The sequence below is a fragment of the Triturus cristatus genome, chromosome 1_2 (assembly GCF_964204655.1).
Source record: "Triturus cristatus chromosome 1_2, aTriCri1.1, whole genome shotgun sequence".
Classification (NCBI taxonomy): Eukaryota; Metazoa; Chordata; class Amphibia; order Caudata; family Salamandridae; genus Triturus; species Triturus cristatus.
Window position 1 is genome coordinate 749,505,328 of NC_140580.1, and position 1,153,433 is coordinate 750,658,760.

Below are 1,153,433 nucleotides of genomic sequence, written 5' to 3' on the forward strand. Positions count from 1 at the left end.
AAACTGATTGCAGGCCATTGTTGGAAGTGTTCTCTACAGGGGGTCTGGTAGGATCTCTCCAAAGATTGCCCAATGGGTGATGAAATTAATGGAATTTAATGACAGGATGGAGTATGTCCCAGGAAGAAAAAAAATGCTTTTGCATGTCGAGATTGACTGTTGACAAAATGGAAAAGGGGGTGGATGAAAGTGAAGATTGTATGGTTGCTCCTGTGATGGCAGGTGTGGAAGGAAGGATATCTTATGAGGACTGGGAAAATGTGCTGAATGAGAACGAGGTGTCGAGTGAGGCAATGAAATATCTTGTGGAGGTTGGCCTGTGAAAGGTAAGGCTTCGTGTGAGGTAGAATCTTTCTGACAGGTTGAGGTTGAACTTTCGGTTGTGAATGATGTGCTGCTGAGAGGGGAGTTATTGATGGTACTGGATTAGCTCTGTAATGTTGTTCCTAAACTAGCACATAAGGGACATATCAAAATGAGTGCCACCAAAAGACATATTTGTGTAGAGTACTGGTGGCCTGGGCTTGACCGGTATGTTGAACACTACATAGTAATTGATTTTACTGGATCATTGAATGTGTTAGGTAGTCGGTCTAAATTCGCCATAGTGATAGTGGATTATTACACGACTATCACTACAGAGGTGTTGGTTGTATTTCTGAGTGAGTTGTGGGAAAGAGAAGGGGTAACAGAAGTTATTGTCACTGACAATGGTGTACAATTTGTGTCTGAAGTCATGAAGAGTTTCTTAGAAAAGTATACCATTGAGCATGTGCATTCTTCTGTGTATTATTCCCAAAGCAATGGATAACTGGCATGGTGGAACAGAACATGAAAGGATGGTTTACAGTTGGTGTTGGGTTCTGGTATGGATTAGAGAAAGGGATACGTAAGTTGGTATGGTCATATCGGACAACCCCCATGGAGTGATTGTTAAATCTCCTTTTGAATTGATGCAAGGTCAAAATCTGAGAACTTTATTGTCCAAAGGTGTGGAGAGAAGGAGGGTCTCTGAAGTTGATGAACTGGTTGAAGAGAGTTTCCATGTTGGTGAGTTAGTGAGAGTAAACAAGTGTGAGTCTAAATACTGTGGGCCTATGACAGTTGTGAGAGTAAACAAATACACTTTTTTGTTGAGTGATGGTTATGCTTGGAATAAGGGAAAATCAGTGAGAGTTCCTAATAGATCTTGAAATAAGGAGGTTCCAGTGGAAGTGGGAATGCAAGAGGGTTCCAATGGCAGAGTGGCAAACAAAGGAATGTTGTGTGACCCTGCTGAAATTAAGCTGCCTTGCAGATTCATGGATTTTGTAATGTCTTAACCTAGATTATATTATCTCTTTGTCATTTGTACTGATTTCGTTGTTTTTGGCTTTGTGTATTTTATAGTTGTTACATAGTGAAATTTGCTCTCCATTTCCTTTCTAACTATTTACAAAGTAGTTTGGTGCCTCACAGCTCTCCTGTGTGCAAGCTGGCCTGCTTATATGGTCTACTGTGCTTGTTGGTTTGTTGGGTGCTAGGGAGTCCACAAAGTTCTTGATTCAGTTGTTGAAGTTGTTGATGTCTTTGCCAAGGTTGTCTGTAGAACTAAGTTGATCCGTGCTGAGGGTGCTGAGCCAGTGTGCTTCTTTGATTTTTCCTCAGCTGTGGCTTTGAATGCTGAACCTGAGTGTGGGATTTATTTGAGATGTGTTGATTTGGAAATGGATGATGGAATGGTTGTTCCATGTGAGTGGTGTGGTGGATTATATTTGATGCTGTCGCTTGTGGTGAATATGGGGTACAGTGTGTGTCCTGCGGTGTGTGTTGGTAGTGTGACAAGCTGGGTGAGTCTTATGTTGCTAAAGTTTTTGAGAAGTGCTGTGGAGCAGGGATTGTTTCAGTCTTCCAGGTGAAAGTTGAGGTCACCGACGAGAATGTAGGCTCTGGGGTCGATGGTGAGCACGGCAACAAAGTTGGTGGTGATGTTGGAGAATGTGGCTCGTTGTCCGGGTAGTCGGTAGGCAAAATTTCCATTCAGGGTGAAGTTTGTAGAGATTTACAGCTTAAAGTGCAGGTGTTCCATGAATGGGGTGGGGTTCTATGTAGATGTTGTGCATTTGATGAATTCCTTGTAAATGATAGCGAGTCCTCCCCCTGGCTTGTGAAGGTGGTCCTGTAGTGCGTTTTTGCTGCCCGTTGTGATTGTAGTGGCTATGTCAGTCAGGAGCCGATGAGAGGTTGAGCCTGGTCTCTTGATGAAGAGGATGTCGGTAGCATCTCTACTCAGTAGGTCCCATATTTCAGTTGTGTGTTTGCTGAGTGATCGTGTGTTGAGAAGCATGCATGTGAGTGGGAATTGGCCTGCAGGATTGCTGTGGCATGTGTTGTAGGGTGGGGGTTTAGGCATTGTTTTGCTTGTGTTTTGGAAGGGAGTGTTGAGGGCGATGTTAGTATTTACTTGGATGTGGTGGGTGGGTGGCTCAGCAGTGGGTGCAGTTGACAGCTACTACCATGGTGTGAGGCGCGGCACACTAGTAGTTGGGGAAAGGGAGTCCAGTATCTATTATCCTAAAGAATGCTGCAGCCTATTGCTGGGTGGTGATTCAACCAGGGTTCCTTGAACGCTGGGTACAGATGAGGTGTGAACAGACACAGACAGGTGCTTTTGTGTTGCAGCTGCCATTAAGTAGGTCCTGAGAAGGGAGAGTTGTGTGAGGTGTCATGATGCCATTTCCTGTGCTGATGGATGATAGGAAATTAAGTCCTCTTGCTTGGCTCCTTCTTTTAAAGATGGTTTTAGTGAGAAAAACAGTAATGTCCCTTCCTGTCCAGATGGATGATGGGAAAATCAGTGAAGTCATTTCTTGTGTAGGTGGATGATGGAAGATCCAGTGATGTCACTTTCTGTTCTGATGGTTAATAGGAAATGAAGTCCCCTTGCTTGGCTTCTTCTTTTAAAGACGGTTTTGGTGGGAAAACCAGTAATGTAATTTCCTGTCCAGATAGATGAGGGGAAATTCAGTGATGTCACTTCCTGTGTAGGCGTCAGGTGGGAGATCCAGTGATGTCCCTTCCTGTGCTGATTGGAAATGAAGTCCTATTGCTTGGCTTATTCTTTTAAAGACAATTTTGGCAGGAAAACTAGCAATGTCACTTCCGGCGCGGATGGAAATCCGGTGATGTCACTTCCTGTGCTGATGGATGATTGTAAAAAATATGTCCCTAGACATTGAGCAATTAATTATTCATTGGGAATCTGATACGCCTGTAAGTTGTACAGTTAAATTGTTTGTGTCTGAAAGCAGCTTGGCAGAAGTGAACCTGAGACTCATTGGCCAGTGCTGGTTTTGCTTCAATTTTAGTATAATTTCAAAGCAGGTTCTGGATTTGTGCTTTTACTGGTTACTGTTAGACTGGAGACTAATTGTGTGAGCGCTTGGCAGACTTTCCCTCAGGGGTGCATTGTAATACTTGCCAGAGATCCAGAGTGTCTGTGATGCTATTGTGGAATTTTAGGACTGGTGCTGGCTTAAAAAAGCATGTGAGTCAAGTAAATAGGCAGATGGCATCGAACTGAAGGCTGGGAGGAAGCTGCACACCAGGTTTCCAGAAGAGCCTTCAGTCAAGGTAGTCAGAGGATAGAGTTTTCATTTTGGAAGCCTGCCTTGAGCCCCTCATGAGAGGGTTCCCAGGCTCATTAATTATTGACCCAAAGTCGGTTGTTATGAACCCCAATGTTCCCCAATACAGGCCTAGGTAGTTGCACAACACTTTACCTACATTTGTCCTACCATTACTCTACATAACAGGTCTAGTGCTGACCTTTTACCTAGTTAGGTGCTGAATAAAAGCTTTGTGTTTTCTCTGAAATCTAGGCTAATTTATTATGCATGAGGATTCTCAGTATCACAGCATGATTACCATCTTCTGCAGAATAACTCTGTATAAGGGTCACCACTATCGTCATCCTTGGCCAACATGCCCATAGTAGAAACCCTGAGGGTACCTTTTGGGTATATAATCACCACATCTTTGGTGGGTAAACCGGAGGAGAAAAGACTTCCATACTGACACACTGACGCGAGAAGCTGAGGTCCCTGCACACAGACACTCCAGCACGCAGTGGTCTAACATCTCTTGCAGATTGTCCATCTCGAGACCACGACGGGGTCCTTTGCTCTCCCACATCAGGTAATGGGGTTGGCTCTATCCTCAAGGGATTCTTGGCTGATCACCTACATACATGCTAGGTACACTTAGGTACATCTACTTAGGGTATGCATCGTAGTAGTACGCATTATTACTGTCATGTATCTATATGCCTTCATATATTCATTTTTTTAGCACTATGGTAGAATTCTACAATAAATGCTTATTGAAGACGTCCCCACTGTTTATTCTGTGCATATCTCTGAGACAAAGTGAGCACAAGTTACTGAGCGAAAAGTACTGGACTGTTTCCACGATCCCTGAGGGGTCAGGGTTGTCATGTTCGATAGTTGCCAGAAAAATTATCCACTCAGGTTAGAGGGCTTATAGTGGTACTGTGAGCTAGCTGGTCTACAGACTAACATATGCTGTGGGGATGTCTGGAATCAGTCTGGACACCAATCCCTTAGTTCATGTTGTCTAAATGCACAGATCGTATATAGATTTGTAGGAACTACACAACAGGTAGAGCCAAAACCAAATATTTTGTGTAGCACTGTGAGATGGGAGGTGGACCCTGTGATGAGAGAATTACAGGTGAAGCACCAGAGCCAAGATCAAGAGACATTAGAACAATGGAATAGTGTGAGCTCCATTTAAGTCACTAGAATAGCTCAGGACCAATAATGGCTGGAACAGACTTTGTGCTCCAATATTTCAATGTCCGTCTTTCTTTTGCTTTACTTTATATTTAAAGTACTCTACCTCTAGAGTGTAGAAAATTCAAATACCTTTGTAGCCCTTCTGCCTCGGGCTATAACTGTTGTTAAAGACCTTAACCTAATTATAGGCGCTTGCCTGTGATTGGTGATATATCTCATGTTCGGATCTTTTACAACTGTTGTTGTTCTTGGTTTTGGGATATAATGCTTAAATAATAAGAGGTATTATTCCCAAGATGCGATCAGTTTAGCCAGCGGGTAGGACTGAAAGTATGAGAGAGGGAATGTAAGTATGTATCCTTTACAAGTTTTCACACCTTTAGTATATGAGAGTAAGATTGGGTTTGGTGATCAGCTATCTCAGCATAATACTGTACGAGAAACAAAGTGGCAGTAGAGAACGTTAGGGTTCTCACTGCATAATGTTCTTGTTCAAGACAAATGTTCTCATCTCCCCGTAGTAATATTGACCACTGGTTGTTTGTGTTCGAGAAATAATAATAGGAGTTATGGGTTCCATAGTCCTTGAGGACTGATGTTATTTATTCTTGTCAGGAGAGATTATAAAAATATATAAATAACTGATTTCTCTTTTTTGTGGATCTAGACACCAGATAAGGTTCAAAAGGAGATACTGAAAGTGATAAGGTAGATGGCTCCAGGTAGGCAGGATAGGCTGCTGTAATGTGCATTTACAGTGTTCACAGGACTCATGCCTGTCATTTAGATGGCAAAGCAAACAACCGGCTATAAATTTGTGATCCATTTGCCTACCAAAGTTGCAGTTTCCTAGTTTCATTTTAAGGGGGGGAATCTTTAGGTTTAAATTGATGGATTCTCCGCAAGCTCTGCCAGTGGAAATCCTTGATCTGGTAGCCCATACCTCACTGGGTGCCACATCAGAGTGATAATCGCACCATCCTGTTTTGGGTGAGGAAACTTCCATAGATTTTAATTACAGAATGACCATGCAAGGACCCATGCAATGCGTGGTGGTTCCTGGAAATTGCTCAACGGTCTGCATTTGCTGGGTGAATACTCTCTGTGCATCAAGAATTCTGAAATGTTTTGTTTTTCCAAAAATAAAATCCACGCACTTTGAGGGTTTTTTCTTGAAAAACAAACAATTTTGTTAGTGAGGGCAACACATATATTGCTTTCTCAGTGCGCTCTTCAGCATCAGAGCAACCACCACAGGACAGGTTCTTCTGAAGGCTTAGGGATTTCTGACAGACTGGTGATGATCTCTAATTCGGATGGCCTGCATTCCACAAGGGGAATGGAGAGCATGATTTATGATGACGTGTGGGGACTTCTGCTGACCTTTAAGTGATGGGCTATTACATTTATGTATTTATGGTTTCTAAAGCATAAGGTGCAGTGGCACAGTTGCTTAACAGACCACAAAATCAGTTTGGTTTAGAGATGCCCCTGACCTATACGGCTGAATGGATATTTATCCTTTAGTTATCCCTGTAAATATAAAGACTGGTACATTTTGTCTCATTATGTTTAGTGTCATTTCCTAAGGACTGAACTGAATAGCCACTGCCACAAATCTCCTTGATGTTTACATGGGATCACAATTCTTTATTAGTAGTAGGTGTAGCTGTTGGTGTGGACTGTGCATCTTGCAACTATTCGTTGGACACTTTAAAAAGTGTGAGTTAATATCCATTTATTTTTACCCTAGAACTTAGAATGTAACCTGACAGAGTGGAGGCACTATACTCTGTAGCTAAGGTATTACCAGAAATGAACACATGATTTTTGTAATTATTTTTCTTGTATGGTATAGGATGTCTGCCTTTTCTGCGTTGTCATCCCTGGTTTTTTCACCTTTTGCTAGACGCTATATGTTTCCTGGCTTTACAACTCTTTGCACCTTACCCCTGCTAACTAGGAGCAGAGAGTCTGTACACACCCTTAAAGCAAAGTACACCCAGGGCCTGGAAGTCAAATTTCACTGGTGAACAGTAGTACCTATTTTGTTCAATCCATTATTGCAACAGTACAAACATGGCTTCAGACCTACCATGTGGAGCCTGATAGCTGCAGTGTAAAACCTGCATTGCTGCCTCTTAAAACAACCCTTTTTGACAGACAAAAACCTTATTTTTAAGTATTAGTAAGTCCCCCATGTGTAGGACTTGTAGTCAACAAGGTAGCATGCATGGTATTTTGAAGTTGGACATGCAAAAAATTAATATTACCATGTCCCTAAAAAGAAAAAGGCCCAAAACGCTAGCTTCACACAGACACGCCTAGCTATCCTATGTAAAAAATCAGAGCAGAGATTCAAATACTAATGCTGTATCTCAGGAATGAGACCAGGTAGAAAAATAATTCAACGACTATTTTAAATAGTTATTAAAAATGCAATTCAATTGTGAATTTGGATTGTTCATAAATATTAAGGTAAACTAACCTTAGAAAGGTACCCTTAACATGCCTGAACGGTCAGAAGGCTAGTTAGCATAAGCCTCTGCCACCACTCAACTTGTGCTCAGACTTGATAGGAGTTAACAAGGTGTGAAATGCCACACAGGAGCAAAAAATAGGCTGACCTGAGTGGACAGAGATTACTCTTTTGGATACCACAGAATGTTCAGAGTGGGGGCCGGGGGTATTCTGTGAGACCACACTGTCAAATTCTGCTTAACACATCTGTTGAGGCACATTTAACACTTGGGGCATACTTGAAAGAGAGAGAACAGGATGTTAAAACAATTCTTCTGGATCCCTTGTCTGGTTGCCGAAGGACCCTGCTTTTGTTCTATCACACTTCTGCCTCTGGGTTCGTTATGGGTACATTAACTGAGTCAAACGAGATTTTGGAGTTAAATGTAGGAGGGCACTAAGATTACCAAACACACAATCACCAAATGCACCCCCAGCCCTCAGAACCCAAGTTCAGTGCAGCTGAAGACTTTTTCATCTTGAAAATGCCTTGACACATGCCATTTTGGGCCTGTTTGCAGTAAGGCCAACATGGACTGCTACAAAAGTAGGTATATTTACCCGTGGGAACTTTTACCCCATTAGTTAAGGAGGAACCAGAAGTCAACCCCACCCACCATCCTGTGTCTGATGTAAGTGTGGCTTTTTCAGACGTCCACTTCAGAACACTTTCTGGAAAATCAAAGATGACTGCATCTGAGAGGATCCCTGAAGGACTGGACTTGTGCCCTCTTGAGTCCAGGACAAAGAAGTGAACTCCAAGAGTCAGTTGGCTGACCTCCTGTTTGGCTACAGGGAGACAACAAGCTGGAAGTACACAGCTAATAAGTAGCAACTAGACCTGGACAGAACCATGCTGTTGGTGTCTGCTTGACACCCTGTGAATCTCTGGGTGCCTCCCCTGATGTACTTGGGGGATGTAGAAATATAATCCTGTGGTCTACTGTCACTTAAAAGACTAAGGGCCTGATTTAGAGTTCAGTGGATGTTTTTTACTCCATCAGAGAAATGAAGTAAAGTACTCCATTGCCCTGAAGTGGCGCCCTCCAAATTTAGAGATGTCTGCAGGCCCAGCAGACATCCCTTGCATTGTCAGGAACCGCTGTTAGGCAGTTCCTGTCAAAGAACTGAAAGTTTGATGGACAGCTCCCTCAACATAACTTTCAAAGTCTTTTTTTATTTTCAAAAACAAAATCCCAAGGCAGCCTGAAACTTCACATAGGTCCCACCGTTATCATAGACTATCATTGGCACCTATGGTTTGTTGGCACTATTTCTACTTAGGGGAAATTAAAAATTCATACCTTTGAAACCCCTTCCTGAATTTTTATAATTTTGGTGTCATTTGATTATATTTAATTCTGGTTTTATAATTCAGTTTAAAAATTCTATTCTTTTGCATTTTGACCCTATTGCTATTTTGGTTCCTCATAAATAATTTACACATTGCCCTAAGTTAAGACAGCCTGCTCTGTGCCAGGGCTACCAATGGGGTGAGGTTAGACTTATTTAGTGATTTTAAGGGTTGAGTCTGACAAGAGCTGTGGTATTCCTGGAAATGGGCAGTGGCCCACTCACAGTATTATCCAAATTATTGCATTAGTGATCCAGGAGTTGTGTTTTGAAGTACCACATAGTGATATAAGTTGAAATTAAAAATCCCTTTTTAAATTGACAGCTACAATTAACTTTTTGGATTTTGAATTGGCTTTTGGTTTTAATTGGGTAATTTTTTTGTTTTTTTCCTCAATTCATTTTTGTGTTTTAGTGAAGAAGGAGGTGGATCTGGCTAACATGGACCCCTAGCATGGCAGAGTTAAGGAGCATGTACAAGCAATGAAGATTGAAGCTGAATAAGCAGCCTGAAAAGGATTAACACATTGCCCTCAAAGCCTGAGAGGAAGTCTGTCAGCTGCAGTGCACTTCGGAGGAGGATGAAGTGGAAGGGGAACATGAGAAGGGCATTAAGGAAGGGCCAAGTGCCAGGGGAGGGTTGTCTCAAAGGTGCAACATTACCCTATATTGTCGAGAGCAGAGAACAGTCTGTCCTCCCAATTTGTCCCCATCAGTGTTGGGGTACAAACAGGAGGAGAAGGCCTTGAAGTTTCGACTGAGTAGCCTTGCCCTTCTGGAGAAAAAGCTGGCGTTGGCTGCAAAAAAGAAAAAAGACGACTTTGGCAGCTGAGAAAAAGATATGACTTTGGCCTTCGAAGAGAAGGAAGCCATGCTGGGCCATGAAATGAGCCAGTCTACTGATGATGGTGGCAGTGGAACAGAAGTGCCTAGGAGAAGTAAACAAAGAGCACGCATCTCAGAAGAATTGGTGCCTACTTGTGATGGCGATAACACTGCAGTACATGAAGTGGCCCTGCATATGGATAAAATGCCACAGTAGGACTGAGAGTTAGTCTGTGGAAGCACATGCACATTTTTTAGATTAATTCACTATTGGCTCTAGATGCTGCTGATCAGATTAGATATATCCAAGAAAGACACTATGATCTGCAAATTTGATTTAACCCCAGAAAAGTACAGCTCGAAATTTAGGTATAGTCAGAAACAATCACACCGGTGTTAGGGGGAGTTTGTAGACTAATCTAGTAAAACACGGGGGGCTCATTTATGAGCCCTTGTGACACTTTTGAACCCTATTTACAAAGTGACGCATCAAGGCAGATGCATCTCTTTGTATACCCCTGTGCTACATTATACGTGAATCAGGTATAATGTATGCAGGGTGGTCATTCCCCCACATCCAAGCCTCATAGAAGTGACGCATTCAAATCTTTAAAATTTCAGTGTGCAACTTCTAGGTCGCCATTGCGTCAAATTCTTATGCCTGCCTCATAATAGACGTAAAGGTGACGCAGTTATATATTCATAGCCCTCCCCCCTGCATGCTGGAGTTGCGTCACGCTTCCAACACAACTCCAGCAATTCATCCGTTTTGTGCCGACCGGTACATCAGTAATACTGATGTATTTGTCATTCCTTGCGACATGATGCGTCATACAGTAAATATGACGCATCGATCGTGTCGCAAGGAGGGCGCACTGAAAACTGTTGCATTGCTGTTCTCACGCAGCGATGCAGCCGTTTTCAGAAATAAGGCCCTGGATGATTAGGTGAAAGGCAGTCAGGTAAAGGATTATGATGAACTGTGCAATTTGTTGGCGAAGGAGCTCCTCTTGAGTAATTGATTTACAAATTTACTCCAGCAATCGATAGATGCCTTTCTTGCTGCCCTGAGAGAGCTTGAGAAAGAAGCTGACCTTTGGCTCAGCACCAGAGTACAGGGAAGGTACCTGAATGTGATCACAAGAAGGGTGGTCTGGGTTCCCCTCCACAAAAGGAAGAGGAATTCCAGACTAACACAGAAACGTTCTCCAAATGGCCCCAAAAGAGTTTTGAAGAAAGGGATTTTAGACCACGCCTGAGCAAAAGAAAGAGGGTTGAGGTGGGAAGAAGCCCATATTGCCATGTCATCAGGCCAAGTGTAATGCCTTTCTTCATGAAAGAGGAAAGGGGGGGGATCTGTTAAACCCCATAAGCCACACACAAGTGGTCACTCCATAGAGAATGTTTGAACAAAATATCGACAAAAAATATCATGATAATAAAATCTTGTGTCAAAAATATTGGGATGTCAAAAATATAGTGGAAAGTAATATCGAAGGTAAGAATATCGTTTTAAGTGTTGCTTATTATAGTGTTGTAAAAATATCATTAGATAAAATAGCATTGTACTGAATATTGTTTTTGTGTGTTATGTATTTTATTGTATTTTCTTTTATTTTAGTTGATTGGTAATTTTTTCAATTAGTGTGTGTTTAATAAAAGAATTCATTTTTTAAAGTAAATTGTGAAATAGTTTTTATGTTTTAATAATGTGTATAATTACATTTTATTTTATTGTGTTTTAGTAGCAGAGATGTTGGGTTATTAGGGCATTAGGGTGGGGAGAATTTTAAAATGTAAACATTTTATTTGATTTTATGTTTCATTTTTATTAGTATGCACATTATTTATTTATTATTAGAAAATGATTGTTTTGATTGTTTTTCTTTTTTAAATAAGTTAATTATTAAAAAGAATTTTGTTATTAATAATTTAAATGTATTGTTTTTTTAATTGTGTATTTAATGTAAATTATATATTTTTTACTTAAAACAAAAATTGAACATTACAATATTTAAGTTCTACATTTTATAAAGTAAATATTTATGTGAAATGTATTTAAAATAATTATTTTAACCATTTAAAATTGATAACTATAATTTTGTAAAATTAAGTGTATTACATTTTTTTGCCTTTATTTTGACATTTTAAATATTTTCTTTTTATTTTCAATAAGTTGTGTTGAAACAAATTGTTTATTTTAAATTATATTCCACAAATAAAAACAAATGTTCATTGGTAATGAGAAAATTTAATTTTTAACATAACCTGTTATCATATATCAAATAATTGTATATTTTTACTACTAGTATTTAATGTATACTTTACTTTTTTCACGGATTTTAACAAGCATTTTTCACGTGTGTAATATTTTTTAAACATTATTTAAACATTTGTTTCTTATATTCACATTGTTTTCAATAGGGAAATGGTCTTTTTTAGTTTAATTCTGTGGACATGCTCTTTCGTAGTCTATTTCACTCATTTTTAGTTCATTTTCCTGGAAGGATAACATGAGAATGTGTTGCTGTATCCATCCATCATTTATGTTTGTCAATGCCTTAGTTTTAGTATGTTATCTGTTGTAGAAAATATTAGGATTCATTCATCAATGTTAAGTTATCATGTAAGAGGAAAGGTTCCTTCTTATGCGTGGCTGTTATGTTCAGGTAATTGGATATCTTGGTATCTTCTAGTGGCAGAAGGGCAATCGCTTATATGGCAATTTCTAGATAATATGTGGCAATAAAATGGGCTAGCCAGTGTGAGAACGATGGAGGCTCCGGATCTAGCCAGGAGGAAGCCACACAGAGCCTCCAGACAGTCATGGCAATCAAAATTAAACCATCTCTTTTCAGCTGGGAAGTCTTGGTCTGCGTTCCTAGCAGAATAATAGTAGGGTTCAATATGATGGGCTGAGTTGTAACTTCCCTTAAGAATTCCTGTATTCTGTTTAAAGTGATGGAGAGTTTTAAACATGTAGAGAAAATATGGATAGAGTTGACCCCGTATTCCGCACATCTTGGACAAAGGGTGCCTTGGCCAGAACCCCACTTAGCAATTTTACTAGGGGTGAGATATAAAAAGAAAATAGTTTTAAAATGTTGCACCTGTAGTTTGGCTGAGATTAGGATGTTCTGTGAAAGGGAGAGTGAATTAAAAAAAGTGGTGTTAGAAGTGTCAGTTTTGCTGGACCATTTATCAGCTATGTTCTGTAGGTCGTCGGGGGTCTGTCTATTTATTATGTTGTATAATACGCCAATTCGTGGCACAGCCGGCTTACGTAAGAAGTTAAGCATATCAATTTCCCTGAAGCCAGAGGGCCCCCCTACCTTCCTAGACAAAAAGTCAGATACACAGTAATATTTAAAAGCATCTTCATTTTTGAGTTTAAACTTAACCAGTAGCTCCGAAAAAGGGACCACCCCTTCACAGGTAACAAGGTCTCCTAATTTCAGTATGCTGGCCTTGTGCCAGTCTGAAAAATAAGCCCTACCGAATATAGCAGGCAAGCTGCCATTATTCAGCGTAGGAGTGTAGAAGTTAAGTGGCTTTTTTTTCGTTCATTCAATTAAGGGGCCGATTACGATGTTGTTTGGAAACTGTCCCGAACTAATGGGCTCTGGAATAGTTTCTGAATGAATTGGGTCCTGTGAGTCCGGATGACTGATTACAATGCCTCCCAACATCGTTTCGTTGGACTCACACTGACTTCAATGGGAGCCTGTGTTCCGAACGGGAACACAGGCTCCGATTGAGAAAAGGGGTGGTTGGGGAAAACCTTGCACCCTGTGGCGGGCACCCCATGGTTACTGCTGCATTGTGCATGTTTGGGAAGAGGGGTCCCTTGGGGAGCCCCATGGGCCACATTTGGATGCCTCCAGGTGAAGGGGGGCCCGCTACGGGCCCTCAAAGATCGATTCCGAAAGCCATTGCGTCTCTGCCAAACCAAATTGGAACAGCTGTCCGAATCGGTCATCGTGATTGCTCATCCAGAAACCGGGTCCATAGAGCGTTTACAAATTGGCTCTGAAAGACTCGGGCTGTCCGAAATGCTCGTCGGAACCAATTCAGTCTGCTCGAATGGTTACTGGGCATTATAATCGGCCGTTGGGTAAACTGTACGATTTGGTAGGAAACAGGGGTTCCGAATCAGATTCGACCGAATCCCATTGGGGGCCCTTCCTAACAAAATCGTAATCGGCCCCTAAGTGTCTTAAGGTGGGTATAGCTGCTAGTTGACCTGTGATGTGTATAGGGACTTTTGGGAGTATGTCTTTAAGTATTTTAGTTGTGGGCTCTAGGGAGCTAGTGCGTATTTCTCTTATATCTTGCAATACTTGACTTACTTATAGTTCTATCACATTTGGGGGTGGTTGTGATCCCTTACATTAATTACAACATCATCTTTCGTAGTAGGCCTCCCATGGCAAGCATTTGAGTAAGATTTTGTACTTTTTTAATTGACAGTTTCCATCATTGTACTTTCTTGGTTGTAAGTGTTGCTCGTGTGAGATAATGATTACTTTTCTTTCTGTGAAGTGATGTATCTAGCACGTTCTATCATTATGTCTAAAAATAGTCTAATAGTATAAATAATTACAATTTTAACATTTATAATATGTTTGTTATTTACATACAAAATTATTCAACAGTTTTTCTGTTTTATGCTTACATGTATGTTCTTGTTAGAGGTTGAAAACTTTATTTGCAGGTTTTCCATTGGTGGTGTTGTAATGCGGAGCAGGTCGTTTTTTTTCTCTTGGTTTAAAAAATGTTCATTAGTTTAATTTCAAATGTTTGCTTGTTAGTACATCATGAGGGGCTGAGTTAGTAAGGTTTTATTGTTAACGGTTTTGTGGTGAGTTCCTGTTTAATAATAAATTACATGTAATTACTTTTTCTATGTCTTTTTCCATGTATGTGACTGGCTTTAATTTTTTAGTAGATTAGCATTTTCTTGGTGCTGTAGTAATTTCTTTAAAGCAACTAAATGGAAAGAAATAGAAGTAGTAGGGAGTTTTGTTATTTATTTCTTATTTGAGATTTTTAGCTTCAATTAATTTAATGTTTTAACTTAAATATATGTTTTAATTCAATCGCAAGGTAGCTGTATATACATAAATCCTCTTCTGTTTTCAGGTTCCAGTTAGAAAATGCAACAGCCACATCTTCTTGCAGCTCTTGTAGTTTTTGAGTAGTAAGTTGATAAAATGTGTGTGCCTTATATATTGTTGGTTTAATTGGCTGTGTGATTTTATTGGCTACGTTTGTTTATTATTAGTTGTTATTAGTTAGTTTTCTTTAGATTTGAAGTTTTTTTTCAGTTATGTCCTTTTATGGTGAACACTAATTAATGTTTGTTTTATTATGTTTAACATGCATTTAGTTAGTTTTTATTTTATTTTATGTAAAATAATTATTGTAAACATTGTTTAAATATTTGTAGTTATTAGAAATATTTTTAATTGATTTGTGATGTATTTAGTTTTATTTTTTATTTTGTGTGATGTATATTTGTCTTAGTAATATTATATGCTTACTACATTAATAAAGTTGGCTGTTTAATGTTTATTTTCACATTTTTCAAGTTTTGTAATTGTGATTTATATATTTTGCCGAAATTTGTGAAGTCCATAATGTGTGAGGGAACGTTTTTGATGACTTATGTGTTTATTTAAAGGTTATGATAATTTTGTTTCTAATATTTTTGTTTATGATATTAGTAAGAACTTATATTTATACAAATATTGCAGGATGGACGAAAGGCATTGACTGCTGCATGAAGATAGAAGAAACAATACATACAGCACAGGGTGTCCCTCGAGTTAGGAACAGATTGTGGGTCTATTGTGGTCTGGAAGGATAAGGATGTTGTGGACAGTTACTGTAGTTCACATTTTACTGGTGGGATTGTGGGTGGTGGCGAATGGTCATGAGCAGTACTACGTGCGTGGTGATTACTTTGGGAGAGCAATATCTCAAACAATAAAAGTAGTTTTTCAGAAAAAAGATATTGGAGAATGTTTTGTTTCATCCACTGGTCTGTTAAATTGAACAATGTGTGCTGGAACAGAAAATGTTTTGCACACATCATCTTTTTATTTTTGGTAAATCAAGGTGATGTTCATTGACATCAATTAACAGGATTCAAGGTGCTGAGAGTATTTTCATTGTATCTTTTTTTGCAGAGTGCATTACTTGTAAAGCCATTTCTGCCTTAGTCCAGGTTTTGTGCCAGACTGTTATTGGTATGACATGATCAGAATTTGTGACTAGATTAAGAAAGAAACTGGTCTTGAGCTTTCCCGAATATCTTAACAGTTACATATTTCATGGTAAAAGATGAATATGACATGATTTTATTAGATCTCATAAATTAGATTGGCCATTTCTTTGACCACACAGTAAAATGGAGAAAAAAAATCAAGGGCTCTAAAATTCTAAAAGCTCCATTAAAGATTTGTTTTCCTATTGGGGCGTAATATCTATTTCACATTTTTAAGGTACATATTCCAAAAAACCATTATGGCTTGTATTATGATTTAAATTTGAATTTCAGACAAAGGGAAAATCTGAATTTGTGGTTTTGGAGAGCAATCAAAACTAGAACAATGTCTGCTCTGCCCAAATGTTGCTATTTATCAACACTTATGGTTTCCTTGATTTATTTTGACAGATCAAACTTGAATGATAATCAAATAGCAGCTGGCATCAATCCACATAAATCAAGGAAGCTTATTCCAACCACCCATGTTAAGGAGTATTTTTTCAGCCCTTACAAAAACAGAAAATGTTGGACTTGATAACACGTCCCATGAAAAGCCAGTAGAATAACCCAATACTACAAATAGTTGCCTAGCCAATAGACTCGAAAGCTTGATGTTTGAAAGAGAGGAGAGGAGTTGGCCTAACGGCTAGGGCGCTTGATCTCGGACCTGGGGAACTGGGTTTGAGTCTCGGTAATGACACTAAACCTCCTGTAATTCTGGGCAAATCACTTAATCTCCCCGTGCCTAACAAAAAAATTGAATGTGTCCTCATGTAACGTAACTGGTGCTATGTAAAGCGCTCTGATACGTGATTGGATTCGGGTCAAGTTCGCGCTATATAAAACTCAGCAAAAAAAAAAAAAAAAGGAAATCTCAAAAATTGGTGAAGTGCAGAACAGTGAAGAAATAAAACTTGTGAAAGATTTCTGAAAAAAACTACTACAATACTACACAATTTCTCTTAGTTAAAAGATGCATCCCAGACTTGCATCTCACATTAAAACAACAAATATTTCTGCTTTAGCCCTTCCAGAAAAATGACATTATTAGAGGTAATAGATAAACATATCTGCTTCATTTATAACTACCCGGGTAGCTGCTAGTCATACAAGCTATTAGATTGCTTTTACATTCAAGATATCGTGATAGGGAAATATATATAGAGAAAACTTGATCACGGTCTCACCCCTCAAATCAAATGTGAATTTCTTTGAAGCACAGATCTTTCTTGTAATCTGTTTGGAGAATCACTCATGAAGTAAAGAAGAATCCTTAAAAAGAGAAATTAACATTTAACCTTGAATTAAAATTCTTGATTGAGTCAATGATGGATATTGCCACTTGGAACAAAAATTGTGTAAAACACAGTGATTAAATTCTCATGAGACCACTGTCTCGCCTGACTCTTCCTTTTGTCAATGTACGTCATTTAATATCTTCAGTGATAAGAAGTACTTTTTCATGTGCTATTCTTGTACGTTTTGATCATATATTAAAAACCCGTGACCATATTGTTAAATATATATGCCAGGACGAAGATCATGTTTTTCTGTATGATATCACATTATATAGCAGTATTACTGTGAGCATGTGCGTCATGTAACATTAGTATCGTAAGCATGCGTGCAGGTACTAGCGTGATCTGTATTACACTGGCAAAGAGTGTCATGTGGGAGCCTGCAGTGCGGAAGTCATGTATACAATATGATGTCTATTGCAGTAATATAGAGGCCACGCACATCTGTACAATACACCATACACTGTGGCAATTTGGCAGTCACGTGGATGGATGGGTGATATAATTTGTACTGAAGCAGTTGCGTAATGGAAAGGATGGGGTTCCCCGACATAATATGATCAGTGGCCCCCGAGATTCACGTATTTCACAGATATTCATTGGTCTTGGGCTAATTGAGGCCCCCCTGATAGGTTGGGGGTCCCCTGCGCCACGGGGCTGCCGGTGCCTGCGTTATGCTCCTATACTGAAGCAGTAGTAAGATTATGTGCGCCTGTATAAAACAGCAGTCTAATGCGGCGGAGAGTGCTGGGGCAAAGGCAGTGCACAGATCGTGTGCATCTGCACCGTATAGCAATGCATAGCTGTGATGAAAGCTCATCTTTCCGATAAACTCATCAGCTGACTGTAAAATTCGAGCGCTTAATCCACCCAGCCCAGCCAAAATGTAGACTGAAACCTGCAACGGAATATCTTCGATTCCGTTCTATGCAGCGCATTTCGAGAAGATCAGTTTTAGAGCTCTCTGTGCTCTGAAATACAATTGTTTTTTATTTTATTCCACACCAGAAGAGAACTGTTATAATCTGGTTAAAGAATTCCGTTCGCATTAAAATAACCGCTTTAATTAATGCAACGTACATTTAGCAGAAATAGTAAGCAGCTACATTTCATCATTCAATGGAATTGCACAATTTATGCAGAATCCTTAAATGAGAATGGGCTTTGTAAATATCGCGTTGGAATCCTGTTCTGCTAAAGGAAGCCTTTCAAATGTAAAGGCATATCCCCCCAGGGCCAGGCCTTGTCATTTATTGATGTGTGTAATGTGGCACACAGTCTAAAAGACCCTCTGGGACACAGAGGAAAGCGGATCAGTTTGAGCAATGTACTGCTGGATGCACCAAATGCAGTCGCCACCATGCTGCAGTTCCTGAGAGATTATTCTTTTATACAGCTTCGGGTATTTAAATGAGCGCCTGCACACAGGAAGACTGGCCCAGCCTCAGGCTATCAATGTACGAAGCAGACCTGCAGAAGCACCCGCGAGATGTGTCACGTGATCCGCCCTTTCTTCCGGCTTCAGCCGCTTGTCGTGTTCCCTTTTAATGAGGGACGGAGGGCCCAATAAAAAGGTAATATTTGCTGTGTTCCAGGCTTTTATTTGCTCTCGCTAACGAGTAATAATATCCCGTTGAGCTGCAAGATTTCATACCAGGGAGACAACTGGAAGGAAAATAAATGAAAGTGATTTATTGTTCACAAGATAATGTGGCGACTTGGTGGTATTTATATCAATATATGACAGAGCCTTGGGAGACTACGGGGTATATTTACAAGGACACTGCGCCACCCGAGCATCACTTCTTAGGATGCTCGGGTGGCGCAATGCCCTGCTCGATATTTGAAAAGAGACGTTCAGCCACTTTACGTTGCTTAACGCCGCTTTGTAAATATCGTACCCGTTTCACGCAGGTATATGTGTGAAAGGGGTGGTGTTGTGGGCGTTCCACCGCATCACCCACTGCTTTTTGATTCTGCCCCCGATTTATTAGGATCTGTAAATATGAGGCAGCGCCAAAAAATAACACCACTGAATAGCAGGCATTAGATTGGCGCAACAAGCAGAAATACTTTTATTTATTTCTCCTCATTTTTGTTTCTATATGTGGTGCATTCTGCAGCACACATAGAAGGAGCAAATGTTCTCTAAAGATTGTTTATGTGCAGGAAGGTGTCGCTTCCTACACATAAACAATCATCCCTGCAATGCAGACACCCTTTCGCCAAGGACCCATTAGCGCAAGGGAAAACACAGAGGTGCGCCAAATTCTTGTAAATATGGTGCATCCCAACGTTTTTTAAATGACACAGCACAGCTAAATTGCTTGCAGCGCTGTGCCGCACCATTTGTTTGTAAATATACCCGTACATCACTCATATTACTTCATTATTTTTTCAAACCATCAAAGTGAAAATAAATAAATGATATAGAACTGGTGTTTAATGTATAGTTTCCGTTTGCTGGTGTTACATCTGTGTTATTTAATGATATTGTAAAATGTATGGCACCCTCTTTATTATTTATAATAAAGCAAGGATACTGGGCTTGCTCTTCCAATCAAATATATTTCATTGTGTGTGCCTCACCGCAGACCATTCTGACTGGATAGCACCTCATACTCTTTGCCAGTGTGTAGAATTTGGTTTGTGTCCCTGGTGCAAAGAGTGAACTGCTATACAAAACTGCTGCTTGTGCTTTATAGACGAATCAATCCCTCAACATCTGTTCACCACTTCCCCAAGTACCATTTGGTGCCCGAATTCCCGATTGCCTGTTTGCCAATGCAGCAGCAGTAGCATTGTGGTCACCTTGCTCCATGAAAGAAAGATCTGCACCATCAAGCAGTTATGAGTGCAACATTGCTGCTGGTCTAAGGCTCATCAGCCGGTGCCATCATCCGCCAACTGAGTACTGAGGCATAGATAAAATGACCCAGGATAATTAGTCAAGCTCGAGCTGCCATGTTCTTCCCCTTGGGCACCATTCTCCTTTGCCTTCATCTACCACCTCCCCGTGGTGGCATGTTGACCTCTGCCTACTTTCTCCACCCTTGGCGTTGAGCTTGCCCCTATTATGGCCAGCCACTGTGTACCATTATCCTCTATCCTGAGCAAGTGATGGCAATCCACTGGCAAACACCAATTCTGCACCACCCAACATGCTATGCAGAAGAGCCCCTAGTTCTGCCTAAACGTCTTGGTAAAATGGCAACCTCCAGCTGACACATGATCCGGGCCAGGAGCGGAGTCAATGATGCCGAACTGAACACTCCAGACTCAATATGGTACTAATACTGGCCAGGGTAAGACCTCATAATTGATGCTAGTCCCTCACCGGTTTAGATCATAAGGGCTGTCCCTTCCCTAAATCTCTTGCTGTAGCCCTATGCCACACTGGGTTGAAGGTAGTCACCTTCATCCACTTCACAGCAGGAATACCACTTCTGTTCCTGCAGTGTGTCTCCAGACCTCCTGCCATCCTTCACATAACCAGTGTTCCCACACTGTCTCTTTCCAGCAGTTAGCCCTGTTAATGGTACTTTTCCAGGAGCCATCAGACATCTATGCTGTCCTTTATACCCCCAATTCCTGAGCCCATGATGCCTCAGCCTCAGAATGGATGACTTAACTCTATCATAATAATGCAACCCAAATAAATGCAGAACTGAATGGCAAAAACCTTTTTTAACCTAACATACATTCAACAATTATTTTCAATAAAACAATAAAGGACACATAATTAATTGGTTTGCAACACACAACACATTGGCTGTAGTTTAAGTGGCAACCGTCCAACATAACTTGCTCAGCTGACAAGGTTTGTAAAAAGTCAAAGCAAATCAGGTCAAACCAAAAAGACTAAACAGATCTACATTCATGGGATTCATGGAAACAAACCATGTGTCCAAATGCAATGTAAAAATTGTAATTTTGTTGACTCATCCACATCTAGATATACTTGGGCCGTGTTCAAGCACCATGACGATTTACACCCTGTGTCTGGACTCCTGCATTGCACTATTGCTCTGAACTCTCTCAAATCGCGCTGTCACCAAGGGTATACAACGTTTACAACGCAACTTTTACACCGCACTACCATTACAACGAAACTGTAACAACGCGAAATCTGTTACAACGCATGCCATTACAACGCATGCCATTACAACGAAATGCACTAGATGGCGTGCTAACATTAGAAATAGTGTAGTTTTACTATCCAAACACCTTCCCTACTGCAACGTGGACTGGAGTTAGAATAGTAAATTATACATTTCTAATGTCAGCACTCCATCTAGTGTACGTCGTTGTAAAAGCATGCGTTGTAAAGGCTTGCGTTGTAACAGATCTTGCGGTGTAAAAAATGCGTTGTAACGGCATGCGGTGTAAAAGCATGCGTTGTAACGTCATACATCCGTCACCAAGAGTACTGGTTGCGTGCTACTGTCGAGTCCCTGAAATGGACACCTTGTGACTCTGCAGGTGAACTTCAGTGTAGGGCCTTGGAGAGCTTATCAATTGTCTTTCTGTTACGCACAACCTTCATAAATGCAAAAAGTTTAGACTGTGCCACTTTGAGTCCCTCCCCTCATCGACAAACACATAAGCTTAAAAACTGGCATAACCAAGACTATTCTCCTTTTTTCATGAGCAAAGAAGAGGCATTTCAGATAGCACTTGAAAAAAGAACTCTCCATAAAGAAGAGTGCAAGGATTCTAGAGGTCCTCAGACTCATTGTTCTGCTTATCTCAGAATCCGTCAAAACTCAAAGAAATTGTCTGTGTTTATAGAACAGTCATGATTCAGGCCAAGGGAAAAATTCTGCCTCACTTTACATGTACAACTGCTTCTGCAGAACAAGCAATGATGGTGCAGCAGCTCCAAAACAGAACACAAAGACGTCCTGCACTTCCACCTGCGCCAGGGTGCACAACCATAACACCAAAATCCCCGCCAGTGTCAATACCAGTTGTTATGCCCTCTGTCAACCGCTCTATGAGGTCCACCCATGGGGTACCCTGAGACATACCTCAACTGTCTTGATTATATATGTAATTCACTGAAAAAACCATAGGTTTCACACACGTTATAGTTAGGAATTAGCATTTAAAAAACCTTAGAAATTCAGTGAAAAAACCATAGGTTTCACACATGTTATAGTTAGCTGGACATTTTACTCGTAAAAAACCAATGAAATTGCCCCGTTATAGTTAGTTCAGCTAACTATAACTCGCGCGCCCGCAATGCACTGCTGATGACGTCACATATTACATCACTCATGACATGGTCAGTGACATCACTCATGACATCACTGATGACATCTCAAATGACATCACTGATGACCTCACTGATGACATCATCCAGTGAATGTGTGTTTTTCTGAAAATTAAATATGTTTTATATATGTATATCTCAAGGTCAATGGAAGAATAAATGGGTATATAAGTGTCTAAATGGATGATTTGTTTTTGAAAAATTGATTGTGTAACTGACTGATTAAGTGTATCTCTCACTTTGTGTATAAGTGGCTGCATGGGTTGGTGAGTAGCTACATGGGTGTCTATATAGGTTATTAGTTGTTTTTTTGAGTATCAGTCTGAGTGTCTGTATGGTACGGTGGGGGGTATTACGTAGTGCATAGATGCATGAATGAGTGACTCACTGTTTGTATGTGTTGAAGACAGCATGTGTGCAGGACTGTATGGGTGGATGAGTGTGTGTATGGGTGTGTTAGTGAGTGAATGACTGTCTCAATAGTGTCTTCAGGAGTAACTACATATGTTTTAAACTAGTATATGTGACTATTGGTGTATATATGTGAGTATATGTGAGAGGGAGAGATTGAAAGAGTTCCTGTATGAATAAGTATGTGTTTCTATAAGTGATTGTTTAAAAGTCTAAGTATGTGTAAGTTTCCGTAGAAGTAAGTATGGTGGTGTGTGTATTACTGTATATGCAAGTAAATGTATGTTTTATTCTTTATTAGCATGAGTGACTATGTGTGTGAGTAACTCTATGGATGAGTGGCATTGTGTAACAGGATGTATAGATGTATGAGTACATATGATGAGTGAGTACATGTATGAGTGACTGTATAGGACTGTTGGTGAATGAGTGGATGTGTATGTGGATCTTAGAATTACTGAAGAGGTTGTTGTAACTGGTATTGGTATGTCCATTGTTTTGAAATTTTTAGTCTCTATTTTTGAATGTGTGTTTCAAAGCTTATATTAAGGTGAGAGGAGGTCTGCCACTCTATCACAAGGATGATGTCATCAGTGAGGTCATCAGTGATGTCATTTGAGATGTCATCAGTGATGTCATGAGTGATGTCACTGACCATGTCATGAGTGATGTAATATGTGACGTCATCAGCAGTGCATTGCGGGCGCGCGAGTTATAGTTAGCTGAACTAACTATAACGGGGCAATTTCATTGGTTTTTTACGAGTAAAATGTCCAGCTAACTATAACATGTGTGAAACCTATGGTTTTTTCACTGAATTTCTAAGGTTTTTTAAATGCTAATTCCTAACTATAACGTGTGTGAAACCTATGGTTTTTTCAGTGAATTTCTAAGGTTTTTTAAATGCTAATTCCTAACTATAACGTGTGTGAAACCCATGGTTTTTTCAGTGAATTTGCAAGGTTTTTTAAATGCTAATTCCTAACTATAACGTGTGTGAAACCCATGGTTTTTTCAGTGAATTTGCAAGGTTTTTTAAATGCTATTTTTTTTTTTTATTCTTCATTTTTTTCAAACATATTTTTAATTTAATTTTCTTATCTTTTATAAAGACTATGCTTAAATTTTTAAAATCCTTAAATATTTTTTTTATATATATTTTTTAAAATAAACATGTAAAATTTATTTCCAGATTTTTTTTTTTTTTTTTTTTTTTTTTTTATAGTACGCGTACCGTAAGCTCACGGTAAGCGTACGGTTTACGCAACGTCCGTAATCTATCTACGCTGCTTGCGTATAGTTACGTACTTTGCTTAGCCGCGCGTACTGCGCGTGGGACGCGTGCGCGCTTACGCAACACGCGCACGTTACGCGGAAGTGCCGGGAAATGACTGTTATGCGCATGCGCGCAAGCGCGTGTCTTTTTTACGCGCACGCGTACTTTTTGCCGTAAGCGCTCCGTAAGCGTACCGTAAGCGTACGGTAGGTCATGTGATCATGAAACACAACTTTTGATTGGTGGAAACTACTTTCAGTTCTAGAACTCTCCTACACCACACCCATTCCCCTCATTTCTGCTTGTGATCCCTTGGAAGAAGGAGCTGGTTTGTCTTTGGGATACGATGGCAGAACAGCAGAGCCCTTCTGAGAGTGAGGCTAGCACCAGCAGCACTGTCTTGAGGCAGAGAGCGAGGAAAGTAAAGCCTTCTTATGTTTGGGATTATTTTACTTTTCCAGAAGGCCAGCAAAAGGTGAATGCACCCTTAGTTACTTGCAGGCTGTGTCAGCGTGTACTTTCTAGAGGTAATCCTGACAGGAAGTATTCCTTTGGGAATCACACCATGATCAGACACCTCAAGGATGTACACAAAAGGACACATGGTCATCTTTTTGGAGGTAACTCTTCAGAAAGACGAGCCAGTACATCCACAGCAGCTCAGCCTGGACCATCATCTGCAGGGCAGACTCCTTCTTCTGCAGGTCAGGTGAGCCCTTCATCTGTGGGGGGAGAATCTCCTTTTGCTGGCCCTCTGGAAATTAACCCTCGGTTTGCGAGGGTTGAAGTACGGTGCGCCACTTGTCACGATCTAATTACTTATAGGGAGACCAGTATTTCCCTAGTGAACAATAAAATAGATCAGCACACTTGTCGTACCGTCTAATATTCCCAATCTTTCTTTCCTCTGTCCCTGCATGAACACAACGGCTCTTTTAAGAGCCAACCTTATCTTTCATCTTTTTTTTACATATGTTTTTAAAAACTTTTTTTTATTTTTTTTTTACCGTACGCGTACGGTAAGCGTACCTTTTTTTTATTTTTTTTTAAAAAAACACTAAAAATCATTTATCACATTACATTGACTTACCATACTCACTCAAAAAAATATTTATTCATTTGTTTTTTTTAAAAATAGTTTTTAAAATGGTTGTAGTTTTCGAAAATTTTCTATATCGATCTGAAAAAAAAGAAAAAAGTATTAATATTTTTATAACAATTTATAATACAGTACACATATTTACATTTTTTTCCAAAAAATATTTTTGCCTCTTTTAACAATTGGAAATCACTTTTACAGACTGACACATTATGAAACCACTATTTTTGATTTATTTAATTGCACGTGTCCAAGCTGTTTTTTTTTCAGACCACCACTATGTGCATTCTCTGTGACTGCCTACACTCCACCAAGGGCAACCAGCCTTAGTGATGCTGAATGTATTTGCATTACAGACTTAAACCTGAAAACCCCACTGGCTTGTAAATACTGTGCATGACTATACACGGCAAGGACATGGGTGTGTGCTAACCCTCTGCTTATTCCCCCAAAAATTCGCTCCCCCTTTCCATCTAATGCAACTGTGAAATCACCAGAGCAAGACGCAATAAATCTCTGCCTATAATTCTTCTATGCACACAGAGTCATGTTTTCACATTAGTCCCAAAACGAAATTTCTTTGCCAATTTGAAAGCACACTTACTGCTCTTTTTTTTTTCAGGGGCAAGTGTAAATCACTTTTACACACTGACACATTATGAAACCACCATGTGTAACTACAACAAAAACAATTCCCATTTCTATTATTCATTTCTTAAGTTACCACATACATACCCTCTCAAACTGTAAACTCACCTTTAAAATTAGTTAGTTGTGAAAGAAATGTGACACTCAAACAGCAGATTATCAGAGCCAGGATCTCTGTTGTGTTCACCTCTCTCCTCTCAGCAGAACCAGATAATGGCAAACTTTCCCTCTATTTTTCCACACATATACATGTAAGTTTCAAATCTCAGTGCTTCCCCCTTTTTTTCACATGTAATCACACATTTCTATTGGTTGAAAACGAACCCTTTTCCAAAAGTACCCTTCCCCCAACTTGACTTCTGCCTAGTACCCTTCCCCCAACTTGACTTCTGCCTGCTACCATAGCAACAGCTCATGGAACACTGCTGTGTGCAGTTAGGTCAGAAGTTCGACACACAATGTTTCAATTCCACAGAGCAAGAGTGCTTGACTTTTCAAACCTAACAGCAAATCCATAGTACTGTTCTTTGGTTACACATTTTTTTGTACCAATACAAAACATGCTTCTATTAATTTACACATACAGCCTAGTTTTTATTCTAGAATGGTATGAAACAGCCAATCAGTTCTTTTTGTTTTGAAAAAAATATGTATGCCTCCATTTCCAAACTGTCTTTCTTTTCATATTGCCATTCTACTGAAAGACACCTCCTGAGTGCATCCAGATCTCCTTTGAAGATGTTCACAGTGTGGATTGTAGGGCACAGCTATGTCTTCTGGAGTGAAAAGTTTGCAGAGAAAACAGATATGGTGAGAGACCTTGCTTTGCCAAATGTAGACATTAAATGGATTGGTCAGAGAGGATTAAAGTGGCACCAATTGATGCCATTGGTGAAATCCTTCATGCAAATCCAACACCCTGACCTCATAATAGTGCACTGTGGTGGCAATGACCTAGGCACTTTGACTGGGGTAGGTCTGGAAATGCTTATGAAGGACACCTTTGCACAACTGTTTTCACTTTTCCCTAAAACTGCCTTTGTGTTTTCCAACATATGCCAAAGGCAAAAATGGAACTGGTCCAATCATTTCTGTCCACAGATTGACAAAGCAAGAAAGCACGTCAACAAATCTGTTTCTGCTTTCCTCCGTGACTATGGTATGGGTGCCATTTACCACAACAACTTGCGTTACGACATGCAAGACATTTATAGAGGAGATGGTGTGCACTTCAATGATGAAGGGAACAGAGTCTTCCTCTTGAACCTTAGACTCTGCATCGGTACTTACTTGTAGGTACCACTAAAAAAATGACTCCATAAACACAACAGCTCTTTTTAGAGCTCCCTAATTTCTAAACTCTTAAATCTGCTTTTCATTTATTTATTTTTATTTTTTTTACCGTACGCTTACCGTAAGCTTACCGTACGCGTACCCCGTGATTTTTTTTAAAATCAATAAATGTTTTTTTTGTACTTTTCTGTCCATCTTTGACCCCCTTACAATTGTTAGGGGGTCTGTAACTCTCCTCATTGCCCCCTTTCCTTGTTTTCACTCTTTTTTTTCAGAGTGAAATACACAAAATGGCGGCCGCCGCTTCCTGGTTTCGGCCGATTCGAATGTTTACTAAGATCTAAGAGCCAATCAGAATCGCGCTCGCGCACGCCACCGTACGCTTACCGTAAGCGTACGGTAAGCGTACCGTAAGCTGGCTCAGATATATATATTGATTTAAAGGCTATTTTCTCAGAATCTACTGAACAGATTTACACCAAACCTACAAAAGGCACTTCCTTGACCTAGGGACTACCTCTCTGCCAAATTTTGAGTAATTCTGTTCAGCCGTTCGGGCTGTAGCTCGTTCTAAAGGTCCTATGGAAAAATGCATGGGAAAAACGCGTTTTGGGACCCCCCTTTTATCTCAGCCCCCGCTTGACGGATCCCCCCGAGACTTTCAGGGTAGGAGCGGAGCGTAGCGCCCCACCTATTTTGAGAAATTCGCGAGGATTCGTCGACCGGCGCCAAAGTTATTCAAAATAGAATGTTGAGGTTTTCCTATGGAAACGTGGTCCTAACTATAACTACCTACTGGCGACCGCCAGTAGGTAATAACAAGTCCAAATCGTGTTACATGCTTACCGCAATTGGAAAGAACAATAAAAGGATATTCAGGTTCGGTTGAAAGCTGGCTTAAGCAGCGGTGAACGCCATGATTAAAAGAAAATCAACTTGAATCTCGTGGGAAGCAGGATTTCATATACGGCCATCTTAGATGCAGATCGCGTAAAATGAGAGTGAAGTTAGAGTCACATTGCTTCCCAAAGCAGATCATGTTGCACTCGTTGGAGGAGGATCATCATGGAGCCAGTGGGTTGTAGAAGAAGGGTCAGACAGGAACTTTTTACTTCTACTTTTTGCACTCTCTTGCTACTCAGATAGTTTTCACGATCATTACCATTTTCAAAGTCTTGTATGTTTGTACTTATTCTGTGTGCGTATTTTCTATCACTTTTTTTTAGGTTTTCACATTCTTCTTTTAGACTTTGCATCCCTCCTGTTTCATCATTGACATTGTACATATCATTTAGTCCCTGAATTACTAGACTGTAACTCTTTTTGAACTTATGTGCAGTGAACTTTATAGTAATTTCATAGGAGACTTACTGAAGGACTGCACTGTGAGGATTTTTAAGAGAACAAATTATATCCATAGTTTTCTTATGTTTTCAGTGAGGAAAAAGGTTAGAAAAGAAAGGGCAGCATTAGTAGACTTGTTACTTGAGGTAATTAGGTAAAAGGATTCCATATGACGGGAACATTACAAGGCCTTTTTTAGGCCTGGCGAAAGCAGCACATGCGCTGCACTGCCATGCAGAGGCCTTTTGAAATCGATACGATACGATTCCAGCGTCCATGCGGGGAGACATGGATGCTTTACTGGTGGCGTGATACACTGGGGACTTTTTTTTCCGCCACCAGTAAAGGAAGTGCCCGCGTGCACATTTTCTGTCCATCCCATGACGGGCCGTGCTTGTTTGATTTATGGTGTGATCCTCGACACTGATAACCTAATCGCATCTATCCAGGGAGATCAGGGCGCTTGGCAGCCTCCAGACTCCGGCCTTGCATGGGAGCAGGAAAGAAAATGGGCGGGGGTGGAGATCTTTCCCTCAGGGTATCGTGAATCTGTTGACATTCTGGGGTCTGTTCTCGCCCTATGCGCTTATCCCACTGATTTGCTCTGTCGCAGACTGCATTGCCAGAGGGCGTCTTCGGTTTCACGACTAAATGTACAGCTATTGAAACGTTAGACAAATGTATACTTACTGATATATGCCTACTACGTTCACTATATTGAAACTGCACGTGTAGGTGTAAGCAGTGTTCGGACACTTTGTTTGGCACGCGATGAGCATGCGCATGCCATTAACCATTCATGTCACTAAGACAGAGTCTTCCTGGCTCAAAGCGTTGTAGCTGAGAACTCATCTGCTCTGGGATCCCGGCGATGTCGCCACTTGTGCGGCAGAGCTGCTGTTCTTGTGTTGGCTTGTCCTCTGGGGAGACCAGGAACCGGTGGCTGGGAGGACCGAGGACGGTACTCCTGCTCGGGAACCGCATGCTCACATCGGGGCCCTTGGAAGCCAGAACGGCAGACACAGGTCTGCGGGCGGCTGCAAGACCCCTTGTTTTGGCATGGAGGAGCACAGACCGCTGGGGAAAAAGAAGGAAGATTCTCAGCAAGGCCTACAGGTACAGTACAGGGAAAGATAGCAGAAAATCCAGCGTGCAGGCAGTGCATGCCCAAGGAGACGCAGATGGACAAGGCAATGCAAGCTCACTCATCATGACATAGGGACTTGTCCCACCATGTCCCACCTTGATAACATCAAGTACACAGCCAGGCCCGATGTTTAATGTCGCCTCGAATGGCAGCACTCTCACGCACTTTGAACAAACACGTTGGAGAATACATACAATGGAGGTGTCCAGCGTAGGGCCAGGAGGGTTTAAGTCATGCCGTCTTCCAGCATATCCAACAAGGTACATTTACATACAATGAATAAACCCAGTGGTTACCCTCCGATTAAAAAATGGATCAGCCCCTACCGGATCTACACTGGACACCCCTGAGGTGAACAGTGATATTTTCCTTTTACTTCGCGCATCCTGCAGGACCTCTGACCTAACACTCAACACGTGTGGTAAGCCAAATGTGCACTGTCATAAAGCACTCTATATATTTATGCTGGAGTTTGTATAGCGCTAGCTACACCCATTGAGTGTCAGTGCTTCACACAACAAGTCACAGTACATAAGCACTTTAGCTTTGTGACAAACATTTTGATGAGGACAGGATTGGGGTTATGAGTTACAAACAAAGCACATCTTTATATTTGAGTCAGTTCTTGTAAAGGTTCAGCTCCAGTCCTACTATGTGCCTATAGATCTTGCAAATGACCCCCACATGACATTCTATATCCTTTTGAGGACGTATTGTAAGCCAAATTGTACGACAGGTTTTACTCTATACTCCTCATAGGAGACGGAATGGCAAATTGCATGACTGATTACAAGTGACTGATAAACAGTTAAAAAAACTGTAACTCAGTAGGCATAAAAAAGTATTTTAAGTTGCATGTGCCTCACAGAATAGTATGCTGCTCATCTTTTAAGCTTTCCTGGTGGTCATAATGAAACACGTGTTATTTGCCTGATGTATGTTAAAAATAAGGACAATCATGAAAGGGAAGCCAACAAGCTACACCCATAGGATACACTTATAATGTCAGACAACCATCACTAATCTCTGTGAACCAAGTCATTCACACCAAAAGAGGACAGGCACCAAAGCCCAAAGATATCTGACACTTAAGGCTGGCATCATGGAGGACTGTAACACAGTTCGCCTTTTCCGGTTCCGCTCACATCCCTCTTTTAATGGACTGTCCAAAGTATTAAACATTCTTTGACAACCAATACTTATTCAAAGAATGACCAAAATACAAACTATCCAGGTGGGTCCCTGTCGAACCAAAAGATCAACAGAGTGGGTGTCTTAATTGCTGCAGCAGCTCAGGAGGTGGTTTGTCAGTTTTTAGTAATCACTATAAAGCCAACATAGAGTAACTTATAGCAGCCAGCTAACGTAATGAGCACATTCTGTCTCTCACTCTTCTCCGTCACACTGCTAAGCACTCTGACCTAGGCAAGAAACGATAAGAGCACCACTCTGGTCACTCACACACAACACCACAATACTTTCCACAAAGGCCCACAGCCGAGAACTACACCCTTCCAAACAAGCCTCTCCTTCATAGTGCAGCAATCTGATGATGTGATTGAGCGCCCTACGATGGAGTGCAAAGTGCTATATAAATGCTATTACAATACTATACAATTTCTTTTATTTTATAATTGTGTTGTCATGGTAGGAAGATATAGACAACAAGCATTGAAAATGCAATAGGTCTCGCCGTTGATTAAGTTAAAGCCATTTGCTTTGCTAATGGTATTGTACAGCAAAGCAAATGGATTTAACTTAATAAAAGGCGAGACCTATTGCATTTTTAATGCTTGTTCTAATCTGGTATTGTTTCATTACAGTCTTCTGTAAGCTGATACCGAAGAAAGTGTGATGAGCCTTACATCAATGTTTTCTTTGTCCTCCCATTTCTCTTTTCCCCTCTGCATGGGCTGCTGTGATTGCTGTTACAATTAGATATTGTAAAGCACTTGCAAAGCTGAATTAAACCAGCTTTACCTTTTATACCAATTGTACAGATCAGTGGTGGATGTGGACAAAATCCAAGATAAGAGACTGTGGACCTTATTCAGAGTGGCCTTAATTAATCTCCGCTTTCTCACTGTCCTGGAATTACTGTTACTGTGGTTTGCGGTAATTCGAGTAGTGGCGAAATAATGGGGGTTACAAGTTTTGGGAAACAATGTGTGAATCTTTATTCCTGCACTGATTCCTGCATTCCTTTTTCTTTTTTCCTGTTCGTTCAGAAGCTGGAATTTCTGAGTGGAACACTACAGTATGTTATTCCAATGGGCCTTGTAACTTTTACCTCTCTATTGCAATCAACAGGTCACGCCTATGGAGTAGGATAGCGCCTAACAATGGCCATGGCCTATGAAACATCTGATCCAAAACTATTAGGAGAATGAACAAGACCTACCTTGCCAAATGCACTGGGAAGGCTACAAACCAAACAAGAGATTTTCAACATCTGCCTGGAGATGGATGACCCAAAAGCTTTTAGAAACCACTCGCTGTGTGTCCCATCAACACTGTTTGAACTTTAACATGTTCCGAAATTTGAAAATCACCAAAATCCTAAATACTCCTTTCACTTCAATCCTATTTCACCACATACTTTCAAAAGATGAAGGAGGAGATAAGCAGGCTGGCCAAAAGATACAAGCAGCCAATCAATCTCCAGAGCCCAGCACAACCTCATGAACAAAGTGATTCCTACTGTAGAAAATAGGATGATTATTTGGGATGGGTGACTGCACAGCTCAAGGAACAATCAAAGCCCTTGTCAATGTTAACCCTCAAGGCCACTAAATTATCATGAGCTCAGCAACCTGGTAGCCATGGCACATTGCAGACAACTTTAATTTAGGGCAATGTTCGAAATATTTATGCCGTACCAAAACAGTAATAAAGTAAAAATGCAAAACAATAAAAATCCCAAAGCAAATTAGAAAAATAGAGTTAAATGTAATAAATACCATGACACCAACATGACAAAAGTCCCATAAGGTAAACCTTTCATATGAATTGTTAATATTTTCAGTAGAATTAGTGCCAAAAAACACAAAGCGCCAATGATAGTTAATGGCCAATGTAGTCCTAGACTTGGGTGCAATTTGAGTCTGACCGTGAATAGTGCGGGTCTGATAAGTCAGCGATGTTGTCCTGGTCAAAGATTTTACCTTCTGCCTTTGAAGTCCCTATCCCCTATAGGAGTACACTTCTAAAGTTCCCAGGACCTATGGAGAGACTCACAAGATGTCAGGCAGAGACCAACAGCAGGGACCAGGTCAGGTCCCGTTGCCACTGGCAACTGTGCAGTTGCAGGAAAGGCCTCTTGTAACTTGTTGTATCTTTGCAACTTGAACAGGAGGTCAGCCTTATAACCCATGGAGTCCTCTTCTTTATCCTGGGTGCAAGAGGGAGCAGATCCAGCCATTCAAGTCTGCTTTCATGTCACAGACAGCCAAACCCGGCCTCTTCTGTTCTTCCTCAGGTACACCAGTTTTCTGAAGTGGATGCCTAGAGATTCCACAATTGTGCCTGACACAAGCTAGAGGGTTGAAATGACTTTTGGGCACACCCTAACCAATCCAATAGTTGTTCCAGGGGCCAGCCCCGTCAACAATGGGTATTTTTGTAGATGGTTAAAGTTTTTACCACACTTAACTTGGGCTCTGAGGGCTGGGGTGGTGGGGGAGTGTACTATTGTAATCTTAGTGTCCTTCCACATCTAGATCTTAAATCCAGCTTGAGGCACCAACAATACCCACAATAAAGAACTTTGATAATAAAAATTAGGGTTTTCCAGCAATCAGACAGTGTATACACTAGAAGTGTCAAGATGTGTCTTGCCATCCTGCGTCCCAGTGTTTTATGTAAACCTTGCAGACCTGTGAAACACTATTTACACTCCAGCAGGGTTTGGCTACGGGCTGATGATAAAATCCGCTCCACCAGCGGAGTTCACAGAGTTTTGGCCATTCCCTGTTATGCTTGTAACGCAGAGTTCTAGCCAAACTCTGACCCAACCATCATGTGATGAAGTTGTTTCTCACTCGCGGCTCGCCAGTGGTAAATTGGCAGGCGCGAGTGAGAATTGCCGTACCCTAGCTCCATTTTCAGGCGATGGGAGGGCTCCCGGCGAGATTTTCTCAACATGGGTGGTCGGGACCATTTGCGGTGAAAATGCTGCCGCTCAAGTACATAATTTACTTGAGCAGATGCAAAGGAGCAGAGCCCTCTGGCATGCCACGTGGTGCAGTTCACACTGATTTTGCAGTGCTGAACAAGCTCCCAGTGCTAAAAGTCAGTGCTGAGGTTTCATATAACTCCACAGAATTTCGCAGAGGTTTAAAAACTGCAGTATTTCACAGCGTGAAACTGCGTAAGTGCCTCTCACTCCTAGATTTGACACTGCAGTGTAAAAAAAGAATCCTCACAGCACAAACACTTCACATTTTGTGAGGTTTGGAAGAGTCCCATTTAGGCCAGCCTATTGTTTGCTCCTGCGAAGATTTTACACTTTTTTCACACCTATTCAAATGCTAATCCATGGCTGAGAGAAGTTGGAGGGCAAATGCAAATTAGCCTCCAGGAACTTCTGTGCAAGAAAGGGTAACTTTTTTAAGTGACTTTGCCTTAATATTTATGAAACATTCGACTTCACCTTTGAAGTGGATTTTTTTATTAACTATTAGAAATAGTTGCTTGCTTATTTTTTAAACTAGTCCCATTCCCAAATTTAAGGATTTTAATTTGTACTCTGGTTTTCCACATATGACAGTTAGGCCTGCCAAATTGAAAAATAGCTTTCCGGTGCTATTCCCAGCAAGGGAATGTTAAGATTGCATTTCTATATGTCCTAATTTTAAATACCATGTACCTTCCCTTGAGGGCCACAAGTCTGCAGGGGTGACTTATTGTTATCTAAAAACGGGGTTCTACCTGTCAAAAGGGTTTATTTCGGCAGGCCATGCTGCAATACTTTCATTGCTCCAGCCAGGTCATAAGCTATGTGTGCACTACCAATGTATCAGATGGCTCAAAAGGTGCTGCAATACACTATTGGCATTTAGCTTCAAGATCCTGGGTACATCTTTGTGTCATATATGCTAGACCTGTTATTCTTAGGGTCGTTTTCACCCAAACGTTTTGCATTCCTCTTCCATTTTTGCTGACTTTGTTTTTTGTTGGCCTTAGGACTCTGTGCACTTTACCACTGCTAATCAGTGCTAAAGTGTTTGTGCTCACTCCCTAAAAACATGGTAAAAGTGGCTTACACCCAATTGGCACATTTAATTTACTTGTAAATCCCTAGTATAGTGGTACTACATGTACTGTAAATTAAATGCTACTAGTGGGCCTGCATGGCTTATTGTGTCACCAACTTGAGTACCCCTTTAAACCTGTTTCAGACCTGCCATTGCAGCCTGTGTGCGCAGTTCTAAACTGCTATATCGACCTGACAAAATAAACCTTTTGCCGGGCCTAAACCTTCAATTTTGATACACATAAGTCACCCCTTGATGAGGCCTTAAATAGCCCATAGTGCATGGTGCTGTGCATTTAAAACGTTGGACACTTACGTTTAACTTTTACATGTCCTAATAGTGAAAAACTCTTAAATTAGTTTTTCACATCTGCAGGGCCTACCTCTCCCATAGTATAACAATGGGTTACCTTATTACATTTAATATGTGATAACTTTAAATTGGGAGCAGATAGGAATGTTGAGTTTGGTGTCTAAAGAAGTGTAATGTAAAACCCTAATTAATGGTAAAGTCGGATTTTAAACCATAAAAATCTGAAAAGCCACTTCTAGAATACAGGCATTTTCTTGTCCCAACTATTTGTTGCCTGCAGTTTGTGTCCTGGGTCACATGAGTAAGTGTAGCTGGCAGTTGGTCTTTGTGTATTGCTCCCAGACAGTGAGACAAAGGGGAATAAGTATTGGCAGGATGGGGGAGGTGTTATCACCTACCAAACTTGTACATCACAATGCCTCTACCTAAGCACAATCACAAAAGGTTTGACACTAGTCTTTTGTGCCCACAGACAAGCTGGTACCAGGGAAGGGATGCAAAAGATTTCATACACCTCTGAGGGTGGAAACCTCCAGGCCCTTCTCCTCCTTCAAAGTGGGAACCAGGTATAAATATTAGACCCTCAGACCCAACTCTTCAGTTCAACTCTGGATCTGTGGAAGACTCAGAGGGACGGCTGTGCTGCTCTGCAAGGATGACTGCTACTCTGCTGCCCTGCTGCCTGAGTGAGAAGGACTGGACCTTCATCTTGAACCCAGGATCCAGTGACTCCAAGGGGTAGGTGGCTAGCCTCCAGAATAGAGCTTCAGGGACAGAAAAGGCCCCAGCCACCTTGAAACCAGAATCTGGACTCTGCTGTGAGTGCTGACCCCCAAGTTATGCCACCCCTGACCTGGACCCTTAGAAGTGGGCCGGAAGGTGCTCTTCCAGCCCAACTGTGGTCCTGTGAGCAGAACGACACAGCATGATGCATCTCCTTGCAGCTGCATTTGAATTTCTGTTGCACGACACATCCCCAATGCAGGACCTTGCATCACAGCCTGTAATTTCCTTAAAACTACCACTGTTACACGCCTCCTGTATGCAGGACTTCACATTATAAGCCCCTCATCGACTGCATTCTTGACGCAGGACCATGCATCGCAGCTCCACAGCTTCCACGGACCCACCGGTGTGCGACACATCCTCAAGCCAAGACTTCGCATTGCAAGCCCCTTGTCAACAGCATCCTTGACGATGATGCAGAACTTCCCATCGCAGCCCTGCAGCTTCCTTGGAACTGCAGCTGCACGACGCATCCTCAACGTGAGACCTAGCAACACTCCACAAACCAGCTTTTAAAGTACTTCGTTTAGCGGCATTACTTGGTATGTGCCTGGCCTGTGCACCATCAAGCTTGACCTGAACTTGGGATTTTGTCTCAGTCTGGCGTGACTAGATAACCACAGTGGGCACTTTGAGCTTCTAAAGACAATTGTTTCTTTGAATTTGTGTCTCACGGTGTACTTATTTTGGTTGTTTTGGTCTCTAATAATTATTACATTTTACTCTATTTTTCTAAATTGATGTGGTATTTTTCTTGTGTTCTATTTTACTGCTGGAAGGACATCATAAATACTTTACACATTGCCTCTAAGTTAAGCCTGACTACTTTTTGCCAAGCTACCAGAGGGTTAAGTGTGGGTTTAATTTTGAAGTTTGCTTGTGTTTCACTCTGACGAAGTGTGGTTGCTGCTTGAGTAGGGTTTCACTCCCATCAACCAATAACAATATACTAGGGTCTTAGAGCTGATTTACATATACCAATTCGGAGTATGTTAATTCAACAATGTTTAAAGGGGGAGCTCAGGCACTTTTCTGCTGATTAGCAGGAGTGAAGTGCACAGAGTTTCTAAGGCAATCAAAAATATAGGATCAGCAAACAGAATAAAAACCACAATGACCATGAAGAAAAGGTGAGTTTCCTACCCTACATTCAGTTGTAGAAGTCCTCAAATGTATGATTAAAGCCTCCTTCTCAAAGCAGCTTGTCACAATCTCCTAACGCACACCAACTCCATGCTTCTTCTCAAGAAACCATTGACTAACTTGAAGTTCAGTTCAGTTCATAAACTTTATTTGTTTTTTGATAAACCATAAAAGTCACACACACTCAAACGTACAAGATGTTTGAAATGCCCAAAAATGTCAAACTAGCCGAAAGCAGCTAGCCCACATAAGATTCATAACTGAAAAATTGTCAATTTTCAGCTGTAACTGGACAATTTTCCATTTTAAATTGCAACCCCAGACCTCAGCAGTAAAACAATCATTTTTCAAAGTGCATATGGCCATTTGTTAATGCCGAGCGTTCCTGGTTAGCAACAGTGTATAAACAGGGGATGTAAACATTTGATAAAGTGAATAGTAACTTTTCACAGAAACAGACAGGTTTCAATCAAGTGTAATTCATTTTCCTATTGTCATTGATTTTCAAGTAAAATGTGGAGTTCAGCCAATAAATACTGCCTTTTTAAAGTGTAATGGTGCTTTTTTGTCAGTGCCAGGAAAATAAAAGTGTGAAATATAAAATCCTCCACAGGTAACAAATAGTCATTTTAAAACAATTTCAGTGGGTAAAAGACAGAGCTACTAACTTGAAGGTCCTAGGTAATATCAATTAGAGAAGACATCAGAGTCCTCAACCTTGTAGCAGCAAATGACACTATAGACAGCTATGTACTGTTGATTGGACTTATGGATGAAGTGGCAGAATTTACCCTTACTATATCCTTTCACTTCAGTGAGAGCCAAGATTTTCAATGAAATAATTATCACACAAGGCATCCTGTAGAGTGCACACTTCTATCTTTCTTGTTTTTCAATATACATGTGTTATATAGCTTCTAGTGCTGTTTCGGGAACCAAAATCCCTTCAGTTAGAAACGATTTTTTCTTACCGTGCAAACATCTTAAAACATGTACTCTATTGGCCGAATTCGAACTTGCTCTACCTGAAAGTTAATTGCCTGATTTAAATTTTGGCGGATGGGACACTCCATCACGTACGTTACGGATACCCCATCTGCCATATTACAAGTGCCATAGGATATAATGCACTTGTAATACGGCGGATGGGATGTCTATCACATTTGTGAAGGAGTATCCCATCCGCCATGATGTAAATCAGGCCTATAGACTGAAATCCCAGTTTTGGAAGGAAATTAGCGCAGCTCTCTACACTGCAGTCAACCTCCCAACCTAGGAGCACCGTCTTCTACCATGATGGAAGTAAGGAACCCTTCATCGTTGACACCCAGTTATCATTCAGACTCCGAATCACTGCAGTGGTCAAGGGCATCAGCTTGCAGCTTTCTCTACTCCAAAAAATCCATCCACCTCTTTGATCTAGCCAACAAATGGAGCTGATTTGGGCCCTTATACGACTGAAATTCAATTTACTCAAAGCTTCTTACAAAACTCATTCCAAGCAGGCAAACACTTCGAAAGAAAGCAAACAGAATGAACTTGAAAACTGAAAATGGATTTTGAAAGTTCTTCATTAGCTTTTGGTGGATGTGAGGATCAAGTTCCAGTGTCTCCGAAATACACACCATGACTACTTGGACAAAGGGCCAGGATACCTCCAGGAACTAGCACTACTCTACATGCCCACCTCACCCCTGCACTCAAGGGAGTAGCCAGAAGAATGAAATACCACCACTTTGAATCATATGACAAATATCATTGTGTGAGCGCATGAGGTGAATTAGTCTAACACTCATGCAATTGCTTCCCCGAGTTCTAAAAACAATCTATTGAATTGGTTCTTTTTAGACCTCAGTTCTCAATGAATGTGTCTATCCTTCCTTCCATGTCATCCATCCACCCACCTTCCCTCTTTCCATCAACACTTGCTTTCTTCATCCATACATTCTTCTCTCCATCTAACCTTCTTTTTGCTATCCATTCTTCTTCCTTTCCTTCCCTCCATCTTTCAATGCATTCTATATTCTCCTTTGATCAATTAATGTCTTTTCATTCATTTAGCCTTCCCACAATCCATCCTTCTCTCATCCATCATTCTCATATGTAACTCTCCATCCATCCATTCCATATTTCATTTTACACTTTTTGTTGCATGCGTTTCCCATTGCACAGCTCCATCATGTTTTTTGGCAGTTTTATTTATTTGCAGTTGTTTTTTATAGTGCAAACTCGACCCGAAGGTATTGAAGTGCTTTACATGAGCACCAGTTACATTACAGAAGGACACATTCATTTTTGGTAGGCATGAGGAGATTAAATGGTTTGCCCAGAATCACAGGATGTTGAGCCGACACTGAGACGAGTTTAGACACTACCATACATAATATATGCCTGTGTATATTCAAGACCACTGATCTAATACATGTCACGGACTTTGGGTCTGTAGCTGTGCATGGAGAACATTTGGTCTGTATCCTGCTGTTCAACATGTGTCATAGAACTGATGGAGCTGTTTGTCCTGACATTCTTCTAACACATACAAGTACAACAAAGTATCATCTAGCAGGTATTTCTGATCTGCCACACTTTACCTCAAACAAGAGATCCTCACCATAGTCTACACATGGATGTGGCTGTCCTAATCAACTCACTTTGCAGGGCTGATGTGTCTTGTATCTGCAAAGTTACTGTGCAGTTTTCTTCCATAGTGAAGAAGCTCATAACACGAGCAAACTCCAGGAAGCTTCCTTTATTTCTTCTTCAAATATGCAAGTCATAACATACTACTCCAACAGACACACATCCTGAGCAACCAGTTGACTTCTCCTTTCCTGTCTAGCTCATACCTAAACATTCTAGTTAAACCTGTTGCTGTTCTCTGTACCAGAATAAGGGCATGACATTCCTAGCATGGTATACCATGACATAAGAATATAACACAGATACCTAGAGCATCAGCCTAGATTAACACCATTCTGGGGATCATTGTTTAGCGTGTTCACCAGCTGGTGAAAGAATGACTACCAAAGCTTTGTGACAACACCTTTGGAATAAGGTGCTGTGCTGATGCCATGATAATGCACACATTCACTCTCATTGGTTGAAGGTGGTGTTAATACATTGCTTCCTCCGTATAGCCCAATGAATCAGAGCCAAGGGCACCCTTGCAGACCAATGGTATGTATGTGTATCTGCTTCAAGTGGAAAGAAAGCCGAGTGAACAGAGCTTAGCTTCCATTTCTGTTGTGCCTCCTGAAAGTAGTTGTAGGTTTGATGGCTAGTTGTTGTTCCTTCTTTATTGTGGCTGTGGCACTTCTGGTAACTGGCTGCCTGAGTTTAGCCAAGGATGTTTTATGGTTACTCACCAGCTTTGGCTACACCTCTCATGGGTGAATTCCCCAGTTACTTCCATACTTTAAATTGGGAGTAGGCCACAAATGGTGGCCACTACTGGAATAGAGTAAGTAAGTAAAGGTTTGTTGAGCACGTGAATACTGAAGTGTCTTGGCGCTAGCGGAGCCTCGGGAAACAGTCAAAGTGAACACTGTTATTAAGAGGGGGCAACAGGATGCCATGTCTTTAGCGACCTCCTAAAAGGAGTATGACTTGGTTGAGACCTTACAGACATAGGCAGAGAATTCCAAAGTCTACTGGCTAAATAGGAAAAGCTCCTACCTCCCCAGGTGGCCCTTTTTTTTTTTGGAGTGACCATCAATTTAGGGAGAGAAGATCTTAGTTCTCTGCGCAGGGACTACCACTTGAACATATTTTGCAGGTATTCCTTAATTGCGAATCACAATTTGCGATTCACAACTAAAGAATACGTAGGAATCGTAATTAATATTGCGAATCCAACATACCTTGACTTTTGCGAGTCCTTAATAGCGAATCGCTAAAATTCGCTATTAAGGACTCGCAAAACGCTTTCTTCATACATATGCCCCCAAGCTACCACAACCATTTTTTGTAGCTCAAGAGGAATAAAAGTAAAAACCTTTTTTAGGATCTTGATTAAATAAAAACAGGCAGATGTTATGGAATTGATCTGACCTGAAAATGTAGATGCTCTTCAAATATGGTTCCCAAATGGTTGAATGTATGGACCAGAGATGATAGTGGGCCCAGATTGGCAGGCCACCATGCGTTATTCCAGAGCAAAGTGTTCCTCTCAATCAGAATGACCTCGTCTTCTCTGTGTTTAGTTTCAAACAGTTTCCCTGCATCCAGACTGAGACCCGTGTTAAACAGTTGTTAAAATAATTAGCTGCCACCTAGACAATTGACAGTTCATAAACAGCATTCTAACAAGGGTTTAATAATGAACACTAAAGAAATCTCTGACATTGACACAGGACTGACACATCTTCAATGTTCCACTTCCGGGAGTGGCTGCTCTCTGCATCAATTCTATTTCTGGCACAGATCGCAGGAATGTGGACGAGCAGAAAGGAAATGATAAAATGGCACCTTTGTTGGAGTCCGAACTTTTCCAGTACCCCCTGATGGAACTATAAATATTGCCATAAGCGTAGAGAAGCAGAGGCATGGGGTTGTGCTAATTTATATATTAGTTGATATTCTCTATTGTATGGCACACTTCTGCCATTATTGTAGCCTTGTGTCGGCGCTATAGATTGTCGTGACTGGGGAATATTTATATGACGGTCTGAAGAGACTTTCAAAGCATGAAAATGTGAGGAATAAACCGCAAGTGGAGTAGGGAAATGTTTGAATGTGGCGGTTCTTTCAGCGTGTTCCTTTGAAATACCTCAGAAGGACTGAGAAGACACCAATTGGGAGATATTTGGGGTTTTATCACTTTTGCTCTTGTTTTTATGCAGTTAGAAGTCAATAGAGAGGTGACAAAATGCTGTAAAAATGCGTTGTACAGGCGATTCCTGGCAGAGCACCATTCTTTTTCATACCAAGCAGAACTTGGTGGTTTTAAAAAAGTCAGTCCTTACTGAACTACAATTTAATGTATATCTGGGCACTCAATCTTCCTTGTCCGTGTACCCTTCTTATATATTGAAAAGAGGTAGATTTTTAATTGTATCCTCATCCTATGTGGTCTTCTTTCAATGAGTTATTACCTGTTCTCATCATTGCACGTTTCATAAGGAATGTGAGGACAACTCGCAGTAAACCAAGGGGCAATTTAAAATGGATCATTTCCATCTCATTGGCCAAATGTAACATTTCTACAGTTGCAATGTGATTCAACAATGATTGCGTTACGGTAAGAGAGATTATTTGTACTGTTTACTGATGTTTTTGAGGGGGTGTCATTAGGATGGTCCATTAAGAGTACAAATACCTGACACCTTTCCAGCAAAGAAGAGGATATTATAGAATAAAAGTCATTTTTGATTTCTTGCTCTTGCTATCGCCTGAAAAAGTAGTAAGCACGCATGCCCTGTTACATTCCATTATTTTCTTACTAAGGAGTAGATAGATATTGAATACCAAACCTCCGAACATGCTGTGTTTTCTCTTGTCCAATTTTGATAATCAAACCAGATTTAATAAAAAAAATTGTCATGCTGCCAGAAGAGTGCTCATTACCAGCCTGCTGGGCATTGGCTGAAATAATTGGTCCCTATTAGGCATATTCCGAAGGATAAAGTGGCTTTTGATGGTCATGCATGATTGTCTTATAAACAGAAAAAAAGCATACATTTTCTAATTAGGGTTTTTGCCGGTTTGCAACTAAAGGATGTAATACTAATCTTGAGCACATTACAAGGTAGGATATCTGGCTGACTGTATGTACCAAGCTGAAATTGCTTTGTAGATCTAAAATGTCCCAGTAAATGTACAATCTTTTAATACTAGAATTGAAATTTACAACACAGGGGATGTCACAGAAGAAGAAAGAGACCTGAGAACGTTGATTGGGGGGGGGGGGCGGGGGGAGGAAATAATTAGGCAAGGGGTTAATTTGTCATGTCACCCAAATGGTACATCGGTTGTGTGCAGGAGATTAATTTATTTGTGCATTTTCAATTTTAAAATGTGATATCACACTTACCCTACACAACTGTGATTTGCCAACATTGTCCTAACTCCTGCTCAGTTACTTGCACCTCATTCAACATTCACAATGCTTCATTAATTGCAACTTTATGGGAGTGTTTTAGAATTATGTAGCTGTCCATTACCATTAAACAAACAAAGGGGTTTTGTGACTCAAGAAAGTGTTGTACTTTGGTGACAAATCAAATGGGCCCAATTTTGGCAATTAGGTGGTAAAAAGGCACACTTTATTGACGTTGGAAAATATTTCACCAAAAGACTGCATCCTATTTCTCACTGGCAATCAGAATATGATCTAAGCTCTTTACACACAGCCACCTTCTTTTTTCCCAAGGACTCAATGAGACAGACGGTTGCAATTTTTAGGGGTAGAACTTAAACGGATCAAATATAGCGTAATATTAACAATACAGCATTAATTTCGGGAAAATGTGATACAGATAAATAAATGCTCTTCATACATGCTGTAGAACATGTACCACATTCAATCTCTTATGTTTTATGCGCTTTGAACTCAGGTAACAACAGGAGAGGAAAGATAATTAGTTGGCTAGTAGCTGACTACTAAACAAATCATATTGCTTTTACTTATTTATCCAGCTAATGAAGTATAAAAAAATCAATTACCTATTTTGCTTCCAAATGTACCTTTTTAGCTTCACAATGCAATTTATAATTGATTACACATTTTAAACTAGATCCTACTAATAACAAGATAGGTTTCACATCATTCAATGTCTTGATCACAAAGAACTTGACATTGTCTTTGTTTTGTCAAAGAACTAAAGTTGAAACATCAGCAACATTCTGGAAGGGACAGCTGCAAGTGGCTACAACCTGTATACTCACTATGGCTCTTTTTCATTGTCATTCATCTTTCGTGGGTCACTGCCATTTTGTCTTCAAGGGCAGAGTTCATCATAGAAAACCCCTTTTTTTGCAGATTCCAGGATTGAACTGTGCCTCCTGCTAGGATATAAAATCCACTTGTTACAACAGTTACTGTCTTTTTGAAGGTGCTTACTGATTGATGACTTTTGCAAATTGCCTTCACCACAGACATTATAAGGGTAGTATATCTTATACAATATTTAGGAGCTGATCTTAGAGTCAATGAAGATGGCGTAATGCTCAGGATATGGGACACCTTCCTAATCATCTAGGCATCCGCGCTCAGCTTTGGCATTGATACCGAGATGTTGGTGCTCCACACCATCTGGTTTTTCTTCGGGCATATAATACTTCTTAGTACCACATGTGTGTGTGTTTTCAGCAAGTGTAGTCTCTTGGCATTTCAAGTTGGCAGGTTCTCATCACCAATGGGACCCTCGAATGCTTAGGTAACATCAGCTGGTTAAACATTGGTGGCAGCACATAACAGCAATTTGGTTGCCAGTCTGGTTAATTCTAACCACTGTTTCAGTTTCCAATGCTAATATGCCATTGGTTCTTCATCCAGTCACCTGCACATTTCATCCTGTACCCCGCTGCCTCCTTCTGCAGTGAAATACTTTGCATAAATGGTGTTGTATCTTCTGCCATTGTGAGGGATGATTTGCTTTGATAATGCTGGCAAAATGGTGGATAGAAGTGTGACCACTGATGTGTTTAAGATGGTGGAAAGGCTTGAAGCTGTCCACACTGCCACCATTGACAGATGATCTGTTGGTGGTTGCTGCTATGCCTACAGGTGCAGTCTTTGCAGGAGTTGATGAAGAATCTGCCTTTTCACTGATCCAGATGTTCATTCTTACATTGATGGTGGACATTATTGTTTCAATCAGTGTCAATCTATTTGAAACCTAATGTAGTATTATCTGTGCAGTGCTCGAACAATGACAGCGGACCATGTTTGGACAAAAGCCACCTATAAATTCCACAAATCCTTCTCCTTCCACTAAAGAAAGTGGTGAAGTATCAACTGTTGGTTGGTTTTAGTAATACTTTGTGTCTCTGATAAACAGACTATTACATGAGAGCACACCAAAGCTTACCGCAGAGTAAGAATTAATTACATAGTAGTGAGTTATCTGTAGGTTCTGTCCATCACTGCTGGTTGGTGAGCTGGCTTGGCGGATGCACTTTAATGCAATTCACCACTCACTCTTATTCATAGCCATACACCAGAGTGCTCTAATGTCACCACACTTTACAAAAATACCAAATAAAATAACGAGCACACTTTTGAATCAATAGTTCAATAAACATTTATTTACTTTCAAGTTATTTCCAGCGCTAAACAAATTTAGCCCAGGAAAATATATCAGAAAAAAAAGATTTTGGGCAAATTTGCATCACTTTTGTGAAGCAAACACGACGTAAAATCTTAGCAAATCTCCCCCTATGTATTGGTGTGATGACTATCAACTTTCTTTTATAACCTGCCTGTCCTTTGCCTTTAGGCCAGTGCTTAATTTGAGCCGGTGGATTGCAGTGCTCCGCACCAGCACTTAATTGTCAACACTGAGCTTGACAGTATGCCACAAGTTGGCACTGTCTGGCTAATTCAGAATATTACCATAGCAACAGTTAATTAATAATTCAATCTACATTAAAAATGACTATTATGTGCCTCTCAAGGCATTCTTATAGCTTTGAAGGCCTGAAATAGTCCGAATTGTGACACTTGTAGGAGTGAGATGATTAGGAGTTTAGGTGTTACTATCATTGGCAGTGCTGGCAGGGGCAGTGTGTGGTGAAAGCCACAGTGGCCTCCTGACGAGAGCCCTAGCACTTCTTTATTTACAAATTAAGCACTGCTTTAGGCGCAATATGGCGATGTGATCATCCCAAGGGAGATTACTGTTTACGAGTACTATTTTTGGAGCAGCCAAATTTGCATCCGCATGCCTTTAAAATCTCAAAAAGATGCTGGCTCATGAAAGGATACTGAGTACTGACCATTTAATCAGTTTTTAATTTTGTTCAAGCATAAGGTTTTTCCTACAGACCTATCTTTCAGATCTGAACGCGATTTTAGCGCTCCCTCATACCTATAACCCTCTTGCAGCATGAATGGTTTACTCTTTAAGCCCCAATGCCTTCAGTGAACACAAATTTATTTTAAGGGTCTGCGCAACAGCTCATGGCAGGGGCAACTGGCTCCTTAACATCATATCCCAATTTGCAAATGTACAATTGGAACTCAATGATGATAACAGAGTGTGTTGGCTGCATGGCATGCATACATTTACCTCATATAACTTAATGGTACCCAAAACTGTTTAAGCTGGATCATTGACACTTCTCATGAAATACATCTATGTCCGTTTAACATTGGATTAATTTTGTCAGCCCCTTAGGCACATGACTCGAACGAAAAGAGAAAAAAACATGTTTTAAATTGAACTTTGATATGCAGAGAGTTGTAACTTTATAGCTTTATAAAAGTTTGCCTGTTCCCTTAAATGCAGAATTCTGTGTTGTTTACATTGTGATACTAGTGATGCCAGATTGTGTAACCCTCTAGTGCCTGATTTACAGTGCAGAAGATTCACACAAAACCTTAGCATGGGCAAAGTGGAAGATAAACAGGAAGCCTTTCAACCTTCACAAAGGTCAGGAAGGAGAAGGTGTAAAACTTTGCCAGAAGAAAAAAGATTACATACCATCCCAATGGGGACGCCAGGAAAACAAATAAAGAAAGAGCAATCAATCAATCAATCAATCAATCAATCAGGGTTTTGTAGAGCGCACTACTCACCCGTTAGGGTCTCAGGGCGTTGAGGGGTGGGTGGGCCAGTCTTGAGGTCTTTCCTGAGTTGGTGCAATGGTCAGACAAGAACCCAAATGAAGAATATTAGAGATGTTTATATGTCTTCAGTGAACTCTACTCCCGGGAGTCCATTTGGTAGTATGGCTATAGAGATTGAGGATGCATTAAACACTTTTATTGAAATTTATTGTTTATAAGTTTCAAAAACTTACATTACAGTATCCTCAAAGTCATGGATATATCGCAGTAAATGTACAATCATTATAATCATTGTGAAGTGTCAGAACTAGGCATTTAGCTAATTGTAGAGATATCGGATTAAGCAGCACATACATGATTTAGACAGCATCCCATATTTCTAAATGGTCGGAAAGGCAAACAGATAGCAAATAACCCAATGGAGGTGAAGAAGAAAAAGAAAAGAATTAAAAAAGGGAAGACAAATCTGAAAATAACAGAGCACAAAAGCGACAAGCCTGGTAAATGTGCCTTTATGGGTGGGGGGGGGGGCAATGGAAGAGCGAAGGAAGATGCCATTCAATGTGTCACATCCTAACCCCCCATCTCCAGCCGGTACTGTGCAATTGGGGCCAGTGCTTAATTTGAGCAAAGGTGCTCGGCACTGGCACTTAATTGTCAATTCCAGCTCTTGTGACAATCTAACAAAAGGTGGCACTGTCTAGCTAATTTAGAGATGACTACAACAACAGTGAATTATTAATTTAATATACATTAAAAATTACTTACCTGTCGCCCAAGCCATTCTTGAAGCTTTGGGAGCCTGGAATGGTCCGAATTGTCACACTTGTAGGGGTGTGATGGTTAGGTACTTGTGTTGTTAATTTCATTGGCAGCATAGCAGAGGCAAGGTGTGGTGCAAGCTGCAGTAGCCTCCTGACAAGAGCCCTGGCACTTTTTTTCTTTTTTTACAAATTAAAGACTCATAAGGGCTCAGTGTAGTGTACATAGAAAGCTGTTATGTACATGGGAATCGGAAAGGGAAAGAGAGACGGAGGGGATGTGGATGCTATGGTGGTTGTAAGTTATACGCTTGTAAGGGCAAAACAAGACATACTCCATCCCATCTATATCTGGCGTCATCTTTGGCTTACTAGGTGGGGCGAATGCATTTACATAACCTGCTATAACAGACAGAAGAAACATGTGGAATCAAAACCTCACTGCTTCTGCTTGAAAAACAGACCAGGCATAGAAGATAATAGAGTTAAAGATCACAAGATATAGCCTCTCCCCATTCCCAGTCTAAACACATGAGCAGGTAGGATGGTTATAGGACCCTGTAGAAATCATCCAATAATCTCAAAGAAAATCATAAGACCATCTAATGATTTCTGACCTAAAGACTGCCAGGTTTGCTCTAACATAGGAATCCAGATCAATGCTAATATCTACATTTCATTGAACCCAGTGACAGTCAAGCAATATATTGATGCTGGTCGGCAATACACCCCAGGAACAAGAAATAGGACATAAGTGAGGGAAATAGAGGCCCTGGATATCTTCACTCTGCCTTTTCTTATAGCCGTTGAAAACCTGCACTGCAGAAGCATTACTTTCTACAACAGGAAATACATCTTTTAGTATTTTATTATTTGCATTCAGATTTATTGTTCCTAATATAAAAAATGATATACCCTGTGCCAGTCTCACTGACTTCAGAATATTAGAACACAAGAGCTCCCCCACAAGGCGCTGGGCACTCACATGTTGGACCACCTCCACATGTGTGACGAGAGGGCCCTATGATGCAGTTTGCAACCAATTGGTAGGTAAAGGCTCTTCATCCTTTTAATCACACCATGTAGTGTAGCAACTATAATCTCTTTTCGTTACTGCCCACAGGTGATTTATTAGAATTCACAAATACAAATAAAATATTTAGGTTTTCTTTTCTTCTCCCGGGTGCTTTGCCTTTAAATAAGATATCTCATAATGTTAATGTTAAGCGGTTTTGTAGAGCGCACAGTTAACCAGAGGTGTCCTGGCGCTAGCCCCCATGAAATGTCCAGGTTACGGATGAGACAAAAACAAGCATTTGCAATGCATTAGATCTTACATTTTTTTAGAGTTAGAGCTATAGGCGTTGTAATGGAAATGTGTGTTACTTATGAAGATGTTTGTTTTTAGCACCTTTCAAGGGCCCTTAACTCCTTCCGTGCTCATGACGGAACCATGCCGTCATGAGCCACGGTTGCCGCGTGCTCATGACGGAGTGGTTCCGTCATGCTGCGGCCGTTGGCGGCCGCGCCGCCCACGCGGCGCTAATTCCCCGCCTGTGCGGGCGATTAGCGCTGTGGGCGGAGTCATGACGGAACCACTCCGTCATGAGCACAGCCCAACCGTGGCTCATGACGGCGTGGCTCCGTCATGAGCACCGGGCCACCGCGCTGCCCCCCCGCACCCCCCAGCGCTGCGGCGGAATTTCCGCCGCAGCGAAGGGGTTAAGTAATGTCTCCGGGGTGCCGGATTGTCAGTGAACCATATGTTTATGCTTTGGTAGAAGTGAGCATCCAGTACTTGAGGGTTATTAGATAGTGGGGTGGAAGAAGGAACGAGTCCTGTTTCAGTTGGGGTATGTGCTTTTAAAAGTGCAGCCCCTTTGGGCCCCCAGCACTAAGCAATCACTGCATTCCTGCCGTCTGAATAAACACACAGCACGCAGGGGAGGAGAGATGAGAAAGGGGAGGGTGGTGTAGAGGCCTCGCAGCAGAAATGTAGGGGCAAAAAGAAAGGGAGGGTGAGTACAGGAAGAGGGGAGGAGACATGCACAAGGAGCCTGAACTTTTTCAGTGAACATGTAGTAGACTATGTGGCAGAAGGAAACATTTAAAAAGAGCAATCTCAGAGGGGTGGTGGGGCGGGCAAGCAGTGTTGTGGGAGGGGCAATTCCATGCTGGAATACAGCACAGGGAGATTAAGTGACGGCACTGTAAACAAAGCTTAATTTAATTTTAAATAGACAAACTAAAAAAGAGCTGCAACCTAGGAGAGGTGGTGGGTGCAAAATACCAACCCTGCTCTTCCAAAACAACTGTGGATTCCTGGCCAGTCATTTGCCACATGCCCCTCTGCAAGCATTCAACTTGGAGAGATACGGAGCCCTGCTACAGAGTGCTAGCAAACTCGGGAATGGGAAGAAACTAACAACAAAGGAGGAGTTGCATGCACCGTGCAGAAGTAAAGGCACATGTTAAAGGGCGGTGCTCAGCTCTGCAAGTGGTGCCGATTCTGAGCAAATAATAAAGGCAAGCTTAAAGTGAAAGCGGCGCCTTTAATAAATAAATAAAGGTGCACGGCCTTGCTGTGTGTTAAAGCACAGAGCTCAACTCTGCTACTCACATTAGATTTGAAAGCGGCACAGTGGAGTTAAATTTGAAGTCAAAGCGGTGCCGCACAAACTCGGGAACAGGAAGAAACCAACAATAGGGAGGAGTTGATAGCGCTGTGTGCAATTAAAGATGAATGTGTTGAAGCGCAATGCTTAGCAATGCAAGCAGCGCCATTCAGGAACAAATAAAAGAGCGCTTAAAGTAATATTAAACTAATAACATAAACAAAAACAAGAACAACTGAAGCACTTTTAAGAAATGTTAACTCTCACCACACAAGAGAAAAGCGAATACAATAAAAATTCAATTAAGTTCCGGCTAATGCGGTTGTGGAAGTCTGTAGCTGTCCTGCCTGCAATGCCAGCTAAGAAAAATTGCTCACAAATTGCAAACTAAACATATAGCGTACGATTACATGTAAAAGGGGCAGTCCTTATGGGAGATTACAAAGGAAGAAAAGGAGGGACTACGAAACAAATTAACCAAACAAAAAAAGCATTTCCAAAAGACAGTCAAAGGAGTCAATTAAAAACATGGGCAGAATATGGGTGGAGTTTAATGCCCAAATCCTGAATACAGCATGTCTTGATGAGACAGCACAAATGCTGCCTAGGTGAGACCTAAAAAGGGGGCCTAGATCTTAAACAGCCAAGTTTTAAGCTCTTTCCTGAAACTGAGCAAGTTGGGTGCAGAGTGTATGAAATAAGGCAACTCGTTCCAAGCCTTGGCCATACAAATGATAAAGCTTCTTCCATCCCAGTTAGATTTCTTGAATTTGGGAACTATCAGGGCTTTGGCACCTAAGGAACAAAGTATTCTATTGGGTACATACCAGGCAAACTTTTGTCTAAGGTGAGCAGGACTAATATTATGTACTCCCTTGAAGGCAGTGCACAGAGCCTTGAATGTTATCCTTTTGTTGACAGGTAGCCAATGAAGTTTTTGGATTACCGTTCTGACTGAACCAAATTTAAGAGTACCGGACAGAAGTCTAGCAGGGTTATTTTGAAGCACTTGCAACTTATTGAGATGTTGCTGCTGCATGTTAAGAAATAGTCCATTACAGTAATCTCGATTCTACAAGACACATGTTTTTTGAGCCTTAAATGGGATAAATCGCAGACTCTTTTTAATCACCCTCAAAAGAAAAAAGGTGGAGGCCGTGACTGAGTTAACCTGGTCAATGAAAGTGAGTTTGTTGTCCATTTAGATGTCCTAGTTTTTGGCTTTCCTGACATGGGTAGGCAGCGAGCCTAAATCCTCTGGCCACCAAGAGAGAGACCAGAAGGAGGTATTGTTGCCGAAGAGAATGTCCTCCGTTTTATCAGAGTTCAATTTTAGGCAATTGCTACTTATCTATTTGCTGATGGCCTGCATGCAGTCATGGAAGCTGCTGCCAGTATTGATGTCCTGGTTTATCGAGACACAACAATTTTTGTGTTATCGGCATATGAGGTCAGAGAAAACTGAAAGATCTTATTAAGAAAGCCAGGTCTGACACATCAACATTAAACAGGGTTAGGCTGAGTGGGAGAGAAAAAGGCTCCGAAACAAGAGCCACAAACTGTTTCTTATCTGAAAGGAAGGAGCAAAGCAGAGTAAAAGCTATCCCCTACATTCCAATCCTGGCTAGACTGTCCAAAAGGAGGTCATGGTGGACCATGTTGAACGCCGTTGAAAGATATAACTAAATCCAAAAGGTCGCACACTGCTGACCTACCTGCATGTTACCCCAAAGAACTGTGGTCCCTGTAGTCAGCGTCGGCGGATACACCTATGCTCGTGTCGTGAGTGCAAGTGTGAATAGCGTTAGCCATCCCTGGACACGTGTTTCGAGGTAGTTGCCTCTCGTCAGCAGGGAGTAGGAAAGAGTGCAGGGTTGCTGTGTAGGCTGCTAAAATCATTATCAGGTATGTACCTCTCGTAGCAACGCAGGTGCGTAACCTAAGCCCGTCGACTCCCCGGCTCAAAGAGCCACTAAATAACTAAATCCAAAAGGTCGCACACTGCTGACCTACCTGCATGTTACCCCAAAGAACTGTGGTCCCTGTAGTCAGCGTTGGCGGATACACCTATGCTCGTGTCGTGAGTGCAAGTGTGAATAGCGTTAGCCATCCCTGGACACGTGTTTCGAGGTAGTTGCCTCTCGTCAGCAGGGAGTAGGAAAGAGTGCAGGGTTGCTGTGTAGGCTACTAAAATCATTATCAGGTATGTACCTCTCGTAGCAACGCAGGTGCGTAACCTGAGCCCGTCGACTCCCCGGCTCAAAGAGCCACTAAATAACTAAATCCAAAAGGTCGCACACTGCTGACCTACCTGCATTTTACCCCAAAGAACTGTGGTCCCTGTAGTCAGCGTCGGCGGATACACCTATGCTCGTGTCGTGAGTGCAAGTGTGAATAGCGTTAGCCATCCCTGGACACGTGTTTCGAGGTAGTTGCCTCTCGTCAGCAGGGAGTAGGAAAGAGTGCAGGGTTGCTGTGTAGGCTGCTAAAATCATTATCAGATATGCACCTCTCGTAGCAATGCAGGTGCGTAACCTGAGCCCGTCGACTCCCCGGCTCAAAGAGCCACTAAATAACTAAATCCAAAAGGTCGCACACTGCTGACCTACCTGCATGTTACCCCAAAGAACTGTAGTCCCTGCAACTACCTCGAAACACGTGTCCAGGGATGGCTAACGCTATTCACACTTGCACTCACAACACGAGCATAGGTGTATCCGCCGACGCTGACTACAGGGACCACAGTTCTTTGGGGTAACACGCAGGTAGGTCAGCAGTGTGCGACCATTTGGATTTAGTTATTTAGTGGCTCTTTGAGCCGGGGAGTCGACGGGCTCAGGTTACGCACCTGCGATGCTACGAGAGGTACATACCTGATAATGATTTTAGCAGCCTACACAGCAACCCTGCACTCTTTCCTACTCCCTGCTGACGAGAGGCAACTACCTCGAAACACGTGTCCAGGGATGGCTAACGTTATTCACACTTGCACTCACGACACGAGCATAGGTGTATCCGCCGACGCTGACTACAGGGACCACAGTTCTTTGGGGTAACACGCAGGTAGGTCAGCAGTGTGCGACCATTTGGATTTAGTTATTTAGTGGCTCTTTGAGCCGGGGAGTCGACGGGCTCAGGTTACGCACCTGCGTTGCTACGAGAGGTACATACCTGATAATGATTTTAGCAGCCTACACAGCAACCCTGCACTCTTTCCTACTCCCTGCTGACGAGAGGCAACTACCTCGAAACACGTGTCCAGGGATGGCTAACGCTATTCACACTTGCACTCACGACACGAGCATAGGTGTATCCGCTGACGCTGACTACAGGGACCACAGTTCTTTGGGGTAACACGCAGGTAGGTCAGCAGTGTGCGACCATTTGGATTTAGTTATTTAGTGGCTCTTTGAGCCGGGGAGTCGACGGGCTCAGGTTACGCACCTGCGTTGCTACGAGAGGTACATACCTGATAATGATTTTAGCAGCCTACACAGCAACCCTGCACTCTTTCCTACTCCCTGCTGACGAGAGGCAACTACCTCGAAACACGTGTCCAGGGATGGCTAACGTTATTCACACTTGCACTCACGACACGAGCATAGGTGTATCCGCCGACGCTGACTACAGGGACCACAGTTCTTTGGGGTAACACGCAGGTAGGTCAGCAGTGTGCGACCATTTGGATTTAGTTATTTAGTGGCTCTTTGAGCCGGGGAGTCGACGGGCTCAGGTTACGCACCTGCGTTGCTACGAGAGGTACATACCTGATAATGATTTTAGCAGCCTACACAGCAACCCTGCACTCTTTCCTACTCCCTGCTGACGAGAGGCAACTACCTCGAAACACGTGTCCAGGGATGGCTAACGCTATTCACACTTGCACTCACGACACGAGCATAGGTGTATCCGCTGACGCTGACTACAGGGACCACAGTTCTTTGGGGTAACACGCAGGTAGGTCAGCAGTGTGCGACCATTTTGATTTAGTTATTTAGTGGCTCTTTGAGCCGGGGAGTCGACGGGCTCAGGTTACGCACCTGCGTTGCTACGAGAGGTACATACCTGATAATGATTTTAGCAGCCTACACAGCAACCCTGCACTCTTTCCTACTCCCTGCTGACGAGAGGCAACTACCTCGAAACACGTGTCCAGGGATGGCTAACGCTATTCAAACTTGCACTCACGACACGAGCATAGGTGTATCCGCCGACGCTGACTACAGGGACCACAGTTCTATGGGGTAACACGCAGGTAGGTCAGCAGTGTGCGACCATTTGGATTTAGTTATTTAGTGGCTCTTTGAGCCGGGGAGTCGACGGGCTCAGGTTACGCACCTGCGTTGCTACGAGAGGTACATACCTGATAATGATTTTAGCAGCCTACACAGCAACCCTGCACTCTTTCCTACTCCCTGCTGACGAGAGGCAACTACCTTGAAACACGTGTCCAGGGATGGCTAACGCTATTCACACTTGCACTCACAACACGAGCATAGGTGTATCCGCCGACGCTGACTACAGGGACCACAGTTCTTTGGGGTAACACGCAGGTAGGTCAGCAGTGTGCGACCATTTGGATATAGTTATTTAGTGGCTCTTTGAGCCAGGGAGTCGACGGGCTCAGGTTACGCACCTGCGTTGCTACGAGAGGTACATACCTGATAATGATTTTAGCAGCCTACACAGCAACCCTGCACTCTTTCCTACTCCCTGCTGACGAGAGGCAACTACCTCGAAACACGTGTCCAGGGATGGCTAACACTATTCACACTTGCACTCACGACACGAGCATAGGTGTATCCGCCGACGCTGACTACAGGGACCACAGTTCTTTGGGGTAACACGCAGGTAGGTCAGCAGTGTGCGACCATTTGGATTTAGCCGCTGAAAGATATATTAATATCATGGTGGTCTTGCCTCTAGCATCTAAAGCCTCTCTGATTTCCTCTGTAAATTTAATCAGGGCAGACTCAGTGCTGTGGCCTCCTTTGAAGCAGTGCTTAATTTGTAAAATATTAAGTGCCAGGGCTCTGACCAGGAGGCCACTGCAGCTTGCACCACCCATCGCCCTTGTTAGAGCTGCCAAAAGAACTACTAAACATCTCTCTTGCCTGCAAGTGCGACAATTCAGAATATTTCAGGTCCCCAAAGCTAAAGGAATGGCTGGGGAGGCAGGTATTAGCACTTTTAATGCATATCGTATTTCTGAACAACCATTATTCTGTTCATCTCTAAGTTAGATGAGCAGCGCCACCATGTGGTAGACTGTTCTATGTATGGTGTTGACAATTAGGTGCCAGTGCCGAGCACTGGAAACCAATTAAGTGCCGGTGCTTAGCACTGGAAAGCACCGGCTCAAATTAAGCACTGCTTTGAAGCCATATTGAGTAGAGTCTAACAAATTATTTTCATGAATAAAAAGGGATAGTTGAGAGTTGATGGCTTTTCCCCCCAATTTGGCTGGCAGAGGAAACCAGGAGATGGGCCAAAGGTTATTTGGGTTGCCGGGGTTGAGACTGGGCTTTTTAAGTAGAGGCAGTATAGAAGCTAATTTCCAAGCTTTGGTAAAGCAACCAGTTTTAAACATGGCATTAAATAGAGTAGTGAGATTGTCAGCCATAAGTTCAGGAACCATTTTTATTACGGATACTGGACAAGGGTGACACTATCCAAAGTGAACATTTGCCCGAAAATATCTAGGCCCTCTCATTGGATCTATGACATGACACTAGGCATGACAACATAGCCAATCTCACAGATAGCTTCTTTCTGAATAGAAACATGTTATCACTCCAAGACAGAAGTAAGTTCAGACCTTTTGCCACATCCCATTAGCCAATGTATCTAGGCTCCTGAGGACTGGATAATCCTATGCCTCTCATACATTTTCATACCTAAGGATGTTCTCTAACTGGAGTTTCATTCACTCTATCAAGTCCTGCAGAGATAGCCGACCTGAAGGTATTTATGGTTCTATAGGCCACACCGGTTGCTACCTTTTTGGACAAGAAATTTATTAAGTGTACAATTCTTGCTTCCAAAGGATCCACACTTTATTCCATACACCAACCACACTCTTTCCTCCATGCTGACAGATGTTTTTGATTGTGTTTCTAGTACAAGTTCATTGGATGAAGTCAGCAGTGATTTCTGAAATTCCCTGGTCAGTCCAGCATCCCCTTAATTCTTAGTGCCTTCAGTCTGAGGTGGCCCTTTTGGGATATAAGATGGAACATGCCTCTACAGCAGTGGCTCCTAACATTTGAGTTATGAGGTACCCCAAAGAATTGCTATTGGAAGCAGGGGACCCCCAAGCAATTTGTAGGATTTACATTTCAAATAATAAAACAGTAATTCATATGATGTGTAACAGTCAAATCTCCAGAACTGTGTAACTGTGGCTAATGTGTCTATGTAAAGAAATGACCAAAACGTTCAATAAAAAATAATTTAAAAAAAAACAGTAATTCATGAAAAATACACAAACAAGTACACATCAAACACATACTTGAATTATTAAAGATGTTATTATTTTATATTGGAAAAATATGCAACAATTGCAAAATTTCATGGGACGGTGGGTGCTGCATCTCTGCAACTAACTTTTCAATGTTTGGTTTAATTTCACGGTACGAGGCTCCTGTTACTGCTAGGGCCGGTCAGAAACCCAAACCAGCCCTGGCAAATTTTGTCAAACCAACCCCTGTACAGTGCATACCAAGTGCAGCGAGTTAGCCTGGCCACTACATAGGGGGGCTTTAAGGGGTTCTCCCCCCAAGAAAATGTGGGAGAAATGTTGCATTCTACAACACATTTGTCATTTTATATTCAATTGTATTAGCTTTTAAAGCATAGTAAATGATGGCCTTACCAGGATACGATAATCTTTGTTGGGGCTCTTCAATGATTCCCTCACTATCGCCCTCTAACAGTGCCTCTCACCTTTTCATAGCCCCTCTGTCACATGCATTTCATTTGTTTTATAGCACCTCTCATACTAGTGTAGACTATTGGAGCACTTTACAACATGCACAGCAATTAATCATACATGTGTAGATCAGTGTATGGAAAAGTTTACATAAGGCAAAGAGGACTACAAGGTGTAGGATTCACATGTCATCTGTACTGGTAGGCATTTTTAAAGAGTACTTGGTATGGCGAGCACAGCCTCTAGATTCGGAACAGCTATTGGACCTGGCCCATTCTGCAGGGGCACACCCAAACATTTTGCCTCCCTCCTCCTACTTTTTGCTGAATTTGTTTTTGTTGACCTTAGAACTCTGTGTACTTTACCTCTGCTAACCAGTACTAAAGGGCCAGTGTTGTCCACTTAAAACATGGCGGAATTGGCTTAGAGCCCATTGGCATAATAAATGTACTTATAAGTCCCTAGTAAAGTGGTACTACATGTACTCAGGGCCTGTAAATTAAATGCTACCACTGGACCTGCAGCACTGATGGTGCCATCCACTTAAGTAGCCCTTTAAAATATCTCAGGCCTGCAATTGCAGAGCTTGTGTGTGCAGTTTTAACTTGCCATGTCGACCTGGGAAAATAAACCATTCACCAGGCCCAACCTTTCCTTTTTAATTCATATGAGTCACCCCTAAGGTGGGCTATGGACAGTCACATGGGAGGGTGCAGTCTATGTAAAATGTTGAATGTGTACTTTTAAGTTTTGCAAGTCCTAGTGAAAAAGTCTTAAATTAGCTTTTCACTAATGCAAGGCTAATCACTTCCATAGGACAACATTGGAGATGCTTTATTACATTTCATAAGTGTAGTTTCCATATGGGAAGAGATGACCAGGTCATATTTGGTGTCTCTGGAATCCTAATTTTAAATAATACCTTATGGCGAAGTCATATTTTAAATTACAATTCTGAAAATGCCACCTTTCGAAAATTGGCATTTTTTTGCCTTAGCCATTTGGTGCCTGGAGCCTGTCTCTGATCACATGAATGGGTTTATTTGAAAGGTAGGCTTTGAATATTCCTCCTAGACAGCCACTTAACATTTGAGCTTAGGTTTGACTGGAAGGGCCATCACTGGCACGGTGGGAGGGAGCAGCTGGGCACAGCTTGAATAGGCTGTGTCCTGCCTCCACACAAAGGGCTGCATATCCCCTGAGGTTAGCCTGGAGCCAGGGCAGGTAAGGCAGGGCATCTGTGCACTTCAAGGACTGTCACTCTGCTGGACTGCTACCATGAAAGAACTATTGCTCTGGTGTGCTGACCTGCTGCCCTCTTGCCTTGAGAGGAAGAACTGGACATGCAGCCTTGAACCCAGGACCCCAGAATGACTCAGAGGGCTAGTCTGATGGCCTCCTGATTTGAGCCTCGGGTTCCTAAAAGGCTCTCCAACAGCTCCTGGACAAGTCTTCAGTGAGTTCCTGGCCCCCAAGTGGGGTCTCTCAGATCTTGGACCCTTGCAGTTGCTCTTGGCTTTGAGCTTGCTACCACGAACAGGCCTGTTCACACCAGAACTGCACCGCTCACATTGAAAATCAGCACAAGCCGCTTCCAGCCTGTCTCTCTGTACAGAAAGCATCGATTGCCCTGGAGGACAGCCAACGTGAGACTCCAGCCTGCCCGTCCGTGATATCCAGTCTCCTTCTCGCACCAACCTGACCACCACCAGCGATGATCTCTTTGCTCTCTTCGGCCCTCTCCAAAGCGAACGGGACTCTTGGCAACAAATTTAAAAAGGTAAAACTTCTGCCGGACTGTATCTGACCCACACTCCATCGCGGTCGGTCTGAACTTTGAAGTTGGACCTGGTCCAGTGAGACCAGATAGCCACAGTTGGCACTTTATGCTTTTAGGCACTATATTGCAGTCTATTCATTAAAAAATATTTGTTTTGTCATTTTGGTCTCGTTTTATTTATTAAATTAAGCTCTATGTGTGTAACCTGGTGAGGGATCTTTTTGTGTGGGGTTTTCACTGTTTTGCTGTTAGGAGTGTTACACAAATACTTCACACATTGCTTCTGAGCTAAGCCTGCCTGCTCTGTGCCAAGCTAATGGGGGTAAGCACTAGGCCTGGGCGGTAAATTCCGTTCCGCTCGCGGAATTTGCGGAATTTGGGTAATTTCGCGTTCCGCGGAAAACTCGAAAGTGCCCAAAAATCTGCGTTCCGCAACTTCGCGGAATTTTTTGCTTGTTCGCGTTCTCAATATGCGTGTTCGCGAGATATTTCACCCCGAGCACGCAATCAGCGGTCGCGAACAGGAAAAAAGTATCGCGAACAAGCAATTCCGCGTGTTCGCGGAATTTCTGCGTGTTCGCGGAGATTTTTTACCGTTTCGCGGAGATTTGCGTAACGCGATTACGCAAATTCCGCCCACCCCTAGTAAGCACAGGTTAATTTGGGGTTTGCATGTGCCTTACCCTGACTAGGATTGTGGTTGTTGCTTGACCTAATTTTCTGCCTTGAGCCTGACTCTGAAACCTATGTCTAGCAGCTGTCTAATTTTTCTTGCAACATAATCTGCCACTTTTGAGGTCGGAACCCATTCCGCTGATCTAGGGTGGTAGATCTGATCATGTTCAAACATGCCTGATGTGCATGGTTCGATGTCCGATCAATCCCTTAGGTGGGATTCAAAACCAGGGTCTGCTGCCATCGGTTCCTCAACAGACATTTTGATGTCAATATCTGTGTCATTCTTCCCTGAAGGAGGGACCCTGTGTCAGGATCAAATTCTGGGGTGACATCATCATTCTGAATGTTGGCTGTGTTTGAGCGAGTGAGCACCTGTATGGAAGTATTCTCTTAACTTGTTGAATCCTTCCAAGTGCCTCGCATTACTCTACTTAGCTAACTTGATTTGCCAATAGGAGCTACTACACCCAGGTTTCTCCTGATTCAATCTGTGATAATTGCTGCCCCCCGAAGGGTTCTGAGAGTCTAGCCACTAGCATCAAACATTTGTTGGTGGTAAGATTTAGAGCCTCTGATATGGTTTGGGAAAGTGCCTTACCAAAATCAAGGAGACTCTGTTCCAAATGGGGGCCACTCCCATAATAATGTAATAATGGTAGTGTTCACTTCCTGGCAGAATTCCATGATCAGACACACACATACTCATATATATATATATATATATATATATATATATATATATATATATATATATATATCCAACGCAAAAAATGCCCCCGATGAAAAAGCCACATACAGAGTGCTTCATTCCATATTTATTGCAGGCAGCAAGCAAAGCAGGTCCCTCTTTCAATCCTGCATACTCTGGCCAAACGCGTTTCAGGCACCCCTGTGCCCTTGATCACTGGCTGCTACACAATCACGGCTGCCATGAGGAGCTAATTAATACCAAGGACCATGATGCTCTTTTGCACACGCCCACTGGGGGCAGGACTTTGGTATTAATTAGCTCCTCATGGCAGCCGTGATTGTGTAGCAGCCAGTGATCAAGGGCACAGGGGTGCCTGAAACGCGTTTGGCCAGAGTATGCAGGATTGAAAGAGGGACCTGCTTTGCTTGCTGCCTGCAATAAATATGGAATGAAGCACTCTGTATGTGGCTTTTTCATCGGGGGCATTTTTTGCGTTGGATGTGTAGCGGCTGGCCCAGCCGCGAAAAAGCCCCGCTGCTCGAAAGGCAGACCTGCGGCGTTGGATTTCACCACGCCGAGAGGACAGAGAGTCCGTCATTGCGGTGGGTTCAAGGGCAACAAAGACAGTGTTTTCCCACTTCCAGACAACCCACTGGGGTAAGATTTATTTTAATTTGACATCTTCACGGCAGCACCCACTGAGGAATACTAATGAGGAACTACAAGGACCATGATGCTCTTTTGCACACGCCCACTGGGGGCAGGACTTTGGTATTAATTAGCTCCTCATGGCAGCCGTGATTGTGTAGCAGCCAGTGATCAAGGGCACAGGGGTGCCTGAAACGCGTTTGGCCAGAGTATGCAGGATTGAAAGAGGGACCTGCTTTGCTTGCTGCCTGCAATAAATATGGAATGAAGCACTCTGTATGTGGCTTTTTCATCGGGGGCATTTTTTGCGTTGGATGTGTAGCGGCTGGCCCAGCCGCGAAAAAGCCCCGCTGCTCGAAAGGCAGACCTGCGGCGTTGGATTTCACCACGCCGAGAGGACAGAGAGTCCGTCATTGCGGTGGGTTCAAGGGCAACAAAGACAGTGTTTTCCCGCTTCCAGACAACCCACTGGGGTAAGATTTATTTTAATTTGACATCTTCACGGCAGCACCCACTGAGGAATACTAATGAGGAACTACAAGGACCATGATGCTCTTTTGCACACGCCCACTGGGGGCAGGACTTTGGTATTAATTAGCTCCTCATGGCAGCCGTGATTGTGTAGCAGCCAGTGATCAAGGGCACAGGGGTGCCTGAAACGCGTTTGGCCAGAGTATGCAGGATTGAAAGAGGGACCTGCTTTGCTTGCTGCCTGCAATAAATATGGAATGAAGCACTCTGTATGTGGCTTTTTCATCGGGGGCATTTTTTGCGTTGGATGTGTAGCGGCTGGCCCAGCCGCGAAAAAGCCCCGCTGCTCGAAAGGCAGACCTGCGGCGTTGGATTTCACCACGCCGAGAGGACAGAGAGTCCGTCATTGCGGTGGGTTCAAGGGCAACAAAGACAGTGTTTTCCCACTTCCAGACAACCCACTGGGGTAAGATTTATTTTAATTTGACATCTTCACGGCAGCACCCACTGAGGAATACTAATGAGGAACTACAAGGACCATGATGCTCTTTTGCACACGCCCACTGGGGGCAGGACTTTGGTATTAATTAGCTCCTCATGGCAGCCGTGATTGTGTAGCAGCCAGTGATCAAGGGCACAGGGGTGCCTGAAACGCGTTTGGCCAGAGTATGCAGGATTGAAAGAGGGACCTGCTTTGCTTGCTGCCTGCAATAAATATGGAATGAAGCACTCTGTATGTGGCTTTTTCATCGGGGGCATTTTTTGCGTTGGATGTGTAGCGGCTGGCCCAGCCGCGAAAAAGCCCCGCTGCTCGAAAGGCAGACCTGCGGCGTTGGATTTCACCACGCCGAGAGGACAGAGAGTCCGTCATTGCGGTGGGTTCAAGGGCAACAAAGACAGTGTTTTCCCACTTCCAGACAACCCACTGGGGTAAGATTTATTTTAATTTGACATCTTCACGGCAGCACCCACTGAGGAATACTAATGAGGAACTACAAGGACCATGATGCTCTTTTGCACACGCCCACTGGGGGCAGGACTTTGGTATTAATTAGCTCCTCATGGCAGCCGTGATTGTGTAGCAGCCAGTGATCAAGGGCACAGGGGTGCCTGAAACGCGTTTGGCCAGAGTATGCAGGATTGAAAGAGGGACCTGCTTTGCTTGCTGCCTGCAATAAATATGGAATGAAGCACTCTGTATGTGGCTTTTTCATCGGGGGCATTTTTTGCGTTGGATGTGTAGCGGCTGGCCCAGCCGCGAAAAAGCCCCGCTGCTCGAAAGGCAGACCTGCGGCGTTGGATTTCACCACGCCGAGAGGACAGAGAGTCCGTCATTGCGGTGGGTTCAAGGGCAACAAAGACAGTGTTTTCCCACTTACAGACAACCCACTGGGGTAAGATTTATTTTAATTTGACATCTTCACGGCAGCACCCACTGAGGAATACTAATGAGGAACTACAAGGACCATGATGCTCTTTTGCACACGCCCACTGGGGGCAGGACTTTGGTATTAATTAGCTCCTCATGGCAGCCGTGATTGTGTAGCAGCCAGTGATCAAGGGCACAGGGGTGCCTGAAACGCGTTTGGCCAGAGTATGCAGGATTGAAAGAGGGACCTGCTTTGCTTGCTGCCTGCAATAAATATGGAATGAAGCACTCTGTATGTGGCTTTTTCATCAGGGGCATTTTTTGCGTTGGATATATATATATATATATATATATATATATATATATATATATATATATATATTCACTGAAAAAACCATAGGTTTCACACATGTTATAGTTAGCGGAAATTTTACTGATAAAAAACCAATGAAATTCCCCCGTTATAGTTAGTGCAGGCAACTATAACTCACGCGACCGCAATCCTCTGCTGATGCTAATACTGTATTTAGACACTTATTTGCCCATGTCTTCTTCCATACATTTTTAGCTATACATATATTACAAATATTTTTTTTTCATAAAGACACATATGTCATCAGCAGAAGATTGCGGTCGCGTGAGTTATAGTTGCCTGCACTAACTATAACGGGGGAATTTCATTGGTTTTTTATCAGTAAAATTTCCGCTAACTATAACATGTGTGAAACCTATGGTTTTTTCAGTGAATTTGCAAGGTTTTTTAAATGCTAATTCCTAACTATAACGTGTGTGAAACCTATGGTTTTTTCAGTGAATTTGTACGGTTTTTTAAATGCTAAGTTACTTTACGCCATTCGTGGCGTGCGCGCCCACTTAACGCAGTTCGTTCCATGCGCGCACGGTGCGCGCACGGTGAGCACGCGGTGCGCTTCGCGCACCGTGCGCCCACTTTACGCAGTTAGTGCCGTGCACGCACGGTGGGCACGCGGTGCGATGACAAAGCAAGACTCCGTGACTATGGTATGGGTGCCATTTACCACAACAACTTGCGTTATGACATGCAAGACATTTATAGAGGAGATAGTGTGCACTTCAATGATGAAGGGAACAGAGTCTTCCTCTTGAACCTTAGACTCTGCATCGGTACTTACTTGTAGGTACCACTAAAAAATCATTTCATAAACACAACGGCTCTTTTTAGAGCTCCCTAATATCTAAACTCTTAAATCTGCTTTTCTTTTTTTTTTTTTTTTTTTTCTACCGTACGCTTACCGTAAGCTTACCGTACGCGTACCCCGTGATTTTTTTTAAAATCAATAAATGTTTTCTTTGTACTTTACAGTCCTTCTTTGACCCCCTCACAAATGTTAGGGGGTCTGTAACTCTCCTCATTGCCCCCTTTCCTTGTTTTCACTCTTTTTTTTCAGAGTGAAATACACAAAATGGCGGCCGCCGCTTCCTGGTTTCGGCCGATTCGAATGTTTACTAAGATCTAAGAGCCAATCAGAATCGCGCTCGCGCACGCCACCGTACGCTTACCGTAAGCGTACGGTAAGCGTACCGTAAGCGGGCTCAGATATATATATTGATTTAAAGGCTATTTTCTCAGAATCTACTGAACAGATTTACACCAAACCTACAAAAGGCACTTCCTTGTCCTAGGGACTACCTCTCTGCCAAATTTTGAGTAATTCTGTTCAGCCGTTCGGGCTGTAGCTCGTTCTAAAGGTCCTATGGAAAAATGCATGGGAAAAACGCGTTTTGGGACCCCCCTTTTATCTCAGCCCCCGCTTGACGGATCCCCCCGAGACTTTCAGGGTAGGAGCGGAGCGTAGCGCCCCACCTATTTTGAGAAATTCGCGAGGATTCGTCGACCGGCGCCAAAGTTATTCAAAATAGAATGTTGAGGTTTTCCTATGGAAACGTGGTCCTAACTATAACTACCTACTGGCGACCGCCAGTAGATTATATATATATATATATATATATATATATATATATATATATATATATATATATTATATATATATTCACTGAAAAAAACAAAGGTTACAGGGATGTTATAGTTAGGAAATGGAATGGAAAAAACCTTAGGAATTCACTGAAAAAACCAAAGGTTATAGTTAGGCTCAGGTTTCACTCCTACAAAACCAGAGAAATTCAGCAGTTATAGTTAGCTGAACTAAATATAGCTCATGCTCCCTGGAATGCACTGCTTATAGCCTCACATATTATGGTCATGCGAGGCCCCCTCCTGGGCTGACAAGGCCCCGGGGACCCCATCCCCCGGGAGCCCGATCTTGATTTTTTAAAACAATTCAAAGGGAGTGGCCCCTGTGCCGGGCAATTCTTTGCCCCAGAATCTGCCCCTTTTTTATTATTTTTTTTACAAAGAGAGTGAGGCTGCGAGGTCCCCCTTCTGGGGCATTCACAGCCTCAGGGACCCCATCCCCCAGGGCGAGGCCACTTTGTTGGGGAAAGCGAGGGAAGCCTGAAGGCCCCTCCAGTCCCTGCCGGCTCCCCGCCTCCTGGGGAGCCGACATTGCTTTTACACACAGGGAGCTGCTGACATGCAGCTCATTGTGTGTAAAAGCAAAGTGCTCCACTTTGAGCAAGCAAGAGCAAAATACTCTCACTTGCTCACAGTAGAGCACACTGTTTGCTATGGCAGGAAGGGAGCAGTGCTCCCGCCATGCAATAGCAAACTGAAATGTCCCAGGGGTGGGCACCCTGGGGCATTTCTGGAGCCAGCTTTGGGGGTGGTGGTCCCCCAGGACTATGTAGGGCTCCTGAAGGGAGCCTCCCGACCCCCCTCCGTTGTTCAAATTTGCCCCGGGGAGGTGGTCTTTGGAGCAGCGGGGGAAGGCTGAAGGGCCATCCCCACATTATTTTTATGTACTTCTGTGCCCCGGGGAGTTGGTTTTCCCAAGGGCAGCGGGGGAGCTTTAGGCTCCCCCACATATAATTAGATCATTGACCAGGGGAAGTGGCGGTCCCCGGGCTTTGAATAGCCCAAGGAGAGGGGCCCCGTGCCCCCCTCATTTCTCTAATGCCCCGGGACTTGGCCCATCTGGGGGCATATAGTAAATAAAGTGCGGGAGCCCACACTTTTTTTTTCCTATTTTGATGTGGATCCACCTGAGAGTCCGCACCAAAATCAACAAATATGCTTTTTACCCCCAGTGTGGTCCCAGAGGGAACCCCCCACCATATTTGTGGGGGGGTCAAGGTATTGGTACCCTGCCCCCTTTTCTTTTTTTCAACTTTTTTTCTGGGACTCAGTTTCAAGCCGAGTCACAAGATCACTGCCAACACTTCCTGGTTGAAGTGTTGACCGCCTATCAAATTTTAGGAGGATTCACGAGTCCACTACAAGAATTCGCTTTACCAGATATCTATTCTTTTTAAATATCGATATCTCAAAAGCTACTGAATGAATTTACACCAAATCACAAAAAGCACGCTTTCTGGACCAACATCTAGCTTTTGCCAAATTTGGTGTAATTCCGTTCAGCAGTTTGGGCTGCAGTTGCGCTAAGAAAATCAAAAATCCCCATAGACTTAACATGAGGAAAACACGTTTTGGGACACTGCAGCTAAACCAACAAGCATTGGCATAGCCAATAGGTCGCGCCTTTGGGACCTTATAAGTGTTTAGCCATGCAACAGTTGATGTTTTTGCACCAAGGATATTGTGCTGCATAACTAAATACTTATAAGGTCCCAAAGCCGAGACCTATTGGCTATGCCAATGCTTGTTTGCTTCTGTCCCGTTTCGGCTGTTTAGTAAACTGCCTTCTCCCATGCCGGATATACTACCAACCTTTTTAACGTTTCTTTTTCCATTGGAAGTAAACCAAGCATTGGCAAAGCCACTATGTCTCACTTTAGACCTTTATAAGTGTTTAGCCATGCAGCACATTATCCTGGCTGCTGTGACGCGATGGATTGAAGAGCTAAACAGTTACTACACACTCAGTCATGCAAGCGTGATGCATGCCTGCCTTAGGAAACATTTAAGCAGTTGTTATTGCTGTGGAAGTATATGATACCAAAAGTGCAGCGTTAGGTCTGGTTGCATTAACTTTATTATACAAATAGTACAATATTTATAGTCCATGTGTCGGGATGCATTGATGGCATAAGGCAGATAGTGCAGTATTTCGAGTCTGCCTGCATTTCTTACATGTCACAATTTTTGGAATTGTTCCCCAATGTGTGGGTTGGTCTACACCAACCATGATGCCCATAGTGTAGTGTATACATTATTCTGGTATGTATGTCTGTAAACAGGATCACCATGTTTTAAGTGTAGTCAGTGTGATGGCAGGCAGCTCAAAGCTGGAACTCACTGCCTCGGATCAGAGAGGAGCTGCTCTCTGCATGATTACAGCCTGGAATGTGGCACCCGTTTACAAATCCTGGAGCCAGGCTGGGCCTGCCCGGAGTCACGCTGTTTGCTCGCGGCCACACTCAGGCTTTGTTGGGACTGTGTGTGTCGGAGAAACAACAGTCTCTCGCACAGCACTGCGATTACCAGCACAGCCACAATGCAGCTTGTAAACACGCATCCGCGAATGATGGCATGCAATGAAAATATAGGCTCCCTTCTGGGGTGAAAGTCACTGTCATGGAAAGCAGCTGAAATCCACATAAGCAAAGCATGCAAACTTACTTACACCCCTCGTCCACTCCCCTCAGTAAATCTTAAGAGTCTGAAGATGGGTAGCTCATCATGTGATTCCACCAGGTTAGCGCTTCCTTTGAGGTTGTCTGGGATCAAAGAGCAGTGACGTTGCTTCCGGTAACCCTGGCACTTTTTGAAGAACCGTTTTACGATTAGGTCAGCTTGAAGCGTAGATAACTTGCTTCTATAATACTGTTAGTATTGTTATTGCTTTATACGCTGTCAATAGTTTGGGCATATTTTGTATACTGCTAATGCTTACAAATGGCGTGTTTTCCCCTGAGGCGGAAGCCGGGGGCATTTCTCTGTGCAAAATTTGTCTTAACTTAATTCCTGTGTGAGAGTGTGTGTATTCGTAAGCCAATACTTGGTGTGGTGATTGACGACCTCGGAAAGCTACGCTTACCGGCATTCTTAACAACTGTATATATTTTAATTGCTGTATTTTAAATATCAGTCACTGACCGCCTGCATGCTTTGACGCGATCTAGTCGTCACAGGGGTCCCCATTCTTCTTTCCTCTTCCGGTGCAGCCGAGCACAGCGCTCTCGCCGGCTGGGTAAAACGGAACCGCCATCTTGGGGGGAGGCAGGGTAGCGCTACAGCTCCTGGACGCCTCCCGCCCTCCCACATTACTTAAGGAATCCTGGTAACACTCTTATTCAGATTACGTGTTTTCCCCTGAGGCGGAAGCCGGGGGCATTTCTCTGTGCAAAATTTGTCTTAACTTAATTCCTGTGTGAGAGTGTGTGTATTCGTAAGCCAATACTTTGTGTGGTGATTGACGACCTCGGAAAGCTACGCTTACCGGCATTCTTAACAACTGTATATATTTTAATTGCTGTATTTTAAATATCAGTCACTGACCGCCTGCATGCTTTGACGCGATCTAGTCGTCACAGGGGTCCCGATCTTCTTTCCTCTTCCGGTGCAGCCGAGCACAGCGCTCTCGCCGGCTGGGTAAAACGGAACCGCCATCTTGGGGGGAGGCAGGGTAGCGCTACAGCTCCTGGACGCATCCCGCCCTCCCACATTACTTAAGGAATCCTGGTAACACTCTTATTCAGATTACGTGTTTTCCCCTGTGGCGGAAGCCGGGGGCATTTCTCTGTGCAAAATTTGTCTTAACTTAATTCCTGTGTGAGAGTGTGTGTATTCGTAAGCCAATACTTTGTGTGGTGATTGACGACCTCGGAAAGCTACGCTTACCGGCATTCTTAACAACTGTATATATTTTAATTGCTGTATTTTAAATATCAGTCACTGACCGCCTGCATGCTTTGACGCGATCTAGTCGTCACAGGGGTCCCGATCTTCTTTCCTCTTCCGGTGCAGCCGAGCACAGCGCTCTCGCCGGCTGGGTAAAACGGAACCGCCATCTTGGGGGGAGGCAGGGTAGCGCTACAGCTCCTGGACGCCTCCCGCCCTCCCACATTACTTAAGGAATCCTGGTAACACTCTTATTCAGATTACATGTTTTCCCCTGAGGCGGAAGCCGGGGGCATTTCTCTGTGCAAAATTTGTCTTAACTTAATTCCTGTGTGAGAGTGTGTGTATTCGTAAGCCAATACTTTGTGTGGTGATTGACGACCTCGGAAAGCTACGCTTACCGGCATTCTTAACAACTGTATATATTTTAATTGCTGTATTTTAAATATCAGTCACTGACCGCCTGCATGCTTTGACGCGATCTAGTCGTCACAGGGGTCCCGATCTTCTTTCCTCTTCCGGTGCAGCCGAGCACAGCGCTCTTGCCGGCTGGGTAAAACGGAACCGCCATCTTGGGGGAGGCAGGGTAGCGCTACAGCTCCTGGACGCCTCCCACCCTCCTCCCACCCCTCAGTAAGGTATGGATAAAAGGAAAGGGCTTTCCCGTCCGCGCAGCGGGCGGGCGCAGCGGGCGCGCCGATGGCGCGCCGAAGGCGCGCCTAAGGCAAGCCCGTCTGCGCCCGTCCGCGCCGGACCCGCGCCTAGCGCCAGTACCCCTGTCCCACTCGCCTCTAAAATCCGCTGGTCCTCAGAGCAACTGCTCCACCTCCGTCCGGCCACTTGCGCCCCCGCTTACGGCTGTAATACTTGTAGCCTGGAATCTTCTGCATATTCCTGCACTCACTGCAACTTCTCTCTTCCTATGGTATCTAAAGCGCCGCTACTCTCCCCAATTGTTAATGTCCAGCCTTCCACCACCATCAAAGCTGCATTAGTTAATTGCAGATCTCTCCCAGCCCACGCCCATGATATCTGGTTATCTCTTGATACCCACAAATGGGATCTATTGTTTCTTACTGAAACATGGATAAAAGACTCTTCTAAACCGGATATCACTCTAGCTACTCCCCCTGGTTATTGTTTTACTGGCATTAATCGAGACAATTCTAAGACCGGAGGGGGTCTTGCGATTATTGCTAAATTCCATTTCAAATTAAACCTCACAAAAATCCCCAATTTAGGTCTCATTGAAGCCGCTTACTTTACAATCTTGGACACTGCCAGGACCATCTGTGCTGGCATTTTGGTCTATAACCCCCCTGCCGTTACCTCATCCTCTCTTACTACCTTGATGCATTCTATCGCTGATTTTTCTCTTAAACACTCCCATTTCACTGTCTTAGGAGATTTTAATTTACATATTGATAATCCTTTCTGTACTCTAGCCTCCTCTTTGTTAGAAACTCTACAAGGACTCACCCTGTCCCAATTTGTGACAGTCCCGACTCATATAGCTGGCCACACACTTTACCTCATTTTTTCCAATCATCCTTCCCTCTCCACCCTCCCCCCCACTCCTTTGATTTGGACCGACCACTTTCTCATTCCTTTTTCGATCTTGGCGCCCACCCCTCCTCCCCCTATCCCCCTTAATCGAGTTAAAGGACGTAAATGGGCCAAAGTTACTTGTGACTCTGTGGATGCTCATCTCCATTTTCGCTTTAACCATTTAAAAGACCTCGATTCTGAAACTTTGAGATTTAATTCGTCTCTCTCCGATGCGCTTGACTCTGTTTCCCCTCTTGCTCCCCTCACTTCCTTCAGATCTCGCCCTTCCGCCCCTTGGTTCTCCCCTCTGCTGCGTGTGGAAAAGAGTAAGTGTAAGCAGCTGGAACGCAAATGGAGAGTAAATTATGATCCTTTAGCCAAATTGGCTTACAAATCTGCCCTCAATCATTTCCACAAACTTAAACGCTCTTCTATGAGAGCTTACTTCTCCAATCTTATTCAACAGGCACAGAATTCTTCTAAAACCCTCTTCTCCATTGTGAAAGATTTCGTAAACCCCCCTGCTTCAAAATCCCTCTGTACCCCTACTCAAGATCTCTGCAATGGATTGTCTGATTTCTTTCAAGAGAAGATAGTCAAACTTTCCTCCTCCTTTGCAGCGACAACTTCTGACCACTCTGAAGATCGCTCTTGCCCCCTTTTTTGTTCCTTCAATTCTTTTTGCGAGTTAACTCCAGATTTTGCGTTAACCTTGCTACACAACGTCAAGTCTGGTTCTCCCCTAGACCCAGTCCCGGCCAAAGTTATGAGCACTCTCGCCCCCATCCTAGTGAACCCGTTTCTTTCCATCTGGAATGCCTCTCTGTCGCGTGGCCAATTTCCCTTAGTTTGGAAACAGGCCAGGATCGTCCCCATACTGAAAAAACCCGGTGCCGATCCTTTTCTTTTTAGCAACTATCGACCCATTTCGCTTCTGCCTAAACCTGCCAAGATTCTGGAGAAGGTGGTACAGAAGCAGTTGGCACTGTACCTGGAGACAAACCAGCTACTACACGACTCTCAGTCCGGCTTTAGAACCGGCTATAGCACTGAGACAGCGCTGCTTGAAGTCTCAGAAATCATCAGGGAATCAGTGGATAGGGGCGAGGGTGCCATGTTGGTCCTCCTCGACCTATCCGCTGCTTTCGATACTGTTTCCCATAAAATACTCACCACCCGCTTACAACAGCTAGGGTTGGGTGGGACAGTGCTGGCCTGGATCACTTCTTTTTTGTCTACTCGTTCTCAAAGGGTTTTGATGCATCCTTTTGAATCCGAGGACAAACCTCTCTTGTGCGGAGTGCCCCAGGGCTCCGCTTTGAGCCCTCTACTCTTCAATGCTTACGTGGCTCCCCTGGCCAAGGTAGTTGAGTCCTGGGGTGTCAGGGTGGTCTCCTATGCTGACGATACTCAGCTTATTTTCTCCTTTCGAGACCATTCTGACTCCCTCTTTTCCAACTTCAGAAACTGCCTTGACAACATTTGCACCTGGATGTCAGCTAATCATCTTGCCCTCAACACCGACAAAACGGAGGTTCTTTTTTTCAGCAAGAAATCCCCCCCCCCTGCTTTCCTTTGGTGGCCTACCATCTTGAATCCTCCTCCTACTCCCGTTCAGGCAGCTCGTAACCTTGGGTTCACTTTTGACAACTCTTTGTCTGGAAGTGTACAAGTCAACAAAGTGGTAGGGGCCTGTTTCTCCAAATTACGCATGATCAGGAAAATCTTCCCCTTCCTTCCTCAATCCTCACGCAAAACTGTGGTCCAGGCTCTTATCACCACCCATTTGGACTATGCTAATAGTCTTTATGCAGGTGCCCCTCTATACCTTATCGACCGCCTGCAAATAGTTCAAAACGCGGCAGCCCGGCTCATTGGTAATATCCCAGCCCGTACTTCAGTCAGAGCCTACCGAGAAGACCTTCACTGGCTTCCCATTTCACGTCGCATCGATTACAAAATCCTGACCCTGACTTTTCGGGCTATTCATGGAATTGGCCCGCTTTATTTGAGAAAGCGTCTCAAAATCTCTGTTTCAGTTAGGCATCTAAGATCCAACAACCTTCGTCTTCTGATGGTACCTAGATTCAAGCTTACTCGGAGTGGTGGCAGATCCTTCACCGTCACTGCCGCAAAGCTCGGGAACAGCCTTCCCCTTGATCTCAGGTTTTGCGAATCTGAGCTTGCTTTCCGACGCAAACTTAAGACCTGGCTGTTCTCTAAGCGTTAGGGCTTGGCATTGTCAGATTATTGCATTTTCCTAGTCCCTCTGTGGGATATGACTCTGGTTACTCATCTTGGGGACAATTCTGTAATCTTAGCGCCGGGACACCTCCGCCGGAGGTAGCTGTGCGCTCTACAAGCTTCATAAATACATAAATAAATAAATAAATGGCAAGTTAGCACCTTGAGACTGACAGTTCGACAGTTTGAGCTCTATATAACCAACAAAAAATATTCCGGAGCAGTGGGGTGTAATGTGACACTAAAAAAGGTTTCATGCATATGCTCGTGACAATAAAATAACACAGCCTGCCATCACCCTCCAGTGCCAATGCAAAACTGTTTACATACAGTACTTCAAACAGGGAAAGCACTTTTCAAACTGGAAATAGTGAATAAACGCCATGTTGATTTGTGTTGGTCAATATTAGTTTCATAACGAACAAGGTGTGCCTGAATTCAGTCCACTCAGCACAATCTTGCTGTCAGCGAAAGTCAGGCTGCCTGTAAGCAAAGCCATCAAGTGTGAAAAGCACAATCCAGAGTTGCAATCACAACAAGCGGCCGTGCAGCCGCGAAAGTGATCGCGATCAAACATCAAAGCGAAAGTGAAAGTAATCGCGTTCAAGCACGGCTCGCGGGCCCGCGCTCATGCACTGTAGCTCTAGGCTGGCCTGGTAGCACTTTTTGGAGCCCTCTCAAAAAGTCTCGCCAGACCAGCGCATGCGCTGGGTCAGGCGAGACCTAAGGGGGACCTAAGGGACCTAAGGGGGCGTTTGGCGTTTCGTCATATGGCGCCAAAGTTATTGGCAAAACAAAAAACTATTTTCCTATGAAAACTTTGGTCCTAGCTATAACTACCTAATGGTGACCGCCAGTAGGTATAATATATATACATATTTACTAAAAAAAACATAGATTTTTGGGGACGTTATAGTTAGTTGTACATTTCACTTGTACAAAACCAGAGAAACTTTTGCCGTTATAGTTAGAGATAACTATAACTCGTGCCCCGCAATGCACTGCTGATGACGTTACATATTACATAATTCATGACATGGTAAGTGACATCACTGATGACATCTCAAATGACATCTCTGATGACATCCTTCAGTGACTATGTGTTTCTGTAAAGTTTAAATATGTTTTATATATATATGCCAAGGTGTATTGAAGAATGAGTGGGTGTATAAGTGTCTGAATGGATGATTTAGTAGGTGCGTGACTGACTGTATAAGTGAGTGATTAATTGTGTCTTACTGAATGCATGGGTTAGTGACTAAACTGTGTGAATGTCTGTCAGTTGGTGTTTAAGCGGTTGCATGGGTTGGAGAGTAAGTACATGAGTGTCTATATGGGTTATTTATTGGTTGTCTGAGTATCTGTATGTGTGCCTGAGTGTCTCTGTGGGTGGTTGGGGGTGTGACTCTGTGCATAGATGTGTGAGTAGGTGATTCACTGGGTGCATGGGTTCAAGAGTGCGTCTGTGAAGGGCTGTATGGGTGGGTGAGTGTGTGTATGGGTTTGTTGGTGAGTGAATGGATGTCTCAGTGGTACATGTGGGAGTAACTACATATGTGAAAAGCAGTATATGTGAGTGTTGGAGTATATAAATGAATATATGTGAGAGTGAGTGATTGTGAGAGTGGCTGTATGGATGAGTGTGTGCTTGTATCAGTGATTGTATAAGAGAGTAAGTATGTGTTAGTCTCTGTATGAATACGTGATGTGGTGTGTGTATAACTGTATAGGTGAGTAAATGGGAGTGTGATTGATTAGTTCCATGACTAACTAGGTGTGTGAGTAACTCTATAGATGAGTGCCGGTGTGTGCATGTCTATATAGTTGTATGAGTGCAAATGATAGTGCTGCATTGATAAGTGACTGCATGTATGAATGACTGTATAGGTGATTGAGTGGACGTGTGTAGACCTAGGAATCAGTGAGTGGGTATGAAGTATGTGGTGTTGGTGTGTCTATGGTTTCGAAAATGGTAGTCTGTATTTTAGAGTGGGTGTATCAAAGGTTATATTAGGGTGTGAGGAGGTGCATCAGATTATCACATGGATGATGTGATCAGTGATGTCATCAGTGATGTCATTTGAGATGTCATCAGTGATGTCATCAGTGATGTCACTGACCATGCCATGAATGATGTAATATGTGACATCATTAGCAGTGCATTGCGGGGGCACGAGTTATAGTTAGCTCAACTAACTATAACAGCCGAATTTATTTCAGTGAATTTCTATGGTTTTTTAAATGATAATTTCTAACTATGCCTACAAGGGTAGGACATGTGAAGAAAGATGAAGAAAGGCACAAAAAGAAGAAAGAGGAATGCAGAAAGAGGCAATAGAAGTCCAGAAAGTTGAAGAAAAGTGCAGAAAGAAGCAAGAGATATGCAGAAAGACCCAACAGCGGTGCAGAAAAAGGCCTTGTTGCAAAGTCATCCTATGCCCTCAACTTTTTACTGACTTTTTACTGGTTGTAATTGACTGACTGACTAACCAGGTCCGGAGCCAGTGTTATGCTGAAAGACACTTAAAATACAGTGCAAACACCTACATGCACTAGGGTACACTATGGGTTGGGGTACCCCTGTGATTGGCATCACCTCCCCTGTAAGGCCCTAGTACATAATAGGCCAGGGGGATTAAAACTATCTCTAAGTCAGAGGTGCAGAAAGAGGCAAGAGAGGTGCAGAAACAGGCAGGAAAGGTGCAGAAACAGGGAACAGGGGTGCAGAAAGAGGCAAGTGAGGTGCAGAAAGAAGTAAGAGCAGTGCAGTCAGAAAGAACCAACAGATGTGCAAAAAGAGACAAGAAGGGTACAGAAAAACGTAGGAGGAGTGCACAAAGAGTCAAGAGAGGGCCAGAAAGAGGCAGGAAAAATGCTGAAAGAAACAACAGAGGTGTAGAAAGAAGCAGGAGAAGTGCAGAAAGAGGCAAGTGAGGTACAGAAAGAAGCAAAAGCAGTGCAGAAAGAACCAACAGAGGTACACAAAGACGCAAGAGAGGTACAGAAATAGGCAGGAGGGGTACAAAAAGAAGGAAGAGAAGTGCAGAAAGCGTCAAGAGAATTGCTGAAAAGCAACAGAGGTGTAGAAAGAAGCAAGAGAAGTGCAGAAAGAGGCAAGTGAGGTGCAGAAAGAAGCAAAAGCAGTGCAGAAAGAACCAACAGAGGTGTTGAAAGAGGCAACAGAGGTGCAGAAGGAGGCACAAGGGGTGACGAAAAAAGGAAGAGGAGTGCAGAAAGAAGCATGGAAAGTTAAGAAATAAGCAACATGGGTGCAGAAAGAGGCAAGAGAAATGCAGAAAAAGCAAGAGAGGTGTAGAAGGGGAAGAAAACTGCAGAAAGAGGCAAGAGATTTTCAGAAACAGGCAAAAGAGGTACAGAAAGAAGGAACAGAGGTGCAGACAGAGGCAAGAGAGGTGCAAAAACAGGTAAAAGGGGTGCTGAAAGAGGCAAGAGGGGTGCAGAAATTTGCAAGAGAGGGCAGAAAGAACAAGAGCAGTGCAAAGGAACCAACAGAGGTGCAAAAAGAGGCAAGTGAGGTACAGAAGGAGGCAAGAGAACTGCAGAAAGAGGCAAGAGAGTTGCAGAAACAGGCAAAAGAGGTACAGAAAGAGGGAACAGGTGGGCAGACTGAGGCAAGAGAGGTGCATAAAGAGGGATGAGGGGTGCAGAAAAAGGCAACAGGGATGTAGGAATTTGGAACAGAGGAGCAGGAAGAAGCCAGGGCAGTGCAGAAAGAACCAACAGAGGTGCAGAAAGAGGCAAGAGGGGTACAGAAAGAGGTGAGTGAAGTGTAGAACGAAGCAAAAGAGGTACAGAAAGAACCAACAGTGGTGGGAAAAGAGGCAAGAGGGGAGCAGAAAGGGATAGGAGAGGTGCACAAGAGGCAAGAGGGGTACAGAAAAAAGAAAGACAGGTGCAGTAAGAAAAAAAAGAAGTGCAGAAAGAAGGAAGAGAGGTGCAGAAAGAGCGAAGAGAGGTGCAGAGAGTACAAGAGATTTGCAGAATGAGACAAGAGAAGTGCAGAAGAAGAAAGACACGTGCAGAAAGAAGCAACAGAAATGCAGAAAGATTCAATAGAGGAGCAGAGGGAAGCAAGAGTGGCTTGCATACCCTTAGTACCAATTTAACACCCACATTTAGCAATAAGTAACAGGTGACCATTCTAGGTTTGCAGAGGGCCTTCCACCACGCTGTAACACTTGTCACTGCATTTTTCTTAACGTTTGAGCCATTTGAGCTAGTAACAAGGCTTTTTTTGTTCAAATCTGCAGATTAGGGTGCAGATGATGAATTACGCGGCTAATGAAGAAAATGTATAATTGTACGAAAGTCAGTGCAGCCAAACAGTCTCAGAATTCCAGTGGCCCTGCTCATACCTCTGACTAGGTCCACAAGTGCTCCTCAGTGATTCCTTCAGTTTTTTTTGTCTCACTAAATTCATAGTTGAGCTTCTATGGAAACGAGGAAGACTAAACCTGAGGTTACCACTCCACAACACATACTACCATACCACATAATTGCTCTCCATAACACATAATCCCACTTTACATAATTCCTATACACTAAATACCACATACTTTCTATCCACATAATTTCACTGCACAACATACCACATAATTCCACTACACACAACGTACATCTACTCCTCTCCAAAAAACATTAGTAAAAAACCTTTGCATTACAATGCTAATAGCTCTAATTCTCGCAAATGCAAACCTATTACATTGCAAACACTTCTTTAACTCTTAGTCGCATTTGCAGAGTGGTGGAGAAAGGGTGCTGGGCCTCCGACCAGCGCTCAGGAATTCCACTGCGTAGGACTTACAGGAGGTACCAAGAGGGCTACTTGGCCCCTAATGTCCCTCAGGAGTAAATTGAACTTCATCCCCTATCCTGTAGTCTGCCAGAAGTTGCATTTGCAGAGTGGTGAAGAGAGGGGGGCTTGGCCTCCGAAGACGTCTTAGCAATCCTACTGTGTGGGACTTACTGGATGTAACAAGAGGGGTAGTTGGCCCCCAAGGACATCCTTGGGGGCCAACTACCCCTCCTATTACCCCCAGTAAGTCCCACAGAGCAGGATTGCTAAGTTCTCTTAGCACGCCACGCCACCTTTGCCTACCACTCGGCAAACACGCTCCCTGGCACGCTCTTATGTGGGGATTGAAGTCCCCTTCGCTGCTGGGGGTCCTTTAGGGGCCAACTAGCCTACCTCTTACTTCCAGTAAGCCCCAGACAGTGGGATTGCTGAGAGGTGGACAAAGGCCATGCCCCCTTTCTCCACCACTCTTCAAATGCACCTCCTGGTGCGTTGTAAGTTGAGGTATTAAGTCCCCTTCATTCCTGAGGGTCCCTGGGGTCCAACTAGCCCACCAGGTACCTCCAGTAAGTGCCACACACCTGGATTGCTGGGAGTGGTCCGAGGCCACGCCCCCTTTTTACACCACTCTGCAAACGCGGCTCCCAGTGCACTGCTGCTCAAGGGATGAAATCCACTTGTGTCCTGTGGTCCTCAGAATGAACCTCATTGCCCCACCAGCAGTGCACCAAGAGGCGTGTTTGCAGAGTGGTGTAAAAAGGGGCATGGCCTCAGACCACCGTTCTGCAATCCAGCTGTGTGGCGCTTACTGGAGGTGCCTGGCCACTTCTGGCCCCGGGGACCCCATTCCCCGGGGCCTGGCCTCACCGTTGGGGACCGTGGGGGAGCCCCAATACCCCCACAGTCCCGCCGGCTCCCTGCCTCCTGTGGGAGCCAGCATTGCTTTTGCATCCGGGGAGCTGCTAACATGCAGCTCCCCTTGTGCAAAAGCAATCCTGCTTTGGTTTTTGGAAGAGAGAGCAGGAAACCTGCTCTCGCTTCCAAAAACCAAAGCAGTGTTTGTTGCGGTGCTCCTGCCCTGCCATAGCAAACAGCAATGTCCTGGGGGTGCAGGAGCCATCAAGGAAACCTGGCGAAGGGCCGCGCGGCCCCCCTCCCAAGTGTTTAAAGCCCCGGGAAGGCTGTGGTCCCCAGGGCCTGGGGTCTGCAACGGACTCCCGTATTTGAATATTTAGCACCCCAGGGAGGTTTCAGTCCCTGGGGCTGCGTGCCCCCTGCAAATAATGAATAAAGCCCTGGGTAGGTGGCGGTCCCTGGGGCTGTGGGGGCCCACATGGGTCCCCGCTAATTATTTGGACATTGCCCCCGGGACTTGGTCCGGCCGGGCTCTTCGTTTTTTTTGTTTTTCCCATCTGGATTCGCGCACCCAGCGCAAATTTGGCCGATTTGTTGTTTTAAAAAAATGCTTTTTTCGCCCTGGGGTCCCTGTGGGACCCCCTAAGCAGGCCTAGGGGGTCAGAGTGTTTGTACCCTGCCCGCTTTTCTTATTTTTTATCTTCTTTTTTATGATTTCTTGTGACTCGGTTACCGAGTCACAAGATGGCTGCCAACACATTCTGGTTCGGAGTGTTGGCATCCAATCAGAAGTCAGGTTGTGCTCGGGAGGAGTAGCAACTGCTCCTCGGTGCTCAGATATCAATATTTTTCTTTTTTTAATTTCTCAGGAACTACTGAATGGATTGACACCATTTAAAAAAAAGTAACTTTCTGAACCAAGAGCTACCTTTTTGCCAAATATGGTGTAATTCCGTTCAGCAGTTCAGCCTGTAGCCTGTTCCAATTTTTCCTATGGAAATTAACATGGGGAAACGTGCTTTGGGACCCCCCTTTTTTGTCAGCCCCCGCTTGACGAATCACCCCGAGCCTTTCAAAACAGGAGCTGACCGGAGCACCCCATTACTTTTGAAAATCTTGCGAATATTTGTCAAACGGCGCCAAAGATATTGGCAAAAGAAAAAACGCTTTTCCTATGTAAACTAGGGCCTAACTATAACTACCTATATATATATATTTATTTCGCTGACAGCAATGTACATTGTATTATCAGATCCCCATACAGTGATGTTTTAAATAATGTGTCATATGATTAGAAGAAAGACCGCAACATTTTGTTAAACAACACATTTAAGCACATAGTAGCTTGTCTATGTCTATTACCCCACGTGGTGCACACACAGCAGATTTAAAATAACGGTGGAATAGGCATTGACTATCTGTGAGCAAGGGCAACCGCCCGAAACGCGTCAGATTTTTCTGCATCTCTTCTAATAAATAACATCTTGCCTCATCCTTGGGATTCGTGGTGTCTCTGTTCGCCGTGAAGGAGGTTCAGCGTCATCGTGGTTATTTCATATATATATATATCTATATATCTATATATATATATATATATATATACATACATTTATATATATATATATATATATATATATATATATATAGTAGGATAGTAGGATTCGCCTCAGCAACAGCTGTTCAGCTGCTCCCAATCCTTCATGGAAAACGACGAAGAGCGAGCGGACCCAAGGTTCTTGGTGCAATTCAGGATGTGTTTGTTAAATGCCCAGCATGCCCGCCATAACGCGTTTCGACCCCCACTCGGGCCTTGATCACATGTACGCGTTGCTTTGAAACTGATCAACATTTAAAGTGACAGTGCAGGAAGTTACGTGATCAGCTGAGGTGACCAATGCATAAAAATGGAAGAGTTACTCAGTTCTATTTAAGCAAGAGGTTCACAAAGTGCAAATATGCATTCAAATAAATATCATAATAAATACATAATTGTATAAATATATGGCAAACAAATGCTTGCATATAAAAAACGGACATGGTACTAAAAGTCATGGTATAAACAATGCATGGTTTTAAAACAGTAGAAAAGGCATTTAAAATCTGTTAAAACACACCAAAGTTGGAGTTGTAAAAAGCTAAAAATGCCTACAATTACTTTACCAAATTGCATCAGAAGACTAAATACCATTGTCATTATTGCACTGTTATATTGTACAAGTCCAACTGCATAAACCTAAATATTGGTAAAATCTTATTGTGTCATGATGTTTCACTCCTTGCCGTTAGACGTAGTCTGAATCACGCCCAAGTGGGCTGAGACAAAGTTATATATCATTATCACCTCAGTCACAATTTTGATCAGCATATGTGAGTCACCCTGTTGACCCATAATCAGTGCAAAAAAATTGTGCATAGTGTAAATTAAATAATTAAAAAAAGATTGTTGCTGAACAAGGAGGCCTTAAAATTTCTCATATAAATAGTAGAATAAGATGGAACAAATTCTAACTGATAAAGATGTTACCTAGTATCCCTGGAAAATTATTTTCATAAACATGGATAGAAATCTTTACTGGCGTTCAACCCTGATGGAGTCTTGGTGTCAAGCTCTGATATATATCTTGTTTCCAAGAGGCGCAATTTGGCTTCTAAGGGGGGGAATTGTGTCTATTACAAAATACTGCAGATGTGCAGGGTTGCTCGCATGATGTTCCTCAAAGTGCCTGGCTACAGGGTAGGCTTGGTCTTTATTGTTGATAGCCCTAATGTGCTGGAGTATCCGCTTGTGAGCTGGCAGCTTAGTGCTGCCGATATATCTCAACCCACAGGGACACTCCAGCACACCAGCACTCCAGCACATAAACTGCAAATTCTGTTTTACAAGTCAGTCTTTTGTTAATAGCTATTGGATCTGACTTGAAAGGGATATCGTAACGAGTCTTGTTACATGCAAATTTGCATGCTTTACAGTTTGGACATTTTTTGAAGCCTTTGCGCATTGTAAGCCAGTTGGAAGGTGGTTATTTATATAAATATATCTCAATCAGCCTGCAGTAATCTTAAATGCAAGGTTACCCGTGACAAATATATGGGGTGCTACCGTGTGTCACTATAGAGGGAATCCGCTGAAGTGATTCCTTGACAGTTCTAAGGGAAAGCAGTCACATATTAGACCAAATACAGTGGGAAGAAGGCAATTGTGCAACTTAACTTAAGCAATGAAGAATGAGGAGGCTACAGAGTGTTCACAGGAAAATATTGTGCACTGGTTACTATGAGTGAAGTCTCTTCAGTTACTGTGTTGTAATTTCTTTCCCATTTGACTCCTGAGAGATGCAGTGCTTATCGCAGATTTTTTTGCTGGTGAGAAATGTACTGGGCAACGACTGGTGGAGAAATAAAGTGAAGAAAGTGATGCATAACCCTTGCCTCCGGACCTGTCATGGAACTGATTTGCAGCACAACATATTATTTTTTCGCAAGACCTTCAGATTTGAGATTCTGCTGAGGCTGTCATGCATTTCTTCACAAGCACAGATTATGATACTACAAGGGAAGGCGGTCTGGAGAGACTTCTCATAAATTACAGTTATGAATGGTCTTTGTGTGGTGCCCATGTCGACTATGATTTCAATGGAGGGTGAGTATCAAATCCAGCAGAGTTCCCTCTTGAGTGCAAAAGCATTAATCATCTAAATTCGGCTGAAATCATTATAGCTGTGGTATTACACTGTGCTATCTTGCTAAATAATTGTGAAAAGTTATCCTGTATTCAGACGCTATAAGGATAGTGTCTCAAAACCAAGATCCAGTTCCCAACACATTCTAAGATTAGTGATTCTTAATTGTGCAAAGTTTTATCTTGGTGGACTGCTTGCCAGAGGTGTAAAGAGTGTAACGAGGTGTAGAGAGTGTGAAGACATTTCTCAGTGGTCTAATGAATCTCTACTTTAATAAAACAGCTTGGCTTGCCTAAGGGGGTAGGTCAAAGCACTATATGCAGCGGCGGCTCCTATGCTAAGGTGGAGGTGCGTGGCTCAACACGAAAAATAAAATGATAATAACATAACATTATTATTATTTTACTTTTATGGTTGTTGCCCATTTTTTTTTTTCAAATGGCGGGGCTGGCTGAGATGTCTGCCAGCAGGGAGAGGAGTGGTATGTGCACTTAAGTGAGCTGAGCATGATGATTTGATCGGCCAGTCTTGGGCCTGCCAAACCATCATGCGCACTTTGTATGTTCTCCACTCAGGCTGCATTATAGCCTGTGCGGAGAACATGCCCAAGCTTCCACTCCCTCTTTGAATGTCGAACAACGGAGCCCAGACCAATCACGACGCTGCTATCTGCAGCGTTGTGATTGGCTGGGACAGACTGGGAGCCTGGGTGCTTCCTGTTGCACCGTCCTTGACGGAAGAAGAACAGAGGAGAGGCGGACGTCAGCCAGTTAAGTGCTGTTTTCTTTCTTTTTTTAACTCCCCCTCCCTCCTGACCCCGCCCGCCCCACCACCACGGCCCCAAAGCAGAGGCCACTGACTATATCATTCTGTCTCAGAGCACAATCCGACGTGTTGCATTTCTCCCGTTCTTTGGCTGTGTGTCTGTCTCCTGCTGTCATGAGGCTTTGGTTCTTGATCCTGTTCCTGATGTGTGGGCTCATTGGATGTCTGTCATAACTGGGGTCCTGACCTCTACCTTGATATTAAATAGAAGGGCACTATTTCCTATCCAAGCTTAGATCCCCGGCTGCTGATTTGAAAGCCAGACAACAATGAAATATTTTCTCCATCAGAGAGGTAAACATAATGACAAAGAAAATTATATGTTTCTATTGATGTCCCATTTTGGAAACTCTTTTCAGTAATTTAATCTTTAAAGTACTTCACCCATTAAGTTGCTAATTTCTGCTTATCAAGTATCCGAATATATACATAGATATTGTTAATTGCCGCTGAAGTTGTTTTAAATACAAATAACTCTATCCCTAACACATAATTACATGTATATACCGTCATGAATGTGTTGGTTGGAAACTGTTCATATTTTTTGTCAAACACCCGGGCACACATAACAGACTTGTAGAATTATATTTCAACTAATCTATTATGTATTAAATGAACCATATAGTCTATCCATGCATGCATTCCAGTAGACCTGTAGCCCTGCTTTAGCAGACCGTACTACATTGTCCAATCTACGTCCTATCTCACTGCTTCCTGCATCAACTAAAATGTTGGAGAAACTGTGAAAATCCTTCCTGGAAATTTTTAATCTTCTTCATTCCCGGCAATCCGGTTTTTGTCCCAAACATTCCACTGAATCAGCTTTGTTAGAAGTTTCAGACACTATAAAATTGACTCTGGGCGTGATAAAGAGTGCAGTGTTGATCTTACTTGAGCTATCCGTTGTGTTTGACGCCATCTCACATGCCATACTCCTTCGACAAATCAGAGATAATGTCATTTCCCACAAAGCTCTGGCCTGGATTTAATCTTTTTTAACCAGTTGCAGACAAACAGTCACTTTGGAACCTTACACTTCAACAAAAACATTACTAACATCAGGAGTTCCTCAGGGATCATCTCTTAGTACTATACTTTTTACTATTTAAATGGCCCCTCTAATTTCTTTCATAACCTCTTTTGGAATTTCCACTACATCGTATGCCAATGACACGCAGCTCATCCTTTCACTTGATAAAGTTTCCTTAGGCTTAGGACTCAATTTCAAAAACTGTCTTAGCAAAGTTTTCTTGTGGATGCAAGCAAACCATCCAGAATGCAATACAGATAGGACAGAGATCCTTTTATTCGGAAAGTCCAATCTTTTTTCACCAATCCAATGGTGGCCTAATTCTATGTCTCCGCCTCCGCCCACAGTAAAAGTTGCTCAAAACCTGGGAGTAAAATGTGATACTGCCTTCTCTTTCCATCCACAAGCCATGGCAGGAAGATGCTTCAACCATATCAAGTCTCTTAGAAAGTTTTTTGACTTTCTTCCTCTTGCGGTGGAGAAATGAGTTGCATTTGCCCTTATCCCCTCCCGACTTGACTATTGTCGTAGTCTATATGCTGGAGCCTTGATATACATTTTGCATACATTGCAGATGGTGCAACACACAGCCGTTAGACTTGTGTTAAAACTCTCCAGGCGGAGCTCTGCCTCCATAGCCTTGAAAACTTTACTCTGGCTACCAGTACATAAAAGAATCATTTTTAAAACCCTCCGGCTGGTGTTCAGATCCTTCAAAGCTATTGGACCCAGACACCTTACCGCTAGATTTGTGCACTATACCCCAACAAAAGCTCTCAGAAACTCCCATGCTAATCTCCTTAAGCCCCCTTTATTCAGACTAAAAACTAGGGGCGGTAAATCCTTTTCAGTACTAATATCCAGTGCATGGAATTTGCTTCCTAGCCATCTGCATTTTACAGAATCGGAAGCCCTCTTCAAAAGCTTCTAAAGACCTGATTTTTCCAGGACCCGGATAAACTCTGCTATTCCCTTATTTAATTACTGTTTTTCATCTGAGCTTTTTCATCTAGTCTCTTCTCTCTTGAATTCAGCAGTTGCAGCCCAAGCGCCAGGATGCTCCATTGAGACTGGCAGAATGCTTTACAAATTCTATATTCATTCATTCAAGGTATATACATAGATCATTTTGTCTGAGGTTTTCTGTTAGAGGGTTGTAGACAAGATTTTCTTTTTATCTTCCAATATGTGCATGGTTATGGGAATTTATATGTGAAATGTGGTCTTAACTTGGCCATGGCTTTGAAAGTTAAGAACATTTGTAAGAGTGTGTTTAAATATAGAAACTTTGTCGAATCACTCTAGGAGAGCTTATTTCTTTAAAAGAGATTACAAAAATTATGCGTGCAATGTCCTTTCGAATTTGTTTCTTTAGCGTTGCCTCACTTGTATTCATTGACTGTACATCTTAAAGGCATATGAGAGTGATGTTGATTTTTTGATGACCTAAGGTTAACGTGTAGGAACTCTAAGATAAAATAAGCTAATTTGCTTCTGTCTTTATCTTTGACAAAATAGATGAGGCCGCCCGTTAATTTATGAGCTCACTGCAGTACAGTTTGAAAATGTGAGTTTGTTGATTACCTTTAAAAGGGATGTATTTTGTTTTTGTTGTGCTTTTTTCGCAAATCGAAAAATATTTGAGGCTGGATTAGTATTGTGAAAAGAAAGCTCGGTTGTTCATTAGATTGTTATCCATTGAAAAATATTCTTTTTGACACATAAGTAGATGTCATGGTGTTTAAGTCCCTAAATATAATATATTGTATTTATTAATCAGGCCATAAACTGATGGATTATTCAAATGGATTTGGATGAGCTGGTTGTTTTTATTTTTTGATTCTGTGCCTTTCTGAAACGACGTTTTCTAGAAAAACGGCTAACACAGGTTAAAGGTGGGAGTTGTTTATATTTGACAAAATGCATTCATAATCAGTTGCGTGAGCCTCTAAAAATACCAGTAGACAGATCACTGTGTCCTTTGTCGCAACGTTAGCGTCCCAGAAGAAATGGCAGATTGTTTCAAGTAAGGAACAAACAAGCTAAACAAAACAAGCATTTGCAATGCAATCGTTCTCGTCTTTGGGACCTTATATGTATTGAGCTATGCAGCACATTAGCCTGGGTGCTGAAACAGGTGCTGTTCTTTAACATGGAGGGAAAGTAAGCATTAAACTGCGGAACATGGAGAGAAATATTGTTTTTCAGCGGGAAATGGTATAGTCCAAAGCTCTGTTTTTAATATATATTCGGGGCCTTCGATGGCCATATCACGGAAAATACAATATTAAAAAAATATATTATAGTCTACGGGTGCTCGTGGAAGGCAAGTTTCTATGGCCTGGAATTTAGGAAATGCTAAAGTAATTCAGGTATTTTACTGACCACTGCTGGTTGTTTTCTATCAAGAAAGTTGAATAGAGGCAGTTGCCAGAAAAATAAAAAAAGAAAGTCCCTAAGCAGAGCGCAATTCTAGAATTTTACTGACCTCTACTGGTCGTTTTCTATCAAGACAGTTAAAAAGAGTCAGTTGAAGAAGCAGACAAGCAATTGTGGTATTTTACTGACCTCTACTGGTTGTTTTCTATCAAGACAGTTAAATAGAGGCAGTTGAACAGAAAAAAAGTCCCTAAGCAAAAGTGGAAGCTGACAAGTCCTGGGGCTGATCTCCAGAGCCCACTAAGTACATACAACAGATCTTCCAGCTATTCTCAACCTAAAAAATAGGAAGGATATTGCTTTCCTAAGATGTATTTTATGTTCAAGAGATCTTTGAAGTAGCTTCCTGCCAGGGTAATAGCCCCACTTATAACTTTGCAACCTGGGGAATACCACTAAACTCAACCCTAAAGTATCACAGCCCAGTTGCAGCTGCTGAACATTTTGACATGTGAAGCATATGTGTATGATCTGTACATATATCTGTGGCATATGCACAAGAAAATAGAACATAGAGGCAGGAAAAAAACAGTTTAACATATTTTTTTGAAGTCAAGTAAATTCTGCTCATAATATTGACCTTAGAAGGATGAAAGCATGAGTCATAATTGCCAAGATTTTAGCATGTGACCTACAGGCAACACTCCCCTGCGGTCCTCTTAGGACCACATTAGAATGCCCCGGTAACCCCACCTCCTGACGTTACTGATACCAGAGCTTCAGCACACCTGATCTGAAAGGCGAAGATACTAAGGAGTATAAATGGGATTCTGTGGGTTCCTTTAGAAGTGAGGAAATACCAAAGAGACTTGGTGATTGCAGTCCTGATTCCCCTGGTTATTGGCCATTTGACAAAGACTCTGCTTTCAGCAGGTGGAGTCTCCAGCTGGCAGGTACCAGATCTGTGGTTTTCCCATTGGACTCATAATTCGAATGAGGCTGGTAACTCCCGATCCTGGCTTTCTTGGAATTAAAATTGGACTCATCATCCAGCCTGAGACCTTCAAAAATGTAAACTGTTGAGTTAGGCGGCGCCACTGGTAAAATCCTTGCATGGCTAGAGAGGCAAGAGAGCACTCAGAGATGGGTACCCCTTATCGAGAAGGACGCTGGTGAATCGGTGAAAGACCCGCAACACATAGCGGAGGCCTTCACCTCCCACTTCGTCTCCATATACTCCTCTACCACTCACGCCACCCTACAGGACTCACGAGACCTTCTGGCCACTATTCCGGTGGCTGTACTCACACCAGACAACCATGATTCTCTGGAGGGTGATCTCATTGAGGAGGAACTTGCGACCTCCATTGGCGGCATTAAGTTGAAAAAAGCTATGGGCCCCAATTGGCTCCCAATGGGCTCCCAATAGACATTTTTAAGCTAGTGTCCTTCAAGATAACGCCCGCTCTTCATGCTATGTATTCAGAGGGATTCAAGGCAGGGTCTCTTCCCCAGGATTTGATGCTGGCTTCCATTGCTTGGATTAGATAACAGGAGTATAACCACATAAACCACATTGATATTTGGGTAGGTACGTGAAGAAATCAACAATATCCCAACTGGTATCATTAGGCAGGACAGTTAGACACGTATGTACAATACATTGCATGAAAGAAAAGGAGACTCTCTGTGGCTTTTTTTAGAATGTGCACATGGCATCATATATTTAGGTTCAAACAATGATAAGGAGAAATACAGTTGTGACAGCACTGTAGGCAAAAAAATTGCGTGTCATACATAAACTGGGCAAATCGGTGATGAGATGAGAGTCCTATCAGCCCATCTCGTTGTTGACTGCCGAGGTAAAAATGTTGGCCAACGTATTGGCCAATCGTCTAATACCAGTTATATGCAAGCTTGTCCTCCCCGACAAGTCAGGATTTATGCCCAGTCGCAACCCGGCCCTTAACCTCCGGAGACTCCATGGGGTGATGGGGGGATCCAATACCATCCTGGAGGATGCTGCATTACTATCACTGGATGCAAAAATGGCATTCAACACTTTTGAGTGCCCCTATTTATTTGCCCTCCTCGAATGCCTGGGGTTTGGCCCTCACTTTATATGGTGGGTCGAACTATTGTATACGGGTCCTACAGCACAGGCGGTAGTTAACCAGCACACCTCTCGAAGCTTTCGCCTAGAGAGGGGGACTAGGCAGGGCTGCCCCCTGTCACCCCTCATATTTGCTTTACTGCTGGAGCCACTGGCGACTTGGGTCAGGGGTGACCCCATGATCAGGGGACTGAAGTGAACAGATCAGCACGAGCCTAGAATCTCCCTTTATGCTGACGATGTCCTGTTATACGTGGCTGCTCCCTCGGCCTCGATCCACAGAATTCTGCATATTTTTGCAATTTTTAGTGCCCACTCTGGCTACACCATTAATTGGACAAAGTCTGTTTTGTTTATGCTGTGGGGCCCTGTGCCGCGGATGCCCAAAGACACCAGTATTACGGTTGGCACTGAGGGCTTTCGTTATCTCGGCATCTATATCACTCCACTCCCGGCCCACTTTTATGATGCCAATCTTCAGCCCCCATTGGTCAGGTTTCAGAAAGACTTACTTCACTGGCGAATGTTGCCTCTTGCTTTGCTTGGCAGAGCGGCACTGTTTAAGATGCTGGCTCTCCCTCGTTTCTTGTACGTCCTACAGAATACCCCACATAGGATCCCCGGTGCCTATTTTATCAGTGTGGAGAGCGAGGTTAGAACTCTCTTATGGGACGGGAAAAGCCCGTGCGTAGCGACACATAAACTGACCAGAAGATGGTACGATGGGGCCATTGCTTTACCTGACTTGAAAGAATACTATTGGGCCTCCCAGCTTGCGGTGGTTAATCAATGGGTCTTTGCCCTACCGTCTGAGCCGGCGTATTGCACGGACAGATGGGTAATGGCTAAGGGAGGATACCAGCGGGCACTCTATTCTAGCCCCAAAAGACAGCACCTTGCCGGCCCCACTGCACACACAGTGGCACTTTGGCACTCTGCAACAAAGAAACTGGGTTGGCACAAGAAATTAACACTGCTCACTCCGCTGTGGGACTCCAAACAGCTTGGTATATTGAGTAGATGCCCGGGCTTTGACAAGTGGGACCTAAATGGTATTTCCTCAGTGGGGGACCTTTGGAAATGAAATGCTATGGTCTCATTTGCTAATCTCAAAAAAGAGTACCAGTTGGCTGAGTCCGAGACATTTAGATATCTCCAACTCCGTCATGTAATCACCACTGTTGCCACTAGCGGTGAGGCTTTACCTGAGGCCTCCCCGCTAGAAGATAGGCTTCTGACAGACCCTCTAACATGTAAAGTGATCTGGCTCACCTATCGCAAACTAATTAACAAGCCTGATCAACTGGTACGTCTCCGACAGCTGTGGGAAACAGACCTGGGATACCTAGAGGATGATGACTGGCAGGAAGCCCTTTCCTCCCCTATGGAGGTTGCCATCCCAATGCGTCTACGACTCATTCAGCTGAAAATTCTACACAGAACATATCTAGCTGCACATATACTGGTCAGGATGGGCAGTCGACTGGATCCTAGTTGCCTTAGAGGGTGCACAGCCGAGGGTACCTTCTTTCATATATTTGGGGAGTGCCCAAAGCTTCAGCCTTCTTGGGGGGAAATTGTCTCTACACTGGCGAGGGTAAGTGGGAAGGTCATTGTTCACTCCCCGCGATTGTGTCTATTAAATGTGTGGGAAGCTACGGACCTGACTCAAACAGAGCGCATATGGGTGTCCCTGGGGTTTGTCCTTGCTAAAAGGAACGTAGCACAGGGGTGGGGGACCAGAGATCTGTCTAAATACTCAAAGTGGGCTAATGATATGGACAGTGCCATGATCGCGGAGAAGGATGTGTTTAAGCATAGAGGTTGTCCCTCGAAATGGGATCATAAGTGGGCGAAATGGAACATGTCCTGTGGTGAGATATGTATCTCTCCTTCTATTAAATTGTGGAAAAATGATTTGGATAGTGATCTTCTTACTGCCTAATGTCATACGGCAACTCAATTTAATTTGTGAACATATTCATGTGCCCTTTACTTCATATGTTATTGCTGTGTGGCTTTGTTACCTATCGCTGTACCATCACAACCGTTTAATAAAAAGAGAATTAAAAAAAAAATTAAATTGTTCATTTAACTGTCAATGTAACAGTTGCAAGACTCACACGGCTCTATAGGGGGAGTGACGGGCTGTGGCCACCATCAGCATACTTCGTTTAGTTAAACAATGACCCCACACAGGATTTCTTTCCTATAAAGTGTGTTGTAGTTTAGTTAAATAAGTCAGGAGTAAGATCACCTGTACATTTAACAGTTTATTAGCCATCATATGAGAATTTTGCCTATAAGATTTTTAATGAATGACTTTATAAATACGGGTGGCTGTAAGTCCCTGCGTTTGAGCTGGATTCAAACTACAAATTAAGGGGCTAACAGTTTTTGTACCAATTTTACAACTGAGCCACTCTTAGTGCAGGACAAGGTTTCTGTTGAAGTATTTGGTAGCACTGATGACCAATTTTATTACACTTTTTTTAACTGTACACTTGCCTCCTTTATTCCAGATGCACTGGACAGAATGATGGCCTGGCCAAATCTTGACATCGAATGTCAGAGAAATGTAGCAGGTATCAAGGACTACCCCTCCAGTAACATTTATCAGGTCAAAGGTTGTAGGAAATGATGGCGTTTCCTCCCTCTGCACTTCACAGATCCCAGGTCTATTCATCTCCTTTTACCTCCTGAAACTGCTCTGTCCCTACAGTGTCTTGAATCTGAAACTAGTGAGGCTATAGCCATGTTTTGAGCATTTCCCTGAAGTGAAGCTTATTTTTTTGTTTCTGAGTTCAACCGGCATGGAGTTCTAAAGTTTTGGAGTCAGGTATGAAAATGCCCTGCCGCCCCATCTCATCCTTTGAATTCCAGGCACTTTCAGCAGGTGAAACTTAGAGGATCTTAAAATCCTAGAAGGAGTGTAAGGAGCCAGAAGGTCCATGATCAGAGAAGGGCTCCTCTGATTTGTTGCTCTATCAGCTAGGCATAATGTCTTAAACTTGATTCTTTCTTTTACTGGCAGCCAGTGAAGAGTGTCCAGCGCGTTTTTTGCTGATGACTATTTAGGCAAGTTAAGGATCAGCTTAGCCGCCACATTCTGGATCAATTGCAGTCTTTTGATAACATATTGAGGGGCACCCTGATACAGGAAGTTCCCATAGTCAAGCCGGGATAGTATCAGAGCCTGCACTACTATTCTCCTAGGGGTGGTAGGTTGAATGTCAAGGATTTTTTGGAGGGTTCTGATCAACCTGAAACAGGATGCTGTAACCTTTATTGCCTGTGCTTCCATAGATAAGGCAATGTCGAGTCACATTCCTAGGCTCTTCATGGGGGTGATGGAGGTTGGGGGGTGTCCTAGGCATTCTGGCCATGCAGTATTCATTTGAGGGTTTGGTTTCTTTCCTAGTACCATCACCTGCGTTGTATCTGTGTTATGGTTAGTAGCTGTGTTGCTACTATCATTGGCAGCATGACTGGGGCAATGTGTGATGTGAGCTGCAGTGATCTCCTGACGAGAGCCCTGGCACTTATTTTTTTTAACAAATTAAGCACAGGTTGTAGTTAACTACTTCATTATCAAATATACCAAGGTAACACACACTTGTTAATAACCTTGTTCCAGTATAATCCAATCATCCCGGTTTCACAATTTCAGGAATACGCAGCTGCTACCCATGCGATATTCAGACTTTGGTGGAGAGATATATTGAACTGCATATACACAAAGTACTGCAAGTTCTGCTCGTATACGGAGGAGGTGGTAAACTAGTTTCTTGGCTTTATAAGTCATATAAAGGGAACTAGTAGTTGTTGTGATGAGAGTAATGCGTAATGTAATGGAATTCTTCTGCTTCATTGTAAACCATCCTGAATTGTAAATCGAGGCTCAATGCTTGCACAGCTGTTGATCTGTACCTCTATAAATACCTATGCATATATGTAGATAGATACATGCATCTGAATATCTCATGACACTCTTGCTGCTTTCAACAACCAGTTTGAACAGCAAATAAGAACTAGTGCTGTCAATAGGTTCTTCCTGCTGGGTCAATGGGGGCATGAACTAGCTCATAGGGAGCTGGGCAAAGCAACCGTTCAACCATTCATTAACAACTATTGTTTTTTGAATTGAAGATTTTAATGCTTGATTGGCAGGATTGGTTTCCCTTGATGGCACAGCCTGTAATTTTGGTTTGGCATTTGGCATCCTTGAACTAGATTTTTGCCTCAATCGGCTTGAAAAAAGAGGTTCAGAGGAATACATGGCATTGAAGTGGCCAATGCACAGGTATGCTATCATTGTTTGATGTAAAGAACATAAAGGCAAGTATTGGGTACAATTAAAAGATATAGGTGTATATTTACAAGAAATGGAGCTCCGCTGTTTTCACGCAGCTGAGCGCCAAATGTTTTACTGCTGCCGTACACCAATTCCTAACACCATGCTAGCGCTGTATTTACAGGAAAAGCAAGCAACCGAAAAAAATAATGCTGACGTGAGCATCAAGTCGGTAAACAAATGCATGCTACTGTGCAATTCGGCCAATTAGTGGCAAGAAAAATTGCGCTAGCCAGCCGAGCATCACACATCCTTGTATAGCATAAAAAAAATTGCACAAACGTGCTAAGGAAGAAAATAAAAATACCTGTGTATAAAGGAGCACAGGCAAGCAAACCCCCAACCCCACTAGCATCCAGGATGACCAGCCAGAGTCCAAGGGGAAGAGAAAATGCAGGTTCGGTCAGGAGGAGAAAGAAATCCTGGTTATGGAGGTGATGGAACATCAACACCATCTCTTTGTCAGCTCCAAAGTGTCATTGGAGACCAAAAAGGCCATATGGCAGTCCATAGTGGACAAGGTGAACTGCATAGCTAAAGAGTCAAGAGGATAGCGACGGACTGATGAAAGTGCTGGCATGATGCCAAGCGCAAAACTAACTATAAATTGGCAACCAATCGACAGGCAGCATTGCAGACCAGAGGTGGTAGTCCAGCTCCCCGGGACGAGCTCAATCCCTTGGAGTAGCACGTGCTCATAGTTATCTGTAAGGAGTCGGTGGTTGGAGTGGTGGACAGGACAGTACTGACTATGATCAACACCATCAGCCACAGGGTAAGTACCAACATGGGACAATGAGGGTAAATATGTAATGTTGTGCAGTTCAGGCACCTATGTCTCAGCACTCTGTTTCACTGTCTCCAGGTCAAATTGTAGCTACCTGACTACTCTATAATACATTAATGGAAGGCTCATGGGCATTTTGATCACATGTTTGCCTAGGACAGCGTTGCAAGTGTGACAGCTGGGCTATCCTAACACATATTGTAAAAGCAGCAATGTGCTGTGTCCACAAGATCTGGCACATTCCTGTGGTAACTGCATGTGCTGGTGAACAAATGGCAGATGTACACCAATGCAGGAATCCCTACACCATAGGACAATAGGCACCTGCGTAATCCAATACAGCAGATTGTGCACCAGTAGACAGAAAAAAACAGGGATGTGTTGTACTGTCTGACACACAGTGAACTCTGCACTTCCCTATTCACGATGTTTTGGGAGGCAAAAAGATTTTTCGTGCTGTGCTGTGCTGCGCTGCAACACAGGTCTATGAATGTTGGCTCTCCATCACACCTGTGCCAATGCATATCATGTAACGCTGGTTTTACACAGCATACAAACTGTATTTCACAGGATCAACTACACACCTGAGGGATGGGGGATCTGTGGGTCATGGCTAGTCCCTTCATATGGGGATATGGACATTGTCACTTCCAAACTCACCTAGGGCAAACTAGAATGTACACAGATCTCGTGCCATGCATGCTCAGACTACACCTGGTTCAGCTGCCATGGCAGGGCCCACCTCAACACCTCTTCTCAACACAGGAATGACTGGGTGTGGGGATGAATTCAACCCACATACACCAGTGGAATATGGGCCATAGGTAGAGTGACAAGGCACAGGGCGTAAATGCATACATATTGCTTGTGCCAACCTGCATCCTTTCTCAAATGCATGCAAGGGTCATACACATTGGAGTATGTTCCATCCCTATTCACACCCCTGTGCTACAGCACAAAATTCAGCTGTGCACCAATGCAGGCACACTTGCACCATGGCTCAAGGTTGTCTGTGTTGGTGCTTGCCTGTCAACATCATTGTCAGCACAGGAGAATACTCAAGGAGTGCACACAATCCATGTGAGTATGGTGCTACCCTGTGAATGTGCAATGATGCTGGGTTATATAGCCAAAGTGCCTGCTGTGCCATGTTGTGTTAAAACATTGTGAAAATGTCCCTTGATATGTACATCTCACCATTTACCAAAAAACTATCATCTGGAGTGCTGCCTGACACATGTCTCCATGTAAAACCATGCCATGTCAGCTTGTTGTAGCTAACTACACACGATATAGGTGGTGTAGGTACTGGATAATCTATGTATGATCAGGATCCCATCACTGTGTGGCAGTAAGTTTGCTGTCAGGACCTTCTTTGAAACAGCCAGAGGGGTCACTGGACACATACAAGTATGTGCAACAAATCAAAGAGATGTCTAACACCCTGCAGATGACCAACTCCGCAGATGATGAAATGGCATGAATGCCAGTGATTCCATTTTAATCACTAGGATAAGCCTCATCCACTCAGACTTGTTACACAGTGGCACTGATCATAATGATGACATGTAAAAGTAATATACGGTGCTAAATGTCACCCAAAGCCTAGTGTAACAGCTGTACTGTGTACCAATGGAGAATGGAAATTTTGATGTCATGCACTTTGTTTGTCAACTGCTTAAAACCATGTCAACATGTGGCAGACAGCAACAATATCATTTCCCCATGGAGAAAGCCTTCGACTCGGTGGAATGGCCCTTTATGCGACAGGTCCTGACCAAAATGGGACTGGGCCCGGTCTTTCTGCAAATGATTGGGGTGCTATATACGGGCCCTACTGCGAGGATTAGATTGGGAGATCTGGTTATGGACGCTATACCGATTTCCAGGGGGACGCGCCAGGGCTGCCCCCTTTCCCCCATATTATACGCCCTGGTGGCGGAACCGCTGGCGCGGGCCCTGCGCGACTACCACAGCCTGCGAGGCGTTAGCTTTCCATCGTATCGTATAGTGGTCTCCACGTATGCAGATGACACTTTGCTCTATGTCAGGGAGCCGGAGAGTAACTTAGAGCCAGTGTTGCGGGAGGTTGTGCAGTTCGGGGCGCTGTCCGGGTTAAAGGTCAACTGGAACAAGTCCATCGCATTCCCGTTGACTTCGTCCACTGCCCCGTTCTAAATGGAGTATCCACTGCAGTGGTCGGACGATTCGGTCAGATACCTAGGGATACAACTGCACAGGGACTCTGACGTGGTTCTCACTGAGAACTATGGGAGGGCCATTAATAAACTGGAGGAAGATGTGGAGACATGGATTGGCCTCCCCCTGTCACTTATGGGTCGAATCTCCATCGCAAAAATGGTGGTGTTGCCTCGATTTTTGTTTTTGTTCTCCAATATTCCAATAGTTCTGCCACGTACCTTCTTTGCCAGGTTGAATAAGTCTCTGTTGCGGTTAGCATGGGCGGGGAAGCAAGCCAGGGTGCGCTGGAGCGTCCTAACGCTGCCATACCACATGGGGGGCCTAGGGGCACCTGACATGGAATTATACTACAGGATCGCACAGGGAGCGCAGGCGCATGCCTGGGTACACGGCGATGATACGATCCCATTCCAAAAACTCGAGAGGTTCTTTGCGGCGCCTCTTCCGTTACCCGCGGTCATGTTTGAGTCAGCTGATCGTAGAACTGGTTTCTTAGATTCATTAAACGCTACTCGGCATGCTTGGAATTGGCTGCTCAGGCAGAATGCGGGAGCATTGTTATACTCTCCGGCCATGCCCCTTGAGTGGGCGGTTTGGCGGTCCCCTTGCAGGGATGGTAGCATCGTGCGGTCGCTGCAGGGATTAGGCATACACTTGATGGGAGACTTGTTTAAGGATGGTGTCGCCAAAACGTGGGACGATGTGGCAGCAACATCGGAGACCTACACCCCGTTACAGCGATTCCAATTTCATAGGGTCAGAGGCGCATGGCGACAACACCTAGGCGAGGATATGGTTGAACCCCCTGAGGTTCTGGAATTATCATATTAACTTAAGCACAAAAGCCCTCGCAGGATGATGTCCAGGCTATATAGCATTGCTATGTCGCAGAGATCACAGATCTATACCAAAGCTCGTTTAGCCTGGCAAAGGGACCTGGATACAGTGATAGATGATGCCATGTGGTCATACTGCTGTACCGGTATACGTCGGATATCACTGCATGGCAAGCATAGACTTATACACTTCAAATTCATAAATAGAAAATACTACACGCCAGAAAGACTGCATAGATATGGCCTGCGCGAGGGGTCGACATGTGAGAGGTGTGCACACCCAGCCTCAGACTTCATGCACTTGGCGTGGTACTGCCCCGGCGTGGGCAAATATTGGGAGGCGATCTTTCATCAGATCGGCGAGATAGCTGACTTGGAATTAACTCTGGATCCTGCAGTGGCACTGCTGGGACACTCGAGGGGGCTCCCTAAGGCCGCGCGCAGACTAGTAGACATGGGCATGCTGATCGCCAAGCGCAGTGTAGCTATATGTTGGATGCGGGGCCCCTTGCCTACGTTGGCGCAGTGGAAAAGAGACGTGCTCTATTGCTGTACGCAGTCGGAGACGTATAGTGAACTGCTGCCCCCGAGAAGCAGATCAAAGAACTTTTGGGGATTGTATGTTGAATACCTCAAGAGGGGTGGCGCGGGGGAGAAGTCTGGGGCTGGGGATGAAGAATTGTCGTCTCTGGGCGCGGATGGTGCTGGTGCGAACTGAGTCGAGTACTATTGCAGCTGATGGTGCTCAGTTCATTGATGTATGTGAGGGGGGCGTGCGTTCCAAGGTACAATTTGAGAACTAGTGCACATAAGAGACCATCCGGCAAAACTCAACTGTGAGAGCACTGGCTGGGCGTAGTAGGCTGGTTAGAGAGCGTGACATGTACAGGCATTAAAGGTGGGGGTGAGGCCTTGGGAGCGGCTGACGGGATTCTTCGACAGGAATGGTTGGGGGGGAGGGGGTTTGATGTTCAGTTTTTCTTGATGATTTCAGTAGAAAACTTTGATGTCTCTAAATGGGACCAGAATATAAGGAATGGCGAGATGGGCTACACTTCTTGATAGAGTTGCCAACTTACTGCAGAAGAAGACAGTGATGCCCAGTCCCCGGGATGTGGGATCAGCTGCGCTGTGCAGTACTTATTAGAAAAGAAACAGCCGGCCTCCGGGTTGTAGGCGAGTAATGGTGTGTGCCTGCGTTATTGTTCATCAAAAAAATATATATATATATATATAATTTCCCCATTTACTTTGCAGGGGATGAACCCTTACCTCCTGGACAGCACCTTGTCTGAGACATCACTGATGAGGGCGATGATGACAACCTACCAATTATCGACCATGACACCCTCCAAGAGTTCCTGAACTCCACTGGGACCCCATCTCTGGACCCAGGGAGGGTCAACAGCCTTGTGGCGGCTCCACAGACCCCGCCCAACAGACGCCACCTCCCACCATACTCACGCTCCTGAACTTCAAGGACCCACAGATCACCTTCCAGCGGACTGTGCTAGGAGTCCAGCGGGAGTTGGCAGATCAGGTGCAAACAGGGATTGAGACCCTGGCAGCCATCTTAGAGGGGGTCTGTGGGTGCCTCAGTCCCAATAGGGACATCTCTACTGCCATCAGAGGCACCTACGCATCGCTCAGTGACTTCCAGCAGTCCCTGGCTGTAATTTCTGGTGTAATGAGGCAGAGGCTTCAACAACTACCCTGCCAAAGTGGCACCACTGATGTGGCCTAGGAGCTGGGGGCTATCTGAACCATGTTGGAGACCATGGAGCGGAAGCAAGGCTACCACATGGCTGCCATGGCTGCCTACCACCGCAATGTTGCGGCTGTGTTGCAAAACCAGTAGATCCTCCTTGCTGCAGTGATGCCTTATGTTTTGGCACAGATGAATGCTGCTGCAGGCACAGCATCCGCATCTTCCGCGCCTGATGTGTGTGTGCCTCCCCAGTTCCCGCACCTACAATACTCCCCTCACAGGAGTCTCCACATACATCAGAGGAGGAATATGTGGACAGTACATATTTCCAAAGAAAAAGTCTGTGGAATCATTCATCTGTGTCAGTTTCTACTTAGCCCTGTGCTGGCCAACATGCCAGGGAACATCTGCTGTCACTGTTCTCGTTTTGACTTTGACATTCACCTTGTACATTTGTGGACTGGCAACGTGGCCTATTCTCCCAAATGACACTGCAGCAATCCTCAAGACTGATGCATTTCTAATCCTCAAAATTTTCCACGACATGTTTCCCACAAGGACTCTGTCTTATGTCTAGACCTCCACTGGCTTGAAACATCATTTGGGTTTGTTATCATGTGAACTGTCCCTGTGAGACAAAACTAAAATTGATCATGTAAATAAATTCACCAAAAACTACTAGCTGTATGTTGTCTGTCTCCTGTGTCAGGTAAAAGGTAAATAAGCATTGGCTAATCAGTATTGCCACTAAATCAAAACATATTGAAAGGGACCCCATTGTGTCAACAAAGTCTGGGAGAATGCTAGGCAGTGAGACTTTGACATATATTGGAAGCACATATTGTGTGATGAGCATTAAGTGCATACTCAAGGTGGCAACAATATTGTGCAACTGGTGTCATGCAGTCTATATGAATGGTAAGATCAGTCACCCCGCAAGTGTCATGTCCATCCATGCTTACTAGCATAAAATACCACATAGGGTTGACAAGTACACGTAGCAAGTGTAAGATGTTACGAGGCAGTCATCAAGTGTATTAGTTCATATCCCAAATTCTTTCAAAGACATGTTGCATCGGCTACACACATTGATATTGTATGTGACTACAAAAGGAGCACTCTTTCATAATGCCTTGTCCCCTGGTCAACAATGTCTGCATGTAAGATCATGTGAAGTAATGGCCAGTATGACAGATCCGTGTCCACAATAGTTCACTGATGCACAGTAAATCCTGACTCACACAAAATATGTATCAAACTTGTAGCTTTAATGGAAATTGAAAAGGAACTATCTCTATATCTATCTATCCTATGCTAAAGACCTATCATAACCTATACTGCACTACCTTATCCTATCTAAACTTGACACTACCTAAACTTAGCTTAACTTAACCTAGACACTTAGCACAACATTTTAATCATCAACCCTCACCCTCCCTTAAGTCACATCTTAACACAGGACAAAGCTAACTATGCCTAAACATAAACTACCTACACATACAACCTAAACAAATGTATATATCTATGGGTTTTTTAACGTTTATTTTTACATTACACACACATCAACTTCCCACCCCATAAACAACCCAAAGAAATCCTATACAACAACAATGAAACCCATCTTTAAGAAACCTCTATCTACACTATCATAACACTATACTAATACAACTCTAACCTAACCTATCCTATCCACTACGTTAATAACATGGGTGACTCTCAAGCAGGCTGTAATAGATGGAGGTGACATGGTGTGTCCTAACACTTGCCCTGTCCCAGTGCCTGCTAGATGTTCTGTAGCAGGGACGGGGCCTGGTCCACCTTGTTCTCAACTACTGCCATGCGTAGTTTTATATCAGACATTTCTTTGCGCATGCCCGTCTCAAAACTTGATGGCTCTCCGGTGGGCTGTTGTGTTGGTGGCATTGCCTGTGAGGATCCAATCCTAGATATGCTAGGTGTTGCGCCTGTGATGGTCCTGCAGTCAGTTGGGATTGGCTGGCCAAACTTCCTGTGCTGTGGATGGTGGGCCCCTGGGGAACACAGACCACTGTCCCTGGGCCTTTTCGGTTTGGTACCGATGCTTCATGGCCCTGTATGATTTTGCAACCTGCTTAATGTGCTAGAAGTGAACCTTATACTTCTGGAATTTGCGCAGTTCCTCTGGAGTCATATTGTCTGTGGGAAAAGGTTAACATCATATGTCAATCATAGGCTGACTAGGTACAGGTAACAACATTTTGAACTTTCATATTTTACGTTATAGCTAAGTCAGTTGCCCCCACTTCCAACATACACCTTGCTGCTTTGATTGACAACACACATACCTACACGTAGCATATCAGATGTAGATGGACCTAATTGCAAAGGAAACACATTTAATAGACTGTGCATCCCAACACCATAGACAGATGTAATAATGACTATCTCCATACAAATATGCATGTTTCAGTACCCATGAAATTGTACAACTTTTCACATTCACTGTGTACTGGTGTACCTTGGGCATCCTGCAATGGCCGTCATGCCATAGGCATTTAATACATTCAGATGTGTCATGTCCTGACAACACATTTCTGGTGCCACAAAGTTTTGAAAATTATGGGACGACAAGGGGCCATGTCAGGACACATTGCTATCTATACAGTAGCTTCGTAGGCATGAGATGTAACAATGGATACAGGAAATGTATTGCACATCATACAGTGGCATATGAACAGTATCATAATTGACATGATGCCACTCCATGGTGGACAATATCACCACTGACTACATGTACACAATATATCAGCATGTGCAGATGAAATGCATCCTGTATCAATGATACCCTAATTTTGGTCTGTTGTGCTTCCACTACCACATACATTGTCATTGTCTGACACTTGGAATATGGCTCTCCTCACACACAACTTTCATGTTCTCATTTCCAGATAGGCAACTTGTACTCCACAACACTAAACACAATGAATCAGGCAATTACCTGCACAGCTGACATCACACTCACTCCTTGCATTACAATTATTACAGAGATTAAGGCGCTCACCGGTGAAGTTTGGGTTGCTGAAGGTGGCCCTCTCAGCGTCTGTGTAAAAGATTGGTCCAGCTACAAGACATAACAAGTACAGCACATCATTAAACTGTTATACACATATATAAGAAGCAACTACAACAAAGTACATTTACAAGGCTGTGGGCCATGTGGCCATTCAGGTTGAAAGTGTTCAGATGACACAGTTGACATGCCTAGATGATACACATTGGTTAGGTTGGCTGATCATACATACATGTGAAACATTTACACATGCACTTGTTGGCCATTTGGCACATCCACGTGCTGAGGGGCATCACTTCCTAACTACACACATGTAGCAGAAATGGATGATGCTGTGCACCTACACAATTTACATACTATTCTCAGGTAATGGTATCTGGAGCACCTCTGTAAACATACACCAGTAAATAGTTAGCCAATATACATCTGTATTCATACGTACTGGTCCACAAAGTAACTTGTGCAGTCTACCTGTCAGTGCTGCTGAGTGCATGTCATTGCACACTTACATTCCATGCATCGCTAAGCCTAGTATAACAGGTGACAAATAGTGGTACGCAAAACAGAGTAAGCCATGGCCGACATCAAAGAAGCTAGCCAACTAAGGTGAGGTATGCCAAGGAGCATGAATGGCACATCACTATGGTACTCCTTCACAAGCCTCTAGCACAGCTGCTGCATATATTCATACATTGTAAGAAAGGAAATGTCAGCTGTGCCAGGGCCTTGTGCAACAGTCCCTTTATGGATGACATAGTTATTGTATTGCACAATCAAAACTGTAAATGACACATGCCTGCATTGAAAATAGCATCTTTGGAGAACATGTGCAGTACCAGCCATGTAATCACATGAAGTTTGTGGACATGTATGGCAATGCATATCAATTCCATGCTTACATGGGACACATTTTGCTCACTTACGGTGATAGTGACAATTGGAAGGGCCACAATGTATCACAAAAGCCACAGGTGCACATATTGTTCCTGAACTATAGTCATGGGATTTGTCGATTTTACATGTGTGCAAGACAATTTAGCACTAAACATCATAGTGAACCATACCTAATGATCACTATAAGTAACAATGGTAACGTGAGATACATTACATAGTAGAAACTGTATATGTACTTACATGTTTGTCCACCAACTGCAATCCTCACGTACTGCAGTAGATCAGCCTCCCTGTCCACAACATCTGCCCAGCGATGCTTCAGTTGGGGGGCTCTCACGGTTAACACCATGTTTATGCAGTATCTGCTGCCTGATGTTCTCCCACCAGCTTCCAGGCCTTCACAGGGTGCCCCAGTATAGCACGTCCCCCACGTTGCAGCATATTTAGAAGGTAGTGACACAACAGCCACAGAAAAGTACCCAACTCCTGGGAATTCATCAGCTTACAACGTCTTGGGCCCAGCATTATCTCACCCACTTACTATGATCCTAACCCTATCTAAACCCTAAAAAACAACCTAACACCCAACACTTAACTGTACAGTTGACAACAAAATACACAATATGCACACACAAATGGACAAAAGGCACACAACAGGGACAGCAGACACAACGTACAAAATCTGCAAAGTCCACAAATCTCTCTCCAGCGCTAAACACACCACCACTCCCAAGCACAGAAAGATAAACTGTGACTGATTGTGAAAGTAATTTTACAGTTCCTAATTTCCAACATGCAAGATCCATTACATCACTTTCCTTAGTCCATTACTTCATTTCCTGGGTGGATGTGGAATGTTTTTAGCCAATGCATTGTATTTTTTTACGCTAGTGCAGATTGCCTCTATTTCACTAGAGGCCTTGCATTGGAAAACACTGTAGATATCGCACGTCTTTTGCCGTTTGCATCAGGGGGAAAAATCCCCACTGATATGTGTAGCGTCATTTTTAAACAATTTTGTTTTTTACTATTATGATGTGCATTCCATGATCCGGTTGACAGTGAATGGTGTTTTCTCTGTGATGTGCATTGTTGGTATGTTGCCACTGTTAGAGCATATGTCGTACGTGTGTAAAGAAGTCTACACATGTGTGGGATTTTCCGTCTCATGGTTCTAAATATTATTAGTGTGCAAACACGATGTTAGCACATTGACTCACTTTACCGAGGGTGCTATGTGTTGCACGCTTTTTTATCTCTACCCATGACACTGATGTGCTTCCACCTATGATGCAAGAGGCAACCTGTGCAATGGGGTCGTGTAATACATGTGATTACTCTGTTCAAAGGCACTTTGCCCCATGTAGCACAGTGGAGGCATCAGATTGTAGTACTGATGTGTCGGTGTGCAACTATTGCATGCACACACATGCAAGGGGGAGTATGTATGGGGCTATTTGTTTGATCGCATGAGTACAATATGTATCCAAGGGCCATACCCCACACAACAGTGACAGTGCTAACATTTGTGGCCACCATTACCATTATTCATGGTGGTTGTGGTAAGGTAGATCACCATGCATGCCTTGCAGTGTTCTCCTACATTTTGCTGACAGTACGGCTACATATATGACTCCATATCTACAGTGTGCAACAATACGGTGTAGCTTGTGGATTAAAGTGGGTGTACAGATGCAACACTGTTGCATTTGCAATGTATGATATGTAGAGTCAATCTGTGTGACTGGAGGAAGACTACTGGATGTGACATGTGGGTATATTTTTATTAATGGCACATGTGGACAGTCGTTTTAGGATTGTGTTTCCATGCACATCCTACGTGGAGCTGCAAAGTACTTACATAAAAAATTGCCTCTACTGCTAACCATAAGTATAAGGCCTGACAGATGGCTAGAATCAGGAGCTACATACACACAGTTGTTGGACACCATCTATGTTGCCACACAAATGTCATAGTGTCTACCAATGGTGAACCATCTGCTACAGGTATTTGGCATGCACAATAAATCACTTGTACCAGATGATGTTCTAGGGTGTTTCAGAGACTCTGCAAGTTCACTAGTTTGTGTGACAGACATCAGTGGAACAGATGTAGCATGTCTGCAATTTAGTGTTATTATAGAATACAAATGCGTCTAAGTTGTTAGTGCTCTGAATGTTTATTCATAGACAGAGATACATTGTGTCACTTTAGCCACATTTTTATGTTGAATCGTGTAAATAAATATTCAGTGAAGAAATGGGTAGTAATATTGTCCCTTCGCCTTGTTGCTGCTGCTGATGTAACAGGTTGCAGAGGCATATATCAAAAAACAAAACACTTCCCTCACACTAGTACATCGAATGTAGGCAACTAGTCCTTTAAATTAAGTATACCCACAGACCAAAATTTATAAAATGTTTTTTGTTTCATTTATTTATCAAAAATATATTTTTTTCTTAATAGTTGTATATCCATTTTTGGATATACAACTGGTTATGCACCTGTGCATAACCTTGGTCAGCTGCAAAGAAAGGAGTTGTTGTATCAGTCGAAAGTCACGATGAGGGTGATTCCAACATTTACATCCATTGTGGCCTGTGTACAGCTTTATACATTCAACATGCAAACTGTCATGTCCGTGATATAACAATGTGTGGCTTAGAAACAAGTTAGTATTGGCAATGGTTGACACAGAGCTACAACAACTATGCTGTCCTCTCTGATGCCTTTATTGATTTACATTCAGTGGCAATGCCTTGCAGGTGATGATTACTCACCAATGAGGATATTTTCTTTGACATCGAGTAGGCAATTGTCTCACAAGCATTTTTTGTGTCAATGTATGGGTAATAGGTCAAATTCCTAACCCATTATCTCATTGATTAAATGACAATTGACACTAGCTGTTAAAGAGTTTTCTTTCTGGCACACATATGTTGTGCTTATTGTTTAATCTACATTTTTCTATGCATCAGGCATGGAAAGGATGGGGAGATATGTAAATAAGTGACATGTTAGTCAACACATGGTAGTGCACGGTCCACTGTGATGACAATATACACAAGTTATTAGATGTGTTGTAATGTTGCACTGTACAGTTGAATGAAGAGACTGTATACATACCAGTACAAGACATCTTGGGGATAGTGTAGGCTATAGCTTTTATATGAATCAGTATCCATTGGTTGTGCGTCTGCGTTGGCAGGAGCAGTGCAGCTTTCCTCCATGACAGTCACAATATTTCACTGGAAACGTTGTTGTTGGCTGTCATGGGGGATATAGCTTGAACATGTTGGGGCACCTTGCTGGATAGTCTGGGACATTGTATGAGAGCTGTAGTGATTTTTATAACACACTTTTGTACATGTTTTGCACACTGGATGGGATGTGTGTATATGATTTGTGATGTGATGCTACATTTTTTAGGGTAACCATTGCGTTGTTTATATATGGCTATGTTTCTCAGCCTCACTGATGTTTAGTTTAGTTTAGTTTATAGGTTTATATAGCGCTTGAATCACCCCAGTGGGGTATCTCAGCGCTCGTGGACTTGTAGAAGAAAGTTGTCACTGTGGGCTGGTCTAGAAAAGGGCAGTTTTTAAAGCCTTCCTGAATTTTAAGTGGTCTGAACATTGCCTTAAAGCTATGGTGAGTTGGTTCCATAACGAGGGCCCCTGATATGAAAAGGCCTTTCCTCCAGTCCGTGCTTTTTTGACCAGAGGAAGTTTGAGCAAGGATTTTGAACCAGATCGAAGGTCCCTATGGGGGATATATTGATGGAGTCTCTCCGCCAGATCGGTAGATCCATTTCCCCATATTGCCTTTTGCGTCAGACAACAGATCTTAAATTGCACTCGTTTATGCACCGGTAACCAATGTAGTTGTTGTAGAAGAGGGAATGAAGCTGATCTCTGAGGGGCGTTTAAGACCAAACGGGCTGCAGTGTTTTGTACTACCTGAATGCGGTTCAGATAGGACTCATTAGCCGCGATCAGTAAGGTATTGCAGTAATCTAATTTACTCAACACTAGGGTTTGGATGAGGGTCTTTCGTAAGGAGTCGGGGAGATAAGGAAAAACTCTTCTCAGCAGGCCTACCACATGAAAGCATGAGCCGATGGTATATGTTACATGCTCTTTCATAGTTAAAGTCTGTTCAAAATGCACCCCTAAGTTCTTTGCCATGGTTTTTGGTGCTGGGGCTGTTCCTAGCTCTTTAGGCCACGAGTCTGGTGTTCACAATAGTGGGGCCTCGCCAAAGAGCATGATTTCAGTCTTTCCGGCATTCAGCTGTAAGAAGCTGTTTCTCATCCACTGTGAGATGGCCAGCATGCCGAAAGAGAAGGAGGCTTGGGCTGTCAGAGAGGTCTTATCGAAGGAGAAGGTAAGTTGAGTGTCATCTGCATAGGATATCGGGATGAACCCATAGTTCCTCAATAGTGAGGCCAAGGGGGTGATGTAGATGTTGAACAAAGTTGGCCTTAATAATGTGTGCTACACCTTCTTTCCTCTGGCTCATTGGATTGACTTGTACTACACAGATATCACACATGGATTACCTTGCTTCAGCAGTGTTTAGTTGTGCCTCATTGTAAATATTTCTTCTTATGTGAGGGTCTTTGCAACAATTGGATGGGCACATGGGTCCCCATGTTGGTTTTCTACCACTGGACATCAATGACTGCGGAACGGGCTGAGCTCATCTGCATCCAAAGAGAAGTGGTGAAATGTGCATTTCTTTTTACATGCAGCACATCCATTGTGTTTCTCTGTTCACCTATTCACATAATGGTGTGTAATGACAACCCCCCCCCCACTCCCCGTTTGCACCACCATTTCCAATTCCCTCTTTTATTGTGTAATACAAATTGATGGACACATTCAGATTGGGAATGAGACCGGTGCTTCTGTATACTCTTTTCTGGTCCCCCTAGGGTGTCACACCACTTGCACACTGTCACAGGGTCCCTGTACATAGGATGTGTGTAAGAATGATGTGATCTACATTGGTATTGGATGGGAAGGGCCACCACATTGTCCATGGTATACAATATTAACGTAGGATAAATGAGAGATGAACTTTGTTGTGGATGCCATACTTCATGCCTATGAGACCTTACAGTGTAATGCAGGCATACTTCCTATTGCCAAATTGACATGATTTGGGCATGTGCTCCACCACAGCATCATGATAGTTGATGGTCCCTCTGCCCATTATACTTATACATGTGGGCCACATTGGCTAAGTCAGTGTCGACATGTGTGACTTGTGGATTATATGTTGCGCAATTGCCATGTTGTATGGGAAAAGTATATGGGGCCACAGCAACAACATATGCACTGTCTGATTCTACCCAAGACTAATGTGTCAATGTGTTTCAACATGATTGAGTGCCTTGTGGTTTGTCGTGTGGTTGAGATGTAGTTACCAACAAGCAGGCCATTCCCATAGGTCCCATTTTGAAACGCTGATTGAGGGAAGATTATCGGAAGATGAATGAGTCATGTGCACTGCCAGGATACTTTGGAAGGATGTTGATAAAAAGTCCAAAATGGATCACAATTGCCTGCACTTTTATTGAATAGGTGTGCTTCCTGTTGCAGTAAATCTGTGATATATCTACAGGAGGCACAATTAGGACAAGTGTGCAGTCCATTGCCCCCAACACATGTGGAAATCCTGCAATGGCACAAAAGCCTTGCTTGTTGTCCTGTTGTTGCTGCGCTGTGTTGGGGAAGTAGAGATACTGGGATGGTAGGCTATTGATGGCATCCTGGACGGTGGAAAGGAACCTGGAGAAGGATGCTTGGGATACTGCTGTCACTCTGGCTGTGGTGGGTTGCAAACTTCCTGATGCCAGCATGTGCAGGACAGTAAGTAGTTTGGCCTGCAGAGGCATGTTGGTGCAGAGCTGGGATATTGGCTGCTACCTCGGCGCAATCTGGTGCAGAAGGCGGACAATGGACTCCCTCTTGAACCTGTAATGGGCAATGACCTCCTCCTCCCTGAAGTCATTGAGGGTTATTCTCTAACGGTATGTCTGCTCCCTTCTCCTACACTGCCTCGGTGGTGGTGGTGGTGGTCGCCTAGGTGCTCCTTGCTGCAATAGCAGTAGTTCCATGGTGTAGTATAGCTTGCCAAAGTAATTTGGGTCTGTTAAACTTTAATACAAGTATGTAGGCATCATTTTTAAGTCCAGCATTTCCCTAGCGGTAAAAATCTGCCGCTAATGGGGCCAAGAGGCAGTTGTTTACTATTAGCAGCATTCCTGCAAATCCTTGTACATATGGCAGTGTGTGTTTTTCGGAGGGAACGCCTATGTTGCATATCACTTTCGGTAAATACTGCTAGTTGAGCTGGCGTTGTTAAAAATAGGTGCTAGCTGTGAAAAAGTGACGCTAGAGGGCTCAACTATCACTTTGTAAAAAAGCGATTAAAAAAATGCTGCAGCGTTATAAAAAACAATTATGCTATGGCGGCGGTAAATACATTTAAATATGTACCATAGTGTTTTGACTAATGGCCAATTAACAGGAATTGGCAGCAGGAACATTCAGATTTTTTAGAAGGTAAGATAGCGTTAATGATTACAAAATCATTTTGAAAAATATATTTGAACATTTTAGAGGACTCCTAAAGACAGAGATAAATTAATGAATATGTGTAAGAAATGGCCATATCGGGAATGCGCTTGTATTGAAATGCTTTACAACAGAAACAGACTACGTTACACATTGTTTTCCTTTTCAGAAACAGGGAGAGTAAGTAATTGCCCAGAACTGTAGGATGTTTAGCCGATGCCAGGATTCGAACGTGGTTTCCCTTGCTCCAAAACTGACAGCTCTGGCCACAAGACCACATCTCCTCCCCATGATAAATTATTTAAAAGTATTGTAGGTCTTCAAGCATCTGATGCTTTTAGCTCTGATAGTTGGTCCAATGCTTCATTAATAACAGATCACAAATGGTGGAGTTGAATAATGGCACCTCTTTTCCCAGCAGTGGCTCAGCAGTAAAGTACTACTTTTTTGGTATTGGGGCAATACAAGTGTACATGCATCAGTGTGGTGTTTAAAGAAACACAATTAGCAACATGCTGAGGTCTTTGCTTATGCTTTCATAGGATATCCAGACATTTGGGCATTTCAGACCAACTTTGCCCATAAGAAACAGACATCTCTTGGTAAAATGATGTCACTTATCCATTATGCATTAGCTTTGAGAACTAAGGTATGGCGTAAACCTGTGAAAGAGTCTTTCTCATAGTACTGTGCATTTGTCGACTACTCCATGGCCATTGATGAAGGGATCACCTTGAGCAAGTTGCTTAGTTGGAGTACTCTCAGATGCTGGTTGCACTGGTGTGGTAATTGGATTTAATTGCTGATCTGTCTTAGCGCTTGTGAAAAATGTGTGGAGGATTGAGGTTCTTTGGAATAGAGACAGTTGAAGGTGGTTTAATTGGTGAGCATTATATGTGCTCAGTTGTGTCTGGACCTGTTGACTTTTTCCCCATTACACACCTCTGTTCACATACTGTTCCTTTATGAGACCCTTATATTTTCAGATGCTTTGATCATAATTAGGATTTGACAGAACATAGGCTTTCCATGCAGATTCCTTGTTTTGAATAGGGATGTGGTATTACTCTGGTATTGAATTGATACATTAATTATTTTGAACATCAGATTCACTGTGGATGCCATTATCCTCTGGGACCACAATTCTGTTGGTCTTTAGTGATCAAGCATACATAAGCGTTTGTTGATGGAAGGAATGCCTGCAAATAGTCTAATACACCGTCAATTGTGTTTGGTAGCATGCCAATCCATTGTTTTTTTGCCCAATATGCCTCCTCAGATTAGACCTTGCTACCTCCACAAAAACCTTAGTTCTGCTCCAAAAGAAACATTCTAATCCCAACTACCTAGCTAGTACTGCTTTGAACCAAAACTCAAGGAACCCAATAATGGTTTTGGTCTATTCGGCCTCTTTAGTTGGGTGTAACCTGGTTCCAGTGACACAGCAAGATACCCATATCTGAGCTTAGCCTTGGACACTTGGGGCGTGATTCACAAAGGTAAACTTACACTTCTGTGTAATTTTACAACTGTTTGTTATTCACAAAGATATTCTAATAGCAGTATCTTTACGACTGTGGAGTCTCTGCACATAAAAAGATTGTTCAGTCTTATTTTTTTTTCTACATAGTGGTAGGGTCTTTTACTCTGTTTGACCGCTTCCATATAAATGTTACCGCTAAATACGTCAGGTGGTGCTACACAATCTTGGACAGTTTTTGGTTCTTCCAGAGTTGGTGCCTGGTAGTCCCATAGTTGTTGCCACTGCACCTTTACCTCAGTGGTGTTTTTCTGTTCCTGGAAGTAGTACTCCGTGTGAAGCACTTCTGTGCTCTGTACCCTCGCTGCTCCTTCAGGACTATACTTACAGCGCAGGGCCTGCTGCTCATGGTTATTGTTATGTAATCTGGGTTCTGGACTTATGCTTCCTTTTCCCTCTACATTTCAGGTCCATCAGCTGCTCATATTATGGACTATTAGCTATGCATAACCTTTCATCTATCCTGGCGAGGACCAGTGACCCTCTCTAGGGATTGTCCTATCCCTGGACTCCCTAGTGTGCAGTCTGGGGTCCTATATAGGATTCTGACATTTTTCGCTCCTTGCTCAGGAATCTGTTCTTTCCTTCTTATTTGGTAAGCTGTGGTCTGACTCTACGTATAATCCATCTATTCAGATATCTCCACTGAGATCTTGCTGACTGCAGTTGTCTCTCCATTTATTATGCATTCTTAGGATGTACCAGGCTCGGGCCACGAGCCCATCCGTCGCTCATCTAGCAGTGATGTACTGTTGCTATCTGTTTGTTGCCTTTTCCAGGTAGATTCCTTTGGGCCAACGGCTGTCATGCTGTATTTAGCTGGTTTTTCCTTAGTTTTATTTTTTATCACTGGGATCACGACTGTGCGAGCATGTTCACTGACACCACAAGCCTTTCTTCTTCCTCTTTGGCAAAGGTTTTGGACACAGTGGCAATTGGGATAGTTCGTACCATACAGTGATTTTATCGGTTTCTACAATCTCTGCTGTTCTTTTTGCTGTTCTTTCTAGTGTGTACGTTCTCTTATATTTATTATTGTCAATATATTTAGTTGTCATGAACCTGTGCCTTCTTTCTTTTTATGATGTGCTGGTTACTGGTTGTGCACATCCATGGCACACAGCACTGTATTACTGCATTACATATAGTGTCTTTTACCTTCTGTTTTCCTAGGCGCGTCCTCTCTTGTTTGCACCTGATCTTTGCGCTCTGAAGAAGGTGAGACCCATATTCGGGTCATGCACCGAAACACGCTTCGGAGCTGGAGTTCTCTTGGCAGCCTGTCTTTCTTCCCCCTTTACTATCATCAATATGCTGAGAAGAAATTGGATTTGAAACATGAATTATACCACCAATTGAGAAACAACTGTTTTATTCATGTATAATTTTTTTTATTTATCTACTTGTTCCACGGTTGTGGATCTCATAGAATTATCTATTGTCTCTTGTAGTGTGGGGGGATCTGTATTCATGTATATATTGTTTTTTTGCAAGTGATGAACCCTTATGTTGTTGGACATATGAGTATGTTTGGGTATGCTTCTGCTTGGGTAGAACAAATGTCTGTGTGTGGTGTAGGACGGGCTTGGAGTATTTTTTGCTGCATTATTTATTGTGTTTCTATATAAACTACAAAATTATATCTATTAAATAAATGTGATATTTTTAGTATTTAATGTCTTTGTGGAGAATATTTGGGATGGCCAGCGTTTCATGTTTGTGGCATTTATTTCAATGACTATTAGCACATTGGACTTTGTACACAGGTGGAGAAACCTTGTTTTGATTGTATTTCTGAGATTCCTCCTTCTTCTCTGCGTGTTATAGCCTCAGGGGCCCCCTTCTGTGTGAGTGGTTGGAAAGTTCCAGATGCCAGCATGTGCAGGACAGTAAGTAGTTTGGCCTGCAGAGGCATGTTGGTGAAGAGCTGGGATATTGGCTGCTGCCTCGGCGCAATCTGGTGCAGAAGGCGGACAACGAACTCCCTCTTGAGCCTGTAATGGGTAATGGCCTCTTCCTCCCTGAAGTCATTGAGGGTTATCCTCTAACGGTATGTCTGCTTCCTTCTGCTGCGCTGCCTCTGTGGTGGTGGTGGTGGTCTCCTAGGTGCTCCTAGCTGCAATAGCAGTAGTTCCATGGTGTAGTATAGCTTGCCAAAGTAATTTGGGTCTGTTAAACTTTAATAGAAGTATGTTAGCATCATTTTTAAGTCCAGCATTTCTCTAGCGGTAAAAAACTGCCACTAATGGGACATAGAAGCAGTTGTTTACTATTAGCAGCATTCCTGTAAATCCTTGTACATATGGCAGTGTGTGTTTTTCCGAGGAAACACCTACATTGCATATCACTTTCGGTAAATACCGCTAGTCGAGCTGGCTATGTTAAAAATAGATGCTAGCTGTGAAAAAGTGACGCTAGAGGGCTCAACCATCACTTTGTAAAAAAAGCGATTAAAAAAAATGCTGCAGTGTTAAAAAAAAGTATGCTATGGCGGTGGTAAATACATTTAAATATGTACCATAGTGTTTTGAGTAATGGCCAATTAACAGGAGTTGGCAGCAGGAACATTCAGATTTTTTAGAAGGTAAGTTAGCGTGAATGATTACTAAATCATTTTGAAAAATATATTTGAAAATCTTAGAGGACTCCTAAAGACAGAGATAAATTATTGAATATGTGTAAGAAATGGTCATATCAGGAATGAGCTTGTTAAATAGGTGTATTGAGATGCTTTACAACAAACAACAAGCATTGTTTTCCTTTTCAGAAACAGGGAGAGTAAGTAATTGCCCAGAATTGTAGGATGTTTAGCCGATACCAGGATTAGAACGTGGTTCCCCTTGTTCCAAAGCTGACAGGTCTGGCCACAAGACCACTTCTCTTTCCCATGATAAATTGTTTGAAAGTATTGTAGATGTTCAATCATCTGATGCTTTTAGCTCTGATAGTTGGTCCAGTGCCTCATTAATAACAGATCACAAGTGGTGGAGTTCAATAATGGCACCACTTTTCCCAGCAGTGTCTCAGCAGTAGAGTACTACTTTTTTGGTATTGGGGCAATGTAAGTGTACATGCATTAGGGTGGTGATAAAAGAAACAAAATTAGTGGTTTCTTGTATGCTGAGCCAACCTGCCAATGTATTTGCTTATTCCTTTATAAGATAGCCAGACATTTGGGCATATCAGACCAACTTTGCCCATAAGAAACAGACATCTCTTGATAAAATGATGTCACTTATCCATTATGCATTAGCTTTGAGAACTAAGGTATGGTGTAAACCTGTAAGAGATTCTTTCTCAAAGTACGGTGCATTTGTTGACTACTCCATGGCCTTTGATGAAGGGATCACCTGGAGCAAGTTGCTTAGTTGGACTACTCTCAGATGCTGGTTGCACTGGTGTGGTAATTGGATATAAATGCTGATCTGTCTTAGCGCTTGTGAGGAATGTCTGGAGGATTGAGGTTCTTTGGAATAGAGAAAGGTGAAGATGGTTTCATTGGTGAGCATCATATGTGCTCTGTTGTGTCTGGACCTGTTGACTTTTTCTCCATTACACCGCTGTTCACCTACTGTTTCTTTATGAGGCCCTTTTATTTTCAAATGCTTTGATCATAATTAGGATTTGACAGAACATAGGCTTTCCATGCAGATTCCTTGTTTTAAATAGGGATGTGGTATTACTCTGTTCAATTGACACATTAATTAGTTTGAACATCAGATTCACTTTGGATGCCATTATCCTCTGGGACCACAATTCTGTTGGTCTTTAGTGATCAAGCATACATAAGCGTTTGTTGATGGAAGGAATGCCTGCAAATAGTCTAATACACCGTAAATTGTGTGGGGTAGCATGCCAATTCATTGTTTTTTTGCCCAATATGCCTCCTCAGATTAGACCTTGCTACCTCCACAGAAACCTTGGTTCTGCTCCAAAAGAAACATTCTAATCCCAACTACCTAGCTAGTTCTTCTTTTAACCAAAACTCAAGGAACCCAATAATGGTTTTTGTCTATTGGCCTCTTTAGTTGGGTGTATCCTGGTTCCAGTGGCACAGCAAGATACCCATATCTGAGCTTAGCCTTAGACACTTAGGGCGTGATTCACAAAGGTAAACTTACACTTCTGTGTAATTTTACAACTGTTTCCTATTCACAAAGATATTCTAATAGTTGTATCTTTATGACTGTAGAGTCTCTGCACATAAAAAGATTGTTCAGTTTTATCTTTTTATGTGAGGACTGTAAGAAAGTTCCTCTTTTTTGCATCGTTTGCCCTCAGTTTTTGCCTGATGCCTGGTGTGATTTCGAACTATAAGTGCACTGTGTCCCTGCTAACCAGATTCCCAGTGCCAGATCTCTTTCCCAAACACTGTACCATGATTGACATCATTTCAGCTACCCCTGAAAGTCCATGGTAAATGGGACCCCTGGTACCCAGAGCATGGATACTGAAGAGGGTCCTCTGGGGCTGCAGGACTGTTTGTGCCACCCCAGGGACCCCTCACCAAGCCTATGTACTCTGCCATTGCAGGCTGCATGTTTTGGTGCAGAGAAATCTGAAGAGTCGATGTGGCTCTTTGGCCTAGGGGAACCCTCTAGAGAAGATCTGTGCCAGGGGCAGATAACCTGCCCCAGTCATGAAAGCCTGAGGCAGCAAGCTGCTGATCAGGAAAAGGGAAATGTCAGTGGTTCCCACAGGACATATTGGGAGGAGGGACTCCTATACTCTGAGGCCAGAGATTCCAAACTTAGTGCCTTTAGGAGGGTGGTGCATCATCAGGTTAGAGGATCCTTCTCACATTAGCCCGTGACATTCCCCTAGCTGGGCATCTTGGGCAGTCAAAATTCTGGAGTAGGTTAGTCAACCATTTCTACTGGCCAGGAATGTCCCAGAAGGTGAAGCAGTTTTGCAGTTCCTATGCTACCTGGCTTCCCAGTGGCAAGACAGGTGGTACATGAAGGCCCCCTTAATTCCGCTTCCAGTGATTGGGGAACCCTTTGAAAGGGTAGGGATTGATATTGTTGGTCCTCTTGACCTTCCAACAACATCAGGGAATACCTTTATTATGGTGGTAGTAGTTTGTGCCACCAGGTACCCTGAGGCAATTTCCCTAAGGACCCCCACTGCGCCTGCAGTGGCCAAGGACCTCCTAAGGAGGTTGTATCAGACAGAGGTACCAACTTTATGTCTGCATACCTTACCCACATGTGGGCTAAGTATGGGTGACATATAGGTTCACTACACCTTACAATGCACAGACAAATGGGCTTGTCTAGAACCCTAAAAGACCCTAAAAGGCATGAGGGATGTACTCCCTGAAAAACACAGAAGAGATAGAATGTTTTACTACCTTTCCTGCTTTTTTGCTTACAGAGAGGTGCCACAAAAAGGAGTAGGTTTTCCCTCTTTGAACTTTGTTTTGACACCCTGTAAGAGGGCCCCTCTGTCTTATCAATGAAGGAAGGGAGAGATCCCACCACAAATGTGTGCAAGACATTGTGGAGTATGTGCTTGGCCTTGGTTCAAGGATGGCTGAATACATGAAAATGCAAAAAAAAACCTTAAGCCAGCCAAGAACTCCAGAACCTCTGATATGATCAAAAGGCTGTAATGGTGGAGTTCCAACCAGGGCAGGAGGCATGGGTTTTAGAGTCTGTGGCACCTGAGGCCCTCCAGGACACATGGACTGGGCCCTACTCTATTCTTGAGAGAAAAGGGGAGGTCACCTATTTAGCTGACATTGGCACATGTAGTGACCCCAAGAGGGTGATACATGTAGATCACCTTAAACCCTACAATGATCGGGCTCATGTGACCATGCTTATGGTTACAGATGAGGAACAGAAGCCAGAGAGTGAGCCACTCCATGATCTCTTTTCTCACAACCCTAAAGATGGGTCAGTTGATGGAGTGGTCTTTTCCGACACCCTCACTTTCAAAAAGCAGACTGATTGCAGACAAGTTCTTAATCAGTTTGCTGAGCTCTTTTCTTGACCTCTGGTCAGACTAACTGGTCTAAACATGATGTGGAGCATCAAAACTGGAGTAAGCAAGATACTGGAATTGGGTACCATTGAACCCTCAGAGAGCCCCTGGGCCAACCCAGTTGTGTTAGTCCCTAAGCCTCATTCCCAGGGTGAAAAGAAAGACATGTGGTTTTGTGTGGACTACAGTGCCCTCAATGCAGTCACAAAAACAGATGCATATCCAGGAGCTGATGAGCTGATTGACAGTTTGGGGGCAGCTACATATCCGAGTACCTTTGATCTCACATCAGGGTACAGGCAAATAGATCTGACCGCTGTAGCAAAAGAAAAATTAGCATTTTCCACTCCAGATGGGCACTTCCAGTTCACTGTGATGCTGTTTGGTTTGAAGAATGCTCCTGTCACCTTTCAGAGGTTGTTGAATGAAGTCCTTGCTGGAATGGAATCCTATAGTGCATCTTATCTGGAGGCTGTTGCTGTGTTTAGCTCTTCCTGGCAGGATCACCTGATCCACCTCCAAAAGGTCTTGAAGGCTCTTCAGAGTGCAGGCCCCACTATCAAGACAAGCAAGTGCCTGATAGGGCAAGTTTGTATACGTGGGCCACCTTGTGGGTGGAGGCCAAGTTTAGGCACTACAGCCCAAATTCCAGACCTTTCTGGATTGGGAAGCTCCAAACACCCAGACTCAAGTCAGGGCATTCCTGGGCTTGACTGGGTACTACAGGGGTTTTGTGCAGAGATCTGGGTCCATAGTGACCTCCCTCACAGCACTAACCTCTAAGAAAATGTCCAAAATGTTTAACTGGACAGTGACCTGTCAAAAGGCTTTTGACACCTCAAAATGAGCAATGTGCTCAGTACCCAGTCAAAAAGCTTCAGATTACAACAAGCGTTTCATAGTGCAGACAGATGCCTCTGAACATGGGATAGGACCAGTCCTGTCCAATGCCAATGATGATGGCCATGACTCTCTAGGGAAAGGTTGGTCTAATTTTATTTCATTTGGGGGGGGTCATATAGGAAAGGACCTCTTTTTGCATGGCTAACCCCCGATTTTGGGATAATGCCTGCTGTGATTTTGAACTGTAAGTGCACTTGGTCCCTGATAACCAGGATCCCAGTGCCAGATCTCTTTCCAAAACACTGGGCCATGATTGTCACAACTTCATCTACTCCTGTAAGTCCCTAGTAAATGGTACCCCTGGTACCTAGGGAATCGGTACTGAAGAGGGCCCTCTGGGGCTGCAGCAGTGGTTGTGCCACCCCAGGGACCTCTCACCAAGGCTATGCACTATGACATTGCAGGCTGCATGTCTTGGTGCAGAGAAATCCGAAGAGCCAACATGGCACACAGCCCTGTGTGCTATGCCACCCATACACTGCATAAGATATAGGTAAGTTACCCCTACTGCAGGCCTTTAGCCCTAAGGCATGGTGAACTATATTCTATGTGAGGGCATGTCAGCATGAGAAGATCTGCCCCTACAATGTCCAGTTGATTCTAAGATATTGTAAGTGCACAGGCAAGCCATAAAGAGTACAAGGGCTGGATACTTGTCAACAAGAGTTTCCTAGCTCCATAATAGCTTCCCTGATTTCTAATATGTTCGGTACTAAACATCTTGTCTTAATAAATCCTCCCTGATGCTAGTGTTAGATTTAATAATACATTCACAAAGGAGACCTTTGTAGAGGGTCCCCTGAAAACCTACCAAGCACTGGTGTGGTCTCTGGCTTGTTTTCGCCATTCTGCCACCACCAGCCATGTGTCTGACCTCATGGGATAAGATCCAGCACTCTCAGAGGACAGAGACAAAGTCTGCTCTGGGCAGAGATGCTTCACACCTCCTTCAGAACAGGATGGCCTTCCTGGGAGGGAAGCTTCAAAAGCAATGCCGCCTTTGAAATCCAACCCAGGAACCTCCAGATAGTGTGGGAAGCTAAAGCCCTCTCCTGCTCCATTTTTTTTTTAAAGTTTGAAAATAATGGTAATCTGGGTGACAACTGCTACATCATTGATAATGGTCCATTGCAGTAACGCTTAATGCTTAGTTCATTATTGGTTCTAGCGTTCTGACAAACGGATTAAGCCCAAGTGGGCATATCTTTATTAATGAATTGGCATTCTTTTCTAAACATGCATTTCTTCTACATCGCATTTTTTAATATCAGTTAATTTCATCAATATCATGGATATGTATCACTCTATTGATGTATTTTATTGCTGCTTTTTTCTTTCATTTTTTCATGTTTTTTCACATGATTATTAAGGGTGGACGGAATTTGCGAAATCGACTTTCGCAAATTATCACAAAATTGCGCAAAATCTCCGCGAGCATGCGGAACTTTCGTGAAGATGCGCAGATTGCTTTTCCCACCCGTTCGCGATGTGTTCTTGCGTGCTCGCGGGAAATATATCTACAACTTGCCCATGGGGTCGCTAATGGGCGCGGCCATCTTATTTCCTGTTCACGATCGCAATGACGTGTTCGCGATCGCAAACTCTCGCGGGATAGCACAACCGGCTACCAACAATCCAACATCTTGTGGCGCGCGCGAACGGATAGGAAAACTCGTCGGCGAAAGCAGGGACCCGGTAAGTCGCAACCGCATGCGCAAAAACGCATTTTTAAAGCGCGAACAAGAAAAATACTTCCATTTCGCGGCAGATTGCAAAAGTTTTCACATTTTCGCGCTCTCCGCGGAACGCGAATGTGTCAAAATATCGCAAATTCCGCGAGCGGAACGAAATGTACCGCCCAGGCCTAATGATTATCAAAGTCCCAGAAAAGATAAAAGAGATTAAACCTTCTTCCTATATACATTGGTGCCGCCCTTATTTGTATTTCCAGTTACTCAGCTCATGCACTTTGCATGAGAGAAAAAGAAAAAAACTCAATAAACATTGCAGCAAAATCTTAAAAGTATCATATATATATATGAGATGTCATCAGTGATGTCACTGACCATGTCTTGATTGATGATATGTGTGAGGTTAGAAGCAGTGCATTGTGGGGATGTGAGTTATAGTCAGCTCAGCTAACAATAACTGCTGAATTTCTCTGGTTTTGTACAAGTGAAATGTCAGCCTAACTATACCATCCCTCTAGCCTTTGGGTTTTTCAGTGAATTTCTAAGTATAAAAGAATTCTATTTCCTAACTATAATGCCCCTGCACCCTTTGGTTTTTTCAGTGAATTTCTAAGGTTTTTTAAATGCTAATTCCCAACTATAATGTCCCTGTAGCCTCTGTTTTTTTCAGTGAATTTCTAAGGTTTTTTAAAATTCTATTTTTTAATTGTAACATCCATTTTTTTAAGTGAACCTCTAAGATCGTATTTTTGTTCTATAATTGTATATTGTATATTATATTTATATTATATACCACTCATTTTTAGATTTTGTATCTGTTTATCAGAAAGTACATTGATAACTGGTTTTATTTTTAACAATTTTGTGAGTCGGCACAAAATTGTTGCATTTACTCTGGAGAATCAGTGATCAGTAAATGTATTTCACATACTGAAAAATACACATAAACGCATTTTTTTAAATAAAGCTTAAGTCTAAATATTTAGTAAGATATTGTTTGAATTTTTTATTTCTGTAATTAATTTAGGAGAAAATCACCTTTACAAAAAAGTATATATATTTGCGACTACTGACCTCATTGCGGTGACATCGGTAGTTGCGAGTAGTGCATGGTTTGTACAAAGTATAAAACATATATATAGACATATTCTACAGTATATTTAACAGTAGGGCTTTATTAGTGTACATTTCAAACTCATATTTTTGTAGTGAGTGTCCAGAAAAATCATCTTCAAACACTATTTTCCGTTTTCGCTGTGACTCTGGAGATCGCGATGATATCGGTAATTGTGATCTCACGGACACGTCGCAAAAATGGAAAACAAAATCAGACATTCAATGACCACCGACACATCCAAAAATAATATATAAAAAAATTCAATCTGAATATTGTACTACAAATATTACTTTATGCATACTTCTTTCAAAGCATGTTTAAACTCATATTTTTGTACTAAGTTTCTTTAACCCCTTCGCTGCTGCGGACATTCCGCTGCAGTGCTGGGGGGGGCAGGGGGGCAGCGCGGTGGGCCTGTGCTCATGACGGAGCCGCTCCGTCATGAGCCACAGTTGAGTTGTGCTCATGACGGAACGGTTCCGTCATGACTCCGCCCATTTGCGTTGTCCCCCCGCACAGGCGGGGAAACAGCGCCGCGCAGGCGGAGCGGCCGCCAACAGGATTGTCATGACGGAACCGTTCCGTCATGAGCACACGGCAACCGTGGCTCATGACGGAACGGTTCCGTCATGAGCGGGGAAGGGGTTAAAAATCATCTTTCAGACATGTTTTCCATTTTTGCTGTTATTCGGGACGTCGCAATGACATTGTTAACCACGAAAATTGCGCCTTTTCCATAAAGTCTAAAACACATACATCCATACATATTACAGTATTTTACACACCAGAGGTTTCTTACAGTATTCTCTAAAGTCATGTTTTTCTAGAGAGTTTCTATAAAAAACCATATTTAAAACCTATTTTCTGTTTTCACAGTGACGCCAGAGATTGCGATGATGTCAGTACCTGTGATCATTGCGGATTCGTCATGAAAATGCATAGCAAAATCAGGAATTCAATAGCCACCACCACATTCAACAATTATAACTATCTTACTAATTCTAACCATCACACTAGATAAATCACTATCTAATTATCTCTATAAAAATATTTATCAATATCTAAACATTTCTATAACAGTCTGTATTAATGATTCACTGGGTTATGTGAGTGCATGCATAAGTCTCTGAGTGGGTCTGTCACTGTATATATAAGCCTTTTAGTGGATATCAGAGTAGACTCATGAGTCTTTAAGTAAGCGTGTCACTGGATGCATAAGTCTCTGAGTGCATCTCCTATCAGTGAAGGTATGAGTGGAAGTATAAATCTCTCAGTGGCTCTGTGAGTCAGTACGTAATTCTCAGACTGGATCTGTGACTGAGCCAATCAATGTCTCAGTGGGTATGTGCGTGGAATTATAAGTCTCTCAGTGGGTCTGTGAGTTGATGCATGAATGTCTGAGTGAGTCTCTAACTCAGTGTGTGAGTGGCTGAGTGGATCTCTAATTAGGTGCATAAGTGTCTGAATAGGTCTGCGAGTGGGTGTATGAGTCTCTGACTCCATATGTGAAGCGGTACATGAGCCTGTGACTGGATCTATGAGTTGGTGCATAAGTGTCTGATTGGGTCTGTCTATCTGTCAGTGACTCAATGGAAGCAAAACTCTCACACTGGGTCTGCAAGTGGGGGTCTGAGTGCCTAAGTGGGTCTGTACATGCATTCATCACTCTCCAAGTGAATCTGAAAGTGCATGCATGAGTACCTAATTGAGTATGATAGTGGGTACATCTGTATCTGAGTGGGTATGTGACTGGATATATAAGTGTGTGAGTGGGTATGTGAATGGGTGTATGAGTGAATATGTCAGTAGGTACATACGTGTGTGACAGTCACTGGCTAGTGTGTACAAATATATATTTTTTTTTATATTTTCACCAATATTCGTGAAGATGTCGCAATAGTCGAGACATCCCTGCGACGGTACACGGGGCCGTGCTGACAGTTTCAGTGTCATAGCAAATATCACCCGCGATTAAAAAAATCTTTTTTGGACACATAACTTGTGTCACTAACACCCCTATTTCTCAAACATGGGGTCAGAGTACCTCAACTCTAACCCCTTATGTTAGCTTTTTCAGTAATTTTCAGCCCTTCCAACCATTCCCGATCAATAAAATGGCGTGAACAACTTTTTATATTCAGGTTTCTTCCAGCCAATCAGATCATTCCAGTTGGCGTATGCATTCCCGATTCATTGTGAAACCTCCGCGAAATATACATGACAGAGATATCACTATAATTTTCGGCTTACATTTCTCAAAAACTGCTCAACAGATTTACACCAAATCGGCAAAAGGTACTTTTGTAAACCAACATCTACTCAAACTCCTGTGCAACCTCTTGCACACCCACTCCCACTCCCACTCCCACACAACCACTCACAGACCCATACCGGTATTCACACACCCACTCCATCGAGCCACTCAAACACCCACGCACTCGCTCGTACAGCCACTCACATAACCATTCACCCACCCAAACAGTGACTCATACAACCAGTCACTCACGCACACAGCCACTCACATAGCCATATACTCACCCATACAGCTACTCACACCCCCCTGAGCCATTATAGGCCCTGGGGAGCCCTTCACCCTGACTAAAATGTCAGAAAAAGGGCAGGGGCTGTACGTCTCTCCTTCCTGCGCCTTCAAAGTCCCTGAGGACCCTACCCCGGGGACGCCTTCTTTAATTAAGGGAAGGGGCACAGAGCCCACCTCTTTGAGCCATTATCGGCCTTAGTTCGCCCATCTGTGGGTAAAAATATGTAATAAAGGGGAAGGGGCACCCTCCCTGAGCCTTTAGAGGCCCCAGGGACCCATTCCTCAGGGACGGCAGCTATCTGTGTTTGCTCCCGCTGGGCAGGAGCAATTTGGGTTATATTTCCCTGCCAGCACTAGCACAGGGAGGGAAACGTGTTTGCTCCCTTCTGGTGGTAGCATTTTTAAATCTCCCACCAAAGCAAACATTAAGTTTTATCCCAGTCAGCTGGAGATTTAACTATACTCCTGAGACTGGAAGCAGACTTGCGTTCTGTTTCTTTGCCCTCACTGATGTGGGCAGGGAAACAGAACCTATATTACTTCTGCCTATAGGGAGCAAGGATAGATAGCTGCTACATCCAGGTGGGAGCAAAGTCCACTCCTGCACCATGCCGGATGCGGCTGGGGCCGCAGGGGCCCTGGGGAAGCCCCAACACTTTGGTGAGTGGGTGACCCGGGTGGGCTCTGAAGAACCTATAATTGATCCTTGCCTTGTTGGATGGTATCCCCTGGGGCCAAAATAGACTCAGGTAGGTGGGTCGGCAGCTTCCTTCCCTTCTAAACACGGTAGGACCCCTGTGCATAGGGTCCCCGGGGTGCCTATAAGGGGTTGGGGAGAAGAGAGCAGCATATTCCCCGAAGCCTCATTTCAACCACCGGGATGAGGTCCCTCTGGCTTAATTAGGCTTTGAGCGGAGGCAGTGAACCAACCTCCCTTTATTAATTTCTCTGCCCCAGGGGATGGCATACCTGGGGCCTAATGGGGCTTAGGGAGGGTGGCTGCGCTGTCCACCTCCTCTTTAAAATAAAATAAAATACAGCCACAGGGAATGGGAACTCTAGGGCTTAATAAGCCTCAAGAGTGGGGGCGCATGACCTTGTCCCCCTTTTTATTATATTTAGACCCAGGGGAGGGGGTCCCTGTGGCCTAATAAGGTTCAAGGTGGTGGGGCAAGTGGCCTGTCTCCACTCTTTTATTGTATTTGGCCCCAGGGATGGGGTTTCTGGGGCCTCTATGGACTAGGAGAGGGGAGTCGTATGCCCCCTCGCTTTAAAATTTGGTCTCAGGGGATGGGCTCAGGGAGAGGGGCCACACGCCCCCTTCCCTGTTTTATCTACTCGGTCCTAGCCTACCTTGAGAAAAAAATGCTCCAGTGGGGGCCCGTGGCTCCCCTCGCCTTTATAATACCATGCACCCTGGGGTATGGGATCCCCAGGTCACAAGAAGGCTCGAGTAGAGGGGCCCCACACCCCCTCCTCTGTTTAATTGTACTGGGCAATGTGGAAGGGGGTCCCCAGGGCCTTTAAATGGTTGGGGAGGGGATCATCCTTTTTATTGAAATATGGCCCTGAGGGATGGGGTTCCTTGGGCCAAGTAAGGTTCAAGGAGGGGCCCTGCATGCTCCTCCCTAAAATATATGTTTTGGCAAAAGAAAGCCACAGAAAGCTAGGCTCTACGACCAACTCCGCACACAGCGAAAAGTTTTGCGCTGCTTGGGGTTGGCTGCCTCCAGGTAGCTGGCTGCCAGTGGGGGGGTTCCCAGCAGGGCCTGACCGTAGGCCAGGCCCTGCGGCCAATCACCCACCATGCACAATCTAATGTATGGGACCTATAACTTGTGCCCTCACCATGCACTGCTAATTACCTCTCATGTTACATCACTCATAACATGTTCTGTGACATCACTGATAACATCACTGCAACATTTGAAATTATATCATTAATGACAACCCTGTTCATGGCGGGCGCATGAGTTATAATTACTTTAGGGCACTATGTAAGTGCGTAGTTCAGCGGGTATCAAATCTTCACTGTATCGGCAAGTTTCTCTCGGAAAACCTAACCGCTGGTGGTGCTGTGAAAGGTAGCGCTTCGCAGCGCGCTGTTTAAAATCGAAGAGAGGCTCCAAGCAGCAGTAAATGGACCCCACAGTATTCCGGTGCAGTTGTAAAGTAGTTTTATTCCACGCTACGACAGTGGCACAAGCGCCAACACGTTTAAGGTGCAAAGCATGCACCTTGGTTATGACGCTGACCATGTTTCCATAATTCTTTTCTATACATTTTGGTCGTCAATGGTTTCAATTAACATTTATAAGCAGAAAGGAAGGACTCATATCTCTGCAACATCTATGGTGGCCATTTTGTAATGGAAATCGACCTCCATTGCCTAGTATTATTACTTCATACAAGGGATTGTACATAGATCAATTGCATAACTAATATCATGCCACACAAGTATTGAAATTCATAATGATTTGTTATATTCATATACAGTTCTCTCCACCTGCCGTTTCACAATACTGGTTATTGTACTATATCAGTGCTTGATAAACAACGTATCTCCCATTGTTACTGAACAGTGGGATGACAAACTGCTAGAGCGGACCAAGTTAAACAAAAGGAACTGTATAGTTAACAATGATTTTTAACAAATAATATCAATTAAACCCTAGTGGGAGAGAGTGAATTGGCTCAACATTAAAAATATAATTTTCTGTCATATCACGCCCAAGTGTGCCTTTTCTCACACGAAGTTTCCAGTAGAATACCAAATCAATTGCAAAAGGAGAAAATAATAGTAAAATACAATTTATGCTAGATTGGCTCCCCAGATCGGTTTAAACAGGTTTCAAGTGCAATTAATCAAGTCCCTGTGTACAATTGCATGTAAATGTTTCAGATACAATTCTGCACAGTGTATCATATCATACCGGGTTTTCCAATTGCATAAAACAATAAAGAATAGTAATAGAACAGAAGAGTAGAAAAAAGGAAAATATATCATAGAATGTTTCAAACTTAGAAGCACTTGCTCTCCAGTCAGAATGCTGAATCATAGTCTTGTGACTATAGTACGCAGATACCACTACCAGGTAGCCTCTAATTACTTCTCTAGTCTGTGAGTTCTCCTGTAAACAAACACATCAAAAACAGATTTCATTAAAATAGTACATTCTAGACCTCTAACAAAAAAACCTAAATAATTGTACAACGATTAAAAACAACATGATCATAGAACAAGCAGCAAGGTGGGCTAGAGTTGAACAAAGAGCTTGTCATCGATGTTCAAGCCTAGTAGCTCCATACAGTCCATCTCTAAAATGTACCTCGACTTTAGTCTTCTGAGCTCTTTCTCTCTGTCACCATCTCTCTTTCCTTTAGGTATACTGTCAATGACACTGTATTTTAACAATTTATGATCTCCACCATGTATGTTGTGAAAATGTTGCGCTACCGGGTAGCTCGGATCATTGTTCTTGATTACCCTTAAATGTTGTAAAATACGTTTGTGTAATGGCAGTATGGTGCTTCCCACATAACATTTGGAGCAGGGAACTTTTAGAGTATAGACTGCATATTCAGTTTTACATAACAGGTGTTAGTTGGCTCCTAGGGTTTTACACAGTGGAGTTTTTAATTCTGTTAGGTTTCACCCATTCTTACAGACTTTGCACTTGTTGCACTTTCTAAATCCCGGTTGTGGTTTTAACTATCCTTGTCCTATGGTTACCACCTCATTTCTCACTAATAGATCTCGCATGGACTTTGCCTTTCTGTATGTTACCTGCAGTTTTTGGGGGAAATCTTTGCCCTAAGATTGGATCGTTAAGGATTAGATGCCAGTGTCTCGCTAGAGCTTTTCAAAGCAATATGTGTTTGTCATTATAAGTTGAAATAAATCTGGTAATTTCCCTTCCTGTTTCCTTGTTCTTGAAGGTTTTGTCAGAAAAGAGGATGTCTTCCCTTCTTGCTAGTGAGGCCTTCTTTTGTGCCTGTTCAAGTATTGGTGCAGTGTACCCCCTTTGTTAGAGTCTGGTTATCATGTTAGTTTGTGTTTGGTTATAACACTATTCAGTGCTGCAGATCCGTCTAGCCCTTAGCAATTCGCCATAAGGGATACTGCGTTTCAAAGTGTGTGGGTGGAAACTACTGGCATGCAGTATGATGTTCCCTGCTGTGGGTTTCCTATATAAAGTGGTAGTTAGCCTCGAATCCTTCACTTTGATCTGTACATCTAGGAAATTCATCTCTCTATTGCTTATTTCACTTGTAAAGTTTAAATTCAAGAAATTGGAGTTAGTTGTCTCTACAAATGCTTTTGTAGTCATCTCACTTCCCTTCCATAATGCAATCACATCATCTATGTAACGTACTAATAATACTAGGGGTTATGTCCATTCCTTCAAGTCTGGTCCATGGAGTCCCTGCTCCTCCCACCAGCCTATATGCAAATTAGCAAACCTGGGGATGAAGCTGTGCCCATAGAAGTCCCCTGCAGCTGTTGAAACAGCTCTCAGTTGAACCAAAAAATATTATACTGCAAACACCATTCCATCATTTGTAAGAGCATTATATTGTGTTTGTAGTATTTAATAGCTCTGGCTCATAGGAAGTGTTGTGTCGCTTTTAAGCCATCCCTATGTCTGATGCTGGTGCATAGGGAAGTTACATCGAGGGTCATCATCAGCATATCATCTTCCCAAACCACGTCAAAAATGATTTTCAGAAATTCAGTAGTGTCCTTGATGTATGAGGGTAGGTTGCTGACAATGGGCTGTAAAAAGATGTTTATATAGGGAGGAGTGTTCTCTAACAGACTGTCATTAGCTGCCACTATCAGTCTGCCTTGTGGCCTGGTTTTGTTCTTATGGATTTTGGGAATGAGGTAAAACACGGGTATTTTGGGGTTTTCTTTTTCAAACATTTCCATTCATTCCAACTCAGCAAGTCTTCATTTCTCCATTCAAGTAGTTGATAATAAAATCTCTCTTTCACTTTCTCATATTGAGGTCTGGCAATCTTGGTATAACATTTCCTGCCATTTCATTGGGAATAAGCTTCACGCATATACAGTGTGATATCTCATAGGACTACATTGCCCCCTTTGTCAGATGGTCTCACTACACAATTATCATTATTGCTCCATTTACTCACTATTTGCCTGAACAGTTTGTCTTGTCTGTCTGCTTTCCTAGTTTTTACATAGGGTTTCATTTGTATTTTCTTAAGTTCAATGGACAGTAAGTCAGAAAAGATGTCTATGCCATCATTAGTGTTAGGGGACAAATTTCGATTGTGCCGAATTTTGTATTACCTCCCTCACCCACATTGATGCCTGCTGTTTCCAATGAAGAAATCTCATTTTGCACAGGGGTTTCATCTTCAGAGTTATCAAGGGACAGTAATACACTCAGATCATGTGCACCCACAACTTGTAAAGCATCTACTAGTTTTGCTTCTGGGGGCCTAAAATGTTTCGTTTCAGGTTTTAATTTGAAAAATGTACGCAACTTCAATTTACGGATGAACTTATATATGTCCACCGTCGTCTGCACGTAATCAAAGCCTGAAACTGAGCAAAAGGAGAGGCCTAAGGAAAGTATCTTTTCATCTTCTTGTGTAAGTTCTGTATTGGTAAGATTAATTACCATATTAGGTTCCATTACTGTCTTTTGTAGCTGCGTCTTACTGGTCCTTTGGTCTTTTCTCTGTTTCGCTTGGCTGCCTCTTCTTTGTTTCCTCCTCCTCTTGGTTGGAATTGTTTTTTAGGTCGATGGTTTGTTCTCCTGTCTGCGCATAAAAAATGAAATTCCTCCTGTAAAGATGTGCTTTGTTTGTCACTTTGGTTCCACCCAGCTCTATCTCCTTCCGACTCAGTTCCTGTGTCAGAGCTGAAGTCGCTCAGTGAGACCTCTTTTCTCAGTTGGCTCATTTTGTTTTGTCTTCGAATTGTTTCAAAATGTTTAGCAAAAGGGAACATATTTTCTCTCAGGTAATCCATTTTATCTCTATGAAATTTTTGAGCTTGTTGTTGTTTCACTCCTTCATCGTGTTTTTAGCCATTCTTTGTTTCATATCACTTTTAAACTGGGTTACTTTATCTTTATTTTCATCTTTGTTTATTAATTAATTAATCGATTTGATTTGATCCAAAAGGTTATCTCTTTCCAGTTCTGCATATTTAAAGAGGATTACCTTCATTTTTATGGAACTCTCTGTGTTGCATTCTACCCTTTCCTTGATCAAGTCTGGGTGTGGGTTTTCGTAGCTAGGCGTGATCATAATACAGAGTCCCCGGGGGATTCTTCGTACTTCAATGAATTTCTTCAGGGCAATGCCACCCCACCACTTTGAGATTTCAGCCCTCGTTAATTTCTCCACATTTTTTTAGATTATTCTGTAGTGTTCCTCCTTGTGTCCTGCTTCCTCTTGAATTATTAGTCTCTTCATTCAGCTTTGCTTCTGGTCTGTAAAGAGTCTCATCTGCCTTTTACCTTGCTGCTAATTCTGCTGCCTCTGTCATAGTGTAGTTTTTTTTAAATTAATCAACCGCTTCCGATGTGCTGGTAAGTACGAGACAACCCTGCTTCCGCTAAACAGTAATCTGAATCCCGGGCCAGTCACTCCAGACGGGGCTGGCATCCTTCGACTCTAGTACCGTCATCCAACTGACCCGGTAAGTGCGCAGTTCAGCGGGGGGCCTGAGGGTATCAAATCCAAGCAGCTGTAAACGGACCCCACAGCACTCCAGTGCAGTTGTAAAGTAGTTTTATTCCACTCTACGACAGTGGCACAAGCGCCAACTGAATATAAAAAAGCATTATGAATTTCAATAATTGTGTGGCATGATATTAATTATGCAATTGATCTATGTACAATCCCTTGTATGAAGTAATAATACTAGGCAATAGAGGTCGATTTCCAGTACAAACAGTCACCATAGTTGTTGCAGAGATATGACTCATTCTTTTCTGCTTATACTTGTTTATTGCAACCATTGACAAACAAAATGTATAAAAAAGTATTGTGGAAACATGGTCAGCGTCGTGACCAAGGTGCATGCTTTGCCCCGAAACGTGTTGGCGCTTGTGCCACTGTCGTAGCGTGGAATAAAACTACTTTACAACTCCACCTGAGTGCTGTGGGGTCCATTTACTGCTGCTTGGAGCCTATATATATATTACCAACTGGCGGTTGCCAGTACGTTGTTATAGTTAAGACCTTATCTCTATTCAAAAAGCGTTTTTTCTTTTGCTAATATCTTTGGTGCCGTTTGACGAATTTTCATGAAATTTTCAAAACTACTCACTTTAGCTATTCAGAGTTCTCTGCTTCTTTTTGCATATATATATATATATATATATATATATATATTCACTGAAAAAACCATAGGTTTCACACATGTTATAGTTAGCGGAAATTTTACTGATAAAAAACCAATGAAATTCCCCCGTTATAGTTAGTGCAGGCAACTATAACTCACGCGACCGCAATCCTCTGCTGATGCTAATACTGTATTTAGACACTTATTTGCCCATGTCTTCTTCCATACATTTTTAGCTATACATATATTACAAATATTTTTTTTTCATAAAGACACATATGTCATCAGCGGAAGATTGCGGTCGCGTGAGTTATAGTTGCCTGCACTAACTATAACGGGGGAATTTCATTGGTTTTTTATCAGTAAAATTTCCGCTAACTATAACATGTGTGAAACCTATGGTTTTTTCAGTGAATTTGCAAGGTTTTTTAAATGCTAATTCCTAACTATAACGTGTGTGAAACCTATGGTTTTTTCAGTGAATTTGTACGGTTTTTTAAATGCTAAGTTACTTTACGCCATTCGTGGCGTGCGCGCCCACTTAACGCAGTTCGTTCCGTGCGCGCACGGTGCGCTTCGCGCACCGTGCGCGCACAGTAAGCACGCGGTGCGCTTCGCGCACCGCGCGCCCACTTTACGCAGTTAGTGCCGTGCACGCACGGTGGGCACGCGGTGCGCTACGTGCACCGCGTGCCCGCGTTACGCTAGATGGGCCATGTACGCACGATGCGCTTCGCGCACCGTGCGCACATGGAGGACATATGATGCACTTCGTTTTGAAAGGTAATATTTTAATTTTTCGTAAAAGTTTTTTAAGCCATGCACAAATGGTGCCCTTCGGGCACCATTTGCACATGGGGTGGACAGAGTGTGGATAATTTTTTTTTTTATTTTTTTTTTTTTTAAATATTATAGTTTATCTCGTCTGTCAGAAGCCATGCACAATTGGTGGCCTTCGGCCACCAATTGCACACGGGGTGGGGAGAGTGTGGATAATTTTTTTTTTATATAATTTTTAACCGTAGCCGTACGGTAAGCGTAATCGGCGAAATTACCGAAAAAAAAAAGAAATCCGTTTTTGGCCTTGGGGGATCTTTGGGGACTCCCTCAACATGGCTATGTGTGTGGGAGCTGTCTAAACAGCCCCTTTACATGTTTTTGTGCTTTGTATTTTTATCATCACTCTCAGTGCGAGAGAGAAAATGGCGGCCGCCGCTTCCTGGTTTCGGCCGATTCGAATGTTTACTAAGATCTAAGAGCCAATCAGAATCGCGCTCGCGCACGCCACCGTACGCGTACGGTAAGCGTACCGTAAGCGCACCGTAAGCTGGCTCAGATATATATATTGATTTAAAGGCTATTTTCTCAGAATCTACTGAACAGATTTACACCAAACCTACAAAAGGCACTTCCTTGACCTGAGGACTACCTCTCTGCCAAATTTCAAGTAATTCTGTGCAGCCGTTCGGGCTGTAGCCCTGTCTAAAGGTCCTATGGAAAAATGCATGGGAAAAACGTGTTTTGGGACCCCCCTTTTATCTCAGCCCCCGCTTGACGAATCCCCCCGAGACTTTCAGGGTAGGAGCGGAGCGTAGCGCCCCACCTATTTTGAAACATTCGCGAGCATTCGTCGACCGGCGCCAAAGTTATTCAAAATAGAATGTTGCGGATTTCCTATGGAAACGTGGTCCTAACTATAACTACCTACTGGCGACCGCCAGTAGGTAATATTATCTACTGGCGGTCGCCAGTAGATAGTTATAGTTAGTACCTATTTTCCATAGGAAATCCCCAACATTCTATTGGGAATATCTTTGGCGCCGATTGACGAATCTTCGTAAAATTTTCCAAACTTTTGGCCAGCTCCGCTCCGCTCCTACCCTGAAAGTTTCGCGGTGATTTGTCAAGCGGGGCCGAGAAAAAAAGGGGGCCCCAAAACGCGTTTTCCCCATGCAATTTCCCATAGGATCTGTTGTCGCAGCTACAGCCCAAACCGCTAAACGGAATGACACCAAATTTGGCAAAGAGGTAGTCCTCAGTTTGGACTCGTGCCTTTTGCATATATGGTGTGAATCCGTTCAGTAGTTCCTGAGAAAATTAGAGTTAAAAGTACATGAATATCTATGGCCGTGGAGGATCCGCGGACCGTACATGCAACGTACGCGCACCCTCCCCGAACCGAGCGCGCGCCCTCCCGATTGCGCACTGAATGCTAATTGGCTGTCGAGTGTCTCTTTACATTCGAAACCAGGAACTGTTGGTGGCCATTTTCTGCCTCGGTAGAAGCGAGGCTGAAGAAGCAAGGGGAAAAAGTGTGTAAAACATATAAAGGGGGCAGAGTGGAAATACTCTGACCCTCTACAGGTGCTTAGGGGGTGGGGCCCACCTTTTTAAAAAAAAAATAAATGGCAAAATGCACACAAGGTGCGCGCATCCTATCGCGTTGGATGCACGGATTCTCCCGCGGTGGGTTCGCGGATCCAAGGGAAAAAAAATGAAATTGTTGGGAGATAAAGATTAAGCTTAAGTGTTTTGTTCTTGAGTGGCTCTAAAAAGAGCCGTTGTGTTCATTGAGAGTTTTTGGTACTTATAAGTAAGTACCTATACAGAATCTAAAGTTGTTGAGTAAGACTCTGTTTCCTTCATCAGTAAAGTGTACTCCATCTCTCCTATACATCTCTTGCATATGAAAGCGCAGATTGTTATTGTAAATGGACCCCATTCTGTAGTCTCGGAGAAAAGCAGAAACAGATTTATTCACATGTTTCCTAGCTTTCTCAATCTGTGGACAAAAAAGATCGGACCAGTTCCATTTCTGCCTTTGGCATATGTTAGAATACACAAAGGCAGTTTTGGGGAAAAGTGAAATCAGTTCTGCAAAGGTGTCCTTCATACGCATTTCCAGACCTACCCCAGTCAAAGTGCCTAGGTCATTGCCACCACAGTGCACTATTATGAGGTCAGGGTGTTGGATTTGCATGAAGGATTTCACCAATGGCATCAATTGGTGCCACTTTAACCCTCTCTGTCCAATCCATTTAATGTCTACATTTGGCAAACCTAGGTCTTTGTGAATGCCTTTGTTTTCTGCATACCTTTGGCTCCAGAAAATGTAGCTGTGTCCCACAATCCACACTATAAGCATCTTGTAAGGAGGTCTGGATGCACTCAGATGGTCTCTGTAAATGAAATGGCAGTTTGGAAAGTAAGATGTTTCTAAAATGGTGGCTAAGATGCAATTTTGAAAAAAGACAAGAAATCATTGGTTGTTTGACAAACTTCTACACTGAAAGGTAGGGTGCATATTTCTGTTTTTTAAACGCATGATTCTTATTGGTTAACAAAAACTGATTGTAAGGAACATTATATGTGATAAGCTGATATGTTGAGAAGTCAAGCACACTTGCTGTTTTGATTAGCAACATTGTGTGTGCTGAACTTGTGACCTGTGTGCTCAGTACAGTGTTCCATGACCTGTTTCTATGGTAATGGGCAGAAGGCAGATTGGGGGAAGGGTTGAAGCTTATGTCATTTGGAAAGGGTTGAAATGTTTAACCAATAGAAATGTGTGTTTGCTTTTGAATTTATGTTGGAAGGAATGTGATTTGATGTTTACATGTATATGTGTGGAAAATGAGAGTGAAACTTTGCCATTCTTTGGTTCTGCTGACAGGTGCACAGTGCAGAGATTCTGTATAAGAAAATCTGGTGTGTGACTGATATCTGGTGTGTGACTGATATACTTCTTAATCTACAAAACATCTTGAAAGGTGAGATATTTAATTGTGAGGGGATGTATGTAGACTATTTTTATTTTAATCAGACTAATGTATTTCTTCTGCTAAAGTGTAGGGAGTACTTTTTTTCTCTACAATCTTATTGACAGTGTGTGTGCATGTAGAAACCATTTTGTGATAAGGATTTGTTTTTTTCATGTGTTTGTAGACAGATAACTATGCAGTTTTTATACTTTGGTAGAATTAGAAACCAGTCATTGTTTATGAATTTGTGAAATGAGTTATGTTTCTGCAGTAACATGTAGTACTCCTTCTAGATGAAGAAATGTGTTTTGGTATAGTGCAATGGATAGTGTTGTTTGTCTAGAATCACACAGTGAGCCTGTGTGCATTTGGGAACCACTGTGAGAGAAGCATTTAGTAACATCTTGTATTTGCTGACAGATAACTCTTTTAAAACCTGTCATGTTGTCAAGTTTTAGTATCATTAGAAGGCAGTCTTTGCTTATGCGTTGATTAAATGAGTCAGGCTTTGACACAAAAGTGCACTTTTGAAATATGCACATTTTGTGCAGTTCCCTTACCACTTCCGTAGTAGTAAATAAGGTTTGGTAAACTCGTAGGGATAGTGGTTGTTGTCTAGAATCACACTGTGAGTCTGTGTGCATTTGGGAACCAATGTGAGAGAAGCATTTGGTAACATCGTGTATTTGCTGACAGATAACTATTTTAAATCCTGTTATGTTGTCAAGTTTTAGTAGCATTAGAAGACAGTTATGGCTTATGCTTTCATTAAATGAGTCAGGCATTGACAGTAAAGTGCAGTTGTGAAATATGTAGATTGTGTGCAGTTTCCTTACCACTTCCACTGTAGTGAATGAGTTTTGGTAAACTCCTAGGGATAGTGGTGCTTGTCTAGAATCACACTGTGAGTCTGTGTGCATTTGGGAACCACTGTGAGAGAAGCGTTTGGTAACATAGTGTATTTGCTGACAGATAACTGTTTTAAAACATGTCATGTTCTCAAGTTTTAGTAGCATTAGAAGACAGTTATGGCTTATGCTTTCATTAAATGAGTCAGGTATTGATAGTAAAGTGTAGTCGTGAAATATGTAGATTGTGTGCAGTTCCCTTACCACTTGCACTGTAGTGAATGAATTTTGGTAAACTCCTAGGGATAGTGGTGCTTGTCTAGAATCACACTGTGAGTTTGTGTGCATTTGGGAATCGCTGTGAGAGAAGCATTTGGTAACATTTTGTATTTGGTGGCAGATAAGTGTTTTAAAACCTGTCATGTTGTCAAGTTTTAGTAGCATTAGAAGCCAGTGTTTGCTTATGCATTGATAAAATGAGCCATGCTTTGACACTAAAGTGCAGTACCATGTAGTATTGTCTTCACTGCACCAGAACTGTAAATTTAAAATGTTTACCCAGGCACTATCCTAGAAGTAGTCTGATGATTTAGTCAGTTTCTAAGTACTTATGTTGTGAACCATTCATTACCAAATAGACTGCTTCAAATGTCTATGCAGTATGCATGTAGTTCTCTAACCACTAAACAGTTCTTTTTCACACCTTCAATTCCCTAGTCAGTATCTATACACTTCCAGGAAACACCCTGTCACTCCCTTTGCAGTCTTCTAGTGACCCATTCAGCAGCATGTAGCAATCCATTCACTGTGCCAAAACCCAAACACTTATACATTCACCAAGACAGTGTCTTTCCAGTACTCTAATCATTCACTCAGTGCCTAAGTATTCATGCACTGAGCTAGGCCTTAGCACATGGACTGCTTCAAACCCCTATCCACTATGCATGCAGTCTTCTAACCACCTAGACACTTGTCTTTCACACATTCAATTCCCTAGTCAGTATCCATACAGTCCAGCAAACATCTTGTCACTGCCTTTGCACTCCTCTAGTGACCCATTCAGAACCAAGTACTAATCCATTCCCTGTGCGAAAAGCCTACCACTTATAAATTCATCCAGGCACTCTCCTTGCTGTAGTCTAATTATTCAGTCACTACCCAAGTACTCATGCAGTGAGCCAGGCCTTGGCACATGGACTGCTTTAAATGCCTATCCAGTATGCATCCAGTCCTCTAATCAGCTACACAGTTGTCTTTCACAACTTCAATTCCCCAGTTAGTATTCATACACTTCTAGCAAACACCTTATTACTCACCCAGTGTGTCTCCTTTTAGTACTGTAATCATTCAGTCAGTTAGCTTGTAGTCTTTTAGTGAGGTAGGCTTTAGGGCAAGAACTGCTTCAAAGTAGTATGCACTATGTATGTAGTGTTTTAATCATCGTCACACTTGTTGTTCAGGGCTATAGTTTCTTAGTCAGTTTTTATATAAAATGTGTTTGTACAGTAATGGAATACTGTAAATTTGAAAGTTATTAATATACATTTATTTCTGATTCTTTTTTGCAGATACTGTTTTTCAATGTTAAAATAGAGAAATTATGCCAGAAAAAAAAAGAAAAAGAAAAGAACAGAGACAGGAGGATTATTTGAAGAAACATGAACCACAAGTATTGAATGAACAAGATAATGTGGCTAAAAGGAAAAAATCTTCTGGTAAGATCACGAAGCAATTTATTAAAAATGTTTGTAGGAGCAAACAGAATGTAGATAATGCTGCAAGTTCAGAGAATTTTTTAAGTAAGAAAAAAAATCAAAATAAGAGGAAAAGTAAAAAAGCAAATGTTCAGTCAAAGGAGATAAAGTATGGTAAAAGAAGACAAAATCAGTATAAGGAATTACGCAAAAGAATATTGTACAAGAGGGTAGTGCATAATTTGCTGAAAGATGTGAAGAAATATAAAAAGAGAGCTTTATTTTATAAAAAGAAGAAGCATATTGAAAGCATTGTGGAAAAGGCTTTTGAAGTAAAAAGGAAACTGTTTATTTTAGTGTTAAACAGAATTCGATCACTAGATAAACCAATATATGTAATGAAGGCCAAAAGTAGGAGGAAAAGAGTTATTAATAAAAACAAATGTTGTGATGTTTTTTTGGGAGAATGGAAACACAGTTCTAGTTCAGAGCCTTTTTTTAATAAAGAGAGTTATTCACTAAGTGGTAGAGGTTATGAGGTTAGTGATGGTTGTCCAATGGAGAAAGAGAAAATGGTTGAAAGAAATGCAGAAGAAGTGATAGCTGATGAAGTTTTAGGGAGATGTGCTAAAAACCCTGTGTACACTTGGTATTGCAGTAGTGTGTGTAGTGTACGACAGGAATCTATTGAAAAATTATGTAGTTTTTTACGAGTCTATACTAAAAAAAGTGTAAAACAAAAGATTAAGCTGTTGCAAGGACTAGACCCTTGCAGAGTGAGAAAACATACTGGTTTGCAAGGTCATTCTCTGGCTTGTCTTTCTAGGAAAGTTTGTGAAAGTGTTTTTCACCATTTCAGAATGCTGGCAGTACATCATACTCAAATGCGGAAGTTAGTGAGAAGGTTGTATTATGCAAAAAGTCCAGCACTAAAGTTAAGTGAGTTGAACAGTGCTCTTTTACGTGGGTCAGTTTCAGATGTGAAGCAGGTCTGTGAGGATATTGAGTTTTGTTACTTTGGGCCTCAGCAAGAGAGTGAAGAAACTGACACATTAGTAGAACAAAATGTTGAAGACAATGTAGAAGCTGTAATTACAGAAACATTTGAGGATGAAATCACAAAGTTTAAGGTAATTTCAGGTGAAAGACCAAATGTTTCTTGTATTTGTTGTCGGCGAAGTCACTATAAAAATCAGACTAGGGGTGTCAATCTGTATTTAAAAAGTGAAATAGAGGATAATGATAAGTGGATGGAATTTGCAACTTATTTGTTGGTAGAGGATTGTTTTGATTTGGGATGTGAGCAGCGTATTTGCAAATATTGTTATAATAAATTAGAAGAGAATAAAATGCCTGCTAGAGCTGTTCATAATAATCTAGAGTTGGTTGCTATTCCTCCAGAGCTGATAGATTTAAATACGTATGAGTCTATTCTGATACAATGTGTTCACCCGTTTCAGGCTATAGTTCGTATGGAGCCCAAAACAAGTAAATTACCTCCATCAGAGTTGCAAAGAGGATTGAAAGGAAGAGTTGTGTATTTACCATTAGATTTAAGGAAAAATGTTGAAACTATTGGTGTAGATCATGCAGAAAATGAGCCACTAGTCATTCTAGTTAATGGTGTTCCTACTAAGAATAAGAAAATCTGGCAAGAGTTAGTGGATGTTAGAAAAGTGCAAAAGGCATCATTGTATCTGTTTAAAAATAATGAGTACTATAGAAATGTGTTTGTTGGAGAAGAAGAAATAGATTTAGCAGAAGATAGTGAAACATTAAGTGGACAAATTGAAAAAGTGGACATGTCCAGATGTGAAAAGATCTATGAACATTACAGTGTACATCCACTTCATTCCAAAGAGGTGATGGGGTATACAATTGAGTTGTTCCAAATGAAAAAAGCAACAGGAAGTCCCATGAGTGTATGGGAAGAGAGTTTGGAAGCTCGTTGTTTCCCGCAGTTGTTTCCAACAGGAAAAGGTGGACGATATGATGAAGGTCCTGTGCAGATTCCTGCATCTGAATATCGGACAACAAGATTATATGCAGAAGATCCAAGATTTCGACAATGTATCCCTTATATGTTTCATCTTCTGTTTGAAAGTGACTTGTCTGGACTTTCATATGCAGTAAATCACATTTTAAAAACTGGAATGCATCTGCAAAATGTAACTGCAAAGGATTTTATGGATAAAGTGCATCAGAGAGATGATCATTTAGAATCTCAGTTGATTAATCTGATGGCATGTCAGCGTGGGACTAATGAATATTGGTACCGTCGACATGGAGAACTGAAATGTATGCTACAGAACTTGGGAACTCCTACATGGTTTGTTACACTAAGCTGTGCTGAGTATGCTTGGGATGATTTACTTGAATTTCTTCGAGGGGCAAATTCCAATATAAAAAATATTGAATACAAGACATCTGGAGAATTGTGCTCTTTGGATCCTGTGAATGTATGCAGATATTTCAATCATAGATTTGAAGCTATGATGTCTTTCATCTGCAATAAAAAGAATCCTCCTCTTGGAGAAGTTGTGGATTTCTTTTGGAGAAAGGAGTATCAAGCAAGAGGTGCTCCTCACATACATATGTTGTTATGGGTCAAGGACGCCCCCAAATTTGGAACAGATTCCGATGAAACTGTTTTGTCTTTTATTGAAGATTATGCTACATGTGCTCTTCCAAATAGCAGAGAAGAGAAAAACTTAAAACAACAAGTCTTACGATTTCAAAGCCACAGGTGTGGAAAATACTGTCGACGAAAGTACAAGTCAAAGGATAAGTTCTATACCAAATGTCGTTTTGGATTTCCACATCCTGTATTAGCCAAAGGAAGAGTGAACAGTTTTATGTCAGCTGTACGACATACCATCACAAGAAAGTCTCAGAAAAACACCTACAACTTAAGAAGAAGCGAAGAATCAAAATACATAAATGACTACAATCCAGTTATTTTATCCATGTGGAACGCCAACATGGATATTCAGTATGTTGCGGACAAATCCATTGCTGTTGCTCGATATGTAACGTCTTACATTACTAAATCAGAAAAGACTGAATTGAAAGAAATGTGGGAAGAGATTTCTCACAAGAAGACTCTAAGTAAGAAATTATACAGTTTCAGTTTGAAGATGTTATCGCATCGTGAAATTGGAGCATATGAATGTTCAGATAGGTTATCATCTGCAAGTCTATATTCCAAAAGTAGAAGAATCATTTGGGTGAGTCTAGGTCTTGCAGGAATGCGAAATCGGGTACTGAGATCTGTTCAAGAAATTTAATATTTAGCAGAAAATGATCCTGAAAGTACAGATATTTTGAAAACCAATATGTTGGACACATACTATCCAAAGAGAAGTCATCATCTTGAGAACATGTGTCTCTATGAAGTGCTGCAAAACTACACTTTTAAACGGAATATTACAGAGAACATCAACGATGGAAAATATGGAGTGATTGGTTCTGAAGGATCTCTAGTGAAACAAAGGAAAGGAAATGTAATTAATCACAGAAAACTGAGTTGCGACACTGGTGACAAAAGGGAATTTTACTATTTAGCCCTTTTGCAAATGTTCAAACCATGTCGTTCTGAACTGGAATTACTTGGAGATTTTTCCAGCTATGAAGGTTCATTTAATGCTTGTAAAGATAGCATACAATGCAGTGCTTTCACAAATTATGTCAAAATGTTGAATGATGAAATTGATCAAGAAGCTACAATTGCAGCTGAGATTGCTAGAGACAGTTCTCAAGACAGTCAAAGTTCTGCTGCACTGAGTCAAGATCCACTAGGACAACCAATTGTTGAAAATGAAGCAGCGATTGCAATGAATGAGGTGGAAACAGCAATGTATCAAGCACAAGAAGATGCAATACAGTTAGGAAACTTGGAAGAGCAACTAAATGTTGAACAGAAACAAATATATCAGCAAGTGAAAGAGCAGATTGACCATGGATTACTTCATGAAAAGAGAGTGTGCTCATGTACATCATTTCAACCTATCCGAATGTATCTGAGTGGTCAAGCTGGAACAGGAAAGAGTTTCTTAATTAAAGTAATTACAAGTTATCTGCAAAAAACAACTGAGTCGCATTTGTCTTGTGTTGTCACTGCTCCAACTGGGTTGGCAGCACATAACATTAAAGGAATTACTTTACATCATTCACTAATGCTGCCAGTAGAGCATGAGAACAAATTGGAATACCACAAGCTATCTGGAGAAGCTTGTTGTGAAGTTTCAAGAGTGTTGAAGAAAATGAAACTTCTCATTATTGATGAGGTGAGCATGGTTTCAAACTTGATGCTTGCCTTTGTGCATTTAAGAATGCAGCAAATTCTTAAAACAGAGTATGACGTGTTATTTGGAGGAAAACACGTCATAGTTTTTGGAGATCTACTGCAACTGACACCGGTAAAAGGACAACCGGTATTTAAAACACTTGCCCATGAAGATACTAGTAAGTCTCTTGGCAGTGTTGGTAATGTGAACATTTGGAGTAATTTTGAATACAAAGAACTGAAAACAAATAGGCGACAGGCAAATGATGCTGAATATGGAAGTATTCTTCAAGATATAAGAATTGGAATTCTTTCAAAAAAAGGGAAAGAAGCTATGGAGAGTTGATTACTTTGCAATGTCTTTCCAAATGACAATGCAGTTCCTGCAAAAGTGTACGTGGAAATTGCTAAAAATAAGTCAGTGATTTGCTTAATGCCGACACTGCGTGAGTGTTCAATATTCAACGAAGAATTATTAAAATTGGAAAATGAAGAAATTGTAAAAATGGAAGCCATCGATAAAATACTACATGAAGGAATCACTATTATTTTGACGGGTAAGTTGAGATCAAAACTAGATGGTTTAGAAAAAAAAATATCTAAAACTGCTGGTTTGGAAAAGACACTGTATGCGTGTGTAAACTGTCGGGTAATTTTAGGGCGTAATTTGGATGTAGAGAAAGGTTTAGTTAATGGTGCAATGGGCAAAGTGGTGGATTTTGTGAATTATCAGAAAAAAGAAGGAATTTAATTTATTAAAATTAAATTTGATCAGATTGATGAAGTTAAAGAAATTGGTCGTTGTTCAGTTCGTTTTTTGCTTGTTAAAGATTTATATGTCCGTAGGAAACAATTTCCATTTTCTCTGGCATATGCAGTGACTATTCATAAATCTCAAGGATTAAGTGTAGACAGTGCATTGGTGAACATTGGATCTACTGTATTTAAAGAGGGTATGGCATATGTTGCTTTGTCGTGAGTCAGAACATTATCTGGTTTGTTTTTGATTGATTTTGATGAGACAAGGGTTACTGCAGATGCAAACTGTGTAAAAGAGTATAATAGGTTAAGAAGGGTGTATGCTCCAAATTTAGGTCAATATCCTGTATTTGAAAAACGTATGGTTGGTCGAAAAAGAAGGTTAGAAAATATCTGTTCTGAAGGTATCAAGAAAAGAAAAGAACAAGATAATGTTGTGATTGCAGGTAAAAAGAAATTGGACACTGTTGAAGAGATTGTTGGTTATCAGTTTGAAAATAGTAGTGGTGTCAACTGCTATGCTAATGTAGTGGTCAATGTTGTTTTTTATCTGGAAGGTTTGCAAGCACAAATTATGCAGAATCGGGAAAAAAGATTTTGTTCTCTGTTGCATTCTGTTTATGAAAAATTGACAACAGATAGAAGTAATATACAATCTGTTTCAGATGTTCGTAGTCTTTTGGATGTGTGTTCTGGTTCTACACAATTTACACAAAATATCCAACAAGATGCTCAGGAATTTTTAATGTATATGCTTTCCATTTTTGAAAATGAAGGTGTAGAAATAGAAAATATTTTTGGCCTTTCTTACAAATGGGAACATTATTGTGAAAATTGCATGTATACATGTAGCACCAATGTAGACACTGAGAGATTTCTGTATTTAACATTACCAGACTGTAAATCAGTGTCTTTCAATAAATTAGTGAAAGGTGCAATTCAAAACATGGAGTGTAGCCAATGTAAATCAGAAATGTTATCCACGTTATTCTTAACAAAATATGGAAAATACATAATTTTAATGATGCAACGTTGTACAGCTGACGGAAGAAAATTGGATACTTTAATAAAACAATTTGTAGCAGCACAACTATCAATATCAGGAAGGACTTTTGTAGCAATTGCAATAATTTTCCATGATGGTCCTTCCACCACATCTGGACATTACACTGCCTATCTAAAAAGTGACAAAGGCTGGACACTTTGTAATGATGCCCAGTTGGTTTTCAAACAACGTTTGCCTAGTGAATTGCCAAATTCCTATCTAATATTTTTAAAGCCAAAGTTTAAGGAAGATAATTCACTCTCTAAGGAATTTATTATTATAATTTAATAGGACTACCATTGGACAATTTACATAAAGAAGGAGTGCAAAAATACCATTTGGCCTCAAGGAAAGGTATATTTTTGAATTATGGACTTTTTGGTGGTCATTCATTCGGTGATTATTTTAATGCAGCAACATTTACAGTTTTTATAAGTTAAAATTATAAAATGTTGTAATCTGTAAGCATTTCAAATATGTGTGATATGTATTTTCTGGTATTTTACTGAGAATAGTATGTTGGGGTTTTTTTAACAATCCTTCTGATTGTTTTTTTTTTGCCCGCTGTTAAGTGACGAGTACCATTGAAATCACTATATCTAGTGAAATTCAATATATTCTGAGAACAGCAAAAAAGGCAAACAAATTACTTTGTGGAAATTATGTTATGTTGTAAAAAATGTATTATTATCTGTTATAATTTTTTTTTTCTTTTCTTTCACAGATCCAAATTTTAAAATAAGCAATTTTTAAGAATTTATATTTGAATGAAAAACAGAAAAAAAATGTATACCATTTTTTATTCCTATTACTGTGAAGGTAAGTTTAACTAAGTCTCAATATGCAGGATGAAGAGGCCTGTAAGAAGCTACAAAGTTGAAACACGTTTCTAAAAACACTCTGTTTACGTAGTTTTGAAATCTGACCATAATCAGATATCATGTGACATGCAAAAAAAGAGATTTGAGGGGTTCATAATATTTCACCTTTTTAGCTGTTGAAGGACTGCAATCATTTCAATCATTCTTCTTTGAACATGTTTGCAGACAAAACTCTGTGCTTACTTTCTATCATCCGCAAGGAAATTTAAAAACGGAAATATGTCACTTTTTGTAACATAGTTATTGTGTAAGATACTGTTTCATATTTAGAAAGAGAGGAAAAGGCACTCTGTGCACTTTTTATACTCCATGTAAATACAACCTCATCATGCAGACCACTTTGCGTTGATAGGGTGTTCTATAAGTGTTGTTGTGCATGATTGCACTGAATACTCATAGAACAAGACACATGTCTAGTTTTATCATAAATCATAAATCTCAATATGTGTGTGAATGCTGTACCATTCTAAAATTGGTGTAGGAAAGCACAACAAGGAGAATTGTTTTCATTTCTCCACATTTTTATATCTTCAATGCATGCTAAAATGTTCAGCATACATTGAAGGAGAAAAATACATTTTCTCATTGTTTTTGTGCAGGAAGGTGTGTCTTCCTGCAGAAAAACAAACAGCACATGACACAGATATCCTTGCACTATGGTACAAGGTTGCCTGTGTCACCACATGGCTGCAGTTTAAGCAGCCGTGCAGAGAGAAGCATAGATTTGCAACATATTTATGTACATATGTTGCATCCCTGTGCTTCGGAAGTACTACAGCACACTGCAGTTAAAGAGGTTACTGTGTAATGCTGCAGCACTTCCTTATAGTTCTGCACTTATACATTCACCATACGCTACTAATGCATTAATTCGTACTACACATACATTCATCTAAACTTTCACAGACTAACAAAGAAATTTAGCTCTTTTTTTAAACCAGGAAAGTTAGTTCTTACAAGAACTTTTGTTTTCTTCTTTCTTCTTTTATAATTTTTTTGGGGGTTTCTAAACAATTTTTAATTTTTTGGGGGGTTTTTCTGCACAAAAAAAAACAAAAAACAAAACAGGAGAAACCAAACAATGAACTTCAGGGAACAATAAAAAAAAACAACAAAAAAAAAGACTAGCAAATGTGACTTTCTTGGCGGCGGCAGATCAGATCGATCGACTGCTCGCCATAGCACAAAGAAAATTGAAATTGAGGATGGATGTCCAAGGTTTGGGCTGTGGATGCACTCTTGATGTGCTCGGCTGAGATGAGGTGGATGGCGCAGGAGCAGGAGTGTTTCTCATCCGTCGGCACTCTTCTTTTGCAAGATTGTTTGGAAGATGGGTCCTCATGTGCTTCATCATACTTGCCGTGCCGCAAGAGTATTTCTTATTCTGCCCCTCGGAAAAAGTAAAAAATTTCCACACCACTGAAGAAAAAGGTTTTTTGAGCGGTCGCGTGAGTTATAGTTGCCTGCACTAACTATAACGGGGGAATTTCATTGGTTTTTTATCAGTAAAATTTCCGCTAACTATAACATGTGTGAAACCTATGGTTTTTTCAGTGAATTTGCAAGGTTTTTTAAATGCTAATTCCTAACTATAACGTGTGTGAAACCTATGGTTTTTTCAGTGAATTTGTACGGTTTTTTAAATGCTAAGTTACTTTACGCCATTCGTGGCGTGCGCGCCCACTTAACGCAGTTCGTTCCATGCGCGCACGGTGCGCTTCGCGCACCGTGCGAGCACAGTGAGCACGCGGTGCGCTTCGCGCACCGCGCGCCCACTTTACGCAGTTAGTGCCGTGCACGCACGGTGGGCACGCGGTGCGCTACGCGCACCGCGTGCCCATGTTACGCTAGATGGGCCATGTACGCACGATGCGCTTCGCGCACCGTGCGCACATGGAGGACATATGATGCACTTCGTTTTGAAAGGTAATATTTTAATTTTTCGTATATGTTATAAGCCATGCACAAATGGTGCCCTTCGGGCACCATTTGCACACGGGGTGGAGAGAGTGTGGATAATTTTTTTTTTTATTATTTTTTTTTTTTATATTTTAGTTTAACTCATCTTTCATAAGCCATGCACAATTGGTGCCCTTCGGGCACCAATTGCACACGGGGTGGGGAGAGTCTGGATAATTTTTTTTTTTAATAATTTTTTACCGTACGCGTACGGTAAGCGTAATCGGCAAAATTAGCGAAAAAATTAAAATTCCGTTTTTGGCCTTGGGGGATCTTTGGGGACTCCCTCAACATTGCTATGTGTGTGGGAGCTGTCTAAACAGCCCCTTTACATGTTTTTGTGCTTTATATTTTAAACATCACTCTCAGTGCGAGAGAGAAAATGGCGGCCGACGCTTCCTGGTTTCGGCCGATTCGAATGTTTACTAAGATCTAAGAGCCAATCAGAATCGCGCTCGCGCACGCCACCGTACGCGTACGGTAAGCGTACCGTAAGCGCACCGTAAGCTGGCTCAGATATATATATTGATTTAAAGGCTATTTTCTCAGAATCTACTGAACAGATTTACACCAAACCTACAAAAGGCACTTCCTTGACCTGAGGACTACCTCTCTGCCAAATTTCTAGTAATTCTGTTCAGCCGTTCGGGCTGTAGCCCTGTCTAAAGGTCCTATGGAAAAATGCATGGGAAAAACGCGTTTTGGGACCCCCTTTTATCTCAGCCCCCGCTTGACGAATCCCCCCGAGACTTTCAGGGAAGGAGCGGAGCGTAGCGCCCCACCTATTTTGAAAAATTCGCGAGGATTCGTCGACCGGTGCCAAAGTTATTCAAAATAGAATGTTGCGGATTTCCTATGGAAACGTGGTCCTAACTATAACAACCTACTGGCGACCGCCAGTAGGTAATATATATATACATATATGTATATATATATATATGTATATTATCTACTGGCAGTCGCCAGTGGGTAGTTATAGTTAGGACCTATTTTCCGTAGGAAATCCGCAACATTCTATTTGGAATAACGTTGGCACCGATTGACGAATCTTTGCAAACTTTTCCAAACTTTTGGCCAGCTCCGGTACGCTCCTATCCTGAAAATTTCACGGTGATTCGTCAAGCGGGGGCCGAGAAAAAAGGGGGGTCCCAAAACACGTTTTCCCCATGCATTTTCCCATAGGACCTGTTGACGCAGCTACAGCCAGAACTGCTGAACAGAATTACACCAAATTTGGCAAAGAGGTAGTCCTCAGTTCAGACTCGTGCCTTTTGCTTAAATGGTGTAAATCCGTTCAGTAGTTCCTGAGAAAATTAGAGTAAAAAAGATAGATATATCTGGGCAGAGCCTAACCACACATCTCATCGTAAGATCTGATTGGCTGTCAGTACTTCATCCAAGAAGTGTTGGCAGCCATCTTGGGACCAATATACATGATAGCACCTCATTAAAAAGCATTGCAGTTAATAGAAGGTTTTAAGACTTTAGTTACATTATAAATCATTTGTTGATGGTACCATACTCATTTTAGGAATTGTGGTGTGTTCTAAGGTGATTTTACCATGTGAAAAAGCCTTCTGCTGTGATATCATGAATCATGTTTGAGAGAAAACTATTTTCTCATGCTTTTCCCACAGAGGTTTGGAAGGTGATCTATAAGCTAAACTGAGAGCATATTTTCTGTAAATTCACATTATCTTTCTCAGTCATGTGAGAATGAAGTCTGACATTCTCAGTAAAACATGTACATCCAACAAGGGCAGAGACTGTCAGTTGATTCCTTTGTGTTCTACTGCAGCTTTCCAGAGTGGTCTAAAGAACAACTAGAACGCTAACAGTCCTACTTATGACAAACCTATTGCACACCTGAAGCCATCTTGATTGGAATAAAGTGGTAACTCTTAAAACATTTCATTTAAAAAGGAACAAAATGAGGGGGTTCATTTTGCCATAGAAAATATGATTAGTGCTGCAGAAAGAAAAATTAGAGCACATTTTGAGTGACTTCTCAAATCCTCTTCTATTTCATAAAAAAATTCTGACATGCAGACTGAAACATGCACTTTCAATACCAGCAGCAGACTTCCCTGGTGAGCAGTAGCTTTACTACAGTGATCTAATAAGCAACTAGAGTGATAACATTCTGAATTTATGGCACATGTGTGACACATCTGAATGCCTTCTTGATGGAATCAAAGTAAAAAACTGAAAGTATTTCCTACTGAGGAGACTGTAGTAAATGAGGAAATTAGGAAACTTCATAACAAATAAGTCTCCCAAAATGGCCACCAGAGACAAAAGAGCCCAAATGTAGCCCAAATATCACCCATATGTAGCCCAAGTATAGCCCAATGACAGAATGTCCCAGAGTGTTCTAACGAACAACTAAAGCGTTAACAGTCTTACTTATGACAAAAGTATGGCACACCTGAAGCCATCTTGATTGGAATAAAGTGGTAACACCTAAAACATTTAATTTACAAAGGAACAAAATGAGGAGGTTCATTTTGCCATAGAAATTATGATTAGTGCTGCAGAAAGAAAAATTAGGGCACATTTGGACTTCTTAAATCCTCTTCTATTTCATAAAAAAATTCTGACATGCAGACTGAAACATGCACTTTGAATACCAGCAGCATACTTCTCTGGTGAGCAGTAGCTTTACTACAGTGATCTAATGAGCAACTAGAGTGCTAACATTCAGAAATTATGGCAAATGTGTGACACATCTGAATGCCTTCTTGATGGAACCAAAGTAAAAAACTGAAAGTATTTCCTACTGAGGAGACTGCAGTAAAGGAGGAAATTAGGAAACTTCATAACAAATAAATCTCCCAAGATGGCCACCAGAGACAAAAGAGTCCAAATGTAGCCCAAATATCACCCAGATGTAGCCCAAGTATAGCCCAATGACAGAATGTCCCAGAGTGGTCTAACGAACAACTAGAACGCTAACAGTCTTACTTATGAAAAAAGAATGGCACACCTGAAGCCATCTTGATTGGAATAAAGTGGTAACACTTAAAACATTTAATTTACAAAGGAACAAAATGAGGGGGTTCATTTTGCCGTAGAAATTATGATTAGTGCTGCAGAAAGAAAAATTAGGGCACATTTTGACTTCTCAAATCCTCTTCTATTTCATAAAAAAAATCTGACATGCAGACTGAAACATGCACTTTGCATACCAGCAGCAGACTTCCCTGGTGAGCAGTAGCTTTACTACAGTGAGCTAATGAGCAACTAGAGTGCTAACAGTCAGAATTTATAGCAAATGTGTGACACATCTGAATGCCTTCTTGATGGAACCAAAGTAAAAAACTGAAAGTATTTTCTACTGAGGAGACTGCAGTAAATGAGGAAATTAGGAAACTTCATAACAAATAAATCTCCCAAGATGCCCTCCAGAAACAAAAGAGCCCAAATGTAGCCCAAATATCACCCAGATGTAGCCCAAGTATAGCCCAATGACAGAATGTCCCAGAGTGTTCTTAAGAACAACTAGAGCGCTTACTGTCTTACTTATGACAAAAGTATGGCACACCTGAAGCCATCTTGATTGGAAAAAACTGGTAACACTTAAAACATTTAATTTAAAAAGGAACACAATGAGGGGGTTCATTTTGCCATAGAAATTATGATTAGTGCTGAAGAAAGAAAAATTAGGGCACATTTTGAGTGACTTCTCAAATCCTCTTCTATTTCTTTAAAAAATTCTGATATGCAGATTGAAACATGCACTTTTAATACCAGCACCAGACTTCTGTGGTGAGCAGTAGTTTTACTACAGTGATCTAATGAGCAACTAGAGTGCTAACTTTCAGAATTTATGGCAAATGTGTGACATATCTGAATACCTTCATGATGGAATCAAAGTAAAAAACTGAAAGCATTTCCTACTGAGGAGACTGCAGTACATGAGGAAATTAGGAAACTTCATAACAAATTAATCTCCCAAGATGGCCACCAGAGACAAAAGAGCCAAATGCAGCACAAATATCACCCAGATGTAGCCCTCATGTAGCCCAATGACAGAAGTGTGCAAAACACTTATTTTTTGTGTATTTGCAGTTTTATATAGTGCAGACTTGTCAGGTATTGGAGTGCTTTACATGAGCATTGGTTACATCACGCAAGATCAAATTCATTTTGGTTGTAGACATGGGGAGATTAAGTGATTTGACCAGAATCACAGAATGTTGAGCTGAAGCAGAAACTCCAACCTGGTTTCCCAGTTGCAAAGTCTGCAGCTCTGGAAGTAACACCACATCCTCTCCCCTAAGTGCAACATTTAATCAAGTGGTAAACTGAATAAAAAAACATAAAGATTACAAATAATTTAAAAGTTCTTTGTCGCTATTTGAAAACTCAGAAAATATGTCCTCATTTTAGTTTTTTAGAGCACTAACCATACTTTTGATGCGAATAAGACCCTCTCATATATGTAATTTCTAAAGGAAATGCTCTAGGTATTACAGTTTTGATTACATCAAGACGACGTCAGGCGTTCCACACTTTTGTAATAAATATAGAATGTTAGCAATCTAGTTGTTCATTGGGATACTGTTGAGAGGCAGAGGCCAGGGGCACGGACTCTGAAAATTGAAGGCAGGTAAGAGAGTGAGGAGGCAACAATTTGACCACACTGGGCAGGCAGGAAGGGCAGTGGCAGCACAACAGACTATGGAGGGCAGTGGAAAGGGGGGCAGGGGTAACAAACCAACAATACAGGACTGGCAAGAGAGGCTGTGGCAATATAATAGACCATTGTGGGCAGAAGGAAGAGGCAGTGGTAGTACAACCATACATGCCAACAGGCCCGTTTCAGCCAGGAAACGTCCAATGTTTTTAAGCTCAAATGGGCTTTATTTGATCTGTCTCCTGTCTACAATCTCCTCTGTTTCAATGTAACTCAAAGGGGAAAATCAATACCCCAGTTTTTTTTCAAAATCTCCCTCTTACCAAGTTCAAAAGGTTTGCAAGTATGGTACATTGGATCATGGTAGGCAGGAGGAATTGGGGTAGGGACATGGACTCGGATAACAGAGGACAGGAGGGACATGGAGAGGTGCACCAAACTGACCCTACAGGGCAGGCATCAGGATTTGCAGCAGCACAATACACCACACAGGGCATGCGGGACGGGAGTGCAGCACAACAATCCATAGAAAGCAATAGGGAGGGGACAGGACCATGCACATGGACAACCGAGAACAGAGGGGAAAAAGGCAATGGTGGCTAGGTGACCATAATGGACAGACAGGAGAGAAAGCTGCAGCATAACAGACCATAAAGGGCAGGAGGGACGGATCAGGGGCATTACAATGGAACAGACAAGCCAGGAGGGAGGGAATAGGGGTCTGCACATGGAAACAGAGGGCTGGGGGCAAGGGGGCAGGGCAGGAGCAGCAAGATGACCATGGAGGCCAGGCAGGGTGGGCACTAGAAACAAGACACACCACGGAGAGCAACAGTGAGATTATAATGGCATACACACAGACCATGGAGGGAAGGTGGGAGGGGGTCAGGGGCAGCTAGCTGACCACACAGGGAAGGTGGGAGGGGCCATGGCAGCACAGAAGACCATGCATGGCAAGAGGGAGGGTTAGTGGCAGCACAATGGCTATGATGGGCAAGAAGGAGGGTGCAGGGGCATGCACAAAGGACAATGGAGGATAGAAGGGAGGGTCAGGACCTGGGCACAGACAAGAGAGTTCAGGGGAAGGGGCCTCACAACAGACCGTGTGGGGCAGGCAGGAGGAGCAGTTGCAGAACAACAGACCAGGGAGGGCAGAAGGGTGTGGCAGTAAAATGGACCATGGAGGACAGGAGGAAGGGGATAGGGGCATGGCATGTGGACAGGCAGGGTGGAGGTGGCAGGGACAGGTTACAGTCATCTGACAATGCTAGGCAGGTGGGAGGGGAGTGGCAGCTCAACAGAACACTCAGAGTAGATAGGAGTGGCAGGTCCATGGAACATGGTGGGCAAAAAGGATGGAGCAGGGGCATGCACAAAGCCATCGGAGGGCAGGGGGAAGGAGCATAGGGGCAGCAAGCTAAGCACAGAGGCTAAGCAGGAGGTCAATGATGGGCCATAGAATTGGGCAATGGAGGGCAGGAGGAGTGGACTGGCACATCATGTTAAATGGAGGGCAGTGGCAGCACATCAGACCATGCATGGCAGGAGGGAGGAGGCTAGTCCATGGATTCAGACAACAGAGGATAGGGAGGAGGTGGATGGGGCACCAAGCTAACTGTTCAGAGAAGGTGGGTATTAGGAACTTTATTGTTTTTAAAATGTGTGTCTGTGCGAACTACGTAAAATATGAACAAGTATGCAGCATAATCTCACTTTTTTTCAGGAAGAAGAGGACGTTTGTGACTGTGACTCCGGGCTCACTTGGCAGAAACACCCCCTGACCCTCCACCCCCCATCGCAAAATGTAATTCCCGTGAAAAGGGTAGGTGGACGCAGTGTTATATAGAACATAGTCCTGAGAGCACGATTGAAAATGAAAACTACATATAGCATATGGTATAAACTATGCACCAAAAAGTGTGATATAAGATGAACTGGGGCGTGAAATATAATATGCAATACATTGTGCGCAATGACAGATTCATTGGAGAGCGCGAGATAACACAGGCACTAGCGCGTGCTATGCGGAATGCGCCTTGGAGTGTAATATGCACAGGGCAGTGTTGTGTAACCTAACTAGTCTCTAAAGTTGTAATATAAAATATGTGCTGGGGAGTGTAATGTTTCATATGCACTGTGACAAAGATATGGATCCCAGATTGTAATATGTATGGCATAGCGCTGTGCGTTATAACATAGGCATCGAGGAAGGCACGTTAGATGGGGCAATATAACCTGTGCGAAGGCAAGTGTGGCATGACATATTCAGGGGGGGTGTTACAGTGCACATGGGCTAGAAAGTGTCATAGCATACGCACTAGCTGGTGGAATACAACACAGAGGTGTGTGGCACTCGGCGGGCACTGGTGGGTGTAACACAGCATTGGGCTCAGCCAGGAGCACGCTGTGACTCTCAAGTAAGGTTCGTCTCCTTTCCAGAGAGTAAAATAAAAAGTATTACACATCCGGCGGTGGATGTGTTTTTTATTAACAATGAGGGGGCTTTCTTGCATAGTTTGGTCGAATTTTTGTCGAATCCCCTTTGAATGGCTTGGTGTGCGTGTGTATTAAATGTGCCCGTCAATAGTTACCCATGTTGTATAAGTAAACGACAAGGGTGTCTACTTGGAGAGTACCCACCGGCGGGGTCGCCGGGATTAGGCACGGTAGGGCGTCAGACACATCAGAGCTTCACTAGCGGTGTAAATACATTCCACGTGGGTTAATTGTATGCATAGTCGCCCTTTAATGAATATCACGCAAATCGTCATGGTGATAGGTACATACGGTTTGTCCAGCATGTCCTAGGTGTTTCTATAAATATATATATTTTTTTAAATAATAAAAAACAAAGGCCGGCTCCGGGGGATGTGGTCCCCGGGGCCATAAGTCGCCTGAGGAGGGGAGCAACGCAGCCCCCTTCCAAATTTATTTTTTTCAACAAAAAAAATTAGGGTGCAGGCCGTGGGGGATGGGGTCCCCAGGGCCAATAAATTAAAAAAATAAAATAAATAAAAGACAGGCATCGCGCCGGAGACCACGCCCCCTCCTTGCAGCACTCTGCAAACGCACCCCCTGGCCAGTTGTAAGTTGGAGAATTAATTCCCCTTCAATAATGAGGGTTCCTGAGGGCCAACTAGCCCAACAGGTATCTCCATTATGCGCCAGGGAACTGCGTTGCAGACAGGTGTTCTGAGGCCACGCCCCTTTTTACACCTCTATGCAACACAGCTCTGTGGCGCTTACTGGAGGTACCTAGTGGGCTAGTTTGACCCTAGGGACCCTTAAGATTCAAGGGGACTTAATCTCTCAACTTAGAACGACCACAGGGCGCGTTTACACAGTGGTGAAGGGAGGGGACGAGGCCTGAGGTGACGTGTGCAAACACGCCCTGTGGCGCGTTTTAAGTTGGGGAAATAATTCCCTTTCAATCCTGAGGGACCCTGGGGGCCAACTAGCCCACCAGGTGCTTCCAGTAAGTGCCACTGCTCTGCATTGCAGAGAGGTGGTGCAGGCCGTGCCCCTTTTTACACCTCTCTGCAATGGTGCTTACTTGACGTACCTAGTGGGCTATTTTGCCCCTAGGGACCCACAGGATTCAAGGGGACTTAATCTCTCAATTTAAAACGGCCACAGGGCGTGTTTACACAGTGGGGAAGGGAGGGGACGGGGTCTGAGGTGACGTGTGCAAACACGCCCCATGGCGCGTTTTAAGTTGGGGAAATAATTCCCCTTCAATCCTGAGGGCCCCTGGGGGCTAACTAGCCCACCAGGTGCTTCCAGTAAGCGCCACTGAGCTGCGTTGCAGAGAGGTGGTCCAGGCCGTGACACTTTTTACACCTCTCTGCAACGCAGCTCTGTGGCGCTTACTGGAGGTACCTAGTGGGCTAGTTGGACTCTAAGGACCCTCAGGATTCAAATGAACTTAATCTCCCAACTAAAAACGGCCAAAGGGTGTGTTTACACAGTGGTGAACGGAGGGGACGGGGCCTGAGTTAACGTGTGCAAATACGCCCTGTGACGCATTTTAAGTTGGGGAAATAATTCTTCTTCAATCCTGAGGGACCCTGGGGGCCAACTAGCCCACCAGGTGCTTCCAGTAAGCGCCACTGCGCTGCGTTGCAGAGAGGTGGTCTAGGCCGTGCCCCTTTTTACATCTCTCTGCAATGCAGCTCTGTGTCGCTTACTGGAGGTACCTAGTGTTCTAGTTGGACCCTAGGGACCCTCAGGATTCAAGGGGACTTAATCTCCCAACTTAAAACGGCCACAGGGCGTGTTTACACAGTGGGGAAGGGAGGGGACGGGGCCTGAGGTGACGTGTGCAAACACGCCCTGTGGCGCGTTTTAAGAGGTAGTTTTAATCCCCTGCCCTATTATATACTAGGGGCTTGCAGAGGAGGTCATGCTAATCACTGGGGGACCCCAACGCATAGTGTTCCCTAGTGTATGTAGGTGTTTTCACTGCATTCTGAGTGTCTTTTAACATAGCACTGGCTTTAGGACTGGTTAGTCAGACTCAGTTACCACCAGTATCCGTCTGAAAAAGTTGAGGGTACAGGATGATTTTGCAACTAGGCTTCTTTCTGCTCCTCTGTTTGTTCTTTCTGCACGTTATCCTTCTTCCTGCACTTTTCTACCTCTTTGAGGACTTCTGCATTTCTTTTTTTTCTTTCTGTGCGGTTTTTCTTCTTTCTGCACATGTCCTATCTCTGTAGGCATAGTTAGAAATTAGCATTTAAAAAACCTTTGAAATTCACTGAAAAAAACATAGGTTTCAGGCACTTTATGGTTAGGAATTAGAATTTAAAAAACCTTAGAAATTCACTGAAAAAACCATAGGTTTCAGGGGCGTTATAGTTAGCTGGACTTTTCAATCGTACAAAACCATTGAAATTCCCCCGTTGGAGTTAGTTCAGCTAACTATAACTCGCGTGCCCGCAATGCACTGCTGATGACGTCACATATTACATCACTCATGACATGGTCAGTGACATCACTCATGACATCACTCATGACATCTCAAATCACATCACTGATGAGATCATCCTTGTGATAGAGTGGCAGACCTCCTCTCCCCCTAATATAACCTTTGATATACACATTCAAAAATAGAAACTAAAATGTTCAAAACAATGGACATACCAATACCAGTTACAACAACCTATTCAGTAATTCTAAGATCCACATACACATCCACTCATTCACCAACAGTCCTATACAGTCACTCATACATGTACTCACTCATCATATGTACTCATACACCTATACATCCTGTTACACAACGCCACTCATCCATAGAGTTACTCACACACATAGTCACTCATGCTAATAAAGAATCAAACATCCATTTACTTGCATATACAGGTATTGGTATGTCCATTCTTTTGAAAAATGTTGTTTTTATTTTTGAATGTGTATATCAAAGGTTATATTAGGGTGAGAGGAGGTATGCCACTCTATCACAAGGATGATGTCATCAGTGATGTCATTTGAGATGTCATCAGTGAGGTCATGAGTGATGTCACTGACCATGTCATGAGTGATGTAATATGTGACGTCATCAGCAGTGCATTGCGAGCGCGCGAGTTATAGTTAGCTGAACTAACTATAACGGGGGAATTTCAATGGTTTTGTACGATTGAAAAGTCCAGCCCAGCACTTGGATACCCTCACAGGTGATAAGCCCCAATTTACAAGCACTGTATGATTGATTAACTAAGAGCCCCAAAACCACCAGAATCACCAGGAGGATCAGGACAAGGACCAGGATGAACATAAATAGTTCTAGGCCTCAAATAGCAAGCCAAGCCCCTACATAGAGGCCACACCTCTTGTAAATGGTCCTAATTACTTCCTCCTCTGTCTTCCCCTTCCATTCCTTACCAGTGAGCAGCTTTTCTGCTCTACAGAAACATTTTACCATAGCAAACGGAAATGCTTCCCCCAATATGGCACCGTCTACGCTGTCCAGTATGCATAAAGGGGGAAGTATGACAGAACAACATCCTGCTGGCTGGCCCCTTCCGCAAGAGTTCAGGCCACTAGCCTTTGTTTCCTTAGAAATGGGTCTGTTGCAGGGAGCTTCTCTCTTTTGTGCATTTCATGATGGATTCTGCTGCTGGCTGCTCCATGAGTGTCCCTACTTTGAATGTCCTCTGTTTTTTTAATTAATGAGGCAGTGTAGACTGCTTTTCAGGGATGGGAGGCGAATATTCCTCCTGCTAAGGTGCCTCTGCTTCAACCTGTTGCTGATTTGGAGGATCCAGAGGAAGATGAGGGCCGGAGGGGTCATTTTGTTCAGGGAGCAGAGCTCTCAGACTTGTTTGCCCATGTTAGAGGCAATCTGGGGTTTCTTTCTCCTGTGGGGAATGAGCTGAAGGAGTATTTTTTTACCCTTTACCACCAGCCTGACTTTAACTCATTTCCGCTCCATTCTGCTTTCCGCAAGGTTCTTGCACATGAGTGGCGTGATGTTGCCTTTCCTCGCTTTTTGTGGAAACTTTACAACTTGGAGGGGTTTTCTGAAGAATTCCACAGTCTGTGAAAGTGGACAATTTTATGGCTAGTCTCTCTTCACAGGGCACAGTTCTTTCTGATGATGCCCTTTCTTCTGACCCAATTGATTGGATGGTTGAAGGAGCTGCTAATCGGTCTTATGCAGTCTCCAATTTTTGTTTTGGGTGACTGCCTATTCACATTATATGGTTCAGTCTCTTTTGAAGGATTCCCAGGCCCTGACTCTTCAACTGAGTGAGGGTGGGGATACCTCATCTGTGTTAGCCCTGATGGAGCTCCAGGTTTGCTATTTATCGGACATCTCTACTGAGAATTTGTGTGCTGAGGCTTGTGGGGCTTCCATTGCTGCTCGTCGTTATATCTGGATGCGTACTTGGAAGGCGGAGTCCTCACAAAAATCGGTCCTACTGAAGTTGCCGTTTGGTGGTGCTAAGGTGTTTGGCCTTCAGCTGGAGGATATGGTCAAGCAGTCAGCTGAAAACAGGAAGCTAGTGGCTCCTGTTCGCCCTTTCTCTCGGGTTGGGGTTTGTTAATCGCCATGCTTTTGCCTTTCCTCAGCCCTTTTGAAGCTGTGGTTGTGGCCAGGGGGCCACTGGAAGTGACAAGTCCCGGTCTCTGTCCTCCGTTGCCTCCTCCAGTTCTGCTCCAAAGCAATGACTGTCCACCTTTCACAGTTGGGGGTCATCTTCGCTTCTTTTCTTACCATTGGCAGGGTCTTTCCAATGCCTGAGTAGTTCTGACTGTGAGCTCAGGAACCATATTGAGCTATGGAGATTCCTTTGCCACAGGATCCCGTGAGGCAGGCGGCCTTGCCGAAGGGTGCTCAGCATCTATTGGCGAAACAGGCTGTCAGCGAGGTTCCACCCCTGGAAAGGTGGCTGGGATGCTATTCAATTCTTTTTCTGGATTTAAAGAAGGATACCACCTGGGAGCGTGGCTTGACGCAGTAGAAGATGGCGGCTGGTTGATGTCGCTCTGTGTGGATTCCGGAGGAGACCTCCTTTTTTGTGCTGTGCCGGCGTTTCGGCACTCTGGTTATAGCAGGAATTCTACGCATGAGCTATTCCTGCTCCAACTGATGCTTCGCTGCTTGTGGTGAGACTGCATTGTCGTGTATTTTGCTTCAAAGGTGCGACACATCTCCGAGACTGGATTCACGGCCGCCATTTTAGATCTTCGGTGATTCCTACGCGAGACTTTTTTTGCTGCAAATAATCTTCTCTTTGAAGGAAAATGTCTTAAAATACACTACTTACTTTTCTCTGCTCATATGGACTTAAATACTGAAGTCTCATTGCGTAAAATATGTAATTTTTTTCTGGAATTTCCGACACTACTGTTTTTTTCAACAAATGGATGTCATTACCTATTCATGAGGATTTTCATATTTAATATTGGTCCTCTTTTAAGGAAAATATGTGAGAATATGCTACTTGGCTTCTCTGCTCATTTGGATACATGTGTACTTATAAATGCTGAAGTTTTAATTGATTCAATATATATACCTGGATGTATTTATTATTGGTTGCTCTATTTCAATATTACTGCCTAAAAACTTCATTTTTTTGTGTGCAAATTCTTGAAATGTTTTCTCATAACCTGCTCCTATTTTGCTGTATCATACATGTCCATGGGGAGAACCAAAGCTGGTAGAGGAGCTGTTTCTCCTTCTCCTTCCATGTCTACTTCACATTCTAAAATCACTGCAATATCAACTTCAAATCCTTTCTCTATATTGCAAAATGACATGGAAGACCCAGAGCAAATCGTATCGCCTCAGCTTGCAGCATCAATGGCAACTACGCCTATCTTTGCTCCTACTCCTGTTTCTCATTTGTCTCTGCTAAATGGGAAAAACAATTCCAAGTTAACTTCCTCTACAATGCTAGTATCCACTAAGAGAGTAAAAAAAGATCCTCCTTCGCCAACCACTTCTCCACCTCCAGCATTCTTGGAGTTACTCTTAGATGAGATACAGGCTCTCAAGCCTTATATGGAAGAAACTAACACATGTCTACAAGGCTTAGAAGACAAATGGTCTACTCTAGACAGCAAAATCAATTCAATGGAATGCCAGGTAGATTCCTTGCAAATACCTTCTCAACAGATTCCAGCTATTCAAGCAGAAATCCTGCAGCTACAGAAACAAGTGGAAAATCTCGAAAATTGCAGCAGACACAACAACCTGTAAATCTATGGATTGGCTGAAGGATTGGAAGGATCCAACCCTATTTCTTTCTTTCAAACTTTTCTCCCGCAGGTTCTTGAGTTTCCGGAATTCCCACTTTTGAACATACAAAGAGCTCATAGACTTGGCCATACTCCTTATGCTTCGTCATCCCAAAGCAAACCTAGAGGCGTAATATTATGCTTTCTAGAATACACTAATTTGCTGAAAGTTCTACAGGCAGTCAAATTCAAGCGACATATTTCTTGCAAGGCTCTTAGTTATTTTTTTCACAGGATTATGCGAAAACCCCAGCAGATAAACGGAAAAGTTTCTTAGCCATGCGACCTGCACTACGAAACTTAAATGCCAGATTTGGTTTAATCCATCCTTGCCTCTTTAAAGTGACTAATAAGAATAAAACAACCACCTACGAAGATCCAGTTTTGATTTGATTTGAATCATTATTTGTAGAGCGCGCGAATGCTGTGGCGTCTTGGCGCTAACTGTGAGCGTGAATATAAGCCCCTGAGCATGTGTTTTAATTTTTGCCAAATAGCCAGGTCTTTAATTCCTTCCTGAACCGCATCAGATTCGGTTGGCAGCGCAGAATGTATGGCATCTGGTTCCAGAGTTTTGCCGCACAAAAAGATAATGTGCGGCCCCCCATCTTACCTTACGTGTTTTTGGGACACAGACAAGTCCTTCCGTGGATGATCTAAGAGTTCTGGCAGGGAGGTATCTTGTAAAGGGCTTGCTCACTTCCCCAGCAATACCTCCATGGAGGGCCTTGTGTACTAGACAGAGGGCTTTAAAATTAGCCCTTTGACGGACTGGAAGCCAGTGTAATGTTCTGATGGCCTCTGAGGTGGGGCGACCCTTAGGGATGTTCATAAGCAATCTAGCCGCCGCATTTTGAAGTGACTGAAGCTTCCTCTCCTGTGCTTTATCAATTCCCACAAAAAGAGCGTTGCAATAGTCTAGTTTAGATAGAAACAGTGAAACTACAACTGTCTTTTGAAGCTCAGTTGCTATAAACGGGAATATTTTCCTCAAAGTTTTTAGGAGGAAAAAGCAAGAGGAGGTTAATTGGTTAATGTGGGCGGATAGATTAAGCTGCTTATCTAGGGTCACCCCTAGGTTTTTAGCCTTAGCAACGGGAGTAGGACAAAATCCCGCCTCCGTGGGCCACCAGCTAGTATTCCATACCGATGGTCCTTTGCCAAATTCAAGGACCTCGGTTTTATCAGTATTTATTTTCAAAAAGTTTGAACTCATCCAGCGCATAATGTCCATCAGACAGGCATGGAAGCCGATAGCTATTGTGTCTGGAGATTCAGCAACTGAGACGGTGAGCTGGGAATCATCTGCATACATGATCAGTGAAAACCCATGTTTCCTGACCAAGTTGGCCAGTGGGGCAACATATATATTAAAAAGGATAGGGGATAGGGCAGACCCATGCGGAACACCACATGGGAGTAAAAACGTTCCAGACTGTGTGTTCTCCCAATGTATATTTTGTTGTCTGGCATCTAGAAAAGAGGAAAGTAGGTTTAGTGCAGTATCCTCCACCCCTGTCTCTTTCAGCCATTGCACCAGCACCGTATGATTTACGGTGTTGAACGCCGCCGAAAGGTCTAATAGGACCAGGATTGCTCTACCGCCTCCATCCACAATCCTTCGAATCTCCTCAGTTGCCAGCACCAACGCTGTTTCTGTCGAATGACAAGGCCTAAAGCCATGTTGTGTACAATCTAACAGAGAGTTATCTTCTAAATATTGAATTAACTCCCTATGTATGGCTTTTTCCAGGATTTTTGCTGGTAACGATAGTCGGGAGATTGGCCGATAGTTTTTTGGTTCAAGTGGATCCGAGGTAGTTTTTTTTAGAATTGGCCTTATACAGGCCTTTTTCCATGCCTCAGGGTATTTGCCTGTTTCCAAGACTTGATTTAAAATGGGGGTGAGATGTATGCTAATGACCTTGGAGGCCAAATGGAAAACTGCTGGAGGGCATGGGTCGTTTGGGGAACCGGATTTGGTAGATATCAGGAGGTCATTGACCTCCTCAACATTAAGTGTCTTGAAGCAGCCCAGTCGGCCATTTGTTGCCCAGACATTGATATTTAGAGGGTTACTATCAGGCATAGTCTCCACTGAGTTTAAAAGACCGTCATATATTATTTGTACTTTATTTTGGAAAAAGTTGGCCATTACATTACAGAAGGATTGGTCAGGTATAAATTTAACTGAATGTTGGGGAGTGACAAGTGTGTGTACAGTTTTAAACAGTTCTTTTGAGGAGTGTGTTGCCTCGCTTATTTTGGCGGTAAAATAAGTCCTTTTGGCTTTAACAATAGCCTGCTTGTATTCCTCCAAACATTGATTGTATAGTGCCTTATGCTCTATACTGTAGTCTGTTCTCCAGACTCGTTCTGTCCGTCTGCATTTTGCATTTCATTTTTATTATTTTTACCTCTGGACTATACCAGGGTGCTGTTGCCGTTGCTCTTCTAATATATCAATTAATTTCGGGAGTGATGTTGTCTACGGCTGCTCTGATCCAATTATCGAATCGACTGGCTGCTATGTCATTATCATTATTTTACTTCAACGATTTCTTGACAGTTGTAGAGAAGAGTCCATGGACTTTACAAGATCATCTTCTGATTGATAATAATTCCTGTTTGCCAAAGACAAATGTAGTTTTACGCTGTTTTAATGTTATATCTTGAATAATTGTCTTTTCTCCCTTATGTTTCTCCCTATCAGGTGCCGTTTCTCTGTTTCACCCATTGTTGTATAGTTTGTCTGGAACACTCCACTCCTCATGGTTTCTACTGGAGTGTTTTGACTGGCTGTTCCGTCTTCCCTTTGTGGCCCCAACACCCTCCACTCATATTTGAGTTTTTGGTATGTTTTATTGTTCTTTAAACCTATTCTATCTATCTCCTTTCTTTTCTTTTCTTCTCCTTTTCTTTTTCCTTTTTTTCTCTCATTTTCTTTTTTCTACCTTTTATATTTCCTCTTATTTCTTATCTTACTTTATTTCTATTTGAGCACTTTACTTTTTGTTTCTCCAATTATTGAAATTTCTCTAGTATTTATATTGTAATTCATATAATTTCCTTTTATCTTTTTGATAAATGACATTATGTGTTGTCTCCTGGAATGTTAAAGGTTTGGGTACGCCTATTAAAAGACAAAGAGTTCTTACCCACCTCTCTACTCTGAACTCATTCATTGGATTCCTGCACGAATCTCACATAGTTGCTTCAGAAGTTTTAAAAATTAAATGTCAGTGGGTAGGCAATGTTTTCTCCTCTCCAGGTACAGGTAAAAGAAATGGGACATTGATTCTTTGTCAAAAACAAATTAAAGTTTCTTTTATATCTCAAGATTCAGATAATGAAGGTCGATGGTTAATTGTACACCTTAAAATTAACAATATACCTTTTTCCTTGTTTAATGTGTACGCTCCTACTAAGCCAGACAATAATTTTTGGCCACTTATATCTACTTTATTAATGTCTATTTCTACACCATATGTTATTTTTAGTGGTGATTGTAATCTATACATAGATCGCACTTCTAAAACGCCTTTTATCTCTTCTTCAGTGCACCAACATTTCACCTCACAATTAATCGCAGGTCAATTGTTGATTCTTGGAGGCTATGTAACCAACAATGCGTGAATTCACTTGTTTCTCCCCTACCCACCTCTCTCAATCACGTATATTTGTTTCCAAATCATTAACACAGCACATATTGCAAGCTAATATTGGGTCTATCTTGATTTCTGACCATGCTCCAGTAATCTTAAATTTAGAACTAATCCCTACCACTACAAACAATAAAAGATGGTGTTCTATTACTTCCTTATTAATTGACCAAACTTTCACTTCCTCTTTTGAATCTTTTATTACCAAATTCTTTAATCACAATATATCCTCTGTTTCATCTTTGTCTGTTGTATGGGATACTTTTAAAGCTACAGCCAGAGACTTTATTATATGTTGTGTTGCTAACAAGAAAAGACATAACTCTCAAAATGCGCTTGAAATACTTAAAAGTATTAAATTACTAAAGACTCTTTATACTACCACTAACTCTAAAGCTGATCTTAATAACCTTATTGTACAGAAATTTAAATATAACAAATTATCTATAGAAAATGCTAACTCCTATCTCCTTAAAGGTAGTTCTCGATATTATGGAGGCCAGAATAAAGCAGGCAAACTTCTTGCTTCATATCTTAAGATCAGAAAGGAATGCACAAATATCGACAATGTTTTAACTTCTGATTCATCACCAGTGATAAAGATTTAGATATATTGGAGGAATTCAGAAAATACTAAATTTCTCTTTATACTCCTGAATCTATTCTGGATTCTCTTAACATTCAATTCTAACTTTATTCAATATGTAAACAACTTCCCACCGATATGGACTTTTTACCATTGGAAAATGATATCTCTCTAAAAGATATCTCTCATGCTTTGAAACTCCTCAAAACAGGGAAGGCACCTCGTCCAGATGGATTCCCTGTAGAATTTTACTCTCACTTTAATAAACTTCTCCCTCATCTCCACTCTTTATTTACTCAATTTATTTCATCTAAATCATCCAATGGTACTTTCCAAGAAGCTCTTATCTGCCTAATCCCTAAAGAAGGGAGAGATCCTCATCTTTGCAAAAACTACAGACTGATCTCTTTAGTCAATTCTGATTATAAACTATTTGCCAAAATTCTTGCACTTCGATTAGAATAATTTTTGCCCTCTATTGTGTGCAAGGAACAGTCTAGTTTCATTAAAGGGTGAAACATCTCTGATAACACCAGAACTTTCTTTAACAACCTAAATAAACCAACAAGTATTCCCATTCACTTGCGGCTATCTCTCTTGATGCTGAAAAAGCCTTTGATCGTATGGATTGGTCCTTTATTTTTCATACACTTTCTTGGTTTGGTTTCGGCCCTAAATGTATTTCTTACATTTCCTTATTATATTCGTCACCCAAAGCTTTTATTTGTGCTAACAGCTCTATATCAACTTCCTTCCCGTTACAAAGAGGTGTGCATCAAGGATGTCCTCTTTCGCCACTTCTTTACATTCGTGCACTAAAACTTTTTCTAGCTAAAATCAAACAAAACCCGAATATATATGGCTTCCAACATAGTGACACCCATATTAAATTGAGTGTTTAAGCGGACGACATCTTATTATATTTATCTAAACCTCAGCTTTCTCTCCTGGCCTTCACTGCTGAAGTCAATGCTTTCGCTTCAATTTGTGGGTATAAGTTAAACCATGATAAATGTGAAATCCTCCCTCTAAATGTTTTATGTTTTAAACATGATTTTATTTCCACTAAATTTACATGGAATTCCCAAAAGATTAAATATTTAGGTCTATAATTTCCTCCTTCCATAAAGCACACCTTATTATTACATCTGAATCAAATTCTTTCTACAATATCTATCTCCATTTCTAAATGGCATCCTTTATATTTATCTTGGTGGGGCTGACTCTACGCTATTAAAATGATGCGTGCTCCTGTTATTTTTTATACTATTTCTGCAATACCTCTCACTATCCCTTCATATTTTTTCCAAAAAATGTACTCTACTTTATCTATCTTTTTATGGAATTAAGAGAAACCACGTATGTCCCTTGCCAAACTTAAACGCAATAAAATACATGGAGGTGTAAATTACCCCGATTTTCAAACTTACCATAAAGCCTTTCTCCTTAAACAACTTTCTAAATGTCTCAATCAATCTATTTTAAACCCGTCCTAATTATGGCAAAACTTTGAACCCTCCTTCCTTTCTCCTTTTTCAATCCAAGAGTCTCTTACATTTACTCACAAGACACATTATTCTCTTTCACCCATACCTAAAACCTCTCATAAATTGTTTCAATCTACGCTTATTTCACATCTTTCAGACAAAGACAGATTTCTTGGTTCCTCGATATGGCATAACCACCATTATAAAAATTAACAACATACCCATTTTTTGGAAGACTTTGCGAGATAAAGGCCTCCTTTGGGTTAATCAATTATATTCAAACAATAGCCTCCTTACCATCCCTGAAGCGCAATCACTTTATAATCTGCCAAAATCATACTCTAGTAAATTTAAGATTCTATCTCAAAGTATATCCTCTTCTTTGTGTTCAATTCTTCAACTACACCACCTCTATCATCTCAATCTAATATTCTTCCTATACTTAGTACCCAATCAAGTGCCTCATCTATTTACAAATTCCTCAACAAACCCCCAGATGATATAAATAAGACCAATATCAAGATGCAATGGGAACAAGACTTTCATATTTCATGGACCACTGCAGTTTGGGATAAATTATGGCTGAAAATTCGCAAAACTTCTAGATCGGCTAGTGCAACACAAACATTCTTCTTTTTATACAATCGACTTATGTTTACACCAACTTCCGTGCACAAATTTAAATCTACAGCCACACCAAACTGTTGGTCGTGTAATGCTTTAAATGCTGATCTATATCACATGCTTTTTTCCTGTCCCTGCATGCATCAGTTCTGGTTGAAGGTATGGTCTCAAAGTAACATAATTTTCCACACTCATTTTCCTTTTTTTTCCACATAGCCTTTTTCCAAGGCACACTTTCAGAACACTGGCAAACCCTCACATGTAACTCAGCCATTGTAGATTTACTAATTGCAGTTGCTTTTCAACAAATAACAAAAAATTGGAAACAATCAACACAACTTTCTTTCCAAGCCTGGTGGTATAGTGTATGCTACAATCACTGACTCAATTGTGCATATTTTTCCCCTCTATCTCGGCTTCTCAAAAGATAACATATATGGTCCCCTATAACTGTTTTCTTAGACACATCTGCCCAAAAGTGTGCCTAGCATCATCCTCTATCGAAGAAGTCCCCAAACCACCATGAATTGTCTTATTGGTTGTATTATTTATTTTATCTTTTTCTCAGTGTCTATTTTACAGCTATTATTATCTATAATGAAAATACTTTTTAAAATGTATTAAGCTTTACCGCTCTTTATTGTAATGTATGGTTATCCTGTTATTACATTCTTTCGTCTTAACTCCCCCTTCCCCTTTCCTTTTTAGAACAGTTGTTATTTTTTCTATACATGCAACTGTTTTTGACGTCTCCAACTTTTATTAGATTATTAATCTATTTATTGTTAATAAGTGCATTCCATCTCTTATTGATTATGTATTTTGTTTGCATTCATTCTGAAATAAAGTTTCTCTTTTAAACCTGAAAGGGAAGGATACCACCAACCTCTGCCCTGTGTTAGATCTGAAGGGTGTGAATCTGCACATTCCACGTCAACGTTTCAAGATGGTGACTTTGCTTTCAGTTCTTCAGCTGGTGCACCAGGGGTCTTTCCTCACCTCCCTGGACATGATGGATGCTTACCTGCATGTTCCCATCCATCTGGAGGATCAGCAGTTTCTGCGGTTTGCTATGGAATCCCGGCAGTTCCAGTTCCAGGTGCTTCCTTTTGGCCTTTCATTGGCGCCAAGGGTTTTAACAAAGCTCTGGGCCCCTGATGGGAATCCTACATTCCTGTGGTATTAGGTTTATCCTTACCTTGATGATTGGCTGATTGTTTCAACTTCTTTCTCTCAAGCGACAGAGGTTGTTCATCACTTTTGTCATCTGCTGAGTTCCTTTGGTTTCCTCATCAATCACAGGAACTCCTCCCTTCAGCCCTCCCAGTCTCTGAAGTTCCTGGGGCCCCTCTCCTGGGGATTGTGTTCCTGTCTCCGTAACCACCATTAACTCTGTTCCAGCATCTCTCCTGGGTGCTCTCTCTGTCTCTGGTATCGGCCCAGCTCTGGCTACGGAGTCAGGGGGAGATGCCCTCCACTTTACATGTCCTTCCTTGGTTCCTTCTCCATCTGTATCCCCTTTTGCATCATCTTCTGCATCACTAGGATTCTGCTTCACAGGACTATGAGGCTCCAATTCCAGTGTCTCTGGACAGTTGGGACTCCCTCCAGTGGTGGATGTCTCCACTCAATCTCTCCAGGGGTTTCAACCTTCTTCTCCCTCCTTCATCTGTTGTCCTGTCCACCAACGCCGGTACCATGGAGTGGGGGGCAGTTCTGGGGAATTCTAAGGCCCAGGGCTGGTGGTCCTGTTCCGAGTGTCTCCAGTCCTCGAATTGGTGAGAATTGATGGTGGTTTGGCGGGCCCTTCTTTTGTTCGCTCACCTCCTTTAGTCCCGGGCTGTCTTCGTTCAGACAAACAATCAGGTGGATCGTGCCTAAGTGAATTGGCAAGGGGGGATGCGCTGGTCTCGGTTTCTCCTTTCCCAGAAGATCGGTCTGTGGGCCGAGCGGAACCTCTTTTCTCTCTTTGCTGTTTATCTTCTGGGGAGGGAGAATGGGCCTGCGGATTCTTTGAGCAGGGTGTTTCCCACGTCAGTAGCCATGTTTCTGCCTCCTCTTCTTTTTCGGCAGGTCGTCTCCAAGTTCGGCCATCCATTGCTGGCTCTCTTTGCATCCATGGATACGGCCCTTCTTCTGATATTCTACAGCTTGATCCCCTCTAGATTGGTCTGTGTGATTGATGCCTTCTCCATCTCATAGTACCAGGGACTTCTGTTTGCCTTCCCTCCTTTTCCCTTGATTCCTCGGGTCCTCTGGAAGGTCCAGTTGGACTGGGAAGAGTTGCAGGTGGTGGCCGTGGAATGCTCGCAGAGTCCCTGGTTTCCCGTCCTTCACGGTTTGGTGATGTGACCCCATTGGCAGTTTCCTCCTTTGCCTGCTCCGCTTCTCAGTGAGTCCACTCTTCTTCGCCTCCGGCTGGGGGTTTGGCATTTGAGAGGTTGAATTTGTTGGGTCAGGGCTATTCACTGGAGGTGGCCCAGAGTATTCAGTTGTCTTGTAGGAGTTCGACCCTGAAGTCTGACATGTGGCTTTGGAAGAACTTTGACTCCTGGTGTCGTGAGTGGGGTTTGTCTTCTTCCTGTGATCCTGTCCGGGCCATGGATTTTTTGCAAGATAGTTTTGTCTTGGGCCTCGCTGTCTCCACTCTCCATGCCCAATGGGCCGCCATTCTTGCGGTCCCGCGTTCTGCTGTGGCCTGTTTCTCCTTTGGTCTCTTGCCTTTTGCAGAGTTTTTTGCTTTAGCGGCCTGTCTCCCGCTCTCCGGTTCCTGCTTGGGATCTTCCTTTGGGGCCTCAGGCTTTGACTGTTCCCCCATTTGAGCCCCTGCTTTCTGTTGACCTTAAGTTCCTTTCAGCTAAGGATCTTTTTTTGGTGGCCATTTCTTTGGGTAGGAGGTTTGCTGACATCGGGGCTTTGCTGGCTTCCTCCCCTTTCTTGCGTTTTTGTTTGGACAAAGTGATTTTGCGGCCTATTCCATTTTTTCTGCCCAAAGTCTTGTCTGCCTTCCATTGTCATGAGGATATTGTTTTTCCTGTGTTCTTTCCTGATCCGCCCTCCCCTGAGGAGGAGGTTCTGCATTCCCTGGATGTGTTGCGGGCTCTTCGCATCTATCTGGACCATACCCATGAGTTTTGGAAGGTGGATTCTCTTTTTGTTACCTATGGGATGTCTGGCATGGGTCTCAAGCCTTCTTTGTCCACTTTGACTAGGTGGGAGAAGTGTGCTGTGGTCCTGTCCTTTGAGGCTGTGCACTGTCCTCTTCCATCTCCTGTCCAGAGGCGGTGCACTCTGTGTTTTTTTTTCCTCCTGGGCCTCCTTGTGGCATGTTTGTAATGCTGCTACTTGGACCTCTCCCCATACTTTTTTCTCCCACTACCGCCTTCAGTTGGGGATGGTGGCATCTGTTACTTTTGGTTCTCATGTTTTGTCTGCTGTACATGATTTGTGATCTGTACTGTTTCTGTTTTGATTAAATATGACTTCTTGGTTCTGCTGCATCCATCTGATCTCTGTGTTTTTTAATTACCTTTCGCTTGAGTATGGGCTCACTGGTAAGGATTGGAATGGGAAGACGGATGAGGACGTAATGCCCGGTTACTCACCGGTAATTTTCATTACTCTGAATCCTGGTCTTCTGGTTACATTCCTAGGTCCGTCCCTCACTCCCTGTTTTTTTGTTCTCAGGTGATTATTTGTGTTTTTCTTTATTCTTGAGTTTCTTTGGAATTCTCAGGATGTTGTTCCCTCGTACTTCCCTCTTTATGCATGCCGGACAGGGTAGGCGGCGCAATATTTAGGAAAGTATTTCCGTTTGCTATGGTAAAAGGGATCTGTAGAGCAGACAAGATGCTCTCTGGTAAGGAATGGAACGGGAAGACCAGGACTGGGAGTAATGAAGATTACCAGTGAGTAACAGGGCATTCCAATCTGCCTTTTTCAGCCCACTTGAAGCAGTGGGGGAAACGTTAAAAAAAGTGTCAACAATGTAAATTATGTATCTTGTCAGTTGGGTTGTCTCATTCATTACCAATAACAATAAATCTACTGTGCTGCCCTATTACTTTGTACGGTGTTTCTGGTAGCAATGCTTTCAGTGCTTAATTTCAGCCTGTTGTTTGCGGCGCTCAGCACAGGCATTTAATGGTCAACACTGGCGCTTATAGCGCGAACTCGCTCCGCTTTTCATGACCACCAGTTAAGAGCACCTTGATTTTTTGTAGAATTGCAAGATGTTGAGCCTACACCGTGACTGGAAGCTGGTTCCCCACCTCTAATGTCAGCAACTCTGGCCGTTACGCCATATCCTCTCTCCACTTGTAGGGTTTCATGGTTAGTCACTGAATGCTTTGTTCACAAATACAAGAACAAGACAGCATCTGGAGATTTTCTGACACCTCAAATCTCATGTTCTACTGCGTCATGCTTCCTGGTATCAGAAAAGCCCTCTGTGAGAAGGTGTCAGTCGGACTACCCGCCCTCGGTACTGGGAAACGAGCCTCGGGACTAATTCGCGTCAGATCTCTCGAAATCGAGGGCTGATCGTACAGCGAGAAGGCATGATACATGCAAAGGCATACACAGCACGCTTGACGGGGCTGGATCTCCAATTAAAATAAGACTTTAACAATTGGGATTTTCACACATCCAGTTAAAGCACCGAAACATGAATTTTAAATGCATAAGCGCTTTCTTATTTATGAACCCGGACTTCCTCATCCTCGACCGAAAATTCTGCACGTCTGAATGAAACGCTTCGGCTTTAACACCATCTGCTGGAAAGAATTTTTACATCCAGCACTTTGCGGAGTTGCTCTGATATTCCGTTTCAGCGCCATAGATTTCAGATGCAATTATATTCAGCTGTCAGAAAACATCGCCCCCTCCCTGGCTCCCGGTGGACCGCTGCCATTTGATCTATGATGATATGTGATCTCCTGGATACAACCCCACGCGCACACACGGGCGAGCGCGCGCGCACCCTCGCGCGCTCTGTCTCGTACTGTATGTAGCAGGCATTGTTGCTCAGCTGAGCAAAATGTCTCTCTCGTAGCCCCGCTCCAAGCTGTCCGACCCTTTACCATGCTGCCATGCTTTCTCCTCTATCTCCTACCGTCTTTTTGCATTTTCTGCCTCACCTTCCTACCTCAGGGGCAGCTCTGCCCCCCCGCCTGCACCTGCATGGACTACCACACCATAGACTGCACGGACCAAGGGCTCTCTAGGCTCCCCAGTTCCTTCCCGCTGGACGTGCGGAAACTTCTTGCGGCCAACAACAACATTCAGAGGATCCCTGCCGACTTCTTCATGTTCTACGGGGACCTGGTCTACCTGGACCTCCGGAACAACTCGCTGGCGGCGCTGGAAGAGGGCACCTTCAGCACTTCGTCCAAACTGGTCTTTTTGGACTTGAGCTACAACAGCTTGACCCGGCTGGAGGCCGGTGTTTTCAGGGCTGCAGCAAAGCTGATCAAACTCAGCCTGGGGTACAACAACCTCTCCGATGTGGACGGGGCCGCGTTCGAGACCTTGCAGTCGCTGCAGGTGCTGGAGCTGAATGACAATAGCCTGCAGCGCCTGGATGTGGCCGTCCTCGTGGCGCTACCCGCCCTGCGGACGGTGCGCCTGGAGGGAAACCCTTGGCTCTGTGACTGTGAATTTGCCAACCTCTTTCTCTGGATCTACGAGAACCCAAATAAACTTCAGAAAGGTAGGTCGGTCGGAACGGTCTTCTCTGGCAGTGGTATCCCCGAGCCAGCTGCATTGCCTGCCATGATTGGACGAAAAGTTGGCTATGGAAGATGGGCAGCTTGAGCAGGTAGCGTCTTGTTGTTGGAGGTGGTTTTGGATTTTAAAGGCCATGATGCCACGGCCATCTTTAGGTGGTGTCTGTGGTACTTCGAAATGTGAGGCATTCTTTCATCCTAGTAAGTATGAACATGGAAGGTAGGCATGCACTGCAGGCAGCCTATTGGACAATGGTCGCACCAGCTTGCAACCAATCTATCAAGCTATCGCGCTTTTGCATCACTTTTAGTGGTAGAAGCGCCACACGCATGAAAATTAACTATAATGATATTATTTTCATTTACTCAAAAAATGGCGCAAATTGATTATTTGCATGTTAGGAAATACAATATGGAATTTATTGTTTTTTATTTTATTGCGAGGCAGCGACATTTGGCTCCTTACAGTCACTCCCAGTTTCCCTCTGTAGTAAAGAAGCGGTACATGCGGACATTTCGGCAGCATAGGTGATGCTGTCGGCCTACAATCACGTGAGGGCTGGTTACAGGTTAGGCCTGGTAGGGTGGTGGGGTGAGTATGTCAGAACTGGTTCGAGGCAGTGACTCCTTTTGTTCTGACACCTGTTATGTAACTCAGTGGGTTGAGCTCTTGCTTTGAAGGTCTACTTTGACCGTAAGTCGGTGATTCGAATTACGCCTTGACCCGCTTAGCACCTGTTGGACTCTGGCGAGCCTTGGGTAGTTGTGTTGTCTATTTATAAAGCATGTAGAAGCTGGGGGCTTTCTCTATACACCAGTTTATAAAAACATATTACTGTGCCATATTTACATGGGTGCAGCGCATTGGCGATATTAAATAACAAAGGCGCAAGGGCAAGAGAGTACGGTGTGATCTGATAGTGGGTAGCTTCGAAGATTTTTTTTTGGGGGGGGGGGGGGTGAAACTGAATGTCGCTACCTGAAGAGGACACAATTCTGTTAGATCCACCTCCACAGCGCTGATGTTTCTAGGTCAGCGGCTTACTAATGGACTTCACAACACACCGTTGGGTCATGAGAGCCACACGTCTGATGAATGCGCTCTGTCACTTTCACAACAGCAGCCACAGTTCCCTTTAGGCAAAATCCGCGTACCTGCTGTATTCACTTATTTAATTGATGAGTTTTGCATAGCGCCAACGCGTCACCTTCAGGGCACCTAATCCCGCTTGCAGCTGGTGCTCATTTCTTCCGCGTGCTTAAGACCTGCACGTGTGAATTCATCGGACGTGTTTCTTTTGCTGTCAGCGGAAAAAAAATAGTGCGGGTGACTGCGTGTCTCGTGGCGACATCTGATGGGCGAGTGACGCTGGCATGGGAGTTCTCGATTGGTTACTGACAAAGGCACCTTGGGGCACGAGGGCTTCCAATACACCCTGTGGCACCGTTTAAGTATTGACTGGGTGACTGTTATTCTTAAGGGTCTATGTTAAGACACCGACGCCCAAAACCTCTTTTGCAAAAACCCAGGCTCCAAAATATAGACCAGCAAAATCACGGGCTTACATAAACATCCCCCACACAAATCTATTCCTTTATTTCATTCTTAAATCCGACCAATCTCAATTCTCATATGTAAAAGTACAGCCAAGACCCTGTTTCTTTGTAGTGAGATATTTATGTAAGGCCACTATTATGGTTGACTATGTTTTGTGTATTGGAGTCTTATATTTTTTCAAAATATTTATCTGCAGTCTTTGTTTTCCCATGATACCGTCCAACCCCGAGGTTGCAAGAAGGAATGTCTCACGATCAATATTCTCATATTCTCTTCCCAAAGTTTTATTAAAAAAAGAAGTGTTTAGTATATGGGCCTCGGCTTAGGAGAGGCAATTTTAAGGGAATTAGTTATTATGTATGATGGTAAATAAGATGTGCGGGTGCTTGATTAAAAATGGAATAGAGCCATGATGAAGAGGTGTTTTGGAGGTTAAAGGGTCAAGAGAACTCTGATTAAAGTATTAAAGTCTAGTCAGGCAGTCTGACACAGGGGAATGCAACTCATTGTCACCTAACGCATACAAAATATGGCCGCCCTGGGCTGTCTTGGAATGAACTGATTCTTTGACATTTTTTGCTGGGCGAATGTTTGGATGCTGCAGGGAACAGATTCATGCGACCTTTACTTCTACCTTTTTTGATGAAATCATATGGAAAGTGAAAATTTAAAAATAGATTCTCTAGTTTTCTTTGGGGTGGGGGGGGTGCGAATAATTAAATGTAACAAATCTCGTTCTCGTGAAAATGAAGAACATCTCATAAAAACCCCACTACACTGGCCGAGATCCAGAGAGGCCCACTCTATATACAGTCCTGAACTTTGGTATTTGTATCTGTACAAATGTTTTCAGTTATGAACTTCCCCAAAAATATTTTGCGTCATAAACAAAAATGACCATCGATGACAGGATGGTAGGTCTGTTCTGTTTTCTGTCCTTGCTCAATTGCTGTGGAATTTTCTCTCGATCCATTTGTTTGCTAGTTTACAATATTGCCTCTTTCCACAAACATAAAAAACCTATCTCTTCTGTTGCTATTTATTTTTCGTTCTTTTCTTTCCCATAAATTGTCTTCACTTAATCATTCTTGGCTACCTGATGTGGAATTTTCTGTCACGCTCCATATCTGGCCGATTTACAATATTCCCACTTTTCACAAAGCATTTATAAATCATGTCTTCTTTTGATATTTATTTTTCGTTTTTCCATTCCTTTAAGAATGTCTTCTTTTATTCATTCATAGAAAGAAAGAACTGTGTAGACAATCAGGTTAGACATGCATTTTTTGCATATAGGTCAAAATATTGTGCTACCAAGCAGGCCGTGACTCACACTCCCCAAAGACGTTTTGGAGGTTGCTAAAGTGTAAACATGGGTTTATCAGTCAAACATGTGTCACCATCGAACTTTTTAATACTTTGCATAATGTTTCATAAACTTTATTCCTGCCAATCTTCTTTATTGTTCCTCGAGGCGATGAAGAGCTTTTTCTCTGTCCTTTGTGTAGACATTATGGGGCATATTTACAAGGTCCTTTCACCACAGGAGTGTCACTTTTTTTGACGATCCAGTGTCCTTGCACCATTCCTTATATTTACACGGTGGCGCAAAGCCACTTAACGTGGCTTAACACCACCTTGTAAATATGCCCCTTTCCGCTGCACTCCGCAATGGCATAGGGCGGGCAATGGGTGTTGCTTTCGGTGTTCCACCGCAACACCGGTTGCTTTTTGACAGTGCCCCAGATTTACATGGCAGAGGAAGCACCAAAAACAAAGCCCAGGTAATACCTGGTCTAAGAATGGCGATACGAGTAGAAATGATTGATTTCTCCTCATGTTTTGCTCTGTTTGTGCATTCTGCAGCACACATAGAAAGAGCAAATCACCATATTTGATTGTTTATGTGCAGGAAGGTGTCCCTTCTTGCACATAAACAATCGCCTCTGCAGAGCAGGCCCCCTTGCTACACGGTGGCAGGGTGCCTGCGCTGGCACTAGGCAGCTTTTTTTGCACCAGCGCTAGGGAATACACAGGAGTGCACCCTATTTGTATAAATATGGCGCATCCCTGCATTAAAAAATGTCAAAGCGTGGCGCTGCCAAATTTGGCGTAGCACTGCGCTTCAGGATTTTCTTCTACATATGCCCCAGTATTTAATTGTTACAGCTTTTAGACTTTCCATCTGTTTATCAATTAATCTCTTCCTGTGTGAATTTAATGTGCTTTAATGTTTTTAAGTCTGTGTGCGCAAATGACGTATGTGAAAAAAGGCATTTTGGCGTCTCTGGTCCACTCAAAGTAAAAGTAAAAAAAACTTTCATGATTCAGCTTTACAATAAAGCCATACAATAATAAAAACATAAAATACACAATATGAACGTACCCCCAGCACGTGCAATCATTGTACAATTCAAGCCCCAAGTGGTACATAGGAAAAAGAGAATCAAAAAACATTCCTATCCACATAAACCCTTTTTACCAGTGTGCCCTTTTTCTTTGGTTTCAGGGAATCACGTTGCTATCTTATGTCTTATGTCCAGTATTTGTACGTGCGAACAATTACCAGAGGGTGTCAAGGCGCTGGGGGCGGTCGGGAAGATTAAGCGAGGTATTGCTCAGAGTCACATGGTGCTGGGCTGATCTGCCGCTGGAGATTGAACCGCGAGCCCCGGGTTCTGGATAACCCTGGGCGTAGTTCGCGAAGTAGCACTACGCGAAGCTACGCAAAGTGCACTTCGCACTACGCAAGCTACGCGTAGCACTTCGCGAACTGCGTAGTACCCTGTTCGCACTGTGCAATATGTCGTTTTCAATGATTGCACAGTGCGGACAAGCAACCGGCACTGTGCAATCATTGAAAACGGCATCTTGCACAGTGCGAGCTGTAGTTTTCTGCTGCTCGAGTAGATTTTTACTCGAGCGGCAGCTTTCTCAACGCGGACTTATAGTTTCTCATCGCGAGCGGTCGCGAGCATACGCGACCACTCGCAATGAGAAACCTGACCTCCTCGCGTTGAGAATCTCGCCAGGAGGTTTATTTTCCACGCTCGCGATCGCCAACTTGATGTTGCTGATCGCGAACGAGGAAAAAGTCTCGCCGGGATGTCATTTTGCTTGCTCGCGGTCGCCAACTTAACGTTGAGGACCGCGAGCAAGCAAAAAATGACCGCTGCACTACGCAACACTACGCTACGCGTGTTTGCACTGTGCTACGTGCAATTCGCGTAGTGCGAAGTAGCGCAAACTTCGCAAACTACGCGAGCGTAGCGTAGTGCTTTGCCCAGGCTTAGTTCTGGAGTCAGTCGCTGTGGCCGCTGCGCCACACCTCTTCCCTGCTTAGCTTAAGATGCCTTAGAGGACAAACAGTAAAGCCGCGTGACTTCCTCCAGTCCTCTGTCCTTCACTACAGCAAAACAAACTGTCTCTATGCTCTTTTTTTCTGGGGGGAGTTGGGGGTCTAGTGAATCAGGTCAGAAATGTGTTGAAACAAAGGTGCAATTCCTGTGCAAGGGGGGCTTGGACAAGGGTAGTCCCGTGTAGCTGAAATAAAACAATGAAGCTATTGTTAAACGCTGTGTGAGTCTAAAAAGTGGTGTAATGGCTGTGCAACAGGCAGGTCGAGAAGCCAAGGAAAATGTAATGATCATGCCAGCCGAAGCTAAAAAAAGGTAGAGACTTAAAAGCTTATAGGAGTAGGAACCTCTAAAAGTGCAACCGTGTGAAAGCAGAATTAGTTGGGAGGGATATATATTCCCGCGCAACATGCAAAATAAAGTGCAGGGTGCGATCAGCAGTATAGGCAGCTAAAGGCTGTTGGCCTCAGAGGCTTGTGCTTGCAAAGACCACAAAAATGTACATTCGTACAAAGGCAGGGTTTATTAACAATGAGCCTATATGTCAGTGTAAGGCAAAATAAAGTACAGCATGCAGTTGCCATCATGGGCGGGTAACAGCTTTAGGCAAGGTGTAATGATCCTTCTAATATAACAAGTTCTAAAGCGATAAAAGGGGTTTATCCAGAACAACTAAGGTGCATCAATACAAAGCAAAGTCTTTTAGGGGAGAAAATGTATCCATACCAAAACCAGAGGCCCTGCACACTCTAAAGCTGTCTTATAGAGCCGCAATAAAACCTCCTCTATTGCTCAGTTGTAGATAAGGAGCACTGTACTCAATTAAAGTCTTACAAAAGAATTGCGAAAAATATAGAATATAAAACTCCCGAGCATTACTTACAGTTTCAGCTAGAACAGAGAGTAAGGCGCTGTATTCTTCTGCGACTAGGAATCCTCCCTTTAAAAATGTACTCCTCTAGTTGGAATTCCCTTGAACATTCTTCAGGTATCTGTGACTTGTGTAACGGTGGAGTACAAGATCTATTCCAGTACATTCTATTTGTCCAAATCTGACTTTGGTAGAGGCTCGACAACGTTTTATAAAACTCACCCGCTTTAGATACAATGCTATTTTAACTTAAGATTTAATTATGTTGTGCAAGTCCCCCACCAAATGAATTTGTTTGCCATAACTTGTTTAAGTTTTTAAAGAGTTTTTTTTTTAAATTGTTTAAAAAAATGCATATATTTAACAATCATAAACTTGAGTATTTATTTTGTCAATTTTAATCGACTATGTCTATAATGAGTTTTTAAGCAGCCCTAAAAGTCTAAATATAACTACTTCATATGATGTATTTGTATTTGTTGACCTCAGTCGAGGTCTGAATCAAATAACATTTTGAATTTGATTTGAAATTTGCTCAGTTGACCGGTAGCACCTGTAAGGCCTAGACCTTCCCAACCGGTAAAGTGCAGCTTGAGTCAATAACAACCGTTAGCAGCCGATTTTCTCCAGACATCAGACTGGTGCTGCAGACATGAAAAACAAAATAATGATGATGATGGGCTCCGTTCAATCACCGTCTTAAGAATTTCTGCTCTCCTTTGCCTGTGCGGAAGTCAGTGACCTTCCTTCACAGAAAATGTATACATATGAACATATGGCATGATAGATCTCAGGCTGACCAGTTCTGTAGCACAATCAAGCACAATCAAAGAGCATCCTTACAACTCCTCGAACAATATTTTAAAAACAGGGGACGGAGTTAGGACCTTCGGGGAGCTAAAGAGTTGACAAAGAGTAACGAAAGATGCTTCACCCTCTTGACCACGAAGAGAAAAGGCACACATCACATCTCTCCGGCTATAGCCCTTTGGCCAGGATTTGGTGTAACAGTGGACCTGTAGTGCGCCTAACCTGAACTTGATAAAAAAGAGCCCTTTTCTCAGGTGAAAAAATCGTGTCAAGGTAAGGTTCCCAGTTGGGTTTGGCTTTTATGTCCAGGTATTTGGTTAGCAAGGGAGTGCTCGTATCTAAATGCTTCTGCCACATGGAATCACAGAATTTTCTTTTCACCAATGGTAGAGTGTCTTTGGTTATGTTTTCTGGATAAAGCCGTAGATCTAGACAATCAATTGACATGACATGAGATGTGCTCCATGTGACTCAGCCATGGCAGGTTTCTACAGTTCTGGCAACTCCGGATGTCCCACATGCTCGTTAAGAGCGGGTGTAGTCCAGAGGTGTATGCAGTAGTTTATAGGGCGGAAAGCAATGCAATCTGACACAGACATCATTCCTAGTTCAGCTCTGAGAACTACCATTGGAGTCCCTGGGCCTAGTTGTGGCTTTCGCCTCAAGAAGGCATTTTACACTTGTTGTAGAGCCTGTATGTGTGCATGTCCCCAAATTTCAGCACCGTAGGTGCTTGCAGCTATTGCTTTTGTTTTGTATGCAGACAGAACCAGCTTTATCAGGTGATTATTACACTTGCTCGCAAATTTTAGACTTGGTTACATGATTGCCTTTAAGGGCATATATCATGGCTGGTGTGTTTTCAGTATGAAGGCTAATTAGCAGATTTGGTAAGGTATTTAAGGATAGCATGGTCCTTCAGGATACGCAATAAAGTAGTCTGTCCACGCTATCCAAAGCGGCCTTTAGGGCTATGAAGACCAGGAAGAGTGGCGATTTCCGCGACGTGATGTATTTCGAGCAGATCATGTGTAGTATCAGGACTTGATTGACTGTGCTCTGGTCCCTGCAGAAGCCGGCTAGAATGTGAGACTTTATTCAAATTATGCTCCATCCAAGTCTCCAGACGGGCAAGCAGCAGCTTGCAAAAGATTTTATCTACTCTGTCCAATAACAAAATTGGGCGGTAGTTAGATGGACCTTCCCTCCGCCCTTTTGTATCTATGGGGACTATTATAGAATACTTCCAGGAAGGAGGGACCACGCCTTCCAATAGGATAGTATTAAAGGCAACTGTCAAAGGTCCGAGCCATATGTTCAGGTTCCTTTTATGCACATCTGTTGGCACCTGATCAGGTTCTGAGACTTTTCCCAGCTTTTGATGTTGGATGTCCTGGACTAGTTCAATTTTACTGAATGGGATGTCTTCTTGGAGATGGTTACACAAAAGTGCCACAGTTTAGGCTTGGCTCTGTGAGAGTCCCTCAAATCCATTTTGACTCTTCCCAGGTCATCCTCCATGGGCACTTTGTATAGTTAGGAGAAATGCTCAACCAATCTTAGAGGAATATAAATTGGCTTCCAGATTCTTGCATGGTCCTTTGCAGCCCCACTCTACGATTTCACAGAACTTTTTTGTGTCTTCATGTTGATTGCATATAGCAAGGTTTTCCAAGCCTTGGGGCTCTGGTTTTTCTATTTCTGTCATACAAGAAGCTTTTAAGACATTCGGGCTTCTGTTAAGTATGCCTCGCACCCCGAGGTTGCCCTTCTTTTTCTTAGGGCGGCACTGAGCGCTTTCTTCTTTACGGCGCATTCGTCATCATACTAGTCAATGTAGGAATCTTGCTCTATCATGATAGTGCTGACTTTTGAACAAATAGCACTTGCTATGTGATTTTGAGGAATAATTTGAAGGATCCTTGGCTTACTTGCTCAACCTTGTGAGAAGTGTGTTCCACTATTTACATTCTAACTCATTTTTTAACCATGTTGGTGTTTGTGGCATCGGTTGAACGGTCCCAACCCAATTCTGGTTGCATAAAAGTTCAAAGTTCTAAAACTTTTTAAAAAACCACTTACCTCTAACAGCTGGCCGGCCGCCGCCTCTCCTCTGTCCTCTTCTTCCTGCTCCGGTCCTGCAGCAGGATACAGGAAGCAGTAGGGAGCGCTCGGTTTAACAAGTGGTTGTGATTGGTCTGAGCGCCGTGAATCGGTGGTCAGGCAGGGAATGGGGGCCTGGGCATGTTCTCCATGTAGGCTTTAATGCAGCCTGCATGGAGAATATGGGAAGTGCCCATGACTGTTTTGGGTGGCCGAGAGGGCTCACCAAACAGTCATGTGCACTTAGGAGTGGGCAAACCACTCCTCCCCTGCTCCTCTGTCCTTGGAGCAGCCCCAGCCTGCTCAGAAAGCAGCCGCAGCAGAAGGAAACTTTAAAATAATAATGCAAGTTATTATCATTTTATGTTTCAGAGCAGTGGGGTGATGCTCCTCTGCCTTAGCGGAGAAGCCGCCACTGTTTCTTCCTGCTTATTATTTTGCTTGATGGAATTCAGGGATATTTCCGGGACCATATTTCGCAAATATCACTGGGTGCAACATGCGTATGTGCCCACTTTATGCATCTGGTGCACTTTGGTATTACAGAAGGGGCTGCTGGCGCTTTGTAGCCCATTCTGTAACACAGATTGGGTCAGCACACATGCAGCTCCACCAGGGTCTTAAGTGTGCGTTCTCTCGGTAAGGGGGGGTTGGGACCCATGCAAATGAGTAAACACTTTCCCTCTGCTACGGCACTCTATTATAGATGAGGCACAGAGCCAAGGAGCTGTCACAGGGTGCACTGACTGTGCGGGACAATGAGGCTACGCATAGTGAGGGCACTGCTAACTGCTGAAGGGTAACTGTTGAAAGTGGGAAAAGGTGGTCCGTTGGTCCCCCCAAACATCCTCCTGCAGGCGGGTGTAGTCACTCACTGCACCTACCTGCAAAAGGCTCTCTTTCCCCTGTTGAAATACAAGCTATTTACTACCGGCAAAGTATTTGGTGGACAAGCTGCTTCAAACATTTAGTCTACCTCTCACTAATGAGCAGCCCCCGTTATCAGCTACAGCGCATTAACTTTGATAGGGTACACTGACCAGGTCTGTACTAGGTGCGCCCAGTTAAAGGTGTGCCGCTGCTTAGATTAGGTAGGGATAGGGAGTAACAAATGAATACAGACCCAATCAGTGCTGTATTGGTTAACTTATCCAGCCGGACAGAGGTTCAATATTTAATTTATCAGCAAGTTTTTGGATATAAACACAGAGGTTCAATATTTAATTTATCAGCAAGTTTTTGGATATAAACAAACAAAGATACTGAAAAGTGGGACACAAGCCTGCATCCTACTACACAAACATACGAATATAAAATAGGGAGAACATTTAAGCGAGGCTCAGGCAACGCTTACGGTTTGTTTTGACAACTAGTATCAATTTTAAGAAACAAATCGCAAGTAACGTCTCTACACAGTTAATAATGACATCACATTTAGTGCATGAGGCGTTTCATGGTGTCGACGATGTTTCGATCCAAGTGAGCAGTGCGTGGATCATCTTCAGGACATTATAGTAGCATGCCTGTATATAAGTGCCTAAGATAATTGGATGAGCCCGAGGGGCCTGCCACGGGACTGCGGGTGTGACAACACCGAATGTGGGAACGTCCGGGCTCGGAAGGGGCTCCGGCCATCGCAGATTGGCGGTACTGGCAGGTCGAGGAGCAAGGGGCACTTCAGAGAGCACTTCAGAAGGGGCTGCGTGTACTACGGCTTCGTGATGGCAGCACGATGGCCTCAAATAACGAGTTAGAGGGATTCACGGGAGTGGAGCCACAGGCGTGTGCTTGGCCGGCGTAATGACCAATAGTCGATGAATGTGCCATTCTGCTCAGGGGGTCAGCATCCGGAATCGTTATTTGAGGCTATCGTGCTGCCTTCACAAAGCCGTATTACACACAGCCCCTCCTGAAGTGCTCTCTGAAGTGCCCCTTGATCCTCGACCTGCCAGTACTGCCAATCTGCGATGGCCGGAGCCCCTTCCGAGCCCGGATGTTCCCACATCCGGTAATCGCAATTAGCGAATGCAATAACATTTATTCCTATGGGCCTGTAGGCCCATAGGAATGAATGGAGTCACATTACCTAATAGCGATTCACAATTTCCGAATCGCTATTAGGTAATGTTAAGTAATGGCAATTCTTTTTGCGATTCCTATGCAATTCCCAAATAGTGTATCAGTAAAATTCACTATTTGGGAATTGCAAAATGCGGGCTTGATGGATGTGCCACCCCTATATCTTGTCTTCAGAAAGGCAGTTCTAAAGCAGGGATGCAAGTATATCTGGATCTTGCCAAATTTCCAAGGTATGAACTTGCGGTAAATGTTCATAATTAGCATTATTACCCGCTGCACTCCCCTCATCAAGGGTCCAAGTCACAGAGAAGGTTCTTTAACGAGGGAGAGGGCCTTTAACGACCAGTATTCCCCAAGGCAGAAAGCTTAGAATGCAATTAGAACTTACCCTACTGAGAATAGAATGTTCTAATATTTAAACAGGGAGAAACAGGAAATATTGGAATGTTGGAACAAAGATCTGACTACCCATAACTGCCCCCTATGTCTTTCTCCTTAATGGAGATACAGACATTTCAGTGTTCTAATATAGCACCATAGCCCACTGGTATAGCCACTTCCGCTCTTTGAAGTCCCTATTGTAGAGTTAAATCCCTCAGTCACAGGAGAGGGCCCATAAGGAGGGAGAGGGCCTTTAACAACGTCTACGGCAGAAGAAGGACTATAATGCCATTAGAACAAATCTTCCCACTGAAGGTACTTGTTCTAAATTAAACAGGAAGAAACAGAAGGATACAAACTGAAAAAGGTTTCTCCAGTTGTGCTGCAGCATTCCGGGTATTCTAGCATAGGAGGTCCATGTTCAGTGATGTCTGCCTAGAAAAGTACCAGCACCATAAGCATTCCAAGATCCAGTCAAGCACATACTGAATACTACAGGTGTGTTCAGTCCTGGCATATTTGGGTGCAAGTGCTTGATCTGAGTGGTGCAGGTGTAAATTAAGAAGACATTGAGTGTGGTGTATGCTTTGCCAAAGCTAGTGAACTTCCAAAAAGGAATTACTTTGTAGGGGGTAACCCCATTTGAATGGACAGCCCCTCTGAGGTCATCCATATCCCCTTTGCTGTCAAAGCTATGTAAAAATGTAGGTGCTCAGTTTTCCCTTCACCACCGTAACCAACATCAATGAAAGGACAACACACAGACACTGATTTTGTGAATTTGGATAATTCACATAATGTCTCATTATGCTGGCAAAAGTCTAAGGTTCAAAATCTAAAAACATGTAAGAACAGGGCAAGTCTTTGACTTAAAAACAAATTATGTCACATACGTATGATAACGTCCTACTGTCTCCAGACTCATAATTCCTTCGGCAGATAATGGTATTAAAACAGCTGTAAAACCAGTGAAATATATTCTGTTGCTAAATATTATTGACTTCACACGTGAGGTTGTGTGAAAAACTGAGAAACCTTCTTCCTGTGTGGCTGTGTAGCCAACAGCGTGTTGCATCTTGGGACCTGTAGTCTATTCTACAATGAGAAATGTAAACCTGCAATACCACCATGTACAAGTGTCGGCTCTGAACCTCATGATGGTGTTGAACTTAACAAAGTGACTAGGCAGGACTATTTTCCACTTAGAACACTTATCAAAGATATTTAAGTCAACCTTGACAGGATTATTGATGTTTTCCTGCCATATTTGATGAGAAGCTGGTTCACAGAGACAAGTGTTGATCTTATGTTCTTCTATTAAATTAAAGATTACATTTTGAGGTATTACCGCATGCAAAAAGAAAACATATCCGGCGAAATGGCAATTGTGCATATATTAAAAAACCTAAGTAAAGTTATCCCTGGGTTTTACTCAGCATTACTGTCACTGAGCTGGCAACATCTCTGCACATATGTCATGTCTGAAGCACTCCTTCCTCAAGTTAGACTAGTTCATGTTTCAGAAATTTTTCACTGTCTCAATCAAAAAACAGGAAAATGTGTACCCTTTTGCAGCTTAGGTTATAGGAAATGAAGCAAGCAGTAATTGCAGCAGGCCAATCAATCATTGTGCAAACTTATTTCTCACTATTCTACTAGGTAGGAAGAAGAGGGGGAAAATAATGTTCTCCACGTTCAAAATGGTGATAAAATGGTAATAAATAAGATGAAATCTGTTTGTCTCCTTCTTTACTAGTTAATTAGAAAAATAGTTAAAAGCCAGCCCATTCAATTTTTTGAGATAGCTGTGGACCTGAATTTATTTGCTAAAATCTTGATTACTCATTTGAAATGATTTATCAACAATATACGTGTCACGATTTCACTATCTGATTCCTCAATTTTCACCCAAGTTCATAAATATTTTTTTGTAATATTGACTATCGCAACTCCTGTTTTCACCATTTTGTATCACACAACTAGCTTTTAATGTTGCGAATGGATTTGCTCTTTTTGTTTTGCGTCAGTGCAAAGGTTCCTTAATATGGCCCAGCATGGGCTGTTTTCATGGGGGTATTGCGCCGAAGATGGCCTGTCTCTGGATGTCAGGCGCAACCAACCTTGCAGGCAATATGGCGAATTTTGCGTGAATCATTTCTTTACAATCCCTGCTGCATCTAAGGCCGTTAACACATGCAAACTTGTTTATTTAACACAGTGTTCGTCTGTGTTTGCATAGCCCATGATCGTTTTGAGGACGGCTGTACTCGTATGGTCTATGTTATTTATTTATTATTTTTTAAAGATATTTATGTGATATACATCTGGGCAGTAGGGCGATGTACATATAACAAGAAATACAATGGAAAATATGTAGGAAAAAAAGTAATACAGATGACAAAAATAATAATAGAGGAGATGTATGTGACTGTAATGGTCAAAGAAAATGTTAGTCTTTCACATAGGATCTGAACAGGTGGGTTTTCAGGTTTCTCTTGAATGAATGCAGGATTTCATTGAATCTGACATCCTCAGGTGGACTGCTCCAAAGTCTTTGAGCCGGACATGAGAAGGCTTGGTTCTGTGCTTTGGTCTTCCTTAATTTCAGAATTTCTAAGATAAACTGCAGTTTGCTTTGGGCACCGCTCTTGTTATTACTTCCTACTGTTTACTGCATGAACGCTAGGGCTGGAACATGGCAGCATGGAAGGAGGTGACACTGTGAAGGCCCTCATTAGAAGTTCTGGCTAAATTACAATCCCTGTGCGACCGGAATTAGGAGATGAGTGATCATTATCACTGTCTCGTACTTCTCCCCAGATGGATTTCGGCAGATGAATCCTTTTGAAATTTATCGAGGGAAAAGATCTGTAAAAGAGGAAAAACACAAGGAATTCGGGGCCAGATGTAGGTAAATTTGAAATACCGATTTCTTAATAGCGAATTTTACCGATTCGCTATTAAGAAATCTGTATTTCCTATGTAGGTAAAGATTCGGTAAAAAATACAGAATCCTTAATATTCCTTATTACCGAATCGGTAATTGAGATTCGGTAATAAGGAATACCTACCCATTCATTTCTATGGGCTTGGAGGCCCATAGGAATGAATGTGAAGACATTCACTATTAGCGATTCGGTATTACCGAATCGCTAATAGCGGTAGCACTTTCAAGGGTGCCAGCGTGTCAAAAGGACACCCTGTTGCACCCCTGAAATGTACATGTGTGCACATGTGGCGCACATCCATGCCCTAAGGGCATGAATGTGTGCCACATGGCACTTAACAAAAAACAAAAAAGTGATTTTCTAAAGGAAATCGGTAATTACCACCAACTTGAAGTTGGTGATAATTACCAATTTCTTAAGACTCAAAAGCACTCTTTAATGTGCTTCCTACATTGCATTTAAGGAATCGGTATTACCGATTCCTTAAATGCAAGAGCAATAAGGAATCGGTATTTACCGATTCCTTATTTACCGATTCCTTACCTACATTAGGAATGGCTAAATACTGGTCGGTAACGCTGAAATTTACAGAATTTAGCCACCTACATCTGGCCCTCGGTGTGTTAAATACGGATTCTGCATGTTCTGCTACCTGAACAAGGTAAAAACTCAGACTAGGAGGCATTTGCCATATGTTGTAAATCCCTCACCCTGGGATGCTGATAGTTACCATGTCTGGTAAATATCCTACTCTTTTCCGATGAACTTGTAATGAGGGCCTTAGAGATTACTGAAAGTGCAAATAGCCCTGGTGCAATTAATAACATACTCTTCTTCCTGTAGACCAGGCAAGTCTCCCATAGGTCTATAAAGACCGCATTCGTTTTTGGGATAACCATTGCTTTTTGTGGGATGTAAAAGGCGGGCAGGGGTATCTAAATCGGTTGAAGCCTCACTAGTCATCTAAGAAGTGCATCTAGGAAACCACCACAGGGCGTGGTCTATGTGACCCAGGTCACCGTCAAATACATGCAAAACAATCTTGTGCTTGACAAATTTATAGACTCTTACTGTAAAACAGAAATAGCCGAAATCAACAGCTAAAAATATTTTTATTTGACAGTATATATAGCACCATTATTTTGGGCTGTAAGCAATAAGCCACTTAACAAGTCAAAGTTAAATAGAAGCTGCGCCTTCACAGCTTTCTATTGCATTCCTTACAGCTTCAACTGTAGGAAGGAAAAAACTTTGTCATGCAGTTGGAATGAACTAGCATCTTAGGCTGTGGGACAAATAACAAACAGCAGTACCATATGTGTCATTCCTGTGTCACAAAGGGGACTTTTGGTGATGCTGCATTGCACTTGAGAGGCAGGTAAAACAAGCATTTGCAATGCAATTGGTCTCGCCTTTAGGACCTTATATATATTTAGCTATGCAGCACATTAGCCTGGGTGCTGAAACATCTACTGTTCTTTAACATGGAGGGAAAGTAAGCACCAAACTGCGTGACACACCAAGTATGGGAACACATGGAGAGAAATATTGCCTTTCAGCGGGAAATGGTATAGTCATAAGCTCTGTTTTCAATATAAAATCAGGGCCTTCAGTGGCCATATCACTGAATATACAAGATTTGAAAAAATTATTATTGTCTACGGGTGCTTGTGGAAGACAATTTCTTTGGACTGGAATCTAGGGAATGCTAAAGTGATTCTGGTATTTTACTGACCTCTGCAGGTCGTTTTCTATCAAGAAAATTAAATAGAGGCAGTTGGCAGAAAAATAAAAAAAGAAAGTCCCCAAGCAGAAAGCAATTCTGGTATTTTACTGACCTCTACTGGTCATTTTCTATCAAGGCAGTTAAATAGAGGCAGCTGAACAGAAAAAAAGTCCCTCAGCGGAATCAGACAAGTCCTAGGGCTGATCTCCAAAGCCCACAAAGTACATTCACATATAAGTATATACTAAAGTATATACATGAGGTCTCGAATGGTCGACCTAAAAAAATTCATCAGCTGATGAGGGACATAAATATATGGCCAGTGTTTAATTTGCAAAAAAAAATAAGTGTCAGGGCCCACATCAGAAGGCCACTGCAGACTGCATCACCCATTGCCCCTGCCAGCGGTGCCAATGACAGTACCATACAACCTACTAGCCATCACACTACTAAAAGTGTGACAATTCAGACTATTCTGTGTCCCCAAAACTATAAGATTAGCATGGGTGGCAGGCAGGGTTGAATTGGGATTAGAAATCAGCCCGGGCACGCTAAAAAAAGTGGCCCACATTTGCATATTCCCTTTCCTCAAAACACTGCTTCAGCGAAGTTTTATAAACACCTGAAAACAAGTGAGGTCACTAATGCTCAGGCCGCCGCTCAGTATGCACACATTAATTAGCCAGCCTAGTGAGAGAAAGGGAGTGATGGCCATCTGCCTCTAGAAAGGCCACTCAGGGCCCCACTGGGCCGATGGCGACATCTGAGCACACCATACACAGCCCAAATTGGCTCCCAGGCAACCAAAAAAGCAGCCCACAGCTGAAATTTTGATACCAGCCCCTCGACCATTGACCGCCTTATTAATCCTACCCTGGTGGCAGGTTGTAGTTATTTTTAACGTATATTGAGTTAGTAAACAACTGTTGCTGTGCTCACTCGAAATCAGGCAAACAGTGCCACCATGTGGTAGACTGTCATAAGTGGCGATGCTGCCAATTGAGTGCTTTTGCCGAGCACCGGAAACCACAGGATCAAATTAAGCACTGCATATGGCTAGGTTAGCCCTAGTTCAAGATCTGTGTCTTTTTCACTTTACAGGTGCATGGTCCTGGCAGGCCCTGGTCCACTGAGAGCAAGGATAACCCCAGGTTATGTCAGTAAGTTCTATTAAAATTCACTTTATTCAAGTTTACGTTACAGGCATACCCAGACAATTTGTGATAGTTCAGACCCTCCTGGACTCATGTTGGACAAACCTGCTCTAGAACTAACGACGAATTGTTGGATATTTTGATTAGTTCTTTTTAATTCTTTTTAATGCTACACCCGGAGTATGATGTTTTGATATCCTTAAAGTGCTCTGCTTTACGAGTGGTTAGGTTTGTCTTACATAAATATCTGATATAAATAAATAAATTCAGACAATATCTAGAGCACTAATGGCGCTAGTATAAATTATGAAAACTGCCTGACTTCATCTCTCACCATCTTATACCCCCCACAAGAAAGAACCTGAGGAAGGATGCTCCATATTTGAAAAGAATGGGAAGATGCTAACTTACACCAAACACTCTTAGTAGGAAGATGCAAAGGGGGGAAGGAGCAAGAGTGTATGAGTATATAAAGGGCCTATTCACAATTAGCCTCCACAGTTGTAGCAGAGTCTTTGCACTACCAGCAGAATCTCCTCTCTGCAGTTCGTGATTACGGAGCATCCACCACGGCTGAGGGGGATCTTTGTGAATTAGGCCCCAAGTTCATAAGAACCCTTAAGCAAGCAAAAGTTAAACCTTAAGTGCAAAATCAACAGTGTTCATTTGCAAAACCTAATGTACTATCATCCTCAGATGATAGTACATCATGTATATACCATTGTTCGTGATGCTGCTTTTCTGATGTTCATGTTGGCCTGTTCCTATTGGAGCATGGTCAAGATTCATTTGCATATGTCTGGGTCCAAACTGAACTGAGGTGGCATGGTGTGCAAAATAGTGATGGATTAGGATGAGGCACTGAGTAGTTATCAGGGGCTAAGTTCAATTTAAGCATTCCATCCATCACTTTTTTGAATACTTCAATGTGATTTCCTAAGTGCAATGGGGATTCCCAGATGTGGATCCCGTGCTATTTGTGCCACTGGACCCAAGCGGAACTGGACTGACGATCCCTAATAAGGGTAAAAACGATCCTGGATTGCTTGTGTTTCAGTTCAGGGAGGACCTGGCCTGGCAGTTCGGACTGGACTGTCCAAATTGGAGCAGGGTCAAGACTGCTTTGCATATGTCTGGGTCCAAACTGAACTGAGGTGGCATGGTGTGCAAAATAACGATGGATTAGGATGAGGCACTGAGTAGTTATCAGGGGCTGAGTTTAATTTAAGCATTCCATCCATCACATTTTTGAATACTTCAATGGGATTTCCTAAGTGCAATGGGTATGCCAATTGTGGATACCGTGCTATCTGTGCCACTGGAACCAAGCTGAAATGGACTGACGATCCCTAATAAGGGTAAAAACGATCCTGGATTGCTTGTGTTTCAGTGCAGGGAGGACCTGGCCTGGCAGTTCGGACTGGACTGTCCAAATTGGAGCAGGGTCAAGACTGATTTGCTGATGGCTGGGTCCAAACTGAGGCAGCATGGAATACAAAATAACGATGGAGTGCGATGCAGCCCGAGTAATTACCAGTGGTTGAGATTAATACTGTAATTCCATCCATCACTTTTTTTATATACTTCAGTGTGGCGCCCTAAGTGAGATGGGTGTGCCCAGGTGTGAGTCCTGTGCACTGTGCCACTGGAACCAAGTTATACCCAACTGTCGATCCCTAACAAGGGTAAAACCAGTCCCGGGTTGCTTGTGCTCCGAATCAGGGAGGACCTGGCCTGGCATTTCAGGCTGGATGTTTTACATTGGAGCAGAGCTAAGACTTATTTGCCTATTTCCGAGTCCAAATTGTTGTGGAATGGTGTGCAAAATAAAGATGGACTGGGATGCAGCCTGAGCAATTGCCAGTGACTGAGATCAATTCAAGCATTCCATCTATTACTTTTTTGTATACTTCAGACTGAATTTTAGAACGTAAGATTGTGTTTTATACTAGTTTCTCTATTTTTTCAATTTGTTCGGTTTCTCTCACCTTAGGGACCTATTTTTACCCATTGCCGGTTAACGCATGGGCACTTCTTAACTGGCACATCCTTTTTGGTGTTCAAATCGAAACAAACAGTAACACTGGCTTGTTGCTTGCAGTTTGTTTGCATTTTTGGTGCTAAATCGCCATTCACAAGGATTTAAAATGCAGGGTCTATTTTAGTGGTGGTACAGTTACCGCCACTGCCACTCTAAGGACTTTATGAAAAACTCAAAGTGCAGATCTCTTTTTTCTTTCTAACATTTAAATCACTTGGTTTTGGGTTATGATCAAAACATTAATATTTTCCAAAACTTTATTGTTTTCTGTAATTATGTCTTGCTTACGGCCCTAACAATTTCCTTGTGTTAATAGGCACTGCTGGTATACTGGTAATTTCATTCTTTATTCTACATATAATTCATCTTTAGATTTTACTGAGCACTATCTAAAGAACAAACTAACAATGCACACACACACACACACACATATATAATATATAATATATAATATATATATATATACATATATATATATAACAAATGATGCTGCAATCCAGTATTACTGATTCCAAGTGTTGTATACACCACCAGCAGATGGTAGTGGTGAATAAAACCCTTTAAATCAGTAATACTGGAGTGCAGCATCATTTGTTCTAGTAATATATTATTTGGGGCTGGAATCCGCTCGTGAAAGGATGATTGCACTGCACGATTGAGCGCGCTGTCTTTTAGAATCGAGTAGTTTTGTAAAAATATATATATATATATATATATATTCACTTAAAAAAACCATAGGTTTCACACATGTTATAGTTAGGTGGACATTTCACTCGTAAAAAACCAATGAAATTCCACCGTTATAGTTAGTTCAGATAACTAGAACTCGCGCGCCCGCAATCCAGTGCTCATGACGTCACATATTTCATCAATCATGACATGGTCAGTGGCGTCACTCATGACATCACTGATGACATCATCCTTGTGATAGAGTGGCGGTCGCGCGAGTTATAGTTATCTGAACTAACTATACCGGTGGAATTTCATTGGTTTTTTACGAGTGAAATGTCCACCTAACTATAACATGTGTGAAAACTATGGTTTTTTAAGTGAATTTGCAAGGTTTTTTAAATGCTAATTCCTAACTATAACGTGCCTGAAACCTATGGTTTTTTAAGTGAATTTGTACGGTTTTTTAAATGCTAATTTTTTTAAATTATTATAATTTTTTTATGGTTTTTCACCGCGCGCGCATGGTGCGCGCACCCCGCGATTTTTTTCCAAAAAAATAAAATGTTTTTTCATCCTTCGGGGTCCTTTAGGGACCCCCTGACAAAGGCTAGGGGGTCAGGAACTCTCTACCCTGCCCCCTTTTCACGTTCGCCACCTCTCTTTTTCACTCTCGCACCCACAACAAACAAAATGGCGGCCGACACTTCCTGATTTCTACCGATTCGAACGTTGACTGACATGTAACCACCAATCAGAATTACGCTCGTGCACGTTAGGGTGCGTGCACGGTGCGTGGCTATAGATATGTATGTGCTTTTAAATGAAATTTTCTCTTTAACTACTGAACAGATTGACTCCATATATGCAAAAGGCACTTCCCTGACCTGAGGACTACCTCTCTGCCAAATTTCAAGTAATTCTGTTCAGCCGTTCGGGCTGTACCTTCGACTAAAGGTCCTATGGGAAAATGCATGGGGAAAACGTGTTTTGGGACCCCCCTTTTTTCTCGGCCCCCGCTTGACGAATCACCCCGAGACTTTCAGGGTAGGAGCTGAGCGGAGCGCCCCATTAGTTTTGAAAATTTCGCGAGGATTCGTCAACCGGCGCCAAAGTTATTCAAAATAGAATTTTCAGATTTCCTATGGAAAGACGGTCCTAACTATAACTATCTACAGGCGACCGCCAGTAGATAATATATATATATACATATATATATATATATTTGTTGCAATGTGATTTCTGCCAGATCGCACAACAGCGGGTGCAGGTGTTGGGCCGAACCAATGGCCAAAGTCAATTTTTTAACAAAGGACGCCGCACTCTGGAACCTTGAAAATTAGAATTTATTACAGAGCCAGTCTGTCACACAGACGCGTTTCGGCCAACATGGCCTTTTTCATGGTAGGGGGCACTACTTTTACATCTGTTTTATGTCATTTCCTGTAGATATACTGATACAAAGACGAAGACTCCAGAGGTAAGAGTAGAATCCTTTATTCCTGACTCCTCTCTCCACCAGCATTCCTCCAGTCCCTCACTCAACATTCTAAGGTCCCCTCCAGGGACAGGAACAAACCAATACCAAGGGGGGTGATAAGGTGGAACATACCAAGTATAATTGTAACACATCTTCCCCTTAATACAAATGAATAAACATTGAATATAACAACCTCAACTAAAGCAAATAAATATTTACTTGTACTTAATAAAGTCTTTGTGCCAACCTGGGGTTCTGCATGTTCTTCGTGTGATAGGCAAATCATTGGTGTCTTGGTTTTGTGTTACTGCTGCATGGTCATAAGACTGGTTGTGTGAGTTTTGAGATCTAACTAACCTGTCCATGCTCCACATTTGGTCAGTATCTAATATGGCTGTGTTGTTTCTTACAGCTGTGATGCGCATAGGTTTTGAAAACTTAGTTTCAGCACCGCTCCTTCTTGGCATCTTGATGCATACCCAGTCTCCCACTTTCCACTGTGGAATTTTGGTCCCATGTTTAGCGTCATACTGAGTTTTGTACTTAGTTTGGTGTGCATCAATTTTGTCCCTGAAAGCTTGCATGTCCATTGTGATGTGGGATCCCCCTCCTAACCAATTTGGGAAGAATTTTGTACCCGGTCTCCTCCCTCTGAAGGCTGAAAAAGGAGACATACCAGTAACTGAATTAGGAGTGGTGTGATAAGCCCACAACATTTCCTGTAACGCTTGTTCAGTGGGTATTCTATTTACCACCGCCAATTGTATACAACCTTTGACCATGCGGTTCATTCTTTCCACTAACCCATTTGCCCTAGGACAGTATAGTGGCGTTCTCAAATGTGATATGTTAAATTTGCCTAAGAATTCTGTCATGGTGTGGGACGTAAACTGAACTCCGTTATCAGTGATCATGGAGGACGGTATGCCTTCCTGAGCAAATGTGTCTTTTAGAAACTGAATTACAGATGCGGTTGTTACCTGGTAGACCATTCTGACTACGGTCCAGTGAGAGTGGAAGTCAACTAAGACCAGTGCGAACTGTTTCCCTACCCCCTTGAAATTGAGAGGATCTATGATGTCCAATGCAATCTTCTCCCATGGTTTATCTGGTACAGCTATAGGGGATATGGGGGATTTCCTGGTTAATCTAGCTTTGTCACTGTTGGAACATGTAACGCAATTTTTTACCTTTGTCTCCACTAAAGAGTCCATTTTGGGGAACCAATACCTTTCACGTAACCTTGCCTTCGTTAAGCTCCTGCCCAAGTGGCCCTCGTGAACAAGGTCAATTATTTTACCCCTAATTAAATCATTTATCATTTCTGAACAAAACGCCTTGATCTAAGTTAAGCTCAAAACGTACCTCCCAGAACATTCTTAAATCCGCATTAATTTGATCAGGAGAATCAGGCCAACCCTGTACAGTGTAAGAAATGACCTGTGTCATAATGTCGTCTGAGTTCATGGAATTTAGCCATTCCTGTGTAGTGATGGTATCCAGGTTGAGTTGGAAGACCGGGTACTCAGGAGTCTCGAATTGTTCCTCCTTGTCAATTGGACTTCTGGACAAGAAATCTCCTGCTGAATTTTGAATACCAGGAACATATTTGATTGTGAAACAGAAACCCTCTAAGCCTAGTAACCACTTAGCTATGTGGGGAGTGTTACATGAGTTATTCTTTGGGTTAAACATGAAAATCAGAGGTTTATGATCAGTACGTACACAAAATTGAATACCCCACAGAAAGAATTTGAAATGTTTCACCCCCCAAAAACAGGCCAACGTTTCTCTTTCCACCACCGAATATTTATTTTCTGCTTTGGTAAGGGATCGTGATGCAAACGCAACAATTCTTTCTTTGCCCTCAATAACTTGCGAGAGCGTAGCCCCTAACACTTTCCCACTTGCGTCTGTAGTAAGAAAGGTCCTGCGGTTGTGTTCAAAGTTGCACAAATACGGAGAAGATAGTATACCTTCCTTTACTTTAGAGGATGATGTCTGATGTTCCTCTGCCCACTTGAATTCAGTGTTGTTCTTTGTAAGTTCTCTGAGGTTGGCAGTTAGATCCGAGAAATGATTTACATATTTCACCATATATTCAGCCAACCCTAAAAATGACTTAAGTTCATCTTTGTTTGTAGGTGCAGGAGCATCCCTTACCACTTCAACAAGGCAATGTTTGGGTTTAAACCCTTCTTTAGAAATACAATGTCCTAGGTATTCCACAGATTCCACGCCAAACTGGCATTTCTCTTTCTTAAGTGTAAGTCCAGCGTCTCTAAATTTATACTCCTGCCACAGAGTCCAATCCGAAAGGCATGCGGCAGAACATGAAGGTGCCCATGGGTGTAGTGAAGGCAGTGAGTCTTCTAGAGACTGGATGAAGCTCCACTTGATGGTACGCCATGGAGAGATCCAGGACGCTGAAACAAATTGCTCCACCCATGGTGCTTAACATCTCGTGGATGCGGGGTAAAGGATGTCTCTCTACCAGTATGTTATTATTTAGGTCACGTAAATCAATGCACATGCGAATGTCTTGACTATGACCTTTCTTAGCAATAACAATGGGGGCGACCCATTCAGAACAGTCAACAGGTTGAATGATGTTCAGTTTCTCCAACCTATCTAGCTCTTTTCTCAAAGGTTCCCACATAAGATGTGGAATAGGTCTAGTTTTGTGGACTACTGGTTTAGCATTTTGTTTCAACTGAATTCTGTGTTGAAATTCTTTAAGCAAACCTAAGTTTTCTGAAAAGACTTCTGCAAATTCACTTGCGATGTGTTCACTTATACTTGAAGGACTTACCACCAAAACGTGTTCTGGGTTATTTGGGTCTAACTTAATTCCCAGCTCTCTTTGATGTTGCCATCCCAATAAATTTAACCCATTCTCTACAACGTAAACTTTCCCTACTGTGCGACGGCCTTTGAAAGAAATAAGGGATTTAAACATTCCTTTCATAGGTATGGGGTCTCTGTTATAACCACTGGGGGCCATGTCTGCTTTATCCAGTTTGTCCTGCCCTCTCCCTAACACGGATTGAAAATCAGAGAAGTTCACCAGAGTGAAAGGCGAGCAAGAGTCTGCAAACATTTTGACACTCTTCCCATCAATAGAAACATCACACTCAGGGTAGCTTTGCTGCTCGTGAATTGCAACCTCGTTAATTTGTAGAATAAGTTTCTTAACCTGTGTTCTATCCTCAATGACTTGACTTCCCCCCGTCTTCTTCGGGAAGCACCCACAAACCCTTGCTAGATGCCCTTTCTTGTTACATTTCCTGCACCAAGCATTTCTGGCTTGACAGTTGAGGTCATTTGCCAAATGATTGTTGCTTCCGCAACGATAGCATTTAAGTTTAGAACTTCCAGAGTTTGCTGTTTGAGTACGCCAATTGTCATTTTTTTTGGACGGCTCGTTTTTAATCTTGAACACATCTGACTCTTCATCTAGATTGGTTATCTCTGATACTCTATCACCACACTCTGATGAATTTATCTCCTTTATGCAAATTGCTGTATGTTCAATTGACTTTGCAATTTTAATTGCCTCCGGAAGATCTGGTTGTTTTTCTAACAATTTCCTCTGGATTTCTTTGCTGTTAGTACAGCGCACTAACTGATCTCTGATTAAAGAGTCACCTAGATCATTGAAAGCACAAAGTTTGCTGAGACCTCTGAGGACAGCAACATAAGTGGACACATTCTCTTGCTTGCCCTGTCCACGACTAAAGAATTTGTGCCTCTCCAAGACTATATTACCTTTGTCCCCAAAGTGATTCCGTAACGTAGACAAAGTTGTTTCATAGGCATCCTCATCCTCTTCCTCAACCTCTGGTTCTGGCAGTGATTCAAATATTTTCCTTCCATTTGAACCCAAGTTGTGCAGTAATATATGCTGTTTCCTGAAAGCACTGAATTTCCCCCCCCTATGGCTACAAGATACGACTCAAATACCTTCTCCCAATCTTCCCATGGGATGGTAGGTTCTCCAAATTCATTCAGGAACGGCGCTGGTTGCAACATGCTTGCAGCTGCCATAATGAGAGATGATAACATACTATAGTTGTAAATTGTAAGGCACACCAGAATAAGAGATAAGACAAGAGCGTTGTTCCACAATCAGAACTTAAAATGAAATTTTAAATGAGCATACTATGACATATATGGTGACAGATTCAATAGATTCAAATGTTAATACTACATAACATGCTACACATATGCTATATATAACTCTCCGCCTAAATGATGCACATACAGGCTTGAATAATAACAGAAAAATATGAGAACAGACGATAGTGGCAAAACTCACTAAATCCAAAGGGGTGTGTGTCACTGTAGCCTTTCATAAATTACTACTAACAACATTACTACCAGCAAGTCACATGTCATTATGCGAGGTGGATCGACTTACAATAGGTGAAATTTGGCTAGTACAAAACACCAACTCTAGGTGTCTAAAGACTAATCATTATTTAAGGTGTGCGTGTCACCGATGAAAATCAGCTTGACACGCTAAGGAGTGCGTATCTCCGCATGAAAATTTTAAAGAAATACCTTCTAACCTTTGGCCCACAGCAGCTGATGCGAGGAGGACTGGCTGAGGCGAAATTTCACTGCAGAGCGGGTGAAACATCAGAAGCGTACGAATTCACTAAGATGTTGTAAAAATAAATCGTTTCTGTCACTCAGTAACGGTGTGCGTGTCCCCGATGGAAATCAGCTTGACACGCTAAGGAGTGCGCATCTCCGCATAAAAATTTAAATAAATACCTTCTTAACCTTTGGCCCACAGCAGCTGGTGCGCAGGAAGCACTCGCTGAGGCGAAATTAAGCTGGAGAGCGCTGAGGTGTGGGACGTCGTGTCTCACAGCGGCTGGTGCGCAGGAAGCACTCGCTGAGGCGAAACTAAGCTGGAGAGCGCTGAAGTGTCGGGACGTCGTGTCTCACAGCGGCTGGTGCGCAGGAAGCACTCGCTGAGGCGAGGTTCAAGTGGAGAAGCGTCGGAAGCGTTCCTGACAGGAATCAGACCCTCATCGAAGTTTGACAATCCGGAGCTGATGTGTCGCAGGCCGATTGTTGCTCATTTAATAAACCACCGGAACGATGCCCAAAACAAGGAGCGGCAAGTTAATGCCTCCCACAGACGTCATGAAATGCGGACACCTTGCCTCACGCCAACCTAATCACTGTCCCACTGCAATACCAGCGCAGATTCACGCGGAAAAACCACAAGGACAGAACAGCAGAAAGAGCAGAATGCGGAGCTCTTCTCCTATTCCATCACCACAAGCACTGTAGGTCTACGAGGAAGATACGACTTTTAAGAGTCACTATAGCCCGATGAGCAACAATGTTAGCCAACGTATTTCTTCCTTATGAATAGCTGGTGAAGTGGCACGCAGAAGGGGAGGAGCAGGACACATCTGTCCCCTTGCACAGATCATCGCCAGTGATACAAAGACGAAGACTCCAGAGGTAAGAGTAGAATCCTTTATTCCTGACTCCTCTCTCCACCAGCATTCCTCCAGTCCCTCACTCAGCATTCTAAGGTCCCCTCCAGGGACAGGGACAGGCACAGACCAATACCAAGGGGGGTGATAAGGTGGAACATACCAATTATAATTGTAACATATACATTCCCATTGAATTCTGGGATTTGTAGTCTAATTAAAAAATGTGTATAGATTACCTCATGAAAGTCATCGTTTTCATTAAGTGAACACATTTTTTTGCTTCATATTTACCGGTAATTGAGCAGTATTATTTGTCAACCACTTACAAATTGCATAGATTCGACTGTAATAGCGTTTACCAATTTAGTACAATTCCAAACACTTTTATGTAATTAGTATGGTGGTACATTGATATGTATAGTACACTCTAATTGGCCATACTCTATGCACCATGATTTATATAGTATTTAGCTCAAGACTTAATGGGTATAGTACCCTATTTTAGATTCTGATCTAGTTCTAAAATTTGTCTGAATATAGCAATGGTTTGGCACAGTTTCTTCCTTTTACGTCTTGCGCAGTTTTTTCATTGTCCGTTCACAGTCATTCCCTAAATTAGTTAGTGGCATAGGTGATCTTCATCCGATTATTTTTGTTCTTTATTTATTTACAAATGAACATAGAGTTATTCGTCAAAGTTCATCCCTTTCAGATTTTTAGTGCGGAGCCAGATTATGTACTGGGACTCTAGCTGTCTGAGTTTCTTCTTCCTGTCACCCATCCTTTAATTGTTTTCCACTGTGTCTATGCCGAAAAAGCTCATATTTCGCCAGTCACTGTTTTGGCAGACAAGTAGATGTTTGGCAGTTGCATAAGTTGGATCTTTGTTTTTTACTGCCCGGATGTGCTCTAAAATCTGTTTTTTCAACATGCAGATGGTGCTGCCTATATACATCAGGCCACAGTTGCATTGGATGGCATAAACTACATATTGCGTTGTACATGTTATTCTTTGGTTGATGTGAATAATTCTTCCTTCAGTGTCTCTTATATCTTTTTTATTGATTCCAATCTTACAGGCTTTGCAATTGTTAGACCTTTTGAAACCAACTTACTGTTGTTCTAGCCAGTTTTTTTCTTTTTTCGTTTTTGATTGAAAATGACTCTACTATTACATCTTTGAGTGAGGATGTCTTTCTATAGGTGATTTGTGGTCGTTCACCAATGATCCTTACAATGTCTTGATCTTGTTGTAATAGTGGCCAATATTTTTGAATGCTTTGTCTTATTTTATGTGCTTCTTTACTGAATGTCAGTATGAGTCTTGGTGCCGCTTGCTTGTCATCTTTATTTGTGTTGCTTTTTCTCTCAGATTTTTTGACAAGAATTTCTGTTTGTGTGATTTCTTTGATTTTCCTCATACTTTTATTGAGATCTCTTTCTTTGTAACCTCGCTTTTTGAGTCTACTCGCACTATTCATGATTTTCTTTTCTGCTTCCTCATCTTTAGAGCAATTGCGTCCCATCTGGATGAACTCCCCAAAGGGGAGTACTTCTCAGTAGGGGTTTAGGATGAAAACTTTCTGCATGAAGAATGCTGTTCGTTGCAGTTTTCTTCCTATAAAGAATTGTCTGTATTTGCCCATTATCAATATAGACTGTGGTGTCTAAAAGGTCTACTTTGTGGTGGCTGACAGTACAAGTAAAGGAGAGTCCAATATTATTTTCATTGAGTGATTTAAAATATTCCATGAACTTATCCTTGTTCCCGTTCCAGATTATGAATAAATCATCTATGTAGCGTGTCCATAGTATGATCTTTTCCAGGGCCTTGTTGTTGTTAGGACCCCAGGCTAATTCCTTCTCCCACCATCCCATAGTGAGATTTGCATAATTTGGGGTTAAGGAAATGCCCATGGCACAGCCACATAGTTGATGATATATCTCATGGTCAAAGAAAAAGATGTTGTTATTCAAGCACATTTTTATCATTGTTCGGAGCATTGCTGAATGTTCCAGTTCGCTAATGTTTCTTTTTTTGAGAAAATACGCACAGGCATCGAGTCCTATGGAGTGTTCTATGGATGTATATAGAGACATCACATCAATCGTTATCATGATGTATGATGGATTCCATGCTATATTTGCAAGCACACGTAGGAAATCTCCTGTAGCCTGCATGTAGGAATTTAAGTTTCTTAATAAGGGAGCGAGATAGTGGTCCACATACGATGATATATTTTCATATAACGAATCGCATGATGACATGATTGGTCTTCCGGGGGGGTTAATCAAGGTTTTGTGAACATTAGGCAGGAAATATTCTGTAGGAATTGTTGGATTTTCCTTGAAGAGAAATTGTCGTTCTCCGACATTAAGTTGTGTTCATACCTCTCATCCAAATTTTCTCTTTGTTTGTTATTCCTTATTTTTTCCATTTTATCAATTTCATCCATTACAGCCTCAGAGAAGGACAGCTGGTGACAGTATCTGGATTTGTTCATAAGTCCACTACCTTTGTGTTGTTTATTATTAATTCCAAGATCTTGGAGCATTTCGATCTCAGTGGTCTCGTCATTTTGAAATTCGTTCTCTAGGTCATACAAATTTTTAAGGTGTGGAATTTCTTCTATGGTTAGTGTTTGACGGCTACTTGCTTGTTCTCTAGTGGTCTCTATATACATATATACAGGGCTTTAAGTGGGCCGGGTCTCACCAGTGCTGAGCACCAGCAGTCTTTTTACAGGGGGGCCTCAAAACGGGTCCCTATCGGGCTCTGTTTTGTACCCTGGCACAGGCGGTCCGTTTTTTCCAGGGCTGCAGTGGCAGCAGGCACATCGATGTGCGTGTGCTCACACTACTTACTTCTCACTAGTGGAGAAGTTACGGCATGATCTCATGCCAGGTGAGCGTTGCAGGGGAAGCGAAATCCTTTAAAGAGAGTCATTTTCTCTCTGGATTTCCCTTCTCTTTTTGAAACTCAGGAGTTTTGTTACCAGGGCTTTAAGTCGAAGTTTTTTCAATATTATATACAGGCCATAGTTGCTGCTTATTTATTTTATGCAACTAACAACCATTGACAAAGAGAATAGTCCTGACTTGTTGTAGGTATGATGTTACTTGTTGTATCATACATCTGGATGCAATGACTGAAACAGCAAAATACAAGTCGGGCGGCACACTATGCTAAGCACAGATTTTTAGCTTACGTGTTTATCCTACTTAAAGCCCTGTACATATATATATATACATATATATATATGTATATATATATATATATATATATATATTCACTGAAAAAACCATAGGTTTCACACATGTTATAGTTAGCAGAAATTTTACTGATAAAAAACCAATGAAATTCCCCCGTTATAGTTAGTGCAGGCAACTATAACTCACGCGACCGCAATCCTCTGCTGATGCTAATACTGTATTTAGACACTTATTTGCCCATGTCTTCTTCCATACATTTTTAGCTATACATATATTACAAATATTTTTTTTTCATAAAGACACATATGTCATCAGCAGAAGATTGCGGTCGCGTGAGTTATAGTTGCCTGCACTAACTATAACGGGGGAATTTCATTGGTTTTTTATCAGTAAAATTTCCGCTAACTATAACATGTGTGAAACCTATGGTTTTTTCAGTGAATTTGCAAGGTTTTTTAAATGCTAATTCCTAACTATAACGTGTGTGAAACCTATGGTTTTTTCAGTGAATTTGTACGTTTTTTTAAATGCTAAGTTACTTTACGCCATTCGTGGCGTGCACGCCCACTTAACGCAGTTCGTTCCGTGCGCGCATGGTGCGCTTCGCACCGCGCGCCCACTTTACGCAGTTAGTGCCGTACACGCAAGGTGGGCACGCGGTGCGCGTAGCGCACCGTGCGCACATGGAGGACATATTATGCGCTTCCTTGTGATAGGTAATCTGTTAAATTTAATTTGTAAGTGATGACAATAATACGCCATGCACAGAGAGTGTTTTTTTTTTTTTATTAAAATTTTTAGCGTAAGCGCACCGTACGCGTACGGTAAGCGTAATCGGCGAAATTTTCAAAAAATACAAATTTACCGTTTTTGGCCTTAGGGGATCTTTGAGGACTCAACTAACATGGCTATGTGCATGGGCGCTGTCTAAACAGCCCCTTTATATGTTTTTTGCCTTTGTTTACAGCCCCCCCCTCAGTGTGCGAGAGAGAAAATGGCGGCCGCCGCTTCCTGGTTTCGACCGATTCGAATGTTTACTTAGATGTAACAGCCAATCAGAATCGCGCTCGCGCACGCCACCGTACGCGTACGGTAAGCTTACGGTAAGCGTACCGTAAGCTGGCTCAGATATATATATTGATTTAAAGGCTATTTTCTCAGAATCTACTGAACAGATTTACACCAAACCTACAAAAGGCACTTCCTTGACCTGAGGACTACCTCTCTGCCAAATTTCTAGTAATTCTGTTCAGCCGTTCGGGCTGTAGCCCTGTCTAAAGGTCCTATGGAAAAATGCATGGGAAAAACGCGTTTTGGGACCCCCCTTTTATCTCAGCCCCCGCTTGGCGAATCCCCCCGAGACTTTCAGGGTAGGAGCGGAGCGTAGCGCCCCACCTATTTTGAGAAATTCGCGAGGATTCGTCGACCGGCGCCAAAGTTATTCAAAATAGAATGTTGCGGATTTCCTATGGAAACAGGGTCCTAACTATAACTACCTACTGGCGACCGCCAGTAGGTAATATATATATATATATATATATATATATATATATATATATATATATATATATATATATATATATATATATATATATATATATGATAACCAAAATCCTGGAACGATCCTTGATACGATCCAAAAGCAGGTACGGACCACAGCGTAGAAAATAATTCTTTTATTTTACTGCAGATTTAAAGTGCAAGTGCATAGTGCATAATTATATCAAGCGAGTGCTCAGCCTGACGCGTTTCGACTGCCCCACGGCAGTCTTGATCACATGACGCGCTGGACCAATCAGTGAGTATATATAAGGTGACTAATCAAAGACACGCTTAGATTTTACCAAAACAATTGTGGTTCAAACATAAACATAGGACTGTGAGTTAATACAGATAATAATACTTTCTCAATCAATTTTGCATTTGTTATACATTACATAGTGAAAACTTCATTATTCGTTGATAGTTGTATAAAATTGTATGTCAATAAGAACCTAGTGTTCCTTTACAATATATCACAACTAAAGAGCATCAAATATGCAAAAAACAACTTATAATATATCTCCAACTATAAATTTTAGCACAGTGCATATTCGTTGAGATATACTAATTGCAAAATTACTTGTATAAGAATTAACCTCAATTAATGTAACCTATTTCACATACCCATTGAACCGATTGGCGCATCTTGCGGTTGTTCTAAAAAATTGTGCAAAATAGTGCTACTACTAAAGTGCATAATCATAACTGACTTATATATACATAAATAATAACTTAAATTACATTGCAGCTTATGATAGACGTTACAAATGTTATTCCGATGTTTCAATTACTTGAAGATATAATGTTCAGACAAGTATACACGTCCCCATCTTCAGAACTATTCTGGTTTATAGCATCTAATGAGACAAGAAAATTGTATATTTTACAATGGAGTTAAAACAGACCTAAGATGTTATATTTCTACTATGTCTCATAATAAAATATGGGCCTAAATAAAACCATTTATTTTAGCAGCCAATGAATCACAAAGTGCCCAAATTTGATAAAATGATGTCTAAAAAATTGGTAAAATCCAAGGAACCAAAACCGACCATAATTCCCATAAAAAACAGATAAAACCTAAAAAAACAGATAAAACCTAGCAAGAGTAGGAATAAAAAGCCAGTCTAAAAGCAACCCGAGACTTCACCAATCAGCATCACCAAAATTATTCATTATAAAAGTTATTTATAAAAAATTGTGCAAATCTTCATTGTTATTGAGACCATTTGGCATTTTAGTATCTAGTAACATAATAAATTCAGACTCCACTTGTCTCAGCCTTTTTTCTCTATTACCCCCTCTAATGTTTTTGGGTATTGCGCTGATAACATAGTAGCTGAGGTCATTTAGGTTATTGTTGTGTACTAATTTGAGATGTCGCGCTACAGGATAGGTAGGATCGGAATTGACCACTTCTCTAAGATGTTGTAAAATCCTGTTAAAAACTTGCAATTTTGTACTGCCAACATATAATAACTGACAAGTACATTCTAAAATATAGATTGCATATTCAGTTCTGCAAGTAAAATGTCCTTTTATTTTAACTGGATTGGGACTGAAAGCTGTAACATATTCAGATATATTTTTCCCAAATTTGCACGCGCGACAAGAACTACACTTAAAAAAACCTTGTCTTGCTGTTAGCCATGTGTTAGAAGTCATCACCTCAGGACTATTTTTTACTAGAGCATCCCTCATTGAGGGGGCCCTTCTAAATGTCAACAGAGGGAGTTCTGGCAGAATTTGTGACATAGTAATGTCTGTCCGAATTATTGGCCAATTTTTATATAAAATTCTGCGAATCTGTCTCTATTGTTTACAATAGTTGGTTATCAATCTGATGTTGTCAATAGATTCAGAGATAATGGAGTTAGTATCAATGGTACTCTGCCTTGATGGTTCTTGGACCTCCTGAGTGATAGGCTGCTGAGCATCTAGGGCGATGCTATTTGCCTTGTCTCGAGCTATTTGCAAATCAGAAGCCACATAACCCCTGTTTAAAAATCTTTCAAATGTTTCATTTTGACAAGTTTTAAGATCATCCTCATGGCTACAGATCCGTTTTGTTCTAAGAAAGTCCCCATAGGGGATACTACGAATAAGGTGGTGAGGATGGGAACTCTTTGCATGTAGTACAGAGTTCCCAGCTGTAGCTTTTCTATGCAATTTAGTGTGTAGTATACCTTCCCTAATGAAAATTTCAACATCCAAGAATTGTACTTTTGTATCACTTATGTCAGATGTAAATTTGAGATTCAATGTATTTTTGTTGATTTCCTCCACAAAATTGTTAGCTGACTCGATGGTACCTTTCCAAATTAAACAGACATCATCGATAAATCTCCACCAATGGAGAACATGTTGTTCAAACATAACTTTGTGGGTGACCCTCAAAACATGCTCCTCCCACCAGCCCACGTGCAAATACGCGTAGCTGGGGGAGAAGCATGCTCCCATGGCCACGCCGCAAAGTTGCTGGAAAACTTCTTTATTGAATAAAAAATAGTTGTTAGTCAAACAAGTGGTAATCATTTTTACAATCATTTTGTTGTGTTCATACATGTGTATACTTCTTTTGTCTAGATAGAAACGGACTGCATTTGTACCATCACTGTGGTTAATGCTAGTATACAGTGAACTTATGTCCATCACTATTAGATAGCAGTCATTCTCCATTTGACTTTCTTCAGTTTGGTTAAGAAATGTCCAGTATCCCTAATATAAGAAGGCAAATTTTCCACAAATTCATGTAAAAAATAATCTACATATTTCGACATAGCTTCTAGTAGACTTTTTTGTGCTGATATAATAGGTCTGCCTGGAACTGGTATTATATTCTTATGCACTTTAGGGATAAAATATAAAATGGGAGTCATAGGATGATCATTCTTTATAAAATTGTATTCGTTTTTAGTTAGTAGACCCACTCGTTTCCATTGCAATAGTTCGGCAAATACATTCTCTTTAATTTGACGCAATTCTTGGAAGCTATCTTTCCTGTAGCAACTGGCATCATTAAGATGGTGCCAGGCTTCCTCCATATAAAGAGATCTGGGCCATAGGACAATATTTCTGCCCTTGTCAGCTTTATTAATGATGATTTCTTCATGTTTCTGCAATTTCTGGATGAGTTTAGTGTACTGAAGCTCTGAATAGTTTTGACGTCTTCTCTGTTTCAGAACAGTGCAATTACATTTTTTAAGATCTTCAATCATACAGTCACTAAACACATCGATCGCGTCCCGTGGCATCATAGGGATAAATGTAGAGGGAGGCTTAAATGGACTAATAGCTGGAATATTGCCCATAATACCTGCTTCATGAAGTTTTTCCTGTGTGGAGTTCCCCATTGGATCATTGTCATTCGCCAAAGAGTGTACTGCTAACATCGTACCTACATCTGAGGCTTGCAGATTCGAGCATAATCCTTGCATAGGTCTAGTTTGTGATGCAACATTCGCTGCGTTTTTAAGTTGGAAATGTTTTTTCAATTTTAATTTGCGAATAAGGTGTGGAATTTCTTCTATGGTTAGTGTTTGACCGCTACTTGCTTGTTCTCTAGTGGTCTCTATATATATATATACAGGGCTTTAAGTGGGCCGTGTCTCACCGGTGCTGAGCACCAGCAGTCTTTTTACAGGGGGGCCTCAAAACGGGTCCCTATCGTGCTCTGTTTTGTACCCTGGCACAGGCGGTCCGTTTTTTCCAGGGCTGCAGTGGCAGCAGGCACATCGATGTGCGTGTGCTCACACTACTTACTTCTCACTAGTGGAGAAGTTACGGCATGATCTCATGCCAGGTGAGCGTTGCAGGGGAAGCGAAATCCTTCAAAGAGAGTCATTTTCTCTCTGGATTTCCCTTCTCTTTTTGAAACTCAGGAGTTGTGTTATCAGGGCTTTAAGTCAAAGCTTTTTCAATATTATAAACAGGCCATAGTTGCTGCTTATTTATTTCATGCAACTAACAACCATTGACAAAGAGAATAGTCCTGACTTGTTGTAGGTATGATGTTACTTGTTGTATCATACATCTGGATGCAATGACTGAAACAGCAAAATACAAGTATATTTATACATATATATATATATGTATATATATGTATATATATATATATATATATATATATTTACACAGAATCCGATATTGGTAGAGGAGTAGAGGATGTCATATAGGGTGGTCCTCACTCAGGGTATCGGAAACCCTGCAACATACAGCACACAATTTCCGTTGTTTCAGAAAAAATGCAAGGACACCTTGGAAATGCAGTATAAAGATAATACTGACTGCACCAGCAGCGCATTTCAGCTTACGCCTTGGTCACGCTGAAGGTCACGCAGTAACAGCATCTTTTTTATTTCATCAGTGCACTAAACATAGTAAAAAGACAATTGCAACAATAGAGTGAAAATTTCACCAAAACATGACAGTCATCTTAGTACTGTCACATACTGTTTAACATAACTGGACTTTGATTCTTATGCCCTCCCAAGTGGTTTAACTTTTTCATCATGAGTCACCATTTATATAGTAACACCACTAATGTACAAAGAACCTTCCTTTGATTAATAGCTAAAATGAAATGAAAATGAAAATAAGCCAACCAAAAGTCCAGTATCTCTTATATACAATATTTCATATATAAATAATAAACAATTCTGCCCCATTGGGCAAAGAGTTCAATATCTCATAAATACATTGTTAGATATGTGCAGTAAACAATTCCGCGACATTCGGTGATGGATTCCAAAAACGTTGTACGAATACATGGCCTGAATTAAGGAAGTGCACCCCACCTAAAATGTGAAAAATAACATAAAATGAATTAGTGGTATTAAAAAAACTGTTTAAAAAGCAGACAATTTCAGCAAAACTTTTTACAAATTGGAAGTTGTATTGTACATATAGAGTTCCTAAATCTTAATATCGTAAATGTACCGCTAACTCCTCACTCAAATTTAATCCTAAGGGAGTCATAGTTTCCAGGTCAATAATATATCTTGACTCTAACTGGCGTAATGCAAGTTGTCTGTTCCTACCCCTTACATTGACTGGAACAGCATCAATCACCACCATTCTTAAAAGTTTCTCATCTTGAAGATGATGGTCAAAAAAAGGTCAAGCAACTGTATACTGTCTGTTGTTATGACGTATCGCTCTGACATGCTCTAGTAAACGTTTTTTTGTGCAGTGAATCGTACTGCCTATATAGGCTTTGTTGCAAGGGCAGATCAATGCATAAATGCAATACATAGTATTGCACATGAGGGTTTTCTTGATCACAAACTCCCTCTCCCTACTTGCTATGACAAGTGTCGTACAGTCACTGCTATTACTGCACGCCTTACATTTCTTGCAACATCGAAAGCCTGGTCGGCTAGTACAGATATTTTCACCCTTCCAAGTCACATAATTAGGACTCAATTCATCTCTGAGTGATTTGCTTCTCTGAAATGTAATTTGGGGACAGCTATTGTGGTGTTTTTGAAGGTTAACATCAGTTAACAAGATATGCCAGTGTTTTTTAAATATTTGGCGAATATCTTGAGCAAACATTCCTAAAATATGTTGACATGGCTCACAGTAAAGCAAAAGTATTCGACCAATGTCTGTAGAAAGAATAATCTGTAAAGAGAAACAATCTCAGATAAGGAGACGCCCTTAAGAGAGCATTAGAAGATTCCAAAACGAGATATGCCCTTTTATTTAAAGGAGACCCCTGTATAGCACGTGTCCCTCTACTTAAATAAGCACAGACACGTCTATAACAACAACATGCACACAAGGAGGAAAAAGAAAAAGATTGCCATCATCTAGATACTGTATACTTGAGAAACAACCATGAAGAGTAGAGCTATAAACCAGAAAGAGCGGCTGCACTCCATAATTTACACCATAAATCTGACCAAGACATACAGTAAGGATACGTTGTATGTATAACCATTGAAAAGCGTCATGATAGAATCAATCTATCATGCTGATAACTGTCCGTTTATAAGTTCTGAATAGTTAACAACCTAAACAAAAAGGGCTCTCGCGAAAAATCTGTTTCTTGTTTTGATCCCGGAAGGGTTTCGCCACATTCACTTCCTGTGTGGCGGTCCGGTAGTTGCCGATGCCTTAAATGGCTTCCTAGTTGCAATGCACTCTTTCTTTTTCATCGTGCTGGCTGCGGGTACACCGAAGACGGAGACGGCTCCTGTTAGTCTTTTAGATGCAGCAAATACCGACATTCCGTAAGTTGTCTGTATGTTTATCTTTGAAACTGTGATTTTTCGCGAGAGCCCTTTTGCACTCTATCGATTCGGTTGCCGAGTTTGTATAGAGACATTTGGACTGATTCCCTGATTTAGGCTGTGCCGCCATACTGGACATGCGACATAGCTTTTACAGATAATTTGTCTATAAATCCACCGTTGTTTTTATATAAAATAAATAAATAAATTTAAAAAATGTGATGCGAGATAGATCATAACATTATAGACGGGGGATTTGGTGGCCTTGGTCTGATGTTTGTTGGTTATTGGCCCTTTTTTCGGTGTCATTAGATTGGCTTCCTGCCTATACCATTCGTTTTGGGTATAGACTTGTCCTATTTCAGATGCTAGGTTGTTAACTATTCAGAACTTATAAACGGACAGTTATCAGCATGATAGATTGATTCTATTGATAGAGCGTCATAAGATTCTGAAATTGTAGGGGTGCAACCGTTAGCCAGCACCCGCATATTAACCAATGTATGTTTAGAAGTGTCATAGAAATGTGTTGATGTAATCGTTTAACCTAGAGGTGATTAGAAGTGTAATAATGCTTTTGTGAGGATCAAAGTTGCAAGTTATCGTGAATGTATTCAACAAAATGAATAATCATTAGTTTTCGTACAATGCAATGTATTAGGCTAAACGTGTGCCATGTTAAAGTTTTACGTGTAGGTTGCTTATTCACGTATATGAAAATAATGAACTAATGCTTCGAGTGTGGTTTAATAGTGTGTTTAATTTTGTAAAGACTTGATCACATATATGTCAAAGAGAAGGCCTGTTCATTCCTTATGTTAGCTAATGTTGTGGGCCGAAAATGATTCGCTTGGTAAAGGCTTTGGGTTGCAGGGAAATGTAAAATCTTAAAGATGTGAAATGGCTTTTCTCGATGCCCTCTGGGATGCTTGGTACATTAAATCTCACACTGGCATCAGTGTGGGTTTAATGTGCTGAGAAGTTTGATACCAAACTTCCCAGTCTTTAGTGTTGCCATTATGGTGCTGTGGAGCTCGTGTTTGACGAGCTCTCAGCACCATGTACTCTTAAATTGCAGCAATGCACTTACAGTGCCCGGGAATGGACCTGGGTACTGTAGGGGCACAGGGCTCCTGCTCCTGTGCCCACACCATGGGCATAAGGCACCCAGCCAGAGGGGTGACTGACATATGCCTTGGCAGTGTGGGTGTTGGGCATGGCACACAGAGATGTGTGCCATGTCGACTCTTCATTTTGTCCTGCACCCGGACACTCAGCCTGCAAAGGCAGTGTGTGTGTGTAAGGGTACAGGGCCCCTAAGGGTGGCACAATGAGTGCTGCAGCCCTTAGGGGCCTTCCCTGGTCACAATGCCCTGGGTACCTAGGGTACAATTTACTAGGGGCTGACATGTGGCCAGGGTTTGCCAATTTGGAGTTTGTGTGTTTTAAGGAAGGAACATAGGCCCTGGGCACCTGATTGGCAGGAATCCAGGGTACACTCAGTCAAAGTACATTCAGCAATTTAGCAAAAGGTGGGGGCATACCATGCAAGAAAGATGGCACTTTCTCACACCCCCCCCCCCAAACGAAAGGTGATGAGACTAACCTTGTCCTATGGAGTCTTCATTGTCTAAGTGGAAGAACCTGGGAAGTCCATCTGCATTGGCATGGGCAGTCCCTTTGGGAAGCTGGCCTGTCTTATTAGTTTCAGGACCTAACTCCCAAGGCTCCTCTCCTTGTCTTTTAGTGTCCTTGTCCCATCTTTCTATTTTGGGTTTTGAGGTGCATACCTCTGCAAATTCTAACTTAGCCAGGGCTAGGCCCAGCTTACCCACAGAGGTTACCCACAACTTGAGCAACCCCACCATGACCAATAAGGTCAGTGGGCCTGACTTGCTATTTGGCAGGGGGTTAGGCCACCATGCCAAGGATAGGGCTGCCATGAAGGCTAACACCCAGCAGAGGCTGCTGACAGCTGTCAGTGCCCAGAACCACACCTTTAGCTCCTGACTGGCAAGTGAGGGGGCTATCTTATTGGTCTCTTTGGGTCCTGGCTGTTGGTCTATTTGAGGGTGGGGGTTCACCACTCTTTGTGGGGAGCAACCTTTCTCCACCCTTTGTTCTGCCATCTGAGGAGCCACTAACTCAGACTGGACAGTTGCCTGACTAGTCAGGTCTTGTTGTTGGTTAGGGGGGGCTGTACCAGTGCCATTGTTTGGGTCTTCCCTCACTGGGATAGAATCTCCCTGGCCCTCTGGAACTGTGGCTAACAGTTGCCCACCTTTCCTAATCTGTTTCTTCTCACTCTTTTGGGGCTCAGCTGCACTGACTACAGGTTGAGCACCCACCGGTTCTTTGGGTGAGGCCTGGCATTGGGCCAGCACCTCTCTTTGGCTCAGTTCCACCTCTAAGTGATCATTCCCCAAGAGACAATCAAGGGGAGGGTTTTTAATGACTATCACTTTTCTCCATCTAAGGGATCCAGCTGTGGCTAGGGGCACTATAGCCACAGGCCTGGGACAGTTCTCACCCTTCTTGTTTCCCCTGGGACATATTGGTGTGGGAATACCAACCTGTCATGCACCACCGTGTGACTGGCACAGGTATCTCTCAGGGCAGTGGCTGGGATTCCATTCACCAGTAGGTGGTGGAAGTGTCTACTCCCCTCTGGGATCTCCAGCTTGCTTCTTGGGCCCATTCCCCAGTTGAAAGCTAGGAGGACTTCCTCATCTGAGGACCCTCCCTCCCAAGCTACACTGGCAACCCCTGGGGCTACACTAGTCACCCCTGGAGCGGTACTAGGGATTTTGTTTTTAGGACAGCTAGAGTCCTTGGTGTGGTGTCCAGACTTCTGACAGTTGTAACACCATATTCTGTTGGGATCCCAATTCCTACCTTGGTACCCTGGTCTAGTTTGTGAGGTGTCTTGGGGCCCACCCTCCTGGACAGGTTTTTGGGGGGCTACCTGGGACTCCTTACTTTTATCCGCAATGGGTTCACTCTCTTTCTTTTGGGGAGGCTTTGGGACCCCTTTGTTTTGTTCACCCCCAGTGGACGTCCTAGTTACCCTAGTCTTGACCCAGTGGTCTGCCTTCTTTCCCAATTCTTGGGGAGAAATTAGACCTAGGTCTACCAAATGCTGATGCAACTTTTCATTTGTGCAGTTACTTAAAATATGTTCCTTCATGAATAAATTGTACAAACCAGTAAAATCCTGCACACCATGTCCAGCTAACCAACCGTCCAGTGTCTTCACTGAGAAATCTACAACATCAATCCAGGACTGGGTCTGAGTTTTGTGAGCCCCCCTGAATCTAATTCTATACTCCTCAGTGGTGAATCCAAATCCCTCAATCAGAGCTTTCTTCATGAGGTCATAGGATCCTGCCTCTGGCCCAGAAAGGGTCAGAAGCCTGTCTCTGCAGTTACCAGAGAACAGTTCCCACAGGAGTGCCCCCAGGGAGGTTTCTTTACTTTTCTGATATCACAAGCCCTCTAAAAGGCTGTGAACCATTTGGTGATATCATCACCTTCCTCAAATTTAGGGACAATCCCTTTGGGGATTTTAAGATCAGAAGTTTCCTCCCTATCCTTGTTTTTATTATTGCTGCCACCATTGATGGGTGCTAACCCCATCTCTCTCCTTTCTTTTTCTAGAGCCAGGAACCTGGACTCTAGCTCTACTCTTTTGGTCAGCCTTGCTAAAAGGCTGTCCTCTTCACTGGTGGGTCCCCCAGTGTTCTCTCTGGGACCAGAGCCACCTGTGTAGTCTCTAGGTTCCCAGATGCTAATCCTTGGATTGGAGGGTATGGGTGCCCTCTCCACCCTAGGGAATAGCATGGGGGGGTTGTTGTCAACCTCCTCTGCTTCCCTTTCCTCATCTGACTGGCCATCACCATGTTCAGATGGGTGGTCCTTAGCATACTCAGCCAAGAGCTCCTGGAGCCCTAGTTTGGTTGGATGCAGGCTCATTTGTAAATTTTTAAGTTTGCATAAGGACCTCAATTCCTTGAAAGACAAGTGTAAGTAAGGTGTGAGGTCGAGCTCCTCCACCAGGTCCATGTTATTATTATCACTAATAGCTGGGTTTGTTTGAGACATTCTAACCTGACAGTTCTAACCCTCTACCCTGACTATAGTGACTTTTATTTTTCTAAAATTCTAATGGGACTTAAGCAAGGCCCTAGCAAGACTTTTAGTAATTTTGGAAAGACCAATCAGAATTCTAAAGGCAATTTTTAGGAGTTCTGTCGTGTGGTCAGATGGTAACCAAGTAGTCCAACAAATGCAAGTTTGTATCCCACCGCTGATCCACCAATGTGAGAAAGTGGCTCTGTATATACTGTTCCCTAATAGGTACAGGGTGTACAGAGTCCACAGTCCCCCAGGGGCTGATAGAGGTTAAATTTAGGTATGACCTTACTCTCTAAAGTGGTAACTTGGTCGAGCAGTAAGGCAGTACCAGAGGACAGTGTAAAGCATTTGTTGTGCACACTCAGTCAGCAAATGGTCTCACACACTCAATAACTGAACTCTAGGCCAATGGTTTATATATATAAAATATATGCTTGTTTTATTTTTAGAACCACACAGGGAATAAAAATATACTTTCTCAGAATGAGAGGTTGAATGTAAATACTTTTGCAATAAGCAATGGATTTTTGTAAATAGTCACAGTTGGTTGCAATAAACAATCCTATTTTCTAAACACAATACATTGAGCTCAATGATAAATTCAGATTATATGCAACAGATTACTTTGTAGGTTACTTTTGTAATTCCAGGCTTGGATCCTAGATCCAGTCCTGGGTCAGTTCTCAGAATCAGCTGTTAAAAGTCGACTTTGGTACTGTAATAATTTTTAACTAATATTTAGCTATTTCAAAAGTGAGCACTTAGAAAATATTTCAGAGCAAACAATCAATGATTCCCTATGGAAGGAAATGTAGGTTACAGGTACAGTAGGTTATCGTTACTTTTGTAATCCAGTACTGGGTGCCTAAACTCAGTACTGGGACATTTATCCAAAACAGGTAAGTAATTACGTTTTCAGATGTTATACGATTTTTGAGGAATATTTAGAAATTGCAGAAATCAACACTTAGAAGAAATTTCACAGAAAAGCAGTCAATGGTTTCCTAAGGAAGAAAAATGAGTTAAAGGTAAGTATAGTTGTGGGTACTTTTCAGAGTCAGTGCTGGGCACCAAGATCCAGCACTGGGAGCTCACCTAAGAGCAGGTGAGTAAATTCGTTTTTGTTACTCGGCTGATTTTTGGTGATTATTTGAAGTTTTGAAAAGTCCACACTTGGAAGAATTTTCAAGCAAAAGCCAGTCAATGTTACCCTATGAGGAAAATGAAGTTAGCGGTTTAAGGGTAAGTACTCGACTGGCAGAGTTGAAGTTCTGGGCATAGACTCAGGGGTCCCCCAGTGTCAGGTAGGTACAGTTAGTTCACCCTCAGCGGTTTCAGGACGGCCGGGTGCAGTGAGAGTTAGGCCCAATGTTATCCTATGAGGGATAGGGGGGCCTTGGTTGGTGGCTGCTGTCTGGCAAGCCATGTGGCTGTGGGAGCTGGGCTCCTGGTCACTTACTCAGGGCAAGTGGGGAAGTAGGTTAGAGTAGAGTTTTCACTGCCAGGGCCACTCGGGCGGCTGGCTGCAGGGTGCTTTTGAGCCGTCGGGCGCTCAATTGATTTCTATGGGAAATCTCCGGTTTGGAAAAAGACTGCAGGCTCGGGGACGAGGACTCTTCGGGTGCCACCACCACTTCGAGGGGTAAGTTGGGTAGTTGAAGGATAGGTAGGTACCCCGGGATTGGGCACAGAGGGCCGTGGGGCACCGGGTGCAGGGGTGCCTTTTGATGTCGGAAATCTTACCCTCTTGTTGATCGCGGTTGGGGTGGCACTCTGTTTTGAGGCTGCAAGCTTCTTCAGGATAGTCGAGGGGGGTCCTTGGGTGCCGGACTCGGGGTCACAGTCGCCGTGGGGTCGTCCTCGTGGGTTTAGTTCACTCCAGCACCGGCCAGGCTTGGCGGGTGCAGAGTGGGCTGGGATCGCGGTTCCGGGCTGCTGCCAGGGGTGAAAGGTAGGTTCTGAGTAGAGCCTCTACTCATGGGAGTCCCAGGGAATCAGAGTTCAAAGGTAGCCAGGTCCTCCGGGGTTTCTGAGGTTGCTGGCCACAAGAGATGCCGCGCTGGAGCAGGAGCAGGTTCGAGGGTCGACAGGCCGGTAGGGCTGGGGCCAAAGCAGTTGGTGTCTTCCTCTTTTTACCAGCTGCAGGGCAGGTCTTTGTTCTTCTTGCTCTTCTTGTAGTTTCGAATCTGGGATCTGGGGAAGGAAGGTTCAGGGTGCACCTAAATACTAGATTTAGGGGCGTTACAGGTAGGTGAAGGTCAGGGACCAATGGGTCCTTGTCCTGGGGTGGGTACACCCCCTATCCTGCCCCTCTCCTGTGGGAGGGGGGCAGTGGCCTAATCCTGATAGGGTAGGGCCTCCCATCTTCAAGATGGCGAGAGCCCGGAGATGTGCTTCACCTCGCCTCCCCCACCTGAGGGGTGGGGTGGGCAGGCTGGCACATCCCCTGTCCTTGTATGGGGTTTCCGGCCAAGCTTCCTGCCAGAGTGGGGGGTTGCAGTGGCCTGGGGAAACTCCTAGAGGCAGCAGGCCTTTGAAGCTTCCCTTTGCTCATCCTGGGGGAGGAGATTTATCACCTCACCCAGGATGTGCATTGTTGCAGGCCCGGGAGAGCAGGGGCTCTCCCACCCAGGGGTCCAGCAACGTGTCTGATGTGTGGCAGCCTGGGCAGCCTCAGAGCAGACGTGGATTGTAGGTTAGTTTTAAGGGGGCATCTCTAAGATGCCCTCTGGGATGCTTGGTACATTAAATCTCACACTGGCATCAGTGTGGGTTTAATGTGCTGAGAAGTTTGATACCAAACTTCCCAGTCTTTAGTGTTGCCATTATGGTGCTGTGGAGCTCGTGTTTGACGAGCTCTCAGCACCATGTACTCTTAAATGGCAGCACTGCACTTACAGTGCCCGGGAATGGACCTGGGTACTGTAGGGGCACAGGGCTCCTGCTCCTGTGCCCACACCATGGGCATAAGGCACCCAGCCAGAGGGGTGACTGACATATGCCTTGGCAGTGTGGGTGTTGGGCATGGCACACAGAGATGTGTGCCATGTCGACTCTTCATTTTGTCCTGCACCCAGACACTCAGGCTGCAAAGGCAGTGTGTGTGTGTAAGGGTACAGGGCCCCTAAGGGTGGCACAATGAGTGCTGCAGCCCTTAGGGGCCTTCCCTGGTCACAAGGCCCTGGGTACCTAGGGTACCATTTACTAGGGGCTGACATGTGGCCAGGGTTTGCCAATTTGGAGTTTGTGTGTTTTAAGGAAGGAACATAGGCACTGGGCACCTGATTGGCAGGAGTCCAGGGTACACTCAGTCAAAGTACATTCAGCAATTCAGCAAAAAGTGGGGGCATACCATGCAAGAAAGATGGCACTTTCTCACAGGGGCCCCTCAGTCTTGTGAAGGAGGGGTGGGAGAAGACTTCTACAAAGCTTCCCCGGGACGTGGTCAGCTACATGCTGGCATTCCGCAGCCAGGTGGCCAAGCTGTGGAAGGAAGCCTCAGACAATCTGGAGGCTAGCCGAGCCGTCATGAAGGAGTGGTACGACCGCAACGCTCGGACGGTGGAGTTGGATGTTGGACAGAAGGTGTGGGTCATGGAGCCTGGGGAGCTTAGTGCCCTCCAGGACGGTGGACTGGGCCATACGACATCGTGGAGAAGAGAGGCCAGACCACCTACGTCGTTGACCTTAAGACCCCCAGACAACCCCATAGGGTGTTCCACATCAACCGCCTGAAGCCGCACCACGAGAGATCGGAGCTTGCTCTCCTCATGGTGACAGATGGGAGCGAAGAGGAAGAGAGTGAGCCTCTTCCGGACCTTCTGGCGATGCAAGAGAAGGATGGATTGGTGGAGGGAGTGGTCCTCTCCCCATCCTTGACCCCTGAGCAGCAGAGGGACTGCCGCCAGGTCTTGGAGCAGTACGCCTCGTTGTTCTCCCTCATTCCTGGGATCATGCATCTATGTACCCATGACGTGGACACAGGGGACAGCCCGCCCGTGAAAACCAAGTCTTATCGGCTGTCCGACAAGGTCAAGTCCAGCATCCAGGGTGAGGTGGCCAAGATGTTGGAGATGGGGGTGATTGAGCCTTCCAGCAGCCCTTGGGCTAGTCCGGTGGTGTTGGTGCCGAAAGCGGCCCCACCGGGCACCACACCAGAACTTCGGTTCTGTGTGGATTATCGTGGCTTGAACTCCATGACCAAGACGGATGCCCACCCGATCCCTAGGGCAGATGAGCTGATTGACCGGCTAGGAGCAGCTCGGTACCTAAGTACCATCGATCTGACGTCCGGATTCTGGCAAATTGCCATGGCCAATGGAGCAAAGGAGAAGACTGCGTTCTCCACCCACGAGGGCCACTTTCAATTTCGGGTGATGCCCTTCGGGCTCAAGAATGCTCCGGCCACTTTCCAGCGGTTGGTTAACCAGGTGCTTTCTGGCCTAGGGGCCTTCTCAGCTGCCTACCTGGACAACATAGCTGTCTTCAGCAGCAGCTGGGAGGACCATCTGGAGCACCTCCAGGAGGTGCTACATGCTCTACAACGAGCTGACCTAACCATCAAGGCTAGCAAGTGTCAGATTGGACAGGGATCTGTCGTCTACCTGGGGCACCTGGTGGGCGGGGGTAAGGTGCAACCCCTCCAGACTAAAATTGAGACCATCTTGGCCTGGGAGCCCCCCAAAACCCAAACGGAGGTCCGGGCTTTCCTCGGCCTCATGGGTTACTACCGCCGGTTCGTCAAGGGGTACGGAACCATCGTGGCCCCCCTGACTGAGTTGACCTCGAAAAAGCAACCCCGTAGAGTCATTTGGACGGCTGCCTGTCAAGAGGCCTTTGAAACCTTGAAGCACGCGTTGTGCACCGCTCCGGTGCTTCGAACTCCAGATTTTAATAAGGAATTCATCGTGCAGACAGACGCCTCTGAGCATGACATTGGAGCTGTGCTCTCTCAACTGAACGAGGAAGGCCAGGACCAGCCAGTGGCCTTTATTTTCCGACGACTACTCCCCCGGGAACAGCGGTGGAGTACCATCGAACGCGAAGCGTTCGCCGTGGTCTGGGCCCTGAAGAAGCTGAGGCCATATCTTTTTGGCTCTCACTTCCTCATCCAGAACGACCACCGCCCCCTTCGCTGGCACATGCAAATGAGAGGCGAAAACCCCAAGATGTTGAGGTGGTCCATTTCCCTACGGGTGGAACATCGACCCGGAGTAGACCACGCCAATGCTGACGGTCTCTCCCGGTTCTTCCGCCTTAGTGAAGAGAACTCCCTAGAGGCTGGGTAGCTCTCCCCACTTTCGGCTGGGGGGACGCATGTTAGACCTGTCAGCCCTAGGGTGGTCTACCCCGTTTTTTTTGCCCTTGTTGCCTCATTTTTTTCCGCCATCTTTTTGTTGGCCCTAGGTCTCTGGGTGCCTTAGCACTGCTAACCAGTGCTGAGGTGCAGGTGCTCTCCTCACAACATGGCTGCCACAGGCCCCTGCTACTGCGGAGTGGCCATTGCACGCACATACTAGTAGTCAGGAGCAGGCTGGGACAGTGGGATACAGTATCTTTATCCCTCCCGCCTTTTTGTCCCATAGACTAGTATGTGGAAGCTCCTGGAACCTTCCAGCCCTGGGAGGGATTTCGCTTTGCCGCCTTTGCAGGAGGGTCACCTGACCTGGGGGTATAAGGGGAAAGGAGGGAAACCTGACTAGTCAGTTGGGGCACCACTGGACCTGGGGGAACCTCTGCCGGAGCGTAGGCGGCTGGGCATAGGGGAGAAACCTACACTACTGAGACTGACTGAGTATAGGCCCTGCTGTACCCAAGTTAGATGAGGGACTCTGCCTGCCTGCTGATCTTGCCTGGTGAGGGGGCAACCCAGGGGACCATCTCCAGCGTGCTATAGGGACCCACCCTGCCTCTGATGCCTGCCAACTCAACCCCCTTCTCCCCCTAAAAGAAGCCTGCCAGGGGAACCTGCCATCTACTTCCCCCCTAAGACAAATGCTGACCTGGACTGTCGCTGTGGGCCCTCCAAGAACTGCAGGTAAAGCGCTGTGACCCCCAAGCGCTGTGCTGCTAGAACTGGGCATCGGAGAGAGAAGCTGTCTGCCATTGCGCCCTGTGCCTTAAGCGCTGTGTGCCCCAAGCGCTGTATCAACCCAGAGCTGTGCCTTAAGCGTCGTGGGCCCCAAGCACTGTATCTACCCAGCGCTGAGCCTTTAAGCACTGTGTGCCCCAAGTGCGGGGTCAACCCCGCGCTGTGCCTCCAAGTGTGGTGTCAGCCTAGCGCTGTGGGAGTGTAGTGCCAACTGCCCTCAATCACCCCCGCCGCCCTGGGTCCTACTACCTAGCGCTGTGGGAGTGTAGCGCCAACTACCCCCAATCACCGCCGCTGCCCGGGGTCCTACTACCTAGCGCTGTGAGAGTGTAGCACCAATCGCCCGGGACCCGCGCACGGGGACCGTGCCGCTGGGAGAGCTCACCTTGAGGTGTCTGCCGCCGCGGCCCCCCGAAGCCTGGGAGGGCCGCCGTATCCTCGAGGGTTGCCGCGCTAGGCCCGGGGAGTGACGTCAGCGGTTCTACGTGGAAGGCGCGGCCCCATTGCCCCGGGGGGACTGCGCCCTCGCCAGGCTGCTGACTGATTGGATCCTGGGCCGAGGGTACACCCCGAGGCCGTCTCTGGCATCGTCGTGGGGCCTCCGACGCCCGTGGGAGCCCCGACCTGCCCCAGGCCACGACAAAGCAGTGAGACACCTTTGGGGAGGCGGAGCTACTGGTAACACCCCCAGGAGGGCTCCGAACTCGGAGGGGACAGCGGGACTGCTAAGGAGCATCGCGCAAGCCGCGTGGCAGCCCCGCGACCGCCCCTCATCTCCCCGGGACCGCAACCAGGCCTGGAGGCCCTCTCAGGTACCCTGTATTCCCCCGCTGCTGGGCCAAAGTAACCATCAGGCTGCCAAAGCAGGTGACTGGAATAAGTAGACTGCTTTCCTGGCACAGGTGGCCTACTGATTTAGATGCTGCCCTGAAATGCATTGGTCTATTGCAGAAATGAAGTAGTTGTTACCCAGGAATGTATTGCTTTTCCACAGGTTACCTGCCTGAGGAAGTTGATGCACAGGAATGAATTGAATGTTGTATTGAAATGCACTGTTTTATCCACCAGGATGAATTTATTGTTGGACTGAATTGCATTGCTCTATTTGTGGGGAGGAATTAAGTGTGGCCCTGCAACCATCGGGTTAGTTACTAAAATTAATTGACTGCTACTTTGAATTACCTGCATTATCCCTGATTGATTGATTCATCGAGAAGTATTGATCCATTGACTTGAATGAATTTATGGTTGCCTTGCATCTGCCCGCCTGTACCTGAACTGAATTGATTTCCCCCGCTTTGAAGTAGATAAAGAATATTGTTTTCATAAAGCCGCTTGGTGTCGTGTCCTTCATTGTGTGCGCATGGCTTAATCCGTGTGAGTGAGTGCTGCACCAGTGCTTTACACATTGCCTTCGTGTGCCTTCCTAGTTCGCGTCAAGCTACCACGTCGGAATTGGTGACCCCAGTTCTAACAGAGGGCAAGCCAAGCTGTGAGGGTTGCTGATGCAGTTGGTTGTGCACTAGACCGAGCTGAAAGGGGTTGTGCAAATCGAAGCCCCGAATTTGGCTCAGACGGAGAAAGAGTTGCTGTGGGTGGAGTAGAGTCAAATTCTGCTGAAGAAGGAAGTAGTGCACAGGGTACCCGAAGGGAGAGCAGAAGTGCCACAGAAGCAGAGAGAGTTTGGCCCGTGAACCAGAGACGGGTAAACTTGAGATTGGCACCTGGAAGACATCTTGCCCCAGTTTCTGAAACGTCTGAATCTGAGCAAAGCAACAAAGAGCAAGCTCGAGTTAACCTGAGAAGGTCAAGGAGAGCGAGAGTACCGTGTCAAAGGTACGCCTCACCAGAGTGGACATACGCTGTGACTGATGCCAGGCATACCGAGCACAGGGAGACTGAGATCCCTGACGTTGATCAGCAACTCTCCGAACTTGAAAATAGAAGTGTTGCTGAGAGTTCCAGAATTGGAAATCGAAGGAATACTGACCCTCAATATTCTGAATCCACCGCTTCTGAGTAAAGTTTGTGAGTTGATTCTGGAGACGTTGGGTTTTTCCGACTTTTGCTATTGTACCACCACACCAGGAGTTGGTGATCCTTCGTCTTGAAATTTTGCAAGGAGTTTTAGAGCTGTTGGGAGCGAATATCATTCTGGACTAAAAGTAAACCCTTTGTTGTACATAAAGGTCCAAAAGAAGAAGATAACCTAGGCCCGAGTGGAAGAAGAATAAAGTTAGGGACTTTCAGTCAAGGTACTGAAAGAGGGCTAGGGAAGTGTTCTCGTGGACTGTGTAAATAAGGAACTGAAAATTGCTAGGGGACTTCCAGCTTCAAGGCGTTGTGTGAACTGGGTTTCACAAGCAATACTCGGATGAGAAAGAGACTTTTTACATGTTGCTGTTGAACTGAAATTCTGAGACCTTTGCAAAGATGGCAGATGCTGGAAAAACCCATTGTAGGGCTAAATTAGTGATAGGTACACTTTTAGGGGTAGTGATAGCTGCTATAGTTGCGATAGTGGTAGCCTCATATATCGTTTCTCATGAGCAGAAGGGGGAGGTACAGGGGACACCTACACCTACCACCTCTAGCCAGAAAGAGGTTACTATAGGAGTTCAAAGAGCTTTGTTACTTGAAGAGAGTCATAGGTTTCACATAGATCTGTCAAGAAGTGACTTTAAGCTTAATGCCTATGCGAAGCTGTTGTATGAGTATGTTGATGCAATGGATGCGAATGATTGTTATGTGTGCATGCAGCTACCTTCTTCCGTAGATGAGGGTATTAGATACCATCACCTTCCATTAACCTATGGGATTTCTTGCAGCTTATTGCTTAGCATTTTTTATGAAAGAAGACAATTTGAGTACTTCTTTTCCAATTATGATGCAGTACTTTCTGTAGTACCGGCCTATAAGCATTTGAATAAGTATGATTATTATAAGTCAGAGGACAGACTTTGGAAGTATTTTATACCAACTTTGAGTTTGGATACGGCTTATGCTCACCGACATAATCTAACATGTTTATTGTCGGAAACTGAAAAGAAGTTTATTGGTCAGATAGAGGATAGGTATAGAAAACGAACCCAGACACGAAATACAGGAGAGAGTCCAGTAGATTGGACCGATGAGGAGAGAGTGCACAGATCCAAGGGGAGTTATGGACCCATAGCGCTAGATCAGATGCAGAAGGGGAAGTTGTGTGTGATACGTCCTCAGACCTATTATGAAAATGTCTCATTAGGACAGAGTACGTGCGACCATACCTTTACTATGGAGGACTCTGCTAAGAACTTTTTGCAAGGTCCGGTGCAAGTAATTCCAACTGTGTATTTTGTGTGCGGAAGGAATGCCTATGTGAGGTTGCCTGCGAATTGGTATGGTACATGTTACTTGGCTATTATTTTCCCAAAGATTTATCATGCGGAAGATTTGAATCTTTTGGAGACAGGACATCATTCTAAGGTGCGGAGAGCTGCACGTGCAGGAGCCGTGATTGGTGATATCTTTGGAGCAATGATACCAAGTTTGGGTGTGGTTTTGAATGATGTGAAGATAAGAAAGTTGGTGACTGCGGTTGATGAGTTGTCAATGAATAATGCGAGGTCTTTGTTGTTGGTAGATGGAGAGATGTTGTCGATAAGGACTATGGTTTTGCAAAATCGTCTTGCTTTAGATGTATTATTGGCAAAAGAGGGTGGAGTCTGTAAATTGTTGAAAGTTCAGGAATGTTGCACGTATATTCCAGATAACAGCAAGGATCTGGAGAAATATATTGACAACATTACCACGATTCACCAAGAGATTGCGGATTTGACAGAAGAGGGTGTGTGGGAGAAGATTGGTAAAGGATTCGGTCGTGTGGGAAGTTGGTTTGCGAGCTTGGGAAAAGGATTCCTTGGATTTGTGTTGAAGCCTCTTATTATTGTTGTGGTTTGTGTGATCTGATTGTGGGGTCTCATTAGAACCTGTAAGTGGTACAGAAGAAACAGGGTTGAAAGAGCTCTTAGAGCGAGTGAGAGGCGAATGGCTAGACTGCAGGACAGTCAATACCAGAATCTTAAGAGAATGGAGAGGTTCCGACAGAATAGAATGACAACAAGCACTGTTTAGGTCGGTTCTTTCTCCAAGGGAATGTGGTTGTGATGGTGTGATGACATTTGTCATCAACGGGGGGAACTGATAGAGCGTCATAAGATTTTGAAATTGTAGGGGTGCATCATATTCACCGTTAGCCTGCACCCGCATATTAACCAATGTATGTTTAGAAGTGTCATAGAAATGTGTTGATGTAATCGTTTAACCTAGAGGTGATTAGAAGTGTAATAATGCTTTTCTGAGGATCAACGTTGCAAGTTATTGTGAATGTATTCAACAAAACGAATAATCATTAGTTTTCGTACAATTAGGCTAAACGTGTGCCATGTTAAAGTTTTACGTGTAGGTTGCTTATTCACGTATATGAAAATAATGAACTAATCCTTAGGGTGTGGTTTAATAGTGTGTTTAATTTTGTAAAGACTTGATCACATATATGTCAAAGAGAAGGCCTGTTCATTCCTTATGTTAGCTAATGTTGTAGGCCGAAAATGATTCCCTTGGTAAAAGCTTTGGGTTGCAGGGAAATGTAAAATCTTAAAGATGTGAAATGGCTTTTCTCGTTCCCATGTTTCTGTTGCAGGTGCAAGGACATTTAGCTCGTTAGAGAGAATAGATCTTTGTTTTGGGAGTTAGGATGCTGTGAGAAGCCAACAGGGGAGTGCATTGGAATGTGAGATAGTTACTTTTGCTGCGCAAGGTGCCTGGGACCCAAGGTCAAGCTAACCATCGTTGGATGCAAGACAACTTTGTGGAAAACTACCGAAGGAAGACCTGGCTGAAGAGGTGTGCCGAAGGGCGTGTTCTGTGATTTTCGGGTTTTGTATTAGGGACAGTGCCCCGTGGGTTGGGCAGATGAGGTTTAGACAGGAAGCTAGAAGGAGCATCTTAGAACGAGCTCTGACTAAGTGAATGTACTTCTTAAGGGAGTCTTCACTTCTGACACCTTTTCCTTGATTCTCTTGCCTGGGATGGGAATGCTAAGTAGGGATGTCACCTTAGAGTTAGTGTAGGGACATATTAACATTTTTCCTTCCTTGACTAATGATTCCCAATTTAGATATTGGCCTTACAATTGCCTTTTTGATGATTTTGGAGTCGGTGATTCTCTTTGTGTTAAGCCGAATGAGAATTCAATGGTTATACATACAACGTATCCTTACTGTATGTCTTGGTCAGATTTATGGTGCAAATTATGGAGTGCAGCCGCTCTTTCTGGTTTATAGCTCTACTCTTCATGGTTGTTTCTCAAGTATACAGTATCTAGATGATGGCAATCTTTTTCTTTTTCCTCCTTGTGTGCATGTTGTTGTTATAGACGTGTCTGTGCTTAGTTAAGTAGAGGGACACGTGCTATACAGGGGTCTCCTTTAAATAAAAGGGCGTATCTCGTTTTGGAATCTTCTAATGCTCTCTTAAGGGCGTCTCCTTATCTGAGATTGTTTCTCTTTACAGATTATTCTTTCTACAGACATTGGTCGAATACTTTTGCTTTACTGTGAGCCATATCAACATATTTTAGGTATGTTTGCATCTATATTTGTCAGTCAGTCTATGCTCTTCTTGGTACTATTGGATACGGACACCTTTATTAATTTTTAGCTCTCTTGATTGATACTAATTGACAGAATCCATGTCCAGTTGCTCGTTGACTGACTTGCCAGAAGGCACGCTTCACACTTACATCACCTTGGTAAGCTAGTTTTACTAGCCATTGAAGTTTTGCTATTGTTATGCTTACTCTGGGTTAAAGGTAATTTCCCTTTCTTTTTCTGTTTCTTTTTTCCTCTTCCACCGTGTTTTCTTTCTTTTTCTTTTCTTTTTCTTCCATACATGTCTTTTTTACCAAGTTATTTAACTTTTCATCACACTTTTTCTTTTACCTGGTTTTTATCACGTTTTTCTTCTGTTTAATCTGTATCTTCCACTTTTTAGGTATCTGTTCTCTCACAGGTGTGAGATTTCAGACAAATGGTCTTTGTTAATATCACTTTTGTTCTTGAATTGCGGTCTGTCACACAATTATTGGCTTGACACATCTTGGGTTTTGTAGTAATTTTTTCCTCTCGCCCTACTACAAATGCATAGCCATTCGATGAGAATGAGACTTTGTGTTCCTTGTCCTTCTTTGTTTGTTCTAAAAATTGGTTTTATATTGTATGCCACTACAGCCCTGAAGAAGCCCATGTTGGGGCGAAACACGTTGGCTTGCTGTTTTTATGAAGTGGAACAAGGAAAATAAAAAGACGGATGAAACAAAATACTTTTACGTGAAATGTTTTATGTCGTAACACTATTGTTTATTTTGATTACTTGTGTTATCATATTGCCTCTCATCCAAGTAATTGTTCAGTATTTATTTACGATCTACAAGCAGCAGATCGTTTGAGGTGGGCAATATTGCAGACTGCTAGTGACTGATTCTGGTGGTGCAGTCTCCTTTGACCCGACTGCTTCAAAAAAAAAAATCTTATTCAGAATTGTTTATTATTTATATATGAAATATTGTATATAAGAGATACTGAACTTTTGGATGGCTTATTTTCATTTTAACTATTAAGCTGATAAATCAAAAGAAGGTTCTTTGTACATTAGTGGTGTTACTATATTAATGGTGACTCATGATGAAAAAGTTAAACCACTTGGAAGGGCATAAGAATCAAAGTCCAGTTATGTTAAACAGTTTGTGACAGTACTAAGATGGCTGTCATGTTTTGGTGAAATTGTCACCCTTTTGTTGCAATTGTCTTTTTACTATGTTAAGTGCACTGATGAAATAAAAAAGATGCTGTTACTGCGTGACCAAGGCGTAAGCTGAAACGCGTTGCTGGTGCAGTCAGTATTATCTTTATACTGCATTTCCAAGGTGTCCTTGCATTTTTTCTGAAACGACGGAAATTGTGTGCTGTATATATATATATATCTCTATTCTCAATATATCAGACGTACAGTGTATGGTTGTCAAAAATACTCAAGTGCAATTTGTAAATAACGGTCCTCAACTTCATGTGGCGAAGGACAAGGTGATTGCATTTTACAGGGACAGAACAATGGTAAAGATTACAAAAACATGTGCGTTCTGGGAGCTGTAGTCTTATTTCTTTGCAAGGAAACAAATTGGACTGGCACATCTGATGATAACTATTTTTGAAAGAACAGACTAACACTTAAAACATGGTATCCTGGTGACATTGAGACGTCTGGCCAGCCGCCCAAATCATGTAGAGGTCGCGCACGTGCACGTTTCTTTCTCACGGGTGTCGGGTGGTGACGTGCCACTGTGTCTGAGCCACAACTTCCACTACAGAAGGAATCTGGGGCAGCTCCATATTTAACTCTGGAAGGATGTGCCCTTTCGGCAGCTGTCTGGTGCGTCTTATTCTGGTCCTGTTGATATAACATTGGGCTCCTCGTCGCGCGCCTCGCGCTGCCATCTCTGCATCCTCTGTTGCAACCGGCACGTGCCAAACACAGTCAAAGTAAAGCACATATGGCAAGTGCAGGGGATGTTAAGAGGCTTTGATTATCGTTAATCATGACGGGTGAAGTCTGAACACGTAGATTAACCAACAACGCGATACTGTTTCAATTAAAAAACAGAGCTGTGTTGGCGATATTTTCAGTACTGAACGCCCGGGATTTGTTTTCATTTAGTGTAAGCTGGTTGTTGTCGTCATGAAGCAGATGGCGGGACGTCATAGGGATTCTACGAGCTTTAACTTAAAAACAGAAAAAAAATCTAAATCAATTGCTTTCTTGAACATTTTTTCTCTCTTTTTGGAGGAAGGTAATTTTCAACAAAACGCACAGACCCTGATTCAAACATCCATTTGCAAGTGTAAGTCTAATTTAGACGTGTAAATGGCTTGAATTAAAAGGGCAAACAATTTGCAAAAGAGGATATTTGCCCGCATAAATCGGTATATTTCATGCATAATATTCATTGGCAGCCGGCAATACATTTTCAGAGGTTGGCATATGTGTGCATTGCTAATGTGTAGTTCCTTAAAAAGTAGCAGGGCTGCTCCGAATGACTCTTTCCTAATAGTTCACAAGCAGCTTGTAAACAGCCCCAAACTTTATTTTGCATTTTTCATAACTCGCGCCCCCGCCATGCACAGTTTTCTCATCAATCATTTCATTGTAAATGTTGCAGTGATATTAACAATGATTTCATAGAAGATGTCATGAGTGATGCAATATTTGGGATAATTATCAGGGCGTAAGTTACTTTAGTTAACATAACAGTAACTGGTGAATTTCAGTGTTTTTTTACCTTTAAGAAGTAATCCTAAACAAAAAAGCCCCCCCCCCCTATTTTTTGGGGGGTTTGGGAAAAGGGGTAAATAAACATTAAATCAACAAAAAAATTCCTGTATTTCTCCGAACTATAAATTAAGCAGAGAAGTAATTACTATCCCAATATTATTCAAGATATATTGATTCAGCTTGCATGACTTTATATCTTTTTTTTATACATTTTCAGCATAAAGTGGCTAGTGTAATATGGCTCATTACACGATAGTGTCAAATTAATCGTATAGAGTACATGATTATATAATAATATGAAATTCACCCTATGTTCCTTACAGCACCGAAAGACCCATTAAAACATCACGTCATCATCACAATCCCCCGTCACCTCACACAGCAGCACACATAACATTCATTCAGACTCAGACAAATTTATGCAAAGTCCCCACATCAAGTTCTTTGTGACCCAACTCAAAGACAGTTCTTTCTTCTGTAGCTGTGACTAGGGGACTCCAAAGATGATCACTGTTAATGCAAGTTTCGGTGGAGATATTAATTTCCAACCACCTTCTGGCCGCGGCCTAATACAGGTAATCTTCATTCCAATGAGAGTCATGGGGGCTGTTCGCTCTAGATTGCACCCACCTTAAAGTCATCACAATGCAGGACAATGAGCCCAAGAATCTGATGCTGACTGACAGTCACGTGTGACTATATGCCATAGAAAGATCCAATGCAGGGTTGTCTCAAGTCCCCTCATTACATAAGTTTCAGCAGTTTCTACTCCTTACACCAACAAGGTTGGATTTGCATCTTTGGTGTCTTCTCACCACAGTACACATTTTTTATTTCCATTTTCCGGGTCAATATCTTTCCCGGCATGTCCTCACTCCAATACCTCTTTGCCACTAAATGCACAAAAAAACCTTTGGTAGGCACTTTATCCTACTATTCCATATCGCCTCCTTATAGAATCAGGGGCGTAGCAAGGGGGGTGGGGGTGCATTCCACCCCGGGCAGCCCATGTTTTGGGGGCGGCCTCCCCCAGCTCTTACGTGAGGGCATCGTGGGGCGCCAAACGCATGAATCGTCAACACACCCCCTGCTTTTACATGGTGCTACCGCGGGGTGGCAAACGCAGTGACCGCCACGGGCGGCTAACTGTCTAGCTATGCCATTGTATAGAATAAGGGCCTTACAAGAAATTACCATTTAACATTTGTGCTGGTGATAAGGAGTGTAAGATAATCAGCCATACTTGGCATATGTGTGTTTATATGAGACAGTGAGAAAAGTGACAATGTGTGTAACAAACTATTGGTGAGAAAGAGAGGGGCTGTTACATGTAGGAGAGGAGGCAGAGTCTAAAAGAGGTCAGGGTTTGTGAGTAGAGTATGTAAGTGGAGTTTGCAAGGGAAAAAGGTGACAGTGGCAGAAACAGGTTGATACCAGCAGGCATTCATTACGGCATGCAGTGAGAGCAGAAAGACTTTAGGGAATGATAACAGTGGGAGTTGCCACAGTGGCAACAGGACTGAAGGTGGCCATAGTAGGAATAGCAGGACATGATAATAATAGCAGAAGCATTCAATGAGAGCAGTGGTAGCAGTAAGGTGTGGCAGAGAATGGCATCAGTAGGATATACACAAACTGACAGCAGACATACCAGGTTGTACAGCAGTGACTGTGGGCCTAAGGGTGGCCAAAATATCACCTACAGCATCATGACTGAAGGCAGATGCATGAAAGAGAGTGACAGCAACTATGTTGAGAGGTGGTGACAACTAAGTGAGCGTGTTGGCAGCACTTGCATATACACTCATGCAGCAACCTGCACTCTTGTGGCAGTGGCTTAAACCTTTCACTGCTGGGGTGTTTGCACACCTCTCTGTTGGAGGTTTTGTAAAAAATCAGCCTTAGGTTGTCCAAACAGATGTACCCCTTTGTGCTCTATGTCCACCCATACAAACTATATGATTTTTCTCAGCACATTTAGGGCTATTTAGTTGCGCAAACCCTGTATCAATAGCTCATCACAGCCTAAAAATACTATGAAAAATGTGGAGATATTTGTATTTTTTTTTAACAGCTATGCTTTATATTTTGGTGCATATCTGTAAATGCCGAGAAACAATCCCAGAATGATAACCAAAGAAATGTTGCGCTGAAGGACTGAAGATGAGCATTACCAAATATATGTGTTTTTCCAAGGAATGCAGTCTGCATAATCAGTTATGTAATATTAGCACTGGTTATGTTACTCTGTGTGATGAAAAATATCAAGCATATGACTGCATGCTAATTATAAAAACTATAGCTTTTCAAATTCTTTACCATGCACGGAATCTCCCATGGCAGGACAGACCACACTTGTCCTGACTGGTTGATTTTTAACATTTGTTTTTTTCAAAAACATGGTGATTTCCTCTAGTCTTCTTCACACACAAATATATTCCTGCAAATACTTGCCTTTTAATTTGTTACTCTTGGTCTCCTGAGCATGGGTGTTACCAGACTTGTTTAAGGTTTCTATGGGTTAAAGGTGCCTACATGTGATGAACAGGGTGCTGTGCATTTGAATATTTGGGAGGCAACCACAAGTAAAATGGCATTTTAGGCTACCTGCCTACTGGCTGCATATATCACACCTATGCATCATGGAAACATAGCACAACAACATATTTTTAATTTCAAGTCATCCTAAGTTTTCTGCTGTTGGGCGTCAGTCCTCCTTTACTCTGGTACCCACAGGCCTCAAAATCACGCTGAACATGACATTTGTAAGATTTTCAGCATCTTTTTCCCAAAACACATTGTTGTTTCCATTAGTTCTTCACACATAGGAAAATATCATTGCCATTCCTTGATCCAAATCAGTATCCCCTTTCGTCATCCGAGTATACTGTTATCAGACATTAGGTGGTTTTAATGGATTTGTGCAGGGATCCAAACAATAGTACACAGGTAAATCTACTTATACAGATTTTGTTGTTGTGAAAACTAGGTAAACAGGAGACTACCTGGTAATGTGAGTTGCATGAAACCCCGATTTCTACACATTACTATTTGTGTGCCACATTGTATGCTAGGTAAAACTGTATGTGTGTGCAAATCTAGTGATCATTTCAATGGAAAATGTGCTGACTGTAAATGACAGTGCGCTAACACACAATGCATTAGTAACATATTTGTGACAGTGTGCTCCAAAATACACCACCAATTACATACTACACTCTTATGCCTCTCGCTCCTTCTAAATACATTTGCTACACTTTTTCTTTGTGTGAAGCTAGGATTTTTCACAGTCTCTATGACTTCAGAGCTGCAATATAGATGTTAGGACCCACACTCAGAAAATTGCTGCTCCAGCACCACTGGTGTGAAGGTGCGGAAACATGTTCCTAAGTCCAGTTTTAAAACAAACCTTTGCAAACATTCCCTAGCAAGAATGCGGTTGAACCTTCCAGTATTATTGCTGCTGTTTTTCTTACTTCACAAATCCATTACAGCAGGGAATGTGCTCACTATACCTGATCATACAGAAACATCCCACTTGTTTATATCTTTTACACATATATTGAGAAATATCGATGTGGCCTAACAGCCACTTTGCATCTGGGGAAACAGGTTTGAGTTTTGGCGTTAGCTCCACATCCTTCCATTCTGGGCATACCACTTAATCTCATGTATATATACCACATACTCTGCTGCATATGAGTTTTTTCGAATTTGATAAGATCACTGGTATTAGCTCCAAGATTTTTCAGAAGCCATGTAATTTTATTGCCCAGAAGCCACAGGCCAGCACCCCACTCTGAAAAGAGTTCCAGGTGCCTTGTAGCCACTTTAATGGCCAGATCAATATCTTGGCCACAGTCCAATAAAGACATATCAAAGGGTGTTGTCAAGGTTGTGACATTTACAAACAAATTGTGTTAAAGAGCAAGATAAAACACAATGAAGAGATGTCATTTTGGTAATCGACAGCAATTTGAAAGCACATCTACGACTAGATTAACAAATTGCCCTGCCTCATAGCCATGTAAGTTGGGGGGCATAACATTTTGTTGGTCAAAAAAATTCTGGCTTGGTTCGAAAACCTTTTGGAAGCACTGCTCTACCATCAACACCTCAGAAGTGAAATTAGGCTATCAAGGAAATGAGAATGTGCAAAAGAACTGTGTTGTGCGGTCTAATGTTTGCAATAAACACATTTTAAAAGCCTTGTTCTCCAAATTCTCCAGGAGTTCCTAGCACTACTTGAAATTTGATGAGAGTGAGTGCACTGTGTCTGTTCTCTGTGAGATTAACAAGGTTATAGGACAAATGCTTGAATTACACTTGGTCATTGGTTATCACCAGGGACTGCATCCAAGCAAATTGTTTTCGCCCACTGTGTCACTCTAGACAGAGATCAGCCATATGCAAATCAGTTTTGGTCCTATTCCAATAAGAACAGCTCAACCCGATCAGCCAGGCCAGGGCTCCTTCAGAGGGAATGCATGGAACCAAAGACTGATTTTAGCTTGCTTTCCCACGTTTTCAATGAGAACAAGCTTGCTTTTTTAGCTGCCATGCAGTGAAAACAAAGTTGCACTGCTCTTGTCCAATTTGTATTGTATTTGAGAGAGGGAAAGTGGTACTGCGGCAGGGAAGCTTGCAGTGCTGCTGCCCTAGCTGTACCTCTCTGTGAAATAGGCCTGGTTCTAGAGGGTGGGCCAGGTGGGCCAGGCCCACACAAGATAGCCCCGTGGCCCATGCAAAAGCAAAAAAAATCTTCTGGTTTTTTTGTTAGTTAAAAAAAATCACACAGACCATCAGACTTGCAATCAAAGTGTAATTGTGCAACTTTAATCTACAACGCTAATGTCTAGTGCTACTTTATGTGCCTGGAGAGATGAGTGTGGTCACAGGAGGATGGCTGCTATTAATGTGCACGTATAAACTGAAGGGGTACCTGAGACACCCTAAGTGCTCGCAGAAGGCGAAGCTCTCTGATATAAATAGAACACATTTAAAGAACAGACACCACACTTTTGGGAGCGGGTGACTGCGCTTTTATTCTCTCCCAAAAGATTCTCTCATGTTGTCATATAAATAGACTGAAATGGATTACAGTCAGGGCCACTATAATTATGTAATTTGCAGATGCAGCATTTTATGCCTAATTATGGATGGTCACATTTGCGACATAATCCGACATCTGCTTCATAATTTACAGATTTTAGCTAAAAGCCACCATAAGCAGATCAAAAGCTTCTAAAAACGCAATGACAAGTTGCTGCACAGTAAAGTCCCTTCACAAAGGTTTACTTACTCGTCATATTTTAGTCCCCTATTGCTGTAGTTGTGTTTTAATCTAGTACTCAATAGCGGCCCGTGGAGGGAGTTCCGTTGGGTGGTGAGACAGGGCGGGGGAGGGGCAGCGTGGGAGGTAGTAAACATCGGAATATGGATGAACAGAGGTAAGTAAGCAATTAAATAAATAAAACGAATTTCGTTGCGTGCGCTGCATCCCATTTCCACCGGCCGCTACAGCTAGTACTAATGAGATTAAACTCTGTTGCAGACAGTTTAACGTGTAAAAAATGACAAAATAATATTGAAAAACGACTGCACATTGTGCTACATAACGTAGTCAACCCTGCTATATAGGTTGGTCCTCCCCCCGCATAATTCCGATGGCCTTGAGTGCAGCTGTTACCCCTCAGGTCCTAAACTGATAAGATAATATAGTGGGCTCATGCACTTGCTGTGGAGATCTTTCTACAATCTGTGGTTTCAATAGGTCAAACCTTGCAAGTCAGCCTTCCATTTCTGGAAGAAAAAAGGAATGCAACAGTGTGAGAATCTGCCTTTTCTGCATAGCCACTTCAAATTTTTGCACCTTTTTCAGGAAACTGTTTTGTGGTTTTTGAACTTTGTACACCGTACCTTGCTAAGCAGGAGTAAAGTGCCTGTGATCTCCTTTTAAACATGGCTAAATTGGCTTATTCCTAAATGACCCATTTAAATTGCTTATAAGTCCGTACTATATGGTCCACCTAGGGCCTGGAAGTTAACTGTCAGTTAAATGTCACCTGTGGAATGCATCACCTATTGTGCAATCCATAGAGTGGGCCTGCAAAACATGGCTTCAGACTTACCATTGCAGCCTGACTGCTGCAGAGTAACACCTGCAATGCAATCTATTAAAATAACCCTTTTTGACAGGCAAAGATCTCCCTTTAAATGGGAAAGAGTCTCCTCTATGTAAGCCTTGTAGCTCACAAGGTCGAGTGCATTATTTTCTAAAAGCGGGATGCATAACAAATTAATGTCACCATGTTCACAGGAAGGAACTAGGCCCCAAAAGCTATTTTCACTGTGGCAGGCCTGGCTGTCCTATACAGATAGTTATTAAAACTCAAATTTAACTGTAAAGTTGGATTTTTAATAAGTATTAAGGAAAGGTAACTTTTAGGAAATACATTTACCATGTCTGGAGCTACTGGAGGCTAATTTGCATTAGCTCTCATTCAGCTGCCTACCCGGTACTCTGCTTTTAATAAGGTGTGACATTCCTTCAAGGAGCCAAACATTAGACCCCTTTGATGGACAGGTCCACCTGAAGGGGCAGTTATGACTTCTCTGAGCTCAGCTGGACATTCAGGGTGAAGGCTACTGCTCCTTCTGTTGGTACACAGTGTTACATCCTGCCTGGAAGCCTATCCGAGGCACATGTAAACATGTTGTGCCCTTGACAGGGATCAAACAGGATCAGATCATATTTCTTGTGTGTCCGCTGTCTGATTGCTGAAGGACCATTCTTTGTCTTACCAGGCTTCTGTTCCATTTTTTGTTGTGGGTCCAGAGCCTGTTTTAAACTGTGTCATATGTGGGAGGACAATAGTCATTTCCATAGCACACTCCACACACAGCTATTGGTGCCCAAGCTTAATGTGCTGTAGACTTACTTGCTGTAGAATTACCCTGATACAATTTTGCTGTGTTTGCAGTAAGGAAAACAGGAACTACTGAAACAAGTAGATAGGCCAACACCTGGCAACTTTTACCTCACCCAGGAGTAGCCCCCAACTACTAGCTAGAGCCAATCATAAATGTGTCACCCCAAGACACTCTCCTCTGAACACTGTACCGGTAGAAGATCAGGACTGGACCTGCTATCTGTGTCCTTAGAGGAGCTTTGTAGGACTAGAGCTGATACCTCTTGTATCCAGGACAAATAACTGCACTACAAGGATCTACTGGCTGACCTTCTATATGACTTGAGGGACACGACAAGCTACAAGAGGCCTTTTTTATCAAAATACCCATCCTTCACATACACAAAATCATAGCCCCATAGGCAGCAGCATTGAAGGTGAGGCTGACAGAAGAGGGTGAGGCAGAGTGTGCAGGGTGAGGTGGAGAGATTGATGGGTGAGGTGAAGAGAGAGGAGGGTAAAGCAAAGAGACAGGAGTGTAATAGGGTAGAAGCTGAGGCAGAGGGATAGTGAGGCAAAAAAGGGAATGGCGGGAGAGAGAAGGTGGGTCAAAGACAGAGGAGTGTGAGCAAGTGTGAGAGGAGGGTGAAGAAGCGAGAAAAGACTAGGAAGAGAGGACAGATAGGAAAAGAGTGAAGGGTGAGGTGGAAATGGAAGGAGCAGTAAGATGACGCACAGTGAGAGTATGGCTAAGTCAGGAGTGATACTCGGGTGAGGTGGAAAGAGGGGTTGAGGTGAGAGGAATATGAGGTAAAGTGGAGAAAGTGTAAGGCACAGTAGTGAAGCAAGTGGATTCATTGGAAAGAGACTAGCATGAGGGGAAGAGAGTAAGTAAGGAGGAAGTAAAGGACAACTGGGTGAAATCCGGAGAGAAAGGACGGTGAGGTGGAGTGAGGAGAAGAGATGAAGCCTGTAGGTTTAAACCTCTAAAAATACACAGTTAAAACTATCAGACCGAACCTGGCAGTTGGTATGGTATGCAGCTCACATCCGTATAAGACCATCCAGCATGCCCAGACCCAGCTCTTAGACACCTGGGAGACTCTGGCCCACCCATGCTTCTCCATGGCCCTCCCTGGTCTCAAACTCTGGAGCCGGGCCTGCTGTGAAAGAGGGAAGCTTGCACATTTGATGCTCTCTGTAGTTTTACCAGTTGACCCTATTCTGAAAGGGAGGGAAGCTTGCACCATTGCTCCCTTGTGTTGGACATATTGTGTGTGTTAGTGTGGCAGAACATTTGCCTATGATGTACTTTTCCATGTGTTAGAGAAGCTTCCACTGAGGCTGCCCATGCTGTCTCTTGGTTTTATATCCTTCACAGTTCAAAAACGAAAACAAAACTAAATAGAAAAACTAAAGTAACTCGCATTGTCAATGATGGTTTTTAATGTAATATGCAAATTAAAGTTAAAAGTTTACTTTGGGTTTTGCATGTGAGACAAGAAAAGTTTTCAAAATTAATTTTCTCCAGTTTGTTACGTTTTAAAACAGCTGCAAAGTGACTCTACGGGATGTGTGACTCCTTCATCCAATCCTTGCATTCCAACCAACACATCCTTGAATGTTGGGATTTTTGAGCGTATAATGACAGCAAACCTACAATCCCCAGAATTCAAGAGGTTAATATCTGAAAAGCCAGGAGTGTCTGATAGCATCACATGCATTTGGATCACTGCAAGTCTTGTAAAACCAAAATTAAATCTGTGCTTTTTTTACTTTATCATTGGAGGCAACTAAAGGTCAAGTAACAAAATGGAAGAGGGGTGGAGACAGCCTTTCAATTGAAGCATCTCACTGCTAATTGACAAAAGTAGCACTCTTCAAAAAAAAAAAAAAAAAAAAAACGTTTCAAAAGCCAGGATTAGACTGTGTACTCGCAGCAGCTGAGTGTGAAAAGACCCGAAAAATTAAAATATTTTGCTGGTGGCAGCGGCGTGGTCTGTTGACTTAAACACCGCCCGCCTTAGCGCACTTACCTGCACCAGCCGCGACTGCTCGTGGCCCTTTTCCCTTCCAAGACCAGCTTAATGTTCGGTCTGCTTCACGGCTGCATTGGCAACACCCATGTAAACAGGTGCTGTGCCTCGAACATGTGCTGCAGGCACTATCTGTGATAGCACAACAGAAGTGTGGTCAAATATAACAGATATGTAAACTTACTTCCAGGAGTGGGAAGTCGGAGTTCAAGAGTGGGGATGCTCCGGAAAGAGGACAATGAGGATGTGAGTATTCACAAACTTGTACACGGCCCATTTCCACCTTCGAAGCAATCGCAGATCAATACTTCTCAATGGCAGGAGTAATACTATTTCACGGGAGAGAATGGGAAGGTGTGAGAAGTTGGCCTGGTATATGCTGTCCACTAGTTATAGTGGGCACCTTGCACCAGTTCAAACAACCCTATTCATGATAGGTTTAAAGATAACCTTTATTGAAAGCTATCCTAGTGGTAGCTAGGAGAGCAGCCTTCAGGCTAAATCTGGAAGGAGTGTAAAGCAGCTTGGTTTACCAGATTATAACCTCTTGAATCACTAAATGAAAGGAGAACCACACAAGGTATATATAAAATATATGTATTTATTTCTAAACACTCACTACTAATCTCTTTATGAAATTAGAGTCCAAGATACACAATAATGCAGTTCTAAAACAACAGTAAATAGCACAATATACAATGGGCCCCAGTGGCGGACCAAATCATATATTAAGAAAGTGGTATAAGAACCATGACTTGACTAGACACAGTGCCTAGAGCATGTAGAATCTCTGGGACCCCAAGAAACCACACAAGGTAGTGACACAGGAGACCCACGGGGGACGCGTGCAGTGTGAGAACACCGGCACGAGCCCCGTACTATTCTATAAGAAAGTCGCGGATGGAATTTTAGAAGTTAAGGACACTTAGGAGAGGACTTTGAGAAAACCCCTTTAGACTTAGGGGGTTCTAGGGCCAACACCCACGGGAGCACCGGAGTACTCGAGTTACCTCACCCAGGGAAGCCGGGTGGATAGGTGTCAAATGGTGTCGGGAATCGTCGTTGATTTTAATGGTGATCTGCTGCAAAGTGCTGCTGCCGGGAAGAAGAAAAGTGTCCGGTGTGATCCAAGCCTGGATCAAAGATCAGTAGAACCTGAAAGCAGAGGGGAAAGAGTCTGGGTCACTTGCCAGTGACCAGGGGCACGATAGACGAATGCCCACCGATGTTGGGTGTTTCAGGTGCGAAGAGGTGAAGCTTGACTCTGCAGCCACGAGAACCAAGAGGCGTCAACAACAACCAGGAGCTGGATTCGAGCTGTCCCATGAAGGATGTCGCGTGCTGCGGTGTCGGTGCTTGGATTGAACCCAACAAGCCTTTGCAACAGCAACCCACACAGGAAGAGAAAAGATGCTTTGGTGCGGACTAGCAAGGTCCTAGGAACTCTCCATGCAATGGCGAATCAGGGCACATCTGGAGCAACCAGGTAAGCCCAATTAAAGTTAGAGTTGCCTTCACAGGGACCCACCAGTCGACGGACCAGGGATCGCGAAGTGATCTCGAGAGGAATCACACATTACCAGCCCAAGGGACACTCGGTGAGTGTAGGCCAGTAATCTTCGGTGGAAACATTGCTCGGGGTGTGGACTACAAGTAGCCCAAAGCACAGCCTCAAGGATTGACGAGAAGCATATGCACTTGCAAATGTGCACGGTATGCAGGGGTTCCGGTTCCACGGTCCCCACGAGGGCTACGGATCTCAGCTTTGCTGGGAGCTCGAGTCGGCCTCTGGGAAGTCTGGGAACCCACCTCCTGTGTTGCAAATTCTTCGGAGTCCGGCGGGAGCTTCGGAGATGCAAACCGGTCAGATGCGTCTTAGGTGCCTGCCTTGCAGGGGAGTAACTCCTTTACTCCAAGGGAGATTCTTCAGTCATCTAGCGCCTTGTAGATCATCGAAGTTCCAGGATGATGTATCAGAGTATCATCCAGGCAAATCTAAAGTCCTGTAGCCAGGGGTTCCTATTTTATACCCAAGGAAGGGGTGGGTCAAACTCTAGGGACCCACCTATGGGAGGGTCAGGAAAGAGGGGTGGCTACACCCATTTCCTTTGTCCAGTATTGTGCCAGAGCAGGGGCTGGTAGCCCCTGCAACCGGTTTGAGCTGGACTATGCACAGGGACACCAAATGTGCCCCCAGTGCAGACTTCAAAGCACTCTTGGAGTGCACCCACACAGCCCCAATACACTAACGCCTGTCTGGGAGGTGGTGACACCTCCCTGTGACAGGAAACCTATTGTCCAGGCCTCCCCTGCTGGAGTTTCGTCCAGCAGCAGGAGGGCAGACTCGTGTCTGTGGCTGGCAGCATCCATTTTGTGATGCCAGGGTCTGTTAAGCTGGTACCTGGTATACCGGTGCTCTCATGTCTCTCCCTCTAGAAGGGTGGGATCATACTCCCACACCAGTTACTGGTGTGGGGGTATGGTTACAAGGTGTTTGCACCAAACATGACATGTTTCCATGCAGCCATCCCAAAGTTAGCATTTACCGTTTTGTTATAAAGCACTCAAGAGTATATGGTTTGGCTGCATCACAAACAACCCCGGAAGAAAGGTTCCGAAGGCTGCAGAGGGGCTCAGCTCATGCATGGGCACCCTCTCACATAAAACCCAGCACCCTGCCTTCAGGATTGGTAGGGCCTGCCATAGGGGTGACTGATAGGTTTATATGTGCAGTGATATGGAGAGATATAGTGAACCTATATCTCAGTAAGGGGTGCATGCACCACCTTACACAGGCTGCTGTAGCAGTCCTGTTGTGTCATTTTGGATGGCTTCTCAGGGGCGGCATAATACATGCTGCAGCCCCTGGTAGGCCTCTGGGGTACCTATGCCCTGGGTACATAGTATACCATATACTAGGGACTTATAAGGGTACCCCAGAATCCAATCTGGAGTGTACTTAAAGTACTGGTAATCAATTTAAAGGGGAAAGCAGATAGGCTGGGGTCCTGAATAGCAGGATCCTAGCCAATCTAAGTCGAAAACCAGCAAAACACCAGGAAAAAAGTGGGGGAAACCATGCAGTCAGATTCCACCTTCCCACAGAAGGGAATGAGAATTATGTTTTTTCAAATGTAAAAGTGCAGTTGCTCTCATGCAAAGTCATTTGTACAACTGCATTTGCACCCAGTGTACAATTCTACCAATTACTGAGAACGAAATTCCCATTATCTTTCCTGCAGCTCTACCACAAGCCTTGTGAATTCCTGGTGGTTTTACAACTGCACCCATACAAAGGTGAAAACCTACAGATGCAAATATGTGAATGTTTTTGTCAATTGAGGCCAAAAGTCCAACTGTCAAATTCGTGTATGAGGGTGAAACCGGTTTACGTGCAGAAGAAATGGAGCACTCCATGCCTGAGTGACAAAGAAATTCATACAGCTACACACAGAGGTTTACTCTTATGTTTATTTGCAGATTTACTCGTTTTTGGAATTTGCCAAGAATTTAATTGATCACAAATTATCACTGTCGCCACTTCTCAGGAGCAATCACTATGGTAAGCATTTGCACATGCATTATGTACATAGTGAAAATGGCTAACAAAACTATATTTTCCCTTTTTAACCTTTTCTCCATGGAGAAAATATTTTCCTCATTGAAAAACCTCTTCCCCTAGACCCTGCAGACTTTGTGGAAACTTCCTTGGACATTCCAAGTCTGGAAACTAATTTATTCCTTCCCTTATGAGGAGTAAATCTCTAGCCATTTTTATGCTGGAATGGATAGGGTCGGACTGGAAACCCAAAGCAGCCCTAGAAATTTTGTCAGACTGGCCCCCTCCCTGTGGGGGGCTCAAGTGTGAAGCACTGCTGTTTAACAAAACCGGCTCTCAGCACTGCTGCTTTTGTTACTGGGGGCCGATATTGCAGCTTTGTTGCCAAATCGGCCACCAGTAACAAAACCGGCCCCAATCCTTATAGCCAACCGGGCACATGCCTGATGCCCGCTACGACCAGTCCGGCCCTGATTTGTAATGTGGATTCATACTTGTAATTCAAGTTAAAACTGCTGGACAAGTGGCTTTGTGAATTGGACCCTTGCACATAGTAGCCTATCATAATGCACATCTTCACATGTGGAAATAAGATGAGTGAGGACGTTACGTTATAAACATTTCAGAGGTCATAATTAAGTCATGCAGGCTCTTTTGGTTATGTGATAGAACACTGGCAATGCAAACGAAGTGCGCAGGCACATAGTCATAACCCTGCTAGCAAGTAAATACTTTATTAGGACATTTAGTACACTTCTCTGATCCGCAAAATTAACATTTAAATGATCCATATGTAAGTAATGCAGAAATTGTGCGTAGGTAGAGAAAACACCGCCATTTTGATAGACAATTCTGTGTAGATTTTACTGGAATATGTGCAAACTGCATCGTGAGCAAGTGCTGGCAAGCGATTGAGGGCCTAATGTATGGCATTTTGGCATAGGGCAGTGGAGCAAGGCACCTTGCTGTGCTGCCCTACGCCAAAGTGTAAGGGCAGGTATGCACCTTATTTAAGCATTATAGTTCATTCCTGTCCTTCCTCCCAGTGCTAGCGCCATTTTGGGAGCCTATCACCAACATAAGCACCTCCGTTGCAGGCAGGATTGTTTTTGTGCAGGAAGAGGCACCTCCCTGCACACAAACCATCATATGAGGCATTTTCCTCTTTACTTGTGTGCTACATGGAAAGAGGAAAAAACGAGGAGAAATTAACATATTTCTTCTAGTTATGCCTCACCTCTGGAGGCGTACCAATTTGATGCTTCCCCATGTTTACATGACTTTGTAAATCTGGGGCAGCGTCAAATTCCATGGGCTTTGCGTGGGAAAACCCACTGCAGTGCCCATGGAACAGCTCCCGGGCGGAGAGTAAGGCGATGCCGCATTTTGTTCTGCGTCGCCTTACTCATAATTTATCAGGCCACTCAAAGCCATGTATGTGATGAAGAAGTGACATGGGGCTCTCATAAATAAGCCCCTGAGGGTATAGCAATTGCACCAAAAAGTGACCCAGTAGAAAGAGGGCCTGTCCTACATTAAAGGTGGCTGCCTTAACACACCAATACCAGAGGCCACACAAAGATCCTGGATTCCAACCAATAACCTTAAATGTCTCTTGTTGCTAAGGCACGAGGAGCAGCCAAAGCGTACTCTGTCACTTTGAAGATCCGGATATGAGTTGAACCCAGTGCACAATTTGAGCCAGTGGTTGCTGGTGGTCCCAGTTTTAGGGACCAAAACATATTTTTCTGCATCAGATATTGACAGTTCTATGAGATTCTCTTAAAAACAGACATGGTTTTTTTCCAAGCATTAAGTTTGCATACTTTATGCATTGAGTGAAATGATCCAGTTTAGAGAGAAATTTCACACATTTCAAGTTAACTTTAGACATTCTTTCTTCATTCAATTAAAAGTATTTCTTCTTCCACGTCCTTTCTTTCTCTGTCCTGTGGAAAAGAAAATGAGGCAGTAGGCTCTCCTTGCCCACACTTGAGGTATCAGTTACAACCAGACATTTAATTGTGAGAAATGCCCTTAAAATGTTGAGTACCAAAAAATACACTAAGTGCTCCCTATTAGTATGAGGTCTCCCATACTCCTGCTGATACACCTCTGAAATGGCTAAAAGTGGCCCCTGAGACAAATCTTAAGCGGGCGTAGGATACAGATGCGTAAATTACACCCCCTTATGTCAATTATCTTTTTAATCGATTTATTTAGGTTTGATAAATATGGTGCAATGTTCGAAAGCAAGTGTTTTGAAATTAAGATTTTTGTCTTTGTCAGTCATATCAATAAGGTCCATAGTTTTGAGTGGCCTTTTGGCATGGAGCACTGTTACAGTTGTGTTGTTCCTCTTTGAGCATTGGGCTCCGTTGTCATTGTCATTGTGTCTGTTTCGCAGACCCTTGGTGTCTGCAGCCCAGCACCGCTGTCTCAGCAGACTCTTTTACTATCGCCTTTCCACAGGGCCGGACTGGGAACCAAAACTGGCCCTGGCAAAAAGCTAGGCCGGCCCCCCTGGAAGCGGTAGAGCTGTTTGGCAAGGCCGGATTCAGCCGATTTTGTTACAGGGGCCGATTTTGCAGCTATGCTGCAAAAATGGCCCTGTAACAGAAACGGCCACCAGGGGCCCAAATTCGGCCCCCACTCTAGTGGCCCACCAGGGAAACGCCCGGTGCCCGCTACGGCCAGTCCGGCCCTGCCTTGCCAGTGTGTGTTCCATTGTTCATGTGCCCTCTATTATTGTGTGTGTATCTCTGTGTATGTGTTCCCCAGTCCATGTTCTCATGCCAGGTTTCCTGGGTTGGTGTCTCAGGCCATGTGTACCTTTTTCATGATGCTACTCCTGGAATCCCTGTACCCATATTCTTGTCCTCGTGTCCTTGTCTTTGTGTCCTTGTTTTGTTATTCTTGTCTCCATTGTTCTTTCCATGTTCTGGCCCATGTTTAGATATTGAATTGTCCCCTTCAAAGAGTCTTTCTCCCAGAATCCTTGTGCAGAGTTCATGCCCTGTTGTCCTAACACCATTCTCTGAGCCTCACTGTCCTAGCTTAAAGGTCAGTGTCCATGTCCGGCTACCCAATTCCTAGTGTTCCTTTCCATAATATGCATTCCTTTGCAGCCGCGGTCGGTAGTAGGAGTACCTGCAGGGCGGTGACGTGGGGAGAGGGAGGGGCAGGGTGGGGGGTAGTAAACTATGGGTTACGGAGGTTTACAGGTAAGTTAACATATAAATTAATAAAACGAATTTCGTTGCGTGCACTGCATCGCATTTGGGGATGCAGTGCACGCAACGAAATTCGTCTTATTAATTTATATGTTAACTTACCTGTAAACCTCCGTAATCCATAGTTTACTACCCCCACCCTGCCCCTCCCTCTCCCCACGTCACCGCCCTGCAGGTACTCCTACTACCGACCGCAGCTGTTCCTTTGTTTGTGTTCCTTTGACTGAGTTCTGGTGTCCTAGTTTCAGTGTACTTGACCCATCTCCTTACCTGTGAACGTGTCCCAGCATCTTTTTTTTGTAGCCCACTTCCCACTGCCCTTGTCCCAATTTCTTGCCCCATGTCTTGTTCCCTTGTTCATTCCCCAGTGTGAGTGTTCTATTGTTCCTGTACCAATGCTTTTAGCCATGGTGCCCTTGTATCAGAGTCTTTGTCCCAGGGGCAGTTTCTTGCTGTCCATTTCTTATATTGTTGCCCCTTAGCCTATCCTTTCATTCCCCATGTCTGTGAGTTAGTGATGGTGTGCCTGTACTCCACTATCCATCTACTTTTGTACCAGTATACTTGTCCCACAGTCTCTGCCTACGTGTACTTTGCTCCAGTGACTTTTGACTTGTCTCTAAACATATCTATGTTCCTGGGGCATGTAAATGCATAAAAAGTGCTCACTCACTTTAATGCCACAGGCTGTGCTGCTGAATTACTACAAATAGTAAGGCCTGAGCAGAAAGGATTAATCAATTGCAGACGTGCCGCATGGCTATGTCTCAGTGTCTTTACCTTGGCACCTGTGCTTTTGTGCTTGATTTTGCATACCTCTGTCCCTGAGTATGTATGGTATTGTTATTGCATTTATATAGCGCTTACTACCCCTGACAAGGTGTCAAAGTGCTTTACAACGGGCAGCATGCTGCTCCAGGGCCCAAGGTTGATGGTTAGTTCAGTTTTATTAGTTACTGTTTGTTATTTATAGAGATTAGTCTTGTGCACTCACAGGAAACCATTCCATGCAGTCATTTCAGTTATTTCTGGTGGACTAAAGTATTAGCAGTTGGTCGCAATCATTAGTCGGGGGGGGGGAGCTCAAACACTGTGCTGTTGGGATTATTACAGGAGTTGGAGGAGATTTGGTATTGTTAGGTTGCATAGGTAGAACTCTCAGCAGAGGGAGGAGAGATTGTGATCTTGTAAATGAGTTGTGTGAAATTTGCTGAAATAGAGAATAGTCAAAGGTGCATGTGTCAGAGTAGGTTGTGCTCAGGCAGAGGAGGCATGCAGAAGATGTGTTTCCATGCTGATGTTCTCACTCTTATTTCCCAGTGTCGATATGCCAGTGTCCATGTCCGTGTGTCTTTCTCCAGCTGTCCATATTTCTTTGTTTTAGTCCCCTTGAATGCCCCATTGTATCCATGTTTCCGTTTCATTCTTTATTGCTTATTTTCCATGTTTATTTTGTTTGCCTATGTTCAAGAGTACAACTTTCAGTACCTATTCCTTTGTGAGTCCATGCTTCAATGAACTTTTCCTCAAGTTTGTGATCCTATGTGCATTTGTGTGACAGTTAGCATATCACCATGAATCACTGTAGATGCTAATGTCGGTGCGTGTGCCTAATGTGGTTGTCAGCACATCTGCCAGCTCTTGTGCTGCTGTGAATGCCAGTGTGCTGCTTGTATCACAGCATATTCAAGTGCGGTACACATGCGAGGACTAGCGGAGTGATACTGTCAGTGTAGAAATCAGTGCATGTGACTATGCTGTAACCCTTGCAGGTGTCTGCACAGGAACAATTGCAGCACCATAAAGAATGGAGTACTAAGGTAGGGGGTGGTGTCAGCTCACCACACAATGTGGGAGCCAGACCAGATGCCAGTTCATATAGGGCAAGGCACATATGCTTGTGCTTCCATTGGGAGAAGCAATGATCTAAGATGGCGGAATGCTAATCTGTTATATTCTGAAAGGCAGGTGCGGGTGTTCTTGGTGATGCTGTAGAAGCCCATGAAATATGGAACATTGTAAGTGAGACAGATGTACACTACAGAAAAGCTTCAATTTGGTTGGCTCCTAGCCCGTTTGTATCTACCAAGGACATTCATAACTAGTACCTGAGACAAGGCTCATTACATTATCAATCCACACATCACTACTCCTTCTTCCCATAACAGATGCCTGTGAAGAGCCCAGATTTCTAATAAAGAAATAAAATATGCACCAGGATCAAGCTTTGAGACTTGGTGCTGGAAAATGCAGCTTTAGAATTATTCTATTAACTTTCTTTCACCAAAGGCTGAATATGTACATGAAAATGTTTCTTTTCTCACCTGCTGCAAATTCCTGAAATAAATGAGCCACCAAACACATTCCTTTCCTATGCCCTGACTTGGCCACGCCCACTACGAGGCCACGCCCCTCGCCGAAGGTCTTAAAAGACGCCCTGATTCGCTAGCGCTCTGACAACTTTGTAAACACTCCTGAGGCACAGCCGGGAGCAGATTCTAGATCGTGTTTGTAGCACTGTGTTTTAAAAACTGTTAATTTGGAAACTCTTTTAACTTTGCACTTACCCTCTCTCCACACGATTGCTGTGTGTAGACACCCCGTTTTTCCAGCAAAACGAGCACTGGAAAAGCTGAAACCGGCGCCCTCTCTCTAATTGCCATTTCCCACGCCCTGACTTGGCCACGCCCACTACGAGGCCACGCCCCATCCCCTTTTTACCTTCATAATCATGTGCATATACCGGAAGCGCAGCGGACGAGCGCAGCGGGCGCGACGATGGCGCGCCGAAGGCGCGCTTAAGGCGAGCTCGTCTGCGCTCGTCCGCGATCAGGACGCGACCGGGGCCGGTAGCTATCTCCGACCCCCTAGCCATGTGATCACTACCTATTCTCGAAAGGAGCTGCTGTCTCTGAAACCCCCTCAGTGCCTTATCTGCCTTTTCCCTTCCTCTGATGTTCAAGGCATTGCTCACGCTTGCTCTGTCTGCAATTTCTCTCTTCCCTCTCCTGGCTACACTATCAGAACGACTCACGTCCTGATTTCCCCTCCTTCACGCGGTCTACCATCCCCCTCGACCCTCCGAGCTGCTCTGATCAACTGCAGATCCCTGAGTAAACACGCCATTGACATCTGGCAGTCCCTTCGGGACAACGACTGGGATCTGCTTTTTTTGACCGAAACATGGCTAAATGACACCACGAATCCCGCCATTACCCTCGCACTTCCGGAGGGCTATAACATCATCTGTGCAAACAGACCCAACGGTAAATCCGGGGGTGGTGTTGCATTAATTCATAAATCCAAATGGGCGGTCTCCCTTCCCCTATTTGACCAAATTGATAGCATTGAAGGTCTCCCCTTCAACGTCCAAATCTCCCCATCCTCTTCTTGTTCTGGAATTCTTATTTACCGCCCCCCGCATTCCAATGTCTCTCACCCACTGGCTCTGGCGGACTATCTTACTCAGCTTAGCACACGATACGCCAATTTCACCGCTCTAGGAGACTTTAATCTCCACGTCGATAATGATTCCTGCCCCCACAGCAGTAATTTCATTTTGACGCTAGCCGCTTGTAAGCTTGTCCAAACAGTTACTCTACCTACCCATAAAGCCGGTCATACTTTGGATCTGATCTGTTCCAATCTACCATCTATCCGAGTCACATCTCCCATCCCGGTTATATGGTCGGATCACTTCCTCATCCCTTTCGAGATTGACATCACCCGCCACGCTAGACCTGCCATCACCCCTAAATCATCAGGTAGAAACTGGAGTTGCATCACTCCTGAATCACTCCTGGGACACCTCAAAAACTTTCCTCCTTGTCTGTCGTCCGATCCGGACATATTGATCGATAATCTGGACTCATGGATTACTCAGGCCTTGGATGCCTTAGCTCCCAGCAAACCCATAAAAACCTACAGGGCGACACCCTCCGCACCATGGTACTCTGATGAGCTGCGGCAGAAAAAGGCCTCTTGTAAATCCCTCGAACGCCTTTGGAGACTCAACTTCTCCCTTGACAGCAAAATCACCTACAAATCAGCCCTTAAAGAATATCGGAGAATGATTGAAAGACACAAACGTGATTTTCTGGCATCCCAAATCCAACTTGCCAGTAATGGCCCTAGGGAAATTTTCAATATAGTGAGATCCTTCACAAACCCCATTGCGCTGACTCGTACTCAGCCTGCCTCCCAGTCGCTTTGCGACAAACTCTCTAAATTCTTTGAGGATAAGATTGAGGACATCTACTCCTCTTTCCCCCTCCCCAAAACCGCAGGGCAAAAAAAGAAACTTTCTACCCCTTCGCCCCAGCTACCTACCCTATTCGAATTTGACACCATATCAGAAGTAGACTCTCTGGCCGAACTAACCAAATGCAAATCAGGCTCACCCAAAGACCCCTGGCCGGCCAAGTTCTATAAAAAACATGCACCCCTTCTCAACCCCTACCTCAATCTCATCTGGAATGATTCATTCAGAACGGGCTGTTTCCCTGCCAAATGGAAACATGCCTCCTTAGTTCCCATCCTAAAGAAACCTAACCTAGATCCAGACAATCCCAGTAACTACAGGCCTATTTCTCTCCTGCCTGCCCCAGCTAAGATATTGGAAAGACTGGCACATTCCCAGCTGTCGAAATACATTGAAACCCATGGTCTTCTCCACGACTCCCAGCACGGCTTTAGGTCGGGCCACAGCACCGAGTCGGCCCTTATCGAAATGGCCGACTCGGTGAGGTGGACGCTTGACCAAGGATCGAGGGCGGTGTTGGTGCTGCTGGATTTATCGGCAGCATTCGACACCGTCTCTCACAAAATCCTGCTGGGAAGACTGGAGGACCTTGGGCTGGGTGGAGCTGTCCTGAAATGGTTTTCATCCTACCTTTCGGACCGCACACAGCAGGTTTTCACACCCCCTTTTTCTTCTCTGGCCAGACCACTCAAATGGGGAGTCCCACAAGGCTCTTCCCTGAGCCCGCTCCTTTTTAATGTGTATTTCACCCCTCTGGCCAAGTTGATTGCACAGACGGGGATCAAATCTACCTCCTACGCTGATGACATCCAGCTTCTTTTCACTTTCGATTCTCACTCTGCCTCTGCTTTTGATCCTTTGAAATCCTGTCTCAGGGACATCTCGAGCTGGATGGATACCAATTCCCTCCGGCTCAACGCCGGTAAAACAGAGATCCTTTTTTTCAACACATCATCCCCCTTGGATTCCAGTATATGGTGGCCAGAAGACTTAAGCTTAGCTCCCATCCCTAAAGACTCGGTGAGAAATCTCGGAGTCCGCTGGGACACTCAACTTAGCTTTAAAAATCAGGTGCAAACAGTAGCAACCTCCTGTTTCGCCAAGATTAGAATCATAAAACGCCTCATCAATTATCTGCCGGCAGACTGCCGTAAGACTGTGATCCAGGCCCTGATCATATCCCATCTTGATTATGCTAATGCTCTCTACCTTGGTATCACAGCGGGCCTCTGCCACAAGCTCCAGACGGTCCAAAACGCCGCCGCACGGCTGGTTGAGAGAATCCCGGCCAGACACCATATTACTCCTCATCTCCGTAAGTTACATTGGCTGCCCATAGCAAAAAGATGTGTATTCAAGGCCATGACTCTGGCCTTTCGAGCTTCAAAAGGCAAGGGATCGGCACACCTCAAAAACATTCTTCGACCTTATGCCAACTCCAGGACTCTACGGTCCAATACCCTCCATTTCCTGGAAACCCCCCGATGTAAACGATCTCGGGCCGGTGGCAAAACCTTTGAGGTCTGTACCTCTCAGTGCTGGAACAAACTTCCATTAGCCTTACGCACCTGTCAGACTGAATTAGTTTTCCGTAAATCCCTGAAAACACATCTGTTCTCCTCTTAAATTTGGATATCTGCCCCTACGACCTCCCTTTGTTTTTCATTGTTTCAGCGCCGGGACGCCCCGTTGGGGCCGCTGTGCGCTTTATAAATTTCCCAAATAAATAAATACTGTTTGTATTATGTATTTAATTGTTGTGCAATAATTCCTTAGTTCTCAAACTTTTACAAACTACGTAACAAATGTGCGTCAGACATTCTTTCAATCAATAGACTATAAACATGAACAGATGTGCCCATCTTGATAGCTGGTGTGTCATGAAATAACATAAAGCAATATGATGTTTAATATTTAAAATATTGATATAAATTCCAATTCCCCTGTACCATCCAGTAGTATCACATAAATAATATATGTTTCCATCTCTTTTAAATTCTAACCTTGAGTTCCAATTCCTACTCCTCTTATACTAATAGATCTGTTTACAAAAATCACCCTCCACGCGTTATTGTGAACTGTGTATTAAAGGCTTTTAAGGTAATTATTATTCAACTGTCTTTGATGATATGTAGACCAACCTTGCACATTTTGATTTCATGCATTTCACCATTTCCACCCTACCTCCTTTTCTCAATTGAACATCATTCCTCACAAGCCTTCAATGACCAATTCAAGATTTTACACAGACCTACCTGTGTTATTATAAATTAGCTTAAGGTACCACTTATCATTTCGTACTTGATCAGTTGTATCCTTATGAGGCTTCAAAAGTGGCTCTCATATATACATCCAAGTTGTCATTAAGCCTGCATATAACCCTTTCACAATTAGCCACCCTGGATAGTTCATTAAGCCATTCCTCTGGTGTGGATATGGTTGGCTTCCTAAAGTTGTGTAGTAAACAGGTGTTAGCTACAGCCAGTGTTGTTGTCAGCCAGATCCTACAGTACTTCAATGGTACTAACGGATCAAGAGTGTGAAGGTTACTCCTAAGGTCTTAGGAGCGTGCCATATATCTTTCCAATATTGGGTATTAGTGGGACAATGCCATAAGATATGTATTAGGTGAGAGTGAAGTGCTCTGCATCTCCAACATTCTGATTTTCAGGAGGTCCCTCAAAACCTGGCTATTTGCACAAGCCTACAATTGAAATCTCCACAGGTAATGGTCAGAGCCTACCACAGCGCCATGAAACCACCCGGTGTACGTGCGCATTACAAATCATTCTTAACATTAACAATGTGGTGAGAAGCGTCTTTTGTGTAGATATAAAATTGTCCAATACCAATTCTGCAGCACTTTAAAAAAGGATGACCTAATACCGACTATTGTTCCTAAGTGTAATTCCATTGTAATACTTTTCTCCAGTGTGCCCTAATTAGCTTTTGGTGGTCTCAGAGTATAATATACATATCAGGCTAGTATAAATCCTAGAGAGCGCCTCTTTGAATTGTCCCAGTTTCTCCTCTTATACTCTGAGAAGTGACCATTGAAGAGATAAGTTAGAACTGGGTATCCTACCTTTAGACAGTGTAACAATTAGGCATGTGACCAAAAGAGGGTATTATCTAACCAAAATTGTCCTGCTATGGCCTGAAAATGTTTCCAATTGTCACCTTGGATGAGATGGTCAAGTCACATTATATGTATTGCCTTCCACTATCCTCTATTAGTAGAGGAACTTGTCACTGTAATACTCACATTGTCCCATACAGGTTCACCTGCATACAGCCATGGGTCTGTCTTAAGCATTTTATGAGCTAATAATCAGCTTTGTATTGGCCCTTGGTGGAACAGGGTTATCGAATAGTCATGCAAATGTTTATAGGTGCATATCTCATCAGAATCTTTCAGACGTTTCAGCATTACTTCTTCCAACTGGACCCATATGGGAGGATCAGTTTTTTTCAATTTCAAGTATGTTAACTGAGATATGTGGTGGACCAAGTTGTATAATATAATTGCGGTGGGTACAGGATTCCAGATTCCATATGTGCGTAAAGTTTATGGAATTTAAGCCAGGATTGTTTTATCCCTGCATCCATCTGAACTTGCATCTTCTGACTGAAGAGAAAGGATAACACACCAAGCACATAATGGTACAGTGGAACAACCGGTACAAAAGGGGGTGGTGATGGACGGAGCATCAGAACCAATCAAACACTCACACCCAGTCAACAGATCTGGGTTTGATCCATCACCGTTCTTGAGCCCACTCTGCCACCCCAGTTCAGACATGGCCATATGCAAATCAGTCTGACCCTGTGCCTCATATGGCCATGTCTGAACTGGGGTGGCAGAGTGGGCTAAAGAACGGTGATGGATTAAACCCAGATCAGTTGACTGGGGGTGAGTGCTTGCAATGTTCAACACTCCGTCCATCATTTCCTTTGGTTTTTGCTTTGTTTGCCATAAGTTGGCAGGGTATGCTCAGACGTGAGTCCCTTGCTCACTTTGCCTCTGGATTCAAGCAAGCCTGGCTGAAGACGGCTGAAATGCCAGAAACCGGTCCTAGGAAGCTTGTTTCCGGTCCAGGTAAGACATGGCTTGGCAGTTCGGGCTGGACTGTTCCCATGAGGCACAGGGTCAGACTGATTTGCATATGGCCATGTCTGAACTGGGTTGGCAGAGTGGGCTAAAGAACGGTGATGGATTAAACCCAGATCAGTTGACTGGGGGTGAGTGCTTGCAATGTTCAACACTCCGTCCATCATTTCCTTTGGTTTTTGCTTTGTTTGCCATAAGTTGGCAGGGTATGCTCAGACGTGAGTCCCTTGCTCACTTTGCCTCTGGATTCAAGCAAGCCTGGCTGAAGACGGCTGAAATGCCAGAAACCGGTCCTAGGAAGCTTGTTTCCGGTCCAGGTAAGACATGGCTTGGCAGTTCGGGCTGGACTGTTCCCTTGAGGCACAGGGTCAGACTGATTTGCATATGGCCATGTCTGAACTGGGGTGGCAGAGTGGGCTAAAGAACGGTGATGGATTAAACCCAGATCAGTTGACTGGGAGTGAGTGCTTGCAATGTTCAACACTCCGTCCATCATTTCCTTTGGTTTTTACAGTGGAACAACCACTATTTTAATGGCTTGCACCCTGCCCCAAAATTATAGATTCACTAGGGACAATAATTCGAAATCATGCAGAGTCTTGACTACCAAAGGGTTGGTATTATTTTTGACCATACCAGACAGTTTTGTATTGAACAAGATCCAAAAGTATTTCATTTTTTGAGTCATCTATCTCATAGGGAATCCTGTCACCCTGGCTCAGATAGTCGAACGAGACAGTGGTAGAGCCTTGTACTTTCCCCGTTCACATTATACCATGGAAAAGAGGAGAATGCATCAAAGACATCAAGGCTGAAATGATGTTGCCTGGATTACTGACAGTCATGAGAATAGTGCATTTACACAGGAAGGCATTTATACAGCCTTCACTAGGTCTTTTAGCTATAGCAAGAGGCTCCAGTTGAACCAGTTGTTTCTACTTCCTTGGATGCTTCTAGAAGTATAAGGGCTACCTGGCTCTTAAATGTTTTATAGATTTCACCTGGGAATCCACACTTCCCTGTGGATTTACATGAAGACAGCAATTGCACTTCTTCTTCTATCTCCTGTAAAGTCATACTGCATCTAAGTAAGGCCGGGCCATTATCACTCAGTCAAGGTACGCTATGTTTTTCCATAAAGGTTGCCCCTCTCTGTATTTCATCCCTTTCGAGTGTATCATAAAGGTCTTTATAGAACTGAACAAATGTGTTGGTGATATCTCCTGTATTATATTAGTACTTCTCTCCTCTTGTCTGTGATTGCTCTCTGAGCTGCTGTAGTATGCAAGGCAAGCACCGCTAACTTATTAGCAATCAGTTTACATCCACTGTCTTCTGTGGCTTGTTGCTAAATTCAGTAATCAAGCCCAGTATCTTTTGTTCCTGTGTTTTTTGCTTGGCAATAGTTGCATTCAGTTTGATCGCTGAGATTCTTATCAAGGTCACTTTTCTTGCTGGCCATGACAACTGAATAGAAGTATTAGGGGTAGCGTTCCCCGCTCTATGAACTCTTAAAGATGAATCCAAAGTTCTTTTTTCCGTGGGTGGTCTGCACTGTTTACCCTTCATTCTTCAATAGGACGGAGGTGGAACCACAATGCACAGGAGGGCTTCTAATAATACTGGGGAGTGATCAGATACACTATTGAGGAGAATGTCTATATTTCGCAGTTTGGGTAGAATGGTTCTGTCTTCCAAAAAGTAATCATTATAGGAACACATTCCATGAACCTGCATCAGGAACGTAAATTTTGTGTCCTGCGGGTGCATCCATTGCCATGCATCATTTAAGTCATGATCTTGCACCATATTTTTCAATATCGCGATATCAACATACATTTTTCTGTCTCGAGGCCCAATCCTTTCTACTAAAGGATCGATAGCTTGGTTACAGTCACCGTCTAAGATAAAGCCATTCTAACTAAATGCTGTCAAAACACGGGGAAGTCTAATGAAACGTCTCCTTTTTGTGAATGAGACATGTATACCGATCTCACAAGAAATGTTGGTTCATCACTTTAAGTTTGGAAAAACGTATCTGCCTTAAGAGTCTTACCGAGTTTTAAGCACCTTATGGGGAAGGTGTTTCCAGATAAGATGGCTATGCCACATCCCCTGGTGGAAGTGGTGTGGGCTGCATGGGGCTATATAGGGTTAATATTCAGTGTGTAGTCGGCTACTACCGATCACTCTTCCTATCCACTCCCTTTTCAACATGTCAGCCTCTTTCTGAGGGAGGAGAATGTCTTGAAATAGTGCTATCTCAGTATTTTTGTTATTCAGATAATGTAATACTTTTTATATTTTTCTATGAATAGGTAAGCTATTAACATTCATCATTACTAGCCATAGCAGGTGTGAGTGTACATTTCAACTCGTGGGGAGCCATGGCAAATCATGGTGGATTACAGAACACTAGACTGCACTCAAGCAAGTCTACCTATATATCTGCTTGATATGTTGCAGTACTGCTTAACCTGGTAAAGGTAAAACTATTTGGTGAGGTGTCAAGAAGCTGAGTTCCACCTACTACCTCTTTAGAATCCTAATGCCTTTTAGGTCAACGTCAACTTCTACACCTTTAGCTTCAGGCTTATCCTCTGTCAGCTGACCCCGAAGCTGGCAGGCACACCAATGGCACAACCGGGCCAGTTATTGTCAATGAGCTTGGGGGGGGCATTAAGCAACAGAGAAGATGATTAGCCAGAGTAAACAGGTGTAGAAAGGGTATGGATGAGTTAGGTAGGGATCACTCTCTGTTTTTAGCTCCTTCGAATCTGTGTTATGCACCAAATGACTAAACCCCCATACTGTACGTCACATTTTAACCAGCTGGCCATTAAAATCTTAATTTTAACTCCAACCTGCTTCACAGAAAAGGCTGTAAATTTAGCAGTTTAAGTCCAACAAAAAACATTCAGGATTCCTTCACTTTTGTCTTGAATAAAGAATGTTAGCACACTAGTTGTTCACTCTGTGGTGAGACCACAGTAGAACACTGGGAAATCAACTCACAGACTGATACTAGTATTGGAAGTACGTTTCACTCAGCATGCCAAGCTTGTTTTCTGACATGGATGAGTAATACATATGTGCGAATTTAAAGAAAATGGGTTCTCATTTTAGCTTCTCGAGCACCTTCCATCACTTCTACGAGAAAATCATGATAGAATAAAATGTAAGGGTCTTATCTACAATAGTAGTATTATTGGGGGGAGGGTGCTCCTAGGTAGTTACTGTTCTGACCAGAACAGAGTAGGGCCCACTGGCTTCCCCACAGGACCCTCTGTCTCCATCGTGGTCTGTGAGTATGTGGGAGTCCCACCCCCTTGAATAATATTGCTTAGGTAGAGCAATCTCTTTTTGAATCCAGTAGTCTTCAACCTACAAACAGATTAGCGTTTTACCATGTGCTGATGCCATACAAATACTCCCTTGAATCATGGGGAAATGGACACATGATATAGCATTTATTAAATTCAAGCCATTCTGCAGGCTTCTTCGAATCGATGATCATTTTGGTAAACCAGCAATTCAGTTCTTAATTTGTAAAAATCTAGGCGAAGAAGGGTCGAAGTATTTCTTAGAAGCCTGCTTCAGCCACTTACTTATTTCAGGGTTAATGTTGCATATTCTTGTTTCCATCTTATGCCCCTTTCTTTCACTATGCTACATTTTCTGTCTCTTTCTGCCTAGACATTTCCTGTCTACATCTCACTCTTGCAGATTTTTCTTCATCCACTTCAAATCTTTGGTACAGTTTCACAGGTTTCCTATCTTGTTTTTCCTCCCTTTTCTGTCTTTCTCCCTTTTGATGGGTCAAAGTCTGATGATGAAAATTAAGTCCCAGTCCCCAAAGAGAGATTCGGTACCTATGATCTGCTAAAACTCCCGAAAATTAAAGAATGGCATACATAAACAATCCTACCCAAGCAAAGCAAAAAGCAGTTGCCCAGTTCAAAAGAATTACAAGTCAATGATAAGAGAGGTTAAAAAACAATGTCATTATAAAAATGGTCTTGCCTTGTGTAAGGTCATCGTGGAAATGATACACAAACATTGCAACTCAACATTTCAACAGGTAAATGCCTAATCCATCCAAATCCCCAAATAGGAGTTGCATATTATTGGCTTGTCGGGAATTAAGTCGAATGGTTGTCTCCGATTAACAGGAATTTATATACCAGATCTTGGAGCACAGCTTATAAAAATCGTAGTGCGAGCCGGGGTCCAAAATGGGCTTCTCTTTAAATCATATAAAAGTTCTAAAATATCCAGGCTAGATCTGTTTTTTCCTGTGTACAACGCAGTGCTGAAGGATTACAGAATACCTTCTGGTTTAAAAGAAGTACGATCAGGCCCACTGGAATTATGCAGTACCAAACACTGCAGCAGCAGCAGAGTAAAAAAACATATGCTGCAGGAAAAGGTAAAATATGTGGCAAAATGCATCACATTTTGTGGCAAAATATATATCTTTAGATTGTCATTTTAACTCACATCAAACATTGTCAACAAACGTTTTGCCTCTATAGTACCAGGTTTACGCCTGAATATAGCTATCAACAACTAAAATGTGTCCAGTTAACCTTTGCAAAGTGTCTGCCACGCCTGGTGCTTTGTTTGTAGCTTTTGAACCATTTGAGCTAGGAATTTTTTTTTAAACACGTAAATTGTTCATTAGTGAATTATGTGGCGAATGTGGCAACTCCACAATACATGCCGAAATGCTTTGGCTGCAGAATCTCCTAACTGCAGTGGGCTGGGTTGAGTCCAACAAATAGAACAGAGTCAATGTATGACCCTTCCTACATGATTGTCTTAGAAGATAACAAAGTGAGGATTTGTGCTGCCGTTTTAAAATGTGTTTTCCGATTGTATTGAGGAGATCGGAACCTAAAATACCAAATTGGAAAAAAATATATTATTTAACCTTTTTAATGTGCTAACTTCTTAAACCAACATTGGTTTTTAAGAAAACTATTGTTAAGTGTCAGTGATGTGCTCCAGCTACTTTTGTGGGCAATAGCAGAAATAAAGCAGTGATGTAAGGGAAATCACATTTAAGGAATTTAATACGTGGAATGGCATTTTGTTGTTGCTTTGGTTTTATGTACAACATTTCTGCAAGTGCTTGCAGACAGCTGAGAGACTTTATATGTGACAAGTTAACGCTGAATAATTAAACACCAACGCTGTGGCTAATTTGTTTTACTTTTCATAAGATGAAGGGTCAGCACATGGTGTGCACTTCCTTGTAATATACCTGTCAGATGTTAGTGAAGCAATGCAACTGGGCTGCAGGATTGTGTTACTGTATATACCAGGGAGAACTGGAGTAAAGATAGTTAACGTATAATTAGTTTTCACCGTCTTTATATTTTTTACATTTCCATCTGTATTTATCGATATTTATTTTTTGCACATTTTATCTGTGCTCATCTATATTTGTTTTGGGTTTTGTGAAAAAAATGATTCTGAAGCTAGAGCATTTTCAAATTTACTTGACCAAGAAATAATACACTCATAATTCATTGCCTGACAGGTTTCAATGATATGAGTACTCACAGGTGATAATCCAATATGCTCATATGAAAACATGCATGATTTAGCATCAACTCTGTTCACATCTACAGCTGTTTAAGCTCCATTAGGCAACTTTCTCTCTTCTTTAACCCTTATCTGTTGATTCACACAGCTGTTGGATTGCCAGTTTTGATTGTTGGCATGTAAAATCACTTAAAAGACAGTCAACCTTTTTGCTGTTTATATTCATATTACTTAAAAATAATTACAGGTAAACTAGTTTTCTGTTTGTATATATCTGTAAAAATGAGAACAAATGGATACCTAGGGGCCTTACATTCAATTGCCATAGCTTGACACTAACATATTACCCTTTGTGTAGGTGTAAAGGGTCTGTGGTCAGTGACGTGATTATTTGAAAAATGTCTGTGGAGTGGAGTTCAAGAAAATCTGAAAAATTGAACAATGTTAGAGAAAGCGCTAGTGAAGCAAGGGTACCCACCTGACAGACTTTGATGTTGGTTTCCTGAAGCAAATGCTGTGAAACGTACTATGAGTTGCATTTTAAAGAAATGTCATGACATGTTTATCGCATGAATAATTAAAATTAATGTAATGCTTTGGGACACGAAAATTTGTGCTTCTGAAAATTACAATTGTGTCGAACAGATGAACTGCGAAATAAACAGCAACAAAGTCCCTAAGGCAATAGAAGCGCAGAAAAAGGAAGGGTTAGTTAAATCGAGGTGCTATTATATATATATATATATATATATATATATATATATATATATATATATATATATATATATATATATATATATATATATATATATATATATATATATATATATATTCACTTAAAAAAAAAAACCATAGGTTTCACACATGTTATAGTTAGCTGGACATTTCACTCATGAAAAACCATTGAAATTCCCCCGTTATAGTTAGTGCAGGCAACTATAACTCACGCAACCGCAATCCTCTGCTGACGACGTCAGATATTACATCACTGTATTTAGACACTTATTTACCCATGTCTTCTTCCATTAATTTTTAGCTATACATATATTACAAATATTTTTTTTTCAGAAAGACACATATGTCATCAGTGATGTAATATCTGACGTCATCAGCAGAGGATTGCGGTCGCGTGAGTTATAGTTGCCTGCACTAACTATAACGGGGGAATTTCAATGGTTTTTTACGAGTGAAATGTCCAGCTAACTATAACATGTGTGAAACCTATGGTTTTTTAAGTGAATTTGCAAGGTTTTTTAAATGCTAATTCCTAACTATAACGTGTGTGAAACCTATGGTTTTTTCAGTGAATTTGTACGTTTTTTTAAATGCTAAGTTATGTATTTTTTTTTTAAGGTTTTTCACCGTGCGCGTACCGTATGCGCACGGTGTGCTTCGCGCACCGTGCGCGCGCTGTGGGCGCACTGTGCCTTCGCACACCGCGCGCCCACGTTACGCAGTTCGCGGAATTTTTCCGTTTCTACCGTACGCGCACGCTACGCGTACTCCGCGATTTTTCGCAAAAAAATTAAAGGAAATTTTGGCCCTTGGGGGTCCTTCTGGGACCCCGTGACAAAGGCTAGGGGGTCAGGAACTGTCCACCCTGCCCTCTTTTCACGTTCTCCACCTTTTTTTTCACCCCCTCAGACTGCGAGAGACAAAATGGCGGCCGACACTTCCTGGTTTCGACCGATTCGACTGTTTACTAAGATCTAACAACCAATCAGAATCGCGCTCGCGCACGGCAGCGTGCACGTACTGTAAGATTTACCGTACGCGCACGGAGCACGCCTATAGATATATATATGCTTTTAAATGCTATTTTCTCAGGAAATACTAAACAGATTTACACCAGACCTGCAAAAGGCACATCCCTGACCTGAGGACTACCTCTCTACCAAATTTCAAGTAATTCTGTTCAGCCGTTCGGGCTGTAGCTTGGACTAAAGGTCCTATGGAAAAATGCATGGGGAAAACGCGTTTTGGGCCCCCCCCTTTTTCTCAGCCCCCGCTTGACGAATCCCCCCGAGACTTTCAGGGAAGGAGCGGAGCGGCGTGCCCCACCTATTTTGAAAATTTCGCGAGGATTCGTCAATCGGCGCCAAAGTTATTCCAAATAGAATGTTGCGGATTTCCTATGGAAACACGATCCTAACTATAACTATCTACTGGCGACTGCCAGTAGATAATATATATATATATATATTACCTACTGGCGGTCGCCAGTAGGTAGTTATAGTTAGGACCCCTTTTCCATAGGAAATCCGCAACATTCTATTTTGAATAACTTTGGCGCCGGTCGACGAATCCTCGCGAAGTTTTCAAAATAGGTGGGGCGCTACGCTCTGCTCCTACCCTGAAAGTCTCGGGGGGATTCGTCAAGCGGGGGCTGAGATAAAAGGGGGGTCCCAAAACGCGTTTTTCCCATGCATTTTTCCATAGGACCTTTAGACAGGGCTACAGCCCGAACGGCTGAACAGAATTACTTGAAATTTGGCAGAGAGGTAGTCCCTAGGTCAAGGAAGTGCCTTTTGTAGGTTTGGTGTAAATCTGTTCAGTAGAATCTGAGAAAATAGCCTTTTAATCAATATATATATCTGTGGCAGCTTACCGTGCGCTTACGGTGCGCTTACCGTACGCGTACGGTGGCGTGCGCGAGCGCGATTCTGATTGGCCCTTAGATCTTAGTAAACATTCGAATCGGTCGAAACCAGGAAGCGGCGGCCGCCATTTCGTGTTTTTCACTCAGAAAAAAAAGAGTGATATCTTGAAAAGGGGGCAAGGTGGAGAGTTACAGACCCCCTAACATTTGTAAGGGGGTCAAAGAAGGACAGAAAAGTTCAAAGAAAACATTTATTATTTTTTAAAAAAAAATCGCGGGGTACGCGTACGGTAAGCTTACGGTAAGCTTACCGTACGCGTACGGTAGAAAAAAAAAATAAAAAGAGAAATAAAATTCAGATTTAAGTGTTTAGATATTAGGGGGCTCTAAAAAGAGCCGTTGTGTTTATGAAGTGATTTTTTAGTGGTACCTACAAGTAAGTACCGATGCAGAGTCTAAGGTTCAAGAGGAAGACTCTGTTCCCTTCATCATTGAAGTGTACACCATCTCCTCTATAAATGTCTTGCATGTCGTAACGCAAGTTGTTGTGGTAAATGGAACCCATACCATAGTCACGGAGGAAAGCAGAAACAGATTTGTTGACGTGCTTTCTTGCTTTGTCAATCTGCGGACAGAAATGATTGGACCAGTTCCATTTTTGCCTTTGGCATATGTTAGAAAACACAAAGGCAGTTTTAGGGAAAAGTGAAAACAGTTGTGCAAAGGTGTCCTTCATAAGCATTTCCAGACCTACCCCAGTCAAAGTGCCTAGGTCATTGCCACCACAGTGCACTATTATGAGGTCAGGGTGTTGGATTTGCATGAAGGATTTCACCAATGGCATCAATTGGTGCCACTTTAACCCTCTCTGACCAATCCATTTAATGTCTACATTTGGCAAAGCAAGGTCTCTCACCATACCTGTTTTCTCTGCGTACTTTTCACTCCAGAAGACATAGCTGTGCCCAACAATCCACACTGTGAACATCTTCCAAGGAGATCTGGATGCACTCAGGAGGTGTAATTCAGTAGAATGGGAAAATGAAATGAAAGACAGTTTGGAAATGGAGGCATACATATTTTTTTCATAAAAAAAAGAACTGATTGGCTGTTTCATACCATTCTAGAATAAAAACTAGGCTGCATGTGTAAATTAATAGAAGCATGTTTTGTATTGGTACAGAAAAATGTGTTACCAAAGAACAGTACTTTGGATTTGCTGTTAGGTTTGAAAAGTCAAGCACTCTTGCTCTGTGGAATTGAAACATTGTTTGGCGCACTTCTGACCTAACTCCACACAGCAGTGTTCTATGAGCTGTTGCTATGGTAGCAGGCAGAAGTCAAGTTGGGGGAAGGGTACTAGGCAGAAGTCAAGTTGGGGGAAGGGTACTTTTGGAAAAGGGTTGGTTTTCAACCAATAGAAAGAGAATAGGAGAGAGGTGTAAAGAAAAGAGATCCTGGCTCTGATAATCTGCTGTTTGAGTGCCACATTTCTTTCACAGCTAACTAATTTTAAAGGTGAGTTTAGAGTTTGAGAGGGGATGTATATGGTAAATTAAGAAATGAATAATAGAAATGGAATTCCTTTTGTTGAAGTTGTGTTTATCATTTTCTGTTTTGGGAGAAATTTAAATGTGAGGAACATGTAAAATAATATGGACTATGTTTTCACGATAAATTAAGGTGTACTGGTATAAAAAAAAGAATAGTTTAAGGGTTTGAGGTTGGACTCAGTAATGCAAATACATTCAGCATCACTAAGGCTGGTTGCCCTTGCTGGAATGTAGGCAGTCACCCAGGTTACACATGGTGGTGGTCTGAAAAAGCAGTTTGGACATGTGCAATTAAAAAAATCTGAAAAGTTGATTCATAATGTGTCAGTCTGTAAAAGTGATTATCACTTGTCAAAAAAAAGAGCAGTAAGTGTGCTTTCAAATTGGCAAAGAAATTTCGTTTTGTGACTAATGTGAAAATATGACTCTGTGTGCATATAGGAATTACAGGCAGAGATTTATTGTGTACTGCTCTGGTGATTTCATTGTTGCATTAGTAGTAAAAAGGGGGAGTCATTTTTTGGTGCAGAAGCAGACTCTTAGCACACACCCAGCTGCTTACCATGTGGAATCATGCACAGTATTTACAAGCAAGTGGGGTTTGAGGTTTCAGCCAGTAATGCAAATACATTCAGCATCACTAAGGCTGGTTGCCCTTGCTGGGATGTAGGCAGCCACCCAGGTTACACATGGTGGTGGTCTGAAAAAGCAGTTTGGACATGTGCTGTTTTCAGAATCTGAAAAGTGGATTCATAATGTATTTTTCTTTTCCAGAGGGGGAGAAAAAGGTGAATGCTCAATTGGTCACTTGCATACTTTGTGGTCTGGTCCACTTTATCTCTAAAAGATTTTTAAAAATTAGTTATTAATTTCTCAAGGATCTTGAGATGTGGTAATTGATTTTTAGTGTTTTTAAAAAAAATAAAAAAAAAAATACGCTTACCGTACGCGTACGGTAAAAAAAAATAAAAAAAAAGTTTCAAAGAAAAAATAAAAAAAAGTTGAGAGGTAAGGTTGGCTCTTATAAGAGCCGTTGGGTTCATACAGGGATGGAGGAAAGAAAGAATGGGAGTATTATGAGCGTCTACAAACATGCTGGTCTATCTTATTGTTAATAAGGGGAAGACTGATCTCCCCAAAAACAATAAGACCACCACATCTTGTACACCTCATTTCAACCCTCCCAAATCGAGGGTTGATGTCCACAGGAAAAGAAGAAGGTGATGCTCCCACATCAGAGGAAAGGCTCAGCTGAGCTGCCGATGATGTACTCGGCTGAGCATCTGAGGCTGGGCTCTGGTGACTTACTGAAGGGTTTTCTTCAGCATGTCGAGCAAAGGTCCTTGGGTGTCTGTCCTGGAGGTGTCTCTTCATAGAGTGATTTCCAAAGGAGTATTTCCTCCTTGGATTTCATCTTGATAAAACACGACCACAAAGTTTGCAAGTGACCAATGGAGCATTCACCTTTTTCTCCCCCTCTGGAAAAGTGAAATACTCCCATACAAAAGAAGTCTTTTGTTTCCTCCTTCTCTGGATCATGGTGGTGCTGCTGGCCTCACTCTCAGAAGAGGTCTGCTGTTCTGCCATTGTATCCCAATGTCAATCCAGCTCCTGCTCCTAGAGAATCACAAGCAGAAATGAGGGGAATGGGTGTGGTGTGGGAAGAATCTGGAACTGAAAGTAGTTTCAACCAATGAAAAGTGTTCTTTCAAGCAGTAATGAGGGGAATGGGTGTGGTGTGGGAAGTTTCTGGAAGTGAAAGTAATTTCAACCAATAAAAAGTGTTCTTTGTAAGTCACATGACCTGCCGTGCGCGCACGTGACGCTTACGGTGCGCTTACGCAGCGCGTATGTCACAATCGCGCATGCGCATTACACGCCCCTGCGTACCCGCGACGTTGCTTCCGGGTGTACGCGTACGTCACTCACGTACGCGCACCGTACTTATGATGTACGAAGCGCGTACCGTCAGCTTACCGTACGCGCACGGAAAAAAATGCATAAATAAAAAAAAAAAAACCTTTCCATAATGCAGGACATAGTACATATATTATTTTATACAAAGGGTTACAAAAAATGACAAAAAAAAATTTGCATTTAAAAAAACGTACAAATTCACTGAAAAAAACATGGGTATCACACACGTTATAGTTAGAAATTAGCATTTTAAAAACCTTGCAAATTCACTGAAAAAACCATGGGTTTCACACATGTTATAGTTAGGGATTAGCATTTAAAAAACCTTGCAAATTCACTGAAAAAACCATAGGTTTCACACACGTTATAGTTAGGAATTAGCATTTAAAAAACCTTAGAAATTCAATGAAAAAACCAAAGGTTTCACACATGTTATAGTTAGCTGGACATTTCACTCGTAAAAAACCAATGAAATTTCCCCGTTATAGTTAGTTCAGCTAACTATAACTCGCGCGCCCGCAATGCACTACTGATGACGTCACATATTACATCACTCATGACATGGTCACTGACATCACTCATGACATCACTGATGACATCTCAAATGACATCACTGATGACATCACTGATGACATCATCCTTGTGAAATAGTAGCAGACCTCTTCTTCCCCTAATCGAACCTTTAATACACACATTTAAAAAAATGAAACTAAAATGTTCGAAATAATGAACATATCAATATCAGTTACAACAACCTATTCAGTAATTCTAAGAACCACATACACATCCACTCATTCACCAACAGTCCTATACAGTCACTCATACATGTAGTCACTCATCATATGTATTCATACACCTGTACATCCTGTTACACAACGCCACTCATCCATAGAGTTACTCACACACAAAGTCACTCATGCTAATAAAGAATCAAACATCCATTTACTTGCATATACAGTTATACACACACCACCACACCTACTTCTACAGAAACTTACACATACTTAGTCTTTTAAACAATCACTTATAGAAACACATACTTATTCATACAGGAACTCTTTCAATCTCTTACTCTCACATATACTCAGTTATATACACCAAAAGACACATATAACAGTTAAAAACATATGTAGTTACTCATGGAGACACTATTGAGACAGTCTTTCACTCACTAACACACCTTTACACATACTCATCCACCCATATAGTCATGCACACATGCTGTCTTCAACACATACAGTGAGTCACTCATTCATGCACCTATGCACTACGTAATACCCCCCACCGAACCATGCAGACACTCACACTGATACTCAAAAAACCAACTAATAACCTATATTGACTCCCATGTAGCTACTCACCAACCCATGCAGCCACTTATACACAAAGTGAGAGACTGATACAGATATTTACATATTTAAACATTACTCACTAAGCCATGTATTCACTATGATATGGGTCCCAATTTGAAAGTAGTGAATCTCTGGTTAACAAGGTCATACACTGGCTCAGGCATGTAAGGGGTTGCTGCTCTGTAATCAGAGCTGACATAGAGGGAGCCAGAAGGATTTCTCAGAATGGTAATAGGATGGACCTTATAGAGGTCACTTTTTATGATCCCACCTTAGCAGATAACCTCATCAATCTAGAGTTCAGAAGTTGTCCTCCTGACTATTCTTCAATCCAAATCAAGTCCTCCCCTATTCAAACTTCTTGCTCAGGTGGTGCTTGGCCACAGTTCCTGGGAGAGTCCGGCCTAGAATTAAATGATTGACTTTGTAATGAAGTTAGGCTAGTGGTTTCCCCTGTTTCTCCTTTTTTGCCTAACAAAGTCCTTAATACCGGTACCCCGGCTAGTAGGGATATACAACATGCTTCCATAGTTCATGTAAGGATTACTTTACTGAGCAGTATCCCAGAGATTAACAAAGTCCCTATCATTGGTAACTTGGGTAGTCTGGATATGCAATGTTCTTCTGTAAACCCGATAGAGATCACTCCACTGAATGGTACCCCGGAAACCATTCAAGAAGATAGTGTAACCCTCTCTGAGCATGGCACACTTCTGTCCTGGAATATCGCAGGATTGAAATCTAAGTTGAATGATCCTAACTGGGTACGATTCATTAATTCTTATGACATTTGCTTATTCCAAGAGACCTGGCTACTGGAGGCTCAGTTTGTAGCGGGTTTTTTGAATTTTAACGTCTTGGCCGTAAAGGGCAAAAAGGGGCGTCCTTCAGGTGGTCTCACCACCTGGATTAGACAGGACCTAGGTATTATTGTTAAGGAGCTTCCCACCTCTCACCCAGATATCCAGCTACTTAAGCTTAAGTTTAGAAACGGTAAATCGCTGGATATCTACAATGTCTATGCTAGAAGTACTGGGGGCAAGAAATCAGATATTATAGCACGTTTGGAGGAACTCTTGCTTCTTCATTCCCACCACTCTCATGTAATTGTAGGTGGTGATTTTAATCTAACCTTTGAACCCCTTTCTGGTATTGATTGGAGTATCTCGAAGGTTGAGGATGACTTATGGGGTGTCCCATGTTTAGATCTTGAACCTGTCACTCGTTGGTCTGAACTGGCAATCCAGATCAACGCCCTTTGCTTAAGCAAGGGGCTTCGTGCAACTAACGGAAGGACTGAGCAGGATAAATCCGGATCTATCACCTTTAAGAGTGGTTCCCGTACAAGCAGGATAGATTACATCCTACTATCTTTAGATCTATGGGAATCCCTGAAGGGCATGGAAGTTATAGCCAGATTGGAGAGTGATCACAACCCTCTCTCTCTGACTACCTCGCTTTGGGTGACTCCCATTGCCCATAATAATCTTTCTCCTCAGCTCCTTCAAGACGTGGTTATTTCTAATGATATGCGTCATGTAAAGTGGGCAAAGGTTGCTCAAAGCCAAGAAAGCCTTACTCATATTTTTAATAGATTAGTGCTTGCCATTCAGGATATGGGGGCCGTACTTAACCAGTGCCCATTGGCATCACTTGGTGTTTTAGCAGTCCTTTCACTGTATGGGCTCTAACGGAGGACTTCAATGCCCAGCATGCAACGGTACTGAAGGAGAGCGCGAGATGCCTTACACCTGTGAGGCGAAAGAGGGGCAAGTGATCACATGATTAGGAGTGTTCACAGACTTAAATATTGTCATAATGGACCCCTGGGATCAGCGAGAAGGCAGCAGAGACGGGCACTGAGGAGGCCAATCCATGGCTGAAACGCGTCTGCCCATTGTTTCAGGGACATCTTTTGCCAGCGCGGAAAATCAATAAATCTGTTGTGTATTCCCCCGGAGCTGTGTCACACTCTTTCTTTAGTAAGAGAGAATCTGGACTTCATGTTTTACCAGCTTGCAGGTGCTGGTCTTGTGACACGCCCTCTCGGTCTGGAGAGACGCGGTTTACCTGCAATCTTTTGGTGGATTAACTTGTCACCCCCCCGGTGCTGGATTCCCACTTGGAGGAGACTAACACATGGGGAGAGAGGAGGCAAATGTGTGTTGCCTGATAAGGGGGACAAAGAACAGATTTACCTTCAAATCCGGCTGCAGTGGCGAGTGAGCACCGACCAAACACGTTTGGAGGCACCACTTGGTGTTTTAGCAGTCCTTTCACTGTATGGGCTCTAACGGAGGACTTCAATGCCCAGCATGCAACGGTACTGAAGGAGAGCGCGAGATGCCTTACACCTGTGAGGCGAAGGAGGGGCAAGTGATCACATGATTAAGAGTGTTCACAGACTTAAATATTGTCATAATGGACCCCTGGGATCAGCGAGAAGGCAGCAGAGACGGGCACTGAGGAGGCCAATCCATGGCTGAAACGCGTCTGCCCATTGTTTCAGGGACATCTTTTGCCAGCGCGGAAAATCAATAAATCTGTTGTGTATTCCCCCGGAGCTGTGTCACACTCTTTCTTTAGTAAGAGAGAATCTGGACTTCATGTTTTACGAGCTTGCAGGTGCTGGTCTTGTGACACGCCCTCTCGGTCTGGAGAGACGCGGTTTACCTGCAATCTTTTGGTGGATATATATATATATATATATATATATATGTTTTTTGTATTGTTTTACATATTTTTGAATTAACCAGCAATAACATTTCGTCTTACCTTAACTGATTTTAACCAGCCATTTAATTCTCCCTCTATGGAGATTCTGGTACTCATGGCTTTCTGGTGCTTCCCACTGGCAGGCATTGAAAACTTGTAGCACTGGATTTGAAAGTAGGAGCCCATATAACGGGTATTTTTGGTTTGAGAATGTTCTGGCAATAACACGTAGAGGTGCACACTTCTGTGCTTGAAGATGTCCTTTGACCCTTATTGTCCCATTCTGTAGCTGTGTGTACCATTCCTAGTCTGATGACTCTGGTGTTAAATATAATCATTCTACGTGTCTGTTACTATGTGGTGTCCTTACAAGGATGCTGTGGTTTGCTTTAAGTAACTCGTGATAGTTGTTTTTTCACTGCTTCCTTTTATATCAGCTGATGTTTCAACTGATATCTGAATGGAGTTTCATTGTGGTCTGCATCTTCTGAGAAAGATCAACTACAGATGTGTGTTTTGTGAACCTATTGAATATTCAGTAGTTCTGCTCCTGAGCATCTTAGGGGATTAGGTTGGGGTAGTTTTATGGGAAGCACGGTGGGGGTGCACGGTGGGGGTGGGAGGGGGTCAGGGTAGTGTATGTAAGGGTTTTAGGCTTCAGGGTGGGGAGGGGAATTGGTAGTCGGGGTAGTGTTTACGTCTTAGGGGAGGGCAAGCTAGTTTTTTTATGGCTCATGGGGAGTGGGGTGGGAGTAGATTTTTAAAACAGGGGTTAGGGGTATTAGCCTAATGGCAGTGGAAGGGGTTGGAGTAGTTTTAGGGACAGCGTGGGGGGTGGGAAGGGGGTCAGGGTAGTGTATATTAAGAGTTATGGACAACATGGGGGTGGGGAGTTAGGAGGGGGTCGGGGTATTTGGAACTAAGGGCGGGGCTGCAAAGGACTGGGGGCGGCAGGTAGGGGGTTTGTAGCTTTGGGTGGGGGGTCTGGGTCGCAACCTTAGCCATGCATACCACTTTACCATTCATGCCTTTACCACAAAATTGCGTGGTAAAGGCATGCGTGGTAAAGGAATGCATCGTTAAGATGCATTCATGGTTCGGGTTGCGTGGTAGAGGCACACGTGGTTAACCATGCATGCCTCTATCAGACAACCCTTTAGTCTAGCAAAAATCCAGTTGCCACTGCACTACTGGTATCCATTCACCCCGAAACCAGCGGTTTCCTTTGGTGAATGTTAGTGTCCATCCTGGGTGACCAAACTGCACCCCGGCTGCAGACTTAGGTGCAACTTTTGAGCATTGGGGCTGCATGTTGCCAGTCAGTGGCGATCGGGCAGTTGTAGCACCTGACTAGGCCCTGGTGATGTAACAGGAAGTCAACCAAATAGCTCTTGGAGTTCACCTCTTCTGGGCTCGGAAGTGACTTTTCATGAGCCAGGCCCCACAGGCACAGTCCTCTCTTCACTAGCCCAAGGATCAGCAAGTCCAGTCCAGTCTTTGGTGTAGTCTTTATTTGCCAGGTCCAGGGATCTGCAGGGCAGTCCTTCTTCAGTCCTCCCTCCAGTCCAGATGTGATCTGAGATTTGGGTGCCAGGGGAGCCATATTTATGCCCAGAAAGTGCCTTTAGGGGACGTACCAGTTACTATCCTGTGAGGTACTATGACTATCCCCACCTGGTGATGACTTCCTTCAAAGTGGGGCATCTAGCTATCCCAGAGAGCACTATTCTGCCCAATGCCAAAATGGCAGAACCCCTCTGAGCTTGGTTGCCTACCCTAAAGGTATTGGTACTTGAGGGCTACACTCCCACTGAAGAAATGTTTAGAAACTTCGACCACAGAGTAGCAAATTCAGCTTGGGCATCAAGTCAGGTTTCATGCAACAATCATTTTGTTAACTTGAAGTATCAAGTTTAGTAGTTCCATTCTGAAGTTAGCACAGCTGGATCATCAGCCTGCAACCCTGTACTCACCAAAGGGGCTTCTAACATTTCCACAGTAAAAACAACACATTTGGGGGGTTTACTGTTAGGACATATAAAAATAAATCTCCTGGTCTTTAATATACAGAACCTTGCATTAGGACTCAATAGGCCTGCTGTAGAGGTGACTTATACATATTAATGAGGAAGGTTTAGGCTTTGCCATTAGTGTACATGGCAAAGTTGAGTTTTTAGTATAAAACTGCTCTGGCAACCTGCAGTGGCAGGGTTGGAGACATGTTTTTATGTTGTCACATCCAGTTTGGCACAATAGGTGCTGCAGCCTTGGTAGTGTCATGGTTTTGGTCTGGTAGACGTGCCTGTGGGGTCTTTTGTGCACGTCTCTGTTCACCTCAATTCAACCACCCAGCTGCACCAGGAAGTGAGTAGTCCGGTTAGCGGTCTAGCCTTCCTTCCAGAAGCAATCTCTGCACAATCTGGCATAGCACTTCCGGGTGAGACCGCATTTGAGCCCGTGGTGCTTGGCCCGGTAGTGCTTCGGATTTCAGCTTCACCTCCGTGCTCTACAAGGCCTTAAGGTACGCCAACGCAGTAGCGCTGTGTGCTTTCTCTTCCTATATCCCAGGTGGCTAGCGCAGGAGCGCATTACCGCGGACTTGTGGGTTTTGGACACGCGCAGGTGCGCTTTGACTTAACGCTCTTGGCTCACGCTGGAGCGCATAGCCCTTTCTCCTAACCTTGCCTTTTGCCTAGCGCAGGATCGCTTGGGTTATCTTTGCTGGAGTTCGCACAAGAGCGCATGCCGCACCCATTTCCTTTTTGTTTAGCGCAGGTGCGCTTTGACTCATTGCTTTGGGCTCACTGCTTATTTCCCTCTTCCTGCCTTTCTCCTAGCACAGGAGTGCTTGGGCTACCGTTGATGAGGCACGTGCAGGAGCACTTGCCTCGTTTCTTTTCTTTTATTGTGTAGCGCAGGAGCACTTTGACCTTGTTGTGATTGGCTCGTGCAGGAGCGCGTAGCACTATTCTTGCCCCATAGTTAGCGAAGGAGCGCTTGGATTGCTTTTTTGTAACGACACTACGCGCAGGAGCGCTTTGTATCACTTCATTTGACAGCACGCGCAGGAGCGCGTTATATCTTCCATTTGACAGAACGCGCAGGAGCGCTTTATCAGTTCTACACCATCTTGGTGTGTGAAGACTTCTCTTTCTGCCTGACATGGTACCACACCCCAGGTAAATATGATATTCCTAGAGTAATAATACTGACTGTGTGTGCGTCTGTCTGAATGTGACCAGTGGTGATAGTACTTACCATTACGGTTTGTCCCTACAGACTGCGTTTCCTAGAGTTGTCCCATCGTCATCAAGAGGTAAAGCCAACCAGGTCTTCAGTAAGGATATCTCTCCACACCACTAGGATTTCCACCCCTGATTCCATTTCGCCCTGGTCAGTATATATACCATTTCTAGGGAAAGTGGGCGATGGTGAAGGTTGTTCATGTCTTCCCAGCAAGATTACTCCACAAGCAGGAGGTAAGACTTGTGGGGTCCTGACAGGTGGACAGTTCAACCTACAGAACTTGGTTACCATTGGTACCATATACTAGGAGTTATAAGTGAGTAAAGCTATACAAATTTGGTGTAAACCAATCAAACCTCTACTTAATAGGGTCAGACCGCTGGCACTGACTTCTGGTTAGCAGGCCTCAAAGCACTCTCAGAGTTGAAAAACTGGCAGTACCAGTCCAAAACTTTGGGGGTGATCGTGCAAAAAGAGGCATTTCCTTACACTTTACTACTGCATTAGCTTGTGGTGGAAGGATAGGGTTCTATCAGAATATAGCATGTTACATTACATGCTATTATATCGCGTTCCTTTACAACGCGGTCGTTACAACGACGCGTTGTTAGAACGTGATACCTTTACAACGCAAGTCATTAGATCAACTTGCTGTAGGGGGCGCTCTGGATTTAGGAATAGTATAATTTACTATTTCGACTCCAGCCTGCGCAACAGTAGGGAAAGGTGTTGGAATAGTAAATCATACTATTCCTTATGTTAGAGCGCCCCCTACAGCAAGTCGATCTAATGACTTGCTTTGTAAAGGTATCGTGTTCAAACAACGCGGTTGTTGTAGCGACCGCGTTGTAAAGGAACTGAGATGTAATGACTGCGTTGTAAAAGTTGTCTCCCGTTCTATCAACTTGTGTTCTATGGCATTTTAATAGCTTACAATTGCTCAAATGTATAGTGGTCTTGTGTACACCTGGGGGAATGAGGAGGTGTATTCTGTTTAGTCTGGCTTCAGTTACAAGTGATTGTAACCCTTCCTGGTTGTTCCTGTTGGTATGCACTTTCCGAAGTTCCTACGTGGAGTATTGGAGAGTTGGTCATTTTAGGATAATGTGTATGTCAATGGCATAGTAGTTAAAGGTGAAGCTGAACAGGAGAATGGAGGAGGTAAGTGAGGTGAAGTCTGGGTTGAAGAAGAGGGATGAGTGTCCTGATTCTTGTGGGACTCCTGACAGGATGTGTGTTTCTCTCATTAATAGCGGAAGGGTGATGCTTTTTGTGACCTGTTCATGATGCTTTGCAGGCATTTATTCTACAGTAATAATATCAAGCTCCTAGGTTCTGTCAACATTTGTTTGTGTACCTTCCCACTTCTGGTGTTGTACTATGGTAACTGATATATAAAAGGGCTTGATTGTCAACGGGTCACCTTTTGAGTGTTTATACTGCTAGCAATAGTTGCTTACCCCTCACGCAAGTGTGTTGCATGTGGATTTGACACTGACCTGGTACAGGTGATTAGCAACAGCAGACAACTGTTTAGCAGTTTGGCTGAGAACACAACCCGTGTACTAGAATAAGTCTGCTGAATATCCCCAGATCAGACTCCTGTTTTGTTTGATGTCTCCGGCTCATATCATGTTAAATGCTGCTGCCAGCACAGAGAGAGTTAATACACGTTCCTATGTTGTTTCGATCTTCATTTTTCATAAAATACTTCTTTTCTTCTTCATCCACCATGCAGTCACAAATGTTTTTTTTATGACAGTGACAGGAATCGCTAGGTTCCAAGTGCCACTGGCATTCCTTCTTTTCAAATTTCTTTTTGCAACTTTTTTGTGCAAGTAAGAAAATAATGTTCAAGGTATATTTGCATCTTCCTTATCATTAAAATACAGACAAAGGGGTACTTGTGACTCTGACCGTTTGTGCATTGTATCATATGCCATTTTCAGTTCGTTCAATAAAACGTTTTCATCTGGGGTTTCAATGCCCAGAATTTACTCATCTGTTATGTTACTTTTTTGTAACTAAAACCCAGACATGATGTATATTTTATCTAGCTTGAATCTCGATGCTCGCTGTTGGCAGTAAATGGCACGTAATTATAAAAAAAAAAAACAGCAGACTTTGTTGGGTTCAGCTCCATCCTGTGGCCATAAACATCACAATTAGATTAATGTTCATATAGCTTTTCGGACCTTCATTCATTTCATATTTATATTCAGGGACGATAATTTATAATGGTTGGTTGTAGGTCCAGGGTTCCCCCATCAGAATCAGAATCAGAGTCTACAGAGAATTTTGGTATTGGGTTTTGACCTGTTTTGACGCTTGATTGCAAAGACTTATTTTGTAATTCATCTATTGGTAAATAATTTTAGTCTAGATGTCGCTTGTCATAGGTCGGTAGAACGCTTGTTGCGCAGTGATTGGAGATATTCCGTATATTTGAGTTGTGTTGGATGTGTGCGTGTTCTGTCTGCTGTGTTCTTGTGTTTGTAGTGTGTTTATCAACATAATGGTCAATGCCGTTTATTTGCCTGTTTTGAGTGCTGAATGGATGTTTGTGGCTGTTTACAGTGTTTAGTGCCAGGAGTAATTAAGCGATATACAACTATAAAACTAAGCTATACTGTGTTGGATGTATGGAAAATGTGGTTGTATGACAAAATATGAGTACCATAAAATTGTTGTCCATTTATATTGTAAGCAAATCATTGCTTACGGACATATATTTTCAGTATATGCTGTGTATTTTTCAATAATATCATCTATACTTGTTTAAAATGTAAAATGTTTTTGGTTTATAGAAACAACATATATGCAGACAATATAATGGCAAAATACATTGCAAATACTACCCACATTACTGGACACTTAGCTCTAAGCTTAGTCTAATCTATTTCTAACCCTAAAGTTAACCCCAATTATGACCTTAACCCCAGCCGCGGCCCGTGGAGGGAGTTCCGTGGGGCGGGAAGGCAAGGCGGGGGAGGGGCAGGGTGGGGGGTTCTAAAAACCGGAATATGGATAATTGCAGGTAAGTAAAGAATTAAATAATTAAAACGAATTTCGTAGCGCGCGCTGCATCGCAAAATGCGATACAGCGCGCGCTACGAAATTCGTTTTATTTATTTAATTGTTTACTTACCTGCCAGCCGCGGCCTGTGGAGGGAGTTCCGTGGGGCGGGAAGGCGAGGTGGGGAGGGGCAGGGTGGGGGGTTCTAAAAACCGGAATATGGATAATTGCAGGTAAGTAAACAATTAAATAATTAAAACGAATTTCGTAGCGCGCGCTGCATCGCAAAATGTGATGCAGGGCGCGGTACGAAATTCGTTTTATTTATTTAATTGTTTACTTACCGGCAATTATCCATATTACAGTTTTTAGAACCCCCCACCCTGCCCCTCCCCCGCCCCGCCTTCCCGCCCCATGGAACTCCCTCCACGGGCCGCGGCTGTTACCTGCAATTATCCATATTCCGGTTTTTAGAACCCCCACCCTGCCCCTCCCCCGCCCCGCCTTCCCATCCCACGGAACTCCCTCCACGGGCCGCGGCTGCTTAACCCTAGCCCGGAAACTATCACTAGCCAAAAACCCAAATCCAGCCCTAAAAGGTAACCCTAAGTATAAGCCTATCCCGGAATGTAAACCTTGTCCTGAAGCTAACTCTAACCTTATATCTTAACCTCAACCTAAGCCTAAATTTAATCCTACTTCTAAACCTAAATCTAATTCCAGGTCTAAAACCTAACCCTAACCACATCTCTTATCTAATACTTGCCTCACTGCTTAGTTGATCATATTTTCCTGTGATATTTTTGTCATTAAGTCTCAACATTTTGGTGGTACTCCAAGAAACCTTTGTATAATGTCTTCTTTAGCTTCGAGTTAGTCATATATTAATATATTATCCTATATTGTTTGGGTGGCAAAATTTGGGAATGACATTCAAAAACTGACCTCCAATGGCTCCAGCCCTCAGGGAAATGTCTAATGGGATAAGTCACGAGTCCAGCCCCGGCAGGTCTTTATGCTAGCTTCATGTTTCTGAGGTCGATTGTGCAATAAGATACTACTACGGTAGAGTTTAGCACATTGCAAACTGATATGATGACGTGCCCAGCAGAGAGGTTAATAGGAATTACAGATGAGGGGCTGCACTTTTGTCCCTGACAAGGAATTCGATGCGTTGGCCATTGCCTTGAGGGATTAAACGTATAGGTGGGAAGATACAGTCCACTAACTGCACATTGGTCAGCAGCAGTAGCTCTCCTTCGGGATCAAAAGGACACAAAAGCTAGTATTGCACATGGAATCAACTTTAGGAACAAAGATAACACTAATGAGCTGGGGAGGTGATGATCTGGGTTTGGCACACTTTCAGGCGATACTATCACAAGGCTACTTGGGGGAAGTTCCTGACAGATGAGAGCCTTGGTGCTCTCTGCAGCTCTAGGCATGAGGGGTTAAAGTTGACCAGCCTTCAATATATATACAATACAATTTCAAGAGCCAAACTGTAAACCTGTAACAATGCTGAGTGCAGAATGTTGACCGACTTTATCGTCAATGCAAGTTTAAATCGATATGTAGATGTAACTATTCTTAAATCCATATCTACATACTTTGAAGTATTATGCTGTCAAAAATGTGGAGTATGAAAGAGGAAAACTATATTTACCTATGTAGACTCACGTTGATGCCATTAAAAACTCGAAATTCTGGTCGTATACCCACAGAGCTTCCTGTTTCCGAAGGGCAGCGTTTCATTTTCCTAATTAGAAACATGCAGTTTCCGACTATAGGACTAAGAGCTAAATTGAAATTATATTTATGTTTTAATTTTTGAAGTCACGTAAATTGTTTTCCTATGTTGTAAATCAGTTTATATGGTGGTAGTTGTAAGTTTCCTTGTTAAATGTTTAATGTATGGCACAATCCTCATCTACTTTATGCTTTTTAATACCTAGAGTTTTAAAAAGTTCGACCATGCTTCATGCTTTCGTAGTTCAGGCCTTCTACACATATGGGTTAAAACACTCCCAACTATAGGAATATTGCAAGCCACTGGGATGTTCTCTGACCATATAGAGGACAAAGGTCGAAGGGGAAATTCTGTATACGGTCATAAACCTTCAAGTTGGTACCTAGTCTCATTAAGCATATAACTCACACTTTATAATCCGTCCACTAGATTAGGCAGCGGGGGGGTGGGGGGGTGAATTGGTATTATTATAGTAATATTAGTAAAGCTATTCCTTCTAAGAAAGCTTTCTTGATGAGATTTTAAACTGGTATGGCACACATACATTATGTTGTAAAATGTACAGTAAGGTCTTGGAACATACAATATGGTTCTCGTATGCTGGAGCACCTGGAAGGAGGAGGTCTCTAGTGCAGATGGAGGGGTGTGTCTCCTGTGCAGATCACCTGCATTTCGGCCTCGGAGTTCCAAAACCTCTCCTGCTTGAGTGTGCATTTGAAGGATGTCATGTTGGGAGGATGTGCCTTATGTCTCATCTCTGGTGCCTGGCTTCTTAAAAGATGATATAGAGACACTTTTAGCCACTCCTGTTTTGAGATATATATCAGGGAGGTGGCTTGCTGTGGAGAAATAAGTGTGAATTTCCACAGCAGACAGCGGCGGTTCCTTTATTAGGGCGAAGGAGCACCGCTCACCCAGCTGCCAGGGAAGCAAACATGAACAAGCATTGGCATAGCCAATAGGTCTCGCCTTTGGGACCTTATAAGTGTTTAGCCATGCAACAGTTGCATAACTAAACACTTATAAGGTCCCAAAAGCGAGACCTATTGGCTATGCAATGCTTGTTTTAACTGCTGCAATCTATTGAAGCCTCACGGAGAACATCAAAGCGGCCGTGGGGCCCCGAAAGTGATCGCGATCAAACTTCAAAGCGGCCATGCGGCCGCGAAAGTGAAAGTAATCACGGTAAAGCGCGACGTGCGTGCCCGCGCACATGCACTGTAGCTCTAGGCTGGCCTGGTAGCACTTTTTGGAGCCCTCACAAAATGTCTCGCCAGACCAGCACATGCGCTGGGTCAGGCGAGACCTAAAAAGGAGGCTCGGCCTAGACGTGAGCAAGCCACTGAAAGCTCAAGCCAGGCTCGAGCCTGTAGCCTGGCTTTGACTCAGCTCGAGGTCCCGTTGGAACCTCGAGCCCATAACGAGCCGGGCATTCATGTGACTTCTGCCTGCCACCCTCCCTCTACACAGGATGTGGTGTTACAGTCAGAGCTGCAGACTTTGGAAGTGGGGAACCAAGTTCAAGTCTCGGTGTGAGCTCAACATCCTGTGATTCTGGACAAATCTGTTACTCTCCCTGTAGCTGTAAAAATGGATGTGTCCTTGTGTAACCTAACTTGTGCTCGTGTACAGCTCTTCAATACCTTCTGGTCCAGCTCCCGCTATATGAAAAAAAAACTACACATAGAGGAAAAACTAAGGGGTAACGTTATAAAAACAAATACAAATCGTTGACACACATATGTATCAAGGGACTGACCTGTAAAAAAAAAAAATGCCAGTGGCTCTTACAGGCTAAGTGGCTGGGGGGGGGGGGGGGTAAGGGGGGTACGTCGGTCATGTGGCAGGAGCCAATTAAAAGATGTTCCGGATCAGTTGAAGAGCCAGGTCTTGCGGTCCTTCCTGAACGTGTTTTAATAAGTTATTTTTCAGTGCAGTCCAATAATGTACCGTATTAAAGTAAAAAATTTCACATGTTAAAGGAATACACTTTTGTGACCTTTAAAGAGACCTTATAATATTTTGCGTAATGTTTGGTGTCTGATTTACATTGCAAACATTTTCAGGGCTCGACATGCACAGTCTTAAAGAGCCAAGCTGGGCCCTTGGCTCGGCTGTCCCTTTTAATTTATTTGATCGCCCACCTCTACTCCGCTAAATAAAGTATTTGACTAGGACCACACAATTTCATCAAGCAGGGAAGCTGGGATTGGCACAGATTCCAGTTTGATGCTGTGCAATTTAGCAACTAGATGGGTATCTCCATCATCAAAGGTTAATGCTTTGTCCTTAATTTTGCCCACAAACGACCCCAAGATGACAACGAGATCTCAGCAACATAGGGGCATAATTACAGGGAGTTAACGGCACTGGAAAGTCATTTTTTCTGACATTCTGGTGGCATTAAGTCTGTTGCTTTATTTACAAGGTGGCGTTAACGCCACCTTGTAAATAATGTCTCTTCACGCAGCACTTAGCGGGGAAGGGGCGTGTAATGGGTGTTGCAGTGGATGTTCCGCGGCCACACCCATTGCTTTTTGAGCTGCCTCATATTTACAAGGTATGGGGCAGCACCAAAAGTATCACCAGGGAATACCTGGTCTTAAGCGTGCGATACGAGGAGACATTTTCAATTTCTTCTCATATTTCGCTCTTTCCATGTGTGCTACATTCTGCAGCACAAATAGAATCAGCAAGTCGCCTGAAAAGATGGTTTATGTGCAGGAAGATGTCCCTTCCTGCACATAAACAATCATCCCAGCAGCGCAGGCATCCTTGCAACATCGCGCAAGGGTGCCTGTGCTGGCGCTAGGCAGCTTCTTCAGCGCCAGTGCTAGGAGAAACGCAGGGGTGCACCGCATTCTTGTAAATATGGCGCATCCCTGCGTTTTTTAAACTGACGGAGGGCAGAGTTGCCAATTGTGGATTAACACCGTGCTCCGCCATTCTCTAGTAAATATGCCCCATAATGATTGTAGCTACACGCAGCACAGCACAGCATTCTCTCTCTTGGTGATAACAGGCCTTACTGTAAGCTAGCTCAGGGGGGAATTACTCATTCTGACATCAGAAAGATATAGGGCTTAGAGAACGTGCAGGGGTGGACCATAGACCGCTGAAACAGGTGCATTAGCCCACTTGGCTATCATATCAAGCTCCGTCACGCTCCGCTGCCTGATATCCCAACAGCAGAGAAGTACTTCTCTTGTCAAGTCACATATTTGTAAACAGGAACTCGCCAGGAAACCGCGAGAAAACCAAAAGGGTTAACCGGCTACCACAAAACACTATATTGTTCTCAAGTTCTGACTTTCAACCTAGAGGCATCTTCTGAGTGCCTGAAACTACACCCGGGCGAGCTCATGAGGATGTAAGGGGGGGAGGCGGGACGGGAGGCGCGTGCAGTGCCGCCCATGGTGGGCACTGCAGACGCAGCAGGCAGCGGAGAAGGAAGATGTGCCAGGAGGGAGACTGGCATCCCGGAACAGTGGCATGCCGCTGCAAGGACCACACAGAGACCGCAGGAGGCCGGGCACTGTAGTGCTAAAGTGAAGGAGCGATTATGCGGCACTGAGACCTATATAAAAATCCCGAAACAGCATTAAAAACAAGCATTGGTAAATTCAACCGGTCTGGTGATGGCTCTCAGCTCTTTGGACCTATGACAAAACTTGTTTTATTGTGTCATTGGTTTTGTAAACCTTAATTGTAGACAGAGCTGCTGGACCCAAGCCAGTTAAATAAAAAAAAAAAAAGATTGCCACGAAATTTCATAAAAGCAAAAATATTTTTCAAAAGCACACATTGACATGCTGGCCTGCTACATTACTGGGACTACTTGCTGTGGTGATGTGCTCCTTGTGAAATGGCAGAATGCCGTCACTCACTCACAGTGAAGTTCAAGTTGGCCAATGGTTGAAGTGGGCTTATCAATTGCCCTATGCTGGAGTGGACAAAGAAAAATGTGACGGACACAACAACCATAACTTCTACGGTACTTCTGTTGCTTAAAGTAACCATGGCACTGTTTCACTCTATTCTAATGTAATGCTGCCCTCTTCTGGCTAGACCCAGCACGATAACACGTTTGTAACCAGAACAGACGGTATATATTACGATCATTGTAAGCAGCAGAAATGTGTGCGTGCATGGTGGCGCAAGCGTGCGCATACATCAATCTGCCTTGAGTTTTGGGAGGGGGGGGGGGGGTAATGTTTTTGCCGATGCTGGTCCGCATAGGTACACATGCTTTTAGCAAAGCTAAAAATTCGGGTAACACCCTTGAAGAGTGAGATTTACTTGCTTTCCAATGCTTGTCCAGAGGAGTTTGAAAATTCTTGCACCAAAGAAATAAATGCAAGTGACACACTCGACAGTCGCCCCAGCTTTGTTTAAAAGTTTGTCGTGGTCTGCATCACAATATGCAGCGTGGGGGGAAACATCCAACATGCATCACATACTTTTTCAGCAATTTTGTCTCATTAAAACAAACCTCGAAGGTTAATATAATTACAGAACCGCATTGCTGTTGCTCGGTTGGTCATTCCTGGCTTTTCAAAAGACAGCATTTTCCCTGTTGGAACCTGTAGGTTCACAATACTAACGGAAAATCCCAAAGTGTAAGTCATGTACAGTGCAGCTGGCTTAGAGGCAGGATTGTCTGAAAGTGTGACAGTTCTGTGATTTAGGGGCAAGTGACAGTTATGGAGCTGTAGAAACTGAATGTGCCAGAAGGACACTGGTGCTGCGGTGATGTCATCAAAGATCCAATGTTGTCACTCAACAACAACAAAAACAAGCGCTAGTAATGTTGCCAGTTGTGGGTGTGCTGGCAGAGGAGGCTGGGTCTGCGGCCGCGAAATTGAAAGTGATCGTGATCAAAGCGGCCGTGAAAGTGAAAGTAAGCGCGGCGCGCGCGCCCGCGCACATGCACTGTAGCTTTAGGCCACGGCAGCACTTTGTAAAGCCCAGATATAACATGTCTCTTCGAGCCTTTGGCTCGCGAGACCTAAAAATAAAATGGTAATAAAATGGTTTCATTACCATTTAACTTTTCAGTGCGGCCAGTCCGAGCCAAGTATGAGGGCAGGGCGGTGTCATTGCTGCTGACAGGCAGCAGGGGAGGAGGAGTGGTGCTCCAGTTTAAAGTGTGCATGTCACTTTGGCCGGCTGTCTTGCAACAGCCAGCCCAACATGCGCACTCTAAACCTTTTCAACCCAAGCTGTCTTAGACAGCTGGGTGGAGAGCAGGCACAGGCATCCAGCGCCTGTAGGAGTGCTCAGCCAGCCCGCTCCAACCAGTCCTGCCCTTCTGTCATGCTGGTTAACAGAATGAGAGTAGCGTCTGGATTGGTTAGGGGACTAGGTAAATACATTTTTTTTTTTTATTGTTTTTTGTTTCCCACTGTCAGGCAGTGTGAGAAACACGCACTGCGTTGAGCCTCAACTCCAAAGCTGCCAATCGTGGTCCATTTTAAACATTGTTTGCAACGGGTTTATTGCTTTGGAGTTTCTAACACTGCCTCAAAGTGGGTCAAACTATTCACCGGATCGCCTCACCACTTTCAACTACAAGCATCCTCCACTGACTGCAGTAGCCATAATATAAGAGGGTAGATAATGTCGCTGGAGATTTTTTTGATTTAAGAACAAAAGGACCAGAATAAACATTAATGATGTCAGAACTAATTTGTAGCTAAGTGGACCAGTAATTTTTATAACAAGCATTGACAAAGCCAATGGGTCTGGATTTAATGTGCCAACTATTCTAAACACAAACATTCACAAATGTTGTTTACATTTGTTTCATGCACATATGCTGTTTATCACTTTGAAGCTGCACTGTTTGCTTTGCCAGTGCTGGGAAAAATAATCAAAAAATGATTGCTTTTCGTATAGAATGCATGGAGGGAGATAAATAGCTGAATGTTACAAACAGTGTGCTGATTGAGTCTCGATTTGAAATGTAAACTAGTCCTTCATGCATTCAATGGAATATATCATGATACACCAAATAGCCAATAGCATGGGTTGAGTGAGTGTTTCTCCAATGAATGGAGCCTAAGCCCACTCTATTCACATTTCAAGTTGCTTAATTGGTAACAATAAGTCTATCAAACAGATATGCTGTCAAACCAGAGCTAAATCTAAATGGCGGCCATTTGATAACATATGCGTGTGCGTCGTTAACGGCTGCACTCACGTGTCATCGTGTTAGGCCTGCATTAGCATAATGACACATATAAGTGAATGCTTGATGATGCATGCATACCTATACATCATTGCACTGTTTTTATTCTTGCCAATGCTAAACAGCATCAGCCAAAACCACCAGCAAAGACAAACTGCAAGACCCATTGCCTTTGCCCATGCTTGTTTAACAAGCAAACAGCAGTTTTAATGGATATTCCTATTCCCGTAGATATTTCATGCAGATGAAATAAAATATGCATTTGATGACAACAGAAGTACCTGTGACCCTGTTGCACTCTTGGTATTTTTTGGGGATGGGGGATAATAATCAGCACAGAATTACCTTGTGCTGAATTTACCATATACTCTGCCCAGCCAAAATTGGCAAATCTCGACAAGCTACACCCAGCAAAACTTCATAAATGCTCCCCCCTGCTTGACCCTGCACTTCTGAGAACACTTCTCCAGTAAAATGCACTTATTTATCCCACAGCAAACATTACATTCATTCACATTGTTGATTATCACACATTTCCAAACAAAAGTAGACTTTAGACAAAAAGTTTGAGACACAGGGCCCTCATCCTGTTTTTCCTCTATTAATGTCTCTAACTTGGCATCACTTCCATTGAAGCACCCGAAGGAAAGAAGATATTTTATTACCAGCACGTTTGCAAGTAAAGTTGCATTTCTCTTCATTTACCTCTGTCAAGGTCCACAATTCCATGAACAATAATAGTAAAAGGTAGTCAGCCTTGAAAACCTATCTTTTGTTTTGTTAAATAAAGCAAGAAAAATGCCAAGCAGAAGTAACCCAACAGCAACCCGGAAACACATACAACCACTACTGGTCATTGATAAAAAGAAACAACTAGATTTTAAAGAAATTGTTGAAAGGCAAGATCTTCTTTGAATACAATAAAATAAAGTACAGAAATTACTAAATGAAAAAAACATAATTATTTGTTTTATAGCACTATAATGTGCTGTCTAATGGACGCTTTGACAGAACGCAAATGTGTGAAATGGAACTGATAACGTTAGTACATTTGAATACATTGCTTCTAGAAAGTGTGGTTAGTTAGTATACATCAGGCTGTGTGTAGGTTGTTTGTTTCAGAGTGCTAGGCGTGTCCCATATAATCTAAAGCCAAGTAAATAAGGCCAAGGGCTTCGAAATAGAGTGCGGTCAGGGCTACATTGGTTGTTTGCTCTGCTCACCATCAAGTGGTGCTTGATTGTCAGGTCAGGTGTGCATAATGAAGATAGGTTTTAATTCGATGCAAGTTTGTACTGGAAGCCAATGGAATTATTTCCTGGTAATAACAATATGGCATAGGTATTAGAATTGAATTGGTCACAACTCCATTCTTAAGTATTTCTAGCTTATTGGATATGAATAGCCATATCTTTAAATTGGCTATTGTCTGTTTTGCAAAAGACTAATTGACTGTTCTTCTTTAGGGTGCACAGCAGTATTGTTTCTAATGTCAGCATTTTGGAAATTGCAGAACCTTACAGCAAAGGCAATTTTTATAGATTGATTATAATTTAAGATTTAACCTAATATTCTGGTTGAATTCTGTGGTTAGATATAGTTTCATAGGACAGTAGAAACATAATTGGTGTAGTGCAAACATACAAATTCTACTATTGAGTTTTAAATGCAGTCTCCCATTCGTTTTTGCCTTCCCAATAATGTTCACTGCATTCTCAAGTACCATGTCAAGGTCATTTTTTAAATGTAAAATAGGAAACTAAGGAGACTTCTTTTATTTCTCTGTACCTTTATTCTTATTTTGACTTCCTTCAAATGCACAGCCTCTGGGTTTCTGAAAGCCTGTGCGGAAAAAGTAAACAAACTTAGAATGCTTCATCACGTCTGATATCCATCCGATATATGATTGCATCTACAGCTCTAAATGTTTTCTCACCTCCAGGGAATCAGCACCAAAAATACATCTGTCATTAATTCACTTTTTTATACTTCATCGGACCCAGAGAGACAATGATGGGACAATGACAGGTTAGTGAGGCTTCACAAAATCTAAGAACGGATCATGATTTGCTTTCAAATTTGTGTTCACAAAAAGAAGCATTTAGGACACCGAGCTATCATAAGAGAGTATCTTAAAAACTGTTCTGAAAGAGATAGAACAAAGCTTTTATTCATTTTTTATGATACTGATTGAAACCCCCATTCTGCAAAGATTAGTATTTTGGAAATTTCCCTTCTGTGCTTATTGGGGTATTCCTCTCAAAGTCAAACCATTAACCAGGAAAAATAATGTTATTTTTCTTTTAGAAAATAGCTGATAAAATATAGGAATTTTGTCATTGTTGTATCGTTTAGATGCCTGTGCATAGAGGCCAGATGGAATGGCAATTTTTAAATTGAAACCTTTTGGTTTCGCCATCTCCAAATGAGATGGGGGAACTGTCGGATTGGTAGATGGGCATTATTTCTTTTTCATGGACTTTGCACATCGCCTGTCCCTAAATGAGATCCACGGTTTTAAGCATGCCATTTGCTAAACCATTGACACAGAACTACATTAGGAGTCTATCTACACACATAGAGCACTACAAAGATCCTTAATAGGTTGAAACACATTTTACTTTTTTCCTTAACCTATGCAAACCATTACTAAACTCAAAATGTAACAACTCCTCAATGATAAATCACAATAAAACAACCATTCACAGCTGTCAAATAAAGTTCTGACCAGAATCTAGATTAAAATAGTGATAGGGGGTCATAACGATTGGTAGAACGTTCAGCATAAATTCTGATTGGATAATATAATATAATATAATATAATATAATATAATTTAATACAATACAATACAATATAATATAATATATTCAGTGAGATGTATTATAGGCACTTAATGTCTCTGGCATTGTTTGCTTATTACAGGTGAAATCTTGCACTAAAATTCACCCGAAAAAAAGAAAACAAAGTCACTAGTTGCTTGTAATAATTATTACAAGATCTTAGTGATGGCCGGAGAGTACGGATCCATCTTCAGGTGGTGATAACCACCCACTTGTATTACTTCAAACTATACTTTTCAGTAACATATGGAATGATGATCATGGCACTCCTCTGTGACTTGATATATACTTATAAAATACAGTTGCTGATACATTATCCCGCATATCTATGCAGACTACTTGATTGTCTCTTATGCAAAGGTCTCATTTCTGTGAAAAGTTGCAAATGAGATGTAACTTGTGCAAATTGTGTAGTAATTATTCTGATAATATCAAATTGGTGTACCTTACAGAAAATACTACTGCAGTTTTGAGCCAATAATTTATACAAATATGCATAAGGTGTTAAATTATATTCTTGGATTCACAAAGGCATATATTTTAATAAATGGTGAAATATTTTTGCATTATCACGACTGTATGAAGGATGGAGAATCAGCGTGTCTATCCAATTAATTGATTGAACTCAGTGCGACCCTGATGCCCAAATTCTAGCCATTTTTTGTAAACAGCACTGCGTAATAAATAAAGCTTAGCGTCTCCTTGTTACTAAATTATTAGAAAAGTAAAGGCAAGTAATCCTGTACTTAACAAAAGTGCTGACTCTTCTATTAAATAAATGAGGCAGGGACAGCAGATAAAGTAATCACTGTGATTTGAAAAAAAAAAGAAAAAAAAATCCTGGAAGACATTTCATGCTACACTTCAGATACATTCAAGTGACATGACTGCTCGCTTGTTTGGATTTGAGTATCCCTGTTCATGACCTCTTCAGAAAATGCAAACACATCGCTGGTGATGTCGTGATTTATAGATTATCAATAAGGCTTCCAGTTTTCAATCTTTACAGATAAATACAAAGAGAAAACAATATGTTTCCTGTCTGTATTTATATTCAAAACTGGAAAAAAACTGTAAATTGTGCTTCTTGTGAACGAATCTCCATGCTGTCTTTCCTGAATTCCAGACAGCAGCTGAGCAGACAGACAGCATGGGGAGTTGAGATTTCCCTAAATACAGGCATACATTAACAGATATTTGTGGTATAATGGTGATATTTACCCGTGGGTGTAGTGTTTTGGTGTATTTGGCTGCTTAATTTGCTAAAGTGTGACAAGCATCAAAGTTTGAGCGCCTGTATATGAGTTAATTAAATGTGTAAATATACAATTTTTTGCTGCATTTATTCTCAAAACACAAAATAGATATGGATAAATACCAACAAGATGGCCAACAAATAAATATGGATGAATAGAAATGGAAATGTTACAAAAATAAATACCATAAAACTGGGAGCCCTAATTATCAGTATTACCGAGAGGGATGAACAATACTTTTTTTTCGCACAGTTGATTAATTGAAAAGTTCAATTTCACACCTAAAAAGTGCCTGCCTACTCCAAACAGTCAATGACAACTGTGTCTTCAGACAGGAGATGCTCTACAAACACTAATAATGCACTGTAACTGAAGCTGTAGTCACCTATAAGAAAACAGCATTTTCTTTGAAGGGCGAGCAATAGACCTGCTTACTCAGGCAGCGCCTACATGTGACAGCAACCTCCGGCCTTCAAAACCAGAGCAAGCGGTCGAGAGGGCTCTAATGTTTCCTTCTATGCTTGTATCCCCGTTCACTTTTACCCTAGCTGCTGGGCGTAGTTGTGAGTGTCCTATGGGCTACTAGTAAAGATGTTCATGCAGTCACCCATTTTCATTTTACAACTCACTCCGCAGCTTGCCAGGTGCCATGCATCTCGTGTTAGAATAACGCATATTAGTAATGTCCAAACACATACCCGCAAGGATTGGAGACTATCAGGCAAATGTGTGGTACATGCTCCTGCATGCTGCGCCTAGGAGAAAGCAAAGGTGACCAAGCAGGGTAGCATTCAGGTAACTGACATGCAAGGCCTTTTAATTACAGTGAAGTAGCATGCAGGCCTGGCTCCCTCTGTCCTTATTGGTCAGCACTTTACTTTGGAGACTATACTAGAGGGCCCCTTCTTTTTGAGCATCCTAGTGATTACTCTTGCCGATGGGTGAGTAGAGAGGTCAGGGGAGGGCCTTACTCCTCCCCTTCCATCTGACATCCACTTGAGTTACTGTGGTCTTACCCAGCACAGAAGACTGACTTCTTTTTTGGAAGCATGAAATGCCTTAGACCCTACCCTAGACCAGCAGACAGACCCAAAGCAGTGCTGTAGGCGCCATGTGAGCAGCTTCCAAAGCCACTTATTACTAGGACTCCTGGTTTAATTATATTTATTTTTGAAAATCTCTGTCTGTATTTATCCATATTTATTTGTTTGCCATCTTATTGGTACCTATCCATATTTATTTTGTGTTTTGAGAACAGAAGAGATACTAATTTGTATATTTCCACATTTATTTAACGGATAAACATTAGACACATGCACTCAAACTTTGTTGCCTGTCAGGTTTAGCACATTACACAGTCAAAATATAATAAATTAATAAACCCACATGAAAAAATTAGCATAATAGCACACATACACATTGAAATGTGCAGACATTTAGGCAAATCTCATTTAGCTTTCAAACACCCCATGCTGCCAATATGTACAGATATTGGACTGAAATTAGTTTATCTCAGCATGGAGAGTCACTTAAAAGAAGCCGAATTTTCCCCATTTTTCCATTTTTAGAAATACATGCAGATAGGAAATGCAATGTTTTCAGTCTGTACTTATCTGTAAAAATCAGTAAAAAAGGAACACAGGGAGCCCTACTTATAACCAGGACTGGACTGGGAACTTAAAACAGCCCTGGAAAAAATTATAAATTCAGACCCCATGTGCAGATGAGCTAATGCACGCTGGAATCAGAGAAACTCTTTCAGGTTGCTGCCGGGATTGCAGAACATGCACCCCAACTCCTGGAGGCCGAAACTGACCGCCAAGTGTCAAAAATGGGCCTCCTGGGGGTCCAGCATCTCAGGGGATTTCCTGCTTGCCCGGATGGGCAGTTTAGCCATGTTAATAACCTCCTGTTCTGCACCCTAGCTACCCAAAGTAAGGGTGAGACTAGGAGTGACTCTGTTGGGAGGGTTTTCAAGGGGAACAGGGAGGCTTAAAGCTTTGTGTGATGAATGCTCGTTGCTGCTTTTAGGTGATTAATGCTCAATACCACCTGGAACCACACAGTTGGATCAATAAAGGCTGTCAAGTTTCCCAGGCCCATGCATAAAAGTAGGTGGACAAGTCCATGTTGTGGCTTTGCATTCTAGTGCTTTTTTATCCCATTCTAAAATCAGGACATCATATCCCAATATGCAGAGTAAAAGCCTAGACGGGATCAGGCATGGGCCTGGGAAACGTGAGAGCTCTATGATGCAAGTACTAGGGTAGGACCACCAGCACAGACCATAGATAGGCCTGTAGATTCAGGAGCAGCTTAGAGTGCGCAACACGGGGACAAGAGACAGTACTCATCTTTATAAAGTGCAGTCATGTTTTACTTCATCACTACCCTTGGTTATGAAACAAGGGTAGTAATGAATTAAGAGACAGTATTCATGTTTATAAAGTGCAGAGTCATGTTTTACTTTATTACTACCCTTGTTTAAGATCAGGGATAGTAATGAATTAAGAGACAGTACTCATCTTTATAAAGTGCAGAGTCATGTTTTACTTCATTACTACCCTTGTTTACGAAACAAGGGTAGTAATGAATTAAGAGACAGTACTCATATTTATAAAGTGCAGAGTCATGTTTTACTTCATTACTACCCTTGTTTACGAAACAAGGGTAGTAATGAATTAAGAGACAGTACTCATCTTTATAAAGTGCAGAGTCATGTTTTACTTCATTACTACCCTTGTTTATGAAACAAGGGCAGTAATGAATTAAGAGACAGTACTCATCTTTATAAAGTGCAGAGTCATGTTTTACTTCATTACTACCCTTGTTTACAAAACAAGGGTAGTAATGAATTAAGAGACAGTACTCATGTTTATAAAGTGCGGAGTCATGTTTTACTTCATTACTACCGTTGTTTATGAAACAAGGGTAGTAATGAATCATGGGCCTGGTATGATATAAAGGGAAGTGGCAAAAGAACCTTTGAAAACGTACCCAACATGTATGATAGAGTCCTAGGAGCATGCAGAAGAATTTAATGAACTGCTCACAAACAAGACAAGTTTGTGGTTTATAGTAGGAAGACCAGCTACTGGTCACCTTTTATGTTTCCATCCTATGCGTGAGGGAATTGGCAAATTGTAACACTTTACTTCCCTATACCGCAGAATGAAACAAAAAAGGGACAAAGCTTGTCTCCTGACAGAAGGTCTTTGATTTGTACTTAAAGCACAAATATGCAATTACAGAACGAGCCAGACAGAGTGTGCTCTATAGTCACAGCCGGGGTGAAATCCAACCAGGCAGGTGCAATCTGGTCTCCCATCTGTTTAGTTCAAGGTAGCAGGGTAGATATCTTAGATTCAAAGTAAATGGTGGATCACCTCTTGCTACGGTGACCAGACGTCTCGGATTTCCCCGGACAGTCCTGGTTTTCCGAAAAGTGTCCCGGTGCCCCAACACTTTTCTTAGTTTCACATACATGTCCCGGTTTTTGGGACAACGGTCAGGTCCTTCTGCAAAGCAGAATAGGAAGGTTTGCTCTCCTATCACAGGGACCTGTGCAGTCTTACATAAGGAAAGTAATGCATCTGTTTCTGTCAGGCGGCATATGAGGTGGCCCTCTGGATGCTCGCAGCAGAGGAGAGACGCCCAGAGCATGTTATCAGCAGAGGCGAGACATACTGGGGAGGAGAACAGGGGTGCGCAGGGTGGAGGTCCTGCCATACCTTATTTTAAGATATAAGCAGGGCTTTAAGTGGGCCGGGTCCCGCTGGTGCTGAGCACCGGCAGTTTTTAAAAGGAGTCCTCGAAACGGGTCCCTATTTGGCTCTGTTTTATGGCCTAGCACAGGCAGTCCGTTTTTTGAGGACTGCAGTGAGAGAATGCACATCGATGTGTGCATGCTCACTTCTCACTGGTGCACTTTAGCACTCAGCCCACCAGTAGCGGTCCGTGGAGGGAGTTCGGTGGGGCACTGAGGCGGGGCGGGGGAGTTGCAGGGTGAGGAAATGTAAACACCGGAATATGGATGAACGGAGGTAAGTACACATTTAAATAAATAAAACGAATTTCTTTGCGCGCGGTGCATCGCAAAATGCGATGCAGCGCGCGCAAAGGAATTCGTTTTATTTATTTAACTGTGTACTTACCTCCGTTCATCCATATTCCGGTGTTTACATTTCCCCACCCTGCCCCTCCCCGCCTCACTGCCCCTCCGAACTCCCTCCACGGACCGCTACTGCAGCCCACTAAAACCAAATGCCCACGTTCATTGTGAAGGAGCTCTCTTCCAGGCAGGATCCGATTGACAGGCCATTAGCCGAGGGGCTAGTGTGATAAAGGCCAGCTGGTGGGGCGTGGTTTTTTTCAGCTGAAAATGAACTCCCAACATTTGCCTTGGCTGTTGGCAAAGGTGGCTGCAGGCGAAAAATAGAGGTCAAACCTCAGTGGGACCAAATACAGACCTTGGGTGCTCATCATTGTCATGTGCGGTTGGACAGTGAGCCAAACTGAGGAGGCACAGCAGGCCACTGAGCGCAACAATTAAGCCTCGGGGAGTGGTGATGCTGTTTTTGAGTTTCACAGCTAGCACTAATGAGGGTGGAGTCAAAGGGAGTTGTGCCTGCAAGAAGGCGGATTACAAACGGTGGCCATTTAAGAGACTCTACTTTTGTCTCCAGCGGCAGACAGTTGAGCCTTGGATGTCTCCTTCCACGTGTCATCTTCAAAAGTATGAGTCGCTCCTGTTGTTCTTTGAGAGAAAATGAAAAAAATAAGGTTAACAACCAAATTGAGTGAAAATAAAGCTTTGACAACTCAAAACTATTTTTTTTACAACATTACTGTGAAAAGCATTCATCCTGGCACAAAAATGACAGAGGGAAGGGAGTAAAAAAAATGGAACGAGCACAGTTTGTAGACAAAAGGAAAAATGAGATGTGCAAAGTGGAGAAGAATGACAAAAAGAAGGGAATAAAAAAGGAAATTAAGAGAGAGGAAAATAACTCCTCTAATACTGACTAAGCAACATTTTATGAAGAGTTATTATCCACAAGTGTGGGCCACTTTATTATTTGGTGTCCGGACTAATTTTAATCCCAATCCGACTCTGATCCCAGGGCCCTGCCCAAGGCCTGCGCTCCTCTGCTCTGTAACTAGGTCTGCGCTTCACAGGTCCACCTACACACGTGTAAACTAATGGCAATATACTGCCGTCAAAGTCTCATGATTGTGGGTGGAATGTTGCAAACATTCTGGAAGTGGGATAACACATTAACAAAAGATTATGGATAGTATCACAATCCCCAAATATTTGGAAGAATTCAGTGGGACTCATACATTTACTACACTTACAAAGTTTGTTTGACAAACCTGCCTATCAGCAATACACCTGGTTACTAATTCAAATGTACATGTAGATGAGAGCAGAGAGGAACGCCTGCAAACACATATCAGTCAATAATACAGGAACATGGGCCATTTGGCTGAACTCCAGATACGATATCTTCAAAGAAGGAGTCCAAAATAGCACAAAACCTTACTGGACACAAAAGCATAGTCAAAAACACATGGTGGTATAACAAACAAGCATTAGCAAAGCCAATAGCTCCCACCTATGCTAGAGCTATTGGATTTGACAATGTGTTTTAGCCATGATTTAGACCACACCCCTGTAAGACGTTGGCCATGCCCCTTTTAGAGCACCCCCGTTTTTTCCCACGTAAAGCCCTGGATATATGCATATATATTTTACAAGGCTATGAAAAAAAGGACATGCCAGATAAAGAAGTAAGACTAGAGGATGTAGTCCTACTTCTATGTCTGGCGTGTCCCCGTGTTGCTTCTAAAAATCTTGTCACCCTACCCATTGCTGTTCCTAATTTAGGACTAATTCACTAAAGTGTACAGCACTGCATCTGTTATAGGGCATGTTCCAAACCATCATATTGCACATAAGAAGTAATTTCCAAAATGTAACAAGTTAATCGCAATAAAGTATCCCTCAAATTGTCATACATCATGGTTTAGAATGTCAAATATGGACACCGAAAACATGGAACTGTCACACAGAAGCAAACTTTGAAACTTTGCAGATATGTATGTCCAAGTCTCCCCACATCTGTACCCTGCACGAGGTTTTGATCCAGCTGCACTATTGGTGCCTGTTAGCGGTGAACCTGCTTGAACCATTAAACATAAGCTTCTCATTTTCACAGAGTGGCTTTACACCGCACAGACACTTAAAACCACAGGGTTGTGCATGTTGTCTACGGTGGGGGTCAGTCGGCTGAGCTTTAACGAAACTTTCACACGTCCCTGGGTAAAGGTTGGAGACATTACTCGCTGTCCTTAAACCTGAGCAAAGAGCGGAAACCAGACACTTGCTCGCTGGAGAAATACAATCCATTGCGTGGCAGTTCGGCAGCTACAGTGCTAGTGTGGGTTCTGTCTCCAAAGACACTGAGGAAGTGACGTGCTTTCGATTATAATGTCCGAGTGGGACCAGCAAAAAACACAAGCACATGGTCCTAATGTGGAACGCGGGTTGGCATTTGAATAAATAGAGAACTGAATCTCTTAATAGAAAGCATTGACACAACTAGTTGTTCAGGCTGTTGCATGCTGCAGAGCTGGTTCCCTGTTAGTAGGATTTCTGTTAATTTGAGCCTCTGTGTGTGTTTATGGGCTGAATTCAAGGGCTGGCATGAGGCTGCAGGACCAACTACTCTCCTTTCCATCCTCCTCAATCTGATCATCTCACAAACATGCTCTCTACCTTTGAAGACCCTTTTACAGTGGTATGAGCCCACAAGCCCACGCTCTTATGTAGTTTTATTACTATGGTTAAACCATACCTGCCAACTTGAGGAACACTCTCACTGTGTGAGGAGGTGGTGAGGTGAGGCCTAGGAGGGGGCAGAGCCCTGGATGGGTTGGGGCCTCATTCAGAAAAGTACCTAGGAGGCACTTATGAACCCCACCCCGTCCCCCAAGCACCCTCCTCCCATAAAAGAAAAAGCTTGCTGAGGCTTGTGCCGATATCCTGGGTTGTTTTCACACCCCCAATGGATGTCAGCAGTTCAAAGCCCAGGAAAACAAGCTGGAAAACCACTATTGGCACCGTGTGAGTTGGCAGGTATGGTTAAACCATTTAGATTCTTCACCCTGGTCTCCACCGCAGGCTTCCAAGTAAAGGGCAGTGGAGTCCTTGCTTGGACTTGTGTGAAGAAGCGCGGCTACGAGCAAAACACCTTTGCATTATAACGTTTAAAACACGGTTCTGATCAGGTGGGAAGAGCTGTTGTCTAGACTGCATGCTTGGGTACCCTGGACCGTGAGAATGATAGACTTTTCCGAATTTTTCTGTGGGTGATGAAAGGGGATTTCAATATATTTCAAGCTTTGATCAGCAGCCAGTGTAGCTCCTCCAGGTCTTCAAGGGCTGCTCAGCTGGAGTGATAGAGAGCATGGTGCTTCAAGCTGAGCATGAGTTGATGTGTATTTAATAGGCTTTCAATGAATTAGTAAGATTAGTTTGAAGATATTGCCTCCACATAATTATGCAGAATGTCCTGTGTATGGCACCCTGCATCTTTCTTTTACGTAACACTAAAGAGATAACTGGCATCCACCCAGCCAATGTAGCACAGGCACTATAACAGACACATGCATCAAGGTAGGATTTTGCGAGTCCTTAATTGCGATTATTAAGGAATCGCAATTAAGGACTCGCAAAAGCCTATGCATGTAGGAATCGCTGTAAAAATAGTGATTCCTACAGACCCATAGGAATGAATGGGAAATTGCATGAGCAATTTGCGAGTACCAATTGGTACTCGCAAATTGCTCATGCAATTTCAAGGGTGCAAGGGTGTCAAAAGGACACCCTGTTGCACCTCTGAAATGGATCTGTGCACAAATGTTGCGCACACACATGTCCCAAGGACATGTGTGTGTGTAACCTACAACTTTGAAAAATGCACTTTAGTGCATTTTTCAAAGTTTTTGCAAATTACCATGAAGTTCAACTTCATGGTAATTTGCGTCCCCTAGTAGCGAAATCGCTACTTCAAAGTGGTTCTTGCATTACATTTAAGGAATCACAAAATGCGATTCCTGAAATGCAATCGCAATTTGAGAACTCGCAATTAATTGCAAATTCTCAAGTTGCGAGGGCCTTGACACTTGATGCATCGCAAAAGCTCATTTTGCGATCGCAAACGGCCGATTTTTGCGAATCGTACCGTTTGCGATTGCAAAAAGCTTTGATGCATGTGCCAGTAAGCGACATAAAGGATGCTGCCATTACAGTACGATCAGGCCTGGTTCCCTAGTCAATTCAGGCGCCTAATTGGACATATTTGCTTTTTTTAATGAATAATCACTGTAAGCCCTACCACCTGCCTTTCTAATGAACTAAAGAGTGCTCTGAATATCTCCCCATCCACCGTGAGCAGACGGAAAACATCCCCGTTCAGAATCTGCCAATCTTGAACTGGAAGAAGTCATAGAAATAAAAGTAGAGCTACAATTGAGCATTGCCAGTGAGCACAAATAAAGGGCTATTGTTGCTGTACAACAGCAAAACTAAGCACTTTGACTTTCTATGAACAGTTGCAAAAAGCTTTGGCTTTCACTCCATGCTATTGCACCTTTGTGTTTGTCCAGGGTTCTGAAGTTAACTGGAAGGCTACCAGGAGCATTCTACACATGCCGTGGTACATGGCCGAAGGGCTGCCAGAGTCTTTTTAGTTTAAATATGACAAGGGCTTCATGTGATGAAACACTGAATCATTTAGAATACATTTACAAAGTGTACAATTCATGAGAAGTGACAAACTGTGACTATCCATTTCTTTACTGCTTCAAAAATGCTTAATTCCAAATATGACTATATAACTTATTCTTTCGTCTTGTGATTTTCATCGAACGTGGTCGACAAAAATGGTAAATTGGACTGATGAGCATAAAATCATTGGTTAACCTGTAATCGAATGTCTATACAGTATCATCAGTTGTCTACTCTTCCAGTTCCATTGTTGGACTGTTTTTCGTACATCCTTCTTTCCTTGCCTATTTATGATCACTGTGAGAACTCGCACGAGCACTGAGCACTGTTGTTGGCTGAAGCAGAAAGGAACGTATGTTCAGGCATTATACATAATGAAATATGAGGCTGTAGATAAGACCAATTATTATTGTAAATCATTGCTTCTTCACACCTTTTTCAAAATGGGTACAATTTGAATCAAGTGGTAGGTGAGGGGAACTAATTATTACACAAAGAGTATCTTAGATATACTTTACATCCAGTGACAGTGAAACAATAGCTGCACCCATCAACATCTTTTTTTCAATTCCCTGAAGAATGTTTGTTTGAGGCGTTATTTCTTTCCATTCCAGTGGAACGTGGTTATTGAAATGGGGGCTCTGTATTGCTCCGGTTCTTTCATAACAACCTCTTATAAACTATGCCTTCCAAGACTGCTATATATATTGCCTCCTCTTAGATCTGGCATCCTTGGCGTGGTTTCCCCTGTCTTTTTGCCTCTACCCCGTGTAGTGTGTCTGAGCCAGGACAGGGCAAGGCAGGATCTGTGCACAACAAAGACTATCCTTTGAAGTATGCCTACTTCACATGCCAGAATGGGTATAAGTATTGAACCTGTAACCCCAGACTTTTAGAGCACGTCTGGATCAAGAGGAGGCTCTACCAAGAAGAAGAGCTGGAGAGCTGTCAGGAAGGGTACCGCCCCTTTGCTGTGTTGTTTTTCTGGGTTGGGCTGCAATTGCTGCTTCAGTCTTGGAGAGGACAAGGACTGCACTTTGCTTTGGTATCCTGCTTGAGAAGATTCTCCAAGGGCTTGTGTGCTTGCCTCCTGTTAAGAGGTTTAATGGCCATCATAGACTTCATCTACAGCCCCCCTAAATTCCTCTGGTGGGAGTTTTGACTTGCTAAGTGGTGCCAATTCCATTTCTGGGCCTTTGAAGGTGGTTTGGCTGCTTTAAAGACTCAAAGTCCATGCATCGCCCTCCCAGCACCATTTTCCCCGTCTTAAGTGAGCCGTGCGGTTGAAAAACCAATGCATCGCCACGGTGTTGCTGAAAAATCAACACAGCGCCCATTTGTGGCCAGAAGAACTGACGCAGCTCAAGTCCAGAGGACTGTGACTCCGATGCCTGAGATTCCCACTCCGACTCCGATGCAGGCCCTGCTGTACGGCTGAAGAGAGTCGACGCGTCCCAGTTCCACGGCTGGAAGAATCTACGCTGCGCCTGTCTCGCCACCACTGCATTGACCCCAGCGCGTCCAGATTTTCAATCATCGCACCTATGCGGCAAGTTACCAACATATCGCCCCGCAAGCTGGAACCATTTTTGGATTTCAGTGCATCGCTTCTCCACACAGTAAGGAACTAATGCAACACTTCTCCTGCGTGCAGCAGAACTGATACCTCCATTCCCCTAGGACTCCAGAACCAATGCATCGCTGTATTTTCTGACACTTATCTCCTCTGCAGCTATTTTTTACGTTGGATTCTGACGAATCAAACGTATTTTGTGCTAAAATCAACGCATCCATAGAGCTCTATAGACAGAATTGTTTAACTTTTCAATCAATCAATCAGGAACATTTATAGAGCGAGCTACTCACCCGCGAGGGTCGCAAGGCACTGGGGGTCGGGGGGGGGGGGCGGGGAGGGGGGTACGGGTGCCGCTACTGTTCGAAAAGCCAGGTCTTGAGGTGCCTCCTGAAGGAGAGATGGTCCTGGGTCAGTGGTAGGTGGGTGGGGAGGGAGTTCCACGCCTTGGCCGCCAGGTAGGAGAAGGATTTTCCTCTGGTGGTGGTTCTGCGAATACGTGGGACCATGGCGAGGGCGAGGCTGGCGGAACGGAGCTGGCGGGTAGGTGTGTAGAACGTGAGGCGGGTTCTGAGGTATTCGGGGCCCATGTCGTGGAGAGCCTTGTGTGCATGCATGAGGAGTCTGAAGGTGATCCTCTTGCTGACGGGGAGCCAGTGCAGGTCTCTCAGGTGGGCCGAGATGTGGCTGTGTCGGGGAATGTTCAGGATGAGTCGAGCAGATGCATTCTGTATGCGCTGGAGTTTTTTCTATAGTTTGGCGGAGGCCCCGGCGTAGAGGGCGTTCCCGTAGTCCAGTCGGCTGGTGACGAGGGCCTGGGTGACCGTCTTCCTGGTTCCAGTGGGGATCCATCGGAAGATCTTTCGGAGCATGCGGAGGGTGTTGAAGCAGGAAGATGTAACGGCGTTGACTTGTTTGGTCATAGTGAGGGAGGAGTCGAGGATGAACCCCAGGTTGCGTGCGTGGTCCGTGGGCGGTTCCCAGGGCAGGGGGCCACCAGGAGTCGTCCCAGGCAGAGGGTGATGGACCGAGGATGAGGACTTCCGTCTTGTCTGAGTTAAGCTTCAGACGGCTGAGCTTCAGCCATTCTGCGATGTCGTTCATTCCTTCCTGGAAGCTGGCTCTGGCGGTGGCGGAGTCGTTGGTGAGGGAGAGGATCAGTTGGGTGTCGTCGGCGTAGGAGATGATGTTGAAGTTGTGTTTGCGTGCGATGGCTTTGAGGGGGCTCATGTAGACATTGAAGAGGGTAGGGCTGAGCGAGGATCCTTGGGGTACGCCGCAGATGATCTTGGTGGGTGCAGCGCGGAAGGGCGGGAGACGGACTCTCTGAGTTCTGTCGGAGAGGAAGGAGGTGAGCCATTCTGGACCCCGGCGCGGTGGAGACGGGTTGTCAGGGTGCGGTGGCAGACGGTGTCGAATGCGGCCGACAGGTCGAGGAGGATGAGGGCGGCCGTTTCCCCGTTGTCCAGCAGGGTCCTGATGTTGTCGGTGGCAGCGATGAGGGCGGTCTCGGTGCTGTGGTTTGCTCGAAATCCGGACTGTGACGGGTCGAGGGAGTTGTTCGTCTCGAGGAAGGTGGTCAGCTGTTTGTTGACGGTTTTCTCGATGACTTTAGCTGGGAAGGGGAGGAGCGAGATGGGGCGGAAGTTCTTGAGGTCTGTGGGATCCGCGGTGGGTTTCTTCAGCAGGGCGCTGATCTCCGCATGCTTCCAGCTCTCCGGCAAGGTGGCGGATGTGAAGGAGTTGTTAATGATGTCCCGGATTTGGGGTGCGATGATGGAGTCGGCTTTGTTGAAGATGTGGTGTGGGCAGGGGTCCGCTGGGGAGCCGGAGTGGATGGTGTTCATCGTGTGGGTGGTGTCTTCCGTGCTGACGGGGTTCCAGGTGCAGGGGGTAGTGGTGGGGGGCGTAGACTCGGTGGAAGGGTCCGTGGTGTGAGTGCTGAAGCTGTCGTGGATATCGGTGATCTTGCGGTGGAAGAACGTGGCGAGTGAGTCGCAGAGGTCTTGTGATGGCGTGATGGCGTTGTTGCTGGCGCTGGGGTTGGAGAGCTCTTTGACGATGCTGAAGAGTTCCTTGCTGTTGTGGGAGTTGTTGTTCAGTCGGTCTCTGAAAGCTATCCTTTTGGTGGTGCGGATCAGATGGTGGTGTTTGCGGATGGCGGTCTTGAGGGCTGTCATGTTTCCTGATGACTTGTCGTTGCGCCAAGTTTGCTTGAGGGTACGGCAGGACTTTTTGGAGTCTTTGAGATCGTTGGTGAACCATGAGGCTTTCTTGCTGTCGAAATTGCTGGGAGGGTTCTTCAGTGGTGCAAGGGCGTTGGCGCAGTTGGTGATTCACTGTGTGAGGTTGAGGGCTGCTTCGTTGGGGTCCGTAGTGTAGGAGGGTTGGTTTTTCCTCAGGGAGGTGGTGAGCTGGTCGGTGGTGATCTCGCTCCAGCATCTACGGGGAGCTTGTTGCGGGCTGTGGTGTGTTGTGGTTTTCCTGAAGTTGAAGTGGACGCAGCTGTGGTCAGTCCAGTGAAGTCCGGTGGAGTGGCTGAAGGAGATGTGGTTGCTGGAGGAGAAGATGGGGTCCAGCGTGTGGCCGGCGTAGTGGGTGGGGGTGTTGACCAGTTGCTTGAGTCCGAGGCTGGCAAGGTTGTCTAGCAGGGTGGTGGTGTTGTTGTCCTTGTTGTTCTCCAGGTGGAAGTTGAGGTCCCCTAGGAGGATGTAGTTGGAGGAGGCGAGGGCGAGTGGGCTGATGAAGTCTGCGATGGTTTAGCTGAACTGAGTGCGTGGTCCCGAGGGTACCTCTGAGGGTGGTCTTGGGGTCGGTGTGTATCTGGAAGTGGAGGAGTTCGGCGGCAGTGAGGGTGTCGTCGGTGTTCGTTGTTATGCGGATGGTGTTTCTGTAGACGATGGCGATGCTGCCTCCGGTTTGGTTGATGCGGTCCCTCCGGGTGATCTTATAGCCGTCCGGGATGGCTATGGTGATGTCGGGGGCTGAGGAGGCGTTCATCCAGGTTTCCGTGAGGAAGGCAATGTCCGGCGCTGTGGTCTCGAGGAGGTCCAAGAGTTCGACGGCGTGCTTGTGGGCGGAGCGAGTGTTGAGCAGGATGCACTTGAGGTGGTTGTGGTTGGCGTCTGTCCTGGCGGGCGCGGTGCAGGTCCGGAGGCAAGTGAACTTGCAGGCGTGGCAGGTGAAGGCTTACTTTTAAGAAGTAATATCTTGTTTGATTTAGATAAAGATTGGTTATTTTTTCTTTACTGGTGTAGTGTCCATTTGTAATGTTTTCACTTTGTTGCTGTGTGTGTTATGCACAAATACTTTACACATTGCCTCTAAGATAAATCTGACTGCTCATTCCAAGCTACCAAGGGGGCGAGGGGAGGTTATCTTGGGTTTGTAACTCCCTTACCCTGACTAGAAGGAAGAATCCCTACTTGGACAGGGTGTATACCACTGCCAACTAGAGATCCCCATTTTTAACACCTCCATATAGAATCATGTTGGAATGAGACCCTTGATTAAGCTCCTAACATAAACTATATCTTTGGTATATGTTTTTTATTTATATTGCAGTATATCCATGACTGTGCTACCATAAAAACAAAGTGAACAGAACAAACTGGAGAGTCTTAATTTATCTCAATGTACAATTTTAGCCGATATTTAAAGTCTGATTTGGCGAGTAAAGCCAGAAGAGTAAATTGACAGACAAAGGGCGTAATGTATTGGAAAAGAGGGCAGTTCATTAGATTAGACTCGGTTGCTCTTTTGGTTCCAGACAGTCTTTCTCCTCTCCAGTCAACGGCATGTCAATCTGCTATTCCATATATGACAACCCCAGGGACTACTGGTTGTACTGCCCATTTACAGCTACTTTGCACTCATCTTGCAATGGTCTACACCGTGATCGGTGACAGCAATTGTGCAAACTGAGACCTTCCAGCCTAAAAAACACATATGTTTCAGAGGGCACAAAGGTATTTGGCCCATCTCATCCTTTGGCCAAAGATAACTGATCACATCAGCTCAATGACTGAGCGCCACTAGTTGCCACTAAGTCAGATTGTCAAATTCAAAACCCTCCATCTTGCTTACAAGGCACTGAATCATTAGCGTCCTGTCCTTTCAATTATACGAAGTAGGTGTCACCTTATTAAGTGAAGAAAGTCAGACTCACAAAATCAAATCACAGGGAAACAGTTTGTGGTAAACTCCTTGAAATTTCAAGTTCCCTTTTTCTTGTACTTCCCTTTGAGATATATGTCAGAAAATAGCAACAATTCCTGAAGACCTCAATCTCCCACAGTTCTCCCGTGTGGCATCAGTCTTACTATATCACACTGTTTTAACTCACTCCACTTTCTTCCCATATAAACTCCTTAGAAGCAGACAAGACAGCGTGAATGATTTGCCAAAACATTTCAAAGGAAGGTACATTTTAATGTGCAAAATGTATTGGCCCTACACTGTGAACTAGGAAGGTTTAGTGTAATTGGTTTTGTAATAAGTTACTTTATTCATAAACTAATTTTAAGAGTAAAATATGTGGCTTTTGGAGCGACCCGGGTATATTCTGCAAGGATCATATTTAAAAATAAATGCAAAGTCAGACAACAGGCTAGAAAAGATTTCGACTTCTGGGAATTTTAAACATTATGGAAGTTATCAACAACGTGGATTTTAGGAACGCATTTAACATAATTACATTTGGAATATAAATAAAGACTGTAAAAATGATTGGCATAACTAATACTTAAAACTAGGTATATAAAATATTAAATAAATGAATAATTACTTCGCACAGTTAAGAGGGCTATATTCATTTGTCTTTCAAGAGTTGCAACAGAGCCAGCTTACGTGTAATCTTTTAGAAGCAATCGTCTACGGTTCTGTTACCTATTAATGAAAATATTTCAGAAAACGTTACAAAGCAATTTCGATCCGCAAGCATGTTACACCACTAACCACTTCATATAAAATGTTTTAAAAAGTTAGGTGGAAAATAATAATTTCTGAGCTTGGTTGGTACTTTTTTCTTTTTTAATAATACACTTTTTTTAAAATAAATCTTAAATGCCAACTCAGTACACTTTTTTGCAAGAGCAATTATTCATATATTTACCAATACCTGTGGTACGCAGACAGTTTGGTACATTTTCGGCTTAAAAGTGGTAAAGACGTATTTTTAAGATAAATTGATCCTTACTTCAAGATGGCAACTACTTTGAGGTAGCTTATTCCCAGTAAGTTTGATTAACTTATATGGTTCTGATTTGAAATAGATGGCCAGTATCCCCTGCCGAGCATGAAATCATTGTAATGGATATTCCTGACTCAGTGCTTAATGTGAGCTGGTGGTTTCCGGTTCTTGGCACCGGCACTTTAGTATCAACACCGGCACTTATGACAATCTGCCACATGGTGGAACTCTTTGACTAATTTAGAGATGATCAGGCAAACAGTGGTTTATTAATTCAATATACATTTGACTGTCTAATACCTTCATCACAAGCCACTCCTGTAGCTTTGAGGGCCTACAATAATCTGATTTGTCACACTTGTAGGAGCGTGATGGTTAGCAGTTGGGCTGGTACAGTCGTTGGCAGCACTGGCAGGGGAGTGGATGGTATAAGCTGCAGTGGCCTCCTGACGAGGGCCCTATCACTTAAATTTTAGCAAATTAAGCACTGACCTGACTGGGGGCTTCTTTTCCCTCTCCCAGGCTTCTCCCCCTTAAGTGAAACTGAACTGATAGCATACACTGTCTTTTATTTTTCACAAAAAAATACATTTTTGCATATTCCACTATTGTGGATGAAATACACTGAAACTGATCCACGTTAAATCGGAGTGCTTTCTTTTCCATGTTGTTTCTTTGCACTGATTAGTTGGGTTTGCCAAGAATCACATTTGTGTTCAGGAGTGTCAAAAAGAGGATTCCACGTGCACTGTAAAACTTAAATGAGGACCATGGAAAGGTTGAAGGGAAGTACAGTGAGGGACATTACTTCCTTCAGTAACACTGAGAGTATGATTAAGTGTAATTGCTGTGTTTGCTTACTGCAGTCAGATGTTACAACTCATTTACAAACCACAGATGTATCTTAATGTTAGAAAGAGCAACAGTATAGACCAGCTCAAAATATAACTGTGTTTACAAAGCATACATTATAGGATATTCAATCTAGAAAGTTAATTCAGATATTTATATTATGACCATCTGAAGGCTTGATGTTGTTTTGCCAACATGCTTCGTGAATTAGATTTTTTTAACCTCAAGAGCATTCATTGAAATTCTGAAATTTCTCTTGATGATGCAGCTGCGGAGCTCGCTATGCTGTTTTAAGTTACATTTGTAGGTATAAAGGCCCAGACTTATTAACAGTTTTTTTCATTGCGTTTTTTTTGTGTTTTGTTTTTGCAGATTTATATAGCGCGAACTCGACCCTAAGGAATTGGAGCGCTTTACATGAGCACCAGTTCCGTTACACAAGGACACATTAATTTTTATTTTGTTAGGCACGGGGAGATTAAATGATTTGCCCAGCATCACAGGATGCAGAGTCAACCCGAGACTCGAACCTTGGTTTCCCAGTTCCAAAGTCGGCAGTCTAGCCATGAGACCACGGGCCATATGTAGGTGGCATACACTTTACCGATTCTAAAATACCGAATCATACCGAATCGGTATTTAAGAATCGGTAAAGTGTATGTAGGTAATAATTCGGTAAATGTTACCGAATCGGAGTAAGTCGGTAATTACCGAATCGGTATTTACCGATTCGGTAATGAGGCATACCTTCCCATTGATTGAATCAATGGGAAGGTATGCCTCATTTCCGAATCGGTAAATACCGATTCGGTAATGGGGGGAGCACATTCAAGGGTGGCAGGGTGTCACATTGACACCCTGTTGCACCCCTGATTCGTCCATGTGTGCACATGTGGCGCACATACATGCCCTAGGGGCATGTATGTCTGCCACATTGCACACCTCACAGTGCACAAAAATGCATTTTCACACATATTCGTCATTTACCACCAACTATTAGTTGGTGGTAAATAACGAATCCCCACACCCACCACACAGTCCCCCTACATCTCATTACTGTATTCGGTATTTACCGAATCGGTAAAATTACCGATTCGGTAATTTTACCGATTCGGTAAATTACTGAATACAGAAATGAGCCCCCTACATGTCAACAGCCTAAATACCGGTCGGTAACGGTATAATTACCGAAAATCGGCCGTTACCGACCGGTTTTGGGCTACGTACATGAGGCCCCACATCCTTTCCCCGCTACGCAAGGCGACGCGAGGCAATGCAACCCCTTAAGTCAGATTTGTGCCACCTTGCATGGCTCTGCATGGCTTAGAAATTCTAGAATAACTCGACGCAGCGCAAATCGCTACCTTGCATTACTCTGCCGTAGTTCCCATGCATCCAACAATGCATTTTGGTGCATTCCCAGATTTACTAAGAGTAGCAATGCTGGGAATGCTAAAAATTATACGCCATACCAACAGCGTGGAGAAACTAGGAGAAACGTCTGTTTCTCCTTGTTATTTCCTATGTGTGCTGCATTCTGCATCACACGAAGAAAGAGGAAAATGCTTCTAAGGATTGTTTTGGTGCATGAAGGTGTTCCTTTCTCAACAAAAACAATCCTGTCTGTAATGCAGGCATCCTTGCACCATGAGGCAAAGGTGTCTGCATTGGCACTAGGCATTTGTCTGTGTCCCAGCGCAGAAAGAGAGAAGGAATGCTCCATATCATATTAGAACATTGGAATGCGGAGCACTCCATTGAAGACAATGGAGTGCTCCGTACTTCTACGGGCTGGTAAAGGCCTGCAAAGCAACATTCCAATGTTGTTTTCACAAAGGCCTCTCGGAGCCCCGGGGGATTTAAATCCCCTCGAACTCTAAGAGGCCTTTGTTTAATTTGTTAGAACATTCTGCTCTCTAGTGGCAGAATGTTCTAATAGCCGTATAGCTCTTCTTAGCTGGGCTATACAGGCTATTAAAGTCCCGCTCCCTTGTTATAGGCCCTGGCCTTCGGCTCGGGACTTTAACGCTGGAGCGGGCCTTTAATAGTTGGTATAAGGCTATAGTAAATACTCCATTTGACATAGCGCAGCAAGTTGTCTTCCTGCGCTGCGTTGCACCAAATCCTAGGAAATCTGGGTGAAAATGTTTTCCAGATTTCCTGATTTATTTTTCTGTCCTATAGGGCTCTCAGCAGGTTTCCTCCCCAAATCAGAAAATTATTCTTGAATTTGTCTCAAGTTGAGCACAACTGAACGAATGTCTGAGATTTGAAAGTTATCAATTGAAGAATTGAAACAAATGATAGAGTGCACAATAGAATAATGCACACGTTCATTGAAAGAACTGAAAATATAGTAAGCCAGTACTTCAGAAAACAAATTAGTGTTGGCATCCATGGATGGCGATTTGTTTCCCCACATCATTTGCATGCAGAAGCCCACCAGTGCTTTTCTGGTCACCTGCCACGTTTCAGGAGGATTACAATTGAGTGTTGAATCTGTTCAATTAATTAACGTGCGCTTGCACGAGTAAGAAGTTACATAATACAAGCTTATTCCGGATTCTGAAACGTTACATAACATTCTAAGAGCCAATTTATGTCTGGAATCTCCACCGCTCTTGTTGGGTCCTGGAAGTGCTGCCCTTTTAACCCCACAGATCTGCATTTGCAGAGTCATGAGCTGGGATCATATTACAGAGCAAACAATCCTCAGGGCCAGGATACATTTCCCTGCCAAACCTGGCAACTAGAACAAACAATAACAGCACAGAAGCAGACGCAGTGTAAAACACTCAGACAACTAAGGCAGTGGGAAGTGAAACATCCACCAAGAGAGAACAGATGTCATACACTGTGGAGATGAGATAGAGCGCATTAAGGGGCTGGCATATGAAAGGTGTTTGTGATTGCAAAGCCAGCAATTTGCAAAATTGCAGGCTTTGCGACCATAAAAACTCAACCCACCATGTCCTAAAGATACACTCTGCAAAGTGGGAGCTGTCTGGGAGGAACAGCTTCCACTGAGTGAATGTTGGCTGTGCACGTTGGGGAGCTCACAGTGGTCCAAGGGCTTGCTGTATGCTCCCCCAATGCCCTTCATATGATGCCAGCTTCTTTTTTTGTTTTAAAAAAAACCCAATAATTTCAGCCCTGTCTCTTTAGAAGCCAAGGGCTGCAATATCATGACTCTGCAAATGGCAGTGTAGAAGGAATATATGACGTTACAACGCAAACAATTACAATGCATGCCTTTACAACACGTTTTTTACATCGCAACCACCATTACATTTCATGATTTTACAATGCATGCCATTACAACGCATTTTTAAAAACTACCATTACAACGCATACCATCACAACACATACCATTACAACGCATACCATTACAAGGCATAATACTTTTAGGGTAACAGTGGGGTAATTGTTGGATAGTGTAGGGGTTAAAATTACTATTCCCATGTACCCCAAAACCCATACCCACCCTAAAACAAAAAAATCTCCTTTGCTTACCTTATAATGCGTTGTAATGGCATGCGTTGTAATGGTATGCGTCGTAATAGCATGTATTGTAATGGCATGCGATGTAAAGGCAGTTGCATTGTAACAGCTGCATTGTAAAGGAAGTGCGTTGTATTGACTGCATTGCAATGGTTGTTTCCCGTACAGAAGTTGAGGTGGTGTTCTACCACACTACTGCAGTTTTCGTATCAAATTGCATGCATTTGGATTCTGTAATATTGTCTACCAACAAATCAAGTGCACTGCCATTTGCAAAGTCATGATATTGCAGACCCTGGCTTTTAAAGAGACAGGGGCTAAAATTACTTAAAAAAAATAAAATAAAAAGAAGCTGGCATCATGTGGGGAAGCATATAGCAAGCCCTTGGATCACTGTGAGCTCCCAATCATGACAACATTCACTCAGTGGAAGCTGCTCCTCCCAGACAGCTCCCACTTTGCGAGTGTATCTTTGCGATATGGTGGGTTGAGTTTTCATGATCGTAAAGCCTGCAATTTTGCAACTCCCGGCTATCCTTTGTCATATTGAACTAGGTCTGGCTCCTCTAACCCACCGTATTCAAATTGCACCAACATTGTTATGGCACTCGGTCTGGGCAAAAGATGAGCCGGCCCTTAATCGCGCAATTATATTGGACTGCATGAGCCTTGATTGTATGCAGACAATACCATGGCTTAGCTACATAAAAAGGCATCTGGAGCGAGTAGGGTATACACCAAACCGAAGAGGTATTTCATTATTTCTCTACTAAGAGTTTTGAATATTAGGAAATGTAGGCCGGCTTTGTAACACCTTCAGCTTTTGAAAGATGAACATACATGCCTAATATTGTATTGATTTATGTCTACAGCAGTTGGTTCACGGAACTTAGTTGGGAGATAAGACTTTCATATCCCATGGAGTTGAAGTATGTCTTTTCCTGCACAATGCACTTTGTTTTTAAATTGATATTTTTATGGTTTTTATTATGACTCTCGAATTTTATGTGTTAATTGGTAATTTTTTATGTGTTTATTGAAATCACTATACCATGTATTGGTCAATCATTTTTATGGCTCTTATCTGACATTTAATGAGCTAATTTTTGAACTATAAGTCATTATATGGGATATGTGTGGTGTACCCAGTGTTTATACTATTTTATGCCTGTTTGCTGGTATATGTTTAATGTTATGGAGCTGTATTATTTTTTACATCTGGAAACTTATGATCTGATGCCCTCTGGTGGAATGCTATTATATTATCTAGTCTACACTGTTTATAATGCATTTTAATATATTGTCTGTTTTTTATATCTGAGGTTTTCTTTTATGGTTGTGAAAAGAACTGAATAAAGAATATTTGACTGACTGATTGGCACAACAGCAGGTTATGAGTATAAAAGGACAAGAGCCGGTGTGCATCCTTAGTAGTTCGTAAAATAGGGCTGATTTCAAATTGAGTAATAGTAGTGTTACTGCCCTACTTAGATACACCTAATGTACACATCCCGACTGGGAAGAGAGACTGCCCATTCCGTGTGTTGTACGAACTAACAACACACAGTTGGAATCCCTCATCACACCGATACCCCATCAGATGATGAAGTTGGTGCTATCCGGTGAGTGTTGATAACGCCACATATGCAATACCCTCTAATAAGGCCACTGTAAATGGTGGAGCTGTCCCACCCCACCCAGAGTGCATCACACAACCTCCGTACATGAATGTCCCACCTTGGTTAACTCCAAATCTTTTCCAAAATGATCACTATTTCTATTTATATCTACTTTGTCTATCTGGTAAACACCTATGAACACTGGATGAAAAAAACCTCACTTTCCCATGGACCTCTCCAGGTCCGAAACTCCCTGTGCCCCTAAATACTCATTTGGAGGTGGAAAAGGAAGAAGGGTAATTTCCTCTGGTGCTTTTAAATGCTGCACATCTTACCCAAGATAGTGCTCTAAAGTGGGCTGTCTCTTGTCCCTCTGGTAGTATTGTGAGTTTCCTAGCATATCTTTGGAAAGAGTTTGATCACCAGAATCTTTTTTTCATGAACCTATTTCATGCATGCCCATGGCTACTGCTTCCACCTCAGCAATGATCCTTAATGAATATGAACTATGCTGTTAGTGCCAGAGTTCATGTGCTTCCTGAACCTTCTTCCCCAACGAGCTGCTCTCATGGTTGATAGCCATGGTGCTGTGATTGTTATGCAGTCACAATTAGATCTGATAGAATTTACCAAATATAGCCTCTTTTTCTTGGCGTTGGCTTTTACACGTACCTAAGTCCTTACCCAACTGACCAATCTTTAATCTGGGAATCCCAAAGACCACCAAGTTATTTTCTACCTTGCAAAAACCGGCATGTACAACTCAGCTACTGTCCCCATTTCTTATAGCCAGAAACTCACATTGCTCCAAAGTACATTAGAGGATACTGACACTGAGGATTTCCTTGATGATAAAGCTAAAAGCAGAAATTCAAACTGCTGTCTGTGAGCTGGCCTTCTCGTACTCTGTTGCCCAAGTTCAACCTCTGCCTGAGCACCCATGCCGATGGGTCCACAGACCTGATGGAACACCTCCACTTCAAGATACTGACCAACCCGTCCAGCATCCTCCGAGGCACCCTCATCAACAGACCCCCTGGACCCCATACATCTTTCTCCGACTCCATCACCGACATCATCACCCCGCAAGCCATATCCTCCACTGACTACACTCTGCTGGGAAACCTCAACTGCCACCCCAACAACCTCCAAGACCCCTACTCTGCCTCCCTCCTGGACAACCTCCACAACATCGGACTCAAACAGATCATACCAGAACCAACACACTGAGCAGGACACACCTTTGACCCCCTCTTCACAGCAAGAAACTCCATCACCTTCAGCCACACCTCCGAACTCCCTTGGACAGACCATCATTGCGAACACTTCACCTTCAAAACCAACATCATCCGTAAACGTCCTCACCAGCTACAGCGCTGGAATTGGAACAAGATCTCTAATGACCTACTCACCGCCTCCCTCAGCAGCTCCATTCCCAGCGCTACAGACGACGACCCAACCACCACCGCCCTTAATCTACACAACTGGATCACCGATTGCGCCAACACCATCGCCCCCTCAAGAAAACCTCCATCCCCCACACCAAGAAAGCCAGCTGGTTCTCCACCGAACTCCGAGAATCTAATCGAACCTGCAGACGCCTCGAAAAGCTATTGAGGAACTCCAAAACCACAGATTACTTTGACAGCATCAAAGCAGCCACCACCACACAACACAAACTCATCAGACACTCAAGGAAGAAAGCACTCCAGGACAGAATCTTCACCCATGCACACAACAGCAAGAAACTCTTCGGCATCATCAAAGAGTTTGCCCAACCCAACAATGAGACTACACACATCCCACCCTCCCAGGACTTCCGCAACAGACTCAGCATTTTCTTCTATCTCAACATCATTACCATCTATGCCAATTTCGACGACAACAAATTCCATGCGAAACCCACACCCCCCATTCCCCACAACACGCAGACGACACTTGACAGCTAGACCACCCTCAGCACTGAAGACTATGAAGTCAACCCACTCTGGGGGCCCCACGGACCCCTGCCCCCACCACACCTACCACAGAGCCGCAGACATCATCGCACGAGCTTCGACGAATCATTAACCACTCCTTCAAGACCCCTCCTTCCCCGAAGACTAGAAACACACCGAGATCAACCCTCTCCTGAAAAATCCTTGGCGGACCCCACTGACCTCAAGAACTACAGACCAATCTCCTTACTCCCGTACCCAGCAAAAGGCATGGAAAAAGCCTTCATAGTCAGCTTGCCTCCTTCATAGAAGAAAACAGCATCCTCGACTCCTCCCAATCAGGCTTCAGGAAGAATCATAGCAGCGAAACCACCCTTTTCAAAACGATAGACGACATCCGCTCCCTACTCCACAGAGGAGAAACTGTGGCCCTCATCCTACTGGACATCTCCGCTGCCTTCGACACAGTCTCACACTGCACCCTAGCCCGCAGTCTCCACGATGCAGGTATCTGAAATAAGGCCCTCACCGGCAGAACACAGTGTGTCAGACCTCCCCCTTTCCTCTCAGAACCCACAGCGACCACCTGCGGAATACCACAAGGCTCCTCCATCAGCCACACCCTGTCCAACGTCTACATGGCCCCGCTCGCATCCATCGTCAGATCACACGGACTCAACATCGTATCGTACGCCGACAACACCCAACTCATCCTCTCCCTATCCAACAAACCCAACATCTCCAGACACAACTTTCGTGAAGGAATGGAAGCAGCCGCCAAGTGGATGAAGAACAGCTGCCTGTAACTAAACATGGATAAAACCAAAGTACTCATCATGGGCCCACACCCCGATGCCTGGAATGACACCTGGTGGCCCCCTGCCCTCAGGAACCCACTCTCCCAGATGGACCACGCGCCCAACCTCGATTCTGAACTCAAGATGGACCGCCAGATCAACACTTTCACCTCTTCCTGCTACCACTCCCTCCGCCTCCTCCGAAAGACCTTCAAATGATTCCCCTCAAACACAGGAAAACAGTCTACGCCAGCATCAACAAGAACCTCACCCACAAACTCCAGAACATCCAGAACACCACCGCCTTGATACTCCTCAACCTTCTGCACCACTGCCACACCATCCAACACCTACGGACAATACACTCGCTCCCCGTCGAGAAGAGAATCACCTTCAAGCTCCTATCCCACGCCCACAAAGCCATCCAAACCACCGGGCAAGGCGACATGAACCACTGCCTCTCATTCCACGCACCCCAAACATCCCTCCACTCAGCCCAGGTCTCTTGTGCGACGGTACCACACTTCAGGAAGTCCTGAACAGGAGGACGCTCCTTCTTCTTCCTTGCAGCCAAAGCATGGAACACTCTCCCTCTCCACCTCCAACAGACACCTTCATTTGCCAAGTTCTTGCAGGGACTCAAGAACTTGCTCTTTGTCAAAGCACCGTAACACCCTGGAGCCGCTTTAATAGTGACAACCTTTTCTATCAATGTTTCTGGTTTTCCCTTGGTGGTTTGAGCTTCTTTGCTCTCTGTGACTTTGTTGACCTTTAGTAAAACATCATGGAACCTGTCATAAACCTATGAATTAGGAAATTGGCCTCTCCTTTATGGCAAACATCCAGAGCCTTTCTTATTTCATTGACCTTGTGAGAAATGGGGTTGCTGGTTGAGGGGGGTAGGGGGTGAGTACTTCTCAAGCAACAGCCACAATCCTTGTCAGGGTGAATCAAAATAGTCACTACATTCACCTGTTCTTAACCCTCTGGTAGCATGGCACAAAAGCTGTCAGGCTTAACTTAGAAGCAATGAATAAAGCATTTTTCAACACACAAACATCAATAAAGTGAAAACACAACACAAGAAAACCCTTATAGCAATTTCAAAAAATTGAGTACAATCTAATAAATTATTTTAGCAAGTTTCTGCATTGAGTTGCCCTGCGCTGCATTGGTTCTAATGAGGAGCTGCGAGGACTGCGATGGGAGATCCTGTGTCGAGCTGTGCCATGCTGCATCAGATCCTATTTGGAGCTGCAAGAGCTGCGATCAAAGGTCCTGTGCCAAGTTGCATCGTGCTGCATCGGTTCTGATGAGAGACTGTGAGGGCTGCGAAGCACGGTTATTTTTCAAGTTGCGTCACACTGCATTGGTTCCAATGAGCAGCTGCAAGGCTGTGATGTGAGGAACTGCGTAAAGTTGTGTCACTTTGCGTCAGTTCTGATGAGGCCGCTGATTAGGGTCTGCGAGCTGCTTGAATGCTAGGTACTGAGTCTTGCTGCATCTGTTCTGAGATAACCCTCAATTAGGCCAGGTGGAGTACACTCTGATGCTAGCCAAGGGTCCAATACCTGGTAAGCACCTCTTGGCGATCAGGGCTCACTCCAGCAGAGGCCAACAACAGGGCACAGGCAGGTCCAGTTGAGTCTGGGCAGCTGGGCAGATGCAGGGCAGGTCTCTGGAGCTTTCTACGTTCTTGTAGCTCAGAACAGAAGGTTATTCAGCTAGTCCTAGTGGTCACTCTGGTGGTTCAAGGAGCAGGTCCAGTCTTCCTTCCCAGGCAGTAGGGCAGTCCTTGCAGCAGGACAGTCCTTCCAGAAACAGGGCAGAAGAGCAGTCCTTCCTCTAAGTCTTCCACAGGTCCAGAAGTGATCTGAAAACTGTGTCTGAGGGTCCCATTTTTATACCTGTTGCTAGCTTTGAAATGGGAGAAGCATCTAGAGTCACCCCCATCCCCCAGGACATCTGTCAATTACACCTAGTCATGTGACTGGTTGCAGGCACCATATGGTTAATACAGAAAAATGCCAACTTTTTAAAAATGGCATTTTCAGAATTGTGATTTAAAGTCTGACTTTACCATCAAAGAGGATTTAAAATTACTCTTCCTCAGATCCAAGCATGACATTCCTACCTACTCCCACACAAAAGTTATTACTTATTAAATGTAATAATGTAACTCAATGATAACCTATGGAAGAGGTAGGTCTTGCAATAGTGAAAAATGAATTTGAGAGTTTTTCACTACCAGGACATGTAAAACAAAGACGTACATATCCAACTTTTTAAATACAACCCACCCTGCCCTGTGGGCTGTTTTGGTCCTACCCTAGGGGTGACTTGTATGTTTTAAAAAGGAAAGCTTAGGCCTAGAAAAAGGTTTATTGTGTCAGTTTGAAATGATAGTTTAAAACTACACACACAGGCTTCAATGGCAGGCCTTAGTCATTTTTATTAAAGAACTACTTAAGTAGGTGGCAAAATAAATGATGCAGGCCTACTAGTAGCATTTAACTCACAGGTCCAGGTTACATGTAGTACCACTTAACTAGGGTCTAACAAATAAAATAAATGTACTAATTGGGTGTGAGACTATTATACCATGTTTAAAGGGGCGAGCACAAGTCACATTAGCACTGGTTGACAGTGGTAATGTGCAGAGAGTCCTAAAAAACAAAAAGAATGGGCTCAGAAAACTGGAGGGAGAAGGCAAAAAGTTTGGGGTGACCTTGCAGAGAGGGCCTGGTCTAACAGACCCTCACAGGTGTGGGCAAGCATATGGCATCACTCACCTCCAATCAGTTGACTCTTACCTTACAAGTGCTCCTATGTACTTGGATGACCTTTTCCCTTCTTTGGCTACAAAGGCTCTCTGTTGCGGCCATAAAGTGTGCTAGTATCTTGGTTGAAACCTCTGCATTTACCACAGATGTATGAACCCAAAGTATATGCTTGCACCATAGTGACCCAAGTTAAATTGCCAACAAACCACTTGTCTCGTTCACATGCCTACCTTCCATCGGTCTGGATACCTTCCTTGCTGTGAGTATGAAAGGTGGATTGCAGATGCCTTCCTAGAACGACCATTCAGTGCTTAGTGTTTTTCTTCCCAAGACTACTCTAGGAATGGGACTTTTTAAAAAAAAAATTGTTTATTAAAGTTCAGTACCCTACAGCGTATTGGCATCATAAACATTGTATTCTACAACCATGAGAAAACAGAAACACAAAAACAAAAATAAAAGACACTTAGAAAAAAAAGGGTACAGTAGCAATCAGAAATCACAATAAGCTTGGTGATGCAATCTCGCATCGGTGGCGCAATACCAGTATATTGAGGAAGACGATGACACAATAACACAGATCATCAGTTAACATTACACAGTGTCAGCGTGAGTCTGGAGTAGCAAATATTCCCGGAGAGGGGTCCAAATGTCATTTGGTCTGGATGTGACCGGAAGTTCCTCTGCACACAATTCTAATTGCTCACGGCAGTAGATCAAGTCCTTCACCAATCGTTTTGGGCCAGACTTACTGTCCCAAGTAAACATGATCCGCCTCTTGGTGAGCAGGAGTGCAACTCTAACAAACTTGCCCACATTGGTCTTGACCTGAGGGACAAAGCCAAGGAGGCATTCCAGGGGCGTACCCCTCAAAACAATACCTGTCATGGTATGTAGGCGTGCAACAACAATTTCCCAAAATTTAAAGATTGGGGCACACTGGCAGGCGAGGTGGACAAAATCAGCATTCCCTTTACCACAGCGCTTACATTTGTCAGAATCTCTGAGGCCCATTTTATACAATTTAACAGGGGTATGATACGTTTGGTGGATGAATTTAAAATGAATTATACGCAAGTTACCGTTTGGTGTGAGGCGGCCCGTTAACATGCAAATTTGTTCCCATTCTTTCATAGTGATCTGAGGGGCTATGAATGTGTTCCAGCGCTCTAGACTACGATCCGGCCCACAAATCCTTTCAGCCTGCACCCCCTTGTATAACTTGGTAATTAGCTTTTTCTTGGATGGGGCTACCAGCAAGAGTAGGAATGATTGAAGTACAGCAGGTTCAGCAGGGAAGTCAGGGTAATGATCCCTCAGCGCAGGCTTTAGGCGGTAACAGGAGTATTGAAACAGGAATGTAGGATTCTGGATGTATGCTAGGTCCTCCTCAGTAACATAACTACCCCCCTGGAATAAATCTCTCAAGCCATTAGAGGCCCTTGTTCCCAAGTGACAGACAAGGCCGCGTGACCAGCCAGGGACAAAGCAGGAGCATACAGAGGGAGTTTATGCGCGCGCTTGCCTATCGCCTGCCAGGCTGCAATAGTGGTATCAATAGTGTTGATTTCAGATCTAGGCGTATTTCGATGAGTGTGCGTCAGGATGCCGCCCAGTGGCACGGGGTGCGCATCTCCGTCCTCCACCGCTAAATGCGAAATATAATCATGTGCCCGGAACCAATAGTAGGCATATTGCGCCTGTACACACAAATAGTAGACATAAAAGTCAGGAGCAGCAAACCCCCCTTTATCATATCCGAGCGACAGGGTATGCCAACTTATTCTGGGCAGTTTACCCCCCACACCAGTCGTAATAGCTGTGTTTGCACTGTTTTAAAAAAAAGCTTGGTAAGTTTGATTGGAATGTTGCAGAAAAAGTATCGAAATCGCGGGACGATAATAATTTTAAGGACTGCAACCCGATCTGCAAGGGACAACGGGAGATGGGACCACCTGTCCACTTGTTGTACCAGAGTGCTATAAGCGGGACCATAGTTTTCCCTTATCACAGTGACGGGGTCGCGATGTACCCAGATCCCAAGATATTTAACCGGGATCGCGGACCACACTAGAGCATATTCAAGTTGAGGCTGGGTTGTAAGCAGTGTCAATGGAATGATAACCGATTTTTTCCAATTAATGAGGAGTCCAGAGAAGAGGCCAAATTTGATATATTCTCGTATGATCGGAGATAGATGTATTTGAGGATCATGTATGAAAAGGACCACATAGTCCGCGTACATGGAAATACCAACCGGTCGATGATTAAAATTGAGAGCGGCTGCTCTGTGGCATTGCCGGATTTTGCACGCTAGTGGTTCCAGAACAAGAGCAAACAAAAGTGGGGACAAAGGGCAGCCCTGTCTAGTGCCAGGTTCTATTGGAAAAGGCTCTGAAGTAAGGCCCCCCACGCGTACTCTCGCCGATGTGTCTGTGTATAGGACCTGAATCCACCGCGTCAATATAGGAGGAAATCCCATTCTGTGCATGAAACATTGCGAAAATGGTGCGTAAGTTATGCGAGGTAGAACGCTCTGGAATAAACCCGGACTGGTCCGGGAGGACCAAACGGGGCATCAACGGTTGAATTTCGGTGGCCAATATTTTCGCGAGAATTTTTGCGTCTAGATTGATTAGCGATAGGGGGCAATAGGAATCACAAAGCGTGGGAGATTTATCTTTTTTAAGAAGGGTGATAATCAGTGCCTGTCTGAGGGAGGGCGGAAGAACCCCGGACTCATGCGCCTCCACGTACATTTCTAACAAGTGGGGCACAAGGAGATCCAAATAGGCTTTATAAAATTCTGCTGTTAAGCCGTCCGGCCCGGGGGCCTTATTATTCGGAAGAGAGAGAATAGCCTCCCGCACATCTGTTTCATCTATGGGTTGGCTCGAATAATCTCTATGAACATCCGATAGCCACGCACAGGCCGTGTCCGAAAGATATTCATCCAGTGCCTCATCTGCCATACTGCCCCACGTGGTATACAGAGCAGAATAGAATTGTTTAAATTGATCCACTATCGCAAGTGGCGTAAAGTGTGCATGTCCGTGAGAGTCTATGATTTGGTCAATCGGGTGATGATTGGACCTGAACCGCAGCTTGGAAGCCAGATTCCTCCCAGGCCTGCCCCCTTCCCTATACGCCCGGGCTACATGACGCCTAGCGATGTATTTTGCCTCGTTTTCAGCTAATGTGTTATATTCTGCCACTAATTCTTGTATACGCGCCAGAATGTCTGCAGCTGGAGAGTTATGATATTAGCTCTCTAATTCCCCCAGAGCCTTTTCCATTTTAGACAGCTGGCCCCTTATGTCTCTAAGGATCCCTGCTGCAGTACCAATACATACCCCCCTTATCATCACTTTAAACGCCTCCCAAAGCGTGGCTTGACTGTCCACAGAGCCTATGTTGAAATCAAAATATTGTGTGATAGCTGATCTAATTGCCTCGTGAAATATTGGATCCAGCAATGACTCGGCCCGGAACCGCCAAGTGAAAGGTCGATGGGGGTTCATGGGAATGCAAACATCCAGGCCCACAGGGTTGTGATCAGAATATGTGCGCGGAAGTATGTATACCCGTGTGACCTACCCACTAGCTTCTTCATCCACCAACCAGTAATCCAGTCGGGACCAGCTATTGTATGCAGGGGTAATGTGTGTACCTTGCAAGGTATCTGGATTTCGCATGCGCCAAACATCTACAAACCCCATCTCCACCATTGCATCACAAACACATTTGGCCACTTTAACAGTGCGCGCCCCTGCCGGATTGGATTTATCTACTTGTGGGTCGAGATGGGTGTTGAAGTCGCCCCCCCCAAAGGGCAGCCGATTTGGGCCATGATCGCAAAGTTCTAAGCAAGTTGAAGAAGGGTGTCGGATCATCCACCACCGAACCGTAGATGTTGACAATTGTTATAACAGACATTCCCAACTTGCCCTGTACCATAGCCCAGCGACCCTCTGTGTCTGTACACGTGTGTAGTGGCCAGAACAAGACACCTCTTTTAACAAGTATAAGCACTCCCCTGGAATAACTAGAGTAGGATGACGCCAATCTAAAAGTTGCCCATTTGTGTGCCACCTTAGCTTCTGTTTGCTGACTCAGGTGTGTTTCTTGCAGTAAAGCGATTTGTATATTGTGTCTGTCAAAATATGTTAACACTTGGCGCACTTTCTTGGGAGTGTTGAGACTGCGTATATTCCATGTTAAGCAGTTGTATGTCTCACCCATTCCCAGTTACAAAGGCAGGTAGCACACTTTGCGTGCCGCCCCACGTAGTAAGCATGTAAACAGTGATAAGTGTACCAGGTACAATACGGCCTCTGATCGCAGTACCCTGAACTGTAACAAAAAATAACCCATTCCCTCCCCCCACCCACTTTAGCAAACCCAAATTGCCAAAGACAAACTCCCATAACTTGAACAATCCCACCAAAAACAAATTACCGTGAAACATAGTGTGGGGTATGATGAAGTCGGGAGGGGGCCGCCGATATACTGTGAACAGCTCCCGTTCCCGAGACATCCAACCGGGCAGTACGCTGGGATCATAGGGGAGGACAGGAAGAGCAAGGGCGAGTGGGATAGCCCCGCAGCTACAGGTGCCACAATATCACACGGATAATTAGGCAGATCTCACAATGAGCGGGGAGGACACCATACGATTCGTATAATGGGAGTAGAAGCATTAGGACACAAACCCCGCCATAAAGAGTCAAAATCCGGCTGCTATACCCCAAATGTCTATAGCCAGAAACCAGTAACCACCCGCCCCCTCTGCATCTCCACAGAACATAAACACAACGCAGCACGATACCCCCATTACAGTCAGCGTCCATGTGACAGCACTAGAAAAAAACAATTATACAGACCATATCATTAAGCATACAAGTTACTCAATCATCAACATCTGATGTAGGGGTGGCAGACGTTCGCTGTTGGCGCAGAGACTTGGCGTATTCCATAACATGCTTGGGAGTCGTGAAGATCTTGGCGCTGTCCTCATTGCCTATACGCAGGCGCGCAGGGTAAAGCATGGCGTATGGCACCTGCTCCTTCATTAATAGCTTTTTGACTCCTTGAAATTCCTTTCTCGCTGCCTGTACCAGTGCGGTGAAATCCGGATAGAACTATAGGACATTGCCCCTGGTAGTTGATCGTACCTTTCTAGCGAGTGACACGTAGGATGGTGTCTCTATCTCTAAAATTCAAGAGTCGAGCAATGATCGGTCTGGGGGGGCTCCAGGAGGAGGACGTGCCACCAGTGATCTATGAGCCCTCTCAATAGCAAACATGGCGGAGAGCTGCTCAGCCCCGCAGATTTCCCGTATGAGTGTCTCAACATAGTCCTCCAGGCGCCCAACATTCGCCGATTCCGGCACGCCTAAAATGCGCACATTATTGCACCGAGAGCGCACTTCAATGTCCTCGTTCTTTGCCTGTATGACAGCTAGCAGTTTTGCCATGTCCGTAGTTTTACTGGTATCCTGCTGGAGGCCGTCTTCTGGGTCCGATATCCTCTGTTCCGCCTCGCCAATTCGTGCTGCATGTTTGTCCAATTTGGTGGAGAAATGGTCCATCCGTCCATTGAGTGCCTGTAGGCTAGCCTGTATGGCAGAGAGCGACTTTTCCAACGCCGTGGGGGCTGGGGCAGCAGAGTCAAGTTCTGAGTCAGAGGCCACATTTTGTGTGGACTTTCCGCCCTTGCGTGATTCAAAGGTCAGCCGAGGCTGATTTTTGTCCGGCTTACCCATTTTTATAAAGAGATGGGACTGCAGTGTGGGCTCAAGACTCCTACATTAACGAGGAGATCCTCCCGCTCCTGATGGGCAATGATGGGGGGGACCACCGGCTGAGAGAAGTGGGAGATCCAGCCAAGCAGCCGCAGCGCAGTCCTGGGCAACACCCCCAGCAGAGGACACAAGGCCAGTGTCCGGTGCTATGGCAGCAGTAGTAGGGTGATGACTCGTTTCTCGTCTGTGGCCCACCTCAGCAGGGGGCTCAGCTTCTCTCAGACTCTATCACACGATGCAGAACATCGAAGTCACCAATCGCCACAGGCCCAGTGCAATCCAGGTCCCCGAATGTGCTCCCTCGGTGTCCCCACAGCAGAAGGCCCTGACACCCGGAGCGGGGGGCAGCACAACGTGCCGGCACCAGGGCCAACCGATAGTCCGGTGAGGCGACGCGGCAATCTATGCCGCCAACAGTCTGCAGCCTGTGGACAGAGCCATGCGGTCCAATCTGCGGGCAATGGGCAATGGCGATCCTCTCCTGAGCGCCTCTCGACAATGTCAGAGCGGTGTGCAGATGATGCGACTGTGGGGGGCCCCACGCAAATACGTAGTGTAGCGCTGTAGTTGAGGCCGGTCACCGCTCCCCCACACAGGCCTCCCCCGAGCGCCACTTCACAATGTCCAGAGCACCGGGACAGAGCAGCGTGTAGCGATAACGGGGGCATCCAGCGATGACGGTCTACAGCGTGGTAATTGAGGCCGGGCGCCGCCACCCCGCACAGGCCTAACTTGCAGTCCGGAGACAGCGGCTCACGTAGCAGAACACGCCGCTCCCGTCACCGGCTCAGATCCTAGTCGCGTCCAGGGGGCCCCCGCTTGTAGCCCGCGAGATGTGCAGTCGGCCAGCCGGTCAGTGCTCGGTACCAGGCGGCAGCAGCAACCGCCGCAAGCTGAGGCACACACCCGACAGCGCCGCGGACTCCGACCAGCGCTCAGCAGAGTCGGCGGAACGCCAGCACCGCGGCCTCCAGCATGGTCACCCTCTGATGCCGTGACGGTCTCCTCATCAGCGCCAGAGACCAAATCTTCCACACACAGAACCCCGTCCGGACTCTCCTGCTACCAGCAATCACAGCGATGTTATTTGCTCCAATAGATGTCCCGCTGGGAACAGGATAAATGTAGGATGAGTTCGGCGGCCGGCAGAGCTACACTACTGTGCGGCCATCTTGCCGAGCGCCAGGCCACGCCCCCCAGGAATGGGACTTGTGATACTGCTGGATGCACTTATTATAGTGACTTTATTTGGCTGATGTTCTATTCTTTTTATACAATACTCGAACGTTCTCCTGGTAAATCGAAAGCCCTACTGACAGTCATAGGCTTTTTTCTAGAAGAAAGTGTTTCATAATTTTCAGCCCAGATCTCCAAGTAAGTTCTAAGCATCGCCTTCGTGTCTGGTTTCTTAGCAGGGTTCACCCATGTGTCCCGATAGTGTGCTAATGATTTTTCTGCTCCTTTTCCAGAATGGAGGGTAAAGGCTGGGCAATATTGCATCTTCAAAACCTTTTCTCTCAGTTCCTTGGAAATGTGTGATTCCAAGTCTGCCCCATCTTCCCTTTGCCTACTACCTGAGTGGTAAACCCGGAAGTACCATATGGCTTGCTTCTCTTAAGTATTCTGGCTGTGGAAAAGTCTAACATATAAAATCTGAAAAAAACATCACACGAAAAGACTCTTTTTGAGTCAATTTCACTGGTCTAAATATAGAAGCCTTCCTAGATTTGTTGCTCAATTTTTGTTTTTTTTGTTTTTTGCTTTGTGAAATTATAAGGAACTTTGCATCCACACGTTGGTAATGTTTTACATTTTGACTACGGCTATTTTACTGGCCTACGATTATTAATTAATATAACCAAAGGTTTTCTTGTACTTTTTGTATAATTTCAGAAGTACTAAAACAATACTTGAATAATTAAACGTAAGTTAAAGAGTGAAGGAATTGTTTCAAAAATCTCGAGGAATACTAAATTATTTTGTTCCCAAATGGTAATATGTAGACTGAACAACAGAAATAAAGTGCTGCTGCTATCAATTATACTCCTATAAATAAATGCCTTTTTTCCCCAGATCCTTTAAATCCTTTTAATATATTCTTATCAAACTGATCCCAAGTTCTAAAACATTTTTTATTGTCCGATTCTGAAAAGCATAAAAGTATTCAAATGTTTATGTCCTAAACATGGTTTATAACTAGTATGAAAATTCCAGGTCAACCCTTTTTTGCAATGCACTGTTATTAACGGGCTACTAACAGTGCTATAAAAATAAATGTGTTATCACACTTATGCAATCCAATTATAACTAGGGTGCACCCCAGCAAATTTATCTAAGGATTGAATTCTATTTGCAAACCTGTGCTTACCTCAACAAGGTGGCTCATTTATCCCTCAGTTCTTTTCCTGCAAACTATTTGTTTGTGATAAATGCTACAGGTTGTATGCTCAAAACACTCTGCACAATAGAACAGCAGTGACATCTGGAGGGATATGCCCTTAAAGTGATTTTTATAACTCATGTAGGCCCCTCCATGTTTAACCTTTCTTTGCACTACCTTTCAGTGTGTTTAGCAGAAGATGACTATAATATAACCTCATACATCTGACCTGTTTCTGGATTCAGCCAGGCCCATTGTCCAACCCTGCGCGCGGCCATCTTGCTTGTTTTTGTTACACAGATTTCATAGAATCTAGTGAAATGATTTGCATCAAACCACCTAAATGCTCTATTCTGTGGAGGGAGTAAAACGACTTATGGGAGCGTAAATGGGAAGCACATTTTCTTTTAACTCCCCTTTTATTTTTGCCCCTAGTCAGATCTGAACAATACCTGGAGAATGGAACCTTAACCACTTTAATTAACTGTCTGACAAATTACGAGTGGATCTGTCAAATGGCAACAAACGTATCAGCAACCTAAACAAGCACTGCCAAAGTCAATAGATCTGAGTTTTAGGTGCTAACACACGCAAACACAGGCATGAACAAATGCTATTAGCATGAATTCTCACATTAAAGCCAGATCCATTGCCTTCGCCAGTGTTACGTGTCCAGAGAGTGGAAGGCATTTTCAGTGTATCAAACTAAATACTATTTTTCATTTGGTCATCCCCTTTTTTGTAGCAGTAGTGCATTTCTAAGTTCTCGCCTTTCCACTAGCAAAAATGCCTTTTTAGGCCATTTATTGCAATTTAGCATCATCATGCAGCCATTTGCGGTGACACTGGTTGGGCACCTGCCTACAATGGCCTGAATGTATCACCAGCACTGGCTGTCTTTGTGCAGATGAAATGCAGTCATTGCACAGCCCTCTGTAAAGGAAAACTCCACATGCATCAGAATTGGTAGGTGTTTGTGACCACAACAGCCTGCGCCAAGGTTTACTCATGCATACACACTCTGGGGTCCAATGTAGGCGTAAATAGTTTGCTTTCTTGAGATGCAGAGCTGACTGCACAGACAGAGACAGACATGCCTGGTTGCCCGCTCTTTAGATTCCCTTCTACTTCAGAATAATAGTCTAGTGGGATGGAAAAATTCACTGCTGTTTGTGCTAGTGTATGATATCAGTGCTCTTGCCTGTGCTGTAATAAAGCTGTATGTTTGAAGGAAGCCTAGAATGGTGTTGTTATTGTGGTATGTGCTGCTGTAAAATAAAACCAAAAAAAGGATTGCTTTCTGTGCAGTGCACACAAGATAAAGAATTAAGGGGCCGATTACGATGTCGGTCGGAAAGCCTCCGACCACTCGTCGGAAGCTTTTCGACCATGGTCCGATGCTTTCTGACCGTGGTCAGAGGCTTTCCGACAGACACGGTCAGTTCGCGGTCCGAACGACTAATTACGATATCGCTGGTTGGAACGCCAGTCATTCCGACTCAGTTCCAAATGGTTCTCCGAGTCTTCCAGCTGGTCATAACCACACCGTAATCCCCTATGGACGGCGTTTCCACCACAAGGATTACAATGTTGGTTTCCCACAGCATTTCCACCACGGAAAGGCTGTCGGACAGCAACTTTGGGGGGCCCTAGCAGGGCCCCCTTGGTTCCGCAGCCTACAGTTGGTGGTCAAGGGGATACCTAGGATACACCCCTGTAAAACCCTGCACTGTGGGGAAAGCACCATGGGGTGCCTGACACCGGGTGCAAGGTTTTACACACAACCCCATTTCTCTATAGGAGCTTGCATTATGGCCGGTTCCCAGCCGTAACACAAGCTCCCACAGACAACAGTGGAAATCCAAACGAAAAATGTTCGGTCACATCATAAACTGGCAGTCAGAACCGCTGACCTCAGGTCAGTCGGTCCCAAGTCCAAGACGGTGTCAGTCGGAGGCAACTCCGACCAACATCATAATAAGCCCCTTAATGTGTGAAAATTTGTGTACTTTCAGATGTAAAAATTTTTCTCATGCACTGAAATGCAAACAGATCATAGAGGGGAAGAGATACATCACTAGCTAAAATAATGGAATGGAAATATTCCCTAGGGTGGAGCCAAAGCCTCCTCTATGTATATTTGAGAGACTTTGTTACAGTAGGCCAGGTATCCAGTTGCACAGTCAAGCCAGACCAAAAAACAACTTTGTTTATGGAAATTAAGTCTTGACTATAACTACATTGTCATTACGTCACTACTGCTAGCATAATAGATAGGATACGTAAGTGGTAAAAGTTTAAGAAAGACTACATCACCATTTAGGGTTTTTGGTGACAACTTAAATCTTGAAGTCAAGGGCAAAATAATTTGTAGATATCAACATATAACTGAGATGGCAATAAGGACCATAAGACATGTTGCCTTTAATGTATTGTTTACATTGCAAGTTTATTACAGGCAGTTAACTGTAAAAAGATCAAAAAATTAAATATTGTTTGAAAACAGTAAGTGAAACGCTGAACTAAACTCTCTGTTTGTCTTTATAAAAAGACTAGAAAATAAGTATGTGGGATTTTAGAAAAAGCACCCTATTTAAAAAAAAAAAATGATGCTTCTGTCTGTGGCTATGAGAGTGTTCAAGCTGTTCTATGCAAGTGTAACTCAACTGATTGGAATTAGAAGTCTCAATATTTGTTTATTTTTCATGAATAGATTGTTGACAATTTACAACTTTAACCCCTTGTGTGCCCATGACGAGCTGGACTCGTCATGGGCCGCGGTTGCGCTGTGCCCATGACGAGTCCAGCTTGTCATAAACCCCGCCCGCTAATGTAACGGCCGGCACAGGGCGGGGAAAGGGCGTGGCACACAAGGGGTTAAAGCTTACAGAGGAGTTTGGTATTGTCATACAGATGATGATAAAAGCACTTAGGCATTTAATACATATGATAAGGTATTCTTAATAATATGAAATCAGATTATTACACTTCACTAAGTCTTGACTGAACAGAAGCGCAATGCCAAAGGCTGTGTGCTTTTAAAAGTTTACAGAACTCCCATGTAACCAGCAGTTCATCGTTATACATGTTTGTATTTTTTTTTTACTACAGACCAGATGTACCAAGCATTTTTACAGTTGTAAATATTCAGATTTTCTGTTTTGTGACTGTAAAAATACTTGTCTGGTCCCATTTTAGGGGTTCAAATGGATACCTATCGGGTATTTGGAAGTGGGTGTATTGTAGGTGTCCCCTCCAAATACCGAAGTAGTATGCTATGTGTCAATGTTTTGTGAATGAAATCCAATCACAAAATATTGAAAAGTTATCGAAATCCAAAGGAGGTGGCCCCTATTAGCAAAAGGGTAGCAGTTGCCTTGGGGCCCCCTTCTCCTTTGTGAATTTAAAAAAGTGGACCACTGCTAACTCTTAAACTTTCAAAAACCATCGCAGCTGCTGCCAATATTCAGTGGCAGTACGTCAGTGCAGCAGCAGCAGCGGCCATGTGTGGGGGGAAGGGTTGAATTAAAAGAATAAAATTGTACCTGATCCTGCGGCTGCCTCGCGCTGCGGCACTCCTCTATTCTCCTGCAGCCTGGGGCAGACTCCCCATCCAATCCAGAGACTGCTCTCATACTAAGAGAGCAGCACCAGGATTAGACTGAGCAGTCTGGTTTGATGCTCCGGTGGAGAAAAGGCACAGACTCTCTGTGCCTTTTCTCCACCCAACTGTAGAATACGGCGGAGGAACCTAAATGCGCATGTCTGTTTGGCCGGCATAAGATAGCCGGACAAACATACATGCGCACTTGGAAGTGCACATCTACCACTTCTCCTCCACCCTCCCATGGCCCAGCCACACCCATCCCTGCACACACTGCTCAGAGTCAGCAGCTGAAAAATAAAACAATAGTAAAATATTGTTTTATTTTCCAACTGCTGGCTTTGAGCCAGTGAGGGGACGCTTCTCCACCATTGCGGAGGAGCTGCTGCTGTCAAAAACGCTGAAACGTTTTTTGAAAGAAGTCTCATTTTCTTTAAAGAAAACAGGCTGTATTAAAAAAAAGTTTACTTATATTTAGGATAGATCGCTTAGATGGTGGTCTGTTGACCCCATAAGACTGCCATCACTGTGATGACATTCAATCATATTGAGTCCCATTTTGAGACTCTACCTCATGATGTACAGCAGGAATAAGCCTGTGGTAGGTTGGACTTCGACCCACTGTGAGTCAGAATTTTGTGAACAGATTAGTACAAGAGGTCCTTTTGCTAAATTCTTTGTCATTTAAAAAATATCAATGAGCAATTTGCAACCACATTTTACAAATGGAAATTTCATACTTAAGACCTGTGTTTCCTATATACATGTGGTGCATGTTATCCTTTGGAGTGAGCAGTGTCATGATTCTTCAATTCATCTATTTCTGGTTTTGTTTTGTGTGTTTTTCAAATATGCAAGACCATCCTAATTTATTTTGCAGTGTTATGATTTAATCAGCTACAGTGCAATAATTTTAAGACCACCATAGGCACTTCTGCCCAAACGTACCAAACAAGGCAATTTCTTAGGCTATTTGTTTTCAGTCTGGCATCCTCTTGAGGCCTCTTGCGAAGGTGCTCTAGGACACCTGCCTAGAGTGCTTAATGTAGTGCTGGCCTTGGCTATAATTTTTTTTAACCCTTTCAAATTCATGGTTTATCATTTGCAATTTCTTGGAGTTTACTCTTTCATATCAGTATTGAATAGTTGATGTAATTGGCCCTCATTGCCCTCCCAAAATTAAAATATTACAGACATTATGTTGCTTTCCTCTTGTCTCCCTCAAAGAAGTTAGAAGAAATGTAAGATGTCAAGTGTTGTATTTATTTATGTAATGTGTGCCTTCCTTTTTCTTCAAATACCTACTTGTCAAATTGCGTGAAGTTTATTTCTCATATTGAATACAAAGCTTTTTTAATTGTACATTGCAAGATATTCCATTATTCATTCAGATAGACAATTTCATTATTAATCTCAAATATACAAATGGAGCTGTCACGTTTTTGGCAGGATGGACCTGTGTTTTCAAGAGTGTAAGATAAGTATAGAGAACAAGCAAATACTAATAAGGTTGAAAGATACCCTGAAGTGTCCGAGAATAATATGCATTTTTCCTCAGTCAAACCTAGGGTGCAATGACACTAATACACCTCTTCCCTACTCTTAACCCTTAGTCTTACCTCAATCCTAGCCTGAATTCTGTACTGGTATCAGTGTATAATTTACTTAGGCATGTGACCTGTCTCCAGTACCAGTTGTTTTTCGTCCTTACTGATAGCGCATGCAGCCATAAAATATAAATACATATGGTATTGTGTGCTAAATCTGCACAAAGCTGTCCAAAAATAAAATATCCAAGTTTTGATGTGTGAAAGATGCATAAAAATTGGTTAAGTGGGGATAGGAAGTAATTGTGTTACCCCAAAGGTTGTATTTTCCAATTATAGTATCATAGGAGATTCTAAGCAAGAAAGCATAACATCAATGCTGAAAGGCTATGCACTGTTGCTATCAGCTTAGAGTTAATGACTGAAGGAAGTGGGTGGACCGCAGGCTGTAGGCTAATTGTTCACTAGTGACTGTACCGCAGGTTATGCTGAATATGTACTGTGGTAAGACATGATGATGGGACATCACAAGAAATCATGAAAAGAGTGTCTATCATGGGTACAGATTCAGTGGCAACACCCTGATGAACCATCATAATGATACGATGAATGATCATTGAACAGATGTTGCCTAATCCCAGAAGGGGCAGTATGGACAAGATATTGACATAAAGGCAAACAAATGGGCTTATAAACTGAACAAAGTGACCAATGTTTTGAATGAACAAATTTAGTGGATAATGGCCCCCTAACATAATTTTTAAGGATTCTGATCATAATTCTTAAAACAGGACCTTGGTGCCACAGCTGTACCTTTCTAGCAGTAGCGGCTTGTGGAGGGAGTGCTGCGGGGTGGTGGGCGGGACGGGGGGGGAGCAGGGTGGGAGGTAGTAAACTACGGAATGCAGCAGAACAGAGGTAAGTAAACAAATAAATAATTAAAACAAATTTTATTGCACGTGCTGCATTGCCAAATACGATGCAGCACACGCAACAAAATTAGTTTTATTTATTTATTTGTTTGCTTACCTCCGTTCGGCCGTATTCCATAGTTTACTACCCCCCACCCTGCTCCTCCTGGCCCCGCCCCCCTGCCCCACAGAACTCCCTTCACGAGCCGCTACTGCTTTCTAGCATATCTGCACTGTTATACCAGTTTCCTTCTATGTTGGATTCCGAACAAAGTGTGTGACCCAACTAATATTCACTTTGGTTGGTAGGCTAACGGTGTAGTCTTTTTTCGAAATATTTTTTATGTTCCTGATTGTCTCTTAGAGTTGACCACAGTTTAAGAAAAACTTGGGTGTGGATTTACAACCATTTCACAGAAACACAGCACAACGAGTGAAATTGCCACCTGCAATGTTTTCAAAGTAAAGGTTTGGTTCTGCTCTCTCCTTATGCTTGAAGCAGTGTGGGTTGCTTAGTGGCAGTGCCGGCAACCTTTGAGCCCTGGTGCAAGGGTGCCTGCATTATGATCAGTATAGTTTTGTTCAGGAAGGGGTATCTTCCTCCACAAAAAATATCCTTGGAAGTTCTTTCCTCTTTTTATTTGTTTCATATCATTGCACCAGCCTCAAACAGGCACACCATTTTGGTGCAAACTTATGTCAACAACTCTTTGTAAATGTGGTTTTGCATCAAAATCTATAGTTGGATATATAGCAATACTCATGCACCACCCTTAAAATGTCTCCATGGTGCAAAGTGGGGATGCGTCAAAAAAGTGACACAAAAGAAATACCAAATCTTCGTAAACATGTGCCTTGGTTTGGCCCTTGTTATAGATTTTTCTAAACAGGGTCAATTACTCATATTTTATGAACCATTCATATTCTGCTCAATTTACCCTTGAGGCATGTGTTGGGAGATGTAAACATTGCATGGTCAAATAATATTTTTATTGGTGCTATTCTGCAGTCAGATCTGCTACTTTGAGCCATCAAGAACACATGTTGCAGGCAGAACTCTTAAATCCCTTTTGTGTTGCATAAGGTAATCAATTCTGCTCATTTGAGCCATCAGGTACACATGTTGCAGCTAGCAACTCTCAAATCCATGTTTGTGTTGGTAGGTATTAAACAACCCACCCTTGTTCTGATTTCTTCTTTTCTCCACCAGAGAGTGGGTGAATAGTTTTTCTGCACCTGCTGTTTTCTTATTGTGTGCATTCTCTCGGCTCTGTTGGTACAGATAACTGGTCTCCAGTACATGGATTAGTTGCAGTGCTGTATCACAACAGTGCACCTTGCTAGGTGCAAGAGTTACTTTAGGTAAATTCTATTCCACCATTTATATCTTTACATTTTAGCTTCTGAGTATTATTTGGGACTCCCTTTTTCAACGGTGTACATTTGAAGACCATTGTGAGATTGGTTCTCGTCAGCTCTCAGTTTGGGGTTGTACTGGGACCCTCAAGTTATGAACTGTTTAACTTTTTTCACTGTGACCTTGGACACTATGCATGTTATGATGGCCAGGCATGTATTGAATTGCATGTCACTCTGATAACTCTAGCCCAAGCTGTCTGACATTGCCGACGTTATGCAGTCTCTCTCCCTTTTAAACAGCAATTTTGACATACTTTAATAATGTTGTTTTAAAAGCTCTTACTTAATGGCCTTTTTATTATGTTATGTTATTTTTTGATTTAGGTGACTGCACATTTGTCTTTTTATTGATGTCCTTGGGGAGAACCTTGTCTACCGATCGTAGAAAATATTTTCTGGAACCATTTTGTACTGTGGTATCCTTGCAATATGTGCTGCATGTCTTGTTGAAAGCATAAGACATGTTAGACAATTAGGATTTATGATATGAAGTGACATTTAGGGGCTCATTATGATGTCGGTGGGTTTGTCACTGATGCTACTTCGGTGTCGGACCCACCGACATCACACTCAGCAGTCCGCCTGCCGCACTATGATGTGGTGGGCGGAGGCATTGGGCAGAGGGATGGGATGTGATGCTTCCAATGGGCTCGAGGAGCCCCTGGGTGCCTCAGAAGCCATCCATAATCCACAATGACGGCGGAGCCAGCCTTGGCTCCGCAATCGGAATTATGATGGCACTTTCCGACAGCAGTTTTATGTCGGCCTTTCCGACATGGAACTGCTGTCAGAAAGTGTTTTGGGGGGCCCCTAGCAGGGACCCCATCTCTCCACGGCCTCTGCTCTGGGACTTCTACATCCCTGCACGTGTGGCAGGCACGACGTAGTACCTGCCATGGGTGCATGGATGTTCTATAGCATCCATTTGTCAATGGAAGCTTGTCCTGCAGCTTCCATTGACGAATGTAGGCTTGCGACTGCCAAAAGGCCCACCGTACAAGCTTCCATTGAGAAATGGAGGGTTGCAACCGCCCTATTGGTGGTTGCATTGTAATAGGCCGGTCCTAACGGCCGAGGTAAGGTCGGGCAGTTCCTTTTCCGAAACGGTTACGCCCTCCCAACATCGTAAGAAGGTCCTAAGTATCATTGCTATAGGTGTAACTACATAAACAGCTACACCACTTTGTCTACACTAATGATATTGAAATTGGATCTATAAAATTTTGGTTGACCTGGCTGCAACGCAAGGACATAATGTAGTGGCAGCTCCCCCATTGGATCGTGAGGGCGTTACCCCACTTCTTTCTCGCCGTGGGAGAAGACAGAAACATAAATGGTAATAACTACCATTTTATGTTTCTGCCTTCTCGCACAGCGAGAAAGCAGAAGTGCCTGGTTGGGGGTGGGCGGTCCTGCTCGAGGGCAGAGGAAGAGTGGCTTCCCCACGGTTGTGCGTACTGACTGTTTGGTCGGGCCCAAACAGTCAGTATGCACAACAGTGGGCAAGCCACTGCCCCCTGCCCTCGAGCAGGACCGCCCACTCTCCCTTTTTCTCTATGTAGGTTGCTGCATGTAGCAGCCTACATAGAGAAAATGGCCCGGGTGGGGCGCGATCCGCTGCGCCTCACCAATCACAACGCTGCCATTGCAGTATTGTGATTGGCGGAGGGGAGGGAGGAAGGCTGCCTCCTCGCTGATGACGATGCAGGAATTCAATTCAGAGCCGGCGGGAGTCGGGAGTCGTACGGTGGACCCATCCAGAGATGAAGTGGCAGCGGCGCAGGACGCTAAGTTACGTTTTAAATTATTTTCTTATTTTTTTTGATTAAACAATCCCCTCCCACCATCCCCCCGGGATGACCCCATTTCCACCCACTCTCCCCCCACCCGCCCGTCATGCCGGACGCAACTGGTGATTCTTCTGGGGCGACAGTGGCAGCCTGCTTGCCTTGCTCATCTGCTCACATTTCATGGGTAAGTAATGCCAACTTTGTAAGTTTACCTTGGATGTTCGGTGCTTCTGGGAATCAGAGAATGATTCATATCTGTTTGATGTTTCATGATACATCCTAACAGGTCCCTCTCCTCCCCTGCCCCTGCAGACATCTGTGGTCAGTCCCTTCCAATACACCCACACATAGATGCCAAGGTTTGCTGGCAGTTGCATATCCCCGTGATAGAAAAGGCCTGAACGTCGCACTCCAGGTGCCCCGCCCGGGATGAAGGGCTCTTACCTTTTCACAGGGAATTAGCTACCCCGAGGCACAGAAATAAAACAGCCAGCTCCTTGTCTGCAATTGACCTTTGACAGCGCGAGCTGTTAGAGGCATGAGTCTGTGTGTTTAAACTTTGTAGTCTAGTGTGATACGCAGGGGATGATTTGTAGCACACTGCTTCTGCGTTTAATGAGATCATCGTGTTTACTGTTGGTGTGGACGTATATGTATACAGTGTTGGCTTCTGTCATGCACAACATGTGGGGGCTGTGTTGGTGGTTTGCACATCAGTCCTGGTTCTGCACTGTGTGCTGTATGAGGCACTAATCAGGATTTCAACATCTTTGTCTGCCTAATCAACGAGTCAGATTTGGGAATCAAACTGTGGTGCGATTTATTTTGGTGCAGCATGTGACGTGTAGTTTCTAGATGTCTATTCTGCACTGTACGTGAGGGGTCTGTGTGCACTTTGTGTGTCTTCCATGCAGTGCCTTGCACTCCATTTGCACCGACGGCGCAGCGTCTCATCTGCCTGTCTCAACCTCCCTTTTATGTTGCCTGTAAACTCGTTTATTGTGGGCGCAGTCTCCTGCCTCCCCACTGGCACTTTTGTGTCTCTTTTTTTGATAGCTCCACTTCAACAGGAGATGTAAAGTGCTGCAGAAATTCACACTGTAAAGGGGTGGGAGGCTAACATGCCGGCTTTAGGAACACTCACACTCAATTACAGAAAACAGTTGTATGTACCTTACACTACCATCCGCCACCACACCTTGGGGCATAACACCATTTCTCACATTCTAAAACGTTCCTTACATAAAACATGAGTCACCATTCTATTGTTTTTCCAGAACCTTTTCACCAGGGTTCATTCAATCACCGGTGGTGATAACCAGATGTGTTATACAAGTGAATATACACGCTTGATCTTCACATATCCCAATCGGACGTTTTAAATGGATTTACACTAAATTGACAAGTATAAAAAACAATTCCCTCTAAAATAAGGTGTCCGTGCGCTGAGCAGTACCAGGCCGAGCCATATCTGATGCAGGATATGCGCTGGTCTAAACAGGGCTGGACAGCTCTAAAATCCTCAAAAAGCCTTCTATACTGCCACATCAGTACACAATTGTACAACAGACATGCTGTTTTTAATTCAAAGCACACTATTTAAATTGCCATAATTAATACAAAGGCCACCCAGCTCAGGTGTTGCTCCAGGCAGTTCATTTAGCCCATTCTAATCGGACTGGCCATGGTGCAGATAGACTGAATAAGCTATAAGATCATTCTAAATAAGCAGCTACCTATGTCATTATCGTATACAATCTTTTAAATGATGTCATAACTACATTTTCACAATTGCTTTCTCAAATATGCTTGAAAATGCACCATTTGCCCACTCATTTTTCACAATTTTCTTGGTGGGGAAGAGCCCCCCTGAACCGCGCTTATGACAGGCTTGCTTGCTGCGCTTGCTTGCCATTCGGATGTGTTACTGAACTTTTACGCCGCACCACTTTCAAAAGTCACCAGACGCCACTGGCATAATGTACACCCAAAAGTCCCTAGACTGCATCCTGCACCAGAGAAATATCGGTCAAATGAGAAGGTTATGCTAGGAAGTTCTGGACATACGGGCTCTGGGTGCAAGGTGTCAAAAAGGCCAATTTGAGTCTTTTGGGAGGGACGAAGAACCTGCCTTGAGGGTCTAAGAGCATGAGAATAGAGTGCAAAATATGAGAAGACAGAGCTACATACAAACTGTAGGCACTTGCTCAATTATATGATAATAAAATTGCAAATATTTGCAGGCAACACCTTTGTTATGGGAATTGGAGGTACTATACTAACATCAATTCAATTCAAATTCATCTCTATTCACATATCTGAGACATACATAAAATAGCATGCAATAATATGACAAAATGACAAAAATAGAATAACATACCTAAAATGAAAAATGCACATAAAAATAAAGAAGCAGCACATTACAATATCATAAAAGCATCAGTTTGCAGCTTAGTAAAACTATAGATTTTAGAAAACATCTTATCCAAAAATAGACCTTCTCGTTATTTAATAGCTGGATATAGCAAAGGGCAACTCTCCATTTCACAAAGGAATGTTTCTTAAGAAGAGACAGTAAGAATTGTCCAGTAAAAATTACTTGAAATTTCCCAAAGAAGGTACAATGCAGCAAGGACTGTTCGGCAACCTCAGTTCTGAAACCTCATCACGTTGGCATGTGTTGGACCCGGCCCTTCTGGCAGGTTCACCCCGAAACTTTTTTGCTTTTTGTTGGTGACTTGGTTTAGTGATTTTTGGACTTCTGCGCACTTTACCACTGTGTCCCAAGGGTAAAGTGCATGCGTGTTGTGAGGTTGGCCTGCCCTCCCATAGGAATGCATGGGGGAATGTATGTGTCCTGGTAGTTCCTGATGCGTGGGGTGTGCAGGCCCGAGTTTGGTATGTGCGGACTCGTGGGAGTGAATGCTGCGCGATGATGTGTGTGGCGTGCATGTACCTGGTATGGAAGTGCCACTTCTAGAAGTGGGCACTTCAGTGTGCAGTATGAAATGTGTGGCTTGTCTGGCGATTGGCTGGTGGAGGTCATGTGACGGGCTAGGGATTCCCCAGGGTCAGGAGGAGTCACCCAGTGGTGAATGGGAGGTTAGCATACTGATGGCTGGGGAGGAGTACACCTGGGTCTTGAATAGGACAGGGCTTTCTCCACACAATGCTGGCTCCGGCCCCTGTGGTGCGTCTAATGACCCTGGCCTGCCAGTGAATAGGGAGAAGGGCTGAGCAAAACAAAGTGCTCAGGAACCTGTTGGAACTGGTTCGCCCCTTCCCTGCACCTTGCAGACAAAGACTTGTACTGTATAAAAAGGGGCTGTGTCCCCTTAAAAGTTGTTCTCTTGCAGGATCATCTGGAGGGGGCCTGCTGCTGCTGGGCGCCAGGAGAGACCACCACTGGGGACTGCCTCCCTGCTGGAGGGCCCTGTGTGCTGACTCTGGGCCCAGCCTTTGCCCCCCTGTCCTTGGAGGACTTTCTGCTGGACCTTTTTGACCTGCAGCGGCTGGGAGCGCTTTATGGGCTTTTAGAGCGCTGTTTTCCTGGACTTGCTATCTCTAAGCGCCTGGGGGCACTTTCTGGGCTTCTTGTAGCGCTGGGAGCGCTGTTCTGCTATATAGCGCTGTGAGAGCTGGGATCCTGCAAGCCGGTGCCCACCCGGCATTTCCCCCGTGCGGTGCCAATCCTGAAATCCCCTGGCAGGTGCCCACCCTGCCAGGGACCTTGCCGTGCTCGTTGGCGGGTGCCCACCCCGCTTATTTGTTTATTTCACGGCGGGTGCCCACCCCGCCGTACATCCACTGGAACGAGGGAGCCTACCCCTCTTATTGCCGAGTTTTGAAATCACCGCCGCGGCCGGGCTCACAGGAAGTCAGGCAGGCTGCAGGCGGGCCGCCGGGACAACAAGGACAGGAAGTAGGAGGGCGGGAGCCTACCCCGCCTCCTTCCCGAGACTCGCGCTGGATCGGTAAGCCCGGAGCAGGCAGGAGCCTGCCCTGAGCCCCGGGGCCCCGAGAAGAGCAGCGCCGCAGTGGCCGAAGCAATGAGGAGACGAGGTCTTCACGAGTCCCGGTGAGTGGGGGCAGCATTGTGGGCCTCAGAGCGCCGGACGCCTCCTCGGTGGGCGGGCGCAGTGCTCCTCGAGCCGGAGAGACTCCAACCTGGGGGCATTTTACTTTGGTGTCTCGAGTCCCCGAGAGGGACTCCAACGAAGGGGGCACATTGTTTTACGAGCCTGTGAGGCTCGCGAGTCCCTGAGCAGGACTCCAACGTTTGGGGGCATTGTTTCTTGAGCCCCGAGGCTCCGACGACGTGGGGCAGTATTTGTGCTCAGAGTCCAGAGGGACTCCAACGTTGGGGGCGCATTGGTTGTGCAGAGCCGGTTGAGGCTCTAGGGGACATTCTTTTAGCTAGAGCCCAGAGAGGCTCCCCACGAGAGCGACCGATTTGTGTTCGCAGGGCACAGTGGTGCCCACGCTCATTCCTCCAGCTGCCCAGCACTTAGTGGGCAGCTGCAACGTTTAGGTTGGGGGTATTTTCGCTTTAGTCTGCACAGCTGGCGCAGCTTGACTGGACACAGGGTGTCCGAGCCCCGACAAGGCCAGTGCGCCTAGGGACTGCCACAGGTGGTGGCTGATGTGAGCTTCCTTGCTTTACACCTCTGAATGTGTTTTTATGCATCATGTGTTTTCTTTCCTTACACCTCTGAATGTGTTTTCATGCATCATGTGTTTTCCCTGCTTTACACCTCTGAATGTTTTATGCATCATGTGTTTTCTTTCCTGACACCGCTGAATGTAGTTTCTGCATCATGTGTTTACCTGCCCGGCACCGCTGAATGTTTTATGCGTCATGTGCCATGTTCTACACCTCTGAATGTTTTAGGCATCATGTGTAATGTGCGTAGACCCCTATAGGTATTGTGATACTTAGGTGGTCGCTTCCTACTAGTACAGGTGGTACAAGGGAGGTTCTGAGTCCCTGCGCAATAGTCTCCTAAGGTGGTTAGGGTTGCATAGGTGGTACTTTCTGGTTACCAGTAGTTACTGGTTGTGTTATATGTGTATTTTGTGCTACCGTAATTTTATATTCTAAAAAGTGCTAATTCCTGACAGTGGCCCATGTGGCCCTGTCCCCTGTACATATAATCCCTTGTAAATTCTGCCCGTGCCTGTTGGCACATTGTAAAGTGTGTGTTTTTATCTAATGTGTTGTGCGTAATACAAAGGCTATTTTTATAGAATACCTTGTGTGGAGTTTCTTTTGTGGTGGGCCTTGGGTGTTGTTGCTGGGTGCGCGCGCAAACGCTTTACACATCGCCTCAGAGATAAGCCTGACTGCTCGTGCCAAGCTACCAAGGGGGTGAGCAGGGGTTATCTTTGGCGTGTAACTTCCTTGCCCTGACTAGAGTGGTGGTTTCTGCCTGACTTTGGCGCAAGCCTTAGCCAACCAGAAATCCCGGTTCTAACATTGGTGATCAGCGGTGGGATTTGGACTTGCGTTTGCGCTGTACCGCAGCAGCGACTGGCTACACCACAAAACTCTGCATTAGATAAACCACATTTTAGGGATTATTGTTTTTGAGTTCCATTATTTCCTCTCCTAAAGGTGTCCTTTGTGAATCATGTACTCCTGTGTTAGCTCAGACACTCAGGTTCCTTGTGTTAAACTCTTCTCAGGAACGTCCGCCAAAATGGAGCCTGCTTTTAATTTCTGTGGTCTGTTTAGATACAGTAGGTTGGAGTTGGTAAGATTCTGTGAAGAGAGGGAAATAGAGGTGGGTGAGTCAGATAACCAGTCCAAACTGAGGGACAACCTGATCCTATGGCAAAAGGATGAGTGGGAGCGGGAGCGCAGTGAGGAAGATAGGGCCCGGGCCGCACGCCAAGAGGGTGGTGGGTCTGTGGGGAGCCCTGAAGATTCAGAAGAGGAGGAAGGTTACCTGACAGGGACGCCAGTAGAAAATGAGGACCCCATAGATAGGGAGTCCCTTGCTGGGTCCAGTGTCAGGAGCAGCACCCCATCCCTTTACCTGTCCCCAGAGGAGTGGATAGATAGGAGGGAAGAGAGGGAGCATCAGCTGGCCATGGAGAAGCTCAGGTTAGAGCATGCCAAGGAGATGGCGCAGCTGGGTGTGGAGGAGAGGATGGCGGAGGCTGAGAGGGCCTTCGCCAGGGAGAGATTAGCTCTGGAGGGTAAGTTGTCCCCAGAGCGCAGTAGTAGTTTTCTGGATTCACCAGTGAGGGTAGAGTCCAGTGGTGGCAGCGATAGAGAGGCCAGTGCAGAGAGTTCCATTCCCGATTCCCCGAGTATGGTACCTGTGTCCCAAGAAGAGGAGTATAGGTTGGAGTTCAGGGGCAGTAGGAAGCTGCCTCACCAGGATTGGGGGGATTTTATGGATGAATGTGATGATGCACTGTGCAAGTGGGAGTGGGTTAACAAGAAACGTGATTCTAGGAATCTGTTTAATCTGGTTCTCAAGGAGCAGGTGCTCAGGAGTTGTTGTCCCGAGTTGCGCCAACACCTGTTGGAGTATGGGTTTGCTAGTCCAGGGGACCTTGCAAGAGAAGCGGACCATTGGGAAAGGGCCCAAGGTTCTGATGAGGTATGGGAGAGTGCTTCCAACAGCAGTGGCTCAGGGATCTTCCCGTCTTGGATGGGGGTAGAGGTTCAGAGTAGCCCAGCTAGGTCCCAGAGTAGTGAGAGGGGTGTAGGGGCTCACGGCCTATCTCCGCGGAGTAGGAATGAGTGGGTGACTTTGAGTCCCCAGAGGCCCGAAACCCAGTCTCAGAGCCTGGATGGTTTCTTCAGGGAACACCAGGTAGGGGGCCTAGGCTGTCCTGTTAGGCCACTTGAGGAGGATCTCCCAGAGTATGGAGAACCTGGAGTCTCTGTAAGTAGAGCTCCAGTGGTTCTGGTGTCAGGCAGTACCACTCCAGTAGGGAGGGTGCGGAAGTCCAGCGAGAGGAGTGGCATGGGGCTGTGTTCCCCGGTGGAGGAGCCAGTGGGTCAGGGACCAGCCGGTAGGGCTGAGTCTCCTAGAAGTGACCATGGCGACCACACGTCTGTCCTGGGGGATCTTCGCGCACTGTCAGGTGGACAGGGGACGGGAGATCTGCACCAGGCAGACTGTCATGCAACATATGAGGCATATGTTACTCTTTGGGGGATACTGTGTGAGTCCCCAGAAGTCCTGGAGTGCCAGGCAAGTATTCCACCGAAGGTTCTAGACCAGAGGTTGGGAGGCCAGGTTCAGGGTCAGCCTGACCTGCAGGGTAGGACGACGGTAACCAGTGTCCTGACCGGTTCTTCTTCCAGAGGTACCGCCCCAGTTGGTAGGGAGCAGGACTCTGGAAGGGGGTGCAGAGGGTGGGAGAGCCCGCCTCTGACCCCGGTGCAACCTGAGGGGTTAAACCCTAGGTTGGGAGACCAGTTCTCAGGGAGAGGTCCTGAGCTGGTGGGAAAGTTGATTTCTGAGGGTGCCTCTCAGAGGAGAAGAGGACGGAACCCTAGAAGAAGAGGTAGGGAGAGGAGAGCCTCGCCCGTGACTGTTGGTCAGCTTGAGGGTTCAGACCCTGGGCTGGAAGATCAGTGGATGTTTAGAACTGCCCTGATGAGGGGTAGAGTGGAGAATGGCTGCTATGTGCCAGGGGTTACTACCCCCCACTCTGTGGTTAGGCAAGGACCAGTGGCGCCTAGATGTCCTAGGGCCTGGTCCTGGCCGCGGACAGCTGAGGAGTACCAGTGGGGTAGCCCAGTTGGTCCGCCGAGTTCTTTTAGAAGGAATTCCATGGGTTTAGAGTGGCGTAAAACCGGAGAGTGTCCCTGCCGTTGCGGGCCTGCGTCCGTGTTTTGTCGCCCAAAGCAGGGAAGACCTTCACGGTGGTGATTGGTCTACCCTGCGTTTTGGCTGGAAGGGGGTTGTGTTGGACCCGGCCCTTCTGGCAGGTTCACCCCGAAACTTTTTTGCTTTTTGTTGGTGACTTGGTTTAGTGATTTTTGGACTTCTGCGCACTTTACCACTGTGTCCCAAGGGTAAAGTGCATGCGTGTTGTGAGGTTGGCCTGCCCTCCCATAGGAATGCATGGGGGAATGTATGTGTCCTGGTAGTTCCTGATGCGTGGGGTGTGCAGGCCCGAGTTTGGTATGTGCGGACTCGTGGGAGTGAATGCTGCGCGATGATGTGTGCGGCGTGCATGTACCTGGTATGGAAGTGCCACTTCTAGAAGTGGGCACTTCAGTGTGCAGTATGAAATGTGTGGCTTGTCTGGCGATTGGCTGGTGGAGGTCATGTGACGGGCTAGGGATTCCCCAGGGTCAGGAGGAGTCACCCAGTGGTGAATGGGAGGTTAGCATACTGATGGCTGGGGAGGAGTACACCTGGGTCTTGAATAGGACAGGGCTTTCTCCACACAATGCTGGCTCCGGCCCCTGTGGTGCGTCTAATGACCCTGGCCTGCCAGTGAATAGGGAGAAGGGCTGAGCAAAACAAAGTGCTCAGGAACCTGTTGGAACTGGTTCACCCCTTCCCTGCACCTTGCAGACAGAGACTTGTACTGTATAAAAAGGGGCTGTGTCCCCTTAAAAGTTGTTCTCTTGCAGGATCATCTGGAGGGGGCCTGCTGCTGCTGGGCGCCAGGAGAGACCGCCACTGGGGACTGCCTCCCTGCTGGAGGGCCCTGTGTGCTGGCTCTGGGCCCAGCCTTTGCCCCCCTGTCCTTGGAGGACTTTCTGCTGGACCTTTTTGACCTGCAGCGGCTGGGAGCGCGTTATGGGCTTTTAGAGCGCTGTTTTCCTGGACTTGCTATCTCTAAGCGCCTGGGAGCGCTTTCTGGGCTTCTTGTAGCGCTGGGAGCGCTGTTCTGCTATATAGCGCTGTGAGCGCTGGGATCCTGCAAGCCGGTGCCCACCCGGCATTTCCCCCGTGCGGTGCCAATCCTGAAATCCCCTGGCAGGTGCCCACCCTGCCAGGGACCTTGCCGTGCTCGTTGGCGGGTGCCCACCCCGCTTATTTGTTTATTTCACGGCGGGTGCCCACCCCGCCGTACATCCACTGGAACGAGGGAGCCTACCCCTCTTATTGCCGAGTTTTGAAATCACCGCCGCGGCCGGGCTCACAGGAAGTCAGGCAGGCTGCAGGCGGGCCACCGGGACAACAAGGACAGGAAGTAGGAGGGCGGGAGCCTACCCCGCCTCCTTCCCGAGACTCGCACTGGATCGGTAAGCCCGGAGCAGGCAGGAGCCTACCCTGAGCCCCGGGGCCCCGAGAAGAGCAGCGCCGCAGTGGCCGAAGCAACGAGGAGACGAGGTCTTCACGAGTCCCGGTGAGTGGGGGCAGCATTGTGGGCCTCAGAGCGCCGGACGCCTCCTCGGTGGGCGGGCGCAGTGCTCCTCGAGCCGGAGAGACTCCAACCTGGGGGCATTTTACTTTGGTGTCTCGAGTCCCCGAGAGGGACTCCAACGAAGGGGGCACATTGTTTTACGAGCCTGTGAGGCTCGCGAGTCCCTGAGCAGGACTCCAACGTTTGGGGGCATTGTTTCTTGAGCCCGAGGCTCCGACGACGTGGGGCAGTATTTGTGCTCAGAGTCCAGAGGGACTCCAACGTTGGGGGCGCATTGGTTGTGCAGAGCCGGTTGAGGCTCTAGGGGACATTCTTTTAGCTAGAGCCCAGAGAGGCTCCCCACGAGAGCGACCGATTTGTGTTCGCAGGGCACAGTGGTGCCCACGCTCATTCCTCCAGCTGCCCAGCACTTAGTGGGCAGCTGCAACGTTTAGGTTGGGGGTATTTTCGCTTTAGTCTGCGCAGCTGGCGCAGCTTGACTGGACACAGGGTGTCCGAGCCCCGACAAGGCCAGTGGGCCTAGGGACTGCCACAGGTGGTGGCTGATGTGAGCTTCCTTGCTTTACACCTCTGAATGTGTTTTTATGCATCATGTGTTTTCTTTCCTTACACCTCTGAATGTGTTTTCATGCATCATGTGTTTTCCTTGCTTTACACCTCTGAATGTTTTATGCATCATGTGTTTTCTTTCCTGACACCGCTGAATGTAGTTTCTGCATCATGTGTTTACCTGCCCGGCACCGCTGAATGTTTTATGCGTCATGTGCCATGTTCTACACCTCTGAATGTTTTAGGCATCATGTGTAATGTGCGTAGACCCCTATAGGTATTGTGATACTTAGGTGGTCGCTTCCTACTAGTACAGGTGGTACTAGGGAGGTTCTGAGTCCCTGCGCAATAGTCTCCTAAGGTGGTTAGGGTTGCGTAGGTGGTACTTTCTGGTTACCAGTAGTTACTGGTTGCGTTATATGTGTATTTTGTGCTACCGTAATTTTATATTCTAAAAAGTGCTAATTCCTGACAGTGGCCCATGTGGCCCTGTCCCCTGTACATATAATCCCTTGTAAATTCTGCCCGTGCCTGTTGGCACATTGTAAAGTGTGTGTTTTTATCTAATGTGTTGTGCGTAATACAAAGGCTATTTTTATAGAATACCTTGTGTGGAGTTTCTTTTGTGGTGGGCCTTGGGTGTTGTTGCTGGGTGCGCGCGCAAACGCTTTACACATCGCCTCAGAGATAAGCCTGACTGCTCGTGCCAAGCTACCAAGGGGGTGAGCAGGGGTTATCTTTGGCGTGTAACTTCCTTGCCCTGACTAGAGTGGTGGTTTCTGCCTGACTTTGGCGCAAGCCTTAGCCAACCAGAAATCCCGGTTCTAACAGCATGGATATAGAGTAGACGTGCTATAGTGCCTAGGGGAAATACAATAGAAATATTACATTACTTGCTCTAAAGTGAAAGAGTGAAGGCCTCTCCTAACTGCTTACTGCTGCTGTTAGGTATAGCCCAGGACAGGGCAAGGCTTAAGCAAGGTGTAAGACCTTACAATGAGCTTGCATATATTTTCGCTTTCTCTTCTAAGGTGCCGTCATTCAGAGAATGATCATTCCACAATTTTTTTTTCTCTTTTAAACAAATATATGAAGAGTTGTCTAAAAGAGAAGGCTGGTCCAGCTCAGCAAGACTGTGTCTAACATAGGCAAGCCAGGGGATTTTAAGTCCATTATCGACAAAGAGACAGTCTGTGATAATGGCCTGAATTACAGAGGCGGTTGAATTCAGCCATATTGTCATACATAAGTTGATTTAGTCCATTTTGAACAATCCTCTAAATAGGGCAGCCCTAATTCCTCATTACACATAAAGTGAGCTGTGAAGGGGGTTGGGAGCCAAGAGTAGCCACCCACAAAATCTATTTTCCTCAGCCAATACCGTCCCACAATTTGCATGGTTCCACAACTTTGCCCCAAAAAGGGCAGCAGGGAGGCATTGATACTTGAATATCTTCAGCGATGTTAAAACCGTTTTTGCCTCCTGTTGGTCATGGTAAATTTGAAAGGGCACCCACTCTATTTAAGTTATTAGGTGACCAACTTCCTGAGGAGTCAAAGTTGACACCAAGATATGGGAAACAATTGACACAATTATGTTTGTTATTGCCCACAGTCAATGTGTGCCTTCTCATGTGTTTAGAACCACAGGCCTTTATATGGGACTTAGTGAAGTTTGTTCACAGGCCAAGGTCTGTCATGAACTGTATGAAGTTGCTTACAAGATAATGAAACGCTCTGTGGGTATGTGCAATTAACTGTCTGCCGTCTGTGTATAGTAACACCGGTATAGGGGGGCTGTTAATAATAAGGACATCAACTCAAACCTTTTTCAGGAAGGAACTCAGGTTATTGATTTATGATACAAGACAAGATGGGGGCAAGAATGTGCTGCTGATGACCCCCTGCAATATTGAGAAAAAATCTGATATCTTCCTACTGGGGCAGAATCTAACTTTACCTGTAAGATTCTCATTTAACACATGCAGGAAATGAATCAAGGGAATTTCTAGCCCGAGATCTAAAAGGAGCCACCATAGTTTTGTATGGATGACATTGTCAAATGCTGAGGCAAGTCCATAAATGCTAGGTACAAAGGGCAGTGATTCGGAATGGTATTCATGCCAATTGTAAGATTTAAATTTAACCATCTGCTACAGAGTATCTAGATCACCCAAAACCAGTACTGGCATGGATCACTGATGTCTTTATGTGGTTACATTAGACCTGGGTAGAAACACAATTTTACATGCTCAAGATTTTAAGTTGACTACTTTTCTTAAACACAATGACATTTGACGCATTCCTATGCGTGCAAGTGCAGGATAATATTCTTCAAACTAATCTTTGCTTACATTTCCACTTTGTAGGCACACTATCAAATACCTTGAACACCCTGTACAAGGGCTAAGTTCATTATGCAAAATGTTGTTCTTTGTTATTTTTTAATGGTTGTTTGCCAACAGAGCTATCACTGTAAAATAAACAACAACGGCCTCACTGGATGATGTTTATTTTATATACGATATCAGACAAAGGAGCATTTCGCTTGCACTAAGAGTTCACTCACATGCCGGATTTCCAGCCCAGCTAATTCCTGTTTACATCTGGCAAGTAATGCTTCCCAGATCTCCACCAGGACGGGCCGCCTGATGACACTTACCCGCAGGAAATGAAGCGTTAGATCCCCATATAGGGATTTGGCAGATTCACCCCCTCTCTAGGCACACTAATTTTATACGTGCTAGGTAAGAGTACAATATATTACAGTCCTTGTATGCAAGCATATATCCTCTGTAATCAGCAAAATGGTTTAACTGTTTTATCTTTTTCACCATTGTAGCAATGCTAATGACATTATTCTGTTGCCTTCTATTGATTATTGCAGAGCACATATTTTACTCAAGAATCACAATGCTTCAATAAATATTGAAACTCCATGTTGTATATTTCTTGTGTGTCTCTTTGGGTATGCATAAGTAACTGAGTCAAAGGGTTCTAGATCTGTTACCACAATTTCCCTGGGGAGTCAGGATTGTCATGTTCTGAGGGTGCACACTACATTTGTTACCATGTCAGGTTAGGCGTACAGATGGTGCACCTCGAGCTAGCAGGACTAAGGCCAACGTATCTGGATTGTGTGCTTGGGGTCAGCCTCAACAGTTTTGATGTTTTTGTTGCCCAACAAATGCACAGTTTTTAGGGAAAAGTATAAGCCGTTCGGAAATTAAGCTTTGTCCTGTACCTGTGGTGTACATTACTCTTCCCAGATCGTTTGCAGTTTTATTGTTAAGGGGAATTGGCCGATTGGACCTTGGCTCTAAATGACTAGATTTTTTAAAATAGGTACTATGATGCAAGTGGTCCATGAGTTTGGCAATCGAGATGTGACAAAAGTGTTAAAAACACAAGCCAGCAATGGCGCCCAAAGATCTAGGCTGCATTTCAAAGTCAATTGTCAACCCATTGGACCAGGAACTTTACCTATGGGACTTTGGAACAACACATCAATCATTAATTTAGTTCAAAAGTAAGAGTCTCTCTCGAATCCAGCCTGTTTCACAAAAAGGACAATAGATCCTCATATGGGAGTGAGCTACAGATTGACTTGAAATGAGCACCAGAAATGTGGCTACACAGCATAGTTTCGGGGCCATACACCAGTTTAATTTAATTAATTGTAGGTAGACCAAAATAGCCTATGGTTTCTTATATTGGCACCAACATCCAGGTGCTCCCAGTTAACAATGTTAATGTCAACTTTTCCATCCTTTAGAACTTTCTACAGTCAGTGGGAGATCCTGAATTCCATTGTATCCCTTGATGTGGATAATAAAGCTAGGTGCAAACATCTATTTGGGTGAGAACATGGTTGACTGAACCACCTCAGTCTGGCTTTTCTTTTGTGCATAGGTTTTAAAAGGGCAGACTAAATACTATGGCCTATTCCCTCAAAAGCAATAAACCACAGCACCAGATGCCAGATGCCAGCTTCGGATAAGCATGTTACAAACAATCTCAGGTTGTTCTTGAGTGTACATGAAAGGAACTTGTTTGGGTTTGAGAGATGCCAAGACAGACTGAAGCCATTATATCGAGATTTAGGCTGTACGATCGAGAGGCTAGGGCACAGGTAAGTGCTAACTGGAAAAGAAAATGAAGCTGCTAGGTGATTATGCTCCCCATAATTAGTGTCCAATATTTCCCCTATCAAAAGATGACTCAATACCCTAAGTGACAAACTGCCATCGTACTCCCTCGGTCGTAAAGAGGCGGCCGGGGGAGTACTGAGGGATTTCCGGATGGTGGACGGGCTCTCTGAGCCTGTCGTCAGCCATCCGGAAATCCGAGTTGGATTCCTTTCCGACCGAGCCCATCGGAATGGCTCGGTCGGAAGGAATCCGGCCGACACGTTCTGATGAGGTCAGAAGGGCTCCGACCATCGTTCGGAGCCCTTCCGGCCAAAATTGGAATCGGCCCCAAAGTTGTAGAAAAATATCTTCCAGTAAAAACAGTTAAAACCCAAGATAAAAAATACTGTACAGTTTAAAATCAGAGCTAACAATAGTGGCCTTTAGTGAATGTCATTAGTTCTCCGGGAAAAGTGGAGTGCGGTCACAGCTTTTTTTTTAGCTCTAACCGGACTTGCCCGTAGACCAGTATCTTATCGTGCATGTTTTTCAATTATCTGTAATTGTGGCGAGCTTGTTCGCTAAAATGCTGGTGGTCCGTCCTTGGTGTGGTATAAGGAAAGACCTCTTCCCATCTGCGAGACGTCATTCAACGTCAGAGCTTCATCCTTGTATTTGATATATTAAATTTTGGGCATTTTGGGCATTTCTCTTTAATTAAAGAGGGTACAATTGTTTCTTCAATGTATACAATGTCAACTGCTGTATATGTATACAATGTCAACTGGTTGTGTGCATATTGCACACAACCAGTTTCCATCCAGAAACCCTCTAAGTCAGCATACCATATGGAGAGCTAAAGCAAGAAGAATCTGTAGTAATCGAGAACAGCATGAGAGATTAGAAGGGGAAATACTAGAGAGATTCAGGAATAGAGAATATAATGATGGCATATTAAATCAAGCCCTTCAGAGAGTGAGGAATATGAAAATGGAAGATCCTCTGTTTAAAACCAGAAAAGTGAGAAGAGGTAATAATGTGTGTTGCTTCATAGGCACGTATCAAAACCAACAAACATCTGTAAGGGCAGCCGTTAATAAACATTGCCCCCCAGTGAGAAGCGACATGGTTATAGGAACTTTGATGACCGGAGTTAGGACTAATATAACGGTGGAAACTGAGTCTTGGCTAAAACTCAAAGAAGGCTTCACAAAGTGTAGTAAATGCAAGGCTTGTAAACAGGGGAAAATCAAACACATTTTGATTCACCCTTTAAAGGAATTTTGAACTCACAAGTAGCCTCAGATTTAAGAGTGACTATCCAGTTTATATGCTCCAATATCCCTGGCCTATGTTTTATAAGGGAAGCGAAACATTGCAATTACTTAAGTGAATACTTCAACGTTTGAGCTCAATAAAAAATAATGTTATGAATTATCCAGTTGCAAGGCACTTCCAGAAATCACAAGGGGGAGTTAAAAACAGATTGAAGTACAGTGTTCTAGACTCCATCCTAGCTACCATACGAGGCAAGGGACTTAAACATGGATGAAAAGTTGGATATACACCTGTCATGTATTAATTAGGCTGTCTACATTATGTTGCTATTAGGATTTGATGCTTTCTTAGTGTTTTATTAAATTTTTTAATCCATTGTTTTTGTGTTTATTTGATTACTCTCTTATGTACTTGCAGTATAAATCATTAGACTAGTTGATTGATTTGTGGAGTGGAAGGACTGGAACATTTGAGTGAAGATAACTACTTGGTTTGAAGTTTAATGAATTGTTTTCATGCTTATTAGTCAAATGATGGGAAGTGCACCCCCTTGGGCTAGAGAGGCCTAAAAAATGTGGCCAAGTTTAATTAATTGTGCTGATGAGTATTTGTGATTTATGTAATAATTTGCTGAAGCACAATAGGAGGACATATGGCTACTTGAGCATGGTTGGTCCCAGTAAGGGAATAATGTGTACAACAAGTGTTCCAATTGGCAATGATTGAATATTTGAAACTGAAGAAATTAATATGTCCTGTGTTGTGAGGAGAGTATGTCTTTTATGTCTATGTTTCATGTGCACTCTTGTATATTTAAAGCAATAAAAAATGGCATCAAAAGTCATGATCAAGGCTCGAGAATAACTGAAACACATTGACGATAGTTTCGCTGCTATAATTGAAAAACAAGCATTTGCCGCTCCACGAGCAGCGGTCTTGCTGGTCTTGCTGCTTACTGGTGGGTAAGGTGATGCTTAAATATAAATGTGCATATATAAATATTCACTGAAAAAAACATAGGTTTCAGGGGTGTTATAGTTAGCTGGACATTTCCCTCGTACAAAACCCTAGAAATTCTCCCAGCATAGTTAGTTCAGCTAACTATAACTCGCGCGCCCCCGCAATGCACTGCTGATGACGTCACATATCACATCACTCATGACATGGTCAGTGATATCACTGATGACATCACTGATGACATCTCAAATGACATCACTGATGACGTCATCCAGTGAGTCTGTGTTTCTGTAGAGTTTTAATATGTTTAATATATATAGGGAAAGACCTATGGAAGAATGAGTGGGTGTATAAGTGTGTGAATGGATGATTTTCTAGGTGTGTGACTGACTCCATAAGTGAGTCATTAAATGTATCTTACTACAGACTAGTGACTAAACTGTGTGAATGTCTGTATCAGTCTGTCTGTTGGTGTATAAGTGGCTGCATGGTTTTGTGAATAGCTATATGAGTGTCTATAAGGGTTATTGATGAGTTGTCTGAGTATCTGTATGGGTGCCTGAGTGTTTGTGTGGGTAGGGTGTGTGTGACTCTGTGCATAGATGTGTGAGTGGGTGATTCTATGAGTGCATGGTTTTAAGAGTGCATCTGTGATGGACTGTATGGTTGGGTGAGTGTATGTATGGGTGTGTTAGTGATTGAATGTATATCTCAGTGGTACATGTGTGAGTAACTACATATGTGAAAGGCAGGGTATATGTGTGTAAGAGTATATAACTGGGTATATGTGAGAGTGTGTGATTGTGAGAGTGGCTGTATGGATGAGTGTGTGCTTGTATCAGTAATTGTATAAGAGCGTAAGAATGTGGTAGTATTTTTATGAGTATGTGAACTTGTGTGTGTATAACTGTATAGGTGAGTAAATTGGAGTGTGATTAATTATTTGCATGATTGACTAGGTGTGTGAGTATGTCTATGGATGATTGGCGGTGTCTGAGTGTCTATATAGGTGTATAAATGCATATGATAGTCCTGGACTGAGTGACTGTAAGTATGAGTGACTCTACAGGTGAGTGAGTGGAGGTGTGTGTAGACCTAAGAGTCAATGAGTGGGTATGTAGTTATTGGTATTGGAGTATCTATGGTTTTGAGAATGGCCGTCTGAAATTTTGAGTCGGTGTCTCAAAGGTTATATTAGGGTGTGAGAAGATGCACTAATTTATTACATGGATGATGTTATCAGTGATGTCATCAGTGATGTCATTTGAGATGTCATCAGTGATGTCACTGACCATGTCATGAGTGATATAATATGTGACATCATCAGCAGTGCATTGCGGGGGCGCGCGAGTTATAGTTAGCTGAACTAACTATAACGGGGGAATTTCTAGGGTTTTGTACGAGGGAAATGTCCAGCTAACTATAACACCCCTGAAACCTATGGTTTTTTCAGTGAATTTCTAAGGTATATTAAATGCCAATTCCTAACTATAACGTGCATGAAACCTATGGTTTTTTCAGTGAATTTGAAAGGTTTTTTAAATGCTAATTCCTATCTATAATTTATCTCTAAAGCTATGATGTTTAATGATTTTCATTGAATTTCTAAATTTTTCAATTTCAGTGTGTCAAATCCTTTAATTATGTTTTTTTTAAATACTTTTTTATCACTTTTTTAAACTTATTTTTTCAATTAATTCTTTTAAAAATTAAAAAATATTATTTGTTTTTATTCGTTTAAAAAAAAATTGTTAATGTTTTAAAATAAAGTTTTATATTTTGTAAAATATTTATTAAACTATATTTTCAAAACTTTTTTTTTCTTTTTTTTCTCCCTTTTTTTCTGATCCGCGCACCCAACGCGTTAGGAACCGCGCACCCTGCAAGCATTTCAACATTTAAAAAAAAAGAAAAAGGGGGCCCCAGGGGGTCCTTCTGGGAACCCCTAAGCAACACTAGAGGGTCTACCCTGCCCCCTTTACATCTTTCACACACTTATTTACCTTAATTAATCAGTCTCGCTTCTACCGAGTCACAAAATGGCTGCCAACAGTTCCTGGTTTCGAATGTAGACAGACACTTGACAACCAATTAGCATTCAGGGCGTGATCGGGAGGGTGCATGCTCGGTTCGGGGAGGGTGCGCTTAGGGTGCGCGGATCCTCCGAGGCCATAGATATATCTATCTTTTTTACTCTAATTTTCTCAGGAACTACTGAACGGATTTACACCATTTAAGCAAAAGGCAGGAGTCTGAACTGAGGACTACCTCTTTGCCAAATTTGGTGTAATTCCGTTCGGGCTGTATCTGCGTCAACAGGTCCTATGGGAAATCGCATGGGGAAAACACGTTTTGGGACCCCCTTTTTTCTCAGCCCCCGCTTGACGAATCACCACAAAACTTTCAGGATAGGAGCAGACCGGAGCTGGCCAAAAGTGTGGAAAATTTCACGAACATTCGTCAACCGGCGCCAGACTTATTGGGAATAGAATGTTGCGGATTTCATATGGAAAATAGGTCCTAACAATAACTACCTACTGACGACCGCTAGTAGGTAATACATATATATATATATATATATATATATATATATATATATATATATATATATATATATATATATATATATATATATTACCTACTGGCGGTCGCCAGTAGGTAGTTATAGTTAGGACCACGTTTCCATAGGAAAACCTCAACATTCTATTTTGAATAACTTTGGCGCCGGTCGACGAATCCTCGCGAATTTCTCAAAATAGGTGGGGCGCTATGCTCCGCTCCTACCCTGAAAGTCTCGGGGGGATCCATCAAGCGGGGGCTGAGATAAAAGGGGGGTCCCAAAACGCGTTTTTCCCATGCATTTTTCCATAGGACCTTTAGAACGAGCTACAGCCCGAACGGCTGAACAGAATTACTCAAAATTTGGCAGAGAGGTAGTCCCTAGGTCAAGGAAGTGCCTTTTGTAGGTTTGGTGTAAATCTGTTCAGTAGATTCTGAGAAAATAGCCTTTAAATCAATATATATATCTGAGCCCGCTTACGGTACGCTTACCGTACGCTTACGGTAAGCGTACGGTGGCGTGCGCGAGCGCGATTCTGATTGGCTCTTAGATCTTAGTAAACATTCGAATCGGCCGAAACCAGGAAGCGGCGGCCGCCATTTTGTGTATTTCACTCTGAAAAAAAAGAGTGAAAACAAGGAAAGGGGGCAATTAGGAGAGTTACAGACCCCCTTACATTTGTGAGGGGGTCAAAGAAGGACTGTAAAGTACAAAGAAAACATTTATTGATTTTAAAAAAAATCACGGGGTACGCGTACGGTAAGCTTACGGTAAGCGTACGGTAGAAAAAAAAAAAAAAAAAAAAATGAAAATCAGATTTAAGTGTTTAGATATTAGGGGGCTCTAAAAAGAGCCGTTGTGTTTATGAAATGATTTTTTAGTGGTACCTACAAGTAAGTACAGATTTGTTGACGTGCTTTCTTGCTTTGTCATCGCACCTCGTGCCCACCGTGCGTGCACGGCACTAACTGCGTAAAGTGGGCACGCGGTGCGCGAAGCGCACCGCGTGCTCACTGTGCGCGCACGGTGCGCGAAGCGCACCGTGCGCGCACGGAACGAACTGTGTTAAGTGGGCGCGCACGCCACGAATGGCGTAAAGTAACTTAGCATTTAAAAAAACGTACAAATTCACTGAAAAAACCATAGGTTTCACACACGTTATAGTTAGGAATTAGCATTTAAAAAACCTTGCAAATTCACTGAAAAAACCATAGGTTTCACACATGTTATAGTTAGCGGAAATTTTACTGATAAAAAACCAATGAAATTCCCCCGTTATAGTTAGTGCAGGCAACTATAACTCACGCGACCGCAATCTTCTGCTGATGACATATGTGTCTTTATGAAAAAAAAATATTTGTAATATATGTATAGCTAAAAATGTATGGAAGAAGACATGGGCAAATAAGTGTCTAAATACAGTATTAGCATCAGCAGAGGATTGCGGTCGCGTGAGTTATAGTTGCCTGCACTAACTATAACGGGGGAATTTCATTGGTTTTTTATCAGTAAAATTTCCGCTAACTATAACATGTGTGAAACCTATGGTTTTTTCAGTGAATATATATATATATATATATATATATATATATCCAGACACAGTTTCCTCGTTTGTAGAGCCCCAGACCCACGCAGGGCGGCTTCGTCAAACAGGAACGAAGAATCTTGTTATTAATCCAAAAATATTTCCTCACAGAAATGTGACGACTCCAGTGCACAAAAGATTTCAAGCACTTTATTTCAAACTCTGGAGACAGGCTGGCAGTCCATCTTTAGTCACTTGCCATAACTCCTTACGCGTTTCAGCTTTTCCTTAAGCCTTGATCACAGGAAGGCAATCATCAAACTAACGCAAATGTCACATGCTTTTCTAGCATAGGTAAGACTACCTGATTGGATGTAGTCTTCCAATTACTGTGTCCGTGTTTGATGAGCACATTTTCGAATTTTTAAAGAGAGATTTCAATAAACTGCATACTTGTTGATTTATTAAATGTTTGAAAAACTGCAGTTCTTAGTGTTATTAATGCTGAACGAAAATGTGCAAAATAAAACAGTGCAATGAACTTGCCTTGTGCATTTTCAGACTCCGAGTGTGTGCTTAATTTCCTTGAACACCAACCAGCAGAATACAATATTCCACAGGCATCCCTTGCCGGCCTCCTGTTACAATTTCTCCTGGGCAAAGATCCCGTTTTGTTTTGCGCACTGGAGTCGTCACATTTCTGTGAGGAAATATTTTTGTACATATATATATATATAGATATATAGATAGATAGATAGATAGATAGATAGATAGATAGATAGATAGATAGATAGATAGATAGATAGATAGATAGATAGATAGATAGATAGATAGATAGATAGATAGATAGATAGATAGATAGATAGATATTACCTACTGGCGGTCACCAGTTGGTAGTTATAGTTGGATCCTGGTTTCCATAGAAAAAAGCATTTTTTGTTTTGCTAATAACTTTGGTGCTGTTTGACAAATCTTCACAAAATATTACAACTAATATGACACTTACTTCAGCTGTTGTCCACAAACATTTGGGGTGATTCATGAAGTAGGGCTCGAGAAAAAGAGGGGCCCCAAAACACATTTTCCTAATGCAATTTTTCTGTAGGGATTTTAGACACAACTACAGCCTGAACTGCTGAACGAAATTACACCAAAGACAGCAGAAAGCTAGATCTTGGTGCAGAACGAGAGCTTTTTGTTATTTGATTAAATGTGTTCAGTAGTTTTGAAGTTATTAATAAAAAAAATGTATGTGTATCTAGAGATGTGGATCCACTGTGGATCCACCACAGGAAATTCGGGCTCCCTGAGCACACAGCAATGATGTGATTGGCTGGCTGCAACCTGAGAGAAACTCTGCTGCTGCCGTTCTGTGAAGTGGGACACCATTCTCAGGTGGAGAAATGAAGTAGAAATAGAATACAAGGGGTCAGGATTTTCTGACCCACAGGCCTGATGGAGGGGTCAGGGGCAAAAAAAATTTGGGTGACTCCTGAGGATCCACAGATCCACCACAGCACTCAGCACAGCCCCCCATGTGAGTCCACAAAGGATCCACAGATCCAGATCCCAATAACAAAATATACCCATTCACAGACCCACTCACTCTCTCACAATTCCACACAACCACTCACACACCCACTCACACATCCAAACACCCACCCATACAGCCACTCACACACTCATGGTCACTCACAAACTCACTCACACAGCCATGTACACACTCATACAGCCACTTGCACACTCTCTCACAAATCAAAACAGCCAGTTACATACCCACTCACACACCCACACAGTCACTGATACATCCACTCACAGATGAGGAGAACCACTCACACATCCAGTCACAGACCCACACAGGTACTCACACGCTCACTCATACTCTCACACAACACTCCCGTGGGAATTGGTGATGGATCCACATATCCACATCCCAATTTAAAAAATACACCCATTCACACATTAACTCAAACTCCCTTAAAACCACTCATACAGTCACTCACATATCCATATACCCATTCACACATCCATACAGTCACTCACACACCCTCTTACACACACATACAGGTACTCTCACACCCTCATACACACCCATACATCTTCTTACACACCCTCTCAGAGACCCACTCCACCACTCACACATCCACTCGCAGACCCACGCAGCCAGTGGCACATACACCGACACACCCACCACACACTCATACAACCATTTATACACCCACACAACTACCCACAAACCCACTGACACACCCAGGTAAGAGGGATGCTATAGTTAGGAAATAGCATTCAAAATTCTTAGAAATTCACATTTTAAAAAACAACGGTTACAGGGACATTATAGTTAGGAAACAGCATTTATAATCCTTAGAAATTCACTGAAAAAAAACAAAGGTTACAGGGATATTTTGGTTATGAAATAGAATTAAAAAAGCCTTAGAAATTCACTGAAAAGAACAAAGGTCATAGGGATGGTATAGTTAGTTTCAGATTTCACTCATATAAAATCAGTGCGATTCAGCAGTTATAGTTAGCTGAGCTAACTATAATTTACACCCCCACAATGCACTGCTTATGACCTCATGTATTAACTCACTCATGAAAAGTGACATCACTGATAACATCTCAAATGTTCTCCCGGTTGGTAATGGGTATGTTTTCCTGTTCTTGCTGATACTGCAAGCTTTACATTTACCACATTTGAAAAAAAAACTTTGTTGTTTCAACCATCCTTACTACTTCGTGTTACCCATGTAACTATTCACTAACATGTCCTTCAAGAAATGGGTGTGCAGTGACATGTGAGTCATTTGCCAATATTTATGAAGAACATTCCTAATAGAAGCTGATTCTGTGTTGTATGTGGTGATCAATCTCACTTGATTTTCACCTTTGTTGTCATCTGGTTTCTTAATCAGCACTGTAGGTCTCTGGAGGTTTGTAACCTTAGTGTCTGCTGCCTCTAACACACTGGGCTGGAATTAACATGGCAAACACACTTTTTGACCCCCCTTTTTCTCAGCCCCTGCTTGACAGATCGCCCCGAAACTTTCCATGCGCAACAAGAATCACTGGCACACCTTTTTTGGAACATTTTATGAAGTTTTGTCAAACGGCATCAAAAGATATAGGCACTTCAAAAAATGCTTTTACTATTGAAACATGGTCGAAACTACAAATTGTGAGTAGAGGCCTTGAGCCCAGAGTTATTCTCTCACGAAGACACCCTGTTGAAGACTTTGTGTCTTATGCGTTTGAAAATCGAGGTTGTACCTTCACCTTAGGATCGATTCCTCTGGAGCACTACATTTATTGAGCAGCCTAAGCTACTGATCAAAGCCATTGTTTTATTTAGCGCTGACATCCTCGACGCCGCATTGGATTAATCTATATCATACTCATTGATTTTTCATCATTTGACAAGAATCTAATCCTCCTAAAAAAATGTATGCCCCCAAGAGGCTGTCCTTCGAAGTATATATAACTGCAAAGACATCTGTTGTAGTTTGGTTCTGGTTGATTCCCTCACTGTAGGTTTCCTGATGTAGGCAGCATGTTCTCCGAAACGCGCGTCGAATTTCTGAAGAACCAACAATGTATTACTTTATCAATTAATTGTTTTTCCTTGCTCTTTATAATTCTATTTGGATTGTTGTGTGTATAGTTATGTGTATTGTTTGCGTAAGTCTGATGTTATATTTATTTTCGTGATGATTCATATTTCACTGTTGGAAAACAATATCAAAGTTTCTACAGTTGCATTAACTTCATTGTGACACTGTCTCTCATTATTATTTTTGCCCTTATTGTGTCATATTGTTTTGTCATTTGATGTATATTTTTTGATTTGATGATTCTCAAAATTTGGGCCTTCATTTTAATATTTTGTATTAATAAAATCAAGCTTTTTATAAAGAATACTGGTACATTGGGTCTAGCATTACTATTGTTAATTTATGGTCAAATCATTTTTGATTGACCAATATGTTGCCTAGAGATTTTCCATATTTACATTTGTGACTACAACTACCGACTGGAGTCTGCCAGTAGAGATATATATATATATATATATATATATATATATATATATATATATATATATATATATATATATATATATTCACTGAAAAAACCATAGGTTTCACACATGTTATAGTTAGCGGAAATTTTACTGATAAAAAACCAGTGAAATTCCCCCGTTATAGTTAGTGCAGGCAACTATAACTCACGCGACCGCAATCCTCTGCTGATGCTAATACTGTATTTAGACACTTATTTGCCCATGTCTTCTTCCATACATTTTTAGCTATACATATATTACAAATATTTTTTTTTCATAAAGACACATATGTCATCAGCAGAAGATTGCGGTCGCGTGAGTTATAGTTGCCTGCACTAACTATAACGGGGGAATTTCACTGGTTTTTTATCAGTAAAATTTCCGCTAACTATAACATGTGTGAAACCTATGGTTTTTTCAGTGAATTTGCAAGGTTTTTTAAATGCTAATTCCTAACTATAACGTGTGTGAAACCTATGGTTTTTTCAGTGAATTTGTACGGTTTTTTAAATGCTAAGTTACTTTACGCCATTCGTGGCGTGCACGCCCACTTAACGCAGTTCGTTCCGTGCGCGCACGGTGCGCTTCGCGCACCGTGCGTGCACAGTAAGCACGCGGTGCTTACTGTGCTTACGGTGCTTATAAGCCATGCACAAATGGTGCGCTTCGGGCACCATTTGCACACGGGGTGGAGAGAGTGTGGATAATTTTTTCTTTGATTATTTTTGTTGAAAATATTGTGGTTTTTTACACCTCTGATAAGCCCTGCACATTTGGTGGCCTGCGGCCACCAAAATCACAGGGGGTGGGGAGAGTGTGGATAGTGTTTTTTTTAAAATATTTTTTACCGTACGCGTACGGTAAGCGTAATCGGCGAAATTAGCGAAAAAATAAAAATGGCTTTTTTGGCCTTGGGGCGTCTTGGGGGACTCCCTCATCATGGCTATGTGTGTGTGAGCTGTCAAAACAGCTCCTTTACATGTGTATTGGTTTTAATTAAACAACCTAACTCTCAGTGCGAGAGAGAAAATGGCGGCCGCCGCTTCCTGGTTTCGGCCGATTCGAATGTTTACTAAGATCTAAGAGCCAATCAGAATCGCGCTCGCGCACGCCACCGTACGCGTACGGTAAGCTTACGGTAAGCGTACCGTAAGCTGGCTCAGATATATATATTGATTTAAAGGCTCTTTTCTCAGAATCTACTGAACAGATTTACACCAAACCTACAATAAATATATATATATATATTACCTACTGGCGGTCGCCAGTAGGTAGTTATAGTTAGGACCCTGTTTCCATAGGAAATCCGCAACATTCTATTTTGAATAACTTTGGCGCCGGTCGACGAATCCTCGCGAATTTCTCAAAATAGGTGGGGCGCTACGCTCCGCTCCTACCCTGAAAGTCTCGGGGGGATTCGTCAAGCGGGGGCTGAGATAAAAGGGGGGTCCCAAAACGCGTTTTTCCCATGCATTTTTCCATAGGACCTTTAGACAGGGCTACAGCCCGAACGGCTGAACAGAATTACTAGAAATTTGACAGAGAGGTAGTCCTCAGGTCAAGGAAGTGCCTTTTGTAGGTTTGGTGTAAATCTGTTCAGTAGATTCTGAGAAAATAGCCTTTAAATCAATATATATATCTGAGCCAGCTTACGGTACGCTTACCGTAAGCTTACCGTACGCGTACGGTGGCGTGCGCGAGCGCGATTCTGATTGGCTGTTACATCTAAGTAAACATTTGAATCGGTCGAAACCAGGAAGCGGCGGCCGCCATTTTCTCTCTCGCACTCTGAGGGGGGGCTGTAAACAAAGGCAAAAAACATATAAAGGGGCTGTTTAGACAGCGCCCATGCACATAGCCATGTTAGTTGAGTCCTCAAAGATCCCCCAAGGCCAAAAACGGTAAATTTTTATTTTTTTAAAATTTCGCCGATTACGCTTACCGTACGCGTACGGTGCGCTTACGCTAAAAATTAAAAAACAAAAAAAAAACACTCTCTGTGCATGGCATATTATTGGCATCACTTACAAATTAAATTTAACAGATTACCTATCACAAGGAAGCGCATAATATGCCCACCTTGCGTGTACGGCACTAACTGCGTAAAGTGGGCGCACGGTGCGCGAAGCGCACCGCGTGCTCACTGTGCGTGCACGGTGCGCGAAGCGCACCGTGCGCGCACGGAACGAACTGCGTTAAGTGGGCGTGCACGCCACGAATGGCATAAAGTAACTTAGCATTTAAAAAACCGTACAAATTCACTGAAAAAACCATAGGTTTCACACACGTTATAGTTAGGAATTAGCATTTAAAAAACCTTGCAAATTCACTGAAAAAACCATAGGTTTCACACATGTTATAGTTAGCGGAAATTTTACTGATAAAAAACCAATGAAATTCCCCCGTTATAGTTAGTGCAGGCAACTATAACTCACGCGACCGCAATCTTCTGCTGATGACATATGTGTCTTTATGAAAAAAAAATATTTGTAATATATGTATAGCTAAAAATGTATGGAAGAAGACATGGGCAAATAAGTGTCTAAATACAGTATTAGCATCAGCAGAGGATTGCGGTCGCGTGAGTTATAGTTGCCTGCACTAACTATAACGGGGGAATTTCATTGGTTTTTTATCAGTAAAATTTCCGCTAACTATAACATGTGTGAAACCTATGGTTTTTTCAGTGAATTTGCAAGGTTTTTTAAATGCTAATTCCTAACTATAACGTGTGTGAAACCTATGGTTTTTTCAGTGAATATATATATATATACATACATATATATATATATATATATATATATATATATATATATATATTGCCAGGTAGGTTGCTCCCCCCCGCTGCAGCTCCACCTGCGTTCTCTGAGTATCTTGTGCCCTTTTGCTCCTCTGTGCCCCGCTGTCCATTTTGCCTTTTGTTTCCCCCATTCTTGTGAGCCCCGCTGTCCATTTAGCCTTTTGTTAACCCCGTTCTTGTGTGCCCCGCTGTCCATTTCACCTTTTGTTTCCCCCGTTCTTTTGTGCCCTGCTGTCCATTCTGCCTTCTGTGCCCCCTGTTGTGCCTGCTCGCCCCCCTCACCGCTCCCGCTCCCACCGCTGCATCCCCTGTGGCCACACCCCCACACCCATTCGCTGACCCCTGCCACCCGCCTCCCGCCTCCTCCTCCCTCCCACCTCCCCTTAAAATGGCGGCTGCTGCACGGTGAGGAGAGCGACCCTTGACCTTACCAGGTAGGTCGCCCCCCCCCCGCTGCAGCTCCACCTGCGCTCTCTGAGTGTCTTGTGCCCTTTTGCTCCTCTGTGCCCCGCTGTCCATTTTCTTATGCGTTTGAAAATCGAGGTTGTACCTTCACCTTAGGATCGATTCCTCTGGAGCACTACATTTATTGAGCAGCCTAAGCTACTGATCAAAGCCATTGTTTTATTTAGCGCTGACATCCTCGACGCCGCATTGGATTAATCTATATCATACTCATTGATTTTTCATCATTTGACAAGAATCTAATCCTCCTAAAAAAATGTATGCCCCCAAGAGGCTGTCCTTCGAAGTATATATAACTGCAAAGACATCTGTTGTAGTTTGGTTCTGGTTGATTCCCTCACTGTAGGTTTCCTGATGTAGGCAGCATGTTCTCCGAAACGCGCGTCGAATTTCTGAAGAACCAACAATGTATTACTTTATCAATTAATTGTTTTTCCTTGCTCTTTATAATTCTATTTGGATTGTTGTGTGTATAGTTATGTGTATTGTTTGCGTAAGTCTGATGTTATATTTATTTTCGTGATGATTCATATTTCACTGTTGGAAAACAATATCAAAGTTTCTACAGTTGCATTAACTTCATTGTGACACTGTCTCTCATTATTATTTTTGCCCTTATTGTGTCATATTGTTTTGTCATTTGATGTATATTTTTTGATTTAATGATTCTCAAAATTTGGGCCTTCATTTTAATATTTTGTATTAATAAAATCAAGCTTTTTATAAAGAATACTGGTACATTGGGTCTAGCATTACTATTGTTAATTTATGGTCAAATCATTTTTGATTGACCAATATGTTGCCTAGAGATTTTCCATATTTACATTTGTGACTACAACTACCGACTGGAGTCTGCCAGTAGAGATATATATATATATATATATATATATATATATATATATATATATATATATATATATATATATATATATATATTCACTGAAAAAACCATAGGTTTCACACATGTTATAGTTAGCGGAAATTTTACTGATAAAAAACCAGTATATATATATATATATATATATTGTAGGTTTGGTGTAAATCTGTTCAGTAGATTCTGAGAAAATAGCCTTTAAATCAATATATATATCTGAGCCAGCTTACGGTACGCGCGCACGGAACGAACTGCGTTAAGTGGGCGTGCACGCCACGAATGGCATAAAGTAACTTAGCATTTAAAAAACCGTACAAATTCACTGAAAAAACCATAGGTTTCACACACGTTATAGTTAGGAATTAGCATTTAAAAAACCTTGCAAATTCACTGAAAAAACCATAGGTTTCACACATGTTATAGTTAGCGGAAATTTTACTGATAAAAAACCAATGAAATTCCCCCGTTATAGTTAGTGCAGGCAACTATAACTCACGCGACCGCAATCTTCTGCTGATGACATATGTGTCTTTATGAAAAAAAAATATTTGTAATATATGTATAGCTAAAAATGTATGGAAGAAGACATGGGCAAATAAGTGTCTAAATACAGTATTAGCATCAGCAGAGGATTGCGGTCGCGTGAGTTATAGTTGCCTGCACTAACTATAACGGGGGAATTTCATTGGTTTTTTATCAGTAAAATTTCCGCTAACTATAACATGTGTGAAACCTATGGTTTTTTCAGTGAATTTGCAAGGTTTTTTAAATGCTAATTCCTAACTATAACGTGTGTGAAACCTATGGTTTTTTCAGTGAATATATATATATATACATACATATATATATATATATATATATATATATATATATATATATATATATATATATATATATTGCCAGGTAGGTCGCTCCCCCCCGCTGCAGCTCCACCTGCGTTCTCTGAGTATCTTGTGCCCTTTTGCTCCTCTGTGCCCCGCTGTCCATTTTGCCTTTTGTTTCCCCCATTCTTGTGAGCCCCGCTGTCCATTTAGCCTTTTGTTAACCCCGTTCTTGTGTGCCCCGCTGTCCATTTCACCTTTTGTTTCCCCCGTTCTTTTGTGCCCTGCTGTCCATTCTGCCTTCTGTGCCCCCTGTTGTGCCTGCTCGCCCCCCTCACCGCTCCTGCTCCCACCGCTGCATCCCCTGTGGCCACACCCCCACACCCATTCGCTGACCCCTGCCACCCGCCTCCCGCCTCCTCCTCCCTCCCACCTCCCCTTAAAATGGCGGCTGCTGCACGGTGAGGAGAGCGACCCTTGACCTTACCAGGTAGGTCGCCCCCCCCCCGCTGCAGCTCCACCTGCGCTCTCTGAGTGTCTTGTGCCCTTTTGTTCCTCTGTGCCCCGCTGTCCATTTTGCCATTTGTATTCCCCGTTCTTGTGTGCCCCGCTGTCCATTTTGCCATCTGTTTCCCCCGTTCTTGTGTGCCCCGCTGTCCATTTTGCCTTTTGTTTCCCCCGTTCTTGTGTGCCCCGCTGTCCATTTTGCCTTCTGTGCCCCCTGTTGGGCCTGCTCGCCCCCCTCGCTGCTCCCGTTCCCGCCGCGGAATCCCCTGCGGCCCTGCCCCCCCACGCCCATATCGTATGCATTTATACACCTATATAGACACTCAGACACCGCCAATCATCCATAGACATACTCACACACCTAGTCAATCATGCAAATAATTAATCACACTCCAATTTACTCACCTATACAGTTATACACACACAAGATCACGTACTCATAAAAATACTACCACATTCTTACGCTCTTATACAATTACTGATACAAGCACACACTCATCCATACAGCCACTCTCACAATCACACACTCTCACATATACCCAGTTATATACTCTTACACACATATACCCTGCCTCTCTCATATGTAGTTACTCACATATGTACCACTGAGATATACATCCAATCACTAACACACCCATACATACACTCACCCAACCATACAGTCCATCACAGTTGCTCTCTTAAAACCATGCACCCATAGAATCACCCACTCACACATCTATGCACAGTCACACACACCCTACCCACACAAACACTCAGGCACCCATACAGATTAGGGGTGGGCGGAATTTGCGAAATTCACTTTAGCAAATTATCGCGAAAATGTTAAAAATCTCCGCAAACACGCGGAAATATCACGAAGATGCAGAACTTTTTTTCCCGCCCGTTCGCGGTATTTTCTGCATGGTCGCGGCTCGCCAACTTACCCATGCGGTTGCTCGCGGGCACGGCCATCTTGTTTTCACTTGTCTCGCGGTGCATGATCGCGAGAAGAAAGACATGATCGCGCGACGAATGACGTTACTGCGGGCGCGAACTGTCGCAAGACAACGCAAATGGCTCCCAACAATCCAACATCTCATGGAGAACGCGACCGGATCGGGAAAACTTGTCGGCGAACGCGGGGATTCAGGTAAGGCGGTCGTGCGCACGTGAGAATGTATTATTTTACAGCACGAGCAAGCAAAAAATTTCCGGTAAAATGCGGATTGCGGAAATTTTGACGCGAAAATGTCAAATTATCGCCATTTCCACGAGCGCAACGGAATTTTAGCCCAGGCCTAATACAGATACTCAGACAAGAAATCATTAACCCATAGAGACACTCATATAGCTATTCACAAAACCATGCAGCCGCTTATACACCTACAGACAGATAGATACAGAAATTCACACAGTTTAGTCACTAGTCTGCAGTAAGATACATTTAATGACTCACTTATAGAGTCAGTCACACACCTAGAAAATCATCCATTCATACACTTATACACCCACTCATTCTTCCATAGGTCTTTCCCTATATACATTAAACATATTAAAATGCTACAGAAACACAGACTCACTGGATGACGTCATCCGTGGTGTCATCAGTGATGTCATTTGAGATGTCATTAGTGATGTCATCAGTGATGTCACTGACCATGTCATGAGTGATGTAATATGTGACGTCATCAGCATCAGAAATGCGTCGTCCTTGGACTTTTAGTGCGCAAAAAATTATTGTGCTGTTTTCTGGTGTGCTGCCTCTTTATTCAAAGCCAAAACTAGCTGTGGATTGAGAAACTGACAAAATATATCTCTGCAGAAAGAGGGTTGGGTAACAGGTAAATTGCCCGGCGCTTTTAGTCTCAGACTCTGGTCCCCACCAGTGTTATTCAAAATTTTCAACACAAAAACATCTGAGAACAATAATGATCAGTATATTCAATGCTCCACAGATGATTAATCTTCTCATTCATTTATTTCATGATGTTTTTATTCTTGTTTCTTTTTAGAAGTCAAAAGTTCACAAAGTAGAATCACAGAAATTGCCAACACGTGTCTCGCCAGCTGCGCTTCTTCAGGGCTGTTATACAAACAAAATTAATAGACTCAGAATTAGCTATTCCATCTTAACCTCATATCCATAAACATACATTTAAATAATAATGATAATACAGTTAGGTACTATAACCTACAGTAATATTTCCTGAAACGGTAAATACAAAAAAATACAAAATATACACAGTTAAACACAAACATTAGGGGTAAAAAAGGGAAAAAAATTAAAAAATATAAAAATCGGAGAGAAATAGGAACACCAGGCCTGACATGTTATTATACAGTCTTATATCTTAATTTACTAATTTACTAATTTATACAACCAAGAGTCTGTACTACCTTAACAATGAGATTTAATGTAATATAACACAGGAGCTAAGGTTACCTCGTCTTCTATTATGGATATCTTTATTTATTTTATGAGGAAATCTTCACAAGTGATGCGATATCCCACTATTGTGGATCCATTTCCTAAAGATAGAGTTGATTCATTATTGGTAAATTTTAAGATTCAGATCCTAGTCACTAAAGGTTTGTCCAAGAAAGAGTATATAATCTCACCTTATTAATAACAGTATTCCGCTAAATCTTGTGATAAGATTTAATTTGTTAGATAATTCTGTTGCCGATCCATGATAAGATCTATAAATAAAGTTATTGAACAATCTAATTAGTACCACTGTGGTCTGTGAGCAGAATTTCAAAAATTGCATTAAATGAAATGTCTCATACTCATTGATCAATAGGATCTATATATATATAGAATTAAATGAGAAAATAATGTAATTAATTTAACTTTAGTTCCTATGGGGTGTTCTTTAATTTATTTTCCTCCATTGCGTTCTATAAGTATGTGTTGTAGTACCTATGAGTCACTCTGTGAGGTGTTTGACTTACTTCTAGGTTTGTCTGATGTGCATCTTTACCTGTTTTGCCACGTTTAAGGCTATAGTAATTTTAGAAGTGTAGTTTGTAAATAGCAATGGACTTACTCATATATGGGCGTGTTTTTGAATTAGCATGTCCCTGCCTAAAACCCTCCTGAAATTTCCATAAACTCCTCGAATTTAGCAGTGGGTATTCCCTATTTTCAAGCCACTCCCCCTTGTCTCTTCTACATTTACTGCTAAAACATATACTTTTAATGTATCTCTCTCGGAGATCTCCGCACAGAAAGTATAGAAGAGATCTTCAGCCCTAGATTTGCGAATTGCGTTTTGCATGTGAGCAGTACTACTTAGTGCTACTTCATATGCCACAAAAAACAGTTTGTGAATAGGCTCACATACATCTTAAGAATGTAGGGCAGTCTGCGCATACAAGCCTCTCACTGATCAAATTTCAATATATCTTATCACCAGATAATAATTTGTAGACGGGTGTGCTGTGTGTATGTGTGAGCTTTAATGAGTGTGGTGAGATAAAATGTAGATGCTTAAACATGTTTGTTGGCATTTTGAAATAACCCTAGTTTGTGGTGTGTCTGCATGCCTGTGCTCAAAGACGTTTTACACAAATGTTCTTTAGTTTCCATGTTGATCTCTTGTTACTATTTTGCGCTTATGGACATTGGCGGCTGGCAACTCTTGAAAATAGTGGGGCATAGGGCACTTGTTTGCAGTTTAATAGTGCGAAATCTACCAACAGGGTTAAAGTGTGCTTTGCCATTACAGGACACAGTCTAAAACAAGACAGACTATAAAAAAACATAACAAATAAACAACAATTAACTTATCTCAGCAGGTCTTATTTACACCCACGGCCCGACTCCTTGAAATCCACACCTCAGCAATGCGTGCTGGGGGGAGAAAAGTGAAACAAAAACATCATGCATCTCAGCCAATGAAAGCACTGGTCTTATGCTTATAATAGTAAACAGCAAAAGAGCAGTGCAAGGATTTGCTTGGAACGGTGACCACAACGCCCCATGTGAGAGCGATGGGGCTTGGTCATTGCTTTCCCAGCTACTTGACAGCTATGTCTGGGGAAGCATGAACTGCATGTCTGGTTGGCTATAAGTAAAGTACCGGCCAACCTGACATGCGCAGTTCAGTCAAACAGCCTTAGCTGCCTGTCACAATGAAGCCACGCCTACTGTCTGCCGGATGAGGCAGCTCCGCGTGGTAGCATATGCCCAGGTTGTATGTATGAATGAATGAAGGAACATTTGTAGAGCGCGTGGTTACCCAGGGGCATCCCAGCGCTAAGACGCCAAGTAGGCTACGAGGAGATTAATGAAAAAGAAAAGTTTTCAACAGTTTTCTGAACTTAAGGTAGTCAGGTTTGGCGCATATGTGGAGGGGAATACTGGTCCAAAGTCTGGATGCATTATATGTGAACAGTCGGCCTCCACTACGTGCACGTTTGATCTTAGGTACACAAATAAAACCTTTTTTCCCCGATCTGAGAGCTCTATTAGGTACATAAGGTTGGCTCCAGGTATGAATCAGAGGCGGGCCTTGTCCTGACAGTGACTTCTGGGTGATACACAGGCCTTTAAATTGCACTCTTTCCTGGACAGGGAGCCAATGCAAGGTGGCGAGGGCAGGCCTTGCAGAAGAGCATTTGGGAATGTTCAACAACATACGGGCCGCACAGTTCTGTACTATTTGTAGTCTTTTGATGGTAGCCTGGGGGGCTCCCAGGTATAGAGCATTAGCGTAGTCGAGTCGCGAAAGTGCGAGGGCCTGCACCAGTAGTTGTCTCATAGTGAACGGGAGCATGGGAAATATCTTTCTAAACCTTCTTAGCAGTTAATAACAACTTGCCGCCGCCACTATACGGGAATGCTCCCTAAAATCTAAATTACAATCAATCCAAACTCCTAGACTCTTTGCTCATTTTTTTGGAACGGGGGGGGGACCTAGGCAATTGGGCCACAGGTGATCAATATTTGGGGGGGCAGACTTACCAAAGAGCAGGAGTTCCGTCTTAGATCCGTTAAGTTTCAGAAAAGAACTGCTCATCCAATTAAAAACTTTCTGGAGGCAGGTGTCTAGTTGGTTGGATTGGATGCATCTCTGCATGTAAGTAATGGCCATGGTCATGGTGTCAGTGCCCCCACACCCATATCTAGAAACCGCTGCTGCTTTACATGTCGTGTGGTGGTTGAAAAAAAGGCAAGTTTCATGTAGCATCTTATAATTGGAGAGTGGTTTTTGCAGGAACAATATGTGTTACCAATTTGTAGGCTCTTACACTTATTTCAATTTGCACTTGGCTAGATGCATCCATACATTAAAAAAGCTTTAATTGCAAAAAAACGATGGCTTTTGCTCAATTCGGGCAGTGGAATAAAAATGGGCCCTCGTCAATTGCAATCTTTTTCAGAACAAGATAAGTACGGCCTTTGTCGCTGTAGCACACCTCCCTTCCTCAGCAGCTTTGCATGGCTGTAGCATTGCTGTGCACCAGTGTTCTGTAAAATGATACTGCCCTCTGTGTTAAAATAGCAGTAACTCTTCCTGTCACAATGCCTAGAATTGCAATAAAATTGTTTTAGTCACAGGGCACATAAAATATAATTGCCTAAAATAGTCTTGAATTCTGATGAAACGTGATTTTATATTGGGTTTTTCAAAATCTGAGATATATCTGTTAATTAACGTGTACAGACTGTTATAAAACAGAGTTAAATGCATGCCCTTTGTATACAAACGTTTGAATAGAATAAGTAATATCACTGTATTAGGAACAAATAAAACTAACAGAGAAAGGGAAACATAAGATCCGGTGAATAGGATTCAGTTTATTCTGAAAAACAATCAAGAGTGCATTTTTTGGACTGTAAGAACGTGGTCTAAGTCCAAATCAGTGGAGCACGCTTGGGGAAGTCTAGAATCAACCAAGAACCATCCGCCTGCATAAAAGCAACTCACGACTAAGGTTCCGCTTGGAGGTGACATTTTTCAAATGATCGGTAAAAAAGGACACCTATAAAATGTTAATCTACAAAAATAACATAAAACGATCATAAAAACATTACAAAAAAGCTTGCAATTTCTGTTTTCAGCTCACTTCCAAACTTGCAGTTTATTGAAAGCGAATGTGCTTGGTATTTTAACTGCATCGGAGAACTTCCCAAGACTTTCATCTAAGGATCACATAGCTTTGATATTTTGGGCCTAAAGTTAGATGGAATACCTGGAGGGAAATGATTTTCAGTAAGCCTCTTCAACAGGGTAAACTGTAAATAGGAGTGCTGAAGGAGTCAAAAGAGAGAGGGGGTTTTAATTCTAAGTAGACATGGCAGTTTAACACTGCATTCAGGCTGCAATGGCAGGCCTGGGCCATGTTTTTAAAGTGATAGTTAGATGGGTGGCACAATAAGTGCTGCTGGCCCATAAGTAGCATTTAATTACAGGCCTTGGGCATATGGTATACCACTTTACAAGGGACTTACAAAGTAAATTAAATATGTCAATCAGGTATAAGTCAATGAAACCATGTTTTAAGGAGAGAGCACAAGCACTCAATCACTGGGTAGCGGTGATAAAGTGCACAGAGTCCTAAGGAAAACAAAATAAACTCAGCAAAAATAGGAGGAAGAAGTTAAAACGTCTGGAGATGACCCTTCAGAGAGGGCCAGCTCCAAGAATGAGTAAATGCAGCAGCTGTTATAAGATATATTTAAATACATGTTATGCAGAACACTGGCTTTCCTTTTCAATTGTTACATTTTAATGCACTAAAAGCAGACACATTGTTACTTTATTCACATTCTGAAATATATCAGTGGTATCATGTCAACATTTTAATAGGCATAATTACCATATTCTAAGTAACAAAACTATGAGCTGTAACATGATCGGTATTTGGTTGGTATGATTGTGTCGTCTGCTATTTTGTAGCTGTATTTTTATAGCCTAGAAACAGCTGAACATATTATACATGGTGCGAAGAAGGTTAGCATGCCAAGATGTAAAAGTGAGAATATTCTGTATGTTGACCTTTATCTCAAATCCACACCATGGTTGACTTGTCTTGGGAACATTTTAGGGAGGAAAGACAATGGTCTGGAGGAGGCGTTGAAGGGTTGTACTGCTGCATATAGAGACCAAAAATACCGATATGCAAGAATATCATGGAAAGAATATGAAGGGTCAAAATATGGAAACATAAATGCATATAGGCACTTATAGAATAACGATCAATGTACCTTGAAGACTTATATATCACCAAGAAACATATATGTGGAGTTACACATAGAAAATCCATACTTACATATCGTTTAATATTTTGGATTAAAAATGTTTTTCTTGATGTTTGCATACCTTGATAGTCTGGATTTGATATTCAGGATACACACACCCTTGGAGTGAGGGAATGTAGGTTGTCTTGTGCTAGGAAGATGCATTCTTTTCACACTACAATCCAGTAACCCCCACTATTTATTAACATATCACTTTAACTTGTTCAATGAATGAAATTAATGAAAGAATCAATTATTTAAAGTAAATTTTTAAGACGTTGAGTGCATCCTGGTACAGATTTCGCCTCATACCGGGAAGTACTTGATTAAGAGAGAAAATGTAAGTCTATAACTTTTTCTGAAAGCCATATGAACGTGGACCAATCAGAGCAAAGATGGTAATTTATTTCACCCACAGCCATCCAAATAAGAAAATGACTGCTGGCCAATGAGGAATTTTACCAAGCTTTTTAAAAATCTATAAGGCCTGTGAGGAGAAAAGTAAGTATGGCCTGGAGAATAGGGAAGACATTTCTCTCCCAAGTATAGAGGTCCTGAGAGATAAGTTACACAGTGAACCATATGGAGAGATTTGATTCAAAAGGACAGAATGTACAATTTACGCTGATGGCGCGATGTGATGATCCTTGGTAGTAATTTGCTGAATATGCCTTTGTAAAATCTCACAATGCAATGTGTCCATTCAAGTGATTTTTGATAACCTAGACCCAGAAAGGGACCTACAGCATAAGCAGATGCCTTTGCATTTCGTGTCTTTCACATGAGCACCCTTTTTCTGTTATTATTTTGCTCTTCCACTGTCTCAGTTTGTCTTATGGTTTTCCAGCTAAGTGTGATCGTTTCATTTCATTCACTTACCTCTTCTTTTTCGTATTACCTGCTTTTCTCGTTTGTTCACGGAGTGTCAACACAGTAATAGCCTTCAAGGTTTTGTCTAACGCCATTCTTTGGGATTCACTGATCCTGTCGACACATCGTGGAATGAGTTTAGCTTGTCACATGGACTGATACTGTGGTGGAGGGCGGGTCGGGGTAAGGATAGAAGTAAATGTGCTCATCTGTAAACATCTCGCTAGATGATACTTGTCATGTTGCTAGTCTGCAGGAGTGGACCCAGAAATAGGGGTGACCAGTTTTAGCTAATTTGGGGGCATATCTACAAGGCCAGGCGATAATTATCGCTCAGCGCTCTTAGCGCGAGGATAATTATCGCCGGCCAACGCTGAATTTTATCACGGAGATAGCGTGCTATCAGCAACGCTTATCTCAAAAGCGATAAAATTCAACGTGCAAGCTGCCAACTGAGCGATTATCGCAGGAAATCCAGCGATAATCGCACAATGTTTGGCGAAACCTTGCTGATAGGGCAAGGCAAACTTAGCAATGAAATCCACCTTCCATAGGATATCATGGCTAAGTCAGTTGAAAAGCAGGCGTAAGGAAAGTAGCGATAACTATGGTTAGCGCTACTTTTCTTATCGCTATGCTTGTTAGCGATTCCCTTGATAATTGGAGAAATGTCGGTTAGCGACATTTCTCCAGTTTTTTCAGGAAGGAACGCCCACTTTGCATCTCATTAGAGATGCGAAGCTGGACGTTCAGAAAACAGGCGCTACAGCAATGATTCACGCGATAGCGTGACCTTTCTGATATAGCGATAAAATTATCGCTGCTTTTCGGCCAAAAACGGCCGCAAAAGCGGCGATAATTTTTTATCGCCGCCTTGTAGATATGGCCCCTTGTTTTTTTGTAAGGAATTCACAGAGGGCTACCTTAATAATTGTTTTCATCTGCGGCAGAACTGCTGCTTATATCCATCTGTGATTTATAACTGCAGTAGACTAAATTGAAGAATTGAATACGCCGAACGCTTGTTAAATTACAGAAACTGACAGAAATAATTTGGTGGCACTGACAGACTTTAGGACACTTCTAGCTTGAGAACACACAATGCTGTTTCAGCACTTAACTATTCTCTCTAATTAGTGTAGTACATATCGGATGTGTGTGACATACTGTGAAGTGCCTTTGCCCCTATTAATGATGAATGCGCGTTTTTCTTGTCAGTGGATGTTTCTTGTTTATTTTTCCACAGTAAGAGAAAAGGAGGTGGCTTGGATAATCTGGCAGAATGTGGCGGAAGAATGTGTGTGTGTGTGTGTGTGTGTGTGTGTGTTGGGGGGCAAGTGAAAGAAAGATTGAAAACAGAGACGACTCAAATGATCAAGAGAAAACCAAAGCCCTGATGACATTCCCATTGAGAGAGCGGGTAACACTGAACATCAGAAGAACAAATGAAAAAGTATCATTGCCAGATCCTATCAAATGTTTGGGGGCATATCCACAAGGCGGCGATATAAAATTATCGCCGCTCTTGCGGCCGAAAAGCGGCGATAATTTTATCGCTATATCAGCAAAGTCACGCTATCGCGTGCAACCTTGACTTAGTGCCTGAATTCCTAACACCCATCTTTGCATCTCTAATGAGATTGAAAGTGGGCGTTCCTCCCCAGGATAACGGGAGAAATGTCACTAAGCGACATTTCTCCTATTATCAAGCCTCACGCAAAGTAGCATAGCGATAAGAAAAGTAGTGATAACCTCAGTTGTCGCTACTTTCCTTACGCCTGCTTTGAAACTGACTTAGCCATGATATCCTATATAAGGTGGATATCATGGCTAAGTATGTGAGGCCCTATCAGCAAGCTCTCGCCAAACTTCGTGGGATTATCGCTGGTTTTCCAGCGATAATCTCACGTTTGGCAGTTAGCGCTAGGATTTTTATCGCTTTTGAGATAAGCGTTGCTAATAGCATGCTATCTCAGCGATAAAAATTCACGCTAGCCGGCGATAATTATCCTAGCGCTAAGTGCGCTTAGCGATAATTATCGTCGGTTGTTGCTGATATGCCCCTTAGTTAGCACTATTACTAGTTTTTGGCGATAAGAAGCACATTGCATAGTGAAGACACCTTTAACCATCCATGATGAAAGTGGATGTGTGTTAATGGTGATAAAATGACAAAAAAGTGTTTCTGCATTTTTAAGCAGGTAGGGTATAATTTAGTAAAACTTTGAAACAACAAGGCAACACAAACATTACAGCAAAACCCACAATGATAAGCAATTGAACATGCCAGCAAAAAACACAGTCCAATAATAGTAACAAAAAACAACAAATCATGAAAAACAGCACTAGAGCACATTAACACAACTCAATAGTATCTCAAGAAAGAGAGGATTAAAATAAAACAAAACAAGTGCAACAAAACACATCTGCACAACACAATAATACATCTAAGCAGTAAGAAAATAACCACAACATACTAACACAGCATAGCAATATTACAGCATAAACCAACACCTCAAGCGCACAGTACCTTTAAAGCACACACACACACAATAGACAAACATTCACTTGTAATGTATATTTAAGTTGTATATTTAAGTTGTGCTTTTGTGTTGTGTTCATGTGTCTTGGTTTTTTGGTGTAAGCATTTGTTCTTTGTGTTTTTACTGAATTTTCATTGCTGTGCGTTTTTTGTCTTTTTCTGTCTTGTACTGTATTTTTGTCTTGCGTTGTTTTGTAATGAATTGTGTTGTGCTGTATTACTGATTTTGTGGAGCTGTGCTTCTGCGTTATGTTATGACTTGGTTGGTTGGTTGGTGTTCTGTTAAGTTCAGATATGTTGTTTGTATTATTGTGTTGTATTTATATATTGCATCTTTGTGTTGTTTGTATGCACATTGGTGTATTCTGCTTTTGTGGCATTGTGTTAGGCTATGTAGTTTCTTTTGTAGTTTGATGTTATTGTGCCTTAGTAGTTTGGCAGGTTGTCATTGTGTTGTTAAGTAGATTTGTTGTGCCTGTTGTGGTTGTTCTGTTATGCTTCTCATGTTTGAAAAGCTTTATTCAAGAATATATTAATACAGAGATATCAGCAGAGGCATAGGAAATAAGCAAAATAGTAATAGAAATAACAATAAACAAGCTAATATCATATAGAAAATGGCAAAAGCTTTTTATAAACATTGTAAGGGAAAAGGGAAAGGGGAGGAAGAGAGGGAAAAAGAAAAAAAAAAGGGGGGGTGGGAGAGTGACGACATGATAATGTGAAAATATCAAACTATGCATTGAAAAGACTGCTGTAGGCAAAACAATAATCAAAATTCAGTTTAGGAAATTAACTATAATAATAATAACAATAATAATAATAAAAAAGTCCTACACAATAATATATGAGAAAAAGATGTAATCTCCTGAAGGCGGTTCAAAATTTTCAGATGAAACATGCGAAACATTCTTCTTAACCATCCGATCTAAGTATGAGGTAAGAGGCAACCAGAAGAGGTCCCTATTATGTTTAGGGTTACATGAGGAAGCAAAAGCAATGTCTAGCCTGTGAAAATGACATAGAGAATTCCACCAACAGCATATGGAGAGCTTTATGAGGGATTTCCAATTAGAGGTAATGTGTTGAAAGGCTAGCGCAAGCATAAGATCAAAGAGACCATGAGAGTGTAGAGGAAGATCTAAAGAATCAGATAAGCATCCAAGAAAAAGAGTAGAAATAGAGTACTGAGATGATAGTGTGAAAATACGAGAGATGTATAGCCAAACAGCGTTCCAGAATTGAGAAACTGCAGGACACAGGAAAAAGAGATGGAAGAGGTCAGCGTTGGGAGAAGAACAAGTCCATCAATTAGACTCAGAAGAGGAAGAGAAGCGGGCTAGAGAAAGCGGAGAAAGATATAATCTGTGATACAAATAGAAGAGAGATTGGGTAAGAGAAGCAGAACAAGAGATTTTCAAGGACCTGGACCAAAGTTTGTCCCATAGAGCAACGGACCAAACACAAACCAAGTCCGCTTCCCAAGAAAGTTCCAATTTAGATTTAAGACGGTCTGGATTCGGAGATGAAAAGAATTTATAAATGAGAGAGGCTTTGGGTAGGGTAGAAAGGATTTTGAGAAGAGGAGTTTGGGAAAGAGAAGACGGGGAAGAAGGAAGAGAATAAAAAAGATCAAGAATAACTGTCATCAGAGTAAAAAACTTTTGCAAAAAGGAGCGAGGACAGTGAAAGGACATCTGCAGTTGAGGAAAGGAACAGGGGGACATTCCGTCAAAAAGTTGGCTAACCCAAATGATGCCCTTGGACCTCCAAGATTTCCAAAAGATGGGTCTATTATTTATAGGGATGAGCAAATTATACCAGATCATGGAATTCAAAAAGGATTCACGAGTAGTAGGAGTAGGACTGATAAGAGGCTTCAAGAGAGAAGAGGTATGCTTAAATAAAGGAAATGATGTATGAGGAGCTTTGGTAGAGAAGTGTATGACTTCTCCAAAAGAAAAAGGCATCAACAGTGTTTGTTCAGTATGAAGCCAAAGAGGAGTAAGAGGAGAAGCAACTGACGTAAGCCATCTAGACGCCTGACGGAGAGAAAAGGATTTGTGGTAGAGACGAAAGTCTGGGAAATTGACACCACCACTAGATTTGGATTTACGAAGCTGTGTTAAAGAAATCCTATATTTCTTGTTCTTCCAAAGAAATTTTGACAAACAAGAATCAATTTGTTTAAAGTAAATTGCGGGGATATGAACGGGCAACTTGGAGAAAATGTATATTAAAATGGGAGCTATCATCATCTTGATTGAGTCCATTCGTCCCCACCAAGAAAGAAAGAGGGGCTTCCAAGAGGAAAACGATTGCTCAATTCGAGATAAAACCTCGGACATGTTCAGAGTAATTGAAGAGGAAATAGAATTGGAAAACCAGATTCCTAAGTATTTAATTTTCGAACTATTCCAAGCAAACCCAGTAGAGGAGAAAAAGTGGGGGAGGCAAAATGTTGTAAGAGGAAGAATTTCAGTCTTATCTGAGTTAATTTTGTATCCTGAGACCTTTGACAATGAGTCGAATTCAGATAATAAAGGGGGAATAGATGTTTCTGGAGCCGAAATAAATAAAAGAATATCATCTGCATACGCAGAGAGTTTCAACTGACTATTACCATAGGGGAAACCTAAGATGGAGACATTGTTACGAATAGAAGACAAAAAGGGCTCAAGAGCAAGAACAAAAAGAAGTGGAGATAATGGCCAACCTTGACGAACACCCCGCTGAAGAGGAAAATACCTGACCATTAACCAGAACCGAAGCCTTAGGAGCAGAATACAACAAAGAAATAAGAGAGATGAAATGAGGGCCAAAACCATCCCAGCGCAGTGAAGCAAATAAGAAAGACCAATCAACTCTGTCAAAGGCTTTCTCCGCATCAACAGAAATAGCTGCTAAAGGAATAGAAAGAGATGAGACCTTATTTAAACATTAAGGAAGAGGCGAGAGTTATCAGAAGTGAGCCGGCCTCTAACAAATCCACATTGCTCCTTACCAATGAGGTGGGGCATAAGCGGATCTAAGCGCAGAGCAAGTACCTTAGCAAATAACTTATAATCCACATTAACTAAAGAGATCGGGTGATAGTTCTTGCAAAATTTGGGGTCACGACCATCCTTAGGAATGAGACAGATGGTGGCTTCTTGAAATGTACCCTCTGCCTTGCCCGATATATAAAACGATTGAAAGAGAGTTAGGAGCCTGGGGAGTAAAAGATCAGAAAAGTGTAAATAAAATTAAACTGACAAACCATCAGGGCCTGGTGTTTTACCTTTGGAAAGAATACTCAAAGCAGTGGAGAGTTCATGCAATGAAAGGTCGACTTCAAGATCTGAAAAATTAAGATGAGAAGTCGAGGGTTTAGGAAGTCTCTCGAAATAGGTTTGAAGAAGAGAGGGAGTAGGAGAAGATTCTGGCGTATAGAGAATACGATAAAATAACTGAAACTGGTCCAGAATATCCTGAGCTTTATGTAGTAAAGTGTTGTCAGAAGAGTAAATAGAATCAATAAAGGAGCGTTCCTTGCGTGACTTAAGATAATTAGCTAGAAGCTTCCCTGCCCTATTGCGTCCGCCATAATAACGAGCACTACTACGAAGAAGCATCGGCGAAGCATTATCAGTAGTAGTTTTATTGAATTTTAACTTGGTACGGATAAGATCCGGAGAGACGGAGTTATTAGGAGAAGTATAGAACTCATGCTCCAAAGATTTAATACGAGCTAATATGGCTTTCTGCTTCTGAAGAAAACGTTTCTTCTTCCTAGAAACGAAATCAATAATGAACCCGCGAGCTGTGGCCTTAAAAGAGTCCCAGAGAAGGTGGGGGGAGACGCTCGATTCATCGTTAAACGAGAAGAAATCGGTAGCAAAAGAGCGAAAAGCAAAGGAGAAAAAAGGATCAGTAAGAAGAGAATTATTAAAGCGCCAACGAGAAGACTTGGGAAGCGGGGGAAGTAGGTCAAGATCCATTACAATAGGGGCATGGTCCGAGATGAGTATGGGTTCAATAGAGGAAGATAGCAGGTTCTGTGACAAGGAGGGAGAAAGAAAAATGTAATCAAGGCGTGAGAAAGATGAATGAGGAGTGAAAAAGGAATAGTCAAGGGTGTCAGGGTGCGAAAGTCTCCAAGAATCAATGAAATGTGCTTGAGAAATAGTGTCTAGAAATAGTTTGTGAGGTTTGTGAGGTATGAACCGAACCGTTGACTTACGATCCAGAAAGGGGACTACAATTTGGTTACAATCACCGCCTAGAATGAAGAGATCATCTCTATGCTGAATGCATTTGTTCGTAATTGAGGGCCAAAAAAGTTAATCGGGTTGCGTAGGGCCATAAACATTAAACACAGTCAAGGGTATAGAATTAATTAGTAATTTAGCTAGTATCCATCTCCCATCACAATCTATTTCTTGTAATAAAACTTTACATTTTACTTTTGTGAAGTAAAATAGCAACACCATCTTTCTTATTGTTAGAAGGAGAGAATAAAACCATACCCACCCACCCTCGTTTTAACTTAAGGGACTCAGTGAGATGAGTCTCTTGTAGAAAAACTACATCAGGGTTATACGAAGCAAGGTGGGATTGATAAAACCTTTTACATTCCAGGAAATTACTCTGAATTCAAGAATTGAATAACATTAATAGAAACAAAAACTACAGCAACAAATGGATAGAAGAAAAAAGGAAGAAAAAATGTCCAAAAGTAGAATAAAATAGAAGCAAGAAAAGAAGACTGAATCAGGGGGAGGGAAAAGAGAAATAAAGAGTAAACAACTGAGACAATACAAATAAAAAGATAGAATAATGATGTAAACAGAGGAAAAATAAATATAAATAACAAGTGGAGCAAAGAGAAAAGGACAAGAAGGGAAAGGTGAAAAGAGAAAAATACAAGAAGAGACAGTACATATCCCAAAAGGATGACTGAGAATAACATACCTGAAGGGGACATAAAAAGGATACTGGGACTATGGAAGGACTCAACAAGATTGACTTCCCGGAACCAGGAGACCAAACCGCACCAGGACGGAAAATAAAGAGGACGAACCATGTGAGAGGAGGGGGAATATACCCATCGATCTGGATAAGCAAAATGAATATTAGAAACAGTTATAATGAAGGAAACACATAAAAAGAGGCATAAGAACAAAAATACAATCCAACAAACCGTGAAAGGAACCATAATAAAAACTCTTAAGAACTAACCAAAAAGCAAACCAACAATATAACAGACAAAGGCTAATGTAAAAACATTATCTGAGTGAACCTGCAAGCAAAGGAAAGTTAAACAATCAACCACATGCAGAATTGGAAGTGTCCATGCCGGAATTGGTCTGAGTATGAATAAAGTTTTTAAGTTCGGCAGGATCTTGAAAAGTCCACGTTTGATTTTGATGAGTAACTTTAAAGATGCAGGGGTGGAATAAGCCGTATCTGGCACCAAGAGAACGTAGCGGGGCACGAAGATTCAAAAATTCTTTCCTTCTTGAGGCAGTAGCATTAGAAACATCTTGAGAAAGAAAAACCCTCTGGCCCAACCAGGAAACTTGATGTTTAGATCTGGCTGCAGAGAGGACTAGAAGAAGATCCGTGAATTTCAGAAAAAGAATGATGGCGTGGCTTAGTCGAGGATGATGAACGAGGACCAAGTCTGTGAGCCCTTTGAATACTGAGAGAAGTGGCAGCAGGCATATCCAAAAGTTTCAGGAGGAAGGAGGAGAAGAACGAAACGGGGTCATCACCCTCCAAAGACTCCGGCAGACCATAAATGCGTAGGTTGTTCCTCCTGTTCCTGTTTTCTAAGTCCTCAGTATGTTGCTGGAGGGTAAGAACAGATTTTTCTAGAGAGGCAATACGCCGAGAATTGACTTGGATCTCTGTAACCTGTTGCTCCACAGAAGACACTCTGTTTTCCATATTTGACCATTTTGCTTCAAAAAGCTGCATTTTAATATTGGTGTCCTCCACAAACGGGCGCAAAGCACATATCTCCTCCAACAGTAGCTCCATGGAAATAGGAGGTGACGACTTGTCTAGAGGGGGGGGGGGAGTTCTGTTTCAAGCACTTCGATGATGAGGTGGCGGGAGGAGTTTTGTTTGAAGTTGGCTGTGGCAAAGAGGAACGGTCGGGAGCTGCTGCCGCCATTTGGTCTGTGGTAGAAGAAGAGTTAGCTATTGAGGAAGAAGAAGATAGTGTCGTAGGAGAGCTCTTCGAGGGCACAAAAACGAATTTAGGGTTATGTAATTTACCCATAAGTACCTGAGCGTTCAGATAGTGGAGTAAACGAGGATCCTTGTGCCGGAAAAGACTAACTGAGTAGAAAATACAATGGCAGGCAATCCGTACAACACAGACCCAGACACAGTCTTGATCAAAGCGATGTGACTCTCACATTTGAGTGCATAGAGACAACAACATTTTTGCATTGAGACACAGCATGTGGGTTAAACTAGAGACACGCTAATCCTGTAGAAGAGGCCAACAAAATTTGGAGGTCGTAGAAATGCGCTGGCATCCTATTAGCATTACGCCGCTGACAAAATGGCGCAAAAAAGGGAACACGCAAGAGCATTTGCAGAATGCGACAAAAATGAAGTAGTGTAAAAAGAATAAAAGCTCTTTTGGCTTTACCAAGTGCGTGACAAACACCGATCACAGGAACTGCCAGGGAATTTGATGAAAAGCGGAGAGGTAATAAAAGCCTGATCCAACTGAGCAAAGCCCAGACTCAAGTGGTCATCCTAGTCAACATCGGAGCCTCACTTCCAGTGATGTGTACATGAGACAGATGGTATTCCTGTTACATCCCACATAAATCCTCATTATTTGGTGCTACAAAGAGAATTGAAGAACACTTTAACATTCCTAACAGCCACTCGCCCAGTTCATGCACAGCTGTCCAGTATGCTGAAGTTGCTGCTCTCGGGGAAAACGTAATGAGTGACACATAATAATATTCATTTGAAAAGTGCCTTGCAAATAATGAATAATCCGCATTCCCTTAGGAGCGTAGCACAAATGTTCCAATGTGAAAGAACTTGCAGCAATATTGAAACGCGCTGACTCCACACAAGCCGCGCTCAGACCGCAAAATGGCAGACGCGCTGAGGCGTTCAGAGGCGTTCAGACGACACGATAAAAATGGTGCATTTTAGAGATAGCAAAATTTCATCATGGGCTCACCAGGCGCACAACATGTTCCGCTCACAGGAACACTCGGAAAGCACGATGGAGAAGTACGGACACCGCCGTAAACCATAAAAGTCTGTCCCGGCACGGCGGAGCTCCGGATTCAGGCGGCCATCTTAGACGGCATCCAAGCCACGCCCCCGTTCTGTTATGCTTCTGATGTGTTGCTGTCTTGCTGAAATGTGTTATTATCATATAGTTCTTTTATTGTTGTGTTACAGGCGTCATCGAATGTTTCCCCCTCACCACACAAAAGCAACACGTTCAATTACATCTCCAGTGAAAAAGGACCAGTTACCATTGTCAACGATGGCAAAATAGTGTTCAAGTACTTAAGACAACTTCCAGCCCCAAACCACAGCAAGCACAATACTTACACCACGATTTAAATTTCCACTCCCCTTGCTCCCTATGTGATCTAGCAAACAACATTTAGGCCGGACAGTAGCCCACACAGCAAACAAAGGTCGAGTGCCCTGTCCATGGTGAAATAATGAACTCAATTATCGATACCAAAACTGGGAGCCTCGCGCTTGATATCACTTAACAGATGTGCTGCGGTTTCGACGCTCATCCTTGAGAGGAAATGTCCTATCAAAGGACGGCTTCAAAAGCTGTTTCATAAGCAGGCACGGCGAAACCTCTGAGGTGGATTAGGAAGTGAGAAAAGTGAGAAATGTATTTCTCACCTAATCCCATCCAGGCGGCACAGCGGAAAACACGTGTTGCCCAAGCGATGTTATCCTTGTCATATTTCTGCAAAGGAACGAAAGCAACTCAGCACTTTAGCGCCGGGTCTCCCTCAGCAATTAGCAGAAGGCAGGTTCTCAACATAGAAACAAAGCTGAAAGCAGACACAAAAATAGCAAAAGAGATAAGCGCTGTGTCAGTGAGGCGGTTCGTACGTCACTGTTTTTAATTTAGAGATAGGGTTGTAGCAAAGGTGCTGTGGGCCCTAATGCAGTCAAGAAAACAGCCCCCCCCCCCCACCATGGGGGAGGTGGAGGTCATTTATTTAAAATTTAAAAAAACGTCTGGACACCCGGACTGTCCGGGGAAATCCGGGACGTCTGGTCACCCTAGTGCCCAGTCCCACGGCACCTGCTGCACTTTTGTTAGCTATGCAGCTGTTTAGAGACCCCCAGCAGCTTACTAGTTTGTTTACATATGGATGCATGTGATGTTACCACGTTATCACAAGCGAGAGCACCGATATTAATGCTGGAGACAACAATTGTTACATCATTTGCCATATTGGCACAAAAAGTATCTCTAGAATGTGAGGGAGTTTAGAATTCTGCAGGAATTATGCTCTGGTTCCCATTTTTAGGTCTTGCCTACCAAACAGTTCAAGCTGTGTGTTTGCATACAGACCTATTGTTAGCTTACAGTAGGCATAGAGCCCCCCAATTGCTTTCCCATTGCTAGGCTTTATTGTCACTCTTAATTGCTTGCTTTTTATTTGGTAGCTTGTGGGGACTTTCCTTCCTCTTCTTATTTTGCCCCTTCCCTGGAGCACAGCATCATTACTTGTGTCCTTCCACTGCTTACTTCTTGTATTTTTGGTTGAGCAATCCATGGGAGGACATGTTTCTAGCTGTCTTCCTTGTGCCTTGTGTACTTCTCTTCCCTCTCTGCCTTACCCTGTATTGCTCTCTCTTTCCAGTATGCTTCTCCTCTTTGCTGTTTTTCTCGCTCGGGTGCTTCTCCCACCTGGCTCCTCATTCCTGCCTCTTGCCCGTGTGCTTCTTTTCCCTCCCACACTCCCAAGAGCTTTCCAAATCCTACTGTGAAAGGGGGCTTAGGCTCCACTCACGTTGTTCTCCCTTAGGACAGAATTTGATTGGGCCGACTTTATGTCCTTCCGCTAAAAAGACCACAGGTATAGCACTTTTTGGCTTGTTGCAAAATTTATACTCGATGCAGCAGGACTGAGCAGGCTATGGTGTGAAGCCAATAATCATAGCTCTTGGGATTATCTGTTTATAATGAAATATTATGATAAAGGTACAAGGCCTGACATATTTAGTGTGAAAAGCAAATGTTAAAGCCAATAGGCTTTTAGGTGTAGATTGTTATCACTCTTTAGTAACTGTATCATGATTGTTGCCAGTTTATGTGCACTTGAATAGGCCAGTGTTGGGTAAAGTCTAAAGCCAACATTAGAGGTTAAAGGCTTCATAGGTTCATTGGGAAAAGCATGCCAGATTTCATAGGATTGATCTGTTTGTTATGAAACGTTATGACAAAGCTGATAAGGCTGACCTACTTATTGTGAAAAGCATGCATTAAAGGTAATTGGCTTTTAAGGATGAATGGATATCACACTGTGCTAAAGCCTGTAGGCAGGCACTTTGCTACATGGAATTTCACAGATTTCTGTAGTAGGCAAGGGTTTGGTGTTAGTGTTTGTCCGAACAAACTGTGGGGATATGCGCCACACTAATCCTTTTTAGGGTATTTTAGGCGAAAGAGTATTTTGCTTTGCGAAATGTATATTTGTGTATATTTTCAATTTTATGACCCTATGGAAGATGGTTGCCTTGTGGAAAGCTTACACTCAGTACAATAGACTTAAGTTGGTTATGGTGACACGCCAGTGCTAAAGGTGATAAAGAATATATGCCTGATTGTTTATTATGAAAAGATATGATAAAAGCAGTAGGCCTGACATATTGATTGTGAAACGCATATTGTAAAGTCAACAGGCATTGTGGATTGTCATCACTCTGAATTAAAGCCTGCAGATATGTTTTTTCTTTCCATGAAATCTCATAGATTACCTTAATAGTCAAGGATTTGGTGTTGGTTACCCTCTCTAACAAACCATGAGTGTAGAAGAATTGCACTGTGAGAATCCTTGTTAAGCTGTTACGAGAGATACTATTTTGCTCTACCAACAGCAATTTTGTATACATTTGCAATTTATGGTTGTATGCCTGATGGTTGCCTTCTGGGGAAGCTTATGCTTACTACATTGGGCCTGAGTTGGTTATGGTGACAAGCCAAATATAACAGCTATAGTCTGATTGGTCAGAAGGGGACTACCAAGCCTGGTGCAATAAGTCTGACCATTTCATTACAAAGGCAGTAGGCCTGGCATATTTGCTTTGTAAAGCATATGGTAAAGCCAGGAGGCACCTAACAGTGGATTGTTGTATATTTATGTTACAGGCTGTAAAAGGATACTTGGTTTCACAGAATATCGCAAATTACCATTTTACGCAAGGGTTATGGTGTTTGTTACCCCTCTGACAAGCCCTTAGTATAGAATGTCACTGTGATGATTCTTGTTAGGCCCTATTGAGCGGTGCTGTATATTATGTTGCCAACTGTAGATTTGTACATATTTGTAATTTTATGAGTGTATGCCTGATAGTTGCCAGTTTCTGGGCACTTCTGTATGCTGGGGCTGTATAAAGTGTCAAACCTCTGGTAAAGGGTAGAGAGGCCTTATCAGTTAATTTGAAAAAGGTATGCCAGATTTTGTAGGCACGATCTGTTCATAATGAAAAGTTATGACAGAGCAAGCAAGCGTTACTTATTTTTTGTGAAAAATATGTGTGAAAGGCAAACAGCTTTTAAGGCTCGATTGTTATTCCACTGCGCTAAAGACTGTAGGCAGGCATTTTGTTATGTGGAATCTAGTAGATTACAGCAGAAGGAATAGCAGCCACGGTCCGTGCAGGTAACAGTGGTAGGGCAGTGGGTCAGAGTAAGCGGGTATTTCGAGGGACGATGCAGAGGGAAAATTAAATAAATAATGAATTGTGCATCCGCATTGTCCCTTGAAAACCCCCTTTACTTGGCCCCACCACCTCACCGCTATTACCTGCATGGACCGTGGCTGAGAAATAGGTTTTGGTGCTGGGGCCCCACCTGTGGAGATGGATGATTTGCACTATAGTACTCCTCATTAGGCTCTGTTAGTATGGATTTTGTACTTTTTTGACAACTGTATTTTGTACATATCTGTAATTTTATTACTGTATACCTGATGGTTACTTTGTACTAAGGCATCTAAACAAACTCAGTAGGTCTGAGTTGTTTATGCTGACAAACCAATAATAAGCCAATGATAAATGGTAAATGACAAGCCTATGATTCTTTAAAATGAAATGGTATGATAAAGGCAGTAGGTTTGACACATTGACTATGAAAAGCATATGTTAAAGTCAATGTAAGGGCAGAATGTTGTATTAACGCCTTCGGATAGGTGTTTTGTTCCATGGAATTGCAAAGATTATCATAGAAGGCAAACATGTTGGTGCTGGTTACCACCTCTAGCAAACCGTAAGTAAAGAAGATTTGTACTATCAAAATCCTTATTAATCTCGATTAAGGGAGATGGGACTTTACTTTTCCAACTGTTACTTTGTGTACCATTTAATTTTATGATTGTATATCTAATGGCTGCCTTGTCGGAAAACTTATGCTCATTACAGCAGTCCTTGGTTGGTTAAATTGATAAGCCATTGCTAACAGCTAGAGAGGCCGGATTGGTTCACTAGGAAAAAATATTTCTATTGCCATAGGTTTGATCTTATTATGAAAAGGTATTATAAGCACATTAATCGCATATTGATTGTGAAAAACATATGTTAAAAATCAATATGCATTTAAGGATGGATTGTTATTTCTCTGTATTAAAGCCTATAACAAGGTATTTTTTACACAAAATGTCAGATTACCTCTCTAGGAAACGATTTTATTGTTGGTTACTACCTATGACAAATTCTATGGGGAGATTATTTGCACTGTAATAATTCTTGCTTGAAATTCTTCTTAGATGTCTTGCAGGATCTTATAATAAACACAAATCATTAAATAATACATAAATCCATATATAACTTTATATCCCTATAGATACATAGAGTACCTTTGGGTCTGCTATTGGTCTGTCTGAGAGTTAATTACATTCTGCTTTCATTCATAACAGAGAACTGCGTGGGGTTATGGTTCAGTCTGCACTAGTCAACTTTTTCTCTGTGAATTATGGTATTTTCTGACCACATGTGAACATCCACCTGGAAATGCTTGCACCTTAGTATCGGGTATGTTTGACTAGTCTATCAGTTTTGAATTTTCTCCATTTAGAGTTCACCTTTTATTTCTTAGCTTCTCCTCTTTTGTGGTAGCTTGTTGCTTGCTTGCCACTCATTTCATCTGCAGTGTGCTGCATTTCACATGGCCTCTTCCTCTAAGCCATGAGATCATTATGCTTTTGTCCACAGAGTTTCATTTTTTTATCATTCTAAGATGGCCAACACTTTGGTTCTACGTGTAGAGACTAGGCTCAAACTTTAAAAACAATGATACACTATTTACAATATCTTTGCAACACTTACACCCGCTGCTAGATTTACTTTTGTTATTGTAAGCATATGGCTACTGCTTTTAGATTCAGCGTGTTTTCTTTTATCTACTCACATTCTTTTAATTGATCTTGTATGTGTTGTTGAGTTTGCGTGTGTGCTTTATTGTGGTTGTGTCAGAGGGTCAAAGGACAAATGTGTCAGTGGATTAATGAATCGAGGCATGAGTGGAAAGATGAGTGATAGAATTCATATTTTTTTTTTGCTACACCCATCAGTGACACAAAAGGCACTTTCATTCATAAACCTGACCTATTGGCATTGCCAATGCTTGTTTAGAAATGTTTCCTCAAATATGTATCTAGCTCAACTGGTACTCCCATCATTTTACATAACACACAGTTGCATCAGGTCTACAATCGCACAATTCTTTATTGCAGAAATAGTTTAGTAGCAGTGACAGGCGGGTATAAAAAACTGTGAAAAATATTTATTGTCCAATTAATAAAAAGCATTACAATCGTGAACATTAAAAACAGCTGTTTTCTTAAAACAGAGGCATCACGCTTTTTGAACAGATACATTACAAATATTTAGGTAATTCAGAGTTAACCTGCCGTACAGGACCATGGAAATCACATAAAACATCATAAAAATAATATTCCGTTCATAATGTAATTATAACATTTAATTTCATTGCTAATCATAACGTCTCTATATAAAGATAAGACCTTCCATACCAACAATCTTAGCTGTCTTACCCAGCCCAGTAATTAATGTGTATTTGCTCTATCCCGTTGAGGGAGATATATTTAGTGCAAACACATATCATGTGTAATAATAATGAATGATAAATTAATCTATAAAGTGCATCCGTGCCTCTTCTCAAAGTTTAACTGACTCTTATTAAAATCTTAAACAAGAGAAAACGATGTTTTAGAACGTTTTTCAGAAACTATCCATACGGGTGCTCCTTGATAACTTTGAATGTGTATCATTAAAACAACTGTAGGGTGTCTATGTGTCTTTGTCCTTATAATATTAATGGAATACGAATTAATTATCATAGTGATCTTTACTGGTTACAAACAATAAGGATTTCCCTTAACTGGGACCCATAGTACACCGGTGCAATAGCTACACGAGTACACCAACATGGGTACTTACAAAACCATCTACTCTTCCTAACACAGCATCATCCTGGGTCTTTTTTTTCTCAGCTATAAGGATGAACTTGACAAAATGTACTTTTAGAATGATAATATGCCCTTAAAGGCATGCTATAATTGTTTGGCGGCACATTCTCCCTCCTATTTCCTTAAAGATTGATTTTAACAGTGTTTGCCTCTCTTGCTGCAGTCTGGGACAGATACATACAATATGCAGCAGTGTTTCATTGACACCACCACATAATCTACAGTTTTGTAATTGCCAATTTTGTACCCATTTTGGAATCCCATCCTTTGCTGAATAACAGCCACATCTTAACATTAGAAGTCTATCCCTCATAACCGATTTTAAATGAGTGGTTAAGTAGGGTTGGAGCTCTATTTTATTACCCAAGTTAATAACCGACCAAGCATGCTTTTTTTTGCAGTCCCGTCCTGATCCAATAAAAATGATAACATTTTAGTCTATTGGTTTAAAGTCTGTTTTAAAACAATTTTGTTTCTATCCAGATGTTCGAATGGCAGGGACTTAAAGTTGGTTAAACTCTCCATTAAATATAATCTCCAAGCACAAGTATACAATTTCTTTTTTATTTCTTGCCAGCATAAATCTGCAAGAGAGCCTGTATGCGAAAGCTAAAGCAAAAATAAACATTTCATAAAAGCAGATTGTCTCACCAAGGTTTGGTTTAACAGGCCTAACTCTAATCTGACATTAGCATGCCCTGCATTTCTCGGAACTCTAAATGTTGATTTAAAAACTTATATTTGTAAGTTATCAAGGAGCTTGCTATCTTTATCTCGAAAAAGTATTTAACCATAAGTGAGCAAGGGAATCAGTTTTGCCTTCATTACCTTCAGTAAATGATTGTGACAGGCATAATAGCTTATCTCTCAATAATCTAAAAGCAAAAGAGAGTGTAGTTGCTTTGGCCTTTAGGTTGTTAAAATGTTGTTTGAAATTCATTCTATCATCAAACATAATTCCTAAGTATATACTGCTTTACTGATTTGATTGATAACCCATAGAGTTTCCATAATTTCTTATCCAATTTTGTTGATTCCATCGTCATAATTTTCTTTTTTTTTAGTATTCATTTGAAGACCATTTGCTAAACCATATTGGTTAAATTACTCTATCTATCTTTTGAGCCCTATTGGGGTGTGGCTTAACAGTATGGTGTCATCTGCGTATTGCAAGTATTCTACAGTAAGGCCCAAAATGTTTGGAGAGTGCGTGTTGACATTTTGCAGATAATACAGTAAATCGGCCATAAAAAGATAAAAAATACATTAAGCAAGTACGCATCCCTGTTTGAGTCCACTATGTGTTTCCAGGTGGCTTGTGGTACAACCTCCATCTCCCAATTTACCCTGCACCCATATTTGAATAGAACAATTGGATTATGTCTAGCAACTGTTTCGGTACACCCCATGCTGATCACTTTGCATCAAAGAAGGTTTTGAGGAACAGTCAAATGCAGCCTTTAGATCTACAAAACAGATATGAAACTTTTGTTTTTTTGTATTTTGCACTCTGCCATCAAAGTGAGTAATAGCAGGTTCATAATCGTTGACTGCTCCTACAAAATCCGGTTTGGAAGATTTATTTATGAAGTGCAACATTCATCCAAAAGGATATCACGGCGCTGGGAGAGCGAGATCCATGGTGAGGGTGAAGTAGTGTTAGATGCCACGGTGTCCGGAAGTAAACCTTAGGGAACAAATGGATTTTCAGCTTTTTTCTAAATGACATAGGGTCATCAGTAAGATGTAATTTTAGCGGCAGTTCGTTCCATTGAATTGCTGCCAGGTGGGAGAAAGTGAGGCCCCCTGCCCTGGCTTTCTTGATTTGTTTGGTCTTGGCTAACCCCGGGCGTAGTACTCTGCTTCGCCCACGGAGTGTACGTAGCGCTGCCTGCTTCGAAGTTTTCGAAGTAGGCGTAGCAGGCAGCGCTACGCACACGCCAGGGCGAAGCAGAGCTGCCTGCCGCCCGCCACCCGCCTCCCGCCCGCCCTCCTTTTAAAATAATGTAAAGTATGATACGTCCCGGGGCTCCCTCTTCCTCGTTGCCGATAACTTCTTTTCAGAAATGCACATGCGCGGACGCCCGCATGCATTTCTGAGGGAGCCCCAGAGACGCCGCGCTGCAGGTAAGTCATTATATTTCATTTTTTTATCATACTTTACATTATTTTAAAAGGAGGGCGGGCGGCAGGCGGGCAGCGCGTAGTGGGGCTACGCGGAGCGCGCAAGTGTGCGTAGATTTGGGCACACTACGTGCTGCTCCACGTAGCCCCACTACGCCCACTACGCCCAGGCCTGGTCTTGGCCCCTACCTGGTTGCATGACTTTAGAATCCGTATAGAGGCATAAAATTGGAGTTTGTCTTGTAAAATTCTGGACCGCAATGGTGTAGGGCTTTGTGTGCATGGCTCAGGAGCTTGAATCTGGCTCTTTGACGCACAGGAAGCCAATGGAGCTGTCTCATGCATTCTGACTCCGAGCTATACCTACTTTTGTTGCACACCAGTTTGGCGGCCACATTCTGGATTACCTGCGGGCGAGAGAAAAGATAATCAGCCATGCCCATGAACAACGCATTCCTGTAATCCATTTTGTTCATAAGTAGGGCATGTGCGATGGTTTTCCTACATTCCAAAGGGATCCATGGGAAAAGCCTTTTTAGGAGTTTTAAAGTGGCAAAGCTTCTCCCGCACAGAGCACGGACATGGTCCTGCATGGTTAATGTGTTGTCAATAAGGATGCCCAGATTTTTTGCAGCCTGCTTGGGTGTGGGAGTGGATCCCAATAATTGGGGCCACCAATTTGCATCCCAAGTAAGGTGCACTCCCCCAAAGGGTAGGATCTTTGATTTGTCACCATTCAATTTCAGACAATCCAGATCACCATTTCTGAGAGGCAGTTGTTCAGTGATCCTGGTGTCCTCATGCTTGTCTTCGAGGGCTTTTATGTCTAACAGTGCTGTTATAACTGTTTTGTATATAATACTTTTTGGTCTTCCTATAAATACATGATGCCCAGGGGCACATTGAATAATCATTTTTGAAGCCTTGCGTTCTTTTCTTCTTTTTTTTGTAATATCTTGGATATACATATTTAATTAATTCTAATGAATCCGACTGAGATATTGTTGCATTTATATTGTCTTCGAGGGCTATCATCAATTGTGTGTCATCTGCATAGGAGCAGATACTGAATCCCTATTTCTCACTCAGGGAGGCTCCCTGTGGGACACCATAACTGATGGATTTTGGGCGTGAAGAAAAAGAGCCCATTTGTGCTGTTTGCATTCTGTTGCTCAAAACGGAGCTGAACCACTGAAGGGATTTGGCATGTATACCCTTTTTATGTAGGGTACTCAACAGTACCCCATGTAAGACTGTGTCAAAAGCCGCCACAGGTCCAACAGGATCAAGACGGTGGCTCTCCCCTGATCGATTAGGGATCTGATATTGTCCAGGACAGCCAAGAGGGTAGCCTCAGTACTGTTGGTGGCTCTGAAGCCAGTCTGAGATGGATCCAGGAGTTTGTTGGTTTCGAGATAGAAAATATGTTTATTAACCAACTTCTCAATAACTTTAGATAGATAAGGGAGCTGGGTGTTTGGACGATAGTTAGCTGGATTGTGGACGTTCGTGTCTGCTATCTTCAGTAAAGGGGCCACAATGGCTTTCTTCCAGATCTCTGGGAATGCAGCAGTGTCCAAAGATTGATTGAATAGGGGAGTTACACGAGGACATAGTGCCGGTATGATCTGGGAGAATATGAAGTGCGGGCATGGGTCAAGTGAAGATCCCGATTTAACTTCACCCATTGATTTTGCAACCTGTTCCTCTGTAAAAGGGATAAAACTGCTAAAATAGGATTGAGCCTCTGGGCGAGGATCCAAGGATTCCCATTTGGTCTTGGCTGAGGAGGGATGATTTCTGAATGAAGAATATATCTTGCTGATTCTGTCAGAGAAGAATTTGCTTATCTTCGCGAAATAGGTTTCTTAACATTCTTAATGGCGTTGTTGTAGGTTTTCATCTCTACCTTGTATAATAATCTATCCTTAGCCTGTTTTGACAATCTCATTTGTGTTCTAACTTTTTGTACTTTATTTTTAGTGTCCTTAGTTCAGGCATATACCATTTCTCCGATGGTGTTCTCCTGTTGGGTTTGTGTTTTAATCTAGGTGTGCATTTGTCCAGTATATTTGAGATCTCAGTGTGAAAGCTTACTGCTTCCACGTTGATGGGGAGTGCACCTAGGGCATTTGGATAATTCAGGGAGGAGTGGTATTGAAATTAGTCAGGAGTAAACATTCTCCAGGCTCTGTTTACCACTGGTGGTGATGTAGTAGAGTTTGTTGGTTTGCCAGAAGGCTCAGGGTGAAATAAATTAACGAATGATCTGTCCATGAGAGAGAGGCCTGACCTCTAGGATATGGGTGGATTCTATATTTGAGAACATGAGATCAAGGGTGTGCCCTGCAATGTGCGTGGGTCCTTTAACCCATTGTTTTAGTTGTAGGATCTGCATGTCCTTTTCCAGGTGTTTGGCCACGGGTTTGTATATTTTTTCAAAATGAACATTGAAGTCTATTACTACAAAGTGTTTATGTTTCAGACAACAGGGGAATAGTTGGGTTTGCAGTTTTGCACTGAAATTTGATTGGTATCCAAGTGGATTATAGATTACTGCTCCCGACACCATTTTATGGCCACCTCTTGATACTTTAAATGCTAGGATCTCATGTTCCCCTAACTGTGCCACTGTTCCGGGGAGGCAGGTGAAGCAGTCCTTACACAGAATGGCAAGTCCTCCTCCCTTCCATCTCTGTCTATTTTGTTTTAATAGTTTATTGTCGACAGGCAAAGCATTAGCGATATCAAGGGAGTTATTGTCGTCAAGCCAGGTTTCTCTGATGAAAACTAGGTCAGGCTTCATCTCAGTTATAATGTCCCAGATCTCAAGGGAGTGTTTGGGTACTGACCTAGCACTGAAGTAAATGCAATTCAATTGTGACAGGTCGTCAATTCCTCTATGGGGCCAATCTAACTGTGCTTTGCTGCACAGTGGAATTACTTTCCTTTTCGTCTCTCATTCTTCCAAATCCCAGAGTAGACCTGCTGCAAAGATTTTCACCTCAACCTCAGGTAATGCAATTAACCTATAAGTAACTGGATTGGGAGGTTGGCCACTTTTATAGATTGGCTGTATTATGCTGCCTTGCCAGGATTCGGTGACCAGATTAGATTTTACGACATCTTTAAATAATTGTGATAGAATTTTTGACCATAAATCTGTTTTGGCTTTAAACACGGCATTGGGGATCTCATTTGGGCCTGGCGCCCCATTTGATTAGATCATATTTATCGATACATTTACCATATCCTCAAGCGGTGACTCAAACGCTAACAGTTGATCACCACAGCGTTTTTCTTTGTCTTGATTCTCGCTGCTTATATTGATTAGCGAAGCAGGCAAACATACGTTAGTATCGAAGCCTAGAGCATTAACAGGAGAGACCCCATACAGAGTAGAAATAAAAGATTCCCAAAGCGACGCTGAGATGACAGGCAGGTATGGAAAGGTAGACTGCCTACACAACAAAAGGAGAGTGAACTTTATGAACTGATTTTAACAATTGTGTGAATAGTGTGTATCTCAGCCTGTGCTTCTCTGCAAAAAAATGTGCCTACCGTTTAAGGATAAAATATGGTGGTGAAAAGTATTGGTTTAACCAAGTGCCATCTGCAAAGTAAAAGACATTTTCTAAAGATTGGAAGAAGAAAACCCAGCAGGAGGATATAGCAGCAGTCCAATTTGCTAATTAGTAAGGGCCTCATTTAGAGAGTGTCAGATGGAATAAAACATAATGGATACCCCGTCCGCAATATTACCAGTGCCCTAAGCTATAATGCAATTGTAATACATCAAAAAGGATATTCTACATGTTTCTGATGGAATATCCTGTCTGTCAAACTCTATGCAATGATCTGAGGGCCAGATGTACTAAGGCTTTTGGAAGTCACAAAGGGTCAGATTCTCAAAATCTGACTGTTTGAACCGTTAAATAGCCGTTAAATAGACTAATTGTTTTGCAGGACAGGTTACCAAGTTGCAATTTGAGATGCAACTGCATACTGAATCGGTATTTGAAAGGGTCGTATTTAGGGTGTCCATACCAAATAGTGATTCGGAATGGGATCTATTATTGTTTTGCAACCAAAATCCGATTGCCAACCAATTATATTTTACAAACTGCACAAAAGTAGTGGTAATCCATTCGTAAACCGGAAAGGATCTGTAAGGGATCCATTGTCCTTTGTGAATGTTGACAAAATATATTTTAAGATTCGGCAGTGGTCCACTTCCTAGTCTTAAAAATTATTTGTAAAACTTTTCATTTTCTTAACGCATCCCGTTTTCCTTTGAGTAATTATTTTAAAATCATTATAAAGCAATCACCATCCGTACATAGGTTTTTTCATGAAATTCCACACTGGTCGCAAAAATACTAGTCGCAACCAGTATTTTGCGACCAGTGTTTAGTACATCTGGTCCTATATTATTTTTCAGGGACTTGAATGAGTGGGAGGTAAGTTAGAAAGAATGTTGCAGATGTTAAACAGGTGGTATAGACATATACATACGAGATATTGAACAGGGTGACCCATCCATCACTATTCCTTAGCATAGCTGTTTGCAGTCTAGAAAAAAAAGATGGAAGTGGGTCAGGAAATTGAGGAAGTTGATTGGTTTTATTTCTAAAGAAAAGGAGATTATCATTTAGTGCAGAGAGTTCTAATTGGATCTCTCCAAGAAGCAACATGCTGTTTGTTGGGCTTCTGTATTACACTAATCATTTCCAGAAAATAACATTATCTTGGGGAAAGTAGATATTTCTCAAAAGAGATACCCCATAAACACCCCTCTATATTGAGAAGAGTTAGCAAAAAATTGCAAACTAAATGTTTTCATTTTGTGTGCCAATCGTGACGCGGAAAAGATCTTTACCTTGGTTAAAAGGGGATGTGAAATAGGTAACTGCTTTCAAGAGAGTTTTTATTGTTGCTCAATGTTCAGTAAGGAGAATTATTATATTAAATGAACCAACATCCTAATTCTTGCAACTGGTTGGGGGAGGGTCAACTGGGAAAATCAGATAATATATTAGAATACCAACAAAAGATTGCAATTGTTATGGGATAAAGTAGCATCTCTGGCTGGAATAGACTTGCAAACATGCAGGCCCAGTTTTAGTAAGATTTTGCCTCTGGATTGCATCACTTTTTTGTGCAGCCCAACACAAAATCCATTTTGGGATTTATAGTACCATACAGATCCTGATTTGTCTGGCTTGTAAAAAAAAATAATAATAATGCAATGCAATGCATAGATCTGCCTCGTAGTAGTTTCATGAATGGTGCAAAGACTTGTAAACATGGGTTTGACCCAAATGGTGTGCCTACCTGAGGCTGGCATAATAAGGAGAAACGTCTTTATTTTTCTTTGTCATTTCCTCTTTGTGTGTGTAAAATATAAAGAGAAAATTGCCACAAAGGATAGTTTTTGTGCAGGATTGTATCACTTCCTGCACAAAAAGTATCCTGACGCCCAATGCAGGCAACCATTGCCCATAACACAATGGTGCCTGTGGTGGCTCTAGGTAGCCACATATCTAGGAGAGAGTAAAACTGCAATCTTTAAAAATATGGCACTGTTCTGCTTGCTCTCCTCTCTTACAAGTAACACAGTGCAGGAGCATCACTTGCTGTCTTGCATTCGGTGAAATATCAGTACATATGCCCACAATGTATATAAAAAGAGTGGTACCCACAGGTTTTTTTGATTAAAGAAAGAAGCAGTAAGTGTTGCAATAAGGTCAAAGGTCGGTGTTGCCACAGTAACAGGACAACACGCTATCCCCACTTGTCATGCACAATACTGTAAACACTGTAGTCTACATAAAGATTCAAACACATGTGGGTTTGGGGGAAGGAAAAGGAAGAAAGGGTAAGAGAGGAACATGAATAAACAAAGTCCTGGCTTACTGTCATGTGTAAGGACAAAAGTTGTTAGAATCTAACTGACCCTATCCTTCTTTCTCAAGCGTATGATATCGCTCAGCTAATGAGTTGTCTGACTTGGCAGGATGGCAGCTACTTGGTTGTCTTGGCATTCCTTTAACTAAACCAGGCTGCTGTCTGTTACTGTCCCAATTACACGGTGTCAAATTTGTTTTAAAAAAAAAAGAACTTAAAAACTTAGGTTCAAGAGCGCAAAGATTTTTGGGGGAGTTCTTCACAAGTGCTGCTGAGTTGATGTATAACAAGACTGCGTGGAATAGACTGTACTTTATGTCTCTTTCTTCCACCACTCTACACTTCCTTTCTCTTTATCATACCCTGGCAGGTTGTTTTCCAAACCTGCTTTTCCCCTTTTTCGCTGCCTCTTTCTTTTGCCTCTTTAACCCCTTTCCGTCTTTTTTTCTCTTTCTCTGAGTCAATGTATGATGACAAAAATAAGTCCTGGTCCCCAACACTGATTGCACCAAATGCAACCAATGGCACAAATAAAGCTCTGCAATTACATCCCAGGAGCCCCAAACATTCTGCTTTCTGCAACCCAGTCTTTATCCTATGCAAAAAAGATATGCTTTGCAGCACTGCATGTCAAAGATACAAATTTATTTTTATCAAACTTTCTCTGGTTCTTGTTGGAGCTGAGCTTGCGTATCCTTGGACACCATGGACAAATTGCCATTGCTTGCTAGGTGGTCATGTGGCATGGGCATGGTCAGTGGTCCTACGCAGAGAGAATGTGGAAATGTTATTGTGGTGCTTTTCATAAGTCGTCCCATTGAAATGTGGGGTCCCGCAGGGATTGGCACTGAACCCCACACTTTCAATATCTATGTGCGACTGCTTGCACGCATTGTAAAGGAATTTGGTGTGTCACTGGTCTCTTATGCTGATGACACGCAATTGGTCGTCTTTCTGGCCCCTAAGAAAGGATCTTAACATCAGCTGGCTCCTTGCATTGAGAGAGTGGCACGGTGGATGGCAAACTGCTCTTTTAAACTGAGTGGAGACAAACCCAAGCTGATGTGGGTGCGGAATAAGTTAATCCCACATACATTAGGCTGGCCGGAGTGTTTTGGAACTTCTCCACCTCCCTCCTCCCCTATAAAAAGCTTGTGTAAGTGGGTGGAGAGTTCCTTACTGATGGAAACCCAAGCAAAAGACTGTCCATATCCTGCTTTGCCATGTGGAGAACCTTACATAAAATGCTTGATCTACTTCTTCCACAATCAAAAGGAAAATGTTAGTCCAAGCGCTAATTCCTTCTTTTCTAGACTATGCGAACTCCTTGTATATGGGTTCTCCCAAATCCGTAATTAAGAGAATCCAGCTGTTTCAAAATGCTGTTGTAAGGACTATCTTTAAGCTACGTAAACATACCGCTGTAAAAACTGCCTTAGCCTCCATGCAGTGGCTACCAGTGGTGGAAAGGATAAAATATAACACACTGGGTCTGGTCTACAGGGGTATTTACAATAGGAGACCCCCGTTGATTAGCTTGCTTTTGTCATCCTATATCCCTAATAGGAGCTTAAGATCTTCTAATGCAGGTCTCCTGAGGGTCCAGCGTGACCAAAGTTCTAGATAGGGTGGCAAATCATTCTTTTATCAGTCCCCCAAAATATAGAGCACTATGACAAAGGAACCAAGATCTGAACCTAATGAGATTAAATTTAAAAAAAACTAAAAACATGGATTTACCCTCATTAGTTTATCAAGGTAATAGCGCCAGATGATTAAAGATAGACACTTGACTCACCTATCGCTGGGAAGCCCTCAGGTAGCTACATGCTTTAAAAATCAGCATAAGATAAGATTCATCAAGCTACAAGTCATACAGGATTTCATTTAAATGACAGTACTGGTGCCACAGATTACCAGGGACTCACATTCGAGTGATGCTGAATAAAACAGAAAACCTTTAGAATTAATATTAGTTTCACAGCCTTTAAAGCTGTTATTGATGATGATGTACTGCACCTGGTAAATACTGACACACCTTGGTGCAGTATTTACTGGGTGCAGTAAATAACTCTGATGAGGGTGTTTCCTCATGAAAATGAGGAATTATGTGTGTAATTGGTAATTCCTTATATAAGAGATGTTTTCCTAAGTAAATTCTGCTGTTTTGGCCAGCTGAAATTTATATTGCACAACTGTAGGGGGAGGAAGGGGTATTCATTACCGCAAAACTCATAAGGGCAAATCCTGCCTGGGCTAGGGCAGGGACATAAATTTAACGGCCTAGTTGTAATCAAGCCATGAGTCTTTTGTATCACATTGATCAGTACAATGAAAATTACCTGCCGATAAAACATTTTTCCAGTGACTGCATGGATGTTCTAATGGTGTACTTAACAACGTTCCAGATGATTCTTGAACCTGTACATCCGTTGCATGCTGGCCTTGACATGTGACTGAGCTCAGTGGACACTGGCTCCAGGAACCAACCAATGACCATACTGTGCGACCAGAATTCAAGCCTTATAACTGGTGAGCACAGTCTTTGTTTAGTTACTATTGCATCAGTGATGACATTGATGGTGACATCACAAGTGAATTCAGTACTGGCATAATTTATGAAATCACATAATTTGCGGACCATTGTATTTTTTCAAATCTGTTGCCTTTTTTCCTCACTTAACCTCTGCAGGGACACACAAATGAAAAATTGCCCATGCTGGTAAATCTACATTCCCTTTTCACCCACTCTGACTTGAAGGAGCCTATGTCCATCATTGCACCAGTCTGAAAGGGTCTCAAGAGCTTTCCGCTCTCATCTTATTTTCTTGGGGTGTATCGTGTTAGGCAAGGCTGGTCATCCTGATTGCACCTTGCTCCATCACATATGAGTTTTTCATTATTTCTGTATGGTATGCAAACTTGAAGGCTTATGATATTTGCATATCCATGCATTGTTTGGATACATATGCCTTTTTATTTTTACTAACACTTTTTTTAGTGATAACATGCATAGACTATTTTGGTGAACATAATGGATTGGGTATTCCTGTTCACTGTTGGTGTTTAGTTGTTGGGCATTTGGGGCCTACTACCATTCCATTTTGAGGTTCGCAAATTGCGATTTTATGGGACTCCCAATTTGCGATTGTACTTGGAATGTACTAATGTGTCTTAGACACATTCGGCGATTCCCAATGGGGCCGCAAATGACCTGCCTCATCAATATTCATGAAGCAGATCGCAATTTGTGACCCATTGGGAATGGGCATGACACAGGGATGGTGGTCTGCTGGGGACAGCAGACCACCATGTCTGTGTTTGCTTTTTAAATAAAGCAACTTTCATTTACAATTGCAGCCCATTTTCCCTAAAGGAAAACAGGATGCGTTTAAAAGAAAAACATGAAAAATGTTCTTTACATTTTTTGAGAGCAGGTAATGGTCCGTGGGACCACCGCCTGCTCTTAAAAAATATTTTCACATAGATTAACAAAGAGGAAGGGGTCCTCTGGATACCCCTTCCCATTTGCAACTGGCTTATCACCTACATGAAGTAGGTGTTAACTGCGATTATTTTGCGACTGCTTTGCGGTCACAAAACAATCGTATATACCAGTGGAACTCGCTATTAGAAAGGGAGGCCCTTTGCCCATCCTTCCTAATAGCGCCTCGTAAACCCTATTTTGTGAGTCAGTAAAAGGTTGTGGACTCACAAAATAGAGTTTCTACATACTACAAACTTTTTAGTGGTTGCAAACAGCCTGATTTTCTTTTTACGACCGCTAAAAATGGTCATACAGTTTGCAACCGCTAAAAACGTCTTGCCTTAGGAGTCATTTCATTTCATAAGGCTTTATTCGGAGCTTAAATACAAAGTCCATAAAAGCACATACATTTACATTACATATACAATAATCAATAAAAACCATGGTAGAAAATACAGTACAGAATACATGGTTAAAAAGACAATTAAAAGAACATGCTAGTCCTTGCTTTAATAGCTTGAAGAAGGAAGGTAGCGGTAAAAAAACAAACGTCAGGATGGGGCATATTAAAAAACAACTTCATAGTATCATGTACATTTCTGACTCCATACTTCAAAAAGATAGGTTTTAAAAAGGCTGAACGAAAGTTACCGTAAAGTTTACACAGCAATAGAAAGTGCATAGTGCTTTGTGCTGAAATATTATCGCATGGGCATGGACCAGTCGGATGGTTTTTATTGCAGGGGAAGGCCACCAGGTGGTGCACGATCCCGAACCTTAGTCTCATTAAAACAAACCGGTGGGAAACTCTGGTGACATAACTCAAATACGGTTGATAGCCCACATTCTCACAATATCTTCCGTAGAGCATACATGTAGTTAGGTTGCCACCATCCCTCCCCCGCCTCTCTGACTTATGGCTCGTGAAGGCAGTCTTCATCTCGAATTTAGACAGACTAGAAGTAGCATAACTATCCTCTCTTATATCGATACCATAAATCTCTAAAAAACTATTGATAACATATTTAATCCAAGGAATCTTTAAGTGGTTATCAATAGAAAGACAGTCTCCAATAATGGCTCTATTTAAGGTAGTCTCTTCCTTCGACCAAATAGCACGCCACAACATTAATGGTCTTAGGGTAATCAGGTCTGAAAGATGTTGAATCCCAAGCTCTCTGTGCACCAAGTCATTAGAGGCTGATTTGGGCAGACACAGGAGTCTCTTTAAAAAGAGATTTTCCTTGTAGGCTCCCTGCCGTGACGTGTCCCCAAACCCCAGCACCGTAGAGGGTAATTGAAAGACATCTCATTTGATAGATTTTTAACATGTCTTTAATCCGTTTGTCCCCTAATTTGGTAGCAAACTTGAACACCCCATGGGCGCATTTCGCCATCTTGGCCCGGACATTGGTAAGCTCACTAGTCCAGCTACAGTTCTTCGAAAATGTAATGCCAAGATAGCTAAAGGTATCCACCGTTTGCATCTTATGCCCATCCATAAAGTAGGAATGGGGTTTTTTCCGCCCCATACCACATTCCATGATGTAAGTTTTGGATTTATTAATCAACAACTTTCTATCCTTGATGAACAGCGAAAACCTGTCCATCAGGCGTTGTAGGCCTATGGGGGTCCTGGACAAGATCACGGCATCGTCCCCGTAGAGTAGTACAGGGATGTTAAGATCATTGATTTTAGGGGCATCTGCCACAACCGTCTTTAGGACGGAACCAACTTCGTTAATAAAAAGGGTAAAGAGTAGGGGGGCAAGAACGCACCCTTGTCTTATACCACGCCTGATCTTGAACTTTGGGGTGCGCTCCCCACCCGGACCATAACGAACACTGGTACTTAGATTGGCATAGAGTCAGGCCAGAAAATAGACAATGCCCTCAGGTGCCCCCATTTCTAGCAATTTGGCCCATAAAATGCTATGGTCCACCATATCGAAGGCACTGCTCAAATCTGCGAAGCAGAGATAGAGAGAGCCTTGCTTATATTTCCCAATTAAGAGTTCAAGATTAAGACATTGTTCAATGGTCCCTCGTCCCTTTCTAAAGCCATATTGGCAATTGACCAGAATGTTTTTGGATTCGGCCCATTCTTCCAGCCTAACCAAAAGCACCCTGCTCATAATTTTCACTGAGGAATCAAGCAAGGAGATTGGGCGATAGTTCTTCACATCCCCCCTGTCTCCCTTCTTATAGATAGGAATGATGATGGATTCCTACCAAGTAGGTGGGACACCCTTACATACAGCAGCATTAAAAACGTTAGTTAACAACGGGCCCCACAACTCCGGTACTAATTTATACAGATCGATGGGCACCCCGTCGGGCCCCTGGGCCTTCCCACCATTGCTGGAGATGATACTTCCCTGAACTTCAACGATGGAAATGTCCAGAGGAATGATAGGCCAACGGTCTTTGTACACACACATCGGTCTATCCGAATCAAAAATCGAGGAGAAGTGGGTAACCCAGTTTTCCACACTAACGTTGCCCATCAATTCGGGCATCTTATCGTCCTTTAGAAACGGACATTTGACTGTGGCCCAAAATAAAGAGGAGTCCGAAGTTACGGCTGCCTGATCTAATTTATCCCAGGCCTCTTGCCTTAATTCGGTCTTCCTATGTTTGACTGCAGACTGATAGGTGGATCTAAGCTCCCTAACCATACTATTATCTCTTGGCTTGGCTGCCAATGCCGCTTTGAGTCCCTTGAGCGCGATAGTACTTGCGTGATCAAACCACCCCTTTTGTAGATTTTTCTTGCCCTTACCAAATTTGGTGAATTTACTATTTATTGTGAGATTGATGTTAATAAAGTTATGCACAATTTCATCGGTAACCTCCTCACTCTCTAGGATGGTAGTTATTTCTGTTAAACAGCTTTTAACAATAGAATGTGACATTATATCCGCTTTGTCCCCTTTCCATCTAATTCTGGTTCCATTCGATCGATACGGCTCTATGTTAGCAATTGTACAAATTTTAGAAACAGGTTTCTCCTTCCAAAGTATGGCCTTAATAGTGATGCAATTATGATCACTAAGCAAATCATCCACGACCACAGGGGCCATACACCACGGGCTAAGGCTAGAGGACATGCACATAAAATCTATAACAGTATTTGCATTCCTTCCCGTGAACGTCGGGATGATTTCTCCAGAAGCATTTTTCGCATTAACCAAAATTTCCAAATCATAGGTGGCCAAGATTTTATTCAATGAGTCCCCATAAATATTATGGGGGAAGTGAAGATCAACATCCCCAAAACAATTAGTAAGTCCACAGACCCTTTGGTCGGAAAGGGAACACGCAACAGTGTTAAAATCCCCCACCCAGATAAAATCGAAATCAACATCAAACCCCATTATAATGTCAGCCAAAGCGGTCTCAAGTGCAGACACTACCTGATGCCTGGTACTGTCGAATATATTGTTATAATAATTGATTAAAAGAATGTTTCTACCTTGCTCCTGATAAAGCCATAAAATCTAGGAATGAACCCCAACCAAAACATATTTTTTAACGATAATAGGAAGTTCCACAGAAATCAAAACCAGGAGCCCTCCCTTTGCCCTACCCGAAGGGGAGGCCACGGCTGCTAATTGATATGAAGCAAAACCATTGTAATTAATTGGGTCCTTACACCATGTTTCTTGGAAACAAATTATATTAAAAACATTAATAAACTCAAACCAACCCAGGCAGGCATCCTTTGATAAAAGTCCAACAACGTTCCAGCTAGCAATTGAACATGTCCGGGAGTTAAAGCTTTTAATGGGCATGTTGGTCAAGGATATTGGTCTACTATGACCATGAGATACGTTCTTAGGGGAGGGGTCCCCACCCTGGCCATCAAAGACCAACCTCGCATCACTACAACCTCTGGGGTCGTTATTGGGATTAGCTTTGGATCTACGATTACCACTTGTACCCACAATATCTGTGTACCCCGATGTTACATCGCCCCCCCCACCTCCTGAAGAAACAGCTGCATCCCCTAATTTCGTCAAAACAGATTCCAGTTAATCATTGGAGTCAAGACCACTCAGAGATTGGAATCTGTTAGACGTGGCAATATTAAAGCCAGTGTACAAATTCACACCTCTATCCCCCCCCCCCCTGGTATAATCAGCATTAGGCTGATTGTTTAGGTGCCTATAAAAATAACCTAGGGGACGAAGAGAGGTCCCTTGATCTCGATAGGGGAGTGAGGTAGCTCTTAGCAAGGCGGTGGTGGCGAGTTGTGGATTTCTAAAATTAACAACGATACAGTCGCCACTACAATTCTTGCGTGAGCTGCCTATCCAGTTGGTTCTTCTGGTGCTTAGAATGTCATCTGCTAAGGCTACTGGGAAACCACACTCCCGGTGAAGCCAAGCCACGGTCTTGTTTTTCAGGGAGTCATGAGATTCTCTGTGAATGTTATGTGTCCAGATCCTCTGGCTGGAGGGACGTTGGTTAAGACTGCCACAAAAGGTGCACAGTCTGGTGGTAAATCAAACTGTGGGTTAACGTAACTTTTAGTTTTCCCTGTGCTGTGTCCTACCTGAATCCCTGAGGCTGAGTCGGATAAAGGGTTTCGACCTGTTGTCTGCGGGAGGTTAGATGTAATAGTTACCTTCTCACTAAGGCCTCCGGAAGATGGCTTGGGTGTATTGGACATAGCCGTAGGTACAACCTCACTAGAGATCTTAGAGGTTACTTTACTACCTCCAATATCCTTGTCCTTGACTTGGGGACCTATGCTGGTGTTAATTTGTGATCCCAGCAGACCTCCCAGTCTGACTACTTCGGCAGTGATCGTATCAAGTTTGATCAATAAAGGTTTAACAATCAGATCAAACTTAGCGTCTATAGTACTGATTAGGAAGTCGAATTGCTCGCTGTCTATTATGACCGAGGTACTATCCGGTGCTAATTTAGGGTCACAGACAGCACTGATTGATGGGGGATCTGCTCTCTTGTTTAAGCGACTCCCCCCCACTTTAATTGGACATTCTTACTGTTATTCCTACATGAACGCAATACTCTGTGAGATCTCGGGGCCGTCGGGCATTGTATCAGTGGATCTAAAGGGGCAGCCTGACTAGATTCAAGGTCTATAAGAGCCACAGGTATTAAACTATCGGAGCGGTCTTGGTCTGTGAGCACCGCCGAAATAGGACTGTCCAGGTGGTTAGGGTTATCACTAACATCCTGATGAGGGGTAGACAAGGAGATAGGAAGATTGGGTAAGGAAGGAGTTGGGTCAAGGGGTCCCGCCCGCCCCAGGGACTTTCGTCGTTCTTGATTAATTTTATCTACCATCTTGACCAAATAATTGTCCAAGGTGGCTGTCACTGGGACGTTTTTGACTTTGGACATTATGTACAAAACCAGTTGACCTTAGCGAACTTATAATCTAAATCGCCAAACGAAAATAACAGAAATCCTCACAGTGGCATGTAACACAATCCCACTTCCCCTCTTTCCCCTCTTTCGCTATTAGCTTCCTCGTGAAAATTACAATTATAAAGACGCAGTGGAAGGAATACAATCTTGATATGGCAACCTGGGTAGTCAAACACCTTGGATCGACACGGAAAGTCCTAGGCCCAGCCCAGCCTCCTCCTGCCCCCTCTGTCCCGGACTGTCACAGACTGTCCGCCCTTTGTTCGGGCTTCGTCCGGTGCATCCCGCGCGCGTCCCGCGCAGCAGTTAGTGATGATGTATTAAGGGGGCGTTAGCCAATAGGTGGGTGGGTGTGCCGCAGCACAGCTGGTGGGACGCACGGACTCCTGGGCACTGGAGTCCCGTGTGTCGACCTTCCCCCTCCGCAGCAGCAACACAAAAACACAACCACGGACACGGCCCCTCCTGGGGCGGCAGCAGCTTCAAAGTCAATATGCCCCACAAGAATGAACCGGGACCCGCGCCAGCGGGTTCCGCGAGCAGTTTTAAAGTGTTTGTGGGCGGGTGGGCGGGCCGCAGCACAGCTGGTGGGACGCACGGACTCCTGGGCACTGGAGTCCCGTGTGTCGACCTTCCCCCTCCGCAGCAGCAACACAAAAACACAACCACGGACATGGCCCCTCCTGGGGCGGCAGCAGCTTCAAAGTCAATATGCCCCACAAGAACGAAGCAGGACCCGCGCCAGCGGGTTCTGTGAGCAGTTTTAAAGTGTTTGTGGGCGGGTGGGCGGGCCGCAGCACAGCTGGTGGGACGCACGGACTCCTGGGCACTGGAGTCCCGTGTGTCGACCTTCCCCCTCCGCAGCAGCAACACAAAAACACAACCATGGACACGGCCCCTCCTGGGGCGGCAGCAGCTTCAAAGTCAATATGCCCCCCAAAAACGAAGCGGGACCCGCGCCAGCAGGTTCCGCGAGCAGTTTTAAAGTGTTTGTGGGCGGGTGGGCGGGCCGCAGCACAGCTGGTGGGACGCACGGACTCCTGGGCACTGGAGTCCCTTGTGTCGACCTTCCCCCTCCGCAGCAGCAACACAAAAACACAACCACGGACATGGCCCCTCCTGGGGCGGCAGCAGCTTCAAAGTCAATATGCCCCACAAGAACGAAGCAGGACCCGCGCCAGCGGGTTCTGTGAGCAGTTTTAAAGTGTTTGTGGGCGGGTGGGCGGGCCGCAGCACAGCTGGTGGGACGCACGGACTCCTGGGCACTGGAGTCCCGTGTGTCGACCTTCCCCCTCTGCAGCAGCAACACAAAAACACAACCACAGACACGGCACCTCCTGGGGCGGCAGCAGCTTCAAAGTCAATATGCCCCACAAGAACGAAGCGGGACCCGTGCCAGCGGGTTCCGCAAGCAGTTTTAAAGTGTTTGTGGGCGGGTGGGCGGGCCGCAGCACAGCTGGTGGGATGCACGGACTCCTGGGCACTGGAGTCCCGTGTGTCGACCTTCCCCCTCCGCAGCAGCAACACAAAAACACAACCACAGACACGGCCCCTCCTGGGGCGGCAGCAGCTTCAAAGTCAATATGCCCCACAAGAACGAAGCGGGACCCTTAGGAGTCTTATTTGCAGGAACTCTTGAGTGGTTCAAACCGAGTAGTGCATTCTTGCACCCACGCAACTGAGAAATTCTAAGGACAGACATATAATAACATGATTGATGGCACTAATGGAATTCTTTGTGAAACATTTAGTTGTTTCAAACACTAACTATAGTAGAAAACATAGGGCCATATTAGCAAGGACTTGCGATAACCATCGCAAAGCGCGCTTAGCGCTGTATTTTTCATCGCCGGCTATCGCTGGTTTAGATCGCGGAGATAACGCGTTATTATCAACATTTATCTCCAAGGCGATAATAAACTAGCGATAGCAGCGATTCTCCATCAATAACGCAGGAATACCAGCGATGAATTCCCATCGCTAAGGAAAAGGTCGCTAATAGGCAGGTGAGGATTCAGCCTTAGAATCCACCTCCCATAGAAAACAATGGCTAAGTCAGGATTTTAGCAGGTGTTAAAATCCAGCGATAATCGCTGTTAGCGTGAGTTTTTTATCGCTACGCGGGCATTGCTAATAGGGAGAAGTTGTGTTAGCGACTTCTTCCTATTACTTTTAGTGAGGCACGCCCACTTTGCATGTCATTAGCGATAAATATCGCTGACATGCAAAGCGGTAAAAAAAAGGCCGCTATCGCTAAAAGTTGTTAGCGACAGCTCGCTAATAGGGCGATAAAAATATAGCCGCTTTATCGGCAAAAAGTGCTGCTAAAGCGGCGATACTGCCCTTGCTAATATGGCCCTAAGACCCAAGAGTTTACGGAAGATTCTCTATCTCCGACCCTTAGGACAACATTGTACCCTGACCCAAATATTATTAGGATTTTACTGCCTCACTGTATAAGCAGTGTTAAATATGTAAAGCTTCCTGCTGACACCATAAAATATTAAGTCCTGAATTGTATCTGTGTTTATCATTTTCTTTGTCCTACATTATTCAAATGGAAAATATAGCCTGTTGTTTTTAAATATGTTTTCAAAACTACGTTTGAGCTCCAGTGCTACCACCACTTCCTGGAAAAACCTGGAGTGCTTGACCTCGCTATCCATGGTGAGTCTGGTCCCTTGGTTATCCAATTAGAATGCATAAACACCAGGGGTGCTGGGACACCAGTCAAAAGTGACAAAGAAGTATTTTGCTGAAACAACCACTTTGATATTCCTTGAACCTGTAGCAGAAATTGTATTCCAAATCAAAAGCAGGTTTTTCCTGACATGAAATGTAACAGCTGGCTGTGAGTATGTTGTGCGTGTTTTTAGGGCTGTTGTTATACCTTTATCTCAATGTGTGTTTTGTGCTGTTGTACCTTCATCTCTGCATTTGTTTTGTGGTGTTGCTGAGCCTTGATCTCTACATGTGTTTAGTGCTGCTGTTATACCTTCATATCTATCTCCATTTAGGGCTTTGAGAGGATGAGCTGCCTCAAAGTGCTGTTGCTCGATTCCATATTAGAAGGGAATTTTGTTGGAACTTTCATGCCCTTAGAAAATTACACCATTAGTTATCTGTATTCATTTATTAGAAGCGAAAAGTGATGTTGCACTTGTCCACAAAACTAGCTTGGCACAACACTCCCTCCTGGTTTATCTCCCAGAGTCTAAAGATGTATTGGACCTAAAGCAAATGCTGAAAAAACTAGAACCGGTCATAACATTGAAACACAGCTATGAAATGACATCGTCTCATGAGACAGAGGCTCTGCTGCACTGCCGCACGCCACGAGGCAGATGGCCTGTTTCCTTTCCTTTCCCAATAAAAACATTTATGGTTATCATCTCTGTATTCCATGCCCTAGTTCTTCAGTACGTTAAATAGAAGTAGCGCCTGTAGGGGCAAAAAGCTTCTTTGTCTCAGGAGGGCCCACCTGCAAATGCTCTACTTGCTCCCAGTGTGTAAATAAAAGAGGAGAAGCAACACCTAAGCTCCAAGCGCATCAGACAATGCTCACTTTCCAAGACATTTGTGCAGAAACTGCAGATCTCCGCTGTGTTGGAACATGTTTACATTACATATTTTTAAATTGCATCTGATCCAGAGCTCGGCCAACCTCTTACCATTGATTATCTTTCAGATATTTTCTTTGTTGACTGAGATGTTAAGTGAGTTAGCATTTAGTCAACACATCTGTTAACAGTGTAACCCATTTGGCTACACAATCAGGACCAGGAATTGGTCAACAAAGTCAAAATGTTTAGCAGTTAGGTCAATGTAAATGAATCTCAATACCATGCTGTAAAGCTACGGAACAACGACTGGATAGCCAAACCGTGTTAAGAAGTTCAAACGCATCAAAATGAGACAAACTAGAAGTTCAGTCACAGGAATACAGAAAATTAATAGTTGAATGTGGTGCTTGAGAAGAGTCTCTGATCCTCTTGTCTGAACATGAGTAATATCTAAAGGCATCTAATTTAAACGCTAAAACCATAAAAAGTGATTTAATCAAAAGGACCCTCACAAAGTTGGGGAAATGCAGAAAAAGAGAACATTTCAGGAAGTGTGGGAAGGTGTCAGCATTGCAGAAGCTCAGAGTCTTCTGGGGATAGAGAAGTAAGTGTTAGCCTGAGCCACACATATCAAAGAATCACAGGATAAGCATTGAGGTCTGTACCATTCAAAGTCCAAATGAAAAGCCACCAGCATCACCCTGTGAGAACACCAGTTATGATCAGATGAATCTTCTAGGTAATACTCCTCGATCACACCATCAGGGGCGCCATTGTCCTTTCCATTCTCATGTTGTGAACTGCAACATGAACAGATTCTCTCAGACTAGTCCTTGGACACCTGCAAAACCTCGATACATTACTGAACAGAGACTGACAATTAATGCTCTGGCTGTCCTTGTTCTTTGTCGAGGTCCTCTTCTCTGGTTCTATATGACAAATACAGTGTTACTTCTATTCTCAAACTGAGAAACCATGTGAACGTACCTGCAAGGAAAAAGACCCGCAAGCAGAATAGAAAAACAATATTTAATGCAGAAAGAAATACACGCCTACCTAGGTTAACTTAAACATATAATTCAATGGTGCACCTTCATATGTGTTAATTGTGCACATACAATTACAAATAAGTGACACATCAGTACATAAATTCAACATTAAATTCACGTTGCAATTTTAAGTAAATGCAACGTACCTTCAAATGCACAAATATAAGGGCTACTGAGAACAACATTATAAACTAAAGTATGAGACATTGGTGCACACATTTAAATACATCTTTCTTGTTTCTCAAGTAAATGCATTTTAATAGTATGAGAATGATTTTATTCAATCTCTAAAGACAATATTTAGTTTTAATAAAGTTAGGGCATACAAGGTATATGATTTTCTAGTTCTACAGTGAATACACTTCAGTACTGGATTTAAGTGCCCCGCTTTACATTAATAATGTTAGGACACACAAAGTATGTAGTGCTAAGTGCACATTTATTGCATATTTATAACGCACAAGGGTGGAGTCAAAATTATGCTACTCCACATCTAATTGAAGTTTTGTGAACATCATGCTAGTGTTAAAAACATATTTTAACTTTTCTGCAGTTTTCAGTTTTTACATGTGACTCTTTTATCAAAAGTGTACAGACTGAACATAACTGAGCTAATTGTGATACTGTGCATAATACGTGTGCATAGAGTTTTTTTTTCATTCTTACCTCTTTGTTTATTAGCTCTTGGCTACAATCAGCTTTAGTTGTCTCTCGTCATACCTATTGTTTCCAGGACATATCATTTACTTAGAGCATGAAATGGCTGGTCCACTGTCTTGTCATAAGCATTCATCACCTCGGCTGCCAATTGATTTGCTGCCAAAGGTGTGCTCTCTCTCATGCTTGGGGGTACTCTTTAACTCCTGACAAGGGATGTTCACAAAACATGCTTTCGTGGACATCTGCAGGGGCGGCTCCTCCATTAGGGCGGAGGAGCGTCGCCCAACTGCTTTCTCACAGTGCGAAAAGCAGAAACAAAAAATGCTATTTTAAATACCAGTTTATGTTTCTGTCTCTTGTACTGCGAGAAAGCAGAAAGGTATGCTTGGTTGGGGGCGGGCAGATGGGTAGGTTGGGGAGGAGCGGCTTGCCCAATGCTGTGGACCCTGACTGTTTGGTCGGCCCTCTGGGGCCGACCAAACCAGTCATGCACACTCTCCCTTTTCTCTATGTAGGCTGCCTACATAGAGAAAATAGCCTCCCCATAGGTGTCCGGCTGAGCACCGTCCCCACCAATCACTTATTGGCTTAGGGGAGGGGAGGAAGGCTGCCTGTGCCTGCTTCACTGCAGGAAAACGCGGGACCTGGCCAGGAGCTGAGGTGGTGGGGGACCAGGTAAGGTAAGTGTTTTTAATTTTTATTAAACTTGTCCCACTGCCGCCCCCCCCCTCGTGAACCCACACGAACCCCCCCTCGCACCCCCACCCGTAAGTCATGCCGGCCGCGACTGGACATCTGGGTATATAAACTGTACATTCTCTTACAAACGAGAAAGAGATTTTTCCGTACGTATCTATAAATGCAGTATGTGTTTAACATCTGATAAACTGGGGCTCGCAAGTGCTTTATTTTGGCCTATTAATTCCGATACAGGACTGATCCGCGGTAATTCCATCCAGAGATTTCAGCTGCAGCAAGCAGACAAACTCTCTGGGTGGAACGGAGGTGAAAAACAGGCAAAATCCCCACCGTAAGTCCGATTGCCATGTTATTCTCAAAAACTCGTAGTCATACCTCAATATAATAGCTTCACCTGTAAAATCAGCTATATTGTCATCAGTGACAACATGCTGTCTTCCAACGGCCATCTTAATGTGTAAACCAAGGAAGATGTGCATTCTGCTCCTCTAAGAATACATTGAAATGGATCTTCAGGAACTGCGAGTTCTATGCTGCAGCCCCACTTGCAGGCTTACAGTGTCTGGAATTTTGCATAATTGACCTTATGGAAAGCAGGCAGTGTTACCAGAGCCATTCATTCCTTGAAAGTGGAGCAGCCGCATTGGCTGTCAGCAGGACCCTGACTTGGCCCCACGCTTCTCCCCAGTGTAGGCTTTGCTCTCTCATCCCTCTTGGACAGCAAGCCCTGGGTCAACGACGAGGGAATGAAGAAGTGAGTCAAGTGTTGTTCAAGACAGGATGGTGGTATGGGGATATCCTGAGTGAGGGTGTTGTGCTATGCACAGAAGGAGACGATATACTTCCGTCCCATGGACTAGAGCATAGACGCTTACAAACATTTGCCGAGGGGCCGCAAGGCAGGCGCGCAACACCCATTGGGCTCAAAGGGCTTCAGCCCCCCACGTCGTGTGTGGCAGCCCGGGATGAGACAGCTTCCCGGGTACACACACAGCCGCACCCGAGCACTTCACAGGTCTTTAAAAGACCATTTGCTTGTTAAGGAGGCTTTGTTGTTTTTCACCCCTTCTTAGAGCCCCTGCAGCTGCACTGTGGCTATTGCTTAAAGAATTAGCCCCCCCCCCCCGAAATTTTTTCATAGCCCCCCCCCTCCCGAATTTTGGTTCTAGTTGCGCCTCTGCCGCAAGGTATGGTCATTGGTGAGCCCGAGGGCCGCATTGATGCTAGCAGGATGGGAGTGGGGCTTTGTGGGTGGTTAAATGTTGCAGTATACTTTATAAGATTATTTTCCTTTCCTTCAGTAAGCTTGTAAATAAAATATTTGCCATTTATTAACATCTTTCAGAATGTTAGTGCTCTCTGAAGCGAAGAGCAGCCCAGTCCTGCTGTTAACCCGAGGGCCGCATGTGAAAGGTCAGGAAGGCCGCAGGCGGCCCCCAAGCCATACTTTGAGTATCACTGGACTAGACTATAGCATACCAAGTCAGCCCTTATGCTGCAGCTAGTGAAATAATTGGTGCAAAGGCCCTGCCTAGGTGCTCCCATAGGCCAGTTGGTTTTCTTTTGGAGCCAATGGCCTTGCTGGGATGCGACCAAGATAAGAAACGTGTTAGGTGCTCCTTGTGCAATGACACTGCCACGTGCCCAGAGTACAGACTGGGACATTGCTGAGCATCACTGTGACATTGTGCTGAAAAAACACAATTCCTTTCAGCACACTTGAGGAATATTGTGCTGAAGCGGAGACAGGTACTTTCACTATGCATGCATCCCGGGCCAATCATGGTGATGCCCTGTGCTCTGTAATGGGCCATGTTATATGTCCTTGGAGCAGTGCCCTCAGCTCGCAGTGATAACAAATTGCTTGGCATACTGTGACAGATGGCCTAAGCATCAGAGCCTTTGGGACCTTTCATCCGCGGCTTCTAAGAGGTCTAATTTGCTTCAGATAGATATAACACATGATTTACAGAGGCTACAACCCCACCTATCAACAAGACAGAGATTAAGGTTTCAAAGAAGGGTGGCAGACCCCAGGGGCAGTGATAAAACGATGTCCTCACATTTGCAGCGTGCTGACATCTGCATGCAGCTGCTTCTCACTGGAGCTGTGGGTCTCTAGGTGCAGTGATACCGGGTCCAGAAATCCACACACCATGTGATGCGGTAAATCCAGTTGCAGGATTTCTGCTCGAGAGATGTCCTCTATGTAATTGGGGAATTACTATCGAAATCAAAGTTTGCACACAGATATCCTTTTGTAATCCCACATTCCAGGATAATTTCCATGAACATATTCCAATATTTTTCAGCTGATGTAATCTGCCCACAGAAACGCTGTATGCAGGAATGGACAGGGCTTTAAGTTGTCCGGGTCCATCGGATCTCAGACCTGGCAGTAATTAAAACTGAACATTCAAACGGGGCTCTATTTCATGGGACTTTTAACCTTACTGATGAAAACTCTTACTGATTTCTTCTTGTTTATATTTTACATGTTTTTTTGGATGATTTTTACGTTTAGCATATTACTATTATATGTCAGTTGTTGTGTTATATATCTGCATGCATGGAATGCCAGAAAGCTCATAGGGTGCACCAAAATACCGCTGGGCTGCACACTATGGGATTCACAGAAATGTAGTTCAAAGGTTTGAGGCACCACCCTTAATTACATTAACTGCTGCCTTTTTAGAGACCCCCTAACTCCGAATTTTCTTCCCATTTAAAGCCCTGGTAATACAGCATGTCATAGTGCTGCAAATCTGAAAATACCGATTTTGGTTTTGCCCAGATCTATAATTCTAAAATATTTGGAATAAAGACAATAGACTATTTGTGTGTGATTCGCTAATTCCACCCACCACTGAAGCCACATTAGGCAGCGTCACCCTGCTGGAGCTTGCTTCAGTGTCTGCACGTATTTGCTTACGCCCTACTGTGAAGACACCTATGAAGCGGAGAGTCAAACCTGTGCTCCTGAAGCATCCAGAGTACAGGGATTTGGTTCAGGTTTAGATCCATTACTATTTGAGTTGATTGGTGAAGCCCAATGAACATATCTGAGACATGGGAGACTCAGGTGCCCCTCTTCAGATTCTGCAGGAGGGTCCCATCATTTTGCATTACGCCGCTGGTGTAGGGGAGAACTCTGAAACTAATATGTAAATCTTAACTAAAAGAGGAAGTGATAGCCACCATGTCTGATAAGAGAAGGCTGTGCCATCTTGCTTAGCAGAGATGAAACTGAAGCTGAGAGGGGACACTTCGGTGTTACCACTCGTAGAGACTCTGGAGGTTTTAAATCACTGTTAAAGTTCGTAATCTGACCATTTTATGCACAAATTCTCACTGTACCCAGGGGCCTCCAAATATGTAGTCAACAGGCTTCAGGTTGTTCAAAATGCAGCGGCCAGGATGCTACTGAAGATTCCCAAGCAGGAGTCAGTGAAGGCCTCACTGAGTAAACTCCACTGGCTTCCTATCCAATCCAGAGTCAAGTTCAAGGCACTCTGCCTAGCCCACAAAGCCATGCACGGCAGGGGTCAAGCCCTGTTACAGTCTCTCGCTTTCCCTTCTGTACCCAACAGGTCCCTCAGGTCCTCGTCTTATCTCCTAATGAGCGCAACTAGGATAAAAAGAGCCAGATGGGGAGGGAGCTCCTTCACTCATCTGGTCCCAAAACTTTGGAACTCAATGACCACTGAAGTGAGACTTCTGTAGGACCTACGTAGTTTCAGGAACAAACTCAAAACCTGGCTCTTTCCATGATTGCCCCTCCACACTGACCCAGCACCTTCTCTACAGCACTGGGAAGCCCATGGGCAGCTGTGCTCTCCACAAATCACATAAATAAACAAACCAACACACAACTACAAACACTAAGGTAAAAAGAACGCTACCAATAGACTGCAGACATTTCACAATCTGAGGTGGCAGATATACTCACTCATGACAAACACTACTAATATATTATTTAGGTTCAAACAAAACTGAATGCTGACAGAATCGTAGCTTACAGACCTAAAGCTGAAATTCGTTACTCTTGTTTATATACAAAATGACAGAACAGATCCTCACGAATGAATATGCTAAGCTTAGCGCATTCAGTGAATCTTACTAACACATATATAATAGGTGGAGCACATCAATATGACTCAGCAGTGCATATGTCTAGATTAGCTTTTCCACTGGTAAAAGACTAAAAAAGATTTGGAAGACTTCATAAAGCTCTAAGTCTTTATGGTGAAAGAAGAGCAACAATAAAATGCTCCTTTAAATCTTTCGTACTTTGGTGAGGAAGGAGGTTCAATGACCGGTTCTCAAGTTGCTACTGCCCCTAGCATGAATTTGCAAAGCACCCAGCACATTGTCCTGTCATGAGTGAGGGATTTTAGGGTGGAAGGAGTGGCCTTCTGCGGAATGGCCTCTTTTTAGTTGACCATCACTTGGCCATTGTCCTCTCCCTTTATGTTAATCAGTTTGTGACCAGCCATGTGGAGTTCCTTATGATCTAACCTCAGTCCAATTCTGTTCAATAACGATAGGACCGCGCTAGCTGCACTCATCAAATCTTACAGATTTCAGTCTGCCTGTTCTGCTGATCATACTCAGCTTGTTTTAAGACTGGAGGAATCACCCTCATTTACTCAGCAGCAATATCATGATGCATGACGATCACCGGAAGTCGAACAGGGAGAAAGTGGAACTCTTGATTCCTCGGTTCACCTGCTATGTTCCTTCAAGAGTTCTACGATCTGCACGGGCTCAATTGTTCACCATTTCTCATACCTGGTCCTGCAATACATAAAATATCACAGTAGCAGAACGGGTATGTGTGCATGCTTTCTGCGCCCAGGGTACTTTGGTATTACAGAAGGGGCTGCTGCTGGTACAGACCAGTCTGTAATTCACATTGTACTAGCACACATATTGTTCAGGTTCGACCTTAAGGATGCATTCCTGCAATGGCATGAGGGAAGCACTTTACCTCTGCGCCTGTGCCATATTATGGATTCGGGTGCAGAGGCAAAGGGACGGTCAGGAGAAGCAGTGACTCTGTGCCAGAAAGAGGTGCGTGCAGCTAGTTTACGCTCCTAAGGGTGACCCCTGCAAGGGGGGAAATGGTCACTTTCTGCACTCGCAACAGGATAGCAGCCCCCCCTTTCAAAAGCAGGCCGGTGCCACCTACACTGTAAAAGACATATCGGCTGCTTCAAACAGCCAGTCCACCTTTCACTAATGTGCTGCCACTGTGGCGTGTGTGAGCCCACAACCTTCCTAGGGGTAGCACATTATCTGTAATAGGGCGCACAGACCAGGTCCGCGTATGGCACACACCTTTAAAGATGTGCTGCGGCTCAGCCCACAGCAGTGTGCGCTTTACATAATACAGCCCTGATGTGCTAGGTTTGGGGGGAGATTGTTTCTGAGTTAACGGCTAAACAGAAACCCTGCATCTACATCGCTGTAGTTTACCAATCACCATGCCTTCTGTAAGGTGATGAAAATATCAATTTTCCCCTCATCTACTAATAATTCCACTTCCTATTCTCTAGTTGTTTCTCGGGTATACATTTTTGACGAAACTGAGTGCTTTATAAACTACTTTTGTTTATTATTTCATTCATTATTAGTTCCCAGAATTTAAGTGCAGGCATACTTGGCGAATGCAGATTATAGTTCTCCCTGCTTTGAAATCCAGGAATTAGCAGGTATTTTTCCAAAAACTGGGAATGACAGGTGGACTTGAGAATACCCGGTCCATTTCCTTCCTTTTTTCCCCCATTTCAGGGAAAACAACAGCACCAAATCCAAATCCATGTACTCCCTCCTTGATTTGATGCAGATGGGAAATGAATGTAGGAGGAGCTTTTATGGCAAGGAGTGAGGGAGGAAAGAGAGAGAGAGACAGAGAGAGAGAGAGAGAGAGAGAGATTCTGTGCCTGCTTTGAGATGCCTACTTGTGCTTTTGTTGCTGCCCCAGTAAGGCAGCTCAGGGAGTTACTATGCTAACTGCAGAGAGGTTACATGTCCCCATCTAGGTAAAATAACTGAGGTTGTTAATGTACTCTCGAAAGATCTAGTTTACCCTACAAGCAGTAGCGGCTTGTGGAGGGAGTTCGGTGGGGCAGTGAGGCGATGCAGCGCGCGCAAAGGAATTCGTTTTATTAATTTAAATGTGTACTTACCTCCGTTCATCCATATTCCGGTGTTTACATTTCCCCACCCTGCCCCTCCCCCGCCCAGCCTCACTGCCTCACCGAACTCCCTCCACGAGCCGCTACTGCCTACAAGCTGGCGTTAATGTGTCTGCTACCCAGATTTACCACTGATTTGACAATAACATGTCCCAGCCCCTTTATCTGCTTTGAGGTTTATTTTACAGAACGCCTGTGAATAACGTGGAGATGAAACATTGTATCCCTGCAGGGTCAACCTGGACTTTCGCCCTTTTAAATTGGACAAAATGAATACCTTTAAATATGGTAATGCAGTTGTTTCTTGATTTGGGACTTTGTACTAAGGAAGGTCGGATACAAATTTGCCACATGCTGATCTGAATGTTGGGGTCTCTTCTTAAAGTGGGATGGCTGAGGAGTAGGGACATATATTTAATGAGCTTTGGACACATCATGTTCACGCCACTGGATGTAAAGACAACATAGGCAGAGAAAGACTTCAACTAGCAGATCAAGAAAAAATGGACTACTCATCAGGACCAACAGGCCCCGGGCGCTCCTAAAATCTGAAAGTAGCGCGTTACCGGCTGTCTCCAAGGAGTCAATGCTAGGGTGGGAATGGTTGGGTTGATGGGAGATCTAATGCGGTATTAAAGGCTAAGGTGAGATTTGCCTCTGTGTAGAGCTGCTGTTTTCATGCTGGGCTGGCAGCTGGAGCACAACAGCTGGGCCTTCTAGACAGGGAGGGATCGGGTAACTATTTACACTTTCTCCTGTGCCATGGGTACCAGTACTTTCCATTTGTAAGGAGAAGACCCAGTACTCAAAGCAAGCAAAATGAACATTTCAGGTACTGACAGTGCTTAATTTGAGCTGTTGTTTTCCTTGCTGGGCACCGGCATTTAACTGTGAAAAGCGGCACTCAGGACAGCTGCCACACGGTGGCGCTGTTTGTGTAATTTAGCGTTGAGCAGAACAACAGTTGTTTATAAAGTCAATATACATTAAACAACTAATACCCTCCGCCCAAGCGCTTCTGATATATTAGGGGGGCTCGAACAGTCTGTATTGTCACACTTTAGCAATGTGAGGGTTAGTAATTGTGTAGGAAGCGTCATTGGCAGCGCTGGCAGTGTCAGTGGGTGGTACAAGCTGTGCTTTTTCTTACAAATGAAGCACTTGCCACACTGAGAGCTGGGGAGTACTGGCCCATGTATGGACAGCATATGGCCAATTCCAATTTGGATTAGGCCAAAACCCTTGGTATGAGGGCACTCAGTACATTCCTCCCATCCTATCCTATTGCCACTTCCCCTGTAGACACTCACTCACAACGGCATGACATTTACCTATGATGAATGTGTTTTTAAACATGTGTGATGGGCAGACATTTTTTCTGGAAAGTGCATTGGGAGCCCTGTCATGTTTGCCATTTTTACAAAGGTACTTCCGTTGCAGGAAGCCACAACGTGACTGTTTGATTACTGGTGAAATACAAAGTCTGTGAAACAATTTCGACAATATGTGAAGTGTTTATATGAAAATATTGAGCTTCACAAAAGAGGCATCAATGGGTGTTTAATGATGTAGGCACACCACTGAAGTGACAGTATGAACGCGCCTACTGAAATCACTTAAAGGATGCTGAGTTGTTTTGTCTATAAATCATTATATACATTTTTTTTTTTGCAAAGTCTTTTTCAGAGAAGAATGAACAGAATATAATAAATACCTTGAGAATGTCAAAGTTGCCACGTTTACTTGAAATATTGCTTTAGAGCATGTTTGTCTCTACGCTATCTGCAGACGTTGGGATAGTGTGTACTAAGATGCCAAAAAGATATACAGAAAGCATTGTATCATTTCATGTTCTTTATTTAATACATAGAGTTACATTTGCATCCAGTGTACATCTTGTGATTACAGGGAAACCCTTCACCTTCAGTGAGTAGTGAATATACAAAGCAACTTCATGTCTGTATAGAAAACAACCGATAGTATACAGACCTTAGATCCGTTGAATACATCAATACATAAAATACCTGGGGCCATATTATCAAGGAACGACGATAACATTACCTCAGCTTAAGCGACAGAAAACTGCCGCTAAAGAGACGACAATGAGCTTGATAATTTGCCGCAGAGAATTCCCATAGGAGCCCAGGTCCTGGTGTCAACATGGGCTTCTATGGGAATTCTCTAGGGCATATTATCAAGCCCATTATCGCCGCTTTAGCGGCAGTTTCCGAGATAATGTTATCGTCGTTCCTTGATAATATGGCCCCTGGATTTTATATTCAGTGATGGCGCTTTGCATGAGCACATTTTGTATGGTTAATCATTTTATCATTGTGCCATCAACTAATTTGTCATCAGTTAAACCATTTTGCAGTTATATATGTCTATTCAATGGTTTGACCTTGTCAATGCGTTAGGATGACCTTCCTCAGGTCGAAATTTGACTTCCCCCCATCTAAAGGGGCTGTGCTGAAAACCTATTCTTCACACAGTATTGTGGTGCTAGTAATGCAGAAACTGATCCGCGTGCAGCTGGATAAATCATTTGCGTCTGCAATATTTTCGCAGCTCTGTCATTTTCATGTTCCTATTGGTATTTCCACGCGCTGCCCATGTGTTTTTATTTCTTAACATTGCAAAAAAGAGACCTCATTTTCTTGCAAGTACACAAAATATTAGCAGCAATATCAGTGTTTTTCTTATTTTGTTTTCTGGGCAGCTTGGCGGATATCTGTGATTTGTTTTCTGTGAGGCCGATATAACTTATACCTTGGTGTCTTGTAATGTGCATTTATGACATTCGGAATGGATCGGTCAAGCAGTGCATTTGAGTGCAAAATGCAAATTACTGAATGATGGAACAAAATTTGAGAGCTGGTAGTAAACCTGGAGAGTCCTTTCTTCAGGGTGACTTGAAGGGCCTTTACCCCCACTAACTCACAGTACAAATGTAAGATATCTAGGGGCAGATTCACTGAGATTTTACGCCGTGTTTGCATCACAAACGTGGCGCAAAATCTTTTTGTTAGATTTTTTTTCCAGCACTAAGGGGCATATTATCAAGACAGGCGATAAAATTATCGTTGCTTTAGCGGCATAAAACTGCCGCTAAAACGGCGATAATGGGCTTGATAATATGCTGTATGGAATTCCAATTGAAGCCCATGTTAGATGTCCTTCACATCTAACATGGGCTTCAATTGGAATTCCATAGAGTATATTATCAAGCCCATTATCGCCGCTTTAGGGGCAGTTTTCTGCCGCTAAAGCGGCGATAATTGTATCGCATGTCTTGATAATATGCCCCTAAATTTGTTTGGCACTGGAAATAAAGTGAAAGTAACGCGGAACAGCACATTAAGCTGCTTTGCATTGCTTAGTTCCAATAGGGCATACCATGGGTGGTGCATGGGCATCCCCATGCAGCCACCCATGGTTTCTGACGCTAACCCTTATTTACTAAAATAAAGTAGGCAGGGATTAGCGTCAGAAAGGAGTGCACCATTTAACCAGGCGCTATGAAGAAGTAATGCTTTTTTCTCCTTTATTTTCTGACTTCGCATGTGCGCTGCACTGCACAGCACAAATACAAAGTATGAAAATGTTCAAAATTAGTCTAAGCATAGTATTTGTACTGGAACACCTGTGCTTGACTCATGGATACACCCTTGCACTATGGCGCAAAGGTGTCTCCGTGGCGCACGGCAGCTCATTTCAGTGCTGGCGATAGGGAGAGGGGAGGAGAGTGCCATATTTCAGTAAATTTGGCGCTCTCCTGCTCTTTCTTTCTCACGCAGTGCAGCGCAGCATTTGCGACTGCACCAGGTGAGAAATTTTTAAATCTGGCCCGTAGAGTGGTAAGCACATTCAGGCTGTAGACAACTTGGTACTGGAATAGAATTGGCAAAAGGACTTGATCAATGGGTGAAAAGAAAACATAGATCTGAATTCTGGGGGGCCTCTCCTTCAGTCATTTGAAGCCAGTCGTAGACAACATCAAAATGCAAGACTGCTCGACAGTGGCAGGCGCTGTTGCTCCCCATGTACTTTGCTTGTACACTGTTGTGGCTAACCCTGACTCTTGTCCCTTTCACACGCAGAGCAGTGCATGACTCAACTCCCAAACGACTTCACAGGCATTTCTCTGGTTATACATTTCCCCACTGTGCAGGGTGAAGTGTTCAGAGGGCCTGCTGCCATGCAGTTCACAGTGCTCCAATCGCTGTTCTAAGAGTGCCTGATAGCCAATATGTCATGAAAGGATGTCACAAACGGAGGGCTATGTGATATCCGATATTTAGTGTCTTCCCAGGACTAAGAATAGTCGAGTCAAGAGATTTTTATTGACTAGAAGCAATAGGCACCCATTAAAGCTGTGTTATATGATAACTGCTGTCAAAGTGTGATTAACGAGAATCAATCTACTGTCCATCTCAAAGCATTAACCCTCAGAGTACCTTGATTATTGAGATTTTAATTGTTTTGCTTTTATTGAGCTCGCCGCCGGTCGGCAGCTTTTGTTCACAAAAAATGCATTTGATTTTACATTATATTACAAGACAAAGAAAGTGAACAAACTGGTTGCAGGCAAGGTTCTATACTGAGAAAATGAACAGGTATAAGACTACAGGTGGGAAAATAAAAATGATCTATGCAAGAATGGCCTGATTAAAGTCTTTGAAAGTGATGAGAGGGGTGGTTTTGGTGGTAGGCCACACCAAAGCTAGATGTCTCATTTTTAGGTCTCGCGTTTGGCAGCGCATGCGCTGCATGCGCTGTCTCAGCGAGACCTAAAGTAATCTATATGTTGGGTGAAACTCTGTGTAATTTGTTATACAGCTTGTGATTCGTTTAACTGTGGCAATGCTTTTCTTATCTTTCTTTCTGTTGGCTGTTGATCCCATAGTAACTTCCTTGAAGTCCCGAAGCAGCGGCGCCTAACTACTGTTTTCCTCCGCTCGCACTTGTTTTAATTAGCAGCGGTGCCCTGTAGCTGAGGAAGAGCGGCTCCCTGGCCTCTTCTTGGCCAATAGGGAGCTGGGAATTACATCAGCATGGTGCTGTGAGAGCCAGCATGTCTGCAAATGTTCATTTTCAACGTGATAGGGTGGCCGTCATACTCCCTGATCCACTGCAGTGCAACCCAGACTTGGTATTGTTTTTTGATGTAGCGCCACGTCCCCCTGCGCCTGCTGAATCTGCGCATTCCGATCACGTCTGGAATTTGGATGCCTGTTTCTCGGACTCCGCCTTGCATCGTGTCCCTGGGGCTTCGGAGGAGCGGGCAAGGAAGAGGCTTTACAGCACAGGCCGTGGGGGAACCCAGCTCCCAAGGAAGGCAGCAGCTCCCCGAATCCACTCTGCCTGCCCGTCGGAGCCAGCCCAGCAGTCAACCCGAGGGCGGAGAACTGACAACCCCGCCCTGTCCACCCGCCGAAAGCACTACAACCCACAGCGCCAGCCGAAAGCACTACATCCCCGCTCCCTCTCCTCCAGCAGCAGCCTGGCAACACACAAACACACAACCTCTTCACACAGCAGCAGCCTGTTCCTACATCCCCGCTCCCCCTCCCCGCATCCCAGTACCTCAGCCAGAGGCGCAACTAGAGCCAAATTACGGGGGGGGGGGGGGGGGCTGAGAAAATTTCGGGGGGGCTGAACTTTAAGCAATAGGCAGAGTGGAGCTGCAGGGGCTCTTAGAAGGGGTGAAACAACAGCGAGGCCTCATTAACATGCAAATTGTCTTTTAAAGACCTGTGAAGTGCTCGGGTGCGGCTGCTTTTTTGCCCGGGAAGGTGTCTCATCCCGGGCTGCCACACGCGACGGGGGGGGGGGGGGCTGAAGCCCTGTGAGTCCAATGGGTGTTGCGCGCCTGACCTCAGCCATGGGCACCACGGTCCCCCAGATGCTGCAAAACACCGCCTGGGGCAACAAACACTACGGAGCCCAATTGAACCGTGGCAGCACACCATCCCCTGGGAAATACAACAGCGGCCAGCTGAAAGCGCTCCATCTGCGCCCCCGCCACTGCCCGAGCGTGGAGGCCCCTGCCCATTGCACAGCTCTCAATGCACCGTGACTGACCTGAAGGTGTAACCGCGTAGCCCCCACCCCCAACCGCCGGCGTCCCTATGGTGGTGCCTTGGTGTATACGAATACTATCAAATCACAAGTGCCCCCTGTGACGAGTTGATTAATGTGCTAACTGTCTTCCCCGCGTATCCCCACTGCCTCGTGCCCCTAGAGCCCCCCCCCTTTCCTGAAGGTGACCATCCGCTCCCCAACCACCTGTGCAAACTACCTCCCGGCTCCTCTGCATTTCTCCCTGCTCAAACCAGTGCCCCCCACCTCTCCTACTGGCGCTCCCGCATCTCCCTCCACTCCCAATCAGTGCTTGTGTGTGTCTTCCAGACTTGCCCGCCACGTCACACCCGGCTAACTTCCCTTCCGTACTATTCCCAGGACACTAAACCATCTGCCCAGAATCACCGGATGTGATCAACACCGAAATCTGCACGCCATCCCACAGCCCCAAAGTCAACAGCCTTGCCCACAATGCCCAACGCCTCCCCATGGGACCCCTACATTGCCCACCATATGCTCTAACAACACTGTGCCCTGATCCCCCCTAGCAATCCGCCACCTCCAAAGCGCGCTCCAGCAGTCAAAGAAACAGTCTCCCATCACCAGCTTCACCCAGCCCTCCCGCACCCCTTCCCGTTCTCGTGCGCACTTCCACCCCTCACCCACTTGTGTAAATTCGCACCCAAACCCCCTAAATCCCACCCCCAAACCACGAGCATTGAACCCTCGGCAGCACTTCCAATTCCCCACCCATAACCACCAGCAAAAAAAAAAAATCATCCATCCTCTGGTACCTGGGCTAAGCCTCGGACCTGTAAATTTGATGCCACCTCGAAACGCACGTAGATGAATGGACTTTTAAAATACTTTGGGATAATAATAATGTATTAAAAGTGCGCATTCTTACTCATATGTTGTGGCTATACATAGGGTGTTCACTAGCACGGAGCTCCTAGAAGGAGCTACTGTTTTGAAGGACACGTGAGAGCGCTATGCGGCGAACACATGTAAAATAGCGCGAAGACACCTGCGCGTGTTTATTTAATTTATGGCCACAGACAGTCCATATTACTCGAGCAAAATATTAAGCGCGATGGCAGACAGCATGCTGTAAGTGTTAATCAGATACCCATGCAGACCCAGACCCCAGCTGCAGCAGCTCTAAAACCTCTCTGCCCCTCACCCACTCACGCAGAGTCCAGTAGGAATACTCCGCCTGCAGTGTGTTGGGCAAAGGTGTTTTTCATGGAGGACAAGCAGAGGAACAAGTCATGGGAACAAGAGGCTGCAGGAGTTCGGGAGGCTGCGCTAATGACGACCCCCTGGGAAGTGCTACTTGAGGACACAGCAGGAATATTCTGTGCTCTGGCAGCCTCCCTCCCTTTCCGACCCAGCAGGAGCCCAAGCCATTTTGACGATAATGATCACTAAGTGAGCAGAAATGTCACTTCACAAATTAATATAAGTTCTCTTTAAGGACATTGTACGAGCCCTTGTAGACTCCTAAAACATTAACAAATTTCGGATTTTTTTGCCTACCTGATGCAGCTCTCCCATATAGCAGCCAGCAGATCAATAGACAGGCGGGCTGGGGTTGCAGCCACGGTCAAATTCCGTTCCAATCTATGTAGAGAGACGCAGAGGGGGTGGGGGGAGTGTGGCAGAGGCCCATCTAATTAACAAACATTTGCAATGCAATAGATCTCGCATATACGCGAGTTTCAGCTATTGGCATTGTAAATGACAATGCCTTTTATTTATGTTTTAAAAACAAAAACAAAAAAAGGCATTATTATTTGCAATGTCAATAGGTCAAACTCGCGTAAATGCGAGACCTATTGCATTGCAAATGCTTGTTCTTATCGCCCTTCCCTCTGGTTGGATGCACCCATGCTTGGGAATTGGTGGGTGGCTTACTTTTTGTAAAAATACATGTTTGGATAGTCAAACATACAATTCAGAGCACAGCACCAAAATAGTTTAAAACCGACTCTGTTGTCAGTTTGATTTTAATTTAAACAACACACCAAGGAAAACAAAATGGACACTATGATACAGTCCACATGTAAACACAATGATAAGTAAGTTCTAAATTAGTTGACATACAGGTAGAGCGCAGACGCAGACAGCCGACACGTGTTTCATCGTGTAGACGACTTTCTCAAGGCTTCAACTGTAACTGTTTCGTTTGTAATTTGTAATTTCAGGACAGGTTCCAGTCCCCTTGGTGTACTGGGGAATTTGGACAGTATAATCTTCAAGAGTATCCTAGGTAAAGCGGATATTGTTCCAGATTTAAAGGTTGTCTCTCAAACAAGAGAGTCAAATTCGAGAAAGTACTCGTTACAATTGATGAGACAGCGATCTTGAGGCTCCATTAGTCGGGTAGTGTGTCCATTGCTGGTGTGGGGCAGCGCATATCTGCAGTGCTCCCAGCTTCCCTTGGAAAAAAAGTCCTTTAAATCTGGAACGACATCCGCTGAATGTGTCAACTAATTAAGAACTTACTTTTCATTGTGTTTACCTGTGGACTGTATCATAGTGTTCATTTTGTTTTCCTTGGTGAGTTGTTTAAATTAAAATCAAACTGACAACAGAATCGGTTTTCCACTATCTTGGTGCTGTGCTCTGAACTGTATTTTTGATTATATAAGTAAATGAAAAAGTTTTTTCCCTATACAGAGTAACACTAATTGGTGGCATAATGTTTTTCATTGAGCACGTTTTTACATTGGTCATCTGATACTTGAAAACATAACAGAGGTGCTAACTATTCATTTTTACCATTGCCATCTGTTTTTAGTGTGACTTCATTTGGATAGCCTTCTGGGGCCATTGGGGAGTGTTCATTGGTTTTAGTATTCTTACTTTTGAAGAGACTGCTTGAATATGGCCTTTACAGGATGTGGTCTCCCCAGTTTTGGCCAATTTCACAATCATTTCAATTGTGCTACCTTCCTCATGTGACAGGAATTATCTTCTGGTTGGGAAATTGTTAATTAGGGTGAAAGAAACGTGAAGGGTGTTGTGTGGATGGGTCTTAAGGGTATTTAAGCTGGTCTCACAGAGCAGGAGGAGTGCGGCAGTGATGGAGTCAAGAGGTATAATGATACTGCCAAAAAGATCCTAGAGGCTGCCGGTGAAGGGAGATTGTAGAATGGACAAAGGGGAGTACATGAACTCAGTATTATCAGATAGGAGTATTCAGCATCCTGATCCAATTTGATGCAAGATGGCCGAGAGGCACTGGTCCACAGGAACTTAAAGCGAGGCAGTGAGGGTGTGGAAAAGGAGCGACATTTGTGTATTACTGATAAAGAGGTATATGAGGTAACCAAAGAATGCTATTCCACAGAAAGGCCTCTGTGGCAATTGTCATTGCTGTTGCATTTACATAGTACACTGCTTTCATTAGTTTGGCCTCGTCCAAGCTTTCCAGGATATCAAATCATATATTCTTATAAAGGAAGCTGACAGGTGAATGAGGAGGATCCTGTACTGATCCTATCAGCGGACAAAGTCTGTCATGGTATGCAGATGACTATTTTTATATAGCACTTATAAGAGCACAACCCTGGATTTCTATCCTAGATATTATTATTCAGTCTGCTTTTAACCCCAGATTTCATGAGTAATCATTTCTCCCTATTTTGTTTCTGTTTCTCTCCTATATCTTTTCTTATATAGGTTTTGTATCTCTACTCAGCAAACAGGTAGGACAGATAGTAAGGGCCTAATTAGGTACCTTACATGGTAGATTGAACCAGTCTCAAAGTAGGATTAGTTAATGCATATACCACCAGTAGGGATCCGCATGCTCTGACGAATACCCCAGACCTTTTAGGCTAATTACCACTGGACAGAAACATGTTGGCAGGTGAGGGATGGACATGAGCAATTACACTACTAGACACCCAACCAATTCATTGTTTTAATCTTACCTAGTGTCCCAGTTGATAAAGATAATCACCAGGGTACATTAAGTTATTTATAAAGTATTCATCTGGATCCCCATCCCAGTGGTGTTGTCCAGTAAGATTTATGCAGGAACTCCCTCCTAACTAGTCAGTCTTCAAGGAGGTTGAGTCCGCCCTGGTGGCACTGTCCTACCAGGGTGGGGAGAGGATTCCTATGATGAAGCATGACACCAAAGTTGTGTGAGGTTTCCTCATCCACTAAGGAGGACTTTCCATAATTAGTAATCTACGTTTTTGTGCAGTTGATATATATGTGTGTAATAGCCAATAATCTTGGATGATCCACTTACACAGCTTATAATTCTCATATAAGTGGGCTTGTCATTCTCTTGACTTAGAATGCAATAAATACTTCCTATGGGATAGTCATAGAATGAACACCCAACATTTTGACCGTTTACTGCCTCTTTGTTACCAAATTGATCTATGAGGTCACAGTAACTCGCTGACACAGATTCGATTTAACAACTTCCCCCACCCCTGGGTACTCTCAAGTCGCTGCACATCAACAGAACTGCTGAAAAAATAAACAATAAAAAGCATGTCTTTCAGGAAACAGTTTATGTCGCCCCTTGCAATCAATGCACACAGGGGCTAAAACACAAAAGCTTTTACAAGTACAAGAAGTAGTACTACAGGAGTACTGTTTTACGTACACTTACATGTCTTTGTGAATTGGCCCAGAACGTCCAACTTCCTATGAGTAAAAGTGAAAAGAGGGCAGCATCTTTTCTATCTGACCTAAATGTAAGTTAATATTCCTTGAATAGTCCCATTTTATTCTCATCCTAAATGTTTTGGGGCTAATGTACAACATCAGGTAAGTGTAGGTAAAATAGTACTACATGAGTAATACTATGATTTTCCTAAACAATAGGGCTGTCAGTATGACATGGACGTAGCAACAGAGAATTAGGCACTTACAGAAAGCCATTCCAGTCGATGGCTGGCTTGACCATTTCAAAGTGACCTAAGACAATGCAATATTATAAATGCTGAGCTACAATAACAATAGGTTAAGTCGCATTACAATGCACAATTACCAATGTAAATTAGTTATCCTGTTTAACCCATTTAAAAACACGCCAAACACAACTTAACAGAAGGTATATTATAAAGGAGACCAAAAATTTTGTCAACACAGAATATTAAAGTAGTTCATAGTCCATACAATGAAAGGAAAGAAAAGTAGAATACATACAGAGTTTTCAGTTCTAATGATTTTATTAGGTTTTCAATGTTTACATCGTTTAAGGAGGACATTATCACCTGCACTCTGATTCCAACTAGACTCAACCAACTCTATACTATCCCCAAAGCTCGCCCCTTCTCCTCCATTTTGGAATTTCCAAAATTAGATTTTGAAAATATACCAGTGGAAATAATAAAACCCAAAACAAAGGGCTTGATTCATGAAACACATATATCTCTGCCTGTATGTACTAGTTTTTTTTCAATTCACAGACATTCCCAGAAGTGTGCATGGAAAGTTGTGTCAGGGGCTGGTTTTCAGGTATACTACATGTAATTTCGTGAGGCGCCCTCTTCCCCTCTCCAGCTACTATTCCCACTGTGCGTAATTCTACATTGCAAATAATTACACAGAGAGTAGAGCCTGCTGCGCAAATGCACATTTGTCCCCCGTGTCCCCACTTCAGACTTTAGAAGAGATATGACAAATCAAGTGAGTTAAAGACTTTTTTTTTAAGTTCTCCAGATAACACATGGGATGGAAAATCCTGGCACCACGCAAGGTCCAGATGCAGAGGCCTCAAGGTGTGTCTAGTTGGCTTGAACCCATTTCAATCGGAATGGGCCGATGTAGGAATTAGTTTTACTAGACATTTAGTTATGGCCTTCCCAAGATATTTGCCTCTACATTATTGAAGGAGATTGGGCAATAAGACTCGAATGTATCAGGAGGTGGTCTGGTTTGGGGAACACGGCCATAGTATTCATCCAGAGGCCCTCATGTAGAGAGCTCTCTCATGCTGACTCATCAACCATATACAACATATGTGATTTTAAGTCAAAGTCTATGTGGTAATCAGCTCTGCTGGAAGGCCATTAAGCTACTGAGCCTTCCTCACCTTCCTGACTGGCAAATCGTTAGTTGATTCTTGAGATGTCAGAGGGAGATCCAGTTCTCAGCCCTATGACGGGGTCAGGAGTTCAATCAAGAGATCTGTACCCAACTTGTGGTAGCTCATGTGTTTCGATGAGTAAATCATATTCAATACCCTGTGACAGTGGCAATAGCTAAAATGTTAATTATCACATTTAGGAATCTGTACACATGACAGCTACAGAATGTGTGCAAGGTTTGAGGATGTAGAATGCAGAATGTTTGTGCGGGTAAATTCTGTTTGCAGTGTATTTAGACTATAGAAGTAAAACAGAAGGAATCATTAGCATTTCGAAGCAGTATTGTTTGGTTAGATTGCCTTTTCATGCTCTATCATATATTGGTCACTGAAGTCAGGCATACTCTCTTTGAACCAATAAAATTATCAGTTGCTTGGGATCCCAGCATTTCCTTTTTCAAGAAAAGTAGAATATTTTGCCTGGGTGGAGCACTGGGCTCATCAGTGAAATGGTTGGACTTCTTCCACAAGACTTTGTGCAGAAGGCCAAATGCAGAAAGGTAAGTTAGATAACATCCTTACATAGCATCTGACCACTAGACTGCTTCTTCTAAATTATTGCTGTAGCCAAATGGAGTGTGTCACTTTGGCAGGTTCATTCAGATGGTCAGAAAAGGCCACAATCTGTTGCCCTATTTTAGGTTCCTGTATTTTGCAGAATAGTTGAGACCGTTTTGAAATGTGAGAAACCTCTCCAAAGAATTCCATTTGCATCAGGCTGAACTCCTTGCCAAGAAGACCCCCAGAACAGGCCCTCTCACACTGCCTTGAAAGAAATTTGAATATGTTGTGCATGAAATAAGTCTCCACCCGCACCATAGGATGACTGTATGACACTCAAGAACAAGATGACCAGAATCAAGCTCATAACAGAGTCACAGCTAAGGGCAATACTTATGAGGACTTGTCATTCTTACTCTCACAACGATCCTTGCCCGGCAAAGCTTACGAAACAGCGTATCCCTTTTCTCATCCAGGGGTCCTACTGCTGGTTATAGTCCTTTAAACCCAGGGAATGTTCCTAGAGTATGGATATCAACCATGGCAAAGCTCCTGTGAAACCTGTGAGGTCATACCACTTAAGTTATATGCTTTGCCTTGCTTAGGCAAATTACTGGAGAAATGCTCTTGATTCTGTTACAACAGTTCACTGAAAAAATGTCCCACTGGATTATTTGCAGGTGGCGTTCAAGTGGGTTATAGAATTGAGCTGTTTACGTATTTTGTTTTGGACAATATAGCAGGTTGGTTGGTATTGGTTTCTGGCCCTGATATTATTTCATGTGTTGGCAAATTTTTAAACAATTGATCACACTACCTTTGATTGAGATACAGTCAGAGGCGGGTTTGTAAACTTCAGGGTTCATTTTGAGTACAGCGGTCTTGAAACTGCCGTACCTGTGATGGCAGTTCGACCGCCATAACCTAGGCGGTCCGACCACCTGATTACAAGTCTGGCAGTCAGGCTGCCACCAGCCTGTTGCAACACTGCAGGCACCGCCAGGATCCTGAATCCTGTGATGCTGGTGGTTTTCAGAGTGGGTAGGAATGGAGGAGGTGCAGAGCCCGGTACCGCCGTCTATAGTACGGCTTTCCTTTCCGCAAGCCTTTTCCTGCTGGTGAAACTGGCATGAAGAAACTGGCAGAACGGAAGGGAGTGGGGCCCAAGCAAGGCCCCCTGGTGTTGTTGTCCAGTCAGTAATGGGAATGGGGGCATATGTTGTGCCCCCTTTGCCTGCACTGTTGTTCATGAACAGTGTGGCATGCACGGCATGGTGCATGCCAGCAGTGTGTGCACGACTATGCAGGTGCTGCTGGCCTGCTGCATTGGCTTCAGGCTCTCTCAGTGAACTGAAGCATGCAGAGAGCACAAGACCGTGGCCGGAGCAGCACAGGCCTGGCGGTCCAGTCATAATGCAGCGGTCTTAAGTTTGTTGGCATTGTAGTCTTGCAGCGTATGCAGCTTCAGCTGTCTGGCGGTCAAGTCCTTAGTCCTGGATTTGCTACAATAGTTTCTAGTTAATAAATTCCATTCATTTGCTATGCTTCTTTTCACATTGCATCCCAAGGCACAAATCTGATGTCCACAGGAGTTCACATATCCCTTTTGCTTTTCAATCTATAGATGCTGCCCTTCGCAAATCCACTCTGCAGACGCAAACTTACATCTATGTGGGTGCTACCCAGCTATCATTTGGGATGTAAAAATCACACCACCTTAGTGATCAGTCTGTCCCTTACAAAGTGATATATCTCTGAGAACATTTTAAAACTCAATCCCACAAAAACTGATCTTCGTCTTCACACTGTTGATAGTTCAATCTGGACTTGGTCACATATCATGTCCCCTCCCACAGCCTGCCAAAGCTGTTTGCACTCTGAGTACTGTTTGGAGACTGACTTGTCCATAGAGACCAGGGGCCATATTACAGAAAGTGCCCTGGGGTGCAAGGGGCATGTGTAACTCCTTTGTGTGCACCCTGGGGGACTTTGGTATTATAGAAGGAGAAGCAGGTGCTTCTGTGGCCCCTTCTGTAATAAGGCAGTACCGGCGCACATGTAGAGCCAGCGCTATCTCAAAATGGCATGCCCTGATTTGCATTGGGACGGGTCCCCAAGCAGATGAAGGAATCTCTTTCCCACTGTGCCTACGCCGTATTATGGATGCTAGCGCAAAGGCAAGGAAGCTGGCAGGAGATGCACTGTCGGTGCACCTGCTGAGGGCAGCCCTCTGAAGGGTAAGCAGTGGGTCCCCTGGATCCCCAGAAATCCCCTTAAAGGCGGATGCAGTCAATTACTGCACCCACCTGCAAAGGGATCTCTAGTCCCTCCTCAAAGTGCAGACAGGTTGCTGCTTGCACAGTGAAACATGGAGCGACTTTGAAGCTCCAAATTTCTCTTGAAGGCCCTGCCCCCAGGGCAGCACAAGTTTGCGGCTGACCTGAGCACAGCGCATTCAATCTAATAGGGTGCATTATCGCTGTCTGGTCATTGCACACCTATTTAAAGATATGCCAAGGCACAAACCAGGAAAAGTACGCCGTATGTCTAATAAAGTCCCAGAGGTCTTGTTTAGAGTTTGGCCGATAAAGGTGATGAGTTTCTTGTCCACCGTATTAAAAATGCCACAGACTATAATGTACTTGTAAAATGGCGTATGAAACATCCGATGTATGTGATAGAGTATCCCGTCTGGCAAACTCTAAATAAGGTGCTTTGATTGAAGTTACTAAAGAAGGTATTGCAGTTCAACGACATTCACTTTCATTTGGTAGTAATTAATGCCTTAGTTTAATCACGATTGAACTACAGCAGTTACATTTACCTTGCTTCCATCACTTGCAGCGGTTGCTGTGCCATTTTTTGGTGAGGAAGATGACTTCAGGGATGAGAGAGGTGATGGTGTCCCAGATTTCTGTGGTGTGTTTGTGGAGTGATCGGGCATTGATCAGGAGGCATTGGATTACTTTTTTGTCGATGGGTGGGGGCTGGGTCCTGAGGGGAGTTCGATTTTGCAGGGTAATCGGCAATGTCAGCATGAGAAGGGTCCTGCTGTTGGTTGAGGGGAAGTGTGGATGCAGAGGTCGCAGCGAGGTCCTGGGATCAGGGTAGTTAACTCAGCTCTGGAGTAGCTGTGGGTGGTTAGAGATCCAAGGGTCCTGGCACTGGGCGTGGACCAGGCATGGACAAGCTTGCTTTGAGCGTGCCTTCAGCACACTGTCGGCATGGCTGCACTGCAGCCTTCATTAAGTAGGTTCCTGGGAGGGGGCAGGGTGATAGGCACGGTTAGGAGAAGTCAGGAAGCGGGAGGGGGAAGAGGTTAAGCTTAGGTGGGAAAGAGATGCAATGTTACAAAAAAGGGGAGAAAGAGTCACAATTGAGGGTCACGGAGGGAAGAAGGTTATGGAAGCAAGAAGAAGGCAAAAGGTTTATTAGGCGAGCAGAAAACAAGGTTTCTAGAGGCAAAAAGTTTAAGTTTAGGCTGGAAAAGGACTGTTTATGGAGGCAAAAAGGAGGAAAAAGTTTATGTTTAGGCGGGGAAAATAGATTGTTCATGGAGGCAAAACGGAGGCAAAAGGTTAATGTTTAGGCAGGAAAAAAACTGTTTATGGGACAAAAAGGGGGCAAGAAAAAAAGATTGTTAATGGAGACAAAAAGGAGGCAAAAGGTCAAGTTTAGGGAGGAAAAAAAGACTGTTTATGGAGGCAAAAAATTGAAAGTTAGGCAGAAGGAAAACAAGGTTATGGGGAGAGGTTGAAAGACAGTTTGTGGAGTGAAAAAGGTTAAGCTTAGGTGGGGAAAAAAAACAGTTTATTAAGGCAAAAAGGAGCCAAAAGGTTATGTTTAGGCGGGGAAAATAGATTGTTCATGGAGGCAAAACGGAGGCAAAAGGTTAATGTTTAGGCAGGAAGAAAACAGTTTATGGGACAAAATGGAGGCAAAGGTCTAAAGTTTAGGCAGGAGAAAAAAACGTTTATGGAGGCAAAAAGGAGGCAAAAGGTTCAATATAGGCGGGGAAAAAAGACTCTTCTTGGAGGCAAAAAGAAGGCAAAAATGTTCAGTTTAGGCAGGAAAAAAGACTGTTTATGGAGGCAAAAAGGATGCCAAAGGTTAATGTTTAGGTGAGGAAAAAGGCTGTTTATGGAAGCAAAAAGGAGGTAAAAGGTTAATTTTAGGCAGGTAAAAAAGACTGTTTATGGAGGCAAAAAGGAGACAGAAGGTTAAGTTTAGGTGGGAAAAATACTTTATGGAGGCAAAAAGTAGGCAAAAGGTTAAGTTTAGGCAAGAAAAAAAGATTGTTGATGGAGAGAAAAAATAAGGCAAAAAGTTAAGTTTAGGCAGAAAAAAAAGACTGTTTATGGAGGCAAAAAATGTAAAGTTAGGCAGAAGGAAAACAAGGTTATGGGGAGAGGTTGTGAGCAGCGGTGAAGAGTCTGGCTAACAACAGCGGGTGCACAGCCTACAGAAGCAGAAGGAGCTTGCCCAGGGGCCTGCTCCTGATTTGATTTGGTTTATTCAGTGACTTCTGTTGCATATGTATGTGCTTTCAGCTCAGTCTCAAATTAGATGCTTTGTCTTTTCCTGCTACCTGAAAAAGAGAAAATGTCCCCTCCTTTGTGCCAAACTAATATATTCAGATTTGTCTGAAGAGCTAATCAAATACTTAAAGTGCAAAACAAAAGACAATCTCCTACGGAACCTTTCAATATTCCCTCTGCAATCCACATGTCTGATAGTCTTTACATATTGATTTTTTTAAGTAAGTCAGTAAGTAATAGCTTGTAGAACGCACGAATGCCAGTTGGCGTCTTGGCGCTAACATCCAAACAGGGCCCTAGACAGACAGAGCAGAAGCCTAATTAGCAGTAGGAGCAAAAAAGCCAGGTTTTCAACTGCTTCTTGAATTTTAACAGATCTGGGTGTGCTCTGAGATGGCCAGGCAGAGCATCCCACCATTTTCATGTGGAGTAGGAGGAGCTTCAGCCTCCCCAAGGAGCCTTTTTGAATCTGGGGATAGCCACCCTTCTCGCAGAGCTAGAGCTCAGATTACGAGTGGGCACCTATCATTGGAAAGTTTTGGGGAAAAAGACAGAGCCGACTTTGTGAAGAGCCTTATGGGCCCAGCACAAGGCTTTAAACTTAAACCGCTCACTCACTGGTAGCTAGTGCAGTTTGATGATAGTTTGTGAGACAGAACTAAATCTGGGAAGTTTCATCAGTACACAGGCTGCTGTGTTTTGACGTCTGAAATGTTTTTGTACGCACTGCTGGGCGCCCCCATACAGAGCACTGCAGTAGTCTAGTTTCAAGAATAATAAGGCTACATTGACTGATTTCTGCAGCTTTGTAGAAATAAAAGGGAGAATTTCCCTTAAGATTCTCAGCGTGAAGAAGCAGGAGGTTGTCACCTGACTGATATGGTCAGGAAGGACAGCTTGACATTAAAGAAATGATCACTACATTTTTAGCTTTTATTACTCGTGGTGAGAGAGACCCAAGACTAGGAGGCCACCAGGCAGCACTCCAGAAGGAGGCATCAGTGCTGAAAAGGAGTACCTGAATCATCTTAAAATTTAGTTTGAAGCAATTTTCCAGCATCCAATTGATAATGTTACTCATGCAGTTGTTGAACTGTTTGGCCATCTTTTCAGGGTTGGACGACACCAACACTTCTGTCTGAGTATCGTCAGCATAGGAAAAGACTGAGAAGTCACAGGTCCAGATTAGTTCGATCAGAGGGGTGACATAAACGTTGAAAAGGAGGATAAAGGGAAGTCTTCCAAAGCAACTATTTTCTCTCTATTTGATAGGAAAGAGCTGAGCATAGATAGTGCCAGGCCCTTGATGCCCAATGCTTTCGAGCTGGTTGATTAGAAGAGAGAACTTGACCATATCGAAAGCAGCCAAAAGATCGAGTAAAGTCAGGGATGCTTTAACACTTGATAATAATGACTCTGATTTCTTCCATGGCTGCCACAAGGGCTGACTCCATGCAGTGATTGGGTCAGAAACCATGCTGCAATAGATTTAGAAGATTGGTGTTTTCAAGAAAGGCCATAATCTATTGGTTCGTTGATCTTAGCTGGGAGAGAAGGTGGGAGATAGGCCTGCAGTATTTTACGTTGTGGGGATCTAAAGAGTTTTTTTTTTAAAGTGGCTTTTTTCCAGGCCGAACTTCCAGAGATTTTGTTCAGGTATGTTGTAAAATGGAATGATACTGTTTCTGAAACAGCATGGAGAACCTGGGGGTGGGGGACAGGGGTCAGATGGGGCACCTGATTTAGAGATTTCAATCAACTTTGCTACCTTCTCCTCCGTAAGGAGGGGTGAAAGCAGTATATGTTAAGGAACCTTGATCTGGTTTGAGGGAAAATGTTTCGTTTAGTGTCTCCTTATTTGAGGGAACATCCAGGTTAGCTGAATTAGCGGTAAACTCAAGATATATATCATTTACTTTTGGCAACAAACATCCAGCTGTTTTGTTTCACAAAGATTCATTAGGGGAGACACTGTTTTTATTGTTAAAATTGGAGCGGGATTTAACTGTGTTGAAAAGTGGAGTTTTTAATGGTGTTAATTTTGTCCAAGAAATTTTTTGCCTTAGCTGCAAATTTTCGAGTTTCATATTCCTTCATCAAGGACTTATATTTAGGTTTTTTTAAATTATAGTTTAATCTCCAAAGTTGCTCCTGGGCCTGCACTTCTGTTTGAATTCTGTGAGTTCCTGGGAATATAATACAGCGTATCGCTTAGACCTATGGTTTAGTGGATTGGGTAACTGCAGTGTCAATTCAGACAGCGTAATTGACTGATGCTTGCTCAACATCACTTTCTATTGTGGGATGGGACCTCTTCAGCAGGTTATTTAATTCTGTGTTGTCTATTTTTTTCCCGGGACGATATTTAAGAACTGTGGATGTATTTGTAGTTGGGGAGCTGTTGGTTGGTATTTTTAGCTTAAGAAATATAGCCTTATGATCTGCCCAGACCAGAGGCACGAACTTTTCGACCCTGTAAGTCAGGATTATTATTGAAAATGCCATCAAGCATATGACTAGCTTGATGGGTTAGAAGAATCGCCAGTTGTTTAAGATCAAAGCTCTGCATACTGTCAACTAGATATTCTTTGTCCTTTCCCTCTGGTTGTCCAGGTAAAAAATTTAACTCATCCAAAATAGTGACATTGTGGAATATTATACAGGATTCCATTAAATCCAACTAAGATCGGGTGAACTTTTTCCTAAGGCCATGAGGGCAATAAACAGGAGGCCCGTAAAAGGCATTAGTATTATTTAATTTGAAATTGAACATGAGACCTTCGCAGTTGAGGTGAGGAAAGGGCTTAAATGTGATCTTAAAATGATTACAATATAGGATTGCAATCCCTACTCCTCGTTTACCGAGTTGGTCTACTCTCAATAGATCATAGCCTTCAGAAATGGCCTCTTTAAATCAGGGTCTGATGCAGTGTCTGCCCGGATCTCAATGAGGAAAGAAATGTCAGGGGGCTCTGACTCCATCAGGTCAATTAATTCATATATATGCTGTATTAGACACCTGGTGTTAAGGAGTAGATAGGTCAGTGTGTTATCAAGGTCTGTTGGCTTAAAGGGAAGGCAAGAGGGGTGCTGTAAGACACCATTCTTATGTGAGGGATATGAATCCACATTTGAATCAGAGGGATCGAAGCGATTTGAATCGAGATTAAAACCAAATTTACATTTTGAGCATGAGCACTGACTAGCAAGTGACTCCAAACTATGTATGGTACACAGCAGAGGCTTACCTTTGTTACCGATCTTCAGTAGTTCATCCCTAGAGAAGGCCTGGATGGCAAAAAGCCCAGGGGACCTGGTGCATGGTGCAGTCCAACCACAGACTTGCCATCGGCGCACCCGCTGAGTGGACGCTCTTCCAGGTCCCTTAGAGAGCCATTATTAAGCGGCGTGGCCAAGCAAGAGAAGCACACTAAGACACTTCAAATTTAAAATAAGAAGGTGCAGAGTCAAGACTGATTTGCATTTGGTTTAGCCTAAATTGGGGTGGCATGGTGAGCAAATAAATGATGGATTAAACCCAGATCTGTGACTGGGGTGAATGTTTGCATTGTTCAGCATTACATCCATCAACTGTTCTTTTCGCTTTTGTTGGAAGGGTTAAGCCCAGACCTGGGTCCCATGCTTTCTGTGCCACTAGACTTACGCTAACTTGGCTGATGAGGGATGATACCGCAAAGTCGGTCCTTGCATGCTTGCTTCCGGTTCAGGGAGGAACTGGCCTGTCAGTTTGGGCTGGACTGGACTGTTACTTTGAGGATCGGTGTAAAGACTGATTTGCATATGGCTGGGATCAGACTGGGATGGCGTCGTTAGCAAACAAATGATGGATTAAACCTGGCTGGGGGTGAATGTTTGCATTGTTCATCTTTCAGTCTATCGTCTGTTCTTTTTGCTACCCTAAGTTGGAAAAGTATACCCGGACGTGGGTCTCTTGATCGCTGTGCAACTGGATTTAAGCTAGCCTGGATGATGAGCGGTGATACCCTGAAACCAGTCCCAGGATGCTTGTTTCTGTTCCAGGGAGGACCTGGTCTAGCAGTTCAGGCAGGACTGTTGGTACAAAAGGGGGTGGAGATGGACGGAGCATCAGAACCAATCAAACACTCACACCCAGTCAACAGATCTGGGTTTGATCCATCACCGTTCTTTAGCCCACTCTGCCACCCCAGTTCAGACATGGCCATATGCAAATCAGTCTGACCCTGTGCCTCATGGGAACAGTCCAGCCCGAACTGCCAAGCATGCCTTCCCTGGACCGGAAACAAGCTTCCTAGGACCGGTTTCTGGCATTTCAGCCGTCTTCAGCCAGGCTTGCTTGAATCCAGTGGCAAAGTGAGCAAGGGACTCACGTCTGAGCATACCCTGCCAACTTATGGCGAACAAAGCGGTACAAAAGGGGGTGGCGATGGACGGAGCATCAGAACCAATCAAACACTCACACCCAGTCAACAGATCTGGGTTTGATCCATCACCGTTCTTTAGCCCACTCTGCCACCCCAGTTCAGACATGGCCATATGCAAATCAGTCTGACCCTGTGCCTCATGGGAACAGTCCAGCCCGAACTGCCAAGCATGCCTTCCCTGGACCGGAAACAAGCTTCCTAGGACCGGTTTCTGGCATTTCAGCCGTCTTCAGCCAGGCTTGCTTGAATCCAGTGGCAAAGTGAGCAAGGGACTCACGTCTGAGCATACCCTGCCAACTTATGGCGAACAAAGCGGTACAAAAGGGGGTGGAGATGGACGGAGCATCAGAACCAATCAAACACTCACACCCAGTCAACAGATCTGGGTTTGATCCATCACCGTTCTTTAGCCCACTCTGCCACCCCAGTTCAGACATGGCCATATGCAAATCAGTCTGACCCTGTGCCTCATGGGAACAGTCCAGCCCGAACTGCCAAGCATGCCTTCCCTGGACCGGAAACAAACTTCCTAGGACCGATTTCTGGCATTTCAGCCGTCTTCAGCCAGGCTTGCTTGAATCCAGTGGCAAAGTGAGCAAGGGACTCACGTCTGAGCATACCCTGCCAACTTATGGCGAACAAAGCGGTACAAAAGGGGGTGGAGATTGACGGAGCATCAGAACCAATCAAACACTCACACCCAGTCAACAGATCTGGGTTTGATCCATCACCGTTCTTTAGCCCACTCTGCCACCCCAGTTCAGACATGGCCATATGCAAATCAGTCTGACCCTGTGCCTCATGGGAACAGTCCAGCCCGAACTGCCAAGCATGCCTTCCCTGGACCGGAAACAAGCTTCCTAGGACCGGTTTCTGGCATTTCAGCCGTCTTCAGCCAGGCTTGCTTGAATCCAGTGGCAAAGTGAGCAAGGGACTCACGTCTGAGCATACCCTGCCAACTTATGGCGAACAAAGCGGTACAAAAGGGGGTGGAGATGGACGGAGCATCAGAACCAATCAAACACTCACACCCAGTCAACAGATCTGGGTTTGATCCATCACCGTTCTTTAGCCCACTCTGCCACCCCAGTTCAGACATGGCCATATGCAAATCAGTCTGACCCTGTGCCTCATGGGAACAGTCCAGCCCGAACTGCCAAGCATGCCTTCCCTGGACCGGAAACAAGCTTCCTAGGACCGGTTTCTGGCATTTCAGCTGTCTTCAGCCAGGCTTGCTTGAATCCAGTGGCAAAGTGAGCAAGGGACTCACGTCTGAGCATACCCTGCCAACTTATGGCGAACAAAGCGGTACAAAAGGGGGTGGAGATGGACGGAGCATCAGAACCAATCAAACACTCACACCCAGTCAACAGATCTGGGTTTGATCCATCACCGTTCTTTAGCCCACTCTGCCACCCCAGTTCAGACATGGCCATATGCAAATCAGTCTGACCCTGTGCCTCATGGGAACAGTCCAGCCCGAACTGCCAAGCATGCCTTCCCTGGACCGGAAACAAGCTTCCTAGGACCGGTTTCTGGCATTTCAGCCGTCTTCAGCCAGGCTTGCTTGAATCCAGTGGCAAAGTGAGCAAGGGACTCACGTCTGAGCATACCCTGCCAACTTATGGCGAACAAAGCGGTACAAAAGGGGGTGGAGATGGACGGAGCATCAGAACCAATCAAACACTCACACCCAGTCAACAGATCTGGGTTTGATCCATCACCGTTCTTTAGCCCACTCTGCCACCCCAGTTCAGACATGGCCATATGCAAATCAGTCTGACCCTGTGCCTCATGGGAACAGTCCAGCCCGAACTGCCAAGCATGCCTTCCCTGGACCGGAAACAAGCTTCCTAGGACCGGTTTCTGGCATTTCAGCCGTCTTCAGCCAGGCTTGCTTGAATCCAGTGGCAAAGTGAGCAAGGGACTCACGTCTGAGCATACCCTGCCAACTTATGGCGAACAAAGCGGTACAAAAGGGGGTGGAGATGGACGGAGCATCAGAACCAATCAAACACTCACACCCAGTCAACAGATCTGGGTTTGATCCATCACCGTTCTTTAGCCCACTCTGCCACCCCAGTTCAGACATGGCCATATGCAAATCAGTCTGACCCTGTGCCTCATGGGAACAGTCCAGCCCGAACTGCCAAGCATGCCTTCCCTGGACCGGAAACAAGCTTCCTAGGACCAGTTTCTGGCATTTCAGCCGTCTTCAGCCAGGCTTGCTTGAATCCAGTGGCAAAGTGAGCAAGGGACTCACGTCTGAGCATACCCTGCCAACTTATGGCGAACAAAGCGGTACAAAAGGGGGTGGAGATGGACGGAGCATCAGAACCAATCAAACACTCACACCCAGTCAACAGATCTGGGTTTGATCCATCACCGTTCTTTAGCCCACTCTGCCACCCCAGTTCAGACATGGCCATATGCAAATCAGTCTGACCCTGTGCCTCATGGGAACAGTCCAGCCCGAACTGCCAAGCATGCCTTCCCTGGACCGGAAACAAGCTTCCTAGGACCGGTTTCTGGCATTTCAGCCGTCTTCAGCCAGGCTTGCTTGAATCCAGTGGCAAAGTGAGCAAGGGACTCACGTCTGAGCATACCCTGCCAACTTATGGCGAACAAAGCGGTACAAAAGGGGGTGGAGATGGACGGAGCATCAGAACCAATCAAACACTCACACCCAGTCAACAGATCTGGGTTTGATCCATCACCGTTCTTTAGCCCACTCTGCCACCCCAGTTCAGACATGGCCATATGCAAATCAGTCTGACCCTGTGCCTCATGGGAACAGTCCAGCCCGAACTGCCAAGCATGCCTTCCCTGGACCGGAAACAAGCTTCCTAGGACCGGTTTCTGGCATTTCAGCCGTCTTCAGCCAGGCTTGCTTGAATCCAGTGGCAAAGTGAGCAAGGGACTCACGTCTGAGCATACCCTGCCAACTTATGGCGAACAAAGCGGTACAAAAGGGGGTGGAGATGGACGGAGCATCAGAACCAATCAAACACTCACACCCAGTCAACAGATCTGGGTTTGATCCATCACCGTTCTTTAGCCCACTCTGCCACCCCAGTTCAGACATGGCCATATGCAAATCAGTCTGACCCTGTGCCTCATGGGAACAGTCCAGCCCGAACTGCCAAGCATGCCTTCCCTGGACCGGAAACAAGCTTCCTAGGACCGGTTTCTGGCATTTCAGCCGTCTTCAGCCAGGCTTGCTTGAATCCAGTGGCAAAGTGAGCAAGGGACTCACGTCTGAGCATACCCTGCCAACTTATGGCGAACAAAGCGGTACAAAAGGGGGTGGAGATGGACGGAGCATCAGAACCAATCAAACACTCTTACCCAGTCAACAGATCTGGGTTTGATCCATCACCGTTCTTTAGCCCACTCTGCCACCCCAGTTCAGACATGGCCATATGCAAATCAGTCTGACCCTGTGCCTCATGGGAACAGTCCAGCCCGAACTGCCAAGCATGCCTTCCCTGGACCGGAAACAAGCTTCCTAGGACCGGTTTCTGGCATTTCAGCCGTCTTCAGCCAGGCTTGCTTGAATCCAGTGGCAAAGTGAGCAAGGGACTCACGTCTGAGCATACCCTGCCAACTTATGGCGAACAAAGCGGTACAAAAGGGGGTGGAGATGGACGGAGCATCAGAACCAATCAAACACTCACACCCAGTCAACAGATCTGGGTTTGATCCATCACCGTTCTTTAGCCCACTCTGCCACCCCAGTTCAGACATGGCCATATGCAAATCAGTCTGACCCTGTGCCTCATGGGAACAGTCCAGACCGAACTGCCAAGCATGCCTTCCCTGGACCGGAAACAAGCTTCCTAGGACCGGTTTCTGGCATTTCAGCCGTCTTCAGCCAGGCTTGCTTGAATCCAGTGGCAAAGTGAGCAAGGGACTCACGTATGAGCATGTTCCCATGAGGAGCAGGTTATGTAGCTGGGTCCAAACTGGGATGCTGTGGTGACCAATTAAATATGTATTAAACCCAGATCTGTTACTGGGGTAAATGTTTGCATTGTTCAGCATTCCGTCCATCATCTGTTCTATTTGGGTTCGTAGCCCTAATTGGGCAGGGTCTGCCCAGAAATGGTTCCCGTGCTCACTGTTCCACTGGATTCAAGCTAGCCTGGCTGATGAGCGGTGATACCCTAAAACTGTCCTAGGATGCTTGTTTCGGTCCAGGGAGGAGCTGACATGGCAGTTTGGGCTGGACTGTTCCCATGAGGAGCATTGTCAAGACTGATTTGCATATGGATGGGCCCAAACTGGGGTGGAGTGGTAAGCAATAATATTATGGATTAAACCCTGATCTGTTACTGGGGTGAATGTTTGCATTATTCAGCATTTAGTTCATAGTTTGTTCTTTTGGCCCTTTAAGTGGGAAGTGTATGCCCAGGCACGGGTCCTGTGCTCACTGTGCCACTGGATTCAAGCTAGCCTAGCTGATTAGGGGTGATACAGCTAAACCAATCCCAGGAAGCTTGTTTCCATTTAGGGGGGACCTGGACTGGCAGTTTGGGCTGGACTGTTTCCTTGAGAAGCAGGTCATATGGGGTGGTCCAAACTGGAGTGGCGCGGTGAGCAAAAAAATAATGGATTAAACCCAGGTCTGTGACTGGGGGTGAAGGTTTGCATTGTTCAGCATTCCGTCCATCATCGGTTCTTTTTGCTTATGTTGCCCTAAGTGGTAAGGGTGTGCCCAGACGTGGGTCCTTTGCTGACAGTGCCACAGGATTTAAGATAGCCTGGCTGATTAGAGGTGATACCCCAAAACCGGTTCTAGGATGCTTGCTTCTGGTCCAAGAAGGATCTGGCTTAGCACTACGGGCTGGATTGTTCCTATGAGCAGCAGGGTCAAGACTGATTTTCATTTGTCTGGGTCCAAATTGGGGTGGCGTGGTGAGCGTAAATCAATTAATTAAACTGAGATCTGTTACTGGGGATGAATGATTGCATTGTTTAGCATCCCGTCCATCATCTGTTCTTGTTTTAGATAGTATTAGATAGGTTTGGGTTTTCTTTTCTCATTGTCCAATAGCAAATTGGAGTTTGTTCTTTAGGTAAAAAGGAAGGCCAGAGTGTACTGCTTTTTGGATTCTGCTATCCAACTTTAATTCCACCCTTGGTTTAAAGCTATTCATGGTGCATTTTTGCATATACCAGAACAGGCAGATAGTTGGAGCTGGAAGGCGAAATCACACACTTTAGAACTGGTGCTTTGTGATCGAGCAATGCTTGAGATGCAGACGTTTATGTTATATCATTTGTGTAGGATGGCTTTATGTCACAAGTTTGTTATGATACATTTGTGCCAGTCTTGGAAGTGCCCATGATGTGGTCAGCTGATGCTCAAATAGTGTGTTCCTGTGTGTAAATGTAATGCTCCCTGACAGAAAAACGCAAGCTTTTGTCCCACAATAAATAATGTATTTCTCTTCCCTGCCACATCGAAATGTTTGTTTTATGTGACCAGTCAGCACGGCAATCTAAATAATATTTCAATAAGTTCACTGAGTGGACTTTCTCACATGTGAAAGAACACATGGTTTTGTGGGTAAAACTATTCCTCAGAAAAAGAAGAAAAACATTATCATTATTGGGAACAGCAAAAACAAGTCAAATTGAGAACATCATAATATGAAAATGTATGCTATATGTATTTATCAAAGAAAAATAAATCTGTTTTAGGAATAGTTATTCAACTCTCTTGATCCAACCATTCATCTATCCATCCATTGTCCACCCATCCAGCTCTGTATATATGTTGTCTTGGTGATGGGTGTCTAAAATGTGTATATGCTTGTATATCGGTCTATGAGTGCTGGTGCCTGAACATATCTCTGTCTGTGTTCAGGTGCATAGGACCTTCTTAGACCTCCTTTGACCAACAGAAAAGGTCCAACTTGATCACTGCTCTTGGTCTGTGAAACATGGGCTCTTTATTGACACTTTAGGTCACATTCACAACAAAATAACGCCACAAGCCATTTTGATGCACCAAGCTGCGTCATTTTAAAAGCACAAGGATGCACCATATTTACAACCATATGGCACATTCCTTGTGGTTTCCCCTGTCCTGGCTCACAATTGGCTGCCATGCACCAACACAGACACCTGCGTTGTGGGGATGATGGTACCTTCCTACACAAAAACAATCATTGATGGTGTTTTCCTCTTTCTATGTGTGCTGCAGAATACAGCATGCATAGAAAGAGGAAAAAACAAGGAGAAATAAAAGTATTTATCCTTGTTGTGCCTCCTTATGCCGGAGGCATAGGATACTGGAGCATTCCCAGGTTTACGAAATTTTGTACATCTGGGAATGTGGACGAATCCATGGGTGTTGTGTGGGAACACCCAAAGTAACAACCATGGCATGCCCCTTTCACGCAAAGTGATGCATTAAAAGGGGCCGTATTTACAAGGCCATGCAAAGCCACGGAGGGTGGCTTTGCATGGCCTTGTAAATATGGGCCAGCATGCTGCGCCGCCGATGCGTCAAAAAAGTGATGCATTGTCGACGCAGGGGCTTGTAAATATGCCACTCAGGGCTTCATTCACAATATTTTGACACACAGCAGCACAGCAAGCCTTCCTGCTGTGAATGAATGCATGAATAAACACTTATAGAGTGCATAGCTACCCTAAGGCATCCCAGCGCCATCTGCGGCAGCGAACAGAGGAGGCATCTCTACTGGCTGTTGACTTGGAAAAAACAGGTTTTAAGGAGTTTGCGGAAAGGTAAAGGGTTAGACTCCCGATGTAGTTGGGGAGGAAGGGCATTCCAAAGCTTGGCAGCGTTATAGGAGAAAGAGTGGCCACCACTTCATGCTCTCTTTATTTTTGGGACTACCGTGAGCAAGAGGTTAGCCGAGCGGAGGCTTCTATTAGGGCAGTATGGGACAGCAATGGATTGATTAATGGGCGGGCCTGTTCCCCAAAGGGACTTGTGGGAGATGCACAGGGCCTTAAATTTGACTCTCTCCAGTATAGGCAACCAGTACAGAGTATTTAGTGCAGGCTTGGCAGATTGTCGAGAAGCAAGCGAGCTGCACGGTTTTGAATGACCTGTAGTTTGGAGATGGTAGATTGGGGGGATCCCAGTTAGAGCACGTTCCTGTAGTCCAGGCGTGATAAAATCAGCGCTTGGACCAAAATAAAAGAGCAGGAATGCACTGTATCTACAAGATACAGAGCATTCCTGTCCTTTTCCCCTGCGCCGGCGCACACACACCAGCTGTGTACCATCGTAGACTCCTGTGCGTCATTTGACAAGAGTGCCTGTGCTGAGAGGATGATTGTTTTTTAGTAGAAAGGGATACCTTCCTGCAAAAAAACAATCATTAAAGGTATGTTCCTCTTTCTATGCCTGCTGCAGAATGCGACACACATAGAAAGAGGAAAAAAACGAGGAGAAATTAAAGTTTTTCTCCTTGTTGCCCCTCCTTATACTCTTAGGATTCTGGCAAATTTACAGGTTTACAAAACATTGCAAATTTGGGAATGGTTCAAGTTCGGTGGATGTTGCATGGGAACAGTGGCATAGCTGGGCTTTTTGCCTCCCGTGTTGGTCCCAGCCTTTTCAGCTGCGCTGAGGCCGTAAGAGCGGAGGGGGGGGGGGTGCTGGCGATCTATTCCAGCCTTTGCCACCCCGCCCTTGCTGCACCACTGTGTGTGAACAGCCAGAGCAACACCAATGGAATGCTCCTTTCACTCAGTTATATGCGAAAGGGAAACATATTAACAAGGTCACGAAAAGTCACAGAGGGTGACTTTAAATGGCCTTGTAATTATGGGGAAGCCCAATGTGCTGCTGGTGTGTCAATAAAAGTGATGCACCGGCGGCGCAATGAACTTGTAAATAAGCCCCTTTGTGACCAAGTTTAGCTCCCATTGACACCCATTTCATTGACCTGTTTATAGGATAAAAGAGAAATGAGTCTGTATTCCACAGTCTCAAGCCCAGCTTCCTCATTAAGGGCCATATGTAGGTGGCCTAACATTTACCGATTCATAAATACCGAATTTTACCGATTCGGTATTTATGAATCGGTAAATGTGATGTAGGTAATGATTCGGTAATGTTTACCGAATCGGTAAAAATCGTAAATGATGAATCGGTATTTACCGATTCGGTAATGAGGCATACCTTCCCATTGATTCCTATGGGCCTGGAGGCCCATTGGAATCAATGGGAAGGTATGCCTCATTACCGATTCGGTAAATACCGATTCGGTATTGGGGGGAGCATATACAAGGGTGGCAGGGTGTCACATTGACACCCTGTTGCACCCCTGAATCTTGCATGTGTGCACATGTGGCGCACATACATGCCCTAAGGGCATGTATGTCTGCCACATGGCACTCTTAAATCAGCAAAATATTGCTTTTTGCAAGGTATTCGTTATTTATCACCAACCTGTATTTGGTGGTAAATAACGAATTCTTAATACTCATTCGCACTCTTTAGAGTGCTCCCTACATTGCATTTCTGGATTCGGTATTTACCGAATCGGTATTTTACCGATTTCTTATTTTCCGATTCGGTAAATACTGAATCCAGAAATGAGCCCCCTACATAGCAAACGCCTAAATACCGGTTGGTAACGGGATATTTACCGAAATTCGGCCGTTACCGACCGGTATTTGGCTTCCTACATATGGCCCCTAAGTGAGGTGGCTTTATAGCACCAACCCCTCCCACGTCAGAACATTTTGATCTTTGCAAAGAAATCTAATGAATATAGGTCACAACGTCTAAAGATAGTGCATTGTAAGTATTTTAGCATGACACCAAATGAAAGAGGATGATGCGTTAGCACATGACTTCTTTTCAAAGCAAAATACTTTTCAGAGGAAAGTGCAGGAAAATTCCAAGGCTCTTCACAAAACGTTAGTCAGTCAATGGCTGCCTTACCGGGTGGCCTGCTGTGGGTTCTATGAGACAGAACCTCATTCGGTCTTGGTAATTTTAACAGCAGGTGAGTGAAAACACAGCATGTGCAGTAAACAACAAGAAAGAAGCAATATGAGATTTGCTCTAGGCCAGAGCCAGGAGAGAGATGAATGTTTTTTATTTTGTGTTTCAATTCTGAGACAAATAGTACACAGCTCCCCTGGCTCCCATTTAAGAAATTCACAAATCAGATACAAGCATGTTAAAAGAAGCGTTATAAAAAAGCAATCAAAATAGTGGTGACCGAGAGAAGCTAAAAAATGTAAAAATACGTTTATCGGAAGCGTGAAAGTATTGCGGGAAATGATAAAGACATTTAAACTCCAGGGGCGAATATACATTGCACTACAGGAAACAATTTTCCACCAAAACGTTCCGTAAAAGCACTGGCCAATCTATAAGACTGTAGGAGAGCAGAGGGGTTCGAGAATAACATTAGAATGTGTTTGATGGGCAGGGTACGCTATTCATTTCAATGTGACAGGCTCCCAGCAAAGGTGATTGAGACAAACACAATAAGAGAATTCTCAAGTCACATTTCAGTTCAAATTTAATTTGCTTATTGGTTGATTTGTGGCTGTGTCATGCATATGGGAGCTGCATCAGCGAGATTTGGGTGGCAGATGAATGCTTACCGTAGTGCAAAATCTGAACTCAAAACCGCAACAAGCATTCACCCCTACACGTTCAGCCTGCGAATTATAGACAGAACGCAACATTAGCGGTAAACACACCCCTTGTGTGAAGGTGAATCGAGAAAACTGGGAGTAATGACGCGTTAAACTCTCAGGTGTCATCATCCACCTCGACACGTTAACTATAAAATGATTTGTTGGTGCTGTACTCTGCACTGTTACCTAGGATCTTCCAGCTGTAGAATACCCCTCCTCAGGGCTTTACGTGGGCCGTGTCTCTCTCACCGGATCTGAGCACCCGCAGTTTTTAGGTCGAGGACTACCGGTCCGCCGAAAGGCAGAACCGGAAGTCGGAGATTTAATGACTTGGAGAAGAGGGGCTTGAACCAGCCCCTCTTCTCCCCTGTTCTCCATTGGCTGGCCTCGTAAATGCTGGCCAGCCACTGGAGAAGAGGTCAGTCACTCTGATTAGGCCCCGTCCTTTTCGGATCGGGGGGCGTGTTTTTTGCGAGAAGTCTCAAGGAGGAGACAACAGCAAAACACGCCCCCGAATCCGAAAAGGACGCTGCGTTTCTCCGAGGCATTTCTGCTCTGCCTCAGAGAAAGGCGGTGCTGTCTTCCGGTGCCCTCGGCTTGTTTAATTCGGTATTTCTCTTAGCTGTTTAAAGGCTTGCATATGAATTTGATACAAGTCATGGTAAGCGAGGCCCGCACTGTTTGCTCCTGTTAGTGAGATTAATTGAGGGCTCGTCCTCTTGAGAAAGCAACAATTAGAAATCGGGCTCGTGCATGAATCGTAGTAACGATATTAACCCAGACTGGCTGAATGGCTGAATACACATGCAGAGCGAAGGGGTGAGATCTGTGGGGGCTAGAGGACGAGGTATACCAGGGGTTTCACTATTCTTGCCTGTTTACTTGAAAAAATGTGACGTCCGTAACCACTGTTGAAAGCAGGGATTCCATTCTATGGGAAGGCGGTCTGATCTCCAGAAAGCATCCAGTGCGGTTGGGTGAACGCGATACGCACCCTCGCCGCCAGGCCCATCTCGTGGAGGGCTGGTTGGTGGATACATCTGTTTCAGGGAGGATAGAATTAAATTCCTGCGGATCCTGGTCTCCTTAAAAGCCGGGGATATTGCTGCCGGGGCGAGATACAAACTCGCTTTCTGGGCTGCCTGGGGCAGTTGGGGACTTTGTTTAAAATACTTTTATTTAGGGCAGAATGCTGACAGTTTTGTGCCACATGATGGCACTGTGCCAGGAAGTGCTAATTCGGCACTAGCGAGCCCCTCTTCCACAGTCCGGTCAGCCCGCGGCTGCGCTGAAGCAGCGAGGTTGGGAGGGGGTACCTCCATGGCAGAGCGTCTGCCCCCTGGATTCTAATTGTGTCTTTGAGTTGGCGGGATATGTCGGGCCGCCGAGAGGCGCCCTCTCTCTCCCAGAGCGAACCTCACATGGTAGACGTGGGACTGCTTCCGCGCTGTTGACGTGCAACTGCTGCCACGGGACTCGCATTTGTGCGTGTCTTACTTGTGCTTCCTGTGCAAATCCTTTGTATGTAATCGCATATGAGAGATACTCGGCCTAAAAGCACAATGCAGACACATGCAGGCATTGCAATGCAAATCAATGCGCACGGTCACCACATTTCTGCTGTCTGCGCTCTAGCCCACCCTGCAAACATCTGTGTGTGGCGTGCACTAGTGAATCTTTTAACCTCTTTTTATAAAAAATTTTCCATTAAAAATTATTAAATTATGTATTACATGCAACCTGCAACGACGGTTGATACTCCTACAGACCTGACTAGCCAAGAGCATTAGTTCATGGCAGGCGCGCAACACCCATTGGACTCACAGGGCTTCAGCCCCCCCCCCCGTCGTGTGTGGCAGCCCGGGATGAGACAGCTTCCTGGGCAGACACAAAGCCGCGCCCGAGCACTTCACAGGTCTTTAAAAGACCATTTACATGTTAATGAGGCTTCGCTGTTGTTTCACCCCTTCTAAGAGCCCCTGCAGCTCCACTCTGCCTAGATTCAGCCCCCCCACCCCCGAAATCAGCGCCACTCTGCTGACTGTTTAAAGATTCAGCCCCCCCCCGAAATTTTTACTTAGCCCCCCCGAAATTTGGCTCTAGTTGCGCCTCTGGTTCATGGAGACGTTATAATACACATACCACGGGTATAGCACTCCTTGAATAGCAGCGCTCCACTTCTGTAGCAATCCAGGCGCCCCTGCTTCTTTGTAAGATTTATGGAAGTAGTAAAACATTTTTACAAAGTTCGGAAGCTCAGGTTGAACAATAAAAGTGAAGCTGATAGAACAGTTATCTTTAGGCTTGAAGGAAATGTTCTCTTTAATATTACATTTTCTCATCACCCTGCCAGCCCCGTGCAGATAGTAACTGTTCTCATGTGCATCGCCTCGGGGCTGATTATTTTTCAATATGTTCTGTCGTCTGAAATCTGCTGCAGTCTTTACAGTTTTTCAATCTCAGGTCTTCTCCATCAACAGACCAGTTCATTTTGTTGTCTAAAGACACTTTGTATACACAGCGCCTTTATAGGGTTAGAGAAGTAGACTTAAAACGTTTTAATGCCACGCCCCCTAGTGGAAAAAAAAACAGCAGCACCCCCTCAACATTTTCGCAATTATTCTATTTAACTAGCAATGTTTAAACAATGCAGTTAAGTTATGTTACCGTTTTAAAAATGCAATCAAATACATGATTGCCAAACCTAGTATTCTGGTCAAGCGGGCCTTACTAGCGTGTAAACGTATCCACCGTGTGATTATTGGGGGTGGGGGTTTTGAAGAATTTTTGGAATCTCTTTCCTTGCAGAAATTGGGTGGATATTTTGTCCCTCATCAGTACAAGGAAGGGTAGAGGTGTGACATTGCTAGTTCCAGGGGCCTAGTTATCAATAGTGCACCATTTGCAAGTCAAAACACACGGGCCCAGAGGACTGAGGGGCCCACTGCAGGTCAGTTATAGTATTTTTCTTTTTTTAACTTCCAAACTAGGGCACTGGAGGCCCATTTCCCTATTTTGCATTAGGGGCGATGGCACCCTTGCTTCGCTACTGTTCGGCCTTGCCCCTAGGGCATAGACTCAGGGTTTCAGCTCTCAATGCCTTCCAACCTACCAGTTTTTCTCCCTACTTTTGAAATGCCTTAAGCAAATTACGATAGATTTTTTTTAAATGACAGATATTTCTGAGAGTTTTATTCCCTATGTGTTTTATGGGTTATCAACATTTTACAGTTTTTAAGAGTACCACACATCCTGTCGTCTATATAGATATTAGATGTGGGACCCAACCTGGTCCAGGATCGGATGCAGCCTCTGCGAGCATTGGACATAGTGTTTACTCTGGGGCCCTCACTACCAAAGGTAACCTTAACTGAAGCCTCGCTTAGGCACAGTTTCATGTAGGAAACATCAAACGTGACCAAGCGGGTCTAATTATGGGAGATGTGATGGAAGGTGGAGCAGTTTTCATTCATTAGTGTGCCAAGGGTACAGATTCATTGTGGTAAATAATTTAATTACCGGGACTTAATTTGATGCGGAAAATCTATAATAATAGCTCAGTAAAATAAGAGGCAGAATCCGTGGTATTAGAGGTTCGGAACGGGCTTTATTCCTATACAAAGGAACATAATTCGAATTATGGGCCTTCTATTCCATCACCACGAAAGTTCAGGAAGGAAGGAACAATACATTATTGACAAGTAATCATTTTTATAGAAAAGGCATTACAGTGAAACAGATGCAGGAGGCGTAACAGTTGAAAACAGAGATAAAAGCATACATGCGTAACTAAAAATGGGTGTAACTAGGCGTAACTAAAGAACGTCATTAGATATGATGTCATAAATGGGTGGTTCCATGAAAGAATTTCGCAATGTCAGCAAAAATACTTGACAGAGATGCGCGCGCAGCAGCATGACGTGTGATTGACGTGTAACTAGAGGGTGAAGGGGACTTGACATTTAGCTCTACATGTGGAGACAGAAGTCTGGGGTTATGTCAACCTAATCCCAAATCATATCTAATATCCTATGTTTAAAGAACTGTGTTATCCAAGAAGAGAGGTCTTTTAGGATAGAATCTTATTCTATACTGACTATACTGACTGTTAGTGCGTGTACAAGCGTCTAAGTGTCTACACTAGATGCGAGGGGGTAGGAATATTCCATGGTAACAGGGCTATGAATTACTTGCATGAGGGCAGCGAGGCCTGGCCCTTTGCACGGTAGCTGGAGGAATGTTTACCCAAACTGCTAGACAGGAATGCATCGGATGAGGAGCGGAGCAGAGCAGATAATCTTGAAGGTGAAATACAGTTTTTGGCAGGCAGATAGGCAGGCCGAGTCAGGCACCGTTAGCCGCGCAGGGAGTAAGACAAAGTTCATGGTCGCAGATGCAGGCTCAGACTGGAGCTTTCAGAGGCAGAAGGCAGAAAAGGCTTGGTGGCAGAATCCGGGCCTACTCGCCTGGACTATAAAAATGGGATAAATGAACCATATAAAGCCGGTGGCCTTTCATACTTAGGAATAGAATATCCGGCCCATTCATGGCGGATCTGAAAGAGGACATGTTGACGGTGGACGCACATGTGTTTGCGTCTTCATAACTGGTACTGGAGGGAACATACATGTACTTGTGATTTATACATGAAACCGTTGGGGTCCAAGATAGGGGACATAACCGACCATAAAAATCCATATTTCCACATTCCCTCCTTGTCCCCTACTTGCCCTTAGGAGATATCAATCTTCATCAATCCATCAATCTGTTCATATAACATCATTTGTTCTTCTTTCTTCTTCCGGGATCTTGAACGAAAACTTGGATGTGGGATACACGAGGTGGCACATAGACCACAAATCGCTGGCCCACATTGTAGACATAAGCAGCAACTGAATAGTATGAGAAAGCCAATACCTAGGAAGGATAGTATTCTCCATCCCCAGGCTGATAACACGCCCCAGAACCAACCGGACCAAGTCCAGGTGCCTGGATTCTGGTGTATCTGGCTTACAATCTTATGAAGGCGGGTTATGGCTTTATATACTGACGGCGAATTTTCTGGTATGAAAATGCAACAACTTGATCCGATGACCCTACAAGCTCCGCCCCTATCGGCCAGGATGACGTCAAGGACAAGACGATTTTGAAGCACAACAATCCGCATAGCAGACTGCTCTTCTGTTAAATTGCCTAAGGCGGAAATAGTTTCGTTCACTACTGCTTCAAGGGTTCTGGTTAATCTACGTATCAGCTTACTATTAGTGACTGTACCTATATAAGGAAAGAAGCCTTTATTGAAATCTGTGTATTTTTCCCATGCTGTTTCAGTGTAATCGACTATTGGGAGATCTCTCTTCTGTCTATTGTGTACTAAATGAGTATTTCTATGATAATCAGGAGGAGCTAGGAAAACAGGTGGTAGAAGGAATGCTATGTAACAGGTACCATCCCAATCTAAAGGTAGGCGTATATATGCGGTCTGGCCACATATAAAGTAGGAATGACGAGAAGCTCTAAATGTAGATTTGCCTTGATCACTGAATTCTATTACAGTGGTGCATTTACTATGGCCCATGTGTATGGAGCCATTCTTTTTTATACATAGTTCCCCTTTTACTGGGAATACGGACATGGCGGGTAATATTGGTGTAGCTTCAGATTCGACATTCAGGATCATGAGATTAAGCGTGAAATTACCTAATCCATATACTTCATTTTCTAGATCAGTTCCTGTTCTTTTGGGAAGTCCCTCCTTGTTAGGGTAGCAGACTTTAAGCAAAACTAAGTTCAGGTTTCCCCATACCCAGTTGTCTTGATAAACTGCTGAGTTTGAATCTAAGGAATTAATTAAACTAAACCATGCTCCACAGGAGCCATTGTGTGTGAACGGATATGGAAAAAGGGGCAAAACTCCCTTATAGTTCTGATAGGGAGGGAGTCGGCCACATATCCAACAATTTGTAGCATTGCTAGTCTGATGGGAATGATGTAACATACTAATAAAAGTGTTGTTGCGCAGCGCAAATCTATATGACAACTCATGCGGTGGTAATTCACTAAAAGAATGTTCAGCAGTAACATTGTAAACATGTTTAGAAATAGGACAATATATGTGCAACAATATACTTGCAGCGATTATTAAAAGACATAAGAAAAACAAAATTAATAACGTCACTGTGCAATGACTACGCAGTGATTTACAGTACGCATGTTTTTTCAACTTCATTTGATTATTTCTTTCTCTATTCCGGTCCAGAGGATACATGTCAGAGACAAATTCAACCGATTCACCTTGGAGAGGACTTAAACAATCAAATTGTCTGACTGACTGGACCTCAATTTTAGTCTGTATAGTTCTGAGTTCGATTTCTCAACCAAAGGGAGCTTTGAGTCTGTCTTTGAAGAAACACAGGGTTTAGTCTCTATATCGGATGGTAGTCCATGAAATTTCTTGATATGACTCGAATGTATCCAGCCTTTGCGACCTTCGATTTTCACGGCTGTCCTCGTGGTGAGCAGAACAAGTTGAGGCGATTTCCACCTCGGATCCAGCTGAGTCTTCCGGTCAAAATTACGCACTAACACCAAGTCCCCGGGAACTACGTCATGGGGTTTCACCTCGGTGTTGTCGGGAAAGGCTGCAGCTACCTGTGAACGACAAGATTGTAGTGCAGACATCAAGGAAGCCAGGTAATCTGTCAGCATATTACAGTCAACGTCAGTTATTTTGCGTGGTATGGGCGTCCCCCACATATTTGGTGGTCTACCGAAGATCACCTCATACGGGGATAGCCCTGTTCGAGAATGTGCTACCATTCTCATGTAAAAGAATGCAACTGGTAAGGCTACTACCCAATCGACACCTTTCTGTCTACATATTTTGGACAATCTAATTTTCAGAGTTTGATTATGTCGTTCCACGAGACCTGCTGCCTCGGGGTGTCGGACACAGTGAAATCTCCATTGATAACCTAACAAAAGTGAAACGTGTTTCATTAGTTCGGATGAGAACGGCTGGCCGTTATCTGAGTAGACAGCACGTGGTAAACCGTACCGTGGAAAGAATTCTCGAACTAACTGTTTGGCAGTAGTCGGGGCAGTGTAATCTGAAACCGGGTATGCTTCTGTCCAACGGGAAAGAGCACAAACAACTACAAGAACGTATTTGAATCCTCGACATCGTTCCATCTGGATATAATCCATCTGGAGGACTTCAAAAGGGTGATCAGGAGGCTGAAATCCACCCTGTTCTACGGGAATGCTTTTACCTGGGTTAAACTGACAACAGATCATACAGGTACGAACTTTTTGTTTAGCTGCTGCTCGTAAATGTTTGTTGAACCAAATGTGTTGAATGCTGTCTAGCATAGCTTTTTCTCCTAGGTGCGCTGGACTATGTATTGTATTAATGATAACTTGGACCATTGAGTCGGGAAGAAACCATATAGATTTTTCCTTCGTCATCCATCCCTGATCGGTTTGGATCCCTCCTAATTCAGTCCATTTCTTTATTTCTTCTGGTGTAGCATGTGTCTGTATGTCAATTACGTCAAGAGCGGGATCCTTAACCGTCATGCAATGTGTTGGTGTCAGAACTATTGTCTTTGTCATGTCAGATGTGTGAGTTTTATTCTGAGCAGTCTGTTTAGCTATTCTGTCAGCTAGGTCATTGCCTTGGGAAATGATATCAGTAACTTTCGTATGAGCTTTACATTTCATAATTGATATTGCAGTGGGTAGATGTATGGCATCTAATAAGGCATGAATGAGGGGTCCGTGCTGAATGTGGGCACCGTGAGAAGTTAAATAACCTCTCTCTCGCCACAGTACGCCGAAGTCATGTACAACTCCGAATGCATAACGCGAATCTGTGTATATGTTGACTTTCTTATTTGTGGCTTGAATACAGGCTTGTGTCAGAGCGATGAGCTCTGCTGCTTGAGCTGACAAGGTATTAATACGATTTGTTTCAATGACTTCAGTGTCTGTTGTGACTGCATACGTGGCCACTAGCTCTCCTGTACTTGTTCTCATACATGAACCATCTACATACAACGTCAGGTCTGGATCTGTCAATGGGACGTCTGTCAAGTCTTGTCTGGGTTTCGTCGTGATAGTAATAACTTCAATACAATCATGTGCTAGTGGGTCTGTTCCGTTTACTGGCAAAAGTGTGGCAGGATTCAATGTACTACAACGTCTGATTTCTATGTGTGGCTGAAACAATGTTAGTTCGTAACCGGTGAGTCTTGCTATAGTCAAGTGTTGTGTTTGCGTGCGGTTCAAGAGAACCTCTACTGCGTGTGGTACTTGTACTGTCAATGGATGTCCTAACACTATGGCATCGCTTTGTCTGATTGCTAAAGCTGTCGCTGCCACTGATTTCAGGCACGCAGGCAGAGCCTGAGCTACTGGATCTAATGTACTAGAGAAATAAGCACATGGTTTGTGTGATCCTGCTTGTTCCTGAGTGAGTACTGACAAGGCAGTACCTTCGCGTTCTGTAACAAAGAGTGTAAACTGTTTACTGTAACATGGTGTTGCTAGGACAGGTGCTTGGCATAAAGCTTTCTTTAAACTTTCAAAGGCGTGTGTATGTTCTTGAGTCCAAGGGAGGACAGTCGATGTGGCCGCCTCCTGTGTTGTCAACTGAATAAGTGGTTTTGCTAGAAATGCATACTGAGGGATCCACTGCCTACAATATGAAGTGAGGCCTATAAAAGCCCGCACCTCCTTTTGTGTCTTGGGTACTGACATGTTATCAATTAACTGTATGCGGTCGGGTGTAAGCTGCCTTCCCTCCTTGGACAGCGAGTGACCAAGGTAAACAACTCGCTGGGCACAGAATTGCAGCTTAGAAGGGGACACCTTGTGCCCCTTTTCGGCCAAAAAATGTAAAACCGTCAGTGAGGCTTTTTCACATTCAGGTTCGCTTCTAGCGGTGATCAGCAGATCATCGACATATTGAAGCAGGGCAGTGTTGACTGGCATGTGGATACTGTCAAGTTCTCGTTTCAGTGCTTGGCTATAGATGCTGGGGCTTTCTGTGAATCCTTGAGGTGCGCGTGTGAATTTAAAGCTTCGTCCATTTAAACTAAATCCGAACAAGTATTGGCTTTCCGGATCTATTGGGACGCTGAAAAAGGCATTCTTGAGATCAATTACAGTAAAGAATGTTGCTTCGGAATCAATGGCTGTCAGTAATGAAGAAATGTCTGGAACTACGGGGTATTGTGGTACAATACATTTATTTAATTCGCGCAGATCAATAACCAATCGATATACTGGCGGGGCTTTTGGATCAGTTCGTTTAAGAATCGGAATTATCGGGGAATTACATATATTGGAGTCGGTTTCCACAACCACTCCTTGGGTAATAAGCTCGTCAATGATTTGCAGTAAAGCCACTACAGCATCTGGGGGTAACTTGTATTGTCGCATTCGTGGTAGTACCACTCCTGTCTTTAGTGTGACTCGATATGGTGTAATGTTCATGCAACCAACATCTGTAGGGCCTTGCGCCCATAAATGTGTGGGTAAAGTCCGCAGTCGGTGATCCATGTCTCGGGACACATAGTGCCCTTTGAAATCACGTAAAAACAATCTTACTCCTTCCGGAGAACAACATATTATAGCTCCTAGAGCTTTCAATGTTGTTATACCTAACAGGTTTTCTGGACATGATTTAGTAAGCAATAAATCTGTAGTTCGTGTCAAAGGACCAATCGTAAGTGGAAGAGGCTGTGATACTTCGTTAATGATAGGTTTTCCTGAAAAACCAAGGGAAATATTCTGCGAGCCTGAGAGGGGTACCCCTGGAACTTCACTACGTTTTATGGTTGTTCGGCTTGCCCCTGTATCAAGTAAAAATTTTCTATCCTGGCCTAATAGTTCACTATGTACATAAGGTCCTTCTTGATCTACAGGGACCTCAATAAGGGGTAAGCCAACCTCCCTCTCTAGGCTGTTTCATGAGTATCGTTGATAATCAGGATAGTCATACTGTGCGGTCTGGTACATCTGTCGTGTCGTTGTTGGTGTGGCAGCAATAGGCTGCGGTGGTGGAGCTGGCATAGACTGTTGCGGAGCTGGCATGGCCTGTGCATGCTGCGGAGCTCCTAGTTGGTTCTGATCCTGTCTAAGTGGCCGCGGTCTTTCTTTTGTATTACCTATGGCGATATTATGTTTTAAAACTGGACAATCGTGTACATAATGACCTGGCTGTTTACAATAGTTGCATGTCCCCTTTACAGAACCTGCTGAAACACTGGACTGTGTCATACCCTTTTTATGACCGTCAGCTGGAACTGTCTGGGAAACTAGCATTTTCATTTTCGTGTCTTTCATGCGTCTTTGTTCATGTTCTTGTTCCTCTCTAATTCTATTGTGATGGTACTGTAGCATTTGTAACATTTGTGACGGAGTGTTACCTTGCCAGGTACTCTCGAATTTCAATACTCTATTCTTAACTTGGGGCAGGGCATTTTCAACTAATTTTGTCACAAACAGATGTGGATAAGATTCGCTACTTGCTTTTATTCCGCTATTTATACCAAAACATTTTTCGAATCGGGCATAAAAGTCACTAGTGTCTTCATCTTGCTTTTGTTTACAGGCTGAGATTGCACCCCAGTCTTCCTTTTTCGTAGTTAATAAACGTGGCAGTACCTGTACTAGTAAACCTGGTAGTATTTTGGTCTTCTCCCCAAGTCCTAGACCTGGACCTCGAGCTGTTTCTTCGTTTTCTAATGCTGTCCAATCTATCTTTTGGTCTCCCACCTCCCAATCCTTTTCTTTGAGTTTTTCATAAATGCCCGCAGGCATTAATACCTTTAATATTTTCATAATATCGGGATAGGTATACTCTCCCATGAGCAACATGTCTTTAATTTCACGGTGGAAACCCGCTGGGTCTTTGTCATGACTGGGTACCACTTTCTTCATTTCTAATAATTCCATTTTAGATATGGGTGTGTATACAAACACACGTTTAAACTGGTTGTCATCACCTTTTATCGGGTGCACTTCGCGTAAGGGATTCTGTCTATCCATATAATACGTCGTTCTTTCCTTGATGGGCAGTGAGACATGTTCGGGGCATACGAAAAGAATGTACTGCTTTCTGGATTCTAGTATTTCTCTAATTAACTCAGTACCTGAACCTCTCCATTTATTCGTGAGTAATTCAGTTAACATATCAGGTAAGGCACCAGGATCGGAGTGTTGGCTTTTATATAATACGAGGAGTTGTTGAATCATGTAGATACCAGATAAACGCTGTTCATTTGGGTTGAGGTTCAAAAACGTGTGTGCTAGTGTATCATCACTATATTTTCCGGGACTGTCAACCCAGTGAACGGCTGACCTGGCTAATTCTTGTTCGTCCATAGAATCGAGTATATGATAACCCCTTCGTTCTCGGAGTAATTTGTCAGCGGCTTGGAACGAATGTTCGGGGGACCTTATATTTATTATAGGGGTTTGGAAATTTCTGTTATTATCTGGACGTATCGGACGTATCGGATCAGTAAAGCATCTAGTATTATTGCAAGATCTTCCTCTACCTACATAGGCCATAGTTTCTAACTGTCCTGTGGGCAGTTCTAATTCCTCCTCCTCTTCGGTTTGTTCAGGCTGGTCTACTGCTAATCTTTCTTCGTGTAATCGTTCTACTTCTTTGCGGATTTTTCGGCACATAGCTATTATACTTAATCGTTTATCATGTCTCCCTTCTGATATATTCCGACTCCATGTGGTAAGAATTTGCATTTCTTCCGGATTTACCCCTGGTCGGTCTTGATTTCTGACCACACAATTTATGAGGAAACGTAACAGTTCTCCCTGTATCTCCACTTTCTGGTACTCCATGGCTCTATTAATACTTTCAGAATCTCGCCCCGACTGGACAAAATGATATATATTTTCTAAATGTGTAGTCATTCCTGGTAGCCTCCCTAAATATATTGCAGCTCGTCGGATACGTAATGATGCCAGCAGCATTTCATCCTTTTTGCCGGGCACAGGATCATATCTACAATCTTTTAGAAGTTCCTTAAGCGTGTCGGGAGTTACTAGTTTGGGCGTACGTTGGTGGGCTAATTCTTGAAAGGAAAGTTTATTTACTCTGGGTGGCGTGGAAAAAATGTTTGTTGTACCTCCTGTAGCACCGCCTGGGGTGCTGGGTATGAAAGGATTCGTTGAACGTGATATAGCAACCATAGGTGTGGGTACAGCTGTAGAAACAGATGCGCTTGCCGGAACTTGTGTCGGAATTTGTTGTTGCGGAGGTACAGACGGAGGGTCTTGGCGTTGAACCCCCTCGGCAGGCGGTCTATGTGGTGCAGTATTAGCATACTCGGGAGCTGCTTCGTCTAAATAAGAGGAAAGGAAAACGTCTTCTGCGGTTCTGGGATGCCCTTTGGGATGTGATTTTATCGGAAACAACGGAGGTGGCAAGTCTTTTGGTATCTCCAGAGTAGCCTTAGGTAACCCTTCGGCCAGAAGAGGATACATACCATTCATAAGGGCATTTCTTTGTCTGTCTACTTGTTCTGATTTTACTCGAGTACCTTCTTCAATTAATAGATTTTCTCGAACTCTATTTGAATTCTCCTTACTCTTCTCTTCCTGTCTACGTGCTTTTTCTGTACGTCTATACGATTCTTTACGCCATAATTCAATGGCATCTTTCTGTGATTGTCTAGCTTTCTTTTTCCATAATTCTTCCTCCACTTTCATGATGCAATCTGCATCCCAGGTCCCAGTTGCGGGCCACCTCTGACTTTCTGGTAATTCCTTGGTGTAGTCTACCCATAAATCAAGAAATAATATGGCGTCTAGGCCATGTTTATGATACATGAAGTACCCTGGAGTGTCCCTAGGAGGAATGGGAACAGCTTCTTCGAGTACCCCTTTTCTAGTTTTGATCTGTCTTAATTTCGAAAAGAGCGGCATATTGAGAACTGACCTGATACCTAATTTTGAACACGTTTAATACAACAAAACACAATAATGAACAGTCATTCACACCACAATATGCCGAACGTGTTTAAAACATTTAACACTTAATGAACAACAATGATGGCCATTTTAGGGAACTAGTCACTAAGCATAATACTCGACACTAACTAGGTAATTCTGAATTATATACTAGACATACTTGATATACTGCTGAACAGTACAGATACACTGCTGAAACAGTGCAGACCGGATTTGTGTACCCAAACCCGTCTTGACCGGCACAACCTATGTGCACGTCAGAACGCCTCCCCGATAATGGTACTCACCGGGTAGCTCGGAACGGAAGGCCTCGGAACTGAACTGAACTGGACTCGGACTCGGACCGGACTGGACTCGACTCGAAACTTCGGAACTTCGGAACCTGGTGGGCCTCTGTATACCTCGGATCTTGCTCTCTCAGCTAGGCTCTGGTCGGGATACTTCGCACTTCTCACCGCCTCGTCTGGGTGTTGATCGCAGCCTCAGTTACCCCCGCTCGGCAGGAGGGAGATACAGGAAATCCTGTGGGTACGCGTTGTTGTCCGTCCAGCTGTGACAGGAGACCGGGCCTGCAACGCACCGCCGGCGCGTGAGATGAGAAAGTGTCCCTATTCGGGCGCCATTTATGTGGTAAATAATTTAATTACCGGGACTTAATTTGATGCGGAAAATCTATAATAATAGCTCAGTAAAATAAGAGGCAGAATCCGTGGTATTAGAGGTTCGGTACGGGCTTTATTCCTATACAAAGGAACATAATTCGAATTATGGGCCTTCTATTCCATCACCACGAAAGTTCAGGAAGGAAGGAACAATACATTATTGACAAGTAATCATTTTTATAGAAAAGGCATTACAGTGAAACAGATGCAGGAGGCGTAACAGTTGAAAACAGAGATAAAAGCATACATGCGTAACTAAAAATGGGTGTAACTAGGCGTAACTAAAGAACGTCATTAGATATGATGTCATAAATGGGTGGTTCCATGAAAGAATTTCGCAATGTCAGCAAAAATATTTGACAGAGATGCGCGCGCAGCAGCATGACGTGTGATTGACGTGTAACTAGAGGGTGAAGGGGACTTGACATTTAGCTCTACATGTGGAGACAGAAGTCTGGGGTTATGTCAACCTAATCCCAAATCATATCTAATATCCTATGTTTAAAGAACTGTGTTATCCAAGAAGAGAGGTCTTTTAGGATAGAATCTTATTCTATACTGACTATACTGACTGTTAGTGCGTGTACAAGCGTCTAAGTGTCTACACTAGATGCGAGGGGGTAGGAATATTCCATGGTAACAGGGCTATGAATTACTTGCATGAGGGCAGCGAGGCCTGGCCCTTTGCACGGTAGCTGGAGGAATGTTTACCCAAACTGCTAGACAGGAATGCATCGGATGAGGAGCGGAGCAGAGCAGATAATCTTGAAGGTGAAATACAGTTTTTGGCAGGCAGATAGGCAGGCCGAGTCAGGCACCGTTAGCCGCGCAGGGAGTAAGACAAAGTTCATGGTCGCAGATGCAGGCTCAGACTGGAGCTTTCAGAGGCAGAAGGCAGAAAAGGCTTGGTGGCAGAATCCGGGCCTACTCGCCTGGACTATAAAAATGGGATAAATGAACCATATAAAGCCGGTGGCCTTTCATACTTAGGAATAGAATATCCGGCCCATTCATGGCGGATCTGAAAGAGGACATGTTGACGGTGGACGCACATGTGTTTGCGTCTTCATAACTGGTACTGGAGGGAACATACATGTACTTGTGATTTATACATGAAACCGTTGGGGTCCAAGATAGGGGACATAACCGACCATAAAAATCCATATTTCCAGATTCCCTCCTTGTCCCCTACTTGCCCTTAGGAGATATCAATCTTCATCAATCCATCAATCTGTTCATATAACATCATTTGTTCTTCTTTCTTCTTCCGGGATCTTGAACGAAAACTTGGATGTGGGATACACGAGGTGGCACATAGACCACAAATCGCTGGCCCACATTGTAGACATAAGCAGCAACTGAATAGTATGAGAAAGCCAATACCTAGGAAGGATAGTATTCTCCATCCCCAGGCTGATAACACGCCCCAGAACCAACCGGACCAAGTCCAGGTGCCTGGATTCTGGTGTATCTGGCTTACAATCTTATGAAGGCGGGTTATGGCTTTATATACTGACGGCGAATTTTCTGGTATGAAAATGCAACAACTTGATCCGATGACCCTACAAGCTCCGCCCCTATCGGCCAGGATGACGTCAAGGACAAGACGATTTTGAAGCACAACAATCCGCATAGCAGACTGCTCTTCTGTTAAATTGCCTAAGGCGGAAATAGTTTCGTTTACTACTGCTTCAAGGGTTCTGGTTAATCTACGTATCAGCTTACTATTAGTGACTGTACCTATATAAGGAAAGAAGCCTTTATTGAAATCTGTGTATTTTTCCCATGCTGTTTCAGTGTAATCGACTATTGGGAGATCTCTCTTCTGTCTATTGTGTACTAAATGAGTATTTCTATGATAATCAGGAGGAGCTAGGAAAACAGGTGGTAGAAGGAATGCTATGTAACAGGTACCATCCCAATCTAAAGGTAGGCGTATATATGCGGTCTGGCCACATATAAAGTAGGAATGACGAGAAGCTCTAAATGTAGATTTGCCTTGATCACTGAATTCTATTACAGTGGTGCATTTACTATGGCCCATGTGTATGGAGCCATTCTTTTTTATACATAGTTCCCCTTTTACTGGGAATACGGACATGGCGGGTAATATTGGTGTAGCTTCAGATTCGACATTCAGGATCATGAGATTAAGCGTGAAATTACCTAATCCACATCATAATAGAGTTAAACAATTCTGGACTGTATCAAATTTGCATTTTTCTGAAAGGTCAACCCCAGATTTGTTGCCTCTCTGTGCACTTTGACCGCTGCTAACTAGTTATATAGTGTCCTTGCATCCCAATTAAAACATGTGCTGTACATTGAAACTCTTTATTTTGCCTATGTCACTTACCTATAAGTCCATTGTAAATGGTACCTAAAGTTTATCTGGGGCATGGAAAGTTCAACATCATACATGGGCTGCAGTGTATTTTCACACCACCCACATAAGTGACTTAACATATTTCTGCCAGCAGTGCCACTGTTCGCTGCCTATGCTGCAGTTTAAATGCACTGCAGTACACTCAGAGTGATAAAGATACTTGCCATTTCCAAGATAGAAAACTATTACTATATAGTTTCTCAGGTCAAACAAATAGCTTTCAGCCCCATTAATGTGTTTGATAAATCAGGGTGGACAATGAGGACTTATTTAGGGTGGCAATGATTCCAGGTTGTGTCTGCGAGGACGGAGGGCATGGAGGAGGGAGTGGCTCTCATGTTAATGGGAGGCATGCATGGAATTGTTTTGGCCACCTTGAGGCTGTTACTTAAAGAACTAAATGCAGGTAAAAACCATTTATACCTAAATGCACTGCAGTGACACATGACAAACTGCCTTTGCTATGTGGAAAAAAGCTATTTTTATATATAACCATAAATCACCCGTAAAGTGTGCCTAGTTAGCCCATAGATCAGGGTGCTAATATATAATAAAATTAGGGTACACCACCTATTGGGGTTAGTGTGCCCTCACAGTTAAATAAAAGTCAAGTGCTGTTTAAGTCAGTAGGCTGAACTTCACTTTTCTCGTATAGGTATGAGTCGGATCAAACTCTTTTTTTCCCATCTCCACTGAGGAACGGGCAAAACAGTAGTTTTCTGATTATTTTTACAATCTGACTTAATGATGAAATCAAATTTTAGATAACTTAAGCAGAAAATTACCTTTATAAAAAAATTAGTTAAGGCTGCCTGAGCCAGAATTGACTTAAAACCAGTTCTGCCACCTTCAGTGCTGAAAACAAATCCATGGCTGGGAGACTTAACCACCCTGACTCACAGAGCATTGGCTTGCTCTTGGGCCAAAGAAAGGCCAGTGGGTGTTAAATGCGGATGCTGCGCTTTGCCATACCTATCACTCTCCTGTACCGGTTACTAAGAAGAATCGCATCTGGTCCAAACTTAATATTGAGGAGTTAAAGGATGCTCCTGAAGTCTCATACGTAAGTCTATCATAATCATCACAGTACAAAGAACCACGCGTCTACACAGCATGCAGTGCTTCCATAGGGAAAAGCATACCTGTCATCTGAATGTCAACATGTGTATTCTGGGGAAAAATAGCATTAACTCCAGTAACAGTCCCAGTCGGCTAAGAATAAGGGCTGATTATAAAGGGCCCATCCAGCAGTGAATCCTGCACTACACACATAAATCCCCACGCGTACGAGGACCTGCTCAAGAACTTGCTTTGTGAATTGTAAATAACAATGCCGTTTCTTTAAATGTTTTAATAACAAAAACATAAACAAAAATAATGTCATGAGCAATGCCAATAGCTCTAACTTTACCAATGCCGAGACCATTGCATTGTAAATGCTTGTTTAAAGGGGGCCTGGAAACGGGTCTCTATCGGGCTCTGTTTTGTGCCCTGGCACAGACGGTCCGTTTTTTTCCGGACTGCGGTGACAGCAGGCACATGGATGTGCGCGTGCTCACACTGCTCACTTCTCACTAGTGGAGAGGGTACGGCATGATGTCATGCCAGGTGAGCGTTGTAGGGGAAGGGAAATCTTTTAAAGAGAGTCAGTTTCTCCCTGGATTTCCCTTCTCTTTGTGAAACTCAGGAGCTGCAACATTGTCGTGGTGTCACCAGGGCTTTAAGTGGAAGCTTTTTCAATATTATATACAAGCCATAGTTGCTGCTTATTTATCCTATGCAACTAATAACCATTGACAAAGCCAATAGTCCTTATGACAGAAACAGCCAAATACAAGTCGGGCGGCTCACTATTCTAAGCACAGATTTTTAGCTTAAGTGTTTTTAAGCGACATCCTTAATTACATTGGCCACGCCCCTTTGGAAGACCCCCCAGTTTTTTCATCCCACTTAAAGCCCTGCCCATCCTTATCTTTCATGCGTTTGACTTCATTTTGGAAGGTAAATACAGGACTTTAAGTGGGATGAAAAAACTAGGGGGGGGGGTCTCTCAAAGGGGTGTGGCGGATGCGCTTGAGGCTGGCAAAAGGTATTGGAGCAGTGCGATCAGCATTGCAGCAGCAGGAGTGCCTGGGAAAGGGCTCCTTAGAATCGTTTTGAAACTTTGCTTGTATTTACACTCTTCACCATTTTAATCGCCCGCTTTTTAAATAAAAGTCACTTGCTTTTAAAATTGCACTTTACCCAACCTAAAGTCACTTTGAAAGCTGTCCTCACTCGCAATCGCGCAGCGCTCATTAGACACTCTGTGGGGTGCCTCCCTGTTCCACCTCGGATTGTTCCGCTTGAGTGGAGGGAGTTAATCAGCACCCGGAAGTGACGTGTGTATCCCAGGTCGGCAGTTCAGCTGCCTGGTACTACAAAGGCAGATGGCCGGACCAACACGCAGCAGACACGCGCAGCGAACGCGCCTAATCCAAGCCCGTCTGCGCCCGTCCATGCCTGGACATCGCCAGGAGCCAGACACCCTGCTGGATTTCGTAAGGATCAGGTAAACAGCCCAGCAGCCCTCCTCAGATATAACAGACAGGACTTATTAAGTGTTAGAGACAACCTCCACTGGCCTAGTATGCAAGACACCCACTCATGCGTGAATACCTTCCCTATAAAAGTAGAAGGCCCTCTCGCTTGCAGAACCTGCGGATATCAAAATATACTCCCTGCACAACCCCGGACTAACGATTAAAGAGCTGACTCAAGAATAAGTGATACATACAGCCCCAGCAAACAATCAAGTCCGCTGATAAGACCGCAAACTGGGAATGTTTTCTATCAAATGTTAGATCACTCCCCAAGCACGTCATCAATATATGGGACATGATTTACTTTTCCCTTCCCCGCATCGGTTTCCTGATGGAAACATGGATTAAGCCATCATGCAACCCAGCAATTGCTCTTGCACTACCCGATGGCTATCACATTCAAAAACTGGATAGACCACGTAGGGCGGGGGGAGGGGTAGCTATCATCTACAAAGATCCCATAAAAGTTACAGTACTAGATCACCTAATCAATAAAAAGAATTACATTCTGGTGTTTAGAATAGACCTACATGCTCAATTAAGCTGGAAAGGAGTCCTGGTATATCGTCCTCCAGGACCACTCCTCGATACCGTCACTATATTCATGGAACGGATTTCCCCTTATGTTATTTCCTCTAAAAAATGTTTGCTTCTTGGTGATCTGAATGTACATAGCGAAAACCCTAACAACCATGATGCCGTATCCCTCCTGACAGAGCTATCCGCACTTGAGCTGGGCAAAATCAATAATGAACCTTCACACGTAGCAGGACACACGCTAGACTTAATCCTTTCAAACTCACCCAACATTGTTTGCCGAACAACTTGCCCCCTTATATGGTCAGACCACTCAAAAATCGACTTCAGATTTGTGGGATCAATAGAGCACAAAGCCCAATTATGAGGAGCTACAGACAGTGGCACAAATTGACGCCCACTCTCTTTAGAAACACTTTTGTCCCACCGCAGCATTCCAACTCCGACATGGTAGAAAAACGTTTAACAGCCTTTCAGTCAAGCCTGAAGACCACTATAGACAAGTTGGTACCCCTGAAAATGATGCCCACAGGCTCTAAATGCCCTCAGTCCCCTTGATACACCCCCAATCTCCGAACTGAAAAAAAGTCAGTGCAAGAAATTAGAGAGACAGTGGCGACGCACTCATGAACCCTAAGATAGAGAACAATTTAAATCTGCCCAGACCAAATACCACAGCAGTTTGAAAACCGCACGCAAAATGTATATAGAAAATCAACTTGATCAGGCAGATAACACTCCCAAAGCTTTATTCCAGGTCCTCAAAGAATTTACTAATCCAAAAGCGTGCAACTCGGAAGAGGCGCCATCTCAGATGCTCTGCAACAACACAGCAGAACATCTCACACTAAAAATAGATAATATCTACAACAAGATAACGGCAAACAAGTGCTCCCGTTTAAGCCACATACCCGACCCCCCTTATATCTCGGCTAGCAATAATAAACTTGAAGAATTCCCAACACTTTCTCCAGGGGAAACTGAATCTTTATTAAAAATAACCAAATCTGGCTCACCTCTAGACCTGATTCCCGCCAAGATATCAGGCTCACTAGCCAATCAGCTTGCTACTCCCATTTGTTCCATTTTAAACAGCTCCTTAAAAGAAGGCAGGCTCCCCAAGGAATGGAAAGCAGCATAGATCTTGCCCATTAGAAAAAATGCCAAGCTACCCCCTGAAGATATCACTAATTATCGCCCCATCTCACTACTCCCTCTGCAAATCAAACTAATAGGAAAGCACGAAAATAAACACTTGTCCAAATACATAGAATCCTCCAACTGCCTAGACCACTCACAGTCAGGATTCCGACCTAGACGCAGCACGGAATCGGCGCTGGTGACAGTCACAGACAACATCCGAATGCTTGCAGACAATGGTCAGGCAGTACTTCTTATACTGCTGGACCAGTCTGCAGCTTTCGATACCATCTCCCATCAGATCCTGCTGGATAGACTCAGGGCTCTAGGGATTCAGGGGAAGGCACTAAAATGGTTGATGGATTTCCTGGCGGAGAGAACTCAAGCCATCAACCTTGGTCCTTTCAGATCACAAACCTCAAATGTTTCTAAGGGCGTACCACAGGGCTCATGTTTGAGCCCCACATTATTTAACATTTATGTCACACCACTTGCATCTCTACTAAGAAACCTAGGGTTCATACCAATTTCCTATCCCAACGACACACAACTGCTTCTCTCTTTTGACAAGAATAACACAAATATTCAGGACACCTTCTCTGAGGGCATGAACACCATCACTGAATGTATGAGTAACAACTTCCTTCAGTTAAATGCTGAGAAAACTGAGATTATGTTGTTCAAAGAAGCAGTAACTAGGTGGTCACCTAACTGGTGGCCAGGAGAACTGGGCCTGGCCCCGTCTCCAAAACAAGTGGTAAAAAACCTAGGGGTCCAAATCGACCAGAAGCTGAGCCTGGAAGAGCATGCCAAATCAACCACCAGGGCCTGTTACCATGCACTCAGCCTTCTTCGCAAAGTTTTCCCCCTACTCCCATTGTCCACATGACAAACCCTGATACAAGCACTGGTCTTAAGCCGTCTGGACTACTGCAATGCTCTGTTAATCTCAGCCAAGGAATCTTCCTTAAACAGACTGCAGGTAGTCCAGAATAAGGCAGCCCACTTAGTGACCAATGTACCCCCCAGAACATCTTCACTTCCCCTACTCAGGAAACTGCACTGGCTACCTATTTGCAAAAGAATAAACTTCAAGATGTGTTGCATGGTGTTCAAAGCCCTGAACAACATGGGACCAAGATACATGTCGGACAAGCTGGTCAGATATACTCCCCCTAGGACCCTCCGCTCAGGGTCCAAATATCTCCTCCGTATTCCTAGGATAAAACAAGTGAGACTAGGGGATAAATCCTTTTTGTATCTAGCTCCATCTTTATGGAACCAACTGTCTATCCACCTACGTCTCTGTACCAACTACCTATCCTTCAGGAAGCTGCTAAAAACCTCACTGTCCTGATCTTTCCTGCTTGGTTGCCTCAAGATGTCACTGCGCGGCGATACCCTAGTTGGGGTGATTCATGCGCTCTATAAATGATATAAATAAATAAATAATTAAGGGTGTGGCTTAAAAACACACAGGGTAAAAAATTGTGCTTAGTCTAGTGTGCCCCTGACTTGTATTTTGCTGTTTCTGTCATTACATCCAGATATATGATACAACAAGTAACATCAAACCTACAACACGTCAGGTCTATTGGCTTTGTCAATGGTTGCTGCATTAGATAAATAAGCAGCAACTATGACTTGTATATATTATTAAAAAAGCTTCCACTCAAAGCCCACGACGATGTTTCTGCTCCTGCGTTTCAAAAAGAGAAGGGAAACCCAGAGAAAAAATGACTCTCTTTAAAGGATTTCCCTTCCCCTACAATGCTCACCTGGCATGACATTATGCCCTATCTTCTCCACTAGTGAGAAGTGAGTATTGTGAACACGCGCATATCGATGTGGCTGCTGTCACTGCAGTCCGGAAAACAAACAGACGGCCTATGCGAGGGCACAAAACAGAGCCCGTACATGAGATCACACAGAGGCACACGATAATCCGAAAATTAAATTAGAGTTTACAGGAGCTTCACATCATTATAGACCGGAGGCCACCCACAGCATGGCAAACCTCTTGTACCTTTCCCTTTAAAACCGTGTTCCTTATTAAATAAAAATACCATCTGCCTGGAAGAACGACAATTTAATGCTGGCAAGTGAAAATGACAGAGTGCGGCCTCTCTGCCATTGTGGAACAAAAATGTTCAAATGATGCATGCGTTCCCAGCTACAAGACAATTTCCATCAGCACTTCATTAGTTTCCCCACTCAGGCCCAGATTACAAGCTGGCGGAGCAGTATCCCTGGGTGTTTGATCAGGTCTTCTGACAAATCTAATTATAGTAACGTAGCAAAAAAGTGAAGACATTGTCTTCAAATTATGTCATTTTGAGATGTCAGCAGGGATGTCATCAAAAATGTAATTTAACATGCCATGAGTGATGTAATATGTGAGGTTGTAAGCAGTGCATGTAGTGGGGCACAAATTGTATTTAGCTCAGTAAACTACAATACCTTGTGAATTTCAGTGTTTCAGATTATTTTATTTAAAAAGCAATAGGTTTTATATTATTAAAAGGTATGACTATAATGTCACTTTAACCTTTGTTTTTCCAGTGAATATATATATGTGTATATATATTATCTACTGGCGGTCGCCAGTAGATAGTTATAGTTAGGACCGTGTTTCCATAGGAAATCTGAAAATTCTATTTTGAATAACTTTGGCGCCGGTTGACGAATCCTCGCGAAATTTTCAAAACTAATGGGGCGCTCCGTTCAGCTCCTACCCTGAAAGTCTCGGGGTGATTCGTCAAGCGGGGGCCGAGAAAAAAGGGGGGTCCCAAAACGCGTTTTCCCCATGCATTTTCCTTTAGTCGAAGGTACAGCCCGAACGGCTGAACAGAATTACTTGAAATTTGGCAGAGAGGTAGTCCTCAGGTCAGGGAAGTGCCTTTTGCATATATGGAGTCAATCTGTTCATTAGTTCCTGACAAAATTGCAGTTAAAGCACATAAATATCTATAGTCGTGCACCGTGCGCGCACGGTGCGCGCACCCTAACGTGCACGAGCGTAATTCTGATTGGTGGTTACATGTCAGTCAAAGTTCGAATCGGTCGAAATCAGGAAGTGTCGGGCGCCATTTTGTTTGTTGTGGGCGCGAGAGTGAAAAAGAGAGGTGGCGAATGTGAAAAGGGGGCAGGGTAGAGAGTTCCTGACCCCTAGCCTTTGTCAGGGGGTCCCTAAAGGACCCCGAAGGGTGAAAAAACATTTTTTTTTTTTAAATCGCGGGATGCGCGCACGGTGAAAAACCATAAAAAAAAAGAAAAAAAAGAAATTAGCATTTAAAAAACCGTACAAATTCACTTAAAAAACCATAGGTTTCAGGCACGTTATAGTTAGGAATTAGCATTTAAAAAACCTTGCAAATTCACTTAAAAAACCATAGGTTTCACACATGTTATAGTTAGGTGGACATTTATCTCGTAAAAAAACAATGAAATTCCACCGTTATAGTTAGTTCAGATAACTATAACTCGCGCGACCGCCACTCTATCACAAGGATGATGTCATCAGTGATGTCATGAGTGATGCCACTGACCATGTCATGAGTGATGAAATATGTGACGTCATGAGCACTGGATTGCGGTCGCGCGAGTTATAGTTATCTGAACTAACTAGAACGGTGGAATTTCATTGGTTTTTTACGAGTGAAATGTCCACCTAACTATAACATGTGTGAAATCTATGGTTTTTTAAGAGAATTATATATATGTGTGTGTGTGTGTATATATGTTATGTGTGTATATATGTATATATATAAACATATATATATATATATATATATATATTCACTGAAAAAACCATAGGTTTCACAGGCGTTATAGTTAGCTGGACTTTTCACTCGTACAAAACCATTGAAATTTCCCCGTTATAGTTAACTTGCGACCCCGCAATGCACTGCTGATGATGTCACATATTACATCACTCATGACATGGTCAGTGACATCACTGATGACATCACTGATGACATCTCAAATGACATCACTGATGACATCACTGATGACATCAGCCAGTAAATGTGTGTTTTTCTGAAAATTAAATATGTTTTATATATGTATATCTCAAGGTCGATGGAAGAATAAATGGGTATATAAGTGTCTAAAAGGATGATTTGTTTTTGAAAAATGTATTGTATAACTGACTGATTAAGTGTATCTTAGTGAATACATGGCTTAGTGAGTAATGTTTAAATATGCAAATATCTGTATCAGTCTCTCACTTTGTGTATAAGTGGCTGCATGGGTTGGTGTGTAGCTACATGAGTGTCTATATAGGTTATTAGTTGGTTTTTTCAGTATCAGTATGAGTGTCTAAGTGTCTGTATGGTTCGGTGGGGGGTATTACGCAGTGCATAGGTGCATGAATGAGTGACTCACTGTTTGTATGTGTTGAAGACAGCATGTGTGCATGACTGTATGGGTGGATGAGTGTGTGCATGGGTATGTTAGTGAGTGAATGACTGTCTCAATAGTGTCTTTATGAGTAACTACATATATTTTAAACAGAATATGTGACTATTGGTGTATATAAGTGAGTATATGTGAGAGTGAGAGATTGGAAGGGTCCCTATATGAATAAGTATGTGTTTCTATAAGTGATTGTTTAAAAGACTAAGTATGTGTAAGTTTCTGTAGACATAATTGTGGTGGTGTGTGTATAACTGTATATGCAAGTAAATGGATGTTTGATTCTTTATTAGCATGAGTGACTATGTATGTGAGTAACTCTATGGATGAGTGGCATTGTGTAACAGATGTATAGGTGTATGAGTACATATGATGAGTGAGTACATGTATGAGTGACTGTATAGGACTGTTGGTGAATGAGTGGATATGTATGTGGATCTTAGAATTACTGATTAGGTTGTTGTAACTGGAAATTGGTATGTCCATTGTTTTGAAAATTTTAGTTTCTATTTTTGAATGTGTGTATCAAAGGTTATATTAGGGTTAGAGGAGGTCTGCCACTCTATCACAAGGATGATGTCATCAGTGATGTCATTTGAGATGTCATCAGTGATGTCATGAGTGATGTCACTGACCATGTCATGAGTGATGTAATATGTAACGTCATCAGCAGTGCATTGCGGGCGCGCGAGTTATAGTTAGCTGAACTAACTATAACGGGGGAATTTCAATGGTTTTGTACGAGTGAAAAGTCCAGCTAACTATAACGCCCGTGAAACCTATGTTTTTTTCAGTGAGTTTCTAAGGTTTTTTAAATGCTAATTTCTAACAATGCCTACAGAGATAGGACATGTGAAGAAAGAAGAAAAAACGCACAGAAAAAAAAAAAGAAATGCAGAAAGAAGCAACATAAGTCGCCAAAGACGAAGAAAAGTGCAGGAAGAAGGATAACGTGCAGAAAGAACAAACAGAAGAGCAGAAAGAAGTCTTGTTGCAAAATCATCCTGTACCCTCAACTTTTTCAGACGGATACTGGTGGTAACTGAGTCTGACTAAGCAGTCCTAGAGCCAGTGCTATGTTAAAAGACACTCAGAATACAGTGAAAACACCTACATACACTAGGGAACACTATGCGTTGGGGTACCCCTGTGATTAGCATGACCTACTCTGTAAGCCCCTAGTATATAATAGGGCAGGGGGATTAAAACTACCTCTTAAAACGCGCCACAGGGCGTTTGCACACGTCACCTCAGGCACCGTCCCCTCCCTTCACTACTGTGTAAATGTACCCTGTGGCCGTTCTAAGGTGAGAGATTAAGTCCCCTTGAATCCTAAGGGTCCCTAGGGTCAAACTAGCCCACTAGGTACCTCCAGTAAGCGCCACAGAGCTGCATTGCAGTGAGGTGTAAAAAGGGGCGTGGCCTCAGAACACCTGTCTGCAACGCAGCTCCCTGGCGCATACTGGAGATACCTGTTGGGCTATTTGGCCCTCAGGGACCCTCAGTATTGAAGGGGAATTAATTCCCCAACTTACAACTGGCCAGGGGGCGCGTTTGCAGAGTGCTGCAAGGAGGGGGCGTGGCCTCCGGCGCGATGCCGGTCTTTTATTTTTTTTATTTTTTTAAGAAGGAGGGCTGTGTGGCCCCCCTTCTTTTTCTAATTTATTGGCCCTGGGGACCCCATCCCCCAGGGCCTGCCCCCTAATTTTGTTTTTTGAAAAAAAAACATTTGGAAGGGGGTCACGTGGCCCCCCTCCCAAGGCCTTAATCAGCCCCGGGGACCCCAACCCCCGGGGCACAGCCTTTTTAAAAAAAAATTCTTTAGGAGGGGGGCTGCGTTGCCCCCCTCCTCAGGCCACTTATGGCCCCGGGGACCCCATTCCCCGAGGCCGGCCTTTGTTTTTTATTATTATTTTTTAATATATATTTATAGAAACACCTAGGACATGCTGGACAAACCGTATGTACCTATCACCATGACAATTTGTGTGATATTCATTAAAAGGCGACTATGCATACAATGAATCCACGTGGAATGTATTTACACTGCTAGTGAAGCTCTGACGTGTCTGACGCCCTACCGTGTCTAATCCCTGCGCCCCTGCAAGTGGCTACTGTCCAAGTAGACACCCTTGTCGTTTATTTATACAAACATGGGTAGCTATTGACGGGCACATTTAATACACACGCACACCAAGCCATTCAAAGGGGATTCGACAAAAATTCGACCAAAACTATGCAAGAAACCCCCCTCACGGTTAATAAAACACACATCCACCACCGGATGTGTAATACTTTTTATTTTACTCTCTGGAAAGGAGATGAACCTCACTTGAGAGTCATAGCACGCTCCTGGCTGAGCCCAATGCTGTGTTACACCCACCAGTGCCAGCCGAGTGCCACACACTTCTGTGTTGTATTCCACCAGCTAGTGCGTATGCTATGACACTCTCTATCCCATGTGCACTGTAACACCACCCCGTAAATATGTCATGCCATACTTGCCTTTGCACGGGTTATATTGCCCCATCTAACGTGCCTTCCTCGATGCCTATGTTATAACGCACAGCGCTATGCCATACATATTACAATCTGGGATCCATATCTTTGTCACAGTGCATATGCAACGTTACACTCCCCAGCACATATTTTATATCACTACTTTAGAGACTAGTTAGGTTACACAACACTGCCCTGTGCATATTACACTCCAAGGTGCATATCGCCTAGCACGCGCTAGTGCCTGTGCTATCTCGCGCTCTCCAATGAATCTGTCATTGCGCACAATGTATTGCATATTATATTTCACGCCCTGGTTCATCTTATATCACACTTTTTGGTGCATAGTTTATACCATACACTATATCTAGTTTTCATTTTCAATCGTGCTCTCAGGACTATGTTCTATATAACACTGCGTTCACCTACCATTTTCACGGGAATTACATTTTGCGATGGGGGTGGAGAGTCAGGGGGTGTTTCTGCCAAGTGAGTCCGGAGTCACAGTCACAAACGTCCTCTTCTTCCTGAATAAAAGTGAGACTATGCTGCATACTTGTTCATATTTTAAGTAGTTCGCACAGGCACACATTTTAAAAACAATAACGTTCCTAATACCCACCTTCTCTGAACAGTTAGCTTGCTGCCCCATCCACCTCCTCCCTATCCTCTGTTGTCTGAATCCATGGACTAGCCTCCTCCCTCCTGCCATACATGGTCTGATGTGCTGCCACTGCCCTCCATTTAGCATGATGTACCAGTCCACTACTCCTGCCCTCCATTGCCCAATTCTATGCCCCATCATTGACCTCCTGCTTAGCCTCTGTGCTTAGATTGCTGCCCCTATTCTCCTTCCCCCTGCCCTCCGATGTCTTTGTGCATGCCCCGGCTCCATCCTTTTTGCCCACCATGTTCCATGGACCTGCCACTCCTATCTACTGTGAGTGTTCTTTTGAGCTGCCACTCCCCTCCCACCTGCCTAGCATTGTCAGATGACTGTAACCTTTCCCTGCCACCTCCACCCTGCCTGTCCACATGCCATGCCCCTATCCCCTTCCTCCTGTCCTCCATGGTCCATTTTACTGCCACACCCTTCTGCCCTCCCTGGTCTGTTGTGCTGCAACTGCTCCTCCTGCCTGCCCCGTGCGCTCTTTTGTGAGGCCCCTTCCCCTGAACTCTCTTGTCTGTGCCCAGGTCCTGACCCTCCCTTCTATCGTCCATGGTCCTTTGTGCATGCCCCTGCACCCCCCTTCTTGCCCATCATAGCCATTGTGCTGCCACTAACCCTCCCGCTTGCCATGCATGGTCTTCTGTGCTGCCACGACCCCTCCCACCTTCCCTGTGTGGTCAGCTAGCTGCCTCTGCCCCCTCTCACCTTCCCTCCATGGTCTGTGTGTATGCCATCATAGTCTCACTGTTGCTCTCCATGGTGTGTCTTGTTTCTAGTGCCCATCCTGCCTGAACTCCATGGTCATCTTGCTGCTCCTGCCCTGCCCCCTTGCCCCCAGCCCTCTGTTTCCATGTGCAGACCCCTATTCCCTCCCTTCTGGCTTGTCTGTTCCATAGTAATGCCCCTGATCCGTCCCTCCTGCCCTTTATGGTCTGTTATGCTGCAGCTTTCTCTCCTGTCTGTCCATTATGGTCAGCTAGCTACCATTGTCTCTTTCCCCTCTGTTCTCTGTTGTCCATGTGCATGGTCCTGTCCCCTCCCTATTGCTTTCTATGTATTGTTGTGCTGCACTCCCGTCCAGCATGCCCTGTGTGGTGTATTGTGCTGCTGCAAACCCTGATGCCTGCCCTGTAGGGTCAGTTTGGTGCACCTCTCCATGTCCCTCCTGTCCTCTGTTATCCGAGTCCATGTCCCTACCCCAATTCCTACTGCCTTCCATGATCCAATGTACCATACTTGCGAACATTTTGAACTTGGTAAGAGGGAGATTTTGAAATAAAAACTGGGGTATTGATTTTCCCCTTTGAGTTACATTGAAAAAGAGGAGATTGTAGACAGGAGACAAATCAAATAAAGCCCATTTGAGCTTAAAAACATTGGAAGTTTCCTGGCTGAATCGGGTCTGTTGGCATGCATGGTTGTACTACCACTGCCTCTTCCTTCTGCCCACAATGGTCTATCATATTGCCAGTCCTGTATTGTTGGTTTGTTGCCCCTGCCCCCCTTTCCACTGCCCTCCATAGTGTGTTGTGCTGCCAGTGCCCTTCCTGCCTGCCCAGTGTGGTCAAATTGTTGCCTCTGCACCCTCCTACCTGCCTTCAATTTTCAGAGTCCGTGCCCCTGGCCTCTGCCTCTCAACAGTATCCTAATGAACAACTAGATTGCTAATATTCTATATTTATTACAAAAGTGTGGAACGCCTGACGTCATCTTGATGTAATCAAAACTGTAATACCTAGAGCATTTCCTTTACAAATTACATATATGTGAGGGTCTTATTTGCATCAAAATTATGGTTAGTGCTCTAAAAAACTAAAATGAGGACATATTTTCTGAGTTATCAAATAGCGACAAAGCACTTTTAAATTATTTGTTATCTTTATGTTTTTTTATCCCGTTGACCACTTGATTAAATGTTGCACTTAGGGGTGAGGATGCGGTGTTACTTCCAGAGCTGTAGACTTTGTAACTGGGGAACCATGTTGGAGTTTCTGCTTCAGCTCAACATTCTGTGATTCTTGTCAAATCACTTAATCTCCCCATGGCTACAACCAAAATGAATTTGATCTTGTGTGATGTAACCAATGCTCATGTAAAGCACTCCAATACCTGACAAGTCTGCACTATATAAAACTGCAAGAACACAAAAAATAAGTGTTTTGCACACTTCTGTCATTGGGCTACATGTGGGCTACTTCTGGGCGATATTTGTGCTGCATTTGGTCTCTTTGTCTCTGGTGGCCATCTTGGGAGATTTATTTGTTATGAAGTTCCCTAATTTCCTCATTTACTGCAGTCTCCTCAGTAGGAAATGTTTTCAGTTTTGTACTTTGATTCCATCAAGAAGGTATTCAGATATGTCACACATTTGCCATAAATTCTGAATGTTAGCACTCTAGTTGTTCATTAGATCACTGTAGTAAAGCTACTGCTCACCACGGAAGTCTGCTGCTGATATTAAAAGTGCATGTTTCAGTCTGCATGTCAGAATCTTTTTAATGAAATAGAAGAGGATTTGAGAAGTCGCTCAAAATGTGCCCTAATTTTTCTTTCTTCAGCACTAATCATAATTTCTATGGCAAAATGAACCCCCTCATTGTGTTCCTTTTTAAGTTAAATGTTTTAAGTGTTACCAGTTTATTCCAATCAAGATGGCTTCAGGTGTGCCATAATTTTGTCATAAATAAGACAGTAAGCGCTCTAGTTGTTCTTAAGAAAACTCTGGGCCATTCTGTCATTGGGCTATACTTGGGCTACATCTGGGTGATATTTGGGCTACATTTGGGCTCTTTTGTCTCTGGTGGCCATCTTGGGAGACTTATTTGTTATGAAATTTCCTAATTTCCTCCTTTACTGCAGTCTCCTCAGTAGGAAATACTTTCAGTTTTTTACTTTGGTTCCATCAAGAAGGCATTCAGATGTGTCACACTTTTGCCATAAATTCTGAATGTTAGCACTCTAGTTGCTCATTAGATCACTGTAGTAAAGCTACTGCTCACCAGTAAAGTCTGCTGCTGGTATTCAAAGTGCATGTTTCAGTCTGCAATGAAATAGAAGAGGATTTGAGAAGTCACTTAAAATGTGCCCTAATTTTTCTTTCTGCAGCACTAAGCATACTTTCTATGGCAAAATGAACCCCCTCATTTTGTTCCTTTTTAAATTAAATGTTTTAAGAGTTACCACTTTATTCCAATCAAGATGGCTTCAGGTGTGCAATACATTTGTCATAAGTAGGACTGTTAGCGTTCTAGTTGTTCTTTAGAACACTCTGGGAAGCTGCAGTAGAACACAAAGGAATCAACTGACAGTCTCTGCCCTTGTTGGACGTACATGTTTTACTGAGAATGTCAGACTTCATTCTCACATGACTGAGAAAGATAATGTGACTTAACAGAAAATATGCTCTCAGTTTAGCTTATAGATCACCTTCCGAACCTCTGTGGGAAAAGCATGAGAAAATAGTTTTCTCTCAAACATGATTCATTATATCACAGCAGAAGGCTTTTTCACATGGTAAAATCACATTAGAACACACCATAATTCCTAAAATGAGTATGTTGCCATCAACAAATGATTTATAATGTAACTAAAGTCTTAAAACCTTCTATTAACTGCAATGCTTTTTAATGAGGTGCTATCATGTATATTGGTCCCAAGGTGGCTGCCAACACTTCTTGGATGAAATACTGACAGCCAATCAGATCTCACGATGAGATGTGTGGTTAGGCCCCACTCAGATATTTATGTGATTTTGATTTTCTCAGGAAATACTGAACGGATTTACACCATTTAAGCAAAAGGCACGACTCTGAACCAAGGTCTACCTTTCTGCCAAATTTGGTGTAATTCCGTTCAGCAGTGCGGGCTGTAGCTGCGGCTAAAGGTCCTATGGGAAATTGCATGGGGAAAACACGTTTTGGAACCCCCTTTTCTCAGCCCCCGCTACACTAATCATCCCGAGACTTTCAGGATAGGAGCGGAACGGAGCTGGCCAAAAGTTTTGAAAATTTCGTCAACGGGCGCCAAAGTTATTCCAAATAGAATGTTGCGGATTTCCTATGGAAAATAGGTCCTAACTATAACTACCTGCTGGCGACCGCCAGCAGGTAACATATATATATTTTAAAAAGGAAATGATTCAGTGCGCTTCTTGTTTGCTGAATAAAGGACTCTTCAATTTCGGTTGGGTCCGCTTGCCTTTGTGTGCGCCTTTGCTTTGGGGACAAACTTTGGAAGAATTATAACGGCCGGTCCTGGCTGGAAAGGCAGCACCACCGCTGGATCCAGATTGCAGGAGGGCAAGTTATGCATGGATTAAAACATGTATTCGCACTGAAGGCTCCATTGGGAGTTTTTTGACTATATTAAGAGGATGGCAGAACCCACGAAGGGTTAAATTATAACGGCAGGACTACGAGTCCCAAAAGCACTTGCACTAATAAACGTGACCCATTGGAGGAAGATATAACAGCTGATTGGGGACACGTGGTCTTCCGCTTCTGCCGATGCGGTTTCCCGTGAACAAGGAGGAAAGCTCCGAAACGCGTAGGGATTTTAAAAAGGAAATGATTCAGTGCGCTTCTTGTTTGCTGAATAAAGGACTCTTCAATTTCGGTTGGGTCCGCTTGCCTTTGTGTGCGCCTTTGCTTTGGGGACAAACTTTGGAAGAATTATAACGGCCGGTCCTGGCCGGAAAGGCAGCACCAGAAGTTTATGGACTGTAGACCCAGACACGCTGGATCCAGATTGCAGGAGGGCAAGTTATGCATGGATTAAAACATGTATTCGCACTGAAGGCTCCATTGGGAGTTTTTTTACTATATTAAGCGGATGGCAGAACCCACGATGGGTTAAATTATAACGGCAGAACTACGAGTCCCTAAAGCACTTGCACTAATAAACGTGACCCATTGGAGGAAGATATAACAGCTGATTGGGGACACGTATTCTTCCGCTTCTGCCCATGCTGTTTCCCGTGAACAAGGAGGAAAGCTCCGAAACGCGTAGGGATTTTAAAAAGGAAATGATTCAGTGCGCTTCTTGTTTGCTGAATAAAGGACTCTTCAATTTCGGTTGGGTCCGCTTGCCTTTGTGTGTGCCTTTGCTTTGGGGACAAACTTTGGAAGAATTATAACGGCCGGTCCTGGCCGGAAAGGCAGCACCACCATTGTGAAGTTTATGGACTGTAGACCCAGACACGCTGGATCCAGATTGCAGGAGGGCAAGTTATGCATGGATTAAAACATGTATTCGCACTGAAGGCTCCATTGGGAGTTTTTTGACTATATTAAGCGGATGGCAGAACCCACGAAGGGTTAAATTATAACGGCAGGGCTACGAGTCCCAAAAGCACTTGCACTAATAAACGTGACCCATTGGAGGAAGATATAACAGCTGATTGGGGACACGTGTTCTTCCGCTTCTGCCGATGCTGTTTCCCGTGAACAAGGAGGAAAGCTCCGAAACGCGTAGGGATTTTAAAAAGGAAATGATTCAGTGCGCTTCTTGTTTGCTGAATAAAGGACTCTTCAATTTCGGTTGGGTCCGCTTGCCTTTGTGTGCGCCTTTGCTTTGGGGACAAACTTTGAAAGAATTATAACGGCCGGTCCTGGCCGGAAAGGCAGCACCACCATTGAGAAGTTTATGGACTGTAGACCCAGACACGCTGGATCCAGATTGCAGGAGGGCAAGTTATGCATGGATTAAAACATGTATTCGCACTGAAGGCTCCATTGGGAGTTTTTTGACTATATTAAGCGGATGGCAGAACCCACGAAGGGTTAAATTATAACGGCAGGACTACGAGTCCCAAAAGCACTTGCACTAATAAACGTGACCCATTGGAGGAAGATATAACAGCTGATTGGGGACACGTGTTCTTCCGCTTCTGCCGATGCTGTTTCCCGTGAACAAGGAGGAAAGCTCCGAAACGCGTAGGGATTTTAAAAAGGAAATGATTCAGTGCGCTTCTTGTTTGCTGAATAAAGGACTCTTCAATTTCGGTTGGGTCCGCTTGCCTTTGTGTGCGCCTTTGCTTTGGGGACAAACTTTGGAAGAAATATATATATATATATATATATATATATATATATATATATCTTGCTGTTTCCTGGATATCTTCTTTCTCACGAATGCGCATGCGTGGACGCCCGCGCATGCGCATGCGCATGCCTGGGTGCCCGTGCATGCGCATTCATGAGGAAGAAGCTATCCAGGAAGCAGCAAGCTGGAGCCCCGGGACGGGGCAGTTCAGGTAAGTAATTTTTCTTCATCTAATGTTTCTAATAATTGTAAAATGAGGGCGGGAGGGAGGCGGGTGGCGGGCAACTCTGCTCCGCCACGGGGTGTGCGTAGTCTGCCCCTGCTACACCTACTTTGCGCAGCGCGAAGTGGGCAGTATTACTCACACTCCGTGGGCGGAGCGGAGCACTGCGCCCACCCTTACTCACGCACACACACAGCCACTTGTACACCTGCTCACACACCCATACAACCACTCACACACCCACTCACTAATCCATAGAGCCACTCACACACCTACTCACTCACCGATACAGCCACTCACACAGCCACTCACTTCCCATACACCTACTCACAAAGCCACACACTTACCCATACAGTCACTTGCACAGCCGCTCACTCACCCATATAGCTACTCACACACTCACTTAATCATCCATGCAACCACTCACACACCATACAAGCACTCATGCAGGTACTCACTCACCCTTACAGGAACTCAAATAGACACTCACTCTTCAATAGCGCCAATCACACAACCAATCAGTTAACCAAACACCGACTCATACAGCCACTCAGTCACCCATACAGACACTTTTGTAGACCGTCACTCACCCATAAAGCCACTCACACAGCAACTAGGTCACTGAAACAGCCACTCATATATCCACTTACAGGCCCATACAGCTACTCATACAGCCACTCACTCACCTATACAGCCACTCACTCACTCACTCACTCACTCACTCACTCACTCACTCACTCACTCACGCACTTGCTCACCTATACAGCCACTCACACAGCCACTCACTTACCCATTTAGCCATTCACACACCCACTCGCTCAATAATACAGTCAGTCACACAGCTACTCTCACACCCATACAGTTACTCACACACCCACTTATTCACCCATACATGTACTCACACATCCACATATTTATTGATAAAGCCACTCACACACCTACTGAGACACCTATATAGACACTTAGGCATCCACTCACATACGGATACACACAGTCACACAACCACTCAGATAAAATATGTTAGAAATAGTACCACTCAGTAGTACATAAAGTGTTGTCATTTAACTTTTGTTTTGTAGTGCCTTATTATATTTGTTTAACACTCATAACCTTTTAGCAAACACTCACAATCACTGGATGATGTCCTCAATTATGTCGATAGTGATGTCATTTGAGATCTCATCAGTGATGTCATGACTGATGTCACTGACCATGTCATGAGTGATGTAATATGTGAGGTTATAAGCAGTGCATTGCGGGGGCATGAGTTATAGTTAGCTCAGTTAACTATAACTGCTGAATTTCACTGGTTTTGTACAAGTGAAATCTGAGCGTAACTATAAAGTCCCTGTGGGTGGAGATGCTCTGTGCACCCGTTTGCGTTACATTCTACATCTTGTGCAGTGCGTAGTGCATTTTTTATACCAGAAATCGCACTCGAACAGCACTACGTGGTTCAGATAGGCGCGGCCATTTTGTGTTCTGTCCTGTTTATGGTGCTGGGCCTGTTTTTCCAATACTACTACATCCTTTCAATCTATTCTCCATCTAACTTAGCTACCACTCATTTATTTATTGTATTAGTGCATGTTTTTTGTGTCAATGTATTCTATGTATTTTTTTCATTTAAAAAAAATGCTTTTTGTGACTTTTGTATTTTAGTTTTTTTTCCCCTTTACTTCTTTATGGTGTCCTTCCTTCCTTTTCCTGTTTCATTTCGTTTCACCCCACCCAGCACCATGGCAGAACAGGGTGACCAGGGAAGCGGAGGTAAAAGGCCCCCCCAAACAGCTAAGGTGCAATGGTGGCAGCAGGTGGCAGGCCTGGGCTTGTTTACCCCCTGAGGGTGTATCAGCTGCATTGGGTGTGGGTGCGCAAGTGTGTGTGCACCGATCCACCCAGGTCCAGCGCACCCAGCAGCAGCTGACACACTGATGGGCAGATATCCTAAACTTAGAGCAAGACCTGCTCAACATGCTAGGCGTCGAGATTGCAGGGCTTGGTGAGTAATTATTTGTTGTGTTTGTGTTCTACAGTGCTAAAAAAAATCTGAATAGCATGCTGCTGACACTCAGAGTTGTTACATTTAGCATATATTAAGAATTTTATGTGATCCAGTTTGAGATAGGTAGGTGCTCTGTACTTCCCGATCTTACTCATTGGCGTTCGCTTTGGCAGATATTACTTTGGAAGCCATTGCAGATTTCTCTGTCCTCCTGCCACCATAGTGAATTAGTGATATCAGTGAGTTAGCATCCCATGTGACTTTTCTTTTATGTGGCTTGTGCAGTCCCAAGCAATCTCACAGTGATGTGTAGTATCCATCTATGCAAAAAAGGGAGACTGAGTTGGTCCATCAAGGGGGTTGAGAAATGAGAATAGAATCAAAGATCATTCATTGCAATGCTTTAATTCCAAATGTAGTTTTTGTTAAGGAAATTTGAAATAGTAATATTAGGATTAGTATGGCCAACTCGATGATAGTCTATAGTATCTATCCTAGTACTTGTGGCAATCTAATTTAGAAAAGCACGTTACTGTAGTCGCAACTGTACTACTAATTTATTTTTTAGTTTCTTTATTTCTTACTTCAGCACCCAAGGGCAAGACGAGGAGCAGCATGGAGGCGGGTCCAGGAGGAGCTGGTGAGGAGGCGCCGACCATCAACGCCGCTGCAGAGGCCTTTGCTAACCCAGTAAGTCCTTTTATTTATTATAATTATTATCATTATTTCCCTAACTTTGAACTTTGTCCACTATTTTATACTACGTGTAATGTTGCCTTTTTTTATACTGTCTCCTTCCCCCCCCCTAAATCTTCTTTTCAATTTTTGTTTGATTCTTGTTATCCCTGCATTATCCATGTTTTCCATATTTTATGTTTTTTTCTTTTGTAGCTGTCTTTCTCCTGATTGTACTAGTCTGTATTTTTCTTCTGCTTTGTTAGTAATCTTTCCCTCTCATCTATATATCTTGTGGTACTGTAAGACTCAGAACAGATTTGTGGTACGCTACTGTCTTCTGTGAAGATTGCAGGCCTAAGTAAGCCAGTGTTAAATAATATTCACCACGTGTGTTTGTTGAGAAGGCTTTCTTTTTCTTGCTTATGCTTCAACAGTTAACAAGAGAGTAGCCATTGCCATGGACCACTCTCACCTCCCAATGTTGTGCTGGGTAATTCATTTATACAGTATACCAGCAGTTTCCATGACAGCGTAGCATGGCTGAAAAGTATGAGATCCCATTGCATTTGCCAACCAATACCATATGTCTTTCATAGACCATTATTTCATCCCTTCATTGAGCCTCAATGACTTAGAGTCATCATCATAGTCTACAGCTCTGCCCCTACTCTACAAAGAAAATGTGGTTTGCTTGGCTACCTGGCTTTTCTATCATTGTCAACCAACAAAATGCCCATAGTGATATTTATTGGAAGATACTGCTAATCAAACTGTAGCAATGTATTCCGGTTGTAATTTTTTGATAATAAAAAATAAGGGGAGGTGTATTTGACATCTAAAAAATGTGTCATGTTTTTTGTAGACAGACAGATCACCACTGGCAGTTCAAATTCCGCTGAAGGCAAAAAGTCGGTTAGAGGGAGAGAAGCTGCAACATCGACGGGCTGTGGTAAGTAAAAAATCACAATGCTTGCTTAGTGACAATTACTATTGTATTCACTAGCAATAAGAGTGTCGTCATGACTCGTGATCATGAACCGCCACTTTAGCAGCTACAGTAGTGATTGAATTCTTGGCCTCTTCTATCTGCAACTCTACAAAAGCCCACAAAATGAATGCTGGAAATGATAGCTTGATGTGGAAATTAGAAAAAACGGAAGGTTAAAACAAAGGATGGGTGAAAATGTTATATGAGTGAAAGAATGTGTGGATGGGTGAAAGGATGTGTAGGTAGGTATTGAGTAAATGGATGGATGGATGAAGGGATAGTTGAACAAAAGGGTGGGTGCTGAATGGTTGGATATGGTGGATTGGAGATTTTGGTGAAAGACTGGATGAGAGAAAGTAAATCTTAAATCATGGTGGGTATGGGTGAATATAGAAGAATGAACAATGAATGTATAGTTACTTGGATGAGTGAACAAGGGAGCTGTTTTGGATAGGGGCAAGCTGCTCACCTACTTTGCTTACTTGCATTTATGATTATCAAAGCTATGGTTCAAAGTGGGGGGTATTTAAATTTTGAACCTAATTTTTGACTCACTGTATTTGTTAAGCAAGGCAGATATGTATCCCACCCATCATCATTCATCACCCCCTCCAGTCACGCCCTTGATCACTGGCTGTGCTGAAAGTCCCGACAGCTGTGTGGACTTAATACCATTTTGCCCCACCCTCATGGGATTTCATGCCACAATGCTTTCTGGGTCAGGTAGTCCGTAACTCTTCCAAAGTGTGTGCTTTAAGGGTCTTTGTGCAACAAACTGTTATCCCCAAGTGGGTACTGTGGAGGGGAAACACCAAAGTACCTGCAAATGTCCTTTTCCCACAATACCGGCTCTCCATCTCCTCAAAGCGCCCGTATTTTCAGGCGCTGCGGTCCGCTAGATATGCGGCGGGGCGTTTCTGCGGCGAGGCGCGCCGCAATTAAATTTAAACACACCAGGTTGCCCTGCATAGCAACGCCAACACAGATGGAAGTTTTCCTTCATTTATTGTGGGCAGCAGGCACAGCGTATTTACCCATCCAACAGAAGCGCCATACGCGTTTCGGGCTCCATGCCCTTGATCACTGGCTGTGCTGAAAGTCCCGACAGCTGTGTGGACTAAATACCATTTTGCCCCACCCTCATGGGATTTCATGCCACAATGCTTTCTGGGTCAGGTAGTCCGTAACTCTTCCAAAGTGGGTGCTTTAAGGGTCTTTGTGCAACAAACTGTTATCCCCAAGTGGGTACTGTGGAGGGGAAACACCAAAGTACCTACAAATGTCCTTTTCCCACAATACCGGCTCTCCATCTCCTCACAGCGCCCGTATTTTCAGGCGCTGCGGTCCGCAGAGATGCCCCCGCCCGCATATTCAGCGGGCCTACAGTGCCTGACAATACGGGCGCTCTGAGGGGAAGTAAGTGCCGATTTTTGCAGGAATGAACATTGGCAGGCACAGTGTGTTTTTTCTTTTTTGGCACCCACTTGGGAAAGACATTTTTAGTGTTTGAAAAGTCCCGGAGCACCCACCTTGGGTTAAGTAGGACTACCTGTCTCACAAAGCAATTCTGCAATTCGAAGTCCCAATATGGGCGGAGTTATATGGTAATAAGTCCACACAGCTGCCGGGACTTTCAACATACGCCAGTGAACAAGGGCATGGAGCCTGAAACATTTGGCGTCTTGCTGGAAATGCTTCTTCGCATTTTGCCTTCTGCCTGCAAATAAAGAAGGTGATACTTACTTTCGTGTGGGCGTCTCTATGCAGGGCAACTTGTGATGTTTGAGTTTAAAGAGCGGCGCGCCTGGCCGCAGAGATGCCCCCCCGCATATTCAGCGGGCCTACAGCGCCTGACAATACGGGCACTTTGAGGGGAAGTAAGTGCCAATTTTTGCAGGAATGAACATTGGCAGGCACAGTGTGTTTTTTCTTTTTTGGCACCCACTTGGGAAAGACATTTTTAGTGTTTGAAAAGTCCCGGAGCACCCACCTTGGGTTAAGTAGGACTACCTGTCCCACAAAGCAATTCTGCAATTCGAAGTCCCAATATGGGCGAAGTTATATGGTAATAAGTCCACACAGCTGCCGGGACTTTCAACATACGCCAGTGAAAAAGGGCATGGAGCCCGAAACGTTTGGCGTCTTGCTGGAAATGCTTCTTCGCATTTTGCCTTCTGTCTGCAAATAAAGAAGGTGATACTTACTTTCGTGTTGGCGTCTCTATGCAGGGCAACTTGTGATGTTTGGATTTAAAGAGCGGCGCGCCTCGCCCCAGAGATGCCCCCCCGCATATTCAGCGGGCCTACAGCGCCTGACAAAACGGGCGCTTTGAGGGGAAGTAAGTGCTGATTTTTGCAGGAATGAACATTGGCAGGCACAGTGTGTTTTTTCTTTTTTGGCACCCACTTGGGAAAGACATGTTTAGTGTTTGAAAAGTCCCGGAGCACCCACCTTGGGTTAAGTAGGACTACCTGTCCCACAAAGCAATTCTGCAATTCGAAGTCCCAATATGGGCGGAGTTATATGGTAATAAGTCCACACAGCTGCCGGGACTTTCAACATATGCCAGTGAACAAGGGCATGGAGCCCGAAACGTTTGGCGTCTTGCTGGAAATGCTTCTTCGCATTTTGCCTTCTGCCTGCAAATAAAGAAGGTGATACTTACTTTCGTGTTGGCGTCTCTATGCAGGGCAATTTGTGATGTTTGGATTTAAAGAGCTGCGCGCCTCGCCGTAGAGATGCCCCCCGCATATTCAGCGGGCCTACAGCGCCTGACAATACGGGCGCTTTGAGGGAAAGCAAATGCCGATTTTTGCAGGAATGAACATTGGCAGGCACAGTGTGTTTTTTCTTTTTTGGCACCCACTTGGGAAAGACATTTTTAGTGTTTGAAAAGTCCCGGAGCACCCACCTTGGGTTAAGTAGGACTACCTGTCCCACAAAGCAATTTTGCAATTCGAAGTCCCAATATGGGCGGAGTTATATGGTAATAAATCCACACAGCTGCCGGGACTTTCAACATACGCCAGTGAACAAGGGCATGGTGTCCGAAACGTTTGGCGTCTTGCTGGAAATGCTTCTTCGCATTTTGCCTTCTGCCTGCAAATAAAGAAGGTGATACTTACTTTCGTGTTGGCGTCTCTATGCAGGGCAACTTGTGATGTTTGGATTTAAAGAGCGGCGCGCCTCGCCGCAGAGATGCCCCCCTGCATATTCAGCGGGCCTACAGCGTCTGACAATACAGGCGCTTTGAGGGGAAGTAAGTGCCGGTTTTTGCAGGAATGAACATTGGCAGGCACAGTGTGTTTTTTCTTTTTTGGCACCCACTTGGGAAAGACATTTTTAGTGTTTGAAAAAGTCCCGGAGCACCCACCTTGGGTTAAGTAGGACTACCTGTCCCACAAAGCAATTCTGCAATTCGAAGTCCCAATATGGGCGGAGTTATATGGTAATAAGTCCACACAGCTGCCGGGACTTTCAACATACGCCAGTGAACAAGGGCATGGAGCCCGAAACGTTTGGCGTCTTGCTGGAAATGCTTCTTCGCATTTTGCCTTCTGCCTGCAAATAAAGAAGGTGATACTTACTTTCGTGTTGGCGTCTCTATGCAGGGCAACTTGTGATGTTTGGATATAAAGAGCGGCGCGCCTCGCCGCAGAGATGCCCCCCGCATATTCAGCGGGCCTACAGCGTCTGACAATACGGGCGCTTTGAGGGGAAGTAAGTGCCGGTTTTTGCAGGAATGAACATTGGCAGGCACAGTGTGTTTTTTCTTTTTTGGCACCCACTTGGGAAAGACATTTTTAGTGTTTGAAAAGTCCCGGAGCACCCACCTTGGGTTAAGTAGGACTACCTGTCCCACAAAGTAATTCTGCAATTCGAAGTCCCAATATGGGCGGAGTTATATGGTAATAAGTCCAAACAGCTGCCGGGACTTTCAACATACGCCAGTGAACAAGGGCATGGAGCCCGAAACGTTTGGCGTCTTGCTGGAAATGCTTCTTCGCATTTTGCCTTCTGCCTGCAAATAAAAAAGGTGATACTTACTTTCGTGTTGGCGTCTCTATGCAGGGCAACTTGTGATGTTTGGATTTAAAGAGCGGCGCGCCTCACCGCAGAGATGCCCCCCGCATATTCAGCGGGCCTACTGCGCCTGACAATATGGGCGCTTTGAGGGGAAGTAAGTGCCGATTTTTGCAGGAATGAACATTGGCAGGCACAGTGTGTTTTTTCTTTTTTGGCACCCACTTGGGAAAGACATTTTTAGTGTTTGAAAAGTCCCGGAGCACCCACCTTGGGTTAAGTAGGACTACCTTTCCCACAAAGCAATTCTGCAATTCGAAGTCCCAATATGGGCGGAGTTACATGGTAATAAGTCCACACAGCTGTCGGGACTTTCAATATACACCAGTGAACAAGGGCATGGAGCCCGAAACGTTTGGCGTCTTGCTGGAAATGCTTCTTCGCATTTTGCCTTCTGCCTGCAAATAAAGAAGGTGATACTTACTTTCGTGTTGCTTCTCTATGCAGGGCAACTTGTGATGTTTGGATTTAAAGAGCTGCGCGCCTCGCCGCAGAGATGCCCCCCGCATATTCAGCGGGCCTACAGCGTCTGGCAATATGGGCGCTTTGAGGGGAAGTAAGTGCCGATTTTTGCAGGAATGAACATTGGCAGGCACAGTGTGTTTTTTCTTTTTTGGCACCCACTTGCGAAAGACATTTTTAGTGTTTGAAAAGTCCCGGAGCACCCACCTTGGGTTAAGTAGGACTACCTGTCCCACAAAGCAATTCTGCAATTCGAAGTCCCAATATGGGCGGAGTTATATGGTAATAAGTCCACACAGCTGCCGGGACTTTCAACATACGCCAGTGAACAAGGGCATGGAGTCCGAAACGTTTGGCGTCTTGCTGGAAATGCTTCTTCGCATTTTGCCTTCTGCCTGCAAATAAAGAAGGTGATACTTACTTTCGTGTTGGCATCTCTATGCAGGGCAACTTGTGATGTTTGGATTTAAAGAGCGGCTCGCCTCGCCGCAGAGATGCACCCCCGCATATTCAGCGGGCCTACAGCGCCTGACAATACGGGCACTTTGAGGGGAAGTAAGTGCCGATTTTTGCAGGAATGAACATTGGCAGGCACAGTGTGTTTTTTCTTTTTTGGCACCCACTTGGGAAAGACATTTTTAGTGTTTGAAAAGTCCCGGAGCACCCACCTTGGGTTAAGTAGGACCACCTGTCCCACAAAGCAATTCTGCAATTCGAAGTCCCAATATGGGCGGAGTTATATGGTAATAAGTCCAAACAGCTGCCGGGACTTTCAACATACGCCAGTGAACAAGGGCATGGAGCCCGAAACGTTTGGCGTCTTGCTGGAAATGCTTCTTCGCATTTTGCCTTCTGCCTGCAAATAAAGAAGGTGATACTTACTTTCGTGTTGGCGTCTCCATGCAGGGCAACTTGTGATGTTTGTATATATATATATATATATATATATATATATATTTCATGGATTCCCATAATAGATGTATGCCTGTTCAAATTTTTCTCGTTCGACTTTCGTCAACTACAGTGTTTGAATAAGCCAAAGCATAGTCACATGACGATGATCCGTGACACCTATTCAGCCTAATCCCTCTACCTTTCCCTGCAGTAGAATAAATCAAGTTTACTTTCCTTTCCTTGCTACCCAGGGAATTAATTTGTTGAAAATAATTTGTGGTAGAGGGCGAGGCCAGTTAGTAAAGTGGGACACAAGTGCCTGATTTCAAGTTTGGAGTATGGGATACTCTGTGACAAATGTGATAAATACAATCTATACATCCTGTTCCTTTCCCTCTAGTGCAGTACCTCGTTTTCCCCACTGCCCACTTATGGCATACATGATATCTGCATTTAATATGTGCTGTGTATGGGATAGTATCTTATTTACTATTCATCTTCCACTTTGGAGTAAGGGTAGAATGTGAAAGGCATTTGGACTACAGCTGCTAAACCTGCAGACTACAGAGAGTAGCAAAGTATCCAGTAGCGCAACTTATACTTCACAGTGCATAATGCCTTAATTATTATTGAGAGGTAATTTATTTTTCCACGCAAAGTATATTCTTCTACTGTGCCGCTATGTACTTCTACCATGCCTCCCACTATTTAATTTTAAACAAGTGTTTACTCAGAGCATTGTTTACAATTTTTCTTTTTTCTTTTTTTTCTCCTGACATAGCTACTCCTGCTGGTCCACCACCAGCACCAACTAGACAGGAGATAGCGGCCTGACTTTGGTGGCAGATGCTGGAGACCAACCTGTCAGAGTACCGGCAGCTGGTGGTCCTGTAGGAGGAAGGGGCGGAAGTACCTCCCTCTGATCCGGTTCTCAGTTCAGTAAGTCAGCCACAGCCTACAGCCTCCCGGCCATTACATCACCATCACCATCCAGGGTCCCTAAATGCCACTGCTGCCAGTTGCCACCCCATCCGCTCATTCCAGTGCATCATCCTGCAGCAGATTGATCATTTGGAGAGCTGGTTAGAGACGCATTATGGGAGGCTCAAACAGAGTCTTGACCAGCTCTGGACCAGAATTGACAATTCCCTCTTCTAGTTCTTATTTACATTTTTTGTTTTGGTGGTAGGGACTGTTGTGGGTGTAGAGGGTTGTAAGAGAGTTGGACTAGGTGTTTTGGGCTTTTTACTCTTTTGACATTAATTGAGGATGGGTTGATTTATGTGGAAGAGGGGTGGGCCCGTTGTGGGTGGAGTGTGTGTTTTCTTTTCTTGACTGTTCAAATAAAGGATATTTTTTTTATATCATATTTTATGCCTGAAGTTGTGTTTTGCTTTCACTTTGCACTGCTGCCTTTTTTACGGAGCCTGTTTTTTAAATGTATTTTTCAAAGTGTATGCCAATTAGGAGGGTATGCTGCCATTTCCTAAATTGCGTACAGGAACATGGATAAACAATTACTTATTTTTATCTCATCTGCAGTACAAGTTAGTTATGTACGTAGTTGACTTTACCACAAGCTGGCAGCTGCTCCCTCTGTCAATATTCCAACACCTTACGGGAGGCTTTCCAAAAGAGCCTTCTTTGTGGTAGTGGTAGTGCGCTAACAGGGAAGGCATCACAGCGAGGTCTACTCCCACCTAGGTTATCTCCAACTGCAGGATTAATAAAAAGGATCATAGGCAAATAAACTGAAAGAAAAACCAAAAGTTGGTGAGGTTATATATATATATATATATATTACCTACTGGCGGTCGCCAGTAGGTAGTTATAGTTAGGACCACGTTTCCATAGGAAAACCTCAACATTCTATTTTGAATAACTTTGGCGCCGGTCGACGAATCCTCGCGAATTTCTCAAAATAGGTGGGGCGCTACGCTCCGCTCCTACCCTGAAAGTCTCGGGGGGATTCGTCAAGCGGGGGCTGAGATAAAAGGGGGGTCCCAAAACGCGTTTTTCCCATGCATTTTTCCATAGGACTTTTAGAACGAGCTACAGCCCGAACGGCTGAACAGAATTACTAGAAATTTGGCAGAGAGGTAGTCCCTAGGTCAAGGAAGTGCCTTTTGTAGGTTTGGTGTAAATCTGTTCAGTAGATTCTGAGAAAATAGCCTTTAAATCAATATATATATCTGAGCCCGCTTACGGTACGCTTACCGTACGCTTACCGTACGCTTACCGTAAGCTTACGGTGGCGTGCGCGAGCGCGATTCTGATTGGCTCTTAGATCTTAGTAAACATTCGAATCGGCCGAAACCAGGAAGCGGCGTCCGCCATTTTGTCTCTTGCACTGAGTGTTGTTTATCAAACATGATGGCCAAAAACATGTTACGGGGCTGTTTTGACAACTCCCTCCCACATAGTCATGTTGAGGGAGTCCCCAAACATCCCCCAAGAGCAAAAACGGTTTTATTTTTTTTTCGGCAATTTCGCGGGGTACGCTTACCGTACGCTTACCGTACGCTTACCGTAAGCTTACCGTACGCTTACGGTAAAAAAATAAAAATAAAAAAAACACTATCCACACTTACCCCACCCCCTGTGCTTTTGGTGGCCGCAGGCCACCAAATGTGCAGGGCTTATTAATAGAGAAAAAAACGTAATTTTGGCAACATGAAATTATAAAATCGAAATAAAAAAAACACTATCCACATTGACCTCACCCCCTGTGCTTTTGGTGGCCGAAGGCCACCAAATGTACAGGGCTTATTAAAGTTGATAAAAACCGTGCACGGAACGAACTGCGTTAAGTGGGCGCGCACGCCACAAATGGCGTAAAGTAACTTAGCATTTAAAAAACCGTACAAATTCACTGAAAAAACCATAGGTTTCACACACGTTATAGTTAGGAAATAGCATTTAAAAAACCTTGCTAATTCACTGAAAAAACCATAGGTTTCACACATGTTATAGTTAGCTGGACATTTTACTGATAAAAAACCAATGAAATTCCCCCGTTATAGTTACTGTAGGCAACTATAACTCACGCGACCGTAATCCTCTGCTGATGACATATGTGTCTTTATGAAAAAAAAATATTTGTAATATATGTATAGCTAAAATTTAATGGAAGAAGATATGGGCAAATAAGTGTCTAAATACAGTATTAGCATCAGCAGAGGATTGCGGTCGCGTGAGTTATAGTTGCCTACAGTAACTATAACGGGGGAATTTCATTGGTTTTTTATCAGTAAAATGTCCAGCTAACTATAACGTGTGAAACCTATGGTTTTTTCAGTGAATATATATATATATATATATATATATATATATATATATATATATATATTTTATCTACTGGCGGTCGCCAGTAGATAGTTATAGTTACAACCTAGTTTCCATAGGAAATCTCAAAATTCTATTTTGAATAACTTTGGCGCCGGATGACGAATCCTCGCGAAATTTTCAAAACTAATGGGGCGCTCCACTCAGCTCCTACCCTGAAAGTCTCGGGGTGATTCGTCATGCGGGGGCCGAGAAAAAGGGGGGTCCCAAAACGCGTTTTCCCCATGCATTTTTCCATAGGAGCTTTAGTCGCAGCTACAGCCCGAACGGCTGAACAGAATTACGTGAAATTTGGCAGAGAGGTAGCTATAAGGTCAAGAAAGTGCCTTTTGCAGGTCTGGTGTAAATCTGTTCAGTATTTCCTGAGAAAATATCATTTAAAAGCATATCAATATCTATACGCGCGCACCGTGCGCGCACGGTGCGCGCACCCTGCCGTGCGCGAGCGCAATTCTGATTGGTTGTTAGATGTCGGTAAACATTCGAATCGGTCGTAACCACGAAGTGTCGGCCGCCATTTTGTCTCTCGCAGTCTGAGGGGGTGAAAATAAAAGGTGGAGAACATGAAAAGGGGGCAGAGTGGACAGTTCCTGACCCCCTAGCCTTGGTCAGGGGGTCACTGAAGGACCCCCAAGGGAGAAAAAAACGTTTTTTTTTTTTTATCACGAGGTGTACGCACCCTGCGCGCACGGCACGCATGGTGAACCGTGGGTGCTCGGTGCGCGAAGCGCACCGTGCGCCCACAGCGCATGCACCATGCACGCAGGGTGCGCGCACCTCGTGATTTTTTTTTTTTTTTAAATTGTATTTTTCTCCCTTGGGGGTCCTTCAATAAATACATAACTTAGCATTTAACTTAGCATTTAAAAAACCGTACAAATTCACTGAAAAAACCATAGGTTTCACACACGTTATAGTTACGAATTAGCATTTAAAAAACCTTGCAAATTCACTTAAAAAACCATAGGTTTCACACATGTTATAGTTAGCTGGACATTTCACTCGTAAAAAACCAATGAAATTCCCCCGTTATAGTTACTGCAGGCAACTATAACTCATGTGACCGCAATCCTCTGCTGATGACGTCAGATATTACATCACTGATGACATATGTGTCTTTATGAAAAATAAATATTTGTAATATATGTATAGCTAAAGATTAATGGAAGAAGACATGGGTAAATAAGTGTCTAAATACAGTGATGTAATATCTGACGTCATCAGCAGAGGATTGCGGTCGCGTGAGTTATAGTTGCCTGCAGTAACTATAACGGGGGAATTTCATTGGTTTTTTTACGAGTGAAATGTCCAGCTAACTATAACATGTGTGAAACCTATGGTTTTTTAAGTGAATTTATATATATATATATATATATACATTTATATTATAGCTTTAGGAAGACTGAGGACAGACAATCAAAAAATAACACATACTATAATATAAACTACAAATAGTAAATTATTCTGAGCAATGGTGAGCATGGAATTTGAAAGCCAAAGTTATGAAATCCTCAAGTTAGGGGGAATGTACTCAAAGTCTGTAATCTGTAGTAGACAAGGTTGAGCATTTTATTTACTCATAACAAAGGCATGAAAGATGATGTTGATATTGAGGAATGACGTTCTTACTTAGGCGTGGTTGGAGAAGTGGGACTGGTGTGGGCTATTGCTCAGGTGATCGAAGATCCAGCAGTGAGTTGGTTTTGCATTTAACCACATTCGCCCCATCAATTGTGTGATCTATTTGGTGAATATTGAGACACACCTCCCAAAAAAAATCACAGAGCCTGGGGGAAGACGGTTAGGGGTTTGAAGAATGGATGGGAAAGGGGATTTAGGGAAAGGTGTCACAAAGAGAAACATACCACAAGAACATAATCATCAGGGCGATGAACAGCACATCATCATCATCATAATGTTGTGGAATTAAATGAAGGAATGAGTATGACACAGTACAGTTAAATGCATTGCGAATAGTCATCCTGCCCCAGAGACCCAAGTTATCTAAATGTTTTGTCTTCCAGGCTTGAAAAGGTCAAATTATGAAGGAGTGAATTGAACCCACACAGTTTTAAAAATGTGATTGTTCAAAGAAAAGTGATACTGTATGGCCAAATTGGGTGGTGCATCTGTATTCTCCATGGGAATGGCCGTCACTCTTGAGTGCCTGTCTGGACTGGTCTGATAGGTAAGCAGGAGTGTTGAGCTCAGCTTTCTCCTTCCATTCATGCAGGAGACGAGAAAGCCTGTGGATTGTAAAACAGAAACTGTATTGTAGAGTCAAAATGAAGGACAGAAGGAAGGTATATCAAGAAGGCAGAGCAAAAAAACAAGAGGACTCCACCAATGTAACCCACTCAGCAGCATTTCCCAAATCAATGCACCTCTCTCCATTTCACATAGCCGAGTATAAGGCCTCAGAGTCGTAGTTTCCCTTTGAAGTCGATAATTTCCTTCTTCTAGCTGTTGATTAGGTAGTCCCGTACTGAATCCTTCCATCCTTTTCCTGATTCTGAGTAACTCCGTCCCAGTCCCAACACAAGCAAGAAAGACATGTAGTGCACTGCTGTTGAAGAACAAGTGGAGATACAGAATGACAGTATTTTTTATAGGTTTGTGTTTGATAACTAAAGTGACTGGTCTGTTCTTCGAAAAACCATAAAAAATAAGTGTACCCAGCAAATAAAATCCACTAAGTGTAAGTGTAAATGAACCAATCCCCTTCAGGAAAAATGCTCACCCATCAATCAGGTCTCAAACATTGTATATCATCAAAATCAAGTTTACAAGCTATTTGAACACCCTCCCTCACTGTCTGCCACCACATGAATCTTCAATCATCACTTAAAATCACTCAATAATATATCACACATTGCTGCAATAGTTACCTGTTCCAATCTAAGCACGGTGTTAGGCACACAATTGCATCTCTTCTTTGATGCAAGCAACACATTGGAATTTGGCAGTCTTGCAAATCAAATGATCTTCTGGGGCAGCCCTTCTAGTTTATGAATATAAGAAGGATAGGAGTGGACCGTAAAGATACATTTTCGATAAGTCCGTTTATAAAGCCCAAGCACCTTTAGGAAAAATTATCATCCATCAGGCACCAAACATTATAATTCTTCAAAATCAAGTTTACTTATAATTGAACACACTCATTCACTGTCTGCCACCACATAAATCATCAATTATCACTCAAAATCACTCACTGATTGTTGCAATAGTTGTAGTTACCTCTTCCAATCCAAGCATGGGTAGGTTAGGTAGTAGGTACACAATTGTATCTTTGATGCAGGCAACACATTGGAATTAGATTTTGGCACTTTTGTAAATCAACGATCTTCTGGGGTAGCCCTGCTAAGTGATGCAAAAAAAGATAGACGTGAAAGGGAGCAGGTGTTGTCTCCAATATCATGCAGGAATTGTGGAGACTTCTTCACTGGTCCAACTATAATCCGGCCAAATATGTGACTACAACGTGGTGGGCAGCATAAATGTGACACAAACATAATGCTCCACTAGCTATTTTGTTTTGCAAAGAAATACGTTCAACAAAAAGTTCTGTGGTGGCACTGGCATACTCAGTCTTGGAAGTAGAGTTTGTCCTCAAACTCAGGTGTTTCACCTAGAAATGGGTTAATATAATTGATTCAGACCAATCCTTCTCCTTATCCTCCTGTGCTTTTTCAGGAATGGTGTGATTGTGTGGTATGAAATGTTGGTTCATTTTGATCATGGTCAATCTCTCCACGTTTTATGGTGAGAGACTGGTCCTTCTTACCTTAACAACTGTGCAAGTTGCACTGAACACACACTCAGGAGACACTGGCGACAAGACTAGCCATATACTTTATTGCCAGCCTGCTGGGCTCTGGCCATTGGAGGAACTTCCCATACCAATAAATCAATAGGTTCTGATCCACAAAGACCTCTTTTGTATCATCCAGATACTCCAGGAACATCCTCTTAATGGTGATTGGTGCTGCCTTAGCACTGGACTTAAGCCCTGCAATTTGATACTAATCCAATACAGAAGTTGAGCCTGATCCTTCTGTTGCTGTTTTTGCTGCAGTTCTGGTTACTGGTTTTGGCTCTCTCGAAGTTGAACACGGCCGCCTAGAACTGTGGAGTGGACTCTAAGTTCCAGCCATTCCTCTTCCAGGTCTCCACCTTACTCAAAAATCCACCTTTTGTATTTAGAAACATCCCTTTCAGAAAAGGAATGAAAGTGGGCAGAATTTGTTTGTACCTTGGATAGAGTAGTGTGGCATAGATGTACTCTTTGGATGAGATGATGTCATGTTGCAGCGTTGAATTACAAGCCAAGCAAAAGTTTAAGCTCTCAATAAAGGCATGCGCTTCTTTGTTTTCGTTCAAACCTGCCACTGCAAACCTTTCAGACACCTTCTTTAGCTGGTGATGTAGTTTATGCAATAACGGGATAGCTTGGCCCATCATACTGTCTTGCTTGCTAACTTCCTGTGTGAAAACCTCAAAAGAGAGTAACATCTCTGTTAGGCATTTGACTAGGCGCTATTTGCCGCATCCATGGTCATAGCGTTCCCAATTGCATCCCCATTTCATTGAATGACATAGTTATTGATCTGTTTGTACTGCTGAAACAGACGTTGCAACATGCAATAAGTCTTGTTCCAACATGTTGGCACCTCCTATATCAGGACTTTTACTGGTACTCTATTAGTAGGCTGAATAATCCTCAACTTTTTCCAGGCTTTGAAAGAATGGTTGAAATTAGTGCAGATTCTAATGCAGTGGGTCTGTATGTTGCTGACTATGTCTCCTTTTTTGAGGAAGTTTTGCACAAACTGGTTTATGCATTGCTCCAAACACAGGACCCTGAAATAGCCACTGTCTCCCAAGGCTTTAACTATGTTACTGCCATTGTCTGTGGGAACAAATCCAATTCTGAGACCTCTGAGTCGCAGCCATTCAGACACCTTGCTGTTAAATCCATCCAAGATGTTTGCAGCTGTATGAGGTTTCTCCACGGTGAACATGGCCACTGTTGCATGCCACCTAATACTCTTAAAACTTTCTTCAGAGGCAACACCTGTAGAAAGAAATCCAGTGTGCAGTGATGCACCTGTAATCAGTTGCCTGACAACTGGTCCACATGTCTTTCATTAGGTGGATAGTGTGAACAACACTTTCCTGCAAAGCTTGTCCAACCAATTGCAGCACATCATCATGCAACGCTGGAACAGCAAGTCTGGCAAAATAGGTTTGACTTGGAACCTTCCATTTCTGGCAGATGGCTGCCACACATTCTAAGAATCCCACTCCTTCCATAAAGGAAAAAGGGTGGAGGTGCAGCACAATTTATTTTGCCAACTTCCCATTATACAAACGTGCCATTGAGTGGTCTAGAGCCCCTCCTGCCTAAACATGCCCATAATAGTATACAGTATTTTCTTCTTTTCTGAGGCCACTGATGCAGGAGATTTTTGCGAACTAGGTGGTGGTAGCCTCAGTGTGCTTTGTGGTAGGGCAGACCCTGTATGCCGTGGTGTCTTCATCTGACTCTGTGTCTTCTTGTGCCATTGTGAAGTCACTGAGGCAGGCGATTCTTTTGCTACCCTGCTGGGGACATGGCTGCTTTGCATGAGGATGACAACCTCTTCTTCCCCATCATGACCTCCGACCATGATTGGATTTGTAGCTGATGTCCCCCGGCTCTCCTCACCTTCACCACCGTGATCACGTTTAGCTATTTTTTTAAGGTGCTCCTCCCATCGGATTGCGTAATGTTTTTTCATTTGGCCTGTTTGGCCTCCAGTACCATAATATGAACAAGACTTACTCGACAAACATTTGCGAGGCAAATGGTGCACATTGCAATGTGCTCCCCCATTGTGCTAACCATAAAAAGTCGCAAACTGGAGAGGAATACTTTTTTACTGGGCCAATGCCTGAAGAAGAATTGGAGGTAGGTGGGCATGTTGTCAATTGACTTTCTGCAGTGCATACTTCTCTTGAGGGATGGGTTGGTGCAGGTCTCAGCTGGGGATTGGCAAATTTCGGAGCTGGCTGTGCTACTTGTGCCACATCTCTCTGACTAGGTTGAATAGTAGTGTCACCTTTCACAATGGCTTTCTCATTGTTGTCATTTTCCTCATTATCCCCTTCCATAATTCTAAGGCTTTGACTCTTCTGGGGTTCACTCCATGTCCCCATCATCATCATCAGAAGTAGTGCTTGGAGAAGATTGGTGGAGTAGTACACTTACTTTTCTTTGCTAGAGATCTGGAAGCACATGATTCTAAAAGAGGAGGTTCTTGCTCAGCAGGAAGCTCAACCTTCTGTTCTGCTCCAACATCAGGAAGCTGTACTATTGATGTTAGCGGCTGCTGTCCACTTTGCTCTGTTTCCTGAAACAATTGTGTACTACTTTGTGAAAGGGACAAATCAAATTCAGCATCACTGCTCATCTGCATCCCCATGATTGCAGTGGCTGCCTAACTGACAGAAGGGTCTTGGGCTTAGGTTGGGGTGTTGCTATTGATGTAGAAGTGCTGTTCCCAGGTTCCTTCCTGAAGGGCCGATCTGGCAGTCACATAGCTCCCAATAAAGGTTGTGGTTGGCGTGCCACTGGTGTAAAGCGCTTCTTCTCACTGACCACTTTCTTGGGAGCAACTTTCTTTGGGGCCATCTTAAAGCATCATCAACACAACAAAACCAGGGGGCAGATTTATATCGGACTTGCGCCACTTTTACGCCGCCGTTGCGTCACTTTTGTGATGCAGCGGCGGCGTAAACCCTGCGCCATGTTGCGCCCCATTTACAACGTGACGCATCTAGGGAGATGCGTCACGTTGTAAAGCTTGCGCCACATGTGGGCGTACCTGCACAGGGGGGTGGGGGCGTTCCGGCGCAGGAACGCCTCCTAAAAGTGGCTGAGTGAAATCTACAAGATTTCACTCAGTCACTTTTGAGCCCATGCTGCGTCAAAACCCTGCGCCTGCTTGAAGCAGGCGTAAGGATTGACGCAGCATTGTAACCATAGGGCCCCCCAGAGCATTGCTGGAGCTGCGTCGCACTTGCGACGCAACTCCAGCACTGCGCCACTTTTACGGCACAGATGCGTCACGCATCTGTGCCGTTTTTGCCCCATGGTGCGCCACATTGTAAATGCGGCGCATCCATGGTGGCGGAGCTGTGGCGCACAATAACTGGCGCATCCCTGCTGATATGCAGGGATGCGCCAGTCGTCATAAATCTGCCCCCAGGTTTCTAAGGCGCTTTTTATTGTTAACCTTCCAACTTTCATCAATGTTTGTGAATTACTGTCATTTGCTCAGTTATGCTACTCTCTTTTATATATATTTTTATAGTAGTCAAACTCCGTGTAGTCGCCTTTCTTTTTAAAAAAAAACAATTTTTACAGAAGGCAGTCCTCCAATAACAGGGTTTCTTCAAACTAGCCTGGTGTGAACCCCGCAATCACAAACCATCTTAAAGTTCTCAGTTGGCAGTGGCACTAAGCTGAACAAGAGGAAGAGATTGGAGGACTGATGTCACTGTACAGGCCATCTGTTTGGCAATACTGTGGGCAATGGCCGTCTTCTCTAGTGCACCTAAGAGCAAACAAGCAAGAAAAAAAGTTGTGAAACTTGGCATTGTTGCAGTTTAAATTAGTACAGACAAGGGTTACATTAGTGTGACTGGTTATTGAGGTAATAATACATCAACCACTTAAAAGTCAAACTACACCAACAAACCACAAAATTAATTTCAAAACAGGATAACACAATATACAGATAGAGCCCTTTTCCTAATGCCCATGAATTCTAAAGGAGACACCTGTTACACTCAGGGAACTGCATATGTAAATGGAACAATAATCTTTTGAAAAATGAAGGTTAGTGTGCGCCTAAGGAGGCAAATTAATGACATGAATGATGCTGATGTGTCTGCAGTGAATATGTCTCTTTACATCGCGTATTTAACTCCGCGGTGCATTCACAACGCGGTTGTTACAACAACCGTGTTGTCACAACGCACTGCCATTATAACAGTCGTTACAATGACTTGCGCTAGATGGCGTGCTGGACTTAGGAATAGTATGATTTACTATTCCAACTCCAGTGTGTGCAACAGTAGGGAAAGTGTTGAAATTGTAAATTGTACTATTCCTTATCCTAGAGCGCCATCTAGCGCAGTCGTAATGGCACTGCGTCGTAACAATGTGGTCATTGTAACGACCGCGTTGTGTTTGCACTCGGTGTAAAACCCGCAATTTAAACATTGTCTCCCAATGCAGTACACCGGGTGTATAGGGTGTCCAGGAGGGAATGGAATGATACCTTAAAAAACTGAGGGGCATATGTACAAGCCCCTATCGCTACCATAGCATCACTTATATTGATATTGTGGCGGTGATAGGGGCTGCACCTTAGTAGAAGGCAGCGTTAAACCACTTAACGTGGCTAAACGCTGCCTTGTAAATTAGGCAACCTTTCACTCTATGGTTAGCTGGAAAGGGGTGGGCAGTTGGTATTCCACCGCAACACCCATTCATTTTGACACTCCCCCCTATGTACAAGGGTGGCGCCCATTGGAGGCAGTGCCAAAATTAAGACCGGGTAAAAACTGGTCTTAAAATGTCAAAACGAGGAGAAAAGCATTATTTCTCCTCGTTTTTGCTTTTTCCATGTGTGCTGAACACATGGAAAAAGCAAAATGCCATTGTTTGTTTATGTGTAGGAAGGTGTCCTTTCCTGCACATAAACAAACTTAAAAAAAATTAAATTTTGTCACTTTCATGTGTGCTGCATGAAGTAGCACGCATGAAAGTGACAGGATGGCTTTTCTAGGATTGTTTATGTGTAGGAAGGGACACCTTCCTACACATTAACAATCATCCCCTCCACGCAGACACCCTTGCACTCTGGTGCAAGGGTGCCTATTGGCGATAAGTTGTTAAACTTAGTGCCATCGCAGGGGGAAACATAAGGCTGCACCACATTCTTGTAAATATGGTGCAGCCTTGCATTTCAGAAGTGGAGGAGAGAGGCGTTAATCCTGGAAGGCTAACGCCTCTCTCCTCCACTTCCTTGTACATATCCCCCTGAATGTTGTTACGCAGTTGTGCACCTATGATGGATGGATGGATGGACAAGCAAAATACCAAAAAGAATTAATAAATTAATAAAACAATAAAAATGTAATTACTAAATTTGAATACATAAATAAATAAAAATAATTTAACATTTAAAAAATAAAAAGTAAAACAATTAATATAGTAAAATAAAAATCGGAAAAAAAAATTAAAAAATAAAAAATGATCAATAATTGCCCATGTTTGCATGGGAGGATGAGAAGAAACCTAGTGAGAGGCAAGGAGGTGTGGAATAAAAAATTGCAATATATAAGCACTCTTCATCAAAATCATATTCTTTATATATGTATACTACAATGATCCTCAAGCATATTATTAAACTGATATCACATCGATTTGTGCAAGCCTATGGAAAAGGCACACTGCGTTGATGCACAAAAAGGCTTCTAGCCACATGTTCAAACAACAGCAGCAAGCAAGGAGGCATGGGGAACAAAGAACACATGCACGCCTATGACAAAGGCACACTGGATGGATGCTCAAAATGGCTGCTAGCCAGTGCAACATGTTCAAACAACAACAATAAACAAGGAGGCAAGGAGGACAAAGAACACATGCAAGCCTATGGCAAAATATACTGGCTGTATGCACAAAATGGCTGCCAGTCACATGGCCAAACAACAGCCATCAAGGAGGCATGGGGAACAAAGAGAACGCATTTAGGCCTATGGCACACACTCCACAAAGTGCCCCCTAATGTAGAACAAAGACAAATGGTAGCTTATGACAAGCACACTCATTGGCCAGACACAGGAGGATAGTAAAACTGAAGAAAACATTACCGTTAGTTCCGCAATGCCAAAAAGGAAAATTAACTCATTTATAAAAAGTATCGCAGGTCTGCGCAAAAAAATTGTCTTTCTTAGCTTTGTTTAATAGTCCTATACCATATCATCTGTTTACAGAAAACATGGGAGGCACAGTAAAATATATTGATGGGTTCTCTATTTATCATACACTGGCTACGTGCTTGCCAGCAGGCCGAGCTAAGGGGGGGGCCTGGCTGCACATATTATTAATACCGTCCCATGAAACTCTTATGTGATATTTGTGAGGATTGGGATTTGTTAATCATTAACTACTATAACAACTGTTTCAGCAGGATGAGACCAGAGGTAATTGTAGATATGGCCACTGAGCTTATATCTAAATATCCCAAACGTATCCACCTTTTCTGGGCAGGTGATCTCAATGCCCATTATTGCCCTATCTTTGGTAAGGCTTTCTGTGGGCTATCTAGAGGGTGAGCTATTAACCCACTTTAGGCACGACCTAAAACCTTAAACAATCTATTGACGAAACTGTATTTTAGGATGCTTAATGATATGGGCTACAATCTGGCAGCAACTTCCCTGGGCAATATGTGTTCCTCAACGAATGATTATATCCTAATATCAGTGGTTTTGCCCAATTGAGGGGGAGACTTTGTCTGCTAATTCACCCCGTACAGTGATCATGTGACTCTGTCTTGTTCTGTGGGGTTGAGTGCCTGTGCTAGGCTTCCCCAGACCCTGGGCGTCTCGCCATTACCGGAAAATAAAAACGGGTATATCATTAAGTGGAAGGAGGTTTCTTGGTGCCATGCAGTCCAGTACTAAGGAGAAGGCGGTCATTTGCCTTGACTCACAGGCAGACCACATGCTCATTAAAACCACCTTTTTAAGCATTACCACTAACATAAATCGGCTCCTAAGATGTCAGAAAGCTCCATAAGGTTTTACATGTACAACCAAAAGCAATGGAACACATTAAGGTGCCGATCACGATCCGGTAAAAAAATTGCCCGTCCGACTCGTATCCGGTCTTTTTACCGTACGAATCGTACAAGTGCCGTACAAACTGGCAATCACGATTCGCATGGTAAAAAGCCCATACGAGTCGCATTGGGAATTATTCCCCACACGTCCTCAGGTCGGAAAATGTGTCCGACACCTCCCCGGATGATTTACCGTACAAACGTGAAAAGTGAAGTCCGACCGCGCAATTACGATCCATCCCGTGCATCCGATGTCACAACCGTATGGAAAAAAGACCGTCCGCACCGAACTCCCATTGCAACCATGGAGACATGTGCCCGCATACGCGCCGTACCCCCCAGCCCCCGTGAGTACGCGCCGAACCCCCCGTGTATGTACGGTGCATACCCCCCGTGTATGTACGGTGCGTACCCCCCGTGTATGTACGGTGCGTACCCCCCCGTGTATGTACACCCCTGTACGTGTCGAACCCCCCCGTGTATGGGGGTGTACATACACGGGGGTACGCACCGTACATACACGGGGGGTACGCACCGTACATACACGGGGGGGTATGCACCGTACATACACGGGGGTACGCACCGTACATACACCGGGGGGTACGCACCATACATACACGGGGGGGTACGCACCATACATACATGGGGGGGGTTCGACACGTACAGGGGTGTACATACACAGGGGGTACGCACCGTACATACATGGGGGGTACGCACCGTACATACACGGGGGGGTACGCACCGTACATACACGGGGGGGGTACGCACCGTACATACACGGGGGGTACGCACCATACATACATGGGGGGGTACGCACCGTACATACACGGGGGGTACGCACTGTACATACACGGGGGGGTATGCACCGTACATACACGGGGGGTACGCACCATACATACACGGGGGGGTTCGACACATACAGGAGTGTACATACACGGGGGGTACGCACCGTACATACACGGGGGTATGCACCGTACATTTACGGGGGTTCGGCGCGTACTCACGGGGGCTGGGGGGGGGGGTACGGCACATACCGGGCCCCCAATTCCACTCGCATCGCGGCGTACTTCGCTTTTGCGGCACTTTTCGGGTGCCGTAAAAATATTGCCGTCCGGAGCGCTGTCGGTTCGAATCGTACTTCCTGGTTCGTGAAACGCGGCCTGAGAGCGTCCCGACGTCACGTCGGCGCTTTCCCCGGATCCCATTTGTATGTATCTTTTCGTCGGTCGGTGTTTTGTACGACTCGTACGGAAATGGTGTTTCCGTGCGAATCGTACTTGCCTGTTTGTAAAGTTTTACAACCGGGTACGAGTCGGACGGAAAAAAGCCTCCGTCCGACGGTTCGTACCCGGTTTTTCCAGGATCGTAATCGGCACCTATGTCTGCACGCGCTTTTTGTAAGAAGGCTCTGATTGTTACAAAGAGACAGATTAAGGAGGATGCTTGGGAAGCACTCTAAAGGGCAAGCAAATTGACGATAGTATATTATTCTGGAAAGTCATCAATACACCGTATTGTGGAGAACCTTCTGATCATAAAATTGTCATTTACAAGAAGGAAAATGGATTGAACATTTCACTGACATACATGAAACCCACAATGGGGCACAGGCTCTTCATGATGACATCTTGGACTCTCCATTAGGAAACACTAACTACCTGAATTTTCTACTTGGGGAGTACAGAGGACCCTGAAGGAAAGTAGCAGGGACAAAGCACCTGGCCCGGATGAGGTTCCACTTGGTGTTTTCTGTGATGTTCAAGATCTCTGGGCACCTTTAATTGTGGATGTGCTCAATGCTATCACCAAGGTTGATCCTCCCTCAGTCTGGAATACTTCAATAATTAATCACATTTTTAAACAGGGGGATAAATCCCTCCCAAAGAATTATAGGTCCATATCTCTCCTGGATGCAACTATGAAGGTAATGGGACATATTTTATTGCACAGATTGGAGAATCAGGCTATAGAGAACAATATTTTTTTTAAAAAGAAGGGGCACGATTGATCAAGCTCATTACCTGTCTATTATTATTGGGAAATATGCAGTGGCAAAAAATGATACTATTTTATTTTCATTTATGGACCTATCAGCAGCTTTTGACTGTGTGTCACATTCAAAGCTATGAGCTCTCATTACCAAGCTTGGTGTAAAGGAGACTCTTGCTTTCATCAGACAAATGTACAGAGATGCAAACACTTGTTTGGTTGCAATAATGAGTGTACTGAACATTTTAAAATTGGGGGAGGAGTAAGACAAGGCTGTGTCGTTGCCCCCTTTTTATTTTCATTATATACAAACAGGGTGCAAATAGTTCTTAGGTCTAGTTCACGGGATACTCTGTTCATCAGTTCTTGACCCCTACCCATTCTTTTATACACAGATAATGCTGTTTTAATTGCCAGAAAGGGTAGAGGGCTTCAATGGCTGATAGATGATTGCTTTGCTTTTATGCAAGACCTCAATCTGAATGCTAATGAATCTAAAACTCTCACAATGGTATATGAGGTGCAGCCAAGGTAAAGACCTGTTCATATGATTGATAGTACAAAGCTAATGGAGACCATGAATCTAATTTGACAATAAGTATGTGGGGAAACCTATGGTCACTAATAGGGTGTCAACGTTTGAGCATGCTATATAGGGTATACACAGATTTATTAAGAAGTTGGCCTCTAAACCCATTAAGGAGATCCTAAAAAAATATTCATATAAATGTGTTTCGGTGGGAACGTATGGGGTAGTAATTTAGGGTAGCAGAATGCAAAAGTATTCAGAGTGAGGAAAATACGTTCTTGAAAAACCTCGTTCTTGTTCCTCCTAATTGCTCTAATGGCAATGTCCACGATGAACTTTGTACTTTATATATTACTGATATAATTAATATGGCTCCTTTGACACTCTGGCACTCCATTTGGAAAAGGGAGGAAACAGCTCTATATAAGATGATTCTGAAGGATTGTTTGGAACTTCATGAAGCTCAGGACATACCATGGCTAGCATATGTTAAAACCGTATGTGAGGAAATTGGATGTCCCAACTTATTTAGGAAGACAGAATCCTGCCTTAGAGTTAGTAAGATGCATATTAAGTACTTATATATGAATATGGCTCAAACAAAAAGGTGGGAGGAGGAAAGCATGAAACCCTCAGTACTCTCCTATAATCAATTAACTAGTCAACCGGACATCCCGGCATATCTTTCTCAAACACAGAACACCCAATATAGATTTGTTTTGATGAAATGTAATTTTTTTAACCTCTTCTCTTACCCTCAATGATGAGGTTTTCCGCACATTGTTTTAATCTTGCTGATTTAAGTCTGAGCCCTTGTGACGGGACCTCTGTTCCATTGACTTTGCACATCTTGCTTTTTTGCACATTTTATGATAGACCAAGGAAACAGTTTTTAATCCCTGTTTGTAAGAAACATAGATATAGACAGTGTAGGCCAGTGCTGTTGTTTTTACAAAACTTAGATTAGCCTTTGGTATGTTGTGCAGTGGCCTCTTTTATTTGGCAGGCTTTTAAAACACTGAAAGTTGTAAAGCCTTAGGAGGGGGTCTGTATCCATCCAAGCAATTTCTATTTAATGTTTTTACAATTTATTGATGCTTGCTCTTTTCTGTTTGCTTAATGTCACCTTAAATTTGATGTAATATGAGATGTATTATTTTTATGAATATATATTTATTGCCTTATATTGCAGTGAAATCCAGATTGTTGACTGACTGACTAACTGCATGGCCAATTGACAGACTAGGCCACATAGTGCAATGCATAATGCAAATTTAACAAACATTGAGAAAATCTACTGACCTGTGCAACATTGTTCCTTAATTCTAACCCCAAGAGATATCTGGGGATTTATTTTTCGCCACATATTTCAGAATTATATGAGTTGAATTTTGTTCCATTGTTACGAAAAATTCAGGATTTATTTGCACGATGGAGCTCTCTCCCTTTAACCATTCTTGGTCGGGTTGCCTTGATCAAAATGTCGGTGCTTCCACTGTTTAATTTTCTTTTTTCAACAATTCCTTGTGTGTTAGTTAATTCTTTCTTTTTGAAAATGAGTCATTGTTTACATCATTCATTTGGGATAAAAAAAATCCCTCGCATTGCACTTAGCACTTTATATGAAAAGTTGGAAGATGGTGGCCTTGCCCTCCCCAATCTGAAGGAATATTATTTTGCGTATTTTGCACAATATATGTCGAGATTTAAGCAGAGTTTACAGTTGGGTCTTTTTATTAATTTCTTTATAAATTTAATGTGTAAGGAAAATCAGATTCACTGTCCATTATCAATATTTAGATCTCCGAAATTAGTCAGATATAAGTGTGTGGACTGGTTTTTTCACACAAGCGTCAGGCATTTTTTAGACGGTATTCTATTCCTATAATCAATGCCATAACCCCAATAGCAGATCTTTTTATTTCAGTAGGCATTAGAGATTCGCTTTTGTCTATACAAAACTGGACAAAGGCTGGGTTTCATAAACTTTGTGATTTTCTGCGGAATGATAGATGGTTGACTATAAGGGAGATGTCGCAATTAGTTCCCGGCAACTTCCTTCTCCTAGGTTCTTATAATATTATCTTAACATTCTTTAGCAAGCTAGATCTCCATCAGATTATTGGTCAGAAACAGCTAGTATTAGACCTGCTGGAAGAGAGGGTAGTTAAAAAGCCGGGGAACCTGAAAAAATGCCTAGCCGTAATTAAAGGGGCACACTTGGCGGATAAGGCCGCAACAAAATGGGGTAAACATGAGGACTTGGAAATCTCAGTTAACACATGGACCACAATTAATAAACTAAATTTCAGTGCAGTTAGAGGGGCCAACTGGAGGAGGTTTCTATATTTTAGCAAGTGGTTATTATATAGAACCCCTTGTTTTGTAGCTAAAATCTATCCCAATCAATCAGGACATTGTTTTCGGTGCCATACTCACCCTGCAGCCAATTGGACCCACATAATTTTACATTGCCCCAGGATCCAGAAGTTTTGGAACAACATCTTTGAATATCTGGCTATAGAATGCTCAATGTCTATTGGATTTAATGATCGACTAATAGTTTGGGGCTACGATTCAGATCTAGGACTTCCCATGAAGGTGATTAAATTGTTATATATTTGTATGGCAGTTGCTCGATCACTCCTTCTTCAAAGGTGGCGGACTGATTTAATACCAACTAAGATCGATTGGGTTCGGAAAATGAGACAGGTTAAAAGAAGTGAACGAATTTATGCTTCACGGATAGGAGGACTGAAGCAATTTGACAAGATCTGGCAATGGTATTTTGACTCTGATTATTAAGTCAGTATTTTATTGTTTGTATGTCATGGACTGTAAAGGATGTATATTTGTATTTCATACTATTTGATATCGGTTTTCAATCAAAAAAAAAAAAATTAAAAAAACATTGTTCCTTTGCAAAAGAAGAAACATTAAATGCAAAAATATAACTTGGCCCCTACTGAAACTGCAGGCCACTCACCACAATAAATTTGAAGATTCTAATTCTAATAAAGATACAAATAAAGATACAAATAAACACTGGTGCATGCCCTCTATCAAACAAACAACACCCTTATATAAGAGTCTTTGAACTTACTTGTGAAATTTCTAAATCTAATGGTATATATGCAGCCGACAAAGATGGTGATCCTTCCAGCTCCAAATGCAAAGTGACTAGGTGATGGACACAGCACTGGGCGAAGCCTGCTGGACAGGAACAGGAAGTTGACAAGTTGACATCTCTGGGGCACTTCCTTCCTGTTGGAAAAAAAGTAAAACAAAAATGCTTTTCGCACTAAAAAACAACTTGAACAGTTCATTAGGGAAGAAAATCCACTCACCAACCTCTTTTTGTAGATTTAGATGCTTCTCGTGCCTCAAGTTGTGCATTCACGATTGTGAGAGGCACTACATTGGTGCCGTTGTGGCCGAAAGTCATGCAAACAAACCTCGAGCACACAAATGGAAAAAAAGTCCACTTGCACCCAGGAGGCAGAATCCAGGAATTCCAAATGCCCAAATTCCCAAAATTCTGCGAGCTGAGTGGGGATTTTCGCTTGGGCCTACTTTTTGCATGCCCTTTCCCCCTCCCTCTTGCCCACCATGGCTGTTGTGCTGACACTGACCCTCCCGCTTGCCATGCATGCTCTTCTGTACTGCCACAGCACCTCCCACTTGCCCTGTGTGGCCTGCTAGCTACCCCAGATCCCCTCCACCTTCCCTCCTTTGTCTGTGTGTATGCCATTATAGTCTCTCTGTTGCCCACTGTTGTGCTTCCAATGCCCATCCTGCCTGCCGTCCATGCTCAGCTTGCTGCTCCTGCCCTGCCCCTTGCCCCCTGCCCTCCATTTTCTATGTGCAGACCCCTATCCCCTCCCTCTTGCCTTGTCTAGTCCATTGTCATGCCTCTGCCCCCTCCCTCCTGCCCTTCATGATCCGTTATGCTGCAACTGTCCCTCCAGTCTGTCTGGGATGGTCAGCTTTCTGCCCTAGCCTCTTTCCACTCTGCTCTCAGTTGTCCCTGTGCATGGCCCTGTCACCTCCCTATTACTTTCCATGAGCCGTTGTGCTGTACTGCCATCCCACTTGGCCTGTGGGTGTATTGTGCTGCTACTAAATCTGACACCTGCCCTGTAAGGTCATTTTGGTGCCCCTGCCCATTTCCCTCTTGCCCTCTGTAATCCAAGTCCATGTCGCTACCCCGTTCCTCCTGTCCTCTGTGTTACAACACACCATACTTTCCAACATTTTGAACATGATAAGAGGGAGATTTTGAAAAAACCTGGGAAATTGATTTTTCTCATTAACTTACATTGAAAAAGAGGAGATCTTAGGCAGGAGAAAGGTAAAATAAAGCCCTTGTGAGATTAAAAACATTAGGAGTCTCCTGCCTGAATCGGGTCTATTGGCATGTTTGGTTGTACTGACACTGCCTCTTCCTTCTGCCCTCAATGGTCTGTTGTATTGTCACAGCCTCTCTTGCCTGTCCTGGCCTGTCCTGCATGGTTGTTTTGTTGCCCCTGCCCCCTTTCTCCTGACCTCCATGGTCTGTTGTGCTGGTGGGGCAGACTCCAAACACTTAAAATGATGATCAGTCCATTAGTTCATTTCCTATCTTCCATACTTCCTGTGAAACTTTCTCCCTCCTTCTTTCATAAATTGGACAAGATCACCTCAACTTTGCTTTGGAATGATAGGGTCTCATTCAAATCTCTCTGGAGTTCTACACCATTAGGTGGGTGTAGTTTTCCAAACTGGAGCCTTTATCAAACGGTCTTTCTTGCAGCTCAAGGATCTTCGTAGTTTCTCTCAGACTCGCATAATACTCCTCCATGGCTACGCATTGAACTTGATCTCTGCTCCCTTTTCTCACGATGTTGAAATTTGTCATACCCACTCTCGTTGCATTCTTGCTGATACGGCATACGCATTGTGAGTACTAGAGAAACTACTTCAGATACCCCTTAATACCTCTATATGGGCGCCCTATGGTTCTACCCTAAAGCAAATACTGATCTTGACCATAAGATTGCGCATATGTGGGCCTCTAAGGGAATCAAACTAATAAAAGATCTATATGATACCAATCATGATCCGCTTCCCTTTTCAATTCTAGCCACAAAGCATAACCTCACTAGCCTTGACTTTTACAGTTTTCTTTGAATTAAGGTTAGATTATCGAAACTTTAGTTGTCCAAAAAGTCAAACCTGGTTATGATACTTAACTTCTGGCAATGCTCAGGACATATTGCTTTTAAAATGTACTAATGTCTGTCTGATTCCCCTCTACCAGAAGAGTCACTTATTTGCACAAAGTGGGCCAAACATTTTTATAAAGGGGTTTTTGAACATATTACAACTGATTCTTGGCACACTATTGGTAAACTCTCCCTGCATAACAAAATTGCTCCATCTCTTATTCAGTCAAAATTCTTAACAATTAATCTTTTACACTGGACTCCAGATGCAGGTATCTGCTATTCCTAACACTCCCATATCTCTGTCCCTCACTTTGGTAATGCTGGGTCCCTGGGCTTCCCCGACTGTTCTGCTCTTAGACTCTACAGATATGGCCTTGTTAGACTTGCTTTTAACCATTGCAGTTAAAGTCATACTTATAGAATGGAAGTCCTTTTTACAATCTATTGTACCACACCTGGTGGGCTTGGGATTCATATCCCAATGGGGCTCATACGTCACTCTTAGGGAAACATGCCGTACCACTAATCTCTAGTAGGGTTTGGCGGTCCTTAATAATTACATGGATCTAGTCTCTCAGGGCCCACTGACCCATTCCACTATTGGCTCTTAGGGATCATGCTGGAGTCATGTGACAGGCATCCAACCTATTCCTCAACCCCCTTCCTTCCCTTTCCCCCCCAGGCTTTTCTATGTACCGTATGCAATACAAATACTGTCAATATTCTTGGGACTGCTTTACACCATACTTAGGGCCCAATTACAATGCGGGCTGAAACAGCTACAACCGTCAGACAGAGCCCTTCAGCCCGCATCGGAATCGGCTGGTCGGACTCCTTTCTGACCGACTCATTTTGATGGGGTCAGTCGGAAGGGAATCCAAATTGGATATCTGAATGGCCTCCAATGTCCTCAGAGAGCCCGTGGCCATTTGGAAAGCCTTCAGTAATCCCTCGGCCGGCTCTTTCCGGCCAAGGATTACGATGGCAGATTCCCACAACCTTTCTGTGCCATACTTTTTGACACAGAAAGGCTTTGGGACTCCGACTTTGGGGGCCCCCAGAAGGGCCCCCATTGGTGCAAGGCCGCCAAATGCTAGCCTAGGGGGCACCTATGGCCCCCCGTTGATCCCTGCACCCGCGCGCAGGCACCTTGAGGTGCTGGCCACAGGGTGAAGGGATGAACTGCACCTCTGCTATTTATAATGAGAGCATGCATTCTGTTTGGAATGCATGCTCCCATTTTAAAGTAAAGGATTGGGACCAAATAGGGTTACGTCGCATCCGACCTGCTGGGCTGGAAATGATGACAGGAGATCGTTCGGTTCCAATTCCAAAACGGTGTCGGACAGACTCCGGTCCGTCGGACATCGTAATCGGAACCTTAGTCTTACTGGTAGTATGACTATTTACGTGCTCTTGATCACATTTGTTCTGATTAGTAATATTGTGGATGCATCTCTCTGTTGTGTCCTTGCTCATCTGTTTAACTTCTCTGACTCTGCTGTACCAATTTGCTCTGTGTAATCAACCTTATTTCCATGTGCACCTTGTATTGCTTAGATTTTGCCTGTATCACATGTATTTCTGAATGTATACTCCTTTTAGTTCTCGCCTGAGCCAGCGCATGCGCAGTCTCAGGCGAGACATTTTGTATACGGGATTTCAAAGTGCTACCAGCGCTGGCCTAACGCTTGCGTTCATGCGAGCGTGCACGCGCGCAGCCGCCAATCATGGCTGCACGCGCACAACTCGCGTGCTTACTACACAGCGCGTCCCTTCCTCGCGATCACTTTCAACTTTGATCGCGATTTTCGCTTTCTCGGCCGCGCGGCCGTTACTTTTACGGCCGCACGGCCAATGCTTGTTTAATGTACTATGGCTGCGGCAATTAGAATTTAAAACAACCTGTCTATATTGATATTAAAATGTTCTTAATGCACCTCCTTCAGTGGGAATCCTTAAGCTCCTACAGACATATTAGTTAGTTTTGCGCACTAAAAAGTTATAATACTAACATGCAAGCTGTCTGCCATCCAACTTTTCCTCAGCTGCTTTTATTAAGTGATTCATTTTAGCCATTTGACTATAATGTTTCATTAAGTAGGTTATTTCCTACGTCTGGATGCTGATTTTTGTAACTAAGTGTGTTGCTGTATCTGTTACAAAGATACAGGCTCTCTAGATGGTGGGGTCCGGGAGGTGGACTCGTAACATGAGAGAATTTAAACAGCTTTTCAGTTCACTACTGCCTCCCACAAGCACGCCTGTCCGCTGTTCCTGCATTATTACATTATTTGGATTCTTGCATCTCCTTCTCTGTTGCTCATCCACACCCCCACTCAATTATTTCATGTCTCGCTACAATTCGCAGAATTGAATTGGGTGCTGCTCCACAAAAATTATTTATATTTTGTTGGGTTTGCCTGCCAAGCTGTGACTGTTTCCTATTTTAGGCTCTCTTCTCTTAAAGTGAATGCATTGGGTCACTCCTGCTATTGATTATTTGATGTAGATAGGAAACAGAGATTCTGAGTGAGCACTTTGTAATCAATCTAAGAAACTTTTTTTTTTTATGCACACTGCAGTGCATTCTAAATCCATTCCGATTTCATTGTGCTCTTAAACCCGTATAGAGTGATTCGAAGTTCATGTCTTGCTGTCCGTCAAGGCCAAAGCACACAATCGTGGGGCTGTTGCAAGGACTTTGAATGGGTTGTTTATTTAACCGAATTTTCGTGGCATTGTTTGGTTTATGTTTTAATTTAAAACATTTACGTTTTGATAGCACTATAACAGTTAAAGTATGTATTTGTGGAGTAACTTTTTCTAGTACTGTAGGAAAGTGACCCGTTTTGTATGGTCCCTCCACCCCCTACTTTTTATTCCAATTGCTGATGGTTATGACTCTGGTGCACTTGTCTGCTGCCATGACCCCAGTGCCTGTGCTCTCTCCCAAAGCCGTTATGTTTGACTTAGTAATCCCAAATTGGCACAGACTTTACCCTCTTGTAAGTCCCTAGTATATGGTACCAGGGATATCCTGGGCTTAGGTGGTAAAGTATTATATATCATGTTTAGTATCAAAGAAAGAGCCTTCTCACCCCTGACATGACGGCCTGAGTGAAATAGCATGCACCCAGGTGGCACCTTAGAGGTTGCCCACTTGGTTGCCCCAGCTTCACTGTGCTCTAGCTGACCAGCTTGCGCTTTCCAGCGTGCATGAACATAGTATGTGCTCAGCTTCCATTTTCTAGTTAAAGTATGTGTTCACCTGGTCACTTCTGTTCTCCTCTCTCTGCATTTCTGCGGTCTGTGCTCGGCCACATGTCAGCGCTTGGTCCGCCTCTGTTCAGCCAGCCTGGGCTCGCCGCAGTTTGTTTCTTTGAGTACGCCGTTTCAAGATCAGAGCAGGTTTCATTGCCTGGAGCAGACAAACCCGTACCGCCACCGGAAGTGGGGCTAAAGACACCGAACAAGGCCACCCTAAGAGGACCCGAGTCGTCCACCTCGGGCCCAGATGTGGTGCAAGACAAAGCTGCTCTATTAATAACATCTCTTGGCTTTGCTAATAAAGGCTTCCCGGTGCCATGTGCCTTGCCAAGGTCAGGTCTAGACCTTTCTAAGTAAACACCTATCAAGCGATCATTAGCACATCATTTCTGCTAGACTGAGGCATTAACTTGTCACTCGCCTAGGCCCCCTCCAAGCCTTCCCGCTCCGCAGCTCGTGCCAAGCTCTTGCGCGCTCTCACTGTCGCCAGCAGCAGCATTTGTTATTTTGGCTTAAGGCGCCAACCGTTGGCTTATGTGCAGACTTTAAAGATCGAAAAAGAAACACAAATCACGACCAGTGACTAGCCGTAAACTCAGTCACACAGATCGCTCATTTTTAGAACCCAGCATCACAGTCAGTAGAGAAGGTGGCAACGATAAGACGTGGTTTGCAGGGAGGCGACTTGCGGCCAGGTTCTCTTGAAGCCAGTCTCTCTCCCAATGTGTCCACTGCCCTCCAGACTCCCTCTTCTGTTTTACTATTGCAATTTATCCATCATCTCTCACCTATAGTATTCCATTGTTCTTATCGCTAATTCTGTCCCTCGGATCTTTTCCTCCCACCCCTTGTACTAGCCCCTCTTTTTTAGCTTTTATTCTCTGTCTCACATCCTTCTATCCAAGTCTCTCTTCAGATGTCCTCCCGCCATTTTCCCACCTCTATTTCCAGTCTCAAATGATTGCTCCTCAGTAGACATTGAGACACAAACTCTACTCAGTTTCGCCCCCTTACTCATCCGCTCCCCCATTCTCTACCATTCCCCCCTCCATCTAGTTCTTTAATGTTCAAAGTAAAGCACTGGTGCCACGATTATAGCAAAAGTAAAGAAATAGAAACAAACATCTATTTCTTTACTTTTGCTATAATCGCGGCACCCACGCTTTACTTTTAATGTTAAAAGTAAAGCACCGGTGCCACGATTAGAAAGAAAACAAGCATTGGCATAGCCAATAGGTCTCGCCTATGGGACCTTATAAGTGTTTAGCCATGCAACAGTTGCATAACTAAATTCTTATAAGGTCCCAAAAGCGAGACCTATTGGCTATGCCAATGCTAGTTTCATTTCCAACCAATAAAAAATTTAACTTAAAAAAAACAAAAGACTGTAATACCTAAAGCATTTCCTTTAGAAATTATAAAAATGACATGGTCTTATTCCTTTAGATATTATGGTTAGTGCTCTAAAAAACTAAAATGAGGACATATGATCTGAGTTCTCGAATAGCGGCAAAGCACTTTTAAGTTATTTGCTATCTTTCAGTTTTTTATCCAGTTGATAACTTGATTTTTTGTTACACTTAGGGGAGAGGATGTGGCATTGCGGCCTTAGCTGCATACTCTGCAACTGGGGAACCAGGTTCGAGTTTCGGCATCAGCTCAACATCCTGTGATTCTGGACAAATCACTTAATCTCCTCATGCCTAAAACCAAAATGAAAGTGTCCCTGTCTAATATATCTGATACTCATGTAAAGCACTCTAATACCTTCAGGTCAAGTCTCTGCTATATAAAACTGCAAAAAACTAAAGAAATTAAGTCTTTTGCACACTGCTATCATTGGGCTATACTTGGGCTACATTTGAGTGACATTTGTGCTACATTTTTTCCCCTCTGGTGGGCATCTAAGGAGACTTATTTGTTATGAAGCTAATTTCCTCATTTACTGCAGTCTCCTCAGTAGAGAATGCTTTCAGTTTTCCACTTTGATTCCAGTAATATTGTGTTCAGATGTACCTCACTTTTGGTAAAAATTCTGAATGTTAGCACTCTAGTTTCTCATTAAAACACTGTAGCAAAGCTGCTGATAAACAGGGAGTTAACTGGCAGTCTGCTGCTGGTGTTGAAAGTGTATGGTTCAGTCTGCATGTCAGAATGTTTAAATGTAATAGAAGAGGAAGATATTTGAGAACTCACTTAAAATGTATCCTAAGTGTTCTTTCTACATCACTAACCATAATTTTTAGGACAAAATGAACACCCTCATGCTCCTTTCTAAATTAAATTTTGTAAAACTTAAAAGATTTAATTTAGAAAGGAGCACATACTTTTCTTATATGTAAGACAATTGTTCTTTATAACACTCTAACATAGACTACAACATAAGACAAACTTTTCATTAAGGGCCACCCTTGAAAAATTAAAACTAAACTCAAATAACTATTTTCAAACTAATTATGCTCACGCGCACTGCTTCTATAAATTAGAAGCCTGACAAATTACTTTTACTCATCCACAAAATGCAACCATAAACTCTTCCAAAATGTTATACGCAGGTAAAAGTACTTATCTGAACAGGAGCAGCATTTAAAAGAGGAGGATCATTCTATTGCAGAGTGATTTATAGATTGTTAAAATTCCAGTTCCGTATTGTTTTTATTCTTGTGGAAAGTTCCCTAAAGATGCTGCAGGAGTAGCAAATAAAAGGTTTATGCATAATATTAGCCTCCGGTCTTGTAATGAAATCAACTGACAGGCTGCTCCTGTTGGAAGTGCGTTTTACTGATAATGTCAGACTTCATTCTCATATGACTGAGAAAGATAGTATGATTTTACAGAAAAGATGCTCTCACATTGTAGGTTTTGGAGCACCTTTCATAACCTCTATGGGAAAATCATGAGAAAACAGATTTCTCTCAAACAACATACATGGGATCCCAGCAGAAGGGTTTTTCACAGGGTAAAATTCCCATAAAACACACCACAATTCCAAATATAAGTATGGCACCATCGACAAATGATTATTTTATAACTAGAATCTGTTATCACCTTCCATACATTCTCCTTTTTGTGACCCTCAAAACTTGTCGATCACTACAATGCATTTCAATGGGTGCTATCATGTATTGGTCCCAAGATGGCTGCCAGCACTGCCTGGTTGAAGTGCTGACAGTATGTAAAAGAGTCCTAACAGGTTTGGTTGTTCTTGGAACCATTGGAGGGGTTCCATTTTGGAATTAGAGCCCTCACACACTCTAAAAGAGTGTCATGCTTCATCATAGGGTGCTTGCTCCTCATCGAGCCGGCACTGCAGTGCTCGATGGGCACCTTCTAGGAGGCTCTTTGGCAGAGATCTTTTTTCCCAAAAGCCGTATGTGAAATGCCTGTGTAGGGCCCTAAGTGTAGATGTATATAGGAAGTGTGGATTGGAAATAGTGAGGGTAAATGACTAAAAAAGATCAAGTAGGACTCGAGACTAAAGATTTTTTTTTTCTGTGAGTCTACCTGTCTCATTAAAAATCAATTGATGCTACTGGCAGAAGTAATGATCTCTGGTGGCTTGTTTAATGTGAGGTCAACATGTTTCTTGCCCTATCTTATCAATAACTGATCTATGGAAATCGTTGAGCACCAAAAAGGAAGGATGATTGGTCCAAGCAGCAAGATAAAACAATGTTTGATTACCATAAACCCCGGTTAGACTTCCCAGTTCAGTGCCTAACAAGGATGACCTGCTAGAACAAGGGAAGACAAATAGACAACAATGGCATATAAACAATGCTGAATAACTAGCCTTGTAAATTCTTTGTCATTAGTAGAGCATGCACATTTTGCATGCTGATCACTGTGCAAATCATTTAAAATGGGGAGTCGGTAACATGGCACACTAACCATACTTTGAAGTAAACCGTGGGGATTTAAAATTGAGTTCACTGTCAGTAAAATGGGGTCATCAGTGACATACCTTACCCGGTTCAGGTTGATTGTGCTTTTCTTTGATGGTGTCTGAAGAGGCACGCTGAACTGCAGTGTGCTAAGGCAGAAAAGGATAAATTACATTGGGGGTCCTCCGTTGCAAGAGGACGAAATGGAAGGTGTCCTCGTCTCATAGGGGATTAGTCAGAAAATTAGAATTGTACTTACATTTTTCATGCAAAATTCACTCTCCGACACCTCAGTGCAAGCTTAATAGTGTCTAGGTTTACAGTTACATTTGCGAAGAGGGATTTATTTTCCAATATGTCCTTTAGCAAGGCATTAAGGTTATCTAATAGTTGGTTCGGGGTATCCACTGTTTTACCCGTCTCTTATGTACCAACCTACACGGTTACAGAGGGGCTGATTACGATGGTGGTCAGACCACCACCAACAGGCCATTGGTGGTGGTCTGACCGCCGACAGCCCTTCGGTCCGACCACCACATTATGATGCTAGTAGTCGGACCACAGTGGTTGGAGTCCAAACCACCGCCTCCACTAGAGTCTCAGATCCCGATGGGGAGGCAGTCAGAGTTGCGACCCTGAATGTCAGTGGTGTGGGAACACCATCATCAAAAGGTTGCCCGAAAGTGATTTGGGGGGCTCAAATGTGTCATAGGCCACTGAGAAGTGGCCATGCACTCCCCTCCCTGCACTGTGTGGCATGCACTGCATGGAACATGGCACCTGCAAGGACCTGCTGGTGGTTCTGCAAGGCGATGGCATGTGCTGCGGCCATATACTTTGGCCGCAGCATGCCACAGCTGCGGTTCTGACAGCTGTGCAACTGCCAGCCCAGCCATCGCATGGAAATGGGGCTTACAGATCACCGCCTGCTTGTGGTCTTCTAACTATAGCAATAGCGACTAGCGGTCCGACATACCAAAATCATAATCTGGGCCAGAGACGGGAAAGCATATTTTCCAGTTTCTGGCTAAGAGTATTTTGTTAATTGTAGAGGTTTTTGGGCAACACTCAGATCTGCCCCCTGCAACTGTGATAATACCTCGATCAACGACACACTTTATGTGGTTATGTTCTGCCCAACGTATAATTACCTGAGTCACAATTTTAAACGACCAATCAATTGTAACCAAGTTAGGCCAGCCCTACTGTTTTTGCAGCTGCTGAACTCACCTTTTACCTGTTTTTTTCTTGTACGTTTTTGGGTGGGAGTTTTAAAATATGAAAGATCATGATACTGATATTCTGTATGTTGTTGTTTTTTGATTTGTCTTTTGTGATTTTAATCATAAAATCGAATAAAGAGATTATGATGATGATGATGGGGGATAGAGCATTCAACCTTCTGGTTGTGTGGAGTCTCCAATAATTGCATTTGTTATAAATTTCCATTGCAGCTTTAAATTGATGTGTGAGACCTATAGAGGTATCCAACACTAAATGTAACACAACAAAAGAGAGTCACTCCTTTTTCCTATTCTGGATTCTGCTCAGTCTGACTCATCTTGGTCCTAAGGTTCCTACTTGGCACAGAGTTCCACACTGCTTGTGAGTCTGTGAAGGAATAATCCGTTTCATCATACTGATTATTGGACTTCACATTGTTGTGCGTTGTGTACTTTGTGTAGGTATAGGGTAGGAAATTACTTAATTGATAAGAAATGTAAAAATATTTCAATATAGTTAAATATTTAAACAAAAAAATCTGTTATGATATATGTTAATATGTTTTGCTTTTTAATTTCTAAGAATATTGTATTTTTTGGTTGTTATTATTTTGGGACTATAGTTGGTATTTTAATTATAATAATTATACTTGTATTAATTTATATTATGTTTTGAAGATTGTAATACATATTTAATTTGATTATTTTTTAAATAAAATTACATATATAATTTGTATTGGAGTGTAGACAGTTCTCTTTATTGCAGAGAATGCAGTGTGAATGATTAGGCATCAGTGATGACATCCCCGGTCTGCGAAATTCGGCTGTTCTAGTTAGTTCAGCTAACTGTAACTCGCGCCCCCACAATGCACTGCTGATGACGTCACATATTACATCACTCATGACATGGTCAGTGACATAATTGATGACATCTCCCCTGACCAGGCCTAGCGGATCAGGGTGTTTCTACTCTGCCCCCTTTTCTTTTTTTAAATAATTGTGTTCCCTTTGTGCTTCACAAGATGGCTGCCAACACTTCTTTGTTTGAAGTGTTGGCAGCCAATCAGAATGAAGCTCGTGATCTGGAAGGTTCGTGGATCCACCACGGTCACCAGATATCGGTATTGTTTATTTTCAAATTTCTCAGGAACTACTGAACGGATTTAAACCATTTAAAGCAAGGAGTGCACTCAGTACCACGAGCTACCTCTCTGCCAAATATTGTTTAATTCTGTTCAGCAGTTCGGGCTGTAGCCACGACAAAAGTTAACATGGCAAAATCGCATTTAGGACTGTCTTTTTTTCTCGGCCCCCGCTTGACAATTCGCCCCGAAACTTTCAAGACAGGAGCTGACCAGAGCAGACCATTAGTTTTAAAAGTTTTGTGAAGATTGATCAAATGGCGCCAAAGATATTGGCAAATCCCAAAACGCTTTTCCTATAAAACTAAGTCCTAACTATAACTACCTACTTGCGACCGCAGCTTTAATAATGAACTGCAATGCCAACCGAAAACCACTGAATAAAAAGGTGGGTTGATGATGAAATATCACGTGGTCAGTTTGTAAAGGAGAAAGCACACCTGTGATCAAGATTCCAGAGAGAGCTGAAACGTTTAAGGTATGAAAGGGTAACTGCTGCATACTCCTAAAAAGAATAAAAGCACCTGTAAGCCTTCAAATGGAATGTCGGCGTCTTCTTGAAAAAGAGGAATGTGCTGGATCTTTAAATGGGTCTCTTCGTGCCCATTACGCTGAAGCCGCCCGGCCAGAGTCTGGGTCTCCCTGTCACGAAGACTTATGTGATGGATAATATATATATATATATATATATATATCAATGCTCGGGCTTGGGTCCAAAAGGCTTGAGGTGCACTCGAACATCAACTCGGGGCTCCAAGCACTAGCCCCCTTTATCGGTGCAGATGGCGCCAACCAGCTCCCTTTCACAGTCAAACACCACTCTCGCCGACGCGTTTCGAAAATATCTTTTCTTCTTCCAGGGCTCGTGGTGAGGGAATAGGCACGTACCAGCAGCTGTCTCTCTTTATGCAAAATAAGCGCGCCCTCTGATGGGCTGCTCTGAATGAGTCCGCGCTAGGCATCCTGGAGGTTGCAGTGCCAGATGCATTTCAATCCGTGCATGTATTATCTGTGGGTAAAAAAGAACGCTGAATGAGTTCTCAGCTGGCAAGCGTCACCTCAATCCAACATTGATGCTCCACATGCAGAGGCTGTAGTATACTGGCCCCCGTGGCCCCCATGGGTTACTGAGGTGGTGCACACTCGGCGGTTATGGCCACCGCCAAATATCAATGCTCGGGCTTGGGTCCAAAAGGCTTGAGGTGCACTCGAACATCAACTCGGGGCTCCAAGCACTAGCCCCCTTTATCGGTGCAGATGGCGCCAACCAGCTCCCTTTCACAGTCAAACACCACTCTCGCCGACGCGTTTCGAAAATATCTTTTCTTCTTCCAGGGCTCGTGGTGAGGGAATAGGCACGTACCAGCAGCTGTCTCTCTTTATGCAAAATAAGCGCGCCCTCTGATGGGCTGCTCTGAATGAGTCCGCGCTAGGCATCCTGGAGGTTGCAGTGCCAGATGCATTTCAATCCGTGCATGTATTATCTGTGGGTAAAAAAGAACGCTGAATGAGTTCTCAGCTGGCAAGCATCACCTCAATCCAACATTGATGCTCCACATGCAGAGGCTGTAGTATACTGGCCCCCGTGGCCCCCATGGGTTACTGAGGTGGTGCACACTCGGCGGTTATGGCCACCGCCAAATATCAATGCTCGGGCTTGGGTCCAAAAGGCTTGAGGTGCACTCGAACATCAACTCGGGGCTCCAAGCACTAGCCCCCTTTATCGGTGCAGATGGCGCCAACCAGCTCCCTTTCACAGTCAAACACCACTCTCGCCGACGCGTTTCGAAAATATCTTTTCTTCTTCCAGGGCTCGTGGTGAGGGAATAGGCACGTACCAGCAGCTGTCTCTCTTTATGCAAAATAAGCGCGCCCTCTGATGGGCTGCTCTGAATGAGTCCGCGCTAGGCATCCTGGAGGTTGCAGTGCCAGATGCATTTCAATCCGTGCATGTATTATCTGTGGGTAAAAAAGAACGCTGAATGAGTTCTCAGCTGGCAAGCGTCACCTCAATCCAACATTGATGCTCCACATGCAGAGGCTGTAGTATACTGGCCCCCGTGGCCCCCATGGGTTACTGAGGTGGTGCACACTCGGCGGTTATGGCCACCGCCAAATATCAATGCTCGGGCTTGGGTCCAAAAGGCTTGAGGTGCACTCGAACATCAACTCGGGGCTCCAAGCACTAGCCCCCTTTATCGGTGCAGATGGCGCCAACCAGCTCCCTTTCACAGTCAAACACCACTCTCGCCGACGCGTTTTGAAAATATCTTTTCTTCTTCCAGGGCTCGTGGTGAGGGAATAGGCACGTACCAGCATCTGTCTCTCTTTATGCAAAATAAGCGCGCCCTCTGATGGGCTGCTCTGAATGAGTCCGCGCTAGGCATCCTGGAGGTTGCAGTGCCAGATGCATTTCAATCCGTGCATGTATTATCTGTGGGTAAAAAAGAACGCTGAATGAGTTCTCAGCTGGCAAGCGTCACCTCAATCCAACATTGATGCTCCACATGCAGAGGCTGTAGTATACTGGCCCCCGTGGCCCCCATGGGTTACTGAGGTGGTGCACACTCGGCGGTTATGGCCACCGCCAAATATCAATGCTCGGGCTTGGGTCCAAAAGGCTTGAGGTGCACTCGAACATCAACTCGGGGCTCCAAGCACTAGCCCCCTTTATCGGTGCAGATGGCGCCAACCAGCTCCCTTTCACAGTCAAACACCACTCTCGCCGACGCGTTTCGAAAATATCTTTTCTTCTTCCAGGGCTCGTGGTGAGGGAATAGGCACGTACCAGCAGCTGTCTCTCTTTATGCAAAATAAGCGCGCCCTCTGATGGGCTGCTCTGAATGAGTCCGCGCTAGGCATCCTGGAGGTTGCAGTGCCAGATGCATTTCAATCCGTGCATGTATTATCTGTGGGTAAAAAAGAACGCTGAATGAGTTCTCAGCTGGCAAGCGTCACCTCAATCCAACATTGATGCTCCACATGCAGAGGCTGTAGTATACTGGCCCCCGTGGCCCCCATGGGTTACTGAGGTGGTGCACACTCGGCGGTTATGGCCACCGCCAAATATCAATGCTCGGGCTTGGGTCCAAAAGGCTTGAGGTGCACTCGAACATCAACTCGGGGCTCCAAGCACTAGCCCCCTTTATCGGTGCAGATGGCGCCAACCAGCTCCCTTTCACAGTCAAACACCACTCTCGTGGTGCCCCGAGTTGATGTTCGAGTGCACCTCAAGCCTTTTGGACCCAAGCCCGAGCATTGATATATATATATATATATATATATATTCACTGAAAAAACCATAGGTTTCACACATGTTATAGTTAGCGGAAATTTTACTGATAAAAAACCAATGAAATTCCCCCGTTATAGTTAGTGCAGGCAACTATAACTCACGCGACCGCAATCCTCTGCTGATGCTAATACTGTATTTAGACACTTATTTGCCCATGTCTTCTTCCATACATTTTTAGCTATACATATATTACAAATATTTTTTTTTCATAAAGACACATATGTCATCAGCAGAAGATTGCGGTCGCGTGAGTTATAGTTGCCTGCACTAACTATAACGGGGGAATTTCATTGGTTTTTTATCAGTAAAATTTCCGCTAACTATAACATGTGTGAAACCTATGTTTTTTTCAGTGAATTTGCAAGGTTTTTTAATGCTAATTCCTAACTATAACGTGTGTGAAACCTATGGTTTTTTCAGTGAATTTGTACGGTTTTTTAAATGCTAAGTTACTTTACGCCATTCGTGGCGTGCGCGCCCATTTAACGCAGTTCGTTCCGTGCGCGCACGGTGCGCTTCGCTCACCATGCACGCACAGTGAGCACGAAATTCACAGTCGGCGAAATTAGCGAAAAAATAAAAATTCCGTTTTTGGCCTTGGGGGATCTTTGGGGACTCCCTCAACATGGATATGTGTGTGGGAGCTGTCTAAACAGCCCCTTTACATGTTTTTGTGCTTATATTTTAAACATCACTCTCAGTGCGAGAGAGAAAATGGCGGCCGCCGCTTCCTGGTTTCGGCCGATTCGAATGTTTATTAAGATCTAAGAGCCAATCAGAATCGCGCTCGCGCACGCCAGCGTACGCGTACGGTAAGCGTACCGTAAGCGCACCGTAAGCTGGCTCAGATATATATATTGATTTAAAGGCTATTTTCTCAGAATCTACTGAACAGATTTACACCAAACCTACAAAAGGCACTTCCTTGACCTGAGGACTACCTTCTGCCAAATTTCTAGTAATTCTGTTCAGCCGTTCGGGCTGTAGCCCTGTCTAAAGGTCCTATGGAAAAATGCATGGGAAAAACGCGTTTTGGGACACCCCTTTTATCTCAGCCCCCGCTTGACGAATCCCCCCGAGACTTTCAGGGTAGGAGCGGAGCGTAGCGCCCCACCTATTTTGAAAAATTCGCGAGGATTCGTCGACCGGCGCCAAAGTTATTCAAAATAGAATGTTGCGGATTTCCTATGGAAACGTGGTCCTAACTATAACTACCTACTGACGACCGCCAGTAGGTAATATATATATATATATATATATATATATATATATATATAGCTATCAAAGCTCAGAGTACCCACGTACGAGAAGCACTCGGACTGCAGCTGCCCACAAAGAAGCCTTTATTGGTATGCACAACCTTGACACACCAATGCAATTTAACGTTCATAGCCGTATTCGCCTGACATGTTTCAGAGTGTCCGTACTCCTTCCTCAGAGGCTGTGGCGATGTCAGAGACCAAATTGTACAACGCCCCTTTATTCTGATGCTCAGATGCATATCCTGGATGGAAATCTCCACCTTAATTTCCGCAGAGCATTGTGGGCGTTGTGGTATCCTTTAATGCCAAACTTATCATGCCCGTAAATGAGCCACAATGTGTCTGTGAGTGGTTAATCCATCTGCTGCTGCCCCACAATGCCGGTCTGATGAATATCAAACCGTGTGGCCCCTATTAGTCCAAGGGTGGTGCTTCCTTCATGGCTGGGTTTGCCATGTATATGTCAAAGCTCAGTGTACCCACGTACGAGAAGCACTCGGACTGCAGCTGCCCACAAAGAAGCCTTTATTGGTATGCACAACCTTGACACACCAATGCAATTTAACGTTCCTCAGAGGCTGTGGCGATGTCAGAGACCAAATTGTACAACGCCCCTTTATTCTGATGCTCAGATGCATATCCTGGATGGAAAGCTCCACCTTAATTTCCGCAGAGCATTGTGGGCGTTGTGGTATCCTTTAATGCCAAACTTATCATGCCCGTAAATGACCCACAATGTGTCTGTGAGGAGTGCTTAATCCATCTGCTGCTGCCCCACAATGCCGGTCTGATGAATATCAAGCCCTGTGGCCCCCATTAGTCCAAGGGTGGTGATACCTCCGCGGCTGGGCTTGCCGCTTATATGTCAAAGCTCAGTGTACCCACGTATGAGAAGCACTCGGACTGCAGATGCCCACAAAGAAGCCTTTATTGGTGTGCACAACCTTGACACACTGATGCAATTTAAAGTTCATAGCCGTATTCGCCTGACGCATTTCAGAGGGTCCGTCCTCCTTCCTCAGAGGCTGCAGGGATGTCAGAGACCAAATTGTACAACGCCCCTTTATTCTGATGCTCAGATGCATTTCCTGGATGGAAAGCTCCGCCTTAATTTCCTCTGAGCATTTTGGGCGTTGTGGTATCCTTTAATGCCAAAATTATCATGCCCGTAAATGAGCCTTAATGTGTCTGTGAGTGGTTAATCCATCTGTTGCTGCCCCACAATGCTGGTCTGATGAATATCAAACCGTGTGGCCCCTATTAGTCCAAGGGTGGTGCTTCCTTCATGGCTGGGTTTGCCACGCATATGTCAAAGCTCAGTGTACCCACGTACGAGAAGCACTCGGACTGCAGCTGCCCACAAAGAAGCCTTTATTGGTGTGCACAACCTTGACACATCGATGCAATTTAAAGTTCATAGCTGTATTCGCCTGACGCGTTTCAGAGTGTCTTTACTCCTTCCTCAGAGGCTGCGGTGATGTCAGAGGCCAAATTGTACAACGCCCCTTTATTCTTATGCTCAGATGCATTTCCTGGATGGAAAGCTCCGCCTTAATTTCCGCGGAGCATTGTGGGCATTGTGGTATCCTTTAATGCCAAAATTATCATGCCCGTAAATGAGCCACGATGTGTCTGTGAGTGCTTAATCCATCAGCTGCTGCTGCCCCACAATGCCGGTCTGATGAATATCAAGCCGTGTTGCATCCCTTAAGTCCAAGGGTGGTGCTACCTCCGCGGCTGGGTTTGCCGCGTATATGCCAAAGCTCAGTGTACCCACATACGAGAAGCACTCGGACTGCAGCTGCCCACAAAGAAGCCTTTATTGGTATGCAGAGCCTTGACACACCGATGCAATTTAAAGTTCATAGCCGTATTCGCCTGACGCGTTTTAGAGTGTCTGTACTCCTTCCTCAGAGGCTGCGGTGATGTCAGAGACCAAATTGTACAACGCCCCTTTATTCTGATGCTCAGATGCATTTCCTGGATGGAAAGCTCCGCCTTAATTTCCGCGGAGCATTGTGGGCGTTCTGGTATCCTTTAATGCCAAAATGATCAAGCCCATAAATGAGACACAATGTGTCTGTGACTGCTTAATCCATCTTTTGTTGACCCACAATGCCGGTCTGATGAATGTCAAGCTGTGTGGAACAATTAGGTACTATTTTCACTTGTCATGATTAGCCATGAGGCCTGAGGGGCAATGTATATGTCAAGGTTGTTCTGGATGCTGTGAATCTAGCATGTCTGCTAGTTGCATAAGATCATGAGTTCCTTGGTAAAAGTCTTTGTTGGGATTTTTATTTAGAGTACCAGAGTGGTGTAAGCAGCTTAAATGACACACTTCAAGCACTCTTGTGGAGAGTGCCTCAGGGGACCCAGCACCCTACTCATACCTTAGACATTCTGCATTCATCGTGTCCCGGAAGCCACTGAGGTCCCCTAATCACAAAGCTGGTGTCGTAGCTCACCAGCCGCAGCTTGGTTTTGGCAATTTGTGCAGCTTAAGGAGGTCTCCCTGACACCCATCAGGCCGTGAATTGCCACTGTCAAGAATGCTGGGGCTTCCTGCAGCAGACTCCAGGGCAGCAGCAGCCAGGGCCAAGATTGCTGCAATCCTACCAGCCAGGGGGCAGTGCAAGAGTGTAATAAGCAAGTCTAGTTCATTGAAGGTCTTGTTCCAAGGGACCCCGGTTCACAATCCTCAATTCCCATTGCTCTTCCTGTGTTGTCTCTAGGCTGCAACATGAGCAGATCACGGTCAGGTTAGAGTCACTCCTCGCTGGTCCTGTGGCCTCCAACATGGTAAACTTGCAAACTTCTGGCATCCCGTGACCTTATGGTGCCACTACATAAGTGTTTTGGTGGTGGGCAAGTGCACACCCACTGGTGCCATGACTGTAGACCTCAGTATTTCATAGTCACTTTCTTAGCAATGTCTCACCTTTTCCTCTAAGATTTTACTCAAAGTGAGTTGCCCCAGTCTACATATGTCCATACGTGACTTGATTGCATGGAAATTGATATTTTTAGGTGTGATATTTGTATGATTGTGCAAATTGCACTTCAATACAGTGCAATAATTTTGAGGTGCTGTTCTTGAATGCTTCCAAACAGTTCACCTTTAATAGCATGTAGCACACATCACTTGTTTTGGGCTGCTCGTCTGGGGTCAGGGAAGATCAGTGTCTGGTTGCCTTGAAATGTTAACTCTCTGAATTTTGAGGCTGTGTGGTTTAGGGCCTCCCATTCTATTGTGGATCCCATTTCAAGTAAAATTGTCCCAGGGTAAAGCGTGTTACCTTCTGAATGGATGTGCGTGGGCAAAGATGAAGACTGAGTATGTGTATGATTATTTATTGAGTGTCTACACCCATCAGTGGCACAAAAGGGACTTTTATTCATTAGCTATAAATGTTTGCATTGCCAATGTTTGTTTGTCTCTGTGTGCAGGTACTACACAAAAGGCAAGCCTATTGATATAGATCTACAAAATGATTGCAGTGTATGGCTGCTGCAAAAGTGTGAAAGCAAAGTGTATGGACATTCAGATTCCTAGAAGAAGCTTAACTTCTTTTCACATCTCTGTAAATAACATCTGCCATATTTTCAAGGTAAAGCTGAAACTGCCCTATTTCTTGAGTGTGTCTGTCTGCCAATCAGGGTTCTACTGCCAAGAGCACTAAGCTTGCTGGGACTTAAAACTGTTTCTGATTAAACGTTTGGGCTTGTTGAAATGCTTAGTCTGAAAACACAGGTCTGGCTGAAAGTCACCCTCAGGACAGTTCTTGCTGTTGCTGGAGCATGGGGTTCTGCGAATCGGGACATTTGCGACTGGAAAAATGCTTTGTACATCTAGCCCCTAGTGACTTTCCTGGGTTACCAGTGTATTATAGGTACTTGGAAGAGTGAGAAATTGATGTTAGAGAGTTACGGGCCCTGGTCTATTCTGAATTGTTTGACCTTTAAAATACAGTGTAATAATAATAATAAAAAAGAAAAATTGAAATTTTAGAAAGGAAGGACAATGAGCATGAAGCCAACTGCAAAATGCCTACAGAACCCAGAGCTCCCAGACAATTTCCCAATCAAGTGCTTACCAGCCCTGCCCTAACGTACATGTTAGAGATGCTACATTAAGAATATGATCATCAGCGAAACACAACGGTTAAAATGATGCTAAGTTAAGTATGTTAATAGGAACTTAACATATGTAAAAAAATAAAAGTAGAAATTTGTAGAAAATTAGAAAGGTTACGGTGACGTACAGTTAGGTGTCGAAATAAAATCAGAAGTTATGTTTAAAAACAAGAAAGCACTGAAATTTGCCCGCTATGATTCAGTGAGCTAACTATAACTCATGCCTCTCTTGTGCACTGCTTATGACCTCATATATTATATCACTCATCACATGTTAATTGACATCACTGATTACTTATTAATTTACATCATTGATGACATCACTGATTACATAATCTACTGACAACTCATCTACTGATAACTAGGACTGGGCATCACTGGCATAATTCTCCACAGAATATCTGCCGCAAAATTATTCATAATTATGCGTAACTGCATGAGAGGTGTAATCCAGAATGTATTGCTATTTCCTTACTGCAGAATGCACCCTTGCATCCAAAATAGGCCAGAAGATGCATTTTGCACCAAGAAAATAGCTCTAAATGCTACAAGACATGAACATCAGAGGTTGACAGCTGCTCGATCTCTCTTAGATTATTGGTGCAGTGCTCCGGCGGTATAAGTTAACTCTTAATCGCTCAAGCTGGAGGAATCACTTTATTTCGGTAATTTTGCATTATTACTGAAATTACTCCATCATAATAAAGTTTCACACACGCCTACTGATAACATGTCTGGTATGCATCTAAAGTTGCCCTACATAAAAAGTGAAATTCATCTATTTACTTTGTTAAAGTGCCTTATGCATTGAAGTGGCATCTGTATCATTGTGACAGATCTTTGTCATTATTATATAAGGGGTCACATTCAAATCAGATTCAGATATGCAGTGTGTGTAAAAGTACTATTTGCATGTCAGTTCAATGCCTAAAATAATCCATCATCATTAATTCATTCATCATCCTATGACTCATGATCACTATTATCACTCTATTTCCAAATTAATGTAATTTAAAGTGCAAATGTCCAGAATGTGCAAGGAATGGTAAGAATCAAACAGAACTCCAAGCACATACATCAAAATATGTGCGCTGATGAGGCTTGCTCACTCACATTATTTCATCATTCTCCTCTTTTTACAATTTTATAGAAAACTACATGTATTTGGTTTGTTCCTAAAGTTGTTGATGGGCTTGCAAACTCAATAAACAATCTCAACTTTTACACATGTCATAAATGTACATGTAGTTCAGCATCTAAATTAAGGTCCAATGGGAATTCTGCGCCCATTAGTTTACTTAACCTTGATTCTTGTTTCCTGAGCTCCAACTCTTGATTTCCACCATGGGATGTGCTTTGACTTGTTTTATTTCATAACATCTCAGTCCACAAAGTTCTCAATTTTCTTGATCCCAAAAGTGTTTCACAATTGTGTAAATGCTGTCCGTATTCCTGATTACTCTTAGATGTTGAATGATTCTTATCGTGCTGCCAATATATTTTTATTGCTAGCTACACTCCAGTACATTAAGAAACTACTCAGTGATATATGTTATGCTTCATTTAATGGGTAATAACGTGCCTTCAAATGCCATACACTCTTTTTGATTTCAATCATAGATGCAGGATTTGCCTACTCTACAGCTCCAAAATCCTTAATTTTCTTTAGATAACCAATTACCGGATTGCTCCATCAGCTGTAAAAAGCTCTTTATACTAAGGTTCACCTGAGAAGCAGCCTTGTAGTATGCGATACTTGGTTGTGTCCCCACGTATTCGTTAAATGTTTTACTATGATGTAGCAGATTTCAGTTTATCCTTAGAATTCTCCTTATGTTTTACTGTTCCTCTTTAAATTACAGGATGAAGCTGCAGTGATATAAATGCTAAAATCATGTTAAAAAAATGTGCGTATGACATTGCAATGTACAATAAACCAGGAAACAAATCGCTGTAAAATACAGTAAAAGAGCATGAAAATTACCTACTCAAAAAGTAATCCTAAAAAATATATTTTAATAAATAATAGGTATGGGGATCCGTTGCAATCAAAGTGCTATTATAAACCCCTATGTCATGTACTTATTCCTATTGTCCTGGTTTATACACAAAATCCTGCTGCTGTGTGAATAAGTGACTAAGTGCTAAGTAAAGAATACCCCTCATTTTCCTAAAGTACGAGACCCGTATAAATAATATTATGTGCAAATGTGCAAATATTATATAAAGTGCAAAATAGTTCATATGTGCAAAGTGCTAGCAGCATAACATATATACGACCAGTATTATAGGTACTGTCAAAATGGCAGTTACCTTGTAGTGCCTATTATATTATGTACATCACGGTCAGTATATAAAGGAGAGGAGGATAAAAAACTGATAGTTAATTAAAGAGAAGATCAATAGGCTGATTCCCACAAAATGGTATTCACAATGTAAAATTGTAATAAAATCATTCCAACCTAAAATCTCAATAAATTAGCTAAAATCCTCCTGTTATATATTTTTCTCCAACAAAATTAAATGTATGCAAGTTATTGGAGACCTCTATTCTACTGTCTGATATATGGGGACAATAAAAGGATGATCTTAACTCAGAAATTCCCCTGTGTGTGTAGACAGTTCAACAGCCAAATACTTAATAATACAGCGTAAATACTTAAATAAATAAATAGATAAATAAATACGCAATACATAACACGGAAATTATTTTAGGAAAAAGATGGTATATGTCAATCATAAGTGTGTATACAGATCCTCACTGGTATTGAGACCTTTGGCCTGCTTGGTATCTAGTTCTAATAAATATCTAGTCTCCAAGCGCCGTAGTCTGGCTTCTATATTGCCACCTCTTTTGTTGAAAGGCATTGTGTCTAACACATAGTATTTGAAATGTTTGAGGCTACTTTGGTGGTGCTCCTTAAAGTGCCTGGCCACTGGGTAACTGGAGTCTTTATTAACAATTGCACGTGTGTGTTGCAAGATTCTTTTGTGCACTGGTAGTTTAGTACTACCTATGTGTGTAAGATTACAACTACACATAAGTACATAGACAGCGTATTCTGTTTTGCATGACAGATATTTAGATATATTATGTTTCTTAGGGCTGAAAGCTGTTTGATAGTTCTTCGTGTTCACACCAAATTGGCATTCCTTGCAACTGGTACATTTGTAGAAACCTGTTCTGGGGGCCAACCAAGTATTAGAATCCACATCTTCTGGGTTGTTTTTCTTCAATGCATTACCCAGAGATGCTGTTTTTCTAAATGTGGTAGATGTTTTTCTAGGCATGGCTCCACCTATGACAGGATCTCCTATTACTATGGGCCAATTGTGTCTTATTATCGCCCTAATCTGTCCTTCCTGTCTATTGTACCCCAGTATCAGTCTGGTCGGCTCCGCAGGGGTGATACCCGATGCTGTGTTAGACTTGAATTTATATTGTAGTAAATCCTGCCTTGCTCTGGCTCTAGATTTAGATATTGCTGCTTCAATAGTGCGGTTTTTGTAACCACGCTGTAAAAATCTATTTTTACATTGTTGTTGTTTCTCTTGCATATCCTGTTCCTCACTACAAATCTTCTTAATTCTCAGCATCTCCCCATAGGGGATGCTGTTAATTAAGTGAGGGGGGTGGGCACTCGTTGCGTGCAATATCGAGTTACCCGCTGTGTGTTTTCTTAAAAGGGTGGTTGCCAGACCTTTGCGGGAAATGTAAACCTTGGTGTCTAAAAATGTGATAGTTTCATGGCTGATGTCATATGTAAACTTTAAATTCAGGTTGTGTTAATCTCAGAAATGAACTCCTGTGCACTCTGTGTTGACCCATTCCAAACAACAAAAAGGGCATCGATAAATCGTAACCATGCCACTATATTGCTGGAGAATGTATGGGCATACTGTTTCATGAGGACCAGCTCCTCCCACCATCCCATAAAGAGACAGGCATAACTGGGAGAGAAGCTGGCCCCCATTGCCACGTCTTGTATTTGTTGATAAACTTGATTTTTGTATAAAAATAAGTTGTCCTCCAGACAAAATGTCAATAAGTCTATTAACATCTGATTATGTTTGGCAAATTTGATGGGTCGATTTGCCAAAAAATACTCCACAGCTTTGACTCCATCATGATTGCATATGCAGGTATATAGCGCTGTAACATCCAAGGCTATAAGACAAAAGTCCTCCTGCCAGCTGATTTTTTCTTTTTTTCTGATAAAGTCACTTGTATCTTGCGCATAGAAGTTGAGATTTTTCACATGATGTTGCAGAAATTAGTCAATATATACAGACATGTTCTCAAGTGGTCCATCACAGGCAGAGATTATAGGCCTGCCTGGCGGTTTCACCATCAATTTGTGTACCTTTGGAACAAAGTAGAGCAGGGGGATAGTTGGATTCTCCTTTTTTTTAAACTTGAATTCTTGTAAATTCAGGAGACCCGTGCACTTCCATGCCAACAATTTCCCACAGAAATGATCTGGTACCTGTTTGAATTTCTGCACGGAGCTTTTGCGGTAGCAGTCAGTGTCATTCAATTGTTTGGCTGCTTCCTCTGAGTAATCTTTAAGTGACCACAGCACCACATTTCCCCCCTTGTCTGCATTTCTGACTATAACCTATTTATTTTTTCCATCAGTTGATGGTATTTCCGCTATTGGTTATTAATTGGTATGTTGTTTTTGCTGGTCTCCATATAGAGATGTTAGATTTCTGCCACTACTTGTTCATTGAATAGATCTATAGCATCACAGGGCATAATAGGTGTGAATTTAGACTTTTCCCTAAAGTTAGTTTCAGGTTTTGCACATGTTTCAAAACCAGGTGATAGCAAATCCTGAGTTGCCAATTGTATTCACCTTCAACTGATTTGCGCCCATCGTCTATTTCACATTCTTGACCTAGATTGTACAAGTCTTTAAGTGATCTCAGGTCTGCCACACTTAGACTGCTTTCCCCAGACTCTGCTGTTTGGTGGCTGATTTCCCTTGTTGTATGTGACATGTTTAGAGAGCTCGGCTTCATTTGGTGAAATTTTTGAAGTTCAATTTTTCCGACGAATTTATAAATGTCCGCTCGGGTGATAGTATAATATAAAAGTTTGTAGAGGGGCAGTATGACAGACCCAATGAGAGGATCTGTTGTTCAGAAGGGTCAAGGTGGATATTGGTGAGGTTAATGATGGTATTATTGTTACTGACTGTCCTCTCAATTTCTGTAGCCCCTTGGTCAACCTGATCTAGGGGTATTATCTCTTCCTCCATTGTCCCCGTCCTCTCACTTGTTTCGTGTTTCCGCTGCTGCCACCTTTCTCTGGCTGCCCTGCTTCGTTGCCACCTGCTTTTGGTTCTTCGTTTTTTGATGTTTTAGTGGCCCTATGCCTAAGAGTTTCCCTGTGACTCCTTCTGAGGCAGTCCAGTTCTTCAGCAAAGGATGGTTTAACTGCCCCTGGGACTGGTCTGCTCCTCATATTTTCTGTCTCCGTTTCACTCTCAATAGCAGAACTCAAATCTGACGCAGAGGTTGACAATACGCCTCCCTGTTCCTCATTTCGTTCTTGCTGTAGTCTGTTGCCTCTCATTGATTTAGTTTTGTACACATCATATTTTCGAGGAAAAGTGAATATCTGGCAGTTGGCGTAATCATCTTTGTCTCTTTGAAACTTGTATATTTTTCTTTGTTTGATTTTGTCTTCTTCTTTGTTGAGCTTAATTGACATTTCTTCTTGGTATTTTTTCCTCAACTGTGTGTCTCCTAGTTGCTTTATTTCTTCACTGAGAACTTCGATTTTTTTCTGTAGCTCCAACCTGTCCACCTCCGCATACTTTACCAGTATTTCCACTAATCTGTGGGAGGAGTCCAGGTTGCACTCAGCCCACTCAGCCATCATGCGTGGGTTAGGAGTATCATAGCTGGGGGCTAGCATGATTCTCAGCCCCCTCGGGATTCTGCCAGCATGTAAATATTTCTGGAGGGACTTTGCCTCCCACCGCTTGGCAGTTTCCTGTTTCATTAGTTTCTCTAGTGCATGGTAATTTAGTGACCACACCGTCATCCGCTTCAGTCAACACGCATACACAGACGTCACCCAATGATTACACTGACACTTTATTTGTGGGTGAAGAACTGCTGCAGGTTTATTTCATACAACACAGTATGATAATAAAATTGGGTTATCTTACGGGCGATCCAGGGCAGGCAGCCTCTTGCTGCTCCGCCCGCCTGGTGAGCCAGCACACACGGTGGGTCGATGCCCGGCAGTGTGGCACATAATTATTTACAGATCATCCACTGGGTCACGTGATCTGTCTCCTACTCCCGCCCCTTCCGACAGGGGCGGAGCGTGTTGTGGCACACCCCCGGTTGGTCAGGCCCCCCAACCGCCTGAAGGACTAACGGGGCGCCGTCGCGGTCTTCCCAGAACCCCCTTCGGCTCCTGGACCTTGGCTCGGGCACCCTTACTGTGCCGGACAGGGGTACCCTTACTGTACCGCCTGTCGCAGAGGTACCCTTACTGTACCCGTCTGCATCCAGATCGCCCTGTAACTCCGCCTGCAACGCAAAAAAGAAAACATTAAAACATTCCAATAACGCGCTGTGCCTGACACGTGGGGTAAGTGGAAAGGGTGGGATAACGCGTGTCCAGGCTGGAGCGGCGCGCAGGGAACAGAGGAGGAACTGGGCGAGGGGGCCTCCTAAGTAGAGGGGGCAAGCCGAGCCCCCCCCCGCCCCCAACGGCCCGCCTCCAGCTCCACACTATTGGGGGTCATAACCCTAGTGGGCGTAGCCTCGCGCACGAGGCAGCAAGGGGGAAGGCTCCGACGGGCGGCCACTAGAGTGCTGCCCTGCTGATGTCCCACTGCTTGGGACGCGGGCAGCGGCATAGTGACCACACCGTCATCCGCTTCAGTCAACACGCATACACAGACGTCACCCAATGATTACACTGACACTTTATTTGTGGGTGAAGAACTGCTGCAGGTTTATTTCATACAACACAGTATGATAATAAAATTGGGTTATCTTACGGGCGATCCAGGGCAGGCAGCCCCTTGCTGCTCCGCCCGCCTGGTGAGCCAGCACACACGGTGGGTCGATGCCCGGCAGTGTGGCACATAATTATTTACAGATCATCCACTGGGTCACGTGATCTGTCTCCTACTCCCGCCCCTTCCGACAGGGGCGGAGCGTGTTGTGGCACACCACCGGTTGGTCAGGCCCCCCAACCGCCCGAAGGACTAACGGGGCGCCGTCGCGGTCTTCCCAGAACCCCCTTCGGCTCCTGGACCTTGGTTCGGGCACCCTTACTGTGCCGGACAGGGGTACCCTTACTGTACCGCCTGTCGCAGAGGTACCCTTACTGTACCCGTCTGCATCCAGATCGCCCTGTAACTCCGCCACAGCTCTGGGGAGGCTACCGTCGCTGCCAGAGCCCCCCTTTCTCCCTTCGCTGTTATAGGTGCCCACCCTGCGAGCCAGCTTTTAGTGGGCTAAATTATGGGTCCTGTTCTGCAACCAGTAAATGACGGCATTAATTTGCAACATTACTCCGGAGCCCAGGGCAGACTACCAAAGGATGTCTTTGGGCCCCACTGCCGTTCAGCTTAGACGTTACTGGTGTTCCTAACTTTCTTAGCGATGCCACTGCAGATCTTCCTAACGTAATTATGGGAAGATCTAGCACCTACATGTGGAGCCAGAACTGAACCATAGCTGAATTCGTCAGTCCATCGATTCCCTTCTTATCCTAGCACGAAGAAGGTTTTACTTTCCACCTTGTCTACAAAGGTGATGTATAGATAGCGTCATGGTTCCTGAATTGCTGCTGCTGCGAGGGGTGCATGATTTCTCAGCAGGACAAAACATTTTAACGTAACTGCTAAATGGACGGCTTTTATCATGACTCCGGAGAAAGCCAATGTGACTGACTGAGCTGCCGAAGAATACATCTCTCAGCTCGAGGACTAAATTTGTGAACGTTTCCCACCTCCCTGGCTCCAAGGAGAGGCTGAGCGAGAAGAGCAACACCTAAATCTGTTTCTCAGGCAGGAAAATATGGCATGGGTAACAAGGCATTGGTGAAATAGGCGCTTATGGACCTGCAATCCTATTAAGATTTTTCAATTGGCCAAATTAGGTGCCTTCCTGGCTTGGAATTGTGTTCCCAACAGCTACAGCACAATAAGCAGGGTGAAGGTAACGTGTGAGTTAACCACTTTACCTACGTATATAAACACAAGCTGACATCACAGGTATCTCAATTTTCTTCCTTTCACATCTTATTATCCTACTGTTTACTACAAACTGACCCATATCTTAGCAACATCTCCTCGTTATAGCCTTTCTACTTGCAAATTAAGTTACATTTAATTTGACGATCGAGTCTTATACTAGTCCCGCTGTTATCCCAATCATTTCTTACTCTCCACTGGGACAGCGTAACCAATTCCTTGCTTGTTGAATAGAAGCTAGCTTTTGGACTTTATTGCTGCTGAAAGGAGTTAATAGGTTTGCCTACAGTCCTTGTTATACCGGTGTTGCTGTGCTATAGGTAATTCATTGCACCGACATCGTGGCTTGAAAATGAAACTTCTTATTTTATCAAATAATATGTTGTGAGCCACAGTGATGATTTCGTTCATATCTTCATAGTTGGCAGTGTCTCTATCTTGCCAATACCTGGGTCACGTCCGCCTTAAATGACGACAATACATCTGGCTTTTCCGCTAGCCTTGCCCATTAACCTGTCAAATGTCTGTGGAGAGCAGCACATCTCTGGTCATGCTCATTTCAGAAGGTGTTAAGCCCTTTCCATTACTAGAAAGTTTAAGTGCAAAATTCAAGAGGTATGGTCGCTCTCTGCTCTCTCAATCATTACCATGTAGCTGAGGGCATGCCATTCACGGGAGTCTGGTTGAAGTATGCACAGGTCATTGACACTCTCCCACGTGCAGTGCTGTGAACCGTTTGAAGTAGTTCATCAGATTCAGCCAGCCACCCCCTAGGTGGAGGCTTGCACTCCCAAACTTCTGCTCGTGTAGAAACCCGGCCACACCTCTAGTTCAGTGAGATTTAGTAGTTCACGACACTGACAACCCCAACGCAGGTAGAATAAAGAGTTATCCAGCCCTCCTTACTTCCTTTCCCAGTTCGACACAGGTCGAAGAAGAATGCCCCTTCCAGAAAGGTCATGGCCTTAACCCTGAAGCCTATCCATACTGCATTCTACCGGAAATCTACAGCATTGCTTTGTAAAGCTTTTTCTGGTTCCACAATTATTTTGTGGTCGATATGCTCTCCCTCAGTTTGAACAGAATCTTAGCTAATCATACGCCTGCCTAATTCCCAGGGCTGTCTGGCTTAATGCTTTCCGCCTGGAGTTGCCCCATCAAATGTGGCCTTGCACTGAAACTTAACTTGGTTGTCTCAACTTTTTTTTTTGTTTTTTTTTTTTCCGCATAATTTGAACCAATATTTGTAGCAATCAATCAGTTTTAATACGTGAATTGGCTCGGCACCTCCTTCCCCAATTCAAAACCTAATGCTAACCACAACAATCGGGAACATATGTGCAAAGTCTTTTAAGAGGCACTGAAAATTTTGCCGTTTGTGTACTGATCGTTATATAATGTTGTTATTTGATGTTATCGACTGCTACAACTTGCACTGCAATTTAGAATTGCTTTTGTTAAACGATGTAACCTTATCTCACCTTTAACCATAACTATCCGTCCAACATATCGTTAAACTTGTTGACTTCCATTCAATTAATTTCAAAATAATGTAAATTCTTTTTTCGTTATTTGTTTATTCCAACAGTACGGCTTGCTGTCACCTTGTGAAACATCCTGTGTGGTTACACAGCTCTGTTTTCGAATCTCTCAGTTTGTGCAACAAACACATTATGTTCTGCTCCTAAAAGATTATGAAAACCAATCCAACATTTGTTATGTTATACCAAATTTGATGGGCACCGTACCAAATTGGTTCCCTGGCACTACTCTGAAACCGGTTAGGGTGGTATGTTACTCATGTACCTGTCTAACTAGCCATGTTTTAAAGACTTTGCGGGAAGTCATGAGGTCTGTGCGGGACCTAATCTCTGGAGGTGGGGAGTTCCAATATACGTGACCTGGTGCGCTAAACCTTGTTCCACCAAAGAGTGTCCCTGTAGAGGATCCCTGGGGAAGCCACATGTAGATTTATTCTTGTGGGTCGTGACGCGGCCAAGGTGAACATTTCACGTCAACACATTAACATCGTTGAATGTATAAGTTAGAGCAGTATTGGTGGATTACCTAACAAATTGACTTTCTAGATTTTGCACCATGACCCCTCGATGTGCCATTGGCTTGCCTATTTGGCAATGTCCTTTTCGCAGGAGTAAAACTCTCAGATATCATTCACCCCAACACAGTGCATCTCATGAGTGACACCAAATATTTACCGCTCCCAGTGCTTACAAAATTGGACCGTATCCTTGGTTCCCAGGACACAATGCACTGGAATGTCATCTGGCCCTGGTGCCTATCCAACAACCGTGTATTTCAAATCCAACCTTTACCAATCTTTGACCACATGTGAATAACTTAATCACAATCAGCCTGGGCCTACTTGTATTGTATATATTGTATATGCTCTTGTATAGCGCACAATCACCCTACGGGTATCCCGGCGCTTGACAAAACAATTGATGAAATTAAGCTGAGAGGAATAGGCAGCGACGTAGACAATCAGGCTACTGGAAAGAGCCAGGTCTTAAGACTCTTTCTGAATTCCATTAAGGAGTCTAGCTGCCTGATCCTCGAAGGAAGCTCGTTCCATATCCAAGCACCAGCCACGCTGAATGCCCTCCCCCCCAGCCTGACACGTTTAAATCTGGGTTGTGACAGCAAATTAGCGTTAGAGGAACGCAGCTGTCTCGGGGGGAGATAGCGTGAGAATCTCTCCTGCAGGGGAATTGGACCCATCCCATGTGCTGCTTTATGAATCAGACAGAGAGATTTAAAAAGGATCCTTTCTCTGACTGGCAGCCAGTGGAGCTCGCGCAGCGCCTGAGTGGAAGAGGCGTCGCGTCTACGATTTAGCGCCAACTTTGCTGCAGCCGACTGTACTCTCTGTAATCCCAGCAGAATATACTGGGGGGCGCCCAAATACAGAGAGTTACAGTAATTCATTCTGCTGAGTACTGTGCTCCTTACAATCAGTGCGCGCATATCCCCTGGCAAGAATGGAAGAATCCTACGAAGTACCCGTATTAGTCCGAAGCACACACTGGCAGTCTTGTTCGCCTGCGAGTTCAATTGCAGATCGTTATCGAACAAGACGCCTAGATTACGAATGGTATTTGATGGAACCAGTGGAGCCTCATCTGGAGCAAGCCTAAACTCCGACTGCAGATGATGGATCTGGTTTCGTGGTGAGTAAAACAACACCTCGGTCTTATCACCGTTAAACTGCAGGGAGTTACTTCGCAGCCAGTCTGTTGTCAGGCTCATGCAGTTTTGAAATTGCTCCAGAGATACCTCCTGTTTTCCCTCCATCGAAAATACCAATTGTGTGTCATCTGCGTAGTTTACCAGTTTTACTTCCCTAGTCAAATGGCGAGTGGGCCGCAAAAGAGTACATTAGAAATATAAAGCCATGCATTTTCAACATGAAGCCAGGAACCAAAGGAAAGCTTGGGGACAATAGTGTGAATAGTGATGGTGGCCTCTGGGGAAAAAACTACTCTGCAGGGCTACCCAGCTTGCTCAGGCACTGACTATGGCATTCAGCCCCGTGGACAACCTGATCGCTCCGCCCTCACTAGCATTAATCTAACGCACATTGTGAATTACCTATCTATTCTACAAATGTAACGTGTATGTAGATGCCAAGGCATTGAAACGCTACGCATGAGCCCAGGTACATTACATATTCATCGCAGCCATTGCGTCCCTATATTTACTACAAAAAGGGGGGGGCACTACCTCCAACAAGCCCAATTATTGGCTGATCCCCAATCTGCGGATAAGTAAACAATGCACAGGAAACCAGTGCGCCATGGGCCCGAAGGCCTGGGAGCACTTGACATATCGCCGCATTTGCACTTACACTCATAGGCGAGGAGGAATATAATTGCCCCCAACAATCATTCGCCCCACATAGTTACAACATAACAGCATCAACACACTCCGCTGCGCATTGTGCTTGTTGTGGGTGGAATGACTCAAGTGTTGTAGGACTCACGCGGTGAGCGGTGATGCCGACCTGGCGAAAGCGCCCTGTGTAACAATGTTCGTTGCCGCCTCCACCCCAGATTCTCTCACTGTCCCCCTCTACCGTGACCAAGTCTTCATAACCACACTCTCCGATGCACTGAATTTGCTGTTGACTATTAGGGCTTTAAGATCTACATTGCAAGTCACAAAAGGATGCCTCTTTTGAACACAGTAACCTGCTGGCCCATTTGCATCATACGCACTGCACTCTGCTATCTACTTGGCACACGTTCTTTGCAGCAGGCCTCTTAACACTCTGAACTAACTACACCGAAGTCAAAAGACCTCTCAAATTGTTGATCTCAGAAGAGGTCTAAATCAATGAAATGTATTTGAATTGAATAGAAATGATACTTTCACACAAAAGTAATTTTTTGGTTTACAGGCAGATATTGTCTCTCACAGGATGAGTGCAGTCTTTGAGTACGATCATATAGTATTCATTTGAGGAAAAACATGGGCACAAGTCGACACTTTTAACACGTTTTAGTTGGCAGATGACCTGCAGGAAATAATTAAGCATGGATTTATTTTGTGCAAGCACCATCACCCTCAGTCGGACTAATCAATCCAGTGCATGACATACTAAAATATGTTTTCTCTCAGAAAACGGCGGGGGCAATGGCTGTGAAGAAGGGAACCCCCCTAGCAGTAAACTCCCCTGTTGCTCAATAACTTATGTACGGGGTCGGGGTGTTAGGCTTTTGCTGCAAGTTGTCTTTCTGCCCACCTGTTGACTGCTAAACGGGAAGGTGTTTCTGGTCTCTTGGCCTAGGCTTTTACAAGGAAATGCGATGCCCTCCGGTGGCCATTATGCCTATGCACGGAACACCGGATGTGAAAGAAAACTTCTCTGTAGAGGGGGACCGCAGTGCAAGGGTAACAGTCCAATGGAAGGACTCTCCTAAAGAAAGTTCAGTCCAGGAGTGGGAAGATGGCACACATCTAAGGGGCACGCAGAAGGTTCAAGAAAGAAACATCCATTGAAATGTACGAAACAAATGGGACTGTTGTTGGCCATTAAACCTGCATTGAATTCGAGGAGAGAAAGCAAATAGAAAGCTATCGTGTTAAGACGCATAACTGGGGCCTAAATCATAAACTAGAATCATATAGGTTGCTATACATAATAGAAATAAATTCCGGCAACTTAACATCTGGACTATAGGAACGCCAGCGAGAACGGGAGAGGGGGAGCCACACGGCGCACGCTACCGGTAAATACTTAGACTACGCGTGACACATTGTTAGAAATGTCCCGCGCCTCCTATACTGTAGAAGTCAGGAAATATTGGTCACTGCTGCCAAATTCTGAAACAAGCGCTACTTAACATCCGGACTATAGGAACGCCAACCGTGAACGGGAGAGGGGGAGCCACACGGCGCACGCTACCGGTAAATACTTAGACTACGCGTGACACATTGTTAGAACTGTCCCGAGCCCCGCGACGCTCACCGCCACAACAGATCCCCCACGGGTCTGCAGACCAGCACCCGCAACCTCAGGCCTGCGCGGGCCGGAGCAGGAGCCCCGGTGCCAACGCACACTCGGCCATCCTTTCCAAGAGTCGTGTTGGACTGCACATTAGCGCCGCTCGGAAATCTTGAGCCACCACTGTCCGGCGACGAGCCGCGGGGAACCCGTGAGAATGTTAGGGAGGAGGGGCACCACAATGCCGCCCAATAACTCTCTCGCTCCGCTACCGCCACCCCCTCATAAGCCACACCAGCAGGCCGTGCCTGAAACCGGCCGCGGACCCCAGAGTGCACCGGCGACAATAACGAAACCTTAACCACTAGAGCATCGATCGCAAGAAGACCACTACCCTGCAACGCTGCGGCTGCCGTTAAACTGTTGCAATGTAACCAGAAAACCCCACCGCAACCGCACTTAAAACCCATAGGGTGGACGGCCCTTTTATGCACCGAGCAGGCTCTACATCCGAGCCCGTTTGAGGACTACCCAAAATGTCGCCACACACTAAACACAAGGACCCCCTCTACTGCAGGTTTTTCTCCCAGATATCGCTCCAAACCCGGCGCCCCCAAGAAGCACGCACTCGGCGCGATGGCCCACCGCACATGGCCCTCTCTGCCACGCAACCACACCAAGCGCATCACCCCGCCGCTATGTATATATATATATATCCCCATAAACGTTAGTTTCTGGGTGCTTACAAACTCACTTGGCCTTCCATTCCTGCAATGCCCCCTTATGGCTTATTCAGTAGATTACATTAAAAGTCCAGAATTTGAGAGCCCAACTGCTTATGGCAAATAGTCGCTTGTTAACTTTAACTATGATGGATAACTCATATTTAAGTGGCCAATCTGTAAAGATGTATATCTCATTAACAAGGAAACAAACGCATCATTTAAGCAAAGGATGTTACGACATTCGTGTATGTCTGAAATGTCCTGCCTGGTAAACTTGAGAAACGCTACACGACTTAACGGTAAACAACGGAAAAAACACTCTGGACAGTTATTCATGGGTTGTGTGGAGATGGAGAACACGAACGGCTTTGTTGGGGATATTATATATGTACCACCGTTGACACAGTGAAATGGGGGTGAAGACATCGCAAAATTAACTCCTGAGTAGCAGAGAAGAAATCAGACTATTGAGAATAGCAGAAAATGTACTTCTTTTATTCCCCTAAATTTTTAACAGCACAGTAACAAAAGTTACTTAAGTCCGACTAAATTAATTTAAGGAACGCAAAACATCCATCTCGGAATAAAGTTGAACGCCCTCACCTCAGCCCTACACCACGTCAGAGTCGCAGCTGTGCCACTTCAAACAGCTGCACTTGTGTACAGATGCAGCAAGAGCTGACACTCAACAGAACACGTCAGAGCGAGCAGGCCCATCCTCGATTTTAAGGTTTTTACGGTGCACAGCTATTTCAAAATGTACTTGCCAATTGACCGCAGGTGATTCGCTTAATACACTGAAGGCGCTGCTCACCATGGCATCGTACTCCAGGCGCTGCACGAAGTGCCCTCTGTACCTGGTGTCCTTCGGAGCCGAGCAGCACACAGGGTTCGTGCCGGGCCCCCACCGCAGGAAATTGTACATATTCTGAAAAACGCGTTACAAAGCCTCTGACCTCAACTGTGCCGTATGCGTCCCCACAAGACCGCGACACATGTACCCGACGCGGGGGGTCCCTACACGGGAGCCTCGCCCCCTCCCCTCCATGCAAGTCACCCAGGCAATGGCCGGTTGGCTGCCGCACACGAGGTGAAGGAGGGGCGGAAGGGGCAAAATGAGGACTCACCGTAAGGAAGAAATCCCGGGCCCCCAAGAGCAGCACAAAACGGCACCCAGTGATGCTGACGACGACCGCGACGACGACCCCAGCGACGATGGCGGCGGCGGTGCTGCAGACCGACGGGATAACGCGTGTCCAGGCTGGAGCGGCGCGCAGGGAACAGAGGAGGAACTGGGCGAGGGGGCCTCCTAAGTAGAGGGGGCAAGCCGCGCCCCCCCCCCGCCCCCAACGGCCCGCCTCCAGCTCCACACTATTGGGGGTCATAACCCTAGTGGGCGTAGCCTCGCGCGCGAGGCAGCAAGGGGGAAGGCTCCGACGGGCGGCCACTAGAGTGCTGCCCTGCTGATGTCCCACTGCTTGGGACGCGGGCAGCGGCAATCCTTCAGTCCTTTAACCGCCGTTGGTGTTTCTGCGGCCCCTTGGTCATTGCTTTGCTGTCTCTGAGGAGGATTGTCTGAAAACATTTCCTCCGCTGCACTCTCTCGATCCCTTAGCGCTGCGGCAGACATGGCGATTGCTAAAAATTAACACTACAGTAGATTGCTACCCCCACGGTCCCAAATGCAAATGTCCCTGGGACCGGAGGTTCAGCTGACACCTCCCCGCCTGTGCTTTGCTGTTACGCATTTGTGAAAAGATGTTACCTCGTTTTCGGGCGTCTGCTGGGGACAATCTCTAACTCTGTTGCTGAGCAGCTCGGCCGAGCTGCTACCGGCGTGTCCGAGAGTCTTACCAGGGATGCAAACACCTGTCCGCTGGTTCAATCCTTCAGTTTCTGCTGCGTAAGCACAGGGGGCTCCATGGATTCCTAACCCGGAAGTAAACGAACAGACCTCCGATCCTCCTGCGGTCCGATGCCGCTCGTCAAACAAACAAACAAAGGCGTGACACCATTGACACTGTTCATTATAACTACCATCTTGAAAGATCATTCAAATTCATGATTTCTTGTTTCTAATACAGTACATCCTGTATAACATAGCCTTCATAAAACATAAAAAATAATCATTATGGCAGAATCGGTCGATCTTGCTAAAGTTTGCCACACTTATTCCTGTAACCGCTGTTGTGTCAATGTGCTCAAGTTATGCAGTATAATGCTCACTGCAAACATCCACATTTATACAAGTACAGTGAAACTGTTAATCCATAGGATATTATGATGTCCATTAAAATAAATATGATTAGCAGCAAGTGATGGTGTGTTTGGAGCCAATATGGGGCATGTATTATGATTCCTTATGTGGAAGACATCTATCAATGCTAGACTGCAGCCAGTAGTTGAAGTCATAGACTTCTAAAATACCACAATCTATGCTTTTCAAGTAGGGCCAGTACAATATGGCTGCTAGTCCATAGGACTTTTACGATGTCCAATGCAAAAATAGGACACTACAGTAAGTGCTTATAAAAGGAAAATCAAGGCACCTAACTGTTCCAAATATTGATAATGGCCACCAATGCCTGACCATACCCAGCACTTGTAGTGATGAACAACTGTAATACCACAGTTTACGCATCCCAAGTGTGTGTATGTAAGGGACCAGACCGAAATCCAATATATAAATATACAGTAACCCTACTGCATGCTTGTCAGTCATTATGCTAAATTAGGGATGTAACCTTACTAAATCATATGTGTCAAACAGTGCTAAAAAGTTAAAATGCAATATGCTTGCTTCAAATATTATATTGAAATAAATCAATGCTGTACGATACAGCACTCCGGATCCCACCCATAGGTCCTTCAGGGTCTGGGTATCCCTACCCTGCCTACGTATATCTTTTTTTTAAGAACTTTAGGACACAGGACTAAGGGGCAGATCATCAACGGCCAGCGATAATTATCGCTGGCCGTGTTTAGCGTGCACAATTCTAACACCGCCTATCGCCGGATTCTATCGCCCGTTTAGCGCACTATTAGCATCGCGCATCGCCGAGGCGATAGAAATCCCGTCAATAGCGGTGTAATTCGGCATTATCGCAGCATTTCCAGCGATAAAAGACAGCGTTAGGGCAAATATAGTAAATAGGGAGATGTAGACTTAGCATGACAATCCACCTCCCATGACACGTATGGCTAAGTAATAAAAATAGCAGGCGTAAGAAACCGGCGATACACCCGGTCAGCGCTACTTTTTAAGTCGCTAGGTGGGATAGCGATTCCCTTGTTGATAGGGAGAAGCCGGGTTAGCGATTATTTTCGCTGGATTCCTGTCGGGAACGCCTACCTTGCATCTCATTAGCGAGGCGAGGCGCTAAGGAGATGGGCGCTAAGGCATAGATCCATGCGTTATCGTGTCCATGCTGATAGGGCGATAAAATTATCAGCGCTTTTCGTCTGAAAACGGACGCTAAAACGGCGATAATTTTATTGCCAGCCCTTGCTGTTATGCCCCTTTCTTCTTGAGTCTTATAATGGCTTTTTTCTCATGTTCCTGGCAGCCAGTCAGAATGCTTGCTCCCGTGGGAGTCTGACTACTGTGGAAGCTAGATGGGCCAAGAGAAATAAAGTTCCCTGGGCCAATCAGAAAGCTCTATTTTTAAATTGGCTCTCCTGCAAGAGTCTCAGAGACTGTCATGAGCCCGACTGCCAAACTATACAATTATTTTTGACTCTTAATATCTCAGAAATCTACTGAATGGATTTACACTAAATCACAAAAAGCACAAGCTGTGAATTAAGATCTAGCTTCTGTCAAATTCTGTTCTGCAGTTTTTACTATAACCTGTTTTAAAGAAGTCTATGGACAATGCACAGAAATTATTCATTTTGGGCCACCCTATTTCTTGCTCCGATTTAACAGATCACCCCAAAACTTTCCAGGAAGGAGCTGAGACGTATGAACTTTTTTTGGAATAGTTTCAAGAAGATTCATGAAATTGAACCAAAGGTATTAGCAAACCAAAATAAAATCAGACCTAACTATAACTGCCTCTTGGATCCAGCTATCTATCTATCTATCTATCTATCTATCTATCTATCTATCTATCTATCTATCTATCTATCTATCTATCTATCTATCTATCTATCTATCTATCTATCTATCTATCTATCTATCTATCTATCTATCTATCTATCTATCTATCTATCTATCTATCTATCTATCTATCTATCTATCTATCTATCTATCTATCTATCTATCTATCTACATAAAAATTTCTCTTAAGGAGTACGTACAACAACTACCGTCTTTTATACAGGACACTAGTGACTTATTAAGAAAGATCAATGATTGCAAATGGGACTCAGATTATGTACTGATTTCTCTTGATGTATCTTCACTTTACACTAGTACCCATCATCAAGACGGAGTAAAGGCGAAAGAGCACTATTTGTGTACTAGACCAATGTACTTGTACCAACACAACAAAATGCTGGTAAACATGATCACGATATGTTTGGAAAATAACTATTTTCTATTCCAGAATCAGATCTTTCCAGAGACCAGAGGCGTAGCAATGGAGGCATGTTTTTTGCCCAGTTATGCCTGCCTCCATATGGGACTCTGGGAGGAACAAGTTCTTAAGGTTAAATATGGTGATGTTCTGAGAAATCATGTTTTAATTTGGTACAGGTTACATAGATGATTTTTTCATGATTTGGAGAGTCACGGAGGAGAGTGCCCTCCATTTCATTGAACAAATCAATGTAAATAGCCTAAATTTGCACTTTACAGCCAAAGTAAACAGTCAGTATGTTTTCTGGCGTTGAGATCTCTGTAGCTAATGACAGGTTAGAAACCAGCTTACATAGAAAGCCAACAGCAGGTAACACACTATTGCATACCACCAGCCACCATCCCAGATAGCTCATTCACAGCATTCCCTTTGGGGAAATGTTGAAAATTAGGTGAATTTGCAGTAGGGACAGTGACTGTGAAAAGGCACAACATGACAGTAAATACAGATTCCTGGCAAGGGGTTATGTTGAAACCATGATTGAAAATGAAATCAGAAAAACAAGAAGACTCCCCAGATCTGAGTTGTTGAGCAATCGAGCTAACTTTAGTAAAAAGACTAGTGATCAGTCAGACCAAGCCACAAGATTAATCCTAACGTTCAATAGCCAACACCAGACATTACGTAGGATTCTGAATAACAATTGGCCCCTGGTCCTCAGTGTTCCTGTCCTTGGAGATAAAATGCCAAAAAATCCTAACATAACCTTTAGGAAAGCAAGATCGATGGGTGATACCCTGGTTAGCAGTAGCCCAGAGATAAGACCTGTTAAAACTTGGTTAAATTCTAGGAAAGAGTTTCTAAAATGTACGTCCTGTCGGGCTTGTAGATTTGGGGCTAATAGAAATACTTATAAAACCCCATTCAAGGCGGAACCCGTGCCTATAACAAAAATGCTTGCCTGCAAAACAGAATATGCAGTATATGTGCTGGAGTGTTCATGTGGCCTGCAGTATGTAGGGAGTACAAAGCTGCAGGACCACAAAAGAATACTCCAGCACATCAGGGCAATTGCCAACTCCGATGCAACGTACCTGGTTGCGAGACACTTTAAGGACTTCCACAACAATAATTTAGAACAGCTGAAATACTTTGTTGTGGTAGCAGTCCCAGCGCTCAGACGGGGTGGCAACTGGGAAGCCTTATTATGCAAGTTGTAAACCAAGTATATAATAGAGCTGGATACTAAAACGCCATAATTCTAGTGAAGACTTCTTTACCTGCCTTTGACTCTTTTCCTTCCAACTGTTTTGTAATTTCAACTGCTGAACCTCTCTAGTATTTTATTCTGTACATATATATTTTCGCACTTATGCACTTTATGAACCAGTTCGGTTTATTACGGTAGCACTTATCTAGCACAAGCACTTTTTCCATAGACATTTCAGTATATTCAAGGCCAACTTGGGCTGAATAGTTTAACATTGCACATAGGTATAAGCAAGCAACCCGCAAACTTGTGAACACACAGTTTAGGTCACTCAAAGGCATGGAGCTACGTTGACTGAATTATGACTTGGTTTTTGTAGGTATTATGCCGTGCATGCACTTGTTGATATTGAGTGTTTTAAAGTCGGGCTCTTTTTAAATGCATTTATATTTATATGTGTATTGCCTTTTTAAATATTTATAGCTTTTTATAAATATTTAGAGATTCTTGCTTTTACCTACCTCAATCATGAAGAATTACAATTTATATATATTTAAAATCATGGTTTTGCAATGACTCTTTTATGTCTATGATGACGTAATTGTCACATGTTTAGGCACTAGCACTTTGAATTGTGAAGGCACTCCGCATGCGCGTCATGTGATCAAGACCTCTTCATTGCGGTGGTGTAATGGCTCCAATAAATATTCTTTGCACCAACAAGTACGTGTCTGCATTCGTTTGTTCCCCTTGGAAGACTGGGAATAACACGGGCGAAGTCTGCAGCAATATATATACAAGTGGGACAGCGGGAGAATTCGCGTCGGAGGACGCGGGAAGGATCGACGAGTACCACGGATGGTAGGGACTGCTAACGAAAGGTCCGGTGGGAGGTGTGCATTGGCGTGCGAACATATTGTGTCTGACTGCCAAGCATCAAAAGTTAAAAGCACTCAAGTATGGCTACCGATGTGCTGAGAGGTAGAGAGGAGGCAGCTGAAGAAATGTTTACAGAAACCCCCAGTATCCAGCCAATGAAACGGGTCAGCAATGAGGAAAGTACAAATGTGGGATATAATCTCAAAGACCTGTACAAAAAACTTGAAAAAGCCATGAAAGTGGAGCAAGCGAAATGGTGGGAGCACAAGTCTCTCACCAAGTATTTGGAAGTAGGGCGGGTCCCGCGGGGGCTCCGCATCTTACTTGCTCCCAGCTATGAAAATCCTAATAAAAACATGTTACACAAATGGGCTGAAAGCAATCTGGCTGCCTCAAAAAATCTAATGGAAATCTTGGTCAAATATGCACAAATTGACAGGATAGAATTGCAAAAAGAAATAGATCAACTCAACAACAAAATTCAGGCTTTGGAAGGTACGAGTACTAGTTCCAATTTAAGAGATGAAATGATGAAAAGACTAAAAAAAGAAGAAGAGATAATTAAAAAACGAAAAACATTTACATTTCAGAGAGATAAACAAGACTACGAATGGGGCCAAGCATTTACCTTCGCTCGCAAATATGACGCTGTGAAGGCTTCACATACGAGCATGGGACAAGTAGCACGTAAAGATGGAATGGCAGGCCCAAGTCGTCCAATCTGTGAAGCTTCATCTCTGTCTGATCTCAGTTCGATAATAGACAGTGGATCTGATATTGAACTAAATAAAGACACAGCAGGTCCATCAACCGGCAACAAACAGAAACACACATTGGTGGATGAATTGCATTTTTAAGGGAAGAGCGGCGCCAGACATTGCGCCCGAGAGAGCCAAATCCCAAAATAAACAAAGGCGAAATGCAAGAAGACGCGAACAGAGGAAAAGGAGGCTCAAACACGAAAAAGAGTTTCAACAAGAAACCACAAAGGAAGAACTGGCGCAGACAGTAATACCGGGCTCCAAATGAAACAATTCCTTCATAAACCTTTCTAATATTAACTTAGACAGTGCAGAACAACAGCTGTTAGCCCTTGGACTATCCTTCTGCCCGGAAACAAATTTTGATTACCCCCAAACAAGGGCAGACATATACAAGTTTATAAGGAAACTTAAATTACAAAAATTCCACCTGCAACAACAGAGTAAAACTGGTCAGCCCTCTGAAAAAACTATTGAAAAATCCTGTGAAAAACAAAGTAAAATAAATACAATCAGTGGCCTTACAGCCCGGAATGTAAGAGTATTGGGGTAACTGCAAGCCCTTGAAAATGAGGATTTGAACAACACACCTCCTGACAACACACAAAGTCTTATGAATCAACAAGGAATCGAGACAAACATGACGATAAATACAATATTTAAACCAAAATCTAAATTCGTGCCCATAATGCCGAGGAATACAATAGATGCATTCAGTGAAACAATAACAGCTGAAGTAAAAAAATGAAATCAAAGAACGAAAGCCAGCAAGACAAAATATAACCATATTCAGCAGAAATACCATCAGCTCATCTCCAAATTGCGGGACAATGATGCCATTGTCATTCGTAATTCTGACAAAGGGGGTAATGTGGTAATCTGGCAAAAACAACAATATCTAAAAGAAGCAATGACTCAACTGAACGATAGAAGGTGTTACAGACTAAGTACATAACAAACAATGTTAGCTGCTCAACATGATCTACATACCAAATTACTGGCCTGGAAGAGTATGGGCCTTATCAATCAGGATGAGTATAAATATATGAAAATTGATTATCCAATAACTCCAGTCTACTGAATCCCAGGCAGGATTAGTAATGGATCATATATTGGGTTTTGCACTTGTTTTTTCACATGAACAACTAAATAATTTTAGCTGTCAAGGGGGTTAGCAGGCCCATTATGGGCATAACACACACCATATAAATTTGTAAAAGATATTGCAGCAATGTGTTTGACAAAGTGTATTTATACAGGAATTTTAAAGGACATGGTATGAGTGACATCAAATATTGTGCATCACATATTTATATTATGTATTGTATCAGACATCAGGGTAGGTGTATACTATATTTATATACACCTATTCGTCAAATGAAATGGTTTTTAAGAGCTATTATATATATATAATTGGGGGAAAAATCTCCTTTTTTTAATATATATATTAACACCAAGTAGTGTTTTATCGATAATTTATATTCATTTGGTCGGTCAGCAATGTGAGTATTGCTGACAAACTATGCAAATGCTAATTAGAATTTACTCTATGTATTTTAAGTAATTTACTAATGCATATTTCCACATTTGTCCTTTGCTCAACTATTTTTTCTACCATTGCACAAACTATACATTTTTAACTGCTAACTGGTCATAATAACAGTGGTCCATGACATGACAGTCTGTTGTTTATGTTAATAGGTTGCACTGGCACTTTTAAAATGGGGAAGTGTTGTCCTTGAGGACCGAAACGCATCATGGAGGCATAGCGCAAAAATATAAAAATAAATTAACCTGCACAAAAGAAGACGTGTCCGTTCCTGCTTTCAGATTAATGTCGCAAATGAATCAATTGAAAAAAGGTTACCTGGACTATATATATATATATATATATATATATATGTATATATATATATATAGTCACTGAAAAAACCATAGGTTTCACACACGTTATAGTTACGAATTAGCATTTAAAAAACCTTGCAAATTCACTTAAAAAACCATAGGTTTCACACATGTTATAGTTAGCTGGACATTTCACTCGTAAAAAACCAATGAAATTCCCCCGTTATAGTTACTGCAGGCAACTATAACTCACGCGACCGCAATTCTCTGCTGATGACGTCAGATATTACATCACTGTATTTAGACACTTATTTACCCATGTCTTCTTCCATTAATCTTTAGCTATACATATATTACAAATATTTATTTTTCATAAAGACACATATGTCATCAGTGATGTAATATCTGACGTCATCAGCAGAGGATTGCGGTCGCGTGAGTTATAGTTGCCTGCAGTTGTCGTGTACCCGCTGGTTTCTTCTCCTCAGGATGACGCTGATGCTTATAGGGGTCCACCTCCCATCTGCCCCTAGTCCGGAGGATGTGTAACACACTCGGACAGAGGAGGCAGGTGAGCGAGGGAAGGGAGGATAGGGACGGCTGGGAGGGAGATCTGAAATGAGACAAAACACACTATAAGCGATAGTCTACTCTACTCGTCTCCCCTGGTTTCCTTATGTGGGTGGCTCGCTTACCTGACGTCTCCTCCCGCCTTGTTGTTGGGAAGTGCGAAGGGAAGCAACCCCTTCTCTGAAGCAAAGGAAGAGAGGTGGGGAAAAGGAAGGGCGGAATGCACCGCCTAGATGGTCCGACCCCCGACAGGGTGGTTGCGCCTCAAGTACGAGGCGGCCGGTAAGGGTATCTTTGGTGGCGCTGCTACTGCAAGGCTCCCTTAAGTCTTGTGAGCCGAGGAGCGCGATACCCCAAAATTGCGGCGGCCCGGAAATCCTTGGGCGGAGCGGGTACGCTACCACTCAATGCTTCCCGGTGGAGCCCGGAGCAGAGGAGCGTAACCCCACAAAGCGTAGCCCGGTATTCCGTGGGCTGGTGTAGACACAAAGCGCTACTACTCACGACTCGCGGTGGAGCCGGGAGCTGAGGAGCGCGATCTCAGGAGGAGCCTTACGGATATCCGAGGTTGGGAAGGATCTCTTTGCGCCTCAACTCTCTACTCTCGGAGGAGCCGGGAGGGGAGGAGCGCGACAGCAAAGCAGGAACAGCCTTTTTGGACTTCACGGGACTTAGGACGGTTGAGGCTTTTGGGAAAGCCGATGCGGAGAGTCTCTGGTCTTCAGGATTCGTAGAGGTCCCGCTGAGTAGTACGTCTTCGCGTACCAATAAACACAGGATACATCCGGGAATATTCGGCGCCCTCTTGCGGGTGAGTCGAGCTTATATGCGTATCGGCCATGTGAGCAATTACGTGAAACGGGAACCTCCGGAGGTTTTCTGGGATTCGTAGTTCAGGTCCGGGATTGGTTGTTCCGTTTTGTTCTGTCCCGGGGTTCGAAGGACAAGGCACTCAGCGCCTTTACTGAGTGCGATCTTGACAGCAGTAACTATAATGGGGGAATGTCATTGGTTTTTTACGAGTGAAATGTCCAGCTAACTATAACATGTGTGAAACCTATGGTTTTTTAAGTGAATTTGCAAGGTTTTTTAAATGCTAATTCGTAACTATAACGTGTGTGAAACCTATGGTTTTTTCAGTGAATTTGTATGGTTTTTTAAATGCTAAGTTATGTATTTATTAATTTATTTTGTTTTCAGGTTTTTCACCGTGCGCGCACCGTGAATTTATTATTTTTTTTTTTAAATCGCGAGTTGCGCGCACCGAGCACCCACGCTTCGCAGTGCGTGCCGACGCGCTGGGTGCGCGCACCTCGCGATTTAAAAAAAAAAAATGTTTTTTTTCTCCCTTGGGGGTCCTTCTGTGACCCCCTGACCAAGGCTAGGGGGTCAGGAACTGTCCACTCTGCCCCCTTTTCACGTTCTCCACCTTTTTTTTTCACCCCCTCAGACTGCGAGAGATAAAATGGCGGCCGACACTTCCTGGTTTCGACCGATTCAAATGTTTACTGACATCTAACAACCAATCAGAATTGCGCTCGCGCACGACAGGGTGCGCGCACAGTGCGCGCACGGTGCGCGCGTGTGGATATTGATATGCTTTTAAATGCTATTTTCTCAGGAAATACTGAACAGATTTACACCAGACCTGCAAAAGGCACATCCCTGACCTGAGGACTACCTCTCTGCCAAATTTCAAATAATTCTGTTCTGCCGTTCGGGCTGTAGCAGTGTCTTAAGGTCCTATGGAAAATAACATGGGGAAAACGCGTTTTGGGACCCCCCTTTTTTCTCAGCCCCCGCTTGACGAATCCCCCGAGACTTTCAGGGAAGGAGCGGAGCGGAGCGCCCCATTAGTTTTGAAAATTTCGCGAGGATTCGTCATCCGGCGCCAAAGTTATTCAAAATAGAATTTTGAGATTTCCTATGGAAACTAGGTTGTAACTATAACTATCTACTGGCGACCGCCAGTAGATCATATATATATATATATATATATATATATATAAAGCAGGGCTTGTTTTTGCTGGCAGTGTGGCACATACAATTGTAGAGGGTGCAGTTCTCCTTGGCTGAGCCAAGCCGTGTTTAATCCTTTAGAAATTCTCCCAACTGGGAGAGAAATGGAACGCACTCAATGGAGCATTTTCATAACAGTTCTTTTTAATCCACAAGTAAACGGGCACATTTCAGCATTACAGCATAAACACCAACGCGTTTCGAGCTTCCTGAGCTCTTGGTCATGGTTAGTTTGATGATTAATTACCCAGCATACTTATTTTCAAAAGGTTTGTCACATGAATTTGGCCTCTAGGACTCAGGCATTCTGGTCTATGTAGTTTCATTAGAAAAACAATAAAATAAATCATATATTAAATTGCAGCATTCAAAATTCATAGTTATGTTTGGATCCCACAGTGGCAGATATAATTGGGAATCATCCCAACATAACGTTCAGGAGGGCAAGAAACTTAAAAGACACACTGGTTCAAAGTCACTATTGGAAGAACGAAGGCAATAAAACAACACAGTGGTTGAAGACAACAGGCTTCGTTAAATGCTACAATTGTAAGGTTTGTCAAATTGCCAAGAACACCAAGGAAATCGTATGGGCACATAAAAAGAAATGGAAAATTGAAAAATTGATTACCTGTAAAACACAATTTGTAGTATACGTCATAGAGTGTTCTTGCGCTCTAAATTATGTGGGAAGCACAATTTGTGAATTGAAAAAAGAATTCTCGAACACGTAAGAGCCACAATTGCAAAAGATCAAAGCAATGCTGTGGCAAAGCATATGGAGTTGAAACGCAACAGTGATTGGAAACAACTAAAATATTATGGCATAGAAACAGTGGACGCACATGTACGAGGAGGTAACAGAGAAAAAAGATTACGCCAATGAGAATCCAAACAAATATTGGCACTCAGAACCTATATCCCACACGGTTTGAACCAGGTCAAGAATTATTTGTACATTTATGAACAGTAATAATCTAGAAAATGTGGTTTCCCTACAAATGAGGTTTTAACCCCCTTTATTCCCCCCTTTTTTAAATTTAATTTTGATTTTTGTTTAATTTTAACCAATATTTAAAATGCTTGTTCGAGAACGATATAATTACTAATTTTTGCAATGTCACAAGGTAACATTTCTTCCCACGAAAGGGATTTATTCTCACATGCCACATGCGTTACCCACAGTTTGATTTTATGAAACATCAGACATATATTGAATGATTAATCACAAATTCCCACTGGAGGGATTCATTGCATCTGTAATCGTAATGCTTAAAGTTACCAATGTTGACAATGTTGAAAAAAGAAGGAGAAATAATTGATGTGTGTCAAGAGCACCTAACAAACTGAATTAATTGTATGAGAAACAGTAACACAATTATAATGTTTACGTTCTCGACATAGTTATTATAACTATGAATTTTGAATGTTGCAATTTAATATATGATTTATTTTATCATGTTGCTAATGAAACTACATAGACCAGAATGCCTGGGTCCTAGAGGCCAAATTCATTTGACAAATCATGTGACACCTTTTGAAAATAAGTATGCTGGGTATTTGATCATCAAACTAACCATGACCAAGAGCTCAGGGAGCTCGAAACACGTTGGTGTTTATGCTGTAATGCTGAAATTCGCCCGTTTTCTCGTGGACTAAAAAGAACTGTTCAAGTATGTGGACTACTTTCTACAGGAATTTGTTTTTGGTCTGCCATCTTTTATTAAAGATACCAGTGACTTCATCAGAAAATTAAATGGAATCAAATGGAAAGAAGATTATCTGTTTCTGGTGATGGACATTTCTTCCCTGTATACGAGTATCAACCACACTGATGTGATCACTGCTGTCAAATTTTTTCTTAATCAAAGATCTATTCATTTATATGAACATAACCGTATGGTTGTTTCTATGATCGAACTCTGTTTGAATAATAATTTCTTTATATTTAACAGGGATTTGTACCATCAATTGAGAGGGCTATGGGGCATGCTTCTCCCCCAGTTATGCGTGTCTTGACGGTGGCTGGTGGGAGGAGCATGTCCTCAGGACACAACACAATTTAGCATGGGATTCACACGTTATTCATTGGTGGCGTTACATTGATGATGTTTTTACAATTTGGAAAGGTACTAGAGTAGGGGCAGAATGTTTTGTAGCGTCTCTTAATGAGAATATTTTAAATCTGAATTTTACAGCATCAATCAGTGACAGATGTGTGGAGTTTCTGGATGTGCAGATTTACATTGACAAGGGACAGATCCACGCAAAACTCCACCGAAAAAGTACGGCTGGAAATTCAGTGCTTCATGCGAGCAGTGCACATCCTCGCCATTTAATACGCAGCATTCCCTACGGTGTATTCTTGAGAACCTGGCCGATATGTAGCTCAGATATTGATCTGGAGCAGTGTCAAGCTGAAGAAAGCTCTTCATTTCCCGTGGATAAACTCACAGTGTAGTTATGAATTCCCTCTGTAGAGCCAATTCTGTGACCAGAGAACATTGTTTGTCATCCCACATTATCACAGGAAATAGACCTACTGCCACCCCGAATATTGACCCCATTTATGATGAAACTCTTGAAATAAGGTTGATTACCACCTTTAGTAAACAAGAGAGACAGATACAGTGGATTGTGAATGCAAATTGGCCGATTGTCCTGAACGACATCACTCTGGGTCAGATTCTCCCCAAACAACCATCTATCACATTTAGACGGGCCACTTCGATGAGGGCCTCTTTAGTTAAAAATAGTCCAGATTTCACTCCTGTGCACACTTGGCTGTCAAACAAAACTGAATTTTTTAAGTGTAATTCCTGTCATGCCTGTAAATTTGGGGTCAATAACAGTGAATATACGACTGCATTTAATTCTAGACCCATAAAAATCAAGGAGCAATACACCTGTCGTACTGAATTTGCAGTCTACATTTTGGAATGTTCTTGTGGCCTCAAATATGAAGGCAGCACCAAGCTTCAAGTTTTCAATCGCATTTTGCAACATCTAAGGGCAATGGTTCCCAATTAGCCTGTGGCCCGTCATTTTAATTTGGTTCATAATAACAATCTTATTGAACTGAAATACTTTGTTATTGGCGCTGTTCCGATATCCCGTCGAGGAGGCAATCATGAAAACGACTCAGGCAGCTAGAATCCCACTTTATCCCTGCACTCGATACCAAAATGCCTAATGGACTAAATACAAGCGAGGATTAGCATAACCTTTTATAGAATTGCTTTTACTTCTGCTTGTTTTAACGATACTAAGGTTGTTGTCTCTGTGTTCTCATTATTGTTAATTTCTGGAACTCCCCATGGTGACTTTTTAACGTCTGCATTGAGGGATAGGTTTCTGTGTGTGTCCACATGAATTTATGACTTTATTTGGTTTACTGTTTATGGTTGCCATCTATTATCAAATTGGAGGATCATTATGTAAGCTTCTGGACAGCTTGAAGTTGCTGCAGAATTTTTTTCATGTTTTTATTTAAACATCACCTTAAGCACTTTATATCATTGCACTTTATGATTCTAGCACTTGCACCATATTTGTCAGCTCATGGAATTTTAGAAGAAAGGGGTTTTCTTATTGCTGCTTAATGTTTTTTTTTAAGAATGTCCTTTCAATCACATTTACTGCGATTATATTTTTATCGGAGTGTTGATGAATTTAAATCACAGCATGTGTTGCTTATAGATTGGGCTTATTGTACCAGTTATAATTGGACTCTCTCTACACTTGCACTTTGAGAATCCAGTACTTGCACTTTAACATCAAATCTATATACTGTAGTTTTAGCCATTGAGATACGCTGCTCTGCTGTTATTTATTCTTGAAAGTTTTCTTTACTCTCTGATCTATTATAATTATGTGATATTAATGTTCAGGACATATCTGATGTATTTAGGAGCCTAATATCGCAATTTGTACTTAATTTGCCATTTGTCATTAACGTAGTAGTTTTTACTCATGTATTGCTACCCCATAGTCTTTTCATTATGTTCATGAACTTTAAGTTGTGTGTTGCACTATGGTTGGCTGTAAGTTGCACTATTTAAACAATGGCATCTATAGCAGCATGTCATGTGATCAAGATCGTGTCCTGATGGTTGAAACGCTTCGTGGCAGGCACTAGTCTGAACTATTTCATGTGCAGTGATTTCATTAAAGCACTTTGAAAATCATCAACTTTATTGTCTGGTGGTCCATACTTTGCTTGTCTCACCAGGAGCCAAGGTGGGCTAGGATTTGTATATATATTATATATATATATATATATATATATATATATATATATATATATATATATATATATATATATATATATATATATATATATATATATATATATATATATATATTCACTGAAAAACCATAGGTTTCAGGGGTGTTATAGTTAGCTGGACTTTGTGGACTCAGACTCTGGACTCAGTGATGTCATTTGAGATGTCATCAGTGATGAAAAATAAATATTTGTAATATATGTATAGCTAAAAATTAATGGAAGAAGACATGGGTAAATAAGTGTCTAAATACAGTGATGTAATATCTGACGTCATCAGCAGAGGATTGCGGTCGCGTGAGTTATAGTTGCCTGCACTAACTATAACGGGGGAATTTCAATGGTTTTTCACAAGTGAAATGTCCAGCTAACTATAACATGTGTGAAACCTATGGTTTTTTAAGTGAATATATATATATATATATATATATATATATATATATATATATATATATATATATATATATATATATACACACATTGTTTTGGAATATTTTTATGCTGCTTACTGTGAATTAATGAACATTTCTGTTTTTTAAGTGCGCTTTCGATGAGAGAATATGACCGGCGTCTTTAAAATCACGTGGTCAATTCAAACAACGTAACTTTCCCGCGATCAAGGCTCAGTGGAGTTGAAACATGTTGGGACTTTGCATTACCTGTGCGCTCTTCTCTTTTGTGGAATAAAGCGCTTGAAACCTCTTTCAGTAGGTGTCGGTGTGCCTCTTTTCCGGAGAGAAGTGGGTTTTTGTTGGATATATATATATATATATCTCAAAGCTCCAATGTACCCAATGTACAAGGAGCATTCGAGCACAACATGCTCATGAAGAGCCTTTATGGTATACAATGTGCCAGCACAACGATACCGTTAAGCAGTTCAATTTAATATTGATGCCTGACGCGTTTTGAAGTGTCCCCACTTCTCTTCAGAGGCTTTGGCAATTGAAGGCGCATAGGACACCACCCTCGTAATTTAAATGCTCCAATGAATGCCCTGGATGGGACGCTCTGCCGCGACTAGCAGAGCATTATGGGCCTTGAAGTGTCCCAGGAATCCATCAAACGTGTCAGGCATCCATGGTGAATTGAACTGCTTAAAGTTATCGTTGTGCTGGCGGATTGTATACCATAAAGGCTCTTCATGAGCATGTTGCTGCTCGAGTGCTCCTTGTACGTTGGGTACTTTGGAGCTTTGATAAATGCGCTGCACACCCTGCCGCGAAGGAGCACCACCCCAGGATGTGGGGGCCATGCGCTCTCTTATTAAGCAGGCCGACTTTGTGGGGCAGCAACGGATTTAGCATATCCACCGGCACACCGAGGCCCATCTGGGGGCTATGAATGTTACAGCAGCAACATTGCGTGCTCCATCTGGAGACAAAGGTCACAACAAGGCCCATAATGCTCTGCTAGTCGCGGCAGAGCGTCCCATGCAGGGCAAGCATTGGAGCATTTAAATGATGATGGCGGTGTCCTATGCGCCTTCAATTGCCAAAGCCTATGAAGTGAAGTGGGGACACTTCGAAACGCGTCAGGCATCCATGATAAATTGAACTGCTTAAAGTTATCGTTGTGCTGGCGGATTGTATACCATAAAGGCTCATGAGCGTGTTGCAGCTCGAGTGCTCCTGGTACATTGGGTACTTTGGAGCTGTGATATATATATATATATATATTATCTACTGGCGGTCGCCAGTAGATAGTTATAGTTAGGATCGTGTTTCCATAGGAAATCCGCAACATTCTATTTGGAATAACTTTGGCGCCGATTGACGAATCCTCACGAAATTTTCAAAATAGGTCCGGCGCTCCGCTCCGCTCCTTCCCTGAAAGTCTCGGGGGGATTCGTCAAGCGGGGGCTGAGAAAAAGGGGGGGTCCCAAAACGCGTTTTCCCCATGCATTTTTCCATAGGACATTTAGTCCAAGCTACAGCCCGAACGGCTGAACAGAATTACTTGAAATTTGGCAGAGAGGTAGTCCTCAGGTCAGGGATGTGCCTTTTGCAGGTCTGGTGTAAATCTGTTCAGTATTTCCTGAGAAAATAGCATTTAAAAGCATATATATATCTATAGGCGCGCTCCGTGCGCGTACGGTAAAACTTACCGTACACGCACGCTGCCGTGCGCGAGCGCGATTCTGATTGGTTGTTAGATCTTAGTAAACATTCGAATCGGTCGAAACCAGGAAGTGTCGGCCACCATTTTGTCTCTCACAGCCTGAGGGGGTGAAAAACAAAGGTGGAGAACGTGAAAAGGGGGCAGGGTGGACAGTTCCTGACCCCCTAGCCTTTGTCAGGGGGTCCTTCTGGGACCCCCTGACAAAGGCTAGGGGGTCAGGAACTGTCCACCCTGCCCCCTTTTCACGTCAAGGGCCAAAATTTCCTTTAATTTTTTTGCAAAAAATCGCGGAGTACGCGTAGCGTGCGCGTACGGTAGAAACGGAAAAATTCAGCGAACTGCGTAACGTGGGTGCGCGGTGCACGAAGCGCACCGTGCGCGTGGGGTACGCGAAGCGCACCGTGCGCGTACGGTAAGCGCACGGTGAAAAACCTTAAAAAAAAAAAAAAAAATACATAACTTAGCATTTAAAAAAACCGTACAAATTCACTGAAAAAACCACAGGTTTCACACACGTTATAGTTAGGAATTAGCATTTAAAAAACCTTGCAAATTCACTTAAAAAACCATAGGTTTCACACATTTTATAGTTAGCTGGACATTTCACTCGTGAAAATCCATTGAAATTCCCCCGTTATAGTTAGTGCAGGCAACTATAACTCACGCGACCGCAATCCTCTGCTGATGACGTCAGATATTGCATCACTGATGACATATGTGTCTTTCTGAAAAAAAAATATTTGTAATATATGTATAGCTAAAAATTAATGGAAGAAGACATGCGTAAATAAGTGTCTAAATACAGTGATGTTATATCTGACGTCATCAGCAGAGGATTGCGGTCGCGTGAGTTATAGTTGCCTGCACTAACTATAACGGGGGAATTTCAATGGTTTTTCACGAGTGAAATGTCCAGCTAACTATAACATGCGTGAAACCTATGGTTTTTTAAGTGTATATATATATATATATATATATATATATATATATATATATATATATATATATATATAAATTGGGTTACAGGTAAATTGCCCGGCGCTCAAGTAATCTCAGACACTGGTCCCCACCAGTGTGGTTCAAAATATAAGTACAAACACTTCTGAGAACAAGGTGTGCTAACCGACGGATGTTCTGAACCTGGAACACTCTTTATTTTTAGCGGTCGTATTATGGAACGCTAAGAGAGCTACTTAACAGATTTTAAACTTCAAATACAAGGTTTTGGCGGAATAGAATCGAGGTTAAGGAACTGTTTCCAAATGAAGGGAGACCCAATCAACTGGGAAGATTATTGTCAGCTTATTTAAAAAGACACCAATAATGGAAGATGAGCCCTGAAGAAGCGCAGCTGGCGCGAAACACGTGTTGGCATTTACTGTGATATTCCCTTGCGAATTCTTTTAAGAAATAAGAATAAAAACATCAAGAAATCAATGAACAAAGAAGACTTATCGTCTGTGGATTATTGAAAATATTGATTACTTTTGTTCTCAGAAGTGTTTGTACTTATATATATATATATATATATATATATATATATATATATATATATATATATTCACTGAAAAAAACATAGGTTTTAGGCCTGATATAGTTAGGAATTAGCATTTAAAAAAACTTCGAAATTCACTGAAAAAACAATAGGTTTTAGGGGTGTTATAGTTAGCTGGACATTTCACTCGAACAAAACCATTGAAATTCCTCCGATATAGTTAGTTGTACTAACTACATCTCGCGCGCCCGCTCTCCACTGCTGATGATGTCACATATTACATCATTCATGTCATGGTCAGTGACATCACTGATGACCTCTCAAATGACATCACTGATGACATCATCCAGTGAATGTGGTTTGGTTTGTTATTTAAATATGTATTATATATATATAGCAATTTGCATTGAAGAATGAGTGGATATATAAATATAATTATCTGGATGGAGGATTTAGTAGCAGTGTGATTGACTGTTTACTTGACTAATTTATAGTGTCTCACTAAATATATTGGATACTGACTAAACTGTGTGAATATCTGTATCACTTTGTCAGTTGTTGTGTAAACTGCTGCACCAGTTGGTTACTAGCTACGTGAAAGTCTATATTATTTATTGATTCGTTAACTGAGTATTTGTATGGGAGAGTGAATGTGTATGTGGTTCAGTGGGGGGGGGTGTGACTTCCCAAAGATGTGTGAATAGTTGATTCAGTAAGTATATGAAGTTAAAACTACATGTTATAACAGTTGTTTGGGTGAGTGAATATCTTTATGGGTGTGGTGATGAGGCAATATATATCTCAATGGTACATGTCCAACAAACTAGAAAAATAAAAGCCAGTGTATGTGTCAGTTGTTGTATATAAATAAGTATACATACGACTCAGTGATTGTATGAGTGACTATATGGATAACTGTATACTTGTAATAGTGTTTTTATAACACACTAAGTATGAGTTATTATCTATATGAATAGATGAAGTGGTGTTTTTATAAGTGTATAGCTAAGTACAAGTAAGTGTGATCCATTGTTTGCATAAGTGAGTAGGATGACTTCATAAGTGATTAGGATGTGTGCTGGTGTGTAATGTCGATATAGGTGTATAAGTATATTTGATAGTGTTCTATTGATCATTGACAGCATGTATGAGTGAAGCTATAGGTAAGTGATTAGATGTGTGTATAGATCTAGGAATCACTGAGTGGGTGTTTAGAAACTTGTATTGGTGTGTCAATGGTTTTAAATCTGGCACTCTGTATTTTACAGTGAGTGATGAAAGGTTATAATAGTGTATGATGAGGTGTATCTGATTGTCTCGTGGATGATGATATCAGTGATGTCATCAGTGATGTCATTTGAGATGAGCACTGACCATGTCATGAATGATGTAATATGTGACATCATCAGCTGTGGATTGCGCGCGCGCGAGATGTAGTTAGTACAACTAACTATATCGGTGGAATTTCAATGGTTTTGTTTGAATGAAATGTCCAGCTAACTATAACACCCCTAAAACCTATTGTTTTTTCAGTGAATTTCTAAGGTTTTTTAAATGCTAATTCCTAACTTTATCAGGCCTGAAACCTATGGTTTTTTCAGTGAATTTCAAAGGTTTTTTCAATGCTAATTCCTAACTATATCAGGCCTGAAACCTATGGTTTTTTCAGTGAATTTCAATGTTTTTTTAAATGCTAATTCCTAACTATATCAGGCCTGAAACCTATGGTTTTTTCAGTGAATTTCAGAGGTTTTGTAAATGACAATTGTTAATGTATTAATTGTTATACTGATTTTTTTGATACTGATTTACTACATTTTGTAAACTATTTATTTTTAGATATTTTTTTTATTACATTATAATTACCTTATACATTACAATGCAAAATATACTTTCTCAGAATGAATTACTTTAGTTTAAATACTTTGCAAATAGGCAAAAGACTTTAAAGTACAGTAGTTACAGTTGTTGCAATGGGCAACACAATTTCAAACACAATGCATCATTGAGCTCAATGTGAATTTCTAGTCAAATGCAATTAGTTACTTTATGGATTACTTTTCTAACCACAAGACTGTATCCTAGATTCAGTCCTTGGACATCTCCTGTAAACAGTTGAGTAAAAGTGTTTTGGTTACAGTAGTGATTTTTAAGGAATATTATTGTATTTTAAAGGTTGACACAGAAATGTTTTCACATAGAATCACCAATGTTATCCTGTGGCAGAAAATTCACTTAGCAGGTAAGTTGTGTTATCATTACTTTTTCTTACTCAGTGGTGGATCCTGGATCCAGCACTGGCGAATCTCCTGTAAACAGTTGAAAGAATGTGTTTACGTCATACAGACGATTTTTTAGGAATATTTTCAGTTTGTGAAAATAGACACTTTTCTGCTGAAAACCACACAATGGATTCCTATGGAAAGAAGTACAAGTTACTGGTAAGTACGCTTAGAATTACTTTTCAGGGTCAGTGCTGGGCTAAAAGATGCAGTTCTGGGTTCTCTCCTGATAACAGGTGAGTAAATCGGAAATTCGTAGTTCGACTGATTTTAGAGGAATATTTCTGCGTTTCAAAAATGGACACGTAGAAACTTTTCTGCTGAAAACCACACAATGGATTCCTATGGAAGGAAATAGAAGTTACTGGTAAGTACGCTTAGAATTACTTTTCAGAGTCAGTTCTGGGCTAAAAGATGCAGCACTGGGTTCTCTCCTGATAACTGGTGACTAAATCGGAATTCGTAGTTCGGCTAATTGTAGAGGAATATTTGCACAATGGTGAAGGAAGGGGGCGGGGCCTGATGTGACGTGTGCAAACACGCCCTGTGGCGCACAAGGTACCTCCAGTGTGCGGCAGGGAGCTGCGTTGCAGAGAGGTGTTCAGAGGCCATGCCCCTTTTTACAACACTCTGCAACGCAGCTCCGTGGCGCTTACTAGAGGTACCTGGTGGGCTAGTTGGCCCCTAGGGGACCTCTGGATTGAAGAGGAATTAATTCCCCAACTTAAAACGCGCCACAGGGCGTGTTTGCACACATATCACCTCAGGCCCCGCCCCCAACCTTCACCACTGTGCAAACGCACCCTGTGGCGTGTTTTAAGTTGGGGGATTAAGTTCCCTTGAATCCTGAGGTCCCCTGGTGGCCAACTAGCCCACCAGGTACCTCCAGTATGCACCAGGGAGCTGCATTGCAGAGAGGTGTTCAGAGGCCACGCCCCTTTTTGCAACACTCTGCAACGCATCTCCGTGGTGCTTAGTGGAGGTACGTGGTGGACTAGTTGGCCCCTAGGGGACCTCTGGATTGAAGAGGAATGAATTCCCCAACTTAAAACGCGCCACAGGGCGTGCTTGCACACATATCACCTCAGGCCCCGCCCCCAACCTTCACCACTGTGCAAACACTCCCTGTGGCGTGTTTGCAGTTGCCCCGGGGTTGGTGGTCCCCGGGGCTGGGGAGGCCTGAGAGTCCCCCCACACCAAATGTTTTTAAGCCCCGGGGGTGGCAGTCCCCGGGGCTGGGGGGGCCTGAGAGCCCCCCACCCATTTTAAAGAAGCTCCGGGGGGTGGCGGTCCCCGGGGCTGCGGGGGGGCCGTGTGCCACCCCGCCTATATTATGTTAGAGCCCCGGAGGGTGGTGGTTCCCGTGGCAGTGTGGGGGGGATTGGGGACCCCCACACTTAATTTTTCATTATGCCCCCGGGATTTGGCCCCCCGTAGGCAAATTAGCATATTTAGCGCGGGAGCCTGCGCTGATTTTATTTTTTTCTATCGGCAGGATGCGCGCATCCAGCGTGCATCCTCCCATTTTTTAAAAAAAATAACAAATTCTGGGCCTTCGGGGTCCTTGTGGTACCCCCTGAGCAGGCCTAGGGGGTCAGGGTTTTCTACCCTACCCCCTTTTTGCGTTTTGCAACTTTTTTGGGGGGTTTCTTGTGCCTCGGCACAAGATGGCTGCTAACACTTCCTGATTCAGAATGTTGGCAGCCAGATAAAATTCAGCTCGTGATTGGGAGGGTGCGTGGATCCTCCGAGGCCATAGATATATATGTACTTTTAACTGTAATTTTCTCAGGAACTACTGAACGGATTTACACCATTTAAGCAAAAGGCACGAGTCTGAACTGAGGACTACCTCTTTGCCAAATTTGGTGTAATTCCGTTCAGCAGTTCGGGCTGTAGCTGTGGCTAAAGGTCCTATGGGAAAATGCATGGGGAAAACTCGTTTTGGGACCCCCCTTTTTTCTCGGCCCCTGCTCGACGAATCACTGTGAAACTTTCAGGATAGGAGCGGACCGGAGCTGGCCAAAGGTTTTGAAAATTTCGCAAAGATTAGTCAATCGGCGCTGGGGAGGCCTGAGAGTCCCCCCACACCAAATGTTTTTAAGCCCCGGGGGTGGCAGTCCCCGGGGCTGGGGGGGCCTGAGAGCCCCCCACCCATTTTAAAGAAGCTCCGGGGGGTGGCGGTCCCCGGGGCTGCGGGGGGGGCCGTGTGCCACCCCGCCTATATTATGTTAGAGCCCCGGAGGGTGGTGGTTCCCGTGGCAGTGTGGGGGGGATTGGGGACCCCCACACTTAATTTTTCATTATGCCCCCGGGATTTGGCCCCCCGTAGGCAAATTAGCATATTTAGCGCGGGAGCCTGCGCTGATTTTATTTTTTTCTATCGGCAGGATGCGCGCATCCAGCGTGCATCCTCCCATTTTTTAAAAAAAATAACAAATTCTGGGCCTTCGGGGTCCTTGTGGTACCCCCTGAGCAGGCCTAGGGGGTCAGGGTTTTCTACCCTACCCCCTTTTTGCGTTTTGCGACTTTTTTGGGGGGTTTCTTGTGCCTCGGCACAAGATGGCTGCTAATACTTCCTGATTCAGAATGTTGGCAGCCAAATAAAATTCAGCTCGTGATTGGGAGGGTGCGTGGATCCTCCGAGGCCATAGATATATATGTACTTTTAACTGTAATTTTCTCAGGAACTACTGAACGGATTTACACCATTTAAGCAAAAGGCACGAGTCTGAACTGAGGACTACCTCTTTGCCAAATTTGGTGTAATTCCGTTCAGCAGTTCGGGCTGTAGCTGTGGCTAAAGGTCCTATGGGAAAATGCATGGGGAAAACTCGTTTTGGGACCCCCCTTTTTTCTCGGCCCCTGCTCGACGAATCACTGTGAAACTTTCAGGATAGGAGCGGACCGGAGCTGGCCAAAAGTTTTGAAAATTTCGCAAAGATTAGTCAATCGGCGCCAAAGTTATTCCAAATAGAATGTTGCGGATTTCCTATGGAAAATAGGTCCTAACTAGTCGCCAGTAGGTAATATATATATATATATATATATATATATATATATATATATATATATATATATATATATATATATATATATAATTTAAAAAAGCACATAACGACCATCGCCACTCCAAAGGTCCAGCCGCACTCTCCTCGTCACTCCAAAGACAAGAGCTACAACAGGTCCAGGCGCTGGTGAATTTTTATTATCATGTTAAATAATGTAATTTAGATCAACATCCCTCATAGAATGCCTTTGCGTTTCGGCTTACACCTTCAACCGGGCAGTCCCTTAACCCACATCATACTGTGTTTTATTGAAAGAAAAGAAAGAAAGAAAGGACACAATCATGACTCACTTCCTGTTCAACAACTAGTGTGTTACCTCCACTATAACATTCACATAATAGCAGCCATAATGTGATACCCAACTTTTAAATATGTGTGCTCGTCCACTAATTGCACAGGGAAGACAGGGATGTATACTAATCAAAGCACTGAAGCATTCTCCTAGTCAAGCTGCAGTTGGTGCATCTAACAACCTGATAATATGATGCTATTTAAAGAGGGAGCCTTTGATAAGAGAATAGTATACCAAGTTCATGCTAATAAAATGAGCTGATAAATCGCACTTAAAATATTAATATCAACATGGTGGATAATTGAGGAAACATACGTAATACTGTGGGCAAAACAAATAAAACATAGATTTGTTCATATTAAGTAAACTTATTTTTCCCATTTAGCTGCCCTTATCGAATTATAGTAAAATCCACTATAATTGAGACAGTACAGGCATTGTTAAGCATAATCTGATTACATGAAACAGTGCAGACATTCTTGAGCGTAAACAATCTCGACTCCAGAAGAAGTACATATGCATAATGATGCTTACAAAATTAATCACATCTATTGAGCAGCCAACTGGTTCACTGGAGAAGCTAGCATCCTATAAGGAAGTGCAGACAAGTAGCTGCACCACCCACGTGAAGTGCAAATGCCAAATCTGTGACAAGCCATCCTTGGGGCCAATATTAGCACAATTAATATGCACATAATGACAAATAATGACAAGGGCAATTCAACAGGTCACCTGACTACCATAAAGTGCAAGTGCAGATGTAAACAACATACTACCATAATAAAGCACTAGCACATGTGTAAACGGTGACACTAGGTCATATACAGATCACCTATCTGCTATGAAGTGCAAAAACAGATGTAGACAATAGTAGAGTCATTTCATAACTGATATTGCACTAATCTCATAAAGTGCAGGTGCCAGTTCCTAGATGTAGGTCATATACAGATCACCTATATATTGTAAAATGCAAATGCAGATGTAAACAATAGTAGAACCATTTCATGACTGATATTGCACTAATCTCATAAAGTGCAAGTGCAAGTTGCTAGATATTGTGACAGATTGCCCAGCTATTGCTAAACTCTTAAGCAAATACACAATAGGCCCATTTACTGTAAAGCGCTTATGCATAAGAAAACAACCTGCTCAAATCAACAGAACAATTCTCCTGCATCAAAGAGAATGCATATATCATCCCTAATATTCAAATGTGTACAGCACAATAAGTTTACAAGTGGTGGTCAAAGGAAGGGGAATTCACGTAATTCACTAGATAAGCACACTGAGCCCTATGGGGCCCCATATTTATAAACAAACTATATCTGCTTATCAGGATCAAATGCTTAAAACCAAGAAAATGTGACTGTAATGTCTACCCTAATGTGGTGCTTCCCAATAGCTGCAGCCTGGTGACCTCAGCTCAAATGCTAAAACCCTTTAAATACAGGTGCCATAATGTGCATAATCTCAAAATTAGCATGGAAAATGTATTATAAACATACACACATTATAAAAGGACTTTTCTCAGTTCGAAGGGGACAACCAAGTCTCAACACAGGTTAAAACAGACCAACAGAGATCTAATCCACGATCCTAAATCACAAATGGACATAGAGCTCAGCATCAAGGTTATGTCCCCATGATTTCTTGGTGCCCAAGAGTATAATCATCTGCGATTAACATCGACATAATTCCAGTTCTCTGTTGCTACTATGTGGATGGTGTTTGATGTGCTTAATACCAAAGTATTGCAAGGATATTAAATCACCTTGGTACACTTCCCAAAAATGATTCACCAAAAGGTATGCTAGGTCCTGATTGTTTTTTTTTTTTTTTTTTATAAAAACCTTTATTTCTTCAAGAGTCTGGACACAGCTATTCAGCCGACAACCCAGAGGTTCGGCAGCTTCGGTAGAGAAGGACAGAGAAGCGTCCACATTGCATTAAGGAGCAGTGAAAAGGTTCCATTTTTAAATAAACGCAAACACACAACAAACCCCAGCAAGGCAAGAACACTGAATGCCCATGGTGATAGCCCCCCAGGGGAGGCCGGACTCCAATCATCTAACAGTCGCAGTACTGTGATAAGAGGAAGAAGGGGGACAGCAGAGGCCCAAGAAGTCAGTTAACCATCACATCTTATATACTGAGCTGGAAAGAATGTCAAGAAGAAAGCTGTTCCTCGGGGGGATCCAAATCAGGGGCAAGACATATTCCCCCCCTGTATTGATTCCACCGCCCCCAGATGGCGTGCCACTTCCGAGGGCGGCCTCTAGCGCAATATACTGTCTTTTCCCTGAGCATACTCCAGTCCATATTTTCTTTCCACGCGGTCAATGTGGGGGGCCCCACGGAGCCCCACAATCGCGCGATATCTCTCTTAGCGACCATGTTACCCAGAGTCACCCATTGGGTCTGTGCCTCATTGTGATCAGTGGGCCCCCAGACATTCAGGAGACAACACCGCGCTTCCGGCTGCATAGCAATGCCCGTCACCTCCCCCATCACTGCATGGACTCTCCTCCAGAATTCTGTAATGACACCACATTCCCAAATGATATGCAGGAAAGTACCCACCATACCACATCCCCTCCTACATAGGCCTTCCTCAGAGAATCCCATATGAACCAGCCTTGGCCCCGTCACATACACTCGATGCAGTATTTTGAGCTGCACCAGCCTCAGACGCGACGGGATCGCAACCTCCTTGGGAGAGGAAACATCAGACTGCCAATCCTCGTCATCCAACTCGAGTCCATCCCTAGTCCACTGGTCCCGCAGCCCCAGAAGCATATCCGCCCGGACATTTATCAATTTCTTGTAGATGAGCGAGATCGTGCTCTCAGGCATATGGCCATCAAGGATCCGGTCCTCCAAAGGAGAGGACTCAGGCACCTTCTCACCCTCCACGAGCACTGACCGGAGGGCATGACGCACCTGTACATAGCAGAAAAACTCGGATGTCCCCAGCTCATACTCCTTCTGCAACTCTTCAAAGGACTTCACCCTCCCCTTAATCAGCACATCTCCGACCCTGGAGATGCTGATCAAGTCCCATTTATCAAAACCTTTTGTATGCCAAAGCCTACCCAATCTTTCAGATTCAAACAACGGGGTAGCAAGGGTGAGCCTATCCTTCCAGCCCAGCGAGTCAGTTGCCATCTTCCACACACGCACCGCCACCCCAGTGGGCCCCGTGAGGGACGAGTCCAGGGACCGCGAGTACAACGCCCTGTGATAGTTTCCACCACGCAGCAACCACCTGTCCATGGCATAACCAGGGCTGAGGACAGGGCCATAGAGACCATGATTAATCGCGCTCAGCTGGGCAGCCCAATAGTAGCGTCGGATGTCTGGAAGCGCAATACCCTCATCATACCATGGAAGCGTCAACTTAGCAATTGCTATTCGCGGCCGCCCATCCCACAACAACGTTCATTGGAGGCTTTCGACCTCCCGAAAGTATTTGGCCGGTACCCAATCTAGAGTATTCTGCAATGCGTAGAGGAACCGGGGAAGAGACATCATTTTGAACAAGGCAGCGCGCCCAACGAGGGAGAGCGGCAGCCTCCGCCAGCCCTCTACATCCCGCCGCAGGCGCGCCGGGGGGGGAGCAGGTTCCTCTCATACCGCAGAGCGGAGTCCGTGGAGATAAAGATCCCCAGATACACGAAGCCCTGCTGAGCGATCTGGATCGAACAAGTTCGCGGGATCGGTGGAGCCTCGCCACTCAGAACATATAAATACGATTTACTCCAGTTGATGACTAGACCCGAATTCCTACCGAAAGATGTAAGAACGTCACAGACCACTATAAGTGATTTCTTGGGCGAGGCAAGATACAACAGGATGTCATCAGCATATAGCGAAATGCGGTGCTCGTGCTCGGGCGACCATCTAAGTCCCCGTATATCCGGGTGCCAGCGTATCCACGCTGCCAGCGGCTCAAGGGCAAGGGCAAACAACAATGGCGACAGGGGGCAACCTTGCCGAGTACCCCTCCCAAGCTGAAACGGAGTCGATGCCCGGCCATTTACCACCACACTCGCAAGGGGTCCCTCATACAGCAACCTCACCCAGCTCACAAAACCATGGCCAAAGCCGAACTTGGCCAGCACAGCCCACAAATATGCCCATTCCACTGTATCAAAGGCCATCGTGGCATCGAGAGACGCCACAATAGCTGGTTCACGCAGCGTGCCCGCCCTGGCGATTACACCATGAAGGCGCCGGAGGTTTAACGCAGTGTTACGATGCGGAATAAAGCTGGATTGATCTGGGTGGATCAAGTCTCCAAGTACCCTGACCAATCGGGCCGCCAGGATTTTAGCCAGAATCTTCGGCTCGGCGTTAAGGAGTGAGATAGGCCTATATGAGGCACACTTATCTCGGGGTTTACCATCTTTGTGTATAACAACAATTGTCGCCAGTCGCTGATCCAACGGGAGGGTCCCACTCCCCCGCGCCTCCACGAACATGGCGCGCAGGTGAGGGGCGACCCTATCCGGAAACAGCTTATACAGGTCAACCGGCAAGCCATTCGGGCCCGAGGCCTTCCCCGAGTTCAGCGCGCGGATAGCTCCCGCCACCTCATCGACCGTTATGTCACCATCAAGATCATCCCTATCTACGTCAGAGAGACAGGGCAAAGCGATATCACGCAAGAGGTCACGCGAGTCCTCGGGCGGCCTATCCGACACTGAGGCATAAACCATACGGAAATAGTCAGAGAAACACTGTACAATCCTCTCAGGTTCCACAATCACCTCTCCCCCCTCTCCCGTCAGCTCCGGCACTATTCTATTAACCCGTTCTTTTTTGTCCAGCCAAGCTAGGAGTTTCCCGGCCTTGTCACCAACATCATACAGGCGGCCCTGCTGTTCCCTACTGAGGGTCGTAGCGGCATTCGTCACCAGGTCCTTATACTCGGCTTGCTTCAAGCTCAGCTCATGCACTGAGGCCTCTGTAACCTCCTCCTCTAGCGCTCCCTCCAAAGCCACGATCTCCTCCTCAACCTGCATAACCTCGCCATCTCTCCGCCGCTTGGCCGCCACTACAAGGGAGAGAGCCTCCCCTCGCAGCACGGTCTTAAATGCTTCCCACAGCGACACAGCCGGGTCCACGGATCCCTGATTTTCCTTGAAAAAATTATCAACTGTCTTCACCAGTGCGCTGCGCATCTTGGGGTCTCGAAAGTACCAAGGGTTAATAGGAGCCACCCTTCCCCCTCCCTCTCGGCCAACATCCAGCCTGACCCACACTGGCGAATGGTCCGATATACCTAGGTCCTGATTGTTAACGGCACTGATGTGTTGAAAAATTCTGAGCCTTATCCTGTTGATAGTACTACCTACATATTGTTTGCCACAACTGCATTCTAATACATAGACTACAAACTCTGCATAACGTATTAGAACATTGGAATGTTGGGAGCTCTATGGAAGACAATGGAGTGCTCCATGCTTTTACAGACCTGTAAAGGCCCGCAAAGCAACATTCCAATATTTTTTTCAAATGTCTCTCAGAGCCCGAGGGAATTTAAACCCCTCAAACTCAAAGAAGCCTTCGTTTTATTTGTTGGAACATTCTGCCCTCTAGTGGCAGAATGCTCATAGCCTTATAGCCCTTCATAGCTGGGCTATACCGGCTATTAAAGTCCTGCTTCCTTGTTAAAGTCCCTCGCCTTCGGCTCGGGCCTTTAATGCTGGAGCGGGCCTTTAATAGCCGGTATAGCCCACTACGGCGGGCTATACGTCTATATTATAGTTTCCTTGATCTTACATATCCTGCCCTCAAAGGTTTTAAATTCAGTACAATTGATTACAAACTTGCAGGATTTTCAGGTGGCACATTTTCTAAAGCCCAGGGATCTCATAAGAATGTCTCCGAGGGACAGAGCCTTCCAATAAGTGATCCTGGTATGCGGACCAATTACATCCTTGAAATGTTCATCATGATTCAAAATGTGCCAATTCCTATTGATCAGGGAATGAATAGAGCTATAGTCTATGTTGTAGACCATGAAAAAGCATATCACCTCATTTTGATCAGTTGTGACTTCTCCAGCGGTTGTGCTTTTGGTCTGAATGTTCTATAGCTGATCCCTGTTCCGAGTCAGAACCCCATGTTTTGCTTCTCTGAGAATCTATATTGGCAATCACCTAACCTCTGCTTCAAGCAACTCATCAGTAGAGAAAATCCTCTGTGCTCTGAGTAATTTACTGTATGGTATACTCCATTTGAAAGAGCTGGGGTGTACAGTATTGCCATGTAGAATTGAGTTACAGGCTGTTTCTTTTCGGAAGACATTGGTTAATATGAAGTCTACTATTGTTTGTGCTCTCATATCCAAGAAATCAATTTCCAGAGTGCTTCAATTAGCGGTCAACTGTATGTTGTAGTGGTTAACGTTTAAAAGATCAATATATTCAACGAATGATGCCTCATCTCCATCCCACAGAATGAATAGATCATCAATAAATCACACCCACATTACAATCTTGCTGGTGAAGTGAGCATAACATTCCATCCAGGCATCTTCTTTCTTCCACCAACCCATGTCGATGTTCGGATATATGTAGGGGCGAAGGCTGCCCACATTGCCGTACCTTGCTTCTGAAGATATGTTTTCTTGTCAAAAAGAATAACATTTGGGTGAGGCAGAAAGAGATCATGAAGAGAAGCATCATGGTATGCTGTGTCAATGTGAGCGGTCTTTATCTTAAAATATAGCAAGAGGCCTCTATGCCATAGTCATTTGAGCTGGAGGTATACAGAGAGCAAACGTCCACAGTTATCATAATGTAACCGTAATTCCAAGGATTGTTAAGAATCTTCCTCAAAATGTAATTGGTGTCTTGTATATATGACGCAAGACTGGTGACATAGTGGCATAGAAACCGATCCAGAAATTTGGAGGAATTCTCTAACAAGGATCCATTCATGCTGTCAATGGGCCTACCCGAAAGATTTACAGTATCCTTATGGATTTTTGGTAGACAATTAATGACATGCATTCTGGGGTGATACATCTTTAGGTGTTGAAATTCCTCTAAGTAGAGGAGTTCCTGCTCAGCCTACCCCTGGAGCATAACATGATATTCATTTTGATGATCTCGAATGGGGTTGTCTTTTAGTTCCTGGTGATGTTCTTTAACCCTCAGTTGCTTTTTCATCTCTAAGATATTGGTTGGTACTTAAAATCACAACATTACCACCCTTGTCGGAGGGTTTGAGAATGATGTTCCTGTTGCTTCTCAATGCATTCAATTCACACCAATCTTGCACTGTGAAATTGCTGTGACTTCTCCGTTGCTTCAACACCCTTAGTTTGTTGATGTCATCTGTCAGCATTTCAAGAAAAAACATCTATCAGGTTTCCAGCCGGTAACTGTGGTATGAATTTGCTCTTAGGCTTCAATACACTGGCTATAGTCTGATTAGTAGAGAACCCCATCAGATTGAGCACAGAAATGTAATTTCTATCGGACACACCAACCGGATCACTGGTTAATCCTCCCATGGCCAAATCATTGATAGCTATTAAGTCATCACCAGTAAAATGCATGGGACTGGCGACAGGAGGTGTGGCATTGACAATTTGTTCAGAACTTTTCATAGCAAAATACTTCCACAATTTCAGCTTTTTCACACATTTGTAGGCCTCTATTCTTTGGTTCAAAAGTCAGGCACTGTAGAGGGGCAAAAGCTTAGGGCATGCTTTAGTATCTTCATTTGGCCTGGTGTAAGTTGAATATCTGCGATGTTAATCACAGTACTGTCATCAGCTTGTGCCATTTCATTGGAAGATGTTAATCTTGCTGCTTCTTCACCATTTTCACCTGTCCTTTTAATTTTGCCCCTCCTCGTTTTAAGTTGCCTCGTACCCCGCCTCAATTTTGCCCGCTGCCCTGTTGGGGAGTCACCATCCTCAATCGCCGCATCGCCTCCTGAAAATCCAACGTTTCTCTTGGTCTTTCATCAGCAGATGACCCCGGTTTGGAACTTTCCTCCTTGCCAGTAACTTCCAATGTTCTGCGGCCTATCTTGTTCAGCTTCTCCTTGGCCCTAAACGGCTCATACTTTTTAGTGAAAGTGAAGATCCTCCCGAACTTTTAATCCAACTTGTCTCTGTTAAATTTGTGAGACTTACGTTCACGTATCTACTCCTCATGTTTACTGATGCGTTCCTCCATTTTTTGGAGCAATGTTTTCACCTCTTCTTGTTCTTAACAGCCTCAAGTTCTTTGACAAGTTGATCTATATTCACTGTTTGTTGTTCCATACGTAATTTGCATGGGTGATAAGGGTTTCCATGAGCCCGAATGCACAACCCACCATGTTGTATCTCTACTCATCAAACAGGTCTGCATCCATGTCCTCAAAAGTGGGCATAACAAAGATGGACAGCCCATGCAGTATTCTTTTACATTCTAGATATTTAGTTAGTGATGTAATATCCCACAATTTCTTGGATTCTGCAACCCTTGCTTTTTCTAATTCTTTAATCACTACTTGTGGTGTTCTCGTGACTCCTTTTATATCCTGGCGCATGCCAGCCAGCATTGTTGCACCACTAAAACCATCTAGGGCTGCTTTCTCCCATTGTGCTTTGTAATCCGCCATGATGGAGATAGATAAAAAATCTATGGCACACTACTCTGGTTCACCACTGCTGTAGGATTATTGCACCACACCAAATGTTAATGAAAAAAGTGAGTCTTTGTGAGATGAATAAAAATATATATATGCTATGGTGGGATGTAGCTCAATTCAAAAACATAAACGGAACACCAGTGAACCTGTTCCCCAAACGTGTGCGCCTTCAACACCGTCTATGTGTGAAGTAGCGGTGAGTCCTGGTCTCACTCAGTCGCACAGGCAGCCGGGCCGAGTAATGCCGGAAAAGATCAAAATTGCAGTGATTATATGGCGGGCTAGAGTCTCTCCTCAGTGTTGCGAAAATATAGGACATACGTGCCGTATTCTATTTCTCTTGTTTTTAAGGTTCTTGCAATACCGATCAAAAAAACTGGATTCTTACCCCAGTGAAATCAGCAATTGCCTCCAAATCAACCCCAGTTATACTGACCAGTGGAAAGCAGCTATCTTACGAATCACTTCCATTCCCTCCCGAACTGCTACGGATGCTTCTCCTCTCGCTGTGCAGACTGTCTGCGCTCGAGACAGCGCATGTGCACAATCAAACATAGATATATATATGTATATATATATATATATATATATATATATATATATATATATATATATATATATATATATATATATATATATATATATATATTACTTCGATTCCAATTCGGTGACAATACTCCGCCGAACAAAACAGGACACAGACCCAAAGTAAGTGCTCAATTTGTTGTTTACTCCTTCATCGCCATGACGCGTTTCAGCTCGTCAAAGCCTTGTTCACATGACATGTCGGAGCCAATCCGTGTAAGTTATTTAAAGTGCAAATACAATTACGTAGCCACATCACATGATTTGAAAGCCATGGAAGTAGAAACAGTAAAATTGCCAAAATAGAGCCTTAAAACCAACTTGCGACTAAAATGTAAATAAAATACTCATTTTGATATCAAACCTTCTGTTGCTCATGAATAATTGTAAAATTCGTATTATCTGCAACCGAACAGGTATAGTTGGCTATGAGGAAATTAAATGCAGAAAGTTACTCACATGATCTAATAACATGCCTAATATAAATCGTATGCAAATGCATATACATAAAATACTGAGATTTTCAAAGGGTATCGAAGGCAGTATATCAATTAAGTACCTAGTTGGAATAGGAAATTTACAGGCATTACTGCGTGGGCTTAGAAAGTGGATGGGCTTGCGTGTGGAATGGAAAGTGCCAACACCAATAAAAAAGGGGGGACAAAAATAATATTGAAATAACAAGATTAATGAAAAGAAATTACTCGAGATGTGTAACAAAGTACGAATCTAGTGGCTAAGGTATATTATGTAAAACTCCAAGTTAAAATAACTGAGTTAGCCCATACGTAAGTTTGGCAAAGTGAATAAGGTGCGAAAAGTGCAAAGTGCCAGAACGGGAGAATGCAAAAATGCATTGACGGACCAGAGAGTGGAAATTAATGATAGTCCGTTGGCATAAATGACGAAATTTAGAATATGCGGGAGGACAGGACAGAGCCACCTCCAAAAATATATATATTTTGATCTGAGACAAAGTTATAGCAGCAACAAGCACAGATTACCTCAAAGGACAATTAAAAATGTGCAAATTTGCAATAAAAAGGTGTGAATAAAGTGCCTGGTGTCAACAAAAGACAAAGTCTCTTGGAAAAACGGAGTTAGGAGGGTAAGGCAATGGGAGGTGCAAATGATTAGCAAAAGATAAAATATGTATAAAATATGTATAAATATGTGCAAAAAAGCAATTGTAAACAATTTTCCATTTGACAATAAATATATATATCTTAATAATAAATAGTCATAAATATGAATAAATAAATACATAAAATCTTTACATCCCTGATCTCCCTCTCCTAAAACAGTTACAGGACCAGAAATTTGACCATGAATGAATTATATACAAATGCACATTAATTAACTGCATCTAAATCGTAACCCCATGAAAATGTTTGGGTCAAGCATTAAGAGAGAATGTAATACACCACTTGAGTCTTATAAGAAATCCTTATCATAGTTACAGACATGTGTAAAGATCTTCCGTGGCATTCAAACCCCCTGGTGACTTGGTATCAAGCTGAATAATATATCTAGTCTCCAGTTGTCTCAATTTCTGGTCCCTGTCACCACCCCGTCTGCTAGGGGGTATACTGTCAATCACATAGTAGCTCAAGTTTTTGATGTCTGATTGATGGAATTCTTTAAAATGCCGAGCTACCGGATATGTATTGTCCTGATGAGTTATTGCTCGTAGATGTTGTAAAACTCTTTTGTGAACCTGAAGTTTGGTGCTTCCAATATATCTTAGGTCACAAGGGCACGTGAGAACATAAATAGCATATTCGGTTTTACATGTGAGTAATTTTTGTATTTTGTACTCTTTGTCACAAAATGGGGTGGTGTAGGTCTTGGTGTTTTTGCCATGAATACATGCTTTGCACGTTTTACATTTAAAAAAGCCTTTGTGCGTCTGTAGCCATGTAGTACTCTCAATAATTTCAGGGTTAGTGGTGACTAAACTATCCCTCATGGATGGTGCTTTGCTGTACGTAATGGACACACGTTGCGGCAGCAAAGGTCCTATTACTGGATCGTTAAGTACCAGTGGCCAGTTATTTTGTACTATCTTTTGAATGGCTTTGTGTTGGCGACTGTAACCTAAAATCAAGCAAAATTCTGGGGCTACAGGGCAGGTGGCAGACATATATATATATATATTACCTACTGGCGGTCGCCAGTAGGTAGTTATAGTTAGGACCCTGTTTCCATAGGAAATCCGCAACATTCTATTTGGAATAACTTTGGCGCCGGTCGACGAATCCTCGCGAAATTTTCAAAATAGGTGGGGCGCTACGCTCCGCTCCTACCCTGAAAGTCTCGGGGGGATTCGTCAAGCGGGGGCTGAGAAAAAAGGGGGGTCCCAAAACGCGTTTTTCCCATGCATTTTTCCATAGGACCTTTAGACACAGCTACAGCCCGAACGGCCGAACAGAGTTACTTGAAATTTGGCAGAGAGGTAGTCTACAGGTCAAGGAAGTGCCTTTTGTAGGTCTGGTGTAAATCTGTTCAGTAGATCCTGAGAAAATAGCATTTAAATCAATATATATATCTGAGCCAGCTTACGGTGCGCTTACCGTGCGCTTACGGTAAGCTTACCGTACGCGTACGGTGCCGTGCGCGAGCGCGATTCTGATTGGCTGTTAGATCTTAGTAAACATTCGAATCGGTCGAAACCAGGAAGCGGCGGCCGCCATTTTCTCTCTCGCACTCTATGGGGGGGAGGAAAAACAAAGGCAAAAAACATGTAAAGGGGCTGTTTATACAGCTCCTAACCACCTAGCCTTGATTAAGGTTTCTCACCTGGCTTAACCAGAGAAATCCTTTTTTGTTCTTCACTGGTACCATCACCAATAATACACTTCCCTTCCTCGACCTGAATATCATAGCTGAGGGCGGAATGTTGAGGAGCAATGTGTTCCATAAAGAGACCGATAGAAATAATCTATTGTCTTTCCTGAGCTTCCATCCAAGATCCTTGAGGGAGAATCTTCCGTACGGACAATTTCTCCGTTTGCGCAGAAACTGTTCCGAGGTGGGGGATTATAAGAAGGAAGCAGAGGTGCTAAGTGCGAAATTAAAGACAAGAGACTACCCCGATATTGTGATAAAGAAAGCCCAGAAAAGAGCGAGGAACTGCAACAGAGATGCTCTTTTAGAGACAAATGTGAGAGAGACAGTAGATAGGAGTATATGTGTAACGACATACAACACATCCTCCAATCTTCTAAAGAAAATTATCAGTAAAAAATGGCAGATTTTAAATTCCAATGGTTTGAATCAGCCTTCTCCTTTGTTCTCTTTCAAGAAAAGTGCGAGTATAAAGAATCTAATTGTGAACACTCGCCCGAGATCAGAGAGGCACGCAGGGAACCCACGAAATGATCAGCAGCTCCTACCACCTATAATGGGGCATTATGCGTGCGGCTTTTGTAGAGCCTGCCCATTATCTATTAATGGGAAAATCATTGACATTGGTTTGAATAGCCCCTGGGAACTAAGACAACACACCACGTGCAATACCGAAAACGTGATCTATGTAGTCAAGTGCCCGTGTCAACTGGTTTATGTTGGCATGACGACCCGGAAAATCAAGGTCCGTATCCTGGAACATATGAGCACCATACGTTGTGGGAAGTCTAATACGAGACTGACAGCCCACTTCCTGGAAAAGCAACATAATGAAAAGGATCTGAGATGGGTGGTGATAGATAAACCATTTATACCACCTAATACCAGTGATGTTCCGAGCCTCCTTCTCACACGTGAACAGAGATGGGTGGAACGATTGAAGAGCCATACGTTGGGATTAAATGATGGGATACCTTGGTTCCAACTGTATGGCCTAATGCAACGTTGATTTATTGCATTTACCTATGGTATGTGAACACACAAAAAAGAGAGAGACTAAGAACGCCCGTGGCGTACCCATGGTTCGTTCATAGAAATAATTCTTCGGTCTTGCTGAGAAGAATCCCTCAGACTATATGCTATGTAAAAAAGTTGCTGTAATTAAGCATATAAGGAGATGAAAACAATGTACTCCTATCTTTGGGAATTATAATGGGTCTACTCCCTAGACATAGTTGACTTAGTGGTTATCAGACACTTCAATATGGCCGCCACGGAATGAGAAATGTAACGTAGAGCCATGTAGTCCTTTCTTTATGATAATGCAGAGGAGAGGGCGGTCCCAAGAACACACACAGACGGGACGTGCAACGAGCTGCGTTGTGGCCAAGTGTATCTCTGTATTTAAGGGCAGACCACGAAACACAGTTATCGTCGGAGGACGGTTGTGGGGCCACAAGAGAGAGTGTCTCTTTGGAGTAGTGAGTACTCGTATGACAGAGGCAGCATGACAAGGGGTTGTGTGAGTGAGAATCGAAGGCTAAGTCAGCGGAGACGCCATTACTTTATTACTTAGGGGATGTGTAACGGTCTGATTTAAAGCACATGAGAGAGAAGTTGTGATGAGAGCAAACCATACGATGATTGCCCTGGGGGCTCCATTGATTATGTGACCACGCCTGTTGAGTGATACATTCGTGTGGTTTTTTGCCGACAGAGTGTGACAATAAGAGCACCTTCCCCCGCCGTTCCGGGTTCAGAATTGTAACTGTAAACTCTTGTGAGTATCTAAGATTTCATTTTTTTAGAACACCAGGAATGTTTGGGGTCAATGGACATCTGAGGATTATGTATTGGGGCACGGTGACCCATTATTACCTGCTTTTAAGGGTGTACCCGGTGAAATAACGAGTCAACCATCAGACACTCGTAACACTTGGTTTAATGTGTATGGTGAGAGGTGGTGCCCACGTGCACAGGGACGTTGATGGTGTTTTTAGTTTTGGCTGCACCATAGACTATTGGTCACTTTTAATGAGTGTGTGGGATTATCTATGAGAAGTATATTCAAGATAGAGAATCATAAGCTTGTGAATTGCAACTTGTTCTCCTTGCTTTCTCTCCCGTTTTTTGTAGATGTATAAAACCTCTTGGAAATCTCATTATAGAGGAACGCCGGGGCAATACCCCGAGTATCAAGGTAATACATACCCAAATAGTGGGTGAGACCAGACAACAAGGGACCTATACCCTGACGAATGCCAGAGTGACCCGGTTGGGCACAGAGAATACTGGCAGAAACATGTTGGTTTTAGCAGTGGGGATTACGGGGTCGTTACCTGCCCTTGATACCCCATATCATTTATTTTAACCCTGCCCGAGGTTAACAGGAATAAAATTGAGGGTTAACCTCGAGACAGTTTTATACTTTGCTTTCCTCTGCACTTTTCTTTGGTCCCTTCCTTTAGGAGACTATTCGTTTCAGTACTGTCAGAACCTCATTGCTGTGTTGATTCTGTCTATTTGTCTTTTACACTGTACCCTCACCACTCGACTTCATCATATATCATTTCTTTCTCTTAAAAAATTTGCGCTCCACCCAAGGTGTTGGTCTGCACCTGGGTGTATGATGCGGCCCTATGATGAAGCATGACACTCTCGGGTGTGTGAGGGCAGTATTAAAATCTCTATAGATTTTCCCACCTACTAGGGCTAGTACTTTGCCTTATTCTTTAGGATTTGCTTCTCTGTCATGTGTGATTAAAAGTTTTCTGAGGGAGTCAGAGATAGCCTCGCCCCCTTTCTTTCCCTCGTCTCTCCTACGTTGTGTTTTGAGTTTAGCACGGCCGCTGAGCCGTAGAGACGTTTTGGGATATTGCCCGTATTTAATCCCCAGGAAGGTTTTAGTAGAACCGATAATGGAGGAACAGGGCCTCTCGTATGGTGATGAGGCTGCAGCCAGAATTTTAGCATGTCCGTCTTTGTTGGGGGACTCTACACTCACACAAGCACTTTCACAGGTGGAGGGTTGGGATGCACTTACAGAGCTTAAAAGGACACAGGTTAAAACTATCTTACATGGTGCCATACTCACCGAATATCTGAGAGCAAATGCTGCCCCTGGGGGTCTCCTAGTTGTTAATGAACCATTGATCTTCTTGGAAGATACTACATTTAGAAAAAACTGGTCATTGATAGCATGGAGATGCTCCAGGGATTGGCTGATACTCATTATTGAGACAGCCAAAAAGATTTCAGATGAGCTTTTAATCCAGATTCAAGCGAGTGAGGATAATCTTAGAACACTAGTTCATATCTCTGTGTTTAAAAAGAAATTGGAGGAGACCAATAAGGTAGTCAATGAATATAAAGACTACTTGGTCAACTCCAAAGTTCAAAAACTTCAGAAAGACTTGAAAAAATTTTCGAGAGAAAAAGTGTACCCATATATCACAGATGAATATGTGAAGAGCAAAGAGAATATAGCCACACAAAAAAAGCAGGCACGCCAGAACACTGAGTTTTCCAGCTCAGGGAGTGAGAGCAGTGACAGTGACTACAGACCCAGATATAGGGGGAGAGGGTGGTCCAGAGGCTACACACGTCCATACCAACAGGGCCCACAAATGGGATTTGGTTGGCCTCCAATGTACTCTCCGATGGGCCCCCCACAATTTTTTCAGAAAGAATACCCTCCTTTTTTAGAGAGAGGCAGGGGGAGAGGCAGGGGGAGACAGAGAACACAGCGAACCCAGAGAGTTCAATGGGAAGATCTGAACCAGCGGATAACACGCAGCATGGCACGGGAAGGAGATCCGAGTACCAGCAGGGATCAAGCCTGATCATGAACCTGAGTAAATTGGTCCTAACACCAACACAAGAGAAAGTGCTTTCGAGGGGCTTAGGATTTGTTCCTACTAATCAACCCGACAATTTCAAACTTAAATGCGAACTAGCCGGGTTTTTTCGGAACATACGCCTGAGAGTCTTCTTTGAGGATAAAGAACCAACTGAGAAGGGTGATGATACAGGATTTAGAAAAAAATCAACATTTGTGCCTACCCTTAACCAGTTACCACCAGAAGTGGGGGTGTTCGAACAGGCAGTGTTGAGAGAGCTAGACCTTGCCAATGAAACAAGAGCGAAAAAACCTTTCTTTAATCTCTCTACAGCAGAAAATCAAGCCCTTTTTGACCTCAGGGATGAGAAAACTGTGGTTATAAAACCAGCTGACAAGGGCGGGGCGATAGTTATTCAAGATCTTGATACCTATAATGCCCAATGTCTCCTCCTGTTGGATGATCGTAGGAATTACACCATCCTACCGAGGGATCCTACAGAGGAACTGAGGGTCCAAATAGCCTCACTAATTGAGGAAGCGCTTACGAACGATTGGATCAGCCAAAACGAGGCAACATTTCTGTGTAACCAACATCCAACGGTACCTTACTTTTACACCTTACCCAAGGTACATAAACCGACGCGACCCCCTCCAGGGCGCCCGATTGTGTCTGGAGTAGATTCAATCTTAGAACCCCTATCCAAATTCTGTGATTTCTACCTGCGTCCGATCGTACAAAAGATGCCTGCATACCTTAAGGACACCAGAGAGGTATTGAATCTTATCAAAGATATGGAGTTCGATGTGGACAGAGATCTTCTTATCGGGCTGGATATAGAGTCTCTATACACTAACATCCCTCAACAGGAGACTCTAAGGGTGATTGAAAATATCCTCTTTTCAGAGGAGTGGGATTTCCAAACACCGAGGGCTTTTATACTCTGCCTCTTGGAACTGGCACTGACTAAGAATTTCTTTAAGTTCGGAGATAAATTCTATTTACAGACACATGGCACTTCCATGGGGAGTTCATGTGCCCCCAGTTTGGCTTGTCTCTATGTATCTAAATTTGAGGAAGAAGTGATTTTCCAACCTACCAATCCCTTTCGCACCAACATCAGGGATTGGCATCGATACATAGATGACGTTCTTATCATCTGGAGGGGAGATAGGACTTCGGCTGAAGCCTTTCTCACCTGGCTTAACCAGAGAAATCCTTTTTTGTTCTTCACTGGTACCATCACCAATAATACACTTCCCTTCCTCGACCTGAATATCATAGCTGAGGGCGGAATGTTGAGGAGCAATGTGTTCCATAAAGAGACCGATAGAAATAATCTATTGTCTTTCCTGAGCTTCCATCCAAGATCCTTGAGGGAGAATCTTCCGTACGGACAATTTCTCCGTTTGCGCAGAAACTGTTCCGAGGTGGGGGATTATAAGAAGGAAGCAGAGGTGCTAAGTGCGAAATTAAAGACAAGAGACTACCCCGATATTGTGATAAAGAAAGCCCAGAAAAGAGCGAGGAACTGCAACAGAGATGCTCTTTTAGAGACAAATGTGAGAGAGACAGTAGATAGGAGTATATGTGTAACGACATACAACACATCCTCCAATCTTCTAAAGAAAATTATCAGTAAAAAATGGCAGATTTTAAATTCCAATGGTTTGAATCAGCCTTCTCCTTTGTTCTCTTTCAAGAAAAGTGCGAGTATAAAGAATCTAATTGTGAACACTCGCCCGAGATCAGAGAGGCACGCAGGGAACCCACGAAATGATCAGCAGCTCCTACCACCTATAATGGGGCATTATGCGTGCGGCTTTTGTAGAGCCTGCCCATTATCTATTAATGGGAAAATCATTGACATTGGTTTGAATAGCCCCTGGGAACTAAGACAACACACCACGTGCAATACCGAAAACGTGATCTATGTAGTCAAGTGCCCGTGTCAACTGGTTTATGTTGGCATGACGACCCGGAAAATCAAGGTCCGTATCCTGGAACATATGAGCACCATACGTTGTGGGAAGTCTAATACGAGACTGACAGCCCACTTCCTGGAAAAGCAACATAATGAAAAGGATCTGAGATGGGTGGTGATAGATAAACCATTTATACCACCTAATACCAGTGATGTTCCGAGCCTCCTTCTCACACGTGAACAGAGATGGGTGGAACGATTGAAGAGCCATACGTTGGGATTAAATGATGGGATACCTTGGTTCCAACTGTATGGCCTAATGCAACGTTGATTTATTGCATTTACCTATGGTATGTGAACACACAAAAAAGAGAGAGACTAAGAACGCCCGTGGCGTACCCATGGTTCGTTCATAGAAATAATTCTTCGGTCTTGCTGAGAAGAATCCCTCAGACTATATGCTATGTAAAAAAGTTGCTGTAATTAAGCATATAAGGAGATGAAAACAATGTACTCCTATCTTTGGGAATTATAATGGGTCTACTCCCTAGACATAGTTGACTTAGTGGTTATCAGACACTTCAATATGGCCGCCACGGAATGAGAAATGTAACGTAGAGCCATGTAGTCCTTTCTTTATGATAATGCAGAGGAGAGGGCGGTCCCAAGAACACACACAGACGGGACGTGCAACGAGCTGCGTTGTGGCCAAGTGTATCTCTGTATTTAAGGGCAGACCACGAAACACAGTTATCGTCGGAGGACGGTTGTGGGGCCACAAGAGAGAGTGTCTCTTTGGAGTAGTGAGTACTCGTATGACAGAGGCAGCATGACAAGGGGTTGTGTGAGTGAGAATCGAAGGCTAAGTCAGCGGAGACGCCATTACTTTATTACTTAGGGGATGTGTAACGGTCTGATTTAAAGCACATGAGAGAGAAGTTGTGATGAGAGCAAACCATACGATGATTGCCCTGGGGGCTCCATTGATTATGTGACCACGCCTGTTGAGTGATACATTCGTGTGGTTTTTTGCCGACAGAGTGTGACAATAAGAGCACCTTCCCCCGCCGTTCCGGGTTCAGAATTGTAACTGTAAACTCTTGTGAGTATCTAAGATTTCATTTTTTTAGAACACCAGGAATGTTTGGGGTCAATGGACATCTGAGGATTATGTATTGGGGCACGGTGACCCATTATTACCTGCTTTTAAGGGTGTACCCGGTGAAATAACGAGTCAACCATCAGACACTCGTAACACTTGGTTTAATGTGTATGGTGAGAGGTGGTGCCCACGTGCACAGGGACGTTGATGGTGTTTTTAGTTTTGGCTGCACCATAGACTATTGGTCACTTTTAATGAGTGTGTGGGATTATCTATGAGAAGTATATTCAAGATAGAGAATCATAAGCTTGTGAATTGCAACTTGTTCTCCTTGCTTTCTCTCCCGTTTTTTGTAGATGTATAAAACCTCTTGGAAATCTCATTATAGAGGAACGCCGGGGCAATACCCCGAGTATCAAGGTAATACATACCCAAATAGTGGGTGAGACCAGACAACAAGGGACCTATACCCTGACGAATGCCAGAGTGACCCGGTTGGGCACAGAGAATACTGGCAGAAACATGTTGGTTTTAGCAGTGGGGATTACGGGGTCGTTACCTGCCCTTGATACCCCATATCATTTATTTTAACCCTGCCCGAGGTTAACAGGAATAAAATTGAGGGTTAACCTCGAGACAGTTTTATACTTTGCTTTCCTCTGCACTTTTCTTTGGTCCCTTCCTTTAGGAGACTATTCGTTTCAGTACTGTCAGAACCTCATTGCTGTGTTGATTCTGTCTATTTGTCTTTTACACTGTACCCTCACCACTCGACTTCATCATATATCATTTCTTTCTCTTAAAAAATTTGCGCTCCACCCAAGGTGTTGGTCTGCACCTGGGTGTATGATGCGGCCCTATGATGAAGCATGACACTCTCGGGTGTGTGAGGGCAGTATTAAAATCTCTATAGATTTTCCCACCTACTAGGGCTAGTACTTTGCCTTATTCTTTAGGATTTGCTTCTCTGTCATGTGTGATTAAAAGTTTTCTGAGGGAGTCAGAGATAGCCTCGCCCCCTTTCTTTCCCTCGTCTCTCCTACGTTGTGTTTTGAGTCCCAAAAGAACCCCCAATGCAAAAAATTCAATTTTATTTTTTTTCGAAAAAACGCCGATTATGCTTACCGTACGCGTACGGTAAAATTTTTTTTTTTTTTTTCAAAACTATCCACACTTTCCCCACCCCGTGTGCAAAAGGTGCCCGAAGGGCACCTTTTGTGCATGCCATAGGATTAATAAGGAACATTTAAAATATTACCTTTCACAACGAAGCGCATAATATGTCCTCCATGTGCGGACGGTGCGCGAAGCGCATCGTGCGTACATGGCCCATCAAGCGTATTGTGGGCACGCGGTGCGCGTAGCGCACCGCGTGCCCACCGTGCGTGCACGGCACTAACTGCGTAAAGTGGGCGCGCGGTGCGCGAAGCACACCGCGTGCTCACCGTGCGCGCACGGAACGAACTGCGTTAAGTGGGCGCGCACGCCACGAACGGCGTAAAGTAACTTAGCATTTAAAAAAACCGTACAAATTCACTGAAAAAACCATAGGTTTCACACACGTTATAGTTAGGAATTAGCATTTAAAAAATCTTGCAAATTCAGTGAAAAAACCATAGGTTTCACACATGCTATAGTTAGCTGGAGATTTTACTCATAAAAAACCAATGAAATTCCCCCGTTCTAGTTAGTGCAGGCAACTATAACTCACGCGACCGCAATCCTCTGCTGATGACATATGTGTCTTTATGAAAAAAAAATATTTGTAATATATGTATAGCTAAAATTTAATGGAAGAAGACATGGGCAAATAAGTGTCTAAATACAGTATTAGCATCAGCAGAGGATTGCGGTCGCGTGAGTTATAGTTGCCTGCACTAACTACAACGGGGGAATTTCATTGGTTTTTTATGAGTAAAATCTCCAGCTAACTATAGCATGTGTGAAACCTATGGTTTTTTCACTGAATTTGCAAGGTTTTTTAAATGCTAATTCCTAACTATAACGTGTGTGAAACCTATGGTTTTTTCAGTGAATATATATATATATATATGTATATATAATGACTTAGTTTTAACATTTATATGTGTCGAAATTTCCTTTATTAATTAGTTAGCATTCGTTTTAAAGCACTGTGGGCCAGATGTACGATCATATTATTTTGCGAGTTGGAAATTGCCCTCAATTAAAATGACATGTACAACAGTGTCAGAGGCACTGTTAGCGATTCTTAACGGGGTCGCACATTGCATGCCTCATATATATTCATGAGGCACTCGCAATTTGCGACTCCATTGAGAATGGCTGGCCCTCCAGGTATGGTGGCCTGCTGGGCTCAGCGGCCCTCAATGTCTGGGACTGCTTTTAAATAAAGCAGTTTTTTTAAATGCAGCCTGTTTTCCTTAAAGGAAAACAGGATGCATTTAAAAAAGAAAAATTAAATGTTTTTGTTTTATTTTTTAAGGGCATGTAGTGGTCCCTGGGAACACTGCCTGCCCTTAAAAAAATATTTTTAGAGCTAGTCACAAAGGGGAAGGGGTCCCCTAGGGACCCCTTCCTGTTTGCGAGTGGTTTACCACCCTTCTGCAATCAGTCACAAAACAGTCATACATGGTATTTGGAGTCGCTATTGGGAAGGGAACACCCCTTCCTAATAGCGAGTCCCAAATCCTATTTAGCGAGTCACAAATAAATTATGACTCACTAAATAGGGTTTGTACATGGCCCTGTAGGTTTTTGCATGCGCAAACAGGTGGTAAACCCGTTTGCGCATGAAAAAACAGATCGTACATCTGGCCCTGATACCTAAAAATTCTACTACCCTCATTACCCCTATACACTACTCTTCTCTAAACCCTAAAACCCCATTACTACCCAATACACTAAACTTCCCTTCTTGAAACCTTACTTCTTCCTTACGCTACTCATCCTTGAGGTCTAAGAATTCCTTACTACCCCTAATCTCCACCCATCCCTGAGCCCTAAAAGCCCATTACTACCCCTATTCATTATGCATCACTGAGGCCCAGAAACTTATTCTAACCCTTTTCCTACCAACCCTGAACTCTAAAAACCCTTGACTGCTGCTTTGTCTATACATGACCCACCCCTGTGGTCCAAAGACTCCTTACTACCCTAATTCACTACCCATCCCTGAATCCTACATTTTCTTGTTTGCCTCTACACCCTGAACATCATTGAATGATAACAAATACTTACTACTCATACATGCTATCTATCCCTGAACCCTAGAAATTCTGCCTCCCATATTGACTGCACATTCCAAATGGCATCTACACTCATGATGCTTTTTGAAAATCCAGCAGTGTCAGCAGTGAAGCCACTAAGCAAACAATCTTGTACTACATGAGGAAGGCAGAAGCCAAATCATTGTGGTGGAAATATGTTTATGTTCTTTGGTGAGACCACAGGTTACAGGGACGTTATAGTTAGTCTTACATTTCACTTGAACAAAACCAGAGAAATTCAGCCATTATAGTTAGCTGAGCTAACTATAACTCACGCCCCCGCAATGCACTGCTGATAACGTCACATTTTACATGACTCATGACATGGTCAGTGGCATCACTGATGATATCTCAAATGACCTCCTGCATTTAACATATATAGCCCCAGGGAGGTGGCGGTCCCCAGGGCTGCATGGGGGGGCAGATGCCCCCATGCATTTTCTAACAATATAGCCCTGGGGAGGTGGTGGTCCCTGGAGCTTTGGGGGCCGTGTGGCCCCTCGCACTCCAATGTATAAGCCCCGGAGAGCTATCTATTTATAATTGCCCCATGGACCTGGCCCACCCCGGGGCTTAAAGGAAATGAAGCACGGTAGCCTGCCCTTTGTTTTAAAAAAAAATGTTTGGCAGGATTTGCAGATCCAACGCGTATCCCACTGATTCTTTTTTTTAATGCTTTTTTTGGCCCTGGTTTGAAGTGTTGGCAGCCGATCAGATCTCAGCCACAAGATCGGGAGGGTTCGCAGATCCTCTGTGCCCATATTTAGATATCGGGAAATATTTAAATTTCTCAGGAACTACTGAACTGATTTACACCATTTAACAAAGAGAGTGCTTTCTGAACCAAGAGCTAACGTTTTGCCATATTTGGTGTGATTCCGATCAGCAGTTTGGGCTGTAGCCATGTCTAAAGTTTCCTATGGAAATTAACATGAAGAAAGCGCGCTTTTGGACCCCCTTCTTCTCGGCCCCCACTTGACAAATCTCCCTGAAACTTTCAACACAGAAGCTGCTGACTTGCCTGCCCCATTTGTTTGACCTGACCGCCACCTCCCTGGGGCTTCATAATTTGTGTGCTGGGGTACGCGTTCCCCTGCAGCCCCGGGGACAGCCATCTCCCCGGGGCTATAAGTAATAACTAGTGTGGGGGGCTCAAGCCCCCCACACTGCCCCGGGGACCACCACCTCCCCGGAGCACTAAATATTCACATGCGGGGGTCTGTTACGGTACCCCGGCCTCAGGGACCACCACCTCCCTGGGGCTTTGAAAATGAAGGGAGGGGGGCCATGCGCCTACCCTCCTGGAACCCTTGATGGCCCTGGGGACCACCCCCCCAGGGCCGGCTTCTGCAATGTCCCGGGGTGCCCACCCCGGGACATTGCTGTTTACTTTGGGAGGGCAGGAGCAAGGGGTCAAACCCTGCTATGGCAAACTCTGATTTGGTTTTTGGATGCGAGAGCAGGAAACCTGCTCTTGCTTCCAAAAAGCAAAGCAGATAGCTTTTGGGCATAGGGAGCTGCATGTCAGCAGCTCCCCTTGCCCAAAAGCAATGCCAGCTCCCTCAGGAGGAGGGGAGCCGGCTGGGACTGTGGGGGCCTTGGGGCTCCCCCAATGGTCCCCAACATATTGCCAGGCCCCGGGGGATTGGGTCCCCGGGACTAGAAGTGGCCTGGGAGGGGGGCCACATGTCCCCCCTCTGTTTTAATTAATCATTATTATTTTTTAAACAGAAGGCCGGCCCCAGGGATGGGGTCCCCGGGGCCATAATTGATGTCAGGAGGGGTGCCACGCAGCCCGTCCTACAGAAAACAGGCTGGTCAGGCCTTGGGGGGTGGGGTCCCTGGGGCGAGAAGTAGCCAAGGGAAGGGTGGCCAGGAGGTCCCCCTCCTGTACTATTTTATTTAAGAAATAAAATAAAATCAAGGCAATGCCCCGGGGGATGGGGTCTCCGGGGCCATTATAGGCCTCAGGAGGGGGGCCACGTGCCCTCCCTCCAAATATTTTTTTTTAATGCTGGCCAGGCCCTGGGGGATGGGGCCCCCGGGGCCAATAGGTGGCCCAGGGAAGAGAGGCCACGCAGCCCCCTTCCCGTTTAAAAAAATAAAATGTTAAGGCCCAGGGGGTTGGGGTCCCCAGGGCCCTAAAAATAGTCAAAGAAGGGAGGGCCACACAGCCCACCTTCTACAAATGTTTAAAAAAAAGAAAAGCTGACATCTCGCCGGAGGCCCTGCCCCCTCTCTGCACCATTCTGCAAATGCGCCCCCTGGCACGTTCTAAGTTGTGAAATTAAGTCCCCTTTCCTCCTGAGGGTCCCTGGGGGCCAATTAGCCCACAGGTACCTCCAGTAAGCCCCACACAGCTGGATTGCTGAGAGTGGTCTGAGGCCACGCCCCCTTTTTACACCACTCTGCAAACACACCTCTTGGCGCACTGCTGGTGGGGCAATGAGGTCCTCTTGTCTCCTCTCATCTACCCATACAGCCCTTCACAAATGCACTCTTGAACCCATACACCCAGTGAATTACCCACTCACACATCTATGCAGAGTCACACCCCCCCACCCACCCACACAGACACTCTGGCACCCATACAGATATTCAGACAACCAATGAATAACCCAAATAGACACTCATGTAGCTACTCACCAACCCATGCAGCCACTTACACACCAACTGACAGACTGATACAGACATTTACACAGTTTACTCACTAACCCATGTATTCAGTAAGACACATTAATCACTCACTTGTACAGTCAGTCACACACCTACTAAGTCATCTATTCAGACACTCATACACCCACTCATACTTCAATACACCTTGGCATATATATATATATATGAAACATATTTAAAATATACAGAAACACGCAGTCACTGGATGATGTCATCAGTGATGTCATCAGTGATGTCATTTGAGATGTCATCATTGATGTCATCAGTGATGTCACTGACCATGTCATGAGTGATGTAATATGTGACGTCATCAGCAGTGCATTGTGGGGGCGCAAGTTATAGTTAGCTTAACTAACTATAACAACCAAATTTCTCTGGTTTTGTATGAGTGAAATGTCCAACCAACTATAACGTCCCTGAAACCTATGGTTTTTTCAGTGAATTTCTATGTTTTTTTAAATGCTAATTTCTAACTATAACGTTCCTGAAACCTATGGTTTTACCTATGTTTTTTTCAGTGAATATATATATATGTGTATATTTAGCAAGAAATGCCTTGCCCAGGAGACTGGCATCATCTGGTGACTGGGCACCGCGGACGCCTATGCCGATACGGTGAGATGTGTCTGGCGAAATCATTTTATTCATCGGTCCCCTTCATCCCCGTGTTTGTGCATGATTTGACCCCGGGGTGCAACTGTTATATTTTTGTGTTCCCACATGCTTGTTGCTGTTCAAATCACGCCATGAGTTAAGCCTGTTCTGGCAGCACAGGTCAGAGGTGAGATTGTTAGCAGTTCGGGTTACAATCTCGGGACAAAAATTATTCGTATTTGGCAAATTCTGTGACATTCAGAAGCAGTGCATTTTTAAACTATACTTGCGTAAATATTGCATTTTAACTTCCGGCATTATAGAATTAGTTGTTTGGCGGCACAATTTATATATTATTTACCCACATTCTCACTATGAGGGTGATTCATACTGTTTGCTTGCCCATGCAATGTAGAAAAACAGTATATCATGTTAACAATATGCACTTTGCATTTTATATATCATTATATGATATACCAGTAACATTGCAGATTTTTAGCTCAAATGAACATTTAGGGCTTGAGGGGATGATACATACTCGATAGTGTGTTTACTATGTCTGTTCATTCACCGAGTGGGAAGGGCTATTTAAAGTGTTTGTATCATGGCGCCAACCAGATTGATAAAGGCTTCTAGTAAGCCAAAACGCGTCTCTCTGTTAGCTCTGGGATTGCGGGTGACCTGATTCATAAACAGATGCCGTATCCTGACCATCTCAAGTCCGTGCCTTCTTCCATGGATGTTTCTGTGGGAGCTGGATGTTGTGTTCATATATATATATATATATATATATATATATATATATATATATATATATATATATATATATATATATATATATATATATATATATACATATATATATATATATGTATATATATATATATATATATATATATACATATTATCTACTGGCGGTCGCCAGCAGATAGTTATAGTTAAGACCGTGTTTCCATAGGAAATCTGAAAATTCTATTTTGAATAACTTTGGCGCCGGTTGACGAATCCTCGCGAAATTTTCAACACTAATGGAGCGCTCCGCTCAGCTCCTACCCTGAAAGTCTCGGGGTGATTCGTCAAGCGGGGGCCGAGAAAAAAGGGGGGTCCCAAAACGCGTTTTCCCCATGCATTTTCCCATAGGACCTTTAGTCGAAGGTACAGCCCGAACGGCTGAACAGAATTACTTGAAATTTGGCAGAGAGGTAGTCCTCAGGTCAGGGAAGTGCCTTTTGCATATATGGAGTCAATCTGTTCAGTAGTTCCTGAGAAAATTGCATTTAAAAGCACATACATATCTATAGTCGCGCATCGTGCGCGCACCCTAACGTGCACGAGCGTAATTCTGATTGGTGATTACATGTCAGTCAACGTTTGAATCGGTCGAAATCAGGAAGTGTCGGCCACCATTTTGTTTGTTGTGGGTGCGAGAGTGAAAAAGAGAGGTGGTGAACGTGAAAAGGGGGCAGGGTAGAGAGTTCCTGACCCCCTAGCCTTTGTCAGGGGGTCCCTAAAGGACCCCGAAGGGTGAAAAAACATGTATTTTTTATTTTTTTTAAATCGCGGGGTGCGCGCACCGTGTGCGCACGGTGAAAAACCATTAAAAAAAAACCAATTAAAAAAAATTAGCATTTAAAAAACCGTACAAATTCACTTAAAAAACCATAGGTTTCAGGCATGTTATAGTTAAGAATTAGCATTTAAAAAACCTTGCAAATTCACTTAAAAAACGATAGGTTTCACACATGTTATAGTTAGGTGGACATTTCACTCGTAAAAAACTAATGAAATTCCACCGTTATAGTTAGTTCAGATAACTATAACTCGCGCGACCTCCACTCTATCACAAGGATGATGTCATCAGTGATGTCATGAGTGATGCCACTGACCATGTCATGAGTGATGAAATATGTGATGTCATGAGCACTGGATTGCGGGCGCGCGAGTTATAGTTATCTGAACTAACTATAACGGTGGAATTTCATTGGTTTTTTACGAGTGAAATGTCCACCTATCTATAACATGTGTGAAACCTATGGTTTTGTAAGTGAATATATATATATATATATATATATATATATATATATATATATACGAACAAAGTTCCAGCCCCGCTCACATGTTCAAACGGGGATTCTCTGGCATGGACTTCTTTGCAGTCTCCTTCAAAAAGTAGAAACGACCGCAGCAGGATTGCAGTGTGCAGCGCAAATTTTTATTCCAGCATAATAAATCCAGGAATCATATGTGAGCAAGGGCAACCGCCCGAAACGCGTCAGATTTTTGTGCATCTCTTCTAATAAATAACATCTTGCCTCATCCTTGGGATTCGTGGTGTCTCTGTTCGCCGAGAAGGAGGTTCAGCGTCATCGTGGTTATTTGATATATATATATATATATATATATATATATATATATATGTATACACCAAGGTGTATTGGTGAATCAGTGGGTATATGAGTGCCTGTATGGATCATTCAATGGGTGCATGACTGACTGTATAAATGAGTGATTAGGTGTCTCAGTGAATGTATGGGTGAGTGACTAAGTTGTGTGAATGTCTGTAACAGTCTGTCAGTTTGTGTCTAAGTGGCTGTATGGGTTTGTGAGAGGGTCCATGACTGGCTGTATTGTTTATTGATTGGTTGTCGAAGTACCTGTATGGGAGTATGAGTGTCTGTGTGGGTGGGGGAGGGGGTGTGTGACTGTATGCATGGATGAGTGAGTAGGTGAGTCAGTGGCTGTATGGGTTAATGAGTGCATCTGTGAGGGGCTGTATGGGTGACTGAGTTGTGTATGGCCATGTCAGTGAGTGAATGGATGTCTCAGTGGTATATGGGTAAGTAACTGCATATGTGAATGGCGTTATAGGTGAGTGTTAGAATATATGACTGACTGTGAGTGAGTGATTGTGAGAGTGGCTGTATGGGTGACTGAGTATGTGTTAGCAGCTATATGAATAAGTGAGTGGGTGTGTATAACTGTATAGGTGAGTAAGTGGCTGTGTGATTGACTCTAAGGGTGAGTGAGTAGCTGTGTAAGTAGCTCTATGGGTGTGTCAGTGGCTGTATGGGTGTTTGAGTGAATGTGTGTATAGTCCTATTAATCAGTGAGTGGGTGTGTAAGTACTGGTATGGGTCAGTGAATGGTTTTGAGAATGGTAGTGTGGAAGTTGGAGTGGGTGTATGAAAGGCTATATTTAGGAGTGGGCAGGAACTGTTCTCCGGCAGTAGATTTTGTGGAGTTTTGCCAACTCCAGGCTCTGCTTGGAACATGGAGTTCTGTAAAAAAAACTTTGATTCTACTGCGTAGCGGAGTTTGCCCTTGCCACCCACCCTAAGTACTGGCTTGTCAACCTACTTGCTTTCTCCCCACCCGCCAGCTGATACCAATTTTGCTCCAAAGCACCGAGCATCTGAAATTAGTTGCAGAGTGTGTCTGATGTCATGTGCACATTGTCATGGGTCTGCATTTGTCGGCTGTTTTAGCTATGCTGGGAAGTGTACTCGTTTCGTGGGGGCGGAGCTTGCCTGGCCTGAAGGTGGCTGCTCCGTGAGTGTGGTCCGGCAGCCGCTGGCAATATCCGCCGATTATCTGCGGCATTCAGGGAGGAATGTCGACTCACTAACTTGAAACAAAGAGCGTTTGGCTAGCGCTCTTTAATTTTGGTTTTTTTCCCAGACGGAGCTGCCTACACCCTATAATTGATGAGCGCGGCCCCCGGCTGCGCACTGTGGCGCAGGAAGTAAAGGCCTATCTGAGCCCCCGATCACAGTGGGCTGGTGCACGGCCCTGAGGAGCAGGTGCAATCTGCCTGACTTGACTGCGAGGAGGGTCCTGCAGCCTGGAATACTCTTTTTGAACCCTCCGGGCTGGACGACAATATTTGTGGGAAGCTGCTATTGTGTGAGGTGCAGAGAGATCATTGTGCCTGAAGATCGACAGATGGGCGTGCGGCCTGGCTGGAGGAGCGGGCCTCGTAGACATCCCTTGGCGAGGTGAGAGCCACAAGAACCGGCAGCGAACGAGTTGGGACATTCAGGCTAAGCTTTCTGCCATTTCTACCTGCGCTGCTATATTGAAGACTCGTAGATTGAGTCAGTACGTGGCCTGCGGCTCCCATCCCAAGGACTGTGAGAGTAGTACCATTTGGCAATTGCTCAGCCATGTCAGCTTCCTAACTGGGGCATGCTTTTAGTGGTGCTGAGTAGAGTCCGCCTGTTTGGTAGTATGTGGTGAACAACCCATGCTACGTCTCCTGCGCTGTGCCTGATAATGGAAGCAGCGGTAGTAGCGGTTCCACTAAGGGAGGGACACCTGTGTGTCAGTGCCTCGCCCCACTGATTTTGCATAGGTCCGATTGATACCGCTGTGAGGATAGTGCCTGGGGTCAGAGTTATAATGGGCAAAGTGGACAGAACTCAATCCAAGCTGCAATTCGAACAGTGCAAGTCAAGGCACAGAGATGCGAGCTCTGATGCGGGTGCATCAGGGCCAGGCGATTACACTGATGACTCAGGTGGGGATATTCGACAAATATTATCAGCTATGCAGAAGAGCTTCACAACAATTGATGGTAAAATCCACTCACTATCTTACAGGATGGACCGCATGACCGGGAGGCTTAATAAGCAAGCAAAGCACCTCAATATTACAGAGCGCCGAATCGCTGATGTGGAGGAAGCTCAAACAGAATCTGATGGTGCTAAAAAACAAATGGGGAAGCTCCTGGCAGTTCTATAGGACAAAGCCGAAGATTTAGAAGCCAGGTCCAGGCGTAGTAATATACGCATTGTGGTTCTTCCTGAATCTACACCTTCAGGGAACATGGAGGCATTTGTAGAGCAGCTTCTTGTTACTTTCCTTGGGCTTGATACCTTCTCTGCAATTTTCGTCGTAGAACGTGTGCACCGCTCTCTGGGTCCTAGGCCTCCCCCTGGGGTCCCTCCTAGACCTCTGATTGCAGGGACAGAGACTTTGCTCTAATAAAGGCAGGGGATTTGGGTGCCCTACAGTATGAGGGCTCAGTGCTTTAGCTATTTCCAGATTTTACCTTTGAAGTCCAGGAAGCGCGACAACAATTTGTACCTATAAAGCGGAAACTCAGGAAGGAAAATCTGGAATGTGCCATGCTGTATCCAGCCAAACTGAGAGTCATGTTGTCGGCAAGGCCGGAATCTTCACTGACCCCAAGGCACTGCAGAAAGGTCTCAAGGAACTGAGCAAGCTAAGTATACCCAAGCATCAGCCGGGATCGGCTGAACAAGCTGACAGATCTCACAGAGACTTGGATGAAAATTATTAGGCTTAATCATATGAGAACATATCCAGGTGTGGTAGGCAGGCACAGAGCTGTGCAAGCCATAAATGGAATCACTAAATAATGTTGGAACTTCGAGTCTTTGGTTATGGGAAGATTACCCTGGGTGGGTTCAATTGAGGAGTTGCTAGTTTTGTTTAATAGCTTGTAATAATATTAGATTTGATATGCGCTGTTTCTGCGCCACTGCATGCTTAAACTCCAATGTAAGGGGTAATCACCATTTTTCATACTCCCTCCGAGTTTTGCAACTCGGCGTTTCCTGGATGCTGATATTTTAGATAGGCAGCAGGATGCTCTGGTCCTTTAAGTGTGTTGCCGGTAACATCCGCCCTGAGTGTTAAACGCCATATGGCATATTGCCAAGCTTATTGTTTATCTGATCTAGTAGTATTGTTTATGCTAGACAAGTGTGGGTGGGACCTTGGTTTATCGTCTATGCCCAGTTGGGGATGGCATAGCGTGGGTGGGGGCAAGAATGTTATTTATTTTAAATTCACAGTCTATTCACAAATTCTATGCAAGACACACCATTTCGGATTGACATTCATGGGAAGGATAATTAAATCTAAGTTTGTATTAACTTACCATTATGGTACAGGATGAAGCACAGTCAATGTAGCAAAATACCTTTCTTGACCTGAAATGTGAGGGGATTGAATGATTTCCGGAAGCCGCGCAAAATTATTGCCTATCTTGAGACATGACATTGATTTAGCGTTGCTCCAGGAGACTCATTTATCCTCTAGTAGCAATATGGTTAACCACAGCAGAGTCTTTGACAAGTTCCAGGCAGCACGGTTCACTTTGCATGCCAGAGGGGTGCTTACTTGTGTCAATGCTAGATCAGGTATTTCACTGAAGTCGCAAGAGGTGGACCCTGGGGGCAGATTTGCGATTTCTAGATGGCATGGTAAAGGGTTGAATCTGTTAGTAGTTAATATTTACGGTCCCAATTATGACAATCCACACTTCTATGATTCACTTCTTGAACGCCTACGAGACAAAACGTCCCTACCGCAGCTGTGGGGTGGAGATCTCAATTGTCTATTAGACCCGCAACTTGATCGCTCGGGGGACCTGGTTCGGCACCCTTCAGCCATGGCTAGGACCATAATTGACATTGCCACTCAGCTAGATTTGGTAGATGTCTGGCGTGCGAGGTCTCCTGGTGTAGGGGGGTTCACACATTATTCAGCTCCGCATAATATACACACAAGAATAGACCACTGGTTGTTGTCGAAGTCCCTTTTCCCCCGGGTGCGACACTGCACTATACTACTGCGCTCTTTCTCTGACCACTCTCCTATAAAGCTCGAGTTAGAGGCACCCTCCACGACTCCTGCTCCGTTTACATGGAGGTTCCCCCATACTCTCTTTTAGACTATGCATTCAAACCTGAATTAGACGCAGCCATTGAGGACCTTTTTGATACCAATATTAGCTCAGTTGAGTGTTTCCCCACAGTGTGGGAAACATTTAAAGTCTATATTCAAGGGGTGGCAATGTCCAAACATTCTGGGGTTCTTCGCTCTATCAGGAATAGAATGGCACTGCTCGAGAGTCAATTAGGTAGATTGGATAAGAAGCCTAGGCTTGAGATGATGCCCACAGCTTGGAGACTTTTAAGAAAACTTTAGAGGAATACCACGAACTCGCGGATAGTGAGTTACAACATATGGGTAAATATGCGGCTGCAAAAACCTATGGGGAAGGTGATAGATCAGGATTAGTGCTTGCGACAATTGCACACCAGCAAAGAGATTCTGGTCTAGGGACTTAGTTACGAGGCTCAGATGGTGGGCTGTTGAGAGACTCTATTGCGATAGCCAATAGATTCAGGGAATATTACTCAGACCTGTAATACTCCAAAAGTGGAGGCAAACGACACAGCTTTACAGAACTATCTGGAACATATGCAACTTCCCTGGCTTACCAACGGTCACAGAGAATATCTAATGAGACCCTTGGAGCCCTCCGAGCTACTAACTGCACTTGCCGCAATGCGAGATGGTAGTGCCCCGGGCAGGATGGACTTACAGTCAGTTTCTATAAAACCTATAAAGAATTGCTGATCCCACATTTATGCACCCTGTTTGAGGAGATGAGTGACACTGGAGTGATGCTTCAAACAAGGAGAGAAGCCTTAATAATCACTTTATTAAAACCGGGGAAGCCTCCCGACGAATGCTCTTCCTATAGGCCTTTATCTTTCCTTAATGTCGAAACCAACATTTTTGCCAAAGTCCTTGCGAACAGATTGGCCCCATTAATTCCGATCTTGGTGAGTCCAGAGCAAACAGGGTTTGTTTCGGGCCGCAGTCTGGCGTATATCCTGAGAACAGTGTTCAGTACCATTCAGCATGTTAAACCAGAGATCGAGACTGTGGCGGTCTTCTTGGATGCCGAGAAGGTGTTTGATTCCGTTGAATGGGCCTTCAGAATGCAGGTCTTATGCCATATGAGAGTGGGTGAGATCTTTCTTAAGTGTGTGTCAATTCTCTATAATAAACCAGCAGCTAGAGTACGGGCAGGTGACTTGGTTACTTCACCTTTTCAAATTTCTAGAGGCACGCGGCAGGGTTGCCCCCTACCTCCGCTTTTATATGCAAAAGTGGCGGAGCCCTTGCCGTGCGCATTACAGGAATACCACGGGCACAGGGATCCGCTTCCCGAATTACAACCTTATAGTATTCTCTTATGTGGACGATACACTGCTGTACTCCAGGGAGCCGGCGCGCAACCTAACCACGATAATTAACAAGGTATTGAAGTTTGGGGGGTCTCTCTGGTCTTAGCATTAACTGGACTGAGTCTATTGTATTTCCGTTGACTGCTGCCACAACACCTGTAGCTATGGATTTCCCTTTCCAGTGGTCTACTGACCCAATGCAATATCTGGGAATACAGATTCATGTAGACTCGGACTTAGTGAACAAGGAAAATTACAGGAGAGCTATTGTCAGATTGGAGGAAGACATTGATTGATGGGTCCTATTGCCGCTGTCCTTATTGTGCCATGTATCCCCAATGAAGATGGTGGTCCTGCCCAGGTTTCTGTTCCACTTCCTACATATTCCTAACGTCCTTCTGAGCCATACATTATGGACGCTATGTTCTTTAATGGTGAAATTAGCGAGGGGCAGTAAGCAACCGTGCATCAATTGGGACATTCTAACCCTTCCATATTCTATGGGTGGTCTGGGTGCACCAGACTTAGAACTGTATTACAGATTAGCTCAAAGTTCATACGCATATTTCTGGATACATGGCCTGCAGAGTATCCCTCACGTGCAGATTGAACAGGTAGAGGTTGATCTGGATCCCCTCCCTCAGCGACTGTTTCGTAATCCGTTCAGACATAACGGTACACTAGACTCAATCAACTGGACAGTACATGCGTGGCATTACTTATTAAAGGAGCAGGCAGGCTTGTTGTTGTATTCTCCCCTGCTGACAGTAGAATGGTGCTGCTGGCTGCCTATGTGTACAGAAAAAGAAGTGGTGCAGGCCTTCCAATCGCTTAACATTATTACTATGGGTGACCTGTTTATGGATGGCAGGGTTCAGGAGTGGAAAGATACAGTAATAGTGGGACTTGAGTTTACCTCTCACAGTTTCACTATTTCAGGGTGCGACATGAACTGCGGACTTTACTAGGTGATGACCTCCAAGAATCCACTGAGTTGCCTTCCCTTTCTTATCTGCTGCGCTCCAAGTCCCCTATTAAGCTAGTATCCAATATCTATGACTTGTAAGAATTTAAAAGAGGCCGGTACAGCAAAGCCAGGCTTGATTGGCAAAGAGACCTGGGAGTAGTCATAGATGACAGTAAATGGAGATACTGCTGTGAGGTGACCCAGAAGGTTTCATTAAATGGCAGGCATAGACTCATACACTTTAAATACCTCAACAGAGTATACTACATGCCAGAGCATCTGCTTCGCTACGTTCTGAGAGAAACAGTTTGTTGTGATCGATGTGGGGAGGAAGCAGCTGGTTTTCTACATGTGGACTGGCTCTGTCCCAGGGTTGCAGAATTTTGGTGTAAAAATTTTCAGGTGTTAAACCAAATCATAGGTCTCTCATTACTAGGGGTGGGTGGAATTTGTGTAGTTACGCTTCGCAAAGCTCCGCGAAACGGTGAAAAATCTCCGCGAACACGCAGAAATTCCGCGAACACGTGGAATTGCTTGTTCGCGATGCTTTTTTCCTGTTCGAAATCGCTGTTTACGTGCTCGGGGGGGAAATATCTCACAAACACCCATTTTGAGAACGAGAACAAGCAAAAAATTCCGCGAAGCCCCGGAATGCAGAATTTTGGGAAATTCCGAGTTCTCCACGGAACGCAAAATTACCCAGATTCCACAAATTCCACGAGCGGAACGGAATTTACCGCCCAGGCCTACTCATTACACCCAGACCCCCTGCTTGCCTTGCTGGGCTATACTAAGGAGCTGCAGAAGGATACTAGGAAACTAATGACGATGGGGCTGCTACTCGGGCACTTGGTAATATTCATGTGGATGAGGTACATTTGAATAGCGTACTGTGCATCGAACAGGAGGTTTTTTGTTTGTTTTTTTCAATTGAATGTACGATGTTATGCAGTGCTAAGACTTTTCCTTTTTGGACAGCTCTGCGTAGCTCCATAGAATGCAATGTGATGTCTGGATTCTCTGGGCCCGATTCACAGAACTAACTTAAGACAAAATCCTTAAGACTCCTAACTTAGGGACTCCTAAACTGAGAAAAATCCTAACTTTAAGACTTTCGGCATTCACAGAAGGCATTTAGGAGTACTAAAGTTAGGAGTAATAACTTTACTATTCCTAAACTGAGAAAAATCCTAACTTGAAGCCTTTCGGTATTCACAGAAGGCATTTAGGAGTCCTAAAGTTAGGAGTCCTAACTTTACTACTCCTAAACTGAGAAAAATCCTAACTTTAAGACTTTTGGTATTTCCAGAAGGCATTTAGGAGTCCTAAAGTTAGGACTCCTAACTTCTGTGAATACTGAAATTAGTAAGTGCCTTCTGTGAATACCAAAATGGTAGTAAGTTTAGGATTTTGTCCTAAGTTAGTTCCTTCAATCGAGCCCTATCTCTCCAGATGGCATTGTATGCTGTCCACTAGTATGTTTTACTGTGAATTGTTTATATAAAACAATTTTTTTTTAAAGTGTAGTTGTTGTGTTTAATCAGCAGGGAAAGGGCTGAAAACAAGGTGGCTTTGGCTCGGCATCCTAAGGGTCGGGTCAGAAATAGGCCCTGCCTCTGTTGTAGGATAACTAGCCGAATAAGGCTGCAACTGGCAAACGGCGTGCCTGTTACTTCGCCGTCCAAGCTGGCTGCATGACTGAAGGCTCACTCTTGAGAATGCGCTTCTGATCTTCCAGCTTGCAGTCTCATGAAGTACGTGGGGACAATAGGCGACTACGCAGCAATATCTTACCAATTCAAGAGGACTGTGGTGCTCCCCCGGCCCCCACTGGAAGTTAATGGAGGCAGAGTGACTGGGGTTGAATACCGATGAGGTGCAGTGGGTGGTGGCACCACACAGAGTGATGCAGGCCCTAACGATGGGCGATGGGTGTCTGCCTGTGATGGGAGCCAAGTCTTGGACCTGTGGAGGTGAGTGTTGCCAGTGCTTCCCGACCTATACCAGTGGAGGACCCATGCAAAGGATAAATGAATATAAATGTGGTGTGTAATGGTGATAATGAGCTTGAGTCTTACGTTTGCCTGTGCACTGTTATATTTAGCTACCTGTCCTCATTTCTTTTGATGTACATATTGTGAGGATGAGGCAGCCGACTTCACTGAGCGGAATCATTTTTGCCATTGTAAGCTCAGAGGCGAGCAATGCCTACTTAGGGCAGAGAGGAACTCTGCAGAATTCCAATGAGTTTTTATGCAACTCTGTGGAATTCCGCACAGTGCAACTCTGCGAACTCCGCCCACCATATTGGGTGTGAGTGGGTACGTCATATTCTGTGGATGATGTCATCAGTGATATCATCAGTGATGTCATTTGAGCTGTCATCAGTGATTTCACTGACCATGTCATGAGTGATGTAATATGTGAGGTCATAAGCAGTGCAAGGCAGGGGCGCGAGTTATAGTTCGCTCAGCTAACTATAACTGCTACATTTTTCTGGTTTGTATGAGTGAAACCTGAGCTTAACTATAACATCTCTGTAACATTTGTTTTTTTCAGTGAATTACATTTTTTTATTTCTTCCATTTCTTAACGATAACATCCCTGTAACCTTTAATCTTTTCAGTGAATTTCTAAGGTATTTTTTAAATGCTAATTCCTAACTATATTATGCCTGTAACCTTTGTTTTTTCCAGTGAATTTCTATGTTTTTTTTAACTAGAAGTCCTGTTTACAGAGTGGTGGAGAAAAGGGGCTGGCCTCTGACCAGCTCTCAGGTATCCCACTGTATAGTACAGAAGGTACCAGGTGGGCTTCTTGACCCCCAAGGTCCCTCAGGAGTAAAGTCAACTTTATCTCCTGACCAGTAGTGCACCACGAGCTGCATTTGCAGAGTGATGGAGAGAGGGGTCGTGGCCTCCTATTACGGGCAGTAATTCCCATAATGAATGAATGAAAGGAAATTTGTAAACGCGCAACTAAGCCCAAAGGCATCAAGGCGCCTAATCAAAAGAAATCATAAAAAGCAGTTCCAAAACTAAGGGTAGGCTATGGTAAATAGCCACGTCTTAAGGGCCCTCCTAAAGGCTTGCTTCGAGGGAAGAACTTTAATTTCCACTGGCAGTGTGTTCCACAACTTAGGAGCCAAGGTTGAAAAAGCTCTACCACTCCACTTAGCTCTACGAAAGCGGGGAACTGAAAGCAAAGATTTCTTAGCCGAGCGCAGAGTTCTGAAGGGAGTATAAGAGGTCAACAGGTCCCTTAGGCCTCCAACTTTGTTCCTAGCCAGAGCCCCATAGATCAAACACAGGGACTTAAAAGAAATCCTGGCCTCAATTGGAAGCCAGTGCAATGTCTTTCTGGCAGCTGAAGCAGAGGCCCGTTTAGGCAGATCTAATACAAACTTGGCGGCGGCATTCTGCACCATTTGAAGGCGCATTAACAGACCCTTATTGATGCCTAAATATAAGGCATTACAATAATCAAGTCTGGAGCCAATCAAAGCAGTGACCATTTATTTTCTGGCTTGAAGGGACAGATAGTGTTTGATCCTCCGCAAGATGTTTATTAGGCCCCAACATGTGGAAACGGTCCTCTTTATTTGTTGACCCATCCCAAGGGTGGGGTCAATCATGACACCTAGATTTCTGGCCAGAGTGGTGGGTGTCAGACACCCACCCAGCGATGTGGGCCACCAATCCGCCGACCAAATATCCTCCATTCCTCCGAACACCAGAATTTCTGTCTTTTCGCCGTTAAGCTTCAATGAATTGCAGATCATCCATTGAGCAACTGCCTCCATACAGTGTCTAAAATTGGAGGCAGCGAAGATGGCAGGTTGGGCGAAAGACATCAATATCTGCGTGTCGTCGGCATAGGAGATTACCTCCATCCCATAAGATCTGATAAGCTTAGCAAGTGGGGTCACATAGATGTTGAAAAGGGTCGGACTTAATGCCGACCCCTGGGGGACCCCACAATGCACCGGCAGGGATGGAGATAAAAACTCCCCCAGCTTAACTCTCTGTTCCCTCTGGCCAAGAAAAGAGGCCAGCAAGCTAAGTGCGGGCCCCTCTACCCCTATCTCCCTCAGCCTAGATGTTAAAACTGAAGGAGACAGAGTGTCAAACGCAGCCGTAAGATCAAGCAGGATAAGGAGAGTAGTCTGACCCTTATCTACTCTCGTGCGGATGTTATCGAGCACAATGGTAAGGGCAGACTCCGTACTATGCTCTCTCCTAAATCCATGCTGCGAATGATCTAGAAGGCCAGAGGTTTCCAGGAAGGCTGCAAGGTGCTGGTTAAGATGGGTTTCCAGTATCTTTGCAGGGGTTGGGAGCAGTGAAATGGGGCGGAAATTTTTAAGAACCCCCGGATCTAAAGTAGGTTTGTTTAGCAAGGGTTTGACCACAGCTTTCTTCCATTGAGAGGGGAAAGTCCCATCCCTCATTGCCCTGTTCATAATCTCCAATAATATAGGCAAAAAAGTTTCCTTGCACTGTTTAAGGAGTTTCAGGGGGCAAGGATCTAGAGGAGAACCTGACCTAGTCTTAGTCAGGAGGACTTCAAGTTCCACACAGCAGGATTGCTGACACCTGATAGCAGGCCATACCCCCTTTGGTCACCCACTCTGACAATGCACCTCCTGGAGCACTACTAGTAGGGGGATGAAGTCCCCTTTGCTATTGAGAGACCTTGAGGGGCCAACTACCCCTCCTCTTACCTCCAGCAAGTTCCACACGGTGGGTTTGCTGAGAGGTTTTCGGTGGCCATTCCCCCTTTCTCCTCCACTCTGCAAACAAGCCTCCTGGCACACTGCTAGTTGGGGGATGAAGTCCCCTAGGCTCTTGAGGGTCCTTGGGGGCCAACTAGCCATACTATTACCTCCAGTAAGGCCCACACATCTGGATTGTTGAGAGGTTGTCAGTGGCTATGCCCCCTTTCTCCACCACTCTGCAAACATGCCTCCTGGCTCACTGCTGCTTAGGGTAAGAAGTCATGAGGCCCTCAGGAGAGAAGGGGACCTCATTTTCCACCAGCGGTGCCCCAAGAGGTGCATTTGCAGAATAATGGAGAAAGGGGGCATGGACTCTGACCACCTCTCAACAATCCCACTGTGTCTGGAGGTCTTGTTGGCCCCTAAGGACCCTCAGAAACCAAGGGGACTTCATCCCCCAACCAGCAGCGCACCAGGAGGTGCGTTTGCATTGTGGTGGAGAAAGGGGCGGGGCCTCTAGCGAGTTGCTGTTTTATTTTTTTCCATTCCTTTTTTTTAGAAAGGGGGGGTCGTGTGCCATTTTGGGCCCCAGGGACCCCATCCCCCAGGGCCTAACACTTTAAAAAATATATTTTAAAAAAGGGAGTGCCATGTGGCCCCTCTCCCGGGCCTATTTAATCCTGAGGAACACCTCCCCTGGGGCCTAGCCTTTTATTTTTTTAATATATATTTGAAAGGGAGGGGCCTAAGCAGCCCTCCTCCTTGGACATTTTTGGTCCCAGGGCACCCTTTAAATATATATTTTTTTAAATGGTGAGGTGGGCCCACACATTTTTCCTCTCAAGACCGATTTCGGCCTTGTGTACCCCATCCACTGGGGCCAGGCCTTTTACTTTTTGTATATCTTTTTTCTTTGAAGGGAGCGGGCCCCCTTCCCGGGCCATTTATGACACCAATTACCTCATCCCCTGGGGCCAGGCCTCTTCGTTGGGGACCACGGGGGAACCTGAAGACCCCCGTGGTCCCTGCTGGCTCTCCTGCGGGAGCTGGCATTGCTTTACACGCGAGGAGTTGATGACGCACTTCCATGTGTGTAAAAGCAAAGGGTGCTCCATTTGAGCAAGAGAGAACAAAATGCTCTCGCTTGCTCAAAGCGCAGCCCACTGTTTGCTACGGCAGTGCTCTTGCCATGCCATGGCAAACTGCATTGTCCTGGGGTGGGTACCCTAGGGCATGCAGGAACCGACCCTGGGGGGTGGTGGTCCCCAGGGCTATCTCGGGCTCTTTGAGCGGGCCCCCTCAAATGATAATTAAGCCCCAGGGCTGCGGGGCAGGGCCTGGAGCCCCCCATGCATTAATATTTCATTATAGCCCTGGGGACGTGGTGATTTTTGAATTTTCTTTTATGCCCCAGAGAGGTGGAAGTCCCCAGGGCTGCGAATAGCCCGAGGAGGGGGGCCCGTGCATCTCCCTCCTATATTTAGCATATGCCCCTGGGACCTGGCCCACCCAGGGGTTAGTCTAAAGCAAGCCCGGGTGCCTGCACTTGCTTTTTACAAAGAAAAAAGATTTCCCGAATTTGCGATTATTGTGATTCTGTGCCAACATTGTTTAAAAAAAAAATACTTTTAGGCTGTGCCGGGGTCCCTAAGGCCCCAACACCATGGCTTGGGGGTCAGGGTATTCCTCTCCTGCCTCCTTTTCTTTATTTTCTCTTTTTGTTCTTTTGGGTCCCAGTGAAGCCGAGTTCCAAAATTACTGCCAACACTTCCTGGTTGAAGTGTTGGCAACGAATCAAAGCGGTGCATTTCCCTGCATGAGCAAGGCATCATGACCTAGAGATGTCACTATAATTTTCAGCAAAAATTTCTGAAAAACTACTGATTTTCACCAAATAACAAAAAGCATAATCTGCGTAACAACATCTACCTTTCTGCCGGGTTCAACAACACGTTCCCATGGGAATTAACATTAGAAAAGCACCCTTATTTCGTCCCCCTATTTCTTGGTTCTCATTGCACAAATCACCCCCAAACGTTCCATGACAAACAGACCCTACTGTGACACTTTTTGGGGGAAGTTTAATGAAGATTGGTCAAAAAACGCCAAAGTTATAGGTATGTCAAAAAATACTTTTCTTACAGAAACTAGGTCCTAACTATAACTACCTATTGGTGACACACACAAAACAAATATACTTACCTTCTAATGAAAGGCATGTAAAGTAAAAACCTTTGCAAAATTCGATGTGAAACAAAATCTCCCGATGTATTTACCTACGATTTAAAAAGCGCCCCTCAAAGTACCTACCAGGGATAAAACAACCCTCAAAATAACAGTGACATGTCTGTTATTGAATGGCAGGAGTGTTGTTATTGAAGAAGGTTATATACATTTTGAGTCATGCTTCTAAAGGGGGGGTTAGTGAATCTAGCAAGAATAGTTCAGTATGTCCTGGTTTAAAGTTTTGTTGATGGGTACTCCATCACAAATATGTCAGATATCTTGTCAACTCTATTACAAGTGCATTGTATTTTACAGCATTTGTAATACAGCAGATGGGATAGCCATCATGTTTGTGACAGAGTTACCCATCCGCTGAACACTCGTAATCAGGCCCTTAGTTTGGAAGGTCAAACAGAAGAAGGTATAAAGAGACATGGAGTGACTTGAATTCAATTACAAGGGCTATGAAAAAGTCTGTTATGCTAGTTGTGTGTATTTACGTGATGACTTGCATGCTCTGTCATGCTAAGTAATACAAGAAATCATTTTAACTGATGTTTTTTTATTTGTAATTACAGGGTTCTATCCTTCAAGTAATGTGAGTACTGAAATTTGTCAGAATTTCATTGTGGCTGTTTGGGTCTTTGTAGATGGACTTCATCATTGTTTTCAAATGTAACTTGGTATTCAATCTTTGTCAATGATGTGTTGCTCTGGTAAACACTAATTTTAGGTCAAGGTGAGTGGTATGTAATCCTTTGAGATTCTTTGTGGTACACTAAGTCGCCTCTTCCTGCTAATAGTGAGATCCTTACTTTTTTATATTCTGAGGTTCAACTTTCCTCTTAACTATGGGTTATTTGTGGTAACCCAAATCTTGGCTGAGCGTGTATTCAATATTTTTGGCAGTTTGGATGGAGAAGGATGTATCACTGACAGTTTATTATGTTGTGGAAAAATTTGTTTTGGGGTCAATTTAGAGTGCAGCTTCCTTCTATCAGCAGAGAAAAGGAATAACTCATCCAGGCTTTTTTGGAAGTTAAATGTATGCATTTAATAAACAACACACCAAAAAGGGGCATCTGCATAATTCAGTTACCACCTTACTCAATGGCTTTCTCCAAATAACCTCCCACATAAACTTACCTTCCGACAAAGCCTGAATGAGTTGCCCTCCATCTTCGCTGTTAGATTGGCGATATCTGGTTTGCTGATCCTTGCATATTGATCTATGCTGCACGGCTGTCACCACATAAAGACTCTCTTTCCATTGTGGTCCTCTGTTAGTCAACAGGATGCTCCTCCGTTTGAGGGCTATTTGATTTTTGTGAGGCAACAGCAATGAACTGCTCTATCATTTGTATTGATACAGCCAACATTCTTAGCTGCCATCTTTTTCACCATTACGTTTTTCCACAGAGTACATCCATCATCACTCACTCATACGTGACCTGCACGGTGGCCATCTTGTGTGTGGCAAACATCCTATTGTCAATACTGCTGCTACGCGATACCAAACACTGCAATTGTTTGGGGTAAAGTCAGCAAAAATTGCATTGTTAATAGTTAGGGTACACAGTTACCAAGTACAGTTGCTGTTTGTTTTTGCAAAATTATATTTAACTGGAAAAGTGGTCTCTATGGATAACTTATCTTTTGAAATGTCCCTATAAAAAGGAAATATTGTGGCTTTTCAACTACATTTTGCTTTCCTTTTCCTTTTCTTCATCACTTCATTTACCCTGTACTTGATTTTTGGCTTTGAGAGGCAATGCAAAAATCCACCGCTGCCATTGTTGTAATCTCCAGGACAACCTCCTATCAGATGGAAAGAATGGTTTAAATCCTACCTTGAAGCAATTGATAGTTTCAAAGTGAAATCTGACTGAAAATGTTGGCTTTTGTAACATTCCCTTGGCTTAGAAGGGAAAGACATTTTCGAACATTTATCTGTCTGTGCTCCAGAAGAATATGTGGATGAACTTGATGAATATGAGAAGGCACTCAAGAGATTGGAGAAACATTTTTTTCAAACCACAAAATGTATTTGTTAGGAGACCCTAGTTTTTATCTGGAGAACAACAGGCTAATGAAACTGTTGATATGCATGTGTCCTAATCAAGGGTTTTGGTTGACAGATGTGAATTTTCAAACTTTATGGAGCAACTAGTTACCAGATGTTTTAACAAAGTAATTCGAAAAACTCCACATTGAATGAGGCTTTGGAAATTGGTAATAGTGTTGACCAGTCTAAAGCATCTGCCAAAGAACTGAACAAAACGCAAGAACAAGCTATATATAATCAAGAGGGTTAAAAATATCAATGACAGATATTTTACATTTAAGACAAGAAGCACTAGTCCTTTTGAAAGGGTTTGTTTTAAACGTGCAACAAGAAAACATGATGAGAGATGTACTGGAGGCATCTAGAATTAAGGGGATCAGGCACTGGAAAGGTGAATGTGCTGTGTACTTTTTAAGATCTTCGTGATCGAAATTAAGTTATATGATGAAGATGAATGTGTTTTTGGAGTCAGCAATGTAGTGTATTTGGGTCATGTGATTACTGGATGTGTGATTGAATGCAGACACAGAGTGTTGGAAGCTGTAGAAAAGGTAACAGCAGTGGAGAATCTTGGCCAATTGGAGACATTCATGGGAATTTGTACGTTTTATAATAAATTTATTGAAAATATTGCCACCATTGCTGATCCCTTGTATAAGTTGTTGGAGAAGAATGTCCAGTTCCTTTGGAGTCATAGGCAAGAGTGAGCTCTCTCATCAATTAAGTATTTGCTCTTGCATGCCCTACTGTTAAGTCCATTTATTCCCAGGAAGAAGCTGTTCATCACTGTTGATGCAAGCAATGGGGGCCTGGGTGCTGTCTTATCACAATGGAAAGGAGGCAATGATCACCACCCATGTCATCGTACTATTTGTTTTCATAATAATATGTAAAAAGACATCGCTTTTCATGGTGATAGTACATAAAAGGTAAATAGAAATACAGAGTATTAAAAAATGAACCAAGTAAAAAATGGTAACAAAAATTAAAGGTTTCTTTATAAATGTATAAAGTTCAGCCTCATTTCAGTACCTAAGCGACACAAGAGTAGGGCCAAGTTGCAAAAGCGTTTTTGAGTGTGGGAATTAATACTTCAGGAATACAATTTTACGAACTCCTACATGGCTTTGTTAATCACCTCAAAACATCAACTCCCTATTAGTGAAAGTGCAAAGAAGACACATTCCTTTTTATTTGTATGGTAAATTAATGTACTAGGTAATTAAATCAATTTACAATAAAAAACATCTGGCATATTCAAATGGAAATAATACATTAATTCTCAGATGTATCATCAACTGATGGTAATACAATTAAAACAATTATTTTATATACACTAAATCTTAATGTAAACAATGTCATTGTAGACACAGTTTGTTTAGCGTTTATGTCTTGGATGCTGGACTTTACAGCCTATTTAGTAGTTCTGACTCCCAGAGTTCGAAATATAGGGCTCAAGCGCTCCTTCTTTAGGTCTAATAAATAATGTGATAAATATATGGTGTGCTCAATGGTTTCCTCCATTGAGCTGTATAATTGACATCGTTTTTTATCTCGTCTCTCCCTGTATCCTCAAATTGTTTCTTTATATAGGTATCAATTAAATACTGCTAATTTGTATATGTTCTTTGCAATTCCATATTTTCGTCGTAGTGGTATTGTCTGACAGCTGTTTTGATTTGTACTTTCCTTTCCTGTTTTTTTTTAGTAGGAAGGACCAGCAGTGGAGTTAGCTGTCGCTTACTTAACAATGAAGTTATGTCCACACTCTTTGAAAATAATCAATTTCCTGAAGTTTGATTTAGTTCTCTTTTAATCAGATTTTTTTTAGTATTTTTTCCTCAGAATTCATGTAATCACATATATAATTTATGTTGTTCATGTCATTTAAAGCTGTTAGTGAGGTTATGCCATGCTCAAGTCTTATATGGCAGTGTGAAGTGCCTGATCATAAGTTGAATGCTGACCGAATATTTTACATAGCTTCTCTAATATATTTTGGGGCCGATTATGACTTTTCAGCAAAGCGGTGGAGCTGTGGTGCAAACAGCCCCGCCACATCTCTGCCAAAGGTCACCCAATTATGACTAACAAGTAGTCCCGCAGGCAGGCAGCGCGGCGGTTCGATCGTGGTGCCTCTTTTAAAGGCGGCAGTGCCTTTAAAAAAGGCACTACAATGGGACTGCACTACAATGTTCCCACACAGCATGGACTTAAAAGTCCATGCTGTGCAGGAACATATGTGCATGCACACAGGGGGGGGCACATGGTAGGCCCCTGTGCGCCTCCACATGTGGTGGAGGCACAGGGGGCCCTGTGCCAGAGTTTTCATGGCATTGGAACTACCATGAAAACCCTGGCAGAGAGGAAACTTGTAATATGCTTGGTGGGACTATGGTGGTCCCGCCAAGCATATTGTGGCCTCTGACTGCTGCTCCAAGACCAGGTGGTCCGACTGCCCAGGTCGTAATCGGGCAGACCGCCGGTGCATTGGTGGCTGGATCCGCCACTGCTGCTCCACGATGGGTCTGGCAGTCTGAGGACCCCTAATGTTTGCTGATAGAAGACCACACTAATGTGCAGAAGTATTGGGGTATTTTCATTTGTTATGGCCATGATGGTTGGATATATTGCCCTGCCTCCAAGTTTCCTTGAAAATCATACAATGGCATCAACAGCTTCCATACATTTTTTTTTAACTTGATTAATATGTTGATTGCGTGTAAGTTTTGAGTCAATCCCCTCTCTGAGATACATATAACTTGATGTTTGTGGTATTTTTATTCCATCTATGAACCAGTTAAAGTTGTGGGTGATTGTAGTACTAAAATCATTATTGTAGTATAATTTAACTTTAAGTGGCTCCGAATACTATACTTTTGTCGACTAGTTAATTGTCTTTTGAGGCCAATTTGTGTTTGTGAGAGAATGACAGTTCCATCTGCATCAAGTATGAGATCGAACCTCTCCACAGATTCAGAATGACAACATCACTTTGATTCAAGGTTTCTCCAGTGTCTGCAATGTATAGAGAGAGTGGTAGAGCAGAAAAAAAATACAGCTATGTTTCAGACCGTTACCAGTTGGAGTTTTACTTAACTTTGCATGGCCATATTATGCCTATGTGTGGCGGATAATGATTACTCTCCACTGGGTTCATTAATTTTAAATCATTAAATGGAGGGGATTTCGAGCATGCACGAAAGTATAGTGAATGGGGGGCATATGTATGAAAGGAAAAATTAGTCGCAAACGCTGCGAATCGCTAAAAACAGAGTTTGCGACTGATTTTTCGCAATTCCATATGTATGAAACAGTTCCACACAGAAAACTAAGAAATCGCTAAATTAGCGATGTCTTAGGCTGCGAAACATTCAAACTGCGATTTTATTTGCGAATACTTAATTTGCGATTTCTTAGCTTAGCGAAAATCGCAAAGAAGAAATCGCAAACTAAGAAATCGCAAGCGCATGTAAGAAAAAATCGCAAATTGCGATTTCATGAAATTCGCAATTTAAGAGATCGCAATTAACACCAATTGCTTGCAGGTGGTAAACTGGTGCAAGGTACATAAACCACCCCACAATGCAACAGAGCCACCCACAATGGCAGCAATGTTCGTGATAGCCAGGAGGCTGCGTATTCGGGCCCTTGCTCAGAGGAGAATGAGACAGGAACGTATATTCAGGCTGCGCATCACTCTGTTCCAGCACACTGAAGAGGACATCTATGACAAGTACAGACTGCACCCACAGACCATAATGGACCTGATTGAGGAGCTGAAACCCTACTTGGAGCACCCTACACGCAGGACACAAACAATTCCCACACATGTGCAGGTCCTGTGCTCCCTGCACCTCCTGGCGTCAGGGAGTTTTCAACGGGTAATAGCGGAGGTTGGTGGGGTGTCACAGAGTGCACTGTCGCGTTTCTTCCATGCCTTCCTAGATGCAATGCTGCAGAGGCTCTCACATCACATTCCCAACAGGCAGTACAGCAAACAAAACTGGACTTCTACCAGATTGCACGTTTCCCCCACGTCATTGGCTGCATTGACGGGACCCATGTGGCCATCACACCCCCAGCAGCAACTGAATATGTCTACAGGAATCGGAAATGCTACCATTCCCTCAATATACAGATTGTGTGCAATGCTAAGTATCTCATCACAGACATCGTACCCAAATACCCCGGCAGTACACATGACTCTTTCATCTTCAGACACAGTGGAATACACAGACGTCTGAGTGCTGGAGAGTTTGGGGAGGGGTACCTGCTAGGTAAATACATGGCACACATCAATACATCCACTACATCACTTGAGGGGGGGGACATTGACTTACCTATTGTGTTTGTCCATGCAGGTGACAGTGCCTATGCAGTGCGCGACTTCATCCTGACCCCATATCTGGATCCTGCAAATGCAAGTGAGAGGAGCTACAACAGGGCACACAGATCTACACGCTGCGTCATTGAGCGAACCTTTGGAATCCTGAAGAGCCGCTTCAGTTGCCTGCATAAAAGTGGAGGCGCACTGCAATACAGCCCTGAGACCTGCTGTAAAATCGTGGCAAGCTGTGCAATGCTACATAACATGGCAATGAGGAAAGGCACCACAATTGATGTGACCGATACAGACACATCGGATGACAAGCGCCCTGCTCCCCCTGCCAGATCTGCAGCAGGAGTTGGGGCAGCTGCTGGACGCCAGAGACGGACAGAGATCACACAAAACTACTTCTAGGTGAGTAATGATGAAATGAGACAACAAAGCCTGATGATGTGTCAAGTGTTTAATCACACTTCACATGAAAGAAATAGTAGCTGTCCCCAGCACATGTTGGGCACACAGTGCAGGTAAGGCACAACTAATTGTGCAAACAGCATTTTCGGGTTAATGCACCCGTGTTGCAGTGAGTGTCCCCGCAGATGTTCACCTCCTTCGGTGACGTCCAGGCTGAGTGCCCCCCATGGTGTTCCCTTGGCCTGCACCCTGTCTGGCACTGCGGCGTCTTTCCCCTGGCAAGGTGGGAGTGAGGCTGCTGCGACTTGAGGTGTCCTCACTCTCGGCAGAGGCCATTAGTGCGCTGCCACCAGAATTGGCTGTCTGCAGCTGCTCCACAGCAGTGGTTACCTGCGCAAGCCCTCGGGCAATATCCTGGCAGCAATGTGCCATGTCGACCTGCATTGTTACGCTTCTGCGTGTGAGGGTGCTGGTGATGGTGCAGAGGTGGTTCACGGCCTTTGTGTAAGTGTGTAGGCGTGCATTGGCACGTTGGCCAGCCCTGTCATTGGCAGCTTGGATGTGCCTCAAAGTGGCACAGAGCTCATAAATTGCCCCTGCCATGTTCTTCTGGTCCTTGTGTATGCGGCATAGCTGCCGATTAATTGACCGCAGTGCTTTGCTTTGCAGGCGCTGTTCCTGCAGCATGCTCTGTTCCAGGCCTGAGAACACGGACCCTTCTGCTTCAGTCGCAGTGCTGCTCCTGGGCCTTGATCTGGATGTCTCCTGCGGTCTTATCCTTGCCGTTTGTGTGTCATGACTGGGCGTATGTGACACACCCTGACTCCCCTCTCTCCTGTCAGTGTCATCCCCTGTGGCAGGGAAATCGTCCTCAAATGGAGGCAGTGGGGGCACATGTGCGCGCTTCCTGCGCTGGATTGGCTGCTGCTCTATGTCATCGCTGGAGTCCGCAGGGTCTGCAGGCTCCTCTCCCTCTGCGCTGTCTTCTTGTGTCATGCCATGTGCTGTGGATGTAAAGGGGACTACATGAGTTTGTGTTATTGTCTGCATGTGGCACTCAATAAAGTTACAACTTTTTTTTGGCTAACCTCTGACACTGTATCATTCACTTATCCCCAACCCACATGTTGCATTTAATTTCGTTAGTGTCATGGACACACAGTCAGACACAGTACTACGAGTCCCATGATGCATTGCTGGGTGTGCTGTAAGACCTGGCCTGGATTGACATTTTGGGAGTTTACTATGCGCATTTGGGGAAGTGTGCAAGGGATGGGGAGGAGTGCAGATTGATTTTGCATGCATCTTACCTTGACTGCTGGATGCAGGGTTGGAGCTGTCTATGTCAGCCACACCACCAACGCTCTCAGGCAGGAGAGTAGACTCCACGAGCTCCTCATGGGGGGGTTGGCTGCTCTGCAGTGGATGGTCCTCCTCCAGTCTGATTGGCGTCCTTCAGTCTGGCTGCCACCCTTTCCTTGGACCTCTGGCGCATGTCGTACCACCGCTTGCGCAGCTCTTCGATTTTACGTGTGGTGACTCCCACTGCATTCACCTTACTCTGTATTTCTAGCCAGATGTTCCTCTTCCTGGCCTCTGGGACACGCAGTGCCTTCTTGCTGAAGAGGAGCTCATGGCTGCAGACCATCTCCTCAATGAGGACCTCCTGCTCCTTTTCAGAAAACTTATGTTTTCTCTTTCTTTTCTCTGCATCCTTGCCCTGCTGTTGTTTGGTGGAATCCATTGCTGGTTGCACTCTCCTGAGATGCCTCCTCACACTCCCCAAGCAGCCTCTGGGTGTGGCTCAGGTGAGCAGGTGCAGGAAATCACTCCAGTTTCCTGTTTGTGATGTCATCAGGCTGCACCTGGCTTGCAGATTCCCGTTTTTGCGATTTCTTAATTAGCGAATTTCGCTATTAAGAAATCGCAAAGCGGGTGTCTGAGAATTATTTGCGAGTTTTAAGGAATCGCAAATGATTAGCCATTAATTTTTTACATCCCGTTTAGCGAATCTGAATTTGCGAATCGCAAAATATCGCAAATTGGGATTCGCTAAACGGGAGTTTGATACATATGCCCCTGGGTGTTTTATTTCCTGGTGCTCAGAAAGTATATTGTGCCGGGCAATCTTTTTCCATTTCAGTATTTAGGTGCCCTTACCTATGGCATCATGCTCTGTATCAATTCTCCTAACTGATGATTTTCATTCCTGTTTCGAAAAAAATGGTTGTAGTATGTTATAGTGACCATCAGGGGAGTCATTATTCCTTATAGTAGTTAAAATATTTGTGTCGATGTCACCAGTGGGTATGGAAATGTGCCTGTTACCCGTAATCAAATATGGTGGCATATAGATGTTTATTATAAGTAACTGCTTGTTGTGTTTGACTTCCAAAATAATGGCTACAATGTGTTTTGAGTTTACACTTATTTTTTGACAATGTATCAAGTGTAAGGTTCACTTTTGTCACTAACCCCCTCCCCTCCCCCACCCACTTGGTCGACCCATCCTATTTTAGCGACATTTTGGAAACTAGTAACAAGTCTTAAGTGATATAAATTCTGTATTCCAGCTTTCCAGTTAGGTAATAATAGGATACAAGATTTCTTGTACTACTTGTGTATGAATATTCTTCAAATATTCCTATTTTAAATGTTTTGGGGCGAACTCATGTAAAATTGCTTACAAGAGAAAGCTACAGGAATACTACTTCATATAGTGTGAAATTCCTTTATGAATAGATGCCAGTGCCAGTCATACTTTATCATTGTTAAAAGAGAAAAGAAACCACCATAGTCAACTTTGCGGCTTATCAGAATGACGAGAGCAGAGGTGTCATTATTGGCGAGGCCTGGCAACAGTGCTCCAAAACATGTATTTATAGATTTGAAACAGTCAGTTGCCTATTGATGGCAAAGCAGCTATCACGGCTAATTCCACTAGGTGACAACAACTGCTGTGCCACTGTGTTTTCTCTTTCCCTGAAGGGCATAATTACAAACTTTGAAATGGGTCCTCCTCATATGAAGCCCCCCCGCTTTCATTTAATTGCCCGCCCCACAAGTACTTCTGACATGCCTGCAAATTTTTAGAACCAAGTGAAATGAAATAATCAACAGCTTCTTCCACAGACCGCTGTGAAAAGACCATTCTACTGAGTCCCTTCATGATTGGTGAGGCTGTGTGTGCTTCCTTGCAAGCTTCACTGACAATCGCATTGTAGATCACACCTTTGCAACAAAGTGCTGAGAGTATGCCATATTTTTACATGTAAAATGTAGCTTGATGCTGCAGAGATCCTTAAATCACTCTGTGTCCATAGTTCTTCTCTATGAACTGCAGTCAAACTCAAACTGGATGTGTGTGACTTTTTGGAAGAGCATGAGCCAGATGCGGTCTTCCTTACTGATACGTGGCTTACGGAGGAGTCATCTCCAGACCTACTACAGGCTATGCTGTTAGGCTTTGCCATTAGAAATCTGGATAGACATGCACAGAGAAGGAGGGGGGATTGCAATAATTTTTAAGCAATGTACTTTCTCTGTGCTTAGCATAAAGGGAAGTGAACCAGCCTTCTTTGCTCTGATGCTGACCGGTAATTGTATGGTCTCAGGAGCTTTGATTTATTGCCCCCCCCCAAGGACCTGCATTTAATTTTGTAGCAAGGCTAGTGGATGTTGTGTCTCCATTGCCACTTCATTACACCAAATTCATGGTGGTTGGAGATTCTAATTTACATTTCGATGACACGACTTGCCGCAACTGTGGTTGCATACTTGGAAGGTTTGCAGCTCCTTCAAAATGTAACGTCCCCAATTCACAGTTTGGAGCATACACTGGATCCTCTCTTTTTGAATATTGCTGATATAGTGTATAAGTAGCCTATGCCACTCACATGGTCTGACCATTCTCCCATCCCTTTTTGGGTTCCCTATGAGAACACGCATTAAGGTCTTTCATTGGTCTCGGCAGTGTGGACTAGACGATGGGTCAAAGTTACTGCTTTTGCTCTCCGTGGTGCCTTGGCTAATAGCCGCCGTAGTTTGGATGGGTGTACCGATATAGCAGCTGAACAAATAGATACTTGGATTCATGGAGCACTGAATCAAATTGCTCCCTTAGAAAATCAGACCTTCTATAGACAACGGTCACCATCTGCCTGTTTCAATGAGGAGTTATTAGTTCTAAAAGAGAAGATCGCAGAGAGTATGACCCTGACTGTAAAATGGACTATAAGGCAGCAATAAAACCCCATCATTGTTGCATTAAAAAGTCTCACTGTGATTACTACACCAATCAAATTCAGGTGGCCCAAAACTCTCCTTGTGAGTTATTCACTGTCGTGAAGTCACTATCATCCTTAGCTGTAGTCTCAGCTACGACCAATCCAACAGAGGAAGGAGGCAATGCTCTGGCACAGTTCTTCCTGGAAAAGGTAGAAAACACATATGGCTCCTTTTTGCAGGAGCAAGAGACGCCCCCAGCTGGAACGATTGGTCAACAAGTCAAAAATGTTTTGTTCAGAGAATTTTGACAACACTGAGCTGTAAGATTGACATTTTCTAGCAAAAAACCTGGGCAAAATATGCCCCAAATTATATGAAGATTTCTGAAAGACTCCCTTTTTAAATAGACAATTGAACCAATATCAACACCGATTTATTTCTACAAAATAGGGAATGAAGACAAATTGCCAACTGGTCTGAAATCAAACCTGTTTATTCAAGTCTATTTTTATTTTAGCACTCTACCTTTATTGTCTGTAAGGAATGTACAGCAAATTTGCATTCTCAACTACTCACTATTGGGTGTCTCCCAGCATTTCAATGTCTCTTCTTCGGCCGTGCTAATCTTCTTAGTGTTTCATAAATATTGTAGGAGGGGAAATAGACAGTAGATTCGATTGTACTATAATAATTACGTCAAAAAGAAGAACATTGACATTCTGTGTTTTGTAGGGTGAAAAATGGCAATCCCAGTACCAGAGCTCTCCTTATGATGCTTGAGGATGTATACAGTTATGCCCATTTGAATGGGTACAAAGGGGCATTGTCAATCTACACAATTCACACAGAGAAATGACCATGGGTGTGATTCTTCTTTGTGGGGTTACACCTGCAGATTTTTCTAGCAAATCCTACAATGATGACCCCCTCGCTGGCTTGTCCGTCCCACTTGTAGTAGGGTAAGGCATTAATCAGGTTCAGGTGCAGTTCATCACTTAACCCCCATCAAATACTCACTCAGTTCATCACTGTTTTCAAGCCTTGCCACCATCTGGAGACGAAGGTAGTTGCAGGGCCAAGCAGTCTTTTTCCCTCTCTGAGCAGGGAGGTGGGCTTCTATGTACTTCAGGAAGATCCTCTGCTTCTCCAGTAAACAGTGCAGAAGTGATGTCCCCTCACTTCTGGGAGACTGGCTGTCAGGCTGATAGTTCTCGTTAAATTCCAATCTTTCAATTACACCCTTACTTGTCCATGAAGGGCTTGGGAGGTTTAGGTCCCGGTTTTATTACATCTTTGCCTGACAGGGGATGCAGATTCACTGTCTCATTCTGTAAAACTGGTTTGGGGTGGTTATTCTTTCAAGATATCTCCTCGCATTGCTTTCCAGACACAGCCATTGGGTAGAGCGATGCTTCTCACAGCAGGTAGCACAATGGCTATTTTGAAACTGGAGCACCCACAAAACAGGCACAGTGAGGTGCTTTCATCAGACCAATTGAATGAATAATCACTGATAGAAAAAAGGCAGGTCTTACAATAGGTCTTTCTCACCTCACACATCATAACTGCATTCCCTACCATCTTTTGTCGTGTTTCCCCTGTCTTTTAGCTTGCTGACCTCCGGTTTTTATGGTATGTTGTAGTTTGTTTTTGCTGGTTGAGTGTCTCTGCACACATTTTCACTGCTATTCAGTATTCAAGTGCAAGTGCTCCTACTGTAAATTGTGATTCTGATTGGTTATCCATGATTGACATATTTGATTTTCTGGTAAGTCCCTAGTAAAGTGCACTGTGTGTGCCCAGGGCCTGTAAATCAAATGCTATTAGTGGGCCTGTACTGGTTGTGCTACCCTTACAAGTAGCCTTTCAAACGTGTCTCAGACCTGCTACTGCAGTGTCTGCATCCAGTTTTAACTGCCATGTCAACCTATAAAGATTGAATTCTCATCTGTCTAAGATTTTTTCTTTATAATCCTAGCATATGTATGCATTATTAAAATTATCTAGCATAACTCAGAGCTAGTTTTAACCACACTTCACTGGTTCACTTACCCCCTCCCCAGACCCCGCTCATCTAGAGGCTTATTCTACCTCACTATCTCTGTTTAAACATCCCTGAGCTCCTCTCTCTCAGAAAGGGTATTGTAGCCTGCACCATGACTAGGTTCGTAGGGCGAGGAGATTCCTTATGATGAAGCATGCCACCTTCAGGTGGGTGAGGGGAATCGTCCTAAGAAAGGGATACCCCCCACACTTTATTTTTATACTAGACCCAGTGGCCTTCTATTGTGTTTTTGAACTCTATAGTGGGGATTCAGACCCTGTTGGTCTTCAAAATTCATTTGGTCCTCTTTGTGTCTAAAAGTGCACCCATTTGCCAAGCTCTAACCTCCACTTTTCTTACATGTAAGTCATGCCTAAGGTGGGCTCAAGGTACCCCTGTGGGCAGGGTGCAGTGTATGTGAAAGGCGGGACATGTGCTAGTGTTTTACATGTCCTGATAGTGAAATACAGTCAATTTCATTTTTTACCGTTCATAGGCTGTCTTTCCCATAGGTGATCATTGGAGCTGCCTTGTAACCTTTTACAAGCGTAATTTTCAATTGGGAAAATATAGAAAAATGGAGTTTAGGCTCCCTGAGTTCAGAATTTAATAACACATCTTTTAGTAAAGGTGGTTCTTAAATTGTGTGTTTGAAAATGCCACTTTCAGAGAGTGGTCATTTTTTTGCTTAACCATCTTGTGTGCCTCTGTTTGTGTATTTACCATCTGGTTTTGGAGTGACAGGACCTGGGGATGTGCATTCCCTCAAGAGAGTCACAAGGTCAGTTGAGGTGTCTCCTACCTTTCCTGGGTGACTCATACCCAGGCTGAATAGACCTTTCTGCATTTAGAGTGGTTTGAAGAGTTTTCACTAGCACCTGAATAGGCTGTGTCTGCTCTGCACAATGCTGTCTCCACCTCCTATAGTGAAGCTGGACCAGGAGGACAGAACTGTTTTTTACTGAGCTTAGAGACTTTCTGCCTAGAACTTCAAAGGGAGAAGTAGTATTAATATTGGGGCCTTGACCCCAGAACTTTAGAACTCTTTTGGACAAAGGAACCTTCCAAGAAGAAGAGCTGGAGAAGCTGTTTGGAGGAGCTACCATGTTGCTATGTGCTTTGCTGTGTTGGCCTGCAGAGGCTGCTTCTGTCTTGGGCATTCTGCAACTTATTTTCTGAGTTTTTCCAAGGGTTTGAGGTACAGCTTGCCCCCTGTTCAAGAAGTATCAGGCACAACAAAGACTTTAAGATCATCTGCTGCTAGAACTGGGAATTGTGTGTTTTGTTCTGCAACAGAAGAAAAAGCAACCTGAAGCTGCCAACGTGGCTGCTTCCGGCTACGTGATCTGTTGGCACTACAGAGAGCACTACCTAGCTTTGCGTCACAACCTTGGTCTCACTGATGCCATCACCCACCAGCGCCACCGAGACGCTGCTGGCAACATGACCCGAGTGTACTGCACTTTGCTTCACATTGCTGCCCTAGTATCATCGATGCCGTCGCTCTATACCAAAATCGCTGCTGCCTGCACTGTGGCCTTTTGGGCACCGCCCGTAAGTTACTCGATGCATCGCTCTCTCCCACACCCCATCTGTGGCCCACTGATGCCAACGCTATCGATTCCAGACCATCTACCGATGACAGCACTTCAGCAACAACGACAATGCTGCTTGCACTGCGACCTGCGAGCAACGCGATGAGCACCTCCCAATTCCACACCACAGACCTGGTCTCACCGACGCCACTGGACACTGTCAGCGAGCCACTGCCTGCACTGCAACCTGAGGGCACCGCACAACGCTTCACTTTGCACCGCAGTCCCAACACCTACTGACACCTGTGCTCCTGACTTCCACCTCATGCAGTTTGATCTGCAACACGTTTGACTTCAAGGGCCAGAAAACTCCTACACCGATCTCTGAAACCGACGCCTGCCAACGCCACATCTTCGGATCTCATCACAAGGTCCACAACGCTCTCCATTTCGAAGGTATCGTTTGCGGGTCTTCCTGACCCAGTAGCTGGCCCGAGACAGAGCTATCGACTTAAAGGAACTGTATTTTAAGGTTATTATTTTGATATTCGTATTTAGATTACTGTATGTTTGATTTTTATAATTTTTGTCTTGTTTTACACAGATAAATATTGGCTATTTTTCTAAAACTGGTGTGGTGTCCTTTTGTAGTGCTTTCATTGCATTATTGTGTGTTATGTGCAAATGCTTTACACATTGCCTCTGAGATAAGCCAAACTGCTTATGCCAAGCTACCAAGGGGGTGAGCAGTGGTTATTTTAGAAGTGTAATTCCCCTTATCCTGACTAGAAGGAAGAGTGCCTACTTGGACAGGGTACAAACCTGCCAACCAGAGACCCCAATTTCTAACACCTACCATCAGCCAACTAGTTGTGCTCAGGAAGACAAATCAGTAGCCCTTTACTAACAAAAGCTCCCATAAAATTTCTAAAGGTAGCCTTGTCTCTATCCTCCATAGCTCAGTGTCTGGATCTCCTCCCTTCAGCCATAGAAATGTAGTCAATATACCGCTAATGTCTGGGTGAACAGGACCCATCCTCCATCTTGTGTTGGGCTAGACCATGAGCATCCAGAATGGCTCCCTTTGGCTTCAGTATTCAAAGTCACTCACATATGCATACACACAAGATGGCAAGCTCAATTTAAGTTTCTGAACATACACATTACGGAAGAACTTTACACATGTGGTGCCATTAGGCCTGACTTCCAGTGATACAGATAGAATGGTCTGGAGAAAAGTATTGATCCTTCCAAAACACTTATGCTGCCACTACTACACTGTACCCAGGACAGGGACGGTAGTCCTCTATCCCACATGTGGTCATGCTTGGTATGTCCTTCTGGGTTCTTGAACAGGTCCTGTACCTCACATATTCAGCAACAGGTCTAGGCCTCTGCACAAACACTTAGATTAGCATGACGCCAGGACCAAATAAAAGTCAGAATACCATATATACCCCCAAACCAAAGGAACAATGGCTCATGTGGAAACTGTGGGCATCATTTCCCAGCCTTGCAAGTTACACTTTTGGACTAATGTCCAGTACTTAGCTCAGTAACCCCAATCATTTCCCTCAGTGTGTGAAACAACAGATACTGCATCAACAAAATGTCTGCAGGTAGCATTGTTTACTGCAGCATCTGATATATGATCAAAAACTGCATTCATTACCCAAATTATGATCTTATAAACAGATCACCTATCCTTGCTCATGTCCCATAATTTCACTTTCTAATTGCAGAGTGATAGGATTTATAGAGGCTGTCTTGATAGTTGTGGTAATTTGCTTCATGCTTTCTCTTGCATAGTTGTCAGGCTCATTTACGCCTGTAGGAAATTGTAGGAGTCAGTCACATGAAACCTGAGGCGACCCTTTTGCATTTGCATCTACTGTAATTGGGACACAGGTCAAGGATGGCGCTGCGAAAACAGATAGTGTAACACTTTCTCCTACATATATCATGACTTCTTGGAAACCTCCACATTAGAGGAGAGGCAAGAGTGACCGAAAGTATCTGTTAGGTTTTTTAAAGTAACACTTAATTCACCTTTACATGTAAGTTTAATTTGCCACGTGTTGTTGAGAGCTACTCTGACGTGTATTAGTTGTGTTTATTTAAGAAAAGCTGTACGATTCTATGATAAGGACCGGCTGTCACGAACTACATTTCAAATGCCAGATGAAAATCATTATGAAAATAGATCTCTCTTGTTTTTGCAGCACAATATTCGAGGACATTATGGGGCATATGTATCAAAGGCTACATTTGCGATTCCCAAATAGCGATTTTTAGAGAATCGCTATTTGAGAATCGCATCGATATGTAGATAAAAATTTGCAATTTTTTTTAGATTCCCTCACATTCCTTAATTGCGAGTCGCAATTAAGGAATGGCTTCCCATCCATTCCTATGGGCCAGTAGGCCCATTGGAATGAATGGGAATTGCGCACGCAATTTGCGAGTACCCATTAGGTACTCGCAAATTGCGCGCGCAATTTCAAGGGTGCAAGGGTTCCAAAAGAACACCCTGTTGCACCCCTGAAATGTGCATGTGTGCACATGTGGCGCATATATATGCCCTAAGCGCATGTATGTGTGCCACATGGCACTTTGAAAAAAGCAAAAAAGTGCTTTTTTTTAAAGGAAATCGCAAATTACCACCAACTTGAAGTTGGTGGTAATTAGCGATTCCTTAAGGCAATATCGCAATTTGCTAAGCCTACTATTATAGCATTTAGGGAAACGCAAATTGCGATTCTTCAAATGCTTGTACAAAATAAGGAATCACAAGTTTTGGGATTCCTTATTTTGCGAGTAGGTATTTGCCTCCCTACATAGCACACAGCTAAATTGCGATCGCAAACCCTGAAATTCTGCAAATGTCAGCGTTTGCGAACATAATTTAGCTTGATACATCTGGCCCTATATTTACAGAAAACAGAAACATGATTTTATTTGAAGGGTGGCCTTAGCCTTCTAGAATGAATTTTATATGGGTGACATGACAGGTTGAAGGTAGGGTATCTGTGGAAGACAAACACACATAATCGACAGAACTGTAGCCGCTATTTTAAGGCAGTTGTAGTCAGCTGCCTTATAAGGCTATCAAACATGGCCACAGGAGGAGACCGGATGTAGAAGAGTAGGATCTGCTTCTTATAGTGACCCCCACTTTTTGCTGATGTTCCTCTGTTTTTCGACTTTAGTCTGGCTGGGGCCCTGCTGACCAGGACCCCAGCCTAGCTGCTTTCACTCTAAATTGATTACCAGTACTTTAGGTACACCACAGATTGGACTCTGGGGTACCCTTATAAGTCACTAGTATATGGTGTACTATATACCCAGGGCATAGGTACCCTAGAGGCCTACCAGGGGCTGCAGCATGTATTATGCCACCCCTGGGAAGCCTTCCAAAATGACACCACAGGACTGCTACTGCAGCCTGAGTGAGGTGGTGCAGGCACCCCTTACTGAGATATAGTTCACTATATCTCACCATATCACTGCACATATAAACCTATCAGTCACCCCTATGGCAGGCCTTACTAATCCTGAAGGCAGGGTGCTGGGTTATATGTGAGAGGGTGCCCATGCATGAGCAGAGCCCCTCTGCATCCTTCGGAACCTTTATTCCGGAGTTGTTTGTGATGGAGCCAAACCATATACTCTTAAGTGCATTATAACCAAACGGTAAATGCTAACTTTGGGATGGCAGCACGGAAACATGTCATGTTTGGTGTCAAACACCTTGGAATCATACCCCCACACCAGTAACTGGTGTGGGAGTATGATCCCACCCTTCTAGAGGGAGAGACATGACAGCACCGGTATGCCCGGTACCAGCTAACAGAGCCCTGGCATCACAAAATGGATGCTGCCAGTCACAGACACGAGTCTGCCCTCCTGCTGCTCGATGAAACTCCAGCAGGGGAGGCCTGAACAATATGTTTCCTGTCACAGGGAGGTGTCACCACCTCCCAGATAGGCTCTAGTGTATTGGGGCTGGTTGGGTGCACTCCAAGAGTGCTTTGAATTTCAGCACTGGGGGCACATTTGGTGTCCCTGTGCATAGTCCAGCTCAAACGGGTTGCAGGGCCTACCAGCCCCTGCTCTGGCGCGAAACTGGACAAAGGAAATGGGTGTAGCCACCCCTCTTTCCTGACCCTCCCATAGGTGGTCCCTAGAGTTTGTCCCACCCCTTCCTTGGATATAAGATAGGAATCCCTGGCTACAGGACTTTAGGTTACACCTGGACGAAACTCTGATACTGAATCCTGGAACTTCGACAATCTACATTGAACTAGATGACTGAAGAATCTCCCTTGGAGTAAAGTAGTTACTCCCCTGCAAGGCAAGCACCAAAGACGCATCTGACCGGTTTGCATCTCCAAAGCTCCTGAGGACTCCGAAGAACTATGCAACATGGGAGGTGGGTTTCTGTGGTCTTAGAGGTCGATCAGTGCCCACAGCAAGTCTGAGGCACGTATCCCTCGTGCCGACTGTGCAATCCGAACCCCTGGACACCGCATCACTTTGCAGAAGCATCAGCTTTCCAAGGACTTCTGCAGCTGAGCTTTGGGCTACTTGTAGCCCGGATCCCGAGCAGCATTAGCACCGAAGATTGCCTGCCTACACTCCACGAGTGTTCCATCAGCTGGCCCTTTGTATTTTCTCTCGAGGTTCCTTCGCGATCCCTGGTCCGTCGACTGGTGGGTCTCTGTGAAGGCAACTTTAACTTTAATTGGGCTTCCTTGGTTGCTCCAGACGTGCCCTGACTCTCCATTGCTTGGGGAGTCCACAGAACCTTGCTGGTCCGCACCGAAGCATCTTTTATCCTCCTGTGTGGGTTGCTGTTGCCAAGGCTTGTTGTGTCCAATCTGGCCACCGACACTGCAGCGCTCGACATCCTTTATGGGACAGCTTGAATCCAGCTCCTGGTCATCATCGACACCTCCTGGTCCTCGTGGCTGCAGAATCAAGCTTTACCTCTTTGCACCTGAAACACCCGACATCGGTGGGCATTCGTCTATCATGCCCCTGGTTACTGGCAAGTGACCCAGACTCTGTTCCCTCTGCTTTCAGGTTCTTCTTATCTTTGATCCAGGCTTGGATCACACTGGTCACTTTTCTCCTTCCCGGCAGCAGCACCTTGCAGCAGATCACCATTGAAATCAACAACGATTCCCGACACCATTTGACGCCTATGTACCCGGCTTCCCTGGGTGAGGTAACTCGATTACTTATATGCTCCTGCGGGTGCTGGCCCTAGAACCCCCTAAGTCTACAGGGGTTTGCTCAAAGTCCTCTCCTAAGTGTCCTTAACTTCTAAAATTCCAACCGCAACTTTCCCATAGAATAGTATTGGGCTCGCGCCTATGTTCTCACTCTGCACGCGTCCCGTGGTGGTTCCTTGGGGTCCCAGCGATTCTACGTGTTCTAGGCACTGTGTCTAGTCAAGTCGTGGTTCTTATACCATTTTCTTAATATATGGTTTGGTCCACCCCTAGGGCCCATTGTATATTGTGCTATTTGCTGTGGTTTTAGAACTGTATTATTGTGTACCTTGCTCTCTAACTTCATAAAGAGGTTAGTAGAGAGTGTTTAGAAATAAATACATATATTTTATATATATACCTTGTGTGGATCTCCTTTCATTTAATGATTCAAGAGCTTATAATCTGGTAAACCAAGCTGCTTTACACTCCTTCAAGACTTAGCCTGAAGGCTGCTCTCCATAGCTACCACTAGGATAGCTTTCAAAAAAGGTTGTCTTTAAACCTATCATCAATAAGGGTTGTTTGGACTGGTGCAAGGTGCCCACTATAACTAGTGGACAGCATATGCCAGGCCAACTTCTCACACCGGATTGCAACAATTGTCTCAAAACGGTAGTGCTGGTAGAGGTATAAGGAAACTGCCTAAGTGTAAAGTAATATTTTGTCTGGGGCTCTTAAAATTCTTGCACAACAGCTGTTTGCCACACAGACAGCAGCAATTCACCTAACAAACGTTCGAGTAACAACTGTGGGCCCTGTTCACAAAAGCTGCTTTGGAGAACGTAAGGCAGTAATTCATTATGTACACCAAAATGCAACTCACAAACCTCCTGCCCGTGGCTCTCTTATCTTTATTTTAGATCTCCAACCTGGAGTTAGACATCTCATCACACATAAATATAACATATAGGAGTAAATGTGGGGGGGGGGGACAAAGGGAAGTGGTTGAAAAATGGGGAATAATTACAACAACATAGGTGGCTAGGAAAGAAACTAAAGGAGTGGTTTAGGAAATACCATGCTTATATCAAACACACATCCACATAAGAGAAAAATACTTGCTACTTACAAGATACACATTTAATTATCTTACAGTTGTAGTACCAGCCTAGGAATTTGTCAAACGTAGTCCATAGCCAAACACTAATACTGCAACACATATTGCCACAGGACCGCCACATCTGCCAGGATCCAGATCACACAGCGGTGGTGCAGCAGTCAGGAGCAGTAATATGCTGGAGGTGCTGCTGCAGCACCACCGAGCATATTATGAGTTGCCTGTTTAACACCCATTTCATGGCGTTGAACACACTATGAAAAAGGTGGCAGAGAGGCAACTAAGGAGGCTCTAACAGGGCCCCTGCCGCTTTTGTTACTGGGGTGTGCTTGCAGGGGGGCATATGTTGTGCCCCCCTAGAATTGCACCCCTGTTCCTGCACAGTGTGTCATGCACGACATGGTGCATGCCACACCGTGCAGGAACGAGTTGTCGGTGCTCTCACGGCAACGATCTGCAAGTTAGGCTCTCCTATGAGCCTTACATACCACTGCTGTGAAACTGCCCCAGCACCACTCGCCCTACCTGGATTCAACTCTGAACCCTGCCTTGGCTATCTTCCTGTGGATGGAGCTATGCCGGTGCCGCAGGAGGACTGCCAAAGTCATAATAAGGCACTTAATATCATTTAAAATTAAACTTACATAGAAAATGGACACATTCAACACAAATGATATAGTAAGGAAGGAGGAGGGAATTAACATTAATTTAATTTAATCTGCAAACAATTTAAATAAATAAAAAATAGATTAAAATGTAATATCATGTTTTAATGAAGGCGTTATTCCCTTGTCACTACGGTAGTCGCAGGTGAATAGGAGTTAGGAAAATATGACTTGAAACATTTTAATAAAAAAAGTCATCTTTGGTTTTTTTTACATTTTAAACTAAATTTCTAGAGTCCCAATTTATTTCTCTAAGACGATTTCGAACAACCGCTTGCAAAGTTACTAATAGTAACTTTTTGGTTGTAAATGTAATCATATAAAACTCCTCACTGTCATTTGAGGAGGTGGAGACTTGACAGGTCTACATCTGGGTGTAAATCCGCCAATGGAGATTACAGTAATGCAAACCATTACCACACATGCATTCGTCAATTATGCAATACAATGACTACACTTACAAAGTATTCCTATTCATACATATTAATTTTACAAAACCACACATTCAACAACAAAGCATTATAATGCATATTAGTACAGAGATGAGTCAGGTAAATATATTTGATTTGTAAGGTTTTTAAGACAAAAATGATTGCATAGCATCAACCAGCTACAGCCCTTCCAGATATCAGACACACTTATTGACTTTACCTGAGGGCTCCTATCATTAGGTGAACTAAAACTCTTGAGCAAAGGCTTTGATTGCTCTCCTGTACTTAAAGACCATAACACGGCCAACATAATGAAAGCCTTTGAGAGAAGATGCAGACTTGTAGGATACTCTAAGAATAATTCTGATATTGATCTACCAATCTGCCTTCCAGATCCATTAAATAAGCTCCGCCATCCCAAATCTTGGCATGGTCAAGGTGTGGTAGAAATCCTATTCTAGATACATACATTTTATCCACTAACAAACTAATCAAAGAATCAACACCAAAAATAGTTTTTCATAATATCACCTACGAAGAAAGAAAAGCTCTCCTCCACATTCAGTAGAGAATGGATGTCATAAAATTGGCAGACTGAGGTGGTTCAGTGGTTGCCATGAAAGTAGGTGATTATGTTAAGGAGGGAATGAGACAGCTGATTGAGCAAATACACTGTTTATAGGCTGGTGCATTCTGCCCGGACGTATGCTATATTGTTTCTCTTCTGTGTCCAATAGGTCATATTTTGGTAAGATTTCATCAGCCATATCTTCAGAGGATATCTGCTGTAATGTGTGGTTGAACTTTGGAACCATCAGTGGTGGAAGCATCATGTAAGGATGCAATGTTATGTGGGTGCCGGGAGGGGGTTTGTGAAACTGGCTGGACACCGTTCTTGCATTTGTATCTCTGCTTTCTTGTTGTGTCTGTACTGGCAGCCAGAATAGTTGTTTAATGCCAGGAAACACAACAGCATTTAGTCCATACAGTGAAGGATTGTTTGGCATCCTATATCAACTGGATCATGAGGTTGGAGGTTACTTTGTGGTTGAAGTGCACGAGTAGACAAGGAGCACATAAGTGGCTTCATCCATGGGCCTATTTATTTCAAAGTACGAGACCTTGTTGCTCAGGATGAGAATGGCATCTCAACTTGACAGAGTCCAACAAAAATGATGGACCCATTTGCCAGTTTTTTAAGGTACAAATAAACAAGAAATGTAATAGCACCTATCCCTCTCAGTTTTAATACCCCACTTCATTCCACAACAGATATTCCTGCATGCCTCCCTTAACATTACTATTGTCTCTGTGTTTCTCGCTCATAAAAAGGTGGTCAGCATCCTAAATGTATCTAAATGTATCAAAATTGGAATTCTGTTTTATTTGCTTGTTAGTTCTTAAAGTAGAACATGCATTACTGGTTTCGTCCCGCTTACAGCATAAGAATAAGCTCTATATTTGCAATAGAAATTATAATATTTATTTTTCAAATTAGCACCTCTGTGTGCGCATTTGAAAAATCTCTGTGGCTCCATAATTAAAGTGAGGTGGGGGAAGCTAAGGGCAAGAGAGAAGGGAGTAAACACTTAGCTGAAACATTAAATTGACCTCAGAAAGGCTCGGTCTTGCTATGTCGCACTGCTCCAGACCACCTTTAGCACAATGGCTACATTGATCAAGCAGCTCACAGTAATCCAGTATTGTGTTCCTCTCAAGTTGTTCAGTCATCCTTGCCCTCAATGTCATTGAGATTGTCCATGAACAGTCACAAAACATCTTCGCATTCAAACATGCACAGCTTGTCCTCAAAGACAAATTGTATTGTGCAACTATTTTGTACAACTGCTTGTATTTCAGTGGCACCTTACTCCACTGGGTGTCCTGGTTTAGATCGTGGGATATGAGAAGTGTATTCTAGAAATTACTGATATTCAATGTATTTCTCATGCTTTCCCTTGTGTGTTTACAGTGTCAAGTATCATAAAGACTTTGGTTAAAATAATAAAATAATCACTTAACTTTTCATTTTAAATATACACGTTTGTATTTTTTTTGTAAAATTAGGCCCTTAAACCCTGGATTGTAGTGTATACTGGCGTCGCACATAAAACTGACCAGGTCACAATATAGTTCTGTGTTTGCAATAGGATCGGGCAGTTCTTTCCAAGTGTGATCAACCTACTAAACCGACTCAAAAAAACTATCTACATATTTTGCAAAAATACTGGCTCATTAATATTTATGAGGCAGATTTTCGACTGTGAATCCTTGCAAACAGCTGCAAATGTGATGGAGGCTACCTACTATGTGCTCACATAGGTAAAATAAGTCCTAGTACTCCTGTCCCTGAAAAAAGGCACATGGCAAAAGGGACATGAGAGGCAGCAGTCCAGGGGATGACGTTGTACAGGCTTATTCTGGTGTCAAGGCCCATAGAGACTGTGCAGGCAAGAAGTACCTGTGTATGGCTTGTAGATGGCGGCTAGAGTACCCTTCTTGTCAGTGTTTTAGACAGTGGGAAACTAGCCACTGACCCACTCTCTAGCATGAAGAGTAAGTGTGAGAAAGGCCCTCTTTCTTGCATGGTATGCCCCCACTTTTTGCTGAAATGCTGAATGTACTTTGACTGAGTGTGCCCTGGACTCCTGCCAATCAGGTGCCCAGGGCCTATGTTCCTTCCCTAAACAAAAACCTCAAAACCAAATTGGCAAACCCTGGCCACATGTCAGCCCCTGGTAAATGGAACCCTAGGTACCCAGGGCCTTGTGACCAGGGAAGGCCTCTAAGGGCTGCAGCGCTCATTGTGCCACCCTTAGAGGCCCTGTAGCCTAACACCCACACACTGCCCTGGCAGGCTGAGTGTCTGGGTACAAGACAAAACAGAGAGTCGACATGGCACACATCCCTGTGTGCCATGCCCACAAACTACACTGCCCTGGCATAGATCAGCCACCCCTCTAGCTGGGTGCCCTATGCCAGTGGTGTGGGCACAGAGGCAGGAGCCCTGTGCCCCTACAGTACCCAGGTCCATTCCTGGGCCCTGTAAGTGCAGTGCTGCCATTTAAGAGTACATGGTGCTGGAAGCTTGTCAAACATGAACTCCACAGCACCATAGTGGCAGCACTGAAGCCTGAGAAGTTTGGTATCAAACTGCTCAGCACATTAAATCCACACTGATGCCACTGTGGGATTTAATGTACCAAGCACCACAGAGGGCATCTTAGAGAGGCCCCCTGAAACCTAACCCACAATCCACGTCTGTTCTGAGGCTGCTTAGGCTGCCACACAGCAGACATGTTGCTGGACCCCTGGGTAGGAGAGCCCCTGCTCTCCTGGGCCTGCAACAATGCACATCCTGGGCGAGGTGGTAAATCTCCTCCCCCAGGATGGGCAGGGGGAAGCTTCCAACTTCTGGCGGGAAGCTTGACCGGAAACCCCAAATAAGGACAGGGGATGTGCCAGCCTGCCAACTCCACCCCTCAGGTGGGGGGAGGTGAGGTGAAGCACATCCCCGGGCTCTCGCCATCTTGAAGATGGGAAGCCCTACCCAATCAGACTAGGCTGCTGTCCCCCTCCCACAGGAGAGAGGCAGGATAGGGGGTGTACCCACCCCAGGACAGGGACCCATTGGTCCCTGCCCTTCACCTACCTGTAACGCCCCTAAATCTAGTATTTAGGGGCACCCTGAACCTTCCTTCCCAGATTTCAGATTCCAAAATCCGAAGAAGTGCTAGAAGAAAGAAGACCGGCGCTGCAGCTGCTAAGAAGAGCAAGACACAAACTGCTTTGGCCCCATCCCTACCGGCCTGTCGACCCTCGAACCTGCTCCTGCTCCAACCCGGCATCTCTTGTGGCCAGCAACCTCACAAACCCCGGAGGACCTGGCTACCTTTTGGCTCTAAGCCCCTGGGACTCCCATGAGTAGAGGCTCTACTCAAAATCTACTTCTAATCCCCGGCAGCAGCCCAGAACCGCAAACCCAGCACACTCTGCACCAGCTAAGCCTGGCCTGTGCCGGAGTGAACAAAGACCACGAGGACGACCCCACGGCGACTGTGACCCTGAGTCCGGCACCCAAAGACCTCCCTCGACACTCCTGAAGAAGCCTGCAGCTTCAGAACAAGGTGCCCCCCCAACTGCGATCAACAGAGGGTAAGATTTCCCGACACCAAAAGGCACCCCTGCACCCGGCGCCCCGCGGCCCACTGTGCCCAATCCCAGGGTACCTACCTATCCTCCAACTACCCAACTTACCTCTCGAAGTGGTGGTGGCACCTGAAGAATCCTCGTCCCCGAGCTTGCAGTCTTTTTCTAAACCGGAGATTTCCCATTGAAATCAATTGAGCGCCCGAAGGCTCAAAAGCACCCTGCACCCAGCCGCCCGAGTGGCCCTGGCAGTGCAACCTCTGCACCTATCTACTTCCCCACTTGCCCTGAGTAAGTGACCAGGAGCCCAGCTCCAACAGCCGCGTGGCCTGCTAGTCAGCAGCCACCAACCAAGGCCCTCCTATCCCTCATAGGATAACATTGGGCCTAACTCTCTCTGCACCCGGCCTCTCTAGTGCCGCTGGGGGTGAACCAACTGTACCTACTTGACCCTGGGGGGCCCCGGACTCTATGCCCAGAACCTCAACTCTGCCAGTCGAGTACTTACCATTAAACCGATAACTCAATTTTTTTCATAGGGTAACATTGACTGGCTTTTTCCTGAAATTTCTTCTAAGTGTGGACTTTTCAAATCTTAAAATATTCACCAAAATTCAGCCGAGTAACGAAAACGAAAATACTCACCTGCTCTTAGGTGAGCTCCCAGTGCTGGATCTTGGTGCCCAGCACTGACTCTGAAAAATACTTACAACTGTACTTACCAGTAACCCAATTTTCTCCCATAGGAAATCATTGACTGTTTTTCTGTGAAATTTCTTCTGTCAATTTCTGCAAACTTTAAATATTCTTTAAAAATCGTATAACTTCTGAAAACGTAATTGCTTACCTGTTTTGGATAAAGGTCCCAGTACTGAGTCTAGGTGCCCAGTACTGGATTACAAAAGTAACAAGAACATACTATACCTGTAACTTGAATTTTCTGCCATAGGGAATCATTGACTGTTTTCTATGAATGTCAACTTTTAAAATAGCAAAATATTGTCTAAAAATCATCACAGTAATTAAGTCGACTTTTATCACTTGATTCTAAGTACTGACCCAGGACTGAATCTAGTATCCAGTCCTGGAATTCCAAAAGTAATCCTAAAAGTGATCTGTGGCAAATAACTTGAAACTTCATTGAACTCATGCATTATTGTGTTTAAAATAGTGTTGCCTATTGCAACCACTTGTAACTGTTTACAAAAGTCAATTGCATATTGCAAAAGTATTTATACAAAGCATCTCATTCTGAGAAAGTATATTTTAATTACAATTGTTGGTTCTAAAATAAAACAAGCATATTTTTTTATATATATAAACCATTGGCCTAGAGTTTAGTTATTGAGTGTGTGAGACCATTTGCTGGCTGAGTGTGTACAACAAATGCTTTACACTGTCCTCTGATACTGCCTTACTGCTCGACCAAGCTACCACTTTAGAGAGTAAGGTTATATCTAACTTTAGCCTCTGCCAAACCTCTGGGGACTGTGGACTCTGTACACCCTGTACCTATTTGGGAACAGTATATACAGAGCCACTTTCTCACAGTAAGGACCCACTCTTTCACATCACCACATAAATAAATGGAGCTGTTTAGGCACCACCCCATTCTTGGCTTGCAAACTCTTACACATGTGAGGTGGAAAGACCTTGGCCAAATAACAGCGATCATTAAAACATTGTGAAAATCCTGACTTAGGGCATGACGCAGAGGCTCCTCTTTCAAGAAGTTAAACTAAAGAAAGTGACCAGACGGTGCATTTTGTAGCACAATGCTCAGATAAAATTAGATGCCAAGCCGAAGCTTTGACAGGCACTTCAGAAGTGCCATACATGAAAACGTTCCGGTACTTTTCAGCTCCTGAGCAAGACAAACCATTTCCAGTGGCAGATGGGTAGTTCAAAGAAAGTTAAATTGAGATCGAAACAAACGCTACAGTTTACAGAACGAAATAAAACCGTCTTAAAAGCCGTAGATTTTACAGGCCGTTGAAATAATCTTGGTGTACAGTATGACATTTTACAAGACATATTACCCGATGCATCAAACATGTCCCTTCAATGTTACATCAATTTATTTTCTTTTTCCTACCCGAAGCAAATTTTAAATCCTAAAATGCTGACTGACAACTACTTTCAAGGGCTGGATAAAAATCCACACCCAAGTACAGGACACATATTACAAAGTGCTGCTATATGTGTTCTCATAGACTTTTCAAGTTTCCATATATTCACAAAGGTTTCACCAGTCTTACAGACTAAAGCGTCAGACATGAACTGTTCATAGAGATGATAATGTCATTACTAGTTGTCAACAAATGTGTTGAAATGTCAAGTTAGTCATGAAAGCACTGCTATAGCTAATGTACCAAATGTATTGTCACAACCTCAGATTTGAACATCTCTAACTAAGCATCAATTATCACATAGATGTCAGCTTTAAAAATATTTGCCATTTTCTGAAAATACATTTTTCCTTTAAATAACAGTTTTTTGTTTTCGTAAATACAACGATTTAGTTTAACGTGGCATCTTGGCTTTTTCATCAGCTACTCTCATTTACTACTATTTCTCATGAACAGATATGTTTTCCCAGTCTCACGTACAACTGTCCATGTTCAAACTGTGCCTGTCCGGTTTAGACTCACATGTATGCCCCTTAAGTGTCAGTGAAGGCCACCATATGCCATGGATGTCTCCCATTTTCCAGCGATGAATATCATAATGCAAGTTAGGGACTGGGGAATCATAATTCTGTTAATTTTGGAGATGCCCCCTTTAATTCTAGCTGTTGTCACCATGAGAACAGGGGTAGTCCCAATATACCAGGAATGCCCACAATAATGCCAGAAAAGCACAATTTGCTGCTGGGGAAAACTGAAATAAGGCAATGGGTAACCCCAGTTTGCTAGAGTTTTCAACCACTATGCCCGTGAGTGATGTAAAATGGGAGGACATGATGCGAGGGCCTGCAGTGCATGTCATCTCTTCATTAATTTAGAGATATCTGGATGATAATTCACGGATCCTTCACAGCTCCAGAAATCCATGGAGGATGACAAGAGCGAGAGAATTATTTCTTCTATCGTCTATTCTGGATGCATGTTCCTGACTGAATCATCTAAACTGGCTCCTGGCCCCTGTCCTTGGTATGCCTGTGTGCGATTCTTCCTTGATATCTGTCCCTCAGAAATAGGCAATTGTTCTGCCACTAGTTAGGAAACCTGGTATGCCCGTGGCCAAGTGGCATTCCTCATGCCACTGTTGACAACCTTTTAAAATTCCCATAAGATGGAGACCTCAAATTGCTAGGTGTTTTATCCCACAGCCAGTCCTGGGGTTTATTGGTCAGATCTGATTTGATTTATTGGCCCTGTACTGACATGGCTCAGGCTATAGAGCGGTGGGCTTTGCGGTACTGCTCTGCCCTAAAATATGTACATGGAGGTCAGATTCCTCCTGGAGATCAGCCAGCTGCAAAAATGGTTCTGGCGGTGTAGCATGATTGTTACTTGCTATTCAGTAGACTGACAGATTTACTGGTTACACCCCTGCCCTTTTAGGGTTGGAACTCAGGTGGCCCAATTCTCGACTCTCCAGGGTTTTTTGGAATGGGTCATGATTGGTGTCTCCAGCTGCTCGTGTCAGGGAAAAGAGGTGGGGCGGGGAAGGGGGGGTGAGGTGTGGGTGTGGGTGACCACAGAAACACATGCAAACCTTTTTTAAAAAAAGAATTTTACTGCGCCCTCCATGATCGCGTCTGTTGAGTCACGCTCTTCTGCTGACCTCTCCTTTCTACTGCCAGGCAGGCACAGGCTCCCAGCCTGCCCTGCGGCCAATCCTGAAGCTGAGAGTAGGTTCAGGGTTGAACTGAGCGCTGATGGTTTGTGCACCAGGACAGACTGGGAGCCTGTGCCTGCTCTTTCCATCCCCAGGAATGCAGCTGGGGTTGGAGAGCGGGTCAATGCACATGTGGTTTGGTCGGCCTGAGACGGCCGGCCAAACCCAAATGCCCAGTGAAGGCAATGCCCAGCACTCCCCACCCAGCCTGTCACCATCCTGGCCCCGCCTCTAAGCCTCAGCACAAGGAAAATAAAGCGATAATAACACTGGTATTAAACCCGTTTATTATCAGTTTATTTTTTTACATTTGTACAAGTGCTGGTGGTGTGGGGGAGACCCTCCTCCGCCATAGCAGAGGAGCCGCTATTGGGTGTCTCCCTTGATCAACTAAGTGCTTTCTCAGTCCCAGCTCTTGCAGCTAGAAAATAATCTCCACAAATCTCAATTTTATCATCAAATACAGCTGTAACAAGCATTGTCCACTTATTTAAAACATTTCATACAAATTGCGGAATTTAGTACCATAGAAGCTAGACCTCTGGTGGAAGACCTTGGAACTCCAGCATTTCTTTAAACTTTAAAATCTCTAGTTATTAACACCCTGGATACTTTCCTGGCCCTGAGACAAGCCTGGGAGACAGATGTGGGTGACTTAATAGAAGTCATCTGGAGGGATGTTTTTATTGCTTCAACAGAATTGGCTATATCAGCCAGGTATCATGTGATCCATTTCAAATACTTACACAGGATTTATTACAACTGGGAAAGGTTATGGATAATGAGTAGAGATTCCACCTCACTTTGCTCAGGATGTCACTCCTTAAATGCCAACTTTCCGCATACAGTGGGGACTGTCCACTTAGTAAGTCCTTAAATGTGACGGCCTTTGAATCCTTATCCAAACTGCTTGTGTGGGCGATCATGCCGTCGGCCAAAATTACAATGCTTCATCTCATGGAGGAACTAGACACTAATTGAGATTTGAAAGCATTGTTTCATTTAGGACTGGTGATAGCACAAAGAGACATTGACAAATACTGGAGGGCAAGTGACAAACCTCTCCGAGTCCCGCCTGCTTGTTGAGTGAGTGGCTTAACAGTTTGAACAGTTGCCTCTTTCTAGAGCGACTAAGGGGTTCCTCCCAGAAATACTGCACGATCAGAGAACAGCGGTAGGAACACCTTCCGCAAAATTGACACGGGAGTGGGTGCTGAGCGACCTTTTGGAGTGGTGTCCTAATCATTGTACGTTTACCCTTCTTTATTTTGCCTGATAGATCTTTGGCAACTCTCAGAATATACTTATGCTTATGTGTGATTTGAACTTATGTTGTCTGATGTTGTTAATGGTTGTGATTGCCTAATGGGCTGTTTTGCAGGAATGGCAAAACATTTTTTTTATATAAAAACGAAACCTGCTTTGGACCTGACCATATTAAAATATTGCCCCATCACACTTTTTAGAGGCAATCTCTAAGGCGACTGAAGAAGATCTGGTGAAGTATCTCCCCTGCCATCTCAGTGCTCAGGGGCTACTGGGCAGTGCTCAGACAGGCTTTCGACCCAGCATAGAGCAGAGGCTTTGATATTAGTAGATTTGGGAGAACTTCGTAGTATCAGGGACAAAGGTAGTCAATCTAGATCTGTATTACTAGATATCTCTGCTTCGTTTCCCAAAGTTCAGAAAGAGAGGAAGGCCTATTTGTACAAGGTACTCATGATATACATTGATGCTGGTTTGTAGTAATACAGAGACAACACACATTTTTAGATTCAAGTTTTTCCTTGCTAGGGACTGAGGTCCAGGCACTATTTCCAGAATACGTTTTCTCCTACCAGAGACTATCGTATGAACATGGCACTGACGCATTATACATTATGAGTATTTAACTGCTGGCAAACAAGCACTGCTACACTCTGCATCCAAATAGAGCGAAATACGTATTTGGAAGTACACTGAAGCAAAATGTGAAGCAATGTTGTTTTCAACAAGAATTGCTAAAACTACCATAATGCACTGCGGTATGACGACATTTGTGAACTGAAATTTGCATTTGTTTTGCAGCAGATGAAAGTCCACAATGAAAAGATAAACCAGAAAGAGAAGCAGAACGATTAATGCTGAGTTAAACACCTGATAGTCAGTGATACGGGTGTGTTGGAATGCAGCCACAATACACATTTGTGTTATTTTATTTTCACTCAAACTCATACCTTCCTTGCTGGGGCATCGATGATAGCCTCTGCATAGCTGAAACACTAAGATGGAGCACCCCAGGGTTACATTGCATTGAAAAACCCCAGGGTTACAGTGCATTGAAAAACCCCAGGGTTACAGTGCATTGAAAACCCCCTGGGTTACAGTGCATTGAAAAACCCCAGGGTTACAGTGCATTGAAAAACCCCTGGGTTACAGTGTTTTGAAAAACCCCTGGGTTACAGTGCATTGAAAAACCCCAGGGTTACAGTGCATTGAAAAACCCCAGGGTTACAGTGCATTGAAAAACCCCTGGGTTACAGTGCATTGAAAAACCCCAGGGTTACAGTGCATTGAAAAACCCCTGGGTTACAGTGCATTGAAAAACCCCAGGGTTACAGTGCATTGAAAAAGCCCAGGGTTACAGTGCATTGAAAACCCCCTGGGTTACAGTGCATTGAGGAACCCCAGGGTTACAGTGCAGTGAAAAAACCCTGGGTTACAGTGCATTGAAAACCCCAGGGTTACAGTGCATTAAAAAACCCCAGGGTTACAGGGCATTGAATAGAAAAAGTGCAGCACTTTATATCTCGAGAGTGTTGTGGTTCTATCTTGATTATGGGAAACAAAAAATCTGAAGCAAATGTAGGTTGATTTGTATTATATTACCACTTCCTTCAGGGCCGGTATTGTTCCCTAATCTCTGAAATCTCAGTGCAGTGATTGAGGGCTTCATATAATGAAGTTGTATGGTGAAGAAATACAGCATTTTACAGAATTCGATTGAAAATAGATTGAAAAATTAGAAAAGCAAGGACATTAGTTCATATAATTTGCACTTCTCAGGGTGGTACCAACTGATGAAGACAGAATATGCAATGCACAAAGTTCGAGGAAAATATGCAGGCATCAAATATCCAAATGTATAGAAAGAGGCATAGAAAAATTAATGAGGACCAGTAGAAAGGAAGACCAAATATGTATTTGCTTCTGTGAAAAAAGCTTAACTGAATAGCCTGATCCTTACAACTGATGCTAGTTTTAGTATCAAGGAATAGTAAACCCCATATTTTAGACTCACTTTGCACCTGAGGTGCTGTAGGGTAAGCAAATCATCTATATTGCTTACATTTTTTCCCCAAAATTCTGCCTTTGTTACTTGCAGAATTTGACATGCTTTGAAACATCCCACAATGCTTCACGGCATTGCCTCAGTTCATGCTTTTGATAACCTAATTGTATTGATTTTGTTACAGAAAACAACACGAAGAAAATGTATGCACCAGCAAACAATGCAATCATATCAGTATTTATCAATAGGCCATATAGAATCAAGGCTCTGTCACAGTTCCCAAGGCGCAGGTATGTTATAATAAGTCCCCACTTCCATCAAATCTTGCCGTATTTGCGCAGCCACCCTGTGCAATGTAAACTGGCTCCTCCATTTTGGTGCACCGGTCAAAACCCGACCTCGATTCGACCTGAAATCGGGCTTGGATGGATTTCCAGGGTCTTGCAATATCTTGCTTGGCCATGTTGACACCGATGTCCACAGATGTATGTTCTCCTCTGGTCCAACCCACCTTGTCCAGTATACCTAGCAAAATGATGCAAAGGGAGCAATCAATCGTCATTCTTATGTTGGAAAGCGTAGAGAAAATCTTAGTGCAGTAGCGTGCAATATGAAGGCATTCCCAGGCTATATGGAAGAATGTCACAGATATTGCCAATGCATCTGAGGCAGGCAGGTTCAGAAAGCCCACCCATTCTCCCTAGTTGTTGGGGGTGAGATAAGATAAGTGGAGGTATTTCAGCAGATTGATGTGCAGGTGGGAGGGGATGCCCAATGTTCTTGGAGCCATCCTCACATATTACAATCACTCTCATCTTAAGAGCAAACCTAGTCCTCCCACCACTACTTTAGTGCTTCAAATCAGTTTGGGACATTGTCCAGTAGGGATCAATGCAAAGTGGAAATGGCTCCTTTGCCTAGGGGACTAAGATGAAAAATTGATTCTAAGGGGTTCTATCTCGGTAGATTGGTCAAGAAAGCTTGGTAAACCATCAGGGCGAGGCATAGTTGTAGATATTTGTAAATTTGGGACTTGTGAAGCATAAAGTCTGTTTGCAACTACAGGAAGGATTTAGTTTGTGGGGCATTCCATGCATCTCCCAATTTGGAGATGCCAATCAGATTCCAGCAATCGAAGCCCACCGGTCAGAGTCTCCTGCATGGGTTTGTGGTTCTCACTGGATCCAGTGGAGGGTCGATCACCAGCACAAAAGGGGCACCTGTGTTACCTCAGGGAGTGAATTAGGGAGGAGGATCCCATACAACTATCCTTCAGTGTTTTGTTAGGCTAAGCAAGGGCACCTTCAGTTGGAATGCAGGGTCTTCATGGCCCTCAAACAGTCAGTTGGTAATTATTGGATTTGGGAGGGCCAATAGCAAAGGCGCAGGCCAGTCATACTCATCCCACCCTTGTATGTGGATAGAATGCTTTTCTGGAAAGCTACCCAAAGGGTTTTATTGCCCCAGAGAAAGGCTTTTACCTTCGCCAGAAGCGATTCTAACCAGGTTTGTGGGATAAGGATGGGGAAATTTTGCAAAACATAGAGCGGCCTCTGAAGTATCATGATTTTAGAGAGAGCTACTCGCCTCAGCACAGTAAGTGGCAAGTTTGCCCATTTAGCCATATCCTATTTGGCTCAGGTCATCAGGGGGTTGATATTGAGGCTCCAGGACAGCCCTGGTTCCACAGCAACATAAATCCCTAGGTATTGAAACTAGAGCGACTGATTAGGAGGTGGGAATGTCAGTCAACTGTCGAGTTGTTATCCCTGAAGGGAACCAAGGGTGAGTTGGTCAAGTTGACCTGAAGGCCAAAATCCTCTCCATATAGATGTAGTATCTGGAGGAGCCCCGGGCCTGAAACCTTTGACCGACATATAAAAAGCAAAACATCATCAGCGTATAGTGTAATCCGGTCCTCAAAGGCATTGTGCCAACAGAAACTCCAGAATTTTGCATCACATCGGACCCCTGATGCCAGTGGCTCAAATGCCAATGCGAAAAACTATGGCAAGAGTGGGCAACCCTGCTGGGTTTCTCTGCTAATGGAAATGTAGATGAGAGGATGCCATTGACCTTCACTTGGGCTTGGGTTGGGTGTAAAGTACCCTAATTAAGGAGATAAAGCAAGGAGCAAACGTATCCGGCTGATGATATGAAACAGAAACACCAAGTCCAGCGAGTTAAAGGATTTTCCGAAGTCAAGGAGAAAAAGTGCAACAGGGTCAGTGAGTGTGAGGTGTCGTGCAAAATCAATGTGGACTCTGCAAATGCAGAGACAAGTGCTATGCTGTGGTATAAAGTTACTCCGATCAGGATGAATAAGTATAGTGATCGGCGGCAGCAGCTGGTTGGACAATACCATAGCATAGATCTTCAATTTAGAGTAGATCAAGGATATTGGCAATATGAAGGGCAGTCCTCTGTGGGTTCCCCTGTCTTATGGATAACTACTATAGTGGCTAGTTCAGTTGAGACCTGACCCATCTCAATGACTTCCTGATAAAAACTCAGGAGAAGAGTATAGATTTGAACTTGGAATAGAACACGGCTAGGAAATCATCTGGTCCCAGTGTCTTCCCTGGTTGCATGTCTGCAATGGTGGTCAGTGATGAGAGGATTAGTGGATTCATGTTGGGTGCAGTGTTGTTCCATGTATAGGGTGCTATAGTGAGAGGCAAATGTGGATGCGATCACAACAGAGGTGCAAAGTATTTCCCCTGATGGTCCACATATTCCAAAAACCATACCATTTTTCATATCTTGGGTTACTTGCCAATGAAGCAACTTTCCTATCTTATCTCCCCATTCATGTGCCCATGCCTCTGAGGCAATCCAGCACTTCCTGGGTTCCTCAAGAGACAACTGATGCAGTCAGTCTAACCATGTCGGCCTCAGTTTGTCTTCGATGCGTTCACATTTTGTGCTATCAGAAATCTTAACAGCATTGGAATTATGTATCAGACATTTAGGGCCATATGTATCGACACATTTTCCCATAGACACAGAATGGGTAAAACCCTTTGATACATCAGGCCCTTAGCGAGGAATGACTTAATGAACCATTGTGGTTTCTTATCCTCAGCCTTCTTAAGGAAACCCTAAATCCTGGCATTTGATAGCAGCATTTATTTTTGCGAGCCTCCAATAATTTACCCTGTATTATTCCGCCCCTTGCTGGTATGAGGAATACATGGTCTAAAGTCTGTTAGCTTGATAAGTGTACAGAAATTTTGACTATAGCAGATATCAATAGATAATAAGATTATGAAACTCAGGTATTATATTGATTGCCAGATAGAAATACACTTTAAAAGCTGTACCAATGCACACAGCAATTGATTTTTCACACGTAGGCAGCCAGCACCCTTCCTGGGTGAGGGCAGATGATAGCCATTTTCTAAAAGCTACAGGCAATGCAATTATTCTGGGCTTTAACCATAAATGAAGCTGTGCTACATTTTAAGAGGAGTTCAGTGCTGGAAGGAATTTAACAGCAGTGAAGCAGCAGTGCTCAGTAAGGTCGTTCTCATTCCAATCTGGTGGCAAGAAGAATGTCTTGTCAAATCATCAAAATTATGCTTCTTCTGTGACTCAAAGCTTGGGATTATCTATTTCTCAAATGCACTTATCACCAAAGATTCCCCAGTCTAAGGTTAGTAAAGGTTTAAAGTGTATTGGTAAATTTTTCATTTGTGGCACAATGTGGCACAAGGCTCTGCCTTGGGACACTATCTTTTGATTTCAAATATGACTCTGCTTTAATCAGTTGCTTAGTCAGAGGTGTGTGAAATGAGTGACTATAGACCAACCCATAAGAATAGCATGCCTACTTTTCCTCTTCAACCCATCCTTTATGGTAGAATCCCACAATGGCCATCCTTCAAAGCTCTATCTCGTGTATATCTTGGTGACATACTCAACTCCCTCAAACCCTCCCGATATAGAGATCATTTCCCTCACCCTTAATCAAAGCCCTCTCAGGAGAAGGTCTCTCATTCTTACCCCTCATTGTCAATGACAATGACCTACACTGATCCTAATGACCTTGCAAATACTAGCTCATCTCTCATCTAACCTTCAAGATCATTGAAAAAGCAGTCAAGGCTCAACTGTGAGATCAATGCCAACTATCTCCTACGTGACAAACTAATATGGGTTTAGATGACACTACAGCATGGATACACCTACAGAGATAATGATCTTCTGACAACAGATAAAGATGACTCACGTCTCTTTAGATTGCCGGCCATCTGAGCCACCTTCAGAACTGTCAACCTTCCTACCCTCATTCACGTTATCGAATGGAATTCACTTGCAATGTCCTTCACTGGCTCTCCAAACAACAACAGTTCATTGAAATGAGCACCTCCAGATCCCAGAAAAACCCCATCATGTGCGGAGTCCTCCAAGTTTCCATCTTGCCTCCATCATCTTCAGCCTTCACTTGGAGCTCCTTATTGTTCTGTACACTGATAACAGGATCAATATTCCCCAAGATACACAACACTACTTGAAAGTCTCCTCTGATCCAGACACGGTATGCCTCAAACATTGCCTGCACCTCATGCAGACCCGGTTGTCCTATCTAAAGCTCACCCCTATTGAAAATGAATTATTTTTATTTGGTAAGATCAACATGCTGTTAACAACTAATCTAAACCAGGCTCAACGGCATGGATCTGGATGGATTCAAACTCCTACTTTCACCCAATGCTAAATCATTAGAATTTACCCTGGACACTGACCTCATCTTGAAAGAACACAATGCCCACAAAAACAACACAGCCTGGTAGCAACTCTCACTGCTAAAGAAAGTGAAACCGTTCATCCTATAAAGAAACTTCAGAACTGCTGCCCGTGTCCTTCTAGTCTCATATTTGGATGGTGGCAATGTCCTGATTCGTTGCCTCCCAAACTCTTCCCTGGCCCCACCAAATAAGAGCATCCTACACACAGAGGCACATGCCATTAAGAACGTATATTTTATATACCTTTTCTATTTCTATTAACAATTGTGACTTTGTTAAAGCACAGTAAACCCTTAGCATTATTGCACATGTACACGTTTTAACCATATTGCTGTCTTGCTATACCGCATTGCACAATGCACATTCAGCGTAACTGATCTAGTGAGCAAAGCCTCATTCTGAAGTTGGCACAATGAAGCAATAACTGCAGATTCTCACATTCTTCCCCTGAGAAGAGGTCAGGCACCAAATCATCAGAGTCTACCTGTAGTTTCAGTTGTATAACATCTTCTTTCGTCTTCTTATTGGTTTGAGAAAAGGTCCATAAATGCAGTGCCAAAATATACCAGAGGCGAATCTCTGGTCGATTGAAATGCAAGCTGCCCTTGGAATATTTTGATGCTTACTGGCTGCTTTTAAACGTGTCAGATACAGCTTTCCAGAGTTGCTGTTTTATTTTATACCATCCATGGCCTGAAGAAATATGAGAGCAAAAGACACACAAGTGATGGACGGAATGCAGAACAAATCAAAACATTCACCCCCAGTCAAGAAATCTGGGTTAAATCCATCATTATTTTGCTCACCATGACACCCCAGTTTAGACCTGGCCATATGCAAATCAGTCTTGACACTGTGCCTCATGGGAACAGTCCACTCCGAATTGCCAAGCCAGGTCCTCCCTGGACCGGAAACAAGCATCCTAGGACCGGTTTCGGGGTTTCATCCCTCTTCAGCCAGGATAGCTTGATTCCAGTGGCACAGTGAGCCCATTCTATGCCACTCCACTCTACAGCACTCCGCTCTATGCCAATCTACTCTACCCTACTACACTATGCACTATTCAACTGTGCAACACTCCACTTTATGCTACTCTACTCTATTCCACTATATGTCACTCCACACTGCATTACTACACTGTATGAAAGTAACACTCAAAGCTATTCCACAGGAGAGACCTTGCTGTGGAGAGACACTACCCCCGTGTTTAAACATCTTGCCCTCACCCCTTAGAGATTTTCTGTTGTACAATATTGCAGATTTATTTTTGTAATACAGCACAAACTCGAATCGAAGGTATTGGAGCGCTTTTCCTTAGTCCCAGTTGTATTACACAAGAACACATTCATTTTTGGTAGTCGTGGAAGATTATTTAAAGTGATTTGCACAGAATCACAGGATGTTGAGTGGACGCCAAGACTCGAACCTGGTACCCCAAAGCCAGCAGCTCTGGTTGTTACACCACATCCTCTCCTGTGTTAGGTGTGAGTACTTTGTAAGTCGTGGGTTCTTCTTGGCATATTGATACTTGCCATTTCAGTTTGTGCTTGATAAATCCCTTTATCCTAGTAGTGCCTTGTTTAAAAAGTTCATGATTGGAATAGGTGTTTCCGCCGACATCTGGAACCCGAGATCTCTAGCTCCGCGATGAGTATCCCTAGCACATGGAGCTACCCTGGTCCCTTTTGCACCATGGTTCTCCAAGCTCCATCACATGCCCCCAGGCTGACTCTAGTGTGTTGGATGGGTGTTGTGGTAATCAGAGGCTAGGCGTTGACAGTCAGAGCCCACACTGCCAGTCTCAGCCACCCTGGAGATCTTCAAAGATGCCTGAGGTATGGCTTTGAGAAGGGCTGAACTGGCGAGGGTGTTGGGACAGGCAGCTATGGAATGAAAATGGCTAATATGTTTTCCGTGGTGAGCAGTAGGTGTAATAACTCGTTCTGTGGGCGGGTTGCAGCAGATTCTTGACATTTCAGTTTCTTCTGAAACATGTATGGGTCCATCTTCAGGACAGGACACTTCCTGTGAAGATATCTGATATAGAAGCGAGTGGTGGAATGTATTCACTCTTAGTCACGCCAATCACTGAAATATTTATTCTGTATAATGTCGATAGGTTAGTTCGAGCTTGAGATGCAAAAGGTGCTAAGGCAGGAGAGTGTTAACACCATGCCCTAAAACCTGTCAACCGGAACTGCTGCATATCACTTTAAGTACATGTTCTTATTAAAACATTATGTTAGATTATGCCAAGTGGGAGTCGTGCAAAGTCTATTAAGGAGTACATAAAATATTGTCCTAATAAGAAAAGCCAAGTCGGCTGATCGGTTGCTGCTCGTGTTGGGGTGTGTTGTGTTTCTGCATTACTGGAGCTCAAAGCTTGCTTCGAATTGCACAGCCCGCAGTGCTGAACTCGGATATGGGGGCACATCCATAGAAACCTTTGCAGGCAGGGATTCAACCACTTTTATTGCATTATGTATTTTTTTATGACTCAGTAGACAGTATTAAAGCCCTGTTAAATGCCACATGGTAACAACTCAGTTTCCCCAGTAATGAATGGCACTGGCGGGGGAGGAACCAGCGTGAGGCCAATTTCATTCTCAATATGTTCCAGATGAACAAAGGCTGCATAAGTAAATGGCCTCGCAGGGGCTGTGTTCCTTCAGCTATCCCACAATCCATTATTTTCAGTTTCTTTCGTAAGGTTTTTTGCTAAACAAACAATACAATGTGATTAACAGTGGGATTTCATTTTTTTTGTCTTAAAAACTGACTCGGAAAATAACAAGAAAAAAATGTGGACACGGTATATATTTTCAGCAACAATCCTTAATAATCCTCAGAGCGCTAGAAGTAATTGTGAGGTTAGAAACAAATACATGGTTCTTTCTGGCGTGGGCAAAAGTTTACACTTAAAATAAGCACGATTATCAACTTCTGAAAAACAGGAGAAGGCAAAGAAGATAAACGTATACAAAAAAAAGAAATAAACGTCAAACAATTGGGGGCTCGTTTAGAGGGTGGCAGAATGGTGTTTTCTAGGTGGCAACAATGGTGCCAGCTCATGAGGAAGGTTATGATTTTTCCTAAGACAGATCCCCCAAATCTGGAATGTTTGGGAAGTACTGACCAGTCGGCCACTCGAGGGGGCCATTGTGGCCCTGCAATCGCTGTGTTTTTCGCCCAAAGCAGGTCCTACCTTGTACGTCGGAGTCACTTTATGTGAACATTATTCTCTGATGTAGTCGTAAATGAAAGTAGTGCAACTTCTGGAGCAAGTGATACATATGAAGGCAATCCACTGCCTGAAGTCCCTCTTTCATAGGGATAACAGGGCAGAGGATATTAAGGTAGCATATTATAGTCCTCGTTTTGCATTTTCTCATTGAGCTGATCAGTTTTACATGATGTTGCAATTGTTTTTATTTTCACTTTTGTTATATGTTTAATTTGTAACTTCAACCCTTTGGGACATATTGTGCCGCTCAGATGAAAAAAGTGTGTTTAGTTTTTCTAAAGTAAAATATAGTGGCAAGCCTTTGTTGATATATTTCTAGAACTACTTACACATGTTTGGTTGCAAGCTATGAGGATCACAAGGGTAATTTCCTTATGGAAATTAGATAGTAAAATGTACAGTCGCGCATATTTTCTTTTTAAAGAGCATAAAGTAGAAAAAATAAAATGATTGTGGGTAACCAGAGAATCTATCATGTGCTACAGTTTCTGGTCCATAAAATGTCGGTTTTGGACATACCAAAACTATTTAATTACAAGCTGTGTAGTTTGCTGAAATGTATTGTGAATATTTTTATGCAACCAGGTGAGCAGACTCTTAACACAGTTTTCAATTGGGTTATCGGCTGCCCCTTATAGGCCAGCTTTACTCAGTCAAATCACTTGAATTATGCTCTATATCGACGTTTAAAATGCATTTAAATATCTCAATTCAAGAGATATTCAAGATACGCTTTATTCGGTTGGGACATACAACCATAAAAGCACAATGTATAGCACGTAACATACTAAAATACCATGGTACAGGTCCACATACAATATTAAAACACATACAGTTATCATTTTACAGTATCCGACAGACTATGGTTATCTTCTCTTAAAATAAATAGTACACACAAAATAGCATTGCATATTTACATTCGGGGGAACCATCAGGACTTTTCAATGTCCGGTATATAGTACGCAAGTTAAAGCAGAACTCCAGATGTAAACAATGGACTCGTAGCAGCGTAACCTAGTATTAAAAGCAATAGCGAAGGATCAACTCGCAAAAGCTTAAGAAGTACAATAACTAGAGTCCGGTATAATACGTGTCTGCCTGACCCAAAAGGCGCGTTGCTCCCCATGGGGTTTTACAGGTGCGTGGTACCAGACACGGTTCTACCAGCCAGAAAATACGGCCAGTAAAATAGCATGAGGTGTCTGTCAGCCGCCAAGACTCATCTCCGGGTCACTAATGTCCCTTTTCTCTGGCAAGGGGGAACACGCAGTGCTCTCCTCTGTCATACATCGACTTCCCTTTTCCTCCACTAAACTCCCAGCCATCTTCTTTCCCTCACTGCAATTCAGACCCTCCCACTCCCACATTTACCAGAGCAGTTGGTAATTGTTGGTGTTAATTCACATGGAACTGAGAATACTGTGCAGAATTCCGCCTGTACCACCAGTTCAACACTATAATTCCCAATTCTGGGAGAGCTCTTGTAATAGAAGCAAATCCATGAGGAAATTATGGCTGGTAATCGTAATTCCAACTATCCGGAATTTTTGTGTGGAATTCCTCCACTCTCGTAATTCGGGGGTGATTAATGGGGCACCTGCAAATATGTTTTTTTTAATATGATTTAATCTAAAATCACTCCTATTTCAAATCCTGGTTCTACAGATTTCATTATATTTTGGACCCTAATTTCTAATCACAAGGGAAATCCCAGAGTGAAGGGTTTGTACCTTTACTCTGTCCATGCTGCACTGTAGAACTGTTAGGAAAGAAATCTGTGCACTGCTAACCACAGGTCTAAGAGAGCATCAGCATGGGCCGCGGGAAAATGATGCCCAATATTTGCCAGGCATCTTAAGCAGTGGTACTGGCCTCCATTTAGCATACCTGCGTTGCTTCAGTTAAGTCACCAATGTCTCCATTACAGGGAAACAGCTAGGTTGAGTACTTTGCTTGTTTCATTTACTATTAGAGATATAAGCCAGGCATAAGGGCCCAGGATGAATAAGGCTAGTTAACAGTGGTAGCACCCCACTGGCATTTGGGGAAAATTTGCAGCCTTTAACGCTCTTGAACAGGAATAAATGCATAGCAACCAGCCGCGGTCGGTAGCAGGAGTAACTGCAGGGCAGTGACGTGGGGAGGGGGAGGGGCAGGGTGGGGGGTAGTAAACTATGGATTACGGAGGTTTACAAGTAAGTTAACATATAAATTAATAATACGAATTTCGTTGCGTGCACTGCATCGCATTTGGGGATGCAGTGCACGCAACGAAATTCGTTGTATTAATGTATATGTTAACTTACCTGTAAACCTCCGTAATCCATAGTTTACTACCCCCCTCCCTGCCCCTCCCCCTCCCCACGTCACCGCCCTGCAGTTACTCCTACTACTGACCGCGGCTGATAGCAACAACCTCTTATCAAGTCAGTGGTTTTAATTACTGTATGTACGTCTGAAGTAGTTGTATAGTGTGAACCTAGCCAAAAGGCGGCAGGGCATTGTCTGGCTTATAATTCAAAGATACAGTCAACAAGTGACTCGTGAGGTAACTGTGTCCTGAAAAGAGAAGTAAACTGTTACTGCATCATGATGTAGTCCTCTTAAAAGAGGCGTGTCATCCGCTCTTTCCTAAATCAGTAGTAGTATTAGGATAGTCTTCATGGATACTAGGGTGTTGTTTCAGATCATGGCTGCATACATGGAGAAGGCTGTTGTCTTCTTTTATTTTTCATACTTCTTGGCATCCAATCTGGTGGTGTCCTGGCTTCCAGTGTGCTAAAAGCATTGGACATGGCAAGCTTGTCAGTAAAATATGCTGGTCTACTGGTCATTTTGGCTTTGAAAATAACAATAAATTCCAGCATGGGGAGTAGTTGAGTTCCATCAGGAAGTAGGTGCTGTACTCATATTTCTTCAGAAAGAACTATTGATGGGCAGAATGCAGAACAATGTCATACATTCACCCCAGTAAAGAGATCTGGGCCTAAATCCATCGTTTTTTGCTCACCATGCCATTCCAGTTTGGACCCAGCCATATGCAAATCAGTCTTGACCCTGTGCCTAAAGGGGACAGTCCAGCCCGAACTGCCAGGCCAGGTCCTCCCTGGACTGGAAACATGCATCCTAGGACCGGTTTCGGGGTTTCACCCCTCTTCAGCCAGGATGGCTTGAATCCAGTGGCATGGAGAGCACGTGATTCACTTCTGACCATACCCGTCCCACTCGGGGTGACAAATGCAAAAAGAACTATTGATGAACAGAATGCAGAACAATGTCATACATTCACCCCAGTACAGAGATCTTGGCCTAAATCCATCGTTGTTTTGCTCACCATGCCATTCCAGTTTGACCCAGCCATATCCAAATCAGTCTTGACCCTGTGCCCAATGGGAACAGTCCAGCCCGAACTGCCAGGCCAGGTCCTCCCTGGACTGGAAACAAGCATCCTAGGACCGGTTTCGGGGTTTCACCCCTCTTCAGCCAGGATGGCTTGAATCCAGAGGCATAGAGAGCACGGGACTCACGTTTGAGCATACCCGTCCCACTCGGGGTGACAAATGCAAAAAGAACTATTGATGGACAGAATGCAGAACAATGTCATACATTCACCCCAGTACAGAGATCTGGGCCTAAATCCATCGGTTTTTTGCTCATCATGCCATTCCAGTTTGGACCGAGCCATATGCAAATCAGTCTTGACCCTATGCCCAATGGGAACAGTCCAGCCCGAACTGCCAGGCCAGGTCCTCCCTGGACTGGAAACAAGCATCCTAGGACCGGTTTCGGGGTTTCACCCCTCTACAGCCAGGATAGCTTGATTCCAGTGGCATGGAGAGCACAGGACCCACGTCTGAGCATACCCGTCCCACTCGGGGTGACACATGCAAAAAGAACTATTGATGGACAGAATGCAGAACAATGTCATACATTCACCCCAGTACAGAGATTTGGAGTGGTGTACTGTGGAGTGTTGTAGAGTGGAGTGGTGCGGTGTGGTGTGGAGTGGAATACCACAGAGTGGAGTGTTGTAGAGTGTAGCAGGGAGTGTAGGGGGGTGGACTATAGTGGTGTGCATTATAATAGCGTACTGCAGAGTAGCGTATAGTGGAGAGTTGTTGAGTGGAGTGGCACAGCTTGGAATAGCATAGAGTAAAGTGGCGTGGAATAAAGTGACATATAGTGGAGTAGAATACAGTGGAGTAGCCTACAGTGGAGTGGTGTAGAGTGGAATTGCTTTGAGTGTTACTTTCATAAAGTGTAGTAATGCAGAGTGGAGGGACATATAGTGTAATAGAGTAGAGTAGAGTAGTATAGTGTGGAGTGTTGCACAGTTGAATAGTGCATAGTGTAGTAGGGTAGAGTAGATTGGCATAGAGCGGAGTGCTGTAGAGTGGAGTGGCATAGAATAGAATGATGCACAGTATAATAGCGTATAGAGAGTGAGAACCCGGCTCTTAATGGGGATTCCCAGGCATCACTCTGCCACGCGAGCCCTGGTCCAACTTCATTGGCTTCCCATAAGGAAGCAGATTGATTTCAAGGGCCTGTGTATTGCCTTCAGGGCACTACATGATCCTGTCCCCGACTACACTAAACACAAGTTCCACTGGTGTGCCCCCCATATTTTTATGATCATCCATGGCTAACCTTGTAGTAGTCCAATGATTCAGATTGGCACTGTGGTGGCAGAAGCTTCGTGACCTGCACAACCAAACTCTGAAACACTCTCCCCCCTTACCGACATTCCTGCTTCCTCATTAGGAAAGCGCTTAAAACATGGCTTTTTAGCCAATAGGCTTATGCTGCTTACATCAGCTCAGGATGTCCTATCTCTCCTTTGCTTAAGTCTCTCTTCTTCCTCTCTTCTGTCTCCTTCCCTAACAGGTCCTAGCCCCTAGATGCCTCTGGGAATGAGCACACTTTATAAACAAAATTTTCATTTCATTTCATTGCAGTGGATTGTCTACAGTGGGGTGGCGCATAGTGGAGTGGCATACAGTGGAACGTCGTACCTGTGAAATACTGTCAAGTGTCCTCCAAATTCAGGAAAATACAACAGCAACCAACACCACCAAGTTTAAATGCCTTATAACTGAAATAATACATTCCCTACTTAACTCTAGTACCCAAAAGGGCCATCTGCGTACCATTTTGTGTAATCTCGCCGAATTTCAGGGAAATCAATTCAACCGTTTTCACACTACACAAGATACAAAGTCTGTGGAAAATGCATTGGTGGAAAAAAAGGTTTTGGGATCCTCCATTTTTATCTTTGCAACCCCTTGACCAATCGCCATGAAACTTTCCATCCTTTGCCAAACGTTTCATGGAGACTCATCAAATCGGGACAATGTTATTAGCCACCAAAATTCAGAGGAACATATGTGTGTTTATATAAATATATATTTGCGTGGCAGAAGTATCCAAGAGCAGCACATACTAACAGAGTGTGCACTGTCTATGTACAGACTTGTAGGGATATGGGAGGAATAAGGAGGGAGGCGCGATTAATTTTACCTGACGCTTGTCGTATTCATTGAAGATATATTTGTTTATAGTATTTAATAATTAGTGGAATTTATTTACCTTATATTAATTTTTATATATTATAACAGCTAACATATACTACTTTAAACTGTTTAAATATTAAAACATCAATATTTTTAAATGGTTTTGGTCCACATTACTGTCCACAATATTTTCCCGATATTTTTGTCATTTGCATTATAAGTATAGCAACACAATATTGTGGTAAACAATATTTTTGACACAATATTTTTGTCAACTATATTGTTTACAACGATATTTTGTTATTGATCCGCATAAAGATGCAAGGCCTGGTCGTGCACCTGCCACAGGAAGCGCTGTTGCTGCCCCTGATGTCGCCTGTTTGCACCAGGCATGGGGACTGTAGAGTGGAAAGTGAGTAGGCATAAAAATGAGTTTAATCAATATTTACTGTAAAAGGAACGGGACCAGTTGTTTGTGAATTACATTTATGGGATGTTTGCTTATATGTTAAGGAGGGGTGTGTGCTGCTTGACGGGAGTCGCAGTTGCGGCCCGTGGAGGGAGTTCCGTGGGGCAGTGAGGCGGGGCAGGGTAAGGGGTGGTAAACACCGGAATATGTATGAACGGAGGTAAGTAAACAATTAAATAAATAAAACGAATTTCGTTGCGCACGCTGCATCGCAAAATGCGATGCAGCGCAAGCAACGAAATTTGTTTTATTAATTTAATTGTTTACTGACCTCCGTTCATCCATATTCCGGTGTTTACTACCCCCCCACCCTACCCTTCCCCCCCTCACCCTACCCTTCCCCCCCTCACCGCCCCATGGAACTCCCTCCACGGGCCGCTACTGCGGGAGTGTGTCATGATCTTGCAGAAAGATAGTGGTGTTTTTGTTCTTACTTAGCCTGATCTTGGGATCCCCTGGAGCAGACAGGTCCTCCAGCCTGGCATGGTGCTTGGAGAAGAAGATGCTCTGATGAACGGGGTTTAAAACGAACTCAGGAACTGTGTCTACCCTAAACCTACCTCTAACCCAAATGCATTCCCCACATCAGTGACCTGCAGCTAAATGGCCACTTCCTGGGCTCTACTGAGAGTGTGTGTGGCAGACCACGTTATTCCCTGTAGTGATCAACTACATTTATTACCATTTGTGTCTCCTCCTTCGTGAAGTTCCTCTTCCTCTTGAGTGGGATGGTCCACATTCTGGAGGCTGTAGCTGTTCTCTGCCAGACGCAATGCCACACAGTACAAGAGGAGGGCAGAGCCCAAGGTGCAGGGTGTCTTTGACTGCACACAATGATAATGTTAGTCAGGTATATGTAATTTTTCTCAGCTGATGGTGTTTTGTATTGTTTTTAATTTGTATTTCTACATATCATAGGCAGAGATCCCTGAATTCATTATGAAGAGCTACGATAACTAGCACTTGTGAAACAATGCTTGCAAAGTTATTATAGTAACTTTACGGGTACCCTTTCAATTTTGTGTTTTCTTGCCCCCTTATATTAGAGTGTGGAGACACATACTCCTCCTACTGTGCAAAAAACGTTGCCCAGAGTTGATGAATTGGATTAATGCAGACATTTATGCCAGGTGGAAGTCATAAGTGTATGTATGCAGAGATCTCTGTCCATATATTTTCCTTTGTGAATAAGACAATAGGTGTTAAGTGATATTGGCTTAGATTCACAAGAGTTCTGCGGAGTTCGACGACTGCCTGAACATACTTTCTCTCGATTTGTTTCTAATTCTTAAAACGTATGTAGTAGTACGCCTTTGTCAGGCTCAGGTTTCAATGCCTACAATTGCTCCTGTCGTGTGACTTTTTTATGCTGTCTATTCCCTCGGTGCTCCGTTGTACATGGTGTACAATTCTATACAACGAGAATGGTAGCTAAATGTGCAAGAAAGCATATTTTTTCTTTTCTTTTTTTCCAGAGAGTGGTATTTTTTTCTTTTTACGTGGAGAAAGCCCTTTCCCCTATCCTTACCAATTCTGGGGGTTCTCTTCACCCCTTCCCATCCTGGAAGGGAAGTTACTGTAGCCCTTGTGTGGAGTAAATCTCTGACTATTTCAGGGGGTGACAGGCTCGGATTTCAGTTTATTAGCCCCATAAGTATACCTGTTTGTGGTTGTTTACAAACGTAAAAGGCAAAACATGCCGTATTCCTTCCTCTTCTCACCCCATGCATGTGATGTACTAATGTGGCAGAGCAACCCACAGGAGTAAAAGCATTTATGCCTGCCAGGAATCCTATTTTGAAGGAGGCATTTCATCCATCATTTGCAACCAATATGCCATTGTGAATTGGGCCCAATATTTCTAGGACTGACATTTCTCAGAGGTCACTGAAGATAGAGTTTCCTATGTTAATAATATTTGGGAAACTCATTTAGTCTTCCTGAGAAGTCTCTATGTATTTTCCCTCAAAAGAAAGACTCTTCTCAGCAGGAAGATGTAGTTCTTGCGGTAAACTGATGAGATTGTAAGCAATTGTTTCCATATTCATTAAAAGCAAGAGGATTTCGAGAAACTAACTACAGTTAGAGAGGGACATATGGGGTGGTGCTTCAGAGGACGGCTGATTGTGTATTTCTCAGGACTGAGCCGGCGCTCTATGTATATTGAAAGAAAGCTGCAACCAGTGGCGGCTCCTCAAGGGAGTGCTGCGAGGCGGTGAGGCGGGGGAGGGGCAGGGTGGGGGTAGTAAACTTCGATATACAGCCTAACGGAGTTAAGTAAATAAATAAATACATAAAATGAATTACATTGTGCATGCTGCTACGCCAAATGGCGATGCTAAGTGCCAGGGCTCTCGTCAGGAGGCCTCTGCAGGTTGCGCTACACATTTACCCTGCTATTCTGTCAATGATAGTAACAGCACATCTATTAAGCCTCACACACCTAAAAGTGTGATAATTTCGACTATTTCAGTTCCCCAAAGCTATAAGAATGGCTGGGGCAGCAGTTTATAGTCATTTTTAATGTATATTTAATTAATAATTAACCGTTGTTGTGGTCATCTCTAAATTAGCCCGACAGTGCCACCTTGTGGCAGACTGTCACAAGCAGAGGTGTTGACAATTAAATGCCAGTGCCGAGCACCAGAAAACCACTGGTTCAAATAAAGCACTGATCCTCTCACTTTCAAGTCAGAGAAAGAAAAGTAAAGTGAATTATGGGACACTCATTCTCAGGTACATGTGCGTGAAAGGAAATACTGTAGGATGTCCTTTTTTGTAACACACATCAAAATGTAAATAGCTGTAAATGAACTGTACACACACAGCAGTTAGGAAAGTAAAAATGAAACACATTTTTTGTAATTCTGAAGTGAAACAAAAATTTAAATATGATCAAAACGAATCAAGACACTTTACTTGGTGGTGCAAAAATGATAAATATTCACTGAATCCCGATTTCCACACATTATCGTTTGTGTGCAATATCGTTTTATCAGGAAAAGTGTATGTCTATACAAATGTAGTAGACATTTCAATGGACATTTCTATTTCTGTAAATAACAGTGTGCTACCATGTGATGCTTTACTTACATAAAAATTGTCCACCTCATGTCCATTAAAGCTAGGTGGGTTGCCTAGATTTGTCATTCTAAATCTTGAGTCATGGTTCAAAAACCTTTGGGAACCACTGCTCGAGATGACTTACTAGAGAAGGGATGGTCACCCATTCTAAATAAAGTAAGGTCACAGTCACTGTGTCCTGCTGAACCTATAGTGGATATGCCCATCTTGTCCAATGTTTACACTGGCAGTGGCAGTGGCAGATAGGCGGCTTTGTTAGTGTACACCTTGCACTGTTTCCAATTCTGAGTAGATTAGGGGAATTGGGATTCAGGCAGTGAGTGATCCCCGCCCATTTGCAGCAGAGCTACCACTGCACCAAACTCTAAATGATGTCAAATAGTTCTTTTCTTTCCTCTCTGCTAAATTTTAAAGACCCTGGATATTTTCATCTGATTAACACATCAGGCATTAATTTTAAATGTAGTTGAGAACTTTCACTAAATGATTGGTATTGAAAGTTGTAACAAAGATGTTGGTCCTCTATATAATATGACTTGGTACTGCAGGCACGTTTCTGTTTTTTGGATGGACAAACTTGTGCCTGTCTGTGATTAGGCACAATCCAAAGGTGAAGCCTTGGATGAATGATCTAATATGCCTGGCCCCAATGGACTGGTGGTTCAAGAATGTAATGTAATGCAAGACTGCTTAACCCACATCGATGGCACTCGGGGGGGGGGGGGGGGAGTTGATGTTATTAACGAGTTGTTGCGGGAAGGTGCCATACACGTGAAATACTATGTACCTGGCTACTTGTTGATTTCATATTACACTGATGTACCGCGCAATTGCTCAATAAAGGTTTTTGGAAACTAAAAAAAATAAAATAATAAAAAAAAAAGAATGGAAGGACATTTTGTATAGCTTTGAATGTTTTTGAGATGTTATGAGAGTTTTGTCTTTTGGTTTTCAAAAGGGGTTCGGGGTGGTGCACCACCAGTTTGTTTGTGAGTATATTACACCACGTGGTCAGTAGTTGGTGTACAAAAAGTCTTTATTTCAAGTTAATCATCCAAACAAAGCCTCAGCCAACGCGTTTCGTTCAGAGTGAACTTCGTCAGGGCATAAGTAGAAGTGCGAGTGCAATCCAATATTATAACCGAAGTATATGTAGACCAGTGACCGTCTCTCGACGAACTGTGAATCACGTTGTGTTTTAGTTGGGTAAACAATCCTGGTTGAACTTCCAGTGCCACCTTGATAAGGGCACTGTGCACGTATCTGTAGCGTGCCGATAGTCCGTGCTCTCCCCTACGAGTGTCCCGTCAACCCACATCGATGGCACTCGGGGGGGGGGGGGGGAGTTGATGTTATTAACGAGTTGTTGCGGGAAGGTGCCATACACGTGAAATACTATGTACCTGGCTACTTGTTGATTTCATATTACACTGATGTACCGCGCAATTGCTCAATAAAGGTTTTTGGAAACTAAAAAAAATAAAATAATTAAAAAAAAAGAATGGAAGGACATTTTGTATAGCTTTGAATGTTTTTGAGATGTTATGAGAGTTTTGTCTTTTTTCTGGGGCTTCTACCTCATTACTTTAGAGCATGTGCATTGCCCTGTTTGTGTTTTTTTGGGATCAGAGGGGGAGTTTAGGGTTGGATGTTAATGCGATAAAATATGCTGTTTTACTCTAACCTTGTAGCCCGCCGTAGCGGGCTATACCAGCCATTAAAGGCCTGCTTCTTGGTTAAAGGCCTGAGTCAAAGGCATGGGCCCTTAACAAGGGAGCTGGCCTTTAATGGCCAGTATGGCCCAGCTACAGTGGGATATAAGGCAATTAGAACATTACACCCCATCAGGGCAGAATGCTCTAATTAGTAACCCAAAGGTCTCACAGAGCTCGAGGGGGTTGAATTCCCCCGGGCTCCACTGGGCCTTTGTTCACAGCTGTTGCCATAAAAGAAAAACATTGGAATGTTTTTGCTCTAGGCTTCTACCAGCCATTAGAAGCTGGGAGCACTCCATTGTCTTCAATGGAGAGATACATTCCAGTGCTCTAATATAAGACAGAACCACATTTGTTCCATATTCTGCTGGGTTGGTGTTTTCTTTGTTCTTTTGCATCCTCTTGAATTTAGTTAAGGGTGTCTTCAAATGTTCACATGCAGCAGGATCAAAAATATGTGTTTTACTCAGATTCTCTCTAGTAATGACCCACAGAAAGACCATTTCATGGTGCATGCGGTTGAGATTAGGTATAAATAGCAGACATGATGGCTTGTGTTTTTCTATATTTCATTTCTATCATTTTATTCGTTCTTGTGAAAGCCATGCTTGGTGACACATCTAATAGCAGACATGCACTACGTGAACTGTACCATACTCCACAGTGGCTTATGTGGTCTGAAATGGAGAGCATGTACTGCGTCGGTCCCTTCAGGATCAATGACAGCAACATATAATCAAGGTAGGAGTTACGTTTGTGCAACTTAATTGGCCTGAATCTAAACTACCTGATTTTTTTTATTTTGCTTAGTTTGCTGATAATCCTGAATTTCATTGTGGTTCAGAAATTCTTGAAATTTGCATCAAGGTGAAAGCTTCTGTCAACAATCGGGGCCAGACTGGGAAGCCGATTTGCCAGGGCTGCTTTAGCCCTGGCAAATTTCGAGAGACCAGCCTCTGTGTGGTCCAAAGCATGTGCAGCGAGCGAGCTTGATCACTACAAATGATGGTTTAAGGGGGCTCTCCCTCCAAGAAAAATTTGGAAAAACAGTGCATTCTCCAACATATTTGTCATTATATATTCAATTTTATTAGCTTTTAAATCATAGTAAATGACGACCTTACTGTGCACTAGGATAGAACAATCTGTGTTGGGGCTCTTTCAGGATTCCCTCACTATCACCATTCAACAGTGCCTCTCATCTCTCTGTTGCCCCTCTCTCACATGTATTTTATTTGTTTAATAGCACCTCTCATACCAGTGTAGAGTGTCGGAGCACTTCATATCACACACATACAGTGACAATGAATCATGCATGTGTAAATCAGTGTATAGAAAATGTTACATAAGGCAAAGGGGACTATAAGGCATAGGATTCATATGTCATCTATGCTGGTAGGCACTTTTTAAGAGTGCTTGGTCTGGGGGAGAACAAACATAGGACTCAGAACATAACACAGTCAGTGGTTAGGGTTGACTTTAATAATATGATAAGTATTTATTCCTACCCAAACAAACCTTTTTAGCAACATCAGGCTAATGAAGGACTGGGAAAAAAACATAACTTTGTAACCTGTACCATGCAGCTCTTTGATGATAGTTCATAGCTCACTGTGCTAGATTACGATTGTAATTTATGAACTGCACAGTAACACAGGAATCTCCTTGACAAAAGCAGTAACCCAGCTATTCACATGAAAATATTGTTCTTTGACATGCATGGAACATGTTCTTTGCAGCAGGCTTTTTCACCCTCTGTGATTCCTTAGATGAGTCAAAAGTGCGACTAGACAAAACTCCCATCTCTCTCTAGGAGGTACATTAATCCCCAACTTGACACTTTTATTGTTGCCTGAAAATTGCTGAATATACAAGGAATCTGGACAAAACAAGGGAAGCAGCCTGGGATTACAAAGCTGCACTACCTGAAATTGTAACAAATAGTATGCTCAAATACCATGTTACCCACCTCAATGGTCAGCTGCTCACTGATCAAATAAAAACATAGAATATATACACACACAGAGGCAACTACAATCAGTTGTCAGTGTTATATGTACAGGAAACAAAATATAGATGGTTGTAGATCAGCTGGGGGGAGGTTGAAATCCCCACAGGCTCCATGAAGCCTTTGTTCACAGCTGTTGCTGTGAAAGACAAGCGTTGGAACGTTGAAGCTCCAGGCTTTTAAAAGCCATTAGAAGCCTGGAGCTACTCCATTGTTGTCAATGAAGCGCTAAACATTCAAAAGTTCTAATAGCACTTTCAATACAGAGGACAGTATTTCTTCCATGTTTCAACTGAGTATCCTGACTGCCAAACAAAAAATTAGGCTCCTAGAGTTCATGCACTATGCAAGCTTTGCTGAATAATTGTATTAATACAAGTTATCAAAAAGCAAAGTGAAATTTGATTGCTTACATTACTTGATGCAGCCTAAATCATAGAATGTGCCTAGCAGGGTGGAAAATGAAAGGGCTACCAGGCTATCTAGGGCACCAGGAGACGAGATCCCAAGCTCTGGCTGATGCTTGATGTGATCCTGAGCAGCTGGTGGCTTTATCTTCTTTAAATTAGTTATGGAATAAGAGTGGTATAATCTGAAGAATAGCCTAGGTTGTCAAATCTATGCAGTCTGCAAGATAGCTCTGCTGTTAATAAGAGACCCATAGAACACGCAAGGGACCTTGGTATCATACTCGACAGCAGGCTCATTATGAGGAAGCAGGTGAATGCCGTTTCATCTGTCTGCTTTCTCTCCCTGCAGATACTGAAGAAAGTATTCAAACCGCTCCCCACCAGCACCAGACACATTGTTACCCAGGCCCTCATCACGAGCCGACTGGACTACAGCAACGCCATCTACGTGGGGATTACCTCACAACAACTCATCAGAATCCAGACCATCCAGACCGCTCCAGCCAAGCTCTTCCTCGACCTCCCGAGATAGACCCACATCACCCCCCACCTCAAGGCACTACACTGGCTCCCCATCAGCAAACTGTAGCACTTCAAAATGCTGACTCATGCCTACAAGGCACTTCACAAAATAGGGCCAGTATACCTCAACCCAATGCTGAACTTCCACAAGCCCAACTAACTACACTCTGCATCACTCTCTACGGCCCACACACCTCGTATCTACAGGAACAGGAGTGGCAGTTGCTCTTTCTCTCACCTGCCCGCCAAGTTCTGGAACAGCCTCCCTCTCCATCTCCAAACAAGGATTCCGGCAAGTCCTGAAAACCTGTTTTTTCCACTAAACAACTCAGCAGCGGCCCTCCCCCGCCCCCCCTCCCCCCAGCGCTTGGATACCCTCACAGGAGATAAGCAGCACTATACAAATCTGGATTGAATTAGATGAGAGAGATAGTTCTTCAATCCAAGGCCTGAACATTTTTGTAGTTAGAGAAGCCACCTGAAGTCTTGTGAATGATAGCTCTGCTATCTAATGCAAAAACATGCATGTTTTTTGAGTGATAACTCTGCTGTGTTAGGTTCAAACTTGCAATATGTGTGAAACAGAGATAATTCTAAAAGCTAAATCCCACAAGATCTGTGTAACCCAAGGGATAGCTGTCTCACGCAGAGCCTGAAACAGGAGGTTTCCTGTCACCATATTCAATCAATTCTCTGTTTATTAAGGAATTATAGAATCAGACAGGATGCTTATGGCTAATATCTGCATCAGAGGGGTTTGCTTGAGTCTGTTATTGCGTCCTGGCGTTATTTCTTTAAACTGGTATTTAGTATTTAGTATTGATTCTAGATGCGCAATAGAGAGAATCGAGGATTATTTTCAGAGCATCAAGTTCTGCTTTTTCTATTCTGTGTTGCCACTGCAGAACTCTCAGTGTGCATAATTCTGGTTAGACTGAACTTCTTCAGGAGGTTGGGTCTACCTATTGCAATATTTTTTTGTGTCTACAGTATGGTTCTGAGACTAATTTACGTGAATCTCATTTCAAACCTGTGCGTTGGCCTCTAGTTAATGGTGCTACTTGGGTGGCTAACTGTGGTTTGTACAACCTGAATTCACACCCCTCACTACGACCTAAACAGATTCATCTGAGGACCAATGCCTCTATGGATATACAATGCCCAGGGATGTCATAAATCCCCTACTTTAGAGTCTTGAGCACCGTGGGTCCCACAAATGTAGCAAGAGAGTGTGAATGAAAATAAGCAAGAGAAGAAGGGATAGGGAGAATGATTGAAAATCCAAAGGATGGATGGAATGAAGGATGGATGGATGCGTGGATGGGTGGGGATAGATGGAAGAAATACTAGGATGAAAGATGGAGGGAAATCGAGAGCGACGGAGGAAAGAATACATAGAAAGATGGATGTGAGAATGGAGAGAAAGATGGATGGATTGATGGAAGGAAGGATTGATGTTTGGAAAGAAACATGGATTGGGGAATGAGTGGATGAGTGGCTAGAAGGAAGCATGAATGGAATGAATTGACAGAAAAGACAGAAAGAAGAAAGGAGAAAATGATGGATGCATGGACGGATGGGTGGATGTATGTTTTGCTCAATGTATGACAAAAAAGAAAAATAAGAATGAAGAGAATGTACACTGGATGGATGGATGGAGAAAAGGATCAGTAGAGTGTGAGATGGAGAGAAGGATGCAGGGAGCAGTGGATGGAAGACTGGAGAGAAGGAGAAATAGAAGAATGGATGGAAGGATGGATGGATGGAAGGAGGGATACATGGATGGAAGGATGAAAGAATGGGTTGATGGAGAAAAGGAAATAATGAAAAGTAAGAAACACTGGGTCAATTATTAAACACAGAAAGAAGGATGGATGGATAGTTGGATAAATGGATGGAAAAGCCAGAAAAATGATCAAGATAAAGGCATGAAAGATGTAAAAAAAAAAAGACATAAAGAAGAATAGGGAGAACAAATTGTGTAATTAGATAGAAAAATGCACAAAAAGAAGAGGAAGAAAGATGCAAGAAAGACAGAAAGGGGGATGTGGAAAAGGAAAGAAAGATTAAACAAGGATGGAAAGAAGAAAAAGATAGGGTAAGAAGGAGGGAAAGAATGAAAAAGAAGGAAGAGAAAAAAGGAAGGAAATAAAGAGGGTGCTTACTAAAAAAGGAAGATAAGGTGGAAACAGGGAAAGTATGTCAGAAAGAGACATAAAAGAAACAAGGTTGGTGAAAAGGAAATATGGAAAACAATAGAAAGAAATCTGAAAAAAGATGCAAAGGAAGTATGAAGTAAATAATAAAAAAAATGGACCGAATTTAAGATAAGAAAAAGAAAAGAAAAATGAAAACAATGAGAGAAATGCAAGGAAAAACAAGGAAAGAATGATGGATGGAAACATGTAAAAAGAAAGGTGGAAAGAAAGAAGCAAAGAGAGAAATCAAAATTCTTAGAAAAGTTGAAAACAGGAAAGGGGGAAGAAATAAGGAAATAAAATGGGAAGAATGTAAGATACATTGAAAGAAAGGGAAAGATGAGCGGAAGGTGGAAAGAAGGAAAGATAGATTGGGGAATCACAATAAGGCAGAAAAGTCTTGTCTCGTACACCACCAATGTACCAGAATATTTCATTAGTGCCTCTTCACAAATTCACAATGACCACTACTTTTTGACAAAATGTTCCACAATTCCCTTGGGGAGCAATTCTCCAAATGAACACCTGGCTCACTCGCCTCATGACTCACTGAGTGCCATCCAGAAGATGGTTCAAAGTTGGGGAGTATTTTATTTTTCTGGCTATTTCCTTGAAAAAGCTCCCTTGAAAATTCAAGCTCTCAACAATATCATCCCTTCAATATTAGAATCCTAGTACAAGAGGAGCAGACCAACCAGGATCCCTCATTCCCAATATATTATAAGACAGTAGTTTTCAGTTCGGTAATACAAAAAGTATGAAAGGCTGCATAATGCATGCCTGACATGCAGCTTACTCTGGGCAGACCCATAAAAGTGCAGTTGTGTCATGAATCTCATCAAATAACACAACTGCCCACTATTAGTACTTATTTAACTGGCTTCCAAATTTTGAAATTCTAAGTCTGCCCTGTCTAAATTCAAACTATCATGCACAAATCCCTGCAGCAGGAGCATTATTACACAGAGAGACTCACTCTAGAGTGTAAAATGATGTGTTTTCTCAATAGCATGCATAGCACTCTTTTTCCTCTTGCTAACAAATTTAACTGCACTGATCACAGACCCTCCCTTTTTCTACCAATCTCTTCCTTGATTCAGCCTTTCCTCCCTTTAAACTTGTATTTAAATATGCAGTCATCCCTGACCTTCCTTCCCATGGGATTCATGTTTTTGGGGGAGTTTCTTGTAGATACATGCAGCAAGAAGAGCTTCTGAAGTCCAGCGAATGATCCCCAATCTCCCTCAGAAGTTTGTAGAAAATAGTAAACCATTATCTAAAAAGCATACGCAGAAACACTAGCAGTACAATCACGACATTTTATGTTATGTTGTGTATATTTGTATGGCGTGCAGATTACCCCGCAGGGTATCCTGGCACCTGATCAAATCTCTTCACGAGATGCCAGTTAATTACAGCCCCTGGATATACAGTAACTGCCCAGAGCAGTATCCCTTGGTGCCACAAAACAGGCCGATTCCCAGTTAGATCCTTGAGGTGCACTTAGCCACTTAGAAATATGGAATAACTGGGAGAAACCATATTTAATATGCCCCATTCCTCTCATTATTCCTCATTTTCAGCTGCATTTGGCCTCATCGCCGAAGAAACTGAATGGGCCTTAGATTCTCTTTCATCACTCAAAATCCTAATAGGCCTGGTAACTCCTGCTACAAGACCCATTGGACAATACAAGTTACCCGTAAAGAACCTACTATGATGAGATCCTCAGTCTTGGGCCTAGATGCAGCTGCCCACAGTCTGGTCATAAAAATGAGGATACAACCAAAGATAGCACTGTGACCTTTCTCTAGGAGACACTATAGACTATGTTTGGGGATTTTCTCGCCATAGCATGAACATGGAGTATTCCACTTGACACGCCTGGCTTTATTTCAGACAGAAGCTTTGAAATCTAAGGTAATTTGGCCCTCTCCTGCCTGTTTAAGCACTGTCAATCTAGAAATGTGAAAAAGGTCATTCCTATTCTTCTAGCAGTTCCCAAATTTCACTGAAATACTTCTTGAACTTGGGCAAAGAGGCGCATCTATTATTCAAGCATATTTGCAGTTTTTGCATTAGCAGTTTTTTTCAGCAAAATATGAACAGTCTAGATTGTTGTTTCAACAGAAAATGACAATAAGTCCTAAACAACATTCATAGCATGTCAATCATTGAATACAAATTTGAATAATTCCTAAATAGCTTTCATAGCTTAATTTGGTCAGACTTGGGTGACAAAAAACTAAAATAACTTTCACTCATTTTCATCTTTTATTTTTACAAAAACAGAGATTGTATGGTAAATATGCCCACTTCTCAAAGGATTCCCAGTTTGTAGAATACCAGCCAATTATATTTTTATCTGTGGTCTTGATGCAAAATTCAGTTTGAATCTAGAAAATGTACGTAGAAAGTAAGGGGTAAACATTTTGAAAACTCATTTTAATAATACCGAATCGACGGCCAGGAAAAAGTATTGCTTGCGGTTGAACAAGTATTAGATGTTCATAGACATAAAACAAACATTTGCAGTAAATGGACAATCACCCATTGGGGCACTCAGACATATATACTATGATGGGCTATATAATGCTGTATAATATAAACACGTCCATTGCAGCTACAAGCAAAGGCCACCCTGATCCGACCCTGCATTTCTAGTGAACAGTATAAAACATGAAGTTGTTTTGTTCCTGGGTGGAATAACTTATTTTACCAAGTTATTGAGTGATTAATTTATTTTCCTTTGCACTAGATTAAGCACTTTTTTCATGAAGCCAGTGGGTCTTTTTTGTCAGAGGAGGTGTTTGTTTTTAGTTGGACACCTTTGTGTATTTTAACATCAGCTGTCCTTGAAAGAAAATCCCAATAATGAAGCAACATCGGTATCTTCAAAAAAGGTGCTGTAAAAATGTTTTAAAAGATGGACTTTGTGTTATAGGTGATGTACTTAAAAAGCATATACAGCAAAATATTCTATACTATATGTTTTTGACAAAGACCCTTACTTTCTTAGGTTATGGGTACACATGTCTTTACTTATTGAACAAAAAAGCTGTGAAACCATCATGCGATTTTGACAGCAATGTAAAATAAATGTAAAACGTCTGTGGTTAGTGCATAGCATTGTATCTTTATACAGGCATAGGCATCCAAACAGGATGCACTTTCTAAAGAAAAAAATAAGAGAAAAAATGAACAGTTAAAATGTTGTATAAGCAAAGTAAGTACATCATAGAACCTTCAAAGACTCAGTTACAAACTACACATCAAAGCAAAGACAAACTATAAAAAAAACATGAATAATAATGCTTGAAGGGAGTCGTTCCATAGCCTACTCTTTGTCTATACTTGTTATTGTACTATTGTGATGTCATAATAGTACAATAACAATTATAGACAAAGAACGTAATTGCATATTTGTGCTTTAAGTACAAATCTAAGACCTTCTGTCAGGAGACAAGCCTTGTCCCTTTTTTGTTTCATTCTGCGGTACAGGGAAGTAAAGTGTTACAATTTTCCAATTCCCTCACGCATAGTACGGAAACATAAAAGGTGACCAGTAGCTGGTCATCCTACTATGAACCCTGAACTGTCTTGTTCGTGAGCAGTTCATTAAATTCTTCCACATGCTCCTAGGGCTCTATCATACATGTTTGGGACGTTTTCAAAGTTCTTTTGCCACTTCCCTTTATATCATACAATGCCCGTGATTCATTACGACCCTTGTTTCACAAACAACGGTAGTAATGAAGTAAAACATGACTCTGCACTTTATAAATATGAATACTGTCTCTTAATTAATTACTACGCTTGTTTCATAAACCAGGGTAGTGATGAAGTAAAGCATGACTCTGCACTTTATAAACATGAGTACTCTCTCTTGACCCCGTGTTGTGCACTCTAAGCTGTCTCACCCATACTTTGGGTGGCAAGGGTGCAGAACAGGAGGTTATGAGCATGGCCAGATTGGCCAGTCGGGCAAGTGGGCATTCCCCCAAGAAGCTGGAGCCGCAGGAGGCCGGTTTTGACACTTGGTGGCCGATTTAAGCCTCCAGGAGTGGTGGTGCATGTAACCGATCCTGGCAACTTGAAAGAGTTGCTCTGATTCCAGCGTGCATTAATACGTCTGCACATGGGATCTGAATTTATCATTTTTGCCAGGATTGTTTTAAGTTCCCAGTCCGGCCCTGGTTATGAGTGGCTTTGGAAGCTGTTCACATGGCGCCTACAGCACTGCTGTGGGTCTGTCTGCTGGTCTAGGGTGGGGTCCAAGGTATTTCATGCTTCCAGAAAAGAAGTAATTCTTCTGTGCTGGGGAACACTACAGTACCCCAAGTGGATGTCAGAGGGAAGGAGCCTCTCTACTCACCCATCCGTAAGAGTAATCACTACGATGCTCAAGAAAGTAGGGGCCCTCTAGTCTAGTATCCAAAGCAAAGTGCTGACCAATGAGGACAGAGGGTGCCAGGCCTTCATGCTCCTTCACTGTAATTAAAAGGACCTTGCATGTCAGTTACCTGAATCTCGCCCTGCGTGGTCAGCTTTGCTTTCTCTTAGGTGCTTCATGTAGGAGCTCTGCCAAGTGCCACACATTTGCGTGATAATCTCCAGTCCTTGCAAGTATGTGTTGGGACATTACTAATATGCATTACTCTAACACGAGATGCATGGCACTTGGCAAGCTAGGTAATGAGATGTAAAATGAAAATCGGTGAATGCATTACTATCTTCACTAGTAGCCCATAGGGCATTAAAACGCCACCCAGCAGACTAGAGTAAAAGTGAATGGGGATAAAGAGAAACATTAGAGCCCTCCCGACCCCTCGTTCTCGTTTTGAAGGACAGAGTTTGCTGTCACATGTGGGTGCTGCCTGAGTAAGCAGTTCCATTGCTTGCCCTTCAAAGAAAATGCTGTTTTCTTATAGGTGACTACAGCTTCAGATACAATGCATTATTAGTGTTTGTACAGCATCTCCTGTTTAAAGACAGTGTTTTCATTGACTGTTTGGAGCAGGCAGGCACTTGTAGGTGTGAAACTACATTTTTCAGTTAATCTACTGTATGAAAAAGGATTCTTCTCTCTTTATTATTGATAATTAGGGCTCCCGAGATTTTGGTATTTATTTTTGTAACATTTCCGTCTGTATTCATCCATAATCATTTTTTGGCCATCTTATTGGCATTTAGCCACATTTATTCTGGGTTTTGAGAATAACTTCAGTCATAAAATGGTATATTTCCACATTTATTTAACTGATCAACAGGTGCCCATACTTTGAAGCCTGTCGTGTTTTGGCAAATTAAGCAGCCAAATATAGCAAAACACTACACCCACAGGTAAATATCAGCATTATACTACAAATATGTTAACATATGCCTGTATTTAGGGAAATCTCAACCTGTTTTTTTTTTAACTCCCCATGTTGTCTGTCTGCTCAGCTGCTGTCCTAGAATCCAGGAAAGAGAGCATGGAGAGTCATTCACAAGAAGCACAATTTTCAGTATCTTTTCTGTCTATATGTATCTGTAAAAATCTGTAAAAATGGAAAACTGGAAGCCTTATTGACAATTTATAAATCATGACATCACCAGCAATGTGTTTGCATTCTCTGAGGAGGTCATGAACAGGGATATTCAAATCCGAACAGAGTAGTCAGTGTCAATGAAAAATAACTGAAGTGTAGCATGAAATGTCTTGCAGGATAGTTTTTTCTTTCTTTAACAAATCACAGTGATTACTTTATCTGCTGTCCCTGCCTCATTTATTGAACAGAGGAGTCGGCACTTTTTTTCCGGTACAGGATTGCTTGCATTTACTTTTCTATTAATTTAGTAACGAGGAGACGCAAAGTTTATCTAGATTCAAAACTCAACTTTCCACAAAAAAATTATTCATAAATACATTTATGGATCTAATCTGTAAAGAAAATCAGATACATGCTCCTTTACATGTGTTTAAATCTCCCAAATTTGTTCGTCATAAGTCCCTTCAGTGGTTTTTTTAAAAACGTCAGACTTTGTTTAAAAGATATTCTATTCCCATTATTAACTTAACATCTTTACTATCCAGTATTCTTCCACTGACGGGTGTTACACCAGGTTCAGATCTTGCCGTCAATTGGGCTGTGGCAGGGTTCTCAAAAATCTCTGACTTTTTGAGAAATGGGAAATGGATCACTTTGACGGAAATGTCTCTATTAATCACCCGAAATTTCATCTTATTAGGGTCATATAAATCTATTCATAAACTCCTAGTTCAATTGGATATTATTCAGTTAGAACAGCAAAGTCAGTTAATAAAGGAATTATTAGTCGACATGTCTGATAGAAAACCAGGGGTATGGAAGCGCCATCTCGCTCAAAGCAGGAAGTTGGATCTTAGTCAAAAGGCAATTAAAAAGTGGTTGGACCAGGAAAATCAGGTAATGCCTTCGAATGTTTGGTCTGTTATTAATAGATTTAATTTAACTACATTACGGGGGCGAATTGGCGTAGAATGTTATTTTTTAGTAAGTGGTTACTTTATCGTACATCCTCTTCTATCGCTAAAATGTATCCTAATCACTCTCCACAATGTTTCAGATGTATCCATCATTCTCCAGCCAATTGGTCACATGTTATAGTCTATTGTGATAAGATTGCAAAGTTCTGGGAAGAGATTTTCAGCTACTTCCAGATGAAATGTGGTATCGAAATTGTAGTGAACGAGAAATTAATTTTGTATGGCTTTGATCCCGATCTCTCTTTTTCTGACCAGGTGGCTAAATTATTACATATTGCTATGGCAGTGGCTAGATCTCTTTTACTACAACAATGGTGTACAGAGCAGATTCCATTTTTCTGTGATTGGCTTCATAAGATGAAACCGGTTAAAACTAGTGAAAGGACTTTCGCGCAACGAGTGGGGGTATTAGAAGATTTGAGAGAATCTGGGGGACGAAATTCAAGAGTCGTTATGGATATTATGGGAAATAGTCGTTTTTATATGCCTTATAGCATATTATATGTGGACACTCCAATGTTATTAATTAGCGCTTTAATGCGTGGTCTATGATATTTGTTCTTTATTTAAGATTTATGTAATTTTTTATGTTAAACAAGATGAAATATTGTCGATGAATTGTATATTATTTGCAATTTTATATTGTTTCTTAGGACTTCAATCAACAAAAAAAACTATTGTGATGTCATGAGGTGTTCTGAGATGAGATCTAAAGCTGTCAAAACCAGACCTAAAAAGTAACTGAATGGCAGTCTGCTTGGATGGACAATTCATCCTTCACTTGTTCCGATTTTCCTTGTCTCCAATGTCAATCAATTTCGCATTTATTCCAGAAGAAGAAGGAAGTATCTGCTCAAAATAGCAACTTTACATTTTTTTCTAATTCATTCACTCATTACAGATGGAAAATACACTCTTATACATCTGTCTCTAGTTGGAATAGTCCCTCATTAGGCAAGGAGATTACTGTAGTGATCCTAATGTCCCTTCTTACTCCAAGTTACCATATTATCTGCCAGTGCTGGTCAGATCAAGGGGAAGATGTGAAACAAGCCAGGCTACGGTAGCGCTCCGCGTCCCTCCTTCCAGATGCTGCTGTCCAGGTGCTGAACCTGACACGTTCATATTGCTTCAAGCCTCTTGAACTAAATTCAGTTCTGGCGTCACATAGCATTCTGTGAAAAGCGAGCTGGCCCGGAGGAAGTCTTTGATGTTAACAGTTGAGTATAATAAGCCGTGGGACAGAACTTCCATGGCAAAATAGAGAGAGACAAACAGTGGGAGGGAGACAATGTTTTTTGTATGTGTGTGCTAGCGACACCACTCATTTGGAAGACAAGGCGCTTGCGTACAAGGTATATGTCTGCTCCTAAAATCCAAGCTACATGTTCATCTCAGTTAATATAAGTAGGTCTTTATATTTTAGTGCCAAAGCAGCGTTAAGAATAAAACAACTATTGATGAAATATAAAGAATACTTGTAGAGAGAATCACTAAAAAGAAGAGAACATAATGAGGTAAGGTGGAAAATAAATCAGTATCAGATCTAAATTACTTAACATGCATGTGCATGCCATGAGGTTAGTTGGCAGGGCTCGGATGGGAACCCAAAGCAGCCCTGGCAATTTTTTCGGACTTGCCCCCAACCTCCAGGGATGTATGAGGGATGCAAGCGTGAAGCACTGCTGCTTAACAAAACCGGCCACCAGCCCAGCGCTGCTGCTTCTGTTACTGGGGGTCGATATTGCAGCATCACTGCAAGACCGGCCCCCAGTAACAAAACCGACCCCCACCGCTACAAAACCGGCCCCCACCGCTACAAAACCAACCCCCACCCTTCCAGGCTCCCAGGAAAATGCCTGATGCCCGCTACAACCAGTCCTGCACTGTTAGTTGGCAAAAACCTGTAATTAACAAAAGGGTGGGTAATAGAGGAACTGGACAAATGAAAGCCTTGGAATTACCAATGTGTGAAAATGACATTAAAAAAATATATATTGTTATTGAAAATTTTGCATTACAAATAAGTAGACAGTACAGTTTCTATGAGTGTACAGTGCATACATCTGTTACACGTGTTTAAGTAAAATGAGTGTGCATTACCCCATGAATCAGAAATAAAAGATAACACATATGCAGCAGTGATAGGTTCAATTCACCTTGTGATTGTGCTTGTGTCTCTGCCATTTTGTCACTGTTGGCTAGCTCCCGCAGTGTCACATTTTGATCTGCAGGAGGGGAACGTGAGCGGGGAATGAGCTTGGTGGCTGCAGCACCCCGACAGATTAGCAGAAGCACACTCCTAATTTGCCCCAGACTTGCAATGAAGCAGCTTTCTCGCATCTCCCATTCAGCTTGCAAAGCTACACAGGTGCTAAGTGGGATCCAGATGTTTTGTGGGTGGAATTTTGCTGGTATAACTGCCCAGTAACTCTCCAGTTTCTCCTGGCAACATCAGCTACACCACAGTATATATAGCCTGCATCATTCAATACCTACAGCCTGTAAAATGAAACAGGTTTAAGAATTTAATCTGAATGAGTCGCATTCTGTAGTTAGGCAAGAACATGCCTGTCTGGGCTCAGCAATATCGCCACTTCTCCTCACTCAAAACACTCCCCAAGTCCGCCTGCCGTTTTGCTGGTGCTCTGGCTTTAATCACATGGGCCTTGCCTTGCTTATTCAAATGTTATGTTATGTTATTTGTATTTGTAGTGCACACAGATACTCCAAGGAGTGTCCCGGTGCGAGCCTTGGGGAGTGAAGAGAGCCAGTTTAAATAAAAAGAAATGTTTTCAGGTTCTTTATGAAAAGAGTGGGGTTCTTGAATGCTGCGGAAAGCAAGAGACAGCGAGTTCCATGCAAGTGCAGCTTTAACGGCAAGGGAAATGCCACCCATCCTTTGCAGTAGGAAATGAGGGACACAAGCCAAGAGTTGTGAGGCAGAGCGCAGTTGTCTTGAAGGAGTATAGAAAGAAAAGCACTTTCGTAAGTAGGATGGACTTGAGGCATGAAGGACCCGATGTGCTATGAATAAAGATTTAAGTTTAACCCGTTCTGCTATGGGTAGCCAGTGGAGCACGTACAGGTGTTGTCTCAAGCTGCTTCTAATGGGGATGTTAAGGAGAAGCCTGGCCCGGCATTCTGGACCACCTGTAGTCTCTTAAGCAGATAGTCCGGAATGCCAACATACAGAACATTGGCATAATCTAATCTTGATAAAATAAGGGCTCGGGTGACCTTTTCTTTAGCGGCCCTAGAGATGAGTGGAAGAAATTTCCTGAGGGGTTTAAGGAACCCAAAACAGTTCCCAGTTAGCTTCTTGATCTTGGTCGAGAACGTTCTCCTCAAACCAAACCCCAAGATTCTTGGCGGGTTGTCCTGTTGAGGCTGGCATAGTGAAATCAGATGGCCATAGTGCCTCTCTAAACTGTGGTGGAAACTTTACATAGAGGAGAATTTCCGATTTCTCCTCATTACATTTGAGTTGTGTGGAGGCCAACCGGTGGAAAACTGTAGTCAAGCAATTTTTTACAGAGGAGGTGGAGCACTCATTTTACCCCATGTGAACAGGAGCTGGGTTTCATCAGCATTAACAATAATTCTGGCCCCCAAATCCTCCGCCAAATAGACCAAAGTGGTAACATAGATGTTAAACAAGAGGGGACTCAGGGAGGACCCCTGTGGGACCCCCGCAGACACCCTCTGTGGTGACGAAGAGAAAGGGGGAAGCCATACCTGTTGCATCCGGCCCTCCAAAAAAGATTTGAGCCAGCCCAAGCAGTGCCAGATATGCCAATCTCAGCAAGTCGGGTGAGCAGCGACGAGTGGGGAACAGTGTTGAATGCCGCCAAAAGGTCAAGCAAAATCAGGGCTGACCTCCCGCCGGCATCCAGACAACCCACATAACCTCGGAAACCCCCACCAGGGCTGACTCCATGCTATAGAAAGCCCTGAACCCCGACTGGGCCGGATGTAAAAGACCCGAGTTTTTGATGAACTCAGTAAGCTGTTTATTAACTACTTTTTCACATACTTTTACCACACTGGGCAAAAGGGGAATGGGACGATAGCTCACTGGGCTCAGAGGGTCAAGTGATGGCTTTTTAGTAGTGGTACGATCTGAGCCTGCTTCCAGCCCACCAGGCAAGAGCCTTCTGGAGGGCCATATTAATAAGTCTCTTAACCTCCGGGTTCACAGTCTCCGCAACGGCAGCCAGAAGTCTGGCAGCACAAGGGTCCAATGGAGAGCCTGACTTCAAGCCCTTAAGGATTCTAAGTGAGCTAGGCAAGTCAATGGGATCAAAAGCAGCCAATCAATCTCCTGAGGGAGAAGGAGTCAAGTAAACAGTCCAGGGACTGCAAGATCACAGATTCTTCAGGGAAAGAGTTGTGTTGTGTTTTAAAGACACTGCCCAGGTGATGAAATTAGTTGCGGTGTGGGATGAACCTAGTAGTGCACAAATTAAGCCTGTGTGCAGCACTAATGCAATTCTATATCAGGAACACATAGTTCTCCCTGTTCGAATGTTAGGGTTAGAATTTGAATGAATAGATTTATACAGTGTAGCTTATCACCCGTGAGGGTATCCAGGGGCTGGCCAGGGGCAGAATAAGTGATTTGCCCAGAATCTCAGGATTTTGAGCCGACGCCGAGCCTCCAACCCTGACCCCACAGCTCCTGAGTCAGCAGCTCTGGCCACTGCGCCACATCTTCTGCCTCCAGTTAGCACCTCCAAGGACAATCTCAGCTGTCTGCCCCCTCGCCTGGCTAGTCAAGAGAGCTCTGATGCGGTCAACAAGGTTCTACTGGGTGAAATGGGAATGTTTACGAAATGTGTGAAAATAAAGTTGGATGTACCTACTGAACAGGCCTGGGTAAATCTATGTAGCCCAATAATGGCTCAGCTGAGTTTCCCGGTGACTTGGATGAATGCAAATCTCTGCAAATTCCTGATGATTCAGTGCATGGAATGGGGTGCTCAAGAATGTGGCATTTGTTTCACATGTTCAAGCTCTTCAGTGAAGGGAAGTTTCCTGCCAAATAATGTACCCAATTTTATTATATCAAACCTTGCTGGAGGAAGAAAGTCACTGAAAGGCTTTACACATTTTTATCACTTTTTGAATAAGCTTTGTGTGAGTTGTTTAGAAATAGTAAAAATACTACTTTTAGCTGCTTTGCCTAAAATATGTCATTAGTTTTTGGGAAGGAGATGTGCTCTAGTGACTATGTTGTTGACTTTCACAGTTTGGGCTGTAATCCCACTTTGAAAACTAGACTAAACAACTGTGTCATTCTGTGCGAATCACTCGTGCATCCTGTGCAAGAAATGTTAAATATGTGCAAAGCAGACCAATACCAGTGTATAGTATTATCTATTCTTCGTGGTTCGATTCATAGCACTTCCTGTGGCAATAAATGCATTTTGTTAAGTGATCCTGTTCTTCTTGCAGGTGTCTCTGCAGTGCCCTTGCACCCTTTCCAAATACTTACGTTTAATGAGGTCTTCCTTCTCTATCAGCATAGGAGACAGACTTTCATGTTCAGAGTAGTGGTTAGATCTTTCATGTCATGTTCATAGTAGAAGTTAGATCTTCCACTGTGCTTACAGTGCGAATTGATATACAGTTTAAGGATACTTACAATTGTTCTTGGTGGTCTCTTCTAAGCGAATTATTTCATCCCTAAAATGGAAACGTTGAATACGTTTAAAAAAGGTGTTGAAAGTAGTTATCAATTTTAGTTCAAAGAGATAAATAAGATTAATTTCATTCTTAGATGGTGGACTCTATGTAATAGTATGATGACATGCTGTCTTTCTTTCCCATGTTAAGGAGAAAGAACAGTGACATTCAGCGCCATATTTCTCTCAGCCAAACTGCATTTGAGGTCACATGAGATTCTCCTTATCTTCTGTGTACACATGTCTGACTATATGATAAACTCAACAGAGCCTGAAGTAACAAAATGGTGGCTCAAATAGCAATCTTATATTAATCCACTGCAAAAATTGGTGCGACCCCTTTCTCCTTAAGGTCAAGTGGGTTGTCCCTCGTTAGCATGGGGTCATGACCTCACACTAAGACATTCTTTTGCTGATGCCCATGGACAAAAAGACCGCGCGAGTAAATGTCGATAATTGATCACTTATTCATTTACTACTGCAAGCTGTTAGGTGTTGACATAGTCATTGCCTATTAAAAATACATATTTACTTACGGAAAACTTATTTAAAGCTTTAATGTACTGAAAATGAATCTAATTAATACTGTTTATCTACATGATATAAATAGCGCAAATAATATATGATGATTCTACAGGGATGCAGCAGGGGGGACTCGGGAAGACAGACAGAGTTATGCACTTACTACTGTACCTGCCACGTTTCATTTTTAGAGTGTATGGAGATTATCAACCTTAAAACATTCTGAACTGCCTTCTAGCCCCTGTGGGAAAGGGACGTCACTTGGAATAAGTCTCAAAATGCAAGGCAGAGCTGTGCCCTTTACAGCAGCATGTGGTGGGCCCATCCACAAGAAAGGGCTATGCCTGTTCTACTCTGCTCAATAACATTGGCACAACATGAAAAAACCCACTAACTCACCTAATAGTTATAGGTTTATGTTTATAATTAAAGGGTGACATTGTTCAGGATTAATATTGTTTTTATGTTATGCTTTTTACAATGCAGCACTATCATTTCCAACGGGAGCTTGCCTCTGTTTTGAGTTTAAAAGCCTGATGACACTTTGGCACACAACAATGTGGCTTCTGCCAGGGCGGAAATGGCCATTCTACAAGTCAGGCTAATCGTTGGTTTGATGCCATGTGCTGTGAAAGCCTCCAGGGCTCTGTCCTAGTCGTGGGATCTTGCAGTGTGGAGCTGGTTTGAATATCTTTGCCCTAGGGTTAAATTTGGTTTGGCCTAGAGTACCCTGAGCCTCAGCCTGTGGAGTTTCATTCCTACTACTAGTTTTATTGTCCTGTCCAATTCCAAGAGGGTGGTCCATGTTAGTTGAATGTGTACTTCTTTTTTCGTTTTTTTCCATTAATCAAAACAGTAACTCGTAACATACACCAGTATGTCATATAGTCAACAACATAGTAGGATGTGAGCAATATATAAAAAGAGAAAAATAAAAAATTCCAAATGAATAAATCACCAAAAGGGCAATACATGGAGTGATGTTATAATAGAAAAGAAGAAAGAAAGCTAGAAGGAGAAAAAGGGTAGTAAAGAGAAGAGAGTGGAAAGAAGAAGGTAAAAAGGATATTAAGTACATGATGAATTTGAGACAAAAGTATAATATAGTAAGTGATGATAAGTAATAAGCTATAAAAATCAGAGTGAAATGTAACATGAATCCTAACATAGATGAAAATGATCCAAAAAAGTGGTTAGTCTTGCGAAGACATAGCAGCATTTACAATAGCATGGAAAATAAATCATTGGTAATTGGTAGCCCCAGTTTGCCATGTTTAAATCCTAACTGTAGAGAGTTCAGATTACATCTATCCAATCTGTGGTTGTAACTTACTAACTTCCACCAACAGGTAATAGAAATATTTTCTTTGGATTTCCAGTTAGAAGTAATGACCTGTAAAACAATTGCCTTTAAGAGGTCTACAGGTTTTCCTATCAATATGCTATGAGACCAAACAGTGTGTACCACTCACATAAACAGTTTATTTAAAGATAAAGGTAAGGAAACATTGGTATTAGCTTAGAACATTTGCTAGACTCAAGTCCACAATTCAGAAACAACAGAGTATAGAAAAACCATGTGCAAGTATGAACCAGCATGTGCACCACAACAGCAACACAATTGTTGTTAAATGTGTTCAGTTTTAAAAAGAAAACTGTATTGTAAAATTGTCAATTCTAGAAAAGAAAATAGAGTTTGTGTTAAAGTAGTGGAGCAAGTTGTAGAAAACACTTTAGCCCAGATTTTATCAAAGGGTTGAAACCGACCAAGTATTATGCAACCCCAATTTCCATAAAACTTCATTAGAAAACGTAGGCCTGTCCATATTGGGTGGTCATAGTAATGTTTATATGACAGCCGCTTGCTAGAGTAAAATCTTAGAAACAAGACCATTCTGTATATGAAGAGACACAAGGCTAGAAGAGGTGAGTGACCCAAGTGCAATGGGGGGAGACCTTTAAACTCTTTATATTGTGTAAACATATAATTTGAGAGATTGTATGTGCTAGATATTTCTTGAAAATAAATAATAGAGTTATCTTTTAATGATTGTGAAGTGGTGAAAATTCCCCTATCCATCCACTTTTTCCACAATATGATTTTTCCATTTTTCTTAAGCAATTTATTATACCAGATGGGAATGCTAACAACTGATCAAAAGTTGATCATTTTGAAACCATGAATGGTTTACAAAAGGAGCAAGAGTGTGATACAGTAAACATTAAAAGAAATGTTTTGTGAGAAAAGGAAAAATAAAGCCTGCCCTAGACAGAACCATGACTTGCCAATGTTGCAGGCAGGATCCACTAAATGAACCTGAATTTGTTTAATTCCAAATGCCCAGTGATACGTGGAGAGATCTGGAAAAAGTAACACCTCCAGACACTTTGGGATTTTTCAATCTGTCTAGGGAAATTCTAGCTTTCTTCCCAATCATTTGATCTTGGTCTTTTCCAGAACAACTTGTGGCAAGAAATGACTCTTCCGTGCAATGTTTATTAGGAGGCATAACCTCTGATTTATCTACATTAGGTTTAAAACCTGAAACCTTAGAATAGAGTTTTAGGACCAGATGTACAAACATTTGAAATGCCGATTTGCTAATTGCGATCCTCTCTGAATAGCTTTTAGGAAATTGCTACTCCTAATGTATGAAACTTATTGAGATCCTTGTAGGTCGCACATTGGCCTAATATATTTTTTTTACATTCTCAAAGTGGAAGGGGCCCCTTATGGACTGCTTTCCTTTTGTGAATGGGTTACCACCAGCTCTAAACTGGTGGTTAAGTACTGCTGTTGTGAGACCGGAATCCAGTCGCTAAACAGTAATACCATACCAATTCGGTATTTCGAAGGAATGCCCTAAACACACCCCTTCCGTATACCGAATCAGAAATCCAAAATGCTATTTGTTAATAGGTTACTGAATCTCATTTTGCATTTTGTAAATTTGAAAAAGTCTTTTTCCGGTCACAAACGGCCTGATTCTGCAAATCGGGCCATTTGTGACCAGAAAGATGCTTTGCACGTCTGGCCCTTAGTTCTGTGAAGAAAGTTGGTGTAGACAATTTCAGTTTTGAAACAAACAAAAGATTATCGGCTGCAGATGCAGTAAATTTAATGTATTGATCTTTGACTTTAAAGTCAGAAAAACTCTCACACTATTTTATTTGAAAGAGAAATGGCCCTAATGCCAGAATAAAGAGTAAAGAAGACAGAAGACATCCCTTTCTAGTACCCCTGTTGAGGGAAAAATGAGGGGATCGGACGCCATTTACTATTACTGATGACTTGGGAGAAAAATCCAGTTGTGAAATAAGCTCTAAAAATTAGGGACCAAAACCATGCCACTTGAATGCTTTCTTAAGAAACTGCCAGTTAACTCTGCCAAAAGCTTTCTATGCATCTAGGGTAAGTGTAGCAATACTGATGGCAATTTTAGAAGCTCTGTTAATAATATTTTTAGAAGTATGAGAATTATCGACTATGTTTCTATTTTTAACAAAATTAGTCGGTTCCATACCAGTTAAATCTGGCATGAAGTTAACTAATTTTACAATCAGTATTAATGAGAGAAATAGGTCTGTAGTTTATGCACAAAGAGAGTTTTCAATCCCTTGTGGTGTAATGCAAATCATGCCCTCCTTAAAAGAACCCACAGAACCCTTCAAACAAGAGAAATGATTAAGGGGCTTAAATAACTTAGGAAAAATAATTTTTGAAAACTGCAAATAGAATTCTATGGTGAATCCATCTGGACCCGGTGCTTTTCCTGTTGGTAGAACGTTAGCAGCAGAATATAACTCCTCAATTTTTCACAGGGTTTCTAGAGGAGACAAATCTATATAATCTGTAACCTAGAGAATTAGGAAATAATGAGCACCTTAAAAGAACTAGTCTCAGGAGAATAAACATTTCGGTTGTAGTTCGCAAAGCAAGCAGCAATATTAGAATCTCTGAACGTTTTTGCATCCAAGGCATTCACAATAGATTTCACAGCTTTCTCCATCTTGCACTTCAGATAATTAACCAATAAAGAACCATCTCTGTTCTTCCCACCATAATACCTAGCATTAATTTTACAAAGAACACCCCAAGCTTTTTCAGTAGTGTATTTTATAAACTGTATATTAACCACCATCAACAAATCCACATCAGCTTTATTATATTTTGAAGTATAGTATTTATGTTCTAACATCTTAATGTTGTCAAGAATAGATGCAGATTGTTTTTTGGCATTTTTCTTTTTCAAGGAAACATAACGGATTAAAAGTAACACTAGAGGCTGCTTTAAATCCATCCCAGAAAAATGTAAATGAGTTTATTATTAAAATATTCTTTGACAAAGTTTTCATAGGTGGTAATGTAAGTCTTATCTGAGAGCAGAATTGCTCTGCAGAATATCTTTGTTTGTCCAAACCAGGACACAGTCAGAAATCAGTATTGAGCCAATTTCCAAATTAACCAAATATTGAACTATGCTTTCACTTAAAAATAAATTGTAAATTCTAGTTTGAGAATTTTGAGTGGCCAAGTAAAAAGAGAACTCTCCAAGATCTGGGTTAAACAATCTCTAGGACTCAGATAGGGAGCTCTGTGAAATGGGATTTTTTAAATGCCTTATGAGTACTGTTAGGAACAAATATAAATGAGGAATGCCTAACAAGGAAGGGGTCCATTAATTGATTACAATCCCCACCCAGTAGGAAATTTCCACCAGAGTGTCCAAGTATTTTCTGTGAAATGAGTTTCCAAAAAAATGGATCCGGATGAGTATGGTCATACACATTTAGTATTGAAAGGAATTTATCCTCTATTTTGAGTTTAACTAAAAGCCACCACTCCCTTGAATTATTTTCTTGTGAAATAAAAGAAATAGGCAAATTCTTATTACAAAGTATAGCAAAACCATTGTTATTATTGATAGAGGAGGAGAAAAATACTTTACCGACAGATTGCTTCTTAAGTTTAAGAAGCTCAACATCAGCAAAATGTGTTTCTTGTAATAAAACTAGCTGCTGACCTTTAAGCATAGTCAAATGTGACAAGAGGGTTTTTAAAATCCTTTACAATCTATGTAACAATTCTAAGATTTGTTACAAATAACCTGATTTAAAAACATTTATTTTAATAAACACTTAATATGTAACGCTCCTAGAGAAAAGGAAGAAGAAAGAAAAACAGGAAGACGTAAAAGGAAAGAAAGAAAGCAAGAACTGGGGAACGATCCCCGATGGACAACCAAAGCCACAAATGACAACAAAGAGCAAAAGAAAATTCCCTAATTGTAATTGAATCAATATGGATAGGAACTGAAACACCCTAAAGTATTTGATAGAGGTGGAGCACCTAAATGCAGATTGGCAGATTGTGTCTCCAACAAACAGCATAGGAAAGAAAAAATATATATACTGGAGTGACGAGTTAAAAAGGAAAATAAAAACTGGAGAAAGTGCAAGTAAAATGGCGATACACAGCTCAATATTGAACAGTAGAAACATACAAAAACAGCATAATGACAATTTCACAAAAGTCTCTGAAGTTATTAATAAGCATATGGATAGGTCAAAGAAGAACAGGGAGATGTACAACAACAGGAAGTGTAAACAGAAAAAGGAACTATACAACAATCTAGACTGAAATGTAAAAAATAAAATATATAATGAGACATGGATTATGAATAGCCATGCCATTCTAAAACCAGGAAAGAAGAAACATGTTAGATGCAATTAGACATTTCTTAAGCAGATAAAAGAACAACAAAATCATGGAGTAACAGAAGACCTCAGTTCCATGGATTCAGATCTGTACTGTCTGATAAAATCCATGAGCTTGGTAGGATCATCAAATGTAAAAGTCTTATCTTTGTACGTAACCTTGAAAAAGCAGGGATGCACCAAACCATATCTAGTATTTTTATCGCTGAGATAGCGTGCTATTAGCAACGCTTATCTCATCAGCGATAAAAATCCTGGCGCTAACTGGCTAACGTGAGATTATCGCTGGAAACCCAGCAGTAATCTCACGTTAGCTAGTTGATAGGGACTCACAAACTTAGCCATGATATCCACCCTCCATAGGATAACATGGCTAAGTCAGTCCTGAAGCAGGCGTAAGGAAAGTAGCGATAACAGGAGTTATCGCTACTTTTCCTGACGTTATGCTTTATAGCGTTAGGCTTGCTGATAGGAGAAACATTTCTCCTGTCATGCCAGGTCAGGAACGCCCACTTTGCATCTCATTAGAGATGCAAAGCTGGGCGTTAGGAATCCTGACGCTAAAGCAAGGTTTCACGCGTTAGCGTGACCTTGCTGATTAGGCAATAAAATTATCGCCACTTTTCGTCCGAAAAAGGCCGCAAAAGCGGCGATAATTTTTTAGCGCCTGCTTGTTGATATGCCCCTTCGTTCCCTGACCAGTACGATTCTCTGATATTTTTAGCTGCTGAAAAAACATTCATCAATTCTGTGAGTAGCAGGATGAGAATGATGATGCCCCTATGCCATGTGCTAGGTGAACGAGAGACCTTAGGACCCAAGCAATGAGCCCTTTGGATGCTGAGTTGACTACGGTCTACCAAGTGAACTATTGAGGGAATAGCCTTTTGTAAGAAAGAGATCATGTTGGAATCTTCAGATCCCTCTGGTATACCATGCAGGCAAATATTATTTCTCCTGTTTCTGTTTTTAAAGTCCTCTACCACTTTTATAAGTTGTTCAATTTCTTTGACCATATGGAAAACACTTAGTATGGAATATTCAACATCACTCACTCTCTGTTCAATGGCAGATATTCTCTTATCATGCAAATACAGTTTTTCCTCAATTCTTTGAGGAGCTACATTGGTTTCAACAACAAAAGGTTTCAGAATTATAATCTCTCCCACAAGATCTTCCAAGGTAAAGGGTGAGGGTGATTTAGAGGGAAAATCTATATCCTTTTTGAATCTTTTAATAGAGGTAGTGTTGTTGGGCTTTTTTGAAGCTGTCCCTGGAACTTCAGGTGAAGCACAGCACCCTTGTGAAAATTCACATCCCTCTGACATGCTAGCCCAAAGAGATATGTTACCAAGATCCATCTGATGCTTTTTAGTCTTGATAAGGGACGGAGACTTGAAGTAAAAAGAAGTAGGTTTAGTGCCATCCCCCTCTTTTCATGATCTCCCCAAACAGTCACATTAAAGAACAGCATGTGCAAACCCCTCAAGTAATAACCGTTTCCTAGGGATGCCAAATAGATTAAGGTAAGGGCTCTCTGCCTGGGCTTGATAACTAATGCCAATAGAAAAGACAGGATCAATGTTCACAATCCAGAAATAAAACTGCAGCAATATTCTTCAAACTGTTTCCAGGTAGATGAAGGAATCAATACCCCATACCCTGGAAGAACAATTAAAATTGAGCTTAAAGAGAGTGCAGGCCAGGCACTGAGGTGAAATGACACCATTGCAGGAGCTTCACTGAAAAGAGGCGGAGCAGTATTTTTTCAGTTAGAAATAAGCAAAAAGAAAAGTGCTGGGCCTTTAACTTTATAAATAATCCTTAGGACAAAAATATTCAAGCTGCAAGAACTCTTTAACCCCAAACATGAAATGACTTTATACTAAATTTTCTGCATACATAAATATTATTGTACCTTTCAGAATTGTTTCAGTGTGTTCCTGTTAATAAAAACCTCATCCTGTATCAGGAAAAGAGATTTACATTAATTTCAGAAAGACTTTCAAATCATTTGCTTGCATAACAGATGCATTGATTTGAAAGGCAGAGCAGTATTATTTTAAGTCATTAGTATCCCTGTCCTGCTTGACAGCAAAATGAAATGTGTGTTAAAGAAGCCTTTCATGCAATAGAAATAAAGTGAGGGCATGAAAAGCTCACAAATCACCTCCGCCCTTCTACCAAAACATGACAGGCATGATGCACTCATAAAAATAATTCTTTCATGTGCTGGTTGGACTCGGCTACATCCTCTTTAACTGTTAGAAGTGTAGCTTCTCCACATAAGTATTTCATATTTCTGTAGAATAGATATACTTGCTCCACCTTCAATAAATCTACCACCATGTTTTCTTCAACTGCTAAATCTCAGCAGATATTGAATAGCCAACTGGACAACCTGCTCTTCTTTTCTTACATGTCGGTTAACTGGTGGGAAAATATTTGTTTTCTTCAAGGAAACTGCTGCCACACGATGCCTTATTATCTCACTCTTTTTTGTGCAGTCACAAATCATCCTAATGCTACTTTATTCCAAATGTCTTCTACCTCACAGCCCAGCCGGAGCCTCACTAAGCTGTGTCCGCCATCTTGGGCTCCTAAGCCATGCCTCTGAATGTGTACTTCTTGATCCTACTATCCGAGCTTCTGTATCTGATATAATCCTTCCTCTAGCTCTCCATGTGCTTCCTGTTTCCCTGACAGATGGCTTCTGCTGTTGGGTTGGTGTGGGTGTCCCTACCTTCACAATCATGATGGTACCTGCACTAATAGCGTGTGGTGTTGAGTACAAATGTCTTAGCAAAAACACTTGCTTTGGGGTCCTGTCAGTGGTCCTCAATAACTAGTTTAGTGATATCACCACCCTTAAAAGCCTGGTGGTAGGCATGAAGAGTGCTTGGAGGCTTTGCGAGCTTCTTCCCAACCCCCTACATCACACCTTCCCATCAAAAGATATTTGGCAGACAATCAGCCTTTCCGACCTTCTTGCACCCATCTGCTTGAGCGATAAGATAAACCCACACCTAGATAGATATAGTATCTTATGCTCTTTCTGTGTAATGCAGCATATGTAATGACTGTACCTTGCTGCTGTATATTTCCAAGTTTCATTCCTAGGACAATTTCCAGGATTTGTGGCCCCAGAAGTCCTTAGAAGAAATTACCTACCTTATGGGCAAAGTACACATGCACACACAAACACAACCTGCACATGTATGCTCACACAACCTACATGCACAAACACACATGCATATGCACACAACCTACACACAACTTACACACACACACACACAAATTCTTACTTTGTGTCCAGGTCTCTCCTTACAAAATTCAAGATGCCCTCATTTCGGTGTTACAATGAATGCACAACATATTGGTCCACGATGTCTCTAAGATACCTTTATTAGTGTTTGATAGTGGGTAATTAATCGGAAAGTTAGCACTGCTGATCTTGCATCCTGACAAAGGCTACACACATGTACTAACAATAAATAAAACAGAGCCAGTTCATCTGGCTTTTAAATATGTTTATTTCATTCACATCATTCCCTGCACTTTACAGTTGTAAATGTTATAGTGGCTCTATCTACAAAACTGGAATTAATTGTTTTAGCTCATGTGAGAGTCCCTTCTTTCGAATCTTTGCAGGAATTGTGTTAATAATTATAATTGTGTTTACAGCTCTACTGTTATTTCCCAATGTTGTTATCAGCTGGTGTGACTTACTCAATGTAACCTATTCATTCTGGCAGGATTATTTTGTTTCTCCTGTCACTCCAATCCAATGTTTCCAAGTCAGGGCAACTGTCCACGCCAGCATGCTTCAAAATATTCTGTTTATCTCTATGTCCTTAGTTTGAAAGTCAGTGTGATTTCAGTCCTATGTTTCATTTTATTTTGCAATAATATGAGGCAAGGTAAGGCAACAGCCTAAGAACTCCTCGTGAAGGCAGTGCAGAATTTACAAAAAAAATTAACACAGAGATTAGCTTTTTTTCAGTGTATAAGGAGAACTCCAGCAGACAACATACTATCTTGCTGGCAGAACATAAAATCCATACACTTTTGATGATTTGCTGACAATATCTTAATTAAAAGTGCGACTGTCACTTGGAGGGGCCTCATGGTACAGAGGAGATGATTTGCTAAATGGTTCAGGGATTTTCAGGAGGTGTTACCACATGGTTCTGTCCTACCAGCAATGTGTTTTGCCTAATGGCCTTTTGCTGTCCACGTGACGCTCGGGTGAAGTTGGAGTAGTAAGGGTGCCAGGGGCCCTGGGGCAAGCAAGGAAAGTGTGCTGTCTATTTGCTGCATCGGTAACGAAATGCAACAATATCTGAGGGTTTAGATTCAGGATTCAGTAGGCCCCTTAGTCTTCTGTGCCAAGGTGCAACTGCACCTGCTGCACCATTTACAGTTCCACAGCCTCATGACTCAAGACTGTGTAAAATCTGTCTTTATGAACTGCATTGCCACATGCCAAACCTCAAATGTTCAATTAATATTTAAATCTGTTATCACAGTCATTGTCTACAACGAGTATCAATAGTCTCCTGACATGGTTCAATCTTGGCTGATCAACACACAGGCTGTAGTTTACACTTTTCAATCTGTGTTGGAATGCTGGGGCGTAACTTTCATTGGTGCAGCAGGTGCAGTGGTACTGGAGCCCAGAGGTCTGAGGGGCTCACTGAACCATGGTTATTGTGGCATTTTACAATTCAAACAGCAGCCAGTAAGGCATTTAGTTTCTTGCATTGGGGCTGCTGTACATTTTTTATAACCACATTTATTGCTTTTTCAATATTACACAATAACAAAGCAGTTGACAAACCGGCAGTGAGGATGAAATACATCAGATTAATAAAATCCATAGGCAACAGCAAGTGTCTACTAAGCCGTAATGACCCAGCAATTTCCCACAAACCCTCTCATGCTTCCATGGGCACCCTCATTAAATGTAAATCAGTTCCTCAAGTTTGGCGCACCAGTCCATAGCTGCTCTCCAGCTTGCCAGCTGCGGGGAACGAGGATCACCAGTGTTTAGCAATATGTATTTTGGCGAATACTGTCCCAATGCCTAGGACAGTGTGCTCTTCCTTTGACCTCCCCACATGTTTGATGATACCAAGCAAGCCCACCCTTAGGGATGGCTCTATAGACCTCCCAATCACCTGCAAGAGGGTTTTGAGTATATCCTTACAGTATCCCTCAATTATGGGATACTCCTACGTCATGTGGCAAAAGTGAGCTTCTTTCACTCTGGCAGCGGATGTAGGCAGATTGGAGAGCCCAATACGCCAGCCCGCCGCAGACTTATGGGCGTGAGATACGTTGAGATGAGGTCTGGGGGGAATCACCAAAACTCTGGGGGACACCAGTGCATCATTTAAATTTGGTCCATCCAGCGGTCCTAGCCACTCCTACCACCTGGCTTTTAGATCCACGGGGGGACCCAGGGAGTTAGTGAATAAGGTTTTGTATATCTAGGAAATATCTCCTTTTCCCATGGGTCCCATTAGAAGACACACTTCCAGAGGGTTGCATTCAGGCACAGTGTCAAGGAGTTCACAGCGGGATTGAAGTGCGTGTTTTAACTGTAAATTGTGGAAAAACTGGAATTTGTGTAGTGAGCATTTCTCTTAGAGGGTCCTTCTTAGAAGAGCATTCACAGTGAGTTTTTCTCCACCCTTCCTCATCATCCCCCAAATTTCTGGTCTTTAGGGTGCCTCAGGGCTCTGCTCTGAGCTCACTACTTTTCAACCTCTGTTTGGCCGCACTTGCCACCCTGATAGAAACCTGGGGTGTGAAGGTGGTCTCTTACGCGGATGACACGCAACTGCTTTTCTCTTTCCAGAAGCACTCAGAAGTGGCCTTCATCAAATTCAAAAAGTGTCTGTAAGGAGCACGTAATTGGATTGAGTTCAACTTTTTAAACCTAAACCCGGATAAAACTGAGGTTCTCTTCCCCAGCCAGAATGCCCCCCAGCAAATTTCTGGTGTCTCAACCCGCCCCCATCACCTTCTTCATCAGTAAGGAATCTGAGTATCCTGTTTGACCCAACCTCTTTTTCATGACCTAAATCAAACAGAAAATGGGATCTGTCAGGAAGTTGCTGCACCTGGTTCTGGAGGAGACCCACAAAATTGTGGTCCATGCACTTGTGACATCGTGTCTTGACTATGCCAAAGCTTCTATCTGAGTCTGCCCTCTTTTTTGACCCACAGACTCCAGATCGTTCAGAGTGCAATGGACAGGCCGATCTGACAGGTCCCTTCTCACCAACACATTTCACCCCACTTAAAGCAAGTACATTGGCTCCTGGTGGTGAAAAGGATCAAATCTCAAACCTTCTCCTTGGCCTTTAGAGCCCTTGATGGCAAAGGTCCACTTGCCCAGCTAGTCAAATCCTGTGTTTTTTAAATACTTTCTTATGCAGACGATACCCAACTGGTCATTTCCTTTGGGCATGACATTGAGAACGTTAGACATCGTTTTATCATCTGCATGAAAAGAAATTGCCACTTGGATGACCCTTAACTGTCTTCAGTTATATGGGGATAAAACAGAGATTCTTCTGTTTGACAAGGCTCAGCTCCACTGGACTGATGAATGGTGGCCTGCTGAGTTTGGCTACGCTCCTTCTACCAGAGACACAGCCAGAATCTTGGGTATATTGCCAGATAAACAGTTATCAATGAAAGACCAGGTTATGTCCACCTGTGGCATGTGCTTTGGGACAATGCACCTTCTCAGGAGGATTTTTCAGTGGCTTCCGTTGAGCACTCGAAAAACCCTTATTCAATCTTTGATATTTCACTGCCTTGATTATGGAAATGCTCTTGTTGTAGTTTCCAACGAGTCCCTTCTATCCAAAATCCAAGTGCTTCAAAAAACTGCTGCTCATTTAGGTTATAAACTGCCACCTGGCACACCTTCAGTCCTGTTGCTCAGAGCCCTTCACTGGCTCCCCATAAGGAAAAAGCTACTCTGCCTAACACATTAAGCCTTGTCAGGCAATTGACCCAAATACTTGCAGGTTAACCTCACCCTTTATCTCCCCAGAAAAAATCTTAGATCAAAGAATCAAATTCTTCTATGCCCGTGGAGTATTCGAATGTCCAGGTACGGTGGCTGAGCCTTTTCTTACCTCACTCCCTTCCACTGGAACAGGCTCCCCATGTTTATCCGGGCATGAACTGACTTCTCTGGTTTAAAACAACATCTCATGACCTGGCTGTTCTACTGGCTTCTTCTCAATCTGTCTTTTGCCTCAACATGCTGATGCCCCTTCAGGGGCAAGTCATTGCACTATAACAAGAATTCATTAACATAACACAACAAAGGTCTTCTTTATTCGAGGAACAGACTTGCCCTGTGCCAAAAAAAAGAGATCTATGAGGTCCAATGACCTCTGGTTTATGCATGCTCCTAGATTTGCTAAAGTTCGATGCAGAGACAGGTCACTCACCATACTGAAAGCAAAACTCTGCAATTCCTTACCGCTCAAACTTCGCAAAGCCCAGTCACTGCTCAGTTATAAAAAAGAGCAAAAAACTTGTCTCTTTGACCAAGGTTAGACCTTGATGATCCAGTATGTTCTCAGTTGCTGCTTTGCGCGCTGAGATGCTTCTGCTGAATCAACCAAGCGCTATACAAATGCATTTGAAAGGACTTCAGATGAGAGTTCGGCCACACATTACCCACCCTGGTGATCCCAACGAGCTCCCATTTTTAACAGCTCGTAAGCGATGCTGTGTGGTGTTTCCAGTTGCCCTTCCAGAAGGGGTTTATACCAGCAGTCCTTAACCTGTTACCCGGGGAACCCTGGGGATCTGTAACACATACTCAGAGGGTCCAAGACTCCTTAAAAAATGTCATGATGTTAACAGATTATTGAAGTGTATGTAAATAAAGAAGCAAAATGTAATATTGAATATTTTAAAACATTCCATTAATGTTGAGGAATTTGAAACTGGAGGCTAAAAACGAAGTTGGTGTCCTCAGACTGATTCTTGAGAGCAGTAGAAATGCATCATATAGAACATAGCATGGATGATGTGCAGCCTCAGTTGAATTGAAAAAAGCCTAGAGCTTTGCATTAAAATTAATATTTAAAAAAATATATATTTGTTTGTGACTTAAATATAACATTTCATCATTTGTGTATTTGTTTAATGAATGGGTGTTTCTGTATTTGTGTGTATTGTTTTGATGTTCAAATCATCTCAATTGCTTAAGCCTGGGTCCTTGCTTCTAGTATTAACTGATTGGGGGACCCCGGATTCCATGATTTAGTCGGGGTCCCCGCATTTCAGTATTAGTTAAGTGCAGGTCCACAGAATTCAACATGTTAAGAACCACTGGACAAGGGTCCATGACACTGGCGCATATGCCACTGCTGCCATGTGGCTACATTTTTTTTTTTTTTGCCTCCAATAACACAAACAGTTGTGGTGCATACCAACTGGCTCATTCAAAATTCAGTAGTAAAAAAGCAGCTAATTCAGAGTTCAGCACTGTAGTCAAGGTATGAGTATGCAGTAGAGGCAGGTCGTGCACCACACGTGCCCTGGCTGGCAAGTTGTATTTACAGTTACCACTGTTTGGGGGACTTTCCTCTTCAGGGGGGCTTGACTTATTGACGGGGACAAACCCCACAAATTCAGATCTGCTATGCCATGGTTGCCCTGCTGTCACTTACATTATTTTGAAAGACAAACTACCCACAACTGGTATTTCTTTTCAGAATGAGCTTATCTTAAATCCTCCCTGCTGTGGAATTTTACTCCCAATGCATTTCTAGGCTTTTTCTGTCTCACACCACCATGACTGGTGCAACTTACCTGGGCTGAACGGATGCTGGCGGGAATAGTGTCAAATAGGCTTCTGCACTGCACTGAAGGGCTGCTCCTTTAAAGAACTTGGGCCATATTAGTGTCAACACCTGTCAAATGTTTGAGTGTTGCCATGTGAGAGTGCAGCCAATCCTGGCTTCCAGGGGTTCTCTTGGCTTGCACCACTCTTCTTGAAGATATTGAAACCAAAATTGTTTGTTAGCAAGGCAACACACCTTAAAAGAGGTATATTTCAGCTCCTCTGATGATCCTTAAACACCTGTCTAGGAAATAGTAATCAATATTGTAAACACACACTGTGATAAAAAGATGGAAATGCACTGTTGGAGTATACACGTACTTGAATGTTCCTAGGTAACATTAATCCCAACCCCTGAATCTTTCTGAATACTGTATATGAGAATGAAATCAGCTACTTTAAAATGTCTCAACAACGTCATTGCCACATGCATCTGGACTGTTCAAAATGGTATTACCACAAACCACTGGGCTGTTAGGAACAGGAGTATCCATCCACCTCAAGGGGGCATACAAAATGAGGTCTGAGGGAAAGAAATTCTGTCCTATGAATTGGAGTGATGCTGTCTCAAGAGTTGAAGCTGCAGTGATGACGGTTCCTGTCAATGACATGGATGTCAGCTGGGCCTGCCACATCTCTAAATTCAGAGTACGGGTACTCTGTCAGCACTGTAGAGTATTTTACTCCATCGCCCTGACAGCGTATAATCCGTACTCCAAAGTCTACATTAGGCCCTATGCAGTGTGAATCTGGAGAATGTGTTTCGTATGATTTTCTCAAGTTTGTGTATATTCACTGTAATTACCCTTATGAGTAACGGAAATCCCAGTGTTGGGGTTGAGTATGTGCATTTTGTACTAGTTATGAGTCATCCATCATGGATAAGCAATGATATGTCTGGTGTGAAACATTTCCTTATAAGCTGTCATGACTATTTTGTGGGCAGCTGAAAAGGACCTCACCTGCAGATTGTATTATAGGCCACCTCCTGACCACCAGATGTGAGTGGAACATTTATTTTGAAGGAGTGTGAGATGTAACTCTTGAGTGAGAGTGGTGCATTCAAAATGCAATTGAATTGACAGGCAAGAGAGAAAAATATTAACTGATGGAAAGTGAGAGAAAATGGATCTGATGGTCATTTTGAGAAGCCCAGTTAACTGGCAGTGTGGTATTATTGAGCTTTACCCAGACGTGGGTCACGTTCTCACTTTGCCACTGGATTCAAGCTAGCCTGGCTGATGAGGGCTGTTAGCTGGAAACCAGTCCCAGGATGCTTGTTTCCGGTCCAGGGAAAACATGGCTTGGCTGTTGGGCTGGACTGTTCCCATGAGGCACAGGGTCAAGACTGATTTGCATATAGCTGTGTCTGAACTGGGTTGGCGAAGTGAGCTAAAGAACGAGGATGGATTCAACCCAGATCTGTGACAGGGGGTGAGTGTCTGAAAAGTTTAGCACTCCGTCCATCATCTCCTTGTGTTTGCTTTGTTTGCCCTAAGTTGGCAGGTTATGCCCAGACATGGGTCCCTTGCTCACTTTGCCACTGGATTCAAACTAGCCTGGTTGATGAGGGCTGTTAGCCCGAAACCGGTCCCAGGATGCTTCTTTCCGGTCCAGGGAAGACATGGCTTGGCAGTTCGGGCTGGACTGTTCCCATGAGGCACAGGGTCAAGACTGATTTGCATATAGCTGTTTTTAAACTTCGGTGGCGAAGTTAGCTAAAGAACAATGATGTACTCAACCCAGATCTGTGAATGGGGGTGAGTGTCTGAAAAGTTTCAGCACTCCGTCCATCATCTCCTTGTGTTTGCATTATTGAGCTTTAAGGCACTGTAAGGATCTGGCACCGGATGGAAGCATACGAAGCTGGACTTGGAGAGCACTGCAGAAAGCTGAGTGTTCTGTACATAAAATATTGACACTGCTTAGTGAGGTGTCAGCCTTCAATGATGATCAATTTGAGTAACTTCTATTTGTAAGTTCTGTTAGGTGTCAAGGTTACATTGGTGGGCAGAATGAGAATCCAGAACTAAGTTTAGCATCACTTTTTTGACCTTTTCCAATCTGCAATTCTTCCTCATCAAAATCCTGACTCTCACAAGACAATGCACCTTTATTTTGCATACCAGCTTCACCAAATCACCAACCTAGAACATTTCAGTGAAAAGCGCTGCAAAAAGAGAGGCAGGTGCTTATCCATTTGAAGACCTTTCAGCCACCATCCAATTGTCTCTTTTAAGCTTTTAACTGTATTCGGTGCTTAATTTGAGTAGGTGCTGCTGGTGGGGCCCAGCAGCACTCCTTGTTTGTGGACTTGAACTTATTTGACCTCATCAGACATTAACTGAGAGCAGGATAGGAAAAACCAACAAATACAGGGGAATAACAGAGGAAGCGAAAGATAAAAGAAACTGTCAAAAAGGGGAAAGCAGGAATCTGCAGGTTCTTAGTGCTTTCTCCTCGTGTCTTTCTATTGCCACACATCTACAGCCCCATGGCAGACCTCAAAGCTCTAGTAGTTCCGAAAGAGAGATCTGATCCACTCTAAACCTGCTTCTTAATGCCCTGTCCTTCCATATTGCCATTATTTGATTTTATTGGGGGAATTCTACTCTCATTGACGGTAGGGCCTACAACCTTTCACTTATGGATAAACTGTAATGAATAGAGCGTGTTATTCCCCATATATTGACAATCAATTTCCAAGTAATGCTGACTACAAATGATTCTTTAATGAGCTACTTCAGTATCAATTAATCTCCAGAGACCACTTTTAATGGGATCGATAAACTATACAGCCAACTTATATACCAAAGGATGTATTTGGAACTGTTCTATATCTATCGGAGAAGATAATGAAATACTGGATATTTATATGAATGGGTATTGAAGAAATCTGAATGATTGAAAAAACGAAAATAATCTTAAGTTTATTAAATTAATATCTAATTGATAAGTCATTTGTATTCTGCATTACTTGGGAACTGATTGCAAATTAATGGGGAATAACACACTCTATCCACTACAGTCAATGCTCTTGTAAATTAGTAAATTGGAGGCCTAAATTGTCTCCCCTAAAGTCTCAGCGAGACCGGCCAGAGAAGAACTAATCTTGCTGGCGGCAGCATTATCTACATGTGTACATGTAGGTGGAGGAGGGGTGGCACTGGCACCACAGAAGAGATCAGGCTGCAAGAGTCGGTCTATACTAGCAAAGTAGCACTATACTCCTCCAACAATATGTGATTAGGAAAATATATTCCAAATTCCTTCCTACATCTTCCCTCCCCCCAACCTGATGAACAATGTGTAACCACATCAATGCCATATAACACATAACATACAAAATACAGTGTATCAAATCATTATTCATAAATTGTCCCTTTTCAAACTGAGTTAGATCACAATTGTTATAATAACTTACCTTTGTGTACCTCCCAATACCACACTGTTGTCTTGTCTCAAAGCTGTAAAATAAAGGATGTTAGTTTCATAGAATATAATGATACTCAATTTATGGACCCCACAAGCTTAAGTTGGCCCAACCCGGTGCAGCAGTAAAATGACATGTGCACTGCTAATTTTGTGAAACAATGAGTGTCAGTGCCCACATATCTGCTCAGAAGCCCTTGGCCAGTGCTATTACATATCAGTGTGCCAAATAACAAGGCAACCTTGTCTGGAATCCAACTCATGTCTCTTTAATTGACTACCAGACACTTCTTTCCCTTTATTTCACTCTTGCAGGATCTTCCTTTCCCCCTTTGTAATGCTGTTTCCGTCTTTCGCTTCCGTCTTCTTTCCCCTGGTGTGTTTATTCCTCTCTGGATATGTCAAATGAGGAAAAATAAGTGCTGCTCCCCAAAAGTAAGTGCGGCTGCCACCTGCGGTAACCACTGGCTCAAATTAAGCACTGGACCTGTGTTGCATTATTTCAGAAAAGTCCAGCTCACTAAATATCAAGATACTCCCTGAAGATGTTAAATAGAAGCAGGTCTTAATCAATGTGGTATTAAAATTGGATTAGCAAGCGGCCATTTCGGTGATCCCAAAACCAAGTAAGGATCGGACCCTCTATGCGTCGTATTGACCTATATCTCTTCTGAACTTTGATACAAAGTTGTTCACCAGCATATTGGCACACCACCTTAACCCCCTAATACCGGGCTTGATTGAGCTAGACCAAGGCGTTAAATATCATGTACCTTCTACATTTGCTTTGCTTCTTTCCATTGATGCCAAAAAAGGCATTGGTCATGTTCACTGGCATTTTCTATTTGCAACACTTCGCAAATTCGGTTTCGGGGAGAGGTTCTGCAAATGGGTCTGAAGCATCTACAGTGCTCCCCGAGCCACGGTTAGAGTCAATGGCGTATCATCTCCTCCATTCCCAATACAGTGCGGCACCCGCCCGGGATGCTCCTTATCCCCTCTTTTTTTTGCTCTGTATGTGGAGCCTCTAGTTCTGCGACTCCAGGACAACCCAGATGTCTTGTGGATTCTTTTCGGGGATGATCAACATCTGATCAGCCTATATGTTAACAATGTCATCTTGTCTATTACCGAGCCAATGTCCTTGCTCCGTGCGTTGGCGAAGAAGCATACGTTTTTGGGGAGCTCTCGGCATTCAAGTTGAACATGCATAAATCCCAAATTCTGAACATCTCGGTCACCCCCTCATGAATGTGCCCTGGGGTCCCTTTTTTCTTTTGAGTGGGCAGTGGACACCATACCCTACCTGGGCATCATGCTCATGTGTTCTATCCCCAAAACACTCGCTACAAATGATGCCACCCTGTCCTCCCAAACATGCAGAGACCTGGCCACCTGGAGCTGACTTTGGGTCTCCTGGATGGGCAGGGTAACAACAGTCAAGATGACCATTCCTTGCACATTCTCTACCTCTTTCAGGCATTGCCGCTGTCCCTACACGCGATTCACTCCCTTCAGCTGGAGGTAGAAAAATTCCTATGGGAAAGGAAAAAACGTCACCTCCACAAACAGCTACTCGACCGCACAAAAAGAGAGGGGAGGGCTTGCAGTTCCTCAACTGCTGTAATACTACCAGGCGGCCCAACTAAGATTTTTTGTGAAATGAAACTGTCCGCTTTCTGACAAGCACTGGACCTTTATGGATCAAGCGGTGGTGGGCTCTAACACCTGGAGGGAGGTCTGGCTCCCCCGTAGGCATAAGGTTTCTGGTCCATACTCTTCCCCAGTGACGAGTGCTACTCTTAAAGTTCGGTACTCCGTGGCTAATAAGGCAGGTTTGACGACATTTCCCTCCCCTACGACCCCGATCATGACTAATCAACACTTTTCCCCTGGATCCAACCAGAAATTTTCCAACATTGGCGGAGGAAGGCTGTAAATGCATGGGCTGCCTCTTTGACACACAGGGAATTATCTATTTTGGCTGAATACTCCTTAGCAGACTCTAACTGCATACAATATCTACAACTTTGACATTGGGTCCTAGGAGCTGAGTATAAGCAGGGGGTGGGAGAACCAATGGCTCTCTTTAGGAGATGGCTGGTTCTCAAAACTGATGACAAATTCCTCATCACTGAACTTTATGCTTTGCTGGACCGGGACCCATTTCCGACCTAAACTAAGAGACAATGGCATTGGGAGGTGGAACTGGGCAGATCACTCTCAACTAAAGAATTGAGGGTCATCTTCTATAGGACACTCCATGCAGCACACAACATGGCGGCTACAGACACTGCTTACAAGACTGTGTCCTAATGGTACCTTACTCCTAAGAGGCTCCAGAAGTGGCAGGCAGGTCACACAAAGGAGTTTTGGGGAGGATGCTGGCACACTGGAACATTGCTCCACTTCTTATGGGATCATCAAAGCTACTTAACCCATGTAGCTTTTATCATCTCACTGCTCCGTGGTAACCATAAGTACGGTGCTGTCACTGCATTACGATACCAAAACTTGAAAGAATCTCCTGAGGCACAGCCGGGAGTAGGTAGCTGACAGCGCTTTGCTCGCTTGATTTTAAAAAGTTGTTTTGCTTTTAATTCTTGCACTTGCTCTAGCACACACTCACCCTCATTGTTCCTGCTCCCTGGGGTGCAGACACTCCCCTCACTCAGCGGAACCAGGGCTGGGTAGTGGAATCGCCGTCAACCCCTCCCGCCTTCCCTCACGCTCTAATCAGGGACACGCCCACTTGAGGCCACGCCCCCTGCATCTTGCTTCCCAGTCTACATCAATGTGTAGCTCTCGGAAGCGCAGCGGACGAGCGCAGCGGGCGCGACGATGGCGCGCCTAAGGCAAGCCCATCTGCGCCCGTCCGCGCACGACCGGGCATAGGGCTGGCCCCCATGCCGGAACCCACCGCCACTAGGAGACATTACTCACGTCGAGATCTCCTCAGCCTCAGACCTCCGAAAAATTTCTCCTGTCATGCTATACACGACCCAAACGTCCCCTTCACCAGCTGTAACATCTGCAAACCTGGAAACCTACTCCTTCCCAGGATGGCCGCCCCTCTTCCAAGCCTCAAATTAGCGACACTCAATTGCAGATCGCTTCCCAAGCACGCCCTACTCATAAACCAGCTGATTGTCGATCACGATCTGGATATACTCTTCCTAACCGAAACATGGATCACCAGTCATTCCAATTCCGACATAGTCTCGGCCCTTCCCCCGGGCTTCCTCATCATGTCCCAATCCCGCCCTCTGGGTCGAGGTGGTGGAATAGCTATCATATACCGAGACTACTTCACCTGCCGATCTACTGAGATTCAGAGCCAGGAGTCGGAGAGCTGTCTGTTCACGCTGACGCTCTCACCGACCTACTCCCTGTCAGGCCTTCTGGTCTACCGGCCCCCTGGACATTTCGGCCCTTTCTCCGCCGCTTTCTTAGAAACCGTTTCATCCCTGGCCCACTTAACATCTAACTTCTTGATTACAGGCGACCTTAACATCCATTTCGATGATCCATCAGCCACAGGGCCACCTGACTTAATCTGTGAACTTGGCGCCCTTGGCTTCTCCCTGGCTAACTCAGGAGCCACGCATTCGAAAGGACATCTGCTCGACCCTGTATTCTCGAACATCCCTTCCCTCCAGTTCACCAATTCCCTCCCCCTCCCGTGGACGGACCACTTTTTGGTCTCGGCCCATCTCCCAGGGTCCTTTAAGAAACCCCATATCCCCCCAACTTACACCAAGGATAGATCTTGGGCCAGACTTTCGATGGAAAACTGGGCCTTGGCTCTTGACGCTACTACCCCCAGTCTTGCAGCCGACCCCGCCTTGGCAGATATCCAGTTCAGAGACTGGATTTCCTCCTCCCTCGACAGCCTCATCCCCATCAAAAATCGAGAGGTTAAAAATAAGACCAAGGGCCATGCACCTTGGTACAATTCAGATCTCAGAGCGCTCCGTAAAGAGTGCAAAAAGGCCGAGAGAGTATGGAGGAAAGATTGGCTCCATAGTAACAAGGACCTATATCACAACACGGTAAGACGTTACAAAACAGCCTTGAAATTAGCTAAATCAACGTTTTACGACAACAGAATAAAAACCGCGACTAACTCTTCCAAAGAATCTTATCAGATAGTCAAAGAATTACTAAACATCCCAACAGCACCCCCCCCTCACTCCCCCCCCCCCCAGACAGATGTAAGGATTTGGCTAACTACTTCGATTCGAAAATCCTGCAGATACTGGACTCTCTTCCTACCATCATTCCCCCTCTCACCCCGGATATAGCAAGCGGCAACAATAGCCCACAGCTGGACACCTTTAGAGCAGTTTCCCTCACCGAGGTGATGTCCACGCTAGAGACTATGAAAAGCGGGTCCCCTCTTGACCCAGCCCCGGTCAGATTCCTAAAAAAGGTGTCTCCCACCATAGCCCCTATCATCATGGACCTTATCAACTCCTCCCTCGCTGGAGGAACGGTGCCCCCCAATTGGAAGAACGCAGTCGTTAAGGCCCTGATGAAAAAACCCCAACTTAACCCGGATGACATGTCTAATTACAGACCGATCTCACTGCTCCCATGCATCAGTAAGATGGCTGAAAAGCTAGTTAACTCGCAACTGTCCCAATTTCTTGAGACAAACAATATCCTGCGCCAATCCCAAACTGGGTTTCGACCTGGCCATGGCACGGACACCGCCCTCCTCTCTGTCATCGAGGAGGCAAGGTGTATCCTAGACTCAGGGGGATCAGTGGCAGTGATCCTCCTGGATCTTAGCGCCGCCTTTGATACGGTGGATCACCGTGTCCTATTACATCGCCTGGCCAAGGCAGGAATTGTGGGTATGGCGCGAGCATGGATCGAATCTTTTCTCTCCGATCGCTCCTTTCAGGTGTGGGACGGCAACTCCCGGTCAGAACCTCTTCCGCTGAAGAATGGAGTTCCCCAGGGGTCGTCGCTCAGCCCAACCCTGTTTAATGTCTATATGGCACCCCTGGAAGACGTAGTGGCCCCCTACGGTATAAAAATAATTAACTACGCTGACGACACCCAACTAGTCGTCTCCCTGTCCCACCTGGATAACCACCCTGACAGCTTGCTGCATTGTCTCCAGGACATCCATACCTGGATGTGTGACTCGGCCTTGAAGCTGAACGGTGCTAAGACCGAGATCATGCTCCTGGGCAACAAATGGACGTCCTTTCCACCAACATCTTGGCCTGACACCTTCGGCGAAATCCCCTCTCCTAAAACTGAGATCAAAACTCTAGGAGTATGGTTGGAACCTGACCTAACCATGAAAACGCAGGCGGCCAAGACAGCAGGCACCTGCTTCGGTCTCCTGCGTTCCGTGCGCAAGATCCTGCCTCTTCTTCCGCTCCCATCCAGGAAGCTGTTGGTCCAGGGTCTTGTTCTGGCCCGGCTCGATTACAGCAACGCCATCTATCTTGGGGCCCCTGAGTACACCCTGGCCAAACTCCAACGCACCCAGAATGCGGCGGCCAGGCTTATTATGAACCTCCCTCCTAGAGTTTCAGCAAAGCCTGCCCTTAAAGCCCTACACTGGCTCCCTGTTCGCCAGAGATTAGAGTTCAAGGCCCTATGTACCACCCACAAGCTCATCAATGGAGCTGGCCCAGCCGCGCTAAAAAATATGGTTACCCCATACAAAGCCTCCAGACCCCTTCGCTCTGACGCCGAACATCTTGCCACGGTTCCCAAATTTAGGAAGGCTCGCACCGGCGGTCGTCGCTTTTCGGTCAAAGCCTCCATAGCATGGAACTCACTCCCTCTTAGTCTACGTCTGGAACCCTCCCTCACTACGTTCCGCAGGAAACTTAAAACCCTCTTGTTCCCCAAATAATTCACTCCCTTTTCCCCCTCCTCTGGATCTCTTCAAGTTTATAGCGCGGGGATGCCTACGGGTCACCAGGCGCTTTAGAAATCGCAAAATAAATGATGGACGGAGCGTTTGAGCAAATCAAACACTCACCCTCAGTCAACTGATCTGGGTTTAATCCATCATCATTCTTTAGCTCACTCCACCACCCCAGTTCAGACATGGCCATATGCAAATCAGTCTGACCCCGTGCCTCATGGGAACAGTCCAGCCCGAACTGCCAAGCCATGTCTTCCCTGGACCGGAAACAAGCATCCTGGGACCGGTTTCAGGTTCATAACCCTCATCAGCCAGACTATCTTGAATCCAGCAGCAAAGTGAGCAAGGGACCCACGTCTGGGCATACCCTGCCAACTTAGGGTGAACAAAGCGATACCAAAGGGGATGATGGATTTAGGCCCAGATCTCTGTACTGGGGTGAATGTATGACATTGTTCTGCATTCTGTCAATCAATAGTTCTTTTTGCATTTGTCACCCCGAGTGGGACGGGTATGCTCAGACATGGGTCACAAGCTCTCCATGCCACTGGAATCAAGCTATCCTGGCTGAAGAGGGGTGAAACCCCGAAACCGGTCCTAGGATGCTTGTTTCCAGTCCAGGGAGGACTGGCCTGGCAGTTCGGGCTGGACTGTTCCCATTGGGCGCAGGTCAAGACTGATTTGCATATGGCTGGGTCCAAACTGGAATGGCATGGTGAGCAAAAAAACGATGGATTTAGGCCCAGATCTCTGTACTGGGGTGAATGTATGACATTGTTCTGCATTCTGTCCATCAATAGTTCTTTTTGCATTTGTCACCCCGAGTGGGACGGGTATGCTCAGACGTGGGTTCCGTGCTCTCCATGCCAGTGGAATCAAGCTATCCTGGCTGAAGAGGGGTGAAACCCCAAAATCGGTCATAGGATGTTTGTTTCCAGTCCAGGGAGGACCTGGCCTGGCAGTTCAGGCTGGACTGTTCCCATTGGGTGCAGGGTCAATACTGATTTGTATATGGCTGGGTCCAAACTGGAATGGCATGGTGAGCAAAAAAACGATGGATTTAGGCCCAGATCTCTGTACTGGGGTGAATGTATGACATTGTTCTGCATTCTGTCCATCAATAGTTCTTTTTGCATTTGTCACTGCATTACAGCACACCTTAGTGCGTGTGCTCACTTTTCTGCACTTTGATTCGGTCCTGATGAAAGCCTCAGTACTATTTTGCTAAGGCTTAAACATGTAGACCAGCTACAAGGATAACAGAAGATCAATTTTTCTCTTCACATGTATCCCGATTTCAGTTTTTAAACGTACCCCAGAGACTCAGGAATAAAATGTAAGGATTGGATACTCTGGAGGTACTTTTAATTTGCACTCACCTTTATCACATCATCGCTTAAAAAAATGTGCTCCGCTGTAGTTCAGGCATCATAGCACAGCTGGATTGCACTCGGCAGCCCAGCTGGGAACCCTATGATTAAGCATGCCACCAACTAGGTTGGTGGGTGAGGGTTCTTTTAAAAAAACAAAGGGTTTTCCAACATTCCTGTGAATCACAGTGAGTCATTTTCTCCTATTTTGGATCCCTCATTGGGTTCGTCCACGCTGTTGTTCATTCAGTACTTTTTCCGGGAGACGGACGTTCCCCGTATTCCTTACTCTCTTTTTGTTGCCATTTATAGCCCGAATCTAACCAGCTACTGGGACAGGATCATGGTCGATATTGATTCAGCTTTCGATACTTCCATCCAGAGGTTCGTGGAGTACACTTTCCCGGGTCTACCGACCTTTAAAACCTACCTGCTATGTTCTAATAAAGGGAGCCAAATTGCCTTAGCTTTACAGGCTGCTCAACAAGTCATACTGTCACAGTGGAGCACGGACAGGCTTCCAGATCATACCTCCTGGCTTCATAAGTAGTGGTTCACACTGGGGATGGAGAAACTCTCTTTGTCCATGGAACCGGGGTGCTCCTACTACTGATCGGTGGCACATTTTATCCGAATTCTGTTCTCTGAGTTTAGAGAACCCTGCTTATCTACGGCTTCTCTACTTTCTCTCCCTGATGTTTCCCCCTCAGAGTCCTGGTCAACACCTGGGGCTTCCATTGCTTCCCTCACACACCAAGACTTTTCATGTAATGTAGGATTTTGATCATATATCTTCTGTATCAGAAGAGATTTTGGGGGTGGAGTGAGGGGGGTTTATGTTTGATTGCCTGTTTCCGTTTCTGTTGTTTTAATTATGCTGCTGCCCCCCGGGTTGCCCCCGGGTTGCAGGTGAACAGCTGTCCTAAACCACCTACTTGCTTCTGACCGCAGCTGGACCATTGGGTTACAGGTGACTTGCTGTGTACTTTTTCTTGATCGAGCTATAATAATCAACACACATGTTCCATAAAATTGGATTAGTATTATTCTCCAACTGTACCATGTTATCAACTTATTTTACTTTTCCATGACTGCACACTTTTAAGGGTATTACAGTTTTTTATTACTAATGCTTGGCGCTGGCAGATTAGTTTTGAAGGTATATTTGATTGGAAGAGTTCAAAGGCTGGACTTTTTCAATTTATTCTTTCTTGTTCTACTCTTGTTTACCTGCAACAGGACACCGGAATTTAGCGATTTCACAGATGTGGTGGTTTCATCATAAATATGGATGCACTGGCTGTGCCACTTAATCCACCATCTGCTGTACAATTTGCAGATCTTATCAGAAATAATTAACAGATTTAAAAAACAATATTCTGTCTGAATCTGATTAATAGTTACTAAACAATGGCACACATGGTGCCACACAGATGCAGAGTCTTTCCAACATGTAACAACTGTTCACAGCTTCATTTCTAACTGCTCAGTTTAGCTATTGAACTAATACTAATGAGGTGAAAAATTTGCCTAGACAAGATTAAAATGTAAAAATAGCTACAGAATCTTCCACTTTATGATTACTATGCCATTTTTTGGCCCATACATGAATCAACTCCATTGCTTAATTTGGTGCTCCGTTGCTCTATAATTCCAGTGTCCTAGTAGCAAACGTTCCTTCCCATTTACCTTGTTGTAATTGGAAGAATCTACTGTTGGGTTATAAAGATCCTAATTAATCATTGATGAAGCCATCGTGTGCATAGCAGGCCTTGTTGAACCATGCTTAATAACTGTGTCCACAGGGGACAAAGAGACCACATGAATGCCTTTTGTGTCTTTATTTTCCAACAGCAGGATTAGACTTTTCTTTACGACTTAATATTGAACCCTTTGAACATGAAACACCAGCTCAATCAAGCCTGCTTTGGTACACTACACACCACTTATGTTGGCAGAATCAAACCGGATTGCAATTAAAGTATTATGTCTCCGCTCAAAACAGTGTTTAAGGTGTAGGACCTATTTGCCATCTGCCAGGCTGTGAATCAGGAAAATGGAATCTGTTCCTCATTCTGAAACCTATACGAACTGAATATCCAGTTTTAAATATCATGCTAACAAGATATCTCAGCCGGAATATTGAGTAGCAAAATATCAAAGAGTAAGTAAATATATAGGAAAGTGTAGATTTGCTTAACTCCATGCTTACTATCGCAACTCTACATCTATGTACAATGAAGATATATATTTAGTCAGTATGTATATATATATATATATATATATATATATATAAAATATATTTCCATGCGAATATATATATACATATATACACAAATATATATATATATATGCTCCAACAAAAGGTATCCCACCTTTGAGGACGAACTTGAATGAACCAGCGGATTCTGCACCTTCAAGCAGCATTCCTTTATTCTTTAAAACCGGACATATATATATATAACAGGAGACTTCTCATCCAAAGGAATCCACAGGGAAAGAACGGCACTCAGCAGGGCTTGCAATATTCGAGATGTAGTTTATTGTTCCATCAAGAAAATAAGTCGGTAAAAGCGTGTATATATATATATATCTATATATATATATATATGTATTTATATATATTCAGTGACAAAAACAAAGGTTGCAGGGGCTTTATAGTTAGACTCATATTTCACTCATACAAAACCAGTGAAATGAATCAGTCATAGTTACCTAAGCTAACTATAATGTGCGCTCCCGCAATGTACTGCTTATGACCTCACATATTATATCACTCATTACATGGCCAGTGACATCACTGATGACATCTCAAATGACATCACTGATGACAGCATCCAGTAAGTGCAAGGTTGATAGCATTTCTAATATATGCTATCAGAGTGGCTGTGAGACTATCTGAATCTGTCTGTAAGTGGCTGTCAAGAAGTGACAGCATCAAGTGAGTGTAAGTGTTTTTAACCTCTTCAGTGCCCATGACGAGATAGTCTCGTCATGGAGCACGGTCGCGCTGTGCCCATGACGAGACTATCTCGTCATGAACCCCACCCACTAATACAACGCCCGGCACAGGAGGGGGAAAGGGCGTGGCACAGAAGGGGTTAAGAGTTAATGGGTGTAAATAAATATATTAACTTACTACAAAACTTAACTTAGTATGCTAAGTGCACTACTACTGAGTGATACTACATCTAACATAAATTTATTAAGTGGCTGTGTTACTATGTATCCTTGTGTGTATGGGTGTGTAAGTGGTTGTATGGGTGTGTAAGTGAGTGTGTGAGTAGCTCTGTGGGTGAGTGACATGGTGTGTGAGTGGCTGTATTAGTTAGTGAGTGGGTGTGTCAGTGGCTGTATGGGTGAGTGAGTGGCATTGTGAGTGGCTCTATGGATGGGTAACTGGGTGTTTATAGACTGTATGTGCGAGTGAGTGGGTGTCAGAATAGTTGTATGAGGGAGTAACTGGGTGTGTAAGTGGCTGCATGGCTGAGTGAGTGGCTCTTTGAGTGGGTGTTTGGTTAAGTGAGTTGGTGTGTGAGTGGCCATATTGGAGAGTGAGTGTCCGTATGAATGGCTTTATAGTTGAGGGAGTCGATGTGTGAGTGATTGCAATGATGTGTGAATGGGTATCTAAGTGGTTGTGTAGGTGTGTGAGTGAGTGTGTGAGTGCTTGTATGGGTAAGTGAGTGGCTGTGTTGAAAGGCTGTATGGGTGAGTGAGTAGGTGTGTCAGTGACTGTGTAGTTAAGTAAGTGGGTGTGTGAGTAGCTGTATGTATTAGTGTGTGGCTATGTGACTGGCTGTACGGGTGAGTGACTGGTTGTATAAGTGGCTGTATAGGTTGGGAAATGGTTGTGTGAGTGGCTGTATGAGTGAGTGGATGGGTGTGAGTGGCTCTATGGGGAGTGAGTAGGTGTGTGAGTACTGGTATGGGTCAGTGAATGGATACATGAGTTGTATGGGTGTGTGATTGTGCGTACGAGAGGGTGTATGGGATGTGTGTGGGTGTGTGAATGGTTCTGTGGATGATGTCATCAGTGATGTCAATTGAGATGTCATCAGTGATGTCATGAGTGATATCACTGACCATCTCATCAGTGATGTAATATATGAGGTCATAAGCAGTGCATTGTAGAGGTGTAAGTTATAGTTAGCTCAGGTAACTATAACTGCTGAATTTCACTGGTTTTGTACAAGTGAAATCTGGCCTCTAACTATAATGTCCCTGTAGCCTTTGTTTTTTTCAGTGAATTTCTAAGGTTTTCTTTAATTCTGTTTCCCAACTGTACCGACCCTATAACCTTTGGTTTTTTGAATGAATTGCTAAAGTTTTTCAAATTTAATTGTCTTTACTATAACGTCCCTGTACTCTTTGTTTTTTTCAGTTAATTTCTATGGTTATTTAACTTGCAGTCATGTTTGCAGAGTGGTAGGGAAAAGGGTTGAGGCCTCTGAGTAGTTCTCAGAAATCCTGCTGTGTCTGACTTACTGGCGGTAACAGGAGAGCTTCTGGGCCCCCAGGACCCCTCATCATCCAAGAGGACTTCATCCACCAACCATCAGTGCATCAGAAGGTGATGTCAGGTATCAGAGTGCTTTACATGAACACCAACCAGTTTCGTTACAGATGGACACATTCATTTTTGATAGGCGCGGGGAGATTAAATGATTTGCCCAGAACCACAGGATGTGGAGCGTCATTGCTGAGACTCAAACCCAGTTCTCTAGGTTGACCGCTCTAGCCCTAAGGCTACATCCTCTCCCCTACACCCTCTATTCTCTCTGCCTTTGCAGAGATGTGGAGAAAGGGGGTGTGGCCTCCAAACACCTTCCTGCAATTTCACTGTGTAGGACTTACTGGAGGGAACAGGAGGGCTTCTTGACCCCAAAGGACCCTCTGTAGCAAGGGGAACTTCAGCCCCCAATCAGCAGTGTGCAAGGAGACACATGTGTAGAGTGGCCTCTAAATCCCTCTTAGCATTCAGGCTGTTTGCGACTTATTGGAGGTTACAAGAGGGCTTGGTGGCCCCATGGACCCTCAGCCTCCAAGGGGACTTCGCCCTCCAACCAGCAGTGCACCAGGAGGTGAGTTTGCAGAAGGGGGAAGAAAGGGGGTGGAGCCTCTGGTGACTTGCTTGTCTTTTTTATTTTATTTAATTTTAATTTATTTGAGGAGAAGGGCTGCGTGCCCCCCCTTCCCTGAGCCAATTTCAGCCACAGGAACCCCATCCCCTGGGGCCTAGTCTCCATTGAATAGGGGAGGGGGACCATGGCCCCAGTCCCTGGGCCCATTTTGGTTCCAGGGATCCCATCATCTGGGTTCAGCCTTTAAAAAAAAAAGAAAATTAACTTAAAAGGTGGGGGGAAAGTGGCCCCTCTCCCCAGGGCCCAGTATTTTAACTTTTAAAAATAAAGAAATAAAAGGAGTGGGAGCCACATGACCCCCCTCCTGGCTGATTTCGGCCCGGGGGAACTCATCTCCCAGGGTACGACCTCTAGTGTGGGTGCCCTGCTCCCACCCAGTGCACCCACTTTGTAGTATTTGGGACTGTTGGGGGAGCCTCAAGGCCCCCATGGTCCCTGCTGGCTCTCCGCCTCCTGCGGGAGCCGACATTGCTTTGACAGAGAGGGAGCGTGGCCTCTCTATCACAGCAATTCTGCTCTGCTTTCAGCAAGTGAGAGCATTTTTTGTGCTCTCGGTTGCTCGAAGGGGAGCACAGTTTGCTATGGCTTGGTGGGAACAGTGAAGCTCCCACCAAGCCATAGCAAACAGCTATGTCCTGGGGCGGGCACCCTGGAACTTAGCAGGAACTGGTCCTGGCGGTCCCCAAGGTCATCTATGGCTCCAGGAGGGGGTTCTTTTGGCCCCCCGCCTTTGTTTGTTTTATCCTCTGGGAGGTGGTGGTCCCCAGGCCTACTGGGATCCAAGAGGCCTCCCATTTATCAAATAATAAGCCCTCTGTGGGTGGTGGTCCCTGGGGCAGCTTGGGAGGCCGAACCTGACTCCACTGCATTTGTCTTTAAAAAAAAAACCAGGAAAGGAGTAGTCCCCGGAGCACTAGTATGCCCCAGGTGGGGGGCCTGTGCATTCCCACTCTTATAATCACAAATACCCCCAGGACCTGGCTCACCCTGGCCCCACAATTGCTTTTGGACAGAGGGAGCTGCATGTTAGCCTTCAGTCTCCCCCGCGGCCCCAAACCTGAAGAAAATGGGACCAGGGCACCCAGTTCTGCAGCCAGGGCCCAGGGGATGGCCACATCGATCCATCTGTGCACTCAATTACTTAACATCCATGCACTTGTTCACCTATCATTCAGGGGGTTTGGGACAACACACTAGAGTTTTGGTAGGCACGATGAGTATTTATGCAACCTGTTAGACCTCTTAGTCTTAGTATTGTCTTCCACCAAACTTTTTGCCTCTGCCCACCTGTTTTGCTGAATTTGTTTTTGTTGTCCTTAGGACTCTGTGTACTTTACCACTGCTAACTAGTGCTGAAGTGCTTGTCTTGGTAGTGAAAAACTCACAAATATATTTTTCTCTATTGTGAGGCCTTCCTCTCCCATAGAATTACGTTAATTTACCTTGTTACATTTAATAAGTGATAACTTTTGTTTGGGAACAGATAGCAATGTCATGTTAGGAGTTGAAAGATTTGTAATTTAAAATCATCTTTAATGTTAAAGTCCGATTTTAAGTCATATATTTGAAAATACCACTTTAGAAAATTGGCATTTTCTTGCCCTAACCATTTGGTGCCTACAGCTTGTTCCTGGGTCACATGAGTGGGTGTGAGTGGCAGTTGGCCTTTGTGTATTCCTCACAAACAGTCACACAATAGAGGGACTGGGAGTTGGCATGATGGGAAATTCAAAGAGGATTGGGAGCTGGGCACACCTCCATTTGCACTTCTGACACTGCATCAGCCCACACACAAGGGAATTTATGCTATCCTTTTGTGACTCCAGATATCCTGGGACCAGGACAGGGAGGCAGGAAATTCCAGACACTTTTGTAGGGGGGTTAGCCCCAGATGTTTCTTCCTCTTCAAGCTGGAACTAGGTGTAAAACTATGACCCACAAATCCACTCTACAGTTCACTTACCAACTGTGGAGAACTGCCCTGCTGCGTGTTCCCTTTTGTGTACTTCAAAAGAGGACAGCCCTGCTGTACCAAGAGGACTGCCCTGCTGTCTGTAGCCTGCCATGTCCCCTCAGAAGACTGCTGTGGTGCTTGAGACCTGCTTTCCTGCTTGAACCCAGGCCAATGAGAGATACTTCAAGGGCTGGACTCCTGATCAGAGCCTCAGGGACATAAAAGGATCCAACCATTTTGATCATGCATCTTGTTCCATCCTGATTGAGTCCATAATTGAGGATTGAGACTTAAAAATGTTTCTGCTAAAAAGTACTCTGAGAACCAAGCGGAGACCTTGACCTGCATGCTTGCTGATCTGACCAGGTGCATTGCTGGATGTCCTAACTTCCTTGTAGCTCCTGATACATTCCTTCTGCAGCAGCAAATACTGTTCAGCTGCTCACACAGCATGCAGCTTTGTCTTGCTGGAGATTTTCGACTTTCGTAGAGACTAAATGCAAACGCAGAAATCTTCACTGCAACTGTATCTCAGCGGCTCCCTAAGTCTGAAGGTAAGCAGAGATCGGGCCTAAACAACTTTGTACATATAAACTGCTTGGCAGTTCGGGCTGGAGTGTTCCCATGAGGCACAGGGTCAAGACTAATTTGTATATAGCTGGGTCTGAACTGATGTGGCGAAGTGAGCTAAAGAACGATAATGGATTTAACCCAGATCTGCGACTGGCGGTGAGTGTCTAAAAAGTTTCAGTGCTCTGTCCATCATCTCCTTGTGTTTGCTTTGTTTGCCCTAAGTTGGCAAGGAATGCCCAGACGTGGGTCCCTTGCTCACTTTTCCACTAGATTCAAGCTAGCCTGGCAAATGAGGGGTGTAACTCGAACCCGGTCCCAAGAAGCTTGTTTCTGATTCAGGGAAGACTTGGCTTTGCAGTTCGGGCTGGATGGTTCGCATGAAGCACAGGGTCAAGACCGATTTGCATATAGCTGGGTCTGAACTGAGGTGGCGAAGTGAGCTAAAGAACGATGATGGATTCAACCCAGATCTGTGACTGGGGGTGAGTTTTCTGAAAAGCTTCAGCGCTCAGTCCATCATCTCCTTGTGTTTGCTATATAAACTGTGCTCCATCCCAGTTGGCCATATCTTTTAAGTATGCCTGGTGTTCAGCGACTAAATCCCTGGTTGGCAGTTTGATATTTTGGGTTCTAGCTTTTACTACAGTCTTTAAAAATTCTTAACTCTGGTTCTACTGATTGAATGTTTGTCATTTTGGTGTCAAAATAAATTATTACATTTTACTCTGTTTCTAATTTGGTGTGGAAGTCTTCTTGTGTTTTTAATGTTTTAACTGTTTAAGTGTTGCATAAATATTTTCCACACTGCAGTTAAGTTAAGCCTGACTGCACTTGTGCCAAGCTACCCAAGGGCTAAGCACAGGTTAGTTTAGTGACTTTTGTGGTTCACCATGACAAGGATTGTGGCTATTGCATGATAAGGTTTTACACCCCTCAACAACCCAATTTCTCACATAACCAATTATATAGAACAGTAAAATTATCTTTTTAAAGTTGAATCAAGTGAGGAACTAATTTTGGTAAATATCTTGCACTTTGCTAGAGAAAAGAGATATCACCCAAATTTGCAAACTTCATTAATGAAAGAAAGTTTAGAGAATTTGCAGGGAGTGTGTATTGGGTGGAACAACAAGAAAATATAATGAAGAAAAGTGGTACATTTTCTTGTAAAGACAGAGGCCTTTGGAAAAAGAGACATTTGCATAATTATTTGCATTTTGAATACCCTCCTAATCCACATGCCATCTTTATAGCAGCATAGTCATTATGCTCTCATGCAAAAATGCTGGTAACGTGAGGATGAGTTGTGTTGCACTTAAAGTGTGGGTGAGAATCGTGCTAAATGTGGGAAAGGTTATATTATAAAAGATTCCAAAAGTCAGATGAAGATTGATGGTGATAGCTCCTAGGTCCTGCTACCCCTGATTCCCTGTGAGTGGCCATGCATTAACTTGGAATTTGCTTGTAAGTCAGACATCTTGACCAAACAGGTTAGAAGTCAGTTGGGAAAGTTTCAGGGGATCTGTCATAAACTTAGTTTGAGGACAGGGGCTACACCCGTTGTCCTTAACATTGGAAAGTTTCTAGTGAATGACAGCAACTAATCCTTATTAGAGGTAAATTGATTACGTGAGGTAGGTGTGTCTGAACAGTGGTGGCATCTTCTTGGTTGGTAGAAACGTTGTCTTGTACAAACCATATAGCTCTGTCAGAATTTATGGATATTTGGGTTATTTAAATTTGAAAAGTTAAGTGGAGCATCAATCTATACCGATAATAAATGTTGTAAAGCTTTGAAAGTCAAAGTAGTTTTCCACCATTTACTTTTTTCTGCAAATTATCAGATCAATCTTCCACCATCAAATTTTGCTGTCTTATTTGCTGCCCTTGGGCCCATTTTGGCCATTTGTGAGTTCGTTTTGTAGCAATGCAATAGTGCCTGACACTGATTTGAATGAATAATGTGCTTGCCTCAGCATACAAATTCCTCTTATTTCTCCTGAAGATTGAATACTTTGAATGTGAACCAAGAGTGCCAACTTCCTAGTGATGATTTCTACATAGATGAGCAGTAGTGTAAATACATACATGTTTTCAGTCTATCTTGAGCCTTTCATTCAAAAGAGCATTAACCAATAAGCTTTGAAATTCATTAACTGTATTTCATGAAAAAAAGGGGATCAACATGTTGATGATGACCATCGCAGGAGTCGAGGAATGTTAGGCTGTGATGAAAGTGTATTTAGCAGAATTTGCCCATATGGAGGATTCTGAACGGTTCCATATATATTAACCTTTTAGATCAGTACATAACCATTTCTTCCCTCGTTAGTGTTCAAATCGGCATATGTAGTGATTTTCCTTTTAGCAGAATTGTGCTTCAATTAGGGGGTAAACTCTGGCTTCCAGTACAGGTTGGAAGATTGAAGGCAGTGGGAAAAAAGAGTGCATTACAGTTGACCTGCTGCAGTTAGCCCGTCCTTCGTATGTCAGCAGGCGAGCCCAGACATTACCATCCATCCAGGGCCGGACTGACTACCGGGCGTTTTGGAATTCCGCCATGCAGGGGGCTGATTTCACTGCGGTGGGGGCTGATTTCGTTCATGGAGACCTGCATGTACTTCGAAATAATTACAGCAAAACCAATTTCGTTCAGTACACGCAGGTCCCCATCAACGAAATCAGCCCCCAGCTCAGCAGCATTCCAAAACGCCAGGTAGCCAGTCCGGCCCTGCATCCATCCTACTCGTAATTAGAAATGTGGGTGCGGGGTGGACTCTCAACCTCAACCAGAGGCGCAACTAGAGCCACATTTCGGGGGGTGGCTAAGAAAAATTTCGGGGGGGGGGCTAATTCTTTAAGCAATAGCCACAGTGGAGCTGCAGGGGCTCTAAGAAGGGGTGAAAAACAACATAGCCTCCTTAACAAGCAAATGGTCTTTTGAAGACCTGTGAAGTGATCTGGTGCGGCTGTGTATGTGCCCGGGAAGCTGTCTCATCCCGGGCTGGCACACACGATGGGGGGGCTGAAGCCCTTTGAGCCTAATGGCCATTGCGCACCTGAGCTCAACACCTCCACCTCCCCGGATCCTCAGACCTCGCCTTCGTACATAACGGCAGCAGGCCTGCTGCTTCACTTGTCTGCGGGCTGCAGGCGAAGGGTGAGGAAGAGAAAGTGGAAGTGAGAAGCTGCTGAGCACCGGCAGTGCATCGGGAAAGCGGCTGCATCGTATTCGACATGCGCCACTCACACATCAGGCATCAACCCAGCCAGACTCGGAAGGAGAGCACGGTTTGAGCACGCCCGTGTGAAGTTAATTATGAACAAGTGTGGTTGATGAGGTTGAACTTCATGGGGGTCTCATGTTCAATTCCTTATATTTGGGTAGAGCCCACAATCTAGCTTCTGAGGTGAACGATTCAGAAGCATAGACATGGGTCAATTACTGAAGTAAGATGACTACAGCAGCATCTGGTTTCCTACTCCTCTAACTACTGGATGCCTGTGTTGTGAGGAATTTGGGTCTGGACTTCTCATCCCAGCAGCACTTGCGGCCAGAGACACCGCTGCTGCAGCAGCAACATTCATTCCGTGCCCGGAGGCCCCTACGAAGCGGAACTCGGGCTCACGCAGCGCGGGACAACCATTTAGTGAAGAAGTGGGGGCTAGACTTCTCGCCCCAGCAGCACTTGCATCCAGAGACGCCGCCGTGGCAACACTCATTCCCCGCCTGGAGGCACCAACAAAGCTGAACTCAGGATCCTGCAGCACAGGACACCACTATTGTGAGGAGGTGGGAGCTGGATTTCTCGCCCCCAGCAGCACTTGCGGCCAGAGACGCCGCCGCTGCAGCAGCAACGCTCACTCAGCACCCGGAGGCGCCTACAAAGCTGAACTCGGGCTCTTACTGCGCGGGACGCACTTGAGCGTGTGCCCGGGCCAAGAACGGGCCCGTCTTTGCCCGTCATCACCAGGAGGAGGCTTCTCGTACAACTGAGAAGTCTGAAGTTTAAGCCCAGGGGATGAGTCCCATAAAATGTTAACTTATATTATATATGCTATACCCTTTATATAGTATATTTCGTTCTCTGGGCAGGTTTGTCTCAGTGACCAGGTTTGACTTTCTGGCCACAAGGCTAAGGTGGTCCCTGGTCCAAAATGGGGAAGCGTAAGATACCGGGACAACAAGAGCCCACTATTAAATCTACACGTAGCACCACCTTGGATTCTTTTTTGGCCGAAGCTGTAGGGGTCATTACTGCTGAAACTGACTTGGCCGAACGTAGATTATCAATGGAGGTGGGGGGTGCCAGGTTCTACAATGGGGGACGTGGCTCCACAGGATCAACAGTCTGCCCCCCACAAAGTCACTCAGCCGCTCAGACCAAACAAAGCGTTTCTTGTGTCTTTCTGTGGTTCATCCTCCTGACAATTCTGGTTTGGAAACCTTAAACAATGGCATTGGCTCACCTTTGCCTAAAAGGAAGTGGCAAACTAAACAAACAGTAAAAACAAAGAGCTCGAAAGGTTCCTCTAATACATTAACAAAGAGGTCCAGCTCTAACTGCCCAGACCCAGTGAACCCCGTAAACATGGACTGGTCCATTGTGCTTGGCAAATTTAAGGATGCTATCCAGCAAAGCATTGCCCTTTGACCGACAGATTATCCGCCTTGGAGTCAGCTATAATAAAACTGCCTGAAGGGATCAAACCAATAAAAGGCTGTATTAACTCAATCTGCCCTAGGGCCTAAGGATGCCGGGACCGGATTCAAACGATATATATGGGTGTGAAATTTTGTTTTAAGGCCAAGCCGTGGAAGGATCGATTATTTGTGTTTCTAATCCACTTTAGCTGCCCTCCCAGCCTTTGGCACCCTTGACATTATCCGCAGCAAGGAACATATCAGAAGAATAGAGAACCCCAAATAGCTGAATTGAACAACCTGTGCCAGAGGTAGTGGTGCGTAGGAGGGTCAGGCGGAATGCAGGGCTCCCATACCTAAATTTACCCCTGGACTGTTGTCCCTATGTCGCTATTATGTCAGGGGTACCAAGTATCCATGTAAATATCACGGAAGCCACCATTCAAGTCAAAAACAAAGTATCCCATTGGTCTGCAAATACCGTCCACTTTGATTGTAAGGGCTATGACGCTATCTTGTTTGTTAGACGGGTTAGGTGAGTAGGTCCTATGTAACACACACACGAGCCCACGGGTCCAGATTTGTGAAGGTACTATGATGCAACACCCAGCTAAAATGTCACCAGAAGAGCGGTCAACCAAACAGGGGAAGGTATCCCTTTAAGGACGACTCCCCTCACACACCAAAGGTGTCATGCTTCATTATAGGGCTGTACGAATTATTGTATTTCCAGGCAACCAGTTATCGCCACTGAACAAATAGCTATCTCTGTTAGAAATAGATTTGATCCCCTATCTGCCTTGGATCAAAACAATTGACTTCAGGATACTTTTTCTCTCCCATATAGCCATAGCTCCCCTAGCTCGGCAATTGGTTACTCAAGTACACCAACTATAGAGCCTACATCATTAAGTATCTTAGGTTGTTCACCTAGAATCTTAAGTTGGGATATAGCTGGTATCAGGGATAAGTTGGTGGAACCTGAATGGATTAATTTTATATCCGACTTTGACGTTATTTTGCTCCATGAAATCTGGGCCCTAGAACCAGTAGGCTGGGATGGTCTGACTGGAGGGGCTGCAAGCTTTCAAAGGCGCTTGGGCAGTCTGGTTTAAGAAATCGCATGCCTGTGGACTCTTGTTTGTCAAGGGAATTATCCATCTTTGTGGGATGGGGGAAAGGGACCATCATTGACTACATTTTTATTTCCAGGTTGCTCAATGGCTTCGTCAGTCCAGGGGTGGTCCATGAGACCAACTTTATCGACCATAACCGAATAGAAATCGGGTTAGGAGTAAAAGCTAGTCTGGTCCCAAATCCTGACCCAGGCCTGACTGGCTAAACTACGTTAAGTTCAGGGTCTTAGGGTAAAGTGGTACACCCTCCCAATCCCAAAACTGACCAAACTTGCAGTCAGATTTAATGTTGGTATCATCATGGAGCCCTTATTAGCACTCGAAACATCACCTGTATCAATGGTAGAAGCATTTGATCAGTTAAATAACTCTACCATTCCCATCATTAGGGATATGGCGAGTAAATCAAGGGGGATGAAAGCGGATTGGTTTAATAAAGCATTCAAGTCCTAGTCCTAGGTCATGTTGAATATTGGTGTACAGGGAAAGCACATCCATCGTTGAAAGTATCATGCCTGTTTCCCAGACTACATCAGATAACAGATTTAAGATGTGCTTAGTGTCCTGAATGTATGACACCAATTTCATCCCAAAGGGCCTAAGATAAATGTCAATGAACTGAGACAAACTTTCCGTGAGCCCCTCAATACTGGAGACAATAAGTCTACCAGAGGGAGTCACCAGATCTTTGATGATTTTCAGGAGTGTGTATAGACACGGGACCTTGTTCATACCAATGTTTAATATCTTTATTAATCAACATCATTATTTTAGGAATGGGGTTTGTGTCCATTTTCTTGTAATAGATTGGGTTGTTCAGCTGTGAGAGCAATGGGGGAGGGGCTGCTCCTTTTGGGTGTATGGACATTTCTGAACATTATTAATGAAAATGACTTTTGATTAACATTAACATCCGGGTGGCCCTGCGAAACTTCTAGCACAAGATGCGATTGGTTTTACCCCACTAAGAATACCTTGTTAGGTTAGTTGTGCTCAGGGTACAGTATTATACTCTGTTACGACCAAGTACGGATTTTTGATGATACAGAATCCCATATTTTCGGACACTTATGCTGGTAGATTACTTTTAGTCATGCAGTAGTTTTTCTTGTGAGTCCACTTCAATATGGCCGCCGCGCCTAACGTGGACGTTAGCTGGATTTTTTATACGGAGTGACGTCTTATTCTGAGAAATATGCAAGATGTAGAAGACAACAATTATCAATGCTGCATAGGAGCCTTAAATGACGCCTTTTAATTGGACTGGTATGTCAATTTTGACTGAAGGGTCAGATTTTATGGACTGTGAGATCAGTTGCAGAACTCAAAATGTACATATAAACATATATCCTTTAGTGCTAATATAGTTTCCTTCTTCCAATATTGTTTTATATATATGCTGTTGCACAGTTACCGGCTTTGGCCACAAGACTTGGCGTTTCATACCATCGACGTTGTAGTACCCGTTACCACTACAAGATGGCCGCTGCCACTTTAGATGAACCTACTGGATTGCGACATACGGAGGGTATATATTTGGTTTTCCAACATGGCGCAGACGGCCCACGCTACATGAACACGCGGAGTACTCTCCGGAGAAGTTATGTTTTTTTGAAGATAAACGTGAGGGTTTGGGGGTTTTCTTTTACTGTTGGAATGGAGCGCTTCCTGTGCTAATTATGTGGTTTTGCAGTTACAAGTTCTATCTTGGCTATATTTTACTCAGACTTTAGAGTGCGGTAACCGATGGGGTGCACATTAACTGCAGGGGAACTTATACCCACATGGAAGGGTGTATAAAATTTAGTTTAGATTGCGTATGCTTAATGTATTTAACACGAGGGCTTATGCTCTTAGAAGAGGCTTCCTTGCTTACTGAGTATGATGTAGTCACCTTTTAACTGACCTCCATGTGAATCGACCAGATATGGTCGTATTTGTGATACCATATGATCACTTTATCTAATCTTATATATATTTCTGAGTATTTGTCTGCCATCACTTTTTAAGATTTGTATATTACTATCTAGAGGTTATTTTGTACTCATTGCACTTTTCGCTTGATGTTGTGCTTTTAATATAGGATTCATATTTTTGGTTTCTACTGAATCTAGGCATTACAGTACCATGACAGATTGGATAATGCTCTTGTGGATGTTTCCACATACTTCGTTTTGATCAAGATGTTTCTATCACTCATTGATCATGTTGTAGTGTGTTTGTATTGAGGCTACGATTTGTTTTAGGCCAATGTCTTTAATGCATTATAACATGTCTTGCATTCGCTAATGTATTGAATTTTGATTTGAGTGCTTCTTTTCTTTACTTTATCCTCTCCACCTTCCTCCCCACTTTGTCCTTTTCTTGGTGAATATGTATATGGGACTTAGGCTCACAATCTTGATGTTGGTTAGTCAAGCATGTTGGCAGACTTCTAACATGCCTTATGAATTTCACTGAGATTTCATATCCTCTTTCTTAATATTCTACTAAGACAACTACATCACCTCATTGTCGGTTATATTTTATTGGTTGGTGATGGAGAACCTTGCCCTTATTCACCGTGTGTATTCCTTAATTTTATGAAAGTTTATTTACTGTTCACAGCCCTGAAGAAGTTGCGGTCTTAGTGATCTATTGACGGAACACGTGTTGGCTTGTTGATTCTGTCCTGTGTACCCAACTGCCTGTTGTTGTGAACAATTGTATTGGACTTTCTACTCATTGAATATTTGAGATTATGTCAATTACCACACAAGGAATATGAAGATTTTGACCACTATTGGGGCCTGAGTTGAAGATTTTGGATTAAAAAGCACGATCATTACGACATTACTGTATATTTGAATAATTTCTTGAGTGCTCGGATTTATTTATTAACAATGATATTATTTGCCCTGTCCAATACAGTTTTAGGGAGGGGTTGGGTATGATGGAACAATGCTTGAACCTCAACTTTATAATAGAGAAATACGTAGTAGGTCCATTTTTCTCGCATCTATGGACCTCAGTAGCGCCTTTGATTGCGTAAACAGGTCTAAGTTCTGGAATATCCTTGGGGTACTAAGATTGCCAGCTCAGTTGATTGATTTCCTTAGAGCCCTTCACACACATGTTAATGCTTGTGTTAGATACAGCATGGAGGGGGAGACAACAGAATCATTTAGCTTCCCACAGGGGGTCAGGTAGGGTTGTATGATAGCACCTATCTTGTTTTTATTATATATAAATAGCCTGAACACCTGCCTGATCGAAAACGGGGTTGATCTGCCTAAGGTTATGTCAGTCAGTGTGCCTACCCTGCTCTATGCTGATGTTGCTGTACTGATGGCCAGAATGCCAAATGGGCTAAAGCTTCCAGTTGACAGGTTTGCCAATTTCATGGATGACCTGGATTTAGATATCAATATTTCAAATACCCATTATATGGTTTGTGGGAGAAAGGCTGCACAAACCAGACCCATTGATGTTAAGGGCAAGAAATTACTAGGGTTCCCACCTTTCCTTATCTGGATGTATTATTTGATCAACAGAACAACTGGCTTTTTGCATTTCCAATCCTTGTTCTAAATTTACCCAAGCCTGTTGTGCCTTGTTTAGATTTTCCATGTTGGTGGGTAACAAGCCTATTTTGCCCCTGTTGCAAATCTACAGAATGAAATGTCTCCCAGTCTTGACATACGGTGCAAACATTAGGGGGTACCATAAGTGCACGGTGATCCAGCAAGAAGTGGACCGATTCTGTAGAAAATTACTGGGGCTGGGTCCAAATAGTGCCTCCTTCTCTACCCACAAAGAACAGGGCCTAGATTATGTGGAGGACCAGGTTAAATTGGCTCCACTGTTACTTTGGATTTCAATTTGGGATGATGAGAGACCGTGGTCCAGTAGGAGTGTGATTGAGGACTGTCTGGAGCGTACCTATAGTCAAAAGATACCTTGGATCTACACCACTGCACATTCCCTAGACTGTATAGATATTTTTAACAGGCCCCATATTCTTAACAAGGGTGACCGGGGCCTTTTTAAGGAACACATTTTAAACAGATTTAAAGAAGAGAGGGAAATCTGGGTATTGAAGAAACACTCCTGCAGATCCTACCTGCTTCTGAAGTCTGTTGCTGGCACAGAACCTTACCTTACAGAAGTTAAACATCCAAGGGACAGATCATTGCTCACAAGATTTTGATTAGGTTCTATCCGGACAATGATCTGATTCCCTCCAGGACAGTTTGATCCGCATGCCCTTTTAATCTGTCCCTGTGATGATTGTTCCCCCCAAACCTTAATAAACCTGTTTTATTCTGTAAATATTGTGAGTTTCTGCACAAGAAGTATTTATTACCATTTTTTAAAAGAAAGGGGTTTTACGCAATTTGGACGTGCCTTTCTTCATTTACAGCTTTACCCTGACCAGATGGTGATGCTGGCGGTCACCAGTTTCTTTATTGGAGCCTTATATTGGAACAAAATAACGTGTGCCTAAGATATAATGACATGTATGATAGGCTGGCTTGTTATTTTTAAACTATACCTAAATGTTCATAGACTGTGTAACCGGAATGAAATGTATTTGTGTTTTTTGTGGATTTTAAGGTTTTTATGTAGCTTTTATCTTTGTATCTTTTATGATTATGATGCATAATCGAATGAAAGATTCATTGAATTGAATTGATTTGTGGTTCAATTTGCAGCCTAGGTCTAGCCTTGAGGTATGTGTAATATGACAATATTTTGTGTTTTAATCTCATATCCTTTAGAGCACTGCTCAGAATGCACTGGTTCAGGTGCATGCCATTTTGTTTGGTGTATGACTCAATCTGCCATAAAGAGTAATTTAGAAGCTTTTGTATGGGACTGTGAACGTGAAACCCTGCCAGGATATCTATATTCATTCATATTCATTCATTCATTTATATTAAGCAAAATGTCAGGTTTCAAAGGGAAATTGTTGAGGTAGAAATATGGGTTCTAACTATTAAGTGAAAAAGTCACACAAAGATTAACATTATCACTTTGACTATGTGAAAACACAGAGTGCACTGTTCCTAAGTGGGAAGCTAAGTTTAGCAGGTGCTTGTAGGAGGGGAGTGCACCTTTTGGGAGCTAGGGCCCTCGCACACCTCGAGAGTAGTCATGCTTTATCTTTGGACAGCTCCTCGTTGGGCCGGTAATGCAATGCCCAACGGGACTCTCAAGGGGGCTCTTTTCCGGGGATCTTCTCTTTTGAGGCAATGTATGTTGCATGTGTGAGTAGTGAACTGTGAGTAGAATGGGTGAAGGAGAAGTGTATTAAAAATGACTAAAGGGATCCAAACAGGAAATGAAGTTTTAATGCTATGGTACCTTTGTCAAGAATAATAACGTGATTTGAGCGTAGAGTAGATATAATGATCTATTTAGCAGCAACAAATGAGGGTAAAGAGGTCAACATGTTTCATGCCTGTTACAGTCCCTACTGGATCAGGGCATTTTGTCAGGACCAGGAAGACCTAATTCTACTCTTCACACAGTTGGGGAACGTAGAGAATGTGTGCACCATACCCTGTAAATTTTATGCAAAGAAGAAGACATTAAAGGTTAGTCCTGTATACTTTACATAAACATGAGGAACATCTCTTGGGGGTAGACCTAGATAGAGGGGAAAAAAAGGTGCAGAGATGGCAATAAAAACAGGTGTTCATGGTTGTATGTCAGTCCAATTGAAGGGTTGGCACCACCAGTACAATGATCACATGGTGTTTCAATGGTGTGGGATAGTCACAGACAAACAGGTGTGGGCATCATAGGTATACAGGTGTGAGCTGACAAGAACAAACTTGTGTCATGGTCCTTTTTGTGATCAAAGGAATGTGGAAATGGGTAAGCTGCACAGTTGAGACTTCAATAGTGAGCACAGTCTAAGCAGCCAAACTTTTCACCAGTGAAAGTAAAAATTAGGAATCGCAGGCATGGCCAGACTGGGAACAGCAACCAGCTCTGGCAGATTGCTGCTCGACTGGCCCCAGGGTGGGGGGGGGGACGGGGGGATGGGGACAGCTGTGCTAGTGAGAAGCACCGCTCCCGCTTTTGTTATAGGGGGCAGTTATTGCAGCACTGTTGCAAAACCGACACCCAGTAACAAAAACCACCCCCCATGGGTACGAAACCGCCCCCACTTCTCCGGTCACCGGGGAAACCTCCAGTGCCCGCTCCGGCCAGTCCGACCCTTACAGGTTGCGTGGAATAGCTATAAGGCTGGACAGGTGAGGAGGGCCACCTCCTAGCGAGAATCCTCCGTGAAGCACTTTGAATATGTGACTGATAACTGAAACATCAACACCGCTTCTCTTGCCACATATTTCACCAGCTGCCCCACAAATATCAGACTTGAAAAAAAAGATTTTTGTTAGTTCAAACAGATCAAAAGTTCTAGAGAATTGTGGCACAAATGCAAGGCAGTGGCAGGCACCTTGTAAAAGTTAGCTGGTGACATTTATCCTGTTGGTTGCTCTGTTGAGATGCTAAACGGGTACTAATGAGATCAAGTGCTTGCCCAGACAGTATTAATATCCCCATTGTTTGGACAGCGGATGGATTCTGCCTGCCGAATCAAGCAATTCTTCATATTTAAATGTAATTAAAATGGTGGAACTAATTAATTCTTCTGTGTCACAAAGTTTCTTGGTTTCTCTATTCATGAACATTTTAGTTACACCACAGACACTGTTCTCAGTACAGCAGTTATGTCAAGAAGGCACTCAAGTACAGAAAAAAATCACAAATATTGTACTTCTTTTTTATGATCTGAATCCCTGAATTCTATGCACCTGTTTGCAGAACACATACATTATACTAATATAATGTGCATCTAATGTGATGTACTGTTGTACAGGGCTGTTTGCTGATGGAAAAAGGTACTCCGAGAGGCACATATGGCCAGATTTATCAAGCCGTTGTGTTGTCCTTGCTTAGCGCAAGGCAATGAAAGGACAGCACAAAGGCTTTAGTAATATTCACAAAGCCACGCAAGGGGCAGTTAGTGCCATCTTGCTGGCTTCTAAAGAAATATAACACAAAGTAGCAACTTGCGCTGCATTACGTTACAATTCAAGCTGGGAGGCATTCCATGGGTGGAGCATGGGTGTTCCCACGCATCCACCCATGGAGTTTGGCACATTCACAGATTTACTAAAGCTAGAAAACCTGGGTATGCATCAAAATGCAAATCCGTCCCCAGTGAGGCGTGATGAGGAGAAATATCTTTATTTCTCCTCGTTGTTTCCTCTTTCCACTGTGCTGTATTTTGTACCACACATAGAAAGAGAAAAATGCCTCTCGATTGTTTATACCTGCACAAAAACAATCCTGCCTGTAACACAGGCACTATTGTACTATACTGCAATGGTGTCAGCTTTGGCGCTAGGTTGTACACAGTGCTCCAGTGCAAAGAGTGAGCAGAAAAGCTCCATATCTTTGTAAATATGGAGCATTTCTGTTTTTCCCTTTCACTCAAAGCAGCACAGCTCAGCAACTTTTCTTGCTGCCTTGTGTTGCGTGAAAGCTTAGTAAAGGTGCCCCATAGTGTGATGGAACAGAATAAACATCATTGAACACTGGTTCTAATTCCTAACTGGAATAACCAGAATGAGAAATCACATCTGAGTGCGGCATTGTGTTTTATAGAAACTATTTTGCTGTTCTAGTTGATAGAGATAACACAATATCATTATTTGTTGGTTAATAACATTTTCAAAAGGATCTAATAAATGTGTGTACTCATATTTCATTAAAACAAAACTTGTATTTGAATCGCTTTAGTATCCCTACTGTTTCAAGGTATGTTAAAGTGACTAACATGTGAGATAATAATGTTACAGGATGTGTTGTAAAATGCCTCATAATTTGCCTTTTCTTGCCATATAACTTTGTAAACCTGCATCATATATTCTTGTTATGCATAATTCCACTATTCCTAGATTGGGCTAACTTCAAACATTTGTTTAATCATATCCAGCTTTCGGCGGCTTTCAAAACAATGCCCTGAAATCTAATGGTAGAATGTATGTGCCAGTTAAATTGACCACAAGCATAAAATGCATTTTCATTCTGTTCACAAACTTTAATACCTTCTAACCGCTTACCAGTGAATGGTTCATAAATGACAACATTTAGTGGGTTTTGGTTGAGATTCATTTTCATAAGGCTTGCACTGCACATGGCATGCAACATTCCTTGGAGATGGTTAAGTCACTTGTAGTTGATGGCCCAAGATAAGTCTGGTTATGGTGGTGACAGTTAAGAATGGCCTACCACCTGCTTCAAGGGATAAGAAGTACAGACCCTGTGTCCAGTTGTTGGAGCCTTCAGGCTCCACAGAGCAACCATGTAGAAAGCAAGCCCTTGATATTAGAGGACACTTTCAATTTCGGAGTGGAAGGTGATGATATGGTAGTTGTCTTTAGGATAGCTACTAAAAGGGTAGTGTTGGGGGTATGGTGACTACAAAGAGGGTGTTATTGATTGAGCCAAATGGGTTCTCAACTGTATTGATGCTACATTTGAGGCACAGTTATATTTGTGGATAACAAATATCTGCACAGATAGCAACCAATTATTCACTTGCGGCACTGTACAACCTCAGAACCAATGGACTATTTCGGGAATACTTAAGGACTCTCTACACCCAGGGAGGTATTATTGTTTCCTGTGGAGAATGTGGTATATGAGTTGTTGTGAACTTAGAGAATTATGACATATCCTGCGACAGTTGCGCTGGGTAGCACAGTAAATCTCTTTAGTTGAGTTCTGGTGTCGGAGAAGTCACATGCAGTGGGTAAACAGCAAATGGATCATAAGCAAAGCAAACAACAGTTGTGCACAGAATTGGCAATCCAGGTTTATGTCTCCTTCTCATGAGCAGGAAGTGATGAGCTAGGGGATTCTGTTAGGGGCTTTGGGCGTTATTCTAAGTTGGTCCTAAATGTATGTATATTTGTAGGAATGTAGCATTTCTATGCTAGAATCCAGTCAAATGACAGCAGAGTGCATTACAGGATTAAAGACAAGTCTAAAGTCAATGAGTGGTGGAAGAGGTAGCTGGTTTGCAGGCTATTATCACATTGTAATGTAATGTTCTTTAAAGAGGTGAGTCTTTAACTGTTGCCTAAATTGGAACAGCTTAGGAGCAGTCCTGGTGAATAAGGGGATGTTGTTCCAGATCTTGGGTGCATAGATGGAAAAGTTCTGCTGCCTTGTTTTTTCCTTTTTTACACTTCTTCGTCTACAGTCTGATGCTGTCCTGACTGTGGCTGTTCCGAGACCAACAGAGATGGTGAGCTTGTCTGCAAAATAAGCAAGAGTACTGTTCTTGATGGCTTTGTAAATAATGCAGCTGGTTTTGAAGATGATGTGGTCTGACAAGGAGAGCCAATATAGTTCCATCAGGATGGGGGGGAGATGTGATCATACTTTGGAAGCCTCTGGAAGATGCAAGTCTGGAGTCAGGGAGCCCATGAACCATATAGAGACAAGAGTACGAGGGCTTGAAAACAGAGTTCTGAGTTTGCTTTCCAGAAGAAACAATAGTACTTTCTTTAGAAGAGAGTCTTGTACCAGTCTATCTTTGTGTTTTTGGCAATGTGTTTCCATAGGGTGAAGCTGGTGTCTGGGGTGAATCAAAGTGACTTGTCTTCAGTGAAAGTTGTTGTTTGAAGCTGTCAAGGTTCATGGCATTGAGCCAGGTCTGTACTGTTTCTTGAGATAGTACTTGAATAGTTAATTAATATGTTTTCAGAGTTTCTGGCTGTTTAGTGAATTTATGTGAAATATGTGCTTTACAATGAACTATTTGATATAATTTTTTCAGAACTTTCTTGGGAGGAGGAACCCCCACCAACCTAGTCCCACCCAACACCAGTAGAGGTCAAGCTTGCTTGCTTCTCTTGCTTTTGGGAATTCGGGTGAAGTATTACCTTCCACCACTTTGAAAGCTCACAATCCAGCTCTGCTTATAACCACTGAAATCAGTGGTAGAGTCTGCACTGTCCGTGGTACTGAAAGCAAGCCTGGAGCAGGATTAGCTGATTCTACCTCTAGCTGCCCTTGATTGATGTCAGTGGCTATGCACTGTGTTTTGCCTGTGATACGGGTGGAGCTCTCAAGGTTCCCAGCTATATGCATGAGTAGTTTATCCACTTCAGGGTTTTTCCTCTGCATTCTGGAATTCGCGTCCTGTTTATCGTACTATTAAATTTCGATCTAGAAGTGCTAGAACGGGACTGTACTCGAATTACATCATCTACACTATCAGTTTTATAACCGCTAGCTAACAACGCCAATTCTAGATTGAAACCCATGCCAGCCACAACGTGACAGGTAACAAGGCTAGAGGATTTGTAAACATTGTGACAAATAACAAATATACACATTGATTTCTAGACGAGCTATTTGGTTTGCCGCACTCTCACATATTTACAGCACCAAAGTTCCCTGTCAAACACAAAATCACAAAAATAATGCTTGCTCTGTTTGCCTCTTTGGTATATTTACTCAGGTTTCCAACATAACACAATAACATTGTAAAATTGAAAAGCAGTCTACCCCGGTAGTCATGGAAACAGCAATTTTATTTCATTCTGCACTGCAACAGCCACAATAATCCCTCCATCCCTTCCTCTTTATTCTTTTGTCTGAGGTACATTTTATGTCTCCCATCTAAACACACTGGGAATGGTGGGGAACCTGAAATGGATTATTCGTTATAGACCCGTTCAAGTCAGCTTCATTTCAGGGTTGTAAACTCATTTAATTTTGCAAAAACGTTCTCTTCCCTTCCATCAGGTAAGTAAGGCTATTGATTACAAAACTGAATGCAAAGATTGTTCCCTATGACCTTACTAATAATGATACTGTGTGTTCTGTAAGGGTGAGGTATATCAGTATTACACAAAGCAATAGCCATTTTCGGGTCAAGCAAAACACACTATACTCCTGTTACAGTAAACAGTCTGAGCTTCGGTTCTTCTCTCATTCTCAAGTATGGTTTCTTGTTTAGAAATCTGCATAACTGGAATGAACATGTTTTGCTCACCTCTGAAACAAATATCAGAAGTTACAATACTGGGTTTTACCAGGCATAGCTTTACACCATGAACATTACAAGACGTTGATGTTTACAATTCATTGTAATATCATAGAGGACGTTACAAAGCATGCCTATGCCATGGAATTTAGTTTTCACGTCTGATATTCAAACATCTATACATGTCCATCTCCTGTCCTGTACTATATGTCCTGAGGCCAGGTCCTGCGGCTATCCCACACATGCAGCCAAGCTCATGCTGTGCACAGTCTTTGTCCGTGTGTAGTGGGGGGTTGGCCACAAGGCCTGGCTTGCGACCAGGCCCTGTGGCTGACCCACTTAAAGACAGCCAACCTCACACTGCGTAGGGCCTTCGGTTGTGCATGGTGGGCGGTTGGCTGTAGGGCCTGACCTACGGATCAGCCCTCTGGCCAACCCTGCAGACAACCAACCCCATCCCTTGTCGCCATCACTCCCAAGACAGCCAACCCCGTGCCTTCAGCTGCGCGTGGCAGGGGTTTGGCCACAGGGCCTTGCCATGGGGACCCCAACCCCAAAGGCATTTTTTTCTAAAAGGGAGGAGCCCACCTTGGGGCCAAAACTTACAAAAAAGAGAGGGGGCACACAGCCTGCCTCGCAGAGTCTCTTTAGGCTCTGGGGCCCCCATCCCCAAGGGTCACTCCTTAAAATAAAGGGGAAGGGGAAGGGGCAGCACAGCCCACCTCCCCAGCCATGTTAGGCCTTGGGAACCCCATCCCCCAGGGCCACTCTTTAAAATAAAGGGGAGGGGGGCTGCACATCCCCCCCTCCATGAATCGTTATCAGCTTCAGGAACCCCATCCCACGGGGTCCATATCAATAAAGGTGGGTGCCCTGGTGCCCACCCGGGGCACCCATGTGACCTGTGGCCCAGCTGGCTCCCCACATGCAGAGGGAGCCAGCATTGCACCCTCTCAGAGGGAGCTGCTGCTAATGCTGCTCCCTCCGGGCGGGAGCAATATTTTGATATGTCGCTCTGCCTGCATGAGTGTAGGCAGGGAAACAGATACAAAATCAGCTTCCAGTCAGTGGGAGCATTTTCAAAGCCCCCGCAGGCTGGAAGCAGACTTTGTGTTTGCTTCTGCGTGGATTTGAAGATTGAAGATTGAAGATTTGAAAATGCTCCTGTCAAGCGGGAGCAAACACAGGTTTCCCTGCCTGAATGGGCAGGAAAACCACTGTGTCCCGGGGTGGGCTCTCCAGAACACAACATGTGAACCGGCCCCAGGGGATGTGGTTCCCTGGGCCATTAACGACCCATTCTCTGAAAAACACATCAGATTCATGTGTTGTGGTCCTGGAGCTGCAAGCGGCTTGGGGAGGGAGCTGAGCACCACTTTCCCCTAAAAACTAGCAGTTGGCTCAATGTATGAAGTCCTTGGGGCTCAAATCAGACAGGGAGGAGGCCAAGTGTGCCCTCCCCTTTACAAATATATCAAGGGCCAGAGGATGGGGTCCCTGGGGCCGAAAATGGCCCAAGTAGGGAGGCCACTTGTGCCCCTCCCCCCAAAAATAAAACCCATTCTCCACCTGGACCCTGGCGACCATGTGTTTTTTTGCCGCAGATTGGCATATCATCCATGAATTTGCAGCAAAATGTAAAACATACGTTTCTGGCCCCAGACGGGGTCCGTTTGGGACACCACCACCAGTCCTGAGAGGTCAGGGTATACCAACTCTGCGACCTTATGCGTTTAAAAAAAAACTTTTTTAGGACTCAGGACTGAGACCCTAGTCCTAACATGGCTGCCATCACTTCCTGCTTGAGGTGGTAGCAGTCAATCAAATCAAACAAAAATGGGAGGAGAGCAAGGAAGAGATATGGGTCATCCCTATCCCCAAGTAGAATCAGTAAACAATGTGGACGTACCCAGAAATTGAGTAAAGAGATATTGGACTCACTGTAGGTAATTGCAGTGCCAAAGAACCATAAGGTTTTTTATAAAGGACCCCTCAGACACCAACCTGGTTGGTGTCATGCTTCATCATTGAGGTCCCAACTGGGTGGCCGAGTGCCGCCCAGTTGTTCTACAATGCCTCATTACAGCGTAGCTGGTGTGGTGTAAGAGTGTGATGTGGTAATGTGCTGGTTAAAAATACCTCTGGGAATCCTTGCCGGATAAATTTATTCGTGGTGGCCCAGGATATGTGAAAATACAAAAAGGGGACAACTAGTGGAGTAGTTCGACTCGCAGATTTCAGAGTAGGTCTACATGTTTCAGCCCTAAAAAATAATTGTGTAGGGCTTTCGTCAGGACCATTTGCAAAAAAGGTGAGTGGCAAAATCACGCCACGTGAGTAATAAAATCTCAACACACGCACTAAGGTGTGTTGGAAAAGAAGATGTGGGGAGTCGATACTTACGACCCCTGTATAGTTTCTTGTAAGAGAAAATGACAAGACAAGACATATAAAACATTTTTAAAAAGCAACATAAAATACAATCTTTTGTGTGATCAAGTGCCTGTCTATGTCTCTGAGGTAGGCACAGGAGTGAATCCAATAGAGTAGCCGAGTGATAACATCGCGAGCGGTCGCGAGCATACGCGATCACTCGCAATGAGAAACCTGACCTCCCCGCATTGAGAATCTCGCCGGGAGGTTTATTTTCCATGCTCGCGATCGGCAACTTGATGTTGCTGATCACGAATGAGGAAAAAGTCTCGCCGGAATGTCATTTTGCTCGCTTGCGGTCGCCAACTTGACGTTGAGGACCGCGAGCGAACAAAAAATGCCAACTACGCTACGCTACTCGATTTTGCACTGTGCTACGTGCAATTCGCGTAGCATGAAGCAGCACAAACTACGCAAACTTTGCAAGCGTAGCATAGTTGTCCGCCCAAGGTTACATTAAGCAGCACACATAGAAATAGCAAAACGCCATTGATTGTTTATGTGCAGGAAGTTGTCCCTTCCTGCACATGAAGAATCATTAAAAAAGTGACAAGTTGCAACTTCTATGTGTGCTGCATTCTGCCTGCGTTGGTGCTAGGCAGCTAACTTTAGCACCAGCGCAGGATGAAACACAGGACTGAGCAGTATTGTTGTACATAAGGCGCAGCCCTGCATTTCAGACGTGGTGGAGCGTGGAGTTAAGCCAAGAAGGCTAACGTCCTGCTCGGTCACTTCATTGTATATATGACCCATAGTGTGGACTTGGGACTATTATATCTCTCTATCAGCATTGTGCACATTTTATATATTCTCAGTAGTTGTGGGGAGTGGCTTGAGTGTTCACTGTCTTCTTAATTTTTAAGGGTAAGAACTAGTGGTGCTTACTTATAAAAGAGGGAGAGATAAACTGCCCTACAAGGCCAATTATTCCTCAGCTTCTCCATGAGACTCATATCAATGACCTGTCTACTTCTGCAATTCTTTAGGAGCCTCTTTTTTATATGAACACTTATAGTACCTAGAAATTAAAGACTGATAGAACTGTGCTAAATTTTTCTGAGCAAGTAAAGTTCCTGATATCACATATACATTTAAGTACATTAAGCTTACTACTTATGTATTAATCTGTTGGGATGATTCTTTCATAGTTCTTCTTAACAAACAAATATTCTTAGAGCAAGTGAGATTTTGTATGTGTAAAGTTTATCCCAAGGCCACTTAGGCAAATATTTCAACATGTTACCTGACAGTGTTACAAATGTAACATCAGTTCTCCATTCATAATTTTCCTTGATATCCCATCATGTTTAAAGTGCATACACTTTTTAGTAGGCCTGGGCTAAAATTCTGTTCCACTCGCGGAAATTGCGATAATTTGACATTTTCGCGTTCCGCGGAGAGCGTGAAAATGTCAAAATTTCCGCAATCCGCATTTTACCGGAAATTTTTTGCTTGCTCGCGCTGTAAAATAATACATTCTTGCGTGCGCGCGATCGCCTTACCTGAATCCCCGCGTTTGCCGACAAGTTTACCCGATCCGGTTGCGTTCTCCACGACATGTTGGATTGTTGGTAGCCATTTGCGCTGTCTCGCGACAGTTCGCGCCCGCAGTAACGTCATTCGTCGCGCGATCACGTCTTTTTTTTCTCGCGATCATGCAACGCGAGACAAGTGAAAACAAGATGGCCGCGCCCGCGAGCAACCGCATGGGTAAGTTGGCGAGCCGCGACCATGCAGAAAATACTGTGAACGGGCGGGAAAAGCTTCCGCATCTTCGCGATATTTCCGCGTGTTTGCGGACATTTTTAACATTTTTGCGATAATTTGCAAAAAATAATTTTGCAAATTCCGCCCACCCCTACTTTTTAGCGGACATCCTTTTAAAGTGAATAGATCATAAATAATGTAATATTCACGGCCCCATTGATTTATTTACAACCAATGAAATTTAAAATCTAGACCAATTAAAAACTAAAGTAGCTAAAAAGGCAATAAAACTTAGACCAAGCCAGCATGCTGCACTACCTCCTTGTTTCAACACTACTTTTAAATAAGCCACTTTGTTCAGCAGCAAAGTTTTGACAATTCCAACGTACATTAGAAGTTGAGATGAGTATTGTAAATTTTTGATACAAGTTAAAGAAAAAAACTTTTGGGAGAGTGTGTTTGTTCCAATTATTCTTAGTTTCATCAATCTTCAATGATACCTAATACACATTTTGAAGCAGAGAATCAATTTTATAGACTTTCATTGAAGTAAAGGATTTTTGGTTGCAGTTAGAGTCCATCATTCTTTTTCAGTTCTCATTGAGGGTGTCCTTTCGATTCTGATTGCGCAGGTTTTAATTATGCGTGTCAATATTTATTAGCACTGAGCCAACATGTCTTTTGCCCTGTGCAACCTGCAAGTCTGGGGCTTTTCAATGCTTTTTTCTCTGTATAATGGGGGGAGGGGAGGCTGCCACACTCAAAACTCAAGCTGCCCGGGGAGTACCGCCCCCCTGCACCCCCTCTTTCTACACCAATGTGTATTATTATACTAATTAGAGTGATATGCTGATAGGCCTGTTGCAGGATTCTGAAAATGGTGATTCTGTGTAAACCATCATATAGAAGTCAGTTTCGGCTTGAATGCTTTATATCCGTTGCGAGTGGTGTCTCTTTTCTGTGGTCCTCACTCACAGTAAGCATACATAGCTGGAATAGTCCAAATTAGAGTGCATTCATTCTTTTCCAACCAGATATCAGGTGATACCGTTTGGTGTATTTCTACTAATGTGTCGGTCTTTCTAAAAATACTTTACTAAAAGAAACACACTGTTTATCCCTTTAACAATACAAATATTAGCATTTTGGATATAAGTATTATTCCCCAGAATGCCCTCTAATCTGTCATAAAAGGATAAATATGTACTTAAGTTGAGATCGCCAGCCATTGAGGCGTATTGAGTGATATCTGAGAGAAATGTAAAGTAAATGAAAACATATCAGCCATAAATTTTTAAAAATCCATTGATGTAAAAATATTGTATGCATTGAACTTGTTGCTGACCTAGAACCCATGGTTAAAGAAGCTGTTGGATGTGCCTTCAGAGTTTTAGAATTGTTGAGCACTTTTCACAACATGAGCCTTTTGCCCAAGAAAATACAATTAAATAGTGACATTAATCAGGCACAAATCCCCAAATCTAACTTCTGAGATGTACCACGATATATCAAGGTCAAATGTGACAAGAATGCCAAAAATCAAGCTCTGTTCCAGAACCAAAGCCCTCTTTTAAAGGCCTCACTTCTCAAGTTCTATATGTAGAACACCCTCCTCAATAGTCTAAAGGTAGCCCAGACAAACATACATTTCTTCGAGCAAATGAATTAATTTAATCTTCTAGTTTCAGAAAACATCTCAAGGATAACAGCCCAAGTCCCACCTCCAGCCGATTGACCATCATGCCACAATTCCCGACACACAACTCTGTAGGATACCACATGCAGAACAAAGCACATGTTTCCTAATCATTCCAGCCTACTACCCGTTAGAAATGAAATCAAGACTCACTTGTTTCCCAACAACCCTCCATCAAAATTGACAGACACCAGCAGTAATCAAAAACTAAGTTGCCCTAATGCATATTAAAATGAACTAGAAATGACATATGTTAATAATCATGGTATGAAAGGGAAATCTGATTTTTAACAAATATTTTAGCAAATGCCTGCATGTCTAAACACCCATTAGATGAAATTATTACACTGGATAGTCATACTAAAATCAAATGCACGATAACTAAAACAAGCTCAAAGAAATGTACAACTGTGCTTCTTTTTTTTTAAGTTCAAAAAGTTAGTTTATTGAGGGAGAGCAAAGTAATAATACACAAAATATATTATAACAATGAAAAATTACATATAATAAAGCAATCTAAAATTGAGAAACAAAGTAAATAAATGTGTAAGTCAGTTTAGCATAGCATACAAAGGAGAATAACAGTGATATACAAGTAGTCAGTGAACAAAGAATAGTTACATGTTATGCCGAGATTATAATATAAAGTGAGAAAGACTTTACAATATAATATTGATATGAGGGAAGTCATGGAGGTTTAGACACTTCTTGTTGTAAGGGGTTCGAAGACAGAGAACGTCGGGGCACTAGCATCGATAACCAATTTAACAGGTAGCCGTAAATCTGAACGTTTCGATGCCATATGTATCGGATATACAAAAGTCGTGTTCAGTCTATCGTTGTAACAGACGGTGTACCACCATGCTTGATAAGATAATTTGGTTCAGTCTTTCCAATTCTTGGTTATTTGCTGGAAGACAACTGCTAACAAGAAGTCTATTATCTTTACATTGGATTCACAGTCCGTCCAAATAGGGGATCAACTTCCTGAGAAGACATGAGAAGTGGAGAAAGGGTAACAGGAGTCAAAGGTCGAGTTAATTTGAAACCATACCTTTTTCCAAAAACTATGAACAGGTGTACATTTAAAAAGTAAGTGATATAGATCAGCATGTGGAGAGGAGCAAGTCCAACAAAAGTCTGAGAGGTCAGCATGTCTTACATTTAGAGCAAGTGGGGAGAGTAGGAGTCTATTATATATAAAAAAAGAGTGTCTGTATGGTGTTCGCTGCTCTAGAGGACTTCCTGATTTTGAGCCAAATCCTGTTCCATAATTCTATGGACCAACAGACTTCTAAATCTTTTTACCAAGAGAGCTCTACTTTAGTCTTTTCTCTTGGGGGTGGGTGAACTGTATAAGTAGTTATATATGACAGAGGCCCTAGAGTTATTAATTAGAAGAGCATGAAGTTTATTAACAGGGGGAACCACATGGTCAGTGGAAGGATGTGAGATTGTGTAATGGGTACGTGCATTCTGAATGGCTTGTGTTAGGAGGGAATATTTAGAGCGGAAAGACAAAGGGAAGTCAAAAGAACTACTAGCATGCAAGAAAGACATAATCTCAATCTGGACATATAATTGATGTACCCAAATGAGACCTTGTTGCTGCCAGGATTTCGAATATAGGGGTTTATTTCGTATTAATATATGGGTGTTACGCCATATGGTGGAATTAAGAAAAGAGTTCCAATCCATAGGGTCTGAAGAAGAGACAGGTGGTATGTATGATTTTAGAAGTATGTTTAATTATAGGAGTGGATAAGGATTGCGGCTCACGTGTGAAAGATAAGTACTCTTGAAACGAGAAGGGGGAGATAAAAGACTGTTCAAGTCTAGCCAAAAGAGGACAATCTACAGGAGACTCAGAAAGCCATCTCGATGCTTGGTGAAGTAAAAAAGATTTATGATAAGTAGAAAAGTCAGGGAAATTAACCCCACCCTCCGATTTTGGACGAATCAATTTTGATATGGACATACGTGATTTTTTATTACTCCATAGAAAAGATGATAAGATAGAAATACATTTCCTAAAACAATATAGGAAATAGAAAGTGGAATATTAGAAATTGTATAAAGAATTATAGGGGATAGCATCATCTTTATAGTGTCCAGGCGACCCCACCAAGATAGGTATAGAGGGTGCCACTTCGTGGTTAGAGAGGACATTCTCTGTGTACAATTTTCCATACATCGTGATATTGTTCCTGAAATAGAGGGAGTAAAGTGTAAGCTCAAATACTTAATATATTTGGGACTCCATGTGAAACCTGAGGTGGTGAAGTCAGCTTTGAAGGTATATTTTGTTAGAGGTAAGATTTCACATTTGTCTTTGTTCAATTTATAACCAGAGTTGGATGCAAAAGAATCAACCTCTTCCAAAAAAGCGGGGAGAGAGGATTGAGGTTGTGAGAGAAATAACAGAACATGATCAGCATAAGCTGCCAATTTGATTTGAGTCTCCTTGAAATCAAAACCATGAATATTATCATTTTGACGAATTCTTAACAAAAAAGGTTCTAAAGCTAGATTAAAAAGAAACGGAGAAAGTGGACAGCCTTGTCAGACACCCCTACCTAACTGGAAATAAGAAGACATACCACCATTTGCACACACTGCCACTCGTGGGTTAGAGTACAAAATAGATATTAAGGAAATAATTTTTGGGCCAAAACCAAACCATTTAAGTGTGTGGAAAAGATAGGGCCATTCCACTCTATCAAATGCTTTTTCTGCATCTAGAGCTATTGCTGCTAAGGAATGTGGGACATGGGAAGCTTTGGATAGGATGTCAAAAAATAAACTAGTGTTATCTGTGATAAGGCGTCCTTTAACAAAACCAGATTGTTCCTTTCCTAATAGGTCAGGCATATGGTATTCCAAACATAAAGCTAGGACTTTTAAAAAAATGTTATAGTCAATATTAACCAGAGAGATGGGCCGGTAGTTTTTACAATATTTTGGAGCTTTACCATCCTTAGGAATAAGACAAATGAGGGCATCCTAAAAGGAGCCAAAAGATTCATCTGTAAAAAAGTATTTATGAGAGTGTATAATTTAGGGAGTAGTAAGTGTGCAAAATGGATAAAAAAACTCAACAGTAAAACCATCTGGACCAGGAGCTTTATCCTTCTTGAGTCTTTGTAAGGCGGTGAGAAGCTCCTGTTGTGTTAAGTCAGATTCTAAGAGTGAGAGGTCTGGTTGTGCAACAGAAGAGTGTTGAATGTTGGATAGGAATTGAGAAATATAATGATCAGAGGAAGGGATTTCTGACGTGTACAATGTTTTATAAAATTGGAGAAATTCACTTAAAATATCACCTTCAAAAAGTTAGCTAATACTTTCCCAGCTTTATTCTGGCCACCATAAAATTTTGCGCCGCTAGACTTTAGTAAATAAGTAGAAGCATTATTAGTTGTTTCCTTATTAAATTGAAATTTAGCATCTATAAGTTCCGACAAACAGGCTTTCGAGTTGGAAGAATAATAAGAATGCTCCAATCTCTTTATCTTGGCTAGAAGGATTTTGGTGAGTTCCTGTGATTTTCGGCAGAGTGAGGACTCCATTTCGTTTACCATCGCCTGGAGAGAAAAAGACCTCCCCCACATACCCTCTCTTTAATTTTAGAGACTCTTCAGCCATCAAAGGAGATTCTTGTAAACAAGCTATATCTGCCCCCAGCTTGGCTAAATGTGTCAGAACTCTCTGTCTTTTAATAGGCGAATGTAAACCTCTGACTTTCTACGAAACAAGTTTTAAAGACATAGGACGAGAATGTAGGTAAAAAATGGACACCAATCCAAGCAAATCTTTGAGCAACATAGAATGTACCAAATAACAAACCCACTATATGTAAATTGAAACAAGTATAGTGAAAGAGAAAAGAAAGAAGAGGAATGATCTAAGTAAATTAGACAACATTTGAGATATGAAAAAACAAGAAGAAAGAAGGAGTTTTTGAGTGAGAGACTCATAGCAAATCAGTGAACAACAAAAAGTGTAACAAATAACAAACCGACTATATGTAAATTGGAACATCTGAACTGAGAGAGAAAAGAAAGAAGAGCAAGGGTCTGCATGAATAAACACCATTTGAAATACAAGAGAACAACAAAAAGGAAGAATAAGTGCTTGAATAAGAAAAGAGTAAGAGATGGCTACAGAAAAGGAGAGAAATAAAGAGAAAATAAAAGCAATGCAGAAGCGAGGAAAAAAGACCAAAACTAGAGACTTACAAGTAATCCAAGACATATGAAAGGTGAGGGGTAGTGAGGCCACACGGAACAATAACGCGTCCAGACCTCAAACGGGATGGCCGGAAGGAAGGCAGAACTGACGGGTAATGAGACATGAGGGGAGTGAAACACTGAGACATAACCTGTAGGATAGAAAAAGGGAGATTAGTTCTAAAATCCAAAATATGAATGCAAGCAAACATTATCCACTATCTGCAGACATATAAAGTTATTAACAAATTAAGACCTGTAACAAAAAGGGTTACATGTCAAACTCTGAAACATCTAACTGGTGTGTGATGAGGAAGTATCCATAACATCAGCTTGATAAGAATTAAGAAAGCTTTTCAATTTCACCGGGTCTTCATATGTGGTAGTCTTATTGTTGATTGTCACTTTAAACAAGCAGGGGTGAAAGAGTCTATAACGTGCACCTATTGAACGGAGTTGCAGTCTCATTTTTACGAACTCCTTACGTCTATCCGCAGTTGGTTTGCAGTAATCCTGGGAAAATAATAAGGAATTGCCTTACCAAGTAATATGATTAATTGCTCTGGCAGCTGATAAAATCTTGACCAAGTCAGTATATTCCAAAAAATAAAGCATCACTCCTCTCGGTTTCCTGCCTGCGTGAGAAGACAATGGAGGTGCCGGACCAAGTCGATGAGCTCTCTGGATATTGAGATGGGTGTCTTCTGGCATCTTAAGGATTTTTTGAATGAATGATTTAAAGAAACTAATAGGGTCCGTTCTTTCCGTTGCCTCTGGTAAACCATAAATGCAAAGGTTATTTCTTCTATTCCTATTTTCAAAATTTTTAACCTGCTTTTGTAACACTGACACTTGAGAGTGTAAGGAATCCATTTTAATGGTGGGGGAATTTAAAGAATTGATATTCTGTTCCATTGTGGTAACCCTGTCTTCCAGACTAGACCACCTATCAGTAAGGAGTTGTAACTTAGAGTTAGTTTCTTCAACAAAAGGGCGCAAAGCCCTGATTTCTTCCAACAATAAGTCCATTGAGACTGAGGAAGGTTGCTTAGGGGGAGAAGAAGAATCCTTTTTCAAATGTTTGCTCGCCGCTTTAATCACCCCAGAGGATAGAGAGGTAACAGATGTTGAGGCACCCTTAGGCGAAACATTCGTTGAGTCATCCATGGAGAGACAATTGTAGCGAGAGTTGGAATGAATGTAGAGCTTGCGTGTCGAGGATTTTGAATGGAAAGAATCCTTGGTTAATTTGCCCATGAATTTGAGTAGAATTGCAAACAAAGGGCCAATGACATCAGCACAACTGAAGAAGAAAAAATCCTTTATGTACTGCTTTTGTTATCTCAATGCCCAAAAGTGACTTCTCAGTACAATATAAATGAAGAAGCGTTGAAGAAAAATGTACTGCCTAAAATGCGCTGAGAAAGGCTGAGAAAAGTCCACAACATGACAGGCAAATACCAAATGTGATAATAACTCATGAGCCGCAAAGCTTCATCCAAATAGCGAAAAGGTGAAGCATGAGGATACAAACAATGTTGAGGCACATGAGGAGAGCTGGCACAGTCTGTAAAAAGTGAGCTTTGTCATATAGAAGAAAGCAGGGAAAAGATGCCACTCATGTTAAACTAACAGTTGTGAAAATCAAAAATGCCAAGGAACACTTCATTTTATATATATCCAGCAAAGCGCAGCTCATTCAATGGAGAATAGCGCTTTCAAAAAGCAAACAGTCTCAGGTAGCAAAAAGTGGAGGAGTACCGTCTTTTCAATCATCGCTCAAAAACATTTCCCCACAGGCGAGAGACAATATGGCTGCCGCTCAATCAGTGGGGCCGCTCCACAGTGCGACAAAAGAGAAGCGTTGCTTACAGGTTGCTGCGACACAGAAGGGTCATCTAACAGGATGCCTGAAGGTGTCCAACACTCAGTCCATCATTTTAACGTTCGTGCATATCCTGGATTCTGCGTCAAGGCCATCGCCGCCTTCCCGGGAGAATCAGGGACCAGCCACCATCTTCTTAGGGTGCTAGCCACGCCCCCCAACTGTGCTTCTTAATATAGTCAGTTATTTAAACTGCAATGCATTACAATAATATGATGACTAGAGCATGTGCCCTAATAGTTACCAAGGTTGGAAGGAAGAAGGTACAATCCTGGTGTATTTTATATCACGGATAGTTAACTTTTTGTATACACTCTGCTTCTACATCGATTCCTTGCAGATGAGGTCAATGCACCTTACGTCACGTAAACTCCTCTATTTTCCTTTCTTCATTTAGAAACACGTGTTGAGAGTTCTTCAATTAAACTAATTGCATGGACAAACTGTGACATAGATGTAATTGGGCAGTTTGGAAGACTGCATGTGGTGGACACTGTTAGGGGTTTGCATTTTGAGCAGGGTGAGAAGCTGAGGTTGGACAGCTCTAAATGTAGTTCGTCCTAGAAGGAAACATGAGACGCTCAAACTGATGAGTGCTGATAACATGAATCAGGTGGCGATGTAAGATATTTGGATTAGTGGTCAGAACGAGAGCTTGCATAAGCCACATAATGGATAGGAGACATTCCAGGGGGATGTTAGAAATGTCATCTGCTGTCTATGCTGGGAAGGTATCACTGGAAGGAGATAAAAAAATGTCCCATTATTGCATATTACAAATATCCAGTCCTGGTTAGCAGTATGAGACGGTTTCACAGAAGCAGAGAATTGTGTTTGAGAGCTCTCACTTCACTAATTTTAACATGTCTCTGACAACACATTTATTCAACAAACACATTTACTCAAACACCTTGTTGTAATCTGCCAGAGTGGAAGAACCCATAGAGAATGTGGCACCCACCCTGAATACCCACCTCACGTCCACAATGTCATTGGGATTTTCACTTTGGGATTTCCTTTTTGTAAATATAAACAAAAATGAAAGGAGCCGTCTGTCAAACCTTCAATGCATTTACAGGAACCACCATGATGGAGATTTCTGTAAGTGCAAGAGATGTCCGCTGGGCTGGTCCACATCTATAAATTTGGTGGGAGGAGTACCCTGGCCATGGCGGAAGGAAATTACTACGTCATGCTGGCGGTACTAAATCCATCCGACAATCTCTAAATCAAGCCCTAACCTTTATATTGCAAATTGATTTTTTATTTGTTTTGTGATAGTGTTACAGGTGTATTATCTTCAGCACTTTCCTAAAAACTTGTTTATTGGTCTAGACCGAAATCATATGCTGATGGCACTTAGCAGTATGTTGCAAAATATTGCATGTTTTTGTCCTTTTGTTTCTGTTGCTGTTCAAAGATATCCACAGGAGCAGTGTAGACATCATGTTCTGTTGCTGCGTGATTCCACGGGTACTTAGCTAGCCCAATGTTTTTTGTATGCATAGAGCTCAGATGATCCCACATCCCTGATATTGCCATTGAGTACTGCTCAGACTTGACCCTGTGCAGCTCTTGGTTGCAGATGGAGCAGATGACACTCTAGGCGTTTACTTTGTTCTCAGGTGGTAGGCTGAAAAACTTCCGCACCACTTTTTCAGGCATAGTGGCAGACAGTGCAGTGAAAGTTGTTGTAACCACAATTATGTTGTCTTATTGGGAGTCAGCAATGGCAGTAGATATACTGATTGCATTGCTCGATACCTGGCAGCTTCCAGAGTCTTTAGGTGGCATTATGGATTCAGATTGTCTCTAACAAAACAAGTCAGGAAATATCTTCCTATAATCTTTTTTTTTTTTACTGTGGGTATTTTTTAAGCACTGTTCATCTTGTAGCAAATCGGTCTGCTGCTTTAATTTTTTTTTTTTACCTCCCACCAGTCCCTTGGTACTCTTGCTGGACCGACCCATTAGTAGAGAGTCATGGGAATTGTGGGGTGGTTTTACTTCCTATTCCATGGTATTGCAAGCAGTGGCGGCTCCTCCGCTATGGCAGAGGAAGTTTGCTCCACTGCTTTCAAGCAGCGTGAGAAGCAAAAACATAAAATGATAAACAACTTTCAGTTATTATAATTTTATGTTTTGTGGGTGGGCGGGTGGGTGGATGGGGATGCTCTGCTCCTGGAGCAGGGCACGGGAGGAGTGGTTTGCCTACTCCTAAGTGAGCAATGACTGTTTGGTCGGCTGTCTCGGGCTACCCAAACCAGTCATGCGCACTTTCCCCGTTCTCCATGCCGGCTGCATTACAGTCTGCATGGAGAACATGCCCACCCCTCTAGTCCCTGGCTGAGTGCCGATTGGCTTAGGGGAGGGAGCCTGGCTGCCTGCTTCCTGTTACTGAAGTCAGAGGCAGACGAGCCGGATGAGAGACGTGGGACCCGGTGGCAAGGTAAGTTTAAATTTCTTGTTGTTGTGTTCACTTCCTCCCACAATCGCGACCCACCCCGCAACTCCCTGCACCCGCCCCCCCACCTGTGAGCCATGCTGGCCACCACTGACTGCAAAACTGAAAAGGTACTGCAAGACCTGGATGTTTTTACACAAGTTGAGTTTATTAGGATGGGTCCTTTGTTTTTGAAGTAAGACCTCTGAGGTTTTGTGGCAGCTTCAAATAATGGTGATATTTTGAAGTTGTTTGAATACTTTTCCTTGTTTTTCGCTTCCTGTTTTATCTTTGGTGACGCAGTGTTACTTTGCAAAGTACTGCATGACCAATGACTCACAGTAAAAGATTTTCTGATTGGGTCCTTCCTTTTTTCCAACACTATACTGATTGAGCTCTGTGGTGTTAGAGCTTCTGTGTAGAGCTCTAGCATTTTGTCTTCTTTTAATATTTTTGGGGGCACCCCTGAGACAATAGCTTCAGGGTATGAGGAACAAGAACATGAGAAGAGGAATGAAGCCACCAGAGTGGGTCTTTCGAGTGGTACTTCTTCTGTAAAAGAAAAGGAGGGAAAAAAGTCTCTGTCCTGACGGTGACTTGCGAGTTGTGCAAAAAACCTTCAACTGCAGGACATTGAAAAAGTACAGCTTTGGAGCCTCTGGAATGCATAAGCATTTTAATGCATGACATTCCTGAGAATTCAGTGCCAAAGTGGTGGTGATCTCTTCACACGTAATCTTATGATTTTGCTGTAAATGTGGGAGACACAAGATGGAGAGACTTGAAAATGGTGACTACTTACAACTAAACGGGAGGGGTATAGTAAGGAGTATGGTGGGTTTTAGGGATGTTTTATATGGATACAAAAATTAAAGTTGAGAGATTATAATTTATTTATTATGTACTCAGAATGGTGAATAGCGAAAAAGTGGAGACTTGCTGCTAGGTACAGTGATAAATTTACATGTGAGTACGGTTAGAAGGCATATAATACTTACATCTAGGAGTTAGTACTTCAACTGATGGCAAAACATATGACAAGATTTACGCTAGATGCCAAGAACCCGTAAGCAAAGCTACAGCTTGATGTGGCAAGCCTTTTTCACAAAGCAGGATGTTCAAATTTTACATTGACTGGCTTGTGAACAGTGTTTCATTTTGTGATGCGACTAATGTACTATTTATTCCAATTACAAAATGTGGATTCACAGGGGGTGGCAAAATTCCATGTTTCCTGAATATTGATGAAGAAAGAGGCAGGGGCGTAACAAACACCCCCGCAGCCCCCGCGGTGCGGGGGGGCCCCCAATCTTCGGTTAGGTGAAGGGGGCCCCCTCAGCTCTTTGGTAAAGAGCTGGGAGAGAAATGCTTGCTGTAAAAAGCAGGTGCAGTCTGCAGCCTGCTCAGAGCTCCTTGCGCTGACCCAGGGCAGGACTGAAGAGAAACAAAGTAACAAGTTACATTGTTTCTCTTCAGTCAGAGCACGGCCGGAAAAGGGATGGGGGTGGGGGCCCCAGAGAGAGCATTCCCCACAAGGCACAGCCTCTGAGAAGGGACGAGGCAACAGAGTGTTGGCGGAGAAGGTTTGCAGCTCCAGGGACAGGACTCTGCTGGGACACATTGGAAGGTAAGCAAGCATTGGAAATGCAATTGGCTTCGCAGTCTCCCTGGATGGCACAGAGTGTTTCCTCGGTGGCCTGCAGTGTCCCCGATGCTGATAGTGAACATGGAAACGTTCCCAGATCTCCACAGAAGAGAGAAAAAAAAATGGCTCAAGAATGTTTGAAAATGGATGTACGTGTAGAAAATGACAGAGAATACTTTTTTAAATAGTTCAATATAGCGTAAGCTCGCCCCCAAGGTATTGGAGCGCTTTACACGAGCACCAGTTACATTACATGGATATTTCTTTTTCTATGCAGCGCAGGAGAAAATAAGTTTGTTTATTCCTATCACCTTTCCTGACCCCTGCAGCTGCTTATCACATCAGGCTGTGACACAAAGTTTGACTAATGGTGTAGGTAAGAGAATATGTTACCATTTGTTTTTCTTTTCAAAATATGCACAGGCCCAGCAGGACACATACTTTGTGTGTGATTCATTTAAACAGTTTTTATCATTATCATGGCTGATGCAGGACAACAATAAGACAATGCAAAATGCCCAGATAACGCTGGTGCTAAATGATCCTGCTGGAGAGAAATCATTTGTCTGTTAGTAGTTTTTAATTGTAGATGAACTGTATTTTATGTGGAAGCTCAGTGGGTTACTGCCTTTGTCACAGAGATCCTTGTGCTACTTGCAGTTCAGTAGTTACAATCCTAACATAGGACAGTGACCAATGACATGTCATCAAACAGCTGCAGACAAACATGAATGGTATAGTTAGAACTTCGCTTTCTTTTTTTGTGATATAGTTAGAACTTATCCAGTCTTTCATTATTCTAATGTTGCTAAAATGAGTAAGTGTGGGCAGATATACATTTTTATCAGTAAAGCTGACCCCCATGGAAAACTCTTTAAATCCTCAGCTTGTGTTTCCCCAGACCAAACCCTCTTAAAATATACTGCCCACCAGTATGGATGACATGTGATTCCTACACCTTGTAATCCTCATTGGCTTATGTGACATTCCCTGTAGACTGATTTACATACTTGTATGATTGACTGTCTCTGTATAATGTGTGCGTGGTGTAAAGTACTGACACACACTACACTGATATGAGTAGCGCTACACAACAAATGAAATGCATATGAGAGAGGCGCTACGTAAAGATGAGGAGCACTGTTGGAGGGTTACACAAGGCCACACTTATTTTTTAAGCACAGGGTTATTAAGTGATTTGCCCAGAATCACAGGATGTTGAACCAACGCTGAGACTCGAGCATGATCCCCCAGTTCCAAAGCCAGCATCTCTGGCTGTTATGCCACATTCCATTTGTATCAGTGGTCTTCCCAGCTGCAAAGGAAGGGAGAACATGTCTGTGGTTGTTGCACATTTTTGAGCGACATGTGAGACCAATTTTGGGTTCTGCGTTCAACAAAGAAATGGGCCTACAGCGATCTCGCGGCTTCCCCTCTTTGTGTATCACAACTATGCTGGCGAGGCGTTGGTCAGGGGGGAGGAAGCCCGCCGCACGGGCCGCCAAAAACATGTCTCGAAGATATGGTGCTATCTTATCGGGACGCAACTTGTAGAGTTCGATGGGAAGACCATTGGGACCCACCGCTTTACCCGGAGCAATAAAACGAGTGGCCAAAGCGATCTCATCTGACGACAACCTCGCCTCCATCAACACCGCGTCTGCCTCCGATAGGGTTGGCAATGTGATGTCTCTAAGCAGGCTATGGGAATCCTCCTCCGAGCGCAACGAGACCGGAGAGTATACTCCGCGGAAATGAACTGCGAAGCAGTCAACGATCTCACCCGGGTCAGTCACACGCACTCCATCACTCCTCTCCACAACGGGCACCACCCTGCTAGCTCTCTCCTTCCTATCCAACCAAGCGATCAGTTTTCCGGCCTTATCCCCCACATCATACAACCGCCCTTGCTGCTCTCTACTCATCTCTTTAGCCGCTTCCGTGACTAACGCTCTGTAATCTGACTGTTTGAGGCTGAGAACATGCAATTTCTCCTCAGTAACCCCACTCTCCAAGTCCTCCTCCATTACAGCTATTTCCGCTCCCAGGCGGACCACCTCCGCTCTCTCTCACTTCTTAGTATGGGAGATAAGGGACAAGGCCTGCCCCCTGACCACTACCTTATAAGCCTCCCATAGGGAGACGGCCGACGACACCGACCCCACGTTATCAGTGAAGTAGTGATCAGTGGACTTGACCAACTCCGCGCGGATCTTAGGGTTACGAAGATACCAGGTGTTAATGGGTGCCACTCTCCCCTCTGCCCCAGAGACTACCCTCAGCTGCAACCATAGAGGGGAATGGTCAGAGATACCGCGGGCTAAATGACGCACCTCCCCAATCATTCCAGCTTGGGTCGCCGGCATAAGCATATAGTCAAGTCTCGAGAGACTCCCATGGGCCCCCGAGTGAAAGGTGTATTGCGCCTGTCCCGGATGCATCAATCTCCAGCAATCTACCAGTCCCAAAGTGTCCAAAAAACCCCCCAACCAGGCCTGAGCCCTAGGGCGATCCCTGGGAGGGTGGCGGTCCTCCAATCCGGAGACAACGGCATTAAAATCACCACCCAACACCAAAACCCCCCCAGGGAGTCCCAGGACCAAACGCCCCAAATCAGCAAACGCAGCCGTTTGTAACCCCGGAGGAACATACACAGCCACGAGCGACACAGTCCTGCCCTCCCATCGCCCCACCAGCGCCACATATCGCCCCCTATCGTCGTGAAGCACCTCGTCCACTTCAAATGGGAGAGAGGCCCTAACCAGAATGCCCACTCCCCTAGAGCCAGAAGTAAAACCAGAGTGAGCGGCAAGGCGATAGCCCCTCCTATTTAGGGCCTGGAAAGAGTTCCCAATCAAATGTGTCTCCTGCAGGAAAACAATGTCGGGCGAGGCTCGTTTCAAGAACTGCAACACCACCCCGCGCTTGATCCTGTCCCCCAGACCGTTCACATTCCACGAAAGGATTCTCAATCCCCTACCCCCCATCCCACTCCCGCACATGATACCCACATCCCGGAGAGCACAACCCAGAGAGTTCAGCAGAAAACTTTACATTGCCTTGCAAAACAAGAATACAACCATCCCCAACAACCCCCCTCCCCCACAATCCCAAAACAACAACTCCCCCCTCCCTGCACCCCTGCGTGAGCCCAAACAGCCCCCCAACTTGCAGTGTGCCTGTCGCCCTAACCTATACCACAAAAAGAACCCCAGAAGGAGGAAAGGACCCCAATAAGCTCCCCACAACCCCCAGGCACTTGAAGGGCATGATGTACCAGATTAAAGTACAATTGAGCCAAGGTACAAAACCTCGCCAGTCTAGTCAATCGCCAGGAACCAAGTTCTAGTCCCGCTCCACCACATCCCGTTCGTTTTCCGCCGTCCGACTGTCTCGGTCCCGTCCCCGCGGCAGAGCATCCAACCAGTCTCCAACTGCCTCCAGCCGGTCAAAAAAGTGGGAACGACCCTGGAACTCAACCCGCAACCTCGCCGGGAATAACATCGCGTATTTCAACTCCATATCTCTCAAGCGCCGTTTCACACCCAAAAATCCCAGATGCTGTTTCTGGACCGCTTGCGTGAAGTCCGGATAGAAGCTGACATTAGAGTTCTCAAACTTCAGCGGCCCTGCCACCCTCGACGCCTGAAGGATAGCATCTCTATCTCGAAAGTTGAAAAGTCGGGCAATTATAGGCCTCGGGGGAGCACCCACTTTGGGCGCACCACCCGGAATCCTATGGGCCCGCTCCACCGCAAAGAACTTGCTCAATCCCTTGGGCGCGAGATGATTGATCACCAGATCCTCCACAAATAGATCCACGGCAGATTCCTCCGATCTTTCCGGCACTCCGATGATACGAACGTTATTGCGCCTAGCCCTGCTTTCAGAGTCCTCAAGTCGACGATCCGTCTGGTCACTGGCCAGCCGCAGCCGGCGGACCTCCGTCTGCAGGGCTGCCACATCCACAGTTAGGCTCGACGCCGCTTGAGACAAAGAGTCAACCCAATCGTTGGTTTTGGACAGATCTGCCCTGACCAAATTCACATCAATAAGGACCGCGTCCAATTTATGCGCCAGGGTATCAAACCGCTGACCCACCGCAGCCTTCATCTCCTCAATGGCGCCCATAACGCCCTGCAGGGTCAATTCTGACGATGGGCCCGAAACCTCTTTAGCCCCCTCAGGCGATTTATGCAAGCCACTGGGGGACCCCTTTGGTTGCGCATACCGATCCATATTGTTGGCCTGTGCATAGGATCCCCTCCGGGTTGACTTGGGTTTCGACTTGTCACCGTCTAGTCTAGTCGCCATCGTCCGGAGGCCACCAAAGTTGGCACTCGTCGAAGCCGGGGACAGGAACCAGTTGGCCAAGTCAGCCGAACACTGCAGTCGCGGGCAGGAAGTCCGTGTGTAGCCCGAAAGTCAGGCCAGACACTCCACCGTCCGCTTTTCTCTGAAACACCGAGGTCCCTCAGCCGATCTCAATAGGACAGACTCGAAAACGAAAGTGAAAGTGCGGGGTACGCGGCAAGTCAGGCTCAGCATGCCGCTGTTGTTCACTTCGTACCCGGGCACCCCACCAACTCGAGATCGGGACCTAGGCAACAGCAGGCCTCAATCTTCGGAGGGCGACCATTCGGGCTCCCGGCGTCCGATCTGAATTTGGAAAACGGGTGGCACCTCAGCGCGGATGCATCAGCAAAAGCCCATCAAGTTTACCAGGATTTAGTCAGGATAGACGTGGGAGGTTGCGGAGGCCCTCGAGAGCCGTAAGCCTACGCGGCCATCTTGGTTGCGCGCTAGGCTCCTCCCCCCCATATTCTTTTTTTTTAAATACATTTTAGGTATCCAGTTTCTGCCCATGCTGTGCACTTTTTATTTTATGTTTGTTTTGCTATGAATTCTATTTCTTGTTATTCACATTGGTAATATTTTTTATTGAAGAATCCAATGAAGAGCAGGTTATGAATTGGTACTTAAAGTCTAATGATGCATAGAATGAGCCCAGAACAGCAACGAAATGCTAAAAATAATAGAGATATATTCAGGGAAATGAATGGGACTGGAGTGTAGCAAACTATCACCAGAGTCATATGGGAGAGAGTAGGACACACATAAGAATAAAAGGACATTGTGGGTCGGAAGGGGAGAATCCATGTAAGATGTCATATCTAATAAGCGTTGGCAAAGCCAATAGGTCTGACGTTGGTTGGAGGACTATTGGCTGTACCATTGTATGTTTCTTTTGCTGTAGTTTATTATGAATTTATTGTTCCAAGATGGCTAATGGATGCTGAGAGAAGAAAGACATGAAGGAATCATTGAAATACGAAAGGGTGTAAATACAGCGGGTGGACAGCGGTGTATGAGAGACAATGAAATACTTCAGGGTGTAAATACAGTGGGTGGACAGTGGTGTATGAGAGACAATGAAATACAGGGTGTAAATACTGCAGGTGGACAGTGGTGTATAAGAGACAATGAAATACTAAAGGGTGTAAATGCAGTGGGTGGACAGTGGTGTATGAGAGACAATGAAATACTACAGGGTGTAAATACAGTGGGTGGACATTGGTGTATGAGAGACAGTGAAATATGAAAGGGTGTAAATACAGCAGGTGGACAGTTGTGTATAACAGACAATGAAATACTACAGGGTGTAAATACAGTGGGTGGATAGAAATGTATGAGCGACAATGAAATACAGGGTGTAAATACTGTAGGTGGACAGTGGTGAATAAGAGACAATGGAATACTACAGGGCGTAAATACAGTAGGTGGACAGTGGTGTATGAGAGACAATGAAATGCGAAAGGGTGTAAATACTGTAAGTGGACAGTGGTGTATGAGATACAATGAAATATTACAGGGTGTAAATACAGTGGGTGGACAGTGGTGTATGAGAGACAATGAAATACAGGGTGTAAATACAGTGGGTGAGACAGCAGTGTATGAGAGACAATGAATTACAGGGTGTAAATACAGTAGGTGGACAGTGGTGTATGAGAGATAATGAATTACAGGGTGTAAATACAGTAGGTGGACAGTGGTGAATGAGAAACAATGAACTACTACAGGGTGTAAATACAGTAGGTGGACAGTGGTGAATAAGAGACAATGAAATACTACAGGGTGTAAATACAGTAGGTGGACAGCGGTGTAGGAGAGACAATGAAATACAGGGTGTAAATACAGTGGGTGCGACAGCGGTGTATGAGAGACAATGAATTACAGGGTGTAAATACAGTAGGTGGACAGCGGTGAATAAGAGACAATGAAATACTGGGTGTAAATACAGTAGGTGGACAGTGGTGCATAAGACAATGAAATACTGGGTGTAAATACAGAAGGTGGACAAGGGTGAATGAGAGACAATGAAATACTACAGGGTGTAAATACAGTAGGTGGACAGTGGTGAATAAGAGACAATGAAATACTAAAGGGTGTAAATACAGTAGGTGGACAGTGGTGAATAAGAGACAATGAAATACTGGGTGTAAATACAGTAGGTGGACAGTGGTGAATGAGAGACAATGAAATACTACAGGGTGTAAATACAGTGGGTGGACAGTGGTGTATGAGAGACAATGAAATACAGGGTGTAAATACTGCAGGTGGACAGTGGTGTATAAGAGACAATGAAATACTAAAGGGTGTAAATGCAGTGGGTGGACAGTGGTGTATGAGAGACAATGAAATACTACAGGGTGTAAATACAGTGGGTGGACAGTGGTGTATGAGAGACAGTGAAATATGAAAGGGTGTAAATACAGCAGGTGGACAGTTGCGTATAACAGACAATGAAATACTACTGGGTGTAAATACAGTGGGTGGATAGAAATGTATGAGCGACAATGAAATACAGGGTGTAAATACTGTAGGTGGACAGTGGTGAATAAGAGACAATGAAATACTACAGGGCGTAAATACAGTAGGTGGACAGTGGTGTATGAGAGACAATGAAATGCGAAAGGGTGTAAATACTGTAAGTGGACAGTGGTGTATGAGATACAATGAAATATTACAGGGTGTAAATACAGTGGGTGGACAGTGGTGTATGAGAGACAATGAAATACAGGGTGTAAATACAGTGGGTGCGACAGCAGTGTATGAGAGACAATGAATTACAGGGTGTAAATACAGTAGGTGGACAGTGGTGTATGAGAGACAATGAATTACAGGGTGTAAATACAGTAAGTGGACAGTGGTGAATGAGAGACAATGAACTACTACAGGGTGTAAATACAGTAGGTGGACAGTGGTGAATAAGAGACAATGAAATACTACAGGGTGTAAATACAGTAGGTGGACAGCGGTGTATGAGAGACAATGAAATACAGGGTGTAAATACAGTGGGTGCGACAGCGGTGTATCAGAGACAATGAATTACAGGGTGTAAATACAGTAGGTGGACAGCGGTGAATAAGAGACAATGAAATACTGGGTGTAAATACAGTAGGTGGACAGTGGTGCATAAGACAATGAAATACTGGGTGTAAATACAGAAGTTGGACAAGGGTGAATGAGAGACAATGAAATACTACAGGGTGTAAATACAGTAGGTGGACAGTGGTGAATAAGAGACAATGAAATACTAAAGGGTGTAAATACAGTAGGTGGACAGTGGTGAATAAGAGACAATGAAATACTGGGTGTAAATACAGTAGGTGGACAGTGGTGAATGAGAGACAATGAAATACTACAGGGTGTAAATACAGTGGGTGGACAGTGGTGTATGAGAGACAATGAAATACAGGGTGTAAATACAGTAGGTGGACAGTGGTGCATAAGACAATGAAATACTGGGTGTAAATACAGAAGGTGGACAGTGGTGAATAAGAGACAATGAAATACTACAGGGTGTAAATACAGTGGGTGGACAGTGGTGAATGAGAACCAATGAAATGCTACAGGGTGTAAATACAGTGGGTGGACAGCGGTGTATGAGAGACAATGAATTACAGGGTGTAAATACAGTAGGTGGACAGTGGTGTATGAGAGACAATGAAATACTAAAGGGTGTAAATACAGTAGGTGGACAGTGGTGTATGAGAGACAATGAAATACTAAAGGGTGTAAATACAGTAGGTGGACAGTGGTGAATAAGAGACAATGAAATACTGGGTGTAAATACAGAAGGTGGACAGTGGTGAATGAGAGACAATGAAATACTACAGGGTGTAAATACAGTGGGTGGACAGTGGTGTATGAGAGACAATGAAATACAGGGTGTAAATACGGTAGGTGGACAGTGGTGCATAAGACGATGAAATACTGGGTGTAAATACAGAAGGTGGACAGTGGTGAATAAGAGACAATGAAATACTGGGTGTAAATACAGTAGGTGGACAGTGGTGAATGAGAGACAATGAAATACTACAGGGTGTAAATACAGTGGGTGGACAGTGGTGTATGAGAGACAATGAAATACAGGGTGTAAATACAGTAGGTGGACAGTGGTGCATAAGACAATGAAATACAGGGTGTAAATACAGTAGGTGGTCAGTGGTGAATAAGAGACAATGAAATACTACAGGGTGTAAATACAGTGGGTGGACAGTGGTGAATGAGAACCAATGAAATACTACAGGGTGTAAATACAGTGGGTGGACAGCGGTGTATGAGAGACAATGAATTACAGGGTGTAAATACAGTAGGTGGACAGTGGTGTATGAGAGACAATGAAATACTAGAGGGTGTAAATACAGTAGGTGGACAGTGGTGAATAAGAGACAATGAAATACTGGGTGTAAATACAGAAGGTGGACAGTGGTGAATGAGAGACAATGAAATACTACAGGGTGTAAATACAGTGGTTGGACAGTGGTGTATGAGAGACAATGAAATACAGGGTGTAAATACAGTAGGTGGACAGTGGTGCATAAGACAATGAAATACTGGGTGTAAATACAGAAGGTGGACAGTGGTGAATAAGAGACAATGAAATACTGGGTGTAAATACAGTAGGTGGACAGCGGTGAATAAGAGACAATGAAATACTGGGTGTAAATACAGTAGGTGGACAGTGGTGCATAAGACAATGAAATACTGGGTGTAAATACAGAAGGTGGACAAGGGTGAATGAGAGATAATGAAATACTACAGGGTGTAAATACAGTAGGTGGACAGTGGTGAATAAGAGACAATGAAATACTAAAGGGTGTAAATACAGTAGGTGGACAGTGGTGAATAAGAGACAATGAAATACTACAGGGTGTAAAGACAGTGGGTGGACAGTGGTGAATGAGAACCAATGAAATACTACAGGGTGTAAATACAGTGGGTGGACAGCGGTGTATGAGAGACAATGAATTACAGGGTGTAAATACAGTAGGTGGACAGTGGTGTATGAGAGACAATGAAATACTAAAGGGTGTAAATACAGTAGGTGGACAGTGGTGAATAAGAGACAGTGAAATACTACAGGGTGTAAATACAGTGGGTGGACAGTGGTGAATGAGAACCAATGAAATACTACAGGGTGTAAATACAGTGGGTGGACAGCGGTGTATGAGAGACAATGAATTACCGGGTGTAAATACAGTAGGTGGACAGTGGTGTATGAGAGAAAATGAAATACTAAAGGGTGTAAATACAGTAGGTGGACAGTGGTGAATAAGAGACAGTGAAATACTACAGGGTGTAAATACAGTGGGTGGACAGTGGTGAATGAGAACCAATGAAATACTACAGGGTGTAAATACAGTGGGTGGACAGCGGTGTATGAGAGACAATGAATTACCGGGTGTAAATACAGTAGGTGGACAGTGGTGTATGAGAGACAATGAAATACTAAAGGGTGTAATTACAGTAGGTGGACAGTGGTGAATAAGAGACAATGAAATACTGGGTGTAAATACAGTAGGTGGACAGCGGTGAATAAGAGACAATGAGATACTAAAGGGTGTAAATACAGTGGGTGGACAGTGGTGTATGAGAGACAATGAAATACAGGGTGTAAATACAGTAGGTGGACAGCGGTGAATAAGAGACTATGAAATACTGGGTGTAAATGCAGTAGGCGGACTGTGGTGAATAAGACAATGAAATACTGGGTGTAAGTACAGTAGGTGGACAGTGGTGTATGAGAGACAAATAAATACTACTGGGTGTAAATACAGTAGGTGGACAGTGGTGTATGAGAGACAATGAAATACTACAGGGTGTAAATACAGTAGGTGGACAGTGGTGAATGAGAGCAAATGAAATACTACAGGGCGTAAATAAGGATGCACAACATAGACTTGAATTAACACAGGGCTGGGAGTAAACACAGTGGGCTCTGAAGTCGTGACCCTCAGCTGTCCTGCAGAGAACTGTACTCAAATGCCCCATAGTCAATTTCATACCCCGCATCACGCATAAAGCTCAAGCTATTTTTATTCTCTAAAATTTCTCCCCATACTTCCCTAAATAAGTAACCATTCCAGGATGGTTGATATGCATTTGACCTGTAGAAGGGTACAGGGGACATATGGGTGTCCTTGTGTACTGTGGGAAGGGCTGTGATGAGAGGGGGTGGACTGTTAGAGACAAACAAGGAAGCCGTTCATATCTTTCTCTCTCTTTTCCATTGTGCCTGCGACATGCCTTTGTGTAGAAAAAACTATCACTAGGTAAAGAGGGGAGCTTGTCACAGCCACTAGTGAGATTCTACAGAGCTACCCCATTTCAACACCAGCAATGTTCCATGATTGTGTACTTAATAAATAAAATAACATGACATAATGTTGGCCCTGCCATAATGGTGGCACATATCGGCCCAATGTGCTCACCCATGGTATAATGGAGCCCAAACCAGGTAAAATGCGGGCGCTGGCATAATAGTGGTAATTCCTGTCTGATTGCGTGGTGCACAGTCCTCATACTTGCTTCGGCATAATGGCGGTAATTCTTGGCATAAGATTGGCGCATATGACATGCAACTATGACACATAGATATTCAAGGTGGAATCCAAAACTGTTTGTACGCACCGCGGTGCCCGAGCAACTTTGGGTGATGCCCGGAGGAGCTGTCCTATGCAGCTATAGAGGAGTTTGGCTCTGGTTCACCCCTTGGCCGCCACCTACCCAGCCGGACATTGTTTTCCTCGTCTCCACGTTGTGTTTCTTTTCCCTCCCCCACCTCCTCCCTCCGTGATTCTTTGTCTGCCTTCCCTTTTCCAGCCTGACTCTCCTGTGTCACCTGAAGTACTTTCCCCCTTACCGTTTTTTTTTCTAATGTTATGCTATGCTTTTGTAATTCATGTAACTTTTGTAACTCCAACAACTGATGTAACAATGTTCTGAAACAATGTCCTACTTCATGTAAAGCGCTCTGATACCTCCGGGTCTAGCCAGCGCTATATAAAACTTTTCAAACAAACAAACAAGCAAGGTGGAATCTATCATGTGTTTTAGTGGTTCATGACAATAATTGAACTTTTTCACAAAAAAGATAACTTCTTGATTTATGTAAATTTAAATTATTTTTCAAGAAGGCAAAGCTGGTATTTAATAGCAAAACGTGTCTGCTTTCATAAACTGACAAGCTGATATTTTGGAGACAAATGACTGAATTTATTTAAAGCTGAAATTTGAGTGGTTAAAGGGCCCACTTGGGAAAGCCAACCCCGAACACACCTCTTTCACTTTGGTGTGCTTGCTGTACTCACTTCCTTCTTCAACTTGGTTCTCAGCTTTTCGTTCCACCACTTTTAGAATTCACCAGCCGCCACTGGTGCATGCGCAGCAGGCCCCCGACCTGAGAACTCCTGACTGAATCCGAAGCGTGGGGGGCCCCCTCCATATTCTTTGCAGGGGGGCCCCCTCAAGTTTCGTTACGCCACTGGAAAGAGGCATTTTAGGACCTTTGAGAATGTGAAAGCACAGATGTAGAACAGCGAGGCACAGCAGACGTCTACCCCTCCGTTCGCATTCCTTTCAGTGAACATTATTTTTTAAAGCAGCGCAGACTTCTTGAAAAATGTGTTCGAAGGAATGAAATCAGTGGAGCAAGCAGTGGTTCCTGAGACCACTGGCTGCTCTCCCTGAGACAGCTGCCATGATTTCCAAAGCAGAGGGGACTGCTCTTCCTTTGTGAATCAGTTACCATCCCAAGTTTGGTATGAGTAATTGATCAATAATGTTCAACTGGAGTTGTGGTCTCAAGCCACTGATCTATTGCGTTGTGATTCACAAATAGGAGGGGGACGTCCCTTTCATGCTAATTTCTACTCAGAATTCAGAATGAGTTGCAAGCGTTATTTTGTGAGTTGGAATTGCATTTCCAGTTTAAAAAAAAATAACTTTTGTAGATTATGAGAAACTTTTTGCGGCCGTAAAGCTTATGATTTTGTGAATTGTCGATGTTGCCCCACCTCTTCCATAAAAACTGTGCTGTATCAGTGACAGATGGTGTGGGATTCCTTCAATAGTTATACCATGCTGACACTTTCTATTGTTCTGTACATAATAGAAAACATACACAATAAAATGTTCGCATTAGTAGCTTTCGGACATACCAATTCACACAACGCCCTATGTGTCTCACAATCTCAGCTCTATTCACATGGTCTCCGGGTGAAGAGCTGATCTCGCATAGTGAGTACACAATTGGAATGGAATGGAATGGAATGGAAGGTACATTTATATAGCGCAGCTATCACTCCAGGGAGCATCTTGGCGCTAGATGTCAACATAGATGGAACATGTTGGCTACTGCTGTTGTTCGAAGGATCCTGTGCATATTATACCAAGGCTTTGTATGCAGTGTCTGTAAGAGAGAAGACCCAAGTCTTCAGGGCTTTCCTGAAGAGTTTTTCTGTTGAAATTTGCCGAAGCTGCGGGGGCAATTTATTCCATGCCCTGGAGCCGATTACAGCGAGGGATTTCCCGCCCTTGCCGGAGAGCCTGAATTTAGGGATCACTAGGAGATTTTGATTAGAGGACCTTAGGCTGCGGGCAAGATGATAGCGCCTGAAGCTGTTCGACAAGTACCTGGGTCCTCGCGAGTGAAAGGCTCTGAAAGTGATGACCAGGATTTTGAAGAGGATACGCTTATGTATTGGTAAGCAGTGGAGAATAGTAATTAGTACTATTAGGTGGACACCCCTAAAAAGAGGATGTTTCAAGCTCATTGTGTTTGAGTCACAGCACAGCCGATGTCCATCAGGGGTTTTAACAACTTCCCCTGAACTTTGGCGACAGCCTTACAAGCCTCTGTAATTTGTTGGGTCCGGGGGTCTGTTTGGGCAGCACTGTGCTCTGAACCCCCGCTCCCTTCCCCTCTCCTTGGACCGGCCCCCTTGAGCTTTGGTGAGGTGGTAATGGACAGTCCCCCCAATTCCAATGTCAGCTACTTCAAGCCCCTTCCACTCTTCACATAGTAAAATAAAATTAATTTTTAAGCAGACAGGTCTGCGATTCGCACTGATATTCTCTGTATCAGGAGACCTCTTGCTGTGCCTATGGTCTGTGCGCCTAAGGAAGGTTTTGGAATGTAGCTGTTGACACCTGCAAGTAACTGTTCAAATCATCTACTACAGTAATAGACGTGACAGTAGTGACTGTTTGTAAGAGAATTATATGCACTTAGACATAGGGCCTGTAGCTCATCAATAGAGACTGTCAAGGGCATCTGGGGACCTGGGTGTAACCTTCTACGATCAACTTGTTGTGTTTGCAATCTCTAGGATATCTGATCTACCCAATGCTTTCCAATAGGACAAGGGATCATTCCATGTTTATGATCAAATGTGTCAATATGGCACTCTGGGAGCATTGGCTAAAGAGGAGTAAAATGCATCAAAGGGATTAGAACTAAACAGAAGCCATCTATTTGCTGTCTTCAAGAAGAAAGGGACAGATCTCCATGAAATTTGTGAAAATGTACTCCATTTATATTTTGCTCATACCCCATATTCTTTCCACCTTCTCTACATTTTACATGTAAGCATATATCTACTATTGTTATTAATTTTACTTGAACATGTTTACATTTACTATTTGCATTCTTTGTTTACATAAGTCACTCACTACACATTTTGATAACTTGTTATAGCATTTGTTTATGTTCGTACTCTAAGCCTGTGATGCAATGATTTTAAGTAAAACGTTATGGCGCCCTCAAGCCCTGTATGTGCTATGCAAAACTGCATTAATAAAAATACCATTATTCTTTTCATATACTGTATGCTAGGCCTACGAAAAAAAGAACAGTTGAGCACCATACAAATCATAGATGACATACAATAGGAAGGTCAAAACAGCAGAACATTTATTCCCTTACAATGAAAAGCTGGATAAAAGGATATAGGAGGAACCTTTACAATAGCCAATGTAAAGGTCATGTTGTAGCTGGTATTAGAGATTCAAGAATACCTATTTCATTATTACAAATATGAATTGGGATTGGATGGTGAAACAGTAGAAGTTGCAAAGCCTGATTACTGCAATGAGTGGCAGTTGTCTAAGGCTGGTGTTGGCAAACAGAAGTTACAAAAGTAGTGAATGTGGTGGAGGGTATAGGAATGAGAGCGTGGTGTAAGAAGATTGGAGAAGGGCTGACTAGAGAAACGGAAAAGTTGTTAAAGAGAAAGGAGAGGAAGCATTTTGAGCATAAATATACGTTAACAGGCAGTACATTGTTTAAATACAGGGCTTATGGTCTTTGATACCTCTCATGAATAGTGCAAAATGTCAGTCTGACAACATTTCCTAATGAAATTTTTTTTCCTTAATTTACAAATCTATCTCATGCAATGGAAATTATTTTGAAATTCTATATATTTGTATATGCAATTTAAAGAGACAGAAACCAGTAATTTCTCTCGTTCATACCCTGTATCTGTTTCCACTTCTGTCCTCCACCATTCACTTTGCCCTTATTTAGGTGTTGCATTAGCCAATACCTTTTGATTTAAATAAAATTATATGTATAATATACTTACTTAAAGGGGCTTTCAGCCACCACTCTCCATCCATTGGTCTGTTGTTGTGTCATTCACATTTTGGTTCCGCCCACTACAGCATACAGCATACACAAATTTTGAGTCAGGCTACACAAGCCATTGGTCAACTTCATTTTGAGTGACTGCATTTTGCTCTTTCACAATGAGCACATCCACACACAAGGTAGTTCCCTTCAGTGCCAGTGTTTTTGTTTTCCCTTTATAATTACTTTAGTGATGCCCCTGATGTAATGGATGCTTTCCACCAGATGTGACCACTTGGCACATTCCAACTTTATCAGTTCCTGTCTCCTGAAAATGCTGTTGTAAATTCATTTTGGAGAGTAAGTACGCAGCGATGCGAGCTGATTAGGGGGCCCGGTACGTGCCGTACCCCCCCCCCGCCCCCCGTATGTACGGAGCGTACCCCCCAGCCCCCTGTATGTACGGAGCGTACCCCCGTACCCCCCAGCCCCCCGTATGTACGGAGCGTACCCCCACCCCCGTATGTACGGTGCGGACCCCCAGCGCTATGTGCTGGGGGTCCGCACCGTACATATGGGGGTGGGGGTACGCTCCATACATACGGGGGGCTGGGGGGTACGGGGGTACGCTCCGTACATACAGGGGGCTGGGGGGCTGGGGGTATGCTCCGTACATATGGGGGTGGGGGTATGCTCCGTACATACGGGGGGCTGGGGGTACGGCGCGCCCATCCGCGGGGGGGCTGGGGGTACGGCACGAACATACGGGGGGCGGGGGGGGGGGGAGTACGGCGCGTACCAGGCACTTGTTTGGACATCTCCATGGTTGCTATGGGAGTTCGCTCCGGACGGTCTTTTTTCCATACAGTTGTACAATCGGACGGATGGGACGGATCGTAATTGCGCATTGGGACTTCAATTTTCCCATTTGTACGTAAAAATGTCCGGGGACGTGTCGGAGACTTTTCCCGACCCGAGGACGTGTGGGGGAATTTTCCCAATGCGATTTGTATGGACTTTTTCCCATACGAATCGTAATTGGCAGTTTGTACGGCGCTTTTACCATTTGTACGGAAAAAAGTCCAGATTCAATTCGGTTGGGGAAATTTTTTCCAGGATCCTAATCAGCACCAATGTCTTCCTCAGTCTTTGGTTGCTTATGCAGAGTTATGTTTTCCTTTGTTTTCAAATTTTGCTTTTCAACCGACTGGCGTCTTTTCTTCCTAACCCTCTATACTTTATGGAATATTTTTCGCCCTTTTTCATGTAAGGCTTCCCTGGTTTTGGTCCTCCCTTCGGCTCCAACTGCCATAGAAATAGTACACCCTACAGCAACCCTCTATAATTGTGTATTCCCTAATACCACTTTCCATTTATTTTGTGATATATCCACTAACTCTAATCATTTTAGGCATTGTCAGAAATGTTCTTGGTTTTAGTTTTTTTAATGCAGTCCTCGGATTTGGTTCTCAGCTTTTCGTTCCACCACTTTTAGAATTCACCAGCCGCCACTGGTGCATGCGCAGCAGGCCCCCGACCTGAGAACTCCTGACTGAATCCGGAGCGTGGGGGGCCCCCTCCATATTCTTTGCAGGGGGGCCCCCTCAAGTTTCGTTACGCCACTGGAAAGAGGCATTTTAGGACCTTTGAGAATGTGAAAGCACAGATGTAGAACAGCGAGGCACAGCAGACGTCTACCCCTCCGTTCGCATTCCTTTCAGTGAACATTATTTTTTAAAGCAGCGCAGACTTCTTGAAAAATGTGTTCGAAGGAATGAAATCAGTGGAGCAAGCAGTGGTTCCTGAGACCACTGGCTGCTCTCCCTGAGACAGCTGCCATGATTTCCAAAGCAGAGGGGACTGCTCTTCCTTTGTGAATCAGTTACCATCCCAAGTTTGGTATGAGTAATTGATCAATAATGTTCAACTGGAGTTGTGGTCTCAAGCCACTGATCTATTGCGTTGTGATTCACAAATAAGAGGGGGACGTCCCTTTCATGCTAATTTCTACTCAGAATTCAGAATGAGTTGCAAGCGTTATTTTGTGAGTTGGAATTGCATTTCCAGTTTAAAAAAAAATAACTTTTGTAGATTATGAGAAACTTTTTGCGGCCGTAAAGCTTATGATTTTGTGAATTGTCGATGTTGCCCCACCTCTTCCATAAAAACTGTGCTGTATCAGTGACAGATGGTGTGGGATTCCTTCAATAGTTATACCATGCTGACACTTTCTATTGTTCTGTACATAATAGAAAACATACACAATAAAATGTTCGCATTAGTAGCTTTCGGACATACCAATTCACACAACGCCCTATGTGTCTCACAATCTCAGCTCTATTCACATGGTCTCCGGGTGAAGAGCTGATCTCGCATAGTGAGTACACAATTGGAATGGAATGGAATGGAATGGAAGGTACATTTATATAGCGCAGCTATCACTCCAGGGAGCATCTTGGCGCTAGATGTCAACATAGATGGAACATGTTGGCTACTGCTGTTGTTCGAAGGATCCTGTGCATATTATACCAAGGCTTTGTATGCAGTGTCTGTAAGAGAGAAGACCCAAGTCTTCAGGGCTTTCCTGAAGAGTTTTTCTGTTGAAATTTGCCGAAGCTGCGGTGGCAATTTATTCCATGCCCTGGAGCCGATTACAGCGAGGGATTTCCCGCCCTTGCCGGAGAGCCTGAATTTAGGGATCACTAGGAGATTTTGATTAGAGGACCTTAGGCTGCGGGCAAGATGATAGCGCCTGAAGCTGTTCGACAAGTACCTGGGTCCTCGCGAGTGAAAGGCTCTGAAAGTGATGACCAGGATTTTGAAGAGGATACGCTTATGTATTGGTAAGCAGTGGAGAATAGTAATTAGTACTATTAGGTGGACACCCCTAAAAAGAGGATGTTTCAAGCTCATTGTGTTTGAGTCACAGCACAGCCGATGTCCATCAGGGGTTTTAACAACTTCCCCTGAACTTTGGCGACAGCCTTACAAGCCTCTGTAATTTGTTGGGTCCGGGGGTCTGTTTGGGCAGCACTGTGCTCTGAACCCCCGCTCCCTCCCCCTCTCCTTGGACCGGCCCCCTTGAGCTTTGGTGAGGTGGTAATGGACAGTCCCCCCAATTCCAATGTCAGCTACTTCAAGCCCCTTCCACTCTTCACATAGTAAAATAAAATTAATTTTTAAGCAGACAGGTCTGCGATTCGCACTGATATTCTCTGTATCAGGAGACCTCTTGCTGTGCCTATGGTCTGTGCGCCTAAGGAAGGTTTTGGAATGTAGCTGTTGACACCTGCAAGTAACTGTTCAAATCATCTACTACAGTAATAGACGTGACAGTAGTGACTGTTTGTAAGAGAATTATATGCACTTAGACATAGGGCCTGTAGCTCATCAATAGAGACTGTCAAGGGCATCTGGGGACCTGGGTGTAACCTTCTACGATCAACTTGTTGTGTTTGCAATCTCTAGGATATCTGATCTACCCAATGCTTTCCAATAGGACAAGGGATCATTCCATGTTTATGATCAAATGTGTCAATATGGCACTCTGGGAGCATTGGCTAAAGAGGAGTAAAATGCATCAAAGGGATTAGAACTAAACAGAAGCCATCTATTTGCTGTCTTCAAGAAGAAAGGGACAGATCTCCATGAAATTTGTGAAAATGTACTCCATTTATATTTTGCTCATACCCCATATTCTTTCCACCTTCTCTACATTTTACATGTAAGCATATATCTACTATTGTTATTAATTTTACGTGAACATGTTTACATTTACTATTTGCATTCTTTGTTTACATAAGTCACTCACTACACATTTTGATAACTTGTTATAGCATTTGTTTATGTTCGTACTCTAAGCCTGTGATGCAATGATTTTAAGTAAAACATTATGGCGCCCTCAAGCCCTGTATGTGCTATGCAAAACTGCATTAATAAAAATACCATTATTCTTTTCATATACTGTATGCTAGGCCTACGAAAAAAAGAACAGTTGAGCACCATACAAATCATAGATGACATACAATAGGAAGGTCAAAACAGCAGAACATTTATTCCCTTACAATGAAAAGCTGGATAAAAGGATATAGGAGGAACCTTTACAATAGCCAATGTAAAGGTCATGTTGTAGCTGGTATTAGAGATTCAAGAATACCTATTTCATTATTACAAATATGAATTGGGATTGGATGGTGAAACAGTAGAAGTTGCAAAGCCTGATTACTGCAATGAGTGGCAGTTGTCTAAGGCTGGTGTTGGCAAACAGAAGTTACAAAAGTAGTGAATGTGGTGGAGGGTATAGGAATGAGAGCGTGGTGTAAGAAGATTGGAGAAGGGCTGACTAGAGAAACGGAAAAGTTGTTAAAGAGAAAGGAGAGGAAGCATTTTGAGCATAAATATACGTTAACAGGCAGTACATTGTTTAAATACAGGGCTTATGGTCTTTGATACCTCTCATGAATAGTGCAAAATGTCAGTCTGACAACATTTCCTAATGACATTTTTTTTCCTTAATTTACAAATCTATCTCATGCAATGGAAATTATTTTGAAATTCTATATATTTGTATATGCAATTTAAAGAGACAGAAACCAGTAATTTCTCTCGTTCATACCCTGTATCTGTTTCCACTTCTGTCCTCCACCATTCACTTTGCCCTTATTTAGGTGTTGCATTAGCCAATACCTTTTGATTTAAATAAAATTATATGTATAATATACTTACTTAAAGGGGCTTTCAGCCACCACTCTCCATCCATTGGTCTGTTGTTGTGTCATTCACATTTTGGTTCCGCCCACTACAGCATACAGCATACACAAATTTTGAGTCAGGCTACACAAGCCATTGGTCAACTTCATTTTGAGTGACTGCATTTTGCTCTTTCACAATGAGCACATCCACACACAAGGTAGTTCCCTTCAGTGCCAGTGTTTTTGTTTTCCCTTTATAATTACTTTAGTGATGCCCCTGATGTAATGGATGCTTTCCACCAGATGTGACCACTTGGCACATTCCAACTTTATCAGTTCCTGTCTCCTGAAAATGCTGTTGTAAATTCATTTTGGAGAGCCATTTATTTATCTGACTGCTGGCATTTCACAGAATAATAAATCGCCTTTATTTGAAACTGTTCTGTATTAACTTCTCCTCTTTTTACTATGCATGCAGTTCACAAACCAAAAGCTTTAATATTATACAATGTGAAATATTAGGCAGACAATTCTTCAGAACATGTTTATTCTGGATTCAGTTTCACCAATGGTTTTTAATAGCCTTTGCCCAGGGAGAACAAATCTGCCTTTATTGTGTTTAATTTGCAGCACTTGTAACACCTTTTTCTAGCTTTCTTTCCTTCCATATTTCTCTCTTTCCTTCGTTATTGCTTTCTTTCTCTCTTGCCTTCTTTCTTTCAGTCTCTCTTTTCACTTTCTTTCTTTTTTCTTTTTTTCTCCTTTTCTTTCCTTCCTTCTTTCTTTCTCTTTCCTTGTTTCTTTCATTTTTCTTGTTTCTTTCTTTCTTTTTTCTTTCTTTCTCTTTCTTTCTTATTTCTCTTTCTTTCTTTCTTTCTTTCCCTTGCCTACTGTTCCTGTTTCTTTATTTTTATTCTTCCTTGACTATTTTTTCGTTTTCTTTCTCTTTCTCTTTTCTTTTCTTCTTTCTCTCTTCCTCTCTTTTTTTGCCAAAGTCAAGAGGCAGAATGATTAGCTTTTGACAGTCTATGTTAACTGAAAAACTAAAATTATGTGCATTACTTAGTCACTTATTGAGGTTTTTAGCTGCATGTCATCCATTAATCTGTGATTGTGCCAATCACATCCCACCACCGCCCCCGAGCATGCATCAAGGCGCAACATGTCAGCCCATTTTAGCCTTTGGCTGAGTTCACTATGAACTATGGCATTCTGCCCTTTCACAAAGAGTACATCACCACACAAAGGAGTTCCTTTCATTGCCAGGGCTAATGTAAGGTGCGCTTTTTGATAAAAAAATGTTTTTGCCTTTAGACAATTTTATTTTGTTAGATTAATCAAAATCTGTCAGCTTCCTGAGTGATCAAGTTTTGCAAAAACCCATGACAAAATACGAATTGCCAAAAGGCTTGTGGCCCAAAGCCGACATATATGAATTTTGCCAATACTTGTTTACCTTAGTTGGGGCAGTCTTTTTTCTCCGTCCGACTCGTACCGGGTTGTAAAACTTTACAAACATGCAATTACGATTCGTTCGGAAACACCATTCCCGTACGATTCGGAAAAAAGACCAACCGACAGAAAAATACATACAAATGTGATCTGGGACACCGCGGACGTGACGTCCGGACGGAGTTAGGCATGTTTTTACATACCAGCAATTACGATTCGCACCGACTGCAGTCCGGGTGGGAAAATTTTTACGGCACCTAAAAAGTGCCGGAAAAGCTAAGTACGCAGCGATGCGAGCTGATTAGGGGGCCCGGTACGTGCCGTACCCCCCCCCCGCCCCCCGTATGTACGGAGCGTACCCCCCAGCCCCCTGTATGTACGGAGCGTACCCCCGTACCCCCCAGCCCCCCATATGTACGGAGCGTACCCCCCAGCCCCCCATATGTATGGAGCGTACCCCCGTACCCCCCATATGTACGGAGCATACCCCCGTACCCCCCAGCCCCCCGTATGTACGGAGCGTACCCCCACCCCCGTATGTACGGTGCGGACCCCCAGCGCTATGTGCTGGGGGTCCGCACCGTACATATGGGGGTGGGGGTACGCTCCATACATACGGGGGGCTGGGGGGTACGGGGGTACGCTCCGTACATACAGGGGGCTGGGGGGCTGGGGGTATGCTCCGTACATATGGGGGTGGGGGTACGCTCCGTACATACGGGGGGCTGGGGGTACGGCGCGCCCATCCGCGGGGGGGGCTGGGGGTACGGCGCGAACATACGGGGGGCGGGGGGGGGGAGTACGGCGCGTACCAGGCACTTGTTTGGACATCTCCATGGTTGCTATGGGAGTTCGCTCCGGACGGTCTTTTTTCCATACAGTTGTACAATCGGACGGATGGGACGGATCGTAATTGCGCATTGGGACTTCAATTTTCCCATTTGTACGTAAAAATGTCCGGGGACGTGTCGGAGACTTTTCCCGACCCGAGGACGTGTGGGGGAATTTTCCCAATGCGATTTGTATGGACTTTTTCCCATACGAATCGTAATTGGCAGTTTGTACGGCGCTTTTACCATTTGTACGGAAAAAAGTCCAGATTCAATTCGGTTGGGGAAATTTTTTCCAGGATCCTAATCAGCACCAATGTCTTCCTCAGTCTTTGGTTGCTTATGCAGAGTTATGTTTTCCTTTGTTTTCAAATTTTGCTTTTCAACCGACTGGCGTCTTTTCTTCCTAACCCTCTATACTTTATGGAATATTTTTCGCCCTTTTTCATGTAAGGCTTCCCTGGTTTTGGTCCTCCCTTCGGCTCCAACTGCCATAGAAATAGTACACCCTACAGCAACCCTCTATAATTGTGTATTCCCTAATACCACTTTCCATTTATTTTGTGATATATCCACTAACTCTAATCATTTTAGGCATTGTCAGAAATGTTCTTGGTTTTAGTTTTTTTAATGCAGTCCTCGGATTTAGTACAATACAACTTATTTTAGTACATTTGTGAAATTTTATTGGTTTTTGTCAATTTAGCATTTTGTCAGCTTTCTATTTGTTTAAGTTTGATTTTGTCAGCCTCTGACCATTTGAATAAATTGTCCAGCTTAGAATGTTACCAAGCTACAATAGTTCTGTAAGGACAGCTAAACTTCCTTTTCCTGCTGTGCCTGGCTCTAGCAGTATTTTCTACCTGTTGTGAGCAGAGTTCCTGCCTTCGTGATTGTCCTCTACAATATGTTATTCACTGTGTAGATTTCTTATTTATTGTCATAGAAACACTTAGCACAATGATGGCTTCTCTGAGGGTTTACTCAACAATAGAAGACTGTAAAATTCATGTATTTTACTCAATTACCTCCCGCAAGATCCCCGGGTGAAAGGCTGTTCAATCTTTATGAAATTTAAAAAAAATGCAATGCTCTATGTATAGAGTTTCGTGAGGAAAATATGCTGCCTCCGTTACTAGTCTTCTCTATGTCAGAATATTGTATAAAGAGTTTTTGTCAGACATTGGGTGTCAATTTTCTATAACGACCCTCAATGGGGCAATATTTTCCTAGATGATACGTAGGACATGATAATATTTGGAGCACATTTTCTATTATTAACTCCAACTGGGCAATATTTTTGAAGACACAATTAATGACTAAATATTTGTCAGACAATACTCTGAAAATGATATTCAGAAACTAAATAGCTCACATCAGTCAAAATGGAACTGGTGTAAGAAATAATGCTAGCTTATCATCCTGTAGCAAATGTAAGCATGAGATAGTGTTTCCATGACAAATGCCTAATAAGAGCATCAAGATCTACCATATTGCTAATGCCTCTCTTTTGTGCTCTTATTTTGTAGGAGTTCAAGAAATCCACTGCTCCTTGGAGGACAGGAAGGTCTTCCTGCATGAGCTGTCGGAGATCAGCTTCAGCGAATGCAAGTTTAGCTTGTCCTTAACAGACTTCTTGATCATCATTTTTTCAGGAGTGGTCGTCCTAATTGCTGCCATTTTCTCCAGCTTCTTCCTGGCTACGACTGTGCACTGCTTCCAGAGGTGCGCCCCGAGCAAAGAGGATGACGACGAAGACGAGGACTGAATATATTTTTTTATGTATCTTAAAACAATGTACAGAGAATCTCATTTTTATTTATAAATGATCGCATACATCACCATGGCACAACTGAGAAAAAGATAAAAAATAAACTTTCTAAAGAAATTCATGACAGAGGTCAATATAGTTTTGCTTCTAAAAGTAGATATACATATCCTCTTTTCTTGAGAGTGAATATTTGCTCCATAAACTAAATTACTTTTTTTGCCACTGTTTTAGAGGGCTGAGTGCCACAATTGCAGATGCTAACAAATATATTTTATTATTGCATGCACATCCAGTTGTTTTGAAAGTAGAGATACCCTGAAACTGGAGAAATACAGCGGGGGGGGGGGACTTGGAGGGCAGGGGAGGGGTTGAGAGATCTCTCTTTGTACATGACTGAACATTCCTTCTGTAAAGGCTCATCCCCCCACTAGAAAAGAGTTCCTTCTATCCAAACATGTGCACAGATCCACACACATTAAACATCTTATGTAGCTATGTTTTTCCCCTAAAACAAGAGAAGAGATGAACAATTGATTCACCGTATTAACCTCGAACCAGAGATAATGCTTACTCTAAACAAGGGTTATTGTGAGCACATCATTATATGTTATGTCGAGCTTCATTAAATGCAATGAAATTTGCCAAGAACATCATCAAATGAGTCGCTGGTTTGGGAAGGGTGGCAGATTTCTAAAGTTCACTGATTCTGAATGAACAATCAATTCATCCGCTAGGAAGAGTTCTATGCTTTGGGGCTCAGGGCACACAGTAACTTGGTAGAACACAGATAGAAATCTTTGACCTGTCCACCTCCTGCAATGTTGCATATGATCCATTTTGCATTGATATGTGTTAGTTGGTGCACAGTGCCAATCCTTCCCAGCACTTTATTTCAGTTTGAGGTTTCGAAGCCCAGTGAGTGTAATACTAGGTGGGTCAAAGTAATTTCTCAAATGGAACATAAAACATTTGCAAATGGCTTCTACTATGGTTGGTGCTCACCCTATGTAACAGGATAGTGCCTAGTGCTTGGACATGAGACAAACGTACTCAATTCAGCTGCTAGCATTTCTTGACAAGGTCCCAGCACATGACGCTTTACACTGCTGGATTCAATAGTTAGTGGTCTCAGAGACAACACTTCTTTGTCTCTTTGTAAATTGTATCTAGTGTACTAAACATCAACTCCTTGGTGTACATAAATAGTATTGTAACTAATGTAGCAAAACAACAATGGCAGACTCAATTTTGTAACCTGTGTCATGTATCCTATCTTCATCAAATGTTCCTCATGACTTTACTAAATCTTTGCAGCAGGGCGAAGGCTTTTAAAAAAATCACTTTAGGCATACGTCTCTTAAACAAGACGATCCACAGTCAATACATCTCTTATTGCTTGCTTTCTTGACATGATGCTCCAAATGGTAACCTATATCCAAACTTCTTTATAACTTCATTTAAGAATAAATGTTTATCCTCAAGTGATTAAGCCAACACAATTCCTCAACAAATGTTCTGTGTGTGACCAATGGATGCAACAATCAGAGGTGCATTTGACAATATTAGAAACATACTTACAAGACAGCAGCAGAGCCTCACATGTATTGCTAAAAAGCAGGCTCTTTGATAAGGTAGGGTTGGGACCTTGGTGTCAAGATACATATCGCCTTTGCTATCTAGTAGACAATGACAAGAGAAATGCGGGCTTTTTGTACTATTTTTCCATTCGTAAAATGTGGTCACGAATAGCTCACCGACTTTTTGCAAATGGAATAGAATTTTGCAAATCAAACTATTTAAAACAGAACAGTTTACAAAATGCTAAAGGGCAGCGCAGAATGACCTGCCTAATTAATATTCCTTAGGCAGGTTGCAATTTGCCTTCCCTCATGATTGTCCACAATCATAGGTATGGTGGCCTGCAAGGGTCAGCATACAACCATGTCTGTCATTGTGTTTAAATAAAAAAAACTTTTTTTTAAATGAAGCACATTTTTTTAAGGGAACAGGATTTGTTTAAAAGAACTTTAAAAACAAAAGTTTCACTAAGAGTTAGCAGTGGTCCTGTGCACTGTAGCACCCAGCCAGCCCGGGTACTCGGAAATAACCAAGCCACACAGGGAGAGTAATTGTAGACATTGTTATTTTGCTGTGTATAAGTCAGAACAAAAATGTGAAGCCTGTCTTCAATTCATCCCTCCAACGCTTACGTCACAGGCCTCAGGTGTACAGTGGAAGCCAAAGGAGTCCCAGAGTTTCTTTATTTACAAGACACTACATCTCTCGCATTGTTAAATAAAAAGTTTTAACTTTTCAAAACAGATGAATAACTAAATAGATGAATAAATATTCAAATAAATACATGAATAAATACACCGATGATTATAGATATACAGGCAATTATAATTCTTCAGTCAGTCATTGTGGCACCTGAATCACACGCCCTGATGAGGACACTAGAAACTGGGAACTGGCAGTCGAAGTGTCAGTAATCTTCACAGGTGAGGTGGAATCTTCAGAAGACACAGTCATGAACAGTCTGTCTGGACTCAGTCTCTACATTGACATTGATGTTTGATGGGTGATGGGCCACATGTTGAACGTGAGAGGAGTCTCTTGTAAGGGCTAGGATCAACTACGGCCTCAGTATGAAGTTTGGGATCAAAGTGAGTCATTTCAGAGGCATTCTCAATTCCTTCTTTAGTTTTTTGGTAAGCTCTTCTCACATTCACGCGACCAATGAAAATACATTCTTTTTCGTCATTTCATGTAATGGTGCACTGACCGTAGCAAAGTCTTGTATGTATCTAGAATAGTTATTGCCCATTTCAAGAAATGATTGTAACAGAAATGTCCTTTTGGTGACTGGCAGTAGACAACGATTGCACTTTAGCTGGATCATGTTTCATACCTCCATCAGAAAATACATGGCCATCGAATTTCAGGCTTTTCTAGTGGAATTCACATTTGTCAGCATTTTAAAGTTAATCCTGCATTGTTCAGCAGACAACATACTTGTACAAGAGATCTGTCATGCTCTTTCGGCGTGGTCCTGAAAATGAATACATCACTGCTATGGTTAAATGCATTTACTACAACCTACATGATATGTTGAATGACATCTTGGAAATGTTCTGCAGCACAGATTACACCAAAACTCAATCGATTGTAGCAAAACATACCAAGATGCGTAGAAAAGGTTGTAATGTACCTTGATTTTATTTCAAGCTCCAATTGGAGATATCCTTTTTTTAAGTCAAATCGAGAGAAGAACTTCGCACCATTAAGTTGAGTTATCATATGAGCAGTATGAGGATCTGGATGTCTCTCTCGCTCAATCGCCTTATTGACCTGAAGCATGTCAATGCATATGCGTACAGCTCCTTCATTCAGATTGCAATTGTAAGAATGCAGCAGCAGTATACAAATTGGTGGACAGTAGTGATCTCTCATGCACTTCTTGTGACACTTGATTAGGCAGAGTTTCTCTAGCGCCTTGTGAAAGGCTAGCTTCGGGGTCAGCGTTGATTACTTTTGGAGGTTGGATCTCACCCTGGCTCTCAATTATCTCAGGGCTGTCTAAAGAGTTGTTCTGGGCACCTGTGCGGCAACCTTAGAGGTGGGCCTCTTTGTCAGGAGACTGCACCTCAGACACAACCCCGACCCTCTTTCTGGGGCCAGTCTGCAGAATGTTGTTGCACGATGAACCGTTAGATGTTTTGGTAAGTTGATTAACTTTATGTACTACGTGGCTATGAAAGAAGAGAACGCTATGGCATTTGGTCTTCTTTGTGCTTAAATGTCACTACACAAACAACTGGTTAGTCTCTGCTTTGTAACACATGCATTTCAGTTTAATCTGTACTGAGCGGGAAACATCATTTACAACGCATGCGTTACAACGCGTGTCATTACAACAAATGTTTTACAACGCATAATCCATTACAACGCATGTCATTACATCGCATAATTCATTACAACACATTCCCCAAAGTAACGCCCCAGCGGAGTTAGACTAGTAATTGCGTTATAATGGATTATGGGTTGTAATGACATGCGTTGTAACGACATGCATTGTAATGGATTTCGTGATGTAACTAATTCGTTATAATGACACGTGTTGTAACACGTGCGTTGTAAAGTGTCATATTCGTACTGAGTTATTGTTGTGCACTGCTTTTGTGACTTGGTTACATCTGACTTTAGCCTTCTTACTCTGTTTAGCATATGGCATTAATTTGCATAAAGGCGCTGTAACTTTTATGTGCAGCCGTTTCATTCAGGTCCTGATCAACTACATGTAGACTTTTGTTGTTGCTTTCTTTATCTTCAAGCATTTACATAGGATAGTGTTGTGCTGAGACTCCACCCGTGCCAGCATCAAATCTGCGCTTTGACTGCGGTGCACGTGGCACACATGAGCAGTTTGCTTGACCACGGCAAACTCCCTGGAAGTGAGCTTTCAGTGTATGAGCTTTGTATCCCAACATAGTTACCAGTTGTAGCATCCTGCCAGCCCTCGGTACTCGCCAAAAACCAAGCTACACTCTGAAGTAGTTGTACACATCTTTATTTTGCTGTGTGTAAGTCAGAACTCAACATTTTAAAACTGTCTTCAACTAATCACTCCAACGCTTACATCATAGGCCTAAGGTGAACAGTGGGAACCAAAAGAGTTCCAGTGTTTCTTTATTTGCAAGACACTACGGAGCATATTTACAAGTCCCTATCACCACGGAAACGTCACTTTTTGTGACGTTCTTGTGGGGACAGGGGCTTCGCCTTATTTACAAGGCTGCGTTAAGCCACTTAACATAAATAAGGCCCCTTTCAAGATATGGTCAGCGTGAAAGGGAAGGGCAATGGATGTTGCTGTGGGCGTTTCACCGCAACACCCATTAATTCTGACGCTGCCCCCTATTTACAAGGGAGGCGTAAATAGGACGCAGCGCCACGCAACGAGGATAAATGTTTCATTTCTCTTCGTTTTTGCTGTTTTCATGTGTGATGCATTGTGAAACACACATGAAAACAGCAAAAGGCCAATGATTGTTTATGTACAGGAAGGTGCCCCTTCCTGCACATAAACAATAATTTTTTTATATTACGTTTTGTAACTTCTGTGTGTGCTGCATTTAGGATGCACACATAGAAGTTACAAAGCGACATTTAAAGATTGTTCATGTTCAAGCAGGGGGGCCTACCTGCACATAAACAATCTTCCCCTGCACGCAGACACCCTTGCCTGCGTTGGTGCTAGGCTACTAAGTGTAGCACCAGCGCACGGAGAAAGGCAGGGCTGCACCATATTCTTGTAAATATGGCGCAGCCCTGATTTTCTGAAGTGGCGGAGTGCAGCCTTAAGCCAGGAAGGCACTCCGCCACTTTCCTTCTAAATATGCCCCCACATGCACTACTGTCAACTATCTGTGATATTTAAATCTAGGGTGCCGATCACGATCCGGTAAAAAATGTCCCCGTACGACTCGTATCGGGTCTTTTTACCGTACGAATCGTACAAGTGCCGTACGAACTGGCAATCACAATTCGCATGGTAAAAAGTCCATACGAACCGCACTGGGAATATTTCCCCACACGTCCTCGGGTCGGAAAATGTGACCGACACGTCCTCGTACGATTCACCGTACAAACGTGAAAGGTGAAGTCCGACCGGGGAATCACGATCCATCCCGGGCGTCCGAATGTACAACGGTATGGTGAAAAGACCGTCCGCACCGAACTCCCATAACAACCATGGAGACGTCCAAACAGGTGCCCGGTACGTGCCGTACCCCCCCCAGCCCCCGTAGGTACGCGCCGACCCCCCCCAGCCCCCGTAGGTACGCGCCGACCCCCCCCAGCCCCCATAGGTACGCGCCGACCCCCCCCAGCCCCCGTAGGTACGCGCCGACCCCCCCCCCAGCCCCCGTAGGTACGCGCCGACCCCCCCCAGCCCCCGTAGGTACGTGCCGACCCCCCCCAGCCCCCGTAGGTACGCGCCGACCCCCCCCCCAGCCCCCGTAGGTACGCGCCGACCCCCCCTGTGTGTACACCCGTGTACGGTGCGTACCCCCCGTGTACGTTCTAGTCGAACCCCCCCGTGTACGTTCTAGTCGAACCCCCCCGTAGCACTGGGGGTACGCACCGTACATACACGGGTGGGGGTACGACTCGAACGTACACGGGGGGTTCGACTCGAACGTACACGGGGGGTTCGACTCGAACGTACACGGGGGGGTTCGACTAGAACGTACATGGGGGGGTTCGACTAGAACATACACGGGGGGGTTCGACTAGAACGTACACGGGGGGGTTCGACTAGAACGTACACGGGGGGGTTCGACTCGAGCGTACACGGGGGGGTTCGACTCGAACGTACACGGGGGGTTCGACTAGAACGTACACGGGGGGGTTCGACTAGAACGTACACGGGGGGTTCGACTCGAACGTACACGGGGGGGTTTGACTCGAGCGTACACGGGGGGGTTCGACTCGAGCGTACACGGGGGGGTTCGACTCGAGCGTACACGGGGGGGTTCAACTCGAACGTACACGGGGGGTACGCACCGTACACGGGTGTACACACGGGGGGGTCGGCGCGTACCTACGGGGGCTGGGGGGGTCGGCGCGTACCTACGGGGCTGGGGGGGGGTCGGCGCGTACCTACGGGGGCTGGGGGGGGTCGGCGCGTACCTACGGGGGCTGGGGGGGTACGGTGCGTACCGGGCCACCTACTCTGGTCGATTCGCGCCGTACTTCGCTTTTGCGGCACTTTTTGGGTCCCGTGAAAATATTGCCGTCCGGACTGCTGTCGGTTCGAATCGTAATTCCTGGTTCGTGAAACGCTGCCTGAAAGCGTCCCGACGTCACGTCGCAGCATTCCCGGATCACATTCATATGTATATTTTCGTCGGTCGGTGTTTTTTACGATTCGTACGGAAATGGTGTTTCCGTGCGAATCGTAATTCCATGTTTGTAAAGTTTTACGACCGGGTACGTGTCGGACGGGGAATTCGCTCCGACCGACGGTTCGTACGCGGTTTTTAACGGATCGTAATCGGCACCTAGGTCTCAGTATATGATCAATGTTGTGCAACTGTAATTACAGTCAAAAACGATTGATTCATTCCTCTCCCACTCGTAAATAGGGCAGAGGAACGCCACTTTCAGACCACTTCTATTTGCAGTTTCGACAGGGTGGCACAGGCCCTTTTACGATTCAGAACGAAAGTTCCGATTCCTGAAAGGAATTTTGTCATTAAAGAACAGCCCTTTTTGCAGTTGCATACCCTATGATTTTGTGAATCACAATCTTTGAGATTGCTAAAGGCTTTTTGTATGAGGCCCAAAAGCATACTTTTGCCAGCTGTGCAGCCTGTAAAGAAAACACCGTAATATAATGTGTAAGGATTATTTAGCTAATTCAAATAACGCTGTTGTGTAGAGCTACCATATTTCCATCTGGTTTGACTACAGTATACTTTGATGGCTAAAATGTGGAATATAAAGCAACAGTCACTCAATCCAAGTCAAGGCTTTAAGTTTATTGTAATTAAACTATTTGTTTACCAACCTAACTCAATAACAAACCTTCCATAAGTACAACCTGATTGTAGCAAAAGTGAGATTGCCGGTGCTCCCTTGTAGCCAAGACTACAGGTACTCGGTCTAAGCTGGAAAGTTGGCATTCAGAACCTCGAGACCTTCTGGGCTAGTTTGATCCAAAAGTCAAAGCCTAGCTCAAAAGAGGTGGTTGAGAATAAATGTAGAATAAAACCTTAATTTCATCTGCAAAAACATTTACTTTATTAAGGACTTGTTATGTTATGTTATGTTATGGTGTTTTGTAAAGCGCGCGATTACCAAGTAGGTGTCCTGGCGCTGTCCACAAATCCTGAAAAATTAAGCTGGTGTAGTTATCAAAACAACCAAGTTTTTAGAGCTTTCCTAAACTGGAGAAGATTCTCCATAAGTCTCAAATGGGGAGGAAGTTTGTTCCAGAGCTTGGCAGCCCCATAGGAGAACCTGCGTCCTCCCCAACGGACTTTTTTTATGGTAGGAATGGAGACAAGTCCAGCCTCTGCCGAACGAAGGTGCCGGGCAGGAACATACCTAGTAAGATGCTTAATCAGGTATCCTGCGCCATCACCCTTCAAGGCCTTGAACACCAAGCACAAGGATTTAAATTGAACTCTCTTGTAGATAGGCAACCAATGCAAATCATGGATAGCCTTGGAAATCGGGGAGAACTTTGGAATGCCCGTCAGTAGTCTGGCCGCCGCATTTTGTAGTAATTGCAGTCTGTGCATCAGATTTTCCTGCATATTCAGATAAAGCCTGTTTTAGATGCTACTGCCTTGATCTGTAGTGACATAGTGAGTTTGTCATCCAGCACCATCCCGAGGTTTTTTACATTACTTACTGGGCTGGGACATGCTCCTAGTTCCTGAGGCCACCAGGTGGGAGTCCAAAAGCTGGGGTTATTTCCAAACAGCATTACCTCAGTTTTCGTAGAGTTTAGCCTGAGGCAGTTGCTGGCCATCCACCGGGCCACCTCAAGCATGCAGGCCTGGAAATTGACATCCATCCCCACGTCACTTCCGGGGTATAGAGACACGACGATCTGTGTGTCGTCAGCGTATGACGTGACACTAAAGCCATAAGATCTAATGATGGGTGCAAGGGAGGCAACGTACACATTAAAAAGTGTTGGGCTTAGTGAGGACCCCTGTGGAACCCCACAGGGCAGGGAGAAAGGGCGAGAGGTGAAATTTCCCAATGCCACTGTTTGACTCCGCTCTGAGAGAAAGGAGTTCAGCAATTTCCATGCTTTGTGCCGGACACCTCCTTTCCTCAGCCGGTCCATCAACAATCCGTGATGGACCGTATCGAATGCGGCGGATAGGTCCAGCAGGATCAAGGCTGCTCTGCCGCCCTGATCAACTGCTAACCTGATCTGGTCTGTTGCCGCGATCAAAGCGGATTCGGTGCTGTGGCCCTCCCTAAACCCATGCTGGGATACATCCAGCAAGGAAGATGCCTTTATGAATGCTGTAAGCTGTGTGTTCATTGCTTTTTCCACAAGTTTCGCCGGGAGGGGAAGTCGGGAAATAGGGCGAAAATTGTTTGGGTCCGTCGCATCTAAACTCGGTTTCTTCAGGAGGGGGAGAATAGAAGCCGTCTTCCAGATGTTAGGAAAGATTGCTTCTTGAAACATCCCATTGAAAATGGGTGTAAGAAGGTTGGCTATCGGCCCCGGTACAGGTTGTGTTGACCTTGTATAAAGCAAGTTGCCTCCAGGCAATACAAGTCCTTAAATAATATTTACAAAGCCATGCAAGGGGCTATTTGCACCGCTTTGCGTCATTTTGTAAAGAAATGTAATGCAACACAGCAGCTTGCACTGCTTAGCATCACATTTTATCGTGGTAGATGTTCTGTGGCTGGAGCATGGGCGTTTCAATACATCCACCCATGCAATGAGACACAATACAGGATTTACTAAAGGTGACAAACCTGTGATTTTGCCAAAATGGTGCACCTACCAGAGAGACGTAACAAGGAGAAATATCTTCATTTCCCCTCATTATATCATCTTTCTATTAAGCGTTCTGTAGCACACATAGAAAAAGGAAATTTCCTCTTATTGATTGTTTTTGTGCAGGAAGGTATCCCTTTATGCGCAAAAACAATCCTGCCCGTAATGCAGGCACCCTTGCAGAATGGCACCAGGGTGCTATCAAACAGTTCACAAGCACTGGGGTGAAGCAGAAGTGCACCATGTCTTAGTAGATACGGTCCAGTTCTGATCTCTCCATGCAACACATCACAACAACTTTGCTTGCAGCCCTAAATTGCGTGAAACATTAGTAAACATGCCCCTGAATGACCAACCAGAGTTATTATTTTGTATAAAAGAACCAATATTTACAGAACAAAACAAGTAATAGCACTAATGTAAATCAATAAAGACAATCAGGGGCATATATACATGCACTTATCACCACAGGAATGTCACTTTTAACGACGTTCCTGTGGCGATAGGTGCTTCCCCTTATTTACAAGGCAGTATTAAGCTATTTAACGTGGCTTAACGCTGCCTTGTAAGTAAGGCAAGCTTTCATGCTATACTTAGGGCCCGATTCCGATATCGTTCGGAAGGCCTCCAAATCGGATTTGGCTGTCCCGGATCTGATTCATAGCCCTTGTTTACGACCAAATCGTACGCAGGTTCGAACCACCAAGTACGATGCGAAGATCGCGTATGCATCGACCGAATGGTTTCCGAGACCCGAATCTGTCCATACGACTTGTTTGTAGCTGAATCGAGCCGCGCTATGGAGCCGAAGTCCGACCAAGCGAGTACGATGTATGATTCGGACAGCCGCTTCTCCTCGGTCTCAGCGAGACGAAACGGCTTTCGGAAGCGTACTTCGGGAGCCGTAGCAGGTCCCCCTTCACCCGGGGCCCTCCAAATCTGTCACGGGGCTGTGCCTATGGGTCTCCCCTATACAGGCATGCACAGTGTGGTGGGCACCACAGGGTGTACACTTTTTCCCACCCACCCCTTTTTGCTATGTGAGCCTGTGTATGCGTCTGTACACAGGCTCCCATTGAGTGCAATGGGAGTCCGAGCAAACCGAGTCCGTAAGCATACGGCTGCATCGTACTCGCTCATTCAGACTCTCGGTGAACGTTTTGCTCGGAAAGCCCTCCGGATCCAAGTCATACGGAGGGCTTTCCTAGCGAAATGCACCACAGGGTGTACGCTTTTTCCCACCCACCCCTTTTTGCTATGGGACCCTGTGTACGCGTCTGTACACAGGCTCCCATAGAGTGCAATGGGAGTCCGAGCAACCGAGTCCGTAAGCATACGGCTGCATCGTACTCGCTCATTCAGACTCTTGGTGAACGTTTTGCTCGGAAAGCCCTCTGGATCCAAGTCATACGAAGAGCTTTCCTAGCAAAATCGGAATTGGTCCCTTAGTGTGAAAGGGGTGTGCAATGGGTGTTGCGGCGGGTGTTTCGCCGCAACACCCATTGATTTTGAGGGTGGCATAAATAAGAGGCAGCGCCAAAATTAAGGCCATTGAGAACATGGTATTAAACTGGTGAAACAAGAAGAAATACTTTATTTCTCCTCATTTCTGCTGTTTCTATGTGTGCTGCATTGTGCAGCACACATAGAACCAGCAAAACGCCATGAAAGGTTGTTTATGTGCAGGAAGATGTCTTTTCCTGCACATAAAAAATCATTTTAAAAATGCTGATTTGCATCTTCTATGTGTGACGCACAAAGCAGCACACGTAGAAGTTGCAAATCTGCATTTGTAATACGGCACAGCCCTGCGCTTCAGAAGTGGCATAGCGCGACATTAAGTAAAGAAAGCTAACACCGCACTCCATCACTTCTTTATAAATATGCCCCACAACATCACAAAGGAAATAGAGTTGAAACACTGAGCAGCCACGTCACACACAATAAATACAATTTACAGCTGACCGATTGAAAATACCATAGTGTTTGGAATTATCTTAAAAACAAAGAGGACAATGATTTGGTTGCCAAAAACAGTGCAATTTTCAATCACTAGCTGATTACTGTCTGTAGAAAAATTCCAATAAAGACACATTGTACATGATAAAGGTTTTGGGGAAAATTAAGAAGCACACGGATTGATGGCAAACCGAATGACTGCTGGTTTTGAGCTTTACTATGTTCATTCTTTTAGATCTCGTGACACAAGGGTGATAGCAACAGTGTATTAATGGCCTCCCTTTCAGGGATGGCAGATGTTGTTAATGGTGTACAGGCAGGGGCTGGACATTCAGCAGTACTGTATGTGATACAGGCACAACGTAACCTAATTAGGACCAAACAGGACCTCTTTGGCCTTCTAAATTTGACCAAATGCCCATGTGTGATGAATCTCTGCTCAGCAAAGCAGTCAGGAGACCCCCAAGTGCAGCTTAACAAGAATTTTTCCACTCGCATATCGGTTCACTGACAGAATAGCGAATTAAAAAATAACGATGAATAAAATATCGAGGTAAAAATATAGAATGCAAAAATATTGACTCCCTATACTTAAACAGGTAAGTACAAAAATATCCCCAAAAATATTGATGTCAAAAATATAGTTGCACAAATTATCTATTTTTATATATTAAATATATTAAATACACAAATTAATTAAAATAAATACATTAGATTTAATATACATTTTAACAAATATAATAAACAATAAAAAAGTTACACTTACATCATAATTAATATATATATATATATATATATTTACTTTAAAACAATTAATAAACTATTCATTCTAATTTAATTAATAATTTTAAAATTATATACCATTTACAAATAAAAACACACACACATATATATATATATATATACTCATAACATAAAATCTCATTAAAAAAATTATATTATAAATTGAAACATTAAACTATTAAAAAATCTTTTAACTTAAATTTCCCACTACAGTTAGTGCAACAGTAGGGAAAGTGTCGGATAGCAGAGGGGTAAAACTTACTATTCCCACTCCAATGAGTGCAACAGAAGGGAAAGTGTTGGATAGCGGAGGGTTAAAATTTACTATTCCCACTCCAGTCAGTGCAACAGTAGGGAAAGTGTTGGATGGCGGAGGGGTAAAAATTACTATTCCTACTCCAATGAGTGCAACAGTAGGGAAAGTGTTGGATAGCGGATGGGTAAAAATGACTATTCTCACTCCATTTAGTGAAACGGTAGAGAAAGTGTTGGCTAGCGGAGGGGTGGACATTACTATTCCCACTCCAGTGACTGCAACAGTAGGGAAAGTGTTGGATAGTGGAGGGATAAAATTCACTATTCCCACTTCAGTCAGTGCAACAGTAGGGAAAGTGTTGGATAGCGGAGGGGTAAAAATTACTATTCCCACTCCAGTGAGTGCAAGAACAGGGGAAGTGTTGGATAGCGGAGGGGTAAAAATCACTATTCCCACTCCAATAAGTGTAACAGTAGGGAAGGTTTTGGATAGCAGAGGAGCAAAAATGACTATTCCCACTCCAATGACTGCAACTGTAGGGAAAGTGTTGGGTAGCGGAGGGGTAAAAATTACTATTCCCACGCCAGTGAGTGCAACAGTAGGAAAAGTGTTGGATAGTGGTGGGGTAAAAAGTACTATTGCCACTCCTATCAGTGCAACAGTAGGGAAAGTGTTGGATTGCGTAGGGGTAACAATTAGTTTTCCCACTCAAGTATGTCCAAAATTAAAAACAAACAAAATATGAACAACAACAAAAATATTTTAAAAACATAATAAATAAATAAATATATAAATAGTCTAAAAGTTAAAATACAAACATATTTAATATTAAAAATTAAAAACATATTATTATGGTAAATACATTTGACAAATACCTACAAATATTTTATTAAATAAACTAACAAATAATTTTCAAACAATAAATATCTTCAATTATATAATATTTAGAAAGAGTAACACTAATTATTACATACATTTAGTCTTTTTATTTCCTACCCTATATCACCACACAATTCACAACCCACATCTAAATTTTTAAAAAATGTACCTCCATAATTAACATAATTAATTACCATATAAAGACATATCATTAATTTAAAAACAAATTAAAACATAAAAATTCATTAACTTCCCATACTTGACCACTATAATCCCCACAACCCACAGTTAAAATTATGCTGTAAATAAATTAAATACACAATTCAAACTTATTTTCAATTAAAAAACTAATAGTATTTAACAACAAATTATAAAGTAAGTAAAATTAATTTACTCCCCACCCTTTACACCTATAAAAGTAAAACCCACACCCAAAAACTAAACAATTACCCTAATTAAATATCAATGAATTAATTAGTATTAATGACCAACTCATTTTTAATGAATTAAACATAAATTACTTCCCACCCCTTACCCCTATAAACCCCACAACCCACAACTAAAATGAATTACACAATGTCTATATTTAACTTTCAATGAATTAATTAACAACTAGTTATTAATTAATTAAACATAAATTACTTCCCATCCTTTACCCCTATAAACTTCACAACCCTCACCTAACATTAATTACAAAATTCCCATACTTAATTTTCAATAAATTAATTAGTATCAATTAATAAATAATTATTAACTAATCAAAAATAAATTACTTCCCACCCTTTACTCCTATAAACTCCACAACCTGCACCTAAAATGAATCACACAATGTCCACATTTAATTTTAAATTAATTTTAATTAACAACTTGTTGATTTTTTTTAAATAAATTACTTCCCAACCTTTATCCCTATAAACCCAACAAACTGAACCTGAAACAATTACAAAATTACCATAAATAATTACCAATTGAATTATATTAATTAACGGTCAATTAATAATGTATTAATTATAAATTACTTCCCACAATTAACACTATAAAATCTCAATTAAAAAAATATTAATAACTACAAGATAATCATTAATGTATTATAAATAAATTACTTCCCACCCTATTCCCCTATAAAGCCACAACCCGCGAAGGAACTAAAAAACTCAAAATTTAATTAAAATAAAATTGATATTGTAAAAATACATCACATACATTTAAAATATATACTAGAATACATAACACTGATTAAAAAAAGATATTTTAAACAACTATATTCCTGCAAACGATAATAATGACTTCTTTATCTTTAAATTCAATATTGCTTACCTTCAAATCGATGTTCTTGACAACGATGTTGTTGCACTCGTTATTTCCACTCCACAATATTTCCAACTCTATAGTCATGTAGTTCGAATTTTTTGGCCTCAATAATCTGTCTCATTACCGTATGTGGGCCAGCCCACAAAGATGATCAAGCAAAAGATGCACTGGGTCATGGAAGTAGTGTGCTCCGTCACTCTGCTCACCTGCACTGAAAGATGGAGCTTCTAAAGCCAACCCCTGATAGGTGGTGAGGAGTTCAGAGGTCTTTTTGATGCTCTGCCTCCAAGTGTCAGTCTGGGCTTCATGGGGGCTTTCACATATGCAAGGTCATTCTCATCAGCTACAGGATAAACCATAAAAACCTCAGCAAGACATACTGTTTAGCTCTTCTCAAGAGAATTTAGGTAGCACATGCCTCAGAATTTCTGACGCACCACAGCAGTGTGTCTACAGGCCTGTGTATAAGATCTACCAGTGACTAGAGTCTGTCTCCAGCTTAAATGCTCAGTCCTTGGCAGTTAGGCAACCAATTAGTTTACAGTCGATATGCCCGCCTCAGAAAGCATGCTAGGTAGACCGAACCTTCCCTGAGACTACACTGTGGATCCATACCTTACTCTTTTTTTTTTTTTTTGAAAAGATTTTAGTGTGCATAAAATGGGTTACAAACATGGGCCTACAACCACCAGGGCCGGCCGCTAGTAGTCAAAGTGTTCCAGCATATCAGTAAACAATGGCTAGCCCACAGGGGCTCCGCACTATCACAGTAAATCAGACTGCACATAAAGGAAATCAGAATACACACTTTTAGTATAAATAACAAAAAAAAAAAAAAGAAAAATACAACAAACAAGGCGAGACGACTTATGAAGGGCGGCGAACACCAGCCGGGGGAGTCAACACCCAACCACCCGAGGGCGGTCAAGAAAAGAAGACGTGAGAGGGAGGGGGGGGCAACGAGAGAACCAAATCTGTACTCCGAAGTACGAGATGCACAAGGAACCCTCAAGGATCAGGGGGACGAGGCAACCCCGGACGTATCTACCAAAGGGGGAGCACAGATAGACCCACGATACGCGTTCCACTGCCCCCAAATTTTACCCCAAGCCCCCGGTTTACCACGGGCCACATACACCGTTTTTTCCCTGAACATGCACCAGTCCATGTTTTCCTTCCAGACGGACACGGTGGGAGGCCGCTGGGAACCCCAAAGCTGCGCAATATCTCTCTTTGCAATCATGTTCCCCAAGGCCGCCCACCGAGCCTGAGCCGCATTGCAGTCATTGGGCTCCCATACATTCAGCACACAACGACGCACCTCCAGCAGCAGAGCGACCCCGGTGACTCGTCTCATAATATCATGCACCCGGCGCCAGTATTCCGCCACCTCGCGGCATTCCCATAGGATATGGAGAAAAGTAGCACTGAGCCCGCAGCCACGCTTACAGAGTCCGTCGTCTGAGAACCCCATCGAGACCAGGCGGGGGCCCGTCACATATACACGATGGAGAATCTTAAGCTGGACCAGGCGGAGACGGGCAGGGATAGCCACCTCCTTAGGGGATGACAGTGCAGTCTGCCAGTCCTCATCGTCCAGCTCCACCCCATCTCCCGTCCATGCCTCCCGAAGACGCACCAAGAGGTCAGCCCGATTGTTTATCAGTTTTTTGTAAATCAGGGAAATAGTACTGTCGGGGACGTGACCGTCGAGTATGCGGTCCTCGAGAGGCGAAGAAGAAGGGACCGTGGTCCCCTCCCCAAAGACCGAAAGCAGGGCGTGCCGAACCTGTGCATAACGGAAGAACTCTCTGTCACTAAGCTCATACTCGCGCTGAAACGCCGCGAAAGATTTAACCGCACCTTTAACCCACAGGTCCCCCACTCTGCTGATGCCGATTGTATCCCAGCGCTCGAAGCCTTTCGTTGTCCAGAGGTTTCCCAAGCGGTCTGAGTCGAATAGAGGAGTGGCGCACGTTAAACGCTCACTCCAGCCCATCGCCACGTTAGCCGCCTTCCATACACGGACCGCAATCCTGGTAGGGCCCGTAAGGGCCCTACCAGCAGACCGCGAGTAAAGCGCTCTGTTATAGTTACCGCTGGGGAGCAGGAATTTATCCATCTCATATGCCGGGTTCGAACCAGGAGCGTACGTAGCATGGTTAATGGCAGACAGCTGGGAGGCCCAATAGTACCGTCTAATATCAGGAAGCGCGATGCCCCCGTCATACCAGGAAAGAGTGAGCTTGGCCAACACGATACGCGATCGCCCGTCCCAAACCAGTCTCCTCTGCAAACTCTCCACCTCCCTAAAGTAGGCCGCAGGAATGACATCGAAGAAGTTCTGGAGTGCATAAAGGAATCTGGGAAGGGACATAATTTTAAACAGCGCCGCGCGACCAAGCGGAGACAAGGGCAGCTTACACCACCGAGCCGTATCTGCCCTCAAACGCCGAAGTGGAGACAGGAGATTTTGCTCATAGCGGACCGCCGGATCCAACGAAACGTACACCCCCAGGTATTTAAAGCCGGACTGAGATATTTGGAGCGGGAGCCGAGGCGGCAAGAGAGGAGACCCACCAGAGATAGGATACACACAAGATTTGGACCAGTTGATTATCAGACCCGAGTTTTTCCCGAAGGAAGTAAGGACATCAAAGAGAACATTGAGCGACTTCCGCGGTGAGGTGAGATACAAGAGAATATCATCCGCGTACAACGAAACCCGATCCTCGAAGCCCGGGGCCCACTGGAGCCCTCTAATCGAGGGCTCCCAACGGAGCCAGGCAGCGAGCGGCTCCAGGGCGAGAGCAAAGAGCAGCGGGGACAACGGGCACCCCTGCCTAGTTCCCCTCCCGAGAGCGAAAGGCCGAGAAACCCGCCCATTGACAACCACCTGAGCCATTGGTCCAGCATAAAGGAGCTTCACCCAGCCAAGGAACCCCTCCCCAAACCCAAACTTCGCCAAGACGGCCCAAAGAAATGGCCATTCAATGGTATCAAAGGCCATCGTGGCGTCTAGGGAAACCAATATGGCCGGTTCAGCCAAGTACTCAGCCCTAGCAAGGACGCTGTGCAGACGCCGTAAGTTAAGAGCGGTATTACGATGTGGGATGAAGCCACATTGATCCGGATGTATCAAGTCACATATAACGCTCAGCAAGCGATTAGCGAGGACCTTAGCAAGGATTTTGGGTTCGGCGTTCAGCAGGGAAATAGGCCTATAGGAGGCACAGCGGTCACGTGGCTTACCCTCCTTGGGAATCACTACTATAGTAGCCAGACGCTGGTCGTCAGGAAGGGAACCCCTCTCGAGCGATTCCTGAAACATATGACGGAGGAAAGGCGCGATTTTATCCGGGCGCAACTTATATAGTTCAATCGGCAGGCCGTTGGGGCCCATAGCCTTGCCCGAGCGGAGGGAGCGAATCGCAGTAGCAATCTCTTCGACAGACAAAGGGGCATCCATCAGCTCGCGGTCATCGACGGATAAGCCGGGCAGGGCAATATCCCGAAGCAGAAGACGAGAGTCGTCCTCATCTCTCTCGGACACCGGGGAGTACACTGCACGGAGGTGGTCAACAAAACACTCAACAATCTCACCAGGCTCAGTCACACACACTCCATCCGACACCCGAAGCTCCGGGACCACACGATTCACTCTCTCCTTCTTATCCAACCAGGCAATCAGCCTACCCGCCTTGTCTCCGGCGTCATACAACCTGCCCTGCTGCTCCCTATATATAGTCTTGGCAGCATCAGTGACGAGAGACTTATATTCAAACTGCTTCAGGCTGAGGGCATGCAGCCCATCCGGGGTGACACCCGCCTCCAAGGCCGCCTCCAGCCCCGATATTTCAGTCTCCAGCGTCACAACCGCCTCTCTCTTGACCCTCTTGGCCTCCACTATCTGGGACAGGGCATGCCCGCGGAGCACTGCTTTGAAAGCTTCCCACAGGGACACCGAGGACAATACCGACCCCTCATTCTCAGAAAAATATTGATCAATCGACTTAATCAGGCTATCACGGATCTTGGGGTCTCGCAGGTACCAAGGGTTAATAGGAGCGATCCGCCCAGCGGACCGCGACCCGGTGTCAAAAAGCAACCACAGTGGGGAATGGTCAGAAATACCCCTGGCCAGGTGTTTGACCTCTCGAATCCGAGTAGCCTGGGCCGCGGGCATAAGGAAATAATCCAGTCTGGAGAGACTCCCATGGGCCCCAGAGTGAAAGGTGTACTGACACTGTGCCGGATGCATTAACCTCCAACAGTCCACCAGACCGAAGGTCTCCAGGAGCCCGCCCAGCCACGCCTGGGCAGCAGGGAGGGCCCTGGGCGGATGACGGTCCAGGTCACCCGAGACAACCGAATTAAAGTCCCCACCCATAAGCAGAAGACTGTCAGGAAGCCCAAGCAACATACGACCCAAGTCTGAGAAGGTGGAGTTCTGGAGGCCCGGGGGGACATAGACTGAGATCAAGGAAAGGGACTGCCCCTCCCACCTCCCAGTCAGAGCCACATAGCGCCCTCTATCGTCTGGGACCACCCTGGTGATCTCCAACGGAAGTGAAGCTCGCAAGAGAATGCCCACCCCTCTCGAACCAGTGGTGAAACCGGAGTGGGCCACAAGTCGATATCCCCCCCTGTTCATAGCCCGACAAACGTTGCCAACCAGATGCGTCTCCTGTAAGAACACCACATCAGGAGTCAAACGACGCAGATATTGCAGCACAACACCCCGTTTGATACGGTCCCCCAATCCATTGACGTTCCAAGACATCAGTCTCAACCCGTCCCCCCCCATCCCATCCAGTAGATCAAGGGCCCCCTAGCAAAGAGCTCAACACCCAAGGATGAACCATAGCCAATACTTCGCCTTGAAAACAAAAAACACAAATGCAAACAACCCCACCCACCCACCAACCCCCCCCCCCAACTCCAACACCCCCCACCCTGCACCCCTGCGGTTCAAACCACCCCAACTTGCAGTGTGCCTGTCGCCCTACAAACCCCATTCTACGAAAAGACCCCGGAGGAGGGAGGGGACCCGTCCCCGCCCGCTCCCCACACACAACATAGTGAAACAAAATGCACAAAAGAAGTAGAACCCAGCCGAACAGTCCAACCTGGCAGAGTCCGGGACCATAAGTCACTCCAAAGGAGACCCACCACCCTCGGTACCGGCAGAGGGCCCAGTCCGGTCACCCCGGTCTGGCAGCGAATCCAGCCAGTCACTCACAGTCACAGGAGAGTCAAAAAAGGTAGTCCGATCTTCATGTTCCACTCGGAGCCTTGCAGGATAAAGCATAGAGTACTTGAGACCGAGGTCCCGGAGACGCCGCTTCACCCCCTGGAAGCCCATCCGCTGTTTCTGGACAAGTTGGGTGAAGTCCGGGAAAAAGTTAATGGACGAGTTCTCATGTCGGACCGGGCCATGAACCCGTGAGGCCTGCAGAATCGCGTCTCGGTCTCTGTAGTGGAAAAGTCTCGCAACGATAGGCCTCGGGGGGGCACCCGGTCGCGGCCGGCCACCTGGGACTCGATGGGCCCGCTCCACAGCGAAAAACTTACTCAGGCCAGCGGGAGCAAGATGTTCGAGGATGAGCTCCTCTACCAGAAGATCAACCGGGCGGTTATCGGAGGTCTCCGGAACGCCTATGACGCGGATGTTATTGCGGCGGGCCCGTCCCTCGAAGTCTTCCAGCCGCCGGGCCATCAGATCATTGGCCGACTTGAGATCGCCGAGAGTGGCCTTCAGGTCCGACACGTCCGTCCCAAGGGAGGACGTCCGCACATCCAGCGATTGAACCCTCTCGTTGGTCTTAGAGAGATCCGCCCGGATTAGGGTAATGTCAATGGCCACTGTGTCGATTTTACGGGCCAAGGCCTCGTACTGTGTAGCGATGGTCTCTCTGATGCCCGTAATGGCGCCCATGATGTCCTGCAGGGACAGATCCGGAGAAACGGACGGGCCACCACTGGTGTCATCCGGGGGGACATTGGCTGTCCCGGGGGATCCTTTACCCTGAGTGTAGCGGTCCATGTTGTTCGTCTGGACCGGTCCCCCACGTAGGGATGTCTTGGTCTTACGCCTCTCGGGGTCTCCCCTGCCTCCCATGAGAACCTCGATCGCCGAAGGGGACCACCAAGGAAGCGTCGAGGTGGCACAGACCAGGCAGACGTGTGTCGCACCACAGGCCGCAATATGGCGGAGCGAAGGGACCACCGTCAATGAGCACACTGGCAGCAGACGAAGCCACCGGCATCCAGTGAAGGCAAAATGGAAGCCCAGTCGCACCAGGCAAGTCCACAGTCCAGCCCCTCAAAGACCAAAAGTGAAACCGAAAGTGATGTGACGGCCACTGGCACCGCTCCGCTGCCGTTGTTGTTCAACTACGCCCCGGCTCCACAGATCACCCTCGCATCGGGCACTGCCGAAGGGTGGGCCTCAAAAGTTCAAACCACCATAACACCGGATTGCCAGGTCCGATTTGATTTCCGAAAAGAGTTTAGTGTTCAGCCAGCATTCGTCTCCCAGATTCCATCAACCGGGTCAGGATAGATTCAGGATAAATTCCGAGGAGCAGCGAGGGTCCGGGGAGCCCTGTGCTCACGCGACCATCTTGGATGCGCGCTAGGCTCCTCCCCCATACCTTACTCTTAATCGGACAGGTAAACTGTCAAGGTCTCTGCTTTGGCAGGAAATCTTGTTTACTTCAAACAGACATATCCAGAATATTAAGGGGTAAGATGATGCCCCCTTTCCAGTTCCCAGACTGGACAGAAATACAGTGTTTGCAACCGTTTCTGAAATAACAGCAAGCACCACATCAAGCTATTACAAAGATAAAGGGAAGCAGGTTGGGACCTTATCTTACCTCTGCCAAATCGAGATCATGTCAACATGTACTGTAAATAAAACACAATGAACAGGTAAGTCCAAACATGTTTTGTAGTTTAATTTTCACTTATTCATGTAAGTTGTTTATAAATCTATCTAAATGAAATACTACTATACAGTAGGAACTGATAAGTGTTTTCTTAATGTAAAATTGAACTCATGCATTATTTTATCCTGTATTAGTAAGTTGACGCTGGAGAATATTTGATAATGTGAGTTTGTAAGTAAATGGTGTCATGCAGAATAAATGTATGTGTTTCTTCATGTTAACACTTCATCCCTTTTACATTTCTCTGACTAACAGTTACCTGGGAGTATTCTCACTCTCATGGGATCCTAAGCTGATATCTTCCCTGTAGCAAGTCACTGTTAATGCTTTTAGTAAGTCAAATCATGAACCTTCTGCTTCCTTACCATGCATTTATGTAGTCAACCACTACTATACTGTCGGATTATTGATAAATGCTTTAAAGCTGTGGTAGTTTATCACATTAGAAGAAAAAATGTAAAATGTCAAGTTTTGTATTCAAAGTAAGCACCAGTGCCACACGCACCAATGGGTATACAATATTGCACCTAGAACTACACATCTCGCTGTGTCTGCGAGCAGGTTTAGATCTGACCTTCCCATGGAACTCCTGTCACGACACATTGTGGACCTTGGTTAATGGAAACAGGGGTTTGGGAGTGCTTTAAAACTTAAGCTTTTGAAAATGTATAGGTTGGAAAGCTGCAATTCTATTTTACAGAGTACCAGTCAGTACCCTTAAAGGCAGGGGCAATTTCTGCCTTAGGACGATGGAGCGTTGCCACACTTATATTTGCCCCCGCCTCCATAGTAATATTGTTATAACATAGTAAAAAGAATCAAGAAACTGTGTTCACTTTAATATAAAATCAACCTAACGCAAGCCAGTCAGCCTTCGGTGCAGCAAAGGGGCGAAGCAGGCTTATGGACACCGTCACATGAAATGACTCAGAGACTGGCAACGACGAGCGAGCTCAAAAGTGAGCATAGTGCGCATGTCAGTTTGCCCGGCAGCCTTTACCTGGCCAAACCGACATGCGCCCTAAAGGCTTCTCAGTACTGCACATTTAGTGAGTAGGGGTTGCTCAAAATCGCAGACCCCCAGTCACTTAATGAGCGGTGAGTTTGCCTTCTCAGGCCTATCCTGGTGAGGTCTCTCTGCAAGAAAGCAGCATGTGGATTGGCTGCACCAAAAGGGTAGGAGGGTCTGCCCACTGGAGCAATGACCAATCACTGTAATGGTTTATTGTAAAGCCATGTAGTGATTGCCCATTTTTGCCACTGCTGGGCTGGGCTGATCGGCCTGCCTCTCTGTTTCTCCCCTCCTCTCTGTGAGCGGAGCGAGACCATAATGATAGCAATGCTGTTGTGGCAAGGCAGGCTTGAATCAGTTCAATCCGGAAGAGTTGAGTGGCGAGGAAGACACGCACACAACACAAGTCCATCAATCAACAACACCACCAGCCACACTTCTCAGCAAACGTGGGTAGGTGGCAACGAACCGTGGCACAACAGTGGATGGAAATGCAGACGGTCAGCAGTTAAAGTTTAGTGGGGGAAGGGGGAGATTAGAAGCGGGATTCAGGTTCAGCCTGATAATGGAGAGATGAGGTTGAGTTTGGTAAGGGACGGGTAACATTAACAATTATAACAATCTCCAAACCTTACCGAACCCAAACTCACCTCTGCTAATGACTTTCCTCACTAAAAATGCCCATCTTTATTCCCTCTCATCCAATGTATGCCCTCTCTTTCGAAGCTTTGCTGCAATATCAATCTTGCTAAGTCAGTTACTCCCACCTCCAGTCACCTTTACAAACAAGTCTCAGCAGAAAATGTGGCTCATTTAATATTGCTGCGTAACTAAGTAACCTAGCCAGGTCTCCATTTGGCCACTTCTGGTCGGGTCTCAATTTGACCACTTGCGGCCGGGTCTCCATTTAGCCACTCCCAACTGGGTCTCCCTGTAATACACCTTAAAATTATTATAACTTAGATGAGAAAGTTCAGTGATAACTTAAAAAGTGAAATCATGTTCTAGGGGATGGCCTGCAGGTATGTCAAAGGTATAGTGTAAAAATATATAAAATAGGTTAGAATGGAAATGGAACAATAATATTCCACTTGAATTTAGTGTTCGAATTTTGTAATACATTTCAAATTGAAATAAGCAGGTGAAACCATGATGCCTCAGCTTGTAGCACCGTAATGTTTGCGTGCTGACTTCAGGGCTCAGTAATGCAGAACTGGCCATTGGAAGATCACATTTCAAATTTGAAGGTATTGGGCTGATTCATTGGAGAAAATCATGAAGACAAAGACAATCTACGTTTTGCTGAGCCCTTGTTTCAAAGCATCTTAAATGCTGTCCAGCTCTGGCGAAGCAGAGTTTTATAAGCAAGTAGAACTATAAGAGACAGGTGGTGTGCGATAGGATCACTCCAGGGAGATGGTGGCTTGAGTTTTTGGGGCACTTCACAAGGCATGGAGGAGCTTTCTGACTGGGCGGACGTCCCTTTTGCAGCACCAGCTCAATGTCGATTCATCGTACAGAACTTGTCTAGAACATTGTGCCTACAGAAATGGTCTCTTTATGAATTAAAATACACCAGAAAAATATTTACATTTCAATGAACAAATCTTCGTTGTCTACTGTACTATTTGACCAGCTTTCTGTGGACAGGTTTTCTTGACCACCTCCTTAGCACTGAGTGAAACTTTTCCCAGAGAGTTCAATAACTTTCAACAGGCAGCTGCTGCTATTCAGTTCATCCAGGCAACCTCTTCTCAGAAGAATGGCCTTGTATCCTCCTGTTCTTGGATGGAGAAAACTGGTTATACCAGTTGTGGGAGAAATGGTAAGGACAGAATTATTAAAGTGAGCTAGCAGCCATTCTCTTCAGTGCTCGCATGGGTAGTTAGGATAGTGTAGGAAGGTAGGATCCTTATGATTGGTTACCCCCACTTTTTTTGCCTGGTGCTTTGTTTCAGACTAGTCTGACTAGGATCCTGCCAACCAGCACCCCAGTCTCTGTGCTTTCTCCCCTAAATTGGTTATGGTAAGTACTTAGGTACACCGCAGATTGCATACTGGTGTACCCTCATAAGGTCCTAGTATATGGTATTGAGGTACCCAGGGCATAGGTGCACCAGGGGTCCCTCATGGGCTGAAACATGATTTATGCCACCCAAGAGAGACCACATCAACTGTAATGACAGGCCTGCTATTGCATCCAGCTTAATCTGGTGCGAGCACCACTTACAAAAGATATAGGCTCCCTATATCTAAGGTCACTGCTCTTAAAACCTATAAGTCACCCCTAAAGCAGGCCTTTCAATCATGAAGGCAGGATGCTCGGGTCTAAGTGTGAGGGTGCCCCTGCATGAGTAGGACACCCCTACAACCTTCAGAGTCTATTCTCCTGGGTTGCAAGTGCATCAGCCGTTGCGATACTTAGAGTGGCCATGCGTCATTACGTGATAACCATCTTTAAACTGGCTGTAACGAACCCTGTCATGTTTGGTATCAAACATATTGGTATCATACCTCCACACCGTAAATGGTGTGGGGGTATGATTCCATGTACTGTAAAGGTCCTCCTGGAGGACCTCAGTGCTCCCGGTACCAGTCTACTAGACCCAGACTGCATAACCTGGCTGTCACCAAACAGTGACATGATTCTGCCATCCTACTGCTGAGCCAAGCTCGAGCTGAGTAAGGCAGAACAATAGGTATCCTGTCACAGAGAGGTGTGACCACCTCCCAGACAGTGTTTAGTTTATTGGGTCCGGGTGGGAGCGCTTGCGAGCGCCATTCAGTCTGCTTGAAGGGCACATTTGATGCCCTCCTTGCATAGTCCAGTTCAAACCAGCTCAGGGAGCTTTGGTGTGAAGCTGGACAAAGGACATGAAGGTATCCTCCCCACTGTCTGCCCCCTCCCCTGGGAGGGAACCCTGAATCATCACAACCCTTTCCTTAGGGTACTTAAGGGTTTACCTGAGGGTGGGTCCCTAGATTTGTCGTGGGACAAGATTCATTTCAAGACACCACTTCTTCTTTGACCGTCTGTGCACTGTGGACTTCGCTCTGGGCATCAAGACTGCAACTAGGAAGACTCCTGCTGCTCCTGGTCTTGTCGCCCTGCTTGTCTGCTGCAACATCCGAGCCTGTGCTCCGTACAGGAACCTTCCAAGGCCTGTGGACATCCAAGACACCTGAAGGAATCTCCCTTGAAATGAAGGAGTCACTTCCCTGCATCTGCAGGTACCGCAACAAATCTGACTGATCTGCTGATCCTGGGCTCCCACGGACTCCGACAGACTCAGCAACACAGGTGGTGGCTCTTCAACAAGGCCTGCTATGTCCTCTCACCAAGTTTGTGGCCAGTATCCCTCATCGGAGCCGCAGGAACTGAACCCCTGTGCATCTAGTCAAATTGCTGTTGCAAAAGCTTGTTGGCTTACTTCCTTCAAGATCTTCGTGCTCCAAGTAGCCCCAGTCTCAAGCACCGCCTCTGACCAAGATCTTTGTCCTCACCACATCACTTGCATCGTGGGCCTGCATCTTTTGTGAGCTGCTCAAGGGTGGGGGCGAGGCATGCATCATGGTGGATGTGACTCTGTTCGGCTCCGTCCTAAGCCCCGTAGATCTTATGATCTGAGGTGATTTCCAGGGGTCCCCAGCAGCCACACAGACACCCAGATGTGGGGGAACCACCTGGAAGCGTAATCAAGGGTCACGGAGCCAGCAACTGCCTGATAACAGTCTGGGGCTGCCCCGGAGGGGATTCCTTAACGTGGCGGTCCTTCCCGTCGGAAGAGCTGTGGCACTGCGTGTATGAGGGCTGAAGCAAGGAAAGAGGCGCCTACCTTACCGAGTGCCCTGTGGAAGACTGCCTGAACACTCCCGATCGGAGCGGAGGCACAGAGGATCAGTCCCCCGCGGCCCCTCCGGACTCCACGCTGAACGAAGATGGCGGACTGATTGATCTGCGCTCCATTGGGGGTGAGGCATGGACGTGAGGTGTCTCAGCTACCGCTCTCTGGGCCGCTGATGGAGTGGTGACAGTCTGGTGGGGGCCACGGTGTTTCTGGAGCTACTATTTGAGTGCTGAGTTGGTGGGGGCCATGAAGCGAGTTGAGCAGAGCCCACCTGGCTCCCAGACCAAGAGGTGCCTGACCCTGCAATGGCCGTCGAGAGGAAGGATTGAGTGGGGCTGCCCCTGCTAGCTGAAGAGCACAGGGAGACTGGCCCATCCTTTCTAGTAAAGTACTGTGATTACCTGGCATACGTAGGGTGTGGAGAGGGGTCTCTGGGGCCACTACATATGCAAAGCTGGGGCGATGGCTGTCAGACGCTAACATGGCCGCCAGTATCTTCAGACATTAAGTATTGCACTCAGGCAATCCTATCAGAATGACCTCCCCTTTCAAAGCCAGGTCCCCAAGCCTGGCGTCCTCCTTTTTGTCTCCCTCTGACAATTCACGATCTGCGGGCCCACATCCAACTGGGGAGCCTGTGCGGAACGGGAGTTCCCCTCTCAAATGTGACACATTGCATCACTCGCATGATAGCAGCAGAGACTTCTCCGAGAACCCCCCCCCCAGTCATATCGATCTGGCCAGGGGACTTTTTTCCGAGCTGAACTTTTCCTTACAGAACCCTTTCAGGACAGTGCCTGACCTCAAGATGGCATCTGGATTTCATTTGGACCATGGTTTCTCACCCCCCAATCCCCCCGTGCTACTCTGACATTCTCTGAGTACACCTGATCACTATCCTGACAGCGGAGTCCGAGCATTATGTCCGACGCTCGGTGGAGCTGCTCAGTTCAGCTATTGAAGAGATCGGCCCTGGTTCATCCCCTCGGCCATCACCTACCGACATTGGGCACAGTTTCTCCCCGTCTCCCTGTTTCTCCCATCCCTCCCCTTCCCAAAACAAATTTCTGTAACTCTTTTTCTTTGTTTCCTATGTTTTGATTGCCCTTGAGCAAACATAACATGTTAGCCTGTAACTCTGATCCTCATGTAAAGCGCTCTGATACCTCCGGGTCTAGCCAGCGCTATCTAAAACTCAAATAAATAAATAAAAATAAAAAATAAATAAATAAAGGTCCTCTTGCGACTCCAGTGCCTCCCGCCTGTGAGTCCTCTTGAGGGTCTTCTTTAATTTCAGTAAGCTCCCCTGATTTCTCGGGTTTGCTCTGACTCCCCTGCTTGTGGTGAGTCACATGGACCTTGCTGGTCCCGACACTGCACCTTCTTCGCTTTCCATGTTGTTTGCAGTTTCCAAGGCTTGTTGGTGCTCCCGGCAGACACCGACCCCTCAACTCTTGACATCCGATGTGGGACAGCTCATGATCAGCTCCTAGTCTTCCACAGCATCACCTGATCCGCACAGCTGCAGCTCCAAGGTTATCATCAGCTCTCCTGCAAGGCCCTACTTTGGTGGGCATTTGTCTTCCGGGCCTCCGGGTCACTTCCAAGTGGTATAGACTCTGTCCCCTCTGCTTGTAGGTACTTCTCATCTTGAATCCACCTTTGGGTTCCACCAGACACTTTCACCTTCTCCAGCAGCGGCATCTTCCTGAGGTCCTCTATTGAGTTCGACAGCAGTTTCCGATGTCACTTCACACCTATGCCCCCTGCTTCCCTGGTGTAAGTATCCTGGTTCCTAGGGTATCCACGGATGGGGTTGCTCTCCAACCTTTTGTCTTCCACTGGGTTTCTTCAGGATCCACTGGTAAGGTTTGTTCTCCTTTAAAATTGCAACCCCGACTTACCCATTGACTTGTATTGAGCTTGCGGCCGTGTTCCCACACTGCACACGGCCTCCGTGGGATTTATCGGCATTTGATCAGTGGAGGGCAGGTAACTAACTGTCTACTTGGGAAGTCAATGTCTACTTCCCTACATCGCACTCAAATTACTGATGAGGCCTTTCCAAACAACTTTTTGGGTTGGACTTTGCAACTAAGGTGGTCGTATCCGTTCAGGTGCAGAGTCGCCCTGACCACACCTAATATCTAGGTACCATTACAGGGTGTACTGAGTGTCGCCGTCTCAGACCCCTGCACATTACTTCTCATACTTTGCACAGTCTTGAAGAAACGCACAGGATCCAATAGGGACCACAACAGGCATAAAACATGTCGACCTGATATCACCAGTTTTTATCTCCACTTGCACTAAGATACACAGAAGGAAAATACTCCTGTTTGTGACTGCCTTTTCAAGAGTATTCCTCTTGAATCCTGTTTTTAACCATTTCACACAGACCCCGGAATAAAGTTTTTTCAGGGTACCAGAGTACACATCCGCACTCACCACTGCAGCGTTCCTCGAAAAGATCTCTGACAAAGAGCCCTCTTGCGGGGCCTGTTGGGGACAGCAGTAGCACCCCCACAAGAAGCAACGCCCGATGATGAAGCATGATACCCACTTGGGTGTATGAGGGCACTTTTTCAACAAGGAGGAATTCCCCCCTCTAGAATAGCCAACCTATTTTCCTGGATAGAGTTCCCCTCACTTGTCACTTTAGCGACCAGACTGGTCAGCTTCCCCTTGGAACAGCTTCCCTCTAGTGATCATAACTTTCCTGGTTACCTACCTCGGATGGTTCCTTGGGTCCCCGGCACTTCTATGTCTTCTGGGTGTAGTCTTGATTTGAGTCGTGGATCGCAAACCACTATTTTAGTATATGGTTTGATCTCCCTCTGACGATCACTGTGTACCGGTTTCTATTGAAAAGTATTGTGTGCATTGTGTATATCTCCAGCTAGGAGATACCTGTATGTGTTAGTGAGTGTCTTATAATAAATATTTTTTTTTATAAATACACTGTGTGGTTCTTTTTCACTTACTCTTTACCAATAAGATTATGCTCTGGTAAAACAAGCTGCTTTACACTCCTCCTGCACTCAACCTGAAGGCTGCTCTCCACAGCTACAACTTAGTGAACTTTCTAAGGTTGTCTAAGACCACTAAAATCACCATAAGTATTGCCTGGATTGGTACAGGGTGCCCACTTACATAAGTGTGCACCATATACCAAGCCAGCTTCTCACAGATAGGAATTCTTCTATGCAAGAATCGGGGAGTTTTTGTTTCTTCTAAATCTCCCAGCATATTGTTTTCATTGAGCAGGTCACTCAAGGTATTATAAAAGGCAATTATATGAGTCATTGATGCTGAAGCTTAGCCAATGCTAATTCAATTTTCAGGATTCTCATTCCTAATTTTTCAGCACTGTCTTTCCTTGGGACATACTTTGTAGCAGAAAAGTAACTAGGTTGTCCGTATGCCAGCTTTGTGGTTCTTTTGCCTATCTTCAACCTAAATTTCAGACCTTTCTACTCAAACTCTTCGAACCCCCGCCGTATGCAAATTTCCATAAAATGTTCCCACTTTTCATGGTTGTGGTTTTGTCTCATTCTTACCCTGTAATATATGCTCATAAGCACCAGTACACAAAAAAACTCTAATTTCTGATGCACACATTCCCCTTTTTTTCAATTGGATTTTACTATACTTCTTGGAGCAGCCAGCAATATTATTGTATGCCTATGGGCTGTAGACGTTGTAAATCACTGTTGTTATGTACACAGTAACACATTGTTGTTTTATAGTCTGGCATTGTCGTTTTATAGGCTGGTGGAAGCCATCATCGAAAGCAAGGCGTGACGATTCCATACTTAGCATTTTTGACAGCACACCACAACTTCACAAAATAAATAAAATCATGCTTTCAAGGAGGCCCTCTACCCCCACACTGTGTGAAGGGGATTTCTGAATGAAATGGGCACGTCTCCACTGTGAAAGCCCAAGAAGTTGAAACATGTTGGAATGCCTAATGGTGACCACTTTCACAATTGCTTTAATAACCATCTTGCTTTCTTAAATTTGGTTGAAATGCACCACTTGCCAGTTCCTTCTTAAAAACGTACTCAGGGGGAGAACCCCACCGAACACCCCTTATGCCGGTCACGCTCGCTCGCTACGCTTGCTCGCCACAGTGCACTCATCCACAACATTTACAGTTCACCACTTTCAAATGTCACCAGCTGCCACTGCTTAAGGCTAACGTGGATTTTAGCTACACTATCCTTAATCAATGAAATGCCCATGATATAGAAAACTACAAGAACATTCTGTTGAATCTGGGCCAAGCATGACTTTATCCAAATACATATTTTAAGATCAGATTTAATTTCCACCTAGAAAATCAACTTTACAATCATGTTGAATATTTACAAATTGACACTAGAGAAAAACAGGCCAGAGATATGCATTCATAAAAATATGTTTAGCATTCAGTCTATCATCTTTTTGTGTTGCTATAGTCGCCCTACATGGCAAGGGTATGTCCAGACAAGGGTCCCGTGCTTGCTATGCCACTGGATTCAAGTTAACCTGTCCGATGAGTGGTGATACCCTGAAATTGGTACCAGGATTCTTGTTTCTGGTCCAGGGTGGAAGTTACCTGGCAGTTTGGGCTGGACTGTTCTCATGCGGAGTAGGGTCAGGACTGATTTGCATATTTCTGATATCAAACTGGGGTGGCATGGTAAGCATACATACTATGGATTTAACCCAGATCTGTCACTTGGGGTGAATGTTTGAAAATGTTCATCATTTTGTCCATCATGTCTTTGTGTTGCTTTCATCAAAATAACAGCAGTTATCAAAATAAAACCTGATGAGCCAAACATCCTAGAGTGCAATAGCAGTAAACCTACCTTTTGACCCATTGGTTGCTTCCTGATCAGGAACTCATATTGAGCAGTGAACACAAGAGACAATAATCCAACTCAAAAAGCTTGGTAAAGGCAACATTAGGACCAACACCACATTGAGGAGAACCTTCCCAATGGGATTGTTGTGTTGATACTTCCTCACTTCAGGCTTCCATACAATGAGGAAGAACACTGAATTACATTAAGTTCAAGTTTGAATTAACATCATTTCCTCACAAAAGCAGTATCCAATAAACCTCTGTGACCTGTCATGAACTGAGGAAAGGCTTACTACTCCTTAGGGGAAGTTTGTCTCAAGAACAAAGTAGAGATAGTCTTTCAGTAATAAGGGGTTTGAAGACTTTCATTAATCAGTTACCTGAGGGAAGCCATGTAAAGTCGAAAAGTGGCTCAACCAAGTAAATTTATCTCTGCAATCAGCGTTAGAGTCTCTAAAGGACACCGTTCACAGCGCCATTGGTAAAGAAGGACTGTGGGCATAGAGCAAAGCTGGCAATAAAGGTTCTGAATTGGAAGGTGGCAGCAGGAACTGAAGTCATGTATTACACTCCTAGACCCGTAAGTGCTTCATCAAAGCAATTAACATCTTGGGCCTCATGTAGGTAGCTAAATACCGGTCGTAACGGCCGAAATTCGGTAAATATCCCGTTACCGACCGGTATTTAGCTATTTGAGATGTAGGAGGCATATGTCAGGATTCGTTATTTACCGAATCGGTAGAAATACCGATTCGGTAAATACCGAATCCTGAATCCATATGTAGGGAGCACTCTAAAGAGTGATGTTTAGGAATAAGAATTCGGTATTTACCACCAAATATAGGTTGGAGTAAAATACCGAATTCATTGCACAACGTGATATTTTGCAGATGTACAAGTGCCATGTGGCAGACATACATGCCCTCAGGGCATGTATGTCCGCCACATGTGCACACATGCAAGATTCAGGGGTGCAACAGGGTGTCAATGTGACACCCTACCACCCTTGAATATGCTCCCCCCATTACCGAATCGGTATTTACCGAATCGGTAATTGTGAATGGCTTCCCATTGATTCCTATGGGCCTCCAGGCCCATAGGAATCAATGGGAAGGTATGCCTCATTACCGAATCGGTAAATACCGATTCAAAATTACCGAATTTTTCCGAATCGGTAAATTTTACCGAATTATTACTTACATCACATTTACCGATTCATAAATACCGAATCGGTAAAATTCGGTATTTATGAGTCGGTAAATGTGATGCTACCTACATATGGCCCCTAATGATTGTGCATGTTCAACATGACATAGGCCTAATTTAGAGTTCAGTAGACAGGTTACTCTGTCACAAACGTGAGAGATTTCCCATCTGTCACATTCCTAGTGCCATTGGATATAATGGACTATATGTCATGTTTGTGATAGAGTAACCTGTCCGCCGAACTCTAAGGCACATCGTTTCTAAGAGATTATGGTGCTACTGAGAGGCTCATACAAAAGCATGATCAGGGTAAAAACATTACTTCCATTCCCCTACTGAGTTTGCCAGCTATAGGATGCATGCTTCATGCTTTCATTGGATTGTTTACTGCAGTGGCAAGTATCAGAATCCTTCCCATGTTATTTACACATGGACGCAAATGGTAGAACCTCTCTTAGCTTACCCATTGATTGTTTATTGAAGGCCATTTCAAGCCACAGATTTTAGTTTCTCCTGCCTAAAGCTGCCTACATCTTGTTAAGGGGGCAGTAGCTAAAACTAGTAGTTAGAACAAAACACTAAAACTAAGGGGAATATTCACAAGCCACTATCTCCACAGGAATGTCACTGTTTCTGATGTTCTTGTGGTGATAGGGGCTTCGCCTTAGTCACTTAAAGTGGCTTAACGCCGTCTTGTGAACAAGGCCCCCTTTAACACTACAATTAACGTGAAAGGGGTGGGCAATGGGTGGTGCAGTGGGCGTCCTGCCGCATCACCCATTTAATTTTGATGTTGCCCTATATTTACAAGGGTGGTGTAAATACGGGGCATCACTAGACTTAAGAGCCGGGAAAACTTGGTCTTAACATGGCAAAATGAGGAGAAATGCTTTATTTCTCTTAGTTTTTGATGTTTCTATGTGTGCTTCATTGTGCAGCACACATAGAAAGAGCAAAACGCTATTGCTTATTTATGTGCAGGAAGGTGTCCCTTCCTGCACATAATCATTTTGAAAAAAGATGCGTTGCAACGTCTATGTGTGCTACGTTCTGCAGCACACATAAGGGCCGATTCCGATCTCGGTTGGAAGGGCACCGAATCGGGTTCAGCCGTAGCGGATCCGATTCGATGCTACTTTCCCGATCGATCCATACACGGGTCCGGACGACGAAGTACGATGCGAAGATGCGCGAATTCTCAGACCAACTCGTTCCCGGCTCCGACCCGATCCGTCCGACTCGGTCGTACGCAAACTGACGCGCACAATGGAGACGATTCTCGACCAAACTAGTACGATGCTCGAATCGGACAGCCCGACCGAGTTGAAGCGTCCGGCTCGCAAAAGCTCCCGGAGTCGGACCCCCCGACACCCGCAGCCGTATGATTCGCACACAGGGGGAGACACATGGGTCTCCCCCACACAGGAATGTACGGTGTTGATGGCACCGATGCGTACCCACTGTAGGGGGCTCACTTGTTCGAGACATACCCATTCAGTCAATGGGAGCGCATTTACGCGTCGTACAACTCGCTCCTATTGACTTCTATGGGAGTCCGACCGAACCGAGTCTGACAGCATACGTGTGCATCGTACTCGCTCGGTCGGACTGTAGGAGTCCGGCTCGGTCAGAAAACACCCCGGATCCGGCTTGGTCAGAATGCTTTCCGACCCAGATCGGAATCGGCACCATAGTAGTTATAAAGCACCATTACTGATTGTTAATGTGCAGAAAGGAACATTTTCCTGCATATAAAAAATCTTTCCCTGCAATGAAGGCACCCTTGCACAATGGTGCAAGAGTGCCTGCATTGGTGCTAGGCAGCTACATTTAGCGCCAGCGCTAAGGGAAAGGCAGCGGTGCACCATATTCTTGTGAATACGGTGCAGCTCTGTGTTTGGAAAATGTTAGAGCGCGACGTTAGACTTCTTGGCTTAACGCTTCGCTCCGACAGATTCCTAGTAAATATGGCCCAAAATGTATAATGGCTCATCGGGTAAATCAAACAAAAGGCACCTCAATCAGCACCATACTACCCTTTTACCTGATAAATGTGAGTTGTAAAATTTGGAAACTGTACATGATTGCAATAGCAAAACATATGCTGTTTTCCTGAAAATCTTTAGTTCACTCTAAAACTACCACACTAAAAAATCCTTACCGGAAACCTTCCAAGCTATTCTCGCCAATGCTGCAAATATAATTTAAGATTCCGATGCATTAATATTGAGTTACTTGGGACTAGTTAAGAATTCTGTAAAAAAACATCCATGGATACATTTTGCTAAATAATATTTGATGCACTAATTGTAGCATCCAAGTCATGAATTGCCCGTAATATAATGTACGTGTTTTTGTAAAGCACAAATTCACATAGAAGGGTTTCTCCGAACCTATGAACATATATTTATTGTGTCCAAAACTCAATGGTACTCTTTTTGAAAATGGAAGTATTAAAGGTGCAGCGGTCCCACCAGGATCTGAACCTGTGTCCAGGAAGACAGACACACATACCCCAGTGGATGCTTTAATCCACTATGCGACCACACCTGGCATAAAGACAAAATACCAGATTATCCGAGGGCATACAGGACATAAGAAGGGTTATTAACCTATTGGAGACAAAATACTGTGTTGACAGCTTCAGATACTTTTTAAGGATCACTCCCTTTGAGCAATTGTGCAACGTGCATAATCTCTAAACATCTCTCCAAGGAAGCAAGGTAGAAACAGGACTGAAGCTTTCACAAAAAAGGCCACATTTACTAAGAGTTCACACAACGCAGCGCAGAAAGTCAAGTTACTACACTATGGGGGACATTCTCAAGAACGTGTGATAACTACCATAAAATCAGCTTAATGCAACTCTTCACATCACAATCCATCGCGGGAAATTAACTCCGTGTTAATGTGGTATTATCAACCCGGCGGCACCATGCGATAGCCCCACGATAAAGCGTCAAATGACCACGATAAAGTCAACGTGATGCCGCAAAAATGTGAAACACCAACGCAAAAAATGCTGCAATGAGGCCAAGCGCAATACAAAAATCAGCAATGCCCAGCGATAGGCCTGCAATTCCCACGCGTCATGCGGGAAAAGGCACTATAAAAGCAGAGTACAAAAACAGTGAGATGACCATGTACGAGCACAACCCCACATCCGTGACGTAGAACGAATGACCATAGTCCCGCATCACATAGGCATCTCCTCACAGTCAAAATGTATATTGACATGCAGCCTGCATGTAAACTGTGCCAATGCAGACACATGCATGGAACACACACTGAAAATGCATCTCCCCTTCACATTGCAGAGGGACAAGCAACCCCTCCTGCACACAGACATGTCATTGCCATGAGCAATCAATTATGACAGCTTGCACGAATGTAGGGGCAGTGACTCCCACTTACGTACATGTTGCCCATGTTGTGGGACTTGAGTCACAGGGGGCATCCCTGCATCATGGTGGTACATAACTGACCCCAAATGGAGCCCTGTTGTCACCTGTAGATCACAAATGACAGCCAAAATGGAATGATCTTGCACACATGTGAAACGCCGAAGAGTGGGATACCCTACTAACTGTGACACACAGAACTCGCAGTTCGAATATGTGACACCCCAAACAGCTCCTCTGCACAGAGGTGACACACCCACCATCCATGAACACATCATAAAATCGTTATCAACACATGTCGCACTCACACTTGTCTGAGTGATGTGCCCGAACAGATGAGTGACATGCACTGTAGGGAATGTCATTTTGGAATGCATTTATTTGCACATGCTGTCCCTGTGGTTATTCTGTACTGTCCCATGATTCCCAAGGACTGTCACAATGTGACATGCTCATCTGAAGAAATTTGCAATGTTGGTGTCCCTGCGGGCTATTCCTGCTGCGGCTGCAGTGGGGTGTGGTCCGCCTGCCTCATCTTCATCATCATCATCCGGTGCCTCTGGAACTGGTATCCATGGTACCTTGCTGCGTACACATATGTTGTGCAACACACAACATGCACCGATCATCTTGCACACGATGTCTGGGCTGTTCAGGAGCCATCCAACTGTGACGTCCAGGCACATGAAACGTGACTTCAAAACGCCAAAAATGCGTTTCAGGATGCCCCTGGTGCATTTGTGAGCTGCATTGTACTGCCTCTGGGGGTGTGTATTCGGGGCTCGGAGGCGGTCATCATCCAAGTGCATAGTGCATATTCTTGGTCACCTGTGACAGTGCAGAGAGACATAAGTCAATAGACCCCTGTGCCCCCCACAGACGGACGCTCCCCTCCACCGCTCTGCTGACCTACCTGCCTCCGCTGCCTGAAGCCTGATTGCCGCATCCTTCACTTCCTGCCTCCGCTGCCTGACGCCTGACTGCCGCCGCCGCATTTTTAATTATTTATTTTTTTCTCCTCACTTACCTGACGCCGCTGCCTGCCTCCTGCTCCCAGGTAACGCCTGCTGCCTCCTGGCCGCTCCCCACGCCGCTGCCTGTACTCCTCTCGCTAGCTGACCCCCGCTGCTCACCTGGTCACTCCTGGTGTCCGCTGCTTCCTGCCGGTTTCCCGCCGCCGCTGCCCCAGGCGCACCCTCCCAGTCCCGCCTCCACCCACAGTCCCGCCCCCCCTCCCTGCCCATTGGCCACCCCGCTCCCGCCTCCCGCTGACCCTCCCTCCCGGCTCCTTATTTAAGGGGACCCTGCGGGCTGGTCAGTGCGACCCCTGTGCCCCCCACAGACGGACGCTCCCCTCCACCGCTCTGCTGACCTACCTGCCTCCGCTGCCTGACGCCTGACTGCCGCCGCCGCATTTTTAATTATTTATTTTTTTCTCCTCACTTACCTGACGCCGCTGCCTGCCTCCTGCTCCCAGGTAACGCCTGCTGCCTCCTGGCCGCTCCCCACGCCGCTGCCTGTACTCCTCTCGCTAGCTGACCCCCGCTGCTCACCTGGTCACTCCTGGTGTCCGCCGCTTCCCGCCGTTTTCCCGCCGCCGCTGCCCCAGGCGCACCCTCCCAGTCCCGCCTCCACCCACAGCCCCGCCCCCCCCTCCCTGCCCATTGGCCACCCCGCTCCCGCCTCCTGCTGACCCTCCCTCCCGGCTCCTTATTTATGACGCCCCTTCAGCGACCGCGCAGCGGACGCGCGCAGCGGGCGCGCCTTATGTGCGCCGAAGGTGCGCCAAAGGTAAGCCCGTCTGCGCCCGTCCGTGCCTGGACCGCGCCCAGCGCCAGACCCCCTGGCCCCCACGCTCAGCGCCAGAACCCCCGCAGGACCTACGACTTCGCCACGCTCATCGCACTCAACACCGCCCGAACCCCCGGATGCTACCAAGCAACCCCACGACGCACCCATGGACCCTTCGTCTGCCGATCCTGCAACTTCTCCTGCCTCCGATCCTGCACCGCACCCGCCAGAACTGGAAGCAGTAACCACCTGAAGTGCATCCTGCTCAACACCCGCTCCGTCCACAGACACGCCGTCGAGCTCTGGAACCTCCTCGACACCGCATCCCCAGACGTCGCCTTCCTCACGCAAACCTGGATGAACGCCTCCTCAGCCCCCGACACGCCATAGCCATCCCGGACGGCTACAAGATCATCAGGAAGGACCGCGTCAACCAGACCGGAGGAGGCATCGCCATCGTACACAAGAGCACCATTCGCATCTCGGCTGACTCCATCGACACATTCGGCGCTGCCGAATACCTCCACTTCCAGGTCCGCACCGACCCCAAGACGACCCTCAGAGGCACCCTCATCTACAGACCCCCGGGACCGCGGGCACAGTTCTGCGATGACATCACGGACTTCATCAGCCCACACGCCCTCCACTCCACCGACTACATCCTCCTCGGGGACCTCAACTTCCACCTGGAGAACAACGACCACAACTCCACCACCCTGCTGGACAACCTCGACAACCTCGGACTCAAACAACTGGTCAACACCCCCACGCACCACGCCGGCCACACGCTCGATCCAATCTTCTCCTCCAGCAAGCACGTCTCCTTCAGTCACTCCACCGGGCTCCACTGGACCGATCACAGCTGCGTCCATTTCAGCTTCACAAAGAACACAACCCACAACCACCCGAAGCAGGCCCCACACCGAAACTGGAGCAAGATCTCCGCCGACCAGCTCACCATCTCCCTCAGCCAGAACCCCCCCGGCAGGACAACGGACCCTAACACTGCAGCCTGCAACTTCACACAGTGGCTGTCCGCAAGCGCCGACAACCTCGCCCCACTGAAGGACCCACTTACCAGGCCCAGGAGCAAGAAGGCCCCCTGGTTCACTGACGAACTCAAGGACTCCAAGAAGGCCTGCCGCACCCTGGAGAAGGCCTGGCTCCTCGACAAGACCGCCGACAACATGACCGCCCTCAAGCTCGCCACCCGCAGACATCACCAGCTCATCCGCACCACCAAGAAGAAATCACTGAAGGAACGATTGGACAGGAACGCCCATGACAGCAAGGAGCTCTTCAACATCGTCAAGGAATTCTCCAACCCCAGCACTGGCAACAACGACATCGCCCCCTCACAGGACCTCTGCGACTCCCTCGCCTCGTACTTCCACCGCAAGATCACCGACATCCACAACAGCTTCGGCGCACCCCCCCGTGCCCATCGGTCGAACCCACGCACCCAGCCGCCACCCTCCAGACATGGACCGAGGTGACCCCTGAAGATACTACTCGCATCATGAACACCATCCACTCCGGATGCCCGACCGACCCATACCCTCACCACGTCTTCAACAAAGCGGCCCCCACCATCGCACCCCACCTCCGAGACATCATCAACGCCTCCTTCGACACAGCAACCTTCCCGGAGAGCTGGAAGCACGCCGAACTCAGCGCCCTGCTGAAGAAACCAACAGCGGACCCGACCGACCTCAAGAACTTCCGCCCCATCTCGCTCCTTCCCTTCCCGGCCAAAGTCATCGAAAAGGTCGTCAACAAGCAACTGGCCGCCTTCCTCGAGACGAACGGATCCCTCGATCCATCACAGTCCGGATTCAGAACCAACCACAGCACCGAGACCGCCCTCATCGCAGCCACGGACGACATCCGAACCCTGCTCGACAACGGTGAAACAGCAGCACTCATCCTCCTAGACCTCTCCGCAGCATTCGATACGGTCTGTCACCGCACCCTAGTACAACGCCTCCACGACACCGGCATCCAAGGGAAGGCCCTGGACTGGGTCACCTCATACCTCTCCGGAAGAACACAGAGGGTACGCCTGCCTCCGTACCGCTCGGAGGCCACCACAGTCATCTGCGGCGTCCCGCAAGGATCATCACTCAGCCCTACGCTCTTCAACATCTACATGAAACCTCTAGCGGCCATCGCTAGCCAACACAACCTGAACATAATCTCCTACGCCGACGACACCCAGCTGATCCTCTCCCTCACCAAAGACCCCGACACCGCCAAAGCAAACCTCCACGAAGGGATGAGAGATGTCGCCAAATGGATGAAAGACAGCCGCCTAAAGCTGAACACGGACAAGACAGAAGTCCTGATCCTGGGATCATCACCCTCCGCGTGGGATGACTCCTGGTGGCCCCCGGCCCTAGGCACCGCACCCAAACCAACAGACCACGCACGCAACCTGGGCTTCATCCTGGACTCCACCCTTTCAATGACCAGACAAGTCAACGCCGTCTCCTCATCCTGCTTCCTCACACTCCGCATGCTCCGCAAGATCTTCCAATGGATTCCGACCGAGACGATGAAAACGGTCACCCAGGCCCTCGTCACCAGCAGGCTGGACTATGGAAACGCCCTCTACGCCGGAACAACAGCCAAACTTCAGAAGAGACTCCAGCGCATCCAGAACGCCTCCGCCCGACTCATCCTGGACATCCCTAGACGCAGCCACATCTCGAGCCACCTCAGAGACCTGCACTGGCTCCCGGTCAACAAAAGGATCACGTTCAGAATCCTCACCCACGCGCACAAATCCCTCCACGACCTGGGCCCAAGGTACCTCAACGACCGCCTGACCTTCTACACACCCACCCACCAGCTACGATCCGCGAACCTGGCCCTCGCCGTGGTCCCCCGCTTCCAGAGAGTCACCGCCGGAGGAAGATCGTTCTCCTATCAGGCTGCGAAGACATGGAACTCCCTGCCGGTCCACCTGCGGCTGACCCGGGACCACCTCGCCTTCAGGAAACAGCTCAAGACCTGGCTGTTCGAGCAGTAGCAGACCCCACTCCCCAAGCGCCTTGAGACCCGTCCGGGTGAGTAGTGCGCGATATAAATGCCATGATTGATTGATTGATTAGTTGGTTCTGCATGATGTGTTGGCAGGCTCACTGGTTCATTAGTGTGTGATATGTGTGACTTTGTGATTCTTGTATGACATGTACTGCTTGTTGCAAATGAGCGGCATCAATGTGTATTACGTAGCCTCACTGCTGCTCTTCCCTCCCCCAGAGCCTATTCACTAGTGTGCGCAGCTCGGTTGCATCACTTGCACCCCTACGGCACACCATTGTCATGCCCATCTGCGCATTGTGGTAAATATTTCATTACCGGTACTATTTTTTATGCGGTAAAGTCTAGTAAGAATAACTCAGTAAATATAAGAGGCAGAATCCGTGGTATTAGAGGTTCTAAAAGGCTTTATTCCTTGACAAAGGAAATACAATTCGAATTGCAGGCTTCAAATTCCATCACCACGAAAGTTCAGGAAGGAAGGGCAATACATTATTGACAGGTAATGGTATTTATATGGAAAGCATTACATTAAGACAGATGCAAGAGGCGTAACAGCTGATAATACAGATAAAATGTGCATACGTAACTAAAAAAGGCGGACATATAGGCGTAACTTAGTAAACGTCATTATACATGATGTCACAAGTGGGTGGATCCATAAGAGAATCCTGCAATGTCAGCAGAAATATTTGGCAGAGATGCGCGCGCAGCCGCATGACGTGTGATTGACGTGCAACTAGAGGGTGAAGGGGACTTGACATTTAGCTCTACATGTGGAGACAGAAGTCTGGGGGGTCATGTCAACCTAATCCCAAATCATATCTAATATCCTATGTTTAAAGAACTGTGTTATCCAAAAGGAAAGGTCTCTCGGACGGAGTCTATTCTATACTGACTGTTAGTGCGTGTACAAGCGTCTAAGTGTCTACATGAGATGCGAGGGGGCAGGAATATTCCATGGTAACAGGGGCTATGAATTACTTGCATGAGGACAGCGAGGCCTGGCCCTTTGCACGGTAGCTGGAGGAATGTTTACCTAAACTACTAGACAGGAATGCATCGGATGAGGAGCGGAGCAGATAATCTTGAAGGTGAAATACAGTTTTTGGCAGGCAACAGGCTGGATCAGGCACCGTTAGCCGCGCAGGGAGTAGGACAAAGTTCATGGATACAGATGCAGGCTCAGACTGGAGCTTTCAGAGGCAGAAGGCAGGAAAAGGCTTGATGACAGAATTCAGGGCCTACTCGCCTGAATCTGTAAAATGTGGAAAGTGAACCACATAAAGTCGGTGGCCTTTCATACTTAGGAATGGAATATCTGACCCATTCATGGCGGATCTGAAAGAGGACATGTTGACGGTGGACGCACATGTATTTGCGTCTTCAAAACTGGAACTGGAGGGAACATACATGTACTTATAGCATGCACATGGAGCCGTTGGGGTCTACGATAGGGGACATAACTGATCACAAAATTCATATTTCCTCATTCCCTCCTTGTCCCCTACGGACCCTCAGGAGATATCGATCTTCATCAATCCATCGATCTGTTCATATAGCATCATTTGTTCTTCTTTCTTCTTCCGGGATCTTGAATGAAAACTTGGATGTGGGATACACGATGTGGCACACAGACCACAAATCGCTGGCCCACATTGTAGACATAAGCAGCAACTGAATAGTATGAGAAAGCCAATACCTAGGAAGGATAGGATTCTCCATCCCCAGGCTGACAACACGCTCCAAAACCAACCGGACCAAGTCCAGGTGCCTGGACTCTGGTGTATCTGGCTCACAATCTTATGAAGGCGGGTTATGGCTTTATATACTGACGGCAAATTTTCTGGTATGAAAACACAGCAACTTGATCCGATGACCCTACAAGCTCCGCCCCTATCGGCCAGGATGACGTCAAGGACAAGACGATTTTGAAGCACAACAATCCGCATAGCAGACTGCTCTTCTGTTAAATTGCCTAAGGCGGAAGTAGTCTCGTTCACTACTGCTTCAAGGGTTCTAGTTAATCTACGTATCAGCTTACTATTAGTGACTGTACCTATATAGGGAAAGAAACCTTTATTGAAATCTGTGTATTGCTCCCATGCTGTTTCAGTGTAATCGACAATTGGGAGATCTCTCTGCTGTCTATTGTGTACTAAATGGGTATTTCTGTGATAATCAGGAGGGGCTAGGAAAACAGGTGGTAGAAGGAATGCTATGTAACAGGTACCATCCCAATCTAGAGGTAGACGTATATATGCGGTCTGGCCACATATGAAGTAGGAATGACGGGAAGCTCTAAATGTAGACTTGCCTTGATCACTGAATTTTATTACAGTGGTGCATTTACTATGGCCCATGTGTATGGAACCATTCTTTCTTACACATAATTCCCCTTTTACTGGGAATACTGACATGGCGGGCAAGATTGGTGTAGCTTCAGATTCAACGTTCAGGATCATGAGGTTAAGTGTAAAATTACCTAATCCATATACTTCATTTTCTAGATCAGTTCCTGTTCTTTTGGGAAGTCCCTCCTTGTTAGGGTAGCAGACTTTAAGCAAAACTAGGTTCAGGTTTCCCCATACCCAGTTGTCTTGATAAACTGCGGAATTTGAATCTAGGGAATTAATCAAGCTAAACCATGCTCCACAGGAGCCATTGTGTGTGAACGGATATGGAAAGAGGGGCAAAACTCCCTTATAGTTCTGATAGGGAGGGAGTCGGCCACATATCCAACAATTTGGTTGGATATGTGGCCGAAGGATGTTATAAGGATGTGGTGACCCCTTATAACATCAAAATCGTCAGCTACGCTGATGATACTCAGCTGGTGGTCGCCCTTCCTCAACTGGTGGAGAACCCTGACTTGTTGCACTCATGTCTGGCGGACGTCCACACCTGGATGAGCAGTTCAGCCCTGAAGCTGAACGGCTCTAAAACAGAGATCATGTTGCTTGGAAACAAAGCGCCACCACTGCCACCTTCATGTTGGCCAAGCTGTATGGGTGACTTTCCAACCATGAAAGAGGAGATCAAGAGCTTAGGAGTCTGGCTGGAGCAAGATCTTTCCCTTAGAACCCACGCCAAAAGAACTGCGGGAGTCTGTTTTGCCCTGCTGCGGGCTGCGCGGAAAATTCTTCCGCTTCTTCCTTTTCCATCAAGGAAGTTGTTGATTCAGGGTTTGATAACATCTCGCCTTGATTACAGCAACAGTCTGTTTCTGGGCGCCCCTGAATCGACTTTTAACAAGCTTCAGCAGGTGCAAAACGTGGCAGCTAGACTCCTTATGGGTATCCCCCGGACAGAATCCGCCAGACCCGCTCTCAAGGCACTGCACTGGTTACCGGTGCGGGAGAGAGTACAGTTCAAGGCACTGTCCATCGCCCATAAAACATTCCAGGGCGGCGGGCCCCCTCTTTTAGGGAGCCTGGTAGTACCTTATAAAGCGAATAGAGCACTGAGGTCTGACCAGAGGTGTCTGCTCCAGGTCCCGAGAGTAAAAAGATCACGCACGGGAGGGAGGCGATTCTCTGTGCATACAGCAATGCTCTGGAACTCCCTCCCATTAAAACTCCGCGCTGAGACCTGTACCCTGCGTTTTCGCAGAGACTTGAAAACACATTTGTTTCCCCGGTGAGTCGCTATCTCTACTCCATGGTCCCACGGTCGATGCACTGTTCATAGCGCCGGGATGCCCCAGGGTAGCTGTGCGCTATATAAGTTTTAATAATAATAATAATAATAATAATAATTTGTAGCATTGCTGGTCTGATGGGAATGATGTAACATACTAATGAATGTGTTGTTGCGCAGCGCAAATCTATAGGACAACTCATGCGGAGGTAATTCGCTAAAAGAATGTTCTGCAGTAACATTGTAAGCACGCTTAGAAATAGGGTAATACATATGCAGTAATATACTAGAAATGATGATCAGAAGACTTAGAAAAAACAAAATTAATAATGTTACTGTGCAGTGACTACGAAGTGATTTACAATACGCATGCTTTTTAAGATGCATCTGTTGATTTCTTTCTCTATTCCGGTCTAGAGGATACATGTCAGAGACAAATTCAACCGATTCACCTTGGAGAGGACTTAAACAATCAAATTGTCTGACTGGCTAGACCTTAATTTCAGTTTATAAAGTTCAGTTTTTGTTGGTTCAACCAAGGGGAGCTTTGAGTCTGTCTGTGAGGGAATGCAGGGTTGAGTATTCACACTGGACGGTAGTCCATAAAATTTCTTGATATGACTCGAGTGCAACCACCCTTTACGTCCCTCGATCTTCACAGCTGTCCTTGTGGTTAGTAGAACAAGTTTTGGCGATTTCCACCTAGGCTCCAGTTGGGTCTTCCGGTCGAAATTCCGGACCAGAACCAGGTCGCCTGGAACCACGTCATGGGGCTTCACCTCAGTATTATCGGGAAAAGCTGCAGCTACCTGTGAACGACAAGATTGTAGTGCAGACATCAAGGAAGCCAGGTAATCTGTCAGCATATTACAGTCAACATCAGTGATTTTGCGAGGTATAGGCGTCCCCCACATATTTGGTGGTCTACCGAAGATCACCTCGTACGGGGATAGCCCTGTTCGAGAATGTGCTACCATTCTCATGTAAAAGAGCGCAACTGGTAAGGCTACTATCCAATCGACACCTTTTTCTCTACATATTTTGGACAATCTAATTTTCAGAGTTTGATTATGGCGTTCCACGAGTCCTGCTGCCTCGGGATGTCGGACACAGTGGAATTTCCATTGGTAGCCTAACAAAAGGGAAACGTGTTTCATTAGTTCGGATGAGAATGGCTGGCCGTTATCTGAGTAGACAACACGTGGTAAACCGTACCGTGGGAAGAATTCTCGAACTAACTGTTTGGCAGTAGTCGGGGCAGTGTAATCTGAAACCGGGTAGGCTTCTGTCCAACGGGAAAGAGCACAGACAACTACGAGAACATATTTGAATCCTCGACATCGTTCCATCTGGATATAATCCATCTGGAGGACTTCAAAAGCATGATCGGGAGATTGAAATCCACCCTGCTCTACGGGATGCTTTTACCTGGATTAAACTGACAACATATCATACAGGTACGAACTTTTAGTTTAGCTGCGGCTCGTAAATGTTTGTTGAACCAGATGTGTTGAATGCTGTCTAGCATAGCTTTTTCTCCTAGGTGCGCTGGACTATGTATTGTGTTAATGATGACTTGAACCATGGAGTCGGGAAGAAACCATATAGATTTTTCCTTCGTCATCCATCCTTGATCCGTTTGGATCCCTCCTAATTCAGTCCATTTCTTTATTTCTTCTGGTGTAGCATGTGTCTGTATGTCAATTACATCAAGGGCGGGATCCTTAACTGTCATGCAATGTGTTGGTGTCGGAACCATAGTCTTTGTCGCGTCAGTGGTATGAGTCTGGTTCTGAGCAGTCTGTTTAGCTGTTCTGTCAGCTAGGTCATTACCCTGAGAAATGATATCGGTAACTTTTGTATGGGCTTTGCATTTCATAATCGATATTGCAGTAGGTAGATGAATCGCGTCTAATAGGGCTTGAATGAGGGGTCCGTGTTGGATGTGGGCACCGTGAGAAGTTAAATAACCTCTCTCTCGCCACAGTACGCCGAAGTCATGGACGACTCCGAATGCATAACGTGAATCTGTGTATATGTTGACTTTCTTATCTTTGGCTTGAATACAGGCTTGTGTCAGAGCGATGAGCTCTGCTGCTTGAGCTGACAAAGTGTTAATACAATTTGTTTCAATGACTTTTGTGTCTGTTGTAACTGCGTAAGCAGCCACTAACTCTCCTGTACTTGTTCTCATACATGAACCATCTACATACAATGTCAGGTCTGGATCTGATAAAGGGATGTCTGTCAAGTCTTGTCTGGGTTTCGTCGTGATAGTAATGACTTCAACACAATCATGTGCCAAGGGATCTGTTCCGCCTACTGGTAACAGTGTGGCAGGATTTAACGTATTACAACGTCTGATTTTTATGTGTGGCTGAAACAATGTCAATTCGTAACCAGTGAGTCTCGCTATAGTCAAGTGTTGTGTTTGTGTGCGGTTCAAGAGAACCTCTACTGCGTGTGGTACTTGTACTGTCAATTGGTGTCCTAACACTATGGCATCGCTTTGTCTGATTGCTAAAGCTGTTGCTGCCACCGATTTCAGGCATGCAGGAAGAGCCTGAGCTACTGGATCTAATGTACTAGAGAAATAGGCACATGGTTTGTGTGATCCTGCTTGTTCCTGAGTGAGTACTGACAAGGCAGTACCTTCGCGTTCTGTAACAAAGAGTGTAAACTGTTTACTGTAACATGGTGTTGCTAAAACAGGTGCTTGGCATAAAGCTTTCTTTAAGCTTTCAAAGGCGTGTGTATGTTCTTGAGTCCAAGGGAGGACAGTCGATGTGGCTGCCTCCTGTGTTGTCAACTGGATCAGTGGTTTTGCTAGAAATGCATATTGAGGGATCCACTGCCTACAGTATGAAGTGAGACCTATAAAAGCCCGCACCTCCTTTTGTGTCTTGGGTGGTGGCATGTTAGCGATTAACTGGATGCGATCAGGTGTAAGCTGTCTTCCCTCCTTGGACAGCGAGTGCCCAAGGTAAACAACTCGCTGGACACAGAATTGCAGCTTAGAAGGGGACACCTTGTGCCCCTTGTCGGCCAGAAATTTTAAAACCGTCAGTGACGCTTTTTCACATTCAGGTTCGCTTCGGGCGGTGATCAGCAGATCATCGACATATTGAAGCAAGGCGGTGTTAACTGGCATGTGGATACTGTCAAGTTCTCTTTTCAGTGCTTGGCTATAGATGCTGGGGCTTTCTGTAAATCCTTGAGGTGCGCGTGTGAATTTAAAACTTCGTCCATTTAAACTGAATCCGAACAGATATTGACTTTCCGGATCTATTGGGACGCCAAAGAAAGCATTCTTGAGATCAATTACAGTGAAGAACGTTGCTTCTGAGTCAATAGCTGTTAGTAATGAAGAGATATCTGGGACCACAGGGTATTGTGGTACAATACATTTATTTAATTCGCGCAGATCAATAACTAATCGATATACTGGTGGTGCTTTTGGATCCGTTCTTTTAAGAATCGGAATTATCGGGGAATTACATACATTGGAGTCGGTTTCGACAACCACTCCTTGTGCAATGAGCTCGTCAATGATTTGCAGCAAAGCCACAACAGCATCTGGTGGTAACTTGTATTGTCGCATTCGTGGTAGTACTACTCCTGTTTTTAGTGTGACACGATATGGTGTAATGTTCATGCAACCAACATCAGTGGGGCCTTGTGCCCATAAATGTGTAGGTAAATTCTGCAGCCGGTGATCCATGTCTCTGGACACGTAGTGACCTTTAAAGTCACGTAAAAATAATCGTACTCCCTCCGGAGAAAAACATATTATAGCTCCTAGAGCTTTCAATGTTTTTATACCTAACAAGTTTTCTGGACATGATTTAGTAAGCAATAAATCTGTAGTACGTGTCAATGGACCAACCGTAAGTAGAAGAGGTTGTGTTACGTCATTAATTATAGGTTTTCCTGAGAATCCAAGGGAAATATTTTGTGAGCCTGAGAGGGGTGCCCCTGGAACTTCACTGCGTCGTATAGTTGTTCTGCTTGCCCCTGTATCAAGTAAACACTTTCTGTCTTCCCCTAATAGTTCACTATGTACATAAGGTCCCTCTTGATCTACTGGAACCTCAATAAGGGGTAAGCCAACTTCCCTCTCTAGGCTATTTCATGTGTATCGCTGATAATCGGGATAATCTGCTTGTGCATACTGATACATCTGTTGTGTTGTTGCTTGTGTGGCAGCAATAGGCTGCGCTTGTGGTGGTGCCACGGTCTGTTGTGGAGCTGCCCGTTGCGGAGCTAGTTGTTGCGGAGCTGACCTAGGTTGTGCATGCTGAGGGATTTGTTGTTGATTCTGATCCTGTCTAGGTGGATGTGGTCTTTCCTGGGTTCTACCTGTGGCAATATTATGTTTCAGGACTGGACAATCGTGTATTATAATGACCTTGTTGTTTACAATAGTTGCATGTCCCTTTCGTTGGACCTGCGGAATCACCCTTTTGATGACCATCAGCTGGAACTGACTGAGCAACAAGCATTTTCATTTTTGTATCTTTCATACGTCTTTGTTCATGTTCTTGTTCTTCTCTAATTCTATTGTGGTGATATTGTAACATCTGTAACATCTGTGACGGGGTATTACCTTGCCAGGTACTTTCGAATTTCAATACTCTATTCTTGACTTGTGGTAGGGAATTTTCAACTAATTTTGTCACAAACAGATGTGGATATGACTCGCTACTTGCTTTTATGCCACTATTTATACCAAAACATTTTTCAAATCGGGAATAGAAATCACTAGTGTCTTCATCTTGCTTTTGTTTACAGGCTGAGATTGCACCCCAGTCTTCCTTTTTCGTAGTTAATAAACGTGGCAGTACCTGCACTAGTAATCCTGGTAGTGCTGTAGTCTTTTCCCCAAGCCCTGCTCCTGCAGCTCGGGCCCTTTCTTCGTTTTCTAATGCTGTCCAATCTATCTTTTGGTCTCCCACCTCCCATTCCTTTTCTTTGAGTTTCTCGTAAACACCGGCAGGCATTAACACTTTCAATATTTTCATAATGTCGGGGTAGGTGTACTCTCCCATGAGTAACATGTCTTTTATCTCACGGTGGAAACCTGCTGGATCCTTGTCATGGCTGGGTACTACTTTCTTCATTTCTAATAATTCAATTTTAGTTATAGGCGTGTACACAAACACGCGTGTAAAGTTATTACCTTCACCTCTGATTGGGTGCACTTCGCGTAACGGATTCTGTCTATCTATGTGATACATTTTTCTTCCCATAATGGGAACTGGAACGTGTTCTGGGCATACGAAAGTTATATACTGGTTTCGAAATTCTAGAATTTCATTAATTAAATCAGTACCTGACCCTCTCCATTTATTCGTGAGTAGTTCTGTCAATATGTCAGGTAAGGGTCCTGGATCGGAGTGTTGGCTTTTATATAATATAAGGAGGTGTTGAATCATGTATATACTAGCTAGACGCTGTTCGTATGGGGCAAGATTCAGAAACGTGTGTGCTAGTGCATCATCATTGTATTCGCTGGGACTATCAGCCCATTGTACTGCTGACCTGGCTAATTCTTGTTCGTCCATGGAATCGAGCATATGGTACCCCCTTCGATCTCGGAGTAATTTATCAGCGGCTTGGAATAGGTGTTCAGGGGATCTTGTATTTAACATAGGGGTTTGAAAATGTCTATTACATTCTGGACGTATCGGACGTATCGGGTCATTAAAGCCTCTAGTATTATTATGGGGTCTTCCTCTACCTACGTAAGCTATCGTTTCTAATTGTTCTGATTCTCGCTCCTCCTCTTCCTCTGATTCAATTCTGTCTGCTTCTCGTCTTTCTTTATGTATTCGTTCTACTTCTTTGCGGATCTTTCGATACATGGCGATTATACACGCCTGTTTATCATGTTTCTCTTCTGATATGTTCTGACCCCATTTGGCAAGTTTTTGCATGGTATCATGATCTGCCCCAGGCCTGTCTTGGTTCCTAATCACGCAATTTATGAAAAAACGTAGTAATTGTCTTTGTACATCCACTTTCTGGTATTCCATAGCTTCGTTAATACTTTCTGGACCTCGCCCTGTTTGGACAAAGCGATATATATTGTCTAGGTGTTCAACCATTCCTGGTATCGTCATTAAATACAATGTAGCTCGTCGTATACGTAGTGATGATATTAGCAATCTATCCTGTTTACCTGGCACTGGATCGTATCTACAATCCACAAGCTGTTCTTTAAACATGTCGGATGTCGCTAGTTGGGGTGTACGTTGGAGTGCTAAATCTCTAAGGGTCTGTTTATTTCGCGGCGGTGTGGCAAACATGTCTGTCGTACCTCCTGTAGCACCATCTGAGGTGCTGGGCAAGAAAGGATTCGTTGGACGTAGGATAGAGATTGTAGATGCGGGAAAAACTGTAGAAACGGACGGACCTGTGGGAACTTGTGTAGGAGTTTGTTGTTGCGGGGATACAGACGGATGCTCTTGATGTTGGACACCATCGGCAAGCGGTGTGTGTGGTATGGTATTAGCGTACTCGGGAGCTACGTCATCTAAATAAGAGGAAAGGAAAACGTCCTTTGCTGTTTTAGGATGTGTTTTGGGATGCGCTTTTATCGGGAGCAATGGAGGAGTCAAGTCTTTTGGTATTTCCGGGGTAGCCTTAGGTAACCCTTCGGCCAGAAGAGGATACATACCATTCATAAGAGTGTTTCTTTGTCTATCTACTTGTTCTGATTTTACTCGGGTACCTTCCTCAATTAATAGATTTTCTCGGGTTTTATTTGAATTCTCTCTACCTTTCTCTTCCTGTCTGAGCGCTTTTTCTGTACGTCTATATGATTCTTTACGCCATAATTCAATGGCATCTTTCTGTGACTGTCTGGCTTTCTTTTTCCATAATTCTTCTTCTACTCTCATGATGCTATCTGCATCCCAGGTCCCCGCTGCGGGCCATCTCTGACTCTCTGGTAAATCCTTGGTGTAGTCCACCCATAAATCAAGAAATAATACGGCATCTAGGCCATGCTTATGATACATAAAGTACCCTGGAGTGTCCCTAGGTGGGATGGGAACAGCTTCTTCGAGTACCCCTTTTCTAGTTTTGATCTGTCTTAATTTCGAAAAGAGCGGCATTTTTTAGACCTTATTACTAGGACATACTTTATACAATAAACACAATAATGAACAGTCATTCACACCACAATATATAGAACGTATTAAAACATTTAACACTTAACAGTTTAACGAACGATGATAACTAATAGAAAACTAGTTACTGACATAATACTGACACTAGATAATACTTATTTATATGCAAGACATACTAGATATACTGCTAAACAGTACAGATACACTGCTGAAACAGTGCAGACCGGATTTGTGTACCCAAACCCGTCTTGACCGGCACAGACTATGTGCACGTTAAATGCCTCCCCGGTAATGGTACTCACCGGGTAGCTCGGAACGGAAGGCCTCGGAACGGAACTGAAACTGGACCAGACTGGACTCGACTCGACTGGACTCGGAACTTCGGAACCTGGTGGGCCTCTGTATACCTCGGATCTTGCTCTCTCAGCTAGGCTCTGGTCGGGATACTTCGCACTTCTCACCGCCTCGTCTGGGTGTTGATCGCAGCCTCAGTCGCCCCCGCTTGGCCGGAGGGAGATACAGGAAATCCTGCAGGTACGCGTTTTTGTCCGTTCAGCTGTGGCAGGAGACCGGGCCTGCAACGCACCTCCGGCGCGTGAGATGAGAAAGTGTCCCTGTTCGGGCGCCAATTTATGTGGTAAATATTTCATTACCGGTACTATTTTTTATGCGGTAAAGTCTAGTAAGAATAACTCAGTAAATATAAGAGGCAGAATCCGTGGTATTAGAGGTTCTAAAAGGCTTTATTCCTTGACAAAGGAAATACAATTCGAATTGCAGGCTTCAAATTCCATCACCACGAAAGTTCAGGAAGGAAGGGCAATACATTATTGACAGGTAATGGTATTTATATGGAAAGCATTACATTAAGACAGATGCAAGAGGCGTAACAGCTGATAATACAGATAAAATGTGCATACGTAACTAAAAAAGGCAGACATATAGGCGTAACTTAGTAAACGTCATTATACATGATGTCACAAGTGGGTGGATCCATAAGAGAATCCTGCAATGTCAGCAGAAATATTTGGCAGAGATGCGCGCGCAGCCGCATGACGTGTGATTGACGTGCAACTAGAGGGTGAAGGGGACTTGACATTTAGCTCTACATGTGGAGACAGAAGTCTGGGGGGTCATGTCAACCTAATCCCAAATCATATCTAATATCCTATGTTTAAAGAACTGTGTTATCCAAAAGGAAAGGTCTCTCGGACGGAGTCTATTCTATACTGACTGTTAGTGCGTGTACAAGCGTCTAAGTGTCTACATGAGATGCGAGGGGGCAGGAATATTCCATGGTAACAGGGGCTATGAATTACTTGCATGAGGACAGCGAGGCCTGGCCCTTTGCACGGTAGCTGGAGGAATGTTTACCTAAACTACTAGACAGGAATGCATCGGATGAGGAGCGGAGCAGATAATCTTGAAGGTGAAATACAGTTTTTGGCAGGCAACAGGCTGGATCAGGCACCGTTAGCCGCGCAGGGAGTAGGACAAAGTTCATGGATACAGATGCAGGCTCAGACTGGAGCTTTCAGAGGCAGAAGGCAGGAAAAGGCTTGATGACAGAATTCAGGGCCTACTCGCCTGAATCTGTAAAATGTGGAAAGTGAACCACATAAAGTCGGTGGCCTTTCATACTTAGGAATGGAATATCTGACCCATTCATGGCGGATCTGAAAGAGGACATGTTGACGGTGGACGCACATGTATTTGCGTCTTCAAAACTGGAACTGGAGGGAACATACATGTACTTATAGCATGCACATGGAGCCGTTGGGGTCTACGATAGGGGACATAACTGATCACAAAATTCATATTTCCTCATTCCCTCCTTGTCCCCTACGGACCCTCAGGAGATATCGATCTTCATCAATCCATCGATCTGTTCATATAGCATCATTTGTTCTTCTTTCTTCTTCCGGGATCTTGAATGAAAACTTGGATGTGGGATACACGATGTGGCACACAGACCACAAATCGCTGGCCCACATTGTAGACATAAGCAGCAACTGAATAGTATGAGAAAGCCAATACCTAGGAAGGATAGGATTCTCCATCCCCAGGCTGACAACACGCTCCAAAACCAACCGGACCAAGTCCAGGTGCCTGGACTCTGGTGTATCTGGCTCACAATCTTATGAAGGCGGGTTATGGCTTTATATACTGACGGCGAATTTTCTGGTATGAAAACACAGCAACTTGATCCGATGACCCTACAAGCTCCGCCCCTATCGGCCAGGATGACGTCAAGGACAAGACGATTTTGAAGCACAACAATCCGCATAGCAGACTGCTCTTCTGTTAAATTGCCTAAGGCGGAAGTAGTCTCGTTCACTACTGCTTCAAGGGTTCTAGTTAATCTACGTATCAGCTTACTATTAGTGACTGTACCTATATAGGGAAAGAAACCTTTATTGAAATCTGTGTATTGCTCCCATGCTGTTTCAGTGTAATCGACAATTGGGAGATCTCTCTGCTGTCTATTGTGTACTAAATGGGTATTTCTGTGATAATCAGGAGGGGCTAGGAAAACAGGTGGTAGAAGGAATGCTATGTAACAGGTACCATCCCAATCTAGAGGTAGACGTATATATGCGGTCTGGCCACATATGAAGTAGGAATGACGGGAAGCTCTAAATGTAGACTTGCCTTGATCGCTGAATTTTATTACAGTGGTGCATTTACTATGGCCCATGTGTATGGAACCATTCTTTCTTACACATAATTCCCCTTTTACTGGGAATACTGACATGGCGGGCAAGATTGGTGTAGCTTCAGATTCAACGTTCAGGATCATGAGGTTAAGTGTAAAATTACCTAATCCATATACTTCATTTTCTAGATCAGTTCCTGTTCTTTTGGGAAGTCCCTCCTTGTTAGGGTAGCAGACTTTAAGCAAAACTAGGTTCAGGTTTCCCCATACCCAGTTGTCTTGATAAACTGCGGAATTTGAATCTAGGGAATTAATCAAGCTAAACCATGCTCCACAGGAGCCATTGTGTGTGAACGGATATGGAAAGAGGGGCAAAACTCCCTTATAGTTCTGATAGGGAGGGAGTCGGCCACATATCCAACAATTTGTAGCATTGCTGGTCTGATGGGAATGATGTAACATACTAATGAATGTGTTGTTGCGCAGCGCAAATCTATAGGACAACTCATGCGGAGGTAATTCGCTAAAAGAATGTTCTGCAGTAACATTGTAAGCACGCTTAGAAATAGGGTAATACATATGCAGTAATATACTAGAAATGATGATCAGAAGACTTAGAAAAAACAAAATTAATAATGTTACTGTGCAGTGACTACGAAGTGATTTACAATACGCATGCTTTTTAAGATGCATCTGTTGATTTCTTTCTCTATTCCGGTCTAGAGGATACATGTCAGAGACAAATTCAACCGATTCACCTTGGAGAGGACTTAAACAATCAAATTGTCTGACTGGCTAGACCTTAATTTCAGTTTATAAAGTTCAGTTTTTGTTGGTTCAACCAAGGGGAGCTTTGAGTCTGTCTGTGAGGGAATGCAGGGTTGAGTATTCACACTGGACGGTAGTCCATAAAATTTCTTGATATGACTCGAGTGCAACCACCCTTTACGTCCCTCGATCTTCACAGCTGTCCTTGTGGTTAGTAGAACAAGTTTTGGCGATTTCCACCTAGGCTCCAGTTGGGTCTTCCGGTCGAAATTCCGGACCAGAACCAGGTCGCCTGGAACCACGTCATGGGGCTTCACCTCAGTATTATCGGGAAAAGCTGCAGCTACCTGTGAACGACAAGATTGTAGTGCAGACATCAAGGAAGCCAGGTAATCTGTCAGCATATTACAGTCAACATCAGTGATTTTGCGAGGTATAGGCGTCCCCCACATATTTGGTGGTCTACCGAAGATCACCTCGTACGGGGATAGCCCTGTTCGAGAATGTGCTACCATTCTCATGTAAAAGAGCGCAACTGATAAGGCTACTATCCAATCGACACCTTTTTCTCTACATATTTTGGACAATCTAATTTTCAGAGTTTGATTATGGCGTTCCACGAGTCCTGCTGCCTCGGGATGTCGGACACAGTGGAATTTCCATTGGTAGCCTAACAAAAGGGAAACGTGTTTCATTAGTTCGGATGAGAATGGCTGGCCGTTATCTGAGTAGACAACACGTGGTAAACCGTACCGTGGGAAGAATTCTCGAACTAACTGTTTGGCAGTAGTCGGGGCAGTGTAATCTGAAACCGGGTAGGCTTCTGTCCAACGGGAAAGAGCACAGACAACTACGAGAACATATTTGAATCCTCGACATCGTTCCATCTGGATATAATCCATCTGGAGGACTTCAAAAGCATGATCGGGAGATTGAAATCCACCCTGCTCTACGGGGATGCTTTTACCTGGATTAAACTGACAACATATCATACAGGTACAAACTTTTAGTTTAGCTGCGGCTCGTAAATGTTTGTTGAACCAGATGTGTTGAATGCTGTCTAGCATAGCTTTTTCTCCTAGGTGCGCTGGACTATGTATTGTGTTAATGATGACTTGAACCATGGAGTCGGGAAGAAACCATATAGATTTTTCCTTCGTCATCCATCCTTGATCCGTTTGGATCCCTCCTAATTCAGTCCATTTCTTTATTTCTTCTGGTGTAGCATGTGTCTGTATGTCAATTACATCAAGGGCGGGATCCTTAACTGTCATGCAATGTGTTGGTGTCGGAACCATAGTCTTTGTCGCGTCAGTGGTATGAGTCTGGTTCTGAGCAGTCTGTTTAGCTGTTCTGTCAGCTAGGTCATTACCCTGAGAAATGATATCGGTAACTTTTGTATGGGCTTTGCATTTCATAATCGATATTGCAGTAGGTAGATGAATCGCGTCTAATAGGGCTTGAATGAGGGGTCCGTGTTGGATGTGGGCACCGTGAGAAGTTAAATAACCTCTCTCTCGCCACAGTACGCCGAAGTCATGGACGACTCCGAATGCATAACGTGAATCTGTGTATATGTTGACTTTCTTATCTTTGGCTTGAATACAGGCTTGTGTCAGAGCGATGAGCTCTGCTGCTTGAGCTGACAAAGTGTTAATACAATTTGTTTCAATGACTTTTGTGTCTGTTGTAACTGCGTAAGCAGCCACTAACTCTCCTGTACTTGTTCTCATACATGAACCATCTACATACAATGTCAGGTCTGGATCTGATAAAGGGATGTCTGTCAAGTCTTGTCTGGGTTTCGTCGTGATAGTAATGACTTCAACACAATCATGTGCCAAGGGATCTGTTCCGCCTACTGGTAACAGTGTGGCAGGATTTAACGTATTACAACGTCTGATTTCTATGTGTGGCTGAAACAATGTCAATTCGTAACCAGTGAGTCTCGCTATAGTCAAGTGTTGTGTTTGTGTGCGGTTCAAGAGAACCTCTACTGCGTGTGGTACTTGTACTGTCAATTGGTGTCCTAACACTATGGCATCGCTTTGTCTGATTGCTAAAGCTGTTGCTGCCACCGATTTCAGGCATGCAGGAAGAGCCTGAGCTACTGGATCTAATGTACTAGAGAAATAGGCACATGGTTTGTGTGATCCTGCTTGTTCCTGAGTGAGTACTGACAAGGCAGTACCTTCGCGTTCTGTAACAAAGAGTGTAAACTGTTTACTGTAACATGGTGTTGCTAAAACAGGTGCTTGGCATAAAGCTTTCTTTAAGCTTTCAAAGGCGTGTGTATGTTCTTGAGTCCAAGGGAGGACAGTCGATGTGGCTGCCTCCTGTGTTGTCAACTGGATCAGTGGTTTTGCTAGAAATGCATATTGAGGGATCCACTGCCTACAGTATGAAGTGAGACCTATAAAAGCCCGCACCTCCTTTTGTGTCTTGGGTGGTGGCATGTTAGCGATTAACTGGATGCGATCAGGTGTAAGCTGTCTTCCCTCCTTGGACAGCGAGTGCCCAAGGTAAACAACTCGCTGGACACAGAATTGCAGCTTAGAAGGGGACACCTTGTGCCCCTTGTCGGCCAGAAATTTTAAAACCGTCAGTGACGCTTTTTCACATTCAGGTTCGCTTCGGGCGGTGATCAGCAGATCATCGACATATTGAAGCAAGGCGGTGTTAACTGGCATGTGGATACTGTCAAGTTCTCTTTTCAGTGCTTGGCTATAGATGCTGGGGCTTTCTGTAAATCCTTGAGGTGCGCGTGTGAATTTAAAACTTCGTCCATTTAAACTGAATCCGAACAGATATTGACTTTCCGGATCTATTGGGACGCCAAAGAAAGCATTCTTGAGATCAATTACAGTGAAGAACGTTGCTTCTGAGTCAATAGCTGTTAGTAATGAAGAGATATCTGGGACCACAGGGTATTGTGGTACAATACATTTATTTAATTCGCGCAGATCAATAACTAATCGATATACTGGTGGTGCTTTTGGATCCGTTCTTTTAAGAATCGGAATTATCGGGGAATTACATACATTGGAGTCGGTTTCGACAACCACTCCTTGTGCAATGAGCTCGTCAATGATTTGCAGCAAAGCCACAACAGCATCTGGTGGTAACTTGTATTGTCGCATTCGTGGTAGTACTACTCCTGTTTTTAGTGTGACACGATATGGTGTAATGTTCATGCAACCAACATCAGTGGGGCCTTGTGCCCATAAATGTGTAGGTAAATTCTGCAGCCGGTGATCCATGTCTCTGGACACGTAGTGACCTTTAAAGTCACGTAAAAATAATCGTACTCCCTCCGGAGAAAAACATATTATAGCTCCTAGAGCTTTCAATGTTTTTATACCTAACAAGTTTTCTGGACATGATTTAGTAAGCAATAAATCTGTAGTACGTGTCAATGGACCAACCGTAAGTAGAAGAGGTTGTGTTACGTCATTAATTATAGGTTTTCCTGAGAATCCAAGGGAAATATTTTGTGAGCCTGAGAGGGGTGCCCCTGGAACTTCACTGCGTCGTATAGTTGTTCTGCTTGCCCCTGTATCAAGTAAAAACTTTCTGTCTTCCCCTAATAGTTCACTATGTACATAAGGTCCCTCTTGATCTACTGGAACCTCAATAAGGGGTAAGCCAACTTCCCTCTCTAGGCTATTTCATGTGTATCGCTGATAATCGGAATAATCTGCTTGTGCATACTGATACATCTGTTGTGTTGTTGCTTGTGTGGCAGCAATAGGCTGCGCTTGTGGTGGTGCCACGGTCTGTTGTGGAGCTGCCCGTTGCGGAGCTAGTTGTTGCGGAGCTGACCTAGGTTGTGCATGCTGAGGGATTTGTTGTTGATTCTGATCCTGTCTAGGTGGATGTGGTCTTTCCTGGGTTCTACCTGTGGCAATATTATGTTTCAGGACTGGACAATCGTGTATTATAATGACCTTGTTGTTTACAATAGTTGCATGTCCCTTTCGTTGGACCTGCGGAATCACCCTTTTGATGACCATCAGCTGGAACTGACTGAGCAACAAGCATTTTCATTTTTGTATCTTTCATACGTCTTTGTTCATGTTCTTGTTCTTCTCTAATTCTATTGTGGTGATATTGTAACATCTGTAACATCTGTGACGGGGTATTACCTTGCCAGGTACTTTCGAATTTCAATACTCTATTCTTGACTTGTGGTAGGGAATTTTCAACTAATTTTGTCACAAACAGATGTGGATATGACTCGCTACTTGCTTTTATGCCACTATTTATACCAAAACATTTTTCAAATCGGGAATAGAAATCACTAGTGTCTTCATCTTGCTTTTGTTTACAGGCTGAGATTGCACCCCAGTCTTCCTTTTTCGTAGTTAATAAACGTGGCAGTACCTGCACTAGTAATCCTGGTAGTGCTGTAGTCTTTTCCCCAAGCCCTGCTCCTGCAGCTCGGGCCCTTTCTTCGTTTTCTAATGCTGTCCAATCTATCTTTTGGTCTCCCACCTCCCATTCCTTTTCTTTGAGTTTCTCGTAAACACCGGCAGGCATTAACACTTTCAATATTTTCATAATGTCGGGGTAGGTGTACTCTCCCATGAGTAACATGTCTTTTATCTCACGGTGGAAACCTGCTGGATCCTTGTCATGGCTGGGTACTACTTTCTTCATTTCTAATAATTCAATTTTAGTTATAGGCGTGTACACAAACACGCGTGTAAAGTTATTACCTTCACCTCTGATTGGGTGCACTTCGCGTAACGGATTCTGTCTATCTATGTGATACATTTTTCTTCCCATAATGGGAACTGGAACGTGTTCTGGGCATACGAAAGTTATATACTGGTTTCGAAATTCTAGAATTTCATTAATTAAATCAGTACCTGACCCTCTCCATTTATTCGTGAGTAGTTCTGTCAATATGTCAGGTAAGGGTCCTGGATCGGAGTGTTGGCTTTTATATAATATAAGGAGGTGTTGAATCATGTATATACTAGCTAGACGCTGTTCGTATGGGGCAAGATTCAGAAACGTGTGTGCTAGTGCATCATCATTGTATTCGCTGGGACTATCAGCCCATTGTACTGCTGACCTGGCTAATTCTTGTTCGTCCATGGAATCGAGCATATGGTACCCCCTTCGATCTCGGAGTAATTTATCAGCGGCTTGGAATAGGTGTTCAGGGGATCTTGTATTTAACATAGGGGTTTGAAAATGTCTATTACATTCTGGACGTATCGGACGTATCGGGTCATTAAAGCCTCTAGTATTATTATGGGGTCTTCCTCTACCTACGTAAGCTATCGTTTCTAATTGTTCTGATTCTCGCTCCTCCTCTTCCTCTGATTCAATTCTGTCTGCTTCTCGTCTTTCTTTATGTATTCGTTCTACTTCTTTGCGGATCTTTCGATACATGGCGATTATACACGCCTGTTTATCATGTTTCTCTTCTGATATGTTCTGACCCCATTTGGCAAGTTTTTGCATGGTATCATGATCTGCCCCAGGCCTGTCTTGGTTCCTAATCACGCAATTTATGAAAAAACGTAGTAATTGTCTTTGTACATCCACTTTCTGGTATTCCATAGCTTCGTTAATACTTTCTGGACCTCGCCCTCTTTGGACAAAGCGATATATATTGTCTAGGTGTTCAACCATTCCTGGTATCGTCATTAAATACAATGTAGCTCGTCGTATACGTAGTGATGATATTAGCAATCTATCCTGTTTACCTGGCACTGGATCGTATCTACAATCCACAAGCTGTTCTTTAAACATGTCGGATGTCGCTAGTTGGGGTGTACGTTGGAGTGCTAAATCTCTAAGGGTCTGTTTATTTCGCGGCGGTGTGGCAAACATGTCTGTCGTACCTCCTGTAGCACCATCTGAGGTGCTGGGCAAGAAAGGATTCGTTGGACGTAGGATAGAGATTGTAGATGCGGGAAAAACTGTAGAAACGGACGGACCTGTGGGAACTTGTGTAGGAGTTTGTTGTTGCGGGGATACAGACGGATGCTCTTGATGTTGGACACCATCGGCAAGCGGTGTGTGTGGTATGGTATTAGCGTACTCAGGAGCTACGTCATCTAAATAAGAGGAAAGGAAAACGTCCTTTGCTGTTTTAGGATGTGTTTTGGGATGCGCTTTTATCGGGAGCAATGGAGGAGTCAAGTCTTTTGGTATTTCCGGGGTAGCCTTAGGTAACCCTTCGGCCAGAAGAGGATACATACCATTCATAAGAGTGTTTCTTTGTCTATCTACTTGTTCTGATTTTACTCGGGTACCTTCCTCAATTAATAGATTTTCTCGGGTTTTATTTGAATTCTCTCTACCTTTCTCTTCCTGTCTGAGCGCTTTTTCTGTACGTCTATATGATTCTTTACGCCATAATTCAATGGCATCTTTCTGTGACTGTCTGGCTTTCTTTTTCCATAATTCTTCTTCTACTCTCATGATGCTATCTGCATCCCAGGTCCCCGCTGCGGGCCATCTCTGACTCTCTGGTAAATCCTTGGTGTAGTCCACCCATAAATCAAGAAATAATACGGCATCTAGGCCATGCTTATGATACATAAAGTACCCTGGAGTGTCCCTAGGTGGGATGGGAACAGCTTCTTCGAGTACCCCTTTTCTAGTTTTGATCTGTCTTAATTTCGAAAAGAGCGGCATTTTTTAGACCTTATTACTAGGACATACTTTATACAATAAACACAATAATGAACAGTCATTCACACCACAATATATAGAACGTATTAAAACATTTAACACTTAACAGTTTAACGAACGATGATAACTAATAGAAAACTAGTTACTGACATAATACTGACACTAGATAATACTTATTTATATGCAAGACATACTAGATATACTGCTAAACAGTACAGATACACTGCTGAAACAGTGCAGACCGGATTTGTGTACCCAAACCCGTCTTGACCGGCACAGACTATGTGCACGTTAAATGCCTCCCCGGTAATGGTACTCACCGGGTAGCTCGGAACGGAAGGCCTCGGAACGGAACTGAAACTGGACCAGACTGGACTCGACTCGACTGGACTCGGAACTTCGGAACCTGGTGGGCCTCTGTATACCTCGGATCTTGCTCTCTCAGCTAGGCTCTGGTCGGGATACTTCGCACTTCTCACCGCCTCGTCTGGGTGTTGATCGCAGCCTCAGTCGCCCCCGCTTGGCCGGAGGGAGATACAGGAAATCCTGCAGGTACGCGTTTTTGTCCGTTCAGCTGTGGCAGGAGACCGGGCCTGCAACGCACCTCCGGCGCGTGAGATGAGAAAGTGTCCCTGTTCGGGTGCCAATTTATGTGGTAAATATTTCATTACCGGTACTATTTTTTATGCGGTAAAGTCTAGTAAGAATAACTCAGTAAATATAAGAGGCAGAATCCGTGGTATTAGAGGTTCTAAAAGGCTTTATTCCTTGACAAAGGAAATACAATTCGAATTGCAGGCTTCAAATTCCATCACCACGAAAGTTCAGGAAGGAAGGGCAATACATTATTGACAGGTAATGGTATTTATATGGAAAGCATTACATTAAGACAGATGCAAGAGGCGTAACAGCTGATAATACAGATAAAATGTGCATACGTAACTAAAAAAGTCAGACATATAGGCGTAACTTAGTAAACGTCATTATACATGATGTCACAAGTGGGTGGATCCATAAGAGAATCCTGCAATGTCAGCAGAAATATTTGGCAGAGATGCGCGCGCAGCCGCATGACGTGTGATTGACGTGCAACTAGAGGGTGAAGGGGACTTGACATTTAGCTCTACATGTGGAGACAGAAGTCTGGGGGGTCATGTCAACCTAATCCCAAATCATATCTAATATCCTATGTTTAAAGAACTGTGTTATCCAAAAGGAAAGGTCTCTCGGACGGAGTCTATTCTATACTGACTGTTAGTGCGTGTACAAGCGTCTAAGTGTCTACATGAGATGCGAGGGGGCAGGAATATTCCATGGTAACAGGGGCTATGAATTACTTGCATGAGGACAGCGAGGCCTGGCCCTTTGCACGGTAGCTGGAGGAATGTTTACCTAAACTACTAGACAGGAATGCATCGGATGAGGAGCGGAGCAGATAATCTTGAAGGTGAAATACAGTTTTTGGCAGGCAACAGGCTGGATCAGGCACCGTTAGCCGCGCAGGGAGTAGGACAAAGTTCATGGATACAGATGCAGGCTCAGACTGGAGCTTTCAGAGGCAGAAGGCAGGAAAAGGCTTGATGACAGAATTCAGGGCCTACTCGCCTGAATCTGTAAAATGTGGAAAGTGAACCACATAAAGTCGGTGGCCTTTCATACTTAGGAATGGAATATCTGACCCATTCATGGCGGATCTGAAAGAGGACATGTTGACGGTGGACGCACATGTATTTGCGTCTTCAAAACTGGAACTGGAGGGAACATACATGTACTTATAGCATGCACATGGAGCCGTTGGGGTCTACGATAGGGGACATAACTGATCACAAAATTCATATTTCCTCAGCATGCTCACAAGCCTGACAACGACACAGTGAGGTTGTGCGCTGAAGGTGGGCGGCCACGTGTGTGTAGGCCTATGGTAAGGAAAGGGCGGACACAGATGTAGAGTTCATGCCTGGCTGAACTTGCCCTGTGGTTGAGGGTAGACCTTTGGCTTATGCTGCAGAAATAGCGACACACACACACACACATCAGTTGGCATGTATGATCCCGGACCCCGGGTGGTCTTGCTCAACCTCATGTACCCCTCGGCCGAGGCCACACTCCGTGGGCATGCCACATAGCAACATTGCACATTGTATGACAGGTGGCGCAGACACTACACACGCATCAGTTACCTCTTTGTCAAGGCCTAAACTCAACCACGCCCAGGACCACGTGTCAAATGACCACACCCCTACGCTGTACTGCTGTACGCTGGGCCACTCACTTACGCTCACAGGGGGGTCCGACACAGCTACATGTCCCAGGTCTTCAATTAGTTGTGAGTCAATTCACTCCTTCTCAATTAGGTTTAAAATTGAACGAAAGTCAATATAGATTGATAAGTCCAAATTATTATTTTATTTGTTCAAACGAAAGACTTCTGTTTCAGATAATCCAATCATTCAGGATTGTATTTTTCAAATAAGGCGAACAGGCACATTTTAAGCTTTCTCAAGGCTTAATGTTCAAGGATGCAGCATAGTACATTAGCTTCACATTTCACTATTCAGAGTCACTGCACAATACATTAGGTCAGATCTATGGACCGTCCGTCTAACCAGCCTTATATCCGTTGTGGGTGACGTACATAGGAGGCAGCGCCAAAATTAAGACCAGGTACATCCTGGTCTTAAGTTGTTGAAATGAGGAGGAATGCATTATGTCTCCTCGTTTTTGCTTTTTTCACGTGTGCACAAGCAATATTCAACCACGTTGCCCCTGAAAAATGTAGGCAATTTACTTGTGTACATGGCAGGAGTAAATCCCTTTCCCTGGGCAGGGTGGATGGTACAGACCTCAAACTTTGTGGGGTAGTAGGAGAAGTATGTTTACTCCAATAGGGAAAGACAATCTATAAGTACATTTGCACAGAAACTGCTGAATTTCTCATGCAAAAATAAGCATATGTATATTTTTACATGAAACAAATCCACAAATATTTTCCTGCAGTACAACCGGGAAACTAAGACTGTTGCAATTTTCCAGATGTACATGTGAAAATCTCATTGACATCTTTAAAGTCAGAAATCTGTGCCTATGTGAGAGTGTCACTATGCAGATGTAGATTTACAACTAACTTTTGTGTCCGCTGTCTAATGAACAGGTACACCTTGAAACACATATTGACAAATGCTCAGTTGAAATATTGGGGTCCTATGGAACAGTTAATAAGCACCTCACAGAAGACTCTGAGCAACAGTGCTGAATTGTATTGTTTCAAAGTGCCTTTTCAATGTGCCAATGTACTTTCTGACAGTTCCTCTCTCAGTCTCCTAATTCAACTCTCTGAATGTCTTTCTCATCTCGATTCTCATTCTCCTACAATCAGTTCTACTGCTACCATTTTACCCCGGCTCTCATTCTTTCATCAGGTCTCTCATTCACACACAGACTAACATCACTCCTTATTCTGTCCCACCTGCACCGCTGTCTTACTCATTCATAGTCTTCCACTCCCCTCCGTCTTGTCTTTTTCAACTCTTTCTTGATCTCTTCTATCTCACAAAGGGGCCAAGCCCCTATCACCACCACAACGTCACTTTTACTGACGTTGTGGTGGCGATAGGGGCTGCGCCTTATGTACAAGGCAATGTTAAGCCACTTAACGTGGCTTAATGCTGCCTTGTACATAAGGCCCCCTTTCACACTATGCTTAGCGTGAAAGGGGTGACAGTGTGTGTTGTGTTGGGTGTTCCACCGCAAAACCCATTGTGTTTGATGCTGCCCCCTATGTACAAAGGTGTCGTACATAGGAGGCAGCGCCACAATTAAGACCAGGAAACCCTGGTCTTATGTTGGCGAAATGAGGAGAAATGCATTATTTCTCCTCGTTTTTACTTTTTCTATGTGTGCTGCATTGTGCAGCACGAATGGAAATAGCTAAATGCTATGGTCTGTTTATGTACAGGAAGGTGTCCCTTCCTGTACATAAACAAACCTTTAAAAAAATGCCATTTTGTCACTTTCATGTGTGCGGCATGAAGCAGCACACATGAAAGTGACAGAATGGCATTTTAGGATTGTTTATGTGCAGGAAGGGACACCTTCCTGCACATAAACAATCCTCCTCTTCACGCAGACACCCTTGCAATCTGGTGCAAGGGGGTCTGCGTTTGCCCTAAGTTGCTAAACTTAGCACCATCGCTGGGGGAAACGCAAGGCTGCACCACATTCATGTAAATATGGTGCAGCATTGCTTTTCAGAAGTGGCGGAGCGTGTCGTTAAGCCAAAGTGTCCCTTCCAATGCCATTATGACATCCTATTGTATTAATCTCTAACAGATTACTGTTCATTTTAAAATTTACTTTCCATTCTCGCCATGCTATACCATGTTCCTTCTGCCCTCCGCTTCTTATTTTCTCTCCTAAACCTCATGCCTTTCCTCGCGCCTATTCGTTTGTAAATCCCACTTTCATGAGTATTTGTCCTACCAACAGCGCTATCGTGCTCATGTTTTCATCTGTCTCTTCCACTTTTCTCTTTAACTCACTCAAGTTCCCCTTTTCATTTGCTCTTTCACAGATGCCCACATGGATTTTCATGTCCCCCGTCTCTCCACTCATCCTGTTCTGTCTCTGTACGTCCTCTGTTACGCCTTCTGAGCTGTGTACCGGTTGCTCTATCCTATCCCTCTTCTGTGATCTGCTTTCTGATCACTGTTACATTCCCGAAAAGGATTTCCTTCTATCGATGTTTCTCCTATTATTCCACGGTTCCCTTACTCCGGCTTAGATTTCATACTTCTTTGACTTAATTTACTTTGTTTATTGTTTTATTATTTTAATTGTATTATATGTCTCAACAGCCAAACGGCTCGAGTGAACCTCCACGAGTGCACAAAACGATTCCACCGAGCATTGATGAATTGATGTCATTACCCCAGTAGTTGTCCATGTGTGTAAAACAGAGAGCCAACTAGTATAAGAGGAAAAAAACAACATAAAAGAAGAGAAGTAGAGAAGGACATGAAAATGTCTCCGACAGTCAACGCAACTCTGTATGTAGCCCAATTTTAGGTCAACAGAGAGAACAAATGTTGGCATACACATTGTTGTCTACTTAAGCATTTGCATGATGTAAAGCTTTTAAGTATTGTATATGAACTAGTCCCTGATTCACTCCTAATCAGCAGTAATCCCAAACATGAAAGAGTGAGACTCAGGCTCACACATGTCGCCCCCAGCCATACAAGTCATCCCATAGGACATGAGCCACTCATACAGAAGGCACGGCCAGTCTTAGGTCACCGTATCTGTGGACATTAGGAAACACCAAGAGCTCCCCAGTTGCATCCTCCTGACTCATCTCGAAATGGGCCCCAGATGTCCCTATATTTGGAGGTCACAGCCTGCAGCAATGCAAAATTCTGTAGATAACATAATCTAAATGAAAACCCTTTCCTCTTCTATTTCTCCACTATCCTTTTCAATCCAATAACAGGCTAACATTTCCACTGCTCAAATTAATTTCATATTTCCCCAGAGTAATTAACCACTAATCCTTTTTTGGTTCCAGAGTAGCATGCTACTCACCGAAAAGCACTTCAACACCTCATATGGAGTAGCAAGCACTACATAAAGGCACTATCCGTCTACTATCCTCCTCATTCCAAATAACAGACTAACATATCCACATCTCAAATTAATTTCATATTTCACTATAGTAATTCACCACTAATCCTTTTGGGTTCCGGAATTGTGTGCTACTCTCAAAAAAGCTCTTTCTAGGGATGGGCGTAGTTCGCGAAGTAGCACCTCGCGAAGCTACGCAAAGTGAAGTTCGCACTACGCGAGCTACGCGTAGCACTTCGCGAACTGCGTAGTAACATGTTTGCACTGTGCAAGATGTTGTTTTCAATGATTCCACAGTGCGGACAAGCAACCGGCACTGTGCAATCATTGAAAATGGCATCTTGCACAGTGCGAGCTGCAGTTTTCTGCTGCTCGAGTAGATTTTTACTCGAGCTTCAGCTTTCTCAACGCAAACTGGTAGTTTCTCATCGCGAGCGGTCGCGAGCATACGCGACCACTCGCACTGAGAAACCTGACCTCCTCGCGTTGGAAATCTCGCCGGGAGGTTTATTTTCCATGCTCGCGATCGCCAACTTGCAGTTGCTGATCGCGAACAAGGAAAAAGTCTCGCCGGGATGTCATTTTGCTTGCTCGCGGTCGCCAACTTGACGTTGAGGACCGCGAGCAATCAAAAAATGACCGCAGCACTACGCAACACTACGCTACGCGTGTTCGCACTGTGCTATGTGCAGTTCGCGTAGTGCGAAGTAGCGCGAACTTCGCAAATTTCGCGAGCGTAGCGTAGTGCTTCGCCCAGGCTTATCTTTGACACCTCGTCAGGGGTAGCAAGCACGATATAAATGCAATTACAATACAATAAAATACATCACAGGGTTAAATTCAGAGGGTTCTTTTGGGAAGTCTGCCATGGCTTCTCGCATTGTATGGCAGTGTCAGAAGAGCGTGAACATGTCTAGGAGACTAATCTCTCTGTTTGATATCTCAATATATAGGTGGCTGAAGAGAAAAACCATGACTTAGAGAGAGATTCAGTGACTTCTTGGTCGTTATTGGCTGGAAAGGGTTCTCGACCAAACAGATTGCGTGGGAATGTAAAAGCATAGTGGCTTTCTTTTGAACAACGTACTTCCATGCCCACGCAGTGGTTACCACTGCAATTATCTTATTCAGAGGTCTTGGCAGACCTTTAGGGAATATTGTAGACAGCAGGGTTGCCTCGAGCAGCTCTCTTTCCAGGATAAGGTGCGACGGTCAAGATCCAGAGTGGAACTAAGGGCAATATGTATACAAGGGATGCTTCACTTTTGCACCACGGAAAAGGGTGCAAAAGTGACGCAACCCTTAAGATGTTATTTAGCAAGCCATGCAAGTACACCTTCAGTGGTCATGAGTGGCTTGATAAATCGAGAGTAATGCAGCATAGCACAAATTGCGGCGTTGCATTACCGTTTCCCAGGTAGCCGTTCCATAGGCGTTCTCTCGTAAAAACCCATGGATTTTGAAGCATTCAAAGATTTTCCTTAAGAGTTAGACTTGGGAAAGGTCCAAAACTGCATCACTACAGGTGAGAATTAATGAGGAGAAACATGTTTATTTCGAATCACTGACATAATATCCAAGTCAAAAATATAGAAGACAAAAATATCGATGTAAAAATATCGGTAGTCAAAATATCGAAATCCTATCTTTAAAATGTAAATGACAAATATATTGAGAAAAAACATATCAATGTCCAAAATATCGTTTTTATTTATATATAAAAATAATGTTAAAACAATTATATTATAAAATTAAGTTAAAAAAATTACTTAGATATCATATACATTTAAAAAAATATAATACACAAATTTTTTTTTTTAAATTATACATATATAAAATGTAATATATAAATGTATATTTACTTTAAAATAATTAATCAACTAATATTTTTAATTTATTTAAAAATATAAATATGTAAAAATTAACTATTACATATATATATGTATTCGCAGTACAAGCGCCCTTTCCGGGAGCTCCGCCCGTAGTTCGGTGGCGCATAAAGCCGGTAGAGCAAAGCCGGCATATAATCACAATCCAATATAAGTAAATATGCGCTCTCAGAAGTCTGTGTCAGGATATTTATTCAAGGTTCAGGTTAAGCGTTTCGGAAGAAAAATTTCCTTGATCACACAAAGAACCGAGTGCCAAAGCAGTCATTACATAGTCACAGTACTGGGCATAGAAAGAGGACAGCTTTTTGCCATGTACATTCGTAAAGAAAAGTTGCGGCCATCTTGTAGTGTGAAGAGGTGTATGGCATTATGTATACACATAGTAAGCACAAATACATACTTTACATAATACATTGTGAATAGCATAATGCAACAGAGAATAGGAAAAGGTAAAGTTCTATAATCAACATGGTTCATATCAAGCCAGTGCAAGTTTCTACTGTTTGCGATATGTCCCGCAAAAGGCTGGGTTGCACTAACCAAAGTGGTCCCTTAGCTGTTAGAATTCCAAATGTGCACCTATTAAAGATCTGATACTACATTCCACTCGGTTCAGGGTAATATTGGAATGTACGCAAGAGGGGTAGCGTTTATCTATACTTGCCCTAAAAGGCTGATGCTGCACTATAACAACAAAAAGCAGTTGCACTACAAAAAGTGGCAGATATGCAACAATATGTACAACTGTGCACCCGTGTATGAACCAATACAGCATACCGATCAGATCAAGTAAATACACGCATAAGGGGTAATATGAATCCCTACACACGCCAAGTGGAATATTAGGTTTTACATGAAAATTTGATATATATTAAGTACTCTCGCCCAGTGGCCTAAAAAAACCTCAACACTACTCAGTACTGTCATAAGACAAACATAAGACAAACAACAGAAAGGTGTCTATAAGTGAAATATCTAGAAAAAAGTGAATAAAATCTTATCTATAAATCGGTGGTGCACTCTTCAAAGAGATGAAGAAAAGGGTAGGTGGTCCCTTCCTTTTCTCCTGTGAAAGAAGAGAAGAGAAAAGAAAGCATTTAGAGTAAAAGATAAAATTGTAATTGAATATACATGTATATTATTCTGTTGGAAAGTTCATAATTAACATATACAGTAGGGTCATTACATTCCTCAGACATCATAGACCTTCTAAAGGCCTAAAAAAAAGTACTATAATGCTAGACCATTATTCTTCTATGAGATGTGCGGCTAGTTCCTCATCTACATTGTGTCCCTTCGGGTACTTGTCTCAAGATTTAAGATCCATTTGGATTCTCTCTTCCTGAGTGCAAGCTCTCTGTTTCCACCTCTAGGGCTCCCCAGTACTTGTTCAATGACAAAATAATTGAGGAGTGAGCTGTTCGAGAGATGGTACTCAGCAAAGTGTCTCGCAACCGGGTAGTGGGAGTCCTTGTTATTTATGGCCCTTAGATGTTCTAGGACCCTTTTCTTGGCCATGTGTGTTGTACTGCCTATGTACCATTTTTGGTATGGACACACTAAGGTGTATATGGCATAGGTGGTGCTACATGTAAGGAATTGTGAAAGGATGTTCTTCTTTTTAGTGTGTTGTCCACTGAAGTCTTTGACCATATGGCTTGCTTTGCAGGCCTTGCAGTGACCGCAAGGATAAAAACCTTTTAGATTGTGCATGGATGTGTTCTGTCGGTCACTAATTCACTATGCATTAAGATGTCTCTGAAGCTGCGTCCTTTCCGATACGTGATTTTAGGTCTGTCACTGATAGTGGGGCCTACTATGTGGCCACTTTTTAAGATATAACATAAAATATCATAGTAAAAACATTATATTATAAAATAAAATACTAAAATATTTATACATTTTTAAACTTACATTTTGCACTCCATTAAGTGTAACAGTAGGAAAATTGTTTAATAGCTTAAGGGTAAAAATGTATCATTCCCACTACAATGACTGCAACAGTAGGGAAAGTGTTGGATAGCGTAGGGGTAAAAATTACTACTCCCACTCCAGTGGGTGCAACAGTAGGGAAAGAGTTGAATAGCGTAGGGGTAAAAATTACTATTCCATCTCAAGTGAGTGCAAAAGTAGGGAAAGTGTTGGATAACGAAGGGTTAAAAATTACCATTCCCACTCCAGGGAGTGCAACAGTAGAGAAAGTGTTGGATAGCAAAGGGTTAAAAATTACTATTCCCACTCCAGAGAGTGCAACAGTAGGGAAAGTGTTGGATAGCGGAGGGGTAGAAATTACTATTCCCACTCCAGTGAGTGCAACAGGAGGGAAAGTATTGGAAAGCGTAGGGGTAACTATTACTATTCCCTATCCAGTGAGTGCAACCGTAGAGAAAGTGTTGGAAAGCGAAGGGGAAAACATTACTATTCCCACTCCAGTGAGTGCAACAGTAGGGAAAGTGTTGGATAGCAAAGGGTAAAAATTACTATTCCCACTCCAGAGAGTGCAACAGTAGGGAAAGTGTTTTATAGCGGAGGGGTAAATATTACTATTCCCACTCCAGTGAGTGCAACAGTACGGAAAGTGCTGGAAAGTGTAGGGGTAAAAATTACTATTCCCACTCCAGTTAGTGCAACAGTAGGGAAAGTGTTGGATAGCGTAAGTGTGAAAATTACTATTCCCACTTCAGAGAGTACAACAGGAGGGAAAGTGTTGGATAGCGGAGGGTAATGATTACTATTCCCACTCCAGAGGTTGCAACAGTATGGAAAGTGTTGGCTAGCGGAGGGGTAACAATTACTATTCCCTCTCCATTGAGTGCAACAGTCGGGAAAGTGTTGGATAGCGAAGGGGAAAAAATTACGATTCCCACTCCAGTGAGTGCAACAATAGGGAAAGTGTTGGATAGCAAAGGGTAAAAAGTACTATTCCCACTCCAAAGAGTGCATCAGTAGGGAACGTGTTGGATAGCGGAGGGGTACAAATTACTATTCCCAGTCCAGTGAGTGCAACAGTAGGGAAAGTGTTGGATAGCAAAGGGTAAAAATTATTATTCCCACTCCAGAGAGTGCAACAGTAGGGAAAGTGTTGGATAGCGGAGGGGTATAAATTACTATTCCCACTCCAGTGAAAGCGACAGTGGGAAAAGTATTGGATAGCGGATGGGTAAAAATTACTATTCCCACTCCAGAGAGTGCAACAGTAGGGGAAGTGTTGGATAGCAGAGGGTTAAAAACAATATCTGCCTAAATTAAAATTAAAATTAAAATTAAAAATACCAACTACAATACAAAAATTGTTAATAACACAAAAATATAAAACATTACAAAAGATAGAAAAATAATGTAATGTTGTAAAGTACTAAAAATTAACTACAAACATTAATATATAAAAGTTTTAAAAAACATTTTACAAACAAATAACTATATTTAATATAAATTAATTATAATCAAGAAATTATTTATTAATGATTTTTAAATAAATTACCTCACACCATATCCCCCTATAAACGCACAAACAACTCCTACATAATTGACACAATTAACATATTTACCAATTCATTAATCATAATTAACAAACAATTAATAATTAATTAATGATAAATGAATTACCACAAACAACACTATAAAATCGAAATTCAAAATAAATATTAATAAATAAAAATTATTAATTACTTTATTCAAATTAAATTACTTCCCATCCTATTCCCCTATAGACCTAGAACCCGCTTCTAAAAAAAAACCCGCAATCAACATAATTATCAATTAATTAACTAATAATAATTGATCACCAAATAATTAATTTATATATATTTTTTTATAAATTTTAATAAATAAAATGTAGTAATTACTTTATTATAATTAAATTACTTCCCACCCTATTCCAATATAAACCCACAACCGCTCCTAAAAAATAACACAATTAATATAATTATCAATTAATTGTTAAATTAATTAACTTTGATAACAAATTAAAAATAATTAATAATAAATTCATTATAAATACTAACAAATTAAAATTATTAATTACTTTATTATAATGAAATTAATTCCCACCCTATTCCCCTATAAACCCACATTCCGGTGCTAAAAAAAAAACAATTAACATAATTATCAATTAATTAATTAATAACAAATAATCACCAATTAATAATTAATGGCTATAAAAATGTACTATGAATACTAACAAATACAAATGAATAATTACTGTATTATAATGACATTATTTTCCACACTGTTCCAGTATAAACCCACAACCCGCTACAAAAATTAATTAACATAAAATTAATCACTTCCAAAAATTTCATACATGCATTTAAAAAAAGGTTTAGTTATACAAACAAATTTGATCACATACTTTTAACATACATAATAAAATACAGAACACTAATATAAATATCAACATTATTAACAATTATATTTTTACAAACAATATTACTGACTTCGATATTACAGAAAACGATATTTCTTACCTTCCAGACGATATTCTGGTCAACGATATTCTTGCATTCGATATTATGCCACTTCGAAATTCACAACTCGATATTCTGGCACTTCGATCTTCACAACTCGATATTCTTTCTGTGCACCGTTTATTTCTCCTCGTTTTTTCCTCTTTCCATGTGTGCTGCACTCTGCAGCACTCATAGAAAGGGGATAATGCCTCAGGGGATTGTTTTTGTGCAGGAAGGTGCCCCTTCCTGCACAAAAACAATCCTGCTAACACGCAGGCACCCTTGCACCATTATGCAAGAGTGCCTGCATTGGTGCCAGGCAGCTCATTGTGCACCAGCACTGGGAAAAGGCGGGAATACGCTGAACAGTGTTAAGTACATGGCATTCCTGCCCTTACAGTATCACACAAACCAGCAAGGTGACTTGCTGCCCTGCGTGATATAATGATAAATATGATGATAATTTCTCACGTACTGGCCCTGGGCCATCCAGTAGCATTGCTCAAAGTTTGGAACCTAGAAACCCCCTCACTCATAGGGCAGTATAAGTGCCTGCCAGCCAACCCGAGCCTGTCTACCCCACATTACAGACTACCAAGTTGTGAGGGGAGTGCCTACAACAAGGCTTTAGTTAAGAGAATGGGTATATTCATTAAACATTACAAGAATTGTGGAAAGACTAGCATCTTAATGAGTGTGATTTGGACCACCAAGACAGCAGAAGTTTAATCCACATGCCCGCCTTCTGTGCCAGCTTCTGACTGCCACACCATCTCATGCAATATACTTATTCCCAAATATCTGACAGAGTCAGCTCACCAATAAAAGGGGTACTCAAGATCTAGCTTGATGGTGATATCATTCAAGGGAAATATTTCAGATGTATTCCAAATAATGGGAATGCCCAAGATAACCAATTAAATGAAATATCTCACAGACCACTGATTCCAGATTCTCCACTGGGTCCATGGCGTACTATAAAATGTCAATTGCATACATTAACAGCAGCAGTATAGAACCCTTCTAGAATATCAGACAGATTGATGTGTTTCTCCCTGAATCAGCATCCTAGCAGTTTAACGGCTATACCAAATAGCACAGTAAAGAGAGAAGCCCTTCCTGGCCCCACCACCCACATCTACTAAGATGGATGTGAGGACATAAACCCTAAATCATGCCACATGGTTGGTGTATAGAACACTAATTATTAATTGAGTTAGTATTTTCCAATAGAAGTTAGAGTTTGTTTGACTATTCCACTAGCAGATCACTACTTGATTCATTTTAAGTGGGCTACTTCCCCTCAGAGTAGCTTTGTCGATCATCCTGCTGCTGGCCAAATTAGATCTTACTCTGGGATAACTGAAAATAGCCTGCTGAGTGTGCTGAAAAATATAGTTACATTGTTTGGGGTCAATTGAGTTTGATGCTTAGTAGGCCAATGTTTAGATTCGTACCGCGGTAAAAATATTGGCCACCTTCCAGGACGCAGGCCAGGTAGAATTAGGATTTTGTGTCCTTGGTTCAATAACGCCCTGAAACAGGAGAAAAAATATTCAAAAAGGCAGAAAGAGCCTGGTGTAAAATTTACAGCATAGAACAAAGTACAAGGTACTTAAGAATTATTTGGCCTTGATTAATTCCGCAGAAAGGGAATTATACGAGGACAGGATTGAAAGGGCAAAAAACAAATCAAGAGAAATTTTTAGAATTGTAAAACATTTCTCAAATCCTGTTGCCTGCCACTGAAGCAAGGATCCCTAGGCCAAGTGATGCGAACCACTGGCTTTTCTTTTTCATAATAAAATGCAGGCAATTCAGAACAGGTTAATCATAACAGGGTCTTTGGGAGATGGTTCTTTTAGTCCAGCTTTGAGCCCAAATATTTTGTCCAGCTCTTTATTTTCATTTAATTCGATCTGTTTGTAAGAAACTAGAGTTGCCATTCTCAGTCTTAAGTCAGGTTCCCCCTCTGATCCCTGAACCCCCTTTTCTTTTTGCTCTGGGAGTGAACGTTATTAACCCAGGGATGAATTCCCAGTTAAATAAGTAATTGGCAACCACCACAGTTCTACCCTACTGAAAACAGGCCAAAATGTTACCCCCCCCCCTAAAAAACACCTAATGCAGATGCTAATGTCCTGGGCAATTATAGACCTGTTTCCTTGCTGCCGCATCCTCAAAATTGGTGGAAAAGTTTTGTTGATCAGCAGTTATCCAACTATATTGAGTCAAATGAGTTATTACACCCAGTCAGTCCGCATTCATGCCAAAGTTCAGTACAGAGACTGCCCTTTTGGATGTCTCTGAACTGATTTAAACCATTCATGACATGGGCAGAAGGACAGTCCTGGTATTGTTAGACCTGTCAGCAGCGTTTGACAGGCTTCCCCATTCCAGGCTGCTCGCCCGCTGTCAGAAGACAGGTGTTATAGGTACTGCCTGGAAGTGGTTGAAATACTTCCTTGAAGATAGGGATCAAGATGTTTTGCTGTCCCCTTATTTGCCTGGCAGCAAAGGAGTCTCAGTTGGTGTGCGACAGGACTCGGCCCTTAGTCCAATAATATTTAACATCTATATGACCCCGCTTGCTGCATTGGTCGAGGCCAAAATAATCTCTTATGCTGATGACACCCAGAATGACTTTTCCTTCAAGAAAGGTGAGCTAATTGAACCGGATGCCATTTAACCCTATCTATTTAAAATTTTTCATTGGATGAATACCAACCAACTTAAATGTAACAGCGAAAAGAAAGAGGTTGTCAGTTCTGGATATAAATTTAACCTAAACCTGCAAGAACATTTGCTGGATGGTAACTCCCCGCCCCAAATTGCAAGTCGATATTGTAAACAACTGGGTTTTAAGATTGATAAACACCTGACTTTTCACAATCAAATCAACACGGTAGTTGGCACGTGTTGTGGTCGTTTGCATATGGCAAAAAAAATCAGCATTTTCTCTCTGTCCTCATGAGGATAACAGCGGTCCTGGCCTTGGTTATGTCCAGGCTGAATTATGCCAGTGCCTTATATGCAGGTCTTCCACAGTACCTGGTGAGGAAATCGCAAACAGCCTAAAATGCGGCTGCTCTGCTTGTGCTCAATCTTCCAAGACATGTTAATGTCCCTCTGCACTTGCGGAACCTGCATTGACTTCCTTTGAATAGTGCCTCTTATTCAAAACCCTTCTTCTAATGTACAGAGAGCTTAATCACTCTGGTACGAGCTATCTGTCCTCCAGGATATCCTGCTACAACCCCAAGAGAAACTTGTGCTCCTCTAACAGCCATCTGGCCACAGTATAGGGGGCCATCTCTGTAAAGTTGGAGGTTGATCCTTCACCCCCCTGAGACGTCAAGCCTTGAATAAGCTCCCTTTAGAACTGCGTCAAATTGAAATTGAGGGACCGTTTAGAAAGAAATGTAAGAACTGATTTTTCACAGACAACTTTTAGCAATCTTTTTCTCCCTGCAGCCCGTATAGCACCGGGTCACTCTTTTGAGCAGCTGCGCACTCAAAAAATCCCTTTTTCATTGAATTAATTAATAATTAGCTGAATCATATAGTCAACCTCTGAAGTATATTCCAGAGAAATGACTACTACTCCAGGTAATCAAAGACCTTCTCTGCATTGAGAAAGGCCACTATGGCCTTCACTTGAAGTCGACTGATGTATGAACCTAAACAGAGAACACAGATTGGAGGCAGTGACATGTCCTTTCACAAACTGGATTGTTCTGAAAGAATTAGGCCTGTCATCAGGAGGTCTAATCCTCTGATGATAATCTTGGCAAGAATCTTGCTCTTTACATTAAGTAAGTACAGGAGGCAGTATGACTGGCATTTAGTGGGATCCTTGCTGGGCTTTGCGAACCAACTCACCTTACTCCACAACATCATTGTTCATGGCAAGAATATGTGGTGCACGGAGCTCTTTGTTGGTTTTATGCAATTCTGTCGTCAGTTCATTCGACCCTGGGGATGTACTTCCTTCTTGACCTTCTATGGCCAGGCGTATTTCAATCATGGAGATCGTTTCAGAAACAACCTCTGTATGATGGTTCTCCAATATCGCCATGGATATGCATTTCAGGAAGTGATCAATATGGGAGGTAGTTGCTGATACTCGTGGTGTGTACAGACAGGAGTACAAAGTCAGAAACTCTTACAGAATACCCTTGTCACCCGTTACCAGGTAACCCGTATCCCCCCTAGTTCAGGGATATGGTGCCTTTCCTGTCCCTTTTCAAGAACCATGTCAGTGCTTTCTTCAGCTGTTCACCCTCTCTGAATTGTCTGGCCTGGACATATTTGCCCATATATGCCACTTCATGATGAGCTAGATTCTAAACTCAAACAAGAGGGAGTTTGTTTTTTTAGAAGCATCTCATTTCCTATACTGCCTGATGTTGCCCCGGTCAGGGTCTATAATTAACTTTCTAGACAGGACAGCTGTGCCAAATATTTTTTAGTATTCCATGTTGTTTAGCAATAGCTATTTCTCTAACACAGTGCTTAATTTCAGCCAGTGGTTTCCAGTGGGGACCACCTGCACTCAAGTTTTGGAGACCGGCACTTATTTTTCCTCATCAGATAGTGACCGTGAGTGAGAGAAGGAAAAACACACAAACTGGAAAGAAGGTGGAAGAGAAAGATGGCAAAACCAGAGCACAGGAGAAAGCAGGGATCAGCAGAGTTAGGAAAATGGATAACAGAGTCTGTTAGTAGATTATAGAGACCTGACGTGAATTTAAGACTATGCAGCCTTGGCATTTGGCGTGTCAACAGTTATTTGCACCGGCCGCTGAATGCTGAGTAGAGCTTCAGGCACCAGCACGCTTTCTTCTGCAAATTAAGCACTGCTGTAATGTAGGCTTTGAAGTCCTTCCTATAATGCAGCTTGAAGGGTCATTGACTCAGAGTTTAGGTCACAATAGTCAGAAAATGCTTTACAGATGTAGTTACGAAATACTGCATCTCTCAGTGCCTCCACTGGAAATCACCAGTTGGGTAGCCTGCATTTTGAGGATAGAAGGCACTTTGTCAGTTCAATAGGGGAATGATCATTCTGAAAGCATCTGTGGAAGATATGAGACTGTTTCCATCCATCTAGCTATATCACAAGAGATCAGCTAATAGTCTAGGTCGGACAAAGAGCCATATGGCATGGAGAGGGATAAACATTCTCTCAATGTGGCATTTTGTAAGTGCCAAATATCTATTAGTGCCATTGAGTCTATCACCTGGAGGCTTAACTTAGAGGCAATGTGTTAAGTATTTATGCCCATCAATTGTTCTTTTTGCATTTGCCACCCGTAATGGGGATGGTACCTCTTTCCAATGTAAAACTCTGCGGTAGCATGCATCTGTGCCACATACCCAGGTTCACCATAGCTCTGTGCTGATCAATATGAGTGGGACGGCTATGCCCAGACGTAGGTCCCGTGGGTCCAGTGCCCTCCATGCCACTTTAGTTAAGCTAGCCTGGTTGATGAGAGGTGAAACCCCGAAACTGGTCCTAGGATGCTTTTTTGCAGTACAGGGAGGACCTGGCTTGGCAGTTCCAGCTGGACTGTTCCCATGGGGAACAGGGTCAAAACTGATTTGCATATGGCTGGGTATAAACTGGAATGGCATGGGGAGCAAAAAAAATTGGATTTAAGCCTAGATCTCTGTACTGTGGTGAATGTATGACATTGTTCAGCATTCTTTCCATCAATTGTTCTTTTTGCATTTGTCACCCCGAGTGGGACGGGTATGCTCAGACATGGGTCTCGTGATCTCCATGCCACTGGAGTCAAGCTAGCCTGGATGATATGGGGAGGATCCCCGAAACTGGTCCTAGGATGCTTGTTTTCAGTTCAGGGAGGACCTTGCTTGGCAGTTCGGGCTGCACTGCTCCAATGGGAAACAGGGTCAAGACTGATTTGCATATGGCTGGGTCTCAACTGGAATTGCATGGTTAGCAAACAAACGATGGACTGAAGCCCAGATCTCTATACTGGAGTGAATGTATGACATTGTTCAGCATTCTGTCCATCAATTGTTCTTTATGCTTAAGTATTTATGCAGCAGACAACTAGTAATAACGTTACAATCCTACACCAATATAGAGAAATAGAGTACATTTTAATACATAATTTGACACCAAAACAACAAAACTCTAGTCAGTAGAACCGGAGTTATGAATTATTGAAGGTTTTAGTAAAAACTAGCACCTAACATATCAAAGTGGCAACTTTAGCCTAATCCTGTGAATCCAGGTCAAATTTGAAAAATATGGCCGACTGTGATGGAGCGTGGATTAGATACAAAAAGTGAATTAAGCCTGGTTGGTGCTTACCTTCGGATTTAGAAGAAAGTTTGAAGAAATAGTTCTGAGAAGGTAAAGTTCTGTGGGGCAAGGCTGAAGGTGGTGGTTTCTGAGGAAGAGGCATCATCTTCGTGGAGCCACTGAATAAAGTTGCAGCAAAGATTTCTACATTCAGACTTAGGGCCTCAATTATGAGGTTTTGGCACAGCGCAGCCACTGCAAGGAATCTTTCTGCACTCCCTAAGTCAAAACAAATGGTCAGCAATGCACCATATCTATGAGATATGGTGCATTACTGTTCTTTTCCCTTGCACTGCTGCACAATGGTCTGCCTTGGGCCAATCCAGGTCCCCTTGCACCATGGTGCTAGGGTGCCAGCATTGCGGGACTGAATAATTTTGTGCAGGAAGGGATACCTTCCTGCACAAAATCATTTTATTCATGTGATTTCCTCTTTCTATGTGTGCTGCAGAACACATAGAAAAAGGAAAAAACAAGGAGAAATAAAAACATTTCTCCTCGTTGCGTCTCCATAACGCCACCCCTGAGGTGGCGTTAGATTCTGACTCATTCCCAGATTTACGATTTCTTGTGAATCTGGGAATGCTTCTGATTTCATGGGTGTTGTGTGGGACGCCCCTTTCACAGAGTGTTCTGCATGAAAGGGGTATATGTTTACAAGGCCATATAAGCCACGTAAAGTGGCTTTACGTTGTCCTATAAATATGTCGCTGCACTGGATCGTTACAAAAGGGCCGATACGGTGGCGCAAAAGTGGAAGTCAAAAATCTTCAGAGGGGCAACGCTGGAGGATGAAGGAACTGAGAGTTCTAGGAGACCGGCTACCCCTTTGCTAAGGAACAATTGAACAGCATTTGCAGCAGCAGAGAAGAATGTAGCTGGAGCTACAATGAAAATAGGCCGACTGATGAGGCACCTTGGGTGGATAGACAAGCAGGTTGGTCTGGTCTTCCTTCGGTTCTCAGTGTAGTTTTTAGCCCAAAAGTTCCATGTTTTGGAGTTTGGCTACCTGGGCACATTTAGCACCACCAAAAAGCGATGAACTGGAGGGACACCATTTGGAGGGTTAGGAATCACTCAGGCTGGGTCCAGGTGCAGGTTTAAGATGGTGGGAGCCTTTTCTGACCCTGAGGATCTGAACAGGGGGCCAGCAAGCTAGCTCTTGGAGTCACTCTAATAGTTCTGGGTCTAGGTGGTGAAGAAGGGCTTTAGCAGCAGGGCATACCCCTGAGGGTTATAGGAAGGCTCCAGGCAGCAATGGCGCCCTGCAATCTTGTGGAGTACCCAGCAGGCCACAGTAGCAGGCAGTACTCTAAGAGTCCTTTCACAGATCCAGAAAGTGAACTGAAGAGTGGGCCTGAGGGTTCTATTATATTCCAGGTGCCTTCTTTGAGATATGAGAAGTTTCAAGAAGTTTTCTCCCCTGTCTGGATGGCTGCTGGGACAATGCAGTGATGACAAGCCTTTTGTGTGAAGGCAGAGCACAGCCTATTCAGTTGCAATTGGGGCTGTGCCCAGCTCCACCCCCCAACCTGCCAGTTGATGGCCCATCTAAAACATCTAATCCCTATGTTGTGTGGCTGCCTGAGAGGAAATAAACAAAATCCAACTGCCAACTACACCCAATCATGTGACCCAGGGGAGGCTGCAGGCACCAAATGGTTTATGCCAGTAAAAATGGCAACTTTCTCAAAGTGACATTTCATAATTTTGTTGTAAGTATAATCGAAATTTATCATTAAAGAAGATTTTAATTGCAATTTCTCAGACAGAAAACATGATAAGTCTACCCACTCCCAATAAAAAGTTAGTACTTATTAAATGTAATAAGGCAAACCAATGTTATCCTGTGGGAGATGTAGGCCTCAGAGTAGTGAAAAACAATGTTGGGACCCTTAAATTACAATGCACCCTACCCTAAGGGCTGCCTAGTGTCTACATTAGGGGTGACTTATATGCAATAAAAGGGGAGCTTAAGGCTTGGCAAAGGGTCTATATTGGTGAGTCGAATTTGCAATTTAAAACTGCATTCAGGCTGCAATGGCAGGCCTGGGGCATGTTTTAAAGGGATACTTAAGTAGATGGCGCATAAGTGCTTCAGGCCCACTAGTAGCATTTAATGTGTAGTCCCTGTGTATATGATATAGCACTCTACATAGGATTTATCAGTAAAAAGTAAATTAAATATGCCAATTAGGTGTAAACCAATTTAATTATGTTTAGGGGAGAGAGCACAAGCACACTGGTTAGCAGGGGTACATTGCACAGCGTCAGAAGGCCACAAAAACAAATTCAGCACAAATAGGAAGGATCAAGGCAAGGATGAAGGCAACACATTTGGGGGTGACCCTGCAGAGAGGGCCAAGTCTAACAGGTACCAACCTGAAATCCCAGGACTGTCCTCACTTCCTATGGATTGTATAGACCCCTGATGTTCCATGACAAAGATCTGAATCTTTTACGTAAATCTGCCATGAGGCATTGTCTTGTATGAATGTTGTGTTTAAGCAGGACTCCTATGCAATTGTGTATGGCTATGGTCCATGTTGTAAGCATAGAAAGTAACTCTCATCACCCCTCCCCTTCTCCCATGCTGATTTTCCAAAACATCCCTCCCCATAGACTGTGTAACAATGAAATTTATTTTTAACAGATGTGTGGGCGTGGAAGAGCCAGCCTGTGCCCCTGGTCATGTGTAATACAATCAACAACAACAACAGAAATTCTTATCATCGTCTATGGGAGCAAAATGGAAGCAGGTTTGCTCTTTGGCTCACACTAAATCCCCATGTTTGTAATTCTCAGCATCTTGTGTAGGCGAGCAGGATTTCCTTATTCAGCTTGGCCCCAAAAAACATGGGGCATATTTACAAGCCCCTTGCATCGCCGGTGCATCACATTTTTTGATGCACTGGCGGAGAAGTGTGATGCTCCTTATTTACAAGGACATGTAAAGCCACCCTGTGTGACTTATCGTGGTCTTGTAAATACAGCCCCTTTTCACGCAGCACTTTGTGTGAAAGGGGTGTTCCATTGATGTTGGTGTGGGTGTTCCCACGCAACAGCCATGGATTCTGCTGCATTCCCAGATTTACAATGTTTCGTAAAGCTGGGAATGCATCAAAATCCTATGCCTCCCCGGGGGAGGTATAAGGAGGTGCAACAAGTAGAAATACAGTTATTTCTCCTCATGTTTTCCATTCTGCAGCACACATAGAAAGGGAAAAACACTCTTGTGATTGTTTTTGTTCAGGAAGGTGCCACAAAAACAATCATCGCCACAGCCCACGCATGCTTGCAAGGGTGCCTACATTGGCGTATGGCATCCAATGGTGTGCCAGCCCAGGGTAAGGCTCAGGGATACTTCATATTGTTGTAAATATGACGCATCCCTTTGCTTCGATAGTAATGCAGCATAGCCAAATGGCTTGCTGCACTACGCTGCAATACTTCCTTAGAAATATGGCCCATAGGATGGAAAATTCCTCCCTAACACACGTCACAGTCCCTTTGGCCCCAAGTAGCCCCCAAGTAGCAAATACTTAGTCAATGTCAATTCTTAATAGGCTTTTGGATTTCAATCTACAGGACGACCACCCTTTCGAGTTGACGCTCTAAGTGAGCCAATATACGTCTTGCAAAATTGAAATCACACAAAACATACTGTATGATGGCCATAACTTTGTGCCATGATCTAGCTGAGTACTTGAAGTACAAGGTCAGAGACTGTAATATTTTTGATTGCTAAATGATTGTAAGGTCATATAAAGTAACATATGTGGTTCAGTACAAATACCAAAAAATTATCACAGATCCCAGTCAAGGCTGCAGGCAAATTTTGTTTGAAATACCAAGAAGACAGAAAACTGTACACTCGTATGGAATATTTCTAGAGTGGTGCAAGCCTTTTTTAGCTTTAAAAACATCCAAGCATCAGCATCAGCAGCTCACATTGACTCTGTTAGCAGAATGACTAAAAGTTAAAATCAGAACTTCTTTAGAGTGGCAAAATCATATGTTTGAGCTTAAGCCTATGCTACAGAAACAAAAAATAAAAAAAGAAGTATGCCCACATGGAAAATTGGCCACCATATGCTTGCAATAATATAATTGAAATGTAAAATAATCCATCTGCCTGGCTATTCTACTACATAGTTTTTTTTCAATGGAAAAGCCTTTTCACTTGTGGCTGGCCTTTTATAGTTATTATTTTTGTTTATGAAGAAAACAAGATAAAATTAAACTAATTTTGCAGGCAGTTACAATGTTACTTTAACACTCTATAACCGAAAGTATAAAAAGGAAATTGAAAACAAATCACCAGCTAACTTGCCACCTTAAGTTCAAGCAAAACAAAAATACCTGTTATTTAAAGTTAATATATATATCTATATATCTATATGCATCTATTCTGTGAAAGGTACTAGCCAAGAGATGCGAAAGAAAAAAGAAAATGACATGCTCTTATATGTATACATATATATATATTTCTCTATTCTGATATTTGCTCAGCTTACAGGTATGGGTTTTAGATCTTCCCATTCGATGTTTCAAAATTAACTTTTTGTTTTGAGTAGAAGAAAGACTGAACCATGTTATTGCATTAAGGCACTCAGTAGCTTGTCTATGTTGATTATCCCACGTGGTACACACAGAGCAAATTTAAAAAACGGCAATACCGGCACTGACCATCTGTGAGCAAGGGCAACCGCCCGAAACGCGTCAGATTTTGTGCATTTTCGATTAATAAATAACATCTTGCCTTATTCCTGGGATTCGTGGTGTCTCTGTTCGCCAAGTTGGAGGTGCAGCGTCATCGAGGTTGTTTGAATTGGTATTACGGACGGTGGTTACGTCCGTGACGAATCCACTCCCCAGAAGTTGGCCGCCACGTTTAACCAGCAGTTTTTGAGTTTCTTCAACGAAGTTTCAGCGGCGGCCCCTGAACGCAGCCTGAGTAGAACGCCCGCAGCGAAGGGAGACAGCAGTGTGCTTCAGATATTGACACGACAACGTTTCCTGTCTGCGGTGAGTCTGAAGGCGTACGGCGTCAGTGGGGAGGACTATACGGCATCAGCGGAATTTCCATAACATATGGGCATATCTTCGCTGTCTAACTTTCCAATTAACATCGAATCGAGTTTTGCACTAATCATGTCAGCTGAGGCACTCCGTGACAGGGAGGCAGCCGCAGATGTTTTGTTTGCAAATCTTCCAAGTGTTAGCAACAAAGGGGCATCAGCACCAACAATACAAGACAGCACTGCCACTACAGACGAATGTCAAATCAAAAATCTACTCAAACGCCTGGAGAAATGCATGCGTTCCGAAGTCACCAAATGGTGGGAGCATAAATCACTGTCCAAGTATATCGAGGAGGGGCGAGTACCTAGGGGGCTACGTATTCTACTGGCACCTAGTTATGAAAACCCTAACCCGGATATGCTGAAGGAATGGGGACAAAGTAATCTAGCAGCATCAACAAATTTGGTAAAAGTTCTAGTTAAATATGCGGAAGTCGACAGATTGGCTCTGGCTAAGCAGATTGATGAAATAAGCAGTCAGCCTAACATTGAATTAACAGCAGCAGATGCCAGATTATTGCTTACCAAAATTTAAAATTTACATCTAACATTAACAACCAACAAGTAGATTTTTTGGATGTAAAAATTTACATACACAAAGGGCAAATAGCCACTACTTTGCACAGAAAAAGCACTGCTGGGAATACAACTCTACATGCCAGCAGTGCCCACCCCAGACACGTCATCAACAATATTCCATACGGAGAGCTTTTAAGACTCAAACGTATCTGCAGTACCGAGGAGGATCTGTCACATTGCACCACACAGGCATTGAATAGATTTAAAGCCAGAGGTTACAAAGACACCATCTTAAAACAAGCCATGGCTAAAATAAAAATGAAACCTAGAGAGGCATTGCTAGATATTAATCCCCTATCTATACAAGCACCAGATTCAGCAGCTAATGATATGGAAGGCACTCCTAGGTTTGTGACTACTTTCAATCGTCAAGAAAGGAAAATCAGATCCATCTTGACAAATAGCTGGCCAATACTTCTGACTGATGGGGTGTTAGCCCCCAAATTACCAATAGCACCCACTATTACTTACAGAAAGGGACCTTCCATGAGGTCACAAATTACGAAAAGTTTTCCTGAATTAAGCAAAGACATAGGTGCCGATCACGATCCGGTAAAAAATTCCCCCGTGCGACTCGTATCGGGTCTTTTTACCGTACGAATCGTCCAAGTGCCGTACGAACTGGCAATCACGATTCGCATGGTAAAAAGTCCATACGACCCGCACCGGGAATCAATCCCCACACGTCCTCGGGACGGAAAATGTGTCCGACACGTCCTCGGACGATTTACCTTACAAACGTAAAAATCCAAGTCCGACCGAGGAATCACGATCCATCCCGTGCGTCCGAGCCTACAACCGTATGGAAAAAACACCGTCCGCACCGAACACCAATAGCAACCATGGAGACATGTGCCCGCATACGCGCCCAACACTCCCCCCAGCCCCCGTACGTCCGACACGTACCCCCCGTATATGTATACCCCCACCCGTCCATGTACACCCCAGTACGTTCCAGTCGTACCCCCACCCCAGTACGTGTCGTACCACCGTCTATGTACACCCCCCCACCCCTGTACGTGTCGTACCACCGTCTATGTACACCCCCCCACCCCTGTACGTGTCGTACCACCGTCTATGAACACCCCAGTACGTTCCAGTCGTACCCCCACCCCAGTACGTGTCGTACCACCGTCAATGTACACCCCCCACCCCTGTACGTGTCGTACCACCGTCTATGTACACCCCCCCACCCCTGTACGTGTCGTACCACCGCCCATGTACACCCCAGTACGTTCCAGTCGTACCCCCACCCCAGTACGTGTCGTACCACCGTCAATGTACACCCCCCACCCCTGTACGTGTCGTACCACCGTCTATGTACACCCCCCCACCCCTGTACGTGTCGAACCACCGCCCATGTACACCCCAGTACGTTCCAGTCGTACCCCCACCCCAGTACGTGTCGTACCACCGTCTATGTACACCCCCCACCCCTGTACGTGTCGTACCACCGTCTATGTACACCCCCCCACCCCTGTACGTGTCGTACCACCGCCCATGTACACCCCAGTACGTTCCAGTCGTACCCCCACCCCAGTACGTGTCGTACCACCGTCTATGTACACCCTCCCACCCCTGTACGTGTCGAACCACCGCCCATGTACACCCCAGTACGTTCCAGTCGTACCCCCACCCCAGTACGTGTCGTACCACCGTCTATGTACACCCCCCACCCCTGTACGTGTCGTACCACCGTCTATGTACACCCCCCACCCCTGTACGTGTCGTACCACCGTCTATGAACACCCCAGTACGTTCCAGTTGTACCCCCACCCCAGTACGTGTCGTACCACCATCAATGTACACCCCTCACCCCTGTACGTGTCGTACCACCGTCTATGTACACCCCCCCACCCCTGTACGTGTCGTACCACCGCCCATGTACACCCCCCCACCCCTGTACGTGTCGTACCACCGCCCATGTACACCCCAGTACGTTCCAGTCGTACCCCCACCCCAGTACGTGTCGTACCACCGTCTATGTACACCCCCCCACCCCTGTACGTGTCGTACCACCGTCTATGTACACCCCCCCACCCCTGTACGTGTCGTACCACCGTCTATGTACACCCCCCCACCCCTGTACGTGTCGTACCACCGTCTATGAACACCCCAGTACGTTCCAGTCGTACCCCCACCCCAGTACGTGTCGTACCACCGTCAATGTACACCCCCCACCCCTGTACGTGTCGTACCACCGTCTATGTACACCCCCCCACCCCTGTACGTGTCGTACCACCGTCTATGAACACCCCAGTACGTTCCAGTCGTACCCCCACCCCAGTACGTGTCGTACCACCGTCTATGAACACCCCAGTACGTTCCAGTCGTACCCCCACCCCAGTACGTTCCTGGCGCACCCCCAACACAACCTTCTAAGTACGGAGCGCACCCCATGCCCCAACATCACAACCGCATGTACGAGTCGTACAAAGCCACACACAAGGACCAAATCGTACAACCAAATGGCCCATGTACACACCGTACACACGCTCAAAACGCACGTACACAACAAGGACAAAACAAAACAACTCAACAATACACCATTCGCAAGGCACACAGCCACTAAACATGGCCAACAACCACTAAAATAACACAATCACTGACCTGCAACTGTCAAAAACAAACAGAGGCCCAATACACCACCACTCCTTATAACACACCCACCCAAAATTCAAACACTGCCACACCCACCCATGGACCAATAAAAAGGGCCCACACACACAAACCATGAGCCTTTGCAACAGACCCACTGCTGCCAGACACCACAGAACCAGACTACAAGCGACACCACATCTTACACTTGCACACCTTCACACGACCACCCTCACAAACACCCTCTCATCACATTCACACACACACACAACCATCCACACCCCCCCCCAACATCCACACACCCCCCACACCCACACCATCCCCACCCACACCCCTCACCATGCCCACTACCAAGAATCCAAAGTTCAGTCACCGAGAGTTGGAGGTCCTTGTTGATCAAATCCTCAGAGTCGAGCCACAGATCTTTGGAACATTGGTCAGAAGCACCAGCCAGGCAGCCAAAACAGCCATGTGGCAGACCATCGTCGATGCTGTGAATGCTGTTGCGGACACCAGGAGGACCAAGCAGGATTGCCAGAACAGGTGGTACGATCTGCGGAGGAGGGTCAGAGCCAAGAGACAGGAGGAACACGACCAGGCCAACGCCACCGGAGGAGGGCCCTCCCGCAGACCCGTACAGTACCATCCCTGGGAGGAGAGGGTGATGGCCATACTGCCGGTGGAGGCAGTTGAAGGAGTAGAAGGACTCCGAGACCCGGGTGAGTACACAAACAACGCACCTCACATGGGGGGAACTGCAACCACAACCAAAATTAATAACAGGCACGCAAACACCACAAGCCATCGCATTACTCAACCACACTCCATGAGCAGGCACATGCCACTGCTGCCACCATGCCCCATGCACCCAGCTGGACAATGTCAAGTCACAGGCCACAGAAGACAACAACACATGACACGGTAACCCGGATGGCGGGAGGCTGGGCACCAAGAATCACATAGTGCGACTCCAAAGCAGACAACAATGCCCTCTGCCCATATGGCCTAGGTCACAGCCAGACAAACACTGTGTCCCAACACAGGAATGACTTGCCAGCAAATGGCGGATGCCTTGCATCAACACATGGGGGTGAAGGCACTGTTTTGCACATGCCAGCAGCTAATGAACAGCCAACAGTGTGAAAGAGTGGCAGCACACACCACCACAGCAGCAGCGCACAGACACACAGCAGACAAAATGGGTGCCTGGAGATCAGAAACAAACTCACATCAACAGGCCAAGGGCCACTCAAAGATCTGCTAACAGTGTGTGCCCAGGAAGCTGGGCCAAGGTGACAGAGGGTGACACACGGAGGGAGGGAGAGGGGGACACAGAGGGAGGGAGAGGGGGACAGAGAGGGAGGGAGACACAGGAAGATGGACAGAGGGAGGAGGCTGACACACAGAGGGAGGGAGAGGGGGACAGAGAGGGAGGGAGAGGGGGACACAGAGGGAGGGAGAGGGGGACACAGAGGGAGGGAGAGGGGGACAGAGAGGGAGGGAGAGGGGGACAGAGAAGGAGGGAGACACAGGGAGAGCAAATCAGTCCTTTGGTGTGTGGGAATGTCTGCTCGTCAGCAGGTGGACTGCGTGCATGTAGACAAGGGTGCCCAGTGCCAGAACCCCCCCTCTTCATCATGGCAAAACGCAGGGCCATGTCACAACCTGTACACGAGCACAAGGACAGCCACCTGCATCATATGAGTGTGTGGATCCACTCCATGTGCACATGTACAGTGCTACAAGGAAGGCGCAAACGCATAGCTCGGCACACATGCACACTCCACTGCTGACTGCAGTCACACTTGACGCAGCAAGTAAGACTGTGCCACACATAGTTAAAGGGGCCAAATTGGTGCCCAAGGGACACACACATGCACAAGTGCACTGTGAGTGGAATGCAAGACAGATCCTAATTCCAAGAGGAAATGTGCCAACTTTGTAACGGATGCAACATGGATGTTGCATGGATCCAAAGTAACATTGTCTCTCTCACACACAGGTCAACGTCGTGCTGCACCCCCCAACACTGGGGGGGAACACTCACAGGACCCGGATCTGCAGGAGACCGATCCCACCGGCAGCGACCACTCTCACCACTCTGCGGACGACCCCGACCGACCTGGCCCCTCTGGTGTCCAACCACCTGCAGCACCTGCGTCAGGTACAACCGTGCCAACCACCACCCCCACTCCTGCCACATCCCAGGAGACACCCAGGATCCCTGCCCCAACACCACAATGCAGCCAGGCTCGCCAGGAGGGACACGGTGTCCCGGGCACCCAGGAGGAGGCAGGCGACAACGCCAATGCCACCCCTCAGGGGTCCCGGAGACCCCATGTGCCCACAAGTGCAGGCCAGACGCAAGTGGGCAGGGGTGGTGGGAGTGGAGAGCGGCGGAGGCGCGAGCCTGACCAGTTGGCTGGGGATCCGGTATTTTCACATGTCCGTAACATCCTGGACTCATACCGGCAGGACACCACGGGCATGGCCCAGGTTGTGTCCGTCCTCGAGGGGATCAAGGTCCAGCAGGCCCAGCAACATGCGGAGCTAATAGCCTGTCTACAGCTACACCAACGGAGGATGGAGGACAGACAGGCTGAGCAAGTGACGGCGTCCCAGGGGATTCACGCTGAACTCCGTCGGATGGCCGACACCATGGCCGACCCTCCCTGTGCCAGAAGGCGGAGAACATCACCACCCACAGGGAGGGATCATGAGGAGGAGGAGGAAACATCCGACGGAGCATCCCAGACGTCGTCACGGCCTGCTGCTGAGGTTCCCCGCAGGAAGCCGGGTCGTCCACGGAAAGGACCGTGAGGGTGGCTGCTACATCACCATCTCCCAGGACACCTGGCCTGGCACCTGGCCCACTGGAGCAACAGCATCACAGCATCAAGAGACATTCTCTGCCACATGGCCCTGCTGGTCACTGGCTGACCAATGTTGACAAAGACTGTGGCATGGACTCTGAGGATTTCCAATGGCAAGGACACCAACTCCCCTACTGAACTTTGGATTCCCTAATCCCGGAAAGGCCCTCACTTGGCCCCCCCCCCAATAATAAATCACACTATTATGAGTTGATGCCTGCTGGTAGCATTATTACCTAACATGTGTCTTGTACAGTCTAAACATGCCTGAGTCATCTGTTCACTTCAACCATCCACACCCTGGGGCCTGAGTCTGGCACAGGACACATGGGTCACAGTTTTCTAGGCAAGACAGACATGGAGCACCATACACACCCGTGATGGTCAGAACCAGCTGAGGGGGTGGCCGAACAACCGTGCTGACAGACACATTGAGTACAGCAACAGTCATGCGCAGAGGTCAGGGATCCTGGCCCGTGTCCTGGGGGGCACCCAGGTACGTGTAGACAGGTGGCAGAACCATGTCCTGCAAGCTTGAGTCCGGTGGATGCAGAGAATGGGGTCATGGACAACGTTGGATGCATGGGGATGGCACATGTCACAATACCCACACAGTCATGGACATCATGCCCATTACACAGTCTCAGCACACACACACAGCTTGCATCTTGCCACTCGACACATTGACACATAGCCACAATCAGGGAATACCATGCCAGACATGCAGGATGCACCGTGCCAACACACCAGCATTGACTGAGAAGAGGCACCTTGGAGGCATAGGGACATCTTTAATAGTCATGTGTTTGGGATTGCAGAGGCAACTTGAAGTACACATGAACACATCATGTGGAGTAACATGTGGCTCCAACACTGGCACCCCACTCTGCAGCACAAATGCGTGATAGCCATGGAACTGGCACACAAGTGTCGGATAATAGCTAAATACCCACAGCTGCTCACGGAGAGCCTGCCATACACCATACATCCGCTGATGTGGAAGTCCCACGCCATGTCAAGACAATGTTAACCGTATGTGTCCGAGGGCAGTGTCACACACATTGATGCCTTCATCACAATCCACCATCCCATCACTGATGACTGACAACCAGGCAGCCCATCTATTCAGGTGTACCCAGCTGCATGTCGTGTCCCATGGGGATGCCACATGTCTGCAGAGGACCCAAACCCCGACCGGGGCAGTGTGCACACATCGTGAACAACTGCCACACCCAATACACCCCAGATGCATCCCTTACCCCATGGAGACTTCCAAACGTGTCCGTGCCTGTAACGCTGAGTCAGCCCACGATGCCATGTCCATGAGGAATAGCAGTGCCACAACAATGCAACCAGCAAACGGCATGCGCAGGTACCTGGGGAAGAGAGACACACAAGAAGTCAGCCACAAGAAGCACAGCCACTTGCATGTGCATGTACTCGACACATGTATGTATGACAACATGCTAGGTCACAATTATGTCTGGGGAAATACTACCATCACTGCCACCATCACTCCAGTGACACACCCACACACACCTCTGACCCACGTGCCATACATGCAGGTGGAGACACACATCACAACGCATGCCACACGTGGACCAATGCGTGCACACTCAGACCCTGGTACTCACCACTAAGCAAAGAAGTCGCGTATGAGCCGAGTCCGGATGTCCTCTTGAGGCTCCACATCCTCCACATCACTAGCCCCATTGCCAAGCCCTTCGTCCTCCACGGGTGGATGGTCCTCGTCATCTTGATCCAGGATGAGGGGCACAGCTCTTTCAACTGCCATGTTGTGCAGCATGCAGCAGACCATGAAGATCTTGCAGACCTTCGCCGGGGCATATGGGAGTGCGCCGCCGGTCTTGTGGAGGCACCGGAATCGGCTCTTCAGCATGCCAAACGTCCTCTCTATCACTCGCCTTGTCCGGCCATGGGCGGTGTTGTAGCGGAGCTGGGCCGGCGTGATGGGGTTGCGGAGAGGTGTCAGCAGCCAAGGCATGTTGGGATAGCCAGCGTCCCCTAAATGGAAAGCACATGGATATCGTTAGAACTGGCGAAGCGGTAGTGCTGCTCGGCCAAACAGAATACAGGACAGACAGACTGTACCCACCAACAACACATGCACGTTCGTTGCGCAGCTGCATCATCATATCAGGCATCCCGCTACGCCTCATGATGTAGGCATCGTGTGCTGATCCTGGAAAACGAGCACAGACATGTGAAATCACCATGTTGGACAGACACACCACAAGGGCATTGATGGAGTGGTAGTGCTTCCGATTGCGGTACGCCACCTCCCGTGCGTGTGGTGGTACCAAACCTACATGTGTCCCATCTATGGACCCAATGACATGGGGCATCCCTCCCAGGGCATAGAAACCACGTTTGACCTCAGTCATCTGTTCAGGGGTTGGGAACTTGATGAAGTCATCCAGGTGAATCAACATGGCCTCCAAGAAATCATGCAGCACACCGCTGAACATGCTCTGGGACATGCCACCAACATGGGCTATGGTATATTGGAAGGTACCCGTGGCAAGGAAATGTAGGGCAGCCATTACCTTCAGCTGGGGTGTCAGTGCCGTAGGATACCTGTGCTGCGGTTGCAGGTGTGGTGCCAGTCTCGCCGTCAGCTCCAGAATCAACGGTTGGGTGAAGCGGTAGAGCCGGATCCTGTCATTCTCCTGCATGGTGGCCAAGTCTGGAATTCTTCGGGCAACAGGAGGCGCTCTGCAGTAATTTGGAAGTGACAAGGAAGAGTGAGTGCACTACGAGAACAACTCATGTCTACTGAGCACATGTAAATCTGCCAATACACACATGCCACATAGGGAGTCAGGCATGTGCTACATGCCCAGGACACGTATGGATGCAAGGTGACACTCCTTCCAAGACCCAGCTACACACGGTGATTGAGAACCTCCCCATGCCACGCCATGGGAATAGCTGTGTCCCAGTGCAAGTGAACAGCCCGACGCAAGACAGAAGTGACATACACACACACATCAGCAGAAGTAGGATGCCGATTGTAGAGACTGGTAGCGGAACACCGGAGCCACAGGTCACATGACATTACACTAGGCCTGCCCACACACCTTGCCATGAAGGTGCACATGTCATGACTCACCACACATTCCTTGTGAGGATGCTGACATGGCCTTGTCACGCTACTCCGTGTCCCATGCATACATGTGCAGCTCACATCAGATACCACATGTGGCATGGTGTGCGGAACAGTGTGCAATGACAATCTACACACAGACACATGTTGGTTGCTGCAACGGCTGCAGCTTTTGAGGGTGCTACAACATCAACCTGATGTAAATCCCGGACACATAAATGACATAGTCACATTGTGCACTGTGGGTAGTGACAAGTCAGGTGTCATGACCCCTGTACCGGGCATCATGGGACACTTCCGTGTGTTGGTGTCCGTGCCATGCCAGTGACGCTCACCCCAAGTGCGCAGTACGACATGCACACATGTCAAAGGAGTCAAGGGCATGCCTGGCACACATTGCACCCTCACACAGTACACCTGTACACATCTCATCATACATCTGGTGCCTCCTCCACTCAGGAGGCATGTTCCACATCACAGCCTGTCACACCTGTGCCCCACACATGTAGTAATGCACAGACGATGCCTTGATGTCCATTCCTGGACAAGTATGTCCATCCATGGACAAGTATGTCCGCCCTATTCCTACCTGTGTGTCGACTATCACCACAGTGATGTGTACAAACCGGCGTACTGCTGCTAAGAGGGCCTGTGTATGTTCCCCAATCACTGTGGGAGTGCTGCCGTATGTGTACCCATCGTGATGGCGAGCGTACAGGCATTTGTACGGTCCGTACCACAACGAGTACGCATACGCGTGCAGACCCATAGTGATAGTGAGCGTACAGGCATTTGTACGGTCCGTACCACTACGTGTACGCATACGCGTGCAGACCCATAGTGATAGTGAGCGTACAGGCATTTGTACGGTCCGTACCACTACGTGTACGCATACGCGTGCAGACCCATAGTGATAGTGAGCGTAGATGCGAGTGTACGGTCCGTACCACAACGAGTACGCATACGCGTGCAGACCCATAGTGATAGTGAGCGTACATGCGAGTGTACGGCCCTCTCACTATGGGTCTGCACGCGTATGCGTACTCGTTGTGGTACGGACCGTACAAATGCCTGTACGCTCACTATCACTATGGTTCTGCACGCGTATGCGTACTCGTTGTGGTACGGACCGTACACTCGCATCTACGCTCACTATCACTATGGGTCTGCACGCGTATGCGTACACGTAGTGGTACGGACCGTACAAATGCCTGTACGCTCACTATCACTATGGTTCTGCACGCGTATGCGTACACGTAGTGGTACGGACCGTACACTCGCATCTACGCTCACTATCACTATGGTTCTGCACGCGTATGCGTACTCGTTGTGGTACGGACCGTACACTCGCATCTACGCTCACTATCACTATGGGTCTGCACGCGTATGCGTACACGTAGTGGTACGGACCGTACAAATGCCTGTGCGCTCACTATCACTATGGGTCTGCACGCGTATGCGTACTCGTTGTGGTACGGACCGTACACTCGCATGTACGCTCACTATCACTACGGGTACACAGACCCATAGTGATAGTGAGCGTACAGGCATTTGTACGGTCCGTACCACGACGAGTACGCATACGCGTGCAGAACCATAGTGATAGTGAGCGTACAGGCATTTGTACGGTCCGTACCACTACGTGTACGCATACGCGTGCAGACCCATAGTGATAGTGAGCGTACATGCGTGTGTACGGTCCGTACCACTACGTGTACGCATACGCGTGCAGACCCATAGTGATTTTGAATGTCGGCATGCATGTACGGGCCGTTGCCATGCATTTGGGGTGCCCTAGGGCCCGGAAACGCACCGTACCTGTGTGTGATTCTCCTAATTACATAGGGGACAAGTATTAAGGCCTACATGCATGCTGGTTGTCATGGCGACCAGGTTCAAATTTCGATTTTGTTCTGGAAGGTGCACAGCAGAAGTCAGTTGGAATTCTTCTACTTTGTTGCAATGTGTTTGTGGGGCTGACATCATGCAGGAGAATGAAACCGATAGAGAACCCACAGACTGCTAGGTTTGAAGGGATTGGTGGAAACATAGGATGCAAATGTGAGTGACCAATCACTCTGTACTCCTGTGCATGAGACTGGGCAGAAGGCCACATATAAGGCAGCCAGGTCCCATGAGGGATTACTTGCCTGCACATCTTTGCATTTGTCGACCAAGCTGCTGCTACTGATTCCCTGGAACCATGTCAAGGGCTGTGGAGAGGACACAGCCATTCACCCTGGAGGAGAACATGGCTCTGCTGGATGTGATCCTCCCACAGTACCCCATGCTGTATGGGCGACCAGGGTATCAGGTGAGTGCATAGGCCACTGCCACAGACTGTCCCTATGTTGTGACTGTGTCTTCAGGCATTGTGACCCGGTGTGACACACATGCCATGTACTGTCGGGGGGGTACCAGGGGGGGGGTGCCTGATGTCTCCCAGCAGTGCCCTGAGACAGGAGGGGTGTGTGCAGAGTCCTCCCAGCAGTGCCCTGAGACAGGAGGGGTGGGGACCTATCACTAACAGCAGTGCCCTGAGACAGGAGGGGTGGGTGTGGAGTCCTCCCAGCAGTGCCCTGAGACAGGAGGGGTGGGTGTGGAGTCCTCCCAGCAGTGCCCTGAGACAGGAGGGGTGGGGACCTATCACTAACAGCAGTGCCCTGAGACAGGAGGGGTGGGTGTGGAGTCCTCCCAGCAGTGCCCTGAGACAGGAGGGGTGGGGACCTATCACTAACAGCAGTGCCCTGAGACAGGAGGGGTGGGTGTGGAGTCCTCCCAGCAGTGCCCTGAGACAGGAGGGGTGGGGACCTATCACTAACAGCAGTGCCCTGAGACAGGAGGGGTGGGTGTGGAGTCCTCCCAGCAGTGCCCTGAGACAGGAGGGGTGGGTGTGATGCACAGTGTGAGCCTTGATCATTGATTGTGACATTGCCATCATTCCACCTGAGTACCCACTATGGCACGTACTGCCTTTTCCCTCACCAGAGGATGATGTCCCTATGACAGAGGTGCAATGCGTTGTCTGCATTACATGCCATGTAGTAACCAGCTATTATGTTCACATATGTCTCTCTGTGACATGTGGCTGGTGTATTGATGTGGTGTCACTTGTACTTCCTCACAGGTAGGCGCCTCTGCCAAGGAGCAGATCTGGCTGACCGCCGTCAGTGCCGTGAGGCGTGTGGATGGTCGGAGGCGGAGCCTGTCCCAGGTGAGGAAACGCTGGCAGGATATCCGGTGCTGGACGCGGAGGATTGCACGGCTCCTGCTGGGGGACTCACCTGAGAGCCACAAGAACCGCGGCCGCCGCCGTCTGACCCACCTCCACAGGCGTGTGCTGCCGGTGGTCTTTCCAGACCTGGAGAGGCGCTTACAGGCGATGCAGCAGGCGGAAGGGGGTAGGTACATGTGCGTTTGTTGTGTGTCACCGGCATTTGTAAGGGCACAGTGGCATTAATTCACTGGCAGGGTTTAAAGGTGCTGTGCCCATCCAGTTTGCCCAAGTGTAGCGCTGCGCCCCTGCCACCCTTCCCCTCCTTGCAATGTGTTCCCTGGTCTGTGTGTAGTCACTCCTTCACAAGGTAATGTAGGCTGGCGCTTTGTCCACGAGAACAATGACTGTAGCATCATGGGTGGTGGTGGTGGGTAACAGGTTGTGGGACCTTGCCTGTGAACTGTCAAGTTCACTGCATGTGGGTTCCATGTCAGTTGGCACTGATGCTGGCTCCAGACATGGGAGTTGGTCTCTCATGTGTCATGCCTTACAGCGCGCATGTCCTATGTAGTGGCCTGTGACATGATGTGCATGAGTGTGCGCTACGCATAGTGCAGGGATGGTGACGTGTGTAGCAGTCATTCCCATTCAGCCATTCAGTAGCATGTAGTTGCGTGCCCAATACTGTCCCCTGGGGCACCTTATCCTCAGTGTTGTTTGTGTCATCATCAACGTGGACACTCTCACTGTCTACAGCGTAGGTTGTGCTCTGTGCCATTGTCCCCTGTCACCATGTATATAGACGTGCTATTATGTACAGGTGTCCACTGTGCAGCCTGACCTGATTGTCCCTCTTCATACTCACAGTTGCCAGTGCCTGTGTGTCTTGTTATACTCATCTGAGGATGGGCACTGGTACCTCATTATTTGTACAGGCGCACCTTTGCTGTTTTGCGTCCAATCTAGCCTTTTGCCTGCCACTGTGTTTATCACCCAGACTATGAGATGTTGGTGCCACCTGTGTCTCAGCAATTAGCATCGTGTGGGGGTTGCTTGGGGCGGGCAATGCCTATGTGTCAAATCCTGATTCCTAATTGCTGGGTCTGGACAGTGTGTGATGTTACTGGACACACACGCAAGGTGCAGTGACCGAGTTATGTTGGGCATGTTTGCAGCATTACCTATGCAGCATGTGTCTCAAGTTCATGGATATTGTCCCTGGTCATAGGTATTTTCACAAACGCTGTGTGGTGCAGAGGCAGTGCAGGATTGTCCCCAGGGCCTGGGTGCTATGTCAGACTCCGTTTCCTGTCATCAGCTATTGTCTCATGCTCTCCATGGTATTTCAGTGGCATGGTGGCTCAACCAACTGTGTTTCATGCCCTACATCGGTACCTTGTTTTGCAGATGTTAGGGATCTGCCTCTTCAGGCTATGCAATGTTGACTATGTAGATTGGACTCATGTGACAGATGTGTACAGGTGTCTGATTAATTTCTGTCTCTCCACCCTGCCCACAGCATCGTCGGGGGACACAGAGGGAGACATGGACACGGACCAGGCGGAGGGACCGAGCACCAGTGGCAGCCGTGACATCGGGGCTGGCACATCGAGTGGGACAGAGGCGGAGGATAGTGTGGCCGAGGACCTGTCGACTGGCACATCAGACTACGAAGCTGACAGGTCCGAGGAGGATGTCTCAGGGTTGGCGGAGGCTGCACCAGCAGCTGACAGTGGAACAACACCTGCCACCGCCCCCTCAGTTCCCACCAACCGCCTCCCACTTGCTCGTGTCCCTTCCCAGCGTGCCCGGTCACCGCATGTCTCCTTCCTGCCAGGCACCGCACCCCCTGCCCCTGTCTCCACTGCTGCCGCCAATGCTGAGTCTATGGACATCCAGCGGCAAATGCAGGTTGGTCAGGCTGCGATCCTGAATGTCCTCCATTCCCACGGGAAAACCCTCACCAACATCGAGGCATTCTTGGAGGGCATTCATTCTTTGCAGGCTGACCAACGCAACTTGCTGAGGTCCCTAGACTCCACACTGACTGCAGCAGTGGGTCTCCTGCAGCGCGACCTCCCCCCACCTACCCCTGCCCCATCCACACTTCCCACTTCCATGCCTGTCCCACGTACACCCAGACGTCGGCATGCACCCACCACAACAGACACAGGCACCACACCAGCAGGGAAGGTCCACCGCACTCCTCCTGACACGCACACACAGGGTGAGATAGGCACACCCACTGGGTCGGGGGGCAAACGTGTGACACGCAGCCAGAGTGGGAGTCCGCATTCCACACAATCCACTCCCTCCAAATCCCCTCCCCTCAGCTCTCCTGGCCACATCTCCCCCAAGGACTCCTTCATGGCCGCTCTGTCCCTGAGCCCCACAGTGACGCCACCACGCAAGCGGTCAAGGAAGTCCTCGGTCAGGGTGGTTGAGTCTCCCCCCCTGTCTCCACCCTCCCCCGGTGGCGCTGCAACCCATCCCTCTGAACCCCCCCCCTCCTTGGGGCCTGAGGTCACTTCGGGTGCAGGGGACTCCCTGGAGGACCTTGCTAAGGTGTGTAGTGCCATCCTGGCCTCCGCCTTTGGCCATGACACACCCCCTGTGGTTGAGTCCTCCATCCCTGCACCCACAACGCCGCCCCTTTGCCCTGATGTCCCTGCGGTGCCTGTTGCTTCCCCCCCCCCTGATGCCCTCACCAGTATGGAAGACGATGGCATTTGACTGTGCAGGCAAGGTAGGGGACACACATCCCACTGTGTCCCCCATGCAGCTGGGAATAATTGACTGCCCTATGGCCTTTGTTGACTTTGAACTGCCGTTGATCCACGGACATTGTGCTCATGCTGATTAAAGCTTATTTTTTTTTTCATTATCACACTCCTGCTATGGTGGTATTGGTGTTGGTGGGGCTGCTACATTGTTTTGGGTGGTGTTTAAGGCTTTGGGTGTGTGGGATTTGTAGTAGTGTTCTGCTCTTTGGGGCCACCCTAGGATCTGTGTGCCATCACAAGGTGTTGGCTAACTTTCTTTGTTCATGTAAGCAGTTACTGCATGGTGCACTTGTCCCAGGGTGTATTCCTTCCTCTGTGTACCCAGCTTTCTTCCCTGCAGGGTGATCCCAATGTTTAGCGCAGAGCTGTGTCTACATGAGCTGTGTGTGTGACGGAGCCCTTCTACTTTGGCCATGCATGCATGGCCATGTCTCCACCTGCAACAATCGTGGCATCCTTGGTGATCACTGTACTTGTGTGTGGAGTCAGTTGACATGAGTTCATGGGGACATGTTCCCTTGTAGGCAGTATGGATGTGGGTAATTGTGGCATCACACACATGTGTTACACCCCTCCTGGGTGTGGACACTGCTGGGAGGACTCTGCACCCACCCCTCCTGGGTCTGGACACTGCTGGGAGGACTCTGCACACACCCCTCCTGTCTCTGGGCACTGCTGGGAGGTGTCTGCACCCACCCCTCCTGGGTCTGGACACTGCTGGGAGGACTCTGCACCCACCCCTCCTGTCTCTGGGCACTGCTGGGAGGACTCACCACCCACCCCTCCTGGGTCTGGACACTGCTGGGAGGACTCTGCACACACCCCTCCTGTCTCAGGGCACTGCTGGGAGGTCTCTGCACCCACCCCTCCTGTCTCTGGGCACTGCTGGGAGGACTCACCACCCACCCCTCCTGGGTCTGGACACTGCTGGGAGGACTCTGCACCCACCCCTCCTGTCTCAGGGCACTGCTGGGTGGACTCTGCACACACACCTCCGATTTCTGGATATGTGCGCTTGGCACATACACGGTGGGGTTACGCACACTGCATTAGAGGTGAGGGTACGTGTCTACTGACACTGGTGTGGTGGGGGTACGCTCCGTACGTCCGCGGGTGTGGGTACGGGTCGTACTTACACTGTTGGGCAGGGGGGTACGCTCCTTGCATTCGTGGGTGGGGGTTCGAGTCGTACTTACACTGTTGGCATGGGGGGTACGCTCCGTACGTCCGCGGGTGGGGGTACGGGTCGTACTTACACTGTTGGGCAGGGGGGTACGCTCCTTGCATTCGTGGGTGGGGGTTCGAGTCGTACTTACACTGTTGGCATGGGGGGTACGCTCCGTACGTCCGCGGGTGGGGGTACGGGTCGTACTTACACTGTTGGGCTGGGGGTACGCTCCGTACGTCCGCGGGTGTGGGTACGGGTCGTACTTACACTGTTGGGCAGGGGGGTACGCTCCTTGCATTCGTGGGTGGGGGTTCGAGTCGTACTTACACTGTTGGCATGGGGGGTACGCTCCATGCATACGCGGGTGGGGGTACGGGTCGTACTTACACTGTTGGGCAGGGGGGTACGCTCCTTGCATTCGCGGGTGGGGGTACGGGTCGTACTTACACTGTTGGGCAGGGGGGTCCGCTCCTTGCATTCGCGGGTGGGGGTACGGGTCGTACTTACACTGTTGGGCTGGGGGTACGCTCCGTACGTCCGCGGGTGGGGGTACGGGTCGTACTTACACTGTTGGGCTGGGGGTACGCTCCGTACGTCCGCGGGTGTGGGTACGGGTCGTACTTACACTGTTGGGCAGGGGGGTACGCTCCTTGCATTCGTGGGTGGGGGATCAAGTCGTACTTACACTGTTGGCATGGGGGGTACGCTCCATGCATACGCGGGTGGGGGTACGGGTCGTACTTACACTGTTGGGCAGGGGGGTACGCTCCTTGCATACGGGGTGGGGGTAGGGTCCGTACATATCCGTCCCCACGCTATGTGATGTTTGTGCGGCCCGTACCCAGGCCTTTGCCACGTGGGTGCGATCCGTCCCGCCATTGTTGGGGTGACGTGTGTGGGCGTGGTCCGACTCGTACCCACGCTCTTCAGGCGTGGGTACGGGACGTACCTGTCTGGTTGTGTTGCCGGTTCGCGTGGTGACGGACTTCCGTTGTGGCGGTCGCTGGATTATCAGGTCACGCCCCCACCCCCTCGTGGTGACCAGGGCATGGGAGTCAGGTATGTCCAGGCCATGTGTAGTGTGTCACTCATGTGGTTGTTTTGTGGCCTGCCCTGGTAGTGCCACCCCCACCCCACCCCACTTTCCCCCCTCCCTTAGTTATTCTGACCTTCTGCGGCGTCTGCGTCGTAACCTGTAGAGGAGGTGTACTGCTATGAGGGCAGGGATGACTCGTAGGTTCGGGTCCATGTCTGTCCGTCGCGTACTGGTACTCCTTGCTCGCGTCGTCCTGTCGCGTACGGGTCCTCCTTGATCGCGTCGTCCTGTCGCGTACGGGTCCTCCTTGGTGGCGTCGTCCTGTGTGTCCGTCACGTACTGGTCCTCCTTGTTCGCGTCGCCGTCTGTCCGTCGCGTACTGGTGGTCCTTGTTCGCGTCGTCCTGATTTCCCGGCAGTTTTTGGGTGCCGCAAAATATTCACCGTGCGGGGTGACGTCGGTGCGAATCGTGATTCCTGGGTCGTGAATGGCTGGCTGCGTGCGTCCCGACGTCAGGTCGGCGCTTTCCCGGATCGCATTGGTAGGTGTTTTTTGTTCGGTCGGTCTTTTTTACGATTCGTACGGTAATGGTGTACCCGTGCGAATCGTAATTCCATGTTTGTATATTTTGACGACCGGGTACGCGTCGGACGGAGAATATGCTCCGTCCGACGGTTCGTACCCGGTTTTTACCGGATTGTGATCGGCACCTTAATGTGGTTGCAACCCCGGCCGGGGTTTGTTAGATGTTCCAGCTGCAGGGCCTGCAAGTTCGGAATAAATACTACGCAATATGCTACCCCCTTCAGCCCAGATATGATAAAAATTAGGGGTACTTATAATTGCAAGACCGAGTACGCAGTTTATGTTCTGACATGCACCTGCGGCTTAAGATATGTGGGCAGCACGAAGCTTCAGGTGCATGTCAGAATTCTCCAACATCTTCGAGCTATCGTTAATAACGATACTGCATACCCTGTGGCCAGGCATTTTAAAACAGTCCACAGTAACAACTTACAATGCCTCAGCTATTATGTGATCGGAGCAATCCCTAAATTACATAGAGGTGGGGACAGAGATAAATTGTTGAGAAAGCTGGAATCCAAATTAATTTTAGAATTGGACAGCAAGTTCCCCAACGGGTTGAACACTACGGAGGATTTATATCATTTTTTATGAAATGACACTGAGCATTAAATTACAGATTACATACTATTAGTTGCATTTTTTACATGTAGCTGCTTCCTCATGACATTGTCAATTTTTGCTAAGAAAATGCTTTTTATTCTATTTTTAGAATTTGGTATTGATACATTAAATATTAGTGGTACACTTCTTGGGCATAATAATTTTTTCACTCGTTTTATTCAGTTTTTCACGTTCGATGTAGTTTAAAACGATTTAGACATGGTTAATTAAGACATGGTTCAACAATTTCAACATTCAATATATTTTTTATGTTGGGATCAACATTTAAAAATAGGATTATATATTTTGAAGACACACACTAGACTTAGGAGCATTCATGCCAATTATTTCACATCAAAATGAGTGACAAAGGACAACATTAGATTATGTGACGAATTTTATTCATTACTTGCGTTATTTGCACATATATCTGGCAAATTGATTATATGAAATGTATTTATATTGCAATAACATAATTTGCACGGCGTAATTTGCACATATTGCAACTGCTTTATTTTTGCACATAGTTATCAGCAGAATTTGCACATATTTAAGCATTGATTTGTCACATATGTTTTGTGTTCATGAATCGCCTTGTTGACACAGTCTATTGTACCCAGCTAGCATCTCAAAATGAGTTTCCGCATTTATGCCGCATATTTCTCTATTCTGATATTTGCTCAGCTTACAGGTATGGGTTTGATAGATCTTCCCATTCGATGTTTCAAAATTAACTTTTTGTTTTGAGTAGAAGAAAGACTGAACCATGTTATTGCATTAAGGCACTCAGTAGCTTGTCTATGTTGATTATCCCACGTGGTACACACAGAGCAAATTTAAAAAACGGCAATACCGGCACTGACCATCTGTGAGCAAGGGCAACCGCCCGAAACGCGTCAGATTTTGTGCATTTTCGATTAATAAATAACATCTTGCCTTATTCCTGGGATTCGTGGTGTCTCTGTTCGCCAAGTTGGAGGTGCAGCGTCATCGAGGTTGTTTGAATATATATATATATATATATATATTACCTACTGGCGGTCGCCAGTAGGTAGTTATAGTTAGGACCCTCTTACCATAGGAAATCCGCAACATTCTATTTGGAATAACTTTGGCGCCGGTCAGCGAATCCTCGCGAAATTTTCAAAATAGGTGGGGCGCTACGCTCCGCTCCTACCCTGAAAGTCTCGGGGGGATTCGTCAAGCGGGGGCTGAGATAAAAGGGGGGTCCCAAAACGCGTTTTTCCCATGCATTTTTCCATAGGACCTTTAGACACAGCTACAGCCCGAACGGCTGAACAGAGTTACTTGAAATTTGGCAGAGAGGTAGTCCTCAGGTCAAGGAAGTGCCTTTTGTAGGTCTGGTGTAAATCTGTTCAGTAGTTCCTGAGAAAATAGCATTTAAATCAATATATATATCTGAGCCAGCTTACGGTGCGCTTACCGTGCGCTTACGGTAAGCTTACCGTACGCGTACGGTGACGTGCGCGAGCGCGATTCTGATTGGCTGTTAGATCTTAGTAAACATTCGAATCGGTCGAAACCAGGAAGCGGCGGCCACCATTTTGTGTGTTTCACTCAGAAAAACAAAGGGTGATAACTTGAAAAGGGGGCAAGGAAGAGAGTTACAGACCCCCTAACATTTGAAAGGGGGTCAAAGAAGGACAGAAAAGTACAAAAAAAACATTTATTAATTTTTAAAAAAAATCGCGGGGTACGCGTACGGTAAGCTTACCGTAAGCTTACCGTACGCGTACGGTAGAAAAAAAAAAAAAAAAGAAATAAAATTCAGATTTAAGTGTTTAGATATTAAGGGGCTCTAAAAAGAGCCGTTGTGTTTATGAAGTGATTTGATTTTTTAGTGGTACCTACAAGTAAGTACCGATGCAGAGTCTAAGGTTCAAGAGGAAGACTCTGTTCCCTTCATCATTGAAGTGTACACCATCTCCTCTATAAATGTCTTGCATGTCGTAACGCAAGTTGTTGTGGTAAATGGAACCCATACAAGGAACTTACTACTAATATGAGGCAAGCAAACGATGAAGAATATGGAAGTATTCTGAAAGATATCAGAATTGGACTACTGACTGAAGCTGGCACAAATGCATTACAGAGTCGGTTGCTACATAATTTATTTCCAAAGGAAGAAATAGTTGCAGAGAAGATATACAAGAACATTGCAGAAAAGAAAAGTGTCATCTGCTTAATGCCAACTCTACGTGAATGCTCAATATTCAATGAGGAGCTTTTGAAATTGGAAAAGGAAGATATTAGGAAATTGGAAGCAGTGGACAAAATTCAAGATGGAAGAATTACTATCACATTAACAGGCACACTGAAAAATAAATTGGATTCACTAGAGAAGAACATTTCCAAAACTGCTGGATTAGAAAAAAATCTATATGTTTGCATGAACTGTAGAGTATTTTTAAGGAGAAATTTGGATGTTGAAAAAGGTTTAGTTAATGGAGCTATGGGAAGAGTTGTGGGTTTTATTAATTATCAGAAAAAAGATGGAATTGAATGTTTAAAAATAAAATTTGATCAGATAGAAGAAGTTATAGACATTTGTCGTTGTACAGTTCGTTTTATGCTTGTGAAAGACTTATATGTACAAAGGAAACAGTTTCTGTTTTCTCTAGCATATGCTGTAACTATTCACAAGTCTCAAGGATTGACTGTAGATTGTGCATTTGTAAACATTGGTTCAACTGTGTTCAAAGAAGGTATGGCTTATGTAGCTTTGTCACGAGTGAAAACATTATCTGGTTTATTCATGATAGACTTTGATGACTCAAAAGTTAGTGCTGATACAAATTGTGTAAAGGAGTATAATAGATTAAGAAGAACCTATGCTCCTCATTTAGGTCAGTATCCTGTGTTAGAGAAACGTGTAGTTTCTCGTAAAAGGAGAAATGAGAATATCTGTAATGAGGATGTAGAGACGAGGAAAAAAAAGAGGAGTGATGTAATTGCAAGCAAAAAGAAAAAGGAAAATGAAGAAGAGGTTGTAGGATGTCATTTTGAAAATAGCTCTGGTGTCAACTGCTACGCTAATGTAGTGCTGAATGTTGCATTCTATCTGGAAAGTTTGCAAGAGCAGATAATAGTAAATCAGAGAAAAAGATTCTGTTCTGAGTTGAGTCTCCTTTTTCAAAAGCTGAGTAATGATAAAACTCAAATAGAAAGTGCTACTGAAATTAGAAAACTTTTAGATGTATGTTCAGGACGAACACAGTTTTCTCAAAATGTACAGCAAGACGCACAGGAATTCTTGATGTTTTTTCTTCAGGTACTGGAAGAAGAAGGGGTTCCCATTGAAAATATGTTTGGTGTCTCTTATAAATGGGAACATAGTTGTGAAAACTGTTACAATACATGTGGCTCTAATGTTGATTCTGAAAGGTTTATTTATTTAACATTGCCAGGAAGTAAAACAGTCACTTTTGCTGAATTAGTTAAAGATGCTAATCATAGCATGGAATGCGGTGAGTGTAAATCTGAAATGTTTTCAACGTTAATTTTAAAGGAATACGGACAGTATGTAATTTTAATGATGCAACGATGTAAAGCTGATGGTTCAAAATTGGATACTTTAATAAAGAAGTTTACAGGACAGCAATTATCAATTTCAGGAAAAACTTTTGTAACAGTTGCAATAATTTTCCATGAAGGACCTACTGTTACTTCTGGACATTACACAGTTTATCTTAAATTTGAAAAAGGCTGGACACTGTGTAATGATTCAAAATTGATTTTCAAGCAACGTTTGCCTTTTGATTTAGCAAATTCCTATCTAATCTTCCTGAAACCAAAATTTTAGAGAGACTTGGCAAGATCTGTACAAAACAATTTTACCATTATATTGGATTACCTTTGGAATTTTCAAAAAAAAAGATTTTTCAAATTATCATTTGGCCTAATGGAAAGGTAACCAATTGTAATGTGGACTTTTTTAATTTTTAATGAAACTTTCGAAAACCAAAAATTTAGAGAAAATCGGTAACATCTGCACAATTTAAATTTTGGAATGTTATTGGATTGCCATTGGAAATTTATTCAAAAAAGATTTTTAAAATTACTATTTGGCCATAAGGAAAGGTAAACAATTGTATTGTGGCCTTATTTAATTATTAATTAATCTTTCGGAAACCAAAATGTTAGAGAGAATCGGTAAGATCTGTACAATTTAAATTTTGGAATTTTATTGGATTACCATTGGAAATTTAATCAAAAAAGAATTTTAAAATTACTATTTGGCCTAAAGGAAATGGAACCAGATGTATTGTGGAGTTATTTGAGATATAATATTTTTGTGATTATACTTCTGAAACAAAAGTGTCAGACGGTATTTTTAAGAAATAATTATTGTTATTAGATGATATTTTTTTAGAATATTATGCATTTCTATAATGTTATGTTTAAGTTAAAAGAGATTGTGGGCTTTTTTAAAACAATCTTTGAGATTGTTATTTTTTTTTGCCCGCTGTTAAATGATGAATGCAATTGCTTTCACAATTTATAGTGAAATGCAATATATTCTGAAAACAGCAAAAAAACGGCAAAATTTTTTTGGGGGAAAATATGTAAATACGTGAACTGTGTTATATATTGATTTATTAAATATTAATACTTTTTTCTTTTTTTTCAGATTGTGAAAGAAAATTTTTAAAAAAAAACAACCATTTTTTCAAGTAATTTCAATTACATTTTAATTAAAAATTAAATTGTTGGGTGGGTCAGGTAAGTCAGAAATTAGATGGTCCCTTTCTTCCACTTTATCTCAAAAAGATTTTTAGTATTTAGTTATTAATTCCTCAAGGATCTTGAGATGTGGTAATTGATTTATAGTGTTTTTTAAAAAAAAAAAAAAGTTTTAAAGAAAAAATAAAAAAAAGTTGAGAGGTAAGGTTGGCTCTTAAAAGAGCCGTTGTGTTCATGCAGGGACAGAGGAAAGGAAGAATGGGAACATTAGCTGGTAGGACATATGTGCTGGTCTATTTTGTTGTTAATGAGGGGAAGACTGGTCTCCCTATGAACAATTAGACCATGGCAAAATAAACACCGCATAGTAACCCTCGCAAACCGAGGGTTAGTTTCCACAGGATCAGAAAAAGGTGAATCTGCCCCCACAGATGAAGGGCTCTGCTGAGCTTCCGAAGAAGGACTCGGCTGAGCTGCTGTGGATGTGCTTGCTCGACTTACTGAAGGGTTGCCTCTAGTATGTCGTGCATGTGTCCTAGGATGTACATCCTCAAGGTGTCTCAACATCGTGTGATTCCCGAAAGAATATTTCTTGTTGGGATTACCTCGCGAAAGTACACGCTGGCACAGCTTGCAAGTCACCAAGGCAGCATTGACTTTTTTCTCACCCTCTGGAAAACTGAAATACTCCCATATAAAAGAGCTCTTCTGTTTCCTCCTTCTCTGCCTGATGGTGGTGCTGCTAGCCTCACTCTCAGTAGAAGAGTGCTGGTCTGCCATCGTATCACAAAGACAAGTCAGCTCTTTCTCCTAAGGGATCACAAGCAGAAATGAGGGGAATGGGTGTGGTGTAGGAGAGTTCTAGAACTGAAAGTATTTTCAACCAATCAAAAGTTGTGTTTCATGATCACATGACCCACCGTGCGCGTACGTTATGCTTACGTTACGCTTACGGTGCGCTTACGGTGCGCTTACGGTAAAAGTACGCATGCGCGTAAAAAAGACACGCGCTCGCGCGCATGCGCATAACAGTCACTCCACAACACTTCCGCGTAACGTGCGCGTGTAGCGTACACGCTTACACGCCCCGCACGCAGTACGCACGGCAACGCAAATTGCGTAACTATACGCAAAAAGAGTAGATAAATTACGAACATTGCGTAAACCGTACGCTTACCGTACGCTTACCGTACGCGCACTGAAAAAAAAAAAAAAAAAAAGATTTTCTATGTTATACTAATATATCTTACCTGTTTGGTAAAAAAAAAATTGATATATTGCAGATTTTTTTTTTAAAAAAACATAGTGTTTTAAGAGAATAAGAAGTTTAAAAAAAAAAAAACTTGCTTTTTTTTTTTTAAAAACACACATATAATATAAGAATTTATAATAAAAAAATCATACAAAATCAATAAAAAAACTATGGGAATCACATATGTTATAGGTAAGAATTAGCATTTAAAAAACCATACAAATTCACTGAAAAAACCATGGGTTTCACACACGTTATAGTTAGAAATTAGCATTTAAAAAACCTTGCAAATTCACTGAAAAAACCATAGGTTTCACACATGTTATAGTTAGGAATTAGCATTTACAAAACATTGCAAATTCACTGAAAAAACTATAGGTTTCACACACGTTATAGTTAGGATTTAGCATTTAAAAAACCTTGCAAATTCAGTGAAAAAACCATAGGTTTCACACACGTTATAGTTAGCGGACATTTTACTCATAAAAAACCATTGAAATTCCCCCGTTATAGTTAGTTAAGCTAACTATAACTCGCGCACCCGCAATCCACTGCTGATGACGTAACATATTACATCACTCATGACATGGTCAGTGACATCACTCATGACATCACTGATGACATCTCAAATGACATCACTGATGACATCATCCTTGTGACAGAGTGGTAGACCTCCTCTCACCCTAATATAACCTTTGATACAAACATTCAAAAATAGAGACTGAAATTTTCAAAAAAATGGACATACCAATACCAATTACAACAACCTCTTCAATAATTCTAAGATCCACATACACATCCACTCATTCACCAACAGTCCTGTACAGTCACTCATACGTGTACTCACACATCATATGTACTCATACACCTATACATCCTGTAACACAATGCCTCTCATCCATAGAGTTACTCACACACATAGTCACTCATGCTAATAAAGAATCAAACATACATTAATTTGTATATACAGTTATACACACACCACCACACTTACTTCTACGGAAACTTACACATACTTACTCTTTTAAATAATCACTTATAAAAACACATACTTATTCATACAGGAACTATTTCAATCTCTCACTCTCACACATATACACACTTATATACACCAATAAACAAATATACTTCTTTAAAACATATTTGTAAATTCATAAAGACACAATTGAGACAGTCATTCACTCACTAACACACCCATACACACAGTCATCCACCCATACAGACATGCACACATGCTGTCTTCAAAACATACAACCAGAGAGTCAATCATTCATGCACCTATGCACTACGTAGTACCCCCACCAAACAATGCAGACACTCACACTGATACTCAAAAAACAACCTAATATCCTATATAAACACCCATGTAGCTACTCACCAACCCATGCAGACACTTATACACAAAGTGAGAGACTGATACAGATAATTACATATTTGAACATTACTCAGTAAGCCATGTATTCACTAAGATACACTTAATCAGTCACAATAAATTTTTCAAAAACAAATCATCCTTTTAGACATTTATATACCCATTTATTCTTCCATCGACCTTGAGATATACATATATAAAACATATTTAATTTTTATAAAAACACACATTCACTGGATGATGTCATCAGTGATGTCATTTGAGATGTCATCAGTGATGTCATGAGTGATGTCACTGACCATGTCATGAGTGATGTAATATGTTACGTCATCAGCAGTGGATTGCGGGTGCGCGAGTTATAGTTAGCTTAACTAAGTATAACGGGGGAATTTCAATGGTTTTTTATGAGTAAAATGTCCGCTAACTATAACGTGTGTGAAACCTATGGTTTTTTCACTGAATATATATATATATATATATCCAATATAGGTGTATTTCTGTTGCGAAATAAACATCCAGCACTCCGTAATAAGAATGGGCACTCGGTCTTTATTTTCAATAGACGAGGTGCAACATCAACGCGTTTCAGCAGACTCGCGCTGCCTTGTTCACGATGTTTTGTGCACCACTTTTTTTTCAATAAAATACATTTCATTAGGTGATTGACAACAAAGAGGGACTCAATTCAATCGTTACCCAGCTCAGTCAAATGCACTTTGGCCACCATCTTTTAACATGTTCAATCCTAATCCTTTCACATGTTTGCATATTGTACATTACGTTTATTCCGCATATGTTCCTGCTCATGACCCCGTAACTAAGGCTATTATTTATAAATCATGCAGAAAACATCCTTGCATGCATTTTTTGATAGCTAGTTACGGTCGGGATTATCCCCATAGTTATACAGGATTTCAGGTTTTTTTTCCCACAGTGCTAATGCTGAAGGTATTTATTCTCAACAGGTACATTCGGCATGTGCCTTTTTATTAACCCTTCCCTACAATAATTCAAAAGTGCTAGTGCCTATTGTGCAAATTGTGCAAAATATCCCTATTATTCGTGTGGTATATTGTGATTGTCTTCTATTATAAATAGAGCAGACTATCATTACGTTGTATTCATTCCAGATGAAAAACTGTACAGATTTATCAAAACAGTTTCATCTGATATTAATTGTCATGATATCTTTAAAGTGCAAGTGCTTATGTAAACTCAAGCATTTATCAACTAAAATGCCAATTTACTTATATTCCTCACTTGACACAAATAAATATCACACAAAAGATAATAATATACAAGAAAGGGAATTTAGGGAATAATTTTCCTACGCACTTAATAATAATATAAAGTGATAGTGCCTATTGTGCAAATTATGCAACAAATCCCTATTCCGTTATATATAAGTATCTAGTCTACATAGTATATTATGGTTTTTTTCTATATTTCAAACAGAACAAACAACCACTTCATTATATACATTATAATAAAAGAAACCTATATACAGTTATCAAAACAGTTTCTACTGGTAACATTTTAAGGTGCAAGTGCTTATATAAGTTCAGGCATTTCTCAACTAAACTACCCATTTACTATTTCAGCTCAGCGCCATTAAAATAAGATAACAGTAGGGATTCATATCATACATACACAAATATTTACAAATATTAAAATCATACTTGATATTTTTTCTGATATTTTTACACAGAGTTTACTTTTGTAGAATTGACCTCTAAATTGATCGTCTTTCACCATTAAAAACAACGGGGGCAAGAATTTCACATTATTATTCTCTGTTTTCCTTTGATTACTTCAAGACAGGCAAGTATACAGATCCTCATCCACATTTAATCCCTGCGGTTCTTTGCAATTGAATTCTAGGATAAAGAATGTTTCCAGTCTTCTTAATTCCTTTTCCCTGTCCCCTCCCCTCTTTTTTCTCGGGACTTCTGTGATACAGGAATATTGCAATACAGTCGGATTACTTTGGTGATGGGACTCAAAGTGTCGCGCTATAGGATATGTTCTGTCTTGGTTCACAATTGCCCTTCTATGCTGTAGAATTCGTTTATATACAGGGAGAGTTGTACTCCCTATATATATTTTCGGACAGGGGCATCTTAGCATGTAAACAACATAGCTGGATCTACAGGTCAAAAAACTTTTAATAACAATGGTTTTGTTAAAAAAAAGTTTTAAAATTAGTGCAATTCACGCCATGCTGGCACGCTTTGCATTTTGGGCATTTTCTAAAGCCTGGTTTCTGTTGTAGCCAGGTGTGAGCTCGCCCTTTCTCTTCCTGATATTCGCTCCTCACAACCAGATCCTTCACTGACTTTGATCTCCTATAGGTGATGTCTGGATGTTTTTTACTTTTCGGACCTAATACAGGATCATTTCTCGAAACGTTAGACGAGTGGAATCAGGCGCTGCTGAACTTTGGAAATAAAACCTCTTTTACAGTAGTGGGCCTCACTGTGTTTGCCTAACCAGTGCGTGTTTGATGGGCTGCTCCGTGCCCATTGCGTGAGGCCGCCCTGAAGGGTCTGGGGCTCCGGAACCGGGAAATGCTGTTTGGATGTTTAATGGAGGAGCCTGACTCACTTGCGCCTACAACCTACCAAGGATTACATACTAGGATTGCCACTAGAGCAAAAAAGACTGGCGCCTGGAAGGGATTCAAGCAGGACGATATCCTGCGATGATCGTGCCGTGAAAGGTTGCATTTCCTAAGTCAAATACAACATGAGAACATTTGCGGTAATGTACCAACTCACCTGATTGTCCTTCAAGAATTTTCCACAGTATTAACAGTGCTTGTGTTATAATTTAATCGCCATTAAGGTCATAACATCTATGGACTTCCATCTTGTGCATTTAAAAACAATCACAATGCACTGTGGGATTGATAGTATGGTGATTCCAGTCACGTGATGCAATTATTTAAAAGAATACCTGAGCGCACCTGGCGCTTGTAATTCCAGTCTGTGATCAAGGCAAATGTGCCGAAACGTTAGACGAGTGGAATCAGGCGCTGCTGAACTTTGGAAATAAAACCTCTTTGACAGTAGTGGGCCTCACCACATATATATATATATATATATATATATATATATATATATATAAAAGCAAAGTCCTGAGCTCCCCAATGAGACAAAGGGAGCTGAAGGCAGGTAAGGACCTCTTCACCATGCACAATGCTGACGCCCAGAAGTAAAGACAGCAAACGAATCCAAATTTGCAATTCTGACGTTTAATTCATTTGTCAGACAAGTGTCCGCCTCAGACGCGTTTCGATCGCCTCCGCGATCTTGATCACCTGACGCGCTGGTGCCGGACCATCCAATTTAAAATCAGTTTCACCCAATCATGATGCTAGAGTTAATAGACATAACTGAAATACTACAAATTAGAGTGTGTTTTCCTTAAAGGGATGCCGTAAATCAGTCAAAAACATAAGTAACCGGGTTAAAGAAACAAATTGATACATAGAATGCAACAAAGCAGTTCATAGCATATAGAATACAGGGCAAGTGCCCTTAAGTGCTAAAATGCTGGTTTACAAATCTTAACCACGGTTTGCATGTTTTAGAAAGAAACAACAATAATTCATTCCTTAAATCTACAAATAACACACTCTCAATGAAAAAAGGTTAAAGAACAAATAAAAATAAAAATTGAAAGCATAAATAGGGATAAACAAAATTAATAAATACAAAAAGGGAAATGAAACAAAAAGACTCGAGCAAGAAGCATTGGAGTGGATACTCATACTATACAAAACTACCAGTAACAGAAAAAACCGCTAATTTTGAAGTTGTGAGTGCTGTTGGAATATCCACATTCAGATTACAGATAAAAGACTCAAACTGAAACATATTCTACAAGAAGTTATGCAAATCCTCACTCGTGTTCATCCCATTTGGCATCTTAGTGTCCAATAATAGGATGAAAGAGGATTCTAACTGGCGTAATTGTTTTTCTCTGTTACCCCCCCGAATTGAAGGTGGTACCGTCCCAATCACAAAATAGGTTAGGTCACTGACCTTGTTGGCATGAATGGCTTTAAAGTGACGGGCAACGGGATATGTGGGGTCCGAGTTGACAATCGCACGAAGATGTTGTAAAATGCGATTGAAAACCGGTAGTTTGGTGCTCCCCACATATCTTAAGTGACAGGTACACTCTAACACGTAGACCGCAAAGTCAGTGCGGCACGTGAAATGTTGTTTGATTTGTACCGGAACATTGCTAAATGCAGTGCAATATTCAGAAATGTTAATTCCGAATTTGCACGCACGGCATGAGGCACATTTGAGTGACCTCTGTGTCCACCCCCAGACTAGGACTAATAGTCAGAGGCTGTCCGGTGTTTAGGCAGATTTCCCGAGAACAAAGATTGGCTTTGTCAAGGGCTTTTTTGAGATTATCCAGTTTGTACCCACGGGCAAGGAACCGGTTAGTAGCCTCCTGTTGGCATTGATCTAAGTCACTTTGACGGCTACAAATGCGGCGTAGACGAAGATATTCCCCGTAGGGTATGCTACGTATGAGATGTGGTGGGTGTGCACTGCTGGCATGTAAGATAGAGTTACCAGCAGTGGATTTCCTATGAAGTTTAGTTTCTATGTGTTGGTCCATAATGAACACTTCCACATCCAGGAACTCCACCCTCTCAGTGCTAATGGTAGCCGTAAACTGTAAGTTCATTATGTTGTTATTGATGGAGGCTACAAATGAGGAGGCCTCCTCTTTGGAACCTTCCCAGACGATAAAAATATCGTCTATGTATCTGCCATAATACCGGATGTGTGCATCCCATATGTCTTTATGGTTGGCCCTGAGGACATGTTCCTCCCACCAACCGACCAAAAGGCAGGCATAGGTTGGAGAGAAACATGCCCCCATAGCCACACCCCTCAACTGTTTGAATAGTACTTTATTAAACAAAAATAGATTATTATTGAGACAAAGTTCAATCATTTGAAGGAGCATGGTATTGTGGTCCTTGAAATTGATGGAACGGGAATCTAGAAAATGTTTGACAGCAATCAACCCTTGTGAATGTAAAATGCTGGTGTAAAGGGAGGCTATGTCAAGTGTAATTAGAACAAAAGAAGATTGCCAACCAATTGCCTTGATTTTAGTTAAAAAATCCCCAGTATCCTTGATGAAGGATGGCAAAGCGATCATATGAGGTTGGAGAAAGTAATCTACATATTTAGACATAGCTTCCAAAAGACTATTCCGTGCAGAGATAATGGGTCTGCCTGGTACCGGGTGAATACCCTTGTGGACCTTAGGAATAAAATAAAGGGTGGCTGTGGTTGGAAAATCATTTTTGAGGAACAGATATTCATTCTTTGACAAGAGTCCCATTCTTTTCGATTGGGCTAATAGGGAGGAAACAGATTTCTTAATTTCACCCAAGTGATCATGAAACACAACTTTTGATTGGTTGAAACTACTTTCAGTTCTAGAACTCTCCTACACCACACCCATTCCCCTCATTTCTGCTTGTGATCCCTTAGGAGAAGGAGCTGGGTTGTCTTTGTGATACGATGGCAGAACAGCAGAGCCCTTCTGAGAGTGAGGCTAGCAGCACTACCTTGAGGCAGAGAACGAGGAAACAAAAGACCTCTTTCATATGGGAGTATTTTTCTTTTCCAGAGGGCCAGCAAAAGGTAAATGCACCCTTAGTGACTTGTAAGCTGTGTAAGCGTGTACTTTCAAGAGGGAATCCCAACAAGAAGTATTCCTTCGGGAATCACACCATGTTGAGACACCTTAAGGATGTACACAGAAGGACACATGCTCGACATACTGAAGGTAACCCTTCAGTAAGTCAACCAAGCACATCCACAGCAGCTCAGCCTGGACCATCATCTGCAGGGCCGAGTCCTTCTTCTGCAGGTCAGGTGAGCCCTTCATCTGTGGTGGGAGCATCTCCTTTTTCTTCTCCTCAGGAAATTAACCCTCGGTTTCTGAGGGTTGAAATACGGTGCGCCACTTGTCATGATCTAATTTGTTATAGGGAGACCAGTATTTCCCTAGTGAACAATAAAATAGATGAGCACATTTGTCGTACCGTCTAATATTCCCATTCTTTCTTTCCTCTGTCCCTGCATGAACACAACGGCTCTTTTAAGAGCCAACCTTACCTTTCATCTATTTTTTATATATGTTTTTAAAACTTTTTTTTGATTTTTTTTTTACCGTACGCGTACGGTACGCGTAATTATTATTATTTTTTTTAAAAAACACTAAAAATCAATTATCACATTACAAGGTCCTTGAGAGACTACAATGAAAAACTGAAAATGTGATTGTGGAGAAGTGGAAAAAAGGGACCATGATATTTTTGACTTACCATACCCACTCAAAAAAATATTTATTCATTGAAATTTTTTTTTAATTGCTTTAAAAATGGTTCTAGTTTTCGAAAATGTTCTATCTCAATCTGAAAAAAAAGAAAAAAGTATTAATATTTAATAAAACATTTTATAATACAGTACACATATTTACATATTTTTCAAAAAAAATGTTTGCCTTTTTTTTGCTGTTTTCAGAATATATTGCATTTCACTATAAATTGTGAAAGCAATTGCATTCATCATTTAACAGCGGGCAAAAAAAAAATTAACAATCTCAAAGATTGTTTTAAAAAAGCCCACAATCTCTTTTTGCATAAACATAACTTTATAGAAATGCATAATATTCTTAAAAAATATCATCTAATATCAATACTTATTTCTTTAAAATACCGTCTGATATTTTTGTTTCAGAAGTATAATCACAAAAATATATCTCAAATAACTCCACAATACATCTGGTTCCATTTCCTTTAGGCCAAATAGTAATTTTAAAATTCTTTTTTGATTAAATTTCCAATGGTAATCCAATAAAAATCTAAAGTTTAAATTGTACAGATCTCACCGATTCTCTGTAACATTTTGGTTTCCGAAAGATTTATTAATAATTAAATAAGTCCACAATAGAATTGTTTACCTTTCCGCATGGCCAAATAGTAATTTTAAAAATCTTTTTTGAATAAATTTCCAATGGCAATCCAATAACATTCCAAAATTTAAATTGTGCAGATGTTACCGATTTTTTCTAAATTTTTGGTTTTCCAAAGTTTCATTAAAAATTGAAAAAGTCCACATTACAATTGGTTACCTTTCCATTAGGCCAAATGGTAATTTGTAAAATCATTTTTTTTGAAAATTCCAATGGTAATCCAATAAAATGGTAAAATTGTTTTGTCCAGATGTTGCCAAATCTCTCTAAAATTTAGGTTTCAGGAAGATTACATAGGAATTTGCTAAATCAAAAGGCAAACGTTGCTTAAAAATCAATTGGGAATCATTACACAGTGTCCAGCCTTTTTCACATTTAAGATAAACTGTGTAATGACCAGAAGTTACAGTAGGTCCATCATGGAAAATTATTGCAACTGTTACAAAAGTTTTTCCTGAAATTGATAATTGCTGTCCTGTAAACTTCTTTATTAAAGTATCTAATTTTGAACCATCAGCTTTACAGCGTTGCATCATTAAAATTACATACTGTCCGTATTCCTTTAAAATTAACGTTGAAAACATGTCAGATTGACACTCACTGCATTCCATGCTATGATTAGCATCTTTAACTAATTTAGCAAAAGTGACTGTTTTACTTTCTGGCAATGTTAAATAAATAAACCTTTCAGAATCAACATTAGAGCCACATATATTATAACAGTTTTCACAACTATGTTCCCATTTATAAGAGAGACCAAATACATTTTCAATGGGAACCCCTTCTTCTTCCAGTACCTGAAGAAAAAACATCAAGAATTCCTGTGCGTCTTGCTGTACATTTTGAGAAAACTGTGTTCGTCCTGAACATACATCTAAAAGTTTTCTAATTTCAGTAGCACTTTCTATTTGAGTTTTATCATTACTCAGCTTTTGAAAAAGGAGACTCAACTCAGAACAGAATCTTTTTCCCTGATTTACTATTATCTGCTCTTGCACACTTTCCAGATAAAATGCAACATTCAGCACTACATTAGCGTAGCAGTTGACACCAGAGCTATTTTCAAAATGACATCCTACAACCTGTTCTTCATTTTCCTTTTTCTTTTTGCTTGCAATTACATCACTCCTCTTTTTTTTCCTCCTCTCTACATCTTCATTACAGATATTCTCATTTCTCCTTTTACGAGAAACTACACGTTTCTCCAACACAGGATACTGACCTAAATGAGGAGCATAGCTTCTTCTTAATCTATTATACTCCTTTACACAATTTGCATCAGCACTAACTTTTGAGTCATCAAAGTCTATCATGAATAAACCTGATAATGTTTTCACTCGTGACAAAGCAACATATGCCATACCTTCTTTGAATACAGTTGAACCAATGTTCACAAATGCACAATCTACAGTCAATCCTTGAGACTTGTGAATAGTTACAGCATATGCTAGAGAAAACGGAAACTGCTTCCTACGTACATATAAGTCTTTCACAAGCATGAAACGAACTGAACAACGACAAATGTCTTTAACTTCTTCTATCTGATCAAATTTTATTTTTAAACATTCAATTCCATCTTTTTTCTGATAATTAATAAAACCCACAACTCTTCCCATAGCTCCATTAACTAAACCTTTTTCAACATCCAAATTTCTCCTTAAAAATACTCTACAGTTCATGCAAACATATAGATTTTTTTCTAATCCAGCTGTTTTGGAAATGTTCTTCTCTAGTGAATCCAATTTATTTTTCAGTGTGCCTGTTAATGTGACAGTAATTCTTCCATCCTCAATTTTGTCCACTGCTTCCAATTTCCTGATATCTTCCTTTTCCAATTTCAAAAGCTCCTCATTGAATATTGAGCATTCACGTAGAGTTGGCATTAAGCAGATGACACTTTTCTTTTCTGCAATGTTCTTGTATATGTTCTCTGCAACTATTTCTTCCTTTGGAAATAAATTATGTAGCAGCCGACTCTGTAATGCTTTCGTGCCAGCTTCAGTGAGTAGTCCAATTCTGATATCTTTCAGAATACTTCCATATTCTTCATCGTTTGCTTGCCTCATATTAGTAGTAAGTTCCTTGTACTCAAAGAAGGACCAAATATTTGCATTACCGATGCTTCCCAATGACTTCTTCGTGTCTTCATGTGTCACAGTATTAAACACTGGTTGTCCTTTAACTGGAGTAAGTTGCAAAAGATCTCCAAAAACTATGACGTGTTTTCCTCCAAATAACACGTCATAGTCTGTCTTCAGAATTTGCTGCATTCTTGAATGCACAAAGGCAAGCATTAAGTTTGATACCATGCTCACCTCATCAATAATGAGAACTTGCATCTTCTTCAATACTCTTGAAACTTCCAAGCATGCTTCTCCAGTTAGCTTGTTGTATTGTATTTTGTTCTCATGCTCCACTGGTAACATTAGCAAACAATGTAAAGTGATTCCTTTTATGTTATATGCTGCTAACCCAGTTGGAGCAGTAACCACACAAGACAAAGTAGAATCCGTTTTTTGCTGTAGGTAGCTTCTGATGACTTTTATAAGGAAACTTTTTCCAGTTCCAGCTTGTCCGCTTACATACATCCTGATTGGATGAAATGATGTGCATGAGCACTCTTTTTTTTCATGTAGAAATCCGTGATCAATTTTGTTTCTGATCTCTTCATAAATTTGTTGCTGCTCTTCGTTCAGTTGTCTTTCCAAATTTTGTAAGTCTATAAATTCTTCTTGAGCTTGATTCATAGCCGTTTCCACTTCATTCATGGCTATTGATGCTTCATTTTCAACGATTGGTTGTCCTAGGGGATCTTGACTGAGTGTTCCTGAACTTTGGCTGTCCTGAGAACTGTCTCTAGCTATTTCTGCTGCAATTGTAGTTTCCTGTTCAATTTCTTCATTTAACATTTGCAGATAAGTTGAGAATGTACTGCATTGTATGCTGTCTTTGCAAGCATTAAAAGAATCTTCATAGCTTTGAAATTCTCCCAGTAGTTCATCCTCTGTACGCCATGGTTTAAATAGCTGTAAAAGAGCCAAGTAGTAAAATTCCTTTTTGTCAGTAGTGTCGCAACTCAGCTTCCTGTGATTTATCAAACTTCCTTTTGTTTGCTTCACCAAACATCCTTCCTCACCAATGACTTTATATTTTCCATTGTTGATGTCTTCTGTGGCTTTCCGTGAATAAATGTAGTTCTGCAGCACTTCATAGAGACACATGTTCTCCAGATGATGACTTCTCTTGGGATAATATGTGTCCAACATGTTTGATTTCAAAATATCTGTACTTTCTGGGTCATTCTCGGCCAAATATTCAATTTCTCCAACAGATTTCAGTACCCGATTTCTCATTGCTGCAAGGCCTAAACTTGCCCAAATTATTCTTCTTGATTTCGAGTAGAGACTTGCAGAAGATAACCTATCTGAACATTCGTAGGATCCAATTTCTCGATGCGATAACATCTTCAAACTGAAACTGTACAGCTTCTTACTGACAGTCTTCTCGTGAGAAATCTCTTCCCACATTTCCTTCAATTCTTTTTTTTCTGATTTCGTAATGTAAGACGTTACATATCGAGCAACAGCAATGGAATTGTCAGCTACATACTGTATATCCATGTTAGCATTCCACATGGATAAAATGACTGGGTTGTAGTCATTTATATTTTTATTCTTCTTTTCTTTTAAGGTTGTAGGTATTCTTAGGTGATTTTCTTGTGATAGTATGTCTCACAGTTGACATAAAACTGTTTACTCTTCCATTTGAAAGAACAGGTCTAGGAAATCCAAATCGACATTTAGTGTAGTATTTATCTTTGCTCTTGTATTTCCGTCGACAGTATTTTCCACACCGATGACTTTGGAAACGTAAAACTTGCTCCTTTAACTTTTTCTCTTCTGTGTTTTTTGGTATAGCACATGTTGCATATTCTTCAATGTAAGATAACACTGCTTCATCAGCATCTGTTCCAAACTTTGGGGCATCCTTGATCCACAACAGCATATGAATATGAGGAGCACCTCTTGCCTGGTACTCTTTTCTCCAAAAGAAATCCACTACTTCTCCTAGAGGTGGATTTTTTTTATTGCAGATGAACGACATCATAGCCTCAAATCTATGATTGAAATATCTGCAAACATTAACCGGATCCAATGAGCACAGTTCTCCTGCTGTCTTGTATTCGATGTTTTTAATGTTTGAATTTGCCTCTCGTAGAAAATCCAGTAAATCATCCCAAGCGTACTCAGCACAGCTTAGGGTAACGAACCATGTTGGTGTTCCTAAATTCCGTAACATGCATTTTAATTCACCATGGCATCTGTACCAATATTCATTTGTCCCACGCTGACAAGCCATCAGATTGATCAGTTGTGTTTCCAAATGATCATCTCGGTGCTGCACTTTCTCCATAAAATCCTTAGCAGACACATTTTGTAAATGTACTCCACTTTTTAAAATGTGATTTACTGCATAAGACAGTGCAGACAAGTTGCTTTCAAATAAAAGATGGAACAAATAAGGAATACTTTGTCGAAATCTGGGATCTTCAGCATATAGTCTTGTAGTCCGATACTCAGAAGCTGGAATCTGTTCCGGACGTTCATCGTATCGTCCTCCTTTTCCTTTAGGAAACAGCTGGGGAAAACATCGAGCTTCCAAGCTCTCCTCCCATACACTCACGGGAGTTCCTTTTGCTTTCTTCATCTGAAACAGATCAATATTGTCTCCCATAACTTCTTTTGAATGAAGAGGATGTATGCTAAAATGTTCATAAATTTCTTCTTCCTTTGACTTGTCCACTTTTTCAATTTGTCCAGTTGGTGTTTCTGTGTCTTCTTGTAAATCTTCTTCTTCTTCTTCTTCTTCTATATAAATTGATTCATACCATTTGTTATTCCTTTTCAAATACAAATTTGCTCTTTGTACTTTCCGTACATCTACCAGCTCCTGCCAAATCTTCTTATTCTTTGTAGGTACACCATTAACCAGAATAATTAATGGTTCAGTTTCCAAAGTATCCGCATCAATAGTTTCCATATTTTTTTTCAAATCCAAGGGCAAATACACCACTCTACCTTTTAAACCTCTCAGTAAATCTGAAGGAGGTAATTTACCAGTTTTGGGCTCCATACGTACTATGGTCTGGAACGGATGAACACATTGAATGAGTATAGACTCATATGTATTTAATTCAGAAAGTTCAGAAGGAATAGCATCCAATTCTAAATTATTATGTACAGCTCTGGTCGGCATTCTATTTTCTTCTAACTTATTATAACAGTATTTACAAATACGCTGAACTTCACCCAATTCAAAACAATTTTCAAGAAATATATATGTGGCAAAATCCTTCCACTTATAATTATCTTCATTTTCACTTTTTCTATAGAGATCAACATACCTGGTTTGTTTTCTATAATGAGTTCTGCGGCAACAAATACAAGTAATATTTGGTCTTTCATTAGAGATTTTTTCAAATTTTGTTATGTGATCATTAAATGTCTTACTTACAAATGGTTGTACATTCTCTTCCACTTCTTTCTCGTTTACTGTGTCCTTTTCTGCACTGTTTTGTTCAGGACCAAAGTAACAAAACTGAATTTCATCAACAACCTTCTCTACATCTGATACTGACCCACGGAACAGAGCCCTATTCAATTCATCTAACTTTATTGCTGGACTTTTAGCAAAATACAACCGTCTCACAAACTTTCTCATTTCAGTATGATGAACAGCCAGCATTCTAAAATGATGGAAAACACTAATACACACTTTTCTAGATAGACAAGCCAGAGAATGACCCTGCAAACCAGTATTCTCTCTCACTCTGCATGGATCTAGACTTTGAAGCACCTTAATCTTCTGTTTTACACTTTTTTTACTATATTCTCTTAGAAACTCACGAAATTTATCAATAGATTCCTGACGCACAGTGCAAATACTACTACAATTCCAAGTGTACACTGGGGCTTTAGGACGTCTCCCCATAGCCTCATCCGCCATCACTTGTACCTCATCTCTTGGAACCATTATCTCCTTCTCCATTATGCAACCATTTTTCACTTCGTAAGCACGACCTCTGGTGTCAACTGCATGCAGCAAACTATTACTTTGAAAATAGCTCTCTTCATTAAAAAAAGGTTCACTACTTGAACTATGCATCCATTTTCCTAAAAACACTTTACAAAAGTTTGTTCTGTTCACTACTCTTTTCCTTTTGCTTTGTGATTTCAGTACATTAACCATTTTATCTAATGTACGCATCCTATTCAAAATTAAAATGAATAGTTTCCTTTTTAATTCTAATGCCTTTGCTGCAATGGCTTCAAGTTCTTTTTTTCTCTTATAAAACTTAGCCTTTTGCTTATATTTCTTCACATCCTTTATCAAATTGGACATAACTCTTCTCTGAAACATTTTTCTACGTATCTCTTTAAACGCTGTTTTTCTGTTTAAGTTAATCTTTTTAGTTGCAGAAGGTATATTTGCATTAACTAAATGCTCAATTTTTTCCTCTCCTTTTCTATTGAAAACATTCTTTCCAGTACAGACATTTTGTACATTTTTCCTTTTTTTGAATATGTTCTTTAAAAAATCTTTTGTTTGCTTACCAGAAGATTTTTTCTTTTTCCCAACATGAGCATCTCCAACTAACTTAGGTCCTCCAGTTGTCTTCAAATATAGGTTTTTTTTGTGGTCTTTCTTTACTCTGGATTTTGTAGGCATCTTAAATTTTGTTCACTGCTCTTCAGCAATACCTGAAAAAAACTAAAAAAAAATTCCTTTATTTTATTTAAATATATTACTACATTTTTTATGTTCTTTAGAAATCTTAAAATACTATAAACCCCTTTCCTATAAATGAAAATCACAATAACACCTTCACAAATTAAATTTCTAAAAATAATTCCTGTGTGCACACAAAGTCATGCTTTTAAATTAGGCAGAAAACGAAATTTCTTTGCCAATTGCAAAGCATACTTTCTACTACTTTTTAGGCAAGTGAAAAGTACTTTTACAGACTGACACATTATGAATCCACTTTTCAGATTCTGATAAAAGCACATGTCCAAACAGCTTTTTCAGACCAGCACCATGTGTAACCTGGGTGACTGACTACACTCCAGCAAGGGCAACCAGCTTTAGTGATGCTGAATGTATTTCCATTACTGACTGAAACCTCAAACCCCACTTGCTTGTGAATACTGTGCATGATTCCACAGGGTAAGCAGCTGGGTGTGTGCTAGGAGTCTGCTTCTGCACCAAAAAATGGCTCCCCCTTTCCATCTAATGCAAATGTAAAATCACCAGAGCAATACGCAATAAATCTCTGCCTGTAATTCCTATTTGCACACAGAGTCATGTTTTCATATTAGTCACAAAACGAAATTTCTTTGCCAATTTGATAGCACACTTACTACTCTTTTTTTTGGCAAGTGATAAACACTTTTACAGTCTGACACATTTTGAATCCACTTTTTAGATTCTTCAAAAAGCACATGTCCAAACTGCTTTTTCAGACCAGCACCATGTGTAACCTGGGTGACTGACTACACTCCAGCAAGGGCAACCAGCCTTAGTGATGCTGAATGTATTTGCATTACTGACTGAAACCTCAAACCCCACTCACTTGTGAATACTGTGCATGATTCCACAGGGTAAGCAGCTGGGTGTGTGCTAAGAGTCTGCTTCTGCACCAAAAAATGGCTCCCCCTTTCCATCTAATGCAACTGTGAAATCACCAGAGCAATACGCAATAAATCTCTGCCTGTAATTCCTATTTGCACACAGAGTCATGTTTTCACATTAGTCACAAAACGAAATTTCTTTGCCATTTTGAAAGCACACTTACTACTCTTTTTTTTGGCAAGTGATAAACACTTTTACAGTCTGTCACATTTTGAATCCACTTTTCAGATTCTTAAAAAAGCACATGTCCAAACTGCTTTTTCAGACCAGCACCATGTGTAACCTGGGTAACTGACTACACTCCAGCAAGGGCAACCAGCCTTAGTGATGCTGAATGCATTTGCATTACTGACTGAAACCTCAAACCCCACTCGCTTGTGAATACTGTGCATGATTCCACAGGGTAAGCAGCTGGGTGTGTGCTAAGAGTCTGCTTCTGCACCAAAAAATGGCTCCCCCTTTCCATCTAATGCAACTGTGAAATCACCAGAGCAATACGCAATAAATCTCTGCCTGTAATTCCTATATGCACACAGAGTCATGTTTTCACATTAGTTACAAAACGAAATTTCTTTGCCATTTTGAAAGCACACTTACTACTCTTTTTTTTGGCAAGTGATAAACACTTTTACAGTCTGTCACATTTTGAATCCACTTTTCAGATTCTTAAAAAAGCACATGTCCAAACTGCTTTTTCAGACCAGCACCATGTGTAACCTGGGTGACTGACTACACTCCAGCAAGGGCAACCAGCCTTAGTGATGCTGAATGTATTTGCATTACTGACTGAAACCTCAAACCCCACTCACTTGTGAATACTGTGCATGATTACACAGGGTAAGCAGCTGGGTGTGTGCTAAGAGTCTGCTTCTGCACCAAAAAATGGCTCCCCCTTTCCATCTAATGCAACTGTGAAATCACCAGAGCAATACGCAATAAATCTCTGCCTGTAATTCCTATTTGCACACAGAGTCATGTTTTCACATTAGTCACAAAACGAAATTTCTTTGCCATTTTGAAAGCACACTTACTACTCTTTTTTTTGGCAAGTGATAAACACTTTTACAGTCTGTCACATTTTGAATCCACTTTTCAGATTCTTAAAAAAGCACATGTCCAAACTGCTTTTTCAGACCAGCACCATGTGTAACCTGGGTGACTGACTACACTCCAGCAAGGGCAACCAGCCTTAGTGATGCTGAATGTATTTGCATTACTGACTGAAACCTCAAACCCCACTCACTTGTGAATACTGTGCATGATTACACAGGGTAAGCAGCTGGGTGTGTGCTAAGAGTCTGCTTCTGCACCAAAAAATGGCTCCCCCTTTCCATCTAATGCAACTGTGAAATCACCAGAGCAATACGCAATAAATCTCTGCCTGTAATTCCTATTTGCACACAGAGTCATATTTTCACATTAGTCACAAAACGAAATTTCTTTGCCAATTTGAAAGCACACTTACTACTCTTTTTTTTGGCAAGTGATAAACACTTTTACAGACTGACACATTATGAATCCACTTTTCAGATTCTTAAAAAAGCACATGTCCAAACTGCTTTTTCAGACCAGCACCATGTGTAACCTGGGTGACTGCCTACACTCCAGCAAGGGCAACCAGCCTTACTGATGCTGTATGTATTTGCATTACTGAGTCCAACCTCAAACCCCACTCGCTTGTGAATACTGTGCATGAGTCCACAGGGTAAGCAGCTGGGTGTGTGCTAAGAGTCTGCTTCTGCACCAAAAAATGGCTCCCCCTTTCCATCTAATGCAACTGTGAAATCACCAGAGCAATACGCAATAAATCTCTGCCTGTAATTCCTATATGCACACAGAGTCATGTTTTCACATTAGTCACAAAACGAAATTTCTTTGCCATTTTGAAAGCACACTTACTACTCTTTTTTTTGGCAAGTGATAAACACTTTTACAGTCTGTCACATTTTGAATCCACTTTTCAGATTCTTAAAAAAGCACATGTCCAAACTGCTTTTTCAGACCAGCACCATGTGTAACCTGGGTGACTGACTACACTCCAGCAAGGGCAACCAGCCTTAGTGATGCTGAATGTATTTGCATTACTGACTGAAACCTCAAACCCCACTCGCTTGTGAATACTGTGCATGATTCCACAGGGTAAGCAGCTGGGTGTGTGCTAAGAGTCTGCTTCTGCACCAAAAAATGGCTACCCCTTTCCATCTAATGCAACTGTGAAATCACCAGAGCAATACGCAATTAATCTCTGCCTGTAATTCCTATATGCACACAGAGTCATGTTTTCACATTAGTCACAAAACGAAATTTCTTTGCCATTTTGAAAGCACACTTACTACTCTTTTTTTTGGCAAGTGATAAACACTTTTACAGTCTGTCACATTTTGAATCCACTTTTCAGATTCTTAAAAAAGCACATGTCCAAACTGCTTTTTCAGACCAGCACCATGTGTAACCTGGGTGACTGACTACACTCCAGCAAGGGCAACCAGCCTTAGTGATGCTGAATGTATTTGCATTACTGACTGAAACCTCAAACCCCACTCGCTTGTGAATACTGTGCATGATTCCACAGGGTAAGCAGCTGGGTGTGTGCTAAGAGTCTGCTTCTGCACCAAAAAATGGCTCCCCCTTTCCATCTAATGCAACTGTGAAATCACCAGAGCAATACGCAAAAAATCTCTGCCTGTAATTCCTATTTGCACACAGAGTCATGTTTTCACATTAGTCACAAAACGAAATTTCTTTGCCAATTTGAAAGCACACTTACTACTCTTTTTTTTGGCAAGTGATAAACACTTTTACAGACTGACACATTATGAATCCACTTTTCAGATTCTTAAAAAAGCACATGTCCAAACTGCTTTTTCAGACCAGCACCATGTGTAACCTGGGTGACTGCCTACACTCCAGCAAGGGCAACCAGCCTTACTGATGCTGTATGTATTTGCATTACTGAGTCCAACCTCAAACCCTTAAAGTATTCTTTATTTTTACCAGTACACCTTAATTTATCGTGAAAACATAGTCCATATTATTTTACATGTTCCTCACATTTAAATTTCTCCCAAAACAGAAAATAATAAACACAACTTCAACAAAAGGAATTCCATTTCTATTATTCATTTCTTAATTTACCATATACATCCCCTCTCAAACTCTAAACTCACCTTTAAAATTAGTTAGCTGTGAAAGAAATGTGGCACTCAAACAGCAGATTATCAGAGCCAGGATCTCTGTTCTTTACACCTCTCTCCTCTCAGCAGAACCAGATAATGGCAAACTTTCCCTCTCTTTTTCCACACATATACATGTTAATTTCAAATCTCAGTGCTTCCCCCTTTTTTTCAAATGTAATCACACATTTCTATTGGTTGAAAACCAACCCTTTTCCAAAAGTACCCTTCCCCCAACTTGACTTCTGCCTAGTACCCTTCCCCCAACTTGACTTCTGCCTGCTACCATAGCAACAGCTCATGGAACACTGCTGTGTGGAGTTAGGTCAGAAGTTCACCAAACAATGTTTCAATTCCACAGAGCAAGAGTGCTTGACTTTTCAAACCTAACAGCAAATCCATAGTACTGTTCTTTGGTAACACATTTTTCTGTACCAATACAAAACATGCTTCTATTAATTTACACATACAGCCTAGTTGTTATTCTAGAATGGTATGAAACAGCCAATCAGTTCTTTTTTTATGAAAAACATATGTATGCCTCCATTTCCAAACTGTCTTTCATTTCTTTTTACCATTCTACTGAATTACACCTCCTGAGTGCATCCAGTTCTCCTTTGAAGATGTTCACAGTGTGGATTGTAGGGCACAGCTATGTCTTCTGGAGTGAAAAGTATGCAGAGAAAACAGATATGGTGAGAGACCTTGCTTTGCCAAATGTAGACATTAAATGGATTGGTCAGAGAGGGTTAAAGTGGCACCAATTGATGCCATTGGTGAAATCCTTCATGCAAATCCAACACCCTGACCTCATAATAGTGCACTGTGGTGGCAATGACCTAGGCACTTTGACTGGGGTAGGTCTGGAAATGCTTATGAAGGACACCTTTGCACAACTGTTTTCACTTTTCCCTAAAACTGCCTTTGTGTTTTCTAACATATGCCAAAGGCAAAAATGGAACTGGTCCAATCATTTCTGTCCGCAGATTGACAAAGCAAGAAAGCACGTCAACAAATCTGTTTCTGCTTTCCTCCGTGACTATGGTATGGGTTCCATTTACCACAACAACTTGCGTTACGACATGCAAGACATTTATAGAGGAGATGGTGTGCACTTCAATGATGAAGGGAAAAGAGTCTTCCTCTTGAACCTTAGACTCTGCATCGGTACTTACTTGTAGGTACCACTAAAAAATCACTTCATAAACACAACGGCTCTTTTTAGAGCCCCCTAATATCTAAACTCTTAAATCTGCATTTCATTTCTTTTATTTTATTTTTTTTCTACCGTACGCGTACGTTGAGCTTACCGTACGCGTACCCCGCGATTTTTTTTAAAATCAATAAATGTTTTCTTTGTACTTTTCTGTCCTTCTTTGACCCCCTTACAAATGTTAGGGGGTCTGTAACTCTCCTCCTTGCCCCCTTTTCAAGATATCACTCTTTTTTTTCTGAGTGAAACACACGAAATGGCGGCCGCCGCTTCCTGGTTTCGACCGATTCGAATGTTTACTAAGATCTAAGAGCCAATCAGAATCGCGCTCGCGCACGCCACCGTACGCGTACGGTAAGCGCACCGTAAGCGCACCGTAAGCTGGCTCAGATATATATATTGATTTAAAGGCTATTTTCTCAGAATCTACTGAACAGATTTACACCAAACCTACAAAAGGCACTTCCTTGACCTGAGGACTACCTCTCTGCCAAATTTCTAGTAATTCTGTTCAGCCGTTCGGGCTGTAGCTGTGTCTAAAGGTCCTAAGGAAAAATGCATGGGAAAAACGCGTTTTGGGACCCCCCTTTTATCTCAGCCCCCGCTTGACGAATCCCCCCGAGACTTTCAGGGTAGGAGCGGAGCGTAGCGCCCCACCTATTTTGAAATATTTGCGAGGATTCGTCTACCGGCGCCAAAGTTATTCAAAATAGAATGTTGCGGATTTCCTATGGAAACAGGGTCCTAACTATAACTACCTACTGGCGACCGCCAGTAGGTAATATATATATATATATATATATTATCTACTGGCGGTCGCCAGTAGATAGTTATAGTTAGGACCGAGTTCCCATAGGAAATCTGAAAATTCTATTTTGAATAACTTTGGCGCCGGTTGACTCATCTTATTGAAATTTTCAAAACTAATGGGGCGCTCCGCTCAGCTCTTACCCTGAAAGTCTCGGGGCGATTCGTCAAGTGGGGGCTGAGAAAAAAGGGGGTCCCAAAACGCGTTTTCCCCATGCATTTTCCCATAGGACCTTTAGTCGAAGGTACAGCCCGAACGGCTGAACAGAATTACTTGAAATTTGGCAAAGAGGTAGTCCTCAGGTCAGGCATGTGCCTTTTGCATATATGGTGTCAATCTGTTCAGTAGTTCCTGAGAAAATTGCAGTTAAAAGTACATAAATATCTATATGCGCGCACCAAATGTCCGCGAGCGTAATTCTGATTGGTGGTTAGATGTCAGTCAACATTCCAATCGGTCGAAATCAGGAAGTGTCGGACGCCATTTTGTGTGTGACAGTGAAAAAGAAAGGTGGAGAACGTGAAAAGGGGGCAGGGTAGAGAGTTCCTGACCCCATAGCCTTTGTCAGGGTGTCCCTGAAGGACCCCGAAGGGTGAAAAAAACATTTTTGTTTTCAAAAAATTGCGGGGTGCGCGCACCCCCAGCCGCCATATCGAGTTTTAGAGGCAGAAGAGAGCTAAAAACACTAGTGGAGAACATGAAAAGGGGGCAGGGTAGAGAGTCCCTGACCCCCTAGACCTTCTCAGGGGTCCCTAAAGGACCTCGTAAATAAAAAAAAAACATTTTGTTTAATAAAAAAAATTGCCGGTGCGCGCACCGTCAAAAACCCTTTAAAAAAAAAAAACATTTTAAACTGTTTATAAGTTTATAGAATATATTAACTATGCTGTTCAACTTTATGCTAATTCTAAAAAAAAGAGCGGAGCCATTCCATATTACAGGATACAGTCAATCTATAACTATATACATAGGTAGTTTTTGTAAAATAAATATATAAAAAATATAATAATACATACATAAATTAGCATTTAAAAAACCTTACAAATTCACTAAAAAAATCATAGGTTTCACACACGTCATAGTTAGAAATTAGCATTTAAAAAACCTTGCAAATTCACTAAAAAAAACCATAGGTTTCACACGCGTTATAGTTAGGAATTAGCATTTAAAAAACCTTGCAAATTCACAAAAAAAAAACATAGGTTTCACACGCGTTATAGTTAGGAATTAGCATTTAAAAAACCTTGCAAATTCACAGAAAAAACCATAGGTTTCACACATGTTATAGTTAGCTGGACATTTCACTCGTGAAAAACCATTGAAATTCCCCCGTTATAGTTAGTTCAGCTAACTATAACTCGCGCGACCGCAATCCACTGCTGATGACGTCACATATTACATCACTCATGACATGGTCAGTGACAGCACTCATTACATCACTGATGACATCTCAAATGACATCAGTGATGACATCACTGATGACATCATCCTTGTGTAAGAGTGGCAGACCTCCTCTTATCCTAATATAAACTTTGATACACACATTGAAAAATACAAACTAAAGTTTTGAACACTATAGAGATACCAATACCAGTTAGAACAACCTATTCAGTAATTCCAAAATCTACATACTATTAAGCGCTAAACACATAGGTATTTAACGCTACTGCAGGAAAACTTGATACATGTTGAGTCAATGTCATTTATACATTAATGCCCAAGTGGGCTTTTCACATGAATGTTGCTTTAGAAACTGATGTTCTACAATCCTGCCCAAGTGGACGTAACGCGTCGTCATCCTTGGTGTACGAGGGAATCGAGTGATATATATATATATATATATATATATATATAAGGGCATGTCATTTTCTTTCGCTTCTCGGCTAGTGCCTTTCACAGTATATTTCATAATATTCCCAATATTTGAAAAGACGAAAGATATATAAACCTGAACCATTATAGAGTGCAATGTACATAAAGTACATGCTTTTTAAAAGTACATTGTGCTAGTAAACATTCACTCTCCAATTTTCTTTTGCTTTAAAATATTTCTCTTGCTCTCTCTGAAGAGTTTATCCTATGAGGTACATTTTTCAATATAAACAAGTAAACAATTCTTCATCGATGTTAAAACCATTTGTTTCCTTACTATCTAGTTCCAAGATGAAGAATGTTTCGAGTTTCCTCAGCTCCTTTTCTCTATCCCCTCCTCTTTTCTTCTTAGGTACCTGTGCAATGCAGCTGTATCTCAGTGATGTGGAATTGCTGTGATGGTACTTCTCAAAATGCCTAGCTATTGGAAAGCTTGCACTTTATGTATATTGCACTTTATAATGATTCAGGTTATTATATTTATTTTTTGCCTTTTCAAATATTAGGAATATCATGACATACACTGTAAAAGGCATAAGCCAAGAGAAGAGAAAAAAAATGGCATGCTCTTTTTAATTGTTCTTTTTATACTGACATAGACTTTTTAAAGGGAACTTTCCCGCTGAGTAAAGGTTTACTACAAATGCAATGATCGTGAAAAGGTTGTTTTTGTCCAACAAAAAACCTTCATGGAGTAGAAAATTTGATTATTCATGAAATGTTTATTAGGGGACAAAATAAGTAGAAAAGAAACAGGATAGAAACCTGAGCAAACAAGTAATATTGTACTATACAAAGAACAAACTTGCATGTTACAAAATGGCTTTGATTTTGACCAGCCACGGTGTAAGGAGTTGTTCCACATTTGTCCTTTCTTTGTTTTCATTGTTAAAAAGTAAAAAAATATCAAATGAATTGTAAAAATGGTGCTCGTGGTCATGAACAAGTCTGCGTCTGACAGCCGAAAGGCGTAGATGATTATCTAATTTCCTAAATAAACTTGAGTGAAATTCACAGGAGTACAACATCATTCTTGCAGGAGAAGGTATTTGCCAATATCTACATAATTTACCTACTGGTGGTCACCAGTAGGTAGTTATAGTTAGGATCTAGTTTCCATAAGAAATGTGTTTTTTGATTTGCCTATAACTTTTGTGTAGTTTGACGAATCTTCATGAAGTAATCACAAAGAATTATCAATTTGAGTCTTATTGTGAATTGAAAGGTTCGGGGTGATCCATCAGTGTGCCGAGAATAAGGTGGGGTAAACAAAAGTGTGTTTTCCTTTTTAATTCCCTTAAGGATTTTGAAAATGAATACACCCCAAACCGCTGGAAGGAATTACACCAAATGTGGCAGAATGGTAGCTTTTGTTCCAGAGAGAACCCTTTTTGTTATTTGGTGTAATTCCATTCAGTAGTTTTCTAGATATTAAAGAAAATCCAAATTTGTATATCTATGGTCACAAATACTTTGCCGATAATTCATGTCGCAAATACGTATCGCCAAGATGAATGCTGTAATTGGCTGACTGCAACCTGTATATAAAGTTGCAGCAGCCATTTTGTGTAACGCGATATGGTCTACTGGGCTGAAAGTGAAGACTGAGAAATATAGAAGGGGTCTGGGTAGAGGTATCCTGTCCCCACGTGTTGAATATAGGGGTGTTTTTTTTCCCGCCCGCCCCCCCACCCACAGCCACGATCAATAACCAAACACTGCAGGAACGAAGAGCACCCCAATCCTCTACCCATGCATCCAACACTCCTGCCCTATATTATATTCAGATAGGAGCTAACGAATACTTTGGGAGATGGGAGGGAAAAAATAGGAGGAAAAACAAGGACCCACTGCAATGGACTGGTAGTCTAGTCTCTTCAATCTGGCTGGGACAACACTCCAGATACATACTGACAACTGCAGCAAAGAAAGAAAGAGAAACATGAAGGAATGTTATTAGAATGATAAAAGGAACAGATCCCCACCCATCCCTCCACAGGGTTTTCTCAAACACATGGCATATCACAGCGGAATCAAGGTGTCCTCGCAGACTGACAAATATCCACAAGTTCTGTAGTGCAGAATGTTCAAGGATTAGAAGTCCGGGAATTAAATAGTAGATATGTTCCTGTGCCAACTTCCGGGGAAAAAACAATTTGGGTAAAAAACCTGTGAAAGGAATATCCAAAAAGTACAAGGGATCTAGAAGACCCGATCTCGGATAGCAAAGTTCCGTAACTGTTGACAAATGCGCCTTGCACTCAGCAATTGTCACAGCTAGAAAAGCACCATTTCAGTGTCCGTTAAATAATCCAGGCAAAGGATAGGGAACCCAATTCCAGTCTCTATAGAGCGCTAGCAATGCGCTCGGAATACCAACAAGTCCCACGGGAAAATGTCAGCGCGTCCCAACGATGCTGACGGCAAGTCCTTCCGGGGACCGAAGACCGAAAACAAAACCAAGCACAGAAGCACTGTGGAGTTTGGATTAAATGCAGAGCAGGCTGCCGTGCGTCTGTGAACGGCTCTCCCACAACCACAGAGAAAGCGGCAAGGACACCAGGATAGAAAGAGGACAGGCAGGATGAAAAAACAAAGCCTCTCCTATGCTACTGCTTCCTAGACATGACATTTGACAGACCCCTTATGTGTATAGCATATTGAAAACCTTTTTTACACGTATGATATTCGCAAATTTGCTGCAACACTAAGCACGGCAACCATGTGTAATTTTGTGATGTATTTGCAACTGTCGCAGAAAAGCTTTAAAAAATACATTCAGAAACTCTCTCAGACACAAATGCACTTACTCACAGACCCACTCACAGTCTTACACTCAATCATACATCCACTCAGAGACTTACAGATGCACTCAGAGACTCACAAACCCACTCACTGACCCACTCTGACACTCACACACCCACTCACAGACCTACTCAGACACTGACACATCCACTCACAGACTCCCTCAGTCAATCACATACCCATATACAGATTTTCTCAGAAACTCATGGGCACACTCACAGACTCTCTCAGACACTCACACACCCACTCACTGACCCACTCTGTGTCTTATGCACCCACTCACAGACCCACTGAGACTCACGTACCAACTCAAGACCCTCTCAGACACTCATGTACCCACTGACAGACCCACTCAGAACTCACACACCCACTCACAGACCCACTCAGAGACTCATGCACCTACTCAGACACTTCTACACCCACTCAGACACTTATGCCCCCACTCACAGACCCATTCAGAGACTCACACACTCACTCACAAACCGACTCAAAGACTCATGCACCCACTCACAGACCCACTCAGAGACTCATGCACCCACTCATAGACCCACTCATAGACTCATGCAGCCTTCTTACATACCCAATCAGACTCACACACATACTCACAGACCCTTCTCACAGACTAATACTCCCACTCAGAGACCCACTTAAAGACTTATGCACCCTCTCACTCAGAGACTTACACACCCACTCACAGACCCACTCAGACACTCCTGCATCCACTGACAGACCTATGCAGAGACTCATGCACCACTCACTGACCCACTCAGACATGCACTCACAGACCCAGTCACAGAATAATGTACCCACTCACAAACCCACTTAGAGACTTACACACCCACTCACAGACCTACTCAGAGACTTACACACCAACTCAGAGACCCACTCCGACACTCTTGCATCCACTGATAGACCCAAGCAGAGACTTATGCACCACTCACAGACCCACTCAGACACTTACGCACCCAATCACGGACCCACTCCAAGACTCACACACTCACATACACCCACTTACAGATCCACTCACAAATTAATGCACCAACTCACAGACCCACTCAGATATTTACCCACCCACACACAGATCCACTCAGACATGCCTGCATCCCTTGACAGACCCATGCAGAGACTCATGCACCCCTCGCAGACCCACTCAAAGACTCATGCACCCATTCACAGACCCACTCAGAGGCATATGCAGCCACTTACACACCCACTCAGACACTCACACATCCACTCACAGACTAATGCACCCACTCACATACCCAATTAGAGATTTATGCACCTACTCGCACACCTACACAGAGACTTACACACACACTCACAGTCCCTCTCAGACACTCCTGCATCCACTGACAGACCCACTCAGACACTGACACATCCACTCACAGACTCACTCTGTCAATCACATACTCATATACAGACCTTCTCAGATACTCATGGGCACACTCACAGACTCTCTCAGACACTCACACACCCACTCACTGACCCACTCTGAGTCTTATGCACCCACTCACAGACCCACTGAAACTTAAGTACCAACTCACAGACCCTCTCAACACACATGTGCCCACTGACAGACCCAGTCAGAACTCACACACCCACTCACAGACCCACTCAGAGACTCATGCACCTACTCAGACACTTCTACACCCACTCAGACACTTATTCTCCCACTCACAGACCCATTCAGAGACTCACACACCCACTCAAAGACTCATGCACACACTCACAGACCCACTCAGAGATTCATGCACCCACTCACAGACCCACTCATAGACTCATGCACCCACTTACACACCCATTCAGACTCACAAACCCACTCACAGACCCTTCTCACAGACTAATACTCCCACTCATAGACCCACTTAAAGACTTATGCTCCCTCTCACTCAGAGACTTAAACACCCACTCACAGACCTACTCAGACACTCCTGCATCCACTGACAGACCTATGCAGAGTCTCATGCACCACTCACTGACCCACTCAGACATACACTCACAGACCCATTCACAGAATAATGTATCCACTCACAGACCCACTTAGAGACTTACGCACCCACTCACACACCTACTCAGAGACTTACACACCAACTCAGAGACCCACTCTGACACTCTTGCATCCACTGATAGACCCAAGCAGAGACTTATGCACCACTCACTGACTCACTCAGACACTTACGCACCCAATCACAGACCCACTCCAAGACTCACACACTCACACACACCCACTTACAGACCCACTCACAAATCAATGTACCAACTCACAGACCCACTTAGAGACTTACACACCCACTCACACACCTACTCAGATGTTTACCCACCCACACACAGATCCACTCAGACATGCCTGCATCCCTTGACAGACCCATGCAGAGACTCATGCACCACTCACATACCCACTCAAATACTCATGCACCCACTCACAAACCCACTCAGAGGCATATGCAGCCACTTACACACCCACTCAGACACTCACACACCCACCCACAGACTAATGCACCCACTCACATACCCAATTAGAGAAGTATGCATATCTCACACACCTACATAGAGACTTACACACCCACTCACAGACCCTATCAGACACTCCTGCATCCACTGACAGACCCACTCAGAGACTCATATCTCTCTCAGAGATCCACACAGACACTTACATATCCACTCACAGACCCATTCAGAGACTCACATACCCAGTCACAGATGCACTCAGAGGCTCATCCATCCACTCACAAACCCACTCAGAGACTCACATGCCCACTCACTCAACCATTCAGAGACTCACACATCCACTCACAGACCCTCTCAGAGACACACACATCCACTCACAAACCCACTCAGATACTCATTCATCCACTGACAGTCCCACTCAGAGACTCATGCACTCACTCACAAATCAACTCAGACACCCACTCAAAGACTCACACACTAATTCACAGACCCACTCTGACACGCACATACCCATTTACAGACCCACTCAGACACTCACACACCCACTCACAGACCCACTCAGACATTCTTGCATCCACTCACAGACTCATTCAAACACTAACACACCCAGTCAGATGCGCAGAGTCTTTTATATTGTTGTGAATTTTAAATGTACTTGTGTCTCTTGAATGTCTGCTTTTGTTTTGTGAATTTGCGACGTATTCTTGAATGTGAAAAAACAACTGAAAATATGTGAGTTTAAAAGAAAATGAACCAGTGTTTGGGAAATAGGGTGGTTCCTAGAAGAGCCTCTGTGTTTATTGTGTGTGCACATAAAACTGGATGTAGTGTTTTAAGTTGTTTTTACTTTTGAGGGGGGAGTATTACATTTTTTAATGCATCATTAGATTTAGGAATAATAATAAATAGAGCTCTTAGACTACCATTAAAGTAAGGGAATATCCTCTCATTTAGCAGCTAGAACAGTGGGGGATACCTAAGCCTCTCCTCAATCATTTGATCCTGTTACACACAGATACCTGGGTCCAAATTAAGCTGGGAACTGGGACACACCTCTCACGGCAAATAAACACCTCCAAAGGCTTAAAACAAGGGTGTGTACTAGCTCCCATGCTTTTTAACCTTTTTTTAGCAGACCTCCCAGGGGAATTGGATAATAGTATATTGCATGCCCCACGCCTGGGAAATATCTTGCTGTCCAATCTCCTGTATGCGGATTATCTGGTTTTAATAAGCCGGACCCATATTGTCCTCCGACATCTGTTGGATACCACTAATACATTTTCGCAATGTAATGGACTACATATTAATTTAAAGAAAACAAAAATTATGGCAGTGAATTACAACAAGGCCAAGAAAATAATGTGGTACCTAGATGGGAGTAGTCAAGACCGGGTTACCAACTACAAGTATCTCGAAGTTCTACTCGACAGCAGAGGCTCGTATAAACCCCAATTGGAGGCCTTGCGACAGAAAGGCACTATGTGCTCCCACGCAATGAAATCCTTGAAGAAAGTCCTACCAGATCAGACTTTAGATCCCCTATTACAGGTAATTCGAGCACGTCTGCAGCCAATGCTCACATATGGGAGTGAACCAATACAAGGAAAAGATGTGACTGTTTTAGACAAAACAATTGGTAGGTCATATAGAACAAACTTTCGGCTACCAAATTATGTGTCACCTGCCCAAATACGCCTGGAATTCGGCCTTCAGAAGCAATCAGTGGAAAGAAGAGGTGCCTACATAAAAAGCTGGCACAAGATCAGAGGCTCGGAGCAGGGATCCCTAAATGCACATCTGTGGGTTGAACTGTTACATCGAGAGAACTCACCCGCCAGAGAGTACCTGCTGGAATCATTGGAAAGGCTTGAATTGACTAACCTCTGGGAAACCCCCATAGATCAGAAGAGCTTCAAAAAGGTTGTAACTAAAGTAACAAAAATGATATCCTCAATAGATGATAAGGAAACTTTGGCCAAGCGGGCTCATGGATGGACTTTACTTAATGATTATGCAGCTCTGGTGCCACAAGCTTATTTAAAAATAGGGGTTAAACAAGAGATAAAACAAAAATTCTTCAAATTGCGTTTGGTATTATACCAATTCTCCCTCACTTGCCTCCATGGAAAAGGAGATTGGAGGAACAGTCCTGTTGTCTTTGCGGATCAGGAAAAGAGGATCTAATACATATAATTTGCATCTGCCCAAGCCAGTTAGATATAAGGCAGGCCTTGATTTAACCAGCATTTAACCAGAAGGGCATCAGGTCCTGCAGGCAGGCAATTAAACTAACCCAGAGGAGATCCAATTAAACTGCTGATTCACAAAGTATTTTGATAAAGTGGCAGAAAGACTTAAGCTTTTAATACAAGTGACAGCAGAACAGAAGACATCTGGCTCACCCTGGTTGACCATTTTAATAGTCAATAATAATTGCACTTTTTGCATAAGCACTTTATTCACGATTTTTTATATACGTTATGAGACTTGATCAGAAACTGTGAAGCATTGGCATTCTGATCATATTTTCATACATTACAAAAAGGCTGAACAGACAAAAATTTTGAGACTCATTTCGACCTCTACCTAAAGCACAATAGTTGAAAGACTTGATCTTAAAGGTTATAGTGTAAACTGTGATAATGGTTTTTATCTTCCTTTTTTTAACTTTTAACTTGTATAGTCTCAATGTTTTTTTTTTTAAATTGTGAGTTTTAATTAACTGTACAATAAAATTACCTTACCTCTCATTTAGCTGCCTCAACCAATCCATTATTCAAACAAATGAAAACAAATTTGGTATACCACGAAGATGGAGTGGGAATTAGCGGGATCTGTCATCAAGAACACTTGAAAGCAGTTTATCAAAGATGGGGTCATTTTTGGAAGCAATGGCAGAACAATGGTAGACTACACTAACTCAAAAACCACCGGGACAGAAGCAGAAATAGAGTTTGGAAAAAATCACTGAAAGAGAAAATAGAATCTCCACGGTCAGTGAGACCTGGTACACATGCACATAAAAGAAATAGAAGAACAATAACAAACACTGAATTCTTCTTTTTTTTGTACACGCTTTTTTTATTTGTTTATTGCATTTTGTGACATACAGCAGATGCATTACATATACCACCTCACATTGGTCACAGACTAATCAAGAATGAAACAAACCAAAAACGAAAACAGAAAGAATACAGCTTGTGCAGTACAGTACTACATGCTCCACATTGCCATTCAATGTTATCGCAGCTGAACACATCCACCGGCTATCTGTTTAACATACAAAATTCCTATACAGCATAATTGCCCATTTCAGTCATTGCACAGTAAGGAGCGTCTATGTTGCCTCTGGATGTTCTAGCAGATATACTGTCAGCGGTGCCCAAATATCCTTGGGTCTGGAGGCCTGAGGCAGTTCTTCTGCATAATGTTCAATTGTTCCCTGCAATATACAATCTCCTTCACCCATCTTATCACCGTGGGGGCCGATTTACCAAACCAATGTTTTGCCACCATCCGTTTCACCTACAATGTAGTGATAGCCACTAGTTTCCTGTTGCAAGGCTTGAGTGTTTTAACCAGACCCAGTAGACAAACTTTCAGGTGCTTTTCACATTTTCCATTACCATTTGTGTTATTATCTGGCTTACCTGAACCCAGAAGTCATGGACAGGCTTATGGGCCCAGGCCAGGTGCACAAAGTCCGCCACTCCATCCCCACAATGCACACATCGAGAGTCTTCCCGCAGCCCCATTTCTGCAATAAGCCAAGTGTATAATACATTTGGTAAATAAACCTAAAATGTATTATTCGGAGGTTACAGTTAGCAGTGAGGCGCCCAGTCAGCGCACAGCAGGCTTCCCAACTCTCCCAAGCCAGCGGAGCCTCGAGGCTGCTGTTCCATCAATCTGGGGCTGCAGAGCTGGTCATTGAGTTTCCTCTTAGAGGTGTATTATTACACATGGTAATTAACCCTTTACTTTCCCCAGCTGTCAATACTACCCGCAGTGCTGTCAGCATCACCGGCTCATTGGGGAACCCAGGGTACAACTTCCTTATAACCACGCGCAGCCCATTAAATACAAACCTCCACATCGCCGTGTGGGATTGCCCTGCGGTAAATACCTCTAGAGACAGAAACTGTCCATTTCTGTACATATCCCAGAGCTTTGTCGCTCCTGCAGTAGATAGAATATCCAGCACCCCACGCTCGTGGGCTACAGATATTCCAGGACGCGCCGCGATTGGCATGGCCAGTGCGTAAAGACATTCCCTTCCTGCGCCAGCACATAAGTCTTTCCAGGTTTTAGTAGTACAAGTCACCGTGTTAATCTCTTTCCTATTAATCTCTGACCTGTTGTGTAACACCATGGCAGTAAGTGTGCGTTATCCGCCTCTACTGCTGAGTGTGGAAGATAACGTTGAGGGAAATGCCAATAGTACGCGAATTGTGCTTGCGCAAGTAGGTAATACAGCCGAAGATCCAGGGCTTTGAAGCGGTCTCTTTCATATGGTTGTGTAAGGGTGTCCCAGCTGCATCTCGGCTGTTTGCCCGACCACACCAGAGACAAGACACATTGTGAGGGACGTAAATAGGGCTCTATTTAGTACAATTGGGATATTCACAAATAGAAAAAGAAGTTTGGGAAGGATTGTCATCTTCACAACCGCTATTCTGTCCGCAAGGGACCATAAGAGGCGGGTCCATCTGGCTGCTTGATCATTTAGTTTAACAGTCGCACAACCATAATTCATACTAATCACTATCTCCGGGTCTCTGTGCACCCATACACCTAGGTAACGCACAGGGTCGCTTGTCCAGGCCAGTGGGAACTCTAGTTCATGGCTGGTGGTACATTGTGTTATGGGAAAGACAGTGGATTTATCCCAGTTTGAGCAGAGCCCCGAATATTCCTCAAACCAGACATATTCCTGCAGCAGGGATGCCAAGTGTGTCGCAGGCTCTCTGACGTATAATAACATATCATTCACATATAGTGAAATGGCCAAGGGTTGTTGCCTGAACCTCAATGCAGCGCTAGCTTGACATTGCCTAATCTTGCACGCCAAAGGTTCAAGTGCCAATTTGAACAACATGGGGGAGAGGGGCCATCCCTGCCTAGTTCCTCTACAGATCTCTGTTGGGGCTGAGATCTCTTTATTGATACGTATCCTGGCCACCAGATTCATGCAAAGGAGGCACAACCGTTTTTTAAAAAAACAGCGGAATCCTTGTACGCTGCAGGACCACAAACATATATCCCCATTGCATAAAATCAAATGCTTTGGCAGCATCTAATAATACTGCAGCGGCTTGGAGCTCAGGATTTAATTGATGCAGCACTGCAAAAAAGTGCACAGGTTATGTGTGGTAGATCTTTGGGGTACAAATCCCGATTTATCCCGTAAGACCAGGCTTGGGACCAGAGGTTGCAGTTTGTTAGCGATTATTTTGGCCAGTATTTTGGTATCTATATTTATCAACAAGAGCGGCCTGTATGATCCACACCCGTTTGCCTCCTTATCTCGCTTCAACAATGTTACTATAAGCACTTCACGCAAGGGAGGGGGCAGGACACCTTTAGCATATGCCTCAAAGTACACCTCCAATAGTCTCTGGGTCAGAGTTTATGCTTAGGCCGTATAGAACTCGCCTGGCAGACCATCTAACCCAGCCGCTTTACCATTTGGAAGTGACATTATAGCCTCCTTCACATCTTCTACCATCCAGGGCTGGGTTAAGTACTGCCACTGGCCCAGGTACAGCCAGGCCAACGCAACATCCTCAAGATAATAGGACACATCAATACCAGAAGCGGCCGGCCTGGAGTCGAAATCTACAAATACGTTAATAATCACTGGCCTAGTAATATGTGTTTCGGAGTCATGGGCAACTATTTCTACAATGTGTTCCTGTTCCCTTGGCATTTCCAGTTTAGTCTCAAGTGGTTGACCCGGTCTGCCCCCATCCCCATACAGCCGTGCCTTCCACCTCCCAGACCTGTGGCGCACCTCCTGCTCAGCAATATCAGTATGTTCAGAGATCAGCTATCTCACCTGAGACAACAGCAGATGCGTGGGTCTCTGTTCATCTATGCGCTCAAGTGTGTGTATCCTACCTTCTACATCCTGTAGTCTATTCCTGAGCGATTTCAAGTTACCTGCCTACACCCCCATACAATCCACTCGGATGGTGACCTTGAAGGCCTCCCATAATGTTCCAGCCCCATCAATTTTGCCTTAATGTTCTAGGAAAAAGTTGAGATGGCGGCCCGATAATAGTGCAAAATACCTGATCCAACAGAGACGACGGCTGAAATCTCCATTGGAATGGCGGCCTAGTACATGTAGGTATTGCTAGCTCCAGAAGCACCGGAGCATGGTCAGATAATGTCTTGGCAAGGTGTTTTACTTTCACTGTCCACGTGCTTACCTCCCTAGAGACTAGTCTTTAATCCAGCCTGGATCATGAAACATGTACTGATGACACATAGGTTCCCTCCCCAGCGGTAGGGTTGCTGCCTCTCCATAGGTCTACAAGTCCCTCTGCCTCTATTATTTCCCCTAATACTGTTGCTGCTTGTTTCCCATGCCATGCTGTGTTGGCCGAGTGATCCAGCTGAGGATTGAGATATACAATAAAATCTCCACCCACCTCCAAATATCATTATAAAAAGCAGGATCATCTGGATCGGGCCATATGTATTTACAAACAATATCTTCGTGCCACCCAGGCAGCCCTGCATCAACAGCAGCCTTCCCTGTTCATCTGCTTCCGAATGAGTTAGGGTAAAAGGAATACCTCTTTTCAGAAACACTAGTACACCTCTGGAGTATGCAGACTACGACGCTGCCAACCTAACAGCGACCCAACGTGTCTCCGCATTATGCCCTGTATGTTTTGTAAGATGCGTTTCTTGCAGAAACTCTACCCGAATATTAAGTCTATCTAAATATGCTAGGACATGGCAAATTTATTTGGGGTTGTTAAGGCTTCGTACATTCCATGTTAGCAATTTAGTTAAGCCACCTGGATGCTGCATTTCCTATTCCTGAATTTACAGATACTTTGCTGTGTATAAATACCACTAGTGAACAGCTCTAGATTCTTTCCTGCTTGTATCCTGCACTGAATCTGTAACAAAGAATGAACACCTACCCCACCTCCATCCACTTCAGCACCCCAACTTGCTAAAGCCATCCCCATATTTACCTAAATATCCTAACCTAGGAAAAGTTTCCCATGTCTGTTGCCGGGGTACACCCGTAGGGGGACACTAGTGCGCAATCACCCTCCCAAAGAATAGGGAGGTGGCCGAACGTGTCTCTTAAGTTGGCATGCCACACAAACTTTTGCCTGAGAGTCTCTAGTACACTAAAGTTCTTGGTTATCACGTGTATTGATGCCATATTCATGAACTATCGGCCAATCATCTTGATGCCCTCCACATAAGAGCTGTCCAGTAATTAGATCACTCCCGGCCGCGGGTCACCGCCAATGTCCACCATATGTCTTTCCTACCATAATGTTTTTTGTTTGTAGTAAGGTTCCTTATTTCAGAATCTGGCATATTACAGTATTCTCTATTGCTCCTCTTCATCCGGTCCGTCCGCTTAGTCACACCAGCTCATCTTCATGGACTTCACATATTTCATGGCTGATTTGAGGCTGGTGAAAATGTTGTTCTTCCCTTCTATTCCGATGCGTAGATAGTCCGGGTACACTTTTGTGTATGGAATGTTCATTGCTAGCAACTGTTTCTTGACTGGTTGATATTTCCGTTGTGCAGCCTGGATGGAGGCAGTGAAGTCTGGTTAAAATGCTAGCTCTTTCCCTTGATAGTTGATGTTTTTCTTCTCTCGTGCCAGGCACAGTACTGCATCTCGGTCCCTGTAGTTAAGCAATCGTGCTATAATCGGTTGCGGTGGGGCACCTGGGAGTAGGTGCACTCCTTGTGGCCTATGGGCCCTTTCTACAATTAGCACCTCAGACAGATTGTTATGTTATGTTATGCTATGTTAACTGGGTTCATAAAGCGCGCAGCTGCCTCAGCAAAAAGGCGTCTCGGCGCTAGCAGTAGAGGGGCAGAAACAAAAAAAGGACTCAAGAGAAAAGTAGGAGAGGAGAGTGTCAGGAAAAGGCCAGGATTACAACACAGGAAAAAGAAAGGTCTTGATGGCTTTATGGAAAGTCAGTAGGCTATCCAAACTGCGAATATGAAGAGGCAGCGAGTTCCATAGCTTAGCTGCCAGACAGCGAAAGGACCACCCCCCAATACGGAGACGCTTCACGCGGGGAATCACGACCAAGTGTTGCCCCAGGGAGCGAAGCTGGCGACCAGGAACATAAGGTGTCAACAAATTGGCCAGAAGTCCAGGAAACGCAAATTTAAATTCAATTTGCTTAGCTATGGGCAACCAGTGTAATTGTCGGAGAGCATCAGCTGTAGCGCACCTACGCGGAAGTCCGAGCCGAACTCTGGCAGCTGCGTTTTGAACTCGCTGCAGGCGCACCACCTCAGCCTGATTAGCTCCGAGAAGGAGCGAGCTGGCGTAATCAAGTCTTGATAAGATCGCCGCCTGGACAATTAGCTGATGGGTGGGTGGGTCAAAAGACCGCAACAGGGGTCTAAGTCCACGAAGAAGACCGAAACAAGTCCCAGCTACCTTCTTGGTGTGGTCTAGAAAACTGAGGGAGGAGATCAGATCCAAAAATGTCTTTGAGCATTCCTTTCACATAGAGCTCCAGCTTGCCCGTGTTGGTCGATTCAGGTAGGGCCGTGATTCTGAGGTTATTAAGTCTTGACCTTGTTTCTAAGTCCTCGTTCTTTGCTTGAATTATGGCTAGGACCTTCTCCATATTTAGACACTTTGTTGAGACACTTTGTTGACAATCTTCAGTTTGAGAAATACGTTTTTCTGCTTCACCCAGCCTGGCTCCTTCTTTGTCTAGCTTTGCTGAAATGTGATCCATCGTAGATTCAGACCGTCAATTTTCCCATCAATAGACTGCAGACTGTTCTGCATTGCAATGAGGGTTGTTTCTAGCAATGAAGCCCCCTCTGCTGGGGCATCCTGTTTGGAGTCCGAAAGTGCTCTTTGTTGGGACCTGGCAGGCTTTCGTATTTTAAAGATGAGACGGGTTTGACTATTGTTCATTTTCCCTATTTTGACCACCCAGCTCATTGAGACTCAGGTAATCCCGGGCCAATGGCGGGCCCGTTTGAGGAGGCCGTGTAAGGTCGGGTCGGGCCCTTCCCCGTCGAACGTCATTTAAAGGTCTGTTATTTGTTGATTATTAGTTTGTTATCCGACGTTAAGGGACTACCTTTTTATGTACCGTACCTGTATTATTATAACTAGTGCACAGAGCGTTTGGTGGTCAGTTGTAGCTGCTTGTAAGGAGTTACACAAATCGTTCCTGAAAAATGACCACTGCTCCTGTAACAGGTCGGAAGTCCCTTGTCGGCACACTAGACCAATTTTTGGTAAGTGTCTCATCTATCCTGGACAAGGAGATTGATGTTACCGAGAAGCGATTGTCGCTGGGTTCTCTCACCAATAAACGCTCCTCGTTGGGCTATCTGTCTCAATTACGTACACCTGCTCGTAACATGGACAAGGGAAGCGATATCAATGATGCTAGCCTTGTGTTGGATGTATCTGGAAATAATTCCCCCTGTCACGTTATACCAATACATTGCATCCCAGAATCTGATGGAGCCAACCTCAACACCAGACCAAAAAAGGGCCCTTCAAACTTAACCCATACCACCGGTGTTTTTGAGAGTGTAAAGACTCGGTCCGCCACGAACTCAAAGGCTAAAACACCCATATCGAACAATAAAGAATGTTTGAAAACCCTGAAACCCAAGAGAAAGCGTAGAGAACCGCCAGATGCCGGACATACAGCAAAGTCTAGAAGAATCACCCCCGGGGTCATACCTGAGAAAATCCCTGTTCCCCAAGGAGCAACTTTAGTTGGTGGGAAGGAGAGCGCCCTAATGCCGCCTTCTTTGGTCCCATCCAAGGACTTGCAAAACCTGGGAGAAGATTTTTGGGGGAAATTGGAGACAATCTTTTATAAAACTTGCCAACCAATTTATGATATGTTGGATAGTATTGAAAACAGATTGACTTGTTTGGAGCTGATGTATTCGTCAACGCAGTCTCGGCAAAAACATGCCACCAATTGCCAGGGGTGCGATAAATCATCTGCGATGCCTCCCAACAAAAATGCCCCAACTGCTGATACCGCACCCATTTCCAATCCAACTAATGCTAAAACTAACCCGCCAGTGCTGGGCAAGGTAACTCGGAATACAACCCACACCCCTACTGTAGGTAACCTAGCGAGTGGGGGGAATACATTAGCGACAGTTAACAGCAGCCAAGCAACAAAAGAATCAGGAAGGGAAGAATCTAGCCTCTTAGCAACTAGGAAATTCCCAAGTATACACCTCCCTCCCGAGTCAAGTCCCTACGTGATAATACTGGCAGGAGTTAAGCCCTTGGGTCTAGACTCTAGGGAGGACTACAGGGAACTGAAGAACAAGTGTGTGTACTGGCTAAATTCCAACCGCCCCTTACCCCAGAATGTATCAACAGAAATCCTCTTTGCGCGCCGAGTTAACTGGGTGGGCCCAAAAAAGAAAAATATAGAAGGAGATTGTATAATAATCAATTTTAGAGACTTAAGGGCAGTGGAGCACATTTGTCATTGGCAGAACTCCAACTCTTGTACTCCCATTCTTTCTTTGCCCTTGTCCTTCTTCTATGGTATTTGCCAACAGCCCAATATAGTGGATTTCGGTCACAGAGGTAGCGATACGTGGCCCAGAAACAACAGATCCCCCAATGCGCAGCCTGAGGAAATTGGGTCTTCCGGTTTGGAAGACTGCGATTGACGATTAAACCCTCACAGTACGAGGAAACACCCAAGCGATGCAGTTATAACCCTTGTAGAAAAACGGGTAGCTTATACCACTCCAACTGAGGATGAGATTGCTGGCAACAAATCCACCAACAAAATAATATTGGACCAGCATCAGTTGAGGGAAAAACACCGGCCAATAATTGGGACCGGGTTAATATCCCCTCCGAGCTCTGTTACAGTATCAGATGGTTTAACTGGTAAAGCTGAGCTTGGTACTACAACTAACGTGAGCATTTACAGTACTAATAATCTGACTCCTTTAGCAATGGAAAGCCCAAGCTCATCACAATGGAATCCAAGACCTCACAAGGGAGGATTGTTAGTAAGTGGCCAATTGACAATAATGTCTTGGAACATGGCAGGCCTAGGCCAAAAAATAGCAGACCCTGACTGGCTGAGTTTTATATCCAAATTTGATATATGCCTCTTTCAAGAGACATGGTTGACTGATCCCCTGCTATGCAGTGGATTTCTTAACTATTATATTCCAGCCTTAAAAAATGCAAGAGGTCGCCCATCTGGCGGGCTAACTATATGGCTAAAACAAGATCTAGGATGCCGAGTCACCCAAAGATCTAATATTAGCGACGATATCTTATCTGTAAAGATTGTTCCAAAGGTTGGGATAAACTTAGAAATTTTTAACGTCTACGCACGAGGTTTGCCGGGGGGAAAAAAGTCCCCAGTAGTACAATTACTGGAAGAAACAATCGATTCTCTTCCCTCGAACTATTTTCCCATTATAGCAGGTGACTTTAATGCTTCGTTTGAGCCCCTGGACCATGACATATCCCAGCTTACCGCTAAAGAAGATATTAGCTGGGGAATTCCACCCCTTGAGATTGTACCAGTAAAAAGGTGGACAGGGGCAGCAATTCAGTTAAGTGGATTATGCCTAGGGAACCATCTGAGAGCAGCTAATGGCAGGAGTCTGTCTGATAAACTTGGTACAAATACTTTCGACAATGGTCGTAGGGCAAGCAGAATCGATTATTTATTGATTCACATTAAACTCTGGCCCTATTTTTTAGATATGGAGGTAGTTAACCGACCTGAGAGTGACCATCACCCGCTAGCCTCATCATTTAACACATCCTTACTTGGCCTTACACTAAAGTCGCAAGGTACATACGAGTCAGAGCACCATCTGTCTAATGACATGCGCCACCTAAAGTGGGATCGGATTGCTGATGACCCGAGGGCTCTATTAGCAATAAAAGAAGAAGTCACCTCTGCACTAGAAGAACCGGGTTCATTGGTAGAGGGACAAGACCCTCATCAACAAATAGTGGGAATTCACGCAAGGCTTTTTGCGGGCCTGCGAAAATATTTCCTTAAACCCGCCCCCACCAGAAATGCTAAGCCTCAAAAAAAAGAGGGTTGGTATAACAACAAGTGCAGGAAAGCCCGGGATGAATTAGGCAGCGCACTTAAGCAGAAAGATCCAATACTCGTAAGATCTGCCAGGTCATATTATGGGAAGGCTCTTAAAGAGGCAAAGGTAATCTGGGAAAACGAAATCTGGAAGGATCTTCTCGATGCCTCCAGGAACAAGAATACCAAAGTTTTCTGGGACACATACAAATGGGACAGGGGTGGCACAGCAGAGCGCCCCCAAAATAACATGGCACAGAACGCTTGGATAGATTATTTCAAACCCCAGTATGCCGCACCCTCCCAAAATTCTCCCATTGAGACCTTTTCCCATGTATTTTACAAAAAGGCTATATTTTCATTAAAGGATGTGGATAGAGCCCTAGATGGAGTTGTTAGGGGAAAGGCTCCTGGTATGGACGGAATCCCTGTGGATATGTTTATTAATGACAGAAGTCTCTGGTCCAGCTACACTATGCGACTTGCTAATGCAATTGCTCAGGGAGCGGATATCCCGCCCTCGTGGAAGGGCGCTGAAATTGTTCCTGTATTTAAAAAAGGGGACAAATCAATTGCAAGCAATTATAGACCAATCAGTCTAATAGACTCGGTCCAAAAGATCATAGGCCGTATGTTTCTCCACATAACCCAATCCTGGATGGACGACCATGACATTTTAAGTCCAATGCAGGCAGGGTTCCATTCCCGGATAAGTACAATTGACCAAGTCTTCCGTTTTGTCAACCTATATTGGAAGACGGTGGTCTTGGGGAACGGTGCCCTCTATGCGGTCTTTGTGGACCTAACAGCAGCTTTTGATTTGGTCCCAAGAAGTAAGCTCTGGCAGGTCCTGAGGGAACTGGGAATCGCACCCGAACTTCTCACTGTGATCATCCGCCTGCATGAGGGAAATGTTGCCAGGGTGCGGTGGGGGGGTGTGGGAGAGGTGACCGAGGACTTCCCGGTTGGCAGGGGAGTGAGGCAGGGGTGCGTCTTGGCGCCGACCCTGTTCTCGCTCTTTGTCAACGGGGTGGCCGGTCGGCTCTCGCAGACCCCCACCGATGCGCCGGTTTTGGCAGGAGTGCGCACCCCTATCCTCATGTTCGCGGATGACACGCTGATTATCTCTAAGACCCCTAGCGGCCTGCAAAAGGCTGTCGGGTGTTTTGAGGAATTCTGCACAGAAAGGGGTCTGGAAGTAAACACGGGGAAGATGAAGTTCATGTCATTTAATGGATCAAAATCCTTTAAAGGGATAATATACATGAACCAGTTGCCCTTGGAGGAAGTCACCTCATTTACATATCTGGGGATATCATTACAGAAAGATTTGCGCTGGGGATGCCAACTAGATCGTGCTGCGCTACAACACAAGCAAAAAGCAGGGGCCTTGCTGACTAGATTCAAAACCTCACTCAAAAAGCCAATCTCTCCAGCCATAGAAATCTATGGAACCAAGGTCCTGGGCTCATGCCTCTATGGGGCTGAGCTCTGGGGCTTTAGTAATTTGAATAGCTTGAAGGCTTTAGAAAACGCATTTTTGCGTAAAGTCACAAACCTTCCTTCCAGTACACCACTGCGACCCTTATTATTGGATCTGGGAAAAAAACCTTTGGAACATCTGGTGAAGCTACGTCCAATATTATATTGGCGTCGTCTCTGGTGTACTGACGAACTAATTCACTACAGGAGTGGCCTTGTGGATATCATAGAATCTGACAGGTCCCAAAAAATATCATGGTTGCTTGGGATAAAATCTCTCTTGGGCAGCATAGGCCTGATCGAACTTTGGAAAAACCCTGCAAATACTGTTTTCCCATCTAAAGAAAACCTGAAAAAGATGTATTGGGAATGGGTTTACAAGTTGGAAACCACCCAAGGCCTTTCTACCCATCTAACATCCCGCTTTCTTGATCTAAAAGCCCATCCCCAGCTAGAGAAGTACTGGGATATCATCGAAAAAACCTCTGACCGCAAGTTATATTTCCAGTTGCGGGTGGGTACACTACCCGTCGCAGAATTTACTTCTAGATGGGGGAGACAAGGTACCAACAATGATAAGTGTTATAGATGTGTTGAAGTATGCGAGAACATTGGACATGTATTATTCTTCTGCCCAATGTATGTGGTACCCCGAAAAAAATGGCTACAACCCATCTGCAAGCTTTTGGGTATCAGAAGATATGTTATTGCCCTTCGCATTCTGTGCACCGATCCTGCTCCCCGACATGTATAGCAGTGGCTAAATTTCTAGGGTGGGCCTGGAGTATAAGAACAAAAGCCCTGAGGCATATCGCCAATTCTTCCCCCTTGAAACAGCACTGTATCTTGTAAATATTTTTTGCAGTAACTACCTCACGCAGATAGCTAAAGTACTGGGACTATAAAGTTATGTCTAGCTACCATTTGTACACTATAAGTTGATATGGGCTGGTCTCATCCCTATGTTTTTGACCTTTTATCCTCCTTTTTCAAAAAACTAAGCTTGACGGCTATTCATATATTTAATTGTAATTTTTATCTTTTTAGATAACTTATATGTATTTATATGTAATGTCTGTAAATGTGCTTTTATGACTTAATTGCCGAATAAAGCTAATTGAATTTGAATTTGAATTTGACTCAGGTAATCCCCTGATTGTTGGGAAATTCATGTGAGGATGCACCTTTTGGGCTTTGATTGGTTTACTCTGCGCCTGAAAATTCTAACTTGTTGCAGCACTACAAAATGGTACTTGTTGTCCCTCATTGGGTCTACGGCGCTGCCGAATCCCAATGCGGCAGCCTCTTCAGCGTGAGTTCTGGCCTAACCAGGCCACAGTGGTAATTCAGCCTCTGGCCCAGCCCAGCGCAGTGCCTCCACAGGTGCCCGGTTTCCCAGCTCAATTCCGGTCGCTTATGGAATCTGTGGTGCTACGCCATGCGTCTTCTCCCCCGCAGGCAGCCCTTAAGCTTAGGGAGCGCAAGATTCCATCAGCCCATCCAGGCCTTCACGCTCTCGGCGCTACCACTCAGGCAGTCCCCATTTCACTGCTCTTCACTCTCTTGGCTATCACAGTGACTCAGCGCATTCCCACACAAGTCCAACCTGCTGCTAAACCTGGCATTGAGGTTACCTGCACTTTTGGTTATCGATCCAGCCTACCCTGTCCCAGTCGTCCCACAGGTAGTTGCAGGGCTGCCACTACACCACAGTATTTTGTTACGGCTTTGCTGGGATATTCTCCCCTCGTTTCATGTACAGCAGCTGCGCCACCCACCTTTTTCTCCCCGGGCCGTACTCAGTTTGCAGCAGCGCTGGGTAACGTTGGCTCAGACAGATTTCAGCTCTCTCATTGCCGTTGCTCCATCACCTCGCTCCACACAGCTCGGCCCCAACTCAGCAGACACTGCAGCCCTACGGCGGACACATGCTGCACTTTTCACCACTGTCTTGTGCTCTCATACTGCCGTCGAACCTCTGGGCCCTTGTTTCTTAAATGGATGGAAGGAATATGACAGATCTACCCATCATCAAGCAGTTTGATTGGTGCCAAGCAGGAAACCGAAAAAAGCCCCTCTCAGCCTTGTTGCCAGGAGCAATGAGGAATACTAGCTGAAACCCACGCATTATCTGTTGTTGGTGGCTTAGATAGTTTTATCACTAAGATTCCGTATCCCCGCCAGTTTGGTGACCATTTCAATGGAAAATGTTCTGTCTGTAAATGACAGTGTGCTACTACGCAAAGCTTTAGTAATATATTCATGACAATGTGCTACAAAATGCACCCCAGCCAACATACTACACCATGATCAGTGTCCTGTTGAATGGTGGTGGCTCATTTGCTACTCTTGTTCTTTGTGTGATGCTTGGATTTTTCACAATCTCTATGACTTCAATGATGTTACATTGATGGCAGCACTCGTACTCTGAAAATTGATCCAACACCACTGTGGAAATGCGGACAGAATTATTACAAAAATGTATATTTAGACTTTGGCCAAGGATAGAAGTTTCTGCTATAACGGGAACTTCAACCAACTGGTAATGAGTGTTTTAGTCAAGGCATGGGTTTTAGAACACAATGATTTTTTAAATGAAAATCTAGACATTCTGCTGTTATATTGGGATTCAGACGAAGAAGTGGCAGAAGAAGACTGCCAAATCCACACTTGGTGTCTGGTTTCCTTGCTTTTTGTATGTTGCAGTTGTATGGAGGTTCTGTTCCTTTGCCTCTCTATTTTCATATTTTTCAGAAGTTCACCCCAATCCATTTGCCCAGGAAACAGAAGTCCGGGAAGTACAGAGTCCTGATCAATCCTAGCACCTCCTGAATGTTCACAAACATCAAATTGCTCTGCATCATATTTCAGGAACGCTTTCCAGCTTGGCTGTTAATGTGAAAGGGATATTTAAAGTTTGTAATAAGAATAAGCACTTGGAAATAGGCTCACCAAGTTATCCCTGCTATAAACACATATCTTTACTTGATTGCATTACCGAGTATCGAAACCAACAATATTGTGGCATATCAATATCAAGATAGACTCTCAAGGGGCAAAATATCAAAAGGTAAGTGCATATAAGGAAACATAGATTTTAATGTCCTAACTCCACTCTACTTACCTTGAAAATGTGTCTACCGTTTAGGTACATATACATGGATTTACGCATATAAAATCTAGCCTTACTTATCAGTCAGTATTTTATTTTTTATATTCTGTCCTCGATATTGTTTCCTATCAATATTGTTGATTTGATATTCCCTTCCAGTACAAAATACTATGAATAGACTGACTTTAACCGTTTTCCCTCTTTGTATGTGAGCTGTACAGTTCAGCAAACGTACAAAGTCAGAAAAGGAAGGAGAAATGAAAGCATTTCACCTTCGTTGCGCCTAATTCAAAAGTGTGACGTTTTCTGACGCCAAACCCTGTCTAGTTTATTTTGTAAATAGGGTTTAGATTCAGAAACCTTGGGTGGTTTCATGGGAATTCCCATGCTCCAACCATTGTAGGCCCCCTTGGCGCTAAGTAATGCAAAGCAGCGCTATGCACTGTATTGTGTTACTTTCATGGTATTTCCAGCACTAAACAAGTTTAGCTCGGCATAGTAATTTGAAAAAAAAGATTTTGCACTGATTTGCATCACTTTTATGATGGAAATACGGCATAACATCTTAGTAAATATTCCCCTGAGAGTGCACTGAGGTTTGCTAACTAGGCCTCAGTGTCTGGGCTGTGACCCTTAAAAGTGTTTGTTTAATGGTTTGCACTCAATAGGCATAAGTTAACTTACTTTATAAGTTCCTAGTATATGATAACGGGGTACAAAGGGCCTGTAAGTTAAAGTGTCTTTCCTGGGCTGCAGCACTTATTGTGCCACCATGAATGTGACAAAGTAAAACATGTCTCCTAGTCTGCTCCTGCAGACTGGTAGAGTAGTTTAAAATGCTAACTTGACTTTTCCATTTAAACTAATGACCAAGTCCAGCCTTTCCTTTTAATATATATATATAATTCAACCCTAAGGTAGGCCTGTCGAGCCCTTAGGCAGGGTGCTGAATATTAAAAAGTAGGAGATGTATTTTTATATGTCCTATCAGTAAAACCCCAAATTGACTTTTTTACTGTAGAAAGGCTAGTAGCCCTATTGGGAAATACAGTTTTACATGCTGACAACTCAGCTGTTCTAACTTCTGAATAGGATTAATAAAGTTGGTACATCAAGGTCTCAAAGGAATCATTACATTAAACCTGACCTTATGCCTAAGTCGAATTTAATGTAACTTTGAGTGTGGGCAACTTTTGAAAGTTGCCGCTCTGTTGCTCAAGCTTTCCAGAAGCCATTTACAGTTGCTGACCACAAGACATCCTTCTGCCCTCCTGGGGAGAAGTGTGAACATCTCCAAGGAAAGGGCACAATAAAGCCATGCCCTTGGAAGAGGTGTTGCCTCTTCCTGCCGGGAAGCCGAACAGGATCTTAGCACTAAAGGCGAGTTTCAAAAAGGAAGCGGACTTTGAAGGGAAAAAGGTGGACACACACAAGAAAGCTTGCTCTGATGCTCTGGTAGACAGATTGGTCTTGGGGAGTGAGAGTGGGAAACAGTGGTCTAAACAGTTTTCCCCTCGGCATTTAGTCCTCAGGTAGCCACACCTCTAGGGTGGGCTACCAAGCTCCACCCACTGAGAGAATTGTTTTGACATCATAGGTGTGGGCAGAATATTGCACTGTGGGATAGGTAGATGCCACACATTGCAGGAAGCCGTCATCAGGTGGGAGAAGACCTGGCAGCCCCTTGGCTAGTAGTCACTGCATCCCAGAGGGTAAGTTGTGGGCATACAATTGGCATCCCTGGCACCCATACCTCAGATCATGTCTGTACTGGAGAGAGGACCAAAGAAGGACCTCCTTGCTGTTCCCTGGATCTGGCGAAGAGAGGCTGCACCAAAGACTGGACTTCACCTGCTCCTCTTGGGCTATCAAAGAGAGGACTGTGCCTGTAGTACCCTGCTTGAGGAAAGGATGTCCTCCAAGCCCCATACAGAAGAGGTTACCTCGAAAAATCAGTAGGCTGACTTTCTGTTACAGCTCCACGGACAAAAAAGCTGAAGAAGTCACCTTTGCAAGTTGGTGGCCCCAATCGCTTAGTCGCTGCTCACCGCTGAAGTGCAGTGCCGAAGACTGAGCCCCAACACTCAAAAGTTGCACCAGAGTCTGCTGGACTCAGGAGTCATCAAAATGCTGCGTGGTCGCTCAAGAGGGACACTAGTCACTGTTAAAGGGAATACCCAGTCCCCTTAACTATTTCATGGTTTGGGAAAACTTAAGACTCTGAAAGTGAAGTTGCACAAATTACTGTCATTATAATTCAATTAAATGTGTTTCAAGATGTCATTCAATGCATCATTTAGCCTGTCATGATGGCAGGTCCACACATTGCTGTCATGATAACGCAATTTCATGATGCAAAGGTATTCTCTCGTCTTGATTTAAATAAAGGTTATCATCAGGTAGAATTTGAAAAAGAGTGCAGGTACATTACAATGTTTTCTATGCATGTTGGTCTGATTCGATACAAAAGACACAGGGGCAGATTTACATGCCCCTTGTACCACCGGTATGTCATTTTTTGTGATGCGCCAGCGGCGTATTTCACTGCCACATATTTACAAGGACAGCAAAAGCCACCCTGCATGACTTTTCCTGCCCTTGTAAATATGGCCCCTTTACATGCAGCACTTTGCATAAAAGGGGCGTTCCTTGGGTGTTGCTGTAAATGTCCCCACGCAACATCCATGGATCCAGAGACCTTTCCAGACTTATGAGGAATCGTAAACCTGGAAATGCGTCAGAATGCTTCGCCACCCTAGGGGCACAGGGCGAGGCACAATGAGGAGAAATTTTTCATTTCTCCTAATTGTTTTCCTCCTTTAAGGCGTGCTGCATTCTACAGCTTGCATTGAAAGAGGAAAATGCCTCTAGTGATTGTTTTTGTGGAGGAAGGTGCCCCTTCCTGCACAAAAACAATCTCCCCATGATGCAGGCATCCTTGCACCATAGTGCAAGGGTACCTGCGCTGGCACATGGCAGCTGTTTGTGCGCCAGCGCAGGGGAGAGCACAGGAATGCAACATATTATTGTAAATATGATGCATTCCTGTGCTTTGAAAGTGATGCAGCGTGGCACAGCCAAAGGGCTTGCGGTACCATGCTGCTGCACTTTCATGTAAATATGCCCCTAAGGGTCTAATTTTGATATTGGTGGGACCGCCACTAACAGGCCACATGGTGCCTGGCACTCGGTGCATGGATGTTTGAAGACATGCCTTTTTCTACTGCGGCGTGTGCTGTGGCCCTTTTCTGGGCCGTATCACAAGCCACAGTAGGAAACTGCAGTTTCCGACCAACTACATGACGATCTTATCAAAATATGGCGGGTGGGACCACCGACTACTTGTCGGTCAGTCTCAAACCTGCTGCGATGGCAGTTGGATGCTCATCAGACTCCCATTGTAATGAGCATCTAAGTTTTAGTGTGTCATCCACTGCAGAACTGTTTCCAGATGTTATTTGATGTATCATATAGCCTGTCATGAATGTGTTCAATTACAGTGATGACATGTTGGTTTTCGGAGCTACATATAAAGAATATGATAAAGCTCTTACTCAAGTATGTAATTTACTTGCCAAAGCAGGTTTAACTTTAAATGCACCTCTCAAAACAAGGGAGCCTAGGGGGTTAAAGGGTAGGTAGCCCCCCTCTCAGAGTCATGAAATACAACAAGACCTACCCCGTACACAAATTTATAAAAATTCTTATGTAGTGTACAGGTACTCAATGTCTGTAGTGCCTGCCTTACTCTCATTCACTGGTCTATTTACCGTATGTGTATAAAAAAGTTGTCGCCCACTGGTCCCAAGTACTATCACTTGGTAGTGGCAACAACCCCGTGATATTTAGTGTTGAAGTGTTTCCCTGTCCGGTAGTGCTGTAAAAACCTGCTGGTGCTCAGATCAAGTTCAAGGAAGGTGAAAGAGATAAAAAGGGTGTGATAGGACGACAGCGCCTCACGGAAGCAGCCCCAACGAGGTGTGTGTAGACAGGTACTCGCCTACTACCTCCTGTTGTCATCATCGGTCGCTGCCGCCCAAACAGAAACAGTAAAGGTGGAAAAGAAATTTATAATGTGCGTCACTAAAACCCTCGTGATAGTCCAAATGACTAATGTCTACAGGGCAACCTATGTGTTGAAATGGTGTAAACTAATCTACAAAAACAGGAAATGTCGACCCAAATTTGGTGAGTTGAGCCTGATCAGGACTCAAGTCACTCAGAAATAAAACCGAGCAGCACTACACTGGCTATACGGTGCTTTATTCTCAGCTGTGTCGCTGCTCATTAAAAACCGACATGTTTCGTTGCCATATTTACTTTACCGGCAACTTCATCAGGGTTGGGGTCGACTGGTCTCTCTGCAGCGCTAGTGTGTGCCAGTCTGAGAATCGATGCTGGCCTCACTCTCGATCGAGAGTGAGGCCAGCACCGATTCTCAGACTGACGAGAAACGAAGTTCCGCAGTTCTGATTGAAACAGCCAAAGGGTTGGTGCAAAATACCCCAGTCACTTACACAATGGAGGTGCAGGTATGCTGCCACACAGCATTTTGAGGGTGCTGACTGAAAGTTATCGCTGGCACACACTAGCGCTGCAGAGAGACCAGTCGACCCCAACCCTGATGAAGTTGCCGGTAAAGTAAATATGGCAACGAAACATGTCGGTTTTTAATGAGCAGCGACACAGCTGAGAATAAAGCACCGTATAGCCAGTGTAGTGCTGCTCGGTTTTATTTCTGAGTGACTTGAGTCCTGATCAGGCTCAACTCACCAAATTTGGGTCGACATTTCCTGTTTTTGTAGATTAGTTTACACCATTTCAACACATAGGTTGCCCTGTAGACATTAGTCATTTGGACTATCACGAGGGTTTTAGTGACGCACATTATAAATTTCTTTTCCACCTTTACTGTTTCTGTTTGGGCGGCAGCGACCGATGATGACAACAGGAGGTAGTAGGCGAGTACCTGTCTACACACACCTCGTTGGGGCTGCTTCCGTGAGGCGCTGTCGTCCTATCACACCCTTTTTATCTCTTTCACCTTCCTTGAACTTGATCTGAGCACCAGCAGGTTTTTACAGCACTACCGGACAGGGAAACACTTCAACACTAAATATCACGGGGTTGTTGCCACTACCAAGTGATAGTACTTGGGACCAGTGGGCGACAACTTTTTTATACACATACGGTAAATAGACCAGTGAATGAGAGTAAGGCAGGCACTACAGACATTGAGTACCTGTACACTACATAAGAATTTTTATAAATTTGTGTACGGGGTAGGTCTTGTTGTATTTCTTAACTTTAAATGCAGACAAGTGTGAATTCCATAAGAGAATGATAAAATTAATTGGTCATATCTTTTCTGATGGGGGTATGACACCAGATCCTACAAAAGTACAAGCGCTGTCAAATACTGGTCCACCATAAAATGTTTCCATGGTGCGTTCATTTCTTGGCATGGTCAGTTACTGTTCCAGATACATACAAGACTTTGCCACTATAAGAGCTCTGTTGAGAGACTTGATGAGAAAGAATGTGGCCTATGCAAGTAGAAGTTTGTGCCAAACAGAACGTGCTTGTTCACAACCTGAGATAGAAAGCTTAGCTGTGGTATGGGTTTGAGAATATTTTCATGCATTCCTGTATGGAAAACCTATTACGATGGTAACTGATCATCAAGCTTTACTGACTATATTTGGAAAACCAAAGGCCAAAATGCCTCCTTGCATTGAACAATGGGGACTACAGTTACACGAGTATGATTATACCATTGTGCATCATCCAGGGAAGGATCAAAACCTTGCCAACTACTTTTCCAGAGTGCCTATACAAGGTCACGGTACTCCATCCGAGAAGGCTGAGGTCTATATTAACTTTATTGTAAAATCAAACACACCAGCTGCCATTTCATTGGCCCAGATTATCACTGCCACAAGTCATGAAAATGACATGTTAAAACTAAAGGATATAATTACACATCAGTCATGGAACCTAGATACTCGACCGCTCACCAGTGATGGCAAAAAAGAAAAATACAAAAATGTTAAGGTTGAGCTGTCCATAACGCAGGAAGGAGTTATATTGCAAGAATCAAGAATACTGATTCTGGAGAGTCTGTGACAAAAAACTATTGAGGTAGCCCATGAATGACATAGTGGAATTGTTGCCACAAAACGAGCTCTCTAAAACTGAGGTTAGGTTTCCTCACCTTGATGACAGGGCTGAAAAGGAATTAAAGGCCTTTCAGTTATGCAACTCCCTTTCTACAAAAACCATTCATCACACCTTGAACATGTCAGAACTCCTGAAGCATGCAGGGGAAACAAGAGTGGTTGACATTTCGGTCCACTTTACAATAGACATCATTGATTGCTGATTATGGATGAATACTCGCCATTTCTGCTAATTGAAGATCTTTCATCTAAAACTCTAGAACAAGTCATTGAAAGACTAGATGACATCTTTGTGACATGGGGTGTCCAGCCATAGTGAAGTCTGGCAATGGCCCCCCTTTCAATAGACAAGAATTCAGAGATTTCTTGGAGCGTTTGAAAATAAAGCATTAAAAGAGCACTTGTTGAGCATTTTATGAGTATGGTATTGAAAGCAATGCAGCGTGCCACTATTGAAAAGCTCAATTTGAAAACTGCATGGAATTCTACCTTCAGAGCTTATCATTCAATACTTCACTCGACCACAGGTGAAAGTCCTGCAACTTTAAAGTTCGGGAGAGCAATGAATACCAAGTTACCTCAATGGACGAATCAGAGAAAGAAAGATGAGACAACAACTCATGAGAAAGACTTGATTAACAAATACCTGATGAAAGTGTATGCTGACAAAAGACAACATGCAAAGAACATAATCTTTAAGAGAGGAAATACAGCGCTCGGATGACAATTTGCTTGAATGACATTTGAATGACATTTCAAGCAATTGCCACTCGGGCAAGAGGGACACGTAGTAATGACCTAAGTTACTACAGCTTTCCTGTTATTTTAATGGTTAGGTTTTACTTTAGCTCTCTATCCAGACTATTGTTTTTTCCAAAACATTCATACATTATAAATACACAGGGAGGCTTCATCCATTGGTCTGTTAAATGGTCATTCAGGTTTTGCTTCTTCCCACCACAGCATACAGCGTGGAGAAATGGGTCAGCCCATTTCACCCATTGTTTCCCTGCACTTTGAGTGACTGCATAAAGCCTGTGAACCTTTTGTTCACATCCACCTAACAAATGGCTTCTTTCTATGCTGTGACAAAGCTGGCTTAAAGTGTGTTTTTTTACTTTATATTTTACATTAACATTAAATATTGGAGATTTATTTTGCCTGTCTTTTGGGTGCCCAGTTAGAAGTTGATTTATTTTCTGTCTACCTTTTTGTAGTTATAAAGTGTTTTAGTAACATTGTGCTGACTGTGATTTGAGTGTTCTGCTGTGTAGTGATTTACTCTTATCTCCTTCACAGCTAATAATAATAAAATCCATGGCACAGCTGTAAGGCTTACTTTTTTTTTTAAACACTAGCAAAATGGCTGGGCCATTGAATATGTATTTAAAATGTAAATGCCGGCACATGGCGGCAACGATAGGGGGGGGGGCAGATTATTTATTTTTTCCTTTATTTTTGTTGTATATTATTTTGTACATACTAGCAACAAAAAGTAAATTAACCATTGCACAGCCTGCTAAGGCCAAACCTATTGGCTCTACTAATGCTTGTTTTGCTGCGTAATTGTTATTTTTAAGTGAATTTGCCTATCCTGATCAATAAGCATGTATTATTCTGTATTGTGAAAGTTGCACTCTTGCATGAAATCAGCACTATTTCTTTAAGACTTGATATATTGTTGTGACAGGACCGGTATATTGCAGGACACAGATGTTTAATGATAAGGGTCTAAGACGTTCGTGTACTGCTCCCACCCTACAAATGACACAGGCATAGGCTTGGCAAATTCAAAGGTGCCCATATTATTTAAGGGTTGAGGTGCTGCTGCTGGGACTCAGGCCCCTGTACTGAAAGGACGCAAATTCACAGAGTAAACTGGTCAGTTGTTGAGCTGTATCGCCATCCCACAAAGGACCCTAACATTCCGCATTTAAGGAACCCCCTTTCTCCCAGGAAAAAAGTGGGGCAGCTGCGCCGCTACAATATCAGTGTAGGCCGAATCCCCATTGTCAACACAATGCATCCACTACACACAAAGTTGTTTCTCTTTTTAAATATACATTTTAATTGTATTTGTAAATTGAATTTATATAGCACTTACTGATCCGTATCTAAAAAGTGAATATATGTCTACGGAAATGAAAATGGCTAACAATACCCCTATTATAGCAGTATTTTAACAAATATGAATAATTCTCAACTGAGTTTTGAACAGCACTAGCCATGAAACTCATTCAGGTATCAAATTTATGAGGCAAATTCAGTCTGATTGACGGTTGTTCCCTTCAACGATACTTTAATTGGAAGCTCGTCTTCAAATGCTCCTCTGTGACGATGACTAATATCAGATGTTTTTGAAATTACCCTTTAATAATACAATATCTTTTATGTCAGCAGGAGTCATCTCTGTCTGAGCCGCATAGATTCTATCTGAATTAATGGGGCCTGACAGCTCCAGAGGTAAGATTCACTGTCGGCTGCAGCAACAGGGCTTGAGGGATTAGATGTAAAACTCTTTAAAATCTACCCAGCGCAAGAGGGCTTTGTGTTTCTTCTTCTGTTAGCACGCTTGAGGCTAAATGTGACAAAAACAGCAAATAACTTCGCAAAATAAAAGTTGGTGTAATGGGTGAAACTATGGCTCCTATCCAATTCTTAAATATTTACTGGCATATTTGACTTCAGGGTGAGAAATATATTTCAATTGACCCATCAAAACGTTTGACCAAATATGTTAACCTTTTATTTAAAAACTTAAAAAAAAATGTTTATATTAAATGATCCGTTCAAATAAATGAAACAAGTCCATAGAGGAACTGAAGTAAATAAACTATGAATAGGCAGGCATTTTGACACAAAGCTTCAACTGTGGGTATCTGATCACGCCAAACTGGGAAAAGGCACAAGTTCAGGCCGACTGCGACGGAGCAAGGCCGGGCACAGGACCAAGTTCAGCCCACTCAGAGTTTGTACCTTATCTCTTTGATGTGAGGCCAGACCGGGGTTGGTATGCGAGGCTTCAGTTGGCTCTGCATTGGCTTCGATGAAAATTTCAACTCTGTGGTGAGACTTAGCGGGGCTTTGCTGTGCATCGTGCTGGATTTGAGGGTACGCTCAGTTAGTCAAGGAGGAGTTATCTCTGATGCCAGCCAAAGGTCGAGAACCTGAAAGGCACCTCTTGGGGATCAGGACTCACTCCAGCAGAGGCCAGTAGCAGGGCTCATGCAGGTCACCTTTCAGGTCCAGGCAAGTTCAGTTGCAGCAGGTCAGCTGGGCAGTTGCAGCGAGGTCTCTGAATCTTGCCCCTGAGGCTCACACAGGAAGTCAGCAAACGGACCATAGAAGGTACTCTGGGTAGCCTGGGATGGAGCCAAGCAGGCCCAATCTTCCTTCTCAGACAGCAAGGCAGTCCTACTAGCAACAGGGGAGCCCTTCTTCTGTAACTTCCACAGGTCTGGGAGTGTTCTTATGAGTAGATTTGGAGGTCCAATATTTATACCTGGTGCCAGCATTTTGTAAGTAGAAAATCCCTGTCCTAGCCCTAAACCTGGTTCTGGAAAGTTCTTTTCCTTCCGCTGCCAAGGCTCCAGACTGTCTGAGAGTGACAGGTCTGGTTACAGATTCCTTTCAGGGGGAAGGAGGAAAAGCCCTTTGAACTGTAAGTGCGGCTAGGTACAGCCCCTACCCAGTCATCCTACCAGGAAGGCCCATTCTATCCACACCTAAGCCCCCTTTGGGTCACTGTATGTAAGGAATACACAAACCCCAACAGCATAGCCGTACACTGTCAGGTGACCCACGACACTGGCAGAAGACACAAATGGTTAGTACCAGCAAATGCCAACTTTCTAAAAGTGGCAGTGCCTTGTTTCCTGCTACCCCGGTCTCTGGAGAGACTCTTGACAGCGGTAGAGCTGCTCTCTCGATACTTTTCGGAATTGGCCTGCTGTTGACGACGTGAGGAGTATTCAGGTGTGAACGCCGGCGATTCTAAATCCATTGCTGTCACTCGCTTTCCGAGTCTTAGCCCATAAAAGGAGAGCTAGATTCCTTCCTCCAAAAGTCCAGCAGGTGGCGCCCCTGCACTTATCTTTCTTTGGCAAGTTTCGAACTTTGGAAGCTCGTTTGTTTTTTGTTGGTTATTGGATTCCTGAACTCCTCTCTGAACGTGGGGACTTTTGTGACTGCGTGTGCTCCTGGTATGCTTCTCTCTTGTCCTCACTCGTAGGCAACCTCCCTCCTCTTTGGAGACTAAGTGGTGAAACTCTATCCTGATTGTCTTTTGGACTGTTCGCTTTACATTTCGGCTGCCCGCCATTCCTGCCTCATTGATCATCGTAGTGGCCTGCATCTTCAGTGTTGCTGCATTCCATTGGGCCCTGCCTCTTGCTCCCTCTATATATTTCAGGCTTGGACTTGCAGATTACGACGGAACTTTGTACATCCTCTCCATCCTGGGCAGCCCTGTACCTAATCTTCGTCTGGTGGTCCTCTACAGTCTCGGCCCTCCCATCAGGGTAGTTGGCAGAATTTCGAGTGTCATTCGAGTTCAGTGGTACCCTGGGGACTGGTGACTGTTTGCGGACCCCGAGGGTGGAGCGGGTGTGACTGTTTGCGGACCCCGAGGACCCGCTGTTTGCTGCCTGTAAGCCCTACCTGCTTGCCACTTGCTCCTAAAGCCCCGTAGTCCTCCCGCTGCCGCACTACCATCGGACCGGCAGCCGAGGGGAGGACTACTACTCCCAGGGGGCTTAGCGGCGCGCACGTCGCATTACGCGCCCGGAGGCGCCATAAATCCAGTCTGACATCCACGTCGCGGGACAGAACCTTGTACTATCTTGTGACTTTTTCTTCTGGAGGTAAATTACTTGTATAACATCGATTTGTGGGAAAAGTCTGCAGAAGATGTCTAAAAAACTCCGTTCAGGAAGGTTAGTGGGAGGAAAACCTGGTGCTAAAATAGATACCATCCGCACAAGAAATAAATCTGTGAATAATCCCCCGTTGAAGGGTCAATGCCAACTCTTTGAGCTATGGGACATTCCTATGGATAAGAAGTCTAATTCTGCTGTAAAGGAAGCTCTCCGCTCCGCAGTTCAGGAGGATCTTACTCAAGCTGTTACAAACTCTTTGTCCTCATCCTTGCTGACCGCGCCACCGCAAACAGCAGCAGCGGTGAATGCCTGCCCTGTACATCCTGAAGGGGAGGGGGAGAGTAATCTCGGAGTTCTTGTATCTGAAGGAGAACTAGAGAATCAACCACCTATGCCTCAAGCTGTTACTTTGAATGACAGGTTAGGTGGGGATCCCTCACCGTTATCCATTGATCTTGAACTTTGCGGCCGCTATGTAAATACAGCTAATTTGGAGACTCTGGATCCTATTAAGCCTTTTGGGGGTGCTACTCCCTCTGGGCTAATGTTATATAGTAGTACCCCTTCGTTAAACGGACAGGACATGTCTGATCTGTTAAATGTTTCCAGGAGCTCGGGTCTCAATTTTTCTGGTATTTGTCGTCCAGCTGAAGCTAGTGATAAACCGATATCAGAATCCATGATTGCTTTGGAACAATTATTAGCCTCCATTCTATTTCTCCTGGGGAAATTTGTAGGCAGCTCGGATTGTATCCTGGATTCAGTTACCCAAATACTGAAGACATTGTTACAAAAATCACCAGATACGAGGAGTGTTTCCCCCTCCAAGGCTGAACCCAGTTCTCCAAAGGGGAAAATAAATGCGCCCATAGTGGATACTGGCATAAAGGCTGCAGCAATAGTTCATGAAATTCATACTACAGTTCAGCCTTTAACTGCAGTGCCCAATTGTGTTAAGAACTCTGTTCTAGAGATTGAGGAAGAAAACAAATCTATTTCCGGTTCTAAAGTGGTTCAAGATTTATTCCCAATCTTCATGTCTGAAAATAAAAAAGAACTTTCTGAAGATAAACAAGAGGTAAAGGTAAAAAACGGTAAACATAGAAATAATAAAGGGAATAAAAGGAAACCCATCCGAAAATACAGGAAGAAAAGACAACGACGGATAATCTTCCAAAACTCTCTAGTTGCATCGGAGAACGAAGAAATAGACTTGGATCCAACTTCTACGTCTTTAAAGGTGGAAAGTGAATTTTGCCCACCAATGTCTTTGGAAGTTTTGCCGCAAATGGAGGGCCCTCTTCCGAGTTCCTCTCCATCGACTGCGACAAGAGCCCCAATCCTATATCAACTTGGGCCCCTTAACCCTTTGGCCTCTTCTTTCTCTCCTGCCCCAGAGATTGGAGACCGCTCTCTTCCTGCGCGCCATCCAAAAAACTCAAAGGCTCATGTGGACACTCTCGTGTTAGACTTTTTACCTTTATTCGATGCAGATATACCCCTAAACAGAGCATGGCTACTTAAGCGTTTTAGCCAGATTGAAAGTCTTCACCCTATTCAATCTAGGGACATTGAGCTAGTCTCTTTGTCTGGTGGAGACAGGGTTTTGAGTATAAGGGTTAAATTTTATTCACCTATCATTGTAAATTTGATATTACAGCAAGCTGAGAATTTTCAACGCACAGGTATTGATGTTCTCCCTATTTTTAACCTTGGTAATACCAACCCTTCCCTTGGGATGGCACTAAAGGGCGATAAACAAAATGGGGTAGCCTCCCCTCTTAGAGACCTGAAGATTTGGGTCTCTAAGGGGAAACGTTCGGTCTCTCAGGTAAAGCCACTCCCTCTGCCTCAGAATTCCTCCTTCATAGAGGATAATAATCGGTGGAATTGGCTGCACAGTGCCTTATCTACTAAGACCACAGATAACCCCAAATTGTTTCACCATCTTTAACACCCCATTGAAAATTATTTCTTGGAATGCGGCAGGGATTCATAGTAGCCCAGAGAAATTTGACCTTTTATTCTCTTTAGGAGCAAATGTGATTTGTATACAGGAAACCTGGTGTATTAATATGCTGGACGTTTCGAAGGATTTCTATGTTTTGGAAGTGCCAGCTGCCCCTTCCAAGAAAGGTCACGCTAGGGGGGGAATCGCTTGTCTATTATCAAATAAATTGCAGTGGAGATTTTCCCATTACACCGACCCAAGTAAATTTTTTCACGCTATAACAATAGCAAATCTGTTTAGTAATTTTAAAAAGTCACCTATTGTTATTCTTAATGTGTATATTCCTCCAGAAGAGCGTTTTAATCTCATATTGAAGCAGGTATTTCGATATATTGATCAAATTAAAAATGTTCCATCCCCTCCGGATATCATTCTCGTTGGAGATCTGAACTGCAAAATTTCCAATGCTAGTCTGAAACTTTTTAGAAATAAATCTAAAGAAGAGGCGCATTTTGTTCCCCTACCCCTCTTCCCAGATAAGTTAGTGACTAACAAAAGAGGGAAGATTCTGCTAAAAGAACTAGCGGCCGTTGAGGGACTTATATTAAATGGGAGATTCCCGTCCGATGTGCCTGCCAAATTTACACATAAGTCTCCTTTTGGGTCTTCTATCTTGGATTATGCAATCTCGGATTATGGCTTGTTTCCGTGTATTCAGGATTTTAAGATTATTCCTACATCTCTGAGCGACCATAGTGTAATGCTCATAACTATTTCTTTAAATTCCATGCCCACTGCGCCATGGTCCCTTAACGGCAGTGACGCTGCTTTCCACGCTTCCACGGGAAGGTGTTTTTGGAATCCTTCTGCCATTAATGGGGTCCAGGATATATTATGTGAAACTTTAATAGAATTAAATGAGTGGCGTGGTCTAGAAATAGTTAATTTTGAAAAACTCATGCGAAACATTATTTTACATGTAAAAAAGACTTCCCGCCCTAGAAAAGGGGTAGTGGTGCCTAGTATACTACGCATCCTGAACAAGGAAATAAATAAACTAGTCCGTGAGCAATATCTAGATAGAGTTATGGAACGAGAAAAAGAAATTTCTAGACTAAAAAGAAAGAGATGCAGACTAAAGGCGAAAATAAAAAAGGAGAAGGAAGATACAGTTTGGATCAACTTGAGGGAATCAGTTGTTCATGGTAGGATTAGAGAATTTTGGGCAATAATTGGGAAGGGATGTGGTACTAGAATAAGCCCTTGCCCCATCCCCATAGCTGAAGAGGTATGGATCACTTATATTCGGGACCTCTATGCAGGGAATGGTATTACAGGTGAAGATATTGTCCTAGATGCAACGCCCGAAGGACTCATTAATTATCCCACAGAGGAAGCAATTGAGATGGCTATAAAAAATATGCGTGCCTCTGGGGCAATGGGTCCTGACGAACTCCCTATGACACTCCTGAAGCAGGATCCTTTAAGGTGGAGTAAAATCCTGTATCCATTGTTTAAAGCCTGTTTCTTGTCTAAAACGGTACCTGCCTCCTGGAGGGGAAGTATCTTGGTCCCTATTTTTAAGAAGGGAACCAGGGATAGCCCCAGCAATTATCGTTTGATAGCCCTCCTCGACTCTATCGGAAAGGTCTTTGCGAAATGTCTTTTAAATTTCCTCTCCGACTGGGTCGAGGAGAATAATATCTTGCCTCTTGAACAAACTGGCTTCCGTAGGGGGCATGGTACTTTAGATAACCTCACCGCTCTCCATGTGGTTACTGATAAATACGTGCAGGTGAGAGGGGGGGTGGTGTATACGGCTTTTATTGATTTCTCCACAGCGTTCGATAAAGTAGATCGTAGAACGCTGTGGAGAAAATTGGCAGCTCTTGGTGTTCCAGCTTATCTATTGGAGCTTGTTCGGACTCTCCATACAGAGACTTGGTGTAGTGTCTTGCAAGGGGGCGAAAGGGGGCTCTCCCATCAAATTTCGTCCTTGAATGGCCTTAAACAAGGCTGTTTATTGGCTCCCCTTTTGTTCTCCTTATATACTGTAGACCTACCCGCCGCCTTGTCTGCCAGTGAGGGTATTGCTCCGGTGATGGGGGGGACCCCAATATCCTGCTTGATGTATGCCGATGACGTCCTTATTCTAGACTTGACTCCTAAAGGACTTACAAATCGGCTACATGCCCTTCATGTTTTTGCTGCTGCCCATTGCATGAAGATTAATATATCTAAAAGTAAAGTTATGTGCATAGCCGGTAAGAAGAAGTGCCGATCTGTAAATTTTGGATGGTATATCGGCGGCCAAAAACTGGCGGTTGTTAACTCCTATACCTTCCTGGGGAAAATTATCACGGCTAACTTGAGTGAGAGGCCCCATATTGAGCATAGTTCACGCAAAGCCCTCGCCCATGGCAAAGGTTTAAACTCCCTCTATCAGGCTACGGGGAAAAGGCACTTTTCGTGTTTACTGGAGGTGTACAGGTCTAAAATCCCCGCAACGATACTGTATGGTATAGAACTTATAGAGGTGAAATATTGGGACTTTTGCCATAAGATTGAGGGGAAACTCTTAAGATCCCTATCTTCTCTGAATACTGCGTGCTCTTTGGCCGCTTGTAGTCTCGATTTCGGTCTCAGGAGGAGTTGGGTACAGGGACTATGTGCCCTAGTAAAATGGGTGGCCTGCCTGGCTAGAGCTGAACTAGGGACGATGAGAGCTCTCCTCAGAAGTGAATTACTGGGTAATTTCAAAGAGTTTTCACAACTTGTAAGGAATTTTAGAAAAGCCGTAACCCTTCTAAAATTAGATGAAAACACCTTGTTTTTGTATTCTCCCTTACAGTTAAAACTCGTATTAAAACAGGCCTCGTGGGAACTATGTTTTCAGTTTGATAAGAAGTTAATCTGTGAAAAAAGGGATGTAGACCTTCTCCTTAATTCTTATGTGATGAAGTTGGCCCAACCCTATGTCACATGGAACTTTCCGCATGGTATTCGTAGATTCTGGTTTCTTTTACGTTACGACCTAGTACCTTTAAATCTACTTTTATCCAAATGGTACGGTTCTTCTCCTATGTGCAATTTATGTAAACTGAGTACCCAGGATTGTATGCATGTTTTATTGACCTGCCCTGCGCTCCGTATATTGCGTCTCAGATGGTTAAAACCTATTTGTATCCGTCTGGGCATTTCCACTTTGAACGGCTTTCTCCAAGCACTTTATTGGCCTCCTAATGAAATGTTCTGTTTCTATATTTTTAACTTTTTTAAAGGTTTTTTAGCTATTTATTAACATGCCTCTGGAGATGTTTGACATTGCTTCCTGCTGTAGATCTGTCATTGTATGTTATTTTTGTACTTAAATATGTTTCTCAAATGTCATAATCTTGATATGTACTTGTCTTCTGCTTTTATCATTGTAAACTTCTATGTGGCCCTCTTTTGAGAGCCAAAACATAATAAATAAATTGATTGGCATTTTCAGAATTTAAGCTTAAAATCCAAGTTCACCATTCAAGAACATTTTAAATTAATATTCATTTGAGTGTAAACCGTATATTTCTATCTGCTCTCAATCCAAAGTTGCCTGGTACCTCAATGTTAGTCACTGGGAGAGCTAGGCCTTAAAACAGTGAAAAATGCGATCAACCTGGCCGGCTTCATATTGGCCCTTGGCATGATAGACATATGGCTGGCGCATAATCCCACGACCAGGCAATACACGTACTACTCAGCCAGACATAACTCTTTCTCCAGGATAGACTACCTTTTCACACGAAGTGATAAGGTAGAGGAGCTTACTACTCCAAAACAGATGGCTCAGGGTATCTCCGATCACTCTCCAGTGTGGGTGGCCATTAAGGGACCAGTACTTAATAGGGCGGCCTTCCAGGGGATCGACCCCTGGCACCTGAAAGATCCAGACCTTCGAGACCAGATCCAGAAGTGCTCAGAGCAATACTTCCAAGGAAATAACAGCTCAGTCACCTCCAGCATCATCTTATGGGAGGCGTATAAAACAGTCCTGAGGGGAAAAGCACAGGCACTCAATGGGGGGGGGGAAACAAGGAAAAGGTGTTTCAAGCTAGATCCCTTGAGCTGGAGATCATGGAGATGGAGAAAGATGAAGTGGAGGACACCTCAAGGGACCTGCGACATAAGCTCCCACTGAAACAGCATGAATTGCGGGCACTCGCAGATGGGGCAGCGCGGGCGTATGCACTCATGACGCAACATAGGCTTTACGACGTAGGGGACAAGGCTGCACGGCTCCTAGCTTGGCTGGAGAAACTAGACAGAGATCGTTCTTGGGTGACAGAAGTGTTGGATCAGACAGGAACGCTGCAGACTACTAGCCCGGGTATAGCAGAGGCTTTTGCAGCGCACTTTGAAGGTGTTTATACGCCGGCCTGTACTAGAAGCATGGGTGATGGCGAGGAATTTCTAAGAGACTTTTCCCTGCCCATGCTATCCGCGGACTCCCGGGCTGCTCTGGAGGCAGATTTCACAAGAGAGGAATTTAGTGCAGCCCTAGAATACCTTAACTCGGGGAAGGCAGCCGGTCCCAATGGGCTTCCGTTTGAGATCTCCTAGAACCAAGCCACCATAATAATACCGCCAATGCTGGCTATGTTAGAGGAAGCCTGGGAGAAGGGTGAGCTTCCGTCAGAATGGAGAGCAGCCATGATAACAGTTATACACAAGGCCGGGAAGTCGCCAGACCAGTGCGCCTCCTATCGCCCGATCTCTCTAATCAATGTCGAGGCGAAGGTGCTCACCAAGGCATTATCTAACAGATTGGTGCCAGTTCTATCTGAAATAGTACATCTCAACCAGTCGGGATTTATGCCTAAAAGAAGCACCAGGCACAACCTCAGGAGACTCTACGGAGTGCTCCACCTCACTGTCAGCCCGGAAGCTCAACAGACAGCAGTAATGTCATTGGACGCTTCAATGGCATTCAACAGTATAGAATGGCCTTACCTATTCGAAGTTCTTCGTAAATTGGGCCTTGGCCCTAATTTTAATCAGTAAGTGAGATTATTATATGAGAGTCCCAGTGCACAGGTGCGAGTCAATGAAGTAGTCTCCAGATCCTTCCGGTTGTCCCCTGTCCCCATTGCTTTTCGCCCTCACGCTCGAACCATTGGCGCACTGGATTAGAAGGGATCTGAGGATTTGGGGATAGGTGCCCCGGGTGGATGGGAGGAGCGCATCTCGCTGTACGCAGATTATATCCTCCTATACTTGGCGAGACCATACCACTCTATGGCGAGGGTGCTTCATATTTTTGAGCTCTTCGGCAGTTATTCTGGATACAGCATTAATTGGGCCAAGTCGATGATATTCCCACTCTCGGGCTCCCCGCCCAGGGTACCGGCTAGCTGTCATTCCAGATAGTTTTGGAAGGGTTTAAGTACTTGGGCATATACGTAATGAGAGACCCAGATGGGTTTCTGTGGGCAAATCTCGAGCCCCAGCTGGAGCACCTCAGTACGGATGTACGTCACTGGCGCACCCTTCCGGTGTCATTGATGGGAAGGGCAGCGCTGTACAAAATGATGGCCTTGCCCCACCTTCTTTATAATCTCCAAAACAACCTGTATCGTGTCCCCCCAACAATTTTTAAAAGGATCTAACATGAAGTTAGACTGCTACTTTGGCAAGGAGGCTCCCCAAGAATTGCACTCACTAAGTTACAGAGAGGCGTGTATGATGGAGGACTGGCAGTTCCCGATATCAGATTGTAGTATTGGGCCTCCCAGCTCTTGGTTATTAATGACTGGGTATATACGAACGAGAGCGAGCCGGCCTACAGAGTCGACAGAGCGGGTATGCCTGGTGGCCTATCCACCTCACTCCTGTACTCACGAAAGAGGAAGCTGGAGTGCCCGCTACATAAAAAAGTAGTGGTGGACTGCTGGAGAGAAGCACATAAACTACTGGGATGGGCAGGGGAGTTGACTGGCCAAATCCAGCTATGGGAGGGCGTCTTCCTTAATGAAGTAGTCACATTAACAGGTTTTGAGAAATGGAAATTGATAGGGATTGAGCGTCTGGGAGATGTGTGGAAGGGGGCGGCACCACTCACATTCGAGAAGCTGCAACAGGAATACGCCCTGCACAACACGCAAAAATACCATTATATCCGGCTCACGCACACTCTACAGAGGCACATTCAGCACGGCACCTCCCTTCCGGATTACTCGCCGCTAGAGGACCGGTTACTCCTCCACCCCATTGTAGAAAAGCCCACTTCCACAGTTTACCGTAAGTTAATCAATAACATGCCAGACCCCCTAGTTGTGTTGTGGGCGGATTGGACTGAAGACCTGGGAAACTTAGATGACGCGGATTGGCAGGAGGCAGTGCAGAGTACGAGGGAAGTAGCAATCTGGACGCGATTCAGGCTAGTGCAACTTAAAATCCTGCACCGCACATACTACCCACGCACACATTTGTACACCTGGGGTAAAACACACTCAGCGCTCTGCGTTAGGGGATGTCAGCAAGAGGGTACATTTTTTCACATATTGTGGGAATGCCCGAGGATAGTTAGTTATTGGCGGGAAGTTACAGGCATACTGTCCAGAGTCTCCAGCGAGTGTGTCCCTATGGACGCGAAATGGCTACACCTAATGACCAAAGGGGATTCAGATTGGTCCAGGTACACGGGAATATGGCTGGCTCTGGGGGCCGGTATCGCTAAAAGGAACATTGCACGAAGGTGGGGGTCACCCCTACCGCCCTCACTGAGAGAGTGGAAGTGTGACATGGACTGGTGCCAGAGGGCAGAAGAGACGGTGTATAAAGGGAGAGGATGTAGCAAAAAGTGGGACAAAATATGGGCTTCATGGCGTAAATATAGGCTGGGGTTGGATTTGGATGACGATCACTTATAAAGTCAGGGACACGAGACAAGGAAGCTCAGTCTTTACTGCCGGGGGGGTGCTACCAGCTCTATGTGCACATGGATTGGCTGTATACCTATTGAAAAGAATGCTGTTGATGACCTTCTGTCCTGCTGGGAATTGCATGTGGACGGACTGTATTGGAAACTGGGAGCCTACGGTCATAATTATGATTGTCTGTGGTCACTTTAGCAAAAATATTAATAAAAAGATTTTTTTTTTAAACGACTTTAGATGTTTTTTACCACCAGGACTTTTTAAATACAATGTACCCTGCCCTATGAGCCTTTAGGGTCTTCCTTCGGGGTCAATCATAAGTATTAACAAGCATTGGCATAGCCAATAGATCTCGCCTTTGGGACCTTATAAGTGTTTAGACAGAGCTATTGCCTTTGTTAATTTATTTAAGCTGTGTTATAGAGCATTGTGAATGTTGTGCAGCATGTTGAAAAGTTATAATAAAAAAGTGTTATAACCTTTTTTGTAACCCTATATATAACCAAGAAAACATTATATACAACTGAACTACCCTAATAAAAACAGAATTAACACAAAGAATGTGTTCTCGTTTTTTATCCATGGCAAATGGCAAAATAATAAAGTAATACTATCACAGAATGTGCTGCATTATGCTGCATAATTTGCCTTTTCTTGCCACATAATTTACTCAACCCTGCTTCATAATTTGGCCATCTCCTGCCGCATAATTCCAATGGCCCTGCCTATGAGGTTCTCAATGTGATATGCTTCTCGGTCATTTAACAACGTCTTTGAATAATGAAAACAGAATAATCAGCGAGTCTTGTTAGCTGACCATAGAAAGAGTAAAAGTCCTCACTCCTGCAAGCAAATCTCTTTAAAAAAATTAATTAAAAAATTTCATTAAAACGCCATAGGTTTTTGGGGGTAATGATACAAACAGTTCATTGCAGTATTCAATTTGCCATGTCAATAAATATTTCTTATTTTGCAGAAAAAAAGATGTTTCATGCCGTTCCAAATAAACCATTAAATATAAAAAAAAAAACACGAGTAACGCATGTCGTATGGTCCAATAAATGCATTTCCATGTTCTGGTGATCTTTTGCATTATGGGTTGTTATGTCACAAAAAACATGGCTCCGAGGCCATTAATGGACGATAATGAACCAGTGAATGACCAGGTGTCTCTTCTGACTAGAGATAGGGAGTGAGAGAGGCAAACAAGAGAGAAAGAGGATGGGAGAGAGAGAGAACAGAAGGCGAGAGACAAGACGGAGGCACAGGCAGCTGGAAAGAGAGAAGAGGAAGAGACAGTGAGAGGGGACAGAAAGGAAGATGAAGAGATGAAGAGAGAATGGATTAGAAAGACGGGAACGAGAAACAGCACAAGGCTATATTTACCATCAGCGCACATACTAAAGCGCCTCTTGACGCTTTATCAGCAGACGCTACTAATAACCAAGTTAATGTCTCTCCGATCATCGATCTCAAATGAACTAAACGCTCGGTTTGTTATCCTGGGATATAAACATGTAACCTGCAGGCGGAGCCACTGGAATTATGTGGCAGGATTGACTAAATTATGCTTTAAGAAAAGGCAAATTTTACACCGTAATGCAGCAGGTTTTCCGTTAGTGTTACTTCATTATTTTGTAATTATTGCACTTGTTAACACTGTCTGGGCATAGATTGCACCTCAGTTTAACACCCGAACATAGCAACAAGCAGCAGAAAAGTGACCCATCGACCTTTGCAAAGGACCTTTCACTGGCACATGTTGCTCCGATTTTAGTAACATTTGAACAGATTGAGCTACAAACAACATATTTTTGTGCACAAATCTGCAGATTTTGCAGCAAATTATGTATTATGTGGCAAATGGGGTAGATACATAATTATGCGTAAAACGACGCGCCCGCCCATTCACATAATTCCAGAGTCAATGCTTGCAGGTGATCCTCAGACCCCTGCAGTGGGCACAAAACCCTCGAGCTATCCTGATTTCGTGAGCCAGCAGCTCGGTTGGCACCCTAACCTCTGCTGGCACTGTGCCCTTTGCCAACAATGCCCAGTCCATCCGCCCCACCCTGCCAAGTCCTGCGACCCACTCCATTCGCGGACTCAATGCGGTAAACCCTGGAGGTCCAACATGTGCCTCGGATTTAGCAGCATCTTTCGTCTTCAATTCTGTTTTTTATGGTTAATCCAACGCCTTTAGAGATCCCGTGTTTTCATGTAAATCCGGCAGAAACATCAAGGGCCCAGCGGGGGCCGGTGGGGGCGACTGGGTGAGCTCTGTGCTCGGCAGGCGAAGCACGGCTCTGAATGTGTTCAGCGACCGGTAAAATGCCTGCTAGGAAAACATCACAAGGGGTTCATGTGCCTGCTGCAGCCGGCCATGCAACCTGTTGGCCACTGGTTCAGAGTGAGGTGGGGCAGCTCGATGGGATAATGTGCTTGTTGCAGCCGTTGGTATACATACTCCTCCAGGGCCGATGCAGGGTTTCATCGCTCTGATGTCAATAAAACAAGCCCTGTGTTTCAGGTCCAAGGGCCATGATAGTTCCGCGCACAGGGAGCTGTTTCGGAACCCCTCTGTGAGGGCGCCGATGCTTAGTGCCATGGTCAGTGTGCCTGCGCCTCAGTGTTTTTGCAAGGATCAGAGTGCATGCGCCTCAGTGTTCCTGCTAGGGTCAGTGTGCATGCGCCTCAGTGTTTTTGCAAGGATCAGAGTGCATGCGCCTCAGTGTTCCTGCTAGGGTCAGAGTGCATGCGCCTCAGTGTTTTTACAGGGATCAGATTGCATGCGCCTCAGTGTTCCTTCTAGGGTCAGTGTGCCTGCGCCTCAGTGTTTTTACAAGGATCAGAGTGCATGCGCCTCAGTGTTCCTGCTAGGTTCAGTGTGCCTGTGTCTCGATTCCGTTTCGCGCCTCACGCGAGTAGCGGGAGGTTTTACGGACTACATCACCCAGGAAGCCCTGCGACGCAACGAGGGAGGAGAGACGATAAAGACCGCCAAGATCCCTTCCCCGGCGTCGGATATTCTGACCCGGAAGTCAGAAGCTTGCCGAACACTGCGTACGGAGCAGCTTCCAGCTAGATTGCCGTACATCGTCCACGGATGGTGAGTTGCGAGATATCCAAGCTGAGCTTTGCTGACGCTCAGGGACCTCGCTCTGATACCCTTGTTACCAATCTCCGGTCCCCGGAGCTCAGCACACCGGCAAGGGTCGTTAACTCATTGTGCACCCGGATTCCATCTATCACGTCCTCAGTTGAGGAGTATTATCTTGGTCCTCCGTTGGAGAGCACGCGTATTGCGGCTCGTGCGGAGGACGTTTTGTCCCTGGTCCCAACGTTCAGTGTCCTCCGTTGGTGAGCCTGCGTCTTGTGGCTCGTGCGGAGGACGTGTTTAGGAGCTACAAGGGGAGCGGTGCTCCTGGATTATTACCTGGGTCCTCCGTTGGTGAGCACGCGCCTGGCAGCTCGTGCGGAGGACGTTTTGTTTCCGGTTCTTTCCTTAACCGGCCTCACCCCAGATACCGTGCCCTCATTGGTGAGCTAGCGTCTTACGGCTCGTGCGGGGCACGGTTCCCTTGCTTTTACCCTTCTACACTCTCCCTTCACGTGTCCTCCGTTGGTGAGCCTGCGTCTTGCGGCTCGTGCGGAGGACGGTTTTCCCACTCACTTCACGGATTTCTTTTGCCTTCCATCGGAGGAGTCAGCAACGCCTCACCAAACCAACGACCAGAGTACAATCGCACACCATAAACCAAGGTACTGTGATTCCTGTAAACTATGTATTGGCCAGTCAAGGTAGCGATAGGATTTTACTAAACCGTGTTTTTCTGCATCACAGGTAGACTGTCACTCCGAGAGGCAACGTTAGTTTGGGGTCATAGAAGAGAAGAATCTTCTATCCTGTGTTTATACTTTGCACTGCAGGTATATTAATGTTACTGGTTTCTGACGAGAGGGTGAGAGTCTAGGGGAAGAGAGTGTTATATCCGATGTGCTTTGTCATTTCAGGTCCTGTTTCCCTGCAGTCCCCTTCCTATCCTTCCCTCACTTGATCCTCCTTTGGACCACGGCTTTTACGGCATTCTGGTCTTGGGTAGATCAGGGGGTGGACCCAATCTCAGCATCACTCCGACCCTGAGGACACACACCTGACAGAATATCCGACCCACGACATAGTGTCCTCCCGGTCGGGTAGCGTGAGTGATGGCCACCCTTGAGGACGCCCTGGCGGCTGTGCAGGTCGAGCTCGCGGCGTCCCGGCAAGAAGCCGCAGATCTCCGTACTCGTATGGATGGCATGCACAGGAATCCCTTCAATGCAGGGGCTCCTACTCCTAGTACGGTGGTAGTGGAGCTGCCGGTGTCCATCCCTTTGGCCAACCCAGAGAGATTCAAGGGCGAATCCAGCATGATACAGGTCTTCCTCACGCAGGTGATGATGTATTTTTCATGCAAACCCCGGGCGTTTCCCACAAACCAGGCCAAGGTGGCCTTTCTAGTTTTGTATTTGTCAGGGGATGCCGCACAGTGGGTGGTGCCCCTTGTACATCGTGATGACCCACTCATTCATGATTGGGAGGCCTTCAAGGCAGAATTTATCAAGGTGTTCAATCGATGGGCCGACTCGTACACCGCCGACCGGGAACTATTGGAATTAAGGCAAGGCAGCCAAGACCTTCTTACCTACCTAAACTCATTTAGGCGGTTAGTAACAGAGACCAAATGGCCCGAGGCCAAGCAGGCTTCTCTGTTTCACCAGGGGTTGCAGGAAGACATGAAGGATATCATAGCTCAGATAGACCCCCAACCCGCGTCTTGTGAAGACTTGATAAATCTGGCTTTACGCCTCGACCATAGACTGCGCGAACGCAAGGGGGACCACTGAGGAAAAGGGAAACCCACACCTGCGGTTGGGCACACAAAGTCCCCAGAGAATGGGACGGCTCCTACGCCCGAACCTATGGACATAGGGGCCATTAGGGCCTCCCTGTCGGAGGCAGAAAAGGACGCACGCCGCAAGCAGGGGCTTTGCCTCTATTGCGGTAAGAAAGGGCATTATGTCTGTGAATGCCCGAACAAACCCAAGCTAAACAGGTTTCGGGCCAACAGGGCGACCTCTGCCGCGCTTGATACACCGCAGGAAAACTAGAGGACTCCCGGGATGACGAAGGGGTCCCTTGGAGTCGGATGGCTATCCCTTCACTGTCCTGCCAGGCGACAACCGGTCCTACTCATTTGTATCTCAAGGGTTCCTTAAAGGTAGGACATGAGTGGGTACCGATGCACGCCATGGTAGATTCAGGGGCTACGGGCCTGTTCATTGACCTAGACGAAGCACACCGGATAGGGGTTCCCCTGGTCACCCGTAGGATCCAGGAGGAAGTCTATGCCGTAGACGGGAGGAGAGTGGATACGGGTCCAGTAGGGTATCACACAGGGGACGTAGAAATGAGAGTAGGGAATCACACGGAAACCCTCCAACTGAGTGTGATCAAGGCTCCTCATTATGGGGTGATTCTGGGCATACCCTGGTTAAGAAAGCACAATCCGGAGATAGACTGGGGAGCGGGCACCGTCACATTGAATTCACCTATGTGTGAGCAGCACTATCGGAGGGAACTGGGCCAACCAGTTTCTGCTTTGGCCACTCAAACGCACATTGCCACGGCCGCTGAAAAAGAGGTGCTGCTACCTCCTGTCTGCTCGGAATATAAGGGGGTGTTCGATGAGGTCCAGGCCGAGGCACTGCCCCCCCACCGACAGTATGACTGCCAAATCGACCTCGTCCCGGGAACCGTGGTACCAAGCGGGCGCCTTTATGCTCTGACTGAGCCGGAGAACACCCATCTAAGGCAGTACCTATATAAACTCCTGGAGATAGGGTTCATCAGACCCTCCAAATCCCCTGCGGCCTCCCCTCTTTTCTTCATCCCCAAAGCCAACGGCGAACTTCGGGCTTGTGTGGACTTCAGGGCACTCAACGCTGTAACGGTAAAGAACCGATACCCCCTGCCCCTGATAAGCGTTTTGCTGGAACAAGTGAGGAGTGCCAAGGTCTACACAAAGCTAGATCTGAAGGGGGCTTACCATCTGGTGAGGATGAGGAGGGGAGATGAGTGGAAGACCGCTTTCAAAACCCGATACGGGTTGTTTGAGTATTTGGTGATGCCGTTCGGGCTCTGTAATGCCCCTGCGGCGTTCCAATACTATTTCAACGACGTGTTGAGGGAATTGTTGGACCACTACGTAGTGGTATATATAGATGATATACTCATCTATTCAGACTCAGAAACACACCATGTCCAACACATGAAGACCGTGCTCGGTCTCCTGCAAGACCATAACCTATTCTGCAAACTGAGCAAATGCGACTTCCACGTAACATCAGTGGAGTGCCTGGGGGTTATGCTCAGTCCTCAAGGACAAGAAATGGCTGAGCGCAAGGTGTGTGCTGTTCGCGACTGGCCAGAACCACAGAACGTCAGGGACATCCAGTGCTTCATCGGCTTCGCCAATTTTTATAGGCGTTTTATCTGGAGGTTCTCACAGGTCGTTGCCCCTATCACGCATCTGCTACGGAAGTCGCAACCGTTCGTCTGGACTGCAGAAGCCCAGGAGGCATTTCAGGTTTTGAAGGAGGCCTTTGTGTCTGCGCCTATATTAGCACACCCCGATCCGGATACACCCTATGTAGTGGAAGCCGATGCGTCCAACGTGGCAGTGGGAGCCATCCTGTCCCAAAGGAATGAAGTCACCGGACAGCTGCATCCCATCGCCTACATGTCCAGGAAACTGAATGAGGCCGAACTAAACTACCATGTGGCAGAAAAATAACTTCTGGCTATCAAGGCGGCTTTCACTGAATGGAGGCACTTCCTCATGGGGGCCAGACACGTAGTCACTGTGTACACGGACCATAGAAATCTGCAGTTCATGACAGCAGCCAGACACCTCTCTCCCAGACAACTCAGGTGGATGCTCTTCTTTTCGGAATTCACTTCGTAATTACCTACAGACCCGGAGTGGACAATAGAAAGGCCGACGCCCTGACACGCCAGACGTCCACCCTCATTCCAATAGAGACGACGGAAGAAGCAATCATTCATCCCGCCAAGGCAGTGTGTATTATACAGCCAGACGCGCTCTTGAGGGGGATTCGTGAGGGGATGAAAACCGCTGGATGGAAAACATAGCTCAGGAACCATGGGGAATGGAGCCTGAAGGACGACTACCCGTTGAACAACGGAAGGCTACTGCTTCCTACGATTGCCTTAAGGCGACAGGTGTACCGGTGGTGCCATGAATCCCCGAGTGCGGGGCACATGGGGGTGGAGAAGACAGCGGAAATGATAGCCAGGCAGTGTTGGTGGCCCTCACTGTGGGCTGACATCGCAGAGTGGGTGGCGAAGTGCGCGGTATGCGAAGCAGCCAAGACAGACCATCGGAAACCCCCTGGTCTGCTCAGGCCGGTGCCTACCCCTTCATGCCCGTGGGAGCGCATATCACTGGACTTCGTGGTGGGTCTCCCCCGACACAAGGGGTACACCGCGATTCTTGTGGTCGTAGACTACCTGACCAAGATGGGGCACTTTGTGGCGTGTCATCAGGTACTCACGGCGGGGCAAACAGCACAGATGCTGATGGAGCATGTGGTACGACTGCATGGGTTGCCAGCAGTTATAGTGTCGGACCGGGGTTCCCAGTTCACCGCACAGTTCTGGAAGGCATGGTGTTTGTCTCTCCATGCCACTGCTGCCCTGTCAACAAGCTTCCACCCGCAAACCGATGGGCAGACGGAGCGCCTCAACCAAACACTGAAGCAATACCTACGCTGCTATGTGGACCATAGCCGGAACAACTGGGTGGACTATCTATGGATTGCGGAGATCGCGTATAACAACGCCGCTCATAGCTCCACTCGGGTTTCCCCGTTCTACTGCAACTATGGGAGGCACTCGTGGCTTCTCCCTTTCCTACAACCAGCGGGGGGAGATAAGATCCCTGAGGTGGCGACCAGAGCGGCACACATCAAGGAGACTTTGGGGGCTGCTCGCATAGCCCTGGAGGCCGCCAAATCCGCATACAAAACCTCGGCAGACAAGCACAGGCGTCAGGGGCCCCTCTACAAGGTGGGGGTTCTGGTCTGGTTGTCAAGCCGGAACATTCAGTTTCGGAGGCATAGTGTGTTCAATCCTCGGTTCTTTGGACCTTATCCTATTGTGAAGTGCGTGAGCCCGGTGGCGATGAAGCTGAAGCTGCCTATGCATCTCAGGATTCACCCCGTGTTCCATGTGTCCCTGCTGAAGCCGTCACGCTCTGCGCTACGGAGGTTGCCTCCCCCTCTGTTGGTGCAGGGGGAGATGGAATACGAGGTGGCTCGCGTGGTGGACTCCCGCTTTCGGGGCTGCGGGCTGCAATACCTAGTGGCGTGGAAGAGGTACGGCCCGGAGGAGGACTCTTGGGTACCGTCGTCGGGTGTCCATGCGCCACGGCTGGTGGCCTTGTTCCATGAGGAGTTCCCGCTGAAGCCTGGGCCCTTGAGGCGCTCTCGGTGAGGGGGGATGTACTGTCACGATTCCGTTTCGTGCCTCACGCGAGTTGCGGGAGGTTTTACGGACTACATCACCCAGGAAGCCCTGCGACGCAACGAGGGAGGAGAGACGATAAAGACCGCCAAGATCCCTTCCCCGGCGTCGGATTTTCTGACCCGGAAGTCAGAAGCTTGCCGAACACTGCGTACGGAGCAGCTTCCAGCTGGATTGCCGTACATCGTCCACGGAGGGTGAGTTGCGAGATATCCAAGCTGAGCTTTGCTGACGCTCAGGGACCTCGCTCTGATACCCTTGTTACCAATCTCCGGTCCCCGGAGCTCAGCACACCGGCAGGGGCCGTTAACTCGTTGTGCACCCGGATTCCATCTATCACGTCCTCAGTTGAGGAGTATTATCTTGGTCCTCCGTTGGAGAGCACGCGTATTGCGGCTCGTGCGGAGGACGTTTTGTCCCTGGTCCCAACGTTCAGTGTCCTCCGTTGGTGAGCCTGCGTCTTGCGGCTCGTGCGGAGGACGTGTTTAGGAGCTATAAGGGGAGCGGTGCTCCTGGATTATTACCTGGGTCCTCCGTTGGTGAGCACGCGCCTGGCAGCTCGTGCGGAGGACGTTTTGTTTCCGGTTCTTTCCTTAACCGGCCTCACCCCAGATACCGCGCCCTCGTTGGTGAGCTAGCGTCTTGCGGCTCGTGCGGGGCACGGTTCCCTTGCTTTTACCCTTCTACACTCTCCCTTCACGTGTCCTCCATTGGTGAGCCTGCGTCTTGCGGCTCGTGCGGAGGACGGTTTTCCCACTCACTTCACGGATTTCTTTTGCCTTCCATCGGAGGAGTCAGCAACGCCTCACCAAACCAACGACCAGAGTACAATCGCACACCATAAACCAAGGTACTGTGGTTCCTGTAAACTATGTATTGGCCAGTCAAGGTAGCGATAGGATTTTACTAAACCGTGTTTTTCTGCATCACAGGTAGACTGTCACTCCGAGAGGCAACATTAGTTTGGGGTCATAGAAGAGAAGAATCTTCGGTCCTGTGTTTATACTTTGCACTGCAGGTATATTAATGTTACTGGTTTCTGACGAGAGGGTGAGAGTCTAGGGGAAGAGAGTGTTATATCCGATGTGCTTTGTCATTTCAGGTCCTGTTTCCCTGCAGTCCCCTTCCTATCCTTCCCTCACTTGATCCTCCTTTGGACCACGGCTTTTACGGCATTCTGGTCTTGGGTAGATCAGGGGGTGGACCTAATCTCAGCATCACTCCGACCCTGAGGACACACACCTGACAGAATGCGCCTCAGTGTTTTTGCAAGGATCAGAGTGCATGCGCCTCAGTGTTCCTGCTAGGGTCAGTGTGCATGCGCCTCAGTGTTCATGAAAGGGTCAGTGTATCTGTGCCCAAGTTTTCGTACAAATGTCAGGGTGAATGCGCCCTTGTGTTCGAGTAAGGGTCAGTATGACTTCCCCCGGGTTGCTCATAGACTAAAGGGGTGCAGTTCCCTTCACCGACAGCGTGCGACAGGACAGTCAACAGCAGAAGAAGAGACATAAGGAAAGAGAAGTTACTGGCACAAACTGCCGTATTTTATAAATATCCATAATTTTACCAACATTTGAAGGCTGAACAACCCAGTGGGCTCGCTCATATATGAGCCTGTGCCTTGCGCCTTACAAAAAAAAACATATGCTCAAAAACATATGCCTGTGTGCAAAAAGCTACGCACTACCCGTAGAACAATGCTGCAATACATAATTATGCCGCAGGAAAGTGAACAGCGGTATCTGAAAAACAAAATCAAGGTACACTTGCGATGAAAAATAGTTGTTTTCCGTGCGCTAGAACTTTGTATGTGCTAAACAGAAATATTTTCGCGGCACCACAAAAAGCTACGCACAAACCATAAAAGGAAGCGCCGAGATATCGCCGCACATATATTTTAACAAGCGGTACAACAAAGGCTGCCAGAGTGACCCGTGAAAGGACCCCAACTTGCAAATGAGGGAAACAAATCTTTCTTTTCTGGAACTGCCCTTGGCTGAAATGGTGCCCAACCTTTAACAGCGCCGGCTGTTACCGTCTGAAGAAATGTGTGGGGTACTGGCATTTATTGTTTTACAAAGGCTATGTTTTGCAGGATGAAACCAGGGCTCGACTGTCATGTGCGAGGTTAAAGATATGCGATGGGCTCAAAGGGGCAGTGGCGTGTTTCCCTTGCGGGAGCGAGCTTTAAACCATGTTAATTACAAACATATGGTTTGAAAGCTCGCTCCCGCAAGGGAATCGCCAAACGTGCACGCGTTGCCATTCAAAGCAATGCAATGCGTGCACGTTTTAGCCTGCAAAGCTGAATCAATTTCTAAAGGTCTTTTCCTACGCAGCACGCATGCGCGCTGCGTAGGCGAGACCTAAAAAGGAAGGTTTGTCCTGCAAAAGTTTTATTTTGCCAGGTTGAAATGGCAGTTTAAAACTGCAACACACACTGCAGTGGCAGGCCTGAGACATGTTTTAAAAGGCTACTTAAGTCGGTAGCACACAGAGTGCTGCACGCCTAATAGTAGCATTTAATTTACAGACCCTGGGCACAAGAAGTATCATTTACTAGGGACATACAAGTAAATTAAATATGCCAAATAGGTGTAGTGCAATTTTGACATGTTTGGAGGAGAGAGCACATGCACCTAGCACTGGTTTAATGTGGTCCTAAAGCCAACAAAAAGTAATTCAGCAAAGCAGGAGGAGTGAAGCCAAAACATTTGGGGGCATACCATGCGAAGGATGCCAGGTCTAACATGGCCTAAGTAGAAACAGAAGATAATCCAATATGGCACACTTTTATCACAATCGAGAAACCATTGTATCACACACACAAATAGGGCTTGCGTTACACTTGCTTGTCTGCAGTAAATTTGAAACTGCACTAAATTATGATGTCATGTAATATGGGGGTGTTACGTGATGTAGCACAATGTGCCGAACATTACTTACTGCTTCACACTCTATTACGTTGTGATATCCTAAATTCCATATCACACTGCGGCTCTCTTATGTTTATTGGAGGAAAGTACATACAATGCAAACATAGCGCAGGTAATTCACAAGAGCATTTAGGAGTAGGAATTGGTACTTCAGGAGTGTGCTTTTACACGCCCTCATATGCCTTTATTAATCAGGCTGAATGCAAAACTCCCCTTCAGCAATAGTGCAAATATAGGACAATCCTTTCGATTTGTACTACTTTTATTTCAACATTTCCCAGATACTCTGAATTTATTTCCATTTTGAATGTTTTGAGGCAAATTTGCAAAGGCATGCATGAGTATGTGAAATAGACAACATCATATTTCCTTTGTAGATATGTTCCAATTTCTTATCTATTTTGTTTGTGTCGTTTACCAAAAACAATGGCAAAGCATTACTCTACTGTTTGAACATAAAGAGCGTTGAAGGTGCTGTAATGCAAAACACAGGCTATGGAAAATAAAGTGAATAAATATGATTGTAAACTTAGCTACGTTTAATGTATTTAAAATTACTTTTCTTTATTATTTTCTGACTAATTCGTTATGTCATAAATCTCCTTTACCATGCTTTAAGTGATTGGGAAATGGCGTGGTCCAACTTACTTTATTCAGATGAATGACAGAAACGGCCTGATTTAGGTAAGGGGTTGGAAGCTGGCCATTTATTGTCTTGCTCAGTAGCTTTAGGTTTAGCCGGAGGATAAGGGGCATAACGTTTTTCTGGCAATGCTGCCGACCACAAAGTTAGCCGAATACTAAGGTTGTCTGACCTAATTCCACCTTATGCCTCTTTCTTCCACTAATCCTACACTTTCTGTCACTTTAATGCACTCTTGCAGGTCTTCTTTCATCCATACATCCTCCCCCTTTCACAGCTTTCCTGTCTTTCTCTTCCTCCTTCTTTCTCCATTTTCTGCCTTGCTCTGGGCCAAAGTCCTGTGTTGAAAACTAGGTCCTGGTCCCTAAAATGAGTGCTGGTTTCATTACCTGCAACCACTAGTATTAAGCACTGGTACTGAGGGAACATGCTCCAACGGCAACCCCATTCTCTAATGAGAAAGCAGTACCAATGGAGAAGACACTTCTGGCCATTGGTCGGCCTAGGTCTGTGATGGGCATTCTGATTTGAAAAACTCATATGTTTCTTGGACATTTAAGCAATGAGGAAGCTGCCAGTAGCGGTCCGTGGAGGGAGTGCCGCGGGCCGTGGTGCTGGGCGGGGGAGGGGCAGGGTGGGGGGTAGTAAACTCCGGCTCACGGCCGACCGGAGTAATGTAAACAAATAAATAAAACAAATTTCTTTGCATTTGCCGTTTCAGCGCGCGCAATGAAATTCTTTTTATTTATTTATTTGTTTACATTACTCTGGTCAGCTGTGAGCCGGAGTTTACTACCCCCCACCTTGCCCCTCCCCACACCGCCGCACCGCCCCGCGGTACTACCTCCACGGGCCGTTACTGGAAGCTGCTAGTTAAGATAGTCTTGTGTTGTACTAAGTGGTGGTACTGTATAGTTTCTCCATGACCACTTGTTACTTCACCTCTTTCCTGTTCATTTATCTTTGTTCAGTGTTGGGGTGTCCTGGATTATTTTACAACAGGGAGGGTTTGGATAATAAATATATTTTAAGTTATAAGGACTTGTGAAACTACATAAAATTCGAATCTTTAGTTGTGTTGTGTTTGCTACTTCTCACCCATGGCTATCAGAGGGACTGTCTGGAAAAGATGAAAGAGAAATAGAACAGATACTTGTACAACCTAAGGTTTACCCTGAGGACCCAGAAGAGGAAGTGCTCTCTTAATAATAAAAAAAATACTTTTGATAAAAGGAACCTGGTAGACTGTTTGATATTTTAAGATGGAATAGTCCTTGTTATTTCTAGTCACATTAACCATAAAGCATGCCCTAATGCTTAAAGTTGAGTGGCCATATCAAGCAAGCTACCTTATCTGTGTTTATTCTGTAAAGTTAAAAGAGTAACAGAATATTATTAGATTGCAAGATATCAGGAAGTGATGAGTGTGTGTTATGTAGTGGAGGGTGTACTACAGTTCATCAAATAATTATATTTCGAATAGGCACAGTCGGAAAATGCCTCTTTTGCGCGATCACACTGTTATTTTTGACTAAAGTTGCTATGTTTTTTGACTCTGCATTGGGACTCTGCTATTCGGGTCCCAGTGCATGTGATGTGACCCACTTAAAACATGTTGAGATTTGCTATATTCCTAATTGGCACATTTACTCACCACTAGTATATGGTACAAAGTGTACGTAGGGCCTGTAAGTTAAATGTCTCTAGTGGACAGCAGCATATATTACATAGAGTAACACTGCAAACTATGACAGCAGATCTGCCACCAGTAACTTGGCTGCACATATTTAAACTGCAAATTCAACCTGTCAAACTAACCCCATTTGACAGGCCTTATCCTTCCTTTTTTAAATATTAATAAGTCACCCTTAAGTAGAACATATTTGCCCATTAGGCAGGGTGCAGTTTATTTAAATGTATGACATGTAAATGTTTAAAGTTAAACATCTTTACAGTGGCAATGCCATAAAAAGAATTTTCACTATAGCAGTGCTAACTGTTCCACAAGAAATCATTGGTATTCGTAAATAATGTTATCTCTGCCTGGGAACAAGATAAAAAGTTAATTCTTGGACTTTCTCGTGTATTTATTATGGATCAAATCCATTAGTAAATTCAGATTTGTAGAAAGCAAAAGTTACTTTTAAAAGGTCACCTTTAACCTGCCCAAAGCCTCTAGAAATCTATTTTCCTGAACTTCCAAATGTGAGCCAGGAACTGAATAGCTCCTTCATAAGGTATGAATTGGCTACCAGAGCTGAGACAAAGGCCTTTTGCATGGGGGAGTGGTTGACCTTCCCTTGACAGGATGGCCTGGGGAGGTGCCCAGTCCCTTGCATATATTCAAAGGATGTCTAGCCTGCCACTGGCAGATATACACCAGGCAGGAACCAAAAAGATTTGGCAACATGCAAGCTCCTGCTGATGGTTAATGTAAATGATAAAATACTAAGTAGGATGCTTGCTACAAGGGTGTTATCCTAGATGTGACACCTAATACATCCACATAAAACTGGGTTCATCCAAGGCAGAAATATGACAATGACTAAACGGTGGCTAATTTATATACTAGATGATCTCACAAATAACATGACAGTGCCCTGGTATTGGCGAAAGATGTCTAAATGGCATTTAGCATGCTGAAGTTGAGATACCTGTACACGGTCCTAGATAAAATGGGCTTGGGGCAAGGCTTTGAGGAATGAACAGGACTCCTGTCTACTACACTCACTGCTGTGGTAAAAACTGTCAAGGCTATTTCTGACATGGCAGCAGCAGAAAGGTGCATTAGACTGGGGTACCTGTTATTGGCTGTGACAGTTGACCAACAGGGATTTTAAGCAAGTCAAGGGAAAATCTACAACGGTATACTAGCGGGGGTAAAACATGCTATATATCCCTATATGCAGGTGATATGCTGTTATTTCTTAGTAACAAGTGACAGGTACAGGAAAGGCCATTCAGTTACTGAACACATTTGGAGACGTATTACTGTTGCGCATTAATTGGCAACAATAGCAATTCTCCTAATTAAATGCAGAGAGAATCTGGATTTCATTAAAGACACAGAGGTTAACATGCATTATTCCTTTAATGCTAACTCCATGCAGCACTTAGAAGTAAAACATCATAAAAGGGACAGTTCTAGAACAGAATCCTCTTGACATATAATAGGGATGCACACAGACTGCCTCTTTGAAATGCGATCTAAAGTACTTTTTTTTTGACTGAAGAGTCCAAAAATAGTAAGTGAACTTCATAGCTAAGTCATGGAAGGAGTTCTCCCGGTATCTCACACTTCCAGAAGAAGGTACATTGAAGTAGGACCATGTTACAGCAAAGTATCTGAAAACAAGGAAGAGAGTGAACACTCTACTGTCATGCAAGCCTGTATTAGAAAAGCGAATAACTACAAAACAAGCAATTAATGTTTTACATGTAACTTTAACCAGATTAAATCTTGACTTAAAACACCACATTTTCAGTTATTTTATAGTCCATACACCAACCATATTCCTTATAATGTTAACCTCTGTGTCTTTAATGAAATTCAGATTCTCTTGGCATTTAAATAGGAGAATCGCTATTTCATTACAAGACCGGAGGCTACAATAATGCATGTTGGTACTCCTGTAAAACCACATCCGACAATTGCTCAATTGGTTTACAATAGTGTTTTGCAAATGTATTAGAATTTGACCAATCAGCGGCCCTTAGGATGTCCTCTAGTCTGACACCTTTCCAGAAGGATTGGCTAGCCATAGCTCATCTTATAGAATGAGCTTAAAATGTCTTAAGGCTATTACCAGCTAAATGCATTGTACATTTAATCCACCTTGCTATTAAAGCAGATATTATGGCCCTGAAAGGCTTCACAAATGATATAAGCAATTGATAATCACCATCTGGATGATGCTCACTGATTCGAGAACCAAATTCCCTCAATCAATCAGGGGTTTATAGAGCACTGTTACGCACCAGTAAGCGTCTTAAGGCACAGGGGTCTGCTGAAGTCTGGGTGCTGGGGTTCAGTCAAAGAGCCAGGTCTTGAGAACCTTCTTGAATTGGGTCAGCGACAGGGATTGCCTGAGGTGGAAAACCAGGGTTTTTCAGGCCTTGGCGGCATGGTGGAAGAAGGATCTTTCTCCAGCTCTAGCCTTGTTGATCTGTGGGACAGTGGCCAGGACCAGTTAGGCGGAGAGGGGGTGTCTGGTAGGTACATGGAATGAGAGGCAGTGGTTCAGATATACTGGTCTTGCGTCATGGAGGGCCGTGTAGTCATGTGTGAGGAGCTTGAAAGTGATTCTTTTGTTGAGTAGGAGCCAGTGGAGTTCTCAAAGGTGTTCGGTGATGTGACTGTGGCAGGGGATGTTGAGGACCAGTCTGGCTGTGGCATTTTTAATGTTCTGTAGTTTCCTAAGGACTTTCTGGGTGACTTGGTATAGAGTGCGCTGCTGTAGTCGAGTCTGCTGCTGATGAGTGCGTGGGTGACTGTCTTAATGGATTCTGTGGTGATCTATCTGAATGTCTTTCAAAGCAGGTGGAGAATGTGGAAAAATGATGAGGATGCAGCATTGATCTGGCAGTTCATTGTGAGCGAGAAGTCCAATATGATGCTGAATTTTTGTGCGTGGTCCACGGGGGGGGGGGCTGGGATCCCAATGCGGCGGGCCACCAGGAGTCGTTCAAAGCTGAGTGGGTGGGTCCCAAAATGAGTACTTCGTATTTTTAAATTGCAGTGTGTACCGGTAGCAACATACGGGGCTGAGATTTGGGGTTTGGGTAAGACATCTAGTATTCAAACCGAGGAAAATCGTTTCTGCAGGAAATTCCTTGGAGCCCCTATTGCTACATCAGAGTATATTTGTCATTGTGAACTAAATTTGCACCACATATCAGATTTTATAGCAACAAAACCAGCCTTGTTTTGGCTCGCCATCTGGAGGAATACAGCGGCCTCTCTAACCGACGAAATTATAAGAGAATGTCTCAATTGTGAGAAAGGGATGACAATCCCGTGGCTTGCTGGAGTTTTTAAGAAATTAAGCAGCGTGGGTAAAGGCTATTTATTTACTGATCCTACTAAGATTGAGCCCACAGACAAAAATGAAATAAAGTTTGCACTGTATTCACTTTATAGTAAAGAGAGACTGGAAGTGGAACTAACTAAATCAACTGTCCAGGCCTATGTGAATAAGACCTGTATAGACAACCAATTCCTTTGTATCTCACGTTATCAATGACAACTCGGGAAAGATCACTGTTGTTCCATCTAAGGGCAGGTACTGTTAGATTTCTATTATGTTTTCCATTAGGTTACTTTTCATCGAAATCTGAATATATGTTATGCCCATGTGGTGGAGTGAGTCTACAAAATGATCTACACTTTTTCTTCACTTGTAGATTTTATCTTAAATACATTAAATGGTTTTTATTTCCATATTTTAAGAAACAAAGACCACTCTCCCTGGAGCAGTCCTATCTGATTTTGCTTACCCTGCACACTGATGAATTGATTTTTCGCGTTAGCACTTTTTTGAGAGTTGTTACCTATGTACGAAAAATAATGGAAAACCCTTGAAATAATTTTGGTTGCTAAATAATATGTAATTTTGTAATGTGTGTTGTTTTTACTTAGAATTATAAATTTATGATTGGGATTGTATACATGTGATTGCTTTTATGGATTTGACAAAATTCGAATAAAGATTATGAAATCGAAATCGAGTACTTCGGTCTTGTCCGAGTTGAGTTTTCGGCAACTATCCTTCATCCAGGTGGCAAACGCCTTCATCCCGCAGTGGAAGTTGATTCTGGTGGCTGTGGGTCCATTGGTGAGGGAGAGGATCAGCTGGGTGTCGTCGGAATAGGATACGATGTTGAGTCCGTGGTTCCTGACAAGCACTGTAATGGGGGCCATGTGGAGGGTGAACTCAGGGAAGAACAGAGGTTGTCTGACTCATTGTGTTCGACCGGTGAGAAAGGAATGGATCCAGTCCAGAACCTTGTCGCGGAAGCCTGCATCATGGAGTCCTGTGATTTGGGTGCAATGGGAGACAGTATCGAAGGTGGCTGAGAGGTCCAGAAGGATGAGGGCTGTGGTTTTGTCCCAGTCAAGGAGGGAACGGATGTCGTCTCTGGTGGTGAGGATTGTGGTCTCGGTGCTGTGGTTGCTTCGGAAGCCAGATTAGGAGATGTCCACGACATGGTTTGCTTTGATGAATTGGTAGAGTTGTGCATTGATGGCCTTCTCGATGACCTTAGCTGGGAAGGGGAGCAGGTTAATGGGTCTGAGGATCTTGAGCTCTGTTGGGTCAGCTGACAGTTTCTTCAGCAGGGGGTTGATCTCAGCGTATGTCCAGTCACCGGGGATGGTGGCGGTCTTGATGGAACAGTTGATGGTGCGGCGTAGCTCGGGGGTGATTGAGGTGGCAGCTCTATGGAAGATGTGTGGCTGGCAAGGGTCTGAGGTGGCCCAGGAGTGGATGATTTTCATGGTCTTGAGCGTGTCCTCTGTGGGGAGCAGGGTACAGATGAGACGTTTCTGTTAGGGTGTGCTTGGGTGCGATGGTGTCGGGCATGGAGTGCGGGGCTTGGGTGGCGAAACTGTAGTGGATCTGCCTGATCTTGTGCTGGAAGAAGGTGCTGAGTTTGTGGTGGCACTGTTAGGCCTGGCAAACGTCTTGATAATGGTGAAGAGTTCTTTGCTGTTGTGTGCATTTGTGTTGATTCTGTCTTGGAGGGCCATATTCTTTGTGATTTTGAGGAGGGGCTGGTGTATGGTGATGGCGGTTTTGAAGGTTGCATGGGTTTCCAGGGTTTTGTTGTTCCCCCATTTCTTCTTGAGTTGTCTACTGATGCGTCTGGACTCGTGGAGGGCTGGGATGAACCAGCTGGCTTTCTTCTAGTGTTGCTTTCCGGGTGACTTCTTGAGGGCTGCTAGAGTGTCTGCGAAGTTGGAGATCCATCAGTGGAGGTTGAATACTGGGGTGTTAGCGTCTGTTGATGTCGGCGGAGTGGTAGTGCTGAGAAAGGCAGTGAGATGTTCTTCTGTGACCTTGTTCCAGCTAGGACAGAGGGCAGTGAGGGCGGTGGTGAATGGTGGGTGTGGTGAAGGCAAAGTGCAGGCAGTGGTGGTCGGTCCAGGGGAGCTTGGTGGTGTAGACGGGATTGAGCGTGTGTCCTGCTGCGTGTGTCGGAGAGGTAACTATCTGCTTGAGACTTATGTTGGCAAGGTTCTCCAGAAGGGATTCAGTGTTCTGCTCACTGGGGTTGTCCAGGTGAAAGTTTAGGTCACCAAGTAGGATATAATCGGTAGATGCAAGAGCCCGGGGTGTGAAGCAAGTCGACAATAGTGGCGTTGAAGGGCGGCGGGGGCCAGGAGGCCTGTAGATGAGAGTGCTTCAGACAGTAATGTTGGGATTGGTCTGGATCCGAGTGGGTGGTCAGGCGGATGGTGTTCTTGTGGACGATGTCGATGCCTCCTCCCGGTCCGTGGGTGAGGTCTTTGCGGGTGATCTTGTAGCCACCTGGTATGGCTGTGGCGATGTCCTGGCCAGAGCTGGGGTTAGTCCAGGTTTCCGTGAGGAAGGTGATGTCGGGAGAGATGGAGTCACTCCTACCAGTCGCTCTACCATGCATAGCTTCTTGCAAGAGTCAAAATTTAGATAGAAAATTGTTTCTGCCATAGTTTTGGGTCTTTGAATGATTTCAAATTTCACTCTAATGGCATCTAAACCCTGTTGCATACCTCTAAAGCTTTAAAATCTGATACACAACGGCAGGAGATTAGACAGAGAAGAGAGGCTAGCTTGATAGAGAGTCTCTTCCGATCTAAATACCTTTTACTAGACCATGCTGTGGATAGATCTAGGATTAGTTTAACGTCCCAGAGGGTCTCATATTTAGGGCTAGGGGTCTCCTTAACCTAATACCTTTGAGAATTCTACATACTATGATATTTTTTCCCTGTGGTTCTGCCATTCACTAACGCATGTCCTGCTGAAATTGCAGATCTGTAACAATTAAGTGACCTTTAACTAAGACTCCTGTGAAATTGTTCTACTAAGAAATTAACTACTTCAACTATTGAAGCCTTTGGAGGATTCCGGTCCCTCTCCAAACACCAACATACCCATGTTTTCCATATCACATTGTATCTATAGTGGGTCCCTGGAGCCCAGGATTCCTTAAAAACCTGCTCAACCCTTCCCGAAAGACCACACATTTCATTGGATCTCCTGAAATGTTCCAGACAAGAAGGCTCGCTGTAGTTTCTCAAGAACCTTGGTTTCCAATCTGCTTCAATATTGTTTTTCCCAGGTAAGTACTCTGCTCTCAGGCTTATTTTGTGTTCTAGGCTGAACACCCTAACCAATTTTTATATGCCATTGCAGACACATTGTCCATTCTTAGCATGACAACTCTGCCCTGCATAGAGTGATTGAAGCCCATTAGAGCATAGAGACCTGCAATAAACTCCAGGTAATTTATGTGATGGAACCTCTCTGTATAAGACCATAAACCTCCTGTATTCTAGTTGCCCAGACAAGTGCCACAGCCATGAAGGCTCACATTCAACACTAGTACCATTCTGGGGAGCTCCCAAAGATGGTTCTGCCATTCCAGGCATACAGGTTCTCCAACCACCAGCCCAACTCTGATCTGGCTTCCTGATCCAGGACCACTCTGTCTACATACCATTATCCTCTTCTTAGGGTTCTCGACTTCACCCTCTGTAGAGCTCAATAATGTAATGTCCCTGTATATATAGCCTGGATAGGGGAGGAGAGGAGATCTGGGAGTCTGGCCAGCTCTCTCAAGGTTATAGAATCCTGCCACACATCTTGTTTCCTTTCAAATCTTGGTAATAGAAGAAGGTCGTTATTGTATCAATTTTAAAACCCAAGAATTCTAGGGACATGGAAGGGAACAGAAGGGACTTCTCCTTGTTTATCACAAAACCCAAGCTTTCCAGAAGATTTAACACCATATCCAGATCCTTTAAAATCTGAGAGTGATGTTGTGACATAATGAGGAAATCATTCAGATAAACAATCAGTTGTGTCCGCCTCTGTCTCAGAAAGGATGGAATTGCTCTCATTACCTTCGTGAAGCACCAAGGGGCTAAGGATAGACCAAAGGAAAGTGCCTAAAACTGAAAGAGACGGTGGTTCCATATAAACTGGAGGTACATTGACACTTTATGGCCATAGGAATGGTGAAGTAGGCCCACTTCAGGTCCAACTTCACTAACCAGTCTTTTTCTAGTAGCATGTCTCTCAGGAGAAGGATTCCCTCCATTTTGAAAGGTCTGGAGATTAGAAACCTGTTCAGTTCTCTGAGATTTATAACCGATCTCTATCCTTTGTCTTTTTTCTACCCAAGGACGAGTATACTTACAAAGGTCATGCATTTTTAAGGAACCTCTACGATTGCGCCCTTTTGTAGCATAGAGACCACCTCTTCTTATTCCACTTTCTGTTGCTCTAAGGTAAGTTTAAATTCTCTTAGGCAAGAAGTTTGGACCGGGACCTCTGAAAAATCTATTTTGAAGCGTTGAATGGTTTCCAGGACCCAAGGGTCTTGTGTAATTGATTTTCAAGCTTGGGAAAGGAACCTGAGGCGACCTCCCACCTTTCCAAGGGAAGAGGAAATATGAGGAATCATTGTACTCATCCTGAAAGTTGTTCGTTCCTTGTCCACATGATCTGAAGCGTCTGGTATGATTTGCTCATCCTCGTTGGGGGTAGAAGGATGGTGAGTTACCCGGTGGTATCCTCTACCAAAGCCTCTTTGCCTGAAGTTGGGCCTCTGAATAGCTCGGCCAGTAGAAAGGCCCCTTCTTCCAGCCCAACCAAAAACACTAGGGTTGAAAACTCTCCTCATATTGGTTTGTGCTTTGTACAAAGCCGTGAATGTAGCTCCATATTATCCTATTGTCTTAATCATGTCCTTCCCGAACAGGAGGCCTTTTGAGTTTTCTAAGGGTTCTTTATTGGCCATGCCTCCTAATTTTGTGTTGATTTTGCTCAGGACAATCCTTACGCTGTTCAGAGTTAAGCCATACCTTGGCGTCCCTAGGAGAATGAAAGCTCCTAGGCTTCAACCCCTGAGTAGATTAATGTCCACTGGGGTTCCATTGACTCGGGCCTCCTCCGCGATGTCGATTAATCTTGCTAAGGAACCTAGGATATCGAGGAGGAGATCTTTCCATGCCTTTTATGGGGTCTCTTCCCAGCTTGAATAAAAAGGTGATAAGTTCAGGATCCAGGTTTGGTGTTAGACACACTTTTTCCTCGATCACTGGTCTCGAGCATGCAGCTCATAGGATGTTGTGTGCCTCTTTTTCTAGTGGATTTCTTATCCATCTTCTGATACATTTTTCCCACATGATCTTAAGACCATCATTCAGCACTTCTTGGGTGCCTGATGTTATGTGAGGAGAACATTTCCTGACCTAGGGGGTCCATTTTTATCCCGTTAGAGGACGACAGACACTCTTTTTCTCTGAAGAGACCTTCTATGTCCATATCATCCTGATCCAGGTCAAGGATGTATTCATCAAGTAAATATTCACTCTGATGCCCTTGATCTTCCATGGCAGTATCTTGTGCCCCACTCTGAGCACTCAGGATATGTGTGCCGCTTCAGACAACATTATGACTTTTGCCGTGTAGGATACCCAAAACCTTTGAAGTGCTTTGACCTCACGGTCTATCTGATGTGCTTAGACCTCCATTATGTGTTGAGCTGCTTAGACCTCCAGTATGAGTTGAGGTGCTTGGACCTCCCAGTATGTTCATGGAGGTTGCCCCTTGGATGTTGTAATTTCTTTTGAGTTTTTTGCCCCCTTTCTGCAATCAGAGACTCCCCCTGAGGCAGACTCCAGCTCGCAATCCTCATCAGCAATTAAAAACCTCTTAATGGACATCACTTGGTGCAATGTCTCACGCACACAAGTGCACATCTCCTGTAATTCAATTCAACTCTTTATTTGGATACTTGATACTTGATTTGGATCTCTAATGAAGTCAACTTTAAAATGAGACAAAGTAAAAGGATCACAGATCAAAACAAGATAGACCAGTTACAAATTACATATGTAAGTCCTTTACCATTATAAGTAAATTGAATTAAACACAAAGACGAATTGTTATTATAGGAAATTTCAATAATGCATTAATTAATAAAATTTCAGTTTTATGCCCCAAAAAAAAGAAAGAAAAACTCACAGCCATAAAGCAGCAGATATTATATATAGATTCAAATGAGCAAGAAAGCAAGTATATTTATGGTGGAAACTTCATTCTGACAAAGCAGCAACATTTGAGTGCACAATTCTGCAAAAGGTATAGGGACACTAGGTGAAAACAAGTACTAAAGGAACTGATGACAGATAAAACAATAGCATTGATTTTCGAGTACAATAATTTCTTACCCACAACAAATAAATAGAATTAAATATTTACACAATTTGATAAAAAGTAAAAACAGCAGACAGCAAACCCTGTGTTCTATATTCCAAAATAAGTACTTCTGCACTACTGGATGTAACTATTGTCTTAAGTTTTTCCTTCAAACGACAATACTTGAGATCTCTCTGAAAACTGGTAATGCAGCTAGTGCTTTTTAGGCAGGCTTTAAGTTTCAAGGGTGAGAAAAGTAACACAAGCTTCTCTTGTGTCAAAATTATTTAGCACCAAAGTGAAGTCATGTGTGAAGGAGTATTTGTCTGCCTTTGCACTAAAGATCTCCTGACACAGGAGACCCCTTATTGTATTTGGATCACTATTGTTTAGCAGATACCCCCACCGAATCACTCGAAGCGTTGAACAAATGAGCTTATCAAACCAAATTCGAGGCAAATCGCTGGAATCGGAACACTAGTATTAAAGTTATTTAGTTTACGTAAAATCTAGCCCTTTATTTTATCAAGAAGTACTTATCTTGGAATTTAGACATGGGGTTTGCTATCTGCTAATTTTATTTCGTATGAATTTATTACTGTTGACTTAACGGCAAATTCCTCCTCCACCACGAATACAGGGAGATATTTTAATATTACATTGAGTATCTCAACAGTAATTTTTATAATGTTACTTTTCCTATGTGTCATCATCTTAATCGAATAACTCTTTTAGATTTTGGGTTATATATTTCTGATAACAGTATTCAAAGTAGATTATACCGAAAAGAAACAGCCGCTAACAGCCGCGGCCCGTGTAGGGAGTTCCGTGGGGCGGAAAGGCGGGGTGGGGGAGGGGCAGGGTGGGGGGTTCTAAAAACCGGAATATGGATAATTGCAGGTAAGTAAACAATAAAATAAATAAAACGAATTTTGTAGCGCGCGCTGCATCACATTTTGCGATGCAGGGCGCGCAACGAAGTTCGTTTCATTTATTTTTCTGTTTACTTACCTGCAATTATCAATATTCGGGTTTTTAGAACCCCCCACCCTGCCCCTCCCCCGCCCCGCCTTTCCACCCCACGGAACTCCCTCCACGGGCCGCGGCTGGCCGCTAATAATATCTTGAGAGCAGATAGTACACATCCTCATAATGTCACTAATGGGATCCCTTATGGTGAGATTATCAGGGCCAGAACAAATTGCAGTAAAGAGAAAGATTTAATACCTGTATGCACAGTCAGAAAAGTAGATTGAAAATGAGAGGTTGTGGGGAGCAGGTTTTAAATCAAGCTGAAAAAAGAGTTCGAAATACACAACACTCCCACACTTTGGTTGAAAAAGTGAGAAACAGTGAGGCAGAAAGACTCAGCATTGTCTCTACTTTTCGTAAGAATCATTCATCTATTGACAACATTCTGTGCAAGAATTGGTCTCTTTTAAGGTGTGTTCCAGGACTGACACACAATATACAGGAGAGACTATTAGGGATAAAATCATGAGAAATTACCTGAGACCGGATGCTTCCCCTAATAAAAATTGGTTACCACCATGTGGCAATTGCATAACTTGATGCTTTGTTTTAAATAAAATGAACACATATTTGTACAAAACAAGCGCCAACTATCACATTAAGCAGTTCATTAATTGCAATACATATTTTGTCATTCAAGTTTTTGTGTGCAACTGTTCTACGATTTATGTAGGAAGTACAAAGAGACAGTTGAAATTGAGGATCCTAGAACATCACAGATCCGTATGTAATAATGAGGAAAGATCACCTTTAGCACAACACATTAAAGTAGAGTCATTCTAACAGTTGTAGTTTAAATTTTCATGGCATCCAAAGAGTAGACAAGGATGAAAGAGGAGGAGACAGGATTTTAAAACAGACAAAACAGACAAGCTGTTTGAGAACAGTTCAGTTAGGATTAAATATTGAAAATGAGTTTCATTACTTTCTCTGATTATTCGTATATTTTTGTCTTTTTATAGTCTTAATAAGGAAGTTGGCAATTTGTCATACTTTAAAGGTTGTGGAGTTTTGATTTATGTATGTGTTAGACTTTTTGGGGGAAATCATAACTGTTCTGAATTAAAACATTCTGACAAATGGACAGGTTGGTCACAAAGGAAGATTGTTTTTTTCACACAGTGTGTCACTGTTGGTTAAAAAGGAAAAAACGACATTCCTATTCGTTATTTGACAGAACGTCTTTATGTCTAATGAATCTCCAGCTAAATTGTATTCTATCTTATTTCTGACAAATGGACAGGCTGGTCACTATTGGCTTAGAAGGCAAATATAACATTTTGATTGGTTATAAGACGTGATGAAGGAAAGATGGATTCTTTCACACAGTGTGTCACCATTAGTTAAATTGGAAATTATGACAATCCTATTGGTTGTTTGACAGAACAAAGGGAATGTGTATTGTTTTGATACAGCTAGCTCTACAACACCCAAGATTTGTTATCGTAATGTATTTTATTTCCCCTTTTTCATAGTCAGTATATTCAGGTGATTAAAGAATAATTAGTAGGTTGATATTCAGACCGGAGAAGAACGATATGTTACACTGGTTGATAATCGTTGCGGATCAGAAGTGGGACTATTTAGATAGGTGAATTTTATTTCAGAAAAGAAAATGGAGTGTGGAAATAGTTAGTGCTTGAGGCACAGGATACAGATTTTTTTTATTGAAACTAAGGATAGAATAATATCGTATACATGTTGTATCGGTACTACTTTGATAAAATATTCAACATTGAATCAACACTGTTAAGTTCTATAGCCTGTTCTGAAGTTGACAATATTCTATGAAGGGTCAATAATAAGTCGTTTCCAGTAGCTAGGACATGATAGGTGGATTGGTTAGGCGGACCAGAGTGAGAACATCACACGTGCTCGGGTATGTAAAACTGGAGTCCATTGGATAATTTCCAACTCTGGCGATTATCGGCCAGTGAATAGGCTTTAAATAATGACCATAGGTTTTAGATCAGTCATATTTGGACCCTGGAAGATGGTAGCTGTCTTTTTTGATTACGCTAGGATAATACAAGTAAGTGTTCGAGACCTGTCGTGTCAGGTTTCAGCAAGCAATAGAATTGTGTTTTGATCATCTTTTTCTGATGGGTATGTAGTTTTTAATAGATCAATAAATGTTGGTTCCTTTGGATAAATATTGAGCATTTCTTGAAAGTGCTAGTAACCAACAGTATTTGCAAAAAGACCTGTCGTGGACATTTTAGAATGGGGATGGTGAATTTGGCTTCTTTGGTGCTACACTAATTCTGGTTCAATAAGCAAGTCATCAATATTAGCTTTATACATGTGTTATGTAGGTTGATTGGGGTGCATATTATTGTAATAATGGAGGTAACTTATAGGTTAGGATCCATTTTGTAAAAAAAAATTTCTTTAGATGATTAAAGGGAATTCTTGTCTAATATGGAGGAAGGATGTTTAGAACAAAAACATTGGAGCTGAACGAATAACAACTGAGGATTTATTTTGACATAAGTAGTTTATAAATGTCATCGCATTTTCCTTGAAAATCATGATCTATGTTTTATACAGACTACCGTCTGGGATCCATTCACAAGCAATGCAAGGCAAAACTAGAGAAAATACACCAGGTTTTGCTCATTAATGTACAAGTGAGTTTTAGGGTGAATGACAATACTGTTTGGGCCATGTAAACTGATCAGCTGGTTTTGCCTGCAGTATAATGAATATCATGTTTGAATATGAATTAAATGAATTTCTTAAAGTCTCAGTGTCAGATATTGTTAGCAGGTATGGGGTAGGAAAGAGGGGTTAGCTTTGACTTAAATACTTTCCTTGTAGGTGATTATTCAACAGTAATGGTAAACAAATCTAAATGTAAGGTATTCATCTACGTCACATTTCTGTTGTGTGTCAATTTAATTAGAAGTTGTATTCTAAACCTTATTGTAACAAACCGATCTACATTTTGTTTGAAATATGTATTAATATTCCTCAGAATGGTTTAATGTAGGCATTGGACCCTGTATACATGTATATAGGCCTTAGTTATGTAGGTGTCGTGTCACGTCACGCTCATATTTGATTATTTGCATGCTTTGTATTAAAATGATGTAGATCATTTTTGATTGTAAATATGTATATATGTAATAAGTATCAGATCACATTTTTTGTATATTTTTTTATTTTTTCAGCCCTGATGAAGTCTGCAAGGATGAAACGCGTTGGCTGGGCTGATTGTTTGTTTACATCCACAAAAGAATAGCAATAAATCGAGATTTTTTGCATCAAGATTACACGACTCCAGAGTATCACTAATGTACATTCCCTTGATTTTGGGTTCCATAATTCGCATACTTTGTCAATATTAATCATGATGTTTGGGTTTTGTTGATGATCGTAACATGATATATATAAAATCTTTAAGGATACTATGATATAGTACTTCACTAATGAAGAGAAATTGTTTAGATAACAGATTCTCCTGTCCTGTATATGCTAATTAGTCTTTATTGGTGATTCCTGGGTGGTAGGATCACAAAGAGTTGAGTGTTTAGATCTCACTAATGGACAATAATAATGAATACTAGTGTGACTGTTCTATAGCCTTACTGCCTTTTGTTATCACTAAAACTTGCCAAAACAACTGTATAAAACCTCTCAACAAATCTCTTCATAATGTATGATTCGAAGAAGTTGTTTTATGCACACTACCAAACTTTTTCAAAGCTCTTTAAAATGTTGCGACATAAGTAGTAGTCCATTATCAGATGTGATGAAAATGGAATACTCTCGTGTCTAAAGCACTCTATCAAAAATAAATATAACTGAATTGGTATTCAGGTTATAGGTCCATTTCAATTCTGCCTACTTTCAAAAATAGCTAATGACAATGAGGGCATACATTTTGCCACAGGACCAACCCTAATAAGGCCTGAAAGTTCTTTTCCAGGCGCCAACAGAAATTCATGGTACTTAATCTCTGAATTAGCTTTCTTCACTACTTTATCAGAATTTGAACATTTTTCACATTTGCTCTCAAACAAGATATGCATCAATTTCTGGAACCCTGAGTCAACAGAGGGTAAACCAAGTGGCATCCTGGTATAACTGTTTGCTCTTTTAGGCATGATGCAGATGGTGTTGTTACAAGAATCTACTGTAAGTTCTATCTGGTGATAGACTGTTTTCAAATCTAAAGTTGAAAACACAATAGATCTATCAATTTTAGTTTGTAAGTCTTGTGTTTGTGGTAACAGATGGTAATCAACCTAAATGTGGGTGCTCGCAGACCTTAGGTCAACACATAACCTTAAATCACTGGTTGCTTTTAACTAGAATGTTGGGCGATAACCATTCAGATGACTCAACAATCCCTAGTAAGCCTTACTCACACATCTTAATTATCTAAGTCTCTGCGTTCCTGGATTGCCATTTGTCTTAAGAACTATAGTGTATGTGAAACCTTAAGCTTTTCCAGCTCCTTCTGGAAAACATCTTAGTGTTTATCTAGTAAGAATTGAATGTGATTGTAATGTACTAGCACACACACTTCTTTATCAATTTCTATTAAAAAACAAGATTTTTTGTATTTGGATTAAGTGAAATGCCTATTCTATCTTGGTGCCTCCATCCTAACACATGCTGACCATTGATTGCCACATACATCTTTCTCACTATTTTCCTATCGTGAATTTCATTGGTAGCTATAAATTATCCCAAAACATCAATCGTTTTTCTTCCATACCCATGCACTCTTATCATTCAGGTTCAATTTGACACAATCAGTGTTCCTGAAAATGATTGTCATATACCATGTTGAAAGTTAGAATCAGCCATGACTTCGAATTTGTTGTCGTATATAAAAATCTTGCAATTAGGTGGTTTAAAATACTCCTCAGCTGCACAGCAAACAACAACCTTGATTGAATTGTATTGATTGAGACACCTATTGTGATCCTTTTCATCATCACTTAGATTCAACTAATCATTTGCATTCAACTAAATATTACCAGCCTTTGTAGGCACATTGGCAAAATATACCTACAATTAAATTTTCCATAGTAATGTCTCCTGTTGAACACCCTTGATCCAAAAATTCCTCCCAGACTTCTCTTGCATACATGCACTCAAATAAGCCCAATTTCCCCACATTTAAACTATTCTTTGCCCTCTGCTGGACAAAATTTGAATGTGGCAGCATATGTTTGTGAACCACAACAATTTCACAATCTCTTATTCTTTCTTTAACCCCTTCCATGCTGGGCGGATTCCCCTGCTGTGCTGATCTTTTCCTGCGCGGGCGTGGTCATGACGGAACGGTTCCGTCATGAGCACAGCTCAACCGTGGCTCATGACGGAACCGTTCCGTCATGAGCACCGAAGGGGTTAAAATAATGAAGAAGATTTTCTGTTCTTAACTTCTCTGGTTTAATATCCTATTTAAAAACACCCATTTGCTTCCTTATTGAAACAGGAGCAGCCTCTAGCTCTCTAGTTGATTTTATGGTTTTGAATGAAGAAATCGAATGTTCAACACTACTTGCTATATCCATGCCCACTGCATTATGTGATTTTGTGGCTATCGTGTTTTTCACATAATTATGGATTTGCCGCATTTGGAAATAATTCATCATCTGTTGCACAATGTGTAGATTTTCACAAAAAAATAGCTTTTAGCTCAAACTGATCAATAATTTCTAAAAAGGGGAGACATCTGATTGAGCACAAAGGTTAACGGGGCATCATCCCATTGTTTATTTATATATTTGTTTGTTACACAGGTACTAATGAAGTGAAATCGTTGTGAAAACAGTATCACCATGTGTATAAATCACAAAATAATTAAGAAACACTATAAAAAAATGTACAGCATTATGCTGTATAATTTGCCTGTTTTTGCTACATAATCTAGTCAACCCTACCACATAATATGGTGTTCCCTGCTGCATAATTCCTGGGGTCATGGCTATATAGAACATATTGGCCACTGTTGTATTCTGTTGTCTAAGCAATTATTCCATAATTATTTTGTTTGAACATCTGATGATATTCTTACTCTCTGATGTAAATATTCCTAGAATTACCAAAAACACAATTTGCTGGTAAACTGATGTTGTGTAGAAAAAATGTACTTCTCAATTACAAAATGAGATTCCTCTGTGAAATTGCTCAGGATAACTTCACTGTGTGTATCTGATGTGGAGATTGTAGCTAAGGTTAATGTTTAAATATTTCTTCTCCTTCAGATTCTAATAGGTTTAACTAAATCCCCTTTTTCATTTCTATTGAGAATGCATTAATATGCATTACCATTAATAACTGCCATATAATTAGTGAAAAGCATAAACCATCTATCTCATCCTTGTCACCAAGATGGAAGCAGAGAAGAGAGTGAAGATTTGCCGCTGCTTATTGCGAGCCCACACACAGTATGGATGGAATGGAATAGAGATCATAGAATAGAATATACAAACTGCAAGCGGTTAGAGAGGCATGTGGCACAGGTAAGTATTCCTTACCACAACAGTCTGACAAACATGTTCAAACAAATCTGTGCAAGCACTCAGGGACTCATTTATGATGTGCCTGGCACATCCGTAATGTCACTCTTTGTGAGGTCCGTGGCGCAGGAGCATGTACCATATTTACGAGGCAGCACTAAGCCACTTTTTTTGGCTTAATACTGCCTTGTAAATATCGTTCCCTTTAACACAGTTTTCTGCATTAAAGGGATGTGCAATGGATATTGCTGGGGGCGTTCCCAGCAACATCCATGGCTTTTTGACACTGCCCCGGATTTATGAGAACTCTGAGGCAGCGCCAAAAGCTTATACCTCCCCAGGGGGAGCGTAAGGGAGGCACAACGATGGAGAAATATCTTTATTTCTCCTCTTATTTCCTTTTTCTATATGTGCCGAATTCTGCAGCACACAAAGAAAGAGGAAAAAGCCTCTTGTGATTGTTGTTGTGCAGGAAGGTTTCCCTTCTTGCACAAAAATAATCACACCCATAACACAGGCACACTTGCACCATAGAGCAAAGGTGCCTGCATTGGTGCACGGCAACCCATTGTGGGCCGGCGCAAGGGAAAAGAACAGGAATGCGCCATATCTGATTGATACGCTGCATTCCTGCCCTTTTCTTTTGCCATAGGGCAGCGCAGCAGGAGGGCCAGTGGCACTGCCCTAGGGCAAAACCAAATAAATGAGGCCCTAATTTTCTAGTGGGAGCCAATGCTAAAATGGTCGCAAAATGTATTTGGCCTTGTGATGCCCTTATTTCATTTGGGACATAAAAAGTGCGGGTGAAAAGTATAGACACAAATGACTGATACAGTGGGGTGTAGCAATTCGCAGGTGAGCAATTTGCTCCAGAGATTAACACCTCCGAATGGATAATTTTGCATTTTGTGTTCATGCATTTACACATTTCGAAGCATGCAAAGCAACAGTTTGTGCTACATGTCAATAAGATTTGCATTAGAGTTTAGATGCTTTAAATCAGTGCTTAATTTGTAAAAAAAAATAGGTGCCGGGGTTAACATTTTACTCAGAAGCCCGTCGCTTCTGAATGTCTGGGTTGTTATTCTGTTCTGTGCTGGTCGATGTATACTTGCAGTGCACCAGTTATTTATGCATTATGTACGTGGCCTCAGAGGATAATATAACCAGGGACAACACTTTTTATTGTTTATGTTTTTAGAAAAATGAAACTCGATTCAGACGTGCTAGAAGTTGAGCCTTTGACATACAGACTGCATACAAATTAAAGTCGAAAAGCCTTTACTCTATGAGCTATCCTGCACTTTCGATGAAACGCTCTATATTGGTCATCCGAGTATTGTAATAAGGGTGACATGAGCCTAATGCAATCATGGAAAGTAGTCCTCCTGTCACTTTAGGAAGTAAATTACTGCCATAATATACCATATATATATTTTCAGTTCGGGACCACCACTAACTGGAGATAGAAACCTGTAGTCCCAGCCCTGTAAAAAAAGTGCCAGTGCTAAACACTGGAAAGCACCGGCTCAAATTAAGCACTGCTTTAAATCCCAGATGCAAACAGTGGCATTGGGTCAATCTGCACCCAACTTGTCTCAGGGGCAAAAGGAGTTTGCACTGAAAACAGGAATAGCACCATAGAGGTAATCAGGGCCAAATAATACCATGCAGACAGACATCAGAGGCAAAAGCTGTCTGTTGCAAGTAAAAATGGTATAACACATGAACTAAGTTTTTGCAACTGTTCTGGGCTAATAAGGAGCAAGTATTCATGAGTATTTCACTTCTACTTTTTCCATCCAAGACCATCATCTGAACGCTGGTGCTAAGTGTGAGCACGAAACTCGTGCAAACACAATTTGTGTTCAGCTCCAAAGCAGCTCTCCTGAAATAAGTGGCACAACACATTTGCACCAGTTTTTGCACTACATAGGGCCACAGTTACTAAAGGCTTGTGCTAGGGAAACGGCACGCAAAGTGATGCAAAGCAGCATAAACTACAGAAAGGGTACCAGTGCAAAAGGTGCTTTGTGTTGGAATATTTCATTACTGCTCTGCAAATAGTACTTTGTGCTACTTTGCATCTCTTTGTTTCAAGGGTGTTAATTGGTGTAGCTTGGGCAGATCAGCGCATCACGCATATTTTTTGACACAATACCTAGTCTGCTAAAGTAGCCAAACTGAACTTTCTGTCAAAAATAATAACCCCTTGATTCAGGAGCTCAGTTGAAGAAATGTTTAAATTCCATAAACATTCTACACATTACATATGCCCTGAACACTTACAATGTGTGGAATGTTGAAGAATTTGCCTAGGAGTAGAATTATGCACTACCCTATACTAGACAGGCCACTCACGCCTGTACACTCTGGCACGAGGGAGAATTTACAAGACACTAGTGCAGTTATTAAGAGCAGCAGGCTATTTTAAATAATATGGCTTTTGGTTGATTTCTCCCCCTTTTGTAATGTAATGCAGCATCTTTGGTTGCTGCTATACGTTGTGCTAAAAAATTATAAATCCCCCCCATTCCCACATGTACTTCAAGGAGACCCTTAAAGTCAAGAATATCTGGAATTAGTACAACACAATCGCATCACCTAAAACTGGGTGTCATTTTCCTGGTTAGCTCTTAAGAAACGAGGTGAAGCCTCAAGAACGCAGTTAGATCAATTGTGTTCCGAAACGAATGCATAATTTTGGTCAAGCAGTACACCTTTAATTTGTTTATTCTATTAGTTGCTACTGTTGCAAAAAAATGAAACAATGGGGTCATAAAGTGTCTTGGACTAGAGTCAGGCTCAGGAACTCCATTATTTGTAAAGTTTTTCGTCTAAGTTTTTTTCACTTGTTTTTACAAATCTGTCTAAAAATGGGTAATAATATGTACGTGAGGCTGTTTTGCACAAATTATTTTCACTATTTACAATATGTGCACTAAATGCTACAACCAAGGATCATCATTGCTATGGGAAAAAGGACGTGCAATATTTCCACTCCCCTTTTTGCGGCCTCACTATGGTCATCTCTTCATCTGTCCGTCGCAGACAGCATTGCCACCAGTACTGCATAGATGGGGCCTTGAGTCTGCTCCTTGCGCATGACTGGATTTCTTGTTTATTTCAGGTCCCAGCTCTTTATTGAATGGTGTTCCTACATTTCCTTGAATTTGTCCCGTCCAAGGAGCATGTCTTCCTTACCCTCATGTTTTTTATTGGCTTCGCTGTATATTGCCATTGCTGTCATGGAACTATTTTTCTTTTCTTTTGGTTCATTTCTCCTTTACCACTTCATGACTGTAAACCAGACGTGACTCCCGGGTTTTCCACATGCGCAATGGAAACCACTTCTGGGCCTTATTTGTGAGGCCCTTATGCTGCTGTTGTGTCACTTTTTATGATGCTGCAGCGGCGTAAAAAATGTGCCACGCTGCAACATATTTGCAAATTTACACATCTAGGCAGATGCGCCACTTTGGAAAGCCCTGCGTTACATTATACCTGCGCCAAGTTTAATGCATACAAGGTGGGAGTTCCAACGTAGGAAATTTACATCGAAGTGACACAGTGAAATCTATGACACTTTTATGGGGTCAATGAGTCAAATCCTTATGGCTGCTTGAAGCAGGCATATGGGGTGATGCAGTGCCTTTCACATGGGGCTTGCCCCATTTTAAAAGACACATTGCTAGAGTTGCGTCAGTTTTCAGACAAACTCCAGCAATGTGTCATTTTTGCGTATCTGTAAATCCATGCAACATGGAGCGCCATCCAGTAAATACGGCACATTCATGGTGTTGCAAGGAGAGCGCTATGAAAAGTGTTGCATCGATGCTTTCCTGCAGCGAAGCATCACTTTTCATAAATGAGGCATTTCTGTATGGGTTGTACTGCTTTACAGGGGCTGCCGTTTAAACAAGGACATGCTGCATTGTGCAATTGCCTGTAGATTATTCCAAGCATGGGAGGTTGAAACACAGAGTGAAATGACTAAAAAGGGGCAGTAAATTTAGTTTGCATAAAATGTTTTTTTTGTTTAACAGAGCTTTATTGAAATATATAAAAAACAAAGGTATATCTTGCAACAAGGATTTGAAGACAACAATGGAAAATAGTACAAAATATATATCCAAACTAAGAGCAGCACATGATATAATGGCATTACTAATCATGGAGGTCAAGAAAGACAAATAAAAGAAAAAGTTTCTTAATGAAATAGCATTTTATGTTTTACAAGTAGGGATGAGAAAGAGAGAAAAGAAAAAAAAGGAAAGAAAGAAAAATCAGCAACTGTACCAAGATCAATCATTATTGAAATCCAATAACTTACACAATAAGCATTCCAACAGCAAAAAGGTAACAATAAAATATCCTATCTTGAACAATATAAGAAAAATAGACAGAAAAACTCATGGCGTTGAAAAACTGAGGTACTGTTCTTGATCTGCATTGAACGAGAGGATAAAGTAAGCGGAGACCAGAAGGCCTCTATCCGAAGAAGCTGGTGGGTGCAAGTGACAGATGCTCTATCCAACCAATGAGGATGGCATAGAAGTTTCGACCAACAAGTAAAAGTGACTATAGTGGTGTCCTTCCAGTTGGAAGCAATAATCTGAAAGCCAAAAGCAAGTAATAAATCTACAAACAACCCTAGCTTATAAGCACCAAACCAAATTGGGGAAGAGCTTCCCTATATTATCGATTTGATCTCAAACAGGAAACTAATAGAACATATAGAGGAAATTGTTTTACAAACCCTTATCCAACAAGAGGTAATGCTTGGACAGAAAAAAACAAAGAATGTAGATATGAACCAGGAGTATTTGAGCAGGTCCACCATGCGGTTCTCTGACAAAATTTCGAAGGTCAGAAATTTGACCTACAAAAATATCGCAACACTAATATCGATGTCAAGAATATCGACATCCTATCTACAACATGGTAAGTGCAAAAATATCGAAAATAAAATATAGATGTCAAAAATATCGTTTTTAAAAATATCGTTTTTTTTTTGTGATAAAAAATATGTAAAATAAACATAATAATTCTTATAAATAAAATAAACATAATACAATATATTTCACAGTGTTAAAAATTAATAATTAATAAATATAATTTAATAGAAAATTAATTAAACATAGACATATAATATATAATATATATACTTACTTAATAATGTTTTAATAATTATTTTAATAAATTATAAATTATTTAAAAATGTTAACAATTGCAAAAACATTACACACATAAAACAATAACATAAATACAAATTAAATAATTATGTATAACAAATTAAAAAAAATACATTTAATTTTAATATTGTTAAAATTAATTATATACTACATTAGCTAAAATAATAAAAAAAATATTAAATAGCAGACACAATAAAACTACTACTCCAGCTCCAAACAAAACAACAGAAAGGAAAGTGTTGGATTGCGTAGGGGTAAAAATTACTATTCTAACTCCAGAGAGTGCAACAGTAGGGAAAGTGTTGGATAGCGTAGGGGTAAAAATTACTATTCCCACTCCAGAGAGTGCAACAGTAGGGAAAGTGTTGGATAGCGTAGGGAAAAGAATTACTATTCCAACTCCAGAGAGTGCAATAGTAGGGAAAAGGTTGGATAGCGTAGGAGTAAAAATTACTATTCCCACTCCAGTGAGTCCAACTGTAGGGAAATCGTTGGATAGAGTAGGGGTAAAAATTACTATTCCCACTCCAGAGAGTGCAACAGTAGTGAAAACGCTGGATAGCGTAGGGGTACAAATTACTATTCCCACTCCAGTAAGTGAAACAGTAGGAAAAGCGCTGGATAGCGTAGGGGTAAAAACTACTATTCCCACTCCAGTAAGTGAAACAGTAGAGAAAGCGCTGGATAGCGTAGGGGTAAAAATTACTATTCCAACTCCAGAGAGTGCAACAGTAGGAAAAGCGCTGGATAGCGTAGGGGTAAAAATTACTATTCCAACTCCAGAGAGTGCAACAGTAGGGAAAGCGTTGGATAGCGTAGGGGTACAAATTACTATTCCCACTCCAGTAAGTGAAACCGTAGGGACAGCGCTGGATAGCGTAGGGGTAAAAATTACTATTCCAACTCCAAAGAGTGCAACAGTAGGGAAAGGGTTGGATATCGTAGGGGTAAAAATTACTATTCCAACTCCAGAGAGTGCAATAGTAGGGAAAGCGTTGGATAGCGTAAGAGTAAAAATTACTATTCCCACTCCAGTGAGTCCAACTGTAGGGAAATCGTTGGATAGCGTAGGGGTAAAAATTACTATTCCCACTCCAGAGAGTGCAACAGTAGTGAAAACGCTGGATAGCGTAGGGGTACAAATTACTATTCCCACTCCAGTAAGTGAAACAGTAGGAAAAGCGCTGGATAGCGTAGGGGTAAAAATTACTATTCCCACTCCAGTAAGTGAAACAGTAGGGAAAGCGCTGGATAGCGTAGGGGTAAAAATTACTATTCCAACTCCAGAGAGTGCAACAGTAGGAAAAGCGCTGGATAGCGTAGGGGTAAAAATTACTATTCCAACTCCAGAGAGTGCAACAGTAGGGAAAGCGTTGGATAGCGTAGGGGTACAAATTACTATTCCCCCTCCAGTAAGTGAAACAGTAGGGAAAGCGTTGGATAGCGTAGGGGTAAAAATTACTATTCCAACTCCAGAGAGTGCAACAGTAGGAAAAGCGCTGGATAGCGTAGGGGTAAAAATTACTATTCCAACTCCAGAGAGTGCAACAGTAGGGAAAGCGTTGGATAGCGTAGGGGTACACATTACTATTCCCACTCCAGTAAGTGAAACAGTAGGGAAAGCGCTGGATAGCGTAGGGGTAAAAATTACTATTCCAACTCCAAAGAGTGCAACAGTAGGGAAAGCGTTGGATAGCGTAGGGGTAAAAATTACTATTCCAACTCCAGAGAGTGCAATAGTAGGGAAAGCGTTGGATAGCGTAAGAGTAAAAATTACTATATCCACTCCAGTGAGTCCAACAGTAGGGAAAGCGTTGGATAGTGTAGGGGTAAAAATTACTATTCCCACTCCAGAGAGTGCAACAGTAGTGAAAACGCTGGATAGCGTAGGGGTACAAATTACCATTCCCACTCCAGTAAGTGAAACAGTAGGAAAAGCGCTGGATAGCGTAGGGGTAAAAATTACTATTCCCCCTCCAGTAAGTGAAACAGTAGGGAAAGCGCTGGATAGCGTAGGGGTAAAAATTACTATTCCAACTCCAGAGAGTGCAACAGTAGGAAAAGCGCTGGATAGCGTAGGGGTAAAAATTACTATTCCAACTCCAGAGAGTGCAACAGTAGGGAAAGCATTGGATAGCGTAGGGGTACACATTACTATTCCCACTCCAGTAAGTGAAACAGTAGGGAAAGCGCTGGATAGCGTAGGGGTAAAAATTACTATTCCAACTCCAAAGAGTGCAACAGTAGGGAAAGCGTTGGATAGCGTAGGGGTAAAAATTACTATTCCAACTCCAGAGAGTGCAATAGTAGGGAAAGCGTTGGATAGCGTAAGAGTAAAAATTACTATTCCCACTCCAGTGAGTCCAACAGAAGGGAAAGCGTTGGATAGCATAGGAGTAAAAATTACTATTCCCACTCCAGAGAGTGCAACAGTAGTGAAAACGCTGGATAGCGTAGGGGTACAAATTACTATTCCCACTCCAGTTAGTGAAACAGTAGTGAAAGCGCTGGATAGCGTAGGGTTAAAAATTACAATTCCAACTGCAGATAGTAAAACAGTTGGGAAAGCACTGGATAGCATAGGGATTCTATAAACATAATAACCAATTAAATAATTAGAAAGAAAAAAAATAGCATATTAATAATTAATTTACTAAATATGTATTATTAAATACCAATTATTTAAAATAAATATTTATATAAATAACTTTAAATTACATCCCACACTATTCCCCCTTTAACACACAACACACTACACATACAAAATACACAATACATTTAAATATCAGTTTATCTATTATTTACAATTAATAATACATTCTTTATAATTAATATACTTATTATTTACAAATTTATACATATTAACTACCAAATTACAATTATTCACAAATTAATTATTAATTAACAATACATTAATTAGCAATAACAACAAATAACATGAAATAATAAATTATTTATATTTACTATATTTAACGTACTAATAACAATTAATTACCAATTAATAATTAATTAACAATTAATTATTATTAATTACAAATAAATAAAAATTATCAATAATTATTGGAATTTAATTACATCCCACCCTATTCCCCTATAAACCCACAACCCACTACACATAAAAATTCACATAATTAATTTAATCATCAATTAATCACTTAATAAAATTAAATCACCAATTAATTAGTAATTAACAATTAATTAATTAACAATACCAATAAATAAATATTAATATTAAACTAATTATAACTTATATAATTAACCAATTAATAAAATTAATTTACAATTAATAATTAATTAGCAATTAATTAATCAATTAATATATTTAATTAGCAATTAGTAATTAATTAACAATTAATTAATCATAAATACCAATTAAACAATACATATTAATTAATTAATTATAATTAAATTACTTCCCACCCTATTCCCCTATAAACCCACAACCCGCTCTGATACTAAAACGCTAAATTATATTTATATTAATATTAAACTAATTATAAGTTATATAATTAACCAATTAATAAAATTAATTTACAATTAATAATTAATTACCAATTAATTAATCAATTAATATATTTAATTAACAATTAGTAATTAATTAACAATTAATTAATCATAAATACCAATTAAACAATACATAATAATTAATTAATTATAATTAAATTACTTCCCACCCTATTCCCCTATAAACCCACAACCCGCTCTGATACTAAAACGCTAAATTATATTTTAAATAATTATTAATCTCTAAACATTTATTTTTAATTTTATTAAAATACATTACAATAATCTTTAACATACAAATAAAATACATATTAAAATACATTACACTAATAAAATATCGATATTCTTCACATCGATATTTTTGATTACGATATTACTTACATCTATATTAATGACTTCGATATTATTAACTTCGATAATACTTACCTTGGGGTCGATATTCTGTCCATCGATATTCTTGACTTCGATATTCTTTACCTACGATATTTACAACTCGATATACTTGTAAGTCGAAATTTAAAACTCGATATTTAGACTGCTCACCTTGCATGTGATAAACAGGGATTGTATTTAGAAATAGACATTGGAGCTAAAAACAGCCTATGATGAAAGTTATATAAAGTCTGAGTGGTGCTAGCATTTGCAGGGCGTATGATGTATTCGACACCAGATGGAGTGTCAAGTGTGTACAGAGAAAGTATGTTGTAAATCCATTTCCCATAAAAGTTCAACCTTACTCTTTGGGTGATTCGGAAGAGAGCATTGAAGGTATTTATAGATATGGGAGGCCCGAAGGGAGGAGAAGGTGGACAGCGGGTCTAAAGGAGGATCCAGTGAAGGAGATGAAGATCGGGAAAGGAGGAAAAAATTATGAGTACGAATCGCTTTAAGGAATCATATTTAAGAAGGGAGGCAGCAGACGAGCCAAATTTAGATTGGATTTCATAAGATGAAAGAAGGTGCGTTCCTCAAAACCAATGTTTAAATTGAACATTTCCCCTTAGTTACCCCATCCTTCCAAAAAATTGTATGATTTGAAAGTTTAATGGATTTATCATGCCATATAGAAGAATCAAGGAAGGCCTGCAGTGGTGAGAGAGGTTTGGTAAGGACCAGGTAAATAACCGATATAGAATGAGAAACAGTGGGTGATTTAAAGGAATGTGGAGGATGTGAAAAATTTGCCAATCATGAAAAAGAAATAGACCAACTCAAAGAATCCTCCAGTTTATGTCAAACCATTAAAGGAGTATCTGCAGAAGATGAGAGATCAGGTAAAACTTGTCGTATTAAAAAAGAAGAATGGTACTGTTGGAAGTTTGGAAAATTGACTCCGCCCCTATCCTTAGGTGCAGATAAAGAAGACAAAGAGATATGTGCTTTCCGTTTATTCCATAAATAAATTTCTAGGGCCCTATTAAGGGATTTGTTTTTAAAAGTATGGATTATTAACTGGTTGCATGGACAAATAAAAGTTGATAACAGGGAGCAGCATCATTTTAATTGTGTCCAACCTACCCCACCAAGATAAGTATAAGGGCTACAATTTCTCTGACATAGGAATCACTTTTAGTGGGACATCATCCAAATTAAGTTGAACCGTGTTTGCGATTGTGGAAGAATATTTAACACCCAGACAAGTAATATGGTTAGCATTCCATTTAAAACCCTTATCAGCAGACATTTCTTTTCAGCAATATTTATTTAATGGAAGAACCTCAGATTTTGTGATCTTTAATTTATAGCCAGATAAGGTAGCATACGAGGATAAAAGATCAGTAAAAGCAGACATCAAAACTAGGGGATCCGAAACATATCACAAAATGTCATCAGCATAAGCAGCAAATTTGATTCGAGTGGTTTTGTGAAACAAACCTCGGAATATGGGAGAGTGCCGTAAAGAATTAAGAAAAGGTTCAAGAGTGGTATAAAAAATAAAGGAGAGAGACCTTGACGTGTGCCCCTCTGAAGGGTAAAATAGGAGGATTTGTATCCGTTAACAAAACACAAAGTAGTTGGGAAGCAATAAAGTAAACTTATAAAAGACCAAATAACAGGGACAAAACCATGCCATTTAAGGGACTGCATCATAAAAAGCCAGTGAAGGCGATCAAAGGATTTTTGGCCATCTAGGGTAATAGCAGCGAGAGGGGAGGAACTCTTAGATACAAGATGTATAATGTTCAAAAAAGTTCTAGAATTGTCGCCAAAGCCCTACCCCTCACAAACCCAGTTTGTTCAATACCAATCAGGTCAGGAATCATCTGATTAGGGCGGAGAGCTACCACTTTAGCAACAATTTTGCAATCTACGTTTATGAGAGAAATAGAGCAGTGATTAGCACAAGATGAAGGATCTTTGTCCTTCTTTGGAATCAAACAGATAATTGTTTCCCAAAAAGTGACACAAGCCTCATTATGAGAAACGAAACACTGATATAGAGAGAAGAGATTTGGGAGAAGAATCTGCAAAAAGCACGGATAAAATTCAGCTGTAAAACTATTCAGACCGGGAGCTTTGTCTTTAGGTAGTTGAGCTAAAGCAGCCTTATTCTCAGAAAAAGATAAGTTTTGAACAAAAGAAAGGAACAGTCTGGAGAGGGAGAAGAACGGGGAGAAAGAGATTGAAATCATTAATCCAAGGCAGTGTCTGAAGGAGAAGGCTCAGGAGTATATACATTTTTATAAAAATCTGTAAAACAGTGTAATATTTCTTCATCTTTAAGATGATTAATACCTTTATCATCAATGATATTAACTTTTTGGGATTTTAGGGATTTAACTTTAAAATAATTCACTAGCAATTTACCTGCTCTTTTACGCCCACCGTAAAATTTAGAGTTGATCTTTAGTAACACACCAGATGCCTTCTCTGTCGACTTCCTGTTGAAATTCAATTTAGCCTGAACAAGTTGCTTAAGAGTATCCTCATTGTTGGATGTGTAATAAGCATGTTCTAGTTGCTTAATTGATAATGATAAGGATAAAGATTCCTTAAGTAGTTTTTTCCTTTTAACAGTAACATAATCAATGATATAACCTCTGGCCGTTGCGTTGAAAGCATCCCATACAGTGTGAAATGGTATGTCGAGGGTAGTGTTAGTATGAACATAATCCACTGGAAAACATTTTCAATGCTCCACAAAAATAGGATCTTTGAGTAGATAATTGCTAAAATGCCACCTACGATGTTTAGAGGGTTCGGATGGTAAATCTATATCAATAAATACTGGTGCATGATCAAATATATATGTATGGATCCAATTTCAGCATGAATTAAATTAGTAAGAAGTTGAGGAGTTACAAAAATGTAGTCGGTTATGGATTTTGAATTATGTGTAGGGGAAAAAAAAGGGGATTTCAAATTATCTGGGTTATATAACCTCCAAGCATCTACCAAACCTCTAGATTGGACAGAGTTTGCAAAGGTTTTTTTCATTTTGTTAGGGACATATCTAGAGAGAGATTTCCTATCAATGAAAGGGTCCACAATTTGATTACAGTCTCCACCAACTAGAAGATTGGGATTAGAAAAAGAGTGTAGGATGTGTGACATGCATTACCAAAACTGTGGGACCATAAATGTTAAGAAGGGAAATTGGGGTGCCATTGATAGCGAGGTGAAGAAGAAGCCATTTGTCATCAGCATCCTTCTCCTCCTTTTCAATAGAGAAAGAGACTACATTCTTTTTCTCTTTAGCTTGAGAACAATAAACATGACACACCCAATGCTTCTTAAGAGAGCTAATGTCACTTTCAGTAAGATGAGTCTCTTGTAACATTGCGATCTTACATTGTAATCGAGATAAAGGAGTAAGCACGTTTTCTTTCTTTAAAGGGTTACATAAACCCTTCACATTCCAAGACTGGATACGAACATTAACAGTCATGAAGAGAAGGAAGAGGCATTAGGAACATCCATGAGCATTCTAAACTTGATGACGTACCCCCACCCCTGTACGTGTCGTACCACCGTCAATGTACACCCCAGTACGTTCGAGTCGTACCCCCACCCCTGTACGTGTCGTACCACCGTGTACCCACACCCCAGTACGTTCGAGTCGTACCCCCACCCCTGTACGTGTCGTACCACTGTCAATGTACACCCCAGTACGTTCGAGTCGTACCCCCACCCCTGTACGTGTCGTACCACCGTGTACCCACACCCCAGTACGTTCGAGTCGTACCCCCACCCCTGTACGTGTCGTACCACCGTGTACCCACACCCCAGTACGTTCCAGTCGTACCCCCACCCCTGTACGTGTCGTACTACCGTGTACCCACACCCCAGTACGTTCGAGTCGTACCCCCACCCCTGTACGTGTCGTACCACTGTCAATGTACACCCCAGTACGTTCGAGTCGTACCCCCACCCCTGTACGTGTCGTACCACCGTGTACCCACACCCCAGTACGTTCGAGTCGTACCCCCACCCCTGTACGTGTCATACCACCTTGTACGTACACCCCTGTACGTTCGAGTCGTACCCCCACCCCTGTACGTGTCGTACCACCGTGTACCCACACCCCAGTACGTTCCAGTCGTACCCCCCGTTCAATGTACACCCCCCCTGGATGTACACCCGTGTACGTGTCGAACCCCCACCCGTGTACGTGTCGTTCCATCGTCAATGTACACCCCAGTACGTTCCGGTCCTACCCCCAACACAACCTCCTAAGTACGGAGCGCACCCCAGGCCCCAACATCACAACCGCATGTACGAGTCGTACCAACCCACACACAAGGACAGCACCGTACAACCAAATGGCCCATGTACACACCGTACACACGCTCAAAACGCACGTACACAACCAGGACAAAACAAAACAACACAATAATACACTATACGAATGGCACAAAGCCACTAAACATGGCCAACAAACACTACAAAAACACCTTCACTGACCTGCAACTGCCAAAGACAAACAGAGGTCCAAAACACCACCACTACTTATAACACACCCACCCAAACTTCAAACACAGCCACACCCACCCATGGACCAATAAAAAGGGCCCACACACACAAACCATGAGCCTTTGCAACAGACAAACTGCTGCCAGACACCACAGCACCATACTACAAGCTTCATCACACCTTACACTTGCACACCTTCACACAACCACCTTCACAAACACACCCTCATCACATTCACACACACACACCCACAACCATCCACACACACCCCCAACATCCACACACCCCCCCCCCACCATCCACACCCACACCCCTCACCATGCCCACCACCAAGAATCTAAAGTTCAGTAACCGAGAGTTGGAGGTCCTTGTTGATGAAATCCTCAGAGTCGAGCCACAGATCTTTGGAACATTGGTCAGAAACACCAGCATGGCAGCAAAAACAGCCATGTGGCAGACCATCGTCGATGCTGTGAATGCTGTTGCGGACACCAGAAGGACCAGGCAGGAATGCCAGAACAGGTGGTACGATCTGCGGAGGAGGGTCCGAGCCAAGAGGCAGGAGGAACACGACCAGGCCAACGCCACAGGAGGAGGGCCCTCCCGCAGACCCGTACACTACCAGCCCTGGGAGGAGAGGGTGATGGCCATACTGCCGGTGGAGGCAGTCGAAGGATTAGAGGGACTCCGAGACCCGGGTGAGTACACAAACAACGCACCTCACATGGGGGGAACGGCATCCACAACCAAAATCACTAACAGGCACGCAACCACCACAAGCCATCGCATGACTCAACCACACTCCATGAGCACGCACATGCCACTGCTGCCACCATGCCCCATGCACCCAGCTGGACAATGTCAAGTCACAGGCCACAGAAGACACCAACACATGACACGGTAACCCGGATGGCGGGAGGCTGGGCCACAAAAATCACTAAGTGCAACTCAGAAGCAGACAACAATGCCCTCTGCCCATATGGCCTAGGTCACAGCCAGACAAACAGTGTGTCCCAACACAGGAATGACTTGCCAGCAAATGGCGGACGCCTTGCATCAACACATGGGGGTGAAGGCACTGTTTTGCACATGACAGCAGCTGATGAACAGCCAACATTGTGAAAGAGTGGCAGCACACACCACCACAGCAGCAGCGCACAGACACACATCACACCCAATGGGTGCCTGCAGATCAGAAACAAACTCACATCAACAAGCCAAGGGCCACCCAAAGATCTGCTAACAGTGTGTGCCCAGGAAGCTGGGCTGAGGTGACAGAGGGTGACACACAGAGGGAGGGAGAGGGGGACAGAGAGGGAGGGAGACGGACAGAGGGAGGAGGCTGACACACGGAGGGAGGGAGAGGGGGACACAGAGGGAGGGAGAGGGGGACAGAGAGGGAGGGAGAGGGGGACAGAGAGGGAGGGAGACGGACAGAGGGAGGAGGCTGACACACGGAGGGAGGGAGAGGGGGACACAGAGGGAGGGAGAGGGGGACACAGAGGGAGGGAGAGGGGGACAGAGAGGGAGGGAGACGGACAGAGGGAGGAGGCTGACACACGGAGGGAGGGAGAGGGGGACACAGAGGGAGGGAGAGGGGGACAGAGAGGGAGGGAGAGGGGGACAGAGAGGGAGGGAGACGGACAGAGGGAGGAGGCTGACACACGGAGGGAGGGAGAGGGGGACACAGAGGGAGCGAGACACAGGGAGAGCAAATCAGCCGTGTGGCGTGTGCGAATGTCTGCTCGTCAGCAGGTAGACTGCGTGCATGTAGACAAGGGTGGCCAGTCCCAGAACCGCCCCTCTTCACCATGGCAAAACACAGGGCCATGTCACAACCTGTTCACGAGCACAACGACAGCTACCTGGATCATATAAGTGTGTGGATCCACTCCATGTGCACATGTACAGTGCTACACGGAAGGCGCCAATGCATGGCTCGCCACACCTGCCCACTCCACTGCTGACTGCAGTCACACTTGACGCAGCAAGTAAGACCGTGCCACACATAGTGAAAAGGGCAAAAGTGGTGCACAAGGGACACACCCATGCACAAGTGCACTGTGAGTGGAATGCAAGACAGATCCCAATTCCAAGAGGAAAAGTGCCAACTTTGACACTGATGAAACATGGATGTTGCATGGACCAAAATTAACATTGTCTCTCTCACACACAGGTCAACGTCGTGGTTCACCCCCCAACACTGGGGGGGAAGCCTCACAGGACCCGGATCTGCAGGAGCCCGATCCCACCGGCAGCGACCACTCTCACCACTCTGTGGACGACCCCGACCGACCTGGCCCCTCTGGTGTCCAACCACCTGCAGCACCTGCGTCAGGTACAACTGTGCCAACCACCACCCCCACTCCTGCCACATCCCAGGAGACACCCAGGATCCCTGCCCCAACACCACAATGCAGCCAGGCTCGCCAGGAGGGACACGGTGTCCCGGGCACCCAGGAGGAGGCAGGCGACAACGCCAATGCCACCCCTCAGGGGTCCCGGAGACCCGATGTGCCCACAAGGGCAGGCCAGGTGCAAGTGGGCAGAGGTGGTGGGAGTGGAGGACGGCAGAGGCGTGAGCCTGACCAGTTGGCTGGGGATCCGGTATTTTCCCATGTCCGTAACATCCTGGACTCATACCGGCAGGACACCACGGGCATGGCCCAGGTTGTGTCCGTACTCGAGGGGATCAAGGCCCAGCAGGCCCAGCAACATGCGGAGCTACATGCCTGTCTACTGCAACACCAACGGAGGATGGAGAACAGACAGGCTGAGCAAGTGACGGCATTCCAGGGGATTCACGCTACACTCCGTCGGATGGCCGACAACATGGCCGACCCTCCCTGTGACAGGAGGCGGAGAACATCACCACCCACAGGGAGGGATCAGGAGGAGGAGGAGGAAACATCCGACGGAGCATCCCAGATGTCGTCACGGCCTGCTGCTGAGGGTCCCCGCAGGAGGCCGGGTCGTCCACGGAAAGGACCGTGAGGGTCGGCGCAACATCACCATCTCCCAGGACACCTGGCCTGGCACCTGGCCCACTGGAGCAACAGCATCACAGCATCAAGAGACATTCTCTGCCACATGGCCCTGCTGGTCACTGGCTGACCAATGTTGACAAAGACTGTGGCATGGACTATGAGGATTTCCAATGGCAAGGACACCAACTCCCCTACTGAACTTTGGATTCCAAAATCCCGGAAAGCCCCTCACTTTGTCCCCCCCCCCCCAATAATAAATCACACTATGAAGAGTAGATGCCTGCTGGTAGCATTATTACCTAACATGTGTCTTGTAAAGTCTAAACATGCCTGAGTCATCTTTTGTCTTCAACCATCCACACCCTGGGGCCTGAGTCTGGCACAGGACACATGGGTCACAGTGTATTAGGCAAGACAGACATGGAGCACCATACACACCCGTGATGGGCCCAACCAGCTGAGGGGGTTGCCAAACAACCGTGCTGACAGACACATTGAGTACAGCAACAGTCATGCGCAGAGGTCAGGGATCCAGTCCAGTGTCCTGGGGGGCACCCAGGTATGTGTAGACAGGTGGCAGAACCATGTCCTGCAAGCTTGAGTCCGGTGGATGCAGAGAATGGGGGCCTGGCCAAAGTTGGATGCATGGGGATGGCACATGTCACAATACCCACACAGTCATGGACATCATGCCCAATACACAGTCTCAGCCCACACACAGCTTGCATCTTGCTACTCGACACATTGACACATAGCCACAATCAGGGAATACCATGCCAGACATGCTGGATGCACCGTGGCAACACACCAGCATTGACTGAGAAGAGGCACCTTGGAGGCATAGGGACACCTTTATTAGTCATGTATTCGGGATTGCAGAGGCAACTCGAAGTACACATGGAGACGTCATGTGGAGTAACATGTGGGTCCAACACTGGCACCCCCGTTCTGCAGCACAAATGCGTGTTCGCCATGGAACTGGCACACAAGCGTCGGCTAACAGCTAAATACCCACAGCTGCACACGGAGAGCCTGCCATACACCATAGATCCGCTGATGTCAAAGTCCCACACCATGTCAAGCCAATGCTAACCGTATGTGGCCGAGGGCAGTGTCACACACATTGATGCCATCATCACAATCCCCTATCCCATCACTGATGACGGTCAACCAGGCAGACCATCTATTCAGGTGTACCCAGCTGCATGTCGTGTCCCATGGGGATGCGACATGGCTGCAGAGGAACCAAACATCGACAGGGGCAGTGTGCATACATCGTGAACAACTGCCACACCCAATACACCCCAGATGCATCCCTTACCCCATGGAGACTTCCAAACGTGTCCGTGCCTGTAACGCTGAGTCAGCCCACGATGTCATGTCCATGAGGAATAGCAGTGCCACAACAATGCAAGCAGCAGACGGCATGCGCAAGTACCTGGGGAAGAGAGATACACAAGAAGTCAGCCACAAAAAGCACAGCCACTTGCATGTGCATTTACTCGACACATGTATGGATGACAACATGCTAGGTCACAATTATGACTGGGGAAGTACAACCATCACTGCCACCATCACTCCAGTGACACACCCACACACACCTCTGACTCACGTGCCATACATGCAGGTGGACACACACATCACAACACATGCCACACGGGGACCAATGCGTGCACACTCAGACACTGGTACTCACCACTAAGCAAAGAAGTTGTGTATGAGCCGAGTCCGGATGTCCTCTTGCGGCTCCACATCCTCCACATCACTAGCCCCATTGCCAAGCCCTTCGTCCTCCACGGGTGGATGGTCCTCGTCATGTTGATTCAGGATGAGTGGCACAGCTCTTTCAACTGCCATGTTGTGCAGCATGCAGCAGACCATGAAGCTCTTGCAGACCTTCGCCGGGGCATATGGGAGTGCGCCGCCGGTCTTGTGGAGGCACCTGAATCGGCTCTTCAGCAGGCCAAACGTCCTCTCGATCACTCGCCTTGTCCGGCCATGGGCGGTGTTGTAGCGGAGCTGGGCCAGCGTGATGGGGTTGCGGAGAGGTGTGAGCAGCCAAGGCATGTTGGGATAGCCAGCGTCCCCTACATGGGAAGCACATGGACATCGTTAGAAGTGGTGAAGCGGTCGTGCTGGTAGGTTATGCAAAATACAGGACAGACAGACTGTACCCACCAACAACACATGCCCGTTCGTTGCGCAGCTGCATCATCATTTCAGGCATCCTGCTACGCCTCATGATGTAGGCATCGTGTGCTGATCCTGGAAAACGAGCACAGACATGTGAAATCACCATGTTGGCCTGACACACCACAAGGGCATTAATGGAGTGGTAGTGCTTTCGATTGCGGTACGCCACCTCCCGTGCGTGTGGTGGTACCAAAGCTACATGTGTCCCATCTATGGACCCAATGACATGGGGCATCCCTCCCAGGGCATAGAATCCACGCTTGACCTCAGTCATCTGTTCAGGGGTTGGGAACTTGATGAAGTCATCCAGGTGAATCAACATGGCCTCTAAGAAATCATGCAGCACACGGCAGAACATGCTCTGGGACATGCCACCAACATGAGCTATGGTATTTTGAAAGGTACCCGTGGCAAGAAAATGTAGGGCAGCCATTACCTTCAGCTGGGGTGTCAGTGCCGTAGGATACCTGTGCTGCGGTTGCAGGTGTGGTGCCAGTCTCGCCGTCAACTCCAGAATCAACGGTTGGGTGAAGCGGTAGAGCCGGATGCTGTCATTCTCCTGCATGGCAGCTAAGTCTGGAATTGGTCGGGCAAGAGGCGGCGCTCTGCAGTAATTTGGAAGTGACAAGGAAGAGTGAGTGCAGTACGACAACAAATCATGTGTACTGAGCACATGTTAATCTGTCAATACACACATGCTACATAGGGAGTCAGGTATGTGCTACATGGCCAGGACACGTATGGATGCAAGGTGACACTCCTACCAAGACCCAGCTACACACGGAGATTGAGAACCTCCCCATGCCACGCCATGGGAATAGCTGTGTCCCAGTGCAAGTGAACAGCCAGACGCAAGACAGGAGTGACATACGCCCACACATCAGCAGCCGTAGGATGCCAATTGCAGAGACTGGTAGCGGAACACTGGAGCCACAGGTCACATGACATTACACTAGGACAGCCCACACACCTTGCCATGAAGGTGCACATGTCATGACTCACCACACATTCCTTGTGAGGATGCTGACATGTCCTTGTCACTCTACTCCGTGTCCCATGCATACATGTGCACCTCACATCCGATACCACATGTGGCATGGTGTGCGGAACAGTGTGCACTGACAATCTACACACAGACACATGTTGGTTGCTGCAACGGCTGCAGCTTTTGAGGGTGCTCCAACTTCAACCTGATGGGAAGCCCCCACACATACATGACATAGTCACATTGTGCACCGTGGGTAGTGACAAGTCAGGTGTCATGACCCCTGTACCGGGCATCAGGGGACACTTCCGTGTGTTGGTGTCCGTGCCATGCCAGTGCCGCTCACCCCAAGTGTGCAGTACGACATGCACACATGTCAAAGGAGTCAAGGGCATGCCTGGCACACATAGCACCATCACACAGTACATCTGTACACATCTCATCATACATCTGGTGCCTTCTCGACTCAGGAGTAATGTTCCACATCACAGGCCGTCACACCTGTGCCCCACACATGTAGTGATGCACAGACGATGCCTTGATGTCAATTAATGGACAAGTATGTCCATTCATGGACAAGTATGTCCATCCATGGACAAGTATGTCCGCCCTATCCCTACCTGTGTGCCGCCTGTCACCACTGTGATGTGTGAAAACCGCTGTACTGCTGCGAAGAGGGCCTGTGTACGTTCCCATATCACTATGGGAGTGCTGCCGTATGTGTACCCATCGTGATGGCGAGCGTACAGGCATGTGTACGGCCCGTACCACGAGTACGCATACGTGAGGACACCCATAGTGATAGGGAGCGTACAGGCGTGTGTACGGCCCGTACCACTATGGGTGTCCTCGCGTATGCGTACTCGAAGTGGTACGGGCCGTACACACGCCTGTACGCTCCCTATCACTACGAGTACGCATACGTGAGGACACCCATAGTGATTGGGAGCGTACAGGCGTGTGTACGGCCCGTACCACTACGAGTACGCATACGCGAGGACACCCATAGTGGTACGGGCTGTACACAGGCCTGTACGCTCCCTATCACTACGAGTACGCATACGTGAGGACACCCATAGTGATTGGGAGCGTACAGGCGTGTGTACGGCCCGTACCACTATGGGTGTCCTCGCGTATGCGTACTCGTCGTGATAGGGAGCGTACAGGCGTGTGTACGGCCCGTACCACTATGGGTGTCCTCGCGAATGCGTACTCGTAGTGGTACAGGCCGTACACACGCCTGTACGCTCCCAATCACTATGGGTGTCCTCACGTATGCGTACTCGTAGTGATAGGGAGCGTACAGGCGTGTGTACAGCCCGTACCACTATGGGTGTCCTCGCGTATGCGTACTCGTAGTGGTACGGGCCGTACACACGCCTGTACGCTCCCAATCACTATGGGTGTCCTCACATATGCGTACTCGTAGTGATAGGGAGCGTACAGGCGTGTGTACGGCCCGTACCACTACGAGTACGCATACGCGAGGACACCCATAGTGGTATGGGCCGTACACACGCCTGTACGCTCCCTATCACTACGAGTACGCATACGCGAGGACACCCATAGTGATAGTGAACGTAGGCACGCGTGTACGGGCCGTTGCAATGCATTTGGGGTGCCCTAGGGCCCCGGAACGCACCGTACCTGTGTGTGAAGCTCCAAATTACATAGGGGACACATGAGGGACAAGTATTAAGGCCTACATGCATGCTGGTTGTCATAGAGACCAAGTTAAAAAATCGAATTTCTTCTGGAAGGTGCACAGCAGAAGTCAGTTGGAATTAATCTACTTTGTTGCAATGTGTTTGTGGAGCTGACATCATGCAGGAGAATGAAACCGATAGAGTACACACAGACTGCTAGGTTTGAAGGGATTGGTGGAAACATAGGATGCAAATGTGAGTGACCAATCACTCTGTACTCCTGTGCATGAGACAGGGCAGAAAGGCACATATAAGGCAGCCAGGTCCCATGAGGGAGTACTTGCCTGCACATCTTTGAATTCGTCGACCCAGCTGCTGCTACTGATTCCCTGGAACCATGTCAAGGGCTGTGGAGAGGTCACAGCCATTCACCCTGGAGGAGAACATGGCATTGCTGGATGTGATCCTCCCACAGTACCCCATGCTGTTTGGGCGACCAGGGTATCAGGTGAGTGCATAGGCCACTGGCACAGACTGTCCCTATGTTGTGACTGTGACTTCTGCCATTGTGTCCTGGTGTGACACACATGCCATGTACTGTAGGGGGGGTCCCAGGGGGGGGATGCCTGATGTCTCCCAGCCAGAGCATGCTGTGGTGCATGTCTGCTCTCCTCACTTGCATTGTGTTTACTGTGACATTCACTGCATGTGGCATTACACATTGTGCCTGTCTAATCCTCCAGGGAATGGGGCTACTACAGTTCTCCTGTGATTCTGTGGTTACCCCAGTGTGACAGTTGACTGTGCCTACAGATGTGTGTTTGTCCACTGTACCTATGCTGAGGGTGTCCACATGATGTGTTTGTCCCCTGGACATCTGTGTGTGTAAGTCCAATGTCATTTGTGTGGGTGCATATGTGTAGCGGACCACCCCAGATGCATGAGGCTTGGATATGCCCTGCACATCTCATGTGAGCAGGGAGCAGTGCTGTGTGTCTGACGTGCAGAGACAGCCCCACACCTGTGAGCCCCCCCGATCTAGTGGCACATGTGCAGTGAGGTTTGTATCTGCATTTGGCAATGGCAGGTGAATGTCCTGTGCCTGTGTGTGTCTGTGTACTCTGCTGAGGTGGCGTCAGTGGCCTGTGGCATGTGACTGCTTTGAGGTGCTGGCCAGACACAGGAGGTGTGTGTGCAGAGTCCTCCCAGCAGTGCCATGAGACAGGAGGGGTGGGTGTGGAGTCCTCCCAGCAGTGCCCTGAGACAGGAGGGGTGGGTGCCTATCACTACCAGCAGTGCCCTGAGACAGGAGGGGTGGGTGCCTATCACTACCAGCAGTGCCCTGAGACAGGAGGGGTGGGTGCAGAGTCCTCCCAGCAGTGCCCTGAGACAGGAGGGGTGGGTGTGGAGTCCTCCCAGCAGTGCCCTGAGACAGGAGGGGTGGGTGCCTATCACTACCAGCAGTGCCCTGAGACAGGAGGGGTGGGTGCCTATCACTACCAGCAGTGCCATGAGACAGGAGGGGTGGATGCAGAGTCCTCCCAGCAGTGCCCTGAGACAGGAGGGGTGGATGCAGAGTCCTCCCAGCAGTGCCCTGAGACAGGAGGGGCGGGTGCCTATCACTACCAGCAGTGCCCTGAGACAGGAGGGGTGGATGCAGAGTCCTCACAGCAGTGCCCTGAGACAGGAGGGGTGGGTGCCTATCACTACCAGCAGTGCCCTGAGACAGGAGGGGTGGATGCAGAGTCCTCCCAGCAGTGCCCTGAGACAGGAGGGGTGGGTGTGATGCACAGTGTGAGCCTTGATCATTGATTGTGAAATTGCCATCATTCCACCTGTGTACCCACAATGGCACGTACTGCTTTTTCCCTCACCAGAGGATCATGTCCCTATGACAAAGGTGCAATGCGTTGGCTGCATGACATGCCTTGTTGTAACCAGCTAATTTGTTCTCATATGTCTCTCTGTGACATGTGGCTGGTGTATTGATGTGGTGTCACTTGTTCTTCCTCACAGGTAGGCGCCACTGCCAAGGAGCAGATCTGGCTGACCGCCGTCAGTGCCGTGAGGGGTGTGGATGGTCGGAGGCGGAGCCTGTCCCAGGTGAGGAAACGCTGGCAGGATATCCGGTGCTGGACGCGGAGGATTGCACGGGTCCTGCTGGGGGACTCACCTGAGAGCCGCAAGAACCGCGGGCGCCGCCGTCTGAGCCACCTCCACAGGCGTGTGCTGCCGGTGGTCTTTCCAGACTTGGAGAGGCGCTTACAGGAGATGCAGCAGCCGGAAGGGGGTAGGTACATGTGTGTTTGTTGTGTGTCACCGGCATTTGTAAGGGCACAGTAGCATGAATTCACTGCCAGGGTTTAAAGGTGCTGTGCAGATCCAGTTTGCCCCAGTATAGCGCTGCGCTCCTGCCACCCTTCCCCTCCTTGCAATGTGTTCCCTGGTCTGTGTGTAGTCACTCCTTCACAAGGTAATGTAGGCTGGCGCTTTGTCCACGAGAACTATGCCTGTGGCATCATGTGTGGGGGTGGTGTGTAACAGGTTTTGGGACCTTGGCTGTGCCCTGTCCAGTTCACTGCATGTGGGTTCCATGTCAGTTGGCACTGATGCTGAGTCCAGACATGGGAGTTAGTCTCTCAAGTGTCATGCCTGACAGCGCGCATGTCCTATGTAGTGGCCTGTGACATGATGTGCTTGAGTGTGCGATACGCATAGTGCAGGGATGGTGGCGTGTGTTGCAGTCATTACCATTCAGGAGCATGGAGTTGCGTGGCCACTACTGTCCCCTGGGGCACCTTTTCCTCAGTGTTGTATGTGTCATCACAAAACGTGGACACTCTCAGTGTCTACAGCGTAGGTTGTGCTCTGTGCCATTGTCCCCTGGCACCATGTATATAGACGTGAAATTTTGTACAGGTGTCCACTGTGCAGCCTGACCTGAATGTCCTTTTTCATACTCACAGTTGCCAGTGCCTGTGTGTCTTGTTATACTCATCTGAGGATGGGCACTGGTACCTCATTATTTGTACAGGCGCACCTTGGGTGTTTGGCGTCCAATCTTGCATTTTGCCTGCCCCTGTGTTTATCACCCAGACTATGAGATGTTGGTGCCACCTGTGTCTCAACAATTTGCCTCGTGTAGGGGGTGGTTGGTGCGGGCAAAGCCTATATGTCAAATCCTGATTTCTACTTGCTGGGTCTGGGCAGTGTGTGATGTTTGTCTGGACACACACGCAAGGTGCAGTGACCCAGTCATGTTGGGCATGTTTTCAGCATTACCTATGCAGCATGTGTCTCAAGTTCATGGATATGGTCCCTGGTCATCCCTATTTTCGCCAACGCTGTGTGGTGCAGATGCAGTGCTGGATTGTCCCCAGGGCCTGGGTGCTATGTCAGACTCCGTTTCCTGTCTTTTGCTATTGTCTCATGCTCTCCATGGTATTTCAGTGTCATGGTGGCTCAACCAACTGTGTGTTTCATGCCCTACATCGGTACCTTGTTTAGTAGATGTTAGGGATCTTCCTTTTCAGGCTATGCAATGTAACCTATGTAGATTGGACTCATGTGACAGATGTGTACAGGTGTCTGATTAATTTCTGTCTCTCCACCCTGCCCACAGCATCGTCGGGGGACACAGAGGGAGACATGGACACAGACCAGGCGGAGGGACCGAGCACCAGTGCCAGCCGTGACATCGGGGCTGGCACATCGAGTGGGACAGAGGCGGAGGAGAGTGCGGCCGAGGACCTGTCGACTGGCACGTCAGAATACGAAGCTGACAGGTCTGAGGAGGATGTCTCCGAGTGGGCGGAGGCTGCACCAGCAGCTGACAGTGGAACAACACCTCGCACCGCCCCCTCAGTTCCCATCAGCCGCCTCCCACTTGCTCGTGTCCCTTCCCAGCGTGCCCGGTCACCGCATGTCTCCTTCATGCCAGGCACCGCACCCCCTGCCCCTGTCTCCACTGCTGCCGCCAATGCCGAGTCAGTGGACATCCAGCGGCAGCTGCAGGTTGGTCAGGCTGCGATCCTTAATGTCCTCCATGCCCACGGCCAAACCCTCACCAACATCGAGGCATACTTGGAGGGCATTCATTCATTGCAGGCTGACGAACGCAACTTGCTGAGGTCCATAGACTCCACACTGACTGCAGCAGTGGGTCTCCTGCAGCGCGACCTCCCCCCACCTACCCCTGCCCCATCCACACTTCCCACTCCCATGCCTGTCCCACATACACCCAGACATCGGCATGCACCCACATCAACAGACACAGGCACCACACCAGCAGGGAAGGTCCACCGCACTCCTCCTGACACGCACACACAGGGTGAGGTAGGCACACCCACTGGGTCGGGGGGCAAACGTGTGACACGCAGCCATAGTGGGAGTCCGCATTCCACCCAGTCCACTCCCTCCAAATCCCCTCCCCTCAGCTCTCCTGGCCACATCTCCCCCAAGGACTCCTTCATGGCCGCTCTGTCCCTGAGCCCCACAGTGACACCACCACGCAAGCGGTCAAGGAAGTCCTCGGTCAGGGTGGTTGATTCTCCCCCCCCTGTCTACACCCTCCCCCGGTGGCGCTGCGACCCATCCCTCTGACCCCCCCCCCCTCCTTGGGGCCTGTGGATCCTTCGGGTGCAGGGGAATCCCTGGAGGACCTTGCAAAGGTGTGTAGTGCCATCCTGGCCTCCGCCTTTGGCCCTGCCCCACCCCCTGTGGTGGAGTCCTCCATCCCTGCACCCACAACGCCTCCCCTTTGCCCTGATGTCCCTGCGGTGCCTGGTGCTTCCCCCCCCCCCCATGATGCCCTCACCCCTGTGGAAGACGAAGGCATGTAACTGTGCAGGCAAGGTAGGGGACACGCATCCCACTGTGTCCCCCATCCAGCTGAGACTCATTGACTGCCCTATGGGCTTTGTGAATATTGCACTGCCTGCGATCCACGGACATTGTGCTCATGCTGAATAAAGCTTCATTTTTTTTTCATTATAACACTACTGCTATGCTGGTATTGGTGTTGGTGGGGCTGCTACATGGTTTTGGGTGGTGTTTATGTGTTGGGTGTGTGGGATATGTAGTAGTGTGCTGCTCATTGGGGGGACCCTGGGATCTGTGTGCCATCACAAGGTGTTAGCTAACTTTCTTTGTTCATGTAAGCAGTTACTGCATGGTGCAATTGTCCCAGGGTGTATTCCTTCCTCTGTGTACCCTGATATCTTCCCTGCAGGGTGTTCCCAATATTTAGCACAGAGCTGTGTCTACATGAGCTGTGTGTGTGACAGAGCCCTTCTACTTTGGCCATGCATGCAGGGCCATGTCTCCACCTGCAACATTCGTGGTATCCTTGGTGATCACTGTACTTGTGTATGGAGTCTGTTGACATGAGTTCATGGGGACATGTTCCCTTGTAGGCAGTATGCATGTGTGTACTTCCAGCCTCACACACATGTGTTACACCCTCCTGTCTCAGGGCACTGCTGGGGGGACTCCACACCCACCCCTCCTGTCTCAGGGCACTGCTGGGAGTGATAGGCACACACCCCTCCTGTCTCAGGGCACTGCTGGGAGGACTCCACACCCACCCCTCCTGTCTCAGGGCACTGCTGGGAGTGATAGGCACCCACCCCTCCTGTCTCAGGGCACTGCTGGGAGGACTCTGCACCCACCCCTCCTGTCTCAGGGCACTGCTGGGAGGACTCTGCACACACCCCTCCTGTCTCAGGGCACTGCTGGTAGTGATAGGCACCCACCCCTCCTGTCTCAGGGCACTGCTGGGAGGACTCCACACCCACCCCTCCTGTCTCAGGGCACTGCTGGGAGTGATAGGCACCCACCCCTCCTGTCTCAGGGCACTGCTGGGAGGACTCTGCACACACCCCTCCTGTGTCTGGGCACTGCTGGGAGGACTCTGCACACACCCCTCCTGTGTCTGGGCACTGCTGGGAGGACTCTGCACCCACCCCTCCTGTGTCAGGGCACTGCTGGGAGGACTCTGCACACACCCCTCCTGTCTCAGGGCACTGCTGGGAGGACTCTGCACACACCCCTCCTGTCTCAGGGCACTGCTGGGAGGACTCTGCACCCACCTCTCCAATTTCACAATATGTACGCTCATGACATACACGGATGTGGGTACGCTCCATGCATTCGAGGTGGGGGTACGTGTCATACTTACACTGTTGGGGTGGGGCTACGCTCCATGCATTCGAGGTGAGGGTACGTGTCTTACTTACACTGTTGGGGTGGGGCTACGCTCCATGCATTCGAGGTGGGGGTACGTGTCGTACTTACACTGTTGGGGTGGGGGTACGCTCCATACGTACGCGGGTGGGTACGGGTCGTACTTACACTGTTGGGGTGGGGGTACGCTCTATACGTACGCGGGTGTGGGTACGGGTCGTACTTACACTGTTGGGGTGGGGGTACGCTCCATACGTATGCGGGTGGGTACGGGTCGTACTTACACTGTTGGGGTGGGGGTACGCTCCATGCATACGGGGTGAGGGTACGAGTCGTACTTACACTGTTGGGGTGGGGGTACGCTCCATGCATACGCGGGTGAGGGTATGAGTCGTACATACACTGGTGGGGTGGGGGTAGGCTCCATGCATACGCGGGTGAGGGTACGAGTCATACTTACACTGGTGGGGTGGGGGTATGGTCCGTACGTCCGCGGGTGAGGGTACGAGTCGTACTTACACTGTTGGGGTGGGGGTACGCTCCATGCATACGCGGGTGAGGGTACGAGTCGTACTTACACTGTTGGGGTGGGGCTACGCTCCATGCATTCGAGGTGGGGGTACGTGTCGTACTTACACTGTTGGGGTGGGGGTACGCTCCATGAATACGCGGGTGAGGGTACGAGTCGTACTTACACTGTTGGGGTGGGGCTACGCTCCATGCATTCGAGGTGGGGGTACGTGTCGTACTTACACTGTTGGGGTGGGGGTACGCTCCATACGTATGCGGGTGGGTACGGGTCGTACTTACACTGTTGGGGTGGGGGTATGCTCCATGCATACGGGGTGAGGGTACGAGTCGTACTTACACTGTTGGGGTGGGGGTACGCTCCATGCATACGCGGGTGAGGGTACAAGTCGTACATACACTGGTGGGGTGGGGGTAGGCTCCATGCATACGCGGGTGAGGGTACGAGTCGTACTTACACTGGTGGGGTGGGGGTACGGTCCGTACGTCCGCGGGTGAGGGTACGAGTCGTACTTACACTGTTGGGGTGGGGGTACGCTCCATGCATACGCGGGTGAGGGTACGAGTCGTACTTACACTGTTGGGGTGGGGCTACGCTCCATGCATTCGAGGTGGGGGGTACGTGTCGTACTTACACTGTTGGGGTGGGGGTACGCTCCATGCATACGCGGGTGAGGGTACGAGTCGTACTTACACTGTTGGGGTGGGGCTATGCTCCATGCATTCGAGGTGGGGGTACGTGTCGTACTTACACTGTTGGGGTGGGGGTACGCTCCATGCATATGGGGGTGGGGGTACGTGTCGTACTTACACTGGTGGGGGTGGGGGTAGGGTCCGTACATATCCGTCCCCACGCTATGTGATGCTTGTGCGGGCCGTACCCAGGCCTTTGCCACGTGGGTACGATCCGTCCCGCCATTGTTGGGGTGACGTGGGTGTGGGCGTGGTACGTCTCGTACCCACGCTCTTCAGGCGTGGGTACGGGACGTACCGGTCTGGTTGTGTTGCCGGTTCGCGTGGTGACGGACTTCCGTTGTGGCGGTCGCTGGCTTAGCTGGACACGCCCCCACCCCCTCGTAGTGACCAGGGCATGGGTGTCAGGTATGTCCTGGGCATGTGTGGTGTGTGACTTTGGTGGGGGTTTTGTGGCCTGCCCTGGTCCTGCCACCCCCACCCCACCCCACTTTCCCCCCTCCCTTAGTTATTCTGACCTTCTGCGGCGTCTGCGTCGGAACCTGTAGAGGAGGTCGACTGCTATGAGGGCCGGGATGACACGTAGGTTCGGGTCCATGTCTGTCCGTCGCGTACGGGTCCTCCTTGTTTGCGTCGTCCTGTGTGTCCGTCGCGTACTGGTCCTCCTTGATCGCGTCGTCCTGTCTGTCCGTCGCGTACTGGTCCTCCTTGTTCGCGTCGTCCTGTCGCGTACTGGTCCTCCTTGTTCGCGTCGTCCTGTCTGTCCGTCGCGTACTGGTGGTCCTTGTTCGCGTCGTCCTGCTTTCCCGGCAGTTTTTGGCAGCCGGAAAATATTCACCGTGCGGGATGACGTCGGTGCGAATCGTAATTCCTGGGTCGTGAATGGCTGGCTGCGAGCGTCCCGACGTCAGGTCGGCGCTTTCCCGGATCGCATTTGTAGGTTTATTTCGTTCGGTCGGGCTTTTTTACGAATCGTACGGAAATGGTGTTCCCGTGCGATTCGTAATTCCTTGTTTGTAAATTTTGACGACCGGGTACGCGTCGGACGGAGAATATGCTCCGTCCGACGGTTCGTGCCCGGTTTTTACAGGATCGTAATCGGCACCTGAGTAGGCACTTACCAACATATGACGAGAAACTAAATACAAGAGGGCAGGGTAGGGAACACTTAGGAGCGACACATCTGGGTGAAGGATCCAGGAAAGAAAATGACACCTGTGAGGAGAAAAATCCAGTTAGCAACAATATATTCTTGCATCTAAACAATAATGCAAATAAGTGCATACAATAACATTAAAAACAATAAGAACTAAGAGAACTTGTTTGCAGACAAGAAAAAAGTTCAGGATTTCCCCAGCTCCATAGCATCTCCTTGACACTGAAGAATAAACTTCCATAGATCTTCCAGGGAGTCAAAGGAAAAAGATCTCTCCTTGTCTGTCACTTTAAAGAAACATGGGTGTTCAAGGCCATATTGAAAATTGATTGACCGCAGGGCAGGACGGAAAGCTAGACATTCCTTGCAACGAGCTGCAGTAGCACGGGACACATCCTGAGAGAAAAAGATTTTCTGACCATTCCATAACTTTTGCTTCTTTTGTTTAGCTGCAGACAGAACCATTAGCAACTCAGTATATTAAAGAAACAGAACAATTATTCCTCTGGGGCGACCATGTGATGAAGACCCAGATGTCAAAGGCGCAATGCGATGGGCCCTTTGCAAATTAAGGTGTGTATCCTCCTTAAAACCAACTATTTTAGGAATATGTATCTTAAGAAAAGCAATCAATCTGACCCTTCCACCTTTTCAGGAATGCCATAAATTCTAAGGTTGTTGCGTCTATTCCTATTTTTCAAATCCTCAGTTTGTTGCTTCAAAAGAGAGACTTCTTTAGACATAGACTCTATCTTACTGGCATTATCATTAACATCACTCAGACTTTGCTCCTCCTCAGTCACCCTAGAGTCCAAATGACACCATTTTTCTTCTATCCGTTGGAATGTAGGATTAGTCTCCATTACGAAGGGTTTCAATAATTTTATTTCCTCCATAAGGTCTTCGAGGGTAAGAGGTAAAGGAGATTTAGAGGGAAAGGCAGCATCCTTCTTCTGCCAATTAGTAGGTTCTCCAGTCTCCTTACCAGTGGAAGACTTCGCCCCAGGGGACGCAGAGAGCTTCCGAGAAGCCGGCATAGTATGTTCTATAGGAAAGGAGACCAGTCAGAGGAGAAGGTAGACAACAAGCACTTAAGGGTCTGCAAAGGCAATGAAAGAAACACTTCAACATTCTTTTCCCAATGTGCCTCAATAAATCATGCAAAGGGTGACCAAAGCAAGCCTTAATCTATAGCAAAAAACAGGTTGTGAAGATACACCGCATTTACGCATCGAAGTCCCTGAAGAAAGTTTTCCCAAGGCATAGTGCTATCTAGCAAATGGGAAACCTCATTTCAAAAATAAGAAACAAAAGTGCTTGCCATACGAATAAAAGCAAAAAACAGCCAGGGAGTAGCAAGAATTGAAGTGCAGCACAGCACCACCACTCCGTGTGATTCAGAATGGCGGCCGTAGCCACCAATCATGAGGAGAACGAAGCAAGGGGCAAAACAAGGGAGAAAACGCTCAGACAGTGCGTGAAACTGGAAATACCTGGTCTCCCTGCACTCGCCTCCCGATACCGGTCGATTAAACTCCCAGCATCAGCCTGGCACCATGAAAAAAGGAGAGAGATGGCTCTGGGTGAAGCGAAGATTCAGGAGCCCCTGGCCAGCTTGTGGGCGCTTCAGCCATGCCCCATACATAAAATGTTTTGAGAAACTTTTGCATACATAGTGCTAAGGTCCCCCCCACCTTTACCGGTATAAAAATACTTACTATAGGCAGTCGTTCCATTGATTTGAAAGGACCACTGGATGAAATTCTTCAAGCAGTCAGAGAAACAATAGTGAAGAAATGGTAATATTGTTTTGTTTCTGGTGAAGGATTTTAATTAATATTATCGATATAAATATCACAGGTTCCTTATTCCTACTCATCCACTTTAAAGCAGTATCTAATTAAAATCTTCAAGTTTTAGTACAGTATGTGTGTGTGTGTGTGTGCGCATCTGTTCTGGGTGAGACACTAATACCCTGTAGGTTTACAATTGTTGAATACTAAGATGCAACTACCAAATAAGGCAATAACTATAACAAATTGCAATATATTTAAGAATACAAAACTTCAATTAACAAAAAGATCAATGAGTAAACTCCTATTCATTCAACACGTGTTTCGACCCATACCAGGTACATATGCTGATCATTTGTATATTTAAAAAACAAATAAAGTTTAAGGTAAGTTGTGCCTGTAAATTAAATCCTACTAGTGGGCCTGCAGCACTGACTGTACCACCAACTTTAGAAGGCCTTAAAACATGTTTCAGGCTTACCATTGTATGTGTGTGCGGTTTTAAACTGCAATTTCGATTTGGCAAAAAAAACCTTTTTGCCAGGCTCAAACCTTTCTTTTAAATACATATAAGCCACCCCTCAGGTAAGCCCTGGACAGCACAGAGGGTGGGTGCAATGTATTTGAAAAGGAGGACATGTACTTTTATGTTTTACATGTCCTAGTAGTGAAAAACTCTAGAGTTCGTTTTTAACTACTGCAAGGCCTATCTCTTCCATAGCATAACATTGGAGTTGCCTTATTACATTTTATAGGTGTAATTTCCAAATGGAATGAGATGACCAGTTCATGCTTAGTGTCTCTGGAATGACGATTTAAAATCCTAACTTATGGTGAAGTCGGATTTCAAATTGCCTTTCTGGAAATGCCACTTTAAAAAAGTTATTGATACGTGAGGGTGCCTACAAGGGAATTCATTCATTAATCTCAGTCAAAAGTTGTACAGATTAATTATTTATATGTTGAGCCCCAAAAGGTGACTATACCTTGAAACAATCCAAACGTAAGTAATAATAAATAATATGCAACAGATTTTTTCAGACACAAAGTATATCTGTTTTTCTCAAAGGTACGCACTTTTAATGTAGACAAAAATGCAAAAGGGTACAGTCAGAAACAATAAAACACCATGATTGAGGATACATAAAAGAGCCTACAAATCAATGATGTGAACATCTATTCCAAAGTATCCAGAATAAGGAAATGAATCTAAAACAATAGAGAACAATTCCTCAATAGCCAAACGTAATGGGGAAGTAGATGTAGTAGTCAAAGTTTCAGTCAGTTGTGGCAGTATCATCCATCTTCAGGACAGACAGTAAATTGTTAAAAAAAGACCCCTTTATAAATATAATACATACACTTACTCAAAAGTAGTCTAAAATGACACAATTGATAAGAAGAAAGAAAAGATAACCAGTGTAAAGAAAAAGAAGATGGCACATATTAGAATTTTGCCGTACTGTGCAACTCAAACCTTAGCCCAAGAGTGAATTAAGGGTAGACGAGAGACATCCATTGATATAGATTGAAGAGAGTGGTCATACAGCTTGCACCCACAGTAGTTATACAGTAGCTCTCTACTTACTTAGGGGCATATCAACAAGGGCTTTATCTCTGCTTTTTTGGCTTTAAAAGCCAAAAAAGCAGAGTTAAAACTAGCACCCTATCAACAACAGGGTGCTAACATGCAAATTTGCATGTTAGCACCCATTTACTCTACGCTTCCCCTTGCATCTCTAATGAGATGCAAAGGGGGCGTTCCCGAGTAAAATAATAGGAGAAATGGCGCTAAGCGACATTTCTCCTATTATCAAGAATATCGCTAACCCTGTTAGAGACAAACAAAGCAGCGCTAACCGTGGTTAACGCTGCTTTTTTACGTCTGGTACTTTTCTGACTTAGCCATGATATCCTATGGAAGGCGGATATCATGGCTAAGTTTGTCTGTCCCTATCAACAAGCTAATGTGAGATTATCGCTGGGTTTCCAGCGATAATCTCACGTTAGCCACTTAGCGTGAGTATTTTTATCGCTATTGAGATAAGCGTTGCTAATAGCACGCTATCTCAGCGATAAAAATCAACGCTAGCCGGCGATAATTATCCTAGCACTAAGTGCGCTTAGCGATAATTATCACCGGTTGTTGTTGATATGCCCCTTAGATCGTGTTCGCTGAATAAGTTGAACCAGATCAATCAAGTATAAAGAAAGAGGACCTTATGAACAGCCTCCTATGAACATACAGATAAAACATTAGTTTGTTAACATGTTATGTAACAACATTAACACATTTCAACAATAAAAAAATAGAAAAAAAGAAGGGTCAGCCTTGTTATTCCTAAATCTTTATATATCTAGTCACCCTGGTTCTAATGAAACTAAGCTGTAATGTCTCAAGAAAGGTACGAGAAAGGCATCATCATCTATTTGAGATATCATGAACAGTTAATTGATGTAATTACTCCAGTGCTATCGATGATAAAGGATCTTAGCGTCAAAAGGATCACCTCGATTGCTATACACAACTATCCTTCATGATGTTGATTTGTATGGACACCAAACGTGGCGTCAAATTTAACTACAAATGCACTGACTCGACAACACCAAATGTAGTGACGTTTGTCTATATTTTACTCTATCTAAATGGTTACCGACACATCACTATCATGTCAAAAAACTATTCAAGCTGAGGGTGGCTAGTTAAATTATGTAAAGTATTTAATGGCCAAGAATAATTAATTATCAAGTTTAAAGAAAAGGGCATATCTTACCTAGATCATACAGGTGGTAAATAACAAGCCCAATGAAACCAACAACAAAGCTGTGATTTATTTCCAAGTTATTTACAAGGAGATGTGGTGAAGTTCATTCACACTAACCCTGGGCATAGTTCGTGTAGTCGCGCTACGCGTAGCTACGCGAAGTGCACTTTGCACTAGGCACGCTACGCGTAGCTACCCGAACTACGTAGTGCGGTAGAGAAATGCTGTTCGCTATGATTGCACAGTGCCGGATGCTTGTCCGCACTGTGCAATCATTGCGAACGGCATCAAGCACAGTGCAAGCTGTCGTTTTCTGATGCTCGAGTAGATTTGTACTTGAGCGGCAGCTTTCTCAACGCGGACTGGTAGTTTCTCATTGCGAGCGGTCGTGGGCATACGGGACCACTCGCAATGAGAAACCTGACCTCCCCGCGTTGAGAATCTCGCCGGGAGGTTTATTTTCCACGCTCGCGATCGTCAACTTGATGTTGCCGATCGCGAACGAGGAAAAAGTCTCGCCGGGATGTTGATTTTGCTCGCTCGCAGTCGCCAACTTGACGTTAAGGACCGCGAGCGAGCAAAAAATGCCCGCTATGCTAAGCGATTTGCACTGTGCTACGTGCGATTCGCGTAGCCTGTAGTTGCGCAAACTACGCACACTCAGCAAGTGCAGCGTAGTTTTCCACCAAGGCCTAATCCACACTCCAGGAAAGCTGACACAAACAGGAAACTTATGTTATATTTAAACAATATGGCTATCAAGTCTAAGTAATTTCTAAACGCCACAGGGGAGAGATCACTTACCGGGAGATCAATTATTCCTTCTTTCAGCTACGCACCGCAAGCCAACGTAAGTCTGTTATTCGGGGCACTTCAAACGACTCATTTAAATAGTGTCACATAGATAGAAAATCAAGGAAAGCGATGGCAGACTATCTTTGCGAAAAATTGACGGCCATATTGAAGTAGCTTAATCCTAAATAAATAGTGATGATAAACTTTGCTACTGTTCGGTGAGGATGCCTAATATATTTAGAGAGCGCGTTAATAAAGAATTGAATCTATCCATGTCTCAATCACAGGGCATGGGTCGATATGAAGTGATCTAGAACTAAAGGCAAGCAGATAGACGCATTATAGTGTCGTCATAGTGATTAAAAATCCGATCTTTTATTATTCGGTAGCAAAGTTCATCATCACTGTTGAGTCCTCAGACACCTCCACTTCAGTACACTTCAAGATCTAAGGATACTATGCCAGAAGGAATGATTCATTCATCAGCACCCAAGGAGAAGAAGAGGGATGATTCCGAGGGTCCGGGTCAAGCTTTTCAGCCGGCGCCGACCACCATAGCCACTGCCGAGGGCTCTGCAGATCCCAGTAATTCCTTATATGATTGTTGTGGACTTCTTAGAGTAGAACTGACCATAGAATCTTGGGGTATATTTTATCTATTGGAATGTTGGTGCTACCTATCGTGATTTGTGAAGATTCAGATAGCAGGCCCAAGTAAGCTAGAATTTGAAATAAAAAGAAATCACCATGTATGCTTTACTTTTCCTGCATATGCCTATCTCTGAATCAGTTCCAGAGACAGTGACTATGGTCATCATGGATCACACCCCCCATCAGTGTAGTGTGCTGCAGACTCATTCATTTATTGTTACAGTGCACCACCAGTTTCTAATGACAGTGCAGCAAGGCTGGAAAAAAAATGAGGTCCCACTCGCATTACATTTGCCACCCAACACCATAGGTTTTTCATTGAGCGTTATTCCATGCCTGGGTTGTCTAACTTTGTGGGCCAACCAATCAAATGCCCAGAGTGATATTTGAAAGATAGATACGTTCTAACGCAGCCGTGGTGCTGCATTGCTGTTGTATTTTGGGTTGCGTGTCTGGGATCTAAATTATATGTAAAGTTTTATATTCTAGCCACACAGAACATGGGTGATGCCGGCTACAGTGCTGCTGCAGGAGGAGACAGCGATGGCTCAGTTCTTGCAGGGGGAGAAGCAGCAGCAGGGTTGGGCACTGATAGGTCACATATTTCTTGTATTTACTATGATCACTAGATATTGCCATGGCATCACACATCGTTGTCATTAAAAATGACTGTGAGGTGAAACCCCCCCACCCCAGCTTTACCAGCCACAATTGTGGTTGTTATTAAGGACTCTTCTATCTGTAAATGCAGCCAAATCTCACATAATGCACTTTGATGGCTTGAGGGAGACATGAAAGAACAGAAGGCAACTTAAAAGAGAGGAAATGGTATATGAGTGAATGAGAATGAGAAGTCATTTATTTTTCAACACAAAGTGTCTGACTCTGTTTATTATAGTTACTTGAAAGGCCTTTTAAAGAAAAAATAAGCCAATCACTGTTTTCTAATCCTGTGATGTTATCTCTACCAGTCTGCCTCTTACTTTTCTGCCACACAGTCACTGCTTTTTTATGTTGGGCAACATGTGTGGCTAAAAGAAAACATAAAATTGGCCTTGTGATTCTCCTAATCCTAATCATCAAAGCAAACATTCCAATGGCCCTAGGGGAGCAGCAATGTGCTGATACTGTGCTACGCTGTTATTTGAACATTGTTTTGCAAAGAGCATTATTTACAATTTGTGTTTTTTGTTTTTCTTAATATAGCTGCTCTTGCTGGCCCAGCCGGACCACCCAAGAGGCAGGAGAGAGCAGCTCGTTTGTGGTGGCAGAGGCTGGAATACCGGCAGCTGGTGGTCCTGGAAGAGGAGGAGACTAATTCTTAGCACCCGGGCCCCAGTGCAGCCGGTCCCCCTCAGACTCTAGCCTCTAGCCTCCCGGCCATCCCATCGCCGGCACCGCTACCAGAATGGCAACAGGCCATTTGCACCGCATCCTGCAGTGGCTGGACAGTATCGAGGGCCGCCTCAACTCGATGGAGCAGAGCATGGACCAGCTCCGGACCAATGACCAAAATACCCTCTTCTGACCCTTTTTAAAATATTTATTTAGTAGGAGGGGTTTGTTGTTTGTTGGGGCTGGGTGGAGAGGGTGGGTAGGAAGTTGGGGGTGTCACTCTAGAGACTTTGATTAACATTTTGAGTTTTGGGTCAGTTTTGTTTGGGAGAGGGGTGGGCATGTTGTTTGGGTAGAGAGGGTGGGTTGCTTTGTAAATAAATAAAGAAGGATTTTTTTTTTATCATCTAAATTGCTGCTTGAAGTCGTTTTTTTACTTTTACTTTGCACTGCTGCCTTCAAGTAATTTTACACCGCCTGTTTATATGCTTTTTGTAACTTAAGACTAGAGATATCGTAGCACTTAGTTATAGAGTGTAGGCTTACACTTCTCTAACTATCTTGATCATTATGGGGAATGCTGCCATGAAGAGATGACCTAGGCTATATTGTGCTGAGGGTCTGAACTATCTAGATAAAAAACTGTAGCATTTAATTTATTTCTTACTAAGTTAAATTACATCCATACTAGTTTTCTTACCTGAATAATATGCGTGCAGCAATAACAGGGGAGGCATCACAACTACACAAGCGAGGTCCCACTTCCAGTTCCACCCAGTTCCACCCATGTCCTAAATGATTGATGAATGATTAGCCATTATAGACAACAAAATCGAAGTAGAAAAATGGGTTATATATATTTATCAAAGATTTAAAAACCATTGACATCACCTGAGTAGTATGTGATGATGATGACACAATGAGAAAGCCTGCTTGTGCTAACATAGAAAAAATAGAAATACTAGTAAGTTTTGGCTAATATGGAGCTAGCCGTAGTATTTGTGAAATCCACGAGTTATCAAAAATAGACTCAAAGTCTGGAGTTGAGTCAGTTAACAAGCTTAGGTTATGCGTTTACAGTTAGGCAATAGAAGGCCTTAATGATGATGATGCTGACGACTTATGTTTTTCATTCTATATCTAAAAAACTATCGATCATTTTTAATGCACGGGTTGGTAATGGGCTGGTGTGGGCTACTTCTTTGAAGATTCTACAGTAAGTTGAATTTGTTTTCACCACATACGCCCCACCAAGTGTGTGATGCATTGATGGTGTAATTTAAGCCAGAGCTCTATGAATCATACAGCTTGGGAGAAGAGGGTTAGGGGTGTGAGGAATGGATGGGTAATGGGATTTGGGGAAAGGTTTGACAAAGACAAACACTTCAATACTACAACACAGGTCCAACATTCATCTGGGCAATAAGCAGTAGAACATCATTCCCCATCAATCTTTTGTTAGAAGGAAACAAAGGAATGAGTATGACAGAGTACAGAAACATGCATTGCAAACCTTTCTTCTGCCCCTTAGACCCAATTTACCATGTATCCAAATGTTCTGTCTTCTAGGTTAGGGAGTGAACCCACACTCCCACTTCTCTTAGTTAATATGACTGTTAAAAGAAAAATGATACTGTATTGCAAAATTGGGTGGTGCGTCTGCATTCTCCTCGGGAACGTCCACTCTTTGTGGCCTCTCAGCATTGGTCCAGTAGGTAAGCAGGAGTGTTGTTGAGCTTAGCTAGCGTTCGCCTTTTGTTTGTGGAGGAGAAGAGAGTATAAGAAGGCCTGCGGATTGTAAAAGAGAAACTGTATTTTAGAGTTGAGGAGAAGGACAGAAGGAAAGTTAGCTTCATGATGAGTATATCAAGATAAGAAGACTCAGAGGCAGAGCAACAAAAAAAACAAGAGAGGGGCTCAGAGTTTCACTTTTACCACAAGTCAACACACACACACACACACACACCACACAAACACACACATACAGAGCAGTTTTTAACAAACACACCTCTCTTTATACCAAATAGCTGAGTAGTAGGCCTCAGATTCTTGGTTTACCTCTGAACTGAAGCTGGTACTCGATAACTTTCTTGCTTCTTGCTATTGATGAGGTAGTCCTGCAACTCCCAGTCCTGCCCTGAGTTCTTCAATGATACTCCCCTAGTTCTGAGTGCCTCCGAGTAACGCCGTACCAGACCAGTCATCATCATCATCATCATCATCATGAATCGCGAGGACCCAAGCAAGATGGATGTGGGGTGCAGTGCACTGCTGTTGGAGAACAAGTAGAGATGAAACCGAATTGCAGTATTTTGTATAGGTTTTTGTTTCCTAGATAAAGTGACTGTTCTGATGTCTGAAGAACTAGAAAAAAAGGAAAACACAACTGCAATTATTTAAATCTGTCTAAGTGTGAAAGGACTGATCACTTACAGGGAAAGTAAAATAGGCACCCATCACTCAAGCCCCAAACAATGCAAATCAGTATTCATCTCAATAAAGTTACCATATTACAGTTCAACACACCCTCTCTGAGTGTCTGCCACCACATGAGTCATCAATCAACTTAAATCATCACTCACACAATCCAGTCACTCACTATTGCAATAGTTGAAGTGACCTCATCCCATCCAAGGCAAGCACAGGTAGTTCAGGTATTAGGTATTCAATCATCTTTGATGTAGGCAACACATTGGAATTTGGTATTGGCAGGCAGTCCTGTACATAATAAGTGTTATGGGGCAGCTGTTCTAGTACTAAGTGATGCAAAACGGGATAGGCATTAGGCAATAGGCATGCAAAGGGGACAGGCATTATCCCCAATGTCATGCAGAAATTGTGGAGGCTTCTTCTATGCACACTGGTCCAACTGCAATCTGGCAATATATATGTGACTCATAAAAGATTGTGGGGCAGCATAAATCTGCCACAAAAATAATATTGTTTCTCTAGCGAATTTTTTGAAACATTTTGTTTTTCAAAGAAAAAACTAAGTTCAATGATAATATTTTAAAAGTTGTATGGGGGCACTGGCCTACTTAGTTTGGGAAGTAGAGTTCATCCTCAAACTCAGGGGGTTCACCCAGAAGTTGGTCAGCTGACACATTTGATTCAATTTCAGACCAATCAGCCTCTTCCTCCTCCTGTGATACTGTTTCAGGAACGGTGTAATTGTGTGGTATAAAATGTTGTTTAGTTTTGATCATAGTCAATCTCCACATTTTGTGGTGCAAGACTGGTCCTTCTCACTGTGATGACCACACCAGCTGCACTGAATACATGCTCAGCAAACACTCTGGTGACAGACAAGCCAGATACTTTATTGCCAGCCTGCTGAGCTCTGGCCATTGATACATATTCCCATACCAATACATCAATGGATTTTGATCCACATGGACCTCTTGTGGATCTTCTAGATACTCCTGGAACAACCTGTGGATGGTCATTTGTGCTGTCACTTGCTCTACCTGTTTTGCTATCGCCTCTGCACTGGACATGAGCCCTGCCAATTGAAACCAAGACAATGCAGAGGTTGGGTCCGGTCCTTCTTTTGGTGTTGTTGCTGGTGTTCTGGTTAATGGTGTTGTTGGCTGCAGTGAGGCAAGACTGCCCTCTCTGGAAGTTGAAGGCGGCACCCCAGAACTGCGGGGTGGGACTGGAAGTTCCAGCTGTTCTTCTTCAAAGTATCCCACTTGCTCTACAATCTGCCTCTCCTATTTTAAAACACCCCCATCAGAAAAATGGATGAAAGTGGGCAGTATGTGTACCGTGGATCAAATAGAGTGGCAAATATGTATTGTTTGGACTCAATGATGTCATGTTGCAGGCTTATATTACAAGGCAAGCGCAGGATTAAGCTGTCAACTAAGCAATGGGCTTCTGTGTTTTCATTCACACCTGCAGGGGTGAACCTTTCAGACATCTTCTTTACCTGGTCTTGTAGGAGGTACAGCAATGGGATAGCTTGGCCCATCATAATGTCCTCCTAGCTAACTTTCCGAGTGAAAACCTCAAAAGGGAGTAGCATATGTGTCAGGCATTTGACTAGGCTCCATTTTTCCGCATGCATGGTGTTAGACCTGGCACCTTGGAGTGGGTCTCCCTTCCATTTTTTGCTGTTGCCTCATGTTTTTGCTGGTGTTACATGCTCAGGGCACTTTGCCACTGCTGTCCAGTGCCACAGTGCAAGTGCTCCCTATTGTAAATTGATGTATGAATTTGTGATTCCATGATTGATTGGTTTGGTTTACCTGTCAGACCCTAGTACAGTGCACCAGGAGTGGTAATCCAAATGCTGCTGGTGGGCTTGCAGCACTGGTTGTGCCACCCACAGAAGCAGCCTGTAAAAGTGTGTCTAAGGCCTGCCATTGCAGAGCCTGCGTGCAGTCTGGTACTGTCATGCTGACTGGGCAAGTGCACCCACTTGCCAGTCCCTAAACCTTCTTTTTTTCTGCATATCAGACACCCCTATGGTAGGCCCAATGGCAGGGTGCATTGTAAGGATAAGGTAGGACATGCCCTGGTGTGTGTGGCATGTTCTAATAGTGAATTACAGCCATTTTCGTTTTTCACTATTGCAAGGCTACCTGTTCTTCATAGGCCAGAATGGGCAGTTTGATTATTACATCTTATAATCCTAACTGACTCAGGGAACATGGTAGGAATTCGAATTTAGTATGCCTGAACTCAGAATGATGAAATGCATATTTTAGTGAAGTTGGTTTTAAAATCCTGTGTTTGAAAATGCCACTTTTAGAAAGTAGGTATTTTCTTGTCTAACCATTCAAACCTACCTCTGCTAGGCTGTGTATTCCTTGTCTGGAGTTTGAGTGACAGGGCTGGGGAATTCCAGGAGACAGGGTGAGGTGGCCCAGTGTTGAATAGAGAGATCTGTATCTAGATGGGAGGGAGGAGTTGCACCTGGGACCTGAATAGGGCTGTGCCTTCCCTCCACAATGCTGGCTCCACCTCCTGTGGTGTGTCTGATGTCTCTGCCCTGCACTCTGAAAGGAAAGAAGGAGTCAGGTAAACAAAGTGCTCCAGGACTGACCAGAACTGGTTTGAACAAGGCAAAGGCCCCTCTGCCCTCAGAGGACAAAGGATTTTGGGGTATAAGTATTGGGACCCTGATCCCAAGAATTTAGATCACTTTTGGGAAACAAGACGAAACCTCTGCTGAGGAGAGGAACCAAGAAGAAACTGTGGAGAGACTATCCCTGAACCTGGGGTATTGGCCTGCAGTGGTTGCCTACTGCCAAAGAGAGGAGAAAGGAACTTTGTGTGTACTTTTGCTCAACTTTTAAGGATCTCCAAGGGCTTGGAAAAGAGCTTGCCTCCTGCTGAAATCTCAGGGACAACAGACTTCAACCACCAGCTCCCCAGAGTTCTTTGGAAGTGCCTGCTGCTGTTTTGGGCCTTCTGAGGGACTGCGTGTTGCAAGGAACTGGAAGCGCGACTCACGGAGAAGAAGCGTATCGCTGTCGCAGCCGCTGCCGTCGCAACACTGAACAAGGGTGTTGCCACTGTAGCTGTCGCATTGTGCCCCGCAACACCGAAGAAGCGTGTTGCCATTGCAAGTACCTACCTGTGCCAACTAGAGACCCCAAGTCTAACACATGGTCATTGCTTTCTCAACTGGATCCCCTCCTCTTTGAATGACATAGTCATTGATCTGTTTGTACTACTCAAACAGATGTTGCAGCATGTAAAAGGTAGACTTCCAACGTGTTGGTACCTTCTGTATCAGGGCTTTAACTGGTGCTCTATTATTACACTGAAGAATCTGCATTTGTGTCCGAGCTTTAAAAGAATGGCTGAATTGGGTACAGATTCTTCTGTAGATAGTCAGTATGTTGCTGACTATGTCTTCCTTTTTGAGGAAGTCTTGGACCACCAGGTTGATGCAAGGGGCCGAGCACAGGCCCCTGAAATGGCCTCCGCCTCACATGGCCTTGACTATGTTACTGGCATTGCTCATGGCAACAAATCCAATTCTAAAACCTCTGGGTGGCAGCCGTTCATACACCTTGCGGTTAAATTCCTCTAAGATGTTTACAGCTGTATGTGATTTTTCCACTGTGAACATAGCCACTGTTGCATGCCGTCGAATGCTCTTTCCCCAGGGCCAAGAACTGAAGATACCTTTTGCTTTACCCCTGCTAAAGAGATCCAGTGTGCAGTGATGCAAATGTAATCAGTCGCCTGACAACTGGTCCACATGTCTGTCATCGGGTAGATGGTGTGAATAACACTTTGCAGCAAAGATTGTCCAATCAACTACAGCACATCATGATGCAGCGCTAGAACAGCCACTCGAGCAAAATAGGTCCTACTTGGTACCTTGCATTTTGGGTATATGGCTACCACAAATTATAAAAACCCCACTCCTTCCACAAATGAAAAAGGGAGAAGGTCCGGCGCTAACATTTTTGACAGCTTCCCGTTGTACAAATGTGCAGTTGGGTGTGGTTTCGCTCATAGGGCCCCTCTTGCCTAAACATGACCGTAGCAATAGCCTGGATTTTCGTCTTTTCTTGGGGCACTGACACAGGCATTTTTTGAGAAGTAGATGCTAGTTGTAGACTCAATGTGCGTGGTGGTGGTTGGGCAGTCACTGTATCTAGCAGTATCTCTATCATCTTACTCTGAGTCTTCTTGTGCCATTGGGAAGTCGCGGAGGTGAGCGATTCTGCTGGTGCACTGCTGGGGACTGGGCTGCTTTGCATGAAGATGTCACCCTCTTCTTCCTCAACATCACCTTCCGTCATGATTGGACTTTTAGATGATGTTCCCCGGCTCTCCACAACCATGTCCAGCAATTTTTTAAGGTGCTGCTCCCACTTGATGATGTGGGGTTTTCTCATATGGGTCACCTGGCCTCCAGTACCATAACGTGCTTACCTCGACTAACATTTGTGTGGCAAATGGTGCATAATGCAATGTGCTCTCCCTCTTTGTTAACTGTAAAAAAGCCCCAAACTGGTAAGGAGTATTTTTTTATCGGCCCACTGCCAATACCTGAAGACAAACTGGAGTTAGGTGGGCATGTCATTGATTGCCTCTGTGCTTCTCCTGAGGCAAGGTTTGGTGCAGGTCTCAGTTGGGGCTTTGCAAATATGAGAGCTGGAGGCAGTGCAACCTGTGCCATATCCCTCTGATCTGGTTGAATAGCAATGTCCGACTCCTCAGTGTCACCCTCCACCATGACTGCCTCATCATCATCATCCTCCACTTCATCCCCTTCCATAAGTCTAAGTCTTTCTGGAAGTTTTCTTTTTCCTTGCTTCTCCTGTTGTCTCCTGGTCTCGGGATCCACTCCATTTCCCTATCATCATCATCAGAAGTGGTGGTTGGGGAGGATGGTGGTGTAGTGCCCTTCCTTTTCCTTGCTGAAGATGTGGGAGCCAATGATTCTAAAAGAGGAGGTTCAACTTCTTGCTCTGAAGGAAGCTAAACCTCCTGTTCTGCTCCAACATCAGACAAATCCATTGCTAGCTGCAGCTGCTTTCTACCCTGCTGTGTTTCCTGAAAAGATTGTGTACTACATTGCAAAAGGGACAAATCCAATTCAACTTCGCTACTCGTCGGCATCAACATGATTGCTCTGGCTGCCTCACTGACAGACATGGTCCTGGGCTTAGGTTGGAGGGTGGTGCTGTTGATGGAGGAGTGCTGCTCTCAGCTTGCTTGCCAGAGGCCGGTGCGGCAGGCACAACTTTCCTGAAAAAGGTTGCGGTCGGTACGCCAGTGGTGGAAATCCACTTCTTCTGCTCCCCTATAGCCACTTTCTTGACAGAAACTTTCTTTGGGACCATCTGAGAGCTGTCAGTTGCCAGTGGCACTTAGCTTCACAACAAGTTGAAGAGATGACCGTATTGCGTAGTCAGTCAAGTGTCACGTCGTGCAGAGGCTTTCTGTCTGGCAGTACTGTAGGTGATGTCTCTTCTCTTGTGAACCTAAAAGCAAACAAGCAAGAAAAACATCAGTGAAACGTGGCTTTGTTGCAGTTCAAGTAGTAGTACAACAAACAATATCATTCAGTGTGGTTGCTGAAGTTTGTATAAATAATTAACAATAGTATACAGTATTCATTTCTAAAACAGAAAACTACACACATATACACTTTCATGGTGATTGAACTCTCAGGAAGGATTAGAAAGACAAGCAACAAAACAATACAGCTGTAACTGTTGTGACATTACTCTCAAGCATATCATTCATTTTTATTTATTAAACTGCTATCTCATTGCTCAAGCATCCATGCAAGCATATGGCAAAGGGCCACTCTGGCTGTACACACAAAATGGCTGCCTGCCATTTCCACATCGTCATCAACAACATGATTATGATTATCCTCCCTAAAATAACGTTTCTTTTTAATGCTATCCCTTTGGTATTTAACCATAAAGATATTGCCTCTCTTCAAGGAAAGATAAGTTCATTTATATGGGCCACTAAATCGCCCAGGATAGCGTGGAAGAAGCTGAGGAGGGGTCTGAAAGTAGGGGGATTGGCTCTACCTTTTTTGTTAATTTACTGCCACGCCTTCCACTTTAAGAACTTTAGAATCTTAGCCAATAAATTGGACTCTTCTTCACAAGGGCGCCTCTTTCAGGCTCTATTATATGATCAACCGCATGGTTTCGAATGTTTTCTTCTTAAATTTGGAGACCAAAAATTTTTCAAAAAGGTCCGCCTCAAGATTTTATTAACAGCACTTAAAAATTGGGGATTTATTCAGAAAACTTTTGGGATTCCTTATTTCAATCTATATGCTCCAATCTGGGACTCCCCAGGCACTCCCGAATGCCTCCTGGATCAACTATCTGAGCCTCTTAAATTAGCAGGGGTCAAAGTATGGGGTGACCTGTGTTGTGAGTTTAAGCTTATGGATTGGGAGTCTCTAGCAAATCTAACGAATAGATCCCTGACTAGGTTTAAGTTTTACCAACTGTCTGGGTGGTGGGCTAGACAATCTTGGGGACCGACAGTTGATTTCCCAATCTTTGATGCTATACGTAAGGTGGGAGGCTGGAAACGGGAAGTCTCGTTTTGGTATCAAACACTGGTTGGCTTTGGGGATAGTTTAATATTAGAGGTAGAGAAACTTTGGGGCAATGGTTTAATAGGGAATACGGAGGAGACACAAGAAATTTGGAAAGAATCGTTTCACATGTCTCAGAGAATCATTAAACCCGCTAATCTGAAGAGAAACCATTTGTTTACAGCTTATAGGGTCTATTGGACCCCGGCTAAACTGTCCCGGGTTTCTTCTGATAATCACTTTTGTCCAAGATGTAAGTTTCCGTTAGCAGATGACACCCATATGTTTTTGAATTGTCCTAAGATTTCCGGTTACTGGGGGTCTGTCTGCCGTTTTCTAGAAGAGCTTTTAGGTATACCAATTATAAGTTGTCCCCGATTGATCTTTTTTGGTACTCTACCAGGACTCTGTTCAAATATTGTTGCACAACTCGTGTTTTATGTGATTGTTATAGCCAGGAGAGAAATCTGTAGACTATGGAAGTCTGTGATTCCTCCTAAATTTGTTGATTGTATGAGAAATATCATGTGGATTAGTCAGTCAGATATTGCGTGTGATCAAAGAAGCTCGGAGACGCTTTGGTCTCCTCTTCTGGCCTGGTTAAAGAAGACTGATGAGTCCAATGATTAAGCCAGGGGTTTGTGGTCCATCCTTTCTTGGCACCAACGGGATTCCCAGTGGTTGATGGAAATGGATAAGGAGACAGCCCTTCTCTGGGGGAATCCAGTAGCCCTGAGGGTAGGAATCGGAATCGAAATGGTCAGTGTGGAGGGCCTGGATAGTTCCCATCTAGAGCATTTACTATCTGGCGTATGTATGAGGACAAAAAAAAAAAAAAAAAAAAAAAAACAACAACACAGAGCAAAAAGGCATGGGGAACAAAGATAAGACATGCAGGTCTATGGCAAAAGCACACTGGCTGCATAAACAAAATGGCCACAGACCAACCACTTGGTGAACAGCAAGCAAGGAGGCATGGCCACAAGATAATGATAGAAGAACACCACATGCAAGCCTATGTCAAAAGCACACTGGATGCCTACACAAAATGGCCACCAGTCACATGGTCAAACAGCAAGCAAGAAGGCATGGGGAACAAAGAGAAGACACAAAGGCCTATGGATGAAGCACGCTGCCTGGCTACACATGCAAGCCTATGGCAAAAGCACACTGGATGCCTATGCCAAATGGCCACCAGCCACATGGTCAAACAGCAAGCAAGGAGGCATGGGGAACAAAGTGAAGAAATGAAGGCCTGTGGTGGAAGCACACTGGCTGGCTACACAAAATGGCCGCCAGCCACATGGTCAGACTATAACAACAACCAGCGAAAAGGCATGGCCACAAACAAAGAAGAAATGCAGGCCAATGGGCAAGCACCCTGGCTGGCTATACAAAATGGCCGCCAGCCACACAAAATGGCCGCCAGCCACATGGTCAGACAACAACAACCAGCTAGAAGGCATGGCCACAAACAAAGAAGACATGTAGGCCTATGGGAAGAGCACACTGGCTGGCTACACAACATTGCCGCCAGCCACATGGTCACAACAACAAGCAGGAGGCCTGGAAAACAAAAAAACACATGCTGGCCTAGGGTGGACACCGATTATACAAAATGGCCACTGACCACATGCCATACTGATTCTAGAACAACAAAGGAAAATAGTGGCCTATGCCAAACACACATCCACATACACACACACTGGGCAGACAAAAGAGGCATGTTAACACAGAGAACACAGCATTAATTCTTTAATGCCAAAATGAAAATTACCAGGGTTAAAAATGTTTACAACAACACACATCCTCCAAAGCCATTACCCCACCTATACACTGCAGAAAAAAAATGTGGAATAGCACTAAAAAACACATTTTGTGTTTTAATTTAATGCCATCCCTGGCCTAAATTATGGTTTAATTCAACAGACACCACAGACACGGTTGTTTCATGCATCCATGAATAGTACAGGGCCTACTGGCTGGAAGGCTCATTGGCAAACTAGGCCACATAGTGAATTCATTAAACCAATCAATATTGCAAACTTATACAAGAACATGGATAAGAAAAAAGAAAATGTATTGAACTGTGCAACATTTTTCCTTTACAAAAGAAGATATATTTCATGCACAAAAAAACTAGGCACCTACTAAAACTGCAGGCCCCCCACCAAACAAAATTTGAAAAATCGAATAAAAGTACAAATAAATCCAGATGCATGCACCCTTCTACACCAGTTTTTCAACTTACTTGTGATATCCTAAAAACAAAGTCCTTAAATCCTATGGTATATATGCAGCAAACAAGGTGAGTGATCTTTCCAGCTCCCAAATGAAAAATGACCAGGAGAGGGGCAAAGCACAAGGAGGGGCCTACTGGACAGGAACAGGAAGTTGGAGTCTCTGGGGTACTTCCTTCAGGTTTGAAAAAGTAAGTTTTAAAAAAACGGCTTCTCTCACAAAAACGAACTCCAACAGCCAGTTTGAGAAGAAAATCCACTCCATAGGCCTCTCAGCTGCATTCTCCAGCAAAAAAAGCTGCTCGATGCTGTGCGAGTGAGCCCAAATTCTCGTGGGAGCTCTCAAGGGTGTGAGAAGTCTCGCTCAACTAGCAGAGGCCTGAGAGTCTTGCCGCTTGCGGCTGAGCGCCAAAACAAAACTTGAGCGTGCGTACCAAAAAAACCTCTGCTTCACTCCTGAATGGCAGAATTCAGGATGTACAGAGCACCCCAATTCTGCAAACTCCACAAGCGGAGAGGAGCGGGGTTTACCGCCTAGTCTCACTTAAGGGGCTTACCAGCGTGTGTGGATCCAGCGGAACTGACGTCTCTCCTCTGATGCACGGCACAAACCGAGCAGAACCAACGCATCAGTGTTGCTGTGTGGATTGGGCCCATTGCAAAGACCTGCATCACAGCTCTTCAGAGCCGAGACATCACCTGACTGTGAAACGCTTCCTCAGCACAGGACCTTGCATCCCTCATTAATAGCCGATTCAATGACAAAGACAAACTCCCCATTGCAACCTCACAGCTCTTATGCATCGACACATCGCCCGAGTGCACACAACATTCTTGATGCTGGACTCCACATTGCAAGCTCCGTTAAAGGGATATTCAATGACTGCGCAGGCCTTCGCATTGCAATCTTGCCGCATGTCGGAACCAATACATTGCTTCTTCTTCATAATGCATCTTCGATACTGATCCTCACAACACTCTGCAAACCAGGATTTAAGGTACTTTGTTCAGAGGGCTTAAGTGGGTCCCTGTAGCCGGTCCACGCTTCATCCCAGCTAGCCTCAATGTGTGACTTTTGTCCTGATCTGGCACAACAAGATATCCAAAGTTGGCACTTTGTGCTTCATGGCGCTATTTTCACCTACAACTTGAAAAGTCGATATCTCTGTTTCTACTAATTGGATATTTGTAATTTTGGTCTTGTTTAATTTGTTGAGTCCAACTCTAATTGTATAACTTGTTGGGAAATCCTTTTTATGTGGTTGTTTGACTGCTTTACTGTTTGAAGTGTTGAACAAATACTTTACATATCACCTCTAAGTTAAGTCTGACTACTCTGTGCCTAGCTACCAAAGAGGTGAGCACAGGTTAATTTGGGGATCTAATTCCAATTTGAGTTTAAATTCTCCCTGATTTGCTTTATTATTTTTCAAAGCTCATTCTCTGTCTGTTGTGCCTAAATTCACCTCTTCAAGCATGGAGATTTAGCTGGCAAACATGGATTCCTACACTCTGGCCCAGCTCAAGGAGTTCTGTAAAAAGAGGGAACTTCCAGCCAAGAGCACCACCATGAATGTGAAATTGCAAAAGGCGTTGAGGATCTGGGTGGAAGTCACAGCAACAGCAACTGAAGGAGATGAAGAGATTGACAGGCAAGGAGAGGATTTGGAACTCATTCCCGAGAGTCAACAGCCTGCTCAAGCGGATGATTTTGTCTCTGATTTGGAGCTCCATGGCAGGGCAGGGAGCAGTGTATCTTCCCACGGCCTGTCCCCAGAGGAGCTGGTGGAGAGGAATAAGGCAAGAGAGTTCAAGGTGGGGATCATCAGACTCAGGATGGAAGAGAAAAATATGGACCTGTGGATATTCTGCCCGGATGAAGGACTGCATTGCTGCTGAATAACTGCCACTCTGCTGAACTCCTGCTTTGCTGTGCTGACCTGCTGTCTCTTGCCTGGGTGAGAGAGACTGGGTCTGCATCTCTTGAACCCAGAACTCAAAGTGACTCCAAGGACTAGCTGGCTGGCGTCCTGATCTGAAGCGTCAGTGACACAACAGGCTTCCAACAACCTTGCTCCTCCAACTGGACTCTGCCATCTGTAAGTCTTCCCTGCCAAGTGGTGCAACCCAGTCCTGGACCCATAGAAGTGGGGCCAAGGTGCTTACCAGTCTCTATAGATCCAGCGGAATGACACATCTTCTCTGCTGCGCAGCACACACTTGCGAAGAACAGACACTTCGCAGCTGATGCATGGACTGGGCCTGTTGCAAAGACCTGCATGGCAGACCTTCAGAACCACCACATCACCCAACTGTGCCTCGTTTCTTCAGTGCAGGCCTTCCCATCCCTCATCAATGACAGCCTACATGCCTGACTCCGCATCGCAGCCTCACAGCTCTTCAGAACTGACGCATCGCCCCGACTTAACACCGCATCCTCCATGCCGGACTTTTCATTCCAAGGCCTGCTGATGGGATCCTCGACGACGAAGCAGGTCCTCGCATTACAGCCTCGCCACATCCTGGAACAGACACATCTCCTCTTCTGAGCAATGCATCTTCACTGCGGATCCTCACAACACTCTGCAAACCAGGATTTAAAGTAATTTTTCAGCTGGCCTATCTGGGTCCCTGTAGCCAGCCCATGGTACATTGTGGTTGCCCTGAACTTGTGACTTTTTCCCAGTCTGGCGTGATCAGATATCCACAGTTGGTACTTTGTACTTTATAGCTCTATTTTTACCTAAATCTTTAAAGTCAATATCTCCGGTTCTACTAATTGGATTTTGTCATTATAGGCTTGTTTTATTTATTGAATTTAGCTCCCTTTTTCTATCTTGGTGCAGTGGCAACTGCTCATCTCTGAAAGTGGCAGGGTGTAGTACTTTTTCAGAATATTCTTGAAAGTTCCCCAAGACACTCATCGTGCCGATGCTAGCATTTTGGTATGGGTACCCTTCTATGGCATGATTTGGAAACAAGATGGTGTGGTATAAAAATATTTTTTTACCATAAAAGATGTTTTTTACTGGGAAAAAATATTTTAAGACAAGCAATGAGACGAATGATGCCAAAGGGAAGCATGATGAAGCATTGCCAAGTTTGTATCGCTGACCGGATTCTCCACATTCCATGTGGTCAGGGCAGCTAGAGTGAACAGCCTTATAGAGTACTTGCTGCTGGTACTTTGTCAACATATGTGTTGCAGTTTTTAAGCACAAAGTCTACCAACGGTATTAGATCGCTTTGCCACTACATAAAACAAACAAGACAAGACCTATTATAAAAAATAAACATAATGAAGGTGGTCTCCCCTTTGCTTATCGCACCTCGTCATGTCCCTGATCTGCTGTCAGACTGTCAGAATGTTATTGGACTGAGTGACAGGTGACATTCTCAGTGTCATCGCAAGGTGGTGCCAAATTTGGAAAACACCAAGTGGAGAGGTAAGGGAGAGCAACTTCTCGGTCGTGCTAACGTGTAGAATACATAAGTAGAAGGGGGGTTGTATAGTTACATTTTGGAGCTGTTGACAGTTCCTTTCAGCAGCAGAGAAGCATCAACAATCAATGCTGTACATATGTAGAGCGTTAGTTCAGTAATAGTGACAATGTATCGAGTACAGGTGTGCAACCCCAATAGGGCTCAAAGGTCTTTAGCTCTCCCTGTTGTGTGTGTCAGCCAGGGCTGAGACAGCTTCCCGGACACACATGGAAAGTTCTCGAACTGCTGTGGACTGGCTGGTCTGGCACGTTATCGCAGCTGCACTTGAGTATTTCACAGGTCTTTAAAAGACCATGTACTTGATAATGAGGCTTTTGTTGTTTTTTCACCCGTTCCTAGAGCCCCTGCATCTGCACTCTGCCTATTCCTTAAAGTTGCAAATTACTTTTGCTGTCACAGTGTGGTAATGCATTTCCTGAAAAGTAACATTAGGCGTTGTTTTTTTCAGTTTTACATAGCTCAAACTCCACCCGAAGGTATTAAGGCATTTTGCATGAGCACCAGTTACATTATGCAAGGACGCATTCATTTTTGAAGGCACAGGAAGATAAAGCGATTTGCCTAGGATCACAAGATATTGAGCTGGCGCTGAGACTTGAAACTTGTTCACCAACTCAAAGCCAGCAGCTCTGGCAAGTAGGTATGCCACATCCTTTCCAATTTCAAGGCATAGCAATATATCACAAATCAGGGCATATCAATAGTCTGAAAGTTTGTTGCAGGACCCACTGATTATTTATTTCTGCCACCCTCTCAGCCTGCCCTTACATCACAGTCCACTCACCTGTCACTCTCACATGCAGTCTCACCACTCACCTCGCATATCACAGTGTACTTACACCACTCACCACACACTTATGCCGGTAACCCTGCACTCACATGATACTCCACTAAACTGTCACTCTTACTGCTCACCCTGAAGTATCACCACTCACCTCTGCACTTTCACCTACACCCAAACTCAAATGGGCACATCCCTCACCCTGCACTAACATCCCTCAGCCTGCACTCACTACTCTCAGCCTACTTTCACACCGGCACATCACTCATCCTGCACTTACATAGGTACTCCGGTCACTCACACAGCTCACCCTTCACTTACATGGGCACACCACTCACCCTGCACTCACAACACTCAAAAAGACTCAACACTCACCCTGAACTCACGCCACCCACCCTGCACTCCCTTCTCACACCGTGCACTCACACAGGCACACCGCTCAGCCTTCTTTCACACAGGCACTGCATTCACCCATCACTCACGCAGCTCACTCTTCTTGCACACAGGCACAATAGTCAGCCATAACTCACAGGGACACGCCACTAACCCTGCACTTACTTCTCTCATCATGCGCTCACTATCACAGCTCACCCTTAACTCTTGCCGCTCACCCAGCACTCATGCAGGCACACTGAACCCCCAGTGTGCACAAAGGCACATCACTCACTCTGCATTTACACTGCTCACAATACCCAACCTGCACTCTGTATGCAATCCTCTCACCTGGCACTCACATGGGCCTTTATCTCACTTTGCACTCATGTAGCTTGCCCTGCACTCCCCCTACAGAAACACATGCTGCAGTCATTCACACTGTTCATTATCACCCAACATTTACATGAGCTCACCTCTTATGCTGCAAACATAATTGCCAAATCCCCTTGTATAACATATGTCTTGCACACTAGAGTGCATGCACAAGCAGCACATACTCTTTCAAAGGCAAGACCTAAAAATTACCCAACTATCATAAATAGACACATTTCTACAAGGCACCTGAAAATGATCTGTTCTTTCTGCAAAACCAGGGGCCTCATTTGCAAAAATATTGGGCTGCACAGCAAGCCATTTTGCTGCGCTGAATAGAGTCATTGTAAAAGCACAGGGATATGTAGTTTTAACAATACGGTGCATCTGAGTGCTTTCCCCTGCACTGGGGCACAATTGGCTGCCATGTGCCAGTGCAGGCACCCTTGCGTCTTGTTGTAATTGTGCCTTCCTTGTGGGGAAGATTGTTTTTGTGCAGGAACACAAAAACAATGATTGATGGCATTTTTCTCTTTGAATGTGTGCTGCAGCATGCAGCATGCATAGTGAGAGGAAAGAATAAGGAGAAATACTTTTATTTCTCCTTGTTGCGCTACTCCTATGCCTCCCCTAGGGATTCTGACGCATTCCCAGCTTTACAAAACTTTGTAAATCTGGGAATGTGTCAAGTTCCATGGATGTTGCGTGGGAATACCCACAGCAACACCCCTGGAATGCCCCTTTCACTCAGAGTAATATGTGAAAGGAGCCCATATTTACAAAGCCATTAAAAGTCATGCAGGGTGACTTAACGTGGCCTTGTAAATAGGCGCCGCAGGTGCGTTACAAAAGAATGATTCACTGGTGGCACAATGGCCTTAAAAATTGATATCCAGTCAGTCCCATCTGTAACTGCATGGCCGGTTCAAGAAGGGAGAGTCATGGCGAAAGGAGGGAGATCAGGGGTGAAGCTTTGGGGGATGGTGAGGGACTGAGGATCAGTCGGAGGCTGTGGAGATAAGCTGGGAGCAATTGTTTATCTGGTACAGGAGGAGAAAGCAGGCAAATGCTGCAGAAGGGGGAAGCAGGCGCAAGAGGCTAAGGATGAAGCAATATAACAGAGGCTGTGAGCTAGTGAAGGAATAGAGTGGGGACCTCGGTTTACGGTACACTGCAGGTGGTGAAGTAGCACTGGCTCCAGAGTAAATTTTTAATCCTTCCCCTGAGCTCCTTTGGCCTGCAGAGGCAGATGGTGCTTTCACTGTTGCTGAAGCCACGGCGTAAATCAGTGTTTGGACCTGTTGGTCTGCATGGTGGCAGTTCTCTGTGGCGGTAGGTACCACAGTGGAGAACTGTCTGTGGCTGTGCACACAAGCACCATCTTCTTTAGGACACTTGGGCTCATGTTTCAACAATATTTCAGCTGAGTAGCTGAGGCTTGTGCAGGCACACCAAAACGTTGGCTCCTCGTGGGAACACAGGCACCAGCATTCAGGTTTTCTGTTCATCTTCTCATGTCAGACACGTTCAGTTGCTGTTACCACACAGCATGGCCAAAGGATTGCAAGAGATGCTAGAGCATTGGTCCAATAGCCCATTGGACCTGTCACTGGGGTGGGCAGTCATTTTTAGCAAGATTCAGTTTGACATGTATCACTTGAATTCGAACATCTGCACATGACATGGAATCTTTGCACATTCACGATTTCACTGCATAGCCATTGATTGGTTAAAATAAAATGGCCAAAAATGTTTATAAACTTTTTGCAAGGTTGCCATTTAACTGTGTGACACCTACAGCCATTCCTGGCTTTCCCCTCACCACAGTGGTTCATTATGGAGCATGTGTATTTTATTTTTTAACATTGTATGTTCGGTCTGAAAACCCCAAGATGCAAAGTGTTACTGAATAAAAAAACACTGTTTGCCAAATCAGTCAAGCATTTCAGAAGATCAATTGGATGCTGTGATATTAGTTTTTAAAGAGTGGATTAGTTTGTTTCCAATTGTGTTACTACTTTTAAAAAAAAGCACACCACAGCACTATACAAGTATCTTAACTGACTACTGCCTGGAAATATGTCATGTTTTGCCATGATATAGCTCACTATCCAGAAGCAGTGCAGTGTTTTTTTTTAGCCCTCTCAGTTTTATTCAACATTGTAGTTTCCATTTCTTTCCTCTCATACATTTATTGCCAATTAGCTTACACAGTTCCTATATGCACCCATTGTGCCTTGGACTCTCCTTGAAATCTTAGTGGGTGAATAACAGTGACTCCATGGAGCTTGGTAGTGCACAGGTCTGTTGGACTATGCATTAGAATTACAAGAAGGTAGCAGGGGAAGCTGACTTAAGCCAGGCTACCTGATGCCTGCCTTGCTTCAAAAGAACCTGTCCTATGTCCGGTAGAGATGACCTGTGGTCTGAAGAGTAGAACGTGGTCAAAAAAATACTTAAACATGAGACAAGAGATCTGATCAGGGGAAAGTGAAGATGGGCCTCTAGATGACAAACCCACTGGAAGAGTTCACAGGTAAAAGGATCCTCTCACCACAGGCACTGGAGTGGCAATACCTTAGGAAATGCTGATGCCTGGCTCCTGCATTACTTTGAACCTCCAAATGATTTTAGACCCCTCCATCCCTCTCCAATGCTCAATCACAATTCCAACAGTGCTGGACAGTTCACTAGAAAATAAATTATGAAAACATCCACCATTTACTCACTTTTAACCCACAGCCACACATGACTTCTAACGGTCGCAAAAGCTTGTAGACCAGCACCATCACTGGTAGAAATACGTCCTGCTCATATATGCAAGAATATCCTGATTAATAGCTCTGCAACTTGTCTAGCGAGAACTATCAACAACTCCTTAGATAAAGGTCTCTTCTCAAAAGAACTCCCTAAAACAGGCTTTCAAACAAGGTCTCCTTCTAACTTCCAGACAATAACAAACAGTTTTAGGCAAATAGATTGAAAGCTCAGCGTCAAGACAAACAACTAGACTCATTGAAGAAAGTAACCTTCTCTTAGATTACCAAAAACAGATTTGGTATAGCTGTGGAACGAAAGCAGCACTGACTGCCACCCGGGTTGATTTAAACACTGGAATGGATTCAAATGGAGTACCGGCATGCCTATTACTTGTTCTCTCCCTTGCCTTTGATCCTGTCCATCTCTACAGGGACTTGAAATTGGACGAATCTTCCTAAAAAATAACTTTGTATCTGTAGTTAGCTAGGCGTCTGCCATTGAGAATGTCACCTCTGCCCATAATACTCTCTACAAATCAACTTTTCTGCCAGCTTGTCGACAACCGCCTGGTGCATTCCTACTGAATGTGGCTCAATATGTTTACATATATGGGAACTGTGTGCCATGCTAACAATAACCATTAATTTTTTTTAATGTAGCACAGGTGTCTGGCAGTGCATTTACATGCATTAATATTATCAATTCATTGGCACACGAATGCAGAAGAAGGAATGGTATTTGGGGGATTAAACCTATCATTTACCAGCTACCTACCCCAACTTTACATGTGGTAACCCACAAAGCAGTCCTTAATTCATAAAATCATAAAGGCCAGGGCCAAAAGGTTTGCTCAGGATCCTGTGTCCGGTAATTTCGAATGTTAGGAGAGCCAAATACCAAAACTGCCAAGGCTTGATTCTACTGTGTGCCACTTTCATCTACCACCAGGCACTTCCTACCCCCTTATCTCAGTCTTGCAGGTTCTTTTTAATTTTTGCTTTCTCGTTTTGTCATAATTTTTCCATCTGTCTCTTTCGCCTTTCCCCCTTTTGTGTTTTTCTCTCTCTTGTTCTGGAGCAAAGTTTGATGAGGAAAAATTTGTGTAGGACCCCAAAACTTTTTGCAAGTGGGCTCCAACTGCACCCAGCCGCTCAAATTAGGCACTGCCACTAAGCCTAATATTTTGAGACCTGCACTTAAGGGCAGCCTCACCCATGAATATTTTAATATTTTGCAACGTCCTGTTGAGTAGACTAAATTGTGCCTTGAGTCGCTTATGGGGCAGGAGCATATTTCTGGACTTTCATTTGTAAATATTGTCTTGCACAGAAGGAATCAGGGAATTGGCAAAAAGGGTGTTGTCTTGAGATACCTTTGTGAAAGCATGTCTTATGTGCTTTGGATTAAACTTTATAGAAGCTGTTTTTAATTGTCAGTGCACTCAATCTGTTTTTCAAAGATCACTGTGATTAACAAAGGAACAGTGTAATCTGTTTTTCAAAGACCACTGTGATTAACATAGGAACAGTGTAATCTGTTTTCAAAGATCACAGTGAGTGGCCTAGGAACAGTGCCAAATCTACAAAAACTTTACTGCTATAATATCAAGTTTGTCTAATATCTTTAAATTGCACAGTTTGTCACTTGTTTCTCATAGTGGCTATGAGGATAGCTGGGAGCCCACTTCTGGAAATTCTTGCCCTGGCCCACTGCTGGAATAATTAGCCCACCCCAAAATTTGGCTCTAGTTGTGCCCCTGATCGAGTAAATAAATGTGCTCAAGGCCAGCCACCCAGTGTACTGCACACCGTGAGTACAAATGAACCGTTCATGAGATGTTTTACATGTGGCATGTCAACCGCCTTTCTAATATTAATGAAATAGTTTCACACGACAGTGATATGTCCAATTTTTGCATCAGCAGATTCATATTGGGAGGCGTTCACTTTACCTTCAGATGTCTCACAATGCTTGTCTGAAGGCTGGTGTAGCCCTGTAAAACTGCAAATACCCTGCAACCCCTCGGCCTTGCTCCATATGACCTAACAATTGGCTAACAACACCTACAAGTGCTGGAATCGTCGCAATGGAACACACCTAATCTTTTTAAAGGATATTCATTCTTACACGTTCAGGCAGCACAGTGCACTTCAAATCTTTTTTTATATGGCTATCAGCAAAAATGTGTAATTTAATATAACTTGTATGATTGCAAACATTTTAAACATTATATGAGCGTTGCAGCTGAGATATCAGGACATTTTAATGTCTATTTTTTATCCATCTGAATAAGGACTTTGAATCCCAGATGACTTGATTTTGTTGGGCATTATGTGTTTTATGAATTTTTCAATCATGTTGACTTCTTATATGTATTCCATGCATTTTTTATGTGTGACTTTTGTGGTTTGTCAAACCACATCACGTTTGTTGATGATGATGATGACACCTAACAAATAATCAAATTACCATAGCACTGCTGTCGATCTTCTACACCCACAGCCCCGCTGTCTGAAATCCACACCTCTGAGGAGCTGAGCAATGCATACTAGGCAGGCAAAGTGAAATTGAAACACCATGCACCTCAGCCAATGAAAGCACTGCTCTCATGCTGTTTATAATAGTAAACAGCATAGGAGCAGTGGCTGGGAGAGGTGACCACAGCGCTCCATATGAGAATGATGGGGCTGTGTTGTTTGTCCAGCTCGCTGACAGCTATGTCTAGGGTGAAACCATAAACTGCGCATATCGGGTTGGCCGTAAGCAAAATACGGGCCAGCCTGACATGCGCAGTTCAATCAAACAGCCCTAGCTGCCGGTCGGCAAGAAAGCCATGCCTAATACTGTCTTCCAGGAGAGGCGCTTTGTGTGGTGGCATACAGACATTTTGTATGTATGCTGGTATGATGCATAGCATACAAGTAATGAAATGGCTGCAGTCATGGGGTCATTGAAGTTTACATGTGCTTACCCTTGACAAGGATTGTGGTTGCTGCTTGACCAGGGTTCACACTCCAGTCAACCACTAGCCGAATTTATTACACCTACCATCTTGTCCAAATAATTACCAGAACGTTTCTTGTTTGTCCTCTTTCCAAAATGAGAATTATTCTAAAGTGGTAGCTCATATGAAGGGACCACAAAATATATCAACGTACACATTTCAACCTTTTTTATACAAGTTCTCTTCTGTGCTTTAGTGAGTAAGCTCCGTTTAGTCGAATGTGTTTTGGAATGTGGTTTTTTCATAATGCAATTAGTCAAAACACATCTGCCAATCAACGAGTCCTGCAGATGCAACACAGACCACAGATGTGTGCTATTTCACAAGTGTAAACACCACAAGCAGGTAAACATCTCCAACTCCTGCCTACCTCCAAGAAGCAATAATAGAAACAAAAAAGTTCTAGCGCTTATGAATAACCCACCGGATGAACAACAGAGGAACATGTCCACGCTGCAGTCTGCGGCACTCACCAGCTACGTCGCAAGTATAGATAGAATGCAAACTCGCCGTTAGTTTAGTATTCCTTCCTATGTATTAATTATACATATGGTTTAACTTGTCAGTGTACTTCTAAAGACATGTTGACAAAACCCAAGGCCTCTGTCCTCGAACATGGCCCTTTGAATTACTATAGCCTCCATTCAACAAGAACTGGGTAAAGCAGTCTATGGTGTTGTCATAGCAACCACTCCATGCCTCGATCCCTGCCGCAGACTTCCTGTGTCAGTGAGAGGGAACAGGAAGTAATGTTACACCTTAATGGAGAAGTGTCTATGAATAATTTCTGTGGAAGGCCCGGGGTTACATTTCAGATTGATTGTCCGTGTAACACTACCACGAGCTCTTTTTGGGTGTTATTTTCTTACAAAAAGAATTAGAGTGGATGGTAACTGTATTTAATTTGCTAATAAAGCGATTGAAAGGGTGCCAGAATGATGTTTCGGGTTAGAGATCATTGTACAAGGATTATAGCCAAAAACCTACAGGCCGAACATATAGTTAAATTATATCTCAAAATACAGTGAACATGTTCAGCTCGTGTAATGCTGTGGAAAATATGATTTTAATAACAGTGAGATGTCATGTTTGTTAGCAAAACATCCAAAACTAGATTGGCGCATAGAAAACATCTAATGGCTAAAAGTTTAAATAGTTACCAGATAGCGAAATTTACTCTTTCAGCTTTTCCATCGCTGGTCACAGCCTTAAAATGATAAAGTCCAACAACAGTACTTCCTGCCTCTCGCTACACTTAGCAATGAATGTGGGCGGGTCTTTATGCCAGCTCAGATTTGCAAACAGACCCATAAGAGTCGACCTGATTCTTGTGAGTGTGGTCTCCGTCCACTGTGCAAACAGCCAGGGACTCCTTCTGCTCACGTGGAGGGTAGTCATGAACCTGTCTACACAGTGAGTACAGATGTGTGATTCAATGGGTTTGGGTGTTGAGGGCAGGTGTACAGCGGGTCCTGTCTGCTGCGATGGCCAGAGAAGAGGGCCACAGGGAGAAAAGTGGTTATTAAAACAGCGGTGATGGCTGTGGGACAAAGGACTCCCACGATATCTCAGGGTCATGTGAGTGCAAGACTTGGCCGAAGGGTTGTGTGACATGAGTGTCCGCCAAGAACTGGCGCAAGCCAAGAACTTTTGATTTTACTAAAAGTATATGTATACTATACTTACTTACTTAGGGGCATATTAACAAGGGCATTATCTCCGCATTTTTGGCTTTAATGAGATGCAAAGTGGGCGTTCCAGAGCACAATAATAGGAGAAATGTCGCTAAGCGACATTTCTCCTATTATCAAGTTTCACGCTAACCCTGTTAGAGACAAAAAAAGCAGCGCTAACCACGGTTAACGCTGCTTTTTTACGTCTGCTAATTTTCAGAGTTAGCCATGTAATCCAATGGGAGGTGGATTACATGGCTAAGTCCACCATGGGCTATCAACAAGGATATCCCTATCCTTGTAGTTTTATCGCTGCATTACCAGCGATAACCTCCCAAAATGCCGCTATCGCTGGATTTTTTATCGCCTAGGCGGTTAGCGTTGTTAATAACGCGATAACCAGGCGATATTATCCAGCGATAGTGATTGGTGGCAGGCAGGGCTGGGAGGTTAGTTGACTGCTTTTAAATAAAATGCCCATGTCATTTTAAACACTATTCATCTCAAACTAAAACACACACTTTAAAGTGACAGAGCTGCTCTGCATTATTAAACATTTTCAAAGCAGCAAACATTTATATTGCCTTAAGTATGAGTGATATGGGGCCCTGAACGTGGTAAACAATAATAATGCTTCAAAATATAATGAATGCATCAATGAACTGTATCTAAATAATTTTCCAGCTCTCCTTAAAATAAAACAAAATCTTTTTTTTTATAAAAATGTTATTTTATAGCATTTTCTCACCCCCATATCTGCTCCTTTCTTCACTTTATCTCCCTTCTACAGGAGGCCTTACCATCCATCACATGTGCCCTAGTTTCCTCCTTCTCACAGATAGTGATTTGAGGTGGACCTTGGGTTTATAAAGGATAAGGACACATTAGCACTGGCAAAAGGACACTGATGGGGGAACCAGACACACTGACCATAGTACACTCCAAAGGAATCCATTACACAGGTGCACTGGCACAGCAGCATTGACTTTGACAAAAGGAAATTGATATAGGGTATGGGAATATGTGGGCACTGATACACAGACAAAACCACTGGCAAACTGACTGTTGGTAATGACACAATGACACTAATGCAAGTACACTAACCAAGGGTCATTGACAATATGGCATGGACAATGGGACACCTACAGGCAGAACTGGCTTTGGAACCAGTACCTAAATTTTTTTAAATGTGAGTGGCAAGGCCCTTCGCGGGAGGCCACTGCAGCCTGCACAACCCATCGCCCCTGCCTTCTCTGGCAATGGCAGTACCAACACAACCTCCAACCATCGGACTCCCACAAGTGTGACAATTCAGACTATTCCAGGCCACCCAAAGCAATAAGAAGGACATGGGTGACAGGTATTAATACTTTGTAATGCATATTGAATTATTAGCCACTGTTTTGTGTTCACCTCAACATTAGACAGACAGCACATCTATGTGGTGGACTGTCATTAGTGCCAGATGTGAGCTTTAAGTGCTGTTGACGAGCACCAGAAAAATTTATGCACATTTTGAAACGCTGAAATTGACAATGACAATCTGACATTGCATCATCGACTGAGTGACATGAACAATACAAAAAATTAATCAGGGATACTGATGAGGGGACACTGATGCTGACTGTGATACACTGACATGGTAACACTGCCATTGATAATATGACAGTGACAGAGGGATGCTGATATGGTGACATTTACATGGGGAACATGGATAGTGCAACTGGCAATGGCAATGAGACACTGACCTGTGGCTTTGGCTTGGTCACATGGTCACAGAATCCTTCTCAATGAGACATTGACAAAGTAACAGTGACACCTGGACACGAGTGTGAGGTTACAGAATCAGTAATAGAAGGCACAGTGACCCTGGTGTGAGGACATAGACACAGTAAAACACACAGACATTGTCATGCGGACAACGACATCAGGACACTGAGACTGGGGTATGGAGTCAAAGGGACATGGGGACATTCACAACAAGGTCTCAGAACAAATGCACATTGACTATTCGATACTGGCAAATGGACAATTGTCCAGGGACATACAAATGAGGCCACAAACACTGTGAAGCCATTTTAAATGGGCCAAGGACATTAACAGAGGGAAAGCTGTGGACCAAGCGAAACAACTCATTCTGGCAACCAACCTTTTTGGCAAGACATGATATCAGCGTCAGATGTTGCAGTTTTCGGCTATACACTAAACTTGAGTGACTCAAAATAAAGTGACCAATCAATGTGCACAGGAGTGATAGTATACATACCTCACTCCTGGCTCCCACTTGCACAGTCTGGATCTCCACTTCCTAAGTATGTTTTTGCTCCATTGGACTTTAACACCTTCATAACAGAGAGAAAGTGGCATTGCTGAATGTAGTACACTAGTAAATGTTCTGCCCTTGTAGGATGGTAGCTTCGGATTTCTGTGGACGTCCTTTGGGGCACGAGGACAGTATGGGCTGATCTTACAGCAAGGATCCTGATGGTATATAGGAACTAATGCTCATTTAGATAAAGGGTGTACAAGGTACAATTCCAGGATCACCTAAATCTACATATGCATACATGTATGCATGTGTATGAAAATGAAACTCTGAAACACAAAAATAGTCTATATATAGTTGAAGCCTCAGCAGCTAATATATTTACTACTCCTACTCTGAACCCCCTCATCACAATTAATGAAATGAGTTTTACTGATTACAGCGTGTAAAACACAGAAATGCCTCACGGGCACAGCAATGGATGTGAAATCTACCATACACACCAGGTATGATCAGTTGTTACTAAGTCTGGTGAGCAGGGATAACTGAGTGATGAATAGAGCTGTCCCAGCAACCTTCTCCTGGAACCTTCCCTCAGTGGACCCACTGGTGCTCCGCCTTCTGTTGGCACAGGTGAATTGCATGTCTCATGCAAGTGGGTCCACAACAACACACAAACATAGGCGTGCATGTAATACTCAAGTAGTCCAGCTTCTTTATTTCAACCATATCCACCCAACACTGTCAACCGGCCTAATCTCAAGGGGGGCAAGTCCTGACAGTCCACAAAAGAAAGAATTTGTTGCCCTTTTCTCATAATAGAAAAGGTGAAGTTCAAGACTGGAACGTTTTGGCTAAAAAGCATCATATGACTTCTCCGTGGATAACTTCACAAAGCGTTCAACAGCTATTGCAAACAATGCAGCACTGATGACATACTGTGACTTTGAAGAGAGTATGCCCCCCCCCATGGTTGCCTTGGCCCAATCGGTGTATAAAAGCTATTTATTATTACCCAATTCATTGATACTCATTCCAGTGGCGTCAAGAAGATGGAAATATGAGTGGGCATGGTGGGATTCAAACAATAGTGTTCAACATGGGTCTCTACATTTGTCACATTATCCCATGGTGCCACCAGTTTTGAACATTGATACAGTGCAGTATATATTATGGCTCCCCTTCTATCGAGTGCTAGGACTACCCAAGGAAGCCCTCATTACAAGTAACACCTAATATCCCTGTTATTTCCCGAAATTACTATTACTAGAGGTTCCAGTAATTGTGGCGACCGGGAAATAATGGGGACTACATGATTTTTTGGAGCGAGGGTCGAATTCAGTTACAGGTGTTTCTGCACCGGTTGCCACATGTTTTTCCTGTGAGTGCCTTGTCGAGATCTTGACTGCTGTTAAACCGTGAAAAACAAAAACTTAACATTTCAATAGGCTCAGTGACTTCCACTGCCTCATTTGGATTTTTGGGCCACTCTTAAAGAGGGCCTAACTGGTAGCCTTAATGAAAAGTGTTGGAGACATTAAAATAACGCAAGCAAATAGTGCTGTAAAGTATTGGTACTATTGATGGAAAGTATTTCAACACTGCGAAGAAGAAGTATAGCACCCAACTCAAAATTGTTGATACTTTACAATGAAGGACTAGAAATCCTACTGGGAAGTGTTGGCCACATCTCCTGTAGTGAAGTGTGATTACTGACCAATAAATGAATGGCCAACCTTCTGCAGATTGGCGGTATTCCCAAATAAAAGAGAAGCCCACCTGATAACATTTTGATCATTTCAAACATTGCAGGTCAACTTGGTAGCTTCATACTGACCTATATAAGTATGACTACCCTGCAGAGAAGTGGTGGTATTGTTCATGAAAAGTATAGCAGAACCGATAAATCTTATTAAAGGTTTGGTAGTCCTATTAAAAAGTACCTGCAAAAACAACAGTTGATGGACAGAATGCAGAACAATGTCATACATTCACCCCAGTACAGAGATCTGCGCCTAAATCCATCGTTTTTTTGCTCACCGTGCCTTTCCAAATTGAACCCAGCCATATGCAAATCAGTCTTGAGCCTGTACCTCATGGGAACAGTCCAGCCCGAACTGCCAAGCCAGGTTCTCCCTGGACTGAAAACAAGCATCCTAGGACCGGTTTCAGAGATTCACCCCTCTTCAGCCAGGATAGCTTGATTCCAGTGATATGGAGAGCACTGGACCCACGTCTGGGCATACCCTTCCCACTCAGGGTGACACATGCAAAAACAACAGTTGATGGACAGAATGCAGAACAATGTCATACATTCACCCCAGTACAGAGATCTGGGCCTCAATCCATCTGTCATGTTTTCCGGTTATTGCGAGGCTTCGCAGGGGCGCGGAGCACTCACGGGCATATCGCCCGTAAACGAACTACATTTCCCAGGAGCGTTTCTGGGTAGGCACGCACGCTGGTTAGTGACACGCTTACCCAGCATTCTTAAGGAGGGGCGGTGACAGCGCTCGGTGCTGCGAATTTAGAACACTGAGGAAGCGCTGCTGGGACACCCGCACGAGTATCCTGAAGCCGTTGACTCCGATTGAAGGGCGGTAAGGGTGACATAGTCACCGCCTGCTGAGGGTAGGGAAAGCTAACGTTCCGAACATTACGGGGGAAGTTACAGGCATGGGTGTAAGCGCTCAAACCTTGGCTCTGATAAATAAGGCGTTCACCGATGCTGACGCAAGCGCACAACATTGCTTCCGCTACTAAAGGCATTTACCGACGCTAGGAGCAAGGGCACAACTCTGTTTCTAATTACTGAGGTGGGACGCGCTTCCTCCAACGTGGGCATGATTCAGTGACGTTGAACATGTAATTACGAAAAGCTGTGTCATGTGTATGGATGAAACACTTCATGTCATTTTCTCTGTGCTGCATCAACAGAGGAGTACTTAGTATATTCAAGTTGTCTTACAATGGGCTGCTGCAACCAAATGAAGCGCTGGGCATGATGATAATGCCTGTTTTCACTTGTTCTATTGTTATGAGTATTGCTACCGAGTACTGTATTAGTTCTTGGGCGCTTTCTCTCTTCTAGCAGGGGCTGTGGTGTGAGATAGGTTCAACCCCCTCTGCGATGCAAGTAGATACCGTCCTAGTGGTGGATACAGTGTGTGCATTAGCAGGTGTGAGTGTTTGTGTAAGTGATTACGTTTAGTGTGTGTTGAAACTCACCTGGACCATTTTGTCTCCTTATATTGCATAGTAAAAGTCTGCTTACAGGAGGTACCCTCATCAAGAGCTTGGTTATGAAAACGCACATGTTATTTTCCTTTACAGGTAGTTATTGCTCAGTTTATGTTTTGGGTTCTTGGTTTTGGATTGCTAGACGTAGAATAGGATGGTAATTGTGTTTTATCTTGTTTTGTAGGTCTCCCTCCCTGCTGTCCCCATCCTTTCCTTCCCTCGCTTAATCATTCCTACCCTCTGCACTGTTATAGCATCAGAGGGTGGAGCGATTGAGAGGTGGACCCATTTGAGCAACGCACCGATCCCGGGAGTTTGGAATAAAGACTTGACACCATCGTTTTTTTGCTCACCATGCCTTTCCAGTTTGAACCCAGCCATGGGAACAGTCCAGCCCGAACTGCCAAGCCAGGTTCTCTCTGGACTGAAAACAAGCATCCTAGGACCGGTTTCAGGAATTCATCCCTCTTCAGCCAGGATAGCTTGATTTCAGTGGCATGGAGAGCACGGGACCCACGTCTGGGCATACCCTCCCCACTCGGGGTGACAAATGTAAAAACAACAGTTGATGGACAGAATGCCGAACAATGTCATACATTCACCCCAGTACAGAGATCTGGGCCTAAATCCATCGTTTTTTTGCTCACCATGCCGTTCCAGTTTGAACCCAGCCATATGCAAATCAGTCTTGACCCTGTACCTCATGGGAACAGTCCAGCCCGAACTGCAAAGCCAGGTTCTCCCTGGACTGAAAACAAGCATCCTAGGACCAGTTTCGGGGATTCACCCCTCTTCAGCCAGGATAGCTTGATTCCAGTGGCAACATTCCGTCCATCATTTTGTGTGTTTTGCTGTTCGCCCGATGTGGGAAGGGTATGCCCAATACGCAGGTCCCGTGCTCACTACGCCACTGGAGTCAAGCTATCCTGGCTGAAGAAGGGTGAAACCCTGAAACCAGTCCTAGGGTGCTTGATTCCGGTCCAGCGAAGACATGTCTTGGCAGTTCGGGCTGGACTGTTCCCATGAGGCACAGGGTCAAGACTGATTTGCATACGGCCATGTCTGAACTGGGGTGGTGTGGTGAGCAAAATAACAATGGATTAAACCCAGATCTGTGAGTGGGGGTGAATGTTTTGCCAATGTGCAACATTCCATCCATCATCTTGTGTGTTTTGCTATTCGCCCTATGTGGGAAGGGTATGCCCAGACGTGGGTCCCGTGCTCACTACGCCACTGGAGTCAAGCTATCCTGGCTGAAGAGGGGTGAAACCCCAAAACTGGTCCTAGGATGCTTGATTCCGGTCCAGGGAAGACATGGCTTGGCAGTTCGGGCTGGACTGTTCCCATGAGGCACAGGGTCAAGACTGATTTGCATATGGCCATGTCTGAACAGGGGTGGCATGGTGAGCGAAATAACGATGGATTAAACCCAGATCTGTGACTGGGGGTGAATGTTTTGCCAATGTGCAACATTCCGTCCATCATCTTGTGTGTTTTGCTGTTCGCCTGATGTGGGAAGGGTATGCCCAGACGTGGGTCCCGTGCTCACTACGCCACTGTAGTCAAGCTATCCTGGCTGAAAAGGGGTGAAACCCTGAAACCGGTCCTAGGGTGCTTGATTCCGGTCCAGGGAAGACATGTCTTGGCAGTCCGGGCTGGACTGTTCCCATGAGGCACAGGGTCAAGACTGATTTGCATATGGCCATGTCTGAAGTGGGGTGGCGTGGTGAGCAAAATAGCGATGGATTAAACCCAGATATGTGACTGGGGGTGAATGTTTTGCCAATGTGCAACATCCCGTCCATTATCTTGTGTGTTCTGCTGTTCGCCCTCTGTGGGAAGGGTATGCCCACACGAGGGTCCTGTGCTCACTACGCCACTGGAGTCAAGCTATCCTGGCTGAAGAGGGGTGAAACCCCGAAACCGGTCCTAGGATGCTTGATTCCGGTCCAGGGAAGACATGGCTTGTCAGTTCGGGCTGGACTGTTCCCATGAGGCTCAGGGTCAAGACTGATTTGCATATGGCCATGTCTGAACTGGGGTGGCGTTGTGAGCAAAATAACGATTGATTAAACCCAGATCTGTGACTGGGAGTGAATGTTTTGCCAATGTGCAACATTCTGTCCATCATCTTTTGTGTTTTGCTGTTCGTCCTATGTGGGAAGGATATGCCCAGACGTGGGTCCCGTGCTCATTATGCCACTGGACTCAAATTATCCTGGCTGAAGAGGGGTGAAACCCCAAAACCGGTCCTAGGATGCTTGATTCCGGTCCAGGCAAGCCATGGCTTGGCAGTTCGGGCTGGACTGTTCCCATGAGGCACAGGGTCAAGACTGATTTGCATATGGCCATGTCTGAACTGGGGAGGCGTGGTGAGCAAAATAACGATGGATTAAACCCAGATCTCTGACTGGGGGTGAATGTTTTGCCAATGTGCAACATTCCGTCCATCATATTGTGTGTTTTGCAGTTCGCCCTATGTGGGAAGCGTATGCCCAGACGTGGGTCCCGTGCTCACTACGCCACTGGAGTTAAGCTATCCTGGCTGAAGAGGGGTGAAACCCCGAAACCGGTCCTAGGATGCTTGATTCCGGTCCAGGGAGGACATGGCTTGGCAGTTCAGGCTGGACTGTTCCCATGAGGTACAGGGTCAAGACTGATTTGCATATGGCCATGTCTGAACAGGGGTGGCGTGGTGAGCAAAATAATGATGGATTAAACCCAGATCTGTGACTGGGGGTGAATGTTTTGCCAATGTGCAACATTCCGTCCATCATCTTGTGTGTTTTGCTGTTCGCCCGATGTGGGAAGGGTATGCCCAGACATGGGTCCCATGCTCACTACGCCACTGGAGTCAAGCTATCCTGGCTGAAGAGGGGTGAAACCCCGAAACCGATCCTAGGGTGCCTGGTGTGCTTGATTCCGGTCCAGGGAGGACATGGCTTGGCAGTTCGGGCTGGACTTTTCCCATGAGGCACAGGGTCAAGACTGATTTGCATATGACCATGTCTGAACTGGGGTGGTGTGTTGAGCAAAATAACGATGGATTAAACCCAGATCTGTGACTGGGGGTGAATGTTTTGCCAATGTGCAACATTCCGTCCATCATCTTGTGTGTTTAAAAGTACCTTTACTAACATGGTGAAATGATTTGCTTATGAAACACATATTGTATTTGCAGCAAGGGGCTTCAAAAGTGGTGGGTCATGCCTGATCTCAGATCCATTCGTATTGACCAACTTGGTCCTATATTCATGTCCTTACCTTTCCAGGCAAAAACACAAATATGTTTCGCAACAATGACTGTAAAAACCCTTTTGGTAACCCATATTAGCGATGCCGTTCTGGTCTGCGTTTCACGTTTTACTACATTTTGCATTCCCTCAAAGTATTTGCCAGATGTTGTGTTACTGTAGCTTTTTTCCATGCAATCTAGAGCACTTGAACAATGCATACTGTAAACTGAGTTGCGCCCATGTGTCTATATAAGCTCAGTTTGTGGGTGGGTGTTCATCACAGGGCACGAACGAGAGCTCTAGAGTAGCAGCTGAAGACAATGTCAATTTCTTACAGTGCCTGTCCGTGGTTTAGGAAGGTGTTCCGACGGCACTTTCATGATTTGTGAGATATGTAGTTGGAGGGTTTTAGAAAGATGTTCGGTGGGAAAGGGAACAAATGCCAAACATAGGTAGAGACTTTAGAAGAAAGCGGTGTTAAGTGGGGAACCGGAGAGATTAATATACTTCAAAGGACACTATCTCTCCCACAGACTTTAAGAGTGTTCAATTCACTGTCTCCTATTTTAGTTTCAATTATTCACAAGGAATTTGTTGTTACACATCTATTTGATGCAGCTAAAAGTATTGGCAAAGCCAATAGGTCTGGCTTGTTTTAAGCATATGTTTGCTGTTTTGTGATATATCTGGAGGCAATAACAAAAACCTCACAGAGAAGCACCCATATACTGGTTAGCTGGCACACTTCATGGAGCACAGGATCATAGCACACGTTTTAAGTCACACCCATTCATTAATGATTATCTATGTGCAGCAAGACACCTTCCTGCACATTAACAATCATTCATGGCGTTTTGCTGATCTATGTGTGCTGCACAATGCAGCACACAAAGAAACAGTAAAAACAATGGGAAATTAAGCATTTCTTCTCATTTTGACATGTTAAGACCAGGTTTTCCCTGGTTTTAATTTTGGCGCTGCCTCCTATTTACGCCACCTTTGTAAATAGGGGGCAGCACCAACATCTAGACTAGACTCCTGCTCTGCTGTGCCTAACCTGCTACTTTCTGCCCTCCTTGCCTAGGAGTGAGAAGGATTACACCTGCCTCTCTACACACCAGAACCAAAGTGACTCCAAGGGCTTACTGGCTTGCCTCCTGTTCTGAAGTCTCAGGGACAACAAAGGCTTCAATCAACACATTAACAGCATCTGGACTCTGCCATCTCAGAGTGTTGCACTGCAAAGTGGTGCAAATCCAGTCATGGGCACTTGGAAGTGGGTTTAAAGTGCGGCAACTTTAAAAATCCACGCATCACCATTGTTGCACAGTTTGGAACCAGTGCATCCCCTTCAACGCATCGCTGCTTCGAGGACATCGAATTGCCGGCTGCGTGGCTCGATATAGACAGATCACCTACATCTTAAGGATGACACGTCCCCGACTGCGCTTCTCAGAACCAACGGATTGCCTACAACTGAAGGGATCGATGATGGCGCATCCCCTCCTCTGCTTTACACATGGGGTCTCTGTCAACGGTGCAAGAAGGTACTTTGCAGGGAAAAAGGCTGGTCCCTCTATTCGACCCGTGCTCCATCGCAGTTGGCCTGACTTTTGTATTTGTCCAAGTCAAGGGTGGCCAGGATAATTATCGCCATTGCGCTGAGCGTTGTTAATACATCGCTAGCATGGCGATAATTATCTGCGATAGCCGGCGTTAAACATTTTAACGCTAAGAGCAGCCGGCGACAATTATCGCTGGCCGTTGATAATATGCCCCTTAGTCCTCCTACTGATGCACCTTGAAATCCCTTCACGCTTGACTGCGACTATTCTGTTTTTTAAATACCCCCTGGGTTTCTGGTGTGTAAACTAGAGAACACCTTTTTACAACTATTGGTAATCCACCCAAATCAATTAAAGTAACTAGGGACTGATGTACAATGCAAAACTCACAGGGTTTGCAACTGCAAAATTGCTTTTTTTTTTTTTTTTTTTTTTTTAATTATTTTTTATTGAGCAGAGCAAAAAAGGTACATACAGAATTTTCAAGAGCAACATTCAAAAACACCATAATTAAACCAACCGTAGATGTTGATTTGTTGGTGGGCTACTAGCTAAACAAGCTGCAAAAGTGCAAAGTGCAATAAGTTATTCATATTTTTTTAGGCAGTCACATGAAAAAAAAAAAAAAAAAGTGCCGATGCGAAGATATAACAACAAGTTGACTTATAACTCAGCTGAAACACAAGACAGACACAATATTAACTCGAGGCAGAGATTAAATTCCCGATTAAAGTGCCCAGTGCAATTAGCAGCCGGAGTCGACCTAGGTAAATACAGTACTCTTAGCATCACGAATAAAGTGCAAATGCAATAATTGAAACACCAAAATTAAACCCACCATTGACGTTGGTTTGTTGAAAGGCTACTTACAAAATGCTATGCATTTTCCTATTTAGTAAGCAGACAAATATCGTTCCGTTGTCCATAGACAAGTTGGCAAATAAAGTGCAAATGCAGAATATGACTACAAGTTAACATACAACACAACAAAGAAACTCATCTTGAATCACACAGGACAAGATTAAGAATCCAGGATGATATGCCCAGTGCAATAGCGACCGAAGTTAACCTTGACAAATACAGTACACTTGGCATCGAATAAAAATATAGACGCATAAAGTGCAAATGCAAAATAAAGCTGCTGAATCCAATATAGCTCCACACATCCTAGAGCTCTAAGGACCTAATTGGGTTCTAAGTTAAAGTGAAAATGCAAAAACAACAAAAATCTGCCTATTAAAATACAATATTATTAACATTATTACAGTTTAAAGTGCAATTGTGCTAGCAGCAAGTTTTGTTGTGAAATACAAGATATCAGCGAACGGGGTAAAGTGCAATTTCAGATGACAGCCATTTAAAAGCTACTAAAAATCACCTAAGGAGGAGAGCGACATTAACAACATTGACCCCAAAAGATTGTACTTTTTAGATAGTGTAAAACTTATACAAGTAGGAAATCGTTGCCCTGGTCCATTTGGGGATCAATAGTTGATTAGTGATTGAAGCTGTATTCCTCCTGACCAATTAGAGAATCCACGCCATCTCTAGGGCCTATACTTGAGTAGAAGTAATTCTTCAAATTTATCCCAATTTTTCTTAAATTTCCTTATACCCCCTACTCTTCTGGCATATGCCTCTTCGAATTTCCAGATCCTTTTCATTTTATTAAACCAATTCAAATGATTAGGAATCTCGTTAGATCTCCAATTTTGAAGTATCAAGGATCGTGCCACCATACAAGATATGGCTATAAAAACCCTATCGGAGCTAGATAAATTGGCCTCATCCCTTGAGTATCCGAATAATGCAGTTTCAACCTGGGGAAAGACACTCATGCCTAAAACTGATCCCATATCATTGAAGATCCCCCCCCAGAACTGTATCAGTTGCGGGCATGAAAAAAAAATGTGAAGCCATCCACCTTCCTCCTCCTGGTGACAGCGAAAACACCTATTGGGATGATCGGGATATCGTTTCTGAATCATTGATGGAGTCCAATATGCGAGCCATCTTGATAAAAAGGACATTCTTTTAAAATTAGCGGCACGTAGAGACCTATGCCCTAGAAGGCATATTTTTTCCCATTCCCTCAGACTAAATCTGGAGCCCGTATCCTTTGCTATTTTTTCGATATGGGAAACTATCCCCTTTGCGTGTTCATCCTTCCGCAATGCAGAATACCATTTCCCAAGTCCCGAGAGCTTAAGGTCATAAAGTTCTACCATGGTATAGTGTGGAGTATTCAAGATGCCCGCAGTATTGGAAATAAAATGAGCTATCCGCATATATTCAAGAAACGTGGGCTTTCTACAACCTTCTGCCCTACTCATTATTTCTTGCCAAGATATTATTTTATTATGAACAATGAAGTGTTTAAGTTGTGAGAACCCGCAAACACTCCAAATCTCAATATATCTTGGTTGTAAATGTAGGCCCAGACTATTGCATTCTCCCAGACCCAAAAATTGAAAGCCAGAGGAGCTATTTTTTTTAAAGACTGCTTGGAGCCTAAACTGGAATTCTCTTAGGGACTTGTAGCGGGTCCTCTTAGGTAATTTAGCAGTCTTCAAAAAGGCGGGTGTTTGCGTTCCCCCTTCAATTATCATTTTGTCGATAAAAAAACTGTCATAGATGCACTTATAGTAAATTAGATCAACCACTAAATTGAAAAGGGCAGCCTGATAATATGTTCGCATCTGCGGAAGTGCTAAACCTCCTTGATTTATGGGCAGCTGAACTGTGGTTAATTTTACTCTAGGAAACTTTTTTGCCCAAATAAATTCCCTAAACAAAGTATCTAGTTCGTTGAAATAGGTTTGATTAAGGCGAATAGGGACGTTTAAAAACAAAAAAATCAGTAAAGGAAGAATAGACATTTTGATCAAAGAAATTCTTCCTATAATTGTGAGGGGGAGTATGGACCATTGTTCGAAAAGGCTCTTGATCTTATGTTTAGTTCTAAGATAGTTCAATTCAAATAATTTGTGATACTGATTAGTAACATAGATACCCAAATATCTAATTGGGTCAGTTTTCATCGCTTGAAATCTCAAATTATTGGGTAGAACATTATGATCAATATTGAGAGCCAGTATCTCCGTCTTTTTTTCATTTATTTTATATCCACCGATTTGTTGAAACAAAGAAAATTCTTTAAAAGCAAGCTCTAGATTTTCTTTGGTGGGGGTTACATACAAGATGATATCGTCGGCGAACAACTTAACTTTTGACATCCCCGGAATAGGAGAAGAAATAGCAGCATTATTGCGTATTCTTATAACCAAGGGTTCAATAAAAAAGGTGAAAAGTAATGGGGAAAGCGGGCAACCCTGCCTAGTTCCCCGTTTTATTATAATTTCCCCCAATTGTTCCTGATTAATAACCACCTAGCGCTTGCACCATAATAAATATTTTTTAACATATTATTAACCTGTTGTGGAAAGCCAAAACTCCTCAACGTTAAGAACAATGTTTGCCAATTCACAAGATCGAAGGCTTTTTCAGCGTCAACCATAATTATTGCAGCAGGGATTTCGTTTATGTTAAAAAAAATCTAAGGCGTGAATTAAAAATTGAGTATTACTAGCCATAGATCGGCCTGCTATAAAACCTGTCTGACCCTTGTGTATTATTTCTTGGGCAGCAGGGAGGAAGCGCTGAGCCCACACTTTCATTAAAATCTTATAGTCAGAATTAAGTAAACTGATTGGGCGGAAGGAGTTCACATCTAGAGGATTCTTATCTTTTTTCACAAAAGATATTATTACAGATTCCTTGAACTCGATAGGTATAGTTGCACCCTTTCTAATATCGTTAAAAAGTCTCTTTAAAGGAGATGACAATTCTTTAAGAAAAACCTTATAAAATTCGATCGGGAATCCATCCTGACCACATGCCTTTCCCCCTGATGTAGATTTAAACTTATAAGATGGGCCACTTTCCTTGACCCCCATGTTCTCTTTCTTCAGGAAACTCATCTTAAGTCCAATTCCCCCAACTTGTTTATTCCTAAAAAATTCTCTAAGGCCTTTTTTGCTTCTTCAGGGGCAGCAATGAGAGGGGTAGCAATTTATTTCTCGAACAAAATGAATTGGGAGTTTCTTCAAGTCCATCGAGACATTTTAGGGAGATGGATCTGGGTAACAACTAAAATCAGGGGTCGGATAATAAACTTTATTAATTACTACGGCCCATTATCCGATAATGTATTACCCCTGACCCAGATCCACGAAAAGTTGATTAGTTCTCCTGGACAGATTGTCCTAGGGGGGGATTTTAATTATATTATGGATATCAGGAAGGATACCACTAATAAAAATAAAAGACAGTCAAAGCCCAATACCAAAAAAATGATGTCGACAATTATGGAACAGTTTGGGCTCGTGGATTCTTGGCGGGAACTTCATCAAGAAACAGAATCCTTCACCTTTTACTCCAATCGCTTCTCTACAGCCTCCCGACTAGACTATCTTTTAACATCTAGATCTATACAGGTGATGAAGGCGTGGATCAGTAGTAATTCTTTTTCCGATCACGCATTGGTTGGGGTCTCTCTGGTTTTAGGGGGGAGAGATAAGGAACGATCTAGGTGGCAGATGGATCGTCTCCTTCTGCAAAATGAAGATTGGATCTTGGGATTTAGGGAGTGGATTGTTCAATATTTTGAGATCAATGATAACACCGCCACCCCCTTTGCCATCTGGGGAGGTTTTAAGGCTGCGGCCCGGGCTCAAGTAATAGCTGTTATGGCCGGTCAGTCTAAAACTCGGAAGTCGCAAATCGAAAACCTCCAAAATAAGGCGGATCAAGAATATGCCTTAATGTTACATCACTCCCCCAATTCCTTTATCAAAGCTAGTAGGGAATTAAGAGATTTTTTTATCTTGGAGGAAATATGTAACTCCAAAATATACCAGCAAAAAATATATGAAGAGAGCCAGCTAATGGGGAAGTTGTTAGCCAATTCCACCCGAAAAAAAATGGAATCCTCTCTAATCACCTCCATCAGGGATCCTGTTTCGGAATTAGTGGTATCAGATAGGGAGAGTGTATCACGGGTCTTCCTCCAACATTATGGACAGCTTTATTCAACCGAGTACCCGGTTAATAATGAATTAATCTCAAAGTATTTGATGGACATTGATCTCCCTACACTCTCCGAGGATAGAATTAAAAATTTAGATAATGAAATAATGGAAGAGGAAATCATAAATTGCTTTTTAATATCTATTAAACCCCCTTCTCTGATTTGGAAATTGCAAAAGTGGTTTACCTACTCATTGTGAAACAGAATTAGGAAGGGGTATGAAAGGGGAATCCGCTGTCTGCTGAAAATCTAAGTGAGATGTACCAATGGTTTGTGACTGCAAATGAGCTTGCACATCATTAGTGAATTAATGATTCCTCAAAACAGATGTTAACCCATTCACACAAAAGGAAAGCAGTACCTCATGCACACCTTCCCTTTGAGAATTGTATTCGGTGGCCTCAGAGGAGTCTTGCAGCACAACGGGCCTAATTGCGATGCAGTTCGGACCACAACCGATGGCATGCCAGTTGTGTTACGAACTGCATCTACTGCTGTGGTCCGACCAATGCATTACGACGCATGTGGTCGGAGGCAACAATCGGAGGGACCTACCAACACTTTCCGACAGGCACATGGAGCCCTTCGGTCAGTCAGAAACTCACCATAATCGTTTAAGGGAGGGATTATGATGTCGGTTTCCGACAGCCTTTCCATGTCGGCCTTTCCGACATTGAAAGGTTGTCGGAAAGCGACATTGGGGGCCCCTGCCAGGGCCCCCTTCCCTCCTGGCCCTCCGCATCTGGGTTCCTCCCTGACATGCCTGCACTGTGTGGCAGGCACCATGAGGGCCCCTGCCACATGTTGCAGGGATGTTCCCATTTCTTAATGGGACCTTATGCTGCGAGCAGTTACCACACGCCACACAAGATCCCATTGAGAAATGGGAGTTTATGACCACACTTTGGTGGTCAGATCGTAATTTGGTGTCCAGAACCGCCGACCTATGGTCGGGGGGGGGGGGGGGTTCCTCCAGCAACACGGTGTCAGTCGAAGGCAACTTCGACCAACATTGTAATCAGGCCCAATGTCTTAGCAAATGGAAATTGTTTTTGAAGCAGTTGATTTAAGGAAAATGGGCTGCTTTTAAAGAAAAAACATTTCCCATTTGGGAATGCAAACAAAGACACAGAGTTCTGCTGTTCCATGCAGGACACAATCACAGTGTTTACAGCCAATTACAGGTGTTAAATATTATTACTTTGCACTCTGTGTTCATAATTATATTATAATTGTCCAATTTTTTTAAAGCTCTATATATGAATCCATGTAATGCTGCACAAACTCCTACCTACGTTCTCATTCATTGTATTTAAGGATGGTCCATAGCATGATTAGTATCCATTTCTTTATTTGATTCAATCTGCATGTAAAAACAAATTGATTATAGTCAGAATAGCCAGTTTGATTGTAGCCAAAATGAAAAACAGCCAGCGCATTTTATTCTCAAGGAATTTCTTTCAAAATGTACTTACCTGAACGTTTTCTGTCTGATAACTAAACAGACAAACTGGCAAATCATTACACGACCAAAGCAGGCACGTTTATTTATTTATTTATAAAGTTTATATAGCGCGAACAAGAACCCAAAGGTTATCAGAGCGCTTTACAAAAGGGTGGAAGGAAGGTCAACCACCCAATATCTATATCAAGTAAGAATACACACCAAGAATAATTGCATGATTCACAGACAAATGACACAAAGGAGAGTAACACAAAAACAGGTACATAGCGGGCTACGAGGGGGGCACACAATGGTGGAAGGTAAGGAGGAGCAGCATCACATGATGGAACAGTGGTTGGAGGATCAATGATTTCGAGCCAATGTACCTAGCCCAGCTTAAGGTAGGATTTGGTCCATTAGGAATCTCTTGGTTTCCAGTTTGAAAGCAGTCATTGAGGAGATTGTGCGTACTTCCGGTGGAAAAGAGTTCCATATCTTTGGTGCCGTGCCAGAGAAAGCTCGGTGACAAGATTTCTTTTTGCTCAGGATGAGTGGTTTCAGGAGGAAAGTGTTGACGCTTCTTGAGTCTCTTCCGCCACAGGATAATCCAAGCTTTCGCGCTAGGTACCTGGGAGTTTTGAAATGCAGGGCTTTGTGCATCAGAACAGCAATCTTTAACTGAATTCGAGCTTCGTAGAGTAGCCATTTGAGAGATTTTAGGACTGGGGTTATTTGCTCATTTCGTTTGGTACCTGTGACCAGTCTGGCCGCAGCGTTCAGTGATGCCCTTAGTGGAGCCAGGGTGTATTTGGGAAGGCCACAGAGTGTAGCGCTGCCGTAGTCTAGTCTCGGCAAGACCAGAGCTTGGACCACCTCCCTGAAATCCTTTTGTGGCAGGAATGGTTTGATGTTTCTCAGGGTCATCATCAGGTGGTTAGCTCCCTTACACACATTGCTGATATGATTTTTGGATCACTGACTAAATATCGAAGGTCAAAATATCGACCTACAAAAATATCGGAACAAAAATATCGATGTCAAGAATATCGACATCCTATCTACAACATGGTAAGTACAAAAATATTTATAATTAAATATCGATGTCAAAAATATCGTTAGTAAAAATTATCGTTTTTTTTAGTTTAAAAATATATGTAAAATAAACCAAATAATACTTATAAATAAAATAAACATAATTAAATATATTTTATAATATTTAAAATTAATAATTAATATATATAATTTAATAAAAAATTAATTAAACAGATACATATAATATATAATATATATACTTACTAAAATATTTAGTTTTAATAATTATTTTAGTAACGTATACATTATTAAATGTTTTTAAAAATTACCAATACATCTATACACATAAAACAATTACATTCAATAAATATTAAATAATTACATATAGCAAATAAAAATAAATAAATTTAATTTGTATATTTTTTATTATTAATGATATATTACATTAGCTAAAATAATAAAAAAAACATATTAAATATCAGAGAGAATAAAACTACTAGTCCAACTCCAACAAAAACAACAGTAAGGAAAATGTTGGATAGCGTAGGGCTAAAAATTACTATTTCCACTACAAGGAGTGTAACAGTAGGGAAAGTGTTGGATAGCGTAGGGGTAAAACCAGCTACCAGCCTGACAGCTTGCCTGCCTATCCGGATAATGACTTCGAGAGAAACAAGAAGCAAGACCTCGCTGGCTGCGGGGAAGCTTCAAGGTACTTTGGATACTTATTTTGCAAAGGCTGGTTCCCTGTTGATTGATGAAATCACTACATTAGAACGTCGTATTTCTCAAGAAATTGACTGGGTACGGAGATCATCTATGGGCCCCCTTGCACATGCAATTTCCCCTGAACAACGACTGGAATGCACATCGTTGGCAGTTGGGGTCAGGGGAATTGATGATACGCCTCCCACATTAGGCTTGATTGGGTCTATTGTACCCGATATTGATTGCGATATCTCGGCCCCGGTAGACTTTAGTATAATATCTTTACCTCGACCAGAGCCCCCTCCATCCCAAATTGCTCCCGTTAGTACTATGCTAGCCTCAAAAGGAACTACCACTGGGGCACATCAGCCTATGTTGCTAAGACAGGGAGAGAGGGAGGGAGCCATCCCAAAAAGTAAGAGGAAGGTCCAGAGCACTCGTGGAAGAAAGCCGAAAACTACTAAGGATTTCTCCATGAATGAGGGAAAGAAAAACGCCAAACAAAATCATAGGCAAACAGTGACACTACATAAAGGGATAATACCCCCACACCCACCAAGGCAGAAATCCCCCAGCATTAATATAAATTCTGGGGAGGACGAAATCACTCTCCTTGACATTCGCACCTTGTTGAGGACAATGCTCAAACCTTTGGAGGAGCGATTAATAAAGATGGAAATTTCCCTAACTAATATTGAAAAGGGAATCTTACATCAAAAAGTCGCCCACACGAAAAATAGTCAGTTGTTAGGAACAGGCCTGAGCATTAGTGGTGAGATGACTAAAATGGCCCCCCCAGTTAAAGAAAGGGCTCCTGTGACTAACCCTGTACAAATACAACTCCCTCCATCACATTCTAATTAGCTACCCCCAGATCATGCAGCAAATACAAACACACAGGAGAATCTGTCTGCGATTGAAATCAAGGCCAAGAACAATGGCAATGACATCAAACATAGGATAGTCAACTTACCACCAGAGGCAAGTCCGTATACAATTATCTTGGCAGGTATTCCCGAATTAAATCAATTCTCGCGGGAACCTGTGGAAGCACTCAAAAATAAGGTCATTAATTGGCTTTCCACAAATAGACCCCTCCCTGATAGAATAAATAGTGAAGTCCTAATGGTAAGAAGAGTTCCATGGCTTGGCGGTACCAGGAAATCTATCGCCGGGGACTGTGTTTTGGTCAATTTTAGGGACCCTTTGACTGTTTCTTATATATGTAATTGGCCTTACTGCGACAAGGGGACCTCTATCCAAGCCCTACCATTATCCTTTTTTTATCCACCCCCAATACAAGAGCAGGATGAGGAAGGTTGGGAATTAGTACAGAGAAGAAGGGGTAAATGGGGAAATAGAGAAAGTAGGATCCCTTACCCAACCAGAAGACAACATTATGACTATCTCCCCATCCATAATAGATACAGCATTTTAGATATGGTCGACTGACTGAGTAAGATGGCAAACGAGGAGGTGAGCGGTCATTACGGTCCACAGGTCATTAAATCTTGTTTACCCAGTCCTAGAGTGAAAGTTAATCTGGAGGAGAATTACACCATCGGCGAGTTAGTCACTGGGATCGCTCTTTCCAAGACAGTAATATATTAACCAATACATCATTGAGGTCACAACCAAGTAGGGGTTTGCTTCCAAATGCACCAAAAAAAAGTGCTATTACCTCCCCACTGAAGTTACTTTCCTGGAATGTGGCGGGTTTATCTAACAAATTGTATTGACCGGAATGGAATTTATACATCCAGGGTAAAGACATATGCCTCTTCCGGGAAACTTGGGCACGCCAAGAGCTAACACACCCTGGTTACGCCACATTTTCTATAAATGCGAAATGGGGTGGTAAGGGACGTCCCTCGGCAGGACTTGCTATTTGGGTGGCTACTGACCTGGGATGTGGGGCTACTCTACTGCCATCTAGTAAGGAGGATATTCTTGTTGTTTTGCTCGAATGGCCCAATTCAATCAAGCTCATGTTGGTAAATGTCTATTCCAGACCAACAAACATTACCCAAGAGTCTCGTACCATCGAGGAGCTTGCTGACGTTATAAGTGAAATCCCCGATGGAACCCCCTTCTTAATTGGAGGTGATTTAAATTGCCATTATGAGCCGCTTTTTGGCTCACTGGACGGATTAGCTTTAGAAGAGGATGCGCTTTGGTCCATACCCCCACTGGAGGCACCGGGCCCAAAAACCTGGACACCTTTGGCTGTCCAAATTACATCTTTAACTTTAAAATATGGACTCCGGGCCTGCAATGGTAGGATAAAATCTGACATTCCCTCAAAAAATACATATAATAGAGGGGGTCGAGAATCAAAATTAGATTATATTCTTGTTCCCTTGGCCTTGTGGTCACTTATCAATGACTTTCAGGTGATCCCAAGGGCGGATAGTGACCACAATGCTTTGGAAATGGAATATGACCTGCCTGATTATGATGCTAGGAGGATACTGAGGCCACCACCCGTGAGGGGATTAGCCCTCACGAACAATAGACGAAGGGTGAAGTGGGAAAGATTAGTTTCCAACCCAGAGAAGCTACCCGGACTTTATGTCTGGATTATCCCCATACTTACAAAGGCCCTCGCACTGACAGAAAAAGAGAGCACCTAGGATATACACAAATTACGGGGTTTGCTACACGAGGACCTTATTCAAGCAACGTCTGAAATCCTCTTTTCTACATCAAAGTGGGCAAACGGACGTGCTTTTTGTCCCTCCTGGTATAATTCTACGTGCCGCAAGGCAAAAACCGATCTTTTGATCGCGATTAAGGAGGGTAAGGGGACTGAAGAGATTAGGGCTAAAAGATTGACCTATAAGTCATTGATTACTCACGCAAAAAAGGAATGGGAGCAGGGTAAATGGGAGAATCTCACAACCGCCTTGGAACGTAGAGACTCTCGTGCATTTTGGCGTCTTGTGAATACGGGAACTGAAGACCTGTCCAATGCAATTGAACTCAACATCTCTGCTAAGGTTTGGCAAAATCATTTCCAGTCTCTATACAGCGTACCCCATGAAGCTCGATCCAATTCCATTAGTCCTGATAAGGATGAAATGAGAGGGGTCCCATTTACACTAATTGAGGTACGCGAGGCTATAGCGAGGCTCACATCAGGTAAGGCACCCGGCTTAGATGGATTGCCGGGCGACTTATTTAAACAAGAACCTGATGTTTGGGCCCCCTATTTACTCATATTATTCAATTCCATACTTGGCGGCATGGAGGTGCCAAATACTTGGCTGGGCGCGGAGATTGTCCCAATATTTAAAAAGGGATCGCCTCTGCTCCCATCCAACTATAGACCAATCAGTCTTATCGACGTTCCTCAAAAGCTCTTCGGAAGACTGATATTAAACCGCCTTCAAGATTGGATTGAGGAACGGGATATATTGAGCAAGTATCAAGCTGGGTTTAGAGAAGGTGTCTCAACTCTAGATCAGATCTTCCGTCTTAATCTCTTATATTGGAAGACGGTGTTAATCGAGGGAGGCACTCTGTATGCGGTATTCGTCGACCTACGAGCGGCGTTCGATTTAGTTTCAAGGGACAAATTATGGACTGTTTTAAAGGATCTAGGCATCCCTGTAGACATTTTATCCATGTTGAGGAGACTACATCAGGGCAATTTTGCTAAGGTGAGGTGCGGCAGAGGGGGTGTCCTTTCGGACAGCTTCCCCGTAGAAACCGGGGTCAGACAGGGTTGTGTGCTCGCACCAACCCTGTTTTGCCTCTTCGTGGATGGGGTCATTAATTATCTTACGGGGATAAATAACATTGATGCCCCCAAGTTAAATGGCAGTAGGGTGCCGGCAATTTCGTTTGCAGATGACACCCTACTGCTCTCCAAATCACCCACGGGCATACAACGGATGCTGGATGGGTTCACGAATTTCTGTGAAGAGTGTGGGTTGGAAATCAATGCGTCTAAAACCAAATACATGATTTTCAATCTGCATCCTTCATCCCGTCCAAACCCCATGTTAGGGTCTGTTAGATTGGAGCGGGTTAGCACGTTTGATTACTTGGGGGTAACCCTAAACCAATCTATGACCTGGGAGACGCACAGAATTAAGGCATATATGAAACTGGTGCAGAGTACGGGCGGCATATGCAGGATGCTAACTAGGTCGACCTACAAACCATTGGGCCCACCCCTCCAAATCTACAAAATGCAGGCCAGAGGGGCAGCAATTTACGGGGGTGAGATTTGGGGGCACACTGCTGATCAGAAACTCCAGACAACTGAAAATAGTTTCATAAGACAACTAACAGCATTACCATCCAGCACACCACTCCTCCCCTTAAGATTTGACTTGGGCCTAAGACCTATTAAGGAGGAGTTGGGCTTGAAACCTTTGACTTTTTGGCGTAAAATCTGGAGTGCGCCTGAGCTAGTCAGTTATAGGGCCGAACTCGCGGAGATCTTGTGTTTACCCAAGGTCTCACAAATACCATGGCTAAAATATATCAGGCTCACTCTTCAAGCCTTGGGAAGACCAGACTTGTGGTCTAACCCAGAAAATACATGCTGCAGGATCTCCCGCAAATCTTTAGCAAAGGCCTACTTTGAGTATAAGCTACAGATTACTATTGAGACCATGCAAAAGGGATCCTTATCTAACCACTTCCTTGCTGTTAAAGATTTTTACCATCTAGAGTCCGTCTTTGATGATGTGGCCCCTCTAATAACAAGGAAGTTATACATGCAGTGGAGATACAGTACTCTTCCTTTGAGGGCACATACTGAATACTGGACAAAAATACACCCTATGGCTCATTGTCCAGCATGTGCTTATCTCAGAGAGAATGACCTACATATTATATTTTTTTGCCCAGCTTATAACATAGCTCGGAAACATTGGCTCATTCCTCTCCGTAAAAATTTAGGTTTTAGGAATTATTCTTCTGCATATAGAATCTTAAAAACAGATCTATCTGCCCCAACTGTATTCGCAGTCGCTAAATTCCTTACAGCAATGTGGTTTACTCGTAACCATTTTATCAAGCTTAACATGACTGCATGTATACCTTGAATGTTTTTAATTGAATGTTTTAAGGTCTTCTAATTTCATCCATATGTAATCTTTCTTTTATTGTTGTACAAATTTATAACTGTATTTTGCTGCATTCTTTTATGGTCCAAGTGATCGAAATAAAGATTATGATGAAAAATAACTATTCCAACTCCAGAGAGTGCAACAGTAGGGAAAGCGTTGGATAGCGTAGGGGTAAAAATTACTATTCCAACTCCAGAGAGTGCAACAGTAGGGAAAGTGTTGGATAGCGTAAGGGAAAAAATAACTATTCCAACTCCAGAGAGTGCAACAGTAGGGAAAGCGCTGGATAGCTTAGGAGTAAAAATTACTATTCCCACTCCAGTGAGTGCTACAGTAGGGAAAGCTTTGCATAGCGTAGGGGTAAAAATTACTATTCCCACTCCAGAGAGTGCAACAGTAGGGAAAGCGCTGGATAGCGTAGGGGTACAAATTACTATTCCCACTCCAGTAAGTGAAACAGTAGGGAAAGCGCTGGATAGCGTAGGGGTAAAAATTACTATTCCATCTCCAGAGAGTGCAACAGTAGGGAAAGCGCTGGATAGTGTAGGGGTAAAAATTACTATTCCCACTCCAGATAGTAAAACAGTTGGGAAAGCACTGGATAGCATAGGGGTTCTATGAACATAATAACCAATTAAATAAGTTGTTATTAAAAAATAGCATATTAATAATTAATTTACAAAATAATTATTATTAAATACCAATAATTTAAACTAAATATTTAAATAAATAACATTAAATTACATCCCACACTATTCCCCCTTTAACACACAACACACTACACATACAAAAAACACAATAAATTTAACTATCAATTTATCTGTTATTTACAATTAATAATACATTCTTTATAATTAATATAGTTATTAATTTACTAGGTAATACATATTAACTACCAAATTACAATGAATCACCAATTCATTATTAATTAACAATACATTAATTAGCAATAACAACAAATAAAATGAAAAAATAAATTATTTATATTTACTATATTTAACTAATAACAATTACCAATTAATAATTAATTAACAATGAATTAATAATAAATACAAATAAAAAACAATATCATTAATTATTTTAATTTAATTACATCCCACCCTATTCCCCTATAAACCCACAACCCAATACACATAAAAATTCACATAATTAATTTAATTATCAATTAATCACTTAATAAAAAGAAATCACCAATTAATTATTAATTAACAATTAATTAATTAACAATGACAATAAATACATATTAATAATAAAGTAATTATAACTAATATAACTAACCAATTAATAAAATTAATCTACAATTAATAATTAATTAACAATTAATTAATCATAAATACAAATTAAACAATACATATTAATTCATTAATTATAATTAAATTACTTCCCACCCTATTCCCCTATAAACCCACAACCCGCTCTGATACTAAAACGCTAAATTTACTTTAAAATAATTATTAATCTCTAAACATTTAATTTTAAATGTATTAAAATACATTACAATAATCTTTAACATACAAATAAAATACATATTAAAATACATGACACTACAAAAATATCGATATTATTGATATCGATATTTTTGCTTACGATATTACTTACATCAATATGAATTACTTCGATATTATTTACTTCGATATTACTTACCTTGGGGTCGATATTATGTCCATCGATGTTCTTGACTTCGATATTCTGTCCCTACGATATTAAAAACTTGATATTATTGTAGGTCGATATCAAAAACTCGATATTTTGACTGACCACCATGATTTTTCATATTCAGGTGCTTGTCCAGGGTGATTCAGAGAAATTTGGCTGAGGGGGGTACAGTTGAAGGCCGTGAGGTGATTCAGCCAAAAGTCTAGCTTGGGGACGTAGTTTGGGAGAGAGATGAGAAGGAATTCAGTTTTGGAAGTGTTGAGTAGAAGATGATTCTCAGTTGGCTAATTTTGTGTTGCCTGAAGGGTAGTGTCGAGTGAGATGATGTTATCCGTTGAAGAGATTTTCAAATAAAGTTGTGCGTACATATGATAGAGAATGTTCGTGGAATTTAGTGATTTCGCTAGTAGTTCCAAGAAAAGGTTGCTGGACTCCTATTTAAAACAAAGAAAAAACACCAGCACCAACCCTTTTCCAAAATAAGATTCCAAGAACACACTAACCCAGCCTCTCCATTCCTTCCAACAAATTTCAGACAATGAATTTATGGACCTGGTCAAAGGAAGCAGGCCTGCTGGCAGCCCTACTAACCCGTGTCCACCTCAAACCTTCAAGAAAATTCTTCTAACTACCTCTGCTGTCACACCAGTAAGAAGAATCATCAACAATTCCTTAACTACTGGAATATTTCCAGAAGAATTAAAAAAAATTGTACATACTCCCATTACTAAAGAAAACAAGCCTGGACCCACTTAACCCCAACAACTACAGATCGATTACAAATTAAACTTTCCTGGGAAAACAGAGAGAAAGAGCAGCATTTGCTTAGATGTCACAATTCCTTGAAGATAATTCCATATTTTCAGATTTCCAAACAGGATTCCGTCCAGGAAGAGGCACAGAATCTGCCCTCATTGCCATCTGGGATGACCTTAAAAACACAGTTGACCAGAGCAGGGTTGCTGTATTACTTCTCTTGGACCTCCCAGCTGTCTATGACACGGTTGGCCATGACGCTCTAATACAAAGACTCTACAAAGTCAGCATAGAGGGGACTGCTCTAGACTGGATCACATCCTACCTTAACAACAGAACTAATGTCATCCCTACCCCCTCCCCTTTCTCTTCCAAACCATACTTCACGAAAGCAGGAGTCCCTCAAGGCTGTATTATCTCACCAATGCTTTTCAAGATTTACATGAAGGAGGCGTTACTGAGGCAGCGGCTGAATCAGTCAGCCAAGGGACTCACTGAACAGGTGTCAGTGCAGGGGATGTAGGGATGTTTCTAGTGGTGATTTAGCCACCTATGGGCCACGGGGAGGAAAGCCCAGTGCTCAGTGTATTGTCAGGGAGGTCGTTATTCCCACTTCCGCTCTCTAGAAAGTGCGCACTCAGGAGCCGAGTCAGGTGACCCTCCAGGCCCTTCAGTATCTAGGTAGGATTTGGGAGGGTGAGACCGCAAGTCTAAAAGACGGAGAGGCAGTGTAGGGGTGCCCGGGTCCAACAGGGGGCCAGCTGCTGACGCTATAAAGAGCAAAAGGGGAGTCCCTCAGCCACACATAAAAGCCCCTCCTACAGGGCCAGGCCCCCAGCGAACAGGGCCCCAGGGCAGGGTCACCACCATACCAGGGTAAAGGGTGGAGAGGTCGCCCATATGTGGTCTGAGTATAGTGCTTTCTCAGGCCCCGAGAAGTCACAGAAGCAGATACAGGGACATGTGGCAGGGGACCCACCCAGGGAACAAAAGGGACCTGCTCTCAGCCCACTTTGGTCAATAAGCAATTCACTTTGGAGGCCCAGGCAGGTCACAGCATTGTCAGGCCGGGCTGATGCCCAGTCACCAGCCCTTCATGATGAAGTCCCCGTCCACGGTGCAACGGGCCAGAAGGTGGGGAGAACCGCAGTCAAGCATCCCCCACAGGTGGCGGTACACGCCTGTGCACCCAGTGATGATCAAAGGCTGCCTGGCGTTGGTACGTGCAGTGGAGCATTCTGGTGCTCAGCAGAGGCCTCCTCAGTCCTCAAGATGGCAGCTCTCATCTGAGGAAAAATCCTCAGATGGGAAGGGCCACTGCTCTGTGGTTTTGGGTGTTGGGGGCAGGCGGGGCACCCCTCTCGGACATAACACTCCCCCAGGGCAAAGAGGGTCCTGCACTATGCAGTCATGGCACGTGCACCCAACAAAACTCCACAGAGACCGATCTCAGCATAGCTCAGCAGCCCCCATACAGCACTCCCAGGGTCTACCAGTGTACCCCAGTCCACCTGGACATTCAACAAGGGCCCTCACGATGTCCAAACTGTGTGTGCTGAATCCAATCCTTTTGATAGCTTATGGAAGGCTGCTGGAGTCCGGAGCTATTATTGAATGCCTCCTCCTCCATGCGCTCCCAGGCCATGCCCCACAGATCACCTTTAACTTAACAACTATGAAAAGACTACAACAGATTCAGAACTCTGTTGCCAAACTACTCTTACATAAAAAAGGCACAAGCCCACATCTCCCCTGCCTTGAAAGCCCTACATTGGTTACCGGTTGTCAGAAGATCCACATTCAAGCTCTTTTGTATCACCCACAAAGCGATATATGGAACAGGACCATTGTACATCGGGAATAAATTCACCAAATATATTCAAAAGAGGAACCTTCCTACTAGATTTGCACCTCGCCTCAAAATCCTACCATACAAGAAAAAAAACATAGGTGACACTTCCTTCTTTTCAAATAGCCAAACTATGGCATTCTTTACCCCCAAACATAAGATACACAGAAAAACACCTTGGTGCCGATAACGATCCGGTAAAAAATATCCCGTGCGACTCGTATCCGGTCTTTTTACCGTACGAATCGTACAAGTGCCGTATGAACTGGCAATCACGATTCGCATGGTAAAAAGTCCATACGAACCGCATTGGGAATCATTCCCCACACGTCCTCGGGTCGGAAAATGTGTCCGACACGTCCTCGGACGATTTACCGTACAAACGTGAAAGGTGAAGTCCGACCGAGGAATCACGATCCATCCCGTGCGTCCGAGGTTACAACCGGATGGAAAAATCACCGTCCGCACCGAACTCCCATAGCAACCATGGAGACGTGCCCGCATACGCGCCCCCAGCCCCCGTAGGTACGCGCCGACCCCCCCCAGCCCACGTAGGTACGTGCCGACCCCCCCCCAGCCCCCGTAGGTACGCGCCGACCCCCCCCAGCCCCCGTAGGTACGCGCCGAACCCCCCTGTATGTACACCCGTGTACGTGTCGAACCCCCCCCGTGTACGTTCGAGTCGTACCCCCACCCGTGTATGTATGTACGGTGCGTACCCCCCCGTTGATGTACGGTGCGTACCCCCCCGTGTATGTACAGTGCGTACCCCCCCGTGTACGTTCGAGTCGTACCCCCCCGTGTATGTACAGTGCGTACCCCCCGTGTACGTTCGAGTCGAACCCCCCCATGTACGTTCGAGTCGTACCCCCACCCGTGTATGTACGGTGCGTACCCCTGGGGGTACGCACCGTACATACACGGGGGGGTACGCACCATACATACACGGGGGGTATGCACCATACATACACGGGGGGTACGCACCGTACATACACGGGGGGGTACGCACCGTACATACACGGGGGGGGGTACAACTCGAACGTACACGGGGGGTTCGACTCGAACGTACACGGGGGGGTTCGACACGTACACGGGGGGCGAGGCAGTGTCCTGGTGAGGAGTGAGTGACTGTAGGTACCCCTTCCCTCCTATGTTAGAAGGCTCATGAGACATTATCTGGGCAATACAAAAAATCTATCCTGCAAATATACCTACAGGGGTATAGTATACTGTGCATGATCATTTTATGCACTATTTGAAATAGATTTTATGTAAATACACATTTTTTTTCATTTGAGTGTAGAAGTTCCACTCACACTCCTACACTACACATAGTTTTGTTTCCAAAATCAGTGCTCCGGCCTAGTCGTAGGTCGTAGCATGCCCCGTCCTGCACCGGGACGGGAAGACCCCTATGATGAAGCATGCCACCAAGGGTCCTTTTGGTGGGTGAGAGGTATTTAAACAAAGCTGTGTGCTTTCCACCAATAAAGGAGACACACGTAATCTGGAGGAACACTTTTTCATTTTCCCTTAAGGGTGGATCCCTTTGGTTTGTGACATAATGTTTGAACTAAGCTACCTTAACATCACCCTGGACAAAGGCAGCACACACGGTTAGCATCCTTAATCGACTGACATAACTGTTTAAAAAACAATGGCGATTGCGTGTTCTTGAATGAGCCAGAAAACATATATCATATGGTACTCTGCTCTCCCTATGGTGCAAGGTCTATGTCATGAGGCAACTTTTTCCCACATCAAATTAGTGAGATCAGGGGCACAGAGGGGCCCTGGAGTCTCTGTGCTGCACTGTCCTCACCATTAAGCATGCCCTTCTCAGCCCAAGGCTTTTGCATGACTCAGAGGTGGCCTGAATGACTGCTCAGTGCGCCATCTGTGCTGGTCAAACAGGTCACAAGACCCTCCTGAGAGTCAGAAAGGTTTTGAAAGTTTTTTCCCCCACACAACTGGACACAAGCTAAACCGGCCTTCTTGTAAACCACCCTAAATTGTGTTCCAGCACTCCATAGCTCTCCATCTCGGTTTGCAATTCATAAATACCTCAATACACTGATATTCAGACATGCTGAGGCCATGTGATGCTTGGGTAAGTGTGGCCCCATTTACAGGTGGGTATCCTTTTCATTGAACCTTTGTGCACCCGAGGTAGCCAATAAGGGAGGCAAGATCTAGCACCAATATTGTATTATGCCATAGATGGCGATGCTGATAATGAAGCTGTGCTAAATAATTTAGTCAGGAACCACAATTGAAAAAAGTTTTGCTCTAGTGCTTGTGCAACTCTGAATAATATGACCTACAGCACTGATAAATTTCACGTGCAAAAGGCTTTTTCTGCAGAAAGCTCCCATGATTTCAAGAGCTAAATGAAAATGCACTGTGGGGCATATTTATAATGAAATGGCGCAGAGCAGTGCTGCAAACAATTTAGCTGCTCCACACCATTTAAACACCACAGGGATGCACAATATTTACAAGAATATGGTGCACCTCTGTATTTTCACTTGCGCCGGTGCCAAAAAACTGCCTAGCGCCAGCGCAGGCACTCTTGCAGCAAAGTGCAAGGGTGACTGAGTTGCAGGGATGATTGTGTTTGTGGAGGAAGATGCAGGAAGGAACACCTTCCTGCACAAAAACAATTATTAATGGCTTTTTGCTCCTTCTATATGTGCTGTAGAATACAGCACACATAGGGCCAGATTCACAGAATTAACTTAAGACAAAATCCTAAACTTACTACCATTTACTCATTTTGGTATTCACAGAAGGCTTACTCATTGATGGGTAAGGGCCTTCTGTGAATACCAAAATGAGTAAGTGCACTTACTCATTTTGGTATTCACAGAAGGCACTTACTCATCAATAAGTAAGTGCCGTGAATAAATAATAAAAACTCTGCTACTTCAAAAAAATATTACTTACCTGAAAGCAGCAATGGAGCAGCCAGGAGTGAGCACAGCCCAGGAAAACAACCTCAGCAATCCCAGTACCAGCCAGAGTCCCAGGGGAGGAGGAAGTGCAAGTACAGAGAGGAGGAGAATGAGATATTGATAATGGAGGTGACGGAGCACCAACACCAGCTCTTCCTCAGCTCCAAAATGTCATTGGGGAGACAAAAGGCCAAATGGCAGACCATAGCGGACAAGGTGAACAGCGTCGCCAATGTCAAGAGGACAGTGAGTGACTACAAAGCGCTAGCATAATTGCAAGCGCAGGTCAAAGGAGAAACTGGCAACCAATCTCAAGGTAGCCATGCAGACTGGAAGAGGTAGTCCAGCATCCCATGAGAAGATGGATCCCTTGGAGGAGCAGGTGTTTGCGGTCATCTCTGAGGAGTAGGTGGTTGGTGTTGCAACACACGACAGTGCTCACTATGATGAACTACAACAGCAACAGGGTAAGTTGCGACATTGGGCAATGTGGGTAACCAGGTCATGTCATGCAGTGCAGGTAGCTATGTCCTAGCGCTCTGCGGCACTGTCTGCATGTCAAAAGGATAGGATGCTGTCTCATCTATGGTTAAACATGACATCAATGGCAGGTTCAATGTCATTTTAACAATATTTTGGTGTAGCGTAGCGTAGCAATCCTTCGAGCTGTGCTAACCTACATCAAAAGAAAAGGGCAGGAATGCACCGTATCTCCAAGATCCGGTGCATTCCTGTCCTTTCTGCCAGCGCACAAACAGCTGACATTCACCAGAGCAGGAACCCATGCACCGTGGTGCAAGTGTACCTGTGTTGGTGCTAGCCACCTGATTGTGCACCAGCATAGAAGAAAGCACAGGGATGCGTTATATTGTTGTAACCACAGTTCATCCCTGAACTTTCCTAATGATACAGTTTGGCCCAGCAAGATGGTTTGTAGCGCTGCGTTGCACCACATGTATATGAAATATTCACCTTTATCTCACTTGGGCTCATGCACTTTAACATAGCCTTCAAATCCTTAGCATGGAATCAACACACCTGACGGGTGGGGGATATGTGGGCCATGGGAAGAACCTACAAATAGGGACGTTTCAAGAGCCATGTCCATAGTTGCCAAGATTAAACTACATTGAACGCAGCTGTTACGGCATGCAGGGCCACAGCACACAGGTGAACACATGTCAGCTGCTATGGTACAGATCTACTAAATATAACTGGGTGTGGGGTTGAATACATGTGATGTACACCTGAGGACCATGGGGCATCTTTACAGGGAAACGCCGCAGTACGTTGACGAATCTGCTGTGCCAAGCTGCGTCATTTAAAAAAAAGCAGGGATGGGATGTATTTACAGGAATACATGCCACCCCTGTGCTCACCCCAGTGCTGGTGAAAAAGAAAACATGAGTGCGCCAACACAGGCACCCTTGCACCATGGAGCAAGGGTGCCTACGTTGGAGCTAGGCTGTTCTTTTGGCACCAATGCAGGGGTGAGCACAAGGGTGGCATGTATTCCTGTAAATACGGCCCATACCTTCCTGCACATAAGCAATCAATGATGGTGGTTTGCTCCTTCTTTGTGTGCTGCTGAATGCGGTTCACATACAAGGAGCTGAAAAAGAGGGAAATAAAAAGTATGTATTGTCATTGGCCCACTCTAAAGCCTCATTTTGAAAGGCGTTAGTGTTTGGCGCTGCCTCAGAATTACGTTTACTTGTTAATATGGGGCACTGCCAAACAGCAATGGGTGTTGGGTGGAAACGCCTACATCAACACACATTGCATGCACCTTTGACACAGAAATCTGTGTCAAAGGGGATGATATTTACAAGGTGGCATGGCTTAGCGCTGCCTTGTAAACATGGAGCAGAGAATTGCGTGAACAGAGCGTTGGAAGGAGTGATGCTCTTGTGGCGTAATGCCATTTTAAATATGCCCCCATGTGTCTCAAAACAACTGATGGTGTGTGGCCCTGGTGGGCTCCTGCTAGTGCAGTACATAGTAGGTGCTTTCTGTGCATGTCGAACTGCCACTGTCTGACTTGAGAGACTTTGCTTTGCAAGGATGTGAGAAGGGACATGTGTACTGCAAGGTACCCTCACAAATACACATGCACTGCTGTGTCTGACTGGGTCATACTTGTGTAGCAGCTGGTTAGGGATGACAGACAACAGCCCATGGTAGTACTACATTCTACATGTCATGTGGACCTGGGTGAAGATGTAGTATGTTCCAGGAGGGAATGTCAACCAAAATTGTCTCACTGTGCCACATGTACAAGTCGGAGGATGTCATACAGGTAACTGTCAAGGGATAAGGAGAACTACTTAGCCACCACAAAGGACACAAGCCCGGGAAGGTCAGAGGCTTAGGTGGATGGGCCCAGTTGTCTTAGAAAACTGGGGTGGCATATTTACAAGGACGTTGCACCACCAGACCATGACTTTTTTAAGGAATGCCTGGTGGCAAAATGCCTTCCTCCATATTTACAAAGTGGCTTTAAGCCAATTTGCACAGCTTAACACCACTTTGTAAATATTGTACCCTTTTATGCAGGCATCTGCAAGAAAGTGGCATGCAATGGGAGTTGCTGTGGGCATTCAACTGCAAAACCCATTGCTTTTTTAAGCTGGCCCAGATTTACAAGGATGTATAAATCTGAGACAGCGGCAAAAACTAACTACGCTGAAAAGCAGGCATTGGATTGGCGTAATGAGGATGACAACCTTTATTTTTCTTCGTTTTTGCTCTTTCTATGTGTGCTGAATTGTACAGCACATGTAGAAGGAGCAAATGGCCTTTAATGGTTATCTATGTGCAGAAAGGTGTCCCTTCCTGCACATCAACAACCATTCCTGCAATGCAGGCACCCTTGCACCATGGCGCAAGTGTGTCTGTGTTGGCTCTAGGCAGATGTTTTTTAGCGCCAGCACAAGGAAGAACTCCAGGCTCTGCCATATTCTTGTAAATACAGTACATCCCTGTGGTTTTGAAATGCCGCAGCGTGGTGCTACTAAATTGCTTGCGGACCAGTTATTCAAGGAAGAGTTAGTTTAGCAGAATTATCAACTTATTTGAGCTTACATTAATCAGCTCACAAATGTCTGCAAATCGTGATAATAATTAAAACAAACAAATGTGCAGAAAAACCACTAAGTATTATTACAATATATTTATTTAATCATTTAAAGGAACAATCACTAGAGGGTCAAGTTGGTAGGAGAATGTTCTAGGGAACGTGTAAGAAAGAGTGCTCAAATGTATATAAAGGAGTCAAGAGAGCTCAAAGTGTGTGGAAAAGTAAAGGGCATATATTTACAAGACTGTACAGAACTGATATCCAATAAACAGTTAGATGCAACCTGGCCACATGCAAATTATTCATTTGAAATATATTTTCTAAAGTTGTAAGGAGAGTTTCTTTAAGGCTGTAAACAGGGATAATGGGAAAGGGGAAATTGGTCCAGGTGCGGTGGGGAATAGCGTCGGCGTTTCGATCCGGCTTATCGGCAACCGAGGGACTTTAATACCTCAGCCATGTAGATCTTCCTCAGGACAAGGGGACAGGTCAAGTGACCCTCATCAATCTTGCAATGCTCTATTGGAGTCCAAAACCTGGTTACACCAATGCCCGTAAAGTGGCAAGGGCCAACTAAGGACAAATCCCGTTATTCAGTAGATATAAACCATGACGGTGGTGCCCAGACCATCCATTGAACGTAATATTCAGGCCCGTATGCGTGGTAAGAGTTTTATATGACTGGCTGCTACCACGATGGAGTAAGGACATCGATCAGATCGTCTACAGTCGTATAAATTACGCTGTGAACCGGATTGCCTGATTCATTCAGCCAACTCTTGCCACGCATGCGGGCCTGAATATTACGTTCCATGGATGGTCATGATTTATATCTACTGAATAAACCAAAGAAGAAGTTGGCACTGAAGCTGGTATATTAAATAACAAGTTTATTAATCTCACATGAGTGAGACTACGTCAATACGGTACCCTCGGGCCACTGTAGGAGGTAGTCCAAGGAGTACAGAAACCAGGGGTCTTTTATATGCATTAGTTGCATTGTCAGCATGAGACCAAGGGAAGGTACTGGCACATACAAGAATAGTTATTGACTAACATGGGCATACAAATATGTCTTGGTCAGCAAAGTGGGAGGGGAGACATTTCTTTTTTATGCATCAGTTAAAACAGCCTGACGTTTACAAACTAAGACAGGTGCATTCTGGCAGCTACAGGCCTTTCTGAGCATGCGCAAGGCTCTGGCTCAGTACTGAAGGAGTTAACTATAGTTGATGACTTAAACGAAATACAAGGGCAGGCAACAGTGAAGACGGAAGAAGCACATGGCTAACACATGGCTAACTAAAATGGCTGCCACAACCAAAATGGCTTCAGCTTATGCAGTAAGCAGTATAACAGTGATTTCTGCTAGTTTCCACAGGTGACCCTTTTAGCATTAGCTGAAGACATATCTATGATCTGGAAGGAATATAGAAAATATCTTACACATCTATTCTCATCATATCGCTAACTTCTTGGTCTAATACATATTGGGCGTTCACGTTCTTAACGTTGCGATTGGTAGGAATACAAATAGAGACACAAAACGGAACAGAGCATTCGGCTATAATGAACACACAGATAGCAGGAGAAAATAATGGCTATTGTCACAAACAGAACTGTCAATATTTTCCAACCCCAAGCAGAAAGTAAATCCCCAAATCACCCAGTCAAATTCCAAGTTTCAGGGCTCCAATGTATGTCAGTGACTATCTTATCCAGTTTCAAAATAGCCAACAACACATGTCTGATGCAATGTCTAAATAAAAACATTTTAATGGACCTTCCAGTGTTCTTCTTTATGAGGGCTAGGATACCAATGATATGTTCAGGAGGAGGGCAGAGTAGTATTTATCAAAGACTGCACAAAACGTTTCTCTTGCAGAAACAACAATATTCCAAATGCAAATATTAAAGCTGACACTTATTTTCACAAAAACAATTTTTGCTTTGGGGGACCAGGAGGACCAAACGGGGCCTTGGAAATTAGGACGAGGCGCCTCAAAGGGCTGCTCCTCCTCAAAAATGGGACAACCAAAGGGGTACATTGCAAAAAAAAGTACTTGGAGAATAGAAGCCGCTGTACAACCAACCAGAGGGGAGTCTTCTCCCTGTGTCCATCTGAGCCTCACAGACAGGCTCTTATCGTTCATCAAATGTTCACTTCTCCCACGGTGGAGCTGCACAACTTGCAACTCAGGAAAACAGTCACGGGCCAGGCTAAGGGGAAAAGTTTCTTCTTTCTGGATAGGGTAATCACCCTCCAGGGCAAACACCCTCAGCGATCCCGTCCAGTGTCTCAGGCAGTGCACCAGTATTCTTCACTCTAATCTAACAGGCACCAGAGACACAGCACCCCTGTACCCTGAAATCAAGTCCTTCCATAATTCTTGTGTTGCTCCGCTGGCGCACTGCTCTTTCGTCGGGCCATCGATTGTACCTAGTATGCCCTGGCACCTCTTGATCAACAAACAAAGATGCAAATTTGCATTCACTTGTGGACCAGGACTCAGAGGCCTGATGCTGGAGTATCTGAAGCAACCCTTGTTTCAGAGGGGGTCACCTCAAGCAAAACCTCCTTGCCGTCCTTGTCGGTCTGTGCCTCTCTCAGCTGGACATCAGGAAAAAAGGGACAGCTCTCCGTCCTGATTTGTGACCCTGTCTTACACCCAAAACAGTGGTAGGGGTACACACTTCACATGACTGGCGTGCACCCAATGCTTCCGACCTTCGACTTTCACTGTTGCCTTGGTCGCCAATAGCACTTGCATCAGTTCATGCCACCTGAGCTCTAGGCTGGAATTGCACTGGAAATTGCGCAGCAATATGTAGTCTCCAGGTTGGATCTGATGTCCGGGCCCCAATGGCAATGGTTGTAGGGCAGCAGATATCTATTGGTGAACAGAACAAAGATCGTTTAGACAAGGCATACACATAATCTATCAACAGAGAGGATACTCTATTTCAGAAAACTTCTTTAGTCTCGGGGTGCCCCATACATTAGCAGGACGCCCAAGAACCACTTCATCTATCTGAGAGTGCATAACACCCTGGACCTATTAGAGAGTATAAAAGGAACTTTTAGTGAACTGACAAGAGTAAACTTAATTTTTCTCTCCCAATCCCAAGCAGCCAAGGAAGTCTATATTCATTTACTAAACATACTCTGGATCCTTCAAAAACAACTATTTTTGGTGTTTCTTGTGTTAGCAAGCTTGTGTTCCATAAATCATATAGTTCACAACACCTCTTCTACTTTTGATTTTTTCACTACTGTTCAGGACTGTGGACACTTCTAGAATTATTTTCCTTATGTAAGAACAACTATATGTTTTGCTTATAACCATGTTCTCATGTTATAGATGTAACAGGAAACCGTAAAACTGTGAACGTAACAGAGATCTGTATTGCATGAATAACTAACACATTAATCCCCCCAAAAATTAAGAACATATTCACAGCATCTTGTGACATGAATGACTAAAGCGAGCCCAACCAATTGTCTCATAGCCGCTCCTAGACAGCTTAGACAGGCTCGAGAGAAAGAGAACACAACAACAAGCTGCCCTGTGTACTTTTCCACGCAGAATACCTCACAATAATACACATAATAGGCACAAAAACCGAGAAAAAGGACATTGTGTTACTTAATTTTGCTTACCCTTAATTTGCCCAGGAGCTAGTCTCCTACCCCCCTACGACAGTAGGTAACCTAAACAGGTGACCTCCTGTCGACAATATTTACCCCCTTTTGGCAGCTAGGCACAAACAGACTTGTAGGAGGTGAATAGCTAGGGGAATCCATATCAAGGAGGCCATGTCCAATCCTAGTGGACTGTACCACTTTATACATTTTGATGTACAAGCACATTGAGCTAACTAGAAAACATTAATCCAAAGCCAACTACCAATTTCTTTAGCTTTTGTACTGTTTTAACATGATGGTGCATGAATGCAAGCTTAATTTCATGGCCTTTTTATCTGGCCCTAGCAAAACTATTTTAATTTAAAAACCATTATTCTGTATACATGGCAGAGCTGCTTTCTGCACATGGCACACGGACACTCCTGCCCCTTGATAATGTTATTCAGTAGTCTCAAGAAAACAGTGATATCCCCATCTACTCCTAACAGAATATGCAATATTATGAACATGGATTGAGAATTAATTTGACCCTAATTGTCCTAGGCACATTATAACCTCAGACATCATTAGAGCAAAGTTTACATTACCTGTAGTGTTTTATCCTACAATATTAGAATCAGGAAATGTAATTAATACAAAGGAATTCATTTGTTAAACGACTCTTCAACATTACAAGCAGGTATTATATCTATGGTTTTCCCATTTAGAACAAGTGGCACTGGAGTGTGCGTTTGCTTAACATGTGTTATTTGCTGTAGACCAAAATAGAAGCAAATCTGCTGAAAAGGAATATGTTCCCCGTTCAATAAAATATAGCCCTGTTTATGTATGTGTATTATTACTACAAGGGCCAGAGTCTAAATGTACAACTTGCCTTTACACAACTATATACACAACTAGCTCTTTTGTGATTTATATTGTCCACTTCAATCTAAAACATCCCTGAGCTCCTCCCTCTCAAAGAGGGGGCTGTAGCCCCCAGAGGAACTAGGTTTTTCCTCTGGGAGGAGAATCCCAAATGATGAAGCATGTCACCTCTTGGTGAATGAGGGATTTCGTCCTTTAAAGGGAAATGCCCACAGTTGTTTGGTTGGGCGTAGTCTTTGGTTTTGTCTCCATCTACGTATACACTTTTTCGTTGATTTAAACTGTTTGTAGTGGACTTTTCCACACTCTTTTCAACACTGCTAAAGACCCCAGGATTTTCTATTGCTATGTGCATTGTGATTGGGGAATGAATCCTGAGTGGTCTTAACATTTTTCCCTGGGACCCTCCGGCTTTGAACCGTTTTTTGTTATAGTAACTAAAATGGCTGCCACAACCAAAATGGCTTCAGCTTATGCTAACAACGATTTCTGCTAGTTTCCGCACACTAATTTACTAATCTAATCTAATCTAACCTAACCTACACTAATTTATCTTACATACTATCTAAAACTGCCTTAACTTAGCCTAGCTTACTCTACACATTTAGCAAGACATAATAAACCTCCTGCCCCCCTTAAGACACGTCTTCACACAAGGACAACTACACCTAAACCAATACTACACCTAAACATCAACTAACGACACATAGAATCCAAAACAATCATATATGTTTTTGTATTATTTTTTCTCCATATACCTATACCCCCCACTCCACAAAAACACAATGTACCCCTAACCACGAAAATTGTACCCCACCCCTACAAAACCCCTAAAACCACTACCCCTACACAATGACTACACTAACTAACCTAAACTAAGCTATAAAAACGTTATGACCAACATTAAAACTATGTACAGGGAGAAGGGTAGAAAGGCTCCTTGGGGCTAATGTGGCTTGGGTTTTTCCACTGCCTGCTTCAGTTCCTGGAGCAGAGTTATTGCCAGCTCAAGCATTGCCACTGGCAACTTAGGCCTGAAAGGATTTTCTTGATATCGAGCTCAATTGAGCTAGCCCCTCCTGTGGCCTGAGGTGTGGGGCCAAGTGGTTGGGATGATATGCTGGTTGAGGTGCTGAGTACCTTGGCTAGCCCGTCCATCTTTTCTTGAGCGTGTCCAGTCGATTGTTGGGGGTCCCTGTGGAAAGACTTTACACTTGCCCGGAGCCTTCTCCTCCTCGTGTTGCTTCCTTATGGTGATTAGTAACAGGTTCAGGCATCATGAAACAATCTTATTTTCACATCAAAGCTAGCAGCCCCTCCAACCTAACCTCCTCGTGTTGCTTCCTTATGGTGATAAGTAACAGGTTCAGGCATCATGAAACAATCTTATTTTCACATCAAAGCTAGCAGCCCCTCCAACCTAACTTCATCTTGCTGCTTAGAGTGAGCATACACATGACTATTATCTATCTCATCAGCTTTACTAAGGCCAAATTACAAAGGCATGGCAACTGTTACACAATGCAATTGCAACACCTTGGCACATCTAGGTATGACCAGTCAGTGCATAGTATTCATGGGAATAATACTGTTTGGTACCCATGGAATGGTACACATCACGTTATCTTTACTGAACATTAATGTGCCTTCTGCAACCTGCAATGGCCTTTATGCCATTGGCATTCACCACAGTAAGATGTGCAATGTCTGAAAAGTACATGTATTGTCTCACAACGTAGTGTGACTGATATGGTAAGGATCAATATCAGATCACATTACTAACTATACTGAAGACCTGGCAGGTAGGAAATGTAACAATGGACGCTGAATAAGTACCGCACATCACACATAAGAAACCTCTCCTATCTGAACTGTTGTAAGTCTATGGTTGACAATGCCACGCTCATTACATGCTCCCAATATCATAGCATGTGCATCTGACATGCATTCTGGAATCTTCACAACCATGGCCATGTTCAGATGTGAATCTACTACCACATATTTTCACTTAGTTTGCCACTATGATCATGGCTCTCCTGTCAAGCCTTTGTCATGTGGTTCATCCCAGATTGACAATGTATTATCCTTTACAGTAGTCAGAGACTGATAGACATGTAACAATTATCATCCACTTTTCCTGACTTTTTAATCATCATACACATGATAATTTATGATAGGGATGCACATTGAATCTGACAAGTCACACAACATCTGACATCACACTCAATCCTGATACTACACAGTTAGGATTGATGAAGGCATTCACTTGTGAAGTTGGGGTCCTTGAAACCATCCACCGAACCAACTGTGTATGCTGGTGTTCCGGCTACAAGACATAACATGTAAAACACATCAGTAAACTTAGAACACATATATTATATGCCAGAGTAGCACAGTACAAATGCATATTGACTATGTAAGCCTTCAGGTTGTAAGTAATCGAATGGCACAGTTGACATGTCTGGATGATACACATCAGTAAGGCAGGCTGAAGTGTATATACATATGATGAGCAAAAACATGCACCTGCTGGCCAATTTGCGGTACCAGTTCATCAACCTCAACACTACTGTATTTTACTATGGTAGCTGATTTTGATTAGTCTCTGCACCTATATAACTCACATTCCATACTCAGTAAGGTATAGCTATACCCATACCCTGTAAAATTGTGTCACCATAAAATATGGACGCTACATACATCGCACATTATGCATACTTGTTCCTTAAGTTAGGTGAGTCTTGTACCTGTCAGTGCTGCAGTGTACCCAATATTTCTCAGACATGGTCCATGCAGCCCAAAGTTTTTTATTGCAGAATTGGACCATAACATGTATGGGATATGGTGAGACATTTTAGATTCAGGCTGGCATACCCTTGGATACAATACCATGTGAATGATCTCCCCTCTAACATACATTGGGCCCCTAATACAAGAGGCATGCACAATGGGAGTAAGGATAGCTCCAGTGGCTCTTCCTCAAAAACACCTCTATGACGCCATGCAAAGGCAGCATGCAGGATTTGCTACGCATTCTGAGGTATGAAGTCAGCCAAGCCAGTGCAAAGCACAACATAGCTATAGTGGACATCAAGGAGCCATACCTTGTACATAGGAATGTGGCAAAACACAGTGTATGTGTTTTGCCACATTCACAGGTTAGCTAAACAGTGTAAGCTATTGCAGGCCTCATTAATGCATGACTACCCAGGAGACTACCCAGGGGAGGTAGAGCAAGGTAGATTATCTGCATATCACAATGGGGCTTATTTAGAAGGCCCTTACGCGGCTGGTACATCACTTTTGATAATGCAAAAAGTGACATCCCAGCAGCGAAAGGGGCTTGTAAATAAGCCCCTTTATGTGTAACACATGTTCTGTAATGGTCCATCACAACTGTACCTGTGACATGCTTGTTGTGAAAAAAACACCTCTGGGGCTGATATACACTACTTAGTCTGTCATCATATGAGATGTCTGAATGAGCAATAGGCATGTGCATCAGCTTAGTGCTTCCCTGGGACTCATTTGTATCCCCCTACAGGGACACTTACACTTGTATGGCCCGCTCAGTGTGACAGATAGCAGTGGTGCTCAGTTCTTGTCAGCACTATTGCCGCAGCATTTCCCTCATTTGCATGGGGGCATGGTTATTTAGAGTCAAACATCATGTGGGGCATATTTAATGTTACTACTAATCAACAATGGGTACATGAGAAACAGAGGAAAGCACACAAATTGTATGTTCACCAACTTTGATGCCAACGTAGCTGAGGAGGTCAGACTCCCTGCCAACCACATCTGCCCAGCGATGTTTGAGCAGATGGATGTTCCAGTCCAGTCTAAATAGCCTCAGCAACTGCTGGTGTACCCTCTCCCACCGTTGCTTCTGCATCTTCAATGGGTAGCCCTGGAGCACACATCCCCCACTGGCTACCATGTTGGGCCAGTACTGCATAACCAGCCACAGCAAGCTCCCAAACTCCTGGTCAGGCATGGGGTGAGCCCTACCCTTCCCAGGCATGATCCCACTCAAAGATAAACACCCAAATAAAATGAACACCCTAAATAACCACAACTACCCCATGGCAACAATACCCCAGAAGACAAAACACTCAACAGCACACAGACAACAAACCAACTCCAAACACACCAAAACTGTCTCCAGCACAGCCAAAACACAAATGCTCTCAAGCTCAGACAGTAAAACTATGACCTAAAGTGAAAATGAAAGCAACTTCACACTTCCTGGTTTGAAGCATACAGGATCTATAACATCTCTTCCCTTTATCCATTACATCACTTCCTGGGCAGATGCGTGATATTTTCAGCCGATGTCTTGCTTTTTTTATGCTATTAGTCAATGCATTGATTTCACACAAGGCCTGACAAGGCACTATGCAGTCTTTCTGACGCATTGGCAGGGAAGCATCATTTTTGGCTGACATGGTGGCTGAAAAACTCACGCTTTAGACTAATGCGATTGTTACCTTTGAGGCAATAGGGCAAATGTGTGTTTTTTGGTGTATTAGGAATCGGGATGATCAATGCGTGTAATAATTTACAGGGATTTCTGTGTTGCATGTGAATAGGGGAGTAGACCTCTTTACTGTCTAGCAACTATAACTCACGCGACCGCAATCCTCTGCTGATGACGTCAGATATTACATCACTGTATTTAGACACTTATTTACCCATGTCTTCTTCCATTAATCTTTAGCTATACATATATTACAAATATTTATTTTTCATAAAGACACATATGTCATCAGTGATGTAATATCTGACGTCATCAGCAGAGGATTGCGGTCGCGTGAGTTATAGTTGCCTGCACTAACTATAACGGGGGAATTTCATTGGTTTTTTACGAGTGAAATGTCCAGCTAACTATAACATGTGTGAAACCTATGGTTTTTTAAGTGAATTTGCAAGGCTTTTTAAATGCTAATTCGTAACTATAACTTGTGTGAAACCTATGGTTTTTTCAGTGAATTTGTACGGTTTTTTAAATGCTAAGTTATGTATTTATTTATTTATTTATTTTCAGGTTTTTCACCGTGCGCGCACCGCCAGTAGATAATATATATATATATATATATATATATATATATATTACCTACTGGCGGTCGCCAGTAGGTAGTTATAGTTAGGACCACGTTTCCATAGGAAAACCTCAACATTCTATTTTGAATAACTTTGGCGCCGGTTGACGAATCCTCGCGAATTTCTCAAAATAGGTGGGGCGCTACGCTCCGCTCCTACCCTGAGAGTCTCGGGGGGATTCGTCAAGCGGGGGCTGAGATAAAAGGGGGGTCCCAAAACGCGTTTTTCCCATGCATTTTTCCATAGGACCTTTAGAACGAGCTACAGCCCGAACGGCTGAACAGAATTACTAGAAATTTGGCAGAGAGGTAGTCCCTAGGTCAAGGAAGTGCCTTTTGTAGGTTTGGTGTAAATCTGTTCAGTAGATTCTGAGAAAATAGCCTTTAAATCAATATATATATCTGAGCCCGCTTACGGTACGCTTACCGTACGCTTACGGTAAGCGTACGGTGGCGTGCGTGAGCGCGATTCTGATTGGCTCTTAGATCTTAGTAAACATTCGAATCGGCAGAAACCAGGAAGCGGCGTCCGCCATTTTGTCTACCGCACTGAGTGTTATGTATCAAACATGATGGCCAAAAACATGTTACGGGGATGTTTTGACAACTCCCTCTCACATAGTCATGTTGAGGGAGTCCCCAAACATCCCCCAAGAGCAAAAACGGCATTATTTTTTTTTCGGCAATTTCGCGGGGTACGCTTACCGTACGCTTACCGTAAGCGTACGGTAAAAAAATAAAAATAAAAAAAACACTATCCACACTTTCTCCACCCCTTGTGCAAATGGTGGCCGAAGTCCACCATTTGTGCATGGCTTATCAGAGCACAGAAATTTCCCAAAAAATTTCAACAGATTACCTATCACAAGGAAGCGCATAATATGTCCTCCATGTGCGCACGGTGCGCGAAGCGCATCGTGCGTACATGGCCCATCTAGCGTAACGTGGGCACGGCACTAACTGCGTAAAGTGGGTGCGCGGTGCGCGAAGCGCACCGTGCGCGCACGGAACGAACTGCGTTAAGTGGGCGCGCACGCCACGAATGGCGTAAAGTCACTTAGCATTTAAAAAACCGTACAAATTCACTGAAAAAACCATAGGTTTCACACACGTTATAGTTAGGAATTAGCATTTAAAAAACCTTGCAAATTCACTGAAAAAACCATAGGTTTCACACATGTTATAGTTAGCGGAAATTTTACTGATAAAAAACCAATGAAATTGCCCCGTTATAGTTAGTGCTGGCAACTATAACTCACGCTACCGCAATCTTCTGCTGATGACATATGTGTCTTTATGAAAAAAAAATATTTGTAATATATGTATAGCTAAAAATGTATGGAAGAAGACATGGGCAAATAAGTGTCTAAATACAGTATTAGCATCAGCAGAGGATTGCGGTAGCGTGAGTTATAGTTGCCAGCACTAACTATAACGGGGAATTTCATTGGTTTTTTATCAGTAAAATTTCCGCTAACTATAACATGTGTGAAACCTATGGTTTTTTCAGTGAATATATATATATATATATATAAATATTTACATGTGTCATCATTTAGTGACGTCAAGGAACTGACTCATACCATCTGTGTAAAAAGTTTTTAATTATATGGACCCTCTGCCGTGTTATGGCTACTGATAGTACTGTCCGATGTAGCTCCTCATATTCCTCATCCTCATCGTCCGGGGGTACCTGCTCCTCATTGCCATCAGCTGATGGTACTTTTGTCCTTACACAAATGTTGGGCAATATACAGCACACAAGAATAATTTTGCACACCATTGGTGGTGAGTACAACAATCGGCCCCCAGACATATCTAGGCTCTGGAAGCGGGATTTTAGTACACCGGATGTCTGCTCGACTATTGACTGGGACCTGCTTGGCGCATGATTGTAGCTCCACTGGGTTTCTGTTTTTTTTTTAGGAGAAGTCATTAGCCACAGCTGCAAAGCATATTGTAGATCAGCTGCGAAGACAGAAAGGGTAAAATTAGCTAAGAGTCATGACAGAGGATGGCCCCATATTCATGTCCATACTGCTATGTGTCCTGTTGAATCATACACCTTGCCTACTGTAAGAGACGTGCAATGACATTGTGTGGCATATACGCGAATAGGAATTTGGATATGACTGATACTGTGCAACACATACAGGTGTGCTGTCCTCTGTGATTCACTTACTCTTCGTCATACTTGTGAGTGCCAAGGCCATGAATGTGATGATTTGTCACCTGCAATGACAATCAATTAGCCATTAAGTCTACAAATTTCTCACAATCATCTATTGTGTCTGTTTTGGCTGCTATTGAAATAGTTAGAAATATGTCTGAATCTTGTGCTGTACAGTTTAACAGGTAGACTAACTACACTACACTGCCACACAGCTTGGGGACAGTGTAGGACATATTTTCCACATGATTCTGTGTCCATGGTTTCATGCCTGCACTGGCCGAAAATGTGCAGCATTGCTCCAAGGCAGGCACATTGTTCCCAAGATTACTGAATTATTGGCTGTCATGGGAGATGTAGTTTTTGCTTGAGGCTGCACCTTGCTACACAGTCTGGAGCCTTGGAGGACTGATAGAATGGTTTGTGCGCAGCAAAACCGTGTGCACATAGGATAGGATGTGATGTATGTATATGATGAGTGATGTAATGTAATATGGTAGGCATGATGTAGCTAGGTTAAGATCTGCTATATTTCTCATTTTCACAGGTTTGGGATATGTCACATGCTTCATGACCATGGGATTTACCTGTGGACACACAGACTAGAGATAGGGAATCCCTTACTTCAACACGGTGTTTGAACGCAGCATTTCACATGGTGTTGTATTAGTTGGGCTTTCACACAATTGAATACACACACAGGGCCTCATTTGGCAGTTGTTGCCACAGGGTAACACTGGATGTCATCTGGCTGCGCTGACCTGCATTCAAAGTGAAGGGGTGGAATGTGTCATATATTTCTAACATACGCAAAAAGAACAATTGATGGACAGAATGCTGAACAATGTCATACATTCACCCCAGTACAGAGATCTGGGCCTAAATCCATCTCTTTTTGCTCCCCATGCCATTCCGGTTTAGACCCAGCCATAGCAAAGCAATCTTGACCCTGTTCCCCATGTGAACAGTCCAGCCCGAACTGCCAAGCCAGATCCTCCCTGGACTGGAAACAATCATCCTAGGACCGGGATGGATTCAACACAGATCTGTGACTTGGGGTGAGTGTCTGAAAAGTTTCAGTGCTAAGTCCATCATCTACTTGTGTTTGCTTTATATTCCTAACATATAGCACATCCATGGTTCGTTTACATAAGCACCAGCACATGGTAGTGACTAGTGCCAAAACACCCCCCTTGCACCACGGTGCATGTGTGTCAGTGTAGTGTCCTGAAATAACTTAATGCTTTAAGGGACCCATTCCTGCACCAAAGGCAAACAATCTATGCTATTTCCTCATAATATGTGTCCTGCGGACACATGTAATGGGCAAAGAAGTCCTCCTCCCTGAGGTCAATGAGGGTAATCCTCTGGTGGTGTGTCCACTCCCTTCTCCTGCTCTGCCTCCATGGTGATGGTCGTGGTGGTGGTGATGGGGGAGGTGGGGGTGGCGGTGGTGATGGTGGCAGTAGTGGTGGTCTTGTTGGTGCTCCAAGCTGCAGTAGGAGTAGTTCCATGTTGCTGTAGAGCCTACCAGAGTGATTTGGGCATGTTCTGCTTTTATACCAGTGGCCATGCGTCATTTTTACGCCTGCTTTTCCGTAGTGGTAATAATCTGCCACTATTGGGGCTCTGCACCTCTCTTTCCAAAGCAGTGCCGTTTTCCAAAAACATAAATACAGCTGCGTCTGTTTTGCTAGGCTTTTTCAGGGAGAACACCTACCTTGCATATCATTAGCACTGACTGCCACGTCGAATCTGGCGCTAAGAAGTTGAAAAAGAGGCACTAAAGGCCACTAGCGTCACCTTGTAAATATGGCACCAAAAAAAGCTGCAGTCAAAAAATTGACGCTGCAGCAGTGCTAGCTCCTTGTAAATATGCCCCTGGGTGATGCGGGCACTAACTGTGGCAAGAACAATAGCACTCAACATAATCCCACTCCCAATAAAGTAACGCAAAGTAGCATGGGCTAGTGTTGTCTGGATTAAAAGAGCTAAATGAACACAGGTGCAAACACAATGGGCAAAAACACATATAACACGTGTTACAATCATGAAAATAAAATAGTTTACATTACTCAAGACAATTATACTCCAGTGAATTCATCAAGGGTAAAAGTCATCAAGATACCACTTGATTGACTTAGCAGCATGGTGCATGGCTAAATCGTGTTTAGCATTGGGTACTGGCATCGCCACAGCACATGGCATTATTTGCACCCAACTCCTTGTGAGTACGATTGTCCAGTGGCGCTACACAGCTGAATCTCGTGCAGTTTTATGTTGGGTGAATCTTAGTAAATGTGCTCCATGTGTGACAGAGCCAGGAACTCTCTAGATTCTAAACACATTTCACTGCGGGTGGTCCAGAGGGGGATCTCCGTACTCCAATAAAGGAAAGCTCTGACTGATACACAAGTGAGCCTTACCACAAACAATATATGCTTCCTGTCTCACGCCTTTCCCGTAATTCTAACACATTTATTTTTTATGTGTTTCTTTTTAGTCACAATCATTGCATTTTCAAATAGCATTGTGCAGACTACATTTTAACCCAATCACTTATTTACTAGCCGCGATATTACTTGATTCAGATCGGATTCGTTAACCTTTGCCATCGTTTCTACTGTGAGATATTTTCTAAGTCTGTTCAGTGAAGTAAATATTCATAGTTCCATCCATTAGGAAAACAGCTGCTCCAGTTCAATAAATCAATAGTTCCTAAAAGTATCGGGAATATAATTGCTAATATTTTCTGGTGTTGGGGAAGGACTTTATAATGTAAATCAAAAGATACCTACAAAGAATGTTACAGTTTTTAAGGCATCCCTTATCTGAAGATGTCCCGGTTTATGCACTTTCGAATAGGGATTTCAAGAAATTAATTACCCTTTTATATTATCTGTCACTGTAACATTTTGTCGGTAATTGGATGAGCCCTGAACAGTACTGTTATAAATAAATCGAGCTAAATCACTGCCAGCTGAAAGCAAAACAATCCCTCGCATTTAATGAACTTGTCCTTACAGCTCACAGACTGGAATCCATTCACACGAGGCATTTCTCATAAATCACAATAGAACTATTTAGTGACTAGAACACCTCGAAGTTAATTAGAGCACTGAGTTATGTACAGGCATTTGGGGTCACATTCTTTCATATTTATCATTTTGTAAAGCCTTCAATTTGGCATATGGTATTTAATGCTCTACTGACTAACGCCATCTTTACATACTTCAATTATGGCAAGCCAGCTGTGTCGAATATGAGTGTGATGAATGAATGAATGACTGAAGGAACTTGTAGCACACAAATGCTTAGAGGTGTCTTGAAGCTGTTAGTGATAAGGATCAGAAGCCTTACTAGTTTTGAATGACCAAGTTTTTAAGGATTTCCTGAATGCTAGTAAGGAAGTGGCAGATTTCAAATCCAAAGGGAAACCATTCCAATTCAAAGCAGTACAGATAACAAAGCTCCTGCCTCCTCATGGAGAATGTTTAATAGAGGGAATAACCAGATTACTGGCATAGCTAGACAGCAGTGTTCTACTGGGCAAGTACCATTTGAAGCTATTCTTCAAATATTCAAGGCCTTCTCCATGGAGCGCTTTGAATGAAATACAAAGGGCCTTGAAGGTAATACACTTCTCTGCGGGGTTCCAATGTAACCCGTTGATGGCCTGGGTTGCGGATTGCAATCTGGGAACATTCTTGAGCATCCGCTCTGCAGAGTTTTGCAAAATCTGGTTTGTTCAGGGATTTCTTTTGCAGGTTTTGGTTATTGCCATTGCAAAAGTCTAACCTACATAAAACTAATGCAGTGACAACAGTTTTCAATAGATCAAGATGAGTGAATAGGGCAAATATCTTTATGATCCTAAGAGTATAGAATGAAGCTCAAAGGACCATGCTAGATTGATCTTTAAAGGTAAGTTTCTCATCAAATATAATGCCTAGGTTTTTTACCTTCTTAACCGGCAGAGGGAGGATCCCTAAAACATGAGACCACTTAGAAGGGGATCAGAAGAAAACATTGTTGCCAAATAAGATGAGTTCAGTCTTAGAAGAGTTCAATTTAAGACAGTTGCAGTTCATCCAATTGCTGACTACGCTCATGCAGTTCTGGAATAACTCACCCTTATTCTGGTTGCTGTTAGAGAGCGAGACCGCAATCTGAGTGTCATCGGCATAGGATTCCAATGAGAACCCAAACGAATTAATCAAGCTTGCCAGGGGTGTAACATAAAGGTTGGACTGGGTCGAGCTCTACAATGAGCCCTGAGGGACCCTGCAGGGCAGAAAAAGGACTCCGATGTAAACTCCTCATGGGCAACTGATTAAACACTATCAGAAAGGAAAGGAACGGAGCAAGGCTAGGGCTGTTTCTTTGAACCCAATGCTCTGTAAATGGTCAAACAACAGAAGATGATTGACCTTGTCAAATGCTGCGGACAAATCAAGGTCTGCTGCCCCTATATAATGTTGACCTAATTCCCTCAGTGCTCTTTCGGTGCTGTTGCCACTTCTGAACCCAAACTGTGTGCTGTCTAATAGCTGCTTGTTCTCTATGAAAGACACCAATTGCAGGTTCATGGCCTCTCCACCATCTTGGCCGCAAGAGGAAGCCAGGAGATGGACCAATAACTGTTTGGGAATAACAGATTTAAATTAGGCTTTTTTATTAGTGGGAGGTCCGGGGCTGATTTCCACTGTTTAGGAAAGTGTTCTGAGCTTAACATGGCATTAAAAATCTTAGTCAGGTGCAAAGCCATGATGTCAGCTGCTAGTTGGACCGTTGCTGGTAGACATGGTCCAAAGGGGATCCTGGTTTAATAGTCAGGATAGCCTGTTTTACCTGTTCTACTGTGAGGTGATTAAATTCCCCAAATGTGGTTTTTCCTGGGATCACAGATGAGCTGGCGTTTTTCATAACACAAATAATGTTGTTTGTGGGAAACCTATTGAAATTTCCTCCACTTTCGTCTGAAAGAAATTGGCAAGAAAGTTGGAGAATGCCTCCCTGCATCCTGCAGTTTTCAGTAGGCTTCATAGTAAGTTTAGTAACGGTCAGAAAAAGATATTTGTTTGAGTTTTTAGTCAATTCAATTTGTTTAATAAAAAAATCTGATTTTTCTTTCAGTGATTGTTTTATTTACTCTGCAATGCCCTGTCTGTATTTTACTTTTCCCAGCATCTTATATACCTTCCCCCATTTGTGTTCCTGACTATGATATCCTTGTTTTAAGTGCCTTAGTTTGTCATTAAACCAGGGCGGAGAAGGTTTGCTTCTCTTGTGTGTTATTCTTTTGGCAGGTGCAAGAGTGTTAACTTCAGACTTCAGCCAGTCTGAATAGTTCATGGACAGTTGGTCTAGGAGGTCATCTGTCCATTCTGGTTGAGTCCATGCTAGAAGAAGATTTAAACTCAAAGGCCTGAATTTTGTGCCATGCCAGGCATGACAGACTTGTATATTATGGGGGATCTCGGCCCAGGGAGCTTTAATGGGAAATTGAATTTCACAAATTACAGCTCTGTAATCAGTCCAGGTCAATGGAAGGTTAACTGGGTTTGTGATAAAGGAATTATTGGCAAAGATTTCATTGAGGGTATGCCGAGCCAGGTATGTGGTGCCGTCGACTATCTGGGAAAGACCACGACATAACAAGTTATCTACTAGTTTTTCCATATCATGATCTAGTTGATTGTTTAAAAGAAAATTAAAGGCACCCAACATAGTAAAATCAGATTTAAGGGAATAAGATTCTAAGAGGGAGCTGATAACTTCTGTGAAGGTGGATCTCAGTCCCGCAGGACGATAAATGAGTAGGCCATTAAAGGACTGCGTTTTGGTTAATTTAATGTTAAATGTATATGTTTCACATTCATTAGAGGAAGCTGGCAAAAAATGGTGGCAAAGGTGTCTCAGTAGATATCAACTAACCCCCCACCCTTTCTATGAACTCTGTCCAATCTATAAATGTCATAACCAGAAGGCATGGCTGCAGCCATGTCTGCTCCTGACGTTGGGTCAGCCCAGGTTTCAGTTACAATACGTACGTCTAACTGATGCATGTCCAGGAACTCTATAAATTCAAATTTGTGCTTCACCAAAGAGCTGGCATTTATAAGGGCACAGGTGATTTTAGAGCCATGAGGAGAGATATTATTGCCCACAACCAGTTTCGAAAGGCCCTGAGGCCAGTCGTCACCTTGTGTGTTAGGATATATCATCCTAAGACTGTATTTCTGGCATGTAGAGTGGAGGGCATCGGTAACAAGATATGGACTCAATAAAGGACAGTCAGTGGCCTTAACCTGATGCATTGAGGGCCAAAAGGCCGTCTTTGGAGTAGATCGATTCCAAGCAGAAGTGCAGTTTATTCACTCTCCTGCAAATTTTCATCGAGCATCAAATTGCATGTCTTTTTTTACTACAGGATAAAAGTACTAGCTTCACCACTTAGAAGAAAACGCCATTGCTAAAAACAGTATGCTCCTGTTTGACAAAGAAAGACAGAAATCTGATCATGCAGCTTTACTACATCACATAGGTGCAGATTTTTGAATTTTTAAAATTCTCTAAGGTTTCCAAAAGCACACCAGGAAATTTAAGATGATCTGAGAACATTCCTGAAATACTCATGAAGGATGTTTGAAAATTCCCATCTGCATTCATGCAGAGGCATTTTCACATGCACAACTCTTTGTGGACATCTGTGCATGAGAAAATGCATTCACACCTTTTTTTCCTCATGGGGAATTCATTATGTGTCTTATAGAAACTGTGCTCACCACCCCACCAATTATGGGGGTTGCTCTAAGACATCCTCACCCTAATCCTTGACAGAAGTAAATCTCCAGCCACTTTCAGGATGATATTGGGTCGCAAAGAAATTTGTAAATGTCCTCCACTCACAATTATATGAGTATTCATGAACATCTGCCATCCCGTTCTCTGGGACATCCAACCGTGCACCTGGAGCAAGGTTTGCATATAGTAGACAATAGGGTAGTATCATTACATCTGTAAATATTCTTTTGAAGTTCAAATTTCGGTTTTATGTACACAAGCCTTGTGCATACAGATGAAACGTAAACATGAAAAATGGCACTGAAACTCAAGCACTATATGTTCCTCTACTCGGATGATGGTTTACTTCACATTGAAACTTTAGAAGACTTCGGCCATAAGACAGATACTGCACAATATATAGCATAAAGTATTCGCTACTTCACGTTATTAGGAAATTGCTACTCAATGAGAAATTGAATGACCACATAGAGGAAGGAGGCCACAGTATGAGTAACTTTATGGGATCATAGAATTAAAAAGGTGATTTGTGGTGTACTTTTATTGTGGAACAGAGGGCATTTTATTCCTTGCACTACGTGATCACACATTTCCCAAACCTCTCAAATGATTTGTCTCTTGCCCCGTCCTAAAAAAATGATAGCATGGTTGCTGAAATATAGAATAGATGTGTAATTTGTACTCTGAGACTAAAACACACCATAATGCAGCTTGTAAATTGTTGTAAAAACATAATTTAAGCAGTTTGATGCAAGACACTTTCAAACCCTGATCCTGGTCAGAGATATTCCTGTTTTTGTGGAATTATCTGCAGCAGTCCTCAAATTAACACACTGTTATAATTGTTTCCTTGCAAATTAATGGCAGTTAATTTTGAGGGAAAAAGTTCAGAAGGGCGTTATTCTTTTTTTAGTTTAATAAGTTTTATTGAGTTTTAAAGAAAAGAACATTAACAATAACATCAATACAATATTGATATTAAATACAAACCAGTACAGAAATATAGAATCTTCGCAAGTAATTTAGAGGATTAAAAAAAACAATACCAGTCACCAAATTTATATCATATTGTGTTGTGCAAACTATGAAGTATGAAAAAGGGAAGAAAGAAGAAGAGAAAAGAGAGAGAAAAGAGAGAGAGAAGGGAGAAAAAAATAGAGTAAATGACAACTGAAAAAATTATAATATACTAGCAAAGATACAGGTGTATGCCAGAGACATAGGAAGTGGAAGATATCCACAGTAGATCAGATATAATTTTCTGAGATAATGAGATAGAGGAAACATTGGCAATTCTGTGTTCATCACAGGTAAAATTCCACCATATTAATGTTGATAATTTAGAGGTATCTTTCCAACAAGACAGGATAACTTCAAATGCACTCGCAACGTAAAGATAAAGTAACATAGGTTTAGGGAAAATATTGTCAAAATCTGGTGAAGCAGTACCATGGAAAACGTTTGGCATTGATAATGGAATATTACATTGAAATATTTGTAGACATTTTGCCCAGGTAGATGTAAACACAAATCGGAACAATCATATAGTAGGTGAATTAAAGTCCCTGTAAAGAATGAACAAGACCAGCATAAAGGTGAGGGGGTGGAAGAGAACTTGGATATACATTCAGGAGAAATAAAAGCTCTGTTATATATTAAAAATAAAGATTGTGTGATACGAGCTGCTTTGGATGTTTTGAATAGTTTAAGCCAAAATGTGTCCAAAGTTGGGGTCTGCAGTGAGATGGATAAATCAGCTTCCCAGAGTAGTTTGTTAGGTGTTTTGGATCTTTCAGGGATAGGTGACAACAACATCTTGCAGAGAAATGCAGCCTTGGGTATAAAGTCATGAGAGATGTTGTATAACGGTGTAGTAGTAATAAGTGGGGGAGAGGTTGGGGGAAAGTTATTAGTTGTTAAGTAAGACTGCAAAAAAGATTATATTAAAGGATATTCATGGAGAAACTAATTTGGTAAATTATACTGTGATTGCAATTGGGAGAAGGGAATAACAGAGTTATGATGAACAAACTGATACATAAACATAATACCCTTCTCCTTCCAGTTCTTACAGTAGAATGATTTACGTTTAAATTTGATAAATATGTAATATCAAATAGAGGAGGTCAAGAAGCATTGATGAGGATTGAAACCCATAGAAAATACATTATGTAACATTTGTTGGGAGTATTTCAGTACAGGGTTATTCAATATAAAAGTGCATTTAGACATAAGAATAAAAAATTCAAATGAAAAATGTTTTAATAAAGAGCTTACAAATGTAATCCATCGTGGCATGGGAGTATCACCAAATTCATGAGTTAAGGCAAAAAACTGTCTAATTAGAAATGCAGAATGATATAATTTAAAATCAGTAAAACGAACATCACCCTTATTCTTGGGACATTTGAGTTTAGCTAAAGCAATACGGGGATGTTTATTATTCCATAGACATTTGGTGCAAATTGAATTAATGTGAAAGAAATAAGAAATGGGAATCCTGAAAGGTAACATGGACACTGTATAAAGGACATAAGGAACAATCATCATCTCAATATTGTCCAGACCATGAGAGAAGTAATTTCTGGAGTGTGGTTATTAAGGCATTAAACGTACAACTAATTGTGTTTGAAACAGTAGAGGAGAACCATATTCCAAGATATTTTATTTTGGTAGGACACCAGGTGAAATTAGTGTTAATGAACATATATTGGTAACATGAGGGATTTAAGGGTAATACTTCTGTTTTGGAAAAATTCAATTATGTCCAGAGATGCTAGAGTATAAATGAATTTCGTATAAAATGAGAGGAAGGGAGGAGAGGGGGTTAGACATGTAAACCAAATTATCATCAGCATAGGCCGATAGTTTAGTTTCAGTGGAATTATGTGCAAAACCCGAGATAAGTGGATTAACATGGATGCGTTCAAGGAAAGGTTCTCAACACAAAATAAATAGCAAAGGGGAAAGAGGACATCCTTGCCGTGTACCTCTATGTAGCTGAAAATATTGTCAAAAATAATTATGAATAAAAATACAAGCACGCGGAGCAGAGTATAATAGATTTACAAATGAAAAGAAATTGGAGCAAAACCATACCATTGAGGAGTAGTAAACTTGAATTGAATGAATACGATCAAAGGCTTTTTCGGCATCGAGAGACCATACAGCTAGTGGGGATTGAAGTTTTTTGCCAAAAGCAATGACATTAGAAAACATTCTACATTCTAGCATTTACAGCAGCCAGTCTGCCCTTAACAAAACCAGACTGATCGGTGTTGACCAGTAACGGGACAATATTCACAAGACGAGAAGCAAGGATTTTGGCAAATATTTAGCAATCATAATTAATTAATGAAATAGGACTGTAGCTTTTACAAAGGGAGTGGTCTTTATCAGGTTTTTGGAATAGGGACAATCAGGGCTTCTAGAAAGGAACCAGTGGCCTTAGATTCTGCGAGGAAAGAGTTGAAAAGTTCAAGAAGTTTAGGTGCAAAAATGGAAGGAAAAGCGGAAATAAATTCAACAGAAAAGCCATAAGGACCGGGGGCCTTGGTTTTTTTAACCTCTTCAGTGCCCATGACGAGATAGTCTCGTCATGGAGCACGGTTGCGCTGTGCCCATGACGAGACTATCTCGTCATGAACCCCACCCACTAGTGCAACGCCCGGCACAGGAGGGGGAAAGGGCGTGGCACTGAAGGGGTTAAGGATCTGATGGCATCTGTTATTTCTTGGAGAGTTATCTCAGCTTCAAATAAATCAAATTTTTCAGGTAACGATGGGGGGTTTAGTTAGGCCATTAAACAAGGCGTGCATATTGTGTTCTGAGTGGTTAGTATCATCAGAGTACTATAACTGGTAATACTCTTGAAAAGTGGCAGAAATATCTGCATCAGAGGACGCTATTTTATTGGTATGCTCGTTTAGGATGGGACCAATAGTTTTACGTTTAGATTTGATTTTTAAAAAATTGGCCAGCATCTTGCCCGCTTTGTTTGACCTCCGTGATACTTAACTATGGCCTTAGGAAGGATGTTGCAGGCATCAATGGTGCCAAATTTTAAGTATGTTCCAGTGTTTTGAGTTGTTATAGTAAAGTTGTATATTTGACGTGGTTATTTTTTTCTTTCTTGCAGTGAAGGCATGAAAAGAGGCCTTGAAGCAGCCGCGGCCCGTGGAGGGAGTTCCGTGGGGAGGGGCAGGGTGGGGGGTTCTAAAAACCGGAATATGGATAATTGCAGGTAAGTAAACAATTAAATAAAAAAAACGAATTTCGTAGCGCGCGCTGCATCGCAAAATGCGGTGCAGCGCGCGCTACGAAATTCCCCTGGCCCCCGCCGAAGCAAGACGACCCGACGGACATACGACGCCGCAACACTCAACGCACTCAACACTGGCCGGAACCCTGCCTGCTACCAAGCCACCCCGAGACGCACCCACGGACCCTTCGCCTGCCAAGCCTGCCGTCTCAAATCTACTGTAATAAGTTATTACAGATCTGTCCGTTTCCTATTACAAGTGAGTGATCAGTGTTTTCAAAAGTAGAATGTAAAATAAAAATCAGTAGCAGAATTTTTGTAATTTGTAAACCAGGTTCAGTGTACAATAAACATTAATTCCTGGGTATGCAACAATAAGTGTGGCGTTGCTATGATGGGATGTACGTCAGAATATTGTGCCAGAAACATTGTCTGGCATCAATTTTGTTTTCTGAATCCCAATAACAGAAATATAGTCCATTACGTCTGGATTTTTTTAGCATTAACTCCTGTGGGACGATATTTGAATACACAATATTTAGGATCTGATATTTGTGTCAGATATTTAGACAAAAATATTGTGTTATCATATGTGTTACATCTTACTTGTCTGTATTTTTGGAAGATATATGGTTCTAGAATGTGTGCGGCTTACGGTCGCTGGAATTTTCCTGTACTAGTTAGTTGAGCGTCTGGACCTGCCCGGTCTGCTCGTTATCTTTGAGCTTAAATAAACTCACTAATTTGAAGAACTTTTCTCTGGTGTTGGTGTGGACTTTATAGTGGCGATGAGCAGGAGTAACCTAAATGGATTTCTTCAGGACCAGCCCAATTCATTTGTCGTAGGGGGCATTTCATTGTGGAGGTGTTTTTGATACAATGCAGCCGCATTGTGAGGAGGATATAGAACCTAGTAGTGTGTACTCTATGACATGCGCTTATATTGACTGTTCGCTATGGAACCCTGCCTACCATGCGCACATCTCTACATGTATTCTATGCCGTGTGCCTCCACTTTCTATCGGCTACATGTATCATGCATTTTTTCAGGTCGCAAACAGCCCAACCGCTCAGCTCTCTTCAGGGCTTGGTCGCTCCACCCTCTGCTGCCGCTCCTGCCTGCCTTCCTGCCGCCTCCTGCCTGCAGTTTCCCACGAGCGCCGCCCGCAGCTCCTGGGATCCCTGCTGCCCGCAGACCCTTGGATTTCCCGCCGCTGCCTCCCTGCGGCCCCGCCCCCTGCGACTCCATTCGCCGCCCCGCTTCCGCCACCCAGCTGCTCCTCCCTCCCGGCTCCTTCTTAAGGGGACCGTTGGGGACCTCAGCTTGTGACCGCTCAGCTCTCTTCAGGGCTTGGTCGCTCCACCCTCTGCTGCCGCTCCTGCCTGCCTTGCCTGCCGCCTCCTGGCTGCAGTTTCCCTCGAGTGCCGCCCGCAGCTCCTGGGATCCCCGCTGCCTGCAGACCCTTGGATTTCCCGCCGCTGCCTCCCTGCAGCCCCGCCCCCCTGTGACTCCATTCGCCGCCCTGCTCCCGCCACCCAGCTGCTCCTCCCTCCCGGCTCCTTACTTAAGGGGACCGTTGGGGACCTCAGCTTGTGACCGTTCAGCTCTCTTCAGGGCTTGGTCGCTCCACCCTCTGCTGCCGCTCCTGCCTGCCTTGCCTGCCGCCTCCTGCCTGCATTTTCCCTCGAGCGCCGCCCGCAGGTCCTGGGATCCCCGCTGCCCGCAGACCCTTGGATTTCCCGCCGCTGTCTCCCTGCGGCCCCGCCCCCCTGTGACTCCATTCGCGGCCCCGCTCCCGCCACCCAGCTGCTCCTCCCTCCCGGCTCCTTACTTATGACGCCCCCTGAGCGACCGCGCAGCGGACGCGCGCAGCGGGAGCACCGATTGAGCGCCGAAGGTGCGCCAAAGGTAAGCCCGTATGCGCCCGTCCGCGCCTGGACCGCGCCTAGTGCCAGGACCCCTGGCCCCCGCCGAAGCAAGACAACCCGACGGACATACGACCCCGCAACACTCAACGCACTCAACACTGGCCGGAACCCTGCCTGCTACCAAGCCACCCCGAGACGCACCCACGGACCCTTCGCCTGCCAAGCCTGCCGTTTCTCCTGCTACCGGACCTGCACGGCCACCGCCAAGCCCTGCACCAGCAGCAACCACCTGAAGTGCATCCTGCTCAACACCCGCTCCATCCACAGGCACGCCGTGGAACTCTGGGACCTGCTCGACACGACAGCACCGGACGTCGCCTTCCTCACGGAAACCTGGATGAACGCCTCCTCAGCGCCCGACATCGCCATAGCCATCCCGGATGGATACAAGATCACCCGGAAGGACCGCGTCAACCAGATGGGAGGAGGCATCGCCATCGTACACAAGAACACCATCCGCATCTCAACCAACTCCAACGAAACCTTCACCGCCGCCGAACACCTGCACTTCCAGATATACACTGACCCCAAGACCACCCTCCGCGGCACCCTCATCTACAGACCACCGGGACCACGCACACAATTCAGCGAAGACATCGCAGACTTCATCAGCCCGCACGCCCTTCCCTCCGCCAACTACATCCTCCTAGGAGACCTCAACTTTCACCTGGAGAACAACAACGACAGAAACACCACCGCCCTGCTGGACAACCTCGCCAACCTCGCACTCAAGCAACTAGTGAACACCCCCACCCACTACGCCGGCCACACGCTTGACCCAGTCTACTCATTCAGCAAACACATCTCCTTCAGATACGCCTCCGGACTCCACTGGACCGACCACAGCTGCGTCCACTTCAGCTTCAAAAAAACTACGACCCACCACCACCCGCAACAGGTCCCCCGCCGATGCTGGAGCAAGATCACCGCCGAGCAGCTCACCGCCTCCCTCAGCCAGAACACTCCCACCAGCACAACGGACCCCAACGAAGCAGCCAGCAACCTCACCAAGTGGCTGACCGCCTGCGCCGATGACCTCGCACCACTAAAGAACCCTCCCAGCAGACACGGCAGCAAGAAAACCCCCTGGTTCACCGACGAACTCAAGGAATCCAAGAAGAACTGCCGAACCCTCGAGAAAGCCTGCCGGCTCGACCACACCACGGACAACAGGACCGCCCTCAAGCACGCCATCCGCAAACACCATCAGCTGATCCGCGCCACCAAGAAGACGGCACTCAAAGAACGACTGGACAACAACACCCACGACAACAAGGAACTCTTCAGCATCGTCAAAGAGTTCTCCAACCCCAGCGCCGGAAATAACGACATCACTCCCTCGCAAGACCTCTGCAACTCACTCGCCTCGTTCTTCCACCGCAAGATCGCCGACATACACAACAGCTTCGACGCACAGACCACGCACCCTACCACCGAACCAACACCCGCCACCACCACCCTCTGCAACTGGACGCCGATCAGCACCGAAGACACCACCCGCACGATGAACTCCATCCACTCCGGATCACAAACCGACCCGTGCCCACACCACCTCAACAAAGACGACGCCACCATCGCACCCCATCTCCGAGACACCATCAACTCCTCCTTCCACACAGCCACCTTCCCGGAGAGCTGGAAGCACGCCTAGCTGACCACCCTCCTGAAGAAACCAACGGCAGACCCCACCAACCTCAAGAACTACTGTCCCATCTCGCTCCTTCCTTTTCCGGCCAAAGTCATCGAAAAGACCGTCAACAAACAGCTGGCTGCCTTCCTCGAGACGAACCGATCCCTCGACCCCTCGCAGTCCGGGTTTCGGGCCAACCACAGCACCGAGACTGCCCTGATCGCAGCCACCGACGACATCAGAACCCTGATCGACAACGGGGAAACAGCGGCCCTCATCCTCCTGGACCTCTCTGCGGCATTCGACACCGTCTGCCACCGAACTCTAGTGAAGCGCCTCAGCAACATCGGAATTCGAGAAAAAGCGCTGGAATGGATCATCTCGTTCCTCACCGGAAGAACCCAGAGAGTCCGCCTCCCTCCGTTCAGATCCGAGGCCACCGAAGTCATCTGCGGCGTACCACAAGGATCCTCACTCAGCCCAACCCTCTTCAACGTCTACATGAGCCCCCTCGCAGCCATCGCACGCCAGCACAACCTCAACATCATCTCCTACGCCGACAACACCCAGCTCATCCTCTCCCTCACCAGCGACCCCACCACCGCCAGAGCCAACCTACATGAAGGGATGAAAAACGTCGCCGACTGGATGAGGAACAGCCGCCTTAAACTGAACTCGGACAAGATGGAAGTCCTCATCCTGGGATCATCACCCTCTGCCTGGGATGACTCCTGGTAGCCCCCGGCCCTGGGCACCGCTCCCAAACCGACAGACCACGCACGCAACCTGGGCTTCATCCTGGACTCCTCCCTGACAATGACCAGACAAGTCAACGCCGTCTCATCCTCGTGCTACAACACCCTGCGCATGCTCCGCAAGATCTTCAGATGGATCCCCACGGAAACCAGGAAGACCGTCACCCAGGCACTCGTCACCAGCCGACTGGACTACGGGAATACCCTCTACGCCGGAACCACAGCGAAACTCCAAAAAAGACTCCAACGCATCCAGAACGCCTGCGCCCGACTCATCCTCGACATCCCCCGACACAGCCACATCACCGGACACCTGAGAGACCAGCTACGATCGACCGGCCACGCACTCGCCACCGTACCACGCATCTGCAGAGCCACCGCCGGAGGAAGATCCTTCTCCTACCTGGCAGCCAAGACGTGGAACTCCCTCCCCACCCACCTTCGGCGAACCCAAGACCATCTCGCCTTCAGGAAGCAGCTCAAGACCTGGCTGTTCGAGCAGTAACTTTCCCCTCCCCCAGCGCCTTGAGACCCTCCCGGGTGAGTAGTGCGCTATACAAATGACGTGATTGATTGATTGATTGATTGATTTGCGACCTGTAAAATGCCTTTTGGTATGTATGAATTCCAGTTTGTGATTCAGTAACATGTTACCGGATCGCAAGTTGGAATTGCGTATACATACTGATTCGGTATTAGGAAGTGGTGTGTTTAAGGTATCCCTTCCTAATACCGAATCACAGTGGTATGTAGGAATGTTTCCATTTTGGTTGCAAAACATTCACATTTTACCACCTACTCCAAGTAGATGGCAACCCATTCGCAAATGCGATGGGGTCCCCAAGGGACACCTTTACCTTTGTGAATATTCGTAAAAAATGTTTTTTAAGAGCAGGCAGTGGTCCCATGGGGAAAGGGACAGGACATTGCTAGGAGGGAGAGAACAAAGAGCATTGGGAGTCACACTAGACCCCAACAGCATAGATGGTGTCTTGGGGCCGATTGCAATGTTGGTAGGAAAGGCTCCGAACGGCATTCGGTTTGTCCGAATCCGATTTGGAACCCACATTTCCGACCGACTCAGAAACACGTCAGACAATAGTCAGAAACCATTCGGTCATTCCAAATCATTTCTGATCGGCATTCGGAGAGACCGAGGCTGTCGGAGCCGAATCCTGCAGGTCTATGAACCGTGTTTCCAACTGAAGCATTTTAATGTTGGAGATAGACTGCCTTTCCGAATTGGTTTGTCTGACATGGAACGGCTGTTGGAGTCCAGCTTTGGGGGCCTGTAGCAGGCCCCCTTTCACCCAGAGACCTCTGGTTGGGGCACGTTGGGGTACCCATGGGGCCCCTGTTTCCAACCATGCACGGTGTGGCAGGCACCAAGGATTGCCCGCCACAGGGTGCAAGGTTTTCGGCAACCACCCCTTTTTTTAATGGGAGCCTGTGATGTCGGTCGAGACCGAGTGGGTCAGAATGCTTTCTGACCAACATCGTAATGAGGCCTTAAGTGTTGATGCTAGATGACATTTTGAAATGTTTACAGATGTTTCCCAAGCTATTTAGAAGGGATTTTGGATTTTGAAGAAGTTTAGCCATAAGATAATTTGAAGGAGAAAGCTGTGCCAACAGTACATAAGGTGTGGAATGTACCTTTGGCCCAGAGGAGTACTTTGAGGGAGGAGGTGGACGGACTACATAAAATGAATGTGATAGAGCCAATTGAACCATCAGAATGGTTAAGTCACATAGTGGTAGTCCATTAACTGAATGGACAAACTAGGATGTGCATTGACCTATCAACAAAAATATCTGGCTCAACCTATACTCAATATTTATGAGATGTTGACTACTGTGAGAGAGGGACAGTATCATTCTACTATCGTTATGGCCAGTGCATATCACCAGACATTACACCATCCCAATTTCAGGCATCTAACCCCATTTGTAACACCTGAAGGTGAATTTCATTTTGTGTGAATGCTGTTTGGCCTGGTTTCGGTGTCAGCAGATCATGCAGCAGTTATTAGAAGGGTTACAAGGGGTAATGTTTTCTCAGTATGGTGTGCTGGTATGGGGCGCAAGCGAACATGCTCATGCCAGGCTATTAGCTAAGGTGTTGGAAATTTTTGGAAGGAGCAGGGCTTATGGTGGGAATTGTAAATGTATTTGTACTTATATAGCGCACTTCTACCCAGAGGTCTCATAGCGCTGTATTCATACCGTTGTGGAACCCTTCCTGGTTTTCCTGTGAGATGACCACTCCTGGGCAACCCCAAGGTGAAGCCAGGCATCCTAGCGCTGTGGGGGCCGTTGTGAAGATTAAGCAAGCTATTTCCCAGAGTTGCACAGTGGGACCCATGATTAGAATAGGCACCGAGGCGGGAATTACCAGGTCCGGGGAAATTGAATCCAAGAGCTGCCGAGGCGGGAATTGAACCCTGGTCCCAGGCCAGACCTCTGCATCAGGGTCTGCCGCTCTAACCATTGAGCCACACTTCTCCACATGTAGATTAGCAGTGAAGGAGGTTGAGTATTTATGCCATCCTATTCCAGTGAAGGAAAAAGACCTAAGGTATAGTTGATGGAGGCCATGAAAAGGCACCATGTCTGCAGGACAAGGAACAACTAATATAATGTTTATGTCTGGCTGAGAACTATGCAAAATTTGTGGATAATTTTACGGATAGGATGCAACCTGCGAGGGCTTTCATGAAAAAGGGACAGACATATGATTGGATGGCGGCTTGTCAGAATGCATTTGAAGTATCAAAAGCTGCTTCATACAAGCTGTAGAACTTAAACCTTTTGACCCTAAGGATTGCACTTTCATAGCCACTGATGTCAGCATGAATGGTGCTGTAATGTTTTAATGCAGGTGAAGGGGGTACAAGAAAGAATAATAGTGTTTGCTTCTAGGACATTTAGAGATGTAGACATGAGTTACTCTGCCATCAAGAAGGAAGCATTGTATTGTTGGTGGGGAGCTCAGTATTTCATGAACTATGTTTGAGACTCAGAGCAGCGAGCAAGGCAACGCCACTACTTGAAAGTGGTTGTATAGATTGCAAGAATTTGTGTTTGTGGTCTATTATGTTCCTGGAATAAAAATATGAGCGTGCAGACTGTGTGTCTCGAATACAGGTGGGAGAGAATGAAGGCATCTTGGAGGATGATTGGGTGGTGACTTATGTGGAAAGTTCTAGTTCAAAAGATATATCTGAGGATGAGTGGAAGCGGGAAGTTGTAGAAGATAGAGAAATGCAGAAGATAATTGAGTTGATGCATTCACAAAAAATATTTGTACGAAATTTTGATGTGGAAGTTTCGAATTATAAATCAGTTTGGTCAGAATGATCTTTTTTGGACAGACTTATCAGACGTGGCGATAGACTAGTAGTACCAGAGGTATTAAGAACAAGTTTGTTGATGACACTACATGAAGGACATGGTGGTATGTCTTGCATGAAGAGAAAAGTGAGACAGAATTTTTGGTGGCCAGGAGTAGATCATGACGTGTGATATGTGAGGGGGTATTTGCATGTGCTTGCTGTGAAAAGAGTCATGTGATGAGAGAGACTCCTGTTATACCAATAGATTTTCCCGAAAGGGCATGGTAGAAGGTTGCGATTAATATTTGTAGTCTGTTTGAACTGTCTGGACTATAGAAAAATATGCCATAATACTATTAGACTACTTTTTGAAGTGGCTGGAAGTAAGTTTGGTTGGTGAAGTAAATATTAGGGTTGTGGAGTTTTGTGAAGAAGTGTTACATAGAGAATGACACCTCGAGGAGGTCATAACTGATAATGAACCTCAGTTTATATCAGAGGAATTTGGAAAACATCTTATACAGAATGGTGTGAAACCAAGGAAAACTGCAATTGAGTATCCGTGGTAGAGTGGCCTATTGGAGCGATTTAATAGAGTGTTGGGAGAGAATGTATATCTGTCAGTGAAAAAAAGCCTTGGCAGGAAGAGAGAAATAAAGAATCTAGTGTGGAGTTACAGGGTTACTCCTCATTCCACAATGGAGGAGTCACCCTTTGTATTGTTGAAAGGTCATGTGTCATGTTTAAAAGCCGGTCCTGGTTGGATGTGCAAAAAATGGATGCATAGTGTTAATATGACGAAGTTGCAAAAATAAAGTGCAGGAGAAGCAAATGAAATATGCAGTTCACAAATGTGGCAAAGAAGAATTTGTTGTTAAGACTGGAGATTTTGTGTGTGCTGTATTATTGTCAGGTGTGAGGAAGGGTTCCACAAAATGGTCAGTGACCAACAAAGTACCAAAATCTTGAAGATATACTGTTGTTTTGGACGATGGTAAAAGATGGAATGTGAGAAAGTGGTCATGTATAATAAGGGGCAAATATCAAAGTTGGGAGATAGTCCTTCACTGGGTAGTCCATCGTACAGATGGGATGTTGATCTAGTGAGGTACTGAGAGAGTGTGTATCAGAGGAGACTGCCTGTGAAATTAAGAGATTATGTCCTCTCGTAAGTGAGTGATAAATGTGTATGTGTTTATCAAGAGTGTACTTTTGCAATGACTTACTAAAATTAATTCTATTAAATTAAAAATGGACTTATGTAATTAGGTTAATAGGGTATTCTGTGACATTGAAACATCACCCTGAGACTCTTATTCTAGATCCATATTTCTGTGCCAACAAAGGCATAATGTCGAATGACCTCATCTTCCACACAAAGAAACGTGCGCAGTGCAGAAATATCTTCTACTCCATGCTCTGAATTTCAAATGCCAAAAAGAAACCTGTATGCCCTCGAACTGTCGGTAACCGCCTCCGACCTATACTCTGCAAATGCTACCATCTCCATATACAATAATGGTAACATCCTCATTAAAGCTTCGAACACCAATCTTTATGCCATAGACAAGATCTTCTCTACCCTCAAGAAAGCAGTGAACAACATGAAAATCAAACCCCCGTCACTACTTTTTCCGATTCAGATGACCCCCCAATTCTATTACAATACCCCATATCGATCTCAACTGAAACGAAATCTCACCACACCCACAATGAACCATACCCCCCTGTCACATCGGTCTCAACCACACCTGGAACTCCCGGGACACGAATACTCCTAGATACCGGCAACCTCAGTGCAAACACATCAATGATATCTGTGTTGTCCAAGGGAGAATACACCAACACGAACTCCACCCACAACATCCCGCTCCCCACACCTACAAGTGAGCTGGCATGTAAAGCTCCCCTTGACCCACTGCCTACCCCAACATCCGATCGGATCCCAACACCCATGTTACACACTCCAAGCACCCTAACTCACCACTTAACGACCATCCCCAGAGCACTGCTGTCAACCCCTACCGTGCGGTCCAATCTCAAGGCTTTCCCCCACACTGATCGGACCACTCAAACAAACCTCCATGATCAACTAACCCCAATGGTCCCTAATAAGGCTTTCCCCATGCAACCAGATATAGACCTCAAGCAGCCAGACAGTTCCTGCGGATCTCCCCCCTTAATTGAACACACACCTACACATTCTACCAACTATCCTAATGCTGAGTGGATTGCAATGAGTTATCTGTCGGCATAGCCCATCTCAAGGTTGAGTTACAAAAACTATCAGCAATCACCAAAGATCTCCTAATCTCACACAGACCCACCAGTGCTACTGTGAATCTTATCAGTGACCAAACTAGAAGATACATCACTAAAACTTCACTCGCGGAAGACACCAGGCAGAGTAGGATCCCTCTCCCCAAGGACGTATCTCGTCCGAGAAGGGCAATGTCTGAACTATCCGACAAAGATATTGAGAACCTCCTCCTGTCCTATGCCGGCCCGACTAACAACAGCAAATTCCGAGGTGCCATTATCCAATCTATCCAAACCAACCCCTTCAGAGAACCCACTCACAATTACAGATCCATTAAGAGAGAAAACCTCACAAATATCAACATAGTGCAGACAACTCTCTCCCACTCGACTAGCAAGATGAAGTGCGCACTTATCAACTGCAGATCCACTAGCAAACATGCTCCTGACATTTAAGACATCATCCTAGTGAATGACCTAGACATTATCGTCCATACCGAAGCAGGGCTCAATAGTACCTCCTCACCCATCCTAGACCTTTTGGTACCTCCCAGTCACAACTTAATCCACCAGGACAGAAACTTGAAACTCGGCGGCAGACTAGCCTGCATTTATCGAAGCACAATCTCAGTCAAACAAGCAGATTCCATCGCTTTATCCTCCTGTGAATATCTCAGTATCAACATCGCTGATGACAAGAACATCGCCTGCAAACTTCACATAATTTACCAGCCCCCTGGTGATAACCTGACGTTCATCGATGAGTTAATGGAAATCATCACATCCAACGACAACTTACAAGTACCACAGATCTTCCTGGGAGACTTCAATCTCAAACTGCTAATGAAGGGATACCTGGGGCGGTAGTAGGATTATTAATCTTTACACCCCCCTGGCCTACATCTCCTAAGAGCTCCCTGAAAGACGGTCGAGCCCACCCAGACCTTTAGGAGTCTGGGTGAACCCGATGATGAAGCATGACACCAATAGGGTGTGTGAGGGTTAAACAACAAAAGGAATTATTTCCTTTCCGCAACTGCGGCATATACCACCAGTAGGAGTGATTAGAGGCTTTAGGAGCCATCCTGGGTTTGGATACAATTGTGTGAGAAGTCTTACTTGGGAGGAGGTTTCCATACATCTACCTTTCTTACCCCCTGAGGTGCCAGTGGTATCCAACATACCCACTTTGGCAAAATTGCTGGAAAAATGTGTACAAATACAACTTTGCAACCACATCGAGAACTACAACCTCCTAGACAAACACCAATCCGTCAAGGTCAAAGCATGGAATCTGCTCTCATCCACATAATGGATGACATACTAAAAATGCTGGACCAGAACGAATCATGCCTATTGATACTTCTTGACTTATCCTCCGCGTTCGATACAGTTAAGCATGACAACCTACTGTCCCTACTGGAACGAAGGATGGGTCTTACTGGCCCTGTGTTACAATGGTTCACATCCTTCCTAAAGAACGGAACTCAAAGAATCAAGATGAAACACTCACTCTCTCAACCATCCATGGTCACCATAGGGGTTCCTCAGGGATCAGCACTTTCACCCATTCTTTTTAATCTACTCATGGAGCCCTTGGCAAATGCATTGAACTCTGCGAACATTCTTTATCACTTACATGCGGATGACACCCAACTGTATATGAAAATCTCCTCACCAGAAGACTTAATCTGCCTCAACGCTATCCTGCAGAATACTCAAAGCTGGCTCACTGACAACCACCTCATGCCTAACACTAAAAAAACAGAATTCCTCCTCATCTCCCCACCCAATCGCACACCCAAGATAGACGGTTGAATCAGCTAACTTCCTTTGACTGTGCCCACCTCATCATTTACTCCGCGAAATCCCTGGGAGTCACCATAGACAAACATCTGAACATGCAGGTGCAAATCTCTAAAGCCACCATGGGAGCCAATCGCCAGTTGAGTTTACTAAGGAAACTTAAACCCTTCCTCCCACAGACCGACCTAAAAATAGCGGTACAAGCCCTAGTGTTACCAAGACTGGACTATGGAAGTACCACTCTATGCGGTCTCCCCAGATACAAGCTGGCACCGCTGAGGGCATCTCCTAATGCTGCGGCCAGACTGGTTTCAGGATCTAAAAGAAATAGCCACATTTTCCCTACCTTGAAAGCTCTGAACTGGCTGCCCTTCGAGGCATGAATACACCTAAAGATCACTTGCATGACCAATAAAACCCTGCACATTAATACCCCCAGTTACTTAGCACTAAAGCTAGAACGATCGGGAGGATGCAGACAATTGCGAAGTGCGAGCTCACTACTACTGAAACTGCAGTCCTTCCATAAAACGAGTACCGGGCGCAGAGCTTTCTCAGGGATCGCAGCGAAGATTTGGAACTCCCTACCTCCAGCTATACGTGGAATCCCTTCTTTACCTCCTTCAAAAAAGAAGTGAGAATGCGTCTAATGAACAAATTCACATCCTAAGGCATCATACTTTACGCTGACTTCTAGTGGCCATTCTATCCATTTATTACCGTCTACCTCTTTTGTATTGAACTGCGAATACCAAATGTATTTATACTTCCTCATCCTGCTAAGGTTGAATAACTGTGTAATGTGATGTGCTCCGATTCCCTCGTGGATCACTTTTAGCCAACTACTAGGCACCTATGCTATCCATATATATTATTATCTAATTTTTTTGCGTTGAATTGCAAATACCAATTGTACCTTTACTACCTCAACCTCCTAAAGCTGAAAAACTTTGTAACATGAATTGCTCCGATTTCCTCGTTGATCATTCTTTGTTGACTACTAGTCACCTAAGCTATCTATTTACTCTTACCTACCTCCTTTGTATTATGGGGAGCACCGAATGTATGTACACCACTTCAACCATCTAATATTCAATTATGTTATATTGTAAAGCGCTCTGATACCCTTGTGGGTCATGTTCGTGCTATATAAAACTTTATAAATAAATAAATACATTTGATTTTTGAGTTGTATTTCTATGACACTATAGTTACAGAATCTATTGTATATTTGTATTTTTTTGTTCCAATGTGTTTTGGATTTGTTATTTGTTCATGGGGTAGGGGGGTGTTGTATTTTACTTGTCTGTATCTTTGGAATTTATATGGTTCTAGAATGTGTTTGACTTAAGGTCATTAGAAAGTTCCTGTGGCAATTGGTTGTCTGGAGCTGCCCAGCTGCTCATTACCTTTGAGATTAAATACAAAGACCAATTTGGAGAACTTTCTGGTGGCTATGGATTGGACTTTATATTATGCTATTATGTTCACACCAGTACACTGTGTATTCAAGTGAAATATTTAACACCTATTGGATGAGGGGTGGCTCCTCCTTTGTCAAAACTTATAATGTTGGCTTTATTCAAGATGGGTCATGATAACACGATGCGAAATATATCAATCTCACCGTTGAAAGGCCTTTAGGAGCTAGAGTAACGAATGTTATCAGATGTCACTCTGCAGTTAGAAGAAGGCTTGAAAGCGTAATGGAAGCACATAGAGAGAATTGAGTGTTGAAGGATTTTCCGCAGCAACTTCAAGTTTTGCAAATCTTCTTCCAATAAATACAAGCCATTGCATTTTAGGCAGTACTGCTTGACTATTTCTTTTAATATGTGAGTACACGAAACACAAACATCAAGTTCGCAGAAACAATATCGAAAGGTTTAATGAGCAGCCAGAAGAACCCCCAAAGTTTAGAAGTGAGTGAAGGCTATCAATATCAATATACATTTTGGAATGGCAAGCTCTGAACTGACTTTGGTTGAAATAACTCTCCAAGGAAGGGAATGTTATTAGGATACAAGAAGAACGATGAAGAAAACAGGGAGGTGCATTTACCAAAAGAAGAAAGGAGCCTTTTGCTTATGCGGGTGAAACAAATGTTTGGCAAATCATTGTTAAAGATTCTTCTGAAAACTTCCCAATAGTGAAGAAAGTAAGCTAAACATATCAACAGGAATACTGATCAGCTACACCTGGCACTGCTCTTGAAGGACAGACACATTTATTGTAAATCTTGAATAATCTACAAATTGTATATGACCTCAGTAGTGGGCATTTATTGATCAAAACGTAACATTAGTGGTGGAGGGACCAAGGTTAGAGATCAGTGTCTTCTCATTGCTTCTTATGTGTACTGGAAGCCAAAAATAATTTTCAAAAACTTAATAACTGAAGCTAAAACTATGTACCGTGGCATAGTGTAGAAGAAATAAGTACTTATGTTCACTTACCAACAAATAAATAGGCATAGCCCACAGTCAACTCAACATATGTTTCATGGTCGTCTGAATAAATAGAGAAATACAGAGTCCAATAAAATGACGACACGACCGGGTTGATAACATGGCCATTAACATGTAGTGAATGGACCATGAGCAGTGAACTAATGGAATACTTACTAAAGCACTTGCAATTGGAAGAAAGGAGGAGTAAAGCTACTTGAAGTATAGGATTAACCTTAGTAATTTAGACAAACTTTTTTGATTGTGGAGGTTTTCATGGTGGACAGCTATATGGAGCTAGATGCTATTGTTTTTATTGTTAGTGGTAATTAGCTCTTGTACAGCACACAATATGCGCTTCCTTGGGGTTCAAATCCTTTCACCATATTCACTGCAATGTTCCAACTACAGCTCATATCAGCCAAAAATGAAGTTTGTTTCTAATTTCCAATATTTTCCCAACAATCAATGTACATTCAAGGAAGTTCTCATGGGCGGTAGGCAAGTTAAACGTATTTAATACAGCAATAATGTGCTTCCCCAAATTGCTTATGATCATGTAATGAAACAGGATGTGTGTTTTCCCTCTCTTGAGGGAGTATGGGGAGAATTAGAGGTGGGGTCAGAGAGAAAAGGAACGGTTGCGGAGAAGACGGAACACAGGTGTAGGAGGAGCCTAGGAAGATAGAATGAGTGGGTGGAGTCACAGGGAGAAGGGGGCATAATATGGGGGAGATAATTTGAGGTGGAATCCCACCACATGCTCCTTGTTATCCCTTTCAGTACCATCACCTCAGTAGGCCTGTGGGGTCCCCCCTTGTGGTTCTCACAAGCATGTTGCCTGAGTCCTCCACGTTGCCCCTACCCTTTTTGGGTACCCCCTCCCCCCCATGGAGCAAGGGGAACATTAAAAAGAACTGTATTGGTAGTTCCCCAGAAAACCAACAAACCACATCAATGTGTGCCCCCTGATCACCCCTTTATGAGGGCACCCCAATACCCCTTTTAATATTGCTCCCCTTAATATGTCTGCCCTCCCAGACTAACAGAGGGTAAATGTTGGTGTTCCCTACCGTGTGTCACATCTTATGTAATCATCATCTGTGTGCTCAGGGAAGCAGGCAGCACTGCTTTATTACAATGCTCCTACCCTACTGCTACTATGACCCCCTTCACTCCACCCACACTTACTCCAGACACCTCCTTCATCTATTACCCCTTCTTCCACCTTACATCTATGAAACCAACCCACAATTCTCCCACATGCTCCCTTCTCCCTGTGGCACCATTCACCCATTCTACCTTCCTATGCTCGTACCACATCTGTGCCCCCTCTTCTCCACAACATCACTCACCTTGCCATTCATGCTCCACCCCACTCAATACCTGTGCCCCTCCACTCTCCTGCCACTATTCCTGCCCTTTCACTGAGCCTCACCTTACTCACACTTTACTTACCAATTCACCAACTAGTCAGATCTTACCTCTGCTTTGCTGCCATAATTCCCCTGATGCGGACCCAAGGGAAAAAAACGGGTATGTCTGGCTTGCAGTCAGGATCTTACCCACTGGACCTCACTGGCTTCCATGTCTGTAGTCCGACAAATCTTCCCTATATCTTGGCTATCCTTTGCCTGTGCAGTGGAAGTCACGGGCAATAACAGCAAGGCCTTTATGTAGCTGATAGAGTCTCTTGCATTACTGCTCGCCACCAAGGACTTACACCTCTTGTGCCTCGCGTGGCACAGGCTCCCCCAGGACAAAGGTTCAAACCTCGCCGATGCTTGGAAACTTAATAAACTCAAAATTCGTCAAGCAGTATGTTTTTCATTTACTATTACTACTTTTTGCTGCGCCACTCTAAATCAATTCGAAGCCAAGTCTAGTTTCTAAATTCACCTAATAAAGGGAGTTCCCTTCACCTGCCTCAAACTTTGCCCATCATTTCATGAGCAAGAGCTCCTACTCGGCCTTTAAACCTAGCCACCTGCACAGGCACCATCCACCCAAGTTGAGAGCTATGCTTACACCAAAATGAAAAATCTCCACCATTCAGCCTATTTGCCTATCAGCATAGCATCCTCCTCACATACTTCTGCATATTTCTGCCCCTCTAGTCCATATGTGTGCTCTCCAAAATAGCGGATTTAAGGAAAATATAAAGACATTGATAAATGAAGATAAGTCTTTGCTCCTATTTTTCCGAGCAAAAAGGATGTGTGAGGGAGGTCGGGAGGGAGAAGATTTTAAATTTGGGGCACTAGTTCAGAAAAGAGTTTCTCAAATTGCTCCTCTGTTTTTCAAAGTAAAAGTAGCATTACCAAATGAAAGAAACATACTAGTTGATAAATTGTGAGTTTAAAAAGGTTTCTCAGAATTGGCAGGCCTTGAACCCTCGATCTGAGGGGGGAGACTGTATCACCAGCGACACAAGACAGCACCCCTGAGGTATAGCTCTTGGGTGGTGAGTTATAATGCAGGAGACTCTGTCATCTACATTAAGGCCTTGCTGTCATTACCTTTGGCTTCCATTGCACAAGCAATGGATAGCCAAGATATAGGGAAAATTTGCCTATCAACAAAAGTGGAAGTCATTGTTGTTCAGTGGGTCAGTTACTGACTTTCAACACAACATCCAGTGTTCGATCCTTGGCTTGCGATCATGTGAGTCATGGCCGTGCAGCAGAGGAAAGTTCTGCCTGCCTGGCAAGTGCAATATGTCTGTGTGTACATTTCTGTGTATCATGCAATCAAGGTCACTTCTCACTTACCTCGTGCAACCCTCTGTGGGCTCTGATAGCAGTGAATCACAACATAAAGGTTTTACTCAGGGCCAACGGAAATGCTTGGGGGTAGGAGAGGAGTCATTTTGCCCAAGGCTTACAATTGCCAATATCTGGCCCTCTTTCAGCAGCATTTATGTAGACATATTTAATTGCAAGTAAGCCTGCCATGTTCTTTACTAATGAATAAGCTGAGGAGGCCAAACAATTAGAATATGCTTCCTCTATCACTGGAGTACCATTTGTTTTAAATACTCTGCGACTGGTTCGGATTAGCACACCTTGCCAAAATGGACAAAGCACACAGAGGGCCCCACATTACGCTTTGGCCCCAGGCCTCTCACTAACTTCTGACAGGAACATTCTTATCTGTTTGTTCGAGTTTTGATAGACATCAGTCTTCCATATTCAGTTACTGGTTTCAGTCTTCCATGCTGCATATTGTTAGGGGGCAAAAAAGAAAACTATTGCTGCAGTACCCAAGAGGCGAATATTGATAACTGTGGCATCAAGCTGTTTCATGTCCTTCATAAAGAGCTCAGTCACTCTTGTTTATTCTTTCCCTACGGAGAGTTCTAGTTCTATACTTATTAATGGAAAATCAGAACTACAAATATTAAAATGCAAAAAATAAAACCAGGAATAGATTAGCTACTCAGAACTGGCAAAAAAAGAGACTGAGCGGTCTGTGCTACTTCTGAACATTAATAAAGGGTACACGATAAACAGAACTGTCTATTGGCTTGAATGAAATGCATTATTACATCCCAATTCCATGTTGCTCGTTTTATTTATCTATAACGCACGAAAGGATGAGTTGCTCTGCCAGAAATCCAACCTATGTTTCATAGATTACACAGATCTCTCTGTAGCAAGCCCGCAACTCACTGTGCAGTCCTAATAGCTTGAGAAACACACGCAGTATTCCCCCCCGGTGGACAAAGAGGAGAAGCAAAGAGGATGCGTGACAAACAGTAATGTAGGAGATCCTTAGGAGAAACTGGAGAGCATTTTCAGCTCGACCTCATCCAATATAACCTGTGTACCGTCGCCTCCAGGTTGCAGGCCAAAAAGTAGTGTGCCAGGAGTATGGCATGTGTGGCTCTACCTCTTCCAGCTGCTGGCACATGTTACACAATTCATGGTAAATGCACCTCTTCCCACAGTAACTCTGGAGCATGTTTACAAGGGCGTCACTTTTTAGGACATTCCGATGGCGCAATACCCTGCTCCATTTTTACAAAGCGGCATAAGCGGCGTTCAGTGGCGTTAAGCCAATTTGCATGGATTAACACAGCTTTGTAAATATTGTACCCTTTCACGCAGGTATCTGCAGGAAAGGGTGTTCAATTGGTGTTGCTGTGGGCTTTTAACCACAACACCTATTGTTTTTTGATGCTGCCCCAGATTTAGAAAGATGTGTAATTCTGCAGCACACAAAGAAAGCGCAAAGACCCTTTAATGGTTGTTTATGTGCAGGAAGCTGTCCCTTCCTGAAAATAATCAATCATTAAATAACGATGATCTGCTACTTATATGTGGGTTGTAGAAGTAACAAACCGCAATTATAGATTGTTTATGTGCAGGAAGGGATACCTTCCTGTATATAAACAATCATTATTTATGGTGCAAGGGTGTCTGCGTTGTCACTAGGCAGCTAAACTTTGCACCGGAAAAAACACAGGGGGGCGCCGTATTGTAGTAAATAATGCGCATCCCTGCATTTTGAAAATGTCGGCACGCAGCGCTGGCAGATTTGTTGTGCTCCAACAGTTTCTAGTAAATATGCCGCATAGCAACGGTACTCACCCACATGAGTACACACCCAAGCAAAACCATCTCTGCACACCTTTCACTCACCATCAGTCTTTTACAATGCCCCATTCACTACACCAAGATCTTAGCCAGCAATTCATGCAGTTAGCCATGCACAACATCACTCGATCCCCCCCCACACCATCACTTAGCCACCAACACCTGTATATCGCATTACTTTCTGGGTCAGCCCTAGGCACCATGTGCTGCTTGATTGTTGGCTCTGCTGAGTGTGGCTGTCACTTGTTAAATTTGTTGGCTATGGGAGGTTATTCTGCCATGTGAGAGTTGTTCCTGAGGTTACTCTTTTATGTGAGAGTTGAATCCTTTGTGGTCTGCATAACCTGAAAATTGCTTTTGTCATGTGAAGATTGGTTCTAAAGGTTTATCCCGTGAGCAGTTGCCCTTATAACTAGGACCAGTGCTTGCTGATCTGCATGTCTTGAGACAGACTGCTGTCCAAGGTCTCAGACTATTGAGTTACCTTATTTATAGCATTCACCTATGTCTGCAGGAGTGCCATGTTTGTGCCTCCAAACATATATCAAAGAAGCCATTGCGACAAAGAACAAATTCAACTAAACTTTCCAGTGCTTGTTTTTTCAAATATATATAGGCTGCTTGACTAGCACTACCTCCCATCTAGAGTTCCTTTGAATTTTTTTTTAAATATACGCTGATTTGTGATTGCTCCTTGCTCAGGTTACCCTCAGAGGCACACTGTCCGAACAATAAATCTTTGTTCAGAAGTCTCTAATCTGTGCTGACATCAGATCAGCAGGAAGAAAACAAAACAGAGTTCTTGTCTTTCGTGGCTTACATCACTCCCTGCTAACCTTCCATCACTGTAATCTCTAAGTCAAATCCGAATTACATTTTACAGCAAGAGTTCCCTATATTGTGAAAACAGGTAATGCAGCTTGACATCCCACAAGGAAAGCAAACTCGCCAGGAAAACATGATTTCAAATACTGTTGAAATGAATTACCAGGCAACAACCTTGAGTTACTCTGTCTTGGCATCCTCTAATCGACCCTCTCCTCCCCGCACCTTCCAATGTTACTCTTTTTTTGTTCTTTCAGACTAAAATACCATATAGTTATCAAAGCAAATACTCATACAAATAGGTCAACTTTATTGGCATAGCAAACTACCAGATGGTATAAACCTGTCCATATTTATCAGAGCATATATAAATGCATAAAATTCCTAAAATAGAATAATAAACTTTCTAGAATATAATCTAAGCATAAAAGTAATAATGCTTCACGTTTGCACAAGGGAACGACCGCATGTACGTATGTGTGTACAGTTTCATTGGCAACTTTGAAACTTTGCAGAACAAATGATAGTTCATGAGCCTCGGTGTTATGATGAGCATGATGAGGATGAGAATTACTTCTACAGCACAGTGTGACTGGAAGATTTTGACGCAAAGCACTCTTGTATCGCATATACCAAGTAAAGCCCTCATTACAAGAGCATGGGGGCATATTATCAAGAAACTGCGTTAAAATTATCGCCGCTTTAGTGTCAGAAAACTGCCGCTAATGCGGCGATAATGGGCTTGATAATATGCTCTATGGAATTCCCATAGAAGCCCATGTTCTGGTGTCAACATGAGCTTCTATTGGAATTCTCTGCGGCATATTATCAAGGCCATTATCGCCGCTTTAGCGGCAGTTTTCTGCTTCTAAAGCGGCGATAATTTTAACGCCGTGCTGGATAATATGCCCCACAGGTTGTAGGCGGTACTAGACCTGGCATCCTTTGCATGGTTGCCCCTGACTTTTTGCCTTCAGATCCCCTGTTTTTGCTGGCTTCATTTTTGCTGGCCTTTGGATTCTGCACACTGCACCACTGATGACTAGTGCTTAAGTGCTTGCACCGTTCTATAGAAAATGGTAACATTGGCTTTTCCACAATTGGCATACTTAATATGCTTATTCTTACCTTGTAAAGTGTATTAAATGAGCCCAGGGCCTGCAAATTGAGTGCTATGGAGGGCCTGCAGCACTGGTTTTGCCTCCCACTTAACTAGTCCTTTAAACATGCCTTAGGCCTGCCATTGTAGAGTCTGTGTGCAGTTGTAAACTGCCATCTCAACCTAGCAAGATAAACCGCTTGCTAGGCCCAAATGTTCCTTTTTAATAAATATAAGTCACACATAAGGGAGGCCCTGGGCAGCCTAAGGGTAGGGTGCAGTGTATATAAAAAGCTGGGCTTGTACTTTTAAGTTTTACATGTCTTGGTAGTAAAATACTCTTAAAGTCATTATTCACTACTGCAAGAGCTAATTATCCCATACCATAACATGGGAATTGCCTTTTTACATTTATTAGAGTAAATTACAAATGGGAAGACATAACTAATTCAAGTTTGTTTACTCTGGGATCACAATTTAAACCACAACTTATGATTAAGTCAGATTTTAAATTGCAATTCTGAAAATGCAACTATTAGAAAGTTGTCATTTTCTTACTATGGCCATTTGGTGCCTGCTGTCTGTCTCTGATCACATGTCAAGGGGTATCTGGCAGTTGCGCTTTGTGTATTCCTTTTAGACAGCCACAGACAATGAGAGCTTAGATGTGACCTGATGGATCATTCTGGCAGGATGGGAGGGAGGAGCTGGGCACTGCCTCAATTACACCTGAATGGGATGTGTCCTGTCCAAACCCAAAAGGCTACATAACCTCCAGTGGTGAGTCTAGAACCAGGGCACGAAGGACAGGCACTCTGTGCACTTCAAAGGCATGCTTTTGAAGTCTCCCCCATTTCAAAGGCACCATTGTGTGTAAGTGCTTGACCTCAGACACCACCACCTCAGTTCACACATGAACCTTTGAAGACTCTGCCAGGAAGAAGAACTGCTGTGCTGCTGAACAGATGCCACTCTGCTAGACTGCTGTTTTGCTGAACTTTTGCCTTGCAGTGCTGACCTGCTGCTGTGAGGGGACTGGACCAGCATCATTTGACCCCAGAGTAACAACGAGGGCTAGTTAGCTGGCCTCCTGATCTGAAGTCTCAGGGACATTAAAGACTTCAAACCAACCTGCGTCTGTATCTAGACTCCCATTTGTGAGACTACCCTGTCAATTGGTGACAACTCAGTCCTGGACCCTTGGGAGTGGGTCTAAGGTGCTGTCAGGCACCTCCTTCCCAGATCCTCGGAGTGGTGTCGATGCTCAATGGGGGACCACCTCCCGATAACACCAAGTCCGGAATGTAATACTCTCAGACTGTTGGAGTTATCAAGCGGGGGAAGGAAAGGGTAGGTATAGCAGGGAGGGAGATCTGGAAATGACACAAGAACAAAAACAATATCAGTAGGCGTTTCACAACCTCCCAACCTTGATTCAAAACAGAAGCGTTGTAACGTAACTCTAGAACAGCGTGCCTCCCCTACCTGTAAAGGAAAATAACCAGAGCCATGAACACCAGAAGAGAGTAGGGCGTATGTGTATTCATCTGCCTGGCACTAGGGAGGACAAAGAAGAACAAATACGTTGAGTGACACCCTGTTTCCCAACCCCTCAATGAATTGTCCACCTCACAGAACTCATATAACACGTACCACAGAAACATGTAGGTATGGCTTTAGGCGAATACTGCGGACTTCGCCCTAGGCTCTCTCTCTCTTCTGGATAAGGAGAGAAAAGGAACAAACACAGGACAACCAATTTCGCTGAATATCCTGAAGGGTGGCAGTGTGATCACAGTCTATATGTTACGTAAGTAGCCCCGAACATTGGTGCTCCTCAATGCCCTGTGGCTCAAGAACATGTACTTCTAATCGCTTGGTTCCTCTACAACCCCCGTGATGCCAATGTATTTTCCCGAGAGTCAGGGAAGGGGTTCACCAATCAGGCGTCCTGCCCCACGACTCTGGCAATGAGGTACTGTTAAGGATTTGTTTGTCCGGGCACTGTCAAGCTGCCTGCTTGCTGCCAATAGACAAGACGTTGGGTTGTAACACAAAAGTTCATCACAGGTCCATAAACAATGTTGTCTGGTCTATTTCCCCCACACACAACAACCTGTGGCCAAAGTCTCCAGAAGGGAGTGAATGTCCCCTCTGTACGAGCCCTGCCCTGGGCTCTTCCAACAGAATATGAGCGTCGAACACGGAAGCGGAGCCCCGCCTCTCGTGGCTTCGAGACCTCTAGACAAAGCGGTACCTGAAACGTGCCTTTACAGCACTCTTACCGCCTGAGTATGTAGTCCTCTGGTGTCGGCTGGCGACCGCAAACAACTGGAATCATCGGCAGCGCCCTCTTCCCGGGCCACTGCTTTTACGCGACTTCCGACATCGCCTCGCGGTCACGTGGGGTGTGACTTGCGGAGGATGCCGGGAGCTGTAGTATTTTAACTTTTTACTTCCTGGTTCGCACTAGCGTTACAGCCAGCGCATAACCGGGAAGAGATCCTGACAGAACATCCCTCCTTCGGAAGGCGCTGGCTGGCCGAGGGTTTGTCGGGATGCAGGCGATGGAACCGAGCCACCAACCCAGGGGTGTGTACCGCCCTGGCCGGTTCCCATGTGTTCTCCTCGGGGCCATATCCTTTCCAGGTGAGCAAATACCAGAGCCGCACCCTCTTGGCGTCCAGGATCGCCTTAACCTCGTACTCCTGATCTTGGCGTACCCATATGGGGTCCGGCCGTGGTCGCATGGGACAGTGTGATGGCTTCAAAAGCGAAACATGGAACACAGGGTGGATTCGGAAATGGGCTGGCAACTGTAGTTTCACAGCCACAGGGTTGATGTGTTTAACCACCCGATAGGGACCAATGTACTTAGGGTTATAAACACCGTATCTCCTGAATCGAATATATCTAGTTGATAGCCACACCCTATCACCCTTTTTATATCTCGGACTCGGTCTTCTGTATTTGTCGGCCTGTGCCTTGTAGACTGTCTTTGTCCTCAGCAGATTGGAACGTGTCGCAAGTAATATCTTGCGGATGCGTGATAGCCTCACCCCCACTTCGGGAGTTTTGTGTCTTGTGCTGGGGAGTAGGAAGGGGTGAAACCTAGGGTGAAATCCATAGTTACTGAGAAAAGGAGAGTGTTGTGTTGAGGAATGTGTGGTACTATTATACGCTATTTCCGCCGCCCATAACCACTCCACCCAGGCTTCAGTGTTGCTCCTTACATAACATCTCAGGTATTGCTTTAGGGTTTGATTAAGTCTTTCCGTCTGCCCGTCTGTCTGAGGGTGGTAGCTAGTGGAGAGAGAGGAGGAAATATGCAATTCGGAGCACCAGGTTTTCCAAAAAAGGGCTGTGAACTGGGTCCCTCTGTCTGACACTATGACTTTGGGAAGGCCATGTAATCTGACTATGTGTGTCAGCAAGATGTGAGCCAATTGTCCTGCTGAGGGGACTTGCTTGCAGGCAATAAAGTGTCCCATTTTGGTGAGAGAATCCACGACCACAACAATCGCGGTTTTGCCTTGATCCCGGGGTAACCCGACGATAAAATCAACAGAGAAACAGTCCCATGGCATGTCGGGAGTGGGCAAAGGCTGTAGCAGTCCTTGGGTTTGTTGGCGATCTGTCTTCATCTGAGCACAGATGGTACATTCTCGGACCCATTGCAGAATATCGGGACGGACGGTGGGCCACCAGCAGTATCTCAAAACCTTTTCCAGGTCCACCAGTGTGACCTGCACATGGGATACTATGTCACCAAGAGAAGACCAGCTTACGAAGTTCTTGGGTAGGAATCAGTAACTGTGCGCCTTTCATGGGGAGCCCTTGTTTTAGACGCCATTCCGGATGGTACCTAAGCCAGGTTCTCCAGAGAAAGGTTTGTATCCCTCTTCTGGTTTTCTGTAAGAAGCTGTCCGTCTGCACAACACAGAGCACTTTGCTAGGTTCGATGATGGGTTTTTTTGGAACCGAGATCGGTTGATCCAGGTTTTCTTGTCTTGACAACGCGTCGGCCTTTTTGTTGTCTGTGCCTGGCCGAAAGGTGACAATGAAGTGGAATTCAGCAAAAAACAATGTCCACCGGAGTTGACGAGGCGTGAGATACCGCACGGCTCTCATATATTGAAGGTTCCGATGGTCAGAATAGACCGTTACCTGGTGGACCGCTCCCATCAACCAGTGTCTCCATTCCAGAAAAGCGTCCCTTATTGCCAAAGCTCCTTTTCAGCAATGGTGTAATTTTGTTCGGCTGTATTTAGCTTTCTGGACATGTACGCGATTGGATGCAGGTACCCGGTGGTTTCGTGCCTTTGGGATAACACTGCCCCCACTGCAACATCAGAGGCGTCGGCTTCCACTATGAACGGTAACCGTGGATTGGCGTGTATCAGTACCAGTACCGACGAAAAGGCCTCCTTTAAGCAATCAAATGCTTCTTGCATTTTCGTGGTCCACAGAAAAGGTGTATTCTTCCGTGTTAACCGGGTCAACGGTGCCACTAGGTCTGAGAAGTGTTGGATAAACCTCCTATAGAAGTTGGCAAAACCCAACAGGCTTTGTATTTCCTTGATGGTAGTTGGATGTGGCCACTCTATGATCGCCCGGATCTTCCTTTCTGCCATGATTTGTCCTGAGGGGGTAAGCATAACCCCTAAAAATTCAACCGTGGTGACGTGGAATTCACATTTGGTGATTTAGAGCCTGTAATACCTGACATACATGGATGACATGGTCTTCCTCAGTAGACGAGTAGATCAATATCTACTGGAGAAGCGTGGCTCAATGATTAGAGCGGCAGACCCTGATGCAGAGGTCTAGCCCGGGACCAGGGTTCAATTCCCTGCCTCGGCGGGTCTTGGGCTCAAAAAATCTCCACAGACCTGATAATTCTCGCCTCGGTGCCTATTCCAATCATGGAGTCCCACTCTGTAACTCTGGGCAATAGCTTGCTTAATCTCCACAATGGCCCCCACAACGCTAAGGATGCCTGGCCTCCACCTTGGGGGTGCCCAGGAGTGGACGCCTCACAGGGAAAGCCGGGATGGGTTCCACAGCGGTATTCGTACAAGCGCCTTGAGACCCTTGCGGGTGAGTAGTGCGCTATACAAGTATCAATTTACAATATGTCGTCTATATACACTACGACAAAACGGTCCAGAAACTCTCTGAGGAGTTCGTTGAGGAAGAACTGGAACGCTGCTGGTGCGTTGCATAGTCCAAAGGGCATAACGAGGTATTCAAAAAGGCCGTACCGCGTTTTAAAGGCGGTTTTCCATTCGTCCCCATGGTGCATCCGCACGAGGTGATATGCCCCTCTGAGGTCCAACTTCGTATATATGCCTGCAGCTCTCACCTGCTCCAACAGAACAGGAATCAACGGTAACGGGTATCGATTTTTTATAGTGATCGTATTCAATGCTCGGTAGTCTATAAAGCAACGTAGATCTCCATTGGCCTTCGGTATGAAAAAGAGAGGTGATGTAGCCGGAGACCTGGAGGGGCGTATCAATCCCATTGCCAGGTGGGTCTCCAGATAACTGCGGAGGTATTCATTCTCGGGTAGCGTAAGAGCATATAACCGCCCACTGGGAATCACCGCTCCAGGGACTAGGTCGATCCTGCAATCGTACTCCCTATGCGGCGGAAGCACCGCAACTTGAGTATCGTAGAACACGCTGCGATACTGTTCATAGCATGCAGGTAAGTCTACGTTCTTTTCTGCGGCTGTAGCGATGTGATGCCGCGCTGCTAAGGTTTCAGAGGGTCTCTGTAGAGGGTGGTGGCAATGGTCCTGACAGTTGAGAGAATTCAGGTGCAATGACTTAGTGGACCAATTTATGGTCAGTTCGTGTTTTTGTAGCCATGGGAGGCCCAGGATTACCCCATACTGTGGAGCCTGGATGATGTTAAAAGAGAGCCATTCTTGGTGGTACCCTTTATACGTAACCACATACTCCGTCGTGTTGTACCTGATGGGTCCAGCTTCGAGCTCCTTGCCATCCACCGCGTATACCGGTTCGGGATTGGGTTTGCCAACCAGGTGTAACCCTAGTCGATCTGCTTCGTCCCGGTATATAAAACAGCCCGTGGCTCCAGAATCCACCATGGCCTTGATTTCTTTCTGCTCCTGATTGACACACAGACTTAAGGACACAAAAAAGTGATCAGCTTCGGATACGGTGAAGAAGTTTACTGAAGGGATAGAACATATAGAACATGTGCTTGAGGGTTTCCCTTCTGGTTTCCTCAAGCGTTGCGGTTTTCCGTCCCCTGTTCCACCGTGGCTGCTGCTGCTTGACTGAAGCGAGGACAGTTGTACTTGGGTTTAAAATGGCAGTCACGAAGAAAGTGTCCTTTTTTGCCGCAATACAAACATAACCCTTGTTTGCGTTGGTAGTCCCTCTCACTAAGCGTTAAGGAAGCTCTCACTGCTCCGATCTCCATAGGTTCTGCTTTCCCAGGGGCTTTTTCTGGGATAAACCCACGATCAGTTAGGGGTCTATCTCTTCGTCTGTGGTCCCCTTTTCTTTCTCTCAATCGATGGTCCAGACGCAAGGTGAGCTCAACTAACGCGGCACAGGTACGGGGTTGGGGATCGATTTGGGCGAGTACGTCTTTCAGCTCGTCGGTGAGACCTTGATAGAAGATAGCTGACTGTTTGGCTTCAGGCCAGTCAGTTTCTGCTACTAGCCTGCGAAAGTTATTAAGGTAGCTAATCAGGTCCAAGGAGCCTTGCCGCAGCTCCAGAAGATCCCTGTCAGTGGAGAAGGTCTCTGCTCGCCGGTCGAACGTTTTCTCGAACTGAACCCTAAATTCCTCCCAATCGTACAGCAAGGGATCGTCTCTACGGACTATGGGAACTGCCCACTGTGCCACCTCACCCCCAAGGTAAGAGATCAGGAAGGCTACCCGAGCCTGATTGGACTTGAACATTTTGGGTTTACAGGTGAAGTGCAAAAGCACCTGGGTCATAAACACCTGTATCTTTTTTATGTCCCCATGAAACCTCTCAGGAGGGTCTAAAGGTATTTGTGATGGTACTTCTACTACCAAGGGTGTTGGGTGTATGGCCCCTGCGTCAAACGGATTCCTCTGCATCCTATCTAGCCTGTGCTGTAACGCAGCCGTTTCCTGACGTGAGGCCGCAAGCTCGGTTTGGACTAACACAAGAGTGGCCATCACGTCTTCTAGTGTGGCCATCTCTAGCTTTGACACCACCAGGAGGATATAATATACGTGGGCCGATGATTCTGTCAGGCACCTCCTTCCCAGATCCTCGGAGTGGTGTCGATGCTCTATGGGGGCCCACCTCCCGATAACACCAAGTCCGGAATGTAATACTCTCAGACTGTTGGAGTTATCAAGCGGAGGAAGGAAAGGGTAGGTACAGCAGGGAGGGATACCTGGAAATGACACAGGAACAAAAACAATATCAGTAGGCGTTTCACAACCTCCCAACCTTGATTCAAAACAGAGGCGTTGTAACGTAACTCTAGAACAGTGTGCTTCCCCCTACCTGTAAAGGAAAATAACCAGAGCCATGAACACCAGAAGAGAGTAGGGAGTATGTGTATTCATCTGCCTGGCACTAGGAGGACAAAGAAGAACAAATACATTGATTGACACCCTGTTTCCCAACCCCTCAATGAATCGTCCACCTCACAGAACTCATATAACACGTACCACAGAAACATGTAGGTATGGCTGTAGGCGAATACTGCGGACTTCACCCTAGGCTCTCTCTCTCTTCTGGATAAGGAGAGAAAAGGAACAAACACAGGACAACCAATTTCGCTGAATATCCTGAAGGGTGGCAGTGTGATCACAGTCTATATCTTACGTAAGTAGCCCCGAACATTGATGCTCCTCAATGCCCTGTGGCTCAAGAACATGCACTTCTAATCGCTTGGTTCCTCTACAACCCCCGTGATGCCAATGTATTTGCCCAAGAGTCAGGGAAGTGGTTCACCAATCAGGCGTCCTGCCCCACGACTCTGGCAATGGGGTACTGTTAAGGATTTGTTTGTCCGGGCACTGTCAAGCTGCCTGCTTGCTGCCAATAGACAAGACGTTGGGTTGTAACACAAAAGTTCATCACAGGTCCATAAACAATGTTGTCTGGTCTATTTCCCCCACACACAACAACCTGTGGCCAAAGTCTCCAGAAGGGAGTGAATGTCCCCTCTGTACGAGCCCTGCCCTGGGCTCTTCCAACAGAATATGAGCGTCGAACACGGAAGCGGAGCTCCGCCTCTCGTGGCTTCGAGACCTCTAGACAAAGCGGTACTGGAAACATGCCTTTACAGCACTCTTACCGCCTGAGTATGTAGTCCTCTGGTGTCGGCTGGCGACCGCAAACAACTGGAATCATCGGCAGCTCCCTCTTCCCAGGCCGCTGCCTTTACGCGACTTCCGACGTCGCCTCGCAGTCACGTGGGGCATGACTCGCAGAGGATGCCGGGAGCTGTAGTCTTTTAACTTTTTACTTCCTGGTTCACGCTAGCGTTACAGCCAGCGCGTAACCGGGAAGAGATCCTGACAGGTGCTTCTCCAGCGAACTGTTGCATCCTGTATCTTGGGATGAGAAATCGCCTTAGGAACTGCCACTGCGCAACACTTTTCCCAGTGCAAGTTCTTCGTATCCCTCAACGATTGCAGCTTTGATGTTGGCACCGAACCTCCACATCACAGCTTCACCACCCATCGAACTAACGCATCATTTCAGCTGCGCCTCGCATCCTCAAAACTGGCCTTTGCATCACAAGCTGCGTCGGCAGGATCCTTGATGTTGACGCATTGGGATCATGCACCGCAGCCACGTCGCATCTCGGAACTGACGCATTGCTTCTAATGCATGTCGTGTCTTCGGCAGGGATTCACACAAGGCTCCACAACCAGGATTTAAGGTACTTTGTTTAGTGAGCCTAACCGGATCTCTGAAGCCGGTCTGTGCTCTATCGTGGTCTGCCTAAATCTTTGATTTTGTCCAGGTTTGGCATGACCAGATATCCCCGGTTGGTGCTACCTGCTTTTATTTTACAGTTTATTCTTTAACCCCTTCAGCGCTGCGCGGATTTCCGCGCAGTGCTGAAGGTTCTGAGCGCGGGCGGGGCCATGACGGAACGGTTCCGTCATAAGCACAGCCCAACCGACGTGCATGACGGAACCGTTCCGTCATAAGCGTCGAAGGGGTTAAAAGGTCATAATTCAAGCTTTGTTTATTTTTTTTTTTTTGTTTTGGTCTTTTTTTATTTGTTAGATTTAGTTCTATTTGTAAAACCTGGTGTGGAATCTTTTTGTGTGGTGTTTTCAATGTTTTACTGTTTGAAGTGTTGCAAAAATACTTTACATATTGCCTCTAAAATTAAGCATGACTACTCTGTACCAAGCTACCAGAGGGTGCACACAGTTTACTTTAGGGTGTGCTGTTGCCTTACCTTGACTTGACTTGGGTTGTGGTTTGCTTTTGAACAGGGTTTATGGTCCATTCATCCAGGAACACAATTTCAAACAGGCGGTCATGTCACTCAAGGTAAATGTTGATACATCCAGGGGCAGTATATAACAAGTTTATCATTACATTACATTCTGAGTGCTGCACCTCAGAATAGGAAATAAATCTGTAAAATGGAATGGTTCCCTCATTCATATGTGCAAAACTTGAAATGTGCAATATTTTCCCCAAATAAATTCTGACAGGCTTTCCCCCCTAAAATTAGTGAAGGGTAAAAGTGTGATATTACGACACAATTTGTTACCCAGATTTGATTGCTAATTCTAACCCCCTTTACAATCTACTTTGGTGAAATTGCTTGCATTTCTTTACATTTAAGATCAGCAGACTAGCAGCGGTCCATGCAGGTAAGAGCGGTTATGCAGTGGGGCCGGGTGGGGATGGGACAGCCGACCTTGAAGGAAAATTGAGCGAAAATTGAATAAATAATCCATTTTCCCTTGTCGTCGTCTGTCAAAATCCTCCCACCTCGCCCCAGCACTCTTACCTGCATAGGCTGCTGCTGCAGCAGACAGAGATATATTTTAGAGAACAACTAGAGATTTTGCAAAAAAGGAGGAAACATCTATCCTCCTGTTACTAGATACACGAAGGTGCTTATTCCAACCGTTCTTCTACTCCTGAATCAGGCACAAAGAAGAATTAGCAATCAAATCAAATGTGGCAATTTAGGCACCCTCAAGATTAATCTCACTGCAGCATTCTGGACAGTTGTCAGTCTGTTCAAATGTGTGTCAAGAGTAGCGGATGGCAGAGAGAATTTGCAGTGTAGGCAGAAGCCAATAGTTGCTGAGAAAATATGCCTTCTCCCATCTTTATTGAGGAAAGACATGATTTTTCTTAAAACTTTAATATGAAAACCTCAAAGATACTAAAGCAAAGATTTAATGTGACATAGGCAAGGTTTTATCAATTTTCACTCCTAGAATTTTTACAGTGGTAGAAGGGATGGCTAGCAAACCCATTTCTCCTGCCAATAGGAGATATTAAACAAATCAGTTGTTGTCAATGATTAACACTGTTTTTCAGCAGGTAACTCAATTTGCGACTTCCCATCCACATCAAAACAAAGGCATTAGTGTTTGAATGCCTGGTAAGATGTCGTATTACTATCTAGATGATGTACAATTAGTGTATTATTGGTGTACCCACTGTCTTTACAGCTTATTGTGGAAAAGGTTTTTGTAAGCGAAGAAACATACATTTTAAATAAGTGTAGGAATGTAGTGTGGCTCGCGTGCAGTCTCCATTTTAGATCAAACTCTTTAAGTTGTCATCTCTTTCTCGTAGAGACTTTTCTGCTAATGCATCAATGTGCTGTGTGTGCCTTTCTGACACCCTGTAGTCTGTACAGTAAGGGTCATATACATAGAAAGTGCTGTAATTGTCCTTTCTTTCTGTGCTCATTAGGAGACACTTAATTTTAGCTACATTAAACCAAATGAGCTGCTATACGCCTTTACCACAGTTTGATAAGAGCATTACTTTAGTGTATGAACTGTTCCCGAGCTAATGCTCAGTGAGAGGAGCATTTCCATTCTGGCATTATCATGGAACCACTGCAAACTGTGACTGGGATGCAGCTCTGCTGACTCCGACCTCGATCCTCCAACGGAAGATGTACACTGAGACCTGCTGCTGACATCTAATACTGAGGTATGGGTGTAAGACTAGCCCAACAGATCGGGCAGAGGGTGCTGCCACTATGCCTTCTTCAGTAAAGTATTAGATACAGATAGGAGTAGTCAAACATTAGCAACACTTAACATGGTTGGATTGTTCATATTTTTTACCATTCTAATAATGCCAATTACAGAAGCATGTCTCATGTTTCTAATATGTGCAGCTCTTTCTTTCTTTGCAAAAATACAATCATGTCAATAAATGTTTGAAAATGCATTTTCGTTGAAAATTTTAGTCAACATGAATACGGGGGGTGCTCCTGCACGGAATTTGGAGATTAAATTAATGAGCAACTTTGCCACAGCATCCTCATTGTTTTTATGTAAGGGCAGAACCCTGGTGAATGCCACATGTTTTTGGCAATTTGCTGGACTGGTAGTTGGCTAAAGTAACTGATTGGATGAACTGGGTTAAAAAGGATTCAGAATATTTACGTTTGCATTCCTCTAAGCCAGTTGCCATGAAATTATTGAGTAGAATGGAATGGTCCACCATATCAAAGGTGGCTGACAAATAGAGAAGGATCAGTGCTTTACTCTGACTTCACTCAAGATCAAGGCTTTCACCATCAAGGAGCACAGATTCAGTGCTATCAGCATGTTGAAAACCAGCTTGGAGACTATTGAGAAAATTGGACTCCTATAAATGTTTGCAGATAATGTTCTTCAATATGTTTTTCCATAATTTCTGCACAGGAGAGGAGTAACAAAATGAGGATTGTGTCTGTTCTGGCTTTTTTCATCAATGGAAAAGAACCGCAGCCTCTTTAAAATGACTTCAACCATCCTCTGGATTAAGGAAGCATTGAACACTGTAAGAAGAGTCAGAAAAATGTTTGACAATTGTTTTAGAATCAAGGAGGGACATAGGTCTAATGGAGAGTCAGATTTAAGTGAAGCCAGCAGCCCCTTTTTTAACAGTGGTTTAAACATAGAGGGTTTATGGTGCTTAACCTTTGTATCTATGTCAGTAGAAAAGAAGTTGCCGTTCTCAATTCTAGATCTAGTTAAGGAGATCTTGCCTATAAAAACAAAACCTGTTCAAAGGAATAATGCAAGGTGTGATCTAAATGTATCTGAAGCGCTCGAACAATGACAAATGTTCTCATAAAATAATAGGCTTTCCATGCACTGCAGATCAGTTTTTCATAAGACGTCAAGGCTTTCGTGAAATCTACTTTATCTGCTCTCTCATGATTCTTCAGTTGTAGCTAAATTGAGCCTCTGGTGGAACCAAGTAGCAGGGTTTGGACGGTTGGTAATCTTTCTTGAATGTAAAACGTCTTGAATATCTAATTCTTTTACCCACAAATGTTACTCTTATCTTCCACTGATGTATAGCTAGGGCAATTGGATTCCTCAAGGTATTTAGGGATTGCTAGCAGGTTTACTTTGCTCCATGGACAGCATGACAACAATCTGTTTTTAAAAGAGGTCTTACACACATAATATAGTGGTCTGATTGTGGACATAGAAGGTCCATTATTATATTTAAAGTCATGTTACATGTCTATATCTCATCGAGGACATCACCCTTTATGTGAATAGTTTTGCACTTGTGGGTGGACTTTAATAGAACAGAAGGAATTCTATTGTGTGCTTACCACTCCAAGAATGACCTTGGTCCTCCCGGCCCTGGTCTTCCGTCCCAGATAGCATTAATACTCATATTCACATTAAGCAATGGCACCGATAGCCTAAGTATCTCTGAGAAATATCATCACAATCATTTCCTAAATGTTGTAATTCGCCATTGTGGTCTATTATAATAGGTTAGATCTCTTCTGTATTAGTTCAGGTGCATTTGCTACATCGTTCAATAAGTGAAATTTGCCATTTACAAGAACCTTTAACTTTGATTGTTAAACAATAGTTGCTTGTGCCCCTTTAGCCTTGGACGGATCGATCATTCGCACAAATTCTCAACGTCTCTTTGCTGCAGCTGCAGACATATTCAAAAAGATTTTAAATTGCGGAACATCTTGTGTTGCCAGAGTTTTTAACCATTGCCTTAGGAATATTTTTCTTTTACCCGGAAATCAGCAAAATTCATTAAAATGGTGTGAGATAGTTCATGTTAGTGAGGCGTTGAAAGGGTACCCTGTGGGTCTTGTAATCGTTAAATCTCCTGATAGATCTTTTCTCAGCAGGGATTCAACCTAGTCCTGGGGTACCTCAATTGATTACGGAACCCCCACTAGCCGTAAGTTTGACCGTCTATTGTAATTTCCCAAGTCTTTTAGTTTAAACTCAAGAGCATCTCTATTTTGTCTAATTTGTGTTATTTCCTGCTCAAAAGTCACTACTTTATCCTCAAGGCTAGATACTTGTTCCTCTGCTTCGGTCAGGCGTTCCGGCATTTTACCCATTGTATCCTCAATTTGCAACAACCTTTCATGCCGTGAAGCGATCTCCTGTGATTTTATCATGCGTAACTCTTTAATCTCAGATAGAATCAGTTCGAACATATCTCTGACCATTTGTCTAGATTCCTTTTCATTTTCTATTCCCTGCAGAGGTTCTGCGTTACCTACTGTGGCTGTTAGCATCGGTGGGCCTTCGTCTATTACCACTTTTGTCCCGGCATGCTGTTGACCTGGAGCCAATGCGGCCCAATTTGACGTTGTAATTATTAACTGACCAGAAGTAGTTGTAGTTGTTACTGCAACATGAGATTTTGAGAACAAAGGATACTGTTTGCATTAGATGGGGTTGAGAAAGGTTCAGCAGTGGATGACATTTGGAGGTCTCCAACTTCGATGTTACTATCCAGATCTTCTGTTCTTTCCAGAATCATTGGGGGCTAACCTTTGGTGATCTCTCAGTCTCTATATTATCTTCATTCCCACATCCAGTTTAACCTCTGGTTGGGCTTCTCTACACAACGGGGCCCTGTAATCTGTCTGCTTCCAGCACTTTTAAATCCATCCTTTGCTGTGCGTTATGCAATGTATGAGAGCTACTCAGTACTTTCTCTAGACCACCATTATTACATAACCTTTGAACCAGGGTAGATTGATTAGCAGGAAGAGAACTAGCAGCCCTACCTAGTGACTTTTATATCCTCCGAGCCAACCGCCCTCAGGGGAAAATAGGGGGGGTAGTACCAACTATAATACACCATGATTTTAAATTCACAGCACTAACTAGCCTACCTGCGCCTCCACGCCTCCGACCGCACCCAACACTTGCCGGGTGCTGAATCCAATTGATGTCCTGGTCGCAGCATGGCGTTTAGGTCGCACCTCCGGCCGTCGATCTGGCACAATCGGGTCGTTGTGCGGCGGCGCCGCGGGCAGCAGGACTTGATCCTCGCGGGTTCCGACACTTCCCCCTGTCGCTTTTTAGTGGTTTCGGTACGATGATTGCCCGGATAGTCGGGGGCGTTGCTGGAGGAGCGGACCTCCTTTAGGCGGTGGCCATCTGCATCGGCTGTCGGTCACGCCCCCGCTACCCACCTTATTGGTTAACTTGGAGGTATGCTGAAAATGCTTGGCTTCGCAGTCTTTTGGCAACTCATCTTTTTGCGAATTACACTGTTCCTGAATTTGAACAACAGAACGTGTTGTTATTTGTGTGAAAGCCTTGACTCATCCACGTTTGCATTTGGAGGTCAGAGCCAAACCTGCCCCCCTACATTTGCAAAATGTGTCACTCCTGGACTCTTAACCATTAACCTGGCATCTTTCGCTCCTCTGGAATGTGAGATATTCACATTTTGAGCTCTTAGAAAACCCTAACCTTAAACCAGGATAAACATCAGTTCTTTCTCATAAAATAGTGCTGTAAAACTATAAAAGTCAGCACGTACAGTGAATATGTTTATGATTAAGCCTTTATCAAGGTTTTTACTAAGATAAACCAGTTCTGAAAAACTGTTTTGTTTTGGATGGTGACAATCATCCAGTTAGTATTCCTGAACAGCACAATGAAGGCCATAGGGTCGGGGCTAATATATGTGATGTGGTGAGCCCCGCCCCCTGCTCTTCACACTCTTTCCGGATATGAGGCACATAGGGTAAAGGTGGAGAGTCAAAGGCAGGTGTAGCCCATTTTCAGTTTAGTGTTCAGTGGGTTGAGAATGATCTGTGTCTGAGATGAGTAGCCACCTTGAGAGGGTTACCAGACGGGTACACCAATGAGAAGTCAATGCTGAGAGTGACTGGTGCACAGGGAGACTGTAAGATGTACCAGTGCTCGATGGCTGGCATCCTCACAGGTTCATTCACATTCGATGCAATGTGGCAAGCAAGCAGCAACCAATAGCAAGGGGGTTCAGGGCGGCAGATGCACAATTCTGAAGGGTATGCCTTTTATCTTGGAATTCTGAAGATGACGTCAGAAGTAGAGTTTTAGGAAGCTTTCCTGTGCACTGTGTGGCACTACTATTCTTTGAAGTAATCAGCAGTTTTGAGACGCATTCTTGCACGTTCCACCTGATGCAGAAAAAGGCCCAGACACAGGAAAAGGGCATCCGCAAGGTTCCTGCTGCCACTATCCACAATGTGGCGCTTAGCACATAGAATCACGGCCTAAATACAGTGGCCATGCCAACTCATACCACAGTGGTTCGCAATTAGCTAATAATCACAAACATCACTGCGAAAGTCGTTCATTTTGGTGGGCTAGTTGGAAGTGCCATTGGATAACACTAGTCCACTGCTTGCTATATGCGGATCATGATTCTAATATTTGTGTGACCAGAAAAACGCAGTAATCATACACAATATAATGATAATAGACAGTACATTTCAAGTCAAGTGTAATTTAAGAGTTGTGTTGGATGCTTTATAATGTATGTATTGTATGATCTCTTAATATGTGTTAAACTTTGCACTCCATATGTAATTGGAATGTATTTTAATGGTTTTCCTTGTTCAAACTAAAAACCTCGGCTTGATAATCCATCTTTTTTCTGTGATCGTGATAACTGTGGTAAACTGTACCTAATCCCGATGGTAGCATCACCTCCCGTGAACTGCGCCTTGACTAATAAACCGAGCTGCAGCAGAGAGTGAAGGGGCCTTTGGAGGCCCGGCTTACCATCTCAGACCCATGGTTCCGAAAAGTAGGAAATGCACACGTCTCACTTTTAATCCTGCAGAGTGGGCCTTAGAAGTCTAAGGATCTGGGTAAAAAGTGGGTGGGCTCGATAAGAGATAATATTATCGACAATAAGCCCTACATGGATGAAGGAAAGTAAAGCATGACCATTACTGAGCGTTGGAAAGAAAACAATCAGTGAAATTCGTATTATTTTTAAAAAAAATAGTTTGATCTGTTTATTAAAGATTTTATGTTTTGCGTTGTATACATGAATACAAAGTAGTGCATCATCAGAGAAAGCACCACACGGAATCAATAGGTAAACATAAATTCCAGATAGTTAAGCAACGATATAACTGCTTGGTTACATCAGCAAGCATAAATAATATAGGCAATAACATTCAGCATATCCCGTCAAACAAAACATTTCCTCCCACCGTCAAGAATCTGAACGAATGCCTTATGGCGCAAAGTAACTGCAACGTATGCAACATGTAACAGTTTACATAATCACGTTTCGTATGGCTTCACTCCGCCATATAGCATGGAACAGTGTATAGATTCAAACGTTTATATGAAAACACCAACCAACAAAAGAATAAAACCCACATATCTGGGAAGGAGGAGGGAGGGGAGGTAAGAGCCACAGGGAGGGAGGGAGGAGAACCAAGGTCTCCTAGCGGCAGAACAAGGTCTTTTCAACTGCTCTAAAGGTTCAAAATACATCTGCCAGGAGTAAAGGTCGTCAGTGGGCAGAGGCTTCAGTCAGCATATCAACACACCATTTAGGACACGAGCTACGTGAGCCAATCTCACTAACCATCAGGAAGGGGGTCATCTAAGGGAGCCTTCGGGACCAATAGCCCTGTAGCACACACAGCATAGTATTCCACTCAGTGGAGATGGCAAATTTACGCAAACCCAGCGTATCTTTGTGAAATTCGTATTATTTAATGTGTGCTAATAAAAGTTTAGCACTATGCATGTGTAAAGTACACCATTTTTTGTGAGTCGCCTCTGTAAGGTGTAAAATGTGGGAAACAACCATTACAACGCAATACTTACAACGCACTACATTTACAACGCACTCATTACAACGCAACTGCCTTTACATCGCATGAAATTACAATGCAGCCATTACAACGCCTGTCCCTACAACGCATGCCAACACTGGAGTGAAAATAGTAATTTTTACCCCTACACTATCAAACACTTACCCTACTGTTGCCCTAAAAGTATGTGTTGTAATGGTATGCATTGTGATGGTATGCATTGTAATGGAATGTGTTGTAAATGTAGTTTCTAAAAATCCGTTGTGATGACATGCGTTGTAAAATCATGCATTGTAATGGATGTCGCGATGTAAAAACCTCCTTGTAAAGGCATGCGTTGTAAATGTTTGTGTTGTAACGTGTCCTATTCGTAAAAGGATGGCAGTGGTTATACCTCAATACGGAATATATATATATAATGTACACCATGACAGTGAAAAGAAACGTAGCCCAATAAAGCATGCCATGTCAAGTGTGCTAACTGTGTACATTGCCACATTTAGGGCCTGATTACAATGAGTGCCGGAAAGCCTCCAACCGCAGGGCAGAGGCTTTCCCAGCCTCATTGAGGTTTCAGTTTCAACAATGCAGGCGGTCAAAACTGAAACGGACTGTCATTCTGGGAGCCCGTCGGAGAGCAGCGTGTGATCCCTATGGATGGCGTTTCCGCTGTAGGGATTACAATGTCGGTTTCTGACAGGCTTTCCATGTCAGGCTTTCTGACATGGAAAGCCTGTCGGAAAGTGACACCCTAGCATGCCACCCTTCATCCTGTGGCCTCCTTTGGGATGCAGAGGGGGCACCTATGGTGCCCTCCTGTTAATCCCTGCACCGGGTGCTTGCATGAGGTGCAGGAATGAACAGATTCTCCCATTTCTCTATGGGAGCTTGTGCTACATCCGGTTTACAGCCACAGCACAAGCTCACATAGTGAAATGGGAGTATGCGACCACACAATGTGCATTTGCATCATAATAAGGTATGGGGATCCACCGACAAACATCCGCCCAACATCGTACTAAGGCCCTAAGTGTAATAGTGCAAAGGGCAGTGTCTATTACATTACCACAGCATGGCTAAAATGGTTTGAGAAGACCATGCAAAATGTATCACATATTGTATTTTAGAATTAATTTCCAAGGACAACAGTTGCTGCATACTCACAGGGCCTGTCTATTGGGATTCAACCTCATTTCAAAGATGTAACCCCTTGTGCTCTGGTTCTGGTTAAACAATTTTGTTTATAACCTCTGCAAAAAAAAAATACTATGGCAGAAGCCATAAATGCAGATGCAGAGAGTATAATTTTTTCCTCACATTTTTTTACTGGCAAAAGGCGAACAGATGTTTGAAGACAGAACAATAAATCCTAGTTAATGGAGGTAACATTCTGGGCTTAAAATGAGCTTCAAGCTATAATGAGAGAGGCAGTCTTCACAGGCATGTGGAGGTATCACTCATACACCCTAATAGTCTGTCAAAAGAACCTTGCATCTGTACACCTCTTTGATGCTTAACCAATAACAAGTGTGAGCGATCATTTAAAATGTCACCTACAAAATTACACATACTTTTCTGAAAAGAACCCAGCATGTCCAATTAACCAATATTACATTTCAGCATGCCTCATTTAAAGATTATGAAACAAAAACCAAAAATAATTTGAAATTTCTTCATTCAGAGATAATAAAAAAATTGCCTTGATTTGAAAGGTATCATATAATTACAATCTTAATAACTTGTGAAAATTCCTACCTTCAAATAACAAATAACGATATCCAAAATGCTGTTTGAAGCTAGCAGTCACAAGGTTTGCAATGCAGTACTTGTAAAATTGATCTCGTTATTTCTGTTCAATAATTTAAATCCCATTTTTTTGTTTTTGCACATAAATGGGCCTAATCACAAATTGCATTTTGTAATATGTTGTATACTGCAAGAGTACTAAAGTACCACAATAGTACTATCGACATTCTAGAGAATTATATTCACAAACCTAGGTGCTGAGTTTTCATCTCCTCCTATCCTTTTTTTTGTCTGAGCTCAAAGGTGAAGTAAATCCAGCACCACACATGACCAACTACACTCCCATAGAAATCCATGCAGGTAGGGGCGTAAATTAAAACCTCATTTGAAAAAATGTTAACTTAATTTAAATCATTTAAAATATTAAAATATATAAATAAATAGAACTCAATGTAAAAAAAATGATACAAATTAAAAATATTTTTTAATAAAATATCTCAAAATGTTTTGGCATAAAAAATGAATGTAAGATTAGATTTAATAAAATATAATCAAATTATTTTGTAATTATTCCACGCCCCTCTTTTAATACATATCTATGCTTAATAAAAATGTATTTCTTTTATTTTAGGGCAGAATTCTTTTTTTTATTTAAACTTCAATAAAAGAATTTGAACTAAATGTAATTTAGTTTTATTTAAATGTAAAATAAATATATACAATTAATAAAATCAATTTACAATAACGTTTAACATAAAAATATTCCAACCCATTTTTTTCAAATCTTTATAAATGTATTTACCTTTTCCTCTACTTTCCAATAAGGATGTGAAAAGATGTCCGTATGGAAAAGGGAAGCAAAAAGATGCCTGTACTTTACATTAGGTAGAGCTCTGCAGTGGAGATAGAGATCTCCATCAAGTAAAGTAAAGGATACATTTCCTAATACTTTACAGAGATCTCCATATGGCTAAATTTAGGTAACATTTTCAAAGTTTATTAAACTTGGAAATCTATTGTACAAATATTTTTATTTTAAATTTGGTTGTAAATTAATTTTATATATTTATTTTCAATGCGGAAGAAAAGAAAAAATACTACAACTCTATTGACTTAATTTTGAAATAAATCTTTAATTAGTATTAATATTTTAAATCAAATTTACCTTTCTGAAGTTTAAATAAAAAAATACATCCCGCCTTCAGTATAAAACAATATTGTTACCTGGCTATTGTTCAGGTTCTGTGGTCTTGAAAGTCTAGGGAACCCTAGGAAATGCCAAAGTGATCTACAAACCAGAGCCTGATTAAAAAGAAGTATGTGTATAAACTCCAGGATTCTCTTTGCCACTATTCATTCAGGCTATGTAGTTGTTCTTCCATACAGTAAATTCTTGAACGCCTAAGGGCCAGATTATGAGTTTGGTGGTGTGGGAGCGGCCACCACACCAGTGTCCCACTCCCACACCGCCGAACAGGGCCACCGGTCGCCCGCCACATTACAAGTTTCCTCGTGGTCTGGTGGGCACTCTTTTGGTGTTCCCACGGCAGTGCCTTTCAAAAAGACACCGCAACGGGAGTGCCAAAGCTTGCTGCCAATTTCGTTCCATGCAGGAACTGGAGGTGCACACATACAGGGGGAACAACATGTGCCCCTCTGCATTCACCCCCCTGCACAGAGGTACAAAGGGGACCTGTAACGACCCGCAGAGTTTCATCACCACTATTCTTTCCATGGCGGGCTCACCACCGTGGATAGGGTCACAGTGAGGAAATTCATCATATGCTTGGTCAAAATGCAGCCGCACTACCAAGGATTTTGCAGCCTCACACCGCCTTGTCACCATTAGGTATCGCGGATCCCTGGAGGTTGCGATGGTTACATCACAGTTCGACCACTGTATTTGTAATATGGCAGTCAGACCACTGGTGCAGTGGTCATCGTTGCCACTGCACTCCCATCATGGGTTTGGTTGTCCGGTGACAGCCAAACTTGTAATCAGACCCTAAGTCTTCTGTGTGTGGGGGCATTCAAAAGTTTTGCTGAAATTGTATGCGTGCGGGTTTGCCCTGAGATAAAGATCTCAAGAGGATCCTTTGTAAGATAACAAAGTCCCTTTGCACTATATGGATCAGAAGGGTGTGAAAAACATAGAGAAGCATTAGTGTATGCCCATCTTAGTTGACACTTCTCATCCTAGCTTTAACACACATTTCTATGGTCACCCATGCAGGTGTTTTTGATATTTCATACCAATGTGGATAGATTGGTTGCATACAGCCTATTTAGTAGCGGGTCAATTGAACCCTTAGGGATTTTACTGACACATTGCTTATGAAAAGGCTCAGAGAAGCCTATTCACAAAGGCAAATTAACATGTGAGTAAATCTACATGTTTTATTTCCTCCTACACTTTGTAGTTACTTTACAATTTTTTCGGTATTCATCATTTGTGACTGTAAAGTTACTACAAAGTGTACATTTTTATGTATCTACACCTTAATTCAGGGGGAGTGGCTTAATTTACTAATTTACAAATGTAAAGTTACTACAAATAACTTTTCATGTGTAGGCAGAGATCACTCTATGGTATAGTATAGGAAATGTTCAAATGTTAAAAAATGAGTACATATATTTGAATATAAATTAATTTTACACATGTTTTTTAAATGTAGAACAAAACAATGCTAGAGCACTATTACCATAAGCTTGATAAATGTTTCATGAATTTAAACATATTTAATTACAAATATGTATTTTAAGATTGTTTAAACAGCAATATTAAAGGTTGCACATTTATTATGTATTATAAATTACTAAAATATATGTACAAAATTCATTTAAATGTAATTTATTTTAAAGTTAAATATATTTTTTAATTAACAAAACTATTTAAATATGTTGAAATAAAATAATACATATTGTGTATTTAGGGAGTGTGATGCAGTACCAGTGGTTGGCCATGTGTGGTGCTAGACTTACTTCAGGTCTAGGCTCTAGTACATGTATGATTGTTTTGGGCTCTTTTTTGGCTGTTCTAACTTTGGAAGTGCAGTTTGTGAAAAGGAGTAATCATATGCATGTTTCTCTGTAAATCCCTCCTTAACTCTCCTTAAACCCCTCCTATTTTGTAGTAGATATACCTAATTTGTCAGGCACTCCCCCATCCCTTGCACGTTTACTACTAAAATGTAGATACACTTGTGTGGCGATCTCCACAGTTGAGGATGCGATCTCTGCATTGGAAAGATAGGAGAGGTGGATGCTGGAAAACTTAACACATAGATTAGTGAACAGGATTGTTCAGTGCACTGAGTAGTACTATTGCAGTACTTCTAAATGTACTTCAAACTTCACTTTGTGAATGGTACCTTGAGTCTTCCAGAATGAGTCACTAAATTCATAGGTATCAATATCAATTTGTCAGCATTGCTTTAATACCTGATACATCCCCAAAACAAATCTGTGGATACCACAGCAACAGCTTAAAATCAACCATTGAAGGCAATGTTGTGCTCAAAATCACTAAAAATAATGCCTTTCACTCAAGCATGGAACATAGTTTCCTGGATGATAATTCAATAGACAAAAAAAACAAAAGGAGGAACTTTGGGATTCCAGGTGCCTCTGTGGAGGACAATGGGGTAGGAAACCTCCTGGTCCCAGGAACCCTTGCACACAGGCCTACTAGGTGTCCACATCCAAACCCACAAAGGCCCTCATTTCCTGGCACAGTTCATCAGAATTCATCGATAGTCACTTGATATCAAGGGGTTACTAGGGCAATATAAAAAAGGCCAAGCAGTAGTATGCACTAGGGCATTGTTAATCGTAGCCTAGCTATGGTACTTACATATAAAGACATTTCTAAACTACCCTGGTTATGGTGTTTTACATTTTGGGACTTAGCAATAATCAGCCTGGCTATGACACTTTACAAACATGGAGATTGTGGCTACTAGCCTGGCTCTGGTGTTTTACATACAGGGGTATTGTGAACAGCTGCTGCGATACATTTTCCTTATAGAGGCTGTGTGAACTCTGGCTGCTTACACAAAACTCAGCTATGTAAAAAGAAATAGCCAAGGACAATAATACCAGGCACAATGCTTAAACCTGAAGCGATTTTTGATGGACATTTTTGAAAGAGTTAATCTGCATCAAAGAGACATCTTCTCTTTGATGCACAAATATTTCAATCCCATATGCCTGTCACAGTCTTCACCTTCAGAACTTGGTTCTTTGTGGGCCTCTAAATAAAAAAGGCTAATGGGCACAACTTCATACTTTGCTGTGATACACTGTCTGCAATGGTAATTGTTTACGTTATTTCCTAGTTGGAGTTCATGATATCCAATTATTCAAAGACTAGTGAGTTTCCCTAAAAAGGTATTTGAGAGGGTACAATAGGCAATTGTTGGTGGATTGCTGTATTGGGATACTCTCCACTTCGAAACCAAATGTGTTTTTTTTCTAGAGTCCACTTCTGATATTGTGCTTGCCTAAATTACTCAGAACACCCAGCAGACAGTTTAAAAAATGTAAACGCTTAAACTCGCATAAATGCCAGACCTATTGCATTGCAAATATGTGTTTAAGTGTAAAACTGAGCGCGACGCCGCTTCAAGGACACAGCGCTCGGTTTCTTTTCTTTTTTTTACTTAAACAATGAGCGCATGTCCTTGATGCGGGCACCGCGCTCCGTGTTAAAGTTAAAAAAAAAGAAAGAAACTGAGGGTGGTGTCCTTGAAGCGGCGCCACGCTCAGTTTTACAGTTAAAAAACAAACAAACAGAGTGCTGTGTCCCTGAAGCGGGCACCACGCTCAGTATTAAAGTAAAAAAAACTAATTAAACAGAGTGCGGTGTCTCAGAAGTGGACGCCTTGCTCAGTATTAAATTAAAATAAATAAATAAACTGGGCACCTCGCTCAGGGTGCAAATAAAAAGAATAGCAGCCACCATTGTCCCCATAAGTGGTCATAAATAAAATAGTTCTCACCCCCTAAATAAAGCCGACCGTATACGGAGCCAAGTAAAAGATCCAGTTATCATGAACAGTCACAAATGGAGGCAGGGCGATTACAAGGAGGGACTAACAAGCCTCATAATTAATCAGAGGCCAGCATCTACCAAGGACAATGACAGCAGCCAATATGGGCGCAGAGAAGGCGAGGCTTACACAGCATACTCAACTATTGCATGCCTTGCAGAGCGACAGCGCATGCGCGCTGCCGCTAGGCTCGACCTAGCTCGACCTAAAAAAGGGTATGGCCAGACATGGGTCCCTTGCTCGCAGTGCCACTTAATTCAAGCAAGCCTGGCTGATGAGTGCTGTTACCCCGAAACCGGTCCCAGGATTCTTGTTTCAGGTCCAGGGAGGGCTTTGCCTGACAGCTCTGACTGGACTGTTCCCATGAGGGGCAGGGTCAAGGCTGATTGGTATATGTCTGGGTCCATACTGGGGTGACGTGGCCAGCCAATTAACAATGTATTTAACCCAGATCTGTGACTGATGGTGAGTGTTTGAAAAGTTTCAACACTTTGTTCATCATTTTATTTTGCAATGTTGCAGCACACACATACACACTTTGAAATGAGAATTGGGTGAAACTGCTTCTGAACAGAAATTTGGTTTTGAGTTGCACTAAATGTGGTTGCATGCACAATTGTGCAAAGATATAGGTAAAGAATGTGTGTGCATCTAGTAGAAGGGATAATGTTCTGTTTTATATATTATATATCCATCAATACTATTTGCCCTAAATTAATTTTTGGTATAAGCTGAATCGTGCATCTGTCGATGATGTAGTGCAAGTCTCCTTCATTCATTTTCACAACATAATGATGGAGGTAAGCCTGCAATTCTCACAAGGGGTGATGCATCAAGGGAGACACAGAACACCTTCCCCTCTTCCTTGTTCCAGACTAAAAGAGAAACTGAGGTAACACTTGCGGCATAGGCTGTTGCGTCACACGAACTAAGCAATATTACAAGCGGTTGTATCAGATTTACTACTTCTCACCATCATCTATGTCAAACACCCTTTGTAAAAATGCATCATATTTTTGTCCTCACTCCAGATCACAAATTCACTACCACATGTGGTTTCTTAGCACGGATAGCAGTACCGCTACAGTCATAATATTAACAATGTGAAGAGGAGGAAAATGCATTCCCAATATTCTGCCTGATGCCACTAGAAAACACAACCAAACCATGTCAGCCAACGTGGCAACTGTACATTTCTATGGTCAAATCTTGTAAGTTTGAAGAGGTTTATTGTATTTACTGACAATCTGCCAATGGTTCTGCAAGAACTTACTGCAGGATCACTAGCAAGTAAAATTAAAAGATAACAATTAATCCTAGACTGCTAAACATGGAAATCCTGTCTGTGGGATGCCCATCAGTTTGTGCAGTACGAGAGAGCAATAGACATGTATTCACTCACTCACATACAGTGAAATAAGAGAAGAGTGGTCATCATGCTGCCATGACCGACCCACCTTGTCATACCTCCTGTCCGTAATAGATGTCCACAGCCACCTCGGCCAGCAGTGCTCTTGAGGTGTCGGGCGGGACAATGAGCGGGTCCTTCTCTTGCATCATGACTGTCCTCGGTGACTCCCGATACCCGGTATCGGCCTCTTGAGCTCGCCTAAGAGGACGCCTCGCCAGGCCGCCTCACTGTGGCGTCCAGATTTGACATCGTCCTCCAGGTCGAAGGATGCCTGCCTCTTTGTGGACACGGGGGTTTAGCCTTGAAGGCAGCCTTGTGTGCAGCGGGATGGAGGGAGGGGGACAGGGCCTTGGGAGGAATACCCGGCTACCGGCTGACTACATACACTCTTTAATTCCACAGTAGCACAGATGGCTGGAAATCGGTTTCATCATCTCTGTTAGCCATTTCTTCGATGCACGTGCAGTTTGGGAAATAAAACTCTATATCATAATGCTGCACATATAACTCACAAAATGTGGGTTTATCTGCAGGGATGACGTTTACCTGATCTGATGTGCACACGTCTGCCTGGATTCCATTTACCAGTGGGCATTCAAAGATCTCTCCCTTGGCAGCTGAAAGGCTGGGTACTAGGGCTGGAGATCGATAGAGAGAGCAGACTGGAGCAGGTACTTGTGTCTGAACATGGACACAGGTTGTACTTAACAAGCATTTGCAATGCAATAGGGCTCATATTTACGCGAGACCTATTGCAGTGCATCACAGACAACAGGAGGGGGTGAGAAGCACGGAATAAGGGAGTGCAGGCGGGGGGAGGGGTGAGAAGGTTGCGAGACGGCATGGACAAAGTAGTGCTCACAGTCTAAATAACACGTACTGTGTAACATTTGAAGTAAAAGGGCCAGTAACCATGGGAGGGTACAAATGATGACATGGCCATAATAAGGAGTGACTGACAAGCCTCATTATCAATCATAAGGCAGCATTTACAAAAGACGATGACACGAGCCAATTAAAAGCATGGGCGGACAGTGGGCGAAGCTTCCACTCCTTAGTCCATTAAAGCATGTCTCGCAGAGCGAGCAGCGCATGCTCGCTGCCGCTATAGGCTGGACCTAAAAATGGCAATTTTGGTCAATGTGAGGCCTTATGAAGTGATAATTGAAAATGAGGCACGATAAAATTGACATTTTGAATATTTTTTTTTACAGTCCAAAAAAACCATTTTCTTATGAAAAACAATGACCTCAGACCTGATGCACTTTCTCCAAATGGTCAGTAATGGTGATTTTTTTCGAATGGTTAATGTTTTGACTGTAAATGACAGTCAAATGTAAATCATCACATTTGGAACTAAAATTAGTGTGTTTATGGTCATTTTCATTCTCTAAATCGAGCAAAATACAAGCTCCTGAGTAAAAATAAAAGTCTATAAAAATGGCAATTTTAGTCACTCTGAGGCCTTATAAAGTGGTTATTCAACATGAGGCGTGATACAATTCACATTTTAAATATTTTTTTTGCACAGTCCGAAACAATCTATTTTCTGAAGAAAAATGATGACCCGGACCTGAGGAACTTTCGCCGAATAGTCAGTAATGGTGATTTTTTTACTGTTTAATCTTTTGACTGTAAGTGACTGTCGTAAGTGAATCATCAATTTTTGAATTAAAATAATTTCATTTTGAGTCATTTACGTTCTCAAAATCGGGTAAAATAAAAGTTTCTAAGTAGGAGGAAAAGTCTATAAAGATGGCAATTTTGATCACTGTGAGGCCTTACAAAGTGGTTATTCAACATGAAGTGTGATACAATTGGCAATTTGAATCATTTTTCGTACACTCCAAAAAATCAATTTTCTGATGAAAAAATATGACCCGGGACCTGATGTACTTTCTCCGAATGGACAGTAATGGTGATTTTTTTTAAGGTTTAATCTTTTGACTGTAAATGACAGTCGTATGTGAATCATCACTTTTAGAACTAAAATGAGTGTGTTCAATGTCATTTTCATGCTCGAAATTTGGCAAAATACAAGCTTCAGAATAGGAGTAAAAGTCTATAAAAAGGGCAATTTCTGTCACTGTGAGGCCTTAAAAAGCGGTTATTCAACATGAGGCTTGAAACAATTGACATTTTGTATCGTTTTTTGTACAGTACAAAAAAATCTATTTTCTAATGACAAAAGACTACCCCAGATCTGATGTACTTTCTTCGATTGGTCAGTAATGGCGATTTTTTGAATGTTTAATCTTTTGACTGTAAATGACTATTTGATATAAATCATCACTCTTGGAACTAACATTAGTGTGTCTAAAGACATTTTCTAGTTCTAAATTGGGAAAAATACAAGCTTCTGACTAAAAGGAAAAGTCTATAAAAATGGCAATTTTGGTCCCTGGGAGGTCTTGATAAGTGGTTATTTAACATGAAGTGTGACACAATTGACATTTGGAATAATTTTTTGTACAGTCCCAAAAAATCAATTTTCGGTTGAAATACGATGACCTGAGGAACTTTCTCTTAATGGACAGTAATGGTTTTTTAAATGTTTAATATATTGACTGTAAATGACTGTTGGATGTGAATCATCACTTTTTGAACTAAAGAAGTGCGTTCAGAGTCATTTTCATGCGTGAAATGGGTCAAAATAGAAGCTTCAGAGTAGGAGGAAAAGTCTATAAAAATAGCAATTTTGGTCAGTAAGAGCCCTGATAAAGTGGTTATTCAACATGAAGCGTGATACAATTTCCATTTTGAATCATTTTTCGTACAATCAAAAAAATTCAATTTTCAGATAAAAAAAGATGACCCAGGACCTGATGTACTGTCTCAGAATGGACAGTAATGGTGATTTTTTGAATGTTTAATCTTTTGACTGTAAATGACTGTCAGTTGTGAATGATCACTTTTAGAACTAAAATGAGTGTGTTTAAAGTGATTTTCATGCTCAAAATTGGGCAAGATACAAGCTTCTGAGTAGGAGGAAAAGTCTATAAAAATGTCAATTTTGGTGACTGGGAGGCCTTCTAAAGTGGCATTCAACATGAGGCGCGATACAATTCACATTTTGAATAATTTTTCGTACAGTACAAAAGATTCCTTTTCTAATGAAAAAACGATATCCCCGGACCTGAGGAACGTTCTCCAAATGGTCAATCATGGTGATTTTATTGAATGTTTTTATCTTTTGACTGTAAATGACTGTTGGATGTGAATCATCACTTTTGGTACTAAAATTAGTGTGTTTAGAGTAATTTTCATGCTCGAAATCAGGCAAAATACAAGCTTCTGAGTAGAAGGAAAAGTTTTTTAAAAATGGCAATTTTGGTCACTGGGAGGCCTTAATGAGTGGTTAATCTATATGAGGCGCAATAAAATTGACATTTTGAATAATTTTTTTCTACAGTCCAAAAAATCTATTTTCTGATGAAAAATGATGATGTCGGACCTGAGTAACTTTCTCCGAAATGTCAGTAATGGTGTTTTTTCTAATGTTTAATCTTTTGACTGTAAATGACTGTCGGGTGTGAATCATCACTTTTGGAACTAAGATAAGTGTGTTTAGAGTAATTTGCATGCTCGAAATTGGGCAACAAATAAGTGTATGAGTAGGAGGAAAAGCATATAACAATAACAGTTTTTGTCACTGTGATGCCTTATACAGTAGTTATTCGACCTGAGGCGTGATACAATTCACATTTTGAATCATTTTTTTGTACAGTCCAAAACAATCTATTTTCTGATGAAAAATTATGACCCTGGACCTGAGGAACTTTCGCCGAATGGTCAGTAATGGTGATTTTTTTTATGTTTAATCTTTTGACTGTAAGTGACTATTGGAAGTGAATCATCACTTTTGGAATCTAAAATAAGTGCCTTTAGAGTCATTTTTGTTCTCGAAATCGGGTAAAATAAAAGCTTCTGAGTAGGAGAAAGAGTCTATTATAATGGCAATTTTGGTCACTGTGAGGCCTTTAAAAGTGGTTATTCAACATGAAGTGTTATACAATTGACATTTTGAATCATTTTTTGTACAATGCAAAAAATCCATTTTCTGATGAAAAAAGATGACCCGGGACCTGATGTACTTTCTCCGAATAGACAGTAATGGTGATTTTTTTGAATGTTTAAACTTTTGACTGTAAATGACAGTCGGATGTGAATCATCACTTTTAGAACTAAAATGAGTGTGTATAAAGTTATTTTCATGCTCGTATTTGGGCAAAATACAAGCTTCTGAATAGGAGTAAAAGTCTATAAAAAGGGCAATTTTTGACACTCTGAGGCCTTAAAAAGTAGTTATTCAACAAGAGGCTTGACACAGTTGACATTTTGTATCATTTTTTGTACAGTCCAAAAAATCTATTTTCTGATGAAAAAAGACCACCTAATGTACTTTCTCCGAATGGTCAGAAATGGTGATTTTTTTAATGTTTAATCTTTTGACTGTAAATGACTGTTTGATATAAATCATCACTTTTGGAACTAACATTAGTGTGTCTAGAATCATTTTCTAGATCTAAATTGGGCAAAATCCAACCTTCTGACTAGAAGGAAAAGTCTATAAAATGGCAACTTTGGTCCCTGCGAGGTCCTAATAAGTAGTTATTCAACATGAAGTGCGATACAATTGACATTTGGAATCATTTTCACTACAGTCTAAAAAATCTATTTTCTGTTGAAAAACGATGACCTGAGAAACTTCCTCTGAATGGCCAGTAATGGCTTTTTGAAAGCTTAATCTATTGACTGTAAATGACTGTTGGATGTGAATCATCAGTTTTTGAACTAAAATAAGTGCATTTAGAGTAATTTTCATGCTCAAAATCAGGCAATATAGAAGCTTCAGAGTAGGAGGAAAAGTCTATAAAAATGGCAATTTTGGTCACTGTATGGCCTGAAAAAGTGGTTATTCAACATGAATCGTGATACAATTGATATTTTGAATCATTTTTTGTACAATCAAAAAAATAAATTTTCTGATGAAAAAAGATGACCCGGCACCTGATGTACTTTCTCCGAATGGACAGTAAGAGTGTTTAATATTTTGACTGTAAATGACTGTCAGATGTGAATCATCACTTTTGGAACGAAAATGAGTGTGTTTAGAGTCATTTTCATGCTCGAAATCAGGCAATATACAAGCTTATGAGTAGGAGGCAAAGTCTATAAAAATGGCAAGTTTGGTCACTGGGAAGCCTTATAAAATGGTTCTTCAACATGAGACGTGATAAAATTGACATTTTGAATCATCTTTTTCTACAGTCCAAAAAATCTATTTTCTGATGAAAAACGATGACGCCAACCTGAGTAACTTTCTCCGAAATGTCAGTAATGGTGTTTTTTCGAATGTTTAATATTTTGACTGTAAATGACTGTCGGATGTGAATCATCACTTTTTTTTTTTTTTTTTAAACTTTTCAAAAACCTTTATTGACTTAAAGGAGTTGTGCAGGAAAAACCGCCCACTAGCCTCATAGCAATGAGAGGGCTCAGCCATTCAGTTGGGCAGTCAAGGTATCTCTTAAACGGCCATTTAGCCAACATCCCGAAGGACCGGCGGCGTCTCAATAACCCATTACATACAAAACCCAATCGTGATCACAACTTCGACTGGAGATTACACCCCCAGTCCATGTTACAGCATACGGTTATGAATTAGAAGCATAAAATTATCCACCGGAGCCTGCAAACCTGGCGTAGCCCCTGTAGGTTCCAGTCTTATCACTAACCCCAACCACCCACCCCACCCATCGCACGTTTACTGTCTCCTCCTGTCACCCTTCCCTATATGCCTGTGTCCTCAGTCCCACTGTCTAGACATAACCAGCGGTAGCACCCTCCCGCATTCAGTCAGCATACAACCTTGCGTTACACATTCACTCTCGGAATGCCCCCTACCCGTGCGACCCAGTCAGACCTGAAATGTACCTGTCCACACTCTCCGCGTGCAGGCATCCGTCCCAGCTTACGTTCCAGGGTCCCTCACAATCGTGCGCCCCCAGAGTCCTGATCATGTCCCGCGACCCCCTCGGCCAAAGTGTGTGCATTAGGTTCCTCGCTCTGTGCCTCCCCCTGGCAAGCCGTCTCAGTGACCCCGGAAGTCAAAAACGTTCTGTACAACCCCCAGAAGTTCCTGGGGCGACTTTTCGGCGGTAGCAGTTCACTGTACGTCTCCGCCTGTGTGCTGCAGTACAGCATATCGCTAGCCCACCGTTTCTTAGTGGGAAGTGGCCCTCTCATCCAACATTTCGCCACGACTCTTCTAGCTATTAACAGCGCTATATCTGTCAGGCGTCGCAGTGCCAGTGGGAGGGGCCTGGAGTACCCCAGCAGCGCCAAGGATGGGTTGGACAGTATCTCTGTTTCCAGAACCTGGCTCAGCTCCCGGAACACCTCCGCCCAGAACTTACCAATTCCCGGGCAGTACCAGGCCATATGCATGAAGTCCGCCACGAGGAAGTGACCACGCTCACACTCCGATGTTTGGCGAAACCCATACCTATGTAATCTCTCCGGGGTATAATAAACCCACTGCAAGTACTTAAAGTGCACCAATCTGTGCCGGCCATTTAGCGACACCTTCTTGGTGCTAGTGCAACAGTATTCCACATCTCGTCTGTGATCTCCATTTGAAGGTCTGCCTTCCAGTCTCGCCTCGCTGTGGTGCACTGGCGCTCCGTGTGCCGGTCCCCAATTCTTTTAAGGTTCGTAATTAGTTTGGACGGCGCCACCATTTTAATGACATAAGTAAGTTCCGGGATTTCCGGGGGTTCTGACACGCCCGGCCCTAACAGGACTGAGAGAGCACTACGGACCCTATGGAACTGAAAGCGCTGTAGAAGCGTGGAAGCAGGTTGCGCCAATCCGATCTGCTCCCATGTCTTGGCTACCCCATCAAGAAACAAATCCTCCATCCTAGCAATGCCCAACGTGCCCAACGCCTGTAGCACTCCCTTCTCTCGCAGCGGGGGGAGCCAAACCGCCCACCCCACCGGCAGCAGCGGGGAATACAGAAGTGCACACTCTTGCGCTCTCATTAACGCCTGCCAAGCATGATTCGTGGCTTTGAGAGAGTCTAATCTTTCTACGCTGCGATCAACCGGTTGGAAGACAGTCGCAGGTAAGGGGAGCGGGTCTGCAAACAGTCGCTCTAGGATCACATGTGGGACATCAGGGTTGGCATGTATCCACGTGTGCAGGTGAGCCGCCTGCGCTACCCTGTAATATCTTTCCATGTCCGGGGCCCCCAACCCCCCATCTCGTACAGCAGCGTTAGCACCTTCCACCGGACTCTAGGCTGTTTACCACCCCAGGCCAGCTTAAGTAGGGTTTGGGTCAACTGCTTGAAAAAGGCCTTGGACAGCACGATAGGGATGTTATTGAATAGGAACAAGAATATTGGCAAAACCACCATTTTCATGATGGCTATTCTGCCCAGCAAAGACAGGGGAAGCCGATTCCACGTCTCTATGTCCTCGACTAGGTTGGTGTATGCCACTCCGTAGTTTTCCCTGAGTAGACCCTCCGGGTCCCTGTGGAGCCGAATCCCCAAGTACCGAACCGAATCTGTCGTCCACTGCAGTGGGTATTCCATCTGAAACGGCAAAGTGACCGGTGTCAGCGGGAACGCTAACGACTTGTTCCAGTTCACCTTAAGGCCGGACAGGGCCCCAAACCTGACCACCTCCCTCAGTATAGGAGATAGATTCTCCTCCGGGTCCTGGACGTATAGCAGCGTATCGTCTGCATACGTTGAAATACCGATCTTATAGGTGGGAAAATTAATACCCTCGAATCTATGGTATTCCCTGATCGCGCATGCCAAGGGTTCCGCCACTAGGGCATACAGGAGGGGGGAAAGGGGGCAACCCTGCCTGGTCAAAGGCTTCCGTAACCCGATCACCTATTCTCAGCCTGGCAGTGGGTCGGTAATACAATGCTCCAAGCATCTGCAAAAAGGGCTCTCCCAGTCCGAACTTCCACAATACCCGCACCATAAAGGGCCACTCCACAGAGTCGAACGCCTTTTCCATGTCCAGAAAAAGGGCCAAGGCTTTGCGCTCTGGGCGCACATGCTGCATGGTTCCCAATACTGTTCGGATATTATATGTAAGATTTCTGGCCGGGATAAAACCCGCCTGCTCCGGAGCTACGAGTTCCGGCACCAGCAGCGCCAAGCGCGTAGCCAAAACCTTGGCGTACAACTTGGCGTCCACATTGATCAGTGAGAGCGGTCTGTAGGATCCGCACAAGTTAGGGGGTCTCCCGGGTTTCAAGATGGTGACAAGCAGAGCTTCCCTCATGGTATCCGGCATGCTACCTTCCTGGCATATGTCATCAAATAGCATAATCAGGTGCGGGAGGAGCTTATCCTTGAATGCCTTATAAAAGGCCACCGTCAGCCCATCAGCTCCAGGGGCACTACCTGATCTCATTCCCTCCAGCGCCTCCAGAATCTCATCCTTTTGTATGGGCAGCATCAAAAATTCCCTCTGAGAGTTGGACAAGAAGGGCATTTTGATATAACTGAGGTAGTCCTCTATTTCCTCCTCCATCTGAGAGGACTTAGATGTGTAAAGCCCAGCATAGTAATCTCTGAATTCGGCAACAATCTCCTCCTCTCCAGTAATCACTGTGCCTGCGGAGGTGACCAGCTCATCAATGACCAGGGGCCTCCTGCTATTACGCAGTATCCTTGCCAGTAAGGAGCCCGGGCGTTCACCCTCCCCATACGTACGGGCCGTAGCATACTTGCCCATATGCTGCACTTCCCTGTCCGCTTCACTGTTGTAATCAGAGACCAACGCTCGAATCCTAGTTTCACCATCGGGGTCCGCAGACATCCGATGTTGCTCTTCTAACTGCGCCAGTTGCGTCTCTATAGTCTTCAGCCTCTGTCGTATGGACTTCAGAACACTGGAGTGCTTGGCCATGGCCATGCCGCGAATATATGCTTTGAACGAGTCCCACACCGTTTGGAAGCTCTGAACAGAAGGTATCTATGTCTTCCGCCAATTCGCCCCTAAACACCTCATCTAGTAGTGAGTAGGGTGGCAGCCACCATGTGAACGGCGGGATTCGTTTGACCGAAGTATCCAGTATCAGGAGAAGAGGGGAGTGGTCCGAAAGTGTTCGTGGTAAGACCACGCACCCCTTAATCACCGCAAGCAGCGACCGCGATGCCAGCCAGTAGTCAATTCTAGTGTGCACGTCATGGAATGCAGAGTAGTGCATATATCCCCCTTTCCCAGGATGTCCGTGTCTCCAGGCATCCACCAAATCAAGTCTAGTCAGTTCCGCTTGCATGTGTAGGGCAGTAGCCACCGGGCGACGCAATGGCCCCGAAGAGCAGTCCATGGATGGGTTAAATGTGAAATTAAAGTCGCCCCCCCACACCATTCTAGCGTGTATGTATTGCCTACAATGTGCGGCCAGCGTGGCGTAGAACTCGGGATCGTCAAAATTAGGGCCATAAACATTAACAACCACTAGGTCATGCCCTTTCCTGACGCATCTAACTATTAAATAGCGCCCTTCCGAGTCAGCTTCCAGTACCGTCAATTTCAGGTTGGATCGCGGGCTTACCCATGTGACCACACCTCTGGAGTGTGTAGTGAAGCCTGCCGCTGCACTGTTACCCGCTAAGCCCCTTGCAGAAAGCATTTTACTTGTGAGGGGGAGATGTGTTTCTTGTATAAGCGCCAGATCAATGTGGTGCCTGCAGAAATAATTCAGCACTTTTCTTAGTTTACGGAAATCATTCAACCCCCTGACATTCCACGTCAACGCTCTATGAGTCATAGGACCGCTATCACCATTCGTAACGCTAGGGTCTGACATCACTGCAATAACGCGCCATAGAGACCACAGAGGTATTCCCTATGCAAAGTGCCACCCACTGGTAGTCACCAGGCAACCTAGTCCAGACATACAGAAGACATGCCACTCAGTGTATCGTGCGCACCCCCAACCCAAAACCTCCCCCTATGGTCGCCTCCCCCCGCCCACAGCCGACCGCCCCCAACCTGGCCAGACAGGTCCCCGACCCTTCCCCCCACCCCTCAGAACAACAAACACACCCCTTGAACATTCCCCAAACCGGCCCCCGTAGGGACCATGCAAGTCAGCAGCGCTAGGGCCGAGGTTACCGGGCACAAAAACAATCACAACCTGTCAACAACCCAGGGTAATGACGTGCCCCCGCAGCCCTGCCCCCGTATAGCCATACTGCACGCGCTGCTCTCCTTCCTCCACCATTAGGACCAGGGGAATCCCCTCCAGCCCTATAGGGATCCAGGCCTTATGCCTAGCAGTACATTTCCGATGGCCCCGAGGGGCCTGTGCAACAAATCCACGCCCACACACACGGTCCCAGTCTCAGGCAAGATAAGCAAATGCCCACAACAGACCCAGGGAGGGCCCCCCAGCCCCAGAGGGCACGGAGCAATCAAGCCATCAGCAAGTTAGACCCAATACACTTTCCCCCACAAGAACTACTTGACTAGGACCACAGAGTTTATTCATGCACTATGTATCAGAAAGGTCTCACCAGGGAGTAAGTGCGTAGTCCTCATGTGCGGCCATACCATCTGCCGTTGGCCCTGCAGCTCCAAGTGTCCCGGCCTCCGCCAGAGCAGCGAACACCCCCCGCCCTACAAGCAAACCCAGACGGCATGGCCGATTGCCAAGCCACCAACAGCCGACTAGTCCTGCTCCCCCAAACGTGAGGCCTCCGCAATAGTGTCATTTTGGCCCCGTGGACTGTTCCGCTGTTCCTTAGACCATTCCTTCAAAGATCTCTGCAGTTCCCTCGGGTCAGTGAGGAAATGCGAGCGACCCTGCCTGTTAATCCGGAGTTTCGCCGGGTAGAGCATCGCGTAGTCCAGTCCGAGGACGCAAAGTTGTTTTTTGTACAGTGCGAAATGCCTTCGCTCTTCCTGAACTTTCGCCGTGAAGTCAGGGAAAATGGAGATGTCCATACCCTCAAATTGCAATTTGCCTTTTTCTCTGGCCACCTGCAGGGCCGCATCCCTGTCCCTGTAATTCAGCAGCTTTGCTATTATTGGTCTCGCTGGTGCACCCGGCTTTGGGCGGGGCCCCAACGAGCGGTGGGCGCTTTCAACTACGAACATGGGAGAGAACACGTCCTCCCCCAGCAGGGTTTGCAAAAGTTTTTCCACAAAGAGTTCCATCCTCCCGGTGTGTGTCGACTCCGCCACCCCAGTGATGCGGCTGTTCGATCTCCCCGAACGGGGCTCCAAATCCTCTGACTTATCCTGGATGACCTGAAGCAATCTGCTGAATTGTTTGCGATCAGCATCCCACTCTGTTTGCGCTTCCTCCACTTGCGAGACTCTCTTCTCCGCCATGTCCAATCGCTCCGCATTCTTGTCCACCCGCTCTGACATGGGGTCCATGCGGTATGTGAGAGCGTCCAGCTTGGCGTCAATCGCTGTCAGACTGCCCTGCAGGCCTCTTTCCATCGCCACCAACATTTCTCTGATGTCTGCGCACATAGAGCTCTCTGAGGCAGCACCACCGGTGGATGCCTCCGGCCCCGCAACGTTCGGTCCCTTCGCCTTGCGCGGATCAAAGGATATTTTAGGCTGTGTCTTGTCGCCCTTACCCATGGCGATGCTATGCGTCCGTAGTTCCACGAGGCCAGTCTCACCAAGGCGGATTCAAGCTCTGAGCCGCAGGACCCCCGGGGCGCCGTCGCAGCGACGCAGCTTAAGGGTCTCACCACCGTACCCCTTCAAGGTTTGATAGCTGGGTCTCCTGCAGTAGCCGGGGCCGTGAGACCCCAAGACGCCCAGCGCAGGGTCGTAGACCGGTCGCTGGCCAGCCGCACAGCACTCACCCGGAGTCAATCTGCCAGCACCCGAGCTCGCCCCCACCGCCTGCAGGCCACGAAACCACCACCGGCCCGGGCCGGGGGCAGTTCCACAGGGTTAGGCGGTACAATCTGTGCACTCCAGGATGTCCGCAGGTCCCGCCACCACGCAGCTCCGGGGATGCCCCTCCACAGCTCCCCGCAGGCCCGCACCCGGCGCTGTCTCCTCTGGCCTCCAGAGAGCGTACCTCAGGCCACTGGGTAAGGGGGGGCGCCAATAGTTACTCCACGGGGGCGCCAGGAGCCTCACCTCCACTTCAGGGGACCGGAGGCACCCCACCACACCTGCCAGTGTCCTGGAGAAGGATCCAAGTCAGATGCGTCCACTCAGCGAAGCCCTCCAGTGCTGGAGGCCAGCTACCGGCCAGAGTCCCCCGGGCGGCCAGAGCAGCGCAGCAGTTCCACCCGGCCCAAGCCGCCGACAGCGGTCCTCCCGTGGCCCGGCCCCGCCGAGTGCCCGGATCACCACATTACGGGCGCTCACCTCCCCCTATGGGGTCGCCTGAGTCCACACCTCCCTCCGGGGATGTCCGCTCCTCGGGTCCACCGGCCCGCTCCAGATCCGCAGCCGATTCCGGCAGACCGGGTCAGCCGCTGATGCCCCCGCCGCACGTCGTGTCACGCACGCCGGGGAGCTCCTCAGGGCAGGTCGGGGATGTCGGCCCGGTCTGGCAGGTGTGCCTCCACTCGCCGTTTACGCTCCGTACAACTCCGCCGCCGACTGAAGGGGCCCGCACTCAGCTTCGCCTGGTGCAGAAAGGACTCCCCCGTCCCATCCGCTAAGCAGCTCCGCAGTTCAGGATCGTTAGAAGGATCATGCATGGGCTAAGGTGGAGAGCACAGCGCTCACGCGTCAGCCATCGCTGCCGGCAAGCTCCGACCCCTCGTGAATCATCACTTTTAGAACTAAAATAAGTGTGTTTAGAACATTTTCATGCTTAAAATCGGACAAAATACAAGCTTCTGCATGGGAGGAAAAGTCTATAAAAATGGCAATTATGGTCACTAGGAGGCCTTAATAAGTGGTTAATCTACATGAGGCGCGATATAATTGACATTTTGAATAATTTACAGTCCAAAAGATTTATTTTCTGATGAAAAACAATGACGCTGGACCTGAGTAACTTTCTCCGAATGGACAGCAATGGTGATTTTTTGAATGTTTATTCTTTTGACAGTAAATGACTGTCGTATGTGAATCATCACTTTTGGAATTAAAATAAGTGTGTTTAGAGTCATTTTCATGCTCAAAATTGGGCAAAATACAAGCTTAGTTCTGAGTAGAAGGAAAAGTCTATAAAAATGGCAATTTTGGTCACTGGGAGGCCTTAATAAGTGGTTAATCAACATGAAGCGTGATACAATTGACATTTTGAATCATTTTTGGTACAGTCCAAAAATCCATTTTCTGATGAAAAAGATGACCCTGGAACTAATGTACTTTCTCCGAATGGACAGTAATGGTGATTTTTTTAATGTTTAATATTTTGATTGTAAATGACTGTCAGGTGTGAATCATCACGTTTGGAATAAAAATTAGTGTGTTTAGATCATTTTCATGCTTGAAATCAGGCAACATACAAGCTTCTGAGCAGGAGGAAAAGTCTATAAAAATGGTCACTGGGAGGCCTAATAAAATGGTTATTCAACATGAGACGTGATAAAATTGACATTTTTAATACTTTTTTATACAGGTCAAAAAATCTATTTTCGGATGAAAAACGATGACCACGGACCTGATGCACTTTCCCGGAATGGTCAGTAATGGTGTTTTTTTTGGATTGTTAAATCTTTTGACTGTAAATGACTGTCAGAAATATCGGCTCCGAAATAGCTGCACTCCGCTCGCTGAGCGCCCTGCGGATACATGAGATGGGCGTTTTCTTTAAGGAGGGAAGAGTACGCACGTGGGAGGAGGCAGCAATGGGCATAAAACACCTTACCTCTTTAACACAATTTCACTTTTTTAGAACTTGCCATGCACTGAGAGCGCTGCTCGGAGATGAGCTACAAGAACCACTGGATCTGCCTGTCTTCTCCTTGCTGCTGCACTCAGAATCCCCCATTAAACTGGTCTCAAAGCTCTATGCCACATCACAAGCTTATAAGTATACTCAATACACCACAGCTAGGCTGGAGTGGCAGAATGATATTGGTGTTGCCCTTACCAATGGTATTGGATGCTGCTGCTGTGAAGCCACGCAAGAGATCTCACTCAATGGCAGGCACAGACTAGTCCATTTCAAGTATCTCAATAGGGTGCACTACACGCTGAAGGGACTAGTCAATCAGTCAATAATACTTTTATTTGATTTCATTAAAATCATAAAAGGGTGGGACAAGCCACCGAGGTACATAGAGCATCAAACAATCATTTGGTTAAAAACAAGAGGTAAAACCATGACAAAATTCATATCCTAAAGGAGTGGTCAGCTGATTAGATAGAAAATGTATTAAAAATATGAGCAATGCGATAGAAAAAAATAAGTGTACAAAGCAATTCAGTTTAAAAATATTCAGGTCAGTTCTGTTTTTTGTCCAATTCTTTTGCCGCAATGTTCCAAAGGTTTATGGCTCTACAGAACAGTTGGACAGATTAGCATCCAAGGCATTTTATAACTGCCACTCTGCAAGTCCTTATTTGTTCTCTCCTTAATATTTCCCAAAGAACAGTTTTCCGGATTTCTAGTAATAATGGGCAGATACATGAAAGATGTAATAGCGATTCGTCACCTTGTCCGCAGAGATGACATTCCTTTGTCAACCACATCTGTATCCATTTTGTAGTGAGATCTTTCATGGGGAATGACCCAGCCTCAATAGCCTCACATTTTGCTTTTTTTGGTGTGAAAAGTGTTCAGACACGTACGGTTGGGGTTTCAGCATTTTGCAAGATTGTATCACAGCCCATGCGTGTTGTTTTTTGCGAAGGCTGTTTTGTCCAGTGACAGTGAGATCCGTTTGGTTGCTTTGTCAACTGCGTTTTTAAATCCAGAGTAGGTAGTAATTGTAAGTCAGGCCTCTTCTAACTGTAGTGCCGAAAGCGATTCTTTTAGGACTGTTAAAATAAATTTGCTTAGCCTGGATTGATTTTCAATCTCCTGTAAACAATAAAGGGCTAAGGTGTTATCTTCTGCTGCCCTCATCCTCCAATAATATTTAGCCAATGCTCCTTCTCTTGCTGGTATCTGTTTTTTTAGACCATATTCTAATTGTATTTGTGCCTTTGAGATGTGTTATGGGATTAGAAACAAATTCTTAAAGAGGGTCGATTTAGCTATATTTAGGACTATTGCATCCTTAGTGGCCATCATTTCCAAACCGTATGATATAGATGGCAAGAATTTTACTGCGATTACCTTAAGCAGGTGACTTGTTGAACAACCGTTGAGCTTTTTCTGTAAGATTTTAAATGCAGAGAGCAGTTGTTTGGCTTTCGTTTTTCCTTAATCCAGGTGTTGCTTAAAATTGAGGCTGCGATCTAATTGGAACCCCAGATATTTATACGAATCCACCCGGGACAGTTGTTTCTCATTTAACTTCCAGATGAATTTGCTTTTTTTCTTTATTTTATGACATTTGGAAAAGCACATGACCTTCGTTTTTTGATGATTGATTACTAATTGAGCAGAGGTAGTGTATGTGCCTAGTTGGAAAATCAATTGTTGCAGGCCT

General features: G+C 43.8%; 1 protein-coding gene across 1 annotated transcript; it reads left to right on the forward strand.

Moving 5' to 3' along the window:
* The first annotated feature begins 169,601 nt into the window (after positions 1-169,601).
* LRRC38 (leucine rich repeat containing 38) lies at positions 169,602-768,510 on the forward strand. The gene is made up of 2 exons (XM_085615142.1): positions 169,602-170,320; positions 767,617-768,510. Exons 1-2 carry the CDS (start codon positions 169,693-169,695, stop codon positions 767,853-767,855), a joined length of 867 nt encoding a protein of 288 aa, XP_085471268.1. The 5' UTR covers positions 169,602-169,692; the 3' UTR covers positions 767,856-768,510.
* The last annotated feature ends 384,923 nt before the right edge of the window (positions 768,511-1,153,433 follow it).

What these genes read in the sequence shown, in the direction of transcription:
- LRRC38 (XM_085615142.1), top strand. Translation starts at nt 169,693, where the DNA reads ATGCTGCCATGCTTTCTCCTCTATCTCCTACCGTCTTTTTGCATTTTC. An exon ending in CCCAAATAAACTTCAGAAAG is followed by an intron (nt 170,321 to 767,616) that starts GTAGGTCGGTCG and finishes CTTATTTTGTAG; the next exon opens with GAGTTCAAGAAATCCACTGC.